Raw genomic sequence first — 1,110,024 nt, 5'->3', positions numbered from 1 at the left:
GCTGTACATAAAGATTTGTTAAATAAAACAAATATACTAATACACATTTAAAATCATGATAATAAATTATGTAAGTTGTTATTTGTTTTATTTAGATAAAATATATTTTGGATGAAATGTGTATGTACGCCAACAAATATATAAATTCAAGTTTGGTTAACTACATATTTCATTCATTTTTGTTCTCAACCAATCTTTTATTCTTCTCTTTATTATATTCAAAAAGAAGAGGAAAACCCAGTTGCAATTATTATTTTAAAGTTCCTTAAATCAAGTGAGTCAATCAAAGAACAAATAAAATTGAGGTTTTAGTACATTATTAGGAGTTTAGAGATAGAGATAGCAGTATAATAAAAGAAATATTAGACTGTGAGGGTATTAAATTGATATTTAAAAAGAAAAGAAGGGAACAAAGAAATATCAATATTTTATAGAGAAAATATAAAAATGCAGTAGAGCTTTGAAATTCAAATTGACATCACTTTCATCTAAATAGGATTTTCCCATTTGGCTAAAATTTAGAGTATTTGTAAAGGAAAATTTTTTAAATTCTAGGTTTATAATCAAGCAATATTTAAGCCAATTTTCTATCTATTACAATCAATGAAAATTGATAAATTAGAAAGATTTGCTTGATACACTTTAAGATTTGAAATTAAAAGTTGATCTTATTAGGTTTAATATATTGTTTTCAATGTCAGGAGAGTGAACTTAGACATTATTAAAGATTTTCAGAGTTGAATAAAAAAAGGAAGAGAATGCCTAACCCTCAGCTAATATACAAAAAAAATATTATGTATAATACTCTAGTCTTCCAGCATTCGAGTTTATCCAAGTTCTATCACTAAGTCCTGATTTCCTATTTGATATATTGTTTACCACACCTACAGTTCTAATTTTTTATGCTGGCAAAATCATTTGAAATGCATATAATTTGGCAATGTGCTTGTTAAGAAAGAAATATTTCTGCAAGTAGTAATACAAAAAAAAAATCACTCAAGGACATACTCACAATAAAAATTCCCAAAGAGTCGGCAGCTTAGATCTTTGTGTGGGGAAAGCGTCTGGTTTTCCATACAAGCAAACCCAGAACTGAGAAATAGGGAAGTAAATTTAATATAATGGCCACCCACCAAATGCATTTAACATACGGTAGACTAGATGATGCATGAACAGATTACACTGCCAACCTGGCTTTAGGGAGCTGGAGTTTATGGTCATTACCACTTGTAAGATTTGATATTTCTCACAGTTATTTACACAAATAGCACCTCACATCATTAAATCCTTATCACTACCGCCACTCTCTGCCTCTGGCTGCACAAAATGCTTAAAGAAAGAAATGGGATTTTGGAGCTTCATCTTCAGGAGACTGGGAGGTTACAGTTTTCTTTCTTGGAAAGAGACTGAGAATCTCTTAGACATTTGTCTTCAGTTTCTCTCATCTGTCTTTTGTCCAAAAAAGGTCATTGTCTGCTCCTCAGGGGAAGCATCATGCCAAGTTGCTGCTTTGAGACATATACACACATAAATTCTCTCTTATAATCGAAGTAGAGGCAACCTTGATCATAAGTGCTCAGAAAATATTTTCCCATCTGTTTCTACCTTCAATCTCAAAAAGGTTTTCTTGTACCTAGACAATAGCCACACCATTGTTCTATCTTGGTATCATGTCCACGGGCTTGGCAAAGGACAGTTTTGATAACAAGGGTAAGTAGTATTTTCTGTTTTTTCTCTTCAGTTTATATGATAAGAGAAAATCAAATATTAAAATGGGACAGAATAGCCTAAGTAAAAAGATTAGACTCTGAAATCAATATGGGTTTGATTTTATATAAAATGTTTAATCTCATTTCCTCCTCTGTCAAATTGGATAGCAATAGTACTTCTCAGGTTGTGCTTTGAATATTAAATGAGATCCATTTGATCAATCACTCTTATACTTCTTGAGGGCCTACTCTGTGCAGACTTTTCTAGATGCTGAGGATGACACAGTGAGGAAGGCTGACAAAATCTCCACATCATGGAGCTTGCATTATTACTGTGGAAACAAACAGATAAACAAACATATGTGCACTTCATAGTTCAGCAGTGCAGAGAATCCTGCAAGGAGAGAAAACTGGGTGAAAGGCCAGAGGCAAACAAGTGCAATTGAGGAGCAAGGCGGTCAAGGAAGGCCTCATTTGGGACATTAATTTGAATGGAGACTTATTAAAGTAACAGAGCAAACATGCACATATCTGGAAGAAGAAAATTCTAGACAGAGAATTCAAAGTGTGTGAGCTAGCAATATGCCTGGGGTCTTCAAGATACCATGAGGAGTTGTCGTGGCTAATGTGGGAGGGCAGAGGGAAATGAGATCTGAGAAGTAAGAGGAAAGGAGTGGAGGCAAATCACGAAAAGCCTGGCACAGACTATTCAATGAGGAGTCTATTATTAACACGTTTTATCCCTGTATCAAAACAGATTGGGATTCGATGGTTTCCCTTAATACTGTCAACAAGTACTCTTTCGGAGAAACACTTGTTGAAGAGGCCCCATCAATCTCCCACAACGCTGTCAGTGCAGTATCTGGGTTCCCATTGACCCTGAGCATTTGGTAATTGGCAAGTGCTTTTCCTCTACACAAGGTCCTGTTCATCCTAATGAAGATGCATCATTGGCACTTGCTTCCTGTAAGACTGGGAAAGAGCAGTGGAACTAAAAGCCCCCATCCAGATGGAGTAGCTCAACAGAACATCTGCGGTGCCTATATGTCACCTGCCTACCTCCTGCTGCTAGGCTAGCTGCCAGGGATTGCAGCAGCTCCTGACTCAAGGGTCCTCCTCTTCTGGTGCTTGCTTGGAGCTGTGAGTGATTATCTGCACCACCGTTCCCAAAAGCATCATGCCATCTTTCTTAAAAGTGCAGGAAGAACCTGTTGGAGATCTGAGTCCTTTAAAGAACTGCACTATTATTTGATCTTTAAATTGGGATCCATTAGACCATAGCCTTGCTTGCAAACTTCATATCAGCTGGCATTAGGCAGCTAATACATTGCATTGATTACATAGATGACCTATTCTGGTCCATATGACATAGAAAGGAGACAGCAATGAACAACACGTTCATTTTTCTCCATCTCCTCTATCACTGCTCTAGAACAAACCACCCTCATCTCTTGCCTGGATTATCAGGATTATCACAATTGCCTCCTAACTCATCTAGTCCAAACCATCTTAGTCACAACCATTACTTGCCTGATTATTACTAATATAAAGTAGCCTCCTAACTTGCCTATTTCTTTTCCAGCTCCTCTTCCCCCAATTGATTTTCCACATTTGAGAGCATGGAGTGATATTTTTGAAACCAAATTCTGAGCATCTGAGTTTTGTCTAAAATCTTTCTTTGGCTTTTCAAAGCTCTTAGAGATTATCCATTAGCGATAGATCAAGATTCCTTTTGGCACACTTAAGGCAACTCATGATCTAGACTTTGCCTACCTCATACCTGGCAACACTCTCTCATTTGCTCTCTATACTAAGAGTCCTATTGGTCTCTTTTTTCTTTTCCCCCAACATACTGCAATCCAGCTTAGGTTTTTGTTTTGTTTTGTTTTGTTTTTTGTTTTTTGTTTTAAATACTGTTACCTCCAACTGGAAATTCTTCTCAATCTCATCTCACTTCACTAAATAAACTATCACTCTTCATATCCCAACTCAACACTTTTTTGGGGGTACCTTCCCAGTGCTCCCCAGACTATTCCACCACTTTCTAGTCTACTATATTGCTCTTTCTACTTTAATTTTGAAGTCTCTGTAATTACATGTCACCATGATCATTTTAAAAACCTACCACCCTCCATTAGGCTGTATTCCCTAGGAAGCCAAAGATTGTGTTTGCTTTTCTCCCCACTTGAAACCCAGTGCTTTGTGGTTCCAAAACTAATGATTATTCCACTGCTTTCTGAACATATTTGTCAAAGAATAAATGACCATTTAAATCTAAAAGGCTCTCAATATAAAGACTGCTTCTAAAGTCTATGCCACTCAATTCATTTTATATAGCAGAAATAACAAAATCCATATCTTCCAACATGAGTTTGAGCCAAGAACTAAACTAAGAGCTGAGGCATCCATAATACATGTTTTGAGTAACACTTTACAAAACTGAAGACTTTCTTTCTATTTTTTTCTTCTCATTGAAGGTATATCCAAAAACCTCAATTCTGAACTTAAGCAGCAAGGTAAAAATGAAACTGGCCAACCTTCTGCTTATCTGATCTTACACAATTTGTTTGGTGAAAGTGAACATATACTTGCTTACTTCTGATAGGTCCTACCTGTATTCCTGTGTCCCAATTCCAGAAGCAGTCTTGCCCTGTCACCCAGACTATAGTGAAGTGGTGAGATCATAGTTCACTGCAGCCTCAAACTCCTGGGTTTGAGGAATTCTCCCACCCCAGCCTCCCAAGTAGCTTGGGACTACAGGCACATGCCACCATGCCCAACTAATTTTTCATTTTTTATTTTTTTTAGAGATGGAGTCTTGCTTTGTTATCCAAGCTGGTCTTGAACTCTTGGCCTCAAGCAATTCTCCTGCCTAGGCCTCCTGAGTAGCTGGGATTACAGGCAAAAACCACCATGCACAATCCAATTCCATATTTTCAGTGGCATAAAAAGACAAAGCCTTGTCTATTACAACATCATCTCTTCCTTTCAAAAACAAACAATTTTCATGAGACTTTAATAAGACTAGCTTAAACTCCTGAGCTTTTTTTAAAAAAAGCATTTATGTATACTTGAGGAAAAAGAAGAGTGTCACTAATCTAACTCAATTATAAATTCCTATGAAATGTAACAAGCAGGAGGAGGAGAAAGACAGAAAGATAGAAATATAAAACAACATTGAAAAAGAGGAGAAATTAAGTCTTTGAACTAGGAATTCTGTGCAAAAATTATGTTATTCTAATATAGATACAGGAAAATGTAATAGTATTTATATATATAAACTACCCCTACAACTAACTACTAAATTGACAAGAACTTAAAGCACATAAAAATGATAAATATTTGATATTCAGACATCACAATATTAAAATTCTGTTAAATGGTGGGCAACAACATTATTTCTTTCATACAGGGAGCAAATATTTATGGATCATCTACTATATGTCAGATACTGGGATCCACCATTTAAAAAGACCTAAGACCTCTGCTTCCACAAAATTTAGATATTAATAGGTAAAGATACCAATAAGAAATAATTGTAATCAATGCATTATATAATTTGTTAGAAAATGATCAATGCTATGAAAAAGAAAATGGAAAGAGGCATTATGAGTACAGGGATAGGAGACTGTAATCTAAACAGATGGAGCTAGTGGGCCTCGTTAGGAAGGTGACATTTGAGTAAAGTTTGAAAGATGTGAGATAGCTGGCTATGTAAATATTTGGGGGAAGTACTTTTCAGGTAAAGGTCAAGATTTTATCCGTTATATTCCAAAAACTGTAAAGATATGTGTGTGGCTGATGTGAAGTGAGGAAAGAAATTCAGAAAAGTACTAAGGAGCCGGTTCATATTTTCTATTTATTTATTTTTTTTAGAGAGAGAGACAGGGTCTCTCTATGTTGACCAGGCTGGTCTCAAACTCCTGGGCTCAAGCGATCCTCCTGCCTCCACCTCCCAAAGTGCTGGGATTACAGGCGTGAGCCACCATGCCTGGCCCCAGATGGTATATTTGCATTTCCCTCTTGGTTAATATTGTTGAATATCTTTTCTTGTGCCAGTTGTATACACTCTGCAGAAATATCTGTCAAGTCTTTGCCACTTTTATAATTAGTTTGTTTTATCTACTGTTGAGTTTTGAGTTCTTTATATATTTTGGATACAAGTCCTTTGTTGGACATCTGGTTTGCAAATATATACTACCAGTCTGTAGTTTATCTTTCCATTCTGTAAATAGTGTCTACCGTGAAGCAAAGTTTTTTAATTTTGATGAAGTCTAATTTATCAACTTCTTTTATGGACCATGTTTTCAGAGTTTCATCTAAGAACTCTTTGTTTAACCCCAGGTCATGAAGGTTTTCTTCTAAAAGTTTTATAATTTTACAATTGGATCTATGATTAATTCTGAATTAATCATAGATGAACCTCAATATCATCCTCATATATATAAAACATAGATTTAATTGTAAAATTGTGAAATTAGATCTATGATTCATTCATAGAGGTTCATTTTTTACAAATGGATATCTGATAGTTCCAACACTGTTGAAATGACTATACTTTCTCCATTGAGTTACTTATGCATCTTTGTAAAAACCAAATGGCACCCATACAATGGAATATTATTTAGCAATGAAAAGAAATGATCTATCAAGCCATGAAACAACATGAATAAATCTTAAATGCATATTTCTAAGTAAAAGAAACCAATCTGAAAATGTTACATCAGTCTGATTCCAATCATATGGCATTCTGGAAAAGGCAAAACTACAGTGATCAGTGGTTACCAGGGGTTCGGCAAGGAGGGGTTGACTTGTTTTGCACAGCACAGATTTTAGGGTGGTAAAACTATTCTGTATGATACATAATTGTTGATATGGAACACTATGCATCTATCAAAACCCATGAACTTTACAGCACTTTACAGTGTAGTTATATATGCAAGTTTTAAAAGTTTATTTGGTAGGTCACAGGATTCCTGAATGGAAGGCAGAATGTAACAAAGGAATCTAACTGTACTACAGACATACGAAACAACTTCTCTGAAGGGGTGTGGGAAAATGTGCTAACCTGAGTACCTTTGGAAATGAGTGCAGGCTGTAAAATTAAAGGTAAACGAAATTGTATGTAAGACCTATGCTCTAGTCAAAAAAGTTATTTTCCACATGAGTATGAGATAACAATTCAGCTACACATACTGAAATTAAACAAGGAAAGAGATGGTGTGTGATCGAAGCCACATTGCTCACTGTTGGAGCGGGAGTTTATATAGAAAAGCTAGGGAAGGAGCTAGAGTAATCCATATGGTAACAGAATTAGAGTTGGAGACCTCAGTGTCAACTCATGTTTAGCTTAACATAGGTATATATGCTTGTAAGTGGAAACACTTATAGACATACACACACACACACACATACACACACACACACACAGGTTAGCATGTACGCATATATTTTCTTAATCCATCAGCTAAGAGGGCCTACAAGCAGTAGCAATAATGCTCAGGTCTTGGCTTCTAATACCATCTCCAAGATAAAGAATCAGAGATCCTTGGAGAAATGGGTGATTCCAGGATTGCACTAGGAAATATACAATGTAGGCCTACAGTATCTTCTATTGGCAGAAAGCAAGAAACTGCTGAAATAAGTAAGGAGAATATATGAAAGAGAAACAGCAGCTGACTAAAGGAGCCCCCAGTGTCCAAAGTTAGAACAATTTGAGCCAAAAACTAAAATGATATTGGGTCATAACCTAAATTATAAAATAAATATCTATGGGCCTATACTTACAGAAATAAATTAGTTAATAAATAAATAAATGAGGATAAGACAAAAAACTTTTATGGTGAAGAATTTCAAATATTTTTTGCACAGTCCACCTTTAAAAAATGGGAGTACATTTTTCTCCAAAGAGCCAAGTGGGGGAAGGGGGAAAAATGCATCACTTCACAGTGGAGAAACGTGACAAACACTAGTACAGGCAGGTAATCCAAGTTACCAACAGCGATAAGACATGTTGATGATATGTGCCCTTGATGTGATAAAAATGACCTTTTACCTCTATGGTCTTCCTTCCAGAAAGCCATAATGTAGATCTAATCATAATAAAAACATCACAAAAATCCCAATTGAGGGTCATTCTACAAAATACATAACCAGTACTCTTAAAACTGTCAAGGTCATCACAAACAAAGAAGGTCGGAGATACTGTCACAGCAAAGAGAAGCCTAAGGAGATATGACAACTAAATTTGTAATGTATCCTACTGGAATCCTAGAACAGAAAAAGAACGTTAGGAAAATGCTTTAAAAAATCTGCAAAAAGTATGGACGTTAGTTAATAATAATGTATTAATACTGATTAATTTTAATATAAGCATCATATTAATATGTTAATAATAGAAGAAATTGGGTGCAAGGTATAATGAGAATTATCTTATTTTCTTCTCAGTTTTTCTGTAAATCTAAAATTATTCTTAAAAAAGTTTATTTTTAACATAAATAAAATTATTTAAGTGCAAATAAAATAAAATGGTCATATTTGAGTTCATCTATTTCTGGACTCTATTTCTGTTACATTGATCTGTGTGTTTGTCCCTTTGGCAATACCACACTGTCTTGATTGCTATAGCTTTATAGTAAGTTTTAAAATTAGTTTGATTTATCTAACTTTATTCTTCATTCTCAAAATTACTTCAGCTATTTTAGTTTCTTTGCCTTTCTGTATAAATTTTAAGACCAGCTTGTGTATATTTATAAAAATTATTCCTGCTGAGATTTTTTATTGGAATTGTTTCAAATCTGGAGATAAATATGGGGAGAATTTAAATCTTTACTATATTGAGTCTTCCCATCTATGAATACTGTATGTCTCTCCATTTACTTAAGTTGTCTTAGGGCTTTTTTCAGCAACATTTGCTTTCAGCATACAGTTTCTGAACAAATTCTATTAGCTTTTCCCTAAGTATTTCACTTTGGAAGATATTTTCAGTGGTATATATAAATAGATAGATGTAGATATAGATATCACTATATAAATATTTGTTTTCCAATTGCATGTTGCTAGTATTAAGAAATGTGATTGATTTTGATTTTTGTGTATTGATCTAGTATTCTGTGACCTTGCAAAACTCACTTATAAGTTTCAGGAGTTTCTGCTTGGTTTGAGTTGTTGTTGTTTGTAAATGCCTTGGAATTTGGATTTCCTATGTAAATAATTATGTTGTCTGCAAATAGGGATAGTTTGGTTTCTTCTTTTTAATCCATGTCTTTTATTTCTTTTTATTGACTCTGAGACTGGCTAGGCCTTCTAATACAACGTTGAACTGGAGTGGTGAGGTAGGACATCCTTTCCTTGTTCCTGATTTTTAGGGGGAACAAGGCTATGTGATAATAAATATGATTTGTGATATAGGATTTTTTAAATAGATAATTTTTATTAGCCTAAGGAAATTCTCTTCTATTCTTAGTTTTTTGAGAGTTATTATCATGAATGGATGTTGAATTCAGGAAAAGCAAATACTTTTGTTGCATCATTTGTATTCCATGTGGGTTTTTTAAAAGTATTGATTCAGTGGATTATCTTAATTTGTTTTTAAATATTAAACCAGCCTTATCCCCAGGATAAATTTCTCGTAGTCATATTACATTATTATTCCTATACATTATAGATTCAATTTGATAAAATTTTATGAAGTCTTTTGCATTGATGTTCTATTGTTCTGAAGTTTTCTTTCCTTGTAATGTTTTTGGTGTTTTGTTTGTTTGAGACAGGGTGTCACTCTGTCACCCAGGCTGAAGGGCAGTGGTGCAATCATGGCTCACTGCAGCCTCAACCTCCTTGACTCAAGCAATTCTTCCGCCTCAGCCCCCCACATAGCTGGGACTACAGGTATGTGCCATCACACCCAGCTAATATTCATATTTTTTGTAGAAACAGGGTTTCACCATGTTGCCCAGGCTGGTCTCGAACTCCTAAGCTCAAGCAATCTGCCCACCTCAGCCTCTCAAAGTGCTAGGATTACAGGCGTCAGCCACCATTCCCGGCCTGTCTGGTTTTTAATATCAGAATAATTCTGGCTTCATAAGATTAATTGGGAAGTATTCCTTCCTCATTTATTTTCTTGATGAAATTGTGCAGAATTTGTGTTTATTCTTGTTTAAATGCTTGCAAGAATTCACCAGTGAAACCACCTGGACCTGTAGATTTCTTTTACATAAGGGTTTTAACTGTAAATTTATTTTTTAATAACAATAGGGCTATTTAAGTTACCTATTTCATCTTCAGTGAGTTTTAGTAATTTGTATTTTTCAAGGAATTAGTACATTTTATCTGTTATTGGATTTATGTACCAAGAGTGGTTTGTTGAATTTCTTTATTATCTTTTTAATGTCTGCAAAGTCCGTAGTGATATCCATTTATTTATTCCTGATATTGGTAATCTGTGTCTTTTTTTCCATTTTTAGTCAGTTCTTATTAAGCAGTATCTGTGTACTTTGGGCACTTTTCAGGTTTTCTACAATAAACATTTGTTATTTCATAATTATAAAAATGTTATAATAAAATTTTAAATATCATTTTAATTTTAAACTTGCTTCTTTCTGCATTTAAATTAATTTAAATGTATAATAAATTTTATAACATGAGGCTGATATATGGACTAAAAATGATAATGCACATAAAAATATTGTGTAATTTATACACATATTAGCATTATAATTACAGATAAGCAAAGGAAGACAGTTGTATAATTGAAATAGAAAAATATAAGAGCTTTCTAGCAATAAATAAATGGCAACATTTATATTGTGACTTGGGGAATTTAGAAGAACCTAAATTTTAAAACATGTTTTCTCACAATGTTTAGAGCAAGATTGCCCACAATTAGACATATGACTTTTATTTATTTAGAAATTTTAATCAGTTCTGAAAATCACTAATTACTAATAAACATTCAAAATCAAAAAATGGTGGAAGGTAGGCGATGAGTTCATTATTTCTGAAGCATCCAGTATAGTTCTTAGAAGACCAGTCACTTAAACTGAATCCCATAGTACAGTTAATTCATTCATATTATTTAGGTCCCCAAGTAGATTACATGTGGGCTTGGAACATGCTGGTTTACTTGTCCTACATTTCTTTTTCTTTTATTATTATTATACTTTAAGTTCTAGGGTACATGTGCACAAGGTGCAGGTTTGTTACATATGTATACATGTGCCTACATTTCAAATTTAATCAAAACATAACTACTATAAACCTCTTCTGAAAAGAAATGATCAGATTATATACTTTTAAATTTCATATTTTATATTAACATGGAATTTAGAGGCAGATAGGAAGACAAGAAAAGCGGATTATATTTTCTTTTAAAGTTCTTAACGGTGGGCTAGTGCAACATAAATACTGTTACCATCTCTATCCCACAAAAAGATTTGCTGAATTCCCTCCCTGTGAAACCCAGGAACACTCTACCTAGCACTGGGAAGATGCCATGTTATGAAGATCTCCTAAATACTGAGCTCTCAGAGCCCCATGAATTGAAAACAGGAAAGAAGCTGGGGAAATGACAAGATGAAAAGGACTCCAACTGTAGGAGAAAGAAGAGCATTAGATGAAGCCAACACATTCAGCCATGATTTATGCAACATCCAAGTACTAACTCTCAAGCCAACAGCATACTTTCAGGCTATATGCAACCACCAAATTACCATAAATTAAGCTCAAGCAAAAATAAGGCCATAAAAGGGACATTTTACAGTGGCTATTGACTAGGATGTTCAGTTTCCATTAAATCTTCTGAAACATTGTTACTTTGTCAACTGAATTAGTAACTGGTGTCTTCTTGGGAGGGAAATATATAAGATTTCAAACTCCACATATATTACTCACCACAATTAAAGTCACTTGCTGTAAGAAGCCACTATCTATATGCATCAGACTAATTATTTTGTGCTTTTTTACTAAGATAATGGGACACTGCTGCCAGTGGGCAAATCCCGATCATACATTATATCACACTTCCTAGCAATTTTGATGAAAACTACAGGTGGAGACAGATTATAATGGGAACATCTAATTGAAATTCATCTCCATTTTGCTTCAGATGGAAGACATGCTGCTTGTGCCCTGAAACATATTCAATTTCATTCAAATTGGATGCAGATTTTTCAGACAAAACTAAATTCGAAAAATGTATATATTTCAAAGGGTCCTGGAAGAGAGAGACAGGCATACCATAAATGTTGACCACCTCAGTTTATTAGAGCTGCTGCTTTCCAAGGTAGAGAGGGAGAACTAAACTCCCACTAAAGGTCATTATGTTTGTTGTGATATATTCCACTGGCATTTAGTAACTCCATTTGTTTTCACAAAGACCATGAGAAAAACTGTACAACCCCTTAATAATTTCCCAAGCCCTCCATGGGTTTTGGGAAATTATTAATGACCTCCATGGGAAAAAGTATTGACCTCCATGGTCAGGTTGCTTCATTGGTGTGTAGGTCTCTACTATCTCCTTCCATGTCCTGCTTCTGGCACCATTTCCTAGGGCAGAAGATGGAGGTTTTTCAGTGAGACATTCAGTAAGAAGCCATCTTTTTCTTGAGCCAACAAAATTTGTGCACACATATACATACATGTATACACATACAAACATATATTTATCCATACTCACATCTGTTCAAACATACATGTGCATGCACATATATATATGTATGTGTATATGCATGTATCTCTATGTGTGTGATATGTATACCCCCCTCCATGTTTAGTTTATTGCTGTATCTCTGGCACCTATCTCACTAATTGGCACATAACAGTGCTCATCAAATATTGGTTGAATGAATGAATGGATTAATGAGTGAATCACCTGTTCTTAAGAAGTATATTGTGAATACTGTGAATCAAAAAAATCCCTTATTGGTGATAAGGCTGAAAAAAATACTTAGCAATGTACCAAATAAGTACTCACTAAATTATTAATTTAAGTGGAAAAATTCAGGTTATTTTTGTGAAACAGTAGACAATATGCTTCTTAAGAACAGGTGATTCACTCATTAATTAATTTATTCATTCATTCAACAAATATTTGATGAGCACTGCTATGTGCCAATTAGCGAGATGGGTGCCAGAGATACAGCAACGAACTAAACAGCCTCAGCCTTTGACAAGCTTTCATTCTTGTGGGTAAGAGACAAGCAGATAAATGTGTCAGATAGTGATAAGTGCTATGAGAAAAATAACAGGATGCAGTAAAGAGTGATGAGGAGTATTAAATATATATATAATATATAACCATATATATAACCTGTCTTATAGAATCATATTTTAGATTTACCTTTTGTTTTGTTTTTATTGATACATATTTGCACATATTTATAGGGTACCTGTAATAATTTGTTACATGCATAGGATATGCAATGATCAAGTCAGGGTGTTTAGGATATCAATTACCACAATTTCTATGTGTTGAGAACATAAGTCCTCTCTTCTAGCTATTTTGAAATATAAAATACATTGTTCTTAACTATAGTCACCCTACTCTGCAATTGAACATTAGATCCTATTTCTTCTATCTAATTGTATGTTTGTATCCATTAACCTATCTCTCTCATCCAACCTCCACACACAAACCCTTCCCAGCCTTTGGTAACTATCATTCCACTTTCTACCTTCATGAGATCAATTCTTTTAGCTCCCACATATGAGTGAGAACGTGCAATGTTTGCCTTTTCTGTGCTGACTTATTTCATTTAACATAATTACCTCTAGTTTTATCTGTGTTGTTGCAAATAACAGGATTTCATTCTCTTTTATGATCAAATAGTACTCCATTGTGTATATACACCACATTTTCTTTATTAGGGTCATGTTTTCACAGAGATCTGAATGAAATGAGAGAGTAAGCCAGGCATATAACTGAGGGAGGAGACTTCCAGGCGGCGTGTGCACAAGCTTGGAGGTAGGAATGTGCTGTAGCTGGAATATAATGAGAGAAGGGGAGACTACAAGGAGTTAAGGACAGAGAGAGGGCAGAGGAAAAGATAATGCTTAGCCTGATAAGCTTTGATAATGGTTTGACTTTCACTCTCAGATGGGAGCCATTGGAGAATTCTGAACAAAGGAGCGACATGATTTGACCTTTTATAGGGTTTTCTCTGGCTACACTGTGGAGAAGAGATGGGAGAAGGGGAGAAGCAAGCAGAGCAGTTAGGAGGTGAACTACATTAATCCAAGGGTGAGATGATGGTGACTGGAACCAGAGTACTGCAGCACAGGTGGGAAGAAGTAGTCAGATTCTGCCGCACATCTATTATGTTGGTGCAAAAGTAGTTGCAGTTTTTGCCATTACTTTCAACCATCTGATCTTCAACAAACCTGACAAAAACAAGCAATGGGGAAAGGACTCTTTATTTAATAAATGGTCCTGGGAGAACTAGCTAGCCATATGCAGAAAATTGAAACTGGATACAAAAATTAACTCAAGATGGATTAAAGACTCAAATGTAAAACCCAAAACGATAAAAACCTTAGGAGAAAATCGAGGCAATACCTTTCAGGACATAGGAACGGGCAAAGATTTTGTGACAAAAATGTCAAAAGCAATTGCAACAGAAGCAAAAATTGACAAATGAGATCTAACCAAACTAAAGAGCTTCTGCATAGCAAAAAAAAAAAAAAAAAAAAAAAAGCTATCATGAGAGTGAACAGACCACCTACAGAATAGGAGAAAAATTTTGCAATCTATCTATCTGACAAAGGTTTAATATCCATAATCGACGAAGAACTTAAACAAATTTACAAGAAAAAAACAACGCCATTAAAAAGTGGCAAAGGACATCACAAAAAGACATTCATGCATCCAACAAACATATGAAAAAAAGCTCAACATCACTGATCATTACAGAAATGCAAATCAAAACCACAAAACCATCTCATGCCAGTCAGATGGCAATTATTAAAAAGTCAAGAAACAGTAGATGCTGGCAAGGTTGTAGAGAAATAGGAATGCTTTTACACTGTTGGTGGGAATGTAAATTAGTTCAACCATTGTGGAAGACAGTGTGGCAATTTCTCAAAGATCTAGAACCAGAAATACCATTTGACCCAGCAATCCCATTACTGGGTATATGCCCAAAGCAATATAAATCACTTCATTATAATGAGACATGCACACGTGTGTTCATTGCAGCACTATTCACAATAGCAAAGACATGGAATCAACCTAAATGCCCGTCAATGATCTACTGGATCAAGAAAATGTGCTACATATGCACCATGGAATACTACGAATCCATAAAAAGGAATGAGATTATGTCCTTTGCAGGCACAGGGATGAAGATGGAAGCCATTATCCTCAGCAAACCAACACAGGAACAGAAAACCAAACACCACATGTTCTCACTTATAAATGGGAGCTGAACAATGAGAACACATGAACACAGGGAGGGGAAAAACATATACTGGGGCCTGTCATGGCAGGTGGGGAGAGGGAGAGCATCAGGAAAAATAGCTAATTCATTCTGGGCTTAATACCTAGGTAATGGATTGATAGGTGCAGCAAACCACCATAGCACACGTTTACCTATGTAACAAACCTGCACATCCTGCGTAAGTATCCCGGAACTTTAAATTAAATTAATTTTAAAAAAAGAAGTTGTCAGATTCTGGGTATATTTTAAAGGTAGAGGCTATAGGAGTTGCATATAGGTTTATGTTGAGTGTGGAAAAAAAGAATCAAATATGACTTCAAGGTTTCTGCCCAAACAACTGGAAGAACTAAGTTGAATGTAAAGTACCTAGAAGTTAGTAGTTGCACAAGATCTAGCAACTAGTATGCATATTTCAGCCTGAGCATCCCTAATCCAAAAATACAAAATCCAACATGCTCCAAAGTCTGAAACTTTTTGAGCATGGACATGACACCACAAGTGAAAAATTCCACACCTGACCTCATGTGACGGGTCACAGTCAAAATGTAGGTGCACAATACACAGTTTATTCAGCGACCCCAAGGGAAAAATAAATTTATAGCCTAGAGCCTAGGTGTATAAGGTATATACAAAACATAAATAAATGTTTACACCTGGGTCCCATCCCCAATATGTCTCATTATAAATATGCAAATATTCCAAAAACATTGAAATCCAAAATACTTCTGGTCCCAAGCATTTTGGACAAGAGATATTTAACCTGTATTCTACTAGTGTGGAAAATGATACGAGTATTAATAAAATTTAAATACATTATCTAGGACAATGTAAGAACCATAGTTATTACGAATTCCATGTTTACTGTGCCAGGCTGAGTGTTAAGTGCTTTTCTTCACCATATATGAACTTTATAATGTCCCCATGGGCTAGCCACCTTTCATTTTGTTGTCGAGTTCACTGAGGCACAGGTGGAAATTTTTTTTTCTTTTTATTGATAAACATTTGAGTGCCTATATCACAGGCAATACTTTACTAGGTGTTAGGTGAACAAGAATGAGAAGGTAATTGTTTTCTTAGAACTTATGTTCCTTTGAGTGAAATGAACAATAAATAAACAAATAAATAAATAAGATAATTCTATAAAGTCATAAGTACTGTAAGGAAATAAACAAGGTGACATAGTGGACAGTCACACGAGTAAGTTGGCAGTGCAGAAACTTTACACAGGGTGATTAAGAACATCCCATCTGAGGAGGGCCGTTTGAACAGAGCAAGACCTGACAGATGAGTTAAAGCCAGCCATGAGAATATCTAAAAGAAGAGCATTCCAGGGAGAAGCAGCAGCAAGCTTAAATTACCCAAGACTGGGTAATTTGTAAAGAAAAGAGGTTTAATTGACTCACAGTTCTGCATGCCTGGGGAGGCCTCAGGAAACTTACAATCATGATGGAAGGCACCTCTTCACTGGGCGGCAGGTGAGAAAATGAGTGCTAGCAGAGGAAATGCCAGACACATAAAACCATCAGATCTCGTCAGAATTCCCTACCACAGCCTGCCCTCATGCTTCAATTACCTCCCACCGGGTCCCTCCCATGACACGTGGGGATTATGGGAGCTATAGTTCAAGATGAGATTTGGGTGGGGACACAGCCAAACCATATCAGGCTCCGAACACTGAGGTGTTTTTTGTTTTGTTTTTTGCAGTTGCCTTCTGTTTATTACAAGCAGAGCTGGCTTGACACCTATAACAATCAATTTTTTTTTTTTTTTGAGATGGAGTCTCGCTCTGTCGCCCAGGCTGGAGTGTAGTGGTGTGATCTTGGCTCACTGCAAGCTCCGCCTCCCGAGTTCACGCCATTCTCATGCCTCAGCCTCCTAAGTAGCTGGGACTACAGGTGCCTGCCACCACACCCGCCTAATTTTTTTTTTTTTTTTTTTTAGTAGAGATGGGGTTTCACCATGTTAGCCAGGATGGTCTAGATCTCCTGACCTCGTGATCCACCCGCCTCGGCCTCCCAAAGTGCTGAGATGACAGGCGTGAGCCACCGCGCCTGGCCACAGTCAATCAATTTTTAAAAAGACATTTACTTTTTTTAAAAAGAAAGAATGCTTATATTTGCCTTTTTAAATTTTTTTATAGATATAGGGGGATCATGGGCAGTTTAGTTACATGGATATTGCATTGTGGTGAAGTCTGGTCTTTTAGTGTACCCATCACCCAAATAGTGAACATTGTACCCAGTAGGTAGTTTTTCACTCCTCACCCTCTCCCATCCTCCCACCTTTTGGGGTCTCCAATGTTTATTATTACACTCAGTATGTCTATGTGTACCTACAGCTTGGCTCCCACTTATAAGTGAGAACATACTGTATTTGACTTTTTGTTTCTGAGTTATTTCACTTAAGATAATGGCCTATAGTTACATTGATATTGCTGCAAAAGACATTATTTCATTCTTTTTATGCAAAGCCTGAGTTTTTAAGCACCATACAACATTTTTTCTAATTTTCTTTATTTAAATGTAATTTGTTATAAACTGCATAAAGGCAAAACTAATAATCATCTCTCCTACACCATCTCTGCCCCACTGAAGAAACTAATGTGTATACATTTCCTTATCTTTCCCTAGCTCATACAGACCTACCCAAGCTCCCTACATTCTACTGAATAAATTTAACAAAAATTTCATCTATTCAATTCCGCATTCTTTTGTGTGTCTATCCTACTTTTCTACTGCTATTTTCCAGAGATAGAATGGGAGAGAACCCCTGCCTTATGAAAATCATAAGAGAAGACAAAAACATAAAACATAAAATAAAATGCTTTCAAGAGTTTGAAAATGCCTTACAGGAAATAAACATGGCAATGCGTTATAGGGTTTGGGGTAGGGGTGGTTATGACACACAGAGTAGATAATCAAGACCTGTGAGGAGATATTTCAGGGTGTTTTGGGGCTGAGATATAAATGGTGAAGAAGATACATGTTTGGAAAGTGATGAGGAAGTAGCATTCTAGGCAAAGAACAGAACAGATGCAAAGGCCCCGATGCAAGAAAGAACTATTTTAGTCCCAGGTGAAAGAAGGTGGCTGGAATTAGGATGGTGGCAGTGAGGCAGAAAGAAGTGGAAGAACTTAGGGAAATATTTTAGATGTTGAATAAAACTGACTTGCTGATGAATCCAATGTGGTAAAGAGAGAAGTAAAAGCACCTGGATGAAATATGATGTCATTTACTAAGATGAAGGTGCCTTGGGAAAGAGCAAATGGGGAATGGGGCAGATGAGACCTGTCAGTCCTAAAGTAGTACTGGAAGTGTCAGAATCCCGAGGAGCTTGGACATTTTGTAAAGGGAAGAATGTTTGAAGAAAAGACTCTCAAGGTGTTTTTATATAAACACCTTGAGGACGCAGGAGTGCAGGATAAAGGGATGGGTAACAAAGCATGAGTAATTTGAAGCAGAGAGTAAGTTAAGCCAACAGGCACAGACCTCTTAGCCTCCTGCCAGAACTACTTGAGGAACTTTATGCACATATAAACACACACATTTAATCTTCACAACAATCCCATAAAGTAGGTTCCACTTTATGTATAAGGAAACTGAAGCACGAAGAGGTAAAAATGCTTTGTCCAAAAATTAAAGAGCTAGAAAATGGAGGAGTAGAGATTCAAAGCCAGTGGACCAAATGAAGAGCAAGCTGTGGTCACAGCTCTGCTCTAGTACACCATAGAAATTAGAAAGGAGTGAGAAAAGAGCCTCAGAAACAAACATCAGCTTCTACGGAACTCTGCCAATGATCTGTAAATCACTACAATGTAGTTTCTTACTATAAAGGAAGGGGGCCTTATTCAAAATGGAAAGGGAAACCTGAAGGAAAATTATAGTGTAACCACTTTTTGCTTTCCAATTTGTCATGACCTGACCTAAATCACAATTTCCTTAGCTCTTATGTTCTCCACTTATGAACTAGAACAGCGAGTAACAGTAACTCACTCTCCAGACACCATGTGCTTTTTTGCATTCTTTTATTTATTTTTTTCTTGAGACAGGGTCTCACTCTGTCACTCAGGCTGGAGTGAAGTGCAGTGGTGGGATCAAACCTCACTTCAGCTTTGACCTCTCAGATTCAAGCAATCCTCCTACCTCAGCCTCCCAAGCAGGTGGGACTACAGGCACACACCACCACATCCAGCTAATTTTTATATTTTTTTGTAGAGACGGGGTTTTGCCATGTTGCCCAGGCTGGTCTCAAACTCCTGGGCTCAGGCATCTGCCCTCCTCAGCCTTCCAAAGTGCTGGGATTACAGGTGTGAGCCACCACACCCAGCCCCTGTTTGCATTCTTATTTGCTCTTCACAACATGTTGATGAGATAGAACTATAATTCTGCTCCTTTTTGCATAAGTAAAAACTGAGTCACAAAGAAGTTAAATAGCATGCCAAAAGTCACACACACCATCAGTAAGTGGTGTCGTGAGAATTCAGACTGTCAGCCAAGAAGAAGCGAAAAACCAGACTGCAATTTGGTAAGAGAAGGCATTTACTGGGGTCTTAGGAATTGCAATTTGGGAGATCCTGTTTTAGCTAGAAGCTAATTGTATTCTAAAGAGAGGGAGGGAAGCAGGGATTTTTTTTAAAGGAAGCTAAGTGTGCTACACAAGTTGCTTTGTAAGAATTATCATTGGTGGAGGTGGCTGGATTAGTTTATGAGTCCATAGTTCATCTGCTGTTGCTGTTCAGGAACTGCAGCACTAGCAAAATTCAGCTGAAGTTTCAGGAGGTTATGGTCAGGGCAATTTGGCCCTGTTGAAAGGATCAAGGCAAGTTCCTGGGTTTTTTTTGTCAAGGTTCCAGGCCATGCATGTGGTCCTTCTGAGTCTGGCTTCCCAACTCAATTTTAGAACTCTGAACCAGAGTGACGCCCTTTTGTATTTTGCATTTCACAATACCCCTGGTGATGCTTCTGCAGGGTCCCTGCTCTAAACCACTACTGCAGGCTGCCTCATATGAAACCCAGGATTTGGACCTCCCTACCAAGCACAAGTGGTTGCCTGGTGAATAGCTGATATAGGAAACTCTGTCTTTGACCTGTTAGTGTCTAGCATGAAGAGGGACTCTAAACACCAATAATTTCTTAAATCATCATGCACAGCATACTAAAATCAAAATTAATCCAAACCTTCTGATATAGAGTTACAATTATAATTGGTCATTAAAAGTGTGCTTTAAATACAATGAAAAAAATACATAAAATAAAACCAAAACAAAGCAACACAACTGAATGTAATCTTTTAGGAAGTAAAAGCAATGTGGTTTCTCTAAGGATATATACATGGTTTCGTAAGGAAATATGTTGAGAATAACCAACATGAAGACCATATTGGTTACAAATATAAATAGCTCCCTGGAAAGTATAAATAAGTAAATTCAAAGATATAGAATGATAGATCCATAATTACTCAGTAAGAAAGAATAGAATATCCTACCAATATGTCACTAAATTTAAAGTTGACAGCCAGGCAGACAATTATGATTTTCCAAAATATTCTCCTTGCAGCCCTTGCCAGAAGCAGCATATGAACTGGCTGAACTGTAGGCACAACACAGGAAGGTAATTCTATCAAATGTCACCCTTGCTCTTTAAGAGTTTACAGTCTCTGTGATGAAGCTGTGGAGGCAATTTACACCGAGAAAAGAAGCATGTCTATAGAACAAAACATATTGGCATATTTGTCATCCACAAATTGGCACACAAATGTATAACTACAACATGTTATCTATACTCTGTGTGCTAGATATTCTGTATTTGCCCTTCTAGGTCCACCCTCCAACCTTCTCCATCCTGCTTTCTGTCTCAGGAGTCTGACCTTTATAGACTACATCAACTGGGCTCCCTGGCCCTTTGGATTTGGCCACTGAAAAGCACCAAGAAGAGATCAAAAGTCAAAAGAGAGACAGATTGGGGCATTTGTTCTCATTTTCCTCCCTGCTGGACCACAGAATGACAGTGGCTGTCCACAGTTCCTGTCCAGGGGTCCTCTCTTAACACCTACAAGTCTCACCAGCTTCTCATAACCACTCCCTCCCCTTGTACCTGTTTCCCACCATTGCTGGCCCGGGGAACCTCACCATCCCTGAAGATTTTCCCTTAAACTTGCCCGTACCTTTGTAAACAGGCCATTGTTAAAATCTATTTCATAACACTTTTTGGTTTACCATCTGTTTCCTGTTCCCCAGCTGAGACACAGTTATGTCCAAACTTGCTTTATAATCACTTGTGGAGCTTTTAGAGAAATAGATTTCCAGATCCTACCCAAGACCTAATGAATCAGAATCCCTATGTGTGGAGCTAAGGAATGTGTAACTTTAACAAAGAACTCAGGTGATTCCGATGCAGCCAACCTGGCAAGCACCCCCGGATGAGCATCTGGGAGCCACTGCTCTGCAGCCTCTACCATGCCAAACTGAAGCATTTGAAAACAAACAGGACGCTCCCAGAATACAACCCCAGCTACCCTTCCCTCTAACACCACAGCAACCCACACTCAGAAAAATAAGTGGACTCTCTATGGGGACATCCAAAGCAAAGGAAAACAAGCATACGGTCTACAATGATAGGAGATGCTCCTGAGCACATTAAGTAAATGCTCAACTACCCCTTTCACATTTGATTAGATCCTCAATTGAAAATCACTTTTCAACCATTTTACAGGAAACAAAATCCACTTTCACCTCCATCTGGTGCCAAAATTAACAAAGTGGAAAATGCTGACCAGCTTAGGCCTGTCCTAATTCAGCTTAGAGTGGGCACTAGAGCACCCAGTGCCTTCCAGCCTTGGGGAAAGGAGGCCTGTTTGTTCCTGAAGACCAGGGGCCTCAAGTAGGACCAGAAGATAAACAGAATCAAGAGCCCAACCTCCTCCAGTCTCTGAGGATCCACTCTCCATTCAGAAGCCAAAGGCATTGGGAGATGGGCTAAGCTGACCATCTGTTCTTCTCTCCGATAATATGTAATTAAGTAATTTATTTATTCAGCACTTTGCACCCCCTCCTCTCTCCACCCATTAGTCAGGGATGATTATGCCAGACCCAGCTGTAGTTAACATATTGCACACTCGGGCAAGTGCTGTGCTACAAAGCACTCTGCTAGCCTCCTGGCTATGGCCACCTCTCAGACCCCACTGTAGGAATGACCGCGTGAGGCTTGCTGCTCTGCTGGCTCTGCTTTCTTCCCCAACGATTAGGCGGCACTCTCTTGCTGTGCATTGAACCATTTACTGTGCATATTTAATTCATTTGTTCAAAGATAAATTTACCCACATCCTCTGATCACTTTCACCAGGCCAGCTTATTGGCTAGGCAGCACTGATGGATTTTTCCCATCTGGTAAATTTTATCTACAATATAAACAAACACAAGTGTACACAGAGCCTGACACATGACTATAGAGCAATGGGATTGACTCCATAAGCCTCAGGCAAAACTTAGAGTTGAAACTATGATAATATATAGCATATGTGATGTTTTGTATATTACATGTTGTGCTTTGCATATCACATCTGTTATTGTGGCCTGACCAGCAAATATTTTCCTTCCTTCTGATAATGGCTTTTTAATCTTTTTTTAAAAGAGAATTGTTACTCCTTACTCTATGCCCCTGCAGTTTGGATGGAGCTGGCTCTATCCAGGGTTGGCTTTGTGACTTGGTCAGCCCAATGAATGCAAATTCTAGAAATCACTGAAAATATTGAGCTCTTTCCACTGAGGCTCTTAGAAGATAGCATAGTTGCCTGGATCTGCCAGTGATCACCTTGCCATCTTAGTATTAACTAGCTGAATAAAATCAATCAAAAAGAACCAGCACTCAGAGATGGAGAGATCAAGTCTGGAGCAACCAAGCCATGGTTTAAGTACCAGGATCCTACTGAAGCTATAATTGTTCCCAGATTTCTTTGTTATGTGAACCAATAAATTTCCATTAATTCTTAAGTCACTTATTTTTTGACACTTGCAAATATAAAATGTTGATTAATATACCTCCCTTATTTTAAATGTGATAGGTCACTGTAAAAACCTCAATAACTATTCAGGCATGGATTGGGATAAATATACCTGAGTTTGGCACATTTTTTAATATAGAGATAGATGATACAAATGGAATGTAAGCAAATGTAAACCAGACTGCAAAAGAAATTTTAAAAACAATAATTCCAAAACTGTAGATTCTTGAGAATAGGAAAAGTGTGTAAAGGTTATTATAGCACAATCTATTAGTTCCCCAACACTGATATTACTAAAGAGGAGGCTGTGAAACTTGCTCAAGATGTTGCAGAGGTGTTCTTCGAATAGCGAACATATTATTTTGATGTCCATAAGGATCATTGTGGTAGGCTGAAAAATAAACCTCAAAAGATATTCACATTCTAATCCATGCAACCTGTGAAAGTTAACTCATACAGCAAAAAAAAAAAAAAAAAAAAAAGGACATTGTGAATATCATAACGTTAAAAATCTTGAGATGGAGCAGTTATCCCGAATTATTCAGGTGGGTCCTAAACCCAATCAAAAGTGCCCTTATAAGAGGGAATAGAAGGAGATTTGACTCCAAGCAGAAGAGAAGACAATGGGATACAGAGGTAGAGATTAATGTGGCCACGAGGCAAGGAATGCCGGCAGCCACAAAAAGCTGGAAAAGGCAAGAAAGATTTTCCCACAGCCTTCAGAGGAAACACGGCCCAGCTGATATGTTGATTTTGACCCTTCAAAACTCATATCAGACTTCTGGCCTCCAGCATTGTGAGAGAATACATCACTGTTGTTGTTGTTGTTGTTGTTGTTGTTGTTGTCGTTGTTGTTTGAGATGGAGTCTTGCTTTGTCGCCAGGCTGGACTGCAGTGGTGTGATCTTAGCTCACTGCAACCTCTGCCTCCTGGGTTCAAGTGAGTCTGCTGCCTCAGCCTCCCAAGTAGCTGGGACTACAGGCACATGCCACCACATCCAGCTAATTTTTGTATTTTTAGTAGAGACAGGTTTCACCATGTTGGCCAGGCAGGGTTCAGAGGCTCATGCCTATAATCCCAGCTCTTGGGAGGCCAGGGCAGGCAGATCATGAGGTCAAGAGACATTGCTGTTGTTTTAAGCCACCAAGTTTGGGATCATTTGTTACAGCAGCTATAGGGAAACTCATGCAGTCACTCACAACTCCAGTGTTCTGTGAGATTTTGATTCTACACATTCTTTTACATCCTTGACAGATGATAATGATAATAATATTGGTAAACACTTTTTCAGGGCTTACCATATGCTGTACAATATTATAACAGCTTTAAGTGTATTATCCCATTTAAATTTTACAATGACCCTATGACCTAGGTTACTGTGAGTACATCATTTTGCATATAGACAAACAGAGGCTCAGAGAGGTTAAATAACTTCCCACGGTCATACAACTAATACCTGGTAAAACTAGTGTTCGAACCCAAGTAATCTGATTCCAAAGTCTGTGATCTTAAGAACTATAGATAAGATAATATCTGTCTATGTTTGTCCTGCAGATGACAGGGAAAGGACAAAGTCATCACCTACCTGTATGGTGGGCTATCTTTTTATGTGCAGATGCCTGTATTTAGAAAGAGGTTTTCCTGCTATCAATCCCAAATTGGTCTTCTTCTGTAACTTCCATCTGTTGTGAAGCCTTCTAAAGACACAAAGAATAAATCTAACTGGTCTTCCACGAAAGATTTTATCACATCCTCTAATTTTTTTTCTTCTCCAAGGTAAATTTCTCAGTGTTTTAAATCATTCTTCAACTGACATAATATCCTGATGCCTCACCATCCTAACTCCCTGTCATAACATACCAAATGTCTATTAATATTCTGGAAAACACAGCATCCAGAACAAAATGCCGTGTTCCAGTTAGGCTAGCCAGCACAGAACACAAAGAAACGATTACGACCTTTATTGACCTCTATTGACCTGGTCCTAAATCCCATTAGATGGCCTTAAAAATACATTCTCTGATTGAGCAGCCATAAAAGAAAAATTATACATACTTTCAATGTAAGGATAAGATCCATTGAGTATACACAAAATAATTCAAAAAAGGTTAATTTTAGGACATCAAGCAAATAAATCAGATAACGTAAAAATTATCTTGCCATAAAACACACAGATACTCTGTTTAAAATATCACAAGGATTATTTTAAATGTATATCTGAGCTCACAAGAAAATAATGAAGATCCCTAGGGGTCAAAAATGAATATGGAAGGGACTCAGACAGATGTGCCACATCGCCCCGGTTTGGTGCCTGGGAAAGGGGTTAGTCTGGTCTTAGTCAGCCCAGGGGCTTCTCTTTAACAGCTGCACACATAGGAGATAAGACCTTGAATCTATGAGCAACAGAGTTTTGAAAATGAGACTCTCATCCTTAATTCAGGCCCCTGAGAAGGCTGCATTCTCAGTGAAATGGTTTTTCAGATGCCCACTGGAACAGGGAGGTAAAAAGGAGGCTGGTCTGGTTCCACATTCCAGGCATGCGTAGTGAGGAAAAACCTCCCCTGAAAATTTTTAGCCAGAAGCCTTCCTTCTCATGACTTTGGGTTTTATTGTATTCTGTCCTTGCAAAGTCCCATATTCCTGAGGCAAGAAATTAACATAAAAAGTGGTCCTGGAGCACCTGGCAAAAGAAAATGAGAAACTTATCTAGATGGAGAAAGACTCAGCCCAAACCACACAGGAATCCCATGGATAAAGCCCCACTGAGGATGCTCGTGCAAGATAAAATTATAGAGCTCAAAAGGAAAATCTAGTATTCTGATAAATCAGCAGATAAAATAAACAGAAGGATAGACCCCCAAGAACTTCAGATAACGAAACAGCCAGAGATTATTTTTTAAGTTTGCTTAAAGTAATTAAAAAGGCAATGTATTGAAAACATGCATATAATTCTAATTCTTTCCAAAGGCCTATTAAAATGATAGTAAACCTTTCTCTCCCAAGGCATAAATTCACAAATGCAAGAAAAAGAGAACATAAACAAATAAAATTTGGAGGATGAAGAGCTGATAGACAAGTGATAATTGACTAGCAGAAAAGAATAAGTTTAATTCCAAATAGCAATAAGAAAAGTCAAGAAGCACATTTACCCTACAGATTGCACCAGACACCCAACTGTCAACAAGGCCCACCCATATGCTCAAAGTATTTAAATCCCACTGGTAAATGTAAGCATATAACCCAAGGATGAGCTGATATCTGATAAAGAGGATATAGGTGTCAGATTGGACCTGAATTTCAACTCTGCAATTTAATGCCATATAACTTTAGATGAGTAATTTCTTATGTCTCAGCTCTATTATTTAAAAAAATTGGGGAAATTATAGCAGTGACCTCTAAGAGATAATGTGAAGATGAAATAAGTTAATATGTAAAACGCACTTAGTAGAGTCAGTGAGGAGGCACACAGTAACTCTTCAATAAGTGGTTGCTACTACAGATGCCATTTTGTATGAATAAAATTCTAACATAGAGAGGCAAAACAAAGAGGCTGAAGCAAATAAGAGGAAATGGAGACTACAGGGGAAAAAATATTTTAACTTTTAATATCTGCAGAGAAATAAAATATCCTGGCTACTTGGTGTGGAAAACAAGAACAGAAATTTATTTTTCCAAAAAGTAATACTCAGAGAATAAATAGAGTCAAAAGAAAGAACGGAAAGTTGATTTCAAGGAATTCCCAGAGTACTTCTGGAATGGTGGAGAATGGACATTTGAAAATCTACTCTTCCTTAAAAGCAATAGGAACACCAGCAAAAATTGTCAAAATCAACTTATTCATAAATCTGAAATTAACCGATGGCATAAAGCAATCCAAGAAGTGATTATTCAAGGAAAACATCTGAATCTCATAAGGACAATGAGGTTTGTGGTGTTCTGTCTTGGCCTATTCCCATCACTATCTAGCTCTACAGTAGCCTTGAGAACCAACAGTATAAAAATCAGAGGAGCTGTGGAAACCAGCAGTCTTATGGACTTCAAATGGCATATTAGAAAATATCTAATTAATACAAAGATAACAGTAATGGAGAAATAGAGAAACAGAAAGGGCAAAAGACATATGGATATAAATAACAAACTTGCAGACTTAATTCCTGCTTAGGAGTAATTGCATGAAATGTAATTCTACTTAGCAGTAATTGCATTAAATGTAAATGGATTAAATACTCCAATCAAAAGACAGAGCGACAGATGAAAAGTAGATCTCATGAAGATAGAGAAGACTGGCAATAACCAGAGGCTGGGAACAGTAGGGGAAAGGGTAGGTAAAGAGAGGTTGATTGATAGGTACAAATATATACTTAAGTAAAAGAAATACAACCTGGTATTTGATAGCTTAGTAGAGTGATTATAGTTAACATTAATCAATTACACATTTCCAAATAGTTAGAAGAGAACAATTTAAATGTTCCTAGAGTAAAAAAAAGACAGATAAATATTTAAAGTGATGGATATCCCAATTACCCTGATATTATTATCTGAATGTACCAAATTATCAAATGTATCCTCAAAATATGTACATTTAATATGTATTAATTTAAAAATAGTAAATAAATAAATAACTTAAAAGCAACAGTAACCAAAAAAACAAACAAAAAATTATTTAACTCTCTCCTGTCTGTAAGAGACACACTTTTGATTCAAAGACATAGGTGGAAAGTAAAATAACACTAAAAGACATACAACACAAACAATAACCAAAAGAAGCTGGAGTGGCTAAATTTATATCACACAAAATCAACTTTAAAACAAAATTGTTATTAGAGACAGAGAAAGACATTTTATAATGTTAAAAGGGTCAGTCAGGAATACATAGTAATTATAAACATATACTAAGCTAACAACAAAACTGCAAAATAAATGTAGTAAAAACTGACATAATTAAAGGGAGAAATATACAACTCAAAATATAATTGGAGATTTCAAAATCCCACCTTCAATAATAGGTAGAACTACTAAACAAAAGATCAACAAAGAAATAAAAGCACTGAACAACCCTATAAACCAACTAGACCTAGCTAAAATCTATAGAATGCTCCAACCAATAACAGAAAAACATACATTCTTATCAAATGCATATGGAACATTCTCCAGAATCGACATATCCTAGGACATAAAACAAGTTTCAATATATATAAGATTTATATCATACAAAATATGTTCTCCAGTCACAATGAAATGAAATTATAAATCAATAATAGAGAGACATTTGGGAAATTCACGAGCATGTGGAAGTTACACAACGGAGCCCTAAATAACCAATGGGTCAAAGAAGAAATCACAGGAAAAATTAGAAAATATATTGATGGGAATGCAAACAAAAACAAAACATACTACAATTGATGGGAGGCAGCTAAAGCAGTGCTTAGAGGAAATAATAAAGAATAGAGTGGGAACGAATGAAACAAATAATAGAAGACAACAGAGGAAAAGGAATTAAATCCAAAGTTGAGTCTCTGAAAAGATTAACAAAATTAGCAAACCTTTAGCTACATTGCCCAACAGGGAGAAAAAAAGAGAATGATCAAATGACTAACATTTGGAATGAAATAGGAGACACTATCACTAACATAAGAGAAATAAAAAGGGTTATAAAGGCATAGTAAGAATAAATATATGCCAGCAAATTAGATGACCTAAATGAAATGGACAAATGCTTAGTAAAACACAAACTACCAATGCTGACTTAAGAACAAACAGAAAATACGAATACCCAAGAAAGTAATGAGATTGAATTAATGATCAAAAAACTTCTCACATTGAAAATCTCAGGCTCAGATGTTTTCACTGGTAAATTCTACCACTTAACATAGAATTAACATCAAGCCTTCATAAACTTCCAAAAAATATAAAAGTAGGAAAAATTTTAAAACTTATTCTATGAGGCCAGTATTACTCTTACGTGAAACCAGAAGACAGCACCAGGAAAAAAAAAACTATGGACCAATAATTATTTTATACAGATGCAAAAAATACCAGCAAACTCAATCTAGCAACATATAAAGAGAATTATACACCACAAACCAGTGGTATTTATGTCAAGAAAGCAAGGTCAGTTCAACATAGAAAAATCAATGTAATATACCAAATCAGTAGAATAAATGATAAAAATAACATGGCCATCTCAGATGCCAAAAAAATTAGACAATATCCAACATTGCTTCATAATGAAAGCACTTAACAATCTAGGAGTAAAAGGAAACTTCGTCACCCTGATAAAGGTCATCTATGAAAAACTGACAACATCGTACTTAGTGGTAAAAGACTTGAATGATTTCTGCCTAAGATCAGAAATATGACAAGGAGTCCTGGACACAGTGGCTCACACCTGTAATCCTAGCACTTTAGGGGGCCGAGGTAGGTGGATCACTTGAGGCCAAGATTCGAGACCAGCCTGGGCAAAATGGCAAAACACCCATCTCTACTAAAAATACTAAAAAGCTAAAAATACAAAAAATTAGTAGGGCATGATGGCTTACACCTGTAATCACAGGTACCTGGGAGGCTGAGGCACAAGAATCGCTTGAACCCAGGAAGTAGGGGTTGCAGTGAGCTGAGATCGTGCCACTTCAGCCTGGGTGACAGAGCAAGGCCCTGTCTCAAAAAAAAAAAAAAAAACAACAAAAACAAAAAAACAAAAGAAAAGAAAAAAAAAGAAAAAGAAATATGACAAGGATGTCCACTCTTAGCACTTCTATTCAACACTGTGCTGGAGGGTCTAACCCAAGTTCGGCAAGAAAAAGAAGAAAAAGGTATCCAGATTAGAAAGGAAGAATTAAAACTATCTCCATTCTCAGATGAAATGATCTTGTATATATAGAAAATCCTAAGAAATCCACTAAAAACTATTAAATCTAATAAATGAGCTCAGCAAGGTTACAAGATACCGGATCAATTACAAAAGTCAATTGTATTTATATACTCCAGCAATAAACATTCTAAAAATAAAATTAAGAAAACAATTCCATTTCCAATAGCATCATAAGGAATAAAATACCTAAGAATAAAATTAATGATAGAATTGTAGGCCCGGCACAGTGGCTCACACCTGTAATCCCAACACTTTGGAAGGCCAAGGAGGGATGATCACCGGAGCTCAGGAATTCAAGACCAGCCTGGGCAAGATGGCAAAACCCCGTCTCTACCAAAAAAAAAAAAAAAAAGAAAGAAAAATTAGCCAGTAGTGGTGGCACGTGCCTGTAGTCCCAGCTACTCAGGGGGCTGAGGTGGGAAGATCACTTGAGCCCAGGAGGTTGAGGCTGCAGTGAGTCATGATCGTGCCACTGTACTCCAGCCTGGGTGACAGAGTGAGACCCTGCCTCCAAAAAAAAAAAAAAAATTAAAAATTAAAAAGAATTGTAAGATTTGTATGTGGAAAACTATGATACATGGTTGAAATAAATTAAAGAATACCTAATTAAATTGAAAGACATCCCATGTTCATCAATTCAAAGACTAAATATTGTTAGATGGCAACTCACTAAATTTATCTATAGGCTCAACACACTCCCTATCAATATTTGAGCATTCTTTTTTTAGCAAATATGAAAAGCTGATTCTAAAGTGCATTTGGATACAGGCATTTAATGCTATGAACCTTCCTCTTAGCACTGCTTTTGCTGTATCCCAGAGGTTTTGATAACTTATGTCACTATTATCATTCATTTCAAATATTTTTTTAATTTCCAATTTGATTTCACCTAGGCATTAGAAGTAAAACACCACACCCAAATCACCACATCCAAATGGATCAAGTAGGTAGCCAGACACAAGAACTTAAAGGCATCTCTCCTGCCTAGCTAACAGGGCTCCCTGCTTTCCCCCAGCTTCCTTTAAAGGGATCATTCAGGCATTTGCCTGCAAACTTAAAGTAACTCACATTCTATTCTTTTATGTATACTGCTATTTGCTGTGCTCACTCTCTTTCTCTCTCTGCCTGCCTCTTCATTCCTGTCTTGCATGGGCCAGAATGAAGGACTACCTTTCTGACTCATTATACCCTCCCTGCCCAGGATTTGTAAGTAAAAATATTTGAATTTATTTCATATTGTGGTAGTGCAATGAATTTGCACCTTCCATTTGAAGAATTATAGAGGCTACCCTGGGCCAGCTGTTCTCTGGGACCCTTGTTGGAACACAAGGTCGGGCTCCCAGGAAGGCATAAACAGGATATGAGTCAGACAAGAGCCACAGGGCATCTGCCAATATAAACAAATTTTCCATGTGAGAAACCATATGGTCATGAATTGTGCAACTAGGCATTAGTCCATCTGCCAGGTAAAAGAAGTATCCAGTGAAAGGCATACCGTATACACCCATGTCCAGCTCCCCTTCATTTCCCGCTGGGGCATCGTTGCTAGCTACTCTGGTACTGAAACCCAGGTTTATCTGGAGGTTCTCAAAACAGTTAAACATATAGGTCAGTGAAATAGAATTGACAATGTAGAAACTAGCCCTTACATGTATGATCAATTGATTTTCTACAAAGATGCCAAGACAGTTCCTTAGGAAAGAACAGATTTCTCAACAAATGATGTTGGAATAACTGGATATCTATACGCAAAAGAATGAAGTTGGACCTCTACTTGATCCCATGTATAAAAATTAAATCAAAATTGATCAACAACCTAAATGTAAGAACTAAAATTATAAAACCCTTAGATGAATCTGTAGGATTAAATCCAAATGACAATGGTTACTTAGATATGACACCAATGACAAGTAACAAAAGAAAATATATGAATTAGATTTTATCAGAAAATATTTTGTGCTTCAAAGAACATCATTAGGAAAGTAAAAAGACAACACATGGAATGAGAAAATATTTGCAAATAATAAATCTAATAAGGGATTTCTATGTAGAATACATAAAGAACTCTTATGACTCAATAATGACAATCTAATTTTAAAATGTGTAAAGATTGATTAGATATTTATCCAAAGAAGATACAAAAATGACCAATAAGCACATAAAAAGATGCTCAAAATCGTTAGTCATCAGGGAAATGAAAATCAAAACTACAGTGAGATATGACTTTATGCCCAATAAGGTGACTTTGATGAAAAAATAGACAATAACAAATGTTGATAAAGATCTGAAGAAATGGGAACCCTTAACGTTTTTGTGGGATTGTAAATGTGCGCAGGTGCTTTGGAAAATAGTTTGGTAGTTCCTCAAAAAGTTAAACAGTGGCAAGACATCACAGCTCACACCTGTAATCCCAGCATTTTGGGAAGCCTAGGCAGGAAAATTGTTTGAGCCCGGGAGTTTGAGGTTGCAATGAGCTATGATCACACCACTGCACTACAGCCTGGGCAACAGAGCGAGACCCCGTCTCAAAAAAAAAAAAAAAAAGTTAAACATAGAATTACATATGACCCTAGCAATTTCACTCCTACCCAAGAGAACTGAAAAATGTGTAGCCACACAAAAACTTGTATATGAAAGTTTATACTAGCATTTACTAGCATTATTCATAATAGCCAGAAACTGTAAATAACCTAAATTTCCATTAACAAATGAATGGATAAACAGGTAATAGTATATTCATACAATGGACTATAACTCCACTATAAAAATTACTGACACATGCTACAAAATAAATACACTTGGAAAACATAATGCTAAGTTAAAAAGTCAGTGACATAAACCACATATTGTATGACTGCATTTATATGAAATGTCAAATAGGAAAATCCATAGAAATAGAAAGTTGATGATTGGTTTTCAGGAGGGAGGGCAAGGAGGGAATGGGTGTGACTGCTGATGAATATGGGTTTTCTTATTGGGGTGTAGGGTGATGGAAATGTTCCAAAATTTGATGCTAGTGATGGTTGTATAATATTATGAATATACTTAAAACCACTAAATTGTATACATTAAAAGGATGAAATTTGTGGTATTAATTACATCTCAATAAATTCATTTTTTAAAAAGTATAGCCTTCCCCAAATCAACATCCTTCATTCTAGTTTTTTCTTGGTAAACCCCTTTCACATGTAGTAGTGATCAACTTCAAGAAAGAAAAAAATGGAAAAGGAGGAAGGGCAAGAGAGGGACTTTTCAGAAAGTCAGAACATAAAGACACAAATTAAAAACAGGAAAGCAAAGATAAGAAAATTAGAAGAGCAGTCTAAGAGGTCTAACTTCTGAATAGGATAGAGAGCAGAGGAAATGGAGGTTAATGAAACATTCAAAGAATAACTATTATTATTATTCAAGAAAATTTCCAGAACTGAAGGATAAAAGAAATCAAATTTAAAAGGCATATTGAGTAACCAGCAAAATGGATGAAAGTAAATGTATACCAAAGCACGTCAATGTGAAATTTTGGGACAATAAAAAAAATAATATTCTATAAGTTTCCAAAGGGGTTAAAAGTAGAAGTGACATGCAAAAGACTAGGAAGGAGAATGGACTGAGACTTCTCAACAACAACTCTGGAACCCAAAAGACAATGAGGTAATAATTTTAAAATTCTGAAGGTAAATTATCAGCAGCTACTTATCAATTCAGTGTGAAGAAAGACTAGAAATGTTTAAAATTATGTAATATCTCAAAATATTGATCTCCCATGCACCCTTTCACTGGACACTACCAGCACATGTGCCCCTCCAAAGAAGGCTGTAAACCAAGAAAAAAGAAGGTGTGGTTCTGAATGAAACAGGGAAGAGACTAAAGGAATCACCAGGATAATATTAAAGGAAGATCATAGGAAGACTGTTGTGCAGTAGACATGAAGTACAGATGATCAAGATTATAGCAGGTCAGGCCAGGTGCAGCGGCCCAAGCCTGTAACCCTAGCATTTTGGGAGGCTGAGGCAGGTGAATCACCTGAGGTCAGGAGTTCAAGACCAGCCTGGTCACCATGGTGAAACCCTGTCTCTACTAAAAATACAAAAAAATTAGCTGGGCATGGTGGCTCCTGCCTGTAGTCCTAACTGCTTGGGAGGCTAAGACAGGAGAATCGCTTGAACCTAGGAGGTGGAGTTTGCAGTGAGCCAACATCGTGCCACTGCACTCCAGCCTGGGCAACAGAGTGAGACTCAATCTCAAAAAAAAAAAAAGAAAGAAAAAAAAAAGATTATAGCAGGTCAGATGACTGTAAGAGAAATTGCTCCAAAAAGGTAACATTTATACTACCTGACATATCTGAATATACTAAAAACAGACTGAGATAATTACTGGAATGTTTCAGGTTCAACTAAGTAAGTACATTAAAAAACTAAACAACAGGAAAAATATGACAATTATTAACCCCAAGTTGGGGGAAGGAGAGTCCCTTAGTGCATGTCTTGGCTTGATTGTTCATAGTGCTTATGAAGCCATAATAATACAGACATTGAATATAGAATACCAATCTAACAAATTTCAACTAATTCTATTAGAAAAAAATGGGAGATGGAAAGGTGGTCATTTTATGGCAGGAATCAGGAGAGAAATGGAGCTAAATCTTTACCTTCCATATGTGAAGTTTCAGAAACAACACCTGTAATTGAAAAATCAAGTGGTAGCAATAAAAGCATGTTATTTACAGACATGATGTTAAATTCCCAAATTATAAGTTAAAAATAATTAAAAGTGGTTTCTCTGGGATGACAAAATAGGGAGGAAAAAAGAGAGGAAACAGGGCAAAAGCAGAAGAAAGGACAAGATACCACTTTAAAAAGGCAGGGAAATCTGAAAAATCCACGAACAGGTTATATCCTTGCAGTAGGGAAGCAGACATATTTACAATGAAATGCAGGGGACAATCATTGAAGAATAGACATTTGAACCTTAGCAACATCTTAGAAGGTATTCTTTTTTCTACATAGAAATCATGGAAGCTCATCAAAGTCATCTTACCAAGGGAGTACTGAATGGGGATATTCACAGGCATTCAAACATTGACAGTGAAGGGCATCACCTCACTATATTGCTTCCCGAAATAGCTGTTAGGAACAGAAATTGCTAAAGCAATAGTAATTCAGTTGAACTCTGTGCAGATGCAAATGTCAGGAAATGGAGCTAAGAGACACACTTTGCTGTGATTATCATATCAACACATATGTCAAAAGAGAGACTGGCACACTCTGGGACAGTGAAGAGGATGACAATACAAGCTGATGACCTGAGCCAGGATAACAATAGATAAAAAGGACCAAGATCAAGAACAAGAGACTAACCACCCTGTCTGCCTCTGACAAGGGGCATCATCAACATCTCGTAATGAGCAACTAGTAATTAATGCCAAAACTACATGTGGTTACATATGCATGTCATTCATAATGTCCTGTTGATGTAGGATTTTTCTTCTCAGTCACTTTGCAATCTGGGGAACCCTGGCTGGTGACGCCCCACCCAGGCCTCACACAGCCACACTGGTTTGCCCCAGCTTGCCTGTGTTACAGCTTGTACCAACGTTTAGCAGTTCCTGAGCTCTTATACTGTGATCAAGAAGAATGAGGATATGTTGGACATTGAAGGGTAAGGAGAGCGGAGAAGAATTTTATTGAACAATATAAATGACTTTCAGTGGAGGGGATATACAGTTGGTTCCCATACTAGAAAGCAGGAAAGTTCTCCCATGTGGCTGGGTCCGGGGCCTTTTACGGATTCAGAATGGGGAGTGCATGCTGATTGGTTTGTGAGTAAACAAAAAAGGTTAAAGTAAAAACACTGCTCAAAGGTGCGCATGACAGTGTAGAAAACCAATTAGAAAAGGGTAAGTTTATGTAAAATAGGTGAAAAGTGGGGACCAATCAGAGGAAAGCATGCAAAACAGGAAGACAAGTTCTCAATCGGGTCTGATAATTTAACTTGTAGCTTGGCTTTCAGGCTTTAAACTGTCTTCAGCTTGGAGGTGGGGTTTCCCTGGGGACCTGCCCCATCTGCCTAGGCATTTGGCTGCCTCCTGTCACTATCACTACGAGAGTGCATATGCTTGTATGAAACACTTAGAAAACTGTATACAGTTCAGGATGCAGCATCAGTTCACTGCTTAATAAATGACTGTGCTTTGGGAGGCCAAGGCGGGCGGATCACGAGGTTAGGAGATCGAGACCATCTGGCTAACACAGTGAAGCCCCATCTCTACTAAAAATACAAAAAATTAGCCGGGCATGGTGGCACGTGCCTGTAGTCCCAGCTACTCAGGAGGCTGAGGGAGGAGAATCGCTTGAACCCGGGAGGCAGAGGTTGCAGTGAGCCGAGAGATCGCGCCACTGCACTCCAGCCTGGGCGACAGAGCGAGACTCTGTCTCAAATAAATAAATAAATAAATAAATAAATAACTGTGCTGTTTTTCATGACGTTTCAAGTCAGAACGTCACATCAAGCAGGGTAAGTAAAACAAGTAAGCAGGTGCATTCACTGTCCTCACTCCACATCGAGTAGATACGAAAGCGCTTCTTATGAAAGTATTATCCATAAATATTTCATATACTTATAAAACAGCAAACTAGTAATTACAGTTAGTTCTCTAAGTTCTCCTGGGCTAGTAGCACATTACATCAGTCAGGGTTACAATCCAGTCAGCCCTCTGTATCCACGGGTTCCGCATCTGCGGATTCAACCAGCCATGGATGAAAAGTCCTTAAAAAAAAAAAAAAGAAGAAGAAGAAGAATACAAATTTTAAAACATCTGTTTCTCGGGGATGTAGAAAAGAAAAAAACAAATTAAAAGAATACAGTATAACCACTACCTCATAGCATTTACATTGTAGTAGGTATTATAAGCAATCTAGAGTATATGAGAGAATGTGTGCATGTCATACGCAATTATGCCATTTTATATAAGGGCCTTGAGCATCCATGGACCAACCCCCATCAGATACCAAAGGACGATTGTGCCTACTTGAGGGAAACAGTTGCAATTCTTTAAAACTATTCTTTAATATAACAGCTAAAAACTTTCAGATTGCAGCCTCAATCTGGCCCACTGAACTGTTTTTAACTTTTACAGGCATTATTATCAAATTCATTGCTAAAATATAAAAATTGGAAGACTTTGAAAAATCCCTAAAAAATGCAAATCTATGGATTCTCTCTCTCTCTCTCTCTTTCTCTCTCTCCCTCACCCTCTCTCCCTCTCTCTCTCCCTCTCCCTCTCTCCCTCTCTCTCTTAATGTTGTAAAGTTGGCTGAAACTAAGAGGCCTCCCACTTTGGACAAGGTCTGTAGGCAGGGGTTCTCCTTCACCCCAGTCCTCCTATGGCTCCTTCCCTGTATTCCGCGCCCCACAGGCACCTGAATCTGGGACCTTGGTTCTAATTACGGATGCAGCCCAGTCTGATGACATCAGCTTCAGACCAGATAGACTTGTTTAGAACCCTGGGTCCAGCTGACTCCACTGATGCAGAGCAATTTACTATTTAAAGCCTCAGTTTCTCCATTTTTGGCAAAATGGGAATAATTTTGTCTTTCTCCTAAGACTATTGTGAGGATTCACAGGAAAAATGCATTTATGTCAAATGTTTGGCATAAACACTCAATAAGTAATAGTCTTCCCTTCCCCTAAGTGAACTTTTGATCAATTCAAACACACTCAGCATTTCAAGCATTCAGCACACTTCTCAGTGACCTTCACATGCAGTACCAGGGGTGGTGAAGGACAAAAGGTTGCAAGGAAGCCCGGCCTTCAAGGAGCATGGAAGCTTAGTAGGGAAGAACTAAACAAGATAGAGCATGATGAATGTCCCTGCAAAAATGAAAATAAAATGCACTGAATGCCCTGAAATCACCACTGGTGGTGAGGCAAGTGTCACTGTCCGTGTTTTGTATAAGCCTTCACGGTACTTTTCCAAGTATCACCAGCTTTCTTCACCCTCACTCTGATCTACACTACCACATGAGCATGAAGGTGGGGGGAACTATAGCGAGGGCTTCACTTAAGGAACTGAAAAACTCCAGCCTTCACAAATGTGTGTGCTGTACATCCAGTCATGTTCTCTACAAAGAGAAACAGCAGTTACTGCTGCTGGTTTAAGATGGGATGTCATATCTAGCTGTGGAATAACATTTAGAAGATGCAACTTTAGATCTGAGTATACATGGGTGGGAGGGAGAAGGAGGCCAATTTTTAAGAACAATCTTACTTTGTCTGGTGGGACTCACGCTTCATCTCAAACACAAATGTGCTATTAAGTGAGTCTAAAATAACTGATACAAATCTCTCCGCTGAGCCAGTGGGAAATTCCAACCTTTATAAGTTGGGAAGTGCTAAACCAGCAACCTTTTAGAAAAGAGTATCTATCTTTTTGAGCTGTTTCTGGGGAATTGCATATAAAGCACTCTGAAAACAAAAATACTCCCCTATTTTTTCAGGATCTGTTTTGCCAGCTTGATACGAAGCTGCCCAGGACAGATATTGTCAGGGCTTGAAGTGTTTTCAGAATTATATTCACAGTTAAAATGTTTTCCAATATGGTGTTTGAAATCAAAACCAAAACATCCCTTGAGGAGAGTCAAAAAAAATAAAAGCATTTCCTAATTTTTCAGTACCTATAAAATGTCTAAAGGAATTTATTTTCTCTACCAACATTCCTATCACTTAATAATTTGACAGTCTTTTCTGAAAAATGTCTTTAGGAGATTTACATTTAGAAGAACTAGGCACAACATTTTGATTGACCATAGCAAGCTACAAAGTGACACATTCTGATTGATTCTAGACAAGAAAGGAAAACCATATGCTAAATGTTTCTGTCTTCTTATGGATTGGAAGAGTAATTATTGGTCAGGTCCTGGGGGTTTCAGAAATGGTTAAACACCCAAGCCTCATGTTCTAGTTAAATCTTTGAGTCAGTCAGCTTTACAAAAAGCTACTCTTTTGGTAACTTACTTGAAATAAGAAGTCAATGACAAAATCTAAAAATTTATTGGGCTTATATTTTGACAACACTGTCTAAAGATAACTAAATTTAAACAAAGAGAAGTAAAAATTTACACATGAGAAATCCAAGAAAGACCATTAAAGAAGAGTTAAAAATGTTTGAAGTGTATTTCTAATCTTTGGGGGCCATTATGGACTGAATGTTTGTTTCCCACTCCCCCACCAAATGCACATATTGAAGCCCTAACCTCACGGTGACTGTGACCATATTTGGAGATGGGGCCTTTGGGAGGTAATTAGGGTTAGATGAGGTCATGACAGTGGAGCCCTCATGATGGGACGTGTGTCCTTAGAAGCAGAGACACCGGAGAGTTTGCTCTCTCGTTGCTCATGCCCTCAGTCTCTCTTTCTCTATCCTCCCATCTCTCCCCCTCTCTGTCTCCCTCTCCCTCCCTCCCTCTTTCTCTATTTCTTTCTCTCCACGCATGGACGAAAGATCATGTGAGCATACGGTGAGAAGGCAACTATCTAGAAGCTTAGGAAGAAACCCTACACTAGAACTTAAACATGCTGGCACCCTGATCTCAGATTTCCAGCCCCCAAAACTGTGAGAAAATACATTTCTATTGTTTCAGCTACCCATTCTATAGTATTTTGTTACGGCAACCTGAACTGACTCATCCAGGGGCCATATTTCAGAAGAAAGTATAATGCTCTAACACACATCCTTTAGCAGATATTTTTTGAGGTGTACCTGCCTGGCCCATGTCCCTACTGCTGAGAACTGACCCCTCAGGTTATTGATGGGACTCACTCCCCTGCCCTCAACTGACTGGCCTGTAGGTCAACACCTGGCCAAACATGCTGTGCTAAGCCATATTGGAGCCTGAAGGAAAAGGAAAATCAGTAATAATAATCCTGCCTTCTTTAAAATTTTCTATTTTGTCATCATGGAATTTTTACACTAGTTTGATTTTTTAATATTACATAGAAGCATTATTTATCTACATTATTGATATTTTCATGGATCCTCTTAAATGTTGCCCCTGAGACAAGAGCTTCCCTTGCATCATCCCAATTCTAGCCCTGTGGATGAAGCTAGGTGTCCCTTGAATTTGGAGAGTGGTCTAAGAAAAACTTGTTGAGGGATCTTAAACAGGGAACCTCCAGACTATATCTGGCCTGCAGACTGTGTCTGTAATTAGTTTTATCATAAATATTGGTCAATTTCAATACTTTTAATCAAGAAACACACTCCGCCTACTGTCACTGTCCCTTTACTCCTTTTTTTTTTTTTTTGAGATGGAGTCTGGCTCTGTCACCCAGGCTGAAGTGCAGTGGTGCAATCTCGGCTCACTGCAACCTCCACCTCCTGGGTTCAAGCAATTCTCCTGCCTCCCGAGTAGCTGGGATTACAGGCTAATTTTTGTATTTTTAGTAGAGATGGAGTTTCACCATGTTGGCCAGGCTGGTCTCAAACTCCTGACCTCAAGTGATCCACCTGCCTCAGCCTCCCAAGTGCTGTAGTTACAGGTGTGAGCCACGGCACTCATCCCCTTCACTCCCTATTAATTTAAATGTGGCCCCACTCCTGAAGGTCTCCAGGCTGACTCTGACCTGGTGGCTGGGACCAGTCGCTGGGATTGAAAATATGCAACCTGGGATGGATCCTGTGAGGCTACCATATTCTGCCATGTATAAAGAAGCAGAAAAAGCCCAGAAAGAAAGAAAGAAAAATGAAGTGAATGTGCAGAGATGAGCAAAAAGGAAAAACCGAGAGACCTCCTAAAAGAGATACGAATGTGAGTTTGACTGTGCTGACTTTGAACTTCCAGTTCCTATCGCCCCAGGGCAGCTCTAACTCTACCTTGATTTGGGACTGGGGCTTTTGCTACCTGGACACTAGCAACCCTTAATTACGTCTACTCATGAGAGAAACTATTGCCCTTTCTTACCTTCTGTTTACGGTAAAATCAGTAGATAGGCAATTCACCAAGTGAATTCTTTCTTGAACCCAGAGCCCCTGATCTGTGAAAGCAGCAGTCATTTGAAGACAGAAATGATCTTTCACGTGACAATCTTTGTCATGTAGTTCATAACCATTACTCCTTCTGCATCTCAAATATGGTTCATATTTAAAAACTGATGACAGAAAGGCTGCATGGAGACAGCCTCCAGGAGCTACAAGGAATACTACCCAGGCCCATGCTATGAACTATTATTGTTATAATTATTCTGAATCAATTTTAATCAGGAAACAACACACTCATTTAAGTAAAATAGAAATAAAGGCACCAGGAAGAAAACCAAAGTTTGATTTCAAGAAAAACTGAAGACTTCAACCTTTACAAAGAAAAATCTAATTCTGCCAAAATTTATCACATTTCATATTTAATTTTGCTCTGATTTATGACTAAATCTCCTGGGTACCAATAGTATATAAAAAACCATTAGCTCTGAGGAGGCAATTGCTAGTTTTTATAATAAAAAATGCATACTGCTTATACCATTATTGCTTAGGAAATTAGGGAACACAGCTTCTAATACCCAGTGCATGGAACACTGTAGCAAACCACTTAAGTTGCAATAATAGAGTATTGACTGGGTACAGTGATATGTGAGACACAGCCACAGTCAGACTAAGCGACCATCACACTGTGCTCAATAGAGCCTCTCATATAATACATTTATTCCACCCTAGTCAAAGAATTCCAAACAGATTAGCTATGAAAAGGCCCAAGATGCTCTACCTGTAAAACATACAATTTTCCTCTTTTCACTTTCTTTTTAAATACTTAGTTAAAAACACTGATTTAGTTTTCTCCTCCTACCTACAAAAACTTCACGACTCTGTAATACTGAAACTTTGAGTTAAGCAGCATCTGAATTAAGAAGTGATGTTTCTGAAGGTTAATTTCATGTTTACCAAACATCATCATCATCAAAAATCTTGGGTTATCATTTGCAGGTCTTGAAAGTATGAGAGAGCACATCTAAGAGCTTTAAAATGCCTTTCAAGTGAGCTACACTAGACCAACTGTGTGTTTTATATATATATATATTTTTTTATTATTATACTTTAAGTTCTAGGGTACATGTGCACAATGTGCAGGTTTGTTACATATGTATACATGTGCCATGTTGGTGTGTTGCACCCATTAACTCATCATTTAACATTAGGTATATCTCCTAATGCTATCCCACCCGACTCCCCCTACCCCATGACAGGCCCCGGTGTGTGATGTTCCCCTTCCTGGGTCCAAGCGTTCTCGTTGTTCAATTCCCACCTATGAGTGAGAACATGCGGTGCTTGGTTTTCTGTCCTTGTGATAGTTTGCTGAGAATGATGGTTTCCAGCTTCATCCATGTCCCTACAAAGGACATGAACTCATCCTTTTTAATGGCTGCATAGTATTCCATGGTGTATATATGCCACATTTTCTTAATCCAGTCTATCATTGTTGGACATTTCGGTTGGTTCCAAGTCTTTGCTATTGTGAATAGTGCTGCTATAAACATACTTGTGCATGTGTCTTTATAGCAGCATGATTTATAATCCTTTGGGTATATACCCAGTAATGGGATGGCTGGGTCAAATGGTATTTCTAGTTCTAGATCCCTGAGGAATTGCCACACTGACTTCCACAATGGTTGAACTAGTTTATAGTCCCACCAACAGTGTAAAAGTGTTCCTATTTCTCCACATCCTCTCCAGCACCTGTTGTTTCCTGACTTTTTAATGATCACCATTCTAACTGGTGTGAGATCATATCTCACTGTGGTTTTTATTTGCATTTCTCTGATGGCCAATGATGATGAGCATTTTTTCATGTGTCTGTTGGCTGCATAAATGTCTTCTTTTGAGAAGTGTCTATTCATATCCTTCACCCACTTGTTGAACTCAAACAGATTTACAAGGAAAAAACAAATGACCAACAGTGTTAAAAGTACAAAAGAATACAGGCTCTTTCTGAATACAGAAGGCCATTCGTCTCTCTCTCTCTCTCTCTCTCTCTCACACACACACATCCCTACACACACACACACACACTCCACGTATACTGACTCACTTTCATGTAGATTTTTCCTTATTCTCTAGTTAATCTGCTGAAGCAATCCAGCATATTACACAATGACAAGATATAAGATTTCTGGTTTCTGTCGCTACTCTTTAATGGACACTGAAACATTTAGTCTGAAGCCTTTCCTTTGCATACCAAAGGCAAAACCTATTAGAACTGTAGACCTAGCCTAACCATTTGTGCCAGATAAGTCTAAATAACAAGAAAGACAAGACAACACGCTGGAAAAATTTATCCAATTTATAGACCAGAGAAGGAAAACCCTCAGTGGGTATAACTCCATAAACATAAACAGACCTTCACACCCTCAAAATACTCCTCCTACTTTACCTCTACTGGTATCACTCCAATGATTCCAGGTTTATCCATCTACAATAATTATAAAAATATGAGTCTTTGGGATATACTGTTGGGAGACAACCCTTCATGAGTCTCTCACATTTTTGCAAATCTTTTGAGCAGATGCATTGACAGTTTTTTTCTAGACTATCTCATCAAAGATGTTTGAATGTCCAACAGCCTGGGAAGATAGAGGTAGTGTCTCCTTCTGGAGCAAAGGGCAGATTTGTTTCCCAACCAGTTTAAGAAAGATAGCATCTCCCTTGAAGGCAAACATTGGTCAGGTTTGCTAACAACACTTTTAAAAATTTAGGGTTTCCTAGGTGTGGGTTCTTCCACGGGGACACAAATCCACTGTATGTGCAGAATTCAGCAAGGTCCTCCTCTGCATAATTGTATGGAACATGGCGAACAGAAAGAACAAATTCAAACATCAAGCTCGTGCTGCCTCAAAGCTATGCATAATAAAGTTATTTGTCTCCTACCAGGAGTCTCATGCCTTCTGCCAGCAACCATGAAACTGTAGTAGGCTGACTTGTTAGCTTGCAACTAGGATCACATTTCAGACCTTCACAGTTTTGTGCACCCACCAGACTTAACAAATTAACTTGAATATAATAAGCTCTTCCTTCATATGAATGAAAAATTGCTTGATTCCTGAATTTCACTGGTTCTAAGAGGTACTTAAAATATTCCCCAGTCACTGTCATTCCCAGGGGGTGCCTCACACATGCCCATAAACTAATGTGTCAGCTATAGTCCTCATATAAAACTGACATGTTCTCCCTCTCCTGCTCCAAGTGCCTCCACAAATTTTGGCAGCCTCCCTCCAGCAACTGCTGGTCACCTCCATCCTGTTAATGCCAGTGTCTAGGCAAGAGCATGGTCTCCAGATAATTCTTCAAGATGCCATTTCCAAAGGCGCCAAACTGTGCCTAAATAATTCCCCTTCTTCAATTCTGTGTATACTCTGACACCTGGACACTGAAGCACCACTGCTAAGGCAGTCAGTTCCTGAACCCTCTTATTCAAAAATCTGTAAACCCCACAACTTCTGGCCATCACCCCATTAACCAATAAACTCAAACTCATTTCATTGTACAAGGAAGAAAGACAAAACAATACCTTCATGTTTGTCTCTCATCCTCGTTGAATCCTGTTTTGTATTCAATTCAAACTAAGCTCCACTTCAAAATAAAATCAAACAATACTGAAAAAAAACTTGAAGCTAAAAATTCAAGCTAAACTCCAATTTAAACTAAAATTCAAACTAAACTCCAAAAAACTTCAAACTGAAAATTCAAACCAAACTCCCATTCAAACTAAAAATCCAAAACTCTTGTATCAAAGGGTACAGGCAGATTTTGGGTGAGTGTCTGAACCCTCTGTTCATCCTCCTAATGATGCAATTACAAACCCTTTCAATTTCTGATAATATCTGAAAATTAGATAAATACTGAAGAAACAGAGAGAAATAAAGAAAAATAAATGGCCTGGGAAGACATGGGAAGTAGGCAGATAGGCATTGAATCACTTCCTGGCAGAAAAGACAAGGTGGTCAAGGTCATCTTCAGCCTTGAACACCTCTACGTAGGGCAATAATTCTTTGTGCATGTCCCCCAAGCTTTGAAACTGGTCATGTTTTTATCTAGGTGACAGTGCTCATTTGTATATTCAAATATGCTAACTGGTAATTATGAAAAGCAGTACATGCAAAACATGGGTTGACTAGATTAATTGCTCAACATGAAGCTAACTAAAAACTGAGTTTTGCTATCTTTCATTTTTTCTGTCTTTATCCTCCAAAAAAAGGAAAATGTAGACTTACAAGGGAACAAGAAAACCATCTGGATCACAATGCCTCCCAAATTTCACATTCGGTCCTGCCATCCAAGCAAGGATTTAGAAGCGTTTTTCCTAAACCAATAACTGAGTGGTGCCTGCCAATTTCTCCCAGAACTTGGCTTTTCTTAACAAGCCATTCTACCGCCTTTATTACTTTTGTCCTTTATAATGAGAATAACAGAAACTGGATGAATTGTACATGATCACAAGGGATATGAAGGAGGTACAAGATGTGTAACAAACTGTTAATAAAATTAAAAAAAAAAACAGTGGCTTTCCAAGTCACGGGGTTTTCTGAGAAAAATCCACAAATTTAAAAAGTACCATCAGAAAGCTGACAGCTTTATAACTGTCTATGAAACAGCAATGCTCAAATTTTTTACTAGTCTAGAAATTATTGAGTTTTGACAGAAATGGCCTAAGTAGCAAGGCCTGTATTTCTATAAGGAACATGATAAATACATAAAAATATAGGACCATTGTATTCCCAAAAAAGAATAAACTAAGTTACTTTCAGAGAAGAATGAACTGACATCTAATACACTTAGCAGTGGCTTCCTTGGCAGGGGTTTCTTAGAAAGGCAGGACCATCACCCCAACCACTGCATAGGCCCATTTCCTTAACCCCAAGTTTGATACAAGTTTGATAATTGAAACAATTTTCTGACTAGGCATAATCTGAGAAGAGGAAAATTACCATCCAAATTTTGATCTTGAAAGAAGAGTTTTGAGAAATGCCTCAACCTTGTGAAACAAATTATCCCAAGGCTGCATTCACTCTTGGGAGTATGCTAAATGACTATGGAAGGGCTCAGTGTTCTGAGGAACTGTGTGCCATGAGGTCAACAACATAGGTTTCAGGGAAACCAGTCTCAAGTTCAACTCCCAGGTCCGGCCTTACTGTTCAGGTGACCTTAGGAAAGTTATTAAACATTCCCGAAGCCCGGTTTCTGCACATCTAAAATAGGGATATGTCTAACACACATCTTCTATGTAATCAAACTTTGATGACCAACCATACTGTATGAAATAGAGCCTAGCTATATAACAGAATTGTCACAGATTTCCAACAACTTTAACACTCAGAAGGAGAAGCACCACCATAGAATAACTACCACTTTGATTGTAGTGAGATACAAAAAATCATGCAGAAGAGAGAAGTTAAAGAAGAAAACAATTGTCTGTAGCTTTTCTTTATAGAGGTGTATATTTTGCTTATCCAATCTCTAGAAGCTGTTAAGGCTTCAGTACCTTCCACAGACAGAAACTGTCAGGTGTCAGGAAAGGACACTCAGACGGCAGCTGTGGGTCCAGTAATCAGCACTGTCCAAAGACTTACAAGGGAACCTCGCCCTGACTCTACCACTGACTAGCTGAGCCATGGGCACTCGCTTAACCTCTCTGAAACTCCAAATCCTCAATCATAAAATGAGAGATATGAATGTTGTAGTCTCTAGAGGCTCCACTAGAACTCAGGAAAAAGCATTCTAAATATCCATAATTCTACTAAATCAAATACTCAGATGATCCATAAAGGATTGCAAGTCAGGCTAGCTTTTCCCTGGAGAAATCCAGCTTGCATCACAGGGAACTAATGCCTCATTTGGCAGTGAGTCCAGATCCACTGGTCTGGGCATGCAGGTGACCCACATTTCTGTATTAATGCTTCTGCTGGTGCCAAGGGCTGCATGTAGCCTGGAACTAGAAAGGAAGAGATTAAACTGAAGGCACAAACACCTGCCTCAAAGCCTGTAGGGAGCTCTAACCATTCTGACAGGCCATTTGCGGTAATTGTCCTGTCTGATCCAATAAACTGGCTATTCAAGCACCGAGAGGTTGATGCCTCCTGTCAGTTGACCGTAATTCCAATCACCTCCATTGCACATATAGGTTTTATTTGCATCACACCTGTACCATCACAGAACAGGAGAGACCAATTAAACCATGATTAGCACATATGCCACCTAAATGTGACAAACGGCTGTTCTCAATGAAATCAAAGAACTGTATTAGGGAAGGCCAGATGACCACTTAGGTGTGGGAGGGTAGTACAAAATGACATTGAGAATATGAGACATACAAAAATAGATCTAAAAGAAATAGGTTTGTTCGTTGCATTTTCTGTTGCTATTGATAGATGAAGAACTTTGATAGTGCATGTTCAGACAAAGGAGGACATTTCATTTTAAATCCTAGCAAATAAAATGGCAAAGGAATAAATAGGATCGTGTGGCTTGACTTAAATAAGTACGTCAATTGGTAGGGTGTCTGGATGTTAGCATCTGGATGAAACATCATCTGGGCTATTGAAACTCAAAACACAAATACCAACAAGGTCCCTTAGTGACTAATCCACGTCTTCCCGCATCCTCATAGTAATTTCATATGGTTGTCATCCTGAGTTTGTTTTGGGGAGTAAGAGGGATATTGGAGGAGATCTGATCACACAGTAAAGATGCCTCCAAGGGTACTATTAGGATCAGAAATAGGATACGATTGCTTTACTATTGAAGAATAAGAAATTATTGATTTGTCTTCACTTTTTGGTGGTTCTGCTTCCAAACTTTATATCCAATGCAATGATAGGCTGGTTATAGTGTCTGACTCTGTCTCAGAAATGTGGATCATGATGTGAGTCCAAAAGCAGCTTTGTCAACAGCATCAAGAATTGATTCTTGCTCAGGTCAGACTCAGGGCCATAACTCATGACTGTGTTAACTGTGGAAGAGGAGTATGGATGACAGTCAAAGATAATCATCAGATGATATATGAGAAAAAGAGATGTATTAAGAATGCCTCATACAGGCTGGGTGCAGTGGCTCACATCTGTAATCCCAGCACTTTGGGAGGTCGAGGTGGGAGGATTACTTGAGGTCAGGAGTTTGAGACCAGCCTGGCTAACATGGTGAAATGCTGTCTCTACTAAAAGCACAAAAATTAGCCCAGCATGGTGGCAGGTGCCTGTGATCCTAGGTACTCGGGAGGCTGAGGCAGGAGAATTGCTTTAACCTGAGAGGTGGAGGTTGCAGTGAACCGAGATTGCACCACTGCACTCCAGTCTGGGCAACAGAATGAGACTCAGTCTCAAAAAAAAAAATTTCTTATCCAGCATTTCTAATAAAATCACAAACTCTTGTTTGCCTTACATTTCTTATTCAAATTCTGTTATACCACACTTAGGAGTGATGAGGCATGCAGGAATGGCTGGACTTTGTTGTGAGAAAGACCACAGACTCATAAATGTAAAAATAAACTAAAACGAAACCCCCCAAACACATCATTTATAACAACTACAGTAAAGGAAGCAGGAGAGTGTTCACCAGCCCAGTGATAGGAACTATCACTCCTCAGTTCCATAACACATCAAAATGATAGCATCTCTTTTGTAGCTGAGTATAACTAAGTTCCCCACCAAGATTTATCTCAAGGACAGCAGGTTAAGAAAGCTTATGTCAGTCAAGTAGGGAAGATGATACCAACTGACATTCATCGGGGAGGGAAAACGCACGTCTTATAACCATAAGTTAGCAAACTTCAAAAAGACTATTTAAAAGGAGTTCTGATAATGTTCATTTCAGTGAGATCATAACATTAATGCCAGAAAACACAGAATCTATGAGCTGCAGCTTTTGTCCTGGGGAGTAAACCATTAAGGATCTCTTATCTAGGATTTTTAGCTTCTAAAATGCACGATGTAAAGTTCTGTTGATTATGGAGTGTCTGATTTCCTAGTCAGCATCCACCAAATGCAGCAACAGAAAATGCCTTTGTAGCACAGTTCTGCTGACTTATGATCCCTACTTCGTCGACTCTCATCTGCTTCTAGGCACAGCTGTTTTCAAATGGAACAGTGCTTTATGCAAACAGTGCCAGCCTGGCCTCAGAGCAAGAAAGCCCTGGGTAGAGGAGTTGGGAAATCAGTATTTTATACTTGGAGCCAAGAATTTGAACCATCACCTGCAAATTCAGATCCCTGTGATCCTCCATGGTCTGCTCTTTGCTGAAATGCACTGCCTGAAGCAGGTCTTAGAGAGATGTTATGGCAACTCAGTTCTCTGGGTCCTTGCTAACTTCTATGAGCCTGCCAAAAAGATGAGTAAATTCAAGGATAATAAAGAAGGTTGTGGCATGCACCATGCCTCCTCTACCTTTGCCCAATCTCAAGGAGAAAACTGCACCCAAATTGATAATTACAAGATTAGAATCCATGTGAGTTTTTTTGTTTTGCTATGGAGTTCAACAGTGCAGAGTTTCTATTAAAAAAATAAAACAACTAAACATAATGAATCTGCTCTGTAGGATACCTGGAAGAGAGTAGAATTTCAGAGCCAATAAGATATGAGTCATCAACAAGAGCAGGCCTTTGGGGAAACTAAGAGAAACAAACCCCCCGAAAAGCAACTCTCCCCTTGGGACCTAACAGAATGCTTCACAGTCATCAACCTCCTCACTCCGCTTCTTGCTGACGGCTACCAACTGCTATAATCCTACATCTTCCAGGACTTCCTAGGGCCAGGAATTGATCCATAAGGCCAAGTATACACTGCAGTGTTTAAAAGCAAAGGTTCTGGAGTACGTGTGCCTTGTTTTATAGCATGGCTTCACCATTTACCATGTGACAGTAAGTTACCCAATTTCTATTAAGCCTAATTCACACGTGGGAGAAAAAGGGCTAAAAGTATATCTTTTTTAACGTTATCAGTAGTTATCTCTGGATAGGTGGATTAAATTATTTTTATTTATCTGCATTTTCCAAAAATTTTTACCATGGGCATATATTATTTTTGTAATAAGAAAAACAAACCTATTTTTAACAATAAACCTAATTTTAAAAACTTCAAATGAAATAATAGCTTTAATAGAGTAATTCTTAATGAATCCAAACAATAGTTAGATTCCCAGCTTTGTTCCTCTACATATTTTTAAAATGCCAAAAGTCAATTTAAAAATCAGTCGATGAGTTTAATTTTAAATAAAAGCAAACAAAACACAATACAATGTAATAAATTCAAATACAAAACCTCCTCCATCTCCCACTTGGTTATTTGATTCTGTTTCTCCAGGCATTAGCTGGCATGGAACTGGCTCCCTTGGCAGTCCCATGATGCCTCCTATACCAGACTCTAGATATATACCTCCCAAGTTTGCCAGAAAACTATCCTTCTGAAAGGTTCCAGCAAAATGAAACATTTTGCTGGAAGGTTTTTAAACAAGTTATTGAAACATAAAAAGGACCTTGCTTTCAAAGTTTTGGTATGTTCCAAGAACCCTGTTGAGATTCTTGGCTCATTCACCAACAGCTCTGACACAAAATTCAGCTGATAGAGGCGATCCTACTTCAGGACAGCTAACACTGAGGATGCATTAGCCAACCCAATCATTAAGAAACTTCAGGAAGATGAAAAACATGTGACATAAGATTGACAGTGGGCTGGGCATGGCGGCTCACACCTGTAATCCCAGCACTTTGGGAGGCTGAGGCAGGTGGATCACTTGAGGCCAGGAGTGCAAGACAAGCCTGGCCAACATGACGAAACTCTGTCTCTACTGACACTACAAAAGTTAGCCAGATGTGGTGGTGCACGCCTATAGTCCTAGCTACTCGGGAAACTGAGGCATGAGAATCCCTTGAGCCTGGGAGGAAGAGGTTGCAGTGAGCCAAGATCACACCACTGCACTTCAGCCTGGGCAACAGCACAACACTCTATCTCAAAAAAAAAAAAAAAAAAAGAAAAACGAAAAAAGTGATCGACAGTGAACTCCTAAAGAACTCAGGAACATACAACTTCATGCCGTCAAAAAAGAAGACCAACAAAACTACAGAATAATCTCCAAATAAGAAAATCAGGAAGAGTGGACGAGCCCTGGAAGAGACCCCAAATTGCGTGATCATCAGTGAGAAAATTCATTAAAGGTCTGGAGAATAACTGTATTTGTCCCTGCTTTCAAATTGACTTCAATACGTTTTGAAGGACAAGCTTCAAATACACCACCAAATAAACTGGAAGATATGCCCCCAAAAGACAACTCAAGTGAGCACTGGAACACTGGATCTGTTGCATGAAACTCCTAGCATACCACAGTCAAGCCACTCATGCACCTAAAGAAAAAGCTACACAACTAAATGTTTCTCTATTCCTCTGCCCTGCATAGCTATAGAGCCAGAGGTCTTGTAATCATAACTGAATTATCTATCTAAAGAACATCGGCCGGGCACAGTGGCTCACGCCTGAAATCCCAGCACTTTGGGAGGCCAAGGAGGGCGGATCAAAAGGTCAGAAGATAGAGACCATCCTGGCTAACACGGTGAAACACCGTCTCTACTAAAAATACAAAAAATTAGCCAGGCGTGGTGGCTGGCGCCTGTAGTCCCAGCTACTCGGGAGGCTGAGGCAGGAGAATGGTGTGAACCCGGAAGGCGGAGCTTGCAGTGAGCCGAGATCGCACTACTCCACTCCAGCCTGGGTGACAGAGCGAGACTCCCTCTCAAAAAAAAAAAAAAAAAAAAAAGAACTTCAACATTCACTTGTGCTAAAGAAATCACGTCCAAGTACTAGTACTTATTCCTGATGCAAATTTACAAATATAAACAAAAGCCCCAAAATAACAAAACTTATGAGAAAAAACTAACAATATTACAGAGACCTTAGGCCAAAAAGAAAATATTCAATGCCTGTACACAGGGCTGATGAACAATATTGAATGGAAATTTAAATACTTGATAGACATTACAGCTACAAAACAGTAGACACTGAGAAAAGCAGTAACCAGAATCTGAAAATTAAAAATACAATTGCTAGGATTTTTTAAAAGAACAACAAATAAGGCCGGGCGTGGTGGTTCATGCCTGTAATCCCAGCACTTTGGAAGGTCAAGGCGGGTGGATCACAAGGTCAGGAGTTCACGACTAGCCTGGCCAAGATGGTGAAACCCCGTCTCTACTAAAAATACAAAAAATTAGCCAAGTGCTGTGGCAGGCGCCTGTAATCCCAGCTACTCGGGAGGCTGAGGCAGGAGAATCGCTTGAACTCAGGCGGCAGAGGTTGCAGTGAGCCGAGATCACGCCACTGCTCTCCAGCCTGGGCGACAGAGTGAGACTCCATGTCAAAAAAAAAAAAGAGCAACAAATAAATCAACTGAATACCAAAATAGACATCAACTAAAACCAAATTAACAAGTCGGAAATCTATCAAAAGGACTAAGAGGTAGAAATTATAAGAGAAGTGACAATAGTCATGGAAGATAGATCTTTGACAGCCAGTATCTGTCTACCATGAGTTCCAGAAGAAATGGATGAAAAGCATACAGAAGGAATATAATGAAAGAAATAAAAATAAGTTTTCCTTTACTTGAAGAAATTTGCCGCAAAACAAGGCTTGCTGTGGAAAGGACAGCTAGTTGCCCACAAATATCCATTCTCTTTCTTTCTTTCTTTCCTTTTTTTTTTTTTTTTGAGAGAGAGTCTCACTGTGTCGCCCAGGCTGGAGTGCAGTGGCACAATCTCGGCTCATTGCAAGCTCCACCTCCCGGGTTCATGCCATTCTCCTGCCTCAGCCTCCCAAGTAGCTGGGACTACAGGCGCCTGCCACCACGCCTGGCTAATTTTTTTTTGTATTTTTAGTAGAGACGGTGTTTCACCATATTAGCCAAGGTGGTCTTGATCTCCTGACCTTGTGATAGAACCTCTGAGAGTTTTAGCTGATCCCAGAGGACACAGCAAAAGAATAATTTCCCATCCTTTCTTGCAAATTGGCCATGTGACAAAATTTTCACCAATGGGGTGTGGATTGAAGTAGTATTTGTAACTTGTAGGCCATGATTTTTAAGAAAAGAATATGGTCCAAGTTCCCTCTCCTTTCTTTATCCGTGGGCTAGAATACAGAAGTGATGGAATAGACATTTTTGACCAGTGGTTGGCAAACACAACTGTGCACACTTGTTTGTGTATTGTCAGAGGCTGCTTTTTGTACTACAATGGCAGAGTTGACTAGTTGCATCAGGCTTACGGTCTATAAAGCCTAAAATATTTACTATCTGTCCAGTTACGAAAAAGTTAGTCACCCCTGATTAAAATTTTTTAAAGACTGACAATACTATGTGTTGGTGATTATATGAATGAAGCAACTGGAATTCTTAGGCATTGCCGCTTGGAGTGCGAATTGTTACAAGCACTCTTCAAAACTATCTGACAGTTCTGATAAAGTTCAATATACAGCTGCCCTGTTAGCCAGGCATTCCATGTATTTGCATATTTCCAAGATAAATAAGTATATATAGCCATAAAGAGACATGTTCAAGACTGTTCATAGCAGTTTTATTCATTATAATACACAATGAGTAAACCAGTTGTGATATATGCATACAATGAAAAATTGCACAGCGATAAAAAAAAATCCTGTTACATCCAAAATATATTGATGAGTAAAAGACAAACACAAAAAGAATGTACTGTGTGATTTCATTTATGTATAGCTCATGAACAGGGAAAGTTAATTTATAATAATAGAAATCAGAATAGTAAATATCTGGGGAAGGTGGGTATTGACTGGGAAGGGCATGAGAAAGCCTTTTGGAGTGCAAGGAAGTTCTATAACTTGATTCTGATGGTGGTTACGCAGAAACATACATTTGTAAGAATTCGCTGAGCTATGCACTTAAAATTTGTGTATTTTATTGTATGCAAGTTCACCAAAAACCTGTTAGACTTTCCCCAGGGAAAGTCTCAGGGAAGTCGCTGGCCAGCCAGGTACTACATTTCCCAGTTACCCTTACCATTCGTGGCAGCCATGTGACAAATGTGAACAAAATTGATGACAGCAACTTCCAGGTCTGCCACATAAAACCTCCCAGATAGTACTCTAACTATATTCTTTTCACCTTGACAGTGGTTGGAGTGGAGATGGTCCCTCAAGATCATCTAAAGTTATAACTCTAAAACTAAAAAAAGCAGAGGTAAGTGAAAAAAATCAAAATGTCTTATAGTTAATACAGAATAATCATTGTCGATTAATTTTTGGCAAAGTGGCAGACCATAGGATTAAATATATTTCCTGAAAATGCAAGGCTTAAAAATGCAACCAGCTAGAATAAGAGATAAGCACTTCCAAATCATAAATGAAAATAAGTAAACTACAGCACTATTCGACAAATACTACAGTGGTTAATGAGAAAAGACACCAAAAATGCACACGGTATGAGTCCATTTGTATAAAATTCAAAAACAGACAGATTAAAAGTATGTATATTAAGAATGCGGCCGGGTGCGGTGGCTCACATCTGTAATCCCAGCACTTTGGGAGGCTGAGGCAGGCAGATCACAAGGTCAAGAAATGGAGACCAACTGGCCAACATGGTGAAACCCCGTCTCTACTAAATATACAAAAATTAGCTGGACGTGGTGACACACGCCTGTAGTCCTAACTACTCGGGAGGCTGAGGCAGGAGAGTTGCTTGAACCCAGGAGACGGAGGTTGCAGTGAGCCGAGATCACGCCACTGCACTGCAGCCTGGTGACAGAGTGGGACTCTGTCTCAAAAAAAAAAAAAAAAAAAAAGAATGCATGCTTAGGTGGTAAAACTACATAGAAAAATCGAGATTTGAATTCCATGAAGTCAAGACAATAGTTACTATAAGCAGTAATAGAACAAGTTGTCATAAGGATGTAATGGGGCTAGGGGATTTCTGCCTTGCTGAAAGGTTATTTCTAGATCTACATGATGATTGTATTGATGGTTACTTTATTACTATGTAAAGTTGTATACATGTTTTAAAGACTTTTCTCTATCTTTTATTTCAGGTAAGAAAAAGGTTTAAAATGTATTAAAAAGTGAGCGTCATGACTCACATCTGTATCCCAACACTTTGGGAGGCCAAGGCAGGAGAATTATATGAGCCCAGGAGTTTGAGACCAGCCTGGCCAACAGAGTGAGACCCCATCACTACAAAAAAAATTTTAAATTTTTTTGACTTTTAAAAAATTAAAGATATAATTTGAATAATAAGATTCATCCACTATTATACATTCATTATTATGTATTCTCTCTTCATATATGTGTAAGTGTGAATATTACATTTATAGAGATACAATTATATATACAAATGAATTCAATATACAAAATATATATTTTATACATATATGTATGTGTGTATATATATGTATCAGAGAAGATGCATTCTATTCAGATGTCCATAAGGCTTTTTTTGAAAAGTTCACCATATACTAAGCTAGAAATGATTCATCATTGTTATAGATCAGTGATAGCTGTGAGTTTCCCATGCTTTCATTCTCCAGGATGGAGCTTCTATGTGTGTTGTCATAATGTCGTTATTTATTGGGTGTATGGTGAGAGGAAGGAAAATAACTCAGCTTTCAGGTCATCTGTTGCAAGACACAAGGAATCACATCTATCCACACTTGATGTAGGGCAGTGCATTACCCAGAGAGCCTTGACCTGGATATGATAACTAATGGAAATCTAGATTGCCTTTCTTAGAAAATAATATGAGAAGAAAAGTACTCTTAGCAATTTGGTAGCCAGAAGGACAGACTAGGGCAAAGATGGCTAGCAGATCACCAAAAACCTGTTAGACTTTCCCCATAGTGTAGAGTTGTCTCAGGGGAGTCATTGGCCAGCCAGGGACTACATTTCCCAGTTACCCTTACCATTCGTGGCAGCTTTGTGATACATGTGAACAAAATTGATGACTGCAACTTCCAGATCTGCCACATAAAAACCTCCTGGATAGTACTCTATCTATATTCTTTTCACCTTAATAGTTAGTTGGAATGGAGATGATCTCTCAAGATCATCTAAAAAACTATGTGTTGAAGATGGCAAAGCCCCCATCAGTCCAGGTTCCTGAATAGTTGTGGGGATGCGGCTCACTCTCTAAGTTTTTCACCTACACAGTGCTGTTATGTGAGCAAGGAAGAAAATTCTGCGGTATCTGAGCCATTCTTTATTTTGAGTCTATTTGTTAGAACACTAAGTCTGCATTAACTAATACAGGAAAAAATAATAGAACCTACCCCACTGTGTAGTTGTGGGGATTAAATGAATCCATGAAAGAGAGAAGCTTAGCACAGTGCCTCACACATTGTTAAGTGCTGAGTGTGTATTAGCTTAGTAAGTACCCAGGAAATCATTACAAGGAACTTAGAGTCTTCGAAATGATTAAGTTTCAAGAAATGAGCTCTTGAAAATAAAGGAAAGAGATTGATGACAGTCTACTCAGTCCATTTCTTGCAGTTAATCACTGTTTCCTCCAAAGAATCCTCTGGGCTTGGTTATATGAGTAGCACAGTAGGCAACCGCAGCACATTTGAGCAATAAAGCTGCAAAATAAGCTCAATATGCTAACCATCAGGGACAATGATGGACCAGCTGGAGATTCTGAGATGCGTCCCCACCATCAGTGAAGGGAGAATGGGAAATTGTGTGTACATATACATATATATGTAAAGGTAAATCTGTTTCCTGCTTTCTCCCTTTTTCCTTGAAATAAGCACGTGTATGTACATGTACACACACACACACTGACAGATTGCAGCACTGAAAAGAGTATTGGTGATTTTATTGATGAGTCTCTCAAATCATCATCAAAACAAAATAAGCTGTTCACTTCACAGCTGGAGTCAAATGGAGTGATGACAGTTGTCTTGCCCTTCTCTGATGATAAATGAGCCTTCCCCTCCTTACTCAGGTCCTTGACCCAAATTCACAGTTATTCCAGTGACCCAGGCAGACCTTTGAGAAGAAAAAAGCCACACTCACAAATGCCTAATGAAGCTTGTCTCAACTATTACCATTGTACCCTGTCATTCTAACTATAATTGATTTGCTAAAGTAGCTTTTTTTATATAATCAGCCTAGCAGACAAAAACACCTAATACAAATTAAACACATCTCTCTCTTCCAAATTCAGCAGACCTCTTATCCCATGCTTATTTAAAACTTTTTATGAAACTTCATATTTGCTTTTCTTATCTTGGAAGTAAGCAAATGAGTGTCTGGCCTTTAAGAGAAGTCTTTGCTAAAATGATCTTAGAATCACCTGAAGGGAATTTTTGCCCCTAGACAATCTTTTCATTGAAGCACAAATCTCAATCAATTGAATGACTCCCTAGAACCTTCTTTGACAATGTTTTGGCAGCCACATCAAGGCTTAGCAAGGAAGAACGTCATGATTGAAGAACAATGCCTACATACACAGGTGATAGTGGCATATTAGAACATATTCCGTATATTTATTCTCCATGAGAATCAAGGTAGAATGATATCATAGAAAATTCCAGAAAGTAAGATATCTAACCTATTGTGTAGATAAAGATATTTATCATTCTTTCAAAGAAGATAATATAACCATATTACAAAGCAAATTCCCTGAAATCGCTTGTACTTGGCAGTTTGTTACAACCAGCTACTTTAAACTCTTTGTGCTGCCAAACATAAAGATAAAATTAAACAACTTACTCAGGAAAAAAAAAAAAAAGAGAGAGAAAAACAGCTCTTAGAAGTAATGGCCTGGGGTTTCTATGTTCCTTTCACAGAACCAAACTCCCCAAGAGATCCTCGAGCCTAGGATTCTACTGGAAGCCATGTGCTTTGTGGCTGCCTGGATGTTGTTCTCAACAATGGAAGGGTGTGTGTTAACAGCCTGTAGTAACAAGACTCCATTATTCCCAGAACATAACATCTCACAAGGACTCCCAGCTACCCAGAGGTTGCAGAGAGTTCCATTTAGCACCATCTTTGTGAGGCATGAACAGCTGACACAGATGAAAGTGGAAGAGCCAGCCCTGGGGAGGAAAGGCTTTTTTCCCTTTCAAGTTTCTGAACTTTTCTAGGTCTGTGGAGGTCCAAACCACAGAACCAAGAAAACTCAAAAGGAATGCAACAAAAGGAGCTACAAATCAAAAGAGTCCTCTCCACTGTACAGCTCCTGCTGTTCTGCTTTCATTGCACACCAGCGTCTTCTGAATGGATAGCAGCACCTCAGCCTCCTTGTACAAAGTCAACACATTGTATTGAGGAGTGTGTACAACTTGCAAAGGAGCCGGCTGGCTACTGGCTAAATTCTCCAGTCCTTTTCAATCTCCCTCCGTGCTTTTTTTCTTTATGGGGCTGGTGGGGCCTGTGGTGTTTTCTTTGTCCTATGACTACTAGGTTTCTCTAAGATCTTTAGGAACACCATGTGGACCGCTGCCCCCATATGACCATGTTCCCCCAGAGAGCTGTCACAATGGGTACTTTTCTTCCAAACCTTCTTCCTCCTTCACTATCTACATACATTTGATACCAGGAGCCACAAAATATGTTCATATACTAACTGCATCACATGTTTTCACTCTGTCTTCTCTGTAGGAAAATGATTATGAACTTGGTAGGGGGGCAGGTGCAGAAGGAAAGCAAAAACATAATTCGGTAGGCACTTGAAGTAGTCTATGCAAATAATGACAGTGATTTAGGCTAAGGTACTGGTGGTGAAACTAAGAAGTGATCAGACTCAGATGTATTTCAAAGGTAGAGCCAGAATGATTTGGAAAGCAGATGTGAGAGACAACAAAAAGATGCTAAGGGTGATGCTATTTAGAGAATATGACCACCCTCACACAGGATTATTTTGAATGCTAATTGAGTCAATGTTTTTACATGTACTAAGCATGATGATCTCAATAAACATTAGGTGAGTCTGAACTTTCTTTGTACTATTCAAAAAACCCAAAAAGAACAAATCATACAGCAAACCTTAAATTGTTATTGTCTGGGCTGTTATCATGGCCACAAGCATTTCTGGAAATTTCTGTCACCATTTCCTACAAATCTGTTGAGGACAAGAGAGAATTAACACCAGCCACAAGATAGAATAATACCAGTCACACATACACATACACATACACATACACATATACATATATATCAAAAAACTTGTGCTTTACTATTTAAGTGAAGATAAGGGCAGGGGATGGAGGGAGAGATTTCATTGCTAATATTTATTTATGATTTGATTGTCAATATGTGTGTGTTTATGTGTATATGTGGCGTTGTTGTTGTTGTTGTTGTTGTTGTTGTTTGAGACAGAGTCTCGCTGTGTCGGCCAGCCTGGAGCGCAGTGGCACGATCTCCGCTCACTGCAACCTCTGCCTCCTGGGCTCAAGCAGTTCTCCTGCCTCAGCCTCCCGAGTAGCTGGGATTACAGGGGTGCGCCACCACACCCAGCTAATTTTTGTATTTTTAGTAGAGATGGGGTTTCACCATGTTGGCCAGGCTGGTCTTCAACTCCCGACCTCAGGTAATCCACCCACCTCAGCCTCCCAAAGTGCTGGGATTACAGGTGTGACCCACTGTGCCCGGCCTATGTGTGTTTTTATATAACATTTTGTCTCTGACTTCCTCCTCTCTGAGTAATTCTTCCCTTTTCTACGGCCTCCTGTCAAGACTGTAGCATAATTTGTCAAGTACTTCTATATGCCATAGTGCAAGGGTTTCTAATTGCCATTTAGAATACTGAGCCTAAAGAAATCATAAAGGGCTTACATTCTGGTAAGAGAGACTTAAGTCAATACTTACTACAAAATAAGAAAATTTCCTTAAAGAATATGGCAAATATTGTAGGTTGGCTCACTCAACACTTATTCCAGTTTTCTTTCCCTCTCCTTCCTCTCTTATAGAGGCTGGATAGATAAAAATAGAGTTTTCTGAGACCCTTGTAGCTAAGGGTCAATGAGAAATAAGCAGATGTCTCTTGAGAATTTCTGGGAAACATTATCCCTTTCTGAAAGTTCCTGCCTGGAATGCAAACATGATGGTTGGAGTAGCAGCAGCCATCTTAAGACATAAAGAAAAAAAGTCAAGAGAATCACAGAGACTTCAACCCTGTCATCCTTGCACCGCTGATCTAATATCAAATACCACATACCCCCATACCCGTAAACATTTTTGCATGATAAAAAACAAGCCTTTACATATTTATGCCCATTATAAGCCCAGCTTTCTGCTATAGGCAAAGGTAAGTCCTATAAAGCTTATAGGCAAAGGTAAGTCCTATCAAATCTACAGGCCATTTCCTAAGCTGGCTTATTTCCTTCCTTAAACTCTATCTGTACTATCTTGTTGCTTGTAAATTAGCCATTTTCTCCTGATATCACAATTTAGGAAAATACAAATTTCCTAATGGTTCTGGATAACTGAAATGGTTTACTAAAATGAGAATCATACTACATTTCTTAGACACAATGCTCTAATTATAATATATTTGTAGAATACTGAAATATAAAAGAGGCAAATGAAACCAATGAAATAAAATCCCAAACTGGAAGAGTTTCATAAACAGTAATTTGAGGGGAGTCCTTAGAGTCAACAGTCTTCACATTTTTGGAGCTGTTTGCATATCTTTGTCAACCAACCAGCTTCACCCTATTAGAAGTGACTGTTTAGAACTTGAAAAGGCCATGAAGTCCTTCCTTGGAAGTTTTTCCAGCTAGTCCATGGCCAAGAGGGTATCTGCAACCCCCGGAACAAGAAGAGTATGGGAGAGACTAAGGCCAGGAAAAGGTAATGGGCAGAAGACAATCTCACCAAGATTACATTCCATAAAATGGAATTGGCAACATCTGCTCAATCTACTGTAGATAAACAGTGAACTATTTTCCATCTCATTAACTGAGGGGATGAGATACTAAAGAAACCCCAGGGGCTTCATGCTTTGTTATCATGTTTAAGGCTTGGCCCAGACTTGCTGCATTAGCTAATCCGGGTAATGGTTTATAGGCTAAAATCCTATCTAGTTTCTCTTTCTTGCTCACTCACTGTCACTCTCACTCGTACTCTCTTGTTCTCTTTTGCTCTCACAGATGCAAACTCTGTTGCATTCTCTCTTACACACACACACACACACACACATACACACACACACCAATTCCCAAGTGGCTTAAAACCAAAAGTTCCTGCTTAATCTGACTGTCTCTCTAATTACTAGTCACTTAGCTTAAATTATTAACCATGTCTTCAACTGTGATATATGATACCTGTAGGTCTCCAAACAGGATTCTAATAGAATTATCTAATTCTATTAAACTGCAAACAACTGCCTATTAAATATTTATTAGCCAGCTTGCATTCATCGAAGATAGATTGGAGTGTCAGCAAACCTCTGGCTTCCCTCTTCCCGGAGCTCAGCCAAACCAGCTCATCAGAATTGTGCCTATTGATCAATGGCCAATTACCTGTTTAATCAAAATCAATGGAAACAAAAAGAGTTTAGAAGAACTTACAAGGTATGGTATAGATTTTTTTAATACTTGGTTAAATAAGTAAATTGGCTAAAATCTAGCTAAGTTACATGTAAACACTTAAGGTTTATTTTCCATGGGGAAAACTGCTGACAGTTAAATAATTAGATTCTCTTTTTCAGACTGATGAATTGTATTTTTAATATAAAGGGGTTTAAAAACTGTCAATTTTAGCTAACCAGGAGAGACACATTTTGATGCCATGATTTCGGGCTAAAATGCCTTCTTTCTTAAAGTCATCTGAAAGATAACCTGACACCTATGGCAGACAGCACCACTTCAGATGGTAAGCATGTGGGCAGTTTTAGACAATTAGTTTATGCAAGACAGCAAGTGTTCATTCACTAAAAACGCAAGAACCATCTGGATTCTCCCAGAGGATCTGGGAAGAATGAACAAGGAAAGTCACTGCTCCAGATGAACCACTTCAGCAGGAATCGTTCAAAACCCAAATGATAAATCCATTCTTCACAGCAAAATTCCATAATGAAGAAGAAAAAGGAAGAGGGGAAATGTTATCTGACTCTTGTTCAACTAGTTTCTCAATAGTCAGAGAAAGTAGGGCCAAAGAAAAAAGGAGTTGCTACAGCAGATAATCAGTGGTGATATATACTCTTGTTTCCTGGTTGTTGTACTTAAGGATTAAACCTCAAACAATGACCTTCTAGTTTGATTTAGAGAAAATATTCCTGTCCTGAGCCAATATAATTAGGATAAACATAAAAATGAGCACTAGGAATCTCCAGTCATTAAAAACAAACCAACAGGAAAGTAAATAGAGTTACATTCACACATGAGAATAAAGTATTGCCATGCAAATGGACAGACTATTACGACATGCACATGGATTAATTTTATAAATATTATGTTAAGTGAAAAAGGCCATATAAAAAAGAACAGATTCTATGTGATTCCATTTACATAAAATTCACCAAAACAGGAGAAATTATGCTGTGTTTTAAGTAGAATAGTGGTTACCTTTGGGATTGGAGAGCTTGGTGGTGACAGAGGTGGCCATGAGGGAGATTTCTGGGGTGCTTGGTAATGTTCCATGGCTTGGTCCAGAAGCTAGTTGCACTGATCTAGTCACTTTGGAAAGTTTTTTGTGCTTTTCTGAATGTATATAATTTTTCAATAAACGGTTTACTTTTTAAAATAAATAACAGCAATTTATTTGTAAGGCTTTATGCAAGACACTTTTGTCTGGACCTCTAAGTTTCCATCATATGTAAAATAAAGTAGTTGAACAAGGTAGTCTTCAGATTTCTGTTGCAAAAATGCTGAATTTCTGCAAAGATCACTAGTCATACAAGAACAAAATGGATCAATAAATGTGCAACTGACATCAACCCCATTTTAGCAATCAAATCTCTCCCTCCACCTGCTGCCCTTATTGTCACTTAAATAGTAAAGCACAAGTTTTTGACACTACCCATACTCAGAGAAATCCTCCCTCTAGATACATTAGTGAGGAGGGAGGGAGGGAGGGATGGAGGAAGGAAGGAAGGGAGAAAGAGAGAAGGAAGGAAGGAAGGAAAGAAGGAAGGAAGAAAGAGAGAGAAGGAAGGAGAGAGAGAGAAAGAAAGAAAGAGAAAGAGAAAGAAAGAAAAAGAAAGAAAGGGAAAGAAAAGGGAGGGAAGGAAGGAAAGAAATAGACACATAGATTGTTATAAAACCAGACAAAAAGGAGAAACGCAAAAAAAAAAAAAAGCACAGATTATTCCAACCCACTTCATTTGCTGCTTTCTTTTCATTTTCCAATTTTCTTTCTTACCCTCAAGAATCTGGCCTTCAACGTTCTTTCAGTTCCTCATTCATAAGAAAATATTTAATCTTTGGGTTAATTTTTCCTAAGAGAGTCCATAGCTCTGAAATCAGGAAGGAATGGGCTTCTAAGGAATGTAAAAAAACAAACGAAAAACTAAATCTGCCCTAAAATATCTCCCCTGCCCACCTACCTAATGCCTGGTGTTTCCATCATTCAAAATCTTCTTAAAGTAAACAAATTAGATTGGCCAGCCCTTTACCTACTGGAGAACCAGCCTCTGAAGATGTGAAATATAGGACTCAAGCCTTAGCCACACAGCAAAGGATGTAGAGATCAAGAGCTTGGTGCATCTCTAGAACAGGGAATGCTTGACATATGGGACCAAAGTCACATTTTCCGAGCAGCTCAAGACCAAAAAAGAGAGCACTGTAAGGGAAAGGGGCCCAGGTGTTCTCCGCTGCTCATTTCCCACCTAACACCATCTTAGTACTAATTCTCCTCATGTTTCTACAAGGAAAGGCCTTGTGAATTTTACCATGCAATAAGAAAATAAAGTTCCACCAATGGCCTCCTTTTTTCTAAACAACCGTAAGTCACCACGGTAAACAGTTCACTTTCTAAACTATTAGTTATATATAGAACACTGTAGGACAACTGCTAAAAATTCCTTCATTCACTGCAGAAACCAGAGCATAGATCTCTCTGTTCACAGAGTTTTATTAAGGACATATTGGAGCTTCATTGGGAGATGAGCAAATGTCACCAATTCACAGCCAAAATAATGGACAGATAGAACCTAAATCCCTCACGTATGAAACATTACAACTTTTAAATTCCCTAGTAGTGTATCTCTTAAAAGGATGAAATAAAGTACAAATCAAGAACTGTTCTTTGGAGGAATATTCCTAGATCAGTTGTCAAGAAACAGATAATATGTCATTTCTCCTTAGCTCTGGGAGAGAGTGAAAATGTCTGGAGAATGTACAATGAGCAAGTTACCTGCTGCTGTCTTTTACACATTTTAAACAGAGACCAAAAGCAGCTTGGTTGGCTTTCCTTAAAAAGGTACAGGCATCTCTAGAGAGCATACCCTCACCAGGCAAAAAAGCTGCATCACTAAATGTCTCTCTTTTACGCATCGCAGCTGGTACTGGGGTTCTGCTCTCACCTTTAGAGGCAAAGGGCTCTGCTAACACACTGGCGGAAAGGATGGGGCAAAACTCTATTTTGAAGTATATGTTTAGGTATCAATCTGCTTCTCCAGCCTGTAAAAATGGAAGCAAATGCACAAATATGATTTAAATCACAGAAAGTGCCATTGACCTAATCCCAGTACAGGAGGATCCTGTTATAGGACAGGTTTTTCCACTCCCAGAAAGTGGACAGTAGCTGGGAGAAGAAACAAGAACACAAACAAGAGAATACAAGAGGGAAACTATGAGGTGTTGCTCAAGTGAGAATTATTCCATAAAGAATTCAGGGCTGTGGCCGGGCATGGTGGCTTATGCCTGCAATCCCAGCACTTTGGGAGGCCGAGGCGGGTGGATCATTTGCGGTCAGAAGTTCGAGACCAGCCTGGCCAACATGGTAAAACCCCATCTCTACTAAAAATACAAAAATTAGCCAGGTGGTAGTGGCACACAGCTGTAATCCCAGATACTCAGGAGGCTGAGGCAGGAGAATCGCTTGAGCCTGGGGGGCAGAGTTTGCGGTGAGCCGAGATCATACCACTACACTCCAGCCTGGGTGACAGAATGAGACCCTGTCTCAAAAAAAAAAAAAAAAAAAAAAATAGAATTCACAGCTGCATAGATGCTGAAACTCACCAAGTTGCTACTCCTGTTACCATCCCTTGAAGATTACTGTGCCTGAGATTTCTAGCCTTCTACCCCATGTCAATTTTTCTGTTATAATAGAAGTATCTGTGTGCATGGCTGCCAAGTTAAACACCGCATTTCCTAATCTTCCTTAAAGCTAGATGTGGCTACGTGACCAGGTGCTAGCCAATGAAGGTCATGAGCAGAAGTTACTCGTGCATCTTTCTGGGTCACATCCAAAAAACAAGACACATGCAATCCTATTATTCTTCCTTTCTTCCCACTTGTTGAAATTCAGACCCAGTGATGGGAACTAAAGCACCCATCATAGACTCAGAGAAAGAAGTCACATGCTAACAATAGAAGAGCAACAACACAGAATTTGTTGAGTCCACACACCATGAACCACTGTATAAGCTTTACACTAGTTACACTTGGCAGTCAAGCCAATATCCTAAAACTTACAACCAGCAGCTGCTACTGGTCAGCTCTTCACCATCCTCTATCCCATTTGGAATGATGACTATCTGCAACCCAGCCTTTGCCCAGTGCCCCCAGCTAAGAAGAATGATTCCCGATCTAACAGCTTGGCACCATCACCAAGAACAGGGGTTACTACCTATAAACAACTTGCAGGATTGTGGGAGTTTGAATCAAAAGCACGGTCCCAATCAAAGTGAGATGATGATGAACTGGTGAGAAATCACCCACTGAGTGTGGTCAGCTGTGGCTATAATGTCACTGATGACAACACCATAACCTTTATTCCCCACCAGGAAACTAGGGAGGAGAGCCAGAGTAGGGTCACCTAAATATATTGCAAGTGCCAAGACCTTGTGACTGAATAAATAAGTGCAAGTGGAATGGAAATTAGAAGGCTAAACCTAAAATAAATTCAACAGACTACCCCCTCTTTATGTTCTCCTTTTAATCAGTTAGTTTCATGAGACTTTGCTTTGCAGAGGAGATGTGACTCACGAGCATGCTTGCCAGAGACAGATGCTGGTGGGTTTGTGGGGTTTTTTTTTAATTTTATCAGACGGGATCTGCAAAAAATTTGGATGAGGAGAAAGGCCAATGGTAAACATGCTTGGAATCAAGGCAGATTTTCTGGGGAAGTTGTACAGGATTTTTATGGACTCACAGTTTCTAAAACTCTTTTCAAAGACATAAAAATAAAAGATGAATCAGTTTTATAAATAAAGGAACTTAGAGATCATCATCTAGTTTAACCTTGTGTTCCTAAACACTTAATATAGTATATAACACACGGTTGGCAATCAAATGCATTTTTTGTTGCCTGTTGAATAAATTATTGCCTGACTAGAGAATAAGGCAGAAGAACGGCTTGTCCAAGATCACACAGAAAAGATTCAGGACAGTTGTGGATAGAACTAAGATGTCTCAGCCTCAAATCCAGTACATTTTCTATGCTGTCTTCTCTCATCATGTCACAGTGTCTCTTCAGTTTTTTTAAATGAGCCCCAAAATCCATGCACCCACCTTTCTTTTCCTGGTGTCTATATCAGTTAGAATAATTTTAGCTGTAGGTAACAAAAAAGTAACTAAAACCAGACGATGATTTATTGTTTGCTTCATAAACATCCAGAGGCAAATTGTCCCAAGGTTGATTTTGGCAACTCAGCAACACCATCAAGGACCTAAGAATCTTCCATCTTTCCACTTGCCCGTCCTCATGTGTTGCCTTCATTTTCGGGTCTATTTCCTCATGGTTGCTAACCATTTGTAGCACCTCTTTTTATCTTCCATGAAAGCACGTAAGTAGAAAGGAATGGGCAAGGATCAAAATGGCTTCCTTCTCACAAAACTCTATTAACAAAAAGCATATCTTTCCTGGAGCCTTCAACGTACTCCCCTTTATGTCGCATTGGCCAGAACTGACCCACATGCCCACTGCTGAACCAATCAACGGTGAAAAGAAATGGGATTTTAATAATTGGCTTAGGCCATTCATGATGTACCTACTGAGCTGGTCACATTCTAGTCCAAACAAATGTATTAACAAGGAAGAAGAGGAACTGGCTATTTGAAGACATCTATGAGATTCTGCCACATACACTGATTGCTTGGCAGCTCTATTCCTCAAGACTAAGATAAGCCCTCTGGTATTGGGTCTCAACAATGCTAGACATAGAAGTATGAATTCGACAAATGTTTATGAAGCACTTGCTATGTGCCAGTCTCCAAACAGACCCTGCAACTAAAACCACAAATAGGACTGACATTTACCCTCAGGGAGCTCACTAGACAAAGACCACAAAATAAGTTTTTACAATCTAGTGTGGTGCGTGTTCTTATGGGAAAAATGCCCAGAAATATGGGAAAATAAGTAAGACATAACTAGCCAAGATTTGGATGGTCAGGGAAGGCTTCTATCAATAAAAGCAGGTGTCATTGGTAAAAATAAGTGGAAGCTAGCATAGAGGCACAATGGGATGAGCAGAGTGTGTTCCAAATAGAGGGCTCAGCATGGACCAACTCCAAGAGACAAGGGAGAATATGAGGATCTAAAGACTGAAAAAAAATGAGTATGACTATAGCATGGAACATGAGGCAGAGATCAATGGAGAAGAAAGAGGTAAGAGCTGGCATAAAAAGTAGTTTGGGAAGAGTAGCAGCTGACTTCAAGTTTTTGCTGTTTGATGAAGGATCTGTCATGCCAGCTGTAGGTGGAGTCACAGGTGTGAAAACAACTAAAAGGCAGCAAGTGCAAAAGCGACCTCCTCTGAGGAAATGGATCAAGACGTTGCTACTTGGTGACTTGCAATTCCCTTTGCTGATTCTCCATCCATCGAGGCTATTACAGCCCAGGCTGAAAATAAAGCACCAGTTCAGAGTGTCAAAAACTCCCCAGCAGAAGGGCTAGTGTGGGTAATGAGTGTGCTTTGACAGCCCAAGGTCAGATATTTAACAATATTCCGGAGTTAAGTATGATACACTGAGTGCTGTTTTAGCTTCTTACTTGAAAGGCTCACAGCTGCTAATATTTACAGAAATAGGAAGCAATTACAGTTCGCTGCCACAGGAGGAACTTAAATAATTTAAGACTCATAATGCCTCTGATTCTTTTCAAGCCATCTTTTCTCCAGAACCAGCTGCTTCTAGCTCTCCGAGAGCCCTCTCTTCAGAAGGCAGAGTCGACCTGATGTGAAGCTCTGCTTTTGCTAGCCCAAAAACTCAAGCACACAGCTTTTTGGCATCCACAACATTTCTCCCACACTAGTATTTCATCTCTGGAAAAGGCCCCTTTTCTCACCAGTGATGAAACTCCAGAGCCATCTGCTTGGGCTAATCTGGGCAAACTGGCATGAGCAGAGAGAACCATAATGTGATTTCACAAATTAAACTAATTTATTTCAGTAGCCATTTCCATGACACGGATGTGGCAGGACAAGAATAGAGAAGAAGAAAGGGAAATGGTGGCGGGGTGGGGGGGTCGTGGAGGCTGTGGAGGATTGAATATGTTGAATGCTAAACAGAAGAAAGTCAGATTTTAAGTGGCCAAAGTTTCCATGTGAACCACCAGAAGAGCCTCTTCTTATGATCCAATTGTGGATTCAGTTTTTCCTACAGTGGTGAGCAAGCTGATGAGTGGGGTAAGAAAATGTAGAAAATTGTAAATTTTTTGAACTGAGGTTTGGATTGATGGTTTTTATGTTTGCCTATAATAGGATCTTTGCAAGAATGAAAGAATATTGGGGTATCTGTTTCTATTTTAAAGTTTTAAAATATGGCTAAGACCCTGATTGATAATGCTACTCCAGTTGACAAGAGCCACTCTTTATAGAACAATGTTCTAGGGTCTTTGACTTCCACAATCTTTCATGTATCATCACAGCTTCTTTTTTTTTTCTTGGGATGACATCATGCTAGAAGGGAGAAACATGTTTTCTGGCACCCATCAAATTACTTTTCAAATCTCTACCCCTTTGTGGCTCCAAACTCTGGGTAGTTATTCCACACCTGTGAGCCTCAGTTTCTACATCTACAAAGTGAAAATGTCCCTGTAAGTATGTCTTAATGAGGACTGAATTATTTTAATGAAATAACTTGGACAAAGAATCTAATAATGTCTAGACAATAGAAAGCATCCAACGAAGGCTAGCTCCTTTCTTTCTCTCTCAGTATCTATTCTTTTCTGTTGTGTTCATCCAGATAAAATGTGTGCCTTTCTAATGCCTATTGCATTTGGGAGAAATGCTAATTTGTTGTTCCTCCTTGTACCTTAAAAAATATACAGAAACACTTACTTCTTATATCAAAAAGGGTGCTATCATGGGTTGAATTATGTTCCCCAAAATTCATATGTAGAAGTCCTAAGCTTCAGTATTGTAGAACTTGACTTTATTTGGAAACAGAGTCAATGCAGATGTACTTAGTTAAGATGAGGTCACAGTGGAGTATGGTAGGCTCCTAATCTAAAATGACTAGTGTCCATATAAGAAGGGGACATTCAGACACAGACATACACCCAGGAGAACACCACGTGAAGATGAAGGCAGTGATACAGCAGAAGCCAAGGAACACAAAAGATTCCAGCAAACCACTGGAAGCTATGAAAGTGGCATGGATCAGATTCACAGCCCTCAGAAGAAACCAACCATGTCCATACCTTTACCTCAGAGTTTGAGCCTCCAGAACTGCGAGGCAATAACCTTCTGCTCTTTAAGCCACCCTGTTTGCAGTACTTCGTTATGGCAGCCTGGGAAACTAATGCAGGCCCTCTGCTAAAAATCATTCTCTATTCAGTGTACACATTAAGTGCTTTCACCATTACAACATTTTCTTACAGGTTGCCAATGACTTCAAGGCTTTTGCGTGGACATTCAATTCCATCCTATGCAAATAACATGGCTGACTTGGACAATTCTGGTGTGGTGAAAACACAGAGATCCTTAGTCATTGCCTTGTCAGGCCCAAAACACCTTCCATAGGAGGTCTCATGGGTTCTATTTATTAACCTGGTTTTCTTTCCTACTAAACCAGAAGGTTCTCAAAGACAGACACTATGTCTCACTCATCTTCATATCCCAACATAAAGGTGAGGAAGGGGTACAGCATTTGTTGAATGCCTCACTTTTTGCCAAGAACTGTGCTAAGCACTTTAAATTTAGCTCCACAAACTGATCTTAGTGTCTGTCACGTGCCAGGAAGGCATCAGTGTCCTCATTTTATAAAAGAGGAAATTAGGCTCAGAAAATGACTGGAATGAATTCATATGTGTATGTAGGTCAAATCTGGATGGATAGATAGATCAAATCCATATATAACACAAATATTATGAAAAATATTAAATTCATTCAAAAATCTGAATACCTTCTCTCAAATAATGATCTTAAAGGGATAGCATTTTTCTCTATATTTGAAAGTTTTCTGGCATAAATTTCTCTCAATGCATTTGTTTTGGAGTATTTTTAATTTTTTAATTTTGATACCTTGTGTATCAAGACACAATACCCTCTAACAGACATATTTGCTAACAGAAATAAGAGGCAACCCTGAGTATCATGTCTTCCTGCACCCCACCCCCTGCTGGTTTTCCGTGATCACGAAGAGCCAACCCAGACAATCTGAGTGCCTGATCAACCTTGATGAATGCCCTATGGATTTCAGATTTCTCTTGCCAACTCCATTACTTAGTAGTTAGTTTTCTTATCTTCTAAGCACCTCTTTTAGAGCATTATTCCATGAGCAGGGGACACAGGACTAACTTTACAGGATCCTGAAAAGACTCTAAAAATTCCCCCTCACATCAGGCCCTTGAGCCAAACCAGACACTTCAGCTCTCACCCTCAGGTTTCCAAATCTACCCTAAGCAACTCAAGAAAAATCACAATTGTGAACACTCATGAAGAATTTTTGCTAAATCAGCACCAAACTAGATGTTTAATGATTAACTATATCCCCTTGAGAAAATATTCAGTCACAACATTGCCTGGCAGTGATGCCTTGTTTTAGAACACCTCTCAGAAGGTATGGAGAAGCATAACAATTTTAGAATCCATCTCCCTCTATAAATGAAAACACATCTAAGCAATGAAATTCAATATTTACACTGAATTCCTTTTCAAAGCAACCATGAGCCCCCTGAGGACAGGCATCATGTATTTCTTATTCTGAACACCCATTATGATGTTTGGCATACCATTTGCTCCCAATGGATATTAGGCAGGACTGACTGACAGAGAAGGTACTAAAATATGTATACATATAGACATATATGTATATATATGACCATGGCTAGCACCAAACATGAGCAAGAGCTATCTGCAAATGCATCTATTTGCATATCAATTGCTAAAACTAGTGGAAGTGTTTTTAATGCTTACCTTGATCACAGGCTCTAAGAATATGAAAGTAATAACTTACCAAGCCTAATTCCTTACTGTCAAAATATCAGAGACTCAATCATTCTCACAAAACCCAGGCACAGTTCAATTTAAAATGACAACTAGGAAACTTTAGGCTTAACCACGTCAACTGAACAATTAACTTCTTTATTTGAAACATACAAAATATTTTATGTATTTGCTAATCATTCTACCTTGTTACATATGAGAAGCTTTTGAGTTATGCCAGTGCTTAATGTCTGTGTTTTTAAACTTTTCTAAATATAAGAAATCACACACTAATACAGGAATAAATGACATAAAAAATCCTTGTGGCCCAAAGGGTATCACTACTAACTTTCTGATGTTTTTCCTCCATATCTTTAATCTGATATCATATACAATTTAGCTCAAAAATGGGATTCTATACATTCTGTTTTGTAACTTGCTTTTTTTCATTTCTTGTGTCTTTTTCTAACTCCTGTGGGTTTATTAAATCAGACAAAAACATTACATGATTAGCTAGCAAACCTATATTGACAATCATTTACTGCATATTTTTCTTAAGTAATGAACAATATCATGATTTGTATTTTTCAACACCCCTGTCAAGCTGAGGTAAAGTAAGTAGAGATAGATCTCTGTTCAGAAATATATCAAAACCTACAACTTGGGTATTATATCAAAGCCCAAGAAACTGTCAGCAAAAAGTTGATATTTCTAATGTAGGCTGACCCTAGGTGACTCTGATTGACCCAAACCTTTTGCTTACAAGATAAGGAAAATTCTCTATTACCGTATCAGCTCACTAGTTGGAATGTTGACTATCTGACATCAGAAGTGAGGGTGGAGATGGAAGGAAAGGAAAAAACATGCATACAGACATTGTAGTATTTCACTAGCAGATTTCCAGACATACTGTGGTACACAAGCCCATCAATTATATAAACTCTCAGAAAGTTCAAATAAAACAATAAACAAAGAAAAGGTCATCATATAACAGCAAAGAAAGTCAGGGAAAACAGCTGCCAGTGTCAGGCAATGCTTGAGCCAATCTAAGGAGGAAAATATCAGGAGAGATTAAGACTGCTGCTGGCTTTAAATCTTCAGGTGGTGCATTCCATCTGATAGCTGCCATACCAAGAAAGACAGCAATCAAGATCGGTAACCCAGTGGCCCTTTCAACCACAGCTCTCCTTCCCCCAAATGAGTTGTCAATATCCATTTTATGGGTTGGAAGCCTAGGGTTTGGGTTATAGCCCACAAAATGTTAGAATGCATTCTGCCGGGGCAGGGGAGGCAGGGTGGGGAGAAAGACCTAAATCTGTGACTCACAAATCCTCCATATGAGGCCCTCCTTGGGGAGAAAGCAATTTGCTCCAAAGCGCTGGTACAGAATGAATCTCTGTCTCAGGTGACATAAAGAGTGATAAAGGCCAGGTGCGGTGGCTCATGCCTGTAATCCCAGTACTTTGGGAGGCCAAGGTGGGTGGATCACTTGAGGCCAGGAGTTCAAGACCAACCTGGCCAACATGACAAAACTTCATCTCTACTAAAAATACAAAACTTAGCCGAGCGTGTTGGTGCACACCTGTAGTCCCAGCTACTCAGGTGGCTGAGGCACAAGAATCGTTTGAACCTGGGAGGCAGAGGTTGAAGTGAGCCGAGATCACAACACTACGCTCCAGCCTGGGTGACAGAGCAAGACTCTGTCTGAAAAAACAACAACAAAAAAGCGTGATCAAGGTTCTTTCAGTTCTATCTGCAACCCAGATAAATGGGCATGATATTTGCAGATTTCAGTTTCAAGGACTTACCTAACCTCTTTGTCAGAAGTGCTCTGACTAGAAAGAAAGCATGATGATAAAAAGTTAAAGCTATTAAATTGCTGCTTGTTAACATTTTTTGAGGGCTTTAACTCATATCCCTGAAACCTAGAATGTCTTCTAATTACCTGTGCATACCTCACTGATGAAAACTAATGGGATCATTTCATTCCCCTACTTACAGCCCTCCAATGACGCCTAGTCCAAACTCCTTCTCATGTCCAAGTGGGTCCTTCTTGATCCGAACACAATCTCAGGGCTTTCTTCCTTAACAACATTCAACGTATAAGGTACAATTCAGCCAGATGTTGCAACATAGAACTCCACAATTTATACCACATTGTTTCTCTTCTCCCTGTCTTTGCACATGCTGGTCACTTGGCCAGTCAAACCCGTCTGCAGTCTTCAATTGTCCCTTCATCCCAAGCCCACAATCTTCTAGGCAAATCCTCACTCACTACAGCTTCAGTAAAACAGATCCACAAAATGGGGCTGACTTTTTGAAACCAGCTACTTGACTTTGCATCCTGGTTCCATCATCTAGTAGTTAGTTGTTTAACTTCCCTAACTTCTGTTTTCTCATCAATGAGATATGAAAAGAACACCTAAAGATGTTGAGAGTTTTAAACAACGTAAGACATTAATCAGCTTTTTGGAACATTCTAAGTGTTCAGAAACTAGTAGCTATTATCTAATTATCATTATTATCATCATCACTATCTTTTAAGACCCTGTTAAAACTCCTTTTTTTGTAAGACCCCTTTGCCAAATACAACTTCCTCCCTCAAAATGCTTTCTTACATTTTGTCCCACGCCTGAAACTTGGACATATTTCTAATATGGCTCTCATACTGAATCATAAATATTTTTTGCATATCTGTTCCCTCTCTGAAAGCTTCTAAAGAATGGGACCACATTGCATTCATCTTTGTATTCTCAGTGGCTACCAGTGCCTGACACACGGGAGATACGAAAATAAATATTAGCTGAATGAATCAATAATTGAAGGAGTTCTTTAAAAGCCAAGCAAAAACCAAATACCAATCAATCAAATCATATTTAACTGCACTAAGGAAATTTACTATTCAGAGAAATCATAAGAAAAATTAAAGAACCAAATGAAATCGTGAAAAGCACGTGGATTTGGGAGTCAGGCTTGTCTGAGTTAGAATCCCAGCTGTTCCTCTTCCAAACTCCATGACCTAGATCAAGTTATTCAACCTTCAAGAGCCTTTGCACCTTCATCTTTAGGTAAGGTGAGAATACATCTACCTCATAAGGTAAACAAGGTAAATATATAAGCCAACTACCTGAGCCTATAAGAAAGTGTTAATTTATGAAGAATTACTTTTGTAAACTTAATTCTTACTCTATGAATCTTTATGCGAAATTTGGATCTGCTAAAATGCTTCATACACCTGTACCACCATAGGGGCTGAGTTTTTATTTTCTTGTTCTGTGCCCATGCTCTTAAGCACTCAGACACGCACAGCTCATCTTCCATCTACCAGGGCACCACATTTATTGATCTGTGTACTATGGACAAGTATTCTTTGCTTTAATTCAACTATTGTATATTGCTTTTGCTCAAACCATTAATTTCAACCTCAGAATTTGGAGAGTAAATTAGGAATCATTGTCTGAGGGACCCAAGCTTGAATAGAGCTGTGTGAATCCTAATTAATATATTCTTGGACACTCCATTATAAATAAACTGACCAGCTCCACATATTTAAGGAAAATAGGGCTGCAAACAGAGCATAGGGTGCTAAAGAAAACACAAAAAATGATCCTCAGCCAAGTGCGGTGGCTCACGCCTATAATCCCAGCACTTTGGGAGGCCGAGGCAGGTGGATCACTTGAGGTCAGGAGTTTGAGAGCAGTCTGGCCAATGTGGTGAAACCCTGTCTCTATTAAAAATACAAAAATTAGCCAGGCGTGGTGGTGCACGCCTGTAGTCCCAGCTACTCGGCAGGCTGAGGTGGGAGAATTGCTTCAACCCGGGAGGCGGAAGTTGCAGTGAGCCGAGATCATGCCATTGCACTCCAGCCTGGACAACAGAGCGAGACTCCATCTCAAAAAAATAATAATAAATAAATAAATAAATAAATAAGATGAACTTCATCTCTTTTGTTTATTTGACTAGGTCTGACCATAATGATAGAAATCCTTCACAGTTATTCAATCAAAAAAAGTGAATTAACCATATTTCCTACCAATCAACCTATAGAATTTGCACGGAAATGTTAAAATTACCAGACAATCCTACTCATTCTTATAGAAAGAACATACATTACTCATGAACTCCAACCAAGTATACAAGTTGGCAGGGAAGTTTAAAAGGGGGATGTGGTGGAAAATGACCAAGTTTCTGATTTCCCAAGTCCAGGGAATTCCCAGTTTGTTCCTGAACATTTATCCCTAACCAGTTTATCTCTAACCATTCCTTTGTTCTTGACACAAGAATGAAGGAAGCAAGTGAAAGATGGTTGTCAATGTTACTATTCAAAAACAGAGATATTAAATTAAATTCAACCAAATCTCAAGATCAACTGGACAGGTTTGAATCATATGTAGACGTCGAACTGCTCATTCAGCCCTTAAAACCTAATTTCTTTTTTTTTTTTTTTTTTTTTTTTGAGACGGAGTCTTGCTCTGTCACCAGGCTGGAGTGCAGTGGTATGATCTCAGCTCACTGCAACCTCTGCCTCCCAAGTTCAAGTGATTCTCCTGCCTCAACCTCCTGAGTAGCTGGGACTACAGGCGTGTGCCACCACACCCAGCTAATTTTTGTATGTTTAGTAGAGATACGGTTTCACCATGTTGCCAGGATGGTCTCAATCTCTTGACCTCGTGATCCACCCGCCTCAGCCTCCCAAAGTGCTGGGATTACAGGCGTGAGCCACTGCGGCTGGCCAAAACCTAATTTTAATGGAAATGTAGAGGTCGATGAATAGGAACCTTGATAAAAATTGAGTATGGGCAGAGTGTCATCTACCTTATGTTATTATGGAGGATCATGGATTGTATACATTGCAAATGCAGGTGTCATTAAAATTAGAAAACAAACAGTTCTCTTTCGTCTTACCAGAAACCTAAAGGCTCATAATTGCTAAGGAATAAATGGCTTACCTTTGCTACGTTTCAAGTCATGAGGGCATCAACAGACACATGAGTATTATAATATCTGTATTTGTCTTACTGGAGGAACAGAAAAAAGAAAAGACAACTTTGCAAAAGTACCTGACTACAACTACAGTAGTGTGGAGTGTGGCTATTAACAACTGCCCCCAAAATAGAATAGAACTTAAGTCCAAAGTAATGCAACTTTATTTAAATCATAAGCTACAAGAGAAAAGAGTTGGCACATCAACACTACATACTGAAATTTAATCAAACTGAAAAGAATAGTTGATCTGTCTTCAAGAAAAAAAGAGGGGTGTAGTGTGTAATATTTTTGATATATGGATGGCTGGGTAGAATAAATGACTGTCGCACAGAAGGTTTATCTGTAAACACTGCAGCAAGTCTGGGGTTTTTAACCACAATAAATGGCTTGTTTCAATCAGATGCTGCTAGCAGGAAATCCATGGCCCATAGGAGCAATTACCCATCTCTTGACTGAAGCACAGGGCAATTACAAGCTACCGAAGTACACTCACAGTACCAAAGCACTTGACTATACGGTGCTAATGGAACTGGGACAAGAAACAGTGGTTTGTGGCTACACTTCTCAGATTCAGCCCCTCCTCAATCCCCTTCATATTCCTCTTATCTCACAAGACTGAAACACAGACAGAGAAATTGTGCAAAAGAAATATCATCTTTATTCAAAACACAGATATTAGGATCTTCTATACTCCTGCATCCCACCACAGCCCCTTAAAACTATTACACCTATTCTGATGTTTTTACTGCATCACACCTTTATCAGTGGTTTTATAGAACCCTTCTTACCAATCTCCTATTCAGAATTTGGTGCTCATTATTAACTGAATCAATTAGCCAAATTAGAACTTCTAATCTTAAGGAAGTGAAGAGAAAGCTGTCAGGGAAACAAATGAGAAAATAATTACTCTTCTATGTCACTGTGAAAAATATGTCAACTAGATATTCTTAGAGAGTTAACCACTCTAAGATTAGAGAAACAAAAATAAAAAATAGTAAATGGTCTATCAAGGTAAACTTCCATTCTCATGACTTTTATTTCTAATAGGTAACATTTCCTGAAGACCCAATATGCCAAGCATTGCATTATGTGCTTTTAAGTGAATTGTCTCATTTAAGTTTCACAATAACTGTGAAGTAGATACTATTATCATCCTCATTTATAGAATGAAATAACAGAGACTCAGCTTGAGTACACCACAGTTAAGTATATCGTGGATTCAAGACTTGAATCAGGTCTGTAGACATCCAAAATCTAGCTTTTAAATACCACGTCATTCTGCCTCTGTTATTGGGTAACTCTGTAAGTCATAGTTAACGACTATGAAAAACTGGCAAGGCCACCCTATCATGTTCCCATAACAGACATTAATAATCAATCCCAGCATCCTTCCCCCTTGACTGCAGATAGGACCACAGAATCTCTCTCATCATAGTATTTTAGGTAATCAATAGTCTTCAACTTTTATGCCAACTCCCTTTTAGAATTTCTCAGCACAGAAGCCTTGGCATAGTACTGGACCCATGAGTAGGCATTCAATAAATGTTAGTCTTTAAGAGATCCTGTGCAGCAGAAACATAGACAGATCTATCAGACTTGAACATATCAGCGTTTAACTTCTGGCTCTATCATTTACTAATGATGTGATTTAAGCAAGTTATCTAGCTTTCTGGATCTTAGTTTCCTCATTTGTAAAATAAAGATGGTATTACCTACCTTGCAAAGCTTTTTTTTTTTTTTTTTTTTTTTTTTTTTGAGACAGGGTCTTGCTCTGTTATTCAGGATGGAATGCAGTGGCGCTATCAAAGCTCACTTCCGCCTCAAACTCCTGGGCTCAAATGATCCCTCCACCTCAGCCACCTGGGTAGCTAGGACTATAGGCATGCCCCAACATGCCCAGCCTATTTTTTATTTTTTATTTTTGTAGAGACAGGATCTCACTATGTTGTTTTTGTAGGACAGGGTCTCACTATGTTACCCAGCTCTCACTGTTATCCTGGCCTCAAGCAATCCTCCCGTCTTGGCCTTCCAAACAAAGTGCTGGGATTATATGCATAAGCCACTGTGCCTAGCCACAAAGCTATTATGAAGATACAATAAGATGATCTTAAGAGGAAACCGATCCCCCAGGAACACCAGACCTCTTAATAACAAAAATAAAAGATCATTAGTTTTTCACAAAACTGCTTGAATCCTAGAAGACTGGAATAGATCTGAGGCATGCTCCTGAGAAGGAAGAATGGAATTAGAAATAACATTGAGAGGATGCCTTGAGCCCGGGAGGTCGAGGCTGCAGTGAGCCGAGATCGCACCACTGCACTGCAGTCTGGGTGACAGAGCGAGACCCTGTCTCCATTAAAAAAATAAAAATAAATAAGAAAGAAAAGAAAGAAGAAAAAGAAATAACATAGTGTCATGAGAGTCCTGGAAATGGGACTATGAAGACTAAACAGACCCCATATTCCAAGAAGGACAGATAACATTAAATAACAACTTAGGAGAAATGAAAAAGACATCTCAGGTCCTGAATTGAGGAGAGAGAAACAAAAAGTCTACTCCTAGGCAATGAGTAATTGTTGTGATACCTACCATGGATATGACCTAAGGAAAAAAAAACCCAAAAGAAAAAAAAATTGTTTTGCTTCTCGGTCTGAGACCCAGCTAGCAAAGATTGAATTTTTGTTCTCATCCACCAGGAAACTCCTAAGACACCATAAAAATATATAACATAAACTTTGGATTTGCTCTTAAGATAATTGATTCTCTCGACCTAGCCTTCCTGAGGACAGACAGAGGCCCAGCCACATGCTACGGGGAGCATCCCTATGCCTGGCTCATAGTAAGTACTTAATGCATGTTAATTTTTAACCTCTCTTTCCCTTAAAAAGAAGAAACCTTGCTTCTCCAAATGCACCTTAGTTCCTGCCTACAGAGAAATGCACCATTTCCATTCTGGGCCTCAATAGCTAAGTAGCATCCGGGGAAAGTAGGAATCTCAAACTTCTGTCACAGTACTTGTTGGAAACTAGATTAGCAACAGTGTGCCTAATCCAGTTTCCAAGAAGTACTGCAACAGAGGCTTGAGATTCCCTTTTTTCTCTTTTTATTCATGCATTTCCTATTTTCTCAAGCAGTTAGAAAAGGAAAGAAGATGTTCTGCTAGAAAAATCTCCATTCACATCCAGCAAATTTCATCATCCCCCTTCAGCCCCCTATCCAACCACCACCACCACCAACATGCATTGTCATGGTCCTCTTCTGGGCTCTAATGATAATGGATGCAAACAAACCAAAATCATTCATAAAACTGAGTCATGAAAGAGTTCACTACACTTACCTTCACAGAACTGGTTTGGGAAAATTACAGAAATAGGTGGGGAATATGTACACTGCACTGCAAGAAGTCCATATGATCTGTACATCATGCATTGCACGATGATCAATCTGTCTCTCTTTCACATCCTCTTTTTTCCTGTCATATCTTTCCTTTTCTATTCTTCATGATTCAAGACTTGAGCCTAGAGGTTAGAAGGATGTACCATGCTACTTTGCAGTTGTGGATTCTCATGGATGCCTAAACTCCCTATCTCATGAAGTTCTCCCTGTTGCTGAGATCACCTGTTTCTAGTTCCCATAAAGTGTATACTATAGATCAGAAGTGTTCTGTGCTAAAGAATCCACAAACGCAGATTTTATGGAAATTTGATGATGCTTTTATTCCAATGTTTTTAAAATAATTCTTTGGAGAACACGCAAGATTTGGGATCTTTAAGATACTGGCTTCTAAAAAAGATTTCAACTATCATACTTGAGCACTTGAGTTACTGAAAACAAAGCAAATAGAAGCATGCTCTGATGGATTTTAAAAGGTCAAATACCTTTGATGACACTAGATATTCAAAAACTGTGATGGTTAACCTCATTTTTATGACAAAATGTGTTATTTTTTCATTCCTTGGCTCACAGATCCTCTCTTTATTCTACGTTGTACCTTCACAAAATGTGTGTGTTATGACATTCATTCTGGTCTCCTTAGCCTCCTGGCTCCCTAACCCTTCCCATTGCCCTCCAAAAAAAAGTAGCCACAAAATTAAGGAAAAATATCCAGCTGAAAGGGCAAGGTTTTCTAGAAGAGGAAAAAGAGTGGGAAATGAATTATTTCAGACCAAAAGCAATTATAGTTTGAAGGCAGAAGCAGACATCTTCTGGCACAACTGTCAAGATGTTACAAAAAGATTAAAGGAGTTTTTTTTGTCATTTAAAATCTGTTTCTGGCTTGCAAAAAAAAAAGCATGCTGTTCAGTTTGTGATTTTTAATAAGATTTCTCAATAGACTCGCTGCTTTAGAAAAAAAGTGTGAGAGGGAAAGAAGCAAAAAAAAATCGAAGGCAATGCAGCAAATATAGCCACGACTTTGATACAGTATCATTCATTGTAGCCATTCTGGTGGATTTAGACAAGATTTTTGTGGGAGGTTATACCCTACACAATAATCTGTCAACAAAATATACTTTTTGCAGAGACTTTTCAGGATTTAGGCTTCTACTGGGGTTAAAGTAAAAACACCAGATTAATTACTTTCAAAACTCTAGGGATTTTTGCTCAAGGAGGCAAAGGATGGTATTTTTCACTGTTAATAGTGTGCAAGCCCTAAGCTTCAAACATCCAGATGCTATTTTGTCCCCATTCTTCACAGTACTGGCTTCCTCAACTCTCCACGAGGAATTGCTGGTCAAGCTCCTGCATGAGAGACACAGGAGGGTATCCAGAAGACCTAACTAAGGTTGTTCCATCAAGGGAGTCATGATTTCTAGAATATTCCCTATCTTGTTCCCCACCCTTAGGAAATAGAAACTGTTTTGGAACTTGATTATGGTCTTAATTCCCTCCATGGAAGCTGAGCAATCACCGATTCTCTTCTACCTTTCCCTATCTCTCCATCATCACCCCATACTCCATCTCTTTCCATTGATGGAGTTCAACATATTCATTTCAAAGGCTCTTCTTCTGGCCTTCATCTCTTCTAACCTCCTGTACATTCCTTTCCATTTGTGAGCATGGTGGGTCACAGTCTTGGCTCATTCACAAAAATGAATGGATATTGTGAATAGAAGGAAGTTTCATAGATTCATTTTTTCTCATTTTGTCTCCAATTTGCAAGAATTTCTTTTTTGCTTAATGCATGTGTAGAATGGGCTAGGACCTGTCGGAAGCCACATAAAATAAGTATGTGATATGACCTTTTCCTTCAAGTATTTTACAATATTTTGAAAGAAGCAAGACTTTTACTTGGGAAACAATTAGAGCACAGTGTGTGATGGTAATCAATGAAGTGCTAAATAACCTGCCAAATGGTATGATACATATAATAAGATCTATTGGCTTTCAGGAGGGAGTCAGGGGTGGAATTCTTCTACTTAATTCAGTCCTTGCATTTGTTTCTTGTCTTGTGAACTCATTCAGATGTCAACGAACTATAGCAAATTTAACGTTGAAAAGGACCAAGTTCCCAACTCTCTTCCTCTAATATATAATATTAGAGACCCTTCTCCTTCTATTATTTCCTCTTGAAAGTCTCTAGCACCATATTTGATATAGGAATTCTTTTAGAGTATATGCTTCCTCTAAAATATTTACAAGTCTGAGTATGCCTTAACGTCTTACTTTCCACTTTTTAAAAGCATGCAAAAATCAAACTTTTGGCATCCAAGTTAAGTCAGCAAACTGAAAAATTTAACATAATTTTTTTCTTATCCTAATGCTCCCTAAATGGAAAAGCTAAAATCTGAGGGAGGCTATTTTGAAGTGAGGAAATATGGTGATGCTTCCAGGAATTTAGGATGAGAAAAAATATTTAATTTCTCATTTAACTCAACTTTATGCCTTTGGCCAGTCGCCTCTAGCAGACATTAATAGGAAAAGGGAAAGATGATGCAACTTAAATCAGCATTAACTAATTGCTAGTATGTGTCTTTTGAAAAGGAGGTTTGTAGAAAAAGAGATTGAAAGTCCTGAGTAATTTTGTGAATTTTTAGCATATTTTATATTTCCTAAAATAATATTGCAAAATATAATTTTAAAAAGAAACAAAAGGAAAAGAAAGACTAAGATGAGGAAGCTGAGGAATTTTTAAAAGGAAGAGCATGACTGTAGAGCACCAACGATGTGCCAGCCACTCAGCTAGGTTTTCCCTATACATTATCTTATTTAAGCCTCCATAATATCCACACATGGTGTTGTTATTATTTCCATTTTACAGATGAAGCACTTGATGATTAGGGAGGTAAAGTTTTATTTGTTCAATGTTACAGACTAAACGTTTATGTCTTAAAATTAAATTAAATTAAAATTCCTGTGTTGAACTCTTACCCTTCAATGTGATAGTATTAGGAGGTGGAGACTTTGGAAGATAATTAGGTCGTGAGGGTAGAACCCTCATGAATGGGATTATTGCCCTCAGAAGAAGAAACACTAGAGCTTGCTCCCTCTCTCTGCTGTCTACCACATGAGGACACAATGAAAAGATGACCATCTGCAAACCAGGAAGCAGGCCCTCCTGAGACACCAGATCTACCTGCACCTTGATCTGGAACTTGCCAGCCTCTAGAACCATAAGAAATAAATTTATTTTGTTGAAGCCACTCAGTCTGTAGTAATTTATGATAGCAGCTCAAACAGTCTAAGACAGTTATGATACAGCTAGTAAGCACAAAACTAGGATTTGACACCAGTTCCAACTCACTCTTGCTTTTCACTCTACAGCACTGCCTCTCCAAACAACTAGTAATTCCTGGAAAGTCCTTCCAGAGTGGTGACACCCACCACATTTTGGGTACCAAGAAGACAGGCTTCTAATGTAGAACTTCTAGGCTCAGCTAACCAGGGGATGCAATGAACACAGGGTAATATATTTGATTTTTCTTTCCTCCCCTCTCACTGCCTCTGAGATTTCACTGCGCATCTACAGACAAACGCCCAACTTGCCTGGAACATCAGGAAGAGTGAAAGCAAACCCATCATGGTGAACAGAGATCAGGAGGAAAAGCCTGGGATCATCAATCAATCTCCGGTTCATCCCAAACCTACTCAAGACCCAGCAATCATGTGAAGGAAAGGATTCCTGACTCTAACAACGTGCCTTCAGAAGCCTGATCACACAATCAAGTGACTCTAATTCCCCAGGGCAAACATACCTGTTCTGTTTATCTAAATGAGTAGAAGTGTTGAAAAAGATACAAACAAGAGAAAAAACACTGTGCTCAGAATATTTTGTATTTGTCAATGTGCAGTTGGCATTGGAGTAACCTGCTGTATTGAAATGGGACTGGCTTGAGGGAGGGGGTTGCAGAAAAGAGAGGAGAATGTGGAGGATGAAAGTGAGACAGACAACTCAGAATTTTTCCCTTTTGAATTTCAACCTGTTGGATAAAAACAATAGCAAATGAGGCACTGAATATGCATGAAGCAGGGAAGGTATTTTAAGTTTTTCAGGAGACAGCTCGCTGAACGGAATTGCTAATTATGTCTCACATTGCTCTGTCCAATTCAGTTAGCTTGATTATGGCTGAGTTGTCAACTCCCCTGCACTTGAGGTTCCACAGTTGCAGCCCATTCTAAGGCTTAATACTAAATTAGAATTATATTTTTCCCCAAAAAAAAATGTTTTCCCTTGCTGAAGTGCTAGCTTTATCCATTGTGACAACATAACCTTTCCCAACAAAAATAAAATTAAAACCGCCAAGGGTTCAGATTCAAGGGTTTTTGGAGTTGGTGGAACGTCAGAAATGTAATCGCAGCTGTGACAATTGCAAATTAAGATTGAACAATGAGCCAAATTAAAAAGGGTGAGAAAGAGCAGAACACCATATGGAGTCTCTCGTTGCTACCCCCACAGGATATCTTTGATTCCTTAGGATAAGGAGGATTAGCCAACAGAGGGATGGACTAAATAAGAGCCCTGGCATCTCACTAACCTGCAGCCACTGCATAAATCAAGAAGTTCAATTTCCCATTTCCTTAACTTAGTTTCTTCACCTTCAAAACAAAAGAAACTTTGCTTGATAACAGTGCTGGTTCAGGAGAGGGATGATGAGGGAAGGAGGGGTCCTGGCTGAAGAGCTAAATGAGGATCAGTTATATCTAGGCCTGTCTAGCAAATCAGGATTCTTGGGAGAATTCACCCTAAAAATAGAGAGAATGTGGCATGATGGGCTCAACTGAATAAAATGTCATTGGATTAAGTTCAGTATGGTGCCTTCTGTCAAATCCATTCAATTCCAGCCAAGCCTCTGCAGGACTCATGTCTGAAATGGATGAAGAACAATAAAGCATGGAGAAAGGTAAACAAAATGAGGATGCAAGCAGTCCTGGGGCCCCCCTCCAACATAGCACGGTCCAAAGGAGAGAGGAGCAGTGCTCCCACCTTGCCCCAGAGAGCCACACTGTTTTGGGAACACGTGGATCCAATGCTCTGTTGCAGCAAGAGACAGCTGCAATGGCAACTCTGCCATGCTGGGAGACAGGCAGGGGCAGGCAGAAATTGCAACAGCAGGCAGAGAAGCACAGTTTCAACAGAAGAGTCTTATCTGAGAACATTTGTGACACGTCCCCTGGAAGTTCACAAAATGGTCAAGGCAAGGGGGTTGCGTTTTACATAGTTGGAGAGCTGCAAATGCAATCTAAGAATCCCAGGCTATCCTGTTGGGGAACCACGAGGAAAAGAACCAAGCTACCTTGGCTGACAGCCCCAATTTCTGAGACCACCAGAACCAGCCAGCTGACCACAAACACATATGTGCATCCAGCCAACATCACCTGGAGCAGAGATGGGCCTCCCAGGTCAGCCCTGCCCAAATTGCAAAAGTGTTAAGTAAATGAGCGGTTGTTGTTTTCAGCCACTATGTTTTAGGATGGTATGCCACACAGCAATAGATATCTGATACAATCTGTACAGACATAACACATTTCCTTCTGGTATCCCCCAACTTTCAAGATAGAAAAAAAATAGATTTTTTTAAAGCAATCTTAATTGTTCCCAAGCAGTGTTGCTGCTGACCTTAATCAGAGGCATTAGAGCAGTAACCATCATCTTTCTTGCTAAAATTAAAGCTACAGTGCATCATTCTGCTTGAGCAGAAAAATCCTCCAATAACAACAGCTTCTATGCCCACATCTGTCTGCCCTGAATAGTATCAGAACAGGGTGATGGACATGTCCTTCGGCCCCAGCAGCACATCAACTCCAAAATGGGTTGTGAGTTCAGGGTAGCACTGCACTGCCACAGGCTTGGTTATTTGCCCTACAGAGTTGTTTTCATAACTGTTCCCTCAGTTCTCCAAACATCCCCATTAGGAAAAGAGGAGATAAAAATTACATCCATAAATAAAGAAGCTAAGTTACAGAGCTGGGGAAAGCAAGTCAGCTGCAAAAAGCATAGCAAATAAAACATGCAATGTTATTGTTGGGCATTATTATCCAGTGGAGGGGGACGTCTCCATTAGTCCATCTGCGTCAAGAACATAAACAGAAGATGTCCGAGGAATGTGCAGGATTACTTTTTATTGAACCTAACTGGAAAGAGAAGTTGTAGAGGGGGTGCTATTTTTTAAATAACATTTGAAATGGTCCTTATTTCTGTTTCTCATCCCCTGTCCTCCTTCCTCCTAAACTCAAAAGACTTTGGTAGGGCAAAGACTGTTTCTCAAGCAGAATTTTCTTTCTGATTAAATCTTCTCTGTTCTCATGCGCTTCCTTTGCTTCAGCTCTGATAAGCCTCAGGTCAGTTCTATCTGAGTTTACAATCCAATGTGAACTTTCAGTGATCACGGAAATATAGATATTTCTTATTTTCAGGAATATCAGATTAAGCCATCATCCTTAAGCAGCCAAGGTAAAGGAACTAAAATCACATCATAAAATGCAGAAACTATTTATTCACTTGAACTCTTTCTCATAGATGCTTTAGAGACAAGTATATCAAAATGTTGTTTATAATTAAGGAAAATTACCACAAAAATATATCCTGTTGCACATGATTTGTTATGTCTCCTGATGTCTGTCTTTAAGAAAAAAGTAATTGGGTTTATTTCAATAGGTTTGCCTGCTTGCTGTGATGATGGATGCCAGTTGGAAGTCTCAACTTTAAGTTGATGGTGCTTAAACAAGAAGAGTGTTTCCATGGTTCCAAGTCAAAAGGTTCAACCTGGTTTTCTTTTTCTTTTCTTTTTTCTTCAGTTTTTTTAGTCTCAACAATGCACCACATACAAAGAGGCTGAACTAAATTCCATTTCTCATTAAGTATTAACATTGGGCTCCAGCTTAACACAATCTGAGTCAGACTACAAGAAAAAGTCAAAACTAAGAAAAATCCAAACCTGGAGAGACAAAAGGACAAAAATCTAGGGGTCTCAGCCTGACCAACAGGAAGAAAAGAAAACAGGGAGGAGCCAGTGTCTTCTGTCACTTTAATCCTGTTTCAGACTGACCTTCTGACTCTGAAGCGAGGTCAGGAATGGCAGCAGAGACCCAAGGCTGGATACTCCTACGACTGCCACCAAAAATAAGTACTTATTATGAGGAATCCCAGGTTGGAAAAGATAGACTTCCTTTTCTAACCCCTAGTGCCCTTTTCTAGCCTAATCCCTACGAAGAGTAAGGATGGCTCCTTTGCCTTTTGTCTCTTACCATATGACCTCCTAGAACTCGTTCTTACATGTTTAGAATAAACTCATTCAGAGGTTTAAACAATTAACAAAGTGACTACTTTCTGCAAGATGCCTAGACACAAATATCCTTCCAATAAATAATCATATTAGTCAGAGCTTGCTATATTCCAGACCAGGATACAAAAAAGTTCTATCATTGAATTCTCACAACAGTCCTATAAGAAAAGTAGCAGACTGGCTGTTTTTATCTGTTAACACAGCCTATAATACCACCACATCCCATTAGAAGACTCTTCCTCCCATTCTCTAATCATGTGATAGTGGTGGGAGTGCCGGTTCTAGTACCCCATGGCCACCACCAGTAGAGTGGGCAAGAAGACCAGGTCTAAATAATAAAAGCACCCCATTCATCACACCATGCGATTGATCCAGGGTGAGAATATGACCAAGTAGAATCAAGTAGACTAGTTCATCACAATTTTTTTATATTGGTAAATCGTTTAAATCCTGAGTTAGAGAACTTGATACATCAAGCAAGGGCTGAAACATCATCTTCTCTGCTAAGTGGACAAATCCTGTTTGCAAAATAGAGACTAAGAGAAAAGCAAATCAAAAGGGGAGAACAAGATCATAATTTGAGTCCCTGGATCATACTTTCACCAAGCACTCCTGCAGAATATGTTTACATAGATTAGAGATACAGATATAGATACATTAACTACTACACTCTCTTTTCTATTTCCACAACCTTGATATGGATTATTCACATAACCCAAGCTTCCTGACTTACCAAGATGGATCCTATTATTTCCTCTCTCAAAGATGGGAAAACTGAAACTTAAACAATTTTCCCAAGGTCACACCAACACGAATGACAGGATCTGAGTTCAAACAAAACTCATTAGGACTTCAGAGTCAGAGCTCTTAGTCATTGCAAAATATAACCTACTCAGCAAAGCCTTTATGCTAAGCATTTTCAGAGTACAGGGGAGAACAAAACTGCCCTTAAAAAATGGTTCTGCATTCTATGCTCATGGGTAGGAAGAATCAATATTGTGAAAATGGCCATACTGCCCAAGGTCATTTATACATTCAATGCCATCCCTATCAAGCTACCAATGACTTTCTTCACAGAATTGGAAAAAACTACTTTAAAGTTCATATGGAACCAAAAAAAAGCCTGCATTGCCAAGTCAATCCTAAGCCAAAAGAACAAAGCTGGAGGCATCATGCTACCTGACTTCAAACTATACTACAAGGCTACAGTAACCAAAACAGCATGGTACTTGTATCAAAACAGAGATATAGACCAATGGAATAGAACAGAGCCCTCAGAAATAATGCCACATATCTACAACTATCTGATCTTTGACAAATCTGAGAAAAACAAGCAATGGGGAAAGGATTCCATATTTAATAAATGGTGCTCAGAAAACTGGCTAGCCATATGTAGAAAGCTGAAACTGGATCCCTTCCTTACACCTTATACAAAAATTAATTCAAGATGGATTAAAGACTTAAATGTTAGACCTAAAACCATAAAAACCCTAGAAGAAAACCTAGGCAATACCATTCAGGACATAGGCATGGGCAAGGACTTCATATCCAAAACACCAAAAGCAATGGCAACAAAAGCCAAAATTGACAAATGGGATCTAATTAAATTAAAGAGCTTCTGCACAGCAAAAGAAACTACCATCACAGTGAACAGGCAACCTACAGAATGGGAGAAAATTTTGGCAATCTACTCATCTGACAAAGGGCTAATATCCAGAATCTACAAAGAACACAAACAAATTTACAAGAAAAAAACAAACAACCCCATCAACAAGTGGGCAAAGGATATGAACAGACACTTCTCAAAAGAAGACATTTATGCAGCCAAAAGACACATGAAAAAATGCTCATCACCACTGGCCATCAGAGAAATGCAAATCAAAACCACAATGAGATACCATCTCACACCAGTTAGAATGGCGATCATTAAAAAGTCGGAACAACAGGTGCTGGAGAGGATGTGGAGAAATAGGAACACTTTTACACTGTTGGTGGGACTGTAAACTAGTTCAACCATTGTGAAAGTCAGTGTGGCGATTCCTCAGGGATCTAGAACTAGAAATACCATTTGACCCAGCCATCCCATTACTGGGTATACACCCAAAGGATTATAAATCATGCTGCTATAAAGACACATGCACAGGTATGTTTATTGCGGCACTATTCACAATAGCAAAGACTTGGAACCAACCGAAATGTCCAACAATGATAGACTGGATTAAAAAAATGTGGCACATATACACCATGGAATACTATGAAGCCATAAAAAAATCATGAGGTCATGTCCTTTGTAGGGACATGGATGAAGCTGGAAACCATCATTCTCAGCAAACTATCACAAGGACAAAAAACCAAACACCACATGTTCTCACTCATAGGTGGGAATTGAACAATGAGAACACACGGACACAGGAAGAGGAACATCACACACCAGGGCCTGTTGTGGGGTGGGGGGAGGGAAGAGGGATAGCATTAGGAGATATACCTTATGTAAATGATGAGTTAATGGGTGCAGCACACCAACATGGCATATGTATACATATGTAACAAACCTGCATGTTATGCACATGTACCCTAAAACTTAAAAGATTTTAAAAAATGGTTCCGTAGGAGAGATAGACAGGAACACAAATAGCACAATATAAAGAAGATTGTGCTATTCTTATGAACACACCACTTTTCAGTAATGAATACTATTTATTTAAACTATCTGATTTGGTCTTCTAACAATTCTGTGAAGTAGACCTTGCAGAGATTTTTGTTAGTCCACTTTACAGATAGGAAAATATCTAAGAGAAAGTCTTCCCAAGATGACCTAACTAAAAATATGTGATGAGTAACGAAATGAAGCCTGGACTAGACACTACGCCTTCCAGCTCCCAAGTCTTGTGTCTGTTCCCTTTTGCCATACTACTTACTTGCCCTGGCTTAATTTAAGTAGGCGAAGCATCATTATGGGGTTCAGGAAAAGATACTTGAAATTCAGAGATCTGGAGTTAAAATCTCCCTCTCAACGTGGAACTACTTGGGAAATTTCTGATCAAAATTTCTAACCAAAACTTTTTTTTTTTTGAGACAGAGTCTTGCTCTGTTGCCCAGGAAGGAGTGCAGTGATATGATCTTGGCTCACTGCAACCTCCACCTCCTGGGCTCAAGCGATTCTCCTGCCTCAGCCTCCCAAGTAGCTGGGATTACAGGTGTCCACCACCATGCCTGGCTAATTTTTGTATTTTTAGTAGAGACAGAGTTTCACCATGTTCCCCAGGCTGTTCTCAAACTCCTGAGCTCAAGCAATCCATCCATCTTGGCCTCCCAAAGTGTTGGGATTACAGGCGTGAGCCACCACGCCAGGGCCTACCCGACTTTTACAATAAGAATTTTTTTTTTAATCTAAAGTAGTTCTTGCCAGACACAGTGGCTCTCACCTACAATCCCAACCACTAGAGTGGCTAAGCCTGGATAATCTGTTGAGACCAGGAGTTCAAGATCAGCCTGGGCAACATAAGGAGACTGCTATGTCTGCAAAAATTAAATTAAAAAAAAAATTAGCCAGGTGCAATGGGGAAGGCCTGTAGTCCTAGCTACTCAGGAGAGTGAGGCAGGAGGCTCGACTGAGCCTAGGAGTTCCAGAATGCAGTAAGCTATGATAGTGCTACTGCCCTCCAGCCTGGGTGACAAAGCAAGATCTTGCCTCTAAAATAAAAAAAAAAATAAGTAATTCTTAGACTCCAAAATTTGAAAATTCAGTAAAGAAAGATAAGTGAAACCATATATTCACCAAGATTTTCTTTCCATTCTTTTACACTTTTTAAAATTTGTTTTAAATCCATCTGAAACATATTGTGATGTAAGGTGTTATATGAGAATAACTTTTTCCCCTCTGTAAAACTGATCAATTCACCAGCATCATTTAGAGATTAATCCAGTCTTTTCTACCTGTATACTCACATATACAGCCTTAGATTTTTTTCTGAGCTATTATTTCTGTAACCTTACTGTGGAAAAAGCTGTATAAGTATAAAAGACAAAAAACAATAAAGAAAAGAGATGGAGGGTTTTGCATCTGTACAAACACGCACCCATATATCAATTAATACATAAAAAAGATTTTAAGTCAGTGAACAGACTAGAAATATATGTCTTACATGACCAAAAATCTTGATTTGCAGATTTGTTATAAATACAAAAAGACAGATGTCCAGGTAAAAATAAATAAATAACAATTAGGAATAGCCAATCTGCAGAAAGAAAAACACATGAATTGGCAGAAAAAATTTTTTGAAGTATGACCATTTTGGCAATGATGCAGGGAAACATGCACTCTGAACTACTACTAGAGACTACTAATAATTAGTACCTTTGTGGAAGACAACTTAGCAATACATATCTAAAGCATTAAAGTGTGCTCTACCCTCTAGTCTATGAATCCAACTCCTAGAAATTTTTCTAAATAACTAAGGATGTAGGCAAGGCTGTTTTATATAAAGTTTCTTATTATCCCATTTATAATAGCCAATAAGCATCCTCAAATTAAACTATAGCGGGACAAGCAATCTTTTATGCATGCAATGGAATAACTTGTAGATCTGAAAACTTATCATTCATTCGTCCAAACCAAAGTTTAACCTACTGTGTGTCGGGCACTGTGCTAGGCCTTGGGAATATTCAGTCCCTATCCATATGTAGTTCACAGCGTAGTCTCTAGAGAGAGACAATCAAAAATCACACAGAAATAAAAAGTTACAATTGTTATTAGTGCCCAGGAGAAATCCACTAAGCAATGAGAGCTTCCAATGGGAAACAGACAAATCAGGGAGATCAGAAAAGTCTCTTAAGAGTAAAAGAAGGGCAGCCTAGGTAAAAGGGTCAACATACGCAAAAGCTATTTTGTCCTTTGACCACCTGTATATGTTGACAAAGAAAGTATAAAGATGACTACAAAAGCATATTAACTGTATGCTACTTTTATAAATGTATGAGTATGTGTTTTACACACACACACAAATTTAAGAACTTAAGGACTATTAACAAAATGTTAACAGTGGCTATCTGCGGTCGGGGTGATATTCTGCACACCTCCTCCCCTTTTTCCTGTTTTATTTTTCAAATTAACTTTGTAAATAGAAAAGTAAATTGTGACTAGAACAGAAAACTGCAGATCTGCCTCCTGATACTGCCCCAACTCCATGTATAGGCCATTGTGTGATCAAGCCAACCCCACCCTACGGTCAGCTCTAACTTGCCCCAACTGGAGAAGTTAACAGAAACTACAAACTCCAGAGTAAGTCCTGTTTTCTCACTTGCATATCTTTAGTTAGAAATGACTATTTACCTGTCAGTTGGGCTGAGAACACCCATAGGTTTTCCTTTGAAGTTAACCTCTTGGATTTAAAGCAATTTTTTTTAAGCTGTTGAAGGTTTGCTTGATCTAAAGTCTCAGAGACGTTTGAAGTTGTGACTTAATGGAAGATTATTTTTATTCACAGTGATCAAGCAGTTAATGAGATAAAGTAGAGAGGAGACAAGCTTAATAGAATATGTGGTTGCACTGCATGTTAATCTTTATAAAAGGCAGAATGAAAATAACAGGAAACCAGGAAGAAATTGGGACAGATGGCTGAACAGCTCAAAGATAGGAAAAACAACTCTTCCCTGCGTAGACCTTTCAAAAGCATACCCCTCTCATGTTGAGTTCAATAGATAAAAAGGCAACAAAGAACGAGAAGATGGAGAACCAGGACTAAAACTTCCTAGTGGCTGTTCTCTTGAGACCTTCATCTAACCCTTCCTTGAGCCCTTCCCCGCCCCTCCTCTGAGGGGCAAAATGCATCTGGAGCAACTACAAGCTTTCAATATGGAAAGAACATAAACAGTAAAGAAAGCTACCATCTGCCTCAATGGTCCATTATGCACCATTTTAACCTCCATAAGTCATAACAAGACGAGGGGGAATCTCCAGTCTAGCCAGATTCAGCAGCAATGCACAAGGGAGGCCAGGGAAGCAGATGGCAGAAGGCAGGGAAAGGATGCTACTTCAATTTATTCTCCGTGTTGGTTCAGTTATCATTGTTTTCTGGTGGTGGTGTGAGGGGGTTGTTTTTGTTTTGTTCTGCATGCTTGTTTTTCAGTCCAGTAAAGAAAAATTCAGGCTTCCCAATTTTCAACTCAGTTGAGAAAACCGTTAAAGTCTCAATAGCCTTGAGGGAGAAAAGGAAATTTGTCATCAATAGGTATCTGTTTAACCCACTGATGGAGAGGTGGAACCAATTCTGAATAATTTTAGTATTTCAAGTAGATGATTGAATACATTTTGGGAAATTGGCAAAGCTATATTCTCCAGTGGGTCCTCTGAGAGCTCTCTGCATCTTACTCCTTTGGGATGTTTATTTTCATTGCAGATTCCTGGGCCTACCCCAGCTATTGATTTATTAAGACTAAGGTGGGACCTAGGAATCTGTACTTTCTAAATATTTTAAACATGCTGACAGTCTGTATCTCAGATCCAATGGCTGAAGTCCTTGAGAATCTATATTTCTGTTGGATCTTATGGGTTTGGGAACTGGAACTAATATTAAATTGGGCTCGATACCTGGAACCCAGAGACACCTGGGCAGAGAGGCAGCATCCCTGCAAGGAGAAAGTGCTCTGGTTTCTGCCCTCCTTGCCTTGATTCCAGCAACCCAGGAATTCAGAGTTAGTTTCAGAGTTTAGGTTTTTGTGGATCGGGCAAGTGGTGTGAAGGTTCAGAAGGGCAAGCCTATGGAATAATCCAGAGGGAAGACTGCATTCCCACCCCTGCTTGGAACTCAGGCCAAGAGAGTTATCTCCTTGTCACTTCCTTTTGCCAGTGGTAGATTTTTCTTTTAGCTTGCCCTTTTTCATGAGGAAAAAGAGCACTACCAGTGGGGAATGGGAGGTCACAATTCCCATTCTCCACTGTGAGTGAGTTAGACTTTCTCTTCTGTCCCCCTCTATCCTGAGATGCAGGAATCTAGGTTATTGCCCCTCAGGGTAATGTGGTTTTAGCATCTAATTATGCCTTCAAGTTGCTGCTCCACTTCCAGTCTCTGACCCTAGGAATTTTCCTTTCCTGATCACAAGCTCAGTTTCTGACCCCAGGAATTTTCCTTTCTTAATCACAAACTCAGTTACGTATTTATAATGATGTTGGCTATACTTTGTCCAGCATTTCTAGGAGTTGTGTAGTGGGGGAGTTTTTCTGGCTGTGTTGCCTCATGGATTGCTGGAAATAGAAGTTCTCCAAACTGCATTCTTAGCAAGCACCACAAATGATTCTTATCCACACAGTAAAGTTTGAGAACATTGTAATCCTCAGCAAGTAATGAGACTTTATAGTTGTATAACAGCAGTTTATAAAATGTTTTCATATTCACTTGTTTCACTTCATCCTTGCAACAACCTTATAAAACAAGTGGGACTGGTATTTTTATTCCAAACTTTCTGATGATTAAGCCTAGTCAGGATAAGTTTCCTAATACAAAAGTCATTAAAGAACAAAAACAAGAACCAGACCCCAGATCTTCTAATGCTTGGTCCATTGCATCATGCTACTTTATTCCCAAGGCTATAATTTCAGTTTCCAGGAAATCATCTTCTGTCACACAACACCAATTATAGCTTTCCACATCAATTTGAAGGAGGTAGAGTCAAATTTTGGGGGGAGTTTATGGGTCTGTGGCTTTCTTCTCTGTGTATGTCTAACTTTGAAGCCCTAATCTATGGCCACAGATTTCTTTAAAAGTAATATCTCCGATTAAAAACATATGGCAGCTGGGCATGGTGCCTCACACCTGTAATCTCAGTACTTTGGGAGGCCAAAGCAGGAGGATTGATTGAGCCTAGGAGTTCAAGACCAGCCTGAACAACATAGTGAGATCCCACCTCTACAAAAAAATTAAAAATTAGCTGGGTACGGTAGTGCCTGCCTGTGGTTCCCACTACTTGGGAGGCTGAGGTGGGAGGATCGCTTGAGCCTGGGGGGATTGAGGCTGCAGTAAGCCGTGATCAAACCACCGCACTCTAGCCTGGGTGATACAGTAAGACCTTGTCTCAATAGATAAATAAGTAACATGGCAACCTTTTAAATTATCTCTATAGGGGATTGACGTGATTTATAAGAGTATCATTTGCTTTTAATAATCATCCTTCAACTTTGTAAGAGTCTTATGTTGCATCTATGTGTGCTTCATAGAAAGGCTTTTCCACAGTAGGAACCTCTCCCAGCTTCTGCCAGGCTGGTAAAACCCTCCTATCTTTAGAGTTTGCAAAGAGTAAGTGTCTTCCCTGTAGAAGACATTGAAGCCTGGTTGAAGAACTTTTTCTGTTTCCCAACTCCAGATCTTGAAATTTATTTGAATTTTGGGGTGACTTTTCAGCCCTTCAGGAAGACTCAGCGTGCTGTTGATCATTCTTTGGAGCTGATGGTCCACGCAGTGGTGAACTCACCATGAGTCCTCAGCTACATCCATTCACCTCACAGCCACATTCATTCCACAAATATTTGACCACCTGCAATGTGACTGGAAACCAACTAGAGACTGTCTCATATCCAGACTATGTTTTAATATTCTGTGAGAAAAAATTTTACTATGAAATTAACATTGCAGAGTTTCAGATTGCTTCAAGGGGCCTTTTAGTAGAAAATCATGCAACTAAAACATTTTTCTGCCCTGTCCAGTGTTAACAGAGCCTTCCCTTTCTACTTGGAGTTACCTCTTTTTCCTCCTATCTTTAGGGTTTACAGAGAGTGAGTGTCTTCCCTGTAGAAGACATGCCAAGAATTTTTCACAAGCACAAATTGCCATGAAAACTTAAAAGAAGTTGTTTAAAGGGAAGTTAATTAATTTTATTTTAGTGTTGTTGTTCAAACGCCTTTGAAATTGCTGCCTTTTTATTCCTTTAGGGCCACACTGGTTTACTTTAGTCCCTTTAGCACATGGCAATTTGCATGAATGTAAAACATTTTGTCTACATTAATATTCTACAACTTGACTAGTTATATAGTCATGATTAGGTCAGCCAGTAAACCTAAGTGTCCACCAATGCAAGGGTGACAGAACTCATAACTGTACATCCATTCAACAGAAAACTCAATTGCCGTCTAAGAATGAGATGGACTTATATTGTATGTACATGGAAAGATCAAGCTATATCATTAAGAAATAAAGTAAAATGAAAATACAAGGCATAAGGTTTATCAGTCACACAAATGGTTAGAAAAAGGATGCTTCTGAGTAAAAGGAAAATTAAGAAGGTAAAAGGCCTCTCCCTCATCTCCCTCTCCCTCTCCCCGGTCTCCCTCTGATGCCACCAAAGTTGTGAAAGCAGAGGCTGGACTGTACTACCGCCATCTCGGCTCACTGCAACCTCCCTGCCTGATTCTCCTGCCTCAGCCTGCAGAGTGCCTGGGATTGCAGGCGCGCGCCGCCACACCTGACTGGTTTTTGCATCTTTCGGTGGAGATGGGGTTTCACCGTGTTGGCCGGGCTGGTCTCCAGCTCCTGACCTCGAGTGATCTGACTGCCTCGGCCTCCCGAGGTGCCGGGATTGCAGACGGAGTCTCGCTCACTCAGTGCTCAATGTTGCCCAGGCTGGAGTGCAGTGGCGTGATCTCGGCTCGCCACAACCTCCACTTCCCAGCCGCCTGCCTTGGCCTCCCAAAGTGCCGAGATTGTAGCCTCTGCCCGGCCGCCACCCCGTCTGGGAAGTGAGGAGCGTCTCTGCCTGGCCGCCCATCGTCTGGGATGTGAGGAGCCCCTCTGACCGGCCGCCCAGTCTGGGATGTGAGGGGCGCCTCTTCCCGGCCGCCATCCCATCTAGGAAGTGAAGAGTGTCTCTGCCCAGCCGCCCATCATCTGAGATGTGGGGAGCGCCTCTGCCCCACCGCCCCGTCTGGGATGTGAGGAGTGCCTCTGCCTGGCCGCGACCCCGTCTGGGAACTGAGGAGTGTCTCTGCCCGACTGCCACCCCATCTGGGAGGTGAGGAGCGTCTCTGCCCGGCCGCCCCGTCTGCAAAGTGAGGAGTCCCTCCGCCCGGCAGCCGCCCTGTCCAGGAGGTGGGGGGTCAGCCCCCGCCCGGCCAGCCGCCCTGTCCAGGAGGGAGGTGGGGGGGCAGCACCCGCCCGGCCAGCCTCCCCGTCTGGGAGGTGGGGGGCGCCTCTGCCCGGCTGCCCCGTCTGGGAAGTGAGGAGCCCCTCTGCCTGGCTGCCACCCTGTCTGGGAGGTGTACCCAACAGCTCATTGAGAACGGGCCATGATGACGATGGCGGTTTTGTCGAATAGAAAAGGGGTAAATGTGGGGAAAAGAAAGAGAGATCAGATTGTTGCTGTGTCTGTGTAGAAAGAAGTAGACATAGGAGACTCCATTTTGTTCTGTACTAAGAAAAATTCTTCTGCCTTGGGATGCTGTTAATCTATAACCTTACCCCCAACCCAGTGCTCTCTGAAACATGTGCTGTGTCCACTCAGGGTTAAATGGATTAAGGGCGGTGCAAGATGTGCTTTGTTAAACAGATGCTTGAAGGCAGCATGCTCGTTAAGAGTCATCACCACTCCCTAATCTCAAGTACCCAGGGACACAAATACTGCGGAAGGCCGCAGGGTCCTCTGTCTAGGAAAACCAGAGACCCTTGTTCACATGTTTATCTGCTGACCTTCCCTCCACTATTATCCTATGACCCTGCCAAATCTCCCTCTCCGAGAAACACCCAAGAATGATCAACAAATACTAAAAAAAATAAAAATTACATAAAAATTAAAAAAAAAGAAAAAAAGAAGAAGGTAAAAGGCTCTAGTTTTCTTAAAATTCAAAAATGCGTCAGTGCATAAGGCAAAACACACAAGCATTCAGGTATAATATTTTTAATAATCAGATCTGAGTCACCAAATAATTCCTAAGTGATTATCATCTATGATGGTCCTCTAAAATAACCAGATAAGGAGTCAGTTTCACCATTCTCCCTATAAAAATGCTTGCATTGTCTTTCTTCACATACAGGAACCAGAGAATAATTTTAGTAATTTTTAACATGTACTGAGCTCTTACTAGGAATCATTACAGTGCTAGTTCTGAAAGTGTTAGCCAGAAAGAGACAGAAAAAGAAAATCACTAAAATCTAAAATCTGTACGTCATAGCTGCTCCAGAATTTCTATGCAGGCAAGGGTATTGAGCTCTATTTTCACAGAATTTATAAATCAAGAAAATGCCAATGGACCATATTAAATCATGGTGAGAGGGTGAATAGCTAACTGAATGCAGGCAGACCAATCTCCATGGTGTCTCTGATATCCTAGAAGAAGAATATCCCCAGCAAAAAAGAAGCTGTCCCTGTCTAGAATAGAAAATTAGGTTTTGTCTGGTGGAAGATTCTAGAAAATCAACAAGTTTCAAACAGTTGTATAGAAAACTTTTCAGAGGTGTAATAGTTTACAATGTCATAGGTATGGCAACAACCTGATCCCTTCCTTTAAACAACATCTCTCTCTCTCTCTATATATATATATATATATGTTGCCTTAATATACATATATATGTATGTATATATATATAGAGAGAGAGAGAGAGAGTATGTAATTACACATAACCAACAGCTTAATTGTCCTTCAATGCAATGTTTCTTAAATGATCTGTGGTTACAAAAAAAAAGAGAAAAAATTAAAAAATGTCTCCTTTTGTTTGTTTATTAACTTCTGTTCTATTGCAGATGATAACAGTAAGTGGCTGAACTACGTGTAACCCACCATGTGGATTGACATCACCCAACCTGACCAGATGCTGATGAACAAGAAGAGTCCACTGATCACTTGCTTGGATGTCACAGCACTGACAAGTAACTGTAAAAGTTTCTAAATACTAATTCTCGATTTCTGTTCTTTTCTTAACCTAGACCATAACAAACAGTGCTGGTCCACAGATCATACTTTGGGTAGCACTGGTTGAAAAGCATATAGCTCCAGGCCGGGCATGGTGGCTCATGCTATAATCCCAGCACTTTGGAAGGCTGAGACAGGAGGATTGCTTGAGCTCAGGAGTCTGTAACCAGCCTAAGCAACATGGGGAGACCCCATCTCTACAAAAAATTAGCCTGGTGTGGTGGTGCGCACCTGTAGACCCAGCTACTCGGGAGGCTGAGGCTCGAGGCTGGGAGGCAGAGGTTACAGTGAGCTGAGATTGAGCCACTGCACTCCAGCCTGAGCAACAGAGCAAAATCCTGTCTCAAAAATAAAATAAAATAATAAAATTAAAAGCATATAGGTCATATCCAGCAGCAATTGAAACAATTGAAACAAAAATGTCCCACTGCTCCTCTTTGCTGAGATTGGTATCTTGACATAGCAAAACAATCTGTTTCTAAACACTGTCACCATTTGCAACTACTTATCTTTCTGAGTTTTAACTTACTCAATATTACACAATTAAAGTAAGATAAATTGGATATTGAAACTGAAAAATCATAATAGACCCAGACTCCTGCAAATACATTCTACAGAAAAATGTAAATTTCATTATAAAATCCATGACCCAAGTAGAGATTCGTAACATACAATGGCCCTGAAACATCCTGCAGAAATAAGGTGGATGACCCTTTCAGGGGTCTGTGAGTTATTTAACCACAATACCCATTCGTTACATTGTATCTAGGAACATGCTGATTTACATATTTTGAGAAATGCTGAAGAAGAATCTTGTAAGTATCCCTTGTCGTTTCTAATGCCTCATATTTCCTGAATCCTTGTATTGCTAATGCAGATTCCTTAACATTTTATTATACACACACACCCTCTCCCTAACATGCACACTTTTTAAATGCATCCAAAATTTCTATTTTCTGCCTAGAAATAAAAGACATCTATTTTCAGTACTGAAATGAGGTCCTCCATTTTCAGTAATGATAATCAGAGCTTTGTTGGGAGCATAATTCCTCAGTTCTAAGACAACTAGCTATCGTGCCTGTAAGTAAAACACAAGAAACCTATTTTGAGATATGGATGCTGGAGAATTGCCAAGACTCACCAACTAGCTGAAGGACTCAGTCTTATAGCCAGTGACCCAGAGAGCAAGGTTCAAATCTGTACCTCAGCCAAAGTAAATGTTCATGTATGATTGACCATTACTATCACCTGAGGATACTAAAAGCAACAATGTGAAATATATCATTGCCGAGGTTTTATAAAACAAGAGTGAACTTTCTACTTCCAAAGACCTATTTACCAATGCTAAAGCTCAAACCGAAATGGATGAGACTCATGTAATCCACCTGATCCCTTCTAGCCAGGTTTCTCAACTTGACAGCCCAGCTCACGCTACTGAAAGCCTCCTGTTAAAAATGCAGCTTTCAAAAAAAAAATGCAGTTTTCCTATGAAAAAATGTCCAACATCACTAATCATTTGAGAAATACAAATCAAAACCACGAGTTTCTATCTCACACCAGTCAGCATGACTACTATTAAAGAGTCAAAAAGTAACAGATGCTGGCAAGGTTGCAGAGAAAAGGGAATGCTTACACACTGTTGATGGGACTGTAATTTAGTTTAAGCCATTGTCAAAAGCAGTGTGGCAATTCCTCAAAAAAGCTTAAAACAGAATTACCATTCTACCCAGCAATCTCATTACTGGATATGTGCCCAAAGGAATATAAGTTTTTCTGCTCCCCACAGATATTAGGGCCAGAAAACTATAATAAAATTTAAAAAAATCATTCTACTATAAAGATACATGCACACATATGTTCATTGCAGCACTACTCACAATAGCAAATACATGGAATCAACCTAAATGCCCATCAACGGTAGATTGGATAAAGAAAATGTGGTACATATACACCATAGAATACTATACAGCCATCAACAAGAACGACACCTTGACCACTGCAGCAACATAGATGGAGCTGGAGGGCATTATCCTAAGTGAACTAATACAGGAACAGAAAACCAAATACCGCATGTTCTCACTTATAAGTGGTAGCCAGACTATCAGAACACATGGACACAAGAGGAACAACAGATCCCAGGGCCTACTTGAGGGTGGATGGTGAGAGGAGGAAGAGGATCAAAAACTACCTATTGGGTTACTATGCTTATTACCTGGGTGACAAAGTAATCTGTACACCAAACCCTCATGACATGCAGTTTACCTATATAACAAACCTGCACATATACCCCTGAACCTAAAGTAAAAGTTTAAAAAATGCAGTTTTCCCTAGATTGTAGTGAAAATGGGACAACTGTACAAATTACTTTAAAAAAAAATCGAAATGTACATTTTCAATGGATTATTGAATGGTATATAAATTATACCTCAAGAAATATATTAAAAGTAAGAAAATTTAAAAACCACAGCTCATGGCTGGGCACGGTGGCTCACAGCTATAATCCCAGCACTTTGGAAGTTGGGTGGATCACCTGAGGTCAGGAGTTTGAGATCAGCCTGACCAATATGGTGAAACCCTGTCTCTACTAAAAATACAAAAGTTTGCCAGGCGTGGCAGTGTGCACCTGTAGTCCCAGCTACTCAGGAGACTGAGACAGGAGAATGCTTGAATCCAGGAGGCAGAGCTTGCAGTAAGCTGAGATCGTGCCACTGCACTCCAGCCTGGGCAACAGAGCGAGACTCAGTCTCAAAAAAAAACAAAAACAAAAAACAAACAAAAAAAATAGTTCATGGACCTCATCCCCAGCTCCCAGCTAGTCAAGGTAGTAGGTGTATGATAGAGTTTAGGAATCCACCATTATTTGTAAAGAATCATGTCATTCTTCTGAAAATCAAAGTTTATGCTGGACATTCTAAACTATATCCTGGAACTAAGCTGGACCATCGGAAAGCAACATTTTGCCTGGGTTGCCTCCAAAGTCATTTCACTGAGTTGCTGTCATTAAGCAATGCCGCCAGCAGGGAAAACCCCTAACAGGAAGCCATTCTTTTGCTTTAGGATGTTTTGGTATCATCCAACCCTCTTCCTAACGGGGAGAGGAAATCATGCAATTAAAAAAATATATGCTAGGTACCAACAAAAGATTTCCCTCTCCCAAGGAATGGCTATGTTTGTTTATTTATGTAAATAATTGAACTGACATTACTTCCTCTTTGAATGTGCTTGCTAGGAAGGTCAGAAACCAAAAGTTCTTTTAACTCGAGTAATTGTATTGGAACTAATTGTATTTATCTCCAAGTATAACGTATAACTTCTATAGTCTTGATATCTTTTTGCGTATTTTCATGTGATAGTAAACAATCTTGTAAATTGCCCCAAATCCTTTGTGAAATCAGGCAAAATAAATAATTACAAATAGACATAAATACATATAGAACTGGCACTGTAAAAAACTCCTACAAAATAAACAATTCAATCTTCTGAATAACTAGAAAAGAAAAAGAGATTACCAAATGAAAATAGAATCCCTCTAGTCACTTGGATATATTTGTAGTTATGTGTGCAAAGGCATTGTGGTATCGCTTTGAACTAATGAATTAGCCACGATAGGAAGGTCTCTAGCATTGTGGCCCTGAGAGGTCTTGGCACGTGGTACTAATTCCTTTGAAGGAAAACATCTCTATCAAGGAGCAGAAAGACCTTCCCCTCAATTCTGTAGCTCTCAGCCAATATACTGGAGGGATTTGGGTGTGGGTTGCAGTTACAGTACAGGGGAGGAACCTTTGATACCTATGGGGGAAGTTGTAAGAGTTAGTTTCTGTATACCAAACAGCAAGATTTGGAATTCGGAAGACACCTTTGGTCAATTCTACCTTCCTACTCCATTTGTAATGTATTCTAAGTATGATGGAAAAACACTTAAAAGTTTCGAGCAGGGGAGTGATATGATCTATTGGAAGTTTCTAAAGGATTTTTCTGAGAGTTTTGCGAAAAATAGATGAAAACTGGTGGGTGGGAGTGGGCAAGACTGATAACAGGGAAACCCAGAGACTGTCTAAGATTCAACATCCACTCAGGCATTAAAACTAAAGTAACAAACTAGGAAAAAGAAAGACACTGCTTTAATCTGATAAATAGTATCTTCAAACAAGTCCAGACAAGAGATGATGAAGCCTCGACTAGAGTCATAGGATAGCAGAGGAGACAGTAAGACGTGCCTGGATATATCTTGCAGGTAGAGCAAATTAGATGTGCCGTTGGACTGAATTCCAGTTTCACCAACTTATCTGAAGCCTCAGTTTTGGTGTTGTTTGTCCAGAAACTATAGTGAAAAATAAGATTTGGTCACAATTCTAAATGAGCTTTCAACTGATAGCAGTCATCATATTAATAAAAAGAAATCTAAAGCGGATTGCCTTTATGCTATATTTTTTTTTGAGACGGAGTCTCACTCGTCTCCTGGGTGCGATCTCGGCTCACTGCAACCTCTGCCTTTCGGTTCAAGCGATTCTCATGCCTCAGCCTCCTGAGGCCTGTAAGCTGAGATTACAGGTACCCACCATTGTGCCTAGCTAATTTTTTGTATTTTTAGTAGAGACAGGGTATCACCATGTTGGCCAGGCTGGTCTCAAACTCCTGAGCTAATAAAACAGATATAAATGAGCAATTTCCTGCAAAACTACATCCTGAAAATGACTCAAGAAGATATAGAAAATATAAATAGAATTATAGCCTTTAAAAGATTAAATCACTTGTTATATATACACACAGAATCACCAAGCCAAAGCTGTTTAAAGGGTAATTTTTTCTAAATGTTATGGAATAATCTTAATCTCGTGCAAACTATTTCAGAGAATTGAAAAGGGCAGCAAGCTATCCAGTTCATTTTATTAGGCTACAACAACCTTACCCAAGAAACAAGCAAAGAATGTATGAAAAAGGAAACGATCAACTTATCTGAGCATCGGTATAAAAATAATTTTTTACAAAGAATTGAAAAACTAAATCCAACAACATTAGCCTGCTATCTCACCCCATACACAAATATTCAAAATGGATCATAGATCTACATAATAAAACTTCTAGAAGAAAATAGGAGACAATCTTAGCAATCTTGGAATAGATCAAAGTTTTTAGATAGGTAAGACACAGAAGACATAAGGCATTAAAAAAATGACAAATCGAACTTCAAAATTAAACAATTTTGGTTTTAAGGGACACTTTTTTTTTTCTTTTTTTTGAGATGGAGTCTTACTCTGTCGCCAAGCTTGAGTGCAGTGGCGCGATCTCGGCTCACTGCAACCTCTGCCTCCTCCTGGGTTCAAGTGATTCTCCTGCCTCGGCCTCCTGAGTATTTGGGACTATAGGCGCCTGCCACCACGCCCAGCTAATTTTTGTATTTTTAGTAGAGACAGCGTTTCACCATATTGGCCAGGATGATCTCGATCTCTTGACCTCATGATCTGCCCACCTCGGCCTCCCAAAGTGCTGGATTTACAGGCATGAGCCACCACACTCAGCCGGGACACTATTTTTAAAAACAAAAGAGCAATTCACAGACTAGAAAAAAAAATCCCAAAACATAGATAAAGGACTTGCAGCCTATACCAGAATGTATATAAAGAATGCTACAACTTGATAATAAGAAGACAAACAACCTTCTGAGCCAAATGGATGGTCTTTAAAAAAAAAATTTAAGAAAAAAAAAGAAGACAAACAATCCAATGTTTAAAATGAACAGAAACTTTGAATAAACACTTTACAAAAGAAGATATACAGATAGCCGATAAGCACATGAAAGGATGGAAAACAGCATTAGTCATTAGGAAAATGTGAATTAATACCATAATGATGTATCATTACACAAAAGAATGGCTAAAATTTAAAAGATAATCATACCAATTAAAGACAAGGATGTGGAGCAACCAGAATTCTCATATACTATGATAGAAATGTATAAAATAAAACAACCACTTGAGAAAATAGTTTGGCAGTTTTTTTAACACATTAAACATGTATCTACCATATGATCCAGACATTCTACTCCTCAGCATTCACCCAAGAAAAATGAAAACATGTCCATAAAAAGATGTGTACATAAATATTCCTACAGTTTATTTCTAATAGCCAAAAACTGCAAACAATTCAAATGTCCATGAACAAATAAGTGGATAAGCAAATTGTGATAAATCTATAAATGGAATACTACTCAGGAATAAAAAGGAATAAAGGGTGGATTTAACTATAGAAATGTATTATTGTAATTTACCACATTACCAATTAAAAGAAAGAAAAGAATTATGATCTTCAATTAATTCAGGAAAAAAAACACCTTCTATAAGTCAATATCCACTCAGGCATTAAAACTAAACTAACAAACTAGGAAAAAGAAAGACACTTCTTTAATCTGATAAATAGTATCTTCAAACAAAAACCTACAACAAACAGAATACTTAATGATGAAAAGTCAGAAGTGTTTCCTTTCAAATTAGAAACAAGCCAAGGTTGTTCAACCACTACTTCTTTTCAATATTGTACTCAAGGGCAGACAACTCAATGAAAAATAAACTGCAAAACTATTAGATAGGAAAAAAATAACTTATTACTTATGGGCAATGGCACTGTGCCCATAAAATCTCCGGACTATTTTGTGGAAAAACTGCTAGAACAAAGAAAAAGAATTAGAAAGGATGCCCGATAGAAGATTAATTTTTTATTCTGTTCCATTACATCAACAATGAGAAAATTATAAAAGGAATCGTGTTGCTGCTCCCTCCACAATAAAAAGTGAAAATGACAGTATAGTCAGGAGGCTATAATTTATGCAAAAAAGTCAGATTTTTTGCTGAGGACAACACCTTGGACCTCTGAAGCGTTTGATGCAGAGGTCAACAGCCATATTTGAGTTTTTGGAAGTTTACTCTTGCTGCAGTGAATTGGCAAGAGCAAACAAAGCCACAAACTCCATCTGAGCTATGAATACATTTTTCAAACATCCTAAAGGCAACTGCTTTCAAAACAATAACCAGCTTAAACCAACAGGATGAAAATTCTATTAACAAAAATCAAATTCTGCCTTTCAATTCAAAAAGGAATTTATACAAATATGAAACAGCAGCCTGATGAAATAAAGATGTGAAGAGTCCAGTGGATGATAAGTTTATGAGAGGCCCGCAGTGGGTGACAGCTATTAGGAAAGCTATTAGGAGATTATAAATTGCAATAACAACCACCAGAAGAAAAAGGAAATCTCCTGGCCTCTCTAATAGCCTTGTAGGCTGTTATGTCCTGTTTCCTGTTTTGAACACTTTTAGCCATGTTTTAAGAGGTGACTTTAAACATTAGCATCAGCAGAGCCAATAGTGGAGGGGCAGATGGCCATAAATTGTCTTGATGCTTCTATGCATCAAAACCTGTGTCCTCAAAGCATGATGTAGGCTGATTGGAAAAAAAGAAAGAGAGGAAGGAAGGAAGGAAGGAAGGAAGGAAGGAAGGAAGGAAGGAAGGAAGGAGAAGGAAAGGGAAGGGAGGAAGGAAGGAAGGAGAAGGAAAGGGAAGGGAGGGAGGGAAGAAGGGAGGGAGGGAGGGAGATAGAATGAAAGAAAGAAAGAAAAGAAAGAAAGGAAAGAAAGAAAGAAAAAGAAAGAAAGAAAGGAAAGAAAGAAAGAAAAGAAAGAAAGAAAGAAAGAAAAGAAAAGAAAAGAAAAAAGAAAAGAAAAGAAAGAAAGAAAAGCAAGCAAGTGCGCCCTGGGCATGTTGGTTCATGCCTGTATAATCCCAGCACTTTGGGAGGCCGAGGCGGGAGGATGGCTTGAGCCCAGGAGTTCAAAGTGACACCGTGTGTCCACAAAAAAAAAAAAAACAGAAAAAATTAACCAGACATGGTGGCGTGTACCTATAATTCCAGCTACTTGGGAGGGTGAGGCAGAAGAATAACTTTGAGCTCAAGAAGTTGAAGCTGCAGTGAGCTGTGATCACGCCACTGCACTCCAGCCTGGGTGACAAAGCAAGGCCCTAATTTAAATTTTTTTTAAAAAAACCAACAACCTATATCCCTTCCCCTTGCATCTGAGTGGGCTCTATGACTGCTCTGATCAATAGGATATAGCTGGCTCTGTGACAGTTTCTGGGACCAGTTACTGGTGACCTTCACTTCTTTCATCTTGGAGTACTGAAAAAGTCAACCCAGCCACATGCAGAGGCCTCATGGAAAGGTAGATGCCCAGCCTGTCTCAAGCTATTACAGGCTGTAGCTATTTTTTTTTCTTTTTTTTTTTTGAGACGGAGTCGCTCTGTTTCCCCGGCTGGAGTAAAGTGGCACAATCTCAGCACCCCCCAGGTTCAAGCGATTCTCCTGCCTCAGCCTCCCGAGTAGCTAGGATTACAGATGCCCACCACCACACCTGGCTAATTTTTGTATTTTTAGTAAAGATGGGGTTTCACCATGTTGCCCAGCCTGGTCTTGAACTCCTGACCTCGGGTGATCCGCCTGCCTTGGCCTCCCGAAGTGCTGAGATTACAGGTGTGAGCCACCATGCCCAGCCTTCAACAAATAACTTTGTGGAAAAGCTTTAAAACTAAAGGAAGAAAAGATAAATGTTTGAGGTGCTGGATATCTCAATGACCCTGATTTGATCATTACACATTGTAATCAGGCATCAGAATATCACATGTACCCCTAAAATATGTACAACTATTATATATCAATTTTTTAAACTTCAGATTCAATTAAATTCATTCAACCCAGAGGAAAAAAAAAAGACTGGTAGAGATGACCCTTCACTACCACCTTGCTGTCTACTTTCTCACATTTGATAACTCACTACAGTCCAGAAACTGCGCTCATCATTCCACAGTATTCTCTCACTTATGCCTCATAAAACCCTATAACATACGGTCTTATTCCTTTTTCACAGGTGAAGAAACCAAGGCACAGAGAGGTTAAGCAACCATCCCAAAGGCACAGCCAATAAATCCTGAACCCCTACTCAGCTGCCTTGCTGCCTGGGCAGACTAAAGAATGCTTCTTACTCAGAGCAGTGATTTTGATTTTACTAAGAAGCTCCTGGGAAGCTCTGTTCCATGGTTTCCATAAATGCTTTTATTTGATTTTCAGATGAATTACTAATTTGTGGTGTTATGAACAGCAGAAAGGAGAATAGATTGAGAGTGCTGTTCCTCTCATGTAGAGGTGGCAGTTTGTTTGGTAGGGGGAGCAGGGAGGAGATCCAGGTACGGCTTGAGAAAAAAAATACCAGCAACCCTTCCCAGTCTTCTCCCCCCAAAGATAGGTTATTTCACAAATCAGACAAATACCATATAGCAGAGTGCACCTCCTTGAAAACTGGAAAATAAATTGCATTGACCCAAGGAGAACAAGATGTGATAAAGAAAGTTAATCATTATTGTTCTTCTCCATTAAAAACAACAACAAAACTTTAAAAAGAGCCTGTCCTAAAAATCAGATAAACAAAACACAATGTTGTTGTATTCAAGAGTCAGTTTATCTAATAAGGCAGCCTCTATATATCTGTTCAAAAAGAAGTGAAAGTTCATTCAGCTTGGGTTTATCATCAAAATATTGATATTAAAAAGTACTGAGATGGCAATCAATTGGGATGCCTAATATATATATAAATATATATATATATTTACAGATCATCTCTCGAACTTGAGTAGTTGCTTACACAGCTATGTATAGAAGTGTTTTCTGCAGGACTTTGGATGAAATGACCCTTCAAGGTGGTTTGGTGTCTTTCAAGTACACGGCTGTGTTTATACCCCATCCCGGATCAGACAAGCTTCACTAACCACAGAAGTTGGGATAAAAGCCAGATGCATCCCACACATCCCTGTGGTCCTCCTGCCTTCTGGCAAACTCTAGGACCAGATTGAAAAATCTGTGCCCAGTTTGGAGGCCAAGTTTGGTGTGATCCGGGGATGATTTATATGGCTCTGGGTGGAGTCCACATGACATGTGCTACTTTGGCCAAGTTTAGCTTTGGAGTTTCTGACTCATTTGAAGTAAAATGTACCAGGTGGGGACAGATGGGCTCCCCAACAGGGACCAGAGGGGTTTCCTCCAAATCTTGTGGGACCCAAAAACCACTGAATTTCTCACGTCCCTATTCAAAGGCCTAAAAAACAGGCAACACAGGTGGTGTCAGGGAGAAGGAGTTGGATGTAGAACGGCTTTCCAGGATTTGCCAAAAACAAAAATAAATTGCTTTTAATTTCTGAAAGGAGAAAGGCTGGATTGATTTTACAAGCTCTCCTCTAAACAGCAATTTACATGCTGAAACTGTAAAGCTGAAGGTAAAATATCCCTTCCTGGTGATTTGAAATCCATTGATTAATCTCAAGTTGATGACCTTGTTCCCCTGCAACAATAGAACTTTAATTCATCTCACTCAGCCTGCCTCTAACTAGTTTTCAACAATCACTAAACAACCAGCACATAGTGGCTATCCGATGGATAGAATCCTTATTAATAAATACCAATTAAATGAAGCATATCAAAAGAACCTGATCCCAATACCAAAGTAAATAAGGACTTTCTCTGCATTTAAGAGCAAAATACATCCCATTTGGAAAAATCTCGGGTACTCTAAAGCACTGTTGTCTGATAGAAATAAAATGCAAGCCACAAATGCAAGCCATGTATGTAATTTTAAATTTCCAAGTGGCAACATTAAAACATGAAAACAGGCTAAAATTAATTTTTAAAATAGACTTTTATTTAACTCAATATATCCAAAATATTATTGTTTCAACATGCAATCAATGTAAAAAAAATGATGAGCTGTTGTACATTTCTTTTTCCACAGTACGTCTTTGAAATCCTGTGTGTGTTTTACACTTAAGAACGCATCTCAAGTTGGACGGTTTGCATTTTCAATGCTCTATGGATTTATGTGACTAGCGGCTACTATTATTGGACAGGGCAGCTTTACCATAATAGCCACGCTAAATATATGTCAGTAAGCAAATTTTATAGTTAACTCAGATACAAGTGACCAGAATACAAAGAATGGTTTTGATCTTACAGAAATGGCAACATTTGGGAAACAATATAGAAGCAGGCTATCAGGACTCTGAAAAGAGCCTTCCCCAAATTTCTCCATGTGCCTCAGTTTCTCCATCTATAAAATGAGGATAAGAGCTCTAAGTATTTCATATGGCTTAGTGGGTTACAACAGTTCATACAAGTAGACTCTTTGGAACTGTGCCTGGAATATCATAATAATCAACAAATCTTAGCAAGAAGAGGCTGATGATAAGTACCTTGAAGGCAAGGACTGTTTCTTATTCACCACGATAAGCCCCAGTACCTACCACAGTCCTATTACACTGAAGGTGATCAAAGAGCATTTTCTTTTAAGATATTAAGAGCGGTAGAGACTGTGATGTGCTTCCCAGATTCTTCTTTGAGAAATAAAAGGAATTTTACCCAGGCTGCTAGGAATGCTGCTAGCAAATAGTCCTTAGCTACCATCTTCCTTTGGGGATTGCCCCAGCTAAAGAGCAATGCCTTGGTAAAGTCAAACTCCTTCTCCAAGGTGGTCCACTTACAACACAAGGACTGTTGGGCAGGCTGTCTGCTCCTCAGGGAAGAGAGTTCTGAAAGGCCATTCCAGCTCCAGAGTTCCTCGTCCTTGTGTATATATCCTTGGGCATGCACCATACTCCACTTCTCCCTCTACCGCATCCTGTTTTCTTCCCCTCCCTTCCACTGGTGCCAATCCCAAAAGTACTCCCCAGTAAACATCCTGTATGTGAATACACAACCCAGAGAATGCCAACTGCAATGAAAAGAAACAAGAACTGCCTATTGAAAGAATAGTTAACACTATGAATAAATAATATTTACCAATGTTTTCTTAACAATTTATATTAACCAGGTCAGTACAAATATTGCCAGTATACCACACAGCACAGATTCTCTCCTTGAGTCTTCCCACCAGAAGTATATTTTTTTTCCAAGATACACAACCAAGCGGTGACAGAAGAAATGAGAACAGCTGGGAGCATTGATACTCTTTTTAAGAAATCTTTCTTCTTTGGGTTACCCAAGACCCACATGCTACAACCAGGCACATGCCAGGGTGAGCCTAAACCACTGGGTTCTCTCGCATCTCGGACTTTCAAATTCTTAAATTTGCCCTTTACTTAAAAAAGTCAATGATTTCACCAAGAAAGTTTGATTAGTTTCTTTTACTTTCTGTAATGAAGTGCCATCCTTTTTACACTTGAAAGGATCTTTGTAATAATGCAACATTGATCTTTTGAATACAGATGAGCTAACCTAGATAATAGGATTTAGAATGTGAAAGGCTGGACTTGCGATGATATTTAAGGCTCCAGTGCCATCAAGAGGAATTACAGCACAAAACATCTGTTTCCTGAGACATTGTCTGATGCCTTATAAATAAATGTAGGATCATGTTTCCTCCTGCACATAGTTTTTATTTGTTTCAACATCTTAAAAGAAGTCAATATGCTGTGTCCTCAGATGTCAATCATCCAGTACAAAAAAGAGAGAGATTTAGCTGTGAGATCTGTCTTCTTTAGTCTGCAGCCTTAAGGCTCTAGGTCTAGAACTGGGATTCAATTCTGATACTAGAAAACCGTTCTAATAAAACTTTAGCAAAAATGGAAAGACAATCATTCAAAGATTTTTTTGCACCAAGTTCTGTTAGGGGCTGGGGATACAAAATGAATTGAACACAATTCAAGCCTTGAATAACTGACAAGAGGAGACAGGAGAATAAAGTTTTGGAAAGTGAAGTGGATTCTCCAGGAACCATATGAGAGGGTGCCATTCTTCCATCTCCCCATTCTTTAGAAAAAAACACAGACTTTGTGGTGGTCCCATATTCCAAGAGAGGCTGAGCAGGTACTTCTTTATATGAAGCCTCACACACAGTGGGTAGCTCTTGCTCAGTCAGGGCAAATTCCCTGTCACCTGTGTATGGATCAATAATACATTTAACAGCAGAGCAAGGTAAAAAAGAGCTATCCCAAAAATCTCAATTCAATGACAACTGCAGGAGGATCCATGCTACTATTCTCTCTACTAATGGGTATGTATGAAATTATCCATAATTTTGAAAAAAAAAATAACTCCAAATCTAGCTTGGGACAGTGTAACTAAGTCACATACAGCATCGAGTGCTAAGTATGAGACACCAAGCACAAAATATTTAGAGACCAGAGGGCTCAGTGTGGGCTAAACTGATCGAAGAAGCCTTTGAGACTTAGGTAATATAACGACTGATAGTTATTGCCCTCTTGTTCTGTGCCACATGATATTAGCAGCATATCACCTGCAGTTTATCATTTAATCCCAACAAGGACTGTATGAGGGAGTTACCTCTATTAATAGATGAGAAAGCTGAGGTCCAAAGTGAAGTAACTTACTCCAGAGTGTACAATTATCAGATCGTGGAACTGGAATTGGAACTGTTTGGCCCAAAAGCCTAAAGTCTTCAACAACCAAACCAGACCAAATACTTGACAAAGAGCTAGGATGGATCAGAAAGGCATAGAGCCAATAATGAAGATTGGGATACTGAGACAGGCCACCAGGAAAGGCAGATTGAGAGAACACAGGTAGCAATGTAAGCCATGCCATGAAGGGAAACTAGCAATACAGAGTCCAGTTTGGGGTCTGGGTAGGATGCCAGACCTTGGAATGACAAATCAGGCCAAAGGAATTAGAAAATGTACAGGAGCCCAAAGTGGGAATGCACTTACTGGAATGCCTTATAAGACAGGATTTTGGTTACCAGGCAAGCCGGAAAGAGCATAGTTCTAGATGCAAAAAATGAATTCTCAGCAGAGTATCATCAGGGCTAATTGATGCCCTCATCATACCCCGCCTAGGAATAGAATTAGTCCTCAATTCTGGCCTTGGGCTCATTACTTAGGAATTCAGTCACCATAACTATAAGAGAGCTGTATCCTCCAAAACACATAGTATGGCATTGTAGCCCCATGAAATATTTTAAAAGAAAACAAAAAAGGATGGGAGGAGGAAGGAAGAGAATGAGGAAGGGGGGAAGAAAGAATAGAAGAGGGAGGGAGGAAGAGTGAGTTTTAAATTCCTAGGTTTAAATTGTTTGAGAAACCCTGCATGCAATCGCATCTTTTGAGGAACTTATAATACACATTAGCATAAAACTCCATTTGAAAAAAACAACCATTCTCCAAGCTTATTTGACCACTGAACCCCACGGGGCACACTCTAGAAACAAATAGTTTAGAGAAATGCAGGGGCAGAGAACCACACCAACTTTTGCAGAAAAAAAGAAGAGTATCACAGAAAGTGCGGATGGCCTGAGAAAAAGGCATGAAAAGGCACAAGGATTAGCCAGGAATTATGGTTGAGAAGAGGTGAAGATTCAGCTGGAAAAACACTGGGGCCAGATTACAAAGGACTTGGAAAGCCTGAATAGACAGAAAGAGGGGAGGTTCCTGAACTGAGCAATCATAACATAAGCAGCAAAGATGGAATGCCCTAGATCTAAGAGCTCAAGATCTGCATTGAGATTAAATCTAAAGGAGCGTGGGCTCCAAGGGTTGGGGAGGTGGGCTGTGGTTTTCAATCAATGGAAGTGTATGCAGTGCAAAGTGCAGGCTCTGAAATCAGACATTTCTGTTTGAAAGTCAGCGTTGTCATTTGCCCCCTGTGTAACCTTGAGGAAGTGCTTAACCGCTCTCTCCATCCCCTTTTCAGCAATGGAAAACTAAGTTTTAAAGAGAGTATGTGATTTTCCCAACATCCCCATCTAGAAAGCATCACAGCCAGGATTCAAAACCAAATGCAGCTGCCCCCAGAACCGTTGGCTTTGAACACAGTATTCCACCTTATCTGAGATCTTTTTGCTTTCAGCTCCTCAAGGGCAAGAGAGCCAGCCACTCACCCGATCTCCATGTTCTCTGTCTGCCTGGTACCCCTGGGCCTGGTCTCCTGTTAATCAGCTGAAAGCACCATCTTACTCACTTCCCCCACAGGAAAGATTTTATTGGAATATAAAGTTACATAAGGTCTGTGCTATTGTTTTGAAAAAGTCACCAAACTTCACCGTTAGGTAACATATTTTTATTCCAGACTCTAGCTATTACAGTATTATCTTATTTTAAGCTAACAGATACACCCAATTCAGGTATAACACTGGACACAGTTCAGGTGACAGAGCCAGCACCACCACTCAGATATTTTGGTGGCTTCTATTCTTTGAGCAGCGTGGTTTAGCACTTTTGGGCACTGGGAAATTACCCAAGGCCAGCACCTGCCAATTTCCTTTTTGAGTCACCTCATTCTGCGCGTGATGCTCAACTCTAGGGCTCACTAGATCTAAGGGCTTCCCCCGCGCCCCATCTCTCCGTTTCCCAAATTTGAACCTCAGGGGGCCTGGGGTGAGCAGCCCTGGCTCCTTAGCGGCTAGAGAACCGGTTCCACATTGGAGCCGCAGCCACCGGCTTATCCCGGACCGGCCGCGGCGCTGCGGGTCTTTGGGAGCGAAACGCCCGCAGGCAGCACCTCTGGAGGTGAGTGTGGGAAGAAAGCCCGACTGAGCCTGGGCTTTGACTTGTAAACAGAGGCTTTGAAAGAGCAAAGTTGTGAGTTTGTCTCCACTAAAGCAAACTTCCTCTGCTGTTTGCTTTGGGAGTTTTGCCGACATATCTGCAGAACAAGAATGGATTTCCTGTCTGTTCCTGCAGCCTCCTCCAGCTACGTGCAGCTCAGCTGCCACCGCGAGGCTGCAGAGCGGGCATGGAGATGCGTCTGGGTCAGAGCCCACGATCCAAAGGGTTTTCCCCTCCCGCTCTCCTTCTTTAACCCTTTCTTTCTCCCAGCTTTGCCAGGCAGTGTATCTGCAACTTGCCAAACGAGTGATGGTTAGGAGGCTCCGAGGAGCACCAGCCTTAAAACCCACTGCTTCCAAAATAAAGCTAAGGAAAAGTCAGGGCGTGGTCGACCTCTGAATGCGTGCCCGGTATGGCGCTAAGCAGTGTACCCATATGGGACAGTGACTACCTCGCAGGCTGTTGTAAGATTAAATGAGGTTGTCCCCATTGAACCATCAGGATAAAAGATGACTGGACTCTCAAGTGTCCTTGGGGTTTAACCAAGGACAACCCCAGGCCAGCCCACTTTTAAAGACGAAGCTCTCCCAGGTGCTGAAAATCGAATGCCCGCAAGGCCAGGCAATTACTCTAAGTGCTACAGCAGGGAGGTCTAGATTTAGGATCATTTTTTTTTCTTGAGACATGTGGCTCTCCTATTATACCTTTCTATTTTTTTTTCCTTTGAGACGGGCATGGGTATTAAATTCTCATTTTCCTTTTTATTACAACAAAAAGAGTACAAACGTGGTTAAAAAGGGCACCTCCCTTAGTGTCAGGAAAACAAAAGGGAAGATCTGTGTGTGCAGTGACTGCATAAAGCCACAAAGGTGTCTCTGCCGATTGTCACCAGGGGCTGTTCAGGCTAGAAATACCATGCTGTCCGATGTTTCAAGAAAAGCAAGAAACCTAGATCTTTAATGAGAAGTCTTTGCATTTAAGCGTTGAAAACTAATTTTTTAAAAATGGACAGGCCAATATAACATGGCAAACCAAATATTCCCATAGAAAAGATGCTAGTACTGCCTACTTTTGGGTGAAACCTCTGCATTATTCTGCCTTAGGAAGAGTGAGCTGGTTAGCTCTGAGTGAAGACCTCCAGAACCCAGAGAGACTGGGGGACATTAGGAACCCAGCAGGACCAAGCCCATCCGTGAAGGGAACACTTCAGAGTTTCTGTGACCGCGGAGTAAGTAAGGTCACACAAGATATCCTCAGAGAAAGCTGGCTGTAGTCTCCCTACTTAATGGGCGTGGAGAAACATTAATTACAAAGATAATCCAATAGGAACAACAGGATTAGAATCATATCGAAAGGGTATTGGAGGGTTTGGGGGGGGAAAGACGGGTTTATGTATTATCTCTGTGACATTTTCAATGAAATGCAAAATCAACAGAGCATCTTCTGCCAGGGTCACTGTGGTAATGAATGCTGACCTCAGCTTGTTAGCACACCAATCCCTCAAAACAGCAAAAAAGAGAATAAATCAACTGCCTTTGCTACCTTTATCAGCATAAACAAAGAGATAAAAATACGGTATAAAAATTTAACTGTCTTTCCCCATTCTACCTGCAAATGCGAAATTCCCCTGTGCTTCAATAAAGGAAAAATACATCCAATGAAGTCTAACAAATGTGCCATCTGTTCAGAAAGCAGCAGGCGAGCATCTTTTACACGTGACACCATTGCCCTCGTGTGGTCTAAAAGAATAGTGCAGCTGTTTCCCAAGGAGGCTTGAAAGGTTATGACTAAAAAATGTAGTTTTCATAAATATAAAACATTTACAACATTGAACAATATATGAAAAAAACTTACACTTTAAAGAACACAAAAACTGGCCTTATTGTGTTGACTGTAAACATAAATTAAAAACAATAAAATAAAAATAAAGAGAATAAAGAACACAAATACCACTTACAATAAAACCTCTGTTCAAATCAGATTCCGGTCTCTGGGTTTCATTCCACACTGAATTACCTTATAGCAAGGAGAAGAAACCAAGTGGGAAAAATGTCATTAAAATAGCTGAATAGCAAGGAGGTGCAATTCTCTGACCTAATGATGACATTGGACACTTCCCTGCCACAGGGGTCCACACCTGGCTTTTCATCTCACTGCCTTCCTGCGGGGTTGCTGCAAGGGAGACTGGCGGGGGGAGACCTGTTGCTTTTCACATTCATTTGTAGGCTCCACACCATCAGTTGTTAACTCTGCCCCATTCAAGTCCAAGATAACCCCAGAGGTCATTTCTGGGTAGTCATCCTCTCACAGGGTAGGAGGAATTCAACACTTGGACACAGAGTAGAAAGGAAAACTTCCCCAGGATGGTGAACCAGACAGAATGGAAACAACGGTACACCTAAAACTACATAAGTCATACCTTTATTTCCTTTCCCCATTTCCTGACTATAGGGTGACTCAACCAATAAACAATGATTTTCAGTGGAGTATATACAGATGTAAAACAAGGTGCCAGGCACACTCAAGATAGAAACCCTTCTGATCCAACTTATCTGTAAAATGGAAATGATGCCATCTATTTAATCCTTACCATCACCCTAGGGAGGATTGAGGTGCAATAGGACTGTTTTTTTCCCTTGGGAATTAAAGTCTCTCCAAGATTGAACAAAGCCTGTAGGTTTTTAACATAACATTCTAGTTTGAATTTAGGTGCAAGTGCTAGATTTAAATTTCATGCATGTGATTGTTTAAGTGATAATCTGAAAACACAGTGGGTAACTTGAGCTCATATAACCCAGCACTTGAAAGCCTAGTTGTTCCCAGTAAGTGTCAAAACCAGGCCAGTTGGTAACAAAATAAAAGACCCTTAAGCTTTTATTTTGGGAGCCTGACATAGCTGCCAGGTCTACACAGCTGCAATCAGTGTTAGAAAATGCTGTCTGACTGGCTGGTACTAACCAGCTGGACCCAGAGCATCTGAGGGCTGCAGACTGCTGTGACAAGGCCCAGCCCCAACTCCCAGCACTGTGCCAGCCCTTGCCACAAAATCAACTGGCACTCCCTACTACTCAACTGGTAGGCAGAGGGCAAAATTGCTGGTCCACTTTTCTGTGTAAGGATTCACATTATAGGTCAATATTTGGAAAGAGGGGACAGGAAAGTGTCCTAGAAAACAGGCTTTGGCTTCAGACACACCCAAGTCGAAGCCCCAACCTCTGCCACTTATTACTTGTGTGATCTCAGCAAGTTAATCCATGTTTGAGATTATATCTTCATCTGTAAAGTGGGGCTGACAGTCCCTCACTCTTCAAGTTGGTGTGAGGACGCTTGGCAAGATCTTAACATAGTTCCTGGCAATCATTCATGTTAAAGAACGCTGCGAGAGCTGACATTGTAAATAAACAAAACTGCATTTGAAGGCCAAGTCCATTTTAGCTTCAAGTGAACAAAAGTATCAAAGCAGAAGTCCTTCATTTGTGATTTATTTTGCTTTTATTTATTTATTTGTTGAAACAAGGTCTCACTCCATTGCGCAGGCTGGAGTGCAGTGGCACAATCACAGCTCACTGCAGCCTCCATCTCCCCTATTCAGGCAATCCTCCTACCTCAGCCCTCCTAGTAGCTGGGACCACAGATGCGAGCCGCCACTTCTGGCTAATTTTTAAATTATTTGTAAAGACATGGTCTCCCTGTGTTGCTCAGGCTGTGCAAGTGATTTAGACTGAAGAGACTATGAGGGAGGCACACTCTGCATCATAAAGTTCAAGAGCAGGATTGGGAGTCAGAGAGCCTGGCCAACATGACCTGCAGTCATTTGTCGAACATTTACTTTCTCCCTTGTACCCTGTCAAGGGCCACTATCAATCATTTCTTTTCCTTCTGAGCCATCCCAGCAGCTGGGCTGACAAGGGTGAATGGCAAACTGATGACTCCTAAATGGAAGGTTTTCACACTGTCACGTTTCTGTGGCAGTTGCTATAGTCTTTTCACACCAGGGTGACCAGCCCTGCCCTGGAGCATTTCAAATGTGGTTCCCCCTAGTACCTCTGGAAAGCAAGACCATGACCTTCTTTGTTTCTTCACTGTCAAGAACTGGGCAGAGGGGTTAAGCTTCCAGTCCCAAGTCTCTCTTCAACCTCATGTCCTTTCTCTACTTTGTATTCCAAGTCCTTTTATAGACCTATTCCCTACCGGACTCTTGGCCCTTGATCCCTCATCACCTTTTTTGTGAGCGTCAGTCCCAACTGCTTTGTACAGCTCCACTATCCCTTTCAATCATTCCACCTCCACATTTTTTTTTGCCAGTGAAATATCGCCCCCTTTGACTTGCCTTGTCTGTATTGTTTTCCTCAATAAAAATTAAAAATGGGTTACGGCCTCAGTTTCAAGCTGGAGTTCTTTTTTAGACAGCTTTATTGTGATATAATTTACGTACCATAAAATTTGTTTTTAAGTGTACAATTGAATGAATTATAGTACAATTACAGAGAACGATCATCACCACAATCCAATTTTAGAACATTTCTGTCAACCTAAAAAGAAACCTCATGCCAATCACAGTCACTCCGTATTCTCACCCCCAGATGTTTGAACAGTTCATATAAATGAAATCGTAAACCATGCATACGTTTGTTTCTGGTCAAACTGAGGGGTTTTTTAATATATCCTGGGACCTTGGACAGCGTCAGACCACATACCCTTCTGCTGCTCTTCCCTGGCCTGTTAGAGAAGATGTCCCCATTTCTTGACAATTCTTTGAGCAAATTCTATGTAGAGGCTGCCAGGCTTAGCCTGGGTACACAGTGATCAGCAGTAGACATAGTTCCTGTCTTCACAAAATTACACAAATATTTATTGCACCCAAATAAATTTAAAGTTATGTTATATGCTCTAAAAAGAGACAAAATCTTTATTTCAATCTGAGCTTATTTAATACAGCTTACAATAAATGCCTATTACCAAGAGAGCTAGCATCTTGAAAAACATAGATTTTCTGGTCAAAATGGAAATAGTGTTGTTCCTAAAAGTAAAGCATGGAATTCAATGCAACTGCTATCAAAATCTCAGCTGCCTTTTTTTGCAGATATTGACAAGCTGATCCTAGAATTCATTTGGAAATTCAAGGCAATTCAAATAGCCAGAACACTTCGAAAAAGAACAAAGTTGTAGCACTCAAACTTCTCAATTTTAAAACTTACTACAAAGTTACACTAAGCAAGACTGTATGGTGCTAGCATAAAGATAGGGATATATATCAATGGAATAGAATTTAGAGCTCAGAAATCCATTTATTTTCAACAAGCGTGCCAAGGTAATTCAATGCGAAAAGAATAGTCTTTTCAACAAATAATACTGAGACAATTGTATATCCACATGCAAAAATTAACTCAAACTCTATCAAAGTCCTAAATGTAAGAGTTAAAATTGTAAAACACAAAAAAGCAGATATAAATCTTTATGCTTGGATTAGGCAATGGATTCTGAACTGTGACACCAAAAACACAAGCAACAAAAGAAAATAAACAGATAAATTAGGCTTCATTATAATTTAAAACTTCTGTGCAGCAAAGAACATTATCAAGAAAGTGAAAAGACAACCTACAGAATGTTAGAATGTATTTTTAAATCATATATCTGAGGAGAATCTGGTATCTAAAATACGTAAAGAACTCTTACAACTCAACAACATAAAGACAAACAACTCAATTTAAAAATGAACAATAGTAACATGGTGAGATCCCATCTCTACAAAATATTTTAAAATTATTCAGGCACAGTGGCACATACCTGTAGTCCTAACCACTTGGGAGGCTGAGTGGGGAGGATCATTTGAGCCAGAGAGGTCAAAACTGCAGTGAGCCATGATTACACCATTGCACTCCAGCCTGGGCAACAAAGCAAAGCCCTGTTGCAGAAAAAAAAAAGAGCAAAAGACTTGAATAGATATTTCTCTAAATAATATATACAAATGGTCAAGAAACACATGAAAAGATGCTGGGGTTACTAATAATGTATAATTTCATTTTATAGAGAGAAATCCTAATAAGTTATCACTTCACATGCATGAGGATGGCAATGACCACAAAGACAGACAATAACAAGTCTTGGTGAGGATGCACAGAACTGGAACCTTCATACGTTGCTGCTAGAGATGGAAAATGGTGCAGCTGCCATGGAAAACAGTTTAGTAGTTTCTGAAAATGTTAAATATAGAGCTACCATATGACCCAGCAATTCCACTGCTTGGTAGATAACAAATAGAATTGAAAACATATGGTCACACAAAATTTTGTATATAAAAGTTTATAAAAGCACTATTCATAATAGTCAAAGTGGAGAAACAACCCAATCTTCCATCAACAGGTAAATGGATAAAGAAAATGCTGTATGTCCATATAATGGAATATTATTCAGCCATAAAAAGTAATGAAGTACCAGCCAGGCATGGTGGCTCACACCTGTAATCCCAGCACTTTGGGAGGCCAAGGCGGGTGGATCACCTGAGGTCAGGAGTTCAAGACCAGCCTGGCCAACATGGCAAAACCCTGTCTCTACTAAAAATACAAAAAATAGCTGGGCGAGTTGGTTGGTCACCTGTAATCCCAGCTACTTGGGAGGTGGAGACAGGAGAATCTCTTGAACCCAGGAGGTGGAGGTAGCAGTAAGCCGAGATCATGCACCATTGCACTCCAGCCTGGGCAACACAGTGAGACTCTGTCCAAAAAAAAAAAAAAAAAAAGGTGATAAAGTACCTACACATGCCTCAACATGGATGGACCTTAAAAACAATTTTTTAAGCAAAAGAAGACCACATATTATATGATTCAATTTGTATAAAATGTCCAAAATAGGTAAATCTACACATACAGAAAGTAGGTTAATGATTACCTAGGGCCAGAGGGTAGGTGGTGTAGGAGGATAGGAGGTGACAGCTAAAGGGCATGGAATTTCTCTTTGCGCTGAGGAAAATATTCTGGAATGACATAGTGGTTGTAACTGCACAACTTTTTGACTATACTGACAAACCACTGGATTGTATACTTTAAAAGGGTATGTGAATCGTATCTCCACAAAAAATAAGTAAGGCTTGGTCACCATAGACCCAGTTCAAACAACGCAGAAGTATGTAAAGGGTGAGAGCAGGTGTCTATATCTCTTTCCCTGATACAACCATGATTAAGTTCTTGTCTCCCTACTTCAAAGCTACTCTTGCATATTCTTCTTTGTGATGCTTCGACTGGGACTTCACACCTCACATTTCTTTTTTTTTTTTTCCCCAACTTTTATTTTAGGTTCAGGGGGTACATATGCAGGTTTGTTACATGGGTAAATTGTGTGTTGCTAGAGTTTGGTGTGCAAATGACTTCGTCACCCAGGTAGTGAGCGTAGTACCTGATAGGTAGTTTTTCAGTCTTCATGCTCCTCTTACCCTCCACCCTCAAGTAAGCTCCAGTGTTTATTGCTCCCCTCTTTGTGTCACTTACCCCTCCCATTTCTGACTAGAGGGAGATTGGAGGACAGGAAGGGAGAGGAACATTTCACCTGCAGTTTGCTTGCTGTTTCTGTCAGTATCACCCCAGCAATGGTACTGAGCCTGAGGAGTGCAGTTAGTTTCACTTCCAGCCTCCAGGTTTTTTAAGCACTCCCAGAACCATTTCTGTGGAGCTCCTTCGAAAGGTACCAGCCAAAACTAGGCAATGCTCTCTCCTCAGAGAGCTGAGCCCTCCTCTGAGGCACTGATGACCCCTGGCCACATCCTTTGCTTCTCGTTCTTAGGTGAAGTAGCTGTGTCCCACAGTTACTGTCTCTGTGATACCTCAGTATTCCCTTCTTGCTTTTTCAGCAATCTAACCTTGTAAGCAATTCTCCATGTTAGATTCCTCACATTGAGATTTTTATATGGTTTCTTTTTGCTTAATTGCATCCTGACTAATAAAGCCCATCACACACACACACACACACACACACACACACACACTCCCTCACACAAAACATTCTTCTTTTTAAATTCATATTGAAATATTACCTACCATTTTTCTTTATCTAATGGGATACTATGTTACAACATAACCTTTTTATATTGTAAGCATCTTTATCAATGTACTTCCACATAATTTTGAATGCAGTTAGTATATCCTTTTTATGGTAATTGGATCCATTCTATCTTCTCACGTGATGTTCATTGCTCTAAATTTGTCTAAAGTATATTGGTCTTTTGAGGAACTTTAATTGCATTGAATTCTAATTAAATTCATTTATTTATTGAGCACCTACTCTGTGAAAACATTAAACTGAGTGTTTGGGGGATATAATGATAAGTTAGACATGGCCGTGTTCTAGAGGAGCTTGAATTTAGTAAGGAGAGATGAAACAAAGCTAAGAGGATACAATTGGATTTTCCAAGATAGTTACAATTTTAAGTAATCTGTCCTTTTCCCTCGCATACACTAATTCTCATAACCAAGTTTTTGTTTTTGAAGACAAAGTTGCAATAATCACAAATCTCCACCCAGTTGCTACTGCGCAATTCTTTATCCTGCTGCTCATTGGCCCCATGAAAAGAAGGATTCTATTCAGAGTTCATAACGGTTTTGAGATAGGAAGAATTTCTGGCAATACATCAAAGTTTAATTCTCTTCCAGGCAAAATGGTCACAGTTCCAAGGAGATATAAAATTTATCAAACTGAAGAATAAATAGTAAAATAATTATACCCAATATTATACTGGTATTCAGAGAATTACCTCAACCAAACTCAACTTTGACCTCATTGGAACTTAGGTAGACACTCATTGAGGCACCAGAAGGCATTTTCTTAGACATCCTAACAAGGTCATTTTCCTTGCATATATTTTACTCAAGGGAAATATACAAACCCTACATTTCATGTACAACTGTGCCCAGGGGCCCAGAATAATTTATTAATGACATTTCCTTTAAATAAGGAAATGTCTTATTTCCTTTGTAAGTCCATAATATATTCAAAAGGGAAAGAAAGGAAAGACAGGAAAAACAAATAAATTCAGTGGACATCCCTGAAGGTTGCTAGAGCACCAACTTATTACTTTGAAATTTTATAATAAAAAGAAAAAAAACAGTCAGCATATACTATGCCTATCTAGGGTAAATAAACTTCAAGGCAATGAAAATAACCTTAGTGAAGGATAGAAACATTTACATTCAGAGGAATTCCAGCTAATAAATGGAGAAAAAATTGATAGAAAACAAAAATCACTATTTCTCAACCTTTAATAAAATAACCAGACCAGGCAATGACCACTGTATTTGTTTCCTGGGACTGCTATAACAAACCAACACAAACTGGGTGGCTTAAAACAACACAGATGCATTCTGTCGCAGCTCTGGAGGCTGGATGTCCAAAATCAAGGTGTCAGCAGGGCTGTGCTCCTTCTGAGACTCTAGATAGAATCCTGTCTTGTCTCTCTCGGCCCTGTCGATGGTCCCATCAATCCTTGGTATTCCTTGGCTTTTGTCTGTGTCATCCCAGCCCTGCCTCTGTCATCATGTGATCCTCTCCCCATGTGTTTCCATCTCCACCTGGTGTTCCCCTCTTCTTATAAGGATGCCAGTTATATTAGATTCAGGCCCACCATAATAACTTCATCTTAACTTGATTATATATGCAACAATCTTATTTCTAAATAAAATCAGATTCTCAGTTACCGGGGTTTAGAATTTCAATCTATCTATTTAGAGGGGATACAATTCAACTCATAACAATCATCCAGTCATCAAGAGATGATAAAAATAAATAAATAAAATGTTGATGGGAAACTTTACATTGAAAGGATAAGAACACCACCACCTGCATCCTGATTGATATTACTATTACAAAAAGCTTAACAGTGAAACATTACATATTACGTGATGTGATGAAACATAAACTACATGGCACACTATATTTTCTCTAAAAACAAAAAATGAAATGATGCAGAAACTAATGTGCCTTTAGTTCTACCTTCTTACTTACAAAGACTAAAGAACAAGTCAATGAACTAAAAGAACAAGTCAATCCTCACCTTGAGGAAGCATTGACCAAGTTTAGAATGTAAGACTTTTCTATGGGATAATTACCTTGTTTCTTCAATAAGCAAATACACAGAGGAAAAAAAGGAAGAGGGAGTGATCTAGGGGTAAAAAAGCTAAAAGAAAATTGAGATTTCAGAATCAAAAAACAATAAATAGATCACATCTGGAAACCAAGGCAATAAACAGAGGAATTATTTAGAAAAAAATGTGTAATAATGAAAACAATTTCAATATTCATTGAATATTAGATAATACGAAGAACATGTTAATTCTTTTATTTTTTATTTATTTATTTATTTATTTTGAGACAGAGTCTCGCTCTTGCTGTCCAGGCTGGAGTGCAATGGTACGACCTAGGCTCACTGCAACCTCTGCCCTCCAGGTTCAAGCGATTCTCCTGCCTCAGCCTCCCAAGCAGCTAGGATTACAGGCACGCATCACCAAGCCTGACTAACTTTTTGTATTTTTAGTAGAGACGGGGTTTCACCATGTTGGCCCAGCTGGTCTCGAACTCCTGACATCAGGTGATCCACCCACCTCAGCCTCCCAAACTGCTGAGATTACAGGCATGAGCCACCATGCCTGGCTAGAACATGTTAATTCTACAAAGTCTTACTATGAAAGAATGTCCCTTTTTGAGATCCTGAAGTATTCAGTTATTTGCTGACAGGATATATAATATTTACTTTAAAATGCCCCATACAATGGGCACTCATTACTGCATGAGTGAATGAATGAATGGATAAATGCACCAGGACTGCTATGCCCCTCACCTGTGGATTGGATCACTCTGCTTTGAATGTCAAAAGGCCACATCCAGGTGACACCTACAGATTCCCTCTCACAAAAATCAGCATTTCAGAAACAGGCTCAATTCCTGAAAATGTCACAACTCTTTGACCATTTTGTGTCCACATCTTAAACTGGCAGAAGGATGAGCAGGAGGTGAAGGGCAGCCATTTCCCAAGCACCTGCTTTATGGCAGCCACCATGATGGCACATTAGCACCTATTGTCTCAGATAATCTTAAAACATTCATATGAGACAAGTACCAGTTTAATCTTCATTTTACAAGAGAGGAAATTAAAGCTTGAAGGATGAAGTGACTTGACCAGGTGCACAAAGATAATACTGGCTGAGCAGTTGTTTGAACAGAAATCTGTCTCCCTTCTGACCCTATAATTGTATGAATGATGCAGGAAGATGAACTAGGGGGTTTCTTGGTCAAGAATGTGCTTCATTATCATAAGAATAAAAACATAACACCAAAAAAGTGTCAGGAAACTTTCAATAAAATTCAGCACATAGAACACACACATTATCTCCTCTCTCTTCTAAAATCTCATATATCAATAGTAAAGGAATTGAAAAAGAAAAAGGTGCAAACTCAGGAAAAGGAACAGAAGAGAAAATGAAAATAAAATTTTGGGATCTGGAAAACAGATTAAGTGGAAATTGATTTAGCAGACCTAGAAAACAGAATTTTCTAAACTGGCAGTAGTGAGATTAAAGAAGAAATGCATTGACACATCAGAACCCAAAATGCACAGGAGCCTGTGGCATTTGATACCTCATGGAACATAGAGTAATAATGAGACTAAATAACTAGAAAAGTAAATTAGCCAGGTGTGGTGGCGCACACGTTTAGTCCCAGCTACTAGGGAGGCTGAGATATGAGAATCATTTCAACCCAGGAGGCGAAGGTTACAGTGAGCCAAGATTGCACCACTGCACTCCAGCCTAGGCAACAGTGCGAGACCCTGTCTCAAAAAAAAAAAAAAAAAAACAGAAAACTAGAAAAGTGATAGAGTCTATTTCATAAGTAGTTAGATACACAGATTCCCTCCTCCACTCTGCACAGAGGGCCAGGGAAGACAAAACAGAACCTAAGGCAGTGATCCTCAACCAAAAACAGGGAAATTCAGAGAAAGCTTACATACCAAAACTTGAGATATCCAGCCTTTCTTCCCTGCCTGACCCCAGAATGTTGACACTCCAAATTATATCCTCTGGGTAGAACATGGCAAAAGACTTCTCTGACTAGCTAAAGTTGAAAAACCCAACAATACTGATATTTGGGGTACCCTAATAAGATTGCTGATGAAGTCACCCTGGAGTGATGCTCACACTTGACAATACCCACTCTCTCTCTCAGTTTCTAATCTTTTATGCCGTGTACTTGAAAATGAGCAGACTTGTATGATTCCAGCCATGTAACATTCTGGAAAAGGCAAAATCATACAGATAGACAGTAAAAAGATCAATGGTCACCAGGGGCCGGGGGAAGGGATGGATAATGCATGGAGCACAGACAATTTTGAGAGCAGGGAAACCATTCTTTTTTCTTGCTGGTTTTTTTGAGACAGGGGTCTCACTCTGTCACCCAGTCTGGAGTGCAGTGGCGCAATCTTGGCTCACTGCAACCTCCACCTCCCAGGTTCAAGCTATTCTCCTACCTCAGCCTCCTGAGTTGCTGGGATTACAGGCACCCGCCACCATGCCCAGCTAATTTTTGTGTTTTTAGCAGAGACTGGGTTTCACCATGTTGGCTCGACTGGTCTTGAACTCCTGACTTCAAGTGATCTGCCCACCTCAGCCTCCCAAACTGCTGGGATTACAGGCATGAGCCACCGCACCTGGCAATTCTTTATGATACTATGATAGTGGATATATGTCATTATGCATTTTACAAAATTGTACAATATCAAGAGTGAATCCTAATGTAAACTTTGTGTGACAATGATGTTTCAATGTAAGTTCATCAACTGTAACAAATGTACCACCCTGCTGCCTGTCAATAGTAGGGGAGGCTGTGTGTGGATGGAAGGGCTGGATATCATTGTACTTTCTGCTCCATTTTGCTATGAACTTGAAACTGCTCTAAAAAATAATCTATTTTTTAAAAATGAACAGAAAGCCAAGGATCACCAGATATTTGAGGGAATCTAACAAGAAAGAAGAAAATAAGCAGACCAACAGAACACACTCACAATGTGCACACACACATATGCAACATGAAAAAAGACTATATAGAAAATGAAAATTTCAAGTGAAACAGTTTCATGAATATCTTCAGCAAGCTAATGGGAATGAAGCACAAGCAGGATATCGTTTTTAATTTAAAGTTAATAGATAAGGCTGTTAAGAACATGACAGTAGAAATAAAAATCTAAGCAGCAGAATTGAAAGAGCTGAGGAAATCTCTCAGAAATCAGAGAAAAAAGACAAAGAAATGAAAATAAAGTGAAGATAAGAAAATTAGAAAGCCCATTCAAGTGAAAACTGATAATTATTTTAATATTTTTCAGAACAAAAGGACTTAAGTTTCCAGATGGAAGAGCTCATGAAATACCAGGCATGATGAATAAAAATAGAACTATACCAAAGGCCTCTCTGACTTTCTACCAAAATGTAAACTCCACAAGAACTTACAACATGTAGAAGTACTTACAACATGTTGGGGACCTGCCAAGAAAACACAGAAGCCAGCCTGCTGGATTCCTACTGGCCAAATCTGGGCATAATTTGAGCATCAAAAAAAAAATTGATAGTAATGGATTATAAACCAGCAAATAAAATAAGAATCCATGAGCCTATACCAATATTAATAAATGTTTATAGGTGAGCGATTAAATGAAGGTCCCAGGAATGAGGGCTTTGGTGCCAGAATTTTGTTAAATAAAGGAAAATGAAAAGCTTTTTCTTATAGTAGAATGCCAGCTAATAAATGGGTATGAATTATGAAGTTAGAAAATCACCATTCTGCAGCTGTCCAAGCAATAGGAGATGCTAAAACTAGTGGGTAGAAGGTCAAGGAGGAATAGGATACATACATATTCTCAAACACTGCCTGACAAATTGTCAATTACAAAGGGCAAAATAATAACTTTACAGTAGAGAAACTTGGCAGACACACCCTCAACTTTAACTAAGGGATCAAAGTTAACATCAGCAGTAATGGAACCAACGGATAGCATGAGTCTCCAGATACGATACACAGAAAGGGCAAACACCAACTGATATTCCTGCCAAAAATGAATAACCTGAATCTAATTTTGAGGAAGCACTGGAGAAACCCAAACTGAAGGACATTCTACAAAATAATGGCCTATGCTCCTCATGTTGATACCAAGAAAGATATAGAAAAGTAGCTGATCAGATTAAAGAATAAAGATACATGACAAATAAATACAGTGCAATATCCTACAAGTATTTTCAAAGCTTATAATTTTATCAAAATAAAGTTACCCACGCCTGAAAAAACTTGTGTATGGAATTAATGGAGGCGTCCAGAGGGAGAAAGGGTTATGGTGTGACTTGGCTCTGGATTCCAAGGTGGGCTTTCAACCCTTTAGAGTTGTTCTAATCCCCCTTTCCTCTTTCTAGAAGTGTTCATATTCAAAGTCTGTGTATTTATAACCTGTTTGTAACCTCATATAAGAGACAGTTTGCAGGCAGTCAAAAAGTGGGCTTAACCCTTATTGGAAATATTCAAGCCTCAGAAAATAGATATTTTGGTTCTGATTTGGTAGAATAAACAAGTGTGCTGAAAACAGCAGCAACAATCCAAAAAGCAAACAACTGGGAAGTGACTAAGTAGATTGTGATATATCCACAGCTTGAAATAGTATGCCTTAACAAAAGGTATGTTCAAAGATTATCTATTTTCATGGTTAAATGTTTATGACAGCATGTTGAGTAAAATAAGGTACAGAGAAACCGATACACAGGAACCCAATATGCATGCATGTTTGTATATGTGTCTGTTGATTATGGTGTGTAGATGGGCAAGAACATAATGTATATCGCCCTCTAGTCTGTATGTGACATAGTGGTTTCTAGGAACTTAGGATAACACTACCTATTTCTCAATGGGTGCAAAGTACTCAGTACACGGCAGATGCTCTATCGATATTATTACTAAAACAAAGACCAGAGGAAAGTAAGCCAAAATGTTAATAATGACTATTTCTGCATGATAAAATCATGAGTTTGTGTGTGACGTGTGTGTGATTTGCTTTGTAATTTTTTTCCTGTTTTCTACAATGAGTATCCATGAGATTATTATTATTATCATTATTATTATTATTATTAGGAAAAACTAAATTTTTATCTCCTGCCCCTACTAGTTTCACCTGGAAGCTAAAGGAACAATAACTGACTGGACATAAATATTCAATTCTAGGCATCCAGAGAGAGTTCTTTCTTTTCCTTCTTTTTTTTTCTTTTTCTTTTCTTTTTTTTTTTTTTTTTTTTTTTTTTTTTCTATTTTTGAGACAAGGTCTCTGTTGCCTAGGCTAAAGCACAGTGGCACAATCATAGCTCACTGCAGCCTCAACCTCCTCGGCCTTGGCTCAAGGGATCCTCCTGCCACCATTTCCAACTAATTCTTTTAATTTTTGTAGAGAAAAGGTCTCCCTATATTAGCCAGGCTGATCTCGAACTCCTGGGCTCAAGTGATCCTCCTGCCTCAGCTTCCCAAAGTGTTGGCATTACAGGTGTGAGCAACCTCAGAGAAAATTCCATAACTGAACAAATAGACTTGAATTCACTGACAGCAGTAACATTTATATCCAGAGAGAGCACAGTTGTTCCCTTACGAAGGCTGAAACATTTGACATATATAGTAAAGAGTGAGGCAGGCTATAAAAAATATGTGTGGACTTGCCTAAGTTTCTCAAAGAGCACAAGGAAGACAGAGTAAATCCTTGACAAAACTGGTCTTTAGATATGCATTAAATACAAAGTTCGGAAACATGTGTTTAACGTGGCTGGGGATTAACGCTGAGGAACAGGAGGTTTGGTTGTTAAAGAATATACTTCTTGCTTAACCTGCTAAAGGAAGCTTCTGGGAACCCAAACAGCCACACTATGCTGTGGAAACCCTCCAGGTTTGACTCCAGACATCTCACATATCTAGATGGAAAGGTATCAAAAAGCTCCTGAATGGAGACCACGGTCCTGTTTTAATATGGATGGTCAGGTCTGAGGCTCTGTTAGCACTTCTGAAAGGTCCCATCTCAGTTTATCATTTCCCTCCTTACCCATTTCAGGGACATTACCTAGAAAGATTTTTATACTTACAAAGACCTCTTCCAGAAAGACTCCACACACAAAATCCCTCAGAATTGATCCAATCTTTTTTTTTAACCCACAAAAAATTTAAACATGCCACACTAAGGAAATAAATTCTACAGCGGTCAGACTTACCAAGTTTTGAACTTGCACTTCCTAAGTCCTTTTCCATAAAGATAGGGCTGAAAGGATATTTACCTCTAACATGGGTATATTCATAACGCCTGATAGTTCACTTTATTCTGACTTTACTCTGGCTGAGGAACTGGTTACATAAGAATCAAAATAACTTCTTCTGATTACTAAATAAATGTGTAATGAAAATAGGCAAAAGCCATCTGGGTCTACACAAGCCAATCCTAGGTATCATTAGTGTTCCCTTTAAGCTTGCATAGGTTTGAATTACAGAAAAATAATGAGAAAATTCTTTGAGATGTTTAGCTATGCTGCTTAGAAACATATAAAGGATCATGGAGATTTCATCTTTGGTACTAATAGAAAAGAACTTCCATTGGAAAGCGAAATGCTTTTATGTTTTAATGCTCTCTAAAATGACCAGAAAGTCACTCCAAAATGTACTTCTGAAAAAGTGTCAGATTTTTATTGACCTCGTGGGAGACAGATTTCTGGTTAATTAGAAGCTCATCTGTGAACAGACATCTGAAAGTCCAGTGAGAAACCATAACAACTTTTTGGAGGGGTTTCTCTTCATCTGTTGTCTGACAGAGCAGTCAGATAGCAGTGGGATCCATCCGTTTTTCTTAAGAGATAAAATTTCAGCTTTTGCCACACACATTCAGTGAGCCCGAGCCTCCGGAAGGGTTGGCTTTTGCTGGCCTCCTTTATTGATTAGCTTGAAACCAGAAATGCGTAATAAATATCATTGTGCTCAATTCGAAAAAAGAAACTAAATACTCAACACTGCCCGTCCCGATATAAACCCTTCATCGATTAAAAAAAAAAAAAAGGAAAGGAAAAGGATAAGATTACAACAAAAGAAAAACCACAAAAACGATCAGCACCAAGGCAAAGGCAGGGCCATTGTAAACAAAATGACTCCTTTAGAAAGGAAGCCTGATGTTCTCCACCTAACTTAGAAATTATCAGGCATCAAATTATAATCAGATAATCTTTTCATGTGGTAGATAAAAGAGGAAACCAGAAAGACCATCAGTGACTGATGGAGATGCGTGCAGGTATTGAAGGTGAAGAGGGGCCCTCAAGCTCCTCCCCTTGGTCTACCATGCGTGACCTCAGCCTGTGACCCAGATTTTGCTGACAGTTATAACGTTTGTAATATAACGAATATCCTTCCAGTTAATAGTAATAAGTCTAGACCTATTTAACTGATTCTTATCTCCACTTGCTATTGTATTATATATTTATTTTTATTTGTATATTGCCCATGGGCTCCATCAGAATAAAACCCATGGAAGACAAGGTTTGTGTCTCAATCACCTCCACTTCTTCAATATTTGCCAAAGACAAGAATTAATGAATAGAATACAAGGGGTTGGGATTGCTGCATTTGCTTTCAGCGAGCCCCTAAATATGAAATGAGAACTTAATTGGTCTGGAGGGAGGAAAATGTAACAACTACTATAATCAGAACATTATCCCTTAATTGTCAGGCAAGAGCTAGGAAATGCCATCTGGTATAAGATAAAGAAATCTTGTTGGAAACCATCAAAGGATACTACATTCTATCATCAGTGACCACAGATATAAACCATAACATCGATACAATAAGAAGCTATTCAGTCATTTTAAAAAATCAGATCACAGAATATAGTTTAAGGTAGAAAAATAGTGACTGTATATTAGGTGAACATGGCAGGTAGAAAATGCGGAGTTTGGTTCTGTTTATTTAATAATCTGAAATCCCACACTGATATATACTCAGTAACTATCATCAGATTAATTTGGTGTGATTACATATCTTTGCACTCAGCGGTGATTTTAGAGGTGTCTGCATTAGATATGTATTAATTTCATAACTAGAAAGGAGCTCAATGAAGTTCTAGAAAAAAGACTGCCCCACCCCAAAGCTCACAATTGGGCCACAGGACTACATTTACTGCCCATATTTATGTCACCTACCCTTTAGAGAGAGTAAGAGTAAATTTAAGACTAATTATTTTTAGAAAACAGATTCTTTAAAAAAACAAGTCTGGCTGGGCACAGTGGCTCACGCCTGTAATCCCAACACTTTGGGAGGCTGAGGCAGGCAGATCACGAGGTCAAGAGATCAAGACCATCCTGGCCAACAAGGTGAAACTCTGCCTCTACTAAAAATACAAAAATTAACTGGGTGTGGTGGTGCACACCTGTAGTCCCAGCTACTTGGGAGGCTGAGGCAGGAGAATTGCTTGAACCTGGGAGGTGGAGGTTGCAGTGAGCCAAGACCACACCACCACACTCCAGCCTGGCGACAGAGCGAGACTCCATCAAAAGAAAAAAAACCAACAAACAAAAAACCAACAAGCAAACAAAAAAACATCTGGGCACAGTGGCTCACACTTATAATCCCACCACTTTGGGAGGCCGAGGCAGGCGGATCACTTGAGGTCAGGAGTTCGAGACCAGCCTGACCAACATGGTGAAACCCCATCTCTACTAAAACTAAAAAAATTAGCTGGGTGTGATAGCGCATTCCTGTAATCCCAGCTACTCCAGAGGCTGAGGCGAGAGAATTACTTGAACCCAGGAAGCAGAGGTTGCAGTGAGCGGAGATCACACCACTGCACTCCAGCCTGGGCAACAGAGCAAGACTCCATCTAAAAACAACAATAACAAGAAAAAGAAAGATTAATTCAGGCCGGGTGCAGTGGCTCATGCCTGTAATCCCAGCACTTTGGGAGGCCGAGGTGGGTGGATCACCTGAGGTCAGGAGTTCAAGACCAGCCTGGTCAACATGGTGAAACCCTGGGTCTACTAAAAATACAAAAATTAGCCAGGTATGGTGGCGGGTGACTGTAATTCCAGTTACTAGGGAGGCTGAAGCAGGAGAATCACCTGAACCCGGGAGGTGAAAGTAGAGGTTGCAGTGAGCGGAGATAGCGCCACTGCACTCCAGCCTGGGCGACAGAGCGAGACTCTGTGTCACACACACAGAACAAAAAGCAAGTTTACCTCTTAACCTAGACTGTCAAGCTCCCTAGGAACCAACCAAAAGCAGCCTGGCTGTTCATCCTCAGACCGTGATCGTTTTCTCTCCCTTTGGATTCCTCTCCTCTTTTGCATGTAGCAGAGTCTTTCTTCCCTGGCTCCCATCTGTCCAGCATGGAGCTCTGTGCTCCTCTCAGGTGCAAAAGGAAGGCTCCTATCACAGGCAGGATAAAGTCCCTGTTAGGACCTTGGAGCTCCCCAGAAACTGAGGCTCAAACTGAAAATTAAACATCTCTGGACAGCTGCCACTTATTAATGCATGATACACAAGGTTACCTCAAGGACAGTGTGATCATCTCAAACTTTGATGTGCTGGGTGGGGTTGGGGAGAAGCTTCTGGAGCATGTCCTCTCAAACTAAACAAACATAAGATTTATCTGCAGAGCTGGCTGAATGAGAAGTTTCCAAGACCTTGCTCCCAAGTTTCTATTTCAGTAGACCATTTTTAATATGCTCATTGAATAGGTTTCTAAGGCAATTCTGCTGCAGATGGTTCACAGATCACACCCTGAGAATACAATTTTCAAACTTTATCTAATTACACAGTGCAGACACTGAGGCCTAAGCTTCACCCCATCTCTGGTTGAACTGAAGTCAGGAGGTTTGCCTCTAGCTGGCTGTAAAAAAAAAAAAAAAAAAAAAAATGAAGTGATAAAGTAGATTTTCTGAGCATTTGGAATTTAAATCCCGATTTCTGCTTTTAGGAATGTGACTGCGTTCTCACCTGGGAACTTTAGGCAACGCTGTTTTGCATTTATAGTTTATTTTGCTCAGTAATTATTCACAAAGTGTTTTATAGGGTCTATTTGGTCTCAGCAGCTTGATCATAAACTCCTGGGATAGTTGGAAGGCTTTAAATATTTTTTCAAACACATGGAAAGAAAGAAATTGTGCTTAGCACAGTGTTTTTTTATACAAATGCATCCAAGGTCACAGGTGCATATTTTCTACTGCCTCACTCAGCTCTAAACCTAGAATATGACTCTTCCTACATTGGTCACCAGGAGTAGGAATTTCAGCTGGAGGATATGCACTTTTCAAGTAAGGAAGCTTATATTTTATTACCAGGGGAAGTGTTGTTTATTATCCGGGGAAGCAGTAGTTTTCAACATGTGGTCCACAACCAGCATAATTAAGAAAGTCACCTTGTCAAAAATGCAAATTCTCAGGCCTCTCTTGGACCTATTGCATGAGGAACTCTGAGGAAGAGGCCAGCCAGATGGGTTTTAACAAGTTCCAGGTGATTCCAGTGCACGCTAAAGTTTAAGCGATTCTTCTGCCTCAGCTTCCTGAGTAGCTGGGATTACAGGCACACACCACCATGCCCCGCTAATTTTTGTATTTTTAATAGAGACAGGGTTTCACCATGTTGGCCAGGCTGGTCTCGAACTCCGGACCTCAAATGATCCGCCTGCCTCAGCCTCCCAAAGTGCTGGAATTACAGGCGTGAGCCACCACAACTGGCCGTATGTTGCCTTTTACAAGGTGTTTTGTCTCATTTGATGTCATGGCATCCCCTAACTTCCCTGAAATGAAAATTAAGTATTGTTATCTTTCTATTTCACAGCTAAAGTTACTAAGTTCTGAGATGACCTAGGGCAAATCATGTGAGTACCAAAAGCTGCCTCAATTCTGTATCCCTTCCCTCTAACAAACAGCAATTCCTTCTTTCATTAAAATAATTTTCCCTGTTCCCCCACCTTGCTTTGCAAAGATTGGAGTCAATGTTACCTTACAGAGGCCCTTGCTAGTTTGCTTGTTGTCTGCGTATCTCTTTTTTCATTCACAAATTAACAGCTTGTCCTCATATTAACCAGATGGATGGCTGCACCTGGTTAATTGGAATTCTAAGATGGATAAATAGATTAAAGAGCAGGCGGCCGGAGTGCTCCACTGCTGGCCAGACATAATTAAGAAAGGGGAGTGAACAAGTTCTACTGGGACATCAGTGAGGAACAGGCCCAGTTGACTGATTTCTTAGAACTGCTTCAATTGCTAAATTATGAAAAGCACTTGCCACGGCATTGGGACAATGTTGGCACTCAGCTGCTGAGAGGGCTCAGATGCTGCTCTTTTCCTATGATGTCCATCACTTGAATCAAGTTTCTCAGAGTGTGTCTATTGACCACCTGTCTCAGAATCATCTGGATGTTTATTAAAAATGCAGATTTCAGGACCTCATTCAGGACCCACTAACTTGAAGTTAGTGGGTCTTTCTTTCTTTTATCTCTCTCTTTCTTTCTCTCTTTCTTTCTTTCTTTTTCCTTCCTTCCTTCCCTCTCTCCCTCCCTCCCTTCTTTCTTTTCTCTTTTCTTTTCTTTCTTTCTTTCTTTCTTTCTTTTCTTTCTCTCTTTTTCAGTGGTGATAGTAACTAGGAATCTGTACTGTTAACAACCTCTCTCTAAAATTGGGAACTACTGACTTATTGCTATCCTCAAATATGCAGAATTTCCAGAATCATCTTTAGAAACTGCACAAGTCCACACTCTGTGAACAACAACTCTGGTAGAGTCCTTAGCTACCAAAACTTCCAGCAATCAAATTTCCAACACCCCCAAAATCCTAGATAAAGCAGAGTCTATGACAGAAGCATTGAAGATTTTGTCTTGGAAGCCTCTGGAGACACTTATAGACATGCAAATTCTCGGCCTCAGCTCAGACCTACAGAACCAGAAACTCTGGGGATGAGGTACCCGCCAGATGAATTCAAGGACACATACTACAATTTGAGGACCACTGCTTGAGACCCATGCTGCTCAAACTTCTGTGCACATATGAATTACCTGGGGATCTTGTTTAAATGCAAATTCTGTTCCTATAGGTTTGGGGAGCAAATATCTCCCAAGTGATATTGATGCTGCTGATTCACAGACCACACTTTAAGTAGCAAAACTGTAGGTTATTTTTTACCTAATGCTATGAGCAAATATTCATATTTTTAAAACAAGAAGGCGACAAAACCAATCCACGGGCCCGGGCCAAAATAGTTGGCTAATCAGCATGCTCTAGGCATAGAAAGTGAAGCTGCTAAAATACCAGCCGTTGGCTTTGAGTTTTGAATACTAAGGATGCATTTGTACTGATTGTCTCACATGCCATCCTCCAAAACTCTGATAACTAAGATCACAAACTTTTATGTGGCTGGGAAAGGAAATAAAAAAATGGCTTAGCAGGGATTGAACTCTGTCTTTTGCTCAACTTAGAAACATTGTTACCAGCCAGCTACCAGGCCCTGATAAATTGAGCTAAACTGTCTCTAGAGTGGCACTGTCTTGTGTAGACAGCTCTGGTTGGGAATTAGGGAGTCCTACTTGTACTCACAGCTCTGCCAAGGAATGTCAAACCTTGAGCATGTCACATCATATCAGTTCACTGGGTTTGATTTCCTTATTTACTGAGTGATGGTTTGTGCCTCTCCCTAAAAGTCTATGGTTCTAGGACCCATTCAGTCCTTCCCACTATTATATTTGCTGTATTGCTTCTGGTGCCTTAAGACTGCTTACCCTTTGTGAGTTCAGTAAAAGCACCATTTTGTTTCTTTGAATCAGCCTCAATTGCAAGTCCAGGGATCACAAGCCTTGACAACATGTGTATGAATTCAGGTGCTACATGGTTTCTGAGCTTGTACTTTTCACCTTTACCTTGGTATGTTTTCAATTATTCATCATTGATGGTACATCTCACTAAAATTACTAATTTGAAATACGGTCACATACAGGATTAGTTTGCCTGGCTGTCAAGGGTTTACTAAGTAGACCATGTCTGCTGAGATGAGGTACGTATAAATTAGAGAGTGAGGATTTGCTTAGAATAGGGACCTGCCAGAATAATTTGTGCAATAAAGACTTCGAATAGCTAGTAGGTTTATAGAATTTCTCTAGTGTAATTAGGAGAGGCATTGTTGTGTAATGAAGAAAATTAATTAGAACTAAATGTTTAGGGAATGTGTGGTTAGGTAACCAAAGGCATATTTGCAGCCTAATTGTTTTTTGGCAGCTGGAGGCATTTTATACCCTTTCATGATGTTTAGTTAATGGATATTTTAACATGCCCTACTGTTTGCTTTTCCTTAAATTTAAACTACTTCAATATAGAAAAACAGCTCATCAAAGATTTAAACCAAGCATATATCCCATTGGAAAAATGCCTCTGTTATCTGGTTTATTTGATCATACTGTCTGTCAAATGTTAATTATTTTTACAGGAAGTGCATATTGAGGCTAATTGCAGTGCCCTGCTGTACCATATAATTACTGAGTCCTACTTGTATGCTTATAAAACACAAATACTGAAACATTTCCTAATATTGTGCCATTATTTCTCCTAGCCTGGACCCAGCTTTCAAGTATTCTGCCTCAAGTCTTCTCCAGAACCAGGTAAAGATTTGAAAATACGGTAAATTTCAAAATAAGGATTACTTATCCAGTTGTTTGTTTTTACAATACGCATAAGATTTTGAAGTCATGCAGATATTTGTTCAAATCCTTGCTCTTTTATTGATTGTGTGATTCTGGAAAAGTTATTTAAGCTACCTAAGACTTAGTTTCATGCCTGACACTATAGCATTGTTGTAAAATAACAAGGTAAGTGTGTTTATTAAATTAGGGCTTTTTTTTGTTTCAGATGAGAGAAATCCAACCTAAAATAACTAAAAATGACAAGACAGGGAAATAACTTTATATTTGGAATAATTTAAATCTCAGAAAAACTGCAAAAATATCATACAGAACTTTAAATACCCTTCATCCAGATTTCCCAAATATAATCAACTTGGTAACTGTCATAAAATGATTAAAGCCAAGGAATTAACATTGATAAAATACTCTTAATCTACAGACTGGATTCAGATTTTGGCAATTGTCCTAATAATGTCTTTTTACTTTTATTTCTTTTATTTATTTATTTATTTATTTATTTATTTATTTATTTATTTATTTGATACAGGGTCTCCCTCTGTTGCCCAGGCTGGAGTGCAATGATGCAATCTCAGCTTACTGCAACCTCCACATCCCGGGCTCAAATGATCCTCCTGCCTCAGCCTCCCAAGTAGCTGGGACTACAGGCATGTGCCACCATGCTTGGCTAATGTTTGTATTTTTTGTAGGGACGGGGTTTTGCCATATTGCCCAGGCTGGTCTTGAACTCCCAGTCTCAAGCGATCCACCTGCCTCAGCCTCCCAAAGTGCTAGGATTACAGGCATGAGCCACTGTGCCCAGCCAACAATGTCTTTTTTTCAAGTGCAGAATTCTACATTGCATTTAAGCTTAGTATCTCTTTAGTCTTTTTCAATCTGGAACAGTTCCTCAGTCTTTGTGTTTCTTAACCTTGAAACGCTTGAAGAATACTAACCAGCTATTGTATAGAAGTATCTCAATTTGAGTTTGTCTGATATTTTCTCATGATAAAGATTGAGATTATTCATTTTTAGGAAGAATACCACGGAAGTTACGTTGCAACCTCAGTGCATTATATCAATAGACACACGTCAATATGTCTCATTGCTCGGGACGTGAGCTTTGATCACTCAGTCAAGGTGATATTTACAAGGTTTCTCTACTGAAGAATTACTTTTCCTTTGTAAATAGTATTTTGTGGGATGATATGTTGAAACCATGCAAATATGCTATTTCTCATCATACTTCCACCCACTAATTTTAGCGTCTATCAATAATTATTGCCTGCAATAATTATTACTGTGGTGTTTAGCAAATGGTGAGTTTCTATTTCCACCATGCATCCTACATGTATTTACTGGAATTCTACAGTAAGGAAGAGCTGTTCCATCTCTCTGATTTGTTCAATTATTTCTCTATATCACTATGGACTCACACATATTTATTCTATGTACTATAATCCATTATTATTATTTTATATTTTTTACTAAACTTATTCCAGATTTGGCCATTGGGAGATCCTTCAAGTTAATTCCTGTGTCCCTCTGACACGCCTCCATTATTTTTTGAATAACTTCCTCATTCTCTGGCACCTATGCTCATCTTGTAACTCCAGCCCTGGAATGAGCCCTTTCTCCAAGGAGACTCATGTGATTGGAAAGTTCAAGGCAGTGAATCAAAGGGTTCAAGTGATTTCATTAAGAGTTCAAATCTTTTTCTCAAACTCTTGACTCTGCTTGTCTCAGCTTCATTCTTAGGCAAAAGCCTGCATATGGTGGCTAAGATGGCAACTAATCATTGCCCTTACTACTATTTTTCCTAAGAAAATAAAGAGAAAATGCCTTTCCTTTTGCAAAAGTCTCAAGGAAAAGTCAAATTTACACAACTTGGGTCATATGCCTGTCCTGATTCAATTATTTTGGCCAGGAAACTTGGGTATTCTGCCCCTAGGTGAGTATAATATGACCACCCTTGGACAGGGCACAGAAGAGGAGTTCAGTCTATAGGAACCACATGGCACAGGTTTTCCTCAAGAAAAGTGGGCTTTGATATGATATAGATGGGCTTCCACGTGTATATCTTACAAAGTCCTTTGCTTAGTATAGCACATAGTGAACACTAAGCAATGACTTTTCCACCTACTCATCACATCGCCACCAACCCAAGGCAGACAATACAAGGGTGAAATAAAATTCATATAACTGAAATGGGTTACTTGTTGGCAATGCTGCCAAAAGGTTTTTGAAGTAAAAAGACCAGTATAGCATTATAGTGTGGGTGTCTAAACCCTTATCTACAACAAAAGTTTACCTCAAATGTCCCAGAACTACTATTCTAGTAATTGTATGTGGGTGGATGTGCACGTATATGTGTGCATGCATATGTATAACATTCAGATCCACAGTTTTCAAAGACTTAGAGGTAGTGTGGCAGAACAAAAATAATATGGGCTTTGGATACAACCAGATCTCAGTTCCATCTTTGCTACTTACTGTGTAACTAGGGTGTTATTTAGTTTCCCTGAGTTTGTTTCACCAGTGAAATATAGAATACCTACGTCACGTACATGAGGATTCAATGACATAATGCATAGGTAGCACTTGACACAATAGTTAAATGCATTAAAAATTTTTAGAATAAAATATAGGTAACTAAACTGGCATGGATTTTGTTTTTCTTCAACAATAATACAGGCATCTCAGAATTTCTAAAACAGCATTATAAGCATCAGCTCTTATGGTATTAAAAATGGAAATTACCAGTTAAAGTTTGCTGAGCATGTTATTTTCTTTTTTATGATGCTTTTAAACATACAAGCAAAGAAACAATAACAACAGTAAAAACAAGAGTGAAGAAAAGGAAAAAAACAACAGACTGAAAAGGTAATTACAGAATGGGAGAAAATGTTTGTAAAGCATACATCAGATAAGGGGTTAATTTCCAAAATATACAAAGAATTATTATAAGTTGATAGCAAAAAAAAAAAAAACAACTAGTCATGATTTTTAGATGGGTTTAAAACTTGAATAGATAGTTCTCCAAATAAGACATGCAAATGGCCAATAGGTATATGAAAAGATGCTCAAGATCACTAATCATCAGGGAAATACAAAGAAAACCCATCACGAGATATCACCTCACACCTATTAGAATAGCTAAGCTCAAAAAACAAAAGACAACTGATGTTGGATAAGATGTGGAAAAATTGGAACCCTTGTACATTATTAGCAAGAAAGCAAAATGATGCAACCACCATGAAAAACAGTATAGAGATTCCTCAAAAAATTAAAAATAGAACTACCATATGATCCAGCAATTCAACTTTGGATATTTATCCAAAAGAATTGAAATCAGGATCTCAAATAGATATTAGCACTCCCATGTTCATTGCAGCACTATTCACAATAGCTAAGCCAGGGAAATGATCTAACTGTCCATCAACAGAAGAATGGATAAAGAAAATGTGGTATATACATACAGTCAATTATTATTCAGCTTAAAAAAGAGGAAATCCTGCAATATGAGGTAACATGGATAGATCCTGAGGACATTATGCTAAGTGAAATAAGCCAGTCACAGAAAAACAAATCTGCATGATTCCATTTATAAGAGCAATCTAAAGTAGTGCAACTCATGTAACAGAGAGTAGAATGACAGCTGCCAGAGGCTAGAAGGAAGGGGAAATAGGAGTTGCTTATCAATGGCCATAAAGTCTGTTATACAGGATGAATAAGTTCTAGATATCTGCTGTACAACATTATCCCTATAATTAATAATACTGAATTGTACACTCAGAAATTTATGAAGAGGTTAGACTTCATGCCAAGTATTCTTACCACAATAAAATAAAATAAAATCAGCAAGTAGACTAAGGAAGCCAAAGCCCCAGTTTCACATGTGAATGGAGCAGTGGGGCAGGGATTACATCTACTGTTATGGCAGCCACGACACAAAAGGGCACCACTTTATTAAAAATCACTCCCACAATTGCTCCATACTCAGAACACTTTCAGTGCTTTCTTAGCACTTGTTTATGTTGTTATGACTGTGACTTCATAAGGCTGCTTTTTAAAATAAATAAGCCAGAATATAAATCCAACTAAATGTCATCTCCTTCAAAATAGTCACAGAGAAAAGACCTATACTTGTTTCAATGATATCCCAAACATCTATGTCAAAATCTTCAGTTACTAACACTTTCTCCCTTAAGAGCCATTTTTTTAATGAATTAAAATTCATTTAAGTCAAGATTGAGAAGGTGAATGATCAGATTCAATGTACCTGTTTGGGCTGACAACAATAAGGTAATAATAAAAGAAAATAACTGATTTTCACATGACATACTATGAGGCTATTAAAAAGAATGGAGCAAAAACATTCCATGCTCATGAATAGGAAGAATCAATATTGTGAAAATGGCCATACTGCCCAAAGCAATTTATAGATTCAGTGCTATTCCCATTAAACTACCATTGACATTCTTCATAGAATTAGAAAAAAACTACTTTAAAATTCATATGGAACCAAAAAAGAGCCTGTATAGCCAAGACAATCCTAAGCAAAAAGAACAAAGCTGGAGGCAACACACTACCCAACTTCACACTATACTACAAGGCTACAGTAACCAAAACAGCATAGTACTGGTACAAAAACAGACACATAGACAAATGGAACAGAATAGAGAACTCGGAAATAAAACTGCACATCTACAACCATCTGATCCTTGACAAAGCTGACAAAAACAAGCAATGAGGAAAGGATTTCTTATTTAATAAATGGTGCTGGGAGGACTGACTAGCCATATGCAGAAAATTGAAACTGGACCCCTTTCTTACACCTTACACAAAAATTAACTCAAGATGGATTAAAGGCCAGGTGCAGTGGCTCACACCTATAATCCCATCACTTGGGGGAGGCTGAGGCAAGCAGATCACTTGAGGTCAGGAGTTCGAGACCAGCTGGAGCAACATGGCAAAACCTCTTCTCTACAAAAATACAAAAATTAGCTGGGTGAGGTGACACACACCTGTAGTTCTAGCTACTTGAGGCAGGAGAATCACTTGAATCCAGGAGGCAGATGTTTCAGTGAGCCAAGATTGCACTGCTACACTCTAGCCTGGGCAACAGAGCGACTCCGTCTCAAAAAAAAAAAAAAAAAAAAAAAAAAAACCTGGGAAGAAATCTAGATAATACCATTCAGGACATAGGCACGGGCAAAGATTTCATGACTAAAACACCAAAAGCAATTGCAACAAAAGCCAAAATTGACAAATGGGATCTAATTAAACTAAAGAGCTTCTGCACAGCAAAAGAAACTATCATCAGAGCGAATAGACAACCTACAGAATGGGAGATAATTTACAAGAAAAAAACATTAAATAGTGGGCAAAGGACATGATCAGACACTCCTCAAAAAAAGACATTTATGCAGCCAACAGACATATTAAAAAAAAAAGCTCATCACTGATCAGAAATGCAAATCAAAACCACAATGAGATAACACCTCACACCAGTCAGAATGGTGATTATCAAAAAGTCAAGAAACAACAGATGGCTGGCAAGACTATGGAGAAATAGAAACGTTTTTACACTGTTGGTGGGAATGTAAATTAGTTCAACCTTGGTGGAAGACAGTGTGGTGATTTCTCAAAGACCTAGAAACAGAAATATCATTTGACCCAGCAATCCCATTATTGGGTATATACCCAAAGGAATATAAATATTCTACTATAAAGATACATGCACATGTATGTTCATTATAACACTCTTCACAGTAGCAAAGACATAGAATCAACCCAAATGCCCATCAATGATAGACTGGATAAAGAAAAATGTGGTACATATACACCATGGAATACTATGCAGCCATAAAAAGGAACAAGATCATGTCCTCTGCAGGAACATAGATGGAGCTGGAGCCATTACCCTCAACAAACTAACACAGGAACAGAAAACCAAATACCATGTTTCCACTTATAAGTAGGAGCTGAACAATGAGAATACATGGACACAGGAAGAGGAACAACACACACTGGGGCCTGTGGGGGGTGGGGGAGGTGCGGCAGGGGGAGGGAGAGCATCAGGATAAAGAGCTAATGCATGCTGGGCTTAATATCTGGGTGATGGGTTGATAGGTGCAGCAAACCACCATGACACATGTTTACCTATGTGACAAACCTGCACATCCTGCACATGTATCCCAGAGCTAAAATAAATAATGGAGCAGATACATATGTACAGCTATAAAATGACCTACAAAACATACTATCCAATGAAAAAGGCAAGGAATACAACAGTATGTACAACATCCTTTCAACTGTATTTTTAAAATGGAATATGTACATAAATACATGCTTAATTTATGCATCGACTATATCTATAAAAAAACTAAATAACTGGTAGTTTGCAAATAGCCATTCCAAAAATATTAATATGTTTGTATAGCATTTGTGTATGTTTTATTCTTAGCTCTTATTCGATTTCAAGATCCTTAAGGATGAAGATCAGACTTGATTTTTTCTTGATATTTCCAAATGCACAGGAAAGCACACAGAGTAGATAATAAATAAATGCCTGTGGATTAACATGCCCAAATTTACATGGGGAAAAGTCAAGTAAAGTAGGGGGTGTAGAGCAAAAATATTAGTTCAAGCTGATGATAAAAATGATGTGAGGGCTTATTCGAGGAAGGGCTCATTTGTTGAATACAACAAACTTTTCATATCCTTCTCATCACATATCAATAAGTGTACCTGAAACTTGGCAATACCTTGTGATTCTAATTGCTGTTGAGATAAGTGTAACAGAAAAGATAAAGCTTTCCATTTTGTCCCCAGAAAGTGGGTACCTCATCATGTTTATCCTGCAGCCCAATCTTGCACACAGCCATCTGCAGTTATATTTGCCATTGTAAAATTAACAGCCCATGTGGTTCCTAGAAAACATCCAGGTTGAAAAGGGAACTTCTCACTACGTGGTGTGCAGTCAGAAACAGCTGGCTCCATGGCCAGGGAGGATTCTACTGCCACCACTGCCGAGGCATTTGCCATGGGTCATTGCCATTCTTGGAGCACCAGATTGGCCCATCAGCTCTTCGTGATACGATACAAACCCACAAGCAGGTGGTTGCTGCTCCACTTCATTTCTTCATTCAAAACATTTCCTGAAGATCATTTCACTTACAAGAACATGTAAGTGAAATATAAAAGATCCAGATCAAAAATAAGTACACCCAAGAACATGTGACTTGGTCCAATTTCAGAGATGTAACTCTTCCTAGATGGACTGTAGTACTGAAAAGTCCACCAACCTGAAAAGTCACGATATCTGAGATTACCTTAGAAGCAACATATTAAATCTCTTCTTCAACACACAAAAATTAGTTAATTTCATTTGCAAATTATGAAGCTGAGAACATTAAGGGAGAGAAAGAATTATCTGACACTTTTTTCTTTTTTTAGAGACAGGCTAGAGTGCAGTGGCAGTTGGCAGGCAACACCACACCGGCTAATTATTTTGTAGAGACCGAGTCTCACTTTGTTGCCAAGGCTGGTGTCAAACTTAGCCTCCAAAAGTGCTGGGATTACAGGTGTGAGTTACCACACCCTGCCTTAGCTGACATTTTAAATTTTATCAAGCACCTACCATGGTCATGGACTTTGACAGGGGTTATCTCAGTTTTCTTCACAGAAATATCTCTGTTTTACTGTTGAGGAAACTAAAGCTCAGTCAAGTTGCTAAACTTGCCCAAGCTCAAACTTCCAGGGTGTTTATATGTAAATGTCAGGATTTGCATTCAAACTCAGATCTCTGTGACCTTAAAGCTGATACTCTCCCAATTACAAGAGCCAGTGAAAAACAGGGGTAAGCAGTGTGAACTCTGGAGCCAGGTCACCTGGGCATGAATCCTGACTCCACCACCTGACATCAAGGAGCCACTTATCATCACTGTGTCTCATGTCTTCCACCTGTGAAATGGGCACAGTAATAATATGCAATAGGGTTATTTTTATCACAAATGTATCACAATTTATACAAGTACAGCACTTAGAAATGTACTTAGTAGGCACTATTATTATTATATCAAATGATAACTGAGCAAATCAAGAAAAACATACTTTGGTGAGAGATAAAAAGGAATATGATCAAGTTATAAAGCAGAGGAAGGTAGATGGACATAACAGAAATAATCGGGAGGTTTCAGAGTATGTACCTGTGATGATATTTGTGGATGAAAATTGGAAAAAGCTCACCAAGAGAGAACACGGACTGATGAAAGTGGAAGAGAACATTAATGAAGACTAACTTAGAAATCGGAGTCATCCATCGAAGGCACACCTCCCGAGGAAATCTCAACTGCACAATCCCTACTACACCCCAGTTCAGCAGGAAGCAGTGAGAGCAGTTGTCGGCCAACCTCCCCAACAACAATTGGGTTTTCCTGTTGAGAGAGAGGACTGAGAGACAGGACTAGCTGGATTTCCTAGGCCAACTAAGAATCCCTAAGCCTAGCTGGGAAGGTGACCGCTTCCACCTTTAAACACGGGGCTTGCAACTTAGCTCACACCCGACCAATCAGAGAGCTCACTAAAATGCTAATTAGGCAAAAACAGGAGGTAAAGAAATAGGCAATCATCTATTGCCTGAGAGCACAGCGGGAGGGACAAGGATCGGGATATAAACCCAGGCATTCCAGCCGGCAACGGCAACCCTCTTTGGGTCTCCTCCCTTTGTATGGGAGCTCTGTTTTCACTCTATTTCACTCTATTAAATCTTGCAAGCTGAAAAAAAAACAACAACAACAACAAACGGAGTCATCCTGTGGATAGGAATACTCTGAAGTTTGCTTTTTTACTGGCTTTGTTGTTGTTGTTGTTCCCCAGTCTTTAAACAGAAAAGACATCACTTTGTTAAACTGTCTCAAAAGGAATTGTTTTGAGAATTTGTGTTTAAAGTCAAGTCTATACAATTTGAACTCCTGTGAGGGATTTATTCCACCTTCCTCAGCTCAGGCAAAGGCTTCAGGAAACAAAGCACCAACTTTGATTCCTAAATGAGCATCAGTCCCCGTGGTTCAGTTACTCAAAGCTTCCCGCAGCACTGGGCCTAATAGTTCATGCTGCACAGCTGGGTTCTGAGCCTGGGGCTCCCAATGACTTTTAAGAGAGCTTCATGATTGGTTTGCTTCCATGGGATTTGAATCAAGATAAAAAATGAGCCCAAGGTTATTTGGAAACAGTTCATATTTAAGAGACCTTCAAACACTTCACAAATAAAAAGTGGTCCATAAATATTGTATAATAACCCTATAATAACTTCCCACTTGCTAATGTTTATCATGGGGGAGAAAATTAGCAATGAGCTCATCCATACTTCAAAAGTTAGGAAATTGAGGAAAAAAAATCCAAGTAGTTTAGAAGAGTTGAAATCAGTTTACTCACAGGGGAGTAGTAGTTCATAAGGGAAGGAAATTGCATTTGAACTTTCCAGCAATGTGATAAAAGTACTCTATCTAGATGATACCTCATTCTGACTAAGTATCTCCAGCCTCCAGCACCCAATCCACCAACCCCTGCCCTGAGAAACTTATTATCTGTGATCCATGGAGCCTGCATTGTTCTGTAGTTACAGGGATGGGGTTATGCAGATAGAAGGTTATCTGTCTATCTTTAATACATAAAGTAGAAACAAACGCAACACTCTCAGTGACACTTAACAACTAGAATGTCTTTCCAATTACCATCCATCACCATCTTTTTGTGGCATTTGTGCTAACCCTTACCCTTCATCCTGGCACAGAGATGCCCTTTAGGACACACTCTACATCAGCCAGCCAAATCGGCCATTTTTCATTGCAGACCTGCTGGCTGAAAAATCAGCATTTACAAAGCAGCTTGTGATGCAGTGAAGAGCCCAGACAGAAATGTAATAAACAATGTTTTGAATTACATTTTGGACATTTAAAAATGCTCTGGGCTCAATTTCAAAAGGCATTTGCATTTGTAATGAAAAAAAAAATCCATCAGTGAGCTTCCAGTCTCAGGTTAACAGGCCCTTTTATGTTGTAAATTTTTTGCAGGAGCAATTACAAATTGTACACAGATTCATTATTTCTTGAGTACTTTATCAGAACATTTTCCCATACATCTAATTTGTCCTGTCTGAAATGTAACTTGACATAAGGGATTTTCTTAATTGCTTTTGAAGCCCTTCCAAGATAATCAACTGCTTTTTGGAGCATGATAAAAGACAGTAGACAATATTGCCAGTCTGTCTTTGGATCATAAGCTGAAGTTTTTGGGTAAGAGATAGCAAAGAAAGGCAACATTTGCCTTTTAAACTATTCAGTAGCTCCATTTTAATTTGCTTTTCATTTGAATGACTTGTCAGTGTCTAAGAATAGCAAAAAGAAGTTGCTCCATTTTTATCTGCCCTATTGTAATGGCTGTCACCTTGGGGGTAGATGCAGTCAATATTTACAAAAGGATTAAAGTATAATCTTTATTATTTTGAATAATCTTAACCAAAGATTAAGTAGGTAAAGATAAAACCAAAACTAAAATAACCCAATTTTTGGAGGAGAAGGTGTACTATACAAAGCCAGTTGTGTTTCTACTATCTTCCTTTAAGAGATTTAAGCAAATAATACGTATTCATTTTGGGAGAATGCTTTTACCTTGAATTTTCAAGCTGCCAATTCTAAATAACTTCATTTTTTAGTTACAGAACAAACTGCATTTACTGCACATGTAGGCAGGATGATGTTCCCCCACAGATGTTCATACTCTAATCCCCAGAACCTTTCATGGCAAAATGGACTTTGTAGATGTGATTAAGGTAATGGACCTTGAAATAGGGAAATTGTTCTGGATTATCAGGAAGTACCCAATCTAATCACAAGCATCCTTAAGATTAGAGACTATATCCACGCTGTTTTCAGAGTGGTATGGGATAGAAAAGTTGGAGAGATTTGATGTAAGGACCTGACCTGCTGCTGCTGGCTTTTAAGGTTGAGGACAGGGCCGCAAGCCAAGGAAGGTGATTACCTCCAAAAGGTGGGAAGAGCCTTCAGTTTATAATCTGCATGAAAACAATGACCTCAGTCCCACAGACTCAAGGAACTGAATTCCACCAACAATCCAAATAAGCTGAAAACTTATGCTCCCCTAGATGCTCTAGAAAGAAGTGCAGCCTACAGATACCTTGATTTTAGCCCACTAAGACCTGTGTCAGATTTCAATCTTTATTTACAAATTAATAAAGATTGTACTTTAATCCTTTTGTAAATATTAACTGCATCTACCCCCTTACACTTACTGACCTACAGAACTGTAAGATATTTGAGTTGTTTAAACCACTCCATTTGTGGCAATTTATTAAAGCCACACAAAAAATTAATACACTGTCTACAGCATAATGTCCTATTTTCATGCCCAGATCATCCTTAAAGTGCCCAAATACAAGAGATCTAATACCAATTTTACTACACTTAGCATTTAGTCAGCACCACCTTATGGAATGGAAATTCAAATACTGCTTGCTAAAATCCAATTAAACTATATCTTACAAATGGAAAATATAAAGACTGCAGGCTCGCTTCAGGAAGCTAACATTATTAACTTAAGAACACTGATTGGAACATTGGGTAAAGGATGAAAATTACTAGCTTTGTTTTAGGTCAACAATGTTAATATGCCATGCTGATCCTTAATCATCCCCCAAGAATTGCTGTTGGCAGGAATCAGAAAATTGATTTTTCTCAATTTTAAAGCTTAGACTTGAGAGTCTGTAATAGGAAGTCCACAGGAGTTCAAGGAATATTTAGATCTTTTCAACTAAAAGATACTCCAAAAATGATAGGAATTATTACTAATAACAGCATCATTTTTTCCAGGCGAAGGCAGCCAGTATTAGTAGCCAAAAATGAAATGGCTAGTTTTGTGCTTCATTTGTATTAAATGATGACCATATCTAAGATACTTGTGTTCCAGTTGTAGTTAATTAACTTTCCCAAAGACATAATGGCAAAGAGCAGCAATTCAAGTAAGCCAGAAGATCACACACTGCTATGTAAGGTGTCAAACTAAAGAAAACTGAGAGTTTCAGCTCATAAAGTGGGTTAGGAGGTTCAAGATCCAAGCCTGTAAAGTCAATAATGGTATGGTGTTCTATAATAAGATAGTGCATTGAATACATGTATCAAATTTTGTTTTCCTCTCAAAATCCCAAGGAAAAATTTTTTTTAAAAAAAGACCTAACACAACAAGGACAGAGAGAACAAGAAAGGTGACAACAGAACAAAATTTTGGAAGCTGAAAAGCAAGGGAACTAATGGTAAGAGATTTAACCTACCCAAAAGAGCTGAATTTTGGCTAGAAGTGGATTGAGAACTAAACTAACTTACTCTGAAAATCCTCAAAAGGCTTGGGATCAGATACCTCTGAAATCTTGGGTAAAGGGGAAGGGACAGAGTAAAGAAGAAAAAGTGAAGTTAGATTCCCAGACACCCTCCCCAACAGCTCCTGATGACTGGACATCTGTTCCCTGGAGAGACCAACACAGATAGGTTCTATTTTCTCCCCTCCCTGCCCCTCCTTTTTTTCCCCAGACAGGGTCTTGGTCTGTTGCCCAGGCTGGAATGCAGTGGCGCCATCTTTACTCACTGCAGCCTCGACCTCGACCTCCCAGGCTCAAGCGATCCTCCCCACTTCAGCTTCCTGAGTAGCTGGGACTACACAGCACCACCGCACTTGGGTAATTTTTAATTTTTTTGTAGAGACAGCGTCTCACTATGTTGCCTAGGTTAGTTTCAAACTCCTGGGCTCAAGTGATCCTCCTGCCTCAGCCTCCGAATGTGCTCAGATTACAGATGTGAGCCACTGAGCCTGGACAGAGGTGGGTTCTAGACTGAGGTGTGTGTGTTGGGGAGTAAATGGGCAGGTACTATGCTGAAAATAGGAGGATTAAGTGAACATATGAAGGCTGAATGCTAATTGCAGCAACTTCAAACTGTGTGGGAACTCTAATATAATCTAGCAAGGAGTTCAAAATTGTTTGCCCTATTATCATGGGACTAGGCCTCTACTGGATGAATATCACACTCTTAAGAAAGCCTATTTTATAACAGGTAAACTTGATTCTAACAATGAGCCTCTACATTACTAATTATGTGATCACCCTAAGTAGGAAGTGGATGGTATGAGAGGAGCCCTGAGTGCTAGCTCAGATGGCTTAAAGACATGATAGTGATGTGGTGAGCTCTCTGTTTCCCCTAGCATCACTTCTCTGTGATAAAACTTTCACATGTCCGGGTGTAGTAGTTCACACCTGTAATCCCAGCACTTTGGAAGGCCGAGGCAGGTGGATCACCTGAGGTCAGGAGTTCCAGACCAGCCTGGCCAATATGGTGAAACCTCATCTCTACTAAAAATACAAAAATTAGCTGGGCGTGGTGGCAGGCACCTGTAATCTCAGCTACTCGGGAGGCTGAGGCAGGAGAATTACTTGAACCCAAGAGGCGGAGGTTGCAGTGAGCTGAGATCGTGCCATTGCACTCCAGCCTGAGTGACCGAGTGAAACTCCGTCTCAAAAAAAAAAAAAGTTCACCTTGATGCACTCTCATTTAATAGCTTAACAGTAGGGATCTCAGCCTGCTTCTTCCATGCACTTACCAGGCCATGGGCAGTCAGACTTTTGCCCTCCACTCAGGAGACTGGAAGAAGCCCTAGAAGTCTAATCTCCCAGGAAGAAAAACCTAAAAATATAATGACAATAGGAGTTTCCCAACTAAAGGAAACCACTTACATTGGTACCAGAATAGTGGTTTTCCACTGGGGTGAAAAAACAGACCAAAAAGAAAGCAGTATGGAGGAAACAGATATCCCGAAGACAAAAATAAAAAACAACAAAAAACTCCACGTAACGAAAACAAAATTACCATTGATATTTCTGAGATATATGAGAACCCATACATCCATGAAACATGATAATGTTGCAATTTTTTTTTTTAAAAAAGGAAGCATACAGAGAACAAAGAAAAGCTATTAGGAATTAAGAAGATTGTAGCAAAAAAGAATTTAGTAGAAGAATTTGTAGGGGTATTAAAAAGTCAAAGCAGCCAGGCGGGGTGGCTCACACCTGTAATCCCAGCACTTTGGGAGGCCAAGGCAAGTGGATCACGATGTCAGAACTTCAAGACCAGCCTGGCCAATATGACGAAACCCCGTCTCTACTAAAAATACAAAAATTAGCTGGGCGTGGTGGCGCACGCCTATAGTCCCAACTGCTCGGGAGGCTGAGGTAGGAGAATTGCTTGAACCCGGGAAGTGGAGGTTGCAGTGAGCTGAGATCACGCCACCGCACTCCATCCTGGGCGACCAAGCGAGACTCCATCTCAAAAAAAAAAAAAAAAAAGTCAAAGCAACCTCTCAGAATGTAAAAAGACAAAGCTGAAAAATTGTGAAGAAAATATGAAAATCAAAGAATCCATGTATTAGTTTCTTATTGATGCTATCTCATATTGCGTAAATAACATGAGTTTACTGTCTTACTGTTCTGGAGGTCATTAGCCTGAAATGGGTTTCACTGGGCCAAACCCAAGGTGTTGCCGGGGTCATGCCCTCTCCAGAGGATCTAGGGGTGAATCCGTTTTCTTGCCTTTCTAGCTTCTAGAGGAGGCCCAAAGTCCTTGGCTTGTGACTGCTTCCTTGCATCACTCTGACCTCTTGCTTTCATCATCACATCTCCTACTTCTTTGAATTCCTGCCTCCCTCTTAAAAGGACTCTTGTTACATTGGACACACCAGGATAACCTCCTCATCTCAAGATTTTTAAATTTAATCACATGCTGTAAGAGTCACAGGTTCTAGGGATTTGGACATGGACATCTTGGGGAAGGGGAGGGGGTCATTATTCAGCCTACTACAGTCAGAATAGGAGATGTGATATCTATAAAGTAGAATGAAAAAGAAAATAGGAGAAAAATAGCAGTGAAATAGTGAAGGATTTAAGTTTAAAGATTGAAGGAACCTACCAAGTACAAGGCAAAACGAATGAAAAGAGAACTACAACAAGGGGCACCACTGTAAAATTTCAGAACACTAGAGACACAGAGAAGATCTGACAAGCTTCCAGAGAGGAAAACATACAAAGGACAAGGAATCATAATGTCTTTGAACTTCACAAAATCAACAGTGGAAGCACAAACAAAATGGAACAATGCATTCAAAATTCCAGGGAAAAATGATTTCCCAGCTAAAATTATATACCCAGGCACTCACAGTCGAGCCTTCACATTTGTATCTGTTATTGAACCTTTCTCAGGAAGCTACTGAAAGATGTGCAGCCAAAACTAGAAAGCACAACAAAGTGAAAGAAATGAAACACAGGTAACAGGAGACCCAACACAGAAGAGACAAAGGAAATTCTGGAACAATAGTGAAGAGAGATGGGAAATATAAGACAAGAGGTCCAGAATGGCAAAATGACTTACAAGAGTAAGTTGAGGGCTGTTATCACTAAGAGGGTTTCTGCAATTGTACCACCTTTTTTCCTTAAGTCTTAGAATGCCAGGATGAGCCTGGACCAGCTTCTTATTTTTTCCTTCTCTGCTCTCCATGCTGTGATGACTGGAATATATGAGGAATACATCCTTATTTTACCTTCCAAGCATAAGCCTGAGAGTCAAACGTGGGGATGATTAGCTCAGAAACCGAAAATACTGGGTAACTCCATTCCCCTTACCACATTCTTACTGACCACCCCATCCCTGGCTCAAAGTACCATCCTGTGGTAGATCTAATTTTCCCAAGACTTACTCATGCCTTTGCCCACTGGATCCTAAGGAGCTCTGTAAACTCTCTGGAAAACTGAAGCCAAAGACATTCAGTTAATCATCTCCCTGGAACTGTCACTTAGCAGTAGAAATAGTGTGCTTTTCCCCTAGCTAGATGTGTGCTTGTGCCTATTTTTCAAACTAAATAATGTATAGGAGATACATACAGAGATTGTAAATAACCATAAGGATAATCAAGAGTCTGATACAAAAGTTAGGATACCAGCCAGGCGCGGTGGCTTACGCCTGTAATCCCAGCACTTTGAGAGGCTGAGATGGGTGGATCACCTGAGGTCAGGAGTTCAAGACCAGCCTGGCCAACATGGTGAAACCCCTTCTCTACTAAAAATACAAAAATTAGCCAGGTGTGGTGGTGCACACCTGTAGTCCTGGCTACTCAGAAGGCTGAGGCAGGAGAATTGCTTGAACCCATGAGGCGGAGGTTGCAGTGAGCCAAGGTAGTGCCACTGCACTCCAGCCTGGGTGAGCCTCCATCTCAAAAAAAAAAAAAAAAAACCAAAAAAAAAAAAAAACCCCCAAAAAACACATCACACCCATTAGGATGGCACTATCAGAAAAACAGATCAAAAATAGAATTACCGTGTGATCCAACAATTCCACTTCTGGGTATATATCCAAAAGCACTAAAAGCAGAATCTCTTGAAGAGAGATTTGCCACCTATGTTCATTGCAGCATTATTCACAATAGCCAAGAGGTGAAAGCAAACCAAATGTCCACCAACAGATGAATGGATAAGCAAAATGTGATATTTACATACAATGGAATATTGTTCAGCCTTAAAAAAATCCGACATATGCTACAACATAGATGAGCCTTAAGAACGTTACTGCTAATTGAAATAAACCAGTCACAAGTCAAATACTGTATGAAATACTGTAAGATTCCACTCAAATGAGTTATCTAGTGTAGTCAAATTCACAGAGAAGAATGCTAGTTAGAGATGCAGGGGGAGAGAAAAGGGGCAGTTGTTAATGGCTACAAAGTTTTAATTTTGCAAGATGAAGAGTTCTGGAAATGGGATGCATAACAATGTGAATGTACTTAATGCTACTGAACCGTGTGCTTCAAAGTGGTTAAGGTGGTAAAGTTTATGATATGTATATTTTACTACAATTTTTTTAAAGTAGAAAAAAGTCAGGATAATGGTTACCTCTGGGGAAAAAGTGATACTATTATGGTTAATGTTATGTATTAACTTGGCTGGGCCATGGGCTGCCCAGATATTTAGTCAATCATTCTGGGTGTCTGTGAAGATGTTTTGGATATGATTCATACTTAAATTGGTGAATTCTGACTAAAGCATATTGCCTTCTGATATGGTTTGTGTCCCCACCCACACCTCATCTTGTAGTTCCCATAATCCCCATGTGTCATTGGAGTGACCCAGTGGGAGGTAATTGAATCTTGGGGGTGGTCACCCTCATGCTGTTTTCATGATAGTGAGTTCTCATGACATCTGATGGTTTTATAAGGGGCTTTTCCCCTTTGCTTACCGTTTTTCCTTCCTGCCACCTTGTGAAGAAGAACATATTTGCTTCCCCTTCTGCCATGATTGTAAGTTTCCTGAGGCCTCCCCAGCCATGCTGAACTATGAGTCAATTAAACCTCTTTTCTTTATAAATTACCCAGTCTTGGGTATGTCTTTATTAGCAGCATGAGAATGGACTAATACATCTTTCATAATGTCAGTGGGCCTCATCTAATCAGTTGAATGCCTGAGTAGAATAAAAAGATTGATCTTCCCCAAGCAACAGAGAATTCTCTAGCAGTCTTCAGACCACCTGCAACATCAACTCTTCCTGGTTCTGCAGCAGATTGCCTTTCAACTCAAACTGGAACATTGGCTCTCCTGGGTCTTCAGTCTGCCGGCCACAAGCTGAGCACAGTGGTGGATGTCTCTAGTCCTATCTACTTAAGAGGCTGAGATGAGAAGGTTGCTTGAGGCTACGAGTTCCAGGATGTAGTGGCTATGACTGCACCCATGAATAGCCACTGCACTCGAGCCTGGGCAACATACCAAGAGCCCCATCTCTTAAAAAAGAAAAATATAACACAGACACACACGCACACACATATCCTATTGTTTCTTTTCTCTAGAGAAAAAATTACGCCTAATACAGAAACAATAGGGGGAAAGCATTTGCAGAGCTTCTAAGGTACTTGTAATGTTCTTAACCTGAGTGGCAGGTACACAGGACTTTATCATTATTCTTCAAACTGCACATACATTTAATGTACTTTGTTGTATGCACTATTCTTTTCACAATTAAAAACATTTTTTAAAAAATCTAAGGTTGGGATGCAACCAGTCTATTCACCAAAGTTCACATCTTTTTCACAAGTCTTCAAGATTTTAAATAAAATAAATAATCTGGGTCTGATAACACTGTCTGTAGGCAGAGAGTGTGTTAAATTGGTTTGGCAGACTTAAGTGGGTCATAGATCATAGATCTGTAATGGGTCATTAAGAAAAATTCAGAATGTTTTGGGGTTAACATTATGAAAGATGACTGTCCCTCATGCTGCTTAGAGAAATGTTATCCAACTACATAGACATTGGTGTCATCTTATTTGGTGTCATATCATATGGCATCTATTTTTTCCTCTTCCTTTCTTGACCTCTAGTTTCAGGGTGAATTGTAACTATAGACGAACACTTCTGAAGGCCAGAACCATCATCCCTCTTTCAACTTTCCACACAAAGCCTGGGGGTGACACTGTATAAGGAAAATAAAAAATTATTTCCAGCCCTCCTATATGCCAAAGTGTTTGACTTATCCTGAATAATTTTTAGCATCTCACATTAAAACATTTTAAAGGCCATATATCAATTTTTCATTTCAAAGGGAATATTTTTTAAATCTATAACAAACTGGGGGGAAATTGAAATTGTTCAATAATATGTAGCATGTATATATGTCAAAAATTAGAATTGAAATGGGGACCATGGAAAGCAAAGTAACTGTAGACACAGCTGGGAAATTTCATGGCCATCTTTCAATGTAAATCACTTGCAAGTAAATACATGGAGTGAATGTATTCAATTTCCAGAGATACATTTATATGTATACAAATTCAAGTATTCTGGCTATTTCTGTAGCAAAATACAGAAAAGAACTTTCAGAAGTCCTTAGGTAAAACAAGTTACAAAAATAATTTTCTTTGAAATATTTTTAAATGCATTTACAATCTAGAAAATACTTAAAAATCACAAAGAAAAACCACTGGTAATCTTATTTATGAGAGAAAACTCCTAATATCTTACAGCTGAAAGTGAAGGTAATATTACAAGACCACCATTTCTCCCCCATACCCCAACCCTTAGGCATTTGTTAAGTCCACAGCTACATGTGCTAGTATCTCTGTTCCAAGTATTTCCATGACAGACCTGTGAAATAGGTGGTATTCTTTTCATTTAACCCTAAAAATTACTTCAAGCTCCGAAAGGAAAAGCAACTTGCTGCTAGCAAGTGGAAAAATCACGTTTGAATCTAGAGTTGTTTCTTTGCACTAAACATAATACTTCCTTCAAGTAAAAAAATTATCTTGACTAGCCTACCCTTGAATTAAAACCTACTGCACAAAAAAAATTACAAAAAAGCCTACTGCTATATTTAATGTTGATGAGATGATTTGGCTGCCAAAGGGGTATAATTCGCTTATATTCCAATACAGATACCTAACTTACAATGGGGTTACATCCTGATGAATCCTTCGTAAATTTAAAATATCCTGAGTCAAAAATGCATTTAATACACATAAACCCACTGAATATCACAGCTTAGCCTAGCCTACCTTAAATATGCTCAGAACACTTACATTAGCCTACAGTTGGGCAACATCTAACACAAAGCCTATCTTACAGCAAAGTGTTAAATATCTCATGTAATTTATTAAATACTATACTGAAAGTGAAAAACGGAATGGTTGTATGGGTACTTGAAGTATGGTTTCTATTGAATGTGATTACTTTCACACCATTGCAGTCAAAAAATCTGCTGAACCATTGTAAGTCAGGGACCATCTATACACCAATAAATTGTGATTTCCCTCATTGATACAATGGAATAAATGCAGCCAAAAAAAGAACTAGTTCCTTCTCTTTGGTGCTCTGCTGGTACATAGTGGCACATGTGATTCTTGGTGCAGTGCTCCATGGGTCGGGAGGATCCTTGACCAGGTACAGTGGTCCCTGCAGTCACTGGCATCAGGGCCAGGTCACATGGGTCTGGGAATGCTCAGCTGGCTTGGAGGCCTATGTAAAGTGGAGAACAGAGGAAGGCTTGGCTAGTGTCATCAGAATGATTCTTATGGATGAATGAAGCAAATGAATAAATAGAATAATGAGGGCTGAGGCTGGGTGCAGTGGCTCACGCCTGTAACCCCAGCACTTTGGGAGGCCGAGGCGGGCTGATCACGAGGTCAGGAGATCGAGATCATCCTGGCTAACACAGTGAAACGTCATCTCTACTAAAAATACAAAAAAAAAAAAATTAGCTGGGTGTGGTGGCGGGTGCCTGTGGTCCCAGCCACTTGGGAGGCTGAAGCAGGAGAATGGCATGAACCTGGGAGGCGGAGCTTGCAGTGAGCTGAGATCATGCCACTGCACCTCCAGCCTGGGTGACAGAGAGAGACTCCATCTCAAAAAAAAAAAAAAAAAAAAAAAAAAAAAAAAAAAATTCGGGCTGAGCACTGTGGCTCATGTCTGTAGTCCCAGCACTTTGGGAGACCAAGGTGAGTGGATTGCTTGAGCTCAAGACTTTGAGAGCAGCCTGGGCAACATAGCAAAACTAAAAATACAAAAATTAGCTGGGTATGGTGGTACATGCCTGTAGTCCCAGCTACTCAGGAGGCTGAGGTGGGAGAATCACTTGAACCCGGGAGGTGGAGGCTGCAGTGAGCTGAGATTGTGCCACTGCACTCCAGCCTGGGTAAGAGTGACACCCTGTCTCAAAAAAAAGAACTGAGAACTCGGTTGCTGTCAGAGAAAGGTGCTTCAAACATGGGAAGAGCCAAAATAAACCCTGTGGAACAAGACTGTAACTGGAGCTATCGATGTCAACTTATGGTTTCTCATACAGAGAAATGTCAAAAATGTCAAGCTCATCAAAGACAAACACTGAGGAACTGTTCCAAATTGAAGCTAAAGCAACATGGCGACACACACAAGTAATCTTGGACTGCATAGACCTATAAAGGACAACTGGAACAACTGATGAAATCTGAATGGGATCTTATGAAATTGAATGGTAATTTCTTTATTGTGATTACATTACAGGGTATATAGGCATGTATCCTTATTTTTAGAAAATATACACTGAGGTTTATATACTAAGTGGGTGATGAAGCATCGTATCTTCAACCTACTCTTCAATAGTTCAGGAAATAAAAATAGTATACATATGTAGTGTGCATGAAAATGATAGGGTAAATGTGCTAAATGCTGACAACTGGGGAATCTGGAAAGGGAAATACAGGCATTATTTATGCTATCATGGCAAATAATGAAATTTTTAAATGAAGTTTTTAAAAAAGGACATTTTTGGCCAGGCACGGTGGCTCATACCTGTAATCCCAGCACTTTGGGAGACTGAGGTGGGCGGCTCACGAGGTCAGGAGATCGAGACCATCCTGGCCAACATGGTGAAACCCCCATCTCTACTAAACATACAAAAATTAGCTGGGTGTAGTGGCGCTGCCTATAATCCTAGCTACTTGGGAGGCGGAGGCAGGAGAATCGCTTGAACCAGGGAGTCGGAGGTTGCAGCGAGCCGAGATCGCACCACTGCACTCCAGCCTGAAGACAGCGCAAGACTCCGTCTCAAAAAAAAAAAAAAGGACATTCTTTATATTATACAACAAATTCCAAATGAAAAAAAGGTCAGAGAATTTTATGTTATTCTTTGTGAGGGCGGATGGTGAGAGTATGGACACGTGAGTTTTTTGATTATATTCTTCTATATGCAGAGTGCCTCTAGAAACATATGCAAGGAACTGATCTACATCCATTTCTTTCACAGTTGAAAAACGGGTGGCTAGAGAAGAATAACACTTTTTACTCTCCGAAACTTAATTATGCACTATATGAAATGTAGTAACTTAAAATATAAAACAAAATGCTTTAATTTAGTGGTTGCCAAATGCAATGCCAGACTGGCAACCTTAGAACCACCTGGGAAACATTTAAAAATAAATTAATAGGCCTCAATTCCCAAAATTTATTTCAGTAAGCCCAGGGTAGGACTCAGGTATCAGTAAAATTTCCCCAGTTAATTTCCTCAGCCTACTCAACATGAAGATAAGAATAAAGAACTTGATTATGATCCAGGCCAGGTGCAGTGGCTCACGCCTGTAGTGCCAGCACTTTGGGAGGCCGAGGAGGGTGGACTGCTTGAGGGCAGGAGTTTGAGACCAGCCTAGCCAACATGACAAAACCTCATTTCTACTAAAAATACAAAACTCAGCTGGGCGTGGTGGCGGGTGCCTGTAATCCCAGCTACTCGAGTGGCTGAGGGAGGAGAATTGCTTGAACCCAGGAGGCGGAGGTTGCAGTGAGCTGAGAATGCACCACTGTACTCCAGCCTATGCGACAGAGCGAGACCTTGTCTAACAACAACAACAAAAAACTTTATGATAATCTACTTCCACTTAATGAGTAGTAAATACATTTTCCCTTCCTTGAGATTTTCTTAATAACATTCTTTTCTCTAGGCTACTTTAAGAATACAGTATGTAATACACAGAAGATAGAAATATGTTAAATGACTATGTTTATCAGTAAGGCTTCTGGTCAACAGCAGGTTTTTACTAATTAAGTATTTGGGGAGTCCAGAGTTATAGTGGATTTTAGACTGTGCAAGGTTGATACCCCAAACCCACACCGTTCAAGGGTCAACTGTATAATGTAACAAGATTATATAGCTATTAATTTTTAGTTAAAAACAAATCCATTCGCACAAATAGATACAGTAACTGTAACATTCTAGGATGGGGTGGTAAGTTAACATTCTGGATCAAGTGTTAATTTTATTGTGTTTTATTTCAATACATATTAAACTATATTCTTTTGTATGTATCAGATGTTACATCAGAAGAATGTAATTTTTAAAAATTAAAGCAACAAAAGAACAATTAGTTTAGAAGTTTGGTCCTTACATTTAAAAAAAGAAGTAAATACAAGAAAACTAAGCATTACATGCCAGCAGTACATATTTATTATTATTCATGAATGGTGAAAAGACTTACAAGGCCCATTATTATGAGTATAACCACACATATGAAATATCACTTAGCGGCAACATGGGATGAAAAGGACAGTTATATATTTATATTAAAAAAATACACGTTTGCATTCAATGTTTGCCTAGAAAAAAAATACATGTACACACGCTCTTTCAAGTGCTCCCCATAAACCGCTATAAAAGCAGGAGGCATCAAGCTGTAGAAGTTCCAATATACATAACATGTTGAAATATCTCAAGCATAAAAACTGTACGTAACTTGCAAAAATAAAGTTCCTTTCTTCAAACATTTTGATCTGAGCTCAGGCAAAGCAAATAATGAACACCAATGATTTTTATACTATTTCACACAATTTAAAATAATCAACATGAAAAGGTCAACAGCTTCAAAAATCCTGAAAATATGGAGGTTACGAGAAAGAACAATTTCATCTGAAAAGTCTACAGCAGATCTGCTTCATCCTGACTCTCAAATATTTAAGGATCATAATTTACTATACTCAAACTCCAAGTTTAGCCAGGACAAACAAAATGATAAAAAGAAAAATTACTGCAAACAGGGCATGACTGCCCTTTAGTTTCTTTAGACAATTTCACTAGTGCAAGAGCATCATTTACCTGAAAGATCCTAAGAGTCACAATTAAAGTACTCATACAAAACTATTTCCTTTGTTCTTTAAAAAGTGCCACATACTATACTTTTCATTTAAAAAAAAAAAAAGAACCCAACACAAATAAACTAATGAAAGACCGTTTGTCTCCATCTCTTGTCAATGAGGAAAGGCCAAAGTGATTCTTTGATTCCAATTCGAAATGGTGTTCGTTGGCCAATGCCCAAGGTCTCCAATTTGGAGCAGTCAAGCTGAGCATTTCTTGGACGTTGTGCTCCTAGGACAGGGCTGTCAGTAATCTTTAAAGAAAGATAAACACAAGAAAATCAAAAGTAAGTGAAAGGCTATATTTTGAGGGCTTTGTTCCCCCTGACCTTTTTTTAAATATGTATATATTTTTAAACAGAGATGAGATCTCCCTCCATTGCCCAGGCTAGTCTCAAATTCCTGGGCTCAAGGGATCCTCCTGCGTCAGCCTCCCAAAGTGTTGGGATTACAGGCATGAGCCATTGTGCCTGGCCATTTTGAGGTTTTATATTTGCTACTTATTTTTGCTCTTAGTGTAAGAAATCTGATTTGATCATCCCTGGAAAAATAAACCAAATGCCTGTCATGATCAAGACAATAATACATTTTCTACAAACTTCAATACTCATGATCTTCTCTACAGATGATAATCTAGAGAAAAGTAGCACTATGAACAGCCAGCATACAAGCAAAGTTCACTTTGATTAGTACTGAGAAATGAAGTTACCCAACACAGCAATAATATATACCATAGCAATGGATCTAAAGAAGGTTTTTACAGCCATGTACTTACAGGTCTTAAGTGACTGCTGGGGAGGTTGAAGGCATCTGCAATTGCACATGCCATTTCATACTTAGTCATCTGTTCATTGCCAGACCAGTGAAAGGTTCCCTTAATTGATGGATCCTAAGAACGATGACACAATAAATTCAATAGTTTCAACTTTTTGAGCCGAGTAGAATAATAGGTTTGACCAAAAAGCTTACTTAAAATAAGGTCCAGGAACTAAAAGGCAACCCTCTTTTTCTGGAAAGGTCTCCACAAGATATCTAAAATCAAATTCCTACTAATACTCTTAGCAAAACACTTAAAAGAGCAATTTCTAGAATTTAAACCTTAAGAATTTTTAAAATCAAAAAAAGCCTCCAATTTTACTTAATTAGTGGGAATATAAAAAAGCATTACAAATTTTTATGAAAACAGTACAATTTAATGAGTATTTTTAATTATCCCAAGCTACAACAAAAACTTAATAGAACCATTTTTCAAGTTGAGCTAAACTTTCTTAAATATTGTCATGTTATATATTACAAAATATAATTCTCATATATTAAAAAACTGTGGTCATCCTATTAATATTCTAAACTAAATCAGTCTCATCTTTCTTTGTATGGATATTATATTTAATACCAACTTTTTCAAATGTGCTGGGATTACAGGTGTGAGCCATCACGCCCAGCCCCCAAAGAGTACCTTCTTAAAAGACCTTAGATGATTATTTTGAAGTTTCCTAACACTTTGCAATAAAAGAAATGATGGGATCTATAGTACATAAGAAATAAATTCAAACAGAAGAGCATAATATTTTTATTCTTCATGAATACAGTGTATATGTAAACTACTTTTGTTTGGTCTCCTAGTTTTAAAAAAGCACTTTTGGCTTTCACTCAGTAACACTCCAAGTACAGCTATGAAAGTTCAAGCATGGAAAAGACAAAGCGGACCTTCACTAAGACAGGACTCAGGAATCCTTCTTACCAGCATTCTCTTCTCTGCTAGCTGCCGGCACACAGTGGCCACATCTTTGACATGTGTGGGGAACCTCTGCTGCCAGTGATCCATGTTTGCTGACTTGTTGCTGAACTGCACTTTATCAAACATAACAGTCACAGCACTTTCTTCAAGCTTTTCAACTTCTCCATACAGAATAGGAATCCTCAAAACAGCAGCTCCTAGAGAAGAATAAAAGCAAATAATTTAAAGCTGACTGATTCTTAAATTTTGATGTAAGATACAAGGGTGTGGATTTAAATAATATCAAAGTAGAAACCTTGCCTTTTAATTAAAATATACCAAAATGACACAGCTCACTTGTGACAATGCAATGTAAAAATATTCAAGGCCAGGCACAGTGACTCATGCCTATAATGCTAGCACTTTGGGAGGCCAAGGCAGAAGGATCGCTTGAAGCCAGGAGTTCAAGATCAGCCCGGGCATCATAGCAAAACTCCGTCTCTACAAAAAATTAAAATGAAAATTAGCTGGGCATGGTGGCACATGCCTGTAGTCCCAGCTACTTGGGAGGCTGAGTAAGGCAAAAGGATCTCTTGAGCCTGAAGTTCAAGGTTGCAATGAGCTATGACTGCACCACTGTACTCCAGCCTGGGCAACAGAGTGAGACCCTGCCTCAAAAATAAAATTAAAAACAGTCAAAGGCTGAGTGCGGTGGGGCTCATGACTGTAATTCCAGCACTTGGGAGTCCAAGGCAGGAGGACTACTTGAGCCCAGGAGTTCGAGACCAGCGTGGACAACACAGTGAGACCTCGTCTCTACAAAATGTAAAAAAATTAGCCATTCGTGGTGGGAGGACTGCTTAAGACAAGGAGGTCAAGGCTATAGTGAGCTGTGTTCACCCTACTGCACTCCAGCCCAGGCGACTGAGACCCTGTCTCAAAAAAAAAAAAAAAAAAGAAAGAAAAAGAAAAAGGCAAAACCACATTTGTTAAGTATCTTCTGTCATTTGGACTAGTTTTTTTTATATATATAAATCCTACATTAATATGATCATTAAAAATAAAACTTATCATGACAACTGAATGCAATGAATAGTCTTTGACTGGATGCTAGATTAAAAAATAAAAGCAATAAAGGACATTTTTGGCATAAATGAGAAAATTCCTAAATAGATTTGTATTTGATTACAGTACCATATTAATGTTAAGTTTCCAAATGTATGATAACTGCACTGTAATTATGTGAAGAACATTCTTCTTGTTAGAAGATAAAAGAAAGGTGAAGTATTTGGAGATGAAATTCAACTAATTATCAATGTGTCTGGCAAAAGCAAACATATAAAACAAATGTGACAAAACATTAACAATTTGTGAATCTATGTGAAGGGTATATGAGTGTTCACATTAGTTTTACAACCACTCATTAATATTTAGATTTTATAATGGTCCCTGCTGATGGTATACAATAGTTAACACTTTAACTGCAAATCAAACATTTTCTTTTAGATTATATGACAAGAGAACTTAGATACTGCTATGGTTTGAATGTTTTTGTCCTCTCCAAAAATTCATGTTGAAACTTAATCCACGAAGCAACAGTGTTGGGAGGTGGGGCATTTTGGGAGGTGTTTAGGTGGTCATCAGCACTCTGCTCTTATGAATGGATTAATGCCATTATAAAAGGGCTTGAAGGAAGGAGCACATCCCTTTCTGCTCTTCTGCCGTGAGAACACAGCATTCCTCCCCTCCAGAGGACCAGAAAGACCCTCACCTTGATCTTGGACTTCTCAGCCTCTAGAACCGTGTGAAATAAATTTCTGTTCTTTATAAATTACTGAGTTGTTGGTATTCTGTTATAGCAGCACGAAATAAACTAAGACAAATGTATTCAAGGATGATTTCAACAGAATAATTTATAATACAAGAAAACTTTTTAAAAAACTAAATGTCCATTAGTAAGGTATTCTATACTGGGGCTGCTTCTCAAGGCCATAGTGCAGTCTAAGGCAGTAGTTTTAGTGCAGGGGACCATTAAACTCAGTACTGTGCAGCCACTGATAGGAGTAAGACATCCCAGAGTAGGTTCCACGCGTACTGAAATGCAAAGATGTTGAGGGAAAAAAAAACAGGTTGTGAAACAACATGCATACATTTTTTGAAAATATATAAAAATGCTTCCACACTTAACCATATTTGGTGTTTATCTCCCTGAGGCAGCATTTATGAGAACTTTTGTTCTTAGTAATTTTACATTTTTTCTAAGGAGTGTATACTTTTTATATATGGAGATGTGTGTTATACACAAACTCACATACAGGAAAAAAGAAACACCATACATAGAATGTTAATACATACAACATACATATAACAGAATACATAAAAACAAAATACATACCACATATAACACAGTAACATACATATAACAGAATACATAAACAGAATATCTCACTCTAAGAGAAATTATACTGCCCTGTTTTTTGAAAATGAGTTACAAAAGCTTGTATTACCTGACTTGTTTTCTATGTGTAAAGATGAATATGTAAACACTGATAGTGGAAACTGTCTTGAAGGATTCACAAAGTAGTTATCTCTTAGAATTTTTTATTTTCTTTATTAACTATATTCTAATTTTTCTCTAATGATTCATATTCATTGACTTTTTAAATTTAAAAACATATATATGTGTATGTATAAATGATTTTTAAAGTCTTCAAAAACAATCAGGGGCTAAAGAGATTAGGTCTTACCTAGATTGTTCTCCAGGACAGCCTTTTCTCCATCTAATTTTGTTTTGCCATACAAATTTAGGGGAGCTGGTATGTCTTCCTCTCTGTAAGGTGGATTTGTTCCATCAAATACATAATCTGAGCTAATGTAGATGAGAAATGCTCCAACAGCAGCTACAAAAAAAGAAGACAAATCTATTAAATGTTTACATGACATTACTCTTTCATGGAATTTAGAATGGTTTTTCATGATATATAAAAACAAATAACCATCTACAAAACTTTAATTTCTAAAAACTCAGCAATCACTTAATATTTTATGAAAATTTTATAAAGTCATCATTACCTGCTTCCTTTGCTAAATTCCCAGAAGCATCCACATTAAGTTGAGAGGCAGCATCTGGCTGATTTTCTACAACATCTGGTCTTCTCTCTGCTGCACAATGTACTATAACATGGGGCTAGAAGTTAAGCATTGACGTATTTTTAACTCAAAATAAAATGAAAGAGGTATTACAGCCTTCTTAAAGTTAATTCAGAGAAAAATGTGCAGTAAGTCAACATTCTTTCAACTAAGAATAAATCATTGTAATTTCTAATGTAGTTTTGTCATGCTGCTTCTTTTCCCCGCAAGGTTCAAACTTAAAATATTTATAGGCACTGAAAAGAGTATTTCATAATATGCAGACACAAACCAGGAAAAAAACTGTCAACAACTGTATTTCTACTCTGGTGTGATGGTTCATGCATGTAATCCCAACACTTTGGGAGGCTGAGGTGAGACAATGCTTGAGGCCAGGAGTTCAAGATAAGACTAGGCAACATAGTGGTTGGTATTCAATCTCTACAAAAAAATTTAAAAATCAGCCAGTCGTGGTGGCATGAGCCTGTAGTTCTAACTGTTGTGGAGGCCGAGGCAGAAGGATCACTTGAGCCAAGGAATTCAAGGCTACAGTGGGCTGTGATTGATCTACCGTACTTCACCCTGGGCTACAGAGTGAGACCCTGTCTGAAAATAAAACAACCATGTTTCTAGGCTGGGCGCAGTGGCTCAAATCTGTAATCCCAGCACTTTGGAAGGCTGAGGTGGGTGGATCACGTGAGGTCAGGAGTTCAAGACCAGCCTGGCCAACATGGTGAAACCCCATCTCTACTAGAAATACAACAATTAGCCAGGTGTGGTTGCGCACGCCTGTAGTCTCAGGTACTCAGGAAGCTTAGGCAGGAGAATTGCTTGAACCCTGGGAGGCGGAGGCTGCAGTGAGCTCAACTGCACCACTGCACTCCAGCCTGGGCAACAAACCAAGATTAAGTCTCAAAAACAAGAACAAAACAGAAGTGTTTCTAAATCAAAACAAGTTTTATCCCCCAATTTGGACAAGAGGAAAGAGCTATCATTTATGCAATTAACATGATTTAAATATCTAATAAATCCATGTCAAAGGGAGAATAGTATCAATGATACCGAAAACCTCTCTGAGCCTGCTTCCTCAGCTCTAAAATGAAAATAACTATTTTGCAGTGTTGTGAGGTTTACAGTAACATCTGAAAACCATTTGCAGAGAAAGTATTACTTAGAAGGCAATCTATAAACATAAGCATTTTATAAAATGTCTCATATTTGTCTTTGTCAGCGTGTCAAAATTTAACTTTAAGGTTTACATATACCATGTCATGCTAAATGAAAAAAATGCTACTGCATAATACAGCTTTAGAGCTTTCAAACATAGTAATTTCCTTGAGAGCAAGGATAGTTTCTGTATCATCCAGACAATTCTTAATATTGTTCATGTATATCTTAAAATAACCTAAATCATACCTGAAAATCATGAATGATGTGATGAACTGCATTAGAATCCAATAGATTAACCTGTTCAAATTTTGGTCTTGCTCTTCTGAAACCACAGCCAACAGCATGCCAATTATTCTGCTGAAATTCTTTGTGTACAGCTCTGCCAAGAAGCCCAGTGGCACCAGTAACCAGAACCCTCCTATTAGGGATGTTAACTTCCTCCTAAAAGGTGAAGTCGGAAAGAAAGAGTTACTAACTTTGAAAACAGTTATCTTAAATATATTAGGCACCATCGTTGTTCCCTAAATGTCTTAATTCTACGTATTTTGACTCATGTCCCATATCTGCAAGCCAATTCTAAAGTTAAGTTAGGGTCGGGCACCAGGCTCACGCCTGTAATTCCAACACTTTGGGAATGCGAGGCAGGCAGCTCTGCTGAGCCCAGGAACTTGAGACCAGCCTGGGTAACATAATGAGACCCATCTCAATACAAAAAAAAAGTAAAAATATACTTTGTATTTATAAAAATAAATTTTTAAAATAAGAAAAGCAGAAAACACAACTTAAAAATGTAATAAATAAAGTTAGAACAATGATTAATCAAACCATATAAAAAACTGTATCACTTAAGAAAAAGCTTTTGCCAGGCATGGTGGCCCACGCCTTTAATCCCAGCACTTTGCGAGGCCAAGGCAGGTGGATCACTTGAGCCCAGGAGTTCGAGACCAGCCTAGGCAACATGGTGAAACCCCGTCCTTCCAAAAACAAAAAACAAAAAAGCAAAAATTAGCTGAGCTACAGGTGGTGCATGCCTGTAGTCCTAGCTACTTGGGAGGCTGGGGTGGGAGGATCATGAGCCTGGGAGGCCAAGGTTGTAATAAGCAGAGATCATGACATGCACTCCAGTCTGGGGGACAGAGTGAGACCCTGTTTCAAAAAAAAATTTTTTTTAATTAAAAAAGTTATAATAATCTTACCCAAGGAAAGGAACACAAGATGATATGCAAGGAATTATGTAGATTTATATTTCCTATGTTAACAGAAAATCCTATTTTTATGATTGATAATACCCAAATGAGTTAGTAAACAGCAACTTTTTTTATACTTTTGCTCCAAGTACCTAAATAGTAAATAACAACATTACATTCTTCAGTTTATAAGACTTTACAATTTGTCTTGCTCCTATAGATACAACTGAGGGTGCTCTTTGAGTCTCTAGAGAGAAATGTGTTTTAAGTTTACCTATTTTAAGGCCTGATTAGTATTTGCGTCAAATCTGCCAATATATTTACAAGCTGACATTTCTGGTCTTCAGATTTTAATCCCAAATGTTCTTTCAAGTCTCAATGATTTATCATATTTTGATGGACCCAAGGTAGAGAATTAATCAACATTTCAAAGGAATATATGAGGAGGAAAAAAAACTTGGTCCTTACAACACTTAAATGCTTTCTAAGTTTAACCAAATTGGTAAATGTTCCTTAGTTAACCCAAAATTTACCTACATAGAAGAGTTAAAATTGGCCAAGTGCAGTGATTCATGCCTGTAATCGCAGCACTTTGGGAGGCCGAGCTGGGCAGATCACCTGAGGTCAGGAGTTCAAGACCAGCCTGGCCAACATGGTGAAACCCCATCTCTTCTAAAAATACAAAAAAATTAGCCAGGCGTGGTTGCGGGTGCCTATAATCCCAGCTACTCGGGAGGCGAGGCGGGAGAATTGCTTGAACCCAGGAGGCGGAGGATGCAATGAGCCAAGATGGCACCACTGCACTCCAGCCTGGGTAACAAGAGCAAGACTACATCTCAAAAAAAAAAAAAAAAAAAAGCTAAAACTAATAAACACAAAGGATAAGAAAAAATATTTTAAGCTCATCTGTGTTGCTACTGTGAAACAAATAAATTCTTACACACAGAAATGAAAAAGAACCACTATTTAAGAAAAAATTTAAATTCTATGTTTCCAAGCATAGTTCCAAAAATGTCCCTTCTTCCCAAGATGGGTAACACCAAGTTTCCAACCAGGATCTTGAATAAAGTCAACTTTTACTATTAAAAACAAACCAGTTATTTTATCTCAAGAGTTGTTATAATCACCTAATTCTGGGCTGTCAAAATCTTTAAATACATATACAATAACCAAAGACCTTTTAAAGCCCTTAGCTCAATTAAATTACTTAGCCGAATACATACATTTTTTTTTAGAAGACACCAAAATCAAGTATTTCTAGCAATCAAAAACGTAAAATGAAAAGACTAACAGGGAAAGATAGTATAAAGGTAAATTCTTAGGATTATTTTTCCTTAGTTCAACCAATTTCAAGACATTTTAAAAGTTGAAAGCAATTTCATTCAGGCTGTGTTGCAAAACTTGGCTCTAAACCAACTGATCTATGAAAACAAGGATTTCAGCCAACAAAATATTTTCTTTGAAATTTGGCAAGAAAACAGCTCTACAAAGATTGAACTGTAAAGAGGAGAAAACATGCCAAGTCTAGTACAGATACAATCAGAGAAAACAATTTACACAGGATAAATACGGTAAAGATTCCTGAAAAAATACTCTAAAAGAGAGATAATTTGGTTTCTTCTGAGTTTCTCACTTTTTACTTCACTCTACGGAAGCAAAGGAACAGGTAACAGTTCCTAAGGTCAGTGGTTCTCAAGCTTCAGCGTGGATCAGAATCACCTGGAGGGCTTTTAGATCACAAAGGTCTGGGCTGGGGCTTGATAATTTGCATTCCCAACAAGTTCCAACAAGTGATGCTGATCATCGTGATTTGGAGACCGCATTTAGAGGACCAGTGTACTCTCGAACTCCAGGAAAGTTCAAAGCTTTCATAAAAATCCGTTTCTCTTACACAAGCAAAACAAAAAGTGCCATCTACCTTTCTCAAAATGACAACAGTATCTTTCCCCCTTAAAAAAGAAAACTTGAAATAGAAGCCAAAGCATTATACAATCCACAAAAGTTACTAAACAATGAATTAAGATCTGTGTACTTCACTGATTCTGTGAAGTACACTTGTTTCATTTTAACATCTGTTAAATGAATTTAAAAAAAAATCTTATGAATCGTCACAGTTTTGCAGTATTTTTTGCTAACTTAATGCAACTTAAGTAAGAGCCCAGATGATCTTCTTATAATTAAGAGCTTCTTGGAGTTGATGCAGTATTAAGTATAGAGAAGAACAAGGCTCTTTAGGGAATATAATACCTTAACGTAAAAAAGGAAGTGGAGTTGTATGAGAAAATGCAACTTTATATCCTTATACCCCTGGGTTACTATGTAAGGCCTCCAGTACGCCCGGCCTATAACATGTTAATTTTCAAATAGAATGTTGCGCAGTATCATTTCCATTTCAGTAAATGCTTGCACTTCAGATCGTCACTCTTAATAAAAATCTTGAGCACTGACACCTGACTGCTGGGTACTGTACACTGTTTCATATTTTTTTCTAGCTAATTTTAGGTAATCTCAGCTACTCGGGAGGCTGAGGCAGGAGAATCGCTAGAACCCAGGAGGCGGAGGTTGTAGTGAGCCGAGATCGCACAACTGCACTCCAGCCTGGGGGACACGAGCTAGACTTCATCTCAAAACAAACAAACAAACAAAAAACCAAAAAAAAGAAAACTAACATGTTATATAAGTATACAATCATAGTTGTTTTTGTTTTTTTAATAGCAGTTTGAGGCCGGGTGCCAGGGCTCACGCCTGTAATCCCAGCACTTTGGGAGGCCAAGGTGGACCAACCACTTGAGGTCAGGGGTTCAAAACCAGCCTGGCCAACATGGTGAAACGCTGTCTCTACCAAAAATAGAAAAACTAGTCGGGCATGGTGGTGGGCGCCTATAATCTCAGCTACTTGGGAGGCTGAGGCAGGAGAATCGCTTGAACCCTGGAGGCAGAGGTTGCAGTGAGCAGAGATTGAGCCACTGCACTTCAGACTGGGTGAAAGAGCAAGAGGAAAAAAAAGAAAACAAAAAAACCCAGCAGCTTGTTAGAAGAGATATTATTTCCCAAGAGAGTAACAAGAAGTCCAGTGTTAATTGTTTTGTCTATAGTAAAAGAGAAAAGGCTGGAACCAGAACCTGAGTCTTGCTTCTCTGGTCAAGTCAAATACACTGCATTTTGTCTCAATCCTGTGAACTAATATTTGGTTTCATGAATGATTAAAGTTTTAACTGTTCTGCCACAAATTGGTGTTTAGAAGTTATTCTATCTCTATTGATCTAATTCCTCATTGGTAAATGGGGAAGGCATTTAGACAAAATGACTAAGGCTCTTTCAGCTTTAAAGTTCTACATTTCTAACATTTTCCATATTATCCCTACCACGAGGAGTCCGAATAGTTCCGTTTACTTAAATAAGGTAACTTTTCCTCTGAATATGCATTACTCCGAAATTTAAAATATGCCAAACAAATATCTCTGTTTTTGAGCTTCTATATAAGCAATACTCTGCCTTTTACACTGTTTTGTTGAGGCTTTTTGGCTCGTTCTTTAGAAAAAGAAATATCCCTCTAAAAACTACTTTGGACCTGCACTCCATAAATTATTTTAGTTGTGCACAAGGAAGAAATGTCTAAACACTTTAAGAAAGTCAGAATGAAAGAATAAAATGCTATCTAGTTCACTCAAGGCACAATAAAGAGTTGATAATACTTTGCCTGAAGTCTACTTTTTCTCAATTTTTATTATATGGGGGAAAGTAGATCTAATATCAGTTTAAGTTACTCTAAACGTATCTGCCTCTTATTGTCTAAACTCTGAAGTACGGAATTCAATCACTCCAAGGGACCAGATTTATGGACACCAAAAAAACATTTCTTGAAAAATTAAGTACATATAAATAAATGTTCTTATTATCCTATCTAATCGAATGATACCAAACTGTATAGGTAATGGGAGATATATGGCTCCTTCCAAATGGTCCAACACAGTACTCTGGGACAGTGATTTCTACTTTAGCACACCTGCATTAATGTCTACTAAAAATGTTCTAGAAAAGTAAAGAATGGAATACTATTAGTATGTGGTTTTCCTAAATTTCAGTGGTAAATACCTTGTCGTTTTTGGAAACTTTAAAACTTGGCACAGTTCCATGTTTAATTTTTTAATTCCCCAGAAACAGACCCTTAAGTAAACATTACTGGGCTTTACTTTTTAAGATTCTCTGACTACTTAGGTGGGATTGGTCTAACTCCTACTGCGACGCTACTGTGCTCCACAGACAGTATTACTAACAAGAACCACTCCAGGCTGCTTCTCTAACATTAACTATGAGACAGTTCTCGTTCTCATGAGTCAGTAAGCTTTAATTCTACAGGTTTTGAGAGCAGTAAGTCTGTGCCAAGCTCTTCGTTGTTTCATTTTTAATGAAGGAAAACACAAAAAGCTATTTTCATTTTTATACTGAACTTCTTTTTGTGAAAGTAGATTAAGCTTTATATGCACACGTACACATACAAATGCATACATATAAATGTAAACGTATGTAACATGCACTCAGCACGGTCTGGAGGACCTAGGAACATAGAGGTTTAATAGACCATTTATCCTAACTTTACCCTCAAAGAACCAAAGTGATTTGAAAACCCTAAGTAAATTTGGAAGCATGAAAACTTTGCATTAACAGAAACAGCCATCTCCTATATTCTCTACTCTCTCCAAAAGACATGGTCTGGGCATTAGTAGTGTTCTTATCCCCAGGGTTGGATATGTTCTGTGGACAGATTAATGCTGGAGGCCCTTAAGTGGAATGGAGCAGGATGGGACGGGGGCGCGGGGGGCACCAGAGATGGATCTTCACCATAATCTTCCTTCAGGGAAACTCCGTAGTGGTTCAAAGCCCAAGACAGTCACACAAACCTGTATCTGAATTCCAGGCTCCAACCTTACGGAATGAACCTGGGCCAATGTCTCACCCTCTATGCCCGTTTTCTCGTCTACAAAATGAGGCAATAACAAGTATCTCACAGTGGAGGATTAAAGTAATGCCCGTCAAGTGCATAACATAGTGCTGAAAACGTAAGAGTTCAATAAGTTGTCATCTCCAGCACTGTTATTTGTGAGAAGTCACCTTTTCCTGTTCTTTCTCAAACCTACGAACTTGTAAGATCGAGAAATACGAACCAAAGATGAATAAACGGGGAAAACCAAAATCAAAACAAACAATTCTGAAAAACCTCTTCGTCCTCAGGAGCAGAGACAGAACTCGAAAGTAAAACCTCCACCTACTTGCTTCCTGCCGCAGTGGCTGGAAGAAAAAAACACTGACCCGTGTGCGCTGAGATAAACAAACTCGGTGGCGCCCCCCTCGGATCCGGGGCTGGGAGGGTGGCGGTGAGACCACTCCCGGCCGGAGGCTCTGACCCGGGTGGAATACGCCTGGAAAGCCGCCCGAGCCCCGGTGGCTCGTCCCCCTCGGCGCCCCCGCTCCCACCGGAGACGCCCAGGCCGACTCCCTCACCTCCACCAGCCGGCAGCTCCCGGGAACAAAGTGTATAGAGAGCTCTTTCTCCCGCCCCACCATGCCCGCCGTCTTCACGCCGCAGCCTCAGCGGCCGCCACCTCCTCCAACCCAGGATCGACGCGGGCCTCAGCTCAGACGCCCTCGGCCCGCCTCCCCTAGGCCCAGAACGACCCCGCTCGCCGCTTCCGGCTTCCGCTGCCATAGCCGCGCCCGTTGATTGGCCACGCTCCGCCGACGCCCCAAAAAGAGGGCGGGTACGCGCGATCCGCCCCCAGCCCACGCGCCGATGCTTAAAGCGACACACAAAAGAAAGGCCCTGACCTTAGGCAGTGAATTCAGGTTTTGTTTCGGAGATTTTATTTGTGTGCTTTTTATTCTACTTTTTTTCTTTTTTTTCTTGACTCGGGAAAAGATTGAAGTGGATCGCCTTGAGTTTCAAGTTTGCAGACTGCGCAGTGTATGAGGATCGACTGAGCAATATAAAAAGTCGAATAAAAAGCATTTTAAAGTCATGGGGGCGGGGGCGGAGGTGGGTAGAGCATAATGGACACATCTCTAGAGCCCTAGGTGGGAATTTTGAAAGATTTAGAAAAAGACAAGGAATAAAAATAAAAGGGTTGGCGTCTGAGCCATTTGTCTTCCTGGGATGCTTAAAAAAAGAAAAAACCTGTGTGTGAGATTTCAAAAATGTAGAACTATTTTTAACTAATTAAAAATAAAAAGTTGTGGGGGGAAGGAAGATGAACTACTTAGGTACCTCTTCAAAACGCAGATCCTTGGACTTTACCCATAATTACAGAACAAGAAACGAGCCCGGGGTCCGACTTCTTAATGGGTTTAACCAGAATCAAGCCCACCCTTTAAGAAACACCGCCTCGGGGATTGCAGGATTGGGCCACACGAGCCCAGCCTTGGTGAGCACCGAGAATTTAAGCAGCAGCGTGTAAGGCTGGGCGTTCTACCACCTTTTAAAAGTTAATCAGCCCTAAGTGCTGATGCCGACTTACTTCCCCTTCCAGTTAAAAACCGCAAAAAGTCCTCAGCCAGGCTGGACGCCTGTGAAATTGATGCAGAAAGTAAACCCTGGCACAGGCCGTGTAGGATTTGCCAACTTTGCACCGAACAGTCCAAGGGTTCTTGTGTGCCCAGGATAGCAAGCTCTAAACGTCGTCCACAAACGTGACCACTGTCTGGATTTTCCTAGGGCCTTTCCCCGACTCCTAAACCTTTTTGGTTTATTTTCAAACTAAAGACTAAGCAGCCTTTTAAAGAAGTTTTCCACGTCAGAACACCATGACTTTCCTTCCTCCCCAACCCCCAACAAAAACTCATTTCCTTATTCGTGTAAACATAAAGTTTCTCTAGAACAGTAATCGAAGACAGCCTGAGGTTTCTTATGTTCCGATTTTTTTTTTTTTAAACACAGGCTATTACTGTTCATCAGTTTGGCTTTATTTAGGGAATCCTTGAGGACTGCCCCAGCGCTAAACAAGCATAATCAGGGGACAACAAAGAAGAGGGCGGAAAGAGGGCCGGGGGAGCAGCCAAGATCATCTTACTACTTCTCTCTTAAAAACTGGGAATTCGGTTTAAAGTTTCTAGTCGCAACACGTGATGTAATCTTACCTTTCTATGGGAGAAAAGAAAATTAATTCTTCATTCTTCAACGTGAAGCAGGTTTAAGGGCAAGCATATGCAATTAGCATTCTGATTCTCAGAGCAGCCTAGTCTTGAGGAACAGAAAGAATTTAACTTGGCTACTTTTGAAAATCTGACTTGTACTTTCCCCGTAAAAGTTGGGTACAGTTCTAGGGGCATATGTTTGGATATGGTTTTTAATCATTTTCTTTAATGATGGTAGGGTCTATGCGAATCAAACGCCATTCTTAACATAGACAATATACAACTTGGTGTGGTGGCTAAGTCTATACATTTAAAGAGAGCAGCCTGAAACTAAAAGTTATGTTAGCAGATTCAATTCATACAAAGACAAAGAACATCTGGAAAGGAACACACTACAGATAAAATCCTTATTTATGTAGAAACTTTATATACATAATTGCATTTAAAATGGTAAATGAAGCTGCAATTCTGTATTGTCAGCTAGTGAGACTTAGCTGAGCCCTTCATAACCTGGTTCTCCGGGTCAGTAACTAAAGTTGGCTTATTCTTCCATGTCCCGAGGTTATGTTTTAAGGAAATGAATGACACCCGTTTCTGTTTTCTTTACACAACGATTCTGGTTTTAGCAGGCGTTCACTGGAATGCTTTTAAAGCATCTCTTACTCTAGAATGCTTCATTTCTTGAATTGCTAGTTCTTACCTGCTCCATGTCCTCTGGCATTTCAGGCATGACTCCAGAATTATTTCAGGAGAGCAGATACGGGATGGGTCTTAGCCTCTGCCTTCTCTTGCTGGGTCTTTGTTCGCTTCTGCCTGCAGAGAGCGCAGGCACGCCAAAACGTGAGGAGCAGCTTCACTTGACCTTTTAAATTAGCATTTTGATTCCAATCCCGGAATCTCGTGCAGTTTTCCACATGGCAGTAAGCTGGTAGCTGATTCCCCGTGGTAGTCTCGAAAATACCCAATGAGAAGTTTCATGTTTAATTGCCAGTCAAGCCTGGGTCTATTTGCAAAACTATTTGGTAGAACTAACTACTTAACAAAAACAAAAACAAAAACCCAACAACTTCCTGTCAAGATTCCTTGTAGTTTTCTTTTGCAAAAGAAGAGTGAGCCACACTTTTGGAAAGCACACAGATGATGCAGTTGATTCCTGTTCTAAAAGGCACAGTTTTCTATCATTTTATTTAGTTACACCTTATTGCAACAGATTATGTTTAGTAAAATTCTCCAGTGCTTTCCCTTCCCAGTGCTTTTAATTATTTCAAAGGAGAGTAAAAGGCAGTGGTGGTAACAGCACGCAAGAAGTAAAATGCAACGGGTCATTTCCGTTAATACTATGCTGCCCTCTGAGAAAATGGTAGATGGAGTGAGCGGCCTTAAGTTTCACAAAGCATTAAGGACTTCTAGATAAGTGATTTCCAAACCTGCCTGCACCACAGAACCTAAGGAACGAAATCATTCTCTGGGAGCGAAGCCCAGTAATCTGTTTTCGAAGACTTTCAAGGGTGATGAATGTGCTCAGTGAGCTTTGCACCGCTATTCTGAATTATGGCTCTGTACCAATTTAAGAACATCAAAAAATTGCCATTCAAATTGAACTAAAAAAATCATCTAACTTTTAATGTTACATTCATTTAGAGCACACAGCGCATGGTAAACTCTAAGAGGCATTCAGAGAAATCTATTAATATAAATTATGAAGAATCGTTGTGTGTGTGTTTGCATTTGTGAACAAATGTGAACCTGAAAAAGCCAGTCCTTCAAGATGGATCCCAAGTGGCTAACTGGGCATAATTTATTTATTTTTATTATTTCAAGACAGGGTCTCCCTCTGTCACCCACGTTGGAGAGCAGTGGTGCCATCACAGCTCACTGCAGCCTCGAACTCCTGGGCCCCACGTAATTCTACAGCCTCAGCCTCCCAAGCAGCTCCATAGATAAGGAGTGAATATTCGCCTTGGCCATTCCTGGATTCCTTAGCTCCAGACTCCAAGCACACATTCTTTAGATGTCCTCCATAGATAGAAGTGAATATTCGCCTTGGCCATTCCCGGATTCCTTAGCTCCAAGCACACATTCTTCTTAGACCACAGGGTATTCTCAGGGTATGCTTAAAGTTATTGCTGTCAGGTGCATCTGCCATACAACGCTATTTATTTATTATTTTTAAGACAGACTCTCGCTCTGCTGCCCAGGCTGGAATGTAGTGACATGATCTCGGCTCACTGCAACCTCCGCTTCCTGGGTTCAAGCAATTCTCCTTCCTCAGCCTCCTGAGTAGCTAGGATTACAGGTGTATGCCACCACACCCGGCTAATTTTTGTATTTTTAGTAGAGACGGTGTTTCACCATGTTGGTCAGGCTGGTCTCGAACTCCTGACCTCAAGTGATCCGCCTGCCTCAGCCTCCCAAGGTGCTGGGATTACAGGCATGAGCCACAGCGCCCAGTTCAGACAACACTTTAAAAAGGAAGATATAAGAATAGCCGATAAGTACATAAAAAGATGCTCAACATTAGAGAAGCAAATTAAAACCACATCAAGATACCATTACATACCTAACAGCATGGCCAAAGTTAAAGACTGAAAGCATCAAATGATAATATAAGGGAGGCAAATTTTACTTCCACCTTTTCAGGGTTTTCTGGCTAGACTTAAGAATTAAATTAAGGTAGATCAACATACAAGACTATTTTATACAAACTTAATGTGGCATGGGCCCTTCCAAAGGAAGTGAAGACCCAAAGATGGAGTTAGAGTTGCAATTAAATACCAAATTAGACAGAATACTAAATTGTGAAAAAGTAAATTTTTGAGGCTAGAAGATCAGTTATTTTAATAAGGTTGGTACAGAATTATCTTGGCATTAACTTCCTGTCTTTGGTGATAGGAATGTTACTTTACTTCTGGTACGGGAGGGCATCACTCATGTGAGAATTTCATCTGCTTTTAAGAAACAGAAGAAAGGTCACAGTGATCTTCTTGTGCCTGCTGTTTTTTAAGCATCTTCAACTTAAAATAGTCAAAATGCCAGTGTGGCATATTTTGGAGTAGTATATTCTCAACTCCTTCACTAACAAGCATTTTGAATGACTAGAATGCTCTTTTATTGCTAGAGGGAGTATAAAATGATACAACCACTTTAGAAAACTGGCAGTTTTTATAAGGTTACATGTATGCCTCAGAGAAATAAGAACAATAAGAAAAAAAAAGGAAGAAAATAAAATAAAAAGTTAAACATACACCTATTCTGGCCAGGCGCAGTGGCTCATGCCTGTAATCCCAGCACTTTGGGAGGCTGGGACAGGTGGATCATGAGGTCAGGAGTGAGAGACCAGCCTGACCAACATGAAGAAACCCCGTCTCTACTGAAAAAAATACAAAAATTAGTGGGTGTGGTGGCGTGTGCCTGTAATCCCAGCTACTCAGGAGGCTGAGGCAGGAGAATCGCTTGAACCCGGGAGGCGTAGGTTGCAGTGAGCCGAGATCCTGCCACTGCACTCACGCCTGGGTGACAGAGAGAGACTCCATCTCAAAAACAAACAAACAAAAAACATACACCTATTCCATGACCCAGTAATTCTACTTCTAGGTGCTTACCCAAGAGAAATAAAACATATATTTATAAAGACTCACACAAGAATATTCATAGCAGCTTAATTCAACACAGATTAAAACTGGAAACAACATAAACATCCATCAGCAGATGAATGGGTAAACAAATAGTGGTGTATCTATACTGTGGAATATTACTTAGCTATACAAAGAAATGAACTATGTAAATGAATCTCAAAGTCATTATGATGAGTAAAAGAAACTAAATACAAAAGAGTATGATTTTACTTATGTGAAATTCTAAAATAGATTAATTTATTGTTATCTTGTCTCCCAAACCTAATCTTCCTCTTAACCTCCCAAGTTTGTCTGAAAGATACTATTACACTAATTAACTCAGCTAGATTCAAGTATGCATATGAAAATTTATTAGGGGATAAAGATAGTAAATTTAAAATGGATCATTAAAAAAATAAGGCTGTCAATGCTTTGTGTGGAAACTGAAAAAAAATAAGGCTGGATTCTAATTCACTTATACTAAAATAAGTACTTTACAAATTTAAAAAGTTGAACTATTATTGTTTCATTTATCATGGTTAAACAAAAGTTAAACTAAAAAAGTGGAACAAAAGCATTAGAAGAGTATATATAAAATAATCTTGACGTGAGGAAACCTTTTATAACCATATTATGGCATTTAGAAACCAAAAGGGAAAATATCAATAAATTAAACTGCATAGATTTTTGTAAAAAGCTGCACAACAACAATAATGATAATTAACAAAGCCAAAAGACAAACTGAAGGGAAATAAGATCAAACGTAAAAAGCAATTCGTTGTTAATAAAAGTCAAAAGGCAAAAACACACAGGACAACATGCTGGAACTTACCAGTAGTCAAGAAAATGAAAATTAAACTTGACAATATTTTAAATTAACAGATTGAAAAATATTTGAAGACTAAAGCTTTTTATTAAAAATTAATATTTTTTGTCTGCTTTGTTAACTATGGTATTTATTTGTCAAGATTGGCTAGTTTTACACTAAGGTAACAAATCCAAGATCACCGTGCTTAACCTTAGAAAGTTTTTACTTCCCACTCAGGCTATACATCAGAGAAGTCAGCCAGATCTCTGCATCACAATTTCCCAGAGAGCAGGTCCAAGGAGCTTCCTCCCTTCAGTGGTTTCAAAAATATATGATAAGAGAACATTCCAGGCAGATGAATCAAGTGCACAGAAGATAGGCCTACTCAGCCTGATGTGCTCAAGCATCTGCAAGGACTCCAGTGTGGCTAAAAAGAATAAAATAGGGAAAGCTGGGCCAGGTGGCTCACACCTGTAATCCCAACACTTTGGGAGGCTGAGGCATGTAGATTGCTTGAGCCCAGGAGTTTGAGACCAGCCTGGGCAACATGATGAAACCCCGTCTTCATAAAAAAAAAAAAAAATGCAAAAGAATTAGCCGAGCATAGTGGCACATAGCTGTAGTCCCAGCTGCTTGGGAGGCTGAAGTGGGAGGATCACTTGAGCTTGGGAGGTTGAGGCTGCAGTGAGCCAAGAAGTGTACCACTGCACTTCGGTCTGGGTGACAGAGCAAGACCCTGTCTCAAATAAATAAATAAATAAATAAATAAATAAAAGGAGAAGGAGAAGGAGAAGGAAAAAAGCCAGAGAGGGAAGCGAGTGGAAGTGTGAGATTGTAGATCTGTTAGGACCATTAGGGCCACTGGAAAGACTTACTTCGGCTTTCACTTTTGGCATATCCAGACATCTGCTTGCACTACCACAGACTGAATAATCCTTTAAAGACAGATCAGGTTATTTTACTACTTGCTTACAACCTTTCAGTAACTTCCCATCTACAAGGCCCTGCAGGATCTGTGCCGCATCTTTGACTCTACCTTCCTTGTCTGCCTTTCTCCTCAAATAGTATACACCCCAATCTTATTTAAACCGTCATGTTTTCCTCTCTCACAGTATCCTATACCTTTATTTTTTTACCATTAAAAAAGTGTGTGTGACCATTATTTACTTCGCATCTATCACCTTTCACTTAAAAGCGCAAGGGGCAAAGTCTTGTTCTCCTCTGTGTATCAGCACCAAATTCAGTCCCTGGCACTGGATGAATATTTTATAAATATTTTTGAATATATAAATGAATGAATAAATGAAATGCAGTATAATCAAAATCAAAAGCATGACTTATAAGTGAATCTATTTTATCCTCAGACCACTAAATTCTTAAGTGTGTAAATACATGAAGATAATACTTTTTAAAATTGTTTCTCCCAGAAAAGAGAATTGATTTTAAACAATTTAAATCAGTGGGCTATGTGTATATAATTATTCACTTGTTAAAGATAATTAGTTTGGCTTTCACTCTTTTTCTTGAAAACTACAAAGTCCTAATGGATGAAGAGACAATAGGTTGGAAAATGGATGAATGTTACTGTGGCTAGAGATGAAGAGACAAGGTATTGACCCCACCCTCTTTGTTGTAACAGTTTCTGGAAAATCTATTTGTCGAAATTTGCTTTGTGATGGGAGCTTAGATGACTCCTAATTTAAAGGACTAATGAATAAGCTAGTGTTGGAGTCTCAAGTAAAACCTTCATAAGGATAGATGTCTTGGGGTCCAGCTTCACCCACAAATAGGTTCTGGGGCCTAGTTTCATATTTTCACCACCTCTGTCATCCTTCTCACCCTGTTTTAGGGGGTGTTCACATAGAAGTCATGAACAGCAGCAAGAAGAGGATCTGAAAGAATGATACTGAGGAAGGAGGCAGGGCATCCTGTCCTCTGTCCTCTCTTGTCAACAGTGTGAAACACGAACAAGTATTCAAGGTTAAAAGTTATTGTAGATCAATAGGGCATGAGTTAGACTAGACAGGGTGTTCAGTTCCCAAACCCAGTGTGATGTTTAATTGTTATGTTTCATTTTATACATCAACTTGACTAGATCATAGGTTGACCGTGGGCACTACTTCAGGGGCTGTCTGTGAGGGTGTTTCTGAATGAGGTTAATATTTGAATTAGTGGATGCACTAAAGCTGATTGAGGGTCCATTGAAGGCTGAGTAGAACAAAAAACAAAGGAAGGGAGAATTAATCCCTTCTTCCTGACTGTTTGAGCTGGAACATCAGTCTTTTGCTGACTTTGGACTGAGACTTACACCTTCTGCTATGATGGTTCTCAGGCTTTCAAGCTTGTACTGAACAACACCTGCTTTCCTGGGTCTCCAGCCTGCAAATGGCAGGTTGCAAGCCTTCTCAGCCTTCATAATCATGTCAGCCAATTCCTCATAGTAAATCAACTTTTCTATGTATCTCTTACTGGTTCTATTTCTCTGGAGAACTGTGACTAATACAGATTTTGGTACCAAGAGTTGTTCTAGAGGGACAGAATGTTAAGGATGAGTTTCCTGATGGTTCCAGGGTTTTGGGGATTGGTACTCTGATCTTATTAAATGTGTTAATGATTCTTTCCAGTTAGTAAAGTGAGCACCTGAGTGCATAGCATGATCTGGCAATAGAAATACACAAAATAATTGCATTGGCCACTTCTAATCAGCCAGTTATAAGAGGCAAGGAGCTGGCTAACTGTGTATATGATTTTTTTTTTTTGATTTTTGGAAAACTAATTGTTGATGGCTGTTATGAAACCTTTGTTCTTGTCTTCTTAGTCTAAAAGAACTTAAGAGACACAGAGTGGAGAAGTTGCAGCATTAAACAATTCATTGCAAAGGAAAAAGAATATTTTGAAAGTTAAGTGCACAATAGATAGTACATCCTTAGAGAGAGGATTCAGTACAGGCCGCTGGTAAGGATGAGATCACAAAGACTGGCACTAGGGAGACTCCCTTTCTGGGAGTCTTACATGATTAATCATAAGGGGGTGGGAAGAGGTGTTACTAGTAAGCATGTTCTGGGTGGTCCTCTGGGTGCACAAGAGCAGTAGCTGTACATGCTTGTTCATATATCGCATGTCTCATTAGCATCTTAAATCTCCACCCAGCAGTGGGTTTTTTACTATTATAATGAACAAAGGGTCAGGCTGAGGATAGGTAAAATCAAAATGTATATGCTATCTACAGGGAAATTTCCTACTGAAGGTAGCTTTGCTTGAATTAGCTTGACTACAATGTGAATGCTGGGGCTTATTTTGTTGAAGTATGTGGTGCAGTAAGCCACAGTTGCTGCATACCAAGGGCATGTTTACTTCCTTGACTACCTATTCTGCCTCATAATGAGTATAATGAGGACAGTTGGTTGTTTCTAATGTCACTGGATAAAGTGGTGCAAAAAAAGGTGAGTGTAGGGATTTTTATTCCCAGCTCAAGTGCTCCATAAATAATCTGAAAGCTTCTATGTGCACCCTGAAGAAAACCCTATCTCCTGTAGCCCCAGAGCTGAGACTGTTGAAAATCAAACACAGCATCTCATCCTGTGACTGGCTGAATTACAACACAAATTAGAATTCCAGCCTTGCAGAGTGACTATTGTTAAAATGAGGGCACTTACTGAAAAAAAAAATGGGATTCTGTAAATTAGGATTGGGACATATGGGAAGACCTTGATGAAGCTGGGGACATTAAGCCCCTAAATTCTGATGAGTCTTCTTTGCTAGTGGAGAGGCTTCTCAACCCCATTGGAAGCAGCTTCTCCATTTCCAGTGATAGTACCCTCCAACCTGTCTGTGATGATTAACACTGCATTGCCTGAGGAAATTGTAATGGCCTCCTTTGAGGCAGTTGATATGCAAGACAATGTCGGTTCTCCTCCAGACCCAACTCCACCACCCTTCTTTGCTTCTAGACCTGAAACTAGACAGGAACAAAGTGTTACCTATGAAGAGATGTGCTATACTCCAAAGAGTTACTCAAAGTCTCTAATTTATACAGACAAAAACCTGGGAACATATGTCGGAATGGATAACAAAGGTGTTGGAAAATGATGGAAGGAACATAAAGTTGGATCAGGTCAAATTTATTGACATGGGCTCACTAAGCCAAGATTCTGCATTTAACATTGCAGCTTGGGGAGTTAGAAAGGGTGCTCACAGTTTGATTGGCTTACTAAAACATGGAAAAGATGAATTGGAAGTGCTGGACATGCCTTGGTTTAATCTAGAGGATGGGATTAAAAGGTTTAGGAATATTGGGAAATTAGATTTTTCACTTAAGAACTACTCATCCACACTGGGAAGGTCAAGAAAGCATACCTTTCACCAATACTATGAGAAAGAAATTTGCGAGGAGAGCTCCAGCATCTTTTTCAGAACTCTGTGATGGCTCTTCTCTGTAGGCCAGAGCTCACTGAAGTCACTGAACTGGAAAACCTAAATATAATGGAAGTAAAGGATCCCAGGGTGGCAAGGGTCAAGTAATGGGACTCAACCACCAAAGGCAAGGTGAAGTGGTTATCATAATGACAGAGCCAAAGGAACAATTAGAATAATCTCACTTGTAGACCTATGCTTTGGCTAGTTGATCATGGTTTTCCTAGACGTGAAATAGATAGGAAGCCTACTGAAGTCTTACTTGATCTGTATAAGCAGAAAACTTCTAAGTCAAGTGACGAAAGTTGAACTCGAATCATAAAAACAGAATCGTGGTCCCTTAATTCCCAAACTTGAGCCACTTTATAGAGCCCAAAACCCTTTGATTGAAGGGGAGGACCTCAAGGGGACCCTGGTCCATAACCAAATGTTTATACTGTTAGTCTTTCTCCTAGTCCTCCGCAAAGGGATGTACAACCTTTACCAACGTAACTGTGCATTAGAAAAAGGGAATAATCAGATCTTTTGTGAACTAGTGGACACTGGCCCTCTGAAGTGACACTAATTTCAGGAGATCCAAAGTGCTACTGTCAGGGTAGCAGCTTATGGAGGTCAGGTGATCAGCAGAGTTTTAGCTTAGTTCCATCTCACAATGGGCCCAGTGAATTCCTGAACCTATCCTGTGGTTATCCCCTAGTTCTAGAATGTATAATTAGAATACAGTCAGCAGCTGACAGAATCCACACATTGGTTTCCTTACCTATGGAGTGAGGGCTATTATGGTGGAAAGGGCCAAGTAGAAGCCACTAGAACTATCTGTACTTAGGAAAATAGTAAACCAAAAGCAATGCTCAATTCCTATAGGGACTGAAGAGATTAGTGCCACCATAAGTACTTGAAGGAAGGCGGGGTGGTGATTCCTACCATATCTCCATTCAACTCGCCTATTTAGCCTGGGCAGAAGACAGATGGATTATCACAAACTTAACTAGGTGGTGACTCCAATTGCAGCTACAGTACCAGATGTATTGCTTGAGCAAATTAACACAACTCCTGGTTCCTGGTATGCAGCTACCTGGTATGATCTGGCAAATGCCTTTTTCTCCATCCCTGTCTATAAGGCCGACCAGAAGCAGTTTGCTTTTAGCTAGCAAGGCTAGAAATGCACCTTCATGTCCTACCTCAGGGCATATCAACTCACCAGCCCTGTCCTAATTTTGTTCACAGGAATCTTGATTGCCTTTTCTTTCCACATCACATTGGTCCATTACATTGACGACATTATGCTCACTGGACCTAATGAGTGAGACATAGCAACTACTCCAGACCTATTGGTAAGACATTTGCATGTCAGAAGTGGGAAGTAAATCCAACAAAAATTCAAAGGCTTTTTCATGTCTCAGTAAAATTTCTAGGGGTCCAGTGGTATGAGGCATGTTGAGATACCCCTTCTAAGGTAAGTTTTTGCATCTGCCCCCTCCTACAACCAGAAGAGGCATGACATGCGGCAGGCCTCTTTGGATTTTGAAGACGTTTCCTCATTTGAGTTTGTTACTCTGGCCCATTTACTGAGTGACTTGAAAAGCTGCTAGTTTGGAGAAGGACTCAGAATAGGAAAAGGTTCTGCAATAGGTCCAGGCTATTGTGTAAGCTGCTTTGTTGCTTGGGACATATGAACTTGCAGATCCAATGGTATTTGAAGTGTCAGTGGCAGATAGAGATGCTGTTGGAACCTTTGGCAGGCCCACATAGATGAATCTCAGTGCAGACCCTTAGTATTTTGAAGAAAGACCTGTTATCCTATGCAGATAACTACTCTTTTGAGAAACAGCTCTGGGCCTACTGCTGGGCTTCAGTAGGGACTGAATGCTTACCGTGGTCAATTAAGTTACCATGCGACCTGAGCTGCCCATCATGAGCTGGGTGTTATCTGACCCACAAGCCATAATGCTGGGTGTGGACAGCAGGAGTACATCATCAAAGAACGTGTTATGTATGTGACTGGGCCCAGGCAGGACCTGAAGGCAAAAGCAAGTTACATGAAGAAGTGACCCAAATGCCCATGGTCCCCGTTACTGCTACCTTGCCTTTTTTCTCCCAAGCTCATGGAGAGTTCCCTATGATGAGTTGGCAGGAAGAAACAACATGGGCCTAGTTTATAGATGGTTCTGTGTGATATGTAGGCATCACCTGAAAGTGGATAGCCACAGTACACCAGCCCTTCTCTGGGACATCCCTGAAGGATAGTGGTAAAAAGAAATCCTCCCAGTGGGCAGAACTTTGGGCAGTGCACCTGGTTGTTCATCTTGTTACCCCATGTTGGCTAAAAGTAGGAGTCCTGAAGCATTTTATTATTTATTTATATATTTTTTAGAGGTGAGGTATCACTATGTTGCTCAGGCTGGTCTTGAATTCCTCCCGCCTCAGCCTCCCAAAGTGTTGGGATTATAGGCGTGAGCCACTGGGCCCAGCCCATTAAACCATTTTATTTTATTAGACAATTTTTCTAATTTCTACGTTTCTTCTGAACTTAATTTAAAATACTGTATTTTAAAATTCAACCATGTATTAAGATCTAATAAAATAATAAAAAGCAATTCTGACTGATAGTCCCTGTTGGGCCATCAGTGAGAACACATTATAAAAAAGGTAGCTTATAAATATCATACCAATGATATGTGCAAAACAGGCATTTTAGAGAGAGATTTACCACTTTCTAAACAGTATCTTTTGTGATTCTGGGGACAAGGTGGTGTGGGTAGGGTAGAGATGATAAATGCATCTTACATAGAAGCATGAATGTAACTTCATAAAATACAAGCTGAAAAATTAATTGGTTAAATGACTTACTGTGTAATTTTATTTCATATTACACAAATGTTAATCAAATGCTGAGTAGACATGCAGATGACAAGCAGTATATGACAAACTCTGAAGAAACAGTTACATGTAGAGTTTCTCAGATTTTTAGTGTATCTAAGAATTAACTGAAGAGTTTGTTAAGAATGCAGGCTTAAAGGCCAATCCACAGATTATAATTTCATACAAATAGGATGGAGCCTAAGAACCTGTAAATTATTAAACAACTGATTAAAAATAGAGAGGTTTCTATGAAGTTAGGCTTGTCCTTATTTCTTATTTGAACTGGACAAGTAGAAGGATAATAGGTAGGACCAAGTGAGCATTATCAGAATCAAAGTAGAGGCAATAACAAGCCAAGGTGTTTTAGCCTAGCTAAAGAAGCTCAGACTAGAAAAGACCTCCAGGATCAAGCTGAAGAATCTGGGGTTTAGACTCTTGAAACTAAGGTTTCAGAACAGGAGGATAATAATATGATACTGACTTTTAAGTTGATGAGATGTATTCTAAGCTGGAAAGCCAGCGAAAGGGTTCAGAATGAGGTGATAAAGGTGAGCATTAGGGAGGAGGTATTTGCAAGAAAAAATAAAATGTCAAAAGACACTTTGGTAAAAAATGTTCCTTTCACATATTTAAGGATTGGCAGTTAAAATTAAATACAACATTATAAAATACCCATGTCAAATATAATAACAGCAACATCAATAACAACAAGACGAATGAAATAATCTTCAACAGGTTTTTCAGATGTTTACTCCCATGATTCTTGACACTCCATAGGAGTTCGGTAACAGTTTGTATTGCCTAGAAGAATTATTGAAAAGAAGGATTAGTAATCTAGATTAAAATGAATTTATCCATCATTATAAACTAAAAACAGGCCTTGTATCTTCTTTAAGGCAGATGAAGCAATATATTCTGTAAGATAATTTTTAGATTTATCATTTCAACCAACTTTAATTTATTGTGAAAGACAAACATTCACAGTCAAGAAATAAGAAATTTACTTCTCTAAAACTACAAATCAGAAAATGATTAAGGACCTAAGAGACATTTAGGTTAAAATGCTAAGGGTATTATAGAGGGAGTAATTTGGGGTGTGTGGACAGGGACAAAATAGTCATGCAAAGCTTCAAGGAAGATTTGAGATTTGCCTTGAAGAACAGGCAGAATCCAGGTATACAGACAAGAAAGCATAGAAGGAGGAAAAAAACAGTCATTGTACACAACAATCTCAGTAAGAACTGCTTTTATCAGAAGGTGTCAACAAATTTTCACAGTTCATAAAATGGATGACTTGTTAAATGCTATAAAAGCAAATCCAAAGGAAGAGGACACTTTTATACATTTATTCATGTCTTACCTTCTTTTAATGGGGTCTTCAGGGCAAAATTTTCTTTACTTTCATGATGAAAAGCCTTTGAAGGATCAAAGTGTTTGATACCTAGGACTTTATTCAATTCCTCTTGAAGTTTTGTCTCACTTTGTTTTTTTTTAGCAAGCTGACAGCGGAGTTTTGATACTTCCTAGGTAAAAAGAAATAATAGGTAATAAACAATGATTAAAGAGTATGTCAGTGAAATGTGTTACCAATGTTGCGGGCAAATTCCAAAGTTGTTTATGTATTATCACACTCAACAGCAAAAATCACTACTAGACACAGGCTTTAAGACTGAATTACAAAATGACATGAAACAGCTGTGACAAAGGAGATACAGTCTTTTAAATCTCCTTGCCCCTCCTCAGCTACAAAGCTATTTTTCTGATAAAAGTTCAACTCAAAAGTAATTGCTGAGATGGACTTCTGGCATGACAGCATGAAAGTTCTGCTGACCTGCTCCCTAGTGAAACTAAAAGTTATAAAATGTTAACCAGTTGAAGCCTCTGAAAATTGACTTAAGGGAAAAACAGCAAATGAAGAAACATCTATTCAAGAAAATCTGCAAAAATTTGGTGAAAAAGAGAGTCTGCAGTATTTAAGCCAAAACTCCTTCCCCTCTTCCCACTCCCAGCTTAGCAAGGCAAAGTCCACGCCAGACGGCTACAGCCAAAAGCACAGGGCCCTCTTTTCCCCCAACTCCGAGTCAGAAGCTTCCCTCCCAGGAGGACCAGGACATCAGAGTTTCTCATTTTGTCCCCAGCTCCCTGTGGCTGCGGTTATATCCTGGACAAATGCAATTGTGAGGTGGGGGATCCCTTCCTCCACTCAGCCCCATTCATGGAACAGGGGCTCACCTTGGGCACAGTGTGTTGAAAATGCTGGGCCCCGATGACTCTTTCTCTGGCTCATGAGGGGGATGGTTCTACACCAGGAGGTTACTCAAGAGGGCCTGAGGCTATTCCTCATCTCTTCCCCACAAGTCCACTGAAAACTCAGCTCCTAGGGCAGAGGATGTCACTCAGAGAGAAAACTGCCATTGTCCCCAATTTCAGCTCTAGTCCTGGCTCAGGGATATTGTCGGGGGAGGGGGAAAGGAGGGCGGAAAAGACAAGTAGGCCATAAAACAGGTAGCTCCTCATTTCTTTTCAAAGGAACTGACTTCACCTGCAACAGAGCTTGGAGAAGCTGAAGCCTAAGGGTGCTCTAAAGCAGGGGTCCCCAACCTCCGGGCTACAGACCAATACCCATCCAAGGCCTGTTAGGAACCCGGCTGCAGAGCAGGAGGTAAGTGGTGAGCCAGGAAGCATAAGCATTACCCCCTGAGCTCCCCCTCCTGGCAGATCAGCTGCGGCATTAGATTCTCACAGCAGTGTGAACCCTATTGTGAAATGCACATGTGAGGGATCTAGGTTGCATGCTCCTTATGAGAATCTAATGCCTCATGATCTAAGGTGGAACACTTTAATCCTGAAACCATCCACATAAACCCATCACAAGCTGGGTGATCCGGTCTGTGGAAAAACTGCCTTCCACAAAACTGGTCCCTGGTGCCAAAAAGGTTGGGGAACCATTAAAGAACAGTGGTGGTTATAGTGAGAGAGAATTGGGAGGAGATTTAAGATACAGGCTGAACAGTAGACTAGTTAGTTTGCAGGAGAAAACTAGGGAATATGACAGCTGGGACGAGTCCTTCTGTAGTCAGAATAAATATCCAGCACTGCTCTCGTATGCAATCCCTACAAAGGAGCCAGAATTTGATTGGATTAGTTTATAGAGCAATTTATGCCCTAAGGCATTGTTGCAAATAATCAAGCAAGGAGCCAGCATCTACTGGAGTTTACAGCCACTATGTTCACGGAAAGAGAGGAAGGCAGCCCTACCAAAGCAAGTGTCATCCCAGGGTAATTGTGGGCACACCTAAAACTGTACCTCCCTGAACAGCAACATCAGAGGCACAATACTGTTGGGGTCTGGGGAGGTAGTGGGATATGTTTCACTAAAATAATTGAGCCACTCATTAAGCAAACAAGCAAATAAAAAGCCCCAAAAAGGAGGGGGAGCTGTACCCAGAAATGCTACAATATATGATCTAAAAATTTACTTTCCAATGAAAAATTACAAGGCATGCCAATAAACAGAAAAGTATAACCTATACATTTGGACACAAGGAGAAAAAATATCTGAGAGTAATCGGATGTTGGATTTTCCAGCCATTAAACAAGGGCTGAAAAACCACCTATTGAGTACTATCCTTACTGCCTGGCTGACGGGACCTGTCATACCCTAAACCTCAGTATCATGCAATGCACCCATGTAACAAATCTGCATATGTACCCCCACATCTAAAATAAAAGATGAAATTATAAAAAAGAAAAGTTCTTGGCCAGGTGCAGTGGCTCAAGCCTATAATCCCAGCATTTTGAGGCCAAAGCTGGTAGATTCCTTGAGCCCAGGAGCTCCAGACCAGCCTGGGCAACATGGCAAAACTCTGTCTCTACAAAAAGTAGAAAAATTAGCCGGGTGTGGTGGCGCACGCCTGTAGTCCCAGCTACTTGGGAGGCTGAGGTGGGAGGATCACCTGAGCCCAGGGAGGTTGAGGCTGCAGTGAGCCGTGATTGCATCACTGCACTCCAGCCTGGTGACAGAGTGAGATCCTGTCTCTAAAAAAACCCAAAAACCAAACAAAAAAATAAAGTTCTTTCTCCACTAAAAATTTAAAAAAAGAAAGAAACTTAAAAAAAAAAGACTCAAATTACTAGAACCAGAAATAAAGAGAAGCCATTACTACTGACCTTACAGAAATAAAAAAAAGATTACAAAGGAATACTATGAACAATTATATACCAACAAATTAGGCACATTTACAGAAAGACATAAACTACTCAAGAAGAAAACCGAATCAAGAAGAAAGAGATAATCTGAATAAGCCTATATCAAGTAAAGATATTGAATTAGTAACCAAAAAATATTCACAAGAAAAACCAAGGTCCAGATGGCTTCACCAATAAATTCTACCACACATTCAATGAAGAATTAATACCAATTATTCAAAAACCATTCCACATAGAAAAGAGGGAACATTTCTCACTCATTTTATGATGTCACCATTACCCTGATACCAAAATGAGACAGACATTAAAAAAACAAAAACAAAGCAAAGAAAACCTACAGACCAGTATCTCTTAGCAACCCCTCAGCAACATATAAAAATAATTATATGCCATAACCAAGTGAGATTTATCTCAGAAGGTTAGATTAATATCTAAAAATCAATTAATAAAATACATCATATCAACAGAATAAAAAAATTACATGATAATCTCAATAGAAATAGAAGAAGCACTTGATAGAATTCATTACCCTTTCATATAAAAATGCTCAACAAACTAGGAAACAGAAGGGAACTTCCTCAACTTGATAAAGAGCATCTATGACAAATCGACATCTTTGTTTTTTTTAGATTGTTTTGCTGTTGTCTCCCAGGCTCAATGGCTCCATCTCGGTTCACTGCAACCTCTGTCTTCTGGGTTCAAGCGATTCTCCTACCCAAGTAGCTGGGATTACAGGCGCCCGCTGCCACACCTAGCTAACTTTTGTATTTTTAGTAGAGACGAGGTTTCACCATGTTGGCCAGGCTGGTCTCATACTCCTGACCTCAGGTGATCCACCTGCCTTGGCCTCCCAGAGTGCTGGGACTACAGGCATAAGCCACCTCGGCTGGCCAACAAATCAACATCTAATAATGTCACGCTATATACATCATACAGGTAACATCATATATCATGGAGAAAGACTGAATGCTTTCCCCCTAGATCAGGAACAAAGCAAGGCTGTCCATCCATTTTCATTACTTCTAAATTCAACACTGTATTATACTACAGGTTTTAGCCAGAGATATTAGACAAGAAAAAGAAATAAAAGGCATCCAGATTGGAAAATAAGTAAAACTATCTCTATTTGCAAAAGACATGATCTATAAGAACATCCTAAGGAATCCACTAAAAAACTATTAGAACTAAAATGAGTTTAGCAAGGGTGCAGGATACAAGATAAATATATTAAAATCAATTGTATTTCTATACATTGGCAATCAACAATCCAAAAATGAAATTAACAATTTCATTTACAAAACATCAAAAAGAATAAAATAGCAATAAATTTAACAAAAGAAGTGGAAAACTTATACTCTGAAAACTATAAAACATTGTTGAAAGAAATTAAATGAGATCTAAATAATTGGAAAAATATCCCATATTCATATATTAGAAGACTTAACCTAGTGAAGATAATAATATGTCCCAAACTGATCTATAGATTCAATGCAATTCCCATCAGAATCCTAGCTGGTTTCTTTGTAGAAAAACTGATTCCAAAATTAATATAGAATTGCAAGAGGTCCAGAATAGACAAAACCATATTGAAAAATACAAAGAGGACTCACACTTCCTGATTTCAAAACTTACTACAAAACAACAGTAATCAAGACAGTGTGGTGGCACAAGGATAGACGTATAGATCAATGGAAGACAGTTGAGAGTCTAGAAATAAATCCATACATGTACAGTCTAAATGATTTTTTAATTGGATGCTAACTCTATTAACTGGAGGCAAGAATATTCTCTTTAAAAAATAGTGTGGGGACTATTGCATGTCCACATGCTAAAGAATGAAGCTGGACCCTTACCTCACACCACATACAAAAATTAACTCAAAATCAATCAATAATCTAAATGTAAGAGCTAAAACTATAAATCTCTTAGAAGAAAACACAGGGGTAAATCTTCCTGACCTTGAATTTGGCAGAGGAGATAGATACCAAGGAACGAACAAACAAAAAAATAGACACACTGGATGTCATAAAAGTTTTTTGGGTCAAAGGACATCATCAAGAAAGTGAAAAGACAATGCACAGAATGGGAGAAGATATTTGCAAATAATACATAAGAGACTTGTGTCCAGAATAGATGAAGAATTCTCACAATAATAAAAAGACTAATAATCCAATTTAAAAATGAGCAGAGTATAAACAGACATTTCTTTCATGAAGATATACAAATGGCCAGTAAGCACATGAAAAGATGACCAACATCATTACCAATTAAGAAAATGCAAGTTAAGTTAATGAGATACCACTTCATACCCACTACAATGGCTAGGATAAAGAAGTCAGATAATAACAAATGTTGGTAAGAATGTGGAGAAATTGGAACCCTCGTACACTGCCTGTAGAATATAGATTGGTATGAGCCACTTTTGAATACAGCCTGACCTTTCTATGGCCATACCACCCTGAACGCACCCGATCTCATCTGAATGTAGTCTGATACTTCCTGAAATGATTAAATGTAGAGTTATCAAATGATCTGGCAATTTCCCTCCTATTATTTCCCAGGGAAATAAAAACAAATGTCCATACAAAAACTTGTACATGAATGTTTATGGTAGCATTATTCATAATAGCCAAAAATGTGCAAACAAGTGTTTATCAACTGACAAACGAATAAATAAAATGTGGTATACCCACATAATGAATTATTAGGCTATAAAAAAAATAAAGTACTCTCCATGCTACAACACAGGTGAATCTCGAAAATATTATGCTAATTGACTGAAAGAAGCCAGTAACAAAAGGCCACATATTATTTGAATCCATGAATATGCCAGGTCCACAACAGGGAAATCAACAGAGACAGAAAGTAGATTAGTGGTTTCTTAGGGCTGAAGGGTGGGGTGGGGTGAGGAGATAGGAGAGTGTTAGGAAAAGGATAACAAGGTTTCATTTTGAGGTGATGAAAATGTCCTAAAATTGACTATGGTGATGGTTGCACAAATCTGTGCGTATACTAAAAAACACTGAATTGTCCACTTTCAGCGGGTGGATTGTATGGGTTGTCAATTATATCTCAATACATATGTTAAAAAATTTAAATGCCCAAATATTTTTGAACACTGCTTCTCTTTATGGTTTTACATCAAGGAGTTTGCAGTTTTGCAAATGGAAATAGATATGTAAAGCTTAATGAATTCATCCAATTACTCAAGTAATTTTCAATATATTAAGAAAGTAGCTAGAAAACTTTAGAACATTGAATGCCCATCTGGTCAACACTCTAAAATAAATCCACTAAATCACAGCTCAATTTTCCTCTATAAACAGTTATTTTTTTCTGATACCAAAGATATTCATTTTATTTAAGTATTATAGTTAGAATAACCCCCACTCCAATATCTTTAATAAAATGAAAAGTCATTTTACAAACCGATTTGAGTTGGCTATTTTCATCTTTCAACTTCACAACATGCTTGATTTTTTGTTTCAAATTCTGATGACCCAATAATTTAGCATATGAATCTCTTATTTTATTTAGCTGTTCCTGAGCTGCACCATGTTCATTCAACAATGCCTGTTTTTCTGCTTCAAAAGCATCTAGTTGTAGCTGAAAAAGATTTTTTAAATAAAGACTTAAAACAGTTTGATCTTACTAGTTTCATATAAACCATAAACACTAAAGAAAATTAAAAACACAAATGAAAATAAGGTATGTTCACATATTCTCAGGGCTCTCCATAGATTCTCTACGAAAATCTTTTAAACTTTGTATTTTTCATTTTAAAGATCATTAAAACAGAGGAAAAGAAACAAGGTAAAAAAGCCAGCTGGCCAGTTTTATCTGTATCAGTTAGATTACCACATTATAACCAATACTGTACTTCTAAGTTCCAAAATCAGCATTTATTCTTTTTTCTTTTAAAAGATCAGTATATTGAGAAACAATGAGTATTTGCAATAAGTCATATCACAAATTAAAATAGGTTAATTATCAAAAGCTCATACCAGGCAAGCCCTCTGAGCCAAACTTTTAAGTTCCACATTACAAAGTTTTTTTTTAAACCACAAAGGGTCCATTGAAAAAATTATGTCAATTAAATTTGTCAATTATACTTCAATAATGTGGGAAAAAATTATGCATAATTTAATAAAATGTATAAACCTTTAATAGTGAGCTAAATTGGCACTGTAAGTGCAGAGCAAAATGATCTTGCAGAAAACCTGAGTCACTGTCCTCACTATAATAGGGAACAATGTGAGTCCCTAAAATAAACACAAGTAAGTTTACTCCTAACTGACAAACCTGAAAAGGTTTTGTTTTATTATATAGTTCTTCATAGAGGAGACGCCACTTGTTAATTTCTTCAGTTAATTCTGCTCTTGTATTTTCTTTTTCAGCTTTTCTGCATGGAAGAATTAAATTGAGAAAAACATAGTTATTTAAAAAATAACATCGTAACTGAGTTAACAAGGCACTCAGGTTCTAATCATAGATTACCTTCCTTCTTCATCTTCCAGCTGTTTTCTAAAGTCTTCCTCCTGTTGCTTGAGTTGGTTCTGCAAATCAGTTATTTTTTGAAGAAAAGAAACTGTGATTTCTTTAATTTCTGTTTCCTTTAGTGCTGACTTGGTCTGCAGATCTAGAAGCATCCTTTGGTTTGAGAGAGAAGAGGTCACTAAACATTTTATAGCCACTTTCATTAATTTTTCCTTTTTTTTTTTTTAAACCTCAAGGAACTCTTCAAGAAGTGTCATTTTTTAACTGAGTAAATTCTTAATTTGCAGTATAAGATGGCCAAAAGCAAGTCAAGGGACAGTTACTAGCTGGCTTTCAACATTAAATTGTCTTAATGGTTCTAAGGCCATTATTTGCTCTATATACCTTACATATTCTTGATTTGAGCTCTCAGTTGCCAAAATCTGATGCTGAACATCCTCTGCATTTTTTCCAGCCTTGGCCACTTTTTCCTGTAATGATGAGTTCTCCAGCTTAAGATCTTCTATCTCACTGGCTGTTAACGCTTTATAGCTTATTAAAAAGAAAAAAAGTCAAAGTAGTTTTCTAACTATTGCGTATGACAATCATAACTGATTAGTTTACACTTTATATACTTCTAAGTAAAACTAAAAAGTTTTTAATGTATTCATGCATTTAACACAGGTAAGAATTCAGTGTTCTGAGGCAAGTACTAATGAGTTTACATGGCATCTGCTGTGTATTCAAAGAAAAAAAAATCAAGTGCCTACTAGGTGCAGGAAGTATGCATACAGAGATGGAAAAGAAATCAACTACCAAGCATGAAAATTACTCACAATTCAAAAAATAAGAAGTGAGACTAGAGCCTAATGAGTAAGAAAGGCTGGAGCAGAAGCTGGTGGCATGAGGGTCATCACCGCAGGGCACAGTGGGCTTACCTGGCGGACAGACGGGAACCATTAAAGGTGTCCAAGTAGGCTAGGCATGGTGGCTCATGCCTGTAATCCCAGCACTCTGGGAGGCCGAGACGGGTGGATCACCTGAGGTCAGGAGTTCGAGACCAGCATGACCAACATGGTTAAACCCCATCACTACTAAAAACACAAAAAATTAGCCAAGCGTGGTGGTGGACACCTGTAATCTCAGCTACTCGGGAGGCTGAGGCAGGAGAATCACTTGAACCTGGGAGGGGGAGGTTGCAGTGACCTGAGATAGTGCCATTGCACTCCAGCCTGGGCAACAAGAGCGAAACTCCGACTCAAAATAAACAAATAAATAAAATAAAAAGGTGTTTAATTAAATGTGTAGCTCACTCTAGAGCTATGAGGAAGATGGATTAGGGCAGGGGAAAGAATGGAAAATTGAAGGATCAACTTGAAAACAAATTTATCAGCCCAGGTTGAGTGATAAAGGAGGCTTAGACTAAGGAGCTGGCAACGGAAAGACACAAGATCTCTTTTGGAAGCAGAGTAGAAAAATTCAAGAGATAGACTGAATATTGGGGGTAAGGAAGAGAGAATGATGAAGGATGACTCTAAGATTTATAGAATGAAAAGCTGGGAAGATGATGTCACTGATTACAATAAAAACAATGAGAGACTAGTGGTAGAAAGCAATGGAAGGATCAAGAGTTGGTTTGGACAGGTTAATATTAAAAGACAGTGTGATATCTACTTGAAGATGTCAAGTGGGTAACTGGATATGTGACTATGGAGCTGTAAAGAAAGGTCTGGTTTGATGAAATAAATTTTAATGCCACGAGTATATGGATAGTGACTAAAATCACAGAATAGATAAAAACCTCCTGAAGCACTATTCTTCAAACTAACGAGAAGGGAAATTCCTTTACAGGATTGATATTAGCAATAAATATATATATATATATATAATTTACATATATTTATATAATTTATATGTTCTGATACAATAAAAATTATAAATAAAACATATACACTTATAAATTATCTATCTATGTGTCTGTCATAATGTATCACATGTGGGAACAGATCACTGGGGAAACAAGGTACAATTTAATGAATTAAATTAAACTAGGCAGTTGGTTGTCCATAGGGAAAACAAAAAATGAATTTGATCCCTATATTGCTACACACACAGAAATCAGTTCTAGGTGGAAAAATGGAAAGTGAAATTTTAAGACTTTTAGAAGAAAATTGGTTGAATATCTTTACACCTTGAGATAGAAAGAAGTTCTTAAATGAGAAGCAAAAGTACCCACATACAGATAAATATTTTAACCATATTGAAATCAAGAATTTCCACTCATCAGAAGAAACCAAAAAGAAAATAAAAAAATAAGCTAAACTGGCAGAAGATACCTGTAACCCATATGGCTGATAAAGGAAACCTCTACAAATCAATGAGGAAAAGATGATAACCCTATAGACAAATAAACAAAAGTCATAAACAAGCATTTTATGGAAAAGGAAAGATGAATTATCCACAATAAGAAGCCATTTTACACCAAGTACACTGTCAAAGTTTAAGAAGTCTAACAAGCTTTGGCAAAGAAGATAAATGGAAACTTATACAACACTAGTGGGAGTGTAGATTCTTACTCCCACATTGGAAAGTGATTTGATATTAAGTTTTAGAGTTGAACATTCATATACCTTTGGCTTTAGAGAAATTCTTACATACATGTATTCTTATAGTCACAAAATAACTAATAATAACTAACCAAATGGGAAACAACTCAAAGTCCAAAGAATGAATAAATAAGTTGTGGTATATTCATACAATAAAATACTCATAGCAGTGACTATCAACAAACCATAGCCTCAGACAACACAATTCAATCCTGAAAACACACATAATGCAGAATGAAAAAATAAGTCCCAGGAAACGGCATATACTATGATGACATTTTTTGGTAAAGTTCAAGGAGAAGGAAAATTACATAATGCATTATTTGTATGGATATACGTGTCATAAAATTATAATACACAGGGGGAAAAAAGCAAGGAAATAATTAGTGTAGACTTCGGGACAGTGTTATCTGTCCCATTTTCATGGGATGGCAGAGGAACTTACATATGGATACTAAGTTGTTGAAAATCTTTTGGCTTACTGGTTGTCTTTTATAGGTTCATGCATGTCAGTTTTATCTTCAAGCTCTACAGTTTATGTACATGTTATGCATTCTTTTGTATTTATTAAATAAAAGAAAGGAAACTCTCCCCCAAAATGAGCTAAAGTAAATGTGATAAATAAAAATGTTAACATTAATATATAGGTATTCATTATATTGGCCTTTGTAATTTGTAGTTCCACCCAAAATAAACTTTTTATTTAAGGAGAAAATAAGTAGAAGGCATGGGAGGTGAGGAAGTGGATATAGAGACAATCTTCTCTGTCAAGAGAAGAAAAAGGAGGAGAAGGAAAAGGACTGAAAAGGAGTAGAATTTGGGGTTAAGAAGGGAATGACTGGTGGTGTTAGACAGCTACAAAAGGAAGTTAGGGTGAGAGAAGTATTTAAAACAATTTATGTATTTTATTTATTTTTCGTTTGTTTTTGAGACAGTCTTGCTCTGTCACCCAGGCTGGAGTGCAGTGGTGTGATCTTAGCTCAGTGCAGCCTGGAACTCCTGGGCTCAGGTGATCCTCCTGCCCTCAGCCTCCCAAGTAGCATGTGCCACAATGCCTGGCTAATTCTTAATATTTTTTTTTGTAGAAACAAGGTCTTACTCTATTGCCCAGGCTGGTCTCAAACTCCTGACCTCAAGCAATCCTCCTGCCTTGGTCTCCCAAAGCACTGGGATTACTGGTATGAGCCACAGTGGCCAGCTAATTAATATATTTTACAGACAGATGTACATTAACATGTTTTAATATTGATTGGAAAAATTCCAGTAAAAAGGTTTCAAATTATGAGAAAACAAAATGATAGAATTAGGTCACTGAAGATTAAAAGACTAGGACATTTCATCTGTAATAGGTGGGAAGATAGGATGAGTATAAATGTGGGTCTCTTTATAGGTTTAGCAAGAGATAAAAACTTCTGAATTCTTTATGAAAATGATAACATCAAGAGAGTAGGGCAGAAGCACCAAATGCTTCTAAGTGCATGACTTGATCCTCCCACCTCAGCTTATGCAGTGGCTAGGACTACAGGCATATGCTGCCGCACCTGGCTCAGCGCATAAAAGTTGAAGTGGATGGTGAGAAAGGGGAATTTCTATAAATTATAAAGGGGAATTATATAAATATAATAAGATTACCAGATAATGCTAAATGCCCACTTATGGTTGGTGATTATGGAATTTAAACTAATATGAATCATCCTTTGTGTGACTGCTTTGCTCACATATTTCCTGGGGTAAACACCCCTTTCTGCACACATCATATTTAAGAGTGCAGGCTCCCAAGAAAAATACCTTTCAAATTGAGCAGTAACATCTTCAAGGCTTTGCACCATAGTGTCATACTTTTCCTGCAAAAGCAGGGTGGCCTGGGTATGAGCAGCACTACTTTTCTCCAGTTCAGCCTCCTTCCTAAGAAAAAGAAATAATTGAAAGATAAAATGCCACCTACAATTACTACCCTAAGAAAGAAAATAGTATTTACCTTTGAAACTGTGAATCATATAGCTCATATCTTCACCACTGCATTACCTGCTAAATAGCTCAGATCCTAATTTATGACTTACCTCGAAAGCATGCTTTTTATGCATTTTTCTACTAGCTTCAACTTATCTTTCCTGCTTATTTTACTTTAAAAATTTGGGTGAAGAAGGTAGTAGGATATAAAAGACTATAAAACCAAATCTTAAGATACTAGCCAGGACTAAAGACTGCAAAAGATTACCAGTCAAAAAACATCTGGATTGAATAAAGTTTCATTCCCTCCATTTAGATACTTGAGAAATACCATGAACAATTAAAGCCACTTCATTTTAAATTACAGAGTTACAAGACTTTGTGGATTTATTCTGATTATATGAATAACCCACATAATACTCTATTACTGAAAGACTTAATAACTTCTTTAATGGATTATTTTGCATAGATAGAATGGGTTTTAAGTCATTTTTATATACATATGCTATTAAATCTCAGGGATATTTTGGAAATAATATATTTCCAAAGTGGTGATAAAATTTTTAGATATGCATATGAGCTTATGAGAGATCTTTTAAAGAATATACAGAACTAAAAATTGTAAATAAGCATTGTGTACTTATAGACTAAGTTGGACACTGAGATAAGAAAAATAGCTGATCAAATTCATTCTGTAACAAGTGTCGGATTTCAAAAATATACACACCACAGCAAGAGCAATCAAATATGACTAAAGAGTTTATAATAAAAATATTTTCTTCCCTGTCCCCTAGAGGAATTATTTTCAATTCTTAGTTTGTTTTTCTCTTAAGCTTGAAATTTCCAGGCTAGAAGGGATCTTAGAGACCATCTAATAAAACTCTTTTATATCTAATGAAGTAGAAAATCAAAGAAACTAAGATTGTTTTGCTCAGAATCAACCAGCTAGCTAACAGAATTAGTAATAAAAATCCTTATCTCTTGACCATTGGACCACAGTTTTTTTGAGTTGGAATAAAAAATTATCTCAATTTTCTTTCCTCTCTGAAAATGACATTATCTTATTTTCCCAAGATTCCTGTTCCCTGAGATTGGCTGTAGTATAGAACAACACCCCTAATTACAATTTTGTATTGTTCCCCCAAAAGCAGGGATATGAAAAACCTTGCTGTTCATTTGCATCACTAATCATAAGAAAACAGAAAAGATTAATAACAAAAGTATCCACTGAGACAGATACACAGGTGTGAGATATATTACAATAATACAAACTCATATCTAGCCCACAGTCCTTTGACAACAAGTGTTTTAATGATCAGATCCCAAGGATTTAAATATTTGCAATTTGAACTCAAGAATCAAACCAGACTTTTTAATTTAAATAAATGTAGTAGTGTTTGTCACTAACCTGTGTTCCTGAACTATGAAATATGAATATGTAGGCTAAGGAATAGTTTCTCTTAATAAATAAAAAATTAGCAATTACTATGGACAAAACAAAACAAAATGAAATAAATAAGTGTATGGGAGAAGGAAACATAATGTGGCAGAAATTATAAGGAACTAGAGTCCGGGAAAAAAGTGAGATTTCAGTTTTTCTTTTGTTTTTGGGACACAGTCTCCCTCTGTCGCCCAGGCTGGAGTGCAGTGGTGCGATGTCAGCTCACCACAACCTCCGCCTCCTGGGTTCAAGCAATTCTCCTGCCTCAGCCTCTTGAATAGCTGGGATTACAGGCGTGCGCCACGATGCCAGGCTAATTTACTATGTATTTTTAGTAGAGATGGGGTTTCACCATGTTGGCCAGGCTGGTCTCCAACTCCTGACCTTGTGATCTCGCTGCCTTGGCCTCCCAAAGTGGTGGGATTACAGGTGTGAGCCACCGCACCCAGCCAAGATTTCAGTCTTTCTACTGTAAATAAGAGATTTCTTACTTTTGAATGTTTCCCAGTTATAATTATTTTTTCTCATTTGCTTTTTATCAGTTATTGATTGAGGTGGCATCTTGTGCTACGTTGCCCAGGCTAGAGTGCCATGGCTATTAACAGGTATAATCATTGAGCATTACAGCCTCAAACTCCTGGGCTCTAAAGATCCTCCCATCTCAGCCTCCTGAGTAGCTGGGACTTTAGGCATGTGCCATTGTGCCAGCCTGCTTTGCATTTCGATTGCTATTTCTGAAGTGTTTGTGCTCCCTGAAAAATGTAATTAAAGGTATAACTTACACTATGTAAGTGCATAGACAAAAATGGGAATGCTATTTATTAATGGGAGGGATTCTTTATTTTTTCCCCCAAGTTCATTATTGTGTTTTGTTTGTTTTTGAGACAGAGTCTCACTCTGTTGCTCAGGCTAGAGTGCAGTGACGTGATCACGGCTAACTGCAGCCTTAATCTCGTGGGCTCAAGTGATTCTCCTCCCACAACTTTCTAAGTAGCTGGGACTACAGGCACACACCACCGTGCCCAGCTAGTTTTTTTTTAAATTTTTAGTAGAGACGAGGTCTCACTATATTGCACAGGCTGGTCTCAAACTCCTGAGCTCAAGCAGTCCTCTCACCTTGGCATCCCAAAGTATGGGAATTGCAGGCATGAGCCACCACATCCAGCCCTGAGTTCATTATTGTTCTAATGCTGATGTTCAATAAATTTCAGAAATTATCAGAGTAGTAAAGAAGTGTAAAACTTTTGTCATTTGTTTATTTAAACTCTCTTTGGCCTTAAAAAAAGGGGGCAAAACCTTTAACTTTTAACTTAAAAGAGGGGGCTGTCTTACTTGTTTGCATGTACGTTTTGTGTTCACATTCTGTGTCTACTACTTAATTGTAAAATAATTAATAATTACTACTTAATTATAAAATAATTCCAACCTAACACGCTCACGATTGATAAGAGAATACTAAAAAAAGTACTCAAAATAAATACATCTGAAGTCATATATAAACATGAGATCCTATTAATACAAACCCTTTCAGCTTTTCTTCTAGGAGTTTTAATTCTTCAGCCCTAGATTTTGCTTCCTCTTCCAATTGCTTGACCAGCCTTTCAGCTTGTTCCTCCTTTTGCTGTAATTTATCAAGCTCATCCAGTGCTTGCTTTAATTCTTCCTCAAACAGATTCTTCTCTTTAACCATTTCCTCTTGAAAAGAACAGAGCTTCTGATGAAGACTCAAAGATAATTCCTATATCCAAACAGAAAACCACCAAAATAATTTGGAATGGCATTGTGAGGTTGTACTAGGAGACAAAAAAAAGTACAGATAAAGAAGGATGAAACCTAAATTCAACAGATTCAAGGAAACTTAAAACAATATAGAAATAGCATATTTGTTTTCATAGATTATTTCCTATACGTTGTTAACATTGTGGCAAATATCATCTTAGGCTTTTTTCTATGCAACGCACATGCAGAAACTTCTTAAACTAAAATTATATTTTATATATATATATCTGTTTTACAACTGGCTTTGATATTAACATAATTTTTCACATATTATGTAAAAAGTGTGTGGTGATTTCCATATTACATAAAATTATTTTTTAAGCTATACAATATACAAATACATCACCATTGTGAAATAATTCTAACATTACAAATGATGTTAATATTATCTTTGACGACTTCCCCCCCTAATTTTAGTTTTCCCATTGCAGAGACAGCTACTAGTTTGGAATATATATGCCTTCTGATATTTTTCTTTACACTTATATATACATATACATCTGGGGAGGGATATAAATGATATATACTCTGTTGCTGAAATCTTTCCAGGTCAGTGTATATAGATCTACTCAATTCCTTTAGCTGTTGTAGGTTGTCCAACACTATAATATTTCACATCAGTGCATGTAAGTACCTGTTGGCTTAACTCTCACCAGTATTTTGTGTTATCAAATGTTTTAATTTGTGCCAATTTTGTAAGTGAAAAAAATATTATTTCTACTTCCTTGGTTACTACTAAGGTGGAGTATCTTTCTATATTTACAGGCCAGAATTTCTCCTTCTCTGTTTCCATCCTATGCCCATAATTTTTCAGTGGACTTTCTTTCTTCTCACTGATATGTAAAATGTTCTATAAATAATCTGGATTTTAAAAATTGCTTTGTTTCTTCTGTAATTAGACAGTCTTTTACAAGGTAAGTGTAAATGTTTATATAGCCTAAATAACACAAGAATGAGCCAGAAAATTTTTTAAAAATTCCCTATTTTGCTGTATCTGTTGTAATTTTCCCACATTATTCATAACCCTAGGGTGAACATGTAGTGAAAATACGTAGCTAAATCCTCAGCATATCCATGATTATGTCCTCAGGATAAGACTCTAAAGATAGAATTGGTAGATCAAAGGATATACACAATTTAAAGGTGTTCAGAGACAGGGAAATGTATGACACAAAATGAACAGTTTAAAAAAATATGGTGGTAAATTACTTTCTCTTGTTGCAGAAGTGAATCAATTTGTAATTCTTTTTGTTGAAGCTTTTCACGTTCCTGTTGTTCAAGAATAAACTTCTGTTTTAAGTTTTGCATCTCTGCATTTAGATTTTCGTTGTGTTCTCTATTCCTGTTGACATGGTCTTCTAGAAAACGCAAAACATCAAGAATACTGGAATTAGATAAGAACATTAAGACTGACAAACCTGGACTCCCATAATATTCCATTACGCTGCTTTTAGCATGGTATTTCCAAAGAAGAAAACAAAACTGTGAACTTTGTATCATTACTCTATGTAATATATACTATGTGCTAAATAATAAAACCCACAAATCTTGTTCTGTGTTATCTACTGATTGTTAAATAGCCACCTAGTGGAAAAGTCAAGAATTATATGACTGTATATATTTCAATCAAGACAGGTAATATGCTGTATTGAAATAAACAGAAAACAAACATTATAAGAGTAAAATATTCTAAAATGCAGTACAGGTTTTTGCTGTTGTATAGCTATATAGCTAATTATATTTAAAATGTTAGTATAGCTAATTATATTTAAAAGGTTGTTTTAGCATAGTAGTATTTTTCCTAAATGTTGTATGTAACACTTATCTAAACAAAGTAACTATAAAACACTGTAATACCTTTTTCTTTTTCAAGCAGCTGACATTTCGCATTTAGATCTTCTACTTGTTTAGATAATATAACAATATTCTCCTCAAGAGACTGCTTAAGGCTTAAAATTTCATCATTCTTCTCCTTCAAATTTTCTTCTAACTGGGCAATATCTAGCTTGTATTTTTCCACTTGATCTGAAGCACAACTGCATTAAAACAAATTATCTTAAAAAGCACATCTATTTAGGCACAGGGGAAAATAACAGAAAAATGATGAAAATGACTCAGTATTAAAAAAATAAGGTTCAATTTAAAGCTACTGCTCATATTACCTAATTTCTTCGATGTATTCCAAGAGTTTTTCTGTTTCAGATTTTTCATCAATCTTTTCTTTCTCTATTGAAACACTAAAACAAAAATTGCATATGTTAATACATTCTAGTTTCGTTATTTAATAATCTTACATAATGCTTATGTACCAGATACTGCTGTATCAGGCAGGCTGACTACAGAGTCCTAACTCTTAACTATTATTTTATGTAATTTCTCAAATTCACAATTTACATCAAAATAGAAGACTAAAATTTTTATTTAAGTGAGAAAGTTTTCTGAATATATACTGACAAAAAAATCTATGATGACGAGAACCGTCATTACAGTATCCCAAGTGTTAGAAATAATATTTTTTTTGTGGTCTTCCTGGTTTCCTCACCCACCCAACATACTAAATAGCATTTTGTGTGCCCATAAAGCTTTTGTCCCAGACTACCTGGTCTTCAATTACTTATCTGTTTACCTCCACCAAACTGTCCAATGCAAGAAATGGACAAAAGACTTCAATAGACACCTTGCAAAAGGTGATATGCACATAAAATGGTCAATAAGCACATAAAAATATGGTCAACATTCATGGTAACAAATTAAAATCACAAAGGAGATACCACTTCCTACCTAGTAGAAAGGCTAAAATCAAACAGACTGACAACATTAAATGTTGGTGAGAATCTGGAACAACTGAAACTATCATACATTGCCAGGGGGTGTATAAAAATGGCAAAAACACTTCTGAGTTTTAAAAAACATTATATATACACTACCCTATTACCCAAGAATTCTACTCCTAGAAATTTCTCTGAGAAATAAAAAGGTGTCCATAAAAAAACATAAAACATGTTCACAGCAGTCTTTTTAATGGCAGAAACTGGCAACAGCCCAAATAATGATCAAAAGGAGAAGAGTAAAGAGATGAAGGTATATTCATAAGGTGAACCACTACTCAGAAATAAAATAGGAAAAATTACAGTATACAGAACAGTTTGGATGAATCTTGAAAAATTACATCAAACAAAAGAAGCAACACACACACATGCTCTTTCTCTTTTGCATGTCCTAAAAAAAGGCAAAACTGGCCAGGTATAGTGGCCCATGTCTATAACTCCAGCACTCTGGAAGGCCAGGGTGGTATCACTTGAGTCCAGGAGTATGAGACCAGCCTGAGTAACAAAGCAATGCCCCATCTCTAAAAAAAAAAAAAAAAAAAAAAAAAAAGATAATAATAAATAAAAAAAGGCAAAGCTAATTTATGATGATGTAAGTGAGAAAGTAGTTATGGGGATGGGGACATGACATAGGCAGTAGTGGGGGGACAAGAAGGGGTATGAAGGAACTTTCTGAAGGGATGAAAATGTTCTCTATCTTGTTTGGTAGTGGTTACGTAGGTGTATACAATTGATAAAGTCACCAAACTGAATACTTACTATCCACACATTTTATTATATGTATATTAAAGCTCAAAATCAAAGGCTAGGATTGTGCATAAATCACAACTTCCTATACCAGTGTTTCTCAATTTCAATCTAATGACCACTTTCATAAGATCATGAAATCTTTCCTCATCATTAATAATACAGAAGATGTACAAAAGTAATGCACTCATACAACTTTGTAGCACAACATGTTTGAGAATGATTAGGGATCATTCTAGTTTAAAAAGAGAAATAGGGCAACTGGAGGGAGGCAATGAGATAAGTACTAAGAGAAGGTTGAAGTCTCAGTAAACAATAATTTGTGAAGAGACTCAAATCAAGAATTGCTTCCACTTAACAATTTCTCTTCACATTCACTCACTTACAGTTTTCCCTCCAGTTGGGCTATTTTCCCTTGAGACTCTTCGAGACTCCTTTGGGTGACCTGCAGCTTCATCTCCATGCCTTCTTGCTTAGCCATCATACCCTACACAACAAAGATACCTGTTTTAGGAAATGAGAAAGTTATACTGATCCCCAGATCCAGACACAGCAAACCTGCCAAAGGCAGGTTTCCACTCACCCTCATCTTTGTTTCTCTTTTGTTTCTAAGTTTCATCAACTCCAAGCTTAGAATTCTCAAATTCTTCTGGTTACCATTTTCAGAAAACTAAATACAACAAACACGTAAAAAATTCAGAAATATTTTCTGCTAAGACATATTTAAAATACACAAATATTGATTTTTCTACCTATCACTGGGGTTATGTTTTTGACTTTAATATACTTTGGTAGAGAGAACAGTCTTTGACCTACACCATAATTACTGATTGATTTAATTTTTTTTCCCTTTTCTTTTTAAGAGATCAAGTCTCGCTCTGCTGTCCAGGCTAGAGTGGAGTGGCATGATCATAGCTCGCTATAATCTCAAACTCCTGGGCTCAATCAATCCTCCTGCCTCATCTTCCTGAGTAGCTGGGATTACCGGTGTGCACCACCACCATGCCTATCTAATTTTTCAATTTGTTTATAGAGATGGGGTCTTGATATGTTGCCCAGGCTGGTCTCAAACTCCTGGCCTCAAGAAATTCTCCAGCCCTCAGCCTTCCAAAATGCTGGAAATACAGGCATGAGCCACTGTACCAGTCTACGGTTCTTATCCCTCTTTTCCTTAATGTGACTTGCTGGTTTATTTTTATTTTATTTTTATAAGACAGAGTCTCACTCTGTCACCCAGGCTGGAGTGCCGTGTTGCTCGCTGCAACTTCCACCTACTGAGTTCAAGCGATTCTCATGCCTCAGCCTCCTGAGTAGCTGGAATTACGGGTGTACGCCACCATACCTGACTAATTTTTGTATTTTTAGTAAAGATGGGGTTTCGCCATGTTAGGCTAGACTAGTCTCAAAATCCTGACCTCAGGTGATCCATCCGTCTCAGCTTCCCAAAGCGCTGGAATTACAGGTGTGAGCCACTGTGCCTGGCCTGTTGGTTCATTTTTGAAAGGTTGTTTGGGTGGTCACTTACCTCTATATGCTGGAAAGTCCATTGCAAGACTCTAAAGCAAGTCCCTGAGAAAGGATTTCTTGAAACATGTTTGCTTAACAAAATGAATCTGAATCGCCTGGTGTACGTTGTTTTGTTTTGTTTTGTTTTTTGAGACGGAGTTTCACTCTCTTGCCTAGGCTGAAGTGCAATGGCGCCATCTCAGCTCACTGCAACCTCTACCTCCTGGGTTCAGCGATTCTTCTGCCTCAGCCTCCCGAGTAGCTGAGATAACAGGCGCCCGCCAATACGCCTAGCTAATTTTTCTATTTTTAGTAGAGACAGGGTTTCTCCATGTTGGTCAGACTGGTCTCGAACTCCCGACCTCAGGTGATCCACCCGCCTTGGCCTCCCAAAATGCTGGGATTACAGGCGTGAGCCACCATGCCCGGCCCTAAAAAACGTGTTTATATTTATTCAATTGTAAATGTTATCATGAGGCTCAGATACCTTAGATTTTAGTAGTTCATTAGTCCTGGTCAATTCAATAAGTTGTTTTTCCAGTGTAGCATTATTTGCAGAGAGAGATGTTTTTTCCCTGAATGCAGCATTTAGCCTTGCTTCCATCTTTTCCAACTCAGTTTCCAGATCCTGGATCCGCCTGTCCTGGGCACCACGTTCCTGTAGAAGAACACGAATCTGGACAAAAACAAGGTGATAATAAATGATTCACTGAGAGAATGCCAACATAAGGAGATGCTACCAATAATCACCCCTAAAGTTTCTGGAAAAATCTCTGATTTTGACATTATGCTTGTAGATATTCTAATGTTACTAGCTATTTGAATAATCATATTTACCTATGATACATCTTAAAAGTCTTAATGCATTTTAAGAACATAAGAACTTTAGTTGCCATAAGTTCCAAGTACAATTAAGCTATCTATTCACTTTTTTTTTTTTTTTTTTTGAGATGGTGTCTTGCTCTGTGCTCTGTTGCCCAGGCTGGAGTGCAGTGGCACGATCTCGGCTTACTGCAAGCTCCACCTCCTGGGTTCAAGCGATTCTCCTGCCTCAGCCTCCCGAGTAGCTGGGACTACCGGCACGGGCCACCACACCCGGCTAATTTTTTGTATTTTTAATAGAGTCGGGGTTTCACCATATTAGCCAGGATGGTCTCGATCTCCTGACCTCGTGATCCACCCGCCTCGGCCTCCCAAAGTGCTGGGATTACAGGTGTAAGCCACCACACCCGGCTGCTATTTATTCACTTTTAAGGTATTTCCACCTATAATAGTTATTTTCTCTAGCTTCAATTACACAAATTCAAATTAGCTTAAAATGCTAAATGTTTTTTATTTCAAGAAGGCAGAGCTGGGCTTCTGAGGAGAATGCACTAGGCATTGGCAAGCCATCATTCTTGCTGCTATTACCAGATTAAAAAAACAAAAAACAAAAAAAAACCCAAACCAATATTTGTCAACAGAAAATGTGGAAGCCAAAAGACAATGAAATGATATTTTTAATATAATGGGGGCGAACCTGCCACCCTAAAATTCTATACCCAATGAAGTCACTGGTGTAAATTATTAGTTCTAATCCTGGCTCTACCACTCACTTACCAGCTATCTCACTGAGACTCAGTGATTATTCCTGTAAGTATCAACCCCTACATGTACCCTCAGTAAAATGATAGCTAACATTATTAGAATAAATAAAAAAGAATCAGAGCAACTGAGCAGACATTTACAGTTACTCTGACATACTCTTGGTCGAAAGCCAACATTCGACTGTAATCAAATGAAAGATTTTAATATATTGAAAGAATATATCCATGAGGAAAAGAGTTGGTCAGCAATGGAAACAGAAAAAAAAGACTGCAGAGAAGCAAAGTTCACAGTGAGCTGCTTAGCATTGCTAGGAAAGTAAATGGGTTCTTTAGGTTAGTACTGTTCAATAGAAATTTCTGTCATGGTGGAAATGCCCTGTCCAGTATGGTAGCTGCCAATCACATGTGGCTATTGAGCACTTGAAATGTGATTATTGCAACTGAGGAATTGAGTTCTTATTTAATTTAGATCGTCACATGTGGTGAGTAGCTACCATATCAAACAGCACAGTTCTATGTTATTTCACCCATGAGGAAGGCCTATACCTATTGTGCAGAGCAATGCATCGAGTTAGCCTAACTTCATCACAGTCTAACCAGCTAGGATTGCATGCTCACTAAGAAATCCTCTAGCTATGTTGTGTTAACATAAGTTAGCATACAGGAAGACTGTGAACGATGGATAGATATAAATATTTGATCCACATATATAATTGTAATCAACTGACATAATGATTTTTCAGTTATCAGTTTTTCATTAAGTGGGCTATCTTTAATCTTGGCGTTGCCAGCATACCACATTAACATAGCCCGGATAGAGCTGTGAAATACTTTAAGAACTGTTTTCCTGTAGGCACTGTTCTGGATGGCATGTTTGCCTCACTGCAGGACTCCTCACACTGCAACAGAATCCTTATCTCTTAAATCTGTGTAACTCTCTATCATGTGTACTTTTCACTAAGTTTAAAGCACTGCTTACCTCTTTCTCTAATATCTTCAAATCTTTATCATTCTTTTGAGATTCCTTCTGTTTAAAAGCCAAAAAAACTTATAAGCAAATTTAGATGTCACAGATATCACAGCCAAATTTGTTTTTCAGTTACCAGAAAAGATGAAGGGATCCAAACAGTTAGTTTCTATTTTAAACATTACACTGAGACTGTTAAAAATTGTGTAGGCCACTCATCTGATAAATAAAAGATTCTAAAAATCTCAAGACATTTTAGGTTTAGAAGTTTTCAACCCAATAAATCAGGATTTTCCTAATCAGCCCAGTGAAAAGAACAGGTGGAACTTTATGAATAAAGCTACTGACTGCCTCCCTCTAATGTTAAACAGCAACACATCTTGAATATTTAATTATGCTATCTCAGAAAGAATCTTACAAAGAGAAATCGACTTAAACTTTGATACCCGAAGAGGAAAATATACAGATGCAAAGAAATAAAAACTGAAACAGCATAAGCTCTGATTCTAATTTTCTCATTGGCTTTATTCTAAATAAGACATATAATTTTCACACTATATCTTTTTATATCCAACAGACTTTCTGACACAATGGCTAGAAAAAGAATATCTTTTCCATCTAAAAATGGAAGAAAGGCATCAACGTCTTGAATGAAATCTGTTTCAGATGTTTCTAAGTGGGGCAGGAGGTGGGGGTGACATCAGTGTCATGTTTATTAATTTCACACTCCATGAAATTTTTTATGGGGAAGGACTATTATTTTGGGGCTCCATACAAACTTGTATGTAATTTAGTTTTCTAAGGGGCTTTATAAATTACAAAATTACAGAACAGTTTCTTCAAGAAATTTAAGTCAAACCGCTTACATCAATTTCTAAGAAAAGAGTGTCTATAATAGTCCTGCCCAATAAAAATAATGCAAGCCACCTATGCATTTAAATTTTTCTAGTAGTGTGTTTAAAAAGTAAAAATCTTAATATATTTTATTTAACCCAACATATCAAATATATTTTTTCAGCATGTCATTGGTATAAAATTATCAATGAGATGTTTTATATTTTTGTACTAAGTCTTTAAAGTTTTCTTTGTATTCTACACTTATAGCACGTCTTAATTCAATGCTAAATTTTCATCAGAAACGTTTATGTATATTTAATTTCATAAAACATCGAGAGGAGAAAGTAAATTCACATACTCAAGTTGTTCCAAAAATATTTAAAAGCGTTCCACTAACAAAATCGAGTATGTCTTTAAATATGTATTAATTAAAATTAAATATTAAAAACTTAGTTCTTTAATAGCACTAGCCACATTTCAGTAGCTCAACAGACACACGTGGCTATGCTTCCATACTGAACAACATAGCTCTATATTACCGAATATGAGGCTTAGGCAACTGCCAAATGAATGAACAACCTAAGCCTTTTTCCAACTCTGAATATTTTTCACATCAAAAAACCTATTAATTTGTACAACTTTTTTACTTTATTTTTATCTTTGAGATAGGTCTCGCTCTGCTGCCCAGGCTGGAGTGCAGTGGTGCAATCTTGGCTCACTGCAACCTCTGCCTCCCTAGGTTCAAGCAGTTCTCCTGCCTCAGCCTCCCGAGTAGCTGGGATTACAGGTACGTGCCACCACACACGGCTAATTTTCTTGTATTTTTAGTAGAGACAGGGTTTCACCATGTGGGTCAGGCTGGTCTCGAACTCTTGACCTCAAGCAATCCACCTGCTTCAGCCTCCCAAAGTGCTGGGCTTACAAGCGTGAGCCACTGTGCCCAGCTGTCTTTTTTTTTGGGGTGGGGAGACTGAGTCTCATTCTGTTGCCCAGGCTGGAGTACAGTGGCACCACCTTGGCTGACTGCAACCTCTGCCTCCCAGGTTCAAGCAATTCTCCTGCCTCAGCTTCCCAAGTAGCTGGGACTACAGGCACGTGCCACCACGTCCAGCACATTCTTGTATTTTTTAGTAGAGATGGGGTTTCACTACATGTTGGCCAGGCTGGTCTCAAACTCCTGACATCAAGTGATCCACCTGCCTTGCCTCCCAAAGTGCTGGGATTATAGGCATGAACCACTGTGAGCCCCCCGGCTGTCTTTTAAAAAGTATTATATGGCGGCTGGGTGTGGTGGCCAGCACCTGTAATCCCAGCACTTTGGGAGGCCAAAGTGGGCTGATCACCTGAGGTCAGGAATTCAAGACCAGCCTGCCCAACTGGCTAATATGGTTAAACCTCATCTTTAGTAAAAACACAAAAAGTAACTGGGCGTGGTGGGGCGTGCCTGTAATCCCAGCTACTGGGGAGGCTGAGGCAGGAGAATCGCTTGAGCCTGTGGGGACAGAGGCTGCAGTAAGCTGAGATGGCACCACTGCACTTTAGCCTGGGTGACAGAGTGAGACTCCATCTCAAAAAAAAATAAATAAATAAAATAAAAAAGTATTATGCAGCTTGCCTGTTTATAAACTTATGAAAAGAGTAATAGTAGCTCTTGCACAAGCCACAAGACTATTAAGAATTTAATCTCTCACCACTCCTTAACAGTTTCTCAGTAGCAAACCTCTCTTAGATATTGGCATTTTTTCCCCCTTTTCTTCAAAAACACTTACCCTTCCCCACAAACAAATACACAAAAACAAAACAACTCAAATGGTGGTACTTAATAAATCAAAGCATCACATAATTTTGAAATGTTTACTAGGTAATAAACAATTTAAACATAGAAGTGATTGAGAATTGAAGACCATTATAACTGTGAACTAAGGGCACATTTAAACATAATGACCTAGGCAGAAATGTAAAACTTGCTAGAGTTCTAATGATAACTCATTTCATTAATTTACAGATTTACTTATAACCTTGATTCATACACTTAACCCATTCTAATCAAATACAATACTTTCAGATGTTTTTGATGATACACTTGATAAACCAGGTGGCATATAAAAGCTCCTCACCTTTGATTCTGAAGACTTAACTTTTCTAGCTGAAGCAGGCAAGGTAGTATCTTTGTCAACATTAAGATTTTGTTTAGATTCTACAGAAAAATGAATTGTACAGATCATGGTTGATGTCAATGTGTTTTAACTACACACAAAACACAATTTCCACATTTTTTTGTTTTTCTCTTTTTGTTTGTTTTTGTTTTTTGAGACAGTCTCACTGTCACCCAGCCTGGACTGCAGTTGGTGTCATCTCAGCCCACTGCAACCTCTGCCTCCCAGTTTCAAGCAATTCTCCCACTTCCCTCCCTAGTAGCTGGAACCACAGGCGCACCCCACCACACCTGGTTAATTTCTGTATTTTTAGTAGAGATGGGGTTTCACCATGTTGGCCAGGCTTGTCTCGAACTCCTGAACTCACGTGATCCACCCACCTTGGCCTCACAGAGTGCCAGGATTACGAGCACGAGCCACCTTGCCCGGCCCCAAATTTCTAACTACAACTTTTGATGAAACAATATATTCTTTCCTTAGTTGTACATTTTCAAATAATTACTCATACAATTTTTTTACACATCTAACACCTTTCTGATTTTCCTAATATTCCCTGACAAGTCAAGGTAATTACCAAAAGGGAAGCTACATATCAATATGAGTATCTTGCTTAATTTTCCTGGTTATATAACAATGTAATGACGACAGCATTATTCTGTACTTGACCCTTTCATAAATCCATCAAATAAAATTTAAATATAGTTCTAGCTTCACATTTTAAAAAATGCTATAACATCTTTAAATATTGTTATACATAACTTTAAAACTTATAAGATCACATAACCATTGTTCTTTGGTGATCTATATTACCTTTTTGTTGTTTAAATCTTTGTGATTTCTGAAAGGATACTGGTCCTTTCAATACTTCTAAAGTTTTAACATCATAAGCACCTGGAGATGGTGCACAACCTAGAGGAAATAGAAAACATTAATATATTATCTAATGTTACTTATGATCTTAAGTTAAAACATGTCATAATAAAGTGAATATAAATGTAAAAATGTCATTAACAAACTGCTTTTTTTTAAATGTAAAAAATTGCATCCATTTGATATTATGAAGAAGGCCTCTCTATGAAGAACAATATCATCTTGCCCTTTATATCAACCGGGTCAAAGGAACACAGGCAACTGAGCAAACAACAGTTTTGAGATGAACTTCATATATTACAGGCAATATATGGCTTTCTCACTAAGGATTGAATATAGCAAATAAAACACTTGGTGTCAACTCTACTCGAAGAGAGTCACAAAGATAACTACTATCAGTTTCTAGAAATAAAGTAATTAAAATTGTCTATCCCTCAATGTTTAGCCTAGAATAAAAATTTATAGTGATAATCCATCTCTGGCTAATATCAATACATCAGACCTATTAAAGATGTCAACTGCAATTCAAACACACGGAAGAAAAGCAACCACACTAGAGCAACTAGAATTTTTTGAGCACTTACTAAATGCCAGGCATTATGCTAAGCATTTTACAGATGTTATTTTATTTAATCCTCACAAGAACCCTGTGTGATAATTTATAGATAAACAATGTGAGGCTTAGGAAATTCAAAAAGCCAATGTTACGCAAAGTACAAATTGTACTAGACTATATTTGTATGTTCCAGAAGTTTATACTGCATAATTTCACTTAACTAAAGTCCCAGATTTGAAGGCATTTCTGAGTAAATACACATAGCAGACTTGAGATGGGGCCTTTAGGACTTAAAGTAATTAAAATACTATTAGCCTAAAGCTTTAGCTGATTGGGAACAAATAGATTAATACTATTCTCTGAAAAGCTATTTACTTCAGTCTAGAGTCTCATGCAAATAAATAGGAAGAGCAAGGAGCTTGGACCATTCCCAGGCAACTACTGCTGTCCCCTAAATGTTTGTCAAACAGTAGACAGGAACTCATGATTTTTTTTTTTTTTTTGAGACGGAGTCTTGCTCTGTTGTCTAGGCTGGAGTGTAGTGGCGCCATCTTGGCTCACTGAAACCTTTGCCTCCTGGGTTCAAGCGATTCTCCTGCCTCAGCCTCCCGAGTAGCTGGATTACAGGCTCCCACCACCACGCCCAGCTAGTTTTTTGTATTTTTACTAGAGACAGGGTTTCACCATGTTGGCCAGGCTGGTCTTGAACTCCTGACCTCAGTTGATCTCTCTGCCTCGGCCTCCCAAAGTGCTGGGATTACAGGTGTGAACCACCAGGCCCAGCCCCATGAGTAGATCTTGATTAGCATTATTTAAAAAGTAAAAACAATAGAAAAAGTCAGCATGACTCATATGCTGCAAAGTTAAGCATTGTTTTGTGAAACTTTTCTTTCATATCTATGTGTAGAGATATAAAAATACATCTTAGGTTGAAATATAAATTTTGGGGTTTTTTTTGCTTTTTTTTTTTTTGAAACAGAGTCTCGCACTGTCACCCAGGCTGGAGTACTGGAATATGAAAAATCACCACAGTGCCTCATACACATTAAGCATCAAATGAATAATTAGTATTATTCCTGTAACTGTGAGCCTGAAATACTATATCTTTGATAAAGCCAGTTTAACCTACTATAATGCAAACAACAACAACAAAAACAAAAAAACCTTAAAGCCACTCTACTGACAAAACTTAAGAGTAGGTCCTTTGATTACTCAGGAAATCATATGGTCCTTGAATCTTTTAACTAAGAAAATAAGTTTGTGCTGATTCACTTGCTCATTTGGCCTTCCTTTGTGAATAGTTGTGAGTATTTTCATTCACACGTTGGCTGACAGAACTTAGAGATGTAATGAGTAACCACGAAATAGTGTATGATAGTGAATAAATCATGAGCTTTAATATTTAGCTCTACCACTTACTGATTGTGCAAGTTACAAAACCTCTGTTTTCTCATCTGTAAAATGAGGTCAATATCAGTACCTTCCTCACTTGGCTTTTGGAAGGAATAAACAAGATCTAGTAGCACAGTCCCAGCATACAGCATTTTTTTTTTCTGTAAGACAGAGTCTTGCTCTGTCGCCCAGGCTGGAGTGCAGTGGCGCGATCTCGGCTCACCGCAAGCTCCGCCTCCCGGGTTCACGCCATTCTCCTGCCTCAGCCTGCAGTCAGCTGGGACTACAGGCGCCCGCCACCGCACCCGGCTAATTTTTTTTTTTTTGTATTTTTAGTACAGACGGGGTTTCACGGTGGTCTCGATCTCCTGACCTCGTGATCCACCTGCCTCGGCCTCCCAAAGTGCTGGGATTACAGGCGTGAGCCGCCGCGCCCGGCCGCATACAGCATCTTAAATGATGAGTGCCTACCAAACACAGCTAAGGCTTCCTGGTTACTGTGCTGTGCATTGCGGTGTTAAAAGCACACGATGGGGGCTGGGTTCATATTCCAGTCCGGTCACTTTGGTAATGTAGCACTGAGCAAATTTTAGTCTCAGTCTTTTTATCAATAAAATAATAATAGGATTACCCCTTAGAGTTGGTGGGAAATTAACATAACTAATAATCGATGTAAAGCCTTAGTACGGTGCTTGAGGTATAAGTGGTCAATATCACCCATAACTTCATTGTTTGTTTTCAATAAGTGCTGCTGCTCTAATTTTACACCCATAAACTGCCTTTACTAATCTTCCTTCTTTTATGCCCAAATGGAATACACAAAAGAAATGCACAAGTTCAGACTAAATGTAATACTCCAGTGTTCTTATCAGTGAGGCCCTCTCGGACTTGAAACTCAAATAGCTACCAACGTCTCGGGTCCATTCCCTACGCCCTGCTGTAGTTTCTCCATTACCGCTGTTTATTGACGGTATTCCCCGCCTGAATGTAAGCCCCACGGGGCGGAGACTGTTTCACTCACTGCGGTATCCTTAGCATCCTGATTAGTGCTTGGCATGTAACAGATGCTTAGAGCATATTTGAGAAAAATCAATCAACTGAATCAGCCCCAGCCCGACCCTAAAATCGCCTCCTGCTTGCCTCCCAAGAAGGGAGCTGAAAGAGGCAAAGGGCATTAGGGCGTCTCCCGTCCCCCAGCTCTTTCCCCCTTACGCACCAGAAGGGTCATTGAATCGTTTCAGGGGCGCCTTAGGAAAGGACATGTTGACGGTCAGCTCCAGAAACTGAAGGTGACTGGCACTCCTCGACAACTGAATGCGGATTATCATTCCCTACCGGTTTCAAATTCAAATCTCCCCACATTCCCCACCCACCCCGGCGTTAGCCAATTGGAAAGCCAAACCCCTGGGCACACCAATCCCGCACATGAACACGAAGAAAGAATGCTGGGTTCTGATTGCGTCCAATTAGCTGGCCTGTGAGTTTAGGCTGCCATCCAATAGGAGACCGTTACTGTTCCCCGCCCCACCCACCCACCCACCCAGTCATTCCCGGAGTTACTCAATTGTAACCTAGCATTTGCGCAAGCGCACTTCACTCCGGAGACGTTAGAAAGTGCATTTTGGCGTCACTTAGGTGACGGTGTAGTGAGTTCCGGCTTCACTGGTTCCAATTCTGTCCCATTGTTCGTTGCATGTGAACTTTTCTGGATTTCAATTCTTTCATCCGGGGCCTGCCGGTGCCGTAAATGGCCATTCAAAGGGAAAAACGAACACGCACACCATGGCGCCAGCTTGCGTTCCTGCGCATGCGCAGTGACCCGAGCGGAGAGGCCGAGGCGTAGCCTAAGCGTGGGATTCCGCGCGTGCGCTCGGCTCCGCCTGGTGCGGCTGCGGCCGGGAGGGACTGCACTATGTCGGCCCCGTTTGAGGAGCGGAGTGGGGTGGTACCGTGCGGGACCCCGTGGGGCCAGTGGTACCAGACCCTGGAGGAAGTGTTCATTGAAGTTCAGGTGCCGCCAGGCACGCGCGCCCAGGATATCCAGTGCGGCCTCCAGAGCCGGCATGTGGCGCTGTCGGTGGGCGGCCGCGAGATCCTCAAGGTAGCGGCAGCTCGGGGCTTGTGTTCAGTTTCCTCTTCCCAGACGCCCCCAGCCCCGTTTCCCTGAACGACTGTTGGGTGTCCCGACGGCTCCTGTGGCTGGCAGAAAGAGAAAGAGGATAACATTGACCAGGTTTGGGTCTGGTCAGAGCCCCCGCCTCCTCAGGGCAGGTGCTGAGTTGTGGAAATTTGAGGGGCCCATTTTCCTGTTGAGTTTTCAAACTAAGTCAGACTGCTGCTTCTGCTTCTCTGACGGGCTTCAGCTGGGAACAGATTAACTAGGTTGCTAAAGGAACAAATATTTCTTCCGTGCACTGAAGACAGGCAGGAAGACAACAGATAACGTACCTGCAGTGGAGAGGTTAAGCTCCTGTACGGAGGCGTAATTCATAAATAGATAAATATAGGAAAGGACAACAAAGAAAATAGGGATAGAATAACGGGCAGAGAATTAAGAGATGATGTCAGGTGATTAGTTTTCTCATCTAAAAGCTTGAAAATCCTGCATGTTTGTGGAGTGGTCAAACAGGTGGTGAAGAGGTGTGTGCATAAAATAAGTAGTACTCCTTGTATTTCTTTTCACCAATGCTCTTTGGATCTGGACCCGCTTTTTCTTTGTTAAGTGTATAGTTAAATTAACAGGTTGAAATTAGGTTTAGTTCTCAGGTTAGATGCCCAAGATGTTTGATGGCAGTGTAATATGGTGAAGGGAGACTACTTGTTTCCTAGTTTTGGTAAACTTGGGCGAGAGATTGTTCAGTGTCTCTATACCTTCCTTATCCGCAAGATAAGGTAGTTATAGTACCCTTCACATAGGATTGTTTTGAGCATAACATGGTATTCATGTGTATGAAGAGCTTGGAGTATTCACTGGTATGTAATAAGTTCATACTATACGTTAGCTATTAGCTATTATATATATTACAGTATATGGAGGTGCTTTGAGTGCCTCAAGATTCGTGTGAAAGACATTATGTCAGCTTGGATCTCAGTTACTTTTCTGAATTGTACAATTCATAGTTTCCTCAACAATGGTTTTAGATTACGATTTAAATTTATTTTAGTAAATCCAGTAACTTTCTGAATTTAGCAGTAACTGCTGAATTTGGGATTTCTGGTGTGCGTATAGACCAGTGGGATTTTTTTCCCACTAATTTTGACATATTTTAAAATGTGGGCTTTTCCTAGTGACATTTAATTTCACTTTCTATAACTTAAATTTGGCAACAAATTAAAATGGATTTGAGTTTAGGCATTCTCTCTTAAAAAAAAAAAAATTATTTATTGAGACAGGGTCCCTGTCTCCCATGCTGGGGTGCAGGGGTGAGATTGTAGCTCACAGCAGCCACAAACCCATGGGGTCAAGCAATCCACGTTGGCCTCCAAAGTCCTGGGATTACAGGCCTGAGCCACTGGGCCTGGTGCAGTCTCTTTTAAATTTATATTTTGTTTATTTTTTTTAAAAACATGAGTTTGTGAACAGTTAGTCACAACTAATCTATCAAATCTGGAATACATAAAGTTTTTTTAATGCCGATTGCCCAACAAAAAGATTAAAACGTTTTTAAAAGTTTACTTTAAAAACAACATTTTGCCGGGTGCGGTAGCTCATGCCTGTAATCCTGGCACTTTGGAAGGCCTAGGCGGGCGGATCACAAGGTCAGGAGTTCGAGACCAGCCTGGCTAACACGGGGAAACCCCATCTCTACTAAAAATACAAAAATTAGCCGGGCGTGGTGGCGGGCGCCTGTAGTCCTAGCTACTAGGGAGGTTGAGGCAGGAGAATCGCTTGAACCCTGGAGGTGGAGGTTGCAGTGAGCCAGATCGTGCCACTGCAGCCTGGGCGACAGAGCGAAACTCTGTCTCAACAACAACAACAACAACAAAAACCCACAGCATTTTTTAGTTTTAGCAGGAGATCCCTTCTTGTGGTTAATTTAAATTGGTAGAATTAAAGCATTTCAGATATTAATTTCACATTTGGCCAGTGGTATTACTGTATCTTCTAAAAATTAAGGAGCCCTCATCTTTCTTTAGAGAGCTCTGTGTTCTTTGCCATAGTAAATATCCCTTGCAGTGTAAACTAGTTTCCATTTTACCTGCTGGGAGAAAATTTAGGGTTGTGCACCTATAAATGTCATGGTGAAGTGGTGGTATAAGATGTGGATTAGGTAGGAAAGTAGGTAAATCTTAATCATGAAAACTTTATAAAAATTAAATTCTGTATTTTTAGCATCTTATATTTTTATTTTTCAGGGCAAACTATTTGATTCTACAATAGCTGATGAGGGAACATGGACTTTGGGTAAGGGTAATTACTATAATTCATCAAATTAAAATAATTTTGTCTTGATATATTTTCCCCTTTTGTATTAGGTCTTTTTTTGTCTTTGCAGCTTTGAAAGATAAAGCAATAGAAATGTGTTGAAAACCGTTGTATGTCAAAGTTACCTAGTAGGGGGAGAAAAGATTAGTTAGTTGTTTTTGGAAATATAAAATTTAATGAAGAACTTCTTGAGACCACCCTGGCCAACATGGCAAAACCCCGTTTATACTAAAAATACAAAAGTTAGCCGGGCATGGTGGCGCATGCCTGTATTCCCAGCTAGTCGGGAGGCTGAGGCAGGAGAATCACTTGAACCCGGGGGGCGGAGGTTTCAGTGAGCCGAGATCAAGCCGCTGCACTCCAGCCTGGTGAGAGTGATACTGTCTCAAAAAAAAAAAAAACCCAACTTGATGAAGAACTCTAATTTATTTGTGCGTGCGTGTGTGTGTGTGTGTGTGTGTTTTTTAGAGGACAGAAAAATGGTTCGTATTGTTCTTACAAAGACAAAGAGAGATGCAGCAAATTGTTGGACTTCTCTACTAGAATCTGAATATGCAGCGGATCCTTGGGTGCAAGACCAAATGCAGAGAAAGCTTACATTAGAGAGATTCCAAAAAGAAGTAAGTCAGATGAAGTGTATGAGTATGTGTAATTAAATATATAAAAATCATCAAATAAATATTATTTGAAATTAAAACTCAAATGTCATTATGAAAAGTTACAAACATTTTCTAGAAGAATTTTTAAAGTGAATTGTTAGAAAAATGGCCTTTCTTGTATGGATTTGATTTTTCGAAAGATTTTCTTGAGAGGAATTTATTTGTATTGCTGTGATTTGTGAGTTTAAGCTTACTTTTATGTACATCAGTAATGCATGTATAAACTCTTACTATAGTTGAATCAATATAGACTTACCTAGTGTAAAAAGTGAAAGGCCCCTTCACCACCATTCTCCCCATTCCATGCATCTATCTCATTTTCATCTCATATGTTGGCTATTGCTTGTTTTGTTTTTTAGCATAAATGGAGGATCACACTGTGTGTATTGTTCTTCTTGTTGCTTTTTTATTTAATAATATGCTGTGGGTCTCTTTCTCTACTAATACATAGGTATAAAACTCACTCTTTTTAACTGCTTCAGAGGATTCTGTAGTTTGGATGTGTCATCATTATTTGGCTGTTTGCCTTTGATATGATTTAGATTTGTTCATTTTTCTCTATTTTAAACAAAGCTGTGCTTTCATCTCTGTGAAACTACTCAAGTGTTCTAAGATATCTTTAAGATAAATATCTAGGAGAGGAATTGCTAGATTGCAACACTTGATAATGTACGTCTTTATGATAATGATTTCCAGATGTATACCTCTAGCCTAGACTTTTTTTCTGAATTTAGGACCTGCATACCCAGTTGCCTATTCAACATCTCCACCTGGCTATCTAATGTATATTAAGCTCAACATGTCCAAGTTGAACACCCTAACATCCTTCCATATTTGTTTTTACCTGTAGCCTTCTCATCTCAGTTGATGAAAACTAGTAGTTCAGGTCAAAAAAAATTGGGACTCATCTTTGATTCTTACATCTTTCTCATACCCTATCCAATGTATTAGGAAATCTTACTGATGCTACCTTCCAAATATATTTAGAATTTGGCCACTTTCACCACCAACTCTACCACCATTCTGATCTGGACCACCTCTAATGTCTTGCCTGGATTACTCTAATAAGGTTCTAATTGGTCTTCTCACTTTTACTCTTGCCATAGTCTTCTCAAAATAGCAGTTAGAGCAGTTCTTTTTTTTTTTTTTTTTTCTGAGATGGAGTCTCACTGTCGCCTGGCTGGAGTGCGTGGTGCGATCTCTGCTGACTGCAAGCTCCGCCTCCCGGGTTCCCGCCAGTCTCCTGCCTCAGCCTCCCGAGTAGCTGGGACTGTAGGCTCCCGCCACCACGCACGGCTAATTTTTTTGTATTTTTAGTAGAGGTGGGGTTTCACCGTGTTGGCCAGGATGGTCTCAATTTCTTGACCTCGTGATCCGCCCGCCTCGGCCGCCCAAAGTGCTGGGATTACAGGCGTGAACCACCGCGCCCAGCCAGTTAGAGCAGTTCTTTTAAAATCCAAGTCACATCATGCCACTTCTCAGAACTCTGCAAGTCATTTCTCTATCTCTTAAAGGGCCCTTTCTGATCAGTTATTCCATCATCTCCCTGATTACCTCCTCCCTTACAGCTATCCCTCTTAGTGATTCTGCTTTTGCCATACTGGCCTGTTTGCTGTTCCTTAAAGAACATGTCAGCCCATCCCATTGCTATCCTGACTGCAATGCTCTTCTCCCACAGTTTGGCTAACTTTTATGTTTTCATATCATTGCTCAATGAAGCATACTTTGATCATCCCATTTAAATATAATTTTATTTCCCTTATCCTGTTTTTTTTTTTTTTTCTGTGTCACTTACCAACTTTTAACACTACATCAGCGGTTGGCAAACTACAGCCCTTGGGCCAAATTTGGCCCACTACCTGTTTTATAGCTTTTCTACGATACATATATGCTCATTTGTTTGTATATTGTCTTTCAGACAGTTGAGTATTTGTGACAGAGACTATGTGGACTGCAAAGCCTAACATATTTACTACCTAGTTTTTAAAAAGTCTGCCAGCCCCTGTTCTGGTTGATTTATGGTTTGTCTCCTCCTGCTAGAATGTTAAGTTCTACTAGAGCAGGGATTTTTGTTTTTTTTCGCTCTTGAATTCTACATACCTCTAATGGTCTCCCAAACAAGTAGGAGCTCAACAAATGTTTGTTGGATAAACGAAATAGCCCACCAAAAAGACTAAGGCCTGACATAGTACTTCACGGGACTGTTGTGAGGGTTAAATATCTTATATATGTATAGCTCTTAGAAATTTGTGTGGCATATAGAAAGCTCTCAAAAAATGCTGGCTATAGGCTGGGCGCCTGGCTCACGCCTGTAATCCCAGCACTTTGGGAGGCTGAGGCAGGCGGATCACCGGAGGTTGGGAGTTCAAGACGAGCCTGACCAACATGGAGAAACCCCGTGTCTACTAAAAATACAAAATTAGCTGGGCGTGGTGGTGCATGCCTGTAATCCCAGCTACTTGGGAGGCTGAGGCAGGAGAATCGCTTGAACCTGGGAGGCAGAGATTATGGTGAGCTGAGGTCGCACCATTGCACTCCCACCTGGGCAACAAGAGTGAAACTCCGTCTCAAAAAAAAAAATAATAATAAATAAAATAAAAATGCTAGCTATTAAATATAACTACAGACTTTTATTGAAGTATATGTTTCCCCATACACTTGCCAACATTGTAGTATACATATGATGTCTAAATATTTGTAACTGGGAGAGTTGAAAAATGCCTCATAATTTTAAATATTACTTTGGTGGTAACAGTGAAGTCTGTTATATTTTCATGTATTTATTGGTCATTTATATATCCTTTTTTATCAATTGCCAGTTTGTACTTGTATTTTTCCTTATAAGTTTTATTTCATTATATATATGTTTGTATCTTTTAGAATCCTGGTTTTGACTTCAGTGGAGCAGAAATCTCAGGAAACTACACTAAAGGTGGACCAGATTTCTCAAACCTTGAGAAATAACTGCTTTTTTTCCTGCATTCTGTGGATCCTAGCAGATATTGCCAACTTAATCAGATAAACAGATTATGTAATGGAAGAAAAATGTGGATGCCTACAGTTAACAGATTGCAAAATGTATCTTAAAATGGTTCTAAAAATTGCATTCAAACATAATTTACATAGGAAATGTACTGTGGGAACTATTCTATGGATATATGGTAAAGTTGTTTTGGACTTGTTTTTGCTCAGCATGAAGTTGTATATGCTGCATTTTACTAATTCCATATTCAACCATATTTTTAATACAAAAGAACATTAGAGTATAGATCATGTGAAATGAAGGGTGCCTTTGGGGAAAATTAACTTTTTCTTTTGATAAGTATGATATTCAATAAAGTTTTCTAAATAGGAATTGTATACCCCTTTGTCTAAGTATAACAATTCACACAAAATTATAGTGCTGAAAACAATTTTAATAAAGGAAAAAGTCCATAAATGTATTTTAAGTAAATTAAGAGTTAATGTAAATTTCTTAATTAGAATATTATTACTTGAGGGATTACTTTATGTCAAGAAGTTTAAAAATAGTTAAAACCCTAACAATAGAAGTGGATTAACACAAAAGAGAAGTGTGATCATGGTAATTAGGTGAGTCCTTTGTGGCAGAAAGCGAAGTAAGGTCACTAATTGTATATCAGTGGCATCATTTTGATTGTAAGTGATTTAGGCATATAGGTAGGAATTGTCTATAGACATTTTATTCAATATCCTATTTATGTCCTTTTTATTTTTTGCCCTTTTTAACTCTTGAAAAAATTTTAAATCTCATGCATAGAAAAGTTACAGATAATTTTTTTTTTGAACCATTTGTGATTTAGTTGAAGACATGATTCCTCATTACTGATTACTATCTGCTTCAAATTATCTTACATGACTACAATGCAACCATTAGAATCAGGAAATTTACGTTGACACATTACTACCCTCTAATCCTCAGATCTTCACTTCATTCACATTGAACTGATTGTCCCAATAATGTCCATATAGCAAGAGGATCCAGTCAGAATCATGCCTTTCATTTAGATGTCAGCTGTCTTTAGTTTACTTCATTCTGGAACAAATTCTCATTTGTTTCCTTTTACAACTTAGTACTTTTGACAATTATGGGCTAGTTTTGTAGAACATACCTTATTTTGAGTTCTGTCTGATACTTCATGATTAGATTGAGGTTATTCATCTTTGGCAGGAATGTGACAGAAGTGCATCCTGTCGTGGTTTAATAATTTCAGTTTGTCTCATTTCTGATGGTGTTTCTTAGATGACTGATTAAGGTAGTGTCTGCCAGACTTCTCCACTGTAGTTATTTTTATAATTATTTCTTGAGAAGATAGTTGCAAAATACTACCTTGTTTCTCATCAGACTTTAAATTTATCGTATCTCTATAAACTCATTATTTTCTATTTTATTCAGCAGGTTAAAAAACCTATTATCATTACATTGATGCTCAAAATTATTGTACATTTGGCTGGTAGAAGTCCATTCTGGGTGGCCTCTGTCCTTCTGACACATTCCCATCATTATTCAATGAATTTGTTACTCTCTGGCATAAGATATACCAGGCTTCTCATGCTGTCCTCAACCTAACCCAAGAATCAGCCATTTTTCCGTAGAGCCTGGGTTCTCTTTAGTGAGTAATATTTAAAAGCTAAGATCTGTGCTAGTGTGCAATTGCCATTGGTGTGTATATATAATGCATGTCTTTACATCTATATTTCTGCATCTATGTATATTGAAAACCATGAATTCACATATAAATTCTGATCCCATGGGCTTCATTTTCATTTTTTCCTTCTCCATATTTATAACCCTTTTCAGTACCAGTGAGAAACCTGATTCCTATTTGATTATTTGTGGGGTTTTTTTTTTTTTGAGGTGGAGTTTCACTCTTGTTGCCCAGACTGGAGTGCAGTCGCGCGATCTCGGCTTACTGCAACCTCCGCCTCCTGGGTTCAAGCGATTCTCCTGCCTCAGCCTCCCGAGTAGCTGGGATTACAGGCATGCGCTGCCACACCTGGCTAATTTATAATTTTTAGTAGAGACGGGGTTTCTCCATGTTGGTCAGGCTGGTCTCGAACTCCGGACATCAGGTGATCCGCCCGCCTGGGCCTCCCAAATTGCTGGGATTACAGGTGTGAGCCACTGCGCCTGGCCTGATTGTCTGTTGTAGGACATCTCCCCACATGAATGTCTTCCTCACCCTGCTTAGGCTTCGCATCCTATGCTGAGCAGGAATGTCCTCCTCATCCTGCCTGGACCCTAATACCTCACTCCAGGCCATGGCAGTCCTTTCACCCTGTGATTCCTATCTTGCTCATTTTAGGAATGAATTGTCGGGGGAAGAGGCTATTTTTCTTTTAATTTTATTCTCTTTGACATTTAACAAAATTTTTTGAGTAAAGTAAAATTAACTTTTTTGGTGTATGGTTTGGTGAATTTTAAGTATAGATATGTGTAAACACCTCCACAGTCAGAGTATTGAAGAGTTCAATCACCGTAAAAACTCTCGTGCTCTCTTTGTACTCTACACACCCTACTCCCAGCCCCTAAACCTTGGAAACCACTGATCTAATCCCCATCTCCATATTTTTGTCTTCAAGCATGTTATAAATGGGATCATATATAATTAAGAAAAACGCTTTATTGTAACAACATACATTTCACCCATTTAAAGTGTGTAATTCAGTAGCTTTTAGTATATACACAGATAAATGCAACCATTCCAATAATCAATTTTAGAATGTTTTTATCACCTCAGATAGAAACCTTGTATAGTTTAGCTTTTATCCTTCTCCCGTCATCCCCCGCCATCCATACTACCTCTTTTCATCTCATAGATTTCCTTATTTTGGACATTTCATGTACATGGAATCATAATACGTGGTCTTTGGTTACTGGCTTCCTTCACTTTACATGTCTTAAGAGGTTCATCTATATTCTAGCATGTATCAGCACATTCATTAGTATGTCTGAAAATACTTCATTGTATGGCTGTATCACTTTGTTTATACATTTGTAAGTTGGACATTTTGGGTATTTCCACCCTTTGGCTGTCCTGACTAAAGCTGCTATAAACGTGTACAAGTCTTTATGTGCATATGTGTTTTCATTTCTTACCTAGGAGTAGAATTTTTAGGTTATATGATAACTATGTTAATCATTTGAGGAGCTGTCATTGTTTCCCAAAGCAGCTACATCTTTTTACTTTCCCACCAGCAGTGTATGCAGGTTCCAGTTTCTCTGCATCCTTGCCAATACTTGTTTACCTGACATTTTGATTTTAGTCATTCTAGTGGATATGAAATGGGATCTCTATCTAGTTTTGGTTTGCTATTCTCTGATGACTATGTTGAGCATTCTTTCTTGTGCTTATTGGCTATTTGTGTATCTTCCTTAAAGCAGTGTTTATTCAAATTCTTTACCCATTTTTTTAGTTGTCTTATTGGGTAGTAAGAGTCTTTATATATTCTGGGTACAAGTCTATTACCAGGTATATGATTTGTAATTTCTTCTATTCTCTTTTTACTTTGTTGATAGTGTCTTTTGAAGCACAGACTTAATTTTGATGAAGTCTTATCCATCATGCCATTGGTGGATCATGTTTTTGGTGTCATGTCTAGGAACCTTAACCCCAGGTCATGAGGAATTTTTCTTTTTTCTTTTTTTGACTCACATTCTCACTCTGTCACCCAGGCTGGAGTGCAGTGGCACAATCTCCACTCACTGCAACCTCTGCCTGCTGGGTTCAAGTGATTCTTGTGCTTCAGCCTCCCAAGTAGCTGGGACTACAGGTGTGCACCACCACTCCCAGCCCATTTTATTTTTTATTTTTAGTAGAGTTGGGATTTCACCATATAGGCTAGGCTGGTCTTGAACTGACCTCAAGGGATCTGCCCGCCTCAGCCTCCGAAGTGCTGGGATTACAGGCATGAGCCACCATGCCCGGCCTATGGATTTTTTTCTTCTAAAAATTTTATAAATTTAGTTCTACATTTAGATCCGTGATCCATTTTAGATTAATTTTTGTATAAGCTGTGAAATTTAGGTAGGTTTATTTTTTTGCATATGGATGTTCAGTTGTTTTAAAATCATCTGTTGAAAAACTGTCCATTCCCCATTGAGTTGTCTTTTCACCTTTGTCAGAAATCAATTGCTATTTATGTGAGTCTGGTTTTGGACTTTATTCCATTGATCTATGTGTTTATCCTTTCATAAATACCAGATTGCCTTGATTATCACAGCTTTATAGTAAGTCTTAAAACTGGGCAGCATGATTCCTTCAAAATTTTTTTGAAATCTTTTTCAAAATTGTTTTGGCTAATTTAGTTTCTTTGCCTTCCATATGAATTTTAGAATTAGCTACTCTGTATCTACAAAAAATCCTACTGGGGTTTTGAATGCAATTTTGTGTCTTCCAATCCATGAACATGAGGTATCTATTTAGGACCTCTTTGATTTCAGTTATCAGCATTTTATGTCATTTTTCAGCATATATTCCACAGTGTTCATTTTGGGGGAACTATTGTTAAGTTGTATTATTTTTGAAACATGGGTTTCCAATTGCACATTGCTAGTATGTACAAATGTGTTTTATTTTTGTTTGTTGACCTTGTATCCTGTGACCTTGCTAAACTTCATTAGTTTTGGGAGTTATTTTGTTGTTAACTCATTAAGTTTTCTACATAAACTACGAATAGAAACAGTTTTATTTTATTCTTTTTAGTCTATGATTTTTCTTGCCTGATTTTGTTGTTAACTCATTAAGTTTTCTACATAAACTATGAATAGGAAGTTTTATTTTATTCTTTTTAGTCTATGATTTTTCTTGCCTTTGATTTTTCTTGCCTGATTGCAGTGGCCAGAACAATAACATGGAGAAAGTGGCCATCTCAGTCTTATTCTGGATCTTAGGATTTTGAAAGCATTGTTTTTGACCATTATGTATGCAAGCTGTAGGCTTTTCTTAAATTCCCTTTGTCATGTTGAGCAAGTTCCCATCTATTAATTTGTTGTTAGCAGAGTTTCATGAGTGGATGCTGAATTTTCTATGCTCTTTCTGTATCAGTTTGGTCATTCTTTTTCTTTAGACTGTTAAAATCATGGATTTTACTGATTGATTCCAGAATTTTGAAACAGCTTATATTTCCTCCCAACCCCAAACTTGGTCATGGTACATTATTCAGCTTATGTATCTAGATTTTTATTTTTTGAGGATTTTTATGTCTGTGTTCATTTTGGATATTGCGCAATTGTTTTTGTTTGTTTTTTCCTTGTATTATCTTTATCTTGGTATGGTATCATGTTAATTCTGGTCTTGTAAAATGAATTGCAAAGTGATTATTCTTTCTGGAAGAGATTTGTAGAATTTGTTATATCTTTAAATGTTTTATGAATTTGCTAGTAAGGTTTTAAACAATGGTTCAATTTTTAAAAATAGAGAATTTATTGAGGTTTATTTAAGTTTTGGTACTGTATGCCTTTCAAGGAATTGGTTCATCTAATCCTGTGCATAGAGTTGTTCATGGTATTTTCTTTGTGTCGTTCTAATGAGGATCTATACTGTTATCTTTTCTTTGATTCCTAAGATTGGCAGCTTCTCTTTTTTTGTCAATTTTGCCAGAGGTTTATCAATTTTACTGCTCTTTTCAAAAATTAGTTTTTTGATTGTTTTCTGTTAATTTGTTTACAATTGCATTTATTTTCTGCCTCTTTTTTTTTTTTTCTTCTTTCTGCTTGCTTTAGGTTTAGTTTGGGCTTCTTTTTTTTGTAGACAGGTCTCACTTCATCACCCAGACTGGAGTAGTGTTATGATCATAGCTCACTGCAGCCTCAAACTCATGGGGTCATGATCCTCCTACCTCAGCCTTCTGAGTGGCTGGGACTATAGTGGTGTGCCACCACACCCAGTTAGATTTTCCTACTTTCTTAAAGTGGGAGCTTAGAGTATTAATTTGAGAACTTTTTCTTGTTTAGTAAAAAGCAGTCGATTGTTATAAATTGCAGCACCAGCATGGCTGCATTCCAAGCACGGTGATATTTTCATTTATTTTAAGACTTCCCTGTAGTATCATGAATTATTTAGAAATGTGTTGTTTAATTTCCAAGTGTTTGGAGATTTTCTTGCTGTTACTGATTTCTAGATTATGGTCAAAAAACATACTTTATATGATTTCATCTCTTTTAAATTTGTTAAGGTTTAAGACCCATGATATGGTTTATCTTGGTGAGTGTTCCATGTGTACTTGAAAAGAATGCTTATTCTGCTGTTTTAGGTAGAAGGGTTTTATGTCAATTAAATCTAGCTGGTTATTAGTATTATTCCATTTTTCTACATCTTTGCTAATTTTCTGTTAATTCTATGTACTACTGAGAGAGGAATGTTTAAGTTTCCAACTGTAAATGAAGATTTGTCCAGTCCTCCTTTTAATGCTACCACTTTTTGCTTCATGTTTTTTTTTTTTTTTTTTTTTTTTTTTTTTTTTGAGTCTTACCCTGTCACTCAGGCTGGAGCATAGCAACTCTGTCATGCTTCACTGCAGCCTCAAACTCCTGGGCTCAGACAGTCTTCCCACCTCAGGCTCCTCAGTACCTAGGACTACAGATGTATATCACTATGCCTAGCTAATTTTTAATTTTTTGTAGAGATAGGGTCTCCCTATGTTGAGTAGGCTGGTCTTGAACTCTTGGCCTCAAGCAATCCTCCCACCTTGGCTTCCCAAAGCATTGGAATTACAGGAATGAATGAGTCTCTGCACCTGGTCTCTTCATGTATTTTTAAGATCTGATAATAAGTGCTTACACTTTTAGCACTGTCTTGGTGAATTTTATCATTATATAATGTCCCTAATTATCCTTGGCAATTTTGGTTGTTCCTAACTCTACTTTAATGAATATAAAAATGGCTTTTTAATTTATTTTTTGAGACAAGAGCCTCACTCTGTTGCCCAGGTTGGAGAGCAGTGGTGTGATCTTGTCTCACTGCCTCATAGGTTCAAGCAATTCTCCTGCCTCAGTCTCTGGAGTAACTGGTACTACAGGCATGCGCCACCACACCCAGCTGATTTTTGTATTTTTAGTAGAGATGGGGTTTCACCATGTTGGCCATGCTGGTCTCGAACTCCTGGCCTCAAGTGATCCGTCCACCTTGGCCTCCCAAAGTGCTGGGATTACAGGTGTGAGCCACTGCGCTCGGCCTTAAAAATTGGCTTATCTTTTAATTCATCTTGACTCATGTTTACTGTTTTTTGGTTTCTGAAAAATAGATTTAATAATAACATATTTTATCAGTTATTAGTATAGAGAAATAAATTGAGTGTTGTTATTATTCTATGATCATGATTACAGCACAGAAGTTAATGTGGCCAGCATATAGTTTTGATTAAAAATTATACAAGCAATTTCACTTGAGTCCAATTAATCTTCTATTTTGAGAGGTAATGTATAGAGTGGTTAAGAGCACAGCCTCTGGAGTCAGAACTGCCTGGCTTTGAATCCTACCTCCAAGTACCAGGTATAGACCAGGGGCAAATCATTAGGTTCTCTCTCTTTCATTTGCAAATTGGGATAATGTCATTCAGTTGAGAGGATTTTAATGAGATGATTCATAGTACCAGAGAGTAAAAATTATCACTGCCAGCCACAAATGTTAAATCAAAAATATAAATTTTTAGATAGGATGTCTCATAATTGTAAATATTTACAAGGTTCATATACTTTTTTAAAAAATACTATGAAACATTATTAAATAAGTCTAAGGCAAGTCAATTATAAAAGGAGGCTTCTTTTATGAACAACTTTTCTTTCATCAGTAACTCCTTGCAGTGTCTACTTTACAGGATGTTAGTTTGAACATGAACTGTTCAAAATCATATTAATTAATTCAATTCCAGTAATAATTACAATTGATCCAAGCAGGCTAACATAACACATGGTGGTTACCTGGCATTAGCAACCACGCTGCTGAAGTGCTGTTTAATTAGGTAAGAAGGCTGGCACAAAACTTCAAGTGGGCTGAAACTAAAAGTAAATATGTATTAAGGATAGCATCCGTAGCAGTGATGAATCTAAGTGATAAAAGGGATTAATAATGCATAAACACCAACTTTTAATACACATTAAACAATTATTTGTCATCATTCTATGTCTATTAAAAAAACATTAGAGGCTAGGCACGGTGGCTTATGCCTGTAATCTCAGCACTTTGGGAGAACGAGGTGGGCAGATCACTTGAGCCCAAGAGTTTGAGATCCGCCTGGGCAACACAGTGACAACACTGCCTCTACAAAAAAAAAAAAAAAAAAAAAAAAATTAGCTGGGTGCGGTGGCATGTGCCTATAATCCTAGCTATTTCGGAAGCTGAGGTGGGAGGATCTCTTGAGCCTGGGCTGCCAAGGCTGCAATGAGCCAAGATCGCGCCACTGCACTCCAGCCTGGGTGACAAGAGTGACCCTGTCTCAGAAAAAACAAAAAGTAAAGTGTCAGCTAATAGTCATACTATTAATAGGGATTTTATTGTTTCTGGTACTATGCATCTAACTTTAGTACTAAATTTAAATATACTGAGTAGAGAGAGCTTTTTATAATGTTTCAGAAAAAACAAAACAAAGTAGTGTCAGCTAATAGTCATATTATTAATAGGGATTTTATTGTTTCTGGTACTATGCATCTAACTTTAGTACTAAATTTAAATATACTGAGTAGAGAGAGCTTTTTATAATGTTCTGTTACCACATTGCTAAAAGAGTTAATTAAATCAGAGGAGAAAAAAGCCACCCAGCAAAGGATTGAATTTCATTAACTTTATTGAAAGGTATATCCCTTAGTACTAAAACATAATGGTAGTTGGTTAGTTTACCTCTGCCAACTCAAAATTAACAATGATGTACTCAAAATATTGAAATTTATCAGCCTTTTGGGAAAACTAAAAAGTTACCCATAAAACATGGTTTACAAAAGTTAAGAATAAGACATACTGTGGTTCTTTGGTTTTTCATTGTGTATTGATCCATAACGTGATGTCAAATTGGATATAGCCATCATGGATAGACTCAGGCTATACATTGCACTGAGTAACTGTTTACAACACTTTAACACTGTACTTCTTACATTCACTAACTGACATGGAGGATCCTAAACACTACCTCAGCAGCTTCATTCATAGTTATGAAGGTGTCTACTTGCTTTTCTTAAGATTTTTGTTTTGGCACAGTAAGGGCATCAGTGGAAGTATATTCTCTATTTATAAAATTGCCATCACTTCTAACTTAAAAACAGTCTGTAATAGAAAAAACTTCTGGAGTGTTCAATCTAGTCTGAACTTACCTTAGTGTGGGAAAGCAAGTTTTCGAAGTGATAATTTATTTTGAGTTACTAATACAATAGAAACTAGTTTTCTTGATGGGATTCAGTTTGAGGCAGTAGGTTCTGTATAAAAATTTTTATCGTAGATACAAATGTCACCTGTTTTCTAGAAAAAATATTAAAAGATAACTTAATGAATATGCCAAACTTTATAGGTCTGTATTTTTCTTTATATAAAATGCCCTCAAATTTAAATGTAATTCCCATATAGCAATAAAGTCCACATCTCTAGATTACCTATTACTTGCATTATGGGGTGTGTTTATACTGCCTAGAATGTTAACCCTTATTATGCCTTAAAAGTACATTTGTGAAATGTTGCTTTTGACATAAACCTCATAACTTAAAATTTAATATTTAAGTAGGAGTAGGATTAGAATAATGAGAGTGATTGAAGCTGTGGGAAGACTGATAGTTGATAGTATTAGTGTGACTCCTCCAATAGCATTTTCAATACCACCTAAATATATTGATCCAATATCTAATGTTAGATCAATGATAGAAATGAAGATTCACAGTTTACCTTCTCAGGCTTGTCATTAGCATTTCACATTTAGGTTTTTAGCTTTGATTTGAATGCTTCACAGATGAATTCAAATCTAAACATAATTCCACTACAGCATAATATTAGGCAGTTTTCCCAAGTCTGAGACCATCATGCTTATCTCGTGATGTTTTGAGGCTTCATAGCTTAAATCCATTGTAACATTATGGAATCCATAGAACAAGGTTGTGGAGAAAGGCTTCAGAGAAGTTTTTTGGTGCTGTAATAATCCTATTTAAATAAAGAAAACAAACGAAATCCAACTTAACAGAAGCCAGTCTGCCTAAATACTACTAAGAAAATTGAAATGTTCATATCTAATATTCATAATCACATGTAGATGTATTAAATGTTAACATTTAGTTTTGAGTAGAATAAATCATCACTGAGTTAGGAAATTTATATGGCAAGAATGTATATCACATATGCAGAAAGCAAGTTTACATTTTTTATGCATATAACTACTTTGCAGTAGTCCAGCTGCTATAGCGATGATAGGTTACTATAGTGTTGACACACTCTGGCAGTTTCCAGATACCCAATGTAGAGACCATCTATCATATCCTACTTTTTTTCTTTTTTTCTTTTTTTTTGTGGCGGAGTCTTGCTCTGTCGCCCAGGCTGGAGTGCAGTGGCGCGATCTCAGCTCACTGCAAACTCCGCCTCCTGGGTTCCCGCCATTCTCCTGCCTCAGCCTCCCAAGTAGCTGGGACTACAGGCGCCCGCCACCGTGCCTGGCTAAATTTTTTTGTATTTTTTAGTAGAGACGGGGTTTCATCGTGTTAGCCAGGATGGTCTCGATCTCCTGACCTCGTGATCCGCCCGCCTTGGCCTCCCAAAGTGCTGGGATTACAGGCGTGAGCCACTGCATCCGGCCTACTTTTTTTCTTTTAAGTACAATATCCAAGTTCATATTGATTTTGCTTATAAGCTAACAGTCTCAAATTAGTTCATACTTGGTTCAGACTTTTGGTGCTGTTGTCCTGCTCAGCTTATGTAATTTTAAATCAGTCAGATACATACAGCAAGATCATGTGCAATTAAAAAAAAGCATGATTTTAGTGCTACAAGGAGGATGCTGTTCTCTAAGCTGAAAATTTAATGAAATGGCTAACGTATGTATCAGAGGTTGGATAATTCCTTACTCCTAAGATGTTGTACCTTGTATATAGTAAAGGCCTTCAAATATTAGCTGACTAGATCAGTGATGTCATCTCCCCCTTTACTATTCCAGCTCCATTTTGTTTATTTTGAAGATAATTACTCTTCTTTAGTTGAAAATTATGGCAGTGGAAAATGTTCTCTATCTGGAGAATAATAACGGACCAAATTTACCAGTTAAGGGACCATTTCAGGAATTGTTGGAAGGTGAGTTATTCTGTAGTAGCTATGCTTCAATTGCCGTGCAGTACGCCCAGAAACAATCCATTTCAACTTCTGAACATTTGGTTTGGAACACTTATTTGATGAATATTCTGTTAAACACTTGGATACAAGCTCTTGCCAGAAGGTCAGATCTCTGCCATTTATCTGTACATAAATTTTAAAAAATTATTACTCAAAGTAAGTCCCACCTTATTTAACTACATTAATAAATGCAATCCTATGAACATGTGTCTTTGCTCATTAAAAACATTTGAGGATAGCTACTTAAGTTTCAAATAAACATATGACATCTCATTTTACTTCAGGAGACAGAAGGGGTTTAGTTTCTTTTACAGCTGTTAATAGGATTTAGGCTATGTCCTTGACATACCTTGGAATGTTTCTGAAGACATTCTATTCCTTCTGTTAACTCTACACACTTCTGTGCTTGGATCTCTAATGCAATGATAGACAATGCCAACACAGAAGGCTAAAAGAGATAAATTTAAAGTAAATGCCAAATATAAAAACAGATCATATCAATAGGCATAATCTTTATAAAATATTTACCTTTGCTTTAGAAAATATGATCCTGCAATGACATGCCTTCAGTTGAGCTTCTAGTCTTTCAAAATTAATGCTATTTCTCCTTTAAAAAGAAAATGGTATTACTTTTATTAGGTAATACTACATCTAGTCAAAAGATGTTTTTAGAAAAACATTGAAGTCAATTTTTAAAGTAAAGCTTATGCACACTTATCATAGCAAGTGAACTATTGAAAGGAATTCCCCTTCCATCAGAGATACTAACTTCTAAAGGCACCATATGGGAGTTTTAGATGATTTGGGCCAAAAAATTAAAATGAATAGTACTATGCCACAAATATCAAGATTTATTTTCTTTTAGTTTTAATAAATATTTCAACATCCACTGAAGGTCCTTTTTTTCCATAAATTTGTGTTAGATGCTTTCCTACTAGGTTCTATAAAGTCAAAATGTACTTTAATCCCAAGAATTAGCTTTAATGAAGCTATTGACAATGGAACATTTTCTCACTTATGATGGACATTAAAGTTCAAGGAGCCACAGCTGTCATTTCACTTATTTTTATTAGAATTCTGTGAGGATACTGATTTTATGCAATATCCATACAATACCATTCTGATTTCCAAATCTCTCTTGTTCAAAACAAAGGTCACTTACCTTTCAAGTGGCAAGTTCTCTTGAAGGAGTGAATAATACAGTTGCAGAAATTGAAAGGCAGTAGTAGCTTTGACTTTCCAACACACTTTCTCCAATACAATCTTTTCCATTCTCATCAAGTCTGAAACCGTAAACCTGTATTGACTTATTCGGATCAAGTCAGTTGCCAATGGGACATTCCTTTCCTCTTCTATTGATTTTACAGCCAAATAAAAGCAGCTCAGTCCAACACACCCAAGGTGCTTGGGCTGTACCTAAAAAATCAAAAACAAAACCAGTAAGGCCATGACTCTACCTTATTTCAATTAAAACATAAAGGATAATCTAGAACTCCAACCCAACATTTTGAAAATGTATATTTGAGGTTTATTTCTCAGCTGTGATGGACTTAACACAATCCACTCATACCTAAACTATAGCCTGTCAACACTATGGACCCCACTTAGAACCAATTTTTGAGTAACTGGACTGAGTTTCAGTATAATGTTTGGCTCAGCATAGAAAAATTGTGTTTTTATTAATCACTGTAGAACTATAAGTAAACATTGTTCTAGTTTGATCAAATAAGTTAACTAGTCAAAGATATATGAGGACTGAAATACTTTATGGCTTATTTACAAAATAAGCCATTTCTTTGCAGGATGTTGTATTTTTTCCAGGCTCTTGTCTTTGTGGGAACACATATAAAACAGTTTTTAAATACTATGGCATATACTGTCTACTCTGCCTCTAAGAGTTCTATCCACTACTAATCTTTATCATTTAATTTTCTGAATGTCTGCCGTATAAGACACAGTCAAAACTTTATCTAGTTGTTTACTTCCAGCTCACATGAAACTAAGCTTTTACCAGTATTAATATCTCTGTGCTCTCTCTCTTCTTGTAACCTCTTCAGCAGTACACTTATGCCTCTTTAAAGGCATAATGTAGTTATTTTTCTTATTATGACTTGTACATAAGAGCAACGATCTTATTCTCACATAAGACTGAATTATACCTGAGGAACAGCTGTATATTATTCATTTGTGCAACATTTACAGATTCAAAGGTAATGACTACACGTGAAATGTCTAGAGCTTAATTAGTCTGTTGAAGCAAATTTCTTGAACCTTCAACAAATATTGAAGTCCTTTTTTATGATGCACTGTGTTAGATACCAAGGACTAAAATATGAGTTTCCTTCCAATTGTCACATCATCTTATTTTCCTCCAGTGACCATGGGTGTACAGGAAAGGCAGATGCATTTGTAACAGTTAAGCTCTGAAAGTGACATAGTCTTGTTTATCCAGTATAGGAAAATAGTTGCTCCTCCTTCAGACACACTCTCCGCCCTACTGCATGTACACTGAAGCTGGAAATGCCAAGCATAAGCAAGTCTTGACTAGGTCTAAGGCTAAAACATTTACAATTTTATATATGGGTAGTGATTAACAAATATATCTTAATTCTTAGCCACAATGTAGCCTCTAATAAATTTCTGCCACTAATAAATTTGTTTATATCTAAAAATAGTAAATAAATGGACAAATCCAACCTATCAAGAAGGGTTTTTAAAAAACAGCCAATTTTCTTACTAGGAAACTGCAATTTGTTACTTGATATTAGACTATTTTTCATTTCAGAATTTAAGTCTAATACCTGATGTACTACTCTTGATTATGATAAGAAATATTAATGCTGTAGTAGACAAAATTAATGTTTTGGCTACATGCTGAAAAAAAAAAAAAGGTCAAGTTTATGAATACCAGCCAAAAGGTAACAATTCCATCTCCAAAACACACTGAGCAAAATTACGAAAATGTAGCTTCAAACATACCTTCATTTTAGACAGGAATCTGTCCAGTAAATTCACAGCTAGAGAAAATGTCTCTGTGTCGAAGCCAAAGAACTGAGTTAGACTAAGAAGATCTTTTACTTCAAAGTCCCTTAGTCTTGCAGTCATTCTGAGGCCATTATCGTGTGCAGACTCAATTAGTCTCAAACCACAGACCTTTGGCTGACATCTAGACTCCTGTTCCAACAGGGCATTCAGCTGGTGTAGCAGTTTCTGAGAGTCAGTTGTTGTCAGTACCTCTATCATCTATATATAGAAAAAAAAAGACCAGAAAGGAGTGTAAGAGTAGTCCTTCCTGCTTTCCTTGGCCATATTTGCACTGGGCCAAGAAATGATTTATAAGCCTCCCATCCCCCAATGCGGCTAGTGCATCTAAGTCATTGCAAAGTGCCATCTGTTATTTATTTCCCTTCTACAAGTTGGTCACATCCTAAATTGAGTTCCTAGAGGGAAGGAACCATGCTTTTTTTTTTTTTTTTTTTTGAGACGGAGTCTCGCTCTGTTGCCAGGCTGGAGTGCAGTGGCACGATCTTGGCTCACTGCAACCTCCGACTCCCTGGTTCAAGCGATTCTCCTGCCTCAGCCTCCCGAGGAGCTGGGATTACAGGCATGCGCCACCACGCCCAGCTAATTTTTGTATTTTCAGTAGAGACGGGGTTTCACCATGTTGGCCAGGATGGTCTCGGTCTCCTGGCCTTGTGATCTGCCCGCCTCGGCCTTCCAAAGTGCCAGGATTACAGGCGTGAGCCACCGCGCCCGGCCGGAACCATGCTTTTTAGAAAAATAAAATGCAAATCTTCAAGAAATACTCGTTCAAGTTATTCACTGTCAATAGATAACCACGAATAAACACCGTAAGACAGGATACCGAAAGTGAAAAGCAGATGGTAGTTAAGTATTCTGCCACATATTAACAAAATGAACTGTTCAAGTTACTTAATTGTACTTAGTTCCTCATTCATAAAGTAGGGATAAGGTTTATGACCTACCTCACAGATTTATGTGAGTTAAACTGAAATCACGTAAAGAGCTTAGCACATACAGTAGACGCTTAAAAAACACTGAACAATAATAATGAGCTTGAGCTTCTTTCTAGATTTATAAAATGAGGGTAACAATATCTGTCGCTGAATGTGAAGACTGAACAAGATGATTCACCACTTAAAGAGTATAGCACAGTGCTTGGCACACAATACTCAATATTACTTGACTTTTATTGTTGTTAGGAAAGGAAACTTAAAAGGTGACATTAGGAGCACGTATTGGGGCGGGGGGGTGGGGTGGGTTGTTGCTAACCTAGTCTGAAAGATGAACCTGGGAATTCCATTGATTTAAGTGTGCATAACACAACCATGTCCCGGGCACAAGCTAAGCCCTGGATACATGGAAGGTCCCTCCCACACCAACCTAAAGACAGGAAGGCAGGAGGTCTTCAGAGCTAGTCATGTGAGGAACCTCTCACTGCAGGGGTTCCATTCTTCCTCCCCAGGCTAGTCCCTGGGACTGGGTCGGCAGACACTAAAGGCACCTCAGGAGGCCGGATCCGGCTCCGCCCCTCCAGCCTCGGACTAGCCTGGGCTTGTGCTCACAACAGCGGTAGAGTTTAGTGTGGAAAAGGGCGCGGGCCAGACCTACTCCTCGCCCCGCGCCCCCAACCCCGCTCCCCACCCGCACCTGGCGGTCAACTCCCGCGCAGTCCCACTCACCTTGACAGAGACTGCAGCTCCTCAGCGGTAATCACCCTCCCCGGGCCTGCGCACCTCACCCCACGATATCAGATCCGAGAGGCCTACGAGGACAGGGGACTCGTAGGCAAGAGGAGAGAGGCCCGGGGAGGGGGACTGTCCTGGGTGGAGGTCTCCGCAGCGCCGCCGAGACAACTCGGCCCTGATCAGGGTCAGCTCGGAGCCGAAGGGGCCGCGCCTGCCCTGACGAGGAATATATTGGAGGGCGGGGCTTTCTCGCGAGAAGGGGGCATTTTCGCCGCTGATTGGTGTAATTCTTTTGATGGATGGCCTCCGCGATCCGTAAACGGCTGGGCCGTGGAGTGAGAAGTCCGGCCAATCGGCTCACACTTCCCGTTATCTGGCCTCAAATTCCCCGGCCCCCTTCCACGCCCCTACCTCTAAGCGTCTCTCATTGGAGAATTTAACAAAGTGTCTTCATTCAGTAGGGGGCCGAACTAAATACTCTGCAGCAACCCTTGCCTGGGTCAGGTCAATCGGCTGCCAGCCGGATTGGCCAGCGTATCATTCCAGAATGTACTGTTTGTTCTGTGGGGTTTAGGAGTTCTACAGTGGTTCTGCCCCATCTTTCTAAAAATACAGTGAGTAGTTAAAAAAAAAAAAGTCAACCTTTGATTTTTGATTACAGATAAAGAGGTGGTGGAATTTATATGGTGTGGTGGTTTATCAACTTCCAGAGTGCTCTCTTCGTGAACTTTGGAAGTCAGTTGATTCTTGCCTTAGTTTGCTTTTTATACAATTTATCAAATAATGGAGTTGGACTGTGTAATTTCTTGACCCTCTACCAATTTTCTGAATTTGCTTTTAAAGCAAATTTAAAGAGAAAAGTTGGTAAAATTTTTCAGTTGCTTAAAATGAAAGGTATGTGGCAGACTGTTAACAGGAATAATTGTGGTGAGTGTGAATGTCAGTCTATAGACCCGAGTGTAAGGCAGTATTACTCTTTGTATTTACCATAATGAATTTAATCTCTATGAGCCTCTCCTATGCCAGATTAGTGGGAAAATAATTAGCCTGAACTCTTCTTAGACTCTCCTCACTCACTCTCCCAGATCATCACAAGTGAGAAAAGTCCATTAGTAAAAGGGCCTGAAAAACGGTGCACAAGGAGTCAGTTCTAAACTCTTATGAATTACACAGTAGTTGGATGTCTCTGTTCTCATGGCCCCAGTTCGGTCTCTCTTACTTTGAAAAAGTGAAAATCTGAAAGATTTGCTGTCACTCTGCTATTTGCCCTGCCGTGTACTTACCCAAGGCAATGCCACAGAACAAAACTCTGGAAAGGGGGAAAAGGGGTGGGGAGGAAGGGGAAGGAAAAACAAGAGAAAACATCAATACCTCACAATAATACCTTAGCCACATAATCAGGTCAGTTTAAGAAACTGGGGCTCAAATGGGGAAGAGGCCTTTGTTCCTTTTGAAAATAAAAGCTTACCTAGTGAATATAAATTGGCAATTTATAACCTTTAACAAGTGATTTTATTTAAAAATACTTTTTGCTGTAATGTGTGAGTTTATAAATGTAGTTTCTCCTTTTGGCTTTTAGTTCCTATTATTCCTAATTCCTAAAATTAGGAATGTATATGCACAATTTTTAAAAAAATGGCTAAAAAATCATAAAATCTTTATGGCAGGCTGGGCGCAGTGGCCCACACCTATAATCCCAGCACTTTGGGAGGCAGAGGCAGGTGGATTACCTGAGGTCAGGAGTTTGAGACCAACCTGGCCAACATGGTGAAACCCCGTCTCTACTGAAAATACAAAAATTAGCTGGGCATGGTGGCACGTGCCTGTAATCCCAGCTACTCAGGAGGCTGAGGCAGGAGAATCGCTTGAACCTGGGAGGCAGAGGTTGCAGTGAGCCGAGATGGTGCCACTGCACTCCAGCCTGGGCAACAGAGCAAGACTTGGTCTAAAAAAAAAAATTCTTTATAGCAATCAAAAGCATGAATAAATTAACTAATATTTATTGAACACATAGCATAGGCCAGTGGAGAACAAATTAGACTGGTACCCGTCCTTGTAGAACATGTAACCTGTGGGCAATATAAACACATAGACTTTAGAATAAAATAAACTTATATTCATATCCAGGAATAGCTCATAACTTGTTATGTGACTTTCAGCAAGTTATTTAATCACATTTTCTTTTCTCAACAATGAGAAGTAAAAAATACATTATTCATGGGGTTATGAAGAGGATTAAATAATAGAAAGTGCATAAAGAGGTAGTCACTATTCCCAGATCACAGTAGATTTCTTGATAAATGGTAGCCCTTAGTATTAAATTACTATTTCTTTTTAAATATCTTGCTTAAACACACTTTGATGTGTTTTCTCTGTTATCAGACTAGTCTTCTGTTTTCAGCCTAGGAGGATAATCAGAGTATTAGAACTGTTTATTTAACACAGATAAAAATATCTAAATTGCATGTATTAATTTCTATACGTTTTTATACTTGAAATTTTCACTTGAGGGCTTTTAGGTAATATATAATTGTTTATATAATACAATATTTTCTCATACATTAGAATATTTTTACTTTTTATTAAAATCTCTCACATAAAAATATTTCAGTAGTACTGGAGAGACATTAATTAAATATAAATCAAGTCAAATTGAAATTCTTTACTTTTCTTCCTCCCTTAACCCCCTCTGCCATTTTCACTTCAAAATGTTAGAATATAGACCATCATTTAAATAATTGAAAGACCTAATTAGCAAAATGTGGAAATGTAATACTCAGTTATCCACTCTTGTAAAATAAAGATAATGAGCCCTTCGTTAACTATGATTTTATTTTTAAAGAAGTGTGGATTTAATCATGAATTCCTATTAAAAATTTGTTAAATGACTGACTTCTGGGGTATATTCTAGGCTCAATGATGTATTCAATTCCTATCCTCATACCTTCTTCTCCATTAACAGTTAAGTACAACAAGAACTAATGGTCAGAATAATGGCCTTGAGGCTGGGCAAGAATCCAGGCAGTAACGGGAAGATGTAATCATATTCTCCGCATGGTAGGCTATAGACATGCCTTTCAACAACAAAGATTATAACAAGCAGGTATAAAACAGTGGTGGTGTGTCAAATACTGCCCTGACTCACAGGGAAATTCCCGGTTGGCTTTGTTTGTTTCCATCTTGGAGATGTGGGAGTCTGTGCCTTCCCTCCTGCACACAATGTCCAATCACCTTACCCTCTTTTCAGGCTCCCTAATAAATGTCCGGTACTTTTGTGTGTAGCCTTGTCCAACTATGATAAGGGCCAAGGAAGTGAGGGTCAAAAAGATCTCAGCTGAGTTCCCTTCTGCTTTCTGATCCTTCCTGTAACTATGCATTACAGCCTCCTCCACTTCTCTAGCTGTTCTCTAGTGCATCTAGTCTATCTTATTCATTTGAAGTTAACTTGCTTGTCAGTGGCTTCTTTAATTCTTTATTAGTTTATGGGACACCAGTGAAATTAAGTATGGTTGGGAGGAGAAAGAGAGAGAAGGATACATAAAAAACATAGATTAACAATTCCATGAATATCCTTCTACTTAGAGGTTCTAGCTACCACTTCTATACTCAGATAAAGTAACCCCTTCCAATTAATTGAGGTTTTACTATATATTTCATGAAAAACTAAATTTTTGACTCATTAAGTAATCACTGCTATATAAAGGCACTGGGTCACATTAGAGGGGGATCCTCTGTTCTCTAATGGCTTTAGACTCTGTTGAGTACAAAGCTTAAAGCCAAGACCAGCCAAAAACATACTATATACGGTTTGCATTTATTATATATTTCCCATGTGCCAGGTCATCGTGCTGAACTTAAACACACCTGCCTTTGACAACTCCGATATTTTTATTCTCTTCAGAAATGTGGGATATTTTATATATCTCATGTTTAGTAACTGTTTACTATTTACTAAATATACTTTACACAAAACTTGAATTTGGATTTTTCTGCAGTTTTTTAAAAAGTTTCTATTTCAGAACATTTAAGTCTCATTACTCAGCTTCAATAATCAACATTTTGCCCATGTTGACTGTTTACTTTGTTTGTCTATCAACAAGTATTTCTTGAGAACTTTGTAAGTGCCAGACCATTGTATTTTGTAATCCCAGATAAAAAATGCTGCTACAGCTTTTGAGCCACAGGATGTGTTGGCTACTGTTCTCTGTGAACGTAAGACGTCAGAAGGTTCAGCTGGGTCATTGTCCTCCAGTCAGAAGCCAGCACTGCAGGTGTCTCTGTTTTCTCCTGCTTTGGAAGGAGAAGGAATGGGAAGGCGAGAACAATTTCATTTCTTATCCAGGTTTCTGCCTAGATTGCTAACCTTCCTCCCCCAAAAGCAAACACACACACACACCCAAACACACACACACACACACACACCCCCCATGTACACAAAACGTTTTGGCGAAGTTGAGAATTGGACTTAAGGCCTTCCTTGTTTCACGTTACTACCTTCCTTATCTTTCTAGCCTTTTAACTCTTTTATCCCCCTCTCTAATTTTGCCAACCCTTTTCTCTTTTCTCTCCCCAAACCTCAGTTTTCTAATAATTAGTACATCCCAAGGTTGTTTTTCACTGCCTGTACTGTTGGTAGGGTCAGAGCCTCTTCGTGGCTTTCAGGTTCTATGGCTGGTAGAGGGCAGTGAGGAGCCCTCCTTTGGCATTCCAAGGGTTGGTGGGTGAGTGTGGAGGAAAAACACCCAAGTTAGGGTAATGTATTCCACATTACAGTTTGTCTTCAAATCAAACAAAACAAAGCAAAACAAATAAAAAACTTTCCAGGGAAATGCATGAATAACCATAAAAATAAGTGCTATGACAGAGCCATGCATAGGGTATCAGGGGAACACACAAGAAGACTTAAACAAAATCAGGGGGGGTCAGGGAAGGAGTGAAGGGAAGGGATCTTTGTAGAAGTCTTCCAAGATACTGTGACTCCTGATCTGAGTTTTTTAGTGATTTAGCCAAGTGAAGAGGCTGGTGCAAAGGGCATTGCAGACAAAATCAACAGTATGTGCAAAGGCACAATAGAAAGAGAGAATAAACTGATTTCTGCAAATGAAATAGAGATTACTCTGGCTAAAGTACAGAGGCTGTGGAGGAGGTGGTTTAGCAGTGAAACTGGGGAGAGAAGCAGTTGCTTATGTTGAGGGGCCATGTATACCGTGTATACCATTCTTGAAATGTTGGACTTTGCAGACTTTGGGGAACCAACCATGGAATTTAAAAAGAACACCACAATTGGGTATGTGATTTGGGATGACCACTTGGCATCAGGGTGAAGATTGGAGAGATGGGCCAAGACTGGAGGCAGGAAGAACAGTTTAAAGGTCATTGCCTTAACCTAGGAAAAAACAGAAGGTTGCATTGAACTTTAGCAAAAGTTTGAATTGGGGTTCTATTCATGTATTTATCAGAGAATACAGAAAAAAGACCGGGTTTGCTGGAGGAAAACTGTAAGTTCAAGATGTCTGAGGGACTTCCAGGTGGAGGTGTTGAAAAGGCAGCTAGAGAAACATTTGTTGCTGCAGGTGTCTTTGGGATTCATCAGAAATAGGGGGTGATTTGAGTCATGGAAATAGATCAGTTCAGGAGAGTTGAAGATGATAAATCTGAAGAGAGAATCTAGGGAAAAGGAGTCTCCAAAGGGAATCTAAGAGAAGAGAGAGACAGAAGAGGGAAATAAGAAGAGAGGATGTTACAGGAATCAGGAGACAGTGTTTCAAGGAGAGAGTGAGCACCAGTATCTGATGCTGCAGAGAGGATAAAACAGTATGAACAAGAAAGAGAGAATATGAAACCAATGAGTATATAAGCCATTCTTGCAATGAACTTGACTATAAGGGGTAGAGGCAATGGCCAGAGGGTGGACATGGTGATGAGAAAGAGAGTTTGCTTTTCAAAGATGAGCTAGATATGTGCCTGTTTAAATGATGTCAGGAAGGAACCAGCAGGTTAAAGATGTATCTGACTGCTGGAACAATCTGAAGCCTCATATGACACTGGTCAATTTAATTGACACTAGTCGATTTACACTCAGTCAGCTGTATTGTTATAGAAGCTTCTATTCAAATACAGACTACAATGGAAGCAAACAACCCAAAAGAGTAGAAATTCTATGTATTTAGCATGCTTAAAATTCTCTGAGTAGATGTTAAGAATGATCACAAAATGTTTTATAAATGTTTTTGTTTTCTATAGTGATTTTTTATGCCTGATTTTTAGTTTCAAATTATTCAAAGGTCTCTTCCTGATTTAAAATATTCTCACTTGTCAAGTTTAGGAGCTTTACATCAGTATTGAAGTAAGACTAATAAATAAAAACATGAATTTTATGTACCCTTATGTAGTGAAAATATGATGGAACAGCACATCAGTTTGTTCAAGCCCCCTTAAAATATCTAGCTTTTGTTGGAAGTCACCCATGCATAGATTTAGGTCAAATAGAATAAAATCTTTAGGTACCTTATGAATGTTTCTATTTTTAATGGAAATATATATTTCCATCATGTAATGATAAACACAGTATGTGTGGGTGCGAAAATACTTGGAAGTGGTAATAGTGCCAAATCACATTGGTGCAGATTTTTATATGAAATTTTCTGTAATTCCTGGCCTTATAGAAGAACTTCTAATAACTAATAGCAGCGATTTGGCTGAGGCGCTAAGGGACCGACTACAGTCTGGGTCCCAGTTTCTCTACTTACAAGCTTTTAGCCTCAAGATCTTCATATTTTGAATAACAGTACTACCCAAAAGGTTGTTGTAAGGATTAATTGAGCTAATAGGTGGAAAAAAGTACATGTAAGTGCTCAACAAATGTTAGATATTATTATTTTCTGTAGAAATAAGTCATCTTCCGAGAGAGAAATAAATTACAACCCATGGCACTGCTGACATCAATAAATGGGCAATTTTATCAGGGTCTTTGTCCTTACAATAACATTAGTCTTCCCGTTGTTCTGACCATAAAGTGGACTTCATCTCCTAAGACCACATAAACTGGGAAAAGTTGACCTAATACAAATCAGCTAATAAACATAAACCAATATTTTTGTTTTTTCTTTGGTCTTCTGTTTTCCTTAAGTGGATTGTCCCTTATGCATGAAGGCAAATGATGATCCCATGAGAGATAACGGTACCTTCTCTTTTTGGTAAATTTTGTAGTTTACAAAGGACTTTCACATTTATTTTGTCATGCAATCTTTCCAGAATCCTTGCCAGATTTTCAGGACGGGGTTTATGTATTAGTTGGCTAGGGTTGCCAAACAAAATTCCATAGACTGAGTGGCTTAAACAACAGAAATTTATTTTGTTGCCGATCTGGAGGCGGGAAGACCAAGACCAAGGTGTCATTAAGTGTGGTTTCTTCTGAGGTCTCTTCTTGGCTTGCAGATGGCCACCTTCTTACTCTGTCTTCACATGGTCTGTGGGTGTCTCTTCTTGTAAGGATGCCAGTTATATGGGATTTATCTCAATTATGTGTTTAAAGGCCCTGGTTTCAAATAGAGTCACATTGGAAGTCAGGGCTTCAACATATGAATTTTAGGGGGATACAGTTCAGTCTACAACAGATTGTGACGCATATCTTTTTGGGAGAGAACAATAAAGCCAGAGAGGTTCAATAATTTACTCAAGGTCGCTTGGCTTGTGGATCATGAGTTAGGACTAAGCTCAAGACTTTTCATTCTCCTGTTGTTTCCCATTGCACGTCTCACATTCCCTTCCGGAATTACTTCTCCAGAAATGTTTTCTTAATGGCATGTGTTTATGAAATGATTTCAAGTTCATGAACAAAGAAGTGCTATTTTATCTACCTATGAAAACTAAGCTCAGAATTTTATTGCTTAGTTGCACTTTGCTCTGCTCAACTGAATTCACTGTCTTAGACTTCACTATTGATATATATGTATATATATAATATACATATATATAATACACATATATTATATATATTATATATAATATACATATATAATATATAATACACATATATTATATGTGTTATATATAATATACATATATAATATGCATATTATATATTATATACATATATTATATATAAAATGTGTATAATATATAATATGTGTATTATATATAACATATATGTATATTATATATAGTATATATAACATATATACTATATATAATATACATGTATTATATATAATACATTATATTATATAGTATATAATATAATATATTATATAGTATATAATATATATTATATAATATATATAATATATAACATAATATATTATATAATATATAACATATAATATATTATATAATATATAACATTATATATAACATATATGTTATATATAACATATAATATATTATATAACATAATATATAACATATATGTTATATATAACATATAATATATTATATATAACATATATATTATATATAACATATAATATATATTATATATAACATAATATATATTATATATAATATGTTATATATAATATATATTATATATAACATATAATATATATTATATATAACATATAATATATATTATATATAACATATAATATATATTATATATATAACATATAATATATATTATATATAACATAATATATATTATATATAACATATAATATATATTATATATAACATAATATATATTATATATAACATATAATATATATTATATATATAACATATAATATATATTATGTATAACATAATATATATTATATATATAACATATAATATATATTATGTATAACATAATATATATTATATATATAACATATAATATATATTATATATAACATATATTATATGTAACATATATAATATATATATACATGTATATTTTATATATAATATATATATATTCTTTTTGAGACAGGGTCTTGCTCTGTCATCCAGGCTGGAGTGCAGTGGAACAATCATTAACTCACTGTAACCTCAAACTCCTTGTGATCCTTCTGCCTCAGCCTCCCCAGTAGCTAGGACTACAGGCATGCACCATCATGCCTGGCTAATTTTTGTTTTATTTTATTTTGTAGATACAGGGTCTCACTATGTTACCCAGGCTGGTCTTGAACTCCTGGGCTCAAGCAATCCTCCCACTTTGGCCTCTCAAAGCACTGGGATTACAGGTATGAGCCACCGTGCCTGACAACTATTAATTTTTAGACAATCATTTCACAATAAATTTTGAACTATTTTCAGTAATTAAGGGCTAACTTGTTCAAATACTCACTAGCACATCAGTCCCTTAACAATAAGCATTTTAAAAAGGAAAAGGGCCTATTATGAAGTTTCTGGTGAAGGATATGATATTAAAAAGCCCTCTTGGGCCAATAACTAATTATTGCTGCAGTTTCAAATTTTCTTTCTTTTTTTTTAAAAAAAAAAACAGTGGAACTCCTACGGACATCTTGTGAATATCAAAACAAATAAAATGTCCACTGTGGAACAGAGAGTCTCAGTTTCTCTGCCCTCCACCAACCCCCAGTTCATGAGAAGCAGCCCTCTAATTCATCTCTCTCCCATAAGGCTCAAAAATGTTGCATTATTCATCTTATCACTGAAAGTTTGTACGCTTTAATATCTCCCCATTTCCCCCACTCCCAGCCCTAACAATCACCTTTCTACTGTTCAGGGAATCTAATATACAGCATAGTAATGACAGTTAAAATGAGCAGAGAATATGAAGTCTCCATCAGTAAAACTCATAAAATTTTTTTTCTCTATCCAAAAACAAAACCAACATTTTATTTTTATTTTTTATTTTTCCATAAGTTATTGGGGTACGGGTGGTATTTGGTTACATGAGTAAGTTCTTTCGTTCTTTCATGGTAATTTGTGATATTTTGGTGCACCCATCACCTGAGCAGTATACACTGCACCATATTTGTAGTCTTTTATCCCTCACCCATCTCACACTCTTCCCCCCAAGTCCCCAGAGTCCATTGTATCATTGTATCATTCTTATGCCTTTGTGTCCTCATAGCTTAGCTCCCACATATCAGTGAAGACATACAATATTTGGTTTGCCATTCCTGAGTTACCTCACTTAGAATAATAATCTACAATCTCATCCAGGTCACTGCAAATGCTGTTAATTCATTCCTTTTTATGGCTGAGTAGTATTCCATTGTGTAAATACATATATATGTCACAGTTTCTTTATCCACTCATTGACTGTTGGGCACTTGAGTCGGTTCCACGGTTTTGCAGTTGTGAATTGTGCTGCTATAAACGTGTGTGCAAGTTTCTTTTTCGAATAATGACTTCTTTTCCTCTGGGTAGATACCCAGTAGTGGGATTGCTGGATCAAATGGTAGTTCTACCTTTAGTTCTTTAAGGAATCTCCACACTGTTTTCCATAGTGGCTATACTAGTTTACATTCCCACCAACGCTGTAGAAGCATTCCCTGATAACCGCATCCATGCCAACATCTACTGTTTTTTGATTTTTTGATTATGGTCATTCTTGCAGGAGTAAGGTGGTATTGCATTGTGGTTTTGATTTGCATTTCCCTGACCATTAGTGATGTTAAGCATTTTTTCTTTTTCATATGTTTGTTGGCCATTTGTATATCTTCTTTTGAGAATTGTCTATTCATGTCCTTAGCCCACTTTTTGATGAGATTGTTTTTTTCTTACTGATTTGTTTGAGTTCATTGTAGATTCTGGATATTTGTCCTTTGTCAGATGTATAGATTGTGAAGATTTTCTCCCACTCTGTGGGTTGTCTGTTTACTCTGCTGACTGTTCCTTTTGCCGTGCAAAAGCTCTTTAGTTTAATTAGGTCCCAGCTATTTATCTTTGTTTTTATTGCATTTGCGCTTGGGTTCTTGGTCATGAAATCCTTGCCTAAGCCAAAGTCTAGAAGGATTTTTCTAATGTTATCTTCAGAATTTTTATAGCTTCAGGTCTTAGGTTTAAGTCTTTGATCCACCTTGAGTTGATTTTTGTATGAGGTGAGAGATGAGGATCCAGTTTCATTCTCTTACATGTGACTAGCCAATTATCCCAGCATCATTTGTTGAAAAGGGTGTCCTTTCCCCACTTTATGTTTTTGTCTGCTTTGTCAAAGATCAGTTGGCTGTATTTGGGTTTCTGGGTTCTCTATTCTGTTCCATTGGTATATGTGCCTATTTTATACCAGTACCATGCTGTTTTGGTGACTACGGCCTTATGATGTAGTTTGAAATCAGGTAGTGTGATGCCTTCAGATTTGTTCTTTTTGCTTAGTCTTGCTTTGGCTGTGCATGCTCTTTTTTGATTCCATATTAATTTTAGAGTTGTTTTTTCTAATTCTGTGAAGAATTATGGTGGTATTTTGATGGGGATTGCATTGAATTTATAGATTGCTTTTGGCAGTATGGTCATTTTCACAATATTGATTCTACCCATCCATGAGCATGGGATGTGTTTCCATTTGTTTGTGTCGTCTATGATTTCTTTCAGCAGTGTTGTGTAGTTTTTCCTTGTAGGGGTTTTTTGACTCTTTGGTTAGGTATATTCCTAAGTATTTAATTTTTTTTGCAGCTATTGTAAAAGGGGTTAAGTTCTTGATTTGATTCTCAGCTTGGTTGCTGTTGATGTATAGAAGAGCTAACGATTTGTGTACATTAATCTTGTATCTGGAAACTTTGCTGAATTCTTTTTATCAGTTCTAGCAGCTTTCTGGAGTAGTCTTTAGGGTTTTCAAAGTAAACAGTCATATCGTCAGGAAACAGTGACAGTTTGACTTCCTCTTTACTGATTTGGATGCCCTTTATTTCTTTCTGCTGTCTGAATGTCCTGGCTAGGACTTCCAGTACTGTGTTGAAGAGGAGTGGTGAGAGTGGGTGTCCTTGTCTTGTTCCCGGTCTCAGAGGGAATGCTTTCAACTTCTCCCCATTCAGTATTACAGTATTATGTTAGCTGTGGGTTTGTCATAAATGGCTTTTATTACATTAAAGTATGTCCCTTGTATGCCGATTTTGCTGAGTTTTAATCATAAAGGGATGCTGGATTTTGTCATATGCTTTTTCTGCATCTATCGAGATGATCATGTAATTTTTGTTTTTAATTCTGTTTATGTGGTGTATCACATTTATTGACTTGCATATGTTCTTTTTATCTTATCTTATTTTATTTATTTGTTTATTTTTTGAGATAGGGTCTTACTCTGTCACCCAGGCTGGAGTACAGTGGTGTGATATCGGCTCACTGCAACCTCTGCCTACCTGGTTCAAGTGATTCTCCTGCCTCAGCCTCCCGAGTAGCTGGGACTACAGGTATGTGCCACCATGCCTGGCTAATTTTTTGTATTTTTAGTGGAGACGGGATTTCACCATGTTGGCCAGGCTGGTCTTTAACTCCTGTCCTCAAGTAATCCGCCTGCCTCGGCCTTCCAAACTGCTGGGATTACAGGCATAAGCAACTGCGCCAAGCCCCTTAATTATAATATTTTCATGGCCTCTTTAGAGTTTTCTATATATAAAATCATAAAACCAAGATAATTTTACTTTTTAGTTTCCAGTTTGTTTTTTTGTTTGTTTTTGAGACAGAGTGTTGCCCAGGCTGGAGTGCAGTGGTGCGATTTCAACTCACTGCAGCCTCCGCCTCAGCCTCCTAAGTAGCTGGGATTATAGACATGCACCACCATGCCTGGCTAATTTTTGTATTTTTAGTAGAGATGGGGTTTTGCCATGTTGGCCAGGCTGGTCTCAAACTCCCGACCTCAGGTGACCCACCCACCTTGGCCTCCCAAAGTGCTGGGATTACAGGCATGAACCACTGCGCCTGGCCTTTATTTCTAATTCGAATGCTGTATTAATCAGGGTTCTTTAGAGAAACAGTACTAATAAAATATATATATATATAAATATGTATTACATATGTATAAAATGTGAATTTACATAATATGTAAAGTGAGAATTGGTTCATATGATTATGGAGGCTGAAAAGTCCCATTATCTTGCAGACAGCAGTCTGCAAGCTGGAGATAAAAGAAAGCCAGTGTTGTAATTCAGTTCATATCTGAAGGTCTGAGAAAGAGGGAAGCTAATGGTGTATCTCCCAATCTGAGTCTGAAGGCCTGAGAACCAAAGATGGGAGGAAAACTGGTGTAAGGCTACAGTCCAAAGACCTGAGAACCAGGAGCTTTGATATTTGAGGGCAAGAGAAAAATGGATGTCCCACCTCAAGAAGAAAGAGTGAATTGTCCCTTCTGCCTTTTTGTTCAGTTCAGTCCCTCAACAGATTAGATGATGCCTACCTACACTGGTAAGGGCAGATCTTCTTTACTCAGTCTACCGGTTCAAATGCTAATCTCTTCCAGAAACACCCCCACAGACACACCAGAAATAATATTTTATCAGCTATCTTTGTATTCCTTAGCTCAGTCAAGTTGACACATTAAATTGACCATCAAAAATGCCTTTTATTTATTTTTCTTGTCTAATTGTTCTTACTAGGACTATGTGGAATATTGAAAGCAGGCAGTTTTTCCTGATAAAAGAGAATAAACTTTTAGTCTTTCAACCACTGAATATGAAGTCAGCTGTGGGCTTTTCATTTATGGTTTGTTATGGGAAAGTAATTTTTTAAATTCCTAGTTTGTTGAGTGATTTCATCATGAGTGTTCAGTTTTGTCAAATGCTCTTTCTGCCTCAATTGAGATGATCATACAGTTTTTTCCCTTTCATTCTGTTAATGTGGTGTATTACACTGGTTTTTGCGTAATGAACAACCTTGGTATTGATTCTTTTTTAAACGCTTGATAGAATTCACCAGTGATGCCATCTCGACATGGACTTTTCTCATGGAAAGTTTTAAAATTACTAAACTTATTATATTTAATTATTGTAAGGTTATTCAGATTTTATATTTCTTTTTGAGTTAATTTTGAAAGTTTGTATGTTTCTAGAAATTTTTCTATTTCATCCAAGTTATCTAACTTGTTAGCGTATAGTTGTGAATATTATTTCTTTGTAATTCTTTTTATTTTATTGAGGTTGGTTGTGATATCCCTCTTTCATTCCTGATTTTTGTGATTTGAATTTTATTTTTTTCTGGCCAATTTAGTTAAGTTTGTGGGTTTTTTTTTTGATGGAGTCTCACTCTGTTGCCCATGCTGGAGTGCGGTGGCATGATCTCAGCTCACTGCAGCCTCCACCTCCTGGGTTCAAGCGATTCTTGTGCCTCAGCCTCCCGAGTAGCTGGGATTACAGGTGCACACCACTATGACAAGCTAATTTTTGTATTTTTTAGTAGAGATGGGGTTTCACCATGTTGGGCAAACTGGTTTCAAACTCCTGACCTCAGGTGATCCTACTGCCTTGGCTTCCCAACGTGCTGGGATTACAGGTGTGAGCCACCATTCCTAGCCAAGGTTTGTCATTTTAGTTCATCTTTGCAAACAATTTTTGTGTTTTTAAAAATCTGCTCAGTGTTTTTCTCTTCTCTATTTTATTTATTTTCATTTTAACCTTATTATTTCCATCCTTGGTTTTGCTTTGATTTTAGTGGAAGGTGACATTGTTGAGTGGAGATTTTTTTTTTTTTAAAAAGCATTTAAAGCTATAAATTTCCCTCTGAGCACTTCTTTAGTTGCATCTATAAGCTTTGGTATGTTGTTTTTATTTTCATTCATCACATGGGATTTTCAAATTTAAATTTTTTATCTGTCCCATTGGTTGTTTGAGAGTCTCTTGTTTAATTTTCAATTATTTTGTGGATGTCTCAAACTTTCTCTCATTGTTATTTTCTAATTTTATTTCTTTGTAGTTGGAGAATATATTTTGCATGATTTTAATTCCTTTACATTTATTGAGACCTGGCTTATGACCTAGTCTATGGTTTATTCTTAAAAATGTTCTATTTGTGCCTTAGAAGAATGTGTACTGGCCAGGTACAGTGGGTCACACTTATAATCCCAGCATTTTGAGAGGCTGTGGCAGAGAATCATTTGAGGACAAGAGTTCGAGACCAGCTGAGCAGCACAGCAAGACCACATCTCTATTAAAAAATAATAATAATAAGAAGAAGAATGTGTATTTAGCTGTTGTTGGGTGGAGTATTCTATAGATGTATGTTAGGTCTAATTCACTTATGGTGTTGTTCAAGTCTTCGGTTTCCTGTTAAATCTTCTGCATAATTGTTTTATTCATCATTGAAAGCAGAGTATAAAGTATCCAGCTTTTATTGTGGAATTGTCTATTTTACCTTTCAATTCCATGAGTTTTTGCTTCATGTATTTTTTAGATCATTTTAAGTTTCTCTATAGTAACTTTTCATACAGTTTTTTTTTCTTGTTATGATTTTTTTTGGATGGATTTTGAAACCCCTGCATTTTATAATTGATTTATCTCCAGGGAAATTATGCCATAATGACAGTATTAAACTAAATAGCAATTAGTAAGGTAAATCATTTGCTATATCCATTTGTTTATTATTTTGCAACACTTTATTGTATTCTATCATCACTGAGGTTAAAAATATGTGTGTATGGGATTCTTTTTATATATATAGTTATATACCGAGGTGTGTGTGTGTGTGTGTGTGTGTATTACATAGAAAGAAGTCATAACAGTTTCCTGAGAACAGTAAGTCATATACATCGAAGTCTGTGGATAACTTGAGCTTTCCTGGTGTAGAGGAAAGGGGTTGTAGAAGGGTTTTTTCCTCTGAAATGCTTGTTATATGTGGAAGTGGTATGGCAAACTCTGCTGTAGATAGTTTGGAGTCTTGGCTACCTCATAAAACATGGAATGAAAAATTTGTCTTGAAAATTACTGATAATGGTAAGTATAACTAGGCATTGCATGTTTATTTTTAAAAAGTCTTATTGCTCTAAAATATGGAATGCTAATATATACTCCCCATCCAAAGAATTTGTTTTCGGAAATTCTTACTTATATTCTCCTCTTGCCATCCTGCCATCTCTCTTCTCTCCCCCGTTTCCCATCCCTGCCAGGTCGACTCACCATAAGTAGAAAAAGTAGAAAAATCTCACCATAAGTAGAAAAATCTCTTCATTAAATCTTATCTGTACCATGCTATCATCCCCATGGTTCTTATATCTGCTACAAAATAGCTAATCTAAAAAACTAACTTGTACCAATATAATGTGTTAGTCCTGTTTTGGTTATCAATGGCTACATAAAAACAAAACAAAACACCAAAAATTGAGAAAAAAAAAGCCCCAAAATGAAGTGAACTAAAGATATGATGTCATTTGCTTTACCATCAATTCTGTAACTTGGGAAGACATGTGGACAGCTCATTTCTGCTACACTTGGCTAGAGGCAGCTCAAGTGGCTTGGAGGCTGGGTACCAGAATCTTCTGAAGACTTCACTTGCTTACATGTGTGGCTTTAATGCTGGCTGTGAGCTGGAACTTCAACTTTGGTATGGCCAGAATACTTACATGTGGCCTTTCAGTGTGGCTACTTGGCTTCCTTACATGGTGTCTGGGTTCCAAGGATGAGCACAGAGATAGAGAGAGAAAGATAGAGAAAGAGACAGAGAGAGGGAGAGAGCATGCCAGGCAGAAGCTTTATTGTCTTTTATGAACTAGTCACAAAAGTCATGCAGCATCTGTTCTGTTGTTTTCTTGTTGGCCAAGGCAGTCCAAACAGCCTACCTCAATTCAAGGAAAATGAAAAGAGGCTCCAAATCTTGATGGGGAGTGGTAACGATCTGGTAGAGTGTGTGAAAGCAGAAATATTGCTGTGGCTATTTTTGGAAAATACAATCTGCCACATTTCTCAATGGTAGTATACAAATTTTAATTAGGCAACATTGGGATCTAAAGGAATTAATGTCAAAGTTGGAATTTTAGACAATAAAGCATACCTCTCAGGGAGATATTTAGGCAGCATGTTCAATAACTTTCAAATACTGTGGAGGCAACCACATATGCTGCAATACCTGGGCCAGTTCTGTAAAGAAACAATCAAGTTTTCTTTTCTTTTCTTTTTTTTTTTTTGAGAGGGAGTCTCACTCTGTTGCCCAGGCTGGAGTGCAGTGGCTCCATCTCGGCTCACTGCAAGCTCCACCTCCTGGGTTCACGCCATTCTCCTGCCTCAGCCTCCCAAGTAGCTAGGAATACATGCGCCCGCCACCACACCCGGCTAATTTTTTGTATTTTTAGTAGAGACAGGGTTTCACTGTGTTGGTCAGGATGGTCTCAATCTCCTGACCTTGTGATCCGCCCACCTTGGCCTCCCAAAGTGCTGAGATTACAGATGTGAGCCGCCACACCTGGTGGAAACAATCAACTTTTGTAAGGACCAAGTGAGCCCAGCTTTCCATGCAAAGTAGAATTTATTTTTGTAAATTTAATAATCTCAAAATATGAAGAGAGTGTTTTAAGAAGCCTGTTGTCACCGCTGCTTCAACTTGTACAGACATATTGCCATCCAAAATGATCAAAATATTATCAGTGTGGGTTCTCTTTTAAAACTCTGAAATCACCTAAGTATAAAATTAGTACAGATTAGACAGTTTGTAAGATGTATATCGAAAAAAGTAGTATGTCAAGGAAAGTCAGAAAAGGAAATGGACTTGAAAGTCATCTAAAATTCTATAAAGAAAGAATGATTCTATTGCAACTGAGTGCCAAGAATATCAGCAGTGCCTTCTTCATGCTGTTTTTGAACTTAAAGGCTAAAAGTGATTGACATTTCTATAACCAGGCCTGATAATTTCCATGGTCAATACGTGTCCATTGAGAAAGTTCCATAGCTGGTGGGGAAAAGAACTATGCCAAAATTTTTTTGTTTGTCCCTTTGCCAATCAGAAATTTCTAGAAATGGACACATTTTACACTTTTATGCAAATACCGGTCTAATTACTGGCACCAAATACTGAAAATTACTGGAATAGAGCACTAAGTGAATATTGGGTTGTGAGAGTTAGTTATGATTCTGATTTGAGAAGAAAGAGATTGTTGCTTCATACTCTTTTTTTTTAAGATGGAGTCTCACTCTGTCACCAGGCTGGAGTGCAGTGGCAGGATCTCGGCTCACTGCAACCTCCAACTCCCTGGTTCAAGTGATTCTCCTGCCTCAGCCTCCCGAGTAGCTGGGATTACAGGCAGGCACCACCACGCCCAGCTAATTTTTGTGTATTTCGTAGAGACGGGGTTTTGACGGCTGTTATAGTCCGTTGTTGTCACTCCCTGTTTACTCCCATGAGTTGAAGGTTAAAGGTTAGGGAAACCCAAAGTTATCAGTTAACCAGAATACTTGACTAATTCTCCTTTACCGTTCCTCTGGACAAAGGGCCTTTATTTTATACGTAATCTCAAGACTATTGTGATAGGTACAGGGAGTTCTTGTTAAGTAAGTGCTCAGGATCCAAGTTACTCCACAGTTAGAATAAATGTGTAAATGAATGTACTCACTAATGAACCAAACACTTATGAAATTAGTCTCATCTAAGTGATTCAATCATTAGCACTTGTTTCTAGCCCACCCATCAGGTCAATTATTGGGGAGCCTGCCCCCAGTAGTCAACATAGGTTCTTTTCTGTTTTACCTAAGCGTCAGCCAGGTTGAGAAATAAAGGGACAGAGTACAAAAGAGAGAAATTTTAAAGCTGGGCATTGGGGGGAGGCATCACATGTCAGTAGGTTCCGTGATGCCCCCTGAGCCGTAAAACTGGCAAGTTTTTATTAGTGATTTTCAAAAGGGGAGGGAGTGTACGAATAGGGTGTGGGTCACAGAGATCACATGCTTCACAAGGTAATAGAATATCACAAGGAAAATGGAGGCAGGGCGAGATCACAGGACCACAGGACCGGGGTGAAATTAAAATTGCTAATGAAGTTTTGGGCACACATTGTCATTGATAACGTCTTATCAGGAGACAGGGTTTGAGAGCAGACAACTGGTCTGACCAAAAATTTATTAGGCGGGAATTTTCTCATCCTAATAAGCCTGGGAGCGCTATGGGAGACTGGGGCTTATTTCATCCCTACAGCTTGACCATAAAAGGTGGCTGCCCCCCGAAGCGGCCATTTTAGAGGCCCACCCTCAGGGACGCATTCTCTTTCTCAGGGATGTTCCTTGCTGAGAAAAAGAATTCAGCGATATTTCTCCCATTTGCTTTTGAAAGAAGAGAAATATGGCTCTGTTCCGCCTGGCTCACCAGCGGTCAGAGTTTAACATTATCTCTCTTGTTCCCTGAACATTGCTGTTATCCTGTTCTTTTTTCAAGGTGCCCAGATTTCATATTGTTCAAACACACATGTCCTACAAACAATTTGTGCAGTTAACGCAATCATCACAGGGTCCCGAGGTGACATACATACTCCTCAGCTTATGAGATGACAGGATTAAGAGATTAAAGTAAAGACAGGCATAGGAAATCACAAGGGTATTGATTGGGGAACTGATAAGTGTCCATGAAATCTTCACAATTTATGTTTAGAGATTGCAGTAAAGACAGGCATAAGAAATTATAAAAGTATTAATTTGGGAAACTAATAAGTGTCCATGAAATCTTCACAATCCACGTTCTTCTGCCATGGCTTCAGCCGGTCCCTCCATTCAGGGTCCCTGACTTCCCGCAACAGTCAATGTCAAGCAGAATATGTAATGTAAATAGAACCCAAATATATTACACCATAAATTTGCAAACCTTGTAAAAGGATGATGGCGGCTGGGCGTGGTGGCTCACGCCTGTAATCCCAGCACTTTGGGAGGCTGAGGCGGGCGGATCACAAGGTCAGGAGATCGAGACCATCCTGGTCAACATGGTGAAACCCCATCTCTGCTAAGAATACCAAAAAAAAAAAAAAAAAATAGCTGGGCGTGGTGGCACGTGCCTATAGTCCTGGCTACTCAGGAGGCTGAGGCAGGAGAATGGCGTGAACCCGGGAGGCAGAGGTTGCAGTGAGCTGAGATCGGACCACTGCACTCCAGCCTGGCAAAAGAGCGAGACTCCGTCTGAAAAGAAAAAAAGAAAAAAAGGATGATGGCAACACAGATACTTTAGAAATGAGGGATTTGAATATCAAAGGGTAAGGTAAAGTCCTTGGGAAAATTGATGAAACTCTAGAAGACTTTTCAAAAGTCTGAAAATGGAATATGAAAGAAAGACTGACATAGGAGCTTTCATATAATTTTATCAAAAGGATCATGCCAAAAGCAAAAAGTCAATACTTAATTCTATTTTTGTTTCTTGTAGGAATTAGGACATAATTGTTATTATAAACAAATTTTTAAGTGTAAGATTGATTTTTAAAAAATAATCTTTAGTTTCTCTTTGCAATATGATTGTCCCTATAAAATTTTTCCATTATTTAATAAGAAAGGACATTCCCATTTTTAGTGGATTTAATGTTTCTTTTATGAATTATCTTCAAATAATGACGTTATAAACTGATACTTTTCATCTTGTCAGTTTCTCAAAGGCCTGGATATGAACATATTCTCTCTCCAGGACTGGAACCCTAAAGATACTTCCTAATCCTAAATACTGGTTGATATCACCCTTAACAATTTTTAGAGTTACAGTAGATTCAGTTTAGACATTCTACATTAGATTACAGTTGGACATTCTAGTTAGACATTCCAGTTAGTAACATTCTAGTTAGAGTTTGACATGACCTTGGAGATTTTCCACTGGAGCCCTCCTATCTTCCCGTTGAGGAAACTCAAATCCGACCCTGGTTTCCCTGTTACTGCTCTAGTAACATTGATTCTGTTGTCTCCATATGCTTGGACCTTTCCCAACTTGCGTGTGGGGTCTCATGTAAACAGAATTCTGCCTGAAATGTTTCCCCCGCCCCACACTTCCCTCCACCCTTCTCAATTTTTACCAGCCCTTTAAGATCATTCACTCAATCTCTTAGGAGGAGAGAAAAATAACTTTTTCTGTTTTAAATTTTTTTTTTCCTGGATGCCTTGAATATTATTTATGTCTCTGGCTTAGTAAAATAAAAATATACAATTGAAAATGTTTAGAAAGACCAGGTGTTATGGCCAGCACTTTGGGAGGTGGAAGAAGGAAGATCACTTGAGGCCAGCAGTTCAAAGCCAGCCTGGGAAACAGAATAAGACCCTGTCTCTACCAAAAAAAAAAAAAAAAAAAAGAAAAGAAAAAAATTAGCCAGGCATGGTAGTGTACACCTGTAGTCCTAGCTACATGAGAGGCTGAGGTGGGAAGATCACTTGAGCTCATGAGCTTGAGGTTACAGCAAGCTATGATCACAACACTGTACTTCGGCCTGGACAGCAGAGCGAGATCCTGTCTCATCCTCAAACAGCAGAATCTCACAGCATTTATCAACATGTCTAAAGAGAGACAAAGTACAGCACCTAGGCATGTGTTTCTTTTTGGGGATTTGGTGACATCACAGGAATTGGTGTACAAATACATCGACTGGAATATCCAAGGCGCTTCCCTCTCGGTTTATCATGGAGATGAATCCAAATCCCATGCGCACATTGAACCACTTACAGTGGCCAGTTCCTCGCAAAACCTGGGATTCCTCCTCTGCCGGCTCCAGCAGCTTCCCGGGGTCTTCTCCACCACCTTTGCTCGCCCCGCCAATTTAAGAATATGGCACTGTTTTTTCTGTGCCTTCCCCCAAAACTTTTGAGCCTAAAATCCTTTTATAATATAAATTGCCCATAAGCTTTTAAAGCTCCTAGAGTGCTTCTTTCACATAAAGTCGTCCTATGAGTCTTCTAGAATGCTTTCCAATTTGTCACTTTCCTGAAGTCTTCTGGTTTTAATTTTTTTCTCATTTCCTACTTGTTTTTAGTGCCTGAAAGACCTGTGTTTGACTCAAAAGGCGTGTTTTATTCCCGCAAAAGCCAAATACTTTATAGCTTGACTTATAGTTCTTTCGAAATGTCTTTAAAATCAGTTCAAGTAGCTACAAAGAATCGTCAATGTACTGGGGGGAAAAAGCAAGGAAATAAACCTATCATATGCCTGTTGGCTATCACAATCATCCCCATTTAAAAAACAAGGTACACGTTTTCCCAGACTTTTTTTCCAACAGTACAAGGAGCCGAAAGAGGTGCCAGAGCCCACCGTCGTTGTTTTCAGTTATAAGGAATGAGTGACTGCTGTTAAAGCAGAAACAATGCTTTGGTTCTTCTTAAAACTAGGAGGAGGGGCTGTGGCAATGGGGCAAGTGACTCCACCCGTCCTCTCCTCCCCGCAGATAAGGCGGGGTCTGTAGCCCAGCGCTGCCATCGCAACCCGCCTCTCCAGGCAGGTCGCTCCCCAGGCGGCCGAGACCTGAGACCCCAGACCCCGCGCCAGCAGATCTGCGCTTTCCCTCCACCTCCTGCCTCTGCAGCTTCCTCTCACCTTTCTTTCCTCAGTCACTTTTCCCTTTATTCGTCATTTTACCATCTCCTCTCCCTAAGTGGGGTAGATCCAAAGAAGGCTGGTGATTTCTCACTAATTAAGGGACTTTTACATTTGTCATCTTGTCCCCAAGAACACCAAACAAAAGAAATCCGTGCCTTCACTACTATGGCAAAAACACTATGCACAACTTACTATTTTTACTGAATTTCCAGACGTATATCATTTATAATTTGATCCCTTTTCCTATGAGATGCCAGAATCTCCTAAAGCTAAGCTAAGTGTGGTCCTCTGTTTTAAATTGTTATATCACTTGTCTGTGTACACATTTGGCAGTTATCACCTAATGTTTTCTTAGCACTAATAGTGACAGGTAATTCCATATCTACTGATGTCACTCAAATCATCTCCACATCCCACTTTTTTTTTTTTTTTTTTTTTTTTGAGGTGGAGTCTCGCTCTGTTGCCCAGGCTGGAGTGCAGTGGTGCAGTCTCGGCTCACTGCAACCTCTGTCTCCCGGGTTCAAGTGATTCTCCTGCGTCAGCCTCCTGAGTAGCTAGGACTACAGGCATGTGCCACCACACTCAGCTAATTTTTTGTATTTTTAGTAAAGATGGGGTTTCACCATGTTGGCCAGGCTGGTCTTGAACTCCTGAACTTCAGCAGTCTGCCTGTGTTGGCCTTCCAAAGTGCTGGGATTACAGGCATGAGCCACTGAAACCTCATTTTTGAGACAAAAGTCCTTAGCATTTTAACTGCTTGTTACATTTATCTCCATATTTTTATTTATTTTGTACATAACAACTTTTTTTCTCACAGACAATTTTAAACACACATAGAAATTCTCCCTGTTTGATTTTTAAGAGTTTCTTTGTTCTGTTTGTTTTAGTTTCTGTCTTATTTTGCTTTGGAGCTTCTGTTGGCTGCTCATGATTAGAAGTGAGTAATTAGAAAGCTGTTTGGGAGCTGTGTGTATGTTTGTGGTATTTGTTGACTAATGGGCTAATGGGTTTCCTTGTAGGGTGGCAGTACTTATATGGGGCATGATTGTTTCCCCTAGGAGACATTTGGCATTGTCTCGGGACATTTTTGAATGGCCATCACTGACATATAGTGGGAGAAACCAAGGATGCTTTGAAACATCCTGCAATGCACAAGACAGCCTCAGCAACAAGGAATTCTATGGTCCAAAACGTCAATCATGCCAAAGTGACTGGGCATCATCACCTCCGGCATATTGATGATTGGACAACTGAGAGATCTACTCACAAAACTATTTCACAAAAATTATATATAGAGCTTCTTGGGGGGCATTTATTTTCTCCACCAAGGGATCCTCTGATATTCTGTCAGCAGATATTTTCTTAAAACTAAATTTATTTGAAAGTGTTTTGAGAGTGAGGTAGGGAAGGGAGCTGGCATTCTCAGAGCCTGTCTTTAGTTGGATGCCTTCTCCTGCTTTCTGGGTGCCAGGTGTTCCAGAGTCTAGGGTCTCTCTGCTGCAGTGTCCTTTGAGAACAAGCACTGCAGTATGCTGTGGGGGTTAGGGAAGAGCAGTTGCTTGGCTGTGATGAGGGCATGGGGATCTGAGAGCTTAACTGCCCTTATACAGATTATCAACTGATCACATACATTTCAGTCTATCTTCTAGGTTACCTGGAGCCTTCAATTTCTGTGAGCTTCTCTCTCCTCCCTCCTTCCCTTCTCACCTTCCCTCCATCTCTTCCTTCTTTCCTTCCTTCTTTTTCTCCCTTTCTTTTCCTCCCTCCCTCCCTTCCTTCCCTCCCTCCCTCCCTTCCCTCCCTCTTTTCCTTCCTTCCCTCCCTCTTTTCCTTCCTTCCCTCTTTCCTTCCTTCCTCCTTCCCTCCCTCCTTCCCTCCTTCCTTCCCTCCCTCCTTCCCTCCCTCCTTCCCTCCCTCCCCTTCCTTCCCTCCCTACTTCCTTCCCTTCCCTCCCTCCTTCCCTCCCTTCCTCCCTTCCTCCCTTCCCCCTTCCTCCCTTCCTCCCTTCCTCCCTTCCTCCCTTCCTCCCTTCCCCCTTCCTCCCTTCCCCCTTCCTCCCTTCCTCCCTTCCTCCCTTCCTCCCTTCCTCCCTTCCTCCCTTCCTCCCTTCCTCCCTTCCCCCTTCCTCCCTTCCCCCTTCCTCCCTTCCTTCCTTCCTTCCTTCCTTTTTTTCTTTCTTTCCTGAATAGGATTTCTTTTTTGGAAACCTCTTTCCTGAAGTCATGTTTTAAGCTTTCTCAGCTCTGGTAAATCAGTTACCATTCCTATATCAACTTTCAGTCTGAAAAAAACATGTTAATTTCTTCTTCATTGTCTCCTCTCCCATTCTCTTTACATTTTGAATTTAGACTTTTTACATTTATTTCACTATTGCTTTAGTGAATTTTTATTGAACCGTGTGACAATCAACCATATATTCAGCATGCCTTGTTAAAAGGTAGTTCAAATATGCCCTTAATCTTTTTGCGTGGCTTTAGAGTATCAGATAATTTTAAAAAATGATATAAAATAATGAAGTGATTCATACTCCAGAGATTCATCATCTCCTTTTCTGGGATAGGGCATCTGATGTACAAATAAGGGCAAATGACCAGGGGGCACACATTGTCAGACCTGAAACAGCAGTGTTCACTGGAGAAATTTCAGACTGTAGGGGTAGCAGGCACGTGGGCACCTTTGGCCTGTTTATTCTAGGCCAGCACAGAGTTCTAGCAAAGCCAGACTTCAGATTGCCTGAGAGGGACTTTCACCTGCATAATTAGGGATGCTCCAGCCCCTCTCCTAGAGTGGTAAGAGGCCATGATACAACAGCACTATGACGTGATGGAATCTTGGCAGCAGCCCTAGCCCTTACCTAGAGAATGGCAAAGCTGCAGAAGAAACTGCCAATGGAGTGCTCAACTCCAGAAGCCTGAAACCTAGGTCGGCTTGGCAAAGTGCCTTGCGCCCCAGTGTCATGGCTGCGGTGGAGCCGCCCACTTCAAGGGGCCCTGCAGAATCAGACAGTGAGGATAGTGGCAGCAATCACAATGGGCTGAAGATTAAATAACTCTTGTTGACTTTTTCAAGTATTTATAAGCTCCCCAGATTCCCATGGAACTCTACAGAAGGACATAATGAGAAAAGTAGGTTTAGAGGAAATAATGTGAAATTTCTTCCACACTTGAGTTGGTGAGTTAAACGCCACTTAGTCTATATGTGGTTTAGATGTTGTCCCATTGCCTCATTATGGCCTGATGTAAATTCATATGAAACTAGGATATTTAAAAGCTTATTGGGATAGCAAAATAGAGTTGATGTATTCACTGCAAAGATTATGGAGACCATTTATTGCTATGAACATTTCAATATGTTGGCTTCTTGAGATTCCAACCCCAAGGAGACATGATAGTGATGAAGATGGAGAAATAGAAGTTTAAACAGCACAATTTGAAGAGGGGGCAAAAGTAACACTTTGATGAACCTAGATCATATAGACCAGTATAAGGTCAGCAAAGTCTGGAGGACCATGTGCTCTCTCCCTAGATTGGACCAGAAGCCCAGGCTCTACTTTTAGGAAATGGCTCAGAGAGCGCCCACTGAACTCGTCTCTGATGTCTTAGGCAGATCAAGTGCTTCTCTGGTCTCTGCTCTCACAGATGGAGGATCAGGGGTGTGTGAGCACCACCCCGCTTGGTCTTGGAGATGGATCAAATCCAGACTGGTGAGTTCTGGGGGCTTGGGCAAAGTGTGGATAGAGTTTCTGAGGGTAGAATGATGAGGACATTTGGCTTGGGGGCTGAGAAGGAACATTTTTCCTGTAAAATTAAATCTTTACTAAGACTACTGCCATTAGGGGCAAGTACTGAAGAAGATCATGTGTTTCAAAGTAAGTAGCCTGACAAGATCTTGTTTGGGTTAAAAATACGTATTTATCTTATTTTCATTTTCAATATCTTATTTTACAGGGTTCTCTATTAAGAGATGCTATGAGTGGCTGGGCGTGGTGGCTCCTGCCGGTAATACCAGCACTTTGGGAGGCCGAGGCGGGTGGATCGCCTGAGGTCAGGAGTTTGAGAGCAGCCTGACCAACATGGTGAATCCCCATCTACTAACAATACAAAAATTAGCTGGGTGTGGTGGTGCATGCCTGTAATCCCAGCTACTCGGGAGGCTGAGGCAAGAGAATTGCTTGAACCTGGGAGGTGGAGGTTGCAGTGAGCTGAGATAGCACCATTGCACTCCAGCTTGGGTGACAAGAGTGAAACTCCATCTAAAAAAAAAATGCTATGAGTAAACAGCATTGCACAGTTAAGTAGTTTACAGGATCTGTGGAAGAAGACAGGGAGTCTCTTACCAACAACAAAAAGTGTTCCAATGCCTGGAATTCAACCATATGGATACACAGTGTGTTCTAGTTATAAAGTGGCTGATTTCAGGTAAAAGGAAAAAGCAAGGAAAAAAAATCCTGTAATGATTGGGAAATAATAAATACCTACGAGGCAATCCTTGGCATTCCTTGGCCTGTCACTCCAGTCTCTACCTCCAGCTTCCCATAGCCATCTCCATATTTCTCCTTTTCTCAAATCTCCCTCTCTTTTCTCTTAGAAGGATGCTAGTCATTGAACACAGGGCCTTCCTAAATCTGGATGATCTCATCACAAGAGTCTTTACTTAATTACATCTGCAAAGCCCTTTTCTCCAAATAACATCATGTTCGCAGATACTGAGGGTGGGGCCTGGATACATCTTTCAGGGGCCACTATGCAACTCATTACAAAGGCCTAGTTCATTTTTCCTGATTGGCCCACACTGCTTCTCCCTCCTCTGGGATGCTGCAGTACTATTCTGTTTGTGCGCCTGTCTCACAGGAGTGATTAGCAGATCTTTATACTCGGTGTCTCTAGCATGATGCCTGATGTACCATAAGGCTTCAATGTGTTTGTTGAACTTAAGCAAAGCGTCGCTTGCATCACGTCCTGAGTGTAAGCCTGGCTCACACTCAGCCGTGATATGTTATTCAGATCACAGCCACTCACGATACTCTGGGAAGTCAGCACGCTCCTACCAAGGCCAGACATCACTGAACTGGAAAACACTTTACTCAGAGCTACCCATCTTTTTTATGTCTTATAGAAGGGGCCAAGTGGAGAGGGCAGCTACTCCTGTACTCATTTTTATTCATTCGTTTGTTCATCCATTTAAGAAACACTGAACACCTATTCTGAGCCAGGCCCTGCCCCAGGCATTTGAGATACAATGTGTGTATGGTAAAACCCTCAGCATCTGGGCTGGGATTGGAACAAGTGAACACTCAATTTACATTTATTGTGGTCATGGCCTGAGTGTGGAAGGAAGTGTAGGGTGCTGTGAAAGTCCTCACACAGGCCCCGAACCTAGACTAGTGGTCAGGGAGATTGTCCTGGCGGAAGTGACATAAATACTGAGACTTGGAGAGAGGGGGTGGTCACCTCAAGTGCAGTGGTGGCAGTGGAGAATTTCAGAAATGTAGGTGGTAACATAGGAAAGTTTGTTTTTTTGTTTTTGTTTTTGTTTTTTTAGACAGTGTCTCGCTCTGTCACCCAGGCTGGAGTGCAGTGTGTGATCTTGGCTTACTGCAACATCTGCCTCCTGGGTTCAAGCGATTCTCCTGCCTCAGCCTCCCGAGTAGCTGGGACTACAGGCACGTGCCATCATGCCCAGCTAATTTTTGTATTTTTAGTAGAGACAGGGTTTTGTCATGTTGGTCAGGCTGGTCTCGAACTCCTGACCTCAGGTGATCCACCGCCTTGGCCTCCCAAAGTGCTGGGATTACAGGTGTGACCCACAGCACCCAGCTGCAGGGAGGTTTTTAAAGGCAGAAAAAGGGGGACAGGGAGCGGCTGATATAAAATTGTCAGGAATTCTCATTGGTTTATAGAAATAACAGTGATTAATGATTGGCTACACATTGTTAAGTTATAGAGTGTGGATTATGGTGTCCATTGTTGCATTGTTAGATAATCTATAGCTACTTATAGCAACAGTAAGCAGTTTCAAGAGATGAATACATAGTTCAAAGGGCATGATGCTGGTCTCATTTTAATGTCTCTCTGGGCCTGGTAATTTAAAATAATTTGTGTTGTTCACATGTTAATTTCTTGTCTCAGCCTGCAGAAATGCCTTTTAAAAATGGTCTTGCTCATTAGCTGTGTCTTATTATGAAATTGTGTCATTAGAAGTTGGTCCATCATTCCCAAATTGTGGTCCCCAGATAAACAATATCGTATTCTAGGGGTCAAGGAGAAAACTTCCCCTTTGCCCTCTGAAGGTATGCTGAAAAATGAACTCACAAAAGGCAGATTAATTAGAGAAAAGGCATACAAAATTTATTAACGTGTACGTGGGAAGGACTACAGTGTGACTGCCCAACCCCGTAATGGAATGCATCTTGAGCTTACAGAAATAATGAAGGCTCACTGCATGGCCGAAACCAGGTTATGGTGGTCAATCAGGTTATAGTGGCAAGACAGGTTATGGGACGGGGAGAAGAAGTGGCTTGTTTAGAAAAGGTGATCTTGTTAGGTAACAAAGTAGCAACCTTCAGAGAGATAGGTGGTAAATGTTTCTTTCTGATGTTTAAAGGTGTCAGACTCTCAGGTAATCTTCCTACATCTGGACAAGGGAGGACCTAGCTGCATTAATGTAGATTCTCTACAGATGCAAATCTTCCTCACTAAAGACAGCCTTGCAGGGCCACTTCTGTTTGTGGGCTCTTTGACAACCATCTCCCAAAATATGTCAAGTAAATATACTTTGGGGTAAAAAATTTTGATTTCCTTCAATAGTATCTGGGAACTCATTAGAAAGTCACATTTTCAGAAAGTGTAGTGATGGGGCCCCCATATTCTGAGCTTTAAAAAGCCCTCCAGAATATTCTGATGCACTTTGATGCAGCTGGAGAGACACTGCCTTGAAGAATTGCATCCTTAACTAAATACATAGTAAAACCCAACGCAAAGTCAAATAGTATTTAAGTGAAATCAAATTAAAATGCAAATCCCCATGGGGATACTTTGCAGTAGGAATTATTTTTAATAAGATTACAATGTAAATGAATCAGATTCTTTTTAACATAACAGCTGACTGACAGCTGGTTTTGACAGGGTGAAAGCCTGTGAGACCACAGAACAGCAAGGCCTTGGCTGGGAATGTGGGGCACACAGTGGAGGAGAACTCGAAGAATGTGTTAGTAGTTTCGTTGCTGTGATTAAGGAAGTTGGCACGTTGCTGCCAATCAAATCTTGTGTTGAGGGGGTGTTTTTAAAATTAGAGATGCCTTTTGGAAAGATTCTCTAGCTCTGGTGCCTCAACACAAGGGGTTTGGTGTTCCTCCATGTTGCCACTAGATGGCAGGCTCACGCCATTTTTCAAGCAGCCAACCCTGTCTAAATTTAGCGGGGGAAATGAGCCTAGGAATTTGAAAAGGGTGCCAGCTCATTCGTTTTTATCCTGCGCGTGGTTTTGACATTCTATTTTTTTGGACTTCATCCATTAATTATGACACTCAAAGTTTTTTGTTCACTGAGAGGCAAAGAGCCAAAGCTTTAATTAAACCCGTGGGGGCACTGCCTTGCGGCAGAGAAGGGTAACTACCATGTGCCAGCGCTTACATAAATTGTTTCATTTAATTCTCACAGCATCCTCATGAAATAAGTGTTGTTATCCACAGTTTTACATAGGAGAAAACTGACGGTCAGAGAGGCTTAGCAAGAGCCCAAGACCACCCAGCTGAAAGGTAGAAATGAATTTGCCAGTAAACCACACTCATTAAATTCTTGAGGAATAGTCATTGCAATTAGTAGATTTATTTCAATCTCAGGAAAGTACAGCTAGATTCAGCCCGAGGTTTTATGATGAAATGAGAATTATACACGTTTTTTTAAAAAAATATATATTCTCAGTATTGCAACATTCTAAGTTCCACTGGTTTTATTTGCAGAATGGCATGTTAGCCTTTTCTAGATTTATTATAGAAAATAAATCAGTTTATTTTTATGTTTTTTGAGACAGAATCTCTCACTATGTCGCCCAGGCTGGAGTGGTGGAGAGGCGCGATCTCGGCTCACAGCAACTTCCGCCTCCCAGTTCAAGCGATTCTCCTGCCTCAGCCTCCCGAGTAGCTGGGATTACAGGCACCCACCAGCACGCCTGGCTAATTTTTGTATTTTTAGTAGAGACAGGGTTTTGCCATGTTAACTAGGCAGGTCTTGAACTCCTGACCTCAAGTGATCCGCCCGCCTCGGTCTCCCAAAGTGCTGGGATTACAGGTGTGAGCCACTGTGCTCGGCTAGAAATAAATCAGTTTTAATTAGGATTTAGAAATTAAATCTCTGAATCTAACTGAATGTTAGAATTGTAACCCCTAAGCTCCAAACTGTAATCTATTTGCATAGAAATTTAGGTGTGATTTTCTTGTAGCAGGCACCACTTTCTACTTTGTATTAAAATTGCATCAGTACCTGAAATCCTCTACTTCCTTGTGAATCCAGGAAGACAGGCTCCTTGCCTGAGTCATTTTTTAATATTTTTGGCTTACGTTGCCTTTATTGATTGTTTTCCCAAAGCATTCAACTTAGTTCTCATAGAAATAGCAACTTTTCTCCCTTTTTGCCCTAAGTTTTCTTTGCCTTGTGTATTAAATTTTACTGTCTAATTACAAACACACTCTTAGTAAGCATGCAACACAGTTGGAGGCAGCAGAAGTGTGTGGGCATTCCAGGAAGTCACATACAAGCCTCAAACATTCAGCCTGCCCTGGCCACTAGTCAGTAGGTTTTGCAGAGGTGCTCGAGAATTTGCATTAATCTACTGAGTCTAGTAAGAGAGTTTCTACTGTATCTGGATTGTGTCTCTCAGATAGGCTGACAAAACCACAAGGTGGAAACCATGAATGGTATTAGTCCATCTCAATAATAAAGCAACATTTGGCTGCCATTTTATCTGTCTGACTTTTCTGAATCAACTGATATCTCGGCATCATATAGAGGCACCTTTGTGTGTGTGTGTGTGTGTGTGTGTGTGTGTGTGTGTGTGTGTGTTTTGAGACAGAGTTTTGCTCTGTTGCCCAGGCTGGAGTGCAGTAGCACGAACTTGACTCACTGCAACCTCCCGCCTCCCAGGCTTAAGTGATTCTCTTGCCTCAGCCTCCTGAGTAGCTGGGATTACAGGAGTGTGCCACCACACCTGGCTAATTTTTTGTATTTGTAGTAGAGACAGGGTTTTGCCACATTGCCCAGGCTGGTCTCGAACCCCTGAGCTCAGACAATCTGCCTGAGAGGCAACTTGTTGGGAGAAATAACCAGTTTGAATGAGAGATCCTGTAAGGATTGGTTGATCTTCTTGGGGAAGAAAAATTAAATAAAAGAATTAACCATGTAAAGAAACGATTTAACAGACACTTCTCTTGTCAGGCAAGGGAAGTAATGTTTATTGAGCTCCAATTTTATACTGTGCACTGAGTCAGAGATTGCACACATGCCACCTGATTCGCTCCTTACAACAGTATGATAAATTAAAAATTCTTATCCCCATTTTACCGATGAGGAAACTGAGTCTCAGAAAACTTTCAGTAACTTACATGTGATAAAACAGGTAGTAAGTGGCAGGAAGTTATCAGGAAGAGTGTGTGTAATCAGGGCTGGGGCAACACTGGTGCAAAATAATTTATGATAAGTGAAACATCTACAATTTTCATAAGAACAGGATCAGTAATAACGCTGTGCTGAACCATATTGGAGCCCGAAGCCAAAGGAATTTTTTGATGCCCCTTAAATTCTGTGCCAAGACAGGAGCCTCATTTGCTTCGCCCTAGGCCCAGCCCTGCAAATACTACAAAGTGCTTGTTCAGAAAGCTTTTTTCCAACATTTATCTAATAACAATTTATTGACTGGCTACTGTGCACCCGTCACTATGATCAGGTTTTGAAACAAAACATTAAGTTAGAATGTACCTGATTTCTGCTTTCCTGATACTTGTGGAACACCCTGCTCAAAGCTGGAAAGTATTATTATACAATAGATGACTCTTAGCTGGAAAGTATTATTAGATAATAGATGACTCTTAGTCACTTACTCCTTTGTTGTAGATAAGGAAAATGTGGCAAACTTGAGCCATGGAATTGGACTTTCATGGCTCCCATGTCTCTGCTGAATTTTGTAACTTCAGAAAACAATTTGTAGATTGAGATCACAAAGTCTTATGCTTGATCCGTTGAATAAACCATGTTCTTCAAGATCTTCTCTTTCATTAGTATCCTTTGACCAGGCAGATTGGAATATTGCCCTAATCATGGAGACCATACGTTATCTTTCAGTTTCATAGTGATTACAAGCATGAGTTTTGGCATGACTTGAGTCTGTGAGTTATTAAGAACAACTGGGGCCTGGTGTGGTGGCTCACGCATGTAATTCCAGCACTTTGGGAGGCCGATGCGGGTGGATCACGAGGTCAGGAGATCAAGACCATCCTGGCTAACAGTGAAACCCTGTCTCTACTAAAAATCCAAAAATAATTAGGTGGGCATAGTGGCACATACCTGTAATCCCAGCTACTCAGGAGGCTGAGGCAGGAGAATCCCTTGAACCCGGGAGGCGGAGATTGCAGTGAGCCGAGATTGCGCCACTACACTGCACTCCAGCTTGGGCGACAGAGGGAGACTCTGTCAAAAAAAAAAATGAAAAAATAAAAATAAATAAATAAAAAAAAGGACAACTGGTATCCCAGTTCTACTGGTAACTTTGGAGAACTTATTTAACATCTCTGTACTACTGTTTCATCAGTAAATGGTGGGTAATAAGAGTAGTAAGCTAAACTATATCAGGTGCTTACAACAATTCATGGTACATAGTAGATGCTTAATATAAGTGAGCTTCTACTACTATAGTAACGGCCGCAATAGTTCTGTCACTAACTCTGTGATCGTCTGTAAATTACTTGGCTTATGTAAGCTTTAGTTATCTCAATTGACAAATGAAAGAAAATAATTGTACCTACCTCCTGAGGCTCTTGTGCTGACTAAGGCAGAGAATAAATGAAGATCACTTGGCTTGGCATATAAATGCTTGGAAAAATGTTAGCTCTTTTTTTTTCTAAAATGACTCTTTTAAACTAAAGATCCTTCAAAATTCAATGGCAGTTAAGATCATTCATCTTCTGTACTTGATGTTGTTCATAGTGCCTGGGACATAGCAGTACTCAATAAATCTTTGATGAAAGCATACAGAAATAAATAACGTTAGAGTCATAAAAACCCATAAGTAGCTGAGGTGTGCACGCAACAGTGAAGTAAGTAAAGGTCATTTCGTTTTGTGTGTGTGTGTGCGTGCGCGCATGTGTGTGTAAGGAGGGAGGGGGGAGAGAGAGGGAGGGAGAGAAAGAGGGATAACATATAAGAAAGTAAATGAGAAGCTTCATTGAATTCTAGTGAATTTTGTGCTTCCCTTTCTTATGTTTAATAAAGATCACACAGAAGGAAGCTTCAAAAAGACAATGCAGATTTTCACAAGTGGAAAAGGATATTCGCAGTTCTGTGGCTATCAATTTCTCTGACAAATCACTCAAGTCCAGTGGAGTTATTCGAATAGATATCAGAATAGATTATTACTTCATTGGAAAAATTTAAAGCCAAAGAGCACAGAACATTGGAGTTATATTTTTTGATCCTCTCCTTGATCATGTTCTTAGCTGAGCTTACCCTTTTATTCTCTTTCCACGTCTTTCTCAAAAGTTAGAGAAAAAAAAACCAGGTCAATCAATATTTACTTTGAAGATGAAAAGCTCTAACTTTCTTAGAGTACATATTTTAAGCTGATGCCACTGTAATGAGAATACCTGAGCCCTCCACACCACATTCAGAAAGCTTTTATCTGTATTTACTACCAGTTAAATTGTTTTCAATAATTGACGATAAGAAATAATCAGCTCAGTTGTTGGGAGATCAGGCTTTAGTGTTTTTGTTATCACAATGTCAAAATTGTTGGACTAGTTAAAAAAAATCACCATCTTTTAGAATTTTGCTTGTCCTTATTAAACAACTAGTTGGATTAAACCATCCACTTAATAAAAAACTAGTTAGGAGTGTGAACTTTTGGGTCACAGAGCATGGCTTTGAATTCCGATTATACTGTCTCTCATTGGTGAGATTTTGTAGTTTACTTAAATTTCCTGAGCCTCAGCTCCCTCATCTATAGAATGGAGATAATAATATCTGTCTCATATTGTTGTTGTAGAAATTAAATGAAGTAATGCATGTAGAGTGCTTGGCAGCGTTGGCGTATTGCAAGTGCTCAATAAATAATAATTATCATCATCATTATGCAGCTGATTGGGCATCAGAGAGCCGGAGTCACTGATGAAGTCACTTCTGTAAGGGGAAAAGTCAGAGTGCACGTTTTTTCCAAGGTTGCTATTTTGCAAACTTTAATGTTAATGCACTCAATTCAAGATGAGCTTCAGAAAAATTGGATAGCTGCAGAGGAAAATTACCTAATCAACAATGCAATTTGAAAGGTTGCTTCAAATTACACCAAATGCTAAAACTGAATGGTTAGGGAATAAGAATATGAATATGTCATGCTCTGGATTATTTTATCTTCTCATTTGCACCCCACATACACTTTCTTAAAAATATTGGTGATTAGGAGTTCTTTTCGTGATATGGGAAAGAATGTTTTGTATGTAAACTATCTCTTTGAAACTGATCACGACAACTTTTGCAGAGAGATTCCAGCATGTCAGAAGTTTCTAAACAGTTAAACCCAAAGAAATACAAGTTCAGGGTAAAATATTTTAATATACTCACTTCTACCACCAGGTGAAGACGTGTGGGTATTTGATTTAGGGGAAAAAACTGATGATATTTCTGAGCCATTCTAATGAAACTCATATGAGTAAAAATATTTGAGGGCTTACTATTTTATAGACCTCGTATTTATGGCTGTCAAAAATATTTCTGAAAGAGATTAAGAGCCTATTCATTTCTCTACTTGATGAAAGTTATTTATTTTACTTTATTTATTTTACTTTACTACACATTTTCAGGATAATCCACCAGCAGTTTTCATATAGAGAATGATTATTGAAAGTGATCAGTTCTCACTCTGACTTTTGCAGGAATTAGTCAAGTGTAAGGCTGATTTTTCTGCTTAGGCACTACTGGCAGACAGATTAGGGTTTTAGAAACTTTGTAAGAATTGTGTTTGAGACCTGAAAAAAAATTGTTTTAAGTGGCTCAAAAATAGAAGAAAAACACACACAAAAAGAATGAATATTAAATCAAATACTCATAAAACATATTTTGTCAATTTTAATGATTCTTTAATATATTAGTCATAAGAATTCTATTCAATTTAAAATCTTTTTTAGATTAATTTTCTTTCCTCGTAAGCATTTCTAAGTATTTGGGATGATTGCTCGTATAAATGAAGTATAATATATTACTTAGAGTCAAATAATTTAACAAATAAAAGTTATAAAATGTTTTAGGATGTTATTAGAGCCAAAATTATTTTTAATGAGGGATTTGAGATGCATTTTCCTATGATTGATATGATGAAAGGGGGAAAACTGTAGATGTAAGAGTGATTGTGGTCATCTCAAAAGATCCCTGGGCTGGTTTTTATGTTTAGCTGGATATTTCTCTCTACATGACCAATATGGTAGTGGTTGAGCACCATGATGGGATTAAGGGCTGAAAGCAAAGACACCAAGCTCTATTTGTGCCTGTCCCATCATTAAGTCAACAGAAAATAAGCAAGGTAGTTGCTTTTCAGTCAATAATGTCAGCTGGGTACTGTACTGCTATAATGGCCTGTCAGCTCTGATCCACTTACATAGAAAAATAGTAGAGGTGAGGGGGAAATGCCGTTTTAATCATTGTCCTGAGAATCGACATGCTGTTTCTCTGTAACCAAACCAGAAAAAACTGAAGCATAAGTGCTGATTTCTTGAGCTCAGTTATCAAAAGAAACACAAAATCTCCAATGTAATAACCAGTTTTAATTTTGGAGGGTGTAATAGTTGCCTAGAATCAAGCCAATGCTTCAGATTGGGGAGTGAAGATTTTAGAACCCACCAATGTAGTAAACTTGCACACGGCAATGAATTTAATTAATTGATTAATTTTGTAATAACGAAGAAAGCAAATCAAGTGCACTGAGTCCATATTTTCTAATTCTAACATAAGACAAGTAAGAGTCAGCTCCTTTATTCCTAATACTAGGTAAAAAATTCATTCTTGGTCTCTGCTTTAGCTTCTTTTGCTCGTTTTTTCAATAAATATTTGTTAAGCCTTTTTTAAGTTGCTGGCACAATGCTTGGCATTATAGCAGTGAATCAGTTAGTTAAGCTTCCTTGTCTTATTTAGCTTATGTAGAACACAGCACTGGTCATTCACACTGTGATGGGCACAAGTAAATGAGCCGCCAGGGTGTAAGATAATAAGTTGTTTGGGTTCACGATGGATGATCCAGGATGCCCCTGCTGAGGAAGTGACTCATAAGCCAATAACTGAAGGATGAGAATAAGCCAGTCAGTTGAAGAGATGAGGAAGAGCATTCCAGGGAGGGGAACAGCAGGTGCAAAGATTGAGAGGTAGGAAAGAGCAGCTCTGTCTTTGGTGAATGGCACAGTAAGGAAAGCGTCAGGAAGAGTAGGGAAACAAACAAAAAAACACAATTCTCTATTTATTTTGCAAATACTTTTTAGGAGGCATTTTACTAAGCACTTTTAGGGATAGAGAGAAGATTAAGATGTAATCCTTGCCCTCAACAACAGAAAAAGATTATTATTTCATTAGTATAGATTAATTCTATAAATCAATGGATATACTGTAGCTTTATATATGTGGATAATCTCTCTCTCTTTTTTTTTTTTTGAGACAGAGTCTCACCCTGTCACCTAGGCTGGAATGCAGTGGTAGGATCTCAGCTCATGCAACCTCTGCCTCCTGGGTTCATGCGATTCTCCTGCCTCAGCTTCCCGAGTAGCTGGGATTACAGGCATGAGCAACAAGGCCTGGCTAATTATTGTATTTTTGTATTAGAGATGGGGTTTCGCCATGTTGGCCAGGCTAGTCTGGAACTTTTGACCTCAGGTGATCCACCCATCTCGGCTTCCCAAAGTGCTAGGATTACAGGCATGAGCCACTGCACCTGGCCATATATCTCAAATTAAATTTGTCTAATAAACAGAAAAAAAATCGTTTTTAAGACAGAAATCATTGGATTTTTAAAGATACAGTTTTTTAAAGATAAGATATAGCCATATGAAGAAGCTGAGCAGTTGCCCCAAAATCCATAATTCTTTTTGATCTCCTGGTCTTAAAAATCTCAGATTTCCACTGTTACGTGACCTCTGGAAGGGGGCTTTTACCTTTCTGTGCTTCAAATACATCATCTGAAAAATGAAGGTTTTGTGTGGAACCTAGCTGTTGATTCAAATTGATTCGGGAACTGAATGATGTGTCCACATAACTGTTGCCAAATAATTACCCCCCCCCAAAAAAAAGGACACAGTTTCCAAATGTATTCTGTTTCTTCTTGCTGACATTTTCTTGGGGAAAATGGAAAGATTAGAATAGACGAATAGACACACAGTAATAAAAATTTGTTGATCTACTACTTTGTCCAGCTACTGGGGCAAGCGCTTTATACGGTTTACTAGAGATTTCTTCTAGTACTATCTTTTTGAAGAAAAACCTAAGTGGGATACTTGTAGTCTGGAATTTTTGATAAGGGGAGCTCTGAGGCCTTTAAAACACAAAAGCTATTTAGCCAGAGGGTAAAAAGGAGAAATCAAGCAAGGCAAGATACTAACATTTATTGAGTGTGTACTTTGTGCTGATTCAACACTATATTCTTTGTTTTTGTTTTTGAGATAATGTCTTGCTCTGTCCCTCAGGCTGGAGTGAAGTGGTAGGATCTCGGCTCATTGCAATCTCTGCCTCCCGGGTTCAAGCGATTCTTGTGCCTCAGCCTCCCACATAGCTGGGACTACAGGTGCACACCACCATGCCCAGCTAATTTTTGTACTTTTTGTAGAAATGGCATTTTGCCATGTTGCCCAGGCTGGTCTTGAACTCCTGGGCTCAAGTGATCTGCCTGCCTCAGCCTCCCAAATTGCTGGGATTAACAGGTGTGAACCATTATGCCTGACCCAATACTGTATTCTTTACTTACATCTCATTCAGTTTTCCTGACAAGCTTTAAGAGGAAACTGTGATCATTCCCTTTCACAGATGAAGATATCAGTTCTGATGAAGAAAGCAAAACATAAGGAGGTTAAGGAACTCGTCCTTAGGCAGATACCTGGTAAGTAGCACAGGTGACATTGAAACTCCCATTTCTTAGAATCACAAATGTGGGCTATTTCCATGAAGAGAAACCAAGTTGTAGATGGGAAGATAGATGATTTCTAGATGTTTTTGTAATTCCTACTATTTTTGGCTTTACTCTTTGGCCATGTTTTAATTTTTTTATCCCTACATCCACATTTTTCACATATACAAAACATTATTGGTGTATTTGCTTCTTTTGAAGTTAAAAATCCTTTTTATTTTTTCTTTTATTTTTATTTGTTTTTATTTATTTATTTATTTTTTTGATTTGGAGTCTCACTCTGTCACCCAGGCTGTAGTGCAGTGGCACAATCTCGACTCACTGCAACCTCCACCTTCTGGGTTCAAGCAATTCTCCCTGCCTCAGCCTCCCAAGTAGCTGGGATTACAGGTGTGTGCCACCATGCCTGTTTCATTTTTTTTTTTTTTTTAGTACAGATGAAGTTTCACCATGTTGGCCAGTCTGGTCTTGAACTCCTGACCTCAGGTGATCTACCTGCCTCAGCCTCCCAAAGTACTGGAATTACAGGCATGAGCCACTGCACTTGGCCTCTTTTATTTTTAATTAACAAATAATAACTGTGTGTGTTTATTGGGTATAATGTGGTGATTTGATCTATGTATACATTATAAAAAGGTCCAGTCAAGTTAATTAACATATCCATCAACTCACCAACTTATCACTTTGTGGTGAAGAGAATGTTAAAAATCTATTTTTTTTAGCAATTTTGAAATACACAATACATTATTTTAAGCTGCGCAGTGCAATAGATCACTAAAACATATTCCTGCTGTCTAGCTGAAACTTTGTGCTCTTTGATCAACATCTTCCCTTTCCCCCTTCCTTGCTTTTTCCAGCAGACTCTGATAACCAATGTTCTACTCTCTGTTTTTAACTGAGATCATACATTGTTTGCCTTTCTGTGTATTGGCGTATATTTCCAAATTTCCTTTACTTTTTGCTTAGATCATTTTAATATATCCGTCTTTTCCTCCGGTTTTCCCTTTGCTGTTTATGACCAAAGGCTGATTGATGAAATGTTAACAATTCTCTAATTAACATATTAAATAGACTTTTATTCCTCCTGCCAATGTTGAAGCAACTAATTATCAGCCCTGTTTGGGAGCAGAGAAAGTTGACCTCAGATAGACCAATAGAGCCCGTCAAAGAGAAAAACGAAGAAGTGGGGTCTCCCAACTCCCTCAGTTCCAGGCCAATCTGTTATAATTGCTTAAGAACAAGGACTCAAATACTTGGAGTCTTCACTGATGCAGAGCTTCAGAAATAATGATTACAGCAAATCAGGGCTCATGAATATGCAGCTTATTTCTGCTTTGAGACACTTGAGTTATCTAAATTAAAAATACAAAATTATGGATTGCAAAGAAAGCCGCAGGAACTTTTTTATTTTAACAATTGGAAAATATCACTGGAAATGAAGTCTTCCTGCCAACATGAAGCACATAATAATCATGCCAGGAAAAGGATGTTTTTCTAAATGCTTGTTTTAAATAGATTTTCCCCCAAAAATTCTGTTTAAAGATAGACTACGGAAGCTCTAATTCATGTGATTTTTCTCTTTGTGGATTTCAGTTTCAGGGTTATTCATTTTGGGACAGAGTCTAACACCATCTCATTCACAAGATGTTCCTTAGAGTCAGCTTCTACCTTCAGAAATCCTGAAATAAAGAGGCTTGATTTTGGTGTTTTTTCCTTTTCTGTTGTTTTCAGAGTCTCTTCCATGTTCTTAAGATTGGTCTGTCAAAGACCTTCCATTCTACTAGGCTTAAACTTCCAGACCCTACCTTCATGTTTTAGACCTTATCTCTCCCCACTTTTGGTTTATCAAGATGATTTATTTGGTACTCTCTTTATTCAGAATCTTTTGAAGCAATATGGTTAATAAACAAGTGTGTGTATGTGTGTGTGTTAATATTTATACTTTTTCAGGTTACTATTTTCTTTTTACAAGTTAAATTTGCAAACCCCATTTTTGAATGTCTGAGCTTGCAACACCAGGTGGCTACCACATGGATAGAATTGCCTGGATCACATGGCAACTATCAGAGGTAGGAACACATGACTGTAATAACTCTTTTAAAAGGAGGTGTATGTGTGTGTTTGAGGAAATAATTAAACCAAAGCATAGTGTTTAGAAATACAGAGGATGGTTGGAAAATATATATCAATTGTTTTTCCATTCCTCTTTTCAGTGACTATGGCTGAGATTTCTGTGACACCCTTTTCCACTATCTCAGAATAATTATTAACATAAGACCTGAGCAGCATCTATCAGTTAATAATGAATGGCAATGGGGACAAAATCACATATTCTTCTTCATATAGAGCAAGCTTAAAACAACAACAACACTGGAATAAAACAAGGATGCTTACTTTCGCCACTCTTACTCAACATAGGACTGGAAGTCCTAGCCAGATCAATCAGGCAAGAGGAAGAAATAAAAGGCATACAAACTGGAAAAAAGGAAGTCCAATTGTTCCTCTTTTCAGATGACATGATCTTAATATATAGAAAAACCTAAAGATTTCTACCAGCTGGGCATGGTGGCTCACGGCTGTAATCCCAGCACTTTGGGAGGCCGAGGCGGGTAGATCACAAGGTCAGGCGTTTGAGACCAGCCTGGCCAACATAGTGAAACCCCGTCTCTACTAAAAATACAAAACTTAGGTGGGCATGGTGGTGCACACCCATAGTTCCACCTACTCAGGAGGCTGAGGCAGGAGAATCACTTGCACCTGGGAGGCGGAGGTTATGGTGAGATGAGATGGTGCCACTGCACTCCAGCCTGGGCAACAGAGTGAGACTCTATCTCGAAACAAACAAGCAAACAAACAAACAAAAAAAAAAAAAGAAAGAAAAGATTTCTACCAAAGACTTCACCAAAAATCTCTTAGAACTGATAAACAAATTCAGTAAAGTCGTAGCATATAAAATCAACATAAAAAACATTAGTAGCTTCCTCAGGAGAAATCAGTTGGGATGGGAGTAATTAGTAGCATTTTTTTCTTCTTTTTAAAGAAATAATTTCAATTTTTATTTTAGATTCAGTGGGGGTACATATGCAGGTTTGCTATATGGGCATATTGTGTGATGCTGAGGTTTGGGGTATGAATGATCTTGTTACCTAGGTAGTGAGCATAGAACCCAAAGGGTACTTTTTTAACCCTTGCTGCTTGCCCCTTGTCTACCCTCTAGTAGTCCCCATTGTCTATAGTTCCCACCTTTACATCTATAAGGGCCCAGTGTTTAACTCCCACTTATAAGTGAGAACATGTGGCATTTGATTTTCTGTTCTGCATTAATTTACTTAGAATTATGTCCTTCAGCTCCATCAGTGTTGCTGCAAAAGTCATAATTTTATTCTTTATTACGGCTGCATGCTATTCCATAGTGTATATGTACCACATTTTCTTTATTGAATCCACTATTTATGGGCACCTAGGCTGATTTCATGTGTTTTCTATTGCAAGTGCTGCTGCGCTGTACATACGTGTGCATGTTCTTTTTGGTAGAATGATTTATTTTTCCTTTGCCTGTATACCTAGTAATGGGATTGCTGGGTTGAGTGGTAGCTCTGTTTTTAGTTCTTTGAGAGATTTCCAAACTGCTTTCCACAGTGCTGAACTAACTTATATTCCCACCAACAACATTTCAGTGTTCCCTTTTCTCTGTAGTCTTGTCAGGATCTGTTATTTTTTGTCTTTTTAATAATAGTCATTCTGACTGGTGTGAGATTGTATGGCATTGTGGTTTTAATTTGTATTTCTCTGATTATTAGTAATGTTGAGTATTTTTTCATATGTAATTGGCTGCTTGTATGTCTTCTTTTGACAGGCATCTGTTCATATATTTTGCCCATTTTTAATGGGGTTATTTGTTTTTTGTTCGTTCAGTTGTTTAAGTTCCTTAAAGGTTCTGGATATTAGACCTTTGTGAGATGCATAGTTTGCAAGTATTTTCTTTCATTCTGTAGGTTGTCTGTTTACTCTGTTGATACTTTCTTTTGCTGTACAAAACCCTTTATTTTTTTATTTCAATAGGTTTTTGGGGAACAGGTGATGTTTGGTTACATGGATAAGTTCCTTAGTGGTGTTTTCTGAGATTTGGGTGCACTCATCAGCTGAGCAGTGTACACTGCACCCACTGTGTAATCTTTTATCCTCCACCCTCCTCCCACCCCTTCCCCCTAGTTCCCAAAGTCCATTGTATCATTCTTATGCCTTTGTGTCTTCATAGCTTAGCTCCCACTTAAAAGTGAGAAATACGATGTTTGGTTTTCCATTCCTGGGTTACTTAACTTAGAATAATGGTCTGCAACTCCATCCAGGTTGCTGCAAATGCCATTATTTTGTTTCTTTTTATGGCTAAGTAGTATTCCATGGTGTGTGTGTGTGTGTGTGTGTGTGTGTGTGTGAATCTCTATACTGTTTTCCATAGTAGTTGCACTAGTTTGCATTCCCACCAACAGTGTAAAAGTATTCCCTTTTCACCACACCCACACCAACATCTATTATTTTTTATTGTTAAATTATGGCTATTCTTGCAGGAGTAAGGTGGTATCACATTGTGGTTTTGATTTGCATTTCCCTGATAATTAGTGATGTTGAGCATTTTTCATATGTTAGTTGGCCATTTATATATCTTTTGAGAATTGTGTATTCATGTCCTTAGCTCACTTTTTAATAGGATTATTTGTTTATTTCTCGCTGATTTATTTGAGTTCCTCATAGATTCTGGATATTAGTTCTTTGTTGGATGCATAGTTTGCAAAATTTTTTCCCACTTTGTGGGTTGTCTGTTAACTCTGCTGATTATTTCTTTTGTAGTGCAGAAGCTTTTTAGTATAATTAAGTCCCGTCTATTTATCTTTGTCTTGGTTGCATTTGCTTTTGGGTTCTTGGTCATGAAGTCTTTGCCTAAGCCAATGTCTAGAAGGGTTTTTCTGATGTTATCTTCTAGATTTTTTATGGTTTCAGGTCTTAGATGTAAGTCTTTGATCCATCCTGAGTTGATTTTTGTATAAGGTAAGAGATGAAGATCCAGTTTCATTCTTCTACATGTGGCTTGCCAATTATCCCAGGACCATTTGTTGAATAGGGTGTTCTTTTCCCATTTTATGTTTTTGTTTGCTTTGTTGAAGATCAGTTGGCTGTAAGTTTTTGGCTTTATTTCTGGGTTCTCTATTCTGTTCCATTGGTGTATATGCCTATTTTTATACCAATACCATGCTGTTTTAGTGACTATAGCCTTATACTATAGTTTGAAGTCAGGTAATGTGATGCCTCCAGATTTGTTCTTTTTGCTTAGTCTTGCTTTGGCTTTGCAGGGTCTTTTTTGGTTTCATATGAATTTTAGGATTTTTTTTCTAGTTCTGAGAAAAATGATGATGGTATTTTGATGGGAATTGCATTAAATTTGTGGATCACTCTTGGTAGCATGGCCGTTTTGACAATATTGATTCTAGCTACCCATGAGCATGGGATGTGTTTCCATTTGTTTGTGTTGCCTATGAGCTATTTCAGCAGTGTTTTGCAGTTCTTCTTGCAGAAGTCTTTCACCTGCTTGCATAAGTATATTCCTAAGTATTTTATTTTCAAAAACTCTATTGTTTAATTAGGTCCCACTTGGCAATTTTTCTTTTTGCTGCAATTGCTTTTCAGGACTTAGTAATAAATTATTTGCTGAGGCCAATGTCTAGAATGGCATTTCCTAGATTTTATTCTGGAATTTTTATAGTTTGAGGTCTTACACTTAAATCTTTAATCTAATCCGTCTTGAGTTAATTTTTGTATCCAGTGAAAGGTAGGGGTTTAGTTTCATTCTTCTGCATATAGATATTCAGTTTTTCCTTTTATTAAATAGGAAGTCCTTTCTCAATTCCTTATTTTTGTCAACTTTGTCAAAGATTAGATGGCTGCAGGTGTGCAGCTTTATTTCTGGGTTCTCTGTTCTGTTCTGTTGGTCTATGTGTCTGTTTTTGTACAAGTATCATGCTGTTTTTGTTACTGTAGTCTTGTAGTATAGTTTTAAAATTGGGTAATGTGATGCCTCCAGCTTTGTGTATGTGTATGTGTGTGTGTGTGTGTTTGTGTGTGTGTGTGTTTTGTTTAGGATTGCTTTGGCTATTCAGGCCCATTTTTGGTTCCATATGAATTTTAGAAGACTTTTTTCTTTTTTTTTTTTCCTAACCTGTTCCCCCACACCAAACAAAGGTGTCCCTATTTCTAGTCCCTCATGGCAGCTCTCTCATTCTCTGCCTTGATCTCCCCTGTGTCATCTCTTTCCTGAAACTTCCTCTTTAAAATCCTTCACACAGGGGGTCCACCCCAACCTCTCCTTGGGAAAAGGAAAATATCTTAGGAAGATCTCTTCTTGGCATGGAGTGTTGTAGGGAAGTGGGTTGGGAGATGGTGGGTTCCATCTGAATTTACCTTACATTAAATTATAATTTCACAATTGTGAAATATTTAATTTTTTTCTAGAAGACTTTTTTCTAATTCTGTTAAAAATGATGTTGGCAGTTTGATAGGAATAGCACTGAATCTATAGATTGCTTTGGGCAGGATGGCCATTTTTACAATATCAATTCTTCTAATCCATGAGCCTGGAATATTTTTCGATTTGATTGGGTCATATCTGATTTATTTTAGCAGTGCTTTGTAGTTCTCCTTGTAGAGATCTTTCATTTCTTTGATTAGATGTATTTTCTAGGTACTTTTTTCATGTGTGTCTGTGGCTATTGTAAATGGGATTGTGTTCTTGATTTGGCTTTCACCTTCAATGTTATTGGTATATAGAAATGATCGGTAGCATGTCTGCACACTGACAATGAATTAGCTGAAAAAGAAACCAAGAAAGCAATCCCATTGACAATTGCTACCAAAACAAACAAACAAATAAAACAAAAGAAAACAAAATAAACCTAGGAATAAATTTAACTAAGAAGGTGAAATAACTCTACAAGAAAAACTGTATAAAACACTGGTGAAAGAAATTGAGGAGGACACAAATGGAAAAATCTCCCATGCTTTTGGATCAGAATTAATATAGTTAAGATGACCACACTACCCAACACCATCTATAGATTCAATGCAATTCCTATCAAAGTACCAATGCTGTTTTTAAAATACAAAAATAGAAAAAAAAATCCTTCAATTTATATGAAATCACAAAAAAAAAAACGAATAGCCAAAACAATACTGAGTAATTTACATTTCTCTAATGACCAGTGATGATGAGGCCTTTTTCATATGTTTATTGGCCTTAATGTCTTCTTTTGTCTGTTCATATTTTTTGCCCACTTTTTGATGGGGTTGTTGTTTTTTTTCTTGTAAATTTGTTTAAGTTCTTTGTAGATTCTGGATATTAGCCCTTTGTCAGATAAATAGATTGCAAAAATTTTCTCCCATTCTGTAGGGTGTCTGTTCACTCTGATGATAGTTTCCTTTGCTGTGCAGAAGTCCTTTAGTTTAATTAGATCCCATTTGTCAATTTTGGCTTTTGTTGGCATTGCTTTTGGTGTTTTAGTCATGAAGTCTTTACCCATGCCTGTGTCCTGAATAGTATTGCCTTGGTTTCTTTAGTTTAATTAGATCCCATTTGTCAATTTTGGCTTCCTTTTGTTGCCATTGCTTTTGGTGTTTTAGTCATGTAGTCTTTACCCATGCCTGTGTCCTGAATGGTATTGCCTAGGTTTTCTTCTAGGGTTTTTATGGTTTTAGGTCTTATGTTAAGTCTTTAATCCATCTTGAGTTAATTTTTGTATAAGGTGTAAGGAAGGGGTCCAGTTTCAGTTTTCTGCATATGGCTAGCCAGTTTTCCCAACACCATTTATTAAATAGGGAACCTTTTCCCCAGTGCTTGTTTTTGTCAGGTTTGTCAAAGGAATGAGATACCATCTCACGCCAGTTAGAATGGCGATCATTAAAAAGTTAGGAAACAACAGATGCTGGAGAGGATGTGGAGAAATAGGAATGCTTTTACACTGTGGGTCGGAGTGTAAATTAGTTCAACCATTGTGAAAGACATTGTGGCGATTCCTCGAGGATCTAGAACTAGAAGTACTATTTGACCCAGCAATCCCATTACTGGGTATTTACCCAAAGGATTATAAATCATTCTGCTATAAAGACACATGCACATGTATGTTTATTGCAGCACTGTTCACAATAGCAAAGTCTTGGAACCAATCCAAATGTCCACCAACGACAGAGTGGCTAAAGAAAATGTGGCACATATGCACCATGGAATACTATGCAGCCATACAAAAGGATGAGTTCATGTCCTTTGCAGGGACGTGGATGAAGCTGGAAACCATCATTTTCAGCAAACTAACACAGGAACAGAAAATCAAACATTGCATGTTCTCACTCATAAGTGGGAGTTGAACAATGAGAACATGTGGACACAGGGAGGGGAACATCACACACTGGGGAGTGTTGGGGGATGGGGGGCTAGGGAGGAATTGCTTTCGGAGAAATATCTAATGTAAATGACAAGTTGATGGGTGCAGTAAACCACCATGGCACGTGTATACCTATGTAGCAAACCTGCATGTTTTGCACATGTGTCCCAGAACTTAAAGTATAATTTAAAAAAATTTAATACAGATGAGATCAGGAGCATATGTGTATAATTACATAAGCCATGTATGTTTTATATGAGCATAGAAAGAAATGTAAAAATAAATGCATAAAATTGACTTTTTTATATACTCTTCTGTTACTTGGCTTTGAAAAAATAATGTTCTTATTTTTGAATTTTAAAAGAAAACTGCAATAAAATGTGAATATGTTAAAAAAAAAAAGCACCAAAAAAATACTGAGTAAAAAGAACAAAGCTGAAGGCATCATCCTATCTGACTTCAAAATATACTACAAAGGTATCATAACCAAAACAGTATGGTATTGATATAAAAACAGACATATAGACCAATGGAACAAAAACAGAGAACCCAGAAATAAATCCACATATTTACAGCCAAATGAGTTTCAGCAAAGGCACCAAGGGCATACTACAGGAAAAGGATGCTCTCTTCAATAAGTAGTGCCAGGAAAACTGGATATCCATTTGCAGAAGAATGAAACTAGACTTCCTATTAGAGTTTAGAGGATATGTGGAGGGAGAGGATCAGGAAAAAATAACTAATAGGTACTAGGTTTAATACCTAGGTGATGAAATAATCTATACAACAAACTCCCATGAAATATGCTTACTTAAGTAACAAACCTGCACATGTACCCCTGAATTTAAAGTAAAAGTATAAAATACTTTTATATTATATATATTAAAAAGTATATATAAAGTATATATATAGTATATATGTAAAAATATGTACAGTTTACATAGAGTATCTATAAAAAAAGAAACTAGACTTCTATATCTCATGATATTAAAAAAATCCTCAAAATGTATGAAAGAATTAAACATAAAACCTAAATTTATAAAATTACTAGAAGAAGACAGGAAAATACTCCAGAACATTGGTCTAGGTAAAGATTTTGAGGCAAGATCTCAAAAGCACAGACAGCAAAACAAAAAATAGGCAAACGGGACTATATTAAATTAAAAAGCTTCTACATAGCAAAGGAATCAATCAACAGAGTAAAGAGACAACTTACAAAATGAGACAAAATACTTGCAAAATATTTATCAACAAAAGAATCATATCCAGAATGTATGAGGAACTCAAACAGCTAAACAGCAAAAATACAGATAATCCCATTAGAAAGTGGGCAAAAAATCTAAATAGACATTTCTCCAAAGGAGACATATAAATGACCAACAGGTATATAAAAAAATTGCTCATCATCACTAATTATCAGAGAAATGCAAATCAAAACCACATGGAGAAACCATCTTACCCCAGTCAGATTGGCTATTACCAAAAAGACAAAAAATACCAAATGCTGGCTAAGATGTGAAGGAAAGGAAATGCTTACACGCTGTTGGTGGGAATGTAAATTAGTACAGTCATTATGGAAACAGTATGGTGATTTCTTAAAAAACTAAAAATAGAACCACTACAGGATCTAGCAATCCCACTATTGAGTATTTATCCAAAGGAGAAGAAGCCAATATATTAAAGGGGTACATGTATTCCTATATTTATTGTAGCACTATTCACAGTAGCCAAGATATGGAATCAACAGTTCCATCAGCAATTCAACAGATAAAGAAAATGTGGTATATATACAAAATGTAATACTATTTGGCCATCAAAAGTAATAAAATCATCTCATTTGCAGCCACATGGATGGAACTAGAGGTCATTATGCTAAGTGAAATAAGCCAGGCACAGGAAGACAAATATTGCATGTTCTTACTCATGTGTGGAAGCTGTAAAAGTGACTCTCATGGAGTAGAGAATAGAGTGGTAATTACCAGAGACTGCAAAGCGTGGTAGAAAGATACAGAGAGGTTGGTTAATGGGTATAAATATACAGTTAGATAGAAGGAATACATTCTTGTATTTAATAGCTCAGTAGGATGACTATAGTTTTAACAATAATTTTTTGAATTTCAAAATAGCAAGAAAAGATTTGAAATGTTCCCAACACAAATAAATGATAAATGTTGGAGTTGAAGGATATCCTAAATATCTTGATGTGATTATTATACATTTTATATATGTATCGAAATATCACATGAGTAGCAGAATTATTTACACTCATTATGTAATAATTAGAAAAAAGAGGATGAGGTAGAGGACACAGACACATAAAGAGGAAGAAGGCCATGTGGCCAAGGCTGTAGAAGCCCGCTTCTGGCATCAGCGAACATGACCTGGATGTGAGACATGGAGTCAAAGAAGATCATTTTGGGACTTTAAGGTTTAATGACTGCCCTATTGTATTTTGGACTTTCATGGGGCCTGTAACCCCTTTGTTTTGGCCAATTTCTCCCATTTGGAATGGGAGCATTTAGCCAATGCCTGTACCCCCATTGTGTCTAGGAAGTAAGTAACTTGCTTTCGATTTTGCAGTCTCATAGGCAGAAGAGACTTGCCTTGTCTCAGATGAGGCTTTGGACTTGGACTTTTGAGTTAATGCTGGAATGAGTTAAGACTTTGGGGGATTGTTGGAAAGGCATGATTGTGTTTTGAAATGTGAGGACATGAGATTTGGGAGGGGTCAAGGGCGGAAAGATAAGGTTTGGCTGTGTCCCCACTCAAACCCCATCCTGAATTGTAGTTCCCATAATCTCCGCATGTTGTGGGAGAGACCCAGTGCAAGGTAATTGAATCATGGGGGCCGTTACCCTCATGCTGTGCTCGTGATAGTGAGTGAGTTCTCACAAGATCTGATGGTTTCATAAGCAGCTTTTCCCCTTTTTGGCTGGGCACTTCTCCTTGCTGCCACTATGTGAAGAAGGACATGTTTGCTTCCCCTTTCACCATGATTGTAAGTCTCCTTAAGTCCCCTGAGGCCTCCCCCAGCCATGCTGAATGGTGAGTCAATTAAACTGCCTTCCTTTATAAATTGCCCAGTCTTGGGTATGTCTTTATTAGCAGCATGAGAAGGGACTAATACACCATGTGAAGATAAAGGCAGAATTGGAATTAAGATGCCGCAAGGAAAACTTGGGGATTTAAAAGCTGAACAAATCATGGAAATGTTTCTTTCCTAGAGCTTATGGTCCCTACTGACCTTGGACTTCTAGCCTCCAGAATTGTGAGAGAATAAATTCCTGTTGTTTTAAGTCCCCCTACCCCCACTCCTCAAAAACAATAAATCAAGGCTTTGACTGACCTGGCTGGTGACCTGGTGCTGTGCTGTAGGAAGAGAGAAGATTCTCAGCTACAGGAGTAGAGCCGAGGTAGGAGTAGGGAGGTAGTATGAATAGAGAAATTTAGTGGACGTGATTTCAAAATCAGTAGGTAAGAATGTTTTACTTCTATGTGACTCTCAGGACTATAAAGCAAATTATTTCAGAATGTATTACTTTAATGTGATTCTCAGGAATATAAAGGAAAATAAAAAATTAAAAATGTTGGATGACTGCCATTTTTCTTTGAGACAGGGTCTCCCTTTGTTGCCCAAGCTGTACTTGAACTCCTGGGCTCAACTGATACCCCTGCCTCACCCTCCCAAGTAGCTGGGACTATAGGTACATGCCACGGTGCCTGGCTCTCCTGTGATGTTTAAATGTAATATCACTTGATGCAATATATTTGTAGTTGTAAATGAAACTTTACTCCTTAAAGTAAGGAGGACACTTGACTCCTTAAAGTTCATATAATTTCCACTGGACACTGTTTTGCTGTTAGCTCAAGTGTTCATTTGTTTTAACATATATGAAGTATTAAAGTGTGTCTACAATTATGGAGTTCAAACTGACGTCTAAACTAATATAACTGTGAATACCTTAAATAACAAACACAGTTAAATGCAGCACAATTAGTTAAATAAAATTCCAGTGGCTCAAAAGTATAATGTTGTTGACAGGTCGTTGTCATGGGAATCAGAATTCCTGACATGGATGTTTGACCTGGAGCAGACTACCCAAAGTTTCTTTTTGGTCTCAGCTTCTATATGTAAAATGAAGGTATTGGACCCAAGAACAAACCAAACCAAACCAAAAAGAAAAAAAAAGAAAAAAGGCAATGCGTGAAGAGTCAAATCTCAAAGGAATGGGGCATGCAAAGAGGCAATAGTGAAACCTGAAGTGAAAGGAATGTCAGCCAGATGGATTGGGCAGATTTGGGAGAGTAGAGGGGCTGAAATTTAAAAGATTCCTAGAAGCTTTGAACTTTTATTTCTGCTGAGAACACATGCACCTCAATGCCTTTTCCAAATGCTCTCCATACCATCTACCTATACAATACAATTTGGCATTTGCCATTTTGAATGCATAGGTTGGCACATGTACCATGCTCTTTGCATTCTTCAGTGAGCTTCTGCAATTGACAAACAGCTACATTTTGTAACAAAAAGATAACAGAGACAAGAACAGGACCATAGGCTTCTCCTAGAACCCTTGTTTTTTGAATGATGCAATAACCCTGAACCCAATTTTATTTCTGTGCCTGTTAGTGACTCCCAAGGAGGTTGGAATGGCAACAAAGTCCAGACTTTCCAGGCTGAGGGCCAATTGGTAACTGCCTTCACTGCATCCTTCTTTCTTGCTACCTATTGGAGAAACAATTGAATTTCATGATCAGATTGGCCAATGAATAAGTAGCTACGGACCATATAATTCTGCCAAAACTGTACACTGACCTATGGAAAAAGCTGATTGGAGTCATAGCATCAGGGATATCAGATTTATAACTCTTCACTAAAGTTCTGATTTATTTTCTTGGCTAGGTGGGAGGCTAATGCATCTGAAACAGAAAAGTTGAAAAACCTTAGTCTCCTAGGCAGGTACTGGATCCCAAGCCTACCTGACATATATACTATTACAGATAGTAAAGATTGCTACTCTTGCATTTCCAACATTATCTTCCCTTCCCTACCCCCCAGCACTTGCATAAGAAGGAACATGAACCCTCATAGAACTGAGCAGGAGGATTAGGGCAGATAATAAATCTCGGGCTGATTTGGTTAGCAGGCAGTCACAGGTTAGCAGGGGAAAACCTAGCCTTTTTCTGGTCTCTTCTCTATGGACCAGCAAACAGAGTGAAATGGAAGTGTAGTCTTTTTTGGTGAAAGGTGGTCTAAACTCCTCTACTTGAAATCAGGCTTACTTCCCAATGACTAGCCAAAACTGAGGGTTGAGACTGTTATCTGCATAATTTAGGGACCAGGAAGGAATCTAACTTTACTTATAAAACATAGTGGAATTTTGGGCCTGTGTTGTGAAGACAGTACCTTTAATTTCTGATTATTTGGTCTGGAGAGAATAGACTAAACTCTTAGAGTAAATGTAGGAATAAAAGATTAAAGTTGTTTTCAGAGGGAATGTATTCCATCTTTCATTTCTTACATGATGTTTCTTGCTTAATGCATTAGTTTCCTTGGGCTGCCATAGCAAAGTACTGTACACTGAGTGGCTTATGCAACAGACATGTATTGTCTCACAGTTCCGGAGGTTGGAAATCCACGATCACATTTTTGGCAGAGTTGATTCCCTCTGAGACTTGAGAGGGAGACTCTCGCCTGGCTTCTGGTGGTTTGTTGGCAATGTTTGCTGTTCCTTGACTTGTAGAATCATCACATTGCTCTCTGCCTGAATTTTCATGTAGTATTCGCTCTCTGTGTCTCGCTGTCTCAAAATTTCCACTTTTTATAAGAACATCAGTCATACTAGATTAGAGCCTACCCTAATGACCTTATCTTAACTTGATTACCTCTGTAAGGGCCCTTTCTCCAAATAAGGTCACATCCTGCAGTACAGGGGGTTAAGACTTGAACATATGAATTTTTTAGGAAACAAACGTATAACACTTAAATATATTGTATGGATTCCTGATATTCATACTGAATATATAATTATAAAACCATAATCCTATAGTCTAAATGCCACTGACTTTATTAAAAGAGTCTAGGTGAATACGTTTTTAAAATATATTTTCCTTTTTCTAACTTGAAACGAGAGAGTCAGAATTTATCAATATCTATCCAGCATTGTGTTGAAACTGGGTTGTAATGCTTTTTCCTATGTGGGAAATAGAACTGGATGGACAGCTGGCTTCAGAGTTTGCATGAAGAGTACATAATCCTACTTATGTAACCCATCGTGTTTGCAAAATCTGCACTGCAGTTTTTTGGGAGGGAATGAGATGTTTGGAAATAAAATCTGCTGTGCAGGAGTGGAAAATTTATCCACTTTCCACATTATTTTTGTTGCCTATATTTTTATTTTGCATTCTCAAGACGTATGTATCCGTGCTTGAATGTTTTGCCTTTGCTGCACATGTCAGGAATGCAGAATTGGTGAATTCTGGTGCAAGATCTATTCATTGACCTTTACATGATAGGAAAGTTGTTTAACTCCTTCAGGATTATGATTTCTTAAGTTTAGAGTCAATTGGCCTCGACTGGGGTAGAATGGGGAAAGGAGGGCATGAGGAATGAATAGTTATGCAGCCCTTAAAAGTGTGAGGGTCCATTGTTCACATTGTAAATCTGCAAACAAAGTCAGTCATTATATCCATGTGCTGGACATCTTTTTTTTTTTTTTTTTAGACAGATTCTAGCTCTGTTGCCCAGGCTAGAGAGCTGTGGCACAATCATAGCTCACTACAACCTTGAACTTCTGGGATCAAGTGATCCTCCCACCTCAGCCACCCAAGTAGCTAGGACTACAGGTGTGCACCACCATGCCCGGCTAATTTTTAATTTTTTGTAGAGAGGGGTCTTGCTATCTTGAGCAGGCTGGTCGTGAACTTCTGGCCTCGAGCAGTCTTCCTGCCCTGGCTTCCCAAAGTGTTGAGATTACAGGCATGAGTCACTGCGCCTGGCCTGTTTGGTTTTATTTTTAATCGGCCCTATAATATTTTCATCCTGATTCTGATTTACAGCACTGTTCCTTTATCGTTACTAGGAACTGTCATTCCTTCATAACTAGTGATTCTGTTGGGACTGTAGATTATATTAACTCAGTTTTTGGGCACTGGCCAATAATATTACCCTATCAGCTGGTAACAATGATTGGTCTAAGGGAGGGGACATGGACAAGTTAGCCAGTCAGAGGCTTTCCCTGGGATTTTAAATACTAATAAGGAGGGACTGGGGGAAAGAAACTTCCTTCCTTCCTTCCTTCCTTCCTTCTCCCTCTCCTCCCTCCCTCCCTCCTTTCTGTCCATCCTTCCTCCCTCCCTCCCTCCCTTCCTTCCCTCCTTCCTTCCTTTCTTTTCTTTTCTTTCTTTCTGTTTTTAGATGGAGTCTCACTCTTGTCGCCCAGGCTGGAGTGCAGTGGTGTGATCTCAGCTCACTGCAACCTCCACCTCCCAGGTTCAAGTGATTCTCCAGCCTCAGCCTCCCAAGTAGCTGGGACTACAGGCACATGCCACTGCATCTAGCTAATTTCTGTATTTTCAGTAGAGACGGGATTTCGCCATGTTGGCCAAGCTTGTCTTGAACTCCTGACCTAGGGTGATCTGCCCAATTCGGCCTCCCAAAGTACTGGAATTACAGGCGTGAGCCACTGCACCTGGCGAAACTTTCACTTTTCTTTTCTTCTTCTTCTTTTTTTTTTTTTTGAGACGGAGTTTTGCTCTTATTGTCCAGGCTGGAGTGCAGTGGTGCGATCTCGGCTCACTGCAACCTTTGCGTCCTGGGTTCAAGCAATTCTCCTGTCTTAGCCTCCTGAGTAGCTGGGACTACAGGTGCCCGCCACCACACCCAGCTAATTTTTGTATTTTTTAGTAGAGATGGGGTTTCATTATATTGATCAGGCTGGTCCCAAACTCCTGACCTCAAGTGATCCTCCCGCCTCGGCCTCCGAAAGTGTTGGGATTATAGGCGTGAGCCACCACGCCCAGCCTATTTATCCTTTAAGACCAGCTGAGATACCACTATCTTTGTGAACTCTTCTCTAATTTGTTTAGTTAACAATGGGTCTCCACCTGTGTCCTATATAGCCCTGTGTCTTAATGACATCTATTCCATTCTGCCTTCTATTGTGTGTTCCAGTGTTGTGTAATAATTCACCCAAAATTAATGGGTTAAGACAAGTACTATTTTATTATCTCATCATCTTCTTGGTTAAAGGTTTGAATAGAACTTAGCTGGGGGCTTGCTCCTCTTCACCTGTTGTTTGATGGTCACTCAATGGTATTTAGCTGGTCTGATCTAAATGGTCCAAGACAGCTTCACTCACCTGCCTTGCTCCTTGGGAGGGTTGCTGTTGCTGGTGTATCCTCTCTGTCCTTTTGGGTTTTGTTCTCTTTCCTTTTGGGTTCATGCCTTAAACAATTTGTATCCTGTTATTTTAGCAAGGTTTCTGGAGGGAGCATGTGTTCAACCTAGTATTTTTACCCGGAAGTCCCCAAAACCTAGTTTATAAAGTACTTTCACATTTAGTTTCTATTTTCTCCTTACAAGAGCCTGGTGAGTATTACGCCTCCATCTTTTAAGACAGAAAAGCTGAAACAGACACGTGTTTTGGCAGTCAAGCCTTTTGATTGCAAGGAAAAAAACTCACTCAAGCCAGTGAACGTATATGTGATATTCTAATTTAAAAAAGTATTCTCATCAGCCCCCAGGCTCACGCTTGTGGTCTTTGAGGGTTGCTGTGGGTGCACCATCTAGATTTTCCTGGTTTTTGGAGTCCAGGTGTTCATTGGGATTCTCAGATAAAATACAAGATTCCCAATTTTATTTGCATTTCAGACATATAACTAATAATTTTTTAGTAAAGATATGTTTCAGCTATTTAATGGAATACTGTACTTGTACTAAAAATCATTGTTTACCTGAAATTCAAATTTAATTGGGCCTCCAGAATATTTATTTGCCAAAGGTAACCGTAGTCTACTTAGGTCAATAGAGGGTTCATGAGTATGAGGAATGATTGAGTTTTATGAGAATAGTTAAGAAAACACCCTTTGGCCTTAGCGACGGACTATTTCTAAACCTGGAATCATTCTTCAGCAAAATCCTAAAGAAAGGGGAATGTTGTTCCCTGTTTTTTTTGTTGTTGTTGTTAAAAAAAAACACCCTTTTTACCTTTCCCTTTATGTCTCACCACATGTAAGCTGATTTAATTTTCAAGCTATCTTTCAGCAACATGTCATTGTCATATACTCAAAATAATAGATGTCATTTTTTGAGATCTTACTTCATGCCAGGCATATTGCTAAATGCTTTAGATGTATTATCTCATCTAATTCTCATATGAACAGTAGGTAACAGTAGCACAATCTTATTTTACAGGTGCATGGGGGGAAGATGCAGTTGATAAAGCTTAAATGAGTTGCCTAAGGCTGGTTACTAAGTGATTGAGGGGACAGTGGAACAGTAGTGCTCTAGTTTTTTCCTGAAAGCAGAGTTTTGTTGAAAAAGAAAGGCTGTGAAATTAGTTCATTGCATTTTTTAAATTATACTTTAAGTTTTAGGGTACATGTGCACAACATGCAGGTTAGTTACATATGTATACATGTGCCATGTTGGTGTGCTGCACCCAGTAACTCATCATTTAACATTAGGTATATCTCCTAATGCTATCGCTTCCCACTCCCCCCACCACACAACAGGCCCCAGTGTGTGATGTTCCCCTTCCTGTGTCCATGTGTTCTCATTGTTCAATTCCCACCTATGAGTGAGAACATGCGGTGTTTGGTTTTTTCTCCTTGAGATAGTTTACTATTGCAAACTGGAATGATGGTTTCCAGCTTCATCCATGTCCCTACAAAGGACATGAACTCATCATTTTTAATGGCTGCATAGTATTCCATGGTGTATATGTGCCACATTTTCTTAATCCAGTCTATCATTGATGGACATTTGGGTTGGTTCCAAGTCTTTGCTATTGTGAATAGTGCCGCAATAAACATATGTGTGCATGTGTCTTTATAGCAGCATGATTTATAATCCTTTGGGTATATACCCAGTAATGGGATGGCTGGGTCAAATGGTATTTCTAGTTCTAGATCCCTGAGGAATCACCACCCTGACTTCCACAATGGTTCAACTAGTTTACAGTCCCACCAACAGTGTAAAAGTGTTCCTGTTTCTCCACATCCTCTCCAGCACCTGTTGTTTCCTGACTTTTTAATGATTGCCATTCTAACTGGTGTGAGATGTTACCTCATTGTGGTTTTGATTCGCATTTCTCTGATGGCCAGTGATGATGAGCATTTTTTCATGTGTCTTTTGGGTGCATAAATGTCTTCTTTTGAGAAGTGTCTGTTCATATCCTTCACCCACTTGTTGATGAGGTTGTTTGTTTTTTTCTTGTAAATTTGTTTGAGTTCATTGTAGATTCTGGATATTAGCCCTTTGTCAGATGAGTAGATTGCCAAAATTTTCTCCCATTCTGTAGGTTGCCTGTTTATTCTGATGGTAGTTTCTTTTGCTGTGCAGAAGCTCTTTAGTTTAATTAGATCCCATTTGTCAATTTTGGCTTTTGTTGCCATTACTTTTGGTGTTTTAGACATGAAGTCCTTGCCCATGCCTATGTCCTGATGGATGGGGTCTTGCTCTGTCACCAAGGCTGGCGAGCAATGGCGCGGTCTTGGCTCACTTCAATCTTTGCCTCCCGGGTTCAAGCGATCCTCCTGCTTAGCCTCCCGAGTAGCTGAGATTATAGGCACGTGCCACCATGCCCAGCGAATTTTTGTATTTTTAGTAGGGATGGGGTTTCACCATGTTGGCCAGGCTGGTCTCGAACTCCTGACCTCAGGTGATCCCCCTGCCTCGGCCTCCCAAAGTGCTGGGATTATAGGCATGAGCCACCATGCCCGGTCAGTTCGTTGCTTCTTTGTGTGTGTGAAGAATTTGGTAAATTTTCTTTTTCCACAGCCTTTGGGATTTTATGTGGTTTTGGCCACAGAAGGAGTCCAGGTCTCCGAGTCTCTTGTCGTTTGTGCCTTCATGGCACCATGTGAACTCTCCTTTTCTCTTTGTTGCTCATTTTTGTAGGCCTGCTGGACAAATTCAAATTCCAAAACAGAAGATAGCCAACAAACCCAGAAGATATTGACTCTTTATATTCATGCTTTCACAGAACAATGATGAGTGGTACTATTCTGCAGGATAAAATTGGAAAGAACTCAGTACATTCATTGTTCAAAGCAATTGATTCACCCTTGAGAAAGCAGGCCGGTAGTTGAAGTGTGTTTACACAGTGACTCAGCCTCTGCTCAGAATTAGGTAACAGGTCTTTATTATCTTTACTTTCTTTCTTAGAAAAAAAAAATTGACTAAGTTTTTACAATGGGATGATTGCAGCATTTGGAGGTCTGTGTAAAAATTTCAAATATTGTTGTTCAGCATTTTTGAAGAGCCCCATTATGATTTAGTCCCCATTTCAGTTCTTTCTCACCACAAGAAAAAAGATGCAGTTTTCTTTTCTTACTTAAATCTATCAATGAGGTAACTCTCTGAGTCGTGTGTGTGTGTGTTGTGTGTGTGTGCTATTGTGTATGTGTTTTGTGTGTGTTTATACCAATAAATTCAAAAGACACTAATAGGGCCTACTGAAGGTAATATTTTGCTAGCCACATTTCTTTCCCCAAATCCTTTTTTAAAATTTAATTTAATTTTATTTTAAATTCTGGGGTACATACACATGACGTGCAAGTTTGTTACATAGGTAAACGTGTGCCACAGAGGTTTTCTGCACCTATCAACCGATCACCTAGGTATTAAGCCCAGCATGCATTAGCTATTTTTCCTGATGCTCTCCCTCCCATTGTACCCCGTGACAGGCCCCAGTATGTGTTGTTCACCTGCCTGTGTCCCTGGGGTCTTTCCCCAAATTTTAACAAATAGCTTTTCTACAGTTTGAAGCTGTGATTGAAAATGGGGGAATAGAAGAAGCTAGGAAGTCTTTAAACAAAGGACATTAAAGTGTGTCCAAATGAGTGGGAAACTGGGCCTCTTTATAATAGGCATGCTATGTCTTTTTGTGTTGAATAAACACAGCTATTCTGAATGCATCTCTGCTTTCAGAGACACACTGCAAAAATGCTAAGGATAGCTCAGCCTCTGGTACTAATCCCTTTTGTGACTTTGAGCAATTCCTGTAGCATCACTAGATTTTAAGTTTTCTCATTTCCAAAGAAGACAGGTTAGTTCAATGTTTCCTGACTTCAGTTATGTGCATAGCTTTCATTTTTTGGTCATATCCCATTATTATAGATGTGGCATAATATTTGTTTATTTCTAATATTTTTTATTAGAAATAAATTATATATATAGAATATTATATACATATAGAAATATATATAGAAATATATATAGAAACATATATATAAATATATAGAAATATATATAGAAATTATATATATAGAATATTAGAATATTATTCTAATATTTCTAATATTTTTTAAAAAGGCTCTCTCTCTCTTTCCTTTTAACTGAGGTAAGTATATGAGGAATGCATGTCAGTGGTGAAGGCAATGGCCAGGAGAGAATAAGGTGCAGCCTGTGGAGAGGCCAGGGCAGAGGATGCGGTTCTCAGGCTGGGGGTTCAGGAAAATAGAGGGAAAGAGTTTGTAGGAACAGGGGAGAGGCAGACAGAGCTGGGCTTTCTGGCACTTCTTTTGAAAAAGAGTTTGGGCCCAGGGATGGAAGGGATGAAATCTAGAGAGTGGGAGGATCTGAGAATAAAGAGGGTGCTAAACTGAAGGGTTGCCAGGAGGGACTTAGGGAAGAGGAATCTAGGAAGCCAGGCTGGCGCCTGCTCCCTGGGAAAACAGTGCTTTCCCTTAGCCTCCTCTTTTCCTAAACACCAACCTGCTGGCACATCTGGCCACAGCCCTGTGCCTTCTTTCTGCCCGCGGTGTCTCTGAGCTCTCACGTGCTACAGCCCCTCCTTAGGGAAGGCTGTGGCATGGGAATCTCGGCCCAGGAGGAGATCTGAGAAGGTGAAGGGTAGAGGAGTTTAAGAGGGACCCAGAGGTGAGAACTCAGGTTTTTGGAATCAGTTTCAACTCTAAAGAATGCCTCCAGTTCTACTATTCTATTTCTCCACAAACTGTTGCCAGTTACTGAAGGGGAAAAAGTTTGTTAATGAGAAAGGCCAACCTGTAGGTTCCTTGTTTCATGCCCTTTGTTTTATAGAATTTCAAATCAGTAGGTGGGAAAAAAGACTTGCATATCTTTATTTTTGGCAGTTTTCATTATCACAATTGTTTTAAGTAACCTAGTTCTCTTTTCATTGTGCTCTTACTTTCAAGTGACTAGAAATCAGGTTATAGAATTAAAGAATGACTCAAATGGAATTTGAGGTTTGGGATAGAACGTGCTCAAGTCTTGGAATTAGAAGGCATGCATATCAGTTTTGGGGCTACCACTTGCTGACCTGGTCAAGCTATTGGTTGTCTCCAAATCCAATGTATAATCATCATAAAAAAAAATATTGATAATAATACCAAATTATTGTAAAAGGAGAAAGAAAAGATTAAGATGTCTATGACGATATTTTGTTAAGAGGAAGGCACTTGCAGAAAGCTTTCTTTTGTGCTAGGCATTGAAGTGGTTATTAATTAGGTCTCCAAGAGCAAAACAGAATTTTGGTATTTATTGTATTTGTGCGATCAATGCCTACTATCACACTGTGGATTTGAATTACAAATCTTGTTTGGTAATCTTTCCCTAAGAAATGAATTCAAAGATTGTCAAATATCTACTCACTTCATACTTTTTATTATTAAGAAATTCTGGCATCTAAGTCTCAAATAACCTACTGCTATAGGCACTACTAGTGAATTAACAAATATCTGTTGAGTGTTGCCTCTTGGTAGAACATTTTGATTAAATGGAGCATGCGTTTGCTTGAAGTGAGGGGCACTGCACACCCCCATGCAGCACAGCCCTAGGAACATCATTTCTAGGTGCCGAATGCCATGATGTTGCTTGAAGATAGGCAATGTGGTGGCCTGCTGGAGGTTGAAGTATATATTTTTTTGGTTGAGCAATTAAAGTATACAAAAATTTCAAGCTGTGTCCCAAAGGTCTTTTGAAAGCGATAATGATAGCTTGTATTGGGAAGTTTATTTCAAGGAAAGTTTACACATTTAAATGCAGGATTATCTAGTAGGAATTTTATAGTCTGATATGAAATTCATGAAGGAATTCAAAAGCAATGCTTTGTTTCAAATTCATCAGACCTCTAATTTCTTCAACACAATAAATAGTTTTACCTTGAAAAGGCTTAAACAAAAGGCAATTGCCTAAACTTTCTCAAAATTCTAAATCCGAATGTGATTATGTTCTTCCTAAGTTGGAGCAAGAAAACAGAGATACTTCTAAAAAGTTAAAAACTTCAGTATCAAATTCTACTCTCTTCCAGATCTGACATCTTTTATTATGTACAATTATTGACAGGTTAGTTCATTATTTGCAATTAAGCGGGAAAAGTACTCATATTGAGTAATGGAGTCAGATAATTGCAATTTTATTTTTTAAGGTAATTAGTCATTACACAAATATTTTAGGTTTAAATCTGTTTAGAGTTGAGGTTAATTACATCTGCCATGTCCCAATACAAATATTTAATTACTTTAGTGAGTGCAAGTTATATTTCCTCCCATGTTAAAAAACAGTGACTTCTAGTTTTATAATCAGCTTAAGTAAAAAGGGACAACACCAGATATTAACAATAGCTGTGCATTATAAAAATAGTTTAAGAATAAAATTATGCCAGTGGTATTTTAGCAATTGAATTAAGTAAAATTATCAAAGAAAGGGTATAGAAACATTACTCTTAAGGAGTGATTTGTTTGACTACATTGGAAAAGTTCCTAGGAACTGATGAAGTATAGAATGGAATTGTGGGAAAAAAGGGTGGCAAGGAATGAAAAACAAAACAAACAAGCAAAAAAACTGCATTAGTTTGTTTGCTGTTAAAGACATACCTGAGACTTGGTAATTTATAAGGAAAAAGAGGTTTAATGGACTCACAGTTCCACATGGCTGGGGAGGCCTCACAATCATGGCGGAAGGCAAAAGGCACGTCTTACATGGCAGCAGGCAAGAGAGAGAATGAGAACCAAGTGAAAGGGGTTTGCCCTTATAAAACCATCAGATCTTGTGAGATTTATTTACTACCATGAGAACAATATGGAAGAAACCACCCCCATGATTCAACTGCCTCCCACTGGGTCCCTCCCACAACACGTGAGAATTATGGGAACTATAATTCAAGATGAGATTTGGATGGGGACCCAGCCAAACCATATAAAAAACCAAACCCAATAATGGATTATCCCGATAGCTTCACTTCACCTCTGTGTATTTGGAAAGTGGGGTATAATGGCTAGTTTAATTTACTGTCAAATATCTGATTCACAAGGTTAAGTACACTATACATCATCAGTATAACTGGTTTGAAGAGTAGAAAACCTCCAAATTGTTTCTTTTAATTTATTCAGTACCAGTTATCTGTTTTGGAGAATCTTTGAGATGTAACAGGGTAAGCAGTCTATTCACTGTAGTAAATTAAGCTGTTATCTGGTGACCTGAGCCATGCAGATAATCAGAATTAGATAACTATTAGCAGGTAAGAATTTCCAGGGATTATAGGTTCACTCTGACTGGAATACAATATATTGAAGCAGTTTTCTCATATGCTATTGTTCATGGAATTAATTGGTTTTGAGTATTTCTGACCTTGTATAATTGCTGTGGTCAAATATTAAATATAGTCATTATTACAGGTAATGAAGCTGTTTTTAAAAATTATTTTGAAAATGAATACTTACATATTCAAAGGATTATTATGGCCATAAAAAGCTATTCCCTTATCTAATAATCTGTCATTAAGTGAAACAGCTCTAGAAATGTGTTGGAAAAGACTTTGGTGATCCAATAATTTAACTTCCTTAGTTAACTTATAAGGAAAACAAGGTATGCAGAGACACAGATCTCTGCACACAAGATCACCCAGAATGATAATTCAAACCCAGTTCTTCTCTTCTGAAATTGCCTTCAATAACACACAGGAAAACTGCTTATTATAGTAGAGACTGACATTGTTTTTGACCAAAATAGAGTAACACATTTTAATCACCACCTAACTCATGAGACATGCTTCCAAATTATTTGAGGCTTAAATTATTTGTTATTATGGAAATTTTCAAACATTACAGAAGTAGAGAGAAAAAGAAAGTGAACCTTAATATACATATTTTGCAGTTTCCACATTATAAATATTTTGTTCACTTTATTTTTCATCTCCACTACAACTACCATTGCTACTATTGCTGGTGGTAGTGTTAAAGTTTGCTGGTATATTTTATATTTTAGAGTCCTTAATATCATGTCATCTAACTTATGTTACTAGTTTATTATGCATCCCTGACTTATAAGGACATTTTAAAAAACAAAATCACACTGCTGTTATCGTACTAATGAAATGAACAATACTTTCTTAACATTATTTTATACCCAGTTCATATTCCATTTCCTTGATTACTTCAAAAAGACTTTTTTAAAGTTAGTTTGTTTGAATCAGTGTCCAAACAAGGTGTTCACGTTGCATTTGGCATTTATATTCTTAACCCTTTTAATCTATAATAGTCTCTTTTAATTTTGTTATCTTTTCTCATTTATTTTGTCAATATTATTGATTGACAAATCTATTGTAAATATTTATAAGGTACAGTGTGATGTTATGATATCTGTATGTAATGTGGCATGATTAAATCAAGCTAATCAACATATTCATCACCTTGTTTACCTATCTTTTTTATGGTGAGACATTTGAAATGTACTCTCTTAGTAATTTTGAAATATATAATACATTATTATTGACTATAGTTACTCTGCTGTGCAGCAGATCTCGCAACCTATTTCTCCTCCCTATCTAAAAGTTTGTACCCTTTGATCAACAGTTCTCCATTTGCTCCCTCACTGACTTGTTACACCCCCTTCCCCTGCCCCCTTTCACCCTCTGCCAGCCTCTGGTAAGCATCATTCTACTCTGTGCTTCTATGAGTTCAGCTTTTTAAGATTCTCCATCTAAGTTGATCATGTGATATTTGTTTTCTGTGCCTCACTTATCTCACTTAGCTTAATGTCCCCTGGATTCATTCATGTTGTCACAGATGACAGAATTTTCTTTTTTTAAGGCTGAACAGTATTCCATTGTGTACATATGCCAGATTTTCTGTATCCATTCATTTGTTATTGGACACTTAGGTTGATTCCCTGTCTTGGCTATTGTGAGTAATGTGTTTGACTGTTATGCATGTCTTTTGTTTCTTTCTTCTTCTCTTGCTGTCTTTCTTTGTGGTTTTGTGACAGGGCAGGTCTCACTATAACACAGAACTCCATAACAACTGTTTTAGTACTGACTGAGTGCTTAAGTTAAATATTAAAAGCTGAAAGGAACAGTGCCCTTATACCAAGGCTGGAATGTAATAAAAGCTCATTAAGAGTTTTGCCTAGGCCTTTTCTGGGTCTTAAAGGATGTAAAAATAAAGCAATTCTTAACAGGATCTGTTTAAGATTAAACAAGTTTTATTGGGAGTCTGTAGAAACTCCCCAAACCTCCATGACTTAGCAGGAGACAAGATAAGGGTAATCACTTCAACACTCGGACCCATTTAGTAAATATACTGAGTAAACTTACCCATCAGGAAATTTACTGGGGCTCCAGAGGAAGGTCTTCAGGACTCAGTTCTTAGTTGTAGATTAAAAGAAGTTAATCACTTATGTCTCTAGATGAATGCACACTTACACATCGACATATAGCTTAGAAGTTATATAAGCTCTGGAAGACTTTGTAATTTTGAGTTGGTCTGGTGATATTTTCCAGGCCTTGTCCCTATAACCAGTTACAGAAATAAAAACTCTCTTCCTCCCCAGTTCATCTGCATCTCATTATTGGGCCACAAGAAATAGAAGCCTGACCCTCAGTTTGGTTCAGGAACAGTTTTATGGTTTTCTGCGGTGGTATGCTTTCAATCCTTTCTTTTTGTATGTTGCAGAAATACTATAGGTTTTTGCTTTGTGGCTACCATGTTTATGTTTACATAAAACATCTTATCCTTGTAACATGCTACTTTAGGCTGATAACAACTTCACTTTACTCACATACAGAAACTCTACACTTACACGCTCCCCTCCCACTTTTTATAATTTTGATGTCAAGATTTACTTTTGTTTGGTAATTTTTATTCTTTAATAATTTATAATTATATATATAATTTTATATATAATTATAATTTAATAATTTATTGTAGATACAGTTGTTTTTAATAGTTTTGTTTTAACTCACATAGTAGTGATACAAATGCTTTCCACATCACTGTAACAGTATTTGAGAATGCTGAGTATGACTATGTATTACTTGTATTATTGAGTTTTTTACTTTTGTGTGTCTTTTTGTTATTAATTAGCTTTTATTTCAGCCTAAAAATGAATTTTAGCAATTCCTATAGCATAGGCCTAATGATGGTGAACTCTGTTAGGTTTTGTTTTCCTGGGAAAGTTTTTATTTCTCACTCATTTCTGAAGGACAGTTTTGCTGGTTAAAATATCCTTGATTGCCAGTTGTTTTCCCCAGCACTTTGAATATATCATTCTATTCTTCTCTGGCCTGCAAAGTTTCTGCTGAGAAATCTGCTGAAAGGTGTATTAGAGCTTTTTGAACATGATATGCTTCTTATCTTTTGCTGCTTTCTGTATTCTTTCTCTTAAATTTTTAATAATTTTATTACAATGTGCTTTGGTGAACTCCTCTTAGGTTTGAATTTGGTTAGTGATTCCGAGCTCCCTGTACCTGGATGTTGCTGTCTTGCCCCAGATTTGGAGAAATTTCAGCCATTATTTACTTAAATATGGTTTTTAGTTTTTTTTTTTCTCTCTCTCTCTCTTCTTCTCCTCAATTTCTATTATGTGGAAGTTAGTTCCCTTAATGGTGTCTCATGATTACCATGGGCCCTCTTTATTTTTTTCATTCTTTTTTCTTTTTTCTCTTCTAGTTGAATGATTTCAGATGTCCTATTTTTTAGCTCACTGATTGTTTCTTCCATTTGATCACTCTGCTGTTGAAGGTTTCTACTGAAAATTTTCCATTTAGTTATTGTATTTTTTATCTCTAGGTTTTCTATTTTTTGTTATATTTCTTTGTCAGACTCATTTTTATGTATTGAGTTTTCCAAATTTCATTTAATTTTCTATTAATATTTTTTGGAGTTCCCTGAACTTTAAAAGGATTATTCTAAATTCTTTGTCAATAATTATATAGCTTTCCTTTTCTTCTGGGCCAATTATTGAAGTTTATTAGTTTCTCTTGGTGGTATCATATTTCCTTGATTTATAATAACCTTTGTGTTCTTACATTGATGCCTATACATTTGAGGAGATAGCTACTTCTTCCAGCCTTTGCAGGCATACTTTGATGGTGGTAGATCTTTACTATTTAGTCTGGCCTAGAATCCTGGATGGGCAAGCTAGTAGCAAACCTGGAAAGACAGGTTTGGGTATCAGGCTGTCCAGATGGGCTAGGTGCCTTCCTGCTCTCTGTGGCCAGATGGGTAGTGCTGGCGGTGCTCCATAGTCTGGTGAGACCACTGGATGGATGCTGCCATCAGGCAGAGCTTTGCAATCATCTCTGGTCAGGCAGGATTACAGGTTTCTTCCCTGGCGGGACAGTATTGTTGTTTTGAATCTAGTTGGGGAGGTTTGGATGCTGGGTTCCCAGGCTGGATGAGGTCTCTGAGGTTGCTGCTTGGCCACTTGAGTTGCGTAGGGCCAGAGGCTATGCTCCACAGATATACATGTATGTAGGCTTGCCTCCTGGCCTAGGACAGGCTTTAGCAGAGCACTGAGACTTGCATTTGAAGTTGGGCAGGGCCAGGTGGGTACTCACTAACCTGCAGTTGCCTCCTGTCCTGGTCTTAGTTGGATCACCTCTTAGCTGCTGGGTTCAGAGGGACCAGATGCTCCTTTTGCAGGTAAATGCTAACCTATAGTTGCCTCCTGGCCTGGGGAGGACCTTTTATCTTGGGTTTTCTCAGTTGTGCAGTTGAAGGGGATGTCTCAGCTTCACTCTGGAGTTCTGGGATATTCATGAAGGTATTTTTGCCCTTGGATAGTTGCAAGTTGGGCATCTGTGGAGGAGGGAGTGGAGCCAGAGAACTCCTTTCTGCCATCTTGCTGATGCCACTCTCACCCTTTTACAATTTTTGTTACAGAATATCATCCATTTATTGAATACACCAAGCTTATTGTCCTGCAGGATGTGCTGCATCCTAGATATGGCTGATTGGTTTCTTCTAGTGTTGTGTTGTTTAACTTTTTTCTAGCCTTTATGCTTGTAAATGGGAAGTTAGAACTCTGAAGGCTTGATTAGATTCAGCTTTCTTTCTTTTTTAAAAAGCAAATGCTTTGTACTTTTTATTGCATCACATGAAGGGAAACATAATTTTGGATGTTCCACTTTCAAATGCAGTCAGCATGATTTCTTCCTTTTAAAGTTGCTCACTAAATTTTAACTAATGGTTTTAGTATCTATGATGATTATTGCCTTGAATCATTATTTTATTAGGGGTTGCAAATGGTGATTTTCTTATTTTATCATTGTTTTTGCATTTATTTGCTAGAAATGTTCTGCATAAGACCTTTTCCTCAGCAACAATTGGTTATACTGAAATATAACTTATGCAGAAAAGTGGAATTAAATGCTCAATATATTCAATATATTTGTCATTTTTTATAATGATGGGTTGATGACAGCAAATTCTGGTGACAACCAATAGGTTTTTAAAAATATTTTTAAAATTATCTGCTATATTTCAATCAGATACTATTATTATTGTTTTTTGATGCTCAAATTTGTCCCATTGTAGGCCATTAGGAGACTTTCCAAGTTGGCTCTCAAGTACTTTTGATATCTTGTTCTCTGGCCTAACATAAACAATACATGAAAGAAGAGATAAAATTTGTGCTTCAGACATTCAAAGAAAATATATTCTGGGCTCTGAAGATAATTTATAAAGAGGATTAAAAAACACTAAGTAAATAATGTTGAAATAACTGTTCAAAGTTTCTCCTCTGAAGTAGATGATGGTCATTTATGTACTGCATTCTAGATATGGCTGATATGTATATATATTCTTAAAAACTCAACAATGTCACATTATTTTACAGGCATACCTTAAATGTAATCTTAATTTTTAACCAAGTGACACAGAAATTCAGAATATTATGGCCCTATTTATTAATCATCCTGTATTAATCATACTGTACTGCTTATTAATCATCCTTTTTATGTGCTGAGGATCCAGGGATGAAAAACAAGACAAAAAAGTTGTACTGACTCAAAAAGTTGGTAATATAGTTTAGGTTCCAGAGGAAAACCAATTTGGCTTCTGTAAAGAAAAGCAGAGCACACTGATAAGGAGCTCAGGTTTTGGATTCAGAGGAATATGGATCCTGACTCCTCCAAATCCTGGCTCTGAAGCCTTTCAAAGTCAGCTAACAGTTTCAGGTTTCAGTTTCCTCATCTATGAAACAGTGTAATACTACTGATTTCATAGTGCAGGGATAAGTATGTAATGAAATACTTGTAAAGCATTCAGCACAGGACATAGAGTAGTGACTGGTGAGAACATCATTTGGTAAAGATGTCTGGCTGGGTTTGACAGGGGCAGGGAGGGAAGCTCTCCATGGTGGAGTTGAGCTATTTGAAGGAACAATCTGCTGGCTTTTCAAGTCATTAATATGTGTCCCATCTTAGGATTCTTTGTAACATTTCTGAATGAAAAGGGGCTTTGGAGGCCATCTATCTAACCACCTCCCCCAACCAATTATCTACTTAAGAAAATCAAGGCCCAATAAAGTTAAATGACTCACATTCATATCACTACCATGCAACCACTAATGACAGAACTCAGAATAAGCAGTATTGTCCAACAGAAATACAATACAAACCACAGATGTGATTTAAAATTTTCTAGTAACCCTTTGTATATTTCATGTTTACGGCACATTTTAATTTGGACTAACAACATTGCAGATACTCAGTAGCCACATGTGACAAATGACTACTGTTTTGGACAATACAGGTCTACTTTGTCCTAAATTCCTTTATAATGTTGCTATAAAGGAATATCTGGGGCTGGGAAATTGATAAAGAAAAGAGGTTTATTTGGCTTACAGTTCTGCAGGCTATACAAGAAGCATGGCACAGACATCTGCTTCTGTTGAGGGCCTCAGTCTGCTTCCACTCATGGTAGAAGGTGAAAGGGGGCCGTGTGTGCAAAGATCACAGAGGTCACATGACAAGAGAATAAGCAAGAGAGAGGAGAGGTGCCAGGCTTTTTTTAACAACCAGCTCTGGGGGAACTAATAGAGAGAGAACTCACTCACCCCCATGGGAGGGTGTCAACACATGAGTGTTGACCTAAATACTTCCCATTAGGATCCACCTCCAACATTGGAGATCAAGTTTCAATGTGAGGTTTGGAGGGGTCAAACATCCAAACTATAGAAAAATCTAAAGTTCAGTTCTCCTAATTCCTGAGCATATGGTTTCTTTGCTTCTCACATGACTTTCTTGTTATTTTCCATATCAGAAATAATTGTCTTACAACATATGTGGGCCATTAAACATAATTTTTCATCTTGAAAAAAATGTCACTTGTGGTCCTGATGCATTTAGGGGAAGAAATTCTTCTAGGTAAACCTTCCCCAGAGACCTACCACTTCAGGAAACTCTACCAGTAGTTTGTCAATAAACAATTTCAAATGAGAACACATTATTAGACACAAGGTGCTAATTGCAATCATAGAGATTATATTTCTTTTCTTTTTTTTTTTTTTTTTTTCTCTCCAGACAGGGTCTGGCTCTGTCACCCAGACTGGAGTAGAGTGGTGTGATCTTGGCTCACTGCAACCTCCGCCTCCTGGGCTCAAGCAATCCTCCCACCTCAGGCTCCAGAGTGGCGTGGATTACAGGCATGAACCACCATGCCTGGCTAATTTTTGTATTTTATTAGCGATAGAGTCTCACCATGTTGGCCAGGCTGGTCTCGAACTCCTGGTCTCAAGTGATCTGCCCTCACTGGCCTCCCAAAGTGCTGGGATTACAGGCATGAGCCACCACGCACAGCCAAGATTTCTATTTCTTTGATAATAAGTTTTGCCTAAAAGTTTTCTCAGAAAATACATTATTAGACATGGTCAAATTTTTGGCCCATCTCTAGCAGATGCACAAGTTTTGACAGCATGCATTAGCCTCTCACCTACCTTTCTTGTTTCTTTCCTATTTTAATTTCCCTTTAGCTTTTAGGAAATAGTATCATTTTAAAAATAAAATGATATATATACCTGGCTTTAAGAATCAATAATTTCTTAAGATTTATTTTAAAGACAGCAGCATCTTTATACGCTATTTTCTACTTTCCCCCATCTGTGATCCTCCAGCTGCAAAGACTGAACTCTTACAGCTATTTTTTCAGTTTAGGGCACATTTTTGAGACCTTTCCATTGTGGAAGAAGATATTTAGCTTTCTCCCCCTCCACTTCCTGACCACCCCCTCCCTGTTTCCCCCTAAAATAAAAGCAATTTTATTATTCATCTAGTAGTCCAATAATACTTGTAATTACTGTCCTGTTTTCCTGCACCAACCCCTCACACCCAATAGAGTTATCTCATAATTTTGGTCAGAAAATTCAGTGTTCAGCAATATGACTGTTGTCTGTAAACACTATTCATGCCTTACTCATGTGGTATACAATAATTGTTTTTCTTTTATTTCACTCTTTGTTCCCTGTTGGAGTTAATAATTTTGTTTTGTTGTCTTATTTAGACTTTTATGTAGATACCAACATCCAAACTCATTAACCTGAGAAGTGCAGCTTTATCTTTTGCCTGTAGGATGAGTAGATGAGAAGTGGGGGAGATGGGAGGGAAGAGCATCTAGAAAGAGGAAGGACATGTGCAAAGGCCCTGTGGCTAGGGGACAATGATAGATAAGGAACCACAAAATGGCCAGTGTGAGTGCAACATGGAGAGATAGGTAGAATAAACTGCTGGAGTGGGAAGAAGGAGGCAGGTCATCCACAATTTGTAGGCAGTGTTGATGGTTTGGTTTTGATCTTAATTATACTTAGAAGAAATTTATTTAAGCATTTTCAGCAGGGGAGAGAGATAGCCAGATTTAAATCTTTCTCTCTATCCTTTGCATTCCTTCATATTTTTAATAATGATATTCTATTCTGTTTAAATTACTCAGGATCATTTATTTTGTTTGCAATCAATAAACTTTAACAGGTTAAGGAGCTTTCTTGCATATGGATTTTTTTTTTTTTTTTGAGACAGAGTCTTGCTCTGTTGCCTAGGCTGGAGTGCAGTGGTGCGATCTCGGCTCACTGCAAGCTCCGCCTCCTGGGTTCAGGCCATTCTCCTGCCTCAGCCTCCCTAGTAGCTGGGACTACAGGTGCCTGCAAAATGCCCGGCTAATTTTTTGTATTTTAATAGAGATGGGGTTTCACCAAGTTAGCCAGGACGATCTCGATCTCCTGACCTCGTGATCTGCCCGCCTCAGCCTCCCAAAGTGCTGGGATTACAGGCATGAGCCACTGCGCCCAGCCTCTTGCATATAGATTTTGATGTCAATACTCAGTTGGACTGGACTTCTTTATACTGGGTTCTGTTTCGTTCTGTTGCCTGAATGTTGCCTAGATCTACAGAAGATTCTTTTGTATGTGTAGTAAATAGTTGTTTTTGGTTTCCTTTAATGTATGTTGCTGCATTCAAATTAATTCACAGCTGTCATTTTCCAGGTACAGTTCTCAAGTTAAACCTCTTTTCAAGGTGCCTTTTATTATGTCAAAAAGAACTTTAATTTATTTCTGCCATGTTATCTCTGTAAATCCTAAGAACTCCAGACATGATAATTGTCACTGCATGAGTCTACTGCAATTCATTTGTTTTGGTTTTTCCATTCATTCAAAAATGTTAATTTATTTGTAAAAGGGACAAAAATAAAAATGCATAAGTACTCACACTGCCCTTTTCTTTTCCACTACTTGATGAAAATTGTTGTTCCTACCCATGCTATCTCTGTTTACCTGTTATGTTGATTAGACCAATGAATGAACTAAGAACGAGGAGTGGTTTATTTCAAAATGGGCTGAGAAGTATTGCAAAATTTAAAAATGCAAAAAAATTAACAAAAGGTGTTATGCCACTACAAAAGGAGGGTCGAGAGGGGAATGAGAAAATAGGAGTGTCTGTGAAGATAAGCATATTGGGTAATTTTTTTTTTTTTCAAAAATGAAGAGTGAAGAATGGGGAGAACAATTTTGGGCAGTTAACATGAAAGTTGGCAGTGGAGAGAAATGGGAGAAGAATTTTAAGGTGTTGACACAGGATTTCTCTCAGAGCTGCTTTTCCAGCTGGAGACCTCTGTGGCTGGTGACACCCCTGCCCAGGCCTTGCTCTGGCCCAGGCTTGCCGCAGGAGGTATCCCACCTACTTGGCCCAGCAGGAAGCACTTGGCTTGTGCTCCTGCCCATATCTAATGCTTGCTGCAGGATCTGCACTCAACCTGCAGTTGGGCTGGGTGTACATGACCTGTTTTTGCCTTGGGCAGTGTGTCTGGGTGAGGAGAACACAGTGGCACCTGAACAGGGATGCCAATGACCCCAAATCCCTATAGGGGTTGTTACAGCATGCCAAGCTCTTTTAGTCCCATTGTCCCACTCCGGCCTGTGGCTCTGGGGACTGGCCCTGCTGCTGCTTCCACCTCAGTGCTGCTTCCCATCATGTGGGGCAGCTGCCCTCTGCCAGTGAAGGGCAGAGGGCTACAGTGTTCCAGTCTTTCTTTGTACCCACATTCAGCAGGTCCCGAGTTCTTGTCCCACATCCAAGAATAATGAGGGTACACTGACAACTGAAGTATGAAGGGAGTTTTATTGAGTGACAGCTCTCAGTGGGGAGGGGATCCAAGAGGGCAGCCTCCTCTCTGAAGTCAGGTGCCCAAAGGTGAGCAGTCTCTAAGTGTGGCTGAGCCCAGGGCTTTTATTGGCTCAGAATGGGTGAGTGCATGCTGATTGATTTGTGAGTATGCAAAAAAGGCTAAAACAAAGGCACCACTCAAAGATGGACGTAACAGTGTTAAAAAACAATTAGGGAAGGGTAAGTATATGTAAATAGGTGAAGGGGTAGGGATCAATGATAGGAAAGCATGCCAGATGGGAAGAGAGGCTCTTAATCTGGTCCATGGATTTATTCAAGACTTGTAGCTTGGCTTTCAGACTTTAAACTGTCTTTGGTTTGAAGGTGGGGTTTCACCGAGGACCCACCCCTATCTGCCTAGGCATTTGTCTGCCTCCTGCCACTATCAGTGTGAAGCAGTAAAGTATTACTTTGTTTTAAATCAAATCTCTTAGTTAACTTGAAGAGTCAGAATCAGAATTGCTTTTTGTTTGTTTGAATAATACACTGTGGTGAGACTGGGCCATAAAGTTCCCACTTATATTCCAATAACATAATTGTACAAAGATTGGGTAGCAGACAATGTAGTTGAAAGTAATTTACTATAAATTGGCATGCCAGTAGTAGAGTTCTTTTTGGGTATGAAGAAATAGGCACTAGACATGGTCTGGAAGGATAATGCAAGAGAAGTAGCCAGCATTTCTGCATAAAAACATTTGGGATATATGACTTTGAGAGAGTATCCCAAGGGTCCAGGGAGATGAAGAGAGGGCCAGGCAACCTGATGAGAGATGCCAGGACTTCAAGACAAAATATAGCCATTGAAAAATTCCCAATGGCAAAGATGGCTTTGAAATTTTTAAGAACAGAGATTTGTAATATTAGATTTAGGACTGTTTGCTCTTTATGCTATGAAGAGATCCTCTTTTGTCATCACCAGCGCTGCCCTGTGGGAATCATAATTTGGAAAATGTTTGGGTTCACGCAGGGTAGAAAGAAAATAATGGGAGGCTAGCATGAGTGAGACTGAGACTTAAGAAGGATTTCTAAATAAGAGGAAGTAGTAATAATGAGAATATAAATCCCTAAAATTCTGTAGAAATCTTGGGCATTATGGATTGAGGTGAATTTTTGAGGCATGACCCTATAAAAGTGGATACAGACACATAGCTTCTGAGATTAACACAGCTTTTCTTCCATCATGATGTCATTATGATTCTTTAGATGGTTTTCATTTTGTCACTGATGTGAGAATCCTCTACTATCAGCTACTCGAGAAAGAATTTGCAAAGGCATTCTTGCTATCTGGAATGAAGGGATAATTTAGTTCAGACAAAAAAGATTCTAACAGCAAAATTGGCAAAATTACAAGACCTCTAATTTTTATGGGTTAGATGGGTTCTTAGGGAAACCGAAGGCTAAATACCTTGAACACTTTGTCAAGGGTTCTGCAGTCTAAGAGGCTAGGTCAATGCAGCTGCAGGCAATTTGCAGGAGACTGGCAATGTGGTGTGTGGGCCCCAAGGCACTGAATGCTAATCTGAGACTATCCCCTCCAAAAGCTTTTGCCATTCATCATTTTCACATCCAGATGGCTCCCATTGTCTTTCTATTCCTCTTTTTGTGCAAAGTGGCTGCTCTTAAATCATGGTATATTAGTGTTGGAAGCAATTTTATTATTCATCTAGTAGTCCAATTACCACTCTTTATAGAAGAGGAAACGGAAACCCAAAGAGGGTAAATATCATGGTCAAAACTACCCAGTTACTTTGTATCACAGCTGAGAGAAGAACATTTTTATCTCTTGGATCTCAGCCCAGTTCTCATTCTACTTCACCAGAATCTGATAATTTGGAGGAAAACTTGTAGCACAGGAGTTGAAGTCAGATGACCACAAATTCAAACCTCATCTCTGTTACTTAATAACTGTTAGATCTCAGCCAGTTAATCATTAATCACCAGTTTTCTAAATTGTAAAATGAGAATGATAATGAAACCGCTATCACAGGCTGTCATGATGATAAATTGATATTTGAATTTGAAGTGCTTATCATAGTGCCTGGTAAATAGTAACTGCTCAGTTAATTAGCTTTTATCAGCATGGCTCCAAATCTTTTCACGTAACAATATAAAAATGGTGTTTTTTAGCGGGGAGGGCAAAGGAATGGATATTTTGTTTATGAGCATCTGCAAAGGCATATTTGACTTTATATATGCTAATAGTTCAGTCCAGTGATCAAGACTTGCTAGCCTGATGATTGTAAATGTCCTTCTATAGGAAACATTTTCTCAGAGAGTAGGAAGAATGAAAATTTTTAAGGTTTTTAAATACTGTGCTGTCTGTTGATGGCTGGCACACACTTATTGATAATAATGGTCAGTGGACCCTGTCATCAACTTGGGGTACCAAATACAGATCAGGGAGACGTTTTGAATTTATGATACTATGTGTATTTAAGAAGTAGTAGTTTGATTTTTCAAGATTATAAAATTGGCTTCAAAACAAAACAACATTCAACCTTTCTGCAACTTCATAGAATAGTTGGTGTATGTTTAAGCTTTCTAATTTTTAGAGGCATAGTTAATGCATTGAGAAATCTAAAAAAAAAAAAAAGGCAGATGATATTAGCCAAGCCATAGTTCTCCCTGAAATTAATGAATTAATTGTCAGTTGAAGACAAAAAACTTGCAATCTTGGGAGGTGATTAGTATCTGGAAGATACTGGAAAAATACGGACTTGGAAAAAATTCAGCAAAAAACCCCCCAAAACAAAAAAATGAACCCAAACTCAGAATGAAAACAAAAACAAAAAATCCCAAACCACAATCAATGGTTTTTGAGATATTTACATTTATTTACTCTCTACTATAGAGGTTTGTTTGTTTGTTTGTTTTGTGGATACAGGGTCTCACTCTGTTGCCCAGGCTGGAGTGCAGTGGTGCAACTTTGACTCACTGCAGCCTCAACCTCTTAGGCCCAAGCAATCCTCCTACCTCATCCCTCCAAGTAGCTGGGAGTACGGGTGACTGCCACCATGCCAAGCTAGTTTTTGTATTTTTTGTAGAGACAGGGTTTTACCATGTTGTCCTGGGTGGTCTCAAACTCCTGAGCTCAGGCCATCTGCCCACCTGGGCATCCCAAAGTGCTGGGTTTACAGGTGTGAGCCACTGCTCCTGGCAAAGTATTTTTAAATAAAATTATAATGTCTTTACCATTAAACAGAAGTTCAGTTTTCATGACAACAAAGGCCTAAGGCCGCGTTCTCCACACACCACTTGTAGAGAAATTACATGAGGGATGAATATTTAAGAGGCAAATTCTTTGGTTCTGCCCTAGAGATGCTAGTTGAGATGGACTAGTGTGGGGCCCAGGACTTCCATCATGCTTCATATTTCTCCATGTAATTCTTGGGCACTCTAAAATTTGAAAACCACTGGCCTAAGCAAAATCCTACTTTGGAATTTCGCTGCTTCAAACAAAAATATGCCATGAATTAAGAAAACCTAACATTAAAAAATCCTGGAACTAACAATGACTAGATAATGGTTATATGCATTACTTAAGCATTTCTTGTTTTATAAGAAGATCAATGTGCTTTTTAAAAAACAGTGATTTTTATGCATATGTGATGAGTCTCTTCATCAAATTCAAATTTGATTAATGCTGCTAAGTAAAACACCCCAAAACAAAAACAAACAAAAACTCTAATACACACCTCACATCTGACTTTATCTATGATGTCTCCTGAGTTCAGATGGTACTCAATATCTGGGCCATTTATTCTATACTGCTTTGTAATATAAGACATTTTCACATTTGTAAGTTTTGTCTCGCTAACACTACTTTGAGCACTTTCAAGAAAAGAACTTTGAGTACATTCACTTGTATTTTTTCCTTCTTCCATTTCTCCCTTCCTTTTTGTCTACTGTATTAGTTCCTTTTTATGCTGCTCTAAGGACATACATGAGACTGGGTAATTTATAAAGGAAACAGGTTTAATTGACTCACAGTTCAGTATGGCTGGGGAGAACTCAGGAAACTTACAATCATTGCAGAAAGGGAAGCAAACATGTCCTTCCGTGCCAAGCAGCAGCAAGGAGAAGTGCCGAGCAAAAGGGGAAAAAATCCCTTATAAAACCATCAGATCTTGTGAGAACTCACTCACTATCAGATCTTATGAGAGCAGCATGGAGGTAACTGTCCCCGTGATTCAATTACCTCCCACCAGGTCCCTCCTATGACATGTGGAGATTATGGGAATTACAAGATGAGATTTGGCTGGGGACACAGCCAAACCATATCATTCTACCCCCTGGCCCCTCCCAAATTTCAAAAATTTCAAAACACAATCATGCCTACCCAACAGTCCCCCAAAGTCTTAACTAATTCCAGCATTAACTCAAATGTCCAAGTCCAAAGTCTCATCTGAGACAAGGCAAGTCCCTTCCACCTATGAGTCTGTAAAATCAAAAACAAGTTAGTTACTTCCTAGATACAATGGGGGTGCAGACACTGGGTAAATACACCTGTTCCAAATGGGAGAAATTGGCCAAAACAAAGGTGCTACAAGCCCCATGCAAGTATGAAATCTACTGCGGCAGTCATTATGCCTTAAAGTTCCAAAGTGATCTCCTTTGACTCCATGTCTCACATCCAGGTCACGCTGATGCATGAGCTAGCCTCCCATGGCCTTGGGCAGCTCTGCCCTTTGGCTTTGCAGGGTACAGTCCCCATCCTGGCTGCTTTCATGGGCTGATGTTGAGTGCCTGTGGCTTTTCCAGGCACGTGGTGCAAACTTTTGGTGGATGTACCATTCTGGGGTCTAGAGGATGGCAGTCCTCTTCTCACAGCTCCACTAGGCAGTGTCCCAGTAGGAACTCTGTGTGGGGTCTCAACTCCATATTTTCTTTCTGCACTTCTCTAGCAGAGGTTCTCCATGAGGCTCCACCCCTGCAGCAATCTTTTGACTGGACATCCAGGTGTTTCCATACATCCTCTGAAATCTAGGCAGAGGTTCCCAAATCTCACTTCTTGACTTCTGCACACCTGCAGGCCCAACACCATGTGGAAGCTTCCAAGGCTTGGGGCTTGCACCCTCTGAAGCAATGGCCTGAGCTATACATTGGCTCCTTTTAGCCATGGCTGGAGTGGCTAGGGTGTAGGGCACCAAGTTGCAAGGCTGCACACAGCAAGGAGGGCTCTGAATCCAGCCCAGGAGACCACTATCCTTCCTAGGCCTCCAGGTCTGTGATGGGAGGAGCTGTCATGAAGGTCTGTTACATGTCCTGGAGACATGTTCCCCATTTTCTTGGTTATTAACATTCAGCTCCTTGTTACTTATGGAAATTTCTGCAGCAAGCCTGAATTTCTCCCCAGAAAATTGGCTTTTCTTTTCTTTTGCATCATCAGGCTCCAAATTTTCCAAATTTTTATGCTCTGCTTCCTCTTTAATGCTTTCCACTTAGAAATTTCTTCCACCAGATAACCTAAATCATCTCTCTCAATTTCAAAGTTCCACAGATCTCTGGGGCAGGTGCAATATGCCACCAGTCTTTTTGCATAGAAAGAGTAACCTTCACTCCAGTTCCCAACAAGTTCCTCATCTCCATCTGAGACTATCTTAGCCTGGATGTCATTGTCCATTATCACTATCAGCATTTTGGTCAAAGCCATTAAACAAGTCTTTACGAAGTTCCAAACTTTCCCAATCTAAGTTCCAAACTTTCCCACATCTTCCTGTCTTCTGAGCCCTCCAAATCTCTAGGAAGTTGCAAACTTTCCCACATTTTCCTGTCTTCTTCTGAGCCCTCCAAACTGTTCGAGCCTCTGCCTATTACCCAGTTCTTAAGTCACTTACACATTTTCAGGTATCTTTACAGCAGTGCCCCACTCCTGGTACCGGTATACTGTATTACTTTGCTCTCATGCTGCTAAAAGGACAGGGACCAGGTAATTTATAAAGGAAAGTTATTTAATTGACTCACAGTTCAGCATGGTTGGGGAGGCCTCAGGAAACTTACAATTATGGCAGAAGGGGAAGCAAACATGTCCTTCTTGATATGGTGGTAGCAAGAAGAAGTGTCAAGCAAAAGTGGGGGAGGGGGGAAGCCACTTATAAAACCCTCAGAGCTCGTGAGAACTCTCTCACTGTCACAAGAACAGTATGAAGGTAACTGCCCCTATGATTCAATTACCTTCCACCAGGTCGCTCCCAGAACACATGGGGATTGTGGGAACTACAATTCAAGATGCGATTTGGGTGGAGACACAGCCAAACCTTATCATCTACCTTTGTTCATTTATCCGTCAAACATTTATCAAATGTCTGCAGTAAGTCAGGTTTTACGATAAGTTCTGGGACATAAGGCATTTAGTAAAAAGTGTTTTGGAACAAATGGATGAATACATAAAAAGAACATATCTGTTCTAAAGCACTTATATTCTAGGGCAGCGTTCTCTAGCGTTTTTGGCTCCAGGGACTGGTTTCATGGAAGATAATTTTTCCATGGACAAGGTGACAGTGGGGGATATTTTCGGGATAATTCAAGCACATTGCGTTTATCGTGCACTTTATCTCTATTATTATTACATTGTAACATATAATGAAATAATTACACAACTCACCATAATGTAGAATCAGTGGGAGCCCTGAGCTTATTTTCTTGCAACTGGACAGTCCCATTTAGAGGTGACAGGAGGCAGTGACAGATCATCAGGGATTCGATTCTTATAAGGAGCATGCAACATAGATCCCTTGCATGTGCAGTTCGCCATAGGGTTCACGCTCCTATCAGACTCTGATGCCACCGCTGATCTGAGAAGAAGTGGCACTCAGGTGGTAATGTAAGCAATGGGCAGTGGCTATAAATACAGATGAAGCTTTGCTCGCTCACCCACTGCTCACCTCCTGCTGTGCGGCCAGGTTCCTAACAGGCCATGACATGGGGGTTGGGGACCTCTATTCTAGGGGCTAGATAAAGACATGTAAACCTTTTTGTATCAATTTTCTAGGGCTGTTGTAACAAGGTACTGAAAACTGGGTGGCTTAACCAACAGAAATGTGTTGTCTCACAGTTTTGAAACTAGAAGTCTGAGATCAGGGTGTTGTCAGGGTTGGTTCTTTCTGAGGGCTCTGAAATAGAATCCATTTAATTTGTGTTTTCCAGCTTCTTGTGGTTTTCCGGCCATCTTTGGTATTCTTTGGTTGGAGAAGCGTCACCTGTGTCTCAAACTTCATCTTCACATGGCATTCTTTCTGTGTGCCTGTCTCTGTCTAAATGCTCTCCTTTCAAAAGAGACTAGTAATATTGCGTTAGGACCTGCCATAATGACTATCTTAACTAATTACATACACAACTATTCTATTTCCAAGAAAGGTCACATTCTCAAGGACTGGAGTTTAGAACCTCAACATTTTAATTTTAGGGGGACACAATTCAACCTATAACACCTTGCAAGAAAGTTATCTTTAATGTGATGAAAAGGGAATGGAATTGTAGGAACAAGTGGTGAATTTTACTTGTTGAGGGTCAGTCTTTTTAGGTATGAAGAAGTTTTAGGCATTGTGCTTTGACATAGTGGGTGCTCAACAAATGCAATTGATTGTATTTTTAATTGATCGTATTTTTAATTGATCTGGTATTTTAAAATACATTTGTCTTCAAAATCTTCTGTACCACAAAAATTTCTTGGAGAAGGCAAGCTCTTTTCAATATTTATCCCTGTGTTCAGTTTCATAGGAAAGCTATGCTCAAGATAGTAACATTCGTGCTATTTGCAAGGAAGATTGGCTTTGTAAAAGCAGTATTTATTCTTACCTATTCCTGCATGTTTCAAAAAAAGAAATGAAATTATATCCCCCTCTAATTTCCAAAGATTTAGAGGCTCCATTAATTTCTTTGGGTTTTTGAGTATCTTAGATTCGTCAGTCTAAGCTTTTTTTAAGGACAATGTCAGGTTGTAGTGTGTCTGGAATTGGTGGGTTCTTGGTCTTACTGACTTCAAGAATGAAGCCACGGACCCTCACGGTGAGTGCTACAATTCTTAAAGGCGGCTTGTCCGGAGTTTGCTCCTTCTGATGTTCAGATGTGTTCAGAGTTTCTTCCTTCTGGTGGGTTCGTGGTCTCGCTGGCTCAGGAGTGAAGCTGCAGACCTTCGCGGTGAGTGTTACAGCTCTTAAGGCGGCGCATCTGGAGTTGTTCATTCTTCCGGTGGGTTTGTAGTCTCACTGGCTTCAGGAGTGAAGCTGCAGACCTTCACAGTGAGTGTTACAGCTCATAAAAGCAGTGTGGACCCAAACAGTGAGCAGTAGCAAGATTTATTGCAAAGAGCGAAAGAACAAAGCTTCCACACTGCTGAAGGGGACCCGAGTGGGTTGCCACTGCTGGCTTGGGCAGCCTGCTTTTATTCCCTTATCTGGCCCCACCCACATCCTGCTGATTGGTCCATTTTACAGAGAGCCGATTGGTCTGTTTTACAGAGAGCTGATTGGTCCATTTTAACAGGGTGCTGATTGGTGCATTTACAATCCCTAAACTAGACACCAAAGTTCTCCAGGTCCCCACTAGATTAGCTAGATACAGAGTGTGGACACAAAGGTTCTCCAAGTCCCCACCAGAGTAGCTAGATACAGAGTGTCGATTGGTGCATTCACAAACCCTGAGCTAGACACGGGGTGCTGACTGGTGTGTTTACAAACCTTGAGCTAGATATAGAGTGCCGATTGGTGTATTTACAGTCCCTTAGCTAGACATAAAGATTTTTGAAGTCCCCACCAGACTCAGGAGCCCAGCTGGCTTCACCCAGTGGATCCCGCATGGGGGCTGCAGGTGGAGCTGCCTGCCAGTCCCATGCCATGTGCCCACACTCCTCAGCCCTTGGGTGGTCGATGGGACTGGGTGCCGTGAAGCAGGGGGCGGCACTTGTTGGGGAGGCTCGGGCTGCGCAGGAGCCCACAGGTTGGGGGGAGGCTCAGGCATGGCAGGCTGCAGGTCCCAAGCCCTGCCCCACGGAGAGGCAGCTAAGGCCCAGGGAGAAGTCGAGCACAGCAGCTGCTGGCCCAGGTGCTAAGCCCCTCACTGCCTGGGGCCAGCCGGCTGCTCCAAGTGCAGGGCCTGCGGAGCCCACGCCCACCCAGAACTCACGCTGGCCCACAAGCACGGGTGTGCAGTCCCGGTTCCCGCCCGTGCCTCTCTCTCCACACCTCCCCGCAAACTGAGGGAGCTGGCTCCAGCCTCAGCCAGACCAGGAAGGGGCTCCCACAGTGCAGCCGTGGGCTGAAGGGCTCCTCGAGTGTGGCCAGAGTGGGTGCCCAGGCAGTGGAGGCGTGGAGAGCGAGCGAGGGCTGCGAGGGCTGCCAGCATGCTGTCACCTTTCAGTAGCAACACATTGGACTAGGCTTTGGGTCAGGAAGATGGATTCTAATTCTCAAGTCACTTTCCTTGTCTTAGTCTATTTGGTCTGTATAACAAAATACCATAGACTGAGTGGTTTGTCAACAACAAAAACTTATTTTTTACAATTCTGGAGGTTGGGAAGTTCCAGACCAAGGAGCCAGCAGATTCAGTGTCTGGTGAGGACCTGCTTCCTCATAGATAGCTGTCCTTTCACAGTGAGGTCACCTGGTGGAAAGGTATGTGGGGATCTCTCTATGGTCACTTTTATAAGGGTACTAATCCCAATCATGAAGATTCCACACACATGACCTAATTACCTTCCAAGGTTCCACATCCTAATATTATTACATTGGGGGTTAGGATTTTAACATATGAATTTGAGGGGACATTAACATTCATGCTATTGTACTCTCTTCATACTCAGCTTCACAACATGTAAGATAAAGGTATAGACTGTATCAGGGGTTGGCAAACTACAGTTCATGGGCCAAATCCAGCCATCTGTCTGTTTTTCTAAATAACGGTTTATTGGAATGACATTCATTTAGGTATTATCTATAGTTGCTTTTGTGCTATGATGACAGAATTGAGTAGTTATTGCAGAGACAGTATGGCCTGCAAAGCTAAAATATTACTTGGCCCTTACAGAAAAAGTTCGCTGACTTCTGAATTATATGGTTGTTAAGGTTCTTCCTGGTTCATAGCACTCTATAGTTGACTGCAGGATCCTGTCAGAGAGTATAAAATGGAACTGAAACTGCCTTTGCAAAATTATGACAGTAAGAGAATCTGACATAGTTGACTGTATCTTGCTTCCAACCTCCAAGCTGTCCTTGGTCATTCCTGGCTATAGGCCAACCTAACTTAGGGAAGAATTTAGTTTATAGTTTACCCTTAAGACAAGAATGATAATAACCCTTCCCCAAACTAAACCACCTTTGTAAAAACTAATGAAAGCCCACAAGGTTAGGAATATGAGAGGAGGCTGAATTCTGCTAAGATGTAGGCATGGTTAAGTGATAACTGGCCTTGTTCCAGGGTCACAAAATTTATAATTGTTCATATAGATAACATCACTATTATAGAACCTAAGATTGGCCTTTTGAGATGGTTTTCAGACTTTTGGCTTTCTGATGACCAACTGACTCTACTCGGTCCCACGACTCATGACTCAACCAGTCTTGTGACTCCCACCCAGAGGCTGGCTCAGGGCACAAGAACTGTTTTCCATACCCCTACGATTTCATCCCCAACTAATCAACATTTCCCATTCCCTAGCACGCTGCCCAGCAAACTATTCTTGAAAAACCCTAGGCCGGGTGCGGTGGCTCATGCCTGTAATCCCAGCACTTTGGGAGGCCTAGGTGGGTGGATCACGAGGTCAGAAGTTCAAGACCAGCCTGGCCAAGATGGTGAAATCCCATCTCTACTAAAAATACAAAAAATTAGCCGGGTGTGGTGGCATGCACCTGTAATCCTATCTACTCTGGAGGCTGAGGCAGAGAATTGCTTAAACCTGGAGGGGCAGAGGTTGCAGTGAGCCGAGATCGTGCCATTGCACTCCAGCCTGGGCAACAGAGCGAGACTCCGTCTCAAAAAAAAAAGAAAAACCCTAACCTCTGAGCTTCCATGAGACTGATTTGCATAAGAAATCCGGAGCTCCCAAGTGGCCAGCCTCACATTAATTATATTTTTTCTTTACTGCAATATTGTGGTCTCAGTGAATTGGTTTTTATCTGTGCAGCAGGCAGAAAAAAACTGTTGGATGACTACAGAACTTATTTTAGATTAACATGATGGATATCTGAGGATGTGGTATTATAATTTGAGACATAGGGGATTTTTAAGCGTTAAGGAAGTCAGAAATGGGGGAAGGGCCTTCTAAGCACAATAATAGTTTTGGGCCAGGTGCGGTGGCTCACGTCTGTAATCCCAGACATGGGAAACCGAGGCAGGCGGATCACTTGAGGCCAGGAGCTTGAGACCAGCCTGGCCAACATGATGAAACCCCATCTCTACTAAAAATACAAAAATTAGCTGGGCATGGTGACAGATGCCTGTAATCCTATCTACTCGGGAGGCTGCGGCAGGAGAATCTCTTGAACCTGGGAGATGGAAGTTGCAGTGAGCCGAGATTGCGGCACTGCACTCCAGCCTGGGTGACAGAGTGAGACTCTGTCTTAATAATAATAATAATAATAATAATGATAGTGATAATAATAATAGTTTTGTAAGATTTCATTTCCAAAAGAAAGTTTGGTGGCCCAACAGAAGAGGGAAATGAACATATAAATACTACAAATGTTATTGTATAGGGAACAGGATATTATGATTTATGACCTTAATTAGTGATCTTATGTCTCTTTCTACAGCTAACTAAGCATGTGAAATGAGAGGTCATTCAACCTTTTAGAGAAGAAGTCAGCAAACTTTTTCTTAAAAGACAAATACTAAATATTTTAGGCATTGCCAGCTATACAATCTCTGTCATACAAAGACTCATCTCTGTCATTGCAGCATGAAAGCATGACACAATATGTGAATAAATAAGCATTTGCTGTGTTTTGATAAAAGTTTATGAATACTGAAATTTGAATTTCATGTTATTTTCAGTATTCATGAGATATGTTTCTTTTGATTTTTTTTCAATGACTTAAACATGTAAAAATTATTCTTATCTCATGGGCTATGCAAATACAGGTGACAGAGTAAATTTGGCCAGTGGGCCATAATTTGCAGACTCCTGTTTTAGTCTTAACATTCCTTGTGTGTAAAATGCAGATATAATTCCTCTACCAATCATTCAGTGTGGTTATGACTGAATGAGAAACATTTGTCCTTGAAAAGTTCTTTGCATGCAATAATATATTCAGATATAAGATATCATCCTTTTATAGTCACAAGACTTATTGAATTATCTACGGTTGCAGGATACACAATGCTCCTGGGAGTTGATGAGAAATTTATCTTTTTCATGAATAATTTTTGCTAAAGGAGGAGAAAAATAGGAATGCATCTTGCATATTTAATAAGTACAAGCATGATTCTATTATTCCAAATATTCCTAGAACATTGGTTGGTAAATCAAATAATTTCCTAAGCAGAAAAGGTTTTGAGCTGATTACCTCAACTTGGAAATCCTATTGTACTTTACTTTTACTCTTCTCATTAAACTTATTATTTTCTATTTTATGAAGTTAGTTTATTGTACAGACCGGATGTGAGAAGGTGCAATCAGGAGTCAGCTTCATTAAAAACAGCTTTATTGAAATACAAGTCAGGTATCATACAATTCACCCATTTAAAGTGTACAATTCTGTGGTGCTTAGTATGTTCACAGAATTGTACAACTATCACCACAATCAATTTTAGAACATTTTCATTAGCTGGCAAAGGAACTCAATAACCATGAGTAGTCATTTCTCATTTCTGTCCTCCCCCCACCCTCTCTCCTACACTCTGGCTCCAGGCAATCACTTGTCTAGTTTCTGTCTCTGTAGCTTCATTATTTTCTAAGCACTACCTTCACCTACATTCTCTGGGTTCTCCTTCCCTATGGCAAAAGATTTCTTAGGCAATCTTATATGCCTTCAGGTATTAGTACAGTCTCATCATCAGGTGTTAAGAATTTCAGTTCAATCTTGATCAAAACTCTAATCTCTCATTCAAGTCAACGTTTCTGTCTGGCCAACCTTCCTCCTAGGCCTGCCACTGATTCCTCAGTCCACCAGCGGGGAAGGGTCACAGACTCATTCTCTGCTCTGCCTTCTCCGCCTCTTCTCCCCAATTCATCTGTGTTCTGGCTCCTCTAGAGTAAAACATTGAGCATGTGTGTGAGAGAGGGAGACAGAAAGAGAGAGAGAGAGAATGAGAAAGAGCACGCGAGAGAGAGCATGTATATGTGTATATCAAGTATGTGTGCTAAATTTACGAAGAAAGGGCAAGTATTATTTGCCTGATGCTGGTTTATTTGATTGCCAGTGGTTTCTTTCATGACAAGGCAACCTTTTGGCTCTTCCTCACATGGGGCACTTACAGGAACTCTTTGAGTACCCAATAAGGAGCACATTCTGCCCTCTTAGGCTCTTGACTTTCCCTTAGCTCCCGCCTATTGGCAGTACACTGCTGGCTTCCCTTCATCCTAGAGCAAGAGTCTTTTTAAGAGGACTCTGGTCCAGCTACATTTCTATGTGAGTACCTACCTCCTCTTCTCTCCACACACTCTGGGTTTCTCTCCTCCCATCTCCCTAAGGAATTCTCTTGCCAACCTTTCAGGTGGCTTGAGGAGAGAGAGGGGATAAATGTCACTCTATCCCTATAAATACCCTTCAAAGTATTTTCTGTCTTCCTTATAGAATCTCTGGGCTTCTTTTATTGTGGTTGAAGGTTTTTGGTGAGCTAAGAGTTACTGCTAGACTGGTTGAGTTACCTTTTAGCATGTCCTTCAGACATGTGTCTAGCACACCTGTGTTAAAGGCATGGGCATTACTTACCCATCGTGGTCAGCACCAGGTCTCCAGGAGATAACAAGAAATTGCTGTTTCATTGGTATATAGCTATTTGTTTACCCAGACATATTTCCTTGTACTGTATTCATAAGCAATCTGAGGGCAAATTTTCTTTTAAATTTTTTTTCAGTTTATTACTTGTTCAATGAATAAGTAGACATTCAGTCCTCTAATTGCTAATTAAATGAGGATAGAATGTGCCAAGTTTTATAGTAGGTGTTGGGGATATAGCAAAGATAACAAAGACATAGCCCATGACTTTAAAGTTCTATTTTAATGGGGTATATATATATTAAAGAAGCACAAAAACCTACAGTTAATTTCAAATGTCGATAAGTGCTATAAAATGAAAATGGAGAGTCCTGTCAGAAGGCATAAATGGAGTGGGGTGAGATGAGGATAAAGAAGCAGTTGGGGTCTGACCATGCAAAGAACTGCAAGGCACTCAAGAGGATCTGGATTTTTGTCTTAAGAGCAATGGAAAGCCTTTGGAGGGTTTTAAGTACAGGAGCATTTTGTTCCCATTTTCATGCCCAGGTGGTTCAGATTCAATAACTTTTTGGCATAGAGGACATAGATAACAAATATAGGAAAGGTCACTCATCAACAGAGGGCAATGCCTCAGTTTCAGTCCCACAAATGTCCTGCAAATCCTACTGCTGAAGTCATGCTTCCAAAAACTTATTATGCTCCCTGCTGATCTGAGACTGGATTTGATCAGATGGAGCTGTGTTTAACGGACAGTCCTCTTCTCTGCAGAAACATTTTGGTGCAGTCCTGCAGATTTCAGATAACCTAATGGCGAGAATTCTGTTCTTTCAGTGGGAAACCATAGCAACAGGCCACTTAGGAGGCACACTATATAATCTATCTGTTCTTCACTTAGTATTCTGCAGTCCTGAAATAGTCATCATTGCCTAATATGAGTATGCAAAAGGTCAGGCAAATATAAGCCCCATGACAGTGCAGTTCTCTCTCTAACCACAGGGTAGGGGCAGGGAAGGCATCCTCTGTTGGAGGCAAGAATCAGATTTATTGGGGCCAGGAAGGAGAAAGGATTTGGGACCAGCAGCTCTTTGTTTTAATACAAATTGTAAACCAATCTTTAATCTCCAAGTACATAGAATTGCTCCTTTTCTAAAACTGTATACATAGTTAAACACGGTATTGTGCTTGGTACAATAAATGCTAAACTGCAAGGTTTAGGGTTCAGAACGTTTATGTCCTAGCATTTGCGATGCCACAGCACATCTCCTCATCTGCTTTAGGTGAAAAATAATAATCCATAAGCCCTTTGATAATTGCATGTAGGATTCAGGACTACAAAGAGCCAAAATTTCCAGCTTAGTATCCATCAAAGCATATAATTTAAAAGGATCTTTGGTAAAAAACGGGTGGAAATGGTAAGCTCTTTAGGGAAGAGGATTCAAAACAGTTGGTCACCGTGTAATTTGGTTAGTATTTGGTAGGTGGAAAATGGAGAGCCACAGAAAGAACAAAAAAAGAGAGAGGAAAAGGAAAAGGATCTTTTTGGGCTTCCCACTATGCTAGTAAGACTTTTGGAAATGTATATATTTATATATATACACATATTACTACTACTTTGGTAAGCTGTCTGAGGGCAAGGCTTCTTTTACTTGCCCTCAGATTGCTTACCATAGTTGTAGTAATTAAGTAGTAAGGTATTTATATATATATGTTTGTATATATAAAGCACATCTTAAGGTGCCACTTTCTTTTTCTTTTTAAACCCTAACTGGAAAAGTTTTCCCTTTTTCTTTCTCCCCTGTGATCTCACTGGGTCTTGCATTTCCATTTTGATTTCTGGTGCTTGGCACTGGTACCATTTTGTGAAGTGGTTCTCCGAGCAGCCATCCCTAAGTGCTCCAGTGGGCTGTATTCTACGTCTATCACCCTCTCCCTAATGCAAGCACCACAAAGCCTGGTGGCTAAGAATATTTACCTACCACCATTGTTGATTCACATCATTGCTTTTTCAATGGCTCACTAAGAAGACCTTTAAAGAAATCACACAAGTCACATGGACATGACACCATGGCCAGAAGCCTAGGGGAACAGAGGGATGAACCCCAGTGTAAAATGGACATTTGCTAGGCGGACTGCACCTGAAGTTTAGAAAGAGAGAAATCAGAGCTCCTGGAAATGATGCCCAGAGGTATTTAGTTTGCTTCACTTCTTTATCTATCCTTTATTCTTTCATTTATTGAACAAATATTCTTCGAGCTTCTATTTGCCTGGTGTTGTGCTAAGTATTGGGGACACAACAGAGAACCGAATAGACGTAGTTCCTACCCAAAGAATATCATGATCTGCTGTGGAAACAAATGGGTAGGCAATTAGAATACAGTGTCATGAGGATCATGAGCCTTGGTCATGTGACTTTTTTTTTTTTTTTTTTTTTGAGCCGGAGTCTCGCTCTGTCACCCAGGCTGGAGTGCAGTGGCGCGATCTCGGCTCACTGTAAGCTCCGCCTCCTGGGTTCATGCCATTCCCCTGCCTCAGCCTACTGAGAAGCTGGGACTACAGGCGCCTGCCACCACGCCTAGCTAAGTTTTTTGTATTTTTAGTAGAGACGGGGTTTTACCGTGTTAGCCAGGATGGTCTTGATCTCCTGACCTCATGATCCACCTGCCTTGGCCTCCCAAAGTGCTGGGATTACAGGCATGAGCCACCGCGCCGGCTGGTCATGTGATTTTATGTGTGTGAGAAATAAACTTTTCTTGGTGTAAGCCACTGAGATTTTATGGCTGGTTGTTGCTACAGTATAGCCTATCTTATCATAGCTAACAGGCTGTATCTGGGTGAAGAGGGATTATGCCAGCCTAAGTAATCTCTTAAGCCTTGTTTTTTCATGCTTCAGGAAGGAAGAGCTTTCAGAGGCCAGGATTCATTTCACAAATTGATCTCTAGCCACAATATTGTAGAAATTGGCCTTTCTTTATTTCTGTCTTACTAAGAAAGAAAGCTAGGATGGGTATTCCTTCTGTTTACCTTATATTTATGGTCTTCCTGTGCTTTAGCTGATTTTGGCATCTGAGGAAATTTCACACCATCAATTCTCATAAACCAAGGAGGGAGTTCTGTTTTTTTCCCGGCTTCCATGTGCCTGCTTGATACAAATACAGCTGAGTAATTTTTCCCTACTTCTTGCCCTTCTAGAGCACCAAAGATGTCTTTACTTTAACATTATTGTTTTTTTCATATTGTGCAACATTTTCAAGCAACAAGAGAAATTACCTACAGCTGCCTATCAGCAGGGCTGGCGCAAAGAGATTACAAAAGAAGTTTTATTTTAAATGAAATCGAACTAGTTTCTTCAACACAAAATATGCAGGCTGTCTCTTCCAGCCGTTTGCCGGAAGGGGGCAGTATAAGAACATGGTTTGCTCATCCCTTACTGCACCAACTCATTTAAGAATCTGCATTTCAGAGTGTTTATATTAGGAATCACACTAAGTGTTTTGTGAAATTATTTTTACATGTATTTCCAGGGCTGAGAAATTTCAGAGCACTCTGAAAAAAAAAAAAAAAGACCCAACATGTATGAGAGTTTTTTAATGGACTTGGTTTATACCCCTGAAGACCAAAGTGGATTTCTTTTCTTTTCTTTCTTTTTTTTTTTTTTTTTAAGCTGAAAGGTTGGACAAAATGTAGGCTGGAGGAAGACCAGGCACATGAATTTAAGCCCATACTGGCCTTTGTCCTGTTTCTTCTACTCTTGGTGGAATGGTTAATGCAGAGTGAAAACTATTTGCAGAATTTGGCTTTCTCATATCCTTTCTCTGACTAGAGGCAGCTAAAACTCAGCAGTCCTTTAAAAAGGATTCCTAAATCAGCACGAATTCATCATATTCAAGTGCACCAACAACTAGATATTTTGGAGTAGAAATGCTGAATCTGACAGGTGTGGTGGAAACAACAGTGGCTTCTGAGTCTGTCGGTGAAAGTCTGCGTGGACTTCAGCTTCTTCTTTATTAACTACAGGGAATGAAAAAGAATCTCTGTGACCCTTTTTATATTTGAATATCTATGATTCCAAAATCTGGAATTATTATTCTACTACTATTATTACTAATACTACTGCTACTGTAAATGACATTTATTACACTATTAATATCTGCAAGGGATATTAATGAATGCTTCCCATTCATTATGTCCTTCGGTTTTTACAGCAATACAATGAGGTAAACATTATCAACCTGATTTTATGGGCTACAAAGCTGAGGATCAGAGAAGTTTAATGAGTTGTCCAAGGTCACAAAGCTAGCAAAGGGTGAGAACTTGATCTAGATCCAAATATTCTGACTCCAAAAGTCTCTGTCTATGCTTAACCTTTGCTATGCTATTTTTTTTCTTTTAAATTCTAGCACTTGTCTCTTTCTTTGGTCTCTGACATACCCATGCGTGGTGCCAGGCTAATATGATTACTGTCTTTGGCCACTAGCCTTTGCCTCTGCCCATCCCAGTTTCTAAGGCTCCCACTACCCTCTTCCTGTATATGTAAATATTATTCATTCTTCAAGTTCTAGTTTATGCCTGTGTTCTTGCCTGACTCCTCTAGCCCATGTGAATCTGTTTTTCTCCTGGAATTTTATTGCACTTATAAACCATTCTATATAATTTAGACTCAACTCGATCTTGTCTCTCATTTTGCTCTGTGTTTTAAATAAGTTGGCTTCGTCAACATTAACCATAGTGCAAGGCTCCTGAGGATGGAAAACACATTTTAGTCCTTTTAAGCTCCTGCTATGAAGAGTGCAGGGTTGCATAACAAGTTGGGGATCAATAATTTCTTCTTGTTTGCTAGAGATAGACCTCAGGCAAAAATGATCTCTTTTACTTCCAAAAATTATGGCAGTCTATGAGAAAAATAGTTTTCTAGTCTTGCTTTAAAAACAAAACTAAAAACAAAACAACAAAAACCTAAGAAATTTCAAACCTCCCTGGCCAATATTGTTACTTATTTCACAAGTTGAACAATCAGAAATTATTATTGTTATTATCATTACTATCATATAAATGGTTAACATTTATAGGTTATTATATTCCAAGCATTGGGCTTAGTTGTTTTACATGAATTTTATTTCTGTATTCAAAATAGCACTATCAGGAGAGCAAGTCTCTCACTTTATAGACAGTATAGCAGGTTTAGAGAGGTCGAATAATTCATATAAGCTCTCACAGAGCTGGTTAGTGGCAGAACGAGGACTATAGCCTATTTTTTTTTTTTTCCTGATTTCAGGCCTGGTTTTCTTGTGTTTGGCTTAATTGCACCGTGTTGCAAATTTGCTTGTTCCTACAAATGACAATGCATGTCTGTTTTTCAAACATACCTGTTCCCCTCCACCTAGAAAACTGTCTAGCTTATTATTTTTAGATCTATATTTTAAATACTCATCTCCAACCAAGTGTCCAGTGGGAATTTGGCCGTCCTCATGATAGTAGACTGAATTACGGTTCTCCAAGGATGTCTACATCCTAGTCCCTGGAACCCATGAGTATCGCAAATGTTGCAGATGTTGCAGAAAGTTTGCAGAATGTGGTTAAGGGTCGTAAGATGGAATTATCCTACATCATTCAGTGGACCTTGAAGATAACCCTAATGGCCCTTATATGAGGCAGGCAAGAAGGTCAAAGACAGGAGAAGGCTGTGTGATCATGGAAGTGGATATTGAAGCGATGCTGCCAGGAGTTCAGGAATGCTGCAGCTGTTAGAAGCTGGAAGAGGCAGGAAAACAGATGTGCCTCTGGAGCCTTTGTAAGAATAGCCTTGCCAACATCTTGATTTTAGCCCCTTAAAACACGTGTTGACCTCTAGTCTCCAAAGTATAAGAGAATAAATTTGTGTTATTTTAAGCTGCTGAGTTTGTAATTTTTTTTAAATAACAGCAATAGGAAACTAGTACTCTAAGAGTTCCATTGGATATACACACTTTCATGGCCTGAGGAGCAGGACTGGGTCCAATTGCTTATACTAAACCCTTACTCTTGCCTCTTGGAGCTACAGGGGATGAATCCATCTGAAAGGAGTGAAGAAACTAGGGCCAGCTCTAAATGCTGTCTAGTGTCTAGGCAGTAATAAGTGGGCAGTACAGGAGAAAACTGCAATCATACCCTCAATCCACTGAAGTTTTTTTTTTATTTTGACAAAGTGGGGGAAAGCTGATGGGACAAGATGTGACTTCATAATGTACCATGGAATGAGATGGGCTTACTGTTTGAGGGTTTTAATGAAGGTAGTTCTTTATTTTGTTGTGTTTGTTTTTGACCCCTTAGTAGATGATGTAGTTTGGGTATTTAGTCCCCCTAAATCTCATGTTGCAATGTAATCCCCAGTGTTGGAGGTAGGGCGGGATGGGAGGTGTTTGAGGCATGGGGGTGGATTCCTCACCCAAGGCTTGGTGCTGTCCTTGTGATAGTGAGTGAGTTCTCCAGAGACCTGGCTATTTAAAAAATGTGTAGCACCGGCCGGGCGCGGTGGCTCATGCCTGTAATCCCAGCACTGTGAGAGGCCGAGGTGGGCGGATCACGAGGTCAGGAGATCGAGACCATCCTGGCTAACACGGTGAAACCCCGTCTCTACTAAAAACACAAAAACAAAATTAGCGGGGCGCGGTAGCGGGCGCCTGTAGTAAGCTATTCGGGAGGCTGAGGCAGGAGAGTGGCGCGAACCCGGGAGGCGGAGCTTGCAGTGAGCCGAGATCGCGCCGCTGCACTCCAGCCTGGGGGACAGAGCGAGGCTCCGTCTCAAAAAAAAAAAAAAAAAAAAATGTGTAGCACCTCCTCTTCTCTCTCTTGCTCCGCTCTCACCACATGAGACGCCTGCTCTCTCTTCACCTTCCGCCATGATGGTAAGTTTCCTCAGAAGCCCTCACCAGAAGCAGATGTGGGCACCACACTTCTTGTACTGTTTGCAGAACAGTGAGTTAATTAACTCTTTTTTTTTTTTTAAATGAATTACCCAGCCTCAGGTGTTTCCTTGTAGCAATACAAATGGCCTACGACAGTAGAATTCTTTTTGTTTGGATTTAAATGTCTGTTTTCAAAATAACTACCACCCAGACCCTCGATTTTAGCACAAGGTGCTGTGGCCATCTGTCATCCTTAAGCTGCCTACTTTTCATTTTGTTCGTGAGCCGCGGAAGATAGAGAGTTGCTGACCCTGCTTTTGGGCACCAATATTATGCATTCTTTTAAAGTAGGTAATAAATATCCACCTGGGAGGCACACTTGGTTTTGGAGGACAAGGAATAATGCTGAACTACTTGAGTTTGACAATGACAAACAGAACCCACAGCTGTTATGAGCTTTGTTGAGGAGTTAGCAAGCTAAACCTTTGATGAAATCTTTTCGGAGGACATGCCAGTGAGGTCATCCATCAAGGCTGCTCCATTCCGTTTTTTCCCGTAGAGCTTAGCTGCCAAATCAGAATCGGAGAGTTGTGAACAACCTCGGGAAGTCATCTAGAAGCTGTCTCACACAATGATTAGGAACAAAGTTTTGTTCAGGAACTTTCAATTATTTGTTGTATGACCTTGGATAAGTCACTGAACTTCTCTGAGCCACAGTTTCTCCATCTATAAAATGAGGATAATTATAGTTTCTCACTTACACAAAAATTTTACCTTAGTATCTAGCACATAGGGGCCCATCAAGACCTTTTCAGTTACAAATAGCAGAAACACAATCCAAACTAGTTAAGTAAAAGGAATGAAACTGAACATCAAAGACTAGACCTGGGTTTAGTACTTCTAAGTTCCATAATTTAAAGAATATGATTAGAGAGACACATTCATTTCTGGACAGGTTATCTCCCTGCAGGGGGCAAGGAAAGATTGCTTAGCAATCCTGGGAAAGGAAATAAACCTTTTCCTCTAAGAATGCTGGCTGAACAGGGCTAAGGAGGCCCTGACTTGGCCCCTCCATGATCCATGAATCATAGAAAGTAATTTGAAGGATAAATGTGTTCTGATTGGCCAAGCCTCTGTTTCACATTGGTTTGAATTCCTTTTGCTTGCAAGGAACAGAAAAACAAATTCAAACTGTTTGAAACAAGAAAGAAAATCTATATACTCATGATAGATTGGATTTTGAGTGAAGATCAGTCTACAAACTGTGTCATCAAGCATCGGATTTCTTCCTATCTCCTCACTCTTTGTCCTATGTCATTGCCTCATTGTTAGGTTCTATACATGGCCCTGGCTACTGAGGTTCTCCCTTGACAGGGTCAAAATGATTTCACAGCTTACACCATATAATCTCTATTTACAGAGGAGATCTCTTTTAGTGCTCCCACATCATTTCTGGCATTCACTCTCTCTCTCTTTGACTGGCTGGCATTGGGTCACATGTCTCCCCTTGAACCCATCTCTGGGGCCTGGAGGATGGGATACAGAAACTGTGTTAAGCCAAATGTAATTCATTCATTCACCTTGGAACATGACTAAGAACGGGAAGATGAGTACTCAAGAAAGAAAATCAGAATTATTTGGTGGGGGAAAGGGAAGAAAATGCTGGGGAGAAAGGTATTGTGCTAGCACAAACTCAGTGCCGATGACTCATAATGGTTTTCTTATTTATAAGATGGGTTCTGTTACTAGAAAGAAGATGAAAGGATATTGAGGATGTAAAACCGTTAGCTATTCGTGACACATCAGTCAATAATTGTTACTCATTATATTAGGATATTATCCATCCATTCATTTTATAGAAAGTGGGGTCCAAAAGATACTGTGACTTCATCAAGGTAGCAGAGGTAATAAGTGGCCAAATTGGTACTAATATATTCATCAATACATTATTATTATTATTTTGAGATGGAGTCTCTATCGTACAGGCTAGAGCACAGTTTCACCATCTTGGCTCACTGCAGCCTCTGCCTCCCGGGTTCAAGCGCTTCTCCTGCCTCAGCCTCCAGAGTAGCTGGGACTACAGGTGTGCACCACCATGCCCAGCTAATTTTTTTTCTTTTTTTGTATTTTTAGTAGAGACGAGGTTTCACCATGTTGGCCAGGCTGGTCTCGAACTCCTGACCTTAGGTGATCCACCTGCCTTGGCCTCCCAAAGTGCTGGGATTGTAGGCATAAGCCACCGTGCCTGACCCATCAATATATTTTTATGAAAAGAAGATATAGGAAGTACGTAGAAGGGCCTCAATGTTCAACCTGGATGTGGCATTAAGTAGGAGAAACTGCACAAGCATAGACAAAAATACTGAGAAAGGAAAAATGATATTTCTTTTTTATTTTTGAGACTGGGTCTTGTTCTGTCACACAGGCTGGAATGCAGTGGTGTGATCACAGCTGACTGTAGCCTTGACCTCCTGGGCTCAATCCATCCTCCCATTCCAGGCTCTAGAGTAGCTGGGATTACAGGAGCATGCCACCATGCCTGGCTAATTTTTGCTTTCTTTTTTTTGTAGAGACAGGATTTCACCACATTGCCCAGGCTGGTTTCGAACTCCTGGGCTCAAGTGATCCTCCTGCTTTCACCTCCCAAGGTGCTGGGATTACAAGTGTGAGACACCGCACTTGGCTGCAAAACCAGATTTCTAGAAAGCACAGTTGTCTTTTAGAAGGGAGATCTGACAACTATTGTTCTGGTGTTTTACTTGAGGATCCATAGTCTAGAGTTTGGGAAATCACTGACACCATTAACTCAACAGCCCTGAGGCATGTTCTTTGCCTTTAGCCACTTCAGCTTCTCCCTTAGCGAGGTGGGCTAGTTAGACATGTGGCTTCTTTTTTTGAATCCATTTTCATTTTTTCTTTTCAAACACTCTTGCTCTCTTTCATAAGCAGTGCCTATATCAATTTGTGGGAAACCATTTTAAAATTTAATTCATCTCAGAATAATGAGGATCAAGGACCCATCAGCGTTATAAAGAAAATGATTACATAACCTAAAGTCATCCAAAACATTTCATGCTGAAATAAGAAATGATGAATATATCCCAAAAAGGGGTACTGAAACCATGGTCAGTGTAGGATGAGTTTGACCAGTGGGTGACTAGACTAGACCATGTGGGAATGGCAATTGGACATAAGGCAGTTGCTGGAGCAACCAGAGGAAGAACCAGGCAGATGGGACCTCATATTTATAGAGTATAGTGGCAGGTGGCAGGTCTTAATCTTGGCTAGTTTTTGAAAGGATGGATATTTGTTTGAAAGAATGTTATAGCAGGCAGGCAGATAGTACCTGTGGGAAAATTTGGATGTTTTTTTGTTTTTGGCCTTGATATCCTTTGTACCTAGTATAGTGCTTATCATATAGTAAAGTCTTAATGTTTCCTTAAAAAAAATCGACATTTAGGATGCAGAAAGGCAGCTGGCATAAAGGAAATTTGGTAGCTGGGAGAGAGGTAACACATCAATAGACAGGTTTCCTTGGATTCAGGACTTTCAGTGGTAAAACTGAGATGATCCTGGGTGTAACAGCATGGTTGCTCACCCTAGCTCATGTGGATGAATTCAGAGAGGACAGTAAGAGTAAACAGCATCCCTTCTCAACTTCCTACATGCCGTATCTGGTTCAATTCAAGGTATATGGACAAGTGTGGGACCAATTTACTTGACTTAGATCGCCTCTAGTTTGTGGCTTCTCTGGGATGAGAGGTGAAGCTTCTATTAAGCCTCAAGTTGCTTCAGAAAAACCAATCGGTGTCCAGGTTATCATGATCAAAATGGCCATGAGAGACACGCAATATGCATTGATTCTTGGCCCAACAGAGCACATATCATTTGGTTGTTAATAATTTGGTCTTTGGGGTCAAAGGGACCTGGGTTTTCACCTCTGACTTCACATAATAGGTGAGGTGAGTTACTTATTTCTCTGTTACTTCATCTGTGAAATGGGCATAATAGTCCCTACATCAAAGGGCTATTATAAAGCCTAAGTACTAAGTGCTTTATATTCTTACTATCTAAGTGTAAAGCACTCAGTACAGCACCAGCCTCATAGCAGAAGACCAATTAATGATAGATAGATGCTATCCTATGATAAAGCTTTCCCATCTGCTTTTGTGGGCTTAATGATGGTACCTTAATATTTTCTAAACACAACTCTAGGTTTGAGGAGAACCCAAAGGTGTACATGGTCCAGAAAATAAATGAATTTGATTAAGACAAGCTAGTACATAAAATATGAGAAAATAACTCAAATTTAGAGTATTTTATGCACCCATTGAAGTCTGATAGGGTTGTACATTGTATGAATTATTAAAAAGCAATTCAAATCTGGAATGTTTGTGATTAGTATACTTTTACTGAAAAAAGATAACTATAAAATATAAACTTATAATTTAAAATCTGTTTTTCCTAAAAGATGTACCAGTATGGTACCTCATATAAAAAGTACCTTATATAAAACCTGTCTATTAATATATTACATCTCTCCCAGCTACCAAATTTCCCTTATGCCAGCTGTCTTTCTGCCTTATATAAAAATTATTTATATAAGCTTTCCTGAAGATAGGAAAAATAATTCCATGCCTCAAAGAATTTATATAAATTCATTGTAACTGTCTTTCCAATTTATTGACAATAATTAATGTTAACTTTGATGGGAATATGATTACTGTTATCTACCTAAGTGAATATATTCATTTTCAGAAAAGCAGATCAACCAGGTGTTTATGCACCATGAGTTTGCTTCAGCATTAAATGGGAGGTCTGCTAGTGGGTTTTGCTCTCCTTTCTGCTCCTAATTATCTGTAGTCTTAAACAGGTCACTTGTGCTCTTGCGTATAACTTTCTCATTTATTACTTTTATTTTGGGGGGGATGGGAGAAGGACAAAATGACATATTAAATGTTTACTCTGGGCTGGACATGGTGGCTAATGCCTATAATACCATCACTTTGTGTGGATCACCTGAGGTCAGAAGTTCAAGACCAGCCTGAGCAATATGGTGAAATCCCATCTGTACTAAAAATACAAAAATCAGCTGGGCATGTGTCATGCGCATCCATGTGAAGAGACCACCAAACAGGCTTTGTGTGAGCAATAAAGCTTTTTAATCACCTGGGTGCAGGTGGGCTGAGTCTGAAAAGAGAGTCAGCGAAGGGAGATGGGGTGGGGCAGTTTTATAGGATTTGTGTAGGTAGTGGAAAATTACAGTCAAAGGGGTTGTTCGCTGGCGGGCAGGGGTGGAGTTCACAAGGTGCTCAGAGAGGAGCTTCTGAGACTCATTGTCCAGGAGAAGGAATTTCACAAGATAATGTCATCAGTTAAGGCAGGAACCGGCCATTTTCACTTCTTTTGTGATTCTTCAGTTGTCTTAGGCCATCTGGATGTGTACGTGCAGGTTTGGTCTCAGAGGCCTGACATCCCTGTCTTCTTATATTAATAAGAAAAATAAAACAAAATAGTGGTGAAGTGTTGGGGCGGCAAAAATTTTTGGGGGTGGTATGAAGAGATAATGGGTGATGTTTCTCAGGGCTGCTTTGAGCGGGATTAGGGGTGGCCTGGGAACCTAGAGTGGGAGAGATTAAACTGAAGAAAGATTTTTGGGTAAGGGGTGATATTGTGGGGTTGTTAGGAGGAGCATTTGTCATAGAATGATTGGTGATGGCCTGGATGTGGTTTTATATGAATTGAGAAACTAAACAGAAGACACAAGATCCAAATAAGAGAAGGAGAAAAACAGGTATTAAAGGATTAAGAATTGGGAGGACCCAGGACATTCAATTAGAGAGTGCCCAAAGGGGTTCAGCATAATTACTTGCTTGGTTGGTGAGTTTTTGGGCTCTATCCTTGAGTTTTTTTTTTTTTTAATGTTGTCGTATACCAGGCCAGGTTGATTTAGGTAAAAACAACACTCTTCATTTAAAAATATACAGAGTCTTTCTTTTTCAGCATTGAGTAAGTCGAGGCCTCAGCGGTTTTGGAGGAAAGAGAAATGCAAAGCCAGCAACTGTTTGTTAAAGAAGGATTAGAAACGGCTAGGAGAGAGTGAGTGAGATTGATAGTGTGGTGGAGATAGCCGGGGAGAGGTAAAGGGTGGAGAATAAGAGTGAGTATAAAAGAAAAGAATAGGACTTCATCAGGGTCAAAGTATTGGAGAGTGCCCTGTCAGCAAAGATCATCTATCCACTCCAAGAGGGAGTCAAGAGTGGTGGATTGGGGATAGTACCAGGAGATATCCTCTATGATGGTTTGGAGGAAACGTGTAAACCAGCAATGTAAACGGGGGCAGGGCATTTATGACTAGTTGAGAATGGTGAATAGGAGTATGACTAGACAGAAGATAGGAGGGATGACAAATTTTTTGGTGTGCAGTCCAAGTAGTGGGGGTGATTGCGTAAAGCCCTGTTGCAAAAAGTAGGGTAAGGACTAAGACCTAATAGAATGAAGGGATGTATTAGGCTCATAAGGGTTATTACTGCTCTTCAGAAATGCGAGTGAGTTTAAGGGAAGTAGGGGAGAGTATCTGCGACTTCCAGGAGGAAGAGGAGAGATCAGGCTGGCTGTCCGATGGACATGCTTTATTCTGGAGTTGTGAACCTAATGGGGAGGGTCCTGCAGGTGGATGGCAGTTGGGGTACTATAGATGACTAAGTAGCATCTGGTCCATCGAGGCTGTAGAGTTTGAGGTGTCAGATTCTTAATAAGAACTGATTGTCCAGCTAGGGTGTCTTCATATGGCTGGGAATCTGGAGTAGGCAAGAGAAGATTAGCAGCTTGGCGAATTTCCTGTCTAGCCTGCTGGAGGACTGGAAGAGAGTCGCTTAGAGGGCTGGTGTCTGGGACGAGGTTGGGGCTGAGTAAGAAGATGAATTATGTCTGACAGAAGGAAAGAAATGACCATGGTGGCCTTCTCAGACCCTGTGGGAAAGGCCTCTACCTATCCAGTGAAAGTGTCTTTCCAGACCAAGAGGTATTTTAGTTTCCTGACTCGGGGCATGTGAGTAAAGTCAATTTGCCAGTCCTGGGCAGGGGCAACTCCTCAAGCTTAATGTGTAGGGAAGGGAGGGGGCCTGAGAAATCCCTGAGGAGTAGTAGAATAGCAGATGGAACACTGAGAAGTGATTTTTTGAGGATAGATTTTTACCATGGAAAGGAAATGAGAGGTTTTAAGAGGCGGGCTAGCGGCTTGTAACTTACATGGAAGAGGTTATGAAATGACGACAGAATAGAATGGGCCTGTGAGGCTGGAAGGAGATTTTTTTTGGTCTAAGAATCATCTGCCTTGAGTGGGGAGGGACTGATAGGTGGAAACTTCAGTGGGAGAGTAAATAGGAGTGACTGATGAGTAGGAGAAAAACTGGCCATGAGGGACAGAAGTAGGAATACTGGCTGCTTCTTTAGCTGTCTTATCAGCATAATTGTTGCCTTGAGCAGTGGGGTCTGATGCCTTTTGATGGCCTTTGCAGTGAATGACCTTAGCTCTTTTGGGAGTAGAGCAGCTTTAAGAAGAGTTTTTTTATTCAGGAGGCATTAATGATGGAGGACCTTGTGTAGTGAGGAAACCTCTTTTAGTCTATATAAACAGCATGGTGGTGCAGGAGATGGAAGGCATATTTAGAATCAGTATAAATATTGACACGCAGTCTTTTTGCAAGAGTGAGGGCTCGAGTTAAGGAAATGAGTTTGGCTTTCTGAGAGGCAGTGGAGTGGGGCAGAGTGGTAGCCTCAATGATAGATGTGGAAGACACTATAACATAGCCTGCCTTTGCCAGTGATTGGTGATTGGGCCTGGAAGAACTGTCATCAATAAACTAAGTGTGGTCTGGGTGGGGAACAGGAAAGAGGGAAATATGGGGAAATGGGGAGAATGAATGGTTTAGTTAGGATGGCAATACCAGGTATCCAAAGGCAAAAGTACCTAACCATGCCTAGGAAGGAAAGGAGTTGTTGCTTTGTAGAAGGGGTTGGGGTTTGCGAGATTAGCCAGACACGATCAGCAGGGAGAGCACATGTGTTTTCATGAAGAATTATGTCGAGATAGATAACAGATGAGGAAGAAATTTGGGCTTTGGAGGGGGATGCGTGAATAGGTGTTGGAGGAGCAGGAGGGTGTCCTGTTGGGAAGATTTGTAGGAGGGGTATAAAGTAGAAGGTTATCAAAATATTCATTAAGGTGAGAAGTATATGGTTGGAAAGAAAGTAAATCATGAGAAAGGGCTTGACTGAAGTAATGGGGGCTGTCCATGAAGCCTTGCAATAGTAAGCCCAGGTAAGCTGCTGAGACTGGTGGGTGTCAGGGCCAGTCCAAGTGAAAGCGAAGAGAGGCTGGGATGAAGGGTGTAAAGGAATAGTAAAGAAAGCATCTTTGAGATCCAGAACAGAATAGTGGGTTGTGGAGGGAGGGATTGAGGACAGGAGAGTATATGAGTTTGTCACCACGGGGTGGATAGGCAAGACAATTTGGTTGATAAGGCGCAGATCCTGAACTAACCTGTAAGACTTGTCCGGTTTTTGGGCAGGTAAAATGGGGGAATTGTAAGGAGAGTTTATAGGCTTTAAAAGGCCATGCTGTAGCAGGCAAGTTATAACAAGCTTCAATCCCCTTAAAGCCTATTGTGGGATGGGATACTGTCGTTGAGCTGGGTAAGGGTGATTAGGTTTTAATGGGATAGTAATGGGTGTGTGATCAGTTGCCAGGGAGGGAGTAGAGGTGTCCCATACCTGTGGGTTAAGGTGGGGGGATACAAGAGGAAGATGCGAAGGAGGCTTTGGGTTGGAAAGAAAGGTGGCAATGAGATGTGGCTGTAGTCCAGGAATAGTCAGAGAAGCAGATAATTTGGTTAAAATGTATTGGCCTAATAAGGGAACTGGGCAGGTGGGGATAACTATAACAGATTGCATAAAAGAATGTTGTCCAAGTTGGCACCAGAGTGGGGGAGTATTAAGAGGTTTAGAAGCCTGGCCATCAATACCCACAACAGTTATGGAGGCAAGGGAAACAGGCCCTTGAAAAGAAGGTAACGTGGAGTGGGCAGCCTCCATATTGATTAAGAAGAGGACGGACTTACCCTTCACTGTAAGAGGTACCCAAAGCATCTGCGATGGTCCAGGAGGCTTCCAAGGCGATTGGCCAGTGTCAGTTTTCAGCTGCTAAGTTAAGAAGATCTGGGAAGGAGTCAATCAGAGAGACCTTTGGGCCAGAGTTCCAGGGGCTCTGGGAGTGGCTGCTGGGCGAGTTGGACAGTCTGATTTCCAGTGGGGTCCTGCACAGATGGGACATGGCTTAGGAGGAATCCCAGGCTGCAGGCATTCCTTGGCCCAGTGGCCAGATTTCCCACACTTGAGGCAAGATCCTGGGGGAGGAGGTCCTGGAGGAATGCCTGGCCACTGTGGTTTAGGTGTTTTGAAGTTCTTGTATGCTGGAGATATGGCTGGGGTTTGTCTCACAGCGGAGGCAAGTAATTGCAACTCTTCTCTATTATTGTACACCTTCAAGGCGAGGTTAATTAAGTCCTGTTGTGGGGTTTGAGGGCTGGACTCTAATTTTTGGAGCTTTTTGTAATGTCAGGAGCAGATTGGGTAATAAAATGTATATTGAGAATAAGATGGCCTTCTGGCCTCTCTGGGTCTAGGCCAGTAAAGCATCTAAGGGTTGTTGCCAAATGGGCCATGAACTGGACTGGGTTTTTATATTTGATGAAAAAGAGCCTAAACACTAACTGATTTGGGAGAGGTAGGATAAAGAAAAAGGAGTATTAACCTTGATTAAGCCTTCAGCTCCAGCCACCTCTTTAAGAGGAAATTGTTGGGCAGGTGGGGGAGGGCTAGTTGTGGAATGAAACTGTAAGCTGGACTGGGTGTGAGGAAGGGAGTGATAGAGGGATTATAGGGTGGGGGAGTGGAGGCTGAGGAAGAATTAGGACCTGGCTCGGCCTGGCAAGGAGCAGCCTGCGGAGGATGGGAGAGGTCAGATGGGTCTGTAGAAAAGGAGGATTCAAAGGACTCAGAGCTTGGGGTGGAGACTGAAGGAACAGACAGGAGAGAAAGAAGAAAGATCTGGGACGAGTTGCATTGGGAGCAGAGACTAGGGAGGGACCAATGTGTAAAAGAATGCCTGGACATCAGGCACCTCAGACCATTTGCCCATTTTACGACCAGAATGATCTAGATCTTGTAGGATAGAGAAACTGAAAGTGCCATTTTCTGGCTATTTGAAACCATTGTCGAATTTGTATTGGGGTCAAGTGGTATTGCAGAAGAAAATAAGGCATTTAGATTTTAGGTCAGGAGAGTTGAAGAGGTTTTAAGTTCTTGAGAACACAGGCTAAGGGAGAAGAAGGAGGAATAGAGGGTGGAAGGCTGCCCATAGTGAAGAGGCAAGCCCAGAGAAAAGAGAGGGTGGAGACACGGGAGGGGGTGGGTACTTGCCCCCAGGGGAGGTGGTGCTTGCCACCAAGGTGAAGGATCACAGCAGGCATCCCTGCAGTGATCAGACACCTCTGAAATGTGGGTGAATCATCAGGCAGGCATCCCCGCAGTGATTAAACACCAAGGGAAGACTGTCTTCCCGAGTCCGTGACTGGCGCCGGAGTTTTGGGTCCATGGATCAAATGCGTCTCCTCTGTCTCTACCAGAAAAGGAAAGGAACTGAAATTAAGGGAAGGGAGATATTGAAGGGTGGTGCTGAAATTCAGGAGAAAGAGGTTGAGGGACAGTGAGAGAGGTTGGAGAAGAGAGTAAAAAGAGGCCGCTTACCCGATTTAAAATTGGTGAGATGTTCCTTGGGCTGGTTGGTCTGAGGATCTGAGGTCGTAGGTGGATCTTTCTCATGGAGCAAAGAGCAGGAGGACAGGGGATTGATCTCCCAAGGGAGGTCCCCCGATCCAAGTCATGGCACCAAATGTCACGTGCATCTGTGTGAAGGGACCACCAAACAGGCTTTGTGTGAGCAATAAAGCTTTTTAATCACCTGGGTGCAGGCGGGCTGAGTCCGAAAAGAGAGTCAGTGAAGGGAGATAGGGGTGGCGCAGTTTTATAGGATTTGTGTAGGTAGTGGAAAATTATAGTCAAAGGGGTTGTTCTCTGGCAGGCAGGGGTGGGGGTCACAAGGTGCTCAGTGGGGAGCTTCTGATACTCATTGTCCAGGAGAAGGAATTTCACGAGATAATGTCATCAGTTAAGGCAGAAACCGGCCATTTTCACTTCTTTTGTGATTCTTCAGTTGCCTCAGGCCATCTGGATGTATACCTGCCGGCTTGGGCTCAGAGGCCTGATAGTGTGGTAGCATGCACCGGTAGTCCCAGCTACTCGGGAGGCTGAGACAGGAGAATTGCTTGAACCCAGGAGGCAGAGGTTGCAGTGAGCTGAGATTGTGCCACTGCACTCCAACCTGGGTGACACAGTGAGACTGTGTCTCAAAAAAAAAAAAAAAAAAAGTTTACTCTGTAGGTAAATGGCTTTCAACTGGTTCTCCCCCCCACACCCACCCCCTTCCTGTAGACATTTGGCAATGTCTGGAGACATTTCTGGTTTTCACAAACAAGGGGAGGTGATGTAACTGGCATCTGGTGGATAAAGGCCAAAAATGAAACTAAACATCTTACAATGCACAGGATGGTCCCCAACCTGACCCAGCCCTTCTTCTATGTCAAAGAATTATTATGACCATAAAATTAATTGAAGGTTTTCCTCCTTTTACCATTAAAAAATTAGAGAGAATATCTACCTGTGTTCTCTGCTTTACATACTCCTAAGATTTTGTAAATTTGTTTGTAAACAGGATTTTTATGAGTGAATTATGGATGTCCTTCTCCATTCCAGGCTCAGTGCTGAGTGCTGGTATGTGGTGAAGAACCAATTAGGTATAGTCTTTTTCTTCACACCGTTCAGTCTTGTGGATGAGTCAAACAGTGACATAGAAATACAAGAGGAAATATACATTACAACTTAAATGTCATGAGGTAAAACAACAGGAAGCCACAAAGGGAGGTTAACAGGGAGATTCTCCTTGGATACAATGCTCAAGGAAGCCTCTCTGAAGAGGTGACTGTTGTGTTGAGACTTTAAGGGGTTGTTGAGACTTTAAGGGTTGAGTTGGTGCTAGTGTTTTAAAAGATGAGTAGCAAGATGTTCTAGTGTGTTTACAAGCTCCAAGATGCGAAAGAACTTGCTGTGTCAGAGGAACTGAAAAAAATCTATTGTGACTGGAGTGTTGTCAGTGAAAGGGAGAGAAAGGTGGAATGAAGTTAAAGAGACAAAAGAGATAGGCAGCCACCAGAGCATGTGAGTTCTTGGAAGTGTGGGAACAAACTTGGATGGTTTTGTAAATGGTAAGGCAATATCATTGAAAGGATTTCAGTAGGGGACACGTTCTTATTTATGCTTTTAAAAGAGATCATGTTGACTGATATAGGAAAAAGGAATTGAATGAGGGCAAGGGCAGAAGGAAGAGGCCAGTTTGAAGGTTATTGCAATAGCCCATGCAGGAGACAATGATGGCCTGGACTTGGGTAATGGCTGCAGAGCTGAAGAAAAGATGATCTAAGGAAGACATAAGTTAGAAGGATAATCGATAAAACTTGAAGTGGGTAAATTTGGAGAAACATGAAGGAAAGAGAAAAATCAAAGGCGACTCTTAGATTTCTGCTTTGAAAAACTTGGTAGATGAATGAGGGTGCCATAGTTAGATGTCAATGACAAGGAAAGAGAAAGGAGATAGGGCACACAAATTAAAGATTTCTGTTTCGGATATAGTAATTTTGAGGTGCTTGTGAGTCTTCTAATAGGAGATGCCAAGCAATCAGTTGTAGAATACCTGTCAGAAGTCCAGAAAAGTTAGGTTACAGGTGTAATCTGGAAGTAACTTGCAAAGAAAAGTTAATTAAGGCCACAGGAATTGATGGAATCATCTGAGAAGGGGTATGGAGAAAGAACAGTAGTATGGGGTCTGGTACTGAGCACAGAGTGACTGAAATATTTAGAGATCTGGCCCAAAGAAATACAATGCATTGAATGATAACATTTTATTTGTTGGCTGGGCACGGTGGCTCAAGCCTGTAATCCCAGCACTTTGGGAGGCCAAGGCGGGTGGATCACGAGGTCAGGAGATCGAGACCATCCTGGCTAACACAGTGAAACCCCGTCTCTACTAAAAATACAAAAAAATTAGCCAGGCGTGGTGGCGGGCGCCAGTAGTGCCAGCTACTTGGGAGGCTGAGGCAGGAGAATGGCATGAACCCAGGAGGCGGAACTTGCAGTAAGCCGAGATCGCGCCACTGCACTCCAGCCTGGGTGACAAAGCGAGACTCCGTCTCAAAAAAAAAAACAACAAAAAAAATTTCATTTGTTAAAAATTTTATTCCGTTCTCTTCTCCCCTATCCCTCACATTTTAAGTTCCACATTTTTAGTCATGCTTCTTTTGTTTATTGAGCTAACTGACAGAATTCCAGCATTAGTCTTCAACCCATAGGTGCCTGTAATTGCTGGTGCAAGAAATCTTAGTGACACAAGTAGAAAATTTCCCACCTTTTCTTGTAGCTACAGAAAAGCAGATTCTATTTTACATCATAACTTCTTGTAAGACACACTAGGACTTCACATATTGTTAAGTCCTGTGAAAATAACCTTTAACCTCTAGAATCTCTGCAAATCTTATTAGTTTTGCATAATAATGTGTTGTCTTGGAAATAATATTTAAATGTACATTTTTGCTTTTTTAAAAAGTATAAATACTTGTGAATTTTCTCTGTTAAACAAACAAAGGAAACTTCTTCTTCTGCATGAAGGAAGGTTACATAAAAAAATAACTTTATGTCTCTACTAATTTCTTTTTTAAACAGAACATTTGAGAAACTTAAAAACGTATAAATTAACAGACAGAGAAGCCAGCAAAGAGGGTTGAGAAGAAGCTGCCAGAAATGCTGGTAAAAAAAACTGGGAGCATGAAGAGCAGACCGTAATGAAGAGACTTTAATGAAAGAGGTCAGTTATGTTGAGATGTCTAAAAAGATAATGACTGAAAATGTCCAATAGATTGATACAGCATGGAGGTCACTGGTAACCTTGGCCTGGACAGTTTTAGCATAGCCTGAAGATGGAGGCTGGTCTGTGCTCAGTGGTTTGAGAGGTGAGAAAAGTGAGGAAAATCTGAATGGGGGAGAAAGGTATGAAGGAAGTAGGTGTAGGAGTAGGTGTAGAAGGTGAAGGAGGCACCAAGTATCTCCTAAGCAGCATGGAACCAGCATGTGGCAGCATGTAACGCACGATCATTTTGCAAGAGTTTTATTTTTATTTTCAAGACCTGTATAAAGTTAGTGGGATAGATCTTTTATCCCCATTTTATTGATAAGGAAATAGAAAGCCAGTTCATTACTCAACATTTCAAAGCACAGAAATATGGAGTCACAGAAGCCAGGGCTTGAAATGAGGTCTGCAGAACCCAAGCCAGTGCTCTTTCATCTTAAACACGTAAAAGGGGGAAGTAACAGAAGAACAAAACATCCAATACACATTTATCTAACCTCCCCTCTCTAACTGGGCCTATACTTGGTTTTAACTTTTTGCATGGGAATGAAATGGTGGAATATGCCTAATTCTTTCCAGAGGAAATGCTATATCTGAAAATGCTATATTTTTAAAGGAACCACAATTTAGAGAGCAATAAGCAATGAAGGATAATTTTAAAAACTTAGCAGCAACATCTGAAGCCCTCTCTGTTGCTTCAACTATGCTAATAAGAGGTGCTGGGTCCTGGAAGTATCAGTGTCAAATAAACTTTGCATAGGCTCACCTGGTTCATCCTGGTATCTCAGAAATCCAACTGCAACATAATGAGAAACTGAGTGAGTTGGTCATAGGAAATGGATGTGTTGAACTCTTGAACACCTCGAATTTAAAATAGAAAAAGTATTTTTATGTCATATTCTTTAAAATTTTTGAAACCACTGTGGGATATGATGAGGTTTCTCTTGAAATAATCTGATCAATCTTTTATTCTTTAATTCATAGTATCCCACATTTTTCTCCTTTTTTCCTTCTTGCCTTTGTTAAATGCCCAGGCACATGACAGTACCAAGCGTTATCAGTACCAGCTCACATTCCTTTCCTTATTTGGAAAGAGGACTAACTTTCTGGCTCGTTACAGACACCCCTTCCGCTTTCCCTCCACTTTCTTTTATGTACCCACCCTATCTAAAAACATCAAATGTTTAGCCAACTGGGATTAGTTTAGATTGTATGACCTGTCCCCGGCCAATGGGGAAAGGGTACAAGGGCAGGACTTGCGTCAGGAATAAAGGCTCTTGTGCCCCTTTGTTCAGATGTGTTCTCATGGCAACTGGCCAAGGAGGCACCCCTCTGCGCAGAAGTAAAATTGCTTTGCTAAGAATCCTTTGTTCGAGTGTTCAATTTCCTTAGAATTTTGAGAGTTATTCCTAACACCACCTGTGCAAAAATTATGTCAGTGAGAGAATTATGGCAGTGGGATAGATCTGATCTAACTAACCCTCACTCTTGTCCTTATCCTTCAAGCTGCCTTAATTATTACTGGGCTTAAGCCAAGCTGACTTTGGAAGACATTTAGTTTATAGTTTAAATGATAATAGCCCTTCCCGAAAACCCAACTGCCTTTGAAAAGCTAATGAGAGGCCAGGAACCTAGGAGGATAGAGGAGCCTGAATTCTGCCAGCCATTATTCCAGAGGTCACAGGATATGCAACTTCCTCAATTACTCCTGCAGATAACATCACTATTGCGGAACCTAAGATTGACCTTGTGAAATACCTTTTTTTTTTTTTTTTTTTTTTTGAGACAGAGTTTCAGTCTTGTTGCCCAGGCTGGAGTGCAGTGGTGCAATCTTGGCTCACTGCGATCTCCGCCTCCTGGGTTCAAGCGATTCTCTTGCCTCAGCCTTCTGACTAGCTGAGATTACAGGCGCCCATGACAACGCCTGGAACATTTTTTGTATTTGTAGTAGAGATGGGGTTTTACCATGTTGGCCAGACTGGTCTCGAACTCCTGACCTCAGGTGATCCACCCACCTGGGCCTCCCACAGTGCTGGGATTACAGGTGTGAGCTTTTGTGATACCTTTTTAGATTTTTTTGTATGTCTGACACCGGTGATGACTCTATCTGGACCTACCAACTTCTCCTGTGGCCCCACCCAGAAGCCACTCAGTGCAGGAGAATCATTTCACACACCCCGATGATTGTACTGCCAACCAGTCAGTAGCAAGCACCCATTGCCTAGCCACCCCACCCATTCCCTGAGACTATCTTTGAAAATCCCCTAGCTTATGGGCCTTTCATGAGACTAATTTGAGTAATAACTCTTTCCCCTGCATGGCATGGCCAACCTCACATCAGTTAAACTCTTTCTTTACTGCAATGTCATGGTCTTTGTGTGGCAGGCAGGAAGAACCTGTTGGGCAGTTACAATATTAGAATATCTAGATTAGTTCAAGATATGAAAATGTTGAGATCAATTGAAAATCGTTCTACAGCTTTTTCTTAGTCTTTGAAAATATGCAGGAGGCAAACATCAACACGGAAGTTCTGAGAAAGATCCAATTAAAAATAAGAGGCTTATTTACTGTTGCTGAAGCTTGATAACCTTACTGGAATGGTGGTCTTTGTTGAGAAAGATGTGAGACGGTTACTTCTGACAGTGCTGCCTGCCTTTCTGTCTCGGTGAGGCCTCCACCTCCAGCCTAGTCTAAATCCTGTGGCTGCCTGTAAGCCATTGCTTCTTGTACCAAATACTAATGAAGTGCTTTTTTCCCCTTTACTCTGCCCTCACAAGCTTCATATCCTGGGATCAATTTGATCTACTTTAGAGCCCTATAAATAACCTGACTACTTAATTATAGACTCTTAATGAAACTTAAAAAAAACCCTTTTTCTTATGGAAAATTTTAGTTATTTTCAAAAGTAGACAGAACCCTTATATACTTTGTGAAAGTACAAGGAACCCTATGTTCCCATCAGCAGCTTCAACAATTACCAATGGCTTTTTAAATTACCATTTCTCCTCCTCCTGTATGATTTTGAAGAAATTCTCAGTTATCATAGTAATGAAGCGTTTTTGCTTTAATCTCATCAGAATTGCAGTTGCTTGCTTTATGTATGTTAAATGTACAAAACATATTCATTGTGTTCTTACATATTATAATGTTATATTTATTGTTTCTATTATGGGAATTACTATGAATTAAACATTTGCTTTAATATTTATATACCTTGTGAATGGGTACATGGTTCAAAATTAAAAAGATTCAAAAGGATATCCATAAAAGGTAAGTCTTTCTCTCCCCACCCCATCTTCCTTTCCCTCCTAGGAGACAGCACTCTTGCTGTGTTCTTATGCATTTTTTTTTTTTTTTTTTTGTATTTTTAGTAGAGTCAGGGTTCTACCATGTTGGGCAGGCTGGTTTAGAACTACTGACCTCAAGTGATCAGCCCACCTCGGCCTCACAAAGTGCTAGGATTACAGGCGTGAGCCACTGCGCTGGGCCGCATTTGTTTATGAATATTGCATGCATTTAAAAATATATGTGTGTGTGTGGATGTGTGTGTGTGTGTGTGTGTGTGTGTATGTAAGCAACAGAGAGAGAGAGAGAGAAAGGAAGATGTAATAACTTCTGACAGTGTCTGGGTGTGGTGCTGACATATCTCTCTAAGAAGAGAAGATTAGGGAACCAGGGAGGGGACTTATGGACAATAAAGTTCTTTTTAGTTCTTTTGAGAAGATCTGCTTTTAGGCAGATAAAGGATTTCAGGAACTCAAATGCCTTCAGTTCAAAGTAATTTTGATGCCATAGAAACTTATTCTGGACCCCTTCACGTCTTAAAGGGGGATATAAAGTTTTTAGGATGTAGCTTTTGTATATAAGGAGTTAAAGAGGAAGAAAATTCTGCTGCTAACATCATTGGGAGAAAAGAAGATCATTTTTATATGTATAAATCTGCCCTTATTCACATAGCACATGCAAGACAGGGAGATAGAACTCTTTTTTCATTGATTTCCCCTTAGAGTTCATATTCATGGTATCTGTTTCCCAACTCTAAGTCTGTCCTTGGATGCTCCTGGAATCATATTTCACATAAATGACAGCAACAGCAGCAGCAGCAACTAACACCTATTGAGCATTTACTGTGGGCCAGACACTGTTTCAGTGCTCTACACGTGTGTATTTGATCCTTACAACCATCCTATGAAGGAGATACTATTGTGAATGGAGAAACTGGGAGCAGAGAAGAAAAATAACTTGCTCAATGTCACAGCTACTAAGCAGTCAAGCTGAGATGTAGATTCTGACTTTAGAATCTGTATTCTTAAGCCCTGTGATATCTTTCTTTTGAATAACAATATTTGGGAGAAAGGATGCTTCCCAAGTGATATGGATTAGTTCACTGATGTTCAAATTCTTACCCTAGAAATGGGGGCCAGGAGTTGGATAGGCCTGTGGTTCCATGAGTCAAAGCCAGGTATAGTATAGGACAGTACTGCTTAGGGACCACCAATGAAGTCCACACAGCAAGCATCTAGGAGAGAAGCTGAAGTCAAGTCAGGCACACAGTTCAGCCAAAGGATTACCCTAAGGGAGTTGGGCAGAATTTGAAAACAAGTGGGAGGCAGCAGGGTAGAAACTGGAGACATCAGACGTTGGGAGAGGGTAAACAGGTTCAGCATCAGGGGAAACAGGCTAATCTCTGAAATACTGGTGCCCAGTATTAGGGGCTTTTAAAAAAAGGAGTTTATAACCTTTTTTGTGGAGGAAGAGATTTGATAATCTCTTCTTGTGTTTGCCAAAAACAAGTCTGTATAATAATCACATAGAAAGCTGGTTAAGGCTGGGCGCATTGGCTCATGCCTGTAATCTTAATGCTTTGGGAGGCTGAAGTAAGAGGATTGCTTGAGCTCAGGAGTTCGAGACCAGCCTGGGCAACATAATGACACCTCATCTCTACAAAAATATTAAAAAAACTTCACTGAGCATGGTGGTGCCTGCATGCCTTTAGTCCCAGCTACTTGGGAGGCTGCAGTGGGAGGATTGCTTGAACTTGGGAGATTGAGGCTGCCATGAGCTGTGATCATGCCACTGCACTCCAGCTTGAGTGACATTGTGAGACTTTGTCTGAAAAAAAGAAAAAAAAAAAAAAGAAAGCTGGTTAAACATTCATATTCCTGGGCCCCAACCTCTGAGATTCTGATGCAGAAGGTCTGAAATAGGATCCTGAAATCCCATCTCCAGCAGGCATCTCAGTTGGTTCTGAAGCAGAATTTCCATGGACCTCACACTGAGAGACAATGGATAAATGTGAAGAGGCAAAATTATTATCTTTTCATTGCCCTAAAATTCAGTTTAGTTAAATGCTAGAAAAAAAATGGTGTCAGGAAATTACACATTAGAGGCTAGTCAGGGTTATATATAAAACAGAAAAAAATGTCCATGAGGGTGGGGTGAGGAGGGTATTCCTATTGTATATGTCCATTCTCTGGGTCCACATTAGAAAAACAGCTAGGGAAGGGATTTTTCACTAGATAGTGCCTTTCATGCACCTAAGAATGGCCTGTTTTCTATACCCAATATATTTGAAGATCAAGGGGGAAAAGCTAGATTGGGAATTCCATTTATTCATGTTTTCATCATATACTTATATAATTAAATAATGAAACATTCATTGGGCACCTAATATTTGCCAGGCAGTGTTCCAGGATTTTGGAGACACACAAATGAAGAAAATGGATACAGTCTTTGATCTCATGGGGCCTAGAGTCTAGAAAGTAATAGAAAGAGATGAGCTTGAGTGAAAGTTCATTTTATGTTTCAACTTGGCTGGGCTAAGTGATGCCCAGATAGTTTGCAAAACATTATTTCTGGGTGTGTCTGTGAGGGTGTTTCTGGAAGAGATTAGCATTTCAATTATTAGACTGAGTAAAGATTACTCTCACCAGTGTGGTTAGGTGTCATTTGACCTGTTGAGCGGCTGAAAAGAACAAAAAGGCAGAGGAAGGGTGAATGCTTAGCTGGGCCCTCCCTATTTTCCTGCCCTTGGACATTAGCACACCTGGTTCTTAAGGCTTTGGACTTGGACCAGGACTTACGCCATTGCCTCTACTGGCTTGCAGGACTTTGGGCTTGAACCAAAACTGTACCACTGGCTTTCCTGGGCCTCCAGCCTGCAGATCATGGGATTTCTTAGTCTCCATAGTCATGTAATCCATAATCACATAACCATAATCATCCATAATCACCAATCCCTCATAGTAAATGTATTTCATATACCAGTATATAACCGATTGGTTGTGTTTCTGGAGAACCGTGAGTAACACAGCTTGCCTAGTGGCTAAGAATGCAGTCTCTGGAGTCAAGATTGCCTGGTGCAAACCCTGGCTCTACTACTTACTAAACTGTGCCTCACTTTCCTCAATTATGAAAGATGGATGATAATGATGCTACCCTCATGTAGTTGTGAAGACTAAACTAATGTTTGCAAAACAAATATGCCTGGTACATGTGTTTAATAAATAGCACTGTTTTTCCAAGGCTAGAGGTTTATTCTTCTTTTAGTGTCTTTGATCTATGGCTTTAGGTCTTTCACTTCTTGGATCGCCTCTATTTGTTCACCACTTGAGTGGAGCTCAGGTCAGGAAAGCTTCTTGCTTCTCCAGCACCTTTACTTAGAAAGGAGGTTCTGTAAGCTTCAAACTTGGCCACTTATTGCAATAGAAACATACAAATGTCTGTAATCTTGTGGATGCCCAGCTCAAAGTTTTGAATTATTCTAGTCAGAGTGGGAAAATGTTGGGGAAAGGAAAAAGAAGTGCTATTCACTCCATGTGATTTTTAGAAAAGTATTCTGCATGAATATTCATGGTCCTGGCCAGCATTAGTGACAGCAAAGGTTGGCCTAACATTTGCTCCCTCGAGTATAGTCTTTTTTATCTTCAGACAATTTTATATAAAAATATTTATATTATAGGGCTGGGAACGGTGGCTCATACCTGTAATCCCAGCACTTTGGGAGGCTGAGGTGGGTGGATCACCTGAGGTCAGGAGTTCAAGATCAGCCTGGCCAACATGGTGAAACCCCATCTCTACTAAAAATACAAAAATTAGTAATCCCAGCTACTGGGGAGGCCGAGGCAGGAGAATCACTTGAACCTGGGAGGCGGGGGTTGCAGTAAGCTGAGATAGTGCCACTGCACTCCAGCCTGGGTGACAGAGCGAGACTCTTCCCAAAAATAAATAAATAAATAAATAAATAAATAAATAAGTAAAATATAAAAAAATTTACATTATAAAATAGAAAGTTAGAGTTGATGCTTTTTGAGATGTTAGGAGGGGATATATGGAGCCATTGTGTGCTTTGATAATATCCGTGTCTGAGTAATTAAGTATACTTTAAACACGTCCAGATTCTACTGCATTCTTTCTCAGGAAACTGCAGAATAATTAATTTCTCCATACACACCATTTAAAAAACAAACCTGTCATGGACAAACTTTTGCAATAAAAAACTGTTTAATGAATAGACTAATTGAGAATGTTTACAAATCACATTCAAAGCTTGGGGAGCACCTGGGAACTAAAATATACATTCTGGGCCAGGTGCGGTGGCTCACGCCTGTAATCCCAGCACTTTGGGAAGCCGAGGCGGGTGGATCACGAGGTCAGGAGATTGAGACCATCCTGGCTAACATGGTGAAACCCTGTCTCTACTAAAAATACAAAAAATTAGCCGGGCATGGTGGCTGGCGCCTGTAGTCCCAGCTACTCGGGAGGCTGAGGCAGGAGAATGGTGTGAACCCAGGAGGCGGAGCCTGCAGTGAACTGAGATCGTGCCACTGCACTCCAGCCTGGGTGACAGAGTGACACTCTGTCTCAAAAAAAATAAAAAAAATACAAAAAAATACATTCTGTTAGTGGGGATCTAGGCTAGAGTCAGGCTGGCTTTCAAATGGAAACATGCTGGTTTTTAAGACTCACATGGAGCCTTGTTTCTTGGTTGCATAATAGAATGGTGCAGGCAAGTTAGTAAATTCTGTATTTGCCACACAATAAAGAAGTCTCCCTAAAACCTGACACCCTTGCTATGAGGATTGCTCAAAAACTTTTACATCAACCCTCTTCCCAGATTCTGTTTATCTCAAAAGAGAAGACACAGGCTGATCTGCATTCTGCAATTGACTGCCCCTAGCCTCTGCAGTGTGCAGATTTGAAATTGACTTTCTCCCTGGAGGATGGTTCTTGGACCAGGAGGGTAAGAAAAGTCAGCTAAGCCAAGGCATCTTTAAAGATCTTCTCTCTGAAGCAAGATACAAACTGTGCTCTGTAGACAACACATTTTCAATGTTCTAAATCATGACCTTCCCTACTTCAAATGAATACCAATGAAAATCAATTCCTCCTGGAATGAGAAATAGAATTTACTGGGGTTTGGAGGTAGGTGGGAAGGGAATTTTTTATGTGACGGGAATTGTAGGCTTTCCAGGGGTTCCTGAAAGTTTTGTAAGTATTGCTTATAGGGAAAAGAGCTAAATTCCTACACATTAAGGAGAGTGGGCAGTGGGACATTTACCTCAATTTTGGAATTAAACAAATTTCAGAATCTTGTCACAAAATGGACATTCAGAGGCTTCTGAACGTAAAAACACTTTTTCCTCAACAGAATCACTGCACTCCAGTCTGATCATGTTTATCTTTACTTTGACAAACACGGTATTGAAAAGAATTAAAGTATCGGATTAGGCAGACCTCCTTTCAAATCCTGACTATGTCACTAAAAGCTCTGCATTCTAACTTCTCCGATCATTAGTTTCCTTCTCTGTAAAATGGAATAATACCTTGCAGTTATTCTGATGATTAAATGAGATTACTATGTGAAGCAATTAATGCAGTACTGGCACTCATTGGGAACCCAAGATATGGTCCTTTTTCTCTCTCTGTATCTCTCACATCCATACACACCCTACACCCCTGATTCCCTCTGTGTATTGCTCTATCCTCTCTTGTGTTTTTCTCCCATCTGCTCATTCTTTAAGGCTCAGCTCCTATTTTTTACTTCTTGTCCCTGCCTTCTATAGAGATCTCACCTTTTCACTTTTTCTAGTGCTTGTAGTTTAGTTTATCATCCTCAGAAATGTTTTATTTGGCTGGGTATGGTGGCTCATGCCATTAATCCTAGCACTTTAGGAGGCTGAGGGAGGCGGAACGCTTGAGCCCAGGAGTTTGAGACCAGCCTGGCCAACATGGTGAAACCCAGTCTCTACTAAAAATACAAAAATTAGCCAGGCATGGTGGCGCAGGCCTGTAATCCCAGCTACTTGGGAGACTGAGGCATGAGAATCACTTGAACCTGGGAGGTGGAGGCTGCAGTGAGCTGAGATCACACCACTGCATTCCAGCCTGGGTGATGGAGTGAGAGTCTGTCTCAAAAAAAAAAAAAAAAAAAAAAAAGAATGTATTATTTGATTAATGTGGCAAATATAACATTCACATACTCTATGGCATCCAATATCTTGAAGGACACATAGCAGGTCTATAATAAATGTTTACTGGTTTATATTGTTATGTACTTCAGATAATAAGCCCCTTAATTTCTTCTTCTTTCTAAGTGAATCTGAGGACATCATTAATAATATTCATAGAATAACCACATGGTTTACCTGTATTTACTCAAAGCTTCACAAGCACTCTATAAGGCAGGTATTATTATCCTCATTTTGCCAATGAGCAAACAGGGTAATAAGCGAAACATAATTTGCCCAAATTATATACCAGACATAGATATTGAGGATTTAAATTCAGGTCTTTCTGATTCTAAAGCTTACATTTTGCCATATTATGTGAATTTTTCCATTAAGTGTTTGATACAAATGTAGTTAGGGTTTAAAGTCTTGGCTTTGGAGCAGAACAGATTTTCTCTGTAAGCACTCTTCGTTGTTATAATTGTCTATTCATTGGGACAGCTACAGCCTCTTTTGTTGGTCCTTCCTATGTGATTCTTGGTCCCTGTGAGCAGTGCAAGGAGGTGCTTGGATTCCTCCCCCTTGTTGAGAGGGTTTCAAGATAATTCAGTCTTCTTACTCTTCTCATCATGGGCATTATTGTACCAGGCAGTACCTTTCTTAAAAGGGCAAGAGAGGCCGGGCGCGGTGGCTTACGTCTGTAATCCCAGCACTTTGGGAGGCTGAGGCGGGCTGATCACGAGGTCAGGAGATCGAGACCATCCTGGCTAACACTGTGAAACCCCGTCTCTACTAAAAAACAGAAAAAATCAGCCGGGCGTGGTGGTGGGCGCCTATAGTCCCAGCTACTCGGGAGGGTGAGGCAGGAGAATGGCGTGAACCCGGGAGGCAGAGCTTGCAGTGAGCCGAGATCGCGCCACTGCACTCCAGCTTGGGCGACAGAGCGAGACTCCGTCTCAAAAAAAAAAAAAAAAAAAAAAGGGCAAGAGAGAACCATAGATGGAGAGTAATCTTGTTCAGAAGAAAAAAAAATAAAGGGCTCTTCTCAAGAGTTACATATATGGCTTTGGCATCTGCAAAAACAAAACAAAAGAAAGGAAAACACTCATTCATTTACAAATAATTTGCTTCTTAAATACAAATGTTTCCTGCCATAAAACTTTGATAAATAGCTTGAGAAGTGATATGACCCCATCTGTCTGGCTAATCCAAATTGTGTTTTCCCTCCTTAAAATTAGTGAAAGGAACAGTACAATTGCAAATAAATTCTATTTTTCCCCACAGATGAGAAGTATTTTCTATACTACAATGCTTTCCAATTATATTGGGTAGCTTCATGTTGAATAACAACAGAAGTTCCCAAATTGAGTGCTTGTGGCCAGCATCCGAAGTTCAATAATTTTGGTAATAGATCTTTTTCCTGCTTAAATGGATATGTAAAATGGATATGTAAATGAATATTAGAGGTTTCAAGAGATGTAACACATTTCTTCCAGGCCCTATAATTTCTGCTTTGGATAATAATTAGTGATTTTCCATTACATTTCTAACTTTTACATTATTTATATTTTTAAAAAAATCCTTGGTGCTAGAATTGTGGTTTCTATTTCCTTTTGGAGGATAATAAGTTCATTAGGTTAGCAAATTATTTAAGTGTTTAATGTAGTTCTCTTTGCTGTGAATTGCTATACAATTTTGGGGAGGATGATTTATAATTTCCGGCCTTTTTCCCTGCATTTTTGAGGAGGCTGAATAAACGTATTTTCTGGAATGAAGAGAGAAAAACAGAAGAGAAACATTTGAGGGAGGCACTAGAGGGTGACGTTTCAATTTTTAATGTAGTCCATAATCAAACTGGATTCCCAAAGTTGGATACAAATTGAGTATGGAAATCAATTTTATTTCATGTCTTTCTCAATTTAGTTCCTCACTTTGATTTTTCTTTCAATTGGCTTGAGTGTATCCTCAGGTAAGACTCTTTGGTTTTATGCATCTGAGCATATCTTTATGTTGCCTTTATGCATGAGAGACAAGTGATTAGGATGCCAAATTATTAGCTCACTGAATTTTTCTTTCAGAATACAATTGGTTGTTAAATATTGGGCCAGTCCAGTTTTTATTATTTGTAGGTAACCTGTTTTCTTGCTTCTCCTGGTGCTTTTAAAATGTTTTCTTTATCCCAGTAAACCAAATATTCGTCATGATGTGCTTTGATATGGGCCTCTATTGATTTCTCATGGAATGTGGTGATTGCATTCAAACTGCATTCTCAGGCTTTATTACAATTTTTTTTTAACAAGGAAATTTTTTTTTGGATTATGTCTTTAGTCATGTTTTAGCATCAGAAATTTTCCCTTGTGGTCTTTTATAGGTACTAAGTTTACCTAAAAAAGACGGTGAACTAATTCTTTGTGACCCAAGGATATTCTATTGTCCATATCATGAGACAATGTGATGCGTGAAAATAGCACTTTTTTTTTTTTTTTTTTTTTTTGAGATGGAGTCTCGCTCTTTTGCCCAGGCCGGACTGCAGTGGTGCTATCTCGGCTCACTGCAAGCTCCACCTCCCGGGTTCATGCCATTCTCCTGCCTCAGCCTCCTGAGTAGCTGGGATTACAAGCGCCCGCCACCACGCCTGGCTAATTTTTTGTATTTTTAGTAGAGACGGGGTTTCACCGTGTTAGCCAAGATGGTCTCGATCTCCTGACCTCGTGATCTGCCCGCCTCAGCCTCCCAAAGTGCTGGGATTACAGAAGTGAGCCACCTCGCTCAGCTGAAAATAGTACTTTTAAACCAAGTCTATATGGATTATAAAAACACCTTTACTTCAGCGGTAAGAAGAGGCTGTTTTTGTTTTTGGCTCCTAGTTTTTGTTGTCTACATGGCGAACAGTACCTGAGTGCTTTGCTCACAATTTTGTAATTCCAGATAGGTCTCTTACTTCAAAACATCCAAGTGGTATAACCTTAATGCAAGAAGGAAATCTAGGTTGCTAGGGCCAAAAACATTAAGGGTGTGTTGGTGAAAGAATTGGTTAGCAATATTTAAAATCAACAGAAAGAGTAAAAGGAAATCTAGATTTTAAACTATTCTGATTTCATAGTGTCCATATCTTTCACTGTAAATAAGCTGGAAAGAATTATAAACATTACTTAACTGCATAGTATCACAAGCTTATATAACTGTAGAAATATACATTGATAATTGTGTTTGTCCCAATTGCTCTGTTTTGTTGCTTGGGAATATTTCTAATTCCTAGCTTGGCTCACTGTTTTCTTTTCTCTGTATCTAGCATTTTCTCTCTCATCAAACTCATCTTCTTGTTTTTTTTAGTTAATCAGCAACTGTTAATCACAATGTGATTAAATATCTCATTAAAGCTGAGACAAGTGGAAAAGGAAAGATGAAAGTAAACTCAAAATATGAGGTGAGACTTTTAGAAAGGGTAACATGTGATCAAGCCCTTTATGGATGCAGAGGACTAACCAGGCCTAGAGAAGACACCTGATAGAAAAGGTGCTGGTTAAGGAGTGGTACTGAGGGAAGAGAGAGACCCTCTCATATTGTTTTATATTGTTTTATACTCAGTACCTGTTTTAAGAAAAAACAACAAGGAAGTAAAACCAAAGACAGGCAGCCCGGCGCCAGGCCCGAAACCAGGCCTGGGCCTGCCTGGCCTAAACCCAGTAGTTAAAAATCAACTCATAACTTAGAAACTGATGTTATTCATAGATTCCAGACATCGTATAGAAGAACATTGTGAAACTCCCTGCACTGTTCTGTTTCTCTCTGACCACCGGCACATGCAGCCCCTATCATGTACCGCCTGGTTGCTCAAATCAATCACGTCCCTTTCATGTGAAATCTTTAGTGTTGTGAGCCCTTAAAAGGGACAGAAATTGTGCATTTGGGGAGCTCGGATTTTGAGACAGTAGCTTGCCGACACTCCCAGCTGAATAAAGCCCTTCCTTCTACAACTCGGTGTCTGAGAGGTTTTGTCTGTGGCTCGTCCTGCTGCATTTCTTGGTTCCCTGACCGGGAAGTGAGGTGACTGACAGACGGCCGAGGCAGCCCCTTAGGTGGCTTAAGCCTGCCCTGTGGAGTGTCCCTGCAGGGGACTCCAGCCAGCCTGAGTGGCATGATCCAAAGAGCGCTCCCGGGTAGGCAATTGCCCTGGTGGAACGCCTCGCCAGAGCAGCGCATAACAGGCCCCTGTGGAGGATTAACACAGTGGCTGAACACCCGGAAGGAACTGGGACTTGGAGTCCGGACATCTGAAAGTTAGTAAGACTAGTCTTTGGAACTTGCCCCACTCCATCGGAGTGGAAGTGTGGCCTGATCACCCACGGTGTGCCTGTATTGGCACTTTTGTTCTGGTTTTGACTTGGCTTGACTTGGTACGACTAGACTTTGGAACTTGCCCCACTCCCTCTGAGTGGAAGCGTGGCCTGATCACCCATGGTGTGCCTGTATTGGCACTTTTGTTCTGGTTTTGACTTGACTTGAATTGCTGGATACTTTGGTTCTGGTTTTGACTTGGCTTGAATTTTTTGGTACTTGGATTTTGAATTTTGTGATTTTGGTTTGGTATAAATGGTAAAAGTGTGCATGTGCCCTCTTTACCCATTCTTTGTCTTGTGGTGAGTATGTGTGGTGTGAGCATGGTGTTTTGTCTTGAAGAAGCATGGGTCAGGGACAAATAAGCCCACTCCACTAGGAACTATGTTAAAAAAAATTTTCAAGAAAATTTAAGGGAGATTACGGTGTTACTGTGACACCAGGAAAACTTAGAACTTTGTGTGAAATAGACTGGCCAGCATTAGAGGTGGGTTGGCCATCAAAAGGAAGCCTGGACAGGTCCCTTGTTTCAAAGGTATGACACAAGGTAACCTGTAAGCCAAGGCACCCAGACCAGTTTCTATAAATAGACAGTTACAGCTGGTTTTAGACCCCCTTTCCCCCCACAGTAGTTAAAAGAACAGCAGCATAAGCGGCTGGCAGAGGCAAGGAAGGACCAGCAGAGAGAAAAAAAGGCCATCTATACCAATTCTAAGTTAATTTAGACGAAACAACGTCTTATTAATAGCAAAGGATAATTGAAATCCCAAACTTACAAGGTTTTCAACAAAAGTGAAGTTTGCTAAAGGTTAGCAGTGTAGCATGTATTATGGTAACTTCTAATCTTGTGGCCTTAGACAGTCTAGTCCAAAGACATAAAAAAAGTTCCCTTTAAAAAAAGGAATGGTTATCTTCCCAAAAAAAAAAATAAAATGGGAGGCAGAATTTATGTAAAAGGAGTGTTATATGGTAAATTCTTGTCCTGAAATAAATTAACTGGTTGTTTAAAAAGAAATGTTTGTAGTAAGTCAGAAAGTTGAGACATGTTGAAGAATTGTTGGCCAAACTCATGAAAAAAAAGTTATAAAAAATTTATGCGAAAAATGTTGTATAATTTAAATGTAATAAGGCATTCCGAGTACTATTAAAAAAATAGTTTATGTGCAAGGTGTATAAGAAAAATAAAATATACCTTTGGTAAAAAGATTATAAAGGGGCATAAGAATGTAGATTTTTACCTACATTAAAAGGTTAAAAAAATTATTGTTTTAAAAGTTTAAGCAAGTTTTAAAATGTTAATTGTAAAAAAAAATTCTGTGTGTAAACATATTAACTAAAGTTAAAAAGGTATCATCCAGTTTTTCTGTGAACTGGACATTAAAGTAAAAATGCAACAGATTTTTCTGAAAGCATCAACCTGCTCTTTAACAAAAGTTACAAAAGGTTAAAAAGAGTCTATAAAATCTTACCTTATGGTCAAACATAAAAAAAATTGGATAAATATGTCTACAAGGTTTTACTAAAATTGTTTAACTTTAATAGCTCACTAATATAAAGGTAAAATTTAGCTTATCTGGTATAAAAATCATACAAGAAGCATTATTAAATATAAAATGGTGTTTAGCTCTCTTTGGTCTAAAAACTAATAAAAATTGGTGCTAAAGGAAACATTCATTTTACTAGAGGATCATAAAAGTTAAAGACTTAAAAAAAACTTTGGCAATTAAGACAGCATACCAAGATGCAAATGCCTGGTTGAAATGGATCAAATATTCCATCTGCACGTTAAACAAAAGCAATTGTTATGCTTGTGCACATGGCAGTCCATAGGCCCTGATTGTCCCCCTTCCACTAAGGTGGTCCTCCAGTCGACCAGGCGTGGGCTGCATGGTAGCTCTTTTCCAGGATTCTACAGCCTGGAGTAATAAGTCATGCCAAGCTGTCTCTGTTGTATCCCGAAGTCCCTGCGGGTCAGCCCCCAAGGGCCATCCAGCTTCCGTCTCCCAACACTAAGTTCACTTAGTGTCTCTCATGGCAGGGAGGAGACTTAGCATTCCTTGGAGACCTGAAGGGATGCAGTGAGCTTAAGAATTTTCAAGAGCTTATCAGTCAGTCAGCCCTTGTTCATCCCCGAGCGGGTGTGTTGTGGTATTGTGGTGGACCTTTACTGGGCACTCTGCCAAATAACTAGAGTGGCACTTGTGCTTTAGTCCATTTGGCTATCCCTTCACCCTGGCATTTCATCAACCAGAGGAAGGAAAAAAAAATAAGACACTGTAAAGCGAGAGAAGCCCCTTATAGGTCTTTCAACCCTCATATCTATTTAGATGCAATTGGAGCCCCACAAGGAATACCAGATCAATTTAAAGCTTGAAATCAAACAGTTACAAGATTTAAGTCAATATTTTGGTAGATGACAGTCAATAAAAATGTAGATTAGATAAACTACATCTATTACAACCAACAGCAATGAGCTTTTCATGAATTAAAAAGAAAAACTCATGTTGGCCCCAGCCCTGAGGCTACCTGACCTGACAAAACTCTTTACACTCTATGTGTCAAAAAGAGAAAAAAATGGCAGTTGGAGTTTTAATCCAGACTGTAGGCCCCTGGCCAAGGCCAGTGGCCTATCTCTCAAAACAACTAGATGGGGTTTCCAAAGGCTGGCCCCCCATGTCCAAGGGCCCTGGTAGCAATGGCCCTGTTAGCACAAGAAGCAGATAAGCTAACTCTTAGACAAAACCTAAACATAAAGTCCCCCCATGCTGTGGTGATTTTAATAAATACCAAAGGACACCATTAGCTAATGAATGCTAGACTAACTAGATACCAAAGCTTGCTCTGTGAAAATCCCTGCATAACCATTGAAGTTTGCAACACCCTAAACCCTGCCACCTTGCTCCCAGTATCAGAGAGCCCAGTTAAACATAACTGTGTGGAAGTATTGGACTCAGTTTATTCTAGTAGGCCCAACCTCCAAGACCATCCTTAAACATCAGTAGACTGGGAGCTGTAAGTGGATGGGAGCAGCCTTGCCAACCCCTGCAAAGTGACTCTGAAGAAAACTGCAAGCCCTGCTCCAGTCACACTGGGAAGCCTACTGGTCCACACACGGCCGAAGCATGAGAAAACTCATCACGGGACTCATTTTCCCTAAAATTTGGACTTGTACAGTAAGGACTTCAACTGACCTTCCTCAGACTGAGAACTGTTTCCAGTATATACATCAAGTCACTGAGGTAGGACAAAAGATTGCTACAGTCCTATTATTTTATGGTTATTATAAGTGTACCAGGACTCTAAAAGAAACTTGTTTGTATAATGCTATTCTATCCAAGATATGTAGCCTAGGAAATAACCAACCTGATGCGTGTTAGGACCCATTTTAAGCCTCCCATGATCACAGTTTTTAAAATAAAATTAAGGACTGGTCCTTTTCTAGGTGACACAAGTAAGGTAATAGCTAGAACAGAAGAAAGACGGGTCCCCAAAAATGTAACCTTAAAATTTGGTGCTTGTGCTGCTATTGATAGTAAGCAGCATGGAATAGGATGTGGTTCTCTAAATTGATTAAAAAAGTGACACAGTAAAAAAAAAAAGTATATCTGTCAAGAATCATATTTATGTAAGATGTGTCAATACTGGTCTTGTGTCATTTGGGCTACTTGAAAAGAAGATAAAAAAGATCCTGTTTGGCTCCAAAAAGGAAAAGTCAGCCCCTCCTGTACGAGTGGGAGCTTCAACCTTTTAGAATTGATAATCACAAACCCCTCAGACCCAAAGTGAAATAAAGGAAAATATATAACATTAGGCATTGATGGAAAAGGACTAGATCCTAGTTTAAGCATCCTAATAAAAGGAGAGGTTCAGAAACGCTCTCCAGAACCAGTATTTCAGACTTTCTATGATAAACTAAATGTGCCAGTACCAGAGACTCCAGGAAAAACCAGAAATTTGTTTTTGCAATTAGCCGAACATGTAGCCCAATCTCTACAAGTCACCTCACGTTATGTTTGTGGAGGAACCGTAACAGGAGATCAGTGGCCATGGGAAGCCCAAGAATTAGTTCCTACAGACCCAGTTCCTGATGAATTCCCAGCCCAAAAGAACCACCCTGACAATTTTTGGGTTCTAAAAGTCTCAATTATTGGACAGTATTGCATAGCTAGAGAAGGAAAAGGATTCACTCATCCTGTAGGGTGGCTTAGTTGTCTTGGGCAAAAGCTATATAATGGTACCACAAAAACAGTTACATGGTGGAGTTCCAATTACACGGAAAGAAATCCATTCAGTAAATTTCCAAAGTTGCAGACTGTTTGGGCCCACCCAAAATTCCCCTGGGACTGGAACGGCCCCCACCAGGTTATACTGGATATGTGGACACAGAGCTTATGCTAAGCTGCCTGATCAGTGGACAGGTAGCTGCGTAATTGACACCATTAAACCATCTTTCTTCTTACTGCCTATAAAAACAGGTAAACTTCTGGCTTCCCAGTCTATGCTTCCTGCGAAAAACGAAGCATAGCCTTAGGTGATTGGAAAGATGATGAATGGCCCCCTGAAAAAATCATATAATACTATGGACCTGCCACTTGGGCACAAGATGGCTCATGGGGATATCGAACCCCCATCTACATGCTCAGCTGAATCATATGGTTACAAGCTGTTTTAAAAATTATTACTAATAAAACCGGTCAAGCCTTGACTGTTCTTGCCCGGCAAGAGACTCTGATGAGAAATGCTATCTGTCAAAATAGACTATCTCTTGACTACTTGCTGGCAGCTGAAAGAGGAGTTTGTGAAAAATTTAACCTTACTAATTGTTGTCTACACATAGATGATCAGGGGCAAGTAGTTGAGGATATAGTTAAAGATATAACAAGGCTGGCACATGTACCCGTACAAGTGTGGCACGGACTGAATCTGGGAGCCATGTTTGGAAACTGGTTCCCAGCAATAGGAGAATTTAAAACTCTTATAATAAAGGTAATAATAGTAATAGGAACCTGGTTACTGCTCTCTTGTCGGATACCTGTATTTCTCCAAATGATAAAAAACTTCGTTGCTACCTTAGTTCACCAAAATGCTTCGGCACAAGCATACTATATAAATCACTATCAACCTATTGCACAAAAAGGCATAAGTAGCAAAAATAAGAGTGAGAACTCCCACTAATAAAAAGTGAGAGTCTCAAAGGGGGGAAATGAGGGAAGAGAGAGACCCTCTCATATTGTTTTATATTGTTTTATACTCAGTACCTGTTTTAAGAAAAAACAACAAGGAAGTAAAACCAAAGACAGGCAGCCCGGCGCCAGGCCTGAAACCAGGCCTGGGCCTGCCTGGCCTAAACCCAGTAGTTAAAAATCAACTCATAACTTAGAAACCAATGTTATTCATAGATTCCAGACATCGTGTAGAAGAACATTGTGAAACTCCCTGCCCTGTTCTGTTTCTCTCTGACCACCAGTGCATACAGCCCCTGTCACGTACCACTTGCTTGCTCAAATCAATCACGACCTTTTCTTGTGAAATCTTTAGTGTTGTGAGCCCTTAAAAGGGACAGAAATTGTGCATTCAGGGAGCTCGGATTTTGAGACAGTAGCTTGCCGATGCTCCCAGCTGAATAAAGCCCTTCCTTCTACAACTCAGTGTCTGAGAGGTTTTGTCTGCGGCTCATCCTGCTACAGTACCATCATTTGGGTACTTTTTAGGTAAAGATGGTTTGTGAGTGGCTTTATGTTGCATGCTGAGTACAATGAGATTTTTAAATTTTTTAGGGCGGTGGGAACATAAAAATGAATTTTAACTATGATTACTAAGGGACTTAAGTAGGAGCATGAGTGACACTGTCACACATATGGCTGGCAGCAGGCAAACACTTCTTAGGTATGAATCAGAAAAAAGAGAGGGAAGAAAGCCAGCGAGGGCAGGGTGAGCCATCAGATACATCAGTGCACAGAAACGTCCTGAGGTCTTTACATCAGGAAGTCAAGCTAGAAATAGGGAGACCTGGGTATTAGTCAGGGTTTTCTAGAGGGACAGAACTAATAGGATAGATGTATATATGAAGGGGAGTTTATTAGGAGAATTGACTTACACGATCACAAGGTGAAACCCCACAATAGGCCATCTGTAAGCTGAGGAGCCAGGAAGCCAGTCTGAATCCCCAAACCTCAAAAGTAGGGAAGCTGAGAGTGCAGCCTTCAGTCTGTGGCCAAAGGCCCGAGAGCCCCTGGCAAATTAATGGTGTAAGTCCAAGAATCCAAAAGCTGAAGAACTTGGAGTCTGATGTTCCAGGGCAGGAAGCATCCAGCACAGGAGAAAGAGAAAAAGCATCCAGGCAGGAGGAAGAAAACAGATGGAGAAAAATGAAACAGAAGACTTAGCCAGCCTAGTCTTTCCATGTTCTTCTGCCTGCTTTTATTCTAGCCATGCTGGGAGCTGATTAGATTGTGCCTACCAGATTGAGGGTGGGTCTGCATCTCCCAGTTCACTGGCTCAAATGTTGATCTCTTTTGGTGACACCTTCACAGACACACCCAGAAAGAATACTTAGCATCCTTCAATCCAATCAAGTTGGCACTCAATATTAACCATTACCACCTGCGATATCAGGACTAAGAACTGGGAACCAGGATGCTAGACAAAGTGGTCAGTGTCATTAGTAGAATATCATAGTAATTAACTTCAAGAAATGTGATAGGATTAGGATCAATGCACCAAAACTGACATTCAGCAAGCCCCTCCAATCTGTCCCTTATGTGGGGTCAAGGCTGTTGTTTCAGTGGGGAAGGTCTTACTTGGATCCTTTGTTCCTGAGTGAAATACAAATTGAAGGACATTTGCATTTGTAAGAGACAGAGACTTGTCAGATGGCTTCATTTTCCATCTACTTCCTGTCTGCAACAGTGCCAAGTCACCTCCCAGATATTACCCGCATGCCATCTGCAAGTTGGGAGTCTTCAACTTTTTGAAAAGTCTCTGCCCCTTAGCTGATGTGGCACCAAGTCATGGACATCAACAAACAAAGGATGATGGATTTCCAGCACTACACCAAATCTGCTACAGTTAGGGCTATCTTGGATGCATGTGTGTATGTTATGGGGAGGGAATTTTCCGTTTCCTTCATTATTTTCCTTAAAACAGAAATTTTGGGCCTTTGGTGACACTCACTCATCACATTCCTTTTCCTCATTTGTATCACTGTTGTTTTATAAAATCCCAAGAAGCAGACACACGATTTCTAAATAAAAAGTCCTTTAAGAAGAGATTTAAGGATAGTATAAATTTTCTTTTTTCAGTACAGACATACAACTTGTCTCTTGAAAGGCACATGGCCATTGGCTTAAGGAAATTGAATAAGAACTTTCAGTTAAATGTGGAGGATTGAACACATGCATTTATCTTTGCAATCTCCTAAACCTCCCAAAACGAATAAAAAGTATGTACTCATTTAAAAAAATGAAACAGAAGAGAAGATGACAACACAGGAAAGACGGTAACAACATTTTGGAAACTGAAAGCAGATGGAAGCTGAGTTAACCAATTTGAAAAATCTGAAACTAAAGTCTGCAGTGAATGAAGCCAGTAAGAGAAAAAAAATGATGTTCTAGAATCAAGAAAGGCTCAGCAATTGGAGACACCGGGCACCTTTAAAAATGGGGCATGAAAAGAAGTAAAAATCAAGGGATTTATTAAACCTTGGTGTAATGAGCATTTAGACTCCCAGATCATCTCTCTCAATCCTCCTAGCCTGGAACCTGTCCCTTGTCCATCCTGGTAGATAATGAGAGCTTCACATTGGAGAGGTTTGTACAGCTAGGGTACTGATGAGATGCTGAATATCTGTAACTTGGATGGTGAGATACCTCATTCCTATTCTTCTGAAATGCTTTCAGAATACTGACAGCCAGGCCTTTTATGCCCAGGAGGAGGTACCCACACACGCTGACAGGTGGGTGCTCCCCAACCAAATGGCCCAGTCCCTACCCCACCATCTGATTGTGACTTTAAAGTTACATGGATGTATTACTTCACTAAAATTAAGAAAACATTAAGTAAAAAAGAATAACTCACAGCCTGTTAAACCATCTACTTCTAGCAAGAAGGAAATAAAATGCTTATAATGAGGCAAGAGTGGGGGATCTAAGACCATGTAGGGGATATTTCCAAGGGTATAACATAATAGATGGGAATCCCAGGTCCACAGGTATGCATGTAAAGAAAGCCTTCACAGAGATTGACTGATTAGAGCTAGACTTGGGGAAATGGAGTTAACTCTACAGACACCTTCCTTGAAATTTTTTCCAAATAAGTATAAAGAGAAAATCTGTGCTTATCAGAGCCTTCCTGTTTTGTTCTGTTTTTCAAATTACTTTTTCCATTATTTTTCCAGGTTACAATGGCACTTCTAAAAGCCGTATGTTTCTTGCTTATATTTGTTTGTTCATTCATTCATTCCAAAATATTTTTTTATGCTCTTCTATTGCCTTCGGTACTATTCTAGGCAGAGTCCCTGAGTCATGCAGCTTACACACAAGAGGAAGAGATTGACAGAAATAACACTAGTTTCTTTCTTTCCTTCCTTTTATAGGAGTTGACTTCCCCCTCTTCTGGGGCCAAAAGCAGGGAAATAAGATATTTACATTTTAACATTTGTTAGATTGGGAAATTAGACTTAAAACCAAAATGAGGAACCCAAACTGGAACTTCTCTATGGAAGGAATCAGCCCTTGAGGTGATAGTGGAAAGCCAAGTGTTAGAGGAAACTGCGAAACTGGAATATCAAGATGAACAAATGGGATATACTGCACTAAGCTGCAAGCAGACCACTCTGGGAAAAAGCACATGTATGTGATAGATATAGGCACAACTATTCTCTGAGGTCTTTTTGTTCAGTTTCTGGGAGATTTTCTCACCTTAATGATTCAACTATTCCAATGAGTTATACACACACACACACACACACACACACACACACACACATCCGTATACATACATACATACATCTATAAACAGACGTGTGTGTGTATATATATATATGTAATTGTTCTCAGTGGTTCTTTTTTGTTGTGTTCTTTTTTCTTCTCTTCTTACCTCTCCCTCTTTCTTCTTTTATTAATAGTACACTGTTGTATTCACGTATATTATAGCTTGTCTAATCTTTAAAATATATAGCAAGGATAGTTTATTTAAGGTTTTATTCTCTCTGTAAAGACTGTTCCCTCCAAGTCACTTTTACTCCTTTCAAACCCTGTCTTTCATGTTCAAGGGTTTTTTTTTTTTTTTTTTTTTTTTGGATGTTGGTGATCCCTCAAAAGTGGGGCAATAAACAGCAGAGAGGAATCTCCTGAGGGTATGTGTAGGGTTTCTGGACTGATCTCAATGAGTCTTTTCATTGAGGGAATTCCTGATGGAGAATCCCTCTTTTCCATACATTATCTCTACCCTTACCTATGCCTTTTATTTTCCTTAACAAAAAAGTAAGCTTTTCTTATTTGCTCTAGAGAGTTAGCCTCCTCTATCCTGTTGGGGCAGGTAAGATGCACAGACTGGCTGAATGAAGTAGGAAAGGAATCAGGGATGTAACTGTTGCTCAGAATTCTCTTACTACTTCTTTAACGGTCTTTCAAACAATTCTCTTGTTTTTAATTTTACTTTCATATCTATTCCCAGAGAACCTGATGTTGCCAATTCCAGAGACTTTGTAGATTCTGCAAAGCATATATGTTTTTTTCTTGGCTTCTTCCACTGCTGGTTTAGGCTTGAGCTTTCTTTGAACCCCTTAGTCAGTTACCACTCATCCAGCTTTAAAAATTTTGCTGCTGTTGTCTCTTTTTTGTTTGTCCTTATGATTTTGTGCCCTTTAAAAAGTTCTTTTCTGATGTTTTAGTGTAGTTTTGGGAAAGAATAAACTAAATAGAAATTTACCTGAAGGTCTCTCTTGTTTTCCTAATTATTTTAAAAATTACACCAGTCATTCAAAAATACATGACAATATATGACATGACATGAATTTAAGATTCAAGCAATTTATCATTATATGAAAGAAAATGTGACTCTTTCCCCTCCCCTTCAATTCCATATTTTACCTCTTCTGAGATGAACAATTTTAACTATTTGATAATTATTTTTCCACTACTTTTCCTGTGCATTTGCGTGCACTTGCTTATATATGTATACATTTCAAAAAATAATTGCTATCATGCCAAATGTATGGCTTTATGAGTTGTTTGTTTCTGTTTGCTCGTTTTTTAAATTGGTAATCTTTCCATATAAACACATGCAGATACTTCCCAGCCTTTGAACAGCTGCCTAGTATTCTAGAATATTGGTACTATGCTTTATTTGTCCTTTTCTCTATTTAGGAACATTCAATTTGTTTTCATGTTTCCTCTATTACAGGGGTCCCCAACCCCGGGACCATGGTCTGTGGCCTTTCAGGAACAGGGCTGCATAGCAGGAGGTGAGCAGAGGGCAATTGAATGAAGCTTCGTCTGTATATACAGCCACTCCCCATTGCTTGCATTATCACCTGAGCTCCACCTCCTGTCATATCAGTGCAGCATTAGACTTTGATAGGAGTGTCAGCCCTATTGTGAACTGCACATGTGAGGGATCCAGGTTGCATGCTCCTTATGAGAATCTAATGCCTGGTGACCTGTCACCATCTCCCATCACCCCCAGATGGGACTGTCAAGTTGCAGGAAAACAAGCTCAGGGCTCCCACTGATTCTATGTTATGGTGAGCTGTATAATTATTTCATTATATGTTACAATGTACTAATAATGGAAATAAAGTGCACGATAAATGTATTACACTTCAATCATCCTGATACCATCTCCCACCCCTAGTCCATGAAAAAACATGTCTTCTATTAAACTGGTCCCTGGTGCCAAAAAGGTTGGCGACCCCTGCTCTATTATAACAATGCTGTGGTGAACATATTTGAACATTCTTTTGCACATGTACAAGTATTTCTTAAAGAAAATGTTGGCTGGGTGTAGTGGTTTGTGCGTGTAATCCCTGTGCTTTGGGAAGCCAAGGCATGAAGATTGCTTGAGGCCAGAAATTTGAGATCAGCCTGGACAACATAGCAAGGCCCTATCTACACACACACACACACACACACACACACACATATACACACAGAGCTGGGTGTGGTGGTGAGAGCCTGTAATCATACCTGGCTAGTCAGAAGGTTAAGGAAGAAGGATCCCTTGAGCCCAGGAGTTCTAGGCTGCTGTGAGCAATGATCTCACCACTGCACTGCAAACTGGGCAACAGAGCAGGGCCTTGTCTCTGAAAGAAAAAAGAAAATGCTTAGTGGTTCCTAGCCTAGGTATGTGTTTTCTAAATTTAACTCAGTTGCACATACTGAATGATTTTTCCATTAAATTGGCTAATTTTAATTTTGTTTTATAGAAGCTTTTATTTGTTCAATATATATATAAAGAGGAAATAATATCACCATAAATAGATGGTAACTGTAAAAGTAAGTGCAAATTTAATAAAAACAATATTATTGAATTCAAAGTGGATGTGATTGCCTGCTCTCTTTGTTGAATAGTAACAAGTATTGGAGAGATGTTAATATCATATTAGTACCAAATCAAAGACTTTTTCCTTTAAGTTTTTTTTTTAAAAGAAAGTTAAAATAGAATATATTTTTCACTGTGCAATTCAACATTATACAACTTCATGTTCACACACCACCTGCATTCATGTGCCATCAGTGCAACAGGTGTACCATTGACAGTATTATCTTCCTTTGTTGCTCCACCATGTTACCCCTCTTCTCAAAGTTTCTTTAGATCTTCATTGCCTAGAGAATAAAGTAAATATCCTAAGAGTTAAAGTTCATCAGCTGATCTCAACCAGCCTCAATATGGGCTGTTTTAGAGTCTGTAATGCTTTCTGAGTTTTATAAAATGACTATGTATATGTATACAGAATTGCTTTGTTGTGACATTTCAGCTTTTACATCTTTTCTTGCATTCTATTTATTGTATCTTCTCTAATACACCATTACTTCTTGTGAGTAAGACCTGGGTGTTCCATGTTCCATCTTCCCTTTTTTGATGTCCTTCATTACCTAGCACAGTGCCCTCTACCGGGTAGATACTTCATCATCAGAAGGTAAATTATTGACTTCTAAGCTTTGTTACTACAAATTCAGCTTTCGTTACACAAAAGATTAGTGGATAAGATTCAACTGTGAAGCCATCTAAATTCTCATGATAGCACGATTAGAAGGTTCTTTGTAATATTACAACACGAGAAAATACAATAGAAGGAGGACATTCTAGTGGCAGCGGACACTTTTATACTGAGTTTGGGATTATGTTTATCATGTTTGTTTTCTTAATTTGAAAGCCTAAGCTCCCATATAACTTTTTATGAACTAGCTGATTTTCATGTTTCTGAGTCACTTTGGAACACATTTTATCTTAATAAGAATAACTCATGGAGCAAAAAAGACAGCAGGCTCCTTATTATCATGCTCTGCATATAGGAATTTTTGTCTTTTGGCTGCCAAACCTGTATTCCACACTGTCCAGCTTTAGAAAATGGATTGTTTTTAATGGGTGAGTTTGAGTGACAAAGGCAGAGAGCAGGCCAGTGGCCTGTCCCCTCAGTTGATAGGATTAGATCTGAGTGAATAAAGACAAGTGATGGGCTGCAGACTTTAGGGGGAAATTTGCAGTGCACATTGGCACTTCTGAGTGGCACTAACATTCTCCGTTTGCCTTACAAACCCTTTAAAATGCCATTTGCATTAATGATGGTATAATTGACATTGCTTCTCCAGAAGCTCAGAGGATTGTGGGGAGGCGGAATAAAAAAAAATTCATCTCCTCTGAAGATTCTTCTCTAGCTACAAAATGTGAAGAGACAAGGACTCCTGTCAGTGTGTGATGTCATATTAATAAAAAATCAAGCACAAAACCTATCCATCATCACAGTTTTCCCAGTAGCCTTTTATCTCATTGTACATTATCTTTCTAATTGACACATATCAGTATTATTCTGAATGGTTGATATAATTTTTTTACACTAATAATACCCAGAATTCTTCATGATCCATTTGTTCACATTGATTTCTCCTTAAGAAGTGAAACTATTGTAGTTCCAGCAATAGTTTAATGCCCCAAATACCCATGAATGTGTGTGACAGAGGAGACGTGGGCAGGGGACTCAGGATTCAGTCTCTGTTATAACTGAATGGGGTTGAAATCTTTATGAAAGAAATGACCTTTTAGAGGTCAAAGATCAACTGCAGCATGTTGGAATCATAATTTAGAAAGACGTATACACAGATGTCAGTAAGGTTTTAAATGAAAATATCAGATTTTTAACAAGGTCAGTTATAATGTATTTATTCCCTAGATTTGTGCTGGATCAGTGTATATTAGCAACATTTTAGTAAGTGTTTCGTGAATGATACGTTAGTAGAGGACATAAGTAATTTCTAACTAGAGTTTTATAACACCTATATTAGTAATGTGTGTTTTCTTATGGTATTTTACCAAAGTTAAATCAGGCAAAAGACCAGAGAAAACCAGAGTATAAGCACAGTTTAGATTCCTAAGGGAAGAGTGTCATGTTTTTTTGTTGTTGTTGTTGTTTTGTTTTGTTTTTGACTAATGCCAGTAAAATTCTCCCCACTCATATTATGCCAAATGGAAAATATCTATCTTCTAATGATACTTGGTGTTGGAGAACACATTTCTGAGGCATTGCATTATTCTGAAGGGCCTTCTAAGTCATTCAGGAAAGATCAAATTATGTGTGGTGATGTGAAATGTTGAGGTTGTTCACACAAAAAATTATAATTTTTTGATTTTTTAATATTTTGATTTATTTTATTTTACAGACAAGATCTCACTCTGTAGGCCAGGCTGGAGTGCAGTGGTGTCATCATAGCTCACTGCAGCCTCCAACTCCTGAGCTCAAGGAATCTTACCATCTCAGCCTCTCAGAGTGCTGGGATTACAGGTGTGAGCTATTTTAAACTACATGTAGTGTGTATGTGTCTTAGGGCATGCTTAATTGCAAGGAAAACAGATCTATTCAAATGTACTTCAGGAATTTGTGGTGAAAAATTGAGGAGAATCACAGAGAAGTCAGTTTTAGAGAGTATGGCCAGACCTTGAAGTGAGTAGATGGATAGAGACTCAACTCAAACCAGCTAAAGCAAAAGAGAGATTGTTTCCCAAACCTGAAGACTCATGCAAGCAGAGTCTTCTGCTCCTCAGGCAGATGAACTTACCAAGCCAGGTGAAGGTGAATGATTTAAGAAGATCCTGCTTGTTTTTTTTTTTTTAATTTAAATTATTATTATTTTGTAAATTTCATGAGATGGAAAGTAGAAGTAGGCGATATAAGAAGAAAGACCATGAAACTGGGTCAGGCAGAAGCAGAGGTCTCCATCTGGTGTAGCAACCTCCACACTATGGACATTTTGAACTAGAGGATTCTTCCTTTTCTTTTTTTTTTTTTTTGAAACAGAGTCTTGCTCTGGTGCCCAGGCTGGAGCTGGAGTACAGTGGCATGATCTCAGCTCACTGCAACCCCTGCCTCCTGGATTCAAGTGATTCTCCTGCCTCAGCTTCCCAAGTAACTGGGATTACAGGCACCTGCCACCATGGCCGGCTAATTTTTGTATTTTTAGTGGAGTTGGGATTTCACCATGTTGGCCAGGCTGGTCTCGAACTTTTGACCTGGAGTGTTGCACTTGCCTCCGCCTCCCAAAGTGCTGGGATTACAGACAGGAGCCACCATGTCTGGACAACTAGATAATCCCTTGTTGTGGCAGACTGTCCTCTGTGTTATAGGGTGCTAAGCAGCATCCTTGGTCTCTTATCTACCCTGAAACACAAGAGTAAAACATTTCTTGAGACGTTTCCAAATGCCCCTGGCAGTCAAAATTGCCTCTAGTTGAAAACTTCAATACGTGAAAGTAGGTGTATGGATTTCAGACTATCACAAAACTCCTCAATCATTTATAACCTCTCTTGTTGTGGAAAGAATCCAATAAGGGGTGAAGAGAAGTGTGGAAGTTTTTTTTTTTTGTCAAGTTCTTCCTAGTGGGAGTAGAAGTTTTGATTAAAATTTCTATTTTATGGGACAAGGCGAGAATGCATTAGGGGTAGAGGGGTGGTGTAAGAAGAAGAGGTTTCCAGGATACCTTTAGTGTGTTGTATCTTTTCACAGTATGTTGAAGTGTAGTTTATCTATTTCCATGGAAATATGCGTTAAGCTAGGCTCATCTCTCCAAACTGATCTGTTGAGCCATTTAGATCTAAAGCCCTATGCTATTTAAAGTATCAGACAAACATGGCAAACAAACTGGCAGTTTATACAACAGTTTTTAGTTTTTCAGGAAACAAAGAAATTTTATTTCTGACTTGATTCTTACCTTACTTGTATAAGTCTATGAAGAGGTGCATGGTAAATACAGGATTTGAGAGTCACCAGCTCTACTCACTATTCCATCCTTGTTTTGTTTTATTTGTGTTTCAGCCAGGTAGGTGTTTCCCTTTAGTTGGATGGAAAAATAAGCCAAACAAAACAAAATCTAAAATAACTCTCTGCCCAACTTTCACAATATCGTCAATCCTATTCTTTAATGTCTCCATTGATTCTTTTAATCTTTAAATTTCATTTTTAAATTTTACTTTTTATTTTGTTTTATTTTATTTTATGTTTTGAGATGGAGTTTTGCTCTTGTTGCTCAGGCTGGAGTGCAGTGGCACAATTTCAGCTCACTGCAACCTCCGCCTCCCAGGTTCAAGCGGTTCTGCTGCTTCAGCCTCCCAAGTATCTGGGATTATAGGCATGCACCACCATGCCCGGCTAATTTTTGTATTTTCGGTAGAGACAGGATTTTGCCATGTTGGCCAGGTTGGTCTCGAACTCCCGACCTCAGGTGATCCACCTACCTCAGCCTCCCAAAGTGCTGGGATTACAGGCGTGAGCCCTTGTGCACGGCCCATTTCTTTAATTTTAATAAATTGTATCTCCACATCATTATGCTGTTTTTCCTTTCTTAGTTTACATTTGATTTTCTGCTCTTATTTCATAGAAGTTAGGTATTCTGGCATCCTTTTGAGGGGTGTTATAAAATTAGTAATGATTTTTCCTCTATTTCTACTAGTAAATGACTGTCAGAGTAATGCTCTTTTAATTCTTCAGTATGATATTCTCTTCTTAATATTTTGCATATATCATTCTTTGAGGAAATCTCTGCCTTTCTTTATCTCTATCCATCCTCAAATTAGGAGATCTTTATTCAGATAATGTTTACCAGCAGGGTTGTGTATTTTTCTTATGGCGCTTCTCACTGTTTGCTAAATTCTTGTATCAAATCAACCACAAAAAAGTAGCTCATTTCCCAATGCCTTACAGATTTCAGTACTGAGGTTCTTAAATCCTCCTGCCTGGAAACTTCACATTCGAGCGGATTTCAAATATAAAAACTATAACCCTTGCATGTATTTCTTTCAGGCTCTTTCTTTTTTAGCTTTTCTAAGAATACATTCTTTTCTAGGAGAGATGCACCTCTGCAGCCCCTCATCCTGTGTCACCCAATTATATATTTTTGAAAGTTGTCATTCCCAAATACCAAGTACTGTCTCTGGTTATCTAAGCCAGAAAGGATTTAATACTTTGGAAGAAGTTAGGACATTGTATGAGTATTGGGATGGTAGAGGGGGCATTACCACTGCAGTTGGGAATGAAATGTAAAGGTCTTTTACCTTCGTGTCACTTAATCTAACTTTATTAATATATGGCGTGGACGCATCCAGTGAGCTGGAATTAGGTCATGTGCCTGGGTTGGAAAATGGGACAATAGGACCCCTTTCTTTGAAAAACAGGGCAGAAGGATGTTGTCTCAAACCAGAATACTCAAGCTGTGGGTCCAGTTGTGTCCTCCAAAAAGAAATGTTGAAGTCCTAACCCCAAATATCTGGAAAGATGACCTTATTTAAAAATGGGGTCAGATATAATCATGTTAAGATGAGATCATTAGGGTAGGTCCTAATTCAATGCCTGATGTCTTTATGAGAAGGAGGAGATTTGGACACTGACACACAGGGGGAGAAGACCAAAACATGACAGAGGTAGAGACTGGAGTGCTACAGCTGCAAGCCAAGGAACAGAACATGAAGAATTGCTGGCAACCATCAAAAGCTGAGAAGAGCCGAGGAAGGATCTTCCCCTAAAGCCCTCGGAAGGACCATGGCCCTGCTGACACCTTGACTTCAGACTTCTAGCCTCCAATACTTTGAGAAAATAAATTTCTGTTGTTCTAAGCCATTTGGTTTGTTTTCATATATTATTGCAGCCCTAAGAAATGAATAAGATACACAATTGGGGATTCCTTTGAAATTGCAAAGGATGTGGGTAATGATGGACAACCGTAGAAATCCCAAGGTCCAGTTGGGAGAGTGTATAAGGAGACATTATTCACCGTACATCCCAAAGTGGTACTCTCGAACTAGATGACTGCTCACTGAGTTTTCTTATTGGTACGCATCCTGGATGTCTCAGGCATGAGACTAGAGTGAAAGAGGAATAAAATGTCTTCCTGCCTTCTCTCTGGGTTGTTCCATTTGATGAACCCATGCATGGGTAAGGAATTTTTTTTTTCTTTATCCAGTTTCATAAGCCATAGAGTTGTGAGAAATTCCTCCCAGATTTTGGCAATAGCGTATCTGTTCAACTTTATTTTAAGCTCTTTTTCAGTTGTTATTATGTGTGAATATTCATGAGACTTTTTGTTAGAAGTTAGGAGGATCTGCACCAAAGATACCTCTTTAAATTCCCCTATTTTTTTTTCTATCTTTTAAATCGTAGGTATAAGTGAAGAAGGTTTAGGGAATAAGGGCAAAAGGGGCACCAAGTTAGACATCAGGTCATATTGGGATTTACTCTAAAAATTTGTCAGCTTTCTTCTCCCTTTCCCCTATAATATGGGACAATTTTCCTATTTCTAGAGACTTCTAGATTATCTAGGGCTATCTTTACATAGGTACTGCAGTCTTAATTAACAAGTTATAGAACTGAACATTTTCCCTTTTGTAATATCTTGGTTTGTTAGTCCTTGAATTATGTAATATGTAAATAGCATGAAGCCACTTTAAAGAACTTTAAAAGTAAAATTATGCACTGAAGTACTAAGCCAACAGAATTAAGAGTAAACGAATGTGGCTGCTTTTGAATAATAATTCAAAGGATTTAATGGAGGTAAGCTTCTAAACAAGTGTAAGAGAATGAAGACATAATCTTGGACTTTGAAATACTTTTGAGAGCATCTTAAGCAATAATTTGTTAGCTTGAAATTTATTTCAAATGTCTATCCCAGGAGTGTAATTGAAGGAAAAATGGTTAGTCTAATTTAGACCTTTATGCTCTACTTTAAACTTTGAACAAGTTAAAAAAGAATCCTGTTAGGGCCATAACGAAAGGGTTTTCTTAAAAAAAAAAAATCAGAAGTCTTTCTTTATTTTACTTATGTTGAAGATACGTTTTTTGATTAAAATGCAGTAAAAGCTATACTAGAGGAAATTTAAAGGCATCTGTTCTCAAAGTTAAGGTATTTACAAATGAAGGCTATCCAAGATAATTTAAAAAGCAGTGAGACTTGATGAGGGGAAATCAGTGTTTTATTTTCGTAATGTTACTGCCGTCAATCAACTCTGCAGAGAAAAACGAAGAAGAAAGAAACAACAAAAAGACAAACTCATTTATCTTTAAATGTTCACAAGGTGCAGGTGCTGTCTCTGCATTGGTTTGCAAATGAAAAGATTTTTCTTCTTTTTACTTATTTTCATAGACCTCCCTAAACAAGGGGAAAGTATTATTTAGAAGATTCAGAGTCAATGAAAATTGGTGTGTGTAGGAGCTTGTAAAATTAATTTTAGTTGCTAGGCCTTTAATACCAGGGTGTGTCCAATGCACTGTGCCCTTTTAAATAATCCTTTTATGTTGCTCAGGGCAGATATATTTTGAAAGTGGCACCTCTATTAACCTTAGCTGTATGCCTTTTGGAAAAGAAGTAAAAAAATCACTGGAATTATATTTTGAATGCTACTCATGCTGAACAATTGCCACAGAACATTAGTTTGAAATCTAAATGAAGTCTTGACTATTCTTTTCAGGTAGGAGAGAAACAAGGCAGGGAAGAAAAACAAAGACGCTTCTCACTCTGAATTTCTATTATGATATTGTGATGTTATATAGGAGCTTCTAGAGGAAACTCAATAATCAAAACAAGACACTTTAGAAGGGGGAAGGGAATTATCTATGCAAGTCACAGCGCCAGACAGCTAGATGACAGTAACTAATGTTTCTTGAGTGCTTATCAGATGCCAGAAGAGCACTAAATAAATGCATTTTGTGCTTCACCTCTGTTTCCTCCCAGTCTCTCACCCTTGTAGGACCCCCACCTAATATTATCATACCAGTTTTACAGATGAAAAAACTCCCAGCACTTTAGGAGGCCGAGGTGATCGCTTGAAGTTAAGGGTTTGAGACCAGTCTGGGCAACATAGCAAGATCCTATCTCTAAATAAATAAGTAAATAAGCCAGGCATGGCAGCATATGCCTGTAATCCCAACTACTTGGGGGGCTGAGGTGGGAGGATCACTCGAGCCTAGGAGTTGGAGTCTGCAGTGAGCAATGATGGTGCCACTGTACCCCAGCCTAGGCATCAGAGTGAGACCTTATCTCTTAAAAAAAAGAAAAAACTGAGGCACAGAGAAGTTAAGAAACTTGGCTGGGGTTCTCACCACTAGTGAATGGTGGACCTAAGATTCAACTCTTCGGACTGCCTCGCTAGACCTTATTCTTAACAACTCTCTGTGCTTCTTGTAACACCTCCTCCATCTCAGATCTGATTGAGAAGTGTAGAAGATGTAAAGTTCAGTGAATGAGTTGGCTGATTATTTATAAGTTTCCAGATGTGTGATGTTGTGTGGACTGTGGTGGGCGTGTATTGATTTTGTGTGTTCAGCATCTCCTCTCTCTTATTTTGGTATCCACATCCCAATTTTGCTTAGGGGAACTTTCCTTCCCTCATCGTGTTTGTCTTGGTGCTCTGCATTTCCTTGGCTAATGGGTAGATATGAGACAGAAGCCAGCCTGATCACATGCTCTGTTCCTGGAGTTTGAATCTTGAGGGGGATGATAAAGATCTAAAATAGTTGCAGAGTTTTTTTATCCTGATAGAAGTGTCTTGTGGAGACTGACGGTTTTTGCAATGAACCGTGATTACTGAAACTGCTCTTCTTGGGCCTTCTCATAAGTCTGGGGTGTTGGCTTTTCTGTAGGCTGTCCCTTGCTCCTCCCGTGCATTCCTTTCTGCCTTAAGAGAACCAGATTCTATTTATTTTCCTTGCAACCAAAGAAGTTTAACAGAATCACTGACAACTGTTCCTTTTTCATGAGACTGACTTAGTGGTGTTGTGGGGAGCCTCCAACAGTTCAGCTTGTAACACCATGACTAGGGTTCACAGCTTGCGGGAAAGGTGTAACAGAGTTTTGGGCCTGTTGCTTTCTTTTTCTTCCATGCATGCATCTGCCACTTTGTGTCAAAAAAGTAAATTTTTTTTGGTAGAGATGAATTTTTGGTAGAAATGAATTCTGGTTTCACTCAGAAATTCATGGTGTCCAGTAGTGAGAAACAGGCAAAACACAATGAGCCTAACTCTGTTAGGCTCTTCTTAACACATTTATCTTTCAAATAAAAAAAATAGTCTTACTTGAGGCCAGACGTGGTGGTTCACGCCTGTAATCCCAGCTCTTTGAGAGGCCGAGGTGGGTGGATCACCTTAGGTCAGGAGTTCGAGACCAGCCTGACCAACATAGTGAAACTCTGTCTCTACTAAAAATACAAAATTAGCCAAGTATGGTGGTGGACGCCTGTAATCCCAGCTACTCGGGAGGCTGAGCAGGAGAATTGCTTGAACCCAGGAGGTGGAGCTTGCAGTGAGCTGAGATAGCGCCATTGCACTCCAGCCTGGGCAACAAGAGCAGAACTCTACCTCAAAAAAAAAAAAAAAAAAGTCTTACTTGACAGACATATATACAGATATATATATATGTAAGATATACATGATACTATATATAAGATATATATATATTTATATGAGATGACATATATACCAGTTTATATACAGATATATAAACTGGCTAAAATTATTATTTAAATTTTTAAAATTTCAATAACTTTAGGAGTAGCATGGCTTTTGGTTACATGGATGAATTGTATGGTGATGAAGTCTAGGATTTTAGTGTGCTGGTCACCCACGTAGTGTACATTGTTTCCAAAATGTAGTTTTCCATCCCTCACCTTCCTCCCACCTTCCTCACAATTTTGAATTGTGCTGTGATAAACATAAGTGTGCAGGTGTCTTTTTTATATAATAACTTCTTTTCCTTTGGGTAAGTACCCAGTAGTGCAATTTCTGGATCGAATGGTAGATCTGCTTTTAGTTTTATAAGGAATCTCTATACTGTTTTCTGTAGAGGATGTACTAACTTACATTCCCACCAGCAGTGTATAAGCATTCCCTTTCTACTATATCAGCATCAACATGTATTGTTATTCCACTTTTTTATAATGGTCATTCTGGTATCTTATTGTGGTTTTAATTTGCATTTCCCTGATGATTAGTGATGTTCAACTTTTTTTTTTTTTTGAGATGGAGTCTCACTCTGTTGTCCAGGCTGGAGTGCAGTGGCAGGATCTCGGCTCACTGCAACCTCTGCCTCCCGGGTTCAAGCGATTCTTGTGCCTCAGCCTCCCCAGTAGCTAGGATTATAGGTGTGTGCCATGTCCAGCTGATTTTTGTATTTTTAGTAGAGATGGGGTTTCACTTTGTTGGCCAGGCTGGTTTCAAACCCTGACCTCAAGCGATCCGCCCACCTCAGCCTCCCAAAGTGCTGGGATTACAGGTGTGAGCCACCGTGCCTGGTGAACTTTTTTACATATGTTTGTTGGCCAATTGTGTGTCTTCTTTTGAGAAATGTCTACTCATGTCTTTTGGCCACTTTTTAATGGGATTATTTTATTTTTTTCTTGCTGATCTGTTTGAGTTCCTTGTAGAGTCTGGATATTAGTCCTTTGTCAGATGCAAGATTTGCAAATATTTTCTAGAATGGTTAAAACTATTATCACATCTTTGGAGAGCACAAGTAGACCTATATCATCCCCTGCTTCCTTCTTTCTCCATACTTGCCTTTTATTTTATTTTATTTTATTTTTTTTGTATTTTTAGTAGACACAGGGTTTCACCATTTTGGCCAGGTTAGTCTTCAACTCCTGGGCTCAAGTGATCCACCCGCCTCGGCCTCCCAAAGCGCTGGGATTACAGGCGTGAGCCACTGCGCCCGGCCAGGTAAGATCATTCTTTTTTTTTTTTCTTTTTTATTTTTATTTTATTTTATTTTTTTATTTTTTTATTTTTTATTATACTTTTAAGTTTTCGGGTACATGTGCACATTGTGCAGGTTAGTTACATATGTATACATGTGCCATGCTGGTGTGCTGCACCCACTAACTCGTCATCTAGCATTAGGTATATCTCCCAATGCTATCCCTCCCCCCTCCCCCCTCCCCACCACAGTCCCCAGAGTATGATATTCCCCTTCCTGTGTCCATGTGATCTCATTGTTCAATTCCCACCTATGAGTGAGAATATGCGGTGTTTGGTTTTTTGTTCTTGCGATAGTTTACTGAGAATGATGGTTTCCAATTTCATCCATGTCCCTACAAAGGATATGAACTCATAGCAACATTTGGCCAGGAGTGGTGGCTTATGCTTGTAATCCCAGCACTTTGGGAGGCCAAGGCGGGGAAATCACTTAAAATCAGGAGTTTGAGTCCAGCCTGGACAACATGGTGAAACCCTTTCTCTACTAAAAATATAAAAATTAGCCAGGCCTGGTGTCAGGGGCCTGTAGTCCCAGCTACTCCGGAGGCTGAGGCAGAAGCATCACCTGAGCCCGGGAGGTGGAGGTTGCAGTGAGGTGAGATCATGCCACTGCACTCTAGCCTGAGCAGCAGAGCAATACCCTGTCTCAAAAAAAGAAAAAAATAAAATAAGCAACATTCATTGCCTCTGTTTCTTGAATTGGCTGGGTTTTTTCATGTATCTCATGTGATTTCCCTTGCTTAAAATGCCCTTCTCCGGCCGGGTGCGGTGGCTCATGCCTGTCATCCCAGCACTTTGGGAGGCCAAGGCAGGCGGATTATGAGGTCAGGAGATTGAGACCACCCTGATTAACAAGGTGAAACCCTGTCTTTACTAAAAATACAAAAAATTAGCCGGGCATGGTGGCAGGTGCCTGTAGTCCCAGCTACTTGGGAGGCTGAGGCAGGAGAATGGCGTGAACCGGGGAGGTGGACCTTGCAGTGAGCCGAGATCGCACCACTGCACTCCATCTAGCCTGGGTGACAGAGCGAGACTCCATCTCAAAAAAAAAAAAAAAAAAAAAGCCTTTTTCCAATATGTGCACCTAGCAAACTCCTATTAAGCCTTCAGAACCTAACTCCAGCATCTTCTCTGTGACCATAGCCTTACCCTATTGTGCCAAGCTTTGTAAATCGCTTTGTCCCCTTATGCTAATCTTTGTGAGCTTATTTTATTAGGACATGCATTACATGGTATTTCAATTATTTAACTCTAAGTTTATTTCCACCGTTTGGCTGTGAACTTCCATAGTACAGTTCCTTGGATTTTTGCATCTGTAGCAAATTTTGTGACATCAAAAATGCTTAATAAATATTCAGTATACCTTGAAAAAATTCCTGAAACTTGCCATTAAAAGAACTCTATTACTGATGCACTATAAATTCAAAACTTTTTTGAAAATGCTAAAAGTCATCTCAGAAAGGATGTTTTACAACTCCTTTTTTCTTCCCTGTTCATACATTTTTGGATTACTTTACTACATTTTTAAAGTTGCAGTGCAATCATGGGAAACCATGTCTGTTACCTACACAGTTCATGTCCTCCGGACTTGATGACTGTCAGTTTTCCTGTAGACCTTTCTGTGTGTCCTACCTCTAAATCCCCAGAAATGTCATTAGCTGTGTGTTTGACAAGGCAATGCCACAGCAAGTTAGAGCAGTGAGGGAGAAAAATCAATTCTCAGCACATCTTGTACAAAGCATTCAAAAAACAGACTATGAGGTTGCTGAAGGCTATGCATCTATTAAAAGTTGTTATTAACAATGGAAACATATTTTAAAGTTGTTGGAACTTCCATTTTTTTTTTTTTTTTTTTTTTTTTTACAAACAAGCTTTATTTCAGTTTTGGGGGACTATCGTCTCCTAAAGTCCTCCTTTTGGTTGAATTTGTCTTGATTTTAAGAGGCACAGAACTATCTCAAGTAGAAAAACTGAAGATAGTAATGAGAGAATGCTCCATCACAAAAGCTGTTGTATTTACATGCAGTTAGAGACCTGCTGGTATGTATATACTCTTGGGAGCGATTTTCCCTTCTGTCCATTTCCGGTCTTCTACTACATATGCAAGTGTTTTCCAAAGGGTGTTTTGAGAAATATTGCTTTCTCTAAGTATTAATTAGTGTTGAAGGGTGGAGAAAAAAGCTTTTTCAAGTTAATTTCATTTGGAAAGCATGAGATTAAACAATGTGTAACCAGTTTTTCACCATTACATGTGTTAATTGCTGGTGAAGCCTAAACCTACTTGACCATAGCACTGTCACAGATAATGTTCCATGGAGGGCACTTAGGCAAATGCTGCTCAGATAGTATTATATGAATCTTCCTGTTAAAAGAACAAGTCCACACTCATGGCTATTGAATATGTTGTAGCATTGCTAACCTTCATTCACTTGTGTTCAGCCTCCAGAGAGCCTTAGAATTAATTTGCTGTTTTCTGTTCTCCGTGAATAGGTCTTGCTCTGTCTCTTGCTTGATGACCTTTTTCTAAGTGCTTAGGATACTATGCCTTTATGTTTTTCCTTTCCTTTCCTTTTTTTGAAATAGCTGATACTAATACCAAAACATTTCCTTCCACACAACAAAACAACACAAAACAAACAAACAAAATCTAAATACCAATCCTTAATGTCTGTCATAGGAAGTTAGCCAAATTCAACAGGATGAGTTTCATAGTAATAACTCAGGATTGGTGAGTTCTGAATCTAGTGCTGCCCTGAATTTGCTGACTGGGAAGATCTTGTTGTCTATAAAATGGATATATTATAAGCCTTGTGAGCAAGTTCATTTTTCATGAATTCAACACATTAATTCAACCCGAATTTATTAAGCATCTTATACTGGTCCTAGGGCCATAGTGACTACAATAGAATAGATGTGAGCTTTTATGAAGGTTTCTATCTGGTAGGGTAGAGAGAAAAAAAAAAAAGAGAATGACAGTACAGGTGGGTAGGTGCAGTGATGAGTGAAGTTTTATGAAAATACAGAAAGGCCATCTGTATATGCAAAAGATAAGTTATTCATCATAAAACGAAGTGAGAGGGAAAGGATATTCCTAGCATGGGAGAAAATATATGAATATATTTTTTATTGAGCATATAATTTGTGTCCCTGTGTTTTAGGCACTGGAGATAACAGTTTCAGTTTATATGAGAACACACATAAATAAGTGGTTATTTACAGTCAAGTTTGTGAAATGTTAGAAAGAGGTTTCTATGGGGGCACACAGTGGGAAGGATTTGTAGCTAGAACATTATGATATTGCCTGACACATGGTAGCTAAGAGTTACTTAGTTGTCAATTGCTACCTTAAAACATCCCTAAAATAGGTTGAGATATATTTACAAGGCGGGGACTCTCTGGGACACAATTGTTTTCCCAGTGTTGCTGTGACATTTACTACCTACAGCTCAATTCTATGCAAGGAACCTGTACTAACTACTGAGGCATCTCAGAGATTCTGTGCTTCTTTTGTTCATTGGCTCATTGGGTAATTCAAAGGCTTGAGAATCGTTTCTTTTTATACTCCTTCTATGGCTCAGATTTGACCCATTTGCTGTTTCTATATTTAATAGTGACCATCTTTGTCACCCGAACACTGTACTTTGGCCACACTTGTTCCTGTTCTTTGAATGTGCCAAATCCCTCCCACTGCTGGGCTTCACATACATTGTCCTCTACAATTGAGGATGCTTTCTGCTCTCTTTGTTTTGAGTAACTCAGTTTACTGATAGTTTAGGTCCTAAGAAGAGTTTTTCTTAGGATTGTCTCAGACCTCCCCTTTCCTAGAGTAGGTTAGGATCCTCTGTAGGTTTTCTTCATGTACTTATTACCATAGCAATTAGCAATTATGCTTTTGTTGTTTTTCTTTTTGACTTGACTAAAAGATTGATGAGGGTAGACACTGTGTTTGTATCTCTCTGTTTCTCTTTGCTGCATCTCCAGCACCTGCTACAGAGCCTCATTATTCTAGTAGGCATCCAGCAAAATAATGTTGGAATGAATGAATCAATGAAAAGTAAGACAGGTGTTTTAGTTTAGTTTTGCAGAGGATCAGAATGGAGAAGATAATAGGATGGAATGAAATGTCAAACTAGTAATTCAGATAATAGTAACTACAATTTGGAACATATGTGATGCTCCAGTGAGTCAGATTTTAAAAATTATTGTAAATCCAGACAATAACTCTGCAAGGATAAACTTGAAACTCACAGAGGCAAAGGACCTTGCGAAGGCTCACACTACAGTCTGTGGGGAAGCAGGCATGGACCCAGATCTGTGTGACTTTAAAACTTCCTTCCACCTTGTCACACATTTCATAGCATTTCATTGATAGATATTGTGGCCAGAGCAGTTAGTGAGTTATAGAGCGGTAAGCAATGGCTGGGGGGGATCAAGCAGGCATAATAACCCTGAATGAGTAAGAAGAATGTTGAGACTAAAAAAGCCTTCTAAGACAAGGAGAAACACACTTTGCCCTGAATCTACAGAGATGAAATACAGGGTCTAGTGCATTGGGTGAATGAGACACAAAGCCTAGGTCAGGAGACCAGGATCTAGTGGAATAGGGATCTATTAGAGGTTCTGTTCAGAGAGATCCAGAGGTTGTTAGAATCTCAGGGCTATGATCTAGAAAAGGGGCCTGAGGCATAGGCATTGACAAGAATGTGTGCCTCTGGTCTGTCTGACACATACTGTGCCTTGTAGACCACCCTCACCCACTCTGCCTCCAACCCAGAGTCAGACCTAACCTCAGGACAGAGGCTATTATTCTACACTTATTACACATTTGTTACCACTCGTGTGCTTAGACTCTTTTGCTTCTGGCCTCTCTTTTCTCCCTTTCTTTTTTAAGTGAGCTCCGTTTGAAATTCCTGGACTGTTACTTCATTTCTCTTTTACTTTCTGCTTGATATATATGTGTAGTGCCATTTAATTTTCAGTCTTAAATTGGCTAAATTTCTTTTCCTGCCAGAAAAATGGCAAGCCCAATTTTAAATGTCCCATGTTGTTTTAATAAGACATATGAGTATACTGTGCCTGCTCGTGCTTCCATTTTACAGAGGGTCTTCTTAAAATATATATATGTATATATTTACATATATATGAATTTATATATATATCCTAGAATATATATATCCTAGAATGTATCTATATATACCAGAATATATATATTCTTAATGTGACTGTGTGTGTGTCTGTGTGTGTATGTGTATAAAGTGTTTTAATATGAGATGTGAAGTGTCTTGAATCAATCCCCGTGGAATTCTTCCATGATGCACAAGTTTGATTTACTGTCAGTTTATTTTTCTACATTTTAATGTTTTTTGAAATAGTTTTCCAGTTTATCTGAAATTAAAAATAAGTGTACCTATTTTTTTTTCCTTTCATAGGCAAAATAGTTGTCTTTGGTATGTGGTCTTCAGGTTCGTTTTCTGCCGTGGAGTGTTCAGAACATTGCTGCCTGCTTTTCCAGACTTTCTTAACCCTGTCTTATGTCTGGGCTTATGGTGATCTGGGTGCAGGAAAGGCTTTCTAAATCACTGGTTACACTTCCTTGTTTTTTCTATGACTTTCAAACTGATCATTTGAAATGAGGTTTTATTTCAATTTGTTTCCCAAAGCAGAAACATTCTGAGATGATGCTCGATAATAATAATAATAAACAGCCACAAAATAAGACAAAAATAGCAAACACCTTCCCAAATTAGAAATCATAATTTAAAACAATGAAAAAAATGTTTGCATCTGCAGTGCTCTTCCTGTGCAAGGACAGTTATTTATCTTGGTTAAGGATTTTTCCATTAAAGAAAATTGGATGATGTTTTAATTTCCCTATGGCCCTTCAACACTTCTACAGAGGTAAAAACAAGTTGCAAAGTATTATTTTTTCATAAGTTTGAAAATATTTTATATATTGGACAGCCTGTGTGCGAATCTTTCAGGTCAGTTCTCCCTCATCCACTTTCTTCTCTGTAGAGAGTTTATATTTAGGTATTATGATGTTAGTATTGTTGCTGTCTTTATTATCATCATCATCATTGTCATCAGTATTATCCTTTTAACCAAAGCCAGCCATTGTGAAGGGTTATCATCCCTAAATTCTAAATACATAATTTCTCTTTACAAGAAAAGTAAAGTTCCATTCTTTAACATAATTTGCACATACAGAAAGAGTTAAAAGCAGAGTTACCAATTGATCCAGCAATCCCATTTATGGATATATACCCAAAAGAATATAAATCATCGTACCATGAAGACACATGCACATGAATTTTCATTGCAGCACTATTCATAATAGCAAAGACATGGAATCAACCTAAATGCCCATCAATGACAGATTGCATAAAAAAATGTGGTACATATACACCATAGAATACTATGCAGCCATAAACAAGAATGAGATCATGTCTTTTGTGGGAACATGGATGGAGCTGGAGACCATTATCCTAAGTGAACTAACGCAGGAACAGAAAACCAAATACTGTATGTTCTCATTTATTAGTGGAAGCTAAATGATGAAAACTATTGGGTGTTAGGCTTAGTACCTGAGTGACAAAATAATCTGTACAACAAACTCCCGTGACATGAGTTTACCTATATAACAAACCTGCACATGTACCCCTGAACTTAAAATAAAAACTAAAAAACAAACAAACAAAAAACAAAAAAAAGAAAGCACCCTAAATACGTTTAGCTCCCAAACAGATCCATTCTCAACAGTTGTTTCCCCTCGTTTTACTAGAAGCAGCAGAATAATATATTTGGTGCCATAATTTCAGGTGGGCAATGTTGACATAATAAAGCTCAGGCCTGGCATGCTAAATAATCTTTCTTTTCTGCTGTTATTTCTAGAGGCCATAGAGGACATCACCAAGCAATCATAAAACATCTCCTCCACCTAGATATTGTTAATCTAACCAGAAGCCTTCCCTCCACCCAGGAGAACCCAGATATACTTTTTTTTTTTTTTTCTTTTGAGATGGAGTCTCGCTCTGTCGCCCAGGCTGGAGTGCAGTGGCGTGATCTCGGCTCACTGCAACCTCCCTCTTCCAGGTTCAAGAGATCCTCCTGCCTCAGCCTCCTGAGTAGCTGGGACTACAGGCACCTGCCAGCACGCCTGGCTAATTTTTGTATTTTTAGTAGAGACGGGGTTTCACCATGTTGGTCATGCTGATCTCTAACTCCTGACTTTGTGATCCACCCGCCTTGGCCTCCTAAAGTATTAGGATTACAGGCGTGAGCCACCGCGCCCAGCCCAGATATGCTTTTGAAATTCTCAACATGGAGCTTCAGGATTCCCCTACCAATTGATCCTAGTTGGCATGTGACCTGATTATAAGATTCTCCTTCCTTCCACAGGCTTAAAGAGGAATACTGGGGTGCTCACAGAATCCAAGGGGCTGGCTGAAGGATCAGGGATGGTACAGAGCCCTCAGAGTCAGCAGCAGTATTCTCTCTGCCTTTTTTGCTATCTTTATCTTCTCTGGCCGTTGTTCTCTTTGAGATGATAAAAGCAAAAGAGGTTTGTTTTCTAAGCACAATACAAAAAGAAGGCAATGGAGGACAATGATAACCATGCAATGTAGCAAAAAAAAAAAGCAAAAATGTAACAATTCTGAGTCACAGAATACGGACTAGGCTTTCTAACTATACTTTGGATTAATGACTTAGTTTTGCTGGACTTAAATTTCCCTACTTAAAAATGGAGATTAGAATACCTTCTTTATACAAATATGAGAATTTTGTAAATATTAAAATAAAATGAAAGAATAAATGCAAAACCTTTTGTATAAGAAAAACACTAAGTGCTACATTATGAAATTATCCTTTGGTTAGAGCAGTGTACTCATTAATCCAAGCTTGTTACATTCCATTTCCAAAGTGGTTTCTTTTACACAAATCTCTATCACTCAACCTCCCTGACCATAAGAAATTGAATATGAAATGAACACCTGATTCTTAGTCAGCAGTTCACAAGATAGCCTGTTTTCTATGTGGTAGTTCCAAGGGGCCTGTAGACCAAGTAGTATTATCCTAATGGAAAAGTCTTGCCCACTGACAAGTCATGAGATTAATCGGATCTTTTCTTTTAGAGTTTAGATTCAAGCCTTGTATGAATATTCAGGTAACTGTGGGAGCAGAGGCCAAAAGATAGATGGAGAAGTAAGCATGATTTTTCTAAAAGGAGAGATTTGAAGAATGAAAGAAATTCTTCTGCTTTCTTTGAAGAAGCCAACTGTCATGTTGCAGAGAGGCCCACACAGCAGGGATCTGAGGATGACATCTGGGTGGCCCTAGGGTGGTCATTGGCCAAGGGTTAGCAAGACATCAGAGGAGATTCACTTGGACCCATTCAGTCTTCCCTGTGTCACAAGGTTGCCTTGCCCACTACTGCCCTGTTTTATAAGCAAATTCTAACTATAGAAAAAGGTGGCTCTTGGAAAAACACACATAATGGCTTCTTTGGGTAATTAGCCTAGTTCTACTTCAGATTACAATGAAACTGTCCACCTGTGGTCTTTGTTTCCCTCTTTCCTTTTATCCCTGCATGGATAATATTAATCATTGTTTTAAAATGTCGAGTCTGTGGTTTTTCTATCTACACTATTCTCAAGCTTTAGAAGACTCTGAGGGCTCTGTACCATCCCTGATCCTTCAGCCAGCCCCTTGGATTCTGTGAGCACCCCAGTATTCCTCTTTAAGCTTCAGCTAGTTCTGGATGTATTCATCCCACTTGAAACTAAAAGAGTTCTATTTCTTTAAAATTCATAGCATTATATACATTTTCTAAGAAAGGTATTAATGTCCATAATTTAGGGAAAGAGACACAGCTCAATTATTTGCCAAAATTCTCACATTATTAGATCTCAGATGATCTTACTCCAAAACCCGTATTCTTTCAGTCTCACTAAACTGAAAGCTCTTTCTAAATTCTTTCTCTCAAACTGAAAGCTCCTTCCAAATTCTTTCTCCCTTCCTCTCCCCACTTCCCACCTCCCTTCATCCCTTCCTCCCTTCCCTTTTTTCCTCCTTCCTTTTAAATATTTATTGAGTGAGAGTAAATGGAAGATTTTTTTTTTTTTTTTTTTTTTTTTTTTGAGACGGAGTCTCGCTGTGTCACCCAGGCAGGAGTGCAGTGGTGTGATCTCGGCTCACTACAACCTCTGCCTCCCAGATTCAAGCAATTCTCCTGCCTCAGCCTCCCAAGTAGCTGGGACTACAGGCATTCGCCACCATGCCCAGTTAATTTTTGTATTTTTAGTAGAGACGGGGTTTCACCATGTTGGCCAGGCTGGTCTCGAACTCCTGACCTCATGTGATCCAATCGCCTCGGCCTCCCAAAGTGCTGGGATTAAAGGGATGAGCTGGCCTGAATGGGAGATTTCTGTGGAATTCTCCCAATTTGAGTGACAAAATGGTATACACTCCAAGAAAAAGACTGCTCAGGAAGCTCTCCACCATTTCAGATTCTATAGCTAACACGTGAGTATTATTGAGCCTCTTCACTCTGCCCAATACTGTATTCGTAAAAGGATATGTATGTAACAGGCAATGAAAAGAGAAATAATACCACAATGATTTAAAATCTACTTGGGGAGATGGTACATAAACCTAAATTTTATATATATATATATGTGTGTGTGTGTGTGTGTGTGTGTGTATACACATATATATCAGTGCATGGTTAACAGGCTTGATCACAAAATTAGACAATTTCAAAACAACTGCAAAGATAATCTTGGATGCTGATTGGGTTGATCTAGTAGTATGTACAAAAGGAGTTAGAGACAGCTGTGTTTGGGAGTCATTGGGGAAATAGTCTTATGACATTTCTTTCCTACCATCTTACTTTCCTACATCTTCTTTCCTACCATCTTACTCTCATACATTTACCTCTCAAAGGACCAGAGATTTCATACATTTATCCAACATTTACTGGGCACTTAGTGGATACCAGGAGCCATGCTAAGTGCTATGAATAAAGGGATGATGGAGGCTTGAGTTTCTAGGACAGATGAATTGCTTTATCAAAACATCAGTACATTCTTCTCATTCCTTTCCAGAAAACTTGACATTCTTACTTTTCTAAATACCATTCATATGTTTTCCATTTGCCCTCACCTTATATCCTAGGCAAAAGTCCCCAAAGAAGGCAATAATCAAAGAACAGGAGTCTTCTCAGCAATGGGTCTCTCCTACATCATCAGTGTGCAGGGGATGCACCAGAGCTTCATTTAAAAGCATTTCAGGAGAAGCAAGCTGGTAGCTGGGGAGGAGACTAGAAAATTTGTCCTAAAACTATATCGCACAGCAGGCACACTAATTTTATTTAGATTCTGTATTTGAGTTAGTTTGGGGAAAGAGGGAGAAAAGAAGATGGAGAATATTGAGAAAAATGGACAATTCCCCTGAGCTACCCCTTGGGGCTGGTATGGTTGGTAGGACTGAGAAATGTTCTACTGTTTCTATAGCTGAGTGTCTTACGAACTGAGAGCCATCTCGAAAATTTAAGGAAAAGCAGTTTCTATGGCAACACTCAAACCTTTTGAAGCGTGAATAGACAATCCTTTCTTATAGCCAAAAATACAGAGAGATGGAAATGTATTAAAGGTATATTTCATATAACCTGAGTAATATATATTCAGGTTAAGTATGTACCTTCCATGACATGTTACATATTCAGGTTAAGTATGTACCTTCCATAACATGTCATATACCTGGCATAAATCCCAGAGCATTAAGTACTGATGTACCTCAATGGCTTAATTAGTTTTCATATTCAGACTGCTAGGAGCATTACCGTCATGTTTAGGGACATGTATTGTGGAGACTAACTCTCTGGATTCATATCCTGGCTCAGACACCAATTATACTCTCACTTTTTTAGTTAATTGACCTCTCAGCTTCTGAGTTTCTCACCTTTGCAATGAAAGCAAACATAATATCTACTCATAGGGTTTTTGCACATGATAAGGAAATGAATATGTATAAGTAGCTTAGAATAGCACCCAGTAAATAATAATGGTTTAATAAATATTAACTGTTATAATTAGCAAGTTTTTCAGAGACTAAGCAGCTTTCTCTTTTTACAGATACAATTGGAATTCATAGTACATTTAAATCAATATAAGTTTAACCACCATTTCTTGGCCACCTGTGTTACACAAGGCATCATAATAGACACTGTTGGTAATCAAAAATGAACATTACACCATTTCTGCTCTTAAATTGGGTATTATTCGGTGGAAAAAGAGGAAAGAGATGCAGACAACCACTGACATCCTAGATTCCAGTGGCAGAAGGGCTTTATAGAGGGTCACATTTTCAGCTCCTCTTCTCTTCTAGCTTTAACTCCAGATACTCTAGCCTACATTTGGTTTCAGAAACACCAAGCTTATTCCTGCCTCAGGACCTTTACATATGCTATTTCTTTGCTGGATTGTGCTGTCTCAGTTCTTATATGCTGATTCCTTCTGGTCAGTCAGGTCTCAGCTGAGGTGTCATCTCCTTGGGGAGGCCTTCCCAAAACACCCTTTCAAAACTTGGTTCCTCCTTGTCATTATCTATAAGAGCACCCTATTGTATTATTCTCAGCATTTTCACAATTTATAATTATTGATTTTAATTAACTTGTTTAATTACCTGTCTCATTGACTAGACTGAAGTTTCATGAAGAAAGTGACTATTTCTGTTTTATTCACAGGTTTTTCCCCAGTGCATTTCACAGTGTCTGGTATCTAGTAGGTATTTGTTGAATGAATGAATGAATGAATGAATGAACATAGTGAATGGAAACAGAGCAGGAATTAGTAGTTTTGACTAGGAACTCCAAGTTTCTTAAATTATAATTTTATTTTTTATTATTATTTATTTTATTTTATTTTTGAGACAGGGTCTCACTCTGTCACCCAGGCTGGAGTGCAGTGGCATGATCTCGGCTCATTCAACCTCAACCTCCCAGTCTCAAGTGATCCTCCCACCTCAGCCTCCCAAGTAGCTGGAACTACAGGCGTGCGCCACCACAACCAGCTAATTTTTGTATTTTTTGTAGGGACAAGGTTTAGCCATGTTACCCAGGCTGGTGTCTAACTCCTGAGCTCAACTAATCCACCTGCCTCGGCCTCCCCAAAGTGCTGGGATTACAGGCATGAGGCACCGCACCCAGCCTTCCATCAAGTTTTTAAGAGAAAGGTGGACAATGTGGAATTGACTTTGTAGCGCTCAAAAGCAGCATGAGGAAACACATGGAGGATTTTGATGCCCTTATCTGCCTTCTGTGGAGAATCTACCATCTGATCTTTTATTTTTTATTTTTTCAGACAGAGTCTCGCTCTGTCGCCCAGGCTGGAGTGCAGTGGCGCGATCTCGGCTCACTGCGAGCTCCGCCTCCCGGGTTCACGCCATTCTCCTGCCTCAGCCTCCCGAGTAGCTGGTACTACAGGTGCCCGCCACTACGCCTGCCTAATTTTTTTGTATTTTGTTTAGTAGAGACGGGGTTTCACCATAGCCAGGATGATCTCCATTTCCTGACCTCGTGATCCGCCCGCCTCGGCCTCCCAAAGTGCTGGGATTACAGGCGTGAGCCACCACGCTCAGCCCCATCTGATCTTTAACGCACAATTGCAGAGTCATGTTTCAAGTTTCCTGCATATTCTCAGAGCCAGCTTCACCTTACCTAGCCCCTGTTATTGTGTAACTTTTCTTTTCATAGGCTTGTCATTCCAATCTTATCTTTCCACTTAGAGAAAGGTACCAGAATGGCGTGCCATCTTGTTGTCCTGAGGATCTAAGCAGGAGATTTTGTTAAAACATTCACACCCTCGCTCAAATTATGTGTTCATCAGGGAGTGCATAGATAGCACAATCATGTTTATGCAGCTGAGAGCAAGAAAAGATCAGGTGACTGATGGAGATCACTTAGCTAGGAGCTAAGGGCTTCCATTAACTATGATAACCACAGTCTAATTTCAATGCTGCTGAATGGGGACTGTAAGATAATTAGGAAGAGTGCAGGCCAGAATGCCAGTGCACATTTCTCCTAAATTAATACAGCCTCATCAAATAGATTATATTAAAAACAGACACTGTGTGATACAAGATCATGGATTGGCTTAATTAATATGAATCAACAGGCAGAGTCAGAGCCTGCATTAACCTTGACAGCAGTTGAGAGTTTGGGAAAAGTAATTGAGTAAGAATGATCTGGTGGTGAATAAATCTGGGCTCACAAAATAGCATCTGAAATGGAGTCTGGCTGTTGTGCATTGATGTAAATATTGTGACCTCCACACCTGGTCTTTCTCACAAAGGTGCTTTTCTGGGAATACCCACTAGGGTGGTGTTTCAGAGTAATGGATGGAAACTGACTCCTGAAAGACAGATGCATGGTTCCAAGTTCATTGGTGGAGACAAATCAATTAAAAAGTTCAAGATTTTCTAGCTCTGATAGCAAAAAGGACTCCCGAAATTAAAGCAAAAGTAAAATGCACAAAAAGGTCAAGACTTAGAAGTGATATTGTCCAATATATTAAGCAATGCAGGCGCTTATTGTACAGCATTTCTGATAAAGTGGCTATCTAGCCCCACTTTACATCTTTCTAGTGAGTTCTTAGCTCAGAAGTCCCACATTCCATTTTACGAAGATTTTGGGGTATCTTACTTCCTAGGCCAGGGAAAAACTTTTGTTCTGGTTTTAGGGATATTCTAGGAAATCTCCAGTTATTTCTAGTACATTCATTTTTGGGTTGCCAGATTTAGCAAATAAGAATACGAATGCCCTGTTAAATTTGAATTTCAGATAAACGTGATATTTGGGACATACCTATACTAAAAAAATTTGTTTTCTGAAATTCAAATTTAACTGGGTGTCCTGTATTTTATCTGGCAACAACCAGAGGTTGTTTTAATTTGCTTTTTTTTTTTTTTTTGAGACGGAGTCTTGCTCTGTGGCCCAGGCTGGAGTGCAGTGGCACTATCTCGGCTCACTGCAAGCTCTGCCTCCCGAGTTCACACCATTCTCCTGCCTCAGCCTCCTGAGTAGCTGGGACTACAGCTACTCGCCACCACGCCCGGCTAATTTTTTGTATTTTTAGTAGAGACGGGGTTTCATCGTGTTAGCCAGGATGGTCTGGATCTCCTGACCTCGTGATCTGCCCACCTCGGCCTCCCAAAGTCCTGGGATTACAGGTGTGAGCCACCACACCTGGCCGAATTTGCTTTGTTTTTAAGTGGGATATCTTCTGCATTCACAGTGAAGAAGAATACCAAAATATGTTAAAACAAACCAAAACAAAAAACAGCATACCTGTATCTAGCATTTTTCTGAGTTAACTAACAGAATAAAATGAGTATGACTCAATTTCATGCCCTCAAAGGCATTTCAATGTATACCAGGGAAGACAGACTTCAAAGAGTATAATTCTACAATTGTTTAACATACTATGCTAGTAGTATATTCATGAAAAAGTAAGGTCACACAGGAGGGAGTGATCACAGAATAATTGAGGATTACTTTTCCAATTAGGGAATAAGAATATCTTACATTGATAATGTATTCCATGCTTTTCTGCCATGCCCAGTTTATCTTCACAAAGATTAATTCTTAAAGGGATGTGGAATAATGGATTAACTTCTTGGCAATCAGCATTCAGGCAATCATAATATATAGTCAATAACCTTTAATAAAATATTCAGAAAGCAATCTTAAAATTTGTAAAAGTGGTTATTTGGTAGAAATGATTCAATAATTATAGCCAATTTATACAGAGATGATTGTAGCACTGATCCGTCCATTGGGGCTGTCAGTGTACATGGATCACCTTTGTGCTGATTGAGAGAAAATGGGTAGCTCTGATATGAGCCAATTCTGCTGCTAAAAGACACTTCCATTATTTAAGTAAAGAAAAAAATATACAAGAAAAAAATCAATGTTTTCTGTGTTCTTAATACTTAATGACTCCATTCTTTCTTAAATAGCTTTTTGGAGACTTGATCTTGCACCATCACTGTACCACTGAGACCAACTTTAACTGTTCCATAGAAACTCAATATATGCATATTTTTTAGTTTTGTCATTCAAGATTGACCAACTGTTGCTGATTAACCTTAGATTTGGCAAAGGTTCAGAGAAAGTAGTACTTCCACATATTGGCAGTACCTAATTTATATTAAATGCTAAATAAATATTTGTTGGGTAAATACTGGTTAAATGAATACTCTCTTACACAGAGTAAGTCTTTGACCTGAGACTGGGTAAGTTATAAAGACAAGAGATTTAATTCACTCATGGTTCTGCAAGCAGTATAGGAAGCATGGCGCTGGCATCTGCCTTGCTTCTGGTGAGGTCTGAGGAAGTTTTCAATTATGGTGGAAGGTGAAGGGGGAGCTGGCGTATCACATGGGGAGAGTGGGAGCAAGAGAAAGCAGGTGGAGGTGCCACACTCTTTTAAACAACCAGATCTCATAAATTCAGAGTAAGAACTTGCTCATTACTGCAAGAATGGTGCAATACCATCTGTGAGAGATCTGCCCCTATGATCCAACACCTCCCACCTCCCACCTCCAACATTGGGCATTACATTTTAACAGCAGATTTGGAGGGAACAAATATCCAAATCGGATCACACAGCAATTTTATTTTTAGGAATATGAATGAAGGAAATAATAATGGTGTGAAATGTGAAATGATTTAGGAATAAGACTGAGTGCAGAATTTTTATTTTATTTATTTATTTATTTATTATTTATTTATTTTCTATATTTTGTATTTTAAGTTTATTTCTTTATTTTATTTTATTTTATTATTATTATACTTTAAGTTTTAGGGTACATGTGCACAACGTGCAGGTTAGTTACATATGTATACATGTGCCATTCTGGTGTGCTGCACCCATTAACTCGTCATTTAGCATTAGGTATATCTCCTAATGCTCTCCCTCCCCCCTCCCCCCACCCCACAACAGTCCCCAGAGTGTGATGTTCCCCTTCCTGTGTCCATGTGTTATTATTGTTCAATTCCCACCTATGAGTGAGAACATGTGGTGTTTGTTTTTTTGTCCTTGCGATAGTTTACTGAGAATGATGATTTCCAATTTCATCCATGTCCCTACAAAGGACATGAACTCATCATTTTTTATGGCTGCATAGTATTCCATCGTCTATATGTGCCACATTTTCTTAATCCAGTCTATCGTTGTTGGACATTTGGGTTGGTTCCAAGTCTTTGCTATTGTGAATAGTGCCGCAATAAACATACGTGTGCATGTGTCTTTATAGCAGCATGATTTATAGTCCTTTGGGTATATACCCAGTAATGGGTTTGCTGGGTCAAATGGTATTTCTAGTTCAGAATTTTTATAATGGCTAAAAAAAGGGAAGGAAGCTAAGCAAAGCATGTTGAATTTAAAATATGATGGCTATCAGGATGCTGAGGCAGGAGAATCGTTTGAACCCAGGAGCGGAGGTTGCAGTGAGCTGAGATCATGCCACTGCACTCCAGCCTGGGCGACACAGCAAGACTCCTTCTCAAATAAATAAATAAATAAATAAAATAAAATACTATGGCTACATTATACAATGAGCTATTGACCAGCCATTAAAATTATTGTACAAGATGCACATTTATTGACATAGAAAAGCATTCACAATATATTATTAAAGAAAAAAACAATTTACCAGTGGCAGATATTCCAGTATCCCAGGATATGTGAGTGAGAGTCTCTGTGTGTGTGTGTGCACGTGCACTTATATATATGAAAAAAAAGCCTTGAAATGTTTATATCAAATATTAAAATTGATTATATCTGGATGACAGGATTCTTGATAACATTTTTTTTCTTTTTGTTGTTTTTAATTTAATTTTAAGTTCTGGGATATGTGTGCAGGACATGCAGGTTTGTTACATAGGTAAATGTGTGCCATGGTGGTTTGCTGCACCTATCAACCCATCACTTAGGTAGTAAGCTCTGCATGCATTAGCTATTTATCCTGATGCTCTTCCTCAACATTTTTCTACACCAATTTATTTCTCCTTTCTTCGACTCCAGTAACATGTTAGATCCTTAGATATGGTTGCACAGGTTGGAGGCTTTTTTAGTTTTTGCAGTCTTTTCCTCTCTGTTCTTTAAATTGCATAATTTCGATTGCTCCGTCTTCAATTTCACTGGCTCTTTTCTCTTTCATCTCCATTATGCTATTTCGCCCATCCAGTAAATTTTTCTGATTTTTCTGTTCTCAAATTGCCATTTGATTCTTTTTTATAGTTTTAATTTTGCTTCTGAAAACTTTTATATACCCATTCATTTCAATGTGTTTATCTTTATCTAATGGATTATTCTTATAATAGCTACTTTAAGGTCTTTGATAATCCCAACATCTGGGTTATCTCAGGCTTGGTATCTGCTGAGTATCTATTTTCTTAGATATTGGTTAGATAATTTTGTTTCTTTGTATGTTGAATGCTTTTGGTTTGTATCCAGAATATTTTTAATATCATGTTGATAGATTCTAGGTCCTATTAAATCCTCTGCAGAATGTTATTTATTTCTTTATTGTTTAAGCAGGCAATTGGCTAGGTAGGTTCAGACCACAAGTTCTGATTCTCCTTCTTAGGCTGGTGGTTCCAATATCATTTCAGTTTTCCAGGCCTGTCTTATGCTTTTTGAGTCTGCTTGGCACATGTGCATCTTAGGGGTTTGTCTTCAGCTGGACCAGTGGTTTATACGGCAATTCACTTCTTAAAGCCTTTGTTGATTTCTTTGAGTCTGTTGTGTACATGCACAGCTTGGACATAAGCCCAGGACTTATGTCACTTCATACACAGGATCCCCTTCTCCGGTTCTTTCCTCTTTGGGATTTCTTTCATACTCTTAACTTCCAGTGGTTTGTTTTCCTTATACCTTTGGCCAGAAAGATGCATTTCTCTCAGACTTTTAGCTTTCACTGTCATTATGAATTTCCTAGTGACTGGAGTCTTACTTTGCTGGCCAACATTTACATTTTCACTTTAGTCCTCAATTCATTTGCTATTATTGACTTTTCAGAATTCTCAAATAGTGCATTTGGCAATCTGTTCAGAGTTTTTAGTTGTAACAGTAGAGAAATAACCTGTATCAAGTTCTCCATTTGGCTGGCACCACATGTACCCTGATATTCCATTTTTCCTTAAGTGTTTATTTTCTTAATCTTCTACCATTAACATAAGCTACATGTAGGGGTAAATATGAAGTTTAAAAATTTTTTTAATTAATGTTTTTCTATTGCTGCTGAGCAAATTAATATATTTTTTAATTTTAAAAGGAGTAAGTATTGTGAGAAATACCATAACTTTTCAGTAAATATTATAATGATGTAATATTTTTCAGTGATCAGATATTCAAACATGAAAATGATAACCAATTTAGGTGCATATATGGGAAAATAGGCAGTCCCCACTTAGATAGTGGTATGCAAATTAGTACAGTCTTTTTCATAGTCAATATGGAGATCTTGATAAATTTCAAATGTGTACATTTCCTTTGAGCTAAAAGTTCAAATTTCAGGAATATATTCTATGGAAACACACCAATGCATCAAGTAAGTGTGTATATGTTAATTGTTGCATCATTATGTGAAAATTGGAAAGAAACTCATCAACATGGTGATAGTTTAACATCCTACCATAGTTCTATACAATAAACTTATATATAGCCATTAAGAAGAACATGACACCTGTATCTACTCAGAGAAAAAGATAGTATCCACAATTTATGTCTGAGTAACAAGTGGGTTACAGAACATTATACCTATAGAAAGTTCCCTTTATGTTTATTTATTTGTTAATAAATAATACACAGAATTACTATATAGCAAGACTCACAAATTTCTATTGCTGCATTTTCAGTTTCCCTTTCTTTCATCTCCATTCTGCTATTAAGCCTATCCACTAAATTTTTCTGATTTAAAATAGTGCATTTTTCAGTTCTCAAATTTTCATTTGATTTTTTTGTAGTTTTAATTTTGCTTCTGAAAATAATCCTCTAAGGAGATTTGAGATTGGGCTGTTATGGGAACAAGGATGCTTTTCATTGTCTTTATTGCTTGAAGGTTTGGAAGACTAATAAATATTTGTATAAATTTTTTTTTAATGAAAAAAATTTAAAAATATTCCTAGAAAGGACTTCAAGCTCTCTGAGAAATTCAGATTTTTATTTTCTCTACAATTCATAATTAAATGATCCCTGTTAAACCTTGGGCAGATGGCATGATGGGAGAGATAGGACTTAGCTTCAGGTGGCCCTCCTGGGAATTTCATGGTACTACTCTAAATGGTAATGAAGAAAACCTTCTGGACAACCATCTAGAAAGAGTTAGTATTTACTGGTGAGGAAAAGCATAGTGTGACATGAGGGAGGCCAGGGGGACACTGACTGTGAGACAGGGATCACAAATTCACGCCTCCAAGCTTGCCTTAGGGTATATTCGAAGGTTTGGTTATAGAGCAACAAAGGCAAGAGTGAGTGGTCCCACATACTCTGTTGAAATCAAGGGAAGGGTTTACATGCAACTGGTTCCCACTTGCTGGATTGACCACCTTAGCAGAGAGTAGCGGTTTTGTATCAAGGTCCACGTCTTTGAATTAAGTAACAAATGACACGGTTGTTAGATCTAAGGTCAAGGCAAAAGAGAGCCTTGAGAGGACCTCTCTGAATTCTAGTATACTAAATGTCCAAACAACTTACCTGGACACTTAGTCACCTACATTCTCAAAGGATTTGAAAAATTATTTCGTGTATGTGAGACTCATTTTTATATTGTGTGTTTCATGAGGGAATGACTCCTTACTATGCTTTAATTTTCTTGAACTTGCATACTACTTGACATTTTCTATGACATTTTTATTTAATTTTGTTGTTTTTCATCTGTTTTCTCCACTACAATGTCAGCTCCGTGAAGCACTTTACTTCTTTTGTTCTCTGCTATAGACCCAGTATTGAAACGGTGCCTAACACTGACTGGGGACTCAATAAATATCGTTGATTAAAGAATGATGCATGAGGACTAGAAATGGGGTTTATACATTTTCCATCTCTTTCCTCACATTCCTTTAGTGTTAGGACTTTGACATCAATCAAGAAGAGGATTTGAAAGTGTCCTTTCCATTCATCGTTTAAGTACTCTGAACTTGGCTCAGATTCTCCACTATTGGCAACACATATGCAATGGATTTTAAAACAGGAAGAATCACAGTATTCATTTTCCTATTTGAAAAACTTATGCATTTCCTCCCCAACTGGTACTACGATTAATACATTTCAACCTGCTCTGTCCCAAATTCAGTTCATCCATTATATTACCATTTTCCCCGATTCTGAAGTGAGCCTTTGATTTCGTATTTTAATATATTTGAAATATGAATATCTCTTACTATCATTTGCATCTTAGCAACATATCATAGTTTAATTTGCAATGTTTTCTATGTCGTACAATTAATGGATCTTAGGTTTTTGTGAAGTATGATATTTGGGTTTCTCATACTTCCATTTCAGTATTTTAGAACATTCAATGGAAATTAGTGTAGTAGGAAGAGAACTTCGGTTGTAAATAAAGGAACTGAATTTAGTTCTGCTAATTATGTAGGTGAAAATGAGCAGAGCAGGAACTTCACCCTTCTGGGTCTCATTCTCTGTTTTATAAAATAGAAGAAGGCATTGATCTAATATTTTAGTGAGGGAACATTTGGTTGTGTTAACCTTAAATAATGAGATTCAGAAAATATGATTAAGTATAGAGTTTATTGGAATGCTAAACTTGAGGTTAGACACCTGGAAATGGACTCCAAGAGAATGGGGTAGTGTTCCTAAGTGGAGAGTTAAGGTTTCATTTATATAGAGATGTTAGCAGGATTTTAACATTTTCCATACAAGACTAGTACATACACCACTGCAACTTAATTGGTCACAGAGTGGTACATTCTAAGGAAGGTTATTTTATTACTCCACCATGAGGAGGGATAATAATCTGAGGGGTCTTATCTCTGATGTTGTTTGGTCTTAATTATTTAGAGAAAAAAAGGCAGAAGTTGCAGCTGCATTCTGTGTGACTCAGGTTGCATAGCCATATTCCTTTCAAGGCTCAGAATAATTTAAAATTCCAACAGTTTTAAGTTTGAATTAATTTTAAGTTTGAATTATTGAATTCCACAGTTGCCATAAACAAAAACTTTAACTTAAGAGTGACTGAAGTGGATTACAAAACAATTAAGAGCATCACATGTAAACCAAGGGCAGAAAGTGATTGAGTCTCATGAATTATTGATGCTTGGGAGTAGAAAATTGTCAGAATGCAAGGAAGACATTTTCTTTTTTTTCTCTCTTCTGACCTCTTTCTCATTCCATGTACTTTCTCTTCTTATTTTTTCTGTTTGTCTTGATAAAAGAAAAACTTCAGCTGAATTAAATTTAAAGGAGTTTAATTGAGCAATGAATGATTTATGCACAGAAAATGGAAGTGAGATTCAGAAACAGCTGGATTGGTTACAGGTTGGCTTTTGCCTTATTTGAACACTATTCAAACAGTTGGCTATATTTGATTGGCCAAAACTTGGTGATTAGCATGAGTGTAGGCTATGGTCTGTTTACACCTTTACTTGTTACAGTTTACAATGTACAGAAAAACCTTTAGGCCAAACTTAAAATATGTAAAGAGACAGTTTTTGGCTAAACTTGATTTAAGTCTATTTTCTTTTTCTCCCATACTTCCTTCCCCTGCTTTGTGACAAATTTGATTAAATATGGCTTCTCTAGCCTCTAGTTTAACCCCTGAGGCCAACTAGCATGTTTGAAGTTCAAGACTAACCTGATTTATCATGTTGATCCAGGAATTCATACCTGTGACGAAATAGAGAGGGGTCATGAATTACAAACATGGCTGAGAAGTCTACTCCAGTATTTAAGGGAAGTTAATTCTCAGAAAAGAGGAGGAAAAACTAGGCAGATATTCCAGAAGTTTCTGCAGTGGCTAAATAATCTCAGTGGACTCTTCAAGCTGTAAACCAAAAATAAAATACTAAGCCCCCCAACAGACTGAATGGATCACTTCTCTGGGCCATGGGGATTCCAAAGATACATGAAAAACTAGTTCAGGACATGATGGGAAGAGGGGTTGGACATGCCTCAGTATGCTCTCCTCCCATTAGAATTCAGGCATAGCTGACCAGCATTAACATTAAAACAGAGACCTTAAGACCAATAGTAACAATAAGATACCAAATTCCAACCTGACTCTAGGATAGCATCACATGACAGATAGCAGGCCCTGAAAGAAATCAAAGTATTTTACCCCAGAATATATTTCTTTGACATATTTTGAAACGGCCCTGCAAAGCTATTTCTTGTAGGGGAAATTTACATTCCTTAGATAATCCCCTTACCTTTCCAGGTCTTTTGCTGATCCTGAAGAGATTAGCTAAGAGTCTAGCACCTTTTAAAGATCTGACTAGGAAACATTAGCCTATAGGGGTGGCCACCTATGAGACTTTATCTACATAATAAGAACTTTGGTCTCCACAATCTCTTATCTTAACCCAAACACTCCTCTCTATTGACTCTAGGTCTTTAGATAATAACTTATCTCTTTCAAACAATTGCCAATCTGAAAATCTTTGAGTCTACCTATGTTCTGTGAGACCCCACTGCAAGCTGTCCCTCCTTATGGGACAGAACCAATGTATACCTCACATGTATTAATGTCTTATGTCTTAAGTCTCTCTAAAATGTATAAATTCAAGCTGTGACCTAACCACCTTGGGCACATGTTCTCAGAACCTCCTGAGGCTGTGTCAGAGGTGTTTGAAACAGAGCAAGTCCATCTTGAATAGGGGCTGGGTAAAATAAGGCTGAGACCTACTGGGTTGCATTCCCAAGAGGTTAAGGCATTCTTAGTTACAGGATGAGATGGGAGGTCAGCACACGATACAGGTCATAAAGGCCTTGCTGATAAAACAGGCTGTAGTAAAGAAGCTGGCTAAAACCCACCAAAACTAAGATGGCAACAAGAGTGACCTCAAGGTCATCCTTACTGCTACACTTCCAGCAGCGCCATGACACTTTACAAATGCCATGGCAATGTCAAGAAGTTACCCTATACGGTCAAAAAAGGGGAAGAACCCTCAGTTCTGGGAATTGCCCACTTCTTTCCTGGAAAACTCATGAATAATCCACCCCTTGTTTAGCATGTAATCAAGAAATAACCGTAAAAATGGGCAACCAGCTGCCCTCGGGCTGCTCTGCCTATGAGTAGTCATTCTTTTATTTCTTTACTTTCTTAGTAAACTTGCTTTCACTTTACTCTATGGACTCACCCTGAATTCTTTCTTGTGCGAGATCCAAGAACCCTCTCTTGGAGTCTGGGTTGGGACCCCTTTCTTGGTAGTAGCTGTGTCATGGGTTATGGTCTTCACATTTGGCTCAGAATAAATCTGTTCATATATTTTACAGCTCTAAAATTGTGAGAGCAGCAGGAGGCAGCCAAATGCATAGGCAAATAGGGGTAGGATTCCAGTGAAACCCCACCTCCAAGCCAAAGAGTTTAAAGCCTGAAAGCCAAGCCACAAGTTAATTCCTCAGACCAGACTGAGAACTTGTTTTCCTGTTTGGTGTGCTTTCCTCCAATTGGTCCTCACCTTTCACCTATTTTACATATACCTACCCTTTCCTAAATGGTTTTCTACACTGTTGTGCTCACCTTTGCATGGTGTCTTTGCTTTAACCATTTTTGCATACTCACAGACCAATCAGCATGCACTCCAGATTCTGAGTCTATAAGACTCAGACCCAGCCACACAGGGGAACCATACCCTGCACCCCTCCATTCCCTCTCTGCTGAAAGCCATTTTCATTACTCAATAAAATTCTTCTCTTCCCTCTTCTCCCTTCAATGTCCCATGTATCCTCATTCTTCTTGGGCATGGTACAAGAACTCAGGAACTGCTGAGCATGGGTACAAGCTATAACACAGGTGAGCTGGGGCATGCCAGTGTGGCTGAGTGAGACCCAGATGGGGTATTTCTGTCTAGGGGGTCCCAGGCTTGCAACGTGACTGAGAGGAAGGATCCTGCTTTAACTGGATGAGCCGTGATGTAGGGAAAAATTGAATTGTTTACATAGTTTAGGACTTTTCTCCTAAAGAATGGTCTTGATAAGATATTGCAGGAGGTGAATAACCTTTCCTTTATATTAGTTCAGTAACAAATATCTTACTAATAACTTCTGGACTTCTTATTTTTAAAAAAGGCCTATGTATGATGTGGCTTTTTTCACATTAGGCATGAAATTAGAGAGGAGAAAGCTTTACAAGACATTAATATCATGATTTTCCAATTTTTAAAAATTAAAATAATTAGCTTAACAATTTGTCGTTATGAGGTATTCTTCTATCATTAGAAAGATAGCAATTCAGCATCTTTCTTTAGAGTTTGTATTTTTTCTCTTGTTTCCATCTAGTGAAACATTTTAATCTCATTGATGGTTCTACTTGCACTAAGACACTGTGTGTGTGTGTGTATGTGTGTGAGACAGAGAGAGAGAGAGAGAGAGAGAGAGAGAGAGGGAGAGAGAGAGGAGGTGGAAGAGAGGAAAGAACAAGAGCATTTATTTTGTACCTACACCAATATTTTCATTAGATACTTGGGGACAGGCATGGTCAAAGCTAATTCTTTTAGGGTAGTAAATTTGTTATGTTTGGGCAAGTGGAAAAGCCAAGGTCAATAAAGTTGAGATGCCTATAATAATTGTTCACCGTGAGGAAAATGCCTAAGAGATCCTATTTCTTCTGAAATGATAAAGAACTTGTATGCATCCATACTTTGTACCAGATTCTTTTTATATGGTAGCTCTAATCCTCATAAAAATTTGGCATGCTATTGTTCTTTTCAACTAACTGAAGAGAAAATTGAGGAATAGTAATGTTGGGTAACTCGACCTAGGTTACACAGCTGGCTGTGGTGGAGCTGGGATTTGAATGCAGACATTTCTGATTCCAGAGCCTGTTCACTTTGAATCTTTCTGCTTGCTCTTTAGGGTCGATATTCAGTGGATGACTTCTAGTTCCAACTTTTGTGAAGTTGCTGTGATATCTTAGGCAGCTTAACATTTCTGTGCTTCATTTTCATAAGGCATAATGTCTATCAAATAGAAATTGCTCAAAAAGTATTTTCTTTTTCTTTTTCTTTTTTTTTTTTTTTGAGACGGAGTCTTGCTCTGTCACTCAGGCTGAAGTGCAGTGGCATGATCTCGGCTCACTGCAACCTCCACCTCCCGGGTTCAAGTGATTCTCCTGCCTCAGCCTCCGTAGTAGCTGGGATTACAGGCACACGCCAGCATGCCCAGCTAATTTTTGTATTTTTAGTAAAGATGGGGTTTCACCATGTTGGCCAGGCTGGTCTGGAACTCCTGATCTCAGGTGATCCACCCACCTTGGCCTCCCTAAGTGCTGAGCCACCACAGCTGGCCTCAAAAAGTATTTGTTTTGATAATCACCTACATACGGGGTTAATGTGAGGGTTGTGGTGGTTGATATATGTAGAGAGGATATGGAGTAAGAGTTTGGGCCTGCTGGTGCACCAACACAACTTCAGGCTTATTTACTTTCTTTATGCTTTGGTTACTTAATGATAAAATGAGGAATCTTAAAACAACTGTCATTGGGTCATTATGAGGATTAGAATACATTTTAAGAATAATTATCATGGTGCTAAGTGGATGGAAATTACACTACACATTTTAACTCCCCACCATTATAAAAGAAACTTTAGATGGGCAAGGACTTTGAAACCTGAGTGTTGAAAAAAACAGAAGCTGGGGCTTGGTTTCAATCCTTGCTTTGGTGAGGCGGTAATCTCATTTCAGTGTCTTTGGGACACAAAAAAATCACGTTTCTCTGTGGCAACTTCTGACTCCAGTTTTGTAAGCAATCCAATGGGAAAAAAAAGATAAGAATTCAAGAAACCATTAGAAGGCATGTAGAAACTTTCTGAGGTTTAAGACGTAAGTTTAATTTTCCAATTTTCTTTACTGAGACACAGTTCTATAACCCTGAATATTTATGACTTTTCACTAAGACTTAGAAATCTGAGAGCATGATAGAGGAAAAAAGATGGAGAAAATTAGCAAAAAGTTTACACTTACGATCAGGATTTGAAAGATTCAATCTGTGTCTGTCTGTATTTACATTTGCTTATAATCTATATCTACTAATTTTAATGTAGAAAAATGACTAATTTCCCTCCTATATGTCACAATTTGTACAGCAATTGGCACTTTGTCACCTTTAAAAAAATATATCACTGTAAAATATGTAGCTGAAAAAAGTGGAATATCTTCCACTCTGTAATGCAATTACATAAATCGCTTTAGAATTCAACTTAGATTTGTGAGGTTCATTCTGTGAAATTACGGGACTCTCTTGGAAGTTTGTTTTTAGATGCTGTATTCCTTACCACTGCCCACTGGTAGATTTTAATGTTCAAGGTCCAATCAACATCCTTGAATAGAACTGAATTTTGCTTCCCTTTGTCAATATAAAAATTCTCTTCCAAAGACTGCAATGTATTTACTGGAATATTCAAAACCCACTGGTAATTTATAAGTAAATCTACTGGGCAAGAATTAACCTTTTTCTTTATTAGAAGAACTTAAGTCCAATTGAGTGAAACCATAGGAGAATTAAAATGAAAGAGCTAATCAGGCTTTGCTGCAACTATAAAGAAAATGACGTGAAAATGTACGTTCTGAAGAATTTAAAGAAAATGTAATACATTTTTAAATCTTGTCACTATAATGTCAATATTGCACATTATAAGACTCTTCATTTCACCTGTGGGCAGTAGATAAATATTCAGGACTGAAATATTTAAAAGTGAAAGGTTGTGTAGTTTACATTTTATGAGAAGAGATTATATTTGAGGTCTGCTTTCTTAGGACTCTGACAGTGGAATTTTTGAAAAATTCCTCTTCACTCTAAAGCTGAAGGTGGAGCCCTTGTGCTGTGTCCAAGAGACATTCTCAGCATTAACTCTTCCAAACTTGCTTATACAGTTTGTTTTAGTTCTGCAGTTCTCAAAAGGACATAGTCTAGAAAAAAAAAATGGTGGCTGTTTTTTAACTCTTGGATTATCACCTTGGATATCTTGTGGATAGATGGGATTTCACAGGACATGGGAAAACCTGTTGAGGTTTGGAGTTGGAGGTTTTTGCAGTGACTCGTGGTTTCGGCTCCTTCGGGGGGATAAGAGGAAACTGTCATTGTCCATGTCTGTGTGGGATGTTTCTCTGGAAATGTCTCTGCATGGCCTCAGTTTCACCATTTGTAAAATGAGTAGGTTCTCTTAGCTATCCAGGTAAGCTTGCTCTTTGAAAGAATGGAACCGTCCATGCTCCAGGTATGAGGGCAAGGGAAGAAAAGAGGTAAAAAACATTAACACACATGAAGTCCCTACTCTGTGTGCCCAGAACTTCACAATTGCTATCTCATTTTCTTTCCAACAAAAACCCTGTGAAGTAGATATTACTAGTACTCTTTTATAGATAAAGATGCCTGAGGTCAGTGACATTAATTTCTGCAAAGACACATATTGAAGAAGCGATAGGGCTGGGTTCTGGACCCAGCTTAGTCTAACTCCATTTTGGAGAGTATTGCTACTGTAATCAAAGCTTTGTGTACACTTGCAACATAAAATATGGAAAATAGTCTTTTTTTTCCCCGAAGTGTAAGCAGAGCCTTAATTAAAAATAAATAGCATGAATTTAAACAACGTCGAAATATTAGTTTTGACCTATGAGCACAGTGAAAATAATTAACACATTGTTTTGACAAAGACGCTGCAGAAGAGGTACTGTCATGCTGAGTATGCATGGGATCTATACATTTCACACATTTGAGAGGTATTTAAGCATTATGTATGTCATTAATTGCAAAAATCTTCACCTAGATTGTTTTTTATCTAGTTTTTCTTTTAGGTAATGTTTCATAAACACATCTTTCCCAGTTTGAAATTTTGAAAGGATTTGCAAATGGCTTTTTCAAACACTTTTATATTTCAGGAAATCTTTAATCTTTTTGGAATTTATCCAGGTGTAAGACAGAAGCAATTTTCCAAATGGCTATCCAGTTGTGCCAGCCCTCCTTATTGCATCAGTCACATTTTCCTTGCTGCTTTGAGGTGCCCATAATATAAATTTCTGTGTGCTTTTGGGTTCATTTTTGCACTTTCTATTATAGTCCATTGATTATCTCTTCATGTGCTGTTGCCACACTGCTTTAGTTATTTTGGCTTTATAATGTTTAATTCCTCTTTGGGCTCATCCCTATTATACTCTGAATTTTTTTTTACCCAGATTTTTTTTTTCCTGGCTACTCTCGTGTGTTTATTATATCATTTAAATCTCATAGTTAAGATTTCCCTACATTTATAGATTAAGGAGAAATAACATTTCTATTAATGTTTAGTCTTCCTAAGAATATGTTATACTTTGATTTATTTGTCATTTTACATCCCTCAAGAGTATTTAAATCCGTTTGTTATTTAGATCTTGTTAATTATTTACTTACAATATTCTTGGAGATTTATTTTTTATTGCTATTGATTTTTTGGTACTTTATGCCATTATTCGTTAGAAGTAGTTATTGTTTTTAGATATTAAAGCCACCAATTTTTGTATATTAATTTTATATCCAGCCTACTTAGTTGTATTTGCTTTTTTTGGTAACAAGTTTTTCACTTGGAATCTTGGATTTTTCTTACGTACAATCATATAATCTTCAAATACTAAACAACTTTACGTCCTTATTTGTGCTAATTGGAACCTCCGGAACAATGTCAAATAATTGAAGTGAGGGAGGATAGCCATCTGTTTTTGTTTCATAGAAATTGTTTTCTAATGTTAAACCACGTCTGCACTTCTGGTTCTACTCCAGTTGGTTATTATGTTAAATTATTTTCATATATTGCTGGATTCATTTTGCTAATGATTTTTTAAATCCTCACAAATGAAACTGATTTATAATTTCCTTTTTATTATACTCTTATTGGGTTTCATATCAAAATTAATATCGCTTCATAAAATGAACTGTGAAGTTTTTCATCTTTTTCTATGGTCTGAAACAGTTTATAACAAAGGAATTATCTGTTCCTTGAAGTTTGCGAAAATGTGTCTCTAAAACATGAGTTTTTCATAATTATCTTTTTAATTTTTTGTATGGTAAGTAGTTTGTTAAAGTTTATTATGGATTACAGATTCAATATTCATAAAACATGTTCCAAGAGAAGTTTTTATTTTATTTAGAGTTTTTGATTTATTGGCATGAGGCTGTACAGAATGTTTTCTGATAATTTTTTTGACAATGTAAATAAAATATCATTTTTTCACGCCAGTGAATTAATTGGCTAGGCAATGATTATCAATTGCTGCTACATCACAAAAGCAGAAATGGTCAGCTCTTGATGGAGATTCACAATGTCATCTATGACGTTGTCTTATCAAATAATGGAATTTGAATCTGATGAAGCATCTAGATGTAACTGCCAATATTCAGCAAATGAAGAATATATAAGAATATATTAAACAGCACTGCAGGATATAATCAACAAACTCCAGACTGTAAGCAAACCACAGGATAAAAGACACCATTTCTTCAACAACAACAGCAACAACAACAACAACATTTATAGGGGGAAAGCAAGAGCTAAAGAGAGAAGGGAAACCTATACATTAGAAGAGACCTAGAAGAATATCAACCAATTGTAATGTATGGATCTTATTTGGATTCTGGTTTAAACAAACAAACCAAGAAAATTATAAGAACTAAAAAATATGAAAACTTAAATATGAACACTGAATCTGTGATGATGATATAGTGCTGTCTTTAAAAGGAGATACTACTTTTTAGTGATACACACTGAATATTTACAGCTGAAATGGTTTGATATCTGACATATGCTTCAAAGTAATATAGGCTGCAGGGAGTGGATGGTGATAGCAATGAAACAAAATAAGCCATAGTAATTGCTGAAGCTGGTTAATGGGTACATTAAGTTTTATTGTTCTATTCTTTCTATCTTTGTACATATTTGACATTTTTCGAAAATGAAAACCAGAAATACTTTGAATTTCCAGTTATGTTTTCTTTTTAATGATTAATATTGGTTATTTGATGTTTTCTTTTTTCGTTTTTTTGATAATGCTTTCCAGAAGTCAATAAGTCTGTTTTATTAATTTTTACAGAGAACCAGGCTTCCGTTTTATTAGTCTACATTTCCAAAATTTGATTAGTTTTCTATTATTTTCTGATTTTAAAAAATGCATCCCATGCATCCCATTCTCCTTTCTTCAGCTTCTTTTTATTTATTTATTTATTTATTTATTTATTTATTTATTTGAGAGGGAGTCTCACTGTTGCCCAGGCTGGAGTGCAGTGGTATGATCTTGGCTCACTGCAACCTCCACCTCCCGGGTTCAAGCCATTCTTCTGCCTCGGCCTCCTGAGTGGCTGGGACTACAGGCGCCTGCCACCATGCCAGGCTTATTTTTGTATTTTTAGTAGGGATGGGGTTTCATCATATTGGCCAGGCTGGTCTCGAACTCCTGACCTCATGATTTGCCCACCTCGGCCTCCCAAAATGCTGGGATTACAGGCGTGAGCCACTGCGCCCGGCCTCTTCAGCTTCTTTTTAGCTGTATCCCTAGATGCTGTCTGAGACAGGAGTGAGGTTTGAATTTTTTCCCTGAGCATTTCAGTCCATAGTACTGTATCTGATCACTCTCTTTCTTCTACGAGACTGAGGATTAATTTCACGATGCCACACATCTGTATTTACTTTAGTAATCTCTAGAAGGCAAAATCTTCCTGGACTTTCATTATCACCCCCATTTTTGTCATCTGTACAGCAATCTGTACATCGCCAACCCCTCGTTGTTAGAATCCCAAAGCTTCCTGTATCCTCTGGGACCTGCGCTGTTGATCAGTAAAGTGTCCTGTGTCTCCTCTCCTCTTTGCATCATGTTCTGTTCTTATTGTGATCAAAATCTGTGTATTCTGTGCGTTCAATTCTCTTTAAAAAAGGCTGTATTTTCCTCTTCCCTCCTGCTCCATGTACCTCAAGTAGATGCTAGGATTTATATACTCATTCTCTATTACCTCTTCTAGACCAGAACCCTGTCTTATAAAAACCCCTGCTCCTTCTGGAAATGCGTAATCTCTTTTTCCCCATAATGTCCCTACCTTATTGCATTGTCTTTCTTATGATTTCAATGCCTGTTATCATGCTTGGCAAATCCAGTTGCTATCCTTCAACATCTGGTCTGTTAATTCCTTGAACTTTTAATGATCTTTTTCCTTTATTTACCAGCATAGTTTTTGATGGTTAGCATAGTTTAATTCTAAAATTTCCTTAATTTCTGTTTTTATATTTTATTATGAATACACTATGATTTTGAAAATATTTGCGAATAAATGCACATATTCCCATCACCTAAATTCTACCATTAACATTTTATTCTACTTGCTTACCACATAGCTATTCGCCTACCCATTGCTCGCTCTATGCATTAAGCCATCATATTCTTTTTTGAATAAATGTCAAAGTAAATTGCAGATTTCAGTATATTTCTGTCTACGTATTTCATAATGCATATCATTAACTACAGTTCAATATTCATTTACATGTTTATTTATTTTTTGAGATGGAATCTCTCTCTGTGGCCCAGGTCAGAGTGCAGTGGCATGATTTTGACTCACTGCAACCTCTGCCCGCTGGGTTCAAGCAATTCTTTTGCCTCAGCCTCCCTAGTAGCTGGGATTACAGGTGTATGCTACCATGCCCAGCTAATTTTTGTACTTTTAGTAGAAATGGGGTTTTGCCATGTAGGCCAGGCTGGTCTTGAACTCCTGACGTCAAGTGATCCACCCATCTCAGCCTCCCAAAGTGCTGGGATTATAGGCATGAGACACCACGCCTGGCCACGATTTAAAAATTATATACAATGAAATGCCCAACTCTTAAGTGTATCTTCACTGAATTTTGACAAATGCATATTGCTGTGTAATCCAAATCCAAATCAAGATATGGAATATTATCATGATCCCCTAATGTTTCCTCATGCCCTGTCCCACTCAATCCTTTACACTTCCAGAGGTAAGCATTGTTCTGATTTTTTAGCTCTATATCTTTGCATTTGCTAGAATTTCATATGAATGAAATCAACTAGGTGTTTCTTTCTTGAACTGATTTTTTTGCTATATTTTAAAATTAATTTTTATTTAAATAAATTTTTATTTCAAAATACTTTTAGATTTACAGAAATATTGCAAAGATAATACAGAGAGTTCTCATATACACCTCACCTAGTTTTTCCTATTGTTAATATTTTACATTACTGTGGTACATTTGTTACAACTAAGGAACCAACATCAGTACATTACTGTTAACAAATTTCTATACTTTATTTGAATTTTGATAGTTTTTTAAAATAATGTCCTTTGTCTGTTCCAGGATCCCATCCAAGATACTACTTTATATGTCTCTTTGGCTCTGTCTGGTTTGTGAGCATTTCTCAGTCTCTTAATTTTTAATAACTTTAATAGCTTTGAGGTCAGTTTTTTTGTTATTGTTTGTAGCATATCCCTTATTTTGGGTTTGAAGTATTTTTTTCCATGATTAACATTAAGGAAGGAAAGAAGATCACAGAGATGAAGTGCCATTCTTGTTATATCATATTAAGATCTAGCTGAGGTAGCGCTTGTCAGAGTCTCCAGTGTGAATTTACCTTTTCTTCCTTTCTATACTCTTATTCTTCGTAAGTAAGTCACTAAGTGCAGCCTACACTTAAACGGTAGAGAGTTAACCTCCTTGATGGGGCAGGGTCTACATAAGTTATTTGAAATTCTGTATGGGAGATCTAGTTCTTTTATGGAAAATTTATTTTTCCTTTACCAAATATTAAAAAATTATTAATTTCTATTCTATTATAAGGTAATGGCAAAATGGTCTCTACTTCTTGCAAATTATGGCTTCAGTAGGGGTTCAAAAATATGATTAATTTTTGTAAATGTTTTAAGGACATTCAAAAAGATTATACATGCTCTATTTCTTAGATATAAGGAACTTATTGTTACTCAAGTATTTTATGACCTTTTGCAATATTTGATTACTTGATACGTTATTTTAAATTAAGTATGTAAAGTCTCAACATTATTATAATGTTTATGAGTTCTTACATTTTTAGTGGTTATTCATTTATATATCTTTACTTTGTGTTATTAGGAGCATAAATTTTCTTTTTCCTGCTTGTTTGCTTTGGGTGTAATGTAATTTCTACTAACATGAAACAGCTTGCTCTAGTTCATTTAATACCTTCTGCCTTGAATTCTATATCTAATTTTTTTTTACCGTACTTGCTTTCATTTTGTTTGCACTTACAGGTATACCTTTGTTCATACCTTGTAGTCAACCTTTTTTTTTCTTTTATATAGCATATAGCTATATAAAACTTAATTATATATATATATTTTCTTATTAGAAGAATATAATTTGGGTACATATATAGTGATTGCTGACACAAATAGGGTTATTATTTCCTTCATATTTAATGTTTCTGTTTACCTATATTTCCTTTGTCTTATATTTTACTAAGTAAATTTTTTCTTTATTTTCTTGTTATTTTATTGTTTTAGATCACATTAATTTTAGTAATTCCTCTTAAATTTTAATGAATACATTTTAACCTAGTTTTCTAAAAAATTAAAAGTGATTAATACTTATATCTTTCTAAAAACAAGATATAAGTATTCTGCTACTTTTCTTCTCTTGGCATTCTGCATTTTTTTCTTTCTTTTTTTTTCAATCATGCTTTCAATTTCTAGTACGATATTGATTACCTTTTAAGATAGTACTTTCTTGTTTTACTTATAAAATATCTTGTCAAAGTCTGTTTTTTTAAAAAAATTATCTTATGTTGCTTATATAATGTCTATTTCCTCTGAAGTCAGTTTTAATGTTTATTTTTATCTTTCTCTTTCATGTTCTTGTTGTCCTCAGATGTCTGGAGTTTGATAGTTTTTTTTCAAATTTATACATAAAAGACAAAGTTGATTAAAAGACTAGATGGCACGTGAGTCCTCCACAGTTTTGTTTGCTTGTTTAAGAAACAGGACTGTCACAGGATCGGGAGGACTAACTACCAGCTGACTCTTTGTAAATAATGTGTACAGGGGATAGGTTGTCTTCTTAGGATGCATGGAGGGTGGGTACCAATCTCACGCTCTCTACTTCTGTCAAATTAAGGATGGCTTTGCTCTGAGTATAGAAAAATTTATTGTGGTAATAATATAACAATTGCAGGAGCAAACACTTGTTGAGGGTTTTATATAAATTAACTAATACTCCCATAATTCTGTGAGGTAGAGACTATTATATTATTTGATATAACAGATAAGAAAACATGTACCAAGGGCTTTAATTCACTTGTTCTACCTTATGCATTTAATGTGTTAAGGCTGTATAGCTGTAAATATGAACAACACTAGTCATTCAGGCTCCAGAGACCATCCTCTTAACCACTGTAATTCTTGCTGCCTTTTACTTGAAGAGGAAAAAAAAATCATTTCAGTTTGGCACAGAGCTGCCTTTTCCTGTCTGTATGTCTGCACTTATCTTAGTTCATTTCTGCTTCATTTCTAGGCCCTGCGCTTATGACAGGAAAATTCCTTTTTCAGTTCCTCTCCTGTATGTCCTTCTCTACTCTTGCTACTATCATCAGACCTCCCACTTTGTTTAGAGTAGTGGCATGTAATCAAATTTTCTGCTGTAATAGAAATATTCTGGGGCTGTTCTGTCCAATACTGAAGCCACTAGCCACTCGTGTGTTGCCATATTGGACAGCATAGGTTTAGAGAACTGTTTTTTACTGTGCTCTATCTGGGATGCATGTTGCAATCAGCCTGTCTGTACACACGGATGTTGGCTGGAAACTGGCCCACTCGTTAATTACCCTGAGGGCTGTTCCATGTCCTGATGCTCCTTCCAGTTCTTGTTGACTCTAAACTTGGAGTTTTGTTGTATCACCACTGGGAAATGTGGCTCTGTAGTGCCCTTCTCTTTTGTTTCTCTTTGATTGTCTCTCTTACTTGGACTCTTCTGTCAATCTTATTCTATTTGCTCTCTGCTTTTCAGAAATTTCTTCAAAGTTTGGCTCACTGATGAAATGATTTTCTATTTTCCAGAGTTTGTCGGTGTTTAAAAAAATACGTGTTTTTTGGTATTTTCCTAAGATTTTAGGAAGGAAATAAAGGCATGTACATATGATTATTTTATGATCTTGAGTCAGAGAGTTAATGTGCTTTCAATGATTTTACATGATATGTAATGTAATGGATGAACAACCATAACAAAAGTACTTTCTCTTTTCTGGAGCCATTAAGAAAATATTGTTCTTATTTAATATTTCAGAATAGAAGAAATGGTCTTAGTACCATGGGTAACTGTAAGCTATTTGGACCTCTTTTAGATGAATATAAGCAAGGACATTTTATTTTATATAATCTTTGCTCCTTTGTAAATAATAGATAGTCCTCTTTTCCTCTCTCCCTTTCTCCTTCACCTCTTCCTGTTTCCTTTCTCTGGCTGGTGCAGATAAGAAGTTCAAGTATATTGGTGAGCAAACTTTCTCTTATCAGTTTTTTTTTTTTTGGTTTATATAAACATTGTAGTATTTGTGGAGACTTTTTGCCATTTCATTTTATTTTATTTCTTGGCTTATTCACAATAAGGCTACTGGTCACTAAAATAAAGGATGCGTTTCTGGAGGGACACCAATAATATTTCTGAATTGCAATAGGAAGTTAAGAGGCTGCACAGCAGATGTTATCATAATGCCTCCTACTCATACAACATTCTGATATGGGGATATGTGATGTTCATGATGTTTCAAACATTTATTCAGTTTGCAGAGTGTCATGATCATAGTGTTCTTGGAGTGGGTGCAAAAGAGTAATTTTGCTTTTGAATCATAGTGTAACAAAGAAAGCTTTTAAAGACAAGGCATGAGAATAGTAGGTGCTATTTTGGCTCTGAACAAAAATATTCCAGTGAACTCTATCTGCTTCCATCATGAAGGCACCTGGTGAGAAACACCTGCTGCTCCCCTCTTCTATCATTAAGGAACTTGATGTCAGGAAATAAAACTCTTCCACTGACATGTTCTGAAAAGAGATGTTGCAAAATGTTATATGTTGAGAAGGCTTTGATTTTGAGATGGTAGCTTAGATCAACTGCGCTTTTCCTTCTCAGGATAAGTGTGTCAATATTTTTAATGACGTTGGTCATGGATATTATTTTATAGGATCTCCTTTCAGCAACAGACGTTATTAATATTTTGGTCAATATTCTTTCAAGATATTTTCCATGCTGTATGTAAGTATATGTATACTTTTATAATACTATAACCACACCAAACATACTAATTTAGGACATGTAAATTCATGTACACTTCTTCATGTTGTTAAATATTCTCCTGCAACATCATTTTATTTTATTTTGTTTTTATTTTTATTTTTTTTGAGATGATGTCTCGCTCTGTCACCCAGGCTGGATTGCAGTGGCACTACTTTGGGTCACTGCAACCTCCGCCTCCCGGGTTCAAGTGATTCTCCTGCCTCAGTGTGTGCCACCATGCCCAGCTAATTTTTGGTATTTTTAGTAGAGACGGGGTTTCACCATGTTGGCCAGGATAGTCTCCATCTCTTGCCCTCGTGATCTGCCCGCCTAGGCCTCACAAAGTGCTGGGATTACAGGCATGAGCCACCGTGCCCGGCCAACATCATTTTAAATGGCTACAGTGTTCTAACGAATAAATGTACTGTAATTTAACATCTCATTATTAAACAATCACAAATAGTGCTGTGATGAACACATTTGGATAGTTATTTTTGACAATATCATTGATTATTTCCTTAGAGTGAGGTTTCTCAACCTGGCACTATTGGCATTTGGGGAAGGATAATTATTTGTTGTAGAGGACCGTCCTGTGCACTGTAGAGCGTTTAGCAACATCCCTGGCCTCTACCCACTAGATGCCAGAAGCATCCCTACCCTGGTGGTGACAGCCAAAACTGTCTCAAGACATTGCCAAATGTCCTTGGAAGCCAAAATCCTCCCCCATTGAGCACCACTGCCACAGAGTAAATTATTTAAAAAAGAATTTCTCACACAAATCATATGCACAGATTTAATTTAAAAAAATCTATGTGGGTTTTATTTTCACTTTAAATAAAGTAATAGAAAGTTATAAAGAGACAACTTTAAATTTGTGGAAAATGTTTTTCCTAAACCAAGGGTGTCCAATCTTTTGCTTCCCTGGGCCACATTGGAAGAAGAATTGTCTTTGGCCACACATAAAATACACTAACATTAACAATCATAAACAATCTTATAATGTTTTAAGAAAGTTTACCAATTTGTATTGGGTTGCATTCAAAGCTGTCCTGGGACACATGCAGCCCACAGGCTGTGGGTTGGACAAGCTTGCAAACCTTCCCTACCAAAGTTCTTAAGGTGTAGTGTACCTGGTGATAAATACAGGTGGGGTCCTGTTTTATTGTTAGCTACAGAAAAATCTTTCTGTGTAGCTATATCTGTGAGCTTTAAGTGATAAATCTCACAGATATGGAATGAGAGAAGACCCAGCTCTCAAACTGCTTCTTATCTTTTTGACTACGTAATATTTCATGATTTCAGATTCTGTAACCACATTACACATTTTTTTTTTACATCTAGTGTTTTCCTTTTCTAAGCAGTAAATAGACTGATTAAGTGTTTGGATTTGGAATCAGTCAAAGTAAGATTCCGATGTGATATCTTACCAGTTTCTAACTAGTTAATCTTGGGCTGCTTTAATCCTCAGTTTCTGTAACTGAAAGATGGGAATAAGGTTTACTATCCAGAGTGGTTGGAAAAATTAAAAGTCAAATGTTTTAAGGCTCTTGACAATGCTTGGCACCTACAGAGCACTCATAATAGTATCTACCCCTTCCAAATTGAAAGAATAATAATAAATTTCCTCAAATTAATTTTGTGTCGCTACACTCTCTAAGGAGGCATTTTAGCAGTAAAAGTTGTCTCAAAAGATTTTGCTGGTTGAGTAGATGAAGTTGTAATATTTTAGGGGTGTAACTTTTATAATTGTGTAAGAGAGAGCATGATAGTTTCTTCTTAATGAGTTATTTGGAACAGAAACCCATTGGATGTGGGAAAAAATACTAGAAATTTGATTTTCTGTGTATTTTAAATGTCATGTTTTAATTTTAATTTTTATATTTGATAATATTAGTAAAATGGTGTGATGTATGTGACTTTGTGACTGCTTGCTCAAAATTTCTTTATTGCTGATGTGTGAGAGCAACATCTGTTTTGGAGACCACTGACTGAAGGTAGTTTTTTTTTTTTTTACTGTTTCTGTGCTTTGAGAGAGAGACAAGGAGTTGGAAATCTCACTGACTGTCAGAATCCCCACAATTCACTGTGTGTTGTTTCAACATTATTATGCTTAAAGTTTCATTATTCTTGCAGTTTTCAATCACAGCAGAGGTATATTTTAAATGTTCCCACCCCAGTTGTTCTCTCAAGATTGATTGAAGTGGGGAGCAGGATGCAGCATTTGCCTAAGTCACAGATAGCACCTGGGAAGATTTTATTTCTCTCTGTTTTAGAAATGTAAAATAAAACAAGAGATTCTTTCTCTTTTGAAAAATATAAGCTAGCTATCAAGTGACAACAATGGCCAAATTAACTCTTGTCCTAGTCCCTCTCGCCTGTCTTCCTGTGAAATAAGAATACCTTGAAGAAATGGAGACATTCCCTGATGGAAGGCATACTAGGATATCAGGTTTTAGAAGCTGGTGGAAGGGAGTGGGTTGTGTATGTGTGGGTGTGTTTGTGCACACTCAGTCATGTTTTAATAGGGGACCCAATATTCACTGGTGTCTGACAGGCTCTTTATACTGTACACTTACCATCCAATTTCGCCTGCACACAGGCAAGATAAGAGAGAAGAGAATCTCTTGCCCCTCTCATGTAAACATTTTTGTCAAATAAAGAAAGAATAGGTGGGAAGTTAAGGTCCTATTGTATCCACATTGACTTCACCTCTGCCCCTGCTACCTTAGTGTTCCCCTCCACAGACTTATTGGTATTTTATACTTCCAGAAATTTCTATGTACACAAGGAAAAAAATATGTATATGCTGTTTTCACAAATGAGAATCATAGCATGGAAATGGAAATCATGTGATAGCTATTGCTATTCAAGCTACTTTTCTTCACTTTGCAATATCATTGGGATAATTTCCATATCAGTATATATAGATTTACCTCATTCTTTCTAGATCCTCACGACATTCCACTGCATGGATTTACTATAATTAATTTAGCTACTTCCTTATTCAACACTGTAATATCATCTGTATGCATCTCTGAACACTTACCTAGGGTTCAATTTATAAAAATGGGAATTACTGTTTCAAAATGTATGCATGTTTAAAATTTAGATTCAACAACAAGAGTGCATCAATATATCCTCCCATAGGTGAGAAATTTTTTCCCAAATTCTCATATGGTTTAAATTTTGGGGTAAAAATAGCATTTAATTTTTGCCTTAATTTATTATTCTTGAATAATGAGTGAGATTGAGCATCTCTTCATAAGCCTATTTGCGTGTGTATCTCCTGGAAATAAGTGGTTTTATAATCATTATCAAGAAGGCCCTCCCATTGTACTGGTTGCATCTCTGTTTTTGTACTTAGGGTCACCAAGGAAGCCAGAGTGGAGGCTGCAGGGAATATGGATTTAAATGAATTTTGGCTGTACCATCAAGCAGTCTGATCACTGAGGAAATATCAAAAGCTTCACCTGAGTGACTCATCACCCAAATTCAACAGAGGTAATAGAATAACTTACATTGCTCAACCTTTTGGCTATTTAGTTGGCTGTGTGAGATCAATGGTGCCCACTTTCTCTGCTGGATTTTGCTTTGGGAAAGAGATTTATTGGTTAGATCTCACATTACAATGCCATCAGTGTCTTTGGGACCCGATTCCCAATACTCAGAAGCATAGAACAAAATTATTTAATATCTTGGCCTCAGGTAACAATATCTACTTCATTGAGTTGGATCAGGCATCAAATTCTGTGGGGATATACTATTGTCCACTGCATGAGCTCTCCTTCATCTTGTTTCATTATTTTCTGAGACTTTGCTTTGTATTGGATAGTGAAAAGCTTGTGGCTAGAGATAAACCAAAGTGGCAATTTTAGGAGACATGTGAAATTGAAATGTGACTGGTCATGCATATGGATTATTAGATGTATAATGTATAATATAGCTTTCTATATGTAGTGTTACCTAGATTGGGCTCATGTGCTATTATTATGATTTTAAAATGTATTGCTTTTTCCATGAAGTTCAGATGGTCTGACTAGTTTATATTCTCTAAACATTTCTTGTTTTACTCTTTCATCAGTTTCTACTCTTAAAAATTCACTGCATGGTCTCTACAGACAAGAAGCAAAGGTTCTGCACTGCTACAGCTTTCTGTTAAAAGACAGAGCATCCACATTTTCTCTCATTTTACTCTGAGACGGTCAGTCTGTTTTACAGTCTCCCACACACACTTTTCTTCTCTCAAAGACATTTCCAAGTTTAATATTATATTTTTAAAAAGTCTAGAATCACGCAGGCTTTAAAAGAAATACCAGGAATTAAAAAACAGAAACAACTCCCATATAGAGCCATTTACCACATCTATCTAAAAATTACAACAATGCCTTTGCTAGTTAAATTATTGCAGAATTGCTAATATCATCTACTTTTCAAAAGCATTAAAATAAAATTGTTTAGAAGTAATGTCATTTATTAAAAAAATTGGGCAGAATAAAGAATATATGTCTTTATATTGGTATAAGATGATTAAATATTTTTCATGGAAAATGAGACATTTCAAAGATTAATCTTAACAGGGAAGTCTTTTCCTATGTAAGTATTTTATCTCTTTACACTGTATAATATTGGAGATTTTCTGATAATTTGTGGTTTTGAAAACTATAGGGTCTTAGAATTTATTCATTTGAAGATCTTTTAGCTTTTATTATGAGGGTACACTGACCAAAACAAATTATATGTCTCATGTTATTCTTCGTAGTGCATCTAGTCTGGTCAAATGGAATCATGTACCTCTGAAATAATAGTGAAAGAAAGCTATAAAAGAAGAAATTGCATGTAATTGTAGTAAAGGATAAGCGTTTACTGATCAGACAGAAAATACCAAAGACATACTTGCTCTCTGTGCCTGTGTAATGGTGATGGGTTAGTAATATTATTTTGTATAAAAAAGGCTTTTTAAAATGTATTACATTTTTCTGTACTGAAGAGCATAAAATAATCGAGAGTGATCTGTAATTCTTGCCAGAAAGAGACTTTGACATTGGATAGGATCACTTTTACAGTCTATTCATTTATCCAACAAGCATGTATCGAAGGTAGGTTTCTTGTATGGACACTGCTAGGTACAGAATTTGGGGTGTGTACGTTAGTGGTAAAAAGTTCATGTTAGTGTATGTTAGTGGTGAAAAGATCAGTAATCGTTGCACAGGGTATGGGGAGCAATCTTTTTTTTTAACTTTTGTTTTTAAATTATACTTTAAGTTCTGGGATATATGTGCAGAATGTGCAGATTTATTACACAGGTATACACATGCCATGGTGGTTTGCTGCAACCATCAACCCATCATCTACATTAGGTATTTCTCCTAATGCTATCCTTCCCCTAGCTCCCCAACCCCATGACAGGCCCGGGTGTGTGATGTTCCCCTTCCTGTGTCCATGTGTTCTCATTGTTCAGCTACCACTTATGAGTGAGAACATGCAGTGTTTGACGGTAAATGATAATATAAAGAAGAATGAGAAGTAGTCATCAATGGTAAAAATGATGTAGTAATCACTGCTGATTTTAGCAGGGTGTTTACTAATTTCCCATCATTAGTGAAGGACTTGACCATCCATTGTGAATATTATGTCATCCTCCCAACATCCAACTGCCTCTTCTTCCTTGTCTTATACCTACTGTGCAGTTTATAGATGGAAAGATGCTTTCCAGGATTTGTAATCCCTTTCTCTGTGCTAGGGTGAGCAGGTCTGAGCCAATTAGTGCAAGGAATTCCCTTGCCCCAGGCAATGGTTCAAGAATGCGACTTTGTGAATGTGAATGGGAAGAGCCATTTCTCATGTGAATGGGAAGAGCTATTCACATCTGGACTACAGGCCATGAGAGGTTTTTCTGAGAATGGCTGGAAAAGTTCTCTCACTATTTTGGGAGAACTTTTTGAAGTGATCATTTTGTTCATTCCTTTGCTTTGGAAGAAGAAGCTCCTTGTACCTGTGAGGGAAAGCAAGCCTGCTGACTCCACAGAAGGCAGAACAGAGGGAGTAAAAAAGAAACCACTTCTTGAATCTGTGGCTTAGCCACTAAAATCAAACCCAGCCTGAAGACTCTTTTTTCTCTGGACTTTCAGATTAGTGGGCCAGTAATACACTTTTGTTGCTTATGCTAGTATGAGTTATGTTTCCTCTTACCTTCAACTAATCTAAATTATACCCAGAAGTTATCTCTTCCATCTTCATAGTGATTCTGTGAAATAGATGTTATTACTGTTATCATTTTAGGGGTGAGGAAACTGAAGTCTTAAGGTTAGAACACTTGTCCTGAACCACAGGGGCACAAAGTGGAAAAGCCAGGACTTTACCTGCATAATTTAATCCAATGACCACATTCCTAAGCACTGTGTTCTACAGCTTCACATGCTTTGTGGATCCAGAGACAATGTCAGTCAACTTGGAAATGTAGAAAACTCATCACTATGGTGGAAGCATTTGATCTGGCCTGTAGGTAGAACTTAAATCAACAAGAGATGGAGCTGAAGCAACAGCTTTAGAGTAGAGGAGGTAAAGTAGCTGAGGCTGGCATCTAATCTCTGTGTAGTTCCTTAAGGGGGGTGATAGGAGATGGGACCCATAGGAAAGCTTGGGGGTCCCACAGAGGTTAGAAGACAAAGATTGAGATCAGAAAGGCATGGCAGAATTAGATGGAGGAGGTTAATAAAAGGAGGATTCCCTGAAAGGGAATGGTCAAACAGGGGAGGAATCAGAAACATTGAGGCTGGTACCCACCTACCTGTAGTTTTTGAGATAATGGGATGGTAGGGTGAGGGACGGGTTAGAAAAGAAAATGATCACCAGGATTTGCATATACTTAGGAGTTCAGTATCATCATAATCAGGGAAGGGCCATGTTTCAGTTTAGGAGAGAAGGTGGAGGAAGTATTGCCGGAAGGACTGAGTCGGAATGTGGGTATAAAGGTTCAAAAAAGCACAGTGAAGGATCGGTTACCAGGGATATGGAGGATGGTTGTATGAGGATAACTGTGCTGGGTTTGAGATGGCTAGTGGGCTGGAAGCATGTGCATTTTGGTCACTAACGATTAAAACTGGGAATCGTGGGAAGGAAAGAGGCTGTTTCCAGCTTGAGCAGCTTCCCAGGTTACATTTACATATGTGGATTCCTTCACAATACTGACTGCCAGTGCACCATGTCCTGCCGGCAGAAGGGAGCTGAGGTGGCTATGGCAACCTGAAAAACCTCAAACTATTAATATTCACAAACATATGGAGGCTGCAATTCTTTAAAAACAATAACATCAGCAGTGGCAGTGGCAACAGGAACAAGCATAGTAATTTGTAACTCTCACCTCTGCAGAAACACGGAGCTGCATATATTATTTTTTAATAATCAGCCACAAATTAACTAATTGCTGCAATCCTGAAACCCGCTTTTCCCTGTAGCTTGTCATTATCAGCAGATGTCAAAACAAGTAAAATAAATGGACTAGATTTCCTTGAGATGTTTGTTGATAATAATTGTTTGCCTCAAAAAAATTAAAAATTGTATGTCTGGCAGCAAAAGCTCCTTCCTTGGTTATTACTTTAAAGTTTCTTTTTCATCTTTGAATATCTGGTAGAGATTGTTAGACTCTGCCTTCCTCCTTTTCTGAATCATCAAATTCAGTGGTTCAGTTGAAGAACCACTGATTAAAATCCACTGTGGGGTTGCAATTAGAAATGCACATTCCTGGTTCCCCACCCTAGAGATGTGGATTCATTAAGTCTAGAGTAGGACCCAGGAATTGGTATTTTAAGTGAGCTCCCCCACGTAATTCTGTTGGTGAGATGGTGAGAAACAAAGCTTTGGAGAGCTGGTGGCTGAAGCTTACAATAGGGAGGTGTGCTCTTCTGTTTTGGAAGTCGTTTTTGTTTTTTTTCTAACCCCATTCTTTCTTCTTCATCATAAATCTTTGCTCCTAGAGACAGAATGTTATGATGGAAAAAGCTCTGGGACTAGCATGAGGTCTGGATTGGAGTCCCTGGTGTGGCATTTATAAAACATGAACCCTAGACTGAGACAGGTAAACTTATTCTGAGTCTCAGTTTCTCCATCTTTGAGATGCCCTAAGAGTCTTCCTCAGAGCTCTAGTGATGATGTTCAGAGAGTATCTTATCCAATACCTAGTACATAATAAGTGCTTAAATAATACTATTATTATGACCTTGATTTCTCCTTGGCACTAACTTGTTGCACCTGCCTCTGGGGTTGCCAACACAGAAATGTTACCTTGTAGAGGATTACTTGTGTCGAGCACACACTAGGAGAATTTTTCTGCTCTTTTACTCCCCTCTTTCCCTTTTCCTTAGGCTTAGAAAGAAAGCTCATCAGTGAGGACCTGAGCCCAGTGATGAGGTGAAGAAAGGGAAGTGGTCCTCAAGAGAAAACAGCAGAGCAAGAGTATGCTGGCAATGAGATTCTCAGAAACCCCCAATCCTGCACAGGGAACTAAATGAAGTATGGTGCTGTCAGCATTTGTAGCATCTGTTGGTGGCACTGAGTAGAGGAAGTAGATGCTATTATCTTTGCCATATCTGCCTTTTCTTCTTGAAAGTTGACAAGGTGAGGTCGGTTGGGGACAGAAGTTAGAGAAGGATTCCCTTGTTAACATTGTCTTCTCTGTGTTCTGTGTCCCCTGTGTGTACTATAGACACAGAGACCTGGTGAAATGGTGAAGAGAGAAAGAATGCTCAAAGTTCTGTGTGTACTGCTTGTGCATTCCACAAAACCTGTTACCCATCTGGTGTTTTGGCATAATAGAAGTTTCTAGTTTCAGAAATATCATTGAATAGGGCCTCGTGGATAGGGGTAGATATTTTAACTTTTGGCTTGGATCATGGATTCCATAAAGACAGAATTTCTTGGAAATTCTCAATATATTTCTTAATGCAGCAGTGCCAAAGGGCTTTAATAGTTTTGATATAGATTGTAAATTGATGGCTTATGGGCAGAATTTCTCTTTCAAAATGTCTACTTCTTATCAGTATTATATTTTAAAAATGAAATTTCTCCTATGTAAACAAATAATCAAGCAAAAGCAACCAAGAAATTTTGCCTTTAAATTCAAATTTCAGGCTTTTTTTTGAATAGTCCAAAGACGTGACAATATTGGCCGAGGAGCAGGAATTGAATGTACCAGTTTGTCACAGGCCCCACCCGCTCATTATGTTTCTTGCCTGGACTTCAGAGGCATTGGGAGCTCAGACTTGAGTACCAGCTCTAGACTCAGACTGCCCTGGTATAAGTACCTGCTCTTCCAGTTATCCTATATAACTCTGGGCAAGGTAGTTAATCTTTGTGTTATTTTTTTTGTCTGCAAAATAGGAATAATGTCTTAGTCAGTTTGGGCTGCTATAACAGAATAAAAAGAGAAAAAACTTCCCCACAATACTGTTCTTATATCTTAGAAGAAATAACCCAAGTACCATATTACTTATGCAATTCATATATAAGTTTCCTCAATTGTCCTGCAATTATCTTATGTGATTTTTCTAAAAGAAGAGTCCAATGTTCACATGTTTGGATGAATTTTAACCTCTTTTAATCTAGAGTAGTCCCTCCATCTTTTTTTTACATGTTAAAGTGAGATATAGTTGAAATAAAACTGCATATATTTAAAGTGTATAATTTGATAAGTTTAGACATGTATACATGGTGAAACTATCATCACAATCTAGGCAATGAATGTATATGTCACCCCCAAAGCTTCTTGGTTCCCCTTTGTAAACTTTCTCTGTTGCCCTCACTCTACTTTCCTCCCTCATCCTCTGGCAACCACTGATCTTTCTGTCACTAGAGATAATTTGAATTTTGTAGGTTTTCATGTAAAGGGAATCATACAGTATGTACTATTTTGTGTCTGGCTTCTTTTCCTCAGTGTAACTATTTTGAGATTCCTCCATGTTTTTGCATGTGTCAATAGTTCATCCTTTTGTTGCTGCACAGCATTTCATCTTGTGGATATATCACAATGTGTTTATCCATTTACCTGTTGATGCCCATCTGGGTTGTTTCCATGATTTGGCTTTTCCAAAGAAAGTTGCTGTGACTATTTGTGGGCAAGTCTTTGTATAGACATTTGCTTTTTTTGTCTTGAGTGTATTTCTAGATTGGAATGGCTGAATCATATAGTAGGTATATGTTTAACATTTTAAGAAACTGCAAAGCTGTTTTCCAAAGTGGTTGTAGCATTTTACATTTTCACCAGCAATGCAAGAGAGTTCCAGTTCCTTCTTGCCAACATACTTGGTAAGGTATGTTTTTAAAAAAATTTAGCCATTATAATGGCTGTGCCTCAGTCTTTCTTCTTTCTTTTTTTCTTCCTTACTTTCTTGCTCTCTTGCTTGCTTTATTTTTTTGGTGTATGTCTGTTTTTGGTTTTCATGACATTCACTTTCGAAGAGTTCAAGAAAGTCACCTTGTAGAACCATGTGTATTCAGGAGTTTTTGAAGGTGTTTTAAAGGACACTTTATTGGGCCCTTTTATTTTGTAGTCTTTGGTAGGCAGTCACTTTGTGGATTCTCTGATTGTCAACTCCAGATGAGATGGATACAAGGCAGGAGGCGTCTGCCCACGCCATAATAATGGGATTGTCTTATGAAAGTTTATTCTGGAAAAAAAAATCAGTATTAAATCTTAAAAAAAAAATTATAATCCTATAAGAAAGCTCAAATTGGCTGCGCGTGGTGGCTCATGCCTGTAATCCCAGCACTTTGGGAGGCCGAGGCGGGCGGATCACGAGGTCAGGAGACTGAGACCAGACTGGCCAACATGGTGAAACCCCATCTCTACTAAAAATACAAAAATTAGCTGGGCGTGGTGATGCATGCCTGTAATCCCAGCTACTCGGTAGGCTGAGGCAGGAGAATTGCTTGAACCAGGGAGTCGGAGGTGCAGTGAGTCTGTCTCAAAAAAAAAAAGAAAGCTCAAATTTTACCCAGCTTTGGACTTTAGTATAGAGGTGGAGTATCTGGAGTGGCATGCCAAATTTGGTTGAATTGCACTTTTATATGATAGGCTTCACTCCCTTAAGCTAATATGGCAACAATTTCTGAGTAAAAATGGCTATTTCTGCTGTAAGACCTCTCTTTTCTTTCCAAGGAAATTGACTAAACAGAAAAATATTTCAAAGGGCTAGAGTTCCATTTGCTTAATTTCTTACATTTTGGGCCCTGACTGGGAAAAAACAATGGACTGTGAAATGTTTGACTCCATGAACATACCTTCCTTCTGACTAGTTCACCCAGTAACGATGATCAGCTATCTGGCGCAGATGCCTTTAGGAATATTGCCTTGTATGGTAGGATATTTGTAGATGAATTGATAATGATAATAAGGACATTTGGGATAATACTCCCTCCCCATTTTAAAAGCATACTTTGAGTCATAAAAGGAGTTGTAAAAGAAATACTATCAGAAAACTAAGAAACCTTAAAACATGAATAAGAACTTCTTTTCTTGTTTCCTTTTTTCTTTTTCTTGTTTTAAGATTATAAATTCACAGTTATAGTGAACCCTTGAAACAAATTAGTAGATATTTGAGGTTTAATATTTAAAACCTGGTCTCCCGGAGCTCTCAAGGCCACCTAGGGTAAAGGTCACCTTATGTATAAGTCAGGGTTCTCCAGAGGGACAGAACTAACAGGACATATGTGAAAGGGAGTTTATTAGGGAGAATTGGCTCACATGATCACAAGGTGAAGCCCCATGATAGGCCATCTGTAAACCGAGGAAGAAAGAAGCCAGGAGTGGCTTGGTCTGAGTCCAAAAGCCTCAAAAGTAGGGAAGCCAACAGTGCGGCCTTCAGTCTGTTGGCAGAAGGCCCAAGAGCCTCTGGCAAACCACTGGTGTAAGTCCAAGAGCCCAAAGGCCAAAGAACCTGGAGTCTGATGTCTAAGGGCAGGAGGAATGGACAAAAAGCATGTACACGGAAGGAGGATGAAAGCCAGGAGCCTCAGCAAGCCAGCTTCTTCCACCTTCTTCTGCATGCTTTGTTCTAGCCACACTGGCAGCCAATTGGATGGTGCACACCCACCTTGAGGGTGGGTCTGCCTCTCCCAGTCCACTGACTCAAACGTCAATCTCCTCTGGCAATACCCTCCCAGACATACCCAGAAACAATACTTTACCAGCTATCTAGGCATCCTTCTATCCAACCAAGTTGACACCTAATATTAACCACATCTTATTTCTATTATATTCCATAGTGCAATGAACCAGAAATCAGAAAAAGCTGTTTGGCTTATTGATATGGAGTTATTTAACAAGCTAGTTATCTTCACCCCCATGGGATGGCCTTGACAACTGAAAACTGTCAAATCCTTTTGGGATGCATATGATTAGAGGGAAGCCTTAAACTCTAAGAGTAGTTATATAACAAGAATAACCTTTCTCTTGCAAGATGGATCAAATTTTCTAAATGGCAGTGGATCAATATTTCATAGCTAGAAATAGCTAGAATGGATATCAGATATCACAATAATAAAATACCTAACGGTTATTATTTTCTTCTATATCAGGTGCTATACTTTGCATGCCTTATTTTATTTCATTCTTTTCAGCAGCCCTTGCCCTTTGTACTATTATTTCCCCCATCTTAATGAGGAGTCTAAAACTAAAGAGGTTAAGGAAGTTGATTAAGGTTATATAACTCATTTTCCTAACACTTTCATCTTGCAATTGTGGGTTGATTAGGTACTTTCAAGGTCATTTGTAAGTAGCAATTTATTAGAAATTATTTTTGGGCATGGGATTTAGGAAGCAAAAATTTCTGGTTGCCTGACCACAATTGTTGTTGGTTTTCAGACCTTTCACGATTTAATGTGCCTGCCGAGAAGTTCTTTTTCCCATTGCAAAGGCTCATAATATATGGAGACTCCAGAGCCCAGTTTGACTTTCCTATGAGATGCTTATTGACTGAGCCATGGAAAACTCTGTGTTGCTGAAGAAAAATTAAGTGATGTCTTGTGTGAATAAGTCTCCTGTTAGTTGCTGAAGTAGGGGCTTAATGCTTGTTAGTTTTTTTCACTCCGCTCTGTAGGTCATGTCCATGTTTAATGTAGTGGCAGGCAAGAAAAATGATAAAGAGAGAATGTGCAGGCAGAACAAATAATTTGTCAAACAACTTCCTCTAAGCATTAAAAATTGATCAAGATAAATTATATCAAGTGTCCTGCATTTAATATGAGAACTTCATTACAGATAATAAAGCTTTGATTAGCTTTGCTGTGGAAGATAATCTTCTGTAGGCAAATGCAGGATGCCTCCTGGCCTTAGCTCATGTTGCTTTTGGATCTTGTGGATGGGCACTTATCTATTCCCCTTAATGGAAAAGTCCCGTAGGCTGTGATGGTTGTGAGAATTGGCACCCATAGATATGCTCAGGTTTCGAGAAGCAATAGTAATAGCAATATCCAGTAATAGCAAAATCGCAAAAAATAGCAATACCAAAAAAGCATTTTTGGTAAGTGAGTAATAGTAATAGCTTTCTTTGCTCCAGGTTTTGGGCCATTACAACTCTGTAACTTGGTTGTAAGGCAAATGATAATTCTTATTTGACAGGTAAGGCATGAGAGTATTAGAGAAGCTAAGTAAGGTGGCCAAATAACTTTGCTACAATGTGTAGAGATGCGACTAAACCCCAGGTCTGCCTAAACCCAAGTCCTGTTCTCTGAATGATTATGCTGTATTGTGCCTTCCTCTTTACAATGCCTTGAATAAAACATAAATGCTACATTTACTTAAACATTTCTCCCTTTTAAATAGAAGTTTGTTCTAATTTTCCAAGGCATAATTAAGCTGTCATGTATATAGGAAATTACAAGTTTGAGATAAATTATAGGTACAAACAATGGAGAATTAAAAATGCATATTGCATTAGTAAGGATCTCAGCAGGAAAGGGATGGCATATTCGTATTAGGTAATTTGAGAAGATTTTAATAAAGGGATTATTATAAGAGTATAGGTGGGATCAATGTCTTAGTCTGCTGGGCTGCCATAAGAAAATGCCAAAGACTGGGTGGTTTAAACAAAATAAATTTATTTCTCACAGTTCTGGAAGTTGGAACTCTGAGGTCAGGGTGCCAGGAAGGCTAGATTCTTAATGAGGGCCATCTTCTGACTTGCAGATGGCTGCCTTCTTACTATATTCTCAAACAGCAAGAAGAGAAATGGGGGGAGAGAGGGAGAATGAGAGAAAGTGAGAGGAGGAGAATGAGAGAAAGAGTCAAGAGTCAAAGAGTTGAGAGAGAAAGAAAAAAAGGGAGAGAGAGAGAGTGAGAGAAAGAGAAGAGAGGAGAAAGAAGAGAGAAGAGAGAGAGACAGAGAGAGCTTTGGTGTTTCTTCTTTTAAGGGTACTAATTCCATAATGAAGATCCTACCCTCAAGACCTTTTCTAAACCTAATTATCCCCCAAGGGCCCCATTTCCTGATACCATCGCACTGTGGAGGTAGGGCTTCAACACAGGAATGCTAAGAGGACACAATTCAGTCCACAACAGTTAGGAAAACCACAGGGGATACTTCAGTACCCTGGGACTAGAAACATTAGGGAGTTATTCTTAGACCTGAAGGAACTAGAGAGGATTTGACCACTACTCTGGAAAGCCAGGAAATGGATGTGGTGTAGGCTACCTGACAGGACTTTGAACCCTGGCTGGGTCATGCAGCCAGCCAGCAGCAACACCATCGTAAAGGGAGTGGGGCCTCCACTCTTCTGCCTCCCTCTGATTTCCCCCTGTGTTTCTCAGTGGTGGATGTGAACTGGAAGCTAGTGAGAAGAGAAGCCCGTTGTTGTTGTTGTGTTTACTGCTCTGGTTGTCATCTTATTTTCCTTTGGATACCTGGAGAGATTATACTTCCTTGTCCCATTACAATTGTGTGGGGTCACATGGTTTGTTTCAGCCAATGAGTTGTGAGAGAAGTGACAGTCACTTCTAGACAGAAATAGTTAATTACTCATGCAACGCACTTTAAGAATATTTTTTCCCATTATCATAATAATCAGCAATATTTAGGATGGTTGCTGCTCTGTCAGCTGGTGCCAAGAGTAAAATCATGGCCATGTGGGATGAGAAAGAAATAGACCTTTGTTTTTAAAAGTCTCTTTGAGATTTTGGGATGGTTTGTTACCAGAATATAACATGCCCATCCTGATGGTCCTTATTTGCAGGAAGAATGAACAAACTTTTCCCTTTTAATTTGGACAGAACATTTGTAAAGCCTGTGATTACCAAAGGAGCTCATTTACATAATTTTGAAACTTTAGCTAGTCAATGTGTCCTTGTCATGACCTTAAAATTCGCAAGTTTAATATTGTATTCTATCTCACAGTAGAAGGATTTCTAAATATAACTCTTATTAATGCCAATGCCTCTTTGCATATTGGAGTGACACTCTAGCCCTTGAAATTGTAAGTTTGAGTGAGAACAACGCATGAAAGACAGATCAGAATCAGGCAGGCAGCTTCTCCTGGGAGGATAGGAATTAATTTGAGTTTTGAATTTCTTCTTTTGATATTCTATTATTCTCAACAATAGTGAGTAATTTTAAGATGGAGAATTGAAGCTGCCCAGGCCTGTTCTATTTTCTCATGTCTAGTTCACTCTTGTTATTCAAATGTGTCTCTCATTTATTACTTTTATTTCTTGACAAATAGGCCTATAGACATGTACATTGCTTTTGTCCTGAACGTTAAACAGGAATAAAAAGGTTCTCAGCACAGCAAATTTACAAGAGTGTGAAAATTCAAAGTTGAGTGCCCCCAAACCAAGACCATGCTTTAATTGCCTATTGTACTTCGTCTTGCTTTGGGGAAGGAGATATATATATATATATATATATATATATATATATATATATATATATATAAATAAATATATATATAAAATATATATTTATTTCATACATTTAAAGTTAAACCAAACTAATACAAATATTAACCAACTACAACTGTTAATCAATTTGTGTGTGTGTGTGTGTGTGTGTGTGAAATTATTTTGGGCACATACTACTAATACAGTCTTTATCTATCAGTTTCAGTGAACAATTTGTAAGCCTACTGCTTATCCCAGAGTGGGGGAAAGTGGGATCAGATATGAATATGTACTTCTCTATCTTGTCCACTGTGTCTCCCAACATTTTAGCAGCCAGCTCAAGAATCATATAAGCAAATAGCCAAGAATTTCAAAATGAGCTCTAGGATGTATGAAATATAAAAGGACTTTTCTAAGTGACATTATTACTGAAGATTCATGGATGAATGCATGCCTCAAAAAAGGATGAAAGGTAATTAGAATCTTACTGATTACTGGCTCAGAGAACAAGATGATCAAATAAAATTGGGGTGGGAGAGTTGTAAATAGTGTAGGGAGAAATCTGGCTGCTACATAAGAAATGGACTCTGGAAAAGAGAAAGACTATGTCTGTTTTGTTTGGTGGAGTTAGTGGAAAAGGTCTTTGGAAGAGGGTGTTGTTCTTGTGGGTTTCATACTTAAGAAACCCAGTCAAGTCAATTCCTGTGAGTTAACTTCATTACATCCAAACCTGACTTACTAGACTTCATATATTCTTTTAAAAATTTTTAATATTTTACTAATAGCAACATCTGTCATATGTTACCACATCAATTATTTTATTTTATTTTATTTTTTACTTTATTTTATTTTATTATTTTTATACTTTAAGTTTTAGGGTCCATGTGCACAATGTGCAGGTTTGTTACATATGTATACATGTGCCATGTTGGTGTGCTGCACCCATTAACTCGTCATTTAGCATTAGGTATATCTCCTAATGCTATCCCTCCCCCATCCCCCGACCTCACAACAGTCCCTGGTGTGTGATGTTCCCCTTCCTGTGTCCATGTGTTCTCATTGTTCAATTCCCACCTATGAGTGAGAACATGCGGTGTCTGGTTTTTTGTCCTTGCGATAGTTTGCTGAGAATGATGGTTTCCAGTTTCATCCATGTCCCTACAAAGGACATGAACTCATCATTTTTTATGGCTGCATAGTATTCCATGGTGTATATGTGCCACATTTTCTTAATCCAGTCTATCGTTGTCGGACATTTGGGTTGGTTCCAAGTCTTTGCTATTGTGAATAGGGCCGCTATAAACATACGTGTGCATGTGTCTTTATAGCAGCATGATTTATAATCCTTTGGGTATATACCCAGTAATGGGATTGCTGGATCAAATGGTATTTCTAGTTCTAGATCCCTGAGGAATCGCCACACTGACTTCCACAATGGTTGAACTAGTTTACAGTCCCACCAACAGTGTAAAAGTGTTCCTATTTCTCCACATCCTCTCCAGCAACATCAATTATTTTAAGAATTCGCTCATTTAATTCACAAGTTAAATTGTATATAGTTATGATGGAAAACATGATTTTTTGATATATGCATACATTGAAGAATGGCTAAATCCAGCTATTTACCATATGCATTATCTCACATACTTATTATTATTATTTTTTGCAGTGAGGATACTTAAAATATACTCTCAGCAATTTTTAAGTATAAAATATATTATTAGCTATGGTTGTCATGATGTACAATGGATACCTCAAACTTATTCCTCCTGTCTAATTGAAATTTGATGTCCTGTAGCCAACTCTGCCTGACCCCAACCCAGACTGCCACTCCACCAACCTCTGATAACCATCACTTTACTCTCTGCTTTTATGAGTTCCGTGGTTTTAGATTTCATATGTAAATGAGATCATGTAGTATTTGTCTTTTTGGTCCTGGCTTATTTAATGTAATTTAATGTCCTCTAGGTTCCTTCAGGCTGCTGCAAATGGAAGGAATTTCTTCATTTTTTTTAAGGCTGAATAGTATTATATTGTGTATACACACTACATTTTCTTTTTCCGTTCATCTGCTGATGGACACTTAGGTTGATTCCATATCTTGGCTATTGTGAATAGTGCTGCAATAAACATGGTAGTGCAGATGTCATTTTGACATTCTGATTTTATATTCTTTGGATATATACCCAGTAGTGGGATTTATGGATCATATGTTTGGTAGTTTTATTTTTAATTTTTTCTGGAATCTCCGTAGTGTTTTTTACAATGGCTGTACTAATTTACATTCCCACCAACAGTGTACAAGGATTTGCTTTTTTCCACATTTTTGCTGATTCTTGTTATCTTTTGCCTTTTTGATAACAGCCATTCTAACAGGTCTGAGGTGGTATCTCATGTGGTTTTAATTTGCTTTTTCCCTGACAATTAGTGATGTTGAACTTTTTTTATATACTTGTTGGCTATTTATTTGTGTTCTTTTGAGAAATGTGTATTCATGTCTTTTGCTCATTAAAAAAATCAGGTTTCCTCACTATTGAGTTGTTTGAGATTCTTAATATTTTGGATATTAACTCCTTATGATATGTATGGTTTGCAAATGTAGTCTCCCACTCTTTATGTGAGCTCTTCACTTTGTTGATTGTTTCATTGCCTGTGCAGAAGCTTGTTAGTTCAATATAATCCCATTTGTCTAATTTTGCTTTTGTTGCCTGTGCCTTTGAGATCATATCCAAAAATCATGCCCCAACCAGTGCCATGGAGCTTTTTCCCCCTATGTTTTCTTCTAGCAGTTTTACAGCTTCGGATCTCACATTTAATTCTTTAATCATTTTGAGTCAATTTTTGTGTATGGTGTGAGAGGAAAGTCTAATTTCATTCATTTTCGTGTGTATATGCAGTTTACCCAGTACCGTTTATTGAAGAGACTGTTCTTTTCCCATTGTGTATTCTTGATATCTTTGTTGAAAATCAATTGTTCCTTCACATTTGGATTTATTTCTGGGCTCTCTATTTTATTCCATTGGTTTGTGTGTCTCCTTGTATGCAAATACCAGGCTATTTTGGTTACTATAGATTTGTGGTAAATTTTGAAATGATGCCTCCAGTTTTGTTCTTTTTGTTGAAGATTGCTTTGGCTATTTGGGGTCTTTTGTGGTTCCACATAAATTTTAGAATTTTACAAAATATTTCTATGAACAATTGCATATATTCTCATTCCCACGTCACACAGAGCCATCTTTTGAGAAATTCACCCCAACAGTTTACTTTTCTATCTTAGTCCCTGCCATCTTTAATGAATGCTATGTTAGGGAGATAGAAACAGTTGTTAGATTAACACAGATGGCTAGACAAGGGACTAGGAAACAGAAATGGGGCAAGGAACTAAGAACTATATATGGGATAAATATGAAGGGAATCTGACATTTCCTAGCTAGTTCTGGATTAAAAATGAGTTGAGAGGTGGGTGGTTTAATACAAACTTCTTATACTAAATGGCCACACTTTTGGAAAGTATAAGTGCTGGGAAGAGAAAGATAATGTAGACTTTTTAGTTCAAATTTGTTGCTGTTTTTTTTTAAAGACCAAACAGCTGTTTACAGTTATTACCACAGTCTACAGAATATTCTGTAGCTGGGAAAAATAGAACCAGCATGACTATGCTATTGCAAGTAATTACACCTTCTACTTTATGATATTATGAATATTTGTGACAAGCTCTTGTCATTTTAGGTAACAGATGGGTGCTTCTCTTGGTAATTTTAAAGCCCTTGATTGGCTGGACTTCTACATGTTCTTTATCAATATGTATTATATACATTTAATGGAGGACTCAAAATCATTCCTTGTCTTCTTTTTAGAAGATGAACAATACATAAGCCTACTCCTTTACATCAGTAAAACAACTTAATGTTGACCATCTACATTTATAGTATAATATTATGGCTGAGCAAAGTCTTCTTGAAGCCTTATAAGATCCTGAGCCACTAAGAAAAATTAAATTATGCTATCTATCGAGTGTATTCAGAAATTGTTGAATTAAAAGATCATCTGCTTTAATATTTAGCTGATCAGATAATTTAATTAACCATAGTTTCTCAATGTTTTAGCTTTCTGCATAATGCAAAATATTTAGATTAGCTGATAAAGTATCCAGTTAAAATACAAAATGAAATTTTAGACTGTAGCACACAAAGTGTATATCTAACCAGTTTCTTATTGTCATTAAAATATGTTTAAAAGTAGTTGTTAAATATATTTTTGTCACCAATTTTATTTCTTGTAAAATAAGGCAGCAAATGCAGGCATTCATTTGCTATACTGAAAACAGCCTTGAAATATTGGCCAAGAGGGTACATAATCTTTCATCTACGAGTGTTTTAATTATCTCACCACTTTGATGTTAGGAACCCAAGAATCAGAGTTCTACAATAATTATTTGGATTATAAAGGCAGGTATTGTTTCTGGTTTTAGTCTTTTTCAAAATGTGGTACTCTGTTGACATGGGTTTCATAGCATGTACTTTGTTAAAACTTACTTTGGTGCATAAGCTTTTTGATGTGCTACTGGATTCGGTTTGCCAGTATTTTATTGAGGATTTTTGCATTGATGTTCATCAGAGATAATGGTCTAAAATTATCTTTTTTCGTTGTGTCTCTGCCAGGTTTTGGTATCAGGATGATGCTGGCCTAATAAAATGAGTCAGCGAGGATTCCCTTATTTTCTGTTGATTGGAATAGTTTCAGAAGGAATGGTACCAGCTCCTCTTTGTACCTCTGGTAGAATTCGGTTGTGAATCCGTCTGGTCCTGGACTTTTTTTGGGTGATTGGCTATTAATTATTGCCTCAATTTCAGACCCTGTTATTGGTCTGTTCAGATATTCAACTTCTTCCTGGTTTAGTCTTGGGAGGGTGTATGTGTCCAGGAATTTATCCATTTCTTATAGATTTTCCAGTTTATTTGCATAGAGGTGTTTATAGTATTCTCTGATGGTAGTTTGTATTTCTGTGGGGTTGGTGGTGATATCCCCTTTATCATTTTTTTATTGCATCTATTTGATTCTTCTCTCTTTTCTTCTTAATTAGTCTTGCTAGTACTAGGTCTATCAATTTTGTTGATCTTTTCAAAAAACCAGCTCCTGGATTCATTGATTTTTTGAATGGTTTTTGTGTCTCTATCTCCTTCAGTTCTGCTCTGATCTTAGTTATTTCTTGCCTTCTGCTAGCTTTTGAATGTGTTTACTCTTGCTTCTGTAGTTCTTTTAATTCTGATGTTAGAGTGTCGATTTTAGATCTTTCCTGCTTTTTCTTGTGGGCATTTAGTGTTATAAATTTCCCTCTACAAAATGCTTTAAATGTGTCCTAGAGATTCTGGTATGTTGTGTCTTTGTTCTCATTGGTTTCAAAGAACATCTTTATTTCTGCCTTCATTTTGTTATGACCTGAATGACCCCATAGTCACTCAGGAGCAGGTTGTTCAGTTTCCATGTAGTTGTGCGGTTTTGAGTGAGTTTCTTACTCCTGAGTTCTAGTTTGATTGCACTGTGGTCTGACAGACAGTTTGTTGTGATTTCTGTTCTTTTACATTTGCTGAGGAGTGCTTTATTTTCAACTATGTGGTCAATTTTGGAATAAGTAAGATGTGGTGCTGAGAAGAATGTATATTCTGTTGATTTAGGGTGGAGAGTTCAGTAGATGCTTATCAGGTCCACTTGGTGCAGAGCTGAGTTCAAGTCGTGGATATCCATGTTAACCTTCTGTCTCATTGATCTGTCTAATATTGACAGTGGAGTGTTAAAGTCTCCCATTATTATTGTGTGGGAGTCTAAGTCTCTTTGTAGGTCTCTAAGGGCTTGCTTTATGAATCTGGATGCTCCTGTATTGGGTGTATATATATATTTAGGAGAGGTAGCTCTTCTTGTTGAATTGATCCCATTTCCATTATGTAATGGCCTTCTTTGTCTCTTTTGATCTTTGTTGGTTTAAAGTCTGTTTTATCAAAGGATTGCAACCTCTGCTCTTTTTTGCTTTCCATTTGCTTGGTAGATCTTCTTCCATCCCTTTATTTCGAGCCTATGTGTGTCTGTGCATGTGAGATGGATCTCCTGAATACAGCACACTGATGGGTCTTGACTCTTTATCCAATTTGCCAGTCTGTGTCTTTTAATTGAAGCATTTAGCCCATTTACATTTAAGGTTAACATTGTTATGTGTGAATTTGATCCTGTCGTTATGATGTTTGCTGTTTATTTTGCCAATTAATTGATGCAGTTTCTTCATAGTGTTGATGGTCTTTACAATTTAGCATGTTTTTGCAGTGGCTGTTCCTTTCCATGTTTAGTGCTTCCTTCAGGAGCTCCTGTCAGGCAGGCCTGGTGGTGACAAAATCTCTCAGTGTTTGCTTGTCTGTAAAGGATTTTATTTCTCCTTCACTTATGAAGCTTAGTTTGGCTGGATATGAAATTCTGGGTTGAAAATTCTTTTCTTGAAGAATGTTGAATATTGGCCCCCACTCTCTTCTGGCTTGTAGAGTTTCTGCTGAGAAATCCACTGTTAGTCTGATGGGCTTCCCTTTGTTGGTAACCTGACCTTTCTCTCTGGCTGTCCTTAACATTTTTTCCTTCATTGGAAACTTAGTGAATCTGACAATTATGTGTCTTGGAGTTGCTCTTCTCAAGGAGTATCTTTGTGGTGTTCTCTTTATTTACTGAATTTGAATGTGGGCTTGCTTTGCTAGGTTGGGGAAGTTCTCCTGGATAATATCCTGAAGAGTGTTTTCCAACTTGGTTCCATTCTTCCCATCACTTTCAGGTACACCAATCAAATGTAGATTTGGTCTTTTCACATAGTCCTATATTTCATGGAGGATTTGTTCGTTTCTTTTCACTCTTTTTTTCCTCTAAATTTCTCACTTTATTTCATTAATTTGATCTTCAATCACTGATACCCTTTCTTCCACTTGATCAAATCATCTGTTTAAGCTTATGCATGCACCACGTAGTTCTCCTGCCATGGTTTTCAGCTCCATCAGGTCATTTAAGATCTTCTCTACACTGTTTATTCTAGTTAGTTATTTGTCTAATCTTTTTTGAAGGTTTTTAGCTTCCTTGCGATGGGTTCAAGTATCCTCCTTTAGCTCAGAGAAGTTTGTTATTACTGACCTTCTGAAACCTACTTCTCTCAGCTCCATCCAGCTTTGTTCTGTTGCTGGTGAGGAGCTGTGATCCTTTGGAGGAGAAGAGGCACTCTGGTTTTTAGAATTTTCAGCCTCTTTGCACAAGTTGGCTTCATCCCTAGGATGCAAGTCTGGTTCAACATATGCAAATCAATAAACGTAATCCATCACTAAACAGAATGAAAGACAAAAACCACATGATTATCTCAATAGATGCAGAGTGGCCTTCAACAAAATTCAACAGCCCTTCATGCTAAAAACTCTCAATAAAATAGGTATTGATGGAATGTATCTCAAAATAATGACAGCTATTTATTAGAAACCCACAGCCAATATCATTCCAAATGGGCAAAAACTGGAAGCATTCCCTTTGAAAACTGACAGAAGACAGGGATGCCCTCTCTCACCACTCCTATTCAACATGGTGTTGGAAGTTCTGGCCAGGGAAATCAGGCAAGAGAAAGAAATAAAGGGTATTCAATTATGAAAAGAGGAAATCAAATTTTCCCTGTTTGCAGATGACATGATTGTATGTTTAGAAAACCCCATCGTCTCCACCCAAAATCTCCTGAAGTGGTTAAGCAACTTCAGCAAGGTCTCAGGATACAAAAATCAATGTGGAAAAATCACAAGCATTCCTATACGTCAATAACAGACAAACAGAGAGTCAAATCATGAGTGAACTCCCATTCACAATTGCTACAAAGAGAATAAAATACCTAGGAATCCAACTTACAAGGGATGTGAAGGACCTCTTCAAGGAGAACTACAAACCACTGCTCAATGAAATAAAAGAGGACACAAACAAATGGAACAACATTCCATGCTCATGGTTAGGAAGAATCAGTATCATGAAAATGGCCATACTGCCCAAGGTAATTTACAGATTCAATGACATCCCCTTTAAGCTACTAATGACTTTCTTCACAGAATGTAAAAAAAGTACTTTAAAGTTCATATGGAACCAAAAAAGAGCTCACATTGCCAAGACAATCCTAAGCAAAAAGAACAAAGCTGGAGGCATCACGCTACCTGATTTCAAACCATATACAAGCCTACAGTAACCAAAACAGCATGGTACTGGTACCAAAACAGAGATATAGACCAATGGAACAGAACAGAGCCCTCAGAAATAACATCACGTATCTTCAATCATTTCATCTTTTACAAACTTGACAAAAACAAGAAATGGGGAAAGGATTCCCTATGTAATATATGGTGCTGGGAAAACTGGCTAGCCATATGTAGAAAGCTGAAACTGGATCCCTTCCTTACAACTTATACAAAAATTAAGTCAAGATAGATTAGACCTAAAACCATAAAAACTCTAGAAGAAAACCTAGGCAATACCATTCAGGACATAGGTATGGGCAAGGATTTCATGACTAAAACAGCAAAAGCAATGGCAACAAAAGCCAAAATAGACAAATGGGATCTCATTAAACTAAAGAGCTTCTGCACAGCAAAAGAAACTATCCTCAGTATGAACAGGCAGCCTACAGAATGGGAGAGAATTTTTGCAATCTACCCATCTGACAAAGGGCTAATATTTGGAATATACAAAGAACTTAAACAAATTTACAAGAAAAAATCAAACAACCCCATCAAAGTGGGCAAAGGATATGAACAGACACTTCTCAAAAGAAGACATTTATGCAGCCAACAGACACATGAAAAAATGCTCATCGTCATTGGTCATCAGAGAAATGCAAATCAAAACCACAATGAGATACCATCTCACACCAGTTAGAATGGCCATCATTAAAAAGTCAGGAAACAGGCCCAGCGTGGTGGCTCATGCCTGTAATCCCAGCACTTTGGGAGGCCGAGGTGGATGGATCACGTGGTCAGGAGATCGAGACCATCCTGGCTAACACAGTGAAACCCCATCTCCTCTAAAAATACAAAAAATTAGCTGAGTGTGGTGGCAGGTGCCTGTAGTCCCAGCTACTTGGGAGGCTGAGGCAGGAGAGTGGCATGAACCCGGGAGGTGAGGCTTGCAGCAAGCTAAGATCGCGCCACTGCCCTCCACGCTGGGCAACAGAGTGAGACTCCGTCAAAAAAAAAAAAAAAAAGTCAGGAAACAACAGATGCTGGAGAGGATGTGGAGAAATAGGGAAGCTTTTACACTGTTGGTGGGAGTGTAAACTAGTTCAACCATTGTGGAAGACGGTGTGGTGATTCCTCAAGGATCTAGAGCTAGAAATACCATTTGACCCAGCAATCCCATTACTGGGTATATACCCAAAGGATTATAAATCATGCTACTGTGAAGACACATGCACCTGTATGTTTATTGTGGCAGTATTCACAATAGCAAAGACTTGGAACCAACCTAAATGTCCATCAGTGAAAGACTGGATTAAGAAAATGTGGTACATATGCACCATGGAATATTATGCAGCCATAAAAAGGATGAGTTCATATCCTTTGCAGGGACATGGATGAAGCTGGAAACCATCATTCTGAGCAAACTATCACAAGGACAGAAAACCAAACACCGCATGTTTTCAGTCATAGGTGGGAATTGAACAATGAGAACATGTGGACACAGGGCAGGGAATGTCACATACTGGGACCTGTCGGGGGCTGGAGGGGGGCTGCGGGAGGGATAGCATTAGGAGAAATACCTAATGTAATTGATGGGTTAATGAGTGCAGCACACCAGCATGGCACATGTATACCTATGTAACAAACCTGCATGTTGTGCACATGTACCCTAGAACTTAAAGTATAAAACAAAACAAAACTTAATTTGGAGATGTAGTTGGAAACTGTGATAGTTGTATGGGGATAGCTTCTTATGGCTGTGTCAGGTACCATGTGAGAATGTATAAGGTGAGTTCTTGATGAGTCGTGTTTGAAATATATTTGAAGTAAAACTAGTTTTAGTCAAGAAAACAAAACGGATACATTTGGTGTTTGGAGATTGCTTTGAGATAGGTCTGTCTCATATTAACTCTTTGCTTTTGGATACGTCTTTCTCATATTAACTCTAAAAGAGAGCTTCTTTATAAGAGCATTTGAATTAAGGGGAGGCAGAAGAAAGTTGTGATCCGATAATACTTATCCCCCACAAGATTATCTGGAAAAACTCGGACTTTTTTATTTTGTCTACACAAAAATTGACTTTGATTGATTTTTGTTGCATTAAGTGGAAAAATTCTCCAATGTGGATGAGTCCCATGAGAATGAAGTAGAAGAGTTGGGCTCATGATGAAAATTAAGCAGATCTGCAGTTGGCAAATAGTCTTGTTTGTTTTGAAAATTAGTAACAGTTAGATTCGTTGTTCTCTTGGCCTTTTCCTTTCCATCCCTGATAGATTGATGTTTCCACCTGTCAACCTGAAGAAGTAAAAAGGACTGTGCATCTATAATATGTTTGTGACTATTTGATCACTGTAAGTAAGGGAGATCTGTTTTTTAAGAATCTTTTGGAAAAGGTGCCCAAAATTCCCACTGAACTGTTTTTTCCTTATCATCTTCCTTCTCCCAAGTAAATGAGTTAACAGTGGAACTTTTTCTTCTAATCTACCTCATGGAACACTAAGATGAGAAAAAAAATTAGCTGTGTTATTTCCCTCTTTCATTTCATATTGCTTTTTGTGGTAGATTTATGGTGTGCTACCCAAATTTCTTGCCTGGTCCTCCCCTTTTCCCTAGCATTTGCTACATTTAACATCAAAGCACTCGTTCACTTAGCTGTTATTTAAAAAATTGAATTAAGATTTACAGTACACATGTTTAAATTATTTTCTACTTTATTGACAGCTCACAGCTGAGTGCCTAACAAGGAATTACCTTCAGCAAAGGCGAGTCTTCTTGCCCAAGATTATGTCTCCTTTTCAGGAACATCCTATCCAAAGGCAGGCCAATGTGGGGCATAAGGGCTTGGCCCTCTTGCTTTTATTTGGGACATTCCAACTACAGAGAACCCCATGGTATCAGCCGAGGTCTCTGTCACAACTGCATCACAGTTCATGTTCTCATTATGTCCAGTACTCTATCTTTCCCATCACTGCTCTTGGATTTTATTTTGAAAGTATTTCTTAATAAACCACCTGAAAACCTTAATCTCAGAGCCTGTTTACTAGGAAACCTGACCTAGGACAGTTGGTATCACCAAATTCTAAATGACAGTTGTACTCTTAAATGAGATCTTGGAGATGGTTATGTGCAAGGCAGCCGGCAATAAGGACAACCATTACTGGTGGTATGTGGAATATAAATAGCCTGTGGCATGATGTAGCAGTCCAGTTATTCAAACTTCCATTGGTAGTAAACCAAGATCAGATGCTGGTGGAAGGAAATAAACTAGAAGATTCAATATCTCTGGTATTTAACAGCTTTGGGGGAAATGGTAATCATAAGGTCTGTGGAATTGAATGTCTCTTGCTGAGTGGCCTTGGTACAGTGGAGAAAGACAACAAAAGGCTGAGGGTGATTGATCAGTGACTTATCTGTGAAAGCCAAAGGACCTCAGTAGTAAGATATAAAGAAATTCTAATTTCTGAAAGCCAGAGAAAAAGAAGTGCTGAATATCAGGACTTGAACTGGGCTTCCTGACAGCAGAGAATTTGAGTTCTCAAGGCCAGCAATTCTGCCATTCAAGGTAAGAATCTTGGTTGAGAAGGAATGGAATGCTGAATTTGGGCTGGGGACATTTGAGTCAAAGTACCTGCAACTTAAAACTTCCGATTTCTGGCTGTGCATGGTGGCTCACACCTGTAATCCCAGCACTTTGGGAGGCTGAGGCGGGTGGATCACTTGAGGTCAAGAGTTCGAGACCAGCCTGGCCAACATGGTGAAACCTCATCTGTACTAAAAATACAAAAATTAGCTGGGCATGGTGGCGGGTGCCTGTATTCCCAGCTACTCGAGAGGCTGAGGCAGGAGAATTGTTTAAACCCGCGAGGCAGAGATGGCAGAGAGCCGAGATCATGCCATTGCACTCGAGCCTGGGCGACAGAGTGAGACTCCATCTCAAAAACAAAACAAAACAAAACAAAAAAACCCTTCTGATTTCCGTGAACCTTCTGGGCCTATAGAAGTAGCTCATTCTGGTTGGGCGAGGTGGCTCACGCCGGTAATCCCAGCAGCACTTTGGGAGGCCGAGGCGGGTGGTTCATGTGAGGTCGGGAGTTCGAGACCAGCCTGGCCAACTTGGTAAAACCCTGTCTCTACTAATAATACAAAAACTAGCTGAGCATGGTGGCACATGCCTGTAATCCCAGCTACTCTGGAGGCTCATATGGGAGAATCCCTTGAACCTGGGAGGCGGAGGTTGCAGTGAGTGGAGATTGTGCCATTACACTCCAGCCTGGGCAACAAGAGCAAAACTCCATCTCAAAAAAAAAAAAAAAAAAAAAAAAAAAAAGAAGTAGCTCATTCCATCCCATTAAAAGCTAGCAAAACACATTACTTGAAGATGATGCCAAAATTAATATACCTAATCAACTTTCTTTTGGTTAGTGTTGGCAAGACATACCTTTTTTCATCCATTTACTTTTTAACCAATTTTTGTTTATATATTTAAAGTGAATTTCTTGTAAGGTGCAAATAGTTGCATCTTCCTTTTTTCTCTAATTTACAATCTCTGCCATTTAATGAAGACTTCAAATCATTTACATTTAATGTGATTATTGATATGCTTAGGTTTAAATCGTTTCTCTTGCTATTTATCTTCTATATGCCCATGTGTTCTTTGTTTCATTCCCCCTTTTTCTGCTTTCATTTGGATTAATTGTATTTTTTATGATTCTGTAATTCTTTGCTATTTTAGGGGTTGATTTAGAATTTAAAATACAAACGTTTAAGTTATCACAGTTAACACTTAAGTGCTTTTATACCATTCTATTCATAGTGAAAATAGTGTAAAATCCTTAGTATAGTATTCTCCTATTTTTCTGTTCCATTTTTTTTTTTTTTTTTGGTTGTTTCAGGTGGGAGTAGAGATTCAGTCTCAGACTTTATCTTGACTGAAATTAGAAGTCCTTTGTTTTATATAAGAATATACACCAGAAACAGCCTGTGCAGCAGTGACACTAAACAACTAAATAGACAATTGTACTTTGAATATCTGATGTCAAATTAACCACTCTGGTGCTGGAAACAGCCATGTTGGCAAAGACGAAGGCTATTCATGAGCCCACAGCTTGGGCTTCAACTCACCTATGTTAATCCAGCTATGATACTATTTAGGTGTAACCTGCCAGCAATAGACAAATGCTGAGCCCTTAATATGACACCGTTCCTCAAGGCTAACTAGCCATTTGATTATATTGGACACCTCTCACCCTGGAATGAGAAGAGATTCGTGTAGACTGGGATTGGAATTGATTTTGGGTATGATATAGGTTTTCCTGTTCATAGGGCTGAGGCTAGCTCCATTCTCCAAGGGGTTAGAAGTGTTTGGTCCATGGATATGAATTTAACATAATGCATCATCAGACAAAGGAATCCACTTTACAGCAAACAAAGTGTAACTTTGAGCACATAGCTATGATATCCACTGTTCTACCTTGTACCACACCATCCAGAAAATACTGGCCTGCCAGAGTGACAGAGTGATAAATGAGCAGCTTAGTAAGGGCACAGAACATTTTATATGTTCTTAATCAATAACCATTATAATGTGCTGTATCCCTAATAAATATTCCAGACTACATAAGTCTGGGAACCAAAGAAGTGGTAGAAGGAATTGACCAGTTTCCTATCACTTTCAGTGATTGCATTATAGAATTTGTCTTTCTTATCCCTACAACTTTGGGCTGTATAGGTCTAGAGATTATGAGTCCCAGAGGGAGAGTGCTTTCACCAGGAGATGCAGAAAGGATCCTATTAAATTTTATGGCTGAGGTTTTAAACACATTAGAATCTTTGTGCCAAGAAGTCAGAAGGCAAGTAAAGGAGGCAAGTAGCAGTGAAAATTGACCCTCATCATCAGAAGAGGGTAGGACTGTTGTCCTCCAGTGAACACCAGAGGATCCACTAGGTGTTTCTTGGTACACCTCCACCCACTTGTGATCATCAATCGACAAGTGCAGTAACTGTAGTATAAAAAAGCTGTGGTAGGCAGGGGCTTACATCCTGGGGCTTAGACTGGCAGAGGTGCTGAGTGTGGGGGAAATCTAGAATTAGTAACAGAGGAAAGAGATGATGAATATCAGTTGAGACACTGAGAAGAGCTGCAGTGGTGGAGGGATTGTCATTTATCTCACTAACCTTTCACTTGTGTGTGTCCCCAGGAAGAGAATGACCAAATCCTGGAGGAAGTATTCCCAGATGAGGTGGACTTAATTACTACTGATGGATATGGGTGGAACAAGGGGTAGACCCAAGAATGTGGTGGAGTGCTGCCCAGAACACTCACATCAGTATCAAGGCACTCATTCCACCAGCTTCCGGAAGTGTTAACTGCTGAGAGGGCACAGCTGAGACCCTCCCACAAAATGCCCTCGGCAGGAGGCCTTTGCCTCACCCAAGTTTACATTTGCTCTTCAGGAGTAACCTACATCCAATTACAAAGCAAGAGTGTAAGGGCCTGTTCCCCCTGCCTCAATTCAGGGCAACGTAGAAGACTAGACTATTAGAAGAGTAGGCTAGTTTCAGAGATCTCCAAGGGATTGGCTGTGGCCAACTTCTTCAGAGTTCAACTTTTCCCACTGCTCACTTATTCTTCTTTCACTCTGTTACAAATGTTGATACTGAAATCACTTCCTAATGAACTTCATGCCTGCAAATTTCCATTTCAGAGTCTGTTCTTCAGGAAACTTAATCAATAGCACCTTTCTTTACCCTTATTTAATTTTATGCCACAAAACAAATTATCAGCCTTCAGTCAATATAAAATTGTACTTGGAGTATTAATATCAGATCTATAAGAAATTGTCATAAATTACTTGTTTTAGTGATCCAGAATTTATTAAGCTTTCTCCGGTAAGGGTATACTAATTTTCCTCTGGGATCTACTCCTTTTTCCCTTATTTTGTGTGCTTTGCATGACATTGACTTATTCCCAGCTCAAAAGATTGACTTGAGATTTAGGCCTAACCATTCAAAGTATCACTTTTCTCCTGAACTCTTCCAAAGTTCAGAAATAAATATGTCACTCAATAAGAGCCAATAAGGCAAAACAAAACTTACGTGAGCAGCTAAGGAAAAAGATATGTGGACTTTGCCTTCTGGATTTGAACATGCAAGCCTGTGGTCTGGAACTGCTGGTAACCATTTTGCACTCTGGGAGAGTGGAACCAGTAGATGAAGGGAGTCTACCTCTTTATGTCATTATTGAACTCCTGGATCAAGACATACCTGAAGCAAACATATTCTTGGAGTTTCAATTGTATGATTTCAATAAGTTCCTTTTTAAAAATAAGCTATTTGTGCCGAATTTCCTGAAAGTCTCGTTGCTGAAGCAGTATCTTACTGAACTAAGTCATGGACATGAAAAATTAAATTACTAAAAGTGCTTTGGATGGAGAAAGCAATTACCTGAAGAGAACTCTGCTCTGAAAAGTGTAAGGTGCCATTTTGAGCACTTCTAGGAGTTCTAAGGAAAGTTTAGGTTGATATTTTCCCCTTATCTTACAATATGTTCCATTCTTGTTACCATGATAATTACTGTAATCATATCAGCATGGTCTAAAAAGGTCCTGCAGTTAATAGTGGAGAAAACAGGAACACTTTGTTATATTTTGCCTAATTGTTAAATATGGTATTTGCAAATTTAGAATCTTCTTCAGGATAGAGAAAAATGCCCCATTTATGCCATAATTGCACTGGCTAAGAACAGTCTATTTTAATATCTCTGAATCTCTATTTCCTAATGCGTACAATGGGGAAAATTCTTCCTGCCTAACATGAAAGTTGTAAAGATAAAATGAAATGATGTACACATAGGTACTCTGTATATTATACATGACTAAGTAATTGTCTGTGGCTATTGTTGGTGGGTATCCAGCAATAAATAAATAAATGATGCAATCCTAGATCTTCTAATTTGTTCATAGCTAAAACATAATATGGTATTTGCATAGATACCTAATTTTTTAACTTCTTAAGGAAAACAATAAATTGAAATATATAGGACAGTTATTAAGGAGTCATTGCCTATTTGTTTATTTATTTCAATTTGACTTATTTGTAGTCAGATGGATAAGAGCCTCAGTTCTTAAAGAGATTAATCCTTAGAGTCTAGGAGCAAACATTATCCAGACTTCCTTTCTGGGACTCCTTCTTATTGTTTTTAAAACTTTTGAGAGTACCCTTAAGCACTGAATTTATGTCAGGATATTGAAATTGTCTGCCTATACAGAAATTGCTTCCACTAAACTGAGAACTCCTTGAGGCTAGAGGCTATCCGTATTTCAATATTCTCTCAATGCCAGGCAACTCACACTGATTTACACACTGCTAGTATTAAGTCTGTTTGTTCACAATTTAAATGTGTTGAATTTAAATTAAGGACATTCATTTTGTAGTTTTTGTAACTCTCCTAACATATCTATTGTTTTTTGCTTTAGCTCTAGTTTTGCTACCTGATTAATTTATAGTAGAGGATTAATCTAGAAGAAGAAGTTTTGATTATTAGATCAAACTTCCAGGGCTCTTCCTGGACCAGATGAGAAAGACAGATATTAAATTCCTTAGCAGTTATTTAAAATGCTTCTTTTTGTTTTTTTGGAGACAGATAAAATCTCTCTTTATTGCCCAGGCTGGAGTGCAGTGGTGTAATCATGGCTTGCTGCAGCGTTGGCTTCCCAGGCTATAACGATCCTCCTGCCTCAGCCTCCCCAGTAGCTACAGGCATGCACCAACCTGCCTGGATAAAATTTTATTTTTTTGTACAGATGGAGTCTCTCTATGTTACCCAGGCTGGTCTTGAACTCCTGGGCTCAAGCAATCCTGCCGCCTCAGCCTCCTAAAATGTTGGGATGACAGGCAACGGCCACCATGTTTGGTGATTTAAAATACTTGTAATCACAACAGTAATGTGTGTTTGATGGGAAATTTAAATATGTGGAATAGTAGAGTGTAAAAACTATTAATAGCATTGGGAATCTAGCATATATATGTAATATTTATATATACAACATGAATGTCCTCAATTTAAATTAAACAAATTTAAATCGTGAACAAACAGACTTAATACTATCAGTGTTTAAATCAGTGTGAGTTGCCTGGTATTGAGAGAATATTAAAATACTTATAGCCTCTGGCCTCAAGGAGTTCTCAGTTTAGTGGAAGCAATTTATGTATAGCATATACATATTATATATTATAATATAGCATATATATATGCTATAGATATAGCATTGGGAATGCCATGCACACACACACACACACACACACACACACACACACACACACACACACACAGAGACAGAGGGAGAGAGAGAAAGAGCAAGATATATGCCAGACAGATGATAGTGATTCTCTTTGGAGAAGGGAAGGGATTGAGAGAAGGTCATAAAAGGGGAGTTAATAATTTTTACATTCTACTATTTAACATATTTAAATCATTCATGTGGATAGGGTGTGTAAATCATTCATGTGGATAGGGTGCATTTGTACACACATGTGCACACACATGATTTCCAATGCTATATATACATATATGTATATAAATAAATAATATCATACTCTGAAGATTGTTTTGGAACTTGCTTTATTTTTTTCTTTTCTTTTTCAATTAGTGATATATCTGGGATGACAATCCAAACCAGCATATAGAAATCGTTTCGTGATGTAAAATGGTTGCATTGCATCTGTAGCATAGCATAATCATGATTAATATACATATTTTCCTATTGGTAAAATTTTTGTTTCATTTTAATTACAAAAAGAAATAATAATATTTTAGAATGTTTATCTTTGAACATGTCAGAATCCTGTGGCGTAGATTCATAGAAGTGGAATTCTGAGTAAAAAGGCATGCACATATAGAATAGATGCCAAATTACCCTCTAAAAAGGCTGCACCAATTTCTACTTCCACAGTTTTGGTCTCCATACCCTTGTCAAATATAGACATTTATTATTTATTTTTACTTTTTACTGACCGATGTGTAAAAAATCATATTTTATTGTTACTTTATTTGCATTTCCCTAATTACCAATGAAATTTTCTTGAACATCCAATTCTTTATTCTCTGGAAACCCATATACTCCAGTTTTTCTACTTAGATTTGAATCATTATTTTAGAAATTCATGTGTTAGTAAATCACATTATTTTTCCAGCAAGGGATGATAAGAGCAGTGACTCTTAATCCTTTTAAATCTTTGAATTATTTGACTCTGTGACTTACTGAAAAGCCAAAAGATATTCCCAATTACTTTCTCCGTTTCCAAGCCAATTCCTGTCTTCCAGATATCCTACTCACTGGGGCTCTGATTGGTAGGTATGCTGCATTTAAAGCAGGATAGTTCTTTCTTCTGGAAGACTTTGAGAATTAGATGTAATAGTAAGAATAAATCATATCTACTGTTGTTTAATGAGTTTCTTTTAAATTTAAACACTTAACCAGGTTTTTTTGCATTTAATCCTTTCATCAGCCTTATGAAGAAGTTATTACTTATACTCATTTTACACATAAACTAAAACTCAGAAAATTAAATTGTTGTCCCAAGTTTCATAGCTAGTAGGTGCCTGACTCTAGAGCTGTGACGATTCTGTGGTTTCTTTATAGCCTTGTCCTAGTCTGGCTCTAATTCACACTCCATAGACTTTTTTTACATGTAAAACTTTAGTAGGAAATAAAACAGAGATTACAAAACAATACCATTTCCTTTTTTATGCAAATACTTCAATATTCCAATATTTTTACTCACTTGCTAAATAAAACACACAACTGGAAACGCTAAATAACTCTGTTAGTCTAAATCTTTTAAAGAATAAAATGTTGGGTAAAAACCCAAAATTGACTAGTGAGATATGTATGACCTTGTTTATTATCTATCATAGGCAACAAGATGATCCTTGAGACAGAGAGTAGAGCACTTACAGGCCTTGTCAGGAAAATGTGACTAAATCCTAGGTCCTTCAACCCCGTAGCTTTCAGCTTTCATTTACTGATGTTCTGTGAGGAAATTAAGCCATGATCAGGCTATTCTTTTCTCAGTTTTCCCGAGGATGGTGTGCTAGTAATATTCTATATACACAGGAGATAGGTTAATTCATTAAATATGATGGATGTCTTGGGCCATCAGGGCTTAATGCTCTCCTGGAATCCTTGTTGAGAAGTGCTGATAGACTGTCATCTTTCATGAGTCTCTGTCACTTGAGTACTGTTAATTGTTTAAACTTTAAAAACAGACACACATGAAAAATGACTCTTAGTGTCCATGAGATAACATTTCTGTGACTTTTTGATACCTGAATGTCACTCAAGTAACAAGTCCACTTAGTAATAAACTTGTTCTACATAGTACCTGACTATTGATAATTTCAGTGGCAAATCTGTTAAAAAGGCTTATTTTTACTTTCATCTTCCCACTACTCAAAATGTACGATTTCTAAGAAATGTCATGTGGCCACAACCATGCTATGTTCTTCCAGAATTTTCTTTCTTTCTTTTTTTTTAAATACTTGGCCTTAATTTTATTTATAATCTATGGAGTTTTTTTTTTTTTTTTCTTCCAGAATTTTTGTCAAAGATTTTGTAGTTAACAGTCTCAGGGTAAAGGCTCAGGTTAAGGAAATTGCCCAATGTTCGTTCATAGCTGGTTAGTGACAACGTCTAGATTTCTATTTAAGTCTATCGACTTCAAAGCTCTTTGGACTAAAGTATTGTTTTTCCTAGGTAGCCAAAAAGATTGAAATAAATGCAAATGCCTTATGGCTTATAAGGTAGTTATCTTACAACTACCTTCATGATTTCAAAAACAGCCACTCGAAAATGACAGTAACAGTAACAGTGACATCTAAAAACACCTGGTGAAAACACCAGGAGGTAATATGCTGTAGTGAAAAACAAGTAAGTCATTTTTGATGTCATGAAAATGCAGACTAGATGTAATTTAGATGAACACTCAGTGAACACAGAGGCTTGCACTTCTTTACCTTTAATGAGAGGAGACACGCTTATTGAGAGATACAAGGTTTCTGTGAGAGATGCCTCCTCTTGAAGTAGGTTAGATAAGGTGGTCATAGTGTCTCTTAAAGGGGAGCAAACCTGCCAAATAAATGGAGATAACAATCCGCTCTGCAGTGTATGAACTGCATTCTGGGCTCATGGTTGAACACTTTGCAGCAAGGAGGTAAAAGAGCAGAAGGGAAAATCCCCAAATTCATGCAAGTGCAGAAACCCATGATTAGTGTCTTTGGGCTGACTTATGCTCATTATAATAGTAAAAGACACCCTTGGGTAGAGAATTAAGAGGCTTATGAGACATGCAATGTATGTACTAGCATGTACAGCAAGATCTTTGTAATCCCCTAAACTTGTTAAATAAGATCAATCTGTTACTAATACCATAAAACTTGCCCCAATACCCTGTAACTCAGGCTCTTAAGAATTCTGGAGAGACAAAGGTAAAGCTAGAGATCGGACTCACTCCTACAACCTTGAAAGACATTTTGAATTTGATGATAACATGAGATCAAACTGGCACCTGATAACTCAAAGAAGAAAGGTTTTATGAAGAGTTTATAGAAGCCCAGGTGCGGTGGCTTACACCTGTAATAATCTCCGTACTTTGGGAGGCGCAGCGGACAGATTGCTTGAGGTCCAAAGTTCAAGCCAAGCCTGTCCAATATGGTGAAACCCTGTCTCTACTAAAAATACAAAAATTAGTTGGACTGTGGTGGCTCGTGCCTGTAATATAGCTACTTGGGGGACTGAGGAAGGAGAATCGCTTGAACCCAGGAGATGGAGGTTGCAGTGAGCTGGGATCCCGCCACTGCACTCCAGCCTGGGCAACAGAGACAGACTCTGTCTCAAAAAGAAAAAAAAGAGTTTATAGATGAGCTCCTGCCCATTATGACAATATTTTTCTGTCTCCCAATTTTTTTCTCATTCTTACTGCAGTTTCCATAACAACCCATATCCCATAAGCAACTGAAGTTACTAATGAGGAGACAGTTTTCACTAGCTTTTTGATGTTTGGGAACCTTTTTCTTATTGACACTCTGTGATTTTCAGGGAACCTTTGCTCTTATTGACACTCTGTGATCTACAACCCTGCCAATTAGGTTGTAGTTTCCAAGCATTCTAGACACCCCAGTGCCTACTATAATAACATTTTAAGTTTTGTGGTTGTTACACCAGTATCAATAAATTTAAAAAAATATAATTTTCTTTGAATGCATGTAGGGTATAAGAAAAACATACTTTCTTCAGTGTTAGCTAGTCTTCAGAAAGAAGAAAAAGACTTACTCGTCTTAATAAAAACAAAGGTAAAGTGTTATTGTGATTGTGGGAAAAGGATTTTTGTAGCGCTTGATGTGGGAAAAGAATGATTTCAAAAACTTCGCAGTTTATCAGTCTCTTGATTATGACTGAAAGAAAAATACATAGTGTGCATATTTAATTTTTCTGCCCTTAGAAACTGTTTTTTACGATTACTTTTGGTTATTAGGTATCTCTCATGGAAATATATAGGATGAGGAGACACCAACATGTATGATTTAATCCAAGTATCATCTACCTTACACATTATTTATATGAAATAATATAAAATATAGTATCTGTGTGTCATATTGATCTTATTATTGTATACCATATATTGGGACTTATGTTTTTAGTTTCTCTTTAAAGCCTCTTGCCTCACTTGTCTCTTTTATTCAGCTCAGTTCCCAAAGCTTCAACTCATGAGTTGAAATTGGTAGAGGACTGACTGAACTATCCCATACTATAAGGAGTATCAAGGAATCATAGAATGTGTTTTAGCTTACTAGATGTAATTTCAATGTATAATATTTGCAAGTGACAAGAATTATACTTACACTCACTGTATGTATGTGTGTGTGTATCTATTATCTATCATTAATTCATTCATTTTAGTCGCTTGGAGATTCTCTAATGTGTCATTGTTATCATAATTTCCTTTAATTCTTATAAACATGGTTCTTTTAGTATTTCGAACATATTTATGATCATTGTCTGGTAGTCTGTCTGCTAAGTTAAACATTTGGAAACTTTTAGAAACAGTTTCAGTGGATTTGTTTTTTTATTACTAGCAGTCAAAATTACATATTTCTTGTCAGACGTCACTTTTTTCTTATTGAAAACTGGACATTTTTGGCATACTGTAGCAACTCTGGATTCTGATCTTTCCCCAGCTGGGGGTATTTGCTGCTGCTATTTTGTTTACTTGTTTAGTAAGTTGCCTGTGCTAATTCTATGAAGCCTGTCTTCCTCTGGGTGGACACTGCTGTCTCTTCCGAGTGATCTTTTTTTCTTTCTTTCCTTCCTTCCTTCCTTCCTTCCTTCCTTCCTTCCTTCCTTCCTTCCTTCCTTCCTTCCTTCCTCCCTCCCTCCCTCCCTCCCTCCCTTCCTTCCTTCCTTCCTCCCTTCCTTCCGTTTTGTTAAATCTGGCTTTCTAGGGGTAACCTTGGGTGAGCATAACTTGGTATTGGGCCAGTGATTGGTCAGAGGTCGTGTTTAATCATCTCAAGCCAGTAACAGTTCCACTGTTTACTAACGGATATATTTGTGGCTTGGGGGATGCATTCAGAATTCAGTCAATTTGTTAAGTCTTCCCTGGCTTTTACTTTCTGCTCAGCCTGCTTGTTTCACCTCTGCATGGGTGCATGGCCTTACGCACAGCCTTCCAGACTTCCAGGGATATGTACTTGCTTATCAAGTCTCACTCATTCCCTGCATCTTCCTGTTAAATTTCTGGCTAGTCTGCCAGTTTGTTACTAGACCCATCCAGGATCATCAAGTCAGGATAGCTGTGACCTTTGATTTTCCCTATTCTTTTAACATCACTGTGGCTGCTGTTTCTGACAGTGCCCAGGCACATGGGTTTCTTTTTCTGACCTTTGCTGCAAATTAAGACATCCCCTCCTTGGGCAATAAAGCTGCTGTTTTCACTGCTTGCCCCCGACCTTATAGAGCTACTAAGCTGATGGGTGCTGGGAAAGACAAGTAGGGAGCAGCTTCAGGCTAAAACCCCACAGATTCCCGCTGTTATTATCCAGGGTTTAGTTTTTCTTTATTATTGAATCTGAATGTCTTATTTTGCTTTATGCCTTTGGTCCATTTCTAAAGAAATTGTACCTTTGGTCTATTCCAGAATCCTGAAATCTTAGTGTTGGACAATTTTGTTCAGTTTTATCACTGCTTTTTAAGAAGAGGATTTGATGAATTCCTCTCTCCACCATCCCAAAGCCTTGTTCAATCCAGTCACATTTTGGCAGCTGTTCTGTTTAAGATTTCTTGAAAATTTCTGTCATTGAACACAATTTGTTGGCTTTCTAGGCATTTGGCACATGTTGCCCACTAGTAATTGTCTTTTATTTCTTTAGAACTTGCTTATAGTTGCCCAAGACATCTGTACGATGTGATGACATTTTCTTTAACATTTCCCTTATCAAATGCTAGTTTAATAACTTTACATTGGTTAGTATGGTGAAATTTTTCATGTAATTCTAGTATTTAGTTCTCCCTCTGAGGTAGGTCTATCTAACTCTACTCTGGAGATAGTCATGTGCAATCTTTGTGAGATGCAGAAGTTATAAAGTGAAAATTCTCAGAGGCTCTCTTTCGCCTCCTGTCCTGTTCATCTCTGGTTGATGGTTTTTCTGAATCTTTTCAACCAGTTTCTAGACCCTAATCTGTATATCTGTGTTCAGTGCTTTCTCTTACATATTTGTTTTCTTATTTATATTCTTTGTCTCTTTATAGTTGAAAGAACTAATACTGCTTTGAAAATTACTTTTAAACCTTTAACAATTTCCTGCTTACGTGGGATGGTAAAATGAAATTTCTCTGTACTTATGCCAGAAAATATGAACTCTATCCTGATTCTCCTCATCTGTAAACTAAAGAGATTGGAGTAGTTCAATTTCAGGGCTACCTCTGGCTCTATTGTTCTGTGATTCTGTGAACTTGAATTCCTACATTAACTATGAAATATAGCTATTTAAAAATAAATTTGGTGTTATACATTAAAACCTATATAATCTCTGTGTATAATAAAAGGGATAGATACATATTAATTAAGTGTTCACTTACTGAAATTGTCCTGAGAGGCGAGTGAAATTTAAGAATTGAAATCATTTTTTTTCTTTTTCCATGCCATGTTCTCAAACACAAACTATCTTTTGGAGGTGATTGGGGCCCAGCAGCTTCCTCTTTCACAGCTAGTGGAGCACTGAGAATTCAGTGCACTGGCAGTCAGGGTTACAGGGGGGTTACTGTGAGTGTCAGTAATGGGATTTCAAATACTAAATAGCCTTCCGCTTCATATCCATAAGGCTTTGCTCTTTCCTGAGCTTAGTGCTGATTTTAAAAACGTATTTAGCCTATTTTGATTTGTGCTAATTATTCAGAGTGTATTAAATATCAATGTGAATATTGAGACTGAAAACATTCCCAACATATTTATTGCAACTACACACCCTGAGCATATGCTTTGTTTGTAAATGAGCCAATGTAATACTTCAGCATACACCATATAACAATATATTAAGTCCTAGTGCAGTGGGTCATGCCTGTAATCCCAGAACTTTGGGAGACCGAGGTGGGAGGATCACTCGAGGCCAGGAGTTTGAGACCAACCTGGGCAACACAGCAAGACCCTTTCTCTACAAGAAAATAAAAGAATTAACCGGGTGTGGTGGTGTGCACCTACAGTCCTTGCTACCTGGGGGGCTGGGATGGGGAAGAGCACCTGAGCCCAGGAGTTTGAGGTTGCAGTAAGCTATGATATTGCCACTGCACTCCAGCCTGGGTGACAGACAGATACCCGATTTCAAAAAGAAAAAAAAAAAGATACTTATATGAAATACAGTGTATTTTATAAGGTAATGCTAATTCTTTTTTTTTTTTTTTTTTTTTTTTTTTGAGACAGAGTCTTGCTCTGTCGCCCAGGCTGGAGTGCAGTGGCACCATTTCAGCTCACTGCACCCTCTGCCTCCTGGGTTCAAGTGATTCTCATGCCTCAGCCTCCCAAGTAGATGGGATTACAAGCATGTGCCACCACATCTGGCTGATTTTTGTATTTTTAGTAGAGGTGGGGTTTCACCATGTTGGCCAGGTTGGTCTTGAACCCCTGACCTCAAGTGATCTTCTCATCTCTGCCTCCCAAAGTGCAGGGATTACAGGTGTGAGCCACTGTGCCCAGCCAGTTAATGCTAATTCTAATTTGAAACATTTTAAAGAAATTATGAGCATTTATTTACTCGCTATTAAAGAGGGTAAACTTATATTTTAAATATCTTTCCAACTCTCTGCTTCTTTTTGGTTGAGATTTAACATTAATCTTGGCTCTTTTGATCCACCCGAGTAATAGGAACTGTCTTTTACTGACCATCTACTATATGGTAAGCCCCATGCTAGGTGCTTTACAAGGAGGACATCTGATTCTTGAAATAACCCTCCACGGTAGGACTTGCTTTGTGGATGGGAAAACAGGCTAAAAAATGTGACTCAGGCAGTCACAGCTTGTAGGTGGTAGAAACAGTTTTCAAAGACAGAACTCTGCCTCCAAAGTTTGCATCCTTTCCATTACCCCACATATACCCTCCCTCCCTACCTCCCCTGTTGGCTGTGATAAGGGATATATGTGGATGTTGGCTACTTTTTAATTTATTTTTTGATCTGTTCTGCATCTGTTCATTTTAGGAACTGTCTTTTTTCCCCCAACTTCCTGCAATTCTTTATTTTTTTTTTTTCCTTTTGAGACAGGGTTTAGCTCTGTTGCCTAGGCTGGAGTGCAGTGTCTTGTGATCTTGGCTGACGGCAATTTCCGCCTCCTGGGTTCAAGCGATTTTTTTTTTAAATACTTTAAGTTCTAGGGTACATGTGCACAACGTGCAGGTTTGTTACATAGGTATATATATGTCATGTTGGTGTGCTGTACCCGTTAACTCATCATTTACATGAAGTATATCTCCTAATGCTATCCCTCCCCCGTCCCCCCACCCCATGACAGGCCCTGGTGTGTGATGTTCCCCACCCTGTGTCCAAGTGTTCTCATTGTTCAATTTCCCCTATGAGTGAGAACATGTGGTGTTTGGTTTTCTGTCCTTGCAATTGTTTGCTCAGAATGATGGTTTCCAGCTTCATCCATGTCCCTACAAAGGACATGAACTCATCCTTTTTTATAGCTGCATAGTATTCCATGGTGTATATGTGCCACATTTTCTTAATCCAGTCTATCATTGATGGACATTTGGGTTGGTTCCAAGTCTTTGCTATTGTGAATAGTGCCGCAATAAACATATGTGTGCATGTGTCTTTATAGCAGCATGATTTATAATCCTTTGGGTATATACCCAGTAATGGGATGGCTGGGTCAAATGGGATTTCTAGTTCTAGATACTTGAGGAATTGCCACACTGTCTTCCACAATGGTTGAACTAGTTTACAGTCCCACCAACAGTGTAAAAGTGTTCCTATTTCCCCATATCCTCTCCAGGACCTGTTGTTTCCTGACTTTTTAATGATCACCATTCTAACTGGCATGAGATGGTATCTCATTGTGGTTTTGATTTGCATTTCTCTGATGGCCAGTGATGATGAGCATATTTTCATGTGTCTTTTGGCTGCATAAATATCTTCTTTTGAGAAGTGTCTGTTCATATCCTTTGCCCACTTTTTGATGGGGTTGTTTGAGTTTTTCTTGTAAATTTGTTTAAGTTATTTGTAGATTCTAAATATTAGCTCTTTGTCAGTTGGGTAGATTGTAAAAATTTTCACCCATTCTGTAGGTTGCCTGTTCACTCTGATGGTAGTTTCTTTTGCTGTGCAGAAGCTCTTTAGTTTAATTAGATCCCATTTGTCAATTTTGGCTTTTGTTGTCATTGCCTTTGGTGTTTTAGTCATGAAGTCCTTGCCCATGCCTATGCCTGAATGGTATTGCCTAGGTTTTCATCTAGGCTTATTATGGTTTTAGGTCTAACATTTAAGCCTTTAGTCCATCTTGAATTAATTTTTGCATAAGGTGTAAGGAAGGGATCCAGTTTCAGCTTTCTATGTATGGCTAGCCAGTTTTCCCAGCACCATTTATTAAATAGGGAATCCTTTCCCCATTTCTTGTTTTTGTCAGGTTTGTCAAATATCAGATGGTTGTAGATGTGTGGTATTATTTCTGAAGGCTCTGTTCTGTTCCATTGGTCTATATCTCTGTTTTGGTACCAGTAGCATGCTGTTTTAGTTACTGTAGCCTTGTAGTATAGTTTGAAGTCAGGTAACATGATGCCTCCACCTTTGCTCTTTTTGCTTAGGATTGTCTTGGCAATGCGGGCTCTTTTTTGGTTCCATATGAACTTTAAAGTAGTTTTTTCCAATTCTGTGAAGAAAGTCATTGGTAGCTTGATGGGGATGGCATTAAATCTATAAATTATCTTGGGCAGTATGGCCATTTTCATGATATTGATTCTTCCTGTCCATGAGCATGGAATGTTCTTCCATTTCTTTGTGTCCTCTTTTATTTCATTGAGCAGTGGTTTGTAGTTCTCCTTGAAGAGATCCTTTACATCCCTTGTAAGTTGGATTCCTAGGTATTTTATTCTCTTTGAAGCAATTGTGAATGGGAGTTCACTCATGGTTTGGCTTTTTGTTTGTCTGTTGTTGGTGTATAGGAATGCTTGTGATTTTTGCACATTGATTTTGTATCCTGAGACTTTGCTGAAGTTGCTGATCAGCTTAAGGAGATTTTGGGCTGAGACGATGAGGTTTTCTAAATATACAATCATGTCGTCTGCAAACAGGGAAAATTTGACTTCCTCCTTTTCTAACTTAATACTCTTTTTTTCTTTCTCCTGCCTGATTGCCCTGGCCAGAACTTGCAACACTATGTTGAATAGGAGTGGTGTGAGAGGGCATCCCTGTCTTGTGCCAGTTTTCAAAGGGAATGCTTCCAGTTTTTGCCCATTCAGTATGATATTGGCTGTGGGTTTGTCATAAATAGCTTTTATTATTTTGAGATACATCCCATCAATAACTATTTTATTGAGAGTTTTTAGCTTGAAGCATTGTTGAATTTTGTCAAAGGCCTTTTCTGCATCTATTGAGATAATCATGTGGTTTTTGTCTTTGGTTCTGTTTATATGATGGTTTACATTTATTGATTAGTGTATGTTGAACCAGCATTGCATCCCAGGGATGAAGCCAAGTTGATCATGGTCAGTACACTTTTTGATGTGCTGTTGGATTCAGTTTGCCAGTATTGTATTGAGGATTTTTGCATCAATGTTCATCAGGGATATCGGTCTAAAATTCTCTTTTTTTTTGTTGTGTGTCTGCCAGGCTTTGGTATCAGGATGATGCTGGCCTCATAAAATGAGTTAGGGAGGAGTTCCTCTTTTTCTATTGATGGGAATAGTTTCAGAAGGAATGGTACCAGCTCCTTTTTGTACCGCTGGTAGAATTCGGGTGTGAATCTGTTTGGTCCTCAACTTTTTTTGGTTGGTAGGCTATTAATTATTGCCTCAATTTCAGAGCCTGTTATTGGTCTATTCAGGGGTTCAATTTCTTTCTGGTTCAGTCTTGAGAGGGTATATGTGTCCAGGAATTTATCCATTTCTTCTAGATTTTCTAGTTTATTTGCATAGAGGTGTTTATAGTATTCTCTGATGGTAGTTTGTATTTCTGTGGGATCAGTTGTCATATCCCCTTTATCATTTTTTATTGCATCTATTTGATTCTTCTCTCTTTTCTTCTTAATTAGTCTTGCTAGTACTAGGTCTATCAATTTTGTTGATCTTTTCCAAAAACCGGCTCCTGGATTCATTGATTTTTTGAAGGGTTTTTTTGTGTCTGTATTGCCTTCAGTTCTGCTCTGATCTTAGTTATTTCTTGCCTTCTGCTAGCTTTTGAATGTCTTTGCTCTTGCTTCTCTAGTTCTTTTAATTGTGAAGTTAGGGTGTCAATTTTAGATCTTTCCTGCTTTCTCTTGTGGGCATTTAGTGTTATGAATTTCCCTCTACACACTGCTTTAAATATGTCCCAGAGATTCTGGTTGGTATGTTGTGTCTTTGTTCTCATTGGTTTCAAAGAACATCTTTATTTGTGCCTTCATTTTGTTATGTACCCAGTTGTCATTCAGGAGCAGGTTGTTCAGTTTCTATGTAATTGAGTGGTTTTGAGTGAGTTTCTTAATCCTGAGTTCTAGTTTGATTGCACTGTGGTTTGAGAGACAGTTTTTTATAATTTCTGTTCTTTTACATTTGCTGAGGAGTGTTTTACTTCCAACTATGTGGTCAATTTTGGAATAAGTATGATGTGGTGCTGAGAACAGTGTATATTCTGTTGATTTAGGGTGGAGAGTTCTGTAGATGTCTATTAGGTCCACTTGGTGCAGAGCTGAGTTGAAGTCTTGGATATCCTTGTTAACTTTCTGTCTTGTTGATCTGTCTAATGTTGATAGTGGGGTGTCAAAGCCTCCCATTATTATTGTGTGGGAATCTAAGTCTCTTTGTAAGCCGCTAAGGGCTTGCTTTATGAATCTGGGTATTGGGTGCATATATATTCAGGTTAGTTAGCTCTTCTTTTTGAGTTGATCCCTTTACCATTATGTAATGGCTTTCTTTGTCTCTTTTCATCTTTGTTGGTTTATAGTCTGTTTTGTCAGAGACTAGGATTGCAATCCCTGCTTTTTTTGTTTTTCATTTGCTTGGTAGATCATCCTCCATCCCTTTATTTTGAGCCTATGTGTGCCTCTGCACATGAGATGGGTCTCCTGAATACAGCACACTGATGGGTCTTGACTCTTTATCCAATTTGCCAATCTGTATCTTTTAATTCAAGCATTTAGCCCATTTACATTTAAGGTTAACATTGTTATGTTTGAATTTGATCCTGTCATTATGATGATAGCTGGTTATTTTGCCCATTAGTTGATGCAGTTTCTTCCTAGCGTTGATGATCTTTACAATTTGATATGTTTTTGCAGTGGCTGGTACTGGTTGTTCCTTTCCATGTTTAGTGCTTCCTTCAGGAGCTCTTGTAAGGCAGGCCTGGTGGTGACAAAATCTCTCAGCATTTTTTTGTCTGTATAGGATTTTATTTCTCCTTCACTTATGAAGCTTAGTTTGGCTGGATATGAAATTCTGGGTTAAAAATTCTTTTCTTTAAGAATGTTGAATATTGGCCCCCACTCTCTTCTGGCTTGTAGGGTTTCTGCTGAGAGATCCACTGTTAGTCTGATGGGCTTCCCTTTGTTGGTAACCTGACCTTTCTCTCTGGCTGCCCTTAACATTTTTTTCCTTCATTTTAACTTTGGTGAATCTGACAATTATGTGTCTTGGAGTTGCTCTTCTTGAGGAATATCTTTGTGGCGTTGTCTGTATTTCCTGAATTTCAATGTTGGCCTGCCTTGCTAGGCTGGGGAATTTCTCCTGGATAATATCCTGCAGAGTGTTTTCCAACTTGGTTCCATTCTCTCCGTCACTTTCAGGTACACCAATCAGACGTAGATTTGGTCTTTTCACATAGTCCCATATTTCTTGGAAGCTTTATTTGTTTCTTTTTATTCTTTTTTCTCTAAACTTCTCTTCTCATTTCATTTTATTCATTTGATCTTCAATCACTGATACCCTTTCTTCCACTTGATCAAATTGGCTACTGAAGCTTGTGCATGCATCACATAGTTGTCGTGCCATGGTTTTCAGCTCCATCAGGTCATTTCAAGTCTTCTCTACACTGTTTATTCTAGATAGCCATTCGTCTAATCTTTTTTCAAGGTTTTTAGCTTCTTTGCGATGGGTTCGCACATTATCCTTTAGTTCGGAGAAGTTTGTTATTACCGATTGTCTGAAGCCTTCTTTTCTCAAGTCGTCAAAGTCATTCTCCGTCCAGCTTTGTTCCATTGCTGGTGAGGAGCTGCGTTCCTTTGGAGCAGAAGAGATGCTCTGATTTTTAGAATTTTCAGCTTTTCTACTCTGGTTTCTCCCCATATTTGTGGTTTTATCTACCTTTGGTCTTTGATGACGGTGATGTACAGGTGGGGTTTTGGTGTGGATGTCCTTTCTGTTTGTTAGTTTTTCTTCTAACAGTCAGGACCCTCAGCTGCCGGTTTGTTGGAGTTTGCTGGAGGTCCACTCCAGACCCTGTTTGCCTGGATATCACCAGCAGAGGCTGTAGAACAGTAAATATTGCAGAACGGCAAATGTTGCTGCCTTATGCTTCCTCTGGAAGCTTTGTCTCAGACGGGCACCCGGCTGTATGAGGTGTCAGTCGGCCCCTACTGGGATGTGTCTCCCAGTTAGGCTACTCGGGTGTCAGAGACCCACTTGAGGAGGCAATCTGTCCGTTCTCAGATCTCAAACTCCATACTGGGAGAACCACTTCTCTCTTCAAAGCTGTCAGACAGGGACGTTTAAGTCTGCAGAAGTTTCTGCTGCCTTTTGTTCAGCTATGCCCTGCCCCCAGAGGTGGAGCCTACAGAGGCCGGCAGGCCTCCTTGAGCGGTGGTGGGCTCCACCCAGTTCGAGCTTTCCGGCTGCTTTGTTTACCTACTCAAGCCTCAGCAATGGCGGATGCCCCTCCCGCAGCCTCGCTGCCACCTTGCAGTTCGATCTCAGATTGCTGTGCTAGCAGTGAGTGAGGCTCCATGGGCATGGGACCCTCCAAGCCAGGCGTGGGGTATAATCTCCTGGTGTGCTGTTTGCTAAGACCATTGGAAATGTGCAGTATTAAGGTGGGAGTGTCCCAATTTTCCAGGTACCGTCTGTCATGGCTTCCCTTGGCTAGGAAAGGGAATTCCCCGCTGGGAGCTGTAGACTGGAGCTGTTCCTATTTGGCCATCTTGGAACCTCACTCTGGGTTCAAGAAATTCTTGTGCCTCAGCCTCCCAAGTATCTGGGATTACAGGCATGCGCCACCAAACCCAGCTAATTTTTGTATACATTTTTTAGGAGAGAGAGAGTTTCACCATGTTATCCAAGCTGGTCTCGAATTCCTGGCCTCAAGTGATCCTCTTGCCTCAGTCTCCTAAAGTGCTGGGATTATAGGTGTGAGCCACAGTGCCTGGGCCCCACATCCTCCAATTCTGAAAGGGTTCTTAAATATGTGGTCCTGGCCGGACATGGTGGCTCGTCTGTAATCCCAGCACTTTGGGAGGCTGAGGTGGGCAGATCATTTAAGGTCAGGAATTTGAGACAAGCCTGAACAAAGTGGTGAAACTCCATCTCTACTAAAATATAAAAATTAGCCAGGCATGGTGTTGTGCACCTGTAGTCTCAGCTACTTGGGGGTCTGAGGCGGGAGAATCGCTTGAACCAAGATCACGCCACTGCACTCCAGCCTGGGTGACAGAGCAAGACTCCCTCAAAAAAAAAAAAATTAAAAAAAAAGTATGTGGTCCTGAGTTTCCTACCAAAGCATGGGCATGTAAAGCAAATAGGGATGGTATAGTCAAATAACTGACACAGACTCTCAGGGGTGCTGTTGTTATTGAATTTGCAGACTCTGAGGACCACATACACCTCATCTCTGTATTTATATAGTGCAGGTTAACTAGAAAAGTAGAGATAGGCAAGGAGTGAGATACATGATGACATTGTTTGAACCTGTCAACTATCTGTGCCTGAGGCCACCTCATGCCCCTGTTACCTCTAGGATAAGTGAAACAATATATTCCTGCTGTTGCTTAAGCCAGCTTCCTTGAGTTTCTGATATTTGCAACCAAAGAATTCTAGCTGAAAATTTCTAATACATTCTTACCCTTAAAGGACTTGAATAGTATGCAAGGCTTTCTCCTGATAGCCTTGGTTGATTTAATACTGAATATTTGATGGTTGCATGGCTGTTACAGGTGACTGGCCCAAACTCCTTGTGCTAGAGCTTCAGTGAGGGAGCTATTCTCTTTCTCCCTCGGGTATGTGAAATGAATGCTGACTAGGTTGAGATGCTGAGTCATGTTAGACAGTTGGGAAGAGAAATCTGGGGGAATAAGATGCACATGACTTTAAAAGGATAAGCCTTCTTAAGGTTACATTTAATGTGATGTGCCAAAGTTTCTGTTCTTGGTGCTGAATATTCATGTTTAGTGAGGAGTCCCAGAGGCTTCACAACGGTGTCACTTTCTACAATTTCAGAGTGAAGAGAAATGTGCTTTCTGCTGATATTGTGCCCAAGGAGGAGTTATAGGTAAGCTGGTGAATCTTTTTTAACCATTTAAGTTCTGACAAGCTGTTTTTTTAAAAAAAGCTGACAATTCAGAAAATATTGAGAGTGCCATGAAAACTTTTATTCAATTCCTGGTAAACTTGTTTTTAAAGGAGGATACATGAAGGGCAAAAAGGCATAAATTACCCATCTTTTATTAAACCCCCATTAAACTCAGTATGAGGTGCATGCATTATTTTAAAGTTATTAACTTCTAGACTCAGTTTAAATTGCCGTAAATTACATCTGGATGAACAACTTGGCCACCCTCTTCGCTCCAAATGTCATGGGATGATAACAGGGTTAATGCCCATCAATGATAGACTGGATAAAGAAAATGTGGCACATATACACCATGGAATACTATGCAGCCATAAAAAAGGATGAGTTCATGTCCTTTGCAGGGACATGGATAAAGCTGGAAATCATCATTCTCAGCAAACCAACACAAGAACAGAAAACCAAACACTGCATGTTCTCACTCATAAGTGGCAGTTGAACAATGAGAACACATGGACACAGGGAGGGGAAAATCACACACTGAGGCCTGTCGGAGGGTTGGGGGCTAAGGGAGGGATAGCATTAGGAGAAATACCTAATGTAGATGACGGGTTGATAGGTGCAGCACACCACCATGGCACGTGTATCCCTGTGTAACAAACCTGCATGTTCTGCACATGTATCCCAGAACTTAAAGTAGGATAATTTAAAAAAAGGTAAATGGAAGCCAGATGAAACCTTGATTCATTCAGGTGGATAGGATTTATCACTACTCCCTGTTAGAATGCAAAGCCTTGCAGTCTTTTTACTTGCCAGCGTTTTTAGTCCTGCTACAGGGAGATTTCTTAATAAATATTATTCAGTCGGATTTGGCTTGGGAGAAGCAAAGTGAGCATCAGGAGAAAGTGAAACATGGTTAGATTAGGAAAACAAAAGAAGCCCTCCTACCCGAGGCAATTAGGAACAATGGGTGGTGAATTAATTGAGAGAGTTATTTGGCGAGAGAATCATAAAAAATGAAGCGCATACACTCGACTTACAGTGGCATTAAGTCCTAGTAAACTTAAGGTAAATTGAAAATATCGTAAGTCGAAATGCATTTAATACCCTGAAAAACCATCGGAAAGTCGAAAAATTGTAAGTTGAACCATCCTAAGAATGCGACATTCTCTATTCCTTTGCCATTTTCGTTAAAATAATTTGAGGCCTTCCTTTGAGATGAGCCTCAATGATTGACATTCTGCATCTTTTTTCGTGGCTAAACTACACCCATGATGCTTTGTCTCTCACATCCTGTTTCCAGATTCTAGTTCTTCAAAAAGGGTCAGAATTTTAAAATCTTTGTGGAGCTGCTGGCTTCCACTCTCCATCTAGACTTTTGTGGATGTAATGCCTCCACCTCATTCACACCAAATTATATAGCAATTTTTGATAGTGGTCACATTTAGAACATGTTTTTGAAACATCCAATTTAGTTTTCATAGCAAAACACCTTTTCATTCTTTTTGAACTCTTATTTCAGTTGTTTATGTAATAGTTAATAAAATGTTTTAATTACCTCAACAAGTGCAGCTGGTAGAAAGCCAGTAGGAACAAACAAACACAACTGACTCTTACAGCCCAACTGGTGGGCCCATAATTGGGTGGAGTGCTAGGAGGACGCCGTGATATTGTGATACAATAAGAAAAATGTATTTGGTTTCTGCTTCTTGTTCCTAGCACATAGTGCCTAAAACCTTGAAATCTCCAAAGTGATATCTTTTTGAACACTAATGAGACGATTGGTGCCTGGGGGCCCCTACATAGCTTCATAATGGGGGCTGCTCACCAGAAAGAGAGGCAGGATTAGAGGGTTGGAAATTTCAGCCCAACACCCCAACCTTCTAGGAGTGGATAGGAGCTGAAGATTGAGTCAATCACCAATGGCACATGATTTAATCAATCTTATCTACATAAAGAAGCCTCTATAAAAACCCAAAAGGACTAGCTTTGAAGGGCTCAAGAGCTTCCAGATTGCTGAACACATGAAGGTTCCTGGAGTGTGAGGTACCCAGAGAGAGCATGGAAGCTCCTTACTCCTGCCACATGCTTTGCCCTCTGCACCTCTTCCATCTGGCTGTTCATCTATATCATTTGTTATATCCTCTAAACAAACCAGTCAACAGTAGTGTTCCCTGAGTTTTGTGAGCCATTCTAGAAAAATAATCAAACTCAAGGAGGGGGTCATGGGAGCCTTGATTTATAGCTAGTTGGTCAGAAGCACAGGTCACAACTTGTGGCTTACAATGACATCTGATGTGGGAGCAGTCTTGTGGGACTGAGCTCTTAATATGTGAGACCTGACACTATCTCCAGACAGGCAGTATTGGAACTGAAGTGAATTATAGGACAACCAGTTGGTATGTGCTAGAGAACTGATTGTGTTGGGAAGAAATCCCCCACAACACCTTGGTGACCAGAGGTGAACTGTGCTGTGTTGAGTGTGTGAGAGGAGGAAAAACACTTTGGTTTTCTTATCTCTTACAGACTCCTATAATTTTATTATGACATGGGTATTAGACAGTTTCCTGAGTTTATCAGAGGGAATGAGTGGGTTTGTTAATCTAGTGAGTAATTTAGCTGAAAATTAATTAAGAGATTTTTCCAGAGGAAAGTGTTCATAGAGAAGGAACTGGTTTTTGCTTGTACTTATTTATAGATTTTTTTAAAAATGGCTGGCCTTTTCTTCAATGCACAAGTTAATAAAAACACAACTTGTACTATGAAATTAGATTCCCTTTCTGTGTCTCTGCTCTCAGAATGAATAAGCCAATTAGACGTGAACTCTGGTTTCTGAAGTAGCCACGATGGGCAGGTTGGGAAGGTAATAGATGGATCCTTGCTTCTGTTTAAACAAGTGAAAGGAAAAGACTGTAAAAATCCTGGGATTGCCGGGATACACACTTTTTAAAATTCTGCCTTGAGACCCGATTCAATCCCAAGGACATTCTCCATTGAACTTGTTATCTCACTGTCATTGCCTATTCCCCGATGGGGAGGAGTGTCATGATGATAGAATTGGAAAGTGCGTGCTGCCCTTGACTGTCCATTGTAACCATGTATCTAGCATTCTCTTAATCAAAATCTCACAGCCCTTGTTTGTAATCAGGTCCCACTCCCATATCCTAGCAAGGGAAGCTGAAAAATGACAGAATTGCAATAATAAATGTTTAGTGGCTTAGAGTAGCCTGTAGGTCTTCAATCATTAACGCCTCCTTTTTCTCTACTAAGCTATATTGCCATTAGAATGTGTAAAAACACATTTTTAATCTATTATTGATGAATGGGGAAAACCCTCCTTTTTAATGAAAAATACTGTTTGGGTATATTTGGGTCTACAGAATTGTTGAATATGTCATCTACTGAATATTTAATGGCTATAACGTTACTGGAGGGTAGAGTAGAAAGCAAGAGGATAAGAAATAATGTTCACATTTTGGTAGATGTGGAGTGGTAACTAGCTTCTACCATTTATGCCATGTGTGAACAACTGCTAGGGTTTGCTACAGGGACATGACAAGCTGCTGTCACTAATGGAAACTCAAAAACATTTCCATTTATCTTGCTTTCTGAATGTTGCCTCATAATCGGAACACAAATCATAAATAATGAAATCTAAGCCATGGGTTCCTCGGGAGTTGTGGAATTGCATTCCTCCTGACGAAAAAGATAGATTTCAGATAACCAGGGCTTGTTCTTGCGTATAATCAAGGGTGAGGATTCTGTACATTTTATGCTCTTCCCAACCACAAAAAAGACACAAAGAGTGAAGAAGTGGATCCTGGCCAGGGGTGGTAGCTCACACCTGTAATCCTAGCACTTTGGGAGTCTGAGGCAGGAAGATTGCTTGAGGCCAGTAGTTCAAGACTAGGCTGGGCAACACAGAAAGACCCTCTCTCTAATTTTTTTTTTAATTAGCCCCACGTGGTACCATGTGCCTGTAGTCCCAGCTACTCAGGAGGCTGAGGTGGGAAGATTGCTGGATCGAGGAGTTTGAGGTTCTAGTGAGCTATAGTTATAGAACTACACGCCAGCCTGAGCAACAGAGTGAGATCTTGTCTCAAAAACAAGGAGCTGGGGGGGACTGAATCCCGAAGAAATGCTTCTAATGTTAGGGAAAGTCTATTTTACGTATGACATTACTTTGCATTTATAGTATTAGATGACATTATATAGAGAGAATTGTTTTATATTAATATGGATAAGAAAATTAGGTACTTTTTAATAGCTTGTTTCAAAGACTTTCTGACTAATTTCCCTCCTTTGTTTTGAGTTCTAGCTCCAACTCAGCCTGAAATTTCTAGTTAGGAAAAAAATGAGAAAAGCTACATTTGGTTCCACAGGTAGAAAACTATGGTTAAAACCATTAATACATGTATGTTATTATATTTTTATATATGGAATTATAAATCAGCTAATGACAGTGGGCCCAATTATATTTCTAGTTGTTTCTGCTGCTGTTCCTTATGACACAGGTATTTTAAAATGTAAAAGTGCTTTTAGTAACTCTGGAGATGAATGCAGAGAAACTGGTTAGTGTTAAAAAAATCTATTGAACTTTGCATTCGATCTTTAGCACTGAGATGTGGTTGTGGGCACATACATAAAATGAGATATTCTCATTTAGGTTAATAGAAGTGGTATTGCAACCACTAAACATGGCTATGAGAAATCTTCTCATGATGCTTTAGTAAAAACTAAAAATTGTATCCTAAATAATTGAAGAAATATTAATGATTCATGCAGGTTAGAACACTTGAAAGGCTCCACTTGTCCTTTACAACACCACCTCTTCTGATTGTCAGGGGCTTGCATTTCTTTCAAATTACCAGTGTTGATTTTTCAAGGACATGCACCTCATGCAGATTTATCTACTTATTAATGACTCAGCAAGTAATATACCAAAAAATGACAATCTTGCCTATTACATAATGACATTTCTCCCTTTCAGAGCAAAGTATTTTATATTTTCATTTGGCCATACTGAAGGATAGGTTACCGAATGATGGATAAAGTCTAGGTTCAAATTCTAAAAGCTTTCAATATTTGCAAGTAAACAATTTAATTTTGTACTACCAAAAAGAACTGTTCTGCTTTTAGGGTGACTCTGTGTCTGCTAAGATGGAAAGAGATAGAAGTAATATAATATATCAGAAGCAGAAGAATAACTGATTCCTGACAACTAACAAAAATAAAGTAATTGCAGGTCTTGGTTCAGCCATAATTTTGTGGCCAATTGTGAGAAGTTTTCATATAAACATCCGTATACATATACATAAATATAGACAGTAGTAGTTATATATATAAATATCAGATCGTCTTAAATAGGGCAAAGATTTTTTTTCACTTAGGGGTGCTATTGAATATTGAAAATATGGCATATATTCTCATATGAGAATATGCTATATAAACTTCTAGTCTATGGAAAAATACACTTAAATTTTACAACTGCTTGTGTAGTTTCAGTATTTTTTGTTGTTGTTGTTGTTAGCTCATCAGAATGAGAAATGCAAACCTCAGTTGTTCTCAAGGGCTTAATAGCCAATCTTGTTCAACTTTTCCTATATTATTGACTTATTTTGGGCGTTAATCAAGTGTGACCCTGATCTAAGAACTTGATGCTTCATTTGGGTTGGTTCCAAGTCTTTGCTACTGTGAATAATGCCGCAATAAACATACATGTGCATGTGTCTTTATAGCAGCATGATTTATAGTCATTTGGGTATATACCCAGTAATGGGATGGCTGGGTCAAATGGTATTTCTAGTTCTAGATCCCTGAGGAATCGCCACACTGACTTCCACAATGGTTGAACTAGTTTACAGTCCCAGCAACAGTGTGAAAGTGTTCCTATTTCTCCACATCCTCTCCAGCACCTGTTGTTTCCTGACTTTTTAATGATCGCCATTCTGACTGGTGTGAGATGGTATCTCATTGTGGTTTTGATTTGCATTTCTCTGATGGCCAGTGATGATGAGCATTTTTTCATGTGTTTTTTGGCTGCATAAATGTCATCTTTTGAGAAGTGTCTGTTCATGTCCTTCGCCCACTTGTTGATGGGGTTGTTTGTTTTTTTCTTGTAAATTTGTTGGAGTTCATTGTAGATTCTGGATATTAGCCCTTTGTCAGACGAGTAGGTTGCGAAAATTTTCTCCCATTTTGTAGGTTGCCTGTTCACTCTGATGGTGGTTTCTTTTGCTGTGCAGAAGCTCTTTAGTTTAATTAGATCCCATTTGTCAATTTTGGCTTTTGTTGCCATTGCTTTTGGTGTTTTAGACATGAAGTCCTTGCCCAAATGTCCAACAATGATAGACTGGATTAAGAAAATGTGGCACATATACACCATGGAATACTATGCAGCCGTAAAAAATGATGGGTTCGTGTCCTTTGTAGGGACATGGATGAAATTGGAAATCATCATTCTCAGTAAACTATCGCAAGAACAAAAAACCAAACACCGCATATTCTCACTCATAGGTGGGAATTGAACAATGAGATCACATGGACACAGGAAGGGGAATATCACACTCTGGGGACTGTGGTGGGGTGGGGGGAGGAGGGAGGGATAGCATTGGGAGATATACCTAATGCTAGATGACGAGTTAGTGGGTGCAGCGCACCAGCGTGGCACATGTATACATATGTAACTAACCTGCACAATGTGCACATGTACCCTAAAACTTAAAGTATAATTAAAAAAAAAAGAAAAAAAAGAAAAAAAAATAGATAAATAAATAAATGTTCAATACTCCTTCACAGACTGTTTTATCTTCCAGGCACTCCCCTCTTGACCATACCGCATCCTTCCCCAGTTTAAAAAAAAAAAAAAAAAAAAAAAAAGAACTTGATGCTTCAGCATTCCATGGACTTTGGCCTGAAGTGAGAGAGTAAGCAGTTAATCACCTTTGGATGCCATCCCGATGTGCACCATTTAGTAGCATTATCAGTTTTTCCAGGCTTTGAAAATATTTCAATATCAAATTTATTATAACTTGAGGACTGTTAAGTCAAATTGTTTGGGAAAGTTGATAAAGATATGTCAGCATTGACTATTTCAGGCTACAGTTGATTGCCTCATCCTGTAGCTTGGACCAACTATGGTCAAAAGGAAATTATACATCATTGAGTTATGCTATTATTAATCATATGGCGAATAGTAAAAATAGTAAGAGTAATGTACTAAAGTGGAAGAAAGTTTTCAAACTTCAGGCCCTCATTTATTATTAGGAGGCATTTGAATGCAAGATGGTTTTGATTACATATCTGAATATTAATTTTTTCGTACTTTTCCTTTCCAACTAATTGAGTCAGAACACCTTTGTGAAACCATGTTTAGTACTTGGATCCAACTAAAATCCTCTAATAAAGGCTATTCATGTAAAAACAAAATCATGATATATTTTTCTTTCTTGTTAAATAAAATGCAGATTTTTAGGATTTTTGAAGTCTGGTAGAGTCTAGTACATTCGTTGCTACTACATACATGAGCTACTTGCATCTTTATCTACTTATCCTGACATCCCTTCTTTGACTATGGAAAAACTGTCTGTTTTCCTACCTGAGACCAACACTTCCTCTGGTTCATTAGCTTCCATTTTCCTGTGATTTTCTAAGGATATTATCTAGACATTCTTCTCTCTCCTGTAAATCAATTTTTCCACTGTAATTTTTGATCAGTATAATCACATGATGGAAAATTACCTATTAAATAAATCTCTTTGTTGTATTTCCTCCTCTCACTCCTATCACATTCTTCAGGAACTCTATGACAAAACTTCTAGAAATACCTATCCCTATCAGCTGTGCCCAAGATCACTCCTCTCATTCACTCTTGGCCTCCCCCTCAATCTGTCAAAATTGTGCTTGTCAAGATCATGAATGATTTTCCTTTTATTTGATGTAATGTTCAATCCCCAGTTCTTATTTCCTTTGACCTTTCAGATCATTTGACACCAGTGTTCATGTCCTAATTTTCAACTTAGTTTTGTGGATACCAATTTTCTTGGTTCTTTTTGTACCTCACTGGGCTCTTTCTTTCAGTCTTTGCTAGTTTCTCCTTATCTCCCCAACATATTTGTGTTGCCTCAGGGCTAAATCTTTACATCGTGACTTTTCTTTAATCCAGACTGCCCTACTCTGTGAATCTTTCAGATCTCATTACTTTAATATCTTCTAAATATTAACAACTCCAAAATTTGTCCTACTCTTGACCTCTTTCCTCATCTCCAGACTCATGTATTCAAATGTCTGCTTGTCATTCCACTTTGATATACTGTAGACATATTAAACTTAATATTATAGATACTAAAGTGAACTCCAATTTTGCTCTTTCTTTCCCAACATTACTCTTCTAAGAGTCTTTCTTACTTTAATAAATGGAAACTCTTTCCTTCCAGTTGCTCAGACAAGACAAAACAAAATAAAAAAACACATAAAAAGCCCCAAAGTAAGCAAAACAAAAGAACAAAACCAAAAACCATGCAGTTATCCTTTATTCCTCAGATTTTTTTCAAAATCTCACTTCTAAGCCTTCAGGAAATCCTGTTGGCTCTATTGTCAAAATACACAGATAACTGATCTCTTTCTTGTCCCTTTCATCATGACCATCATAGTTCAACCTGCCCACGTTACTGCTTTCATCATCCAACTCATCTTCCTGCTTCCACACTTCTTCTATGGTCTACACTCAACACAGCAGTCAGAATATATTTTTTAAACATAAGTGAGATCATGCCCTTCTCAGAGTCTTCAAGTGGCCTCTCTTTTCTTCCAGAATAAATACTAAAGACTTTTCAATAGCTTAGGTTTTCAAGATCAGCTCCTCCACTACTTCTTTAACCTGATTCTCTACTCTTTTCCTTGTCACTCAGCTTCCCAGGCATACTGGTCTCCTTGCTGTCTCTTAAATATTCCAGTTAAGGGCTTGGTGCGGTGGCTCACGCCTGTAATCCCAGCATTTTGGGAGGCTGAGGCGGGCAGATCACCTGAGGTCAGGAGTTTGAGACCAGCCTCAACATGGAGAAACCCCATCTCTACTAAAAATACAAAATGAGCTGGGCGTAATAGTGCATGCCTGTAATCTCAGCTACTCGGGAGGCTGAGGCAGGAGAATTGCTTGAACCTGGGAGGCGGAGGTTGCGGTGAGCCAAGATCACGCCATTGTACTCCAGCCTGGGCAAACACAGCGAAACTCCATCTCAAAAAAAAAAAAAAAAAAAAAAAATTCCCAGTTAAGCTGTTGCTCCAGGGAATTCCTTGATTCTTCTTTCTGGAACACCCTTCTCCTAGATATCCCATTACTTACTACTCTGTTTCTGCAGGTCTTGTTCAAATGTTACCTTATTAGTGGAGCCTTTTCTTGTTACTGGATATAAAATAATATCACTTGTCCTAAGTTTGTTTACTATTTTATCCTGCATGGAAAATATATGCTCTGTGAGATGAGTGTTGGTGAAATATGAACTAAATATCTGTGTAATATTGACTGATGCTTCTGAAACCTGAAGGATCGTCACAATCATCTAAGTGGCTTGGCGTGTTAATTAGTCCGTTTGCATTGCTATAAAGCAGTGGCGTCCAATCTTTTGGCTTCCCTGGGACACACTGGAAGAAGAAAAATTGTCTTGGACCACACATAAAATACATTAACACTAATGATAGCTGATGAGATAAAAAAAATTGCAAAAAAACCTCATGTTTTACGAAAGTTTATGACTGTGTTGGGCTACAGTCAGTCATCCTGGGCCGCATGTGGCCCGTGGGCCGTGGATTGGACAAGCTTGCTATAAAGGAATACCTGAGACTGGATAATTTATAAAGAAATGAGGTTTATTTTGGCTTATGCTTCTGCAGGCTGTATAGATAGTGTGGTGCCAGCATCTGTGTCTGGTGAGGACCTCAGGAAGCTTCCAATCATGGTGTAAGGCAAAGGGGGAACTGGTGTATCACATGATGAAAGAGAGAGGAGGAGAAGCCAGGCTCCTTTAAACAACCAGCTCTCCAGTGAACTAAGAGAGTGAGAACTCACTTATTACCATGGGGAGGGCACCAAGCCATTCATGAGGAATCTGTCCCCATGACCCAAAAACCACTCATCATCATGCCCCACCTCTGACACTGGGTATCACATTTCTACATGAGGTTTGGAAGGCATAAACATCCAAACCATATTACTTAGTAAAAGTGAAAATGTCCAGGTTTTATTGCTTAGTCACTGCAGCATCCAAATGGCCAGTAGAAAAGTGCTTGCTGCATAGTGGATGCTCAATGAATATATGAATGAAGGACTGAATGTGTGAATAAGATGCACTCCCCACTGTCCAGGGCAGAAAATGTGTGGTTTTATTTCTCTTTTTACTAATGCATTTCTTATTCTGTGCAACACTTAGTGAAAGGCACCAAAGCAAGTAGAAAGATATACTTTCTTTCAATATTTTTTCTAGTTAAAGAGATTACCATCATAGCTACAAAAATTAAGACTTCATCTATTTGCTACAATCCCACAGAACAATCTTCTCCAATATTTAGCCATTTGAGTTCCACCTCCACCCTTTTTACATACTATTTTTGTTTAAGTTACCATTATATAAAATAAATAGAATGAAAATATAAAAATAAAATTGGAAGAATTCTTGGTGTCTAATGGAAAAAAAGATTCTGACAGGGCTCTTTTACTTAGTTTCCTGTAGGTGACTTTATCCCCATTACTTCTTAAAAGCTGCTTTGAAATTGGATTCTAGGCAATATTTTAAATTAGGCATATCATGTTTATCCATTTCATATCATTCCCCAACTAAAATAATTTCTACACCTGTCATGGATGTGGGCTATTCTTTAAGTAATATTACCTCAGAAGACAGAAAATATGCCAGGAAAACGGAAACATATCATCACCCCCAAGGCTTAGTTTCTGTCCTCTAGAAGCTAACAAATCTCTGATTATGACGTTAGAAAATGAGCATGCAAACTAAGTATTAATGCAATGTAGATCAGTGCTTTCTAAATATAGATGACCACAACAATCATCCAAGTATCTTGTTAAAAATGCAAATTTCCAGATTTTTTCCTTTCAGCGACTGATTTAATACGTCTGAAGCAGAGCCTGGGAAGCTGGATATTTTAAGTTCCTAAATGGTTCTGATGGGCTGGGAGATGTTTGAACTAATGCTATAGGCAATAAAGGTTAATGAACTAGAGTAGGGCTCTCTTCCCTTGGAATGAGGTTTTCAGGTGTCGAAAATGTCATTGGACTTTGATTAATATATAGATCAGGTTCAGGTAGACAAACATAATTTGGAGCGGGAAAGAACAAATTTATGGAGTGGCATAATTCGACATAAAACAGTTATGGTGCTCTTAACTCTAACAAGATAAAACTAAAAGAAGCTGAAATCATGAGGATATTTATTATCCATTTAACAAAAAGTCTAGATGTGGGGACAGATTTTAGGATTAGCTGATTCAACAGCTCGATGATGCCTTTAAAGGACGATGCTTTCTATATCTGTTAGCGAACTACCATTCTTGGTGATTTCACTTTTACTATTAGGACCACCGCATCATGGCTGCTACATGATTGCTAGAGCTCCAGGCATCATGTCCTCATACAATTACACCCATGAGGTGTATATGAAAGGAAGGTCGAGGAGAGTTTCCTTACATGTCTTTTAATTAAGAATGAAAACCATTCCCAGAACCTGTTAGAAGAATTCCCCTCATATTCCATAGAGCAGGATAGTGTTTTATGTCCAAATGTGAACTTCAGGGGTGTCTGAGAAGGTGAGTATCTGATGTTTTCAGCCTTTATAGTGCCAAGGTAGTCTCTGCTAGCAAATAAGAAAACAGATAATGGCTGACGAATGAGCACCCAAAATGTCAGAACAAAAATGGTGGCTTCCTGGTATAAAAATTGGGGAGTGCACGTTTGTAATTTAAATTTGTGCACATGGCTCTCTCTTTCACCTTTCTTGCCAAGGCAAAGCCTTTCTCTACCTTTCAGGAGTATGGTAGAACATTTTTGTGAGTGAAAGAATGAAGATAAGAATGTGTTCTTGAAGAGTCATTGCTTTAGTAAGTATAACTGTCTGTATAGAAGTTTTACTAGCCTTTTTCTTCCATGCCTATTTGAAAGTGTTATAGACGTAGGGTTTTCTATAATGCATATAGGATTTTTTTCATAAAATAGCCACTGAAAATACTTATTTTTAAATAATTTTAACTTTAAATGTATTTTAGATTAGATTTATAGCAAAATTGTGAAGATATTAATAGTATAGAGAGCTCCCATATGCAATACAGAGACTTGGGTTACATTGTAATTAATATATCTTAAATAAATATCATACATTTGTCACAATTTGTGAATCAATATCAGGAAATTATTAACTGAAGTACATAGTTTATTCAGATTTTATTTGTTTGTACCTAATATCTTTTTTTTTCTCTTTCTGGATACCACATTTCTTGTCTCCTTTGGTCTGTTTGGCTATTAAAGTTTCTCAGACTTTCTTTATTTTTAATGTCCTTGACAGTTTTGAGGAGTACTGGTCAGGTAATTTGTAAAATGTTCCTCAATTGGAATTTTTTTGTATTTTTCTCATGATTAGACTGGAGTGATGTGTTCCTGGAGGAATCACAGAGGTAAAATGTGATTCTCACCACACTATATCCAGGAAACATACTAACAGCATGAGCTATCACTGTTGATACTCCCCTTATCACCTGGCAGAGGTAGTGTTTGTTTGGTTTCTCCTCTGCAGATTTACTCTTTTTTTCTCTTTTTTATACTCTACTCTTTGGAAAAAAACCACTCTGAGCAGCCCACACTTAAGGACTGGGGAGTTGGTTATGCTCCATCTCCTTGAGGGGTCAGTATCTACATTCACTCTTCAGAATTCTGAACAGATTTGTCTATTCGCCCCCATTTATTCACTCATTTGTTAATATCAATATGGATTGATGAATGTTTATTTTATACTTTTGGTGGGAGAATAAATCCCTATTGTTTTAAGCCTCCGAGTTTGTGGTAATTTGTTACAGGGACCCTAGAAAATAATACTGTTTAAGTTTATGGCTTCAGCATTTTCTAGCTAGCTAAACAGATTCTGGCTTTGTCTCTTTGAATGAGTCTTTCTCTTTGGATTTTGGGATGGCAGTTCTCTCTGCAAACTCAGTTCTCTAAAGAGTCCAAGAAAAGTCATTGATTTTCAGTTTGTCCTTATGTCCAGCTTTTTTTGCTAAGGATAGATATAATGACTTCCAAACTTTAACATGGTGGAACCAAACATGAAGTTCTATGCTGTCATTTTTAGATCTATTTATTCCTCATTTGGGATATCTTTCCACTGTATGACAAATGTTCAATGGAAGACGCGAGTTTCTTTTTTTTTTTTTTTTTACCTCTATCATGAATACTCTCCTACTCCTTCAACTTCTGGCAATATCATACTTACACTTTGAGCCCTAGATCAGAATGTCAGCTATACGACACTTCAGGTTTCCCTTCTCTGCCTAAGTACAACAAATCTTTCTCTCCACTATCTCTGTTCACAAAGCACTTTGAAAATTCATTGATTATAGTGCTTGACAAATTATATTATAGGTATTTCCTCACTCAAAAACAAGTGTTCTTAGCATATTTTACGTACATGATGCTCGTATTGCTATTATAGTTTAATAATTATTTTTTAATTTGTTTTTTATATTTGTTTCTCACTTTAGAATATTTTCCTAAGTGAAAGATGTGTTCTTATTGTTCAACACTGTATCTCTGTTCATTTATTGAACAAATATTTTTGAGTGTTTACTAAATGTTAGGCATTAATCTAGGAACTGGGGATATAAGTAACAAGAAAAATGTCTTCCCAGCCCTCTTGCAGTTTAGTAGTGAAAGCAAATAACACATACACACACACACACATGACTGTGTAAACAGAAGCACTGTGAAAGAAATAAATGAGATCTTGAGAATTAGGGCTAACTGTTTGTGTTAGGGGTTAGTCAGCATAGATATCTCTTTGGAGGTGACATTTAAGCTGAGATCCAAAGGATGAGAAAGAATGAGACAACAGAAGATAGTAGAATTGTGATTCAGCTTTCAGACTGCGAAATCATATGTATGACACTAAGGTAGAAAGGAGTTTGAATTATTTCACACTGTGACTCCTGAGAGAAGGAGTATACCACACAACTTTGTATTCATTACGTACACACAGCAGCACATCCTTTTTGTTTTGTTTTTTTTAAAGATAGGGTCTACCTCTGTCACCTAGGCTAGGCTGAAGTGCTATGTCACTATCATGATCATACTCCTGGACTCAAGTGATCCTCCTGCCTCAACCTCCTGAGTAGCTGTGACTACAGGCATGCACCTCCACTGGTTTAAAAATTTTTCCTTTTGTAGCTACAAGGTCTCACTATGTTGACCAGGCTGGTTTTGAACTCCTGGTCTCAAGGGATCCTCTCAGCCTCAAGGGATCCTCCTGCCTCAAGGGAGCCTCCCAACTCAGCATCCCAAAGTGCGGTGATTACAGGCGTGAGCCATTGCACTTGGCCAAAGTAGAGGGGTCTCTGAGTAGGTCGGCATTTGGTAATTGTCTAGTAGCTGTCAAACACCATACTGGACTCACATGATATTTCATTTAATTCCACAATAGCCTTGAAAGGTATTCTCACTTTTATGTAGAAGAGGAAATGGAGCCCCTGAAAAGCCAGATTTCTTATCCAAGGCCATGGAACGAATAAGTGGGAGAGGTGAGGAGAAATTAACAGACTGGTATATATGCTGAATTTTTACCCTAGTCACGATACCATGTTGCCTCCAAACAATAAATTACTGTTGTTGAAAAAATGAATAAATTAAGACTGAAAAGCCTTGTAAATATGGACATATAAAACACCTTTATACTATAGTGGATTTAGTCTTTTATCAGAAATATCTTTGGGTATTTTAAGTTATCTAATTTTTGTAACTAAATTGTTCTAACTTGATTTTGCAATACTCTGCTCATTTCTATGACAACCATTTATAGTGAACCAATGCTTACCACGCCTAGGATTGTCAGAAGCTCAGGTTTTCAACCTGGATGTTTATGTCTTAAAAGCAGGAGAGTAAACATCAACCTGTGGACAACCATTAAGCAGCAGATTTTATGCCCTAACCCAATCTAGAAATGTATCACTTTCAGATGAACAAAACAAAATGCATTTTAATTTAGAAAATGTTTGGTGGCATTTTATCCTCAACAGGTTCTAAAATGTAAGATCCTTTTCACCTGTAGCCTCTGCAACCGATAGCCTTCTTTTCACCAGCATGGAAAAATAGGTCTCATATTAAGTGATGGCAGCAGAAAGCATCTGTTTCTGTCATTTTGACTGTACATCAGCTTCTCACATACGCAAATGTTGTAAGCTCTTAAAAAAAGAGACTCTTGGTATAACTGACTTTGTATTAAGGGGTGTGAAATGTTTTGTTTTTTGTTTTTGAGACACAGTCTTGCTCTGTTCCCTAGGCTGCAGCGCAGCGGCGCCATCTCCGCTCACTGCAACCTCTGCTTCCCAGGTTCAAGTGATCCTCCTACCTCAGTCTCCCAAGTGGCTGGGACTACAGGCGTGCACCACCAGGGGTGCGAAATGTTATTCCAGACCTTGCTTTAACCCGTAGGTAAACTTTGAGTGCAATTCATGACCAAAGACTTGGGAAATCTGATTGCTTCAGGGAATGCCAAAGCTAGGTTAAAAATATGGAAAAATATAGTGGCATTTTTTTTTTAAGTAAAATGGGGAAAATGGTTAACTTAGTATATAGAACCCTGGGCTAGGGTCAGAAAATCAGTTTCCAAGCTTTAGTTCATTCTGGCCAGTTATGTCAACTTGAGGAGGCTGTTTTTTTGTTCCTTATACAGTCCTAAAATCTGAGACACAAGGGCTTCGCCGTCTAGGGCAGGGCATTCCAAAGTTAGGAAAGTCTGCTACTGATGATTTGTACGATGATTTTAAGCAGTAATGTGGCATGGCATTCAATACCTTTGAATCTTACAAGTTGAAACATTTCCCTCTTGTTTACTCAGATTTTCTTAGGAGGAGGAAGCCTGAGTTTGGGCTAGTGTGTCCTTGGGACTTCTCAATACCTTGTAATCTTCTTTTTAATAGAGTGAGGCTTAAGCTCAGAGTCTTTGACCAAAAAATAGCTAACTAGGCAGCAATAATACTATTTTGTTTTCACTATACCAATTTTTAGATTACCTTCTAATTGTGGCTAATGCTACTGTTAATTAGTTACTTTCAAATTTTTTTCATTTTAAATGTAACCATTTAAGTAACAAAAGCATTCAATTTAAATAAAATAATGTTAGTAAGCAATAGTAAAGATGATACATAAATATAACAATTATTCATTCAGTCAGCAAGTATTAACTATCTACTAATGCCAGTCTCTGTTCTAAACATTGGGGGAATATAGCAAAAAATAAGCTAGATATGATTCTTTTTCAGAAGCTTAATTTTTTTTTTTTTTGAGATGGAGTCCTGCTCTGTTGCCCAGGCTGGAGTGCAGTGGCATGATCTTGGCTCACTGCAACCTCCACCTCCTGGGTTCGAGTGATCTTCCTATCTCAACCTCCTGAGTAGCTGGGATTACAGGCACGTGCCACCACACCCAGCTAATTTTTGTATTTTTAGTAAAGACCGGGTTTCGGCATGTTGGCCAGGCTGATCTTGAACTCCTGACTTCAGGTGATCCACCCACCTTGGCATCCCAAAATGCTTGGATTACAGGAATGAGCCACCATACCTGGCCAGGAAGCTTAAAATTTTGAGGGAAAAGAAAATAACAAAACAAATTGAGTAAATATAAAATATTTTATGTTGTGATAAATTATATGAAAATAAGGCAGAGTAAGGGATACAGAAGGCGTGTCTGTGTGTGTGTATGTGTGTACAATTTTAGTTAGGATAGTTGGGAAATAGTTTTCTTAAGAGGAACGGAATAAATAGAAGGAATAACCTATGCACAGATCTTGGGGAATGTGATTATAGCCAAAAGGAGTAGCAATTCTCAATGCCAGAAGCAGGATAAACTTGGTATGCCAGAGAAACAGCAAGAAAGCCACGTGGCTAGACTTGAGTGAGTAAGGCCGATAATGTAGAAAGATGAAGTCAAGGAAGAGGGAAGATGAGAGCCTACAGGGCCTCACTGGCCATGGTAGGGAGTTTGTATGGTATTCTGAGTGTAATGGAAAGTCTCTGGAGGTGTTTTAGTTGGGGTAGCCACAACCTGCTTTATTAAAGAAAACATTTTCATGACACTGTTAAAGAAGACTTCTATAATGGGGGTTTTGCACTAAATGAGATAAAGTGAGTTCAACTCCAAATACAATGACAAGTGATGATTATAGCCAAGGAGCAGGGTGGAGGTCAATAGATGGCAAATTACTAAGAAGAAGCATTAGGAGTAAGGAGGACTCTGGCTAAATGGACTTGGGAGGATTCTTGCTGATCTCAGACCAGAGTGATAAGAAGTCAAGAGAGATCAGATACCAAAAGTGGGGGATGAATAATTTGATCAGGTGTCAATGGTGGGGGATTCCTGATAAACTGACCCAGCAGGATTCTTGGCTAAAATTGGACTAAATGGGCCAAGGATAGAGCCCAGAGTTGAGGCCTAGGTGAAAAGAGGGCTCAGAGGATCTTGACTTACATTTGGCCAAGGAGAGGGTCTTTGTTTGCTTTATAATTTAGAAATACTACTTTGGAAGTTTTATGGGGAACTTAATGCAGGGAGACACCGGTTGAAACGACGAGATGAACAGGAAGTGACTGTAGTGTTCTAGGCGAGTGATGATGGAGGCTCTGACTCATGATCTAAGTACAGTTACGTAGGTTGAGAATCAAGTAAGGGCTGATGTATATCTAGAGCTCTGTTCTTCAAGTGCCCTGACACAGGTTATATTCCACTGAAGGAAGGAGAGTCTTTTTTATTTTATTTTATTCTGGGATACATGTGCAGGATGTGCAGGATGTGCAGGTTTGTTACATAGGTAAACGTGTGCCATAGTAGTTTGCTGCGCAGATCAACCCATCACCTACGTATTAAGCCCAGCATGCATTAGCTATTTTTTGTGATGCTCTCTCTCCCCTTGCCCCACCCGACAGGCCCCAGTGTGTGTTGTTCCTCTTCCTGTGTCCATGTGTTCTCATTGTTCAGCTTCTACTTTTAAGAAAGAACATGCAGTGTTTGGTTTTCTGTTCCTCCATTAGTTTGCTGAGGATAATGGCTTCCAGCTCCATCCATGTCCCTGTGAAGGAAATGATCTCATTCCTTTTTATGTCTGCATAGCATTCCATGGTGTATATGTACCACATTTTCTTTATCTAGTCTATCATTGATGGACATTTTAAAAAAAATCTTTGCAAAGTCATCTGCTGCTAAGCCATGTGCCCACAGGAGGACAACATTTTTCTAAATCTCTTAGGTGTCCCACTTTCTCATTCAACTATATGCCTACCCCAAATGGGCACCTTTAAACTCTTTGCACGATGACAATTTTAAACTAGTAGCATCCTTGCTTCTACTAGGGCTGTGTGATGGAATTGGTGAGGAAAAAAATGGATTCAGGATACATTTCAAAAGTTTAACCAATAAGATTTGCTAATGGATTGGATGTGTGGGTTGAAGAAAAGAGAAACATCAAGAATTTTTCCAATACTTTTGGCTTGAACTACTGAGTGATGGGTAGTGCCATTTACAGATTTGAGGAAGCCCACGGAAATAATACATTTGGGCACTTTAAAGGGGGCAGGGTTTTGTTAAAGAGTTTCATTTTGGACATATTAAATATGAGATGCCTATTAGATATCTCAGTGGTGATGTTTAATAAAAAGTAGTATATATGAATTTGGAGCTCAAATAAAATGTTACAAATGGATATATGTTTAAGAGTTAATGTATAGATGATATTTAAAGTCAAATGGATGACTAGTGAACAAGTGTAGATTGAAGAGAGAAATAGACTGAAATTGAGTCCTGGAACATTTCAGCTTTTAGAGATCGAGAAGAGAAGAAACTGGCAAAGAAGACTGAAAAGAAGTGGCCTGTGAGGTAGGAGAAAATATCAGGATAGTGTGGTATCCTAGAAGCCTAGTTAATAATGCACCTCGAGATGGATATAGTGATCAACTGTAGTAAATACTGCTATCAGGTTCAGGAAAATAAGAACTAAGAATTGATCATCAGATTTGGCAAGATGGGGATAATTTATTACCTTGACAGATATAACTTACTGGTGTATAAGAAACAGAAAGCCTAATTAGAAAGGATTGAAGAGAAACATAGAAGGGAAGAAATGGGATCCAGAAAAAATGGAAAAAATTTTTTGAGCAGTCCTGCCATAAAGGGGACTAAAAAAGAAGAGTGGCAGGTAAAAGGTGATGTCGGATTGAGGAGATTCAGTAGTCAATCATACCCATCGTCATATACATAAGTAGCAACACTGTTCCCATCAGTGAATCACAAAGATGGGATATGAATGAATGAGTTTTGAGAAACTTTTTCCTATTCGAATATTCCTCTGTTTGTAGATAGAGATCTTAAAATCCAGGAGATTAATTGGGTGGTCCACATTCTGCAGCTTGCTAGTGGGCTAAACTTTCTGATTCCTACTCCAGAATTACCCTCGCCACCTATGTTGTTTGCGTGTGTCTAATCTCTGGGCTAGGGTACTTGGGAAAGGACAGAAAATTTATTATTATCTATGTTCATCTTATCTTTAAGAGCTCAAAGATGAGAAAATTTTCAGAGAACAGTGGATATACATTATCAAAGTGTTGAATAGCTGAATTTGTGAAATAGACACTCAGTTTTGTGGGCGTGTAGGGAGAGAATAGTGATGACTGAATCATTGGTGGAAAGAATTTTGGGTAAAAAGAAAAATGTAAATGGCAGACATTCAAGAATGATGCTGATGTCTTTATAAGACAATAAAGTGGGTAAATTGATTAGCGTCAAGGGCAAGAAATGGGTAGCATTTGAACGAGATTGGTAGATAGGGTGATTCTAGGTTGTTATTAAAGGACTCTGGGTTCTTGGCAGAAGTTTCAGCCTATTGATTAAGAAATAGAGAGCTACTGAAGAGCTCTGGGGTGGGGAGTTGGAAGACAAACTTATTTTATTTGTGGAAAGAGGTGGAAGAATTCCAAAAATCTGAAGGTGAAGTCACAGTTGGCTACTAAGGTGACAGCAACAGGAATTTGTGAAGGAAGGGAAGCTCATAGGAGATGTTCTATTTAATTTGACTTATGGGCCAAATTTTCAAGAGACATTAGAAATCAAGTGTGGAGCTTGAATAAATGGGAGGAATTAAAGATAGAATTTTATGAGGTCATTGCATGAAGTTGAGTATTGAGTCTACAATGCTGTAGTACAAGATTTCTCTTGGAGTATGAAAGAAGATACAGGAACTCAAGACAGTTATTGAAAATATTCATACTCTAATTTTTGAGTTTCCATTTCTGCTGCTCTGAACTGTGGTTAGTATTACCCACCCCACCTACCATACTCACAGTGGTTGAGAGGGTCTCATGGAGTGAGGGATGTGAACATTCTTTGGAAAAATGTGGTGTTATTTCAGATGCAGTGTGAAATTGCAATGACAAATGATAGAAATGTGATCAAACAGGATGACATTACAAATTCTTTTTTTAAAATAATGAGATTGAGAAAAGGTAAAATTATGTATCAGTAAGAGTGGCTTTCATATGTTTCAATGAGACTGGCTCTTGGATACTCCTGCACATAGGAGTTCCAACATGTAGTTCCAAACTTTAGTTGGAAAATGTAAAAACAACTGTTAAAGAACATTTTTTTTTTCCGATTCAAATGGAGAGAAAGCAAGTTGTGTAACTGTTGCTTAAAAGAAGCAGCTGGTAGCATATGTCAAGACAATTTGCAGCTATTATCACCTCTTAAAGATACTGAGAAAATTGAATTGCTGACTAATGTGGTTGGGGGTGAAGGTCACCTTTCAGCAACCCAGTGACTGCAGTATCGTCTTACTTTAAGATTCCTTCTTACAAAGTTGCATTTGAAAAAAAGCTTTCCTCTTACAACTTACATCTTATTTTAAGATACATCAAATTTGACTGTGTAAATATATATGTATATGCATATATTTACATAGTATGTATTTATAAAATAGAAGAAAAATACATCCTCCTCACCCCATACTGTTTCCCTTTTGGCTATAGAAACCAGTTGTGGGGAAGTGGGGGGATCAGGAGGAATTTGGATGAAGATAAAAGGAAAAATAAACTAACAGAAAGATCATTTCAAAGCTTTTTTAAAGTCATTTTTTGTACCTTAGAGTGGTGATACGAGGCAGATACCTTTGTTGCTTGTACAGGTACCATTATCTGCTGGTGTCTTATTGAAAGAAAGCCTGACTTGATGTGAATAAGTGTGTATGGGGAACTGAAACTGCTCTGCATTAAAATGTAAAATGCTCCCTGCCCTGTGGGCAGGGGACATTTTTGCAGATTACTTTACATTTGGGAAAATATTGTCTTTCTTTGAAAGTGTGTTTTCCTGTATGTATGTGTATGCATTAGTTGAAAGTGTGATGCGGCATATCTTCACCTTACGCTGGTGGTGACCGTTCAAAATACATTGTGCTTGGCATATCCTAGTGACACAATAAACACTGTATATTTGGAGAACTGAGTAATGAAGGGATCAAATATATTTAAATCCATCAAGATCTACTAGATTTGGAGTGTCAAAAGTTTCTCCCACTGTGCAGTGTTTTGCTGAAGCCTTCTGTGGCCTTTTTCCAGATTGAATAATCAAATCAGAGAATGTACTCGAATACTTAATTGTGTATCACCATGATACACACTAACCCAAAGTGACCATTGATGACATTCTACTTCTGTGCTTTGCCCTTCACCTTGAAGTTCCTTCTCCTTTCTCTTTATCCTTATTGCAAACTCATCACCTTCTTTTCTGTTCCTTGATCAGAATAAACGTTTCTTCATTACTCTCCAGACAGGTGTTAGTTTATCTGACTTTAGTCAGCCTCTCTCCACTCTGTAATTTAGCACCCATCTTCAATGTTTCTTGAATTTTATCTAGGCCAGGTAAGCCCCTGAGGCACCTTCAGAAGCAAGTGGGAGGTGCTCTAAGCTCCTTGTTCAGATTCAGTTTAGTTTGCTGAGTATTGGTCCTGGGGTTGAGTCAGGATTCCAGAGAAGAAAAATGCTAACTTTTTTAGGACTCACAAGTCTACTGCAGCCTATGAAATATCCATGAACATAATTTTAAAAGTAGTTCAGTGCATTCTCCCACACTGGAAAAGTACATTTTCAAAAGGAAATAAAAGTTAAGTCTGTTTCCTACTACAATCAGAGCCCTATTATCAAGGTGAAGCCAATTTTAAAATATAAGGATTTTTAGATACAGTAAACCCTAGAAAATTTTTATTTTAAACTTTTCTGCTCCTCAGCTTTCTGGCTTTAAAGATAACCTTCAGAATATAAATTGATGCAGCAAGCGCTGAAGCCCAGAACCAAGAGTTCTGATGCAATATCTCAAAGAATGTTGCAGCCTCTCTCTGCTATACAGATTGCTAAGAACACTGTCAGAACTTAAAATGGAACAGCAGTCAGGTTTTGTTAGACATTAACTCAGTACTTGCCTTGAGAGTTTAAACTCGGCTACCATTTAAGAGCACTGCATAGCCTGTTTTACCATGAACACCTGCCTCTTTTATTCTTGATTTTGATGGAAGGTTTCAGAGAGTGTATGTCTTACACACTTCAAATGTATAAAGCAGAATAAAGAGCTGCATAGTTCTGCCTCCTGGAAGAAATAATTGGCTTGTAGCTATTTTTAGCTTCAATTCCATTTACAGGAATTGTTTAGCACATAATATTTACCAAGATTATATATGAAAATATAAAACAAAATCATCATCTTCAAGGAGCTCACTGTCTGATGAGGATGAGTAGGACAGTTATATAAAAATCATTACCATATGTATTATAAAAGCAATATATATCAGTTCAGAAGTACAAAAGGCCCTGTCATTATTACTATTATTATTTATTTTAAATAATGATTATTTCTCTTTTTTTTTTGAGACAGAGCTTCACTCTGTTGGCTAGGCTGGAGTGCAGTGGCACAATCTTGACTCACTGCAACCTCCGTCTCCCAGGGCTCAAGCAATTCTCCTGCCTCAGCCTCCCAAGTAGCTGGGATTACAGGCGTATGCCACCATGCCCTGCTAATTTTGGTATTTTAGTAGAGACGGGGTTTCACTGTGTTGGCCAGGCTGGTCTCGAATTCCTCACCTCAGGTAATCTGCCCACCTCGGCCTCCCAAAGTGCTGGGATTACAGGCGTGAGCTACCGTGGCTGGCCTAATCATGATTTTTTCTCAACGATGGCTATAATTAAGTGAGTATTTTGTATTGGGTACTATCCTAAGTGCTTTGTGTATTTTATATCAGTTAATCCACACAATGACTTGTGAGGTAGGTACACATTCTATGTAGGTTAGGAAACAGGCTGAGAGGAGTTAAATGACTTGTCCTAGATCCTACAGTTTGTAAGTGAAGAAGGAGGAGTTTAATTTCTATTCCATCTGACTTTAAGCCCTTTGCCTTAACTACTTTGTATAATTGCTTCCCTGGAAAGGTAAATGCTGATGTGGGATCTGGGAGATGAAAATTCCAGAAAGACAATTTCAGCAATCTCAAGGAACTACAGATGACAAATTTTCAGAGACATTCTTTGATATATATATATATATGTATATCAAAAAATATATATGTATTTTCTTTTCTTTATGCACTAGAGATTTCACAGCAACAAGCTTATTATGACCACAACTAATGAACACAGATGGGGTTAAGAAAACATTCAGAATATAAACAAGTTCCTAGTTCATTGCAACCTATTGATAGCTGCTCACCTCATGTAGAAGTATGAATATATATATGTAAAAACAAATAGAAAACATTCTGCAGATTTTGAACTGCAAGATGGTTTAAATGTTGGCATATACATGAATCAAATCAGTTTTGTTTTTCCCTCTATTGGAAGGTGCTATCATAAATAGCATTTGGCTTTTCTTGATAGGTGGTTAATTTTAAGTAGAACACTGAAAAGGAACACATTTATGTGTGGTTGATTCAATTTACTCAAATCTAATGAAAAGATATGTGCATTTCCATTTCTTTAATATCAACAGATATAAAGTAAATGGTAAATATAGCTAAAACAATTTAAAAACTCTTTTAGTGGGTCTTTAGAAGCTGAAACTGCAATATGTATGCTGTCTTACTATTTTAAAAATAACTTATCTATTCAAATATTCTCTACAAGTTTGTTATTCACTCCAATGTGAATTTTAAAGATATATACATATGGATATCAGACATTCTTACATTTAGTGGGAAGCAAAAGTTGGTTACCTTTATTATCCCTTAAAACTTCAAATTCTACTGATTATAACCATTACTTACCTAACTTATAAGATAAAGCACTTTTAGTAACCTTGCTTGAAAATGAATGAAATTCTTATTTTGCTACACAGATCATCTCATTATTCACCATTTTCCTTAAATAATAATTTGGTTTTGGCCTACAAATAGAATGGAATTCTCGTTATTAGAGTCTTACTGTCTTTTAAAATTCTATTTGTGCTACTCTCTTGTAGTTGAGATAAAATGCAGAATTAAATTTTGTATCAAATTGGATTAAAGATGTTAATAACTTCCTCTTTGCCTCTACAACCACCTTCAGGGGACCTGTCCTGCCACTGGAGCCACAAAAAGAAGCTCTTTGAGCTCTAATACCTTCACCTCCAGCCCCTCTGCTCTAATTTCTACTTCAGACCGCTCCTCTAGGGAACCAGGAGTGGATTCCTGACCTTAGTTGGGCCAATCCGATCTGGACCAGAGAACTGAGGTTTTTGTGGGCAGCTAAGCTAAACGCCCCAATGCATTCTGGTGTTGAGTTCTTATTTCAAGATGTCCTAGGTAAGAAAATATTGTACTGTGGACCAAACTTACGGGAAGCTGGTTTAAAGAATGAAAGAGGCACACCGATGCACAAAGACATGTAGAATTCATCAGACATATCCTCCTCATTACTCTGTAGTCCCCACCCCAACACCCTCAGGTAACTAGCAGCTGTTTGTTTTTGCTTTTTTTTTTTTTTTTGGTTTTCTGGAGGCCCTGCTGTAATTCTTACAGTGAGACTGGTTGAGAATAAAATAAAACCAATTTTTACTTGAAGTATATCGAGTAGTTTCTATGCCTTGCAATCAAATGGGTCCTGTATAAGATGGACAAAAAAATGATTATTTATTTTCAGTCCTTAGTAAGAGTGAATGCTCTATCAACCAAGGACTGTTTGATATGTACTTGATGCAGGACAAGTGTACCTCAAACTTGGGGCTTAGCCTGGGAGGGTTCTTGGCTTCACCCAGGAAAGCAAGGGTGAGCCAGTGGTGTTAGACAGCAACTTTTATTGAAGCAGCAGTGTACAGCAGCAGCAGAGGTACTGTTGCTTGTGCAGTAGGGCTACCCCATAGGCAGTATGCCCAGAGTAGCAGCCCAGAAGCAGTTCTGCAGCCATACTTATACCCACTTTCAATTACATGCAAATTAAGAAACAGACTATGCAGAAATTTCTAAAATAAGGGTGGTAATTTTCAGGTTGTTGCCTTGGAAAGGGGTGGTAACTTCCAGGTATTGCCATGGCAATAGTAAACTGACATGGCACTGGTTGACATGTCTTATAGAGAGGTGCTTTCATCACTTCCCTGTTTTAGCTAGTCTTCAATCTGGTCTGCAGTTCTAGCCCCACCTTTGAGTTAAGTCCTGCTTCTTACCTCATGCTTAAAGCTAGTAAATTCTGTGTAGTGAATATATGTTGTTTCTGCCTGTCCAGAACCTAATTTCCATCTCATAATTGCCATTATTTTGATAACTGTACTTTTATTTTCCTTTTGGCAAGTATCTCTTCTCACTTTTTAACCCACATAATTTGGATAAAGTTGACTCCTATCTCCAGACTTTTCAGAATTGGGTATACTATTGGGTAGGTACATGGCACTCAATTCCAGGAGTATGTAAGAATGTACAGTTGAGAGAGAGAAGCCAAGGGGAATGTAAGCTTGGAGGTGCTGAGAGCTTTCAATTGGGAAGAACTCATCAAATGATGATGCCAACACAGAGAGAAACTGTGCAAGCTGTAGAAGGGTTGATCTCTGACAACATTGTTGAAGCGCTTGGATCCAGCTGTGCCCAAGGAAGAATGATTCATTGAATTCTTCAGTTTTTGAAGCCAATAACCCTTCCTTCCTCCTGACGCGCTAACACAGTTTGAGTTGTTTCTGTCACATGCAACTCATAATGTTGACCAAAATACCATGTGGAAATAACATGGGAAACAGAAAACCTGGAGTCTTCTCCAAAGTAATTTACCATGTAGTAGGATAAAGAAGATAGGCATGCAATAACTAAAAAACAGTATAAAACATATTATTAGATGTCAGACTGTGAAATAGTCTAAACATTATCTCATGACATACTTGCGGTAGACAATATGAAATTTCTACTTAATATGTAGAACCTCTATTCAACCTTAAGTTACCTATTTGACATTTGAAATTGCTGCCCCAGCTTCAGAGTCAATAGATATGAAGACAAAGTACCTGGGATGTGGCACAAAAGCACATGTATTTTGCATCAGGTAAACATCATAAGGAAATATAAAGAAAAATAATAAAATTGCTTGCATTTTGAATTAGATAAAATAAATATAATAAGAAATTGTAAGAAAATTAAACAAACTGATACTTCCACAAATAGCAAAAACAGTAACACAAATAAAAAAATTAAAATGAAAAGTAGAGTAAAGAAGTATGTTTCTTTTTTTTTTTTTTTTTGAGATGGAGTCTCACTCTTTCGCCCAGGCTGGAGTGCAGTGGTGTGATCTTGGCTCACTGCAATCTGCGCCTCCCAGGTTCAAGTGATTCTTCTGCCTCAGCTTCCTGAGTAGTTGGGACTACAGGCGCGTGCCACCGCGCCTGGCTAATTTTTATATTTTTTAGTAGAGACAGGGTTTCACCCTTTTGGTCAGGCTGGTCTCAAACTCCTGACCTCAAGTGATCTGCCCACTTTGGCCTCCCAAAGTGCTGGGATTACAGGCGTAAGCCACTGCGCACCACCAAGAAATATGTTCCTAAAACTGACTATGTTAACATTTTCCTTTGGTTCTTAATTGCCACTTGGAATTCTCTTGTCTATGTTACTGTCTACCACATCTAACCTAGAAAGTAAATCCATTTCAAACCTCCCTGATTCCAATTTACTTTATTCATTCTTACATATACAGGTAGGCTTGTGTGGCAGTCATGTAGAGCAGAACAGAAACAAGTCTGGTTGAGCCCTGGAAGTTTTTTTTTTTTGGTGTTTCTAATTTTTTTTTTTAATTATTATACTTTAAGTTTTAGGGTACATGTGCACAATGTGCAGGTTAGTTACATATGTATACATGTGACATGCTGGTGCACTGCACCCACTAACTCGTCATCTAGCATTAGGTATATCTCCCAATGCTATCCCTCCCCGCTACCCCCACCCCACAACAGTCCCCAGAGTGTGATGTTCCCCTTCCTGTGTCCATGTGTTCTCATTGTTCAGTTCCCACCTATGAGTGAGAATATGTGGTGTTTGGTTTTTTGTTCTTGGGATAGTTTACTGAGAATGATGATTTCCAATTTCATCCATGTCCCTACAAAGGACATGAACTCATCCTTTTTTATGGCTGCATAGTATTCCATGGTGTATATGTGCCACATTTTCTTAATCCAGTCTATCATTGTTGGACATTTGGGTTGGTTCCAAGTCTTTGCTATTGTGAATAGTGCCGCAATAAACATATGTGTGCATGTGTCTTTATAGCAGCATGATTTATAGTCCTTTGGGTATATACCCAGTAATGGGATTGCTGGGTCAAATGGTATTTCTAGTTCTAGATCCCTGAGGAATCGCCACACTGACTTCCACAATGGTTGAACTAGTTTACAGTCCCACCAACAGTGTAAAAGTGTTCCTATTTCTCCACATCCTCTCCAGAAACTACCATCAGAGTGAACAGGCAACCCACAAAATGGGAGAAAATTTTCGCAACCTACTCATCTGACAAAGGGTAATATCCAGAATCTACAATGAACTCAAACAAATTTACAAGAAAAAAACAAACAACCCCATCAAAAATTGGGCAAAGAACATGAACAGACACTTCTCAAAAGAAGACATTTATGCAGCCAAAAAACACATGAGAAAATGCTCACCATCACTGGCCATCAGAGAAATGCAAATCAAAACCACAATGAGATACCATCTCACACCAGTTAGAATGGCAATCATTAAAAAGTCAGGAAACAACAGGAGCCCTGGAAGTTTTAAAAGAACTCCATGAATAGGTTTTTGGTCATCTGTGATTCTCCAGAAACTGTTGTTGAATTTGGGGTAAATATGCATTTTTTTCCCCTAAAAGAATTCAAACTTTATCAGTCTCTAAAAGGAATCTATGACCCAGAAAATGTTATAATTTCCTTCCAATTTAGAGTTATCTATAAGAAATTATTTCTCTTAGTTACATATTAATGTATGATATTATATTAAATTATTGGCCTGTTTAAACTATGAACAGTCCTAATGTCCTAAATAAATCTTAGAATTTAATACATTTTTCCCATGTAAAACATACCCATGCAGACCTCAGCCTGTATTCATTCAGGTTCAGTCAAGTAATATTTGTTTCCATATGTTTAGCTTAATAATGTATAACAGTATTACCTGTAGCAAAATTATATTTGATCAATGTACATTTATTAACTATTCCTGCTCCTTTGTGGATGTTAGCTTTATTCTTCTTGGCTGCTTTCCTCCATTTTTCAGGAACAAGATTTCATATAGCTCTTGACCCACACATCTCTCAGCTTTTTCACTATTAAAGTTCTATTTCTTTTTGAAATAAGCCAGGCACAGAAAGATAAAATTTCTAGTTCAAAAAAAATCCCAGGGAAAGTGTTTGGTTGGCCTCACATGCCTTCCACTGGTTTCCTGTGGCCAAGGGAGTAGATACGATAGTTAGCAGCTCTAATTAGAACATGTTTTGAGCGAGAAATGAAGATAAAAGAGCATCCCCTCCCCCAAAAGTCCATTATTCACAGGAGATACTTGGTATGGTGGGAAGATAATAAATACTGGAGGGAGAAGTGTGTTCTAGGAAGTAAAATGAAATATGCTACAAATATTTGAAATAGCATGGAAAGGTGATAGTTCAGTTTGAGCAACAGGTTCATTCTGGGATATAAGAAACATAGGTTAGAGAAATAGGCAAGGACCAGGTTGGGAGAACTATGTATATTCTGGTAAAGGATTTAAGTTGTATCCTGCAGGCCACTATGTTGTAAATATGGCAGGAGACTCATAGGGTGGAGGGGGATTTGTTAAAATGCAGATTCACAAACTCAACACTAAACACAAAGAATCCCAATAACGGGGCGCCTGAGAATCTGCATTTTTATTTTTATTTTATTTATTTATTTTAATTTTCCTTTAAGTTCTGGGATACATGTGCAGAACGTGCAGGTTTGTTACATAGGTATACATGTGCCATGGTGGTTTGCTGCACCTATCAACCCATCATCTAGGTTTTAAGCCCCACATGCATTAAGTATTTGTCCTAATATTCTCCCTCCCCTTGCCCCCCACCCCCTGACAGGCCCTGGTGTGTGATGTTCCCCTCCCTGTGTCCCTGCGTTCTCACTGTTCAGCTCCCACTTATGAGTGAGAACATGCGGTGTTTGGTTTTCTGTTCCTGTGTTAGTTTGCTGAGAATGATGGCTTCCAGCTTCATCCATGTCCCTGCAAAGGGCATGAACTCATTCTTTTTTATGGCTGCATAGTAGAGAACCTGCATATTTAAAAAACACCTTGTGTAGTGCTTATATACCCAACTAAAGATTGAGGGTCGCTGCTAAGGAGAATAGAAAACTATTCTAAATAGTGGAGGAACAATACAGCATAAACTAAAATATCTGTTGATATGGCTATGGCCTCCAGATCAATTAGAGATTGCTGTATACCAGTGTGTGTGTTTGAGGAGCCTGTGGGTTGCATCTCCTTTGTGCACATCTTAGAGTGTTTTTGTTCCAGTTAAATATTTCCAGGAAGGCATCGTGCAGTGGAGTAGAGTTTTAAACATGAAGATGATAGTAAAATATCTCCATTTTAACCTACTCAATGGAAAACTCTAAAAAAAAAAAAAAGAAAACCTTGGATCCCCACAAGCATGAAAAGTTACTAAATAAGACAGAAAGATTCTGAATGACACATTAGTGAAGGGGGCTATCATGCCCCCTATATCTAGAGGTGTACTGCTAGATCAGCATATTCTCTTTAATAAGGAAAGTTTAAGTGTAAAATTGTTATCCAGTTTGCCTAGGTGTTCTGGTTACGTTCATCAGTTAATTTTATTTATCAGTATCTGTGAAGTTAGGAAAGGGTTTTTGCTACATTTGTTCTTGCCTGCCAATGCAGAGAAGATGGATGAGGCCCAAGAAGTAGGACAAAGGTTTGCATTGGGGATTTTTAGAAATTAGCTTCATTATTCTCTGGTGAACTTGGGGACAATTTCTTAGAAAACTGTCCTTTCTTCCAAGCTATTAAAAGTGATTCTCCTAACCATTTCAGGCAATCTTTCTTGCTAGCAGAAATCCAGCAGAATAATTTTCTCATGAGAGTAGTAAACACACATACACACACACACACACACACACACACACAAACAATGCATTCTCTAATGTTTGCTAGAATAAACATATATGATTTCATGGTTAAGTAGCAAAAGCTTTGGCCCATGGAAGGAATGCTTAAAAGTTGGCTTATTTAATGTGGAAAAAGGTAGTAAGTTAAATGTTTAAATTTCTTAAAATTAATTTTAATTTTTTTATTTTTCAGCACCTAGTTTAAAGACTTATAAAGTTCTACAAAGCTATTGGAAGAATATCTATTCCCAGGCTCTCCTGCCCATTTCTTGCATTCCAGAAGCAACCATTTTCGACAGAATTTTGTAGAAAGCACCTGTACATTTCTGAGCAACAGCTTATGGCACTATTCATTTTGTTTTAACCAACATCTATTAACTTCTCACCATGGAGGAGGACAATTTACCTCTTCTTCATCACATTTCCCTGCACAGGCATGCATAAAAACATAACCTCTCATTCAGCCAAAATATTTATGTCATTATTTTGAGTAGACCAATTTTCAGCCTTTATGTTTACTATGATCTTGTAAATTCTAGTCACAACAGTAGTATGTTCTGACCACTACTCATTTGTTGCAGAACTTCCCATTTTTCCTTAATTGCTAATAGTAATGTTTTTTTCATATACGTGTGTGTGTATATATATATATATATTTTTTTCTCACTTCTCTTACATTTTTCTATATCTCCTTTCAGCCTGCTCAAACACATCAGGTATTCTGATACTTTTACCTTCTTTTCTTCTTTTTTTTTTTTTTTTTTTTTTTTTTTTTTGAGAGAGAGTCTTGCTCTGTCTCCCAGGCTGGAGTGCAGTGGCGCCATCATGACTCACTGCAACCTCCGCCTCACGGGTTCAAGTGATTCTCCTGCCTCAGCCTCCTGAGTAGCTGGGACTACAGGTGTGTGCCACCATGCCTGAGTAATTTTTGTGTTTTCCTTAGTGACTGTATTAGTTTACATTCTCACCAGCAGTGTAGAAGTGTTCCCTGTTCACCACATCCATGCCAACATCTACTGTTTCTTTGATTTTTTGATTATGGCCATTCTTGGAGGAATAAGGTGGTATCACATTGTGGTTTTGATTTGCATTTCCCTGATCATTAGTGATGTTCAGCATTTTTTTATATGTCTGTTGGCCATTTGTATATATTCTTTTGAGAATTGTCTATTCATGTCCTTGGCCCACTTTTTGATGGGATTCTTTATTTTTTTCTTACTGATTTGTTTGAGTTCACAGAGCAGTCAGACAAGAGAAAGAACTAAAGTAAAGGGGAAATCAAACTGTCACTGTTTGCTGACAATACGATTGTTTACCTTGAAAACACTAAGGATTCCTCCAAAAAGCTCCTAGAACTGATAAAAGAATTCAGCAAAATTTCTGGATACAAGATTAATGTACACAAATCAGTAGCTCTTCTATACAGCGACAGCGACCAAGTAGAGAATCAAATCAAGAACTCAACCCCTTTTACAATAGCTGCAAAAAAACCCAAAAAACAAAAAACAAAAAAACAAAAAAAACCCTTAGGATTATCTAAGGAGTCAAAGACCTCTACAAGGAAAACTACAAAACATTGCTGAAAGGAATCATAGATGACACAAACAAATGGAAACACATCCCATGCTCATGGATGGGTAGAATTAATATTGTGAAATGACCGTACTGCCAAAAGCAATCCACAAATTCAACACAATTCCCATCAAAGTACCACCATCATTCTTCACAGAATTAGAAAAAACAATTCTAAAATTCATGTGGAACCAAAAGAAGCCCACATAGCCAAAGCAAGACTAAGCAAAAAGAACAAATCTGGAGGCATCACACTACCTGATTTCAAACTATACTATAAGGCTGCAGTCACAAAACAGCTTGGTACTAGTATAAAAATAGGCACATAGACCAATGGAACAGAATCGCAAACCCAGAAATAAACCCAAATACTTACAGCCAATTGATCTTCGACAAAGCAAACAAAAACATAAAGTGGGGAAAGGACACCCTTTTCAACAAATGGTGTTGGGATAATTGGCTAGCCACATGTGGAAGAATGAAACTGGATTCTTATCTCTCACCTTATACAAAATCAACTCAAGATGTATTAAGGACTTAAACCTAAGACCTGAAACTATAAAAATTCCAGAAGATAAAATTGGAGAAACCCTTCTAGACATTGGCTTAGGCAAGGATTTCATGACCAAGAACCCAAAAGCAAATGCAATGAAAACAAAGATAAATACCTGGGACCTAATTAAGCTAAAGAGTTTTTGCACAACAAAAGGAACAGTCAGCAGAGTAAAAAGACAACCCACAGGGTGGGAGAAAATCTTCACGATCTATATATCTGACAAAAGACCAATATACTTCTTATACTTTTCCTTGGAAGGGTATTAATGCTGTTAATATATATGAAAAGTATATTGTGCTGTGTATTTAGGTATTATAGCTCTGTAAAAGTTTCTCTAGAAGGTCTTTTTGGAAGTTTTAAACTTTTATTTAGGATAATAATATGTGACATCTCATTGAACAGTGAACTGCATATGGAAGTAATTGGAGGGCTTAATTAGTCAATATTACAGAAATTTTAATTAATTCAGTTTATATGTATTTTAACTTTGTTCTGCAAAGTTTTTTTTATTGGTAGCGTTTTAGGAGCCATAACTGACAAGGAACAGGATTTTTAGTGTACTGCCTTTTAGAAGACAGTAAGAACAAATTATTATTTGGGGCTCAGGCTCACAATTTCAGGTAACGACAGAGGCCATCTGGTGTAAGGAACTGGTGTTAAGCTGCTTATTTTATGACCATTCATGACACTTGCCCACTTATATGACTCTCTCTGTCTTCTTAGTGTGCTGGAACAGAATACCAATACCACAGACTGGGTAGCTTAAATGGCAGATGTTTATTTCTCACAGTCCTATTGAGGTTGTAAGTCTGAGATCAAGGAGTCAGCCAGCATGGTCAGGTTCTTGGTGAAAGTCCTCTTCCTGGTTATGTCTTCACGCCAGCTTTCTTCTCCACACACCATGAAATAGATCCTCTGTCTATTCCTTTTCAAATTTTTATTTAATAAGGACACTAATCTCATTATGGGGACAAACCCTCATGATCTAACCTAATCTTGGTTACCACCCACAAACTGCTTCTCCAAATACCATCACATGAATTTAAAGGGAAACAAATATTCAGTTGATAGCAATGACCTTTGCTTTATTTTATTTTTAAGCCATTTGATAGACCATTGTATTCATTAAAAAATAATATAAACCCAATCAAAATGAACTTTGTCCTTAAAGGAACTATCTAACCCACAATTTCCACAGACTGCTAATTTGCTATTGCCCTTGACAGCAGCAGCTGGGCTAAACACCATGCATTCTAAAGATTTTTGCCAAGGGTTCCCTGCATTTGATCTATGCTTTAGGCTGAGTAGACTTAAGAGGATTACAATCACTACAGCCTTATTCTTCTTTGAAAATAAATGAATCAAAAAATTGGGTTCATTTATCCATAGATCAGAAGATTCAGGATCTTGCCTCAACCCTCTTGTTGAATAGCTGTGTGTTCCTGGGAAACTATCTTCTTTTAAGACTTTATCTGTAAAATAGAAATAATGCCATCCTGCTTTCCCTCACAGGATAATGAGAGTCAAATAAAATGATATAATGGAAGTACTCAAATGAAATATATAATCTGCTTTATGAAGGCAATGAGTTATTATTTAAAAGAAAGTGCAGTAGGTTATATAAAAATAAGTATAGAATATATCATTGCCTCCAAGATTTTAAAATCTAAGATAATATATGAGCAGGAACATAAGTGCTCCCTGCACATTTTATTGTAACTGGAGAAAATTGTGAAATCTGGATATAAAACAAGTGTCAAGATTCTGGAAATGTGCCCATCTACAGAAGAGCTGTTGCCATCATGTAGAATGATGATTCCATTTAAAATTCTGATAACTGCTATTACAAGTGACTTTTTTTTGGAGGGCATTATTTTCTGCTCTTTTTGCTTGTTCATACTAGGTAAGTAGCAAAATTTGGGCACGGTGGCTCACACCTGTAATCCCAGCACTTTGGGAGGCCGAGGTGGGCGGATCACGAAGTCAGGAGATCGAGACCATCCTGGCTAACACGGTGAAACCCAGTCTCTACTAAAAATACAAAAAATTAGCTGGGCGTGGTAGCGGATGCCTGTAGTCCCAGCTGCTCAGGAGGCTGAGGCGGGAGAATGGCGTGAACCCGGGAGGCAGAGCTTGCAGTGAGCCGAGATTGTGCCACTGCACTCCAGCCTGGGGGACAGAGCAAGATTCCATCTCAAAAAAAAAAAAAAAAAAAAAAAAGAAAGTAAGCATGTACTTTTGTGAATCCCTAAATGAAGTGAAGTCATCAGGAAAAGAACAGCTCTTTCAGAACCTCTCTTTGGGCGTTTCTGTTGTGACCCGGTCTTCACTTAAAGAGCCTCAGATGAACCCAATGAGCCACCTTTGGTTTCCTAGCCTGTGCAGTGCAGCCCTCCTCCTCTTGCACATCAGGTGGACATCATGATCTTTCAGGTTGCCATCACATCCATCTCCTTTGGCAGCTTTGTTCTTGTTCTTAAGTCTTATTGGTTGGTTCCTTCACATACAAAAATATCTAGGTAGAATTATTGCTACTGTGGTGGAGTGATTTGTCAGCCTTTATTTAAACCTAGTAAAATACCAAAGAAACAAGTGAAAGAGGGTCTGTGGCTTAAGGATTTCTTATCTGAAGGTTACCAGTGGCTTCTTGTGCTCACTTCAGTTCATAGTGTTGGCAAAGATTGACAGCGTGTGAGTGTATTTATTTCAGTTTTCTTATAGTGGATTTTATATATTTATCTATGCTGATGAATGGGGTGCTCTCTGTCTAGGTGCCCAACATTTGGTATTTTTTAAAAGGATTTACATCTTTGGGTAGAAGTAATGGCCCATCCTGTCATAAATTCCTAGACATTTAGCACTGCTGTGGTGCATGTGTGTGTGTGTGTGTGTGTGTGTGAGTGACAGTGGGCAAAGCGGCCTATGTAATATTGCAGGAGCATCTCTTAACAGAAGAACTAATGTAGGGGACGTGTGAACCTCCCTTTCCCAATGTGTGCACCTGGCTTCAGATTCACCCATACAGCTGAGGTTAGCAGCAGTCTTTCAGCAGATTGGGTAATGCTTGGCGAAACTCTTCATCATTTACAGTGTTTATTTTCTCTCCAAAGCATAGCCTTGGAATTAGACAAATCTTAAGTTCAAAATTGATTGCCATTTGCAACTACGCAACCTTGTATATATTACTTAACCTCTCCGTGTTTCAGTTTCTGCACCTGTAAAGTGAGGATAGTAACCTGACACAGGTTTACTGTGAGGTTTAGGTGTATTATGTGATACATGAAAGACCTAAAATAGTACCTGACATGTAGAAGGAACTCAGTAAATATTAGAGATCCTCTATCCTTTTGTCAATCATTTTTATCCACTTGTGTTCATTCATTATAATAGCATTAGACATATCTGTTCAAAATTCCCATTAGTCAGTATTTTACTTTACAGGATTTTGCAACCTCGATTTCTCCAGAAACTTTACGTCTTTCTACATCTCAGGTATTCATCTTGGAAACTCTTAAAAATAACTCTGGTTAGTAAACTTAATAAAAGAAAAGTTTTTTAAATAAATCTCTTTTGATGAGACTTTTTGGATTATAGTAAGAATTACCTGAGGATAAAATATTAATTTGGTTTTAAATCAGTGCATTGCAATGATATATGTTGATATTATTAAACTCAACTTTCCCCACTCAACTTTTTCACTTGGGGACAAACCTGCTTAACCACGATCAAGTAGTGAGTCCACATGCCACAGCAACACACATGCCAAAGGGCTTTGCAAACATTGCACATTCAGGATAAACTTTCATTTAACTCATTGGAGCAAATCTAGGTATTTAATAACCGTTAGAACACCATAGATGAGTTATGTTAAGTTCATAGTATACTTTGATTTGAATTATTTAAAGACATTCAACACAATAAAATCGATTATCTCCTGTGGTTTTCTGAAAACGGACTCTATGATTTGAAAATCCTTTCACTAAAGGAGAGAAAAAGGGGAATTTGGTAGCAAAGGAGCTATATTTCAGAGTTTCACTTACCCACTATTAAAAATTGCCTAAGCAGGAGCGAGGGATTTTTAAATTATTAAAATGCTAGCAGGGGATAGTAGAGTGTGTGTGGTATCCCTTCCTTCTCTGCTCACTATGTTGAACATAAAACTAATGTAATCCTATCAGTCTCCTGTTTAAAAATTTTATCTTTTCATCACTGAGTGCGGGAGTAAAACACTCACTTCTTTCCAAGGCCTGGCAGGAAGAAAAATGAAATGGGCTGGTCAGGGTTGGTGGCCAACTGGATCGGGTATTTTTCTAAACGACTGCTGCCTTTCACCTCCACGATTGCTGCCACATTTGAGTTTTCAAGAGAAAACAAAAATATGGGTTTTTAACATGTGAAATCTCCCTGTTATGTAATCTATAGGAAATGAAAAATGTGTCCTTTTATGAAGCAAATTTGAGCTGCACTGACTCTTTAATCATAAAAGGCAACATCCGACTGATTTTTTCTTTCCCTCCCACAGATTAAGATATTAATACTTATTTCTTAATTGACAGATAATGATTGTACCTATTTCTAAGGTACAGTGTGATGTTTTGATGCATGTATGTGTTGTCTAATGATTAGCCCCATTAGGGACACTGCATCCGCATCAATGGCTGCTCTCACCCTTTACACATATGGAACACCTGAACTCCAATGTTGAATTGTTTGACTTCTCCAGAACACCTCGGTTGCTTTCCTGCCTTTTTGCACTTCGCATGCTCTTCCATTGGCCAGCATGCTCTCTCCTTATCTTCTCCTCTTTTCATGTACCGGCTCAACAAAACGTCTATATTTTCTTTTAAGTATTAGCACTTGAGAAGTCTTCTGAGTTTTCTGTGAGCATCTGTTTCTGGGACCAAGAAGAATTCATTGGTCATTAGTCTGTGCTTCCATAGTCCATTGCATTATAATAACTTATTGGCATGTCTATTTCATTATTACTCCTCCATCTCTGTTCACTCAGCTATTGCAGGGAGAGGAAGCACAGTAGCTGCAGACAAATTGTATATGGTTGGGTTTGGCAAGAAGAGAGCCTCTGGATTTGTTATCAGGGCACAATTTCCACCATTTCTGCTCAGGATGAAGCTACAACATGCAGACATAAGCTAAGCTTCCAGGTTGCCCACCTGAGCTGCTTGGCAGAGTAGACATTTGACATTTGAGTCAGGCCATGGGGAACAGATAACTTACAGTTCTCTCCTTTCTTGGGCTGGTTTTATAATCTTAGTTCTGCCCAAGCCTAGATAATCTTGTCTGACTTGATCCAGTCTCCCAGCCTTGGCACTTGCATAGAGAAGCCTTATGAGGGAGGCACAAGAAGGGAAGACCTTTTATCACATAACTTGAACTGTTGAGCATTTATTTTCCACGATCTCTACAATAAAACCTCATTCTCAACTGCCATTGCTACCCATCATGGTCGCCCCAGAAACCAGCTTCTGATTCCAAGCAGATTAGGAGCCTTTCAAGGGGTCAGGAGCAGTATCTTATTAATCTTTGTATCCTCAATGTCTAACAAACAGAAGGATCTCAAATACTTATTACATGAACAGTCTAGAGGGGAAAACAACTATGAAGATGTTATAAGATCTTGGTTTTCATTTATTGCTAACATTTTGTGACCTGGGCTGTAGAATGTACTACAGGTTCCATGACCAATTTTACATTTGCTAAATAAATAAAATGAAGGCTAACAGAGCACCCCATTTACACTTTCTTCACATCTTAGGCAGATGGAGCAAACAGAACTGGCTGTGGTTTTATTTGCTTAGCCCTCATTGAACTTGGAATTTACCCAGTGTTTGCTCAGCCCAGTCAGAGATCTCATCAGAATCAATGGCTGCTCTCACCACAATTTCCCTGCTTTGTACTTAGAGATTTATAGGTTGAAAAAAAAGATTTTATTTTGAGGCCAGAAAGTCATTTTGAGTAAGCATGAGACTGGTTGAACATACTGGGATGTTTCTTCTCTGGCTTTGTCTAAAGATTTTTAAAAAGCCAAGATATCAGAAAGATAATTAAATTAAGAAAAATACAAAATATTTACTGAACATTTAATATATTCCATCGTCTGTACAAAGCATGTCACAGAAATGATATCTTTGGTCTGCAACTTACCTGTTGCAGATGAGAATTCTGAAACACAAGCAGGCTAAATAAATCACCCCAGGTGCTTAAGCTTCTATCTGGCTTCAAAGTCTGCCCTCTTTCTATGATACTACAATCTGTGAATGCAGTTTCACTTCAATTGTCTTCATAACTCAAATTTCCCAGGAAATGATTCTAGTAATTCTAAAGTTCTCTAAATTAGGAGCAGCTTGATGATTGCAGAGCCTTCAGAAATAAAAGGATGAATGAAAGTTCTGTACCCAAGAAATAAGCTCTCTGAAAGTCCTACATTTTATACTTTGGTGTTAGTCTTGCTTTCTGTTTTTTTAATATTAAAGTTACAGACAGATAAAAAGCAAACCTGTGGTAGTTACTACTTACTCTGCTTCTCTTCATGATGAGTATACTAAAATCAGCAATCAGTTGGCTTCATCTTGCAACCAGCACCTCACATGTACTTGGAACTTAGCATAAAAATTTGTATTGGGAAGTTTGTGAGATATTACTAATGCAATATCTAGTTTAATGCTGAGTACAGGGAGAGAAGAAATATTGGGCTTGGTTAAGAAAATGGGATTTGAAACTTCAGTCAGGAACATTTATATGTTGTGGTAGTAAAACATTTGACTAACAATGACTATAAAAAGTAGGGGCTTATTTTCCTTTTCATGGCAAGAAATCTGGAGATAGATGGCTGCTGGAATTGGTTTAATGGTTCAGTAATATCAGGGTTGGCTTCTCTGCAATGCTCTTGGTCTTTTTCATATGGTGACAAGATGGCTGCCACAGCTCTAGGCATCAAATCCACATTCAAAGCAGAAGAAAGGAAGAATTATGTCCATTTTGGCAGTTTCTTCAATCAGAAAATGAAAGGCTTTTCTAGAAATCTCTTAAATCTACTTCTGTTTATAGATTGTTGGCCAATACTTGTCATAGCCATCTCTTGCTGTAAGAAAGTTTGGAAAATTGAGTATTTCACTTTTCTAGCCACTACAGGGGAAGGCAGCATGAAAGAAGGATGAGGGAACTGACTCTTGGATCTGCCAACTAATTACATTTGCTGTTGAATCATCATTGTAGGATTAAATAAAATGTCTGAAAATCACTTAGCAGAGAATAAGACTTAGAGGAAGCAGATGTATCATAGTTATTATCAGTATCAAGGAAATAAGTGATTGTTAGCTTGGCAATCTCACCACTTTTTTTTTATCTTACACTATCTTTTCATGTGAGAAACTCACTGGAAATAATGATATTCTGTCTTTAAAAAGTAAAAATTTACCACTTTCTCATATTAAATTTCTATATATAACTTTAACTGGGGTTGATGAATTTAAGATATAAACAAATGATTTCTAGGTTCTGGTTTGTAGTATTTCCTACTCCCACAGAAATATGGAGAAAATAATCACATTTGGGGGCAGGATACCATACTCTCCAAGCCTTTCTCTGCCCAGCAACATGATTTGATTTGTGATAAAAGGAAAAAACAAGATTCTGAGAGGTTGAGCAAAAAGCAAATGATGTCCTCAATGCCCCAGGTTTCCCTTATATATAATTATTGACAATTTCCTGTCCATCCATGAAAGACATCACAGGAATAAGGTAAAATTATTATTATTTTTTAATTATAATTTAAGTTCTAGGGTACATGTGCACAACGTGCAGGTTTGATACATAGGTATGTATGTGCCATGTTGGTTTGCTGCACCCTTCAAGGCATCATTTACATTAAGTATTTCTCCTAATGCTATCCCTCCCCCAGCCCCCCACCCCCCGAAATGCCCCGGTGTGTGATGTTCCCCGTCCTGTGTCCAAGTGATCTCATTGTTCCCTTCCCACCTATGAGTGAGAACATGGGGTGTTTGGTTTTTTGTCCTTGTGATAGTTTGCTGAGAACGATGGTTTCCATCTTCATCCCTGTCCCTACAAAGGACATGAACTCATCGTTTTTTATGGCTGCATAGTATTCCACGGTGTATATGTGCCACATTTTCTTAATCCAGTCTATCATTGTTGGACATTTGGGTTGGTTCCAAGTCTTTGCTATTGTGAATAGTGCTGCAATAAACATACATGTGCATGTGTCTTTATAGTAGCATGATTTACAATCCTTTGGGTATATACCCAGTGATGGCATTGCTGGATCAAATGGTAATTCTAGTTCTAGATCCTTGAGGAATCACCACACAGTCTTCCACAATGGTTGAACTAGTTTACAGTCCCACCAACAGTGTAAAAGCATTCCTATTTCTCCACATCCTCTCTAGCATCTGTTGTTTCCTGACTTTTTAATGATTGCCATTCTAACTGGTGTGAGATGGTATCTCATTGTGGTTTTGATTTGCATTTCTCTGATGGCCAGTGATGATGAGCATTTTTTCATGTGTCTGTTGGCTGCACAGATGTCTTCTTTTGAGAAGTGTCTGTTCGTATCCTATGCCCACTTTTTGATGTGGTTGTTCGTTTTTTTTTCTTGTAAATTTTTTAAGTTTCTTGTAGGTTCTGGATATTAGCCCTTTGTCAGATGGGTAGATTGCAAAAATTTTCTCCCATTCTGTAGGTTGCCTGTTCACTCTGATGGTAGTTTCTTTTGCCATGCAGAAGCTCTTTAGTTTAATTAGATCCCATTTTTCAATTTTGGCTTTTGTTGCCATTGCTTTTGGTGTTTTAGTCATGAAGTCCTTGCCTATGTCCTGAATGGTATTGCCTAGGTTTTCTTCTAGGTTTTTTATGGTTTTAGGGCTAACATTTAAGTCTTTAATCCATCTGGAATTAATTTTTGTATAAGGTGTAAGGAAGGGATCCAATTTCAGCTTTCTACATATGGCTAGCCAGTCTTCCCAGCATCATTTATTACATAGGGAATCCTTACCCCATTTCTTGTTTTTATCAGGTTTGTCAAAGATCACATGGTTGTAGATGTGTGGTGTTATTTCTGAGGCCTCTGTTCTGTTCTATTGGTCTATATCTCTGTTTTGCTACCAGTACCATGCTGTTTTGGTTACTGTAGCCTTGTAGTATAGTTTGAAGTCAGGTAGCGTGATGCCTCCAGCTTTGTTCTTTTTGCTTAGGATTGTCTTGGCAATGCGGGCTCTTTTTTGGTTCCATATGAACTTTAAAGTAGTTTTTCCAATTCTGTGAAGAAAGTTATTGGTAGCTTGATGGGGATGGCATTGAATCTATAAATTACGTTGGGCAGTATGGCCATTTTCACAATATCAATTCTTCCTATCCATGAGCATGGAATATTCTTCCATTTGTTTGTGTCCTCTTTTATTTCATTCAGCTGTGGTTTGTTGTTTTCCTTGAAGAGGTCCTTCACATCCCTTTTAAGTTGGATTCCTAGGTATTTTATTCTCTTTGTCTCTTTGTAGCAATTGTGAATGGGAGTTCACTCATGATTTGGCTCTCTGTCTGTTAATGGTGTATAGGAATGCTTGTGATTTTTGCACATTGATTTTGTATCCTGAGACTTTGCTGAAGTTGCTTATTAGCTTAAGGAGGTTTGTGGCTGAGACAATGGGCTTTTCTAAATATACAATCTTGTCATCTGCAAACAGGGACACTTTGACTTCCTCATTTCCTAATCGAATACCCTTTATTTCTTTCTCTTGCCTGATTGCCCTGGTCAGAACTTCCAACACCATGTTGAATAGGAGTGGCGAGAGAGGGCATCCTTGTCTTGCGCTGTTTTTCAAAGGGAATGCTTCCAGTGTTTGCCCATTCAGTATGATACTGGCTGTGGGTTTGTCATAAATAGCTCTTATTATTTTGAGATACATTCCATCAATACCTATTTTATTGGGAGTTTTTAGCATGAAGGGCTGTTGAATTTTGTTGAAGTCCTTTCTGCTTCTATTGAGATAATCATGTGGTTTTTGTCTTTGGTTCTGTTTATGTGATGGATTATGTTTATTGATTTGTATATGTTGAACCAGCCTTGCATCCCAGGGATGAAGCTGACTTGATCTTGGTGGATAAGCTTTTCGATGTGCTGCTGGATTTGGTTTGCCAGTATTTTATTGAGGATTTTCACATTGATGTTCATCAGGGTTATTGGTCTAAAATTCTCTTTTTTTGTTTTGTCTCTGCCACGTTTTGATGTCAGGATTATGTTGGCCTCATAACATGAGTTAGGGAGGATTCCCTCTTTTTCTATTGATTGGAATAGTTTCAGAAAGAATGGTACCAGCTCGTTTTTGTACTTCTGGTAGAATTCGGCTGTGAATCCGTCTGGTCCTGGACTTTTTTTGGTTGGCAGGCTATTAATTATTGCCTCAATTTCAGAGCCTGTTATTGGTCTATTTGGAGATTCAACTTCTGCCTGGTTAAGTCTTGGGAGGGTGTATTTGTGCAGGAATTTATCCATTTCTTGTAGATTTTCTAGTTTATTTGCATAGAAATGTTTATAGTATTCTCTGATGGTAGTTTGTATTTCTGTGGGATCGTTGGTGATATCCCGTTTATAATTTTTTATTGCATCTATTTGTTTCTTTTATCTTTTCTTCTTTATTAGTCAGGGTATAGGTCTATCAATTTTGTTGATGTTTTCAAGAAAACAGCTCCTGGATTCATTGATTTTTTTGAAAGTTTTTTGTGTCTCTATCTCTTTCAGTTCTGCTCTGGTCTTAGTTATTTATAGCCTTCCGCTAGCTTTTGAATTTGTTTGCTCTTGCTTCTCTAGATCTTTTAATTGTGATGTTAGCGTGTCGATTTTAGATGTTTCCTGCTTTGTCTTGTGGGCATTTAGTGCTATAAGTTTCCCTCTACACACTGCTTTAAATGTGTCCCAGATATTCTGGTATGTTGTGTCTTTGTTCTCATTGGTTTCAAAGAACATCTTTCTTTCTGCCTTATTTCATTATTTACCCAGTAGTCATACAGGAGCAGGTTGTTCAGTTTCCATGTAGTTGTGCAGTTTTGAGTGAGTTTCTTAATCCTGAGTTGTAATTTGATTGCACTGTGGTTTGAGAGACAGTTTGTTGTGATTTCTGTTCTTTTACATTTGCTGAGGAGTGCTTTACTTCCAATTTTGTGGTCAGTTTAAAAATAAGTGTGATGTGGTGCTGAGAAGAATATATATTCTGTTGGTTTGGGTTGGAGAGTTCTGTAGATATCTATTAGGTCCACTTGGTGCAGAGGTGAGTTCAAGTCCTGGATACCCTTGTTAACCTTCTGTCTCATTGATCTGTCTAATATTGACAGTGGAGTGTTAAAGTCTCCCATTATTATTGTGTGAGAGTCTAAGTCTCCTTGTAGGTCTCTCTGGACTTGCTTTATGAATCTGGGTGCTCCTGTATTGGGTGCATATATATTTAGGAGAGTTAGCTTTTCTTGTTGAATTGATCCCTTTACCATTATGTAATGGCCTTGTCTCTTTTGATCTTTGTTGGTTTAAAGTCTGTTTTATAGAGACTGGGATTGCAAACCCTGCTTTTTGTTTTGTTTTGTTTTCCATTTGCTTGGTAGATCTTCCTCCATCCCTTTATTTTGAGCCTATGTGTGCCTCTGCACGTGAGATGGGTCTCCTGAATGCAGCACAATGATGGGTCTTGATTCTTTATCCAATTTGCAAGTCTGTGTCTTTTAATTGGGGCACTTAGACCATTTACATTTAAGGTTAATATTGTTATATGTTAAGTTGGTCCTGTCATTATGATGTTCACTGGTTATTTTGCCCGTTAATTGATACAGTTTCTTCATAGCATCAGTGGTCTTTACAATTTGGCATGTTTTTGCAGTGGCTGGTACCGGTTGTTCCTTTCCATGTTTAGTGCTTCCTTCAGGAGCTCTTGTAGGGCAGGCTTGGTGGTGACAAAATCTCTCAGCATTTGGTTTTCTGTAAAGGATTTTATTTCTCCTTCACTTATGAATCTTAGTTTGGCTGGATATGAAATTCTGGGTTGAAAATTCTTTTCTTTAAGAATGTTTAATATTGGCCCCCACTCTCTTCTGACTTGTAGGGTTTCTGCTGAGAGATCCACTGTTAGTCTGATGGGCTTCCCTTTGTGGGTAACTTGACTTTTCTCTCTTCTTTCCCTTAACACTTTTCCTTCATTTCAACCTTAGTGAATCTGACAATTATGTGTCTTGGAGTTGCTCTTCTCGAGGAGTATCTTTGTGGTGTTCTCTGTATTCCTGAATTTGAATGTTGGCCTGCCTTGCTAGGTTGGGCAAGTTCTCCTGGATAATATCCTGAAGAGTGTTTTCCACCTTGGTTACATTCTCCCCATCACTTTTATGTACACCAATCAAACATAGATTTTTTTTTTCACATAGTCCCATATATCTTGAAGGCTTTGTTCATCTCTTTTTACTCTTTTTTCTCTAACCTTGTTTTCTCGTTTTATTTCATTAATTTGATCTTCAATCACTGATACTCTTTCTTTCACTTGATCAAATCAGCTATTGAAGCTTTGCATGCATCACCAAGTTCTTGTGTGATGGTTTTCAGCTCCATCAGGTCATTTAACGTCTTCTCTACACTCTTTATTCTAGTTAGCCATTTGTCTAATCTTTTTTGAAGGTTTTTAGCTTCCTTATGATGGGTTTGAACATCCTCCTTTAGCTCGGAGAAGTTTGTTATTACCAACCTTCTGAAGCTTACTTCTGTCAACACGTCCGAGTCATTCTCCATCCAGCTTTGTTCCGTTGCTGGCGAGGAGCTGCAATCCTTTGGAGGAGAAGAGGTGCTCTGATTTTTAGAATTTTCAGGTTTTCTGCTCTGGTTTTTCCCCATGTTTGCAGTTTTATCTACTCTTGGTCTTTAATATTGGTGACCCACAGATGGGGTTTTGCTGTAGATGACCTTTTTGTTGACGCTGTTGCTATTCCTTTCTGTTTGTTAGTTTTCCTTCTAACGGTCAGGTCCCTCAGCTGCAGGTCTGTTGGGGTTTGCTTGAGTTCCACTCCAGACCCTGTTTGCCTGGGTATCACCAGCGGAGGCTGCAGAACAGCAAAGCAGAACAGGAAATATTGCTGCCTGATCCTTTCTCTGGAAGCTTTGTCCCAGAGGGGCAGCCGCCTATATGAGGTGTCTGTCAGCCCCTACTGGGAGGTGTCTCCCAGTTAGTCTTCACGGGGGTCAGGGACCCACTTGAGGAGGCAGTCTTTCCATTCTCAGAGCTCAAATGCCATGCTGGGAGAACCACTGCTCTCTTCAGAGCTGTCAGACAGGGATGTTTAAGTGTGCAGAAGTTGTCTGCTGCCTTCTGTTCAGCTATGTCTTGCCCACAGAGGTGGAGTCTAGAGGCAGTAGGCCTTGTTGAGCTGTGGTGTGCTCCTCCCAGTTCGAGCTTCTGGGCGGCTTTGTTTACCTACTCAAGCCTTAGCAATGGCGGACGCCCCTCCCCCAGCCAGGCTGCTGTCTCGCAGATTGATCTCAGACTGCCGCATTTACAGTGAGCAAGGCTCTGTGGGCGTGGGAGCCACCGACCAGGCATGGGAGAGTATCGCCTTGTCTGTTGGTTGCTAAGACCTTGGGAAAAGCACAGTATTTGGGCAGGAGTGTCCCGATTTTCCAGGTAGTCTGTCATGGCTTCCCTTGGCTAGGAAAGGGAAATCCCCTACCCCTTACACTTTGTGGGTGAAGGAATGCCCCGCCCTGCTTCAGCTCACCCTCTGTGGGCTGCACCCACTGTCCAGCGAGTCCCAGTGAGATGAACCATGTACCTCAGTTGGAAATGCAGAAATCACCCACCTTCTGTGTCAATCACACTGGGAGCTGCAGACCACAGCTGTTCCTATTTGGCCATCTTTGACTGCCCCCCATGGTAAAATTATTTATTTAATTATTTCACTTTATCTGATGAGTATGCTCATGTTGATCTAGTACTGTCCTTGAGAAAGATGTGGAAAACTTGGCAAGAAGTGGGGGGTCCCTATAAAATGATGTTTGACTTGTAACAACAAGAAATAAGTAGATTGATGATTTCTAATTATCTTCAGCTGTCTGGTTGAAAATGCAAAAAGAGAAAAATATGTTAGCAAGAAATTTGCATTACTCAAAGTAAGTAAGATTTTATTTGATATTCTGGAAGAGGGTTTTGTTTCTTTGTTATTTGGTTTGTTTACCCAAAGCCCTTGGGAATATTTTATTTTTCAGACTAAGCCTTCTCTTTTTTAGACGTTTCTCCTTGGGTCTAGGACTACTTTTAGGTAAAAGGTGTACTGTAACTGTGAAACATTGTCCTGGAAGCTGAATAAGTAATTTTGGTTAACTAGCATGTCACACCTGAAATGTACATATTATTAATAGTAATAATAGAGAGATATTTAAAGCTGTAATGAAGCATTTTATTTCAAAGTATTGAGGGAGAAAGGGAGAAATGGAGAAAATTACTGTGTTAAGTTACTTAGCATATTCAGTCAAAACAGTAGATTAATAAGGTTTTAGGAAGAGTTTTACGAATATGACTAGGTGTATCAATTATCTATTGTCATTATCATGTTGTATAACATTATTACTCCAAACGGAACTCTGGGTAATAAATCAACCCAAAACAAAGAGGTTTAAAATGCATGCATATATTAATTCTCTTGAGTCTATAGTTTGGCTGGATAATTCTGCCAGTGTTAACTGGGTTGTTTTGAGCTGGGCCAGTTCATACATCTGCTGTCAACTTGCGGTTTAAGAAGAGACTATCGAGATTAGGGTGACTTTTGCTTGGACAACTAAACTTTACTCCTAAGTCTCTCATATCTTTGCATCAGACTTGCCTAGCCATGCTCATTTGGTGGTGGTAAGTTCCAGGAATGAGTCAGCCCAATTATGCAGGACAGCAAGCAGAAATATCCATGCCTTCTGCTCTGTTTGCAACACATTGACTAATATCCCATTGGGCAAAACAAGTCGAATGTTCAATCCCAGAGTCACAGTGAGACAGGAATACAGTTAAGGGCAAAGATCCTGGGTATAGGGAAGCTAGTATTTGGGACTATTCATGTAAACAATCTACCACATCATCCTAGTTTTTATTTGTGTTTGGGAAGTGTAACAGGAAGAATAAGCTTTGTTCTCTGAGTACTTCAGGTAACTTTGGATGTAATGTTATTGATTGGCTGCAGAATCATTGAACTAGTTTGTATAGGAGACTAGTTTGCTTGTTTTTTCAGATGGTAATGATGATATTCTTAGACCTGCTACCATTTTTTAAGAAGTTTTTTGAATACTTAATTAATTAATCATCTCTTCACCATACATACCTATATGTTTCTTCTCAAAGATCAAGGCTTACTCTTTCTTTCATACAGCAGTTATTATACTTGATTAAAGGGAAGCCCTGTCAGTGAATGAAAAATAATCAAGAGTGTTCATTAAAAAAAAAAGAAGTCTTTCAAGTGTTTCTGGAAGAAGTATATTATGTTAGACAATAGGAGAGGAAAGTATCTACTGATTGGGATAACTTCCATATTGGTGTAATGCACCATATTAAATATGATACTTGTTAAAGATTTCTAAATTTAGGATGGTGTATAAATTGCATAGAGCCATTGAAAAACTTTGCACTATAAGCACCTTTGAGATGTGACTTTGTCATAGTTGCTTAAATATCTGTTTGCAGTTATGGAAAGTCACTGTCACTATTAGAAAAATCATGTTATTGCCTTAAAATTTTTCTAACTTTTGAAAAATTTTCTTATATAAGAAGATACTCTGACAAACTCAGAATCTCACATTTTTCAGTTGAGGAAATAAGTGTTTTCCTTAGGCAACTTTAGTTTCCAAGGCATATGTTAAAAATTACATATGCTTCTGGCTCACACTTAATTATTACTAACTTATTCTAATCTTGCCACTGTAAAGTAGAAAAAGTCCAGGCGAAAATTTCAACATGGAAACTTAAATGCATAAGGGAATAAAAAGTGAAAAACCACAGCAATTATTTTCTAAGATGTAAAGAAAATGTAAATGAGTAGTTTTCGAGCTTATGAAAGATATATGAAACCAGATAAAGCAGCCATCTGTTAAAATAGTTCAAAAGCACAAATTTGGTTAGTTATCGACTTGTCCTAATAAGCTTGAATGTTGTTAGTTCACCCACAAAGAATTTCAATCTAAAGTCAACTCTTCATTATTTTTCAATCAGCATTTCATGATCAGTGTCAGATCACCGCAGCTCATGCACAGCAGCAGGTGGACCAGATACTGAACATTAAATTAGCAAAATAACAAGGCAAAATTCTCCTTGCAAGCTCTGATTCTCTCCTTGCCTTCCTCCCACGTATACAAATCCAGAGACAAAAAGAAAAAGGATATTAGGACAAACTGCAGTTATATGGCACAGGGATTCTTATGTATTTAACCTTGCTTTGTTTATGTGCTGGCTTCTGCGATGGCATTGTATGTGATAAATAGCTGGTTGTCTAAGATGTCTCTGTTATGCCTCTAAAGATTATTTATACTTTCTCAAGAACAGAACACTTGATAAACTCAATTCGTAACTTAGGTACTCTTGTTTCTACTTAAAAGAATATTCTGGCTACTCTCTTTTCTATTCTACCCTCTCCACAATATACACATCCATCACTTTTCAAAATGGCTGCTGGCCTACTTATGGATACGGTCAGGAAAGAACATTGTCAGTCTTTTATAGACAGAAAGTAGCCATGTTTACAAATATTAAGAAAAATCTTTCATTTCAACTCAGACATCCTACCCCTACAAGCTAACCAATATGATCCTCATGCTACGTGATTGAAGTTTGACTACTTTACCACTTTTACTCAGTATATTCTCTGTTGAAAATTATATAAAAGGGACAAAACTGTGCATGTTAAAATTCTCAGAGCAGCTATAGTTTTTTCCTAAAGAAAACAAGGCTTTTACACATCCTATATCACCCAGCAGCTGAGGGATGCCGAGTTGGCTAAAATTCTACTCTTGACTTTTGACAGATTCTACTCTAATTACAAGAATAAAAAAAAACATTTTTTCCCCAAGAAGGACAGCTGTGCTTTTTATAGGCATTATATTATTTATGATTTATGGCAAATTATAAGAAAATAAAAGTCATAATGGCATCCACAATTGCAGTTAAAGTAAATTTTATTGCTATAATTTTGCAACACAAACAAAAACAACTCAGTATATAGAATAATAATGACATCATTGAATTTGTATTTTTAATGTCACATTAAATGTAAAACAGATTATTTATGGTATTGTTACCAAGAATACATGTATCATTTTGAGTAAAACAAATTCTACTCATATTCTATTAAGTATCTTAAAATGCAATAAACATTTCTGCTGTAAGTATCCATGAAGATTGAGGAAGATTAAGTTTATAGAACCTAAAAATAAATGTTAGGTTTATTTCCTGTGTGACTAGTGGTAACATAACAAGTGAAAACTCTAGAAGATGAAGCTTTCTAAAGTATAAAAGATGAATCTATTAAAGAGAGCCATGAAGTATCCAATCACATGGAGAATTTTCCAGCAGCCTAGGTGAGACATAACTTGAGCTCTGTAGGTAAGACATAACTTGAGCTCTGCTTATGTTTGCAATAAGGTATGCCAGGTTTCCCAGCGCAGGTGTTCTGCTGGGTTATGGGGGAAGACCCTTAATGCTGAAGCAAGGATAGGCTTAACTGTTGGCATCTATGAAAAGATGATATAATGGATAACTTTCTGCTGTAGAAATAAGCATATGAGTATAATTGTCAGGATGGCTATTATGAGAAGACTCCTTTTCCAAAAAAATTCTGAAAGCCACATTGAATGAATTTCCTCAGAGTAAGTGAAATTCACAATGACAACTTCATAAATTCCAAGTGTTCTCTGATGACGTTTTCATTCTTTAGAACAGGTATCAGCAAACTGTAACCCACAGGCCAAATAGGGCTCATTGCCTGTTTTCTGTTTTTTTTCCTTAGACCTTAGACCTGATTTAGGTTTACAAAAGAATTGAACAGAAACTATAGAGTTCCCATATATTCTGTCCACCCAGACCATAGTTTCCATTGCTATTAATATCTTCCCTTTGGTATATTTGTTAAAATGTGTAAACCAATATTCATGCATTTTTATTAACTAAAGTCCATAGTTTACATTAGGGTTCACTCTTTGTGTTGTACATTGTATGGGTCTTTCCCAGTACATAATGTCATGTACACACTATTACAGTGTCATATGGAATACCTTCACTGCCGTCAAATTCTCCCATGCTCTACCTGTTCATCCTTCCCTTCCCTACCCGTAACCATTGTCTTTTAGTTTGACTTTTGCAGAATGTTATATAGTGAGAAACATACAGTACGTAGCCTTTTCAGACTGGCTTCTTTCGCTTAGCAATATGCATTTAAGGTTCTGCTATGTCTAGTTGTGATTTGATAGCACATTTATTCTAATTGCTGAATAATATCCCATTGTACAACTGTATCACAAGTTGTTTATCTTAATTGCTTCCCATTATTGGAGATCATGAATAAAGCTACTACAAACACCCGTGTGCAGGTTTTTGTATGAACATTAGTGTTTAACTTATTTAAGTAAATATCTAGGAGGACCATTGCTGGATTATTTGGTAATATACTATGCTTAGCTTTGTAAGAAACTGTCAAGATGTCTTCCAAAGCAGTTGTACCATTGTGCATTGACACCAGCAATGAGTGAGAGATTTTGTTGCTTCACATTCTTGCCAGCATTTAGTGTTGACAGTGTTTTGTATTTTAGCCCCTCTAGTGGGTGCTTAGTGGTATCTCTTACCTGCTAATTCCCTGTTTTTATATATATAATTTTACTGGAACATAGCCATGCTCATTCGTTTACATATTGCCTGTGACTGCTCTCATGCCATAATGGCAGAGTTGTCACAGACACCATATAGCCCACAAAGTCTAAACTATTACTGTCTGGCTCTTCACAGAAAATGTCTGTGGGGATTTGCTTTGGAGTATTTTTTTCTGGTCCTTTCCCTGTTGACTTTTTAGAGTTTATACAAAATACCTATCAGATATTTATGTTTGTTTCTCTAGAATAATCAAAAAGTATTGAATATATTTTACTAGAGAAGTGGAATAAATTCATTATCAATGCAATAATCTAGAAGGTTCGTCCTTCAAATAATTTGACCAAAGTGACCTTTTTCTTCTTCTCTTTGTTGAATAACACTTTTTGGGAGACATTAAATATGCAACAGTTGCTCAAAGCCAATAAATTATACCATAAACCTTATAGATACAAATAGAACAATCTCGAAACTGTAAATGAAGTTTGTAGCATGTGTAATGTGTGTACCTATATATGTAAATATTTACTAATCAAGAAAAATTTTTGCCTGTAATCCCAGCACTTTGGGAGGCTGAGGCAGGCGGATCACGAGGTCAGGAGATCGAGACCATCCTGGCTAACACAGTGAAACATCGTCTCTACTAAAAAATACAAAAAATTAGCCGAGCGTGGTGGCAGGCACCTGTAATCCCAGCTACTTGGGAGGCTGAGACAGGAGAATGGTGTGAACCCAGGAGGTGGAGCTTGCAGTGAGCAGAGATCATGCCACTGCACACCAGCCTGGGCAACAGAGTGAGACTCTATCTCAAAAAAAAAAAAAAGAAAAGAAAAAGAAAAATTTTCATGACTGAAAAAATCTCACTTGTTATCAAGATTACTCCTTCATTGCCAAACTTTTTATTATGCTCAGCAATAAAAATGAACACACTACTGATGCACACTATACCATGAATAATCTTAAAAGATGTCAGACACAAAATAATACATGGTTTTCATATATATTTAGTATCAACCATTAATATAATTATCTTGAAAGATAGAGGTTGGTTGCTTGGGAAAGAATGGCATGAAATACATTGAAAAATGGAAGCTATTATGGCATTTAAAGGTAAAAACTAATTTATTCTCATGAGTTGCATGTGAACTATTTATTGGTCACAGTATGCCTTGGAGCAGTATTTCCAAAATCTGGTTGCCACATATTTTCATATCTGAATCCAATCCTACTGATTCATAATCTGAATTATGAAGCACCCAAGGTGATTCTGATATTGTTCCATCATTTTTGGTCATCGTTTTTAAATCTACTGTACCAAAATATCAAAGGAAGGAGTTCTTTGGAAAGTGAGAACCAATGTTCAGTATCTAAGTGATGCTTGGAGAAGTTAGTCCATTTTAATTGGTAATTAGTCTATTAGTGTTAAATAAAATTTCTTTTGATGATGTGTGAAACGAAATTTCTTTGATGATGTGTGCATGTCCAGTCTCTTTCAGAAAGATTTTATTTTTTGAAATAGAAAATATGGATTCCCTCCTCTGATTCCTCTCTGGGGGTAGGGGAGCTCTTCCAAAATGCAGATCTGGTCCTGGCTCCCCTCTGATACTCTCCATTGTGACTCTCCTTTTCCCTCCAGAAGTCTCCTTGGCCTAGACTATGAGGCCTTCCACGTGGGTCATTGAGAAAAATGAAGCAACCCTGCCATAGCATGCATGGCTTGGGAAGCAGAACCTGCTCCTGCTCACCCCTTCAGCTGAGTGCCATGTGCAGGATACAACCTACTGGCCATCCTTGGAGGCCCTGACTGAGTCTCCTTGCTCCTAAATTCAATCTTGCTTAATAAAGTAGCCAAAATTTTGGTTCATGGCTCGTCCCATGAAGTCACCAACTATAAACTACTGATTACACGGCCACAGGTTGGGTGTGGACATAATGCCTTTACAAACTGTCACAGTCACAAAAATGTCAACAGTGGAATAACATTGAACTGCTGAGTCACTGTAGTCATCTTTGGTGAAACACTTAAGTTGTAATATTCAATTTCTCCTAAAATATTCATTTTTTAATTCTTGACCAGAAACCTCCATGAGAGTTAGATAATATGCTGAGAAGAGAACAACAGATCTGCCCTCTGAGGCAGTGAAATTGTTTTCTGTGGCTGATTCTGCCTCTACCTACATATAGTTAAAAAAAATTCACACATGTTCTATCTTGATGTCTTTATCAGAATCTAAGTTAGTTATTATTCTTCCTGTGCCACATTACTGTGTATCACATGTAAGTAAAAGCACTATAAAGGGAGAGGCACATCCATTTCTTTTCAACCCACATTTTAGCCTCCCTGGTTCAGTTTGGCACCTCTTCCCTATATTATTATGAAAGATTCCTCACTGGTGTCCCACTCTGAAGACAAGCTTCCCTACAGCCCACTGTGGACGGCTGTTTTGTTAATCTTCCTAAACCACGTATAGGAGAGCAATTGCCCTCTACTTTTAAAACTTATTAGTTTCTGGCAGGGCAATGTTTAACAATCTTTTATCTAGCATTTAAAGCCCTCTGGAACTGGGTCTAACACAAACCTTCTCCAGTCAATCTGATTTTATGGCTGCTCTTCTTTCTTTTTTTTGTTTTTTTGAGGCAGAGTCTCGCTCTGTCACCCAGGCTGGAGTTCAGTGGCGCAATCTCAGCTCACTGCAACTTCCGCCTCCCAGGTTCAAGTGATTCTCCTGCCTCAGCCTCCTGAGTAGCTGGTATTACAGGGGTGCACCACTACGCCTGGTTAATTTTTGTATTTTTAGTACAGACAGGGTTTCATCATGTTGGTCAGGCTGGTTTTGAACTTCTGACCTCATGTTCCACCCAACTCGGCCTCCCAAAGTGCTCAGATTACAGATATGAGCCACCATGCCCAGCATTATGATTGCTCTTCTGTGAAATTAATTTTTACTCTGTGCCTCTACATGTGCTATTTCCTCTGCCTGGAATGCATTTCTCACCCAGCATTGCCGTGATAGAATTTCTATCTCTCTTTTTAAAACCCAGCTGAAATATTAACATCATTTGGGTTTTGCTATCCATCTGACCCAATAGTAATTAATATCTTTTTTCTTTGTACTGCTATGGCACCTAGCAATTTCAAAAAGCATCCTTGCTAATTTGTTTGAGTTCATTGTAGATTCTGGATATTAGTCCTTTGTCAGATGTATAGATTGTGAAGATTTTCTCCCACTTTGTCGGTTGTCTGTTTACTGTGCTGACTGTTCCTTTTGCCATACAAAAGCTTTTTAATTTAATCAAGTCCCAGCTATTTATCTTTGTTTTTATTGTATTTGCTTTTGGATTCCTGGTCATGAAATCCTTGCCTAAGCCAATGTCTGGAAGGGTTGCAAAAAATGTGGAACCAACCCAAATGCCCATCAATCAATCAGTGGATAAAGAAACTGTGGTGTGTATATATACGATGAAATACTACTCAGCCATAAAAAGGAATGACTTAGTGACATTCACAACAACCTGGATGAGATTGGAGAGTATTATTCTAAGTAAAGTAACTCAGGAATGGAAAACCAAACATTGTATGTTCCCATTTATAAGTGGGAGCTAAGCTATGAGGATGCAAAGGCATAAGAAAGACAATGGATTTTGGGGACTCAGGGGGAAAGGGTGGGCAATGGGTGAGGGATAAAATACTACAAATTGAGTGGCAGTGTATACTGCTCAGGTGATGGGTGCACCAAAGTCTTACAAATCACCACTAAAGAACTTACTCATGTAACCAAACACTACCTGTTCCCCAGTAACCTATGGAAATGAAAACATTTTTTAAAAAAGTATCCTTGTTCCTTATGCTTCCTCTTGGGTAGATATTTATATACCTGCTTTGTATATAAATGTATGCATTTCCTATTTCAATGTTTCTGAAATTGGAGCATGTTTTTAAAATCCTATGTATAGTTAGATTTTCTTTTTTCTATGAATTTCTTATTTTGGTTCAACTTAAATTCATGGTGCCTTATGTCCAGTGAAATATAGTCTATGCCTCGTCATCCTTTGCTGTAATGTGAGTTTCTTGGGAGGAAAGTACCATGTCTTACACAATTTTCTATTTTCCACAGCTCCTTGCACATAATAGGTTATCGATAAATTCTTTTTAAAGGAGCAAAATACATAAAACGATATAAAAATGAAAGATATAATATACTATTCTGTGGGCTCTGTGTGAAATAAGATCCTGCAAGGTTCTCTGAAAGTTCAAATCAAAAATCCCTCTCCATTCTTCATATCATTTGTGCCTATTGTACCCTCGTGATGATTTACTGGAAGAAATATGATAGACTTTGTTTCCCATGATGTTTTGAGCATGATCTGTTTGTTTTTTTCTCTGAAGCCCAGCTTCTGTATTAATTTTTATGCCAGAATGTTTAAGTAGGCAATAGTATCTTTTGCCTTGCTTTACTAAAGTAATCTTGCTCAGCCAGCAGGGAAGTCTATTAGTATATTTCTTCGAATCTATTTACAACAAATTCTTTCTATTTATTAAGTAAAACTCTTTGCTGAAGTCATCCAAACACATTTTGATGCTACTTCTTAGGCCTAAGTTAGAAGAAACATCAATTCAAATTGCCTCAATAAGATTTCCAATTATTTATGTGCTTCGAATATTGAGAGGTTTACCTGGAAACTTTAATTTCCCTCTCTTTTGTACCTTTAAGTTTCTTCCTCCATTTTAAAAATAAGACTTTATTGTTTCAGAAATTTTCTTCACTTGGTCTTTGAACTAAAGCATATCCTTGTTATTTCTCTTTCTCCCCTTGGATTATTGATCTAATTTTTGAAAGATAAAAGCAAAATAAAAAAATAAGAAACCTAATCTATAATATTGTACAACAACTTTATTTTTGATTATGCTTTTCTAATCTCTATCTAGATAACAAAAATAATTACAGCGGTGAATATTTTATGTTTACCTTTTGCCATGCTCTGAGGGAAGCATTTTACATCAATTATCTTATTTAATCTTTCAGTAAACCTATGGGGATGAATTATTATTATTTCTATCAAATGTAAGCCGGATCATTATCACTTCTCTTCTCAAAGACCTCCAAGGTTTTCTCATTTCCTCTGAGATTCTCTCTGCATATTATGAGGCCTTCATGGTCTGTCCCCTAGCCCCCACCCCACCATTTTTCTGACCTCCTCTGCCACTCTGCTCTTCACCTTTCTGTGCTCGCCATCTGCACCTCTTTTCTTGTGAGGCACAGTCTTGCCTCAGAGCTTTTGTACTTGCTACGTTTGGAATGCCCTTTCCCTGGATGGTTATCTGCATGACTTGCTCCCTTACTTCCTTCAGGTCATCATCCAAAGTCATCTTCGGGGGACACCTTACCTGGCCCTATCTAAAATGCCATCCCTCAGTAATTCATAACCCATTCTCTGCTTTCCTTATTTTGCTTTCTATCATTTCTCACATTTTAATATACTGTATATTTGTCTGCAATCTCTTATATTAACTCACTCATTTAAAAGTGAAAGTCAGGAATTGGAGCCTCTTTTGTTGACTTCTGTATTCCCAGACCCTAGGACAGTGGCTCAAACATAATAGGCAAATGATAAATATCTGTTGAATGAATAAATGTCTGAATGAGAGATATCAAGTAATTCAGAATCTTTTAATTGGTGGGGCTAGAATTAAACACAGATGATTTTATTTTTGCACACTCAACTTTTAAATATATATTAAGAATTTATTGGCTGGGTACAGTGGCTCACACCTGTAATCCCAGCACTTTGGGAGGCTGAGGTGGGTGGATCACCTGAGGTCAGGAGTTTGAGACCAGCCTGGCCAACATGGTGAAATCCTGTATTTACCAAAAATATAAAAATTAGCCGGTCATGGTGGCACGTGCCTGTAATCCCAGCTACTTGGGAGGCTGAGGCAGGTGAACCGATGAACCCGGGAAGCAGAGATTGCAGTGAGATGAGATGGTGCCACTGCACTCCAGCCTGGGTGACAGAGTGAGACTCTGTCTCAAAAAAAAAAAAAAAAAAAAAAAGATAATAAATAAATAAATAATGTTTTAAAAAAGAGTTTGTTATGTGAAAAAAAACAGAAGTTTTCCTATAGCTTCTCCGTAAGTAATTCATCTATATTATATTGTTTGGCAATGTAGACCAAGACTCTGTGCAGAATTGACTTGGAGAACTCCTAAATGTTTTTCAGAAACATTGTTAGATGCATAATGCATTAAGTTGTCTTCTTTCTATTTGTTTTTTAATTGAAATATGTCCATAATCTTCTCATCTCTGAACCATCAAATTATACTGCAGTCTGTTGATCAAGATTGATTCTGAGCATGGGGAACACATTTTAAACAAGAAAGAATTTTGTTTGTTGTTTGTAATGTAATGGCTAATGCACTGGAAACAGATTGCACGGACATTAAGCTTCTGTCCACACATCTATGTTCAACAAACCTAACAGTAAACATTTGCCTTGATTACTACTTCTACTGAAGAGATACTGAGTCACGGGTCCAATTTTTTTCTAATATTCTTGCCCTTAAAAAATTTTTTATTGGTCAGGCGCGGTGGCTCATGCCTGTAATCCCAGCACTTTGGGAGGCCGAGGCAGGCAGATCACGAGGTCAGGAGATTGAGACCATCCTGGCTAACATGGTGAAACCCTGTCTCTACTAAAAACAAAACCAGAAACAAAAACAAAAACAAAAATTAGCCAGGCATGGTGGCGGGCCCCTGTAGTCCTAGCTACTCGGGAGGCTGAGGCAGGAGAATGGCATGAACCCAGGAGGCGGAGGTTGCAGTGAGCCGAGATCATGCCACTGCACTCCAGCCTGGGTGACAGAGCAAGACTCCGTCTCAAATAATAATAATAATAATAATAATTTTTATTATACTTAAGTTCTGGGATACATGTGCAGAATGTGAAGGTTTGTCACATAGGTATACATGTGCCATGGTGGTTTGCTGCACCTATCAATTCGTCATCTACATTAGGGATTTCTCCTAATGCTATCCCTACCCTTATCCCCCAACCCCTGACAGGCCCCAGTGTGTGATGTTCCCCTCCCTGTGCCCATATGTGCTCATTGTTCAATGCCCACTTATGAGTGAGAACATGCAGTGTTTGGTTTTCTGTTCCTGTGTTGGTTTGCTGAGAATGATGGTTTCCAGCTTCATCCATGTCCCTGCAAACACATGAACTCATTCTTTTTTTTTTTTTTTTTTTTTGAGACAAAGTCTCCTGTCAACCAGGCTGGAGTGCAATGGCACAATCTCAGCTCACTGCAACCTCTGCCTCCCAGGTTCAAGCTATTCTCCTGTCTCAGCCTCTCAAGTAGCTGGAATTACAGGCATGTGCCACCATGCCTGGCTAATTTTTTGTATCATTAGTAAAGACAAGGTTTCATCATGTTAGCCAGGCTGGTCTCGAACTCCTGACCTCGTGAGGCCTCCCAAAGTGCTGGGATTACAGGCATGAGCCACAGCGCTTGGCCTGAACTCATTATTTTTTACGGCTGCGTTGTATTTCATGGTGTATATGTGCCACATTTTCTTTATCCAGCCTAACATTGATGGGCATTTGGGCTGGTTCCAAGTCTTTGCTATTGTGAATAGTGATGCAATAAACATACCTGTGGATGTGTCTTTATAGTAGAATGATTTATAATCCTTTGGGTATATACCCAGTAATGGGATTGCTGGGTCAAATGGTATTTCTATTTCTAGATCCTTGAGGAATCGCCACACTGTCTTTCACAATGGTTGAACTAATTTACACTCCCACCAACAGTGTAAAAGCATTTCTATTTCTCCACATCCTCTCCAGCATCTGTTGTTTCCTGACTTTTTTAATGATCACCATTCTAACTGGCGTGAGATGGTATCTCGTTGTGGTTTTGATTTGTATTTTTCTAATGACCAGTGATGATGAGCTTTTTTTTGTATATTTATTGGCCGTATAAATGTCTTAGTTTGAAAAGTGTCTGTTCATATCCTTCACCTACTTTTTGATGGGCTTTTTTTTTTCTTGTAAATTTGTTTAAGTTCCTTGTAGATTCTGGATATTAGCCCTTTGCCAGAGGGGTAGATTGCAAAAATTTTCTCCCGTTCTGTAGGTTTCCTGTTCACTCTGCTGATAGTTTCCTTTGCTGTGCAGAAGCTCTTTAGTTTAATTAGATCCCATTTGTCAATTTTGGCTTTTGTTGCCATTGCTTTTGGTGTTTTAGTCTTGAAGTCTTTGCCCATGCCTGAATGGCATTGCCTAGGTTTTCTTCTAGGATTTTTTATGGTTTTAGGCCTAACATTTAAGTCTTTAATCCATCTTGAGTTAATTTTTGTATGAGGTGTAAGGAAGGGGTCCTGTTTCAGTTTTCTGCATATGGCTAGCCAGTTTTCCCAACAGCATTTATTAAATAGGGAATCCTTTTCCCATTGCTCGTTTTCATCAGGTTTGTCAAAGATCAGATCATTGTAGATGTGTGGTGTTATTTCTGAGGCCTCTGTTCTGTTCCATTGGTTTATATATTTGTTTTGGTACCAGTACCAAGCTGTTTTGGATACAGTAGCCTTGTAGTATAGTTTGAAGTCAGGTAGTGTGATGGCTCCAGCTTTGTTCTTTTTGCTTAGGGTTTTCTTGGCTATATGGGCTTTTTTTTGGTTCCACATGAAATTTAACATACTTTTTTCTAATTCTGTGAAGAAAGTCAATGGCAGCTTGATGGGAATAGCATTGAATCTGTAAATTGCTTTGGGCAGTACAGCCATTTTCATGATATTGATTCTTCCTATCCATGAGCATGGACTGTTTTTCCATTTGTTTGTGTTCTGTCTTACCTCCTTGAGCAGTGGTTTGTAGTTCTCCTTGAAGAGGTCCTTCACCTCTCCTGTAAGTTGTATTCCTAGGTATTTTGTTCTCTTTGTAGCAATTGTGAATGGGAGTTCACTCATGATTTGACTCTCTGTTTGTCTATTATTGGTGTATCTGAATGGTTGTGATTTTTGCACATGGATTTTGTACCCTGAGACTTTGCTAAAGTTCCTTGTCAGCTTAAGGAGTTTTTGGGCTGAGACGATGGGGTTTTCTAAATATACAATCATGTCATCTGTAGAGATAATTTGACTTCCTCTCTTCCTATATGAGTACCCCTTATTTCTTTCTCTTGCCTCATTGCCCTGGCCAGAACTTCCAATACTGTGTTGAATAGGAGTGGTGAGAAGGCATCCTTCTCTTGTTCCGGTTTTCAAAGGGAATGCTTCCAGCTTTTGCCCATTCAGTATGATATTGGCTGTGGGTTTGTCATAAATAGCTCTTATTATTTTGAGATACATTCCATCAATACCTAGTTTATTGAGTGTTTTTAGCATGAAGGGCTGTTGAATTTTATCGAAGGCCTTTTTGGCATCTATTGAGATAATCATGTCGTTTTTGTCATTGGTTCTGTTTATGTGAGAAATAACGTTTATTGATTTGCATATGTTGATCCCGCCTTGCATCCCAGGGATGAAGCTGACTTGATTGTGGTGGATAAGCTTTTTAATGTGCTGCTGGATTTGGTTTGCCAGTATTTTATTGAGGATTTTCACATTGATGTTCATCACAGATATTGGCCTGAAATTTTCTTTTTTGTTGTGTCTCTGCCAGGTTTTGGTATCAGGATGATGCTGGCCTCATAAAAAGAGTTAGGGAGGAGTACCTCTTTTTCTACTGCTTGAAATAGTTTTAGAAGGAATGGTACCAGCTCCTTTTCCTACCTCTGGTAGAATTCGGCTGTGAATTCATCTGGTCCTGGGCTTTTTTTGATTGGTATGCTATTAATTACTGCCTCAATTTCAGAACTTGTTATTGGTCTATTCAGGGATTCGACTTCTTTCTGGTTTAGTCTTGGGAGGGTATATGTGTCCAGGAATTCATCCATTTCTTCTAGATTTTCTTGTTCATTTGCATAGAGGTGTTTATACTGTTCTCTGATAGTAGTTTGTATTTCTGTGGCATCAGTGGTGATAACCTCTTTATCATTTTTTATTGTGTCTATTTGATTCTTCTCTCTTTTCTTCTTTATTAGTCTGGCTAGCAATCTATCTATTTTGTTAATGTTTTCAAAAAATCAGCTCCTGGATTCATTGATTTTTTTGAAGGGTTTTTCGTGTCTCTGACTCCTTCAGTTCTGCTCTGATCTTAGTTATTTCTTGTCTTCTGCTAACTCTTGGATTTGTTTGCTCTTGCTTCTCTAGTTCTTTTAATTGTGATGTTAGGGTGTTCATTTTAGATCTTTCCTGCTTTTTCCTGTGGGCATTTAGTGCTATAAATTTCCCTCTTAACACTGCTTTAGGTGTGTCTCAGAAATTCTGGTACGTGTGTCTTTTTTTCTCATTGGTTTCAAAGAACTCATTTATTTCTGCCTTAATTTTGTTATTTACCCAGTAGTCATTCAGGAGCAGGTTGTTCAGTTTCCATGTAGTTGTGCAGTTTTGAGTGAGTTTCTTAATCCTGAGTTCTAATTCGATTGCACTGTGGTCTGAGAGACTGTTTGTTATGATTTCCATTCTTTTGCATTTGCTGAGGAGTGTTTTACTTTCAATTATGTGGCCAATTTTAGAATAAGTGCTATGTGGTGCTGAGAAGAATGTATATTCTGTTGATTTGGGGTGTAGAGTTCTATAGATGTCTATTAGGTCTTCTTGGTCCAGAGCTGAGTTCAAGTCCTGAATATCCTTGTTAATTTTCTGTGTCGTTGATCTGTCTAACATTGACAGTGGGATGTTAAAGTCTCCCACTATTATTGTGTTGAAGTATAAGTCTCTTTGTAAGTCTCTAAGAACTTGCTTTATAAATCTGAGTACTCCTGTATTGAGTGCATATATATTTAAGATTGTTAGCTCTTCTTGTTGCATTGATCCCTTTACCATTATGTAATGGACTTCTTTGTCTCTTTTGATCTCTGTTGGTTTAAAGTCTGTTTTATCAGAGACTAGGATTGACACCCCTGCTTTGTTTTTTTGCTTTCCAACTGCTTGGTAAATCCTCCTCCATCCTTTTATTTTGAGCCTATGTGTGTCTTTGCACATGAGATGGGTCTCCTGAATGCAGCACACTGATGGGTCTTGACTCTTTATCCAATTTGTCAGTCTGTCTTTTAATTGAGGCATTTAGTCCATTTACATTTAACGTTAACATTGTTATGTGAGAATTTGATCCTGTCATTATAATGCTTGCTGGTTATTTTGCCCATTAGGTGATGCAGTTTCTTCATAGTGTTGATGGTCTTTACAATTTGGTTTGTTTTTGCAGTAGCTGGTACTGGTTTTTCCTTTCTATATTTAGTGCTTCCTTCAGGAGCTCTTGTAAGGCAGGCCTGGTCGTGACAAAATCCCTCAGCATTTGCTTGTCTGTAAAGGATTTTATTTCTCCTTCACTTACAAAGCTTAGTTTGGCTGGATATACTATTCTGGGTTGAAAATTCTTTTCTTTAAGAATGTTGAATGTTGGTCCCCACTGTCTTCTGGCTTGTAGGGTTTCTGCAGAGAGATCTGCTGTTAGTCTGATGTGCTTCCCTTTGTGGGTAGCCTGATCTTTCTCTCTGGCTGCCCTTAACATTTTTTCCTTCATTTCAACCTTTCTGAATCTGACAATTATGTGTCTTGGAGTTGCTCTTCTCAAGGAGTATCTTTGTGGTGTTCTTTGTATTTCCTGAATTTGAATGTTGGCCTATCTTGCTAGATTGGGGAAGTTCTCCTGGATAATATCTTGAAGAGTGTTTTCTAACTTGGTTCCATTTTCCCCATCACTTTTGGCTACACCAATCAAATGTAGGTTTGGTCTCTTCACATAGTCCCATATTTCTTGAAGGCTTTGTTCATTCCTTTCATTCTTTTTTCTCTAATCTTGTCTTCAGGGTTTATTTTATTAAGTTGATCTTCAATTTCTGATATCCTTTCTTCCGCTTGGTCAATTCAGCTATTGATACATGTGTCTGCTTCACAAAGTTCTCATGCTGTGTTTTTCAGCTCCATCAAGTCATTTATGTTCGTCTCTAAACTGGTTATTCTAGTTAGCAGTTTCTGTAACCTTTTATCTAGGTTCTTAGCTTCCTTGCATTTGGTTAGAACATGCTCCTTTAGCTTGAAGGAGTTTGTTATTACCCATCTTCCGGAGCCTACTTCTGTCAATTCATCAAACTCATTCTCCATCCAGTTTTGTTCCCTTGCTGGTGAGGAGTTGTGATCCTTTGGAGGAGAAGAGGCATTCTGGTTTTTGGAGTTTTCAGCCTTTTTGTGCTGGTTTCTCCTCAACTTCGTGGATTTGTCTACCTTTGGTTTTTGATGTTGGTTCCCTTTGCATGGGGTTTTTGAGTGTTCATCCTTTTTGTTGATGTTGATGCTATTGCTTTCTGTGTGTTAGTTTTCCTTTTAACAGTCAGGCCTCTCTTCTGCTGGTCTGCTGGAATTTGCTGGAGGCCCACTCCAGAACCTGTTTGCCTGGGTATCACAAGCAGAGGCTGCAGAACATAAAGATTGCTGCCTGCTCCTTCCTCTGGAAGCTTCGTCCCAGAGGGTCACCTGTCAGATGCCAGTTGGAGCTCTCTTGTATTAGGTGTCTGTTGACCCCTGCTGGGAGGTGTCTCCCTGTCTGGAGGCATGGGGTTCAGGAACCCATTTGAGGAGGCAGTCTGTCCCTTAGCAGAGCTTGAGCACTGTGCTGGGAGATCTGCTGCTCTCTTCAGAGCCGGCAAGCAAGAATGTTTAAGTCTGCTGAAGCTGCACCTACAGCCGTCCCTACCCCCAGGTGCTCTGTCCTAGGGAGATGGGAGTTTTATCTGTAAGCCCCTGACTGGGGCTGCTGCCCTTCTTTCAGAGATGCACTGTCCAGAGAGGAGGAATCTAGAGAGGCAGTCTGGCTACAGTGGCTTTGTGGTGCTACAGTGGGCTATGCCCAGTCTGAACTTCCTGGCAGCTTTGTTTACACTGTGAGGGGAAAACCGCCTACTCAAGCCTCAGTAATGGCGGACACCCCTCCCCATATCAAGCTCAAGTGTCCCAGGTCGACTTCAGACTGCTGTGCTGGCAGCAAGAATTTAAAGCCAGTGGATCTTAGCTTGTTGGTTTCTGTTGGAGTGGGATCCCCTGAGCAAGAGCACTCGGCTCCCTCACTTCAGCTGCCTTTCCAGGGGAGTGAGCAGTTCTGTCTCACTGGCGTTCAAGGCACCACTGTGTATGAAAAAAACAAAAAACTCTTGCAGCTAGCTGAGTGTCTGCCCAAATGGGCTGCCCAGCTTTGTGCTCGAAACCCAGGGTCCTGCTGGTGTAGGTACCTGAAAGAATCTCCTGGTCTGTGGGTTGCAAAGACAGTGGGAAAAGTGTAGTATCTGGGCTGGATAGCACCATCCCTCACAGCACAATCCCTCATGGCTTCCCTGGGCTAGGGGAGGGAGTTCCCTGACCCCTTGTGCTTCCTGGGTGAGGTGATGCCACACCCTGCCTCTGCTCACCCTCCATGGGCTGCACCCACTGTCTAGCCAGTCCTAATGAGATAAGCCAGGTACCTGAGTTGGAAGTGCAGTAATAACTGCCTTCTGCATTGGTCTCACTGGGAGCTGCAGACTGAGGATGTTCCTATTCGGCCATCTTGCCCGGGACTCCTAAAATTTTAAGCTTTTATTTGAATACAAACACTGAAAAAATGTTGTATCCTTTAAATACACTTTTTGGGAGACTAGTTTGGTGACATGCTTCGGGAACAGGAGCTAGAGTATAGTCGCTCAGCTAATAGGAGCAGAAAGTCATTTATTAAAGTGATCATAGCCAGCCACCTTGTTAATGTCAAGGATGACTTGAACTGACTGATTTGATGGCTGCCTCTTCCTACCAGAGGGCCCAGTGCCTGAAATGGCTCGCATATGTAATTTAGGTCTTCATAATTCCCATCAACTTAATGATGTACATAAAGCTGAAATAAAATTACTTTTCCCAAGATAGAATATACACATTCTCTCTCTTTAAATATCCATCTTTTAGAGACAGAAAAGATAATGTGGTTGATTGGAAAATGATAGCTTAATGCCTGTTTGGTGGTTTGGGTTATCTAATGAAGTATTCAAAATTGTCCTGTTAGTGCTTTGGAGACCATTGGCACCATTTTATGTATGTTCTGGATAGAAAGGGACAGGACAAGCATCTTAGCCTAGTATTCCAGACTATACTTACTATATTCTACTATAAGCTTATACTTTCAGGTTAGTATTTGAGTGACTTGTGTTTGAATCACAGTTTTATAAAACGACATCCCTTTATAAAATCTCCTGTCATCTCCCAGGTTTTAATATGCTACTGAGGTCTCTGATGCTCTAATTCTCTCTCTTTACTCCCTGTCTTGTGAAACCCCAAGCCATGCATCTACTATTTTTTAAAACATCCTCTTTCCTCCGTTAGATATCACTATAACTGGTCTTCAGATTTAGAAAGATAAAATCCTGGGGACTGAGTTTATCATGAAAATTCCCATTGAAATAGAGTAGAGAAGAGAAACGGAAAAGAGGATGAGCAAAAAGAAAAAAAAAAGACCAAATTCTTTATAACTGGGTGCTAAGTACATCAAGCATCAGTCAAGCATAAAATTTTCATTTTCTCATTCAGAATTAGTTTTATGTAGGATCAGGCTTATTACTGTGATTGATTCCCTAAAAGTCAAGCCAGATAAAAGCAACATACCTGATAATCTGTAGTTTGTTCATGAATGATTCAGCAATGTGGAAACAGACATATTTTCTGTTCCCTTCTCATGGGAAGGGAATAATTTTTTTTACTTCCACATATATGAACCAAAACATTATAAAGCAATTTCTACTTCCACATATATGAACCAAAATATTTTAACTGCAATTACCTCTTTAATTACTCTAAAATTTGAAGTTTGCCTTTGATTTGAACTTTATAATACAAGTATAATTGGGATAATGGCAGTTTTCTTTTTCTTCTTTTAGAGAATCTCCAACATACCTCTTTTCATTATTTCTGAACTCCTGAAAGACAGTACACATGGTGTGTCTCTGCCAAAATTTTGCTTTCAGACTCAGAATTAGTGCTGAGCAGAATGTACCCTTAATCACACGTATCTTGCTAAAGCATACTTATTCAAGTCTTTATCTTCAAGATTCTCCTAAAAGTAGGGAAAATGGTAATTAAAGGACTGGCTCCCTTCCTGCAAGCCTTAATGTCATCATTTGTGGAAAAAGTATCTGCCGTGTTCTTTGCTGCCAGGGTGGGCATTCAATCTCACATCCATGTTTATTTATTTGTTTACTTATTTATTTATTTTTAAGTGGTTATCACTTTCTGGATTGTAGATACAAGATTCTTGCCAAGGTTGTTTCTTATTTTGAGCAAAGAATGTGAGTGTGTATATAAGTGGGGTAGTAAAGGTAAAATCATAATTTAATTGGAAGATGTGCTTTCACAATAGATCAGTCTTTTTCTGGTAGTCTTTGTCTGGATCTCTCCCTCCAGAAGCAGATCCTGAGACAAGACAAGGATTTGAGTACAAGTAGTTTATTTGGCAGGTGCAGGAAACGTGGGTAGGGAGGAGGGGAAGAGAGTCATGGAAATGGGGGTAGCCGATGTTGGGAGGACTATAAAGGTAGCTTCTGCTGTCAGTGACTAAACCTTAGTACCTCTGGAGAATTCTGGGAAATAGTGTTGTAAGGTTAAAATAAAATTCTAAGCCGCCAGTGACTGAATGGACCCCCTTTTGTGGCCAAGGGGACCCCAGAGAAACCTTAAAGCAGAGTTCCCAGCCATGATGGGATGGGAGATCAGACACACTTTGTTATACCCCCTCTCTTTTATCATTTAGACACAAGTGATTGGCATTAATGGTAAAGTAGAGATCATAAGACTGACAGAACCGGCTCTTTGTGGCAATAAAATACCAAATTATAAACAAGACCTAAGGCTGTGCTAGGCAAGGGTTAAGTCATGCACCCCTTCAATCAAAGAATAAACAATACTCTACCCACTCATTTGGTTCAGCAGTCTGCACTTCCCCACCCTTCCTGGACATAGATCCTAGTGCAGGGGGCGTTAACTGCTGCATACCCAGGCAGATCTCGAGGCATCTGGAGCACTCACTCTCCTGGATTGGGAGTTTAGGCTGCTCTTTAACCCCCTGCAGAGAATTTGGGGTTGAGGAGGTTTCCCAGCTCCTGGCCTAGGCCCACATCTAGGTTTTTGGTGGCTGCCCACTGAATTCTCCCTAAAGCTGGTGCTTGTGCCTGCCATTGAAGGATCTGTAGGTGGACCTACCTGGTCTGACTGTGTCCTTCATGATCAGGGAGCTCAGACCACTGTACCTTCATAAATCAGCCCATTGCCTGAGGCAACAGAGAGCTTTGGCCAGTAAACAAGGATCAGTATACATCCAGGCACATTGGCTGTAGCCAACTCTTACCTGTAAGCACCAACTATTGGCTTGTAGGTAGAAATGAACAGCCCAGTGTAAAGTCTGCCCAAAGTAGTGTGTAGGGCTATAGAAACAAAACCAAAAAACCCTACTTAGCATTCTCTACAGTCATACCTGCCCCCAGGAAGATGGGAAAAGGAAAAAGGAAATAAATAAATAATAATATAGGAAAAGAAAGAAAAAGAAAAAAATTCTACCTACATGAAAATAATGACAAAAATTAGAAATGCCAGCATCTCCAGATGAGACAAAAAACAGCTCAAGAATTATAGCACCTTGGGAGGCTGAGGCGGGTGGATCACGAGGTCAGGAGATCAAGACCATCCTGGCTAACATGGTGAAAGCCCATCTCTTCTAAACATACAAAAAATCAGCCGGGTGTGGTGACGGACACCTGTAGTCCCAGCTACTCGGGAGGCTGAGGCAGGAGAATGGCGTGAACCTGGGAGGTGGAGCTTGCAGTGAGCCGAGATCACACCACTGCATTCCAGCCTGGGTGACAGAGTGAGACTCTGACTCAAAAAAAAGAAAAAAAAAAAGAAAGAAAAAATAGTTATAGCACCATGAAAAATCTGTATTTATTGATACCATCAAGGGATCACATTAGCTCTCCAGCAGTGATCCCTCACCGAAATAGAAACTCAGAAATGACAGATAAAGAATGCAAAATTCAAAATATGGATTGCAAGGAAGCTCAATGAGATCCAAGACAAGGCTAAAAAATCAATACACAGAAACTTCTAAAGAAATCCAGGAAATGAAGGAAGAGATAAATATCTTAAAAAGAAATCAGTCAGAGCTTCTGGAATTGAAAAACTCACTTAAGGAATTCAAAAATACAATGAAAACCTTTATCAATAGAGTGGGCCAAATGGAAGAAAGGATTTCAGAGCTTGAACACCAGTCTTTTGAATTAACCCAGTTAGACAAAAATTTAAAAAAAAATAAGCACAGTCTTTGAGAAATATAACATTATGTAAGGTGATGAATTATAGACATTCCTGACAGAGGAGAAAAAGAAAAGAACCTGGAAAACATATTTGAGGGAATAATTCAAGAAAACTCTCTTAATCTTGCTAAAGAGGTAGATATCCAGATACAAAAAATTCAGAGAACATCTGTGAGATACTATACAAAATGAACATCACCAAAGGCATATAGTCACCAGAATGTCCAAGGTCAGAGCTAAAGAAAATATCATAAAGGCAGCTATAGGATAAGGTCTAATCATGTACAAAGGGAACCACTTCAGGTAAACAGAGGACTTCTCAGCAGAAACCCTTAGAAGCCAGGAGAGCTTAGGGACCTATTTTCAGCATTCTTAAAGAAAATAAATTCCAATCAAGAACTTCATATCCTGGCAAACTAAGCCTCATAAGCAAAGGAGAAATGAAAGCTTTTCCAGAGAAGCAAGCTCTGAGTGAACCCGATACTAGCAGGCCAGCCTTATAAGAGCTCCTTAAGGGAGTTCTAAACATGGAAATGAAAAACCAGTGCTTGTTACCATAAAAACACACTTAAATACATAGCCTGAAGATCCTATAAAGCAACCACATGATAGAAACTACAAAGCAACCAGCTAACAACCTCACAATAAGATTAAAACTTGACATATCAATATTAACCTTAAATATAAATGGTCTAAATGCCTAATTTAAATGCACAGAATGGCAAGTACTATTAAAAAACAAGATCCATCTGTCTGTTTCAAGAGACCAGTTTCACATGTAATGACACTCATCGGCTCAAAATAAAGGGTTTGAAAAAGATCTATCATGCAAAAGGAAAAGAAAAAAGAGGGTTGCTATTGTATCAGATAAAACAGTCTTGAATGCAACAATAGTAAAAAAGGACAAAAAAAGGCATTATATTATAATTGTTTCTATTCAACAAGAAAACATAACTGTCCTAAGTATGTATTTAACCAACATTGGAGCACCCAGATTCATAAAGCAACTGCTTCTAGACCCATGAAAAGACTTAGTCACACAATAATAGTTTTGGACTTTAACACTCCATTGACAGCACTAGACAGATCATCAAGGCAGATGACTAAAAAAGAAATCCTGGATTTAAACTCAGAAATTCTGGACATAAATGCAACATAAACTTAACACTTGATCAATTGGAACCAAGACATCTACAGAATACTCTACTCATCAGCCACAGAATATACATCCTTTCTCATCCGCAAATGGAAGGTAATACAAGATCGACCACATGCTAAGCCATAAAGCAAATCTCAGCAAATTAAAAAACAAATGAAATCATACTAACCATACTGTTGGACCAGAATGGAATACAAATAGAAATTAATATCAAGAAGATCTCTCAAAACTATACAATTACATGGAAACTAAACAATTTGCTCCTGAGTGACTTTTGGTAAACAATGAAATTAAGACAGAAATAAAAAAATTATTTAAAGTAAATGAAAACAGAGATACAACATACCAAAATTTATGAGATACAGCAAAAGCAGTGTTAGGAGAAAAGGGTTTTTTTTTTGTTTTGTTTAGTTTAGTTTTTAAGCTTTTATTGTACGTTCAGGGGTACATGTGCAGGTTTGTTATGTAGGTAAACTTTAATCACAGGGGCTTGTTGTACAGATTGTTTTGTCACCCAGGTATGAAGCCTAATACCCAATAATATTTTTTCTGATGCTCTCCCTCCTCCCACCTTCCGCCCTCAAGTAGTCTCTAGCATGTGTTGTTTCTCTGTGTCCATGAATTCTCATCATTTAACTCCTACTTATAAGTGAGAACATGTGCGTATTTGGTTTTCTGTTATTGCATTAGTTTGCTAAGGATAATGGCCCCTAGCTCTATCCATGTTCTTGCAAAAGACATAATATTTTCTTTTATGGCTGCATAGTATTCCATGGTATATATGTACTACATTTTCTTCATCCAATCTGTCACTGATGGGCATTTAAGTTGATTCCATGTCTTTGCTATTGTGAATAGTGCTGCAAAGAACACACATGTGCATGTGTCTTTGTGGTAGAATGATTTATATTCATTTCAGTATATATCCAGTAATGGGATTGCTGGGTCAAATGGTTAGTTCTGCTTTTAGCTCTCTGAGGAATCACCATACTGCTTTCCACAATGATTGAAGTAATTTACACTCCCACCAACGGTGTATAAGCATTCCCTTTTAGAAGAAAAATGTATAGTACTAAATGCCTACCTTAAAGTTCTAGAAATGACATCACACTGAGAAGAACTAGGAAAACAGGAACAAACTAATCTGAAAGCTAGCAGAAGAAATAACTAAAATCAGAGCAGATCTGAATGAAATTGAAACACTCATATCCATATAAAAATCAATAAAACCAAAAGTTTGTTATTTGAAAGGATAAATAAGATTGATAGCTAGCTAGCTATATTAACAAAGAAAAAGATAGAGAATATCCAAATAAGCACAATCAGAAATGAGAAAGGTGACATTACAACCAATCTGACAGAAATGCAAAAGATCCTCAGGGACTATTGTGAACACCTCTATGCACACAAATTACAAAATCTAGAGGAAATTAATAAATTCCTGAAAATATACCATCTCTCAAGAATGAATCAGGAAAAAATTGAAATACTGAATGAGTTCCAAAATTGAATCAGTAATAAAAAATTTGCCAATCAAAAAAGTCCTGGACCAGATGGATTCACAGCCGAACTCTACCAGGCATACAACAAATCACTGGCATCAGTCCTACTGAAACTATTCCAAAAAACTGAGAAGGACCTCCTCACTAACTCATTCTATGAAGCATCACCCTGATGGCAAAACCTGGCAAACACACAATGAAAAAGGAAAACCATTGGCCAATGTCCCTGATGAGCATAGATGCAAAAATCCCCAACAAAATACATAAAAAAGAATAACTCGAAATAATAAAAGTCATTTATGACAAAACCACAACCAATATTATATTCAATGGGCAAAAACCGGAAGCATTCCCCTTGAGAACTGGAACAAGACAAGGATGCCCATTCAACACTGGAAGTGTTAGCCAGATCAATCATGCAAAAGAAAGAAATAAAAGGCATCCAAATAGGAAAAATAGAAGTCAAACTATCTCTCTTAATAAATTATATGATCCTACACCTAGAAAACCTTAAAGACTCCATCAAAAGGCTCCTGGAATGGATAAACAACTTCTGTAAAATTTCAGGATACAAACTCAATGTACAAAAGTGAGTAGCGTTTCTATACACCAATAATGTTAAAACTTAGAGCCAAATCAAGATCACAGTTCCATTTACAATAACCACACACACACACAAAAACATACCTAGGAATACATCTAACCAAGGAGGTGAAAGATCTCTGCAAGGAGAACTACAAGACATTGCAATAAGAAATCAGAGATGACACAAACAAATGAAAAAACATTCCATGCTCATGGATTAGAAGAATTAACATGGCTAAAGTGACCACATTGCTCAGAGCAATCTACAGATTCAGTGCTACTCCTTTCAAACTACCAAGATTATTTGCTACAGAATTAGAAAAAACTATTTTAAAATTCATATGGAACAAAAAATGGACCCAAATAGCCAAATCAATCCTAAGCTAAAGGATCTAAGCTGGAGGCATCAGGTTACCTGGCTTCAAACTGTACTATAAGGTTACAGTAACCAAAACAGCATGATACTAGCATAAAAACAGACACATAGACCAATGAAACCGAATAGAGAACCAAGAAATAAGACTGTACACCTACAACCATCTAATCTTTGACAAAGTTGACAAAAATAAGCAATGAAGAAAGAACTCCCTATTCAATAAATGGTGCTGTAATAGCTGTCTAACCATATGTAGAAGAATGAAACTGGACCCCAACCTTTCACTATATACAAAAGTTAACTCAAGATGGATTAAAGCCTTAACTGTAAGACCTCAAACTATAAAAATCTTAGAATAAAATCTAGGAAAATGATTCCGGACATTGGCCCTGGGAAAAAATTTATGACTAAGTCTCTAAAAGCAATTGCAACCAAAACAAAAATTGACAAATGGGACCTAATTAAACTAAAGAGCTTCTGCCCAGAAAAAAACAAAAAAAACCAAAAAAAACCAAAAAAAACTATCAACAGAGTAAACAGACAACCTACAGAATGGGAGAGAATATTCACAAACTATACATCCACCAAAGGTCTAATATCCAGAATCTATAAGGAACTTAAACAAATCAACAAGCAAACAACAAATATCTCATTAAAAACTATGCAAAGTACAGAACAGACACTTCTCAAAAGAAGACATAAAAGCAGCCAACAAAAATAGGAAAAAAATGCTCCTCATCACTAATGATCGGAGAAATGCAAATCAAAACCACAATAAGATACCATCTCAAATCAGTCAGAATGGCTATTATTAAAAGTCAAAAAATAACAGATACTGGCAAGGCTGCAGAGAGAAGGGAATGCTTATACATTGTTGGTGGGAACATAAATTGGTTTAGCTCCTGGGGAAAGAAGTTTGGAGATTTCTCAAAGAACTCAGAACACCATTCAAACCAGTAATGCCATTTCTGGGTATATGTCCAAAAGAAAACAAATCTTTCTTCCAAAAGGACACATACACCTGCATGTTCATTGCAGCACTATTCACAATAGCAAAGACATGAAATCAACCTAGGTACCTGTCAATGGTGGATTGGATAAAGAAAATGTGTTACATATATTCCATGGAATATCACACAGCCATAAAAAAGAACGTAATCCCACTTTTTGCAGCAACATGGATGTAGCTGGAGGCCATTATCCTAAGCTAATTAACACAGGAAGAGAAAACAAATACCATGGGTTCTCACTTGTAAACGAGAACTAAACACTGAGTATTCAGAAACATAAAGATGGCAACAATAGAAACGGGGACTATTGTGGGTGGGGGGCATGGATTGAAACTAACTTTTGGGTACTATGCTCTGGATCTGGGTGACAGAATCATTCATAACCTAAACCTTAGCATTATGCAAAGTACTCAGGTAACAAACATGCACAAGTACCCCTTGTATCCAAAATAAAAGCTGAAAAATACACCAAAAAAGCACAAGCAGGAACTTGTTCCAAGTAAGGTCAATCCAGCTCAGTAAATTATCCTCAGTTTCAGGCATTCAGTGGAGGTCTTGGAACATACCCTCTGAATATAAGAGGGGACTACTCTTATCTTGGATTAGAGACTGATGTTAGTAACTTTCTTCAGATAAGAAGGCCACTGACCATGGGCTGGTAATGGCTGGTTTACAGAGATTGTGCACTTGTGTGCCTTCATGTCCCGAAGAGATTTTTTGATTTATAGTATCTAATTGTAATACATTTAAATGTTAAGTCTGTACCCCAAAGTGAACATAGGTTGTATGTTATATGCATGTTTGTTCAATATGCATGTGTCAGGAGTACCTTTGTATTCATAGCCCCTCCTGTCACTTGAATATGTGTATTTAGCCAATTTCTTGAGCATAGAGATCCCACTCCAACTCCTCCTTTGAAGTGCCTGTTTCTGTTCTTGGCCTGAGGCACGCTTCCCATCCTGTGGGATGGCCACCTTGCAGACTGTAACTCTTTAAAAGAAATACAATCTCCTCTTTCCTTTTATAAATTCATATCTTGTGATTTTTTTTAAGTTAATAGTGTAAAACACACACTTTGCCTGCAGAGTGGATAAGCTAGCCATCTGCCTGCTCTGTGCAGGCAAAGCGGCCTTCCATGGCTTCCCAGAATTTCAGGTAAAGAGATGCAGATATTGCCAGTTGGTATAATATTTGTGCAGGAACAAACTAAAGTCACAACACCCAAGGGATATGGGCAGGGAACCAACAGCATCTGCTAGAGGCTGATAGTTTACAATTTTATGTTCATCATTTCTACTTATAAAACATGGAAAACACCTAACGTGTATTTCTTGGCCCATTTTTGGTACTCAGAAGTTTACTTCCTTCTTACAGTTTTAGGTGGTTAAATCAAATTTTTACATCACAAAATAACTTCTGACATGATTAATCTTGATACCTGAAGACAGGTTATTATCAATGAAAAGATAACTTCAAAACTAGTCTTATCAAGTTATAGTTTAGGGTGCTGTGTATTCAATCAAAACCATTTTAATAAGTTATCTTATAGCCCTGCTATTTGTGATTGGACTTTTTTCATATGTTTGTTTGTTTATTTATTTATTTTATTATATTTTGAGACAGAGTCTCACTCTGTCGCCCAGGCTGGAGTGTAGTGGCATGATCTTGGCTCACTGCAACGTCCGTTTCTCAGGTTCAAGCAATTCTCTTGCCTCAGCCTCCCAAGTAGCTGGGATTACAGGCACCCAACACCTTGCCTGGTTAAATTTTTTTTTTTTTTTTTTTTTTTTTTTTTTTTTTTTTAGTGGAGACGGGGTTTCACCATGTTGGCCAGGCTGGTTTAGAACTCCTGACCTCAAGTGATCTGCCTACCTTGGCCTCCCAAAGTGCAAGGATAACAGGCATGAGCCACCACGCCCAGCCTCTTCATATGTTTTTAATGCTTAGAGTAGACATATGTTAACCAGCCTACAAAACTATAGAATATTAAAGCTAAAAATAAATGTACAGATTACATAGTCAGGCCCTTTACCACCCCACAGCTGTTTATCAGATGTGGAAACTGAAACTCAATGAGAACCACTTGCTCAAAGTTATGTGAATAGTTTTTCTTTCCATAACCCTGCATAAAATAGTGAGAACTCTGGATTCAGGGTAAATGTCTTGTTTTTGGGGACTGAGATGATAAACTTCTAGAACTTATATGAAGATCTGTGTCTCTGTTTTTGGCCATGTCTTGGAAGTTAAGCCATTTGTTCTTGCATGTTTTGTTTGCTTGTTTGTTTTTTCTTCTTGGGGCAGAAGTATCGTAATAGTAAATTTTTCTTATCTGATGCTTGTTACATATATTTTGGATGGTCTATTTATTTATATGTATATTTAAACATGGGCTTGAACTTGACAGTCTGTGTCTTTCCTGAACCCAGTCTGCTGGGCCCACTTCATACCCACCATTCTGTTCTGATGCTCGAGTTCCTGTCACCTTACTTCCAGAAAACTTCCTGGACTGACTAATATTATAAAGAGATTATTAAAACTGAGTGGAGTAAATGTATAACCAAGTAGAAATACTTAAAATTCTTCCCATGCCTTATTCTTGATTCTTACTAGATACTTAAATTTTTTTTTTTTTTTTTTGAGACGGAGTCTCGCTCTGTTGCCCAGGCTGGAGTGCAGTGGTGTGATCTTGGCTCACTGCAACCTCCGCCTCTCCTGCCTCAGCGTGCTGAATAGCTGGGACTACAGGTGCCTGCCACCACGCCCGGCGAATTTTTTGTATTTTTAGTAGAGACGGGGTTTCACCATGTTAGCCAGGATGAACTCTATCTCCTGACCTCGTGATCCACCCACCTCGGCCTCCCAAAGTGCTGGGATTACAGGTGTGAGCCACCATGCCCGGCCGATACTTAAAATTTATAATAAGGAAACAGAATGCCTAGACATTCAAACATTGACTTTCTTTTGATTTTATTAATTATTCTATGTTTCTCAACATCAAGGCTACATGACCTGCAGAAATCTTCTTGGAAATTATTAAGGGTGTATCAGAATTACTAATTTAAAGAAATTTTCTTAGATGGCAGTACATTTTTAACTGTCAAGACAAAAATCTTTTTTAATAGAGATGACGGTAAACTAAAAGGTATTCTCAAACAAAATACAGTAATCTAAAAACCAAGGGATGACACAAAGGAATCTGAATTTTGTGAAAATTAAGAAATTCACTCCCAGTTTATTCTTGAATCAAAGAGAAAATTAACATGAACACTGAAAACTCTAGAAAACATGCTCAAGCCTATTGTTTATAGAACAAGCTATAAGCAGTGTCCTAATGCCCACATTTAGGAAAGAAGGCTAAAATAAAAAAACCTAGATAAAGAAAAATAACCAAAGAAAACAGAATATCAAGAAAAAGATGTATCTCAATTTTATAAAATGTATAAAAAGGAAAGCAGAAAATAACAAAAAACTCTTCAGAAAACCAGTATGAATCTAGTTCTTTGGAAATGCCAATAAAACCAATAAACCCCTTAAAGTATATTTAGAAAAGTGATGGAGTGTAAAAACATTGAAAATGACCAAATAGTAGCACACATATATGTTTGTTAAATGAGGAATTTGTAGGGGGGGAACTAGGTACTAGGCATTGTACTAAGCACTTTATTTCATCTTCACAATAAGCCTTTGAGGTGAGCACCAGTTTCATCTCCATTTTACATGTGAAGAATGACAGAGACTAAGTACTATGTGCAAGATTACACATCTGGGAATTAAACCCAGGCATTTTAACTTCAGCATCTTCATTTCTAACCATTAGCTGGAGATGGTAGTTCATATTCTCTTTGATGTAGTTCTAATAGGAAACCACAGTGTGGGTTCAATGAATCTCCATTCTAAGAATTCTAGTGTGGAGTTTAAGGTACTTTGTGGTTAAAGAAATTTTCCAGGGAAACACCTGCTGATGGCATCATACTTTTCAAAGGTTGTTGTTGCAAATACATAGAAGTATCTTATGGATCATCATCTACTGCAAATGTGGGAAATCTAGTATCTGATGGTGGAAGGGGACTGGTGAACTGCAACTCTTTCAGCCATACGTTCTGTGATTTGCCTGGTTAACAGGGGGAACTCTGCAGAAGGGTATACATCTTCTCTCCTATAAGATCTGGCTATGGCTCTCAAGGGACATTATTAACTGGTGGGAATTTCAGTAACATGAATTCTTTAATATTGGACTTTGTTCCCCATCAACTGAAAATTTTTTTTCTGGGATAAAGAACAGAATAGAATTTACTGAAAAAAAAAATCTTACAGCTATGATTGAGAGTTTATATTGGATAGACTTTTTCCCTACAACTACATTTTTTTAAAACTACATTTTTTTTTCACATTTACTATACTCATTACCTTGAACATGCACAATTTCCAAATCTATTCAACTGTCTGCTTTTTTCCTCAATAATGCAAACCATGTATATGATATCTGTATCTAATTTAACAATTTGAATTTCCATTAACACCACGGATAAAACCGATAATCTCTCAGCATAACATATAAGTCCTTGCAGAGGAAGATATTGTGATTTAAATTATGCAAGCACAAACTCCTAATATTTAAATAAAAATATTCTCCCTAATCTGAGCATCTCAGGATATTCTTTCATAAAAGAGAGAGTAGTATGGAAATAAAGTCAAATAATTTTGGAAGGTACATTACTATCTGCTCCTCGGTTGAATGCTAGTGACCACTGGGCCTCGATGAAGGGAAAGATGCAAAGAAACAGTGTGGAGGCTGGTGCAACTTTTAAAGCAAAATAGGAAAATGCATTAATTAGTTACTGAAAGGGTAGGAAATAGCACGTGTGTTCAGTTAAACATCTAATTAAGTAGTTACTGAGTTAGTAAAAATACATTTAGGAACTCTTTTAGGAAAAGACCCTTACTGTACTGTAAGCTAGTACTTATGTCAAATCTTTGTCTTTATTTTCCTTACATGCTTGAAGTGCTTGCCAAGAACTGGAACATAGTAGGTTCTCAAATATTTGCTTGAAGGAAAAGATTATATATATATACTAGCAAAATATATTAATGCAGAGCAAATATTTTATAGCTAAGGCAGAAAGAGTTTTCTTTGTTGGTATCTGATGAGAACTAAAGCATGTCCCAAAATTAGTAGGATTTTTCTCAGGACTCTGAGCAGCTCTCTGGAGAGGTGCAGATGTAATCCTGGTTTAGAAATTATTTGCAACAGTAATGAAGCCAATGAACTTGGAAGATGAAAAGAGATTCACTTCTAAAGAATTACAGTGGACTTTGTCAATTTATTAAATTATATAAATCCAATCTATTTAAGTCTAGTGGCAAAAGCTTCTTTTTTATGTGATTGTCTTGGAAAATCCTCATTTAGACCACCTTGACATATTAGGTTATGGAAGTATTTCTTTCAGGCTTAGGGAAATTTTAAACATGAGTTTCTTTTAGTGGAATATAGATTTTTATTAAGGGCAAGTAAATGTTCCTGTTAATTTTCTAGTAAAATGCACAGATCAAATCACCTGGGCACTAGTAATTAGAGATTCACCTCAGTGGTAACCCTAAAGTTGTCTCATGAAAAAAGAATGAGAGGCTGAGCACGGTGACTCACGCGTGTAATCCCAGTACTTTGGGAGGCTGAGGCGGGTGGATCATGAGCTCAGGAGATAGAGACCATCCTGGCCAACATGGTGAAACCTTGTCTCTACTGAAAATACAAAAATTAGCCAGGTGTGCCAGTGTGCACTTGAGTCCCAGCCACTCAGGAGGCTGAGGCAGGAGAATTGCTTGAACCTGGGAGGCGGAGGCTGAGTGAGCCGAGATCGCGCCACTGCACTCCAGCCTGGGCAACAGAGCGAGACTCTGTCTTAAAAAAAAGAAAAAGAAAAAGAAAAAGAAAAAGAATGAGAAAGGGGGCAGGGGACAAAAGTTTTACAATCTTTAATATCACTTCGCAGATGATTATTAATTCAAAATATTTTTAGCTCAGTTCTTCATAATCAGAGCTCATCAAACTATTGACTACATTCAAGAGGTAAGCAATTAAAAGGAAGAAGTCAACATAGTGAGTTAAATTTACCTAATCTCAGTGATTATTCTGGCCCATGTTATTAGCTTGTGTGACTTCCTGGGATGAAACTTTTGGATTCAACAGTCGCATAATTATTGACTTGGTGGACATTTTTAAATAAATGTATTTTCTAACAAACTTAAAATATAGATAGGATCAATATCAAGTGATAGTATTGAAAGATTTTGTCCTCGAAAGAAAATTCTTAGGTAAAAAAGTGATAATTCAATAACTTAATTTGACCTTTAAAAATTGTATTTCAATAAATGGTTAAGGTTTTAAACAAGAAATCTTTTTTTTACATGATTTGAAATTTAAAACTAAAACATGATAAGAAGGACTGATATAAAGTAACAATACACAAAATTTTCACAATTACTAAACTACCATAAAGTCGTTTTAGAGATGTTGACATTTATATAGTTTGCTTACAGTGACTGTAATCTATTCAGAAGGTCCAATGGATGGGTCTTTAACTGGCAGGTGGTTTCGAGAGAATGATACAGGGAAATTGCATTATTAGCTTCTTCATGCGAAATCCAAGAATCCTTCCTCTGACTTATCTACCTATTTAAATAGTTTGCTTAAAGAAGAGTTGTTCCAGGACCATCACTAGCTAGATCTTGAGGCCAGTTAAGGCTTGGGGAAAGAAAGAATCTTTTATCTATTGATGTCCAATTAGCTTGGGGTCTGTTTGATCTACATGGAGTTAAAGTGTAGGCTCATTTACTCTTTTTTCTTTAATTTATTGTTTAAATGTCATTTTTTAAAATTAGGAAAGTAATACATACTCACTATTAATATTGAAAAATGAAGCAATGATGCATGAAGAGAGAGGTTTTTTTCTCCCATTCCACTGCTTTCCCATCCTAATCAATGTTATTGGCATCAAACATAGCTATTATTCCACAACTTTCTGCTTTTTCATGCAACTTTATGCAAAAGTACATCAAAAAATGTGCATGCTTTGTTGATGGTGTTTTCATAAAAATGAATCACATTAAATATATTACTTGGAAATTTTATTTCTCATTTAACAGTGCAAATAGACCTCTCAAGACAATTGATATATTGTTTCTGTATCAGAAACACCGGGATAACTTGATAAAACACAGATTACTATGCCCTACCCTCTGAGATTTTGATTCAGAAGGCCTGGTGTAGGCTGGGCGCAGTGGCTCACCCTTGTAGTCCCAGCACTTTGGGGGGCCGAGGCGGGCGGATCACAAGGTCAGGAGATCGAGACCATCCTGGCTAACACGGTGAAAACCCGTCTCTACTAAAAAAACAAAAAATTAGCCAGGCATAGTGGCGGGCGCCTGTAGTCCTAGCTACTCGGGAGGCTGAGGCAGGAGAATGGTGTGAACCTGGGAGGTGGAGCTTGCAGTGAGCCGAGATCATGCCATTGCACTCCAGCCTGGGTGACACAGCGAGACTCCGTCTCAAAAAAATAAAAAATAAAAAAAAATAAGGCCTGATGTAGAGCCAGAGAATAAGCATTTCTAACAACTTTATAGGTGATGCTGTGGCTGCCTATCCAGGGGCCACAACTTGAAAATCACTGGTCTAACCTAGTTTTCTTTCTGATGGCTATCCATTATTGCATGCAATAGATGTGCTGTGATTGCTCCAATCATTTCCTGTTAGTAGTTCTTCATTTTTTCCTTTTGTTTTGCCACTATAAAATACTATTGCAACAAACATCTTTGCTGATATAACACAAGGATTTTTATTTTCATAGACTAGGTTCCCTAATGTGAGATTGGTAGGTCAAAGTTGGTAAACATTTACAATTTTAGTATTCACTGCTTAATTAGCCTTCAAAAGTGGTCATTGCAATTCACAAATTATTACACATCAGAGATTATATCTCTGTTCCTTCTTGGTGCTGCATTCTCACTGCATTAGTATTTCTATATTAGATGAATAAAAAATGGCGTCTTATTGTTTTAATTTGCATTCCCATAAGCCATAAAGAGTTTAGGAGAATTCTTGTATTTTTATCAGCCTCTTCAGCCTTTGCCTCCGTCCATTTTTCCCTTCCGCTATTTTTCTTTATCATATTTATGGAGATCATTTTATTTGATCTTTTATTTTTAAGCTTTTATTTTAGGTTCAAGGGTACACACGCTGGTTTGTTATATAGGTAAACTCATGTCCAGGGATTTGCTGTTGTACAGGTTATTTTGTGACTCAGGTACTAAGCCTAGTACCCAGTAGTTATTTTTTCTTTTCCTCTCCTTCCTCCCACTTACCACCCCCCAGTAGGCCCCAGTATCTGTTGTTTTCTATTATGTGTCCATGTGTTCTCATCATTTAGCTCCCACTTATAAGTAAACATGCAGTATTTGGTTTTCTGTTCCTGAGTTAGTTTGCTAAGGATGATGGCCTCCAGTTCCATCCATGTTCTGCAAAGGACATGAGGAGATCATTTTATACAGGGACTACAAATCCTTTATTTGTATTATTATTAATAAAGGACATGTCAAATCTTTTATCTGACATAAGCATTGAAAACATTGAAAATATTTCTCGTTTCTCTTTTAATATTTCTCATGTTATGTTTGTCATAAAAGATGCTTTTATATAATGAAATATGTCTATACTTTTCATTACAACCTTTAGGTTTTCTATCTTGCTTATGATAATCTAAGATTATACACATATTCTTCCAAAGTTTCTTATAATATTTTAACTATTTTAGATTTTGCATTTAAATTTTCACTTCATCTGGAATTAATTTTGAAGTATTACATGAAATTGGAATACAAGTAGCAGCCATCTGCCCACTTTAGGGAATGGGACATTCTTGCCCTCAGTGTGATTGCTTCCTGGACTTCAGGGTTGGTATGAACATGTGGCAAGTGGTCAGGTGCAGCCTTTCTGGAAGAGGAGCCCAGGCACCTGCTTGCTGATTTCCCTCAGGGAACCAAGACATCTGAGTCATCATTGGTGACCCCAAATACAGTAAGCTCTCTGCCCTGAGGCTGACCTCTAAGCTTACGACAGACACATAAAAGAATAATTTCTGGCCAATTCTTGGTCCCTAAGAACACCTCAGAAGTGTCCTATGTCCCACCATGCCTCATATCCAAATGTGGTATCACTTAGGGTGTTTGGAGTGAATCAGCCATCTGTGTTCAAGTTGCCCTCTTTTCAGAATACAAACATTACAAAACTAATACATGTTTACACACATTGGGAAAAAAGTTAGTAAATAGAGATTAGCAAAAAAAAAAAAAAAAAGAACAAAATGCAGGAAAAGTCACCCATATTTTGACCACCCAGAGACAGACAGTCCTAGCCTCTTGGTGTATAGCTTTTCAGATTTTATAAATAAATCAATAACAGATAAGCAAATGAATACATGAAAAAATTACCAGTTTGATGCTGTTTTAGATCTGTTCCCTATTTTTGAATCTTTTGTTTGCTTCCAATTTTTTGTTGTTATATATTCAAAGAGATAAACATCATTTTAGTTACATATTTTTGGCAAAGATTTATTATTATTTCTTTAGAATAAATTCCTAGAGGAGTGGTTGTCCGATCAAAGTGTATATTCATATATAAAAGGTTTCCAAATTGCCCTCTCAAAAATTTCTAAAGCTTATATCCCCAAGCCACGTATGAGAATTCCCATCAGTGCATAACTCTGTAGAACAAAGTTTATGTGACCGAGTGCAAACCCATTTTCTCTTTGAAAATAATTTATTCCTTCTATAGTAGACATTTTATTTTTATTATTTGACTGCTGGGGACTGATTTTTTTTCTTCCTGTGGGCAAAAACCATTTTGATATTTCACGCTCAGGAGTATGTTTCACATCAGAGTGAACGACCCCTCCCTTTTCCAGGTCTGGGCATGTGGTTCCTGTGAACACATCAGCGTATTTGATATTCTCATCCTCTAGGGCTAAGCACGTCACCAAGCTGAGTTTTTGCATTAATTTTGGAATTTTACTAGAATGAGAGAAAAGAAGAGTCTCTCTCTCTCTCTCTCTCTAAGATTTTGAAAACAACAGAAAAATTTAGAGCAGAAAATGGAAGCAGAAAAAGAAAACTGGGGAGAGGAAGAGAGGGACAGAAAGGGCAAGATAGTTTAGCTGTGTCTGAAGCCCAAACTACTGCTGGACTTCCAATCACTTCCATTGGTGAGTATACACCTTCCCTTTACTTTTTATGTTAAAGGTACAAATTCAGATGTTTGTTTTTTAATTTTATAATCATTCAATCATCTGGAATGTACTGTTAAGCTTTTAAAGTAAAATAACTACTTGTTAGTCATCACAAATATTTGGAACCAAATGAACACGTTTGCCATTTTCTTAGCATTTTCCATTACAAAATGATTACTATTGTATTACAAAAAGCTTCACACAAGAGTAGATTGTCTCCTTGAGAAAGAAGGAGAACAGACCTAAGAGAAAACTTTCATTTTTTATACCTTGCCCACCTTTGAGCCTTGGTGATTGTATGAGCAATCTAATGGTGACAAGCAATTTGGGTTCCTTGATCACCTCATTAATCACATTAATGATGTCAGACACCAAAAGGAAGGAAGAGAAATCACTTTCCTTATTGTTTTATGTCTTTTTATTAGGGCCCCCCATCAAGGAGTTTTAAAGACATTGACAGGGAAAACAAATAGGCAGTTGATATTAATTTCACTGAAAGTAATAATGAAGCAACCAGATTTACAGCAAGGTAGCAGTAACCTGGTGGGACCTCAAATAGCAAGGTGTTGGAATTCAAGTTACTTTTTGCTTAAATAAAATTAATTTAATCCAAGAGTAGTGACAGCAGGTAGAGGTTGGGGAGGAAACAGATTGTGTTTTAATTTTCAATGTTTAAATTACTTTTCAGGGAAACAACAGGTTGGAGAACAGGATCATTGTTTGAAAAGATGATCATTAACTCTGGAATTGATGCTTATTTGCACAACTCATTCTTAGGCTTGATGGGGCTCCAAAATTTATTATTGCACTTGATATGAAAAAAGGAACACCTCTCTTTTGGGAATGACCCAAGATTACAGTCAGGGACAAGAGTAACTGCTACAGGTCAATGTTGAAGAGAAGTTGAAAACCATACTGCAACACAGCCCATTTTTCTTTTCTTTCTTTTTTAAGATAATTTCAACTTTTATTTTAAATTCATGGGGTACAAATGCAGATTTACTACATGGTTATGATGCTGAAGTTTGGGGTATGATTGATCCTTTTACCCAGGTACTGGATATAGTACCCAACAATTAGTTTTCAGCCTCTCCCCCACTCCCTCTCTGTTCCATCTAGTAGTCCCTAGTGTCTATCATTGCCCTCTTTATGTCCATGAGTACTCAGTGGTAAGCTCCCATTTATCAGTGAGAACATGCAGTATTCAGTTTTCTGTTCCTGTGTTTATATGCTTAGGATAATGGCTTCCAGCTGCATCCATGTTGCTGCAAGGATGTGATTTCATTCTTTTTTATGGCTGCATGGTATTCCATGGTGTATACACACCACAGTTTCTTTATCCAACACACTGTTGATGAGTGTCTAGGTTGATTCCATGTCTTTGCTATCGTGAATAGTGCTGTATTGAACATATGACAGAACATCTTTCTGATAGCCATCAAGAAATTTGAGCTTCAGGTATGTGTGGTTGATGAGATATAGATTTGGTTAATTTGATTAAAGAAGGATGAGTGCAAGAGTGCTAAAACATATATCAGTATAACATTCAATTAAATGCTGGGAGCCAGTTGTCAACAACATATATGATTCTACTGAAAAATGTAAAAATATATGACATGTACTTTTGATTTTATTCACTCTACATAGACAGCAATCAAGGACACTGGAGGTATTTTAACCTCTTATTAATTACAATGATCAGATTTTGGCTTAATTGGGTTTTGTATCTTATACCAAGAGACTGTACATAATACATGCCAAGTACTGCACCAGGCTCAGAAAATCACGCCAGTATTGAGCAAACACAATTTTCCTTTAATTTTTCTTCCTTAGAAAGCCACTGTATACTTCATTTATTCATTCCTTAACAAATATTCTAGACAGTCTTGTAGAAAATAGGACCCTAATGATGCCGAGACCAGCTCAGTCGGGGAGACCCTAACCCAGCAGCGCTAGAGGAATTAAAGACACACACACAGAAATATAGAGGTGTGAAGTTGGAAATCAGTGGTCTCACAGCTTTCAGAGCTAAGAGCCCCAAACAGAGATTTACCCACATATTTATTAACAGCAAGCCAGTCATTAGCATTGTTTCTATAGATATTTGATTAACTAAAAGTATCCCTTATGGGAAACGAAGGGATGGGCCGAATTAAAGGAACAGGTTGGGCTACTAAACTGCAGCAGGAGCATGTCCTTAAGGCACAGATCACTCATGCTGTTGTTTGTGGCTTAAGAATGCCTTTAAGCGGTTTTCCGCCCTGGGCGGGCCAGGTGTTCCTTGCCCTCATTCCCGTAAACCCACAACCTTCCAGCTTGGGCGTTAGGGCCATTATGAACGTGTTACAGTGCTGCAGAGATTTTGTTTATGGCCAGTTTTGGGGCCAGTTCATGGCCAGATTTTGGGGGGCCTGCTCCCAACAAATGATAAATATGATAATCACGTTTCCTATCCTTTTGAAATTTATATACTTGTAGGGACTAAAACACAGTAAGCAGGTAAATGAGATATTTTCTGATGCAGATAAGAACCATGAGAAACACAAAGAATTGACTAAGGAATGAAGTTGTGGAAAGTATAAAAGAAACATAAAGAGTTGACTGAAGTATGAAGTTGTACAAAGTTAAGGAACATGTTTTTGAACAAGTAAGATTTGTACTGAAGCCCAAATAAGAAGGAGTTACCTCTGTAGAGACTGGAAGAGAAGAAAGAGAAAAAAGATTATTTCATGTAGAGGAAAGTGAGTGCAAAGTTAGAATAAACTTTGAAATTTTGAAGGAACGGTGTCAGGATATGAGGCTTGAGAGAGAGGCATGTGCAATCAATGCAGAGCCTTTTAGAAAATGGAAAGAAGATTATACTTTATTCTCTATTCACAGCATAATTTATCATTTTCAGGATAGTCCTCTCTTTTTTTAAAATGAAAATAATATTACAAAACAAAGAGCTCAATGTTATTTCTTTAAGTGTGGTGTCAGGTTACATTTTCAACTAAGTAAATTAGGAAAATCTATGTACTTGATACATCACAGGTCCCACCTATTGTGAGTTAATCTCGTTACATCCTATTCCACATCACAGAGGTAACATGCCACTGTAGATGGTTATACGACTTAATCATCAATTAATAGCCAAAAGTTGTTTACATTGATTGATATTAGATATCTCCTTCAGACTTTAAACCATCTATCAAAAGTCACTTAAGACAGGCATAAGGTGGCTAATTCAAGAAACTTTGGGATAACTTTCTCCTTCATTACAGTTTGGGATTTAAATTTTGGATTCTGAAAATTTTTGAAAAAATTTTCAAAATTATTTTTATTTTCATACTTCACCTCAGGGTTCTTTCCTGTTTTCAGATGCTTCTAGAATAAGAGATTCGAGATCCCTTCCAAAGAGTCTGCAAAAAAGCAGCCCAGATACTCTTTTCTTTCTGAATGCCAGGTTTTCCGTCATCTACTTCCAGTCTAGATCTCGTGCTTCTGTACTTGAATAAATCACTAGTTTTAACATCTTAGATGTCCTTCAAAAGGATAGATTGTTTCTGGAAAAAACAACAAATCAAGGTACTTTGTAATGCTTCCTCAGATGCTTAGTTTGGGGAAGTCAAGATGTAACAGTTGGTAACATGTTCTTTTGTTGTTGTTGTTACTACAACAGGCAGGAACCATGTTTTACTGTATTCTGTATCCCTGTATCTTTGTGTCTTAGTATGGTGTGGCACATAACCTTGCGATCACTGATGCAAATTAGGAGTTTTTTTCTCCCAGCTGTAATTAAGTGTAATTGATAAAATTGTATGTATTTAAGGTGTACCACATGATGTTTTGGCATAGCTATACATTGTGAAATGAGTGTGATACCACAATCAAGTTAATTAACATGTCCATCATTCAATACTTCTTTTGAGAGAACATTTAAGATCTACTCTCCCAGCAAATTTCAGGTATACAATATAGGATTCTTAGCTATAGTAACCATGCTATACATTAGACTCCAGAATTTATTCATACTGTATAACTAAAACTTTGTACTCTTTGATCAACATGTCCCCATTTTCCTCATCACCCCTTCCACTTCCCCTGGAAACCACCATTCTACTATTTCTATGAGTTTGATTTTCTTTTTTATATTCTACATATAAGCAAGATGATGCAGTATTTGCCTTTCTGGGTTTAGCTTATTTCATTTAGCATTGTGTCCTCCAGGTGCAATAGACAGCAATACAATAAAAGTAGGGGACTTAAATACCCCACTTTCAACAATGAATAACATGGGAAACAAGGGAATCAATAAGGATCAGTGGAATTGAACAACAGTATAGACCAAATGGTCAGTCATGACAGACATATACAGAACATTCTATCCAACAGCAGCAGAATACACATTCTTTTAAAATGTGCATAGAGAGGGTGGTTCCAAGATGGCCAAATAGGAACACCTCCAGTCTACAGCTCCCAGTGTGAGCGATGCAGAAGATGGGTGATTTCTACATTTCTAACTGAGGTACTGGGTACATCTCACTGGGGATTGTCAGACAGTGGGTGCAGGACAGTGAGTGCAGTGCACCGAGCATGAGCTGAAGCAGGGCGAGGCATTGCCTCACCCGGGAAGCTCAAGGGGTCAGGGAATTCCCTTTCCTAGCGACGGAAAGGGGTGACAGACGGCACCTGGAAAATCGGGTCACTCCCACCTTAATACTGTGCTTTTCTGACAGTCTTAGCAAACGGCACACCAGGAGATTATATCCTGTACATGGCTCGGACAGTCCTGTGCCCATGGAGCCTTGCTCATTGCTAGCACAGCAGTCTGAGATCAAACGGCAAGACAGCAGCGAGGCTGGGGGAGGGGCGCCCGCCATTGCTGAGGCTTGAGCAGGTAAACAAGACGGCCAGGAAGCTTGAACTGGGTGGAGCCCACTGCAGCTCAAGGAGGCCTGCCTGCCTCTGTAGACTCCACCTCTGGGGGCAGGGCATAGCCAAACAAAAGGCAGGAGAAACCTCTGCAGACTTAAATGTCCCTGTCTGACAGCTTGGAAGACAGTAGTGGTTCTCCCAGCATGCAGCTGGAGATCTGAGAATGGACAGACTGCCTCCTCAAGTGGGTCCCTGACCTCTGAGTAGCCTAACTGGGAGGCACCCCCAGTAGGGGCAGACTGACACCTCACACAGCCAGGTATCCCTCTGAGACAAAACTTCCAGAGGAACGATCAGGCAGCAACATTTGCTGTTCACCAATATTTGCTGTACTGCAGCCTCCACTGCTGACACCCAGGCAAATAGGGTCTGGAGTGGACCTCTGGCAAACTCCAACAAACCTGAAGCTGAGAGTCCTGACTGTTAGAAGGAAAACTAACAAACAGAAAGGACATCCACAACAAAACCCCATCTGTACGTCACCATCATCAAAGACCAAAAGTAGATAAAACCACAAAGATGGGGAAAAAACAGGGGAGAAAAACTGAAAATTCTAAAAATCAGAGCGCCTCTCCTCCTCCAAAGGAACGCAGCTCCTCACCAGCAATGGAACAAAGCAGGATGGAGAATAACTTTGACAAGTTGAGAGAAGGATTCAGATGATCAAACTTCTCCGAGCTAAAGGAGGAAGTTCGAACCCATGGTAAAGAAGTTAAAAACCTTGAAAAAAGATTAGACGAATGGCTAACTAGAATAAGCAATGCAGAAAAGTCCTTAAAGGACCTGATGGAGCCGAAAACCAAGGCATGAGAACTACGTGATGAATGCACAAGCTTCAGTAGCCGATTCGATCAACTGGAAGAAAGAGTACCAGTGATGGAAGATCAAATGAATGAAATGAAGCAAGAAGAGAAGTTTAGAGAAAAAAGAATAAAAAGAAATGAATAAAGCCTCCAAGAAATATGGTACTATGTGAAAAGACCAAATCTACGTCTGAATGGTGTACCTGAAAGTGATGGGGAGAATGGAACCAAGCTGGAAAACACTCTGCAGGATATTATCCAGGAGAACTTCCCCAATCTAGCAAGGCAGGCCAACATTCAAATTCAGGAAATACAGAGAATGCTACAAAGATACTCCTCAAGAAGAGCAACTCCAAGACACATAACTGGCAGATTGACCAAAGTTGAAATGAAGGAAAAAATTTTAAGGGCAGCCAGAGAGAAAGGTCAGGTTACCCACAAAGGGAAGCCCATCAGACTAACAACTGATCTCTTGGCAGAAACTCTACAAGCCAGAAGAGAGTGGGGGCCAATATTCAACATTCTTAAAGAAAAGAATTTTCAACCCAGAATTTCATATCCAGCCAAACTAAGCTTCATAAGTGAAGGAGAAATAAAATACTTTACGGACAAGCAAATGCTGAGAGATTTTGTCACCACCAGGCCTGCCCTACAAGAGCTCCTGAAGGAAGCACTAAACATGGAAAGGAACAACTGGTACTAGCTACTGCAAAAACATGTCAAATTGTAAAGACCATCAAAGCTAGGAAGAAACTGCATCAACTAATGAGCAAAATAACCAGCGAACATCATAATGACAGGATCAAATTCACACGTAACAATATTAACCTTAAATGGATTGGGTTAAATGCTCCAATTAAAAGACACAGACTGGCAAATTGGATAAAGAGTCAAGACCCATCAGTGTGCTGTATTCAGGAAACCTGTCTTACCTGCAGAGACACACATAGGCTCAAAATAAAGGGATGGAGGAAGATCTACCAAGGAAATGGAAAACAAAAAAAGGCAGGGGTTGCAATCCTAGTCTCTGATAAAACAGATTTTAAACCAACAAAGATCAAAAGAGACAAGGCCATTACACAATGGTAAAGGGATCAATTCAACAAGAAGAGCTAACTATCCTAAATATATATGCATCCAATACAGGGGCACCCAGATTCATAAAGCAAGTCCTTAGAGACCTACAAAGAGACTTAGACTCCCACACAATAATAATGGGAGACTTTAACACCCCACTGTCAACATTACATAGATCAACGAGACAGAACGTTAATAAGGGTATCCAGGAATTGAACTCAGCTCTGCACCAAGCGGACCTAATAGACATCTACAGAACTCTCCACCCCAAATCAACCAAATATACATTCTTCTCAGCACCACACCACACTTATTCCAAAATTGACCACATAGTTGGAAGTAAAGCAATCCTCAGCAAATGTAAAAGAACAGAAATTATAACAAACTGTCTCTCAGACCACAGTGCAATCAAACTAGAGCTCAGGATTAAGAATCTCACTCAAAACCGCTCAACTGCATGGAAACTGAACAACCTGCTCCTGAATGACTACTGGGTACATAACAAAATGAAGGCACAAATAAATATATTCTTTGAAACCAACGAGAACAAAGACACAACATACCAGAATCTCTGGGACACATTTAAAGCAGTGTGTAGAGGGAAATTTATAGCACTAAATGCCCACAAGAGAAAGCAGGAAAGATCTAAAATTGACACCCTAACATCACAATTAAAAGAACTAGAGAAGCAAGAGCAAACACATTCAAAAGCTAGCAGAAAGCAAGAAATAACTAAGATCAGAGCAGAACTGAAGGAGATAGAGACACAAAAATCCCTTTAAAAAATCAATGAATCCAGGAGCTGCTTTTTTGAAAAGATCAACAAAACTGATAGACCACTAGCAAGACTAATAAAGAAGAAAAGAGAGAAGAATCAAATAGACGCATTAAAAAATGATAAATGGGGATATCACCATCGATCCCACAGAAATACAAACTACTGTCAGAGAATACTATAAACACCTCTATGCAAATAAGCTAGAAAATCTAGAAGAAATGGATAAATTGCTGGACACATACACCCTCCCAAGACTAAACCAGGAAAAAATTGAATCTCTGAATAGACCAATATCAGGCTCTGAAATTGAGGCAATAATTAATAGCTTACCAACCAAAAAAAGTCCAGGACCAGATGGATTCACAGCCGAATTCTACCAGAGGTACAAAGAGGAGCTGGTACCATTCCTTCTGAAACTATTCCAATCAATAGAAAAAGAAGGAATCCTCGCTAACTTATTGAGGCCAGCATCATCCTGATACCAAAGCCTGGCAGAGACACAACAAAAAAAGAGAATTTTAGACCGACATCCCTGATGAACATCAATGGAAAACTCATCAGTAAAATACTGGCAAACCAAATCCAGCAACACATCAAAAAGCTTATCCACCAAGATCAAGTGGGCTTCATCCCTGGGATGCAAGGCTGGTTCAACATACGCAAATCAATAAATGTAATCCAGCATATAAACAGAACCCACGACAAAATCCACATTATTATCTCAATAGATGCAGAAAAGGTCTTTGACAAAATTCAACAGCCCTTCATGCTAAAAACTCTCAATAAATTAGGTATTGATGGGAAGTATCTCAAAATAATAAGAGCTATTTATGACAAATCCACAGCCAATATCATACTGAATGGGCAAAAACTGGAAGCATTCCCTTTGAAAACTGGCACAAGACAGGGATGCCCTCTCTCACCACTCCTATTCAACATAGTGTTGGAAGTTCTGGCCAGGACAATCAGGTAGGAGAAGGAAATAAAGGGTATTCAATTAGGAAAAGAGGAAGTCAAATTGTCCCTGTTTGCAGATGACATGATTGTATATCTAGAAAACCCCATCGTCTCAGCCCAAAATCTCCTTAAGCTAATAAGCAACTTCAGCAAAGTCTCAGGATACAAAATCAATGTGCAAAAATCACAAGCATTCCTATACACCAATAACAGACAGAGAACCAAATCATGAGTGAATTCTCATTCACAATTGCTTCAAAGAGAATAAAATACCAGGAATCCAACTTACAAGGGACGTGAAGGACCTCTTCAAGGAGAACTACAAACTACTGCTCAATGAAATAAATGAGGATACAAACAAATGGAACTACATTCCATGCTCATGGGTAGGAAGAATCAATATCGTGAAAATGGCCATACTGCCCAAGTTAATTTATAGATTCAATGCTATCCCCATCAAGCTACCAATGACTTTCTTCACAGAATTGGAAAAAACTACTTTAAAGTTTATATGGAACCAAAAAAGAGCCCTCATTGCCAAGTCAATCCTAAGCCAAAAGAACAAAGCTGGAGGCATCATGCTACCTGACTTCAAACTACACTACAAGGCTACAATAACCAAAACAGCATGGTACTGGTACCAAAACAGAAATATAGACCAGTGGAACAGAACAGAGCCCTCAGAAATAATACCACATATCTACAACTGTCTGATCTTTGACAAACCTGACAAAAACAAGCAATGGGGAAAGGATTCCCTATTTAATAAATGGTGCTGGGAAAACTGGCTAGCCATATGTAGAAAGCCGAAACTGGATCCCTTCCTTACATCTTATACAAAAATTAATTCAAGATGGATTAAAGACTTAAATGTGAGACCTAAAACCATAAAAACCCTAGAAGAAAACCTAGGCAATACCATTCAGTACATAGGCATGGGCAAGGACTTCATGACTAAAACACCAAAAGCAATGGCAACAAAAGCCAAAATTGACAAATGGGATCTAGTTAAACTAAAGAGCTTTTGCACAGCAAAAGAAACTACCATCAGAGTGAACAGGCAACCTACAGAATGGGAGAAAATTTTTGCAATCTACTCATCTGACAAAGGGCTAATATCCAGAATCTACAAAGAACTCAAATAAATTTACAAGAAGAAAACAAACAACCCCATCAACAAGTGGGCGAAGGATATGGACAGACCCTTCTCAAAAGAAGACATTTATGCAGCCAGAAGACACATGAGAAAAATGCTGATCATCACTGGCCATCAGAGAAATGCAAATCAAAACCACAATGAGATACCATCTCACACCAGTTAGAATGGCAATCATTAAAAAGTCAGGAAACAACAGGTGCTGGAGAGGATGTGGAGAAATAGGAACAATTTTACACTGTTGGTGGGACTGTAAACAAGTTCAACCATTTTGGAAGTCAGTGTGGCGATTCCTCAGGGATCTAGAACTAGAAATACCTTTTGACCCAGCCATCCCATTACTGGGTGTATACCCAAAAGAATATAAATCATGCTGTTATAAAGACATGCACACGTATGTTTATTGCGGCACTATTCACAATTGTAAAGACTTGGAACCAACCCAAATGTCCAACAATGATAGACTGGATTAAGAAAATGTGGCACATATACACCATGGAATACTATGCAGCCATAAAAAAGGATGAGTTCATGTCCTTTGTAGGGACACGGATGAAGCTGGAAACCACCATTCTCAGCAAACTATTGCAAGGACAAAAAACCAAACACCCATATTCTCACTCATCGGTGGGAACTGAACAATGTGAACACTTGGACACAGGAAGCGGAACATCACACACCGGGGCCTGTTGTCAGGTGGTGGGAGGGTGGAGGGATAGCATTAGGAGATACACCTAATGTAAATGACGAGTTAATGGGTGCAGCACACCAACATGGCACATGTATACATATGTAACAAACCTGCACGTTGTGCACATGTACCCTAAAACTTAAAATATAATAAAAATAAATAAATAAATAAATAAATAAATAAATAAAAAATGTGCATAGAAAATTTTCTGGGATAGCTCATATGTTAGGTGACAAAACAACTCTTAACAAATTGAAGCAATGGAAGAATATCAAATAATTTTTCTGACCACATAGTGTCTAAAATCAGAAATCAATACCAGGAGGAAAATTAGAAAATTCACAAACATGTAGACAACAAACAACATACTCCTAAACAACAAATGTGTCAAATTAAAAGAATCAAATGGAAATTAAAAAATATCTTGAGACAAAGGTAAATAAAAACACAATATACCAAAACTTACTGGATGCAGTGAAAGCAGTTATAAGAGGGATTTTATAGTGGTAAATTACTACAATAAAATAGGAAGGATCCCAAATAAACAAACTAACTTTGCACCTAAAGGAACTAGAAAAAGGAGCGTCAAACTAAGTTAGCAGAAGGAAGGAAATATTTATTGGAGCAGAAATAAGTAAAACACATACCAAAAATGTTCAGTGAAACTAAGAGTTGGTTTTTTTGAAAAGATAAACAAAATTAACAAACCTTTAGCTAGTTTAAATTTTAAAAAAACAGAGAAGACTCAAATAAGAAATGAAAGTGAAGACGTTATAATTGATAACCACAGAAATACAAAGGATTATGAGATTGCTCTGAGCAATTGTACACCAACAAATTGGATAACCTAGAAGAAATGGATAACTTCCTTGAAACATAAAACCCACCAAGACTGAATCATGAAAAAATACAAAATCTGAACAGGTTAATAACAAGCAAAGGGATTGTATCAGTAATCAAAAACTCCCCCCACCCCTCCAAGAAAAGTAAAGCCCAGGACTTGATGGCTTCACTGAAGAATTCTACCAGACATTGAAAGAAGAGTTAGCCAATTTATCTTAAAGTGTTCCAAATATTAAAGAGGAGGAAATACTTTCCACCTCCTTTTACCAAAAACACTACCTTGATACCAAAGGCAGACAAGGATGCTACAAGAAAAGAAAATTACGACTAATATTTCTGATGAGCATAGCTGCAAAAATCGTCAACAAAGTATTAGCAAACAGAATTCAACTTCACACTGAAGTGATGATTTACATCGCGTAATGTCAGAATATGAGTACTCAAGGGTAATGAGTTTTATTTCTTTTGTTGTCATCGTTTGAAGTAACGCAAAAACTAGTTCGTGTTGGCTGCCTAGCTTGAAATGTCCTCCCCATGAGAAGATTTTGAATATTTAAATTATTTGATTGGTTGGTAGTGCATTTATTATAAAACGTGTGTAAGTGATTGGCTCTGCCTTTATTCCAGGAAGTAGCAGTTGGCTCTAAATGAAATTTTTGGCTAATGATGTAAAACTCCATAGAAATCTTCATTGGTCCCTTTTACAGAGCCTTTAGTGTCAGTCAGTGTAGTCTTATCTTAAAGCCCATGCTGGGAAGATGACTTGCCCTGGAAACCTAAGACTGCTACCCATTGGTTTCTAAGTCCACTTCGACTAATATTCATATAACAGGAGCATAAATGTAGAGCTATGTGCAAAAACGTTTTTACCTCTCTGAGAAGCTGGGACTTAGGGGGACTAGGTGCTGACAGCAGCCAGAGTCTGTACTTGAATATCCATTACTCACTGTGAATGTTGACTGAATCATGCTGGCATGTAGGAGGGGAACCTATGATATTAATGCACGGAATTGTACCTTAATAATTCCCTTTGAAGGGAAACCTGACATATGGAAACCCTTGCTACATACTTTCTTCAAGAAGTAATACCCAGGCTGATAGAAAGGCTAATTTTACCAGTAGAAGCAGATCGTCTCTCTGTTGCCTAAGCTAGCAGCTTAGGAAAACCATGTTACATCCTTAACACGCTGAGGCTGTTTAAGCAATCTTTACCTAATTGTATTTATGGTTAGAGGTGGAGAGACAGAAAAGGCAAAGGCAACAGTCCAATTCTCTAATCTCCAATTTGAACACATAGGTATGTGGCTGGTAATTTAAGAAATAATTCTATCATTGTAGTATCTGAGATCTTATACTAGGAGGAACCATGGAGAAGAGTTGGATCTAGATGGGTAATGGCAGTATGTGTTTTACTTTCTTTTGCTTATCTTTCCTTCCCTTGCATTTTTCCAGATATGAGCATGAATTACATTCCAAATAAGAAAGGCATATTTAAAATTATATTCAGCATTTTCTGGCAACAAATTTCAGCTACTATCTTTTACTCTCTTTCCTTTTCCAAAGGATTGAGTCCCGGCAGAATGCAAGGATTGCGAGACCTTATCTACTCATTTGAAAACATTCTTGAGATCCATCACAAGTAGCAGCTGTTATAAGAACTTTCTACTCTTTTGAACACCGAATCCACCGTGATAAACTTCATTTATCCTCCTTTTGTGAACACTACAGATTCATCTATCCCTTGTAGTGTGATTTGCTATCTTATTTCCTGACTCTGGATTGCTGCTTCCAGAGTGCTTGGGAAATGAATTTATTCTATAATGCTGTTTGTCGTGTTTCTCCTTTCTCAAGTTACTGTTCTAACGTATTCTTCGGTGTCTAAAATAACTCTTTACTCAACATAGCTCTTGTCTTTTTCCTTTGTACTTGCCAACCATTTTATATGGGCAATTTGTGTAGGTCTATGCTAAGAGCCTCTTTGAAGAGAAAGTCAATAATGGCTGCTTTGAACTCCCATCAAATCAAAACTTGTTATTCGAAATTCTGCCTGTGATTTCACTTTTACTAAACCATGGACAGTTTTGGCATAGTTATCTTTATCTTTTCCAGTCAATGAAAATTTGGGTTTAAAAGAGTAATCTTTTTTGTTTTCCATTTCTAATGATGCATTTATTTAACCGGTCAAAATTATCACAGTTTTAGAATAACAGATTTGGAGGGGGCCTCAGAGACCATCTGGTTCAACCCTCTCATTTGTCATGTTGAGATAAATGAGCCTCAGAGCTCAAACACATGGTGACTAAACTAAAACTAGAATCCAGAGCTCTGGTCTCCAGGCCCACGTATAGCCTTCCTACTATATCTGGTTTATTTTACTCTCAATGGGAAATGTAGTTTTATTTCCTAATTTTCAAAACAAAGTGAAATAAGGACTGCAATCTTGATTTATCAGGGGGACATTGGTTTGCAAACAACAGAACCTGACTTTGGCTGTTTAGGGCAAAAGAGAATTTGCTGAAAGGTTATCAGAGGCTCACTTAATTCTTTAGCACAGGTCTTCAAAACAAGGAGTGATTAGTGAAACTCAGAAGGAGAAACAGCATGTTTACTGAGCAGGATAGCCCTAATGTTCCCTTCAGCTTGACTAAGATTTAGACAGGTTCTTCCTGACTATATACCTTTGAGGTTCCTTTTCTTAGAGTATTTACTTTTAAAAACTTGCAACTATAAATTCTGCCCCTTTAAGATGTAAATCTTTTCCCAGCCTCCTGCCAGTTTTGGAACCCAGGGATGTCTTTCTAAAGGACCTGGGAGCTGTCCCTTTGAAATATAACTTAGAAAAAAAGACAGCCTCCTAACTCCCAGTCTCCGTGGGAGAGTAGGAGCTTAACTTCAATAAGAGACAATTAGCAAACACAGATGGACTAATTACATTGGCCAATCTCCCACCTAAAATCCTCCAGCAGTATCTACTGGCTCACTCAGTGCTTAAAAATTCTCAGGCATTTGTTAAAGTAAGGTTAAGTTCAATCTCTCTCTGCTATGGTGACAGTTTTGAATAAAATCTTCCTTGCCTGTTTAACTTGTCCAAGGGTAACTTTTCTTTGACATCATGATGCCACTAGTAAGAAGGACTAAAATTTCGACCATTTTCAGTATCTTTTCCCTTTCTCAAAATTCAGTTGAAGGGAGGAATTATCTGTTTGCTCTAAGGGAAGCCAGGTCTCTCGATAATCTCACCAGATTTTATCCAGTAATCTAACCCCTTAACAAACTGAGTGCCGTTTGGAAGAGGAAATGAAAAGCTAGACAGCCAAACAAACAAACAAAAAACCTGTTGACTAAAACCTTTACTGTCATTCTGAGTTTCTAATGAATATATTAGGCCTGGGACTCTTTGGAAGTATACAAAGGAGCTATGTGAGAAGTGCCTAAGATATCATAGCTTAATTTTTTTCCCTTTCCAGTATGACACAACTCTTGGCACGTGAACAATAAATACTCCTTTAGGGTAAGGCAGATAAGGTATAAAGGTTTCATCTAGCATGAAAACCACTACTTATTAATAGTGGTTGCAATGAAATACTGGATTGAGAATTATTCAGAAGTCAAATCTGGGCTCAGTGGAAAAGGTACAGGTAAAGGGTTAGTAGTTGATATTTATACCATGCATGTTAGTCTAAGTCCTCTGAGATTGGATTTAACATGCAAAGTTTTTACTAGGAGAAACACCTTTGAGAGAAATGGAGTGGGATCTGGGGAAGGTGGGAGAACCATCAGGTTGCAACTCAAGTCTGATCCTCATTGAAGATGACAGCAAAAGAAGATTGTGGGGAAGGTGTGGCAATGCCATTGGGAATCTTCATATTAAAGTTGGCTGTCAGGGGAGTCTCCTGTTTCCCAGGGATGGGCCTGCCTTAAAATCCCTGCCGTGTTCAGTCATTGGCCTCAGCACAAATGCAGACAAGGGTTTCAGAGTATAGCTGCTGAGTCCCTGGCCAGTTAAGCTTCCGTCATTGAGTTCTGCAGGCAAATTCTCATGAACACCATACTATGTAACTGTTATCCTGAGTTACAATATTGAAGCCCCCAGTTCAGACTAAATGAACCCCACTGACATTCAAATTAATGGTGGTGGCTCAGGAAACAAATGAATGTCTACTTGTAGAGAGATTGATTAGATATCCTCGTTTATTGAATAGGATATATTCAACAGCAAGTAATGAAAAAAATTAAAACAGTGGCTTTAAACAATAAAACATTGAATTATCTCACATAATAAGAAGCATTTAGGTGAACAATTCAAGATTTGTTCATTGTCTGAGTGATGTCATCAAGAAGCCAGGCACTTTTGATCCTTTTGTTCTGCCACCCTTGACGTGCTTGTTTTTATCTTGAAATGTAGTAACTAAATGTGTAGCAGCTACACAATGGCTGCTAAATTTCCGTCTATCACATTTCCATTCAAAAGTATGAAGCAGGACAGTGGCCAGAACAGTTAGAGAATTAGTTCTTTTCTATTGTCTGGGAAGCATGGATTGCTGTTCCAGAAGCCCCCAGCATGTTTCCTCTTATGTTTGATTGGTTTAATATCATTCACATGCCATTAATTCGTGGCAAAGACAATGGAATTAGAAAATAGAAGAATGACCTTTTCCCATCAATGAATTACAAATATAAATATTTATTGCCCCATTCCTGGGATTGGAAGAGGTACCTCCTTGCCTTAAATACGATGTATTGCTGGCAATCTGATACCTAAACAAGCTAGTGTCGCTATTGGCTAGGGAGAAGGGTGAGAAAGGCAGTTATGCAGGGAATCAATATTGTCAGCTATGACTCCACACCTAGGGAGGTTTTGAGTGTGTAGACTTGTGCAGTGTTAGATCTGAAGAAAAGTCTGGAGCATGGACACTTCCCAAGAAAAACAGGCAGAGATAGAAACTATAAGATGTAAAAAAGAGGGCTTTAAAGGTCTCAGAAAAGCCATGGAAAGGTCAAAAATATTTTTGTCAGGCACATGTTAAAAGGGTTATTGGAATAAGTTTCTGGAAATAAATTTGGCAACGATGTTAAATGCATTAAATTTATATATATACATGTATTATTTTTTTTGACTGCCTCAAAAATTCTACTCTCAAGAATATTTACTATGGAAATAACCAGGTAGGCATGTAGGGATTTACACACAAGCATTATCAAAGCATTGTTTATAATTATATAGGCCTGCAAACAAGTAAAAGTTTATGTTTTTTGAAGGACATTTAATGCTTTGAAGGATGATAAATGGTTCTTTGAAAAAAAAAACAGGTTTACAAAAGTACATCCTCAGGGAGAAACACAGCAACATATTCAGAATTGTTATTTTTACATGTTAGAGTTGCTGTCACTTTTTAATGCTATTTTTATAGTGCTTCTTCCAAAATTTATACAGTACATATGAAATAAATTCTGTGAAAGACCACTTCAGTTTTGCCCAGGGTTGAATTTCAATTCAATGTTGATTTTAGATACAGAATCTTGTAGTCAGCCACTGAAGTTTGTTTAACCTTCAATGCAGAATTTAAGTTGCATGTAATGAGAACTCATTTACAACTCACAGCCTGTAGGTGAGGAAACTGAGGCCAGATAGGCTGAGTAACTTGTTCATGTGTTCGTAAGTGGCACCTTCGTGTCTCACTTGGAAGACTATTACTAAGCTACTAAAATCTCCCCGTTCATTCTGCCTAACTACTGTTGGTTCTCCATTCAGCAGCTAGACTGAACATTTGAAAACCTAAGTCCTAGAATGAAACACACTCAAACTTCTAGGGTCTTCTCATCACGCTCAGTAACACCCACAACCCTTACCACAGACAAGCTATCTGCCTACCTCATCTTGTACAATGCTCAGTCTGGTCACAATGACTTTCTCATGCTCCTTAGACCTGCCAAGCTTATTCCTCTTGAGGACATAGGTGCTTTTCTGGGAAAAAGTACCTTTGGCTCCTTTCTCTGGGAATACTCTTTTATTAGGTCTTAAAATGGCTCACTTTCCTACCTTCATTCAAGTTTCTTCTCAAATGCTTTCTCCCTGAAGAGGACTTCCCTGCCTACTTTATCACATTGGTCCCCTCTCTCCATCACTCCTCCCTTTTTATTATAGATTCGTATCATTTTTTTATAACATGGATTGCTTTACTCTGTGCTTAGTTGTTTGCCTGTCTTCATTCCTAGAATGTAAGTCCCATAAGGGTAAATATTTTGTCTTGCTCTCTACAGTATCCTAAGTACCTCAAAAGTGACTGGCATATAGTATAAGCTCAATAAAATGTGTTGAATAAATATATCAGTGACAGAGTCCATGTTTTTTGGACCCCAAATAATATGTGCTTTTCATTATACCTTAATCCAAATAATTGTATGGTCATAGATTATTTTAGATATGTATCAGTTCATAGGTTATTAGAATATGCTTTTCATAATTCTTCATTAAAACTAGAACATAAAACCGTTATTTATAAAATAGTTGTGCATATAGCAGAAGGTAAAAATACCTTAAATTATTGATTATTTTATTTTCTGAGTTTATTTCAAGAGAAGAGAACATTTATACTCACCAGAAACTCAGTTTAGCTTATCTATAAAATTTTATTGCAATTTATTTTTGCCTACTGCTTAAGCTCTGCTATGAATTAAAATAGGTAATTAAGTAGTAAACTATTTATAATGTATTTTAGCCATTAGTAAACTGTAAGTATTCAAAACATCATTAGTATCAAAGTGTATAAGGATGGAAAAGTTTAGCATGCCATTTACAGTAAATTATACAACACTTTAAAGCAAAGCAAGTGTTTCAGTAATGTGTTAATGATTCTTGGGTATAATGTCAAGTGACTGAAATGATGGTAGGTGGGCAATGAGAAATGAGTTTGAAGCTGATGAGTTCTTGATGATGTTATTTCATCATTTGCCCTTTTATTGCTCTTAGTATTCAAAATTCAATTTGAGTTACCTCATTAGATAATTAATAAATATCTCATTTCTCAGTGATATATATTCTATTTTCATAATTCCATTTCAAGTCTTAGCTTTAATAAAAATTATAGCCCTGACCAACATCTCCATTTAGACAGGAGGAATAGGCTGTGGTGACTATAGTTAATGATGATGTATTATATATTTCAAATAGCTTAAAAATAGATTTTAAGTGTTCTCACAATAGAGTAATGTGAAGTATTTGAGGTGATGGGTATGAACCCTGCCCATAGAAGATGGCTAACTTAATAAATGTGCGTGTTCTGGCTGCTCTACCAACAGGCCGGCCCCATCTCTCTCCCTTGCCGTGGGTCTCCCTATTCCCTGAGACACAACGATATTGAAATTATGTCAGTTAATAACCCTACAATGGCCTCTCAGTGTTCAAGTGAAAGAAAGATGTCACTTTAATTCAAAAACTTAATGATTAAGCTTAGTGAAGAAGTCATGTGTGATGCTCAGACAGGCTGGAAGCTAGACCTCTTGCACCAAATGGTTAACCAAGTTGTGAATGCAAAGGAAGAGTTACTGAAGGAAATTAAAAGGACTACTTCAGTGAACAGTTGAACGCTAAGAAGAGAAAACAGCCTTATTGCTGATATGACAAAAGTTTTCATGGTCTGTATGTAAGATCAAACCAGCCATAACATTCCCTTAACCCAAGGCCTAATCCAGAGAAAAGTTCTAACTCTTCAACTCTATGAAGGCTGAGAGAGGTAAGAAAATGCAGAAGAAATGTTGGAAGCTAGCAGAGGTTAGTTCATGAGGTATAAGAAAAGAAGCCTTCTGTATAACATAAAAGTGCAAGGTAAAGCAGTAAAGGCTGATGTAGAAGCTGCAGCAAGTTATCCAGAAAATCTAGGTAAGATAATTGATGAAGGTGGGTACACTAAATAATATACTTTCGATACAGATAAAACATCCTCATATGGGAAGAAGATAACATGTAGAATTTTCATAGTTAGAAAGGAGAAGTCAGTGCCCAGCTTCAAAGTTTCAAAGAACAAACTTACTCTTTTGTTAGGGGCTAATGCAGCTAGTGAATTTAAGTTGAAGCCAATGCTCATTTACCCCTCTAAAAATCCAATAGCCCTTAATAATCATGCCAACTCTACTCTGCCTGTGCTCTATAAATGAAGCAACAAAGCCTGGATGTTAGCACGTCTGTTAACAACATGGTCTACTAAGTATTTTGAACCCATAATTGAGGCCTACTGCTCAGAAAAAAAAAGATTTTTTTTCAAATTATTACTGACCATTGACAATGCACCTGGTCGCCCATGAGCTCTAATGGAGATATACAAGAAGATTAATGTTGTTTTCATGCCTGCTAACACACATCTATTCTGCAGCCTATGGAGCAAGGAATAATTTTGGCTTTCAAGTCTTATTATTTAAGAAATACAATTTGTATAGCTATGGCTGCCATATAGTGATTCCTCTGATGGGCAAAGTAAATTGAAAATTTTCTGGAAAGGACTCATCATTCCAGATGTCATTAAGAACATTTATGATTCATGAGAGGAGGTCAAATAGGAGTTTAGAAGAAGCTAATTCCAACTTTCAAAAATGGCTTTGAAGGGTTCAGGACTTCAGTGGAAGAAGTAACTGCAGATGTGGTGGAAATGGCAAAGGAACTAGAATTAGAAGTGGAGTCTGAAGATGCTACTGAATTGCTGCAATCTCATGATAAAATGTGAACTGATGAGGAGTTTCTTCTTGTGGATGAGCAAAGAAAGCGGTTTCTTGAGAAGAAATCTATTCCTGGTGAAGATGCTGTGAACACTATTGAAATGACAACAAAATATTTAGAATATTACATAAACTGAGTTGATAAAGCATCAGCAGCATTTGAGAGACTTGGCGTCAGTTTTGAAACAAGCTCCACTACAGGTAAAATGCTGTCAAACAGCATCACATGGGACAGAGAGAAATTTTTCATTAAAGGAAGAGTCAATCAATGTGCCAAATTGTATTACTGTCTTATTTTTAAAAATTGCCACAGCCCTTCCGAACTTTAGCACCTACTACCTGATCAGTTATCAACTGATGACTACTACCTCAGCAGCCATCAACACTGAGGTCAGACCATCCACCCGCAAAAAGATTACACTCACTGAAGGCTCAGATGATTAACATTTTTTTAGCAATAAAGTATTTTTAAGTTAAGTTACATACATTGTTTTGTAGATATGCTACTCTATACTTAATATTCTACAGTACAGTGTAAACATAACTTTTATATGCACTGGGAAAACAAAAAGTTTGTGTGACTTGCTGTATTGTGATAGCCGGAACTGAACTTGCAATATCTCAGAGGTATGCCTGTATTAATAAAGGCTGTCTGAGAAGACAATTATAGACCTGTTTATCTTTGTTTAATTCAGTATTTCCTATATTTTTGACTATACAAAACCTTATGCAAGTAGGTAGTTACATAGATGTGTATACGTGCGTTATTGCATAATATGTTAGCACTTCTTGGAACAACTGTTTTCCTTAGAAAAATATTTTGGGAAATGCTGATTGAGAAAGATTAGAAATGTTTGAGACTTCAGCTTCTCATGACATCCAAAATAATTAACTTTCTGGAAATAAAAGTCTTACATTTTCATTTCACTGTGCTGAAGTCAACATGGTATATGCCTTAATGCTGACCAAAACACTCATTTTAAATTGGGGAAAGATTAAGAACAAAAACTCAAGATCTAAGAAGAGTTTTGAAATTGGAGGCATCAATAGGACACTCTATGGTCAGCATGTTTCAAATGAGAGAAAAAAATCATCTTTTGCAGCAAAAAATTTCAGGTTGTGGTTTTTGTTTTAGTTTCTTACTCGCAGTGGGTTTTGAATTCAGTAGGTTGTCAGCCAGGCTCATATTTGAAGATTATGTAATGATGCCCCAAGGGGAAGTGCTTACCACTTTATGGTGTCACTCATTTATTCAGCAAGTATTTATTGAATGCTTACACTGTAGTGGCTGCTTGTTATACATTAGTTAGTAAACAAAGCCTAGCCCTCACAAAGCTCACAATCTTGTGGGAAAAACAAGGAATAAGTAACTAAACAGGGTGCACAACATCTAATTAAATGTTGCCAGAGATAAAGCATGTAAGAGATAATGAATTCGTTAATTAGCTAGATTTAGCCATTCCACAAAGTATATATATTTCAAAAGAACATGTTGTACATGATAAATATATACAATTTCTATTTGTCTAAGAGAAAAAAAGAAAGAACGAGTTACCAGGTGTTGGGTGGAGAATAAGGGTGTGAGGAGAGGATGTTTCTCTTTAGATTGGGTGACTCTGGAAGGACTCTTGGAGAAGATGGCATTTAGGTTGGGCCCAGAAAGATTAAAAGGAACAATAAGGGGATAAGCAGAGAAAAGAGAAAGAAAATTCCAGGCAAACAGTTCAGCACATGCAGAAATCCTAAAGTGGGAAAGATCTGGAGCATCTGAGCAGCTTCTGACTCAGCTCTGTGACTCAGTAGCAGTGAGTATACTGTAGAGTGCTGATGGGGAGTACGTGGGCCAAGTAGGCGGAGCCCAGTCTTGCAGAGCCTCACCTTTGACCATAAAAAGAGGTTTAAGTTTTATTTGAAATTCATTTGAATGCTAGTGAAAGCTTTTATTTTTTATCAATATACTTTATTTTCTAGAATAGTTTTAGGTTCACAGCAAAATAATAAAGAATTTTAATTGGGAAATGATGTGATCAGATTTATATTTTTGTATGATCACTGTGGCTACTATTAATTTGGGTACGGTGTGAGTTTAGAAGCAGGGAAGTTAGGCAGGGAGATAATGCAGTTATGCAGAAGAGAATTGATAGTGGCTTTCACAAAGGTAGTGGCAGCAGAGTTGGAGAAGAATGTATGGACTCTATGAATATTTTTCATATGGCAACAATAGATTTGCTGATAAATTTTATGTGCTGTGTGAAGGAATGCACTGGTTCTTATGTTTCTGGTTTAAGAAGCTGGGTGCCTGGAAGGCAATTTAATGTCATAGGGAAAGCTAAAGGAGGGACAGATACGGAGGGAGAAGATAGCACTCTGGAATTGGGTTTTGGAGATTTCTATGGAATAACCTAGTGGAGAAGTGACTATGAAGTTGATGTGAGTCTGGAACTCGGGGGAGAGATAGAGACTGGAGCTTTCCATGTGGGGGAACTTCTACATTGATTACAAAATTCTAGAAGATGTAATACACAGAATCTAATCAAATGTAGGAATGATTTACTACTAAATTTTTGTTCCCTAGAGGCAAGTCCTTCATACATCTCATTTTACTTATATGTCAGATTTCAGAAACTGTATTTTCCTCATTCATATTTTCAAAACCTAAAATTAAGTAAGTCTGATTCTTGACATTTCATGTATATAATCCCGGAAGCAGAGGAAGAGCCAGTTACATGCTACTCGGAGGTGGGCAGTACGCCACCCAGTGGTAAAACCACCCTAAGTAACTCACGGCTGATTATCCCCTAATGGACAGATTCATTGTGGGTGTAACTATGTGAGCCCATTTTTTATTAGTTTTCTAATTCATTTATAAGCAGATGGTGATGACTCAGTAAAATTCAAATACACACCTCATATTTCACTTCTCTTGCATTTTTAGAATGATGACCCTTGGGTTAATCTACATGATAGAGCAGAGATTCATTTTAATGGAAGAACTCGCAAGGAGGGAAAAATGAAAATGTAGCCTGATGAAGACAGCCCTGGTCTAAGACATGCCCTTATCTAAATCTCCTATCTGCTCTTTATGACTTGGAGGATATCACTTTATCTCATTTATATATATTTTTTCCCTTAACCTTATGGAGCTTAAACAAATATTCAGGGAAAATTTAAACTGAAGTAAGCTTTGAAGTAAGAATGTCCCGAAGTTTCCATTTATTTGGCTTTGTTGTCAATGCTGTAAATACATTTAGCCACTGTTTTTCTAGTTGACATATGGTTATAGGATCTCAGAGATTAAGTGCTTTCCTGTATATGTGTGGTATTGTTAGATATAAAATATAGACTATTCATTTCATGCATATGTTCTCTTTCCGCTAAAGGAAAAAAAAAGAACAACCTTTACAAAGAGGTTTTCTGCTCTTCACTTTATCAACCGACAAGTAAGCAGTTGTTTTGATTCTGGGATTCTTTCTATTGACAATTCTGTGCCTCTTTCCATTTAATTTTATTTGCCATTATATCCCACTAAGTAATTAGCTCTGCATTTTAGAAAATTTAGAAGCTAAAGGGGGTGATTTGAAATAGTTGAATATTTTTCTTTTTTTATAATAGTTCAAACTGTGTTAAGATTTATCACAGACTTTTAAAATGTGAGAACCAGTTGTGTGTTTGTGTCTGGATGAAAATTATGTCTGAGAGAAAAACAAAATTATCTCTAAGAGACTGAGAAATCAAGATGAGGTAAAAAAATAAAACAAAGCAAAAACAACACCAAAACTATTGTCTTCCCAACATATTTATATAAGAATAACTTATAAATATTTACATAGCTTTCAAAGGAGAAATTTATTTGCAGTTATACATTAGGTTTAATTTGTGGACAATCAAGTTCCTCAAGCGTTTCTTCTTATACTAAATTCTCTCACCAGGCAATAACAAATATGACCTGGATTTCAATTATCAAGTATATGTGACTATTCCAGATTTACATCTCCAGACCAGACCTCCTGGGAGCTGCAGACTCTCTATTCCAAATGCTTACTCAGCATTGCCACTTGGAGGTCTCAATGGTATGGTACTCTCAAAGGTACTTCCCTCACCAAATCTGTTCCTTCCCTAATATTTATCAAAAATATAGGCTGCTCTGTAATCCAGGCACTATATGAGTTACTACAGTACAGCAGAGAACAAGACAGTGTCTGCCTTTATGGGGGTCCAGTGAGCGGAAGCTAGAGGTAGAAATGGAAGTATCTTCATGGATACTTCTTCTTCCATGTCTAATTTATCATCATGTCATGCCATTTTTATATCAGTTCATCTACTTTGTGACTATCTAGCTTAAGCCACAATTTTTATCCACACAATTTTTATCACTTATGTTCTCTAAAGTGTACTTCTCACACCTACTCTGCGCTTTTCTAAACCAATTCCTACAAGGGATAGGCAAAGAAGTCTTTCAAAACAGTTTTCTTGCCACATAATATTCTCTCTTAAAATCCTTCAGTGACTTTCCATTGTTCCTATTTTAAAACTATAGTTTTTAACATATCCCTCAGGGTGCCAAATAATCTGGCCTCTGCTGGCCTTTCTAGCCTGACCTGCTGCTCCTCTTTGTCCTTTATCTCTGCATTTCAGCCATATTTGCATTTTTAAATGTATTCAGTGTCTCATAGTGCAGTCTTATTTACCTTTCCTTCCTCATCTCAAATCTCATTTTCTCTATGAACCCATCCTTAACTTCTCAGACAAGATCAAGTTATCATTATATGCATTGAACTTCATAAAACATGCTTCATATATTTGTATAATATATGAGTTAATATCTGTCTTTTCTAATGGTGTACAAGTTTCATAATGGAAGAGATTTCCATCCGTTATTTTCAATTTTATACCTTTTACATCTAGAACAATGTCTAGCACACAGCAGATGCACAATAGATAAAATATTGATGCTTCAGGAGTATGTCATATTACACTTATCAGGACCTGTAGCAAATGCAGTCAGTCATATCCCCTCAGCCTATCCTAGGACAATCACACATGGCTTCTGTGTCTCTTTGCCTAGTGGTATTATCTAGCTGCAAGAGCATGGCTGCCAAGGAACACGTGGAAGTGCTGTAGAGTTAATTTCCCCTGGAGTGATGTTCAGCCAGTGAGGGATGGGAATCTCAGGGTGTGTTGCACAAAGACTCTCAGAGGGTCCTCAGTAGCATTGACACCCAATTGCCTACAGCAACAACTTGCTCATTTATTCACCCCTTACTAACACATCCCCTCCTCTGCTCTCTCACTTTTCTACTTCTTCACAGTACTTCCTGGCATCACCTCCCTGCAAAACCACTTGCACCCACATCATTGTCTCAGAGTTTGTTTATGGAGAAACCCAAACTAAGAAGGAGCTAGAGCATCACAGAATGTCAGGGGTACTATTCTAGTGGCACTAATCACGTTGTATTCTATTTTTCAAAGTACCACTTACATTAGAGCACAAAAATAAAAATTATGAAAGAAATATTTCAGGACGAGATTTTGATAATAACTAAAAGTTTTTCAGTTAAAAACTTTCAACTAGGCTGGATGCAGTGGCTCATGCCTGTAATCCCAGCACTTTGGGAGGTCGAGGTGGGTGGATCACCTGAGGTCAGGAGTTCAAGACCAGCCTTACCAACATGGTGAACCCTTGTCTCTACTAAAATTGCAAAAATTAGCTGGGCGAGGTGGTGGGTGCCTGTTATCCCAGCTACTCAGGAGGCTGAGGCAGGAGAATCGCTGGAACCCTCGAGGTGGAGGTTGCAGTGAGCCGAGATCACGCCATCGCACTCCAGCCTGGGTGACAGAGCGAGACTCCGTCTGAAAAAAAAAAAGGCAAGAAAAAACTTTCAACTAGTGTTTATTGAATACTTTCTGTATTTTAGGAGTAGAAGGGAGGAAGGGATGGATGAAAATTATATACCTACTATGTACCCATAAAAATGTAAAAAAAAAAAGTATGACTTTGACCTTTTTGAATTTATGCTTCTATTGAACCTAAAACAGTTTAGTATATGATATGAGACTTTCTATTTCGAAGTGCTACTTTTGGCCTAAAAGATGATAACTGCTACTTGAGAGACTCAGAGCCGAAGCTGGTAGAGTTTGTCCCCTTGATGAACTGAACTGTCCATTTTATCCTAAGCATTAAGCAGGAATAAATTATCTGGTTTTTTAAAATGTTATTTATTGTGTCTTCCCTCAGGCATATATAACATTAAGAATGACACAAAATAGCCTACTTAAGAGATCACTGCCGGAGTTCATCAAGGTTTCTGATTCTTCCTACCCTCTTGAGTGTTTTGAATTTTCTTCTCAGTTGTTTTTCAGTCCTCCACTTAATTCAATTCAACTAGTACTTATTGAACAAGAAGTATGTACCAGTATCTGTGCTAGACACTGTAGAAAATTCAGATACCTTTGAAATATGTACAATTTAGTGAGGGATATAGATAATTATTATTACACAAGTGTATATTTGAAATAAGAATGTTTAAAGAAATGGAAAGAACATGGTTTTGAGGACAAACAGGGAGATCATTCTAGAGAAAGAACATTGCAGGTGGGTATTGAAAGATGTGATGCAGCATTATGAGGCAGTAAGTGAGGTCACATGGTCTCTAGGTGTAGGCGGAAATAGTAAAAGTAAAGCACAAGTAGGAAGGCACAACCAGGAGCAGAGGGGGGTGGCCAGCCAGAACACAAGTGTGCGGCTTGCATAATGGAAGGAAAAAGTGGAAAGTCGGGTAGGAGCCTGGAGTAAATGCTAAATTCATAAGGACTGCCTTTATTCCACAGGCAAAGGAGCAGGAGCACATCAAAGGTATGTGGCAAGGGAATACTAATAGCAAGAATATTTTGATTGTAAATAATAGAAACTTGGTTCCAACTAGCTTGAGCAAAAGGGGAATTGATCTCAACTAGTCCGAACAAAATAGAAACATAGGAGGAGCAGGCATGGCTGGGCTCAGATGCTCAGATGATACTGTGAGGAATCTTTTTCTACCTCTGGGGTCATTTTTTTTCTCTGGCATTTTCATTATTCAGCAGTAAGATGACCATTAGGAGCTCCAGGGTTGTATTCCTAATCGCTTTCAGTGGAAAGAGACATTCTATATTTCTTTGCTCCAGGGGAAAGAAAACCAAAATAAAAGTTTTTTTTTTTTTTTTTTTTAATAAAAAGGCAAAACCCCAAAAACTCCATGATCTTAACTCTCATTGGCCTTGATTAATTCATATGCCCCATTCTGAACCAATTGCGGTGGCCAGGAAGAAGGCCTAGCTACACAATTTGTGGGGCTTAGTGAGTAATGAAAGTGTGAAGTTTCTTGTTCAAAAAGTAAGAAAAGAGTGCTGTTAAAGGTGATTAAATATGAAGTTTCTTTCTTCCATGCTCACATTCAACTTGTCGTGGTGCTTTTTATTTGCTGTTTAATGTCATTCTAAGTAAAGAAAATTTAAATTTTAAATGATTAGCATAGACCTTACCATTTGTCTTTATATATGCAATGCCAGTTTTAAATGACATTTAATTCATATACAAATTTGTCAAAATTACAAAATTTATGTTGTATAAACTTTCTCATGCATATGGATTTTGTTCTTACCAGAAATGTAGAGATGCTGCATCATACTAACTTCACTTCTTGATATGTCCTCATTCTGCCAATATTCTCTAGGTCCCACTCATTGATGAGTAAGGAAGGACCAAAAGAAAAAGGAACTCTGAGTTGCCCCGTTTTTTCCTTTCCTTCTAGAATGTCGTCATTATCAGCTAAGTGGTTGCCTAATACAGGAATGTTACACTGGAAAAAATGAATATGATAGGGTTCTCTGGTCACCCGTGTTTCTTAGAATGCAATTGCCTTCTTTTCCTATTGAAGGAAATTCTGGCTCAAAAGAAAAATGTGGCTTTCAGGGCCCTCAATTATTCAGTTTTAGATGCAAATGATACCTTCTTGCTTTGAATATCACTGAACTCTAATGTACTGAAATTCTGTATTCATGGGGCCATGTGAATGCTACATGCAAATGTTATGAGTGAATGGGGTAGCATGGAGTGATGGACATTGTGCATATTTACTCTGCTCACATGGAAACCTTATTGTCTCATTGGATTTTACTTAAAAAACACAAGTTCAGAAACAAAATTATTACCTATTTTGAGACAGAGGCTGTAACGCATTAAGCCAATTGTGAGACCCTTCCGACTACAGGGTCCTATATATTTACATGGCTCACACATTCCCCAATGAAGCTGGCCCTGCAAGGGGACAAGGAGTACTGTGTCTTAGTTTGGATCACTTGCTCACCCCTGGAGCTGTAATTCTCAATCATAATGGTCTGACTCAGAAAGGAGGAGGGGATGATTCTCCAAGAGAAAGGGAGAATGGATTTTGGGCAAATGCAACAGATGTTCATTATAGGAACAGATAATCAGGGGGAATTGTGTATTCTCTTTTCCTCATCCACAAAATCCAAAGAAGTGTCCAGCCAAAGAATAATTGGAAATTTTTTCCTGCAAAATACCTCTTTATTTCTTGCTTTGCTTCATGGGAAATTCACCTCCGTTAAAAAAGAATAATCTAATCTGTCTGTATCTATTTTCAGAATTGATGCTATCTAGTACTTGTGAATAATATTAAATAGGTAATCTCCTGATTGTTTGTGAATGGAGATGACCATATCTGTAGTGTAAGACTCCAAAGAAAATTTTCTCCAGAATGTTGGTGATGGTGCTTGGCAATGTGGAAGGTTGATTCCATGTGCTTGAATTGTTTTATCACATGACTATGTGTACATGTCCTTGTTATGTAGCCAAGACCAAGATGCTAGTAAATGCAATCTTCTTATTTGTATTTTTGATAATACAAAAATAATACATGAAACATAGTGCATGCTTATTAAATATTTCACTAACTGTTGAATGAGTGCCATATTGCATGATTGCTATTCTTTAGTCTTTACTCAGAGGGGTTCTATTTTCTACATTTAAGTAGCAGTGACCACAATAGCTGGATGTGATATTCATTTAGACTTAAAAAATTGCATCATATTGTCATTCTGAATAATTTTCCTGGGTGTCCACTGTCCAGGGCTTGTCTTACAAAAGTACATCTGAAGATTTTCCAGGTTTTTGAAAGGAGTTCATTTTGGGAAGGTTGACATATCCCATGGCTCATTCAATGTAAAAGATAGTTTAATAAGAAAAGATTGGCCACATGGCCTGCATGTACTTTTTCACCCCAATGTTTTTGCCTTGATCCTCTTTCTGCCTACCATACTCTTTCCCCAGATATGCAAAATACTTGCTACTCATCTGTTTTAGGTCTTTTCTCAAATGTTATCATCTTGCTGAAGCTTCCACTGAACACACTATTTAAAATTGAGCCTCTCTTCCTACCATGGTATTTCTATTCCCCTTTCCTGTTTATTTTTCTCTAAGGCACTTGTATCATTTGCCAGATAATATATTACTTATTAATTTTTATGTGTCTGTCTCTAGATACTAGAATATAAGTCCAATAGATCAAGGACTTTTTCTGTTTTATTTATCACTGTATCTTGAGTATCGAATAGTTTCTGGCACATACTATGCTTAGTAAATATTTGTTCCAACTCCGTTGAGTTGGAAAAGACCATGGCCCACCGTGGAGATTGTGGCAGCCCACGATGGGCCATGGACCACATTTGGAGAAATCTGACTGACAAAGCACCAATTTATTGGTATATTAAAAATATTTTTCCAAGGCCCCTTGGATTTGCATCTTTTGACCCTTTCCTTTAGATTTGAGAAATTCTGTGTGTCACTAAAGGTAATCTGAGCAGTTCACATGTTGGTATTTTTCCAGCTGAAAGTACGTTCTTACAAAGGAGATTAGAACTGGATGGCCCAGAACCTGCTGAAGACAAAAATAGATGAAAAGATTGAGTTGTGACAGAATAGAGTATTCCTAATCACCAACTGAAACCAAAACCAAAGTTTTCCTTTATAATTCTATTTTGGTTTCAACTTAATGAGTTGAATTTACTTTCTGAATTCAGTTTTTTTTCCTTCTAGCATCTCTTCACAGGTCCAGAGTGGTGAAAACTGAAATCAGTTTAATCCTTTAGAGCTAGGCTTATAATAATAAAATTGCCAAAAAAAAGATACCAGTGGGATAGCAAAAGATAGTTCATGAAATGAAACAGCAGGTTGGTTGGAGGAGTGATTTCTGTGAGTAACTAACATGTAAGGAGCATTTGCTATATAGTAAATACCTTAATAGGTGTTATCCATGTTTGTACATGAATCTTGTTAGTTAATTCAAACAATTCTATGCGATTACTATTATTGTTTTCCTTTTACTAATATGAAGCTGAAGCTCATGAAAATTAAATTGTTTACAATCAAACAGCTAGTAATTACTGAATCTGAAATTCAACTCCATGTCTGCTCTTACCCAGAATTTATGCTCTAATCAATATATGCTGGACTGAGTTAGAGAACTTAAATTTTCTAGCAGAATAAAGAAATGGATTTCATTGATTGGTGATTTCTTCAGATAGGTGGTTGAAGCCTCTTATATTTACATTCATTCAGTGCTTTGCACTTTTCAAAATATTTTCATATTACCTCCCTCTGTCTTTTTCTCTGTCTTTTTCTTCATCTCTCTCTCTCTGTGTCTTTGTGTCCCTCTCTCTCTATCTGTCCCCGCCTTATAAATATATTTATTTTATTTTATTTTTTGCCAGAAGCTACTGTTTGTATGGTTTTGGATGATTGAAAAGACCAGTATATTATTGCCCTCTGAGATATCCTTGGAATGAATGGAATAAATGGATACTTTTCAGGTCTGTCTCTTTTCTCTTGACTGTAAATTGGTTGAAATGAGACAACATTATTTTATTAATAAAAATTTGATGGTAATTGGGACAGGAGCTAGGCTATATTAAAATGAAAAATACCTTTTGATATGCAAATGTTTTCTTCCTTAGGAAAATTAATCACATACATATGGTTTCAGGGGAATATTTAAATCACTTCCGGCATTAGTTTTCAAGGACCTTAAAAGCCTTCACATACTTAGTTCTAAAAGCACAGCATTAAACAGCTGAGCAGACCCTCTATGAGCATTTGTTTCAGCTATTTTATTTTGTGTTGGAAAACAATGCATAGAAAGTTGACTTGTGCTAAATCACAGTTAGTAAGTGGCTGAGTGAGATTTGAACACAGATATGCTGTTTTTTTTTTTTTGCTTAAAAATCATTTCTCCAAATCACATGAACATAAAATGCACAAACAATACTTGCAAACCCAAACATAGTTCTAAAAAATAACATGATAGCTGAATTAAACTACTGTATCTAATTCTAAATACTAATGTAATATTTCTCTTATGAGAGCCATAATCCAGAATTTTCCCTAATTTGGATAGTCCGCTATTCTTGTTTTGTTAGAGAAAGTGGAGACTGAGTTTACTGCCTCTACTAATACTGTTGCCGTTGCTACTCCTGCTGCTGTTTTCAAGCAATCCTTTATTGAGTGCCTATGAGAGCAAGGTGCTGTGATGGATACATTATGTGTTTATCAGTGAGGTCAGTCAGGAAACAGATACCACCCTAACTATTTTGAGAAGAAAGGAATTTAATACAGGGGATTTGGTGCTTAGAAAACCACTGGATGGTCTCCAAGAGTGAAGGTCAGGAAAGGCTGTCACTTGTTTTCTATTTGCTGTAGATTTTTAGAGGATCAGGAAATTGCTGCTTTTTCTCATGTTGAGAAAATTTATAAAATGTGTAGCATCAAGGAAGGTGACTCAAGGAGAGAAGGTCAAACGACTGCTTGTCACTGCCAGAGGAAGAGAAATATGCTTCGGCCACCTTCTGTCTTACAAACTCACCAAAATTGGTAGAACCTAATCTTTATCCAGAATCCTGTCCGTAAAGGAGCCTGGGAAATCCAGCTCTTAAGCTTCTAGTCTTTGCTGTAAAAGGGAAAGTACAGAAAAGGGTGAAAAGGCTTCCAAATCTCAACAGACAACTTACAGCAGACTATTTACTGTCTCATTAAATTCTGTGAGTAAGCATTATAGATGAGGAGACCTGGGACTTAGAAATATTAAGGAACTGTGTTAGTAGCCCTGGCTTGCATAATAGGCAAGCCGAAAATGTTTGGTAAAGCCGAGAGCGATAAAAGATAATGAAATAATTTGTTATTTGGTATTTCTAAAAGAAGCATTAAGGCAGTCCTTGTGGGAAACACCAGGGACTTTACTGAACTTCCTTGCTCTGATTTTATGACTCTATCTCTTTCTATGTTATCTACCTATCTATTTTGAACTATAAAAATAGGGTGTGACTTCCGGTCACACAGCTGAACAGTGGAAGAAGAAGGCTTTGAAGTCAAAAAGTCTCACTCTGGCACCTAGAATTAACCACCAAGCCAAATGTGTTGTCATCGAGGGCACTGTACTTAACATGATTATTTTTTAATTAGCATTCACTGTCATATTTTCTTTTGTTTATCCTGTGTCTGCAAAATATACTTTACTTACTGTCACCTGATTCTGAGAGGAAAAGAAAAAGGTTTACTATATTTTAGACCTATTGATTCAAGCTATAGAGCAAATAGTCACGTATTTTTCTCCTTGAAGAAATAAAGATCCCAAAGTAAATAGTGTTGACTTTTAGGGTGAAGTGAAACCAAGAAAACACACATGAGAATACGAGAATGAAGGTTTCATACTATATAAGGAATGGCAGCCACTCATCTATGAAGACAAGAAACTGAGGGGGCTGCATGTTATTATGAGAAAGGTGGCAAGCGTTGCACCAACAGGCAAAACCCTTGGGATCTAATCCCAACTACTTGTGTGCCTTGTAGAAAATTACTTAAACTCTGTGGATACGTTGCACAAATGTGAAAATTGGGGTTAGGTGGTTGCAAAGATTTTTTTCTGCTCTGAAATTCAAATTTTGTGGTTTGTGAAACATTATAATAATATAAAGTTTATGCTTGCTTACCATCAACTGCTGACATTTTTCTTTTGTCTTTGAGATTTTGAAAGTTTAATAAATTTGAAATGAGGCAATTTTGAAGCAACTTATTTAAGCACAGATTTTTCATATTTCTAAGTACATTTCAGACAGGCAAAATTTTCACTTTTAAACATTTCTGTATCTGTTGCATATATTTTTAGTCCCAGCAGACAACTCCCAAGCTATTTAAAGAAAAAGATTTTTACAGATAATTACTAAATTTGCAAGTGTATAGGGTGCGTTATCAGTTTTAGACCAGAGAAAACTAATCAGAATATAAGTTGGAAAAATAGCTGCATCTGCTCAATATCTGATTATTTTGAGGTTCAAAGCTGTACTTTTATTGAAATTAAACTGCTTTTGTGTTTTTCTTCATTTTAGTTTTAAAATTGATGGGCTAGAAAACCTAGCCATTTTAACCAACTCCAATTGAAGTGATTAATTCGAGGTATAGCTTATTTTCATCCAAATTGAATTAATGTATTAGAAGAAATGGATCACTCTTTTTTGTCTGATTACTTTTAATTGGTTCCAGCTTAATAAGCAAACATTAGTTTAATGAAGTTTCTGAGTTTATTATGGTCTGAAGCATGTTGGTGTGAGGTGGTGTGCTTTGGTTCCAGGATTAACTTGTCACTTTAGGGCATAGCTGCTTTATACTAGTACAACATTTTGTCTTTGAGGATGGAATATAAGTTTATTCATTATCTAGAGTATGGGATGCATAGGGTAGAGGGCATTTTAACCTCTCTATCTGCTCTGTTAGAAAATGTATTGTGATAGACAAACATTGGAGAGAGAGAGAAAGAGAGAAAGGTAAGGAATTAAGGAATGGCTGCAAGAAGTAACATGTAGCAGTTATTTTCCATCACTGGTGTCATACATGGGTAAAAGCATGGTCCTGCAGTTAAAGAAAACTTGGCTCTAGTGTCAAATGAGTCACCAGTTATACCTATTTTGTAGGACAAGACACCTTATCTCTCTGGGTCTCAGTTTCCTCACAATGAGGGGTTGACCCTGGTGATTTTACCTGCTCTAAGATTCCATGATCCTATTATGTTCAACTACTGTGAAAATTGACCATAGTTAATTCAGTTGTTGGTAGTTCATTTCAGGCTCATCTTTTTTAATGTTTTGATAACAAAAATAAGAAAGAGACTTCTAGAAATTGACAGAGAGAGAGCCATTCAAGGAGACAATCTTATCCTTCAGTAATACAAATTCTATCCACTTCAGGAAGTTCAGATTAGTTTATCCCGCAACTCTTTGCTTAAGCCTTTTTTTTTTCCCCAGAAGTTCTACCTCTCAGAATTTGCTAAAAAGTTGCTCTATTCTTTGAATTTTTTGTATATTGAGGATTAATGTTCATCTTTCTCATGTATATATGTTTCTAGGGTACTTACTTTCTTAATATTTGGAGGTACATATTCAACGAATGCTATTTTTCTTTTTATAAAATCTCATAAATGTAAAAATATTTAATTTTCTTTTCCACATTCTTTGAATTCTTTTTAATTTTTGTGATGGATCTTTGATTTTAATAAACTTTTAAATATAAAATAGTTTTAGATTTATACAAAAGTTGTGCAGATAGATACCCCACACCTGATTTTACCTATTATTAATATCTTACATTAGCATGATACACTTATTACAATTAATGAGCCAACACTGACACATTATTATCAACTAAAGTTCACATTTTCCTCATATTTTCTTAGTTTTTGCCTAATGTCTTTTTTCTGTTCTAGGATTCTATCTATGATACCACATTTCACATAGCCCTGTTTCCTTAGGCTCCTCCTAGTTGGGACAGCTTCTCAGACTTTGCTTGATTTTATTGACTTTGATGGTTTTGAAGGAATGCTGTTCATGCATTTTGTAGAACATTTTTCAGTAGTGATTTATATTGTGATTTGCTTATGATTATACTGGTGTTATGGGAATTTGGGAGGGAGACCACAGAAGCAAAGTGTCATTATTATCATGTCATAGCAGGGGCACATACTAATCAACATATGCAACCACTGTTGATATTAACCTTGATTATCTGGCTGAAGTAGTGTTTGTCAGGTTTCTCTATTATAGAGTTCTATTTCTCCTCCTTGAGAATGGGGTATCTTTGTAAATTATTTGGAATTCTTCAGCATGAGAAACTTATTAGTTCTCTCTCATCTATTTATTTAATTAGCTATTTATATTAATATGGGTTAATGGATATTTATTTTATATTTTAGGTTATAATCGAAAATAATTTTATCATTACTCTTCCTGCTTTGGCCATTAGGAGCTCTTGCAATTAGCTCATGTGCCATTATTTTGTCATATACCTATCAATGTGGATTTCTTTCTTTTTATTCTTGAGTATAACATGCTCCAGACTCATCTTGTACATTTACTGCCGCAGTCCTAGAATCAGATATTTCTCTAAAGATATTTGGTTCCTTTATTGGAGAAAGGTATTAGAAACCAAGATCTGGGCTTTAGGTGTTGCTACTAGTGTATTGTCTCTTGTAGACCGTTATAGTTGACAGAACAAGAAAATACATGTGTGTATGCTAAGTTGTGCATAAACACACACACAAGCACATCCCTAAACATTTCCATCTGCATCTGTATTAAGCTAGACAGGAGTTCATACTGATGTTCCCAACTGTAAACATTACCACATGGATTTTTCTTGTCTCTTTGCTTGTCTGTTATCTACCACTCCAATAGTGAGAAATCTTGCTCTCATCATCCATCATCCATTTACTTTATTGTAAAATTACAATATACACATGTAGTTTTAAAATAACTGTTAACTATATCCCCAGGGAAAACAACTTTATCAAGGAGAGTGTAGTGCTTATGTTAGGTTTCCTTTGTGTTTAGTCTTACAGTCTTCACTCCTTTCCAAAGTTACTTAGATGAGCACACTCTTCAGCAAAGTTGTTCCATGCATTTTTCATGCATTTTTAATAGTTATGTTCTTTTGTCACAGTCTGCATTCCATATTTGAATTTTTTTTATGAATGCCAACTTAATGTCTTTGGATATTCTGTTTTATTTCTTTCAGTTACTTCTCATCCCTTTCTTTCTTCCCACCTTCCCATGAATGTATCTGCTAGCATGCCATTTCTTGCATTGCATTATGATTATTTGTTAACATATCTATCTTATTCTCTACTGATATAGTTTGGATTTTTGTCCCCACCCAATTCTTATGTTGAATTGGAATCCCTAATGCTGGAGATGGGGCCTGGTGGGAGGTGTTTGGATCCTGGAGGCAGATCCCTTATGGCTTGATGCTGTCTTCATGATAGTGAGTTCTTGCAAGAGCCTGTCATTTAAAAGTGTGTGGCTCCTCTTCCTCACTCTTTCTCTCTTGCTCCTGCTTTCACCATGTGAACTTCCTGCTTCTGCCTTGCCTTTCACCATGAGTAAAAGATTCCTGAGGCCTCCTCAGAAGCAGATGCTGGCATTATGTTTCCTGTACAGCCTGCAGAACTGTGAGCCAGTTAAACTTCTTTCTTATAGATTACCTAGTCTCAGATATTTCTTTATAGCAATGCAAGAATGGCCTAATGCCACCCACTACACAATATACTCTTCCTGAGCTGAAATTATCTTCTCCCTAGTGCCTCGTATGACATTTGTGATGCAGTAAGTGCCAATTAAATGTTTGGATCAATGAGTCTTTGAGTCTTAGGTGAACAGAGTAACATTGTCATGTACCAGGCTTATATAGTTGGGTTTGGATAGAAAGTTAAGCTGCTTTTTAGCTGTTTACCTGTAAAATTTGACCTTATACACAGTGTAATATCGAAGAGTGTAGTCTCTGTAGTCAAAATGTCTAGTAGTGGATCCTGGCTCCACCACTTACAAGTTATGTGACCTTGGAAAGAGAACTTAACTTCTTTATCCCCCAGTAAAATCTGAGTAATAATAAAATCAAGCTCACAGCATTATCCTGAGTTGAATGAGAAAATACTTATAAAAGCATTTGAGACAAGGTCTAGCACATATGGCTTTAAAAAGGCAAACATTATTATTATTGAATTACTTTCATACAATGTTATTCTTAAGAGGCATATCTAAACTATTCTTTCTCTTTTTCCATTTCCTTTGATAGAATAATTTAATCTCAGTACTCTTCCTTTATTTCGATAGATTTGATTATTTTCCTCCTAATATTTGTGTGTGTGCATGTCCTTTCCCTGAGCAGTGAGTAGAATGATTATTTCTCAGAGTAGACTCCCTAGTTTGGCTTCTGGCTTGAGAGGTAATTATTTTGGCATTATCTTCCACTGCCCTGCATTTGCCATCTGTGGGCAACATCATTGAAATCATCTGAATTTTCTGTAGTCTGGCAATATTTTATCTTTTTATTGGCTCTACCTCCAACTTAAGTTTTATCTCCAAAATGGGGAATTTGGCTAATTTCTGAAGTAGGCCTGAATATTTCAGGGTTTTGTAGGACATCTGTAGTTTGCAATTTGGAAAGGTACCTGTCTTCCTTCCCAAAACCCTGTTAAATATAAGAGAAAAGAATAACTTGAAAATAAAAAATGACTGAATTTAGTGTTAATTTTGGTTTATGCTCTCATTTTATTAACTCAGAATTATCCAAAAATGACCCGACTTTGTAATTTCTATACTACAAATGGAAATTATCTTTTAACACTGAGACTTTTTTAAAGAAAATCCATGCCTCACAATACTCCAACATGACTGTCTAGTTCTGGATTCTGTCAATTTCCCCATAGGTCTTCCAACTGCTCGATGTTCTTTTAAAATGCCATTTTCAAGGACTATTCAACAGGCTGAGTTTGCATCCCCAGAATCACTACCTTTCATGTCATATGAAGGATATTCTCACTCTGTCACATCCTTCTTTTCCCGTGCACATTTGTTATTTATCTTGCATCTGGATCTATGCCAGAGCCGCCTGTAAATCTTAACAGAGTGCCTCTTAGCCTCTGAATTCCCTTTATCTGTCATGGAAGCATATTCTTGAAAGAACTCCAGGAGGGCAGTTATAATGAGTGATCCTCTCATTTTCCCCATTCTTTCTTTCAGACTTGCCAAAGAAGCTGCTTATTTCACAGAAGGATGGTGCTGGCTGAAAGATACTTCCTTGAAACTGAGAGATTGCTTCCTTAGACAGGTCTCCTTGAAGAGGTATTTGATTTGCATTTTAATTGTTGGAGCTAAAAACCTAGCTCAAAACTTTAGTTATCTGCATTGTTTCTGTTTGCATTCTTGCAGTGTGTCACTTGGGAGCATATAGAAGTAAATTAAATACGTATGTTTGGTTACACATTAGAGTTTCACATTTACTTGATAAAAGCTGCAACTATCCTTTAGACAATAAGTACATACATAAATAATAAAAAGATTGATAATGTCTAGAGTTGGCAAAAGTATGGGGAAGTGGTTACAATCATGCTTACATCTTGCAGAAAAATATTGATTGCGGCAACATTTTGGGGAGATTAATCTGGCAGCATCTAGCCAAGCTTTAAGACTCTTTAATTCCTTTATCAATTCATTTAATAAAAATCAAGTGAGCACTTACTATGTGCCAGGCACAATTTTAGCTACCAGAGATATGGCAGTAGAAAAAGTAAGTCCTTACCCCTGTGGGTGGTACTCTTATTTGGAGTAGGACTGGAAACAGAAAATAAACAAATAAACAAGTAAATCCAAAGTAATTAATGCTTTGAACAAAATAAGGTGAGGTAGGAAGAGAAGAGCTACTTCTTTTGGGGAGGTATGTTACTGGTTTTATTTAGCATGTTCAGGAAGGGCGCCGCTGAGAAGGTGACATTTGAGTGGAGACCTGAAGAATGTGAGAGAGTGGGGCATGCAGACACCTAAGGAAAGACAGCTCCAAGTAGAGGGAACAAGCAAATGCAAGAAATTCTAAGGTGAGGGCTTGCATCGTGTTGGATTCCGGGAATAGTGCTGAGGCCAGTGTGTCTGGAGTGAAGCGACTGTGGTGGGGAGTGGTAGGAGATGGTGTCAAAATGATACCGAGGGTGAAGATGAGCAGTTCACAAAAAGACACAGGTCATCGAAGGACTTTGTCTTTTGCTCTAAGAGAACTGACAGACCACTGATGGATTGGGGCAGAAGACTGACACGTCTAAGTTTTAATTTTTATGTGCATGATAAAAGAACAAGGACAGAACAGGCACACTAGTTAGACTATTGCAGCAATCTGGAGGCTATTGCTTTTAATTTCTGTGTAAATAAACACATCAGAACATAAGGCTCTATGTGCAGGGGTGTTTGTTGCAACACTGTCTTATATCACCTCATTACAGAAAACACTGAATGCATACTATATCGATAGGGGACTGGTTGGATAAATACTGCTACATTCATGCAATAGAATAGCATATATGTATTATAAGAGTGAGTTAGGACTGGGTGTGGTGACTCACACCTGTAATCCCAGCACTTTGGGAAGCCTAGGCAACAGGATTGCTTGAGGCCAGGAGTTCAAGAGTAACCTGGGGAACATAATAAGACTCCATCTACAAAAAAGTTTTAAATATTTAAAACTTAGGTGGGCATCATGGTGTGCACCTGTAATTCTAGCTACTCAAGAGGCTGAAGTGGAAGGATTGCTTGAGCCCAGGAGTTTGAGGCTGCAAGGAGCTATGATCACATCACTGTACTCCAGCCTGGGCAACAGAGTGAAACCTGTCTCTAAAAAAAAAAAAGAAAAAGAAAAAGAAAAAGAGTGAGTTAGAATTTTGATCTACTTGGTCTGATGTCAAAGCTTGTGCTTTTCTGTGGTTTAACTCCTACATTACATAACTTCAAGACAAATGGTTCTTTTTTTTATTGTACTTTAAGTTTTAGGGTACATGTGCACAATGTGCAGGTTTGTTACATATGTATACATGTGCCATGTTGGTGTGCTGCACCCATTAACTCTTCATTTAACATTAGGTATATCTCCTAATGCTATCCCTCCTCCCTCCCCCCACCCCACAACAGGCCCTGGTGTGTGATGTTCCCCTTCCTGTGTCCATGTGTTCTCATTGTTCAATTCCCACCTAGGTTCTTTTCTTAATGGGAAAAAGGCCATGGGTCTTTGAAGGCTAGAAACCTGTTAACATTTATTTTCATACTCAGACAATTCATGATCTAGCATAGTTGTTAGCATATAAGACTCACTCAATACTTAATTATTGAATAAATTGGGTGGGAATTATAACTAAATATCCTGTAATTTTTATATTTACCATAGAAATTACATATACTGACACTGAGGAAAATTTTCATAATTTACTTTTCTTTTCCAAATGGAAATCTCCCTTGTGAGTAAGATTATAGAATAGCACGAACATGCAGAATGTCTTTGTGTGTAAATTAGTGAGCATCATGTGAGGAAGAGCTATAACTTACTATTTGGGATCTCTGTATATACTTTGCAGGGGAAATCACATCTGAATGTTCCTTTATTATATCATGCGCAGAACTCTGAATTCTGAATGAAATTTAGGTTCAGGCAATTAAGGCCATAAAAAGTTTGTTCTTTATGTGGATTTATCTACTTCAACTTTTATTTTAAATTCAGGGGATATATGTGCAGGTTTGTTACAAGGGTACATTGCATGATGCTAAGGTTTGGGGTTCTTTACATTTAAAGAATGTAAAAGGGTAGGAGGAGAAGAGCTACTTTTTTGGGGAGGTATATTACTGGTTTTATGTAGCATGTTCAGGAAGGACCCCTTCCCCTAAATTTAAAGAATGTAAAGAACTTTGGGTAGGACTAGCTTGACCTCTCATTTTGATATATTTTTTAAAAAGACAAATATCTGGCCAGGCATGGTGGCTCATGCCTGTAATCCCAGCACGTTGGGAGGCTGAGGCCGGTGGATCACCAGGGTCAGCAGTTCGAGACCAGGCTGGCCAAAATGTTGAAACCCCATCTCTACTAAAAATAGAAAAATTAGCTGGGCATGGTGGCAGGCACCTGAAATCCCAGCTACTTAGTAGGCTGAGGCAGGAGAATCACTTGAACCAGGGAGGTGGATGTTGCAGTGAGCCGAGATCGCGCCATTGCACTCCAGTGTGGGTGACAAGAGCGAAACTCTGTTTAAAAAAAAAAAAAAAAGACAAACATATTTATTTTCCTAATAGTTAATTATTTACACTCTTCATTTTTCTGGTATCTAAAGCTTTTATCTCACTGCAGTGAACATTTAAGGTAATTTTTCAGTGGGATTTCTCTGCCCAAGACCTCCTTCACAAGCTTCTTTGAAGTAATATTATCCTAATGTTGCTCTTAAGTTGTTTTAAACCCTCAAATATATAAACAAAACATTGAAAATATTCTTTTATTCTAAAGAATATGCATGTATGTGTAGATATTGCAAGTGATATTAAGCATAAGTAGAAAAATGTACATAGAAGAATGTTATTATCCATGATCTCATCAGCTGGTTATATCCATAAAACATTTTGTTGAATAATCTTCCATGCTATCATTAATTCATTCATTGGCTTATTTATTTAGTCATTCAGTTTCTTTAATAAATGTTACTGCTTTCCTGCCTTGTGCCGGGTACTGGGTGTTGGGAATATATTAGTGAAATAAGGCTATGAGGTCTTTGACCTCAAGGAGCAAATAATACAGGAAGAGAATCAGACAATAAAGAGGTATTTTTGTATATATAGGTAAAAAAATCACATAGTGAGAAATTCTATAAAAAGAAGTACAACAGGGTGTGGGGAAAGGAACATGAGGAGGGGGTGTTCATGATGCTATTTTATTTTTATTACTTTGTATTTCAATAGTTTATTGGGGAAGAGGTGATGTTTGGTTACATTAGTAAGTTCTTTACTAGTGATTTGTGAGCAATGTATAATGCACAGTATTTGTAGTCTTTTATCCCTCATTCCCTTCCCGCCCTTTCCCCCTGAGTCCCCAAAGTCTATTGTGTCATTCTTAGGCCTTTGCAGCCTCATAGCTTACCTCCCACTTATGAGTGAGAACATATGATGTTTGGTTTTCTGTTCCACAGTTACTTCACTTAGAATAATAGTCTCCAATCTCATCCAGGTCACTGTGAATGCCATTAACTCATTCCTTTTTATGGCTGAGTAGTATTCCATCATATATATATATGTATATATAAACCACAGTTTCTTTATCCACTCGTTGATTGATGGGCATTTGGGTTGGTTCCATGATTTTGCAATTGTGAATTGTGGTGCTATAAACATGCATGTGCAAGTATCCTTTTTGTATAATAACTTGTTTTCCTCTGGGTAGATACCCAGTAGTGGGATTGCTGGATGAAATGGTGGTTCTACTTTTAGTTCTTTAAGGAATCTCCACACTGTTTTCCATAGTGGTTGTACTAGTTTACATTCCCACCAGCAATGTAGCAGTGTTCCCTGTTCAGTGCATACACACCAACATTTACTGTTTTTTGATTTTGTGATTATGGCCATTCTTGCAGGAGTAAGATGGTATCACATTGTGGTTTTGATTTGCATTTCCCTGATTGTTAGTGATGTGGAGCATTTTTTCATATGTTTGTTGGCCATTTGTACATCTTCTTTTGAGAATTATCTATTTATGTCCTTAGCCCACTTTTTGATGGGATTTTTGTTTTTTTCTTGTTGATTTGTTTGAGTTCATTGTAGATTCTGGATATTAGTCCTTTTTCAGATGTATAGATTTTGAAGATTTTTTCCCACTCTGTGGGTTATCTTTTTACTGTGTTGACTATTCCTTCTGCCATGCAAAAGCTCTTTAGTTTAACTAAGTCCCAGTAATTCATCTTTGTTTTCATTGCATTTGTTTTTGGGTTCTTGATCATGAAATCCTTGCCTAAGCCAATGTCTAGAAGGGTTTCTCCAATGTTATCTTCTAGAATTTTTACAGTTTTAGGTCTTACATTTAAGTCCTTTATCCATCTTGAGTTGATTTTTGTATAAGGTGAGAGATGAGGATCCAGTTTCATTCTCCTGCATGTGGCTAGCCAATGCACATGGCTATCCCAGCACCATTTTGGAAAAGGGTGTCCTTTCCCCACTTTATGCTTTTGTTTGCTTTATTGAAGATAAGTTGGCTTTAAGAATTTGGGTTTATTGCTGGGTTCTTTATTCTGTTCCATTGGCCTATGTGCCTATCTCTTATACCAGTACCATGCTGTTTTGATGACTATGGCCTTATGGTGTAGTTTGAAATCAGGTAATGTGATGCCTCCAGATTTGTTCTTTTTGCTTAGTCTTGCTTTGGCTATATGGGCTCTTTTGTGGTTCCATATGAATTTTAGAATTGCTTTTTTCTAATTCTGTGAAAAGTGATGGTGGTATTTTGACAGGAATTGCATGGAATTTATAGATTGCTTTTGGCAGTATGGTCATTTTCACAATATTGATTCTACCCATCCATGAGCATGGGATGTGTTTCCATTTGTTTGTGTCATCTACGATTTCTTTCAGCAGTGTTTTGTAGTTTTCCTTGTAGAAGTCTTTCACCTCTTCAGTTAGGTATACTTCTAAGTATTTTATTTTATTTTTTGCAGCTATTGTAAAAGGGGTTGAGTTCTTGATTTGATTCTCAGCTTGGTTACTGTTGGTGTATAGAAAAGCTACTGATTTGTGTACGTTAATTTTGTATCCGGAAACTTTGCTGAATTCTTTTATCAGTTCTAAGAGTTTTCTGTAAGAGTCTTAAGGATTTGCTAGGTAAACGATTATAGCATCAGCAAACAGCGACAGTTTGACTTCCTCTTTACCGATTTGGATGCCCTTTATTTATTTCACTTGTCTGATTGCTCTGGCTAGGACTTTCAGTACTGTGTTGAAGAGTAGTGGTGAGAATGGGCATCCATATCTTCTTCCAGTTCTCAGAGGGAACTTTCAACTTTTCCCCATTGCGTAATATGTTGGCTGTGAATTTGTCATAGACGGCTTTTATCATATTGAGGTATGTCCTTTGTATGCTGATTTTGCTGAGAGTTTTAATCATAAAGTAGTGCTGGATTTTGTCCAGCAATGCTTTTTCTGCATCTATTGAGATAATCATGTGATTTTTGTTTTTAATTCTGTTGATGTGGTGTATCACATTTATTGACTTGCATATGTTAAACCATCCCTACACCCCTAGTATGAAACCCACTTGATCATGGTGGGTTATCTTTCTGATATATTGTTGGATTCAGTTAGCTAGTATTTTGTTAAAGATTTCAGTGTTTATGTTCATCAGGGATATTGGTCTGTGGTTTCTTTTTTGATTATTTCTTTCCTAGTTTTGGTGTTAGGATGATACTGCCTTCATAGAATGATTTAAGGAGGGTTCCCTCTTTCTCTATCTTGTAGAGTAGTGTCAATAGGATTGGTACCAATTCCTTGAATGTCTGGTGGAATTCTGCTGTGAATCCGTCTGGTACTGGTCTTTCTTTGTTGGTAATTTTTAATTACCATTTCAATCTCGCTGCTTGTTATTGGTCCGTTTAGGGTATCTAATTCTTCATGATTTAAGCTAGGAGGGTTGTATCTTTCCAGGAATTTATCTCTTCTAGGTTTTCTAGTTTATGCACATAAAGGTTTTTATAGTATCCTTGAATGATCTCTTGTATTTCTGTGGGGTCAGTTGTAAAATCTCTTGTTTTGTTTCTCACTGAGCTTGTATGGATTTTTCTCTCTTCTTTTCTTGATTAATCTTGCTAATGGTCTGTTAATTTTATTTATCATTTCAAAGAACCAGCTTTTTCTTTCATTTATCTTTTGTATATTTTTGTTTCAATTTCATTTAGTTCTGCTCTGATCTTGGTTATTTCCTTTTTTCTGCTAGGTTCGGGTTTAATTTGTTCTTGTTTCTCTAGTTCCTTGAGGTGTGACCTTAGATTGTCTGTTTGTGCTCTTTCAGACTTTTTGATGGAGGTGTTTAGGGCTACAAACTTTCCTCTTAGCACTGCCTTTGGTGTGTCTCAGAGGTTTTGATACATTTTGTCACTATTATCATTCAGTTTGAATAATTTTTTAATATCCATCTTAATTTCATTTTTGATTCAATGATCATTCAGGAGCAGGTTGTTTAATTACCATCTATTTAGATGGTTTTGAAGGTTTCTTTTGGAATTGATTTCCAGTTTTATTCCACTGTGGTATGAGAGAGTGCTTGATATAATTTCCATTTTCTTAAATTTGTTGAGGCTCATTTTGTGGCCTACCATATAGTCTATCTTGGAGAAAATTCCATGTGCTGTTCAATAGAATGTATATTCTGCTGTTGTTCGATGGAATGTTCTGTATATATCTGTTAAGTCCATTTGTTCCAGGCTATAGATTCAATCAATTGTTTCTTTGTTGACTTTCTGTCTTAATGACCTGTCTAGTGCTGTCAGTGGAGCAGTAAGGTTCCCCCACTATTATTGTGTTGCTGTTTATCTCATTTCTTAGGTCTATTAGTAATTGTTTTATAAATTTGGGAGCTCCAGTCTTAGGTGCATATATTTTTAGGATTGTGACATTTTCCTGCTGGACAATACCTTTTATTATTATATAATGTCCCTCTTTGTCTTTTTTAACATCCATTTCTTTAAAGTTTGTTTTGTCTGACGTAAGAATAGCTACTCCTGCTCGCTTTTGGTGACCATTTGCCCGAAATGTCTTTTTGCACCCCTTTACCTTAAGTTTATGCGAGTCCTTACGTGTTAGGTGAGTCTCTTGAAGGGAGCAGATAGTTTGTTGGTGAGTTCTTATCCATTCTGCAAGTCTGTATCTTTTAAGTAGAGCATTTAGGCCATTTACATTCAATGTTAGTATTAAGATGTGAGGTAACATTCCATTGATCATGCTATTTGTTGCCTATATACCTTGGTTTTTTGTTTTCTATTTTTGTTTTTTAAATTGTATTTTTGTTTTATAGGTCCTGTGAGATTTATGCTTTAAAGAGGTTCTGTTTTGATGTGTTTCCAGGATTTGTTTCAAGATTTAGAGCTCCTTTTAGCAATTCTTGTAGTGGTGGCTTGGTAGTGGCAAATTCTCTCAGCATGTCAAGCAGGCAGAGAATAAGCATGTCTGGTTCATAAGAGGGATTCAGATTGAAGAGGAAAGAAAAAATTAGAGAATAAAAAAAGATACGACATTTAAAAGCAAGTATCTTGATGAAATTACTTAGTAGAATATGTTAACAGAAAATAAAAGAGATGTGAAGATTTAACTTGAGGCCTAATATTTTGAAGCCAAAAAGAGGAGGAGGTTCCAGCAAAAATAAGCAAGAGGGAGTGATCAGTGAGTAAAATAAAATCTGTGAGTGTTTATAACTATCAAAAGCCAAGTGTAGAAAGTGTCAGGAGAAGTCAAGTCAGGGGTATAGGTGATCAATTATGCCAAGTGTCATGGAAAGATTAAAGAAGATCAGGACTAAAAATTGATTGTTGGCTTTAGCAATGTGGAGGTCACTGGTGGCCTTGGGGCGAGAATGATTTCAGAGAATTTATGGGGAAGAAAGCCTGAGAAGAATGAGCCCACAAAAGAAATAGGAAGTAGAAATATATACTTTATATTTTTAAGTAAAGGGAGATAGAAAAATTCGGCTGTAAAAAGTGTAGTAAAGATAGGGCACTCAACTTCTTTGAAGTTGGAGGTGGATAGGTAAAGGAAAAAAATTATTTTCTTAATTGGAATTTATTTCAGTAGGCTTGCTGAGTCCAGTGCATAAGTAGATGAGTTAGAATCAGGTAGGAATACAGAAGGTTTGTATATGGTAACAAAGGAGGACAGTATTTTGGCATGGAGGCAGACAGTTGAGTAGTTTGTTGTTATAAGAATACAAAAGAAAGAAAAGTTGCCTTTTCTTTTCATTTTTAAGATGCAAGATCTTACTATGTTTCTCAGACTGGCCTCAAACTCCTGGTCTCAAATGATCCTCCTGCCTTAGCCTCCTAAGTAGCTGGAATTATAGGTGCATGACACTGTGCTCAGCAGAAAGGTGTTTTTTATTGCTTCCAAGAAGAAAAGTCATTAGCTTAGAGTGAAAAGAAAGTGGAACCATTAGAGGGTTGAAGAGAGAGAGTGCTAATGAATTAGTGAAGTGCAGGAGCATTGTCAGGCCCACTTGAAATAGTGGTCATACCTTTAAAGTGAGAGGATTGAGCTTAGTTGTGTTTTTCTGTTTTTCTCCAGCCACATTGTATAGCATGAGTGCAAGTAAGGACTAGCAGAGAGTGGGTCCTAGCCAGGGGTAGAGTGTTTTTTTTTTTTTTTTTTTTGAATGAGTTATACATAGAGACGGAGCAAGAGTGTTTGGGGTGTTATTATAATAATGGCCTATAGAATCTAAGTTGGCTGAGGATGAAATGAGGACCTAAAGAAGGTGACAATCATAACCAGTGGAAAGGTAGTTGAGCCAATGTATTTAAGTCTTTATCAGGTTGAAAATTGTTGGAATCGACATATTGAAGGAATGATATGGAAAGAAAGAAGATATTCATCATAGAACAAGATGTGTAAAATTGAGATTTTTGGGGGTGATTCTGTGATTTGTAGTGACAAAATCTAGGTGTGGCCCTCTAGCGGCTGCCTATGGGTTGCTAGCTATACCCACATATATGTACACACACATATACTGTTGTCATACACATCTGTTTCTTAAAAACTCTGCTTTACTGAGCTATAATTCATGCGGTGAAATGAAGCCATTTTGAATATATAGTGTTCTAAGTTTTGACTGATGTATACATATATTTTAGCTAAATGTATACAAACTTATACATATAATCACAACCATAATAAAGATGTAGAACATTTTCATAACCTTGAAAATTCTCTTATGCTCTTTGTATCAATTCGCACTCCACTCCCACACCCAGGAAGCCACCGAACTTCTTTCTGGTAGATTAGTTTATATCTTTAACATATTTATATAAAAGTTATCATTTTGTATGTGCTCATTTTTTTGCTCAGCATATGATTTTAGAATTTACCCATGTTGTTTTGTGTACTAGTAATTGTTCAATTTTTAGTGATGAGTAATATTTTATTTTATTTATTTATTTTCATTTTACTTTAAGTTCTGGGATACATGTGCAGAACGTGCAGGTTTGTTACATAGGTATATGTGTGCCATAGTGGTTTGCTGCATCTATCTACCTGTCATCTAGGTTTTAAGCCCTGCATATATTAGCTATTTGTCCTGATGTTCTCCCTCCCCTTGGCCCCCATCACCCGACAGGTCCCAGTGTGTATTGCTCCCCTCCCTGTGTCCATGTGTTCTCATTGTTCAACTCCCACTTATGAGTGAGAACATTCGGTATTTAGTTTTCTGTTCCTGTGTTAGTTTGCTGAGGATGATGGTTTCCAGCTTTATCCATGTCCCTGCAAAGAACATAATCTCATTCCTTTTTATGGCTGCATAGTATTCCATGGTGTATATGTACCATGCTTTCTTTATCCAGTCTATCATTTATGGGCATTTGGGTTGGTTCCATATCTTTGCTGTTGTAAATAGTGCTGAAATAAACATATGTGTGTGTGCGCCTTTATAATAGAATGATTATATTCCTTTGGGTATATGCCCATTAATGGGATTGCTGGGTCAAATGGTATTTCTGGTTCTGGATCCTTGAGGAATCATCACACTGTCTTCCACAATGATTAAACTAATTTACATTCCCACCAACAGTGTAAAGCGTTCCTAATACCCCACAGCCTCACCAGCATCTATTGTTTCTTGAATTTTAATAATTGCCATTCTGACTGGTGTGAGATGGTATCTCATTGTGGTTTTGACCAGCATTTCTCTAATGATCAGTGATGTCGAGCTTTTCTTCATATGTTTGTTGGCTACATAAATGTCTTCTTTTGAGAAGTGTCTGTTCATATTCTTTGCCCACTTTTTGATGGGGTTGTTTGTTTTTTCTTGTAAACAAAAGTGCTTCAGATGTGTAGATTGCAAAAATTTTCTCCCATTCTGTAGGTTGCCTGTTCACTCTGATGATAGTTTCTTTTGCTGTGCAGAAGCTCTTTAATTAGATCCCATTTGTCAATTTTAGCTTTTGTTGCATTTGCTTTTGGTGTTTTCATCATGAAATCTTTGCCCATGCCTATGTCCTGAATGATATTGCCTAGGTTTTCTTCTAGGGTTTTTATGGTTTTGGGCTTTGCACTTAAGTCTTTAATCCATCTTGAGTTAATTTTTGTATAAGGTGAAAGGAAGGGGTCCAGTTTCAATTTTCTGCTTATGGCTAGCCAGTTTTCTCAGCACGATTTATTAAATAAGGAATGCTTTCCCCGTTGCTTGCTTTTGTCAGATTTGTTGAAGATCAGATGGTTGTAGATGTGTGGTGTTATTTCTGAGGTCTCTATTCTGTTCCATTGGTCTATATATCTGTTTTGGTACCAGTACCATGCTGTTTTGGTTACTGTAGCCTTGTAGTATAGTTTGAAGTCAGGTAGCATGATGCCTCCAGCTATGTTCTTTCTGCTTAGGATTGTCTGGCCATCCAGGCTCTTTTTTGGTTCCATATGAAATTTTAAGTATTGTTTTCTAATTCTGTGAAGAATGTCAATTGTAGTTTGATGGGAATAGCATTGAATCTATAAATTACTTGGGGCAGTATTGCTATTTGCACAATAATGATTCTTCCTATCCATGAGGATGGAATGTTTTTCCATTTGTTTGTGTTCTGTCTTATCTCCTTGAGCAGTGGTTTGTAGTTCTCCTTGAAGATATCCTTCATGTCTATCGTTAGCTGTATTCCTAGGTATTTTATTCTCCTTGCAGCAATTGTGAATGGGAATTCATTCATGATTTGGCTTTCTGCTTGTCTATTGTTGGTGTACAGATATGTTTGTGATTTTTGCACATTGATTTTGTATCCTGAGACTTTTCTGAAGTTGCTCATCAGTTTAAGGAGTTTTGGGGCTGATACGATGGGATTTTCTAAATATAGAATTATCTCATCTGCAAACAGAGACAATTTGACTTCCTCTCTTCCTATTTGAACAACCTGTATTTCTTGCATAATTGCCCTGACCAGAACTTCCAATACTATGTTGAATAGGAGTGGTGAGAAAGGGCATCTTTGTCTTTGTGCCAGTTTTCAAAGGGAATGCTTCCAGCTTTTGCTCATTCCATATGATATTGGCTGTGGGTTTTTCATGAATAGCTCTTATTTTGAGATCTGTTCCATCAATATCTATTTTATTGAGAGTTTTTAACATGAAGCGGTGTTGAATTTTATTGAAGGCCTTTTCTGCATCTATTCGGATAATCATGTGTTTTTTTTCATTGGTTCTGTTTATGTGATGAATTACATTTATTGATTTGCATATGTTGAACCAGCCTTGCATCCCAGGGATGAAGCCAACTTGATTGTGGTGGATAAGCTTTTTGATGTGCTGCTGTATTCGGTTTGCCAGCATTTTATTGAGGATTTTTGCATCAATGTTCATCAGGGATATTGGCCTGTCATTTAGTAAGTAAGATCAGAGCAGAACTGAAGGAGATAGAGACATGAAAAACCCTTCAAAAAATCAATGATTCCAGAAGATGTTTTTTTGAAACACTTAACAAAATAGACTGCTAGCTAGACTAATAAAGAAGGAAAGAGAGAAGATCAAATAGACATAATGAAAAATGATAAAACGAATGTCACCACAGAAATACAAACTACCATCAGAGAATACTATAAACACTTCTTTGCAAATAAACTAGAAAATCTAGAAGAAATGGATAAATTCCTGGACACATAGACCCTCCTAAGACTAAACCAGGAAGAAGTCGAATCCCTGAATAGACCAATAACAAGTTCTGAAATTGAGGCAGTAATTAAAGTGTACCAAAAATAAAAATAAAAAAAGCCCAGGACCAGACGGGTTCATAGCCGAATTCTACCAGACGTACAAAAAGGAGTTGGTACCATTCCTTCTGAAACTATTCCAAACAGTTGAAAAGGAGAGACGCCTCCCTAACTCATTTTATGAAGCCAGCATCATCCTGATACCAAAACCTGGCAGAGACACAACAAAAAATGAGTAATATTTTATATTATAAACAGATCATAATTTTTTTAGGTTTTCACCTGACAATATTGTTTCCAAATTTTGACTACCAAAAATAAAGTATCTATGAATATTTAGGTACAAGACTTTTGTGGACATAAGTTTAATTTTTCTCATTTAGGTAACTAGGAGTGGGATTTCTTAGTTGTATAGTAAATATATGTTGATATATAAGGAAACAGCCAAATTGTTTTCCATTTTGTGCCATTCTGTGTAACTGCTAGCAATGTATGAGAGTTCCATTTATTCCACATCCTTGCTAGCAATTTTTAATTTTAGCCTTTTAGGGGTTACATAGTGGTTTTAATTTGCATTTCCATGATGACTAATAATGTTGAGCATTTTGAAATATACTTTTTGGCCATTCATATACTTTTTTTTTTTTTTTTTGAGATGGAGTCTCTCTCTGTCGCCCAGGCTGGAGTGAAATGGTGTGGTCTTGGCTTGCTGCAACCTCTGCCTCCCAGGTTCAAGCGATTCTCCTGCCTCAGCTTCCCGAATAGCTGGGATTACAGGCATGTGCCACCACACTCAGCTAACTTTTTGTATTTTTAGTAGAGGCGGGGTTTCACCGTATTAGCCAGAATGGTCTCAATCTCTTGACCTCGTGATCTGCCCGCCTCGGCCTCCCAAAGTGCTGGGATTACAGGCATGAGCCACCACACCCGGGCTCATATATCTTTTTATGTGAAATATCTCTTCAAATAGTTTGCCTATTGAAAAAATATTTATTCTTACCATTGACTTGCAACCATTCTTCATATATTCTGGATACATGTGCTTTCTCAGATGTGTATATTGTGATTATTTACCCTAAGACTGTGGCTTGACTTCTCATTTTCTTAATTCTATCTTTTAAAGAGCAAACATCGTTTTTAGCTAATTTTGATAAAGTCAAATTTATTAAATTATCTTATGGTTCATGCTTTTTGTCTCCTATTGAAAATATTTTTGCATCTCCCAAAATCAAATGCTTTTTCCTGATTTTTCTTCTAATATTTTTGTGGTTCTAACTTTTATGTTTCAAGTTAAATTTGGTGTGTGTTCTGAGATCATTGTTGAGGTCAAATTTTCTTCCTGTGTTCAAATATTCTACATTCTTACTACTGTTTTCTCTATACAGTCTATCAATTACTGAGAGAGGAGAGTTAAAATCCTCAACTCTCCAACTATAATTGTGGATTTGCCTACTTTTTTCAGGTTTGGTAGTTTTGTTTAATGTATTTTGAGTTTGTAAGTATATATATATATATATATATATATGTTTATATCTTCTTAGTGAACTGTCACCTTCATCATATGTAATGTCCTACTTTATCCCTGACAATATTTCTTGTTCTCAAGTCAGTATTAATATCTAGCTTTCTTATGATTAGTATTTTTATGATGCATATATATAATATATATATACCTATATATGCATATATCTTGCTATTCATTCTCTATTCTTCCCACCTGATCTTTGTTCATATTTTTCACTCCTGTTCTATTTGGAATTAATTAATAGTTTTTTGTATTTTATTTTTATCTCCACTATTGGTATATAAGATATACCACATATTTTGTTTGTTTGTTATGAAATTTTATGCATCGCAAACATATCAAAGGCCATCTTCAAATAATATTAAACCTTGTAGCATTAAAGATCCTTCATTTGTGCTAGTGATGCCATATGTTCTTATATGTTAAAGTTACAATATTATATGCTTACAATTCTTGCTTTAAAGGAGGATTTTTTAAAATACTAAAAAATGAGAAAAATGTATTATTTTGGACACTCTGTTCCTTTGTATAGATTCTAATTTGTATCTAATGCCTTTTTTTGCTTGAAGAACTTATTTTAACATTTATCATTCTGAAGAATAGATTCCATTTATTTGAAAAGGTTTTATTTCATCTTAATTTTGAAGGAAATTTCCTTAAACGTAATAGTCTATGTTTACTGTTTTTTTTTGTATTGTTTCAGAACTTTAAATCTGTCAATGTCCTCTGATTTTCACAATTTCTGATGAGAAGTTAGTTGTTCTTATTACTGTTCCTGTAAGTAATGTCTTTTTTTTTTTCTCTTGGAGCTTTTAAAATTTTGTCTTTTTTACTGGTTTATGCAGTTTGATTACAGTGCCTTTAGTGTAGTCTTCCTTGTATTTATCTTGCTAATAGTGTGTTCCACTTCTTAGAATGTTTGTCTGTATAGATTTTATCCAATTTAGAAAAAAATACAGACACTATTTCTTTAAATATTTTATCTGTCTTTCCGCCTCTTCATCAAGGACTCCAATTATAAATATGTTAGATCATTTCATATTATTACACAATTTACTCAGTCTCTGTTAGTTTTTTGTTATATTTATTATTTAATACATTTTATTGTGAATATTTGAGGTGTAAATCATGATGTTATGGAATACATATAGATAGTACAGTGTTTACTGTAGTGAAACAAATTAACATAGCTATCATCTCACATACTTTTTTGTGATGAGAGCAACTAAAATGTATTTAATTAATAAAAATCTCCAGTACAACAATGTTTTTAAAAAATGTTTATTTACATAGTTTATTTGGGAACAGGTGTTGTTAGGTTACATGAATAAGTTCTTTAGTGGTGATTTGTGAGATTTTGGTGCACCCTTCACCGGAGCAGTATATACTGCACCAAATTTGTAGTATTTTATCCCTCACCCTCTTCCCACCCTTTCCCTCTGAGTCCCCAAAGTCCGCTATGTCCTTCTTATGCCTTTGCATCCTCATAGCTTAGCTACCACTTATGAATGCGAATATATGATGTTTGGTTTTTCATTCCTGAGTTACTTTACTTAGAACAGTAGTCTCCAATCTCATTCAGGTTGCTGCAAATGCCATTAATTCATTCCTTTTTATGTCTGAGTAGTATTCCATCGTATATATATATACCACAGTTTCTTTATCTACTTGTCCAATACAATACAATTTTATTAACTATAGCTCTCATGCTGCACATTAGATTTCTAAACTTATTCATTAATTTGTATCCTTTGACCTATATCTTTGTATCCTTTGGCCTATATCTTTGTTTTTGAGCATTTTCTCTCTCTCTCTTTGCTTTATGTTGTATTTTTCTATTACTAAATTTCAGTGCTTTTAAATTTCAGTGATTTTATACACTAAAATCTACTTAGTCTACAGGGTCTAAACTGCTATTTATCCCATGCAGTGATTTTTTTCCTCCTTCAAATGTCATATTTTCCATTTTCAAAAGTCCCATTTGGCTCTTGTTTATATAATACATTTCTCTTCTCATATTAGTGATTTCCTTGAATGTTTGAACATATTAAGCATATTTCTAACAGACGCTTTAAAATCATGTTCTACTAGTTCTATCATATCTACTGTTTCTTGGTTTTTGTCTATTGATTGATTTTTCTTCTGTAATGGGCCATAGTTGTCTACTTTTAAGAATTTTTAGTAATTTTTAATTGAATACTGACCAGTATAAATTTTGTGTTTTTTTGAGTGTTGGATTGTGTTGGCTTTCTTTAAATAAGGTTGCACTTTGATCTCGAAGGTAGTTACTTGAGTGTCAGCTTGATAATTACAAAACTTGCTTGTAAACTTTGTGAGGGGAGATGTGGAGAAGCCTTTACTCAGGACCACAAAATATGTCAACCTTCTGGTCTCTTGACTGAATATGCTTGATGTTCAGCAAGGAATTCTTGCTATATAGCTTGTCAAACTTTGAATGATACCCAGTCTTGTGTGAACTCTGGTATTCATTTAATAGCAAATCAATTGCTTTGACTTTTGGAATTTCATTTTATGCATGCATGGCTTAAATAGATTTAACAAGAACCTTATGCAAATTCCTGAAGCTTATTTTCTTTATAGTTCCCTCCTTTCCAGTTCTTTCTCCTCAAACCCCAGGTAGCCACTTCAAAATCCTGTCTCTATCTTCTCAAATAAGCAAGACTACTGTCCTAGGATTAGAATCTTTCTTTTGCAACATGTTTTGGAAAGTTTCTCCAGGCAAAAATCTGAGGTAATCATGGGGTTCACCTCTTTTGTTTTTTATCCAATTTTCTAGATTCTTTTGTGATGAATGAGTGAGTCATTTCTCATTACTCCATCATAGTGTAAATAAGAAGTTTCAATTACATAACCATTTTAAAATTCTTTTTTTTAGTTAGCAATGTGCCATAGTAATATATTCTTTCCAATAAGTATAAACACACATTCTTTTCAATGCCTTCATAATATTTCATTGTATAGATCTTTATAACTTATAACCAATATCTTATTGATGGACATTTATAATAGTTCCATTTGCTGGCATTATTATAATTCTGCAAAAATGATTCTAATGAATATATTTTGTGTTAACATTATTTGATGATTTCTCTACAATAAACACAAAAATTAAATCCGAGTCAAAGGCGATTCACCTCATGTTTGATAGATACTGCTACATACAATTCAGGAAATATACTAGTTAATCCTTATGTTATATATATTGAATATAGCTAATCATATACTTCTTTCTTAACAGTTAAATTTTTAAAAATTTTGCATTTGTATATAGCAAAAGCACTATTAAGAAGAAAGTTTATACCTATAAGTGCCTACATCAAAAGAGATGAAAAACTTCAAATAAATAATTTAATGATGCATCTTAAAGAACTAAAAAAGCAAGAGCAAATTAACCCCCAAATTAGTAAAAGAAAAAAAAATAAAGATCAGAGCAGAAGTAAATAAATTTAAAATTAAGAAAACAATTCAAAAGATCGGTGAAACGAAAGTTTTTTTTTTAAAGTTAAACAAAAGTGACAAACCTTTAACCAGACTAACTAAGGAAAAAAAGGGAGAAGATCCAAATAAATAAAATCAGAAATGAAAAAGGAGACATTACAACTGATACTGCAGAAATTCAAGGGATCATTAGTGGCTACTGTGAGCAACTCTATGCCGATATAATCTAGAAGCAATGGACAAATTCCTAGATACATACAACCTACCAAGATTGAACCAGGAAGAAATTCAAAACCTGCACAGACCAGTAACAAATAACTACATTTAAGCCATAATAAAATTCTCCCAGTGAAGGAAAGCCTAGGACCTGATGGCTTCACTGCTGAATTCTACCAAACATTTAAAGAAGAACTATTATCAATCCTACTCAAACTTTTCCAAAAAATAGAGGAGGAAGGAATACTTTTAAACTCATTTTATGACACCTGAATTATTCTGATACCCAAACGAGAAAAAGTCACAGCAAAAAAAAAAAAAAATACTATGGGCCAATATTTCTGATGAATATTGATGCGAAAATCCTCAGCAAAATCAAATTAAACAATACATTAAAAAGAACACTCATAATGACAAAGTGGAATTTATCCTTGGGATGCAAGGATGATTCAATGTACACAAATCAATCAATACAATACATTATATCAACAGAATGAAGGATAAAAATCATATGATTATTTCAAGTAATGCTGAAAAAACATTTGGTAAAATTCAACATCCCTTCATGATTAAACCCTAAAAAAACTGCAGATATGAGTAACATAGTTGAACATAATAAAAGCCATATACAACAGACCCACAGCTAGTATCACACTGAATGGGAAAAAAACTGAAAGCCTTTCCCCTAAGATCTGGAACCCACCAAAATGCTAATTTCACCACTGTTATTCAATATAGTACAGGAAATCCTAGCTAGAGCAATCAGGCAAAAGAAAGAAATAAAGAGCATCTAAATTGGAATGGAAGTCAAATTATCCTTGTTTGCAGATAACATGATCTTATATTTGGAAAAACATGAAGGCTGCAGAAAAAAAAAACTATTTGATAAATTCAGTAAAGTTGCAGGTTACAAAATCAACATACAAAAAATCAGTAGCATTTCTATATGCTAACAGTGAGCAATCTGAAAAAGAAAAAAGAAATCCCATTTATAATAGCCACAAATAAAATTGAATACCTAGGAATTAACTAAACAAAACAAGTGAAAGTTCTCTATAATTAAAACTATAAAACACTGATGAAAGAAATTGAAAAGGACACCAAAAAAATTGAAAAATATTCTATGATCATGGATTGAAGAATCAATATTGTTAAAATGTCCATACTATAGAAAGCAATCTACAGATTCAATGTAATCCTTATCAAAATATCAATGACATTCTTCACAGAAATAGAAAAAAAATCCTAAAATTTATGTGGAACCACAAAAGACCCAGAATAGCCACAGTCATCCTAAGCAAGAAGAACAGAACTGGAGGAATCACATTCTTGACTTCAAATTATACTACAGAGCTATAATAACCAAAACAACATGGTACTGGCATAAAAACAGACACATAGACAAATGGAATGAATAGAGAACCCAGAAACAAACCCACACCCTTACAATGAATTCATTTTTGACAAAGGTGCCAAGAATATATGCTGGGGAAAAGAGTCTCTTCAATAAATGGTGCTGGGAAAACAAGATATCCGTATGCAAAGAATGAAACTAGACTCCTATCTCTTACCACATATAAAAGTCAAATCAAAATGGGTTAAAGGCTTCAATCTAAGACCTCAAACTATTAAACTACTATGTGACTACATTGAGGAAAATCTCCAGGACACTGGTCTGGGCAAAAATTTCTTGAGTAATACCCCATAAGCTCAAACAACCAAAGCAAAAATGAACAAATGGAATCACATTAAATTAAAAAGATTCTGCACAGCAAAAGAAACAACCAAAAAGGTGGAGACAACCCACAGAATGGGAGAAAATATATGCAAATTAACCATCAGATAAGGGATTAATAACCAGAATATATAAGGAGCTCAAACAACTCTATATGAAAAATCAATTCATCCAATCAAAAAATCAGCAAAAGATTTAAATAAACATATTTCAAAAGAAGACATATACATGGCAAACAGACATATGAAAATGTGCTCAAAATCATTGATCATCAGGGAAATGCAAAGCAAAACTACAGTGAGATATCATTTTATACCAGTTAAAATGGCTTATATCCAATAGACAGGCAATAATAAATGCTGGTGAGGATGTGTTGAAAGGAAACCCTTGTATATATATACTGTTGGTGGGAATGTAAATTAGTACAACCACTATGGAGAAGAGTTTGGAGGTTCCTCAAAAAACTAAAAATAGAGCTACCGTGTAATCTAGCAATCCCACTGCTGGGAACATACCCAAAAGAAAGGAAATCAATATGTCAAAGAGCTATCTGAATTCTCATGTTTATTGCAGCATTATTCACCACAGCGAAGATTTGGAAACAGCCTAAGTGTCCATCAACAGATTGCACAACAGGGTAACTATAGTCAATAATAACTTAATTTTACATTTTAAAATAATTAAAAGAGTGTAACTGGATTGTTTGTAATGCAAAAGATAAATGCTTGAGAGGATGGTAACCCCAATCTCCATGATGTGATTATTTCTCATTGAATGCTTGTATCAAAACATCTCAGGTACCCCACAAATATATACACCTACTATGTACCCACAAAAATTAAAAATAAGAAAATTTTTAATAAGAAAAGGAAAAATAAATAATTTGCATTTTATGAGTATTTATTACTTTCTATTTGCTTTTAAAGAAATGTAATGCAGCTTCTTTTGTAAACTTTAATAGCAGCATTTTATTATTCAAATTTCTAAAAATTTCTTGTTTTTAAATCAACTTCTATGTAGTTTTGAATTTTAACAGCATGTTTAAATGATTTTCTGTGTGTTCTCAGTTATTTTAAAAATAGTTTTTTCTGTTAAACTCTATTGATAAGTGTGTTCACACACTTTTAAAAACTGGATGTTTAATAAAAAAGATTGGATATCAAGTTAGTGTGTTTCTTAAAATCATCAATGTTTATATTTATCCTGTACTTGAACATCCAAATCACTCCACTTTTTTAGGTTTGTTAATATTAAGAAGAGTATTAGCTATTATAAATTTAAAAATCTTTGTAAGAGTAAATTACTATGGCGATTTTGTTCTTGTATTAGGAATAGGCATTTCATGATAATTATATAGCTTATTACTTATTTAATGTTCTTTTTGAGAAAAAATTATGAATTGTTATTATGGATCAATCTTGGGTAATATTATTTTCTGTTGTTACCTTAAATACATATTATCAAATATGCATCTCAAATTGCAAAGCAAAAGGTACAATTTAACTATAAAGTATCCATTTAATAATGGCAAAAATGCTAAAAAGGTAGGTTAAACCAGAATTGGTTACTTTCAGTAAGATTCCAGTTATGAAAACTTGCAAACATAACACTAGATTAAATTCGTATTTTTGTTTCTGGCTTGGTCTTGTTACATATGAGGTCCTCCTTTTGGAAAATAAGTCCTATGACATGATTTGCTTTGATCAAGAGATGCTCATTAATATTAGAATTTAGATATGAACAGTTAAATGTTAGATTATAGATGAGTTGGATATCTTTTGTTTGTTACTTATGATATTGTCTTAAAACTTTGAAAAGCTCTATTGATAATGTCAATTTCTAACTGAAGTCATGTTTTTCATAGGACTTCAGCTAAAAGGATATTTACACACACGCACACACATTATATGCACTGAAGGTGCATTCAATCTTGGAACTGTGCAAACTCTGATAATCATTAAAACATATTTAGTACTTGCCCATTTGCATTAAAATGGATTCCAGGATCCTTCTGTATCTCTGATCTAATATTTTCAATGACATTAGAAGATCTTTGCGTGGATGGCATATGGGAAAATAGCATAACATATTTATGTTACATGAGGGAGGTGCATATTATGATTTTAACCTGTATTTCCAGGGTAAAATATAGTCCTTATCATAAAGCTAGCTATCATATTTGTCCACTTCTGGTTATTTAAGATGTTCTCTATTTATCTAAACTTTGTGGAAAAATGGTTCAATAGTTTGCATGTAAATTATTCCCTTGTCTGGTTATAAACAAATATACAGTGGAAAATGCTAATTAAAACAAGTCCGGTTATTCAAACAATGCATTATTCAACAAAATTCTCTAATATTTAACTTAATTTTTTCTTAGATTTTAACAATATCTATGACCTTTTGTTATTAGAATTAATAAGTGAGTAATCAAAAGCACAAATAAGCATAAGAGTATTAAGATCTAATATCGTTGTTCATAAAAACACTTCAATAGTGGATCCTTTAAGACATATCAAATATTTATTATTTTACAAAACCTGATGGTAACATTCTCTGTGTTGCCTGAGGGCATCAATTCCTCAATGAAATGTTTTCGTTATGACAATATTTTATGTTTCTTGTTGTGGTGTACCTTACAGCTAAAATAAATTGTGTTCTGAAAGCAATTCCTTTAAAAGATAATATGGTAAAATACTTTATACCTAGTGGCCAAGGGCAGCTCTTGTCTCTTTAAAGAGATTTTAATAAAAATATCAATTTCATTTTGGTTCACTACAATGTCTAAATACTTACATATTCTTTGGGAATGCACATATGAAACTATTCAAGCTTTGCTCTTTGTTAGCATGCAAACCATTAATATCTGTCTTTCAAAACTATTTTTCAGGCTCATTTGTTGATAGTCAAGCTTTAATTAAATAAAAGTGTTGGGATTAATGAAAAGAGATTGAAAAATGAGAAAAAAAAGTACCAACCTGGCAGATCTTGCTGATTTGGTGTAAAGCAGTTGTATTTAAGATGGAATTTTAACGACAGTCTTTATAGTATGACTCAATAAGGGAATATTCTTTACTGATTAATTTCCTTCAAATTTGCTAAACAGTTTTTCTAATTTACTTACATAATATCCAATGAAGTGCAAGCATAATTCTGCTGTTTAATTTTAGAATAACTCAGAGGTTTTCATTAGCAGCCAGATTAATGATTTTTTTTTTTCTGGAGGAACTAGCATGATGTATAACATTTAAATATTTTGAAGGAGATTCTCACTGTGTTAAAACCATTTACATCATCCCATCGATTGCAAAAAGAAATGTTATTTTAATAAAAATAGTTTTGTGTTGCTGAATACACTATCTTAAAGATATTTTTTTCACCTTAACCAGACCACGCAATTACAGCTTAATAAAATTTGGATCATTTCAGAAATGGAAGCAAGATTGTTTATTTTTAATGTTAAGGTTTTTTTTTCTTGCACAGAAGTGGAGAAATCTATTTCTAATTACCTTTAGCTTAGAAGGTGTAGGGGAAAAATTATTTTCCTTTTAACCCATTAGGTTCTCTACTAGGTCTCTGAAACAAAAGAAAGATTAACAAGAGGAGAGCATAAACATTTATTTAATATAAAAGTCATGATATGAAAGCTTTAATAAAGAGATTAAGACCCAAATATATGTAAAAACTGAGTGTTTTTACACTAAGTTTGATAAGGAGTGAAAAGTCATGGAAAAAGCTAAGCTTTTTTCTCGCAGTTCATTGGGGGAAACTTATCCTTCAGCAAAGCCTGTGCCTTCAGATTCTTCTTGAAGTTCCTCCATCTTTGGAGAAAAGGAGGCTCCTTTCCTCCAGGGACAGGGCGGGCACCTCTCATGTGAAAGTCTTATGACCTGCCTCAGGGAAGACAGAGAATTCTTCTATCACCTACCATTTCTCAAACGACGCCAGCTAAAAATACTAAATATGCTATGTTGTCATATTATGGGGTATCATGTCATGAACCCCACCATTCATCCACCTGAAACTTCCCCAAGAAGCTTCACAATTCAGAAGCTGAGTTGGTAGATTGCCCCACATCCCATTGAACTAGTCTCTCAGCCCTGGGAAGAGTTCTATCCAGTTAAACAATTGTATCTCATTTTGGGAGGCAGTGGTATAGATAGGAGTAGTCAACCACCCAAATTAAGTCTCTATATGAAGTGAGCAATCAGTCATTTAATTGGAGGTACATTTATGGCAATAAGAGAAAAACAAAGGTTAATGGTTGTATCAAGTTAAGGGCAGAGGGAAGTCAAGATTTCTAAATGTTGAGATTGAATAATTTTAAGATGGTGGAGGGAAGATAGTGGTAGCAATTTTATAGATTTTACTGATTTATAGTTTGAATATCTTTGGTTATGTCACCGGGTGTTCCAGTGAATTTTCTGAGTCGCCCACATGGCAAAAGGAATGAAGATTGTCTATACATGATATGTTGTGAAGATTTCTCTTAAGTTTGTATCAAATCCTCCAGCATCAGCCTGCAGGTCCTCAAGAAAAAGGCAGTTTTCATTCTCAATAATTCCAAGTCAGAAGGGAGAAAATTTAAGAACATTTATTTGGGGAGTTGTAACCAGATATTGGAGAAAACTATTAAGAATTAAAGATTCAGTCCCATTTATAGGTAGATAACAAAACTTTACAGTGAACAGGACTAGATTTTATTATCCATATATGTTTCCTATAATTTTTCATGGAAACATTGTTCTCTCTCCACAGTCACCCAGCTTATGTCAAATATAATTACAGTAAGACTAATTTGCTTATAGTCTCATTAAACTTGGCCTGATTACTTACCTAAAAGTGGCAAGATTAGTAATTGACCACATAGGCTCTTTTTTCACTTTGGTTTGGTAAAACTTCTCATAAGGAATTTCAGATTAGGTATTTAAAAGCCTCTGAGGCTAGGAAGTTAAGCAGAGGAGCTTGTCATCAGATGTCATCCACAATACCTATAGATTTCAATGAATTCCTCTCTTCTCAACATTTCCAGTATCTGGAAGGTTCCTGGGCCTGCCAGCAAGCAACCTTTTTTACTCATCTGTAAGGTCAGAAATCCTGTAAGCCCACTGTCAGGTTGCTTTTCTTGTCTGTTTGTCTTGTTTTTCCCAAGAGGCTATTGAAAGCAACGACTCAATGAAGTCAAGCTTAGTTCCTTAAAACTGGACATTCCAGTGAAAGCCTTATTAATGTAACCAATGTTTCCAATTATGTCCAGTTACAAGGATAACAGATTCTTATTGAACTTATGCAAATAACCATATTGCCATAAAAATATGAATATTTAATAAGAGCTTCTAAATTTTGGAGGGATCAGATAGGAAGAAAAAAAATAAATGTTTCATTTTTGTTCACAATGGCATACTTTACCAAATAGCTGTAAGCTATAGATAGCTTAAGAGAAAAGAAAAAAGTCATTCATTAGCTCTGAAAACAAGACATGGAAGAACTATCAATTTTCCAAAACAAAAACCATAATAATTATATTTCAGTTCATTCAGTTCCATGTAATTAATTATTGTTTGCTTGATCTTGGGTTAGTAGTTTTGTTACAGAGGCAGAAGCCCAAGAGAGCCAGAGTAACACCATTTTAAAATCAACTCCATCTTAAACAAGCAAGGCACATTCCTTGTCAGTCACAACCCATGGTTCTCAGATGTTCATAGTTGAGGAAACAGCCTAAACCTATAAGGACACACTCCTACAACAGTAGAGAGTCCAGATGTCCCAATACCCATAAAAATATATGCTTTCAAGAAAATAGCACTTACGCTTTAATGTACTCACACACTAAAATGTCAAGGGTAGTTTTCTTTAACTCAACAGAATAATAAATTTTGTCATTCTGTCTGCTCACCTGTACGTAGGCACAGCTTAGTTTAGTCTTTGCATAGGAAAGACCTCTATACACAAAAAACGTAAAACAAATATGGTGCGCTCCTCCACTTGCTTTCTGAGGACACCGTACTCTGCAATGATGTAACTTTGAATAAACGTGCTTCTTTCACTGAACTTTGAGACTCTCCTTGAATTCCTTCTTGCGCAAGATCCAAGAACCCTCTCTGGGTGTCTGGATCTAGACCACTTTTTCTGGTAACAGTTTCATGAACACATCAGATTCTTCATTCGAGTTTTGGAAATTCTTACCCAGTCTAGTGGCATGATCTTAAAATTATCATAAATCTGTACTTTGCAAAAGCTTTCAGGAAAGCATGAAAGTAAAACAGTATCGCGGCCCTATTCACAATAGCAAAGACTTGTAACCAACCCAAATGTCCAACAGTGATAGACTGGATTAAGAAAATGTGGCACATATACACCATGGAATACTATGCAGCCATAAAAAATGATGAGTTCATGTCCTTTGTAGGGACATGGATGAAGCTGGAAACCATCATTCTCAGCAAACTATCGCAAGGACAAAAAACCAAACACCACTTGTTCTCACTCATAGGTGGGAATTGAACAATGAGAACACATGGACACAGGAAGGGGAACATCACACACCGGGGACTGCTGTGGGGTGGGGGGCGGGGGGAGGGATAGCATTAGGAGATATACCTAATGCTAAATGACGAGTTAATGGGTGCAGCACACCAACATGGCACAGGTATACATATGTAACAAACCTGCACGTTGTGCACATGTACCCTAAAACTTAAAGTATAATAATAATAATAATAATAAAAAGAAAGTAAAACAGTATCTTTAAATGACAAAATACCTAAAATGACTGACAAATATAAAGAAGGTTAAGTATCACTGTAAGCCCACTCTCAGGTTGTTTGCTTGATCTTGGGTTGGTAGTTTTGTTACAGAGGCAGAAGCCCAAGAGAGCCAGAGTAACACCATTTTAAAATCAACTCCATCTTAAACAAGCAGGGCACATTCCTTGTCAGTCACAACCCATGGTCCTGAGATGTTTATAGTTGAGGAAACAGCCTAAACCTATAAGGACACAGTCCTACAACAGAATAGAAATACTTTCATTTCCTCAGAACAAAAACATATTCTTCATACCTCACATACTTGGCCTACAAAGTTGTTTTCCTTTATACTTATAGTTTCTAGTAATTTTATTTACATATATTAATTATAAATTTCGCCATTAGTGACCTCTCTTTTATGGAGAAAACTATAAAGTAGGCAATTGTGAATTGTCTGTCACATACCAACATTCTATAGCAGACCAGAAAATTTTGTGAATATTTCATCTCACAATTTTTAAAAGCATATACTTCCTCATAGAATATATGAATTCTATGAGGAAGAATTTTTTACATTTTCTAAAGCATAAAATTTTCTGCCATAGAATTTTTTATGTTTGTTAGCAGACTGAAATATATTTAGCCTTTCTATACCATATAAAAATAAGATGACAGAAGTATAAATTTAAACTTATGTTTTTTAATGAGTGTTTGAGTTTTTATCTTATGATTTGAAGTTAATAATTTTCATACATTTAATATTTAATACCTTCAATCTATTAATATATTTAATATTTAAAATTAATATGAATTTAAAATATGTATTACTTAGCATAGCATTAAGGTTGCAAGTTACCAAAAAAAATTTGGAAACAGTTTTCAGGCAGACATACTATGATAGCAAACAAAGCTAACCATCACGTCATTTTCTAACATACGTATATTAAGCAAGCACCAAACATCACAGACGCAAAAAAACTAAAAAGTTAAGCCTACAGTTTTTTTTGTCTTTTTTTTCCTGCCATGCTTGATATATATCAAGCAATTCTCTCTTTCTTTCTTTCTTTTTTTTTTTTTTTGGTGGCAAGCAGAAAAATAGAACTGTTTTTATTTCTAAATTTATTTTTAAAAATTGATATTTTAACTAGATTAATATTCATTAATGGCGTTGGTACAACATTTTCATTATCCTTAAAATAGAAATAACTTGGATTTGAAATGACGGGGCAGAGGACTATGGATAACTAGCGGTAATACTACTCTTTCTTTTTTTTTTTTTTCAGACAGACTCTTGCTCTATTGCCCAGGCTGGAGTGCAATGGCTCGATCTCAGCTCACTGCAACCTCTGCCTCCTGAGTTCAAGTGATTTTCCTGCTTCAGCCTCCCGAGTAGCTGGGATACAAGCATTCACCACCATGCCTGGCTAATTTTGGTATTTTTAGTAGAGATGGGGTTTCACCGCGTTGGCCAGGCTGATCTCAAACTCCTGACCTTAGATGATCCACCCGCCTTGGCCTCCCAGAGTTCTGGGATTACAGGCATGAGCCACCGCACCCAGCGGGTAATGCTACTCTTAATACACCATCTACTTTTTTCTTCTTTTGGCCATGCATACAGCACTCCAGACTTTTTCCCAATTTCTCCCTTTCTCTTTTTCCACTCTTTTCTCCTCTCTCCATTGTCCTCCACTGCTCAAACATGGTGAAGTTTGAACAAAAGAGGAATAAGGAAATATTCCTTTCTTTGAGTCTCTGATTTCATCTTTCATAATAAATCTCAGACAAGATTTCTTGAAATAATTCTGTATTCCTAGAGAAGCTTTTAGCATGTTGGTCTTGAAGTACCTTCATGTTTATGTATGTACGTACATTCACTTTTCCAAAAACTTATGAGTACCTCACTAATTCCTGGAGATACATGAGAATACATGCTCCTTCCCTCAGGAGCCCATTATCTGCCATCCTTTCTATAGATTAAAAAACAGTACTTAAAATAAGAAACAAGCAAATAGTAACAGCAAAGTGGAACTGGGATAATTTCTTATTTTCTTTCCTGAAAGATATCAAACCTCACCGTGTCACTACTACCTTGGAGTTTGGAGAACACTGAATGGATGAATGGATGAATGGACAGAAGGATGAAATAGATGGATTAATAAACACTATCTGCTGACTGAGATTCAAAGTCCTTAACATAGAGTCTTAGGTTTTCAAAGAGAGAGTCTGAGCCTGCAGAGCAAAGAAATGGAAAATTTGAGAGCTTTTTATAATAAGAAAGTACGTATCTTGTTATAGACATATAATGAATATATGTATTCTAACAGCACCATGTAAATTACTTGTGTTCAAGAAATACTTGAACTTTTGAATAGCTCATAAAGGGAATGAAGAAAAAAGAAAATCTGAGCGTTTTTGATGGCTAAGTATACATATAACATTTTGTATATGTGTGTGTACATGTATATATTTATACACATACATGTATATACGTATATATACATATATACACTATATATGCATACGTCTATATATGTATGTATACATATATACACACTATATATACACATACGTGTATATATGTGTGTATACGTATACACACATATATACACATACGTGTATATATGTGTGTATACGTATACACACTATATACACATACGTGTATATATGCAGGTATACGTATACACACTATATGCACATACGTGTATATATGCAGGTATACGTATACACACTATATGCACATACGTGTATATATGCAGGTATACGTATACACACTATATGCACATACGTGTATGTATGCAGGTATACGTATACACACTATATGCACATACGTGTATGTATGCAGGTATACGTATACACACTATATGCACATACGTGTATGTATGCAGGTATACGTATACACACTATATGCACATACGTGTATATATGCAGGTATACGTATACACACTATATGCACATACGTGTATATATGCAGGTATACATATACACACGATATACACATACGTGTATATACGTATGTATACATATACACATGCATGTATGTATACACATGCACATACACATACATGTATATATGTATGTATACACATGCACATACACATACATGTATATATGTATACACGTACACATACACATACATGTATATATGTATACACGTACACATACACATACATGTATATATGTATGTATACACGTACACATACACATACATGTATATATGTATGTATACACGTACACATACACATACATGTATATATGTATGTATACACGTACACATACACATACATGTATATATGTATGTATACACGTACACATACACATACATGTATATATGTATGTATACACGTACACACACATACATGTATATATGTATGTTTACATGTACACATACATGTATGTATGTTTACATGTACACATACACATACATGTATATATGTATACATATAGACATACATGTATATATGTATACATATAGACATACATGTATATATGTATGTATACACATACATATATACATGTATATATGTATACATATACACATACACATATACATGTATATATGTATACATATACACACTATATATACACACATACTCATATGCACACATAAATATATCATATGTATATGCACATATATAATCACATAATTTCTAATACTTTATGGTTTACTGAATGACTTCAGTAACTGCTTAATTTTTCAAGAGCTTTAGGTGACTTTGTTCAAAAGGCAGGGCTAATGTCAGAAGTGGACTAGACTTTGGTCCCTGGACATACAACACAATGTTTTTACTTCTACATGTCTCACCTTTATCTCTTTATACATATTTTCTCCTTTCTTCATGATCAAACACATTTGAAATAAGTTAATACTTATTATTCTTTTTAAATCTGGTCTCAGAAAGCCAGCAGCTGATTTTTTCAAAGGCATGCAGATAATGTAGAATTAGAATTTCTTGTGACAGAAGAGGTGGAAAATCATAGTGGCTGGAACATCTTCACATTTTCACAAGTCTAAATAAGGCTGGTCTTTGCTATTCTCTCAAAGGATTCACTGTAGAATGTGAGGAGAAAGAAGCATCTGTCATACTGAAGCATGGGAATTGTTGGCATCACATAGGTTTTTTCCAACCAGCAGCAAAGCAAATATGAAGCTGGCATCCTGCGGATTTCCATGCCCTTCCTGGTTTGAATCTTTGATGTGTCTGATAGGTCTGCCAGTTTTATAACTTGCTTTAATTTTAACTTTGATTATTTTTAATTTTAACTTTGATTATTTTTAGTTTTTAGATAATTATATTTTAATATGGCTGACCAAGACAAACAGGATACATGAAAGACTTATTTTTATCGAGGCATATTTCAAAATTAAAAATTGTTTTTACTTAAGGGGTGCAAGTTGATGATTTGACATACATATACATTGTGAAATAATCACTACAATCAAGGTAATTAATACATCCATCACCTCAGAGAGTCCTTCCTTCCTTCCTTCCTTCCTCCTCCCTCCCTCCCTCTCTCCCTCTTTTTCCTTCCTTCCTTCCTTCCTTCCTTCCTTCCTTCCTTCCTTCCTTCCTCCCTTTCTTTCTTAAATGTATGTATGTATACATGTACATATGTGTGTGTGTGTGTATATACATCTCTATATATAATGGAATATTATTCAACCTTAAAAAAGAAGGAAATTCTGTCATTTGCAATAAGATAGATGAAACTGGAGGACATTATGTTAAATGAAATAAGTCAGCTAGAGAAAGACAGATACTGCGTGATCTCATTTATGTGTGGAATCTAAAAATAGTTCAACTCATAGAAGCAGAAAGCAATTTATTTTTATTGTTGCAATGTATTTTTATTTGTCCCTAGGTTAAATTTGTAGTTTTATAATCTTAAACATCTAGTAGAGACAAGCTTGATTGACTAGTAAATCTATGTAGAAAAACTTACAACTCTGAAGACGTCTGCTTTTATTTATCAAAAATCTTAAAACTAGCTTTATATATCAAAGAATATCCTACCTCATGTGAATCAAAAAAAAGAAGAAAAAGAAAAAATTTGGATGTTTCTATATTTCTGAGAATTTCAGGAATAATTAGTTTACATAAGTGCTCATTCCTCTCTAAACAATTTTGAATAGAACTCCTTTAATGGATTTTATAAATTAATTTGGTAATATTACCTGGAGGTGGAAAAATATCACATATATGTAATGCATATATTAATATATAGACATACACATACATACAGATAAATATGTAAATATTTATAAATATAAATAAAATCTTTTTTCTAAAATTGATTTTATTCTAAAATTGTAGCCACAAGTCAGTAAAATAGTAATACAAACTCACTGCTTTATATCCACTTGATATTTTTATCTGAATTGTATTTCAGATAAATGGTACAAGTTGAGTTTACCTATTCAATATGAGGGCAAACACTTCTCACAGTATTTGTGGAGAAGGCTTTTTAGATTTCCTTTGCCCTGATATGTAATCTTATGGTGGCTGCAAGCTACATTTTAGGGAAGTGACTGAGGAAATATCCAGCAGCTGTCTGGATGTCTTCAAAGCCCAGCTGAGTGGATAAAATATTCAGTTTATTGTCAATTAGCCTTTTTTCTTTCCAACTTCAGTTATTTGCTTTTGGAGGAACCTGAGTCCCTAGCAACAAAGGGACCTAAAGTTCAGTGATTAAGAGGCTGACATGAAAAAGTGTAGGACCTTGGAGGGGAACCTTGGAATTCAGGAGAACTGAATGAGGATGGGAGGTGGCAAAAGGAGTATGCAAGAGCAGAAGCAATGGGGAGAAAGGGACCTTGGGGAGTCAGTGTGGGGAGATCAGAAGTTTCCCTAAGAAGCCAGTGAAATTCCAAATTATCCTCCGCAGATCATGCCAAGAGAAGAAGGTGGGCAGCCCTGGCAGAGCATAGAATCAGTAGGGTTTTGAGAAAGGAGTGTTAGTCGACAAGTTCCCATGGAAGGAGCAATATAAAATAGAGCGGACAGGCCTCCGAAAATCACAACTCCTCTCAGGCTGTGAATATCAACTTCTGATTAGGCCAACTTCTGACCTTAGAGCACTTAAAAAAATCACCTTCCGACCTTAGAGCACTTTAAAAAATCATTTGTTTGGGACAAACAATAAATATTCCTAGCAGGACTTAACTCTTTTTTTTTTTTTTTTTTTTTTTTGCCCAAGAGTACGTCTATTCCAAGTGACTCAAGACCAAAACCAGTAAGCCTTTTATGACTTATCCATGGACAAAAGAGGTATCCCAAAAGAAATTTCAAAAGATACAGACCTCCCAAGTTCCAAAATTATTTCCAAATATAGCCAAAGGGAAAACAGATGAAGACACCACCCTCTCCACCTCACCGGAGACAGCAAAAAGTTGGTAGGACATTAGCAGCAAATGATGTGCAAACTACATTTCTGTCCAGCCTACTCTTGGCATCCCCAGTGTAATGGTTGACTGCCTGCAGATGTAGGCCCAACAATCTGTCTACCCAGACAGGTAGAAAGTCAAGCCAAGTTTACAGAACACTAAACAAGATAAACAGGAAGCCAATACTCGTCCCTGAGAAAGGATCAATAACCAATGAACACCCCAAAAGCAAGTTCACAAGAGTCACAGCTCAAAAACTTTATTCTTACCAATACTTTTCTCCTGCAAATCTGAATTTGGAAAGGAAGTAACAAGAAAACAGCTTTATTAATACCTTCCTCTCTTGATCAGGCTCTATGGACAGATACCCCAGAAACTGATATGGTAAGAATTCTTATCTTCTGTCAGATTTGACAGTTGTCCTAGACTTCAACTGCAGTCCCTGGGGTGAGTAGAGTATTCCAGGCTTTTTCTGCCTCTTTGTGGTCAACAAAAACTGTAAGAGAGGGAGAAAAATCTTTTCATTCTGCCTTTCTAGGTTCTCAGCTGTGGTTTTATAACAAAAGACAGATTACCAGGAAAAGATCATACGAATTCATTTAGTATATGTTTTATGTGACGTGGGAGCTTCATAAGGAAATGAAGACCCCTAATAAATGGTTAAGCCGAAGCGTTTTTATACTAAGTTTGATTAAGAATGGAGAGTTATGGGAAAAATGTAATAGGACAAAAGGGTATGAGCTAAGTGGAGTAAACTGGAGGAAACTTATTAAGCCGTATTCATTAAGATTCCTTTTGGCATTTCTCCATCTTCAGATGTAAGGAGACTCCTTTCCTTCGGGTATAGTGAGGGCACCTCTCACAGGAAGGTCTTATGACCTGCTTCAGGAAAGTAGGTCAGAAAGTCCTTCCAGCATCTGTCGTTTCTCAAATTCCTTCAGCTAAAAATATTCAGTTTGCCACAGTGTCCTAGTTTGGGGTAGCATGTCCTGAACCCCATCAAAGGTAATAGTATTCTGGAAACCATCTCTGAGTTAATGAATCACACCAAAAGCATGTTGCAGGTGAATTTTATGTGGTTGACCCACCCCTAGAGCACTATTAGAGTTTTTCCCTTTAATTTTTTTTTAATCAAAGAACAGCTTTAGATCTAAGTTTCTTTAATATTTTTCTGATGCTCTTTTTGTTCTTAGGTTTCTCCTCCCTTTTTGTTCTTGTTCTTCTTGTTCTTGTCCTCCTCCTCCTTCTCCTCCTCCTCCTTCTTTTTTGGTAATTTTCTCTCATCAGTGCAGTCCATGTATGTGAAGCATCCAAAGAGCTGCAGAGTCTTCTCAGCCAACACGTATTTCTTTTTGTAAAAAAAAAAAAATCTTATGAAAATGTAAAACATATACAACAGTAGATACAGAAATATGATACCCCAAATACCTATCAACAGTTTAAACAATTGTCAACCCATTTCTAAATTTGTTCACATTATTAACTATTTAGTAATCTTCCCTTTTGTAGATTATTTTGAAGAAAACCCTGCATTTCATATAGCTTCATCTGTAAAATTTTCAACATAAACGATAGGAATTCTGCTTTTAAAAAAACCAATATTGTTATCACACCCTCCTTCAACTCGCCCCCACCCATAAAAATCACAGTTATTGTTTAGCATCATTAAATATCCAGTGCTCCCATCTCTCTGACTGTCCTGTATTTTTTCTTTCTTTGTTTGTGCTTTAGTTTAATTATACTAGGATTGAAATAACAAAGCCAGCCTCCCAGGTAGTTGTGACTACAGGCGTGCACCACTATGCCCAGATAATTTTTTTTTTTTTATTTTTAGTAGAGATGGGATTTCACCATGCTGGTCAGGCTGGTCTTGAACTCCTGACCTTGTGATCCACCCTCCTCGGCCCCCCAAAGTGCTGGCATTACAGGTGTGAGCCACCGAGCCCAGCCCCATGCCTAGTGAATCTTTAGATGGGTATTTCTGAAGTATATATGCTGTGCAAGGAAGAAAGGTATATGTGATTAAAGTATGGTGAAATATCCTGGAATTCAATGCTTTTAAAATATAGCTTAGGAGATAAATCACATTGATGTGAAAACAATATGTAGCTCAGAGGCTATACAGCTTGAAGAATACTGTTTTCAAAGGCAGATGCCTAGAATATAGTAATTTTCCCTCCCAAGAAGAATCAACCATAGATTCTGGGGATGTTAGGGTTTCGGGAGACTTCAAACATTATATGGTTGTTGCCCTTTATTTATTACTATTATGATTTTTTAAAAGTTGTTTTAAATTATTATGGATATGTAATGGTTGTATATGTTTTTGGTGTACATGTGGGTTTTTGATACAAGCATACAATGTGTAATGATCAAATCAGAGTAACTGGGATATCCACCACCTCAAGCATTTATCACTTCTTTGTATTAGGAACATTCTAATTTCACTCCTTTAGTTATTGTGAAATATACAATAAATTATTTTTAACTATGGTCACCTGTTGTGTTTCTGAACACTAGATCTCATTCCTTCTATCTCAGTGTATTTTTGTACCCATTAACCATCCCCTCTTTGTCCCAGGCCTCATTTTTCTTCCCATCCTCTGGTAGCCGTCATTCTACTTTCTATCTCCATGAGTTCAATTTTTTTTTTCAGCTTCCACCTGTGAGTGAGAATATGTGATACTTGTATTTCAATAAACATAATATTCCCTAGTTCCACTGTATTTTGGAAAATGACAAGATTTCATTTTTTTATTGCTGAATAATATTCCATTGTGTGTATGTACCACACTTTTCTTTATCCAATCATTTGACGATGGACACTTTGATTGCATATCTTGGTGATTGTGAATAGTGCTGCAATAAACATGGGAATGGAGCTATTTCTTAGATTACTAATTTCCTTTCATTGGGATGTATACCCAGGAGTGAAATTCCTGGATCATATGGTAGTTCTGTTCATAGTTTTTTTTAGAAACCTCCATACTATTCTTCAGAGTGGCTGTACTACTTGTATTCCCACAGAGTATGGAAGTTCCCCTTTTGTTACATCTTTGCCAGCATTCATTATTACCTGTCTTTTGCATAAAATCCATTTTAACTGGGGTCAGATGATGTCTCATTGTAGTTTTGATTTGCATTTCTCTGATGAGTAGCAATGTTGAGCATTTTTTCATATACCTGTTGGCCATTTGTATGTCTTCTTTTGAGAAATGGCTACGTAGATCTTTTGCCCATTTTCTAATCAAATTATTTGTTGAGATGTTTGAGCTTCTCATATATTTTGGTTATTAATCCCTTGTTAGATGGGTAGTATGCAAATATTTTCTCCCATTCTGTGGGTTGTCTCTTCATTTTGTTGATGGTTTCCTATGCTGCACAGAAGCTTGACTTGGTGTTATCCCATTTGTCTATTTTTGCTTTGGTTGCCTGTGCCTGTGGGATGTATTACTCAAGTCTTTGCCCACTCTAATATCCTGGAGATTTTCCCCTATGTTTTCTTGTAGTACTTTTATAGTTTGACGTCATAGATTGTCTTTAATCCATTTTGATTTGATTTTTGTATATGGGGAGAGATAGGGGTCTAGTTTCTTTTTTCTGCATATGAATATCCAGTTTCCCCAGCACCATTTATTGAAGAGACTGTTCTTTCCTCAATGTATATTCTTGGAGCCATTCTCAAAAATGTGTTGACTGTTGTATTAGTTCATTTTTCACACTGCTATAAAGAACTTCTGAGACTGGGTAATTTATTATTTTATTTTATTTTTATTTTTTGCTCTAGGTAACAGGTTTTTAAAAAAAATTTATTCATTATACTTTAAGTTCTGGGATACATGTGCAGAACGTGCAGGTTTGTTACCTAGGTCAACATGTGCCACGGTGGTTTGCTGCACTCATCAACCCGTCATTTATATTAGGTATTTCTCCTAATGCTATCACTCCCCTAGCCCCCCACCCCCTGATAGGCCCCGGTGTGTGATGTTCCCCTTCCTGTATCCATGTGTTCTCATTGTTCAACTCCCACTTATGAGTGAGAACATGCAATGTTTGGTTTTCTGTACTTGTGTTAGTTTGCTGAGAATGATGGTTTCCAGCTTTATTCATGTCCCTGCAAAGGGACATGAACTCATCCTTTTTGTAAGGCTGCATAGTATTCCATGGTATATATATGCCACATTTTCTTTATTCAGTCTATCTTTGATGGGCATTTGGATTGGTTCCAAATCTTTGCTATTGCAAATAGTGCTGCAATAAACATACATGCTCATGTGTCTTTATGGTAGAATGATTTATAATCCTTTGGGTATATACCCAGTAATGGGATTGCTGGGTCAAATGGTATTTCTAGTTCTAGATCCTTAAGGAATTGCTACACTGTCTTCCACAATGGTTGAACTAGTTTACACTCCCACCCACAATGTAAAAGCATTCTTATTTCTCCACATCCTCTCCAGCATCTGTTGTTTTTTGACTTTTTAATGATCACCATTCTAACTGACATGGGATGGTATCTCATTGTGGTTTTGATTTGCATTTCTCTAATGACCAGTGATGATGACCTTTTTTTCATATATTTGTTGGCCACATAAATGTCTTCTTTCGAGAAGTGATTGTTCATATCCTTTGCCCACTTTTTGATGGGGTTGTCTTTTTCTTTTAAATTTGTTTAAATTCCTTGTAGATTCTGTATATTAGCCCTTTGTCAAATAAATAGATTGCAAAAATTTTCACCTGTTCTGTAGGTTGCCTGTTCACTCTGATGATAGTTTCTTTTGCTGCACAAAAGCTCTTTAGTTTAATTAGATCCCATTTGTCAATTTTGACTTTTGTTGCCATTGCTGTTTGTGTTTTAGTCATGAAGTCTTTGCCCATGCCTATGTCCTGAAAGGTATTGCCTAGGTTTTCTTGTAGGGTTTTTATGGTTTTAGGTCATACATTTAGGTCTTTAATCCATCTTGAGTAAATTTTTTTATAAGGTGCAAGGAAGAGGTCCAGTTTCAGTTTACTGCATATGGCTAGCCAGTTTTCCCAACAGCATTTGTTAAATAGGGAATTGTTTCTCCGTTGCTTGTTTTTGTCAGGTTTGTCAAAGATCAGATGATTGTAGATGTGTTGTTACTTCTGAGGCCTCTGTTCTGTTCCATTGGTCTATACATCTGTTTTGGTACCAGTACCAAGCTGTTCTGGACACAGTAGCCTTGTAGTATAATTTGAAGTCAGGTAGCGTGATGCCTCCAGGTTTGTTCTTTTTGCTTAGGATTATCTTAACTATATGGGCTCTTTTTTGGTTCCATATGAAATTTAAAGTAGTTTTTTTCTAAATCTGTGAAGAAAGTCAATGGTAGCTTGATGGGGATAGCATTGAGTCTATAAATTACTTTGGGCAGTACGGCCATTTTCACGATATTGATTCTTCCTATCCATGAGGATGGAATGTTTTTCCATTTGTTTGTGTCCTCTCTTACTTGAGCAATGGTTTGTAGTTCTCCTTGAAGAGGTCCTTCACATCCCTTGTAAGTTGTATTCTTAGGTATTTTATTCTCTTTGTAACAATTGTGAATGGGAGTTCACTCATGATTTGACTCTCCGTTTGTCTATTATTGGTGTATAGGAATGCTTGTGAGTTTTGCATCTTGATTTTGTATCCTGAGACTTTGCTGAAGTTGCTTATCAGCTTAAGGAGATTTTGGGCTGAGATGATAAGGTTTTCTAAATATACAATCATGTCATCTGCAAACAGAGACCATTTGACTTCGTGTATTTCTATTTGAATACCCCATATATGTTTCTCTTGCCTGATTGCCCTGGCTAGAACTTCCAATACTATGTTGAATAGGAGTGGTGAGAGAGGGCATCCTTGTCTTGTGCCAGTTTTCTAAGGGAAATCTTCCAGCTTTTGCCCATTCAGTATGATATTGGCTGTGGGTTTGTCATAAATAGCTCTTATTGTTTTGAGATGTGTTCAATCAATACCTAGTCTACTGAGAGTTTTTAACATGAAGGGGTGTTGAATTTTATCGAAGGCCTTTTCTGTATCTATTGAGATAATCATGTGGTTTTAGTCATTGTTTCTGTTTATGTGATGAATTACGTTTATAGATTTGCATATGTGGAACCAGCCTTGTATCCGAGGGATGAAGCTGACTTGATTGCGGTGCATAAGCTTTTTGATGTGCTGCTGGATTTGGTTTGCCAGTATTTTATTGAGGATTTTCACATTGATGTTCATTGGGGATATTGGCCTGAAATTTTTTGTTGTTGTGTCTTTGCCAGGTTTTAGTATCAGGATGATGCTGGCCTCATAAAATGAGTTAGGGAAGAGTCCCTCTTTTTGTATTGTTTGGAATAGTTCAGAAGGAATGGTACCAGCCCCTTTTTGTAGCTCTGGTAGAATTCAGCTGTGAATCCTTCTGGTCCTGGACTTTTTTTGGTTGGTAGGCTGTTAATTATTGCCTCCATTCCAGAGCCTGTTATTGGTGTATTCAGAGATTCAACTTCTTCCTGGTTTAGTCTTGGGAGGGGGTATGTATCCAGAAATTTATCCATTTCTTCTAGATTTTCTAGTTTATTTGCATAGACATATTTCTACTATTCTCTGATGGTGGTTTTATTTCTGTGGGGTTGGTGGTGACATCTCTTTTATCATTTTTCATTGTGTCTATTTGATTCTTCTATATTTTCTTCTTTATTAGTTGGCTAGTGGTCTATTTTGTTCATCTTAAAAAAAAAAAAACCAGCTCCTGGATGCATTGATGTTTTTGAAGGGTTTTTCGTGTCTCTAAATCCTTCAGTTCTGCTCTGATCTTAGTTATTTCTTGTATTCTGCAAGCTTTTGAATTTGTTTGCTTTTGCATCTCTAGTTCCTTTAATTGTGATGTTAGGGTGTCGATTTTAGATCTTTCCCGCTTTCTCCTGTGGGCACTTAGTGCTATAAATTTCCCTCTTAACACTGCTTTAGCTGTGTGCCAGAGATTCTGGTACCTTGTGTCTTTGTTCTCATTGTTTTCAAAGAACTTCTTTATTTCTGACTTAATTTCATTATTTACCCAGTAGTCATTTAGGAGCAGGTTGTTCAGTTTCCATGTAGTTGTGCAGTTTTGAGTGAGTTTCTTAATCCTGAGTTCTAATTTGATTGCACTGTGGTCTGAGAGACTGTTATGACTTCCATTCTTTTGCATTTGCTGAGGAGTGTTTTACTTCCAATTATGTGGTCAATTTTAGAATAAGTGCTATGTGGTGCTGAGAAGAATGTATATTCTGTTGATTTCGGGTGGAGAGTTCTGTAGATGTGTATTAGGTCCCCTTGGTCCAGAGCTGAATTCAAGTCCTGAATATCCTTGTTAATTTTCTGTCTCATTGATCTGTCTAATATTGACATTGGGGTGTTAAAGTCTCCCACTATTATTGTGTGGGAGTCTCAGTCTCTTTGTAGTTCTCTAAGAACTTGCTTTATGAATCTGGGTGCCCCTGTATTGGGTGCATATATATTTCGGATAGTTAGCTCTTCTTGTTGAATGATCCCTTTACCATTATGTAATGGCCTTCTTTGTCTCTTTTGACTTTTGTTGGTTTAAAGTCTGTTTTATCAGAGACTAGGATTGCAACCCCTGCTTTTTTTTTTTTTTTTTTCAATGCTTGGTAAATCTTCCTCCATCCCTTTATTTTGAGCCTATGCATGTCCTTGAGGTGTGGCTGGCAAGATGGCCAAATAGGAACAGCTTCAGTCTGCAGCACCCCATGAGATCAATGCAGAAGGTGGGTGATTCCTGCATTTCCAATTGAGGTACCCAGCTCATCTCATTGGTACTAGTTAGACAGTACATGAAGCCCACGGAGGGCAAGATGAAGCAGGGTCTGGCATTGCCTCACCCAGGAAGCATGAGGGGTCGGGGAACTCCCTCCCCCTGCAAGGGAAGCTGTGAGGATCTGTGCCATGTGGGAGGGTGCATTCTGACCCAGATACTACGCTTTTCCCACCATCTTCACAACCTGCAGACCAGGAGATTCCCTCCGGTGCCTACACCACCAGTGCCCTGGGATTCAAGCACAAAGCTGGGTGGCTGTTTGGGCAGACACTGAGCTGGCTGCAGGAGATTTTTCATAACCCAGTGTCGCCTGGAACAACAGCAAGACAGAAGTGTTCACTCCCCTGGAAGGAGCCTGAAGCCAGGGAGCCAAGTGGTTTTGCTCAGTGGATCCCATCCCCACAGAGCCCAGCAAGCTAAGATCCACTGGCTTAAAATTCTCGCTGCCAGCACAACAGTCTGAAGTTAACCTGGGATGTTCCAACTTGGTTTGGGGGAGGGAAATCCGGCATTACTGAGGCTTCAGTAGGTGGTTTTTCCCTCACAGTGTAAACAAAGCCACCAAGAAGTTCGAACTGAGTGGAGCCCACCACAGCTCGACAAACCCACTGCAGTCAGAGTGCCTCTCTAGATTCCTCCGCTCTGGGCAGGGCATCTCTGAAAGAAAGGCAGCAGCCCCAGTCAGGGGTTTATAGATAAAACTCCCATCTCCCTGGGACAGAGCTCCTGGGGGAATGGGAAGCTGTGGGTGCAGCTTCAGCAGACTTAAACATTCTTGCCTGCCAACACTGAAGAGAGCAGCAGATCTCCTAGCACAGTGCTTGAGCTCTGCTAAGCAACAGACTGGCTCCACAAGTGGGTCCCTGACCCCCATGACTCCTAAGTGGGAGATACCTCTCAGCAGGTGTTGACAGACACCTCATACAGGAGTGCTCCGGCTGGCATCTGGTGGATGCTCCTCTGGGATGAAGCTTCCAGAGGAAGGAACAGGCAGCAATCTTTGATCTTCTGCACCTCTGCTGGTGATACCCAGGCAAACAGGATCTGGAGTGGATCTCCAGAAAACTCCAGCATACCGGCAGCAGAGGGGACTGACTGTTAGAAGGAAAACTAACAAACAGAATGGAATACTGTCAACATCAACAAAAAGAATATCCACCCAAAAACTCCATCTGAAGGTCACGAACATCAAAGACCAAAAGTAGATAAATCCATGAAGATGAGGAACAATCAGCATAAAAACGTTGACAATTCCAAAAACCAGAACATCTCTATTCCTCCAAAGGATCACAACTCCTCGCCAGCATTGGAACAAAACTGGATGGAGAATGAGTTTGATGAAGTGACAGAAGTAGCCTTCAGAAGGTGGGTAATAACAAACTCCTCAGAGCTAAAGAGCATGTTCTAACCCAATGCAAGGAAGCTAAGAACCTTGAAAAAAGGTTAGACTAATTGCTACCTGGAATAACCCATTTAGAGAAGAAAATTAATGACCTGATGGAGCTGAAAAACACAGCACAAGGGCTTCATGAAGCATACACAAGTATCAGTAGCAGAATCAATCAAGCAGAAGAAAGAATATCAGAGATTGAAGATCAACTTAATGAAATAAAGTGCGAATACAAGATTAGAGAAAAAACTGTGAAAAGAAACAAAGAAAGCCTCCAAGAAATATGGGGCTATGTGAACAGACCAAACCTGCATTTGATTGGTGTACCTGAAAGCAACAGGGAGAATGGAACTAAGCTGGAAAACACTCTTCAGGATATTATCCAGGAGAACTCCCCCAACCTAGCAAGACAGGCTGACACTTAAATTCAGGAAATACAGAGGACACCACAAAGATACTCCTCAAGAAGAGCAACCCCAAGACTCATAATCATTAGATTCACCAAAGTTGAAATGAAGGAAAAAATGTAAAGGACAGATGGAAAGAAAGGTCGGGTTACCCACAAAGGGAAGCCCATCAGACTAACAGTGGATCTCTCTGCAGAAACCCTACAAACCAGAAGAGAGGGAGCCAACATTCTTAAAGAAAAGAATTTTCAACCCAGAATTTCATATGCAGCCAAACTAAGCTTCATAAGTGAAGGAGAAATAAAATCCTTTACAGAGAAGCAAATGCTGAGAGATTTTGTCACCACCAGGCCTGCCTTACAAGAGCTCCTACAGGGAGCACTAAATATGGAAAGGAAAAACCTGTACCAGCCACTTCAAAAACATACCAAATTGTAAAGACCATCAACACTATGAAGAAATTGCATCAATTAATGGCACCATAACCAGTTAGCATCATAGATCAAATTCACACATAATAATAATAACCTTAAATGTAAACGGACTAAATGCCCCCATTAAAAGATACAGGCTGCCAAATTGGATAAAGAGTCAAGACCCATCGGTGTGCTGTATTCAGGAGACTGGGTAATTTATAAAGAAAAGAGGTTTAATTGACTCACAGTTCTGCATGGCTGGGGAGGCATGAAGGGAAAGCAGGGGGCAGGTAAGAGAGAGAGAATGAAAGCAGGGGAAATGTCAGATGCTGATAAAACCATCAGATCTCATGAGAACTCACTCCCTATCACGCAAACTGCATAAGGGATACTGCCCCCATGATCCAGTCACCTCCTACCAGGTCTCTCCCTCCACACATGGGGATTATGGGGATTACAAATCAAGATGAAATTTAGGTGGGGCATAGAGCCAAACCATATAATTCCACAGTGTGAAAAAGGACTATTACAATTGTAAATTCATGGATTTATTTCTGGGTTCTCTATTCTATTCCATTGGTCTATGTGTCTGTTTTCAATGCCAGTTCCATGTTGTTTTGGTTACTATAGCTTTGTAGTATTATTTGAAGTTAAGTAATGTGACACTTCTAACCTTTTTCTTTTTGCTCAGGTTTGCTTTGGCTGTTGAATGTCTTTTGTGGTTCTATACATATTTTATGATTAAAAAAATTCTGTGCAGAATATCATTTTTTATAGAGATTGCATGAATCCATAGATTGCTTTGAGTAATATGGAGATTTTAACAATATTGATTATTCCAACCTATAAACATGGAATATGTTTCATTTTCTTTGTTTCCTCTTAATTACTTTCATCAATGTTTTGTAGTTTTCATTGTACAGATCTTTCACTTCTTTGGTTAAGTTAAATCCTAAGTATTTTATCTTATTCATAGCTATCATAAATGGGATTACCTTTTTGGTTTCTTTTTCAGATGATTTGCTGTCGACGTATACAAAAACTACAGATTTTTGCATGTCGATTTTGTGTCCTGCAACTTTACTATGTTTGTTTACCAGTTCTAATGGTTTTTTTTGATGGGATCTTTAGGTTTTTCTAAATATAATGTCAGATTGTCTGCACTCATGGATAATTTGATGTTTTTCTTTCCAATTTTGATGCCCTTTGTTTCTTTCTCTTGTCTGATTTCTCTAGCTAGGACTTCCAGTACTATGTTGAATAACAGTGGTGAAAGTTGGCATCCTTGTCTTGCTTCAGATCTTACAAGAGGGTCTTTCTCCTCATTCAATGTGATACTCTTTGTGGGTCTGTCATATATGGCTTTTATCATTTTCCACCATGTTCCATCTATATCCAGTTTGTTGAAAGTTTTTATCAAGGTAGTATATAGAATTTTATCAAATGCTTTTTTGGCATTTATTGAAATGACCATATGGTTTGTGTCCTTCATTTTGTTGATATGATGTATCACATTTATTGATTTGCCTATGTTGACCCATCCTTGTATCACTGGGATGAATCCCACTTGATCTTGGTGAATGATCTTTTTAGTGTATCATTGAATTTGGTTTGCTAGTATTTTGTTGAAGATTTTTGCATCTATCTTTATCAACTATATTGGTCTGAAATTTTCTTTTTTGTTATTGTGTCTTTGGTTTTGGTATCAGGGTAATAATGACTTTGTAGGATGAGTTTCAAAGTATTCCCTTCTCCTCATGTTTTTGGAATAGTTTGAGTCAAAATGGTATTATTTCTTGCAGTGAAACAATCAGGTCCTGGACTTTTTTTGTCTTCATGGGAGCCTTTTATTACTGCTTCTAGGTTGTTACCTGTTATTTGTCTATTAAGGTTTTAGATTTTTTTATGGTTCAATGTAGGTAGGTTGTGTGTATCTAGGAATTTATTCATTTCTTCTAAGTTTTTTCAATTTATTGGCATATAATTGCTTAATAGTCTCTAATGATCCTTTAAATTTCTGTAGTATCAGTTATAATATCTCCCTTTTCATCTCTGATTTTATTTATTTGGGTCTTCTATTTTTTTTTCCCCTGGTATGGATAAAGGCTTGTCAGTTTTGTTTACCCCAATAAACCAACTTTTTGTCCTGCTGATCTTTTGTTATTTTGTTATTGTTATTTTAGCATCAATTTCATTTATTTCTGCTCTGATCTTCATTTTTTTTTCTTCTAATTTTGAGTTTGGTTTGCACTTGCTTTTCTAGTTCTTTAAGATGCACTGTGTTGTTTATTTGAAGTTTTTCTGTTTTTTTGATGTAGGCATTTATTGCTATAAACTTCTCTCTTAGTACTGTTTTGCTCTATCCCATAGGTTTTGGTATGCTGTGTTCCCATTTTAATTTATAACATTATTTTTTAAATTTTTCTTTAATTTTTATTTATAGTATGATTTTTAAAATTTCCTTCTTAATTTTCCCTCTTATAGGCATTTATTGCTATAAATTTCTTAGTACAGCTTTTGCTCTATCTTATAGGTTTTGTATGTTGTGTTTCAGTTTTCTTTTATGGCTTGATTTTTAAAATTTCCTTCTTATTTTTTCATTGCCCTAATGTTTATTTGAAAAATATTGTTTAATTTCTATGTATTTCATAGTTTCAAAGTTCCTCTTCTTATTAACTTTTAGTTTTGTTCCATTGTGGTAAGAAAAACTACTTGATATGACTGTAATTAAAAAGAATTTTGATAATTGTTTTGTTGTCTAACATATGGTTTATCGTTGAGAATGTTTTATGTGCTGAGGAGAAGGACTTGTATTCTGCAGCTGTTAAATGTATGTTCTGTGGGTATCTATTATGTCCATTTGGTCTGTGTTACAGGTTAAGTTTATTGTGTCCTTGTTGATTTTCTGTTTCAATAACTTGTGCATTGCTAAAAATCGGGTGTTGGGGCATTACTGTATTGGAATCTATCTTTTTCTTTAGTTCTAATAATATTTGCTTTGTGTGTCTGGGTGCTCCAGCATTGAATGCATACATACTTACAATAATTATATTGTTTTGCTGATTTGACCCCTTTATCATTATTAGTGACCTTTTGTCTCTTTATACACATTATGTCTTGAAATCTATTTTATCTGATATAAGTATAGCTACTTCTACTCTTTTTTGGTTTCCATTTGCATGGAATTTTTTTTTTTACATTCCTTCTATTTCAGTCTATTTGTGCCTTTTTAGATGAAGTGGATTTCTTGTAGGCAGCAAAGAGCACAGAGTTAAGTCTTATTTTTTAATCCATTAAACCACACTGTATGTTTTTAATTGGACAATCAATGTTATTATTGATATTTAGAGACTTACTACTGCCATTTTAAAAATTTGTTTTCGGGTTGTTTTGTTGGTACTCTCTTCCTTTTTTTCCTTCTTTCTGTCTTCCTTTTTGCAAAAGTGATTTTCTCTGGTAGTGTATTTTATTTTCTTGCTTTTTATATTTTGTGTATCTGTTGTAGACATTTATTTTGTGATGACCATAAATAGGGCTTGCAAATAATCCCTTATAACCAATTATTTTAAACCTATGACAATTTAACTCTGATCACAAAGAAAATAAAAAAATCAAAGAGGAAATTTAAAAACTTCACACTTTAAATTCCATCACCCCCTCCCTGCTTTTTGAGTTTTTTTCTCTTTTATCTTTTTATATTGTCTATCTCTTTTAAAAAATTGTTGTAGCTATTATTTTTGATAGGTTTATCTTTTATTTAAAGATATGAGTGGTTTACATACTGCAGTTACAGTGTTAGAATATTCTGTATTTGTCTGTGTACTTACTTTTACCAGTGAGTTTTACAACTTCAGATGATTTCTTGTTGCTCATCAATGTTCTTTTCTTTCACATTGACTACCTTCCTTTAGCATTTTTTTAAGAGAGGTCTTGTGTTGAAAAAAATCTGTCAGTTTTTTTGGTCTGGAAAACTCTTCTTCATGTTCGGAGGATAATTTTTGCTAGATATACTATTCTAGGTTGAAAAGTTTTTTTCTTTCAACACTTTGAATATGTCATCCCACTTCCTCCTAGCTCTTAAGACTTTCTCTGAGAAGTTGACTGCCAACGTTATCAGAGCTCATTTATATGTTTTTTTTTCTTTCGCTGCTTTTAGAATTTTTTCTTTGTCTTTGACTTTTGATGGTGACTGTTACATGACTTGAAATAGTCTTATTTGGGTTGAATCTGCCCAGTGTTCTTTGACCTTCTTGTAACTGGATATTCATATCTTTCTCCAGGTTTGAAACATTCTCTGTTATTATTTTCTTGAATATACTTTCTACCCCATTATCTCTCTTTAAGGCCGATAACTCTTAGAATTGCCTTCTTGAGACTATTTTCTGAATCTTGTATATGTGTTTCATTCTTTTTAATTCTTATTTTCTCTTCTGATTGTGTATTTTTATATAGCCTGTATTCAAGCTCATTAATGTTTTTCTTCTGCTCAAGCAATTCTGCCATTGAGAGGCTCTAATGCATTTTTTAGCTTGTTAATTGAATTTTTCAGTTCAAGAATTTCTGCTTGATTTTTTAAAAAATTTTTATTTCAATCTCTTTGTTACATTTGTATAATAGAATTCTGAATTTTTTCTCTGTGTTACCTTGAGATGATTGAGCTTCCTCAACACACCTATTTTGAATTCCCTGCTTGAGAGGTCACATATCGTCATCACTCCAGGATTGGTCACAGATGCCTTATTTAGTTCATTTGGTGAGGTCATGTTTTCCTGAATGTTCTTGATCCTTGAGAACATTTGTCAATGTCTGGGCATTGAAAAGTCAGGTTTTTATTTCAATCTTTGCAGTCTGAGTTTGTTTATATTTGTCCTTGTTTAGAGGGCTTTCCAATAATTCAAAGGGGACTAAGTGTTGTGACCTAAGCTTGTGGTCCCTGCAGCATTTTCACATGAGAGGGTTCTTTAAGTCCAGGAACACTACAACTCTTGTGAACTAGATACACAGACTTGGTAGACTTGGGGAAGATAAAAGGAGAATTCCCTGGGTTACCAGGCAAAGTCTCTCACTCTCTTTCCTCTGCTCTGTCCAATCAGAAGTAGTATGTCTCTGTGAGGGAGTTTTTTTTTTTTTTTCTGTCCTTGGAGTTGTGGGTGGGATGGCACAGGCACTCTTGTGGCCACCACAGCTGGCATCATGTTGAGTCACACCTGAAGCCCATGGCTTTCCAGACCAGCATAGTACTAGAGTTCACCCAGGGCCTGAGGCCACCACTGTCTGGCTGTCACAGATATTTACTCAAGGCCTAAATTCCCTTTAGTCAGCAGTTAGTGAATCCTGCTGGGACTGGGTAGCTGTCATCTGGGCAGTGGATTCCCTTCTGGCTGAAGTTGTACCTAGAAACGCCATCCAGGAGCAAATAAATGAAATTGGGGGCTTCAGGAATATGCCTGGTGTTTTGTTTTACTGTGGCTGAGTTGGCATCTAAGTTGCAAGACAAAGTCCTCTGTACTCTTACCTCTCCTTCCCCCAAGTAAAAGGAGTTGCTACAGGAGCTGAATTGCTGGGAGTTGGGGGAGGGGTGATTCAGGCACTATCATGGCCACTGCGACTGTTGTTGCACTTTGTCACACCCCAAGTCCACTGCAGCATCAGGGCTTCCACAAGGACTGCAGTCCTTATGGCCCAACTGCCACTCAGATTTATCCAGGGCCCCAGGTCACTTTAGTCAACTAGTGATGAAGTTGGCCAGGAAGTGACTTTCTCCTCCTGGGGCAGAGGAGTCCCCTTTGATCCATGACTTTGTGGTCTAAATGCTCCCTCAGTTGGCACTGGCAGAATTTTGCCTGGTGTTGTATTCCACTGTGACTAGGTGGCTCTGAGTTTCAATGCTAAAACCCACGCTCACTTCACTTTCTCTTCCCTAAGCCCATGGATTCTTTCTCCATGCTGCCCTGCCTGGGGTTGCAGAATGTGTTACAATGCAAGACTGTCTGTCTTACCCACTTCAATGCCTCCTTCCTTGTTATTATGTTAAAACCAGGTATGTGATTACCCACTTTTTTTTTTTGGTTCTTATGAAGGTGTTTGCTTGCATGGATATTTGTTTAATTTGATGTTCCTGTGGGAACCCTGAAGGATTCTATTTGGCCTTCTTGCTCCACCTTCCCTAATCCCCTTCATTTAGAGATTAAAATGCAGATCATGAGAAGATAAGAAGTTTGCTTATCTGAAAATATCCAAAGGTTCTTCTTCAAATGTCACTTGTTTCTCTGTTTTAAAAAAATAGTTCTGAGAATATCTTTTACTTTTAACTGTTCACTTTTAGTAGTCAAATCCCAGAAGACAATGTTATTTTTAGGAGTATGTTTAAATAAAAAAGCTCATTTTCTATCTAAGCTTAAGAAGGTAAGCAAATTAATATTGCATGATAAAGTCCCCATCAAGCATCTCATAAAGCAAAGAACCCAACTCATAGTTTGTGGCTGTATTAGTCTGTTCCCACACTGCTATAAAGATACTACCTGAGGCTGGGTAATTTATAAACAAAGGAGGTTTAATTGAGTCACAGTTTCACGTGGCTGGGGAAGCCTCAGGAAACTTACAATCACGGTGGAAGGGGAAGCAGGCAACTTCTTCACGAGATGGCAGGAGAGACTGAGTGACAGAGAGAAGGCAGAAGACCCCCTTATAAAAAACCATCAGATCTCATGAGAACTCACTCACTATCATGAGAACAGCTTGGGGAAAACCACCTTTGTGATCTAATCACTTCCCTCCAGGTCTCTCCCTCAACACCTGGGGATTACAATTCAAAATGAGATTTGGGTGGGGACACAATGTCTAATCATACCAGTGGCTTTATTAAAACTTTCATTCAAAATATGTTTTACATTATCTGTGACTCAGGAAATCCCCATCTGCATATCAGGCTAAAGAAACAAGAAACACAGTCGGAGAATAATTGGACTTTTAAGTATTGAGAAGTTTAGAGCCCGAATATTCTATATGCAGACCACGATGCTCATATTTGTTTGTTTAAATAAGTATCTGGTCTAAAGGCTCACATTTTTATATAAGCTACAGATTTGTAGTTCTGGTACCCAGTAACAATGGGGCAGCCTCGCGATCTATAAAATCAAAAGGTAATGACTCAGAGTTAGGACCATTTCTGGATGACATTGAGATGGTCAATCTTGTCTACAACAGATCTATGTTGGGGGACCTTGGAAGTATTGGCCACCTTCATGGCCTCTATGGCCTCTGCCCTGCACACTGCAGCAGCATGGCCATGCTGCTGCTCCAAGGTCAATAGGGTATTTACAGCCAGTAGTGATTTTCCACCCTGATCTGTAGGCAATAGATCATGTTCTGCTTGGTGTGCAATGAGGGGCAGCAGCCACCAGTGCATCCCAATCCACTGTCTGGCAGGTATGTGAGTACGGATGAAGAGGGTGGTCAGAAACATGGTGCCTGCCCTCTGGAATCTGCATCTGGATTCCCTCTGGAATCTGCGTCTCCCAGGCTGCCACTGTATCAAAAGTGCACCTGCGTCCTTTTTTTCTTTTTTTAAACTATGAAGTGGCAAAGACAGTTTGCTGAATAAAAATGAAGATTCTCTTAGACTTTGGGGACTGAGCTCAAATCTGGAAAAAATTCTTAATATAAAAACAGAAGTATGAGAAAAGGGACAACACGGTAGTTTCAGTCTTGCCTCTAGGTCTTTATGCTGTAAATGGAAGTGCCACTCATATTACCAGCAGGGGTGAGGAATGAATAAATTCAAGGTTGACCAGAGTAATGCCATCGGATTAATGCACATCTGCTGCAAAGGGCAGAGAGCAATACTCATTGGTACTAATCCTTAATGAAAGTTGAAAAGGGAATACAGTTATATGGGGTTTTTTACAGAGGTTGCCTGACTGGCTACCCAGAGGTAGCATTATTGTATTTTATTGTAATTAAGGGCAGCAGGAAGAGCATATTTTAGTTAAAATATAGAGTATGTCAATCTTTCAGGGTTGAATGATATGAGATAACCTCATTGTATATGGCACCATTGACATAAGTAACTCCATCTTAGGAAAAGACTCAATCTTACATTTCAAAAGGCACCTTGCCAACCGGGACTAGATGTTTTGCTTGATCAATAAAGAATGGACCCAACCAGATAAGGACAAAGTACACTCTTCCACTGTCAGTCCTCACCAGAGGATTCTAGGGAAATAAAAAGAGCAGGACTTCAGCAGCTCAAAATGGCTGTCTTAACAGACACCGTCTTTCTAGCATTCATGATAAGCAACCAGCATCTGCTGCCAAAGACTCTGTCCACATCAAAGACTCTTCTGTGAAAGACCAGCAACCACCTGGGCCAGACCAGGATATTCTTTTGGCCTACATCACTCTCTACGACCTGGTCTGTTAACCTGTTTTTGCTATCCCTTTTCTCTTGATGTTAAATGTCACTTAGTTTGTTGTGGAATGTTTAATCTATAACACGTATTGTTTAAGTATACTATCATGTATGGTTGGCAATATTGACTGACTTGTGGAGTGGCTTGAGCCAGTGTGCCTACAGCACTAATTACCAAGTGAGTGGGAATTACTAAGGAGAACTGCTTCCTTGGGAACTCCATATAGCTCGTGGCTTTTATGATTGAGATAGTATCAATAAAAGTCTGATATTTTGGGAAAGACACAGACAGGCATGAATCTGATTATCCTGACATTGCACCACTCATGATACACATTCAGAAGAATCTTACCAGGATGCCAGTTAACTAATTCAGAAAGAGTAATATTAAAGGAGACTGCCAGATAGTCTCTTTCTTATAGAGCAACCTACAGGGAAACCAAATATTACATAGTTACTTGATAAGCACTTAATAAGAGCAATAAGGATTAGTAGATTAATCAGTTATTCAAGAATATCTGGAAATGATGAACTTGATTCATCCATTTCTATAATGAGAGCCACTGAGACTTGCCTGGTCATGTCCCTAGACTAGAGCAATTATTCCTCAGTCTTTATTTTATTCATGCTGAACTCAATCTCATTTACATCTTTTCATTCTGACCACCCCATATGTGGTGAGATACCTAATCTTTCAAAATTAATATTATTTGCTTTGCATAGCTTTGAGACATTCTAACATGGTCATTTTTTACTAATGATGTATAGATTTAAAAAATATATGTTTAACCTACAGGTCCCTTTTGAATAAATGTATTTTTTAAAAAATATATATCTTTATGCTCGTGTCCCCTTTCCTTCTAAGATTTTACCCCCTTTTCACTTTTGAATTTCTATATTCCTCAAATAGCTGTTGGGGTGATTAATTCACACACACACACACACACACACACACACACACACACGCCATAAATATATATATATATATTTATAGACATCTGTTAGTGGGTATCTGTTTTTGGCTACCTAGAATCAACTCATGCTTTAGGGAACCACAACTCTGATTTCTCTGGTACCTCACTCTTCTTCCACTTGAGTCCATATGCTTTCAAGGTGTTGAATCTAACCTAGACCAGGAATGGTTATGTGCCTATGTGCCTATGTGCCTTGGGTCTGCCCTGTAAGACATAGAATTTCCTTGATACAGTGATCAAATCAGGAATAGCACATGACCCAGTCAGAGCAATAAGAAAAACAACTGAACTATACAGCATGGATGATAACGGCTGTTTCTTTTCCTCTTCCCCCTCCTGCTTTTTTCTCCTCCCTTCCCAATCTTTCTTTTTCACCTTCTCTTTCTTATTCCTCTTCCTCTTATTCCATCTCCTTCTCCTCCTCCTTTTTCTACTCCTTTCTTCTCTAAGGAAACTTTCTTCATGGTCCAAGAATGACTTACTGTAGTAATATTATATATAGCAGGATATCAAATGGTTAAGTTGCATTGTATAATTGAAGCACAATATTTTTAGAAAACATACTTTTTGACTCATAATAACTGGTGGTTTTAAAATATAGTCACAAACCTTTGACACTCCTCTCTTCAAAAGATGGAGCCCGTATTAGTCCCTTCTCATGCTGCTATGAAGAAATACCCAAGACTAGATAATTTATGAAGAAAAGAGGTTTAATTGACTCTCAATTCTGCATGGCTAGGGAGGCCTCAGGAAACTTACAATAATGGCAGAAGGCACCTCTTCACAGGGCAGCAGGAGAGAGAGAATGAGTGTCAGCAGGGGAAATGTTAGGTGCTTACAAAATCATCAGATCTCATGAGAACTCACTCACTATCATGAGAACAGCATGGGGTAAACTGCCCCCACAATTCAATTACCTCCCACCAGATCCTTCCCAAGACACATGGGATTATGGGATTAAAATTCAAGATGAGATTTAGGTGGGTCCACAAAACTAAACCATATAATTCCTCCCCTGGCCCCTCTCAAATTTCATGTCCTCACATTTCAAACCATGATCATACCCTTCTAACAGTCCTCCAAAGTCTTAACTCATTCCAGCATTAACTCAAAAGTCCAAATCCAAAGTCTCTTCTGAGATAAGGCAAGTCCCTTCTGACTATGAGTCTATAAAATTAAAAGCAAGTCAGTTACTTCCTAGATACAATGGGGTACAAGCATTGGGTAAATACACCCATTCCAAATGGGAGATACTGGCCAAAACAAAGGGTCCAGAGGCCCCATGCAAGTCCAAAATCTAGTAGAACAGTCATTAAACCTTAAAGTTCCGAAGTGATCTCCTTTGACTCCATGTTTCACATCCAGGTCATGCTGATGCAAGAGGTGGGCTCCCATGGCCTTGGGCAGCTCTGCCTTTGTGGCTTTGCAGGGTACAGCCCCCTTCCCAGCTGCTTCCACAGGCTGGCATTGAATGTCTGTGACTTTTCCAGGCACACGGTGCGAACTGTAGGTAGATCTACCATTCTGGGGCCTAGAGGATGGCGACCCTCTTCACACAGCTCCACCAGGCAGTGACCCTGTAAGAACTCTGTGTGGGGGCTCCAACCCCACATTTCCCTTCTGCACTGCCCTAGCAGAGATTCTCCATGAGGGTTCTGCCCCTGCAGCAAACTTCTTCCTCTTCCTCTTCCTCCTCCTCCTCCTCTTCCTCCTCCTTCTCTTGTTCTTCTTCTTCTTTTTTCTTTTTTTGAGATGGAGTCTCACTCTGTCACCCAGGCTGGAGTGCAGTGGCAGTAGCTTGGCTCACTGCAACTTCCACCTCCCAGGTTCAAGTGATTGTCCCACTTCAGCTTCCCAAGTAGCTGGCATTATAGGCATGTGCCACCATGCCCTGCTAACTTTTTTTTTGTATTTTTAGTAGAGACTGGGTTTCACCATGCTGACCAGGCTGGTTTTGAACTCTTGACCTCAAGTGATCTGCCTGCCTCAGCCTCCCAAAGTGCTGGGATTACAGGCATGAGCCACTGCACCTGGCCAGCAGCTAACTTTTGCCTAGCCATCCAGGCATTTACATATGTCCTCTGAAATCTTGGCAGAGGCTCCCAAATATCAATTCTTGACTTCTGTGCACCTGCAGTCCGAACATGACATGTGAGACACCAAGGCTTGGGGCTTGTACCCTCTGAAGCAATGGTATGAGCTGTACTTTGGCCACTTTTAGCCATGGCTAGAATGCAGGGCACCAAGTTCTGAGACTGCACAAAACAGCATGGCCAGGGCCAGGCCCATGAAACCATTTTTTCCTCTTAAGCCTCCTACTCTGTGATGGGAGGGGCTGCCTTAAAGACCTCTGATGTGCCCTGGAGACAATTTTACCCCTTGTTTTATTTACATTTGGCTCCTCGTTACTTATGCAAATTTCTGCAACCAGCTTGAATTTCTCCCCAGAAACTACATTTTTTCTTTTTTACTGCATCAACAGGCTGCAAATTTTCCAAACTTTTATGCTCTGCTTTCTCTTGAAGGCTTGGCTGCTTAGAAATTTCTTCTACCAGGTACCCTAAATCATCTCTCTCAAGTTCAAAGTTCCACAGTTCTCTAGGGTAAGGGCAAAATGATGTCAGTCTCTTTGCTAAAGCACAGCAAGAGTTATCTTTATTCCAGTTCTCAAGAAATTCCTCATCTCCCTCTGAGACCACCTCAGCCTGGACTTTGTTGTCCATATCACTGTCAGCTTTTTGGTCAAAGCCATTCAGCAAGTCTCTAGGAAATTCCAAACTTTCCCACATTTTCCTTTCTTCTTCTGAGCCCTCCAAACTGCTCCAATCTCTGCCTATTACCCAGTTCCAAAATCACTTACACATTTTTGGGTATCCTTATAGCAGCACCCTGCTCCCTTGGTACCAATTTGCTGTATTAGTCCATTCTTCTGCTGCTATGAAGAAATACCTGAGACTGGGTAATTTATAAAAAAAAAAAAAGGTTTAATTGACTCAGTTCTGCATGGCTGTGAGGCCTCAGGAAACTTATAATTATCACCTCTTCACAGGGCACCAGGAGAGAGAATGCGTGCCAGCAGGGGAAATTCCAGACACTTATAAAACCATCATATCTCCAGAGAACTCACTCACTATCACAAGAAAAGCCTGGGGGAAACTGCCCCCATGATTCAGTTACCTCCCACTGGGTGCCTCCCACGAGACAAGTGCAGATGGTGGGATTACAATTCAAGATGAGATTTGGGTGGGGACACCAAACCAAACCATAGCAGAGCTTAACTTCCTTACTCTTCAGTATGGGCTGGACTTTGTGTTTTGCCTGTAATGAATAAAATGTGATAGAAGTAATGTTGTGTCACTTCCAAGAGTGTTCATGAAGACATTGGAGCATCCACCTTCATCTCTTTTGATCATTCACTTCTTCTGGTGGAAGTTGGCCCCCTTGTCATGAGGACACTCAAGCAGTGCTATGGAGAGGTCTGTGCATCAAGAAACTTGGCCTTCTGCCAAGAGATAGCACCAACTTCTCACCTAAGCAGATTCTCCAGCGCCATTTAAACTTTTATAAAAGTGTATCTTCAGTTGATGTCATGACAGCAGTGTGAAACCCTGAGCCAGAATCACTGGGCTAAGTAGCTCCACATCCCATCCGCAGAAAATGTGAAGTAATGTCTTAGTCCATTTATCTGTTGCTTACAATAAAACACCTGAAATATGGTAATTTATACAGAAAAGAAATTTATTTCTTGCAGTTATAGATGCTGAGAAGTCCGTATTGGGTGAGGGCCTTCTTGCTAGTAGAAAGTCTTCAGAGTCCTGAGGCAGCACAGGGCCTCACATGGAGAGAGGGCTGAGGGTGGTAGCTCAGGATTCTCTACTTCTTATAAAGTCAGCAGTCCCTTCCCATCATAACCCATTAATTCCTTAACCTATTATCCATGAATAGATCAATCCATTCATGAGGGAGGGCCCTCAAGATGCAATCACCTCTTCAAGGCTGTACCACTCAATACTGCCATATTGGGGATTAAATTTCTATGAGCTTTGGAGGGGACAAATATTCAAGTCATAGCATAATACATATTTATTGTTTTAAGGCACTACATTTTGAGGCAATTTGTCATGCTTAACACTTTAATACTTTGAAATCGGCATGGATAGTGAAGATTTTGGTTTAACTTGAGTGTCTATAAACTGTTTTTATTCCCATAGTTGTAAATTATGCCTTGGAATTTTATTTTTAAAAGTGATTTTAAAAGCCTCTTGATTTTCTGTACAATAGGTATTTAAAAGAGAGCAAAATAGGATACTTTAAGGTTTGAAAAAGTACCCACAGTCGTGTTTACTCTTAAAACTTTAATATTCAAAAGTGTTAAATATTAATGTAAATATAAGCTAGACATTAACAAAGGTTTTATTGATGTATATAATTTCAATTAGATTGCTTGAAACCTCATTTTAATACCCTAGTAACTATATGACTACCTGAGAGAAGATGTTCATGGTTCTCAAGGGGCATCTCAAAATCACCGATGCCTAATGAATTAATTCATTAATTCTGATCAAATATGTATTGAGCAGCTACTACGCACCAGCCACTGTTTTAGGTTCTTGATATGATTAAGCCAGACTTTCTGACAAATTAGGTCAGTTTTGGGACCATCTGGCCATTCTGTCTCTGTCTCTGTTTCACAGCACATGGACCCAGATGAAGAAATTGGCTTTTCCCATTACTTTCATCAAACCATTTATTTTATAACATTTTATGTCAAGATTTTCCTGAATTTTTGACAATATGGAGAATTTTGCAGTGAAGTAACACATACAATTTAAAATTCACTGTAAGAAATTCCTGTTTATGGAAGTCCTGTAGCTATTTCTGTAAATTGAGCTCCAGACTCCCTGGTTGTGTTTCTTGGCCCCCTTGCCCTTCATCCTCTCTTCTTTGTTCTCTCACTTTCCTCACCATCAGAGTTCTATTTATTTTTAGTGCAGAACATTTTAGCTATTTCTTCTACTGTCTTGACTTTTGCCAACTTATAACCACATGCATTTTCTCCTAACTCACTTTCTTATCAAGGTGTTTTCCTCAAAATTTGTTTTCCTCTATAAAAATAAATCTGATACTATCTGTTAAAGAAATAATTTTTACACTATGCCAAGTGTTTTTTCCCTGAAGTGATAGGTGCCATGACACATTGATGAATAGCATTTGGAAAACTGGTTGAACTAAACTTAAACATAGTGCAAGGATTATTTGCTGTGCAACCATATACACATTCTGCAAATGTTTAATTACCAGTGAATTAAGAATATCCGAGGGCAGTTATATAGTTGAAAAGGAAAAACAAACTCAGTTTCTTCAACTACACTCTCTCAAAATACTTCTGACACCAGATGTGTGTGGATTTCTCCCCAGCAGCAAGCAATTAATTCTGCAGTGGATACCAGCTCAGTGTCCTTTAATTTGCTCAGTGTCCTTTAATTCAATTCAATTCTGACACTATCTACCTGGAGGTTGCATAGATCGCACAGATTGAGAGCTCAGTCCCTACAAGACTGCCCTAACTTCAGATACCAGTAGCAAGCCTCAGTTTGTTTTTCCTGTGCTTCTGACTGACTAGCTGTAAATTGAGGTTCCCATGGTGACCACCTTTTTGAGTTTGATTAATTTGCTAGAGGAACTCAACAGAGCTCAGGAAAACACATTTACCAGTTTCTTATAAAGAATATTACAAAGAATGTAGACAAAGAGATGCACAGATCAAGGCATGTGGGAAGGGATGTGGAGCTCCCATGCCCTCTTGGATGTGACACTCTCCGGGCACTTCCATGCATTTGGCTATCTGAAAGCTCATTGAGATCCAGTCCTTACAGTTTCTCTGGAAGCTTTATTACTTAGGCATAATTGATTAAAGCACTGCTACTTTGGTTAACTTAACCCCCCACCCACCCCTAATCCCTCCCCAGAGGTTGTGGGTGGGGCTGAAAGTCCCAACCTTCTAATACTGCTTTGGTCTTTCTGGTGCCCAGCCCCATTCTGAAGTTATCTAGGGGCTGCCAGCCATCAGCCAACGCATTAGCACACAAAAAGGCATGACTTTGGCGATTCTACAGATTTTAGAAGTTGTATGCCAGGAAACCAGGATGGATGCAGAACAAATGTATGTTTTATAGTATCACAAGAGTCCAAAAAGGCTATTATTTTTAGATAAATGAATTTTTAAAAATCTTCAATTTTTAATTTAAACAGAAAATTTGGCTTTTTTTCCAACCTTTCTTTCTGTTGTCTGACACAGCAGTTCCATCCACACCATAGATGATGTTGACGTTAGAATAACTATGCCCTAAAAAGGCTAGGCTATAAATAATAACTTTTTATGTGAGGAAATAGCAGGGAGAATAGTGAGACTGAGAAATCTCTGTTTTGGGAAAAGTCATTAGAAAATATTTGCTATTTTTTTTCTTTTTCTCTTGATTTGGATTTACACAGATTTTAACTTGTAGAGGGCAGAAATATTTGAAACTCTTTGAAAGTTCTGAAAACACAATGTTTTAAATTTAAAGTTAGGAGTATAGGGCAGGTTTATCATTTAACTGTTGTTGCCTCTAAACAAACACAAAAGAGTTTTGGATATGTAGATACTAATGAATTTGTTTTTTCCAATCAAGTGAAGCATTGATATTGTTTGGCTCTGTGTCCCCACCCATATCTCACCTTGAATTGTAATAATCCCCACATGTCATGGGAGGGACCCAGTGGGAGGTAATTGAATCATGGATGTGGGTTTCTCCTGTGCTATTCTCATGGTAGTGAAGAAGTCTCACAAGATCTGATGGTTTTATAAAGGGAAGTGTCCCTGTAAATGCTTTCTCTCTTGCCTACTGCCATATAAGATGTGCCTTTCTCCTCCTTCACCTTCCGCCATGATTGTGAGGCCTCCCCAGCCATGTGGAACTGTGAGTCAATTAAACCTCTTTCCTTTATAAATAATCCAATCTTAAATGTGTCTTTATTAGCAGTGTGAGAACAGACTAATACAAGCATATCTTTTGGTATTGCATTACTTACCAATTCTGTTGGCAATACTCTGCTATTGAAGTTGGCAGACAAAAAATTAGACAATAATATTAAAATGTTTCTTTTAAATGTAAAAACCTTGAAAAAGAATTGTCTTTGACACAACACAATGTCCAAGTAATTAGTTATCTTTCTTTTTTCCTTTACCTTTCCTTTCCTTTTCTTTCCTCTTTTTTGTAGTTTCTTCTTTTTCTCTCCATCTCATCTATTATAGGTTGGAGAACTTAAAAACCATCCAAAATGAAATAGCTATTTAGGTTCATGGCATATATTCAGACAGATGTATTTCTTTGCCCAGACAAGAATCCATCAATTTTCTTCTACTAGAAGTACTTAGAGGGTGTAGGGCTGATTTAAAAATGACTCTAGTGGACTCATGTGAATATAGTCAACTGATTTTTGATAAAGGAGCAAAGACAATACAATGAAGCAAAGATAGTCCTTTCAACAAGTGGTGTTGGAGCAACTGGACATCAACATGCAAAAATAAACCTGGAAACAGACTTCACATCCTTCCCCAAAATTAACTCAAAATAAATTGTATACCTAGATGTAAAATGCGAAACTGTGAAACTCCTAGAGGATAACATAGAAGAAAATCTAGATGACACTGGGTATGGTGATGCCTTTTTAGATACAACACCAAAAGCAGAGTATCTGAAAGAGATAATTGATAAGATGGACTTCATTAAGAATAAAAACTTCTGCTCTGTGAAAGGCAATGTCAAGAGAATGATAAGACAAGTCACTGACTGGGAGAAAATATCTGCAAAAGACATTTATGATAAAGGACTGTTATCCAAAATATACAATGAACTTTTAAAACCTTAAAATAACTTTAAAAATAAGAACTTTTAAAATAAGAAAACAACCTGATTTAAAAATTGGCCAAAGACCTTAACAGACACCTCATCAAAGAAGGTATACAGGTGGCAAATAAGCATATGAAAATATGCACATAATCATATGCCATTGGGAACTGCAAGTTAAAACAACAGGACACCAGTATATACCTATTAGGATGGTCAAAATCTGGAATACTAACACACCAAATGCTGACAAAAATGTAAAGCAACAGGAACATATAATCAGAGCTGGTGGGAATGAAAAATAGTACAGCCACTTTGAAAGACAGCTTGGTGATTTCTCATCAAACTAAACATACCATTTGACTCAGCAGTTATTCTTCTTGTTATTTACCCAAAGGAATTGGAAACATATTTTCACACAAAGTCCTGCATGCAGGTGTTTATAGCAGCTTTATTCATAATTGTTAAAACTTGAAAGCAACCAAGATGTCCTTAAGTAGGTGAATGAATAAGTAAACTGTGGTACATCCATATTGTTCAGCACTGAAAAAAGAGCTATCAAGCATGAAGAGACACGGAGGAAACTTAAATGAATATAGGTGAGTGAAAGGGTGTATCTGAGAAGGCTATATATGTAATTATTTCAACTGTATTACATTCAAGACAGGGCAAAACTATGGAGACAGTAAAAAGAACAGTGGTTCACAGGAGGTGGGGGATGAGGAGAGAACTGAATAGATGCAACATGGATTTTTAGGGCAGTGAAAATACTGTTCGATGTCATAATAACAAATACATATCATTATACATCTGTCCAAACTCATAGGATATGAGTGAACTCAACACCAGGAGTGAACTTAACACCAGGAATAAACCCTAATGTAAACTATGGATTTTGGGTGATAACGTGTTAATGTAGGTTCACCAGTTATAACAAATGTACCACTGTTGAGCGATGTTGGTAATGAGAGAGACTACTGGAAATCTCTGTACCTTTCTCTTTTTTTTTTTTTTTTTTGAGACGGAGTCTTGCTCTGTCGCCCAGGCTGGAGTGCAGTGGCACGATCTCGGCTCACTGCAAGCTCCACCTCCCGGATTCACGCCATTCTCCTGCCTCAGCCTACTGAGCAGCTGGGACTACAGGCGCCCACCACCACACTCAGCTGATTTTTTTGTACTGTTAGTAGAGATGGGGTTTCACCGTGTTAGCCAGGATGGTCTCGATCTCCTGACCTCGTGATCTGCTCGCCTCGGCCTCCCAAAGTGCTGGGATTACAGGCGTGACCCACCGCGCCCAGCCTGTACCTTTCTCTTAATTTTGCTGTGAACTTAAAACTGCTCTAAGAAATAAAGTCTGAAAAAAATGACTTTATGTTTTATCAGTCTAAATTGTCATTGAAAAGAGATTTGAGATTTGTGTTGTACATTTGTCCTAGGCTGCTCCTCCAAGAAACAGAAATAAAAGCAGAGAAATACAGATTCCATTTACAAATAACTTTTAAACTTGATATTAAGCATGCCATTTATGCTCTTCTGGAACCATTTTATTAATCTATCAAAATAAATAGGTTGTATCTACTGATTTCTTTCTTTTTTTTTTTTGACAGAGTCTTGCTCTGTTGCCAGTCTGGAGTGCAGTGGCGCAGTCTCGGCTCACTGCAACCTCCACCTCCTGGGTTCAAGTGATTCTCCTGCCTCAGCCTCCGAAGTAGCTGGAACTACAGGCGCCTGCCACCACACCCAGCTAATTTTTTTTTTTTTCTGTATTTTTAGTAGAGACGGGGTTTCACCATGTTGGCCAGGATGGTTTGGATCTCTTGACCTCATGATTCCCCTGCCTCGGCCTCCCAAAGTGCTGGGATTACAGGTGTGAGCCACTGCACCTGGCCCTATATTTACAGATTTCTAAACTGTCTTGTAGTTCTTAAGATGTAAGAGTTTATTACACTAAGTAACTCTTGGATTAAAGAGTGTCATTGGCCAGGCGCGGTGGCTCACGCCTATAATCCCAGCACTTTGGGAGGCCAAGGCAGGTGGATCACCTGAGGTTGGGAGCTCGAGACCACCCTTACCAACATGGAGAAACGCTGTCCCTACTAGAAATACAAAATTAGCCATGTGTGGTGGCACATGCCTGTAATCCCAGCTACTCGGGAGGCTGAGACAGGAGAATTGCTTGAATTCGAGAGGCAGAGGTTGCTGTGAGCCGAGGTTGTGCCATTGCACGCCAGCCTGGGCAACAAGAGTGAAACTCCGTCTCATAAATAAATAAATAAATAAATAAATAAATAAATAAATAAAAGAGCATCATTATTTAATGTAAGGTCCATGGCTATTTCCATAGCACCTGGTAATACAATACTGATTGTATTACCCTTCAGCCCTCCAAACAAACAAAATTTCAAAATTGAATTTATATCATTAATTAGCGATTATTCATTTTTACATCATAATATTTAAGTTATGGAATATGAGGAAAAGAGTAAACATCACTCAAGGACTTAACCTCCTCTTCTAGGGAAGGGATTAATACATTTTCGGTTGTACACAGAATAGTTATATCATGTTAAGTGGAACTACAACCTTTTTATTTCATTTATGCAGAGACTAAGTATGATTTAAAGACATGAGTATGGGTGTCAAGTTGACAAGGAATGGACTTGTGGTGGCTGATTTGGGGTATCAACCTGACTGGATTAAGGGATATCCAGATAGCAGATAAAGCAATATTTATTCTCAGTGCTTTGCTCGGCCTGGGCTCATAACTTTTCTGCTGAAAGGGAAGCCCAGGTGGTTTGTTTTGGATTTCAATGACAGGGCTGCCCCAGCTGTGTCTGTGAGGGTGTTTCCAGAGGAGATTGGCCTGTGAATCAGTGGATTGAGTGTGGAAGATCCACCCTCAATGTGTGTGGCACCATCTAATCAGCTGGGGTCCCCGATGGAACAAAAAGGCAAAGGAAGGGTTAATTATTTCCCTTTCTTTTTGGAGCTGAGGTGTCCTTCTCCTGACCTTGGACATCAGAAAATTAGGATCCCTGGCCTTCAGACTCTAAGACTCCCCCCAGCAATCTCACTGGGCTCTTGAGTCTCAGCCTTGGACTGAGAGTTATACCATCAACTTCCTTGGTTCTGAGGCTTTTGGACATGGACTGAGCTGCGTTACCAGCTTTCTTGGTTCTCCAGTTTGCAGGTGGCCTATGACGGGAATTCTCAGCCTTCATAATCAAACCAGCCAATTCTCCTGATAAATCCCTTTTAGCATTTCTCTCTACCTATCCTATCAGTTCTGTGTCTCTGGAGAACCCTTATTAAAACATCAATGTAGATGGACATTTGTTGATATCTTCTTTGCCAACTCTCTCCTCAGTTCCTTTTCCAAATGGTCACCAGTTTCCACTTGGGCATCTAGTGCTGGAGTGGGGCTGGAACCTAGGCCAAGCCAATCACAGCATTTCATTTCATTGGTCACACACTGTGGTTCAGGACTTGCTATCCCATTCCCATGGTACCTACACTCATTCAGAGTGAAATTCAGTTTGCTGGGAATTCCGGAGCAAAAATGACCTCTTTCCCTGCTAAATATGAATGAGGAAACAGGGAGCCCTAGGTATTAGCCGTCATTTGAGATGTTAAAATAAATCAGTTTTAGGAAGATGTAAATATCTTGGAAGGCAGAGTGAGATGTGAGAAGCACGCACACACACAGATACACACAACTACACAAATTTTGTGACACAATTAAAGCCTGAGCTTTATGTGAGTTAATAAAATCTTCTTATATTTTAAGGCAATTTGAGTTAGGTTTTCTATTGTTGGTAACCAAAACCGATCTTCACATCCTGAGTGTGCTAGCTGAGGGAAATTCATGGGTCTAATCACAATTTTAGGATGGTCAAAGCAAATATATGACAGGACAAACTAGAAGAGATCTGTCAAATATTGTGTAGAATCCTCAGCCTGTTAAAGGGAATGGTAATGTAGTAGAAAAAGCATGGACTTTGAGGTGAGGCAGACATCAGTTTAAATCATGACTCATTCACTTGACATAAATATTTGCAAATATCTAGTTTGTCCTGTCATGTATTTGCTTTGACCATCTTAAATTGTGATTAGTCCCATGAATATCTCATGTAATCCTCTTAATGAGTCTATTATTTTACCAATGAGGAGACTAAGAATAGAGAAACAAATCCAAAGTGTACAAGTTAGTATGGGGCACCGGTAGTTTTCAAACCTATGTGTACATCATACCATGTTTTCACTTTTACTCCCTTACATCCTTGAAAAGTGCTGATCCATGTGTATTTTATTTGGCCCATGCATTGTGTTCTTAAAATGTTCGAGCCAGCATATAAACATTGGATAATTTCATGTAAAAATCAGAACTTGCATCTTCACTTAAAAAACGAGGTCTGGCCACCCTAGGTCTGCACTCCCATGGGAACTATCAGCTGGAGAGGTACAATGGCTGCGCCATTTAATCATGACGTGCCTTCTACAGTTTTCTGCAATTTCCATCCTTCTATAGTGTTGCCCTGACTCCAAAGCTGTGTTAGTAAGTAATGGTCACTTATTTCACATCGTTGCTTTTCTTATAATAGAGATATAATTATTTGTACTTGGGAAAATGAAGGATTAATCTAGAGGGTGAAACTTTTCAAGTAACAAGAGAGAGTGAACTCTTACTTGAAGAAGCGAAGAACATTTCTTTTAGTTTAATCTACAAGTGCCACACCTAATGTATTCATTTATTTTACCTGCTTGGCTGCGGTGAGCACCAAAGTTTGCAAATACTCCATTAAATTATACTTTTTTTGTGTGAAATTTTGAGAAAACTTTTCAATTCTCCAAAGCTCCTTTTCCTTATTTTAAAAATGGAGATTTTGTTGCAGGGTTAAATAAGATAAACTACTTAAACAACCCAGCTGAACACTTGAAATCTAGTAAATGTTTAGAAAGACAAGCCTTAGCTCCCTTCCTCTCGCTCTCTCTCTCTCTCTGTCTCTCTCTATATATGTTCATATTTGTGTGCGTGTGTGTGTGTGTGTGTTTGTGTATGATGAATCTGGCCTATATTACTATAATAAATTGCGAACATGAACACATCATTTTTACATTAATAGATTTGCTGTCTGCATCATTTGCAAAATATTATCTTTTTAATCTTGTGCATCATTGGCTTGTGGATAGTGCCTTTCTAATTTGAGGACTGCAAAGGTTAAAGTAATTAGTATATATGGGTGACATCCCAGTGTATTGAAACTTCCCATGATATGAGAGAAATCAAGCAAGTGCCTGTTTTCTCAAAATGCCATCTAGGAGAGGAGATTCATGACAGAAAGAGGCCAAATTGCACATCTAGAATGAAATGGATACTGACTGTCAGGAGGAAGAGACACTTTAATTGGCGATGATAAAGTTAAAGTTTGCCAGTAGCTGTCACCATGGGAGTGACCCCTCCCAAGGAATGTTAGGTCAAATGAAGGAAGAAAAGTATGTCCTTCTCAGAGTATTGTCTTTTTGGAGCCTTGCAGTTTATCAGCTAAAATAAGAGTTTTGTGATGTGAAAGTCAGTATCAATATCTATCTTTAACTTTGGAGAAAAAATAGATTTTCTTTCTTAGTGTCTCTTTAAACAAGTGATTTATGTTTGAACCTAGTCATCCACTGTAGAAGCACAAAATTACAGCATTAGATAAGAGGTCTAGAGAACCCCACATGGATTATTGTAAGAAGTCAAGACAAAAATTATTTATGTTCATTAAAATATTCTGAAGTTTAACCCATCATTGAAAAGATTGAATAATAGCACTTTAAGGCAGCCAAGAATAATAGTATTTAATGTAATGGTTCTATTGTCCTTAGTGACTCTCTCTGAATTTTTCCTGCGGGTTAACTAGACACTGGAAACAAGATCTTTTAGCTTTCAGAGCAATGACCTTTTCATTATACTATAACTTCCTACTGGGGTTATTTTTCGAGCTAATGCTCCAAGATCAGACACTAGTTAAGGTTTCCTTCTTAAAATATAATTGGAATAGACTATTTATGATCTTTGCAGCCCCCCTTAACTTATTGGAGACTACTTCCTTTTTTATGTAGGTACTTGCTCTCCCCATAGATATATGCATTAGAGATAACTTTCATGTTTGTTCAATATAATCCTGGCTCTCTGGCCACAATTGATTTGTTGAAAAATATATGGGTAAATCAATTCAGTCAAATAAATTATTTTCGTGAGAATTTGGATTAGGGAATAAAAAAGAAAAGATCAGCATATTTCTGATTGGCTGAATATGTAACCTATAGCCTTTGTAGCTGTTGGCTGCCACACAAACTGAATCCTTTTAGGAATGAGGGAGAAGAAGTAAATCCACTAAATTCACTGCAGAGAAAAGCAGAAATGAGAAAGGGAGAGGAAGGATTTCTGAGTTCCCTATTTTCAGTCCTGGGTTCTATAAGATACCACTATAATATCCTAATGGATTTTCTCTTTAGTTTGAAATAGTTTCAGAAGGCTCTTTCCCTTTCTTTCTCTTTCTCTTTCTTCTTTCATTCTTTCTTTCGTCTTTCTTTCTTTGCTTTCTTTCCTTTTCTTTCTTTCTTCTTTCTTTCTTTCTTTCCTTTCTTTCTTTCTTCTTTCTCTCTCTCTCCTTCCCTTTCTCCCTCCCTCCCTTCCCTTCTTCCCTCCCTCCATCCCTTCCTTCCTTCCTTCCTTCCTTCCTTCCTTCCTTCTTTCTTTCTTCTTTTATTTCCTTTTTGGTTTTCTTTTATTCTTTCTTTTATTTTTAAAAATCAAGTAAAAGTCTAAAACTCTCATTTTATATTTCACGTGTTTGTGTTTTGGCGTGCTCTTGATGACAAATTGCATCTTGCTTCTTCTCATGCAGAGACTGTATATAATAATCTCTATCATTTACAAAGAACCTTCTGTGTGCCAGATACTACAGTAGTCATAGTGGATTCATTATCTCTAAGCTTTACCTAAATATTTAAAAAGTACAATTCAGAAAGATTAAGTAACTTACATAAGATTCTTAATCTCATAAATGACAGAGCAAATTTTATATCCATTTCTTCATTTATTCCTTGGTTAAACTTTCATTAAATGCCTACTGTCTTCCAAGTATTATTCCAAAGACACTGAAGATGCAGAAATGAAAAAGACAAGGTTTCAGATCTCATGGTTCTACATTCTAGTGGAGGATAGAGTCAGTAAACAAAGAAGTGAATATAAACATAAAGAAGTGGCAAAGGATATAAAAAATAAAATGTGATAGGGATTAAAAAAAAAGCATTGAGACACTGGGAAATACTTTAGGTTAAAATTGTCATGAAAGTCCAGTTTGAGCAAAGACCCAACATGGGGGAGAAGTGAGTCAAGCAAAGAGCTTCCAGGTAGAGGCAACAGCAGGCACACACAAAAAATCCAATGCATAGAATGTTAGGAATCCTAAAAATTTAATTATAACCTCTAGAAATCCTAGAAATTTATCATATAGCCAAATATTTTATACATATACATATATATGAAAACAACATATACAAAGGTGCTATAGAGATAACTGGAGAAAAGATGAGCTTAGCAATAAAGAGTTCTAAGATACATGCTTGTTAACATGGAAAGATGTAAAATTGAATCCTCCTTCATCTCCACACTTATACACACATAAATATCAGCTCTCAGTGATATTAAATAGGAAAAATATACTTTTATGTTTTAAGAGAAAAATATCTCTATTATATTCTCAAACAAGGCACAAAATCTGAAATCATAAAGGAGAAAATAACTTTATATTAAAAGTAAGAATTTACATTTTTTTTGAGACAGAGTCTTTCCTTGTCACCCAGGCTGGAGTGCAATGGCGTGATCTCGGCTCAGTGCAACCGCCGCCTCTTGACTTCAAGCGATTTTCCTGCCTCAGCCTCCTGAGTAGCTGGTATTACAGGCGTTCACCACCAAGCCTGGCTAATTTTTTGTATCTTTAGTAGAGACGGGGTTTCACCACGTTGGCCAGGCTGGTCTCGACTCCTGACCTCGTGATCCACCTGCCTTGGCCTCCCAAAATGCTGGGATTACAAGAATTTACATTTTTCAAAAGATACCATAAATTATGAAAATATAAACCAAAACCCAAGAGATTTTTATAATACTTATTACTGACATAGGAATAGTATCCAGACCATACAAAAGAGTCGTAGAAATCAATAAAAGGACAAATAAATAATCAAATTATAACAAGCATTTCACAGAAAAGGAAATATAAATATCCAGTAAGTATATTTTTAAAGCCCAATATCAATAGAAAGCAGAAGGATGTAAATTATAACCTAAATATGACATCATTTTACAGTTACCACAGTGGTAAAGTTGTTGGCAAGGATGTGGAACAACAGGAACTCATACTCGCATGGTGAAAGTATATAACCACTTGAGAAAGCAAGGTGATATTATCTAGTCAAAAAGGTAGATGCATGTACCTTAAGAATCCAAAATTCTAGACCCAAACATGTATCCTGGAGAAAGTCTTCCACATGTCTAAGTGAAAATATATGCATATATATAGCAGCATTTCTCTCAATAGAGGAAACAACTCAAAAAAGAAACAACCCTAATGTCAATCAATTGGAAAATGGAAAAAAATTAATTTTAGTTTATGCATGCACTGTTTTCCTATTTAGTGGTGAAACATAGATAGATCTCAAAAACATAGTACTGAAGAAAAAATGACCTGATGATTTGCCCATTTATCTAAACCTTAAAAACATGCCTGGACAGGTTGTTGACTTAGGGACACATCGATTTGTAGACAAGACTAAGGAAAAGCAAATGATGATTAAAGGAATTTAGTATAGCGGTTACCCTTCAGGAGTAGGGAGGCATTATGGTCAGGTAGAAGCATGAAGAGGCCTTCAGAAGGTATCTGTAAGGATCTATTCCTTAAGCTGGTTTCCAGGTGCCAGGTCATTGTTTTGTCATTCTTTAAGCTACACACTTAACAAATTTAAACGTTAAATATGCTATTTTCTATGTGAAAATAGTTCATCATTTAAAAATAAAACAAGAAGTGCTTGACTACATGATGCTACACTTCCAAAATGCAAAAGAAAGCAACCATTATTTTCTCGCCTGTGCATAATTCAAATTGATTCCATTTCTTTATTTCTTCCATGGAGCATACCTAAGGTCCTTTTACAGGAAAGCAGTTTATTGCTCATTTATTTATATTTTGCCCCTTGACATTTCTCACTTTATATCCTATTTCAAGTCTTTGAGATATGGTGAAAGAAATAATACCAATTTCATGTTTGGATATGGGTAATCAAATGTGCAGCTAAGTAAGTAAAATGTAAGTCATTACTATCAAATACCATTAAAGACCTCTTTATTTACCAAAGAAACCACTTTTGTTGTTAGATGCTTTAAAAGCCCTTCAGAACATTGATAAATGACAATCTTTACAGACTATTTTGAGCTTTCAATTAATTTCTTTCTGTAGAGATAAACTGCAAATAATTTTTATTGTAAGTGCATGAAATTGAAGGTTGGAAGAAAGAATGTGTCGTAAAGGGAAACAATATAAATTTATGTGGCTAACATTCTATTTTTTTTTCTCTAAATATTATCCTCTGCTCTTCGTGGGTGGCTCCTTCTTATTCTTTGGTAATACTGCCCAAACATTTTGATACACTAAGCAAGAAAGAATTTCTGACTCCACTTTCTCAAAGGATGTAACCTTCAACCAATGCCACTTTTAATTTCCCAATAATTATTATCTTGAGCTGATAGAGGCAGAAGAGCAAAGACAAGAACCATTTAGGGAAAAGACTTATGTTCCTGTCTCTACAAAGTGCCAAAAGTGACAATAAAGAGTGGTAAAGATCGAAGCTACCTGAGTTAGAGGGAAGTTATTTCCACTGAGAATCTTTTCTTCTCTTATTTCTCATTGTGATTCTGAGGTCAGGATACCTAATTCTTTTCAGCATGAACATTCCCTTATGCAAAAATGAGAAATTCTAATTCAGAAACAGCAGCAGATTTGTTCAAAGTTTAATTTTCCTTCTATGCATAAGACATCTTCTAAAATCAATTCATTAAAATTATCTGTGTGGCAAGACATGAACCTGCAGCACAGAAGCTCTGAGTGTTAAGTGTTTAGAGATATGTATACTTTTTCTGCAGAGAAAACCTACGCTTTTCTTTCAAGAATCAAGGAGGATTACCTTTCCATCATTTGCTTTAGAAGCACTAAGGGAGGTAAAAGGACTTTGGGGACTTTTGCTGTTATAACATTTTGCCTTTACTTTTCATATCAGTATGGTTCTTTAGTTGCAAGCAAAACAAAACAAAACAAAGCAAAACAAAACAAACTGGCTCTGATAAGCCTAAGCAAAGCAGAGATTTGTTGGAAGGATATGGAATAGTCCAGAGAATTGAACAGAAATATAAAGATGTAAAGTTTAGAAATGACCAAAATCACTCTGGAAATTCAGTTAAAAATGGACTTAAAAAACTTTTACTTTAATTTCTGGGATATATGTGCAGAATGTGCAGGTTTGTTGCATAGGTATACATGTGCCATGGTGGTTTACTGCACCTATCAACCCACCATCTAGATTTTAAGCCCTGAATGCATTAGGTATTTGTCCTAATGTTCTCCCTCCCCTTGCCCCCCACCCACTGACAGACCCCAGTGTGTGATGTTCCCCTCCCTGTGTCCATGTGTTCTCATTGTTCAACTCCCACTTATGAGTGAGAACATGTGGTGTTTGGATTTCTGTTCCTGTATTTATTTGCTGAGAATGATGGCTTCCAGCTTCATCCATGTCCCTGCAAAGGACATGAACTCGTTCTTTTTTATAGCTGCATAGAATTCCATTGTATATATGTGCCACTTTTTCTTTATCCAGTCCATCATTGATGGGCATTTGTGTTGGCTCCAAGTCTTTGCTATTGTAAATAGTGCTGCAGTAAACATACTTGTGCATGTGTCTTCATAGTACAATTATTATAAAAATAGATGACTTTTAATAGGGCACTACTGGTAGATGAGTGAGTCCAAGTTTCTTTTTATCTGTGAGTCCTTCTGCTTAAGATTGAAGTTCCAGGAAGAGAACATCTGGCCTCCTGCCCACCCTTGGCCAGAAGTTGTGGGGGACCTTGACTGATTGTCCCACTATATTTATATACAAAGAAGAATCAGGGACTTTTAACTAAAAAAAGAAGGAATCAATGCTAGGATAGCAGTAAAAAACAAACTACAAACTACAAATAAACAAAAATTTAAAATATTTTCTTGCCACGGCACTATCATTGCAAGGATGCACTGCCCAGTAGAAGTCTCAGGAAGAGTATGCTTTCCTGTGCCTCTCTTGCTTTTAAAATGACATCATTTCTGTGGATATCCAATTTACCATAGTAAAAATGGGTGATGTTAGCAACTTTCCAATTAAAATAAGTTGAAAAAAAGGCAAATGTAGAAGAACTAGGAACAGTCTGGAAAGCATTACTGAATATAGCAATTGGGACTACAGGGACTGTTAGAACTAAATGAATGAGTCTACATTTTGTTCTTCATTAAATGGATGTTTATGTCAAGAGAATGGCTGTTTAACCATATTTTGTTATGTTCCACTATTCCCTCAAATTAATAAGAATTTCTTTTGCTTCCATTGAGCAAAAAACCCCACATGACTAATTTAGTGGACTCAGGTTAAAAATGTGCTTTAAGATCCAATGAAGTGAAATTAATAGCTGGTTGGGGAACTAAGGTACTCGTGTTGTTATACAAAAGAGTGGCTTCTTCAGGTTATTTGGTAGCAAAGACCTAAAGGGCAGAGCTTCCAATTACAAGACAGTGTTACCATTCTGTCTGGAACGTGGGTTAATAAACCTTTCCCCTTGGAGAAATTGGCAATACATGTTGTCTATTTGCAGTTTAGTGGCTCTATTTTATGGTACCATTACCTTCTAAAATATGAGCACTTTTATTCATTAAATTACTCCCAAATGTTTATTGTCCAATCAAAGCTGGATGAGATTAAAACCAAATTGATTTTCATTTTAACTTGTGAGAGGCCTCATCAACATTTTTCCTGGAAAGTTTCTTTAAAAATAATGAATTGCTCTATAGTTTGAGTTTTAACATTGCAGAATCTAAAGAACGCATGGACAAGACAGGTGAATCTCGTCATGTAGACATTTAGCTTTCGCAGATTCAGCTGGAGCAAGAGAATGAGAAAGGGAAGAAAAGAGAAAAAGAGGGAGAGAAAGAGGAAAATTCCAATGTTGGAAGAAAAATTGATTTCATTGGACTTATTGAGAGAAGATATCTTCATGTCCAATTTAGCTATAGGTATGAAAGTTTTGCTTCATGCACTGGCTTTAAAAATTAAAATATTTTATAAGCAGAAATCAAATTCTTGGCCGGGTGCACTGACTCGTATCTGTAATCCATCACTTTGGGAGGCCAAGGCGGTTGGATCTCTTGAGTTCAGGAATTCAAGACTGGCCTCGGCAACATAGTGAGACCCCATTTCTGTGAAAAATACAAAAATTAGCCAAGTGTGGTGTTGTGTGCCTGTAGTTTCAGCTACTTAGGAGGCTGAGGTGGGAGGATTGATTGAGTGGGGAGGTCAAGGCTTCAGTGAGCCATGATCATGCCACTGCACTTCAGCCTGGGTGACAGAGTGAGACCTTGTTGCAAAAAACCAAACCAAAACAAAACACACACACAAAAAGACAAATTCTGTGTGTCTCATTAAGTTGAAAGAATTTGAAGATATCTTACTAGTGTTTTCAAGATATAATCCTCTGATACCTTTCTCAAAAATCACCTGCCATTGCTTGGCAAAAATGCAGATTCATTAGCTCACCGCAGACTACTGGATGAAAGTTTTTGATGATGAGGCTCTAGAATCCACATATTACTAGCTTTCCTTGGGGACTGTGATAGATTTAAATTGAAAAAAAAAAACACTGCCTAATCAGTAATACAGAATACCTCGTTTATTTTTAGAAGGGATGTCTCTGAGGAGCAGAATGGTAAAGTGACCTGCCAGAGTAACACAGTATGTTAATCAATATTAATATGTTTACTGATTTGAAAACTTGTGCTTTTCGCCTACACACCATTTTTTAACCTTCATGCATTACCTCTAAATAATGATAGTCAGATGTTTGTTATATACTGGTCACAATAATGAATAATGAAAGAATTGAGCTTAAATATGTTTTTTAGTGGGTACTAGAGAAGGCAATAAGAATAGATAAAAAGGGAATAATGGAAGAATAGCCAGCATATGGTCAACATGTGATAATATAATCTGTATTCCAGTATTGTGACACCCCTATTGTAGACGTAACCTACATTGTATTCCACAGATTCCCTGTCTTTATTTGTCTTCATGTTTATCAAAATACTGTGAAAATTCAAACATTGCAGAAATATATAATATGGGAGAGGTCTTCCATAATTCCATCACTGATATCACTAATATCACCACTGTGGTAAAAAAGTTGTCCATTTCTCCATTTCTTCCTTAGTAACAGTTGTTGTTCTCCATTTCTTCCTTAGTAACAGTTGCTTGAATTGTGGAAATGGGGTAGGGAAGTAGCATGATCTACACAAAACAAAACTGCAAGTCCCAGCCTCTTCTGCAAATAAAAATCACTAATGTAATGTAAGCAGAAGTCGTTTGGTAAGGACTCCATGAAAATTTTATAAAGGAATCACCTTGGCACAGAGATGTTTCCTGTTTATCCTCCCACTCTTCTGTTCTTCCTTCCTATAATGGTGATGTGATAACTGGAGCTGCTTCTGCCTTTTTTTGGTTGAGTTTAGGAATTCAAACTTGAAAACGAAAGTCATGTGTTAATGATGGTGGGACAGGAAGATGGAAAGGGCCTGGGGTGAGATTTTCTATGCCAGCTTTGGTCCGCCTAGCTCTTCTGGATTTCCTTAATGAAATAAAATAAAATAAAATAAAATAAAATAAAACTTTATCTTGCTCAAGCAATTGTTATTGCAGGTCTCTGCTTTAGCAGCTGAATGCAATTCCAAACTCACATGACATCCTTAACAGTTTGTTGTATGTTCTTAGTCTGCTTTCCAGGAAAACATCTTTACTCCATGGGCAGATGGAGGGAAGACTAAGCTATATAGGGAAAAGAATGAGAGTCAGTCTGGTGTGGAAATATATGAGACAAAGAAAGACAGAGCAAGGACAAAAATGATGAGCATCATTAAGAATTTTAAGAGTCCTTCCTGGGAGCTTTACTTTCATTTATACCATAAATACATGAGCATATATAAAGTATCCCATAGAAGGCTTGGTTTTTGTCAGGCTAGTAGCTTTTATTTCATTTGTTGGTAGCTATAGCTTGATTTCAAAGGGCAACCACCTGTCCTATATTCTTAGTTCTTAAGGTTTAAATGAACTCACCAGATGTTTTGTCACCATAGTTAGGCAAATGACCCAGGACTGGTCAAACAGCCTATTTCATGTTTCCACAATGACTGGTTCAGGAATCAGCGATGTGACACAAGCCAATAGGATATAATCTTAGTAAAGTCTGGAACAGAAGAGCTCATGTTTTGCTAGCTGTGAGGAGCCTGGAAACTTGGAGCTGCCTATAAATATCTCAAAAGAGAACCTGCCTGAAGATGATGCCAACATAATAGAGCAGAGTTGAGAGATAGAGAGGAATGCATTTCTGATGAAATTGCTTTAAACAAGTTCTCTGACTGATTTTTGTACAAATTGTCCAATGCATCACTTTGGAAAACATTGTTTCATATTTTAACCTTACCAAAGAGGCTAGCTAGAGGAATACCCTCAAAGAATCAGAAGCCTATTTTATTAATGTTCCCAGTAATATTTCCTTATTTCTTGTGTACATTAAACTCATATTTCCATTGTTTGTAGTTTATCGTGTTTGCATTCTCTACTTTTTTTTTTTTTTTTTTTTTTTTTTTTTAGACGGAGTCTCACTCTGTTGCCTGGGCTGGAGTGCAGTGGCACGATCTCAGCTCACTGTAACCTCCGCCTCCCCAGGTTCAAGCAATGCTCCTGCCTCAGCCTCCTGAGTAGCTGGGACTACAGGTGCCCACCAACACGCCCAGCTAATTTTTTGTATTTTTACTAGATACGGAGTTTCGCTGTGTTAGCCAGGATGGTCTCGATCTCCTGACCTTGTGATCTGCCCGCCTCGGCCTCCCAAAGTGCTGGGATTACAGGTGTGAGCCATTGTGCCCGGTCCGCAATCTCTACTTTCTTGATCACATCAGTCTACATTTTGATCACCTCATTTGTCTTCTCATTTTACTTGTAGGAAAAGAGTCAAATCTTGTGAGACTGAGACCTGGTGCTAGTAATTGGGTATGAAAGACAGAATATTCATCCTTTCTTAGAATCTGTACCCTAAAAGTAGGTTTTTTGTTCCTAGAAGAGGCAAAAAAGCTTTTGCCATATTCATAAAACCCTCAAATTCCAAAACACCATTCAATAATCCCCCAAAGTACTATAATCAATGTTCAACTAACACATAAACAATCTCTTTTTCCCTAGCTGATGATTCTACTGCAGTATTTTCTCAAAAACTGTACCTTGGTGGGCCATTCTGTTCTGCCTCTTTAGCTATTGAGCCTACAATATGATTTTGTTAGCACCAAAATGCATCTTCATATCATAATCATTGCTGCAATAAATGGGATAACAGAGTATCTATCAAGTAAGGCTTTGCTGGATCCAAGAGAGCTGTATATTACATAAGAAACAAACATGAATTCAAGACTGAAAAGTATAAAACATCCTTTCATAGCAGGAACAGGACAACTTGTAAATTAGAAATTTAGGTGTTTCTACAATTAGAAGTCTAACAGCAGTTCTTATCATTATTCCAGCTTCTTAAATAGAAGTATTTCTTCTGTTTAGGTTGATTCAAAAGATAACCTTTTGAAAAGATAACCTTTCCCTCAAGGGAATATGTGAATCCCATGTTTTCTGTGGAATAGTATAAAACTTGTATTTTGTTTTTGCTCCTGTTTTAGGGGACATCTTTAAAGATATTCTGTTTTAAGAGTATATATTGTGCTAACTTAGTAGCGTTCTGGATGAATGAGTTAGTAAAATATTGGGGACCAAAAATTAAGAACTGTAAATTCAGAAAAGTTTAAGAAACTCAATTATTTATTTTTACTTTACCTGCCTGTATTTGCAGTTACCTACCATTAAATACTTCAGAATAAACTCAATGTTTCTATGTAAAATTATTTGAAGTTATTAGAATATATTCTATTAGAAAAAGCAACATGGTAAGTTGCATGAATGAGTAAATTCATATGCAGACATTCTTCTTTCCAGTTAGTTTCTTTCTTAGTTCAAGAAAAATGCGGAGTACAAGATAATTTTTTTTTTTTTTTTGTGACAGAGTCTTGCTCTGTCACCCAGGCTAGAGTGCAGTGGCATGATCTCGGCTCACCGCAAGCTCCATCTCCCAGGTTCACGCCATTCTCCTGCCTCACCCTCCCGAGTAGCTGGGACCACAGGTGCCTGTCATTACGCCCAGCTGATTTTGTTTTTGTATTTTTAGTAGAGATGGGGTTTCACTGTGTTAGCCAGGGTGGTCTCAATCTCCTGACCTCGTGATTTGCCCGCCTTGGCCTCTCAAAGTGCTGGGATTACAGGTGTGAGCCACCGCACCCAGCCAGTACAAGATCATTTTTAAACAACTGCCGGAGTCTCCACTTACATTCTGTTTATTCGCTCAATCAATCATCCAGTTATGCAGAAAATACTGGAGGATCTACTTTAAAATGCACTGGAATCACCCAAAATAGATGGTATAAATGCAGATTAATCAAGCCTCAGTCTCTGAGTAAAAGATATAGAAATCCCAGTTTTTCCAGGTTTTTCAGATACTCCTGATTTAAGTGGACCTTAAACTACATTTTGGAAAATACTGCCTTCCTGTATCATATCCACCCTAACATCAAATGTGACTGAAAGTATCAAAATGCTTAAAATTCCTGCAGGGCTGGGTGCAGCAAGCAAGCAACATGCAAAATATAAGAAGGCATCAACTCTCAGACTCAATTCAACTTTTTTTTTTTTTTTTCTTGAAACAGAATCCCACTCTGTCAGCCCGGCTGGAGTGCAATGGCGCAGTCTTGGCTCGCTGCAACCTCTACCTCCCAGGTTCAAGTGATTCTCCTGCCTCAGCCTCCCAAGTAGCTAGGATTACAGCCTTGCACCACCACACCTGGCTAACTTTTTGTGTTTTTAGTAGAGACGGGCTTTCCCTATGTTAGCCAGACTGGTCTCAAACTACTGGCCTCAAGTGATTTACCCACCTTGGCCTCCCAAATTTCTGGGATTACAGGCATGAGCCACTGAGCCCAGTCCTGACTCTGCTCTTGGGAAAGCTGAGAGTACTGTGTTATATGAATATCTGATCTACCGATGGATTCAGCCGACCTAAAGTTGTTGATTTCTTAAGCCACCACCCCCTTCTCACCAGGTAAGCCCTGTATTCATCATAACTTTGACTAGATTCTCAGACTTAGTGAATACCAGTTCAGATGCTTGTCACATAGATGGACATTATGTAACTTTCTCTCCCCAGCACAAGATTTACTTTCAGATCATCAGTGCGTTAATTGAACAAATGGCAAAGATCTTGCCAAAATCTGAGAAGATGTCCTCTGACCTTGTAAGTAGTTTTAAGTGTAATTTCATTTAAATAGCCCAAAGCTTTTAGCCAAATACAACTTGGCAGTTCAATAATATTTGGGGAGGGTAAAAGCAGGTACTGTGTCAAAGAGCCAAGTGAATAAATTTTTTATGGAAGTCAGTCATATTAATTGTATTGTTCAAAGATGATACTGTTCACATCGGTATTTATATATCTGTTAAAATGTTTGGGTTTATCTAATCCATGATTTCCTTTATCATATGTTAATACTGGATGTATTTAAAACTTCAAAGTGAGGTGATCTGCAAGCAGAGGGGCCCTGAATGTGTCTAAATGGAATAGTGACATATTTCTCCTACAGATGACATTGCAGTTATTAACTGCTCATTATTCTAGAACATGTGTGAACCCTCGCCCTTCAGGGGTGCTTGTTTTTCACCCCTGAAGTTCTTCAGTTCAAAAAAGGTTAAAGATCTATACCTTAACAAAAGAGAGACAGCCTCAGTTTGCTCTATAGTATGTACTAAACTTAAATATTCTTGTTATAATATGCTAGTTGGAAAGAGATTTATCCTCTTAAATAATGCCAAGACTTTCCTTAACCCCATTTCTGTGGATATTGTTTGCTTTTCAGCATTTCAATTCTTGCTAATCTTATTTCAGCATCCCACATAATTAGAACTGTACAGATTCTAACTATTCAATCATCTCTTCCCTCCCCTATAAAATGTGCTAACAGGATGTGAAATGGAGGTGGGCTCCCTGTGTTCTTGCTTTGAGTCTAAAGGAAGTTAAATATAAAAACTCAGGAAGTGTCTGAACACACCTCCATTTCAATGTGATCCTCAGTTAGTACATTTCCCTTGAGGTAGGCAGAAAAATGTGAATACATTTTTTTTAACCTATCCAATTTCAACTTAAAACTTCATCTTAAAATTTTCCTTTTGCCCCATCAACTGGGTGCCCTAGATTATACAGGAATGGAGAAAGAAAAAAGAACTTGGCTTAACCATTTGCTATTTTGTGATATTTTATATCATATGCTGCTAGTCTCACCAGGAGTGAATATATGTTAATTCACATATCCAAATCTATGAAAAGGAACATGAAATGGGATCAACTAAGTTATATTGAATACATATACAGATACATTAAGCTTTAGAAAACATCTGGACTTTGGAATACTGGTCCACACTTGTCTTTCAGAGAGTCTCTTGTAGGTATGAAGAATAAAAAATTTATTGTGATTTTTATTATGTTCAAATTCAGCAAAGGAGATGAATTCATTTCCCTTGAACTGTGGTTTGAATGCATGTTTGAATTCATACATGGAAACTTAACCCCCAAGGTGATAATATTAAAAGGTGGGGTCCATAGGAGGTGATTAGGCTGTGAGGGTGGATGGGATTAGTGCCCTTAAAAAAGGACGGGAGAGAGCAAGTTTGTCCCTTTTGCCCTTGTGCCATGTGAGGACACATAGAAGACACTATCAAAGGCCCTCGCCGGCCAGTGAATTTGCTGGTGCCACAGTCTTAGACTTCTCAGCCTCTAGAACTGTGAAAAATAAATTTCTACCATTTATAAATTACCCAGTCTATGGTATTTTATTGTAACAGCAGGAATCAACTAAGACACCTAATCCAACTTAATATGGTTTGGCTGTGTTCCCACTCAAATCTCATCTTGAATTGTAGTTCCCATAATCCCCACGTGTTGTGGGAGGGACCAGGTGGAAATAAATAGATCGTGGGGGCAGTTTCCCCCATCCTGTTCTTGTGAAGTGAGTTAGTTTTCGCGAGATCTGATGGTTCTATAAGGGGCTTTTCCTCCTTTTGCTAGGCGCTTCTTGCTGCTGCCATGAGAAGAAGGATGTTTGCTTCCCCCTCTGCCATGATTGTTAAGTTTCCTGAGGCCTCCTGAGCCATGCTGAACTGTGAGTCAATTAAACCATTTTCCTTTATAAATTACCCAGTCCTGGGTATATCTTTATTAGCAGTGTGAGAAGGGACTAATAAGGAACCTGCAGTGGACCTTGCCTTACTAATTTCAATCTCCTGTACATATGGCCTAGATTACATACAAAATCTAAGTTTACTTCAATGCTGGGTTAACCGTATGGCCACGGTGGCTGGCACGAAATTAACCAACCTTAAATATTTGTATGGCTTAGTCAAACTTTCATTTATTACTAAAGATTTATCACTGCTGTTTCCTTTGGGAATGTGGTTGAATAAAGTGTTTTGAGCTGCGTTCGTGCATACTTGATACCTGCTCCTTTTGATCTGGGTGATCTATTAGAAGGAGGAGGAGAAAAATTAAACCTAAAATATCTTTAGTTGTGTGGTAGAGGTGGAAGGTAATTTTGTCGGGGTCTGATGAAACCCCTGAAGGATTATTAGATCCTGAAACCTGAAAATTAGGCTCTAAAATGTAGCACAATTGGAGATATTTGTGAACTTGACCCTTTCTAGAATTTTTGAAAATTCAGGTAAGTAGAGACACTTGAGTTTCTGGACTCAAGATTATAGATGGTGTCTTCTCTATTTTTACTCACGTTTTACAATGAGGCATTGATAATTAACACACTTACCAGTTCCTTTTAGCACAGACCTTGTTTAATAGAGTATAGACAAAAGTCTTAACGTTTGAGAACTGCCAGGAAAGGAGAGGAAACCATTTGCTTTCCGAGAGCACACTGGATAACTTCAGCACAAGGCAGAATAAGGGTATTTAGCTCAGAAGGAGGAGAAAGAGAGTGGCCTCGAATGTTGCTTATTTTAGTTTTCCTTAAGGCTGCCCACACAAAGTTTTCAGTCAGTGACTCATCAAATTTCATTCTGCTAGATGTGATGCTGAATTTTTTCTATCTTAAGATGTTCAACAAGAATTTTCTGCTAGTAAATATATTTCCGGTGAGCAGAGGTTATTAAGAATACTTGTACCATGGACCCCTTTGGCACCTGGTGAAACCTGTAGACCCCCCTTTCTAAATAAAGTTATTGAGGGCATAAAATACCTAAGATTAAAGAAAACCTATATTTAAAAACATTTCACAAATATAATGAAACAAACTTGTGACATGGTAATATATACACTTCTTCAACACATTTAGTAATCGAATCTATGATTACCTAATTATTACTATAATTTTGACATAGTGGTGGACATAAATAATATATTGAACTATTTGCACAACTTTAATGTATTAATAATATGAAAATTGTGATTTCTTCTGATGAGAACCACAGATTTTAACAGTACTATGGTCTCTTGCCTACATTCATAGCTTAAGGAATGGCTAAACCAGTTACAGGTTAGTGGGAAAAGGGGATCTAATTGTATTCATTCAAGTTCCTGGACTTCCTGAATTCCATACATGGTCTTCTGGGTGGCTTGAGCTTCCCACGTTAAAAATTCTTGCTATATAGATTAAGATGAGTAAGATACAACCGGGTTTCTTTTTTACATGTCAAATAATAGTTTTGATATATTTCTCATGACATAAGCTATAAAAACTGGAAAAAAAACTATCTTGAAGATGATATTTGTGTATGAAAATTAGGTCCAGATTTTATTCTTTTTTTCTTTTAATGTTTTTTTCTTTATGAAGCTAAGTGTTCTGTTGGCATGTTTACCACTGTTAAATGCATTTTAATAAAATCCCTGTGGTATTGTGTGCTTTGACATTGCTGGAAAAGGGTGTCTATTTATGAAAATAATGTTAGACTATAAAGTTAAATAAAGGGAGATGAGATATCAGAAATAACACATTTCTATGGTAATTTTTTTTAAACAGTAGATTGATCAATAGCATTTTGCAGTAAGATGTTGTTAATCTGTCTCAGTCAGGACCCAAACAGCAAGCCATTTCAAATTGATCACAGAACAAAAATTGGCATTACGTTCCCTTGGCTTCATTGTGAGGGTGCTCTACAGCTCATTTCATGACCAGTGAAAATACTGATGCTAATGACAACTATAAGAATACTGTGCCAAATATCACAGAGAAAGAAAGCAAAGGTTGGGGGTGGAGATTATAATTGTTTCTAGCACTGTGTTTAAAACTCTTGGAACTTGTGTTTTCATAGTGAAAGAAAACAATTTTTAATAGCAAGCTAGGTGTGTCATCCACAACATCCCAGTCGTGTTTAATTTGTATTTTCTGAAAAGTTGCATTTCTGAGAAACACAATGAGAAGAAACCAATGGAAGTTATAATTCCAGACCAAAAGTTCTGACTCAAATGTTGACAAAGATCAGGTAGGAAACATAGAGACTTATATTAGGCCAGGTATAAAATAGAACAAAGTTTGTGAGATGACCAGGGTCACAAGGATTGGAGTGTAAGTGAAAATAATAGCTGTGTAGCCAATAAGAATTGCAGTCTGCCCGTTAGAAAGACTGTTATGCCTGGACTTGTGACCTTCCTGATCTTACATGGATAGAAACCAATGTCCTTTTTTCTTTGCTTTCTCAGCTAATAGATTTTTAGAAAAGGGTTTCTGGAGCCAAACACAATGTCCATGGTTTGACAGAGTGAATGGAGACAGGAAAACATACTTTCTCAAAAGAGCAAAATTGCTTTTCCATCCTCATTCTTCTGGTCTATCCACTGTACTGCAGCAATATTAACCAACTTGATCTTTCCTTTTGTCACATTCTTACCACCATATTTCTATCTTAATTTATTTTTTAGCATCAGACTTTCATGCAATTATTTAATTTTTGGTTTCCTACCACAGATTATGTATGACTTATCCAGTGTTAGTAGTAATACTACAAAATAAACAAAGTGACAGTTTGTTTAGCCTTGAGTCTATAGGGTTTTGCTGACTGGAACTAGGATTGACTGACATGGCTATACTTAGGTGGTCTCACCTGGGCTTGCATATGCCTTTGCAGCCAACAAGAATTAGCTTGAAGGTGCTGCTCATCTTGGCTAGCTCACTCACATGTTTGGTTGAGGGTCAGCTACCGGTTGCCTAACCTAGGATGTCCTCATCTGGGCTGACTTGAGTAGTTTGGCTCTGTTCCTCATATCCCTTTCTTCAACAGGCAAGCCTGAGTATGTTCTTCCCATTGTATAGATGCTCCTTGACTTCTGATGGGGTTACATTCCAATAAGCCTATTGTAAGTGAAAAATATTCTAAGTAAAAAATGCATTTGATACCTTGCTAAAGCCATCATAAAGTTTAAAAATTGTGAAGTTGAACCATTGTAACTCAGGGACCATCCATTACCAGCAGAGGGCAAGAGACAAGCCCAAGCACATTTTCAATCTTGTTCATGAGTCACTTTGCTAGTATTTCATTGACTAAAATTAGTCATAAAACCAGCCAGGTTTGTGAGTAAAAGAATAAAGGCAAATCAAAATCACAAAGCGATATTGCTTTATACCCATTAGGCTGGAAAAATAAAACAAAATGAAATGAAACCTGAAATTGACAAGTGTTGGAAAGGATACAGAGAATTTGGAACACTTCTGCATTGTTGGTGAGAATATAAAATGATGGAGCTGCTATAGAAAATGGTATGGTGATTCTTCAAAAATTTAAACATAGAATTACAATGTGATCCAGCAATTCCCTCTCTAAGTACATACCCAAAGAATTAAAAGAATTTAATTTTCAAATAATCAAAAGCATGGATTCAAACAGATATTTGCACACCCTTGTTCAGTAGCAGCATTATTCACAAAAGCCAGAAGCAGAAGTAACCCAGGTGTCCATCAACAGATGAATGGATAAACAAGATGTGGTGCATATATGCAATGAACTATTATCCAGTCTTAAGGGAATTTTGATGCATGCTAGAGCATGGCTGAAACTTGAAAACATTACGTTGTGAATTATGCCAGTCACAAAAGGACAAATATTGTATGATTCCACTTCTACTAGGTTCCTAGAGTAGTCAAATTCATAGCAAGTAGAGTGGTGGTTGCCAGGAACTGGAGTTGTTCCAGGGACTGGAATTGGGAATTAATATTTAATAGACACAGGGTTTCAGCTGGGGAAGACAAAAAAGTTCTGAAGATGGATGGTGGTAATAGTTGCATAATGTGAATGTACTTCATGCCACAGAATTGTACACTCAAAAATGGCTAAAATAATGAATTTTATGTTATGTATATTTTGCTACAAGAAAAAAGTACACAAAAAGAGAAAGGGTATAGATTCAATCTCATCAGTAATTATTAGTGAAAATCATGTAGCAAAATGGGTGCACAGAAACCAAAGAATTAGAGACATTCATGCAGTATCTACCACAATGGGAATCGTTAAAGGTGGTAGTACTTTTAGCAAAGCACTAGAATGATTACAATATTAAATTTTCTTCCAAGTGGCCTGATATTTATAACAGATTTAAAAAATTATAGAGAGGTATTATACCAGTCTTAGCACTGAACTCTAAATGCAATAGGGGTTTAAGTTTTGATCCAGAGTTCAAGAATACCAGTGACAGAACACCCAACCCTCTTAGCACACAAAATACTAGTTACAGTGACACATTTGCGTTATTGGGAATAATTCAAACCCTGTTTAGGTTTTCTTATGATGCATATCACATGATGCATATAACAACTAAGTAATTAAAATCATTTGTATCAAATGGATACCATTGAGATATCTGGGGCTGGGCACATTGGCTCACTTCTGTAATTCCAGCACTTTGGGAGGCTGAAGCGGGAGGATTACTTGAGGCCAGAAGTTCAACACCAGCCTGGGCAACATAGTGAGACCCCATCTCTACAAAAGTTTTCTTAAAAAATTTGCCACATGCAGTGGTACACATCTCTAGTCCTAGCCAGTTGGGAGGCTGAGGCAGGAGGGATTTTCAAGCCTGGGAGTTGAGGCTGTAGTGAACTATGATTGTACCACTGCACTCCAGATGCAGTGACAGAGCATGAGACCCTGTTTCTTTTTTAAAAAATAAAAAAAAGATAATCTGAGAAAATAAGGTTCTGAACACCTTATTTAATAAATTCACTTTTCAGCAGTTCTACAAAGTGATATAAATCTGGATTTGCTGCATTATTTGTTATGTTATTGTGATTTCAGTTTAGAGTATTTAAGTGTTAATTAAAATTCTGGACTGTTTTTCATAATTTCCTCCTTAATCTAGGCTATTATCAATTTCCTGAGTAGTGAAAATGCTTGTGGTTCTCATAGCCAAGGCATCTGCCCAGTATTTACACAAGAGCATCATTAGATATTTATAATTTATTAAAATGCCCACGTATGTTCTTTTTGAATAATTGGCTAATAACTTCATTCATAAGGGACATTTGTGTGAGTTCTAATTTAATTTATAGAAAACCTAACAACATTTAGTGTAATTTTAAAGTTATCACAGTACAAATAGTACTGATATTTGTTTTAGTAGTAGTAATCCTTTTTGGTGTTTGTTTTTATTATTAATTTTCAAGGGATAAAAATCATGAAAGTAAAGTAAGATGGAAATCATTCTTAATGTGAGCTATTGAGTTGAATATTCAAATATATTGAATTGTTTTTAAATTTATTATTGTAGCTTTTTGAGGCAGATAAAATGAATATTATGCCTGTGTCATAGATGACAAAAGGAAACCTAAAGATTGTGACTTTTTTAAGGTCACCAAATTGGTTAGTGTTAGGAGAATAAGATACCAGAACCACCACCTCCTAGAACTGTGGTGTGTGATACAGCAGCCACTAGTCATGAAGGTATTGAGCATTTAAAATGTGAATACTCTGAGATGAGATACACTGTGAGAGTCAGAAAAACACTGGATTCCAAACGTAATACTAGAAAAGAAATGGAAAATATCTCAATAATTATATATTGATTGAATGTTGAAATAAGATTTTAGGGCCGGGCGCAGTGGCTCACACCTGTAATCCCAGCACTTTTTGGGAGGCCGAGGCGGGCGGATCACGAGGTCAGGAGATCGAGACCATCCTGGCTAACACGGTGAAACCCCGTCTCTACTAAAAATACAAAAAATTAGCCGGGCGTGGTAGCGGGCGCCTGTAGTCCCAGCTACTCGGGAGGCTGAGGCAGGAGAATGGCGTGAACCCGGGAGGCGGAGCTTGTAGTGAGCCGAGATCGCGCCACTGCACTCCAGCCTGGGCGACAGAGCAAGACTCCGTCTCAAAAAAAAAAAAAAAAAAAAAAAGATTTTAGATTTATGGGGTTAAATAAAATATTAAATTAATTTAACTTTTTAGTTTTCTTATGTGACCACTAGAAAACTTAAGATTTTACAGATGGCTCTTATTATATTTGATGGACAATACTATCCTGGAATATTTTTTTCTACTGCTTTGGGCTAAATATCTAAGCCTGGGGTCTGAATTATGCATATAAGTTCTTATGGTGTGATTCATACATAGTTTATAAATGTCTAAATGTTTAGTAGTACTTAGAAATTTTTAAAAATCTTACCTAATAAGAACAAACAATTGTTTGTTGACTTTTTCTCATATGCCTTGCCCAAAGCAATAGAGAAAAATAAAGTTTATTTAAGACTTTCTATATGAAATTTGAGAGCCACACATAAAATTTTAAGTTTTCTAGGAGGCATATTAGAAGAGGAAAAAATAGTGAAATTAATTTAGCCATGCATTTTATTCAATTTAGTATATCTAAAGCAACCAAGGTAGTGATATTTTACACAAATCTGTTTATATATCTCTCTCTACTTCTTATAACCTACCCTTGCCTTTCTATTGTTCTTAAGGTAATTACAATTCTTAGCCTGGTAAAATTCTTATCATGATCTCTCCAGCCTTACCTGCTCACTTTTTCTCAATCTTTCTCTCCACTCCCTTCCTACTACCAGGGCTATTATACTGTCTCTCATAGCTTTCAACACTCCACCATCCTCTCACTCACCCCAGGGCTCTGTGCAGTGCTTCCTCCTTGTGGAACACTGTTTTCTTTTTGCCTAGTTAACTCCTGTTAATTCTCCAGATTTCAGCACAAGATTATTTTCAGCACGAGATTATCATTTCCTTATGGACTATTTCTTTGATTTTCAAATGTAGGTCAGTTATTATTTATAATATGTACTCACAGTAGCCCTAAAAATGAATGTATCTAATTTACTTTGGATAAATTATTCACCCTTAACTGAAAAGTTCACTAACATGATTATTTGATTAATACCTGTATGCCCTAGTAGACTCTAAAAGTCATGACACTGGTCTTCCTGTCTTTTTTTTTTTTTTTTCAGTGCTATATTCCCAGTACACACTACCCGATATATACTAGGCACTCAATAAATATTAGTTTCATGATATATAAGTGAATAAACTCATAGATGGGCATTCTTTGAGGTATGTATAATGCTGTATTTAAAATAAGATTCAAGATGTTTAAATAAGGTCCTCTGACATTTTTTATAGCTATTTTATCTTTCCTATTTGTTTTGCAAAGTAATTCAGTTTTCAAATAAAAATCAGATTCACTATTATAGTATATCTTTGAATACTTGAGCATTGTCAATTGTATTGCTCAACATATACCGGCATTATGTACTTCGTTCACACAACAACCCTAAGAAAGAAAAATGGATATTTCTACTTTTGGGGCGAAAAGTTAAGTTATGAAAAGTGAAGTGGCTTTGCTTCAACTTAAAGGGACAATAATAAATACAAAACAGATTTGGTGTTGTGTGTGTCTGTGTGTGTGTGTGTGTGTCTGTGTGTCTGTGTGTGTGTCTGTGTGTGTGTGTGTGTGTCTGTGTGTGGGGGGGTGGGGAAGAGAGAAAGAGACACAAAGTCCAAGGCTAGATTTTCAAATACTGATGAAAAATGAGAACTGATATCTAAATGATGACTTAATGGCCCAGAGAGAGATCTCTTATTTAAGAAATACTAAATTATGTCTGGTAAGTAATTCTGAAGAAAGTAGACCATTACTTTTTTTTTTTTTTTTTTTTTTTTTTTTTTTTTTTTTTTAGACAGAGTCTCACTCTGTCTTCTAGGCTGGAGTGCTGTGGTGCAGTCTCAACATACTGCAACCTCTGCCTCCTGAGTTCAAGTGATTCTCCTGCCTCAGCCTCCCCAGTAGCTGGGAGTATAGGCGTGCACCTCCACATTGGGCTAATTTTTGTATTTTTAGTAGAGATAGGGTTTCACCATGTTGGCCAGGGTAGTCTAGAACTCCTGACCTCGAGTGATCTGCCTGCCTCAGCCTCCCAAAGTGCTAGGATTACAGTTGTGAGCCACTGCACCTGGCCCCTCACCTTTTTAAAATTAATTAATTTATTTTCTTGAGACAGGGTCTCACTCCGTCACCCAGGCTGGAGCACAGTGGCGCTATCTCGGCTCATTGCAGCATCAGCCTCTGGAGCTCAGGTGAATCCTCCCTTCTCAGCTCCGGAGTAGCTGGGACTACAGGCATGCACCACCATGCCCGACTAATTTTTGTAGTTTTGGTAGAGACGAGGTTTCGCTATGTTGCCCAGGCTGGACTCCTGGACTCCAGCAATATGGCCCACCTCGCCTCCCAAAGTGCTGGGAATAAAGGTGTGAGCCACTGTGCCCAGCCTGACCATTACCTTTTAAAACGATTTTCATCAGAAAGTTAAAATATTTTATATTATTAAGGGCAAATTTTCTAGTTGCTAATAAAAATATGGTTAAGTATCCAATGGTTTTCAAAGTATGAGGCCTAAACCAGGAGCATATGCATCATCCAGAAACTTGTTAAAAATGCACATTCTTGACCACCAACCCAAATCTACAGAATTAGAAATTCTCGGAGTGTGTGCAGCTCAGGAGTTTGTGTTTTAATAAGCATCAGCATTTTAGTATTTGAGAACAAGTGAAGAAGACTATTAGATTTAAGGGGCATTCTCATTAATAGCCTCAAAAATATTCAGTGAATGGCAAAACATTTTGGGAGCCTTCCTATGACAAAGGGAAAATGATACATCTTAGAAGACTTCTGTTCTTTAAAAAATAAAACATAACTGATTTTTATATTTCAAATGTCCTCTATAAGATTTCTATTTCAGTCATCAAATTCTCAAATATTTTCACAAGAATCAAGGTTCCTGAATCAAGAAAACATTTGGAACATTTATAATTAGTTATGTATTGGAAAATTGGCTCTGGAATAAAAAACTGCCCAGATTTGTTGCATTTACTGATATTTCTGCTGTATGTTCTTCCCAAATGGCCAATTTCAAGCTACCAGTAGAGTCATTACGACTTGACTGAGTGTAGGATTGAAGAAATGCTCAGAATAGGTGTTCTATTTTTTTCTTTTTTTTGGAGGGAGGAAGGAGACTCTTTAGAAAGGTCTATTTTGCCCAGTCCACTCACATTATAGAAAATTTCCTTTTACTGTGTATTCTTTTTTTTCCCTTGTTAAAAATAAGTCATACAGATTCTTTGCGCAAAGTATTCTTATACATGAATAATATTTTGGTATTTAAATGGGCTGCCAGTCACTTGATTACATTATCTTTTACCATAAAATATGTGCTGATTTCTCAGCAATTTATGCATGCAGAAGAAGGGTCCTTTACAATGGGAAGTATTTGGAACAAGTATAATTCAAGTTGGATTTTGGATAAATATTCCAACCGTATATTTTACTTGATTCCTTTGGTAAGTAGAGTCAATCCTCAATAATTTCATACTATAACAAAAACCAAGAGTTTTGGGTAACTAAGAATCAACATTTCAATTATTCAAAATATTATTGAATGTAATTATGATTGAAAATGGTGCCAATGAGTAAAAACAAACAGTGGAAGTGAGGGCATTTTTTTTTCTCAGCTGGTAAAAAAGCAAATCTGGTGTGTTATAATTGGTGATGAGGACTTTTTAAACAAATCTGGCTAGTTATTATTTCTAGTCTGGTTGCTGTCCTGGTTTTCAAAATATTTCAGTGCTTTCTTAGGTCTTTTTGTTTTGTTTTTTTCCTTTAAAATATGCAAGAGTATGTCATTTTAAAAGAAATAAAAGCACTACTATTAATGTTCGTAAAAATCTGTTTTGAATATGCATCTCCTATGCTCAGAAAGGTTTGATATCTCCCACTGCTCACAATATAAAACCCAACAATTTACCTTGGTACTCAATCCCTTTGACTATTTGGCCCTTCCTACCTTTCCATCGTAATTTTCTAATTCTGTTCTACAAACACACATGCAGTTTGCCATCTCTGTGAATACTTACAATATGCTTTTTTAACCCATGATATTGCTCCTTTTTCTCATAATTGGAAGTACTGTGCATACTTTTTGTCCTATGCATCTCATGTTCTCTCCAAAATTTTTTCATCCTTCCTACTACTGTAGGTGAGCAGTGCAATACGATGATTAGAGTCACTGCCTTGATTTGAATATTTAGCCGCTATACTATCTTTTGTACATTACTAAGTTACTCTCAGTGTGTCTTTATCTGTAAATGGGGTTTAATAATAACTGTTTTGTGAGTTGCGTAGTGAAGATTACGTGAGAAAAGATCTGTAAAGCATTTACTAACGTGCTTGGCAAGAATTATTAACCATGGCTTTATTTTTTTTCTCATTTGAACTCAAAAGCTATATCCAAACACTTGTTTGGACCTTCCATGTTTTCTTGTAGTATACTTTTGTATACTTATTATGGTGTTCTGAATATAACTGTAGAGTGTCGGCCACAAGGACATACTTTCGGCCTTCTCTATAACATCTAACATGTGCCTTTTCTTGACATAGTACATGCCAGAATAACAATGAATGAATGAATAAAATGGAAGAGTATAAGAAACATTGATTGGATCATTGGGAAAACAAGGCTGTCTCAACTCTGCTAGCATCATGTTGTGTCATATTAGCTATTAATAACTGACTTCTTTGAAAGTCAGTGTCTTTATTCAAAATAGAGATGGGACTAGTAGGTAATCTCTATGGCCTTTTTCAACTGCAGGGTGTAACTATCTGAGATATGGCTTAACTGCATGAATGTAAATACAGACTGTTTGTTATAATTACTTATTAATTCTCTATTGAAAACTTTTTATTTTATTGCACTTTATTTTTAAGCCCTCAGATGCTCAGAACTGACATGATAATACTCCTCAATTCATGATACACCTCCCGATCTGTGGGAGACTCTTTTTTCTTTTTAAGAGTTGTGTTATGTGTGTTTCCCTTCAACTTATATAATCTGTGACTTAGCGATTTAAATGTGACAGTAAAATTATAAAAGCAATAGAAGAAAACACACAAAACAAAATAACAAGAACAAAAACAAATTTTCCTGGTCACTTCCCTCATTGTACATATCTCAACACCCAACAATTAAGAAGATCTGTCATTTCTGCATCAAAGGTATCTCTTTGCCTTTTCATTTCTAGCCATCTCCTCCACTAATACACCACTGGAGGACACCATTATCTCTCTTTCAGATTATTGTAGTAACCTTCTCTTAATTGACTTTTCTCTCATTCATTCTTCAGTTTTGAATTAGGCTCACCCCTTATAAGCTTATTTATTTATTTAGTGTAAGCTAATTTGAAATGTACTTTGCCTCTTGCAATCAGAATAGTCTTATGATAAAAAACTTTTAAAAAGTAACATCTACATTAAAAATTATTATTTTTCGTGGGTATGTATTAGGTGTATATATTTATGGGTTACAGAAGATATTTTGATATAAGCATGCAGTGTTTTATAATTACATCAGGTAAATGGGGTATCCATCACTTCCTGCACTTATTCTTTGTTACAAACAACCCAGTAATACTCTTTCAGTTATTTTTAAACATACAGTTAAATTATTTTTGACCATAGTTTTTTAAGAGCAGAAATAAATTTTATAGTGGGTCCATCTCATACAGTCCACTTACTTTGTAGACAATTTCTCTTTTGCTCAGATTTATTTGAGTTGCTAAAAAAATAGCCATGTAAATTCTAGGTTTATTCACACTAAGTGCTGTCCTTTTTCTCTTTTAATGAAAACCTGTGTTTTTTTTCTTTCCTTCTCAGCAAGAACCCGTATTATTCAATTTGCAACTTTCTATAGTCAGCCCAGTTCATATAATTCTTTATAGTTTTAGCAGACTATGGGTCAAAATAGGAATGTATCTACCATACGTTTGATGGTAAATTAGCCAGTGGTTTCATTTCCTCATTATATTTATAAGCCAGGTCATTAAGTAAACAAATTAATTGAATTATCAAATGCAACATAATTTCTTCTGACCCAAGCAATTTGGGGATGATTCTACCATTAAATGTTATCATTAGGAAGAAAATTAAGAGTGTAGACAAATAGTGGTTGAACTGCCCTCAAAATGTGGACTATAAGCACGTTTGGAAATGTTTCAGAAATTTAATTTCCATCTTCCACTTTGATGTGTATGGCAGCAAATATTAATCCACCCTATACTATTCCAAAGCATTATCAAGAACAAAACAATAGCACGTGCAGTATTTCTATAGAATTGTCATCTACTGGGAAATATAGAGAATAGTATTTTAGATGTCTACAGCTTTTGGAAGATCACATTTTTGCCTTATATAGTATACATTGCCTTTAGTTAGTTTCTTTGGTCAAATAAAATATTCTTTGATTTTCCTTTATGAAAGTTGCAATGAAATTTTCAAAGTCCAAAATTGAAATTTTAAAAAGTTATTTGTAATTCTCTAATTGTTAGGGTTTTTTTTTCTAATAAAATAAAGCCACCTCAGGGTCCAATATTCTTTCCTCATTCAGTTTATATCAGTGGTTATTTAGTATAGGTCAATGATTTAGTTCAGATCATTTATTTTGCCTCTGTAACATGGTGCTTAATTTCTAATTTAACTTTTCCATATATGTTTACATTTCGTTTTCACTTAGTATACTCTTTAGGTCAAGTGTCGTGTTAGACAACACCTGTAGGAAAACATGCTGGACCTATTGTCAGAAATCCCAGGTTGAAGTCCCAATTCTGACACTATCTTTCTGAACTTGGGAAAATAACAATCTCTCCTGAATCTCAGTTTCCAGTGAGTTACCTTACTTTTTATCATGTGTGTTAAGTGAAATGTAGTGAGATCCCTTTGCAAGCTCTAGAGAGCCCTAGAGATATAAGGTGCTTTTTTTGTTCTTTTGTGGACCCCTCAACACAGTGCAGGAAAAGAGCTCAGATATTGATAAATAAGCATAGATGTACTCAAGGCTTAATGAAAATAAAAAAGAATTGATTATATTCCAAAGGATTCACTGAGTTTCTAAAGTACTCATAGATGTTATTTAAATTAATTAATTTCCCCATCAAATGGTCATAGAGCATGAACAAGAACAGAATGTGATAAGGTTTCACAGTATTAAATTTTCTTCATAGAATTTCAACATCTGTTTCCAAATATTGTCTAGGTTGTTGTAAAGAATTCATTTAACTATCAGATAACTTTTACTCTTTTCCTTTCATATAGAAATGGGATCTTAATGTGACATATATTTGTGTTTGAAACTGAGCCATAATCCAAAATAAACAATGTCCTCGGTTTTATCCAAATAAAAATTATTTTTTTATCTCTTCTGGGGAAGATAATTAATTACAAGAAAATAATTTTTCACAGGACATTTACTTAAAAGCATGTGTCATACCCACTTAAATGCTTATTTATCTTCATGATATTAGAAATTCAGCCTAAGTAATTTCCATCCAGAGCTCAAAAGGACATTTGCTAACTGAATTTAGAGCTCTATAATAAGAAAGTAGCTTAGTTATAACTAAATAAAAAAGGATGAATTGCTTTTCTATGTTAGTGAATGATAATCATGTTAACCATTGAAAATAAATGAAAATTATTTCAACTCCAGAAACTGGCTCATCTTTGAAGCTAGGTAGGGAGCATAGAAATAGTACAGTCAGCAATTTTGGCCTCATGTATCTTTCCCACAATGCATTTACAGTCTGTCCATCTCATTTGTCAGCTGTTGTTGCAACTATGCTTTCAGATTTTATATAAACCAAAACATATAATCTAAGAAACAAATGTGAAAAGAATTCATCACATTACTTTTATGTGTAATCAAATGTATTTTTAAAAAATCACAGGAGAAATATAGCATATGCTTTCTTAATGCAAAGATGAGATATTTTACCTTAAGCAGATTTTCAAATCATATAAAATTTCTTATTAATGGCATATTATGGAAAATCTAAATAGTGCATGCAAAATATAACCTTTTCTAAATTATGACTCAGTATTGCTTGACAGATTAGTCAGTCACAACATGATTTGATTCTGTGCTGGTTTGTGCTCAATGTGATTTCAGAACCTGAAACTAAGTAATTAAAATCTACCTTATCTCACTAAGTCAGTAGGAGAGGCTCATTATGAATCCAGAAACAAACTTAATAGCCTGTGGTCATGCATCAGAAAGAAGAATGAAGATTGTGTTTATGCCTTCAGAAAGTTTAGTCATCCGTCTTTGAAGTTTCAGCACCATGAACAATAGTCTCCTTACTGGTGGCAGAAAGGGAGCGAAAAATTCAATTAGGGCTGTAGTTATTTTTCGAAGAATACCATTTCTTTATTATCCAGCCAGTTTACTGAAGGATGAGCTAAAATGTAGGAAAACATATCAGATTATTAGGAAGATGATATTGTAGCTTCCTTTAGGATCTTACACTGATGGAGACTTGGTTTGTAGGCAACATTTTTACTTAATAGCCAAAGGACCTGCCCTATATCTTATCCAACTCTTTTTCACTCTCCAGCAACTTCTACTAATTTTCTCTTTGTTAAAGTGTTTGTGGGCTGGGCGCGGTGGCTCACACCTGTAATCCCAGCACTTAGGGAGGCCGAGGCGGGTGGATCACGAGGTCAGGAGTTCAAGACCAGCATGACCAAGATGGTGAAACCCCTGTCTCTACTAAAAACTACAAAAAAAAAAAAAAAAAAAAAAAAAAAAAAGCTGGGCGTGGTGGCAGGTGCCTGTAATCCCAGCTACTTGGGAGGCTGAGGCAGGAGAATTGCTTGAACCTGGGCAGCAGAGGTTGCAGTGAGCCGAGATTGCACCACTGCACTCCAGCCTGTGCAACAGAGTGAGACTCCGTATCAAAAAAAAAAAAAAAAAGTTTGTATAATGTTTAGTAAAAGAAAAGTTTAAAAAATAAATAAATAAATAAAAAATCCACTTTACTGACAGCACTTGTATAAGATATTGCTATAAATGAGTTTTCAGCCACATATTTTACCTCTATTTCTCATGTGTACATAATTAACGTTTTTAATAAAACTATGTTTCTAAGGCCAATAACAGTGTCAATTTTTTTAAAATTAATTTTTTTTTTTTTTTGAGATGGAGTCTCGCTGTGTCACCCAGCCTAGAGTGCAGGGGCGCCATCTCTGCTCACTGCAAGCTCTGCCTCCTGGGTTCACACCATTCTCCTGCCTTAGCCTCTCGCGTAACTGGGACTACAGTCACCTGCCACCACGCCCGGCCAATTTTTTGCATTTTTGGTAGAGACGGGGTTTCACCATGTTAGCCAGGCTGGTCTTGAACTCCCGACCTCGTGATCCACCCGCCTTGGCCTCCCAAAGTGCTGGGATTACAGGCGTGAGCCACTACGCCCGGCCCTGTTAGTGTCAATTCTTGTTCATTTGATCATTCACTCATTCATTCCACAAATCTTTATTTGGCATCACCTCTGTACTGAGTACTCTTCCATGTATAGGGGTTAAAAGAGGTAAATACAACTGATAAAATTCCTGCACTCATGTGTGAGTCTAGTGGGAAAGCAGGCATTGAAAAATCTTTATAAGACAAAAACTGTATTGTTGTGATACCTATGAAGAAGGAAGTATACAAGGTATCATTAGAGTACATAGGGGCTGGGGACGAACACTTGATCAGATTTGATATTGACCAGGAAACACTTAAAAGAAGAGATGCCTTGATTTCTTGCCTGGGTGCCAATGATAACCTCAGAAATGGAATTCACACACTAACTCATGTTTTTTTTTCTTCCAAACTATGTCCTGTACGGTGGCTAGCATGATCTTTGCCATGTGTAAATATGATCATTCTTGCCTCCTGATTGATTCTCTTCAGTAGCTTCACAGCTCTTTAAAATTAAGACTGAAATCTTTTTTAGGAATAATTAGAAACTGTAATGCCTGAATCTCTCTCTCTCTTTGGCTCCCCATTTCTTCTAATTGCCTTCATTCTCAGACGTATTCTTTTCATGTGAGGGCAAAGGCAGGCTCCCTAAAGAGTTATATTTATGCCGTCCTAACAGTTCTTGATCTTAGTTCCCCAGATTACATGGAATACAGGAGAGAAGGCTGCCAAAAGAAAGATATGAACAACAAATAACACATACTCTCTAGCCATATAATTAAAATAAAATTATTCTGTATATACTGTGTTTCCAATTGTCAACTAATGCTCTCTATATTTAAAAACTATATTTAAACAAGTATGTAAAGTAATTTGCTACAGGGAATTCCCACATAGTGAGATAATTTTTTTTTTTTTTGAGATGGAGTTTTGCTCTTGTCACGCAGGCCGGAGTGCAGTGGCGCGATCTCAGCTCACTGCAACCTCTGCCTCCTGGGTTCAAGTGATTTCTCCTGCCTCAGCCTCCCGAGTAACTGGGACTACAGGCGCCCGCCACCATGCTCAGCTAATTTTCTGCATTTCTAGTAGAGACAGGGTTTCACCATATTGGGCAGGCTGGTCTTGAACTCCTGACCTCAGGCAATCCACCCATCTCAGCCTCCCAAAGTGTTGGGATTACAGGCGCGAGCCACTGCGCCCGGCCATAGTGAGATAATGTTAACCTTCATGGAGACATTAGGAGTGAGGTTGGAAGTTTGTGAGAAAAATTATTTTATAATCTATATTCTACTTCTAGGAAATGAAGGAATTTAAATGATACTCTAAACTTCTGTAACAGTATTAAATACAGTTAACATTATTCATTACCTACCATATTCCACAAACTTTATTAGCTTGAAATTCTTTGCATAATTTTCTTTTTCCCCTTTTCCTTCCTCTTTAGTTTTTGATGAGACCTGTGGAGAATTTCAAGCTTTCTAAGATATAACATGGAGCATTGCTTCTTAAAGCATGTGAGTTTAGTTTATTGATAATGTGATATTGCAGCATAAAAGTTATATTAGACAAACCCCATCACAAGGCTGCTTTTCTCCTTGCCTTGTATAGCTTCTACACGATTCTTTCACTAATGTCCAAGAGGAAAAACAAAGCCAAAATCTTATCTCTAATACCAAGAGCATATCATGTGTAGCAGGTCAGGCATGGGAAAATGTAAATCATTTGAAGGCTATAAAAGTTTTAGTTACCCACTTAGGATAATAAGTTATGTATGTCTATAAGCCATTGGTCTATAACTGAACAGAGTGTATTGTTGGCTTCAAGCTAGAAAGGTTATCAGTCAAATGTGATTAATGCTATAGCATGGATAGGTACTGTGAGACTGAGTAGCTATGTATGTTTCCTGTTAAATTAGGTACATATATTCCCTAAAAATATTTCATTAAGAAGTTTAGGACTCACTCAGTTATTCACCTTTAAATTATATATGGCTTATATCTATTTATATATTTGTTTTGTTTTATTGTGCTTTGTTTTAGGTACATGAATTTGTGATTTCCAGAAAAATTATGTTGCTTTTCATGTCTTCATTATTTTTCATGTTTATATTTATTTCTATAAGCGAGATTTCAAAATGCTGAAATAATTGGCCATCCAACAGTTAAAATCCCATAGTAGTAAAACCGTGGAAGTCCTGGATAACTGTGACTATTCTTTATGACACAGCTTTTTCTTAAAATTGATATTAACAAAATGCCTTGATTCAGAATTAAAATGAAGCTATACATAAGCTTTTCCCCTGTCTTTCAGTAACTTAATGGTTTAAATTAATGTCATATTGAAGGACAAAATTTCCACAACAAGAGACACTTTGAATACAGAAAATTCTCAAAAATGCCTCTCTCAGTCAAGTTCCATCTTGTGATACTTTTGTGAGTTATTTTGAAGCAAAGTCACTATTATTTACGTTTATTGTTAAGCTGTTAATTTCCTAAATATTTTGATATGCACAATTAATTTAATTTTCACAATAAGTCCCATAGATAAATCCAATAATTAATCCAATAATCATAGGTGAGATATATGAACCTTTATTGCACAGCAGTACAGTTAATTTGAAAGAGACTGGGATCCAAAACATTTAATTCCTGATCAGACTCCACACGCTTCATATTAAATTACAGATCAGAGAACAGCCCAGTTTATGTGGCCCAGAGCTTCAGCTAGATATTACATAAGAATACTGGATTTTTATTGGAATATTGTTTGGTTGTTCATTCTATTTTGCTAAAGTGCCAAGTATACAAAATTCCCCATAATGCGCTATAGAGTAATATTGTTTGTCACTTTAAACATAGATAAAATTCTCAAAGCTTCCCCTGGATTCCCCCAGAATATCCATATGTATTTGGAATTATGTAGGAAAATGCAACTGAAGAGTTTCTCTGCAGTGGGCTTGATGAATGTGTTCCTGGGATGAAGAAATTAGCCAGCTGTCTGAGAAATAAAAAGATTACAAAGTTTTACCAGTTCTTGAATTAATTGACTTTCTCAGTTTGTAATGAGATCTGAGGATGACTTTCAATGCAATTGAGATGATCCTTTTTGATCTATCTCAGGGTTTCTCAACCTCAGCACTATTAACATTTCGAACAGATAATAATTTTATATGAGGAGGGCTGACCTGTGCATTGTAGGATGATTCACAGGATCCCTGGCCTCTACCCATTAGATGCCAATCTCAGCTCCCCATTATGACAAACAATATCTCCAGGTGTTGCCAGTATCTCAAGGAAGTGGTGCAAAATAGTTCCCAGTTGAAAACCACTGATCTAGATGTATACACTTCCCAGAAATGCAAACTTTTCCCTTATTTTGTGGAATGCAAATGAATGTCTAGCCTTTTTCTGAATACTGAGCATCTTCATTTTGTTGTGGTTGAAGGGAAATTCCTAAGTGACCACTATTCTGTGCTTTCTTTCAGAACCACTAACTACACGGCTCTCTCAAGCCAATTATTATCACATAAAATGTTTTCAAGGCCTGTGTGAGTGTTCAAAGGTCACATCATAGTAAAATGGCAAATCTTTTCATCTGATAACCCAGTAAATAAAAAACTACTATTCAAGAGGAAGAATCAGCCACAAACTATTTTTTTCCTAATAAATCTGCCCTTCCCTACAATCTCACAGACACTGTGTTGAGGCAGGGATGCCAGCTTAAAAGCCTCATTATTCAAAAGGCTCATTATCTTATTTCTTGTCTTACCATTGGGCCTTGGTCGAAGCTATTCTGGACCACTCCTCCAGGTTTTTCTAACTTCAGGTCTCAAAGATCAGGATTTCAGGCATAACTCCTTTTTCTCTCACAGACTCTCACCTTCTTAGGCATATCAGTTCACTTATTCTGAGAAATCAACTTGGAATATCAAGGAATGAAACAGATTGGCTAAGGTACTCAAAAACATAACAATGGGTGCCCACTTCTTTACACTGTCATAACTAAATAAGGCATCCGAATAACCTTTTATAGAGGCAAAATTACCTTCAAGGTGACTCTCCATCCATTTCTGTATTATAAAGTAGGTACCAACTTCTCTTTCCAAAAGGCAGCTTATCTTAGGAGATAGCAAAAATTCCTCACCATTTAGCTTATCAGTTATTCTACCAGACAGTGATGCAATCTCCTTGCAAATGCAATCTGTTTTTCTGATGAATTGCCAAAGTTCAGTAGCCACAGATGGAGGTGAGGACAGGGAAGAAAGCCCCACAGGCATAGTTGTCCTTGTTTGAGGATGTCATTAAGAAGTCCATTCTGGTTCATGGCCAGATGCCTCCTTGCTGCCTTTGTAGAAGGCCAGTCCACTCATTTGTGTTTGTTGGTACAAAGAGCTATTTTTGTTATTGAGTGCAATTGCCTCCATTTAGAAGTACTTAAAATGAGCACATGCACTTTCTGGAAGGCTATTTTACTTTCATTTTATTAAATGATTTATTGGATGGCTCCCAAAATGATTACCTAGAAATGTCAGGTAAAGGTTAATTCAATACCATGGGGCAGAGTGGTGTTAGACTTATGTGGCATGAGGCTGATTAGAGCATTTGACTTAGGAAAGGAAAGGGAATAATTTAGTGTAACACCATGGGTACCTGACATTACTTTTCATTTTACCCGTTGATGAAGAAATACATTTCCGGGTGTCTTTTCCATCTCAGAAAAAGTGAAAATGTTTTTGAAAGAATGGTCACACTTCACTATTTGAAAATATGTATTGACATAATTTAGGAATATTTTTCATTTCTACAGAAACACTTTTCATATAAGATTATGCTATGGAAGAAAGAAGAGGCATGAAATGGGAGACAAGGGGAAGTGCATTTTGGCAGATATATTATTACATAGAATTTTTGAGGTCTGGAAACTGAATTAGAAAGTGTGGGCTTGATTACCAGCTTCATGGTCTGTGTACTAAATATATGACATTAGAACAATTCATCTTCTTAAGCTTTAGTTTCCTCATCTGTAACATAGAAAATGCAGAACACAGTTTGCTTCACACAAACATGCTCAGTCTACACATTTTCTTATTCAAGAAACATTCATTGAGCACCAGCTGTGTCCCAGGAATGGTTTTAAGCTCTGGAAACAAAAGAGTGCACCGAAACAAGCCCATTCTGCTGCCTTCGTGGAGCCTGTGAGGTGGGGGGTTTGTGGGCTTGGTTAGAAAGCAGCTATGAATTAAGTAATCATATAAACGTGTGAAATTTTAACTGTGATAACTGCTATCAAATAAAGCAATTCAGTGTTATAACTGTGAGTTATATTCTAGTCTGAGACAGCAGGAAACTTCCTTGAGAAAGTGACAGTAGAGCTAGATCCCAAAGATGAATGGAAGTTAACTAAGTACAATGGTCTGAATATTTGTGCCCCCTCAAAATTCATAGGTTAAAATCTATTCACCATTGTGATGGTATTGGTAGATAGGGAATTTGAGAAGTGATTTAGATTATAAGGTGCTGTCATGGTTGGGATTAGTGCATCTAGGAAAGAGGCCTTAGGGAGCTGCCTTGCCCCTTCTACTCTGCGAGGACACAGCATGAAGACATCCTCTATGAATGAGAAAGTGGGCCTTCACCAGACGTTGAATTTGCTGGGGTCTTGATCCTGAATTTTCTTGCTTCCAGAACTGTGAGCAAGCTACCTGGTCTCTGGTATTTTGTTATAGCAGTCCAAACAAGCTAAGACACTAAGGGATGGTGGGGAGAGAAAAGGAAGAGTAATGTAGGCAACAGCCCTGTATCAACAGAGTGTCAGAGAAATGTAGTGAAGGCCACGGCGGTTGATGCCTCAGGAATGAGAGAGAAGAGTAATGTGTAGTGCAACTGGGGATGCTAGCAGGAGTTTGAACATGTAGGGCCTTTTAGACCATATTATGGATTCCGTTTTTTTAAATTAATATTTTTGAGAAGCCCCTGAATAATTTTAAGAAGAATGAAGTGTTGGTGATGGTGACGTACGTATGTTGTATTTTAAAATCTGGTTACAATGTAAAGAAGATGGGGGGATGGGATGGATCCTGCAATAGGCTAAGTGAGGGCTGAGGGCACCTTGGGTTAGGGAGACAGTAGAGAGGAGGGGAAGAAGTTAATAGCACTGAGTAGGTAAAATCAATATATATATATTAGGTATAATTGTTATTGCTATGGTTCTTAATGCCATGTGATCAGACTATTGACGTTCTTCCTTTTGAGTTGGAGCCAGTTGCTTTTCCATGCTTAGTGATATGGTTTGACACTGTGTCCCCACCCAAATCGCATCTCAAATTGTAATCCCCATGTGTTGAGGGAGGTACCTGGTGGTCGGTGACTGGATCATGGGGGAAGATTTTCCCCATGCTGTTCTTGTGATAATGAGTTCTCATAAAATCTGATGGTTTGAAAGTGTGGCACTTTCCCTTCACTCTCTCTCTCGCCTGCTGCCATGTGAGACGTGCTTGCTTGCCTTTTGCCTTCCGCCATGATTGTATGTTTCCTGAGGCTTCCTAGCCATGCTTCCTGTTAAGCCTATGGAACTGTAAGTCAATTAAATCTCCTTTACTTATAAATTACCCAGTCTCACGTTGTTCTTTATAGCAGTGTGAGAACGAACTAATACACTTAGAAAAATTTGATGCCAATGTGAAACCCCCTTTTTCAGATTTTTATTCTTTGATAATCATCATCTTTAAGGGAAAATCTTCACCCAGTAAGTTGAGACCCTCTAGTGGACTCTGAGAGATCCAATAGCAGATCTTAAGATACACTGAGCACTTCAGTCTCCTTGTGGATTCTGGGGTTTCCAACAGGAGTGGTGCACCTCTGCTGAGAAGACCCACGGTCAGCCTAACCATCTGTTCTCCTAAACTTGCCATGTTTTAGATCCTGGTTCCCCATTTTTTGGTGATGAGGTATAGATTTACAATTCTTCATTTTCTCCTATGTTACTTGAAGGGCCAAAAAAAAAAAAAAAAAAAAAAAAACCAATTGCATTGTACAGAATTGACAATCTGGTGCATAGCAATGACTAAGTCTCTGTTCTTGGATACCTGACTCCCTTTAATCCTCATTTGCAGTTCTGACAGTTAGTGTGTGAACTTGAAGTCACTTCTTTGTCCTGACTGTATTCAAGTTGTTGTACTAGGAAGATGGGGATAGAAGTATCTCCATACTTCCATACTCAAGAATGTTCTGAGGTTAAAACATTATATTTATTTATATAAATATTTGCATGCCAAATATTTATTTATTCTACAGATATTTATTAAGCGTATATTAAGTGCCTGAAACTGTTTACTAAAGTAAACATATACGAAAACAAAATATATCTGCTGTTTTGGTATTTGTACTCTGATTAGGATGGGATGGAATGGGGTTGAGACTTCAATCTCTTCCTAAAATTCCCCAGCCAGCCCATGCCTTGGCCCTCACATATAAGAGGAATGCACTCTGGCCTGATCTGGCACATCTCTCACTACTGGTCAAGGAGTCTAAATGGCCACTTGCTCTTCTCTGGAGATCATGATCTAGGCAACTGGCACTTGAATTCCCTGCCCAAACAACTTCAAGCCTATACTTTTAGGGAGTGCACAGGACTATTTCCTGGGTCCATATGCACAAGGCAAAGTATACCACTGTTGTACCCCTTTCTACGTCTGAGGAGTGGCCAGGGGCATTATAGTTTGCCTGGGGTATGAGATGGACACTGTAGATGGACCATGGTTATATCCACTGGTGTGTCTTACATAAAAACATGAGGCCCATTCTTATATGAGACAATGTCAAGGGTGGGAAGAAAAAGGGGTTGGGCTATGGGTAAGGGTTAGTGTCCTTCTCCCATGCTGTTATATTCTGGCATAGAACACCAAGCAGTCAAAAATTCTACATTTGAACTTGGCCTTTCATTACCAACCCATTTTTGTCAAGGCAGGAAGGTAGAATATGTTTTACTTGGCAGTTTTATCACTTGATTTCTAAACTTCTAAATATTTAAGCATACATTAGTGGGCCTTAAAAATCTTAGGAGAAGGTTTATTGGGGAGGTGTTTAATCAATACATAAATACTTGAAGACAATCATTGTAGACAGTGATAAATGTATGAACATAATAAGTCAGGGAGATGTGACCGTGACCTCCGGAAATAGCTCTGTTAGACTGGTTGCTGAAGGAACTTGTCTTTGAACAAGCAGCAGAGAAATGACATGAATAAGAAGGCATTCATTAGAAAGATCTTAGTGCAGGTCATTTCTGGCAAAGGAAAAAACAGATGCAAAGGCTCTAAAGAAGAGAGGCACTTGGTGCATCCAATAGAAATAGAGCCAATAAAAAGGACAGTGTGATTGGAATATAGTAAACTCAAATACCTAGTATAACTTGGAGTTAGAGAAGTCAGCAGGAGACAGATCCTATAGGGCCTCGAAAATCACAGTTTAGAATATGGATTGATTCCAAATGCAGTTTAAACCACTAGAACATTTTACACAGCAGAGCAATGTGATATGATTTATGTTTTACAATTATCATTCTGGCCATTCAGTGGCAAATAAATTGTAGAGACATAGTAACAGAAACAGGAAAATCATATAAAAGACTATTGCAATGGTCTAAGTTAATGTTGATAATGGCTTGGATTATGTTGCCGGTACCATGCTGGGCATTTGGTGTGAAAATGTTGTGATTGAATATGTGTTAAGAACTATTCTGTTGAGTCCAGCCAGAAGGACAGAGTGTGATCATGTCTCTAAAAAGAAAATACATAAAACATAGAAAATTGCTATTATATTGAGTTCCATGGAAACTTCTAGCAATTAATTACATGTTGAATTCCTTTGGGGACAACACTATTTAGCCTATGCTTCAGCAAACTGACTATTCGTTTAGTAGTCTTCCTCTTTCAGACAGCACCACTGCCTCCACCTCCACACGTGATACTAACAACATCAGAAAATCGAACCAAATTATTTAAAATATTATTTGAAGATGAAATATAGTGAGCTGCATTGGAGGCTCAGACTGAGTTCTGTGGTGGGTCACCTCTTAACAGCTGAAAATGGAAAACTGTTAGAAGGGAACAGGAAAAAGTATGAGGAAATAGCACAAATTTATTCCAGTTTCATGTCAGATGAAATTACAGCTGAAATACTTGGCTTTTTCATAAAACTGTGGTGTATCATGTGAGGCCTTTACATAATGAATGACTAAGCAATGTTTTCAGTTTATGCTATTGAACTATTAACATGTATAGTGGAGTTTACAAATGCCAGAAAGTTCAGTTTACCCAATAAGTGTTTCCTGAAGGCCCACTGTATGCAGAACAAACCAGGGAATACAGAGAAAATTCTAGTCCTTGACTTAGAAGTCCTAGAGGACTAGAGGAGGCCACAATTTAATAAAGCCTTTGATTTTTAAATCTTTCCAGCTTACTTTTTCGATTGTTATAAAGCTCACAGGTTTTTTGTTTGTTTTCATTTGCTCACTTTATTTTCCTTAATACTGTCTTCTTTACATTCCAAACTTTCACAAAATGGAGTCTTTGTGAATTGCAGTATTTTCTTTAACATGGCCCCATTTCCATGGATGTATTTATTACTTAGTGAAATGGTTATTATCCCCTAAATCTTTGTCCAGAGGGTAAATTTCTCCTTAGATTATTTTAATGTTCCAATCCCCATGAAATGTAATTAACCTGCCTCTTGTCTTATCTTTTGTCCAAAGTAGCTAGTTACCGTTAAACTAGATCTTGATTTTGTGATTAAATGGCAAAAGCACTTTCTTAGGTAAAAGGAATAATGTCTGCCATGTAGGTGTCATTTAAAAATAATAAAATACATTTTTTGCACTGTGACAGTTCCATTGTACTTATGGCATCCTTGTTAGAAACTATAATTCCTTTTGCTTTGAAACTATTTTTTCCTTGGCTTTTTTAGACTTGAACAAAAGTTATATTTCCATGTGGCTTCTATAAAAATAACTTTCTGATGCTCACATTGTCACTAATAATATGAGTGATAATTAAGACACACAACATATGTAACTGCAGGTGAAGGGATTATCTACATGATTTTATATCATCTTCACAACAACCTATAATGTATGCATAACATAGAATTTGTAAAATCTGCATTTTTTAAAAACTGGCATTGTTTGTCACTCCCTTAAAAAAAATCCCCACTATAATGTAAACAATATGAAGTCAAGGATTTTATCTGCCTGTTTCCCTGTTATTCTTCAGTGCTTGCCTGATGCCCAATCCAAAGGTGATACTTAACCTGGCTTTCTAACTACATGGCACTCAGAGATTAAGTGGCTTGCCTAAAGTAACACAACTACTATAGAGCTGTCCTACTCCAAAGACTGTTCTTAGTGAGCTTTATATGTAGTTTCAAGGGGGACGTTCAGAGCCCTGCTGGGATTAGAATTAGGGATTCCTTATGCCATTTGGAATTATCTAATAATGGTGAAGCTAAAGATCTGCTATATTTTATATTATCTAATTTGGGAGAATGTTTTATTCTAGATAAATAGCATCAGATTCTTATTAAACACAAATGACTTGCTGTAAGGCTTTTTCTTCTCATCACAGTAGCATTTTCCCATCATAATCCAATTTAGTCCTAACGGAAGTAACTGAGCCATGAATGTCAACTTCCCCTTTCTCAGATAACCCATATAAAGTTATGTTTTTCACAGGCTGTCTAGTTAAAGTCTTCCTATCCTGCCATAAATGAGTTTAGAAATAGTAAATTCTCCTTTCTGGGGAAATTATTGATCCTGCCCTCATTGTTCTAATGACAAACGTTGGGTAATTTCACATTTCCTGCTGCAGTGAGTTTCAGCTCCTCCTCTGAGCATTCAAGATGCTTACTTTTCTTACACTCTCTTCCAAACATTGAAACCTAGTTATATCTTTAGTCCTCACTTCCAGAAAATTCTACTGATATTGAGGGAAAAGAGAGAAAGGAATTAGTTAGGCAGATAGCTAGGACAAGTCCTTGGTAGAATTCCTTTTTTTCTAACAAAGGAACAGCTTGAAAGATCAGGCTGCAAGCATAGATAAGGAGGCAAGGTCCACCATAAGATGCTTTCTGTGTAAGTTAACTAGTAAGGGTCACCTATACATGGTAGGCTTCAGTGAGCACATTTATTTCCTTTTCTGGACATACTCAGATATGGGCATTTGTGCAGGGGAGGGGGAAGGGGGGCTTGCTTGAAGCATGCCTAAGAGGAGTAACATAGAACCCAGCACATCCACAATGGGGAATCCCACCCCCTTACACATATGCAGTAAGGGAAATTAAACAACATGGAGTAACTTAGGGTGAGTCCACATGTGCACTAAAAGGATAGGAAGGAGCTGTCAGGAATTCATGCCTTATGCAAATGAAATACCTAGTCCTAACCAGTTCTTTGCACCTTATGTAAATGAAATATCTCAGCCTACTTGTATGTTTATAAAATCCCTAGTATTCAACTTTAGAATGGCAACCCTCTTTCAGGCTCCCTCTCCATTGCTGAGAGCTTTCTCCTTTCTCTTGTTAAACTTTTGCTCCAACCTTACCCTCGTGGCCACACTCCTTAGTTTTCTTGGTGGTGAGACAAAGAACTCCAGGTCCTACTTTGGAAAACAAAACTCAAACACTATGTTCATTGGTAAGGCTGCTGCAATATCGTGTAACCTAGGGAGGCTGGAGGGCTCTCTTTAGCCTAGTCTGAGATCACCTACTTCTGTACCTTTGTGCTGGTGTTATCACCTCAGATAACACCAGCTTACATGAAACTTACATGAAGTGTGTAAGTCTGCTTACATGAAACCTGCTGTCTCCCAGGGCAGAACAGAGGTAACATCTATCTTCTTTTATAACTTGTGTCTCTCTTATGGCTCTCTCCCATGGACTAGGCCAATGGTGTATGTCACATCCCCTCAAGGTGGCAGCCTTCTGTGATAAGGCCTGAGTTTGAATCTCTGTGAGTGCCCCAAGCAATGCCTACTTCACAGTGAACAGAATGATGCTTAGCAGAAGAGTTCTGCTCCCTCACATCCTTTCTTCCTTTGTTCTTTCTGTGAGACAACCCTCTATTCTGAAGAGTCAGGATGTTGAATATCAATGGAGAAGGATTTAGATTATTTGGGTTGGAGCATCTATATGGACAACAGAATTTCTCTTTGCATACTGAACACTCCTTTATTCTTCCCCAGTAAAGATGTTCCTCCATGAAAGGGTCAAGAGGAAGGAAAGAAATAAGTCCCTTAAATATAAGCCCTGTGGTTATTTTTATAACGTGTGGTGTGGTGTTAATACAATTCACTATCTTCCCCACATACGGTACACACCAATTCTTTATTTTTCTCATTCAGTAATTTGTTCATTCAGAATCCATCTTGGATAGGCAGCAGAGAATTCCCTTCTTTCTTTGATTGTTCTCCCTTTTCTTCAATTCCTAGTCCTTTTGTCCTCTTTTACCTCTTTGAAGGTCCCATTATTCCGTTCCGGACAGGTACTTCCTGCACTCAGAAGCCTCACGTGTTTTGGGAAAGCAGTTTAGGTTCTTAATGTGTTTTAGGGTAAAACATTGGTGGCAAACAAACTTTTATTGGGATAATAAAAAGTTTTTCACAAGATAACTTTGATGAAGTATCTAGAATGTGAGAACCGTGAAAAATACATGTGCCATGTGAGCAGGACCTTGTTAGCTCATTATGGAATTCCCCGGTCTTAGTAAGTGCTCAGGAGATATTTGTTAAATGTATGTGTGCCCCTCTGCTCTTTTTAACCAAACACTTAGTGAGGGGTGAGAATGTAGGGAGATACAAAGAAATTCTCTTGCTGCAAATAAAAATGAGAGAAACTGAATTTTTAATGTTTCTTCAGTGTTGCCACCTCTATTAAGGGCCTCTCGATAATTCTTCAAATACAGAATAAGGAATTTAACCTATCACAGTGTCATTTTAAAAGGATTTGCATTTTGAGTACAAGGAACTCAAGTCTTGTCTCCTGTTTTGTTTAGGAAAAATTTAATAGCACAATATAAACAGCACCACAGAGAGACTTACCTTGTGGGCAATTTGAACATTTCAATCACCACCCTTGGTTACTTTTTCTTTCAAAGAACTTTCAGTCAGCCTTTTTCCCTCTTGCAATGAGGTTCATGCATCTTTTATCCTTTGGGCTTCTTGAAATCATAGTTGAAACGCTTTGCTAATGTAAAACATTTCCATCGTTTTTGGCAGTATACGATTTAGGTTTTTCGATACAGTTTTAGTTTCCTTGGCTGGCTTTGCTTTAAAGGTATTGCTCAAACTACTCTAATGACACAGGGTATTTTGTGGATGGTGTCCCATGGCAGAAAGGGGGAACTTTTAAACTATTCTTAGCAAATGTGGAGATAAGCAGGAGTTTGGCCTTCACCAGTAGAGACTAAAGTCAACCAATCTATCTACCTTGCCGTCTATATCCTCTAAGAGCTTCTGCTAATTATCCTTATTTACCTACTTCATACTCTTGTGGAAGCTATTAAATTTGAGTTGACTCTATTATTTTTTTCAAGAAGCAGTGTCTGATCTCATTTTGTTCTTACCTCCTCTGAAGGATGCCTATCCCATCCTGTGACTTTTGCTGTATTCCAGGGCTGAACTTGAGATAACTTCGGTCTATATCTTATCTTCCCTATTATGTTCCAAGCCACTTAAATACAGGAAATATTTCTTTTACATTTTTTATATTTCTCAAAGACATAGATAGGTATTGAGGCCCCATTAAATATTTTTTTCAGGGCCTAATTTGGATAACTCAGCACAACAAGGGAGGCAGGGCTAGGAGTTAGAAAATACAGCATGAAAAGTCTTCATCTTAAATGAAGCTATACATTTAGCATTGTTGGTGATTTGACCCTATTGGTCCAGGGAATATGGCTTAAAGAATGATCATTGTGCAAACTCAGAACCTCTCTCTGTCCCAAAGCTAGTGCGGGCTGTAAATGTTGCTTAAACTGCTCTTTCTCTAAAGGGCACAAAGCCTGTATTGTATATTGTGTGTGTGCATGTTGTGTTGTTTTGGAGAATGAGCAACAGCATGTCCAGGCCAGGAGTGGGACTCACAGCTGGCAATAATCCTTAGCTAACTTTTTCTGAACAGTGAATAGTTCTAGAACTCTACTCTAACCCTACATTTGGAATTAAAGGCATGTTCTTATTATAGCCTAGAAGGACTTCCATCTTATGGCCCTCATTTTCCAGTGCACCAGTGTCTTGAACCAGTTTTCCTCCTATACACAGCATCTGAGAAATATTGGTTTTCCTTTTGTCTCCGTTGCATGCTCTGGGTCTTCCCATGGACTGGAGCTCTTATCCAGGACTGCTGCCAAATCCCTAATCCATATTCCATTTGTGATATATCTGGCTAATTCCTCTGTGTCTTTTAGATCTTAGTGCAAAAGTTATTCCTTCAGGAAGATGTCCTTGCCACCCCAATCTAAATGATATAAGTTTGATTCCACAGATTATTCCCATTTACACTTTCTTCTTTCTTTTACAGTCTCACAATTTGTAAAACTGTGATGATTTCTTTTAGATAAACATGCCTCATTAAATGCAAGAAGTGAGGTTTACTGCTATATTGGCAATACTTTGCTTGAGGTTTGGCACATAGTAAATCTCAATAAATTTTTTTTTGTATGAATGAACTGCCAAGGAAGACTAAGGAATGAGTGGATCTAAACTATGTAGCCAAAGGAAGGGATTGTTATCTCTTGGTATCAAATGTAAATGATGCATCTGAAAGAAATTTATGCAGCGTTTTCTCTTCTCTATAAACATCAGTGTGTGTGTTTACAGAGAATGGGTGGTTCAAGAGTATTTTTAAAATGATAAGTGTGTCTCCAGGTTTTTCAAGGATGCTTATTCACTTTGTTTGGTACACTATTTCTACCAGTGGCAGCTGCATTTTTACTCCCTCTTCACATACACCATCTTTTAATTTGGTAATTTCCATTTGTCTTCCAGCTCAGAGTCCAAACCTGTACCCTCAGAAAGACTTTCTCTGGTTTTAGAAATTAAGCTAAACCTTTTACTATATAATGTTAAAGCAATCTGTCCATTGTTTTTCATAAAACTTCTCACATTTCATTCGCTCACTATTCAACAAATGTCCATGTGCAAAAAAATCTTGATTCATCAGGCTTGTGAGATTCCAACACTGCACATTCCAAAGAAAGGACTGGCCTTGACTGGCTTCAGAGGAATCACATTGAAATGTTCCTTGAAATACACTGCTGGATAAAGTATCTTCGTATACCTGGGGCCTTGGGCCATGGCGGGTACTTTATGCTCACGCTGTGACTTACGGTGGGGCCTTGGCCAGTGCTATATGAGTTTGACTTTGAAAGGGGCTAAAGATCAAGTAACCAAGGTCAGATCCATGGGTGTCCCATACCTATGTGATTGACTCCCTTTGAGTCGATCAACCAAAACCCTTGAAAAGAGGGTCCAGGCATGCTTCTCTGGTTGGCAATACTTAATATATGTTGTCACACGTCATTGCTGGGAGAATTAAGGGCTTGTCTGTATGACTCCCCAGGGAGAGGACAACTGGAAACTTGTGCCAGATCTCTCTTGAACTCTCCTACATGTGCCTTTTTTCTCTGCTGATATTTATCTGTATCATTTTGCTTCAGTAAATCATAACCATGAGTATAACAGCTTTACTGTTTAACAGCTTTATAATGACTTCTGGGAGTACTTCTAGTGAATCACTGAACCTAAGGGTGGTATGGGAACCCCTACAGTACTGGTCTAACATGCGAGTTATCTACTAGGGACAGAATATACAGTGATGAACAAAGTAGCCTTTTCTCTAAAGGATAGATTCGCTGATGGAGGAGTCAAACTGTAAAAAAGTAAAAAGACAAATACATAGTTACAAGTAAAAGTAAGTCCTACAAGCAAAACAAACAGGATAAAACCACAGAGTGTAGTAGGAGAATCTGTGTTTCTTGCCAGACCATCAACTCTATGAGAGGAACTGTGTGCTTTTGATTTACAATTTATCTTCAAAATGTAACAGATTTCTGGCAGAGAATAGATACTCAGTGAATACTTGTTGACTTAAATAAAATCAAGTACCTACTTCCTTCCCACAGCTGTCTTTTTCCTCCCTGAAATTTTCATGAGCAGAGTGAATTGAATTTGGGATGATAAAACATATAGGGCACACCTAGGTTATATGTTAAACAGGGTGTGTGTGTGTGTGTGTGTGTGTGTGTGTCTGTCTGTGTGTGTGTTTCCCCCAGAGACAAAAGGCTCAGTTGGCTTTTGAAAAGAAAAGGCTTCTCTGGTTTGTTGATTTGGGTTTTGAAAATTTTGATGTTATTTCCGACTCATCATAGGTAAGTAAGTTCATATTAAAAAAATTTAGCTGATCTAAGAATAAATAGAATACAAAGATAGCTGCAAATGCTTAATAATGAGTATTTGGTAATGTTAAACATGTAAAAGATTTATTGCACTTTGAAGGTGACATAAAGTACCATCAGATTTACTTTTAAATCCTAATAGCTAAAGTGCAAGTATATTAATTTCTACATTTTTAAGTCATTATTAAAAGTTAATTTTGTGGGTCTGGTATGGTGGCTCGCGTCTGTAATCCCAGCACTCTGGGAGGTTGAGGCGGGTGGATCACTTGAGGTCAGGAGTTCAAGACCAGCCTGGCCAACATGGTGAAACCCTGTCTCTAAAAATATAAAAATTAGCCCGGAGTGGTGGCGCATGCTGGTAGTCTTAGCTGCTTGGGAAACTGAGGCAGGAGAATTGCTTGAATCTGGACGGTGGAGGTTGCATTGAGCCAAGATCATGCCATTGCACTCCAGCCTGGGCGACAGAGCCAGACTCTGTGTCAAAAAAAAAAAGTCAATTTCGTGAAATCATCAGCTTTGTAACTTGCTGAACTATACCACTTAGCACTTTTCTGTTTCTCTAAGATGTTTGCACAGCTCTGTGCTCTAGATACTCCATCTGTGTTTATTGTGCACATTTCAGAGCCCAGGCAAGTATAAATACTGATCATGTTTGTTTATTAATTCTTTTTCGAGGAACTAGACTATACTGTGCTCCTTCAAATATCTTTCTGTGATATTAGGCCAAGTTAGAAGGTGCCAAATAAATGATGTCATGTAGAAATTTCAATATTGTAACAGTAGTAACATATTCTGTTGTTTTGCAGTTAAAATATTATGACTGCACATTCTCTTTGATTGTATTGATTGACCAGAGCTAAGTCTTCTCTTCTTTTTAGAGATGCTGTCGCTACTTGCAAAGATGTGTGATAGAAGCGCTGGTGCTGGTAATGTGTTTTGATGTGTATGTGTGTGTGTTGAGCCTTACACAATAAATGCTTTCTTCCATTCCTGTGTGTCAAAGGAAAATAATGATGGATTTTTGAGAGATCTCTCAGATCCTTTTTATGTGATGTTTGCCTATGATCAAGGGTGGGTGTAATGGGAGTCATGAAAATTTTTTTAAGAAAATAATTCCTTTGTTATTTATGTTCTTTAAAAAGTAATTTTTAATCATTGCTTATTAGTCACATTTTAAGTGGGAGAAATGACTGCAATATGCCATGATAGGAATGGTAGGAGCTTTGGATTTAGACGGCTAAAAGTTTGAAATTTCGGTTTTAGCATTCAGTAATTGTATAAACTCAGAACAACAATTTTATTTCTTTAGCCCCAGTTTTCTCATCTACACAACAGCACAGAGTATTCTAACAGCAGAAAAATGGAGACCTAGATTAATTTAGAGGTTGGATTTATATTTTTAAAGAACTTAATATCTTTCAAATACTTTTACAGGCACAGGCTGCTTTTTTCCCCCACAAACTATTTTAATCATCTTATATTCATGTTGTCTTAGTTCATTCTGTGTTGCTACAACAAAATACCACAGACTGCATAATTTGTTTTAAAAAGACATTTATTTCACTCACAGTTTTGGAGGCTGAGAAGCCCAAGAGCATGATGCAGGCATCTGGTGAGGGCCTTCTTGCTGCATTACAACTTGGGGGAGGGCATCAGATGATGAGAAGGTAAGGGTATGCATGTCAGCTCAGTTCTCTCTTTCTCTTCTTATAAAGCTACCAGTCCCATCATGGGTGCCCTGCCCACACTGGCCCAGGTAACCTTATTTAATCCTAATTATCTGTCAAAGGTCCCAACTCTAATCTACATAAGAATTTGGAGATTAGTTTTCCAACACACAAACTTTTGGAGGACACATTTAAGCCATAGCACACATCATTTGTGATAGAGGAATTCTGCCCTAGGATTATGAGGATGGCTCAACACATGGCATCCAACATGGAACAGATGAACTTGGCAGCAGTGGTTTATTAGTTACATATATTCACAGCCAGAGGAAGGTGGAATTGTGCCACGCAGGGCTACACAAGAGCTACACACAGGAAGACAGGAAACAACCAGGGCCTGTGGGAAGCAGGCTTTGCAGTACCAAGAAGCTGGAGTTATCTCTAGTTCCTGGGTGAGGATGGGATTGGCTTGTTTTAAAAATTCCAGGGGCTGGCAAGAAACGGTAACCTGTTACTCAGGGATGAGCAGGAACTGTTCCTGGTCTCCTTGATAAGGAAGGCTGTGTGGCTAGGGAACCTTATAAGCAGAAGCAAGGTGGAGAAGGACACTTGCAATTAGGCCAGATGAGGTTCCCTGGTTTCTCCCAGGTGTCAAGGCACCACTTAATGTTGGGCTTTACTTTTAGTCCTTAAATAATACGTGCTTTCTTTCATTTGTTTATCATACTAAGACTGTGAAGTAGGTAATATTGTTGTAAAATTTTGAAAATCTTAAGAGAATACAACTGTCATAATAAAAAATGAATTAGAAGGTGAAAAGCTTTGGGAGGCTGAGGCAGGTGGATCACCTGAGGTCAGGAGTTCGAGAACAGCCTGACCAACATGGTGAAACCCTGTCTCTACTACAAATACAAAAAAGTAGCTGGGTGTGGTGGTGCATGCCTGCAATCCCAGCTACTTGGGAGGCTGAAGCATAAGAATCACTTGAACCCAGGAGGCGGAGGTTGCAGTGAGCCAAGATGGCTCTGCTGCTCTCCAGCCTGGGCAACAAGAGTGAAACTCTGTCTCAAAAAAAAAAAAAAAAGGGTGAAAGATAAGATTATTCATGCATAAAATATCATGTATGAATACATGTAAGTTTAAATATCTATGTGCATATAAGTGCTTTGAAATTTAAGAGTTATTCTATTCAGTGCACCTAGTAAAATAGAAAAATATTTATCCTTGCAATTTCTTGGAATTAAGATTCTTGATAAGTAAAATCCTAGTAAAATGAAAGTACCGTCTAACCAACAAAATGTCTTACCAACTTCTACCAAAACCCCAAGTCTTTCCACCAAAAATACACTCTTGCTTAAAAATCTTCCATCACTTCCCTCTGTTCTCAGTATAAAGATCAATATTTTTTTTACCTATGGTGTCTACAGGACCTCACATGCTAAGGGCTTTTCCTCACTTGCTTCACGTCATTTACAGTGATGTTTCTTCAGCCATGTCTACTTTCCATGTCCACTCCAAACACAAAACTGTTCATATTTTTCCAAATGTGTGAAATCCTTTCTCTTTTCCACCTTTCCTTGGTTCTCCTAGTTAACTTAATTTTATCCTCTAGGCCTGCTCAAATAATATTTTTCTGGGAATATTTTCCTGATGTCTCCTTTATAAAACCCCTAATATACTCTTTATCTTCTCTTCATAAAACTTATCACATTACATTTATTTGTCACATTTTAGTTATTTTAAGTAATTATAGATTTGTTTATAAGCTAACCTTTGAAGGAAAGGAAATGTCTTTTTAACTTTTTTTTCTATACTAACTCCTTAATTCCTTAAAAAATCTATTACATAGTAGGGTAGGTAGTTAATGCATATTTTAAATTGAATTAATAAATGTAACATATTTTTGTATAAGGTTTAAGGAAGGGATCCAGTTTCAGCTTTCTACATATGGCTAACCAGTTTTCCCAGCACCATTCATTAAATAGGGAATCCTTTCCCCATTTCTTGTTTTTGTCAAAGATCAGATAGTTGTAGATATGTGGCATTATTTCTGAGGGCTCTGTTCTGTTCCATTAGTCTATATTTCTGTTTTGGTACCAGTACCATGCTGTTTTGGTTACTGTAGTCTTGTAGTATAGTTTGAAGTCAGGTAGTGTGATGCCTCCCACTTTGTTCTTTTGGCTTAGGATTGACTTGGCAATGCGGGCTCTTTTTTGGTGCCATATGAACTTTAAAGTAGTTTTTTCCAATTCTGTGAAGAAAGTCATTGGTAGCTTAATGGGGATGGCATTGAATCTATAAATTACCTTGGGTAGTATGGCCATTTTCACAATATTGATTCTTCCTACCCATGAGCATGGAATGTTCTTCCATTTGTTTGTATCCTCTTTTATTTCATTGAGCAGTGGTTTGTAGTTCTCCTTGAAGAGGTCCTTCACGTCCTTGTAAGTTGGATTCCTAGGTATTTTATTCTCTTTGAAGCAATTGTGAATGGGAGTTCACTCATGATTTGGCTCTCTGTTTGTCTGTTATTGGTGTATAAGAATGCCTGTGATTTCTATACATTGATTTTGTATCCTGAGACTTTGCTGAAGTTGCATATCAGCTTAAGGAGATTTTGGGCTGAGACGATGGGGTTTTCTAGATATACAATCATGTCATCTGCAAACAGGGACAATTTGACTTCCTCCTTTCCTAACTGAATATCTTTTATTTCCTTCTCCTGCCTGGTTGTCCTGGCTAGAACTTCCAACACTATGTTGAATAGGAGTGGTGAGAGAGGGCATCACTGTCTTGTGCCAGTTTTCAAAGGGAATGCTTCCAGTTTTTGCCCATTCAGTATGATATTGGCTGTGGGTTTGTCATAGATAGCTCTTATTATACAAAAATTAATTCAAGATGGATTAAAGACTTAAATGTGAGACCTAAAACCATAAAAACCCTAGAAGAAAACCTAGGCATTACCATTCAGGACATAGGCATGGGCAAGGACTTCATGTCTAAACCCTAAAAGCAATGTCAACAAAAGCCAAAATTGACAAATGGGATCTCATTCAACTAAAGAGCTTCTGCACAGCAAAAGAAACTACCATCAGAGTGAACAGGCAGCCTACAGAATGGGAGAAAATTTTTGCAATCTACTCATCTGACAAAGGGCTGATATCCAGAATCTACAATGATCTCAAACAAATTTACAAGAAAGAAACAAACAACCCCATCAACAAGTGGGCGAAGGATATGAACAGACACTTCTCAAAAGAAGACATTTATGCAGCCCAAAGACACGTGAAAAAATGGTCATCATCACTGGCCATCAGAGAAATGCAAATCAAAACCACAATGAGATACCATCTCACACCAGTTAGAATGGCAATCATTAAAAAGTCAGGAAACAACAGGTGCTGGAGAGGATGTGGAGAAATAGGAACACTTTTACACTGTTGGTGGGACTGTAAACTAGTTCAACCATTGTGGAAGTCAGTGTGGCGATTCCTCAGGGATCTAGAACTAGAAATACCATTTAACCCAGCAATCCCATTACTGGGTATATACCCAAAGGATTATAAAACATGCTGCTATAAAGACATGCACACGTATGTTTATTGCGGCACTATTCACAATAGCAAAGACTTGGAACCAACCCAAATGCGCAACAATTATAGACTGGATTAAGAAAATGTGGCACATATACACCATGGAATACTATGCAACCATAAAAAAGGATGAGTTCATGTCCTTCGTAGGGACATGGATGAAGCTGGAAACCATCATTCTCAGCAAACTATCGCAAGGACAAAAAACCAAACACTGCATGTTCTCACTCATAGGTGGGAATTGAACAATGAGAACACAGGGACACAGGAAGGGGAACATCACACACTGGGGCCTGTTGTGGGGTGGGGGGAGTGGGAGGATATAGCATTAAGAGATATATCTAATGTTAAATGACGAGTTAATGGGTGCAGCACACCAACATGGCACATGTATACATATGTAACAAACCTGCACGTTGTGCACATGTACCCTAAAACTTAAAGTATAATAAAAATAAATAAATAAATAAATGTAACATATTTCACACCATGGTTCAAGGATAACTTAGTGTGAATTTGAGTCAGAAAGATGTTTCTTCAAATGCAGATTCCTCCTGAGGTAAGATATACACCTTCACTAAACCTTAATTTCTTCATCTACAATATGGGGATTGCAACATATAGATTGAAAATCCCTTATCTGAGCATCTGAAATCTAAAATGCTCCCAAATTTGAAACTTTTTGAGCACCGACATGACACCATAAGTGAAAACTTCCATATCTGATTTCATGTGAGAAGTCACAGTCAAAACACAATCAAAACTTTGTTTCATGAATGAAAGTTATGTAAAATCTTGTAAAAAAATTACTTTCAGTCTATATAAATAAGATGTATACAAAACATAAACAAATTTCATATTTAGACCTGGGTGCCATTCCTAAGGTATCTAATTGTGTATATAAAATATTCCAAAATCCAAAACAATGTGAAATTCAAAACACTTCTGGTCCTAAGCATTTCAAAAAGATAACTGCTTATTTCAACATTATGAAATAATGAAAAACAATCCTTAGCAAACTGGCATACAGTAGATAATAAAAAAATTATGCTAGGCTGGGCATGGTGGGTCACATCTGTAATCCTAACACTTTGGGAGGTCAAGGTTGGGCAGATCACTTGAGTTCAGGATTTTGAGACCAGCCTGGGAAACATAGCAAAGCCCTGTCTCTATAAAATATACAAAAATCATGGCATGGTGGTGCAGGCCTGTAGTTCCAGCTACTTGGAAGACTGGGGTGGGAGGATCACCTGAGCCTCTTAGGAGATTGAAGCTGCAGTGAACCATGATCTGTGATTGTGCCACTGCACTCCAGCCTGGGTGACAGACTGAGACCCTGTATGAAAAAAAAAAAGATAATCAGTTGCAATTACTATTATTCAACTAAATAGTGGATATAAACAATAAATGAATATTTCTCAGATAGGGTTCAAATACTTTATTTCCAATAAATGAGTGTTTTTGTTCTTTTTTTTTCTGAGCAGAATAAGAAGAGACAAATGTCATTTCAAAATATTCCTTGGCTGTTGATCGGCACAGCCTGGTCTAGAGTAAGATCTCCTGGGATGGCAAGTTACTACATATTCTATATTACCCTTTCATTTAGGTGAATGACACCTCTACAGTTTGAACCTATAAAAGTATAAGAAAGGAAGCCCTTTTGAGCTTTGAAAAAAAATGTCATAAAGACCACATAAATTGGCCATGCTTCACACAATACTGTTTTCTCACGAGTATCAAATAGAGTGATATTCCTAGTGGAGGTGGAGGTATACTGAGAATAGTTATATAAAATCTTATGCTAACACTTAAGAGCATGAGCAAGTAAATTTAAAAAAGCTTTAACGTATCTAGCAAAAATTCAAGATGCATATTTATAATAATTTCACAGCCAGAAAAATGATGAATATGTGAGTTTTTATGCAACAATATTAGAGAGAGAAAAATACTCTGTTAACTAAACAGAAAGTGTTGTCTCCATTAATGGGTCAAGTTATACTACAGTAGAGGTGGTATTTTTGTTTTCACTTCTCAGGATCTGTATTAGTCCATTTTCACACTGCTATAAAGAACTACCTGAGACTGGATAATTTATAAACAAAAGAGGTTTAATTGACTCACATTTCTGCATGGCTGGGGAGGCCTCAGGCAACTTACAATCATGGCAGAAGGAGAAGGGGAAGCAAGGCACATCTTACATGGAAGCAGGAGTGAGGGGATTGCCACACACTTAAACCATCACAAGAATAGCATGAGGGAAACCATACCTATGATCCAATTACTTCCCACCAGGTCCCTCCCTTGACATGTGAGGATTTAAGATGAGATTTGGGAGGGGACACAGAGCCAAATAATATTTTTCTGCCCAGGGTCCCTCCCAAATCTCATGTCTTTCTCACATTTCAAAACACAATCATGTCTTCCCAACTGTTCCCCAAAGTTTTAACTCATTCCAGGATTAACCCAAAAGTCCAAGTACATAGTCTCATATGAGACAAAGAAAGTCCCTTCCACCTATGATCCTACAAAATAAAAAGCAAGTTAGGTACTTCCAAGATATGATGGAGGTACAGGCATTGGGTAAATTCTTCCATTCCAAATGGCAGATATTTGCCAAAACAAAGGGGCTATAGATCCCATGCAAGTTGGAAATCCAGCAGGGCAGTCACTGAATCTTATAGCTTCAAAATAATCTCCTTTGACTCTGTGTTTCACATCCAGGGCATGTTAATGCAAGGGATGGGCTCCCAAAGCCTTGGACAGTTCCACCTCTGTGGCTTTGCAGGGTCCAGCCCCTGTGGCTTCTTTCACAGGTTGGCATTGAGTGCCTGTGGCTCTTCCAGGTGCATGGCACAAGCTGTTGATGAATCTACCATTCTGGAAGCTGGAGGATGCTGGCCTTCTTCTCACAGCTCCACTAGGCAGTGCCCCAGTGGGAGCTTTGCCTGTGGCTCCAACTCCATATACCCCTCTGCATTGCCCTAGCAGAGGTTCTCCATGAGAACTCTGCCCCTGCAGCAGACTTCTGCCTGGACATCCAAGCATTTTCATACATCCTCCAAAATCTAGGTAGAGGCTCCCAAAGCTCAGCTCTTGTCTTCTATGCACCGACAGTCAGCCTAACACCACATGGAAACCAGCAAGGCTTGGAACTTGCAACCTCTGAAGCAACAACCTGAGCTGTACGTTGACCCCTTTTAGTCACACCTGAAATTGGAGTGGCTGGGACACAGGGTGCCATGTCCTGAGGCTGCACAGAGCAGTGGGGCCCTGGGTCTGCCCCCCGTAAAACCATTTTTTTCCTCCTATGCCTCTAGTCTTGTTATGGGAAAGTCTGGCATGAAGATCTCTGAAATACCCTGGAGACATTTTTCCGATTGTCCTGGCTATTAACACATTTAGCTTTTCATTACTTACGCACATATCTGCAGCCAGCTTGAATTTGTCCCCAGATAATTTTTGTTGTTGTTGTTTGTTTGTTTGTTTTTCCTTTTCTACTGCATGGTCAAACTGTAAAAATTCCAAACTTTTATGCTCTGCTTAACGTGAGGTTCAATTTCAGATTATCTCTTTGTGAACACATATGACTGTATGCTGTTAAGAGCACCCAAGGCATATCTTGAATGCCTTGCTGCCTAGAAATTTCTTCTGCTACATACCCTAAATCACCTCTCTCAAGTTCAAAGTTACACAGATCTCAAAATCAGGGGCAAAATGCCAACAATCTTTTTGCTAAAGCACAGTAAGAGTGACCTTTACCCCAGTTCCCAGTAAATTTCCTCATTTTCATCTGAGACCTCCTCAGGTTGGACTTCGTTGTCTATATCACTATCAGCATTTTGGTCAAAGCCATTTAACAAGTCTTTAGGAAGTTCCAAACTTTTCCCCATCTCCGTGTCTTCTGAGCCCTCCAAACTGTTCCAATCTATGCCCATTACCTAGTTCCAAAGTCACTTCCACATTTTCAGGTGTCTTCATAGCAGTGCCCTACTCCCAGTACCAATTTTCTGTATTCATCAATTTTCACACTGCTATAAACAGCTACCTGAGACTGGGTAGTTTATAAAAACAAAAAAAGAGGTTTAACTGACTCATCGTTCCACATGGCTGGGAAGGCCTCAGGAAAATTACAATCATGGCAGAAGGGGAAGGAAGGCACATCTTACATGTTGGCAGGAGAGGGAAGGGGGAACTGCCACATACTTTTAAACTACCAGATCTTGTGAGGACTCACTCACCATCATGGAAACAGCATGGGGGAAACTGCCTCCATGATCAAATAACCTCCCACCAGATCTCTCCTTTAACATGTTGGGATTACAATTTATGATGAGATTTGGGTGGGGACGCAGAGCCAAACCATAACAGGATTTTACAGAGAGATTAGTCTCTTACATGTTTCTCATGTAACAAAGAGTCCGTATGTAATAATTTCTCAAAGATGAACTTTTTTTGGCCTCCAAAGTTAATACAGTAAATATTTTGATTACAATAAAAAGTAATGTCAAAGTACAATTAAGGCATTAGAGGCTAAATTGAGCCACTGGGTTATGGATTGCTTTCAGAGAATCTTATTACCCAGTGAATTCAGGAAAAGAAAAAAAATCCATCAGCAATTTGTAGAAATGGTCAAATGGCTTGTTGACTGATTACTTCCTAGTGATATCTGGATGGCAATACCAGTAGCCGTCTATCAACTTAGTGTGATTAGGAATTGTGAGTGTAAATATTTTGAAATTATTATGAAATGAACTGATTCAGCATTGGTTTCTGCACAGCAGTCAAGAGGTGTTAAGTCCCCTGCACTTTTTATTGTGTTTCTGCTAGGGAAGAACCAGTTTCTGCAGGCATTGCAACCAGTGTCATCAGAGAAGCTTGCACGGGAAGTAAGAGGGCCCAGTTCAATCTGGAGGTTATATGATTTGGCTCTGCATCCCTATACAAATCTCATCTTGAGTTATAATTCTAAAATGTTGAGGGAGGGACCTGGTGAAAGGTGATTGGACCATGGGGGCAGCTTCCTGCCTGTTGTTGTCATGATAGGGAGTTCTCATGGGATCTGATGGTTTTAAAGTGGCAGTTTTTCCTGTGCTCTCTCCCTCCCCTGCAACCTTGTGAAGAAGGTATCTGTCTCTCCTTCACATTCTGCCATAATTGTAAGTTTCCTAAGGCCTCCAGAGCCATGTGGAACTGTGAGTCAATTAAACTTCTTTTGTTTATAAATTACCCAGTCTCAGCTAGTATTTTTATAGCAGTGTGAAAATGAACTAATACAGAGAATTGGTACTGGGAGTGGGGCACTGCTATAAAGATGACCTGAATATGTGGAATTGACATTGAAACTGGGTAACAGGTAGAGGTTGGAACAGTTTGGATGGCTGTTCCAGAAGACAGGAAGATTGGGAAAGTTTGGGACTTCCTAGAGAGTTGTTAAATGGCTTTCACCAAAATGCTGATAGTGATATGGACAATGAAGTTCAGACTGAGGACGTCTCAGATGGGGATGGTAAACTTATTGGGAACTGGAACAAAGGTCACTTGTGCTATACTTTAGCAAAGAGATTGGTGCCATTTTTTCCCTGCCCTAGAGTTCTGAGGAACTTTGAACTTGAGAGAGATAATTTATCGCATGTAGTGGAAGAAATTTCTAAGCAGTAAAGCATTCAAGAGGTGACCTGGCTGATTCTGAAAGCATTTAGTCATATGTGTTAACAAAGAGATGGTCTGAAATTGGAACTTATGTTTAAAAGGGAAGCAGAGCACAAAGTTTGAAAAATTTGCAGCCTGACCATGTAGTAGAAAAGAAAAAAAAAAAACCATTTTCTGGGGACAAATTCAAGGTGGTTGCAGAAATTTGCATACGTGATGAAAAGTCAAATGTTAATAGCCAAGGCAGTGGGGAAAATGTCTCCAGGGCATTTCAGAGATCTTCATGGCAGCCCCTCCCTTCATAGTCCTGGAGGCCTAGGGTGGAAAAATGGTTTTGTGGGGCAGGCCCAAGGCCCTGTTGCTCTGTGCAGTCTTGGTACATGGCACCCTGTGTCCCAGCCATTCCAACTTCAGTCATGGCTAAAAGGAGCCAATATACAGTTCAGGGTGTTGCTTCCGAGGGTGCAAGCTCCAGGTCTTTGTGTCTTTCATGTGGTGTTGGGTCTGTGGATGGGCAGAAGATGAATTGAACTTTAGGAGCCTCTGCCTAGATTTCAGATGATGTATGAAAATGGTTGTATGTCCAGGCAGAAGTCTGCTGCAGGGGCGGAGTTCTCATGGAGAACCTCTACTACGGCAATGCAAAGAGGATTGTGAAGTTGGAACCACAAACAGAGTTCCCACTGGGGCACTGCCTAGTGGAGCTATGAGAAGAAGGCCAGCATCCTCCAGACTCCAGACTGGTAGATCCATCTACAGCTATCACCATGTGCCTGGAAAAGCCACAGGCACTGAATGCCAGCCAATGAAAGCAGCCCTGGGGGCTGAGCCCAGCAGAGCAACAGAAGTGGAGCTGCCCAAGGCTTTGGGAGCCCACCCCTTGTATCAGCATGCCTTGAATGTGAGATATGGAGTCAAAGGAGGTTATTCTGGAACTATGAAATTCAATGAATGCCCTGTTGGGGTTTGGACTTGCATGGGGCTTGTAGCCCCTTTGTTTTGGCCAATTTTTGCCATTTGGAATGGAAGCATTTACCTAATACCTGTATCCCCATTGTATCTTGGAAGTATAATAACTAACTTGCTTTTATTTTACAGGCTCATATGTGTAAAGGATTTGCCTTGTCTCAGTTGAGACTTTCAACCTAGACTTTCGGGTTAGTGCTGGAATGAGCTAAGACCTTGGGGGCTTGTTGGGAAGGCAGGATTGTGTTTCAAAATATGAAGACAGGAGATTTGGGAGGGGCCAGGGATGGAATGATATGGTTTGGTTCTGTGTCCCCACTCAAATCTCATTTCTAATTGTAATCCCCATAATCTCCATGGTTAGAGGGAAGGGACCTGGCAGTAGGTGATTAGATCATTTGGGCGGTTTTCTCCATGCTGTTCTCAGGTTAATGAGGGAGTTCTCACAAGATCTGATGTTTTAAATGTAGCAGTTTCCTCTGTGTGCTCTCTCTCTCCTGCCATCTTGTGAAGAAGGTGCCTGCTTCCCCTTCATCTTCCACCATGATTGTAAGTTTCCTGAGCCCTCCCCAGCCATGCAGAACTGTGAGTCAATCAAACCTTTTTTGTTTATAAATTACCCAGTCTCCAGTAATATCTTTATAGCAGTGTGAAAAACAAACTAACACAAGATGTAAGGGCCACTGGCTGCCAACAGTGACTGAACTAAGAGGTAAGGCAAAGAAGACTTGATATGATGCACAAGCCATGTTCAGTTGTGATCCTACAGTGATTTTATAGAATAGAACAAATAGTTTTTCTTCTTCTGTAGCTTGATGTCAATTTACTATGAGGCAGACTTTCTGCTAACTGTTGACACCATTACAAAAATGTAGCTAATTCTTATTAGCTAAGCTTTTGAATATTATGAAACAAAAATTATTTATTGCCTAGGAGGTACAAATTAAATGGTTGAAATTTTCTCATGTATTTTAATAAATAGTGAGTATGCCATAAAATATATGATTTATAGTAGGCATTGGAAAGAACTTTAAAGCAGGAAAAAAAAAAAAAAAACAGGCCAGGTGCAGTGGCTCATGCCTGTAATCCCAGCACTTTGGGAGGCAGGTGGATCATGAGGTCAGGAGATTGAGACCAGCCTGACCAACATGGCAAAACCCTGTCTGTACCAAAAATACAAAAAATAGCTGGGTGTGGTGGTGCATGTCACCAGGTTGGAGTACAGTGGTGCAATCTCAGCTCACTGCAACCTCCGCCTCCTGGGTTCAAGCAATTCTCCTGCCTCAGCCTCCCGAGTAGCTGGGATTACAGGCACACACCACAATGCCCAGCTAATTTTTGTATTTTTAGTAGAGGCAGGGTTTCACCATGTTGGCCAGGATGATCTCGATCTCCTGACCTCATGATCCGCCTACCTTGGCCTCTCAAAGTTCTGGGATTACAGGTGTGTACCTCCACACCCAGCCCAAGTGATATCTTTATTAAAAGTTTAATTTTATTGATTGTGCTTCCAAGATGGCCGAATAGGAACAGCTCCGTTCTGCAGCTCCCAGTGAGATTGACACAGAAGACAGGTGAGTTCTGCATTTCCAACTGGGGTACCTGGTTCATCTCACTGGGACTGGTTTAACAGTGGATGCAGCCCATGGAGGGTGAGCTGAAGCAGGATGAGGCATCGCCTCAACTGGGAAGCACAAGGGGTCAGGGAATTTCTCTTTCCTAGCCAAGAGAAGCTGTGACAGACTGTACCTGGAGAAATGGTACACTCCTGACAAAATACTGTGCTTTTCCCACAGTCTTAGCAACTGGCAGACCCGGAGATACCCTCCCGTGCCTGACTCGGCAGGTCCCATGCTCATGGAAACTTGCTCACTGCTAGTGCAGCAGTCTGAGATTGACCTGCCATGCTGCAGCTTGGTGTGGGGGGTGGGGTTCTGCCATTGCTGAGGCTTGAGTAGCTCACAGTGTAAACAAAGGCTGGGAAGCAGGAACTGGGCAGAGCCCACTGCAGCTCAGCAAGGCCTACTGCCTCTATAGATTCCACCTCTGGGGGCAGGGCATAGTAGAGCAAAAGGCAGCAGACAGCTTCTGCAGACATAAACGTTCCTGTTCTAGCGAATATGCTTTTGTTTAATGAAAAATAAACTAAATTCACCTATATAGGAATAAAGCTATACATTGAACTAATTAAGGCTGTAAGGACTATATTCTGAAGACTTCCTAGAATGTCATTGAGTATCATAAAATACTAAATGTTAAAGTACAAAACCCCACTCTAATGCCTTCATTATACAGAGAAGAAAAACTCAGTTTCAGAGAAAAGTGACTTTCCCAAGGGTATTTACACAAAGTCTTTGGGATGAATATTGAGGGGTGGGTAAGCCTGTTGATAGGAGTCAGGAAACAAATTTATGGATGTGCAGATTAACTTTGCATTTTATGAGGCCCATAAAATGGGGAGGGGCTAAAAAAAGTATATCCTTAATGCTTAAAAGTTACAAAACCTCAGTGTTGTTGTTGTTTTCTAATTTGGTACAAATGTTTTTCTCACTCTGCAAACAGTGAAGACATGCTACAGAAAATTATAAAATTCTGAGTGTTCAGGCAAGCAAAAATAAAAGAAATCTACCACCATAGATTCTAGACTGTGATTGGCATCCCAGTTGCAATTATTATGAATTGTATATATCTGTACATATATGAACATATATATGAAGTATATATATGAATATATTTTTCTATTGAATAGTTCCTCAGTTATTTTATTATAATCAATGTTTTAAGAACACTTTTGTAAGTAACTCTTTATGCTAGTTCTTAATTATCCCAGAAAAAATTTATGAAAGTAAAATTTCCCTAACAAAGCAAGTAAATTATTTAAGGGTTCTGTTTTTATTTTTACGTAAAATTGAAAGTAGATTAAATATCTTAATAGCTGTCTTTAAGAAAAAAAAAAAGAAAAAGAAAAGCCAGTCCATTCTATTTCTTTTTATTCCGAAAGCAACCAGTCATCTCTTTAGCAGTGATGGTCTTGTAACATTTATGTGTTGCTCAAGGGTAATCAACAGAAATGTTAGTTTTGAAATTAATTAATATCCCATTGAGAATATATTTTATAGCAGTTCTGAAGGATTTTAAAGCAGCTAATGACCTTTTTCATTTGTCAAAATTTATTTATGATTTTGAAATGTGAAAACATTTAGTAGTACATTCAACCGATAAAACAGTAAAACTGGTATTTAATAGACGTCAAATAAGACACTGAAATCTTACAAACATGGATTCTTCAGGTTGTTATTCACTTATTCAACTACTTCTTATAGTTGTTTTAGTTGATATTTTGAATACATGTATTTAAAACAATTACTGAACATTGAACATTTTTGAAAATTCACTGCCTAGCCCATTGCTTTATGCATAATAGACTTTTAATGCTTATTTGAATAAATGAATGAGTAAATTGGTGCTGTCCTAATTTTAAATTCAAAAATGATATACTTTAATTAAATACTATCGAATTCTTATTCAGAATTCATGAATTAGGAGACTAGGTTAAAATATTATAAGTTTAAAACTATAAATATTATTCTGGTCATATGTAATAAAAGAGGCATTTGACCTGTTGTATATCTGAATTTACTGCAATTTAGCAGTAAATGGGTATATATGTTTGTGCATATGTGTGTGTGTGTGTGTGTATGTTTGGCACTAATTGTATGTATGTCACTAAGTGTGATAGTAATTATATAATATGCTTGTGCATGTGTACTCTTAAGTAGGCTGAATTAACAAAGTGCATTCGTTAATACTGCTTACAAACAACCATATTTAATGATACCCTTAAGAATTAAAAGCCCTAATCCTGTCATTAATTAAGGCAGAGTATGTGAATTTGGTTAAAAAACTCAATGTAATGATTAAGTTGTCTACTTGTGTATGGATTCATCTACCACTTTTGGACAGAAAATAACCAAAGGAGAAGCATAGGATCATGCTTACTCAAAAAAAACCCATTGCTAATAGTTCTATATTTTCTTTCTGAGTGCATTTCAGATAGTCAACTAGTCAGCAGAGTCTTTCCCTTGGGAATCCATTACATTTAAAAATCATTTCTCTAAGGACCATGGCACTATATAAAACACATAGTTTCTGGCATAAAAGCCATATATAGAAAGTGGCCTAACCTATGAGAACATTCTAACATCAATTCTTACTGCTTAGAAAAGAGGCACAATTCCTTCAAGGAGAATAAAAGACCGTTTGAGGGGCATGCAAATTTATCTCTTGTATTTGAATCCATTTCCAGGTCCAACACATTATGTTCAGAAATCGTTTTCAGTGCTAGGCCAATTAGCATTATTCAATTAACATGTAGCTTTTGGGAATCTGAGACCAGAAACAGCTAAAAATGCCAGCAAGCTTTGCACAGAGAGTGTTCTTGTTTCAGAAACATGGATAACACAGCCCCCAAACAGCCAGCTCATACCTGTTTTCTCTAGATGGCAAAAGCAGGCACATAAGTTATATAATATAAATGCTCTAAATGAAGATAAATGTTTTATGATTTGTGTTTTGCCCACAAACCCATGCTGGATTTACACAAGTATGGGCATACTCTGGGCAAAGTATAGTATTTGCAGTGCTGGACATGCTCTGTAATGTATCAAGGTAGGATTCGAATATATAAAAGTAATATTATATAGTCAGAAGCCCAAGCATTAGTCACACTTGGGTTCATATTAGTTTCTGCTACTTGGTAATTATATGACTTTGGAAAGAAATCTTAATTTTTTTTACCTGTAAAATGAAGATAGTGATGATTCCTTTGTAGTGCTGTTGTAATAATTGGACAGCACACCTATGTCTCTTCAAGATATAATTTTTGAACTAACTTTATTAGCTTGAATGAATAATGCTATATAGATATTTTTATCTTCAAAAGTCTTTTTCTGGGACTTTGAAATTGTGTTCTCGAGAGATAATATTTCTTTCATGTTTTATAATAATTAAATAAGTAAAATATATACTTTTTAATAATAGAAAAAGATACAATCTGTTCTTTTTCCACACAGGTTAAAGTAACTGATGTTAACAGTTTGATTACTGCTAACATTGCTTTTCATACATTATCTATTTCTAAAAAGAAGGCTGGCCGGGCACGGTTGCTCAGGCCTGTAATCCTAGAACTTTGGGAGGCCAAGGCAGATGGACCTGAGGTCAGCAGTTCGAGACCAGCCTGGCCAACATGGTGAAACCCCAAATCTACTAAAAATACAAAAATTAGCCAGGCGTGGTGGCGGGATCCTATAATCTCAGCTACTTGGTAGGCTGAGGCAGGAGAATCCCTTGAATCCGGGGTGGCGGAGGTCGGAGATGGCAGTGAGCTGAGATCATACCACTTCACTCCAGCCTGGGCAAAATTGTGAAATGCTGTCTCAAAAAAAAAAAAAAAAGGAAAGAATGCTTATGTATATATTATAGAATGATTTTTTTTCATCTTTTAAAATAGGATTTTTCTCTAATTTCATTTTTCACTCAACAGGATACTTTAATATTTTTCATATTTATATACATAAAATCTTTTTAATATCTGCATTATATCCTACAGTATGAAATTTATTCAAATATTCCTCAGTTGGATAATATAAAGTTTTCCTGTTATTTCAGCACTGTGGCTGTAAATCATAATCAGATCATATTAAATACTTTTTCATTTTGTCAAAACAAAACCTAATTCACTAAAGCCTGGGGGGAAAACTCTTTAATGTGCTCATGCTGATGGCCATGATATTAACACCACCATCATTTTCAGAATGACCATATGCGTTAATGATGTTGCTGAATTGCAATGAGTTTTTGGTAGATGAATCCGCATACAAGTAGATAGCTTAATGAACACACAGAGCTTATTAATCAAATTCACGTATACTGCTTTAATCAATTAATGACAGGATTAGGGCTTTTAATTCTTAAGGATATTGTTAAATATGATTGTTTGTAATGAGTATTAATGAATGCTCTTTGTTAATTTGGCCTACTTAAAGGTACACATGAACAAGAACATTATAATTGCTATCACATTCAGTACATACCTACAATCAGTGCAAAGGTAGGCAAGCCAGTTGTTTCATATTTGTTTGTATTATGCATGCTGTAATGTTTATTTCACATATAACATTTATGTATTATGTATGCCTTAATATTTTTATATATCTTGTTTTGCCCTGTAGTTTATAATGTATTTGAGAAAAAAAATTTAGGATTTAACAAAATATATGGTCATCTGTGACATACCTCCATTTGACAGTTCATGAATACGTAGCCGAGAATGTGATGAGAGGTGTCCAGTTCATGTGGACAACCTAACTTGAGGACACAAAATTGCTCATCTTGTGTAACTTTACAGACCAATAAAAAACCTTAGGAATTTTAAAACAACTTTACTGAGGTATAATTAACACACAATAAATTGAACATATTTAAGGTAGACAGTTTGAGAAAATTTTCATGTATATATATGGAAACATCACTGTTAAAGATAATAGACACATGCCATAAGCATTGTCTCCTAACATTTCTTTGCGCACCTTTATAATCCTTTCTCCTTCCAGACCCTCTTTCCTCAGGTAACCATGGATCTATTTCCTTTAGCGATAGCTTTGCATTTTCTATAATTTTATAAACAATGGAATAATACAGTATGTAATTTCTTCTAGGTTCTTTTACTCTGCATAGTTATTTTGAATTTCATGCAGTTTTGCAACTACTAGGAGTTAATTCCTTTATTTTGCTAAGTAGTATTCCATTGTATGCCTGTATCACAGTTTATTTTCATCTGGTAATGGAAAATGGGTTGTATCTGGTTTTTGGCTGTTACAAACAAAAGCTGCTGTGATCATTTGTGTACTTTTCTTTGTATGAATATGCTTTCAGTGCTGTTGGGTTGGATTGGAATGTCGAGATTATATGTCGGATGTATATTTTGCTTTTCCAGAAACCATCAAACTACTTCTACTCTGTTGACACATTTTACATTCCTATCAGTAGTGTGTGAGAGTTCCAACTGCTCCAAACCCTTACCAACACTTGATATAGTCAGTCTTTTTAATTTCAGTGAATCTAATATGTCTGTAGTGGTATCTCAGTGTGGTTTTAATTGTCATTTCTGTAATGACAAAAGATTTTAAGTATCTTTACATATAATATTTACCATCCATGTGTTTTTGGTGGAATTCTGTTGAGATCTTTGACCAATTTTGTAATGAAGTTGTTTGTTTTCTTGTTGAATTTTGAGAGTTCTTTATATACTCTGAATAAAAGTTTTTATGAGATACATAATTTGCAAATATTTTGTTCTAGACTGTGCTGGGATGTTTCCCTCTTTTAACAGTGTCTTTTGAATCCCTGGGGGATTGGTTCCACATTCCTTGCAGATACCAAAATCTGTGGATGGTCAAGTCCATTACGTAAAATGGTGTAGTATTTGCATATAACCTACATACACTCTCTCCTATACTTGATTACTCATGATTCGTTATACAATATAAATGCTATGTAAATAGTTGTATTGTTCAGGAAATAATGACAAGAAAAAAGTCTGTATGTTGAGTACAGACACATTATTTAATTTTTTTCTGTATATTATTGATCTGTGATTGGTTGAATCCACAGATATGGAACCCACTGATACTAAGGGCCAACTATGTGTATATGCATGAGGTCAGTATTGATCTGATCACTGGATGTCACATACTCATCTTGTTCAGGCTCTCCCTAGGTTATCTATTTTCTGGTTCTCAACTCCAGATGCATATGCTGTTCTCCAGATATCCCTCAATTTCACAACAGACAAAGCTTCACACCACTTTTCTTAGTCCCTCCACCATACTCTACCAAAGCCTGAAGCTTTATATATACCCATCAACACCATCAACTCTTTGGCTCAGGAAGTATGAAAAGCCTAGAGTTGAAATAGACACAAGAGAGCTATTATCAGGTTTCCATGCTTGCTGAATGGTCCCAATGTTATTGTAGACATAATCACTGTTAATATGCAGTGAGTTTACTCTGGGAGTTAGGATGAAGGTAGAGATTTTATCAGTTGAATGCAGTAATTTAAAAAGTAATAAAAAGAAAATGCTTACATGTATATGTAAAATTGCATGTATATACACATATACATGTAACTGTGTGTGTGTATATATATATGCACATATATATATAGTTTGCCCATATATATAATATATATAATATGATATATATATTCTGAATATATACTTCTGTTTATCTTGAGAATTCTGACTAATATAATCCATAAGTGTTTATTTTTATGTGAACAAAATAATATTTTAATTTCAACTTTAAATTGTTCATTTCTACTATAAAAACACGAATTTTTCTATATTAATCTTGGTATCTATATTAACTTATTAAGTCGGGTAGCACATTTTATAGGTTAAATAGGATTATTATACCTAATCATGTTGACTACAGATAAAAAGTTACTGTTTTTCTAATCTGGATGCCTTTGATTTTTTTTTCTCTTGCTTTACTTTAGTGACTAGAGCCTCCAGCATAATGCTGGAAAGAAATAGCAAGAACAGACATCTTTATCTGATTGCTGCTATTGGGGAAAGCTTCTTGAGAATACAGACTTTGTCCTGTTTGTTCTTTAAATGCCTGGCACTTAGTAGGTGCTCAAAATATTTCATACATGTTTGAGCACACCATAAATGCTATTTAGTATTTTACATGGATTAACTCATTTAATCTTCACAACAATAACATGATATGTAAACTAGCATTATTGCCATTTAACAGATCGGAGAAATGAGGAATGGGTATTTTAAGACTAGTTGAACCATGGTATAATACTTTGACATTAGATAGAGTTGGAAACATATGCAAAGGTATTGTCTCCTCTATTACTTTTTAATAGAGGAGATTACTATTACTTTTTATTTTACTATTACCTTTTAAGTTATTACATTCAATTACTATTATTTTTTAAATTATTACATTCAACTGATTAAATCTCAACCTTCATCCTAACTCCCAGAGTAAACTCACTGCACATAAACAGTGATTATGTCTATGATAAAATTGGGACCATTCAGCAAGCGTGGTAACCTGATAATAGCTCCCTTGTGTCTATTTCAGCTCTGGGCTTCTCATACTTCCTGAGCCAGAGAGTTGATGGGGTTGATGGGTATACATAAAGCCTCAGGCTTTGGCAGACTATGGTGGAGGGACTAAGAAAAGTGGTGTGAAGTTTTCTCTGTCATGGGATTGAGGGGTATCTGGAGAATCACATACGCATCTAGAGGTGAGGACCAGAAGTTAGATAACTTAGGGAGAGCTTGAACAAGATGAATATGTGACATCCAGTGATCAGATCAATACTGACCTCATGTAAGTGGTTAAGATCCCCATTAATCCCCAAAGTATCCAAGGACTTGAATGGATGAGTGGAGCTTGATGAGTTTTGGGGATCAGAGTGCACAGAAACTTTCTGTGTCTCAACAGGAAACTAACAGTGTGCCAACCTTGACATTTAGGGATATTGACCACTTTGCTTCTGACACCTACAGGACTTTAGGTATCCCCGCACAGACCATTGTTCCAGTGAGCCAACCAAGTGACATCAAAGAGTGCCCAAGAATTAGAGAGAAAATTGCAAAGACTTAGAACACTATATACAATTCTGTTTCAACAAAATTGAAAATCAGAAGAAGGCAGAATATTTTTCAGGAAAATAAATATGAATAATCAAAATTTATACAAGAAGTAGGAAACATTAATAAATTACCACAATTAAATAGGAAGGATGATATTTACCATTGATCAATAATTAGGACTTGATAGATTCCCCATTGAGTTTTATCTTTGGTTTCACTTTGATTTGAAGAACAGTAATTCTAATGGCTTTTGAACTAATCCAGTAACATATGAAAAGATGGATTGTTTTCCAGTCCATTTTTTTGTGAACCCAGTATTGCTTTAATAAGTATAAAAGGAGTTGTGAAACTATAGACGAAATATTAACAAATGGCTCAGGAATGTGTCAAAAAATAATACACTATTATAAAGCAGGATTTTTTTTAAGGAATGGAAGTTTAATATCTGGAAATATATAATTTAATACATTATATTAACACACTAAATCATCTCAATAAATAGTAAAATGTATTTGACAAAATTCAACAGCTCTAGATGCAAGTTCCAGTATAAAGAAAATGTCCAAAACAGCACTAATAAGATATGATATAGAGGCTTTAAAAATTAATTCCATATATATAGGCAATTATATCACAGTAGTCATGGAGTACATTTCATAGTGGATCTCAGGTGTTTTAATAAAATTAATCACTTTTTACATTTCTTAAATATTTGAAATTCTGAAAAGGTAAAATTCATAAGGTATATAAATATGACATTAAGTTAATAGTCTTGTTAAAAATGAAGCTATTTGAATTGAATTGATAACTGATATATCTATTATAAACATTATTCATGCCTTAAAAGTTCTTAAACATTCAATAAGTCTGGAAAAACTAGAATGAAACGCTATCTTTGCTGATGAATTACATTTCTATAAAATGCCTGAAACAGAAAAATAAACTATGTATACATTGATAAAGACTTATACAATTTATCAGTAAATTGGATAATATAATGGAGATAAGAAAAGTAAATTAATACCTTTTTCTACTATAGCAATACTTAAAATATAGCTAAACTTATTGTGGAAATAATTAACTCTAGTAAATATATACTGAAAAGTACTTAGTAATGAGTTCAGGAAAAAGGCACACGCAATTTACATGAGTTTTTTTTTGAAACTCGTAAAACAAGATCTTATTAAATGGAAAAGAAAATAATATTCTTAGCTAGAAAGACTTCTTATAAAAAGGTCAATTGTCCCCAAATTAACATAAATTTAATACAATTCTATTTAGAATACCACATAAATTTTTAATTGTATAAGATGGTCTTAAAATTTATGAGTAACCATAAATGCTTGCAAATACCTGAAGAACAATGACAGAATATATTATAAAGTGCCTGCAACCAATTTAATATGGTTGTACTATGTTGAGGAAGCAAATAAATCAGTGGACACAAATATATCCCAGAATATTTGAGAAAGGAAATACATGATACAAATATGATAACCAACCATATGATGGGTGTATGAAAGGAAAATATCCCCCAAAATCACTAAGTAAAACTCAAGCTGGAAACTGCTTAGGGCAAACCTGCCTCCCATTCTGTTAAGTCACCCCTCTGCTCACTGAGATAGATGCATATCTGATTTGTCTCCTTTGGAAAGGCAAATCAGAAACTTATAGGAATGTAACTGTTTGTGTATCACCTATCTGTGACCTGGAAGTTCCCTCCACACTTTGCTTAGAGTCTTCCTTTCTTTTCTTCAAGTTGTCCCGCCTTTCCAGACCAAACCTATGTAGTTCTTACATATGTTGATTGATGTCTTGTGTCTTCCTAAAATGTATAAAACCAAGCTGCATGCCCTGACCACTTTGGGCACATGTTGTCAGGACCTCCTGAGGCTGTATCATGGGCACATCCTCAGCCTTGGCAAAATAAACTTTGTAAATTAGCTGAGACCTTTCTCAAATTTTGGGGGTTCACAGGTGATAGTTTAATTTAGTATGGGAATAGGATAGTGGTAACACCCCTGAAATAGCATTGAAAGAAAATGATAGTGGATCCTCCATCTCCTACTATGTTTAAAATTAAATGGTATAAGCATTAAAACTTTAAATTTAAAAGAACAATAAAAGCCTTGGAAAAATACGTAGGAGACTATGTCTACAATCACAAGACAGTGGGGGTCTTCTTAATTAAGAACACATAAAACTAAAGAACAACAAGAGAAAAGGTAAAAATTATTTAAAATAGAAAAAAGTTACAGTAAGAGCATACCAATAATTATCATAAACAAATGATGGAACTGAATAAATGCTAAAATTTAAAAAAATCCTGCTTCTTTAAAGCTTAAAAATGGAATGGTTGTGGGAAAACGATACTCTCATATTTTGTTGCAAAAACAAAAAAATGAAGAAAGGTTATTAGTGGGGACAATGGCTGAAAAATTTTTGAGCTGTTTAATGCAATATTATGCACCATTAAAAGAAGGAACTAATGCTCTACCACCTGAATAGCACGGACCTCTCAGTTTATTGTTTAATTAAAAAATGTAGAAATGTGTCATATATGACCTTATTTTAGTACAATGACCACCACTACCCCTCCTTTCATTTTGCAGGCATACATTTGTAATCATATTTGGGAAATCTCAGTCATTCTTTTTAGAAACATTTATTCAGAGTCTACTATACACCACACACTGCTCTAGGGGCTAGGCCAAAGATTTACTGGACAGAAAAATCTCTGCCCTCTTGGAGCTAATAATTAATGCAGGCAGAAACTAACAACAAAAAATAATAAACATAGACGATTCAAAGAATAAGGCAGATATTAGGTGATAATGGTCTTTGTAGAAAAATAGTTTGGATTTTATTCTTAATACAGTGTAAAGTCACTGTAGGGTTTTGTTCAGGGGAGTGGCATAGATTGATTTATTGTTGTAAAAGGTTATTCTGGCTGCTCTTTTTGTTGGAAAATGAACTGTGGAAGAGGGAAAAATATAGGCAGTAATCTATTTTGGAGCCTACTGCAGTTTCCTGGGAAGAGATGACAGTGGTTTGGACTAGGGTGGTAGCAGTAGGGATGGACAGAAATGGACACATTGAAGTTATGTTTTACAGGTAGAATAAAACAGGGCTTGCTGGAGATAGCATGGAGAGAGTGTAAGCAAGGAGTCTGGAATGACATGTGGTATTTTCAACCGTGTTACAGAGAAGATGGTGGCATTTTTTTGCCCCAATGGTCAAAATTGGTAGAGGAGTAGGTTTTATAAATTGCAACATAGAGTTGACTTTTGGGAGTACTAAGTTTAGTATATTTACTAGATATCTATCCAAGTGGAAAGATCAAATAAGCAGTTGAATGAATGGATATGGAATATAGTGGAGCAGACTGAGTTGGACAAATAAACTTTAAAGACATCAGCAGCACATAATTGCTATTTATAGACGTAGCACTAGATGAGAGAACCCAGGAGGAGAATGGAATAAAGACAAAGACCCAAGCCTGAGTTCCCGCTACTGTTATCACCTCTAAGTTTGTTAAAACTTTAAACTTTTTAGTGTTGAATATGTTGATTCATTGTACAAAAGAAGAGTTCCGTTAAAGTGCATTAAAGTAGACATTAATTATTGGTATATTCCATGTAGATGATTACTTGCTTCTGAATAATTAAGGACATACTTCAGGGTATGTGGTTCCCTTTAACGCTAAAACTAATCCTGTAATTCTATAGTATCATTTTTGGTGCTTTTCCATAACCAATGTATATTAATTACCTCATGATAATAAAAGACTTGCATACATGTAATAATTGATACTTCCTAGAACTGTGAAATTTCAGAGATTGCAATATTTCAGATCATGTGACAATTATCGGAGATTTTTGGGTTTGAAAAATTTTTAGAATTTTAGAGACCATAAAATTTTAATGAAAAAGATTCTCAAAAGTAGAAGAGGCATGGTTTTGAATGGGGAATAGCTTAGAATGAGAAATAAGATGTGCTTCTTGTTGTTGCTGTTGTTTGTCAGAATAGCTGGACTAATTTTCTTTAGCAGGCATGAAAAATAAATGGACTCCTTTCCCTTTGGGTCAACAGCTCTTCACCTAATAGTTCTGCCAGAGTTAAAGTTGTAGTTGTGTGACCCACCCAGAAATTCTTCTCATGGAATCCAGAGAGAGCTTTTATTTAGAGCCCTGGAGATTTCCAAGCATAACACCATAATTGGAAAAGCCTTGACTTCTGGATCTTGGGGGAAAAGCAAGAAGAAGAGATAGATTTTTAATATCAAGCAGTACTTTAAGTGTGATTTAAAATTTTCATCTGAACAAGCTACATGAGAAAACATTTTTCAGTACCTGAATTTTCAAAGTGTGACTATCTTTTTCCTAAAAGTTCTGCTTTTCTTTTAAATATATTCATTAAGAAGTATTAACTTGAATGGCAAATAATATAATTTGGCTGTGTCCCCACCCAAATCTCATAATCTCATTTTGAATTGTAGCTTCCACAATTCCCTCATGCTGGGGGAGGGACCCAGTGGGAGATAATTAAATCATGGGGGTGGTTTCCACCATACTGTTCTCATGGTAGTGAATAAACCTCAGAAGATCTGATGGTTTTATAAGGGGAAAATCCTTTTGCTTGGCTCTCATTCTCTTCTCTTGTCCGCTGCCATGTGAGATGTGCTTTTCACCTTTCCGCCATGATTGTGAGGCCTCCCCAGTCACGTGGAACTGTGAGTCTATTAAACCTCTCTTTTGTAAATTGTCAGTCTCAGGTATGTCTTTATGAGCAGTGTGAAATCGGGCTAATACAGTAGATAACCACATGTTAATTTATTCTTTACTAATTCAAAAATTTATACTGGTGGTAATTTCAATGTATATAAATGTAGAAAACTCTTTCTTCATGAAGGTTACTTAAGATAATGCTCCATTTTAAAAAATATATTTTTTTAGGCATCTTAACCCCCTAAAATGGCACACATTTATATACTGATAATTAATAGAATCGTTTGCAAATTAATATTATTTCTTAACCAAGGAAGAAATAGATTTCTATTAGGCAGTCCTCTCTATCTTAGTTTGTAGTAGGTACTACAAATAATAAAATTATAATTATTGTTACAAATTTTACATATGGAAATTTAAAAATCAGAACCTTTAAAAACTCTACTTGATAAAAATTAAAATCTCATAAAATTACAAGAATTTCTCTTGACAAATATTTTTAGAAAGTTGGCACAAAAACCTAGCAAGAAGCTTATATATTAATATAAGACTTTGACAGGTCTTGTACATTTCACACTACTCCTATGCTTAGTTGTGAAGAATAAAAAAAACTGAGTGCTTCATTTGTTAGAAAATGCCTTAGAATGCAATCATATTTAGGCCAAATGTAATAATTCAAATGCAATTTTAATGAAAAGGGAGCTGTAGCCCAATTTCTTTTCCCCGGATATAAGCACAATTAACTTTGCTTAATTTCAGTTCAACATAGTTTGTACATTCTGCCTATGATTTTTCAGAATTTTGAAATACAACTTAAGGCATTTTTTGATAGGATCTCTTATAATTTGATGGAAAAAAAGTACCTGCTCTATGACCGCCAAAGAATAAAAAATAAATAAAAGGAAGTTTGATATTTTTGGCAAAAACAAAACAACTCTCTAAAGTCTCAAGAAGAGTAGGGAGAAAGTCATGAATCGTGGATGTTTAATCTAGGGTTTAGTAATTTTGAAATCTTAGAATTCAGAACCAATACTTCTAAACTCATTTCTGTGATATAAAGTGTAAATTGTTCTCCCTCGCCCATACAGACATTGCTAATCAATCGTGCTCTGTGCAGCGCTTCCGGAAGTGCTCACAATCCTTTTGAACACAGTCTTCTGGGAAGCTGCTCTGATATTAGACCTGACAGAAGATGAAATCTATTTTTCATCCTCTTCTTAAGGCATAGGCATGGGAAGAATAAAAAAACCAAAATGTGTGAAAGTGTATAAAAAGGGAATTTTAAATAAGAAAATCATATCAGTGTAAAGGATTATGAAAAAAGATTTAATGGGGAATTATAGGCTAGATACAGTATGATTAATAACTTTGGTAGTTGTCATTGAGAAGCTGTGAAATACTTTGTCTACATCTATTCTAGATTTTTAGGGGTGGAAGACATTTTAGACATTATCTAGTCTAGCGGTCATCAATTCAAAAGAGGAAATAATTAGCATAGAGATATTAAATGATTTGTACAGTGTCGTAAAACTAGTTAACAGTAAATTTGATTTCAGCACTAAATACAGTCATGCCTCGCTTAGTGACAGGGATGTATTCTGAGAAATGCATCAAGTTTTCCTTGTTGTGGGAACATCACAGAGTGAATGTACACAAACCTGGATAGCATGACCTACTACACACCTAGGCTGTGTGGTATAGCCTGTTGGTCCTAGGCTACAAACCCATATAGTATGCTACTGGCAACTGTAACACAATTGTAAGTGTTTGTCTAAACACACCTAAACATAGAAGAGGTCCAGTAAAAATACTTATGAGACCACTGGTGTATATGGGATTCATCGTTGACTGAAACGTTATGTGGCACATGACTGTATACAGAGTTTCTTGCAGTGTGTTTCAACTCTGTGACTTCCTGCAGTCTGGTCTATATGGCCCTTTTCACTCCTTCCCCTCCCTTCCCCTTGCACACACAACCTAGAAGAACTCAAGAACAAAATAGACATCAAGACAGACCCACAGTAGAGGTGTTCTTCAAATGTTACTAATTCACACATAACTGCATGATTTTTGTGATATCTGTACTCTACACTTTCTGACTACAAGATACATCATACCAAGCCTGTGACCTAAATGTAATTTTACACTTGCATTTTGTTTGTGTTATGTTTTAGAAACGTTTTCAGAAATGTAAAAAAAAATTAAAAGATTGGGTAGCTCTTGACCTGCATTTTCAAAGGCAGCAGTCAAATGGGATTGGCTGAAATCTCTGGGGTCTCCACTTCATCAAAGTCCTCGCCATTCCCCCTTGTCTCTGATCCCAGTATTAAACAACATTTGCCATTCATCATCAAACTTCTGTAGCACCTAAGTTTTATCTTCATTGGAGCTCTGTCAAAAGATGGATGACAAAAATATAGGGCAAAATGGCAATGTGATTTTTCTCCAAATGGACTCACTTTACTTCTTGAATTTCACTGTGTAAACTCTGTAAACATTGGGGTTTACAACCTTTGACCAGACTGTATTATACCCATGTGGCAGCAGAACACATTAGAAACTAGATTTAAAAGCACAAGAACACACAACCTTTTAAAAATTACCAATATTAAAGAAAATAATGTGCAACAAAATTGGTTAGCCACTTCCTTTATTCCTATTATTGTTCCACCTACATAATTTTCTGCACATCATTTGGCCTTAAGAAATGACTAAAAATACATCTCTTTTTGAAGTTTGGTATTTATTATAAATCTCACGACCTTCATAACACCTCTAAATGTCAAATGATTTAGAAACACACAAGAAAGTAGTTTCTCAGCAGCAGATGAATTCTACAGCACAAAAATTAGAACTACAATTAAACCTGTAACTATTGTCAGGCTGATTTTTCAGCAATAGAGAAGACCCACAGCTAAATTATTTTGCTCTTCAATAGAGTGACCTGTCATGCTGCACTGTGGATATCAGACATTTCCTCTTCAGCTCGTTTCCATTCACAAAGAACAGTTACGTATGCATTCTAGACAACCTTGGCAAGTGATGGATTGATATACCAGCTATGGTTTAATAAAATAATGAAGAATAATTCTGGTCTTCTCATTACTTGACTTTTACATAACTTTGACATTGATTTAAATGGCATCTTATTTTCAAGGAAATATTCTTATTAATTCATCTTTTAATATTTTAAGGTCCACAGATTATACTTGTACTGCTAAATACAAAGAAAGCAAAGTATGAAGAGAGACTCTTCTGACTCCTTTGTAATAAATGACAGTGTAGCTTATTTCTCTATTGAATCCTCTAGTCTTCCCAGTGACACATTTGACCTTTGGGGTACATTTTTCTCTGTCAAAGACTTCTGATTTGAATCTTATTAAAAACATAATACTCAGTGCTATATAATTCCATCAGGAAAGAGAATCCCAGAAGAACTGTTTTTAAAGTTAAGCAGTGAAATATGAATGTATCTGCCCAAATCCCTCATTTGGAGCAAAGATGAAAAAATAGCACACGCTCTCCCATTTTCGTCTTGCTGCTTCTTTTTTCTACTCAGTAATTAGGGAAAGAAGAGAAATAATCACACATTTTGTAGTATATCTCTGGATTCTATTGTCAGATGTTCTTGGAAAGTTACAGACAATTTTTAACAGAAGGTGCAGTCCAAAAGTCCTTCTTCAGTCTCTGTCTCTCTGTAAAGGATAAAATGCAATCATAGAACTCTGTAATGGCAGACTATTGGATGTGGGGTTTTATCTCTGTTATTACAACTGCCACCCTTTCTTTATGCTGTTTTCTTCTTTCCTCTTATTTTTTTTCTTTGATCCTCAGTCCTTTATTATTTTCAACTTACCTAGTTCGTTTGGTCCTTCTAGCCTTATCACTTAATCATAAATTTGAATCTCAGCTATGTGACCTGTGGCAAACTATTTACTTTGTGTGAATCTCTGATTTCTCATTTGAAAATGAAAATAATCATACTTCTTTATTCATGCTATTTTTGAAAAATAATTAATGCAAGCATTCTGTACAATGTCTAGAAGGTAATAATTACTCAATTCAAATATATTATGTAATTATAGAATAATTGGTATTTTATGGATTTCCTGGCATTAAGAGTTGGGGATTGCTAAGTGCTGAGGAAAGTCTCTCACTTTTATGAAAGAATTATACCTGAAAGAAAAGTGTGCTTTTGTTTCATTTCTGAAAAGGATTTTGTTCAGTTGATGTAGAGCTGTCAACTTTCTTCTCAGTCAAATCCACCTTTAATCAGAAATCTGGTCAGCATGGAACTTTCCCATAAAATGTGGTGACACAGGCCATGAAATAAATGCTCTAAGAGTATGTAATACTTCTCTGTCTTCCTTAATTTTGAATCTCTTGTACATTAGAAGCCTTTTTTTTCTTTTCAGAAAATGACATGAGTTGTGTAGGAAACTTGGAAAGAGATTAAAATTAGAATAGATGTGAAATTGGAGACCAATGACTAAACTGTCAGATCGATGATAAAGGATAAACTCTACTTAAGATTTTATTTATTTTGTTTCTTAGTGTGGCCTTAATATTTTTGAGTCAACATTTAAAAATTGATATGTTGTACATAAATAGTTGGATTTTTGGCTAGTCTTAAAAATCGTATTTGATTTACCTTCTGAGATTGATATTATTAATTTCCAGCTTCTAACAAAAAGACTGACACTGTCATAGTGGCTCAATTAATATTTGTTAAACACATTAGAGAATGACTATGCTATATAAAAAATACAGAGCACTTGTGATTAAGTAAATAATGCTGATGAGCCTTTTGGATGCCAACAGAGAGAACACAGGAAAGTGAGTGAAATATTTTTTCTTTCCATCTTAAAATAGCTTTGCAAAATGATTTCCATATACCTGTCATTAAGAAATGCCTGTTAAAAGGTTGAAAACTAACTATTGAATAGTACACTCACTACCTGGGCGATGAGATCAATTGTACTCCAAATCTCACTATTATGTGATACACCCATGTAACAAACAGGCATATCACGTATCCCCCGAATCTAAAATAAAAGTTGAAATTATAGATATAAAAGAAATGGCTATTAGAAATCCTGGATGACTTTTTCCCCAAAAAACTTTATTTGGGAACATTATAAGCTCCTTCAGTCTATAATCTTGACCTTCCCTCAATCTTCTGAAATTGCCTTCTTGAAATTTCAAGTGGCATCTTGATGCTCAAATGCAATCATAATTTCTCAACTCTTAAGTTGTTTCTCTTTTTTAACATTTGATATAATTTGATATAATTCTTCGGATTTTCCCCCACTGGAATTTTGCTAATATTCTGATATTGAAAATCTGGTTAGTACCAAGCACTGTTTTACTCTCTCCATGATAACCTCATGAAGGAAGTACTTATCATCTCCATTATTAAAGACGGGGAGCTGTGTACAAGCTCATTCAGCCGGCACATAGACGCAATACAATGACCAGGGTCTTCTCTGGCTTCATTACTGTGTGGTTTAGTCAGCATGACCAACTGACTGAACTTTTATTATCCGCCCTGTCCTAATCCTAAAAATGATAACAACCACAGAACAAACAGTCATTCCCTTTGTTCCATCTCCTCCTTTAAAATTAGTTGTTCTTTGATCGCATCCCATGGATTTTGAAAGGAAAGGTATTCTTACTGATTTTTTTCAGCAATTGAGCTTTTTAATTTCCTTTTGCCTTGAAGTTTAGAAGAATGCTTTTGACTATCCAATGGGGTGAATGTATAATAATTTTAACTTTTGATTTCTATTGTTTTTTTAAATGAGATTGTAGTCACAGAATATGATTTATACTCTTTCCAATATAAATAATTTATTAATTTTGTCCTTGTGGCCAAACGTACTTTAAACATTTTATTGTTTCTTGGATACTTGAAGAGAAAATACACTTTTTCCCCAGCATACTGAGTTCAGTGTGAATTCTTATTCATTTCTTTTATTCTGCTTTCTTATGTCACTTTTCATTTTTTTATTTGGTTAAAAAATGAAAGAGATATATTAAAATATCTTGTTATGCATCTTTATTTGTCCTTGTATACCCAGATGTTTTGATCTCCTCTATATTTTGTTACTATGATACTTAGCCCATAAATAAACTGCAGTTATGTGTTCATTATGTTAATATAGGACCGTGGTAGTAATATAGTAACCACTGCATATTTAACTATATCTATTATGTAATCTCAGCAGGAAGCCCCAGATTCCAGACACATAGTTGGCACTCCAATATGTGTTGTATAAATAAATTATTGCAAAGTAGTTTACTGGGTCATGTACATGGTTCCTCCAGTCTGTTTTATCCAAGGATGGACACAGAGGCAAAACTATAGATTATGTCTCTCTGAAGTTAAGTTTTTGAACACATCTGTAAGATAATTCACACTTCGTCACTAGAAAATTAACTGAATTTCAAAAATCAATATTTTTGGTCCATATTTATTCTATAACCCTAGATGAATTTTTTTTGAAGTCTAATTTGTTTTATTGCTTTAAATTTAGCTTAAGGTGTTATAATAGTAGCAGTCTTGGTTTAAAATCCGTGTTCAAAATGTCCTATATGAATACTAGAGTCCCAAGTTAGAGGCAAGGTCAATATTTGTACCAAACTTCACTCCCTTAAATTCACAATATGATTTACTTAAAGAAATTCTTTTCAATTAATGTTGCTGAGTTCTCATGTATAATGTTATTTGTCTAAGAATTTATTTAGTAAAATTTAGACAATCAAATATGCCTCATTCTATAAACCTGGGAATATTTCTTATTTCTCTACTTGATAAAGGTATAATTGATGTCCTTGAATATTGCTGTCAAGTGGTGAGATACATCTTTGAAGACTCCTTTTATTAGTACCTTATCTTCAAAAGAAAATGAAAAAGATTTCAGTGTATCATCTTTTCCAGGCTTTTTCATTTTGTGATGTTTTAGTTTTGTATGCATTTTATTTAAAATTAAATATTCACATTATTGGATATAAGTAGATTTTATCTAAAATATTTAAAATATGATTCTATTTTTTGATGAATTTGTAAAACACATGTAAAACAAAAGAAGTCCCCCAACAACTAACTTGCAACAGAACAGTTGACCGTGACACCTGTAATAGCCATTACATCTATACTTATTTTTAGTTTTACATTATCTATACTTTAAGCTCATTCTGTTTAATCCAGGGATCAATATATCCACTTGATTAACCAAGAAGATCAGAATTTACCATATCAGACTGATTGAGGTTACAGATACAAATCAGTAGTGAAAGATTTTGTGGATGTGAGAACTGAGTGGGCCTTCAAGGTCCCTCCACTTTAGCCAAACGCCTGTCTCAGATAGTCTTCACTTACTATTTCAGGGACTTTTAACACTGTCCAAGGCACCAACAATTTGATAAGTTCTGATTCATTTGTAGTCATTTCTCCTATAATTGATATCTGTTTAAGCTATTTTTAAGTGTCATTAAACAACCTTACCTATGGGATTCAAGCATAACTCAGCCCTGGTTTAGTTTGCTTCAACCAGAAGCTTCAGATCAGTCTGGCTCCCTCTAGCCCTATTTTTGAATTTTGTTTATTGTACATTCATTAGTCATGAAGAATCACAATGTTGGGTGTTACACAGAAGTCTTCATACTCTCCTTTTCTTGGCCCTCCTTAATGACAAAGAATCTAACTTTTATTTTTACACTCGTGAAAGCATAAAACATATTATATCTGTAGAATTTTTACAAACATTATTAACACTTAATTTTTATTAATAAAGTGTGCTCAGGAAAGACTTAAGGTTATGATCTAGTGCATAAAATCCACTTTTTTTTTTTAACAAGAAACAGATTTATTTGAGAAAAGAGTATAATCATATTTAAGCCAAGTGTAATAGTTCAAATGCAGTTTAATGAAAAGAAACTGTAGCCCAATTTCTTTTCCCCTGACTAAGGGAATTGAACTACAGGGATGAATTTACAGCTATACAGAATTTTTTCTGTCTTTCTGTCTGTCTCTTTTTACATATATATATGTGTATATATATGCATGTATGTATTTATGTGTCTGTATATCTTCATACATTAATAAATGTGCATATATGTATATGTATGTATATCTATATATACTAATAGATGCAAATAAGATAGATACAGATATACAGACATTTAAAATCAAACATAGATATATGTAAAAGTAAAAATTCAAATAATCTTCATGGGGTGACAGTTAAGCAGCCCAGGCAGTGAAGTCTGAGCGTAGACTGTTGCAGAATTGAGCAGTGCATTTTGCTACTGGTGACCTTTAATATTCTATTGTTATTGCTCTTGCATTTACTCTTTTTCCATACTTGTAAAAAGAGCATCTTAATATATGCCTTGCTTTATTCTCATTTAGGCACATGAAGGACAGAGTGATTCTTACAATAAATGCTCAACAAGTGTGGCTGCTATTATTATTCACATTCTCTTGATATTCAGGAATGTACCTAGAACATGAAACATAAATTTAAACTCCTCTTCTTTCTCTCACATTTCTACTTCTTTGAGCCAGTTTCAGCTCCAAATACTTCTGTCTCTTAATAATTGAGAGTTGAACCTAAAGATATTTGCTTTTTTTGTAAAACAGAGGTAAATTGCCCCTTGTTTTCTTTTCCAGTTTTAATTTCACTCCAAGTTTATAGCTGAGAGTGGAGTCATCTTTCCAGTATGAAGCTCTCAGTTTGTACTCAGCAAAGGTGAACAGCCAAACATTCATGCTTGTTCCACTCAGCCCTTGATTTGGACTTGGAGTATTCGTGTTTATCTTCAGTCATCAGATTTGGCATTGCTTTATCTCTTACCATGGCTCATTGAAAATTTCCTGCTAGGGTTCTGTCCCATCCATAGTCAATAAAGGAATGAAAGCTGCCCTGGAAGGATTTATCAGCAGGAGCCCTTCTATTTCTATCATTTGTCCAAAAACTTTTAGTCCAAACTTGTAGCGGGGAAAGGATTTCAGGTCTGCCTTTAGTGCCTCGAGTGTACTCACTGTTTCAGCTTTTCTCCTAAATTGTAGAATGTTGGACAAAAAAATTGTTGTGTCAGAGAAAAATGCCACAAAAAGTATTTGAACCAATATTTTAGAAATAGGGTGGGATTTTTGACAATCGCATTCAATTCATAATATAGGATACAAAAATGAGTTCCCATTTCTAATAGTTTAGTATGGCTAAAGTCTAAATGCTGGATGATATATTTAAACCTACAGCCATGGATGCCTATTTAATGGGCCTTTCTAACACCGCAAGAGGAAATCTACCGTATCGTCCTCACTAAATCTGAGCCATTAAAGACCATGAAAGATTGACAGGAAGTGTGCAGCTACCCTTGTTTGTTTGTTGTACCATAAACTAGAACTGTCTGGTGAAGGATAAACTCAGCTGGTATAAGCCAGAAGCCATCTTTATATTTGTATTATGCAAAACCTGGTAAGACCTAAGGTATAATTCCCAAACTTAAGCATAAAAAACACTAGCTTTTAAGCTCTGCCAAAAAATTCAGCTTTACAATATCCAGATCTAGTAGAGTCCTTGGCATTCAGATTATTACAGTGAGATCCTAGAAACAACATAACATCTCACTTTTTAAATATTTTCATTTTAAATAGGCCACCAGCCTGTTTCAAACGCTGGACATAACAAGGCTCAACAAATTTATTTTGGGAAAGATATTCAAACCCAGTCTGTCCTTTTCTTCTCTCTATTATAAAAGTGCTTCTTTAAATTCAATTAACAAGACCTAAATAGCACTAAAATGACTGACAAGGGAATTGTTAACCACATTTTAATAGGTAAAGGCAGCATAGATTTCAGTTGGAAACATTTTTAAAGCTGTTATCCAATGCTTGATGGTCACTGCATCTCACATCATCTTTCTTTGGGTTAAGGTAACGATTCTATTCTCAGTAGGAGTAAATTTGCTCTGGTTCACTTATAATGAATCAAGCAACATCTGCAATATGGTACAGCTAGATTAGTAAACCTGTAATTTAGGACTGAAAATATCGAATACATTTTTCTTCTCTCTTACTTTCTGCTTTACTTTCTGAATAATTTCTTACTCATTATATTTAATTTAGGCAAGGTTACAGCCACTGAAGGGTGGAGTAAACTGCTATCTTCAGAGACAGCGTTCCAGGGTGAACTCATTTCCCCTCCACTGCAATTATTCATGTTTAAACAATATTTCTTTGCAAATTCATGCAAAGATAATTAGAAGTTATGTTCGTTTTGTTTTCTCCTTAAACTTTATCACTCAGAAATTTAGACTAAACTATTTTTAATTGCTTTGGGCTAGGACACAGTGTTTAAATGTAGTCACACCCGCTAGAGATAATATTTTAAAAACGTGGTTGGAACTAGCAAAATAAAAGCATGAGACACTGCTGCATATGATTAGGAGCGAGTCTGATTAAAAGGGGAATACAGAGGGATGGGGGGAGTCAACATGCTAAAGAGAGAAGAATGACATGGTTGAATAGAGTCATATATGCAAAAATAAAATGATTTGGCTAGTAATCAGAAGACTTCAAATTGTAGCCTTTCTCTAGTCAATTTTTTCCTCATTGTCTCTGTTTCTTTGTGTGTAAAAGGCCTAGATTAGGTAATTCCATTGGTTATTACCAGCTTCATTTTTGTGGCAGCATAAGGTAACCAGTCATGGAAGAGGTGGGTGACGTAAAGGGTCATTTTTGTTTCTGCAGAAAAGCATGTTGTTGAGCAAAAACATTTTTTTAGAGAAAAAGTGCAAACAATTAACTGTTCCATTTTTGTATGTAATCTTAAAGCAGCACACAGTATAAGAGTTTTTCTGTGTCCTAAATTCCAAGACAGTGGTTCTCGAAGTAGGATCCATGAACCCCTAGAGAATCCTGAGAATCCCTGAGACCTTTTCAGGAGGTCCACAAGGTCAGAGCTATTCTCATAATAACACTAAGACATTATTTGCTATTTTTGGTTTTTGAAATTTGCCCTAATGGTACAAAAACAGTAGTGGGTAAAATTGCTGAAGGCTTAGTACAAATCACTGCACTAAACTGGGCTAGAGATCATTTTATATATATATATATATATATATATATATATATATATATATATATATAATATACAGAGGAAGAATGACATTTTATATATTATACAATATATATATAATATATTTTTTATATATATATATAAAAGTCATTCTTCCTTTGTTTTTATTTTTATTTTTTAAATCTGCTTTAAAAATCCTAAAATTGCCCTGGAGGTTTTTAATAGGCTTATATAGAGTAAACATAGTTACTATAAGATGACATGCTGGGAGATGGAGATTCTTTCTTTTGGCTCTGTATAGCAATTCAAAGGAAGTTCAAGGAAGCCTACACAAAAAGTTTATGAGGCATTGGATGAATTTGCTAAGGTATCAATTTGTCTTAGCTCCTGAAACAACATTGAATCAGTCATAAAAGGTAAAATCAACCACTGGAAATGGGTGTAACGGATTGTGTAAATGAAGCATAGCATATGCATTATGATAGCTAACTGCATGTGTAATGCACTTTAGGTCAGACCTTATTGCTAATTTACCAAATTGCACTGCAGAGTGGAGTGAAAGGCAGTAGATTAACAGACTCTACTCAGAGCTAGGCAGGACACAGCTAGCGAATGGTGATTTGTTGGTGCGCATGCCATTTGTTACCTACTGGGAGTAAATCCTGTTTGGGAACACATCGTAAATTATAATCTTGTCCTGTCCTCAGCCAGAGCCTCATTTGTTAGTTTCTCTCCTTGTCTTCTGTTTTTACAGAGTACTTTATGAGCTAGTAAATTAAACTGCACTGGCTGTTCTTTGAGGGAGCTAGAAGAATCTCTCACAAATGTTATTCAGAATAAGCACAAACATTCTTCAGCATAATTGTGGAAGCAGATAAAAGGCCAATATGCAGTACGTGTGGAGCGCTTATGAATGTCAAGTTCTGAACTAGGCTTGGTGAGGGAGAATGCAAGAAGCCCGAAAAAAACCTATTATTATTATTTTGCAATCAGGGGCCCATAGTGAATCAATGAGATAGCAGAGCATTAGAAAGTATGGAATTTATGAATTCTAAAGTAGAGTGCAAGATATCAGAAAAGAAGCCAGGGAGTAGCTGTGTTTAAAACAAAAACTGGAATGATATGGCTTTGAAAGTCTTTGAAACCATTATAAGATTTTTTGCTGTTTTTTAAAATTGTTACATAACAGATGTACATATTTTTGGGGTGCTTGTGATAATTTGATATATTCAAATACTGAGAGAAGATCAAATCACGGTATTGATATACCCATCACATTAAATTTGTATCTTTTCTGTATGCTGGGAACATTCAAATTATTGTTTTCTAGCTATTTTGAAATGTATAGTAGATTATTGTTCACTATAGTCCCCCTACGGATATATCGAACACTAGGTCTTATTTCTTCTATCGAATCCACGAGTATTAACTCTCATTAATCAACTTCTCTTTGTCCCTCATTTCCCCATTCCCTTCCTGCCCTCTGGTAACCATCATTCTACTCTATATCTTCATAAGATTCATGTTTTTAGTTCCCACATATGATTAAGAACATGAGATATTTATCTTTCTTAACATAATGACCTCCACTTCCATCCATGTTGCTGCAAATAATAGTATTTAATTCTTTTTTATGGATGAATAATATTCCATTTGTGTATATAGCACATTTTTCTTTATCCATTCATCTTTTGATGGACACTTAGGTTGATTCCATATCTTGGCGATTGTGACTACAGCTGCAGTAAACACGGAAGTGGAGGTAACTGTTTAATATACTGATTTCCTTTTTTAATGTTTTGGATATATATCCTGTAGCGGAATTGCTGGATCATATGGTAGCTCTATTTATAGTTTCTTGATGAACGTCAGTGCTGTTTTCCATAGTGTGTGTGCTAATTTACATTCCCACCAACAGTGTATGAGAGTTCCTTTCACGTCACATACTGGCCAGCATTCATAATTCCCTGACTTTTTGATGAAAACCATTTTAACTTGTGTGAGACAATATCTCATTTTAATTTTGATTAACATTTCTGTGACAGGTGATGTTGAGTGTTCATTTTTTATGCCTGTTGGTGCTTTTGTATATCCCCTTTTGAGAAATGTCTGTTTAGACCTTTTGCCCATTTTTAAATGGATTATTATTTTTTACTATTGACTTGTTTGAGTTACTTATTCTGATTATCAATACTTTGTCATATGACTAATTGATAAATATTTTCTCCCACTCTGTGGGTTGTCTATTCACTTTGTTGATTGTTTTATTTGCTGTGCCAAAGCTTTTTAGCTTTATGTAATCAGATTTGTCTACTTTTGTTTTTGTTGCCTGTGCTTTTGAGGTCTTACACGAGAGGTTTTGCCTAAACTAATGTCCTGGAGTGTTTCCCCAATGTTGTTAAAATGTCCATACCATCCAAAGCAATTATACATTTGGTGCAATCTCTATCAAAATATCAATATCATTCTTCATGGAAATAATTTATATGGAACCACAAAAGACCTTGTGTTTTTTGTTTGTTCGTTTGTGGTTCCATATAAATAGCCAAAGTAATCTGGAGAAAACAACAACAAATAAAACACAACAAAAAAAACTGGCAGCATCACACTACCTGACTTCTTCAAAATATGCTACAAAACTAGAGTAATCTAATCAGCTTACTAGACCCTATCTCTCACTATGTATAAAAATCAACTCAAAATGAATTAAAGTCTTAAATCTAAGACCTGAAACGAGGAAACTGCTAAAAGATAGCATTAGGAGATATACCTAATGCTAAATGACGAGTTAATGGGTGCAGCACACCAGCATGGCACATGTATACATATGTAACTAACCTGCACGTTGTGCACATGTACCCTAAAACTTAAAGTGTAATAATAATAAAAAAACCCTATAAACTATTTTAAATATACAAAAATTTAGACAAAAATGTGATAGTATTCTTTATCACCATGTATATTTAACAATATTAATCTTTTTCTTTATTTTTTTTTAAATCTTATGCCTCTGTGAAAATGTGGTATTGGTCTTTCTTATGTCTACCCGCTGACCTTTTTATGATTATCTTATTCTGCCATAATTTTTATTTTCACATGTTTTGAGTGCGTACAGCCTCAGGAATACAAGAACCTGCCTCTATATGAGGGTCACTTCATACACAGCTGTAAACTCCTCTTCCCGATGTGGCAGATACTATTTCACTCCTGCCCTTGGGTTCTGGATACAGAGTAAGAAGTGGGTGATTTTGTAGCCAAAATTCTATGATGACCTCAGTGAGCAGTTCACATAATGGTGTTTTTGGTTAAAGTCCTAATTAGCCTTCTGTAGTTAATGAGCGTATGGGTTATAAATCTATTCATTATTATGAATGATAGGGCCAGTGAATAAAATTTGCCAGTTTTGCTCTAAGACATAATTATTTATGAAAAGGCGTTGCTCCAGAAATGGAAATCATAATAATTAGATTTAATCTTTCTGTGGCTTATGTGTTTTTTCCCAGGGAAACAGATGTCTAGAGAGTGCTAATTAATAGCAGTAGAAAGTTTCCTATACAGACAAATCAGAAAGTTAGGAGGCTAAACCCAGGAACCTTAACATCAGTTAGCCATGTGCCTTTAGAAAAGAGGCACTCCCCAGAGGCTTCCTGTCCATTAATGGTACATTTGTCTTATATAATGTTACCAGCTGTTTATCCCTGGAGTTTTGCTTCTAATAAAAGCAAGGAATTTTAAGGCACTTTCCATAAATGCTTAAATAGATAAAACAAGCTTGTCTGCAAAAGTTTATTAACTTAGTCAAAACTGGACCATGAATAAAATGTTATACCAGGAAAAGAAATAGAAATTATCCCTTTTGGTCAGCACTCTGAGTTTCAACGTCAACTGATACTTGCCTTGTCCACAAAGAAGAACCAAAATAGCAAGGAGATAATCACATTTCTAATAGATCATCTAAGAGAGAATGCTAGAATTCAACAGATAATTGACAGAAAAAAAATCCCAATGCAAGGAAAGAGAGGGAAATGAGGTGGTTTGCTCAGGTGGGATCCCACTGGGAGCTGGAGAGGCTCCCCAGAGCAGGGAAAGGGTGAGTGCCCCAAGTGGTCCACATTCCTACCATGAACTCCTGCAATTACAGCCATGGGGAAGCCTCTTGATTCTCATAGGCACTAAGACTGACAGGCAACTATCTGGAGAGTAGCTGAAAAACAGACAGAAGGGATTACATCAAGCTAAGAAGCTTCTGCACAGCAAAGAAAACCAACAAAATAAAGAGATAACCGACAGAATGGGAGAAAATATTTGTCAATTATTCATATGACAAGGTATTAATAACCAGAATATGTAAGGAACTCTCAAACAATAATCCAATCAAAAAATAAGCAAAAGATCTCAATAGACATTTCTTAAGAGAAGATATACAAAAGGGATATTAAAAACATACTCACCATCACTAGTCATCACAGAAATGCAAATCCAGACTACAATGAAATATCATGTCACTCCAGTTAAACTGTTTTGTATCAAAAAGTCAGGAAGTTATGGATGCTGGTGAGTATGTGGAGAAAAAGCTGACCCCCAACAGTCAACATTTCTACCATGAATTCCTGCAATTAAAGCCAAGAGAAAGGCCCAAGATCCTCACGGGTCCTGAGACTAATATAGGGAGCTACCTGGAGAACAGGCAATGACATTGTGCCAGAGAGAGAGCTCACACACACCCCAAGCCTAAGCAGATACAGTAGGTCACCATTTTGAGAGCCTAGCCCCCACTAGACTGCATCCTGTATTGGGGCCCAAGACCTCCTGCATCTCCACATTCTTGGAGCCTCATTGATTTCCCCCACATGTATCCGGGTACTGCTGCTGGCTGCTGCCACAAGGGTCAGAGTGTGAGCCATTAGCAGCAACTCTGCCACCCCCAGTACCAGGGCCACTGCACATTTAAGAGCACCTGAAGGAAAGGCTATACTACCTATAGCCACCACGGGGTGGCTATAAGTGTTTGCTCTCCCTGTTTATGGCTGCTGCCTCTGAAACCAACCCTGCCCTCCCAGGAGCTGTGCCACAGTATGATCACTCCCACCCCAACCTGAGCATTCTGCCAGGGGTCTGGGAATCACCCTGCCTCTGTCTATCATAGCCATCCTATACTCATGACAAGGGACCTGAGGACAAGACTGCTTAATCTAACTTTATCCCTAGTGTCCAACACACCATCCAGTGGCCTATGGACTGCCCTGCCCTATCAACAACAATTAACACCTCAGCACTCCTCCCAGGAGCCTGAGCAGAGGCCCAGCCAACCTGCTGCTACCATAGCTGGCCTCCACCTGCACACACACCACATGCAGGCCTGGGGTCTGGCCTGTGAAGACCATTGCAGTCATCACCAAAACAACCACAGACTGCTTGGGAGCCAGATGATTGATCCACCACTGTTATTGCCCATGCCACATCTGCTGTCCAGGGACTCAAGGACCTGGCCCACTGCTGCCACTTCTAGCACCTGAGCAAGCCACCTGGAAACCCAAGAATTGGCCTGCCTGGACTTGCCAACACCACTACCAGCATACTGGGCTCCCCCTGGGGACCAAGGAAAGTCATGCTCAGCTCACCGATGCCACCACTAGGACCTGAGGATTGGCCCAGATGTTGTCCCCATCCCCAGCAAAATTTCACCCCAGCCTCCACTAACAACCACACCCTAAGCCATTGAGAAAATCATAGACACTACTGATGTTGTTTACAAAGAAATCATACTAAGACTATACCACTGCATACCCCCAGAATCAAAGCCAAAGCACCCTAACCAACCAACACCATGGGTACATCCTCAGGAAAAAGTCCTCCATCATGATAGCAATTTCAAAAAATTGAAGTGATTTTTATAACAGATGCACAGATATCAATATAAAAGACAAATGAAAAATGGAAAAGCAAGAAAATACCACACCTGCAAAAAACCCACAATTAACTCTCCAGCAACTGATTCCAGTGAAAAAGAAATGTATGAAATCCCAGATAAAGAATTCAAGATGATGAGATTGAAGGATCTTAGTGAGATATAATAGAATATAAAAAATGCTAAGAAATAAAATAGAGGATATGAATGAGAAATTTAAAAGAGATTTTTAAAAAAACAAATTCTGGAAATTAAATATTCATTGAATGAAATGGAAAATGCATTCAAAAGCTTCAACAATAGATTGGATCAAGCAGAAAAATGAATTCCAGATCCTGAAGAAATTACTTTTAAAATAACCTAGTCAGAAAAAAATAAAGAGAAAAGAACAGACATATGGAATACCATGAGCCTACCAAATAGTTACATCTTTGCAACTATTTGTTACTTAGTTAGCTGTATGTAACACATTAGTTACATAGCTAGACTGACCAAAATACAAAATACAAAAAGAGAAAACTCCAATAAATCACAAGTGAAGGAGACATTACAATTGATAACCACATACATACACAAGATTATCAGAGACTGTTATAATAACAAAATGTAAAGCCTAGAGGAAATGGATAAATTTCTGGACACATACAACGTACCAAAATTGACTCAGAAAGAGAAAATCTGAACATACCGATAATATGTAAGGAGATTGAGTTAGCAATAAAAATCTCCCAACAAAGGAAGCTGTGGGAGCAAATAATCACTGCCTAATTCTACCAAAGTTACAAAGAAAAACTGACACACACCAATTCTCCTTAGATTATCTAAAAAAATTCATAAGAAGGAATAGGAGGGAATTATCTCCAACTCATTCTATGAGGCCAGCATTACACTGATACCAAAAATGGACAAAGACACAGAAAACAACAACAACAACAAAAAACCAGACATCAATATCCCTGATGAATATAGATACAAGAGTTCTTGACAAATTATCAGCAATTTGAATCCATTAGTACATCAGAAAAGATGATACACCATTGATCAAGAAGGATTTATCCCAAGGATGCAAGGATGGTTCGACATATGTAAATCAGTAAATAGGATATATTATAAAAACACAAGGACAAAAACCATATGATTATCTCAATAGATGCAAAAAAACCCCATTTTATAAAATTCAACATTCATTCATGATAAAAACCAGGCATAGGAGGAACATACCTCAACATAAAAAGGCTGAAATATATTATAAACTCACAGCCAATATCATACCAAATAGAGAACGGTTGAAAGTCTTTTCTCTAAGAACTGAAATAAGACAATGATGTTCACTTTCACCAGTCCTATTCAACATAGAACTGGAAATCCTAGCCAGAGCAATCATTCAAGAGGAAAAACTAAAAAGCATCCAAATTGGGAAAGACTAAGTAAAATTACCCTTTTCAGATGACATAGTTTTACATCTGAAAAACCTAAAGACTTCACCAAAAAACTCTTAGATCTGATAAATGAATTCAGTAAAGTTGCAGGATACAATATCAACCTACAAAAAACCACTATTATTTCTATACTGCAGTGAACTAGCTGAGAAATAAATAAAGCAATCTCATTTATAACAGCTACAAAAAATAAAATAAAGTGCCTAGGAATCAATTTAATCAAGGAGGTGAAAGACTTCTATGAGGAAAACAACTCTGATGAAATAAATTGAAGAGGACACAAATAAATGGAAAAACCTCCCATGCTTTTGGACTGGAAGACTTAACATCATTAAAATGACCACAATACTCAAAGCAATCAACAGATTTAAGGCAATCTCTATGAAAATAGCAATGTCATTTTTCACACAGATAGAACAAATTCTTAAAGTTTGTGTGGAACTGAAAAAGAGCATGATTAGCTAACATTAAGTCCTGATTGAAAAGAACAAAGCTGGAGGCATCATTCTACCTGACTTCCAAATATATTACAAGGTTCCAGTAACCAAAAAGCATGGCATTGGTATAAACACAGATACATAAACCAATAGAACAGAATGGAGAATCCAGAAATAAATCCATATATTACAGTCAACTGATTTTCAACAAAGGCACCAAGGACATCCTCTTTAATAAGTGGTGCTGGGAAAACTGGATAACCATATGCACAAGAATGAAATTAGACCCCTATCTTTTATCATATGCAAAAATTAACTCAAGATGAATTAAATACTTAAATATTAGACCCCAAACTAAAAATTACTAGAAGAAAACGTAGGGAAAGCTCTTAAGGAAATTGGTCTATTCAAAGATTTTATGGCTAAGACATCAAAAACACAAGCAACAAAACCAAAAATAGACAAATGGGCTATATTAAATTTAAAAGCTTCTGAATAGCAAAGGAAACAACAGAGTGAATAAACAACCTGGTGAATGAGAGAAAATCTCTTCAAACTTATTCCTCTGGCAAGAGAATATACAAGAACATCAAAATTCAAACTATACAAAATCCAGAATATACAAGAACCAGAGTATACAAAATCCAGAATATACAAGAATCTCAAAAACTCAAAAAATAAAAAAACAAGTAATCCCATTATAAAGTTAGCAAAGGATGTGAATAGACATTTCTCAAAAGAATTGGTCAACAGGTATACAAGAAAATGCTAACATCACTAATCATTAGGAAAATGCAAATAAAAACCACAATGAGATATCTCACCCCAGGTATAATGATGGTTATATAAAAGAGAAAAAAAATGACAGATGCTAGCAAAGATGAAGGGAAAAGGAAACTCTCCTACACTGTTGGCAAGGTGTAAATTAGAATAGCCACTATGAAAAACAGTATAGTGAGTTCTCAGAAAACTAAAAACAGAACTGCCACATGATTCAGCAATCCCACTACTTGGTATTTATTCAAAGGAATAGAAATCAATATATCAAAAAGATACCTGCACCCTCATGTTTACTGCAACACCATTAATAATAGCAAAAATATAAAAATCTAAGTGTCCATGAATAGATAAATGCATAAAGAAAATGTGGTATATATACAAATGTAATATAATTCAGTCATAAAAAATAATGAAATGTCATTGACAGTGACATGAATGGAACTGGAGGTAATTATGTTACGGGAAATGAACCAGGCACAGAAAGACAAGTATTCAATGTTCTCACTTATATGTGGGAGCTAACAAAGTTGGTCTCATGGAGGTAGAGTAGAATGAGAGCTACCAGTGGCTGGGAAGGGAGTGTAGGTGGTGGTAGGAGGATGAAGAGAGGTTGGTTAATGGGTACAAACATAATAGTTAAATAGAAGGAAAATTTTCCATTGCTTCATGGCAGAGCAGAGTGACTATAGTTAGCAAAAATGTATCGTGTATTTCCAAACAGCTGCAAGAGTGGACTTGAAATGCTCATAACACATAGAAATGATAAATACCTGAGATGATGGACACTCCAAATACCCTAACGTGATCATTGAACAGCCTATGCATGTTAGATAATACCACATATACTCCAGAAATATGTACACATATTATGTATCAATTTTAAAAAGGTAGATTGAAGCATGCTTCTTTTTTAAAAAATAGGCTGGTTCAAGAGTCTGACAGTCAAAAACTGACAGATAATGGGTACTGAACTCCGCAGTCTAGATTAAAATAATGTCTATTTAATTTTTCTTGAATTAAGTAAAATAATATGCATTAATTAAACTTAATGAAAAAATTTGAAAAAAATCCCATTAAAAATAAAAGATATTGCTGGTGGCATTTGTGGTTAAGGATGGATGTTTCTGTATTTTTATATAATGCTGTCATACAATTAAATTAGAACTGGGACAGTCTTTAAAGACTATCCATCTAATTTAATTGAGTCTGAATTTTAAGCCCAAGTCCTCATTTTAGATGAGAATACCATGGCAGGGATAGGTTATGTGATGTGAAACGTTATGTAGCCTGTTCTCCTGGCTTCCAGTTCAACGTGCTTTTGAAGCCATCACCTTGTCTTTAACAAGTCAAAATATTCATTCTGCCTACTAACTTCCCACAAATCTTTTCTCTACCTCTTTCATCTCTCCCTCCAACATGAATTTCTATTCATCCGGCCAAGCTGAGGAAGGGTGTACTTGCAATTTAATAAAATCATTTTCAAGCATTAACCTTGATTCTAAGAAAAGAGGTGGGCAATACATAGGTATACCTGCCTCTTAATGACATTTCAATCTCGCATCCTTGGCACTGTAGCTTTAATGAATATAAGTGTGGATTCTCAAACCTGACTGCTTACATTCACACTCTACTGCCCTAGTTTATAACCTATGTAATATTGAGTAAGCAACAATCTGTATTTCACTGTCTGAAAAAACGAGGTTATTAATAGTAGGTACCTCCTAGATTTTTGTGAACACTAAATGAACTGGTACTCATAAAGCTCTTAGAAAAGTGCCTGATACACAGTATGCACTTAGTAAATGGGAACTATTATTTTTTATATGATTAGGCAGAAACAAATTAGCATATAAAATAATATGAATTATAAATGTATTAAGTTTCCAAATGCCACACATGCATAAGCCCTTATATTAATTACAGTCATCGCCGTAGGACAATTCTCTGGGTGGCCTTGAATCAACTCAGTTCTTCCCACTTTCATGCTTGTTCTCAAGAATAACTGTAGAGCGTGCTGGGAATACAACATCCTGAGGTAAGGGGGAACTGGCCACAACAGTGCATGCCAATTACCAGTCCCCCTGTAGAAACAAGATATCCTTCAAAGCTTTAGCCCAGGGGTTCATGTTGCCCCCAGGGGATAAAACCCAAGGTAGGCTGCTTATGGGAGTCCCTCAGCTATAGTGCAAGTGGGGAATGTGTGGTCTAAACCCCAAGCAGCTTTCCTGAGCCTTAGGGGACCAGTTCACAGTAAATCCTAGGCTTCGGTTGTTGTTTGATGCCTATTTGTAAGTAATAAATCTGCCTCATGTAACTTGTTTCATTTAACTGTGTTCTTTCTTATCAGATTCAGGAAAGTTAGTAACCAGTGCACAGTAAACCTGCTTCACAATCACAAAAACCCCAAATTGGTAATTAGTCTAATTTTATAGATAATAATACTGAGACCCAGAATGATGAGATTACTTGCTTGAGGCAATATAGCTAGTCACTGACAGCTGGCTTCCAAAACTCTGATTGTTGGTAGATGTAAATCCCATGTTTATGAAACTTCTTTGATTCAGGTTTAGGACCCATTGATTGCTTTCTAAATTTTCTAGTAGCAAACATTTTATGGGCTTTTTTATCTCTTAAAAATAGAAAATTATAATTGATTGACAAGTAGTGGTAGCTGAGTAGTTTTTCTAGGGATCTTCATAAAGGATACGTTTGTGCTGCCACAAGATAGAAGATTTTGTAATCCTTTTGGGTGAATTCCAAAATTCAGAGGGGAGCACTTTATTTAGCACTGGAAAACTGGTCTGAGGGATGGCTGGAGAAGGTGTGAATTGGAAGGTCAGCCACCTCTCCTTCCTGACTCAAGCTGCTCTTTAAGGACTGCACTGACAGGGTTGATCACCCTACAGACTGGCACCATTGGCAAATGTGAAAGTAAAGGAGACCAGAGCAACAGCTGTGGGACCTCAGCTGCAGCAGTCTGCCTGTGTTGCCAGTGACTTAAAAATGAATGGGCAGGGAGGGTCTGTGCTCTCAGCTAAGTGAAACACTGTCATTTTCTAGCTCTTTCTTTTTTAGTTGTTTCGGTTTTTATGCAGAGATAGTCACTCCTTCAAAGTGTTCTCTCATCCTCATGTATATGTTTGTGTATGGATGTTATATCCACATCTCTAACTTCAGATGTTCTGAAATGGAACCCATTCTTTCTATAACATCACTACCTTCACTTCTCTAAACCAGGTGTTTATCCAGTGTCTTCATTTCAGCCAATGATGGTCTAATCTATCAAGGTGGGAAAACTAGAAATGTATATGTTGTCCTTGCCACGTTTCTCTTCTCCTACTTAAGTGCCTCAGACTAAGTTGGGCCACTGTTTTGTCTCCCATGATACTATGAGATTTTTCATTTGTAGAACTTATGAAATTTTGTGATCACAGATTCATGTTTATGACTATTTTATGAACATTGGCAGGTCACTTCATTGCAGGTCACTTCATTGGCCTGCAAGCTACACGAAAGCAGGGATCATATCTGTGTTTGCTCATCAGTGCTTTTGTATCTATATAACTACAATGCTTATCACAAAGTAAGAGCTCAAAAATTAATTGTTGAATGAATCATCCGTTTCTTTGCTACAATGTTTACAATACTGTATCTTTAGACAAGGAATTGCTTATAATGGCAACTCTCAAAAAGGAATGGACCAACACTGGAAATGGTGAGATGTCCATCATTGTTTTCCGGCAACATCTGGATGATCTTCTGTTATTTTGAATTTAGAAATGTTCGGATTAGGTGATCTTTAAGACCATCCCACATCATGGTTTATTATTCTGTTGTGGACATTCAAGCCAAATAGATTGGCATAAAGAGAGCTTTGCACTGAAGTGTCAGGACACCTGAGTTTTAGTTCAAATCTCAGTAACCTTACTCCCACTATCTGCAACCCTGTCTTGCATCTTTAAAATGAGGTGCATTAGTAAGGATAAGTTAGGTTATCTAGAAGTAACAAGTAACCCCATTAATTCAGTGATTTAATATAATCAGATTTCCTTCTTACTCAGTTTATATCTACCATGTTGGTGGGCAGAGGGTTCTGCTTCACATTGTCACTCAGAAGCCAGCAGATGGAGGGTTGCTTCTCTTAAAGTTGAACCATTGTGAATATTAGCCTTCTACACTTGCCTCGTCATTGGAAAAGAGAGATTGGAGAGCTCAGCATAAGCTTTTAACTACCTTATCTCAGAAGTGACATGTATCACTTCTGCTCACATCTCATTTGTGAGAAACAGCCATTGGCTTCTTGCAACTTTAAAAGAGCTGAGAAATATAGGGGAGCAAATGAAACATTTGGTGAGTATGACTATTTCTTCCACATGAAGGAATTGTGACTTTTTGTTGTTTGTTTTCTTAAGCAATAGGAACATTTCTTACAATAAATACATACAAATGTACTTATAGTTTAATACATTATTTTATACATTATAGTGACACTGTATTAATGGAAGTAGATCTGAAGATGCCTGAGCCCCTGCCTGCTTATCCTATACTTCATAGCGACTATGCCATCTGATTACATCCAAGGTGCCATGAACCACCCAGTGTGGAAACTGCCTAGCCTGATGATCTCAAAGATCACTTCTAACTTTAAAAATTCTATTTGTAAGTAATGCTCCCATCTGTAAATGTATTAGGAGACTATATACACGTTAAAAGCATGTTGTCGATCCTTGAGGATTTTTAACAACTTTTTAAATTACAAACATGGCATACACTACCAAAAAAGCAAAACAATAAAACAATTTGTTACTATTCCCAACAAAATTATTTTTATTTTCCTTTGTCTTGTCTAAATTTATATATAATTACATTTATGTCTAACTTTATATTTTTATTTCATATTTTATTATTAATACTTTTAAATTCTATTTTGTCTTTATGATTTTATTTATTTATTCATTTATTTTGAGATGGAGTCTCGCTCTGTCACCCAGGCTGGAGTGCAGTCGTGTGATCTCAGCTCACTGCAACCTTCGCATCCTGGGTTCAAGCAATTCTCCTCCCTCAGCCTCCTGAGTAGCTGGAACTACAGGCACGTGCCACCACACCTGGCTAATTTTTTGTATTTTTAGTAGAGACGGAGTTTCACTGTGTTAGCCGGGATGGTCTCAATCTCCTGACCTTGTGATCTGCCCACTTCAGCCTCCCAAAGTGCTGGGATTACAGGCATGAGCCACCAGGCCTGGCCTGATTATTTGTTATAAATATAACATTAATGACTATAATTAACTAAACCAATCTTAAATACAATAGTGTAGATTCTTAACTCTGTATCTAAAAATGTGACAGTACAATAATAGCAGGTTGAGTTTTGAAAAGGAATTCAGAAATTAGAAATACAATTAATAAATCTAAAAAGATTTGCTTCAAGGAGAATTAGTAAGCTGAATAGAAGACTCTGTATGAACCAAATATATTATTAGAACCCAAACTAGAATTCTGTTAATATTTTGCTGACAGTGTACCGTGTCATGCATTGTCTAAGAACTCCATCTGAATTATTTCACTTACTTCTCATAACAACCAATGCAAAATAGATAAACTTATTTTACAAATTATTTTACAGCAGAAAACTGAGGCTGAAAGAGTTTACTATTTTGTATGGAGTTAGCCAAATAGATAGCGCCTTATCCTGGCCCCAAACCAAGGTCTATCTGTCTAGTCTACACCTCCGCCTTCTATTATATTAATGTTAAGAGACGTTTTAAGGCAACTGACTATAGTGTGGGCAAATTGGTAAATAGATGTTGCAATTCTCTTGCCAGCCTTTTCCAATACCACTGTTTGTTTTCCTTTTAAAATTATCTGCATTAAAAATTGTATTAACATTTAGTTTAAAGATATAAAATATAAATAAAATGTTAAAGTTTTTAATGCCAATATATTTTCATGTGGTTCTATGGATTATGTTATCGTAGAACAAATGAGAATAAACAAATGACAAATTACTTTGTAGGTTAATATTATTTCTGTTTTTTTGACCCAATTAAAAATGTTTAATATATTGTGTAAATTGAGTTCAGCAAGAAAGCAACTTGTTTTAACTATCTTTGACCAAGCATAAATTCTAATAGTGTTACAAATGTGAGGAAAGTTGTAAACAAATACTGATTATTAATTATTCAAATATTAAGTAACTCAATGCTAAAGGACCTTGACCTATATGTAGTATTAACAAATGCATACAGGAGCAAAGAAAGTAAAATAGAATATTGATATTGTTTGGCTGTGTCCCAACCTAAATCTCAACTTGAATTGTATCTCCTAAAATTCCCACGTTGTTGTGGGAGTGACCCAGGGGAGGTAATTGAATCATGGGGGCTGGTCTTTCCCGCGCTATTCTCATGATAGTGAATAAGTCTCATGACATCTGATGGGTCTATCCGGGGTTTCCACTTTTGCTTCTTCCTCGTCTTCTCTTGCCTCCACCATGAAAGAAGTGCCTTTTCGCCTCCTTGCATAATTCTGAGGCCTCCCCAGCCATGTGGAAATGTAAGTCCAATTAAACCTCTTTTTCTTCCCAGTCTTGCATATGTCTTTTTCAGCAGCATGAAAACGGGCTAATACAAATATCAATTTTCTTCTCTTTTTTTTTTTTTTTTTTTTTTTTTGAGACGGAGTCTCACTCTGTCGCCCAGGCTGGAGTGCAGTGGCGCCATCTCGGCTCACTGCAAGCTCCGCCTCCTGGGTTCATGCCATTCTCCAGCCTCAGCCTCCTGAGTAGCTGGGACTACAGGCACCCGCCACCAGGCCTGGCTAATTTTTTTTGTATTTTTAGTAGAGACAGGGTTTCACCGTGTTAGCCAGGATGGTCTTGATCTCCTGACCTCGTGATCCACCCGCTGCGACCTCCCAAAGTGTTGGGATTACAGGCGTGAGCCACCGCACCTGGCCCAATTTTCTTCCTAATAATATGTTTGTCTTAATGTCAGTTAATTTAATAACATTCTACTTTAAAAGATACAGTACAATATTGATCTTGTTGGTTACATTTATCTCCTAAATTAGAGATCCAAATTTTGTTCCTAAGTCAGGATATAGACCACAGATATGTTTTTCTTCTGGCCTAATTAGTTAATAATTATTTGTTTATATTTTGAATTTGGGATTATGCGAGGCAGAATAATAACACTCCAAAGATGTCCATGCCCTAAGCCAAGAACCCGTGAATATGCTACATTGTGTAGCAAATGGGACTTTATTCACAAAGTTAAGTGTACAGACCAGATCTTAAAATAAGGAGATTATCCTAGATTTCCCAGTTGAAGTGGGCCCAATCTAATAACATTAACATTTAAAAATAAAAAATTTTACTTACCTTGAAGGCACACAGATGTGTCGTCAGGGAAGGTCTGAGTTATCCAAAGCATTAAAGAGAGATTGAATGTACCATTGCCCAAGGGAGGTCATATGCAAAGCATGGGAAGGATTGAAGGTAACTTTGAGTAGCAAAGACTATCCCCAGAGAGAAAATAGGGACTTAGTCCTACAACCAACAGGAATTGAATTTTGTAAAACTTGAATGAGATTAGAAGAAAATTCATCCTAGGAGCCTCGAAAAAGGAATATAACTTGCCAATATCTTGATTTCAGACCTGAAAGACTCTCAGCAAAGGACTCAGTCCTGCTGTACCAGGACTTCTGACCTACAGAACTGTGAGATAGTAAAGGAGTGTTATTTTAAACCCCTAAATTTGTGATAATTTATGACAGCAAGGGAAAACTAATGTTGGGTTATCTCTCACAGAAATTCATGTTTCTGCATAGACTTTCTGGTTTGGTTGCACGAGATTGGAGTTAAGTAGTAGCTGTCTCATTTGGTTGGAGCCCAAGACTCTTTTTTACTCATTAACACCTGCCCGCTTTGCTCATTTACATAACATACTTTTCCAATTGGCATTTGTATTTTCAACTATTGTTCTCAAATTTAGAAAAGAGACATCGCAAGATGGTGAAATAGGAAGCCCTGGGCCCTCCTTCCCTCCACAAACACACTGATTTGACAACAGTTCATGGACAGATTCCCTTTATAAGAAACCAAGAAACTGGTTAAGAGGCTCTTATACCCCAGGTGAGTGCAAAATCATCCACATCAAAGATAGCTGGGAAGTTCAAGACACCTTCTTTCCGTAATTTCTAAACTGGCACAGTACTATATGATTGAGATGAATCTCCCCACATCCAAGCTTCCTGCTGGGGAGGAGAGGAGGTATACCATATGTCCAATGTTCCAACTCCTCTAGGAGCTACCCAGGTAGGAGTGGGTCCAGCTCTGTCCAGGCTGTCTTAAGAGCACTGATGAGGTCTGGCATTCTCTAGTGGCCCAGGACCAATAAGAGCAGTGATAGTGCTGCGGGTTGGTGGTTACCATAGCCCTGTTTTTGGCTTATCACAGAGAAAGTGGATGAAAACTCCCAGATTCTAGGTTCTCCTGGCAGAGGTAATAAATTGGACAAAACATCAAGTGACTCAACTTTTCTGGAGGATTCTTGAGGAATTGACTTTGGTATTGCTTTTCTCAGAGTGCTGGTGGACCTGGCACTCTAGACAGGGTCACTAAGAACAAAGAAAGCAGACTCGACTAGCATGAAGGTTTGAGGGGCACCTATGAATCTCTGGCCAGGCTGATAGGGGAGGGTCTTCTGTGAAGCCAGTTTGTGAACACTAGGACAGGTGGGTGGTTTTTCTAATGCCCAGCCACCAACACAGAGAGTCAAATAAAATAAGAAACAAAAGAAATATGTTCCAAACAAAGAACAAATATAAATTTCTAGAAATTGACCTTAGTGAAATGGAGATATATGATGTAGCAGATAGAGAATTAAAAATAACCATCATAAAGATGGTCACTGAGGTCAGGAGGTCAATGCATGAATAAAATTAGAATTTCAACAAATAGAAAACTTAAAAAAATACTAAGCAGAAATCATGATAAACAACACAATTAACTAAACAAAGAAATCACTTGAGTAATTCAAAAGCAGACTAGATGAAGCAGAAGAAAAGATTAGCAAACTTAAAGACAAGTCATTAGAAATTATTCAGAGGAGAAATAAAAGAATAAAAAAGAGTAAAGGAATTAAGGAACTTATGAACAATGTTCAGCTTACCAAATACACCATATAAGACTGCAGAAGGAACAGAGAAAGAAATGACCAGACAGCATATTGAAAGAAATAATGACCCCAAACTTCCCAATTCTGAGGAAGGAAATGAATACACACATCCAGAAAGCCTAAAGGATCCCAAATAAGAACCCAAATAAGTACACAGTGGACTCGATTATAATCAAATTGTCAAATGCTGAAGACAAAAATAATTTTGAAAACAGCAAGAGAAAATCTTTTTTTTTCACATATAAGGGAATCCCCATGAAAACTATCAGCTAGTTGTTCAGCAGAAACCTTGCAGACCAAAAGGCAGTGAAACGATACATTCTGAGTGCTGAAAGAAAAGAAATCAAACCAAAATAAGAAAACTGCAAACAAGAATACTATCCTCAGCAATGCTCTCCCTTAAAAATGAAGAGAGATTTCTCAGGCAAATAAAAGCTAATAAAGTTCATCACTACTAGAACTGCCCTACAAGAAATGTTAAAGGTTACAGGAGGACAGGGGGGTGGGGGGTGGAGGGAAAAATGTTAAAGAAACTTCTTTTTAAAGCCAAAACAAAAAGATACTAAAGAGCAATAAAATAGCATAGAAAATAAGAAACATGGTAAGTTAAATATATACACAAATACAGGATAGTATATTACTGTAATGGCGGTGTGTAAATCACTTTTAAGTCTAATATAAAAGTTAAAAGACAAAAGTATTAAAACACTATATCAAAAATGTTGATGGATACACAATACAAATAAATGTGCATTGTGACATCAATAACATAAGGTGTCATGAGGGAGAGTAACAGTGTACGGTTTTTGTATGCAATTGAATTTAAGATGCTGTAACCTTAAAATAGACTGTTATAACTATAAGATATTTTCTATAAGCCCTATGGTAATCACAAAGAAAATATAGAATATACACTAATAGAAAGAGAAAGGAATCAAAATACATCACTACAAAAAATCTGCAAAGCATGAAGGAAGAAAACGAGAGAGAGAGTGACAAAACAACTACAAGATATACAAAAACACTGAAGTAGCAATAGTAAATTTTTATTAATAATTATTTTAAATGTTCATGAAGTCTCCTCAATCAAATGAAGTGGATGAATTCATTAAAAAACAAGATTCAGGCTGGGCATGGTGGCTCACGCCTGTAATCCCAGCACTTTGGGAGGCCGAGGCTGGTGGATCACCTGAGGTCAGGAGTTTGAGACCAACCTGACCAACATGGTGAAGCCCCGTCTCTACTAAAAATACAAAAATTAGCTGGTGTGGTGGCAGGCACCTGTAATCTCAGCTACTTGGGAGGCTGAGGCAGGAGAATCACTTCAACCTGGGAGGTGGAGGTTGCAGTGAGCCGAGATGGCGCCATTGCACTCCAGCCTGGGCAATGAGCAAAACTCTGTCTCAAAAACAAACAAACAAAAATCACAAGATTCAACTCTATGCTGTCTACAAGTAACTAATTTTAGATTTTAAGACACACACTCTGGTTGTTAAAGGATGGAGAAGATATCCCATGAAATGAGAACAACAACAGCATAAAGGAGCAGAATGGCTATACTTATATCACACAAAACGGATTTTCAATCAAAACTGTCACAATACACAAAGGGAAATATTATATAGTAATAAAAGAATAAATTTGACAGGAAGACATAATAATAAATAGATATCACCCATCATCAGAGCACCTAAATATGTAAAGAAAACATTGACAGAACTGCAGGTAGAAATATACAGCAATAAAATAATAGTAAGAGAGATTTTAATACCCCACTTTCAATAATGGATAGAACAGCCAGACAGAAAGTTAACAGATTAATAGCAAACATTAACAACCCTACAAATAAATGGACCTAACAAACCCATACAGAACATTCCACCCAGAATATACATTCTTTTAAAGCACACATGGAACAGTTTGTAGCAGAGATCACATTTTAGCTCACAGAAAATTCTTAGGGAATTTTAAAAGAATGAAATCATACCAAGTTTCTTTTCTGCCCATAATTGACTGAAACTAGACATCAACGACAGAAGGAAAACTGAGAAATTCACAAATATGTAAAAACTAAACATCACACTTTTGAACAGCCATGGGGTCAAAGAAGAAATCAAAGGGAAATTAGAAAATATCTGGAGACAAATGAAAATGAAAATACAACTTGCCAGAACTTATGGGTTGTAGCAGTAATAGTACCAAGAATGATACAAGCACAGTATTAATATATATGATATATGCATATATTTAAAACCAAAGAATGATTTCAAATAAAAAATCTAATTTTATGCCTCGAGGAACTAAAAAGTGCAGCAAAAACTAAGGCCAAAATTAGCACATGAGAGAAAATAATAAAGACTAGAGAAGAAACAGACAAATGCGACTAGAGAAACAATAGAAAAATCAATGACACTAAGAGTTGGTTTTTGTTAAAGACAAACAAAATTTAAAAGCCATTAATTAGCCAAGAAAATAAGAGAGAAGATTCAAGTAAATAAAATTAGAAGTGAAAACGGAGACATTACCATAGATGCCTCAGAAATAAAAAGGATCATAAGAGGCTACTATAAATAATTTTATGTCCGCCAACTGGGTAACCTAGAAGTGAATAAATTTTTAGAAACAGGCAACCTACTTAGGCTGAATCATAAAGAAATAAAAAGTCTGAATCAATCTATATTCAATCAGAGGGGAATGAATTGGTAATCAAAAATTTCCCAACAAAAAAAAGCCCGGAACCAGGTAGCTTCACTGGTCAATTTATCAGCATTTAAAGAAGAAATAATTCCAATCCTTCTCCAAGTCTTTCAAAAAACAGAAATAGAAGGAATACTACCGATGTCATTTCATCAGGCCTGCATTACCCTGATACTAAAGTGAGAAAAACGTACCTCAAGAAAACAAAACTTCAGGCCAATATCTCTAATGAATATAGATACAGAAATCCTCAACAGAATATTAGCAAACTGAATTCAACAGCACTTTAAAAGAACCATACACCACGATCAAGTGGGAATTTTCCCTGGGATGCAAGTATGGTTTAACTCGTGCAAATCAATTAATGTGACGTACCACATTAACAGATTGAAAGAAAAAAAATCACATGATCATTTCAACTGATACAGAAAACCATTTGACAAAAATGAACACCCTTGTATGATTAAAAAGACACTCTGCAAACTATTTATAGATGGAATGTACCTCCACATAATGTAGGCCGTATATGACAAGCCCACATCTAACCTCATAATAAGTGGTGAAAAACTGTAAGCTTTTCCTCTAAGATCAGAAGGCAAGGATACTACCAGAAATTCTAGACAGAGCAATTAGTCAAGAAAAAAAAAAGAGACATCCAAAAAAAAACAAGGAGTAAAATAATTGCTATTCACAGATGACATGATGTAGAAAATTCTAAAACCTCCATAAAAAGTTGTTAGAACTAATAATCCAGAATATTTGCAAGATACGAAATGAGCACACACAATTAGTTGCTTTTCTATAAACTAAGAACAAACTAACTTCTTCAAAAATTAACAATACAATTCCACTTACCATACCATCAAAATGAATAAAATACTTAGCAAAAATCTAAATGGAGGCAAAGCACTTGTACACAGAAAACTACAAAACATTGATGAATGAAATTGAAGACTACACATGCAAACAGAAAGACATCAGTGTTCATAGATTGGAAGACTTAATATTGTTAAAGTGTTCACATTACACATAGCAATTTACAGATAAAATGTAATTCTTATCAAAACCCCAATGACATTTAAAAAATGGACAATCCTAAAATTTATGTGAAATCAAAAAACCCTAAATATTCAAAACAACCTTGATAATGAAAAACAAAACTGGAAGCATCAGACTTCCTGATTTCAAAATATAGTAGAAATTGCTGGCACGTGGCCCACATCTGTAATCTCAGCTCTTAAGGAGGCAGAGGCGAGAGGATAGCTTGAGCCCAGGTGTTTGATACCTGCCTGGGCAATATAGCAAGACCCATTCTCCACAAAAAGGAATAAAAAAAAGACAAAATGTAGTACAAAGCAATAGTAATTAAAACAGTATGATAATGTCATAAATATAGACACGTGGAAAAATGAAACAGAACAAAAAGTCCAGAAATTGATTGCATGTATAGTCAATTGGTCTTCAACTTAGGTTCCAAGAATATGCAATAAAGAAAGGATAGTCTCTTCAAAAATGGTGTTGGATATCCACATAGAAGATAGTGAAATTGGACCCACATCATACACCATAAAAAAACCCTCAAAATTAATTAAAAATGTGAGACTCAAAACTTTAAAACTCCTAGAAATAAATAAAGAAGAAGCTATATGACATTGGTCTTGGCAGTTATTTCATGGATATGACACCAAAAACACAGGCAACAGAAGCAAAGTAGACAAGTTAAACTCGTATAAAATTAAAAAGATATAAACTAAAAGATTCCATATAGCCAAAGAAACAATGAACAGAGTGAAAAGGCAACCTACAGAATGGAAGAAAATATCTGTAAGCTAGGTATTAGATAAGGTGTTAATTTCCAAAATATATAAGGAAAAACTCAAAAGCAACAAGAACAACAATCCAATTTTTAAAATGGCTGCTTAAATGAATATCTATCTAAAGAAGTCATACAGTCGACTGACACACATATAAAAATGCTAAATGTCACTTATCAGGTAAATGCAAATCAAAATCACAATGAGATCACTTCACACCTGGTAGGATGGTTTTTTAAAAAAAGAAGATAAATGTTAGCAAAAATGTGAAGAAATTGGAACTCCTGTACACTCTTGGTCATAAAGCAAAAAGATGCAGTTGCTATGAAAAACAATTCAAAGATTCCTCAAAAATTCAAAATAAAATTATTACATGGTCCAGCAATCCCACTTCTGGATATTTATCAAAATAATTAAAATCAGTATGTTTAAGTGATATTACCATTCCAATGGTCATTGTAGCACTATTCACAGTATCCAAGATGTGGAAACAATCTAAATGTCTATTCATGGATGAATGGATAAAGAAAATATGGTACATATACAGTGGAATATTATTCAGCCTTAAAAAGATAAGGAATTCCTTCAATATGCAACAGTGTAGATGAACCTTGAAGTCATTATGCTCAGCATAATAAGCCAGCTATTGGTGGACAAATACTGCACTATGTCACTTATATGAGGTAATTTAGATAGTGAACCACATAAAATCAGAATAGACTGAAGGATGGGGAAATATGGAGTTACTGATCAATGGTCATAAGGTTTCAATTGTACAAGATGAATAAGTTTTAGAGATATGTTGTACAACACTGTGCCTACAGTTAATAATGTGTTATACACTTAAACTTTGTTGAGAGGCAAAGAACTAAAACTAGATCAACTATTTGATCCAGCAATCCCATTACTGAGTACCCAAAAGAAGTAGTCATTATATCAAAAAGACACCTGCATACGTATGTGTATCACAGCATAATTTTCGGTCCCAAAGCTATGGAACCAATCTAAGTGCCCATCACCCAAGGAGTAGATAAAGAAAATGTTGTACATATATATCATGGAATACTACTCAGCCATAACAAGAGTGAAATAATGTCTTTTGCAGTGACTTAGATGGAGCTGGGGGCCATTATTCTAAGTGAAGTAACTTGGGGATGATAAACCAAAGGCCATGTGTTCTCACTTATAAGTGGGAGCTAAACTATGGGTACACAAAGGCATACAGAGTGGTATAATGGAGATTGGAGACTCAGGGAAGGAGGGAAGGGTGGGGTGTGATTTTTAAAAATCCTACGTATTGTGTACAATGTACAGTACTCGGGTGATGGGTGCAGTAAAATCTCAGACTTCACTAAATAATTCATCCATGTCACCAAAAACCACGTGTATCCCAAAAGCTATTGAAAGAAAAATATATTTATTAAAAAAACTAAAAATGAGTGAATGCCCACCATACCCCCAAAAAATTGTTGAGAGGATAGATCTTTTGTTAAGTTCTTGCCACAATAAAATGAGGTTTAAAATTAATTAATTAATTAAAATTTAAAGAAAACCAGAACCCATGATCAACTGGGGATTTTTTTTTATTCCTCCTACAATGTCCTTGACTTCAGAATTCCTTATTTTGCCACATTAGACCATACTCTGTCCTTCACTTCTATTTCTCTCCTTTTCTTTATTTTTAACAGAGCTCAGTGTACTCAACAAAGTTTCTTGCCATGGAAACATAAACCTTTCCTTTCACAAGTATTTTTCAAGAATAAATATCATCGTGCAATTCTTCTCTCAAGTTTTTTTCAATGCTGCAGTTGCTATGGCGTTTCCTTCCGCCATGTATTGAATGATGTTGGACAAATGTTGTTACTGCAAATTCCAAGCAAAGGCACTGTTCCAATATTTTAACTTTAATTGTAGTTGTGCCTTATGAGGTCAGGGCCTGAAACTAGGAAGAATAAATAAATACACGTTGTTCTTGGTGTGGAATTATTTAGCACAAGAAAGAAAAAAGTCTAAATAGTGAAACCAACATCTGCCTGGGCTACAGGTTAAATAATCTTTCAGTCCCAAATATGTGGATGCTTCTTGTTCTAGTGACTGAATATATCAACATAGCTTAACCGACAGCTACATGTTCTCTTAGTTCTCCAAGTATCTATTTTATCAGTTTTCACAGCTGAAGTTTAAGATTTATTTGTATACTATTCAAATATTGTCTCTCCCATTAACTACACAATTCTCTGATGGCAGAGTTTCTATAGCTTGATCCCCATTTTATACTAAGCACAAGGTGCCTATATCATCATAAACTTTCAATAATTGTTTATTGAATGAATAAATAAAAGATATATGCTTTAGTTACTATTTATATGCCTAGAATTGTGTGTACAATACATAATTCTGAATCATAACATGACAAAGCATTGAAGACAAAGCATTCACGTGTTCGCACAATTCAGAAATCGTTTGTTTAAGGAGTTGGAAAAAAAAACAACTTGGCCGGGCGCGGTGGCTCACGCCTGTAATCCCAGCACTTTGGGAGGCTGAGGCGGGCGGATCACGAGGTCAGGACATCCAGACCATCCTGGCTAACACGGTGAAACCCCGTCTCTACTAAAAATACAAACAAACAAACAAACAAACAAAAAAGTCAGGTGTGGTGGCAGGCGCCTATGGTCCCAGCTACTTGGGAGGCTGAGGCCGGATAATAGCGTGAACCTGGGAGGCGGAGCTTGCAGTGAGCCGAATCGCGCCACTGCACTCCGGCCTGAGGGACAGGGTGAGACTCCGTCTCAAAAACAAAGAAACAAAAAACAAAAAGAAAAGAAAAAACCCTCAACTTTCCACATATTTCCACATTAGAGTAATGTCTCTGCCAGACCCCTGGGTTTGTTCCACATCTTGTTAAATGAAAGCCTGATAGTGTCATGTAAAGGATGCCGGAAACTAAAGGAATAAAAGTAATTGATGATGGGATACAAGCTGTATTGTTGTAGGTGCCAATCATCTGATAGTCCCTGTATTAGTCCGGGTTCCCTAGAGGGACAGAACTAATAGGAGATGTGTGTGTGTGTGTGTGTGTGTGTGTGTGTGTGTGTGTGTATAAAATTAGGATATATATAAAACCAATAGGATATATATATAATTACCATATATATATAGTACTCACTATATTTTAATCTATCTTTATAGTTAATTGTTTATTTCTTATGTAAACCAAAACAGTATCTGAGACAGGTCTCAGTCAATTTAGAAGTTTATTTTGCCAAGGTTAAGGACATGCCTGGAAAAAACAAACAAAAAAACAAACACGAGGCTGGGCACAGTGGCTCATGCCTTTAATCCCAGCACTTTGGGAGGCAGAGGCGGAGGCAGGTAGATTGCCTGAGCTCAGGAGTTTGAGACCAACTTGCATACAGCAACATGGTGAAACCCCGTCTCTACCAAAAATACAAAAAATTAGCCAGATGTGGTGGCACATGTCTGTGGTCCCAGCTACTCAGGAGGCTGAGGTGGGAGGATCACTTGAGTCTGGGAGGCCAAGGTGAGCTGAGATCACACTATGAGCTGAGATCACACAGTGAGGTGAGATCACACTATGGCACTCCAACCTGGGTGACATAGTGAGACCTTATCTCAGAAAAGAAAAAACAAACAAACAAAAAACAAAAAAACCAACCAACAAACAAAAATCCCAAGGAATCGCAGAAACAGTCTGTGGTCTGTGCTTTTCTCCAAAGATGAATTTGAGGGCTTAAATATTTAAAAGGAAAATTTGGCTGGAGAGAAAAGAGGAAGGATATTGTAATCCATATAATGCATGAGAAAAGGAGTAGGTAGGGGAATAGCCAATAATGTGTTCATCTGGTGCTCAGTAAATCAGCACTTTACATCAGATAAGACGAATATAAAGTAGCTACTAGTGGATATCTTTAACCTTTTATCTGTAGCTATCTGTTTAAGAACACAAGAAAAAGCCGTTTTTTGCATGACCCAGGTTTCAGCTTAATTTCTTTCTTTGTGGCATGTGAATTGGGGTCCCAAGTTTTTATTTTCCTTTCACAATTTATCAACACAAAATTAAGATCATTTAGAAGCCCCCCAGACCAATCCTCAATACTTATCTATTGCCAATTATTGGCTATCATGCCCACTACTTACCTTATTGAATGTGATCAACGATGTTTCCAAATTAGTTGATACCTTATTCAGTACTTGTATCATGCTGTGTAAATCTCCATCAATAAATCTGTTCTCACACTAGCAATCATGAAGTCTGAAGAGAAAAGAATGAACCACGGGTTGAATTAATCATTTAATTGTTTGCACGTTATTTGAAAATGTCATTTGGTATTATCTAAAATAGGAGTAGGAAATTTACATTGTTTGCCTTCTCTCAATATTAGAATTATTAGAAAAATATGGTAAATTTAAATCCTGTTTTTAGAGTAATCCCTGATATAAGTGTCCTTGCAAATGAATAGTGTGTAATTAATATGCATCATTTGAAACATATTCAAGCCATAAATTTTATTTTTTATAAAAATCAGTTGAGAGCAAGAGCTGATGGCAGTACATCTCTGGCTGGTAAAATTCTGCCCTAGGTAGTGATACAATCACAGGTCCAAATGCTAGAAAGTTCTGGAATCCGTATGCAATGAAACTTCCCTGACATACCTCTTTGCCTAGAGTTACTTCTGAGTATAATTAATAAATTAATGTATTGCCAAGACATTTATACAAATTTATTTGTACAAATAAATTTATAGGCAGGCAAGGATGAGAGGAGACGAGAGAAAGAGAATGGAATTTTGAGGAAGAAAGCTGTAATTTGTCAAAATAGCAGAATACCTGCATTATTGTCACCAGTATTAGAATCTTGCCTGTCCATTAGTCTTTTCTCTCTCGTATTGCCTGCCTACTCGATTCATGAGATTTCTAGGGACCTTACTTCATTTTTATTAAGTATATCTAAAAAGGAAATTGTAACTTCACTGATATTCAGAAAATGAGTAATTTTCATATTGAAAGCATATTATAGAACTCATCCTCTAAATTTATCCTAATTTTAAAGTTAAAGTCATTTTTTTGATTAAGCAGCAATTCTAATTAGAGAAATAAAATGATAAAGAGTATCTTCAAGCTTCACACAGAAATCCCATTGATGGATAACATGCCAATTTGGATGCAAAGAAAATTGTTTTTACTGGTTAACGAAATCCCTAGAGCTGTGTTATTGAGGAAAATACTACAGATTCACAATGGTTCATTGGCTCCAGGGCATCTTGCCATTAGGACTGCTGGTTTGCAGCCAGATGATACAGCCTCACTTTCCTTTTAGTCTTCTCTTACTAAGAAACCATCTGCAGCACTATCATGGAAAATGCTTCCTGGAGTCAAATATGTTACTACAGACTTTCTGATATCAAATAGGTTACTATGGAATGTACAGAATAAATTAAAATAAATACAGAGGAAGACCAGTTTGGGCCAGCGCGATGGCTCGTGCCTGTAATCCCACCACTTTGGGAAGCCAAAGCGAGTGGATCACCTGAGGTCAGGAGTTTGAGACCAGCCTGGCCAACATGGTGAAACCCCATCTCTACCAAAAATATAAAAATTAGCTGGACATGGTAGTGGGTGCCTGTAATCCCAGCTACTCAGGGGGCTGAGGCAGGAGAATGACTTGAACCTGGGAGGTGGAGGTTGCAGTGAGCCACTGCACTCCAGCTTGGGTGACAGAGCAAGACTCCATCTCAAAACAAACAAACAAACAAACAAACAAAAAACAATTTGGGCTAACTAGAGTCCCTAAACTTTCTCATTTTCTCATTTGAGAATTGCTTTGTCCTTCCTCATTTCCCTTGGGTTCTTTATCCTCTCTAGTTCTTCCTGGCTTTTAATCCTGATTCAGGCTGTGTTCTCCCACAGACTTCATTTTCTAACTTGAGAAGAATTATAGATGTATTATTTCATTCATTCAACGAATATGCCCTGAATGCCTACTACTACATATGGAGTACTCTTGCAGGTGTTTGGGGACAAAGGCCTCGGTTCTCACGAAGTTTACATTCCGACGAGGGGAGACAGATAATAAATAAAAAATGTGAAAAAGAAGTAAATTGTATAACATGTTGGAAGGCAATAAAAGTCATGAAAGTAAAAAGGAAAAAGTCAAACAGAGAATAGGGGTTAAGAATGCATAAGGGCAGGGCAGGTTGCAACTTGTGGTGGTTAGGATGATCCTTGAGAAGATGACATGAATAAAGTCATAAAGAGAGTGGGGGATTAGCTTTGTGAAGAAAATTCTGGCAGAAGAAGTTGCTGATATGAAGATTTTCAGGTGGGAGTGTGCCTGGTACATTCATATAGCAGGGAGACCCTGTATCTGATGGGGAGTGAGGGAGGAGGAGAGGTAAGGAGTGGGGCGAGAGGGAAGTGGGGTTGCTGTAGCTGTGGAGAGGCTACAGGGGCAGAGATCACAGGAGGGGCAGAGATCACAGGAGGGGCACAGATCACAGGAGGGGCACAGATCACATGAGGCCTTGAAGTTCCCTTTGAGGAGTTTGGCTTTGACTCTGTGTGAGGAGGAGCCATGCCTAGCAGGGTTTTGAACTAAGAAGTGCCAGGATCTGACTCATCTTTTCAAAAGACCACTCTAGCAGCTGTGTTGGGAATAATTCTCACCTTGTATTATATTCAGTCTTTTGCCACATTCTGTAACCTGAGTGTTTTGTTTGTTTTTGCAGATATCTAAGATCAAGTTCACCTCTAAGCCTTTCACAATAAATGTTATTCTGAACAACATAAATAAAATAGGATTCACAATAAATTGAATTCTATTTTTAAATAGTAAAATTATCATAACGATGATAGAAAATAATGTTTTATCTTTTCCAACTCCAAATATAAATTGACTAAGCAAACTTCCTCTGACTACTTACTATCACTCTTATAAATTTGATATGCCTCAGGCAATTTTTGCAGGTTAAACCCTGTTTTTTTTTGTTCTGTTTTGTTTTTTGTTTTTGTTTTACAGCTCGTAAGCAGATCCTACTTAGAATACAGGAGTTAATGAATTCTTAACAGTTTTCTGCAACTTACTCTGAGTATTAGTTTTAATTAGTAATTAAAAAAAATTTTTGGAGAAGAGTTCATGTAAAAAATTGTATGTGCTCCCAGCTGCTCTTAATACAAATGAAAGTATTATGTTATATAAATCCAATCACTTGGTTTGAAACCCTGAAGCAAAATAAAACATTGATCAATCAAAGTAAGTGGGTCTGTTGACTTGTTCCTTTCCTTGACCAGAAGGTTAATTCGTTTCACTCTTTGTTCCTTCACTCGTTTTAATTTACAGCAGGATTGATACAAAAACTGCTTATTTGAGAATATAAGATGACCTAAAATTAGATTGTGATTAACTTATAAGTGTTGATACAACTTCATCAAAGCAGTACTAAATAAAAGTTTCACTTTCTATTGCTGGAAACAGTGTTCTCTGAATTAAATGAAATTACTTAATATTCAAATTAAAGCAAGTTTTATTTTATTGCGCAGTCTACTTAGAAAACTGATTTCTAACCTAAAAACGCAATTACATAATGTGTTAAAAGTGCTGGGTGACATTGTCGTATGATCCTGTATCACTACTATATATATTTATGTTTAAAACATCCAGTAATCTTCTTAGAGCTTTCACATTATAAGTGAAACTGATCAGCAACTCTGAACTGCAGTAAATTTATTTAAAAAACAAATGAAAATGGAAAATCATCAAGAAATGCTGAGGATACTAATGTCAGATTTTTCAAAACTTTAGGTATAAAATATGGTCTAATATCTACACAAAATAGATTTTAAACCACTGAATCATGTGCAATAAAGATATAAGTTCAAGTCACCAAAGTAATAAGAAAATACATGAACAACAATTTCTCAGTTATGATATTTCAAGTTTCCTCTGCCTTGTGGAATAAACCTGACAAACCAGAGAAAATGACCATAAAGCCATTTAATTTTGCCAACGGTTTTCCCCAGAAAATTGAACTGATGGGAAAGTTCCCCGACACTCAATGAATTTGTTTAACAAATATTTACCATGTGCCTACTGTATACTAGACACTGTATTAGGAGTTCAATATTCTGGCAGGAAATAAAGATTAAAAATAAACAGATGAATAATTTAAATAATTGTATATTCTGGTATGAGCCATATCCGATGGCTAATAAAGGACTAGATGGCTAATAAAACTAATAAGGGACTTAGGTTATAAGTAAGAAAAAGTGATTTTTGGAAAGCTTCTCTGTCAAGCCAGCATCAAACAGAACCCTGAAGAATTGAAAGAAACTGATCACATGAAGGAGAGCAGACCAGGCCACAGAGGAAATGGGAAAAGCTTGCCAGGCAGGGCAAGTGGAGTCTGTACAAAACCTCTAAGGGGGAAATGAGATGACTCTATTCCAGGATCTGGGGCTTTTGAAGGAAACTGATCAAGAAGCAGAGCCAGCTGGGGTGAAGGAGGAGAGAGGCCAGTGCTAAATCATAAGGGGTTTTGAAGTGTGTGGTAGACAACATGCACTGGGAATCCTCTGGAAGGCTTTAGTTAGAATAATGACAGTCCTGTTTAGATTTTTATAAGTTTATTCCAACTGTCAGAGAGAGGATATATTGTGGTTAGGGTAAAAAAAGGATGGAAGCTGTCTATTGGAAAAACTGGAGAAGAGATGACAGTGACTTTGACTAGAAAGTAGCAGTGATGATGGAGGAATGTTCATTCACTCAAGACACTTTAGAGGTGTACTACTAGAGCCTGCTCATGGATTAGATTTCAGGAGTGAGTAGGGAAAAATGAGAAACCAGGAATTTCTAGTTGGAGCATCCAGGTGAATTGTAACACTCAGAAAACAGGGTTGAGAGGACACATCAAGTCAGTCTGATTTTGGACAGGAGTGAGGTCAAAAATAGCTGTGAGATATCTAAGTGAAAGGCATACAAAGCTTCACTTCAGAAGAAAAGTTTGGGTTAGATTTGAAAGTGTTATATTACATAACTACTATATATTACAGTGCATACTAATATATATTATAACATTTGTATTATATAACTTTTGAGCTATATATATAACATATAACTTTTGAGCTATATATATAACATATATAACTTTTGAGCTATATAAATATATATAGCTAAATATATATATAGCTATATATATAGCTCAAAAGTTATATATATATATATCTCAAAAGAAAATAAAACTAATAAAAGACTTAGGCAATAATTAAGAAAAAGCGACTTTTGGAAAGCTTCTCTGTTAAGCTGGCATCAAACGGAACCCTAAAGGATGGAAAGAAACTGGCCTCATGAAGGAGAGCAGACCAGGCCACAGAGGAAATGGGAAAAGCTTGACAGGCAGAGCAAGTGGAGACTTGCTATATATAGACTCAATGTATATACAGGTATCCTTGGTGGAGGACTAAGTTAAAATTTGCTTATATAATTTTGCTTCCTAGGAGTGGTTTCTAGCTCCTTCCTAATCAGACCTGACCCCTCTTGCAGTCCCAGCCTCTCTCTAGTGGATCACAGGACACCTTCTCCATTCCCCTTTGGAGCTGTGACTGATTCCTTTTTTACAGTAATATTTAGTTATTTTCTTTCTTTAACCTTCAGAGATAGTGATTGTGTTGAAATGTCTTGCCATTCTCCAACAATATAATAAAACTGTGAAAAGGTCTTTAAGGAATATTTATTGTAATGATTCTCCCACCCCCCACCTATATATTTTTATAGGTAAGATAAAAAGAAAAGAGAAAAAGTTTCCTCAAGTTCTAACAACTGGGAAAAGTCAAGTAGGGTCTTAAATTCAAGTCAACTAATACCAGATTCTCTGTTTTTTAAACCATCAGAATTCTCTTTATTCAGTTCTTATGTCTGAAATAGCCTTGCACAAATTAACTTAAAGTAGGGGTAATGTTTTATTGAAGCTGAGATCATCAAAAACATTTGATTTTATAAGCTCTGCTATAAATTACATCCCTCTTAACTTCTGTATAAGTAAAAGATGTTTTTAGAATTTAAATAATATCATAATAATTTGAAGCTAGAAGTATTTTAGAAATCAATCCTAATTGAGGCCCAAAGAATTTATGTATCTTTTCCAAGGTCATGCAACTTGCTGGAAGAAATGTTCAGGCAGGAAACAAGTTTCTCTAAGGTTTTCTCTAGAGCTTTCCTCATCATCCTTTTAAAGTAATAAGCACCGTGTAGTGCAAGGTAACTTTTGTCATGCTACTCTGCATAAATTACTGGTGATTCCCTGTCATTTGTTTAGTACTATTTTATCCATGATTTCAGAATATGAATTTTCTTTTCAGTTGATATCTTGATAGGTGATTTTCTGAGTTCATTTAGAATAAGTTGCTCCTTCTGCTGAAATGCAAATAACCTCTATGCATTACCCTGTTAAAAAATAATTTAGGATTTAGTTACTAAACACTTGCTCTATGGCCAGGTTGAATGAGAAGAGTACTAAACACAGGCTCCTTTACAAAGTGCTCTTCCCGATGATAAAAGAACATATAGAGAAAAATAATATGGAAGGGTTTAGTCAGTTGTTAAAATCTTTGATACAGATTATAAGTAGTAGAGTAGATCAGAGAAGAGTTAGATTAATACGAACTAATTAAGACATCAAAAAATCAGAACAAATCGGTTTTAAGAGTGGTACTTTTGGGAAAAAAAGGAGGTGATGATCCTTATAAATTTAGATTTTCAGATTTAATTGTCATGATTTTAAAAAAATACTTAAATGATTCGTCCGCTATGTTGAGTATCTGTCTATCACATTTCAATGATTCCGGGTGGTTTAAATATTATCAGACCACATGCCTAATACGTATAGCTCGGTTTACTCATCAAAAATTAAATGAAGATAGCTAATTTAAATACTACCAAATCTAAAATGAAAACTGGAAAGTTTTTCATGTCATGTGTACTTAGGCACCTCTCTCATGAATCATTAAATCTTTAAATCTCTGTTTCATCCAAGCCTGATCTGATTTTGAAGCTAGATTCCTATTGGGCTGTCTGCCGCTTGTCAGAAGTTGGCCTCTACAAGTGTTTTCCCTCTTTCCACCTGTTAAAGACAGTGAGGCATAATGGGAAGTGTGCCTGTTGGAAACTAGTGGGTTTTAATCCAGGCTAAATCACTAACTTGCTGTATGATGGGGGCAAATCTCAGCATTTTATAACATGTTATAAAATGAGGGATTCTATTAAATGTTTCTTTAAAATATTTGCATATCTGAAGGTCCATATCTCTCTTTCCATCTGCACAACTCTACCGCTTTAATTGCTTAATTAAAAACAAAAACAAAAATGTATTTGTGAGCTCTTATCCTTTCTCTCTTTTAGGAATTTGATTAGCACCTATAGGAATTGGTTCCCTAGCAACAGTTCAGCACATCCATGAGTTTCAGAAAACTTTAGATAATGAAGCTTATATGTTTCCACAAAATGTAACATCCAAAAGCAATATTTAAATATAATTTATCAAAGTTTTAAAAATAGATTCATGATTATTTTTGAGATAAGTGGATGTAAAAGCAGTGGACCAGAAGCATTCTATTTAGTGGAGAGATTATGACACATATAGAGATCAGTAAGAAGTCTGACTTGAATGAAGAAAGTGCTTGTGCTGGGCATATAGTATGTGTGTGTGTGTGTGTGTGTGTGTGTATGTATATATATACGTGTATATATACGTATATGTATGTGTATATATACATATATGTATATGTGTGTATATCTACGGGTATATATACATATATGTATGTGTATATCTACGGGTATATATACATATATGTATGTGTATATCTACGTGTATATATACACATATGTATGTGTATATACACGTGTATATACATGTATATATACACACATGTATACACATATATACCTATATGTATGTGTATACACATATATACCTATATGTATGTGTATACACATATATACCTATATGTACATACACATATATACCTATATGTACATACACATATATACCTATATGTATGTACATATACATATATACCTATATGTATGTACATATACATATATACCTATATGTATGTACATACACATATATGCATATATACATATGTGTATATACACATATATACCTACATGTATATATAGGTATATATGTATATACACATACACATATATACACACATATATAGTGTATATATATACACAAATATACATATATACACACACATATATATACTTATATATACATGAAATCTTGAAACTGTTCTAAATTCTGTTGGAGGGGGTGGCTACAGGAATCTATATATGAGATAAAATTTCATAGACACACACACACACACACACACACACACACACACACACACAAGCATATGCAAAAATGAATGAAATCCAAATGAAGTCTGTAGTTAATAGTATTTTATCATTGCCAGTTTCCTGGTTTTGATGATGTAATATGGTGAGGTAAGATGTTAATACTGCAGAAGCTGAGTGAAAGTTATATGGGAACTCTCAGTGCTGTATTTACAACTTCTTATGAGTCTAAAATTATTCTAATATGAAAAGTTTTTAAAGGAACTTGAGTGCCAGATAGAAGAATTTTACTTTCAAAGTGCCTTCAATAGACTTGACTAGAATTAATTTAATTCCAATACCTTCTATATTCTTTTAGTTATTTTATACCCACTACATGTTTTTTAGGGTAACGAGCCATTAGAACTGAGATCCTAGGATCCGAATCTGATATTGGCTCACCTTCTTCTTCTGTCCCCAAGTGCTTGTTGGATATCTACTATGTGGTTGTATGCAATCAAACAGGAAAGGTTTTGTAGTCAGATGGTTTAGAATTAACTCCTGATTTGACTGTGCCTCAGGTTTTTCATTTGGAAAAATAGATATAAAATATCCATCTCACAGGGCTATTGTGTGAATTAAATAAGGTACTACATATAAAATCCTCTAGGGAAAGTGATTGGCATATAATAAGCTCATATGACAATGAGTGAGAAATTGTGATGCATTTAAAGGAACAAAGCATGAAGCTTTCACTCTCGGGGCTTTTACCTGGGTTCGGGAACCAGGCTAAACCTCATCATGCAATTAAGTGCTAAACCCTATGCTGCTACTGATGATGAACATAATAAAAAAAACCAGAAAGATGAAACCAGCCCGGCATGGTGGCTCACGCCTGTAATCCCAGCACTTTGGGAGGCTGAGGTGGGTGGATCACCTGAGGTCCCGACTTCGAGACCAGCCTGGCCAACATGGTGAAACCCCGTCTCTACTAAAAATATAAAAATTAGCTGGGCGTAGTGGCAGGTGCCTGTAATTCCAGCTAGTCGGGAGGCTGAGGCAGGAGAATGGCTTGAACCTGGGAGGCTGATATTGCAGTGAGCCGAGGTGGTGCCATTTGCACTCCAGCTTGGGCAACAAGAGCGAAATTTGTCTCAAAAAAAAAAAAAAAAAAATGAAATCAATGCAGCTAGAGTGATCAGGGAAGGTGTTATGGAGGAGACTGGATTCAGAAAATATTATAAATTATTGGTAAGAAAACAGATTTCAATCCATTATTTAAATCATGCTATTATATTAGAGATAATATTATTTATAAAGTACTTTAAGTGTTCTGCTTGTTAAAGTCACTCTATATAAACAGCACTATTGTTGTATCCACAAACTATCATTCAGTCCTAAACATTTGAAATAAATTTTTGCTGGAAGTACCAAGGTTAGTTGCAGGAAATCAAGCAAATGATAATAAAATGTATAATAAATGCTGAAGACAGAGATTCCTATTTTGAGCAGTGATAGTATTTTTCTAACACCAGAATATTTATTTATGAAGTTATTTTTTGTAAGGGAAAGTTGCTGTGCCTCACTTTGCTTATGTGGTTTTTTGAACTTGTAATTAATAAAAAAAACTTTCAATTGTCCCTTTTGCCTTTGATAAGTTTAGGCAGCTATAATTATATGAAGAGGAAATTCATTTTTCGCTTTCAATAGATTTCATCCTCATTATGTGGCTGTTAATGAGATTTACATTTTATTTAAATCAACAATTATTTTTTCAAGGAAAGATTCAATTTTTGTAAGCAAACATGTAGTATTTAAACTGCTTAGTGTGGATCCAAGTATCCCAGTTTCTTTGCTTTTCCTATATAAACTGTCCAAGGCAAAAAATGAACTATGCTTTGTCATGGAAAGGGGATATAAAGTAATTCATCCTCTGCAGCTGTTGAGTTTAGCAATAACTCACATTCACAAATGAGACGATCAGCTTCATCTGCTGACTCTTATAATATTCTCCAGCTCTATGAAAAACACATTGTGAGCAAGATTTTATTTTCAAAAGACGTGAATGGATATTTTAAAATGGCAATAAAATAATTTTTGATTGTATAAATTTGCTTTTATTATGCCATGGTGCTTCCACTGATATTCTTTTCCTTCTCAGATTACCATACTGAAAATTTCTATAGATGTATCTTAATAGCTATATTTTTACTGAACTCCCTTTTTTTAAAAACAAAATGCCAGACACTGTGATAAGTACATCATGTCTTGTTCCAGGTCAAACAAATAGTAAATAATGCAACTAGAAAATTTGCATTAATACTTACATTATTAATCCATCATGATGATTATTCAATTTTTTTCAACGAAAATAGTTAAATAATTCTATTTTCTTTAAGACCAAAACTAAAACTTTTCAGAGGTACAATTTATAGATATTTGTGTTTTTAACACAGTTTAAATATATATTGAAAGATAATTGCAATCACATTTTGTCAAAGAATATTAAAAGAGGGTGAATATTACAATGTGTTTAATTCTACACTATTCTACACTTTCTTAAGATTTATTTTTATTTTATTTAAAAGTAACATGTATTTAATAATGTATTCATTGTAGAAAAGGTGAAGAAACAGAAGAAAAATAAAGAGCACAGTAGAATTATCTTAAAATTTGGCACATTTCTGCCTTTTATTTTCTCTCCTTTCCTCCATTCTTTCCTTCTTGTCGTTTAACAATACACTAAGATACTATTGCATACCAGTGACTCGGCTAAGAGTTGGGAGTTCCAGAAGTAACAAGTCACAAGTAACCCTTTTCCTCATGAATAGCAGAGATGTTACAAATTTTTTTTAGTTTTACATTTTTTTTTCTATAACTTGTTTGGCATATATTCTTTCTATTATTTTTATGTTATTAAGTAATTTTTTCCTTTCTAATTTATTTTTCTTGATCTTTATGTATTAAAGTACTGTGCCACTCTAATACTTGATAACTTATATACTAATGGTTTCTACTTTTCATATTAGGGCTTAATTTGTTTTCTTTTAATTCCACATTCATTTATTTTACTGCATTTAAGTCTTTAAAACACTTAGAATTCATGTGCGTGTGTTTGTGTAAGAGAGAAAAACTTCCAACTTAATTTTCTTCCAGATGATTGGTTATTTCAGCATTTCTTGGTTTTGGATATTTTATAAGAATGTATTACATATTATTTGTAACATTTTCAAGCATATCAACAAGGACAAAGAAAGCTAAAAAAATAGAAAACCTCACTAGCTAGAACTTACCTTCACAGGAATAACGAATATTGTTCTAGTCATTTCTCCTTGGATATGTACAGACTTGCAGACATAAGATGGAAGGAAGAAGGTAAAGGAGCAAAGAAAAAGAAGTGAAGAAAACCATGAGAAGAAAAAGAAGCAAACTTTTTTGTTTTGTTTTGTTTTTGAAAGAGTGTTACTCTGTTGTCCACACTCACTGCAACCTCTTCCTCCCAAGTTCAAGGGATTTTCCCACCTCAGCCTCCCAAGTAGCTGGAATTACAGTCATGCACTGCCCCGCCCAGTTAATTCTTTTTGGTATTTCTCTAGAGACAGGGTTTCATTATGTTAGCCTTGAATTCATGATCTCAAGTGATCCATCCATCTAGGCCTCCAAAAGTTAATGGGTGCAGCACACCAACATGGCACATGTATACATATGTAACAAACCTGCATGTTGTGCAAATGTACCCTAAAACTTAAAGGATAATGATAAAAAAAAGAAACTTTTTTAAATGGCATTGCGTTATAATGCCATATTTTCAAAAGAAAATTTAATTGTAATTTAATTCTTTAAAAAGGAATGTGATAGGCCAGGCATGGTGGCTCATACCTGTAATCCCAGCACTTTGGGAGGCCGAGGCGGGCGGATCTTGAGGTCAAGAGATCGAGACCATCCTGGCCAACATGGTGAAACCCCGTCTCTACTAAAAATACAAAAATTAGCTGGGTGTGGTAGCGCACGCCTGTAGTCCCAGCTACTCAGGAGGCTGACGCAGGAATTCCTTGAACCCAGGAGGCGGAAGTTGCAGTGAGCCGAGATTGCGTCACTGCACTCCAGCCTCTCGACAGAGCGAGACTCCATCACACACAAAATAAATAAATAGAATGTGATGAACTGAAATAAATATGTATTAATTAATGATAATAATTAGTTTCTATATCATTCAGGGTTCTCCAGAAAAACAGAACCAATAGAATGGTAAAAGAAAGAGAGAGAGAGGGAAAGAGAGAGAGAGAAAGAAAGAGAGAGAGAAAGAAAAGCAAAAGAAAAAAGAAAGAAAAAAAAAGAAAAGAGAGAGAGAAAGAAAAGAAAAAGAAAAAAGAGAAAGAAGAAAGAGAAAGTGCACAAGCGCATGAGCTAGGTAGACTAATTCAAAAAATTGTCTAATGCAATCATAAGTGCTGACAAGCACTTGGCCAAAGCCTATGTCTGAAATGGTATTTCCTATATTTTCTTCTAGAGTTTTCATAGTTTTAGGATTTACATTTAAGTCTTTAATCCATCTTGAATTGATTTTTGTATATGGTGAAAGGGAGTCCAGTTTCAATTTTCTGCATATGGCTAGCCAGTTATCCCAGCACCATTTATTGAATAAGGAGTCCTTTCCCCATTGCTTATTATTGTAGACTTTGTCAAAGATCTGATATTTGTAGGTATGTGCCTTTATTCCTGGGTTCTCTACTCTGTTCCGTTGTTCTATGTGTCTGATTTTGTACCAGTACCATGCTGTGTTGGTTACTGTATTAGTCTGTATTCACACTGCTCAGAAATACATACCTGAAACTGGGTAATCTGTAAAGAAAAAAGAGGTTTAATGGACTCACAGTTCTACATAGCTGGGGAGGCCTCAAAATCATGGTGGAAGGAAAAAGGTATGTCTTATGTGGTGGCAGACATGAGAGAATGAGAACCAAGTGAAAGCGGTTTCCCCTTATAAAACCATCAGATCTCATAAGACTTATTCACTACCATGAGAACAATATGGGGGAAACTGCCCCCATGATTCAAATATCTGCAATCGGGTTCCTCCCACAACATGTGTGAGTTATGGGAGCTACAATTCAAGATGAGATTTGGGTGGGGACACAGCCAAAGTGTATCAGTTACTGTAGCCTAGTGGTATTAGTTTGAAGTTGGGTAGTGTGATGTCTCTGGCTTTGTTATTCCTGCTTAGGATTGCTAAGCTATTCAGGTTCTTTTGTAGTTCCATATGAATTTGAGAATAGTTTTGCCTAGTCATGTGAAAAATGACTTTGATAGTTTGATAAGAATAGCATTGAATCTGTACATTGCTTTAGGCAGTATGGCCATTTTAACAATATTAATTTTTCCTATCCATGAGAATGGAATGTTTTTCCATTTGTTTGTGTCATCTCTGATTTCTTTGAGTAGCGTTTTATAATTCTTGCTGTAGAGATCTGAGATCTCCCTGGTTAGCTGTATTACTAAGTATTTTATTCTTGTGGCTATTGCAAAAGGGATTGTGTTCTTGATTTGGCTCTCAGCTTGGATGTTGCTGGTATATAGAAATGCTACTAATTTTTCTACATATATTTTGTATCCTGAAACTTTGCTAAAGCTGTTTATCAGATTTAGAAGCTTTTGGGCAAAAATTATGTGTTTTCTAAGTATAGAATTATATAATCTACAAAGAGAGTTATTTTGACTTCCTCTCTTCCTATTCGGATGCCTTTTATTTCTTTCTCTCTTGCCTGATTGCTCTGCTTGGGACTTCCAGTACTATGCTGAATAGAAGTGGTGAAAGTGACCATCCTTCTCTTGTTCTGGTTTTCAAAGGGAATGCTTCCAGCTGTTCCCTGCTCAGCATTATGCTGTAGCTCTGTCATAGATGACTCGTATTATTTTGAGGAATGTTCCTATGATGCCTAGATTTTTTGGGGTTTTTAAAATGAAGGATGTGGAATTTTATCAAAAGACTTTTCTGCCTCAGCTGAGATGATCATGTAGTTTTTGCTTTTAGTTCTGTTTTTGTGATTAATCACATTTATTGTTTTCTATAAGTTGAACCAACCTTTCATTTCAGGAATAAAGCCTATTTGATCATGTTTGATTGCTTTTTTATGTGCGCTAGATTTGTTTTGCTAGTATTTTGTTGAGGATATTTGCATCTATGTTAATCAGGGATATTAACCTAACGTTTTCTCTTTTTATTGTGTCTCTGCCAAGTTTTCGCATCAAAATAATGCTGTCCTCATAGAATGAGTTTCAGAAGATATTTGCAAGAGTTTCAGTAGTATTGGTACTAGCTCTTCTTTATACATCTAGTAGAACTTGGTTACGAATCCGTCTGGTCCAGGGCCTTTTCTGGTTGGTAGGGCTTTTTTTTAAAATTACTCATTCTATTTCATAACATGTTATTGGTCTGGTCAGGGATTGAATTTCTTCCTGGTTCAGTCTTGGGAGCTTGTATGTTTTCAGAAATTTATCCATTTCTTCTAGGTTTTCTAGTTTGTGTGCATAGAAGTGTTTATAATAGTCTCTCAGGGTTTGTTGTTTGTTTGTTTTGTATTTCTGTGGGGTTAGTGATAATGGGGTTTGTATTTCTGTGGGGTTAGTGGTCACCTTTGTAATTTCTGATTGTGTTTATTTGGATCTTCTTTTTTCTTTATTGCTCTAGGTAGCAGTCTATCAATCTTATTTATTCTTTCAAAAAACAAAATTTGGTTTTGTCGATCTTTTGTATGGATTTTCACGTCTCCATTTCATTCAGTTCTGCTCTGATTTTGGTTATTTTTTTCTCCTGCTAGCTTTGGGGCTGTTTTTTTCTCTTGTGTTTTTAATTACTCTAGGTATAATGTTAGTTTGTTAATTTGAGATCTTTCTAACTTTTTGATGTAGGTGTTTAGAGTTATAAACTTTTCTCTTACCACTGCTTTAGTTGTGTCCCAGAGATTCTGTTATGTTGCATCTTTGTTTCAAATAATTTATTGACTTCTGTCTTAATTTTATTTTTTACCCAAAAGTCATTCAGGAGTACATTGTTTAATTTCCACATAATTGTATGATTTCAAAAGATCTTCTTTGTATTGATTTCTATTTTTATTGTGCTGTGGTCCCAGAGTGTGGTTGGTGTGATTTTAGGTTTTTTGAATTTGCTGAGAATTGCTTTATGGCTGAGCATGTGTTCGATCTTAGAGTATGTACCATATGCAGATTGTGAGAAACACACTTATCCATCCAAACACAAGAATGGACTTAGAAGCAAGAAGAACAGTGAAAGTGAGACTTTTTAATAATGGTCTTGCAAGATTGAATGTCCGGTGAGCACATCTGGGGCAGTCACAACAGGCACTTTATCTTCTAGCACTCGAGTCCCTCCCCCAGTTCCTCACTGTCAAGTAGTATGGGGTTACAATCTTCCCAGACAAGCAAATGCTAAGGCGTTTATATTTTATTACCCCCCTTATAAGGTTATGCCGCATCCCCTTCCCCGCTTAAGTTTCAATTTCCCAATTATGAAACTTTTTCCCCTTTTATGGGCTGACCCCTCCTCTGCATTCTGTTCGCTTATTGTGACCTTCTAGGTGCATGAGCTGTGCAGTTTGTTACATTTGCAGGATAGCTGCCAGTCCTTAAATTTATTATGCCTTGAAAATGGACCATTTAAAATATTTTCTCACACAGATGAGAAGAATGTATATTCTGTTCTTGTTCAGTGGACTATTCTGTAGATGTCTGCTAAGTTCATTTGGTCATGTGTCAACTTTAGGTCCCAAATATCTTTGTTAGTTTTCTGCCTTGTTGAACTATCTAACACTGTCAACAGAGTGTGGAAGTCTCTATTATTGTGTGGTAATCTAAGTCTCTTTGTACATCTCTAAGAACTTTGTTTAATCAATCTGGATGCTCCAGTCTTGAGTGCATGTATATTTAGAATACTTAAGTGTTCTTGTTGAATTGAAATCTTTATCATTATGCAATGCCCTTCTTTTTTTTTTATCATTGTTGGTTTAAAGTTTGTTTTGACTGAAATAAGAATAACAGCCTGTGCTCTCTTTTGTTTTCTATTTGCTGGATAGGTCTTTCTCTATCCCTTTACTTTGAGCCTGTGGATATCATTGCATGTAAGATGGGTCTCTGAAGAATGCATACAGTTGAGTCTTCGTTCTTTATACAATTTGCCAGCTGTGCCTTTTAAGTTGGGTATTTATTCCATTAACATTCAAGATTAAAATTGATATATGAGGATTTGATACTGTCATCATGTTGTTAGCTAGTTTTTATGTAGATTTGATTATATAGTTGCTTTATGTCGTCAGTGGGCTATATACTTAAGTGTGTTTTGGTAGTGGCAAATAATGGTCATTTGTTTTCATATTTATAAGCCCCTTAAGGACTTATAATATAGGTCTGCTAGTAATGAATTACCTTAGCATTTGCTTGTCTGAAAATCATTTTATTTCTCCTTTGCTTATGAAGCTTAGTTTGGCTGGACATGGAATTCTCGGTTGAAATTTCTTTTCTTTAAGTATGTCAAATACAGGCCCCCAGTCTCTTCTGGCTTTTAAGGTTTCTGTGGAAAGGTCTCTTGTTAGGCTGTTGAGATCTTCTTTCTCCATAAGTTGTCCCTTCTCTCTAGCTGCCTTAAATATATATTTTTTAAATTTTGTGTTGACCTCCGAGAATCTGATGGCTGTATGACTGGGGGATGTTCATCTGATGTAATATCTCACCGAGGTACTGAATTTCCTGAATTTGCATGTTCACCTTGCTAAAGAGGTTGAGGTAACATTTGTGGACATCATCTTCAAATAGGTTTTTTGAGGTGCTTGCTCTCTCTCCCTGTCTTTCCGGAATACCAGTGAATCATAGGTTTGGTTTCTTTATATAATCCCCATTTACTCTGAGGATTTTTTCATTTTTAAAATTTTTTCTTTATTTTTGTCTGAGTTGATTCTAAGAACCAGTCTTCAAGCTCTGATATTTTTTTCTGCAGTTTGGTCTATTTGCTGTTAATACTTCCAATTATATTATAAAATTCTTGTTTGGTTCTTTCTTAAAGAGTCTATTTTGTTTTTCATCTCTTTCATCATTTTATTTAATTCTCTAGATTCCTTAGATTGGGTTTCAATACCTGAATCTTGATGATCTTTGTTGCCATCTAGATTCTGAATTCTACATCTGTCTTTTCAGCCATTTCAGTCTGCTTAAGAACCACTGCTGGGGAGCTAGTGCAATTGTTTGGAGGTAAGAAGACACTTTGGCTTTTAGGGTTGCCAGAGTTATTACACTGGTTTCTTCTTATCTGTGCGGGCTGATGCTCATTTAATGTTTGAAGTTGCTGTCTTTTGCATGGGGATTTTTGCTTTTATACGATTTGATGCTCCTTAGGGTTTGACAGTGGTATAAGATGGGTTCAGTCAGTTTACTTTGTTTCTGGATAATTTCAGGGGACCAAGGCTCAGCTCAGGAATCCTGGGCTTAATGCTGAGATGAGGCCCATCCACAGCTTTTTTCTCTGGCCCCTTAAGGTTAAGCACCTGCTATGCTGGAGTGGCCAAGGTGTTCTCAGTCAACTGGCAATGACACTCTGATGATGGGTGTTGGCAAAAACACTTTAGCGGCAGGGCACTGGGTGGTAGGGGTCCCCATGTATGCATGCTGCTAGCAGTGGGCACTAGTAGGTCCTGTGTGCACATGTGGCTGAAGCAGTGAGGGGAGGCTGTGGGCAAGCACATACCAATGGGTTAGGGCTTTGAGTATGTGCTCGCTGACTGGGGCTTGCCTGCAGAAGTGCTCCAACTGTTAGGTGGGGTCTGCTGACAAGAAAGCTATGGTGGTGCCTGCTGGCAAGTGCCTCACCTTGGTAGCTGAAGCTACACTGCCAGTGGGTGTGGCCAGGCAGGGACCCTGGGATAGACTGGCAGATCGGGGGTGCTCAGATCAGACTGGACCTGTGTCACAGGCAGGATAACCCTGCTCTATCCAGGTTCAGCGGACAACAAAGGCCAAGCCACCTAGAGCAGCATGGTGAGCACTGGGGGACCGGAAATCATGGCTGTGCTCCACTGCATCTATTCCCACACCAAACTTTCTGGGCTTCATGCAGGCTGGAGTTTTGTTTCTGCCAACTCTGGAGGAAGATCCCCCTGCCAACTCAAATCTCCTTTGGAGTGGTGGGGTCTCCTGCAGCTAGGATTCTGGAGGTCCATGGTGAGAGTGAACCATTCCACGCCTATTTCACTTATCTCTTCCCCAGGAGCTGCTCGTGGCCTGGAATGTGTCCTGGCGCTTATCAGCCTCATTCAGAGTTCCCAGCTTCCTCCTCTTTAAGCCTGGGATCTGCATTCGTCCTCTGTCCACTCTCAATGCCTTCTTTTTAAAGATCTGTTCAAAGTGTGCCGGTCTACTTGATGGTTTGTTCTCTCTCGATGGAAGAAGTTCTTCCTGGCTGCATCTAGTTGGCCAACTTGGCTCCCTCTCTAGTTACAGGCTTAAAATAAAAGAAATTAATTTTCTTGAGGATCTGAAAACTAGAACCCTGAAATCCATTGAGGCTGCACTCTCTCCAGGGTGCATAGAGGAGAATCTGTTCCTTGCCTCTTCCAGATTCTGGTAGCTGCTTCAACATTCCTAGGCTTGTGGTTATATTACTATAATCTTTGCCTACATCTTCATATAACCTTCTTCTCTTCATGTCTGTTTGAAATCTTCTATTTCGGGGCCAGTTGTGGTGGCTCATGCCTGTAATCCCAGCATTTTGGGAGGCCGAGGAGGGAGGATCACTTGAGGTCAGGTGTTTGAGACCAGCGGGCTCCTGTAATCCTAGCTATTCAAGAGGCTGAGGCAGGAGAATTGCTTGAACCCGGGAGGCGGAGGCTGCAGTGAGGTAAGATTGCGCCATGCACTCCAGCCTGGGTGACACAGTGAGACTCTGTCTCAAAATAAATAAATAAATAAAAGCATCTTCTGTTTCAATTTTATAAGGACACTTAGGATGGCATCCAGAGCCCCTCTGGAAAGTCCAGGTTAATTTTTTCATCTCAAAATTATTAATTTGGTCAAATCTGCAAACACTTTTTTCCCAGACAAAGTAACTTTTACAAGTTCTAGGAATTAGAAATTGATGTCTTTGGGTGACCATTATTCAACCTACTACACACATTAATTCACTTTATTCTGGCATTGAGTGTTGCCATAGAATAGTTTGAAGTAAATCAGTTTTTTCTTAGCACATTACTCAGTTTTTTCTTGCATAGGCATATATTAGATTCATTCCTTATTTTTGAAGTTTAATAATGTTATTTCAGTATATCACTAGAAGGTCTTATCAATATACAGGTGGCTCTCTTAATCTAAATTTCAAATTATTTTTTCTTATTTGAAGGAGAATTTTATTATATCCTGAATATTTCTCTCTTTCTTTTCTTTTTTTTCTTTCTTTCTTTTTTTTTTTTTTTTTTTTTTTGACAGAGTCTCACTCTGTAACCCAGGCTGGAGTGCAGTGGCACGATCTTAGCTCACCGCAATCTCTGCCTCCTCGGTTCAAGCGATTCTCCTGCCTCAGCTTCCCAAGTAGCTGGGATTACAGGCATGCGCCACCACGCCGGCTAATTTTTGTATTTTTAGTAGAGATGGGGTTTTGCGACGTTGGCCAGGCTGGTCTCGAACTGCTGATCTCAGGGTATCTGCCCTCCTTGGTCTCCCAAAGTGCTAGGATTACAGGCATGAGCCACCGTGCCCGGCCCGTATATCCTGAGTATTTCTTATTTGCATTTTTGACTCTTCTTCAGATATACTTTACATGTTCTCCATAATTGTTACTTTCTCTGTGCATTTTCATGCTTTCATCTTGTGGCAGCTTGTTATTATTATTTACTCTTACTACTTGCTAAAGGTTAAAATGAGGAAGAAAGGCAAACTAGAGTAGTCTATAACTCTAACATAGGTCTGTTGTCGTGTAAAAATTCTCATGAAATCTGCTGATTTTATTATATTTCCCCTAAGATTTTGTTTTTCACTTAAAATATTTGAAAGATCCCTCGCCTACCTATATTCAGTCTCAGACAACACTTTCTGTTTCTCCTTGATCTACTTTACTTCTCCTAGGAAACTTGGTGTAGAGCAGGGTTTTCTAAAATTGTGCTATTCCTTTGTTACTGTTGGAATTTTTTTGCCACATAAATATTGTATTTGTGATTATTTACATATTTTTCTTTACCGCAACTCACTTCTGTTATTTGAATCATTTTTTCTAAGGAGGAGACCTTGTATTAAAATGGTTGGTTAAACACTAGGCTCACTTACCATAAGTAGTAACAGTAAAATAAAAGGGTGAAAACACACATTGCTTCTAAAGGCCTACTATTTGTGAGAAGATGAGTTTGGCATATTGTAATGAGATGGCAAAGAAATACTATTATAAAACAAAGACCATCTTGGAACCTTCTCAGAAGGATTAAAAAGAATTGAGGAGGGAAAACTCAGTGTGACCCAATGAGAACAGCTGCAATGTTTAACTGTTTTATGTATTGGATTTTCACGCAGTATTTGTTTGAAGATAAGTTTTTACTACTATAAAGATTTAGATTCACTGTTCTAGATTATATCTACAGCTCTGAAACATGAAAAGGGAAATAAAAGTATGCACAATTTCTTGATTTTCACAGGAGACAGTCACTAGATGCTGTATCTTTCTTGTGATAGTTTTAAACAAAAATATGTAGTCGTAATTTTAAAACATAAAGGTAACCATCAAATATTATAATACATATAAATATACATGTACACATGCATATTTGACTTAAAAGTCAAAGATTATTAGTTTGAGTAAAACTTCTATTTCCAATATAGTTTATATTATATATCAAGCCTGTCTGCATGCAGCCCAAGATGGCTTTGAATGTGGCCTAACACAAATTAATAAACTTTCTTAAAACATTATGAGATTTTTTTGTTTTTTTTTCACTTTTTTTTTTTTTTTTAGCTCATCAGCTATCATTAGTGTTACTGTATTTTATATGTAGCCCAAGACAATTCTTCTTCCAATGTGGCCCAGGGAAGCCAAAAGATTGGACACCCCTGCTATATATTATTATGTACGCAAGGTATATCTGAAACAAGATTACACAAAATGTAAAAATAAAAGAAATGGTCAAAAGAATACTGGGCAAACATAAATGAAAGAAAGCAAAGGCCATGCAATCTAGCAATCATGTTTCTAGGTATTTATTCAATTATTTTGAAAACTGTGTCCACACAAAACCCTTGATACAAATGTTTATAGCAGTTTTATTCATAATTACCCTAAACTGGAAGTGGCCAAGTAACAGTAATACACTTTGCATGGAAATAAACATTGATGCATGGACATCAATACAATTGTTTGGAAATAAACATTGATGGATGGACATCAATACAATGACATGTTATTCAGCAATAAAAAGAAATGAGCTATCAAGCCTCAAAATATCATGGATGAATCCGAAATGCATATTGCTAAGTAAATGAAGCTAGTCTAAAAACCTACACAGCGTCTGATTCCAATTATACAACCATTCTGGAAAAAGCAAAATGACAGAGATCATTAAAAAAATTACTAGCTGCCAAGAGTTTGTGAGGAGCTGGGCAGGGTTGAAAAGTTAACGCACAGGGACTTCTTAGGTTGGTAAACCTGTGTATAGCACTGTAATGGTGAATACATGACACTATACATTTGCCAAAACTCATAGAACTTTATATATAGCACAAAGAGTAAACTTTAATGTATGCAAATTTTTCCAATATCATTTGGTAGATCAAAAGATTCCAGGGTGGAATACAGAATATGAAAAAAACAAACTAATTATAATACAAGTGTATTAAAAAACCCGGATGAAGACAGGCAGGTGTGAGGAAGATGCTGATCTCAGTAAATTTAGAAATGAATGGAGTGCATAAGACAAAAGGCAAAAAATAAATAAATAAAAACCACACGCAAAGCCAAAACACCCCCAAAAACCTAGCAGTACACAAATACTGTAGTGTGGATGAATAAGTAATTTCCCATGGGATTATAGGTGAATTATTTATTATCATTCTGTGATATGTATATACTGGAATTGAACAATTAAGTGAGTAAATGACAGGTGGTGGGAGCTGTGTTTATCCCTGTTGGGGTGGGGATTTATAAATAAGCAAGAAGGCCATAATGATCCCTGGGGTAATGATTTAGAGTTGGAGATATTAGTGTAAACTTATGTTTAGCTTAATATATATAATATTAATACGGATGGATATATATGTGTGGTGTATATGTGTGTGTGTGCATTTGTGTGCAGACTAATAGACATATGTAAACACATGGGTTAGTATACAAATATCTATTTTCTTCTGTCAGCTAAGGAAGCCTAGAATTGATGACACCCCAGTATCAACAAATACAGCTAGGGTCCAGATGTTGCTTTCTAGTACTAACTTCCAAAACAAAACAAAAATAAAAACAAACCAGAGTTCCTCAGAGAAATGCTTATTCTAGGGCTGTGGTGTAAAAGGTACAAAATGAATCTGGAGCATCATATAGTGCCAGAAAATCAGGTTCCTAATAATAATAATAAAGATAATAGTAAGATACATCGAAAGGACACAGGAGCCAACTCCAAGAGCTCACAACGATCATCTTTGGAAAATACAATCTTCAATAGAAAGATAGGTTACTGGAAATAAAATGAGTTAGTTAATGCTTTAGAAGTATGTGGATATAAGCATTAAAGTTCAATTGTGGTATTTTTGTTTTTGAGAATATATCAAGGAGTCTTTGAAAGTTTCTAAAAGGGAGGTGTCATTTCAAGTGCAATTACCTTGGCCAGGTACGCTGGTTGAGAGAACCCAACCCTCTTTGTCCTAGGGATGGACTTGAAGAAAAATATATTGAGTTGCAAGAAAACCGAAATGAGACTGCGCAACTATACAAACCTTTTATTCTTTCACCTGTATAAGTAAAAGGAGATAATGCTGAATATATATTAAGCAGAGTTAAAGTTGACAAAGAATATGTTCTTTTGGTTGCCTTGTAATAGAGCTTCCACTATATTATATTAATATAATATTATAATTTTAAAGGCCACCTATAACTGAATGCCTAGAAATTAGAGGCAGAGAAAGATGTGATCTAGTTAGCTTTACCTTTGGAATATGTCCAAGAGGGTGTTCGGGAAGAATTTGACTCATGGATAAAGGATGAGAAAAATAATTTGAGTTTAATTTGGGCATATGTTCACTAGTATGTCTGAGAAATTATAGATGCACCGTTTGTCGCACCGTTTATTCTTAAACATGCCAAAAATTGAACAGTTTCACACGGACGTTATCTTCCATGCATTAACCATCTATATCCCTGCCTAGAGATGAGAAGCACTTAGAAATATTAGTGGTTCTACTTCTCAAGATAATAGTGATTGTAGCAATTTTAACATATGTAGCAAACTATTACTTATTTAACTTGTGCCTACCCTTAAGATTGTCTTGAGTGAGAAGCACAGAGAGAATTGTTAACAAGTCAGGGATGTCTTCTGTTGTAATAGGGATATAAATGAAATTAGATTTACATAATATGCAAAAATAGTATATGTTACCAACCTAAAATCCTAGAGGTCGAAAGACTTCTAGTATTAGTTGTCTTTGTGACTTATTGCTTTCATCATCCATCCAATTCTATTCACCTCTCTGTTTTGCTGAACTACTGTAGTGTCAGTTTTTGCACAAGTTAGCTTTCCTTATGATTCCAAGATGGCTGCCACTGAATTAAGACAAACTACTTTTTAATTGACAAACAGCACAAGAAAGAAAGAAGCATCTCATTCAAGCATGCAATAAGATTATCCCTTCTGGTGAAAAAAGCAATCCGTTTTGAATATAAGGAGACATATTCTCCTAGGCATTGGTATAGACTGAAAATAAAAACAAGGATTTAAAAATTTTGAAGTATGAAATCAATAGGCTATATGTAATATGTAAATATAAAATGTTGTATGTTGCAGAGGGTATACAGATTTTAAAATGAATGTTGATTATTTATATTCTAGGTTATTAAAACCAATATCTTAAATTTCTCAAAGTAGATACTGTACAGTTTACACTTACCATTCTGAACACCATACACTAAAGACAAATTTTAAAATATTTAACCAGAAAACCCTTATACATTTGAAATTTAAAGGAAATCCTAAATTCTCAAGAAAAATAGAAATCAAGAAGAAACTATTTGGTAGATAATGACAAAGAAACCATTGAAGATTAAAAATTTTATGCCATGCTGCAAAAGGTGTATCACATTGATTTGTTGTCTTGTTGCTTTTTACTGTTAAGCAACAGAAAGAAAATAAGAATTGAATTTTAGAAATTAGCGAAAGCACTGTGAAATAGAAGATATTAGTTAATGTAAAACGATAAATTCTTAAAATAGAAAACAGAGAGCAATAAAAATAATACACTAATTCCAAATAAAGGATAAAAGTAGAAACTCCACATACATAATTCAACATTACAAATATAACTAGTGGTCCAGAAAACAACAAAAATTTGTGAGGATATTATATACAAGTTATACCTAATAAGTGTTTCAAAAATTCTTGAAACTAATGATTTTCTAGAAAAATATATATTATAAAACATAATTCAAGGTGGTGCAGAAAACTAGAACAGATCCATAATTACGTACAAAATTGTGAAAAAATGTTCACAAAAATATATTCTCCACAACGTCATTAGTAACCCTTACATTGCTAAATTTGTTGGTGACAGCTTCTAGAACAGTATTGTCCAACAGAAATATGATGCAAACTATGTATATAAACAAAACTTTCATTATAGCTATGTTAAAAAAGTGAAATTAATTTGAATGTTTTATTTAGATAACTGTATCCCAAATTTTATCATTTTGATATTTAATCTATACAAAATTATTACATTCTTTTTTTCAATTAAATTATCGATATCACTACTTGATACAGCACATCTCAGTTTGGACTAGCCATATTTAAGTGCTAGCCTCAAGTGCTAGTGGCCAGTGGTTTAATATTTAAACGGCATTGCTTTTACTTCAAGTGAATGTGGTCAGACACTGTAGAAGTCAAGATGTTTCACTCTTCATTAAGCAGCCTTGGTAATGGTTTTTACTTGGCTTTTAGTCATAAATATGTTCATAGCACGAAACACACACACACACACACACACACACACACACACTCCTACAAATGTGGAGACCAAAGAATTTTGCTTTTTTTTTAAAATTGGATGTTTTTATATAATTTGATGATTTTTAAGAAAACTTTTAACAATCAAGGTGATGTATTTAAGTTTATTTTCATTACGAGAGAGAGAGAGAGAGAGCAGAGTCCTGTTTTCCAGTGTTCATTTTGGTTCTAACAGTGATGCAACTCTAGAAAAACGTATTTTTTAAGGTTTAGTTCAGAAATTTAAAAAAGCATGCCATGTACAATTTGGGCAAGACCAGATTTCTAAGATTCTATTGTTCTTGTGCCAGTTGGGAAACATAGAAGTTAATGGTAAAAGTAATTTTATTGAATAACAAAATAATGGTATTGAGTTCTACCTAAAGGCCAAAAGCTCTGCTCTTTCTTTGTTAAAAAAGAAAGTGAAAAAAATTTTAAAAAGTGTGAAAGACATACATTAAACTGAAAATGTCTTCTTGAATAATCAGAAAAAATGAAAGAGAAAGAAAAAGGAGGTATAATGCTCATATTTATTTTTTAATGTCTATCTCTTTGTACCACCTATAATTATTCATAACTCCTTAAAATTTTTTCCCTGTAAGTTAATGTTCTTATAATAATAGTTGATTTGTTTGTGAACCTGTCTGCTTTTTCTTGCTTTGTATCTTTACTCTTTTTTTTAAATGTAGGTCTTTCAGCTTATATTTAAATTTAAATTTGGGTCTTTCAGCTTTGACCATCAATTTTACTTTTGATATGTTTCCCTTTCTGTAATATCGTTACTTTTGCCCTCCTCTGTCTCTTCTTTTTAACATTTCCTTTTTGTCTCTTTACCCTTCTCTCCTTCTGTGCTTCCGTCTTTTTCCCTCCCTCCCTCTCTTTTTCTTTCTTTTATTATTATTATTCTGTAATTTATTCCAAGAATTACAGATTATCAAAAACGCTAGAGCAAAATCTAACAACTGGAGTGCATACAACTTGGTATGGAACAAATAGGTAACAAACGTGCCCGTGTGATGCCAGGGGTGGTCAGTGGTCGGAGTCTGGGGTAGCTGAAATTACTCTTAGCCGTTTGCCTCAGTGTGCTGATTAAAATTATTATTTTTAAATCATGTTATAACATGAAATGTTTCATAAATATTTCCTAAGACTATCCCAGTTAAATTAAAATCAATTGTTTCAAAAAATCAGAATAAACCAACTTCGCCTTGTGTGCTTTCTGAAGGTTAGACTATAATTTTTCAGTAAATAGATGTGGAAGACAACTGGTAATACTAGCTAGGGACAAATGCACACATAAGTAATTTCCCATTTTCAAAGTCTATGGACTACTCTCTACAATTTGGCAATTTAGATGATTTCCTCAAACTTTTAACATTGAAAACTCACCTTTAAGATTTGACAACCTTTTAGTTGTCAAAGTGCAACTGAAAATGGAAATGCACGTAAAACTACCACCGACATGTTAATGATGTCACTGGGGTACTGAAGCTTACCCCGTGGGAAGTGTCATCACACAAGACTACCAAGCATTTGTATTTACACGTAGAGAATGAGGACAATTTTGGGGAAATGTTTGATTTTGCTTTTGACTTAGGCTCTTAGAAAGGCCATTTCTTCTTTCAGCTGCATTCTCACTTCGCATTTAAATTTACCCATTAGTTTACCCATTAGTGGCAGTATTGAACATTCTTGCTTTAGTGACATTTCAGATTTAGGTTATATATTTTCAGGGCTTAAAAGAACATTTATGTTTTCTCAGCAGGCATCTTCACTCCCTGGAATATTACATTTGTATGGGATAAATAGTTGTTTGAAGGGGACAGCTATTGCAGAAGAAGACACAAACATTGAATTTACACACACACACATATATACATATATATACACACACATATATACATATATCTGTATATATACGTATATACGTTTATACATGTATACATATATACAAATATACATATATACACATATATACACATATGTGCATATATACACATATATGCACATATGTGTATATATACACATATATATATAAAATGCTGCTTAAGACATATGATGACTTCAAACAGCAATTCTTAAAGTTTATACAGTGGCCCTTTCAAAAGACCAATGGTTCCTATGAATCACATGCTAACTTCTTAGATTTACTGGTCAGGATAAAAACAATATTCTCTGAAATCTCAAATACTAAGAATGATGCTGGTTTTGGTGAATCATCAATGAGTGACTGACTCCTGTTTGTTAAATATTAAAGTAAATTATTCAGGTCAAAATCTAAAGTGTAGATTTCATTATCCAGAGATCCAGATTAGCCAGATAAATCTTGTGGACTGTCAGTCATATGTAAAGGACAATTCATCAGTAGAATTGTTTTTGGTTTGTTTGCTCTTTCAGACTATCACTGCACTGATTTGGAACACAAAATATTGGTCTAGGTTTGAAGACTGGTGATGATATCAACTCTAATTTGGATCAAGCTGGGTTAATTTAATTTACATTCCCATCAGGCACCAAGCATGGCCACAGTTACGCAGCAGTTAAGAATATAAATATAAGTGAGCATTACAGATTCCCAACATCTCCCTCGTTTGTTGGGGAGGTGAACCTAAACTTCAGAGGCCAACGCAGTCCATGTAGAGGGAACAACTCTCTAAGTCAGAGGAGCGCTGAGCACAGGCTCACACTGCAATGAGAGATGCCAGCACTCAAGAGTCCACTGAGGACTCTAGAAGATACAAAGCAGGGGGTCTCAAACTTTAGTGTCAGAATCAACTAGAGGGCTTGTTAAGGCACAGAGTACCATACACTCATACCTAGTTTCTGATTCAGTAGACCTCAGACAGGAACCCAGAATATCATTTTTCACAAGTTCCCAAGTAGTGTTGCTGATACTGCTGGTCCAGGGACTACCTGTTGAAAACCACAGAGGAATTTTTTTTATGTTTTGTTTTTGACTTAGATATTAAGTCTATAACCTGAATGTGGCTTGCCAGAAACTGTTTGGTATTAAAGTATAACTAATATGCACATTATGAAAAATGACATTAGGTTCAAATTGCTCCCACCAGAATTAAGCGCTTATGTAGATAATTCAGACACAAGCCTTCTCCTCTCTCAATTATACAAGCAGAGTCAAGTGGTTTATTAAGCAGGATTTAGAAATGCTATTGGCCATGACAGTTTTTTTTTGTAATATAAATAGCAGACTCTTACAGTTTTTATTTATGAATATTGATTTGCATCAGAAACTTGAGAATGTCAACCAACTTGTCATTGAATCCATTATTACAATGAATATAGATGAATGTACTTAAAGAGGCAGCAGTAATTTCAACATTGAAAAGTTTGCAGTTTAATGTTTTTTTGTTAACCAAAACAGGGCCAGGTCTCATAGTCTGCATTTATTATGGTGGTGATGAAGCCCTAATCCAATAAGGGAAGTGAGATAATATTTTAGCCCTAATGTTAAAAATAATTAGTAAAGATTTTCTTGTGAAAGCAATTGGTCTAAATGATAATTCTATGTAAGGAAATTTGGCTGTGAGAAAACCATAATTAAGGTTGAGCTTTTTCTGAAGAGGATTAAAACCTAATTTAAAATATAAATTTAATTTAAACCTATTTTTGAAAATTTTAAAAGATGTCTTGAAAGTATATTTCAGTGAGCAAGAATTTAGAAGGCCCCAACACGTTTCTACAAGATCTAAATTATGTAGATTCAGATAGCATTTAAGAGTTCTCAGAAGTGTTTCTTAAATTCATTTATAATTAAAATGTTAAATAATTGTGCATAATATGCCCTTCTTTGAGTTATTCTTCGTATAAATTAGGAACTCTGCAATTCCTTGAGATTTCCAATTAAAATATCAACAGTAGTCGAGATTATAGAGGTATTCCAAAGAATTTGCTAAGAAACAGCCAAACCCTTAGTTATCAAAATTAATTATTTCAAATGGCAAACATTTTAAAAATATTGAGAAATTGATGGTTTAAACAGATTCCTGATTTGATCTGTTTCTTGAAAAAAATTAAAAAGTCTTCAAATAATTTTGAATTCTTTGTTTTTTTTTTCCTTTATGGATACAGAGTCGGGTTCTGTCACCCAAGCTGAAGTGCAATGGCGCGATCTTGGCTCACTGCATCCTCTGCCTTCCCCACTCACTTAAGCCGTCCTCCCACCTCAGCCTCCCAAGTAGCAGGGACTACAGGCATGCATCACCACACCCAGCAAATTTTTGTATTTTTTGTAGAAATGGGGTTTCACCATGTTACCCAGGCTGGTCTCGAGCTCCTGGGCTCAAACAATCTACCTGCCTCTGCCTCCCAAAGTGCTGGGATTACAGGCATGGGCCATTGTGCCCAGCCAATTTTGAACTCTTATGTAAATTTCAAGCCCTGATCCTCAAATTTACCCCCTGAAACCCAGTAAAATTCCATAGAATGAACATATGTGTTTTCCTAAAATGTAAAAGAAAAACTACAGAAATAATCCCACTTACCTTGCCTGTGACGACCCAGAAATACATTAAAAATGAATTCTGATTTGACTAAGACAATTCCTGTAACAGGAACTATAAGTAAAACTGTGTCCAAAATTGGTGGGTCCTTGGTCTCACTGACTTCAAGAATGAAGCTGTGGACACTTGTGGTGAGTGTTACAGTTGTTAAAGATGGTGTGTCCAGAGTTTGCTCCTTCTGATGTTTGGATGTGTTCAGAGTTTTTTCCTTCTGGTGGGTTTGTGGTCTCGCTGGCTTCAGGAGTGAAGCCGCAGACCTTCGTGGTGAGTGTTACAGCTCTTAAGGCAGCGTGTCTGGAGTTGTTCATTCCTCCCGGTGGTTTGTGGTCTCACTGGCCTCAGGAGCGAAGCTGCAGACCTTCGCGGTGTTACAGCTCATAAAAGCAGTGCGGACCCAAAGAGTGAGCAGCAGTAAGATTTATTGCAAAAAGCGAAAGACCAATGCCTGCACAGTGTGGAAGAGAACCCAACCCGGTTGCGCACCTAGCTCCAGCAGCCTGCTTTTATTCCCTTATCTGACCCCACCCACATCCTGCTGATTGGCCCACTTTACAGGGAGCTGATTGGCCCATTTTACAGAGTGCTGATTGGTCCATTTTGACAGGGTGCTGATTGGTGCATTTACAAACCTTGAGCTAGACCCAGAGTGCTGATTGGTGTATTTACAATTCTCTAGCTAGATGTAAAAGTTCTCCAAGTCCCCACTAGATTAGCTAGACACAGAGCACTGATTGGTGTGTTTACAAACCTTGAGCTAGACACAGAGTGCTGATTGGTGCATTTACAATCCTTTAGCTAGATGTAAAAGTTCTCCAAGTCCCCACCAGATTAGCTAGATACAGAGTGCTGATTGGTGCATCCACAAACCCCGAGCTAGACACAGAGTGCTGATTGGTGCATATACAATCCTCCGGCTAGACATAAAAGTTCTCCAAGTTCTCACCAGACTCAGCCCAGCTGGCTTCACCTAGTGGATCCCGCTCCAGGGCTGCGGGCAGAGCTGCCCACCAGTCCTGTGCCACGTGCCTGCCCTCCTCAGCCCTTGGGCGGTTGATGGGAGCAGGTGCTGTGGAGCAGGGGGCAGCGCCCATCGGGGAGGCTTGGGCCGTATGCGAGCCCACTGACGGGGGGCTTGGGCATGGCGGGCTGCAAAACAATCAGTAGTTTCCTATTTTTTCCCAGTTTGGTGAAATGAGAGCTATTTGGTATATGGAACAAAGATGATTTATTTAATGTTCTGTCTGTTTATGAAATAAATATTTATTGGATGTGTTCTATATATCTACCACTGTCTAAAGCTGGGGATAAAGTATTCAGAGAGATAGTCATGATCCCTGCCTTCATGGAACATATACTGTAGGGGGGCACTACAGCCAATAAACAAATACAAAACAAATAAACTAATAATGACAAATTATAATAAATGCTATGATGGAAATAATGCAGTGGTTGCCATAGATAAAAATGAGGGGAGGCAGTAATTTAGAGAAATGGTTTAAAAAATGTTGCCTTGGACAGGTTACATTTAATGCAAAGAAAAGGGGAAACACACAGGCAGAGGAAGAAGAAAGAATAGCTCACTAGTCTATGCTGAACCTAGTTAATGTGGGGTCGTTAACCTAAGGTTTCTCCCTGAAGCTCTGAATTAACTCAGGGTTAGCCCATGGATTTCTCTGCTTTGCCGAATGTTTCATGTACAGCTAGCAGGATTAGGGGCCCAAGATTTTACTAATACATACATTTTCCACCTAAGACACCTTAGGTTTGAACAGTTTATGTAAAATATATGCTGATGGAACATGAGTCCTATTGTCTGCTCACTACCGCGCACCCCCCCGCCATATCCTAAGAGAATGAAATCATAGGCATGCAGCAGATACTAGACCTTTCTGAGGTTCCGCTTCTAGTTCTTTAATACAAACATAGCTCCCATTAATTATCTCATTTCTTATCCTTTTCTACTAGAAGGCATTCTTTCTTTTTTCAGGGGAAGACAGATTGTATTTATTTTTATAAATTGTTTTTTAAAAGTTTGGCTGGGCACTGTGGCTCACATCTGTAACCCCAACACTTAGGCAGGCTGAGGTGGTTAGATCACTTGAGGCAGGCCAGGAGTTTGAGACCAACATGGGCAACGTTGTGAGACCCCATCTCTGCTAAAAGTAAAAAAATTAGCTGGCTGTGGTCCCAGCTACTCCAGAAGCTGAGGTAGGAAAATCACTTAAACTCGGGAGGTTGAGGCTGCAATGAGCCATAATTGTGCCACTGCACTCCAGCCTGTGTGACAGAGCAAAAACCTCGTCTTAAAAAACATTGTAACATTGTTACATAAACATTGCCAAAAAAAAGCATAAGAAAGGGTATAATTGTTAAAATCCCCCTTTCCACTCATTAGAGATACTTATTATTAATAATTTTGTATTCTTCTTTAAGATATATTTTAAATTATCCAATAGTCCATAGATGGATTTTTTGGATAAACATAGAAATTAAGTCTTCTCAAGTCATTATACAAAAAAGATAGTTGCACACGCATGTTTACAGCAGCACAGTTCGCAATTGCAAAATTGTGGAACCAACCCAAATGCCCATCAGTCAATGAGTGGATAAAGAAACTCTGGTATACATATATGATGAATACTACTTAGCCATTAGAAGGAATTAATTAATGGCATTTACAGCACCCTGAATGAGACTGGAGACTATTATTCTAAGTGAAGTAACTCAGGAATGGAAAACCAAATATTGTATGTTCTCATTGATACGTGGGAGCTAAGCTATAAGGCATAAGAAGGATATAATGGACTTTGGGACTTGGGGGAAGGGTGGAAGGGGGGGATGGATAAAAAGCTACAAAGGGCTGCAGTGTATACTGCTCAGGTGATGGGTGCCCCAAAATCTCACAAGTCACCACTAAAGAACTCACTCATGTAACCAAATACCACCTGTACCCCAATAACTTATGGAAAAATTAAAATTAAAGAATTAGAAAAAAAGAAATGGAGTCTTCTCACCTTAAAGCTTGAAACTTACATTTTTTAAACCTGAGTTCCTTCCTCAGGAACGAGCCCCCGGGCCTCTCAAAAAGTATCAAAGAACTGAAACTCACCAGATCACTGCAGCCAATGAGAGCCAGGCTCCTCATTTTGCCTCCTTACCCCTACCGACTTCATGTTTTCCTACACAATATTACATTTCTTCCCTGCTATATAAACTCTTAATTTTAGTTGATTAGGGAGATGGATTTGAGACCAATCTCCCATGTCCTTGGCTGCAGGACCTGATTAAATCCTTCTTCCCTGGCAGTACTCGTCTAGCTTTACTGTATGGTGAGCAGCAGGACCTAGTCTAAACCCCTGGTGTTTTGGTAACAGATTTTGCTTCCCTGACTGGGAACGCATTGCTAGTGGATCTGCTGCTATGGGCCAGGAGTCTCAGAAGCCCTCTTAAGCAGCTGACCGCTCAACTTTGGATAGAAGTGTGTTTCCGTCTCTCTGGCCCTGCCACTACCGGCCCCAACCATGTTCCTGATTGCCTCAGAATAATAGCCTTTGAAATTTGACATCTGCCCAGATAGGTAAGTGTCCTTTCTGGGCCCAGAGAGCAGGATCTGCTCCTCTCAATTTGGAAAACTTGTAAAGGATTTCCATTTGCAGGTTGAAAAAGCCCAACTGACTGAGAGCAGGAAGCGCGTGATTGAGTTTGGACACACTTGGGGCTTGTTTGCTGCTGCAGCGGTTGGATTGTGTTTTGGTTATTGTGTGTGTGTCATGGGAAATTAGAATTAGAAAGCTTATTGTAATACTGTTTGGAATCTGGAGTTTGCTGTTGCATGGGAAAGCGTGATGGAGTTTCATGTATCCAGGCTTTTGTGCTGCTGTTCTAAGCAGGGTCAGGCCTGGTTAGTATGTTATGTTCTTCTGTGGTGCTATTTGGCCCCAGTGTTCTTTGGAGTCTGGGGAGGTTTGGCCTTTTAAAATCAAACTGCCATGAAAACTGCTTTGCCCAACATTTTGCATGACAGCCTTCAGTGGATTACCTACTAGGGCAAACAAAGTGTAGTCATGTAAACGGGTGAGTTTACACAGATGTCTCATGGCTGGAGTTCTGAGGTAAAAGCTATTGGATCTGTGTTTATGTGTATGTGTGAATGTCTGCATGTGTTTATGTATATATATTATATTATATGTTGTGTCTACTAAACTGGCTTATAAATAAAAGACCATTCATAAGAAAGTCTAAAGTATTTTTCAAGTTCATGTAACTTAAGTAAACCTTTAATGGACAAGCTGGCTTTAAAATTATTGATAAAGGAAAAATAGAAATGTCTTCGGAATTGTCAGTGTACATTTTTATCTGGGTTTTATATTTGTCTCTGCTAGATATTTTGAGGTGTCAGGGCTTGCCATAGAAGGTTAAAAGACTATAAACCCAGCTAAAATAAAATGATATTGGTTTGTGTGCCTTCTTTGACAAGTGGGACTAATTTAATGTGAGCTGAATCTTCTGCGTTGTTGGCAAAAATATTTAACTTCAAGGTTCTTACTTAGGTGAGCACTTATTGTTCACTGGCTGTAAATTTTTCTGAAGTAATCTAGATAAACTTAAAAATAAAAGAATTGAGTACATGTAAATGGGATAAATGTTGTCGGTGAAAATTTTGTGTAATTTAAAATCTTAAAATTATTTTTGATGCTCATTGGATGTCTGGGCCATTTCCAACTATGAAAAAGTTAAGATATGGAGAAACATATTTCTAAAAATTGTGGAATAAGTCTCATCTATAAAATGCCAGTATCTGAGAGGCAGCTCAGGAGTTTATGCTTCCTAGATTTTCACTAAAATTTAAGGTTACTGAAGATAAGGCTTATAGTTAACACATAACTCTGCATATAAAATGTGCCAAAGAAGATATATTCTTAGTGAGGAAAAGAATAATTTTGTCTATTTCAGAAGTTATCTAAAGGTTAATTCAAATTACAGACTTGAAAAGGTTATTTATGAAACAAGGTAGAAAGAAACCACTAAGTAGGAGAGAGAGATATGAAGAAAGTTATGGATATAAAGATGAATTTTTTGGTAAGAATAGTTCTAAAAAAATGAGAATACTTTTGAGTGAAACAGGATCTTGTATGGTAAATATTTACCCTAAAGTAAAATAACTTATTATTTAAAAAAAAGAGGAGAAAAAATTTAGGACAAAACAGAAAGTCCAAACAATTCATAGATGGTCTGTGTAAGTCACATGTAGTTTTTCCTGTTTTTCTCTGCCGATCTTCATTCACATACAGTGAAAATAGAAACTTGAAAAATTTAGATAGTAAAATATTCTTTAAAACCTAATGAAAAATTGGAGAATTTCGCTAATTAACATTGCTCATAGTTAAGTCTCTTAATCTTGATGAAAGTAAAATAAGAAATATTGTAAAAAAAACTAAATTGGCAGTTTAGCAGTTCTTTTTTAATATAGCTAAGCATGAAGTCAGGTTTAGCATGGAGCTAAATTTCATATAAATGCTTGTATTGCTTCACACTGTATTTGCTATTCTGCATAGTTAATACTAGCACTAAAGAACTTATTGGTCACGTGCCTAAAAATAATTTTTAATTGCACAAAATATATAATGGTATTGTTGGACTTAAAGACATTAATTTGTATACCAGGAAGAAAATATCCATCATGTGCTTTTTTTTAAGGCTCTGGATAACACTGTACGCCTCTGATCCAGAGAGCTATAAGAGCTTGAAGTTTCCTGACAAAAATAAATCAATAAATAAAATACTTATTTTTATAAGTTCTGAAGAGAAATAATGTATTATTTATTTTGTTACTTGGAAAAGTAGACGCGAGTAGAAATGCTGAAATGGTGTATATATCCAAAGTAATTCAATTAAATTAATAATTTGAGTTCATTTCAGATCTTTTCCTATAATGAGAAAAAACTGTGATATGGGCACAAAGTTTTAATATTTAGGAAAGACTGCCTTTGTCCTTAAGGAAATTACATTGACTGGGATTTCTCTCATACTACTTCAGTTGTGTTTACCATTATTAGCATTAAGTGACATTCATCTGGTTTAAGTATTAATAATAATCACTTTTAAAAATGAAAAAAGTGAGACTCTCTAATGATTTTGTATCCCTATCATTTATCACTGATGGGCCTTCATGTGTGTACTTGGAAATGAATTCTGTACAAATGTTGCACTGGATTGAAGATTTTAGTGGTGAAAATTACCTAATCAGTTATCAGTACTGTATCTGGACACCAGTCTCAGAAATATGTGATAACACTCTTAAATAGCTGAAAAGAAATTACTGGGAGCTTGTTCTTACTTTGTCCTTGTTTTGTAGTAGAGAATTTAAGTGAAAGAATATTATTTATTTTCATACTGAGTTTCCAGAACTGAAATTTGCATTTATCGTTTTTTTTTTTAATGATGGAGAGAAAAGTTAGTTGTCTTACTTTGATAAGTTTGGCATAGGACTTATCACATTTGTGATGTGTTTGGTCACAGTTCTATCACTAGAATGCTAGCAATTAGACATATGCAATCAGAAAACTAACTACTTTAATACAGTGGATTGAAGTGTTACAGGCAGTAACTACTAGATACAAAAATCACAGTGTTTTAATATGTGAAATGTTAGAATGATAGGAGTTTCTGTAGTATAAATATCTTATTAACTAATCCTTGTGCTGTTAAGTTACAGAGCTTTGACTCCTGGTTCTGAAAAAGGCACTGACCCCTGCTAAATTTTGAACCTTGAGCCCCTACACAAAGCCTTGTCTTAAGACCTGGGAGAAGGTGACAAACAAAATGAACTGTTTTGTGAGAGACAAGGTTGAAAATTAAAATGCTTCAACCTCCTCTAGGGCCAGGGACTATTGTGTAAGAGGTGCGTGTGTGAAATTGTAAGGATTGATTTCCAGAGATAAGATTAGTTGAGTGTTCCTATAAATTAAACATTAATATCAAAAGCACTCTAATGAAAGACCAGCATCTGGGTCCATGTGTTCAAATTAGAAAGTTTTCTTGTAGTATTCGTCTGCTCTTTAATGGAAAATTGCAAAAGGATATAAAAGGTTTATGGAAGTCTTAACTTATGGTCCAACTGATTAAAATTAGATAGATTTGTTTATAAGGTTTTATTAAAGTTAGCTTTAATATTAATAATATATCATACAAAGATAGAATGCAATTTGGTTTTCTGTTTGAACAAAATTTTCATGCAAGAGAGAATAAGAGATTTTTATTTACCTTTGTGGAAAACTACAGAAGAAAACAAAAAGGGGGTGGGAGAGACAGACTTAGTTGACCTCACGCTCTCTTTATTAGGTCTTATTGTTTGGGAAACTGTGTCTCCTCTCTATCAATAAGTAAATGTTTTTGTTTCATCATTTTGGCTAAATGAATGCTATTTTATAGTAATTTGTGATTCTATTGTGTGATACCATGTGTCTTAATCCTTTCATATTTGACAGACTTTCCAACGGAAAAATTTCAAGTTCTAAATTCAGTCTTTTGACCTCAAACTAACTTTTTTTGGATATTGGGTCTCCTAAAGTCCAAGAGTAACATATTAGGCCTATTCGATATGTTAGAATTAAATAGAAAGCATTACCAAATGTGAGGGGGTATTTAACTTTATTTGGGTTATATTTATATAGATATGCTGTTAATATGTGTTCCAGGATTGTATGAGATTTCTGAAATTCTGATATATCTTAATATATGTTGTTAGTAATGATTATTATTATATTAAATTATTGTATGTCAACAGACATAGCCAAATTTCCTTGTCAACTGTGTCTTTAATTATGGCTGTCCTAATACTTTTGTCATCTACAGTTGTTGTTTTGCATTGATTCTTCTCAAAAAGTGATTTACAATCAGCTACAGTCCAGGGCTTGCTTCTTAGGAGGAGTTCATGAAAAGGACTCTTGAATGAAGGTTTCTTGTAAATTTGGAGATTGCACCACTGGATTAGAGAGAAAACTACCAGGCTTCTAATTAAATAGCTGATGTGTTTGTAAAGATTGCTAACCCAATATAAAGCAGAGCAGGAGTTGATTGCATGGACCAGACTAATGAAGGAATGAAATAATTTTTTATGACTTTTTTGGTTTGAACCATTACTGATTCTTTTTGTTTTTTAGGGTCTGGAGAATTTTTTTCTTTAGACTTATTTGTAACCTTTAAGTACACTTGAAGTGTATTGAGTAGACTATACTTTTGTAAACAGAATTTGAAGTTTATTTCTCTCTCTCTCTCTGCCTAATTTCTCCACAATTTTAAAACTACTTGTGAATTCATGGCAATGTGTTTATTTGCATATGGCTAATAAGTACCTGTTTCGTTTATAATGGGAACTCTTTGGAAGAATTAGTTATTTCTTCAAATCTTTGACTGAAATGGCCTTGTGAGAGGTTCCAGCAAGGCCTAGTTAGGAGAGCCCAGGTGGTGTTTGGGTAATCAGGCCAACTATATGGGACTGAAGCTTATTTTGCAGGTAGGTTGGTCCTACTGTGATTTGTCTTTGATGGAAGTGGGGAATAGAAAGATTGTGTTTTCACAGAAAACTATGGTATTAGATTAGCCTTTGATTCTGAGGGACCATGTGGCCACTTTTGGTATGGAGCTGTCCACAGAGCCCCTCCTCAGCATGAAGCAGCCAGAATGATTGACAACCGGATTCTCCATGATTGAGGAATTGAAAAAGAGAAAGGGAAGGCTGAAAGAGACCCAGTAGTCTCATAGATGCTTCTTTTGGATGAACATAAAAATTGACCCTTTTGATCTTAAAGCTTGAAATTTACAATGGTTTTATCCGAGTTCCTTCCTCAGGAAAGGACTCCCAGGCCTCTTAAAAAGTATCAAAGAACTGAAACTCACCAGATCACTGCATCCAGACACTGAGATGCTAGACCCCTCATTTTGTTTCCTTATCCTTCCCTGGTTCCTGTTTTCCAACACATGGTTACATTTTTTTTTTCTGCTATATAACCCCCTCCCTAATTTTAGTCAGTTAATAAGATGAGTTTGAGACTCGCATCTCCTAGGCTGCAGCACTCGACTAAAGCCTTCTTCCCTGGCAATACTTGTTGTCTCAGTGATTGGCTTTCTGTGTGGTGAGCAGCAGGACCTAGACTGAACCCCTGCTGTTTCAGTTACAATATTATGTTAGTGTGTTCACAAATACACTGAGGATATATATTCAACCATACGTCTATGTTTTATCAAGTGATGCTATAGTTATTAACAATCCCCTCAAAATCTCAGTGACTTAAAACAAGAGTTCGACTTTATTTTTATACTACATCTCATAGATTGGTTGTCAGGAGAGACCTATTCTTAGTATTCACTCAGAATCCGTGCTAGTGTAGAAGCTATATCTGGGAACTTGGCAGTCACATGCCAGAACTCTTAATGTCTCAAAATGGCAAGTAAATGTTTTGGCCTAAAAGCAACCCATGTAACTCACTCACAACTCATTGTACAGAACTCGTCATCTGTTTCCACCTAACTACAGGAGGCCAAGGAACTATAATCCTGCTATAAGTTTAGAAGATAGGAATAAATGTTCGTAGAGAATAGATCTAGTCTGACCACAAGTTTCCTTCATTTACTTTTATCATTCAAGTATATGCATGAACATTCATCCTCACTTCTTAAATGTGTTTATTTACATTATTTTATTTTCTTGAGAACCTATTAAATCACAATTAGATAAATACAAACTTAATGGTAACAACTTTTACTGTTCTTCTTACACTTATCAAGAAAGATATGCCTGAAAAATGTGTGTAATTCTGAATGTTTAGAGACTGACTTAGATGAAACAAAAATCCATTTTGTTGTTATACAGAAGGGAGCCAATCCAAAATAAAGGACAGAGAGTTCATTTGAATGAAAATTGACACTGGATATAGATTTAGGAATATATTGATATCATTTGTGGTTCTAGGTTCTGGGGATACAGAGACAAATAAATAATACGTCTTCTCATCTTTCCTAGTTTTCACAGTGATATTTAACCTCTGAAATACTTAGTTATATTAGGTTTCTCTGCAGCCAAAATTTCCAATAACCCAGTAGCATATAGTAATTGCTGCTGATGATAAAAGCTATAGGAAGGCTTCAATTCTGATGGGATCTCCTAGGCTCTGTGTGTCTTCTAATTTCAGAACCCAAGTTGAAGAAATAGCCAGCAACTTTCTGGAACATGCAGTTCTTAGAATGGATGTGTCAGAGCCAGAGTATCAGCACCAAGTCGCAGAACTGCCTTTCAAGCTTCTGCCCAAATGCAGCAAAAATCACAGCTGCTCACATTCCATTGGCTATAGAGCGAGTTACATGATCAACCCAAAATCAGTGGAATGGGGCAGGGAATTGTACTCTACCTATAAGGAATTTGGAAAGAGTGCAGAGGAAGCAACTAATTATAAACAAACAATAAAATCAGCCACACTAGTAAATGTTGGCCCCACAGCCCCTGCTTTTTGCTGTATTTGGTATCATCATTTCAGCACTCTCATACACACATGAAACCATTTAAGAATTCATTTCCGCAGTGCTTATCATTGCTTTTTGTAATAGAGATTAGCACTATATCAAGAATTGAGGACAATGAGAGACCAATTTTAGCTGATGCTTACCCACCATGTATTCATTCACATATTTATTCAATCACCTAGTTATTTGCTGATTCAATAAATTTGTTGAATACCTACTGTGTGCCAGACACTGATCTAGGTACTACAAATTCAGAAGTGAATAAACCAGACATGCTTATGCAGAGTATATGCTTGCTGGAAAGGCGATGAAATTGAAAACAATGAACAATTAAAAATATGCCAGACAATAATACATATCATATAGATGAATAAAAATGAATAAAGGTTTTGAGAGAGTATGGTTACAGCTATTTTAGATTGGGAGACCAAGGACTCTTGAATGGAGTGACAATTGAATGTAAAGAGAGAGTAAGACGTGACTATCTGGGAGGAGACTGATGTAGGCAGAGGGAAGACCAAGTGCAAAAGGCTGGAGGCGTGATCATGCTTTCATTATGTGTACAAAAAACTGCAAAATATGTCTAGAATAGTTTAAGAGGAGAGAAGGTAGAATCGAGGTCAGGGAGTAGTGGAATGGAAGGTCATAACGGAGCTTTCAACAATAGTGAGAAGGTGGAGTTTTATTTTGAATAGCAAGGAAAATCATTAGAAGATTAGAGCAGAGCATGTTACCGTGCAAATTCAGGTGTTACCAGCAATTTTCTGTCACTTGAAAACATTTTTATATATTTATTTATTTTTTTAATTGACACGTAATTTGATACATTGACACATTTAATTTGATACATATATACATTGTATGATGATCAATTCAGGGTATTTAGCATTTTCATCACCAAATGTCTCTCTTCTAGCTATTTTGAATATATAAGAAATTCAAACGACTCAAGACCAATACAAAACAAAACATATGATCTGATTTAAAAAATGAATAAAACACCCAAATAGACATCTCTCAAAAGAAGACATACAAATGGTCAACAAGTATATGAAAAAGTGTTCAACATCGCTAATCATCAGGGAACTACAAGTGAAAATCATGATATATCATCTCTTGCCATATAGAATGGCATTAGCAAAAACACAAAAGGTAACAAATGCTGGTGAGTATGTGAAGAAAGGAGAACTCATGCACTGTTGGGAGGAATGCAAATTAGTACAGAACATTTTTTTAGCTTGAAATGATGTGTTTCATTTCCAAGAACTTGTTTTATGCTTTTCTTAAATGTCTTGATATACTCTTGTGTGATTATTCTAAGTGTGGTGGTGTTATCATTCTTCTCCAGAGCTCCAGTATCCTTAAGGATATTGGGGCTTGTTGTGCTTGTCCATTTCTTCTTTTGTGTTGATAGGATCCCATGGAGCTTGTGGTAATTTTACTTTGTGTAAATTTAAGTGATGACAACCTGTAAGTGGTGTATGTCACTGTACTCTACCTGGAGGCTGATGCTATAAGAGTTGTCAAGTTGTCAGTCATCTCTGGATGCCCAGAAGGAAGATTTCCTGCTCCCTGTGCTCCTTGTAGACTTTCAGTTGAATGAACAGGGTGGTTTCAAGTCACTTCTTCAGCAATTACTGAGTGCTTGGCCTCTAAGGACAGACCTGCTCTTGAGATCTAATTTCTGTCTCAGTCCTCTCTGATGCTGTTCTCTAAACTCATTTCTGATCCAGAGGGACTGTCTCCATCAGAAGGAATGCAGAGTTTGGACTCACTTGTAACCTGCCTGCGTGCTCTTCCCAGTAGCTGCTTACTCAGCAAAGGTGGACAGGTGAGAACTGAGAGGCTAGTCAAGTTGGGATTCATTGAAGCCACCATCTTCCAAAAATCTCTTGACTACAGAAAAAATATTGGATATCTGTGGGACTTTCCTAAATACTAGATAAAACTAATATTCTCAATCATTGAAGTACAACAAAAATGCATTTCCAAATGCCATTTTCATTTTATATATTTATTTTGTAACCATGTAGAAGGAATATAATAATTAGGATATAAGATATCTGTTACAAAAGGGCCATTTGCTTCTAGTTTGAATACTACTGAAAACATGCTGTTTAATTCCTTGCTAATAATGTTTCATGCTGAGTTTGCAAATATCCATGCAATGTGCTCCTTCCTAGTAAGTCATTGGTATACCTTCAGAGGGGTTTTTCCTTGTAATAGTGGAGAATTATGCCATATGACTTACAGTGGGAATAAAGGCATGTAAAACATTTGAAATGCTCAGACACAAGCTGTTAATGAGTGGACCTGCCATAGCTGAAAGTTTAGGAACCACACTCAGTGAACTCAACTACCAAATAGAAACAATTGTGAGAACAATGGAAAGCATGATTCTTCTTGAGTTTTAGAAACACTTAAGTGAAGAAACGGTAGATGAAAACTTGAAGAGAGAAAAATGAGTAGCACAGTCTGTGACAGATGAAAAAGCATGGACTTTTGATAAATTCAATTTCACTGTAAAAAGTTTGAAAAAAATCAGAAAATTATGAAGAAAGTAACAAAACATATCCGCTGTAAACTGGTTCAGAAAGTATTACTGTCAGCAGTTCAGATGGTTTCTTTCCAGGCTTTTTATCCACACACACACACACACACACACACACACACACACACTCAAATACATATTTGTTCTCTTTGTTCTCTCTCTATATAGAGCATATATATATAATATATATATTTACTCACTTGGTACTTTGTGTCCTTTTTTCTATAATGAGCTTGCCATTTCAAATCATATCCCTATTACTCTTTTATAAATACCAATACTTAATCTGTAGTAAATGATTAAAACAGATGGAGGCAAAATCCTCATTGTTGAGAAATATAGAGCATATCGGTCTTGTACTCAGAATTGTCCCTTATATGACTGAAGTAGGAAACCTCATCTGCACAGTCACGTGTTTAGAATCAAATAATAGTGTCTGTTTGTTTCTTGTTGATATGATCATTATATAAATGGCTTTTTCTGAGTATCTAAATGGTGAGTCTGTCTATATAAATCACTAATTATATAAGGTTACCATTTATGGGTATTCAGAAAAATTTTCTGAAAAGTGCTAAAATTTTCTGAATTTGCTAAAATGTGAAGTTAGCCTATGTAGTTGTTATACTAAAATTTCAATCTATTTTCTTACATTTCGGTGTGTTTTTCTCTTAATCTCTAAGGGAACTTGTTAGAGAAAGTGCAGATTTTATTATAAAAATTGCTCCACACTGACTACGGATATACTTGTCAACATTTTAGTTAATACTCGTTCTGTATAACATTTATTTCACAATAAACAGATGTTTTATTACTTACACAAATATGTACAGTTCTAATTCAATTTTACTTAATCTTATTTTTTTGTTGACAAAAATGAATATATTCCAGTGATGAACTGATATAAATGGAAGACTGTGACTTGAAACTTATTTTATTAATGCTGTGGCATTGATATAATGAGGGTTTTTTTTTTTTTGGAAGATCTGGAAGACATGCTTCTAGACAGAGATTTTTAAAAAGTAGTTATCCAGTTTACTTAACTGCTTTGTGCTAAAGCTCAATTTTAGAAAAAATAACTCATGACTCTTAAAAATATAAAATGAATACAGGAAAGATTTTATTTAACTCATGAGTTAATGAGCAAACCAGTAAGATATTAAACTAGTTCAAAGAAGAATTTGAAGAACTGCAGTGTGTGTACGTTTATGTGTGTGTGTATGTGCAGGATTATATAAATGAATTTGCAAACAGATTCAAAACTGGTTAATATCATATAGGATGTTAAATGTTGTATTTGTTATCTATTCTACAAGGCATAAATCAATTGGATTTCCACCAGACAAAATTCATTTCCATTGTTATGGGTAAGAATAATTTACATTTTTGTCAGATTTCATCAAGTTAGTTTCTGCCACTAGAGATATATAAAATACAGTACTCAGTAGAAAGTTAGATCAAGATGTTCAGCTTATGGAATTGGACAATCCCTGGAGAGTCCACTGGACAATGTGGATCATGATCCTGAAGGATACCCATTAGTCTGTCTTGCCCTTTTCTGAGTTTGAGATAATTTTCCCCATTTGTGATTTAACTCTGCTTTGACGGAATGAATTTTAATAAACCGCTTTTCCAGATTTTCTTCTTAAGGTAGAATAACACCAATAAGAAAAGAAAACAGAGAAAAGGACAATTTTTTTAAAGAAAGGCAAGTCTGGATACATATCTCAGGCTAACAGGTCTTATTTATGCTAGGAATTATTGGTTATTTTATTTTATTATTTAAAATTTATTTATTTATTATGTATTTTTGAGACAGGGTCTTGCTCTGTCACCCAGGCTGGAGTGCAGTGGTGCAATCTTGGCTTACTGCAACCTCTGCCTCCTGGGCTCAAGCAATCCTCCCGCCTTAGCCCCCTCATTAGCCAGGACCACAGGCTTGCACCCAGCTTTTGTGTGTGTGTGTGTGTGTGTGTGTGTGTGTGTGTGTGTGTGTGTGTTTTAGAGACAGGGTTTCACCATTTTGCCCAGGCTGGTCTTGAACCCCTCAGCTTAAGTGATCTGCCTGCCTTGGCCTCCCAAAGTGCTGAGATTATAGGCATGAGCCACCATGCCCTGCTGAATGTTCCCATTATTTTAAGTATCATATGACTCCATACAAAAGCAACACAGTACCTAATAGTCTTTTGGCATTCTCAACCAATTCATATTTTTAAGATTTGAAAGCTTTTGTATTCTGGATTCCTAACCTGGATGCCTTGGGTTTGTTGAGCAAACATAGAAACTATAGTTAGTTAAATGTATCAACATACATTGCATATGAGGAGGAGATTAGCTATGTTCAGGGTAGAAAATGACTCACAGGTGTTGATATTAACCCTCAACTATGTCACTGTGAATAATTTTGAACTTAATAGATTTCATAACCAAAATACCAAAACTAATTTATCTTCACACCTCTAATCACTAGATTAACAAATTTTGCTATAACATGACTTGCAAACTCCTTCCCTTCTGATATACCCTTGTATTAGTTTGTTCTTGCACTGCTCTAAAGAAATATGTGAGGCCAGGTGTGGCTCACACCTGTAATCCCAGCACTTTGGAATGCTGAGGCGGGTGGATCACCTGAGGTCAGGAGTTTGAGACCTGCCGGCCAATATGGTGAAAACTCATGTCTACTAAAAATATAAAACTGAGCTGGGCATGGCGGTGGACACCTGTAATCCCAGTTACTTGGGAGGCTGAGACAGGAAAATCACTTAAACCCGAGAGGCAGAGGTTGCAGTGAACCGAGACTGTGCATTGCACTCTAGCGTGGGCAACAAGAGTGAAACTCTGTCCCAACAACAAAATAAATAAATACATACATACATACACACATACATACATACGTGAAACTGGGCAATTTATAAAGAAAAGAGGTTTAATTGGCTTACTGTTCTGCAGCTGTACAAAAGCGTAGTGGCTTCTGTTCAGCTTCTGGGGAGGCCTCAGGAAACTTACAATCATGGCAGTAGATGAAGGGGAAGCAGGCACCTCTTATATGGCCTGAGCAGGAGGAATGGTGGTGGGGAGGGGCCACACACTTTTAAACAACCAGATCTCAGGATAACCCACTGACTCACTATCACTAGAACAGCACCAAGGGGATGGTGCTAAAACATTCACGAGATACCACCTCCATGATCCAATCACCCAGGCCCCATCTCCAACATTGGGAATTATAATTGAACATGAGATTTGGATGGGGACACAGATCCAAGCCACATCAACACAGCCCAAGAGATGATAAATTTACATTTCCAGAAAAATAGAAGTTATTATGTTACAACATTTACTTCTTTGCTCCTTTTTGTTTGTAAATATACCTAAAGTTCCATGTGTCATTGTATCTATTGTATCTTCCTATTTCATCTGAAATAAGCCATTTTTTTTCACCTTTTCTTTCTTTCTTTCTTTTTTATTTTTTTCTTTTTATTTTTTTGAGATGGACTCTCAGTGTGTCACTCAGGCTGGAGTGCAATGGCGTGATCTCGGCTCACTGAAACTTCCACTCCCTGGTTGAAGCAATTCTCCCACCTTAGCCTCCCGAGTAGCTGGGACTACAGGTGTGTGCTACCACACCCAGCTAATTTTTGTATTTTTAATAGAGACAGGGTTTCACCATGTTGGCCAGACTGCTCTCGAACTCCTGAACTCAAGTGATCCACCTGTCTTGGCCTTCCAAAGTGCTGGGATTACAGGTGTGAGCCACCACACCCGGCCTACCTTTCTAAGATTAAGGCTGTATTACAAATTATTTAGAACTTTGTTCATTGGTTTTTGTCTTTCACTTTGTATAAAAGCACTTTAAAAACACACTTAGGTATTCCTATTTGCCCCTCTTTCTATGAAAAAAGTAATGAACAATAAAGCTGCACTCACACTTAACACCTTCAGCTAAATTCGATTTACTCTCTTCCATCCTTCTGGAACTTCTTTCTAGACTTAGTAGTATTGTTTGCACATCATCACTTCATTCCAACTCTTCAGCCCGTGGACACCTAGTTTGTGTTCCTGTTACACAGACAGTCTTCTTTCAAAGTCCAATGGCTTATTTTTCAATTGCTAAACCCAGTGGCCTGTTTCAGTTTTTTCTTTGACCTTTTTTCTGTGTTTTACAGTCTTGTCATAATCCTCCTGCCTTTCTTCATTAGAGGAATCTTTTCTAGGCTTTCAGAAAATCATTCTACCTCACTACCTGCCCACTCCTCACCTCCATGCCCCTAGCTTTCCTCCGAACTTTTGACTTCTCCTCATTCTCATTTATTCTTTAATGCTCTTGATTCTTTTTTCCTTCTTGCGCTCTATGAATGATACTATTTACTCCCCAAATTTGAAGTGCCATCTTGAGCTGTTTATTCCAACAATGTCTCCTGCACCTTTGTTCCTAAAACCAAGTGAATTTGTAATTCAAACTTAAAATGTAAAAAGTAGAATTCGCTGCCTTTGGTTTTTTCTTTTTATTTATTTTCTATCTTGTTGAGTGACATTATCACTGTCAATATATTCAAGAAAGATTAACATCACACTTAGCTTCTGCCTTGTCCCTCATTTCTCAATGTAATCTATTATAAACCTTATTGATTAGCTTCCTTAATGGTACCACTGCTCTAACTAAATATCGTGTTCAAATTGCTATCTGCTGAACTTTAACTACTGAAAATGTAAGAAAGGATAGCAACAAACCCCGCTTCAGCTATACTAGCCACATCATTCTTTGAATTCTGTGCTCTATAACACTGAGTTGTTCATGATTCTCAAACTTTCTTTACTCAATCTACGCACTTTCCAGAGATTGTCATCTCATATTTTCTCAGTATAGCAAACTCCTACTTATTCATCAAGACTTAGTAAAAATATCCTCTTCTCTACAGACATTGTCTTGGCTCCCCCTGGTAGAATCACGTGCTGTTCTCTGTGAACAGGGTTTTGTTACACAACAATGCAATCTATTCATCTGCCTGGTTTCCCCATGATTTGAGAGTAAGGAATGTGGCTTATTTATCCTTGTATTTTCATTTCCTATTGTAAATCCATTGTAAATTTTAATGAATGCCTTTTGACTGAATGGGAACATTATGATGGAATGAAATATTTGTCATTGTTTAAGGATCATGCCATGAATTTCTTCATGTAAATTTCATCTCACTCTTACCATAAGTGTTGGTTTGGGTGATCTTTTCAAATGAGTGTGTGTGTGTGTGTGTGTATGAGAATGTAATTCTAGTCAAAACTAACTCCTCCCTAAGGGGTCATTCTTCATAAATTACAAAATTTTTTGTGGGGTCTTGGATTTTTGTAAACATGAGCCACTTCCATGCTTTTGGCCACACCACCTTTGTGGTCATGCATAAAATTCCTCTTTGAGCTGACACTTGTGCTCTGCTTCATGCTTGCTATATATTTAGGATTTTGGAAAGTGATAATACTCATGGCACAGTAGTTCTGAGTTCTTGTTTTAACTCGGCAAATGTTTTCACTAATAATTTTGTTGGCAAAATATGATATTCCTAAAGAAAATCATTTTAATTTATCATCACTTCTGACAAAAAATACTTGGTTGAAAAAATATTCATTGCATCTTTATGAACATCTCCCATATAATATATCAGCTATAATTTAAATGTTTTCCCTGTGTCCAGTACTTCTAAATGGTCAATAGACTATGGTTGGCCATTTGGCAAAACTGACTTCTCAAGAGGAAACAAGCATATTTTGATAAAAATAATCTTGTTACTCAAGGTCATTAAGTAATTGATGAACTATGTACAAGTTTATTATATCTCTTTTTATCTTGTAGCTACCTGTCAGTATCACTTTTTTTTTCTAAATTATAATCCTTCATGCACAGAAATGTTCCATGTGGCAACTTCAAAGACAACCTGCTGAGAAACCAAGAGAATATTTAATAATGCTCAAGAGCAATGAGGCATGAATGATCAAATGAAGGTCTTTCCAGTTAGTTATTGATTATTCTATCATGGCAGGTAACTTCAAACACCACACACAATCTTTTGAACATTACCTTCATCTCCTAATATGTCTCTCTATCACTAGAAGAAATTACTTTCCTTGACCTTCCATAACAGGCAAATCTGTTTTGCATTATTTATTGATCTTATAATATAATATTCTTGGAGGGATAAATGAGACTCATCAAGTTCAAATAAATTATAATTGTAGAAGTCTTAAAGGTAACCCTTATATTCTCATATACTTAATGCAGAAGAAAACTGTTAGTTCTCATAGATGGACTTCTAGAACACCATCCAGGACTTGAAAGTTTAAATTGAAAGTGAACTTTTATTTTAGACTTTTTAACAATATATGTCAAAGTGCCATTTGGCAACTATCCCTTAACATCCAGAAAACTAATGAAGTGCAGGTAGGTTACACCTTAGCTTACTAGTCCTTATGGTTATCTCCTTTTCTAAAATGACAAAAGAACTTGAAGAATTAGCTGTGGAACAAAAAAAGAAAATATACTCTGCTCAATAAACACCATTCAGATATGATAACAATCTTCAAGGTAGGCAGCAGTCATGAATGCAATAAACAATTTAGTTGGTCTTGTATAAGCTACTATCTTACTAATCATGTTTGAAAATCATTCCATTGATTGTAGCTATTACATATTTTTTGAATAAGGCCAATTTAAAATTATTTAATTTGAGAATGAAAATTTCTAAATAAGCCAAAAATAATGTAATTATGCTGTATTAGCTGCTATTAAAAGTATACCATAGTATGTAATTTACATATAAAGTTGAAAGCTCTTTGGTATTCATTTTCCACCTGGGGAATCTGATTATGTCTTTTGGATTTTTTCATTCTTCCAAATGATGGTCAATATTTCATACAATACTTTTGTAACTGTTAATACCTTGTCCCCCACTATGGTTACCTTATTGCGTTCACAGATATACACTTGTTTCTTTTCACATTAAAAGATGTCAGAAGCTTTTTAAAAAAGAGCTAGGCTTCAAAGAGGAAGAGCTTTGTGCTTAGGTTGACAGTAAAGAGGAAATACTTTATGACGCTGACATTAGACAAAAGAACCTATACACACGTATAAGTGAATTGCTGTTATATTGCTTCATAGAGGTTATGATTTATGATATATTTACTTATATAAAATAACAAATCAGAGTACAGGACTAATCTTCCGGTATTTTTTTATTCATTGCAACAATGTATTGATCTTTTTCACAGCATTTACATCACATACTGAGAGTTAGGACTATAATAATAAACTTTTCTCTTTTTCTATTGAATCTTCTGTATCATGAGATTACCAACATTGTAAAAATATTAATAAAAATAGCCCTTTTTCACATTTATGCAGCATTCTTCTAAAAGATTCACGATTCACCATTTCATTCATTTCCATGGCAACCATGTAAGTCAGGTTTCTTGAAACTAAATATTACAAAGGAAAATAGAAAATCCAGAAGAAGCTTTGGATTCTTGCTCACCTAGGTAAATCAGTGTGTCTGACATGTGCTCCAAAGGTCAATACCTTGATGAGATTCTTTTGGAAGCTGATAGTTGATGTTATGTTCTCAGCTTTTTAAAGGATAATGATATCTTTCTTTCAAAAGATAGGTTTGAGAAAAACAACAGTTTCCTTACCCTTTCCCAGTCCCTCCCCATCACCAATTCTTCTTCTATTTATGGGAAATTTTATAAAGGTATGTGAATTCCACATATTATTAAAATACCTTAAACAGATAAATGAAATTGGAAACTAATGAGAGATTGATGTATTTTCATTGATTCTATATAGATTCGTTGAATTCTTACCATGTTTTATCTATTAGTTGGGGCACTGAAGATGCAGCAGTAAACAAAACAAGTTTTCTGCTTTTATAGCTGTTATATTCCAGTGGAGAAGAAAAACAGTATTAAAAAGTAGCAGTCATAAGACTTATGAAGAACATGATACCAGCTGATTTGGTTTGAAGAGAAAACACGAGTATTTAATATTAAGAAAAAAAGTGGTTAGAGATGAATGCCAGGAATTACCTAAACTGATTGATACTTAATCAGAGAGATTGAATATAAACTGCAAGTAAAATTTTTCCTGTTTCATGAATCCCTGACACCTCTAAGAAACACATGTGAGACAGAATAAACCAGGAAGTCGCCAGCAATAAAGGACACTGCTTGAAGCAATATGATCCTGTAGAAGTTGGCTGTTCCCATTCATAATCACAAAGCCCTACTCTCCACTTCGGCCAATCAATGAGACCATGTGTTCTCCACCTACTTCTCTAACCCAAAGTTTTTTTCTCTCTTCCTTTAATTTTTCTTTATAGCCATATTGCATGATTATAATTCAGGGTCCCTGCTCCTGCCATATAGTTTATCTTTCCTCTGGAACTTGTGCATGCTCTTGTGTATTACTGGAATGCTTTGCCTATTATGCCATACTCCTTCAGAAATCAGTTTAGGTAATTCCTGGCATTCATCTCTAATCTGTCAAGTCTCTGTAAGGTGTCTCTTCTTATAAGATTCATTGACACCCTATAGAGAGGTGTCGTCTTATATATTCTCATCATTATTTTTATTATAACTTAATTGTCTGTACTCTCATGATAGTGTCTAAAGGACTGGTTATTGTGTTATTCATCACTAATAATTTATGTGTTCTTTGATGAAATACATAGACATGACAAAGGAAAAGTGAGATAAACCTTTTCTGTGACAACTTCATTAAAATACAATTCACATACCACAGAATTAAGTCATTTAAAGTATAAAATTCAATGATTTTTAGGATATTCACAGAGTTGTTCAACAATCACTATAATCGGTTTTAAAACATCTTTACCCTTTCACTCCTTCCCCAATTCTTCCATCCCTCTTGCCGTCTAAGCAACCACTAATGTACTTTTTGTCTCCATAAGTTTGCCTATTCTGGACATTTAATATACATTGAAGCATATAATATGTGGTATTGTGTGATGGCCTTCTCAGAGTTGGCATAATGTCTTCATGATTGTTCCACTTTGTAGTATGTACCAGGTTTTTTGTTTGTTTGTTTGTTTTGTTTTGTTTTTGTTTTTGTTTTGATGGAGTCTCGCTCTGTCACCCAGGCTGGAGTGCAATGGCTCAATCTCACCTCATTGCAACCTCTGCCTCCTGGGTTCGAGTGATTCTCCTGCCTCAGCCTCCCGAGTTTGTGATTAGTTTTTTATTGCTGAAAAAATGTTCTGATGTATGATTATTTATCCATATTTTGTTTGTTCATTCATCAGTTGATGGACATTGGGTTGTTTCTACCTTTTGAATATTCTGAATAAAGATTCTGTGAACATTTGTGGGCAAGTTTTTGTGGATATATTTTTATTTCTCTTGAATACATACCTAGTAATGAAATTGCTAGATCATATATTAGCTCTGTGTTTAATCATTTGAGGAATAGCCAGACCACTTTCTAAAGTGGCTCCACTGTTTTACATTTCTACCAGCAGCATATGAGTTCCGATCCTCTATATCCTCTCCAACACTGATTGTTTATCTTGTTGGTATTAGCATCACAGTGAGTGTGAGGTGGTATCTCACTTGTGATGTTGATTTGCATTTCCCTGGTCACTAATGGTACTGAACATGTTTCCCATGTACTTATTGGTTGTTTATATATCTTCTTGATATCTATTCAAATTCTTTGTCTATTTTAAAACTGGGTTACATGATTTACTATTGACTTTAAAAGTTTTTTAGATAGTCTAGATACAAGTCCCTTATCAGACATATAATTTGCAAATATCCTCTCTCATTTTCTGGGTTATTTTTTCATTTTCTTGATAATGTCTTTTAAAGCCCAAATGTCTTTAATTTTGAAGAGGTCAAATTTATCAATATATTTGTTGTTGCATGTGTTTTTGTTGTCTTATCTAAGAAAACATTGCCAAACCCAAGGATGTGATTTGTGCCTATGTTCTTTTGCCAAGAGTTTTATAGTGTTACTTCTCACATATAGGTTATTAATCCACTTTGAGTTAATTTTGGTACACAGTGTGATATAGGGGTCCAAATTTATACTTTTGTAAGTGGATATTCAGTTCTCCCAGTATCATTCGTTGAGAAGACTTCTTCCCCGCTCCCCCCTACTAAATTGTCTCGGCACCTTTGTTGAGAATTAATTGATAAAAAATGTGAGTTTACTTCTGGAAACTCAATTCTATTCCTTTGATCTATATCTCTATGCAAATAGTATGCTGTTTTGATTACTGTAGGTTTGCCTTAAGTTTTGCAATTGAAAAGTGTCACACCTCTAAATTTGTTCTTCTTTTTCAAGAATGTTTTCACTATTCCTGGGTTACTTGAGTTTCCACATGAATTTTAAAAGCAGATTGTCAATTTTTACAGAGAAACCAGCTGGGATTCTGATGGAAATTGCATTGAATCTATAGGTCAATTTGGGAATTATTTCTGTCTTAAATTGTAAGGGCTGCCATTACAAAGTACCAGAGATTGAGTGGCTTAAATGATAGGAATTAATTTTCTCACAACTCTGAAGGCCAGAAGTCCGAGATCAGGGTGTCAGCATGGTTGGTTTCTTCTTTCCTTGGCTCATAGATGGCCAACATCTCCCTGTGCCTTTACATCATTTTTTTCTGTATATGTATCTATGTGCAAATTTCCTGTTCTTATAAGGACATCAGTCATTTTGGATGAGGTCCATCCTAATGACTTCATTTTAACTTAATTACCTCTTTAAAGACCCGGTATCCAAATATAGTCACATTCTCAGGTACTGAGGATTAATTAGGATGTCAACATATGAATTTTGGAGTCAGGGCATAACTTATTCCATAATAACAGCCAACTAAACGATATTAGGTTTTCCAAGCAATCACCATAGAATGGCTTTCTGTTTATTTGGAACTTCTTAATTTCTCACAAAAATGTTTTGTGGTTTCCAGAGTATAAATTTTGCACTCCTTTTTGTAAAATTTATTTCTAAGCAGTTTATTTTTTTGATGCTATTTTAAAATAAAATTATTCTCTTAATTTTATTTTTGGAATTTTATTGCAAGCATATAGAAACACACAGAATTTTATATATTCACTTGTTATTTTGCAACCTTTCTGAACTTTTTTTATTAGTTCTAATAGTGTTTTAGACAAGTTCTTATAATTTTCTGCATATAAGATTATGCCATCTAGGAAGAGAGATAGTGTTACTTCCTTGTTGCCAATTTAAATACCTTTAATTTATTTTTACTCAATTGCCCTGGCTAGAAGTCATAAAAGAATATTAAGTGGAAATGGTAAGAGAATACATTCTTGTCTTGTTTAAAGTCTCAGAGAAAAATAATTTAATTTTTTCACCATTAAGTATAATGGTAATTGTGGGTTTTCATAGATACTCTTTATCAGGTTGAAGAAGTTCCCTTCTATCCTTAGTTTGTTGAGTATTTCTATCAGAAATGTTTTGGATTTCGTCAAATACTTTCTTTCTGACTCGAGTTGATCAGGTGGGTTTTATATTTATTCTGTTGACATGATGTGTTGTATTAACTTATTTTTGAATGTTCAACCAACTTTGCATTCCTAGAATAAAAACCACTTGGTCATGGTATATAATCCTTTATTTTTGAAAAATAGTTATGCTGGACATAGAATTCTTGGTTCATAGGTTTTTCTCCTCCCATCTCCCAAGCATTGGTCGAATATTTTTTTCCACTGTCTTCTGCCCTCCATTGTTTCTGAAGATATGTCTGCTGTTAATCTTGTTGGGGTTTTCTAATAGGTGATGAATTCTTTCTTTATTAATTTATTTGTTGCCGCTTTTAATAAGATATTTCTCCTGGTCTTTGACTTTCAGAGTTTTCATTATGGTGTGTCTATATGTGTATATCTTTGTTTTTAATTGTACTTGGAGTTTGTTAAGGTTTTTGGATGTATAGGTTGTTATTTTTTAATAAATTTGGAATTTTATACTTCAAGCATTATTTTTATCAGTATTTTTTATCAATTATGTGTATGTTAGTGTGATTAAATGTGTTCCACATTTCTCTGAGGTTCTGTTTATTTTCATTCTATTTGCTCTGTTTTTCAGACTGCATAAACTCTATTAATTTATCTTCAGGTTCACTAGTTCTTTCTTCTGTTAGAATATACCTACTGTTGAGTCACTTTAACACAATTTTTCATTTCAGTTATTGTACTTTCCAGCTCCATAATTCCGTTTGGTTCTTTTTAAGTTCTGTTTCTTTGGTGACATTGTCTACTTACTTGATAAGCCATTGTCACCATTATTATGGTTCCATTTAGTTCTTTGACCATACAGCAAATCTCAAATCTTTGTTAAATCTAATGTCTTGTCACTCTCAAAGACAGTTTCAGTTCACTGCTTTCTTTCTGGTGTATGAGTCACACATTGCTGTTTCTTTAGTCTCATAATTTTTGTTGGAAACTGTTCATGTTACATGATACATTAATATAGTGACTAATATTAATATATTCATAGAATGTGTGTTAATATATAATAATTTATTATTATTATTATACTTTAAGTTTTAGGGTACATGTGCACAATGTGCAGGTTAGTTACATATGTATACATGTGCCATGCTGGTGTGCTGCACCCATTAACTTGTCATTTAGCATTAGGTATATCTCCTAATGCTATCCTTCCCCCCTCCCCCCACCCCAACAACAGTCCCCAGAGTGTGATGTTCCCCTTCCTGTGTCCATGTGTTCTCATTATTCAATTCCTATCTATGAGTGAGAACATGCGGTGTTTGGTTTTTTGTCCTTGCCATAGTTTACTGAGAATGATGATTTCCAACTTCATCCATGTCCCTACAAAGGACATGAACTCATCCTTTTTTATGGCTTCATAGTATTCCATGGTGTATATGTGCCACATTTTCTTAATCCAGTCTATCACTGTAAGACATTTGGGTTGGTTCCAAGTCTTTGCTATTGTGAATAGGGCCACAATAAACATACGTGTGCATGTGTCTTTATAGCAGCATGATTTATAGTCCTTTGGGTATATACCCAGTAATGGGATGGCTGGGTCAAATGGTATTTCTAGTTCTAGATCCCTGAGGAATCGCCACACTGACTTCCACAATGGTTGAACTAGTTTACAGTCCCACCAACAGTGTAAAAGTGTTCCTATTTCTCCACATCCTCTCCAGCAGCTGTTGTTTCCTGACTTTTTAATGATTGCCATTCTAACTGGTGTGAGATGGTATCTCATTGTGGTTTTGATTTGCATTTCTCTGATGGCCAGTGATGATGAGCATTTTTCCATGTGTCTTTTGGTTGCATAAATGTCTTCTTTTGAGAAGTGTCTGTTCATATCCTTTGCCCACTTTTTGATGGGGTTGTTTGTTTTCTTCTTGTAAATTTGTTTGAGTTCATTGTAGATTCTGGATATTAGCGCTTTGTCAGATGAGTAGGTTGCAAAAATTTTCTCCCCTTTTGTAGGTTGCCTGTTCACTCTGATGGTAGTTTCTTTTGCTGTGCAGAAGCTCTTTAGTTTAATTAGATCCCATTTGTCAATTTTGGCTTTTGTTGCCATTGCTTTTGGTGTTTCAGACATGAAGTCCTTGCCCATGCCTATGTCCTGAATCGTAATGCCTAGGTTTTCTTCTAGGTCTTCTAGGTTTTCTTTCTTTTATGGTTTTAGGTCTAACGTTTAAGTCTTTAATCCATCTTGAATTAATTTTTGTATAAGGTGTAAGGAAGGGATCCAGTTGCACCACTCCTATTCAACATAGTGTTGGAAGTTCTGGCCAAAGCAATTAGGCAGGAGAAGGAAATAAAGGGTATTCAATTAGGAAAAGAGGAAGTCAAATTGTCCCTGTTTGCAGATGACATGATTGTATATCTAGAAAACCCCACTGTCTCAGCCCAAAATCTCCTTAAGCTGATAAGCAACTTCAGCAGTCTCAGGATACAAAATCAATGTACAAAAATCACAAGCATTCTTATACACCAATAACAGACAAACAGAGAGCCAAATCATGAGTGAACTCCCATTCACAATTGCTTCAAAGAGAATAAAATACATAGGAATCCAACTTACAAGGGATGTAAAGGACCTCTTCAAGGAGAATTACAAACCACTGCTCAATGAAATAAAAGAGGATACAAACAAATGGAAGAACATTCCATGCTCATGGGTAGGAAGAATCAATATCATGAAAATGGCCATACTGCCCAAGGTAATTTATAGATTGAATGCCATTCCCATCAAGCTACCAATGACTTTCTTCACAGAACTGGAAAAAACTACTTTAAAGTTCATATGGAACCAAAAAAGAGCACACATCGCCAAGTCAATCCTAAGCCAAAGGAACAAAGCTGGAGGCATCACGCTACCTGACTTCAAACTATACTACAAGGCTACAGTAACCAAAACAGCATGGTACTGGTACCGAAACAGAGATATAGACCAATGGAACAGAACAGAGCCCTCAGAAATAACGCCACATATCTACAACTATCTGATCTTTGACAAACCTGAGAAAAACCAGCAATGGGGAAAGGATTCCCTATTTAATAAATGGTGCTGGGAAAACTGGCTAGAAAGCTGAAAATATATAATAATTTATTTTACTAAATATATTTATTAATTTAGATTAATTAGTCAATATAATGACTAATATTAATATGTTATATTATAAACATATATGATAATATATAACACAATTAATATATTATGTTAATATATTATGTTAATTAATTAATATAATATATTGTAATACTATATAATATATAGTATACATGATATGTTAATAATATATTAATACAGAATAATATTCTGTAGGCCCTATTATTTCATGGCCCCATTATTCTCAGCATCCTCTGCCTTACAAGTGAGGGGTAGGTGTAAGGAGAGCTCTTGCCCTCTTGACTGCACTCCCTGAAATTTAATAATTATGACATATAGCTGTGGGTGACCGATGGGATGAGAAATGCTGATATCCAGCTCTTCCAGGGAATTAACAATGTATTAATATAGAATATATTAGTATACAATATTATATATAATACATTAATAATATAGTGACATTTATATTATATTAATATAGTGACTCTGGTCTTCATTTGGACTTCTCTTTGTCATTTGCTTACTTATTTAATCATCGGATGGACTAGTTTAGTAAGGTCTATTTCTCTTGCATTATGAATCCTCTAATGTTACTCAGAGGGTTCAGCCTTTGGAATGTACATAGTTATTCTCAAATGATAATGGTTTTAGCAGGCCTCTGTTTGACCATCCTTCCTCACTACCACCACATCCAGCTGTTAAGCTTCACTAAGTTCCAGTTAATTGATTTATTATTTTCAACAATGCCTTGGTTCATAAATTTCTCTACATACTTGATCCACTTTAACCAAGATCCTTTTCGGGGTAATTTTTGAGGTCAGTGTTTGAGTTTTTTTCTAGTCCTAGGAAGGGCCTTAACTCATTTTCTCTGGTAAGCTAGCTGGTCAATGGTTTAGTTTATATCTCTAATAAAGTTGACAATTTCCCATTAATTACTTTCCATCAAAAGAGCTTGATTAGGCATTTCTTTGGAGAGAGCTTTGGAACTATCTGTTTTATGGCTTGCGTTTTCCCTTGGGAAAGTCTCTGAGCCAGGGCTTCTGAACCGGTGATGAGGACAGTGGCATGCTTCTCTCTGTGTGATACCCATGAAGTTGTCTTTTGTCTTCTTGGTAGGGCTCTCTGGCATAGATTCTTTGCCCTACAGATGAACCAGGTGAGGGCAATTAAGGCCCCATTATTTTCAGTTTCCTCTGCCTCACAAGTGAGGGTTAGGCATAAGGAGAGCTCTTGCCCTCTCAACTGCACTCCCTGAAATTTAATTTCTGTAACATATAGCTGTGGGTGAGGGATGGGATGAGAAATGCTGACATCCAGTTCTTCCTGGGAATGTAGCAACAATACGATAACGTTTGATTGGTTGCTGATAAAGAGGGAGCTCTGTGTTCATGGCTACATTAGATTGTAATGGAGTTTCCATCATGCTAGGCTGGGTGGGAGGAAGGAGGGAGCAGCTCATGCTTCAGATTCCCCAGACTTTCACGGTTCTTACTGATTTTCAGTGGATTTTCTTGATTAAATATTTCTTCATTTTCCTGGATGCCCTTAAGAATATGGTCAGATACTTTAAATACTTTTAAAAAGAATTTTCACTCCTTTCCCTTGGGAGCTGGTCTGCAGAGCTCCTCCCTTTTATATTTTAGAAGTGCAAATTGAGACTACTTTTAAAAATGACCATCTGTCCTTGCCTGGTGTATGTATGCATCAATGTGCTGAGGTACTTATTTACTTTATTTTCCAGAGTTTAGTTTTAAGGTTTTGCTAATTAGAATGAGCTCCAATTGAAAGTAATGCTTTATTAGTAGGGGGATGTTTACCCAGCTCTTTGGCTGGTAATTCGAATTTCTGTTTTTCAGTCCTTTTTAGTCATTTTGATGCTCAACTTTGTATAGTAACCAAGCAGCTTTCAACCTATTTGGGCTTTCTAACAATTATAAGACCCTAAAATATCTATGGACAGCAAATCTTTATTGATATATACCTATACTCTTGGTATCACCTATTCTGATATTAGAGCATAATAATAAAAATATATGTTTAGATCGAGACATTAAACAATAGCACTCAAAAATGGCATTTTTGAGACTGAGCATTACTCAAAGATGCAAAAGAGAAACTCTGCTATTTGAGGTTTCTGCTATTTCCTGTCCCTAATATGTGTCACCTAAATTTCTAAACATATAGAAATATTGAAAGAAAGAAAAATGTGTGTATATATATATACACACACACATATAATCTATATTTAACAATAATTGGTATTTGTTATTGTGATTGTTAAGCAAATATTCTTACAGATTTACTTTATTTGTCTGACTATCTTGTTGAATACTTAGAAATTAAATCACATACTTCGAATTCTTTATTCCTAAATTCTTTAGTATGCATCTTCTAAGATATTAGTAGGTCTCACTAACTTGTGCTGCTATTTTTAGTATTTTTACCAGGAAGAAAACTACCAAAACTATATGCCTGTCATTTCTGGGAAAGTGGAATCTTTACAGATTTAGTAGCAAACACAGTACTTTGGCTCTTCATAAGTAACTTGAGAGCTTTAATTTATTTGTATGCGAAATTCATACACTTGTTCACTTGTTGAAAATTTACAATAATGGTGAAATAGTTATTAGCATACATGCAGGAATCAGGCCATTTCCACAGGAACCTACACATTAACACATTGACAAGCATGACTTTAGAGGATTTTTTTTTTTGGTATTTGATTAATGACTTATTAAAATAATGAAATAAACTACTGAGTTTTTAAAGTTTTTAACAGTAAACATTTTAGATGTTAAGTCATCATGAATTTAAACAACGAAGTTAATAAAGTTAATTTAGTACAAGAAACTGAGATTTTATTAGCTTAGCTTGAAAATTACATTTTCCCCAATGAGTGAATTTAAATGAGCTTCATTGGCCATTGAGCCATTGATCAAGCTTTTATTTGTCTTTGGAAAGTTCTTGGCATCATTCAGGTAACCTTTCTGTAAATTAGGTAGTTTCTGCATCTGTGCTTTCTGTTTCAGCTAATGAACTTCAATATTCATGAATAGTGAATTTGAGGATGATCTACTATTTTCTCTAATGAGTTGATATTTGATTTCTCAACACTAACTTTTCTTTAAACCTCAGATAATCATGTTTGGTGAAGAAAAATCTTTTTTTTTCTGTTGTGGCCCATAATAAATAATTCCTGTTATTGTAAAAAATTTGACTGTTGTTTGCTTGCTCTAATCTGAATTTAGGGAAAGCTTTTTGCTTTTATCTATTGGGTAAGATTGGTGAAGCTGTAGATAACAAGAGGCGAGGTTCACATGAATGAAGATGCAAGGACAGAAAGGCGTAAGAAATCTTTAAGATTTGTGCCTCTGATTTGATAGTTTGTATGTGGATTTTTTTTTTTTTTTTTTTTTGCCCATTAGCAGACTGTTTTGATTTTACCGTTTCAGCAAGGAAAAGGTTGTTAACAGCTTTTGCAGGCAGAAAAGGTGAATAGGGCAATAAAATCTCAGTATGTATATTAGGAAATCAGTATGTATATAGGAAATAGCCCAATGAATTTGTTATTCTGTTTTTCCTAATTCTTATTCAACTGAGAATTACCTGATTGTTGCTTTATTTTGTCACTCAACAAGTGGCTATTGTGGAAATTATTATTGACCTACTGTTAGTCACCACTTCCATGCTAGTCATCCTCTTGCCTTCTCCCTGAAATGGGTCAGAATTAGTGATATCTGCTCTTAAAAAACAAAACTGAGTTACCACAAGCAAGATTAAATCAAACATGCATCAACATTCCAAATTAATTGCCTGTAATTCAGTAGATGGCAGTCTTTCCATGTTGACTAAACTCAGGACCTGAAATACGTACAGCTTCAGATAGAGGGTGCATGGTTTAGGCTAGGCATAGAGACAGTGCCCACAGTGCACGATTTGGGACATCAAAAGGTCTTCCTTGCCTGAGGTCAGTAGTTCTTCTTAAAAGTCCCTTTTAATATTGTTCAATTTATTCTAGCCAATAGAATGGTATTGTATCAGAAAAGAATATGTTGAGTATGTTTGTGTGTGGGCAGTGGCATGCAGTGATTATGAAAGAGGGGAATAAAACATTTGGAATCCAGGGCCCTGTCCTGCTTCTGAGTAAGGATACCAAGTGATGGAGAAAGTAGGGAATAGAGAGGGGAAAGGACCCACATTTTCAGATTTCCTTATATTTATATTGTCGTTTATACATGAACTAAGAAGACATGCTCATGTTTAGGGAAGAATGAAAATTTCATTCAAATATCTGCCTGATGTATACTTTTTAAAGTAGGACTTCTTATATCTTCTAATGTTTAGTATATGCCTATAAAGCAGCATTTTTCCTGTGAATCTAACATTTATTCATGGCATTAAACTGTAATTTATTTTTAATAACATTTCTGGACTTACATGTCTAAAAAGTAACAACATAGGCTTCCATGGTCATTGAAAAACAATTAAAAAAAATTCTTCTTTTGTATATGATTTTACGATGTTTAACTTTTTGTCATATGTACACACACACACAGAACAACAACAACCGCAACAGCATAGGTGAAGCCTTAGTATGTACTATGTTGAATGATAACAATATTTTTGATTGTAGAAATGATTCTAGAGATTGTCTACTAATATTACAACAAATAAAAATAATTGAATATAAAATGTTTTCGACAACTATGTTAGAGCTTATGGATTCCGGTTTTACATTTTTTTAAATTATACTCTAAGTTCTAGGGTACATGTGTACAATGTGCAGGTTTGTTACATATGTATAAATGTGCCATGTTGGTGTGCTGCACCCATTAACTTGTCATTTATGTTAGGTATATCTCCTAATGCTATCCCTCCGCCCTGCCGTTACCCTACAACAGGTCCCAGTGTGTGATGTTTCCCTTCCTGTGTCCAAGTGTTCTCATTGTTCAATTCCTACCTGTGAGTGAGAACATGCAGTGTTTGTTTTTTTGCCCTTGTGATAGTTTGCGAGAATGATGGTTTCCAGCTTCATCCATGTCCCTACAAAGGACATGAACTCATCCTTTTTTATGGCTGCATAGTATTCCATGGTGTATATGTGCCACATTTTCTTAATCCAGTCTATCATTGTTGGACATTTGGGTTGGTTCCAAGTCTTTGCTATTGTAAATAGTGCCACAATAAACATACGTGTGCATGTGTCTTTATAGCAGCATGATTTATAATCCTTTGGGTATATACCCAGTAATGGGATGGCTGGGTCAAATGGTATTTCTAGTTCTAGATCCCTGAGGAATCGCCACACTGTCTTCCACAAGGGTTGAACTAGTTTACAGTCCCAGCAACAGTGTAAAAGTGTTCCTATTTCTCCACATCCTCTCCAGCAGCTGTTGTTTCCTGACTTTTTAATGATTGCCATTCTAACTGGTGTGAGATGGTATCTCATTGTGGTTTTGATTTGCATTTCTCTGATGGCCAGTGATGATGAGAATTTTTTCATGTGTCTGTTGGCTGCATACATGTCTTCTTTTGAGAATTGTCTGTTCATATCCTTCACTCACTTTTTGATGGGGTTGTTTGTTTTCTTCTTGTAAATTTGTTTGAGTTCATTGTAGATTCTGGATATTAGCCCTTTGTCAGATGAGTAGATTGCAAAAACTTTCTCCCATTCTGTAGGTTGCCTTTTCACTCTGATGGTAGTTTCTTTTGCTCTGCAGAAGCTCTTTAGTTTAACTAGATCCCACTTGTCAATTTTGGATTTTGTTGCCATTGCTTTTGGTGTTTTAGACATGAAGTCCTTGCCCATGCCTATGTCCTGAATGCTATTGCCTAGGTTTTCTTCTAGGGTTTTTATGGTTTTAGGTCTAACATGTAAGTCTTTAATCCATCTTGAATTAATTTTTGTATAGGGTGTAAGGAAGGGATCCAGTTTCAGCTTTCTACATATGGCTAGCCAGTTTTCTCAGCACCATTTATTAAATAGGGAATCCTTTCCCCATTTCTTGTTTTTGTCAGCTTTGTCAAAAATCAGATGGTTGTAGATGTGTGGTATTATTTCTGAGGGCTCTGTTCTGTTCCTTTGGTCTATATCTCTGTTTTGGTACCAGTACCACGCTGTTTTGTTTACTGTAGCCTTGTAGTATAGTTTGAAGTCAGGTAGCGTGATGCCTCCAGCTTTGTTATTTTGGCTTAGGATTGTCTTGGCAATGAGGGCTCTTTTTTGGTTCCATATGAACTTTAAAGTAGTTTTTTCCAATTCTGTGAAGAAAGTCATTGGTAGCTTGATGGGGATGCCATTGAATCTATAAATTCCCTTGGGCAGTATGGCCATTTTCACAATATTGATTCTTTCTAACCATAAGCATGGAATGTTGTTCCATTTCTTTGTATCCTCTTTTATTTCATTGAGCAGTGGTTTGTAGTTCTCCTTGAAGAGGTCCTTCACGTCCCTTCTAAGTTGGATTCCTAGGTATTTTATTCTCTTTGAAGCAATTGTAAATGGGAGCTCACTCATGATTTGGCTCTCTGTTTGTCTGTTATTGGTGTATAAGAATGCTTGTGATTTTTGCACACTGATTTTGTATCCTGAGACTTTGCTGAAGTTGATTATCAGCTTAAGGAGACTTTGGGCTGAGATGATGGGGTTTTCTATATATACAATCATGTCATCTGCAAACAGGGACAATTTGACTTCCTCTTTTCCTAATTGAATGCCCTTTATTTCTTTCTCCTGCCTGATTGCCCTGGCCAGAACTTCCAACCCTACATTGAATAGGAGTGGTGAGGGAGGGCATCCCTGTCTTGTGCCCGTTTTCAAAGGGAATGCTTCCAGTTTTTGCTCATTCAGTATGATATTGGCTGTGGGTTTGTCATAAATAGCTCTTATTATTTTGAGATACATCCCATCAATACCTAATTTATTGAGAGTTTTTAGCATGAAGGGCTGTTGAATTTTGTCAAAGGACTTTTCTGCATCTATTGAGATAATCATGTGGCTTTTGTCTTTGGTTCTGTTTATATGCTGGATTACATTTATTGATTTGCGTATGTTGAACCAGCCTTGCATCCCAGGGATGAAGCCCACTTGATCAATGTGGGTAAGCTTTTGGACGTGCTGCTTGATTCATTTTGACAGTATTTTATTGAGGATTTTTGCATTGATGTTCATCAGGGATATTGCTCTAAAATTCTGTTTTTTTGTTGTGTCTCTGCCAGGCTTTGGTATCAGGATGATGCCGACCACATAAAATGAGTTAGGGAGGATTCACTCTTTTTCTATTGATCGGAATAGTTTCAGAAGGAATAGTTCCAGCTCCTCCGTGTACCTCTGGTAGAATTTTGCTGTGAATCCATCTGGTCCTGGACTTTTTTTGGTTAGTAGGCTATTAATTATTGCCTCAATTTCAGAGCCTGCTATTGGTCTATTCAGAGATTCAACTTCTTCCTGGTTTAGTCTTGGGAGGATGTATGTGTCAGGGAATTTATCCATTTCTTCTAGATTTTCTAGTTTATTTGTGTAGAGATGTTTATAGTATTCTCTGATGGTATTTTGTATTTCTGTGGTATTGGTGGTGATATCCCCTTTATCATTTTTTATTGCGTCTATTTGATTCTTCTCTCTTTTCTTCTTTATTAGTCTTGCTAGCGGTCTATCAATTTTGTTGATCTTTTCAGAAAACCAGCTCCTGGATTCATTGATTTTTTGAAGGGTTTTTTGTGTCTCTATCTCCTTCAGTTCTGCTCTGATCTTAGTTATTTGTTGCCTTCTGCTAGCTTTTGAATGCGTTTGCACTTGCTTTTCTAGTTCTTTTAATTGTGACGTTAGGGTGTCAATTTTAGATCTTTCCTTCTTTCTCTTGTGGGCATTTAGTGCTATAAATTTCCCTCTACACACTGCTTTAAATGTGTCCCAGAGGTTCTGGTATGTTTTGTCTTTGTTCTCATTGGTTTCAAAGAACACCTTTATTTCTGCCTTCATTTCATTATTTATTTACCCAGTAGTCATTCAGGAGCAGGTTGTTCAGTTTCCATGTAGTTGAGCGGTTTTGAGTGAGTTTCTTAATCCTGAGTTCTAGTTTGATTGCACTGTGGTCTGAGAGACAGTTTGTTATAATTTCTGTTCTTTTACATTTGCTGAGGGGTACTTAACTTCCAACTATGTGATCAATTTTGGAATAAGTGTGATGTGGTGCTGAGAAGAATGTATATTCTGTTGATTTGGGGTGGAGCGTTCTGTAGATGTCTGTTAGGTCCACTTGGTGCAGAGCTGAGTTCAATTCCTGGATATCTGTTTTAACTTTCTGTCTCGTTGATCTGACTAATGTTGACAGTGGGGTGTTAAAATCTCCCATTATTATTGTATGGGAGTCTAAGTCTCTTTGTAGGTCTCTAAGGACTTGCTTTATAAATCTGGGTGCCCCTGTATTGGGTGCATATATATTTAGGATAGTTAGCTCTTCTTGTTGAATTGATCCCTTTACCATTATGTAATGGCCTTCTTTGTCTTTTTTGATCCTTGTTGGTTTAAAGTCTGTTTTATCATAGACTAGGATTGCAATCCCTGCCATTTTTTGTTTTCCATTTGCTTGGTAGATCTTCCTGCATCCCTTTATTTTGAGCCTATGTGTGTCTCTGCACATGAGATGGATCTCCTGAATACAGCACACTGATGGGTCTTGACTCTTTATCCAATTTGCCAGTCTGTGTCTTTTAATTGGAGCATTTAGTCCATTTGCATTTAAGGTTAATATTGTTATTTGTGAATTTGAGCCTGTCATTATGACGTTAGCTGGTTATTTTGCTCATTAGTTGATGTAGTTTCTTCCTAGCGTTGATGGTCTTTACAATTTGGCATGTTTTTGCAGTGGCTGGTAGCGGTTGTTCCTTTCCATGTTTAGTGCTTCCTTCAGGAGCTCTTTTAGGGCAGGCCTGGTGGTGACAGAATCTTTCAGCATTTGCTTGTATGTAAAGGATTTTATTTCTCCTTCACTTATGAAGCTTAGTTTGGCTGGATGTGTAATTCTGGGTTAAAAATTCTTTTCTTTAAGTATGTTGAATATTGGCCCCCACTCTCTTGTGGACTGTAGAGTTTCTGCCGAGAGATCCGCTGTTAGTCTGATGGGCTTCTCTTTGTTTGTAACCCGACTTTCTCTCTGGCTGCCTTTAACATTTTTTTCTTCATTTCAACTTTAGTGAATCTGACAATTATGTGTCTTGGAATTGCTCTTCTCATGGAATATCTTTGTGGCATTCTCTGTATTTCCTGAATTTGAACATTGGCCTGCCTTGCTAGGTTTGGGAAGTTCTCCTGGATAATATCCTACAGAGTGTTTTCCAACTTGGTTCCATTCTCGCCTTCACTTTCAGGTACACCAGTCAGACGTAGATTTGGTCTTTTCACATAGTCCCATATTTCTTGGAGGCTTTATTCATTTCTTTTTACTCTTTTTTCTCTAATCTTCTCTTCTCGCTTCATTTCATTAATCTGATCTTCAATCACTGATACCCTTTCTTCCAGTTGATCGAATAGGCTCTTGAAGCTTGTACATGCACCATGTAGTTCTTGTGTCATGGTTTTCAGCTCCATCAGGTCATTTAAGGACTTCTCTACACTGGTTATTCTAGTTAACCATTCATCTATTCTTTTTTCAAGAATTTTAGCTTCTTTGCAATGGGTTCGGACTTCCTCCTTTAGCTTGGAGAAGTTTGATAATCTGAAGCCTTCTTCTCTCAACTTGTCAAAGTCATTTTCCATCCAGCTTTGTTCCATTGCTGGCGAGGAGCTGTGTTCCTCTGGAGGGGGAGAGGTGCTCTGATTTTTAGAATTTTCAGCTTTTATGCTCTGTTTTTCCCCATCTTTGTGGTTTTATCTACCTTTGGTCCTTGGCGATGGTGATGTACAGATGGGGTTTTGGTGTGGATGCCCTTTCTGTTTGTTAGTTTTCCTTCTAACAGTCAGGACCCTCAGCTGCAGGTCTGTTGGAGTTTGCTGGAGGTCCACTCCAGACCCTGTTTGCCTGGGTATCAGCAGCGGAGGCTGCAGAACAGCGAATATTGCTGAAGAGCAAATGTTGCTGCCTGATCATTCCTCTGGAAGCTTCGTCTCAGAGGGGTACTCGGCCATGTGAAGTGTCAGTCTGCCCCTACTGGGGGGTGCCTCACAGTTGTTTTTACAAAACAAAAAAAGAAAACTTTTGAAAAGGTTAAAGATTAAACTCTCTATCATGCAATTAGAGAACTTTTCTAATCTGTTATTATTTTGGTAAATTCAAGATTTGGGGGGCTTGGTAATTTAACCAGCTGAAGATACATATAGCCCACCTGGACACCGTAAAACTTATGACCAAATTCCCATCTTAAATTCAGATGCATTATTTATCCATCTTTCTTTCCATCTATTCATCCATTCATCTAATTATTCATCAAATATGTATTAAAAGCCTTGGAGGAACACAGAGTTATGGACATGGTAGATGGGGCTCTTGTTCTTTTACACCTAAGTCGTACTGGGAAAGCACAAAATAACTACAAGTAAATAAGTAAAGTAGGTTGATTTCATGATTTCAAGTTGAGGTAGGCCTGATTATATATGGATATTTGTCTAGATATATGACTGGGGTCCATGCTAGAAAGACAGTCAGGGAAGTCTATTTGTGGAGAGAATACCCAGGCTCAGATCCAAATGTTGAAAATTAGCTCTCTTTTTAAAAGATTTTGGGGAAATATTATAGGCAAAGGAAACAACATGTATAAAGGTGTTGAGGGAAAAATAATAGAAATAGCTAGAAGGCTCATTCACTTGACAAATAACCAGTATATGCTTAGTATATGCCAGGCACCCGATAGAATAATGTTGGGGTACTCTGCAATTGCCAATAACATTGTAATTGTGTCTTTTTCTAACAAAAGTAGATGAAAAATGTAGGCTCTAAAATCATTCTGCTTGAATTAAAATTCTGATTCTGCAAATTTTTATATGAGTGACTTTGCAGAAATCATTAAACCTATCTATGTCTCCATTTTCCATCTATAAAATGGCTTTTTTAATATTACGTAGGATATTTGCAGGGTTAGATGGATTAATTTTTACATAGACACTAGAATAGTACCTGGCATGTAGTATACTCAAAATGAGACTCTTGAAATGAGATACATGAGAGCTATTGCCATTAGTATTTTAGTGAACCTTACTGATCTAGTTTATTTTTTAAGTGCTCATGAATTTTCCGTATAATCAATTGATTTAATTTTCTTCCAGGAATTTTGTTTGGAAATTTGTCTTTTTTTTTTCTTTTGGAAACAATCAGAACATTGGAATACATTCAGTTCATTCACCATTCTCTATATTTCCCCGAACAGCACCAGTGACCTGCCCTACAACCACATTTGGAAAATGATTCACTTGTAGTTGAAAAATCAAACCACTTCATCTTTCCATATTTCCAGTTAATTGTTGTATTAACTGTTTTTTCTCTAATTCTATAAGAGAATTGACAGGGAGTTGAATATTACTTCAGTTTAGTTTTGATTCCTCAGTGAATCATACCATCTCAACATTACCATTTTTGAGTAGTAAAGAGCTAATGAGATAATAACATACAATTTTCCGACACTTAGAAAACATGTTAGCTATTGTTATTTTGCATCAATAGTGGTTCCTTTTCCCTCTTATTCTTATTTTGACCTCGAGCATTTCTATTTAATTTGCAAAAATTTTTTGTTTAGATTTTGTAACAACATTTTGAGTATTTTCCTTAGTGATTTGTTTAAGCCTGTTTTTGTTATATTGCTTTTGCTATTGTTGTCTTTGTGCTCATATCTTTAACCATATTCTGGAGAGAAGTAGAGGATATATCTATTTTTGAGTGAGTGAATAAATGAATATATGAATGACTGGAAATTCGGTATCTTATTGTTAAAACTGAATTTATTAGTGAGACCTTTATATAACATTAAGCTGCTGCTTTTTCCTCTGTAATTATTTCTTCTGCATCTAGAATAGAGTTGGTGAATAGTGCTTGTTCAATAATATTTATTGCATAAATTAATTAATATGTTATGGCATTTTCAGAATTTAGTTTTGAATGACTTGGTTCCATATGTGAACTTATAAGATAAAATAAATAAAATATTTCAACTTCAAAATTTCTATTTATTTACAAAGTGTGAATTTAATGAAGTAACAGAAAATAATGGATCTATTAAGATATATCTTCTGATATATATATATATTTTGAGATATATATATATATCTAACTTAATGAGATAATATTTTACTATCTCAATAACTCTTTACTACTCAAAAACAGTAATGTGGGCATGGTATGATTCCTGCATGATGAAGTAGGAATATTCAACTCCCTGTCAGTTCTTTCATAGAATTAGAGAGAAAACAGTTAATATAAAAAGAGAGAGATAAGAGGGGATTTATTATGGGAATTAGGAATTGTTCCACTGATTATGGCGTTAAGAAGTCTCACAATAATGCGGTCTGCAAGCTGGAGGCCCAGGAAAACTGGTGGTGTAATTCAATATGAGTCCAAAGGCTTGAGAACCAGGAGAGCTGATTGTGTAACTCCTAGTCTGAGGCCCAAGACCAGAGGACTGGATGGGCTTCTGGTCCAAGTTCCAGAGTTCAAAGACCCAAGAACCTGGAGCTCTGATGTTGGAAGAAAGGAGAGGATGATTGTCTCAGTTCCAGAAGAGAGGTTAAATTTGCCCTCACCCAACCTATTGGTTTATATAGGCCTTCAACGAATTGGATTAACTCAGCTTACCTTGGTAATGGTGGATTTTCTTTATTTGATCTACTGATCCTAATGCCAATCTCCTCTGAAAACACCCTAAAATAAACAGTCTCAAATAATGTTTTACCAGCTATCTAGGCACCTCTTAACCTAGTTGAATTGACAAATAAAATTGACTATAACATTATGGCTTATGTTCGTCTTACATACAGATGCTTTTTAAAGAAAGCAGAGCAATGTTATATCTTCAATGATTTTACAAAGCAGTCCAGTAGGAGAATTAGCCTTCTCATGCTTAATAAACTACCCAGTTAAGAAGAGTAAATGTATTAAGTTTTAGTCAACAAAGATTTGTTTAATGGGACTCTTAAAGCCAAATAATCCACCTTTAAATTCTGGCTTTGACCTTCACTGTCTGCATAACCTTGAGTAAGAGTGTTCTATGACCACTACTATTTCTGTTATTATGGTCTACCAAGCACTGTCCTAGGTGCTGAATCCAGGAGCTACTTGGCAGTTATGCAGGCAAAATTTTCTGCAAGAGGCAGAAAGATAGTTGTGCTTTGATGATCAAATGTCCTCTTGAAGCTGAGAAAGAAGAAGCACAATTCTTTTGTGGCTCTGCTTTCTTTCTCGTAGGTGGGAAAAATCAAACAAGACAATCTTCCTGAGCCTTATGAGCTATTTTCAATTCCTGCAGTCATATGTTGGCTTTTGTAGATGATGAAAAGAATTGAATGTTACTATTTATCTGAAATTCAGATCCTTTTTCATTGGAATGTTAAAATATTTTGAAACCATCTCAAATTTACAGGAAAGGACAGATTACTTTTTATTCCTGTAACATTTCAGAGGGCTAACCTGATGCCCCTTCGCCACCTAATATTTTAGTGTGTACTTACTGCATTTTTTTGTGTGTAATGAATTGCTTTAGAATGTTTCTTATTTTACCTGTGGTTTTGAAATTTATCTTTTATTCTTTTGAAACAACAGAACATTGGTTTACCTGCAGAATATACCCCATTATTTTACATCATCACAGCAAACTGTCAAAATCAGGAAATTAACACAGACATATTACCATCATAAATACACTAATCCTATTCTAGTTACACCAGTTATCCCAGTATGTTTTTATAGCCAGAAGACCCAGTTCAGAGTATTTCACTGCATTTACTTGTCATGAACCTTTACTCTGTTACATTTTGGAACAATTTCTCCTCAGATTTTTCCTGACTTTCATGGCCTTGACACTTTTGAAGATGAGACTAGTTATTTTTTCAAATGCCCTTCAGTTTGTATCTGTTTTTTGCTTACTCATGACTATATTAAATTGTGAATTTTTATCAGGAATGCTGCAGAAGTGATGGTGTGTCCTTCTCCCTGCACCCTATCAGGTGACACATAAATTTGATCTTCTGAACTACTAATGATATTCACTTTGACTTCTGATTAAGTTGGTGTCTTCGAGCCACTATTTTCTCTTTTGTAATTGATATATATTTTGTGGGGCCTTACTTTTAATCTGTCCCATTCTTTGCCAAATTATAGACTTATGGCTTTCTATTTTTGCCAATGCTTTCTAAGTCATTACTTTGGTTATTTTGATAGTCAAGTTGCTTCAGATTTGGCCAAAAAGAGCCCCTTCAAGCTTTCCCTATGTCCCTTTGACATGGCCTACTCATTCCTTTAATACTGGCTTGCTTTCTAGCACAAAGCATGTCCCAGGCTCCTCTTTTACTTTCACTGCCTCAGTTTTGGAAGCAGTCATTTTTATAACAAGTCTGAGTGCCTTTTGGTGGAGATGAGTATTAAAAAAACCAGGAGCTGAGCTGTAGGTATGCTTGTTGTTAGGGGTGTTTTTGATTCTAGGCCATGTCAGTGAATGCAATAAGTATATGCACACTTACATGCATATGCACTTACCTCCACATTTATTTCTATATCTATTGTTATATATTGAAAACCATAAATTCACATATATTTCCAGTTTCACTCTGTCACCTCAGGGATCATACTAGATATCATTTTTGCCTATTTATACCACTGTTCTATGACATAAGACTGTCTCCTGTTATTCTTTTATGTGTACTTATTTGGCCAATTCCTTGTACATAACCAATCTCCTACTGCTATTGCCATCCCTTCTCCGTGTTGATGCCCTCTTCACTCTGGTCATCTCTGACTTCCCACTCCTGGATGCCTGCTCACACTATATAGCCACCTCCTCACCCTGCTGGGCTCACATCGTGCTGGACCACACTCTTATGGGGATGTTTGCCTCATCCTTTTCAGGCTGTGCCAGAAGCATCTGGCTACACTGATCCTCCCTCTCCCCACCATGGATGCCCTTCTCATCCCGGTGGGCTCTGGCACTTCATACTACCCGTCTTCAGGTTTGTCCCCCATACCCCATTCGGGATCTAATATTCTGCTTGGAGCTTCCCATTTGTGGAAACACGTTAGGCTACTCCTCTCCGGGCCACCACATGTCCCCTCTGCCAATGCATAAAAACTTACTTGCTTTAGTCTACTTAATAGGTTTGGGACTGAATTATTAAGAACTCTGCTGAGTAACTCTGTGTATATGCTAAAATCCACTGAATGGTACACTTTGAAAGAATAAATTTTATGTGAATTATATCTCAGTAAAACTGCTATTTAAGTTCTCCATAATGAGAGAGTTGTGGTATAACATGGCAGGGGGTGGACATGAAAACAAGTTATCAGAAGACAAAAGGTAACAAATTCTGCAGAGGATGTGGAGAAAGGGGAACTCATACACTGTGGGTGCGAATATAAATTAGCACAGCCATTACAGACAATAATATGGAGGTTTCTCAAAAATTAAAAATAAAACTACTATGTGATTCAACAATCCCACTACTGGGTGTATATCCAGAGGAATTTAAACCAGTATGTCAAAAATATATCTGCACTCCCACATTTATCGCAATGCTATTCACAATAGCCAAGATAATGAATCAACCTAATGTTCACAGATTGATCCATGGATTTTTGAAAATATGGTATGCCTACATAATGAAATACTATTCAGCCAAAAAAAGAACAAAATCCTGTCCTTTGTGACAACATGAATGAACCTAGAGAACATTATGTTAAGTGAAATAAGCTAAGCACAATAGGACCTATGACAGATGATCTCACTCATACATGGAATGTTTAAAAAGACTACACATTGTGTCCAGTGTCCACTGCATGGGTGATGGGTACACCAAAAATGTTACAGTTAGGAATAATAAATTCTGGCATTCTGTTGCACAGTAGGGTGACTATAGTCAACAACAATGTATTGTATACTTCCAAATAGCTAGAAGGGAGACTTTTGAATGTTCTCACAACAAAAAAAATGGCGAGCATTTGAGGTGATGGATACACTAATTACCCTGATTGGATCATTACATCATGTATACATGCATGAAAATATCACACTGTACCCCATAAATATGTACAATTATTGTGTGTCAATCAAAATCCAAATAAAACTAAAACAACAACAACAAAACAATGGGAGGAAGACACATTCCTGCCTGACCTGATGAAACAGAGCAGCCCCAGCCATCTGGACCACTCACCTCTGGCCTCTGGTTTCAGAAATATATTAATTGTACCTTTAAAAAAGTTACGTAAGCAGCTTTGCTGTTCTTGTGGGTCTCAAACCACATGCAAATGTTAAAATGTTTTAAATGAAAACTTATACAGTAAAAATGATTACATAAAATTTGTATCACAAATTCAAAGTTACCTTATCAAATGAAGCAGTGGGTGGGGGGGAGTTTGGGTTTTTCGAGAAATGTGTCAAATTATCTGTTAAATAAGGGGACTCAAAAGATAAGGTTTCACTTTTGACCCTGACAATTAGAAGCATTGGATCAAATATCATGTTAGTAGAAAAACAAAAGTAGCCATAATTAGAATGGAAAAGGATAGTAAGACTGCTGAAATTCTGGAAAAAACAGAACCAATGGTAATGTAGTTCGATGGCCAAAAAGACCAATAAAAGCAAGAAACATTAGCATTTCTTGTAATAGTGAATATTTGAAGCAGTCTACATGTTTAATTTTAGAGAAATTGATTAGATCAGTTGTGGTTCATCAAATACTGAAAGACTAAGCAGCCATTAGGGACTAAAAAATGTTTCATTGACATGGGAGAGAACTTATAACATTAAGATATTTTGAGAAGAAATAGTTTATATATTATAAACTAGATGAAATAGTATGTGTACTATAATCCCAATTTAATTTTTCAAATAATGTTGATGTTTGAAATAAAATACAATGTTGATAGCATTTTTCTGGAGTGGTGAGATTATGTGTAATTTTTAAAATTTATGGTTGTAAATGCTTTCCAAGTAATATCCACATAAAATGGCTTTTATGCTCAGATAAATAAAAGTAAATTTTATTTGGAAAAAGTGGTTTTCCTATGGGCAGATGTAGATAACACTAAAATAAAATACAAACTGAAGTGCTTCATTTATCAACAAGAATTTAAAGTGATCTTGCTATTTCCTTTTATGTATAACAGACTTGTCAACTTGAATGTGTATGATTCTGCATCCATTAACCAATATTTGGTATTCTTAGCCCTTTTCTTCTGAACACTAGTGGTATAGTCTGCTTATATACACAAATACTTACCATTGTGTTATAATTGCCTACAGTTTTCAGTACAGTAACATACTGTAAAGATTTGTAGCCTAGGAACAAAAAGCTATATCTACAGCCTAGGTGTGTGATAGGCTACAGCATCAAGGTTTATGTAAGTAACTCTATGATGTTCATACAGCAATTAAATCACCTAATGACACATTTCTCAGAACATATCCCCATTGTTAAGTGATGCAGGACTGTATATGTTTTTGTTCTGCTATGATTTTAAAAACAGTCCTTTGTTCCCTAATTGATTGTTGAAGAAAATCAGTAGTAATAAGACTGCAATTCTGACTCTTGAAACATGTAAATTTGAGATGTGGAGATTAGTTAGGGCATAATGTTTGACTTAGATTTATCTAGGTAAGTTTGGTACTATTGATTTGAATTTGTGTCCTTTAATGTTATTTATGGAAAGAAAGCAAATGCTGGAAAGGTTGAAATTCAATGATTGTTTATTTTAATATCAATGGCCTAGAAAGGATTTCTCTTTATCTTAAAATAAAAATTTCTCTAAAATACTTAAAGCAAAATATCTGCTCAAATTAATTAGTTCCTGTTACATTGTTCTCCTAGATAAGAGAATAAATGTTAATATTTGAGCTTTTCACTTCTCATCGGAAGTTTTAATTTTTTTTTAATAATTGGGCTTTCCTTTGATTGCGGCCTTGCCTTCAGCTGTGACAACCCATGAATACATCTAAATGCCATACAAAACCTCAACTCTCTTTACAGGAAGGGGATGAATCTCAGTGTAGACTGTTTGAATATACAAAAAAATTAAAATAATCTCTCCCAGTCTGAGCCTTGAGCCTTGTCTTTTCACTGTCTCAGCAATGTCTTTAACAGAATAGTTTTTAATTTAAAGAAGTCCAATTTGTCAGTTTTTTTTCGGGATTATGCTTTGGGTGATATACCTAAAAACTTATCACCAATCCCAAGGCAGATTTTTTCCCTTGATAATTGGTTTTAGGAATGCAAATAATTTTTTAGTACGGAAAGCTCCTATGATTTGCACAATAAATGATTTTTAAAATTGTCACCTACAAATTTCTTTTTTATTTGCAAGAAAGTTGATGACAGTTTTGTACAAGAGATTGTCATAAAAAACTGCTTATACATGTACAGAAATTAAGTCAATGTCATTTAAAGTCATTTGCAAAATACTTCTAACTGCAATGCCAGCCAATTAAGGATTAACTTTCTTTCATTATTATTAGAACTGCACAGATAATAGGTCAATTTCCCCCTCATTGTGTGTAGATAATTCCCATTATCATTATTTGGAGTTATATATATATAAGAAGAAAGGAAAACATTTCAACTTTATGGGGAAAAACCATTACTAGCTATCTACAAGGCCAAATTCTCTCAACCAGTAGATGTCATTCTCTCTCTATTTTAATGTGAATTTCTAATCTCTGCCTTTAGTTATCTGTTCTTAAGACAAGTTATGAAAACCAGGTTCATTTCAGCCTGCATTTCTCCTGAAATGATACCAAGTTGGTATCTTTTCCATCCCATAATAGGAAGAGTGCCAGAGTGTGAAATTGGGGCACTTTGACAGCTGTGACAGTCGATAAGCTCCTGTCTTTCATTCACTTAGCCCTTGGTGTGGGTTATTTGTCTACTTGTTTGTTCAATTTACAGTAAAACATTGATTAACTTGAAATGGAGAGGCTTTCTGCTCTCACCTGTCTTTCAGATTGGGACAGGAAAAATCTATTTATAGTTTTGGTAAGGTACCAAGAAACTCAAGCCCTCGGGAAGCACTGATCAAGTTTCCCCGTAAATATATTTGGCCCTCTACATGTAGATGGTATAGCTATCACTTCCCACTTGAAATGACCATGGCTCACCAAGAGCCAGTTCTCTAGCTCCCCTTTGTGCTCTCTTTACATTCTGTGCCTACCACAGTGCTATGATTAAACTTCTGCCGTACTTATGACTATAGTACTGATTCATTAAAGAATAAAAGTTTGGGAAGTAGGAACACCACCCACATTAACTGGCATTAATTCAACCAATAACTATTGATGGAGATCTGATTGTTTTAGGATTTAGGGAGTGTGAACACCATGGTGAATGATACAGCAATTGCATATAGGTCACTAAAGGGGGGCAGGATGTACTGGGAATTCAGAGAAGAACACAGCCAATGACCATCCAGGATGAAAATACTACAAAAAGCTAAATACAGTATCATGAAAGCACATGGGAAGGATATTTTCTAGTCTTGGGAGATCAATAAAAGGTGTCTAGAGAATATAATTCCTGAGCAGGATTCTAAAATCTTAGTAAGAAATATCTGTAAGGACGAGGCTAGGTATGGCCAGGAAAAGATAAAACAGAATTTCAGGAAAAAGGTACATGCTTTCTTCATCATTTTATTCCCAGAATGTAGAACAATAAATTATAGATACATTTTTATTGAATGAATAGATGGGAAAATTATTTTAAAAATTCAAGGCCAAATTGGAGAGACTAAACTCTCCTAAATATAGAACAATTAGTGTGCCTACTATTTTTAATAGCCACTTACTCATATTGCCAACAGAGGAGAAGTATTATAAAATAAAATACTATTTTCTTCATGATATGGTTCAGCTCTGTTTCCCAACCCAAATCTCATCTTGAATTGCACTCCCATAATTCCCACATGTTGTGCGAGGGACCTGGTGGGAGATAATTTGAATAATGGGGGCAATTTCCCTCATACTGTTCTCGTGGTAGTGAATAATTCTCACAAGATTTGATGGTTTTATCAGGGGTTTCCACATTTGCATACTTCTCATTTTCTGTTGCTGCTGCCATGTAAGAAGTGCCTTTCGCCTCCCACCATGATTCTGAGGCCTCCCCAGCCATGTGGAACTGTAAGTCCAACTAAACCTCTTTTTCTTCTCAGTCTTGAGTATGTCTTTATCAGCAGCATGAAAATGGACTAATACAGTAAAGTGGTTCCAGCAGAGTTGGGTGCTGCTGAAAAGATACCCAAAACTATGGACTCAACTTTGGAACTGGGTAACAGGCAGAGGTTGGAACAGTTTGGAGGGCTCAGAAGAAGATAAGGTGGAAAGTTTGAAACTTCCTATAGATTTGTTGAAAGGCTTTGCCCAAAAGGCTGATAGTCATATGGACAATAAGTTCCAGGCTGAGGTTGTCTCAGATGGAGATGAGGAATTTGTTGGGAACTGGAGCAAAGGTGACTCTTGTTATGTTTTAGCAAAGAGACTGGCAGCATTTTGCCCCTGCCGCAGAGATCTGTGGAACTCTGAACTTGAGAGAGATGATTTAGGGTATCTGGTAGAAGAAATTTCTAAGCAGCAAAGCATTCAAGATGTGACTTGCGTGCTGTGAAAGGCATTCAGTTTTATAAGGGAAGCAGAGCACCAAAGTTTGGAGAATTCGCAGCTTGACAATATGACAGAAAAGAAAAACCCTTTTTCTGAGGAGAAATTCAAGCTGCTGCAGAAATATGCATAAGTAATGAGGAGCCAAATGTTAATTCCCAAGACAATGGGGAAAATGTCACCAGGGCATGTCAGAGGTCTTCACAGCACCCCTCTCATCATAGGCCTGGAGATCTAGGAAAAAATGGTGGGCCGGCCCAAAGTCCCCATGCTGTGTGCAGTCTAGGGGCATGAGGCTCTGTGTCCCAGCCACTCTAGCCATGACTAAAAGGGGCAAAAGTACAGCTTGGGCTGTTCCTTCAGAGGGTGGAAGCCCCAAGCCTTGGCAGCTTCCACGTGGTGTTGAGCCTATGGGTACACAGAAGTCAGGAATTGAGGTTTGGGAATCTCCACCTAGATTTCAGAAGATGTATGGAAACTCCTGGATACCCAGGCAAAAAGTTTGCTGCAGGGGCGGGGCCCTCATGGAGAACCTCTATTTAGGGCAGTGTGGAAGGGAAATGTGGGGCCAGAGTCCCCACACACAGTCCCTACTGGGGCACCGCCATAGTGGAGCTGTGAGAAGGGGGCCACGGTCCTCCAGACCCTAGAATGGTAGATCCACTGACAGCTTGCACTGTGCACCTGGAAAAGCTGCAGACACTCAACGCCACCCTGTGAAAGCAGCCAAGACGGGGGCTATACCCTGCAAAGCCACAGGGATGGAGCTGCCCAAGACCATGGGAACCCACCCCTTGCGTCAGCATGACCTGGATGTGAGACCTGGAGTCAATGGAGTTCATTTCGGAGCTTTAAGATTTTACTGCTCCTCTGGATTTTGGACTTGCTTGGGCCCTGTAACCCCTGTGTTGGTCAATTTCTCCTCTTTGGAATGGGTGTATTTACCCAATATCTGTACCTCCATTGTATCTAGGAAGTAACTAGCTTGCTTTTGATTTTACAGGCTCATAGGTGGAAGGGACTTGTCTTGTGTCAGGTGAGACTTTGGACTGTGGACTTTTGGATTAATGCTGAAATGAGTTAAGACTTTCGGGTGCATGATTGGTTTTGAAATGTTAGGACATGGAATTTGGAGGGGCCAGGGGTGGAATGATATGGTTTGGCTCTGTGTTCCCACCCAAATCTCATCTTGAATTGTACTCCCATAATTCCAATGTGTTGTGGGAGGGACCTAGTGGGAGACAATTTGAATCATGGGGGCAGTTTCCCCCATACTGTTCCATGATAGTGAATAAGTCTCATGAGATCTGATGGTTTTATCAGGGGTTTCTGCTTTTGCATCCTTCTCATTTTCTCTTGCTATTAACACGTAAGAAGTGCCTTTTGCCTCCCACCATGATTCTGAGGCCTCCCCAGCCAAGTGGAACTGTAAGTCCAATTAAACCTCTTTTTCTTCCCAGTCTTGGGTATATCTTTATCAGCAGCATAAAAATGGACTAATATACTTCAGTTAGTAGATTCTTAAGAAGACCTCATTGCTTTAGAGAATACATTTTCAAAATGTTGTTCTCAATGACCGGCCATAATGGTATAGTATTAAATATGTATTTCCAGGGTGCTGCAGGTGCTTTTTAAAATTTGAGAAAATACAGAGTCTAAATAGATGAACTTTGAAATAGGATTATGCATTTTAAATCTAAATGGTGCCATTTGTTAAGCTTTTAAGCTCCTAATCACTACTCACCTAATTTTCTCTTCATGGCTTTTAAAAACAGAAAAAAATGATTATTTAGCCTAAGTAGGTCTTTTCACAATTCCATTGATCATAAATGTCATGACTTGTCTATCAGTGTCGATAGACATTCAGCACAGTTTACGTCATTTTTATGGTGTCTCTCCCAATTAGCTAACCAAATTGACTACTAAATATCATTAGTGTTGTTAATGTGGTTTCATAAATATATGTTAAAACCATCAGACTTCTCAAGTTTAAAGGACTTGTGCACCATTGAAAAGTTAGAAAGATAAGAACAAAGAACATAGAACTTCTCTAAGAACTAGGAAAAGGTGTTTGGATGTTAATATATTTTGAGGTGTTTTTGTAGTAGAAAATTTTAAAGTATAAACACTAATTTTTTTTAAAGAGGGGGATCACAACCAACAAATACATTGGAATGCTTGAATAACCAGTAACTTTAAAATCTCTTACAGCTCTTCCACAAGTGGTCCAATTAAAGAGACAATTTTAACCCTACCAACCCTCATGCATTTTACCCCTTGATTTGGGCATCCAACAATCTTCTCTAATACGAGGAGTCAGAATTCCTTGAGAGATGAGTGCTGGAAGGAAAAAAGGAGCTAACTTAAGGGGTTTGCATTGATTAAGAAATCTGAGGACAATATCAGTAAAAATAATGACAGTAACAACAACAATCAAAGCTATTATGATTTATTAAAATAATTTTAGTTTGTTAAGGGTCACATGTTCTTGAAAATTAGAAAATATAGAGTGTAAAAAAGCTTAATATTCAGTAGGCATTCATTGTTGTGGATGTACCAGTGGATGTTTATGGCTAGTATCCATTCTTTATGAGGTGGCATCTGTTTTGATGAATTGGCATTTGAACTCTTCTAGTTGTTAAATATTTTAAATAGTACTCCTTGTTTTGAATTTATTTTTCCTAAGTAGAGGTATATAGATAGATAAAATGCATATGTATATATTTGTATGTGTGTACATGCATGTTTTAAAAAATATTTATAGGCTGGGCACAGTGGCTCATGCCTGTAATCCCAGCACTTTGGGAGGCTGAGGCGGGCGGATCACCTGAGGTCAAGAGTTTGAGACCAGCCTGGCCAACATGGCAAAATCTCGTCTCTACTAAAAATACAAAAATTAGCAGGGCATGGTGGCATGTGCCTGTAATCCCATCTACTCTGGAGGCTGAGGCAGGAGAATCGCTTGAACCCGGGAGGTAGAGGTTGCAGTGAGCTCAGGCCCCTGCCCTCCAGCCTGGGTGGCAGAGTGAGATTCCATCTCAAAAAAAAAAAAAAAAAGTTTATAGTATTCATTAGGAATCTGCCTATAGTGTATATTTATATCCAGATAAACAGTAAAGAATAAACACAGAGAGTAGTAAGTTCACAAATAATAGTCCTTGAAATCTGAGAATTCTATTGTATCAGAAGGAAGAATAAGTTTGTATATAATTATCAATGTCCCTGGATAACAAATTAGGCATATTTCTCAAAAAAAACCATATTTAACTGCATAGACTCAATTCCTTATTTTCTAGGAGATAAAACCTCTAGATGGCCCTGCTAATTGTAATACTATGTTAAAAAGGAATGCATCAACTTTTAAAGAATTCTAAGAGAACAGGTCAATATGTCAAACTGACAGAACAATGAGTTATGTAACGCGAACTAAGCAGGGCTTTAAAAATCTATCACGTTGGCAGGAGATCCCAACTGGAGAAAACTTAAATCTATTCTAGAAGCACGGACCTTAAAGAAAAAGTCTTATTGATGTAACAAGTGCAATTTATCTATAAAAAGGACAAGGTTGGCCTCAGTGCCAGTGACTTTAATTTGAATCACCTTGGAAGAAGTCAGTTAAATCCTGAGCCCTGATCAAGAATCAATTGATCAGTGACTCAGATTCTGTTACCTTAGCTAGTCTAAGAAAGAATTCTCTTTCTTAGTAGAATTACTGCACTTACCAAAAGGTTTCATAGTAATTTTTCTGATACCCTAAAAAGATCTTGAGCTAAGCCTCTCATTATTTTAAGATGGCATAAAACTAGTTTAAAATAAAGACAAACTTCTTAAAACACTGGTGTTATTTTTAGAATAAATTTGTGTAAGTATAGAACATTTTGTCATCCTTGTATTTGTGTGGTTTTGTCTACTTTTTAAGGTGTTTGAAGCATCCAAATGAATCGGGTACATCATGGTAGGCAGAATAATTCTCTCATTCCCCCTTCAAATATTCACTTCCAAGTCCTCATAACCTGTGAATATGGTATGTTACATGGCAAAAGGGACTCTGCAGATGTGATTAAGGAAAGGACTCTAGATCAAAGAATATGCTTGATTATCCAGGAGGGCTCAAACTAAACATGAGTCCTTCAGATTGGAGAACAATTTTTCTGCAGCACTCAGAGGAATATATGACTTTATAAGAAGGATCAGAAAGATTCAGTGTTGCTGGTTCTGAAGATGGCCATGGGCCAAGAAATATGAGTATCCTCTCATAAGCTGGAAAATTGGAAAGAAACAGATTCTCCCTGATAGCCTCCAGAAAGGAACATAGCATTGCTGACACCTTGATTTTAGTTCAAGGAAACCTATGTCAGACTTACAGTCAAAACTGTAAGAGAATGCATTTGTGTTGTTTCATTGGGTTGTGGAAATTTGTTATAGCTGTAATAAATACATCAAATACAGTTTAAATTGTTTAATAGACTTTATTTAACTATGATTATATCCAATGATAAAATGTTTAAATAAAATTTACTTCTGAAGTTTTATTTGTTAGGTAGGATATACAATATACATTTTTGATTTTTAGAATAGTTGCAAGTATATTGTAGACATTTAATAAATACTTTTAATATTAATAAAATTTATATGCAATTTTTATTCATTGATCACAAAATGCAGTATAAATAGTTGTGTGTCTTCCTTTATGTGAACAGAAATCTATCTATTATTAAATGGCCCATGAACAAGTATAAAATAACAGCTTCTTCAGACAAGGTTGCTAAGATACAAAATATCTTATAATTTTAGAATTTTAACAAAATTGTAGAAATAAGGATGACTTGAATATTTGATTAGATTTAAAGTTATTTGTTTCATTTGATATTACTTTATTTATTTATTTATTTATTTATTTATTTATTTATTTAGGAGACGAGATCTTGCCCTTGTCCGGGCTTGAGTACAGTGGCTCAGTCTCGACTAACTGCAACCTCCCCGTCCTGAGTTCAAATGATCCTCCTTGCCTCAGCCTCCCGAGTAGCTGGGGCCAGGCACCACCACCCTTGCTAATTTTTGTATTTTTATTAGAGAACGGGGTTTTGCCATGTTGGCCAGGCTGGTCTCAAACTCCTGGCCTCGTGTTATCTGCCTGCCTCGAACTCCCAAAGTGCCGGAATTACAGGTGTGAGCCACTGTACCCAGCCTGATATTACTTTAATATTTGATAGGAAAGCCACCTGTTGGGCAGTCTTCAAATTGTTTATCCAGGAGCTGCCATCTCCTGTGAATTGTGACCTCAAGCTTACTGATCCATGTGATTTCCATAGGAACAGCCATGTCAAACCTCATCCTTAGCCCCTGTTAATTATTTATTGTTTTAAGGGGGTCAGAGGTTTCATCTCAAGATCTAGTCATACTGGTTAGCTCTCTAAGAAATAGTTCGGGGCTGGGCACAGTGGCTCATGCCTGTAATCCCAGCACTTTGGGAGGCTGAGGCGGGCAGATCACCAGGTCAAGAGATCGAGACCATCCTGGCCAACATGGTGAAACCTCGTCTCTACTGAAAATACAAAAATTAGCTGGGTGTGGTGGCGCACCCTTGTAGTCTCAGCTACTCGGGAGGCTAAGGCAGGAGAATCACTTGAACCCGGGAGGTGGAGGTTGCAGTGAGCTGAGATTGTGCCCCTGCACTCCAGCCTGGGCGACAGAGCAAGACTCTGTCTCAAAAAAAAAAAAAAAAAAAAAAAAAAAGAGAAAAAAGAAACAGTTTGGGTACTATGTTTACTGTGTTAGGCACTTTCTTTTCTTTTTCTTTTTTTTGAGACAGAGTCTCACTCTGTCACCCAGGCTGGAGTGCAGTGGTGCGGTCTCAGCTCGCTGCAACCTCTGCCGCCCAGGTTCAAGTGATTCTCCTGCCTCAGCCTCCCAAGTAGCTGGGATTACAGGCACCTGCCACTGCGCCTGGCTAACTTTTGTATTTTTAGTAGAGATGGGGTTTCGCCATATTGGTCAGGCTGATTTTGAACTCCTGACCTCATGATCCACCTGCCTTGGCCTCCCAAAGGGCACTTTCTTAATTTCAGCTAATGAACGATTCTTTCCCTAGGATTTTGGTACATGGATCTAAAAGAGAACAGGAAGTTTTACACTATGGACTGAGCTTCGATATTAAAAATCAAGCATTTATGGAAAACACTCTTTATACCTTGAGGAGAAGGTTAGCTTCTAGCAATAGAAAAAATGAGGTTGATACCTAAAGAGACGCAAAGACAGAACATGCAGGAACTTCGAATGCCAAGTTGTAGCTGTGCCTGAAACCCAGCTGCACTTTGCCTTCTCCTATTTGGTAAGATTTCAGTTGAATATGCCAGTAACTTAACATAATGAAATCCCCAGGAGTCATCTGGCTTTAGGCACAACAAAATCAGGACTCATATACAATAATGTAATCTGAACTGTTTTGTTATCTTTCAAGTTCAGATATACCTTCCACTTAATTGGATCATCTTGGACAAACTAATGATCTCAGATTACCCACAGACCTTTCAGAAGCCCAAATGCTAAATTCAAGTGGAGATAGAAAAAGAGAGAGAAAGAAACAGTGCTTTAAGAACTAGTGTATGATTTTTGACATTGTGTTTTCCCAGCCTATGTAAGCACCTAAGGCATCTGTCAAGTGAGAGCCTTCATCAGCCTGGCCCCTGATAGCCTACAATGTGCAGACCCTCTTTGCTCACCCATCATGAGCATGCAGAATGGGTGAAAAAATAAGCATTCATGCTTTAATTTGTAAATATTTAGGGGTTGATTATTACAGTGGTATAATGGAGCCTGTCCTGACTACTATAAAAATAGGCACTGAAATGAGATGTTATGAAACAGAAAAGCTAATATATGTGGCGTTGACTTCAGGGCCTGCTGGAAAGTGGTGAGAAAAATGTTTGAAGTGGAAAAATCGTGATTCACCTATGAAGTGGTGAAAGATTTAGCAAAATTGTCTACAGTAATTTGCAGATATATAATGTGCCTAATGATTTTGAATTCTAGGTGAAAATATTAGAAAATAGAATGTTATTAGTGTGTTTGCTTATTTTTGTTGGCCTCCAATACGAAAACTGTGAGCAATAGTTACACTCAGGAAATTATTGGCCACTCTGCAAGCATGAATAAAAGGGACAGGAGAGTGTTTAGAAATACAGGAAATTTCAAGGTTGGAAGAGGCCTGTTGACTCTTATTTCTAATGGGTAAAAGATAACACTGAGAGGGGCTCTGCGTTATAAATTCAATTAGAACTCACACTTGAAGCAAGGATTTAGTAGAAAGTAAAGCCAACTTTCCCTTTACCATTAAAGTGGTATCCAGTAAATCCTTTCAGTTGGATAAAAATGGCCCAGGATAAAGCGAGTAACGGGATAAGAGACTAAGCTGATCCATGGGGGCAGAGAGACTCACCATCCTCACAATTAAATAGAAAGAGACTCATGTCTCCAAAGACTTGTGGGTGTGGCTATGGCACAAGTGAAAACCAGACTCAGATACCTATGAAACTCACTAAATTTTGAAAGCGGTGAATTGCCACAAGAAGAAATAGGCTGTGGCTGTTTGAGATTGAAAATGACTTTGTGTTTCCAAAGTTCTGTTGGGCAGAAGCAGTGTTAGTCTGCAAGGTAGGCATCCATATTCAACTTGCTCTCTTCAGATCTAATGATGTCAGATGCTAGAAAAGGAAGTTTTCCCCAAAAGTTACAGCCAAGAGCCAAGGAAGATAAAGACTGAAGAATGATCAGAATTAGAACCTAACCAAAGAAACTTCCAAAACCCCCAGAGTAAAATGCCTCACAATGTGTATTATTTCTGAAGTATTCAAGGTCAATGTTTTCCATGTGGCTCCATTATTCACCTCTCTGTATAAAAGTATTTATCATAGAGATCCTATTTCCTTTTCACTATTACATATTGAGCGTGTGTTTCTTCGTTAGTTTGAGTCTCTGTATCAAGCAGACCAGATAAAGATGAGAACAGAAATTTCAAACTTTAGGCTTAAAGCCATATTTAGATGGGATTTTGGAGTTGACCCTTGGGTGGGAAGGTGGTGAATATATTTTTCAAATAAGAAAAAGCAAACAGAATATTATGAATATAGGAACAGACCATGAGAATCATTTGGGCTACTCACAAATGTTTAATTACATTCTGGCTCATGGTAGAATTATCCTTCTCTGATAATTTGAACTCAAGCATGGCCTCATGATTTCTTTTGGCCAATAAACTTAGAGAGAAAGGGGTGTTTACAGTTTGCCAAATTCTCTCTTCCCTTGCTCAGTGGTCATGGAAGCCTGTGCCAAATTCTCTCTTCCCTTGCTCAGTGGTCATGGAAGCCTGTGTCAATATTGAGCCTCTATCAGCCTGAGACCTTGAGTGCCTGCAATGGGCAGATACCCCTTGCCAACATACACCATGGTCTACTCTATCCTGATAGAGTCCACTTTCCTAACAGTTTAGAAAGAACTCTCAGAAGTGAGTGAGTTTTGATGGTTATAATTGTTAAAACATGGACCACAATTCCATCCTTGAACAAATCACTGGTAGCAAAGAATAAAGTAGGCTGAGTGGTTTCAGAATGGGCCACGTGACCTTCTTGGAGATAATGGTAGTGTTGATATCATCAGAACAAGTTTGGGATAAGGAAAAAAAAGTTGGTTTTCACAGATCTGTCATTTAATGGATGTTCTGTTTATAGAAGTGGTTGAATGGATGTGCAACAATAAAATCAATACCTATGTGATCCACCAATAATTCTACATTGTCTGTATCATATGCATCTAACTCCTTGATAGTTTTTCTCTTCTGTGCATTTTATGAGATATAATGGCATTACTTTAACATTTTTTTTCCTTGAGAAAGACTGAGCTGGCTTTTAGTTATTGTCAATGTGACAAGCTAACCTAAATCAAAACTCTAAATTTTTAAAATAAAAGTCATCAAATTAGATGAATATGCTATCATGATAAATGCTGGGGTTTACCACCATTTCCTAAGCTCTAAGACACAGAAGAATCCCAGAGGATGACTGTATCACATAAGCACGGATTACCCTCAAAGACAGAATTTCCACTGGGCTTCCTATAGAATTTCTAAACATCCCAAATATGGTATTTCAAAAAGTCAATTCTTCCCCATCTCTCGGTTCACACTAACTCTGAAAACTCTTTAGTTTGTAGATTGTAACTGTGAAGAATACTATCCTTGGAATTGCTTTTCTTATTCACTATAATGTTGACACTCATTGTATACTCAGAATTCACAGCTCTACACACACACATACACCACACACACACACATTAAAATAACTGCATACATGCACTTCCAGATCTACTTTAGCACAACTCTGAAATGATTTGGATCTGGGATTGACCTCTGAGCTATTACAATAAAAATTTCAATATGACTTTAAAACAAACAAAGGCCATCCATACAATTGATTTTGTTGCATTGGTTTGAGCAATGAACTGTATAATTTGTTTTTCTGCCAACAATATTTTATTTGGTTAGGCTTGCGAAGGGAAGGACCAAGTAAAATGCTTTCTTGAGTAGAGGAATCTTTAAAAGATTTTGAGGCTTCTTTAACATCTAACCTTAGATGTGGCTTTCATCTTTAACCTATATAACCTATATGGCCAAGCTCCACAATTATCTTGTCCTTATAATCTAGTGAGGTGAAGGGATTTTAACAGCTTTGTTCCAATGCCTTGGCTGATAGAAAAGGAGTCTAAGTGATCCTGAATTATAGTTGTTCCCCAAACTGGATGGACAACTGTGTCTACACATGGTTTGAAAATGAATGTAGTAGGCTTAAAGTTTGCACTAAGCCTTCTTACTATCTAGGTCTTTAATTCTCTCCTACTTAGCTCCATTCTCCACATCATAGCTAAAACTAGACTGACATTGTCACATTTCTGCTTAAAATGTTTTGATGGTTCCTTATTGGCTATGGAATAAAGTTATAGATCTTTTAGTCCTCCATGATCCAGTCTCTACTCTCTAGCTTCTTTGTACTGAAATAACAATATATCATTTTAAATTCTTTGTATACTCTGTGTAGTTCACTCCTTTAAATATTTGCTCAAGTTACTCCTTCTGCCTGGAATGCCCCCTTACTATAGTTTTCATCAGTCTCATTCTAACTCTTCCTTCTTTCGGGTCAGGTGACATGACCTCCATGTAGCTTCCTGTGAGCCATCATATTACAAAATGCCCTTTCTTTGTGTTCTTATAGCAAAAGACAAGTACTAATTCCATTTTATTGAGACTATTTGTTTGTATCTCTCCCCTAACTCCTTTGAAGAACATGACTATTGTGAATACATCCTTCATGACCAAGTAACTTCTTACCACCGTCCACACCTGCCCCACCCCCCACCCCCCACATCTGCTTATTTCCGAGCAGTATGCTTGGCATAGCGGGGCGTGGTGATGGGCGCCTGTAGTCCCAGCTACTTGGGAGGCTGAGACTGAGAATGGCATGAACCCAGGGGGCGGAGCTTGCAGTGAGCCGAAATCGCACCACTGAACTCCAGCCTGGGCAACAGAGCGAGACTCTGCTTCAAAAAAAAAAAAAGTATTCTATAAATATTTGTTGAGCTGAGTGAAATAGATTTATCCTAAAACATCCTGGAAGAGTACACAAAGCACTGGAATTAAAGCAGTGATGTTTTAGTTTAAAAAGAAATACCAGAGTGGTGCTAATGAAGTTAGATTCATAAATTTGATGCTTATCAAAATCCATTTTCTGGCTATGTCTGACTTTCTGACTATATCTGACTGAATTTGAAAATATTGTATTACTGGTCTGGATTGTTTTTTCTACTTTTCTATAATGGACAAGTTTCCGTTCTTCTTTTACTTCTCAGTTTAAGTATTATCCCTTCTGGGAAATCTCACTTCCTCTAGATATCTTTTCATACTTATCTCTTACTCTTAAAGCTCACTGTGAATAAATAACTCTAATATAATACTTATCACGTTATGTTATAATTACTTATTCAGGTGTCTCTCTGCATGTTCTTAAGTTCAATACTCCTTGAGGGGAGGACTTTTTTTCTTCATTTTTCCCCCTCTCACTTTTTAACCATTGTTTAATACAATGCTCAAAGTTGGATATTGGATATACCATTTAGTTTCTTCACTCGCTGGTCTCCACCATTGTCTCAGAAACGTGTTCCATGGATGATAAGTAGGATTAAGATTTAGAGAACAACTCACAAATTATCACCAACGAGAGGAACAAAAGCTCAAAGTACATGATGGCTTCAAGGGCAGCAAACATTGGATTCCCAAACCAATTTCTATGCCAGCACATCTGCTATGGAGCCTAGAGACCTGGCTTTAAATCTTGGCTTGTCATGTATTTTGGTGTCTTTGAGTAATATGTATGACACATCAGAGTTTAACTTTTCTCATCTGTAAAATGGAATTAATTAATAAAATGTTGGTTGTAAATAACAGAAATCCAAATCCAACTACACTGACCAGAAAGGGAAACTGATTGACTGTAATCCAAGGGGAATTTTGGCTTTAGGCATAGTTTAGTGCAGAGGTTCAAAAGATGCTTCTGGGTCAGTGTTACTCTTTTCGTCTGTTAGCCTTCTTATCCTCTGCTCAGCTTCACTCTCAAACTCTTCCAGTACTGGAAAAGAAGGCCTCTGTCACCCCCAGACTTATATCCCCACAATGAATAAGCCCAGAAGAATTTTCCATTCCAGCCACCTAGGCAATTACTTGATTGGCCTTGCTGGCGTTATTACTGTGGCCAGGAGATTGATGGTGCTCTCGATGGCCAGTCTAGGGTTTGCCCTCCCTCCCTTTGGTTGGAGAAGGTAGGTTTTCTTAACTGAAAACATCTTGGAACCAACCCGTATGTCCATCAATGATAGACTGGATTAAGCAAATGTGGCACATATACACCATGGAATACTATGCAGCCACAAAAAGATGAGTTCATGTCCTCTGTAGGGACATGGGTGAAGCTGGAAACCATCATTCTGAGCAAACTATCGCAAGAACAGAAAACCAAACACCGCATGTTCTCGCTCATAGGTAGGAATTGAACAATGAGAACACTTGGATACAGGGAGGGGAACATCACACATGGGGGCCTGTCATGGGGTAGGGGGAGCAGGGAGAGATAGCATTAGGACTTATACCTAATTTAAATGACGAGTTAATGGGTGCAGCACGCCAACACGGCACATGTATACATATGTAACAAACTTGAACGTTGTGCACATGTACCCTAGAACTTAAAGTATAAAACAACAACAACAACAACAACAACAACAACAACATCCAGGAGACCACACAGGGTATGGTAGTAATGCCCCAACAGAAGCCAAAGAAAGGAGAGGGACATTTCAGACAGACAAAAACCTCTGTCTCCCAGGGTCTATTACATTGATTTGTTCTAACAAATATTTATTGAGATCATCTCTTAAAGAATTGTTGCAGAGATTAAAGATAATTGACTTAAAGTGCTTATCTCACAATTTAGTATATGCCCAAGACTCCAAAAAAGGTAATGGTTAGTATCATTAATCAATTTAAACCAAAGGGAATACATTACATATCTAACCCATCCTGCTATTCATTTACATTAAAAAGTAGTTTCTGAAGGGATTATTGATTCAAAGATTGAGTTCTAAAATGGTGATATATAGGCACTATAACTCTTTTACATTACCTTTTACCATTCAGATTTATTTCTTTGAGAGCATTAAAACAACAATAACATCCAAATTTCAAAGCCTATTGGAAAAGCCTTGTTACAGTAAAATAATGAAGCCTCTAAGTATTTGGTATAAAAATGATTCTCATTATGAAACCCTACTGCCTTTGAAGCAACCTCTCCCTGTAGTATCCTCAAATGGATTTAATTTTCTATGACTCTATAGAAGGGTCATATGGCTGAAAGTCAAGATGTCACTCAGTTGTGTCCCAGCATTATGAGGAGACATTCCTCTGAAGGAGCTTTTGTATTTATCTCATTGCTGGCTTTAATTTGATTGTGAATCAATGCTTCAGAGATAAGCAAGAATCTAAAAGACTTGCTGGCCTCAGTGAAATGTAAATTCTTGGAGGAAGGTAGAGATCTAGGACCTGGTGCAGAAAGCTAGGGCCATCTGCCGAGAAAAGAAACAACTACCAATCAGGAGAGGATGTTTTTAAAACAGGCTCTGGCTTCCATCTGTGGTTTTGAGCTAAATACTTAACATCTCTGGTTGTTAGTGTCCATATTTCTGAAATGGAGCAACTTACTTGCTAGGGTTGAAAAATATATGCTTTAAAACATATACTCTGATCTTTCTTTAGAGGCTTTCAGGTAACTCAGGACACAATCTCTCAAGTAAAATTATTAAGCAAATAAAAAATACGATAATGCTTAATTCTTTTTGCTTGATAGGGTTAGATCTCATAATGCAGAAGTTCTCATACAATGGTAATATTGCTTAATTACAAGGAACTTCCTGCCAGGACATTACAACTGTATCTATTTTAGTCCACTGTTAACTCTGTGAGTTGTTTTAATAAGTCACAGAGCAGGCATTTGAACCCTGACCTTCTCTCAACTTTATTTTTCCCATGTGCTATGCTGCCTGCTCTATCTTCAATAAGAAAACAAATCAGCTGGGCGCGGTGGCTCACGTCTGTAATCCCAGCACTTTGGGGGGCCGAGGCGGGTGGATCACAAGGTCAGGAGTTCGAGACCAGCCTGACCAACATGGTGAAACCCCGTCTCTACTAAAAATACAAAAAAATTAGCGGGGCGTGATGGCGGGTGCCTGTAGTCCCAGATACTCAGGAGGCTGAGGCAGGAGAATCACTTGAACCCGGGGTGCGGAGGTTGCAGTGAGCTGAGATCGTGCCACTGTACTCCAGCCTGGGTGAGACACTGTCTCAAAAAACAAAACAAAAAACAAATCATAAAAAAAGACACAGTAAGACACAGTAAGACAGGATGAGAATAACAGTTAGAAATTAGGCTATGTTATAAATGGAGCAAAAGTATGTAAGCCCTTGGGATCCAATGAAAATATCGAATGTTTCCCCACTGTGCATAGAATGGATCCACCTCATCTGGATATTGCAAATGGGACCCCCAAAGGTCAGAGGGCTTTGAAATATCTTGGGTATGTGTAGTTTTTTAATGACTGATATATGTATGTAAATGAAATTCCATTTCTACTCACTTTGTATGTTTCCCTTAATGATTTCTAGGCAACTGTTCTTTGCATTGCTTGAAGGGCCTGGAACTATTGCTACAATTTCTTAGAACCTGAGCTTCCTCTCTAGATTTGAGCACTATGATTTGACACCATGGGTGTGGGTCTTGCTGGACCACGCTGGCAGAATATGAGCATTCTAAGGCCCTACACCAAATAAAGGTGCCTAATTGGAAGGATGATACTTCCATCTTATTTTAGCATTATAAAAGATTACAGCTGGAGGGAGGAAAATCAACCCAAGCAATCTTGTCTTTTGCCTCCTCTCAGACATGATTCTTACACTCACTTTCTTTCTTTCTTTCTTTCTTTTTTCTACTTCTGGTTTCTGCTGTTCAGTTTGTTATTCTGATAAGCACAGACTCAAGAGGGAACAAAATTGCAGGGCTGCCATCCTTGATGCATATTAAAACCTTCTCTGTGTTAAGGAGCTAGAGGCGTGGTGTTACCAAAAAATAGAAAATCACATTGCACAACTTACTAAGTCTACCAAAATCATAATGTGTCTCCATGGTAAGTTATTGATTGCTTGCTTTGAGATGAAGCTATGCTGAATCTGTAGTTCAGTTTGTGACATTGACTAAAAACAAAACTCTGCAAAGGACTGAACACTGTTTGTTCCAATTGCCATTTTTCTCTGTATTTTTAAATGCAAAAACACGACCAGACCTAGTTTGCATTTGTGCTTTGGAACCACTGTTCATAATTTGAGTGACTCAACACAAATCATTGAAGCTGAATGTGTCATGTCATGCGGCAAAATTAAAATATACCTTACTGCTTTATGGGGACATGCAGTTCCCCCAAAATTTGGGATATAAAAGACCAATTTGTGTTTTAAACAATGAAATGCTTATTAAGTAACTGCTGCATGTGAATAAAACACATTAGTTCAAGGACCAATGAAAAGATAAGCAGATGGTGCTGTCAGGTCTTCAGCACATTTTGATGGTCTCAATGCATATGTAGTTAAAGAGGACTTTATTAATATTGCCTTACTTTTAGTATAAGTGGTCATATGATCCCATTGAAAATATCTGTAAAGCCCACTTTACAACATAAACCTCTAGGGGACCTGATATCTTTGTTATTCATTTGGAGACAAATCTTCATCTATTTCTATAGCCTTCAAATTAGAGATGTCAGGGATTCAGTTTAATAAATAAATTCATATTTCACTTTTCTCCTTCCCTTTTTCTGAAGATATTTTCCTTAGGACCTTTAGGGTTTTTTGTATCTAGGAGCATTTGGTCATGCACTAACATGGAATCCTGTATCTAAGATGTTCTTTGTTAAGATTTCTGACTAGTTGAGGGTGGGTTTTTGGCTTGATGCTTTTATTTGTTTAGCTCTTCTATAATCTTTCTTTATAAAATCTGTTATCTGTAACACATGATTGTTTACTCCTCCCTAGGGCTCTATATGACCTCTCTTGGTATCTTTAATAATATCCTATTACTGATAGTACTAAAAGTGATACCTGATTTGCTGCCTATTATGTGGAGGGCACTCTGGTAGGCCCTGGAATATAATAATGAATGATTGAGTAATCAAGGTGAGGTATTCGATTTCAAAGACCTTAAAATCTAGCTTGCCTCCCATTTGAAGGATAAAGAAAATAAGGCTCAAAGTTAGTTACACACCCAAATTAACACAGGGAATAATTTCTAGAACCAAGAGTCATAAGCAGATCTATCTGACTCTAAAGCCCATACTATTTGCTCTCTGTTATACCTACTAAATTTTTTCACACTTAATAATGGAGATCAAATGTCTCAGATTAAATACTGGAAAAGGAAAGACTGAAAAGATAATCTGTTTTTTCCAGATATGATTTAGATGCCCTTCTGCAGTGTGTATTCAAATGTTGTCCAATTTAAAAATAGATCAACATGCTAAGCAAATATTGAAAATGTGTAGACAAATCAAGTGATAATGGCACGTCATATGAAAGGTGCCTAGTCTGGATGAGCAATCAGAAAGGGGCATAAAAGCACATGTCAGATCTGTTTAAGAAGTTCTATGGTTCAAGAATGAAGAAAATGTTATAGGGACTTGGAAACAAGATTTATGGTATTTGAATATGACAGTATTTGCCTTTGTTTTGGGTAGGTTGAGGTAACCTATAAAATCAAAAATGATATGAGAAAGAGTAATAATGATACTCTTTATTTTTTATTTAACATTTATTTTGTACCATGAACTCTGCTGCCCTTTTTACATAGTCATTAATTACTAAGAATCCATATGAACAGATGCTATTAATTCCACTGTAGAGAAGAGGAAACTGGATCAGAGAGTTTATTTGACTCTCCCAAGCTAACACAGCTAGAAATACACACAGCCTTAATTTAAATCAGGTCTGTCTGACATTTTTGTGATATTCTGCCTCTTCAGTGGAATTAAATAGCATAAAATAGCACAACTGTTGACCACAGATCCAAAAATTGAATTTGTATTTCTTCTTTATAATGCTCTGCCAATATTTTGATTCTTTCCACTTTAAAATTGTGTGTGCTGTTTTCCTTATTTATTTACATTGATTTTGAATGATTGGTTTTTGGAACCTATACTATAAACATTGTGCCTTTGAAATTTTGTTGTCAGTGAAGCTGAATTTTATTTTTGTTGATCTGTGATGGAGATGACTAAGTGGCAGTCAAAACGCTTTTTTCTTTTCTGTAGCAATAGAGGCATGGTTGTATGATGGCTTCCCAGACCAAGACTACTGTTATGGCCCCTTTCACATCTATACATGGCCATGCAGCTCATTTTTATTAACGAAATATGAGTGGAACATCTGTGTACTTCTTCTGGGTTATGGCCTCTAAAAAGTGGGTGTGCTCTTTATCCTCTTCATCTGCCAGGGCATAGGCATTGGCAGGGACCTATGTAAGGCAGAAGAGAAGTAGGAGCTCTGTATCACTGTGAAGAAAAGAGCCACCTGCCAACACCACCTGCTTTACACTGAGAAAGAAGTGAGCAGCTATTGTGTTTGAGCTATTAGAGTTTTGTATATTTTTAGAGGACTTTAGCCTAATATAACTAACATCTCTACTATCAATAAAATAGGCCTTGTTTTCTAATAGTAACAATGGAACATTATTCTATGTTTTATCTTCTATAGAACATCTTAAAACAATGCCTTTGCGAGCTACCTAGTAACCATCTTAATTTCTTTATGACATGAATTTAGAATTGGGTTGTAAACTGTGGCCTGAATACTTAAGTCAGACTTTTTCTGCTGCAAAGTGCAGAATAAATTTTGATTATGCTTTTAACAATCATATCATGCTCTACGGCATAATGAATAAGTGTTTATTGAAGTCTTATCTGTGTCCAATCACAGAGCCTTAGATGTACTTTGCAGTGAATCCATCTTCAGGAAAAGACATTTCCTTTTACAAATGCACCTGAATATTATGCAACATGTTTCATATTTTCTTCACAACCAGATAATTTTGTTCTTTCTAAATTGTTATTGTTCTTTAAAAGTTTAATTTCTCATCTGAGTAAAAGTTATCTTACCATTGTAGATGGCTTTGAGAGAGAAGCTTACGGTTAGGCAAATCCTGAGAGGCATTCCAGATGAAGACTTACGTTAGGAGCGCTGCCACCTACAGAGTCTTTAAGTAATATCCAATTCCTTCTACTTTGTGTACACGGGAAGAGTGGCCTCTCATGCAGGCATTTTGAATACATGCTGAAAGTAATTATTTTCAAGCAAGTTCTCTAGTGGTCAGGAAGAACAAAGGACAACATTCTCTCCATTCAGCTTTTATTTGAATTTAATCATTTATTCCTATTTTTTGGTCAATAAGACTCCCCAGTACTGATTTGGTGGCCAAGGCCTACATTTATTACCTTTCCTGAGTAACCGTGCCGTGTAGTGCTTGGAGAATGATCGGTGAAGGTTTAAAATATTAACCTACCTAAGGGCTGGAGCAGAACACTTTTGCTAGAGAACAGCTTCTCACTTTGAAACCCAATTAACAAATTCTCAGAGCAGAGAAGAAGGAAAACGCAGAAAAGCAGAGCAGGCAAAAAAAGAAAAAAAAAAAGGCTGTTGTATAAGTAAACTTTCCTATCTTCTCTTGAGCCTCCGAAGATTTTCTCATGGATTTCTTTGTCATGGCCTTGGAAGGCAGTCTCATTATCAGATTGAACCTGGGAAGATCTGACCTATGTTCATATTAGCATGTTTGTAATGTTTTCTTTTTCTCTGAAAGGTTTTTAAAGTAATCACTTGAGTTACACTAAATTGGGTTCAAATTCCAGTCCTCAGGCTTTCTAGCACTGTGGTTCTAGCCTCAGTTAGCTGCCTGCAAATTACAGGTGATAATATTTATCACAAATACAATTGCTGTGGGAAGCAAATAAGTTACTGCCTTAAAGGGCTCTGCTCAGTTTTTCTTTTTTTTTTTTTAATTTAAGTTTTAGGGTACATGTGCACAACGTGCAGGTTAGTTACATATGTATACATGCGCCATGTTGATTTGCTGCACCCATTAACTAGTCATTTAACATCAGGTATATCTCCTAATGCTATGCCTCCCCCCCGCCCCCACCCCACAACAGGCCCCGCATGTTCTCACTCATAGGTGGGAATTGAACAATGAGAAGACATGGACACAGGAAGGGGAACATCAGGTTTTTTAAAAAATAGTAAATGCTAAATAAATGTCAGCCCTTCTTCCGTTGTTGTTGGTATTGGTTGTTTATAGCACAAGTATGTTGTAAATTCTGTTTTCCCTTCAGATTAATGCCTTCTTCTTCTTCAGTAGTTGTAATGCATTTAATCCTGTTTGTAGCATTAAGATAATTTTATATCTTTAACATGACTCTCCTCTCTTCCTTGATACCTTCCATTTCATAGTTGGTTAGTGATTCTATCTCCTGTATGTCCAAACACTTTAGAAGAAAGCATTATTACAACATACATTTAATTGAAAATTTTAGATGGTTCCTAAATGGTAGCAATTGAATGCTTTTTTCTTCTAATTTTTATGGCGTTTGCCACCGTAAAAGTGGTAAGAAAAGTCCAATTAAATAAAAATTCTGGTGTATATATTGTGAGCTAATTTAAAGTCTTATATTATTGAGAGATATTATAGTGTGATTATCTAGATTGCGGGCCTGGAGCCAGACTATTGGGATTTGAATCTTGTCTTTGACTCTTAATGTTTGTGTGTCTCTTTAAGATCACTTCAACTCTCTGAGCCTCAGCTCTTCGTCTGTAAAATGGGCACAAAGATAGTGTCTACTTCGTAGGGCTGCTGTGAATATGAAATTAGCTAATGTATGTAAAACACTTAGAATAGTACCTGCTTAATAATAAAGCTTCTATGTTTTGGCTTTGTTGTTGTTAGTATTATTATTATAGATCTCACTGGTTTTATAGCTTGATGATGAGTTTGCCATTGTGCTTTGTATATGATTTGCTTATTATAGAAACTTTAAGTATTGTGTGTTTCACAAGGCAGTGAGGAACCATTTAAAGTTTTTAAAGGTATAGTGTGTAATGAGATCAGTGATCTCCCTTATAAACATATATCACTTGACCTTCCTCTGGCTTACCTGCTGGAGTGGGCCAGAACAGATTCAGGTGGACCCACTGCCACACTACTGTCATAACTCCTAACTGGCTATGAGAAGAAGGCAGTATGCTAGGCTAGAATTGATGAATATAAAAAAAAAATGGACAGAATTGAGAGGTATTTAAGATTCATGTACATCACTAACTTTACATATTTTGTGATTAACTGGATATGAAGGTAAGATGTAAGTTTTAAGAGGGACACATGTTTCCCACTTGCACAACAAGATAGATCAAAGATCAAATTACTGTAATAAAGAAAGGGACAAAAAGTAGGTTGGAAGATGAAATGACCTTAAGTTTTATTTTGGACATGTGGAGCTTCAGGTGCTTTAGGATCTTTGAAAGGAAATGTCAACTCATCAGTTGGACACATGTGGTTAGTTGATGCTCCAAGGAGAGACCTAAGAGGCAAGCATAAATTTTGTGAGCCATCATCATATATGCACCTATAAAGCTAGGGGATGAGTGAGATCACTGAGGCAGAGAAACTTGAGTAATAGAAGAATAATTAGGAATCAGCTTTGAGAAATGCCACAATTTTATAGCCAGGAAGTGGAGTCTAAGAGAGAGAGAAAAGAGAGAGAGGAAGAGAGAGAGAGAGAGAGAGATAAAGAGAGGATAGAGAAGAGAGTCAGAAAAGAGGGTAGAAAAAGAGGAGAGAGACAGTGAGTGAGAGAGAGAGGGGAAGAGAAAAGGAAGGAGAGGAAGAGAGAGGGAGGGGGAAGAAAAGAGAAAGTAAGAGAGGGGAGGAGAAAAGGAGAGGGAAGTAGAAGGAGGCAAGAAACTTCCAGAGAGAAAGGAAAATCAGGAACTTGTACACGGGATCCAAGGAAAGAGAGAAAGAGAAGGATAAGCCAATTTAAGATGGGGATAAGAAGAGAAAGGAAAGTGGGCAAATGAACACAAGTATAGATGGCTTTTCCAGCAAATTTTTCTAGGAAGGGGGGAAGAGTGACAGGACAGAGGTTAATACAAACATTAGGGTCAGGAGAATATTTAAATTAATTAATCACCATTCTTAAAAGGGAGTTTCTTGTGTATTTAAAGCCAATGGAAATAAACAATTTAAGAGAATTTAAAGATTCTAGAGAGAAAAGTTATTATAGACAGGTTATATATGCCATATTGCAAAGGTGGCAGGGAGGGTACAAGCAACATGTGCAGAAGGGAGTCACTAGAACAGTGGTTCCCAGCTGGGAGTTATTTTGCCTCTTCTCTTCCCCCAGCACTTTTGGATAATTCTGGAGATACTTTTTTTGTTTGTTTGTTTTTGGGATGGAGTCTTGCTCTGGTGCCCAGGCTGGAGTGCAGTGGTGCAATCTTGCTGTAACCTCCACCTCCCAGGTTCAAGCGATTCTCCTGTCTCAGCCTCCTGAGTAGCTGGGACTACAGGCTCCCACCACCATGCCTGGCTAATTTTCATGTTTTTAGTAGAGGCATGGTTTCACCATGTTAGCCAGGCTGGTCTCGAACTCCTGACCTCAAATGATCCACCCACCTCAGCCTCCCAAATTGCTGGGGTTACATTCATGAGCGACTGCACCCAGCCTGGAGATACTTTGGTTGTCGCAACTGTGGACAGTGCTGCTACTGGCATTTAGTGGGTTGATGCCAGAGAGTGCTAAACATCCTACAATGCATAGGACTGCCCCCTATGACAAAGAATCCAAAATGTCAGTAAGGTCAATGATGAGAAGCCATGTATATAAGGACAGAAAACAACTTCAAGGTAGGAGAAAGGAAGAATAGGATGGGGAGAGAAGTAAGTATATTTTTAAGTTCAATATTAAGCACATCGTGAGTACTCAATAAATATTAGCCATGATTTTTATCATGTGGTTAGATTTTGTAAATACAAAAATAAATACAAAAATATTTCTCATTATGTTGTTACTTCCTAGTAACACCTGAGTAATAAGAATTTTTTTAAAAAGGCTCTCAGCTGATTTTGTTAGTTATTATAATTTATTTTTAAGCATGAATTTGAATATGATGGGTGCTCTTGATCTCCCCCATAATGAATTTTACCCTCTTTTATTAAAAAAGTTATTGACATCTTCTGTACCTAAGTCACCTGAATTAAATTTGACATACCTAAGAATAAACTAGATTTATTTTTCTTGAATAATATACAAAGTGTCTGGTGGTTTTTGTAGAATTACAGCATATTGGAGAAAACCTTGGGTCCAATGAGCCTTTCTCCCCCAGTTTTAAGCATTTGCTAGCTAAATAAGGTATGTTACTTAACCACTGTATGCATTCATGTGTTTATCTATAACATGGAAATAGGGCCATTCTTCTCACAAGTGACCATATGCATTAGAGACTGATATCTGCAAAGCATCCAGCTCTAGGTCTGGAATATCCTAAAACCTGAGAAAATGCTAGCAATTGGTGCTTCTGCTATTGGTGATAATAATAAGGATTTCTTTTAGGCCTACTAAGCACATTATAAAATATTCATTGGTCAAAATGCCCACTGTGGCATATTGGGGATGTACAACTGTTTTCAGTTGTTCATGGTAAATACAAAAATAATTCTTGAATCTTTATTTTCACATCAAGTTTAAAAGTTTATGTATCTAAAAATCAGAAATTAATTGCCCCTGAGTTTTATAAAATGAATTTTTCTTGTTTGATATTTTCTGTTATAATGAACTCATAGACCAATAGGTAGTGATGCTCAGAAGTTATTAGCAGTAAGTTATTAGGTTTTTTTAATGAAACTAAGATAAAAACAAACAAAACCACACCAATTTTTAGGCTGATCTTTGGTAGTTTCATGTCTGTCCTGTGATATAAAAGTATAAAACAGCAAGAGTTCCCAGGTACAGGCCTGGTCCCAAATCAGAAGTGTTGAAAATATACTTTTGGTCAGAAACCAAGGCTAGGGTAAGATGGAGACAAATGAAGAGGCCTGGACAAGAGCCTGTGTTGATGTTCTTGGCCTCTGTTGGAATCTGTATTCTCAATCTTGCATTGATCAATGACAAAAAATATAGAGGACAGGACAGTGTAGTGCATACTTAATTTCTTCCCCGTCCCATTTGATAACAGCACCTCCTTTTCCTTTTGGGAAATTACCTTTCCTCTGGGCAGTTTTGTTGAAATAACCAAAGTATTCTGGCTTCTCTTAGCGTAGTGTCCCAAATTAAGCCACACCTGTTCCTGTGGGAATTTGACTATTGAGCAGAGTTTCCCTAATTCTTGTTCTTTCCTGAATCTGGCTCACTAGTATTATCTTTGAATCTGTGTTATATGACAACCTTCTATAAAATTCCTTACCTTTTGTGCTTATTTAATGTTGGTTTGTATTGATTACAACCAACAAAATCCTAATGGACACATGAAGTACTAATACTAGAGACTAGGTAAACAGTAACAGTTAGTAATGGGACTGGGGAATGACTGGAGAAGTATAATTGTTTAGTAGCTAAGGGCCAATGGGAAATATCTGCCTACCATTCTCATACTCAACAAGACTATCTAACTATGTCTTTGAAAAATCCCAGGGAGAGAGTGGTTTCATCTCCATTAAGATATGAATATCTCACTGACTTCCTTGCAAATCGTTTCCATTTCTCTAAGACTCTTTTGCTTGGATCAGAGCATTATTCAATCAAACAAGACGCATTTTTGTTGAATGAACACATTTATTCTGATGCTTTGAGTTTGCAGTTGCCAAAAAGGAAATCAAACCAATTCATTCATAAAAATAGATTGGGCTGCATGTGCTCATCTTTCATCATTGTGTTCAAGGTAGAGCTATGCTTCTATTTTAAGAATGAAAAACAAATTTCTAGAAGAGATAAATTGGCATTGAAGAATCCCTATGTAATCGGAAGACTTAGAGGGACCCAGAGATTGTAATTTGGACCCAGAGATTGAAGCCACTTCAATAATGATTTTTTGTTTCTCTCCTCTGGCCTATATAGGAGTAACAAATGCTTAATGTCCTGATGGACATAACCATCATAAACATGATGATTATTCCTGGTATGATGTCATCCTTGCAGATCACTGGATTGAAGGCTCCAATTGCTTGCCATGTCTCATCTAAGCAAAAATGAATCTTTCTGAAGATGCAGTAACATATGTTTAGGCTGTGAAAAAAAAGTGGGATGATAGTCTCTCTATAAATGACTTACTAGCAAGAAAATGTTTATTATTCTTTGGTTTTTTTCTAACAGAGTTTTTTATTAATAGCAGACTGTGAAGATCCATGCCAGGCCAGTCATTCATGGGATTTCAAGATTGTTTATTGTTCTCCCCAAGGAAAATTCTATGCAAATGTAGCAGAACTGGGTATACACAGAGTATGGCAGGCTCAATTTTCATTATTAACTAAGTCAGCATCTCAGAATGTATTCCAGTTTTGGATCTTTTTAATTTACAAAGTAGTGCAGCATTTTCTCCAAGATTTAGAGGAGTACCTGCTAAATATGTTTACAAGATTTTTTCACTATGTTTTACTTCACATGGTAGTCTTTTGTTAATAGAAAAAGCAAAAAGAATAGGGAATTAGTATTAGACAAGACATCAGTGCACAAAGAAACACAATCTTTATATACATGAAAATATTTTAAAGGTCAGAACCATAGGCTCTGGATTTCAGTAATAGAGTCAAGCACATAACTTAAAAGTGTCATGCAACCAAAACACAGAACACGTAGAATCTAGATCTGGCTTTGCCATAATTTACTCTATGACCTTGAAAAAGTCATGTATTTAACTCAACATCCATATAGATAGTATCGGGGGAAATTCAGCCAGATATCGGGGGAAATTCAGCCACATATTGGGCAAAATTCATGCCCGATATTTCGTGTAGTTTCTTTTCTATTTTCCCTAAGCATCAGCTGATTTGAGAAATAAAGGGACAGAGTACAAAAGAGAGAAATTTTAAAGCTGGGCATCCGGGGGAGACATCACATGTCAGTAGGTTCTGTGATGCCCCCTGAGCCGTAAAACCAGCAAGTTTTTATTAGGGATTTTCAAAAGGGGAGGGAGTGTATGAATAGGGTGTGGGTCACAGAGATCACGTGCTTCACCAGGTAATAAGATATCGCAAGGCAAATTGAGGCAGGGTGAGATCACAGGACCACAGGACCACAGGACCGGGGCAAAATTAAAATTGCTAATGAAGTTTTGGGCATGCATTGTCATTGATAACATCTTATCAGGAGACTGGGTTTGAGAGCAGGCAACCCCTCTAACAAAAAATTTATTAGGCGGGAATGTCCTCGTCCTAATAAGCCTGGGAGTGCTATGGGAGACTGGGGCTTATTTCATCCCTACAGCTCGACCATAAAAGACGGCCGCACCCAAGGGGGCCATTTTAGAGGCCCACCCTCAGGGACGCATTCTCTTTCTCAGGTATGTTCCTTGCTGAGAAAAAGAATTCAGTGATATTTCTCCCATTTGCTTTTGAAAGAAGATAAATATGACTCTGTTCCACCCAGCTCACTGGCGGTCAGAGTTTAAGGTTATCTCTCTTGTTCCCTGAACATTGCTGTTTTCCTGTTCTTTTTTCAAGGAGCCCAGATTTCATATTGTTCAAACACACATGCTCTACAAACAATTTGTGCAGTTAAGGCAATCATTACAGGGTCCTGAGGCGACATACATCCTCCTCAGTTTACGAAAATGATGGGATTAAGAGATTAAAGTAAAGACAGGCATAGGAAATCACAAGGGTATTGATTGGGGAAGTGATAAGTGTCCATGAAATCTTCACAATTTATGTTCAGAGACTGCAGTAAAGACAGGCATAAGAAATTATAAAAGTATTAATTTGGGGAACTAATAAATGTCCATGAAATCATCACAATTTATGTTCTTCCACCATGGCTTCAGCCGGTCCCTCCATTTGGGGTCCCTGACTTCCCGCAACAAGATAGTATTGGTTTGCTATCTATAAAATAAAATAAAATGGCTGAACATTAGGTCAGGATTTTATCTTCTTGACTCTGAGTTAGATCTAGGTCACAGAAATGTTTTATTTGATCACCATATAATTTTTAGAAATTGAGGCTGATGCATTTTGTCAGGGGATTGTCTGTCATTTTCTACAGGCTCTATCACTCTCTGATGTCTTTTATCTTTTCATTACCCAACTCGTCCCTGATGAAAATTGATTGTATGACTCCCTTCAGGAGATAGTATGTGTGGACAATTATGGTCTCAAAATCTTATTCTGAGTATCTGGATTTAGAATGAGCCAGCTAATCCTTTTTGAGCTTACTTAAGGCACTTGAATATCAGGAAGCATAAGGAGCCAAATTATGTAATTAATTTGATTGTGTAGTCAATTATGACTTTAGAGTAAATTTCCAATTTTCCCAGGTATGTATACAATGGTATTTATTTGGTTATGTGTAACCTCAGATAAATATGTGCATCCTATATAAACCAAGAAGTTTTCAAATTGCACAGCTCATGGAAAATACTTTATTTAAATATATGCAAACAGTCTGAAATGGGATAGTGAGCTTTACATTAAAAAAACAAAACAAGTCATTTTCAATCGGGCTGTAGCTTATTTCACAGAACAGTTTTCATTTTCACAATGTATCTCAATATTGTATTTATAGGATTACCTTCTAATAAAATCAAATTTTCTCATTTCAAGTAATTTCTGTGAAGATAAGTTTTAAAAAGTTTCTTTTCAAAACAGAAGCAATTCTTGCCTTCATTAATAAGAATGATAGACAAATTGCATGTTCACATTGAAAAGTGTTTGTTTTTAATCATGCACTTGGCAGTAGCATCCAAGCCACAAGCACTCACTGTGAAAATGGTGTGGTGAACAGGAAGTAATTGTTCCATTTGTCTCCTTTTACCATCCGGAAGCATCGTCCTCAGAATAATGGCATGTTAGCATATTACTCAAAGATTTTTATACTGGAGAAATCTATTTCTACAGGATGACAAAGTCTTTCCTTTGTCCAATACAATTGGTTTAAAAATTACTGTTACAGCCTCAATTTTAAAATTGTCTGGTTGTAAGTCTTTGGAGTATACCTAGGATATCTTCTCTAGAGCACTCTGTCAGTTGACTGATTATCTAGCCTATGCCTGAACCTTTCTAATGACAGAAAGTTCATTACTTTGTTGCTTGTGTAGAGCTATAATTGCTAGGCATTTTTTTTTTTTTTTTTTTTGAGATGGAGTCTCACTCTGTCGTCCAGGCTGGAGTACAGTGGCGCGATCTCGGCTCACTGCAAGCTCCACTTCCTGGGTTCACGCCATTCTCCTGCCTCAGCCTCCCGAGTAGCTGGGACTACAGGCACCTGCCACCACGCCTGGCTAATTTTTTGTATTTTTAGTAGAGACGGGGTTTCACCGTGTTAGCCAGGATGATCTCGATCTCCTGACCTCGTGATCTGTCTTGCTAGCCATATTTTAATTCACATTTCTTTCGCTAATGTACTGTTCTAATGACAATACTTCTAAAGCTTTACTTGTCCTGGGTAATCATCCTTGATGGTTTCAAAGTTTGTTCCTGTGACACAGTTTCCAAATACTTCACCTATCCCTTCTTAAAGGCTCTCAAAGTTCTGAGCAATGACTACTTGATGTGACCTGTACAGAATATTGTGCCCTGTTGTGTCCCTCGAGCTAGACAATAGTTTTATTTTTGTAGTCTCAGATTTTATTAGCTTTTTAGCACCTGTTCATTAAAATGACCATGAGAGATTATAATCTTTTTTATAGTATAGTTTTAAGTGTATTCTCTCATATCCTATATTTAGACAATTGACTTATTTTGTTTTCTTGTTGTTTTTGTTTATTTTATTGATTTGATACATTGCAAGATCTTCGTAGACAGTTGACTTATTTTGAACAATTGAATTTTTGACTTTAAATGCATAACTTTACATCTACCTACTATCTCATCTTATTCTTGCAATAAGCTTTAAAGATATGGAGGAAATATGTTACTTCCATTTTTATTGATAAAATAGTGATTTACAAAGAAACTTGGACTTATATAACAAATTAGTAGCAACATTAAATATCAGAACCGACCGATGCATTTTTGATTTGATGGGAAAATGTGTAGCATTGACTAATAATTTAGAAATGCTTTAACACGGTAACCTCTGTTGGTGACAAATAGTTGGGATAAGAAATAAAACTGCTGATTATTTAATCCATTCCCCTCTTTTTACTTGATTACTGTCAAAAATTTTTTCATATTTCTATATAACTCCTTAATACTGGAAGAATTTTTCTTTATCCAGTTACACAAATCAGTCATGCAACAGAAAAGATCTACATTTGATTTTGCTTTATCCTGTGGAGCTGTAGGCATTATGTTTTAGAGCTACATGGTTCTTTCCAGATCTACAGCTATAACAGGCATTTGTCTTACCAAACTGAATATTTGCTCAGTTTGAGTCTCAGGTTCAGCTGTTTATATCCAGCGTTTAAATGAAAATTCTCTGGTGACAAAGCTGAAAATTACTGCACATTTTAGCTTTTACCTAACAGGAACAATTAGAAAATGAGAAATTAGAGTTTCAGTGACTTGTAGATTAGCATCTCCCTTATTTTCCAGAAGATTCCTTAAATATTCTGCTTAGTTGTCTTTTCTGCAGATATTTCTGCTCTAAATAGTACCTTCCTCTGAGTTCGAATAGAGTACATATTTATCAGCCTCAAAGCAACAGTGCAGGCTCTCTTTAAATACATGAAATAGCTGGGAAATGCTTACCTGAAAACAAGTTTTTTCTTTACACAGTCATGTGTAACCCTTATGTGATGGCTTATCCCATCACCATATATAGATTGGTGTGGGCAGGTGCTACTGACAAACCTTTCAATTCTAGCTCAGAGCTACAAAATTCCTTGTCCAAGGGCACAGAATCAACTCACTCAGTATTAATGTTCAAAAAATGCCAAAGACAGTTCTGTTCTCTCAAGCATTCCATTTGGTCTAATTGAGCTTCACTAACCTTTTCTCTTTGACAGAACAACTTTGAATGCATGTCAGGAGGGAGCTTTATAAATATTTATTGAATAAAAGAGCTTATTTGGATATGAAATGAGTTTAGAGATGGGAATTATGGCCAGTGAAACTCTAACTTTCCGATGTAGAAAGTGTGTGCTGGGAGAATGCCCAACATCAAATTTTAAATAATAACTGATTTTGTTTTCAGTATTAAACTTAATATACTGCTATATTAGAACTAGAGAACTCACATTTGTCAGTGGCTTATAAAAACTTATGGAAGGAATAGAAATCATCAGTTGGTATATCTTTCATTTGTCTAATTATTCATTCCTCACATTTTTCTAGGAATGACTTAAGGTCATTTACAAAAATACATGTGTTAATTATATAAGGAAAATCTAAACAAAGCAACAAAATAGAATAAATCCAGGGATGATGTGTGTAACAAAATTGTATTAGCTCTGTTCCAGTAAATAATGTAGGTGCTGGACTCTGAAAATTTGAAGAGGTTTTACAATTTGTTGTCCTGTTTAATATGGATCAGAATGAGTCACCATGAATTAATCTTTTTAGGCTACAGAAATCTTGAAAGACATAGATTTCCCAAAACTATATAAAGATGAAAACACCAAGTCGGAACTTGCTTGTTATATTCATATGGGTATTATTAAGAGATGAGGGGTTGTGGAGAGAGGCATAATTGTCTGGGGGTTTAGAGTTATGGATTTCTGGACTTGTCCCTTCTAAACTCGCTCATTCGTTTCATAGGCCCAAACTGTGATGGATTTTGGGTGCAGAAGATTTCACAGTTGAATAGAATATGGTCTCTTCTTTCAAAACTTCACAGTGCTGTGGCACAGAAAACATTGTGGCAAGTTCTAAAATTAGAAAGTGTACAACTCTACAGGGACAGAATTCTGTGAGATGGAATGCTAAAGCCCTCATCATGTGATCTGAGTATTAAAGATTGACAATTCAGAAATCACAAAGTAAAGAAAGAGGAAAAAATACAGAAATAGGGAAAACAAATTTCAAAGACAGAGATATTGAACAGCATACCTATCTTAAATCTGGTGCTGGAAGAAAGGTTGTGAATATATTTTTAAAAGTAGTACAACTTACTTAACAATGATCCTGGGTTTCCATGAGTTGTATTTTCCATACTACCCAAAATAAGCATCTCTGATAAGCAAGACTTAGTGCTTTAATTAACATTACAGGTTTAAAATTAAAAAAAAATAAGAAATATACTTGTTTTAAGTTAAATAAGTTTTTCTCTACAATTCTCATTCTTTTGCTTTATATAATCATGATAATTATTGCTGATCTCTCTGTTGCTATCAAATACCACCCCTGGAAAGTTTAGGATTGTTCCTTAAAATGTACGGTTAATAAAATCTGAGAAAATCTACTTTGGTTAGAATATACATGTGAGGAATGGGCTGAGTGAATAAGCTGTAGCAAGAAGAGATGGTTTCCTGGAAATAGAAACAGAGGAAGCTTTTGTGATTAAACATAAATCCTTTGAGTATTCTATTAGTTAGGGGGCGATTTTTGTAAATAATGCTCTCTTTTGAAGATGCAAAGCTAAGAAAACTTTTTTAAATTTTTTTTATTATACTTTAAGTTTTAGGGTACATGTGCACAACGTGCAGGTTAATTACATATGTATACATGTGCCATGTTGGTGTGCTGCACCCATTAACTCGTCATTTAACATTAGGTATATCTCCTAATGCTATCCCTCCCCCCACCCCCCACCCCACAACAGGCCCCGGTGTGTGATGTTCCCCTTCCTGTGTCCATGTGTTCTCATTGTTCAATTCCAGAAAACATTTTTTTATGGGAGATCAGTTAAAATAATTGTTCTTAAAGTGAAAAAAATGAGTTGTATTCTGTCTTTAACATATACTAGTTTAATGTGAGGGAAAATGCTCATTTTCTCCAACACTGTTTTTGTTGTTGTTGTTGTTGTTGTTGTTTTTTGTTTGTTCCCCAAAAGGGAGATAATCCAATCTGGTTCTTCAGACCATGGATCAGTGGTTGGGCTATTGCTACTAGTGGTCAGGGCCACTGTGCATCTTTTCTTTCTACTTTCTTTTCCTTGTCTCTAGGACTTGTAAGGGAACTGAGTTGAACTCGTATATGGGAGGGTCAGTTCTCCATCTTATATCTCTCTGCTTCCTCTTCGAACATTCCCTAAACCTTAGGAAATCATCCTGATTGGATTGCATCTGGTAAGATAGAGAAGCCCTCCTAGGGCTTGAGTCTAAAGTGATGTGTTTGATCCAGGTTACAAGAATGTCTTGCATTTGGGTATTCCTACTCTCCCACTAAGAATTAAAGCAACATTTTGGGTTTCTGTTTCATAGTAATGTATGTATTTAGCTTCCTCAGCAATCATATAAGAAATATTTGATGAAAGGGGAATGTGGGGTCCTAGACTTTTAATCAAATTTTACCAAATTGTGCCTCAAATACCATCGCAATAACTAATATTTGCTTTTGAAGTTTAGATATCCAGAGACTTAAAAAAATGAACACCATCTGAGCTTGGGCTTGTTAAAGAATTTATCACATCTTTAAAATGGTATTAACCCTAGCTCAAAGGGTTTAAAGAATAAAATGAGATACTATACATTGCACATTGCCTATTGGCATATAGTCAAACCCTAAGTATTTGAGGGCAGGAAATTGGTTTATTCACTATTGTTTCTTCAACACTCAGTATATTGTGTAAACACACACACACACACTGTCTCTCTCTCTCTTCCTAAATGAATGAAGTGAAAGAAGGGAATGTTAAAACTTTTTCAGAGTGTAGAATAATCAAATAATTATCTGTTTGGCTTTCTGGAATATTATTTCTAATTGGTATGGGAAGGAAAACAGAAGAGACCTTTTGTGAAGTAAAATAAAAAGACCTCGTGTTTTTGTTAAATTTGACAGTTTCCCAGCAGCAGAGGACAATGGGTATCTGAAGAATTTGAGAAGAAGCAAGAGATAAGATACTCATTTATGATGCAGTCTTAAAGCTAATTTTTAATGTTTTCATTCAAAACATACTGTGTGCTTATGTGTGTATACATATGTGTATATTATACAGCTATGTACATAAGTTGTACATTAAATTATCAAATAATGATAAAATGTTATATTAAAATTATTTTCCCAAATCAGAATGCAGTTGGATTTGTTTAAACTAGACTATATAATTGGGCGATATTTCCTGCATACCACATAAAATGCAAGCTGTACATTTATTTTAACTTGGTTGGTATTTTATGGACAAATCACAGTCATAAATGGGGTTTCTCCTGTCAGAATATTTAATCTGTGGCTTTTTCAGGAAAACGCTAAACTTTTGCAAACTTTCTTTTCCATCTGCTTATGAATTGGTTGCTTGAGCTATTTAAGTTTTCTTTTCCTAAAAGAAAGACAAAGGAAGTAAAACAATCGAATACAGAAGAAAAAATTATACATACTTCTATTTTTATAACTCTCATTCTGTTTTTTTCTTGTCATATCATCATTCCCATAAAGAAAATGGTGCTTCAAACATGTGATTGTGAATAAGCAATCCCAAAGATTTTGGAATATTTCCTTATGTACAACTTGATTTAAATATACATTATTTTCTTACTCTTCAAAATGGTCAATAATATCACTCAGCTCTCTACTTCATCTTTTAAATGTAATTTTTAGGGCTTTTAAAATTACTTTTCTATGCATGGTTTCCTGAGGAACCACTTAATATTTATGTTTCTAAATAGGGGATTGTTATTTGAAAATTTATTAATCATCTTTATCGTTCTGTTGTCAAGAGCTTTGTAGTAGCCGCTTTTTTGAGATTTCTGCTATGGACATAGACAACTGTGTATATACCCCTCTCCTCAAATGACCATCAACAGTTGGTCATAAATTACCCAAATTATTTTGATTATTTCTCAAAATAATTTCAAATTAAAGTATGGCGAGAAAATATATTAATTTGGATGCTGTGGGGCTGCCATGTGAACTTGGAAGCAGAGAAACCAGTCTCTAGGGAAAGAAACATAAAGCAGATACACAAAGGAAAGAAGAGATGAGAGATTGTGTGAACATGAACAAGAGGGTGAAAGAGAGAGGGAGAGAGAGGAGAAGCAAAGACAGACACTGATGCATATTAAGGAACCTTCATCTGAAACCAATAGAGAATATACATTCATTCTTTTATTTGTTTAATACATTTTTTGCTATTATGTGTCAGGTACTGTTAAAGATTCTAATGATAAAAGTGGTAAATGTGAGACTTAAGCCTCTTTCTCATGGAGATTTTATTCTAGTGAGACAAGTTCTCAGCGAATAAACAAAGATATATTATAATTGAGGATAATGATGAGTCATGTGAAGCATCAAGAGTAGAATAAAGGGTTAACTTGTGAGTGGAGAGGAGAGAAAAGGCCTCTGTGATGAGGTAACATTTTCAGAGCCTATGCTGGGCAACTAACACTACTAATTTTCTGTTTTACAATTATTTCCCTGGAGTTGCTAGCTCAGTAATTATATGATCATAAGTTGCTGTAGGTAATAGCATAATCACATGTTTTCTTTCTGTATACGAAGGATTAATACATTTACAACCTCCACTATCCCTTTCTTGGCTGTCCTGACATTTGATTCCTGAGCAGACACCACATATTTTTGTTTTCATTTTTGTTAGAGAAGTCCCCGCCCATTCCTGGTTCTGATCTTGTTATTTTTTAGAGTAATTAATGCTAGCTGCTACAAAACACAAATCCCATAATCTCAGTGGCTTGACCCAATATAAGTGCATTTCTTATCTCACAGTCCAAAGCAGTTTGGGAAGCTCTCCAAAGTGGCCCTCCTCCAAATAGTGACTCAAGAATCTCAGCATCTTCAATCTTCTAGCTATGCCATTTGGAACATGTGGCCTTTAAGGTCACTACAGCTGAGGAATAGGGAGCTAGAGGATGCCCATCATTTCCTAATTGCCTTGGAGATAGTCACTGTTGCCATTCAAATTTCTTTGAATTAATCCCATGGCTCCAACCTAACTATATGGGGATTAGGAAATGTGCAAAAGAATGGGGATATTTGTTGAACATTAACAATGACTTCTACAAGGGATATATTTTGAAAACAGAGCCACAGGTTTTGGTGGTGGATGGAATGTAAGGATGGGAGAGAAAGTGGAAAAGCAGAGATGATTCCTAAGTTTTGGCTTGTGTAACTGGGAGAATGGTTGCAAAAGGTCATTGGTATAAGTACAAACCTGGCTTTGACAGTATTCAGAGGTGGGCTTTACTATAGCTGCAGCCATAGCTGTTATTTCCTGGTACCATTACAATTGATTTAGAGATATGATTATATATCTTATTTTATAAAATTCTTTTTAGTTCATAAAGATGGGTGCTTATTTTCTCTAAATTTGATTTTCAGCTCCATATTCAGCTTTTATGGCATGAAGAATTTTGTTACATTTATTTATTCAATATATCTTTCCAGAACACATATTGAATGCTTACTATGTACTAGATACTAAAGATTAAAAAGTAAATAAGATATAATTCCTTATCTCAAGGAGCTCAAAGTTAATTACAAATTTTTAAACAGTGATAAGCCTAAGTTTGTGACATTTTTATCTCATATGAAGACAGGGGAATATATCAAGTGACCTTTTAATATTTCTTCCAAATCTTTCTGTGGTTTGATGAGTCTAGGAATCTTTGGAGCACTTTCCTCCATCTAAATTTATTTTAACTGTCTGGTTTGAGCTCTAAGTTGAGTGAATCTGGCTTTGATTCTGCTAAGATTGTCCCTTATGGGCTTGGTAGCAAATATAAAGCAGATGTTCATAAAATATTTCAGGATAGCATACTTTGGCTATTAAAAGCAGTATGTAAAAATGAATTTCCTTCTAGCATATTATGTGTAGCCAAATAAAATAACGTGATGAGGTGGAAAAATCTCCAAGGTGCTCATCACCTGTTGGGTTCATCTCAGCTTTGGAGGAGTCATAGGTCACTGAATTAATAAATTAATTAAACAAATTGTTAAACAACAAAAAAGGCGCTGCTCTAGGTACGTGGGATAGAGCAGTGACCCACGTGGACAGAAATTCCTCTCTCAGGGAGAATATATTTGAGAGGAGGAAGTATAATAGGCAGAATAATGGTCTCAAAAGATGCCCACATACCAGTCTCTGGAACCTGTGACTGTGTTACCTTATATGGCAAAAGGGACTTTGCAAATATAATTAAGTTACGAATTTTGAGATGGTAAGATTATCGTAGATTATCAGGCTGCCCAATGGAATTACAAGGATTCTCACGAGAAAAAGTGGAAAGCAGAAGAGTTAGCTCAGAGAAGGAGATGTGACCACAGAAGTAGAGGCCCGAGTACTAGGATTGTTGGCTTTGCAAAAGGAGAAATGGGGCCATGAGCCAAGGGATGCCAGCAATCTCCAGAGGCTGGAGGGTGCAAAGAAATAGATTCTCTTCTACAGCCTCTAGAAGAAATAAAGCCCTGCTGACACCTTGGATTTTAGCTCGGTAATTTCCATCTTGAACTTCTGACCTCCTGAACTGTAAGATTATAAATTTGTGTTATTTTAAGATGGAGTATGTAGTAACTTGTTACAATGGCAATAGGAACCTAGTATAGGAAGCTAAGAAATAACAAGTAAAACACGTATAATGACATATAATAAATGCTTGGAGAGATTAAAAGTTTTGAAGAAGGAGGGGGTGACACTTTCAAATAGATAAGTTGGAAAATGATTAATGGGTCAGTGAAATTTGGCAAAGATCTGAGGCTGGTGAAGGAGTGAACCACCAGATACGTGAGGGAAAGCGTCCCAAGCAGAGAAAACAGTAAGCTCAGAGTCCAGAGTGCTGCTTGGTGTGTTTAAAAAATGAGAAAGGGTCCAGTGAGGCTAAAGCTCAGTGAGATATGACCAGAGTACTAGGAGAGGAGATCAGAGAGAACAAGGAGTTAGAGTTCTAAGGCAGTGCTTCTTAAATCTAGAGATGCATGTCAGATGCTCTTATTAAGAGCTACACAATTAGTGAGGACCACATATCACCTCCAGATATTCTTATTTAATTCGTTTGTGCTGAGTTTCAGGCTGGAGTAGTGGTTAAAGATCTCCAGGTGATTCTAATATACATCCAGGGTTGAGAACCACTGGTATCAGGTCTTTCAGACTATTTTAACAAAACAAAACAAAGAACTGGGTTAGACTATGATTGGGATAAGAAGTTGTGGAATGGTTTTCAGGAAAGAAATGACATAACTTGGTATTTTAACATGACTGTTTTGGCTGCTGTATTGAAAACAGATTGCATGGTATTTAAAGCAACAAAACTAGCTAATATCAGCAAGAGAATGTGGGGAGAATTTTTTAAAAATGGAAAAGGACTAGGAAGTGAGTTTGGGGGCATGATGAATTGGGAAAATAACTTACAAACAAGAAGAAATAGTGGCCAAGGAAATAGAAAAAAAACTAAAACAGATGACTATAGTGTCTATAATCTAAGTAAATAATGTGTTTCAAGGAGTACAAGAAATAAAATGCATGTCACAACCGGATGGATTCTCAGTCAAGCAGACTCTGAAACCAATTGTAGCATATGCAATTTTCATTAGAGGCTACCAGTGGGAGTAAAATCTGTGGAAGGAAGTGGAAGGAAGCAAGTTAGGGCAGTGAGACAGGTAGAGCTGAAATGCTGGTATGACGACAGCCTAGGTTGATCCCACAGAATTAAAATGGCCCATCAAAATTGTCCCTTTCTGGGCAGAACTGTCTGGGCTTTCACCCCCCACTCCCACCACAGCTAGTCTTTGAATATGTGCTTCCTTGGGAAGGGTGTATCCTTGAACTCAGTGACTCTCTACCACTGAGGAAATCCCTTAAGGGTCTAACAGCTGAAGGCTGCTTAGTTGCAGTCAGTCCTAGCAGCTGAGGCCACAAGTCTTCTTGAAGGACACATCATTGTGCCTACTAAAATTCATCTCTGGCACTCAGATTCTTTTCATTATACGTATTCAAAGAGCAGTTCCCCCAAGATTCCAATGGGCCCCTCTGCCTGGGGTAAACCACTTCTCACCAAGTATCAGCCTGTGGGAAGAGTCAGAGGTCTATGGAGTACACACCCACTCCTTTTAAAGGCAACATCCGGACATTGTACATTTAATTTTTTTTTCACATCCCAATTGCCAAAACTCTATCACACGGCCACTCCTTTTAAAGGCAATATCCAGGTATTGTACATTTAATTTTTTTTCACATCCCAATGGCCAAAACTTTATCACGTGGCCAAGCACAGATGCAAGGTTTGCTGGGGAATGTGGTAAAGCTGTGTGACTACATGCCCATCCAAACCTCTATGAGGGGTAGGGAACTGAATGTTAGGGGTCAAGCTAAATTCAGCCATACCTGTACTATGCACAGTAATTTCCATATCAAAATTTACATTCAACCTACCATGTGATTTTATCTAAATTTAACTGTAAGATTAGCTCAAAGTAAAATTTTTTGTGTGTGATGGACTTCACATTCGCACTAATCAGTCTAATCCCAGCGCTTAGATTAATTACTATGGTATACTGCTATTCTATAATAACATTTGACAGCAGGGAAGGAGTTTGTTTTTCTAAGTTTTCTTTATCTGCTACCCTTAGTATATGTATTTCTGATTTATCTCAGGGTATTTTCTCCTAAGTCACTCCTTCATTTCTCCGGATTTCATTGTAGGGCTTTTGACAGAGTAAATGGTTAAGCAATATTAACTGACAGATGTATCAACTGAGACTTTATATTACAGGTCAGCTACCACTTTGTGTTTTTATTGAGTTGAAATTCAAGTCCCTGAAAAGTCAAAAGCAAGGAACATCTACGTGTAAATTTGGCATAGGATTATTGCTCGCAGAACAAAAGATGGGGAATAAAAGCCAGAATAATTCCTGGTGGTTTTGTTTGAAATCTTTTAAAAAATCTTTTGGGAGAGTCTTAGTTTCTCTTCAGTTTTTACTATTATAAACTATGTTGGTATAAGATCTTTGTGCTTCTTTTGTGTTTACTCAGTGTTTGTGATGTGACACTTTTCTAAATGCATTTTTCTTCTTCATATTTTTCCTTTTGAATTCTGAGACTAAATTGGTGCCAAAATTGGTGAAAATAATCGGAGTGGTCCTGTAAGATATTTTGGCAAAATGTATCAGGAGCTTTATACTATTTATTCCTTGATTTATTAATTTACATTTGGGGGAAGTGCAACTCAAAAAAACCACTGAACATGAAAAAATCATGCACAAGGGTATTTATATCAAATAAATAATAGTTTCTAATAGTAAAAACTGAAAAGAAACTATATGTCCAATTACAAGAGAATGTTGAATAAACTTACACTCATTCAATACAAAATAGGTAGTCATTAAAAATAACAAAATATTCATAATCATAAGTAAAAACAATCAAGATACTGATAGCCAGCATGTACTCAGTGTTTACTATATGACACTTTTCTAAGTGCATTACATTTTTAGCCTCATTGAATTCTCGTAACAACTCTGTAAAGGAAGTAGTGATATCATTCCTGTTATGCACATAAGGAAGTCTAGGAAAAGAACGTTTGTAGTATTTTGACAAAGGTCATAAAGAAAATAAATGACAAGGGTGATATTTCAACCAAGACATTGAGGCTTCAGAACCCATGCTCTTAATTGCCAAATGATGTTGCCTTGTCTTTATAGTAACTAGATTTGGTGAGGCAAAATTGTATCTCCTTAAGGACAACAATGATTTTTGCAACTGGAAGTTTGTCTTGAAATTAATGAGCTCATTTACATAAGGTGCCCCGGAACTTTTTCAGAGAGATAGGATCAAGACCCAACTCTTTTCTCCTAAGATAGTTGGACTGACGTAGCCCTGAGTGAGGCCCTGGGATCAGGTCAAAGCAATGTGACCTAAGAAATGAAATGTCAATAAAAGTAGAAAGGCACAGCATGATTGAATAGGCTCTTTCCTGCTCTAAAACTACAGGTCAAAGGAGATGGTATTGTTCTCTTATGGGTGACATAGGAATATACTCTATGCAAGCAAGGCTTGTGCTTCAGCAAAATGGCTTTTGTGACTGAATCCAAATAGTTATAATATTGGAATCCAAGGCCAGTGATGGTGTAAAACATCCTTAGATCCTATATCACTGATGGAAAGATTGCCTGCCTCCCATCTTAAAGAAATTCTGTGACCTGCCTGAAAAGGCATTAACTTCTTCTAAAGAAGTGTCAGGCCCAAGCATTAGCGTTGAAACTGTACAGGCTGCTGGTATGTTTCAGCATTGACAGGAGCAATTGCCTTTTTTTCAGGTTTCATTTCAACCCCATGTTTTGGGAACTGTTTGGACCAGACTAATCAGCTCTAAATTCTGGAATCTTCCACCTTCTTTATCTTCAAAGGGATGGTTATATATTCTGGCTAAGGTAAGAAAACTAGAGCAATAGTACTTGTCCTTTGGATCAGAGAATAATGGGTGAAGCGTGTGTGTGCATGTGTGTGTGTGTGTGTGTGTGTGTGTATGTGTGTGTAAAGAACATGACATTCAGATTTAAATACTGTACATTGGACCCAAACTGTAAAGATAAACATCATGGTTTCAATAGATGGTTGATGCTTTGAAAAACAAAACAGATCATACTTGAGGAAGAGAAATGGGAGGAAATACACTAACACATTAATGTTGTTTTATGCTAATGGCTCTTGGGATAGTAAAAATGTTCTTTATATTTAACCTTTTCTTTAAGGCATAGGCATTACCTTTCTGATAAAAAATAAAGGTAATATTAACTTTTTAATAACTATTATTGGGGAATGAGTTGTGTTTCTTCGTGATTTTTAAGTTATTAAACATATCAATTTTCTTACTCTATTATTTAAATAAATTTCCTTATTAATTCACTGGACCAGTTGAAGAAGAATCAGTATTTAAAAAAAATTGTGTTCAACATCTCCATAGACCGGACATGATTCAGCATTTTACTTATATAGTGCCCTGCCTTCTAAACAGAAAACAGAAGGACCTTAGGGAAACACCAAGGATGTGTATTTTTGATCTATGCTCACAGTAAATCTCAAGGAAATCAGATCAGACCTTTACTCAATTCATCTCAAAATGCCCAAATCAGCCACGCATTAAAATTTAGTGGTTCAGGAAAATGCTCCCCAATGTCATCTTCATAACCTCTTACAGGGAGCAAGGGTAATTCTATAAAGTTCTTCCCTGCATTTTAACACCCTTTTAGTCTGCACCTTTGGCGTGTGAAAATTAAATTCAGAGAAACATTAAATTACCATATTTTATCATATGCTGACTTTTTACATTCCTCTAAATCTAAAATGATTTAGGTTTGTTTCTGAAGGTTGCATGGGGTTGCTAACCTGGAGAAAATCACCAAGACACATTTATTCACCTAGTGAGCAGTCCCTGATTTCACTGGTTTCTTTTCAGAGAGGTAACTTGCAGTAAATGCTGTCAGTAAATGCTTTGATTTTCTTAATGCTGATTTTATGGTCCTGGGAAAAGATAATAGAATGCAAGATATATGGTTATTCCCAGTAAGCAAATCAGGGTGTATATAACCTTTGAGAGTTCAAATACTTAATAATAGATCTCTTTTACATTTTGGAGTGGTGATCCAATCAGGATCACTGTGTACTGCTGTTTGTGTAGTGCACTGCAGGATTCCACGGAGTGATATTCTCTGTACTATCTGGTGAATGCGATAAATCAGGAGAAATTATTAAGTGTTATGGTGGTGTACTAGAAAGAACATTGTTCTGAGAACTAGAAAAATGTGATTCTTTCCCTGACTTTGCTAAGGTTGAGCCATGATTTTGATGGAAATTGTAAAGAATAAATACATAATCTGGGTTATCTTGGTGATTACTTTATATCAGGAATGGCCGTTCTATTTTCGTGCCTGTTTTTTCATTTCATTTAACATGATATTGACAAGAAATTTAAAATGGAAGCAATTGGCATTTTAGAAATAACAGCTTTATTGAGATGGACTCACATAGCATACAATTCATCTGTTTTAAGTATACAGTTTTTCATATATTCACAAAATTGTGCAATCATTGTCACAATTTTAGAACAATTTCACCACTCCAAAAAGAAGCCTCATTCCCACACCCCCTGCAAACAAGAATCATACCACTTGACTAACAAGCCGCCTAGAAGCCTTATTCCAATTAGCAGTCAGGTCCCAGTTCCCTCCAACTTCTCAGAAACCCTAGGGAACCACTTATCTTTCTGTATCTATACATTTGCCTTTTCTGGACATTTCATACAGATGGAATCATGCAATATGTTGTCTTTTGTGACTGACTTGTTTCATTTAGCATAATGTTTCAATGTTTGTCCATGTTGCAGCATGAATCAGAACTTCATTCCTTTCTATTGTTAAATATATTTCATTGTGTGGATATACCACATTTACTCACCAATTCATCACTTGATTGATGCTTGAGTTGTTCTCACTTTTTGGCTCTTATGAAGAATGCTGCTATGAATGTGTGTTAACAAGTTTTTGTATGAATGTGTTTTTTATTTCTTTGGGATATATACTTAGGAGCGGAATTTCTGGGTAAATGGTGAATATGTTTAATATTTTGTGGCATGTCTAGATTGTAAAATGCTGTAGCATTTTACAGTTCTACAAGCAGTGTGTGATGGATCCATTTTCTCCTCAAGAACAGTTGTTATTACCTGTCCTTTTCATTATAGCCAACCTAATGCATACGAAGTAGTAACTCAATGTGCTTTTGGTTTGCATTTCCCTGGTGGCTAATGATGTGCTTATTGGCCATTTGTATACCTTCTCTGGAAAACTGTTTATTCAGCAATCAATTTTTAATTGAGTGTTTCTCAAACAGCAATACTTTTATAGAACCTTGAAAGATTCAAATTCATAGTAGGTTTGAGAATATTTGATGCTTTTCATTCTAGCTTTAATATTCCATCATTTTATATGATTTGTGTGATGTGAAGAGGTTATATAGCCCACAGTATCCCTCCCCACCAGGCTGTAAGCTCCAAGAAGACAAAGATGGTCTCTTCCAGTAATTGTTGTTTGTAGCAACTAGTAGAGTGCTTCTTATATGATAGATACTAAAGCAATATTTGATGGATGAATAAACTGAGACACTTCTTTTCAAAGACACTGATTCTATATTTCTGGAGCTGACTATATTATCTTTTCTACACCCCTCCCCCTAGAATATATGTATTTTGAAATCCTTAAAAGTTAAATAAACCTTAATCATTTGCAACTTAAACAAAAAATTACTAATTTGATCTGAGAGAAATGCCATGCCTATCAGGAAAAAAAGATGATTCAGATCCTAACTTTCAGGTTTTTAGAAGTATTTTCTTATTTCTGTCACTGGTCCATATTCACCAAGGGCCTGGCACAAAACATTTAGGTTAATGCCATAATATAATAATCAGAGGCTATTGTTTTGCTGGTGAAGTAATATTCCACATATCCTGGCCCTGGTTCTTCTAAGCAGTCTCTTTTATCGATTTTGCAAGTGGAAGATGAACCCCAAAATGCCTCCCGGCAGCCTGCTCATTGGTAAGTCTGGGGGAGTGAAATGTTGTCCCTCCTATCCTGAGCAAGCAGCTATAAAGGAAACCAGGGGTTATGTGCTAACTTGTGTTCCCATAAATTTGAATCATCGAAGTCTTAATTTCCCATTATCTCTGAATTTGACTGTATTTGGAGAAAGGATCTGTAGAGAGGTAATTAAATTAAAATTAGGTCTTAAAGGTGGTCGCTAATCCAATATGACTTGTGTTTTTCTAAGAGGAGGTTAGTAAACAGACACACACACAGCCGAGACTATGAGAAGCTACAGGGAGAATAAGGCTATCTACAAAACAAGCAGGGAGGCCTTGGAGGAAACCAACTCTACTGACACCTTGATCTCAGACTTCTAGCCTCCAGGATTGTGGGGAAAATAAAATTTCTGTTGTTTAAGCCACCAGTCTCTGGTACTAATGCACTGAGTATGGGCTGCATGAAGATAGAAGGTGATATGGTTTGGATCTGTGTCCCTGCCCAAATCTCATGTGGAGTTGTACCCTCCAGTGTTGGAGGTGGGACCTGGTGGGAGGTGACTGCATCATGGGGGTAGGTGTCTCATGAATGGTTTAGCACCATCCCCCCTTGGTGCTGTATAGTGAGTGAGTTCTCATGAGATCTGGTTGTTTTACAAGAGTGAAGCACCTCCTCGCTGCCCCAAACTTCCTCCTGCTCCAGCCATGTAAAACCCAGCTTGCATCCCCTTTGCCTTCTGCCATGACTGTGTTTCCTGAGGCCTCCCCAGAAGCAGATGCTGCCATGCTTCCTGTACAGCCTGCAGAACCATGAGTCAATTGTTCTTTTCTTTATAAATTACCCAGTCTCAGATATTTCCTTATAGCAGTGTGAGAACAAACTAATACAGAGGGTTTATCTTGAATTTACTGTGGCAGCATTCTTGGCTTTCTACTAGGGGAATAGAGAGAACTGGGAAGATGAGATGATATGTGTCTACCCAAAAGCAGAAGAATCGAGAACAAAAGCATTCATATCCTTTATCCTTTCATTAAACATTTTCTCAGTATTGCTCTGAGCTGAGAGCCAGGACTACTTTTCTAGTTTCAAAGGCCACATTTTAAATAAAAAAGAGCATGGTAGGCATTCAAAATAACAAATGAAAACTTTCTGTGTTTAGCATTTGAACTTAAATGATGGACTGCTACAATGTGGCTATGGTTTTCTTTTCTCTTTCTTTTGTTTTTAATTTTTGTTCCCTTAATATTTTCCTATGTCATTAAGAGTTATTAGAACACTAAAACCACAAATATCCTGATGTTAACTTTTTCCTTGGGGTAAGATATAAATAACAAAATTTATTATATTAACTATTTTTAAAGGTACAGCTCCATGGCATTAAGGATATTCAGGTTGTTGTGCAGTCACCACCATCCATCTTCCAAACTTTTAAAAAAATCTTCCCCAACTCTGGTGATATCTTTTAAAATAAGTGTTTCCATTGAAACCGGACCCCTTTCTTACACCTTGTACAAAAATTAACTCAAGATGGATTAAAGACCTAGATATAAAACCCAAAACTATAAAAACCCTAGAGGAAAAGCTAGGCAATACCACTCATGACACAGGCACGGGCAAAGATTTCAATTGCAACAAAAGCAAAAATTGGCAAATGGGATCTAACTAAACTAAAAAGCATCTTCACAACAAAAGAAACTATCATCAGAGTAAATAGGCAACCTACAGATGGGAGAAAAATTTTGCAATCTATCCATCTGACAAAGGTCTAATATCCAGAATCTATAAGGAACTTAAATGAATTTACAAGAAAAAAACAAACAACCCCATTAAAAAGTGGGCAAAGGACATGAACAGACACTTCTCAAAAGAAGACACTTATGTGGCCAACAAACATATTACAAAAAGCTCAACACAACTGATCATTACAGAAATGCAAATCAAAACCACAATGAGATACCATCTTACTCCAGTGGGAATGGAAATTATTAAAAAGTCAAGAAACAACAGATGCTGTTGAGGCTGTGGAGAAATAGAAGCTCTTTTACACTGTTGGTGGGAATGTAAATTAGTTCAACCGTTGTGGAAGACAGTGTGGTGATTCTTTAAAGATCTAGAACCAGAAATACCATTTGACCCAACAATCCCATTGCTGGATATATAAAGGAATATAAATCATTCTAATGATATACATATATACACATATATCATTAGATATATATATAAATATATAAATATAGATATATATAAATCATTATAATGATACACACATGCATATGTTCATTGCAGCACTATTCACAGTAGCAAAGACATGGAATCAACCCAAGTGCCTATCAATGATAGACTGGATAAAAGAAATATGACCCAGCCATCCCATTACTGGGTATATACCCAAAGGACTATAAATCATGCTACTATAAAGACACATGCACACGTATGTTTATTGCGGCACTATACACAATAGCGAAGACTTGGAACCAACCCAAATGTCCAACAATGATAGACTGGATTAAGAAAATGTGGCACATATACACCATGGAATACTATGCAGCCATAAAAAATGATGAGTTCATGTCCTTTGTAGGGACATGGATGAAATTGGAAATCATCATTCTCAGTAAACTATCGCGAGGACAAAAAAACCAAACGCCGCATGTTCTCACTCATAGATGGGAATTGAACAATGAGAACACATGGACACAGGAAGGGAAACATCACACTCTGGGGTCTGTTGTGGGGTGGGGGGAGGGGGGAGGGATAGCATTAGGAGATATACCTAATGCTAAATGACGAGTTAATGAGTGCAGCACACCAGCATGGCACATGTATACATATGTAACTAACCTGCACATTGTGCACATGTACCCTAAAACTTAAAGTATAATAATAATAAAAAAAAAAGAAGAAAAGAAAAAAATTTCTACATTCCAGAGTCTTCCCATAAGGGGGCAATATTCCATTCTCCTCTAACTTGATTCATAATTTAAATATACAATCATTCTAATGATATATTTCCATCTCTTATGTATAATAAAATGAGTTTTTATGATAAAAATATCCAGAAACACATTACTTACACCAAACACAAAACTAAGATTTTCACTAGTGATGCAGTATAAGCTGAGGATATATAATAAAGCAAAATTTTCCAAACAAAACACCAGGCCCTCCTAAAAATGCCAGGAAGAAGACTTGGGTCTGTGAGAGGGGAGCCTACAGGGACAGGGGACCTGGAGATAAAAAAAGACTTAAGAAATATATCAAACAAATGCCTTAATGATAATCTTTAAACACTGCCTGGTTTTTACGTAGCTGGAAATACGAAAAGCTTATTAGCATCTCTCTTCACTGGACATGATGAACAAAGTATGACAGAGGACAATCAGTTTTAAAGGGGAGTTAAGGCTTCATTTTATTTCTATCTAAAACCTTTGTTTTCCTTTTTCACTAACGACGAACAAAAACACTCCATATTTCATAAAAGAAAAAATTGAATTTCTCTCCATTCAAATTCAAGGTGAAAGAAGACATTTTTTGGACTCTACAGATATTCTGATAAGCATCTATTAAAAAGTCTGTCATCCATGTTCAAGCATCCAAACGTGCTTCCATATATCCTTTCCTGCTGAAAAGAACAAGAGCTCCCTGAAGAAATGACTGAGGGCTGAGACAGAAGATGCATAAGATGAACCTAAACATATCATCATACCAAAAAGGAAGGACACTATAAAAAGTCTTCAGAAACCAACTTGAAGGGGCTCCTCTCACTAGTCAAGGATGGGATCATTTGAGCATCAATAAAAAATAATCATTGCAATGGAAAAAAAAAAGAAAAAAAAGAAATGTGGTGCATATACACCGTGGAATACTATGCAGCCACAAAAAGGTATGAGATAATGTTCTTTGCAGGGACATGGATGGAGCTGGAAGTCATTATCCTCAGCAAACTAATGCAGGAACAGAAAACCAAACAGCACATGTTCTCACTTGTAAGTGGGAGCTGAACAATGAGAACACATGGACACACGGAGGGGAAAAACACACATTGGGGCCTATGCGGGGATGGGGAAGGGGAGGGAGAGCATCAAGTTAAGTAGCTAATGCATGTGGGGCTTAATACCTAGGTGATGGGTTGATAGGTGCAGTAAAACACAATGGCACATGTTTATCTATGTAACAAACCTGCACATCTTACACATGTATTCTGGAACTTAAACAAAATTTTTTTTAAACATAAATTTTCCCTTTTAATTTGTAGCTGGATGAATAATTCTTACTGCTTTTGTTTTAGTTTTTGTTTTTGAGACAGTCTCCTCTGTCACTCAGGCTGGAGTATAGTGGTGTGATCACGGCTCACAGCAGCCTCAAACTCATGGGCTTAAGTGATCCTCCTGCCTTCCAGAGTGCTGGAATTACAGCCAGGAGCCACTGTACCTGGACTGGGTGAATAATTCTAACAAGCATGGGAGAAAGTTTCCAGTGAAGTCCTGTAGGATTTCTCTCTCCTTCCCAAGCTCTCTTCTTCCTCCCTTTCTTCCTGTCTCTCTCCACGTTTTCCCATCCAATGTCCTTCATAAACAATGACCCTTTATAAGTGTGACTACATGAATGATTTCTTTGTTTTCTTTCATAATACCTTTTCCATACAAAAGTATGAATGCTGTTATTGTTTATATTTAGCATAACAATGGATATAATAGATTTTCTTTCTTCTGGTTCATGTATGTCTACTGTTTATATTACATTATTGTTTACTTTTTGCCATTTTATTTTTACTGGTGGGGACAAGCTGCTATTTTGGAGTTTTATTGTATATTCTGTTGCTCTAATGGCCTCATACATTTGTCATAGTAAAATACATTTATCTGCTATATGAAAGTAATTTATAAATAATTTCTCCTCATAATAAACTCTATTTTTCTGTTTCCTTATTGTCCAAAAGGAGATATTGAGAATAGTCTACCTCTACATCCTATCCTTTTTTTAATGATCTATTCATTTGTTTATCTTTTTCTGAGATATCTTCGTACTTTTAGCACCAGACTATTATGATGTTTTCACCAACAGTATGTATTTTCTATGCCAACAAGCCTTACTGAGTGCTTAAATTATGTATTTGCAGCCACTGTATCATTATGCATTTAAATTGAACTGTGTGCTCTGCAAAGTTAATTGCTTGCCCTTATTCAGTTTCTTCTCTTATAATGATGTCTCCATCCTAACATTTGTATTTCTGGTTACAGTTCTTTCCTAAATTTTTTTCTCAGAAAAATTTTAAAAATTTATTTAATCACGGTTTTTCTATTTTCATGTGTTGCTTTTTCTTTCTGGATTACCTATTATTTGTGGTTAGTACTCTTGGATTTATCCTCCAACTCTCTAATGTTTTCTTATTATTTCCCTTCTTCTTTATTATTATTTTTGCATTATCTTATGGCAAAATCTTAATCTTTTTTTTACTGGCATCTTATGTGGAATTCTTCGGTGGTTTTAATCTCCTAATCTTTCAGGTTACTAATTTGGATTTCAACAATGCCCATTCAGTTAATTCCTGAACTTTATAGCTGTATACTTTCAATTTCAATTTCTGACCCTTAATGCTCAAGTTGAGCTATAAGATAGATATCTAAACTTAGTATTACTAGAAAGAATAAAGCTAGAAATCATCTGTATCACTGATCTCAGAAAATATGTTAGCATCGGCAATCAGCACTTATCTGCTCAGTGTGATTGTTTCATGGCCAAAAGCCCAGGTTATATTTCACTGATAGTTCACACTTCTTTAGAGCTTCCTCTATATGTTATACAAATTAAATATGTAAAACAATAATGCAATCTATAGAGGAGATGAAGAGATTCTCAAAAGCATTTAAATATTACTTAAAATTTACATAAAATTTTAGACCATCTCTTATACTGCTGATTGCTGATTTCACAATTTTCTATCTTCCCCTAACAAGGTTTCTTAAGAACAAGCTTTGTAATGACTAAATGGGAATATAATTGAATTGTCATGTACATTAATGAAGTTAATTCAGAGAAATATTTTCTAACCTTTTGTTTTTAAAGTTGCAAAACACTTAAAAAGGGCATCTTATGTGGAATTATTTTGTGATTTTAAGATACGTCTACAAATTTTTCAATGCTCCTTCCTCCAGCAGGTGGAGTCTAATTCTTCTTGCTTTGAGTGTGGGCTAGACTTAGTGACTCATCTCTAATAGATAGAATATGGCAGAAATGGCAGGGAGCAACTAGGTCAAGAAGGACACTGCTCCCTCTCTTGAGTCACTCACTCTGAAAGAGGCTAACTGCCATGTCATGAGCACCAGCCATATGAAGAAGCCCATGTGGAAAGGAACTGAGGCCTCTAGCTAACAGCCATGTTAATTAGTCATCCTGGGGCCAGGTGGTGCAGCATTGGCCAACATCTTAATTGCAACCTCATGCGTGACCCTGAATCATAACAACACATCTCAGCTGCTCCCAGATTGCTGACTCTCAAAACGGTGTAAGAAAATAAATAATAAATTTTAAGTGGTTAAGCTTAGGAATAATTTGTTACACAGCAATAGCTAGCGAATGCTAGTGCCAATATATAAAATAGTTTTAAATAGGACTGCTATTTTCAAAGAGGATGAGGGAGAAACCAGAAGAAATTCAACTCTCTGGGCCTCTCCTTCATCCCCAGCTGTGATCTGAGAAACACCTCAGCATGGCCATAATAACTTACAGGAAATGGATTGTGATACATTTGTGTAAAATCCACTTCGTAGTCTTGAGATGATGATTCAACTTGATATTATTTGCTGAGTCAGAAATATCTTCCTGTAAGGAAAGGAAAGAAGATTCTTGCTCTACCACATCCTAACTTTCCCTAACTTGTCCTTTAATAGCCAAGACGAGAGATTACCTACAGACCAAAGTGATGTATCATTTCTTTCCCAGTTTTTGATATTCTATATGCTGTGTGTGTATATATTGGATGCATGTATATGCGTGCATGTGGATATTCTGAAATTATATTCATTTTTAAAGCTTTTCCTTATGGTCTATGAAAGCGGTTTTGGTGTAACAAGACCAAGATTCAATCCTTGGCATATCACCTTCCTGTAATGGGAACTTTGAAAAACTATTCATCTTTTGGAAGCTCAGTTTTCTTAACTGTAAAATGAGAATAATATTTATAGCTCAAAGAATTTTCAAGATGACATGAGGTCTTTTTGGCAATATATATTTTTGTGTGTCTTAACACAATTTCTATCACAAAGTAGGCACTTAATAAATGTTTTTTATTTTTCTGTTTGCCACTGCTTTTCACTTTTTCCTTGATGCAAAAATATTAACTGAAATAATAATTCACATTCTTCTCTCTCTCATTCTTTCTTTTGTCTTGTCTCAAAAATAAAGCAGCTTAAACCTAATATAAATTAAAATCAACTATGTATAGAAACCTCATTCGCTGGATTTTTTGCTTCGTCCATGTTTTCTTTTTTTAGTTTATTATTTCTATTTCCATTCTAAAGAGCTTTATTGTATGTATGGTGCTTTTTGTTGAGTAAGCTGATTCAAATCCTTTCTAAAAGTAGGGAAGTTACAAATTAAACAAACATGCAAACAAACAAACATACTTTGGTTTCCTAAACTGAAAGATATTTATATTAATAGAAAATAAATTGAAACTCTCGAACACTGGACAGTCAATATCCTTTAAGCTGTGACATATTCATTTTTAACACACATAATGGTTGGGAATGAGAGCTATAAATGAGTTCCATGGACTGTCTTAGGCTTAAGAATAATGCATTTATGTAACACTTTTTCTTATTCTTACTATTGAGAGCTATAAGAAACTTTCTATCACTTTTTTGATTGAAGACTATTCATAAGTTAAAATTGTACTGACCTGGGGCCTCAGCCAGATGCTTAACATGAATCAATACAAATTTTAGTAAAGTGAGGTGTAGAAAAATTCCTGAATACCTGTCCTCTATTCTCCTCTTAGGATTTAATATTCTTTTTTCAAATCAAAATACTTGATGCTTATTTAATACGTTTTCTATCATTCCTTTTGTTGCCAGCTATGTATTTCAGAATGCATTTGCTAGTGATCTTTGCATAGATTCAGTTACAGCCCCACAGGAAAAGGAATATATAGATAGGAATGCGAAGATTTTAGATTGCCCTATTTTATGCATACAATTAAGGTCATTTTTGTTATACAATGTGGATTCTTGCCAAGTCCCGTGTGGTAGGGTTCTGAATGATTGCATATTACATATAATACAAGCTGTAGCCTTTGTTATGCTATCAATGGTGTGGAAGAGGCTGAGAATAAGAGACTGAAGAACACATAGTTTTATTAGAGTTTACACATTTCTAACTTAATATATCTAACTGGGGGAACTAAAGGTTATCTCTCTCCATTTTATAAATCACATTTAAATGGCAGGAAAAAATTTTAAAAATCAAAAATATTAACACAGGTTCTGCTTAAATCAGTAGTCCATCTGTAAAAACAAAACATTCTCTACAAAAATCTAACTAGAAGCCAGTTTCTTATTTTATTTTATTTAGAGATAGAGTCTTACTATATTGCCCAGGATGGAGTGCAGTGGCTATTCACAGGTGTGATCCTACTACTAATCAGCATGTGAGTTTTTTTTTTTAAGTTGCAAGGTTTTTTAAATTTTATGTGTTGTATGTTTTATTTGTTCATTATTGTATTGTACTGTATTTTTTTAAGTTCCGGGATACATGTGCAGGATGTGCAGATTTGTTACGTAGGTAAACCTGTGCCATGGTGATTTGCTGCTCCTATCAACCCATCACCTAGGTATTAAGCCTAGCATGCATTAGCTGTTTTCCCTAATATTCTCCCCCACTGACCCCTGCCCTTCCGCGGCAGGCCCAGTGTGTGTTGTTCCCCTCCCTGCGTCCATGTGTTCTCATTGTTCAGCTCCCACTTATAAGTGAGAACAAAGCTTGGGAGTTTTGACCTGCTCTGTTTCTGACCTGGGCCAGTTCACCTCTCCTTAGGCAATGTGGGGGTCTCCTGCTCCAGAGAGGTTATCATATTAATGCCAAACTCAGTGCCTTAGTGCAGCCACCAAGCAGTATAGTGTTCTGCAGCCCAGAACTCCTGGGCTTAAGCTGTCCTCCTCCATCACCCTCCAGAGTAGTCGAGACTACAGGTACATGCCACCACACCTGGCCTATTTCTCATTTTAAATGAGACAAATTAAGATAATCCTCCCAACCAATTTCTTAAAATACAGATAAAACACAGGGAAACACCCACATATAAATACAAACTATTATTTTAGGATATAACATACTTAAAACATTAATTTGTAACCACTAAAATAACAATATGAGTTTTAACTAAAAGGGTAATAGGAGGAAACCACCCTCCCCCTAATTAAGGAATTTCTAGAAAGAACCAGTGGCCTATACAGAAGAAAGAAATACTTTCCCCAAAGTGAACTTTCCCAGAAAAACCCTAGAATAACATGATTATTAAAGGCATCAAGGTCTGGGAGAGCAAGTGGGCTGTGAGCTGTTGCACAGGATGATTGATCAACGCCTTCATGCTCCAGCTTCTGGGAGGCTGGCTTAGTGTTTGCCCACAGGTTAACGGCTGAGCCCATTTCTCCAGATAAAGTTGGAGATCTGTAGGAGGACACTGTCTTAGTGAGCTTTGAGACAGAGAAAGTACCAGGCTCTGCCCCACATAAATTTAAGGACAGGTAAGGAGCTTCCAACACTGGAAAGGCATGCTTCTTCTCTTCTCTAAAAGAAAACTCAAGGAGCTTTGTTTCCCTTCCCTCAACACTCCCCCAGGTGACTCTTGGAACTTTAGTTCTTTATTCACTGCAAAGCAGACAAGACATTTTGCTTAGATGTAGGAAATACACTTTAGCTTCTAATAGGAATCAAACTAAAAGCTCATTCGTATATATCCACAATGAACAAAGATTTCTTCTGTAATAGATTGATAATCAGACATATATTGTTTCTAATCTGCATCACAGGATGAAACAAATCAATAAAGTGATGTCTAAATGTGCTGAAGGAGAAGAACATTATAGTTAAAACCCAATTTCAGTTAAGCTTCACAAATGAGGACAGAATAAACCAAATTTTAGACTTAATCAGGAATTAAAACATTTATGCCCAAACCTAAATCTGGTTTTTGCTTAATATACTTCATCAAAAAATAAGTAAATTTGAAAAAAAGAGTAAAGTTTAGTATATAAAATATTGTGTTGAGCGTAATCATGTAAACTCATAGTTAATTCTAAATAAATGTTGATAATGCAGATTTGACAATCTGGAACAAAAATTACAAATTATTTCAACAAAATCTAGGAAATGAAAAAGGAAAGATAAAATATATGGTAACATCTTAACTCATTCAAGGGATACAGTGTAGATATTAATTATTGTCAATAATACAATGTAGATAAATATAGTTACATAATTATTACATTTGTGTATATATATACACATATACATGTATATAGGTGTATATATATTCATATGTATATATGTGTATATATATCTCCAAACAAATAAAAGAGAGAAAAGGAAGTAACATAAAATATATCCAGCTTGGCAAATTTCGAAAAAGAAAAATGTATACCACTTGGAAATATGATACACACACAAAATGAGATGAATAACTGACTCCAAATAATAATGATTCTAATGTTTAAAGTATCTTTTCCCATGAAAAGTTTCTCTAAAGTCATCACACAATTCATTTAGTGGGTGATGGTTACACTAAAATCCAGACTTTATCATTATGCAATATATCCATGTAACAAAACTTCACTTGTACCCATTAAATGCATACAAATAAAAACAAACAAATAAAAAAATCAATTTAGAAGATATTTACAAGAAACATGTAACAATTTAAAATATAGATTGAGCATCCCTTATCCTAAATGTTTGGGATCAGAAGTATTTTGAATTTTGAATTCTTTTTGATTTTGGAATGTTTGTATTATACTTACAGGTTGAATATTCAAAAATCCCAAAATCTAAAATTCAAAATGCTATAATGAGCATTTCCTTTAAGCATGATGTCGGTGCTCAAAATAATTTCAGGTTTTGGACTTCTTTGAATTTCTGACTTGGGATCCTCAACCTGTATAAGAATGTGGAAATTATTATAGAAATAAAAACACATAGAGACAGCAATGATTATAGTTATATAAGAAAAAATTGAATTCAAGGCAAAAAGCATTAGATCAAATGGGAATATTTAATATAGTTTAACTAGAGAAGTCACTGAGAAGTTATGGAAATAATATAGAAACATAATACAAACAACAGCTTCTAGCATCATGGTGTCAATTGTTAAAGAGAAAAAGAGAATTTGATAAAAGACATTAATTAATTCATTTAATCAACAAATATATTTTGAATACTTCAACTGTTTGTGTTAGGTATCAGGGATATAGCAATAAAACAAAACAAAGCATAAAAGGTCTTCATCTTCAAGGAATTCACATTCTATTGTAGGGAGAATAATCACTCACCAAATATATATCCATTAGGTGAGATGTTAATAAGTAATTTAAAGAAAAATAAAGCATAAAGAATAATGAGTCAGGGCTATTTTATACAAGGTAATCAGGGGAGGCCTCCTGAAAGATTTGATATTTGTGTGCAGAGCACAAGGGGGAAACAATGCAAGCCATGCTTGTATCTTATGCAGTAGCATCCCAGGAAGAAGAAACGGCCAATACAATGCAAGGTAGGATCATGTCTAGACAGGAGGTCAGACTGGATGCAGTGGAATAAATGTGAAATCAAAAAGCAAACAGGAGGCCAGATCATGCAAGGAATAATGTGTCATAGTAAAGACTTTGGATATTATTCTATGAAATAAGGAAATAAGTCTTATAATCTGATTTTGTATTATGATTGTATATTTAAAACAATCTGTACTGCAGTGAAGAGAATAGTCAACAAGGGTGCAAGCATTGACACAGGCAGAATAGGTAAGAGATGATGATAGCTTGAATCAGGGTGGTAGAAATGAAGGTTGTCAGAGGGTAATGAGACTCTGGGTTTTAAAGGCTTATGTTTGTTGACATATTGTCATGAGATGAGAGTAAATTAAAAGTCAAGAATGACTCTAGAATTTTGGCTTGGGCAACTGAAGGAATGGAGGTGCCATCTATAAGATAAGAAAGATTGTAGGAAACACTAGTTTGAGGGAACTACTCAAGAGTTCTATTTATGACCTGATTAGGTTGAGATGTCTATAAGACAGTCAAGTGGAGGTGCTGATTTGGCAGTAGAATATATGAGTCTGGATTTTGTGGATAGTGTCTAACCTGGATGTGGAAATGTAGAGTTGGCAGTACTTATAATATACTAATACATACATTGCTTTAAAAGGGTAAAACTAGAATGGGTCCAAAGTCTGACCTTGAGCACTTCAATGATTAGAAGAGGAGGGAATAGAGGATAAAAGAGTGAAGGAGTAGGAAGATAATCAAAGACCAAGTGAAGTGCTTTAAGAAGGAAGGAGCTATGAAATGACAATTGTTATTGATAAACCAAGTAAGATAAGGATTGATCATTGACTGTTGACTTTGGTATTTTGAGAAATGACATGAAAAATACTCTGATAAGAATAAGAGATAATGTAAGAAGAAGAAATGAACACTGAAATTATAAATAGCTTTTTGGAGGGGCTTTGTTGTAAAGAGGAACAGGGATACAGTACAATAGCTGGTATACAGGAAGAATTCCTTTTAGGTGCATAGTTATGATTTTAGTATGTTTTCATGCTGATGGGACTGAGACAGTAAAGAAAGGGAAATTGAGAGAGAGCAAGAGAAAAATTGCAATAATAGTGTTTCTGAGATACTCAGACTTGACATGTAAGTGAACAGGTGCACAGCCCTACGTTAATCAGAAATTAATACAAAAAAGATAAGTTGAGTTATGCTAAACTGAAAAATGTCCCCAAACTTTCAGTGGAGTAAAATAACAAATGTTCATTTTTCACTTAAAATTTATTTGCATTGTGGATCTGACCTGGCTTTGTTCTGTGCTGTCTTTGTTCCATAATCTAGGCTGACAAAGTAGTCTTTAGCTGGAACATTTCCCACAGACAGCAAAAACCAGACATGTGAACCATGAGATGGCTTCTATACTTCTGATCAGAGTATACACATTTTATTTCTTCCAACATTTCATTAATGAAACCACGTCATGCGATCACTCCTGGGCTCAATGAGATGGGGATGTATAATCTTCCCATAAATTGGGAAGTCAATGAAAGTTTCTGCTGGTAACATTGCTCCTTCTATGGCAAGTCTCACTGGTTGTTTTTTGTTTGTTTGTTTTTGTGGGGGGGGGTAGCAAGGGGGGGAGTTATCAGTACTTTCTTATCTTCTTCTGTTTCTTAGACATCAAACTCACCTGATAATCTTTAGTAATTATTCCTTTTCCGTAGAATCCTCTTGGTTTTACTCTCTATTTATCCCCCACTCCAAATCATCTTATTATTCTCTTACTTTTCATTAGAGCATTAAACACATACCCCAAATTACTAGCAACTGTGAGCAATTCTTTTTTTAAAGGAGGGCTTTATCTTCAAACACCCGCAGAAGGTAAGAGAAAATGTTTGCAATAAAGCAAAGAAAGGAACTCAGAACAGTTAGATTTCCATACAAAATAGCTTATGCTAATCCACTTCTGCTTCTTGGAATATGGAGTAAATGTACTTTTCCCTATTCAACCAAAAATCCTGAACATTATATCTAAAACAAACATAAGAAGAATGAAATGAAAATAAATAGGCAGACCAACTAAAGACCTTGGTACTCAAGGCATGAGATGGTGGTGAATTCCCTAGGTTTTCTTTGTTTCTTTTTCTTTTTTTTTGTTTTTTGCCTCACATATCTCAGACATGGAGCTGAAGAAGCTGGCAACCTAGAAACACCAATTGATGCAGTCAAAAAAAGCTTGAACAAAAGCCATCTCTCTCTTGTCAAAGGACCAGGAAGAGTGTGACCTAGCAAGGCAAAACCATTTAGATAACTGCTCTATTCTAGCCAAACACCACAGAAAAACTGTATTTCCACTTCCATCCACACCAAAAAAAAAAAAAAAAAAAAAAGCCTAGTGGTGAGCCTAGTCTCATGAGGCTCCCTCACACCAGCACTGGGATAATGTCAGAGAAGGTCAAATAGGGACCTGGGACTTTCCTTTCAAGAAAACCATAACGAGCTTCCTCTGCTGTGATGTGGCTGATAATCACCTGGGGAACCTGAACTTCTATCTCCACCCATCAGTAAAGAGGTGACACCTCGACCCACCGAGGTGCTGTCAGAGGTGGCCTAGTTGAGACTCAGAACATTTGCTAGCAACTGAACATTAACAAAGACTGCCCCTGCACTGTGGTCTCAGTGAGGCCGCATGGGAAGCAATAACCAGGCACTTTTACCCCTCCCAGCCAAGGAGGCATCAGTGGAGGCCCAGTAGAAAGACAGAATTTCCAAATACCCAGCCATAAAAAGGAGCCACCCCCTGAGGTGTCAGTAAAGAGCAAGTGAAGAACCAGGACTTCTACCACTGCCTGGCAATAATGAAGCAATATATCTCCCTTCGTCTGCTGAAGCAGTGCCAGAGAAAGCCAGCAAAAACAAAAGGTTAAATAAAATTCAGAATAATACCCAATATATCCAGACTTTAGTAGAAAATAACTTGTCATAGCAAAAGCCAGGAAGATTGCATACTGAAAAAAAATCAATATATGTCAACATCAAGATGACATGGATGTTACAACCATCCAAAAATATTTTAAAGCAGCCATAATAAAAATGTTTCAATAAGAAATTATGAACATATTTGAAACAAAAAAAGAAAGTATCAAAAAAATAGTCTGTATTAGTCCTTTTTCATACTGCTGTAAAGAACTGCCTGAGATTGAGTAATTTATTAAAAAAAGAGAACTAATTGACTCACAGTTATGGCTGGGCAGGCCTCAGGAAACTTACAAACATGGCAAAGGCGAAGGGGAAGCAAGGCACCTTCTTCACAAGGTGACAGAAAAAAGAATGAATGAAGGAGAAACTACCAAACACTGTAAAACCATCAGATGTCGTGACAACTCACTCACTATCACCATAACAGCATGGGGGAAACCACCCCATGATCCAATTACCTCCACCTGATGTCTCCCTTGACAAGCAGTGATTATGGGGATTATAATTCTGGATGAGATTTGGGTGAGGACACAAAGCTTAACCATATCAAAGTCTCAGCAAAAACAAAATAGGTTTATAAGAAACCAATAGAGATTTCAGAGCTGAAGAAATACAATAACCAAAACAAATGACTCAGTTCACGGGTTCAGAGCAGAATGGAGGGGAAAGAGGAAGGAATCAGTGAACAGAAAGATAGAACAATGAAAATTACCCAATCTGAACAACAAGGAAATAATGCAATTAAAAAATTAAGAAAGTCTCTGGAACCCAATGGACTATAATTAAATATCTAACATTTATGTCATTGGCATTCCAGAAGGAGAGAATAAACACAGCAGGGATCAAAAAGTACCTGATGACTGCAACTTCCCAAATATGACAAAAAAACATAATTTTACAAATTCAAGAATCTTAGCAAATTCTGAACAGGATAAACCCAAAGAAATTCACACGAAGACACACCATAAAACTTCTACTACTATTAATACATACAAAGAAAAATCTTGAAAGCAAGGAGAGAGAGAGAGAGAAAAAGTCATAACTTACCTATAGATGCACAAAAATTCAGATACAGTGAATTTCTAATTAGGAACCGTGGAGGCCAGACACAAGTAGCACAACATTTTTAAATGCTGAAAGGAAAGAATTCTCAACCCCAAATCCTAAACTTGGTGAAAATATCCTTTAGGAATGAAAAGGAAATCAAGATATTCTCAAATGAGGAAAAACAGAGAGAATTTCATTTTTGCAGACTTACCCTAAAAAAATGACGAAAAGAAGTTCCCTAAACAAAATACAAATGGCAATAGATGCTATGTTGAAATATAAGGAATAAAGAAAGAATCAGTAGCAAAAATACAAAAAAAATACGTCTCTTGAATTTTCTAAACCTTTTATGGTTGAAGCAAAAATTATCTAATTTGATTATAAGTGTACATAGTGAAAATATTTAAGAAAATTATATTACTAATGGAGGAGTTTAAAGAGACTGAAAGGGAGGTATGGTATATATACTATATATGAATTTATAAAGTCAGGATAGTAGCAGATTAGATAAATCAAAATTGAATTCCAAAAAATGTTCAAGTATTCTACAGAAAGGCAAGAAAGAGAAGAGACAAACATAGAAAAAAAATATCAAAAAGTGAAATGGCATATTTAAGTTCTAATATGTTAACAATGACATTAATGTAAGTGGTCTAAATACATTAGTTAAAATACAGAGATTGGCAGGGTAGATAAAAAAAAATCACCTCCATGTCCACTAATAAAAAAATAATCCAAGGACTTTCTGTATATAAGAAACTCACCTCAAATATAAAGATATAGTCAGGTTGAAATTAAAGGGGAAAAGATGAATCAAAAGAAAGCATATTAACATCAGATGTTAATATCAGATAAAGTAGGCTTCAGAACAAAGTACCTTTCCAGAGATAGACATTATATAATGATATCTGTTTCAATCTTCCACAAAGATATAGGAATCATAAATATGACACTATACAATACCAAACAACAGAGTAACAAAATATGTGAAATAAAAACCAAAGGGAAGAGAGAGAGTGAGAACTGAACTAAAATGAGTACATAAATCCACAATTATAGTTGGGCTTTAACACCCTTTACTCAGCAATTTATATAAATAATAGAAAATCAGCCTATAGAAATACCATAAAAACTATTTACAAACATAATGTAATAAATAGTTATAAAATATTTCACCCAAAATATCAGAATATACATTTTTTTAGTGTACGTGGAACATGTGCCAATGTAGAACATATCTAGGGTCTTAAAAATAATCTGAACAAATTTTAAAAAATTGAGATAATACATATTGCATTCTGTGACCAAGGAATCAAACTGGAAATGAATAATAGAAAAATATCAGGAACATCTACAAACACTTGACAACTATACCAAACAGGTCCAAAAAATTTCTATTGGTAAAAGAGAAAGTCTCAAGAAAAAATAAAAAACAATATTGAACTAATGAAAAGGAAAATGCTATGTATCAGAATGGTGAAATGTGGCTAAAATAGTGCTGAGAGGAAAATTTATAGCACAAAATACATACATTTGAGATGAAGAAATATGATAAATCAGTAACCCAAGCTTCCATATCAGTAACCTAGAAAAAGAAGAGCCAAGTAAACCCAAAGCAGAAGGAAGAAAATAATAAGGATAAGAGAAGAAATAAATGAAACTGTAAATAGGAAAACAGAATGATAGAATATATGTTTGAAACAGAGAGTTAACTCTTAGAAACCATGATTGGCAAACCTCTAGCAAGAGTGACAAAGAAGAGAGAGAGAAAGAAAGAATATATTTTACTAAAATCAGGAATGAAACAGAAAATATCACTACAGACCTTGAGACATCAAAAATGACATGTGTATATTAGAAACATTTCTACAAAAATAAATTTGACAACTTAGATTAAATGGACGAACTTCTCAAAATATACAAACTGATACACATCAGCCAGCATAAAATGGTAGTTTGAGGAGCCCTGTAACTGTTAAGGAAATTAAATTTGTAAATAAAAATCTTCCAAAAAATTAAATTAATTCCAACAGCCACATGATATCTCTAGAGAATTCTACAAAACATTTAAAAGAGAATTAACACTAAATTCTATATAAATTCTTCCAGAAAATATAAGAGGGAATATTTTTCAATTCATATTATAAAGCTAGTGTTACCTTGATACCAATGACAGGCAAAGACAATATAAGAAAATGTTGTGTGTGTGTGTGTGTGTGTGTGTCTCTGTGTGCATGTGTGTGACATATAGGCAAATATAATTGAGCAATACATAAAAAGAATAATATACCATTACCAACCTGGATTTATTTCTTAAATGCAAGGTTGGTTTAATATTGAAAAATCTATCCATTGGTATACTATATTAACAAGCTATAGAAGAAAAATTACCTGATAAAAGTATTTGACAAAATTTTTCATTTCTTAAAAGTTTACAGAAATCCAAAGCTAGAATTTCACTTAATATTAAAAGACTAAATGCTTTTCCCCTAAGATTAAGAACAAAAAAAGGATAACTGTTTTCATCACTCTTATTCAACATATAATTCTGGAACTTCTAACCAGTGCAATAGGCAAATAAAAGAAATGAAATACATACAGATGAAAACAAATATATAAAATTGTCCCCATTTCAGATGGCATGGTTTTCCACACAAAATATCCAAAGTATCTTAAAAAAACCCCTAAAACTGACAATTGAATTTGTCATGGTATTAAGATACAACATAAACTTCCAAAAACTTGTCTTATTTGTACATATTAGCAATGAATGTGGGGCATCAAAGGTAAAAATACAATGCTACATACAATCATTAAAAAATTAAAATAGTTAGAGGTATATCTAACAGAACATGTACACTGAAAGCTACAAAATGCTGATGAAAAAATTCAAGGAAGAATTAAGTGGATAAATCTATAGCATATTCACCAATGAGAAGACTCAACATCAAGATGCCAATTTTTCCTAAGCTAACATACAGATTTAACACAAATCCTATCAAAATCCCAGAAAAAAAATACAGACAATATCATTCTAAAATAAAAAGACAAAGGAACTGGAATGGCTTAAAAATATATAAAGAATAAAGTGGGAGAAACCAGTTTACCTGATTTCAAAACTTATTTATATGTCTATAGTAATCTGACTCTGTGGTACTGTCACAGACAGAGACCAATGGAACACAACAGAAACCCAGAAACAGACCCACACAAATATGTCCAACTGATTGCTGACAAAGGAGCAAATTGATTTCATTGAGGAAAGATTTTTTTTTAAACAAATTGTGCAGGAACAAAATTTTTTAACAAACGGTGCAGGATATCATAAACACAAAAAAAGAACCTCAACTTAAGTCTTACGCACTATACGAACATTAAGTTAAAATTGATCATGAGTTTCAGTGTAAAACATAAAACTATATAACGTTTAAAAAATCATAAGTGAAAATATTCAGGATCTAGAGAAAAGCAAAGTATTCTTAGATCTGACATTGAAAGCATAATACATACAATGAAAAACTGACAAAGTAGACTTCAAAATTAAAAACTTTGCTCTGTGAAAAGTTCTACTAAGAAGATGAAAAGACAAGTTACAGCCTGGGAAAAAAACATTTGCTAACCATACCCCCGACAAAGAACTAGAACTACGGTATATAAAGATCTCTCTCAAAGGTCAGCAGTAAAAACAAAACAAAACAAAACATTCCAATTAGAAAAATGAGCAAAAGGCAAAAGAGAATGTGCAGATGGCAAATAGCCACACAAAAAATATCATCAATGTCATTTGCTGTTAGGGAAACACAAATTAAACCCTAACATGTGAATACCTAATGGTATACCTAAACATAACGACACTAAATGCTGGTGAGGATGTCAAGAAACTGGATCATTCATACATCACTTGTGGAAATATTAAAGGGTACATCCATTTTGCAAAATGGTTTGTCGATTTCTTAAATAACTACACATGCAACTACCATATGACTTATTAATTGCATTTCTAGGCATTCGTCCCAGAGAAATGAAAACTGATGTTTACACAATAGCTTGTAAACGAATGTTTATATAAGGTTTATTTGTAATCATCAAAAATTGGAAACCCAGGTGTCCTTCAGTGAATGAATGGTTAAATAAACCATGATACATCCATACCATGTTATACTATCTACCAATAAAAAGGAACAAACTATTAATACATGCAACAGCCTGATGATAGGTCTGTGTATCATGTGGTTATGTTTATAAAGAGGCAACACGAGGGATCCTCTTGCTGATGGGAATGTTCTGCAACTTGATGGTATCAATGTTGGGATATCCTAGTTGGGATATTGTACTACAGTATTATAGAATGTTACCATTGAGAAAAACTGGCTAAAGGCTGCACAAGAGCTACCTACATTATTTATTAAAACTAAATATTAATCTAAAATTATCTTAAAATAAATGGCTTAATTAAGAAAGAAAAAGTTATCTTATTTTTTCTTATTTTTTTATAGACTGGTATTTAAGTATACTTACATAAATCAAAAGATGCACAGCCATCTTCCTCTATGACAAGTAGGAACTGACTCAGTACATATCCAACAATAACATTTATTTATTTTTATTTTTGAGATGGAGTCTCACTCTGTTGTCCAGGCAGGATTGCAGTGGCATGATCTGGCTCACTGCAACCTCCAGCTCCAGGTTCAAGCAATTCTCCTGCTTCAGCCTCCAGAGTAGCTGGGACTACAGGCATCATTAACACGCCCGGCCAATTTTGTTATTTTTAGTAGAGATGAGGTTTCGCCATGTTGCCAGGCTGGTCTCGAACTCCTGAGGTCAAGTGATCCTCCCGCCTTGGCCCCGCAAAGTGCTAGGATTACAGGTGGGAGCCACTGGACCCGGCCAATAACATTTAAAGCTCAGACACTTATTCATAAATCATTCACACAACTTACAAAAATACTCCACAGCTGTGAGCCTATGTGCAAAAGCTCCAATCGTTGAGTTGAGAGCTCAGCATAGTGCTCAGGAGAGATTTTAGCTTTCATAAAGACAGCTAAAAGTGAAGCCACAAATTTGACACTCAAATGTTCAACAAACAGAGCTTTGTAACTCTGAAGACACACCCTCTACCAAATATACTTGGCTACTGCCAACCTAAAATAAGTAAGAATTCTAGGCCCGGCGCGGTGGCTCACGCCTGTAATCCCAGCACTTTGCGAGGCCGAGGCGGGCAGATCAGGAAGTCAGGAGATCCATACCATCCCAGTTAACACGGTGAAACCCCATCTCTACTAAAAATACAAAAAATTAGCCAGGCGTGGTGGCGGGCCCCTGTAGTCCCAGCTACTCGGGAGGCTGAGGCAAGAGAATGGCGTGAACTCGGGAGGCGGAGCTTGCAGTGAGCCGAGATCGCGCCACTGCACTCCAGCCTGGGCGACAGAGCGAGACTCCGTCTCAAAACAAACAAACAAAAAAAACCAACAACAACAAAAAGAATTCTATAGAAACATAGACAGTTTAATATATATGATTCTGCCTTGAGTAGATTGGATCTGGATTATCAAAAGGTTGCTTTTAGATTTTTATTGTATAAAAACCATATTTATCTTTTGTGCTTTCTGGAAAGTTGAGGCCAGAAAGACAATTTATGCTAAAGGCTTTGCTACTGACTTTTTTTTTTTTTTTTTTTTTTTTTTTTTTTTTAAGACAAGGTCTCACTCTGTTGTCTAGGCTGCTGTGGCGTGATCATGGCATCATGACCCACTGCAACCTCTACCTCCTGCACTCAAGTGATCTTCCCATCTCAGCCTACCGAGTATCTGGGACTACATGTGTATCCCACCAAGCCCGGCTAATTTTTGTATTTTCAGTAGAGATGGTGTTTCACTATGTTGCCCAGGCTGGTCTCGACCTCCTGGGCTCAAGCAATCCGCCTGCCTGGGCCTTCCACAGTGCTGTGATTACAGGTGTGAGCCACCGCACCTGGTCCTATTGACTCCTAAAGTCAAGTGGCTAGGTTTTCCTTGTGTTCATAACTTTGCTGACTTATTATTCAGACTGGCAAAATGATTTCTGTGTAATGATTTTCTGTGAACATACTTTTATAGTTATTTTCGGGCTCTTTTGAGTCAGTGTTCACCAATGCAATCTATAATACTACATGGTTAGATTCTCAAAGGAGTTCTCTTTTTTGTTCTCAAATTTGAATATCCAGTGGCAGAACTAACGGTTCTGGATCATATAGGACCACAATAATGACTTGTTGCCTCCTGTTGAGTTTATGTCAGCAGAAACTAAATGTTTTTAAACATTTAAACTTCTCAAACTGGGTTGCATGTTTTCTAATACCTTGGTTTCTGGCCCAATATCTTTCTTCTTCCAAGGTTGAGATCTGTGATTTGCTGCAACTAAATCTCATATATTTAGGTCATATTGTACAAATGAAGCATTGCAAATGAATGCAGCGATAACGCATACAGACTGGACAGGAAAAAAACCTGGCATTTAACCAAACAAAGCTGTAACTTTTAATGACTTGTCTTTTTAACATGCTTCTTTGCAAATTACTGTCACAGAATCATATTAACATAAAGCAGTCTTTGTTTCTGATTTACTTTTTGTATTAAGGCCATGCATCTTTTGTCTTCATTGCCTTGGCTTAAGTGTGTGACTTCTAACATCATTTATGCATTATTGGAATCAATAAAATATTGAAACAATGGGGATTATGTTCTGAGTGTTTCTGTGATCATAATTTTTATCTTCAAAGTAAAAAATGCAGGTCACAGGATAATGAGATACCAAAAAACAAGAAACTTCTTTATTTCTATGGAGACTTATGCAGTGATTTTATTTGAAATTGGCTGTTTCAAAGACATAATTTTGCAGTGTTTTGAACACAAAAGTGCTTTAAGTTAGATTCTTTCCTTTAATCACACTCTGTCTGATCAGGGTATGTCAGCTAAACACTAAACTCCCTGTGGGAGCTTGTCACCATGGCAACCAGATTGCGGTTTCCAATATCTATGTAATGAAGTTCTGACATGTTTTCAGCACAAGGTGCTAAGTGGAGGTTCGTTTCACTAATTAGGTGGCAAAAATAATCAATTCCTTCGTGATCAGTGATGTCACAAATTATACAGTAGATAAACCTGAAAAATTTTCTTAACTAGTACTTTATATCTTAGACAGAGAAGTAAAATAATAAAGTCATTTCTAAATTTCTCTGGTTAACTAGTAGGTAACTCACAGGTAACTAGTAGTTACCTGTGAGTGAAATTACTGCATCAATGTTTAACATTTTGAGAAACTGCCAGGCTATTTTTCAAAGGAACTGCACCATTTTACGTTCTCACCAACAATGTACGATGGTTTCATATCCTTACCAACACTTGCTATTTGTCCTTTGTTTTGATTATAACCATCCTAGTGTGTGTAAGGTGATATCTCATTATGGGTTTCATTTTAATTTTCTTGGTGGCTAATTAAGTCGAGAATCTTTTCATGTGCTTATTGGTTAGTTGCATATCTTTTTTGTCCTTCATGGTGCACATCACTACAGAAAAACACATAGCTTGTAGCTCATTGATGTGAAAAGTCAGTACAGATCCTTGTTTTTACTTTTAGAAACTCAAAGGATTGGGAATTAAGCTGCTACTTTTTTTTTTCTAGATATGTGACGTATATGTTCTCTTGTAAGTAATATTCTACCAAACATTGTACTAAACCAAAGCAGACAGATGACCAGTAAAGCTATTTACTACGTTCTTCCCATATTGAGCTCAATCAGTGGAACACTATCTTGGTAGGAGAGATTTTTATAGAAAGAAGAAATTATAGAGTCTGTACCTACCCCAACAGTGAACCTAACAAACTGGTTTACACAGAAAGGATTTTCTGCAAATATGCACAGACACATTTAACATGCTATAGGAACAGGATACCTTTTAGTCTGTCTCCAACACACAGCATGCATTCATTGGTGCCCAGTAAAATAGGAGCAAAGGACAATGTAGGAAGCATTTTTCCCTTCATAGCACTAAAGACTACAAAGCACATAGCATATAATACTTTGATCTTTGAATAATCATGAAAATTCCAAGATGATAGCCACTAGGTAAGCTTGAGTATTCATCTCTCTCTCTCTCTCTCTCTATATATATATATATATAGATATAGATATATATAAAGAAATATATAAATATATATATATTTCTTTTTTTCTTTAAAGAATGCTTAAGATAGACTTCTAGAAATAGTGATACTACATCAGGACCAGAAGAAGACATAGTGACACAATGACTGCAAATGTTAAGACTAGCAGTTGACTTTCACATGTAGTTTTTACGTAAAGGTCATCTCTTTCATCAGTTGATTCCTAAAGCCAAGACAAGCTGTCATCATAGAAGATTCCGAAATATCAAGACAGGCAGCTGGCTTGACTAACACGCTAGATAAATATAAAAAACCCATTGAGACTGAAGGACTGAAATTCTGAACCATGTACAAAAGAGCTGTGAGTGCGCAAAAAGATTCATGCAAAGCTCCTGGGACAAAGAGGGCTCCTGATAGTGGGTTATTCCATGCTGTTAACACACCAACATGTATGCTGGGCCAGGGGTCTTCCGGGTGAGATGCTTGACATGGGCTTTCTTCAGAGGGGTCTGACTCAGAAGCATGTGAGAGCAGTGTTTACTTGGGGAGGAGAGGAGTATTAGGGTTCCTAAACACTTCAGGAGGCGTACTAAGGTTAATGAATACAAGAAGGTGTTTCAGGAGAAATATGTCCAGGAGGGTTAGGTCATTTTGGTTTTGGCCCATCAATACATAACGTGAGGGAATAGTTGCAGAACACAGTAAGTCTTTCCAAAATATATTCTTAAGTCATTATTAGCTGAGCCTATTGGCCTTTTGGCCTGGTGACATCCAGAATGATCTCATTCGTTGGCTGGAGGTAGGACTAGTGCTTCAGATCGTTCTGGGAAGCTAACATAGAAGATGATTTACACAATGAAGTCACCAGTAAACCACTGCTTAAGTCCCACCCCAGCCTTGTTTTTCTTCTTTGTAGTCCAGAAATCATTCTTTAAATGCTATCAAACCTGTAAATGTGAACAGTATGTCAAATATGTCACCAACCGCTTGATCTTTATGGTGCTGTAATGTCATAAGGCTGCCATGTTAAATCCAAGCATCTGCCCCAGCAGCTGGTCTTTAATATACTTTTCTACCAAATAAATATATTCATTAAAAGTAGGCATGTAGGTGAGTTTATTCTTTAACTTGTCTTCAAATTCCTGACAGTATATGTCCAAGAAATTTCTCTGTAATAACTACAACTCGTTATCCACCATAATGTAGTATAAATATCCAGCTACAGAATAAAACTGTTCAGCAGAGGTGGAGGAGAAGGACAGTAAGAATTTATCTTCCTCTAAAGTGTTCATCCTCCCTCTGGAGCAGGCCTTTCGGTCTCCTATCCCACCTGCGACCCAACAGATGGCTCTGTGTGTTGCTGCGGCTGCCTCTGTACAACCCCGCTTTGGATGACTCTCTATCAAATTCTTTGCCATTTTTAAATTGGGCTATTTATCTTTTTATTATATACTTGTAAGAATTTTTTTTCTATTTTTGGTGTAAGTCCCTCATCAGATATATTATTTATACAAAATTTCTACTACATTGAATTCTTTTTACCTTCTTACTGGTGTCATTTCAAGCAAAAGGAAAAAAGGTTTCAGCCAGGTGCAGTGGCTCACGCCTGTAATCCCAGCACTTTGGGAGGCCGAGGCCAGTGGATCACCTGAGGTCAGCAGTTCAAGACCAACCTGACCAACATGGTGAAACCCCATCACTAATAAAAACACTAAATGAGCCAGGCTTGGTGGTGGGTTCCTGTAGTCCCAGCTACTCGAGAGGGTGAGGCAGGAGAATCGCTTGAACCCGAGAGGCAGAGGTTGCAGTGAGCTGAGATTGCGCCATTGCACTCCAGCCTAGGCAACAAGAGCAAAACTCTATCTCAAGGAAAAAAAAAAAAAGTTTTCAATTTTGATGATGCCTGGTCATTTGTTTTTGTTGACAATGATGCTTGTGTTTTGTGTCAGATATTTAAAAAATTGCATAATTCAGGATCATGAAGATTTTCTTTTAAGGTTTTATAGTTATTTTTATTGCTTCTAAGATTCTATAGTTTTGTTATAACTCTGAACTCTTAGGACTTTGATTACATTTTGAGCTGATTTTTGTATATGATGTCAATTGAATGGTTGAGATTCTATTTCCAGTAAGTCTGTGCTAACTGTGGGACTGTGGTCTGTATATCAACATCAGCCTCACTTGGGAATCTTTTTCAAAATGCAAATACTCAGGTCCCCATCCCAAATCTCTAAATCATAACCTTTGAGGGTATAGCAGAGAATCTGCATTTTCACAAGTTCACAGGTAGTTCTTATATACTCTAAAATTTGAAAGGTGTTGCCTTAGAAAGTTGCAAACAACTTTACCATTCATTCCTACTAACTAACCTCCTCTCCAGCTCTACCATGGTAAAGTACCACTTTAGTGGTAACTGACAGAGCATCTTTTATTTTAAAATGGTAGATAGTAACTCTCAACCTTCAGCAAAGGGTGACTCAACATCTCTGACTGTTTCAAACCAAAAGAGCTAAAGGATCATCTTGTCCAACTACTGCTTTTAATATAGGAGAGTTCATGATGAAATCCAGAGTCTATATTTTCATATGGTTTAAACACTGGCTTAAATTTATGTTCAAGTAAAACCTTTCTGTGGACTAACAAAAGTCCGTAGACTCTAATTTTGTGGGCTCTGACTTACGACACACATTCTCTCACACACACACACCCACACACACACCCACACACCCACACACACACCCACACCCACACACACGCTAGTTTTGTTTTTTGGGTTTTTTTTTCTTTTTTTTTTGAGATGGATTCTTGCTGTGTTGCCCAGGCTGGAGTGCAGTGGTCCGATCTCGGCTCTCTGCAAGCTCTGCCTCCCAGGTTCACGCCATTCTCCTGCCTCAGCCTCCCAAGTAGCTGGGACTACAGGCACCCGCCACCGCACCCGGCTAATTTGTTTTTTTTTTCGTATTTTTAGTAGATTCGGGGTTTCACCGTGTTAGCCAGGATGGTCTTGATCTCTTGACCTCGTGATCCACCCACCTTGGCCTCCCAAAGTGCTGGGATCGCAGGCATGAGCCACCGCATCTGGCCTGTTTTTTGGATTTTTTTTGAGACGGAGTCTTGCTCTGTCTACCAGGCTGGAGTGCAGTGGCATAATCTCGGCTCACTGCAACCTCCACCTCCTGGGTTGAAGTGATTCTCCTTCCTCAGCCTCCTGAGTAGCTGGAATTACAGGTGCACACCACGATGCCCAGCTAATTTTTGTATTTTTAGTACAGACAGGGTTTCATCATGTTGGTCAGGCTGGTCTCGAACTCCTGACCTCGTGATCGACCAGCCTCGGCTTCCCAAAGTGCTGGGATTACAGGCATGAGCCACTGCACCCGGTGACACATAAGTTTTTAAAAATTGCCTTTCAAATATATTAGGACATGAACAAATAAAAAACTATATTTCTTGGTGAAATGTTTGTTCTGAGGAAAAACAGTTATTTTATAAATTGTCTTTAGCTTGAAAACTGAGAAGACATAGTAATACAATATACATAGTTCTAGGCTTATCATAGTTTACTGATGTATTCTGTAATGTGGTTAGCTATTTATTCCAGCTTTTCCTGACATGTTTTGATGTGGCAAGCATCTCAGCAGTAAATAGAATATAAGAAAGACAATTTCAGAGTATGCAATTTTGATCACATGCTTTTAAAGGAGGAAGACAGTCAACCTATTAAAGAAAACTCAATTTATGCATGAATTCTAGGATACATGGGTTTATCTGAATAAGAGATTAAAAACACAGTACACCCTGAACTCATGTATCATTTGGTAACTCTTAAAATAATTATTTGAAACTAGATGGTATTGAATATTGTCCTTTTTATCTATGTCCATTACATACAAACACCCACACACATTCACACACATGCATTAAAAATAAGCCATTCAAACCACACCAGTCGCCTATATATCTAGAATATATTCTATCCTGGTCCATCAAATAATTCTACAAAAGGACTGAATCACCAAATCACTGCTTATAAGTAGGTTTGGTCTCATAGTTGGAGCTTTTGAACATACAGATTATTATAATTGCAGATTAAGCAAACGCTCTATGTTGGCTTGTATTCATGTCATGTCCTTTGTGAAATGTCAACTCCTCTCTATTTTTTAAGAGAAAGGCAAATTATTATTGCACAAATGGAAAAATTTCTGGCCTACGTGGGAATGACTTCCCTTCCCATTGCCAAGGATAAAAAACAGCACAAGTACAGTTGTTCCTGCCAGGTACAGCTTTCATCTCAAATAAGTTTTAACGTGTAAGATTTATACTTATGACATAAACATTGTAGCTCTCCATGGAGATGAGAAGTGTTTAAGAACTTTAGCTCTGTAGCCACATAGACCTGCATTCAAATACTGCTTCTACCAGCTACTAGCTATGCAACTCTGGACACGTCACAATTCTAAGTCTCAGTCACTTCCTTTCTGAAACTGAAGGAGTGTGGATACCTACCTCCTTGTCCTTATTTGAAGACAAATACATAAATTCGTGCATTCCAAATAATCCAGTTAAATCCATGAACCCATTCTGTAATTTCAAGGTTACTTACAGAAGGGCTAAAGGTGATGACCTAAAGAGTACCAAGTTTTAAATGAAACCTTTTCAGAGAACGTACTCATCCCTTCTAACGACTATCTCTTACTTTTGTGACTATCTCTTACTTTTATGATCCTAAGTAAATATGCATTAGTAATTAATTTTCTATGTGAGCCATCTTGTAGATTTCTCTAAGCTTCATTCATTTGTATAAACCCAATCTCAAATATCCATAGAATTTGTAACTCCAAGTGCACAGTTGACTTCATAGCTCTCAACTGATGTATATTTTCCAATGCCTAACTTTCAGAGACTGTTAACTTGATAGATAAGAACTATTTTTGTCTTTTCTTTCCCTCATGGATCTTGCTCAGGGAAACACCTAGAAAGCCCATGAGAATGGAAGGGAGAGAAGCTCTTTACTGTGGTTTGGCCAATGACTGCTGTTTTTAACATGCCGGTTCCTATGGGCAAAACACAAAAAGAAAATTGCACTTAAAAAATAGTGTTCCATGCGATCTGCAGAAAAGTCTGGAAGTTCACTTTGGTTTCTCAGGAAATTAAAAAGCAGGAAAAATTGTACCAAAAAGATTAAGACAATTTTTAGATTACAAACATTTTCTGGGCAAGGATTCAAACCAATTCAAATAAGCAGCATAGAGGAGAACAAGGGAGGATTCAAGGACGACTGGGTAACACAAAATTGCAGGGTTAGGTTAATTGGTATGGGTGGGAAAGCTTCCTATCAGGTTTTAGCAGTGAGCGTGTCTAAATAATGCTGAGAAAATTGAGTTAGAAAGTGTACACACAACACTTAGAAACCATGATGATTGCATTTCTGCTTAAACCAGAGATCGAGCTAACGGAAATCTTTTTTCTGTTTATTCACATGTGCAAGAGAGAAAGGACATCTAGAATTAAATCTGAAGGCAAGCTCATGAGCTGAGTTCCTTGTCTGAAACTCTAATACAATGATCCTCGTTGCAGATCTTTTTAAAAGTGCTTTTACTTACTTAGCTTCTCACTTATGTCAAATAAAATTTAAACAGTGAAAGTGCATAAGCTCAATTTGAGAAGGTTGGGGAAGCAAGAATAATCAGTTTTCTAAAATTTTGTATATAATCATCATGGCAGTCAAAGTTGATTTTACAAATATTTCTGTTTAGTTTTTCATTCAGTCTTTTTGAAAGAGTACATATTTGCTAAATCCAAGCTTTAAACCTGATAGTTTTTTATTTGTGGAAAAACTGGACGACCTTGCTTGGAAAGGAGAATGTTGGACTATTTACATAGAATATTTCTAATGCTATTAAAAAAGGAGTTGGAAAGAGAGGGGTGATTCAGATAATCAGTAATGTTTGTAAACCTAACAATAATATGCATTTTCATGCCCTTCCTTCATACATAAAATTACTTTCCCCAAATATCTGGCACTGTTTTAAGTAGTCAATACCATTCTTTAAAACTTATAGTACGTCACTCTTGAGTGTTTAGTTTCCTCATTGAAAGCAACTGAAACAATCTCTCGATACCCTGAGGAAAAAAACGAATTTAATAAAAAGCTTTAGGAATTCACAGAGTAGACTAAAGTCTGGAGAATCAGACTTGTAAGGTATGAGGAGGGCAGGAGAGGTAGAGGAAAAGCTTGCCTAAGGCTTGGAAGCAGGGAGCTTGGTATCATATTTAAGAATACAACAGGCCAGGCGCGGTGGCTCATGCCTGTAATCCTAGCAGTTTGGGAGGTCGAGGCAGATAAATCACAAGGTCAGGAGTTCAAGGCCAGCCTGGCCAAGATGGTGAAACCCCCGTCTCTACTAAAAATATAAAAATTAGCGGGGCGTGGTGGCACGCACCTATAATCTCAGCTACTTGAGATCCTGAGGCAGAGAATTGCTTAAACCTGGGAGGTGGAGTTTGCAGTGAGCCGAGATCATGCCCTTGCACTCCAGCCTGGGCAAAAAGAGTGAAAGTCAGTCTCAAAAAAAAAAAAAAAAAAAAGAAAGAAAATTTAAAAAAATAATAATACAACTGTTTGGCTGGGGGCAGTGGCTCACACCTGTAATCCCAGCACTTTGGGAGGCTGAAGCTGGTGGATCACAAGGTCAAGAGATAGAGACCATCCTGGCCAACATGGTGAAACCCCATCTCTACAAAAATTCGAAAATTAGCTGGGTGTGGTGGCGCATGCCTGTAGTCCCAGCTACTCAGGAGGGTGAGGCAGGAGAATCTCTTGAACCCGGGAGGCGGAGGTTGCAGTGAGCCGAGACCACGCCACTGCACTCCAGCCTGGCAACAGAGTGAGACTCTGTCTCAAAAAAAAAAAAAAAAAAAAAAAGAATACAACTGTTCTTGCTGGGCACAGTGGCTCACACCTGTAATCCCAGCACTTTGGGATGCCAAGACAGGTGAATCATCTGAAGTCAGGAGTTCAAAACCAGCCTGGCCAACATGGTGAAACTGCATCTCCACTAAAAACACAAAATTAGCTGGGCGTGGTGGCACGTGCCTGTAATTCCATCTACTCGGGGCGGGGGTGGGGTGGGGGAGCTGAGGCAGGAGAATCCCTTGAACCCAGGAGGCGGAGATTGCAGTGAGCGGAGATTGCACTGAACTCCAGCCTGGGCAATGAGGGTGAAAGTCCATCTAAAAAAAAATATATATATATATAACTGTCCTTCCTGTTTATCTCCCAATCAAGTAAGAAAGAGTCGACTGGGGACCATGTGATTTGTGCATGTGTGTTCATATGGCTGTTAATTAAGTGGGCAGAATAGGATTCTATAGCTCTTGTCTGCCTAGCTTCTATAGAGGGATGTGATGTTCAGTAACCCACCAGTTATATTTGCAATGAAGAATTGCCCTCCAAGGAGGAAAGGTGTTGAATGCTTCACACACACACACACACACACACACACACACACACACACACACACACACAGTCTCTCTCTCTCTCTTTTATACAAATACACTCTAGTGCTCAAAAAATGCTTTTTAAATTTATAGCATTTGAATCAGGTAAGATTAAATGAACCTAGTGTAACAATACAGTTACCTGTAATGACTTGCTAATAAAGGTTTGTTAGAGCTAGTCACAGCTTACAAAGAAAGTTCCAGAATATGTATTCTACAAAAGTATACATGTTTTTATTGCTGTATAATGGTCATACATATTTGGGGGTATATGTAATATTTTGATACCTATATACAATGGGAAATGATCAAATCAGAGTAATTGGGACATCCATCAACTAAAACAGTTGCCTTTTCTTTGTTTTGGAAACATTTAAATTCTTCTTTTCTAGCTATTTTGAAATAAACAAATTATTGTTAACTATAATTTCCCTAGTGTACTATCTGTATTCTATGAATTTAAAATTGGTACAAATTAAATAGTATTTCTGGTGAAAGTTTCCTTTGAAGATATTGGGGAAGAATCATGATTCACCAAGATGTCATGGTTTAAAGGACCTTTTTTTTTAGAGAGGGAGTCTCACTTTATTGTCCAAGCTGAAGTGTAGTGTTGCAATCATAGGTCACTGAAATCTCAAATTCCTGGGCTCAAGCAATCTTCCCATCTCAGTCTCTTGAGTAGCTGGAACCACAGGTGCGTACCACCATGCCCAGGTGTTTTTAAAATTTTTTTGGAGAAAGGGGGTAGATGTAGAGATGAGGACTCGTTATGAGGTGTCACTATGAGGCCCAGGCTGGTCTTAAACTCCTGGGCTCAAGCAACCCTCCTGCCTCAGCCTCCCAAAGTGTGGGATTATAAGCGTGAGTCACTGTGTCCAGCCCCAAATAAATCATTTAGCCTAAGGACATGTTTATACTTTGACTTTTTCTTGTTGTTTCTGTTGCTCTTGTTCCAAACTACTTTCGAGGCTTGCCTAAGAGCATAAGGAGTTGAATTTTAATCTTCTAAGTGAAAAACTCCATATTTCATTAAAGAAAAAATATGCAGATTTTTTTCTGAATTACCGTGACTATGAATGTATTTCACTGGAATGCAATTTAAAACCATTACACTAATTTCTTATGCAAATGTATCAAAATTGACATCAATTTTTATTTTGTTTATAACTCATTGAACACTTAGTCATGTAAATGGGGAAAAGTGACTTGATATCAAAACAAAAATAAAGTAGGAATTAAACTGGCAATTTCCAAAAGCATAGTTAAATTATTTCAAAGGAAAATCCCTGGATGAGTGGCAGAAATCCATTAGGACAAGCAAAGTTGTAGTCCATTCTCGGAGAATCTGAGCCATGGGTTGCAGTAAATCGGGTTCCTTGTGAAGTGTCATGGCGTCCTTCAAAGTCTTCACTAGCACGTTGGATATTGTTTCTACTACTCAGTGTTCTTGGTTACAAACAACGAAAGAAGACTTTGGCTGATTAAACAGACAATGAATTTGTTAAAAGGATATTGGGAGTTTGTATAATTGTTGCAGTCCTAGAAAACAAAACTCAAAGTTAGTAGCCAGAAACTATGTTCAAAACTGGATAATAAATTGGCTCATTGATAAAACTGAAAGTTTTGCTTGGTCCTATAATTTTCAGGTACTGCTACTGTTGCTATAAAGAGAAAGCGATCCATTATTACCCCCCTCACTTTTTTAATGACTGGTTCTGATGCACTTACCAGGCTGCGGCTAGGTCACATGCCTCTGTCACGGCACTGTAGCTCTTACAGTAGAAGACGAATAATCATAAGGTGAGGAAGTCTGGAAACACAAGAAAGAGGTTCAGTATTCTAAAAGTGGGAGTGTAGAATTCATTCTTTATTTTCTGTAGGGAATTCATAAAAACCCCGCAAATTACACTCTAATATAACCATATGTAAAGCGTTATTTTGAAGGATATTTCAAAAGAGCCTCCAAAATATTTTCCCTCATCAGCATTTCCAATTAGTTAAAATAAACATCTTAAAAATATATATTAAGGCCAGGCGCGATGGCTCAAGCCTGTAATCCCAGCACTTTGGGAGGCCGAGGCAGGCGGATCACCTGAGGTTGGGAGTTTGAGAACAGCCTGGCCAACATGGCAAAACCTCGTCTCTACTAAAAATACAAAAATTAGCCAGGCATGGTGGCATGTGCCTGTAATTCCAGCTTACTCAGGACACTGAGCCAGGAGAGTTGCTTGAACTTGGGAGGTAGAAGCTGCAGTGAGCTAAGACAGATCGTGCCATTGCATTACAGCCTGGGCAACAGAGCGAGACTGCATCTCAAAAAAAAAAAAAATATATATATATATATATATACACACACACACACACATACATATTGGCTGTGACTGACTTGGGGCATGTGACTGACTTGGGCCAAAGCAGAAAGAGTAGGTTTCTTCTGGGGATATAGGGAGCTTTCTTTCTTTGATAGTTTAAAAAAAGCTACATATATATATATATATATATTGCACACTTGGAAGAAGGATGCTAATAAGCTCCTATCACCATAAATCTTAAGTAAAATTTTTTCCTAGTTGACAGAATGGAACATGGGAAGATGATTACATTTTTGAAGGATGGAGGAATGTGGCAGGGCAAAAGTCTAGGGAGCAACTTTATTACTATCCCCCGAATTTTCAGTCAAATACTAATCCAGGTGATATTGTGAAAGAACTTTGCAGAAGACATTTTGGAATATTAATCAACTCACTTTAACATAAGGAGATTGTCTTTGTGAGCCCAGTGTAATCTCGAGTCTTTAAAAGCAGAAGTGGGAAGCAGAAGTGTCAGAGGGATGTAGAAGAGAGAAGCAAGAGGAGAAATGAGGCTAACAGGGAGGTCAGAGAGATGCAAAGCATGAAAACCAACTGTGCTGCTGGCTTTGAAGATGGAGTAAAGAAAGCTATGAGCCAAGGATGGGCATTTCAACTGCCAGAAGTTGAGAACGACACACTTCACCCATTGCTACCAGCCAGCAAGAAAATGAGAACCTCAGACGTACAATTGTAAAGATCTGAATTTGGCTAACAACCTGAATAACCTTGAAAACAAATTTGTCCCTGGAGATGCCAGAAAGTAACACAGTAACATGTTGATCCTGGCTTTGCAAAACCTGGAACAGAAAACTAGCTGAGCCCGGGAATGCCCAGATACCTAACCTACAGAATTCTCATATAATAAATTTCTGTTGTTTAAGTCACTGTGTTTGTAGTAATTTGTTTTGGTAGCAATAGAAAACTAATAAAAGGACAGAAGTGGCTGAGATGTGGAATAAAAGCTGGTCTTTTAACAAGTGAGCCGTATAGATAAGACAACATACCAGCACCAAGTGTCTTAGGTATAGATATTCGGAGATGGGAAGTAGAATTTGGAAGGAAGAGGAAAAGTACTGTGAAAAGTAATTTGAAGACTATTGAAGACATATTTGATCTTCATTCCTGATCTTGGGTTTCCACCCTGAATTACCTCTTTTTGTAGAATATTACCGTGATTTACAGATCAAAAGATCTTTGCTTTAAATCTGCAAGAATGACCAATAAAAATGGAGGACAATTTAGAATTTCTACAGGTCAGTGCAGTGAGCAAAATATATTTCATTGATCCACAGACCGCCCCCGGCAATGTAGTCAGAACCCTTTTCAGTATTTTCCTGAATGAATGTGTGGGTGTAGTCATAAAGTATGCCAATATTAGGTACTGAATATTTATGTAGAAAGTAATCCTTCATTTCCCAAACACTGAATGTATTTTTTAAACAATGACAATATTTGCTTTTATTTGTTTATCCTTCTATAATTATAAACATTTGAGTAGGTTTTGGTTTAAAAATAGAAAAAAAAGATAGTAACAGATGGGTTGAATTATTTCCAAATAGACATTTGTTTTAATTGCCTGTGATAAGAAGATAAAGACTTTTGGTCCAATGAATGTAACACTGCTAAAAGTTTGTTGTCAGACTTTAATATATGAGCAAATTGAGAATTTTGGAATGTTGGAAGACAATCAGATTAGGATACCTATGATGTCCTGGGATTGACAACAACTGAGCAATTTTGGAGGTAATGAGAGAGAATCAAAGTACCCCAGCTAGAGGTAGCTAGAAGTAGGAATAGAATGTCCCAGGAGCTAGAGGTAGGATTAGAATACCACATTGTGCACATGTACCCTAGAACTTAAAGTATAATAATAATAATAATAATAATAATAATAATAAAAGATTACCATGTATTTTTATTCATATTGTCTTTTGACCAATCACCTGAGGCTGCATTTCAAGTGTGGCAAATCACTGAAAAAGTCACTTAAAATTGACAAATTAGGAACAATGTATATTAAAAACAAAATGAACAATAAAAATATTCCTTTATATCTGCCAGGACTCTGTGCTGTAATAATTGAAAATGGTAATTTAAAATAACTTTTAAAATAAAATAACTTTATTGGCTCACATAATTTGAAAGTCTATGGGTAAATACGGCCTTGTAACTGGCTCTAAGACATCACTGGGGACCCTCTGAGTTGTCAGCCACGTCTTAAGGTTTGTTTCTATCATAATAGAAAAAACGAATGTCCCATTCCTAGTTGTCAAACAAATCATATCACACTACCAAAAAAGAGAGACAGAAATGGCTTCCAATATTTTTTTTTGATTAACTATCAAAGAAAGAAAGCTCCCTATATCCCCGAAAACACCTACTCTTTCTGCTTTGACCCCAAGTCAGTCACACGCCTTAGTTTTTTGTTTTGTTTTGTTTTGTTTTGTTTTGAGACGGAGTCTCGCTCTGTCGCCCAGGCTGGAGTGAAGTGGCGGGATCTCGGCTCACTGCAAGCTCCGCCTCCCAGGTTCATGCCATTCTCCTGCCTCAGCCTCCCGAGTAGCTGGGACTACAGGTGCCCGCCACCACGCCCGGCTAATTTTTTGTATTTTTTAGTAGAGACGGGGTTTCATACCGTGTTAGCCAGGATGATATCAATCTGACCTCGTGATCCACCCGCCTCGGCCTCCCAAAGTGCTGGGATTACAGGCGTGAGCCACCACACCTGGCCTGCATGCCTTATTTCTTACCCGGTCTCAATTACAGGAAATTGTCATATGCTGACTAGCTTAGGCCTAGGTTAGTTGAATTAATAGAACCCACAACTGGGAGATAGAGTCCATCTCTACCAAACACATGGTTTCACAAAATAATTGTTGGGGTAACTATTTTAATGCCCACTATAATCTCCATCTCAAAAATCTCAGACTCCTTCCTTGATTCCTTAGAAAAGATTAACTCCCATAATAATTTGCACGTCTCTCATGATAAGAATTTTTGCACTTCGTAGATATTCTACGTCTGCTGCTGAATTTTTATCTCAAATTTTATAGTGAAAATTGTCAAACATACAGATAAGTTGAAAGAATTATAGATTCAACATTTTATATTTACTCCCCACCTAGATTCCACAATTATCATTTTGCTATATTTGCATTATCACATATCTGTCCATATGTGTATCTATCCATTAATCAAATTTACTATATTCTGTTGGATTCTAGTCTGTTTGAAGGAAAGAGAACTTTTGTATTGTTCAATGTTGTATCCCCTGCATACTAGCATAATATCTGACATATAGAAAGATCTCAATAAACATTAGGGAAGGAAGAGAAGGAGATAAGGAAGGACAGAGTCAGAGAGGTAAAGATCACTTTTTTGTGTGTGAAATGAGGGCTTATTTTCAGCTTAACCAGAGCAACATGTACCACGATAGGTCACGGCTCAATTTAAGAGGTCACTAAGCAATATCGTATGTTAAAGCCAACATGAATTTTAGACCATGTCTTTGAAAATGAGTACAAAATTAGGGATATTAATGTTTTTTTAGTAGTTGGGTACATGATCAGAAATCCACATACACATTCATATCTATTTTCCTTTAGCCAGACATCGTTCAAAACATAGTTTATGAAATAATTTTGGTGGAATTAAACTTGAAATGTTCATAATTGTGTAATTAATTATAATCAACTTTGATTACATTTGCTAATTAATGCAAGTTCATAAGCATGGCACTTTGTGCAGTGACTCACAGCAGTAGGTGTGACAAGGATGGTGGTTTGAGTATGATAATACATTCAAGAATTCTTCTTTATGGTTTCTTCTAAAAACCTCCAACAGGCAGCTTCTAAAGGTCAGTGGGGTCACATTTGTCCTTTCATATCCAGACTACTGGCAAAGGTTAAGGGTTCATTTGGCAATCAACTGCAATGTCAGTTCAAGTGCTGCTAAAGCCATCTGTGAAGTGATCGTGTCAGCAGGGTAACAGAAAGACGCTACACCTACCTGCTAGAACAGAGAGATGACCTGCCAATAGCATTTAAGGAGAACAACATTTAACCTTTGCGACTGCTGCAGGAATCATTTCAGATTCCCTTTAAAACAGAAAAAATATCAGTAACTTTGCAGTTGGAATTGGGACATCTGCTTCTACAGGCTCAGAGATACCATGGTTCTCAACATGCAGAAGGTAGATGCGTCTAATTTTATCCCTTTTTTATTCCTCAAGTGGAAGGTAAACTCAGGAAGCTAGCCTTACACAAGTTAAATACTTTTTTTATTTTCAAAAAAGACATTTCTGTTGGGAATGTAAATATTGGTCTACGTTTATGATTTAAAATTGTCTTTCTGTTGTGAAATATATTTTAGTGATTAATGCAAACAACAAATCTTTGCAGTTTTCTGTGTGTATCATCTGTTCCTATTGATTACACATAAACATTCTTTTGTATTCTTTATCAATAAACCTGAGTAGCACAGAAAATTTTATTATCCCCATTTAATTGATGAGAACATTGACAATCAGAGGAAAAGAAACTGATACACCTTTAGGACTAGGTCTACTGCCTCATAACTTCGTTGTATTTCCTTATCCCTTGACAACTATCTTCTTGCCTTATGAAGAAGCTATGTCTTTTCAGTCAATAATGCTATATTTTCACAATAAAAAGAATCTATAGAATTTTTGGAGCCAATGAGAGAATAAGTGGATATGTTTACCTATATTATGTCGGGTTTGTTTAGTGATTTGCGGGGCTAAGGCTAAAAATCTATTTTATGCAACTGCCACCCTTTTTTTCCTTAATTGCCTTCCAACATAGAGAGCAGAATTTCCATATGAAGGTGATTTTTAATCTGAAATAAGCAATCTCAATTTTGTATGTGTGTTGCACCTTGGTGAATATTTCTTTCATTTGGGCCAAATTACACTAACAGGACTCTTTCTGGTCCAAGTGCCAGAAACCCACTTATAAGGCTTACACAAAACAGGTCTTTTATAGCCTTGGGAAATAAAAATCTATCTGGGAAGGTCTAAGCTTCTGACAGAGCTGAGTCCAGGTGCTCAAATGATATTTTCAGGACTTTCTCTTCCTTTGTTTGAGTATGCTTCCTTTTAGGGTGACGTTAGTCTCTGGCAAGCCTTCCTTTAAGGTAGAAGAAGGATTAATAGCAGATCCAGGCTCACATCCTATTCACTTAGCAGTACTGGTTCATTTTTTTTGCGTGAACATACATTGTTTATAAATAAAAATAATATGTACTTATGGTGTACAGCATGATGTTTTAAAATATGTATATGTTATAAAATGATAACCACAGTCAATCTAATTAACATATCCATTACCTTACATAGTTACCATTGTGCATGTGTGATAAGAACACCTAATATCTATATTATTAGCAAATTTCTAGTGTATAATATATTATTATTAACTGTAGTTTGGGAGGCTGAGATAGGCAGATCACGACGTCAGGAGATTGAGACCATCCTGGCTAACATGGTGAAACCCTGTCTCTACTAAAAAAATACAAAAAATTAGCCGGGCGTGGTGGTGGGCACCTGTAGTCCCAGCTACTTGGGAGGCTGAGACAGGAGAATGGCGGGAACCCGGGAAGCAGAGCTTGCAGTGAGCCGAGATCGTGCCACTGCACTCCAGCCTGGGTGACAGAGTGAGACTCTGTCTCAAAAACAACAAAAACAACAACAAAAAAAACAAAACTGTAGTCAGTCACCGTATTTTACATTATATTTCCAGAACTTATTCATCGTATAATTAAAAATATGTGTTCTGTAACCAACATCCCATTTCCCTCATGCCTTGACTCTTGATAACTATACTTCTACTCTCTGCTTCTATGAGTTCAACTTTTTAAGACTCTACAAGGAATATTTGTCTTTCTATATCTGGCTTATTCCACTTAACATAATGTCCTCCAGGTTTATCCATATTGCGAATAGCAGAATTTCCTTCCCTTTTAAAGCTGAATAATATTCCACTGTGTGTGTATATACAGATATGTTGTATAGGTACAATTTCTACATATACAATATACAATCTAAGTATCTCTTGAAGATGAATGGATAAATAAGTTGTAATATATATTGTTATATATATATATGTACTTATAATAGATATTATACTTTTCTAATCCATTGGTCTGTTGAGAAATATTTAGATTGTTTCCATATTTTGACTATTGTGAATAATGCTGCAATGAACATAGGAGTGCAGATGTACTTCTGAATAGTGATTTTATTTTCTTTGGATAGACACCTAGAAGTGAGATTGCTGCTGGATCATCTGGTAGCTTTTTTTTTTTTTTTTTTGAGGAGCCTCCATGCTGTTTTCCATAAGTTTTACCAATTTATATTCCTATCAACAGTATATAAGGGCTTCCTTTTCTCTAAATACCTACCAGCACTTGTTATCATTTGCCTTTTTTGATGATAGCCACCTGAACAGGTATGAGGTATTATCTCCTGTGGTTTTCATTTGCATTCCCATGATGATTAGTAATGGTGAACGTCTTTTTATATTTCTTTTGGTCATTTGTATGTTTTCTTTAGAAATATGTCTATTCAGTTCCTTTGCCTGTATTTTAACTGGGTTGTTAGCTTTTTTTTTTTTTTGCAATTGAATTGAATGCATTTCTTCTATATTTTGCATATTAACTCTGTATCAGATATATGGCTTGCAAATATTTTCTCTCATTCTGTAAGCTGCCTTTTCATTTTGTTGGCTACTTTCTTTGCTGCACAGTAACTTTCTAGTTTGATGTAGTCCCATTTGTCCATTTTTGCTTTTGCTTCCTGTGATTTTTGGCTCATATCTAAAAAATAATTGCCAGGACTAATGCCATGGAGATTTTCCCCTATTTTCTTCTAGGTGTTTTACAGTTTAGGTCTTCTTAATATATTAGGTGTTTAATACATTGTAAGTTGATTTTTGTTTATGATAAAACATGAAGATCCAATTTTATTTTATTTTTGCATGTGGATATTCAGTTTTCTCAACAACATTTATTTAAGTGTCTATCTTTCCCCATTGAATATATTTGATGCCTTTATCAACAAGTAGTTGATTGTATATATGTGAGTTTATTTCTGGGCTTTTTATTCTTTTCTATTGACCTATGTGTCTTTTTTATGTCAATACCACACTGTTTTGATATCTATAGCTTTGTAATGTAATTTGAAGACAGGGCATGTAATGCCTTCAGCTTTGCTCTTGTTCAAGATTGCTTTAGCTATTTGGAGGCTTTTACAGTTTCATATGTATTTTTGGATTTTTTTTCTATTTCTATGAAAAAATACCAGTGGAATTTTAGTAGGTATCTGTAGATTCCTTTGAATAGAATGGACATTTTGACAATATGGATTATTTTGATTCATAAACATGAGACATATTTCCATTTACTTATGACTCCTTCAATTTATTTAATCAATATTTTATAGTTTTTCAGTGTACATATATTATGCCCACTTGAATAAATTTATTCCTAAGTATTTTTTGACGCTATTGCAAATGAGATTGTTTCCTTAATTTCTTTATTGATAGTCTGTTGTTACTGTACAGAAATACTACTGATTTTTGTGTGCTGATCTTGTATCCTGCAACTTGCCTGCATTTTCTTATCATTTATAAGAGGTTTTTGGTAGAGTTTTTAATGTCTTCTATATATGAACTAATGTTATATGCACACAGAAACAATTTAGCTTCTTCCTTTTTAATTTGGATGCCTTTTCTTCCTTTTTCTTTTCTTTCTCTCTTTGCTTTTTGCCTACATGCTCTAGTGAGGACTTTCAGACCTATGTTGAATAGAAAGGATTAGAGTGGGAATCCTTGTCTTATTCCTGATCTTAGAGGAGAATTTTCAGCTCTTCACCACTGAGTATGATGTTAGGTGTGGGCTTGTCATATATAGCATTTATTATATTGAAGAACATTCCTTCTTTACCTAGCTGTTGAGAGTTCTAATCATGAAAAGATGTTGAATTTTGTCAAAAGTTTTTTCTAAATCTGTGGGGATGATCATATGATTTTTATCCTTAATTCTATTAATGTGGTATATTACATTTATTGATCAGCATTCCTTTTTGAAAGATACTGTCTTTCCTGACTCAGTCCCCTAAAGAAGTCCTAGGCTTGAGGACATTGGCCTGTATTGGATCATTTGGCCATTCTGAATTAATTAAGATATGTACCTCTGACTGATGATATGCTTAACCCCCAATCTCTGGGCTAGTCTCAGACCCCTTTTTTCACATGATAAGTGCATAAGGTGGGATAGTACTTTAGAATAAAATCAAGGCATTATTTAGCAGACAGGAAAGGGGACATTGACAGATTCAGTGACATCACTACATCAAGTTTAAATAAAATGATGGGTTACATATGAGGAAAAGAGAGACAAAAATGTAATTTTACAAGGCATAGGTTTTTTCTTTTTTTTTTCTTTTTTTTTTTTTTTGAAGAGAGGGAGGGGAGTCTTGCTCTGTTGCCCAGGCTGGAGTGCAGCGGTGTGATCATGGCTCACTGAAACCTCTGCCTCCTGGATTCAAGCAAGCAATTCTCCTTTCTCAGCCTCCCGAGTAGCTGAGATTATAGGTGCCTGCCACCATACCTGGCTAATTTTTGTATTTTAGTAGAGATGGGGTTTCACCATGTTGGTCAGGCTGGTCTCAAATTCCTGACCTCAAATGATCTGACCACCTTGGCCTCCCAAAGTGGTCCCTCCCAAAGGGATTATAGGCATAAGCCACCTCACCTGGCCAGTTTTTTGAGAGCCATAAGTTGACTTTAATTCTGTGGTATAAATCAGTTATTTATAGTTAAAATATAAAATATTATGAAATACCAAATATTTGTGGAGTATCAATACAGATCATAGTATTCCAAAGCCCAGTAAACATTTAAAGATTGTAAGTAAAGGATAAGCATTAGCAAACCAATTAATTGGTTGGTGTCATATCTTTACTTTTACTGACAAATAAAAACATAATTTGAAAGTGAAATTTATTTAATTTATTACCATTTTTTTCTTCTGGTCATTATATGTTGGCCAACTTAATTTTATGAATATATACATTCCTTGCCAAATATTATCTTTGCAAAGTCCAGGAAGCTTTTAAAAATATTTTCTATTTTCCCTGGAAAACATACTTCAGAATATCACCCAGGATGACTTCCTGAACCTAGCAAGACAGGCTAACATTCAAAGTCAGAAAATGCCAGAAAATTCCAGTAAGATACTCCATGAGAAGACCATCTTCAGGACATATAATCATCAGATTCTCCAAGGTCAAAATCAAAGAAAAAGTGTTCAGGGCAGCCAGAGAGAAAGGCAAGGTCGCCTATAAAGGGAAGCCCATCAGACTAACAGAAGACCTCCCCGTGGAAACCCTACAAGCTAGAAGAGATTGGGGGCCAATATTCAACATTCTTAAAGAAAAGAATTTCCAACCCAGGATTTCATATCCAGCCAAATTAAGCTTCATAAGCAAAGGAGAAATAAGATCCTCTTCAGACAAAAAAAATGCTGAGGGAATTTGTTACCACCAGACCTGCCTTACAAGAGCTCCTGAAGGAAGCACTAAATATGGAAATGAAAAACTGTTACCAGCCACTACAAAAACACACCGAAGCACACAGACAAGTGACACTATGAAACACATAAACAAGACTGCATAATAACTAACTAACATCATGCTGACAGGATCAAATTCACACATAATGTTACTAATCTTAAATGTAAATAGGCTAAATGCCCCAATTAAAAGACACAGAATGGCAAGCTGGATAAAGAACCAAGACCTATTGGTACGCTGTCTTCAAGAGACCCATCACACATGCAAAGACATATATAGGCGCAAAATAAAAGATGGAGGAAAATTTACCAAGCAAATGGAAAACTGAAAAAAGCAAGAGTTACACTCCTAGTTTCTGACAAAACAATCTTTAAAGCAACAAAGATCAAAAAAGACAAAGAAGGGCATTACATAATGGTAAAGGGTTCAATTCAACGAGAAGAGCTAACTATCCTAAATATATATGCACTCAATACAGGAACACCCAGATTCATAACACAATTTGTTAGAGCCTACAAAGATACTTAGATGGCCACAGAATAATAGTGGAGACTTTAACACCCTATTGACAGTATTAGCTCACCGAGACAGAAAATTCACAAAGATATTCAGGACCTGAACTCAGCTCTGGAACAAGTGTACCTGATAGATATCTATAGAACTCTCCACTCAAAAACAAAAGAATATACATTCTTCTCATCACCACACAGCAGTTACTCTAAAATTGATCACATAATCAGAAGTAAAACACTTCTCAGCAAATGCAACAGTATTGAAATCATAACAAACAGTCCCTCAGGCCACAGCTCAGTCAAATTAGAACTCAAGTTTAAGAAGTTCACTCAAAACCATACAACTACATGGAAATTGAACAACCTGCTCCTGAATTACTTTTGGGTAAATAATGAAATTAAGGCAGAAATCAAGATGCTCTTTGAAACGAATGAGGAAAGAGATACAATTTACCATAATCTCTGGGACTCAGCTAAACCAGGGTTAAGAGGGAAGTTTATAGCACTAAATGCCCACATCAAAAAGCTAGAAATATCTCAAGTTAACAACCTAACATCACAACTAAAACAATTAGAGAACCAAGAGCAAACAAACCCCAAAGCTAGCAGAAAACAAGAAATAACCAAGATCAGAGCTGAACTGGAGAAGACAGAGAAAAGAAAAACCCTTCAAAAGATCAAGAAATCCAGGAGTTTTTTTGTTTGTTAGTTTTGGAAAAAAAATAAAATAGATTACTAGCTAGACTAATAAAGAAGAAAAGAGAGAAGATTCAAATAGGCACAATTAGAAATCATAAGGGATATATCACCACTGACCCCACAGAAAAAGAAACAACCATCAGAAAATACTATAAACAACTCTACGTATATAAACTAGAAAATTTAGAAGAAATTGATAAATTCCTGGACACATCCACCCACCAAGACTTAACCAGGAAGAAATTAAATCCCTGAATAGACCAATAACAAATTCTGAAATTGAGGCACCAATAAATAGCCTACTAATCAAAAATAGCCCAGGACCAGACGGATTCACAGCTGAATTCTACCAGAGTTACAGAGAAGAGCTGGTACCATTCCTGTTGAAACTATTCCAAACAATTGACAAAGAGGGACTCTTTCTTCCCTAACTCATTCTATGAGGCCAGCATTATCCTGATACCAAAACCTGGCAGAGATACAATGACAAAAAAAGAAAACTCCAGGCCAATATCCTTGATGAACATTGATGCAAATATCCTCAAAAAAAAAAAAAAATACTGGCAAGCTGAATCCAGCAGCACATCAAAAAGCTTATCCACCACGATCAAGCTGTCTTCATCCCCGGGATATTAGTTTGGTTCAATATATGCAAATCAATAAGTGTGATTCATCACATAAACTGATCTAAAGACAAAAAACACATGATTGTCTCAATAGATGCAGAAAAGGCCTTTGATAAAATCCAACATCTTTTCACGTTAAAAACACTCAATAAACTAGGTATTGAAGAAACATAACCCCCCAAAATAAGACCCATATATGACAAACCCACAGCCAAAATCATGCCGAATGGGCAAAAGATGAAGCATTCCCCTTGAAAACCAACACAAGGCAAAGATGTCCTCTCTTGCCACATTTATTCAACACAGTATTGGACGTTCTGGCCAGGGCAATCAGGCAAGGAAAAGAAATAAGGGGTATTCAAATAAGGGGTATTTAGATAGGAAAAGAGGAAGTGAAACTATCTTTGTTTGCAGATGATATGATCCTACATCTAGAAAACCCCATCATCTCAGCCCCAAAACTTCTTAAGCTGATAAGCAAGGTCAGGAAAGTCTCAGGATAAAAAAATCAATGTGCAAAAATTGCTAGAATTCTTATACACCAACAACAGGCAAGTTGAGAGCCAAATAGTAAATGATCTCCCATTCACAATTGTCACAAAAAGAATAACATGCTTAGGAATGTAGCTAAGAAGGGAAGTGAAGAACATCTTCAAGAACTGCAAACCACTGCTCAAAGAAATCAGAGAGGACACAAACAAATAGAAAAACATTCCATACTTATGGATAGGAAGAATCATATCATGAGAATGGTCATACTGCTCAAAGCAATTTATAGATTCAATGCTATCCCCTTTAAACTACCATTGACATTCTTTGCAGAATTAGAAAAAAACTATTTTAAAATTCATATGAAACCAAAAGAACCCGAATAGCCAAGGCAGTCCTAAACAAAAAGAACAATGCCAGAGCCATCACATTACCCAACTTTATACTACAAGGCTACAGCAACCAAAACAGCATGATACTGGTATAAAAACAGGCACATAGTCCAATGGAACATAATAAATAGCCCAGAAATAAAGCTGCACACCCACATCCAGCTGATCTTCGACAAAGGTGATGAAAGTAAGCAATGGGAAAAGACTGTGTATTTAAAAAATGGTGCTGGGATAACTGGCTAGCCATAGACAGAAAATTGAAGCTGGACCCTTCCTTACAACATATATAAAAATCAACTGAAGATAGATTAAAGACTTAAATGTAAAACTTAAAATTATAAAAACCCTAGAATATAATCTAGGAACTACCATTCTGAACATAGGCCTCAGCAAAGATTTCATGATGAAGATGCCAAAAGCAATTGCAATAAAAACAAAAACTGACAGATTGGACCTAATTAAATGAAACAGCTTCTGTACAGGAAAAGACACTACCAACAAAGTTAACAGACAATCTACAGCAGAAAATATTTACAAACTATGCATCTGACAGAGATCTAAAATCCAGAATGTATAAGGAAATTACATTAACAAGAAAAAAAACAACCCCACTAAAAAGTGGGCAAAGGACATCAACAGACAGTTCTCAAAAGAAGACATACATGCGGCCAACAAACATCAAAAAACTCAACATTACTGATTATTAGAGAAATGCAAATCAAAACCACAATGAGATACCATCTCACACCACTCAGAATGCCTATTATTAAAAAATAAAAAAAAAATCAGATGCTGGTGAAGTTAAGAAGAAAAAGGCACACTTTTACAGTGTTGGTGGGAGTGTAAATTAGCTCAATTGTTGTGGAAGACAGTGTGGCAATTCCTCAAAGACCTAAAGGCAGAAATACCATTCAACCCAACAATCCCATTACTAGGTATATACTCAAAGGAATATAAATTGTTAAATTATAAAGATACATGCACACGTATGTTTATTGCAGCACTATTTACAATAGCAAAGACATGTAATCAATCCAAATGCACATCAATGATAGATTGGATAAAAAATGTAGTACATAGGTACCATGGAATATTATGCAGCCATAAAAAGGAATGAGATCATGTCCTTTACAAGGACAGGATGGAGCTGGAGGCCATTATCAGTAGCAAACTAATGCCGGAACAGAAAACCAAATACCATGTGTTTTCATTTATAAGTGGGAGCTGAATGATGAGAACATATAGACACGTGGTGGGGGGAAACAACACACACTGGGGCCTGTCGAAGGGTGGGGGATGGGAAAAGGGAGAGCATCAGGCAACATAGCTAGTGGATGCTGGGCTTAATTTTTAGGTGATAGGATGGTTTGTGCAGCAAACCACCATGGCACACATTTACCTACGTAACAAACCTGGACGTCCTGCTCATGTACCTCTGAACTTAGAATAAAAGTTGGAAACAAAAATATATTTATTTTCAATTTTCACTTTCACATGCTAAGAGAATTCAGAAAGAATATGTCAACAAGAGTTGGTACCTTGATGGTCATCAAATTTTTGTTTGCATAAAACTGAACTGTTTTGCAAACAAAAGTGTCCTGGATGAAAATTAATTTCCTCCAATCCAGTCTGGTGCTGGATTATAGTGAACTGTAATTGGACAGGGACCATCAAACACAGTGGTCAAATATTTGGGCCTTAGAGTCAAACAGCACTGGGTGGCATTCCAGCTTTGCCACTTCCCAGCTATGTGACTTTGAACAGGTTACCTTGTCAATTTTCAGTTTCCTCATCTTTGAAATTAAGACCAAATGATCTCCTTCAAAAGATGGCTGTAATTCTGTAAAATACAACAGGTGAAACATTTATTGTAGTTCCTGGTGTGAAATAAGCATTCAGTTAGTAATTCTTTATCTCCTTATTAAAACGCAGTGGTTAGTGACTGCCAAACCATAGTGAATCGGGGTATATACTTTCTTAGCTGGCTGTTTGAAACTCTGATTTGCCATATAGGTGAACTGCCTTCTCATTAGTGAAGCCATTTGGAAATACACTACTTGTTCCTAATATGAATGCATCACAGTTTTATCAGCTTCAGTGTGCACAAGACTGTAATTAACAAGTAAAATGAACATAGACCATCTAAAAGTCATTAAAGTATGGAAGAAAATTCCATTTGAACAAAAGTAAAATTCCCTGCATGTTTACTCACTGAGCAGAAGCCATTTGAGGAGACATAATTTACTCACTAATGTATCAGCAGATCACGGATGAAACTGCTTGTAACCTCCTGCTGTCATTGTCATGAAATGCAGCTAATATTAATTGAAATATCTGAATACTTGGCTCTATAATCTGTGAAACAAACATAAAAATCTTTTGTATATTTTGTTAGTTTTTCAGTATGAATATTAGAACATCAGGTTTTCGTTCATTATTTCCTGTATTGATATATATTGTAGCAAATGGCTTTTCTAAGATGTCCTTAAGGAATACTCATAAAAGAATTAATATCCCTATCTCTTTGCCATTGGACACAGGTAAATCAGTGTTTGTAACAAATGCCAGACCTAGATAACCTGAATTATATCCCAAGTCTTCAAAGACTGACATTCTGAGATTAAATGGAATCTGATAAAGTTTTGAAAAAGGCAAGAAAAAAAGCTGTCCCTATTCACCAGACTTGGTGGAGAGAGGGATTTGCTAATCACTGCAAAGTGTTCAGGACATTAGGGTGACAATTAGTTGTGTACCTTGCTGAAGTGATGCCTTAAATAGCTGACAGAGCTTTCTTTGGTGAGTACTTTTGTACTTGCCAATGGCTTCACCTTGCCTGCTGCCTAGACAGACCTGATTTATCAAGACATGGGGATTGCAATAGAAAAAGAGTAATGCATGCAGAGCCAGCTCTGCAAGAGACTGGAGTTTAATTATTACCCAAATCAGTCTCCTGGAGCATTCAGTGATCAGAGCTTTTAAAGACAACTTTTTCTTTTTTTTAATTTTATTATTATACTTTAAGTTTTAGGGTACATGTGCACAATGTGCAGGTTAGTTACATATGTATACATGTGCCATGCTGGTGGGCTGCACCCGTTGACTCGTCATTTAGCATTAGGTATATCTCCTAATGCTATTCCTCCCCGCTCCCCCCACCCCACAAGAGTCCCCGGAGTGTGATGTTCCCCTTCTTGCGTCCACGTGCTCTTATTGCTCAATTCCCATCTATGAGTGAGAACATGTAGTGTTTGGTTTTTTGTCCTTGCGATAGTTTACTGAGAATGATGATTTCCAATTTCATCCATGTCCCTACAAAGGACATGAACTCATTGTTTTTTATGGCTGCATTGTATTCCATGGTGTATATGTGCCACATTTTCTTAATCCAGTCTATCATTGTTGGACATTTGGGTTGGTTCCAAGTCTTTGCTATTGTGAATAGTGCCGCAATAAACATACGTGTGCATGTGTCTTTATAGCAGCATGATTTATAGTCCTTTGGGTATATACCCAGTAATGGGATGGCTGGGTCAAATGGTATTTCTAGTTTTAGATCCCTGAGGAATCACCACACTGACTTCCACAATGGTTCAACTAGTTTACAGTCCCAGCAACAGTGTAAAAGTGTTCCTATTTCTCCACATCCTCTCCAGCACCTGTTGTTTCCTGACTTTTTAATGATTGCCATTCTAACTGGTGTGAGATGGTATCTCATTGTGGTATTGATTTGCATTTCTCTGATGGCCAGTGATGGTGAGCATTTTTTCATGTGTTTTTTGGCTGCATAAATGTCTTCTTTTGAGAAGTGTCTGTTCATGTCCTTCGCCCACTTTTTCATGGGGTTGTTTGTTTTATTCTTGTAAATTTGTTTGAGTTCATTGTAGATTCTGGATATTAGCCCTTTGTCAGATGAGTAGGTTGCAAAAATTTTCTCCCATTTTGTAGGTTGCCTGTTCACTCTGATGGTAGTTTCTTTTACTGTGCAGAAGCTCTTTAGTTTAATTAGATCCCATTTGTCAATTTTGGCTTTTGTTGCCATTGCTTTTGGTGTTTTAGACATGAAGTCCTTGCCCATGCCTATGTCCTGAATGGTAATGCCTAGGTTTTCTTCTAGGGTTTTTATGATTTCAGGTCTAACATTTAAGTTTTTAATCCATCTTGAATTAATTTTTGTATAAGGTGTAAGGAAGGGATCCAGTTTCAGCTTTCTACATATGGCTAGCCAGTTTTCCCAGCACCATTTATTAAATAGGGAATCCTTTCCCCATTTCTTGTTTTTGTCAGGTTTGTCAAAGATCAGATAGTTGTAGATATGCGGCATTATTTCTGAGGGCTCTGTTCTGTTCCATTGATCTATATCTCTGTTTTGGTACCAGTACCATGCTGTTTTGGTTACTGTAGCCTTGTAGTATAGTTTGAAGTCAGGTAGCGTGATGCCTCCAGCTTTGTTCTTATCGCTTAGGATTGACTTGGCGATGCAGGCTCTTTTTTGGTGCCATATGAACTTTAAAGTAGTTTTTTCCAATTCTGTGAAGAAAGTCATTGGTAGCTTGATGGGGATGGCATTGAATCTATAAATTACCTTGGGCAGTATGGCCATTTTCACGATATTGATTCTTCCTACACATGAGCATGGAATGTTCTTCCATTTCTTTGTATCCTCTTTTATTTCACTGAGCAGTGGTTTGTAGTTCTCCTTGAATAGGTGCGTCACGTCCCTTGTAAGTTGGATTCCTAGGTATTTTACTCTCTTTGAAGCAATTGTGAATGGGAGTTCACTCATGATTTTGCTCTCTGTTTGTCTGTTATTGGTGTATAAGAATGCTTGTGATTTTTGTACATTTATTTTGTATCCTGAGACTTTGCTGAAGTTCCTTATTAGCTTAAGGAGATTTTGGGCTGAGACGATGGGGTTTTCTAGATATACAATCATGTCATCTGCAAACAGGGACAATTTGACTTCCTCTTTTCCTAGTTGAATACCCTTTATTTCCTTCTCCTGCCTAATTGCCCTGGCCAGAACTTCTAACACTATGTCGAATAGGAGTGGTGAGAGAGGGCATCCCTGTCTTGTGCCAGTTTTCAAAGGGAATGCTTCCAGTTTTTGCCCATTCAGCATGATATTGGCTGTGCATTTGTCATAGATAGCTCTTATTATTTTGCGATACATCCCATCAATACCTAATTTATTGAGAGTTTTTTACATGAAGCGTTGTTGGATTTTGTCAAAGGCCTTTTCTGCATCTATTGAGATAATCATGTGGTTTTTGTCTTTGGTTCTGTTTATATGCTGGATTACATTTATTGATTTGCATATATTGAACCAGCCTTGCATCCCAGGGATGAAGCCCATTTGATCATGGTGGATAAGCTTTTTGATGTTCTGCTGGATTCGGTTTGCCAGTATTTTATTGAGGATTTTTGCATCAATGTTCATCAAGGATATTGGTCTAAAATTCTCTTTTTTGGTTGTGTCTCTGCCTGGCTTTGGTATCAGGATGATGCTGGCCTCATAAAATGAGTTAGGGAGGATTCCCTCTTTTTCTATTGATTGGAATAGTTTCAGAAGGAATGGTACCAGTTCCTCCTTGTACCTCTGGTAGAATTCGGCTGTGAATCCATCTGGTCCTGGACTCTTTTTGGTTGGTAAGCTATTGATTATTGCCACAATTTCAGCTCCTGTTATTGGTCTATTCAGAGATTCAACTTCTTCCTTGTTTAGTCTTGGGAGGGTGTATGTGTCAAGGAATTTATCCATTTCTTCTAGATTTTCTAGTTTATTAGCATAGAGGTGTTTGTAGTATTCTGTGATGGTAGTTTGTATTTCAGTGGGATTGGTGGTGATATCCCCTTTATCGTTTTTTATTGCGTCTATTTGATTCTTCTCTCTTTTTTTCTTTATTAGTCTTGCTAGCGGTCTATCAATTTTGTTGATCCTTTCAAAAAACCAGGTCCTGGATTCACTAATTTTTTGAAGGGTTTTTTGTGTCTCTATTTCCTTCAGTTCTTCTCTGATTTTAGTTATTTCTTGCCTTCTGCTAGCTTTTGAATGTGTTTGCTCTTGCTTTTCTAGTTCTTTTAATTGTGATGTTAGGGTGTCAGTTTTGGATCTTTCCTGTTTTCCCTTGCGGGCATTTACTGCTATAAATTTCCCTCTACACACTGCTTTGAATGTGTCCCAGAGATTCTGGTATGTTGTGACTTTGTTCTCGTTGTTTTCAATAACATCTTTATTTCTGCCTTCATTTCGTTATGTACCCAGTAGTCACTCAGGAGCAGGTTGTTCAGTTTCCATGTAGTTGAGCGGTTTTGAGTGAGTTTCTTAATCCTGAGTTCTAGTTTGATTGCACTGTGGTCTGAGAGACAGTTGGTTATAATTTCTGTTCTTTTACATTTGCTGAGGAGTGCTTTACTTCCAAGTATGTGGTCAATTTTGTAATAGGTGTGGTGTGCTGTGGTGCTGAAAAAAAATGTATATTCTATTGATTTGGGGTGCAGAGTTCTGTAGATGTCTATTAGGTCCACTTGGTGCAGAGCTGAGTTCAATTCCTGGGTATCCTTGTTAACTTTCTGTCTCGTTGATCTGTCTAATGTTGACAGTGAGGTGTTAAAGTCTCCCATTATTATTGTGTGGGAGTCTAAGTCTCTTTGTAGGTCACTAAGGACTTGCTTTATGAATCTGGGTGCTCCTGTATTGGGTGCATATATATTAAGGATAGTTAGCTCTTCTTGTTGAATTGATCCCTTTACCATTATGTAATGGCCTTCTTTGTCTCTTTTGATCTTTGTTGGTTTAAAGTCTGTTTTATCAGAGACTAGGATTGCAACCCCTGCCTTTTTTTGTTTTCCATTTGCTTGGTAGATCTTCCTCCATCCTTTTATTTTGGGCCTATGTGTGTCTCTGCACATGAGATGGGTTTCCTGAATACAGCACACTGATGGGACTTGACTCTTTATCGAATTTGCCAATCTGTGTCTTTTAATTGGAGCATTTAGTCCATTCACATTTAAAGTTAATATTGTTATGTGTGAATTTGATCCTGTCATTATGATGGCAGCTGGTTATTTTGCTCGTTAGTTGATGCAGTTTCTTCCTAGCCTCGATGGTCTTTACAATTTGGCATGATTTTGCAGTGGCTGGTAGCGGTTGTTTTTTTCCATGTTTAGTGCTTCCTTCAGGAGCTCTTTTAGGGCAGGCCTGGTGGTGACACAATCTCTCAGCATTTGCTTGTCTGTAAAGGATTTTATTTCTCCTTCACTTATGAAGCTTAGTTTGGCTGGATATGAAATTCTGGGTTGAAAATTCTTTTCTTTAAGAATGTTGAATATTGGCCCCCACTCTCTTCTGGCTTTTAGAGTTTCTGCCAAGAGATCCGCTGTTAGTCTGATGGGCTTCCCTTTGTGGGTAACACGACCTTTCTCTCTGGCTGCCCTTAACATTTTTTCCTTCATTTCAACTTTGGTGAATCTGACAGTTATGTGTCTTGGAGTTGCTCTTCTCGAGGACTATCTTTGTGGCGTTCTCTGTAACTTGGTGGGTGTGGGGAAGCCAGTGAGCTGGGAGTGCTGATTGGTCAGGTCAGAGATGGAAATTGTGGTGAGTGGAAGCAATCTTCTTGCCACTGAGTCAGTTCCTGGGTTCCTCCCAAAGTTAGTTCACCCTATGCCCAGGAATGAACAAGGACGACAGCTTGAAGGCTAGAAGCAAGATCGAGGTGGTTAGGTCAGATCTCTTTCACTGTCTCAGTTACAGTTTTGCAATGGTGGTTTCACTTTGCCTCACTCAGACTGCTCTTACTCTGTCTTGCATTATTATTATTATTTTTAGCATCTTCAATAGAAGAGAAATGAAAGAATATTGCACAAGTGCAAAATCTACCTTGTAAACTCAAATGTATGAAATGATTTTGAGGACATAATAGTAACAGGTTCTTGATACTGACTAAAGTGAAATTGCATCATCAGAGAAAGATGCAAGAGGCGGATAAAGGAGAGGGCCCCTGGAGAATCTCCCACCTGGGTGCACACTGGGAGAACAAGGTAGAGCAATGTGCAAGGGCCTTGTGCAAGGGGGAGGAGCCTGGCCTCTTCAGCTCCGGTGTGGTGGTCTGGAATCAGTCTGTGAGGTGGGGGCCTGTTAGAAGAACCCCCTCTCATTTTGCTGAGAGTTTATTTTTTCTTTTTTTCTTTTCACCTGATGTATTCCACTCTACTCACCCTTCAGGTGTCCACGTTCCTAATCTTTCCTGGTTGTGTGACAGGAATCTGGTTTTAGTTGAACTAAGGAGCAAAATTCTGAAAGACTATTATGCCATCTCTTTACTCTTTTATTGAAAATCTCACACACACACACACACACACACACACGCCGTGTACGTGACTCTTTTGAGCTCGTTCTTGTGCTGATAACTGTTAACCTAGAAAAAAATAAGAGCATTTCTGCCTTAAAGCTGCATGTAATCCTCTATATGATTATGTAGATTCAATAATTACTCAATAATTTACATATCAATACGTTAGTATTATGTCAACGACTGTTTCTAAAATACAAATGCTAGATTACAAACTTCATTGATTTATAGGACATAAGAGCTATTAAAAGCTTTCAGTACACTAAAGGATTCTATAACTTTTTTAGTAGAACCCATGTTTTAACAACATTTTAGCCTTAAAAATTTCAAATATAGAGAAAACTTGAAATAATTTTAGAGTGAATACCATATTCTAAGAACCTAGAATCTACCATTAAAATGTTAACTATAAATCCTTTATCATATATCTATCAGTATATGCACAGAAATCTACTTTAAAATTAAATCTTACATGGAACCTCAGTATTTCCTAAAACAGGTAATAAATGCAGTGCTTCTCTGGTCACAACAGAACTCAGTGCCCAAAAGTCTACTTGTTCTGGTTAGCTCTTCCCTAAGGGAACCAACATCTTTGTCAGTTCCACTGTGCACAATTTGACAACCAATGATCTAGTCAAAGCTTCCTCATTATTTTTAAGATAAAAAAACAAATGAAGATGCAGTAACTTGCTGCTATGAATGCAAGGCTGCCTTTTAAGCTGTTGCCAGACCTGAAACTAGAATTTATTTTTCTCTGTCTTTGTTGCTTATGTACTGCTGTTTAAAAATCATTTTGAGTTGCTTAAATAGGTGTTAGGCTAGCCTCATCCATCTGCATATTTTATATTCTGAAAGCATTGCAACTAGTGTGGTGCTGGTTAGAATGAGTACGTAGTCTGGGTGCGGTGGCTCATACCTGTAATCCCAGCACTTTGGGAGGCTGAGGCAGGAAGATCACAGGGTCAGGAGTTCAAGACCGGCCTGGCCAATATAGTGAAACCCTGTCTCTACTAAAAATACAAAAATTAGCTGGGCGTGGTGGTGCACACCTGTAGTCCCAGCTACTTGGGAAGCTGAGAAGAATCACTTGAACTTGGGGGAGGTGGAGGTTGCAGTGAGCCAAGATGGCGCCACTGAACTCCAGCCTGGGTGACAGAGCAAGACTCTGTCTCAAAAAAAAAAAAAATAAATAAAGAATGAGTGTGTAATAGCTTAGCCCATGTGATACAAGCAAAGTAGTTATTTTTGGGCAAAGGTCAGGGTTATATTTTGGCTTTGAGGGCAAAGGTAATTCTCGGGATCATCAGAAAGTTAAATCTTACCGTAGGCTTAGATCATTGTACAAATACTCTTAAGTACATCTCTTTCCTTGCTGTTAGATCAATTTATTCTCAGGTTTACTCATGCATTTATTCATATGGCTTCTCTTTGGTAGTCTTACCGTCTTAAGTCAGCTGCATAGCATTTGATTTTTTTTAATACAGGACTTGGATATTTATGATTTCCTCTATGGAAGTATTTTTCCTTTAGCTTTTTCAGAGGTTGACTTCTTAACCTTCAGGCTCTCGTTAAATATCACTTCCTCAGAAATGCCTTGCTCGGCCCACTTCAGGCTGTCTCACTCAGTCACTGCAAAACACATCACTTACTGCATTTCTTTCACAGCACTTATCACCCTCTGTAATTATCTGGCTTTTGTTTTGGTTGTTTATTTTCTCTTTGATATTCAACACATGTTGCACGAGGGCAGGTCCAGAACAAAAGCCTGGCTTATAGTTAATGCTCCTTTATCCATATCTTTGTGTTTATTTGAATATCTGCTATGAATATCTACTATGTGGCAGTCATGGTTTAGACTCCAAAATATTGCAACAGATAAAATAGACAAAACCTTTGCTTCTATCAATTTTACGTTTTCATCAGGAACAGCAAAGACACATCATATAAGTAGGTAAATAAAATGACAAAAATCTACAATAAATGGAAACATAGGGAGAGGATGAAGAGTGATGGAAGGTGATCTTTTAAACATGGTAGTCAAGTCAGGTGCCGTGGCTCTTGCCTGTAATCCCATCACTTGGGGAGTCTGAGATGGGAGAATTGTTTAAGGCCAGGAGTTTGAAACCAGCCTCGGCAACTTGGCAAAATCCCATCACAACAACAACAACAACAACAACAACAACAACAACAACAAATTAGCCAGGTGTCATGGTGCTCACCTGTAGTCGCAGCTACTTGGGAAACTGAGGTGGGAGGATTGCCTGAGTCCAGGAGTTCGAGGCTACAGTGAGCTGTGATCATGCCATCTCACTCCAGCCTGAGCAACAGAGTGAGACCCTATCTCAAAAAAATAATATTAAAAAAAATAAACGTGGCAGTCAGAGAAAGTGTTCTTGGGAGGTGCTGTTTCAGTACTAGTATGAATAAAGTGAGGGAGGAAGTCATTGAGACATCTGGGAGAAGAGCCTTCCAGACAAGGAATAGCATATGCAAAATCCCTGAGGTTTTTGTCATGTTCAAAGAGCAAGAAAAATTTCATTAAGCCTGGAGAGAAGGGGCTGCAATACAAAATCATAAGTGAGATATTCAGGGACCATGTTAAACATTTATATTGTATTTATTTAAAAAGGTGATAGCATCAGAAGTTTCTGTAGAGAGCAATGATTGATTTTATTTATATTGGGCAAGAGTCACTCTGGCTAATGCGTGGAGAACAGCATGACACGGGTGTAAAAGTAGAACAAGAACTAGTTAGAAGGACGCTGAATGGTCCAGGTCAGAGATGGTGGTGCCATTGAGACAGAATAGGCTCTGGGGGCCAGGACTTCCTAGAACTAAATCAAATGGAAAAAACCCCAACTTTCTAAGACCAAGTGAATAACTTTGTAACTTCAGCTATGACAGGAAACATCCTCTTCATTTGCATAGGGTGTACACCAAGTAAATAACTTTGTAACTTCACTTCATCCTCTTCGTTTATATAGGGTGTACACCAAGTAACCAATGGGAAACCTCTATAGGATATTTAAACCCCAGAAAGTTCTGTAACCTGGCTCTTGAGCCACTTGCTCAGGCACACTCCCACCCTGTGGAATGTGCTTCTGTTTCCAGTAAGTCTCTGCTTTTGTTGTTTCATTCTTTCCTTGCTTTCTTTGTGCGTTTTGTCCTGTTCTTTATTCAAAATGCCAAGAATCTGGTCACCCTCCACCAGTAACACATGGTTTGGGCAGTGGAATAGGTAAAATGTGATCAGAATTGGGGTATGTTCTGAAGGAAGTAACAGCAAAATGTGCTTATGGATTGGGGTATAAAACTACATTTTCTTTATCCATTCTCCATTCATCTTTCAGTGAACATTTGTGTTGTTTTCATATTGGGCTCTTAAGAACTTAGCCTTAAATATGAAGGAAATCCTACCATTTATGACAACATGGAGAACCTGGAAGACATTATGCTAAGTGAGGTATGTGTGACATGGGACACATACTGCAAGATTCCAGTTACACAAGGAATCATTTTAAATTAAATAGAAAATAGAATGGTGGTTTCCATGGGCTAGTGGGATGAGGACATGGGGATTTGTCGTTTAATGGGTACAAGTTTTCATTTGTACGAGATGAATGAAGTTCTAAAGATCTGCTGTACAACATAGTGCCTGTGGTTAATGATGTATTGGATGCTTAAACGTTTACGAGGATAGACCTCACGTTAAATGTTCTTACCACAGAAAGAAAAGCAAAAGAGATACATCAAAACTTTTGGAGGTGATGGAAATATCTATTACATTGATTATGGTGATGATTTCACAGGTTTATGAATATGTCCAAACTGATCAAATTGTATTAAATGTGTGCAGGTTTTGCATATCAGTTATACCTCAAAAAAGCTTTCAAAATAATTTTGATAGTATGTAATAAATTGGCCATAATTTTTAAAAAAATTAACGCAATTTTTAAATTCTGAGAACTGGAAAAATGCCATTCTTATTTACTGAGAAAAGGAAGAGTGAGGAACGAACAGGGAAGAAAAATAAAGCGTTTGGTTTTGGACATGTTAAATTTGAGGCATCCAAGAGAATAAATAAAGGAGGCAGATGTATCTAAGAGCCTTAAGTTCAGAGGAAAGACTGGAGAAACTAAATTGTGAGTCATAAGTATAAAGGTGGAATATAAACAAGGAGAAAGTCTAGGATCACCTAAGGAATGGGGGTAGATAATTGAAAGAAGATATCCCAGGACAGATCTTCTGTATTTAGAGTTTGGGAAGAAAATTAAAATTCAGCAAAGGAGACACTGAAGTAGGAGGCTAAGTGAGGAAGGAGGAAAAAAGTATATGGTATCACATAATGCAATGACAGTATTTCTAGAAGAAAGGAGTGATCAGCTACTTCGAATGTTAGTTAATAGGCATAATAATATAATAATTAAAAGTGGCCATTGAACCTTTTCATGTAGAAGTCACTACTGACCTTGATTTGGTGATTTGGTGATTAGGGAGAATTAAAAAAAGGATGTAAGAATAACAAATGGAGACAGCATTTAAAAATTTTGTCATAAAAAGAAGTAGATAAGGCAGTGATAACTGAAGAAGGATGTGAATAGAGATTATTGTTAAATGCCAGAATTATCACAAAAATATTTAGTGACAGAAATTATCCAGTGAAGAAGACATTAATGATGAATGAGATTAATGATGAATGTGCAGACAACTGCAGAAATAATATTCTAGAGCGAGCAAGAGGTGATGGTACAAACAAATGGAGAAAGAGCAATTCATCATTAAGTTAGGGAAAGATAGTGGGACAAGAATTAAGATTTTTTTTGTTAAGGGAGTTAGTTAAATGATGGACTTGGAATCTAAATTGGTTAGGGAGGAAAATGAGAATACAAAGGAGAAGGGTCAACAAATTAAAAGTGTCTATGTGGTTAAAGAGTTAGTGATATCAGGCTATTTGAGGGAAATGAGATTTAATAGGGACAGATAAGAAAAAAAATCAGAGTGGGGAAGCTATTCACAGTGGAAAAGTCAAGAGTGGAGCCATTTTTCAACTTTTTATAATCCCTCAGGAAATTCTATTTTAATTAATTAAATGATCTGTGTATTTATTCATCTATCAAAACAAAACATATATTTATGTATTCCTTCTTACTTGCCTTTCTTCCTTTATTTTAAAGAACACTGTTGTCTTCCCCCATTTTAAAAAATGATGACATTAGTTGATCTGGGCTGGAGAACCAGGACTTATACATACACACACACACACACACACACACATATGCATATATATATATATATATATATATATATATATATATATATATATACAATTTTCAGACAGGACCTTGCTCTGTTGCCCCAGGCTGGAGTTCAGTGAGTGAGAGCATGATCTTAGCTCACTGCAACCTCGATTTCCTGGGCTGAAGTTATCCTACCACCTCATCCTCCTGAGTAGCTGGGACTACAGGTGTGCACCACCATGCCTGGCTAATTTTTGCATTTCCTTTTTTTAGAGTTGGGGTTTCACCATGTTGCCTAAGGCTGGTCTTGAACTCCTGAGCTCAAGAGATCTGCCCGCCTCAGCCACCCAGAGTGCTGGAATTACAGGCATGAGCCATGATGCGTGGCTGACACTGATACATAAAAAAACGTCCAAGATGCTGTCAAGGAGAACATCTGGCTTAAGATACAAGTTTGCATCTTCACCTACACATTGAAATCATTCGACAGATACACACACATACATGAAAACACATACACATTTTTCAAGTTATTTGAAGCAAGAAAATGAAGGTAATGGGTGCATTGTTTATTTGAATTGTGAAATCACAAATAAAAAAAAATGGAAGATGCAAGAGAGTATTTGAACAAGGTGCTAATATCCTGAAGGAATATAAAAGCCAGTCTGTAGTTGGCAGGTACAGGTTTGGAAGCAAATGGTGCAGTCTGACACAAAGAGCAGGGAAGTTTCATCAGGGAGAAGGCAAGAATGGTGATTTGAATGCAGCAATGAGAGGCAAGGTCATCAATTACTCATCTACAGGTCTAGGATGTAGCAGTTGAAAACCCCAATTATTAATCTTTTCAAAAAACCAGCTACTGGATTCATTGATTTTTTGAAGGGTTTTTATGTCTCTGTCTCCTTCAGTTCTGCTCTCATCTTAGTTATGTATTGTCTTCTGCTAGCTTTTGAATTTGTTTGCTCTTGTTTCTCTACTTCTTTTAATTGTGATGTTAGGGTGTCGATTTTAGATCTTCCCACTTTCTGATGTGGGCATTTAGTGCTATAAATTTCCCTCTAAACACTGCTTTAGCTGTGTCCCAGAAATTCTGGTATGAACATTCCATGCTCATGGATAGGAAGAATCAATATCATGAAAATCGCCATACTGCCCAAAGTAATTTATAGATTCAGTGCTATTCCCTTCAAGCTACCATTGACTTTCTTCACAGAATTAGTAAAAACTACTTTAAATTTCATATGAAAACAAAAAAGGCTCCTTGTAGCCAAGACAATCCTAAGCAAAAAGAACAAAGCTGGAGGCATCATGCTACCTGATTTCAAACTATGCTACAGTAACCAAAACAGCATGGTACTGGTACCAAAGCAGATATATAGACCAGTGGAACAGAACAAAAGCCTCAGAAATAGCACTACACATCTATAACCATTCAATCTTCGACAAACCTGACAAAAACAGGCAATAGGGAAAGGATTCCCTGTTTAATAAATGGTGCTGGGAAAACTGGCTAGCCATATGCAGAAAACTGAAACTGGACCCCTTCTTTACACCTTATACAAAAATTAATTCAAGATGGATTAAAGACTTAAATGTAAGACTGAAAACAATAAAAGAAGAAAACCTAGCCAATACCGTTCAGGACATAGGCATGGGCAAAGATTTCATGACTAAAACACCAAAAGAAATTGCAACAAAAGCCGAAATTGACAAATGGGATCTAATTAAACTAAAGAACTTCTGAACAGCAAAATAAACTACCATCAGAGTGAACAGGCAACCTACAGAATGGCATAAAATTTTGGCAATCTATCCATCTGTCAAAGGTCTAATATCCATACCCTACAAGGAACTTAAACAAATTTACAAGAAAAAAAGCAAACAACCCCATCAAAAAGTGGGTGAAGGATATGAACAGACACTTCTCAAAAGAAGACATGTATGCTGCCAACAAACATATGAAAAAAAGTTCATCATCACTGGTCGTTAGAGAAGTGCAAATTAAAGCCACAATGAGATACCATCTCATGCCGGTTAGAATGACAATCATTAAAAAGTCAGGAAACAACAGATGCTGGAGAGGATATGGAGAAATAGGAACACTTTTACACTATTGGTGGGAGCATAAATTAGTTCAACCATTGTGGAAGACAGTGTGGCGATTCCTCAAGGATCTAGAACCAGAAATACCATTTGACCCAGCAATCCCATTACTGGGTATATACCCAAAGGAATATAAATCATTCTACTATGAAGACATATGTACATGTATGTTTATGGCAGCACTATTAACAATAGCAAAGACTTGGAACCAACCCAAATCCAGGATAAAGAAAATGTGGCACATATACACCATAGAATACTATGCAGCCATAACAAAGGATGAGTTCATGTCCTTTGCAGGGACGTGGATGTAGCTGGAAACCATCCTTCTCAGCAAACTAACACAGGAACAGAAAACCAAACACTGCATGTTCTCGCTCATAAGTGGGAGTTGAACAATGAGAACACATTGACAAAGGGAGGGTAACATTACACACTGGGGCCTAGCAGGGGATGGGAAGTAAGGGGATGGAGAGCATTAGGACAATTACCTAATGCATGTGGGGCTTAAAACCTAGACGATGGGTTGATAGGTGCAGCAAACCACCATGGCACATGTATACCTGTGTAACAAACCTGCACATTCTGCATATATATCCCAGAGCTTAAAGTATAAAAAAAACCCAATTATGAGATCTTCAGGGAACCCCCACAAGGGAAAGCCAGATTCTAGTACAAGAAGGTGAAGTAAGTGTCAGAGCAGTATTTTAAATTGCATAGGATTTGACAAACACTATGGTGCTCAATGAATATTTGTTGAGTGAACAAGTACTTTTTATTCAGATCAGCATTATATGTGTACAGCATATTGTGCTGGATTAAAAGTCACTATTTGAGCACCCATCTTATTCATTTAATCAGGATTTATATTGTGGAATACCAACAAAGATAATTTTATTAGCTCTGGGTGCACCCTTAGGAGTTCATCTATTGCTGATAGTAGGTTTACATGAAGATGTAGGATCCCTATTGTTTAAATATAATATGGATAACTTATTGAATATACAAATGGATAGTGACCAGACCATAGATGAAAGCAGAACTCTGATCTACAAACTCTTTTATCTGGGAAGCCAAACTATAACTTCTGTAGCAATTAGTCCAAAATATCCAGGACTGGGTCAATAACTGCCAACTTACCTATATTTGCCTCTGCTTTCAATTCAGGACCAACTAGGGAAAGTCAAATATGCTTCCCAAACCATTCACATAAATTACCAACTTTTAGTTAGTCCACCTACTACTTCTTCATGCTAACCTACAATCAGAAAAAGAACCTGAAGTCTTCTTTTCCTTCACTATAAAGTTTGGTCTTCTTCCCCTAGTCGACCTTTGAGTCTTTGTTAAACACAAGTGATGTTGACTATCTTCTTTGCTGTTGAAAGCTCTAAATAAATAGGCTGTGTTCTCATTTGGGTTTTGCTCTGGTGTGAATGTTTAGGTTCCCCAAAAGTTCATATGTTGAAAACCTAATCACCAAGGTGATAATGTAAGGAGGCAGAGACTTTGGGAGATGATTGGATTGTGAGGGTGGAGCAATCATGAATAGTTTAGTGCCCTAATAAAAGAGAACCCAGAAAGTTGCCTTGATTTTTCAACCATGTGAGGAAACAGTGAGGAATCAGTATCTATGAGTCAGGAAGTGGGCCCTCACCAGACACTGAATCTTTCAGCATCTTGATCTTGGAATTTCCAGCCTCCAGAACTGTAACTAATAAATTTCCTTTATTTATAAGCTACTCTCTCTATGGGATTTTCTTATAGCAGCCCAAATGAACTAAGACAGATAGTTTTTGTTTATTTCCATATATGACATATATGACTGACTGTTAAGAACATATATGTAGGTAATAATAACAATGGAGGCATTAAACTGTTAAAGCATATATTAATAAAGTATTTAAATAAAATATTTTAATAGAGGTAGTTCTTTTAATTTTGTTTTTTAAGAATACTGATAGCTGTATTTTGTGAAAGATCTAAGGCAGAGTTTAAATTGTTAAATATTAATAAGATAGTATAAAATTTGTTTTAGCAATAAGATTAGATGTTGCATTTAACCTATTTAAAATAATTGTTCTTACCGCATAGAAGATGTGTGATAATGCACATAAATATTTTAAGCTATGTTTTAAATACACGAATCCTTCAAAATTATAATTTACCTAATACACAAAACATTATAATATAGTACATGGGCCCATGGGCTTGAGTAAAATATATAATTTTAACCATGGGCAGTGGGATATGTAGTCAGAGACTATGTATGTGTATGAAAAAATTTTAATATTTCTTTTCAATAAAACAACTTATTTTTGTAAATTTTAAATGATTAATGCATTTTACTATCCTTATTATGATTCTTCTTTAAAAATCAATAAGTTGTTTATAAAATCCTGAGCTAGATATCTTTCCTCTTTGCAAGTTATTAAGATATTAGTATTCTTCTCCCATGTCTTAACTAAAGACACATTAAAAAGGGTATTTGCTATGCAAGTCCATGCTGTATGCTTACTGGAGGCTTGTTATACAACCAGAAATATTGGAAGAATTCCTTAAAGAGAGGCCTTATTTTTTAGGAAATTCTATCGATAGGCCTAAGGTGATGGATTTCATATAAAAATGTTATTTGCAGTTATAAATATTTCTTATGGCAGCAATATTATTAATAATCTGTTATTTAAAATGCATAACATTTCACTTCACAATTACATTGTGGCTGTGGTGGTTCTTAACATTTGAACTCTGGACTAATAGTGTCACCCAGTTACTTTTAAAAATGAAAGTTCTCTAACCCCATCCCAGATCTACTGAATGACAAACTTTGGGAAAGGGGCCCAGAAATTTATGTTTAATAAGCCTCCCAGGTGAGTGGGATGCATGCTAAAATTTGAGATTCCCTGAACTATATAATCCCCCTTTGGTTAAACCATGGAAAATATCAACAATAGCAACACAGAAAGAATGTTTATTTTACACAGTAAACAAAATTCAGTATTTTTAGCTCCCACTCTTTCCACGAGATAGGCTAGAAATTAAAATGCTTGATTGAAGTTTTATGAAAATTACTAAATCTACCAAATATTTTGCTCCCAGGGAGATAAGGCAGTCAGAAAGTTTTATGAGTTTGGAGTGTGAGGCAGTAATTCATAAGGGTTACTATGATTTCTCTCCTAAAGGTTTATGTTTATTTGGGTAAATCAGTTAATTTACTAAAACTGGTAATACTATGCATTAAGAATCTTCCAGAAATATTCCACAACCCTCTAAACTAGCATGAAAAATATTGTCTTAATTATTTGAGTATTAATTTTAGTTATTTATAATTGTGATTATGTACAGAGGAAATCCCAAACACAAATGCTTTCATGGGCCAGGATGGTAACTTGATTGAAGGAGATCAGGTGGAATGGAATCATCATTTCTACCTAGAGAATTGCTTTCTTCCATTTATGCTAAAATAGCCCGGCCTTTTAGTTTGTCATGATCTTTTCTCACAGAGACATGGGAGGAGATAATAAATCCCATTTCTTCTGATACTAGGAAAACTGCTATGCAAACACAATGATGAATATGAACAAACACTCCATCTCAGTGTGAGACAGGGAATAATTAGAGGTGGAGATTGTGACAAACTTCAAGTGATGTAACATCTTAATGGCAGGATGGGGGCTGCTAGATGGGAAGGAGCTTTTTTTAACACCTGCCAATCATAGTTGGTTGGAATGTGAAGTCTTCAAAATATTTAGCCCCAACTCTTACCACAAGATAGGCCAGAAATCAAAATTTCCATCGAAACTTCCCAAATTGGCCCAATAGGTCCTACAATATATGGCAGTTAGCAAACTTTATGTAAAGGGTTTTACTGAGGTGAAAAGTGAACTCACCATCTTCTTTTTCGTCTTTGAGAAAAGAATGTGAGTGCAGGAGGTTCAAGAGTTTTCCCCATGATACATACATAAAAAATTTCTGAATTAGAACTATATAATATCTTTAATCAGACAAAAGTAAGGGGCCATATTTTCCTAGCATGTTAATCTTTCCCTGGTTTTTAATGAGCAGATTTTAGAGGTAGCATCACCTTTAGATCAGTAGAAAACTATTATTTTTGACAACAACTAATTATACCCTAAAAGTCTCAGGGTAGCATCCAACAATATCTAGTTTACTTACTTACAGTAGCTTAATCATAAGAAGCTTTTGTCAAATTTCTTCTTTGTCACTTACCCCTACACACTCTATTCCCATTTCTCTTTTCATTATAGGCAGTCCTCCTATCATGCTTAATGAATTTATTTTTAATTATATGTATTCTTGCTAAATATATATTATTCCTTTATATGGAGATTTTTTTTAATTTATGTAAAAGCAATTGAATTTATAAAGGAACTCTGTAAATTACTGTAAAATCTCCAGCTATGTTAATCTATAAGGTGACAAACAATTATTTAAAATGAGAATGATTTCTACCTTATTGAGATGCAGTGATAGATACTTTTTATAAGATACTCTGACAGTTTTTATGGAAGTTATGATTTTGAAAGATAATTTTCATTTTTTCCTTAATTTTCTCTTTCTCCAGTAGAGCATAATATTTGAGTAAGCCCCAAATCTAAAAATAAATACCTGTTTTGCTGTTTCTTTCCATTAATTTTAGGGTGAATATAGCTAGTTAACTAAAATAATTAAATGCATATATAGAGAGTAAAAAACTCACATTAAAATTTATTTTCTTTAAAGTATCATAAAATAAAACACTCAAATATTTGGAGCTATGTACCAAAATGACAAGCAATTGTATAAATGAAGTAGCATTTAAATTTAATGTTCTCCTGCTCTTAGGTATTAAGTTTATTTTTCTCATTCATTTTCTCAAGTGACAATATGTAGACATGAAAATAGACATATTATCAAACCATACTACATAATGGATAATTATTACTTTGGAGATACAGTAAAAAGATTTCTCCTGTGTCTTCACATCAACTTTTTTTTTCTGAGTAACAGTACATTTTCTGTTGCTAACATTTCATTTCTTGACTGTCATATTTGCTGCAACATTTTCTCCTCTGGTTCTAAGGTATTCTGTCAGTCTTAGATTCCCAAGAAAGGACATGGTCTTCTAAATATGGACAGAAGAAGTATTGTAAAAGAGGGAAATGAAATACATTCAGAAATAATCCAGGCAACATTGAAACATTACATTGTATAATAATCTTACTTTTGAATATAGATATAAATATACTAGTCATTTTCAAAGTATATCTACAGCATAATAAATAATTTTATGTGATTCAGTTGACTTTATTTTAGGAAGGTAAGCTTGGTTCAACATCTCTAATGAATCACATTAATAAACCAAGCAGAACAAAATTGTCTTGGGTGCTGCTAAAGATTGTTATAGAGAATTAAACACAAGTTCCTAAAGAAAACACATAATAAACTAATACCGAAAAAATTTTAAAAAATGCTTAGATTATTAAATCAAATGAGAACCTCAAATATAACAGTGAAACACTTGAGATATTTCTATTAATAGGAACTAAAACAAGGATTCCTACTATTAATGTGTTTTGTCCACAGTTTTTGGAAATGCTAGCCTATGTAATGAGATAAGAAAATTAAATAATAAGTAAACATTAGTTTTAGTGGAAGAAGATACCCAGAGAGGGTTTTCATGAAGAAGGATTGCATGAGGGGTGCAAGCTTGACATAAAGAGGGTTGGGACTTAAGGTAGAAGAAAGCCTGAATAGGGAACCTCTTGCCCTTTGCCATTCCTGGTTATAAAGTTGTCAAGATCCTTGAGAATTTGAAAGTCAAAGGTGCCATTTTTGGGCCATCAGCTGTCATTATCTAATTTGTATTGGGGCCAGACCATGCTGTAATTAAAAAACTAAAGGCTTTGGCTTTAGGCTCCCCTGTAAGCCAAGTTTGGCAAGGTTGTGAAGGAGACAGCTCAGTGGGGAGGAATGTGGGATTGTTTGGCACCCATGTGGAGTGTTAAGAGGAGGCTGAGGGTGTCTGTTTTTGTTCTAGGCATCCCCAGACAAAAGACAGAGACCCAGAATCCTCTTTCTGAAGAGGATGGTTAAGCTGAGAACAGACTGGGCATCTCTTAAGATTTCTGCTAGCTTAGTCCCACTGGTCCTCTGAGGACAGAGATGGCAGACCTGACTTTCCTGGGTACTGTGAGAAAGCCAGGGGAAGGCAAATCTTATCATTCAGCTGGATTAGTGTTTGATGCTGGATGTTCTGATTGGAATTGGCAAAGGGCCTCCAAGACTGGAACCATGCAAGGAAGAGGCAGAGAGAGGGAGAGAGAGAGACAGAGACAGAGACAGACACAGAGACCTTGAGGAGGGAGGAAGAGGGGACAAGGGTGAGAGAGTGAAATACCCATTGTGGACAGTCAGAGGTGAATTCCTGAGACTTGAGGGTTTTGAGAGCCCACCAGTGAGTAGCCCCAGCCCCACCCTAGCAGTTCCCTTCAGATTAGTTTTCCTCCTTATTCAAATTGCTCAAAAACTGAAGTGACAGGAAAGATGGAGTGTGTGGCCAAAGACTCTCAGGGTCCAGGAGTTAGTGTAGGACAAGCTGCTGCTACCAACTGCTTCCTGGGTTCCAAGAGAGCCTCTACCCCCAACACCCATACTGGGTTTTGGCACTAAATGTAAGAGTTAAAGAGTTAAGGAAAGAAGAAAAAACACAAAAAGTGGCTCAGCAGTCAAAGACAGCTTTATTTTGGAGAATAAACCTGAGAGGGGCTTCTGGCTACTTTCGGTCAGGAGCATTGTCTCTTACAGACTAAAGAGTATTTAAGAGTTTAGGGAGGGAGGCTGGGCATGGTGGCTCATGCCTGTAATCCCAGCCTTTGGGAGGCTGAGGCAGGCGGATCATGAGGTCAGGAGATTGAGACCATTCTGGCTAACACAGTGAAACCCCGTCTCTACTAAAAATACAAAAAATTAGCTGGGTGTGGTGGTGGGCACCTGTAGTCCCAGCTACTTGGGAGGCTGAGGCAGGAGAATGGCGTGAACCCAGGAGGCGGAGATTGCAGTGAGCCGAGATCGCACCACTGCCCTCCAGCCTGGGCAACAGGGCAAGACTGTCTCAAGAAAACAAAAAAAAAGTAGTTTAGGGAGGGAGAGCTTTTCACAGGCTCAGAATGTTTCTGTGTGGAGGAGAGTTTTATTGCAGAGTTGGAATCTCTCTGGTGGGAGGGGAGCTTATCTCGGGGCTGGCATGTTTCTGGTCAGAGTGGGGTTTTTCTCAGGGTTGGAATGTTTCTGGCCAGAGATGTCACTTGTGGTTTATGGTCATGCTGACATTAGTCATTAGGCTGATGTTTTCAGGCTGGATTTAATCAAGGGGAACTTAAAATGATGCTGTTTGTCCAAGAAAGCAATGCTCCTTCTCTGTCACTTGGCAGAAAGGTACTCATCTTTAAAATTATTGGATAATCGTTGTTCATAGGATGAGACAACTCCCTAAATATAATAATGTAAACCTATTATGAAGTCTCAGGCATGTTATCACTGATTATTCTTTGTCAGACTTGGAGGTCTGGAGTCACATGAAACGGAGTAATAGAAAGAAATTAAGAGAACCTACCCAATGAGGATAATTATTATAATATTACCAGTAATTAAAGGAGAGTTCCCAAGGGAAGAGCCTAAAGGAACATGGCTCTTTGGCTTATTGTTATGGCATTAGCAAAGAGTGTTCTTTTCACTCAATAGGAAGAAATATCACAGTTCCTTTGGTGTGTATCCTACAGTGGACTTCATTAAGCCAATGGTCAACAAAGGCCGGGGAAAATTGTGACAAACTGCAGAGATACTGCATATCGTACCTGTAAAATGATGGTGCATCTCACTAACTCTAGCACTATTTTATTTTCAAGTTAAGATCTTTTAAAAATAATGAATTTGGGCAATCTTTCAGGACTTGTTAAAACAAGTCTTCATCCAATAGTTCATCAACTGGGTCTTGCCTGAAAGTTTTGAGTAACAAACATATTTCAAATAGTTAAATTAGCTGCCAATATTTAACAGTCAACAACTTCACTCAAAGTGTATACTTCTTTCTTCTTGTGTAGAAAAATGGCAGAATAATACAGCAGCAGACTCTATTCCTACAAGGCAGACATCAACTGTAGGTTAGAAGCTGCTGTTACCTATCTTGCCCTGTAGACTTTGGAGACAGTGACCTCTAACATTGTGAGTGGCTCTATTTTTTTGTTTTTCCTGAAACAGAAGCAAATTGGATGTGAATGCCACTATACTTTTCCAGGTAATCATCTTAAAAGTTTCCCTTGGGCGATTGAATTCTACTTTTGGACAGGAACACTGTGTTTTTTGTTTGTTTGTTTGTTTGTTTTGAGACAGAGTCTCACTCTGTTGCTCAGGCTGGAGTGCAGTGGTGTGATCTCGGCTCACTGCAAGCTGCGCCTCCCGGGTTCATGCCATTCTCCTGCCTCAGGCTCTCCGGTAGCTGGGACTATAGGCACCTGCTACCACGCCCAGCTAATTTTTTTTTTTTTTTTGTATTTTTACTAGAGACAGGGTTTCACTGTCTCGATCTCCTGACCTCATGATCCACCCGCCTCGGCCTCCCAAAGTGCTGGGATCACAGATGTGAGCCACCATGCCCAGCCAGGAACACTTTTTAGTATGAAAATAAGTTGCAACTTGAAGTGTTCACATAGCCTTCACAGATAGAAGCAGAAGTAGACTGCGAGTTGATTTCTGGATTTCAGCTTTTGTTCATTTGTTTGTTTTTGCTTAAAACCTGCTATAGCCTCCCAGCAGAGAATAATCGCTTACAAGGCATCACTGTGATTACAGTTTGACTGTTTTTAATAAGTCTATCTCAAGACAGATGAACAAGATTGTGAGTAAGAAAATAATTTGAAATCCGGTTATAAAAAGGTATTTTTTTTTTGAGACAGGATCTTGCTTTGTTGCCCAGGCTGGAATGCAATGGCAGGATCTCTTCTCACTGCAACTTCCACATCCCTGGCTCAAACAATTCTCATGCCTCAGCCTCCTGACTAGCTGGGATTACAGGCGTGTGCCACCACGCCTGGCTAATTTTTGTATTTTTAGTAGAGACGAGGTTTCACCATGTTGGCCAGACTGGTCTCGAACTCCTGACCTCAAGTGATTCACCCTCCTTGGCCTCCCAAAGTGCTGGGATTACAGGCATGAGCCACCATGCCCAGCCGCAGTTAAAATAAGGTATTAATGTTCAGTGATGGTGGCTGGAAGCTTTGTGAACATTTGTTACCAAGAGATACATTAAAACTAAAACCCCAGTATCAACTGGAAACGAAGGGAAGAGTAGCAGTAAAAAGTGCTAGTTATACTAGGCCTTTGTTTGGAAGAATTTACAAAGATTAATTTTATTAATTTTAGTTTGTTTTTTATTACAGCATCATGGGCGTTTCCTGCACGAGTTAGTTCTCCTGAAAAATGATGTTAAGGTGGGAACAAAGCCATTAAGCCATTAATCCTAAACAGCCCAGTGGGACAGCTGTGAAAAAAATTAATTAATCTGGCCTAATTGAGCCCAAATATTAGGGTAGAGGTAACTTAGATTAAATCTACAGCCATAAATTATTTTGACAGATTTAACCAGGTGAGTCAGCTTCATTGAAACCACAGTTAAATTGCCGGGCACGGTGGCTCACGCCTATAATCCCAGCACTTTGCGAGGCTGAGGTGGGTGGATCACAAGGTCAAGAGGTTGAGACCATCCTGGCCAACATGGTGAAACCCTGTCTCTACTAAAAATACAAAAATTAGCTGGGCGTGGTGGCACACGCCTGTAGTCCTAGCTACTCAGGAGGCTGAAGCAGGAGAATTGATTGAACGTGGGAGGCAGAGATTGCAGTGAGCTGAGATCACACCACTGTACTCTAGCCTGGCAACAGAGAGAGATTCTGTCTCACAAAAAACAAAACAAAACAAAAAAAACACACAGTAAAGAAACCACAGTTAAATCACATTTCAAGTAATTTGTGAAAGGGCACCAAAGTATTTTAAATAGGAATGGAAAAAGAAAATTATCAATACTAATAGCCAGCATTTATTTGGACAATGTGCTAAGTAAGTACTTTGCACATGTATCTCATTTAACAGCCACAACCACCCAGTGATATAAGTTATCCACATTTGAAAGATGTAAACCCAGAGTTTAGAGGAGCCAAATAAGTTGTCCTAGGTCATGTGGATAGTCAGAGAAGGGTAAATCAGAATCAGTTTTCCTTCATGTTGTACTCTTCCCTGTAGAGAACAGAGGAATGGGGGGTACTTATAAGTTAAATCGATTTTTTATTTTTCTACTCTGTTGATTCCTAAAGCATTTATTGTCCAGTTAAATTAGTCAGAGACCCATTGGTAGCCTCTCAAACATGACCAATTTCTTCTCTGATTCAACATTTGTGTTTGCCTCCTGTTTTGCGAATGATTTCAAGTTGCTTATCAGATGTGACAATATGTCATCTGTGAAGCTATTTTCCTTTTTTTTAAATTGTACTTTAAGTTTTAGGTTACATATGCACAACGTGCAGGTTTGTTACATATGTATACTTGTGCCATGTTGCTGCGCTGCACCCATTAACTCATCATTTAACATTAGGTATATCTCCCAATGCTATCCCTCCCCCCTCCCCCCACCCCACAACAAGCCCCGGGGTGTGATGTTCCCCTTCCTGTGTCCATGTGTTCTCATTGTTCAATACCCACCTATGAGTGAGAACATGCAGTGTTTGGTTTTTTGTCCTTGCAATAGTTTGCTGAGAATGATGGTTTCCAGCTTCATCCATGTCCCTACAAAGGACATGAACTCATCCTTTTTATGGCTGTATAGTATTCCATAGTGTATATGTGCCACATTTTCTTACTCCTGTCTATCATTGTTGGACATTTGGATTGGTTCCAAGTCTTTGCTATTGTGAATAGTGCCGCAATAAACATATGTGTGCATGTGTCTTTATAGCAGCATGATTTATAGTCCTTTGGGTATATACCCAGTCATGGGATGGCTGGGTCAAATGGTATTTCTAGTTCTAGATCCCTGAGGAATCACCACACTGACTTCCACAATGGTTCAACTAGTTTACAGTCCCACCAACAGTGTAAAAGTGTTCCTATTTCTCCACATCCTCTCCAGCACCTGTTGTTTTCTGACTTTTTAATGATTGCCATTCTAACTGGTGTGAGATGGTATCTCATTGTGGTTTTGATTTGCATTTCTCTGATGGCCAGTGATGATGAACATTTTTTCACATGTCTTTTGGCTGCATAAATGTCTTCTTTTGAGAAGTGTCTGTTCATATCCTTCACCCACTTTTTGATGGGGTTGTTTGTTTTTTTCTTGTAAATTTGTTTGAGTTCTTTGTAGATTCTGGATATTAGCCCTTTGTCAGATGAGTAGGTTGCAAAAATTTTCTCCCATTCTGTAGGTTGCCTGTTCACTCTCATGGTGGTTTCTTTTGCTGTGCAGAAGCTCTTTAGTTTAATCAGATCCCATTTGTCAATTTTGGCTTTTGTTGCCATTGCTTTTGGTGTTTTAGACATGAAGTCCTTGCCCATGCCTATGTCCTGAATGGTATTGCCTAGGTTTTCTTCTAGGGTTTTTATGGTTTTAGGTCTAACATGTAAGTATTTGATTCATCTTGAATTAGTTTTTGTATGAAGTGTAAGGAAGGGATCCAGTTTCAGCTTTCTACATATGGCTAGCCAGTTTTCCCAGCACCATTTATTAAATAGAGAATCCTTTCCCCATTTCTTGTTTTTGTCAGATTTTTCAAAGCTCAGATAGTTGTAGATGTGTGGCATTATTTCTGAGGGCTCTGTTCTGTTCCATTGATCTATATCTCTATTTTTGTACCAGTGGCATGCCGTTTTGGTTACTGTAGCCTTGTAGTATAGTTTGAAGTCAGGTAGTGTGATGCCTCCAGCTTTGTTCTTTTGGCTTAGGATTGACTTGGCAATGCGGGCTGTTTTTTGGTTCCATATGAACTTTAAAGTAGTTTTTTCCAATTCTGTGAGGAAAGTCATTGGTAGCTTGATGGGGATGGCATTGAATCTATAAATTACCTTGGGCAGTATGGCCATTTTCATGATATTGATTCTTCCTATCCATGAGTATGGAATATTCTTCCATTTGTTTGTATCCTCTTTTATTTCATTGAGCAGTGGTTTGTAGTTCTCCTATTTTTCTAGAGAAACCCTATGTATCTGTGTATACAAAAGATTCTAAATCTTAGACAGACTTGATGACTCCTGTAGTAATAACAGTAATGATGATGGCACTAACAAAATCATCATCAATAAACATCTATTAAACACTTACCATGTACCATGCACAATGCTGAAATTTTATTCAAAGCCTAGGGACTTTATAGCATCAAAATCCTATAATTGCAACATAGGAAAATGGCATCTCACAAACAATACTCATTTGACATTGAAAAATGTTTGACTTCTTTTTACATCCAGAATACTACATGGAAAATATTGTCTTCCTCTTAGATTTATTGTGAAATTCTCATGAGAAAATGTAAATGGATAAAAAAACAATAAATTCAGCAGAATACAATACATTTGAAGGCTTTGGAATAAGATGAACCTAGATTAAGGTTGCCCAATTTAGCAAATAAAAATACAGGATACCCAGTTAAATTTGAATGTCAGATAAACAACAATGTTTAAAAATGTCTCTTAATTATTGCATGTCCCTCACTAGGAGTGTGACCTTGGGCAATTTCTGTAAATCTCAATTTCCCTATCTCTAATAGAGCCACCACTTGGATCTTACAGAGTTGTGAAGATAAGTCAGCAGTGTAAAGTACTTAGTACTCAGTCTGCCACAGAATAGTTGATCAGTAGACTGTTAATTTTGAACACTTCAGGTATCAGATCCCTAAATCATGTGAAGTTATCTTTCCTAAATTACTTGTAGCCGTTCAGTAGCTAACAAGAAGTCCATGATTATGGCGGAGTTAAAGATCTAGCCGCTGAATTCTAAAATCAAGGTATTTCAGAACTAAATAAATATTTGATGTTATCTTATCCAGTGGATATCTTTCTTATGAATAAGAAAGAGGTAGAAAATCAGATAAGCCTAGAGCCACTGATAGCATATGAATCTCTTAAATATTCATCAATATTTTTTTCTAATGTAGCAACCTATCTTACAGGAGATGTTGCTGAAAGATAGTTCATCTCTCTAGTTTTACCTGTCTCTATTATCTATGTCATCAGTTAGGCACCTTTAGCAGTTTCAAGTTTCTTTATGTAACATGAATAATATTTTGTTCTATCTTGTAGATACAGCATGTGGTAACTTATCTAATTACATTTGAGTTAATAAACAGTAGTATTTTTAAATCATTGCTAATAGAATATTCTTTCCAAGCATGAGTCTTAGTCACCAATCACCATCATCTATATGTGAAAATATGACGAACTTTGTACACTTGCTCAGCAAGCTTTTTAAGTACATCTGACTTCTCACCCTAGTAGCAGGAAATAACTTACCTCGGAGCACTGACTTCATCTCTAGTTTATTTTTATCCAAAACAAATATTAAGACCTTTTCCAGTCGATAATGAGCGGGTCAGTTTTGCTGACACTGAACTCTTCAGTAGGCACTTTGCAAAGTGAGGCTCATTTGCATTCAACTACACATCACTCTGCAAGGTGTAATTCACATTTCTCATCATGAGTATAATTTTCCATTAACTTTGTTGCAACATAGAACATAAGTACTGATATTATTTTAACTCTAAACTATTAATTTTCATATATGACATCATTTTAAAAGATCATTCCAAATTTCCATCTGGATGTTGTGAACTGCTCGTTTTATAGACATTAGATGTTATTATTTACTACCTGCAGAGTTCAAATAATTTACCTCACATAAGACAGACTTGGGTTTGTATTTTTAGCCCTGATACCTACAAAATGTATTCTATTAGGCCAGTTACTTAAGTACTCTGAATTTCAGTTTTCTCATTTTGAAGATGAACACACAAATAGTACTTACAGCGTAGGAATTTTGTGAGGATTAAATGAAATTGTATGGAAAGCACTTGGCCTAGGGACTCATAGCAAGTATAAAGAAAGTCTATGTTTTCTTTCAATTACCATCATTATACTTTTAATTTTTCTATTGTTTTCTTGATTATTCCATTGCTACTTCTAATAATTCAATTTATATATTAAAGAAGATTATTTCATGGAAATACATATGAATCTTAGAAACAGACAGGTAACTTTGGCAATGAAATCAGGTAACAGACTTCTGTTAGCAGAGGAGAGTTCATGGAGGAAAAGGGGCCATGAAATTCAATGTTATGATCATCCCTAATAACTATGTCATTTTTATTAATGCTTTCATGGAATAATTCCTGATAGTTGATTACATGGTGTGTCTCAGTTTATATATGATTGAGAAATAAAAAGTGGTGGCTGACCTAGGTGTGATGATACTTTTCAAAAACATTTTTTAATTTTTGTGAATACATAGTAGCTGTATATATTTTTCGGGTACATCAGATGTTTTTTGATACAGGCATGCAACATGAAATAATCACTTCATGGAGAATGGGGTATCCATCCCCTCAAACATGTACCCCTTGTGTTACAGTCTAATTACACTGTTTTAGTTATTTTAAATTGTACAATTAAGTAAAGGTGTGATGATACTTGGTTTAGTTCCAGAATCCACAGTTCTACTGGCTGTTGAGAATCGCGGTCAGCAAATCAAGATGGTGTATAAAATAACAAGTGACCAGCAAGAAGACATTATATAGCAAACACAGAAACTGCTATATAAAGATTGCTGAATGTGTTTCAGTTTTGGAAGACATCTATATGAAGTTCAGAGAAGGTACTTGTCTTGGGAATAGAATTAGTTGGGTTGCTTTCCAGCACATGAAACCAGAAGAAATTTGCTTTAAAGGTCATGAAACCTGATACTAAATACTCTAAATAGAAAAAAAAACATTGTCATGATGAAAGCAGGTTAGACTCAATGTTTTGTCAACTATTCAGTAGATAACATTTGAGAAAAAACTACAGAAAGAACTGTCTTCCATTTTCTTCTATTTTTTATTCATTATAATGTACAGTGTATGGTTTTGCCATCAATAAGATAAAAACAAGGTTGCTTGTAAAAATTGGTATAAATATACCTGCAGTTCATAAAAGAGACTTAATTGTTATTGCTACTATCATTATTTATAATTATAAAGTCATTGGAGTATGGTCACCACTGACACCAGACTGTGAGTTTAAACCTTGTGCCACCACTTACTAGCTGTGGGACTTGGGCTGTATCTCAGTTTCGTCATCTGTATTATGGGTTCTTGCTGAGTGGATTCAATGAGTTAATACTTATAGAACAGAAGAAACTAAGTATGCTGCAATTACTAAATGTTAACTATTAAAGCATTGAGTAAAATGCATGCTATTCCTTATATTGCAATTTTTAAACTCATGCCAGAATATGATATGTATTATATATTTTATAATTTCCCAAATATGTTATTTATTCATAAGACTAGAGAGATGAACATAGCAGACAGATGCCCAGAATGTGTTGGTTGTAGGAATAAGGAGTCATCATAATGGTCATAATTTAAATCATATCTAGTAAGAAAAAATATTTTCTTATATAATGTGCTTCTTCCATATACTTCTATTAATATTGAAACAATCCACTTTTTGAAGATTTGAGTTTTTTAAAAAATAAACATTTTTCTGTTTGCTGAGTAAGTCCCAGGGACTGGAAGTAATTTTTAAATACTGCATATGACTGTCAAATTTTTAGTTATGATCATCATGATATCAATGTTTCATTCTGATGACTGTGGCAGGGAAGGCACTGTGAAGGTGGGTAACAGAAACAAAAATTTTTGAAAAGCACAGTCTATGCTGTGATGTTCAAATAACTCCAGGTATCATTGAAATTTATTTGAGTTCAAATTTACTCCAAAAATTAGTATACATTTTTCAAAAGTCATACAAATAGCCTATTTACACACAGCAATCTATTTGACGGAAATCGTACTAAAAATTTGCCAAGAAAGACACGCCATTACTTGCCATTTGCAGCTTAATTTGCAAATGTAGAATAGTATGCATTCAAAAAATTGGTGCTTCTTCTCTGTTACCCCACTGTTGCATATAATAATAATTATTATCATAGCAACATATATTGGGCATTTACATTTGCTAGGTACCTTACTAAATCTTACGTGCTGTCTCATTTAAACACCCAATAATGCTATCAATTAGTCACTCTTGTTATTTTCACTTACTATTCTTAGGAAACTATGGCCTAAAGAAGTTACCTGACATGGTAACCAAACTAATTTGTGGCAGTCCAGGATTGAACCCCGGTCTCTGTTCTTCAGTCTCTATTTATCCCAGAATCAGTATGATGGAGCATGAGAGCTGGTCCAGTGCTCAGGGATCATCTAATCTCAATACATCTTCTTGATTTTACTCTATTACATTCTATATTCATAAGAAATATGTTTAAAGTTATTTGATCCATTGACATTGTATTTATTAACTAGGAAATAAGCTTACTACTTAAAAATATAGTGGAAAAGGGCCTGTTTTCGCTTCAACATTTGAACATGAAGTGTAATCTAATAGTTCTCAGTGTTTGGGTTGCTCTACTCTGACCATATACAATTAAGTGATTTATGGAATAGACATTAAATGATATTGAAGGTGAACAAGTTACTCCCTTTTCAATTCTTGCTCAACCAAAATTAGCCACAGCATTAGTCTGGTGGTCATTGCTCTAACTCTCTTGACCATAAGGTAATTTTTATTTTTTAGAGTGGTCCTCACAATTCACAGTCCTCAGCATCAGGTTATCAACAGTGTATAGACAGAATTAAATACTATCATTTTGCTTAATTTATTGTTAGTGTATTTTCTATCAATTTAAAAGAATATATTTTCATTTACGGGAGGGATACATGTAAAATTTGTTTATGTAAATAAAGTAATAGCAGTATAAGTTTCATTTGGGTGTAACAGTATTGCAATAGAAGTAAAATAATGGCTGATGTTTGGAAAGCACTGTAATTCAAGTAATTGTTGAGAATCACACAGCTTTGACTTTAAATTCTGCCACTCAGTCCAGCCGCCTCCCCTACTGCATACCCTACCCTGCCAGTGTGTCCTACTGTCTAAACCTCAGAAAAATCATTAATCTCTTAGCATTTTCTTTATTTTATTTTATTATTATTATACTTTAATTTTTAGGGTACATGTGCACAATGTGCAGGTTAGTTACATATGTATACATGTGCCATGCTGGTGTGCTGCACCCATTAACTCATCATTTAGCATTAGGTATATCTCCTAATGCTATCCCTCCCCCCTCCCCTCACCCCACAACAGTCCCCAGAGTGTGATGTTCCCTTTCCTGTGTCCATGTGTTCTCACTGTTCATTTCCCACCTATGAGTGAGAACATGCGGTGTTTCGTTTTTTGTCCTTGTGATAGTTTACTGAGAATGATGGTTTCCAGCTTCATCCATGTCCCTACAAAGGACATGAACTCATCATTTTTTATGGATGCATAGTATTCCATGATGTATATGTGCCACATTTTCTTAATCCAGTCTATCATTGTTGGACATTTGGGTTGGTTCCAAGTCTTTGCTATTGTGAATAGTGCCGCAATAAACATACGTGTGCATGTGTCTTTGTAGCAGCATGATTTATAGTCCTTTGGGTATATACCCAGTAATGGGATTTGACTCTCTTAGCATTTTCAACTGAAAATATGAGATACAGGATATGAGAATACAAATGTTACAGAATTATTTTCTTATTAAATGTCTCTCTCTCTATTACACCTAGTGTGTAGCTCAGGGATAGGTATCTTGTAGTAATCATCCATAGGGTGAGGTAATGATGTTATTCTTTTCCAGGTTTTTATTCCCTTTCTCATTTCCATGCCTCATATTGGTTATCACTGTATCAAAAATTGAATATCACATTAAGTGAACTGACAAAAAGCTGAATTTTCTAGAATTTAACAATCTCTACCTCTGAGTAAATTTAGTCTGTTTATGTTATATGAATAGTACTTATAACAATAACAGTTATTGGAGTATCAAAATTGCTCATGCAATGAAGTAGTTACATAAAATATTTAAATTAATTAAGTCATCTTTTTTAAAAATCACAACTCATGCAAATCCTGAGTCGTTATATATAACCAGAATTGTGAGACGAATAAGAACGTGACCACACAGCTTTGTCATCAAGAAAAATAAGGGTCAGGAAATTAAATTTCCCTACAGATACCTCTAAACAGTTTTTCTGGGATTTACCGGAAAAAAAATTGATGATGGACCATGATTTTATGTTCTTAATAACAGGAAGTGGCAGAGCAACTTTTCTTATGCACTTCTAATGGGATTAAATCTGCTTGCATGGGAATAAATGTTTGAATTCCATGGAGACTCTAAAATTCATACTAAGATTTTTCCTGTTACAGGGCCTTTGCACATGGTGATTTTACTGACTGCAGCATGCCAACCCACCATGTGTTGGCTTTTTCTTTTCCTTTACATTATTGCTTCTTATTGTGCTTACAAATCATCTGACATCTAGAGACCTTGTTCAAAAGCAGACACAGATTCAGAAAGTTTTGAGTAAGTCCTGAGATTCTTTATTTCAAATAAGCTCCTAAGTAATGATGATGCTTTCAACCCCAGACCATTTGTTGAAAATAGATGTTTTATTATCTCCTTAAAAAAAAAAACCTTCCATGATCTTGTCATTTAAAGTAGTTTTCTCCCTGTTATTCCTATTCCAGTACTTTCTTTATTTAATAACCTTTATATCACAACTTTATTTTATTTGCTTGCTTTTTGCTTGTCTATTGTTTCTAGATTGTAAACCGCTCAAGGTCAGGGACTAGGTTATGTTGCTCACAATATGTCTAGGGCCTGACACCTAGTAGAAGCTCAATAAATAGATAAGCAAATAAATAAAAAAAAACTACCTCTAGATTACACCAGTGTGTCATAGTTTTACCTAGATCAATGGTTCTAAAATTTTAGAATACATCAGAATCCCTCAAAAGGGCTTGTTAAAATGAAGATTGCTGGAATACTCAGTGCAAAGGTTCTGATTTAGTAGTTCTGGGGTCTAAGTTCCAAGGTCATGCTGATGCTGCTTATGCAGAAAACACACTTTGAAAATAACTGACCTGTAACACAAGATACAGTTTACTAATCACCAGTCTCAAAAGATTATGCTGAAAAGCTGATGCCAGTCCTGAAGAAATACTTGATTTAATTTCTCTACTTATTTGGCACTTAAGATTCAGTTTTCAGTATTAACCTAACAATTGTGAGTATATAGATAATTACTGTTCATTTTATTTTGCATACATATATATATATGCAAAAAATATATATATATATATATATCCTTGAGGAAAGGAGAGGGAAGATTTGATGCCCATTCCTGCTGCAGATCTTATGAATTGCAGTCACACCAGGTTTCTTTTTAAGTCCCAAGTAATGTCGCTCAGTCACTGCTTTTTGACATTTTGCAAGCATCAAGGCTAGCCCTTAGGATCATTCACTTTGTTTGATTTCCTTCACAATAGCTCAGAGCCCAATAGAACTTCTCTTTCTTTCCTTTTTCTTTTTCTTTTAGCATTCAAAACCTCACCTTCTTGCTCAGATTGTATTCGCTTTTCTTTTCTGTTTGCAATGATGAAGCATCACAGGAAAATGGAAGCAAATGAATAATTGCTGCATAAGCTTTCTAGAGCATGGAAAAACATTGAAGTCATTATTGTAAAGTATGCTGTGAATTTTAAGAGGGTCTATATGATATCTCATTCTTCCTCTAATTATCTCCAGCAAATAGTAACATGGGTAATGAGAATTAGAATTTTGGCCACAGGCAGATATTAATGTGAAATAGCATTTTCATTTAAATATTGATTAATAAAGAGGTATATTAGAGGGAAATTAAGCATGTATTCAGTGTAAAAAAGTTAATATCAGCAAGCCTTTTTAAAGATGTATATTTTAATAGGTTTTGAATTAAGCTTGATTTAAAGGCTGTCAGAAATGTCTCTCTTCATGAAGATAATTTTAATAAATTCAAAAATATGTCATTTTTTCACAATAAACCCAAGAACCATATGAAATAACATTATTTTTATTTGAAATGACTAATCCTTATAATTACATTTTAATTTTCCACTGCATTTTTTTCTTGAAAGTCTTCCTCCACATCAAGATCTAATAAAATTGTGATGAAAATTATTGCTTAAATTATACACAAAAGGGTTGAAAATCATCAAAATTTGAAAGAAAATATTTTATGCTTCCAACTCAGTTCTCTAACCTGTATTTTATTGTCTCTCTAAGTTCTCACATTATTCTCATGTAATTTCCTAAGCCAATATCTGATTAGTTCTGTGATGCCTGAGAATTTAATATTTTCTCTAGTTTTTAAAACCAGATTGGGATTAGGACTTCATAATATATGGTGTTAATTTGAGGTAATAAAACAGAAACATATCTTGGCATTTAATATTTTTTCTCTTTTTGGAAAATTTCCATTGCTCTACATCAACCAGTGATATGAGAGAAAATGTGATATGGAAGTCATAAGGTCTGCCATTTTATTACAGGTTTATTTGAGCTAATTACAGCGTAAATGCCATATTGGTTTTCAGCAATTCATTTGCTGGACAGTTCTTCAAGCAGCCAGGAGAAAGCTGCTAGAGACTGTTTCAGCAATGCAGTGACTCCTTAATTAAGCTCTGGCTGATGTTCCAGAACCTCTCTTCAGAGCCTGGGGAAATAACAGTACTGTATTTATTTAGAAGGTACCTCTTGCCCTAAGGCTTTCAGGTCGTCGTAATACAATCTGTATGCCAGTCTGTCCTAAATAGAAAAAACAAGCATTTTGTTTAAATTTATAGCAAGTGCCTGTACTTTTCTGAAAATGTGAATTTCATTGATTAAAACATTTCAGATTCCAATCTATCTTTGGTCCTCATCAAAACAGTCCTATCTATAAGGAAGTAGTAAGGAAAAAAATAGGAGTCTTTCTGTTCCCGATTAATCTTCAACCAAGCTTCCTTTATATGACTACATAGTTACAAATCTGATTAGGTAAATTAGAAATTCCCTCGAGAGAATTTAATATTTTCTCTAGTTTTTAAAACCAGGAAATATTATACTTATTTGCATATTTAACTATTTATATGTAATTATGTTTTCTCTCCCATCTTACCCACCAAACTTATTCCAGGAATATTGAAAGTGGCTTATAAAAGAATATACAGTAGAGAAGGAATGAAAAAAATTAAAACAAGACTAAAAGATGAGGCAAAGATAAATAAAGATATGGAAATAACATAAAGCCAGAGGGTAAAATATAGGCCTTACAACCTCACACACAACTTTACCAAAGAGTATACAGAGATGGCAAATTAGCAAATGAAAAGGTATTCAACATCATTGGCCATTAGGGGAATGAAAATTATGACCACCTTTTTGCACTAATAAAGAATGGCTAAAATAGTGGGTACTTGAGAAAATGTAAAACAATTGGCATTTTCATACACTGCTGTTGGGAATGCAAAATGCCACTAAAAAACATTTTGGTACTTTATTACATAGATAAAAATACAATTACCTTATGAACCAGAAACTCCTCTGGGTGTTTACCTTACAGAAGTGAAGTTATATTCATGCAAAACATATATTTATAGCAACTCTGTTCATAATTGCCAACAACTGGAACAAAACCCCCAAAATCCTTCAATGGGTAAATGGGTAAATTGTAGTATATCTATACAATGGGATACTTCTCAAAAATAAAAAGGAATAAACTATTGATACATGAAAAAATATGCATGTAAATCAAAGGCATTATGCTGAGTGAAAGTAGCTAGTCCTGTAGGGCTACATACTGTATGGTTTTATTTATAAAATATTCTGGAAAAAATGGTATTGATGAAGAACAGATTAACAGAACAGAGGACGGGGTGGAGGAAGAGCATGATTACAAAGTGGTGGGATAGAGCATGAGGGAGTTTTCTGGGTGACAGAACTGTTCTGTATCTTGGTTGTGGTGATACTTTCATAAATATGTATATTTAATGCAAATAATTATACACTGAAAAAGTCAACTTTATTGAATGATAATTTAATAAACAGGATAATTTTAAAAAGCCCTCACACATTTGCAAGAATTAAAACCACAATTTTGCATCCGAGTTCTGTTCATAGGCCAAAGAATATAACAGTACTCAGATAAAATCGAGCTAGCTACTCAGGGTCATATCTATTCCTAATAGAATAATATAATACATATGTCTAATATAATAAAAACATCTTTTTAATAACCTGAAGTATATATCAGTAATAAATCACAATTGTAGTGTACCTCCTGCATGTATGACCACTTCTTTTTGTCCTTTTCATGCCTCTGTTCCTTTATCTGCTTTTAAAGTATAGGTATTCTCTAGGTTATGTCTTTCATCCTGATTTATTCTAGCTCAGAAACATCTCCCTGAAAAATTGTTTTCAGTCCAATGGCTTAACCTAAAATCTCCTTGCTGAAGATGACTTCCAAATTTGTACCTGAAGTCCTAGTATCTTATTATCTCTCTTTACAGTTCTGTGTGTGATATACCCTCTTAGATACCACAGTAATCCAAAAAAATCCCCATACCCCAAACAATTTAATTAGTACTCTTTCTCCTAAAATCTAAGATTCTTCTGAAATCACTGACCTCTTGATCATTAAAGCTAGAAGCATCATCATATTTCACCAACTCCTTATACTCCCCTCTCTCATAAAATTACTTACTAAATACAGTTGATACTTTCAATTTTGCATTTTTCCCATCATAAAAACTTAAAGCCTTAGTCATATATACTTTGGAATATTACAGCAACTTTCCTTATGGTCCTTTGGCTCTTATCTGTTATGTCTAAACTTCATTTCTATACTCTTGTTAGCATTACTTTATAAAATCAGATAGATTCTTCCTAGGTTGCCTGAAAATCTTTTATTCTCACAGAAAAGAAAAATCCAAACTTCACATGGTATTTAACATCTTCAATAATCTTGTGACATTATCTAGTACTGAGTACATCCTCATCACTACCTACCAATATCTCATCCACATGGACTGTAGCCTCTTCATATGTTTCACTGTTCCTTGTAGCTGTCGTATTCCTGGCCAAATACCCCAATTTACATGCGTGATATCGTGTATATGTGATACATCGCTCTCCTCTCCTTTCCCCTCCTCTCCTCTCATCTCCTCTCCTCTCCTCTCCTCTCGTCGCCTCTCCTCTCTGTTCTCCCTGTTAAAATTCTATGTACTTCACATCTCTACTCTTACACCATATCTTTTATATAGACTCCCTTAGTTCGGGAATTTGGAATTCGTTTTACCCTCCTTTGAGCATTCACAGAATGATTTTATACATCCACTTATGGCATTAATTTCTTTATTTTTATTTGTTTTGTTATGCATGCCTATCATCTTCCCCACTGGGATTATAACCTTCTTAAGCGATGCAATCATATATTAATACACTTCCTTGCCTTAAATCCTTTATGGGAAAAGGTACAGCACAAGTACATATATAAATAAATAATCTTCATTTTCTTGTTAGATCTGGAACAATGCCCCTCACTTATAAGATATACAATGAATGTTTACCCTATGAATAAATGGATGAATGAACAGCAGACAGGTTAAGCAGGCTAGGGAGTGTTGGAAATGTTACCCTGTATATTACAATTACAGGAAGATTATCATTAACAATAATGTGTTATTACAAATACCATTCTGCATGATCAGTTAATGTCAACATTTATTTATTGTGCAGTTTCACATATCTCCAAAGGCCAAATTATATTTTTACCCTATCATTCACCTGCTCAAAAATTCAATGTCTGCCTGAGTGTGCTTCAGATCAAATTTAAAGTTTCCTTTTTTTTGCATGGATGACATTTTTATTAGCTGTGCTCTTTAGTATGCCAACACGTATCTGAATATATGAATACTGTATTTCTCAGTATTTTCTGTGATCCTCCCTCCCTCTTTTCTTATTTATTTATTTATTTAGAGTTGGAGTCTTGCTCTGTATCCCAGGCTGGAGTGAAGTGGCACAATCTCGGCTCACTGCAACCTCCATCGCCCGGGTTCAGGCAACTTTCTGCCTCAGCCTCCTGAGTAGCTGGGATTACAGGCACCTGTCACCATGCCTGGCTATTTTTTCTTTCTTTCTTTCTTTCTTTTTTTTTTTGTATTTTTAGTAGACACAGGGTTTCACCATCTTGGCCAGGCTGGTCTTGAGCTCCTGACCTTGTGATCCAGCCGCCTCAGCCTCCCAAAGTGCTGGGATTATAGGCGTAGAGCCACCGTGCCCAGCCTCTTTCTTCTTTATTCTTCCTTTCTCCACTACTCTCAGTAAGACTCATGCTCAGCTTTACTCAGTCTTCACATGACACCTGCAATAATGCCCTTTGCCTCCCCTTCATCCATGCTTTCTCCAAAATAGAAAAGCCTTTCGTAATCATCACACAGCAGAAGTGAGCTACTTTGCTACTCTGCTTCTTATTTCTTTAGTTGTGATTCATTTGTAGAACGTCATGCTGCCATTCATGTTCTTTAGTGGGTTGTTTCAACCATACTTGTCATACGTTACTCGAGGTTACTGAGTAGTTTTATTTTTTTTTAGTAGCCCTCATTGTTCCTAGCAAGAGTCCTCATGGGCAATTTTCTTAATCAATTGACCACTGAAAATATTAACAAGAACTGATTGAGAAGAAAAATAGACTGGTTGCGTAAAAACAGAAGTTTACTTAGCAATATTTGGTAGTGATTTTTTTTTAACTAAAATTGTGTACAGTAAACTCAGAAAGAATAGAGTCAATTTTCATTACTGTTTATCTCTGGATATAAGATTTAGAGAACTTTGATATTCTTTGTACATTTCTATATTTCAACAGTTATTTTTAAATGTACCATTTTTATCGAAATAAGTAAACTAAATGTAGTTAATTTTAATATTTTGTGCTAAAGTATGACTGTCAACATTTTACAAAAATCCTAATGAATTGTAAATTTCCAAAGACAAACCACATATGTTTTGCCTTCCAGGAGATATTCTAGGTTATTAATAAATACATAGAGACAGTTATATATGACAGCTCCGTCAAAGATATTTTACTTTATACTTGATCCTGCTCAAGGACATTATTATTCACTATGAAACAATAGAGGGCAGTAGAATAATGGTTCATAGGACTTATTTAGACAAAACTAACCAAATCCCTCATTCTAACCCTTAGAAAAATTATCAAAATAGGTCTAACGCATTTATAAAAGTAAAAAAAAAAAAGTTAGTGTCGTGATTTTTGCTTTTTATTTGCCAAAAATAAGGTTTACCCTGAGTGTGGAAAAGGCAACTTAGAAGTGTTCAGAATCTGATGCTATTTATTTGACCATGTGTTAACTTCCTTGGACTTTGAGCTTTCCATGAGAATGCTAATAAGTAATATTTATATTTTTCATTGATCTATAATGTAGGGTTTATATATTCACAAACCAGTTTAGAGAGAAAGAAAACAATCAGTTTAATCTAGCTACTGAGTTCTTAATGGCCGTTAACAAAATAATACCTTAAATGACTGAAGTAAACTGTTCTCAAATGTGCTTATTCATACCAGTTGTGTAAAAATCAACTTATGGCAACTGAATATCCTCAGATGCAAGGTTGACAGAGTGCATCCCAGGGAAATTCTGATTAAAGAGGCTTCTACTGATGCCATGCAGAGCCGTACTGGAGCCTAAGGCAAAACTAAAAAATCAGCACTGTGATTTTTCAAAATGTTTATGTTTTGTTTGTCATAGATGTTTGACATTAATTTTGACTTTTAAAATATTTCATTAAAATATTGTTTAATTTCTGGTTTGCTTGTTATTTTGGTATCTCCTTATTCTGTCCCTGAGGTCAGGACCTTACTACCTATTTTCACCCTAATGCCAGTCCTGGTAGCTACTCAAACCAATACCCTGTTGAGTCACAGCAACATAAGAAAAAATTGCATTGGAGAGAATGACAGAAAAGGAAATAAAAATGTAGAGTTAATACTCAGAAAGATGATCATTAGTAGAGTGCCCTGCTATGCAGAATTCATAGTGTGATACATAATGAAATATATTTCAATAAATCATGCTTCAAGCCTCCTTGGAATGCAGCTCTCTTTCCTTCAAGAACAAGAATGAACCTTGATTATATATGTGTCGATGTCTATGTTATAAAATGCCTTTGTTTAAATTCTTATTTCAGAGAGAAAAGCAAACTAAAGCAAACCACTTTGAATCTAAACACTATCTTCAATTCATATTTTCTTTCAGTAACTCACTTTCTTCCTCAGAGCCTGGATTACCATGTCAGATCATGTCTGTCCTAAGAAAAATAATGTTAGTGCCAATAATACTGTAGCTTCTGGAAAAACTCTACCTGCCTTAATTTCAAGGAACCTGGTGCTGTGCCATCTGAATTCCCATAAGTCTTATAAATAGAGAAAAATAATAGAGAGATGGATGGATGGATGAATGGATGGATGGATAGACAGACAGACAGGCAGGCACATAGATAGATAGAGATAGACAGACAGATGATAGATAGATAGATAGATAGATAGATAGATAGATAGATAGATAGACAGACAGACAGACGTTGGCTTAAATGACCCAGCCAGGGACAACGAGGGAGTGAATTCTAGCCAATTTCATGTTTCTAGTCTTGAGATTAATAGAATTTCCTTAGGCATCCATTTAGGAGTTCAAATTGTGTACCTTAGAAAAATTGGGTAGCAAGGAACAAAGAGAAAAAGAATTCTGTCCTCAAATGAGTTGTGCCATTGCTATGTCCCCCACATTGGATAATTATATTAAAGACTCAGAAAAGTCTTGAAGACTTTCCCTGAATGATGAAGCCAGCATTTCTCAAACCTACTTGACAGTGGAAGAAATTTTTTTTAAAATATAACCCTAACAAATGTTTCACAGAGTTAATACTCTGCAGAATGCAATTTAGGAAATGTTGACCTATATTTAGAATATAGCGGCTTCAATTATATCTTGGTGTGGGTCTGGGGGATGGTTCTTAATAATATTACAAATAGGACTGTTAACCATACTAATTAACATTTGAATTGAATTTTTTTGTTGTCTGGGTTGGGCCCTTCAAAAACATGCAACTTTACTAGCTTCCTCTCTACTTCCCTCATGCTATATTCTTCCTTTGTCAAAGTATTAACATTATAGAAAATTAACACACCACAAGTTAGAAAATATTTGGCTTATACACCAAAATATGAATATGCATAGAATTAATGATGGATGCTTGAACATACGTGGGCATTTCAAAGCTAATAGGAACAGCCCTTTTCATGACCTAAATTTGTATCACACCATACCACTCTCTTACTTCTGAACATTTATATCTTTGTGTCATGGTTGTTCTGCATCTCTTGTCTTTCCCAGTAAATTAATAGTTCCATAAAAGCAAGAACCTATTTCAAATGCTTTGGATCATTACTGCTATATTCCCTGTGACTGTCTTTAATACCAGATACAGGTAGGGCTGTAGAATGTACTTAGTGAGTAAACACATTTCTGGAACTTTGTTTTCTACAATTTCAGACATTTTGCTATCTTTTAGATGATACTGCACTTATTTGTGAGATATTCTATTATATTTTTCAAATAGAACCTGTGATTCAAAAGGATGATTCAACAGATCTAAAAGTTAGTTTTACATTTAGTAAGAGGATTTGTGTAGGAAGAGATTTACTTCCATTGCATTCCCATGCCCTAGAAAGAGACTGCCTTTAACATTAAAACATGGGGTAGAGCCAAGATTGCCGAATAGGAGCAGCTCCAGTTTATAGCTCCCAGCGTGAGCAATGCAGAAGACGAGTGATTTCTGCATTTCCGACTGAGGTACTGGGTTTATCTCACTGGGGAGTGCTGGACAGTGGGTGCAGGACAGTGGGTGCAGTGCACCATGCGTGAGCCGAAGCAGGGCGAGGCATTGCCCCACCCGGGAAGCGCAAGGGGTCAGGGAATTCCCTTTCCTAGTCAAAGAAAGGGGTGACAGATGGCACCTGGAGAATCGGGTCACTCCCACCCTAATACTGCACTTTTCTGACGGGCTTATCAAATGGCACACCAGGGGATTATATCATGCACCTGGCTCAGAGGGTCCTACACCCACAGAGCCTTGCTCATTGCTAGCACAGCAGTCTGAGATCAAACTGCAAGGTGGCAGCCAGGCTGGGGGAGGGGTGCCCGCCATTGCTCAGGCTTGAGTAGGTAAACAAAGCGGCTGGGAAGCTCGAACTGGGTGGAGCCCACCACAGCTCAAGGAGGCCTGCCAGCCTCTGTAGGCTCCACCTCGGGGGCAGGGCACAGACAAACAAAAGACAGCAATAACCTCTGCAGACTTAAATGTCCCTGTCTGACAGCTTTGAAGAGAGTAGTGGTTCTCCCAGCATGCAGCTTGAGATCTGAGAACGGGCAGACTGCCTCCTCAAGTGGGTCCCTGACCCCTGAGTAACCTAACTGGGAGGCACCCCCCAGTAGGGGCGGACTGACACCTCACACGGCCGGGTACTCCTCTGAGACAAAACTTCCAGAGGAACGATCAGGCAGCAGCATTTGCGGTTCAGCAATATCCGCTGTTCTGCAGCCACCGCTGCTGATACCCAGGCAAACAGGCTTTGGAGTGGACCTCGAGTAAACTCCAACAGACCTGCAGCTGAGGGTCCTGAATGTTAGAAGGAAAACTAACAAAACAGAAAGGACATCCACACCAAAAACCCATCTGTAAGTCACCATCATCCAAGACCAAAGGTAGATAAAACCACAAACATGGGGAAAAAACAAAGCAGAAAAACCAGAAACTCTAAAAATCAGAGCGCCTCTCCTCCTGCAAAGGAATGCAGCTCCTCACCAGCAACGGAACAAAGCTGGACGGAGAATGACTTCGACGAGTTGAGAGAGGAAGGCTTCAGAAGATCAAACTACTCCAGGCTGAAGGAGGAAGTTCGAACTAGTGGCAAAGAAGTTAAAAACTTAGAAAAAAATTAGATGAATGGATAACTAGAATAACCAATGCAGAGATGTCCTTAAGGGACCTGATGGAGCTGAAAACCAGGGCATGAGAACTACGTGACGAATGCACAAGTCTCAGTAACAGATGCTATCAACTGGAAGAAGGGGTATCAGCGATGGAAGACGAAATGAAAGCAATGAAGTGTGAAGAGAAGTTTAGAGAAAAAAGAATAAAAAGAAACGAACAAAGCCTCCAAGAAATATGGGACTATGTAAAAAGACCAAATCTACATCTAATTGGTGTACCTGAGAGTGACGGGGAGAATGGAACCAACTTGGAAAACACTCTGCAGGTTATTATCCAGGAGAACTTCCCCAATCTAGCAAGGCAGGCCAACATTGAATTCAGGAAATACAGACAACGCCACAAAGATACTCCTCGAGAAGAGCAACTCCAAGACACATACTTGTCAGATTCACCAAAGTTGAAATGAAGGAAAAAATGTTAAGGGCAGCCAGAGAGAAAGGTCGGGTTATCCACAAAGGGAAGCCCATCAGACTAACAGCGGATCTCTTGGCAGAAACTCTACAAGCCAGAAGAGAGTGGGGGCCAATATTCAACATTCTTAAAGAAAAGAATTTTCAACCCAGAATTTCATATCCAGCCAAACTAAGCTTCATAAGTGAAGGAGAAATAAAATACTTTACAGAGAAGCAAATGCTGAGAGATTTTGTCACCACCAGGCCTGCCCTAAAAGAGCTCCTGAAGGAAGCACTAAACATGGAAAGGAACAGCCGGTACCAGCCACTGCAAAAACATGCCAAATTGTAAAGGCCATCAAGGCCAGGAAGAAACTGCATCAACTAATGAGCAAAATAACCAGCTAAAATCATAATGACAGGATCAAATTCACACATGAGAATACTAACCTTAAATGTAAATGGACTAAATGCTCCAATTAAAAGACACAGACTGGCAAATTGGATAAAGAGTCAAGTCCCATCAGTGTGCTGTATTCAGGAAACCCATCTCACATGCAGAGACACACATAGGCTCAAAATAAAAGGATGGAGGAAGATCTACCAAGCAAATGGAAAACAAAAAAAAGGCAGGGGTTGCAATCCTAGTCTCTGATAAAACAGACTTTAAACCAACAAAGATCAAAAGAGACAAAGAAGGCCATTACATAATGGTAAAGGGATCAATTCAACAGGAAGAGCTAACTATCCTAAATTTATATGCACCCAATACAGAGCACCCAGATTCATAAAGCAAGTCCTGGTGACCTACAAAGTGACTTACACTCCCACTCAATAATAATGGGAGACTTTAACACCCCACTGTCAACATTAGACAGATCAACGAGACAGAATGTTAACAAGGATATCCAGGAATTGAACTCAGCTCTGCACCAAGTGGACCTAATAGACATCTGCAGAACTCTCCACCCCAAATCAACAGAATATACATTCTTCTCAGCACCACACCACACCTATTCCAAAATTGACCACATAGTTGGAAGTAAAGCACTCCTCAGCAAATGTAAAAGAACAGAAATTATAACAAACTGTCTCTCAGACCACAGTGCAATCAAACTAGAACTCAGGATTAAGAAACTCACTCAAAACCACTCAACTACATGGAAACTGAGCAACCTGCTCCTGAATGACTACTGGGTACATAATGAAATGAAGGCAGAAATAAAGACGTTCTTTGAAACCAACGAGAACAAAGACACAATATACCAGAATCTCTGGGACACATTTAAAGCAGTGTGTAGAGGGAAGTTTATAGCACTAAATGCCCACAAGAGAAAGCAGGGAACATCTAAAATCGACACCCTAAAATCACAATTAAAAGAACTAGAGAAGCAAGAGCAAACACATTCAAAAGCTAGCAGAAGGCAAGAAATAACTAAGATCAGAGCAGAACTGAAGGAAATAGAGACACAAAAAACCCTTCAAAAAATTAATGAATCCAAGAGCTGGTTTTTTGAAAGGATCAACAAAATTGATAGACCGCTAGCAAGACTAATAAAGAAAAAGAGAGAGAAGAATCAAATAGACGCAATAAAAAATGACAAAGGAGATATCACCACTGATCCCACAGAAATACAAACTACCATCAGAGAATACTATAAACACCTCTATGCAAATAAACTAGAAAATCTAGAAGAAATGGATAAATTCCTCGACACATACACCCTCCCAAGACTAAACCAGGAAGAAGTTGAATCCCTGAATAGACCAATAACAGGCTCTGAAATTGAGGCAATAATTAATAGCTTACCAACCAAAAAAAGTCCAGGACCAGATGGATTCACAGCAAAATTCTACCAGAGGTACAAGGAGGAGCTGGTACCATTCCTTCTGAAACTATTCCAATCAATAGAAAAAGAGGGAATCCTCCCTAACTCATTTTATGAGGCCAGCATCATCCTGATACCAAAGCCTGGCAGAGACACAACAAAAAAGAATTTTAGATCAATATCCTTGATGAACATTGGTGCAAAAATCCTCAATAAAATACTGGCAAACCGAATCCAGCAACACATCAAAAAGCTTATCCACCATGATCAAGTGGGCTTCATCCCTGGGATGCAAGGCTGGTTCAACATACGAAAATCAATAAATGTAATCCAGCATGTAAACATAACCAATGACAAAAATCACATGATTATCTCAATAGATGCAGAAAATGCCTTTGACAAAATTCAACAACCCTTCATGCTAAAAACTCTCAATAAATTAGGCATTGATGGGATGTATCTCAAAATAATAAGAGCTATCTATGACAAACCCACAGCCAGTATCATACTGAAAGGGCAAACACTGGAAGCATTCCCTTTGAAAACTGGCACAAGACAGGGATGCCCTCTCTCACCACTCCTATTCAACATAGTGTTGGAAGTTCTGGCCAGGGCAATCAGGCAGGAGAAGGAAATAAAGGACATTCAATTAGGAAAAGAGGAAGTCAAATTGTCCCTGTTTGCAGATGACATGATTGTATATCTAGAAAACCCCATTGTCTCAGCCCAAAACCTCCTTAAGCTGATAGGCAACTTCAGCAATGTCTCAAGATACAAAATCAATATGCAAAAATCACAAGCATTCTTATACACCAATAACAGACAAACAGAGAGCAAAATCATGAGTGAACTCCCATTCACAATTGCTTCAAAGAGAATAAAATACCTAGGAATCCAACTTAGAAGGGACGTGAAGGACCTCTTCAAGGAGAACTACAAACCACTGCTCAATGAAATAAAAGAGGATACAAAGAAATGGAAGAACATTCCATGCTCATGGGTTGGAAGAATCAATATCATGAAAATGGCCATACTGCCCAAGGTGATTTATAGATTCAATGCCATCCCCATCAAGCTACCAATGACTTTCTTCACAGAAGTGGAAAAAACTACTTTAAAGTTCATTTGCAACCAAAAAAGAGACCGCATCGCCAAGTCAATCCTAAGCGAAAGGAACAAAGCTGGAGGCATCACGCTACCTGACTTCAAACTATACTACAAGGCTACAGTAACCAAAACAGCATGGTACTGGTACCAAAACAGAGATATAGATCAATAGAACAGAACAGAGCCCTCAGAAATAACGCTGCATATCTACAACTATCTGATTTTGACAAACCTGACAAAAACAAGCAATGGGGAAAGGATTCCCTATTTAATAAATGGTGCTGGGAAAACTGGCTAGCCATATGTAGAAAGCTGAAACTGGATCTCTTCCTTACACCTTATACAAAAATTAATTCAAGATGGATCAAAGACTTACATGTTAGACCTAAAACCATAAAAACCCTAGAAGAAAACCTAGGCAATACCATTCAGGACATAGGCATGGGCAAGAACTTCATGTCTAAAACACCAAAAGCAATGGCAACAAAAGCCATAATTGACAAATGGGATCTGATTAAACTAAAGAGCTTCTGCACAGCAAAAGAAACCACCATGAGAGTGAACAGGCAACCTACAGAATGGGAGAAAATTTTTGCAACCTACTCATCTGACAAAGGGCTAATATCCAGAATGTACAATGAACTCAAACAAATTTAAAAGAAAAAAACAAACAACCCCGTCAAAAAGTGGGCATAGGATATGAACAGACACTTCTCAAAAGAAGACATTTACACCGCCAAAAAACACATGAAAAAGTGTTCATCATCACTGGCCATCAGAGAAATGCAAATTAAAACCACAATGAGATACCATCTCACACCAGTTAGAATGGCAATCATTAAAAAGTCAGGAAACAACAGGTGCTGGAGAGGATGTGGAGAAACAGGAACACTTTTACACTGTTGGTGGGACTGTAAATTAGTTCAACCATTGTGGAAGTCAGTGTGGCGATTCCTCGGGGATCTAGAACTGGAAATACCATTTGACCCAGCCATCCCATTACTGGGTATATACCCAAAGGATTATAAATCATGCTGCTATAAAGACACATGCACACGTATGTTTATTGTGGCCCTATTCACAATAGCAAAGACTTGGAACTATCCCAAATGTCCGACAATGATAGACTGGATTAAGAAAATGTGGCACATATACACCATGGAATACTATGCAGCCATAAAAAATGATGAGTTCATGTCCTTTGTAGGGACATGGATGAAGCTGGAAACCATCATTCTCAGCAAACTATCGCAAGGACAAAAAACCGAACACGGCATGTTCTCACTCATAGGTGGGAATTGAACAATGAGAACACATGGACACAGGAAGGGGACCATCACACACTGGGGACTGTTGGGTGGGGGAAGGGGGGAGGGAGAGCATTAGGAGATATACCTAATGCTAAGTGACGAGTTAATGGGTGTAGCACACCAAGATGGCACATGTATACATATGTAACAAACCTGCACGTTCTGCACATGTACCCTAAAACTTAAAGTATAATAATAATAAAAACATTAAAACCTAAAGCTATGGTATACATTTTTTTCTTCTATTTTAGGATGTTACAGCATATCCAAACTTACAAATAAACAAGAAGATGATACTTAGGCTGTGACCGTGGTGGAACTATTATTTATGTATTAATTATTATTATTTTTTGAGACTGAGTCTCACTCTGTTGCCAGGCTGGAGTGCAGTGGTGCGATCTGAGATCACTGCAACCTCTGCCTCCCGGGTTCAAGCAATTCTCCTGCCTCAGCCTCTCGAGTAGCTGGGTCTACAGGTGCCCGCCACCATGCTCAGCTAATTTTTGAATTTTTAATAGAGGTGGGGTTTCATCATCTTGGTCAGGATGGTCTTCATCTCTTGACCTCGTGATCCGCCCACCTTGGCCTCCCTAAGTGCTGGGATTACCGGCGTGAGCCGCCACACCCATCCCAGAACCACTCTTTTATATGTCCCAGACATAAATGTTATTCTGTCTGATCAAGAAATATTAGGTCATACTGTTATCAGTTTGATATTTCTGTATGTTTATCAACTACTCAGTTGTATGATTGAAACGTGATGGTCAAGTTAATAGGACCTTCTAGTTGGGAGGGCCTTCTTGAAGTTTAATCTGTAGACATCATCTTTAAACTTGTGAAGGTGGACACAAAATTCTTGCTCATTCAGTGAAATAATGATTTTGAGACTCTATATCCACAACTTTGGTGGCTACTGAGGATTTCCTTCTTCAACTCATTATTGTTGTCACCTAGTTTCTATCACCTTTTAATGATATTCTCTCTTGACTTGAAAAAACACAACCCTTAAAGGTTTTATATAATTTTTTTTCTGGCAAATGACTTCACCTCCTTTGATGTTAGCGTGGTTGCAAGGGATAATTACACACACACATACACACATATATACGTGTGTGTATATATACTGTATATATACATATGTGTGTATATATACTGTATATATACATATGTATGTATACATATATACATCTATTCATATATGTTTGTGTATATACACATATACACAAACACACACATATACACTCATATATATACACACATATGTATACACAAACACACATGTATATACACACATATACACAAACACACACATATATATACACACACACACACACATATGCACACATCAGCTCACAATTCCACTCATTGGTTGTTAATCTACTTTGAATGTTTATCTCTTGAAGATAATTCTTAGAACAATTCAAGAGGCAATCCAATTCTGTTTTAATTTATAGATCATTAACTGTTGCTAGAAAGAAGCAAGAGAGTCATTATAAATATAAACTGCCTCATAACTATATTGACCCAACATCTAACAACATTGACCTACTTGCAGTGTGTATTTAATTAAAATAACATTAGACAGAACAAAATTAACTTTAGAGTGTAACTGAAGCAAATGGCTATAATAAATACAATTATCGATTACCTTGTTTCACACATTGAAAGACTTTTATCAATATGTCTTCTGGAAGATAATTGCCTATTAATATTTGGGTGTAAAATATTTCCTCATGAGCATTTAATGTTTACTTACCATCAGGATAACAGGGGTTTTTTCCAGTCTGAATGTTTGTAGTATTATTTACAAAGGAGATAGTTTAATGACTAAATAATTCTTCATAATACATGGAAGAAAAAGAACCACTTGAGATTTAAATTAAAACCCTTAAATTTAAAAAATGGCATAAAAAGTTGTTTCCAAACTTTCTAATGAAGGAGAATGAAAAATAAGCATAATCAGCATAGAAAATTTAGGTGGGACTGGGTGCATTGGCTCACACCTGTAATCCCAGCACTTTGGGAGGCTAAGGTGGGAGGATCACTTGACCTCAGGAGTTCAAGACCAGCCTGGCCAACATGGTGAAAACCCGTCTCTACTGAAAATACAAAAGTTAGCCAGGCATGATGGTGGGTGTCTGTAAACCCAGCGACTGGGGAGGCTGAGGCAGTAGCATTGCTGAGGTGGAAGTTGCAGTGAGCCAAGTTGGTACCCCTGTACCCCAGCCTGGGCAACAGAGTGAGACTCTGTCTCCACACACAAAAAATGGAAGTCATTCTACTGTGAAGACACATACACACATATGTTTATTGCAGCACTGTTCACAATAGCAAAGACTTGGAACCAACCCAAATGCCCATCAGTGATAGACTGGATAAAGAAAATGTGGCACATATACACCATAGAATACTATGCAGCCATAGAAAAGGATGAGTTAATGTCCTTTGCAGGGACACGGATGAAGCAGGAAACCATCATTCTCAGCAAACTAACACAAGAACAGAAAACCAAATACTGCATGTTCTCACTCATAAGTGGGAGTTGAAGAATGAGAACACATGGACACAGGGAGGGAAACATCACACACCAGGGCCTGTAGGGGAGTGGGGGTCTAGGGGAAGGATAGCATTAGGATAAATACCTAGTGTAGATGATGGGCTGATGGGTGGAGCAAACCAACATGGCACGTGTATACCTATGTAACAAACCTGCACGTTCTGCACATGTATCCCAGAACTTAAAGTATAATAAAAAAAAATTAAAGTGTATTGAAAGTGTATGCAGGTGTACTTAGGTGGTATGCAAAAAAGAAATTGGACAATTCGGCTCATTTCCATTTCCTAAAGGCAATAATAGAGCAATTTGGTTTAGCTGTAATACTATGTCAGCAAGTAAATGTTACCAGAATTTAGGAGAAAAAGGGATGCCAAAAGGCTTTTGATTTTGATAAAAGTTCTTTTATTTTGGTAGTAGAATATAGCAGTCTAAGGCTATTTAAATGTCATAGTTCCTTTAGTTCATAAGCATTTCTGGAATCTCTCCTTAAGAAGAATTTAACAGTAAGTAAATTGTAACATCTACAATATCACTCCTTCTTGGTTTGAGCATGGCAGGCTAGTGTCTTTGCTGTTGCGTAGGGTTTTGTTTGTTTTTAGATGTGTATAGGTAGTTACAAATTAAAATGTAAAAAGGTGAGAAATTTGGCCACTTGGTTGTAACTATTACATAAGAGGACTAAATTTTACCCTGTGAGGACAGAATGCAAAACTAATAGAAGAAATGTAGCTCTTTAAATGTCTTAAAACTTCTCATTCAGAGTTACTTTGGACCAACTGAAAACAGAAGAGATGATACGTCATCATGAGCTCCTGAGGTCCTGGGAGGATTCCAGATTCTCTTCCTCAGTACACACTCAAAACATCCCAAGGTAGGGAAAGAATTCCATTTGGACACACGCTAGCACTAGCAAAATATTTCTTTAACTATATAGACTAACACAGAAGTTAGTACTAATAATCCTGCAGGATTCTAAAACTGATGTTTCCAAGATGGTGGGAAGTGGATGGAGAGTAGGAAAACTATCATCTCAAGGAAGTGATGGTAATGTACCTGTGTTAAAAGAAACAATATTGTATTCTACAGGAGACTACATCCATCTTACTTACCACTGGAAACCCATGCCTAGCATTGCTAGCACAGAGTAAGTGCTCAAGAAACGTCTGACAACATAAACCTGCCATCATAATAAGGAATCACGACCTTATTGTTATCACTGATTGTCCTTCCTGATATTTTGGTCATGCCCCACATGTGCCTTCTCTCTTCCAGGAGAAGCTTAAAACCATGGCTGGCCTGGCTGGGTGCGGTGGCTCATGCCTGTAATCCCAGCACTTTGGGAGCCCAAGGCGGGTGGATCACGAGGTCAGGAGTTCAAGACCAGCCTGGCCAACATGGTGAAACCCCGTTTCTACTGAAAATACAAAAGTTAGCCAGGCGTGGTGGCAGGCGCCTGTCATCCTAGCTACTCGGGGGGCTGAGGCAGAGAATTGCTTGAACCCAGGAGGTGGAGGTTGCAGTGAGCCAAGATCACGACACTGTATTCCTGCCTGGGCAACAGAGTGAGACTCTGTCTCAAAAAAAAAAAAAAAACATAAAAATCAGAGAACAACAAAACATGGTTGGACTGGGGTAAAGGGAAGAAGGTGAATCTAAAGACCTGAGGAAATCTTAAAGGAGGAAGTAATAGTAAAAGTTGTCCAGTTTTCAGACACAAACCTTTCTCCAGAAGATTGGACCGTAGCTGTTTGCTGCAGTTGAGAAATGGAGCAGTGAATATGCTTTACTAGCTCATTGACAATTAAAATGACAATAATTACTTAAGTACATAATGAGAATTCCTGATTCCAAACATAGTATCTAGAAGTTTCTAAATATGGTGATATAAAGCACAGACATCTTTTGAGTAATTGCTACTTGGGCTTTCCTTCCAATTCCAACTCCTGAGGAAGAGGACTAAAGAATGCAGAGGGCAAATATGAACAAAATTTTGCAAAAGTTCTGGGGTTGCCGCCCTGCGGGATTCTCAGTTGCTTTTAATTAAATTTTTATTGTTTTAAATATCTTGTTAAATTTAAAACTCAGCATATAACCATTTTCTCCTTTATGTGGTTCAGATGTTTATTAGTAAAAATATTCTACATAAAGTGTAATGCTCGATAATTATATTCCTAATGTTTTATATATTTTTACATAACAATTTTTTATATATTTATATAGATATTAACTTTTTATACCCCAAATTGAAAATAGAATTAATATAAAATATAATGTGCATGTGTAAATCACTAAGAATGGGTGTTCCTAGTTGTTGATGGAAAGCAAAACCAAATGGAAAACAATATTTATCAGCTAGAAATATATGATTTATCATTCCTTCAATGGGATGAGTATTTCTCTTCTATGAGTTTCCAGATCATGTTAGCTGTTTGACCTCATTGATTTGTTTGGAGTCTTACTAAATTGAAAATAGCAGTCAGCACAAAATTTGCTTTTCAGTAAGATCCTGGCAATTTTGATGATGGACCCTTTTTCATAGTTTAACAAAACTCATACTCTGGCAAGTGACTTTGCTGTTGTGCTGGTGTAGATTTCTCATGGCCATTGAAAAATTCTAGAATATATGCAGCTTTTCAAATATTTTTTTTTATTATACTTTAAGTTTTAGGGTACATGTGCACATTGTGCAGGTTAGTTACATATGTATACATGTGCCATGCTGGTGCGCTGCACCCACTAACTCGTCATCTAGCATTAGGTATATCTCCCAATGCTGTCCCTCCCCCTCCCCCCTCCCCACCACAGTCCCCAGAGTGTGATATTCCCCTTCCTGTGTCCATGTGATCTCATTGTTCAATTCCCACCTATGAGTGAGAATATGCGGTGTTTGGTTTTTTGTTCTTGCGATAGTTTACTGAGAATGATGGTTTCCAATTTCATCCATGTCCCTACAAAGGACATGAACTCATCATTTTTTATGGCTGCATAGTATTCCATGGTGTATATGTGCCACATTTTCTTAATCCAGTCTGTCATTGATGGACATTTGGGTTGGTTCCAAGTCTTTGCTATTGTGAATAATGCCGCAATAAACATACGTGTGCATGTGTCTTTATAGCAGCATGATTTATAGTCATTTGGGTATATACCCAGTAATGGGATGGCCGGGTCAAATGGTATTTCTAGTTCTAGATCCCTGAGGAATCGCCACACTGACTTCCACAATGGTTGAACTAGTTTACAGTCCCACCAACAGTGTAAAAGTGTTCCTATTTCTCCACATCCTCTCCAGCACCTGTTGTTTCCTGACTTTTTAATGATTGCCATTCTAACTGGTGTGAGATGATATCTCATAGTGGTTTTGATTTGCATTTCTCTGATGGCCAGTGATGATGAGCATTTTTTCGTGTGTTTCTTGGCTGCATAAATGTCTTCTTTTGAGAAGTGTCTGTTCATGTCCTTCGCCCATTTTTTGATGGGGTTGTTTGTTTTTTTCTTGTAAATTTGTTTGAGTTCATTGTAGATTCTGGATATTAGCCCTTTGTCAGATGAGTAGGTTGCAAAAATTTTCTCCCATGTTGTAGGTTGCCTGTTCACTCTGATCGTAGTTTCTTTTGCTGTGCAGAAGCTCTTTAGTTTAATTAGATCCCATTTGTCACTTTTGGCTTTTGTTGCCATTGCTTTTGGTGTTTTGGACATGAAGTCCTTGCCCACGCCTATGTCCTGAATGGTAATGCCTAGGTTTTCCTCTAGGGTTTTTATGGTTTTAGGTCTAACATTTAAATCTTTAATCCATCTTGAATTAATTTTTGTATAAGGTGTAAGGAAGGGATCCAGTTTCAGCTTTCTGCATATGGCTAGCCAGTTTTCCCAGCACCATTTATTAAATAGGGAATCCTTTCCCCATTGCTTGTTTTTCTCAGGTTTGTCAAAGATCAGATAGTTGTAGGTAAGCGGCATTATTTCTGAGGGCTCTGTTCTGTTCCATTGATCTATATCTCTGTTTTGGTACCAGTACCATGCTGTTTTGGTTACTGTAGCCTTGTAGTATACTTTGAAGTCAGGTAGGGTGATGCCTCCAGCTTTGTTCTTTTGGCTTAGGATTGACTTGGCAATGTGGGCTCTTTTTTGGTTCCATATGAACTTTAAAGTAGTTTTTTCCAATTCTGTGAAGAAAGTCATTGGTAGCTTGATGGGGATGGCATTGAATCTGTAAATTACCTTGGGCAGTATGGCCATTTTCACGATATTGATTCTTCCTACCCATGAGCATGGAATGTTCTTCCATTTGTTTGTATCCTCTTTTATTTCCTTGATCAGTGGTTTGTAGTTCTCCTTGAAGAGGTCTTTCACATCCCTTGTAAGTTGGATTCCTAGGTATTTTATTGTCTTTGAAGCAATTGTGAATGGGAGTTCACTCATGATTTGGCTCTCTGTTTGTCTGTTGTTGGTGTATAGGAATGCTTGTGATTTTTGTACATTGATTTTGTATCCTGAGACTTTGCTGAAGCTGCTTATCAGCTTAAGGAGATTTTGGGCTGAGACGATGGGGTTTTCTAGATAAACAATCATGTCATCTGCAAACAGGGACAATTTGACTTCCTCTTTTCCTAATTGAATACCCTTTATTTCCTTCTCCTGCCTGATTGCCCTGGCCAGAACTTCCAACACTATGTTGAATAAGAGTGGTGAGAGAGGGCATCCCTGTCTTGTGCCAGTTTTCAAAGGGAATGCTTCCAGTTTTTGCCCATTCAGTATGATATTGGCTGTGGGTTTGTCATAGATAGTTCTTATTATTTTGAAATACGTCCCATCAATACCTAATTTATTGAGAGTTTTTAGCATGAAGGGTTGTTGAATTTTGTCAAAGGCTTTTTCTGCATCTATTGAGATAATCACGTGGTTTTTGTCTTTGGCTCTGTTTATATGCTGGATTACATTTATTGATTTGTGTATATTGAACCAGCCTTGCATCCCAGGGGTGAAGCCCACTTGATCATGGTGGATAAGCTTTTTGATGTGCTGCTGGATTCGGTTTGCCAGTATTTTATTGAGGATTTTTGCATCAATGTTCATCAAGGATATTGGTCTAAAATTCTCTTTTTTGGTTGTGTCTCTACCCGGCTTTGGTATCAGAATGATGCTGTCCTCATAAAATGAGTTAGGGAGGATTCCCTCTTTTTCTATTGATTGGAATAGTTTCAGAAGGAATGGTACCAGTTCCTCCTTGTACCTCTGGTAGAATTCAGCTGTGAATCCATCTGGTCCTGGACTCTTTTTGGTTGGTAAACTATTGATTATTGCCACAATTTCAGATCCTGTTATTGGTCTATTCAGAGATTCAACTTCTTCCTGGTTTAGTCTTGGGAGGGTGTATGTGTCGAGGAATTTATCCATTTCTTCTAGATTTTCTAGTTTATTTGTGTAGAGGTGTTTGTAGTATTCTCTGATGGTAGTTTGTATTTCTGTGGAATGGGTGGTGATATCCCCTTTATCATTTTTTATTGTGTCTATTTGATTCTTCTCTCTTTTTTTCTTTATTAGTCTTGCTAGCAGTCTATCAATTTTGTTGATCCTTTCAAAAAACCAGCTCCCGGATTCATTGATTTTTTGAAGGGTTTTTTGTGTCTCTATTTCCTTCAGTTCTGCTCTGATTTTAGTTATTTCTTGCCTTCTGCTAGCTTTTGAATGTGTTTGCTCTTGCTTTTCTAGTTCTTTTAATTGTGATGTTAGGGTGTCAATTTTGGATCTTTCCTGCTTTCTCTTGTGGGCATTTAGTGCTATAAATTTCCCTCTACACACTGCTTTGAATGCGTCCCAGAGATTCTGGTATTTTGTGTCTTTGTTCTCGTTGGTTTCAAAGAACATCTTTATTTCTGCCTTCATTTCATGATGTACCCAGTAGTCATTCAGGAGCAGGTTGTTCAGTTTCCATGTAGTTGAGCGGCTTTGAGTGAGATTCTTAATCCTGAGTTCTAGTTTGATTGCACTGTGGTCTGAGAGATAGTTTGTTATAATTTCTGTTCTTTTACATTTGCTGAGGAGAGCTTTACTTCCAATTATGTGGTCAATTTTGGAATAGGTGTGGTGTGGTGCTGAAAAAAATGTATATTCTGTTGATTTGGGGTGGAGAGTTCTGTAGATGTCTATTAGGTCCGCTTGGTGCAGAGCTGAGTTCAATTCTTGGGTATCCTTGTTGACTTTCTGTCTCGTTGATCTGTCTAATGTTGACAGTGGGGTGTTAAAGTCTCCCATTATTAATGTGTGGGACTCTAAGTCTCTTTGTAGGTTATGATCTTTTTGTTGTAAATTTGAATGAATCCAGCCAACAACCTTGAATTAACTTCTAAATTGAGCTCACATTTTTTTCTCCATGTGGCCTTTCCTGAGCCTTCCTCTACAGGCCAATGCCTTACAGCTGTAAGAGTTTCCCAGGGCAGCTGTAACCGATGACCACAAATGGGTGGCTTAAAACAATAGAAATTGGCCGGGCGCGGTTGTTTACGCCTGTAATCCTAGCACTTCGGGAGGCTGAGGCGGGCAGATTGCCTGAGGTCGAGAGTTTAAGACCAGCCTGGCCAAAATTAGCTGGGTATCGTGGCAGGCGCCTGTAATCCCAGCCACTTGGGAGACTGAGTCAGGAGAATCGCTTGAATCCGGAAAGCAGATTCTGCAGTGAGCCCGAGATCGTGCCATTGCACTGCAGCCTGGGCAACAAGAGCAAAACTCGGTCTCAAAAAAAAAAAAAAAAGGAAAAAAAAAGACAAAAAACAGAAATTAATTCACGAATGCTTTAGGAGGGAAGAAATCAGAAATCCAGATGTTGGCAGGATTAGCTCCTTCTGGAGGCTTTGAGGGACAGTCTGTTCCATGCCTCTCTCCTGGTTTCTGCTGGGTGCCAGAAATCTTGGGCATTGCTTCGCTTGTAGATGCATGGCTCTGATTCCTGCCACTCTAATGCCTTCTTCTCTGTATGCCCTCTCTTCTTTCTCTAGGAACACCAGTCATTAAAAATAGGGCTCACCCTAGTCCAGCCTCACCTCATTTTAACCAATTATATCAGCAAAGACCTTATTTGCGAATAAGGCCACATTCCACATTCTAAGGTTCCAGGTGAACATGAATTTTGGGATATACTATCTTACTACTACTCTGTTTTCTAGATTCTTCTTCAGAGTTAAACAAACCTCAGACTGTGTCAATTCTCTGGAGCGGATTTCTCATTACCACTGGAGCAGTCTAGAGTCCATAAAATATACTGTGACTCTCTGTTGGGACACAGTCCTGTTTCTGTACTTCAGTAACATCTGTGTGCAAATTTATCTTATCAGTTACCGTTCCAAAACAAAATCATTTCCATACCTCTTTTTTTCTCCTTTAGAATGCAAGATTTTTGAGGAACGGTAATGCAGTGGCACTATTGAAATCTCATATTTCAGCACCTGTCCAGAATATACAGGCAAAATGTTGACATTGTTTGCTGAATTGTTCATTTCTTTATCCTTGCATTTATTTAATACTTTTGGATTATTCAAATACTTACTGAATGCCTACTATGTGATGCCATAACCAATATAGCAATGGGAGAAGACAATAATCTATTTTTAATCACACATCTGTTTTGGATCACATGCCTATTTAAATATTTGTTGAACAATTTCCTGGTAAGTATGCGTATGTACACATAGTTTAGCATACAATTCGATAGAGTTCATAGAACCCAGAGATTTGTGAATTCTTGGTTAAAAATTCCTGGCATTTGTCCTATGTAAACTATTTATCTTGCTTTAATTCTCTCATTCTCGGAATATTTGCAAGGCTCCTCATAATGTATTATACTTGTCTTATCAGTTGGAATCCCTTTGGCATAACAGAAATCTCAGCTAGTATCTCATTAGACCAGTATAGTTTAATTTTTCTCACTTAAATCTTTTGGAGATCAGAAAATGATACCCTGAAATGAAGGCCTCAGAAGCAAAAGTTTTTCTCTGACCTTCACCTGCCCTCCTATATCTGGCCCCTTGTTTCCCTTGAGGCTAGCCATAGAAACTATAATCTCTCTTCCCCAAGGTGGGTCATAGAAACCAGAATCCCTTTTCCCCAAAGCCAGCCATAAAACCTGAGAACATTACTCAAATCTTCCCCTCTGCCTCTCTGTGTAAAAACTGGACCTAAAGAAATTATGTGACCTACATTTTTTTGACTGCAGGTTTTAAGACCCCCATTCCAGACAGGGTCCTGCCCCATACCTGAAAGTAAAAACGGCTGCACAGACAAGCCAGCAAGAATCTAAACCGTCAGGTCATTGGGGGTCTTCCCTGTTCCATCTATTAGCATTAGATCTTACCCTTTTTGCCCAATCATATTTCTATATGGTTGTTTATACTTTGTTGAACCGAAGTATAAAAAGGGAGTTTCCACTGTATCTTTGAGATCTTCATTCTGAAGGTTCCTATGTCACATGAAAGTATGATTAAATACAGTTGTATTTGCTTTATCCTGTTAATCTGTCTTTTATTGGTGATTTTCAGTGACTCAGAGGGCAAAAGGGGAACTTTCATCTTGGCCCTATGAAACTAATTGTAGAGGTTGGCATTTGCTGAAATTTGTTCAGTTCCTCAATGACTTTATCCAAACCCAACCCCTTTCAAATATCTACTCTCCCTTTCTTAGGCAAGGTATTGACTTTGACAGCATGGTTTCATTCAAATAGAGGAAGAAGTGGTTGGCTAAGAAAGTAATCTTACCTTCTTTTACCTCCTATTAGAGGGCAAAATTCTTTCCATTAACACACCAGAAGACTTCCTGTTCTGTGGAATTAGCCAGAAGAGAGTAACATAGAAACCTCTGGGTGCAAGCAATACTGGAAGATTAATATCTATCCATGACCAGATTTGATCTATAGTTAGATCTATAATACAGAAATCTGCATTTCTTTTAAAAATAGAAATCAGAGTTTCTTATTTTCTCATCCTGAGAATGCAGCAAACAAAGTTTTCTATTGTCTCCACTTCTAAAAGCTGATCAGCAATAAAGATAGGAGTAGAAATGCAGCTAGCAACTTCTTGTCTAGGGCTGATCTTACCTTATAATATTGAGTTTCCAAAGCAGTTCAGTGATGAGAAGGAACTGGCAAGATTAGCACTTTTAGAATGGAATTTGGACAATAATTATTAATGTTTCAAAATTTCCTTCAAGAAAAACATGCACATGTATAGTAGCAGGTGTTTTTCTTCTGATCAGCATTCATTACTCTCTCTTCAGGTAACCTCAATTTAATTTTGCATTGTGGAATCACCATTCTCTCATATTCATGATTTCAAGGACTCTGAGCCTACCCTATTATTCCAGGAATTGACAAGTGAGCCACATCTGGCCAATTATCATCATCCACCTCTCACCCATCAGTATTTGCTTTTGATATGCACAATATGAGGAAAATAAGACAGAAATCTGTAACTTTGGCTGAAACTATCTAGAAGTAGACACAATCTGATATGGTTTGGATATTTGTCCCCACCCAAATCTCATGTTGAAATGTAATTCCCAGTGTTGGAGGTGATGCCTGGTGGCAGGTATTTTGGTCATAGAGGTAGATCCTTCATAGCTTGGTGCTTTCCTCATGACAGAGAGTTCTGGAGAGCTGGTTGTTTTAAGGTGTGGCACCTCCCCTCCCTCTCTTCCTCCTGCTTCCACCATGTGAAGTGTCTGCTCTTGCTTCACCTTCTGTCTGCCATGAGCAAAAGCTCCTTGATGCCTCCCCAGAAGCCAAGCACCATGCTTCCTGCACAGCCTGCAGAACCATGAGCCAATTAATTCTCCTTTCTTTATAAATGACCCAGTCTCAGATATTTCCTTATAGCAATGCAAGCATGGCCTAATATGCAATCTTTATGCTAGTATTGCACAGTTGGTGGAGTAGATAAGGCTGAATGACAACTTGGCAATACTTGGCAATAACTCAAGGGAATGAGGAAGAGAAGAAAGAGAGACTCCTTTATTTACTGAACATTAGTTATACTACAGGCAGTATTTGAAGCATTTCACATAAATTATCTTATGCAGTCTTCCTACAATTCAATAAAGTAACACTATTCCTTTGATTTTTAAGATGAGATTTAAGAGATGAAGTGACTCATCCAAGATTACACCGTGCCAAGAAAGAATCTGAACTCATATCTCTGGAATATGGAGATGGGTTTTTTTTTTACCATCTCACTCCATTCAGAGTATTGATAACTTAAGAATATATATATATTAATTTATGCACATGGTAAAGTTAGTATGATATTTTGAGATGGAATTATGTATAGTGTAGTGTTTCTTTGTTACATTATATAAACTGCATTGATCCTGACTGGGGGTTTCATTTCTGATCAGAGAATGTTTCCAATGACCAAGTTGGTGACTGTGAAATAACTGTCTTCTGTGGTTTGCTGGACCAAATGGACATTGCCAGTTGTCCTCCATGTAAGAATAATTGGGTAGCATAGCTACTGACAACCACATTTGGGTTAATAAAACCATCATCCACCCACTTGCTCAGGATAAAATCAAGGGTCCTTTAACCTCCTTCTTCCTTTTCTCTTATTGCTTACATCCATTAGCAAGTCAAGTCTATTTTACATCCAACATATATTTTGGATTTATTTACCCCAATCTCCTCTGCTGGCCCTAGTCGTATCGCTATTCTAGTGGAAATACTGCAACAACATGCCTCTCGCAGTTGATGCTCCTGCTGCACTGTTGCATTCTTTAATTCATCCTTCACAAAGTCACTTGACTGATCTACAAATAGAAATCAGATTGTTTCACTTCCCTGGTTAAAATGCTTCAAATGGCTTCAAATTGCAATTAGAATAAAGTCTTAATGTATTACCATGTCTACCAGACTCTAATACCTTCCTTCTACCTGCCCCTAAAGACACCCCTATCATTCTCTTTCTCCTTCCTACACTGTAGCAACCCTAGCCTTTCTTTTTCCCTTTCTTTCTTTTTTTTTAAAATTTCTTTGGCACACTGAAGTTGTCTCTGTTTCGGGGATTTTGCATTTGCTGTTCTCTCTTCTCGAAATTCTGTATTCCTTTGTCTTTGTAAAGCTAATGTCTACTCATCATTTAGCTATCAGCTCAAATGTCACCCTTACGGATGACTTTTCTGAGCACCCTACCCAAAATAACTCAGTGTGTGAGCCACCTCTCTCCCACTAGCCTATTTTATTTTCTTCACAGAATATGTCACTATTTGAAATTGTCTTATTTATGTATTTGTTTATGTTTTTCCTTGTCTGCCTTCCCTTCAACTTACTCAAGTCCCAGTAGACTTGAAATCTCGTGAGGGTAGGGACCTGCTTTACCTTGTGCATAGAATAGTGTCTAGCATTCACTATATGCTAAATAATAATTATTGAATGAATGAATTGGATTTGGAATGAAAATCAGTGAGAATCAACATGAAAAGTTGACCTGAGTCCATTTCTCAGTATTTGTTTACCTCTTTTTATGCATGTATGCATTTATTCTGCTTTGGATACAACTGGGAAAACAGACAACTGTCAAAATATTGAACATCAAAATATATTTTGATATATTTTGAAGTGGCTGTTCAGAGGGACTGCAGACAGTAGTAACCCTACAAAGCTGAATTTTGTGGGAGAGAATTGCATCTACAGTGAAAATCTGCATGGGTGTTGCCAGTATTTCTCTGAGGCCCTCCCTTCTCTAACTCTAGAAAAGGTTGAGTAAGAGTCTGACACTTTTAAAGGTCTGAAAGAAATATTTACCATCTAGGTAAATAACAGAAGAAGTTTTGCTGGCCAGGCCTCCTCTTCTCCCTCTCCCATAACCTGTTTTGCCACCACAAACTGTTCTGCCATACTCCCAGCCTCCATTCTTTTTGTAATTTCAAGATGGTATAAAAGCATCAACCATCTGGCCATTTCTTAGAGTTGTCATATTTAGTATAACTCCTGTGCACACATGTGCACATAAAAATGTGAATGCCTTTTCCCTATTAATCTGTGTATTATCAGTTTGTTTTATGGACTCAAATTATTGAAACATTAAAGGAAAAGTGTAAACCTCTTTACACAACTGAGGGAGCCACAGAGCCCTGTGGAAATGAGACTATATGAGAAAAAGGCTATCTATACTGCATTACTTGTGTAGCCCTATACCTTTGAACCCAAACGTTCAATATGAAAATCAAAGAAGAAAGCTTTTATTTGAAAATGAAATCTCTACCAAGGGGATTAGCATGTTGTCGACATTTGTACACAAAATTTCTTTCCCAGAAATGAATAATCACCAGGGGTGAAGGACAAAGGGCCACACAATTTCCATCAATAGCAGCCACCATACTTATTTTTTTTCTTAGCTCAAATATATTCAATTTTACAATCATCATGAAATCAAAAATATCCCCTGCCTCTAAAAGATTGTGTATACACACACCCCCCACAGGCACACACTAGAAATGAATGTTTTGTAAAGCCTAATAGGCTAGATTGTATCTTGCTATTTTCGTAATGCCACAGCACAGCATTTCTTTAATTTTGGTTGGAAAATAAAATGTTTTATTAATCATCAAAATAAGATTATTCATTGCAGATGGTTATCATGTTCATGGAGACACATGACTCAAAGTTAATTATAGGTAGCTTTCAACTTACTAATCTGTTGGTTATCCAAAATTTATTCCAACCACTTGTGGAGTTTTCCATAGAAATAATACCGTGAAACAAATTCATGGGTGTATCAGTGCTATTCAATAGAGCTCTCAATAATAATGGAAATATTCTATATTTGCACTGTGCATATATGACAGCCACTAGGCACATGTGGCTGCTGAGCACTGAAAAGATGGCTAGCATAATTGAGTAATTGATTTTTTTTTTTTTTGAGTTGGAGTCTCACTCTGTCACCCAGGTTGGAGTGCAGTGGCACGATCTCAGCTCACTGCAACCTCCACCTCCCGGGTTTGAGTGATTCTCCTGCCTCAGCCTCCCAAGTAGCTGGGATTACAGGCATGCAACACCATGCCCAACTAATTTTTGTATTTTTAGTAGAGACAGGGATTCACCATGCTGGCCAGGCTGGTCTCGAACTCCTGACCTCATTATCCACCTGCTGATTTCTAAATTTTATTTAACTTTAATTTAATTTAAATAGCCATATGTGTGGCTAGTGGCTTCTGTATTAGACAGCACAGATAGATAACAATATCCTTAATGAAACTATACATTCAGAACTGGACAGTATGAATTAAACTATCTACAAAAATATTACCTTATCAAAGATCATGCAATTACCTTTTTCATAAAACATTTGCATTTTGACTATGAGAACAAATTTGGACAAATAGGCCACAGTCATTCTGCTGAAATTCATAGACCCCTCTTGCTTTTATAAAGAATTCCAGGAACTAGGGGTTAATCACAAACTAGTTTACTGGTAATAACTATTCCAAGAGGTACTGTATGCTTTAGCCAATCATCCTGTCAGTAATTTTTGTTAACCTATGGTATTACTATATGAATAGACTGACACTGCCTTGCTATATCTCTTCAGTTTATCCTTAAAAATCTGCTTGTAACTGCCCCAACTTGGAGCACCTCTCAAACTTAGTGTATAAGTGTGTTTTCTGGGTTGCAATCCTCAAATTTGGCTCAAATAGGCTCTCTAATTATGTTAGTTTTGCCTCACTTTTTCCTTTTAGTCGACAGTGGTTATTGTCAAACCATCACCTACATTGGTAAGTTATGTGTGATAATCAGGTACACTGAAAGGTCAGTAGGGGAGAGTTTGGAAGCAAGGCGTCCTTCTATGATACAGTGGAGTCATATACTAGCAGATTTACATTATGTCTTTACTTTAGAACTTAAATTCTTACAATAGTTAATAAATCTATTAAATATATTAAGATATGAAGACAATATTAAAACTGGTCAACCAATGTGCAAGGACAAACACTTTAGAATCCTTCACTCACCCTCCACCCCTTACCTCTAGGAACTTCATAATTGTATTTAAAGCAAAATGATTAGATTTTTATACATCTGCATATAGACTTTCTATTTTTCTTTCCTTTGTCTACTTCAGTGTTTCTCAACTTTTAGTAAGCAAATTATTTTATGGACTAGGTTGAGTACACAGAATTATGTGAACTATATTTTACAGGTAATTTAAGGGCAATTTTTACATAATTGATTCTTGCCTTCCGTGCTGAGTTGACTAACTTCTATGTGACTCTTCTACCTCTTTCAATGCTTAATCCTTGCTCTTTTGTTAAAAATTATTTCCTCCCCAAGGTTATGAAGTAGATCAATTGAGTGTTGCTTTAACCACACTTAAAGCAGTTTAAAAAAAATTCAAACCTGCAATTATCTGATTTTTCAAAGGGTTTGTATGCCCAAAGGCCTAATTGCTAAAAGCAGAGTTTCAAATAACCTAATACTCTTCAAGCTTCTGAATGCTGAATGATACTATCTATTTCCATCTCTCTCTTTTTTAATGTGTGTCAGGCCAGCAGAAGCTATACATTTTTTATAATCTTTTCAGGGACAACTTATGAAAAATTTTCTTTGATTTTAATTGCAGAAAAGTTAATATTCCTTTTTCTACTTATTGGACTTTTAAAATAAGTTTCTTAATCTCTGCTTACCTAGAAATCATATTAGATAATTTAAGATTGTTCAATAATTCATCTCTTTATATAAATTAGTAAATTCCTCAGCATCATGCTGGTGGCTATTTGGGAAGCAAAACAAAATCTGATAATGGCACCAATATTTAGGTATTTTACAATATGGTTGTCACAAAGTAATCATAGATGAAACAAATGTGAATGATTACCATTTTAGGGCTTGGTTTTAAGTTACCAACTATTTTACAAGTCTACTTGTGTCAAAGTGTTTAAACCAGTGATTTTTTACAAGAATATACTTGTTCTGTAAATCCTCTTGCAGGTTAACAAATTCTGATCAACATATAAAATATAATTTGTACTTCTGAACATACACACACACACACACACACACACACACACACACACACACAGAATTGATATTTCTCTGACAGAAAATTTTGCTGATATTCTTAAAAGATGGATGTTTACCAGGAACCTACATTTAGAAAAAATACTTGGATAATTTATTAAGTGAGAATAGCCCAAGTCTTACCATCTTGAAGAAACTCTAAGAATTACAGTCCTCTGTACTCAAGTGTGTCTGCATCATTCGACACTGTCTTAAATTCTACCGTAGCGTATGCAAATGTGCTCACTTTTTGACAAAAGCAAATACTTCTTTGTATCTTAACACCAAACGGTAAGATGGGTGGCTCATGTTCTTGAACAATTCCAAAAAGTGTAGGTTCATGTTACATACTGGGTCACCTATGTTCATTTGCAAGGGCTTCTACTCCGTAATGATATCATGCATATATTTCCTAATACAACTAATACAGTTAGTTTTGCTGTCTTCATTTCTTGGCTTAGATCTTATTTTCTGATCATGTCACAATTTATCAACTTATTTCTACAAATATTATTAAGTACTTTTGATGTGCCAGCAACTTTACTAGGTATTTTTAAATGGCTGTTGCCTGGAAGGAATTCATAGTGTAGTGACATTATCTTTTCATTTATTATTCCACAGTCTTATTTACCTTCTTTATCACTTTGATTTATAAGACTGTCATAGATATTTACTGAGCACTTACTAGAAGCTAAATATTTACTGAATAAAAGAAAATATAAATGTGCAGGACAGTGTGCTAGGCCCTGAAGTTTAAAAAATCAGTTATGTTGCCTGTGTGTTGAAGTGGAATTCTGAAACTGCAAACACACTAAGAAGCCGGGAATTATTTTTATTTTTTCTGTAATATGAGAAAACATATTATTCCTCCCTTTCCCCCAGACAAAGACACAAAAGACAAATCTAATGGATGAAACTTAAATATGGCTTCAAAACTCATTACATTTACTCAGAAGAGAGGCTGTGTTCTTTAGGTTTTCAGTCTTAGGACTCAGAAATCAGATTGAAAAAATAATAATCCCATTACCACCACCCATGTTCTTCTGACCCAAATAGCTGTTACACAGCATGACATCCCTCCATGTGGCCCTGCCTATGCAGAATTGCTGCTCCTTGAGATAGATTTAACCTTTATTACTGGGATAAGTGCACTTTTCAAGCTGTAGCACAGAAATGCTCTTCCAAGGGGAGTCAAGAGCAATAAGGACTCTATGTTGAGTGAGGAATTAGGGGATAAGGATGGCTTTATGAATTTTTAAAATATCTATGGCCTTTTTTAAGCTAAGAGAAAAATCTGGTTCTCAATTTAAAAAGAATTCTATAACATAAAGAAGAGTCTGTATTAGATATTCCTAACTTTTTCTACCTTTTAGTAATGCTACAACATTTTATTTGTATAATTTTCCAGTAACCTTTATTGAACTGTAGTAAGGAGCCAAGCATTGAAGATCTAATCGTTGGTCTTAAAGAGCTCCCATCATGCATGAGAGAATATCATCACATGTGGCAGGGTTTCTGGCACCAGAAATCAGACTCACATATCTAAAATTTAGAGCTAAGCAACCCGTAACAACTCCGTAATAATGATTTGCATCTAATGCCGTACATGAGGAAAACTGCTTAAACTGTGTTAGTGACAAGTTTAAACAGAAATGGGTTTGACTATTGTACTGTGGGCTGGGGAGAGGGGAGATAAAGGTATTCCTATTGCAACGAGGGTATAAAGGAATATGTGGGCTGACTCAATAAACTAGATTTCACAATGGATCATGAGCTTCAGACAAGTGGATTCTTGAACACTGCATGGTGACTGGTCCTGATGTGATCAACAAAAATGGTTAATTTTTTTATTTTGGGAAAATTAGGTTTGTTAGTTAAAAGTTTTAATCACTTAGAAGGACTTGTTGAGCTGCAGAGTACTTCACTGTGTGGGTAAACCAGTGTTAAAGGGCATCTCATTTAGTTAGCGATTGTTGAAATGTTGTGGAGTATGAGAATTGAAGCATAAGTGAGGGGGCATCAGCAGCATCAAAATCAGAATATTATTTGTAAGTCAATATAAGTTCAGGGCAGTTCCCAAAATATAACCTGGGAGAGATTTTGAGGAATTTTATTTCCCATGTATGCAGAAGAGGATGAGGAGTCAGTACAAATTGGGTAGTGCATTCAAGAGTTAGCGGGATGTGGATACATTAGGATAATATGTGAAAAATTACGTATAACTATTCACTGGTAGTTTTCTAATCTGCACATTCCTACCCGTGAGTTGTTTTACTGTGAATTGGGCTAATATGGGCCACCTAGGTCCCATTATCTTTACTGGCATTCCTGCTCACATTCTTAAAAGATTCACCACACATAATTGAAATCACTTTCGCTTTCTTGACCCACACTAACAAGCCTGAAAGATCCAATACAAAGACCAATATGATAGAACTTCAGATCCAAGAAGAGAATTTAGGCAGTGATGAACAGGAAGACACAAATAGCAGTGTTACACAGTGGAAAATAATTAGAGAGAGAGAGAGAGAGAGTGATTATGCACATGCTAAAAAATGGGCTTCTAAACTGATGAAGAATCAACTGAGGTAATAAATAATATTACATCCAGAAAATTCCTCAGTTTGATAACAAATTCGTGATGGAGAAAAAACGACCCACAAGAATAACAAGCAAAAATCATGTTGTGATTTCTTTCAATGACAGAAAAAATTAATATTTAACATAGATGACCTCCAAGAGAATAATGATTTGTTTTTAAGTAGCATTTTGTAAGAATTATTTGGAAAATATCTGAAAGAATTCTCAAAATAAAAAAAATACAATAAATTTAGTTTAAAGATCTTAACTGGCTTTTATTTATAATTCTACAATCAGGCAACATCTTATTTTGTAAAATAGAGTAAGTGTTCTGATGAGCTAAGCAGAAGAGTTTGGCTTTATAGGCAGAAAAGAACTGAAGAAAGCAGAAACAGAAAACAAAAGGTGGGTTGCTCATTTCCAAGTTACTTTCCTTACGGGGTTAAAACACATGTGGACTTCCTTGTTACAATGACTCATGTTTCCTGGAATCTGTGGATTTGGGGAAAACTAGCCCCTTTCATAGTTCTGGTTCATTACATGGCACTTTATACAAGTGATTCCATTCAGGTGTAGTCTGGTCTGATGGGGCCTAGTGTAGGAGCCTAAAACAATGGCCTCCCATAAATTTGTTTAGCAGTTCTAAGAAAAACATAAAAGCAACCATAGTATTAAAGAATTTATTTCTGATAAACACAGTTCTTGAAGTCTTATGAATTTCCCCCAATAGTTCTGAACTGAGGAATGCTGTGCTCAACTCTATCCTCTTTGAAGTCTTTTTCAATCTTTATCAGCCAACTAATGTATTTTGGAAAACGTGTGCATTTCTTATTCAGCAAAATATCCATGAGAAATTTTGCCACTGTGGTTTAGGGAACATCTCTATCTATGAATCTTAGAAGCTCAGGGAATAAATTTTAATCCAATTCACTGGAATCTTGAAATGACTACTTTGGGAGTTTTGTGGTGTGTGTGTGTGTGTGTGTGTGCATGTGTGTATGTGTGTACATTGTCCTTTCTAGTCAACCCTAGCTTCTCATTGGCGGCACCTGGGGAGCTCTGAAATAGTACCAATGTGTGGGTCTCATCACCAGAAAATCTTGACTTTTGTTTGTTCGGTTTGTTCATTGAGATCTGGACGTGAGTACTTTGTTAAAAGCTCCTTATGGGTTTTTTGTATTCTGTTATGGTTGAGAAACCCTGTTTTAGAGGAAAACAATTTTCATTTGATCTTATAATCCTGAACAGTTTCCCAATGCTGATTAATTGTATTTCTGTATGGTTTAAATTGTCAGGGTCATGGTAGAAATGAGTTCTTGTAGGAGCCATGTCTGTTTTAATCCCATTCCTAGGTGATATTTTTATAGAAGAATCTTTAAAACCAGTAAGCATGATCCAAAGTTAGTTCCCAAAGGTCAATGTGAGAATGGTCTTTTAGTCTATTTGTCTCAATAATTATTATCATGCATTACTATAGAAAGTTATTAGAACAGAAGTTTCACCTGCAACATCCCTTGATTTGACCACATTAAACAGTTGTGAATAAAAAAGTGATGTTTCTATTTTAAAAATTGAGAAACTGAACAAAAACATACTGACTTACGTCTAAACAAGCCGTCTCTTTAGATGGCTAACCAACTATGGTTGGTTAGAACTGCTTCAAGACCTACTTTGCTGAAAGGAATTAGCTTCATATTGACCTAAACCAATAGAAGAGGTTGATATTGGCAGTTAATGCAAAATGTTAATTAGAAAGGCAGATGAGTAATATAGATGAGAACAGAAATTAAATGTCACGAAGAAAAATCTTCTAAGTTTAGAGACAGAAGCATTTACACTTAATATGACTTCTGCTTCTGATTCTTAAATACCTTTTTCCCTAATAGCTTCTTTCTTAATACGTGATTGCACTTGACTTTTTGGTGCACCTTGGCTGATTAGCAAACTGGCTTCATCAGGATGAAAATGTGTGTGTTTTTCAGGAGGAGAGGTGTTGCAAGAGGCTTCAAGAAAAATAAAATATTTCTACAGTGTTAATGTTTATGATAGAGTGAATAAAAAAGTGTGGACACAAAGTAGCCAAATTTAGAAGTCAATTGCTTCACTCCTACCATATTCTTGTGCAATCCCAAAGACATCTCAATGACCTTTTCAATGTATTATCTTGGGACACTGGCTGTTCGTGACAACACACTTAGAATGTAGCTCTACTGCAGCGGAAAGAATTCTAATCCCAGTCAGGGGATATAAAGTTCATGAGACTCTGCAGAGAAGGAGGGCACTATTTTAGGCAAAAGAAAATCTCTCTGAAGAATCCGCAAGAAATTTACCAAAGTTTAATAAGCCTATTATTGTGTTTTAAATAAGCTGTGCTACTTTATTACCCTTAATAATAAATATACATTAAAATTTATTTAAAAAGTCACAGGGGATGCTCTAGATTAGAAGCAATTTTTGAAGTTTAGTAGACTGTGAGTTCCTTTATTGCACTAAAATATTAAATTATTACTTTTAAAGGATCAAAATATTTGTGCATAGCATGTTGTCCAGAAATACACTTTCAAATAGCTTATGTGTTTATAACTATTTTGTTTTGCAAACATTTTTGAAACATTGTGTAGACAGATTATCTAGAGAATTATCAGCGGGTATATCACATGGGAAAATTTCCCCTCCAACACAAACACAACCACACTAGGATGCTATGAGGAGTTTTTAATGTCCTCTAAATTCAAGAGAGGTTTTCTTTTCTCCCTCATGTCTTAGCAATAAAGTAATCCTCTCCTCTGCAGTGGATAAGGGAATAATCAGACAAATAGAAGCAAGTGTGCCAGGGATATTATGATGAAAGAAGGCAGCCAAACTTAAATTTCATTTTATGGTCAACTTACAAACAGTTGTCGTTGTTTTCCAACGGTGAACAGTAGGGCTGACATGGACGGGTGGTAAGCTCCAGGTTATTTTTCTACCTAAAGATCTATCTTTCCTGTAGAATATCACAAATTGCTTCATGAAAAAATGTTGTTAGCCACATGCATCTAGCATAGCTCTTCTTGGACTGCAAATTCAGTTGTCCTTCCTATTTATGTTAGTATGGGTTGAGTTCAAAAACTTAAGGTTATTTAATTATCAATTTTCAGTTTATACTATGTGGTACCTGATACATTGTAGGCAGGTACCACATAGGCTTAATGGTGTAAGAGCAGATTAGTCTGCCTTTGAAATAGCAAGGAAAATAAACTATTGATAATTTTAGCAGAAAATAAATGTACCTAAGGGTATTGGTAAGGTACAGGCCAGATATCCAATTATAACTTCTCTCCCTTACCTTTTGTATACTTTTGAATGAAGTATACAAAAGTATACAAAAGGTATACTTTTGGCTGCTTGACCAGCCAACAGATGGATGTGAAACTCCACCCCAGGTTTTTCTGCTGGGAAATTGAGTCTTGCCCGATTCATGGCCGAAAGTGATTTTCCAATTGTTTCTACTTCTTAAATTACCCAGGTTTCTCTTAAGTTTGGTGCTTCATATATATTTCTTTTACATTTTTATAATCCTATACATAGGAGTTTCTTTCTACTGAAAATTTAATTTCTCTCCAAATGTAAATACGGTATGTAAATATAAACTATGCTGAAGAAAAATATCACTGATTTCTTAGTCCCTTTGCCTCAAAACAAACAAGAAAATCAACAAACAAATGAACACATAGCCTACTTCTTCTGCAAGATCACATGGCATTTTGGTTCCGGAGGGTTACATATTTTTTTGAAAAAATCTTTTTCTTTTGCTAACTTGTGCATCTGGCTGACCTGATGTTTGTGATTTGTCACTTTAGTTGACATTAAGCTTTTACTTCCAGGACAATTACTACATGTGCTATTGAATCGTACCCTTGCTAATTAAGGCCAAGACTCTTTAAACAAGTGTATGATATATGATAAGCTTGGTGAGTCATTTAAAAAGAGGCAGGCAGCTGCTGAGAGGGAAATCAACCTAAAATTTGCTGTGCTAAGGTCAAGTCTCCACATTCGAAGTTAAGTGGAAGATGATTATAAGAATTTGTATGGTTTGCATAGAACTTAATTTCTTAATTATGGGGAGATTTGTGGTTTGCTTTCTCTGCCTTAATGTGCCATGAAGGATGAAATAAGGCTCAAGTCACTACCTACCTCTGTTGTAAACGTAAAGGGTTAAATTAACTCATAATCAAGAAACATTGATTTTCAAAATAGCAGAGTCAGCTACTATGGTATGATGTAGTTTTCTTGCTAGGAACACATTTCATGCAATATTGGGGTCATTTCTTCATTTCTGTGGGTAGGGTCTGGAGAGTTTCATGTACATAGCCCCTCCTAGAATTCAGTGTCATGAATTTTCCTGTAGGGAGGGGTGGCTGGCTTTGCAATGCCTTTTACTCTTACCTGTGGAGCCAGTGAAGTTTAATTTGCACACCTCTCACAGCAGAAGGAATTGTAGGCGTTATTCCACCTGTCCTAAGCTCTTGTGACTTTCTCTGTGGCCTCCCTGATGGAAGATGCTAGAATATGCCAGATTCTTTTTTTTTTTTCCTCAGAAGTTTCAGCAGTCTTCTCAGTCCCTTTCTCTCACTCTTCTTGGAAGCTCTTGTTTCTAGAGTAGTTGGTATGTTTATTTTCTTTGCCCTAAAGCCAAAACGTGATACATTGCATTACCTAACAAACGAAATATACAGTGTTTAAAACCTTTGAAAGAAATGTCTTTAAAATATAGATGAAGACTGTAAATAGACTACTTAAAAATCAATTTTTCTAAATGTGAGCCATTATTTAGTCAATTTGTTAAAGCACGAATTCCATTATGTTGTTGATACATTGTTAGTTATTGTTTGGCTTTTTTCCATTTGTCCAAGGAAAGATACATGAAGAAATTAAAAATGAGTATGTTGCTTTCTAAAAATTCTTCATTTTAAGTGAAAATGTTGTATAAATTTACCAAACTATAAAGTCATTTTCAGATTGCTATGAGTCCATGTCATTTTTATTCCCATCTGTTATAAAATGCGTTTGGGATTGAATGTGGATATGTACGGCCTTAAGCCACATAGCAGCAATATCTTCAAAATCCTCTTTGAACATTGATTAAAACAACAATGAAATTAATGAGCTCTTTATAAATTAAATGGTCATTGTGCACTGTATAATTTTTTGGTGAATTGGATTACGAGATAGTTGTATAAAAAGCTAATCAATTTTCTTCTATATTTAATCCTTCTGTACTTGAGAGCTTTAATTCAGAATCCAGATGACGTTTTTGCCTCGAGGGGAAACTACATTTCTAAAATCAACTAAATAATTGGACATCTGCCTATTTATATTTTTTAATAGAGTAACTTCCTCAAGTATTTTTTTAAGGTTCTGTTGAAGGTTTCATTCCTATAGTCTTTATTTAACTAAATATATATTTCCATGTAATTTGAAAAAATATACAGAATACAGATTTACTAAATAAACACAAGTACGCTTATAAAATTTTGTGTTTCATCTGAAACACAAAAAAATACATGGGAATAGATAGATAGATAGATAGATAGAAAAATGGAAAGAGATAAGGTTTTGTATGGTATTTCCATAGAAACTTATAAGAATGTTAAAGTTATACAATTTGGGACTATTGCTTCACTTATTTTCCTGTACAAACCATACGTAACTGTGCACAAGTTGTAAAGGTGAAACAGAACAGGGACACCCTCTAAGGGGGCTGCTGGGCACCCTGCAACACTCCCCAACCAGCATGGAAATAAAGGAAAATCTTGAGTTCCTTCAAGGGAACCTAACTAAGCAACTAACTAACTAGCACTAAGAAGTAAGTGAGTAACTTGAGAAGCAAGAAGGTAACAGTAGCTTAAAACAATAGCCATGGAGGTTAGAATTATGAGATGTTCCCTACAGAAACTAAAGATAACTTATGTTTCTGAGTTGTTTTTCAGAAACCTGGATCCCCCATCATAGAGATTCACTGGCAGGCAGGTAGACCTCAGACATAGGAGAACTGAGGACTGACCTCTGACAGCTGTTCTTTATTCTGAAATTCTTCCTGAGGGGTTTGGAGGAAGTCACACCTACAGTCAGAGCTAACATTCTTTTCTGCTGACCCCAAAGTTCAGACAAAGCTTCACCTTCTTAACCAACTGAAAATCAGAAAAATCTTTGAATCTACCTATGACCTGTAAGCCTCTGCTTTGAGATGTCTTGTCTTCTTAGGTCAAATCAATGTATGGCCTCTACGTATTGATTTGTGAGGTTGCTTTAACTGCCTCCCTGCTATTAAAAATCCTTACCTGCAAGCCATTGGGAAAATTGGGTCTTACCTTTGAGCTACCCAATTTACCTTGCCTGGTGCCCTGCAAACACACTTCTTTCTCTCACTACAAACCTCTGTGTGGATATATGGCCTTACTGTACATAAGAGTGGATTCCCCTTCAGTTTGATAACAGAAGTATGGTAAAGGAGTGACATATCTACTTACCTAGCTTCTTTATATTTTTAATTCTTTCAAAAAGCCAGGTAAAGTCATTCAATGCATGACTGTCCTAACATCTGATTCCAGAATCTTTGAGAAAGTTTGAAGACAAAGAATCAAGGATGCGATGATCATCTGAGCTGAGTTAAAACATTTAGATATATGAATACTCAGTATTGCTTTTTGTAATACCATGGTTTGTATTTTTCAATGCAAAGAAAAAGATAAATTAGTTTCTATATATCTGCATCTGGTACCTTCTGTGCCCAATTATCTGTTAACAATTCCTTTTTCCCTTTTTTATCTTGTATATCTTCTTCTACTGACTTCTTTCTAAAAGAAGAATTTAAATATCATCAAATACCTATATTATATATATAATTTATATGTATATGAGATATTTTTGATATGATACATATAATACATATATACATATAATACACACATATATACATTACACATATATATGTATATATACACACATATACAGATACATACACATATATACGTATACATACACACATATACATACATATACATACATATGTATGTATATGTGTGTGTGAAAAAATATATATATATATATACACATATGGTTGGTGCAAAACTAGTTGCAGTCTTGGCATTGAAAGTAATGGAAAACCCGCAATTATTTTGCACCAACCCATACGGTATATATTCATATATGTACCATATTTTAACACTTTAATAAGTGTTAAAAATATTATTTCTAAATGCATCAGGCTTTAATTTTGTTATACACTGATAGCACACTGTAAGGAATGTGAGCAAAAATAATGGGAGCTTTTCATTTTTTGCAATAGATTATTTTCTGCTATTCATTTGGCAGAGGCCTGTAATAAACTTGTTTGTTTCTGTTGGCTTCATTTCAGTTCAAAACTGGAAATAGTGGATGCTTCAGAGTCACTTAATGCTATTTTACTCAGAACCATTATGCTCCTGTCATTTTGCAAAATTATGGGTGAGTTTATATATATATATATATATATATATATATATATATATATATATATATATATAGCATATATTCTAATCTAATATCCCTATCAAACTAGCAGCATCTCTTGTTCTTTTCTTCTAGGGTCAACTTGCTTCAGAGAATGTCTGTACTCATTTATCTCTTGTACATCAAACATTAAACACATGATCATTTGTCTTCTTCCCTTACCACTCTATTGAATCTGATCTCAACAAAGATAGGAAAAAGTCTCTAGATGTTAAATACAATGGCCATTTTTCAGGCATTATCGGACTTGATCTCTCTACATTGTTTGTCACTATTTATAACAACTACTTCTCCCCTAAAATATATTATTCTCTTGGGTCCTGTGACATTAAACTCTCTCTTCTTCCATTTCTTACTGTGGATAATTCTTTCTGGGTTTTTTGGGGTTTTTTTGTTTTGTTTGTTTGTTTTCGGGGCCCTCTGACCATGTTAGTTCTAGTATGTCTCTGAGGTTTGTACTAAGCCTGCTTTTCTCTAGTCTCTACACTCTCTAAGATACCTCACTTGATCTCACAGGCTTTAAGAGGTGAATAGGTCATGAGGACTCTTCCCTTATGTATGGTTAAATGCATTATCCAGGGAGTGGGTTAGTTATTGTGGGAGTAAGATCCTGATTAAAAAAATGAAAATTTCCTAATTTTCTCCCTCTGTCTCTTGTGCTCACTTGTTCCCTCACCTTTCTGCTCTTTAGCCCTTGTACCCTTTTGCCACATGATGAGGCCTTTGCCAGAGGCCTGTGCCATGCTCTTGGGCTTCTGAACCTCCAGAACCATGAGCCAAATACATTTCTATTGTTTATAAACTACCCAGGCTTTGGCATTCTGTTATAGCAGCAGACAATGTACTAAGACAACCAGCATGCTCATCATTTTAATGAGGACTTGGCATCTATAATTTTTACCTAGATGTTTTAAGAAACCAATTATTATTAATTAAACATTAAAACAATAACTAGATTAACATTTTAGCTTGCAATGGCCATTAAACTTGACTTCTCCTCCCTTTTGCCATTATTTTTCAATTGAGCAGTCACACATCTATAATAATATCACAGCTGCAAATCCATGTGCTGTACCGTACCCAAGGCCCAGTGGGACCTGCAGGTCCACTAGGCAATCATTTATGAAAATTACAAAGCACATTAAAATGAATTTTCCTCCTGGATGTGGATGTCTACATATGTAGCTTAGGAAATGCAAAGCCAGCTACAAGATATTATTTTCTCGTCATGGCAAAAGCAATTAGTATGCTAAAAAGCACGTGTCCTTCTAGGTCATTTTAGTTGCAAATTTTTTGCATGCAAAGTTGTCTTATTAAGGATAAACAGGTCTTTCTTGTGAAAAAAGACAGCAGCAATCTGAGTTTCTGATAACACACACACACACACACACAGCACATAAACTTAAAAATTAGAAAAGCAACATAATTCATAACAATTTGGAATCTGCTGATTGTAATTTTTGCAGATAACTACAAATAGATACCCATTTTAGAAAATGTAATTGTGGAACACCTTGTTAAAAGTATAGCATACTTAGGTTACAATTTTGTACGACACTTAGGGTAATACACATGCCAGTATCATTCCAGCCTTTGAAAACATGCTTTTAAAAAAAGAAATAAATATCTTTATTAAGTTCTTTGTGATTTCCAAGAAAAGACAAGGTCAGATTATCTTCGTTGCTGTGGATTTATTGTAAGGACACATAGAGAGGAAAATCGCTGGGGAAACATCCTTGGCAGCTTGACATTTATTTTGGATCTCAGACTTCCAAGCTCATATAAATGATCTCATGGAGAATTGGAGCCTGAGCTCAGTATTATTTAAAAAATTGGGGCTAAACTCCAGTACCTCGCTTCTTCCTGTGTACCTAGAATTTGTATTTCCCAGAGAGAGGATTTGATTAGGATAAAGTACAACCTCAGGAAGCAATTGCTTCTCTCATATCCGATCTCCACAGAATGAACTTTCTTAGATACCATTCACTAGTCCCAACAAAGAAAGCCAGTGATGTTTTGTTGATGCTACACGTATGACGTAGGCAATTATATTCCAGAGAAACCACTTGGACTTGCTTTTCTATAAGAAACATACTGTGAAAGACTGTAAGTGCTAGCATAAAATAAACTTCTTTCAATGTTACTAAACTTTTTTTCAAAATCGAAAATAAAAATTGAAGCCCTAGAACACTTGCTAGAGTAGGTTATGTCATACTGTGGTAACAACGTAGGTCACAAATGCCAGTGGCTTAACACAGCAAAGATATATTTCTTGCTCATTCAATCTGCAGATCAGAGACCATGCCACATTTGAAATCTGAACACCACATCTGACTACCAAGCAGGCCAGAATGCTTTAATTTTTTTTATTTATTTTTATTTTATTGAGACGGAGTCTCGCTCTGTCGCCCAGGCTAGAGTGTAGTGGCGCCATCTCGGCTCACTGCAAGCTTCGCCTCCCGGGTTCACGCTGTTCTCCTGCCTCAGCCTCCTGGGTAGCTAGGACTACAGGTGCCCACCACCACGTCTGGCTAATTTTTTGTATTTTTAGTAGAGACAGGGTTTCACTGTGTTAGCCAGGATGGTCTTGATCGCCTGATCTCGTGATCCGCCCGCCTTGGCCTCCCAAAGTGCTGGGATTACAGGCATGAGCCACCGCGCCAGGCCTACTTACATATTTTGACATCATCATCATCGTCATCTCAAAGTCTCATTCCCGGGGAATAAAGAATTTAGCAACCTCAAACTCATGCTATATACTGTACATCGAGTAATACCTATTAATTCCACACATAGTCAATTGTCCAGGGCTAGTCACATAACCTCAGCTTCAGTCAGGTGCAATGGGAAGTGTGGAGAGGCATATACAGTGAGTACACAATTCTGTTGTCACACTCAGTTTCCTCATCTTTAAAATGGTTATGCTCACAATAAGGTACAGGATTATTATGAATCAGTGATACATAGTAATTTGGGACCACTGTATAACAAACGAAATAATAAATCTAATGTGCTTAGCACATATTTGTCAGATAGCAAATACCAAAGAAATATTAACCACCATTACTATTGTGCCAGAAAAGGAACTATTTGTATGATAGTTGCCTAGTGTTTCATAGATTATTTTTATAGTACATTATAATTTTAAAGATCACTTCAAAACAATTTCATAAACTTTAGATATATTTTATTTCCTCCATCTATTTTTTCCTTGTTGATTCTACTTTCATCTGATTGAATGACATTTTGACAATAGCTTGAAACACTCCAACATTTGATTTTATCATAATAACTGAAAACATTGTTTTCAAGAGGGAGCTTGGTTTATGACTGCAGGTACCCATGTGTTTGGATTAGACCTAGATGTTGGACATCAGGAGCTTTTTAACCAAAAGTTGATGCTCTTTCCATAGATTTAATGGGCCATAATTATTCAAATCCATTCAAGTCAGCATGTTAATTTTGTGCATATAACCGTGTTCTAGAAGCTACAAAGATGAATCAGATATATCTGTGGCCTCAAAAAGTTACAATATAGATGACTAGGTAGAACAAAAATATACATAGTGTTAATACATGCAGATTAAGTTCTAAGGGTCAGTAACATGTATAATATTCAGACAGGTAGCCATGGAAGGTAACTGAAAAGAGAAGGGTTTTAGACATAATGTCAATAGATGTCCAGGATTTTGGAAGGTGGAGAGAGCAGTCCCTGGTCTAGAAACAAAAAATGTTATGGAGGACACTTAGAAAAAATAGACCAAGCTCATATAAAGGGCTTTTGATGGCTATAGTGACAAATACTTCTTAACCTGCTAAGTAAAGTGGATCTGAAGAAAGTTTTTAAAAATTTTTTTCACGTATCATAGCCAGGTTTTACATAGACAAATCTTTCCCTACTGTTTTTTAAAAACTAGAAAATTTTTCTTCAATTGAGCATTTTTTCCAATAAAAAGTATGAAACATTATGTCTCCAAAAACTGTTTGACCTTGTACTGCCACTTTTTGTTCTGAAAGACTTTTCCAATTAACTTTCAGTCCATTCGACACCTGCTAAAACAGATGAAACAGTGCCCCTAATATAGATGGTAAGAGCTAATGTGTATATAAGTTAATGCTGTAGCTTTTCATTTTTCATTCTGAGACTTTTGGGAGCCTTGAAGGAGTGGGGGGAAATCAAATAAGGTAGAATTTGAAAAGTGTTTAAAATAAATTAATGGAAGGCCTGATACTTTTGCATGTATAAGAAAGTTTCCAGTAAGATTTCTTTACTTGTTGGATCTATCACATAGGATGATGTGATTAGTATATTCAACCTTAATATTTGGAAAACTGATTAGATTAAATAGAACATGACAATAGATTGAAATTATATTTGAATGATGTGTTCGATGTTGATTTGTGAAGAAAAATTTCACCAGAAAAAGCTTATTAAATCTGGAGAAATTAGACCTTAGAAAGGATAGTTTTCAAAATAATGCATTGTCAAATTGTAAATATGTTCTGTTTTGTTACAAGCCACTGAAAAAAGATAGTTGTATTGTCATTTAGTAATAACCTTTTTTAAAAAGTTCTGGTTGAATATTTTTAAAATAGCTGCTAATTATGTACAGCAGTGTCCTGCAACAAACCATAGAGCATGCATTTTAAATATCAAGTAATAATATGAATTATATAAAAAGCCTTGTTATAATTACATGTGCCAAAAAACAGAGCAAGTTATGATAAATATTAACTTATAGTCTGTTTACATATGTAAAAAGATGTGTATAGGTGCCTGGGTAAGTGTTAAAATAAAAATATTATTTCTAAAGGCATCAGGCTTTAGTTTTGTTATACATTGATGGCACACTGTAAGGGACATGAGCAAAAATAATGGGGGCTTTTCGTTTTTTGCAATGGATTATTTTTTGCTATTCATTTGGCAGAGGCCTGTAATAAACTTGTTTGTTTCTGTTGACTTCGTTTCAGTTCAAAACTGGAAACAGTGGATGCTTCAGAGTCATTTAATGCTATTTTACTTAGAATCATTATAGTCTTGTCATTTTGCAAAATTATCTGTGAGAACTGATTCTCAGCAAGCATTCTTGGATATGAGAAATAATTTCTACTATTTAGCCAAACAACATCAATTTCAGTTTGTACTCAGTGTAAATACAAATACCTAAAGACAGTGTTGTTAAAGAATAAGTGACAACCTACAGAATGAAAGAAAATATTTGTAAACTATACATTTGACAAGCAGTTAATATCCAAAATAGATAAGGAACTCAAACAACTCAACAGCAAAAAATAAAATAACATAATTTAAAAATAAGCAAAAGATCTAAGTAGAAATTTACCAAAAAAAGGACATAGAAATTGTCAACAGGTATATAAAAAATTACTCAACATCACTAAACATCAAGGAAATGTAAATCAAAACCACAATGAGATATCATCTCTCCCTAGTTAGAAAGTCTATTATCAAATACAAAGATAACAGATATTGGCATGGATGTGGAGAAAGGGGAACCCTTACACACTATCAGAGAAAACGTAAATCAGTACAACTACTATGAAAAATAGTATGGAATTTTTCAAAAGTTAAAAATAGAACTAACATATTATTCAGCAATTTCTCTACTGAGTATATATTTAAAAAAGGAATTCAGCATTTTCAAGATATACCTGTACTATCATGTTCATTAAAGCACTATTCACAATAGCCAAGACATAGAATCAACCTAATTTCCAGTGATAGGTGAATGAATAAGGAAACTGTGTTGTATATATACAGAATGAAATACTATTGAGTCATAAAAGGAAAAGAATCCTGTAATTTGCAACCACGTGAATGAACCTGGAAGACATTATGTCAAATAAAATAAGCCAGGCACAGAAAGACAAGTACCTCATGATCTCACTCGTAACTGGAATCTTAAACATTTTATATTATAGAAGGTAGAGAGTATAATGGTAGTTACCAGTGGCAGAGGTGGTTGGCGGAGATAGAGAGATGGGAAGATGTTGTTGGTCAAAGGATACCTAATAAGATAGAGGAAAATTTCAAGAGATCTATTGTGCAGCAAGGTGACTATAGTTGAGGGTGATATATTCTATTCATAAAAAAGAAAGTGGATATTTGTTATGTGTTCTTACCACAGAAATAATAACTATTTTTTATAAAAGGATAACTAGAGGTAATGCATTTCTTAATTAGCTAGATTTAACCATTTCACAATTTGTGTATATGTGTTTGTGTGTGTGTGTGTATATATATATAAAATGCTGTATATATAATGAATGTATATATTATATATTTTAAATCATGTGCATGACAAAAGCATACAATGACATCTGTCATCTTAGCAAAGTAAAAACAAAGATGGTATTGTTGATGAGACTATACTGACATGCTATATTGTTAGGTAATGTCTATGGAATGTTTTTTTCATAATTAATGGCATTAAATTAAAAACTCTCTCTTTACCAACGTTATGATGTATTTATAATCTGAGATGTATTATATTAATAACTATCAACCTGAGATAAATGCGGGCACTTTCTTTCTAAAAACAACTGAGTTATTTTATCTTTTTCTCTTCTTTAGTTCTGTATCAAGGAAACTCACAAGTTTCTGAGAATAGAGACTTGACTTTCCAGAGTGGAACTTTGTAGAAAGAAGCTTGATATGGTAATTGAAGGGCAATGCTCTTAAAGCTATGAACTATTTGGTGAGTTCAGGATATGCCATCTCAAAGCCGAGATGACAGAATGGGATAAGGACATACAGCTTCCAAGTTGTTCTTTAAGCTCATCTCCAAAAGGCTAAAATCTCATTTTATTTTATTTGATAATATATTTAAAAATAGCAACAGCTTATTGATTATTACTATGTTTTTATTACTTGATTTATGATTATTCCACCAATCTATATTAAGTTTAATTTAAATGCTTTTTAAATTTGCATATATAATCAGTTCTTTTTCTAGAAATTCTATTTTCTTCTGTTGAGCTGAAGGTCAATTCTCTTACTCAGTGCAAGATAGTTTAAATTATGGTAGATTTGTAAGGTATTTACTTTTCAGTAATCATAGGCCATACAATAATTTATCTGTTTCTTCCCTTCTCTTTCACCAAATATTTTCCACACACCTGCCCTCTTTTGAGCCTGATTTCTGAGGTGTGACAAAGCTCTTGTGTTGTTCATAATATGCCATTATGATATGCATTCCCACATAGACATCATTGCTCCACATTGAGGTGCTCTGAGGAAACCATGCCTTCCTGCCCATCTGCACATTTTCCCTTTATTTTTTTTTACTTGAACCAACAGCCATGCATCCCATTCCAACCACTTCCTCTCCCATAGTTTTCAGCTCAAGATGAGAAATTTTTGTTTCAACTAGTGTAAGTCATTCATTGAGAGGGATAATAACTCGGTAGGGATCAAGGGATGACTAGAAAAGGGTTAAGACAGAGTTATATTTTCCAAGTGAAAGGAAAACAAACATGAGGAAATAACTCAAAGCACACTAAGTTTCATGTCTGGATAAATGTTGACTTCATCATTATGGTCTTCATGCCCAACAACTCTCTTAAGGAATAACGTCAGAGCAATTCTGAAATCTCCTCATGCATGCATAAATTATAGCTTTTGTTCTCATTTACATGCAATAACCAGTAGATGCTCCTGGAAACTAGCTAGCGAAATATACATTTTTCTCAGCCATTGTAAACATCTATTCACGTTTCTTCCAAAAAAGCATTTTCTTATGAAGCTACGTTAGGAGTTGGCATACTCTGTAGCATTTTTTGTAAAAAGAAGCTGTTTGAAAATTTGTTGGTAGTCTGCCCCACGTTTGTGGAAAGAATTACCATATTTGTACCTACAGGCAATTTTTCTGTCTGACATATTTTTTTCAAAACAATGATTTCCAAAAATGTAGTTGTGCATTAGAATACTCGAGGGAGTTTTACAAAAGCTAGACAAACAGCTCTCTAGATCTGGTGAATCAGGATCCCTAGGCTGGGAGTAGTAGTCTGCATTTTTATCAAGATGTGTGTATTAGTCTGTTCTCACACTGATATTAAGAATACTACTGGAGGCTGGGTATTTATAAAGGAAAGAGGTTTCTTTGACTCACAATTCTGGAGGCTTAACAGGGAGCGTGGCTAGGAGTCCTCAGGAAACTTACAATGATGGCAGAAGGCAAACGGGAAGCAGGCACCTTCCTCACAAGGTGGCAGGAGGGAGGTGTGAGAGAATGAGGAAGTGCCACACTTTAAAACCTTCATCTCTCATGAGAACTTACTTACTATCACAAGAAAAGATGAGAACTTACTTACTATCACAAGAAAAGCATGGGGGAAACCGCCCCCATGATCCAGTCACCTCCCACCTGGTCCCTCAACTGACACGTGGGGATTATAATTCAGGATGAGATTTGGGTGGGGACACAGAGCCAAACCATATCACTCGGTGACAGTTTACTTACCTGGATCTCGAAAACACTGCTCTGAATCTTTGCATGCCCATTCTGAACATCTTAGATGAATAGATCTTAAACCTGGTCAGTTATCTAAATCATCTTGGGAGATTTAAAAATACTTAATATTTGCAGGTCCCATCCACAAAGTCATGACTATGTAGATCTGAATATGGTCAACCAGAATCTGGAATTTTCGAAGGCATCTCAGATGATGCTTCTCAGAGCTATATTTAGGAATGCCACCTTAAAACATATCAGTAGTAATCTTATCTTTAGCATTCTGCAGGTTTGGAAAAATCCGAATTTGGAAATCATCTGATTTTTTTAATACACAGAGTAAATGAAAGTATTTGACTGCTTAAATGTGAAAATGTAAAAGAGCTCTTATTTACATTTCTTAAAGTTATTACACTGTTGTGTTTTTTAAAAAATGTGCTAGATTTCCATTGAGATGTTTTGTACATTTTACCTATTACAGATATGTGTATATATACAAATGGAATATCAGAAGTGATTCTCCTTCCTAGTTATCATATTATCCTGTTCAATCCCTGAAAATTTATTAGAATGTTTTATTTATTTGTTTATTATGTCTTTCCTTCTTAGAATGTTAACTCCATGGGGATAAGAGCTCTATGCTATGTTCAATAGTCCGCTCTTAGGGCCTAGAGCATTGGCTGGTACGTGGTTGGTGCTCAGTACACAATTATTGAAAGAACAGATGTATATTATATATGTATATAATATTCATGTATGGATAGTATATCTAAAACATATATCTATACATGAAATTAACATATTAACCAATTATTCATACACATGCACACATACACAATGCCGGTATAATTTCTTAGCTGCCAACAAAAGCACATTTTATTAATCATGAAATTTCTCTTATACACAAAGGCATTTGAGCCTCTTTCAAATCCCAGATAAAAAAGGAGTTTAGTAGTCAAAAACATAACTTCATTTCTTTCATTTGAGAGGGACCTGGAGGAAGTGATTTGGATTTTCTATTAGCATTTTTTAAGAGGAGTCACACTGCTCCTCAGGTGGTGTGAATCACTCACACTTAATGTACTATGTGAAGAGCAGCTGAATCATCCTGGAATCACAGTGCCTCACGAGGAATGTGTCAACTATTTAGTCTTCATTCACATGATTGAAAGTGTAGTTAACGACACTGTTATATTGTCACACTGCCGAACTTTAGAATCAAGTCACTAAAAATATTTTCTCACTTTGTAAGATAGTGAGGATTCTAAAAGCTTACCTTTAAAAAAAAAAATCTTTAAAAGATGAGGTCTTTATGACTGCATCTTTTGTGTCTGGGTAGTAACTTTTCCAATTGAAGAATGTATCTCGGAGGTATTTCCTTAGGGACTTCTTGGTTCCTCAGCCAGGTTATAACACTGCGTGTGCCTCTGCATAAGGAGACTGGTGAAGGTAGGGCATATTAATTATTTTCTTCACTTATACATTCATTCATTACAGAATCTCTACTCCAGTACCTTTTGTATTTTAGGTACTGTGTCAGGTACCCTCTAGGAAGTGAGGGAGGGTGATAATGATGGATGCAGTACAATGTGGTGGGTGCTAGGACAGTGGTATATACAGAGGCCTCTGAGACAAAGAAGAAGGGAGGACATCTACAGGCAGTGGTATCAGGGATGGCTACCTGGAGCTGCAGGTACTTGTGCTGAGTCTTGAGGACGGATAACATTTACTCATTCCACACATATTTATTGAGTGCCTTCTTCGGAACTAGGCTTAATTTTGGACATACTGTGGAGAAACAAAACAGACATGGACACTGCCCTCATGGAACTTGCAGCCTGGGAGGGAGCGCAGACAAAAATCAAATAGTCTCCAAGTAAAAATATGTGATAAGTGAGGAAAAAATGCAAAAAGCTGTAAGAGCATTGCAGCTGGATTTTTATTAATTACTCAGGGTAAACATTTCTTTGAAGAAATGGCATTTGAGCTGACATCTTGTTAAGGAGAAGTTAGCTAAGCAAGGACAGAGAGAAGAGAGCATCCCAGATCATAAGAAGAGAGTTCCCTTTATTTTATTCAAAGAACTTTGGTCTAAAAAATGCAAAAATAAAGAAAATGGGGTTTTACATCATTAACTTTACTGAACATTATGTTAACTTAAAATTTTAGAACTTAGCCAAAAGTACGGATTTGAAAAGTAATACAAAAATAACCTGGAAAATGCCTTTATTCTTTTTAAAATTTTTCCTCGGTTTTGTTTTTAATTTTTAACTTCTATGGGTAGATAGTAGATGTATATATTTATAGGGTACATGAGATATTTTGACAGAGACATGCAATGTGTAATAATCACATCAAGGTAAATGGAGTATCTATCATCTCAAGCATTTATAATTTCTTTGTGTTATAAACATTCCAATAATAGTTTTTTAGTTATTTTAAAATGGATAATAGATTACTGTTGACAGTAATTATTCAGTTGTGCTATCAAATACTAGATCTTATTCATTCTAAGTATATTTTTGTATGCTCTGTGGTTTTATTTATTTTTCAATTCTCAAAGCTGAACAAGGGGTATTTTAGAAATAGCCATCAGAATGTTGTTTGAATTTTTTCAATTATGTAGTCACTTTTGATTTTATGACTTTATTGCTATTGGGTTTTTATTTTTTTAATTTTCACACATCAGCTTATATTTGGCCCAATGCAGCCACAGAACACTGTAAAATACATACAGGCTATACCCACTGTAGAATTACGACCTTTCTAACTTTTCACTCTTCAATAAACTTTTCTATTTATTGCCCTCTAGCCATAATAATTCACTCTTTTCAGATTGTATTCTCCTCTGTCTGTCTACATTTTCAGTATATGTCTGTTCTTAGATTACAGTCATGCAATACAGCAGATTCATTAGCTCTCTACTTCTGGTTTTCAGTGACACAAATGCTTTCTCATGTGTAAAGGGACAAAGGCTTTCATTTGGTTTTTAATCTAAGAGCGCAATAGATAAATCACAGTTTCTGAATCTATACTCCAAGTCTTCTTTGAGGAACTGACATTTAAACTGAACATCAATGGAATTGGCCATGTAGTAACAAGAGACAGAAGAGCACTCCAAGTGAATAAGGGAGAGACAGACATTTCAGGCAGTGGGAACTGGCATGTACAAAGACTCTGAGGATGGAAACATTATGACTCATTTAAGGAACCATTGTTAGTTGTGAAGGCTATATTGAAGTGTAAATACAGAGAAAAAAGAAACAGAGGTGTTTCAGTATTTGTTTTATTCAGAGGAAGGAAACGAGAGAAAGGAGAATGAGAAATGATTGATGCTTATAGTGAACATTTGTGGCTTTGTCTCTCCAGCATCAGTTCTTGCTTCATCTAGCAACAGCATCCCAGTTTCCATGGGTTCCTCTCTTCCCCTAAGTCCAGCTGGTTTGATAAGAGTTGAATGAACCCCTGGTTCTAAGCCTGCCTACCAATCTGATAATTGTATCTCCTTGGCCAAAAGTATTGGTTCAGAGTTTGACTTATTACCCAATTAGGGACAATGACCTCAATTCCAGAAACTTTTCCAACACTGTTGGGAGAATGGAATCTCTCTTTTAAATAAAATTGGAGCTGGAAGCTTGTAAGGGTAGCATAGTAAAGGCCTAATAGAGAGTAAATCCAATAGGGAGGAATACAGAGATTAAAGATGGTGAGAAAACTGCCAGCATGTAAGATATTGTTTGGCCCTCTAGGCACAATCACATCCTAAGCTATAGGCATTTCAGTGACATGAGCCAAAACATTTGCTTTTAACATAAAGTATGCTTGGGTTGAGTTTCTGTTCTTGCAGTTAAAGTGTCCTACATAATACAAAGTTTAATAGGACAAAGTTTTGTTACCCTAAAACATCAACATTTCTGGAGCTTCTCAGATTAATTTCAATAGCACACCACAGGTTTCCGTCATCTGAATTTACCAAATTGACAGCTTGTCATTATGTTGAACTTACCTTTTTAAAACAATTATAACAGGAAAATAATCCATTTATCAGCTTTTTAGTTTTTTTTTTTTTTTCCTAAAGCTAGTAACACATTAAGAGTAAATGCGTATTCTATGTTAAAGTTTTACTTCTATCCCAAAATCATGCATAGTAAACTGTTTCTTGCTTTTTCTAGAAATGTCTTGCTGGAAAAAAAAAATTGATCTTAAGCCCTTGGCTGTCCAATGAAAGATGTTTTATTTTTAGGATTATCTTTTTTGTTTATTCTACAACAAATGTTATGTCCTTCAACTGATATTCGAGAATGTTAAGCAATTTTTGCATCTTTCTAAAGTCAGTAAAGATTTAGCTTCCTCAAATGATTGCCTAGAGCCTACATAATCTCCCTTAAGTCTTACAGGACATTTGATCTGCCAATTCAAATAGTTTTTTCTGTAATTTTTTTTATTTTATTGATCTGATAAACTGACTGAAACAGAAACTGAGGTACTAATGTTATAAAAAATGAGAAGGTTTAGTGAAGCAAAGCCTACACTTAGAGTTAATGACATATTTATAGAGATAAAAAGAGCTGCTGTATTACATTGATTTAAATTTTAAAAATTCCAATGTTAAAAAACAAACATTTTAATATATTCACAATCTCTAATCCAAATACACAAATAATATTTTCCCCAATTCCACATACAGTTGGAGCTATGTTAAGGAGCACCCTAAACCCCAATTATATGTGGATATTTTAAAGGCACAATAGATCTACTAAGTTTGAGGTAATGAGAGCTGATTTGAGTAGAAGGCATGCAAAAATGGCATGGTGAAAAGGAACACTCATCCACAAAAACCACCCTGTTGAGAGGATACAGGCCCTTATTTCTTAAAGAGACATTTGGGCAAATGGTCAAGTAAACAGACTAGAACCAGGCTTTGAAAATGATGAGAAAATTGTGCCTGTTGATGGGGAAAAATGTGAGAGAGGTAGAGAATAAGCATAGAGTATTTATTAAGAGACTTGGCTTAGCTGACAGTCAAATGCAAATTAAAATTTGAACCCACAACTTACTAACAGAGTGGTCTTTGTCAAGTGAATTCACTTTTTTAATTGCATTTTAATTTTTAATTTTTTTTTTTGAGGCGGAGTCTTGCTCTTTTGTCCAGGCCGGAGTGCAGTGGCAGGATTTCGGCTCACTGCAAGCTCCACCTCCCAGATTCAAGCCATTCTCCTGCCTCAGCCTCCCGAGTAGCTGGGGTTACAGGCACCTGCCACCACGCCCAGCAAATTTTTTGTATTTTTAGTAGAGATGGGGTTTCACTGTGTTAGCCAGGATGGTCTCCATCTCCTGACCTCGTGATCCGTCCGCCTCAGCCTCTCAAAGTGCTGGGATTACAGGCGTGAGCCACCGTGCCGGGCCGGCGCCCAGCAATTTTTAATTTTTATGGATTCATAATTGTACATATTTAGGGGATGTATGCAATATTTTAATACAAGCACATAATGTTTAATGATCAAATCAGAATAATAAGGAAGTCCATCACCTGAAGCATTTATTATTTACTCATTAGGAACATTCCAATTACATTTAGTTATATTAAAATATATAACATTATTGTTAACTATAGTTGCCTTATTGTGCTACTGAACATTAGATCTTATTTCTTTTATCTAACTGTATTTTTGTACCCATTAACAAACCCATATTTAATCCCCCTGACCCACCATCCTTCCCAGCCTCTGGGAACCATTATTCTACTCTCTACCTCCATGAGATTAACATTTTAGCTCCCACATATGAATGAGACATGCAGTATTTGTCATTCTGTGCCTAGCTTATTTCATGAAATACGACTTCCAGTTCCATCCATGTTGTTATATATGGTGGGATTTTATTTTTTAATTGCTGAATAATATGCCATTGTCTGTATATACACCACGTTTTCTTTATTCATTCATCTGTTGATGGACACTTCCATATCCTGGCTATTGTGAATAGTGCTGCAATAAACGTGGAAGTGCAGATATTTCTTCAATATAGTGAATTCATTTTTTCTGAGGGGGGTGGGTACACAGACAATAGTGGAATTGCTGGATCATATGTTAGTTCTATTGTTAGTTTTTTGAGGGACCTCCAAACTGTTCTCCATAGTGGATGTAGTAATTTATATTCCCACCAAAGTGTACAAAGTTTCTTGTTTCTCTGTCTCCTCACCAGCATCTGTTATTGCCTTTTTTGTGAAAGCCATTTTAACTGATGACTCACTGCAATTTTGATTTGAATTTCTCTGATGATTAGCCATGTTGAGCATGTTTTCATATACATGTTGGCCATTTGTATGTCTTCTTTTGAAAAATGTCTATTCAGATGTTTTGCCCATTTTTAAATCAGATATATTTTGCTATTGAGTTGATCGAACTTCTTATATGTTCTGGTTATTAATCACTTGTCAGAGGGTCAGTTTGCAAATATTTTCTCTCATTCTGTGGGTTATCTTTTCATTTTGTTATTGTTTTCTTTGCTGTGCAGAAGCTTTTTAGCTTGATGTGATCTCATTTGTCCATTTTTATTTTGTTGCCCGTGCTTTTGGGGTCTTAAGAAATCTTTGCTCAAATCAATGTCTTAGAGCATTTCATTAATATTTTCTTCCAGTAGTTGGATAGTTTCAAATATTAAATTTAAATATTTGATCCATTTTTATTTGACTTTTTCTATATGTTGAGGCATGGGGTTTAATTTCATTCTTCTGCCTGTGGATAACCAGTTTCCTCAGCACCATTTATTGAAGAGACTGTCCTTTCCCCAAAGTATGCTCTTGACAGCTTTGTCAAAAATGAGTTGGCTATAAATGTGCAGTTTTATTTCTGGGTTCTCTATTCGGTTCCATTGGTCTATGTGTCTGCTTTTATACCAATACCATACTGTTTTGGTTACTATAGCTTTGCAATATAATTTGAAGTTAGACAAAGTGATGCTTTCAGCTCTGTTCTTTTTGCTTAGGATTTCTTTGGCTATTTGGGGTCTTTTGTGGTTCCATATAAATTTTGAGGTTTTTTTTTCTATTTCTGTGAAAAATGAATATACTTCACTTTTAACTTGAATAAGTAACTCTTGGGGAATCTCAGTTATCTCATCATGGCAAGTGGCTTGATATGGATGTCAGTTTCTTCACATATATAAAAAATAGATGATATCAACATTATTGAACTGTTGAGAAATTTAATGAGACCATTTATATAAAGCTCTTGGTAGAGTGTCTGATATTTAATAAGAACTCAGCAAATGTTAAATATTATAATAATTATGATTATGATGGTGGCAGCAAATTATTATTTGGGATTCTGGAAGTTAAGAGGATCTGAGAAGACCATATTATTCAGCAAAACAAAACAAAAACAGCAACAACAAAAAACTAGCACTAGCTTGAGGAAAGACACTTAGTCTTAGAAGGACATTATGTTTCTCAAATAATATTCTGCTGTCTGCAAAGTAGGAATCACACAAAGATAGTAGGTCAATAAGGGTGGATTGTGAGAGGGATAGAGAGAGATATTGAAAGTGTCTAGCCTATTCTGCCCCATGCCCTCAGCACTCCACAGATTTCAGGGCTTGTATAAAGCTCAATTTTATTCCGATACACAAGGGCTAATGGAGTTGGGATTACTTTGACACTTTTCATCTGGTTCAACATTAGCAAATGAGGACATCCAAGAGCTTCAAATCAGACCATTAGTAGATCCAGCTGTGTGAATTAGAAAGGCCAAAGGCAGGGATATGAAACTACACAATCCATGCCAAGCTCTTGGCACAATGCCCCACAAATACTACTTGTAATTGTGGTGATTTCCTCCTTGACACTTTCTACTCTTGACTTACCTGATAACTAGGGTTGCCAGATTTAGCAAATAAATAATACAAGGTGCTCAGTTACATTTGCTTACCAGAGAAGCTATGACTAATTTTCAATATAGATATTTCCCAAATGTTGCATATATTTAATAACCTCAGTGATAACCCACTTTCCTGGATTTCCTTTTTTCCCTTGCTACACATTCTGAGTCTTCTCCGGTGGTTCCTCCTCCTCATGAACTACACTGACCTCATATCCCATGTGTCAAACTTCTTCCTACCCTGTAAACTTAGCATATGTTATTGTCTTTGTCTGGAAAAAAAAACATTCTACCACTGTTAGCCTGGCCACATTAGGCTCATCCTTTAAGTCTGGACATACTCATATTATCCTCACATTAAGTTAAATTCTTTATCATATAGTTTCACAGCACAATTTGCAGCACATATTACATTTGTTGAGTGCTGATTGCTAATTTTCAGCTAAACTCTATGGGGCAAGAACTGTGTTTGACTTAATATCTACTGAGTCTCCTGCACTTGGGACAGTAAACCTAATTAATAAACATGTAGAATGCAGCAGGAATAACTTTTGTTACTATGATTACTAACAAGCACTAGCATTTTGCCCTGCATTTTTCCAACATATTTCAAAGACACTGAAAAGTACACTTCTATGACATACTAATGAGATGTTAGTCAACAACAAGTTTTCATTGAGTATTGGTCATTCCTGTTTTCTAATATAATAATACAAATTTACTGAGCACCTGTAATGTCCCAGGTGCTGTGGGAAGTGCTTACAATACTCAGTTGTATCCACAGTCAATCATAATAAGATCAATTGTAATTCACAGAACATTAATTCACAGAATAATAATTCACAGAACATTAATTAATAATCTAGAATAATTAATAATCAGCTATTAACTTAATATTTGTCAGGATACTGATATTTGAAAAAAAGTACTTATAAACCCAGGACAATACTCAATATCAGCAGGACAACTCAAGAAATCAAGCACAAAACAGAAAGTTTTTGGTGAGTAAAGGGAGTTAGTGGCAGCATAAAGAAATAATGTCACAAGCTGCAAGAATTTGATTCTTTCTTTTCCAATATTTAGAGGTCATTTCTGTCTAGATGATGAATATTACACTTATTAGACTCAAATAACATAGTCTCTTATTGACTGTAAATTTCTACATAATATCTTATCATCTTTGTTTTACTAAGCCATTAAAAAATGACTGTCATAACTCATCCCACCAGAAATATTATAATTTTCTAAATATTGTCATTTCTTCAATTATAAATATTTTTAAATGATGTTCTATGTTGAAAACCCACAGAAGTCTTATCAATAACATAGTTACAAATTATTTCTTTGTTGTGAATATCTTCCATATGATGAGTAATTTCACTCTTGTTAGGTATATTTTTATTCAGTTTCTGCAAATGATATTATCTACATTTGTTTTAAATGCTTGGTATCTACCCTTTCTGAGGACTGCAACTTCCTGTTCCCATATTACAAGGTGTTTTAAATTATTCAGAGACAAGAGAAAATGTTAAACAAAAATATTGTCAAGATTTGGCTACAGTTACTAGACTATATTAATACAAGTTTCTACAATAAAATCAAAGTTGGATACAACCACATTTTTATATTATTTATCAAATTTTAATACATGTTTAATAGAAGTTTAATGTGCTTGCAGACATACTTTGCTTTATCACACTTTTTTCTTGTGCTTCAAATATATTGTGCTTTATAGAAATTGATGGTTTGTGGCAACCCTGTGTCAAACAAATCTTTTGGAGTCATTTGTCCAATAGTGTCTGCTCACTTGGTGCCTCTGTGTCACATTTTGATAATTCTCACAATTTATTTATTTATTTATTTATTTTGAGACAGAGTCTTGCTCTGTCACCAGGCTAGAGTGCAGTGGCACAATCTCGGCTCACTGCAACCTCCGCCTCCCGGGTTCAAGTGATTCTCCTGCCTCAGCCTCCCAAGTATCTGGGATTACATGCTCACGCCACCATGTCCAGTTAATTTTTGTATTTTTAGTAGAGACGGGGTTTCATCATGTTGGCCAGGATGGTCTCAGTCTCTTGACCTTGTGATCTGTCTGCCTCTGCCTCCAAAGCACTGGGATTACAGGCGTGAGCCAATTCTCGCAATATTTTAAACTTTTTCAGTTTTATAATACAAATTATGGTGTTCTGTGATCAGGGATTTTGATATGACTATTGAAATTATTTTGAGGGTACCACAAACCACATGAATATAAGAAGATGGACTTAATCAATAAATGCATGTGTTCTGACTGATTCACCAACTGGTTGTTCTCTCATCGCTCTCTCTCTTCAAGCCTTACTATTCTCTGAGACACAACAATATTGAAATTAGTCCTGTTAATAACCCTACAGTGGGCTCTAAATGTTCAAGTGAAAGAAGGAGTTGCAAGCCTCTCACTTTAAATAAAAATCTAGAAATTATTTAGTTTAGCGAGGAAGGTACATCAGAAGCTGAAATAGACCAAAAAGCTAGGCCTCTTGGGCCAAATAGTTAACCAAATTGTGCATGCAAGGAAAAGTCCTTGACAGAAATTAAAAGTGCTACTCCAATGAACACACAAATGATAAGAAAGTGAAATAGCCTTAATCCTGATATTCAGAAGGTTTTAGTGGTCTGGATGGAAGATCAGACTGGCCACAGCAGTTCCTTAAGTCAAAACCCAATCCAGAGCAAGGCCCTATCTCTCTTCAATTCTATGAAGGCTAAGAGAGATAAGGAAGCTGCATAATAAAAGCTGGAAGCTAACAGAGGTTGGTTCATGAAGTTTAAGGAAAGAAGATATCTCCACACCATAAAAATACCATGGTCAGAAACAAGTGCTAAGGCAGAAACCTCAGCAAGTTATCCAGAAGATCTAGCTGAGATACCTGAAGGTGACTATATGTCTGGAGTTGTTTCCTTCCAGTGGATTTGTGGTCTTGCTGACTTCAAGAATGTAGCCGCAGACCTTCACAGTGTAACAGCTCTTAAAGATGGCACAGACTCAAAGAGTGGGCAGTAGCAAGATTTATTGTGAAGAACGAAAGAACAAAGCTTCCACAGTGTGGAAGGGAAGCCGAGTGCGTTGCCACTGCTGGCTGGGGTGGCCAGCTTTTATTCCCTTATTTGTCCCCGCCTATGTCCTGCTGATTGGTCCATTTTACAGAGTGCTGATTGGTCCATTTTACAAACCTCTAGCTAGCCACAGAGTGGTGATTGGTGCATTCTGCAATCCTAGCTAGAGTGCTGATTGGTGCATTTTACAATCCTCTTGTAAGACAGAAAAGTTCTCCAAGTCCCCACCTGACCCAGAAGTTCAGCTGGCTTCACCTCTCAACTATACAAAACAACAGATTTTCAATGTGGATGAAGGAGTCTTATATTGAAAAAAGATGTCATTTAGGACTTTAATAGCTAGAGAGGAGAAGTCAATGTCTGGCTTCAAAGCTTCAAAACACAGGCTGACTTTCTTGTTAGCAGCTAATGCAGCTTGTTACTTTAAGTGGAAACCAGTGCCTATTTACCATTCCAAAAGTTCTAGGGCCCTTAAGCTTTATGCTAAATCTACTCTGCTTCTGCTCTATACATGGAATGACAAAGCCTGGATGACAGCCCTTTTATGTTTACAGCATGGTTTAGTGAACATTATAAGCCCACTATTAAGAACTGCTGTTCAGAAAAAAAGATTTATTTCAAGACATTACTACTCTTTGGCAATGCATCTGGTCACTCGGTAGCTCTGAGGGAAATGTGCATGAAGATTAATATTGTTTTCATGCCTCCCAGCACAACATCCATTCTGCAGCCTATAGACCAAGGAGTAATTTAGACTTCGAAGTCTTATTATTTAAGAAATCTTTTTCATAAGGCTAGAGCTACCATAGACAGTGATTCCTCTTATGAATTTAGGTAAAGTAAATTGAAACGCTTCTGGAAAGAATCCACTATTCCGCATGCCATTAAGAAAATTCATGATTCATGTGAGGGTGTGAAAATATCAACATTAACAAGAGTTTGGCAGAAGTAAATTCTAACCTTCCTGGATGACTATGAGGGGTTCAAAATTTCAGTGGAGGAAGTCACTGCAGATGTGGCAAAAATAGCAAGAAGACTAGAATTAGAAGTGGAGCTTGAAGATGTGACTGAATTGCTGCAATCTCATGATAAAACTTTAATAGATGAGCAGTTGCTTCTTATGAATGAAGAACGGAAAAAGAAAGTGTTTTTTTTTTTTTGAGATAGAATATACTCCTGGTGAAGATGCTGTGAACATTGTTAAAATGATAATGAAAGATTTGGAATACTACATAAGCTTAGTCGATAAAACAGCAGCAGGGTTTGAGAGAAGTAAATTCAATTTTGAAAGATGTTCAAGTGTGGGTAAAATGCTACCAAATAGCATGATACAGAGAAAACTTTCATGGAAAGGAGAGTAAATTAATGTGGCAAACTTCATTGTTGTCTTATTTCAACCCATTTCCACAGCCACCCCAACATTCAGCAACCACCACTTGATTAGTCAGCAGCCATCAACATCAAGGCAAGATGTTCCACCACAAAAATGTGACTCGCTGAAGGCTCAGATAATCATTAGCATATGTAGTAATAAAGTATGTTTAATTAAGGTACATTTTTACACATAATGATATTGTACACTTAATAGATTATAGTACAGTGTAATCATAATTTTATATGCACTGGGAAACCAAAAAATTTGTGTGAGTTGCTTTATTGCAAATTGGTTTTATCATGGTAGTCTGGAGCCAAACCCACAATATATCTGTGGTATGCCTGTATGTAAAAATGTACAGATCTAAAGTGTTCAACTTTTTGAATTATCACAGCCTGAACATACGTTTGTAACCCACCGCACAGATCAAAAGTAGACTATTTCCAGCATACCAAAAGCTAGTCTCTGGCTTCTATATCACCATCTTCATTCTACTCACCAAAGATAAAAGGTGTTCTTAGTTTCAACATCTTAATTTAAATAAGTTGGCTTATATAAAATAGTTACCATTATATGTAGAAATGAAATTATACAGAATATGTTTTTGTGTCCAGTTTTATGAGCTTGTGTTGTTTTTTCAACCTTGTGTAGAAAGATGAACAGTGTATTTATCATCTCAGCTTCTTAGCTACAACTTTTTGATCGCATTCTCAGATGATGCTTTGGAATTTATGTATCCACAGTGGAAAAGTGGCACTGGATGTAGGGCTCATTTTTCTTTGTGCTTTCTTTCTCTACATGATCTTGGCCCTCAAATCTTCACTGCCTTGAGATATCTCCAGTGTCTTCAAACATAAATCTTTTTTATATTTTGGGCAGCTTTTCTAATTGTTCTCAGTGTACATGTTGATCAGCAACAAGCTAATTCTTTATCAATATGAGTATAAATCAAGTGAAGCAATTTTCTTGTTGTAGAATTGTTCTTTCAGTTTTACTGGCTAATTTTATGGTACAAAAGTTTAATTGTCTTGCTTCTTATCCTGTAGAAGCTCCTTTTCACAGAGACTTATCTCTTCTTCTCAAGCATCCACCTACCATACCCTCATCGTTTCCCACAGGACAAGTACTACTTTCTTCAACACAAAGATTTCCTCTTGGTGTCTATCTTGCATCCATAATGCACTCTGTAATTTTGAGTGACATGTCATACTTCTACCAGGTACTTGCTCATCAGCATCTCTACACTGTTCAGAATGGGGTAAGGGAAAGAAAGGAAAGATTATTTTTATCTTCAAGAGTAAGGATGAATAGCCATTATCTGTTCTATTTCAAGTTCCCAAAAGGTAAAGTCTACAGATTTGCTGCATCCTTCAATACTTGAATTACTAAGTAGCATGTATCTCCAAAAAGTTTTTATCTGAAGCAAAACAATGTTTCCTGCATAAATCTCATTTTCCCTATTACTAGGGTTCTGGTTCTGACTTTCAAGCCTCATGGCTGTCTGTGGCAAACTGAGAAGCTGCGCATTCTCTGTTTGTTTGCCTAGGGTGTGTCAGTGACATAAAACGTCAAACATTCTTTAAATCCTAGTCTATTTTCTACTTTGGGAATGGTGGCTCCAATGACTTTGCTCTATTTAGTGCCTCTCTGATGTAAATGGAGTGTGTGTGTTGTTTGTGTGTGTGTGTGTGTGTGTACCAATTCCTCTTACCATGCACTGTGGCTTTATTCTTACATTGCTCTCTATTATTCCCCCTTAAATTGGTCAATTATAAAACTGTATTCATTTTCTCCTGGAGATATGGTAACAGCTGTACTCCTGCTCCTTTACAGTCTTTCTGTTGACCCTCTCATTATCTCTCCCTGAGATTATTACAGTCCCTGATGAAGAATCTCATTCTATTTCTTCCTATTTTCTGATTGCTTCCACTGTTTGTTCCATGTAACGCAGCCTTCCTACAACATAGCTCCGATACCATTAAGCTGTTAAAATTTGTCACTATCCCCTCACTGTCAAACAAATAAAATTAAAATTACTTAGTCTGTGATCTTATACGGGGCTCATTACAGTACAAAAATTCAAATCTCACTTACCTTAAGTTATTAAAATATATTGATAGGAAATGGTGGCAGATGCCTATTGCTCCTTAGTCACCGGCATATACTTCTCTTCTACAACCCTATTTCCTGTTTTGTTTTGGAAAATTATATTTCTCTTATTATATGTTGCCTTATTGTAGACTGCATACCAAAACACCCTGCCCTACTCTGGCCAAAGGGCAAGTAACAACCCTCTTGACTAGTACATGATCTAGTTAGTCAAATTAGACTCCCTTTCAACACTTACAGGACTTTGAGTCTTGATTACAGAGATAGGAGATAGATCAAATAGATCCCTGTAACTCTAGCAGCAGCACCCAATCAGAATGGTCAATATCTTCAGCAGTTTAGTTACTCCAAACTGCCTTGGCTTTTGTTCTCATTTCATCTTTTGTTTCTTTCCTGAAATGAGACATTCAGTCATTAACTAAGCTACCTGGTTTATCTCCAATCTTTTCAAGTTTTGCTTAGCTTATCCAAAATATTTCTTTGTGTTTTTGCAATCAATATAAACTGATAGAAGAGGAATAGGGAGAACTGAGGCATAGCAAGAGCAGAGCATACAGAGAAGATTTGGTGGACCACAACTAGAATTACTATATGGGTAAGAAACAGGGCAAGTTTTCCTTCTGTCTGTCTCTCTTTCTGGGATCACATGGTCTTTTCTCTGCTTCTACCTAATTTTCTCCTCTCTATCCACATTGGCTTTTTCTGATTCAAATAAATCTGCCCTCAGATTATCTGCTTCAACCCTTACTCAAAGTGCTGTCCAAATCGAAAAGCTCATACAGACCATCTTGAATCTTTGTTTGTAACAAATACGAATTTCTAAAAGAAAATATGTGATTGTCCTGGATTTGATCTTGTGACCAATCTGGTTAAACCAGGTGTGGCCAATGTTGTGTATAATATAAACCATGCTCCTCTGGATTAAGTATGTTCTCCAAGAAGGGAATGTTGGGGTTGGGGGAAAAGTTGATATCTCTAGTGTATTTTAATTATATGGTCTTCTGTTCAGTCCTTTGTGCTTTGGTTCCGATTCGTGTGTGAACTATCTATGTGCCTTTCTATTTCTGTGTCATAATGACTCAATGTCTATTGAATTAAAAATTGTGACTATTCTTGAAGGACTTCTTCAAATGTTTCCTGATCCACAGAGTCATTCCTTTTTGTTCTTAACATTACAGTCTTAACTGAAAATAACCACTCTTTATTCTAAAATTCCATGGAAGATAATATTTAATTTATGACAGAAATTATTAATACATCTTAACTGTATTAAAATTATTATACATGCTTAATGAACATTATTATCTTGAAAGCCACATGAAGGCAGAAAATTTATCTCATTTATTCTGTCTACTATAGTGTATTTTAATTAAAATACTGGGATACATATTTGCTCAGTAAAAAAATAAAATTTTTAGGAATATAATTATTTTTAAAGAAATAGGGTCTCACTCTGTGGTCCAGGTTGGAGTACAGTGGTGCCTGATATCATAGCTCACTGCAGCCTTAAATTTCTGGGCTCAAGCAATCCTCCTGTCTCAGCCTCCGAAAGAGCTGGGACTACAGACTTGTGCCATCATGTCTGGAAGTGAATACAATCTTGAGTGAAATCTTTTTATGTTCTATGAATAAGGATTTCTGGTCAACACATCAATATTGACAATTTCTTTAGGAATTGAGCTGTCTTAAGGGTACTTAGATCGTTCAAATGGCTTCATTACATTTTTATAATACTCTAAAGCATCAGAAAACAGATGCTTAACATTTGTCATTATGAAAGTTAAGAATAGAAAAATGGTTGGTGTAACATCAAATAACTTGCTGGATGGACCTTCAGTCATAAAAGTCCACTTTTCTCACTAACCTATCTAGGAATTCCCACATAGGCTTGCTGTTGATGCCACTTGGACTTGTATCTTAGGTTAAAAAAAGAATTTGAAAGTTACTACGTTTTAGTTGAATTAGCTACATATATGCAATTTTCCACGTTTTTTTCATATGCTAAATTACTACAAAATTGAGGTTATAGAGTTTCAGTTATATGATATGGTTAAAATACCAACATTTCATGAGATTTAGGAGAAACATCTTTAAATAAATTTATGATATTTTACATAAAACTAAATGCAAAACTGAAAAAATCTAGCAGTTTATGCATCATTACAAAGATTAATTAATTACTCATGTAGGAGAGAAACAACAACACATGATATATGAGGGTATATGCATTCCCTGCTACAGCCAGAGGGTGCAGTGATTGTTGATCTGTGACTGCTTAGATAATGCTGTCTGTTTAAAGGTCTCCAAATTTTACAAACAAAATCGTCACTCTCCTTCAAACAGGAAATGCGTGACCTTCCACAGTAATTTAACCTCTATGTTTACTCATCTTGAAAATGATAATGTCATAATTAACATGACTACTGTGTGAGACAATGGATATTTTCTTCCTTGCTTTTGAAGATGTTTTCTATAAAGCAGCATGAGCTCTTCCGAGAAAGCTGTGGTGTAATGAGCATTTTTTTTAAAATTAGAAGTCATAGTGAGAGGCTAGTTAGCTGGAGAGCAGGCCATATAGGACTCAGATCGTAGGCTACAGTCCTATGTGATCAGATACATCTAGTTCTGTAAGTCTTGACCTATTCTCCAACCTCAGAAACCCTTTTTAAAAGTGATTGTCCACACCTATAGTGAACTCATTTTCCACAAAGATGACAAGAACATCCACTGGGGAAAAATCAGTCTCTTCAATAAGTGGTGCTGGGAAAACTGGATATACATATGCAGAAGAATGAAACTAGACCCCATGTTTCACCATATATAAAAATTAAATAAAAATGGATTACAGATTTAAATCTAAGACCTCAAACTATGAAACTACTACAAGAACACATTAGGGAAAATCTCTAAGACATTGGTCTGGGCAAACATTTCTTGAGAAATACATCGTGAGCACAGGCAACCAAAACAAAAATGGACAAATGGCATTACATCAAGTCAAAAGGCTTCTGCACAGCAAAGGATACAATCAACAAAGTGAAGAGACAACCCACAGAATGAGACAAAATATTTGCAAGCTACCAATCTGACAAAAGATTAAGAACCAGAATATGTAAGGAGCTAAAACAACTCTACAGGCAAAAAATCTAATGATCCAACCAAAAATAGGCAAAAAATTTGAATATGACATTTCTGAAAAGAAGGCGGACAAAAGACAAACAGGTATATGAAAAGGTGCTTAACATTACTAATTGTCAAGTAATGCAAATCGAAACTATAATGAGATATCTCAGTCCTGTTAAAATGACTTAGATCCAATAGACAGGCGATGACAAATGCTGGCGAGGATGTGGAGAAAAGAAAGCCATTGTATGCTGTTGGTGGGAATGTATTAATAAATTAGTACAACCACTATGGAGAAGAGTTTGGAGGTTCCTAAAAAAAACTAAAAATTGAGCTACCATATGATCCAGCAACCCCACTGCTGGGTATATACCTAAAATAAAGGAAATCAGTATATCAAAGAGATATCTGCATTCCTGTGTTTGTGCAGCACTGCTGGCAATAGCTGTGATTCAGAAGCAACCTATGTGTCCATCAAGAGACAAATGAATAAAGAAAACGTGCTGCATATAAACAATGAGGTACTGTTTGGCCATAAAAAAAAAAAAGAGAGATCCAGTCATTTGCAACAAGATGGATGAAACTGGAGATCATTATGTTAAGTGAAATAAGCCAGATACAGAAAGACAACCATCTCATATTCTCACTTATTTGTGGGATCTAAAAATGAAAACAATTGAACTTATGAACATAGACGCAGACAGATTGGAGAAGGTAGTCGGGGGCTAGAAGGGTGATACGAATGGGTAATGGATACAAAACATAGTCAGGATGAATAAGGCCTACTGTTTGATCACACAGGAGGGTGACTATAGTCAATAATGACTTAACTGTGCATTTTAAAGTAACTTAAAGAGTGTAATTGGATTATTTGTAACTCAAAGGATAAATGCTTGAGGGGATGGATACCCCATTTTCCACAATGTGTTTATTTCATATTGCAAGCCTGTATCAAAACATCTCATGTATGCCATAAATATATACATCTACTATGTAACCACAAAAATAAAAAATAAGAATAAATAAATTATTATCATTGATCAGAAAGAGTGAGAAATGGCAGTTTTTAAAAAGAGATACTATAAGAAAATTCTTTTAATTACCCTCAATTTTGTCTGCCTTAGCTCTTTGTTTTGTCATATTGCAGAGCTATGCTTATAGAAATCAGGTTTAAATACATTGCTTACACTTAAAATAATATAAAAACTCAAAACTACAACTAAATATTGACGATGCATTTGACTGAGATTTCTTTCCATCTGGGAATATGAGGCTCTTTATACTATGCCCTTATGGTAGGGCAGGATCCCAGTGGAATATACCTCTTTGTTATGCATACATAAACCTGAATTTTGCTTTTTTAAAAGCAAAATATAAAAGCAAAATTCACAGATTAAATTTGTGAAGAAAACAGATCTACTTCCGCTTGTTAAATTACTGTTCTAGAGAATGGATCAGCGTAAACAATCTTAGGTTTTATTGTAGACTAGAGCTAATCTAATTGATACTGATAGGGAGTGTGGTACATTTGTCAAGAGTGACTTTGGGGTCAGCCAGCCTGGGTGTGACTTTCTGTTTTACTTACTTGACACATTATCAAAGCTTCCAATGTAATTCTTTGCAAGATGAAGGTTTAGTGGGTACCTATTGTTTTGGTCAGCACAGCATGCATTCAGCTCCCTTCTAATAACAGCTTCCTGGGCTTCTTTTGGGAGCTAGCCTTCCCTTAGATTCAATGTTTACATTTCAGATGGTGCTGAACCTGCTCTGTGAATTCAGAGGTAAGCACATGACTTAGGCATAGTCAAAGAGTATGAGTGAACAATAGTGCTAAGATTTTAGGTGAAATTACTAGAAAATCTAATGGGATGGCAAGTCTGGAAGGGTGTTTAAACGTTTTTAAACAAATGTGCTTCCAACTAAAGTCAGCACAATGGAAAACAATTACTGGAGAGAATGAGAGAACCAATAAAATGTTATGTGGGCACCTGAATTTTGCTCTGCTTAAAGTCAGATGACTCCTTTATGACTTCAATTTTAGAAACAAATGAATATTGTTTATTTTGAAAAAAGAGTGTTGAATAATAAAAAGTAAAATTAGAATGTTTATAATCTTGTAGGAATTTTATGATTATAGAGTATTCACCATAGTACCCACTAACTGTTTGATGACATTTGTTTGTGTGAACACCTATCTTGGTCAATCTAGATCAATGACTGAGTCTTACCAACAGTACTTATCTGAAGATTGAGGGAGGCAACCATGATAAACTTTTACAGAATTTCTTCTTAGCAATAACAAGCAACTTTTAGAAACAGAACACATAATTTTCAAAAAATTAGGACATATCCTTCCATGAAACTTTACTGGAATGCATTTATAGAGCATGGTCCATGTGTCAGATATATTTTCTTGTTCTCAGATATTTTTCCTCTTCCTAGCTAAAGCCAGACTCTCACTTTACAATATTAGTGCCAAGACTCTGTAGGACAAACAGCCTAAGAGTAAAAACAATAGTAACACATGTAAATAATACATAAAAAACATGGATTATACTAGAACTAGAGACACTCTGAGTCATGTCTGGCTAAAGATTTTCACTAGTATCTTTGGAAGAAATAACAAAAATATATCTAATTCCATTATTTGAGTACAATCATTCTTAATTTTTTATAACCTCCATCATTTCTAGAAACTTCTGCATTTAGAGTACCTTTTATGATATGCAGACCTTGGCCAAAAGGCACAGATTCTGTTATACCATTTCATCCAATATTCTGGTGCCCAGAATGGGCACATCGTGGAGAATGTTACCTTAAAAAGCTCAGCCATCTGGAGCTCTTAAACATCTGCAGACATATCTGCATGTAGAAAGTGTATGGACTTCTCAGCATCTATCCCGACATTCCCATGCAATACTCTTTTACCATGGAGAATTCAACTTCACAAATGGCATTAAAAATTGCATCTTTGAGAGTCTTATAATAGCGCTGTTAACATATTAGCAATCTGTTAGCAGTCTGGACTGTCATGAGCAAGAACCCACGCACAGTATGAGCCATCGTTTATTTTTGGTCACACCAAGAAAGTACAACATTTATTTTAATAAACTAAGACACAAAAATCCCCAGCAGGTTGAGATACACCAAATGGGATATTGATAGACGACAAAATGTTGTTGACTCTTTATAAGGACAGAGGACAGACTGGGAGCTTGCAGCTTGTTTTTAACTCTTATAAAAATAGGCAAGCCATTCTCTTGGTCACTCTAGGAAGAAATCTCAATTACTGTGTTAGTTTTCTTCTCAAGTGGTGATTGGTTGATGCCATTATTTACAATCCACGAGGATTGTTTTTCAAAGAGATATTCTGTTGGAAACATGAAACAGTGTGCTCTTAGCCAGCTGTACTGAGTTATTTTTATTCCCCTTTGGGAATAGTGAAGTATGATTCTGCACATACAGTACATGATTATGGCAAGACATTTTTAAATGGGAAACTATTGGGCATGAATGTGTAGGTATCAGGGTGAAAATTGGGCAGTGCCTGCAGAATGTAATTCATAATACCTATCTCTGGTGGTTGACATTCTGAAAAGGAGAAGCTTATAATAATCTTATTATACATAATGCATGTATACTAAGGAAATAACTTTTATGTTTATTTTTTGAATTTGGTCTTTCCCTTGAAGTCAGAAGAGGAAAATTACTGACTTGAAACTCAGAGGCTGAAGAAAAGAAAATAGAAATAGGGCTTTGGTGAGGAACCATAGGCCTGGTGTGCAGTGCACAGACTGTACTTGCATAAGAATTACATATTTTGAGCAGGTTTTTCCAAGCCCCCAAAATGAAGGAATTTCCACAGGAGAATGGCCATCCCAGGTGGGAAGCAATTTTAAACATAGTGGCTTCCTCACTAGAAAGTTGGGAGCAGAGTAAGAGACATCGTTAGTACAATAACGTACTGTGCAAGATGAAAACTGCATCAGCAGAGAGATCCTATGATGTTTATGTGGGACGAATCATTTCTCTGTTTTCTTTTCACTTAGAGTAGAAGTAGTCACATACTTTTCTTTTTTTCCTTCTGAAAAGCTTCTTTTTTTCAGAAACTCATAAACCATTGCCCACAACCATACCTGGCTGTTTTCTCAAGAGTGAGCTCTTAATCTCATTCTCTTTGGTTGTTGAAAAATGGGGTGAACTGACCTGGTTAAGATGAGTTCTGAAGAGATACGACAGGCAGTGGAAGTATTTGTTACCTACAATGGCACATTGATGGAGCCCAAGGAAAAGTCCAGTTGCATAGATTATGAGGGCCAGGGTTCAAAATATTATACGCGTAAGTTTGCAAAACAAGTTGCAGGCATTTGGAACTGGAGTACTGAGTTTGGCAATTTCAAGAATGGGTTGAAAAGGTGAGTTGATGGGGAACTTCTGGCATCCAGACTTTTCCAGGAAGCTGTTGTATGGAAGAGATACATTCACTTAAAAGGTCTGAGGACATTTACTCCATATAACAGTATTAGAAATGCAGCTGTGAGTAAAACACTATGCTGGCTCTCATGAGGCTTACAGCCTCATACCAGTTTTTATCAGCAAGATATTGCTTTTCTCGGGAAATGATTTGGCTTTTAAATTGTTTTCAGTGGATTGTATGTCAGGCTATGTGTTTGTTTTAAATAAGCCAATGTACAATAATCTGCAGTAAAAAAACTTTATTTTTATCTTTTCCCAATTCATCATGAAAATGAAATGTGCTGATCAAACATTTCATCAGGCAATGTATAGATTTTTGGATTGTACAAAGTGATTAATTTCCTAGAACCATGTTTAATCTTCTGGAGATAAACTAAAAAGATGAATGTTTCAATTGGCAGGAATAGCTGCTCATTAATCTCTGTTGTCAACATGAAAAAGAGAAAGGAGAAAAGCAAGCAAGCAGGCAAGTAAGAAAAGACAAGCCTCCTTGAAGTACTTTGTGAAAACTTATCTCCTTGCCTTAATGTGGTCAGTAGCCACAGCTTTATTAACCCATGGCAATTGACCCAGTTAAATCACACTTTTATGTCTTTTCAATTTTTATTTCACTAGGAATTTTTCTCCACTTTGACATTCCATATCTCTATAGCACTTTTGCTACTTAGATTATCTCTAATGTCTTACTGATTTAATTATTTTTACCTTTTGAAACTACGTAGATAATTTCCAGACATAAATGATTTTGTCATAAGAATATACTTCAGAGAATTATCAATTTTTAAAACACACAAGGTAATATAATGTTTTAAATAATAAACGTTGACATGTTTTGGATTTGTGTCCCCACCCAAATCTCACGTTAAATTGTAAACCCCAGTGTTGGAGGAGGGGCCTTGTGGGAGGTGATTTGATCATAGGATCAAATTTCCCCCTTGCTATTACCATGATAGTGAGTGAGTTCTCATGGGATCTGGTTGTTTAAAAGTGTGTAGCATCTCCCCCTTTGCTCTCTTCCTCCCTGGTCGTGTGAAGAAGTGCCCCCTTCCTTTTCACCTTCTGCCATGAGTGTAAGTTTCCTGAGGCCTCCCAAGCCATACTTCCTGTACAGCCTGTGGAATCATGTGCCAACTAAACCTCTTTTCTTTATAAATTACACAGTATCAGGTATTTTTTATAGCAGTGTGAGAACAGACTAATATAGAAAATTGGTACCAAGAAGTGGGGCACAGCTATAAAGACACCTGAAAGTGTGGAAGCAGCTTTGGAATTGGGTAATGGGAAGAGGTTGGAAGAGTGTGGGGGGTTCCGAAGGAGACAGGAAGATGATGGAAAGTTTGGAACTTCCTAGAGACTTCTTAAATTATTGTTACCAAACTGATGATTGTGATATGGCCAATGAAGTCCAGGCTGAAGAGGTCTCAGATGGAGCTGTGGAAGTTACTGAGAACTTAAGCAAGGATCACTTTTGTTATGTCTTGGCAAAGAGGTTGGAAGTATTGTGCCCCTGCTCTAGAAATCTATGAACTTTGACCTTGAGAGTGATGATTTAGGCCATGTGATGGAAGAAATTTCTAAGCAGCAAAACATTCAAGACATGACCTGGCTGCTTCTAGAAGCTTATGCTCATATTCATGAGCAAAAAATATGTAGAACTAGAACTTATATTTAAAAGGGAAGCAGAACATAAAAGTTTGAAAAGTTTGCAGCCTGGCCATACGGTGGGAAAGAAAAACCCATTTTGGGGGAGGAATTCAAGCTGGCTTCAGAAATTTGCATAAGTAAAGGGGAGCCAAATGTTGATAGCCAGGATAATGGGGATAATGCCTTGAAGGCATTTCAGAGACCTACAAGGCAGCTTCTCCCATTGCAGGCCTGGAGGTGTAAGAGGGAAGAATGGTTTTGTGGGCCAGGGCCTGGGCCCTCCTGCTCTGTGCAGTCTCAGGCCATGGCTCCCTGCATTGTAGCTGCTCCAGCTCCATCAATGGCTAAAAGGAGCCAATGGGCAGCTCAGGCTGTTGCTTCAGAAGGTGCAAACCATAAGACTTTGTGGCTTTCACATGGTATTAAATCTGTAGGGGTGCAGAGTGTGAGAGTTGAGGCTTGGGAGCCTGCACCTGTATTTCAGAGGATGTATGGAAATTCCTGGATGTCCAGGCAGAAGTCTGCTGCAAGGGTGGAGCCTTCATGGAGAATGTCTACTAGGGCAGTGCCAAGATGAAATGTGGGTTTGGAGCCCCCACACAGAGTCTCCACTGGGGCACTGCCTACTGGAGCTGTGAGAAGAGGGCCACCATCCTTCAGACCCAGAATAGAATGGTAGATCCACTGACAGCTTGTACCATGCTTTTGGAAAAGCCTCAGGCATTCAACACCCCATGAAAGCCCATGAAAGCAGCTGCAGGGGCTGTACCCTGCAGAGCCATAGGAGCAGAGCTGCCCAAGGCCTTGGGAGTCCACCCCTTGGATCAGTGTTGCCTGGATCTGACACATGGAGTCAAAGGAGATTATTTTGGAGCTTGAAGACTTAATGACTGCCCTGCTGGGTTTTGGACTTGCACAAGGTCTGTCACCCCTGCATTTGGCAGATTTCTCCCCTTTGGAAAGGGAGTATTTACCCAATGCATTTCCCCCCATTTCATCTTGGAAGTAACTAACTTGTTTTTTATTTTATAGGCTCATAAGTGGGAGCAACGAACCTTGTCTCAGATGAGACTTTAGACTGTGGACTTTTGAGTTAATGCTGAAGTGAGTTAAGACTTGAGGGACTATTGAGAAGGAATGATTGTCTTTTGTAATGTGAGAAGGACATGAGATTTGGGAGGGGCCAGGGGCGGAATGATATGGTTTGGATTTGTGTCCCCACCCAAATCTCATTTCAAATTGTAATCTCCAGTGTTGAAGGAGGGGCCTGGTGGGAAGTGATTGAATGCTGAGGGCAGACCTTCTCCTTGCTCTCCCTGTGATAGTGAGTGAGTTTTCATGAGATCTGGTTGTTTAAAAGTGTGTAGCACCTCCCCTTTCTCACTCTTCCTCTGCTCTGACCATGTGAAGAGGTGCCTTCTTCCTCTTCACCTTCTGCCATGATTGTAAGTCTCCTGAGGCCTCCTCAGCCATGCTTCATGTACAGCCTGTGGAACCGTGAGCCAATTAAATCTCTTTTCTTTATAAATTATGCAGACTTAGATATTTCTTTTTAGCAGTGCAAAAATGGACTAATACATATGTGTTATTAAGTTCTACTGGATATTTGTAATTTCTAGTTTCAGAATTTCAAAACCAATAACTTCCTGTCATACTTTAAGTCATGCAGCTCATACAAATAGTGAGTTTTAGAAAATAAGAGCCTGGATTTTGCATCTTGTTGCATACCTAATGTTGAAATCATTCCTAAAAGTTTTTTTTGATCGGAAAAGCTGATACTAAATCTCTCAAGGTGAAGTCTGTTGCCATCATTGCCCTTGTATATACAACAGCTTAACTGGCTTTTCTGTTCTTAGGAACCTAGGAAGGCCACTGTTTCAGAAAGAGCTATGAGGAATAATTTAGGCATTCTGTGAGAAATTTAAATTAGCCCAATGATTTTTGTGAAAAAGAACTTATTTAATCAACTCCTGGAGGACAGAAAATAAAAATGCCCCATCACTGACAGTCATATCCCAGCCTTTCTTGGTTAAAGTACAGGTGTTAACAAAAGAGTATCCTCTGAGTGTGGGAACCATTCACTTCATTGAACTGGTAATGAGATTCATTGTAACTATAAAGAACCATATATGTGAATATCTTGCCATTCATCAGCTGAATAATCTTGGGTAAATTACTTAATTCTTTGCACACAAGATGCTTCAATTAGAAAATGGGCATAATAATAAAACCTACCTCACAGAGTTGTTATGCACACCTAATGAGTTAATATTATAAAGCATTTGAATACGACCATTTGAGAAGCACTTTATTGTTTTGGTGCTCTATAAAGAAAATTACAAGGACACTAGAATAAAACAATATAGTGTCTCCATGATTACTTGCACACTGAGTCTTCATCAAATATTAGATTTCCATCCTCAATTCCTTTTTCCTATATGAGAAAAGAAGTGGATTAAACAACTATCTTCAAAGTATATGAGAGTCTTCAGAGTGTGGTCATTAGTTGTCAGGCTGCCTAGGTTCAAACCCTGACTACTATGCACTTCTGCGATCTTAGGCAAAAATCTTAAACCACACTGTGTTGTATTTCTCTTGTTTGTGAAACAATGGTACTGGAAACATAAAATTATTTTATGAGGGTTAATTAACATGATGGATGATAAAGATTTAGCCATTACAATGCTATTGTAAATTTTCTTTTACTTTGAGTTATGGGATACCTGTGCTGAAAGTGCAGGTTTGTTACATAGCTAAACATGTGCCATGGTGGTTTGCTGCACCTATCAACCCGTCATCTAGGTTTTAAGCCCCACATGCATTAGGTATTTGTCCTAATGTTCTCCCTCCCTTTTCTTCCAACCTCTGACAAGCCCTGGCATGTGATGTTCCCCTCCCTGTGTCCATGTGTTCTCACTGTTCAACTTCCACTTACGAGTGACAACATGCAGTGCTTGGTTTTCTGTTCCTGTGATAGTTTGCTGAGAATTATGGTTTCCAGCTTCATCCATGTCCCTGCAAAGGACATGAGCTCGTTCTTTTGTATGGCTGCATAGTATTCCATGGATATATGTGCTACATTTTCTTTATCCAGTCTATTGTTGATGGACATTTGGGTTGGTTCCAAGTCTTTGCTATTGTAAATAGTGCTGCAATAAACATATGCATGCATATGTGTGTCTTTATAGTAGAATAATTTATAATCTTTGGGTATATACCCAGTAATGGGATTGCAGGGTCAAGTGGTATTTCTGGCTCTAGATCTTTGAAGAATCACCATGCTGTCTTCCACAATGGTTGAACTAATTTACACTCCCACCAACAGTGTATAAGCGTTTCTCACCAGCATCTGTTCTTTCCAGACTTTTTAATAATCGCCATTCTAACTGGCATGAGATGGTATCTCATTGTGGTTTTGGTTTGCATTTCTCTAATGACCCATGATGATGAGCTTTTTTTCATGTTTGTTGTCTGCATAAATGTCTTCTTTTGAGAAGTGTCTGTTCATATTCTTCACCCACTGTTTGATGGGCTTGTTTGTTTTTTTTCTTGTAATTTTTTTAAAGTTCCTTGTATATTCTGGATATTAGACCTTTGTCAGATGGATAGATTGTAAAAAAATTTCTCCCATTTGTAGGTTGCCTGTTCACTCTGATGATACACTTTCTTTTGCTGAGCAGAAGCTCTTCAGTTTAATTAGATCCCATTGATCAATTTTGGCTCTTGTTACAATTGCTTTTGGTGTTTTCGTCATGAAGTTTTTGCCCATGCCTATGTCCTGATTGGTATTGCCTAGGTTTTCTTCAAGGGTTTTTATGGTTTTGGTTTTATGTTTAAGTCTTTAGTCCACCTTGAGTTAATTTTTGTATAAGGTATAAGGAAGGAGTCCAATTTCTGTTTTCTGCGTATGGCTAGCCAGTTTTCCCAGCACCATTTATTAAACAGGGAATCATTTCCCCATTGCTTGTTTTTGTCAGGTTTGTCAAAGATCAGATGGTTTTAGATGTGTAATGTTATTTCTGAGATCTCTGTTCTGTTCCATTGGTCTATATATCTGTTTTGGTACCAGTACCATGCTGTTTTGGTTACTGTAGCCTTAGTTTGAAGTCAGGTAGTGTGATGCCTCCAGCTTTGTTCTTTTTGCTTAGGATTGTCTTGGACATATGGGCTCTTTTTTGGTTCCATATGACATTTAAAGTAGTTTTTTTCTAATTCTGTGAAGAAAGTCAATGGTAACTTTATGGGAATAACACTGAATCTATAAATTACTTTGGGCAGTTTGGCCATTTTCATGATATTGATTCTTCCTATCCATGAGCATGGAAGTTTTTCCATTTGTTTGTGTCCTCTCTTATTTCCTTGAGCAGTGGTTTCCGGTTCTCCTTGAAGAGGTCCTTCATGTCCCTTGTAAGTTCTATTCCTAGGTATTTTATTCTCTTTGTAGTAATTGTGAATGGGAGTTCACTGACGATTTGGCCCTCTGCATGTCTATTATTGGTGTATAAGAATTCTTGTGAGTTTTGCACATGGATTTTGTAACCTGAGACTTTGCTAAAGTTCCTTGTCATACTAAGGAGTTTTTGGGCTGAGATGACGGGATTTTCTAAATATACAATCATGTCATCTGTAGAGATAAGTTGACTTCCTCTCTTCCTATTTGAGTACCCCTTATTTCTTTCTCTTGCCTGATTGCTATGGCCAGAACTTCCAACACTATGTTGAATAGGAGTAGTGAGAAAGGGCATGCTTGTCTTGTGCCAGTTTTCAAAGGGCATGCTTCCCATTCCCTTTGACAATCCCTTATGATAAACCCATAGCCAATATCATACTGAATGGGCATTCAATATGATGGGCATTCAGTATGATATTGGTTATGGGCTTGTCATAAATAGCTCTTATTATTTTGAGATATGTTCCATCAATACCTAGTTTATTGAGAGTTTTTAGCATAAAGCAGTGTTGAATTTTATCAAAGGCCCTTTCTGCATCTATTGAGATAATCATGAGATTTTTGTCATTGGTCCTGTTTATGTAATGGATTATGTTTACTGATTTGCATATGTTGAACCAGCCTTGCATCCCAGAGATGAAGTCGACATGAACATAGTAGATAAGCTTTTTCATGTGCTGCTGGATTCTGTTTGCCAGTATTTTATTGAGGATTTTCACATTGAGGTTCATCAGGGATATTGGCCTGAAATTTTCTTTGTGTGTGTGTGTGTGTGTGTCTCTAACAGGTTTTGGTATCAGGATGATGCTGGCCTCATAAAATGAGTTAGGGAGGAGTCCCTCTTTTTCTATTGTTAGGAATAGTTTCCGAGGGAATGATACCAGCTCCTTTTTGTACCTCTAGTAGAATTCAACTGTGAATCCTTCTGGTACTGGGCTTTTTTTTGGTTGGTAGGCTATTAATTACTGCCTCAATTTCAGAACTTGTTATTGGTCTATTTAGGGATTCGACTTCTTCCTGATTTAGCCTTGGGAGGGTGTATGAGTCCAGGAATTTATCCATTTATTCTAGATTTTCTAGTATATTTGCATAGAGGTGTTTATTGTATTCTCTGATTGTCGTTTGTATTTCTGTGGGATCAGGAGTGATATCCCCTTTATCATTTTTATTGTGTCTATTTGATTGTTCTCTCTTTTCTTCTTTATTAGTCTGGCTAGCAGTCTATTTTGTTAATCTTTCAAAGAACCAGCTCCTGGATTCATTGATTTTTTTAAAAGGTTTCTCATGTCTCTATCTCCTTCAGTTCTGCTCTGATCTTAGTTATTCTTTGTCTTCTGCTAGCTTTTGAATTTGTTTGTTCTTTCTTCTCTAGTTCTTTTACTTGTGATGTTAGGATGTTTATTTTAGACCTTTCCTACTTTCTGATGTGAGCATTTAATGCTATAAATTTCCCTCTTAACACTGCTTTAGCTGTGTCTGATAGATTCTGGTATGTTGTCTCTTTGTTCTCATTGGTTTCAAAGAACTTATTTATTTCTGCCTTAATTTCGTTATTTACCCAGTAGTCATTCAGGAGCAGGCTGTTCAGTTTCTATGTCGTTGTGCAGTTTTGAGTGAGTTTCTTAATTCTGAGTTCTAATTTGATTGCACTGTGGTCTGAATGTTTGTTATGATTTCCATTCTTTTGCATTTGCTGTGGAGTGTTTTACTTCCAATTATGTGGTTGATTTTAGAATAAGTGCTATGTGGTGCTGAGAAGAATATATATTCTGTTGATTTGTGGTGGAGAGTTCTGTAGATGTCTGTTAGTTCTGCTTGGTCCAGAGCTGAGTTCAAGTCCTGAATATCCTTGTTGATTTTCTGTCTTGTTGAATTGTCTAATATTGACAGTGGAGTGTTAAAGTCTCCCACTGTTATTGTGTGGGAGTCTTTGTAGGTCTCTAAGAGCTTGCTTTATGAGTCTGGGTGCACCTGTATTGGGTGCATATATATTTAGAATAGTTAGTTCTTTTTGTTGCATTGATCCCTTCACCATTATGTGATGCCCTTCTTTGTCCATTTTGATCTTTGTTGGTTTAAAGTTGGTTTTATCAGAGACTAGGATTGCAACCCCTGCTTTCTTTGCTTTCCATTTGCTTCGTAAATTTTCCTTCATCCCTTTATTTTGAGCCTATGTGTGTCTTTGCACGTCAGATGGGTCTCCTGAATATAGCACACTGATTGGTCTTGACTTTTTATCCAATTTGCCTGTGTGTGTCTTTTAATTGGGGCATTTAGCCCATTGACATTTAAGGTTAGTATTGTTATGTGTGAATTTGATCCTGTTATTATGATTCTAGCTGGTTATTTTGCACAAAAGTTGATGTAATTTCTTCATAGTGTTGTTGGTCTTCATATTTTGGTGTGTTTTTGCAGTGGCTGGTACTGGGTTTTCCTTTCCATATTTAGTGCTTCCTTCAGGAGGCAGGCCTGGTGGTGAAAAAATCCCTCAGCATTTTCTAGTCTGTAAAGGATTTTATTTTTCCTTCACTTATGAAGCTTAGTTTGGCTGCATATAAAATTCTGGGTTGAAAATTTTATTCTTTAAGAATATTGAATATTGGCCCCTACACTCCTCTAACTTGTAGCGTTTCTGCAGAGAGATCTGCTGTTAGTCTTATGAGATTCCCTTTGTAGGTAACCTGACCTTTCTCTCTGGCTGCCCTTAACATTTTTTCCTTCATTTCAACCTTGGGTAATCTGATGATTATGTGTCTTGGGGTTGCTCTTCTTGAGGAATATCTTAATGGTGTTTCTGTATTTCCTGAATTGGAATGTCGGCCTGTCTCACTGGGTTGGGTAAGTTCTCCTGAATAATATCCTGAAGTGTGTTTTCCAAGTTGGTTCCATTCTCCCCATCACTTTCAGGGACCCCAGTCAATCGTAGGTTTGGCCTTTTCACAGTACCATATTTCTTGGAGGCTTTGTTCATTCCTTTTCATTCCTTTTTGTTTAATCTTGTCTTCATGCCTTATTTTAGTAAGTTGATCTTCAATCTCTGATATCCTTTCTTCCACTTGATCAATTTGGCTATTGATACTTGTGTATGCTTCACGAAGTTCTTGTCCTGGGTTTTTCAGCTCCATCAGGTCATTTATGTTCTTCTCTAAACTGATTATTCTAGTTAGCAGTTCCTGTAACCTTTGTCAAGATTCTTAGCTTCCTTGTATTGGGTTAGAACCTGCTCTTCTAGCTCTGAGGAGTTTGTTATTACCCACCTTCTGAAGCCTACTTCTGTCAATTCGTCAAACTCATTCTCCATCTAGTTTTGTGCCCTTGCTGGAGAGGAGCTGTGATCATTTGGAGGAGAAGAGACATTCTGGTGTTTCGAATTTTTAGCATTTTGGGGCTGTTTTTTCCTCATCTTTGTGGATTTATCTACCTTTGATCTTTGACGCTGATTACCTTTGGATGAGATTTCTATGTGGGGGTCCTTTTTATTATGCTGATGTTATTGCTTTCTGTTTGTTAATTTTTCTTCTAACAGTCAGGCCTCTCATTTGCCGGTCTGCTGTGATTTGCTAGAGGTCCACTCCACACCCTATTTGCCTGGGTATCACCAGCAGAGGCTGCAGAACAGCAAAGATTGCTGCCTGCTCCTTCTTCTGGAAACTTTATCCTAGAGAGGCACCAGCCTGATGCCAGCCATAGCTATCCTGTATTAGGTGTCTGTCAACCCCAGTTGGGAGGTCTCTCCCAGTTAGGAAGCATGGGGGTCAGAAACCCACTTGAGGAGGCAGCCTGTCCCTTATCAGAGCTCAAGTGCTCTGCTGGGAGAACCCTCCTTGTCAGGATCTGCTGCTCTCTTCAGAGCAGCCAGGCAAGAATGTTTAGGTCTGCTGAAGCTGCACCCACAGCCTCTCCTTCCCCCAGCTGCTCTGTTTCAGGCAGATGGGAGATTTACCTATAAGCCTCTTACTGGGGCTGCTGCCTTTCTCTCAGAGATGCCCTGCCCAGTGAAGAGGAATAACAGATGGGACAGAGAGGCAGTCTGGCCACAGCCACTTTGCTGTGCTGTGTTGAGTTCCACCCAGTCCAAATTTCCAGGCCTCTTTGGCACTGTCAGGGGAAAACCACCTATTCAAGCCTCAGTAATGGTGGACTGATCCCCCCTACCAAGCTTGATCATCCCAGGTCAACTTCAGACTGCTGTGCAGGCAGTGAGAATTTCAAGCCAGTGGTTCTTAGCTTGCTGGACCCAGTGGGAGTGGGATCCGCTGAGCGAGACCACTTGACTCCCTGACTTCAGCCCCCTTTCCTGGGGAGTGAATGGTTCTGTCTCACTGGAGTTCCAGGTGCCATTGGGGGCGGGGAGTGTGAGGGGAACAAAAAAAACCTCCTGCAGCTAGCTCGGTGTCTGCCCAAACAGATGCCCAGTTTTTAAACCCAGGTCCCTGATGGTGTAGGCACACAAGGGAATCTCCTGATCTGAAGAGTGCAAAAACCGTGGGAAAAATGTAGTATCTGGGCTGGATAGCATAGTCCCTCATGGCTTCCCTTGGCTGGGAAAGGGAGGCCCCCCGCTCCTCATACTTCCTGGGTGAGGCAGTGCCCCACCCTGCTTCTGCTAGCCCTCCATGGGCTGCACTCACTGCCTAACCAGTCCCAATGAGATGAACAGTGTACCTCAGTTGGAAATGTAGAAGTCACTCACCTTCTGCATGGGTCTCACTGGGAGCTGCAGACCAGAGCTGTTCCTATTCGGCCATCTTGCCAGATCCCCCTGTAAATTTTTAATGATGCTGTTTTTATTATTATTGTTACATATGTAATATATGTGTAATATGCATTAAGACAGTTGAATAAAATATTAAATCAATAGATGACACAGTGTAACATTTTTCACCCAAGTTGGACTGGTTAGTTATTTTATGTCTTTTTATTTAAAGAGTGGTTTCTCAACTATTATTATTATTATTATTATTGGCACACTTATGAATTTAGCTAATAGTGTCATAAAACTAAGTAAAATAGGGTGTCAAAACAAGCTAAAAAATAAGAAACTATTTCTTCCCTGGTCATGTAAATACTAGCATCATTGTACTTAAATATATGAAGTTGAGTATTTTATTACCCAGGTAGCTTTCCTACTATGTGAAATGATTGCTTTCCTTATAAAAAGTGTAAAATGAGCTTCTGAAATTTTGCCCTAGATTGCGGAGCCGGAAGAGAAAGAGTCGTCAGGAACACGTTGGAACCAGATTCAGGGCATGATATGTACCCAGGGGGTCATAATGAAGCCTGGGCTGGAAAAAGAGTTTGATAGTTCAACTTTCATGAAAAATGTGCAGTGGAAAGGAGTGAAAAATCTGGTTTCCTTCTCCACTGTTTTCCATTTCAGTAAGTATTTCACTTCTCTGGACAATAAAATAAGGGAGTGAGTACATGATAGATGGCTGTCAAAGGCAATATTGCTCTTCAGCACCATTAATATTTTAAGTTTACACTAAAATAGCAGGTGCAACCTCTATGGTGATTTTGGCTTAAGGCAATGCTAAATCCTGAGAATTGCTGAAGCACTTTGAAGAACAGCACCCCAAGCTCTATTCCACAAGCTGGCTTTGATGATTGGTAAATTATAATGGCAATTAATGTAGTTAATTTCAAAAATTAAAGAGATACCTATTTTCTTTCAAATTTTGCTGTAATATGCAGCATTTTTTTCAAAGATACTCAGACTCAATTGCTGTTTGCCTCAGGTTTTGTATTCATCGCCTGCCTTCCTACAGCTCTTCAGCAGGTCTCTCTGACATGAACCCACCTGAGGATGTCAGCGTGCTTCCACTGCCCAATTGTTCTATACTCCAAATCAAAAGAATGACATCCTTCTCTAGTGTTCTGGAGTTCTGAAAATTGGATGCTTTATTTGAAAACACAAAGAAAATGTGACTCTTTCTCATGTTGTTCTCTCCACAGGGAGGCCATTACATTAATGCCTTCAGCTTTTTGCACAGCACATATTGCTTTGATGGACGCTTTGAAATATCTGGTCGTTATAACTCAGTCACTCAAGACACCTCACTTAAAAATTCTAGTTATGGAATAATTGTGATGCCATAGGAAGAAAATTAAGCACGCTGTCTACTCTTGGGAAATGTTAACAAATGCCTGTGCATACTGTGAAGAGTCCACGGGGAAGAAAATGAGCCACACAAGGTCAGAATAACTTACTATGCTGTTAATAATATCTTCCTGGTTATTGAGGGGCTATTCATTTTTATTAAATAACAAAACACTGAGGCATTGAAAATATTGAACTCTAGTTGTTTTGATGAAAAATATAATTTTTTTTTTTTTTAGCTAACAGTTTTTGAAAGCTGATTATTGGTCAGACTCTATGCCTAACACTTTATATATATATATATTCCTTCACCTAATCTTCACAATGATCTGTGATCTAAGGCTTTTATGAAGATTCAATCAGAAAACATATAGAAAGTATTTGCAATAAATGGCTTCTGACACATAGTAATTGTGGTATTATTTTTCTTATTTATTGCAATTAGGTGAGACTTAAGCACACATAGGCATAATATATATGATCATAAATGCTTGCACTAATTGCAATGACCAAAAAAATTTAAACACATTTGAATTATTAATTGACTTAAGAGAAGTGTCTCTGACTTGGTTCCTTCAGATGTTCCCACCTATATTTATTATACACTGATCACTATGAAGACATAAAGATTGGTTAAAAGTGGCCTTTGAAGAGCATGTAATTGTGTCCAGAACTGGCGGGTTCTTGGTCTCACTGACTTCAAGAATGAAGCCGCAGACCCTCACGGTAAGTGTTACAGTTCTTAAAGGCAGCGTGTCCGGAGTTTGTTCCTTCTGATGTTCAGATGTGTTTGGAGTTTCTTCCTTCTGGTGGGTTCGTGGTCTCGCTGGCTCAGGAGTGAAGCTGCATTCCTTTGCGGTCAGTGTTACAGCTTTTAAGGTGGCGCATCTGGAGTTGTTCGTTCCTCCCAGTGGGTTCGTGGTTTCGCTGGCTTCAGGAGTGAAGCTGTAGACCTTCTCGGTGAGTGTTACAGCTCATAAAGGTGGTGTGGACCCAGAGATTGAGCAGTAGCAAGATTTATTGCAAACAGCGAAAGCATAAAGCTTCCATGGTGTGGAAGGGGACCCAAGTGGGTTGCCCCTGCTGGCTGGGGCAGCCTGCTTTTATTCTCTTATCTGGCCCCACCCACATCCTGCTGATTGGTCCATTTTACAGAGAGCCGATTGGTCTGTTTTACAGAGAGCTGATTGGTCCGTTTTGACAGGGTGCTGATTGGTGCATTTACAATCCCTGAGCTAGACACAAAAGTTCTCCACGTGCCCACTAGATTAGCTAGATACAGAGTATCGATTGGTGTATTTACAAACCCTGAGCTAGACACAGAGTGCTGATTGGTGCATTTACAAACCTTGAGCTAGATACAGAGTGACGATTGGTGCATTCACAATCCCTTAGCTAGACATAAAGATTGTCCAAGTCCCCACCAGATTAGCTAGATACAGAGTGCCGATTGGTGCATCCACAAACCCTGAGCTAGACACAGGGTGCTGATTGGTGTGTTTACAAACCTTGAGCTAGATACAGAGTGCCGATTGGTGTATTCACAATCCCTTAGCTAGACATAAAGATTGTCCAAGTCCCCACCAGATTAGCTAGATACAGAGTACCGATTGGTGCATCCGCAAACTCTGAGCTAGACACAGGGTGCTGATTGGTGTGTTTACAAACCTTGAGCTAGATACAGGGTGCCAATTGGTGTATTTACAATCCCCTAGCTAGACATAAAGGTTCTCCAAGTCCCTACCAGACTCAGGATCCCAGCTGGCTTCACCCAGTGGATCCTGCACTGGGGCCACAGGTGGAGCTGCCTTCCAGTCCCGCGCCGTGCGCCTGCACTCCTCAGCCCTTGGGTGGTCGATGGGACCGGGCACTGTGGAGCAGGCGGCAGCGCTCGTCAGGGAGGCTCAGGCCGTGCAGGAGCCCATGGCAGGGGGAGGGGAGGCTCAGACATGGCGGGCTGCAGGTGCCAAGCCCTGCCCCACGGGGAGGCAGCTAAGGCCTGGCAAGAAATCGAGTGCAGCGCCAGTGGGCTGGCACTGCTGGGGGACCTGGCGCACCCTCCGCAGCTGCTGGCCCAGGTGCTAAGCCCCTCACTACCCGGAGCTGGTGGGGCCAGCTGGCTGCTCTAAGTGTGGGGCCCGCCAAGCCCACGCCCACCCAGAAGTCTAGTTGGCCCGCAAGCACCGCATGCAGCCCCGGTTCCCCCCCGTGCCTCTCCCTCCACACCTCCCCGCAGGCTGGGGGAGCTGGCTCTGGCCTCAGCCATCCGAGGAAGGGGCTCCCACAGTGAAGTGGTGGGCTGAAGGGCTACTCAAGCGCGGCCAGAATGGGCGCCGAGGCCGAGGAGGCACCGAGAGCGAGTGAGGGCTGCGAGGGCTGCCAGCATGCTGTCACCTCTCATAATGAAATCGGAAAATCATTCTAAGCTTGCAGAAAACTTATGGAATAATAGATATTGGTATACAGTCAAATGCTAAATGGTAAGATGTAGGCGATTGACTAAAAATAGAGTTTGGAGAATTTTCCTGGAGGAAATAAAGCTGCTGAAGTCTTCAAATTTGAAAATTTAGGTGATTTTATTTTAAAGAGGAAAGGAAAGGAAAAAAAAAAACTATTGTAAGTAATACCCAAAGTTTCTTTCCATGGTGAGCAGTGGGAAATGAGTTCTTAAAGATTCTTGGTGCTCATTGATGGGAAAAATCAATATTGTTAAAATGGCTGTACTACCCAAAGCAATTTACAGATTCAATGCTATTCTTATAAAACTACCAATGTCATTCTTCACAGAACTAAAAAAAGCTATTTTAAAATTCATATGGATCCAAAAAAGAGCCTGAAAAGCCAAAGCAATTCTAAACAGAAAGAAAAAGCTGGAGGCATCACGTTACCTGACTCCAAACTATACTACAAGGCTACAGTAACCAAAAAGGCATGGTACTGGTATAAAAACAGACACATAGACCAATGGAACAGAATAAAGAGCCCAGAAATACAGCTGCACAGTTAAAACCATCTGATCCTCAATAAAGGTGACAAGATCAAGCAATGGGGAAAAGACTTCCTATTCAATAAACAGTTTGGGGATAACTGGCTAGCCATATACAGAAGATTGAAGCTGGATGCCTTCCTTACACTATATACAAAAATCAACCCAAGATTGATTAAAAACTTAAATGTAAAACTTAAACATTTAAAAATCCTGGAAGATAACCTAGGAAATACTGTTCTGAACATAGGCCTTGGCAAAGATTTTGTGATGAAGATGCCAAAAGCAATTGCAACAAAAAAATTCACAGATGGGACCTAAACAGCTTCTGGACAGGAGAAGAAACTACTGACAGAGTAAACAGACAACCTACAGAATGGGAGAAAACATTTGCAATCTATGCAGCTGACAAAGGTCTAACATCCAGAATCTATAAGGAACTTTAACTAACAAGCAAAGGGCCAGGCATAGTGGCTCACACCTGTAATCCTAACACGCTGGGAAGCCAAGACGGGTGGATCTTCTGAGGTCAGGAGCTCAAGACCAGCCTGACCAACATGGTGAAACCCTGTCTCTACTAAAACTACAAAAATTAGCCAGGTGTGGTGCCTGTAATTACAGCTATTGGGAGGCTGAGGCAGGAGAATTGCTTCAACCTGGGAGGTGGAGATTGCAGTGAGCCAAGGTCACACCACTGGACTCCAGCCTGGGAGACAGAGTGAGTTACCATCTCAAAATAAATAAATAAATAAATAAAGGAACAAGCAAAAAACAATGCCATTAAAAAGTGTGCAAAGGACATGAACAAACACTTCTCAAAACAGGTCATAATGTGGCCGACAAGGATGTGAAAAAATGCTCAACATCACTAATCTCTAAAGCAGGGGTCCCCAACCACTGGGCTGTGGACCTCTAGAAGTCTGTGGCATTAAATTCTTATGGGAGCATGAATGCTATTGTGAACTGCACAAGGGATCTAGGTTGTGCACTCCACTCCTTATGAGAATCTAATGCCTGATGATCTGAGGTGGGACAATTTTATCCCGAAACCATCCCACCTCATCCATGGAAAAATTGTCATCCACAAAACTGGTCTCTGGTGCCCAAAATGTTGGAAACTGCTGCTTTAGAGAAATGCAAATCAAAACCCCAATGAAATACTATCTCACACCAGTCAGAATGATTATTATTAAAAAGTAAAAAAATAACAGATGCTGTTGAGGTTGTGGAGAAAAGGGAATGCTTATACACGGGTCATGGGAATGTAAATTAATTCAGCCATTGTGGAAAGCAGTTTGCAATTTCTCAAAGAACTTAAAATAGAACTACCATTCAACCCAGCAATCCTATTGTTGAGTACATACCCAAAGGAATATAAATCATTCGACCATAAAGGCACAGGCACTCATATATTCATTGCAGCTCTATCACAGTAGCAAAGCCATGGAATCAATCTAAATGCCCATCAATGGTAGACTGGAGGAAGAAAATGTGGTACATATACATCATGGAATACTACACGGCCATAAAAAAGAATGAAGTCATGGTCCTTTGCAGCAACATGCATGGAACTGCAGGCTGGGATCCTAAGTGAATTAATGCAGGAACAAAAAGTAAAATACCACATGTTCTCTTATAAATGGAAGCTAAATATTGAGTAAACATAGACATAATGAAAGGAACAACAGACACTGGGGGCTACTTGGAGGTAGAGGGTAGTAGGAGTCAGAGGATTGAAAAAAACTACCTATTTGGTACTATGCTCACTACCTGGGTGGCAAAATAATCTGTACAACAAACCCCCATGACATGCAATTTACCTACATAACAAACCTGCACATGTACCCTTGAACCTAAAATAAAATGTTTTAAAAATTTAAATTTAAATAAAATTTTTAAAAATGTTATATAATAAAAAATTATTACATAATCTTTGACCAAAAGTACTCGGAAAAATCTATGGTTCATCACAAATATAATTTCACACTGTTTGTCTTAGAGCCTAATATTCTATTTCTTGACTCCAGCCAAAGACCTTTAATTGGACCTAAAACAAATGTTCTGTGCCTGGACATTGGGAGGGCTAAAGCTGGCATCTCTCTAACTAGCCCCTCCTACACCCCAACCCTACTCCTCAGTGAAAGTTGAAGAGAATCTACCTTCTCAGAGTTGAATGGATGTGCTGAAGCTACAAGAAAAATGTCAGGACTGATATTTTAGGCTGAAGTGAATCTGCTAATTTCAATTTGGGTTATTAGCATTTGAGGCCTTTCATTTCTCTCTCTTCTCCTTCTCATCTTCCCCTTACTTATATGCTCCCCTTTGTCTGTCATAGTTATGTATTTATTAATATTTTATAACTTACTTTGAAAAATGATGCTCTTGCAATCTTGTTAGTTATCTACATTTGCAAGATGTCTTCATGAAACATGAGGTAGGACTTCTATTTACAACTATTCCCCATACATTATCTGTGCTTTCCATACTCTGTGCTTTGCTTCTCATAGATCTCTCTTTCTCTGATGTCCTTTTCACCTTCTGTGATAAACAGAATAATGCTACCCCTCCAAACATGAAATGTATTTTTTTTAATCTCTGGAATCCATGTATATGTTAGGTTACATGGAAAAATTGAATTAAGGTTGCAGATAAAATTAAGATTGCTACCAACTGACCTTGAAATAGGGAGATTATCATGAATTATCCAACTGACCTGGTATAAACACAAAGGTAATTTATTTATTTATTTATTTATTTATTTATTTATTTATTTATTTATTTTTGTGAGAGGGTCTCGCTCTGTCACCCGGGCTGGAGTGCAGTGGCCTGATCTTGGCTCACTGCAACCTCTGCCTCCTGGGTTCAAGCGATTCTCCTGCCTCAGCCTCCCTAGTAGCTGGGATTAGAGGCACATGCTGCTACCCCGGCTAATTTTTATATTTTTAGTAGAGATGGGGTTTCACCATGTTGGCCAGGCTGGTCTTGAACGCCTGACCTCAAGTGATCCACCTGCCTCAGCCTCCCAAAGTGAACACAAATGATTTAAAATGTAGAAAAGGAATACAGAAGAGGAGAGTTATAGGGAGATGTTACTACGTAAGAAAGACACAGACAGATGCAAATCTGACAGCTTTGAAGGTGGAGGAAGAAGATCACACACCAAGAAACGTGGGCAGCTTCTGGAAGCTGAAAAGGTAAAGAAACAGAAACTCCCACAGAACCTTCAGAGAGTAATGCTTACACCTTGATTTTTAGCCAAGGAGACTCATGCCAAACTCCCAGACTACAGAACGGTAATGTAATAAACTAATGATGTTTCAGCTACTAAATTTGTGTCAATTTGTTACAACAGCAACAGGAAACCTTCACAATTCAAAATACGTAGTGTAGATTCCATGATCATTGCAGCTCCGTGGTAACATTCTATGTCTTTCACAATTGCTGAAACTATGATACATAGAAGAAACCTAGTAGAATGTCTGTTGGATTGATGAACAGATAGAGGCCTCCTCATGGAAAAGTAGCAATCTAGGTGTTATACCAGTTTGAGGAATTATGACCACCAGAATATATGGGGACAGTTGGTTTCTACTCAGTAGGGATATACCATAGATATATCGGTAAGGAAGGGTATTGAGATATGTATCTGAAATCCAGCAAAAGGGGACATAGATGAGACCAAGTACTGCTGCAGAAAATCAAGTACTAGAGAAGAGGAACAAAATAGGATCTGCCAAGGCAGGGAAAGTATTAGAAATAAAGAGCAGGTCAAGGGAAAGGAGGCCTTCCCTGAGACTGAGAGGTTTCTGGCTATGGGGGTTATGTGTATGGGGTACGCTTTCCTAAGGTGGGGTTTAAGCTAATTGATTTGGACCTAATGGGTGACTCTGGATTATATCCATTCACTGTGATTACTTTGTTGTTACTGTTGTTTTAACTTAAAAATATCTTAATGCTTCAATGCGTAAACTTTGAAATGGACCAGACTGAGTTCTATTTCTATGTATTTTACAGACTATGTGGGCCTCAGTTCCTGATTTGTAGATTTTGGGTAACAACCATACTTACATCACAGAGTTGGCATAACACATTTAAATATCTTAGGTGCCCAGCATCCCAGTCAGCCTACCAGTGAATGATAACTTTCATTACTTCAATGATAATTACATAATATTTATAAATTTAGCAAAACAAAGGCCTGTGATGTTTGGCACACTGATGTCCCCATCAATTGCAGCTAAAAAAGTAACCTATTTTCCTAAAGGTTCTAAAATTGGAAAATTCTACATTCCACTCCAGTGCAGCCTTATGGAGCATTCTACTTAATGTTACAGAAAGATGTGTTAATTTTAGCTGTCACAGCTGGATATTTATTAAATGCAAGCCTTTCATCAGCAAGAGCAGAAATTTCAAAACACATGCAGGCATTCTCTTACATAATTAGAACATGTAAGTTGTTGACATTTCTGTTCCAAATGGTTTACAAAATCATGAAATGTATAAGTATATACATATGTATTCTAGGCCCTGTAGGTATTAAAAGGAATACAGTACCACCTGTAGCCCCCAAAAAGAACATTTTAAATATATAAAATGATTATTGAGGACGAGATTGTGTATAATAAACAGCTAATTTTGTGCAACAGAAAACTGGTAAATGGCCATTTTAAAAACCAAATGTTAGTTGTGTGTTTGAGAAAATGACATTTAACAGAGCACTACAAGAGACTGATGGTGGCTACAATAATCTAAGAAGCCTTCATTGAAAATTGGGATTTTATTTGGGGTTTGAAGCACGAATCGGTGGAGAGCAATGGTGGCAATTTCTGAAAGGAGAAATGGTATCAGAAAGGAATTAGAGGAAGTGAGACCATATTAACAAATGAGGGACAGTGATAGCTATCCACCTCCAAGTAAAGTTGTGTAGAGGAGACATCTGGAAATGATTTCAATTTCTGGAAGTTTTGTTCAAGTGCCCTAGTCACCCCAGGGCTGGCATTTAGTAAATGACCTCCCAAACCTAGTCCTATTATTTTTGTCATAGCTTGACCTTGGCTCTTTGTTTTAATATGTAACTCATGGTTACTGTACTTAGAATGGCAGTGGAAAAAGAGAAATGGAAAGAGATAATGTAAGAAAATCAGGTTTAATGTTAAGCTAACCATGTCTTCTCACAAGAAGTTCAGGCTTCTCTACTAATTGGCTCTATTATATATAATATGACTGTTGAGAAAGTTTTTGCACGAGAAGGAAAATAAATGAGGAGCAATATGCAGATGTTCAAGTATCAGACTCATTAATTAGGTATGTATTAACTAATTCTAATAGCCTACTTGCTGTGCCTCAAGGAATTTATAGGGAGGTTAAAGAGATTTTATTTCAAGCCAATCTTTTTTAAAGTTTTATGATAAGGCTAAGACAATATTATTGAGTAAATGTTCTAATCCTGGATGGATAAAACCTTGCCATTTTCTCAAATTTAAGTCATTTGCTTACTCAATTAAAATTTTAAAATGTACACTTATTCATGTATCACTTTCATTATTTTGCCATATTTGCACATCAAAACCTTGTTAATTTTAAATATTTCTTTTTACATCAATTTACCAATTTATTAATTAAATGTATTTTAAGAGAAGACACATTTTGCTCTGAAAAGAAAATATACATCGTATTAGTATAGTAAAACCAAAATATTGTTAAACCTTATCTATAAATATGGCTGCCTCTTGAAGATTATGAGTCAGAAGGATTCACTCTCTTAGTTAAAAAAGCAAGATTTGTAAAAGGAGGAATCACAGATAATAAAAACAGCATAAATTACTCACAATGTGGTTTAATATTATTTTACCCTATGTCCAGGAACTGTATAAAAGCATCTACCTTACTGCTGCTTCTGTGAGAGACAGCTGTGACGGGAAAAGAAGGCAAAATAGGTGATATGACCCTTTCACTACCTAACTGGGCAGGGACACAGTTCTGTTTTTCACACTTCACACACTCTCTATCAGTTTTAGTATCTGCATCCTCTACTCTTATACAGGTAATTTATATCTAAGTAATTTTGAAAATTTTCATAATATTCCACTATAATTTTAATGTTATACAGTATTTTAACCTCAGTAAAACCGATCCATTCATTTATTCATTAACTCATTTAAAATGTTCATTGAATATTTACCTGATGTAGGACATTTTTCTGGGTACCAGAGACTCAGTAGCTAATCAAACAGACAAAAAGAATTCCCTGTCTTCAGAAAAAGAAATAATTAACAAATAAATGTTATATAGGTAGATAGCTATAAATATAGATACTGATGTGTAGATAATGATCAGTGGTATAGAGGAATATAGTGTAGGAAAAAAGGAAATATAGGGAATTTTCAAAATGAAGGGCAGAAAAGAACTCAATGGAAACATGATATTTGGCCTAAGCCCTGACTGAGATGAAGAATGAAATTGATATCACGAATATCAAATATATTGAAGAAGAATGTTCCAGGCAGAGGAATGAGCTTGAATATACCCTTATGCAATGAGAGATGAGATCATGTAGGATATTTTAAGTCATTGAATGGGTTTTGGCTTTGACTCTGGGTAAAATAGGCAGTCATTGGTGGTTTAGAAATGATATGTTTTGAGGTACATTTCAAAAAATCACTAGACTTCTGTGTAAATAATTAACTGTTTCATTATTAAGAAACTGTGGGGTAGCTGAGGATAGCAAAACAGTTAGATGGCTATGGACATTACCCAGGCAAGAGATACTCTTGACTTGGACCAGAGCGGTAGTAGAGGTAATGAGTTTTCTGAAGATATTGGAAAATAGAGCCAATAGATAATGCTGGTTGATTGAAAGTCGGGAATGAATCCAAAGGTTTGGCCTTAGCAACAAGAAGGATTACATTTCCATTAACTGAAATGGATAAGATTGGGTGAGGAGTAAATGTGGGGGAATGAGGAGAGGAAAAACTTAGATCAATATACTATAATTTTGAGATGTCTATTATTATACATACAAGTAGAGATAGATGTCTGATAACCCGTTGAACATTTAAGAATGAAAGTTCATAGGAGCAGTTTGGATTAGAAAAATTAATTTGGGAGATATTATTTTTAGATAGTATTTTGAAATAATAAAACTACACAAATCAATATAACAATAAGCATAGACAGCTTAAAACTGAGCTTTGTTTAGTGGTTGGGGATGTGAGGTGAAATAAGCAAAGAAGATGAGAGAATGACAAGTGAGGTAGTAGAAAACCTAGGTGTATGTGGAGTCCTGAAAGTCAAGTGAGGAATATTATTCAGTCAAGATGGATGAAATGTTAAATGTGCAGAGAGTTCAAGAATGATGAAGTCTGAGGCTTAAGTATTGTATTTGACCATATGAAGGTTACTGGTTACTTTGACGAAAGCACATGTAATGAAGGATTGGAGACCACAGACTGTTAGGAAGGAATCAATAAAAAATGAATGGGAAGACATTGGAAAAAGAGAGTAGATAAAATGTTCAGAGAGTTTTGATGTCAATAAGAATGAAATATTGGTGTGAGATGGAGAGGAAAATGAGGTCAAGAGAGGATTTGCTTTATATGATGGTAGAAATTACAATGTATGTGTAAGCTGAGGGAAAATATCTAGAAGAGAGAGAATAAATTATGGTGTCAGGATGATGTGAGTAAACCACTGGATCCACATCCTTGAGTAGGCAAAAGAACATGGCATCTAGTGCATGAATGGAAGAGTTGGATTTCAGTGACAGTGTGAACAGCATATTTGTAGAATTGGGAAAAAACGAAAGGAGCATGTGGGCCAAAGTAGTCTCTGTTACATAACTGAATCTTTCTTTCATTTTATACAAGTTATATAATCTTCAATGGCTTTTTTGTGTTCTTTATATCCTAGAATTTCTTCCAAGCCACAGATTAAATTTTCTTCTCTTCAAAGCCTTCTTTAGTAACAATAGTTCATATGGTTGACTGTCCATCTTGAATGCCAGTAAAACACAGTAATTGATACAACATATTTTGGTATTTACATATAATCAATTGTTTTGTCCTCTACTTCTATATCAAAAGCCAAAAATCTCTCTACTATATTGACACAACCACCTTATGAACTCATATGCATTTTTAAGGCCCTAATAAGTTGCTCTTTAATTTTGAGAAACCATCTGTGACTTCCCCCATAGTTTAATCCTTTCTGCTTTTAGCCTCTAGAACACTTAGGACATATTTCTACTATACCAATTCTCCATCTTCATTATAAATATTCTTGCTGATCTTCCTTATGGAGTCTTTTGAGTAGGGATTTTATGTTATTTGTATTTACATTGTCATCCTAGGCAGATCGTCTTGTGCATCATAGGTGCTGAAATTGTGAATGAAGAAATAAAACAAAATGCTAGCATTATGTTTGGATATGAGTATGTGCTGATTGACTTACACTAAATTATCGTACCACACAATTTAAAAACATTATTACTTATGGGTACTAAAAGTAGTGATTCCATTTCCTTAAAAAATTATTAAATGGAATTGAGACATAGGAAGGAAGACCACTTACTCCTGACATGAGGCAGAGTATGTGTATTATTGTTTATTATGGTAAATACAAGTCTTATTGATAATGGCCTTAGTCTAGAAATGTTTCAACCTGAGGCATTCATGAAGAGTGTTTCATTTTCATTGATGCTTATGTTTTATTCTCTTCTTTAAAGTCCTTTACTGAACTCCTCTCATTTTAACAGTTGGTCTGTGTCCCAATTTTACTGTTTATTTCATTTAATCACATATTTACCAAATAATTATTACTGTCTATACTAATGTCATTATATTAGTTCTGGAATAATTTAATGTTGTCTATTTCCTCATGACAAATGTTCAGAAAAGGAATTAGAAAATTAGGAAAGAAATAAATAGAAAAGATAAAAGCAAGGTATGTCCAGGTAATTTTACTGATAGTGGATTGTTGATTCAGATATGTGAGGCAGCTTCAGACACACTAGGAAAGTTTATTGAGATAATTTATAACTGCCACATAATACATACCTGTCAGCCTTCCTTCTGTTTCTCTAATGAACTAATCTCTGGAGCTTCCATCTCCTCTGGAACCTTTATATATCAAGAACACTCTTACCTTAACTCTTCCTTTTGCTGGAAAATTCTACATTTTCATATTTTGGTTTAGATGTCATCTCCTCTAATCAAAATTGCACCCCTCATCCACTCCTTTCTCATTCCTTATTTTATCTCAGTCACCATGTTTTCTCAAAATTTCTACAGCAAATAGAGAGTAGCATGTATTTCTGTGCTTAAGTAAGCTTTATCTAGCACAGTACTTGGCATACAGTTTGCAATTAATACATATTTGTTAATGAATGAATGAATATTACATGGGTGCATGGATGGATGCATGCATGGAAGGATGGACGGTGAATGTGTGTGTGTAAAACTTGGGCCTATTATTTTTTATTGTGGACTTAGAATATCTAATATTATGGTGTTAGGCCATTCTGGCATTGTTATAAATACCTCAGATTGTGTAATTTATAAGGAAAGGGTTTAACTGGCTCACAGTTCTGCAGGCTGTGTGGGAAGCATGGTGCCAACATGTGCTCAGCTTTTGGTGATAGCCTCCGGAAGATTACAATCATGGAAGAAGGTAAAGAGAGAGCAGGCATCTCACATGGCAGGAACAAGAAAGATGGGAGGGGAGGTGCCCTAGTTTTAAACAACCATATCTCACGAGTACTCACTCACTATCATTAGGGCAGCACCAAGCCATGAGACATCCTCTCCCATGATCTAATCATGTCCCATACCCCACCTCCAACACTGAGATTACAATTCAACATGAGGCTTGGAGGGGGCATCCAAACTATATAATTCCAACCCTGGCCCCTCAAATCTCTGTCCTTCTCACATTGCAAAATATAAGAATCTCTTTCCAATAATCCCCCAAATTATTAGCTTATTCCAGCATTAACTTAAAATTCTAAAGTCTCATTTGAGACAATGCAAGTTCCTTTTACCTATGAACCTGAAAAATCAAAAACAAATCATTTACTTACAAGATCAGGTGGGGATATAGGCATTAGGTAAACATTCCCATTCCAAAAGAGATAAATCAGTCAAAAGAAAGGGCTACAGGCCCCTTGCAAGTCTGAAACCCAGCAGGGCAGCTGTTAAATCCTAAAGCTCCAAAATAGTCTCCTTTGAGTCCATGTCCCACATCCTGGACACACTGTTTCAAGGGGTGGGTTCCCAAGGCTTTGGGCAGGTCTGACCCTGTGGTTCTGCAGGGTTTAGCTCCCACATCTGCTCTTACAGGTTGGAATTTAGTGCTTGCAGATTTTCCAGGTGCAGGGTGCAAGCTTCCAGTGGCTTTAACATTCTGGGGTCTGGAGGATGGTGGAGTCCTTCCCACAGCTCCACTAGGTAGTGCCCCGCTGAGAACTCTGTCTTGGGTCTCCAACCCCACATTTCCCCTTGGCACTGCCCTAGTAGGGTTTCCCTGTGTGGGCTCCACCCCTGTAGCAGGCTTCTGCCTGGGCACCTACGCTTTTCCACACATCCTCTGAAATTTGGGTGGAGGCTGCCAAGCCTCTTTTACTCTTGCATTCTGTGTGCCCACAGACTTAATACCACATGGGAGCTGCCAAGGCTTACAGTGGCTTACACGCCACCTGCAGCCTGAGCTGTACCTGGGGTCCTCTGAACCAAGGCTAGTGCAGGAGTTGCCTGGATGTGGGGAGCAGTCTCTTGAGCCTGTGCTGTGTCTTATGTCCTGGGTCCTGAGCAGTATACTGAGGCTGTGGAGCCCTGACTTCTGAAACCATTTTACCTTTCTAGACAAAGCCATTCTTTCCTCCTAGGGCCTGTGATGGGAGGGGTTGCCTAGAAGATTTCTCAAAAGCCTTCAAATCATGTTTCCCATTGCCTTGGATATCAGCACTTGGCTTTTTTTTTTTTTTTTAGTTATGCAAATTTCTCGCAAGTGGTGGCTTCACGGCCTGCTTGACTTCTTCCCCTGAAAATGGGCTTTTCTTTTCTACCACATGGCCAGCCTGCAAGTTTTTCAAATAATAGACTCGCTTCCCTTTAAAATGTAAGCTCCAGATTTATGTCATTTCTTTGCCTGCATCAGAGCATAGGCTCTTAGAAGCAGTGGGGTCACACCTTGAATGCTTGGGTGCTTAGAAATTTCTTCCAACAAATACCCAAGGTCATCACTACCACGTTCAAACTTTCACAGATCCCAAGAGTGAGGACACAATACAACTAGGTCCTTTGCTAAGGCATAACAAAGGTGATCGTTGATCCAGCTCCTAATACATTCCTCATTTTCATCTGAGACCTCATTCATTGTTTCTATCACAACCAGCATTTTGATCACAACATTTAACCAGTCTCTAAGAAGTTCCAAATTTTTCCTGTCTTCTTCTGAACCCTCTAAACTCTTCCAATCCCTGCCTGTTAACCCAGCTGCAAAGCTGCTTCAACATTTTTTGGGTATCTTTACAGCAAGTACCAATTTTCTGTGTTAGGCTCTTTTTGCATTGCTATAAAGAAACACCTTAAGAGTGGTTAATTTATAAGAAAAAGGTTTAATTTGCTCATGGTTCTGCAGGCTGTGTAGGAAGCATGGTGCCACCATCCGCTTGGCTTCTGATGGAGGCTTCAGGAAGCTTAAAATCATGGTGGAAGAGGAAGTGGGAGCAGATACCTCACCTGGTGGGAGTAGGAACAAAAAAGATGGGGGCATGTGCCATACTTTTAAGTAAGCAGATGTCACGAGAACTTCCCATCATGAGAACACCACCAAGCCATAAGGGATCCACCTCCATGACCCAATACCCTCCCATCAGGCCTCACTTTCAAAACTAGGGGTTGCAATTCAACATGATATTTGGGATATCCAAAATATATCAATGATTAAGGATTTTTTGTGTGTATTAAGTAAAATAGGATAGTTGCTAGCTTTCATTAAAAAATGATTTTAATGATTGTGGAATGTGTCATTGAATAGATGTACCATACAGTCTCCATTTTAAGTCAAACATTATGAGAAGGCTTTATTACTGCATCATTTCTTTTCTTCACAATGATCCTGAAATGTAAATAGTATTATTATTTTACAGATTGAGAATCTGAGGCTTGGTAAAGTCAATCAAACTTCTTAAGTTTCTGTAGCCGATATGTAGAAGAACTGAGTATTAAAACTGGAACTGACTTCTAAAATGATTACTCTTTCCATTGAACCAAGCTACATTTATGTAGACTGTTAACATTGTAATAATACTATTAATAAATCCATCATAAATGTATAGTACTTTATGAATTATTTTCCAAATAAACCTTGATTATAATAAATTATTGGTACATTGGTAAAAAAATATAATATTAATACTCATTGCAATAATAATGATGATATATACAGGTTGAAAAATGGTGGCCTCTGAAACAAGTATAGATTTTTTTGAGGGGGAAGGAAGAAAGGGAAGTGGTAAAGTGTTTTTAAAATTTAAGCCAATGCTTTGTGAATTGCGAGAATTCTCACACAAACACACACAGACGTACATACATGTACACACATACCCAGATATTTGGATTCCTCTAAGCAATCTAGAGTTATTTTAATACTGGACTCCATTTTTGCTAGAGATGTGAGTTTGAACCTGACCTACTGCCACTTTAGTGAGATAGCATCTTCTAGTTCACCATTTCCAGCAGGCCAGTTTATTTAGACAACCTGTCAAGTAACTGTAGACATTTGCGTCTTTAGCCAATTAAATAGTAAGTTGAAGAACTCTTTTTTACATGCAATCTTAAGAAAATTTAATTTTCCTTATTCTTTATTTCTCTATGTAGTTGAGTTATACCAATGGCTGTAAAATGTAAGAAGGGAGAAGTTCTGACTTCCGAAGATGGCAGCAGCCTCTTTCTGTCTCTAGGGGCACTATATTAAATGTTATTAACAGAGCTTGAAAAACTCTACTGCAAAAATTACACTTAATGTGAAAATGAAGTAATAAAATTACTTTTAATCATTGAAGAAAAATTTATATCTAATTCCATGATACCGATAAATGCTTGATTAAGCTATTAATAGCATACATTTGAGAAGAGAGAAAAATCTAAGATTAATCATCATCCAAAACCCCAGATTGAGTTTCAGTTTATACTAAATGTTCACTTTTAGGAGACATTTCATAGAATCACTTTAATCTGAACTGTTTTAAAAAGAGCATAAACAAACAAAAACGTAGTTAATTATCCCCAAGTCACCATGATTATTCTTTTGTGTTTTCAGTGACATGAGGTTAATTGGATGAGAGATAAGAGAAACATTTTATAATTTAAAATTATATTGTTTTGCCTATGACCGTACGAGTCTCAGAATAAAACGGCTCTTGTGTTATATACAAGAGCTAATGAATGGCCTAATGAATGGTTCAGCTATCTGTTGTATGAGGATAACTGATGATCAAAACAAGTCTGTAAGTTTGCCTTCAATCTTTTAAAGATTGAGGAAAAAACAATAAATACACAAATAATGAATCTGTAATATTCATGTAACCATGCAAAAAAAATAATATCTGTTACTCTGGCCTCCTTTATTTAAAAAAGGCAAAAGAGAAGCCAATAGGACGAAAATTGTCCTTTAGAAAGCTGACAAACTTCAATACCATAGTTAAACCAGACTTCCTTCAAATGTAGGGTTTTTATATGTCTAACCTTGAAATGTAATCATAAGATCTAAATCTACCACATGCAACTAACTATTTGAGCATGTGTATCAATGTCATCTGAGCCCTCTTGATTATAAAAAAACAGTACCTGCTAGCCAATACTTTAAATAGAACTTTACCAGCATTATTTTATTATTCAATTAATTTACAACTACACAGGTCTGGACATAAAAAATACAAAGATTTTCCACAGATATCCAGATAATCATTGTATATTTACATGAAATGCTACCATTGTATACAAACACCTTCAGGATTCAAATAATATCATAGCTTAAAAAAATGTTTAAAAAATACTACTGTCAGGAGTGATAATCTTAAGAATTTTGTAGTCTTTCACATGAAAGGCCCATTGTGAATTTAGGGAACCATAGTTTTGGGAACACTGGCTATAGATGTACACTTAAGAGCCTGGTACCAGGTAGGAAAATGACTTGGATCTATTTAAATATGCCCAATTACTTTCACATCCAAGGGTTGTAAATACCATTAAGTTGACTCAATATTCTCTGATATTTCTTTCTGCATACATTTATTTTACTTACTTATTTAAAGACAGAGTCTCACTCTATTGCCCAGGCTGGAGTGCAGTAACGTGATCTCTGCTCACTGCAACCTCCACCTCCCATGTTCAAGTGATTCTCCTGCCTCAGCCTCCCAAGTAGCTGGAATTACAGGCGCACACCACCATGCCTGGCTAATTTTTTTTATTTTTAGTAGAGTCGAGGTTTCATCATGTTGGCCAGGCTGGTCTCGAGCTCCTGGGCTCAAGTGATCTGCCTGCCTCAGCCTCCCAAAGTGCTGGGATTACAGGCATGGACCACTGCACCCAGTCCTTTCTGCATAAATTTAAATAAATATTCCTAAAATATATGTATAAGAAGTCAAGTAATATAAATATTATTTTCCTTTTTTCATAGATAATAAAGGGAAATGAAAAATAAACCATTCTCATTCAACAATGAAGATATATTTTATGCTAGTTCAGTAATTTTAAATATATTGACATCATATTCATTACCTTAACTATTTTTACTATATCATATAGCTAAAAACTAATATGTATTGAACACTTTTGTGTCATGAATTGCACTAAGTGTTTGTTTGATATGCACTATTCACAAGTAAGTCTATTTGGTATAAGGCATCTGCAGATACATATATATATTTTTTGAGACCAAGTCTTGCTCTGTCACCCAGAATGAAGGGCAGTGGCAGGATCTCAGCTCACTGCAACTTCCGCCTCCTAGGTTCTAACAGGTGATTCTTGTGCTTCAGTCTCCTGAGTAGCTGGGACTACAGGCATGCACCACCACACCTGGCTAACTTTATATTTTTTAGTAGAGATGGAGTTTTGCCATGTTGGCTAGGCTAGTCTTGAACCCCTGGCCTCAAGTGATCCACCCACTTTGACTTATCAAAGTGCTGGAATTACAGGCATGAGCCACTGCACCCAGCCAAATAAATTCAAATAACTTATTCACATTTGCTTGCCAAGGGATCCAGAATTTTATTTCAGCTGCATCCAAATCCGGATCCCATAGAGGAATACCACATTATTGTTCCAGGATAATAATATAGATTTACACAAATACACACATACACACAACACATTTATACAGAGGCACAATGTACATCCATATTCAAGCACACATAGAAACACATGTATGCACACATACATACATGGATAAAACATAAATTATTTTGAAAATGAATTATATATGAATTATTGAGGGAAATATATGAAATGAGCATAACTGTATATGTGTGTATGTATGCGGTAATTTCCTAAATCTTCATAATCAAGCAGAATTCTAGTACCAAACCCACCACCTTTGTTTTAACCTTTATTGCCTCCTGAAAACTCAATTTCTATCACTGTCATTGCAATTTTACTGGTCATCCAATGTGACATTCATAATCTTTATTAATTATTTCATCCATTCTTACTTCCCATATCCAATCTTTCACCCTGTGCATCATGCTTTTGTTGAAGCAAAAACCTCCTTTCTCTTTTGTGGGCAGTTGATCTTAGTTGCTTTTTTTTAATATACTTTCACAAAGTGTCTTCCTGTTAGATAATCCTTGCTTATGTATTAACTGATGAGTTTGATTTGCTGTTTCTTTTTGAGAAATATATATGTTAATTAGACTAATACAATGTCACAAACTAAATGTATCTCTATTTTTACCCATAAGAGAGGGAGATAGAGCGTGAGAGAGAGAGAGATGAACAGTGGCTTTACCAGGAGTCAAAATTGCTGGGATGTAGGCCTAACTCTAATAACAACTAGCTCTATTAACCTTTGGCAGGTAGTGCTTATTTTGTCTTAATATCATCTCTTGTCAAAAATGATTTATATATGCATATTGCAACATCAAGTGCCTGTGAGAACTAAGTCTGAGGTTTAAAACTCTTTAAGCTTCTTCTGGTCTAATATGTGAAGGTTCCAGCCTCCAGCTCTACATACATGTAAATACTATACTCAATTTAAAAAGAAAAAAAAACCAAAAATATATAGCTGAGTTCAAAAATGGCAATGTGGTGAGTTCCATGTACCCATTCCCCAGCAAAACAAGCAATGCAGATGAAAATTCAAAACAACAATGGCAGCAACAGAACAATATAAAAAATCTCTGGAAATTGTACTAAGAACATACAGAATTAAAGAAATACTTATTTAAGAAAATCTAAAACTCAATAAGAACAGCAAGAATTTGTGGCATTCGAGCCCTGACCTACTTACTACTTCCCCAACCCAGCTAAGTCTGATGGAAGTGCTAGTCCACATGAGTGTAGGGAAACATGTATCAAGAAGATGGGGTTTTGTCTCCTGTCAATTCCCAATCAAGACTTTCCATATCTCATATTGAGAGTTAGGCTGCCAGCCCTTCTCTCTTCTGCACCTTTGAGTTGAAGAAAGAAGGTAAATATATGCGGAGTGTAACTAAGAAATTAAGGGCTCTCTTTCTCCCCACACCCCTACTTTTAGGACAGTGGTTCCACCTTGGCCATGGAAGGATGAGAATATTGGGGCCCCAACCACACTTCCTCCAGCTTAATCTTAGGTAGAGTTTTCATGCAAGGAAAGGCAAGCCAAGAACACCAGAGATTCCTGTCCTCCCAGCACCCAGAGTAGTGTCTCTGAAAGTTTGCTCATGAGTACAGTCAGTTCATAAAACAAAAGACTGCGAAGCTCTTACCAAATGAACTGACAATACTTGAAACAGAGTGAAGAAATGAAAACCCTATGAGCACTCTCAGAGACAACAGCTCCTCTTAATTAACAGCAATAAGGTTTACAATAGGCTACCTACCTCAGCAGAGAGAATCATTGAAAGAGATAGAAAAAAAAAAAAAGCCATTCTGCTATTCTGTGGTCAGAACAAACCTCAAATACTGTCTTCATAAATTATCCCTGTCCAGATTTTATTAGATTCGACTGCTGGGCTATTTATGCCTCAAGGCATTATCAAAACCAATAAAGCAGCCAACTCATAATTAACATGGCCTAATGGGTCGGTATATAACAAAATGAAGCATCCATCTTAAGACAGAGATCTGAGAGACAGTTGAAAAGGGCCCTGCTAAAACCACTGTCATCCCAGCATCCCAGAGTGACTGTGCACATGCCAATGGCTGCCTGCTGTAAGAAGCAATAGTAAGTCTTCACACTGGAAGGAAAATAAATGTCACTAAAATAGCCTAGTCAAGTGACAAAACACGTGAAGAGAGAGCAAAAACAAACCCTGAAAGGGGGATATTATTATGCAGTATATTACAAACAATTCCTAGTTGTCAAAAAATCAATGAGACATAAAAAGAAACGGAAATGTGTAACCCATACACAGGAGGAAAAAAAGACAGACAACATGAACTGTCTATAAAAGAAACAAAGTATCATATTCAACAGTCAAAGACTTCCAAGTAGCTGATAATAATATGTTCCAAAAAAGTTAAAAAGAAAACATGCTTAAATAAATAAAAGAAGGTATGAAGACAATGTTTTATCAGATAGAGAATATTAAATAAGAAATATAAGTTATATTTATAAAAGAACCAAATGGAAACTCTGGTGTTGAAAATTAAAGCAGTCAAAATGAATATGAACATATATAAAAATGGTATATATACACATATACATTTATATACATATATATACAAGTATATACATATATATATACACAAGTATATACATATATATATGAAAACTCAAAAGGAGGCTTTAATTGACAGAATAAAATGTCTGTAAACTTTGAAATAGATTGATGGAGATTATGCAAGAATCTTCATAAGATCTTCATTCTGTTTTCTCTATGAAGAAAACATAAATTATATTTTTATGAAATTATGTTTTCATAAATTTCTACGAAGAAAATAGAATGAAGAAAAATAAAAGAACCTCAGAGATATACAGTATCTTTAAGCTCACCAACATTTGTGTAATGGTAGTACCAAGAGTGAGACAAAGAGAAAGGAGCAGAAAAATATATTAAAGAAATAAAGCTGAAAACGTCTGAAATTTGTTGAGAAGCAGTAATCTAAACATTTAAGAAACTCTATAAGCTCCAAGTAGGATAAATACAAAGAGATCCACACCCAGACACAGCACACTAAAAATCCTGAAAGCCAATAATAAAAAGAAAGTATTGAACACAGCAAGAGAAGATGCCTTGTCACATGTAAGAGGGGCCCAAAAAGATCAGCAGCTGATTTAACATTGGAAACCATAAAGGCCAGAAGACAGTGGGATGACACATTCAAAGTGCTGAAACAACAACAACAACAACAACAACAACAACAAAAACAGATATGTGACCCAAAATTCTTATATCCAGTAAAGCAAGTTTTCAAAAATGAAGGCAAAATAAAGACCTTTCCAGATAAGCAAGAAATGAGAGAATTTGCTGCTAGAAGACCTGTCTTACCAGAAATACTGAAGGAGACTCATCAGACAGAAGCAAGTAAACCCAAATGGAAATTTGAATGTATTCAAGAAAACAAACAGGATTAGGAAAGGTAAATTATACAATTATACAGGGGCAGTATAAATGTATGTTTTCCTTCATTTACTACCTGATTCAAAAAGCAAGTGTACACAACAAAACTAAATACATGGAGGAAATGTTACTAAAATCTTTAACCATTATTGTTTTCTGTTTTCTGTTATTTATTCATTTACTTTTTTATTTTCCATCTTTTCTTTTAGATTCAGTGGGTGCAAGTGCGGGTTTGTTACCTGGGTATATTGCATGATGCTGAGGTTTTAGGAAGGAATGATTTTATCACCCATCTACAGAGTATAATAACCAACAGTTTTTCAACCCTTTCTCCCCTTTCCCCTCCTCTTCCAGTAGTTCTCAGTATCTACTGATGCTATCTTTCTGTCCTTGAGTACCCAACATTTAGTTCCCACTTATAAGTGAAAACATGCAGTATTTGATTTTCTGTGTCTGCATTGATTCACAGGATGATGGCCTCCAGCTGCATCCATATTGCTGCAAAGGACATGAGTTAATTCCATGTTATGACTGTGTAGTATTCCCTGATGTATATATAGCATATTTTCTTTAGTCTACTGTTGATGGGCATTCAGGTTGATTCCATGTCTTTTCTAATTGTGAATAGTGCTGCAATGAACATGCTAGAGTATGTGTCTTTTGGGTAGAACAATTTGTTTTCTTTTGAATATGTATTCAGTAATGGGATTGCTAGGTTGAATGGTAGTTCTGTTTTAAGTTTTTGAGAAATCTCCAAACTGCTTTTCACAGTGGCTGAACTAATTTACATTCCCATTAACAGAGTATAAGCCTTCCCTTTTCTCCACAGCTGTGTCAACATCTGTTGTTTTTTGACTTTTTAATAGCCTTTCTGACTGGCGTGAAATGGTATTTCATTATGGTTTTGATTTGCATTTCTCTGATGATTGGTGATGATGAGCATTTTTTCATATACTTGTTGGCTGCTTGTATGTCTTCTTTTGAGAACAGTCTCTTTATGTCTTTTGTCCATGTTTAAATAAAATTATTTGATTTTTTTGCTTGTACGGTTATTCGTTTTTTTTTATACATTCTGGACATTAGGCCTTTGTTGAATGCATAGTTAGTGAATATTTTCTCCATTTTATAGGTTGTCTGTGTATTCTATTGATAGCTTCTTTTGCTGTGCAGAAGTTCTTCAGTTTAATTAGGTCCCACTTGTCAATTTTTGTTTCTGTTTCAATTGCTTTTGCTGACTTAGTCATAAATTCTTTACCAAGGTCCATGTCCAGAATGGTGTTTCCTAGGTTTTACTCTAAGATTCTTATATTTTGAGGTCTTACATTTAAATCCATAATCCATCTTGAGTCAATTTTTGTATATGGTGAAATATAGGAATCCAGTTGCATTCTTCTGAATATGGCTGGCTAATCAGTTATCGCAGACCATTTATTGAATGGGGAGTCCTTTCTCCATTGCTTATTTTTATCAATGTTGTCAAAGATTAGATGGCTGTAAGTATGCAGCTTTATTTCTGGATTCTCTATTCGGTTCCATTGGTCTAGTTTTGTACTATTACCATGCTGTTTTGGTTACTGTAGCCTTGTAGTATAGTTTGAAGTTAGGCAATATGATGCCTCTAACTCTTTTCTTTTTGCTTAGGATTGCTTTGGTTATTCAGGCTCTTTTTTGATTCCATAAGAATTTTAGAATAGTTTTTTATAGTTCTGTGAAAAATGATATTGACATTCATAGTTTGATAGAAATAGCATTGGATTTATAGATTGCTTTGGGTAGTATGTCCATTTTAACAATATTGATTCTTCCAATCCACGAGTATGAAAAATTTTTCTATTTGCATGTGTCATATCTGATTTATTTTAGCAGTATATTATAGTTCTCCTTGAAGAGGTCTTTCACCTCCTTGGTTGGATGTATTCCGAGGTATTATATTCTATCATATTGTATTTTTCTGACTATTATAAGTGGGATCGTGTTCTTGATTTGACTCTCAACTTGAATGTTGTTGGTATATGGAAATGCTAATTTTGGTACATTGATTTTGTATCCTGAAGCTTTGATGAGGTCATTTTCAGTTCTAAGAGCCCTTTAGTGGGGTCTTTAGGGTTTTCAACGTACGGAATCATATTATCCATGAAGAGAGATAGTTTGCCCTCTTTTCCTATTTGGATGTGTTTTATTTCTTTTTCTTGCCCTAGTGCTCTGGCTAGCACTTCCAGTAGTATGCCAAATTGTCTAGTTTTCTCCTCAGTTCTGTTGGCTTTTTCTTCATGTATTTTGAGACTCTGTTGTCTATTTTATATATGGTTTTGTATGATTATAATCGTTATAACTTGCTGATGGATTGACCCTTTTTATTCTAAAATACCATTTATCTTTAGTAACGTTTTTAAAATTTTTATAAATATTTAACAGTAACATAAAGGACGTGAGTGGAAGCAAGATATTAACTTATATATACAGGATAAAATAAGAAAATTAGAAATAGTAAATAAGAAGGCATAGATAGCATCAAAAATATATACTGCACTCCTTTCTTTTTTCAGCTTTTTTAATAGACATCAAATTATATAAAGTAATAATTATAATAATTTATGTTGTTTCTGTAATACAATTAGAAATAATATGTTTAATAATAATATCACAAAAAGAGAAGAGGAAATAGAGATAGGAGTAAAGTAATGTTTTCAAATCTCACTTGGATTAAATTAGTATACATCTAAAATAGATTCTGATAAGTTGTATATCATAAACCCTACATAGATCCCTCAAAATTAACTCAAGAAGGTCAGGCATGGTGGCTCATACCTGTAATCTCAGAACTTCAGGAGGCCAAAGCAGGAGGATTGCTTGAGCTCAGGAGTTTGAGCCTGGGTTACATGGCAAAATCCTGTATCTACAAAAAATCTAAAAATCAACTGGGCATGGTGGAACATGCCTGTAGTCCTAGCTACTGGGGAGACTGAGGTAGAAGGATGTGGCTTGAGCCCAGGAGGTGGAGGTTGCCGTGAGCCATGATGGAGCCACTGCATTCCAGCCTGGGTGACACAGCAAGACCCTATCTCAAATAATAATAATAATAATAATAATAATAATAATAAATAACTCAAGAATATTGTGAAAAACTCATTAAATAAATTAAAATATTTTACTATATTTACTTAATGCAAAACAAACAGTAAAAGAGAAATAAAGGAACAAAAAAGCCATGAAACATATAGAAAACAAGTAACACGGTAAATAAAAATTCAACTATATTATAATAACATTAAATGTAAAGGGATAAAATAATGAAAAGGCAAAAATTATCAGACTGGATTTAAAAAGAAAAATATATCCTATTGTCTGCTGTCTACAGAAGGCAGACTTTAGATTCAAATACATAAATAGGTTAAATATAAAAGATGAAAAAAGATGTGTAATACAAAGAGCTAACATAAAAATACTGAGGTGGCATATCCGGGCATGGTGGTGCATGCCTGTAGTCACATCTACTTGGGAGGTTGAGGAGCAGGGATCACTTGATCCAAGGAGTTCAAAGCCAGCCTGGGAAACAGAGAGACCCTGTCTCAAAGGAAGAAAATAATACTGGAGTGGCTATGCTAACATCAGGCAAAACTGATTTAAATTTTTTAATAAATTTTAAATTAAAAAATTATAAAATGTTAAAGATAAAACATATTGTAGAATGAAAAGAGGGTCATCAGAAAGTTATAACAACTACAACCATATATGTAATAAAAGATTGTAAAATAGTAGTCACTTTGGAAAAAAGTCTGGCAGTGACATAAAATAATAACCATGAAGTTATCATTTGACCCAACAATTCCACTCCCCAGGCAAATAACAACAATAAATACTTAAAAATGTATACATTCATTTTCATAGCAGCATTATTCATAATAGAAAAAAATGGATACAGCACAGATCTCTATCAACTAATGAATGGATAAAGAAAATGGTGGAAACACACAATTGAATATTATTTATTGACAAAAAGAAATAAGTACTGATGAATACTCCAACATGATGAATCTTGAAAAAATTATGCTAAGTGAATGAAACCACTTACAAAGGACCACATATGGAATATATCCATCTGTATGAAATGTTCAGAATAGGCAAATGTATACGGAGGAAAGTAGATTAGTGGTTTTCCACAGCTGTAGAAGAGGGAAGGATTGAGGGAAATGGATGATAGGTATGTGATTTCTTTTTGGGGTAATAAAAAATATTCTAAAATTGATTGTGATGATGGATGCACAACTTCATGAATACAATAAAACTTATGAATTGTATACTTTAAATAGGCGAATGGTATGAATATGTGAAATATATCCCAATACGCCATTGAAAAGCAAATAAAAAGAAGTATTTATATACCAGAAAAGAAGAATTGAAACCATAATTGTGAGCAACCAGTGACATGCAGCCCACTGGAGCATCAGAAGATAATACAGCCTACCAGAGCTGAGGTTTCAACAAGCAAATGAAGATCAGAAAGTGACCTTATGCTTCTGCATCATGAGGAATAGATTCTAAGATTTTTGCCTTCACTGAAAACCCAAGAAGTACTGTCCCTTCGGTAAGACAGTCTAGAAAGCCTCCTCTCACTGGTCTGGAGATAAAATACAAAAGAAAGCCATAGTTAGAAATAGGGCTCCCACTCTTACCTATGAAGAGGTAATGGGTCAGACTTCAATATTATTTACATAATGGAAACATTATTACTTAAGATTATTAACAAAAAAACTTACTCAGAACCAATTATCCCATGCACCCTATAGAGACAATGCAGAATCACTCCTCAGTGCATGTTGCCTTCACATTTCAGGCCATGAACAATTCTCTGGGGGCAAAAATGATATAAAAATTAAGTAATCACCTCTTATGAACACAAATTTACTGTTAAAAATTATAAAACACACAAGATAATAAGTCACCAAGACATTCTCAAGTGCTACTAATTGGAGATTTTAAATACCAACAAACGTAGGTGACATATTACATAAGATACCATAGTTGTTTACCTAAAGTGATTTTATGACTTTTCTTTACCTCATAGGTTGTGGAATAATTACTTGATTTGGGTTCTCCTGAATGTGCCACAAACTGACCTATTTCTAACTATTCCTTGCACTCTATTCTTCAGCAATTTACATCTAGTTTTGGTTTTCTATTGCTGCCTATAATCTTTCACTTCCCAAGAAATTTGCTTAAGTCCTACTTGGTGATTTTTCTCTATTTTAATATCCTTTTGGTAATTTCTGACCCAGCCTTTCATAGCCTCACTCCTGCTCTGACTGTTCCCAGGTCCCCCCAAGCACACTGATTTTCTCCTCTCTCAGACATGTTGTTACTCTTCTGTTACTCCTCAATTACTTAGAACTTATTGTAGCACAGTTCTACTAGAATTGTATTTATGTTTGCCTCTTGCTATAGATTACAAATTCCTGGAAAGCAAAGACAGTTCATAATCATTCTCCTTTCCACAACTTCTATCCTCCATGTATACTACAAAGATCTGCCACATAACAAGGCAAAATAATGAACATTGAAAGTCCAGTCATAAAAAGAGAAATGCAAAGAAAAACCAATTGAAAAAATTTTTACAGTCATTTACCTAAGATTTCCAACAATCCGGAAGACTTTAAGATACCAACAATGAATAGCTGGTTACCATTTGGAAGCTGAGTGAAATTGAGGAAAATCTCCTGATCTTGACTAACAGCAGTAGTAATAGCTACTGGACACCATCCTCTACATGCACTGTCTCATATGATTCTCACTATAACTCAATTTTCCACTTTATGAATGAGACTTAGGTTAAGGTTAAGCAGCTCACTCATGTTATTCCAGCTAAATAGGGCTGAATATCAGATTTGAAGCCAGGTCTGTTTGATTTCTTAACTACTTCAGAGTCATAATTTTTTTCCAGTATGTTTACCAATGCAGAAAAAAAGCAAGATTATGCTATGAGGAAATGTGGACATTTTCTTGAGTTTCTGATTTCTTGTCTAGGCAATTTACTTCCACAAATTAAAAGAGCCATGATTACCAGATCCGTTTACTCACTATTAAGAATATATTGTCACATGGCATTTCTGGATTTCTCCCCTTTATCCACCCAAGTCCATATCAATTTACTTTGATGTTGCATTAAGCAATCAGATTTTGACAGTTTCAATTTGTATTATAGAAATTCTTTTGTGTAATACGGTGAGAAAATTATGATTAAAAGATGTGTACAGTAATAGACACTTGAAAACAGAATGTCTATCAAGTGTTGCCATATCTCTGATTTAAAATGTTTATGGATTCATAGCAAGGTGCCTGTTGGTAACTAAGATATTCATCCATCTTCCCTGGCATATGTTAATCATACTCTTGGCACATGTTCAAAGAATAATGAAAAAGTTACTGTTTTAAAAAAAAGATGGAGAAAAAAATATTTGATTTGTTGTTAAGAAAAAATTTATTAATAATACATTTATAAACCATAGAGCATAGTTTAAATCCTTAGTGTGGCACGGTGAGAAGATCTGAACATTAGAGCCAGAAAATCAAGTTTAAATGAATCCCAATTTTTCTACTTAGTAGCTGTGTGATTGAGAAAGTCACTCACTTGCTTAGACTTCTTTTCTTACTGATCTATTTAATTAATAGATAACATTTGCTTCAAAATGTTATCCATAGAAATCCAATCAATTAAATTGGGGAAAAACCCATAGTTCAATACCTGAAATAATTAATATTATCTCACTTTGTTAAAAATCTTTGATGGTATCTTCCTAGAAGAATTCAACAGGTCATTTGCTGATTATCTATAAAGACATTATATATAAACTATATATGTAAAAATATGTATAAATATAACCTCTTAATTACAAATAACATCTAACTATAAATAACCATAAAATTATATATATAAATGTAATCATATTAAAATGTTAAGGAGATATTTTAATTTATTAAGTATACAGCTTTAGAATCATATGACTGGATGCAGATACTGGGTCTACCATATACCATCTTTGTGATCTGGAGTAAGTCACCCAAATGCAGAAAGCCTCAGTAACATTATCTGTAAAGTGGGCATACTAATAGAACTTGCTTCATTTTGTTTTTCTGAAAAGTAAATGATGTATGTTTAATATAGCACTCTGTATATAGTGCTATATAAAACTATATATATTCACTCTGTATATAGTGAATACTCAATAGATGCTAGGCAATTCTGTTATCTCCACTTAATCAATGAGGAAAAAGAGGTTCAGTTAAGTGCTTTGCCTAAAAATTAACAGAATCAGGACTTGAATTTGGTTCCATTCAATTTTAAATCTCATTCTCTTTCTCCTACAACATTTAGCCATTTACATTCTGCTGATTCACCTACTCTATTCATGGAATGTTGTCTTTGTGCTCTGATATATCTGATGCCTGTAATGATTATCTTGCAGTACAAAATGATTTAATTGTGGCTCACCAATAAAATAATCCCATCCTCCATATGAAATAATTTCAACTTGCTTTTAGTTGGTTCTTTCTTAAAATTAAATTTGAGACCATCAGGAGGGTCTCAGTATGAAAATAAAATCATAGAAGAATAATGTTAATGTAATCCATATCAACAGCAAGCATAATTATTACAATCCATTGTAAAAATATGTGTGAAACTTGCATATGAATGGTTTTCATTAACAAAATATCATTAACTGATAATTATATAGTAATTTTGCATTTATTATTAGAATTTATAAATGTTATGTTATTTCACCCTTACAAAAGCTTTAAAAGATAGGTTAGAAAAGTGTTTTTATAGACAGTAATGAAACCAATGCTCAGGGAATTAATAGGATGAGGCCAATACTGCAGTGTTAGTAGGTGATAGAGCTGAATTTGAATCCAAGATGACTGATTGTAGGGGTACACTCCTGGGCATCACTATTATCCAGCCCAAGTACTTTCAGTATGAAATCAGAAGAGCTTTATAATTCAGTTACCTCCAACTTAAAGACCGGTGCATTGTTTTCCCCAACTGACATTTACTTCAAAAACAAATACAGAATGAATGGCATTTAAAATAAAAAGCAGTCACTGTTTTTTATGCTGGACATTATGTTGACAAATGAGATGGGCTAGTTTAGGGTGAATGCTTGTTATTGCAAGGGATCTAGAGTATATTTGTGTATGTAAAATGAGGCTTCAACTGCATGTCCTCCATGTGGCCACCAATGGAAATACACCATGATATAAACTGATAAAGTGGGGAGATTGTTTTCTGTGTTCTATCCATCTCTATGAGAAATGTGTCATTACCCAGCCTGCAATTGCATCCTTCCCACTGATAGCCTTTCTGTATATCTAGTCAGACCTTGGTAAAAAATTAAATTATGATAAGACAATCAAACACTACGTGTTATGTCCTCAAGTCTGAAGATACAGTGGTATGGAGAAATATATATATGATTTGCTTGTCAGCACAACTTTGCTTATCAGAAAGAAGTTTCAGACAGCTGTATGAAAATGACTCATAAACTCTGACCATCCCCAAAGGGAAAAAAATCACTTTATCAAAATGACAACCAACCAGGTCATGTGCTCTTTTGCTCTATGATTTCCATGTCATGGCCCTCAGTTTCCTAATCAAAATCTCTTTGGCTTTTTGCCCTCTGTTCTGCAAACTCTGATTCTATTTATAACTACAGATCATCCACTCTGACACATGGAGCTGATACAGATACAAAAGAATCATTAGATGAATCAGTGATTGACAAGTTCTATAAATATATGGAGCATGGGATAGAATATGAAAGACAACAAAAGCAAAATCTTATTCTTATAATTTTTAATTTAGGTAGCAGAATTTGGGAGTTAACAGTTCAGCTTCCTGATCTGAATCCATTCTCTTCTCACTAGCTGTGACCTTGGACAACTTAACTTCTCAAGTCCTTCAGTTTTCTAATCTCTAGAATTGGATAACTAGGGTGTGTAAGCATTCAAAGTTTTTGAGAATTAAATACAGTAAAATATTTTAATTGCTTAGAATAGTTTATAGTATTAAAAAGCCATCAGTAAATACTACCTATTATAATCATTTGATCCCTTCATACATTCTGTGAAATTGGCACATTCAGCAGTAGGCTCAATTCATATGTGAAAAAAATATGCCCCAAATGGTCAAATGAAAGAAGGCTACCTCTAGCATGTCAGGGTGAGGAGGCTGGCAAATCCTCTCCCCAAAAGCAATTACACACTTGGATAGAACTGCCAAAAATGACTCTATATGCTCTGGGAGGCAGCCCAAAGCATACAGCAAGCTGAGATGAGGTTTTTTGGTTTTTCTTTTCATTAGAAAGTACTAAATTTCAGACAAGAATAGTCAGAGTTTATAGCATTCTTGCCTGGAGCAATCCCTTTCACCCAGTCTCTCAGCTAAGTTGGCATGGTGATTCTATCATAGAGGACAATCTAAGAAAATCAGCAGTTCTGAGGCTGGAAAAGGGATTAATTAATTTCTAGTGGAAGACAGTAAACTCATATCCAGCAGACCAAGGGAAAGGCCTAAATATAGCCTAGACGAAGATTGTAGTCCCATTTGAAGTGAGCAACAGACTAACCAGGGATTTAGCAGGAGGATCTGGGAAGCAAGATGGTCAGAGACAGGCTTGACATACTCTAGGTATGTTTGGCTGAACACAGAGCCTGCACATATTTGCTTCAAAGGTTGGAGATGGTTCAATATACCCACATATTACTGGCTTGCAGGAGACTGGACACACATCCAAAAGATATACGAGAGGTTCCAGCAAAAAGTAAATCAGGGCAGATTGAAAACCGCCTAGCTTTGAGTTTACCATCCAGACTACACACAGACACATGAACCAATCCTGTACTGCACAATACTGTGAGCAAGTGCCTCTTTAAGTTTTCCTCCCAAGCCTCCTTGTTTGCCTCACCTTAGTCCTGGCCCTGCAATGCAGACATACAGCTACTTCTAGGCTGCCATGCTTAAAATAATAATAACAATCATAATAAATTGAACATCAGCTAACATGCACTGTAAGAAAGACAGATATAATTAATTTAGTCTGGACATGATGCTTAAAAAAAATTTCAGGGGGGAAAATAAAAATCAGAAACCAGAGTTGTTGCTATATTATCTAGAATGTCTCCTTCAGAGACTTCCAATAGTATTTCTTGAAAGGCAAGTTTGCTAGCAATAAATTCTATTAGTCTTGGTTTATCTACAAATACCTTTTCTCCCCATCATTTATGAAGGATAGTTTTGCTGTATAAAGAATTCTTGTCCAATTTTTTCTTTTATTTCAGTCATTCATCCTATTGCTTTGTGGCTTCCATTGTATCAGATTAGAAGTCTGCCATTCATCATATTCTTGTTCCATTGTACTGAGGAATTATTTTTCCCTTTATGCCTAACTCAAAGTCATGACAATTTTATGCTATGTTAACTAAAAAAAAATTGTTTTATTAAGGTTTTGGATTTACATGTATGTTTGTCTACTTTTTTTATGTATTGCTATAATAGAATACCACAGACTGGGTAACTTATAAATAAATTACATTTTTTTCTTACCATTCTGGAGGCCAAGACATCCAAGGTCAAAGGGCCTACATCTGGTGAAGGTCTTGCTGCTTTATCCCATGGTGGAAGGCAGATGGGTAAGAGAGCACAATAGAACAAGCCAGCAAGAGCGGGTCAAACCTGCTTTTATAAAAAGGCCACTCTCTTAACAACTAACACAGTCCCATGATTCTGACACTAATTCATTCACAAGGGCAGAGTCCTCATAACCTAATAACCTCTTATTAGGCCCTACTTCACAGCGCTTCTGTATTGGGTATTAAGTTTCTAATACATGAACTTTGGGGACACATTTAAATCCTGGCAATGTCCATTTTGAGTTGCCTTTTGTATGTGGTGTTGATTTACAGACAGAATATTGTTTTTACTTTCTTTTTATTTCTTTTTCCTCTAAGTATATCCAATTGTTTCTACTCTATTTGTCAAAATAGCTATCTTTTCTCCATCAAATTACCTTTGTATTTGTGCAAAAAATCAGTTGTCCATATAGTTCTGGGACTATTTCTGGACTCTATAGTGTATTTGAGCAAAATGTACATTCTGACATCATTGAGTGCTGTGTTCTAGAAATATGAAAAAATGTCAATTACTAAAATTTGCTTGATAATGTTGTTCTGGTCTTCTGTATATTTCTGTATCTTCCTTTCTTTACAGTCCTAGAAGATATCATCCTATATGTTCCTTCTTGCTTTGTTTCTTCAGTGTTGTTTTTGGACTTTGTTTACCTCTGGATGCTTTTAATATTTCTAGTTTACATGTTTCATTAATTTTTAAGAGAACTACTTGATACTTACAACATACCTGTAGATTTGTCTTAGTGTTTCAGAGACTATAAGCATAGAGGTTAGAAATAGCAAATAAATAAAAAACTGGCAGTGTAATTGACAGGTACTTACGGAAGCTTTTCTTTTCCCAAATGACACTAGTATGAAAACAAAAATTTATGCTTTGTCTTTCTTTGCTGGCATTGTTTTTTCTTGTCTAATCTGTCAATGAAGACATAGCTATTCAAGGATCATTTTATCTTGTAGGAGTCCCCCCACCTATCACTGCCCAAAACCTTATCTGTTGAGTTTTATGCAGCTGCAGGTATCAAACAACCCAGTTTCTTAAGTGGTAAATGCCCTCAGAGCAGCTGAGGCTTCAGTCATTATGTAAGTCTAGTGGGGAGAGAGCTAGGTATATGGATATAGGTTTTAATATACATAGGCATAAATATACATATAAATGTGCACATACACACGTATACACATATAATTACTATATTGGACCGAAGAGAATATCCTACCATGTGTTATATGTATCATTATGTAAAATAGACTTAAACTGAAAAAATACTCATGAATAAAATTATCTATTTCAGTAGTTACTTATCTGATTTAAAGTTAGCTTAGGGCAAATATAACTTCCCTACTGAATTTTTTGAAATGAAATTCTGGAAAATATGAAGTAAATAGATCATAGGCACTATAATAGTCAACTAAATCATTTACAATTTTTTTCAAAAAAAGTTTTTTTTCAGAAATTGATGTTGACCAAATCCTCTTCTTTTCTCCTAGGAATACTCCTTAGTTCAATTTTTTTCTCCATAACTCCAAAACTTAACTTCCGGAGATTTTCTAAATACACAATTTCCTTCATATTATGTTTGTTTTTCTTTTACTTTTATAATTCATAATGGCTTTTTTGTTCCTAGCATGTGAAATTTTTAGTCTTTTTATGATGGCCAATTTATGAGAAACATGTTCACTTCCTCATTAATTTGATCTATCGCTATATCCAATGATTGTTCTCTCTCTGGAAAGAAACTGGTCATGCAAATTTCCATGTAGAGTGGTATTAAAGAAATCAGGAGCTACAAAACAAAAAAAAGAACTCTCATGGAATTAGAATTATAATAATCTACTAAAACTATATGAAATAGCTGGTTATTGAAATATAAGGTAAAACCCTTCACATATTAGAAGAAAAACAAGTGTGTTTTATACTAAACCTTCTCCTTGCTGTGGGCTGCTTTTACTATAGGATGGGACATTTTGTTATCATGCTGTTTTGGAGCTTATAGAGTGGAAGATTAGTACAGGATTCCAAAGATACTTGTCAAATTTCTATTTTGTTCAAAGACACCAATATAACATATCATAAAGTCTGAAAAAATCATAATATTGTTAAATAGATCCTGTTAATGAGTACATGGGTCGAATGAGTTATCAACTACAAATTATTGGAAAGTAACTAATCGTCAGAGAGTGAATTTGGTGGTCCACTTTTCAGGTTTTGCAGTTTTAATACTCCCAACATACTTAACATGTGAGTACTATTGTGAAGTCTATTAAATGTAATAATCAGTGCTTTCAGAAATAAAGTTAGTAATTGCAGGTTCCACAATTTATCAGTGCTAGAAGTAGGATTCATTTGACACTAAAACCACCACATGGGGCCTAAAGTTTTGGCTAAATTTTTCCACCCAGGTGACACTGGCAAATATATTTTAAAATTTAAGACCTACTGATCTACCATGACAAATAATGATTTAGCTAGCATCTATATAAGTCTGTATCACCTTTAAACATATCATGCTGGATTTTAGTAACAATCAACTAATCCACATCCTAACTGTATGCAAAGATTGAAACTATATATAGAATCAAGCAACTTTTATGTTGTAAATGATCTAAGAAATCTTATGTTTTCAAATCTTGAGAACTTTACATTTCACTTCCCTGCAGCAAATAATATGAGCAAAATCCCTTTAATCAAAGTGGATTCATCATTACAAAGTAAAACATGATTTTAATAAAAACATAAATCACATCTTTAAACACAAAATCTTTTTTTCAGCTGAAATAGATGATTTTAGAAAGGACAAAGGATACTTCTTAATGACAACAATTTAAAAAATGGTCAAGAAATGCAGCCTCCAAAAGAAACTTTCATCAGAGCAAACAGACAACCTACAGAATGGGAAAAATTTTTGCAATCTATCAATCTGACAAAGGTCTAATATCCAGCATCTTTGAGGAACTTAAACAAATTTACAGAAAAAGAATCCCATTAAAAAGTGGGCAAAGGACATGAATAGACACTTCTCAAAAGAAGACATACATGTGGCCAAGAAACTTACGGAAGAAAGCTCAAAATCACTGATTATTAGAGAAATGCAAATAAAAACCATAATGAGATACAATCTCATACCAGTCAGACTAGCTATTATTAAAAAGTCAAAAATAGCAGATGCTGGCGAGGTTGTGGAGGAAAAGGAATGCTTTTACACTGTTGGAGGGAATATAAATTAGTTCAACCATTGTGGAAGACAGTGTGGTGATTCCTCCAAGACCTAGAGGCAGAAATACCATTTGACCTAGCAATCCCATTACTGGGTGTATACCCAAAGTAATATAAATCATTCTGTTATAAAGATACATGCATGTGTGTGTCCATTGCAGCACTATTCATAAGAGCAAAGACATGGAATCAACCTAAATGCCCATCAATGATAGACTGGATAAAGAAAATGTGGGACACATACACTATAGGATACTACGCAGCCATAAAATGGAATGAGATCATATCCTTTGTAGGGACATGGATGTAGCTGGATGCCATTACCCTCAGCAAACTAATACAGGAACAGAAAGCCAAATACCACATATTCTAACTTATAAGTGGGAGCTGAATGATGAGAACATATGGACACATGGGAACAACAAACACTGGTGCCTGTTGGAGGGTGGGGGTGGGAGGAGGGAGGATATCAGGAAAAATAGCTAATGGATGCTAGGTGATTGGGTGATCTGTGCAGCAAACCACCGTGGCACATGTACCCCTTGACTTAAAGTTGGAAATCAAAAAAATAAAAGAATAAAAAAGAAATGCATCTTTCAAGGCCTTCAGGTACATGTCTCCAAGGTATATAGGGCATACCAGTTTCAATAAACCAAATAGCTTTCTATGGATTATTTTGTTCATTCCTCCAATTTTAAACTTCCATTTTAGTGCTTGCAGCAGTTTATTATCAGTATTATCAGTGCTGATGCCTACTTTTATAATCTTGCTGTTTCTTAGGGGTGCATTTTATAGAGCTGTGCTAACTCTCCGCCTTTGCAATATATTGCCTATACCAAAATTCTTAAACAATCTCTTTCATATCTTTAGCTCCCTTGTTTGCACTTATCGAGTTACTGATAAATTTTATCAAGGTAAATGGAATTTTTATATTTAATTTTCTTCTGAGGTACTGTTTTCTGGTTAACATTTTCTTGCTCTCTGATAAAGTGTCTCTTTAATCTTCTGAATGCTACAATTATAGAACTGTCTTCTAAAAACATTATGAAATTAGCAAACAAAAACTTTTCCTGTATTCAATTTAAATGCCTTCCCCATAAACTATTTTTCAACACTTATTAACCCACAGCTACATATAAAAAAAAAGTGCTGAGATTCTACTTTAGAACTGAGTATACGGAATACTAAAAAGATCTACAGAACAATCATATATACTTGAATAATATATAATAAACTCATTTCTGACGTGTAACCCTATCATATGTTTTCTCATTTATTTCAATAACATCTTTCATCTGTATATGGTCTTTGGCTAATGACAGAATGGGTTTATTTAAGTCTGTTTATATGTGTGTGTATATATATATATATGTAAACACACAAAAAATTATTAAACAATTATAGGAAGTTGATCTGTCTTTTTTTTTTTTTTGAGAAGGAGTTTCGCTCTTGTTGCCCAGGCTGGAGTGCAATGTTGTGATCTCGGCTCATGGCAACTTCCGCCTCCCGGGCTCAAGTGATTCTCCTGCTTCAGCCTCCTGAGTAGCTGGGATTATAAGCATGCACCACCACGCCTGGTTAATTTTGTATTTTTAGTAGAGACGGGGTTTCTCCATGTTGGTCGGGCTGGTCTCAAATTCCTGACTTCAGGTGATCCGCTTGTCTTGGCCTTCCAAAGTGCTGGGATTAAAGGAGTAAGCCATCGCGCCCGGCCGAGCTGACCCTTTTGTCTGGCTTCAAATACCATTCTGACCAGCACTGCAAATTTGTGCAGAGAAAACTAACTTAAAGTCATAATTGAAGTCTTGTAATGTGTTTTATCATTTAAAAATATGCACACATATTGACTTTACATTTTGCCTTAATTAAATCTAATAATTGACAATTTTCAAAGAGTATAAAAATGAGAAAATTCTGGAATTACCATCAAACTTTAAAATGGATAAAAATTCTTTCTCTATTTTCTGGATTGTCTTGAATTATCTTCATGGATCTACTATTTTAAAAAACTTCTTTTTATCTCTATTCCTTGCTTTCAAACTTTCCTTGTAACTGCTCAAAGACTGGAGTCCAACTAAAAACAGTCATAATTCTATATTGTTAACTTTGTAGTGAAAAATAAAAGAAGCAGAGAAAACTAAAAACAATAGATCATATGAAAATCTCCATTTTTGTGGCAAATTCAAATGTATTTTAATGGTCTTGTTTTGATCACTTTATATATTACTGGAGGAGATATCAGTGAATCAAACAAAATCTATATCCCAAGTGTCATAGACTGTAGCAGAAAATAGTTAATCTTGTGAAAAAATGAATAATAAGAATGCATGATTCTTAAACATCTAATTAATATGTTTATGCATTCAACAAATATTTAATATACACACGCACAAAGGCACTATGCAAAATAACTCACATTTTGGTCTTTAAGAGATTACCACAGTTACATATACAAGTCACATAAGAAAGATGTGAAAATTGACTTGTCACTTTAATTTTGAAATACCTGAAATAGATCTCTGCCTTCCAGGAATGGAGGAGTAAATTTTCTGGCTTCTAGAAATGGAGAAGTAACTAGGCCAAACTTATTGCAAGAAAAAAATTATACAATCTCAACAAAATATAAGAAGTAGCTATTTGAAGGTACTGAAAAGTGACCAAAAATTGGGAGAAATTAGAGGAACATACATCTGAAAAGATAAACTGTCATATTTCGATTCTGCTAGAGAAGCAGAGAGATGCTGTTTATTAGTTTGAGGTTGGAAAGTATTGAATTTGAAAGACGACCCAGCAAGTAAGAATGAGAGAGTGGAGGTATTCAGGAGGAAGAGCCATAAAAGACGAAAAGTCTACATTTAAAATCCACCCAAAGCATTGAATGAATACTAACTTATGTATGCAAAGATGACACCCTAAAGAGTATAGTGAAAAAGTAGCAGCCAGAAGCTGAACGAACTTTGCAGAGATTTCACTGACTTCCCACTTCAGAGCAGATAAAAATGGAATTTGAGTCCAACCAAGTCAACTGTCTGTAAAAACAAATCTACAGAGGAATGTATCAAAATGCAGATTTTATAAAACTTAGTATTTGTAAAATCCAACATACAATTAGAAACTACTGAACAGTAGTTCTAATGATGAAACAGAAATATATGACCCATACTCAAGAAAATAAACATTCAAAGAAAACAACCCTGAGATAATTACACATTATAATGAATACAAAAGGACTTTAAAAAACCCTACTATAAATATATTTAAGTATTCAAAAGAAAATACATGCATAATAAGTAGAGACAGACTATCAACACAAATATAGAAACAAAACAAAATGAAATAAAAATTCTAGAGCTGAAAAGCACAATAACTGATATAAAACTAATTGGAAAGGGTTAAGAAAATAATATCAATGGCAGAAATAAAATAACCAATGATCTTGTGGATAAATAGAAAGAAATCATATAATCTTATGAACTAAAGAAAAAAATAGAAAAAAAAAGAAGTGTCTTAGAAGCCTGTATGACAATATTGAGTGAAATCTATTATATGTGTGATTGGAATTCTGGAAGGACCAGAGACAGATCATGGACATTAAAGAAGAAAAACATGAAGAAATAAAGGCTGAAAATGTTCCAGATTTGGTAACAGACATTCATTTATAGATTCAAGAATCTCAATACAATAGTCTAGAAGTATAAATGCAATAACAAGTATATACCTGGACATGTGATATTAAAATATTGATATCCAAAGATAAAGAGAAAATCCTGAAAGTCACCAAAGAATATTGAAATATTACAAATAGGAGAAGAGTTATTCAAATTAGGAATGACTTATCAGAAACATTAATAGACAAATGAGAGTGGAACATCTTTAAAATGCTGAAAGAAAATAACTGTAACAGGAAAATTATTTATCGAGAGAAATACCTTTTAAAAGGAAAAGTAAAATAAAGACATTTCTGATAAAAATTGGAATACTTCATTGTCAGAAGATGTGGCCTAAAGGAAATTCTTCAAGCTGGAAGAAAGTTACACCAAATGATAATTTAAATCAACGGGATGAAAGTGGTAATTATCTCAATTTTATAGTTGAGAAAATTGAGGCATAAAGTTTTGTCCCTGAGTACAGAAACCAGGAAACACAAAACACAGAAATAGGAAATTTATTTTTCATGCTGTTAACCTTTGTAGTTGATGTTTTTTTTTTAATTTTTTTAATTTTTATTATTATACTTTAAGTTTTAGGGTACATGTCCACAATGTGCTGGTTAGTTACATATGTATACATGTGCCATGCTGGTGTGCTGCACCCATTAATTCATCATTTAGCATTAGGTATATCTCCTAATGCTATCCCTCCCCCCTCCCCCCACCCCACAACAGTCACCAGGGTGTGATGTTCCCCTTCCTGTGTCCATGTGTTCTCATTGTTCAATTCCCATCTATGAGTGAGAACATGCGGTGTTTGGTTTTTTGTTCTTCCGATAGTTTACTGAGAATGATGATTTCCAATTTCATCCATGTCCCTATAAAGGACATGAACTCATCATTTTTTATGGCTGCATAGTATTCCATGGTGTATATGTGCCACATTTTCTTAATCCAGTCTATCATTGTTGGACATTTGGGTTGGTTCCAAGTCTTTGCTATTGCGAATAGTGCTGCAATAAACATACATGTGCATGTGTCTTTATAGCAGCATGATTTATAGTCCTTTGGGTATATACCCAGTAATGGGATGGCTGGGTCAAATGGTATTTCTAGTTCTAGATCCCTGAGGAATTGCCACACTAACTTCCACAATGGTTGAACTAGTTTACAGTCCCACCAACAGTGTAAAAGTGTTCCTATTTCTCCACATCCTCTCCAGCACCTGTTGTTTCCTGACTTTTTAATGATTGCCATTCTAACTGGTGTGAGATGGTATCTCATTGTGGTTTTGAATTGCATTTCTCTGACGGCCAGTGATGATGAACATTTTCTCATGTATCTTTTGGCTGCGTAAATGTCTTGTTTTGAGAAGTGTCTGTTCATATCCTTCACCCACTTTTTGATGGGGTTGTTTGTTTTTTTCTTGTAAATTTGTTTGAGTTCATTGTAGATTCTGGATACTAGCCCTTTGTCAGATGAGTAGGTTGCGAAAATTTTCTCCCATTTTGTAGGTTGCCTGTTCACTCTGATGGTAGTTTCTTTTGCTGTGCAGAAGCTCTTTAGTTTAATTAGATCCCATTTGTCAATTTTGGCTTTTGTTGCCATTGCTTATGGTGTTTTAGACATGAAGTCCTTGCCCATGCCTATGTCCTGAATGGTAATGCCTAGGTTTTCTTCTAGGGTTTTTATGGTTTTGGGTCTAATGTTTAAGTCTTTAATCCATCTTGAATTAATTTTTGTATAAGGTGTAAGGAAGGGATCCAGTTTCAGCTTTCTACATATGGCTAGCCAGTTTTCCCAGAACCATTTATTAAATAGGGAATCCTTTCCCCATTGCTTGTTTTTGTCAGGTTTGTCAAAGATCCAATAGTTGTAGATATGCGGCGTTATTTCTGAGGGCTGTCTTCTGTTCCATTGATCTATATCTCTGTTTTGGTACCAGTACCATGCTGTTTTGGTTACTGTAGCCTTGTAGTATAGTTTGAAGTCAGGTAGCATGATGCCTCCAGCTTTGTTCTTTTGGCTTAGGATTGACTTGGCAACGCGGGCTCTTTTTTGGTTCCATATGAACTTTAAAGTAGTTTTTTCCACTTCTGTGAAGAAAGTCATTGGTAGCTTGATGGGGATGGCATTGAATCTATAAATTACCTTGGGCAGTATGGCTATTTTCATGATATTGATTCTTCCTACCCATGAGCATGGAATGTTCTTCCATTTCTTTGTATCCTCTTTTATTTCATTGAGCAGTGGTTTGTAGTTCTCCTTGAAGAGGTCCTTCACGTCCCTTCTAAGTTGGATTCCTAGGTATTTTATGCTCTTTGAAGCAATTGTGAATGGGAGTTCACTCATGATTTGGCTCTCTGTTTGTCTGTTATTGGTGTATAAGAATGCTTGTGATTTTTGTACATTGATTTTGTATCCTGAGACTTTGCTGAAGTTGCTTATCAGCTTAAGGAGATTTTGGGCTGAGACAGTGGGGTTTTCTAGATATACAATCATGTCATCTGCAAACAGGGACAATTTGACTTCCTCTTTTCCTAATTGAATACCCTTTATTTCCTTCTCCTTCCTGATTGCCCTGGCCAGAAATTCCAACACTATGTTGAATAGGAGTGGTGAGAGAGGGCATCCCTGTCTTGTGCCAGTTTTCAAAGGGAATGCTTCCAGTTTTTGCCCATTCAGTATGATATTGGCTGTGGGTTTGTCATAAATAGCTCTTATTATTTTGAGATATGTCCCATCAATACCTAATTTATTGAGAGTTTTTAGCATGAAGGGTTGTTGAATTTTGTCAAAGGCCTTTTCTGCATCTATTGAGATAATCATGTGGTTTTTGTCTTTGGTTCTGTTTATATGCTGGATTACATTTATTGATTTGCATGTATTGAACCAGCCTTGCATCCCAGGGATGAAGCCCACTTGATCATAGTGGATAAGCTTTTTGATGTGCTGCTGGATTCATTTTGCCAGTATTTTATTGAGGATTTTTGCATCAATGTTCATCAAGGATATTGGTCTAAAATTCTCTTTTTTGGTTGTGTCTCTGCCCAGCTTTGGTATCAGGATGATGCTGCCCTCATAAAATGAGTTAGGAGGATTCTCTCTTTTTCTATTGATTGGAATAGTTTCAGAAGGAATGGTACCAGTTCCTCCTTGTACCTCTGGTAGAATTTGGCTGTGAATCCGTCTGGTCCTGGACTCTTTTTGGTTGGTAAGCTATTGATTATTGCCACAATTTCAGAGCCTGTTATTGGTCTATTCAGAGATTCAACTTCTTCCTGGTTTAGTCTTGGGAGGGTGTATGTGTCCAGGAATTTATCCATTTCTTCGAGATTTTCTAGTTTATTTGCGTAGAGATGTTTGTAGTATTCTGTGATGGTAGTTTGTATTTCTGTGGGATCGGTGGTGATATCCCCTTTATCATTTTTTATTGCATCTATTTGATTCTTCTCTCTTTTTTTCTTTATTAGTCTTGCTAGCGGTCTATCAATTTTGTTGATCCTTTCAAAAAACCAGGTCCTGGCTTCATTAATTTTTTGAAGGGTTTTTTTGTCTCTATTTCCTTCAGTTCTGCTCTGATTTTAGTTATTTCTTGCCTTCTGCTAGCTTTTGAACGTGTTTGCTCTTGCTTTTCTAGTTCTTTTAATTGTGATGTTAGGGTGTCAGTTTTGGATCTTTCCCGCTTTGTCTTGTGGGCATTTAGTGCTACAAATTTCCCTCTACACACTGCTTTGAATGTGTCCCAGAGATTCTGGTATGTTGTGTCTTTGTTCTCGTTGGTTTCAAAGAACATCTTTATTCCTGCCCCCATTTCGTTATGTACCCAGTAGTCATTCAGGAGCAGATTGTTCAGTTTCCATGTAGTTGAGTGGTTTTGAGTGAGTTTCTTAATCCTGAGTTCTAGTTTGATTACACTGTGGTCTGAGAGACAGTTTGTTATAATTTCTGTTCTTTTACATTTGCTGAGGAGAGCTTTACTTCCAAGTATGTGGTCAATTTTGGAATAGGTGTGGTGTGGTGCTGAAAAAAATGAATATTCTGTTGACTTGGGGTGGAGCGTTCTGTAGGTGTCTATTAAGTCTGCTTGGTGCAGAGCTGAGTTAATTCCTGGGAATCCTTGTTAACTTTCTGTCTCGTTGATCTGTCTAATGTTGACAGCGGGGTGTTAAAGTCTCCCATTATTAATGTGTGGGAGTCTAAGTCTCTTTGTAGGTCACTCAGGACTTGCTTTATGAATCTGCGTGCTCCTGTATTGGGTGCATATATATTTAGGATAGTTAGCTCTTCTTGTTGAATTGATCCCCTTGCCATTATGTGATGGCCTTCTTTGTCTCTTTTGATCTTTGTTGGTTTAAAATCTGTTTCATCAGAGACTAGGATTGCAACCCCTGCCTTTTTTTGTTTTCCATTTGCTTGGTAGATCTTCCTCCATCCTTTTATTTTGAGCCTATGTGTGTTTCTGCATGTAAGATGGGTTTCCTGAATACAGCACACTGATGGGACTTGACTCTTTATCCAGTTTGCCATTCTGTGTCTTTTAATTGGAGCATTTAGTCCATTTATATTTAAAGTTAATATTGTTATGTGTGAATTTGATCCTGTCATTATGATGGTAGCTGGTTATTTTGCTCGTTAGTTGATGCAGTTTCTTCCTAATCTCCATGGTCTTTACATTTTGGCATGATTTTGCAGCGGCTGTTACTGGTTGTGCCTTTTCATGTTTAGTGCTTCCTTCAGGAGCTCTTTTAGGGCAGGCCTAGTGATGACAAAATCTCTCAGCGTTTGCTTGTCTATACAGTATTTTATTTCTCCTTCACTTATGAAGCTTAGTTTGGCTGGATATGAAATTCTGGGTTGAAAATTCTTTTCTTTAAGAATGTTGAATATTGGCCCCCACTCTCTTTTGGCTTATAGAGTTTCTGCTGAGAGATCTGGTGTTAGTCTGATGGGCTTCCCTTTGTGGGTAACCCAACCTTTCTCTCTGGCTGCCCTTAACATTTTTTCCTTCATTTCAACTTTGGTGAATCTGACAATTATGTGTCTTGGAGTTGCTCTTCTCGAGGAGTATCTTTGTGGCGTTCTCTGTATTTCCTGAATCTGAATACTGGACTGCCTTGCTAGATTGGGGAAGTTCTCCTGGATAATATCCCGCAGTGTTTTCCAACTTGGTTCCATTCTCCCCGTCACTTTCAGGTACACCAATGAGACACAGATTTGGTCTTTTCACATAGTCCCATATTTCTTGGAGGCTTTTTCATTTCTTTTTATTCTTTTTTCTCTAAACTTCCCTTCTCACTTCATTTCATTCATTTCATCTTCCATCATTGATACCCTTTCTTCCAGTTGATAGCATCGGCTCCTGAGCCTTCTGCATTCTTCACGTAGTTCTCAAGCCTTGGCTTTCAGCTCCATCAGCTCCTTTAAGCACTTCTCTGTATTGGTTATTCTAGTTATACATTCTTCTAAATTTTTTTCAAAGTTTTCAACTTCTTTGCCTTTGGTTTGAATTTCCTCCTGTAGCTCGGAGTAGTTTGATCGTCTGAAGCCTTCTTCTCTCAACTCGTCATTCTCCATCTAGCTTTGTTCCATTGCTGGTGAGGAACTGTGTTCCTTTGGAGGAGGAGAGGCACTCTGCTTTTTAGAGTTTCCAGTTTTTCTGCTCTGCTTTTTCCCCATCTTTGTGGTTTTATCTACTTTTGGTCTTTGATGATGGTGATGTACAGATGGGTTTTTGCTGTGGATGTCCTTTCTGTTTGTTAGTTTTCCTTCTAACAGACAGGACCCTCAGCTGCAGGTCTGTTGGAGTTTGCTAGAGGTCCACTCCAGACCCTGTTTGCCTGGGTATCAGCAGCGGTGTCTGCAGAACTGCACGGATTTTTGTGATCCGTGAATGCTACTGTCTGATTGTTCCTCTGGAAGTTTTGTCTCAGAGGAGTACCCGGCCATGTGAGGTGTCAGTCTGCCCCTACGGGGGGATGCCTCCCAGTTAGGCTGCTCGGGGATCAGGGGTCAGGGACCCACTTGAGGAGGCAGTCTTCCCGTTCTCAGATCTCCAGCTGCATGCTGGGAGAACCACTGCTCTCCTCAAAGCTGTCAGACAGGGACATTTAAGTCTGCAGAGGTTACTGCTGTCTTTTTGTTTGTCTGTGCCCTGCCCCCATGAAGTGGAGCCTACAGAGGCAGGCAGGCCTCCTTGAGCTGTGGTAGCCTCCACCCAGTTGGAGCTTCAGGGCTGCTTTGTTTACCTAAGCAAGCCTGGGCAATGGCAGGCGCCCCTCCCCCAGCCTCACTGCCGCCTTGCAGTTTGATCTCAGACTGCTGTACTAGCAATCAGCGAGACTCTTTGGGTGTAGGACCCTCCAAGCCACGTGCGGGATATAATCTCCTGGTGCGCCCTTTCCTAAACCCATCGGAAAAGTGCAGTATTTGGGTGGGAGTGGCCCGATTTTCCAGGTGCCCTCTGTCACCCCTTTCCTTGACCAGGAAAGGGAAATCCCTCACCCCTTGCGCTTCCCGAGTGAGGCAATGCCTCACCCTGCTTTAGCTCGTGCACGGTGCGCTGCACCCACTGTCCTGCGCCCACTGCCTGGCACTCCCTAGTGAGATGAACCTGGTACCTCAGATGGAAATGCAGAAATCACCCGTCTTCTGCCTCGCTCACGCTGGGAGCTGTAGACCAGAGCTGTTCCTATTCGGCCATCTTGTCTCCTCTCTGTAGTTGATGCTTTAACTTACAGATAGACAGATAGGTAGATAGATAGACTGACAGAGATAGAGATATCTTTTACCTATATATCTATAAAATATGTTTATATATATATCTTTTATATATATAAAAATATCTCTCTGTATATTGCTCTATCCTTTAAAAGTCACAAAGACAAACATAAATTATAAATGGAATTACACAAATACCATTTCTTAGCTATACACCTTTCTCAAAGCACAAGCTCCAAATTTTTATTGTTTTACATTTAATTTGACAATGATGTCTCAATTTGTTTGACTATGGAGTTAAATATAGTATCAACTCCTTTCTGAAGGGAAAATAACAAAAAAAAAATTGGTGAACTCTGTCAGTACTCAAATATAACCAAACAAATAGGAATTCTTAAGAGATTTTGGTCAATGTATTCAGAGATTAGCTACGCAAAAACATGTACACACATGCATACATAAACGTAGAAACATTCAAACTTATACACTTTTTACTAACAAAACCCACAAATTCTAAATCCTGCATTTCTTGGTGAATGGTTCAGAAAATTAATCCTAGAATACTCTTCAGTGCCTGATTACAAAAAAAGGTTTTAAAAACTGACTCACTGAAAATATTGGCTGGGCATTGTGGCTCAGGTGTGTAATCCCAGCACTTTGGGAGGCCGAGGTGGGTGTATCACCTGAGGCCAGGAGTTCGAGACCAGCCTGGCCAGTATGGTGAAATCTCGCCTCTACTAAAAATACAAAAATTAGCTGGGCATGATGGCATATGCCTGTAGCCTCAGCTACTCTGGATGAGGCAAGATAATTGCTCAAACTGAGGAGGCGGAGGTTGCAGATAGCCCAGATTGCACCACTGCACTCCAGCCTGGGTGACACAGCAAGACTCCATTTCCAAAAAAAAAAAAAAAAAAAAAACAAGGGAAAATATATGGGAGTGTAGCAGTGGTAATGTAAAGAAAGTGTAGAAGGCACAGAACAGGACTTTGGAGAAAAGGATTAAAGTCTCAGTAATATTGCTGAGTTAGTTGTATATTCTGAAAGGTTTCATTTGGTTGTTTTATAAACTAAACAAGATAAAACAGGTTGAAAATGTTGAGACATGATATAAAATGAGAAGTATGAGGTTTTATAAGCATCTTAACTTTTAAAAGTCATTTTTTTCTTTTTTTGAGTCAGAGTCTTGCCCTGTCACCCAGGCTGGAGTGCAATGGGGGCAATCTCAGCTCACTGCAACCTCTGCCTCCCAGGTTCAAGCAATTCTCCTGCCTCAGCCTCCCAAGTAGCTGGAATTACAGGCATGAGCCATGACACCTGGGTAATTTTTGTATTTTTAGTAGAGATGAGGTTTTGCCATATTGGCCAGGCTGGTGGTCTCCTGTCCTCAAGTGATCTACCTGCCTCAGCCTCCCAAAGTGCTGGGATTACAAGTGTGAGCCACCATGCCTGGCAAAAGTCTTTCGTTTTAACTACTCAAATCATTATTGTTTTCTTTAGCTACTATTTAAATTGGAGAACGTGACACATAATCTCTCTGTAACTGGATTAAAATTGGGGAAAAATAAAATAACAGTGTGTTCTCTGTTTTCTCCAAAGCAGACAGATATCCCAATAAACAAAGTTTGCTATTCATGCTCTCAAATGCTGAAAATTTACAATAAATATTGGATGGTGGAATAACAACTTTCACCATATCCAATATTTATCAAATGTCTTCAAAATTTTATATGCTTCATGATTTTCTGTATTCTTGTTCTATCATTTACTGAAATACAGTCGGGGTGTAGATACAGTGGGGTATTGAAATCTCTTTCTATAATTACAAACTTGTCTTTTTCTCCTTGAAATGTTATCAGTTTTTTAAAAGCTCTGTTATTAGGTACAAAATGTTCAGGATGGTGATGTCCTCTTGAAAAATTGATACCTTTCTTATAAAATGATTGTATCTGGTACCATTTTTTGCTCCAAAATATACTTTATCTGATATTATATAATCATTTCCAATTTCTTTTAATTAATTTTAGTAAGATACAGCTTTTTAATTTTTTTATTTTTTATTTTTTTTGAGACAGAGTCTTGCCCTGTCGCCCAGGCTGGAGTGCAATGGCGTGATCTTGGCTCACTGCAACTTATGCCTCCTGGGTTCAAACAATTCTCCCGTCTCAGCCTCCTGAGTAGCTGGGATTATAGGCGTCCACCACCACGCCCAGCTAATTTTTGTATTTTTAGTAGAGATGGGGTTTCACCATGTTGGCCAGGCTGGTCTCGAATTCCTGACCTCCAGTGATCCACCCGCCTCAGACTCCCAAAGTGCTGGGATTACAGGCATGAGCCATCATGCCCGGACGATACGGCTTTTTATATCCTTTAACTTTTAACTAATTTGTGTCTTTACAAGAAAATGCTTCTCATAGGCAGCATATAGATGGGTCTATCTAATCTGAAAACCTCTCACCTTTAATTGGAGTACTTAGACCATTTATATTTAATGATTATTGCTATCGTTAGGCTTAAATCTCTCTTCTCATTATTTTTTTCTATATGTCTTGTATGTTCCTTGTCTCCATGTTGCTTTTTTTTTTTTGCTTTCTTCTAGAGAAAAATTTAAATTTATCCATTTTATCTCCATTGTTGATTCAGCTGCAACTCTTTCTTTTGCAAAGTTAGCAGTTGCTGAGTTTATAATATATATTGGATCCTTCACAGATAGTCTTCAAATGATACTATATTTCTTTTTGCAAAGTATAAGAATTTCACATTAGTTTCATTTCTCAATTCCCACCTTTATGTTATTGTTGTCATTCATTTTACTTTTATGTAGTACAAAAACTGCTAAGCATTGTTATTTAGTGTAAAATTTTGTTATTTACTTTGTAAAGGAATTTACATAAGAAGAAAACCAATAATATATTTTTTCTTGTTTCTATTTCCATTGTTCCTTACTCCTTTTGCATTTCTATATTTCCATTAGGTATCTTATTTTTCTGCCCAAAGGACTTCCTTTAATGTCTCTTGTAAGGCTGGTTTGTTAAAAAATAATTTTTTTCAGTGTTTCTAAGTCTGAAAAATTCTTGATTTCATGGTTTTTTTGGAAACATATGTTAACTCTTTTAAAAATTCTAGTTGCTAGATATATTGCTTCAGTACTTTAAACATAATGCTTTACTATCTTCTTGCTTAGATTGATTATGATAGTAAATCCTGTTATTTTTATCTTTTCTTTCCTCTATACTTAACTCACCATTTTTTTAATTAAAAAAATTCTTAAACATTAACATTTTTATCACTAATTTGAATAATTTGTTTCTGAAGTGCTTTGATACAGTTTTCTTTCTGTTTCTTCTGCTTAGGGTTCATAGAGCTTTTTGGAAAATTTGGAGACATTATTTCTTCAAATATTTTACTGCTCCTTTCTTCCCTTTGAAGACTACAATTTTATATGTAATGCGTCTTAATGTTGCCTCACAGCTCACTGATATACTTTTTCTTCTTTAAATTGTTTTTCTCTTTGTGTAACATTTTGTACATTATCTGTTGCTATGTATTCAAGTTCACTAATCTCTATTGTCTGGGCTGGAGTGCAGGGGTGTGATCATAGCTCACTGCAGCCTCAAACTTCTGGGCTCCAGCAATCCTCCTACCTCATCTTCCCAAGCAGCTGGAACCGCAGGTGCACATCACCACTTATGGGTATTTTTAAATTTTTTATTTATTGTAGAGAAGGTGTCTCACTATGTTGCCCAGGCTAATCTCAAACTCTGGGCCTCAAGCAATTCTCCTACCTCAGTCTCCTAAAGTCTTGAGATTACAGGCATGAGGCACTGTACCCAACTTGTTTTTAAGATGTGTTTAGTTTAGTGCTAATAACTCCCCAATACGGAGACAAGACCCTTGTGACTACCCTCTAACTCATAAAGATTTTACTAAGTGGTGGCAAAATAGGCACCCTATTCTTGTGTGAGGTGTTGACTACTCTTTATTTTCTAACGTACTTTTTTTTGTAAGTTTGTTTTTACTTTTTTTCTTTGTATCATTCGTTCCTTTGCTTCTCTTGCCTTTTTTCTCACTTCCTCTTTTCTTTTCCTTTTCTTAGTACTGCTTAAACCCCTTCATTTCTTCCATTTCTTTATTTTTTTCCTAGTATTCTTGAGATAAGTGAAATTGCCTTAATTATAGACACAGCACTGTGCTCAGCTCTATGAGAGATACTTAGAAGTATATAATATGGCCTTTGCGACATTCTATTTAGAGAAATAGAACATGACAATTATGCCTGCATTGTCAAATGTATTTTAAACATTAAAAGTACTGAAGGTATTGTTTGCAGATGGATACATATTAAGATTAGATAAGTAAAAAGAAATGAAGTTGGCATTTGAAGTCAGTTTACCTCTCCAAGTGAAGTCCCAGACACCAGGACAGTACACAAGAAGGAAGAGTGGGGGCAGAGGGTATGTAAAGTGAGATTTGTGAATCACGTTTAAACAGTCTAAATAAACTATGCTAAAGAGATTTTTTTCTAGTTTTTCAAATAATTAGGACCCACTAAATGATTCTGTATATGAATGTTATAACCAAGACTTTTTTCCCCAAAACAAAGTCTCTGGGGGAAAGACTACTCTTGATGCTTCGCTATTCAAATTCCATAAAAGGTACACACCAATTTACATTGATAGCTGAGAAACGGTGGTGGTACATCTAGAAATTACTTAATTATTAAAAGTAGTCTCTTAAGTAGAATTCAAGCATCCTTAGTTACCCACCTGTAATCCTGGACTCAAGGAATATTTCTTGTAAATATTCTCTTCTTTCTCCTAGAGCCTGACTATCATGCCAAAGTCTAGTTTGGTAGCAAGTTTTGACCTTTTGTTCTGGTCATCATCTGCATACTTACTGTTAAGCAAGTACCTATTTCTTTTTAAGTGCCTGTGCGAGAAAAGATCCCATTTTCTAACTATACCCACATGAGCAAAATCTAGATATTATGAAGCAGGGATAACAAAAGCTGTGGCCACTCTTAACTCTAGCTTGGCCAAAGTAGTTAATTTCCTCAAAGCTTCAAAAAAATTACTTTTGCAGATAAATTTTATTCGAAATGAAAATACAGTTTTACAATGAATACTGTTCAGTACTTTCTTATTTTTAATTAATAATCAGATGTTACTTCTTTGTGCTATGAGCCCAGAATGAGAAAGTTGTACCAAATGTGTCAATATTGAATAACTGTTTCCCTGATCAATTGCCAGTAATATGAATAAATTGTATTACTTAAAATATGTGGGAGGTATTTTGAACATCACAAGCCTGAACTAAAATCTTCCTTCTCTGAGCATACATCTTTAGTTTCTCAATTCTTTTTTCTTTTGAAATATACCTAGAATTGACTTAAAACATTAGAAATAGATACATAATTATATATTAGAAATACATGGATGCCTTAAAAATCAAATCTATTTATCATTTGCTTTATTAAAGTTTCTAAGACTTTTTTCCTGTTTTCATTTTTTGTTTTTAAATATCAACTTTTATCTTAGATGCAGGGGTACATGTCAAGGTTTCTTACCTGGGAATGTTGTGTGATGCTGAAGTTTGGGGTATAGATCCTATCACCCAGGTAGTGAGCACAGTACTCAATAGGTAGTTTTTCAACTCACCGTCCCCCTAGTAGTACTGGGGGGACTGTATAGTCCCCCCTGTATAGTACCTAACCCTCTAGTAGTCCTGAATGTCTATTGTTCCCATATTTATGTTCATGTGTGTTCAGTGTTTAGCTCCCACTTATAAGTGAGAACATGTAGGGTTTGATTTTCTGTTCCTGAGTTAATTCGCTTAGGTTTATGGCCTCCAGCTCCATCCATTTTGCTGCATTTTATCTTAGGCTGTCAGTACTTTATGCCATCTTATATTTCTCTGCCATTACTTTTTAAATTAAAGTTATATTAAAAATATTTGCAAATCTTGAGAAAGGTAATTTTGCTAAAATATCTTTTTAGTCTAACTTTGTAAAATGATAAGTGATGAGTGATCCATCAAAAACTATTTACAGAATTGCAACCAGGGCTTTATCAATGTGCTATTTTATGTGGATATAAAATTAGCTCATCTCACCTGGTTAATCTTGGTGGAAAAACTTTAAATAAAATTAGACATGGGTACCATGTTTTGAAGACATACCATATGGCATCACCTGTACTACTTGCTTTATGTGTGTAATCTCACATATTCATCCGTAATGGCACTTATACATTTGACCTTTTCTTTATCAGTGTTTATGTATGGCAGAACAACACACATCCTTGGAGGTAAGGCTAGGTATTATATCTGAGGTGTCACATAAAATAATCTTTTAAAATCTTTCTCTAAGGAATGTATTTATGCTACTTCTCCCCTTCCCTAGTGTAAGTTTATTTTTGTTTAACCCTTCATAACGGTATAGTTAAATTTTCACAAAATCCTATAAATTTGAGATTATAAACCTAAATTTAAAAACTAGGAGGTGGTATAACTGGTATTTAAATCTATGACACTATAATTAATCTGTACACTTCCAATGTACAAATTAACTTTTTATGAATTACTTTGAATCGTTAGTTATTTTTGCATGAGTCCCACTGCTACCCCCATTCTCACATTTATGAGTAGTGTTCAGGTCTCTGTCTCATAATCTTTGTGTGTATAGTTGTATAGTACATGGCTTTATACACAATAGAATCTCATTACCTGTTTGTGGTTTCTTACCACAATGGTTCTAAGGCAGGACAAGGAGAATACATCAGAATTATATGGGAAGTTTTTTCAAACTTCACACACAGCTGTAAAAGATCCTAGTTGTCCCTTCTGTAGTAAGCCAATAGCACTCATGGGAATATGTAATATCCTTCAAGAATTTTGGGCTGTAATACAGATTGAGGAAAATGTCCTTATAAAAATGACTTGGGGCTCCAGCTGCATCATCTTTTTCAGAGCAGTACTTGTCATGCTACTCAAAGTG

General features: G+C 37.4%; 4 protein-coding genes and 3 long non-coding RNA genes across 16 annotated transcripts; 4 read left to right on the top strand and 3 right to left on the bottom strand.

The window, feature by feature from the left end:
• Positions 1-161,264: 161,264 nt before the first annotated feature.
• MAT2B (methionine adenosyltransferase 2B) lies at positions 161,265-177,382 on the bottom strand. Of its 2 annotated transcripts, none has more exons than XM_009450084.5 (7): positions 174,847-175,072; positions 168,404-168,598; positions 166,931-167,045; positions 166,606-166,758; positions 163,883-164,076; positions 162,917-163,030; positions 161,265-162,395 (listed from the first exon to the last, which is right to left on the bottom strand). In XM_009450084.5, exons 1-7 carry the CDS (start codon positions 174,907-174,909, stop codon positions 162,225-162,227), a joined length of 1,005 nt encoding a protein of 334 aa, XP_009448359.1. In that variant the 5' UTR covers positions 174,910-175,072; the 3' UTR covers positions 161,265-162,224.
• An 8,631-nt stretch (positions 177,383-186,013) lies between these two features.
• Positions 186,014-197,431, top strand: LOC104006626 (uncharacterized). The gene is made up of 4 exons (XR_680434.4): positions 186,014-186,385; positions 186,535-186,641; positions 190,699-190,831; positions 196,776-197,431. It is a non-coding gene; the product is annotated as an uncharacterized LOC104006626 (long non-coding RNA).
• Positions 188,141-219,617, bottom strand: HMMR (hyaluronan mediated motility receptor). 5 transcript variants are annotated; one of them, XM_001145921.5, is made up of 18 exons: positions 219,292-219,617; positions 216,068-216,166; positions 215,219-215,298; positions 212,277-212,324; positions 210,199-210,387; positions 208,789-208,875; positions 208,592-208,692; positions 206,793-206,867; positions 206,488-206,666; positions 205,840-205,988; positions 204,375-204,589; positions 201,249-201,365; positions 197,260-197,406; positions 196,876-197,028; positions 196,681-196,780; positions 195,808-195,984; positions 189,530-189,692; positions 188,141-188,970 (listed from the first exon to the last, which is right to left on the bottom strand). In XM_001145921.5, exons 1-18 carry the CDS (start codon positions 219,401-219,403, stop codon positions 188,918-188,920), a joined length of 2,244 nt encoding a protein of 747 aa, XP_001145921.5. In that variant the 5' UTR covers positions 219,404-219,617; the 3' UTR covers positions 188,141-188,917. The 5 variants fall into 5 exon arrangements, with proteins under 5 accessions (XP_001145921.5, XP_009448365.4, XP_009448366.4 ...); XM_009450090.5 differs by having other exon boundaries at positions 212,277-212,321; positions 219,292-219,490; XM_009450091.5 differs by lacking the exon at positions 197,260-197,406.
• Positions 219,618-219,651: 34 nt separating this feature from the next.
• Positions 219,652-226,515, top strand: NUDCD2 (NudC domain containing 2). The gene is given in 4 exon segments (NM_001246565.1): positions 219,652-220,176; positions 222,432-222,480; positions 222,970-223,121; positions 226,041-226,515. Coding segments are annotated over 4 exon segments (474 nt in total). The 5' UTR covers positions 219,652-219,987; the 3' UTR covers positions 226,125-226,515.
• Positions 226,516-234,944: 8,429 nt separating this feature from the next.
• Positions 234,945-242,712, bottom strand: CCNG1 (cyclin G1). Of its 4 annotated transcripts, none has more exons than XR_008548127.2 (8): positions 242,176-242,712; positions 240,452-240,715; positions 238,635-238,888; positions 238,001-238,079; positions 237,822-237,920; positions 237,227-237,595; positions 236,045-236,296; positions 234,945-235,627 (listed from the first exon to the last, which is right to left on the bottom strand). XR_008548127.2 is itself a non-coding variant. In XM_054684763.2 (8 exons), exons 2-8 carry the CDS (start codon positions 240,713-240,715, stop codon positions 236,230-236,232), a joined length of 909 nt encoding a protein of 302 aa, XP_054540738.1. In that variant the 5' UTR covers positions 242,176-242,712; the 3' UTR covers positions 234,950-236,229. The 4 variants fall into 4 exon arrangements, 1 of the variants encoding a protein (XP_054540738.1); XR_001718025.4 differs by having other exon boundaries at positions 237,401-237,595; XM_054684763.2 differs by having other exon boundaries at positions 234,950-236,296; positions 237,401-237,421; positions 237,471-237,595.
• LOC104006625 (uncharacterized) lies at positions 242,634-887,783 on the top strand. Of its 2 annotated transcripts, XR_010157400.1 has the most exons (7): positions 242,634-242,795; positions 251,253-251,345; positions 254,363-254,480; positions 426,357-426,493; positions 594,578-594,679; positions 671,771-672,162; positions 674,176-674,269. It is a non-coding gene; the product is annotated as an uncharacterized LOC104006625 (long non-coding RNA). The 2 variants fall into 2 exon arrangements; XR_010157401.1 differs by lacking the exons at positions 242,634-242,795; positions 251,253-251,345; positions 254,363-254,480; positions 426,357-426,493 and adding exons at positions 583,125-583,319; positions 672,268-672,354; positions 887,670-887,783.
• Positions 887,784-1,056,118: 168,335 nt separating this feature from the next.
• LOC107974746 (uncharacterized) lies at positions 1,056,119-1,059,609 on the top strand. Its single transcript, XR_001717727.3, has 3 exons — positions 1,056,119-1,056,305; positions 1,056,882-1,057,121; positions 1,057,606-1,059,609. It is a non-coding gene; the product is annotated as an uncharacterized LOC107974746 (long non-coding RNA).
• The last annotated feature ends 50,415 nt before the right edge of the window (positions 1,059,610-1,110,024 follow it).

This window comes from Pan troglodytes, chromosome 4 (genome assembly GCF_028858775.2).
Source record: "Pan troglodytes isolate AG18354 chromosome 4, NHGRI_mPanTro3-v2.0_pri, whole genome shotgun sequence".
In the NCBI taxonomy this organism is placed as follows: domain Eukaryota; kingdom Metazoa; phylum Chordata; class Mammalia; order Primates; family Hominidae; genus Pan; species Pan troglodytes.
Note: the sequence above shows the minus strand (reverse complement) of the source record. Positions and strands in the feature narration are given on the sequence as shown.

Coding starts and splice junctions, on each gene's coding strand:
- MAT2B (XM_009450084.5), bottom strand. CDS start 174,909: ATGGTGGGGCGGGAGAAAGAGCTCTCTATACACTTTGTTCCCGGGAGC. Junction 168,599..174,846: donor GGAGCTGCCGGCTGGTGGAG/GTGAGGGAGTCG, acceptor TTCACCTTTTAG/GAGGAAGTTAACATCCCTAA. Junction 167,046..168,403: donor ACATCATTCATGATTTTCAG/GTATGATTTAGG, acceptor CTTAACTTCTAG/CCCCATGTTATAGTACATTG.
- HMMR (XM_001145921.5), bottom strand. CDS start 219,403: ATGATAATCCGCATTCAGTTGTCGAGGAGTGCCAGTCACCTTCAGTTT. Junction 210,388..212,276: donor TGAAGATATTAGAGAAAGAG/GTAAGCAGTGCT, acceptor GTTTTTGTCCAG/ATTCGTGTTCTTCTACAGGA. Junction 196,781..196,875: donor CTGGAAGATGAAGAAGGAAG/GTAATCTATGAT, acceptor TCTTCCATGCAG/AAAAGCTGAAAAAGAAAATA.
- CCNG1 (XM_054684763.2), bottom strand. CDS start 240,715: ATGATAGAGGTACTGACAACAACTGACTCTCAGAAACTGCTACACCAG. Junction 237,596..237,821: donor GTCTTCAGAAACATTCCAAG/GTATGTCAAGGA, acceptor ATTTATGTACAG/ATAAATGGCAGAGATCTGAC. Junction 237,422..237,470: donor ATTGTTTCTGGGCGTACTGC/ACGGCAATTGAA, acceptor CTTCCAACAATT/CCTGAAATGGTCCCTTAACT.